Genomic DNA, 1,153,433 nt, shown 5'->3' on the forward strand with positions numbered 1-1,153,433 from the left:
GTTTGGCTACTTCCAGAGAGCATTTGTTTCATACCAGCCCCCTCTACCAGAGAGCTATTCTCTCATCCCTTATTCTGAGGATGAAGTCTAATGAGCCACACCTGTTCTAGTGAGTCAACTATAATTGGTGTGCAGTTCCCTGCAGGGTTCCAACATCTGGTCAGCAACAGTTTGCAACTCTGCAGATTAATCTGTGTAGTCATTTTAAACAACATACACTTCATACTGAGAAGATGAACACAAATACAAAGCAGCTGGTCAAACTTCAGACCTTTCCATCAGAGAGAACCATTCCATTCTATTGGCAGGTACCAAAGACTCACTATGCACCTGCATAAAAACTGTCACACTCCTCTAACATGCCTAATATATAAACTCTACTTCACACATTCAAAAAATCCGATTCCGATTCCTTTTTATACCAACAATCTAGTATCCCTGTTTGGTCTATATACTAAACTATTACCAGAATCTCTAGAAGCAAATTTTAAAATACATTTTCCATGAAAAAGACTGCACTCAATACTCTGTAAAAAAGTGCATTTTACATGGAGTTGTTCTTTGATAGTGATGCATTAAATACTAGTCATCACTCTCTACAATTATGGCAAAAACTAATACTTTCCAGATGTCCTCTAAGATCTTTATTTCACTTTACAAGGAATTGGGTAAATGTGTTCTTTAGGTAAAACCATGAATATATCAAGAAGTTTCCTCCCTTACCTTGCAACTTTTTAAAATTTCTCTGTGATGATTCAATCCCTTCCCGTCATGAATGCAGGCATCACCCAGTAACGTAAAAAGCCAGCTGTATCAATTTTTTTTTTTTAAATGAATCAGGACTGCTACAAAAGTAAGTTAAAAAAAAAAGAACCAAAATGTCAATCATTTTCCAACTGCAGGATTTTCTGACAGTGTTTAATTCAACAAAAATTAAATCTAGTAAAGGAATCAAACTTTAAAGCTACTTAATTTGAGAGAGAAAAAGCCACTATGACACTCAAAGTTACAATTTACACTATGTCCTTAACTGTAATTGTTTCCTCTTGTTTTTTAAATAGTCCTTGGTTTACATTTTAATTTGAGCATTGCAATTTAGTATTTAATAGTTTCCTCTGACCAAGAAGGTATGTTTAGATGTATTAGACAAAATAATTGCTTGTGCGTGGTGTATTAAAATGTAATGTAATATCATTCAAGGAGAGTTCAATTACATCCCCAACATACAAAAGAGAAGACAAACTTAGATTGTGTTTACAGTTTTGCAACACATCTTGATACTAATTTTGTTGGGTTCAAGTTATGATATTTATAGTATGCAAAAGTGGTTTACTTAATGAAAGACCTTTCATTGCTTAAAATGGAGCAGTTAAAAAGAAAATTGCTGGTGATTTCAGCAAGACTTATATTACAGTTGCATACTTGCTCAAACTTCTGCTACAGTTATTGGCACAGAGGAATTAAAGAAACGAGTGGCCTGATACAAATGAGCAACTATGTCAATGTAGCCTATGAAATCAATGTGAGTTGAGGATGCTCAGTACCTTATACAAAATGCTCAAACTCTTGCCAAACTCTTATGCTGTACTTAATTTTCAAGGTTTTTCTAAGTAGGTTAAAGCTGCTGTTGGGTTTAAATAAAACTGTATCTTCCAAATGTGTTTCAACAGGACTAGTTAATAAAAGCATAAGGAAATGGACATTTGCCTGGTGGCTTTTTTACATAGTCATCTGAGCAAATAAGAGTCTAACAAAGCTCGAAAGGGATAATGTGATAGGGCTTCACAGTCTCTCTGCCAGATAAGACCAAATATTGGTTAGGCTACAGTTCCCCTACTATCATGGTTTCCTGTGGTTATGCCTCTTTCAAAAAGCATTTGGCTTTGTAATTCTTTTTAAATTGGGCCACACTTTTAGTATCTATACTAAGTCTTCACAAGAGACTTCCATCATAATCCAGTGACATTTGGGAATATCCATGTTTTATATCAGGGTACAGAAATGAGAGTGGAGGGTGGTCCATAACCTTTAAATTGTGTCCTGTCCTTGATTTTAATGCATTTCTTTATAATCCATGTCAGGTTTTATTATTCCACACTAAGTCTTCCCTCACCACCCCCTCGTTATTTTTTTTTTTTTAAGTCTGTTCCCAATGCACCTGGCAGCATTTGGAGATGACCATAGCATTGTCATGGGAACGGAGCAGGAGGCAATATTCACAGCTGGGTTTCAATATGAATCATACCCAGTTAACATGGCAGGGGATTAGTGAGAAGCACTGAGATCAGGCAATCCACTTGCTGCCTTCTATGAAATTGTAGGAATGTCACGGACAAGCTCTCGTTGTTTGCTTAGGGTGAAAATCACCACTGTGCAGAAGGTGGGACGTAAGTAGTGCATATGCCTTGTATGGGCTCTCTGCACAGGGGGAAGGGAGGAAATTTCATTCTAAAAGTCCTAAGTCAGTATTTATTGCTCAAACTTCTATTTCAATCAATAGGACTTTTGACTAAGTTAGTAGCTAAAGAGGCCCTAAAGAGGAGAGAATGACCTGAGCTTGGTCTGGCTGAAACAATTAAGTATCCTCTTATTTATAAATGTAAACCTTTGCTTATCTGCTTGCTCTTTCTCTACAGTGGGTTTGTCAAGTTACCTGTCAAACTTGTTGCCCATTAATCAGGCTAGAAACCGTACACACTGGATGGTGAATAGTTGCTTCTTCCATTGGGAATCAAATCTTAAAGCACAGCTATAGACAATCCTCTTATTTCATCCTGAGGGAATATATTCGATTCATAATATTTTATATACAGATTTAAAATGTTAGATTATTGAAAGTCTAAAATGGGGGGAAAGGAGGACTAAAAGCATACAGGATGCTGGCTTCACCTGAGGCTAGGTAGCCTTGTATTTTTTTACCTGATACAGACTGACCCAATTGGAGTAGACTTGCAAAACTGCATCACATCACTGATTCATCAAGTGCAGTGTCCTGCAGTGGTCAATACTGGAAGGTTAGGAGGAAAGCAAAAGATGCCATTGAATACAAAGTTGTTTACTGGCAAAATGAAAAATCCTGCCTGATACCAGGCAGGATATCAGACGGGGGGTAGGGTAGAGGAGGGGAAAAAGTGTAGAGTCTTTGGTTTTAGTGATCACTATGTAGATTTCAACACAATGAACTTCTGTGTGATGTTGCTTCATTTCCTTCAGAGGAAGAACTGGAATTATGGTCTATTGTAAATCTATACTAAAGTACCTTTAAAAAAAGTACAAATTATTTTTTGAAAAGCACTTCAGTGATGAGTCAATACCAAAACTCTACATTCAAACACCCCCTGAATTTTGAAACATCCAAAATCTGAATATGGATTTTGAACCTAGTTGTGGCTAATGCTCATATGTAATTAGTAGGGCTGTCGATTAATTGCAGTTAACTCACGGGATTAACTCAAAAAAAAATAATTACGCTAAAAAAATTAATCGCCATTTTAATCGCAGTGTTAAACAATAGAATCCCAATTGACATTTATTAAATATTTTGGATGTTTTTCTATATTTTCAAATATATTTACTTCAATTACAACACAGAATACAAAGTGCATAGTGCTCACTTTATATTATTTTTATTACAAATATTTGTATTGTAAAAATGACAAAAGAAATAGTATTTTTCAGTTCACCTATACAAGTACCATAGTGCAATCTCTTTATCATGAAAATGCAATTTACAAATGTAGATTTTTTTTTGTTACATAACTGCACTCAAAAACAAAACAACGTAAAACTTTAGAGCCTACACGTCCACTCAGTCCTACTTCTCGGTCAGCCAACCACTAAGACAAACAAGTTTGTTTGCATTTACAGGAGATATTGCTGCCCACTTCTTATTTACGTCACCTCAAAGTGAGAACTGGCATTCAGTCACATGGCACTTCTGCAGCCGGCATTGCAAGGTATTTACATGCCAGATATGCTAAACATTCGTATGCGCCTTCATGCTTCAGCCACCATTCCAGATGACATGCTTCCATGCTGACGATGATTACAAAAATAATGCATTAATTAAATTTGTGACTGAACTCCTTGGGGGTTGGACTAGATGACCTCCTGATGTCCCTTCCAACCCTGATATTCTACGATTCTATGAACTGTACACCTCCTGATCCTTTTTTACCCACATTCTGCCATATAATTTCATGTTATAGCAGTCTCAGATGATGATCCAGGACACGTTCATTTTAATAACACTTTCATTGCAGATTTCACAAAACGCAAAGAAGGTACCAATGTGAGATTTCTAAGGATAGATATAGCACTCAACCCAAGGTTTAAGACTCTGAAGTGCCTTCCAAAATCTGAGAGGGATGAGATGTGGAACATGCTTTCTAAAGTCTTAAAAGAGCAACACTCAGATGCAGAAACTACAGAACCCGAACCACCAAGAAAGAAAATCAACCTTCTGCTGGTGGCATCTGACTCAGATGATGAAAATGAACATGCAATGGTTTGCACTGTTTTGAATAGTTATCGAGCAGAACCCGTCATCAGCATAGATGCATGTCCTCTGGAATGGTGGCTGAAACATGAAGGGACATATGAATCTTTAGTGCATCTGGCACGTAAATATCTTGTGACGCTGGCTACAATAGTGCCATGCGAACACCTATTCTCACTTCAGGTCACATTGTAAACAAGAATCAAAGAATCATAGAATATCAGGGTTGGAAGGGACCTCAGGAGGTCATCTAGTCCAACCCCCTGCTCAAAGCAGGGCCAATCCCCAACTAAATCATCCCAGACAAGGCTTTGTCAAGCCTGACCTTGAAAACCTCTAAGGAAGAAGATTCCACCAGCTCCCTAGGTAACCCATTCCAGTGCTTCACCACCCTCCTAGTGAAAAAGATTTTCCTAACATCCAACCTAACCCTCCCCCACTGCAACTCCTTGTTCTGTCATCTGATACCACTGAGAACAGTCTAGATCCATCCTCTTTGGAGCCACCTTTCAGGTAGTTGAAAGCAGCTATCAAATCCCCCCTCATTCTTCTCTTCTGCAGACTAAACAATCCCACTTCCCTCAGCCTCTCCTCATAAGTCTCGTGCTCCAGCCCCCTAATCATTTTTGTTGCCCTCCGCTGGACTCTTTCCAATTTTTCCACATCCTTGTTGCAGTGTGGGGCCCAAAACTGGACACAGTACTCCAGATGAGGCCTCACCAATGTCGAATAGAGGGGAATGATCACATCCCTCGATCTGCTGCCAATGCCCCTATTTATACAGCCCAAAATGCCGTTAGCCTTCTTGGCAACAAGGGCACACTGTTGACTCATATCCAGCTTCTCGTCCTTTTCTGCAGAACTGCTGCCTAGCCATTCGGTCCCTAGTCAGTATCAGTGCATGGGATTCTTCTGTCCTAGGTGCAGGACTCTGCATTTGTCCTTGTTGAACCTCCTCAGATTTCTTTTGACCCAATCCTCTAATTTGTCTAGGTCCCTCTGTATCCTATCCCTAGCCTCCAGCGTATCTGCCTCTCCTCCCAGTTTATTTCCTCCCCTCCCCTCAGTGTATACTCCTCCAGTGTATCTACCACGCCTCCCAGAAGCAAACAGCATTATCTCCTGCAAATGTAAACAAGCTTGTTTGTCTGAGTGACTGGCTGACCAAGAAGTAGGAATGAGTGGACTTGTAGGCTCTAAAATTTTACATTGTTTTGTTTTTGAATGCAGGGTTTTTGGACATAATTTTACATTTGTAAATTCAGCTTTCATGATAAAGAGATAAAGACTACAATACCTGTATTAAGTGAATTGAAAAATACTCTTTCTTTTGTATTTTTAAAGTGCAAATATTTGTAATAAAAATAAATATCAAGTGAGCACTGTACACTTTGTATTCTGTGTTGTAATTGAAATTAATATATTTGAAAATGTAGAAAACATCCAAAAATATTTAAATAAATGGTATTATTGTTTAACAGCGTGATTAATCACACGATTAATCAAGATTAATTTTTTAATCACACAATTTTTATTCCCTTTTCAGGCTTAGTAATTAATTAATTTGAAAGTAATTCTTTCCCAAATTAGAGATATTCTGATTTTTTTTTTCAAAATGAAAGAAAAACTCAGAATAATTTGAAAATTGGTGACATTTCATTTTCTTAATTGATAAGTTATTGAGTAATAAATTCATACATTTCTATTTTTACTTTTCCCTGCTATTGGTATAGTATAATATCTAAGCGAGTGTTTGTTTAATTAAGTTACTTTTAGGATGATTCCTTACAACTTTGCTAAACATTAAGCAACTTGTCTATGAAATAGGACATGTTTTAACTACCTACTTGAAGTTATGTTAAATGGCATCTATGTTTATTCTTTAATACAATAATTCCTAGGGTCCTTGGAAAACAAATATTCTACAATTAGGTGCTGTGCAAGATTTATTATTCCAGATCAGATCATCAATCCATCAACTCCAATATCAGATTCTCTGCCCATGAACCATACCTGATGCCTCAGTAGAAGGTGGAACATTGAAATAATACATTGACTGTACACTGTTGTGTGGGTGGGTGGGAGGATTTTCCTTTTTGACCCTAGAGTCAGCAGAGCACCTGCCTTAAAATTGAATAATTTCCAGGGGGGGGAAGGGAGGAAATAAAGCTCTCATGGGTAGTTCTCAAATCATTACCTAAAGTACAATACGATGAGAAACAGTAATGTTAAGTGATCAAGTTAAGGTTGAATAGTGAATTTCCTTTCTTATTCATTCTTACATGTGAGTATTAATTGAAATATGTATGTAGAGAAATTGACTTCTAAACTCTGAAAGAACCTTTAGTCACGATTTCTTGTATTTATAGTATTTGTTTACGAGTGGACAACAGCAACCCTATTTGCATACACACACACACACCACACACATGTAGAGGTGAGATCCATGTTATGGTCTATGAATACAGTTTGACTTTAGCATGCTTCTTTTATTTTTGTTGTTTGTAGTACCATAGTGCCTGGGAGCCTGAGTCATGGACAAGGGTCCTGTTGTGCTAGGTGCTGTACAAATACACAACAGAAAGACAGACTGGACCCAAAGAGTTTACAGTCTAAGTAAGACTGCCTCCCTTGGTTTCTGCCCACTAATCTATCTTTCCTCCAGATGAATTATAACATTTCAAATACAGCTGAGCAAATAACTGATTTTTTTTTGGTTCATAGGCCAAACTGAAAAATCCAATTAGTTTTGAAGTGAACGTTTTTTTTAATTCTTGCTGAAATGAAAGAAAAAATTGTTGGGCCAAACAAACATTTCAAATGTTTCAAAAAAAAAATATTGCCCAGTTCTATTTCCAAAACATTAACCAGCTTCAAACTGCTGCCCTCTTATTAAATCACATCAGACTGAAAGGTTTCCTCCTTCCCCCCCAACCCCATTGTGGAATTTCCTCAAAGAATTAAACCTGCCTGAAGCCCAAGATTACTGCTGTCTGGACTGACACAATTCAACCCTGGAGCAGTGGCAATTTTCTATATGTAAGAATTTAACAGCTCTGAAGGCTCATATTTCAGGGTTCTCCAAGGCTAGAAACAGGGGGCTTTACACAGTTTGAGAGGGATGATACTCAGGTTTCCAATGCCTTGAAAAGAATTTTAACTAATAGCAGAAAGGCTGACTGGATGTCACAGTTCCACAGGACTGATGCTATGGCCCCAGCTTTGGAATAGTGTCTAAGAGGAACCCCTGCAGTATGCCAGGCCCCCCAAGGGTCTCACTCTTCCTCCAGGATAAGTCATGTGGCTTCACTGCCTCCTTAGACTGGATCTCTGGGTCTTCAGAACTTGTGCTTCACACAATGAGCTCTGTTCAGCAAGTCCAACTGAGATAGACTCCTAATGGAGACTCACCAACAACCACATACCACACAACAGAACCACTAGCCCAGGAACCTATCCTTGCAACAAAGCCCGTTGCCAACTGTGCCCACATATCTATTCAGGGGACACCATCACAGGGCCTAACAACATCAGCCACACTATCAGAGGCTCGTTCACCTGCACATCCACCAATGTGATATATGCCATCATGTGCCAGCAATGCCCCTCTGCCATGTACATTGGTCAAACTGGACAGTCTCTACGTAAAAGAATAAATGGACACAAATCAGATGTCAAGAATTATAACATTCATAAACCAGTCGGAGAACACTTCAATCTCTCTGGTCACGCAATCACAGACATGAGGGTCGCTATCTTAAAGCAAAAAAACTTCAAATCCAGACTCCAGCGAGAAACTGCTGAATTGGAATTCATTTGCAAATTGGATACTATTAATTTGGGCTTGAATAGAGACTGGGAGTGGCTAAGTCATTATGCAAGGTAGCCTGTCTCCCCTTGTTTTTTTCCTGCAAACCCCCCCCAAGACGTTCTGGTTAAACTTGGATTATTGCTGTGCACATTGTAAGATGAGCTGTTGCCAGCAGGAGAGTGAGTTTGTGTGTGTGGTTTTTGGAGGGGGGGGTTTTTTTTGGGGGGGGGGTGTGAGAAAACCTGGATTAGTGCTGGAGGTGACCCACCTTGATTATCATGCGCATTATAAAGAGGGGTTTCAAAGGGGGATGGGCTGTTGCCAGCAGGAGAGTGAGTTTGTATGTGTGGGGGGGGGGGAAGGGTGAGAAAACCTGGATTTGTGCTGGAAATGGCTCTACTTGATGATCACTTTAGATAAGCTGTTGCCAGCGGGGGAGTGGGGTGGGAGGAAGTTTTGTTTCATGATCTCTGTGTGTATATAATGTCTTCTGCAGTTTCCACGATATGCTATGCATCCGATGAAGTGAGCTGTAGCTCACGAAAGCTCATGCTCAAATAAACTGGTTAGTCTCTAAGGTGCCACAAGTACTCCTTTTCTCTTTGCACCTCAACAAGCATTTCCAGTGACACACTCACAAAACTCTAAGGTTTATTCGTTAACTGGAACGCAGCTTAGGAAGTCCTTAGGATAGTATACAGAACTGAAGGTTAAAGTATAGCCCATTCAGGTTAGCCCCGAGCCCAGCCAAGATGTAGTGAACCCCTTGTCTCAGTCTGACTTCCTTTGTCAGACTCCAGGAGAGATCCCCAACTCCTGCCAGCAGCCAGCTCTTATCGCCCACCTCATATCTCGCCAGTCCTTGGATCTTGAACTGGGGGTTGTTGTTCAGCTCCTAAGGAGAAGCGGGAAAGTCCATATCCCTCTGGGTCACGGGTTGCTAGGTGTCAATTTCCTGGCAATTGAATTTGCCATTGTCTTCTCAGATGCTCCACTGATATAGAGACTAAGATCCTGACAGCTAGGCAACACCCACACCTATGTCGCTCAGCCTGCCCCGTGAACAACCAGTCCTTTCCCACCCCTCTAGGTAACAATGCACGACATGGGGAAACTGAGGCACATACAGGATTCATAAAAATATTACAAAAAATTCCTACCTTATCACCTCAGATTCCATCAGAAGCAGCACTGACACTGTACTAGGTACATGCTGTGCAATAGCAGCACTGGTGAAGTCAATCATATGTCATAACCATCCTCCCACCCATAATAGGATGTAATCTGGTTGCAAGGACATTTTCCTATATCAATGAATCAGTATGAGTCATCAATTTCTTAGCTGCTGAATAGCACAGCTGATGCAGTTGGAAATTTCCTTTTGATAACCAGATTAGAAGATTTTATGAGTAGGATTTTGTGTGAAGGATACGTTAAGGGACCTGGAGAGGTAGCTCAATGGGTGGGCAGAAATAGGAGCAGCTGGGGCAATACTATTTGGAGGGAGGGATGCGCAGGAGGTTGAGTAGCTTGGTGCAAAGAAGCAGATAGAATTGGGTGTTGTTTTTGTGGTAGAAACCAAAAGGGAGGGGGAAAGAAGACTAGAAAGTGGCTGGGTGGAGGTACAGTAGTGTATACTGATAGAGTATCTTTAAAGTTAGAAAATACCAGAAATAAAGTCTAACAGTTAATGGAAGACAGAAGAGTTGGACTTTATATATATAAAATAACAGAATATATATAAAGCTCTACAAAGGAAAAGGGTTATTTGTACAACTGCTAAAAACTGTGGGAGCAGGAAAAGGAAGGGGAAATATATAGCTCCTGTATAGCCATAAAAGGGCTATACAGGAGCTAAAGGAGCTGTGGGAGAATTCCACTTCATTTGGTCCTACACTCCTCCTCACCCTCAAAAGGCCTGGCATAGGGGTTTTGTTGGGGTGGATGCTGAGAGTTGGAGGGGGCACTCTTGTAGTACTGGGTGCTATGATGATACTGGTCTGCTGCATAGACCATATGTAGCTTTGGGAATGCTGTTAATAACCAGAGAGGCTGCTCTAACTTACACTGGGAGCTGTTTCAGCCCCTGCAGCATTCCATAATCGGGGGAGCAGAAAGATGACAAAAGCCCGCTTTATCTCCTTTCTCTCAGGCTGCCCCATCTGTGATGTGCTTCCTCATAGCCCTATGTCTGTAACTTCTGGGTGCAGCTTGCTGAAATCTTCAGTTATGAGACTGACTGTTGTCAAAGACCTCTCCCTAGTAGTCAAGCACTTCTGAAATTCCTGGGTACATCCCTGCTCAGAGATATCAAACTGGTTAGCAAGGTACGAGCAGCCACTCTGTCATATGGCGAATCAAGCCTCTCATATCTCTGTTAAATATTTTAAAATGGAGACCAGCATGCAGGAGTGAACAAAATAATTAGTATGGAATATGAGATATTAAGCTGCTCTGTGGCAGATGGATTGTTTTAATGTTTCATACTTACACTGCAGTATCACCAGGGACGCAGATCTGATAAGACTACATCTGCTAGGCTTATCCAAAAGGAATGGTCTTTACACAACATTAATCAGGAGCAAACTGTAATGCTATAGTATACTCTTTAAAGCTATGGTTATTTTTTCTAATAATAAACACTGGCTAAACTTGGCTAATACCAAGAGTTAGAGAAGGTTTAAAGTACAGTACATTGATTCTAGATATTAATTTCTTACAACTAATTCGGAGACTCATGTCCATCTCTCTTTCTGCACCCGGACAGTGGAAATCTAGCACTTGATATTCAAGAGTTTAGGTGGGTAAATGTGCAATGATCTTGACTGGGAGCTGTAATTGTACATCCAAATAATTAGTGAGATACATGAAAGATCACTATTGTGCACAATTATTTCTACTATGTGCAACTAGCTATGCAAATGTGTACAACATGTACCTGAGTAAACTTCTGAAAAATCAGCCCAAGTGTTCTAGCCTAGATCGCGGAGTGAAACCCTTTAAATAAAATTCTCCTCCCATACCTTCTTTTTTACAAATAGAAGACTGCTGCACTCACAGTACATTAGATGGAGCAATTTAGTTCTCCTACCCATATGTTCTTATGTAATGGTTGTATTCTGGTGTATTTTTTCTGCAAGATTCTGAATTATATCAGTGAGAGAAGCCATAAGGGGAGTTGGAGGACAACAGCAACCTGAAGTCAGGAGCAGAATACACAATTAAAAAAATATTGTTCTCTCTCCATAGCTAGAATTTATAATAAGTTTGAGGGAAAAAGGTGTGGATGCATATACACTGTAAGGATCCATGGAAAACAAGGCAAAGTCACTACACTTGGGAAAGAAGAATCACTAATTTTTGTTGTGATCCACCTGTGATTCATTTGGATGGGGAATGGAAATTATTTCTAGCGGCATGAGGTCCAGAAAAATGCCAATGTATTGTACATTAATGTACCATACACTCACTTATCAATCTTACCCCCGCCAACACCATTGACTGTGACCTGGAAAATTAGTTTGGCCTATACTCACTAAATGTGAGTATAACTACTTTCATTTTGTTTCTTTCATCAGTCCCCTGATACAAAATTATTATGCGAGTATTTTCAATGGAGCAACATAAATGCTGTCTGATTCAACACATTACCTCATATTTGGTTGGTTTGGAAACAAGAAGAGTGAGAAAGAAGTTTAGAAAAAAAATTGAACGGATAAGAGTCACAGGCAATCTCAATCACAGCAGTAAAATCAGTGCTGAGGATAGACTTAACTGACAGTCTCTCACTCACCAACCCACACTGGCCAACAGTGAGTTCTTTCCAACCCTTTCAACACATAATAATGATAAATTATGCAGTTTCACATTATTTATACACAGTTTCACAGAAGTGCATGGTGCTTTACACACACAAGTGGTTATAATCTGTTACCCCTTCCTGTGGTATGTTACAAACAAAAGGGTATGGGGGAAGGGCTTTGGAGGACAGTGGTAGATTGTGAGATACACTTGTTACGTATCAGATGTTTGTTTTGCTTGCTCTCTTCACATACATGTCTCACACACACACAAAAATTACTGAGTGTCCAGAATAAAGGCTGGGGCAGATGTCATTAGCTGAAGACTAATTTAAAGAAGAAATTCCCAAATATTATCAAAGGCAACACTAAATAAATCTCAAAAGATGAAGGTTGAGGCAACTGTGTAACTGTACAGACCAAGAGGAAAATACATCTTCATCCTTAATGTATAGTCCATCTTCAAAATGTTTAGATAATAGCTGGGAGGGAGGGGGGGAGAAGAGGAATGAAGAGTTACTGTTAAATTAGTAAGTCTAATTATTTATTTCTGTTATTCATATCACTTAAAGGCCCCAGTCAGCTAGGTTCTGAACACATACACATAGAACAAAAAGACTGCAAGCTCTTTGGGGCAGGAACAATATATATATGAAAAAGGTGGACAAATTTTAGAAATGAATACAGATATTACTTCACCCATTATTGAAATGCAGCCACTTCTGTGTGGGAAGGTTGTAGTCTTAAAACGATACACAGCTAAACTACAGAACAGATTGTCTGGAAGTGAAGAATACCATATCAATTGAAAAACATGGGGGATTCTGCTTTACAAAAGCAAAATGGAATTTTGCTCGACCAACAGAGTTAAAACAGCTGCTCTTTAAATGCCATACAATATTTAAGGCTCACACATGATCTGATCTTCTGTTTTATGTGTCATCCTAAAGGAGACACTTCTAGTGCACAGTGGCCCCAGCGCACTGGGCTCCTACACACTCAGAAAAAAAAAAAAGACTGTAGGTCCAATTTTCTGATTTAGATGGATGTATTCAGTAGAAGATTCTATTCTGAAGAAAGTCTGTGGAACATTCAATAGGTGATTCCAATCCTGGATGAAAGAGTTTTGGTCTGGAAAAGATTCCGATAGGCCATCCAATTCCACAGAGAAAAAAAAAAGTGCAATGAATAGTTTAATAAGAATTGCTATGCTGTGCACATGCATGAGTATAATGTTCAGGCAAAAGAAGGTGTAAATAACATAAGTTTTTATGGCCCTCATCACTGATAGCAGATTATCTAATAAAATGATATCATTCCCTGTCAGTAGGCGAGGGCTAGAAAGGGCCTAACAGCAAGTCCCACTTCCTTGAATGGGAAGCCAGTTATGTGGAGAGGAGACAGCAGCAGCTGCTGCATTTGTGCCCTGCAAGGAGAACACGGGACTGCAAAAGGAGTAATCATAGTCCTGACAAATGAAGAGGAGCAGCTTTCTTCCCCTATAATGTTCTCTAGCGCCAAGGAGAAGAAACACTCCTCTACAGCCTACCCCCTCCCCCCATGTGCTTAGCACTTCATTCTGTCTCAGCTGGAAAGGATCACAACAGAGTCCCCCTGAACGAACAGCAAGAAAGGATCACAGCAGCAGTCACTGCCATCTCATATGGCAGACAGCCCAACTGCACAGGGGCAAAGCTCTTCATGTTGTTACTGAGGAAGGGTGTTCTGTGAAGGAATCATCTTAGAAAGTGAAAAGATGAAGGACTCTCAAAAGATTTGCTGTCTGAAGAGCACCTTCTCCCCAAGGCTGAGGTATCCATCAGGCACATCTTGGGAAAGAGGCACCCCCTCAAATGGCAGCGGAGCGTGAGGGCAGTCGGGGGGAACATAAGAATGGCCATACTGGGTCAGACCAAAGGTCCCTCCAGCCCACTATCCTGTCTACTGACAGTGGCCAATGCCAGGTGCCCCAGAGGGAGTGAACCTAACAGGTAATGATCAAGTGATCTCTCTCCTGTCATCCATCTGCAACCTCTGACAAACAGAAGAATACTATTCTTCAGTGAGACTATCTGTTTTTTCATGAACTTCTCACAGGCAATGAAGTGCCAATGACACTTCATCACACCTAACAGTTTACATAAGCAGTGGCAGCCGCCACCACCCTCCCAGAAGTGATGTGTGGCAACTATCTATTTTGGGTGATGAGCATGTCTAGTCTGGAATCTTAGCTTTTTAAAGTTGTATCACCAATGCTGGGGATTCTCTGTTCTTGAAACATTTTCAGCAATGAATGAGGAGTGATAAGGCTGTGGGAGGAGGGAACACACTTGAACCAACAGGATTTTCCTCCTGTCATTTATACTTTAATACATACTACGCTATCGGTATTGGGTGAAAAAAGGAATTAAGAAAAAGGACTCTCACCACCACCATTAGCAAACTTAATGCATGAACAGTGCTCGCTTAAAAGCCCAAATTGGTTGTCACTAGGTTTGTATAAAGCCTTAAGGAAGAATGGTGTGAGGGCTGTTTATAGAAAATTACATCGGGTGCAGGCTATTTCACTAATTAACACCTCCTAGCCAAAGAAATCCTTCTTCCTTTTAAAATAAACCTCCTTTAAACTGAGAAAATATCCCAAGACTGTTCTGGAGTATAATGCTCCCCTCACAAAAGTGTATTGCTGCTTGTGTCTGTGTTAGAAGAGGGTTACCAGGGGGCATTCTTGCCTGGTTTATTCATCATTTCAGGGCTCTCCCATCTGCAAAGCTTCTGTTAATGTCAGTGAAATCTAACCTATACAGAAGTTTCAGAGGTCAGATATTTGGCATGCACCATTTAGAAACCCAAGTACAAAGTTGATAGGGACGCTTCAAACACAGACAGATTACAACGGAAATAGGTCTCCCTATACCAACCTGGTACCAGGCAAGCTATTGAGCAGATTTAATTCAGAACCCACTGAGGCTGCCCAATGCTATTACAGCTCATATTCTAGCATTATATTTTTACTGACTAAATCAAGCCTCCCACTTTGCAAAGCCAACACAGAAATAACATTTCATTTTTAATGCAATATAGCAGGGACAGACACAAGACACACTAAAACAATCTACTGCATGACCCAGAAAAGCTGATACTCACAGTTCGCAGGAACTGTATTTCATCTTCCCCTCCTTCACCCCCTTCAGCCATGGCTCTTGAGGAGTCAGCTCTGCTAAGACTCTGATTGCCTCCACTGGCAGCTTGCTGTGCTCGGTACAGCTCCTCTTCTCCTATCGGTATTAGCATATAGCTAATCCACAGCCATATAGGGAGCCCAGCTAACTCCACTGCACTGCAGACTGTCAGTCAACCCCCTCACTGCCAGAACCAACTGCGCCGCTTCTCCAGTTCCACAGCAAACAATTCCTTTTCTTTCTGTCTGTCTCTTTGCCCCCTAGAGAAAAACCTATTGTTAAGGTATTGCAGAAAACATTCTATACATCAGTAGTTCTCCCCCACCACCCCTTATCAATGCCCGTCCAGAACAGCATTAATGGTGAAGTGTTAATAAAAGCAAAGCTCACACTTCCGTTTTCAGAGATTAGGGTCTACAGTTTTGCATGTGAACGTAACCAATTCAGCAACTCTGGACCTATTGATTATACATCAAAGGATGGGAATACAGATCACATAGCATGAGCTGATTTTGACAATGGATTTTTCAGCCTGTTCACATTAACTTCTATTTATTGCTTCTCCGCATGAGCAGCTGAGAGTCTAATTGGCAAGACGATTTAATGGTCTAACGCCACTACATGTAATTGTTCATCCTGTCTCTTTCAGTCGGAGTCATGCTATGGACTGCAAAGTTTTCATCTGAAGCATTCTGACGGTGCACTTGAAACATGTTATTAGTGGCTCATATATATATTTCACTTAAAAAATGATAAGGTACAATTAGGTTAAAAATACAACAAAATAACTTTAAATCCAAGTTAAAGTGAAACTCAAGTAAAAATCTTTAGCATTATGTGTTATTTCATCCATAGCAAATGCTGAAATGAGTGGGATAAAACTGGAACACCACTTTCTCAAAGTTTGGGGTGTTCAGGTGTACCAGGTCCAAACTGACCATGAGGCTTCTATGTCCTTAATTCAAGGAAGTGTAGCAACCAACCAGGGAAGAGGGTGCCTGGATAGCAGTCTGTCTTTCCCCCACCTCAGGACTAGGTACCTCAAGGGTTTGCTCTCACTCTCTCTTTACAACTTCAAGGGTATCCAGGAAGAGCAGGGTTTTTGGGGAGAAACAGTTGGTCTCCTGCTCCTATTGTGCAGGGGCAACTCAAAAGCCATGTGCTGACTTGGTCAGGCAAGTGCCTCTGCAAAAGGAGGTACTCAGGTACAGCTGGAGCCCTGATCATTACTCCTAGTTCCTATCCAATTCGGACAGTATGAAAATGGTGACTTGGATCCCTTGCAGTCAAATATCTTCCTAAAATATTCAGATGCCAAACATAGCCAATATTTCTCTTGCTCTGGAAATCAGTTATTCAGTTTCAACCACACTTGAAAGAAGGTTGAGACCCACTCCTCCCATTGTTCCATCTCACTGCACAATGGGGAGATGAGAAGAGAGAGACCTCTCCAGGATTCCCAAAAGGTTTCTTAGAGAAGCAAAATATCCATGGGAAAATTCAATGAAAGGAGTGTGCCTACAATCCATACCCAAAGACATCAAAGCGGGCCTCTCAGTGTTCCTCTGAGAAGACAGCAGCAGGTGGGAGCCTTTTGTACTGTGTTCTCTCCTCTGTCTTTTTACACTGACAGTGGGGTTTGGCATACAGTAATGTGTACTTTTGCTAGGACAAGTTTTCTGTGGGGTCCTGTAGCAAAACATACTATACAACATGCTACTGCATATGAAAAGAACCTAAACTAGAACCGAGTAATAAACTTCGCAAAATGTATATGATGCATGCTCTTAAACTGTACTAATACAGCTAGTTCAGTGGTCACCTGAAAGTAGTGACAGTTGATAAATCTGTTGAAATAAAAATGGACTACAGCTACAGAAATAATATCTGATCTGGACTCGGCATACCCCACACATTTTAAAAGCATCAGGAATCTTGAGTTAAATCTGGCCCATTTGAAAACTATGGGCATTTTCAAAAACAGAATATCAAATATTTTACGCATAAAGGGATGTTCAGTACCAAAGTTTGGTTCCAGATAATTACATTGTGAGACTCCACTAGGCACATGAAATTAATTGACATCACTAGCATGCATATCTCTCTGTTTTGTAAAAAGAGAGTGGGTACAATTCTAGCCCCACTGAAGTCAATGGGAGTTTTGCCATTGACTTCAATGGGCCAGAATTTCACTCTCTACTTCTAAAACCAACAGATACATTCACTTTAAATATCCTCTTACTTTGATCTGAAAACTCAAAGCCTTAAACCAGCACTCAAAGAACTAACATTCTCCTAATATCAATTCCCATCAGCAGTTTTGTTTGTTCATTTTTTTGTTAAGGCTCTCTATTCCTTTGCCTGGTATTCAGTTTTACAAAGTGCTCTACACATTATTTTGGGAAACAATTTACTGCCTCAATTAACAAAATATTTTGTTTAGAGCCATGTTTTTAAAACTGACAAATGAACTGCAATACCACTGTACAGTACTTGTATTCTCTAGTTTTGTTCTGCTTAGTATTATGTCCACATGTTTAACGAGAAATATATTCAGTTGCTATGGTGTAATGAAATTTATAGTCTCCTCAAGAAGCCGAAGCTGTCAATTTTTTTCAGGCTTTCCTTTGAGATTGAGATCTAGCAGTTTATGGAGTTGCACTTAATCAGATAAGTCTCACTTACACAAAACAAAATCCCTTTGATTTCTAATGTCTGCATTCTAATTTTTCTTGCAGTTCAGCTTAACAGATTTATTTAAGCTGCAGCTGAAAACAATTTACTTCCAGTTCAGTGCAGTTTTAATAATTCAGTCTGAAATGGCCAGGTGTGCATTTTGAGGAAAGCAGTAAGTATAGGAAGTATAACTACTTTCATTAGGAATGCAAACACTTTGACCATATTGGGCCATATCTACAGTCAGTTGACACAAACTGGGTGAACATAATATACACAGTGGTCCTGATTCTCAACACTTGACCTTAGGGGGCTTCTTCACTGGAGTCATTCCCCTTAGTGCATCTTCCAGCTGAATCTGTTCTTGGCAGAGACTAGGATACCTTAAATTATTCAAAGTAAAAGTCTTCTGTTCCACAAAAAATGTAAGCAGCAAAAACAAATCTTCCAAATAAACCCTTCTTTCTGTCATCACCACGGACAGACAGACATGCAGCTCTGCTTATGCTGCAACATCTGGCTCTAGCCTTTTACTAAGAGATTCATTATGACTCTTCACATGAGTTCTTGCTTCTAGCTTGGCTTTTGGCAAGCTTTACTGCTGCCGCCGCCAACCAATAAGTCAGAATTTGTATAGTGGCACCAGCCTGGCAATGACAAACAGTAATGTGGAGAGTTTGACAACAGGAACTAAATGTCCATGCTGTGGCCACTGGGAAATATCTGGAGCTGAACAATTTTCAGTTGTTTGTGTTAGTCTAAACAAACCTTGTAAAAAGCTAAGTCAGAAGATTTCTAAACTATATTCACAAAGCTCATTGGTATGAGTGTGTGCACATGCATGCATACGTTGGCACTTTCAGAAGTGCATCAGCTTCAGGTGGGTGGTGCCACACTGTTTGTCTATATAATAATCGTAGCTCAAAAACTGAGTCACAACACACTTTGGATAATAGCTGGTTCCATTAGGCTCTTCCCAGGAAAGCTCTTGCATACGATATAGGATTTAACATTTGACAGAGACTGGAAATACTTAACTGATTTTCTCATACAAATTAAAAGGCCGTCTGTAATGCCTCAGGGTGCATGTGTTCAGTTTAATTGTGCTCTTACAGTTGTAAGAGTGAAACATACACCAGTTCAGAAGGCCACCCAAAAAACCACATCAAACACTTAAAGACCTCCCTAAAGCCTTTAAGGTGAGTTCTAAGTAGGGTTTAAATGATTTGCAGGCAGTCTGCACTGGGATGAATTTCATCAATGGGATTTCACTGCTGGTCACCAAGAGTCAATTGTTTCAATTTTTAAGTCAAAATGCATCTATGGGAATCATACGATATTGATAAACGTAAGAGCCACAGTAATGATGAAAAGATTATCACTATAAGGCATGTTTGCCAGACTCAAGGAGTTCAATCTGTTTAGCTTAAGAAAGGGAAGGTTAAGAAGTGACCTGATTACAGCGTGTACATATCTACATGGGCAACAAAACTTTGACAATGAGTTCTACAATCTGGCAGACAAAGGTTTAACAAGATCCAATGACTGGAAGTTGAAGCCTGAAAAATTCAAACTTGAAATAAGGCACACATTTTTAACAATGAGGGTTATTGGAAAATGGTACAATTTGCCTAGGGTTGTGGTGGATCCCTGATCATTGAGCATTTTTAAATCAAGATGGGATGTTTGTCTAAAAGCTCTGCTCTATATTGGGAAAGTCCCAGGCTTAATTTGTGCCAGGGCTGAGCCCCAGCACTTTTAGGCCTGTCGCATCTGTTATGAAAGTAAAAAATTGCTTGAGCCCCGGCACCTCTTTCATAATAAATTAAGCACTGGGGATGTCCTATGGCCTGTATTATTCAGGAGGTCAGATGTTCACAGTGGTCCCTTCTGATTTTTGAATCTATAAACCAGGATTGCTCTGCAACAGTTAATCTTTCTTTGGGCTATATTCCTCTGTATCCTGCTCCCATCTCTAACCTGTACAGTAGCATGATGAGAGCCATCTACCATTTTTCTTCCCATTTCTGGCAACTAATACATGTTCAACTCCTACTGAGAGTTATAATCTCCCACAGATGGCAGAAAAGATGCCTTGAATATCAGTAAGTGAAAAGCTTTGCAATAATAATAATAATAATATCTGTTGCTTTTGGAATAGTAAGAGCATTAATTCATATTATTTATAATTTCAGCAGTCTATGTTCTTCTAAGTTTACACTTCTTACTTTTGGGGCGGGGGGGAGGGAGGGGAATAGACTGCTATGTAATTAGAATTATTACAACTTATACCAGAATAATTACAGGTTTAAATTGACAAGATGATGAAGGACACATTTGCCAACAGATTCTTAGTTTTCTAGTAATTTAAACAGAGGTATGATTTATCTATAGGCATTTCTAAATCTTAGCTAAAATTCTAGGTCTGTTCTCTCCTGTGCTGTCAAAGATTCTATCCTTCTTAGATCTTTAAAATTATCCTGGATGTCAGTACTTGATTTTTCATCAGGGCTGGTTTTGTTTTGAATACTCAGGACATCTTGTTTGATACAATTATTTTTAACATTTTATGGAGCCCACTACATATTCATAATCAGTACTGCTTTAAGCCCAATCTAACAAGTTGCCGAGTACCCTCAACTGCTACTGCAATCAATGGGAGGCAAGGCAGTACCTCACAGGAGATGCTCAGACCCTAAAAAGATCCTGCCCCCTTTTGCAGGAGACAGCTGCAGGATTGGAAAGTTCCATAGGCACTGCAGAGACCGTCAATGATATTTGCAAAGTGAGGCAGTTTTAAGGTGGAGAAGGTATGAAAACAGAGATATGTAGAAGAAGATTTAGAAGCTTTAGAAGATATGAAAGAATTGTGCTGAGCCTAAAATGGGTATTCCATTCAGAATCAACTCTGAAGGGCAAACTAGAGTAGTTTTCTTGTTCAAACTTTCAGCTATTTTAGGTTTGCGGTTTTGTTTTGAAGTTAGCTTTATTTTTACCTACTTAGAAATAGAATTATTGGAACTAAAGTCAAAACTACTTCTAATATCAAAATGAAGTTCTTCAATATGTTTGCATCATAATATTTTCTAAAATAAATGATACGGTATTTAAAATAAAATGTCATTTTATTAATGAGAATTTATTTTGCTAAAATTAGAAATTGTTACAGTCCCATTTTCTTTGCCTGAAGCCCCAGTGCTGAAATCTGTAAGACCCACAGTTCAGTATTCGAGAATAGACTAAGGTCTTTCAGGTTCTCTGCCAGGAAAACATACTTCTTAACTCCCATATAGTCACAGCGTGACACATGCTTTTGAAGTCTGTCACACAGTCACATAGCAGCCTAATATTATCTCATGGGAGAAGTTATCTCCATGAGATATTATTAGAGATGAGCTAGAGATAAGTTTTACAAATTATGGATGCCTTTTTTGTTTGTATGTTTTTATAAACCTTAGAAACCTCTCTGTATCAGAGTTTTGAAACTCAGATCTCTTCCAGTTCCTTTTTGGTGATGGTGTTTTTCTTCACTCTGCAATACTGATTCTTTACAAGAACCACTTGATTTCCTGTGACTTCCTGATTACAGAGGCTGCAAGTACAAGATGCTATTGTGCAAAATGGAGCTGATCTGCTTTGTCTCTGGAAACAAAAACTATCAATGCTATTTTTCTGTAGTATCTCCCTGCTGGCAAAACATAAAATTTTATTTTGCTGACCTGCATGGAGAGCTGACTGCCCTGTTAGTTAAAAGAAAAATGCTGCTGTCACTTACCAACACTAAGAAGGATCAGGAAAAGATCTCTGTTGAGCAAGCAGGCTGCCTAAACAGCTAAGGTCTCCAGGTTCTGTCGATCAAGTGAAATGCAATTGCTCCAGCTCTGTGCATTTCTATTACTATGGTGAACGGAAACATAGTAAAGAACATTGCAAATAAAGAAAAAGATTGTACAATGAAAATAATAAGTAATTATTTGCTATGCTTCCCTTCTTTTTTCCTCTATTTTGACTGATCTCCAAACTTTATGTTAGATTGCCATCTGGTGGTATAAGTGAAAAAAAAACCCAGAATCTTTGGTTGAGTATCAAGCTGGTAATATGACAAAAAATATTTTATGTAGGACAAAAGTAATCTATTTTCCAACTATATTTCAGAATAAAATAGCATAAAATACACTTAAAACTATAGTCCATGTTGCTGTGAACTTGTAAATTGAATTTTTCCTTGAGAACAAGCCTGGACTGTTCATTAGTTCTTTTCTAAACCCAAAGCATTTAAATCAGAGTATGAATCATTCATATTTTAGTGTATTTATTACCAGGTATGCTGCTGAAACTTCCCGAGTGGTACTAGAAAAATTGCGTATAGCAAAATTTTTGAAGGCGTCCATTAAATTATTTTCTGGTTGCCCAATCTAGGAAACAAAGAGCCAGGTTTCCAGAAGTGTTGAGCAGAGGGAAACAATCCCATAGTTAGGATCCTCATTCCAGATGATGTTGTGGTATCCTCTCGCACTGAGGATACCTCTCCAAGGGAGAGGACTCCAGTTACTAGGAAGAGACAGGTAACAGTTATGGGCGATTCAATCATTAGAAACAGATAGCTGGATTTGCGATGACCAGGAGAACCGCATGGTGACTTGCCTGCCTGGTGTGAAGGTTGCGGATCTCTTAAGACATCTAGATAGACATATGTGTAGTGCTGGGGAAGAGCCGGAGCTGGGTGGTTGTGATACACGTAGGTACCAATGATGTAGGGAAGGATAGGAGAGAGGTCCTGTAGGCCAAATTTAGGCTGTTAAGAGATTGAAGTCCAGGACCTCCATGGTAGCATTCTCTGAAATGCCTCCAGTTCCATACGTAAGGCCAGTTAGACAGGCAAAACTGCAGGGTTTCAATGCATGGATGAGATGATGGTGTAGGGAGGAGGGGTTAAGATTTATTAGAAACTGGGGAAACTTTTGGGGAAGGGGAGCCTATACAGGAAGAATGGGCTTGACTTAAACCAAAATGGAACCAGATTTCTGGCAATTAAAATTAAAAATGTCAGAGCAGTTTTTTAAAACTAAGGGCTGGGGGAAAGCTGACAGGTGCGAAGGAGCATGTGGTTCAGAAAGAAACATCCCTTAGAGAATTTCCATTAATAGATCCTCCCCTATGTCCTAGTAAGGAGGAGAGGATGGAAGATGATAAAATACAGATAGGATTTGATGAGAAGGAGTCAAATGAAAAAAGTCCCATTCAATTACATCATGTAATGGCAGACAGCTAAAAAGTGATAAGTTTTTAAAGTGTTAATATACCAGTGCTAGAAGTCTAAATAATAAGATGGATGAACTAGTGTGCCTTGTACTAAATGTGGATATTAATATACTAGGCATCAAGAAACTTGGTGGAATGAGGATAATCAATGGGACTCAGTAATACCAGGGTACAAAATACATTGGAAGGACAGAACAGGTCGTGCTGGTGGAGAGTGGCACTATATGTAAAAGAAAGCGTAGAATCAAATGAAGTAAAAATCTTAAATGAGCCAAACTGTACCACAGACTCTCTATGGATGGTAATTCCATGCTCTAATAAGAGTATAGCAGTAGGGATATATTCCCAACCACCTGAACACGATGGTGATAGTGACTCTGAAATGCTCAGGAAGGATTAGAGAGGTTATTAAAATAAAAAAACTCAGTAATAATAATGGGGGATTTCAACTATCCCCATATTGACTGGGTACATGTCACCTCAGGATGGGATTCAGAGATAAAGTTTCTTGACACCTTAAATGACTGCTTCTTGGAGCAGCAAGTCCTGGAACCCACAAGAGGAGAGGCATTTCTTGATTTAGTCCTAAGTGGAGCAGAGGATCTGGTCCAACAAGTGAATACAGCTGGACCCCTTGGTAATAGTGACCACAATATAATTAAATTTAACATCCCTATTGCGAGGAAAACATCACAGCAGCCCAACACTGTAGCATTTAATTTCAGACAGGGGAACTATACAAAAATGAGGAAGTTAGTTAAACAGAAATTAAAAAGGTACAACGCCAAAAGTGAAATCCCTGCAAGCTGCATGGAAACTTTTTAAAGACACCATAATGGAGGCTCAACTTAAATGTATATCCCAAATTAAAAAACGTAGTAAGAGAACCAAAAAAGTGCCACCGTGGCTAAACAAAGTAAAAGAAGCAGTGAGAGGCAAAAAGGTATCCTTTAAAAAGTGGAAGTGAAATCCTAGGGAGGAAAATAGAAAGGAGCATAAACTCTGGCAAATGAAGTGTAAAAATATAATCAGCAAGGCCAGAAAAGAATTTGAAGAACAGCTAGCCAAAGACTCAAAAAGTAATAGCAAATTTTTATAAGTACATCAGAAGCAGGAAGCCTGCTAAATAACCAGTGAGGCCACTGGACAATCAAGATGCTAAAGGAGCACTCAAGGATGATAAGGCCATTGCGGAGAAACTAAACAAATTCTTTGCATTGGTCATCAAGGCTGAGGATGAGAGGGAGATTCCCAAACCTGAGCCATTCTTTTTAGGTGACAAATCTGAGGAACTGTCCCAGATTGAGGTATCATTAGAGGAGGTTTTGGAATAAACTGATCAACTAAACAGTAATAAGTCACCAGGACCAGATGGTATTCACCCAAGAATTCTGAAGGAACTCAAATGTGAATTTGCAGAACTACTAACCGTAGTCTGTAACCTATCATTTAAATCAGCTTCTGTACCAAATGACTGGAGGATAGCTAATGTGACACCAATTTTTAAAAAGGGCTCCAGAGGTGATCCTAGCAATTACAGGCTGGGAAGCCTGACTTCAGTACCTGGAAAACTAGTTGAAACTATAGTCAAGAACAAAATTGTCAGACACATAGAGGAACATAATTTGTTGGAGAAGAGTCAACATGGTTTTTGTAAAGGGAAATCATGCCTCACCAATCTGCTAGAATTCTTTGAGGGGGTCAACAAGCATGTGGACAAGGGGGATCCAGTGGATATAGGGTACTTAGATTTTCAGAAAGCCTTTAACAAGGTCCCTCACCAAAGGCTCTTAAGCAAAGTAAGCGGTCATGGGATAAGAGGGAAGGTCCTCTCACGGATTGGTAAAGATAGGAAACAAAGGGCACGAATAAATGGTCAGTTTTCAGAATGGAGAGAGGTAAATAGTGGTGTCCCTCAGCGGTCTTTATGTTGAATAGGACTGGTCCCAGTATTCATAAATGATCTGGAAAAAGGGGTAAACAGTGAGCTGCCGAGATTGGCAGATGATACAAAACTACTCAAGATAGTTAAATCCCAGGCAGATTGCGAAGAGCTACAAAAGGCTCTCTCAAAACTGGATGACTAGGCAACAAAATGGCAGATGAAATTCAATGTTGATAAATGCAAGGTAATGCACATTGGAAAGCATAATCCCAACTATACATATAAAATGATGGGGTCTAAATTAGCTGTTACCACTCAAGAGAGATCTTGGAGTCATTGTGGATAGTTCTCTGAAAACATACACTCAATGTGCACCAGCAGTCAAAAAGCAAACAGAATGTTGGGAATCATTAAGAAAGGGATAGATAAGACAGAAAATATCATATTGCCTCTATTTAAATCCATGGTATGCCCACATCTTGAATACTGCGTGCAGATGCGGTCACCCCATCTCAAAAAAAAGATATATTGGAATTGGAAAAGGTTCAGAAAAGGACAACAAAAATGATAAGGGGTATGGAACAGCTTCCGTATGAGGAGGGATTAATAAGACTTAGACTTTTCAGCTTGTAAAAGAGATGACTAAGGGGGGATATGATTGAGGTCTAACACATCATAACTGGTCTGAAGAAAGTAAATAAGGAAGTGTTATTTACTCCTTCTCATAACACAAGAACTAGGGGTCACCAAATGAAATTAATAGGCAGCAGGTTTAAAACAAATAAAAGGAAGTATTTCTTCACGCAACGCACTGTCAACCTGTGAAACACTTTGCCAGAGGATGTTGTGAAGGCCAAGACTATAAGAGGGTTCAAAAAAGAACTAGATAAGTTCATGAAGGATAGGTCCATCGATGGCTATTAGCCAGGATGGGCAGGGATGGTGTCCCTAGCCTGTTTGCCAGAAGCTGAGAATGAGTGACATGGAATGGCTCACTTGACGATTACCTGTTCATTCCCTCTGGGGCACCTGGCATTGGCCACTGTTGGAAGACAGGATACTGGGCTAGATGGACCTTTGGTCTGACCCAATATGGCCATTCCTATATTCAACAGAAAGTTTTCCACTCCCCTAAAGACTCAGGTCCTAGGTATGCAAAGCTAATCACCCAATTACGGCGGGTCTCAAAATTAGTAGGTACTTGTGCAAGTTTTGGGCATAATATCTGCCTCAGGTCACTACCTGAGGAAAAATAATACTTCCCTATCTCACAGAAGTGTTGTGAAGATAAATGTATTAGTCTTTGTAAGGACTCAGATACTACCATGATAATGGGCATGCAGAAGCCCATGGAGAAACAAAAACTGCCCTATTAGTGCAGTGAGCATGGTGCCTGCCCCTGTGGGCATGGCTGGGGATGGTACAGCCTTGCCGGAAGAGCTGCCCAGGCTGGGAGATGGCTCCTGTGAGCGGCAGCCCGACATGCTGCTGCTTTCGGCACTGTGGTTCCTGGTAGAGCCCTGCAGCTCCACGGATATCCACTTTATTTATGTGATATCTGCATCCACAGATATAAATTTTGTATCTGCGCAGGGCTCTACAGAGCAGTCACTTCAGAGTAATGCTGGAGGCTTACAGGGGTGGTGTTAGACACAGTGCAACATGACAGGAGTCAGAACTTTGAGAAACTATGGATAACCGAGAATAAATATTTAATTAATTCTGCTGAGCTCCCGTGGGAATGCTGAATTTTCATGATTTATAACTGAGCCAAACATTGATGGATAGTCACAAGGACGGCAAAATTCCTCTGCAAAATTTCAAGTTCCAAATCCAAGCCCTTAAAGCGCTAGAGCTATTCAAAATTATTATTTTATGTTAGTAAAACTAACGTTGACAAAACTGCCGGTTTTTTCACTTGCTGTATTGTTAGGTATCTGAAATATTTTGACCAAGCTTTCCAAAAATCTCAACCTCTGGTAGAAATCAAGTATGGAAATTTCAGCAGTAAAGATAAGAGTTTTACAAAGTATAAGCAACTGAAGAGAGAGACTTAAAATGTAAAGTGATAAGTAACCTTAACAGGCATTCAGTGGGTTGAAATGAGCCCATTAAAACAAGTTAAATCATCATTTTAGAGTGGTACCTACAGCTGCGCATTGCGAACCACCCGGAGTTTAGGCAAAATCTTATGCAGCAAACCAGCCAATAGGGAATTGCACTAATTCACTTTTGCGGTAATAAAAGCACAGCTAATCACTTTAAGGTCTGACTGAGACAGAAACAAAATCCAAAGTAGGTTGATTTTTAGTAAAATTCAGTAGGTTGTGGTTAAGCACACAGAGTACTGAAATGAATTAAATGCACAATTATCAAAATCTAGCATGACAGTATTATACGAGTTAACATGTAATTACAGTTATTTCTATTGGAATTGCCATATAGCTAAAGACAAAATGCCAAGCCCAAATTAACTGGAGCCATGAGAATAATTCACAATGAATAATTTATCTGACAAATTTAGCTTCTTTCTGATTGCTAAATATCTACAAGTCGATCAATCTACTCAAATTCATTTATTCAACTTTTTCTACCCTACAGATTGACTATGTTTATGATGTCTATTTCATACTTTGTATTCAAGCTGGGATGCTTAATTGTGATTTGTCATTAATGTAAAGCAAACACAATGAGGGTGCAAACATGGCAAGCAAATTCATTACAAATGCGAACAAATATCCTCAGAATACTTCAGCATTCACCTATTTTTGTAAAAGTCTCATGGGGTCATAACTTAGGCCCTGCCCTCACAGAGGACTTGCACTGTGATTGACCATTAAAAGCCCAAGGCACCTTTATTCACTGTTTGTTTATCCCACTAACAGAGCAGTAATTCATCCCAAACATCCCACTATCAAAGAAGCAGTTCAGCTGCACTCAGAAGTCCTGGCAGAGGTGAGGAGAAGGTTGTGTGTTGATACCAGATACAGAATTTTCTTTTCCTCTTTAGGTTTAATTATTCCTAGTGGAGTAATGTTAGTACCAAGAGAGCTGAGCGGGGAGGAATATGCTGATATGGATTGAGGGATTAGAGATTGACAAGAACATGAAGGGTAAGATCCAGAGACCAATCAATGCAGGATGTTATATTAATTTAGATAGAATATATAGACCACAGGTGTTAAGATAACCCAGTCACTGTCCAACATTAAACAGTGTTAAATTTCAGAGCTTACTACCATGTCAAACACAATTAAAAATCATTTTAATATTTTATTAAAGATAAGGAAAAACAGGTAAAGCATTTGAAATGTGAAGCATGAAATAAGGTTTTCATTTTAACAACTTCCCTTGTTCCCTTTCTCTTTAACTGGAGAGAATTCTTAGAAGGAAAAAATAAAAGTCCAATCCCATTTCATCCGAGGTGGTGTTTGGGATTCAGCTGGAGCTTGTAGAGACATCAGTGGTATCTGGGTCTCTCTCTCTGGCCCCATCTGGTCAGGACATCTCTTAGGATCAGGATGATGAAGGCCCAGGCTCCCAGGGATGGGGATGGTGGGTGTGAGGATGAAGCTCACACCAATACCAATTTTTCTCCCTAAAGTCTCTTTCTTTAAGGGCCCACAAAGGATGTGATGGGCATAATAACCCATCCCCTCATTATTTTTTCCACCAATGAGACCTAGTTTCTGACGCATAAATTTTGGTTCCACACTTCTTACTTACCAAGCATGATCTTAACAGTCCCTGAATTATATTAGTATGCCTTTTTGTTTGTACTAATTCAGGCTGCCTCTTTTGTACCTTTCCCGTGAACATGCGTTGTTATAGGTTACTGTGACATTTTATCAACTTTCACATACTTTTTACAGTTGAACTCACAATTTAGGTAAATTTGTAGGCCCAATTATCAAAGCGGAGGGGAAGGGGGGAGAGAGTAATAAAGACAAAATAAAGAGTACTGTAAGAAGATAGGCAACGGGGATTAGGAGAAAACAGGAAATGAGAAGAGTGAAAATTTAACACAACTACAGAGGAAAACAAAGAGACTAAAAATATATCCATCAGAAACATTGCCTCTGATTAGTTGCAGAGAAGAAACTGATCTAGAGATAGTTTAGGCACCAGGATAAGAATGACAGATGACTTGGGCTTCCCTAACAGAGACCGGTAAAATGAAGGGGAACAAGAAAGGAAAATGAATCATTGTTTGTTTTGTCATTAAAATGTGCCTGAATTGTATCTATGCTACCAGCATTTTTCAAGAGAGGATTCCCAGATCTTCCTGTTTCCTGAACCCATCTACATTTAGGATCTACAGCCTACAGCAAACTGAAGTCTCTTCTCGCTTTTCCCTTCCTTCAGGTCAACTTGAATCCACTGCAGTGGCTGTGCCACAATGCCAGCAAAAGCAAGCTCCCTGTCAAGTCTTTGCTTTTGATTGAACACTATGGTTCTGTGTATGCTTGCAAGTGGCCCTCTAGTTTTGTTTTTTAAATTTGCCCCTAAGCCAAACACATTGCAGGGCTCTCAAACTCCCTTAATCCAGCCCTACTTAATAATGTGCCGTACTACGTGATTATTAATGTATGAGCTAGAATTGTAACTTTGATACTTCTTGAAAATACTTTGCAACTTAAAGTAACCACTGAATTCTTTAATATCAAAAGATGAGAGTAAACATATAGGAAGCAAAAATATTAAATTCACACTGAACACTAATGTTACAGAATTAAGAGAAAAATCAATGGAAGTAATAATTCCTATCTGGCAGCTTCTTATGTTGATGTTTTAATGAATTTGTTTTGTTAGTATCTGTTAAATAATTCTGTCTAGGATTTCAGAATCTTAATGTCCTTGAAAAAGGCTTTATCCTCAAAAGCTTAATCAAGCTTGGGTCCCGCCCTCCACCCCCGCACCTTTATCATTCTTACATAGATGTTAGACTAAAACTTTAAAGAGAGTCAAGGAGCCACACACACCAATAAAAGAATTGGAAACGGAAATAGAAAACAAAACCAAAGCTTAACAGATACTATGAAAAACCTCCTCTAAACTTTAACACTTCATGTTACCATATGTCCTACTTAAATTATGTAAAAGCACGCAGCATATGGGAGAACACTTGGTGATATTTTTTAAAATGAACTGAATGTAAGGGGACTGTTGCCCCCTTACTAACATTCAGTGAGGGTGTTTTGGTTGGCTAGCTCCCAATACTAAAAGGGGAAGCGTCTATGGGAAACCAGGATCCTGAGACTAATAGTCCCCAGGAACAATGGGGAGAGGCCAATGCTCCTGGTCAGCCTGAATGACAGGGCAGGCAGGCTAATCAGAGTGTCAGGAGGCCAGGGAAGTCCTGTCCCCCGTGTGAGCTGGATTTGCCTGGGTCAGACAGAGTGGGGCCGAGCTAAGGAGAAAGCAGAGGTCCAAGCTGAGCCGGGGAGCAGAGCTGTGCCAGATCCAGAGGGACCAGAAAAGCAACCCAGAGAGAGCAGACCCTGTCCTGGGAGCAGAGCTGCAGTCCCAAAGCCAGAGGCACAGCCCAGAGAGAGCAGCAACCAGAGCCAGAGGGACAGAAAAGCAGCCCATGAAGCAGGTCAGTGCTGGGAGCAGTCACAGAAGCAGCCTGCAGAGCAGACCTGTCCTGGGAGCAGAGATGCAGCAACCGGAGCCAAAGAAGCAGCCCAGGGAGCTGGAGGCAGAGCAGCAGCAGCCGTGCTGAGACAGAGTGGTGGAGCTGGGGCTAGAGCAGTCCGGAGCTGGGTGCGGTGAGCAGCTGGGGAGACTGAGGGGGACCCTGGGCAGCAGGCCCAGCACAGGGAGACGCCTCAGCCAAGGGGCTCTGCAGGCCAGGCTCGGATCATAACCCCGACAGGGCGGGGGCGACACTGGGAAGAAGGGTCCTACCACTTAGAGCCTGAGAGCGTGTGGCCACCACCGGAGCAAGTGTCCAACCCACAGCATCCCTGCAGCAAAGCCAGGGCCTGAGAAGAAGGCCTGGGACTTACAAGGAACAGACTGTGAACTGCCCTGACATTCCAGAGACACCGTTTGTGATGTTCCTTGCCAGAGCGGGGTGATGTGTTTCCTTTAACCTTTCCCATTTTTCCTTATTCTTTTTAAAATTAATTGTTGATTAAATAACTTGCATTTGCTTTAACTTGTATGTAATGATCAGTGGGTCAGAGAAGTGCCTAGTGCAGAGAGAGTACCCCGGCGTGGGGACACCCGAGCCCCTGTCCTAGGTGACCACAGCAGGGTTGGGGGTTGAGCCCCCCAGGAATCCTGGGCCCAGCCTTGTTGGGGTTACGAGGACTCTGCCAGACAGGAGAGTGGAAGGGGATTCCTCAAGGACAGGGAGGCCATGGGGTAAAGGAAGTGGGAGTGAGGACTCAGATCCTTTCGCTAGCCCACTTCACTGGGATAGTGCAGAAGCCAGGAAAGTTCCCCACAATAGCGGGACAATTCCCCCGCTTACATAATTAAATAGAACAACAGTGACATGGCATAGGTATAGTACATAATTGTTATTATGAATAAAAAGGTATTCTCTTTTAATCTGTTCAGAAAATTGTTAACTTAAGGTTAGATGTACAAAAGGTATTTGAGCGTCTAACTGGCATTTTAAGCATGTTCAAAATTTAGATCCATGTCCATTTAGGCAGTCCATGTCCAAAATTTAGATCCCCCAAACCCTACTCAGCTGCCATCTAACCTTGTAGGCACCTAAAATTCTTAGGTGCCTACTTTTGCACCAATAAAGTCTCTCAAAATCTACCATAGGACATGCACACAACTGCTTCAGTCCTGACATCTGAATGCCACCAAACATGGTATTTCCAAAACAAAATCTGCTTCCTTGGGACTGGAAGCGGCTGAGTGAAATTGATAAGTATGTTCCAGGGCTGCGGCTGATGTTCACACCTTCTTCTTAACTAATTGGCTCCTTTGCTGCTGCTTGTTTTATGCCGTTGCTCCTCTTTTAAGGCCACCAAGCCAGCTCCTTTATTCTAAACAGTCAGAGAATTCTCAAGTCTGATTGCTAAAAGAACCCTTGTTAGAAGAGCAACTGAGCTCTGCCAATTGTCATGGTATCTATCCCTTCTAGAATGTCAGCATGAGCTCCCTATCATAGAATCATAGAATAACAGAGTTGGAAGGGACCTCTGGAGGCCATCTAGTCCAACCCCCTGCCCAGAGCAGGACCAATCCCAACTAAATCATCCCAGCCAGGGCTTTGTCAAGCCTGACCTTAAAAACTTCTAAGGAAGGGGATTCCACCACCTCCCTAGGTAACGCATTCCAGTGTTTCATCACCCTCCTAGTGAAAAAGTTTTTCCTAATATCCAACCTAAAAACCTATCCCTCATTCCCATCACCTCAGCAACATATTTTAGCGTGCCTTTTGTCACTATTATCTCCTTCCTCCCCAAATTAGGGTATATTATCCATACAAAGGGAAAGATGCCACAAGTAATTTAATATTTGAGAAAGTGCCACGTTTCCTTTTAAAACAGACTCAAAAAAGAAGGAAAGTAAAACATTACAGAGTTTTCAAAATTATCTAATTAAGAGACAGACTTTTCAGAATTCATTCAGTATTAGTGAAACTACAGAATGGATGAGTAACAGGGTATGTCTACACTATAGGTGGAAGGTGTCAATTCCTCTTGAGGAGACATACCCACACTAGCTCTGATTGAGCTAGTGTACTAAAAATAGAAGTGTAGACAGGGAGGCAGGCGGGTCTAGCTGCATACATACTGATGGTCTTGGAAAGAACATACAGTAGAACCTCACAGTTACAAACACCAGAATTACGAACTGACCAGTCAACCACACACCTTCTTTGGAACTGGAAGTGTGCAATCAGGCAGCAGCAAAGACAAACAAACAAACCAATTATAGTATAGTACTGCATTAAACATTAACTACTAAATAAAATAAAGGGAAAACTTAAAAAAAAGATTTGACAAGGTAAGGAAACTGTTCCGTGCTTGTTTCATTTAAATTAAGATGGTTAAAAGCAACTTTTTTCTTCTGCATAGTAAAATTTCAAAACTGTATTATAGTCAATGTTCAGTTGTAAACTTTTGAAAGAACAACCATAACGCTTTGTTCAGTGTTACGAACATTTCAGAGTTACGAACAACCTCAATTCCCAAGCTGTTCATAACTCTAAGTTTCTACTCTACTCAGGACAGCTAGCCCCTTGTGCTGCCATGGCTACACTTCTATTGTTAGCAAGGTAGTTTGATCAAAGCTAGTGCAGGTATGGCTCCTCGAGCTGAAATTTACACCTTCTAGCACTAGTGTAGACATATCTAGAGATTTAGCCAAGCTGAATACAGGGCCCCCCAACTGCCTTATTACAGCTTCAAAAATTGAACACCAGAACAGCACTACTAGGTGGTTTCATGAATATGCCAGACAACTCAGCGGCTCACATATTGATACACACTACAGAGAGAGGGGTCTTAATAAAAGCTAGTACAAAGCAAAAGAGTAGGCCCAGAAAGCTACTTGAAAATTATTAGAAGCCATATTTAAAGACAGCACAATGAAGCCTAAATTTTTACAGTAGTAGTACCTAGAAAGCTAGCAGGAATTAGTGGAACAGGAAAAAAAAGCTTTTAGTAAAATTATGAAAGATATAGACTTCTCTAATGCCCTTTTAAAACTATAGTAATATTTTATTTTTCTGGAATTATTAGATGTATTAGTCTCTGCATGTTCAACTGTACAAAAGAAATACCTTCACTTTTTTGTTAGAAATCAAATTGCTTAGAATTAAGAAAACATTTTGTAATACACTGAATTAACAGTAAACAATAGAAAATATATTGAAAAACTTTTGTGCAGAGGACAATATAAGTGCCATTTATAAATTGTGTTTTATCTTATAGGTTTGTGCTACAAAAGGTTAACTAGATTGTTTTTGACAAACAATTGCTATGGACGTTCTTATGGAGTTGCTGTGGAAGTTCCAACAGATAGGTTTCTCAATACAGGTCATGTCAGGTAAATTGTCTGCATAAGATAATCATTTGTCAAGGCCGCCTGACCACTGTTTTTGCATAGGTCCACATAAGGTGAAGTCCTGGTATTTCTGATGTGTATCTTTGTATAGTAACTGTCTGCATCAGATTGGAAGCAACTGTCCAGTTATCATCTTAACCAACACTTGCTCTGTTTAATTCTTCCTCTTGTACGGAGTTACAAGTGAGTGATCAGCTTATTTGGTAGTGATGACGACTAGCGATGAACCAAATATCTAGAAAATGGCAAGACTGCTTAGCTTCCCGGGGTCAGAGTTAAGGATACTTAAAGATCTGGGTGCATCAAATGTTCAGAATATGGCAAATGTGGTTCACACCTCTGGGCACTGTGCTATTGCTATGCTGCGGGAAAGGGCAAAGCTATGCACCAGAGTAATGGTAAGAGGGATTGTAACAGGGAGGCTTTCTTTAAAAAATATACAACAGATGCAAGTCTGAAGGTTCCTTTTTACGAAGAACACTGCATGAGGTAATGGATTTTGATGATAGTTTTAATAATGCTGTGCTGTACTATCTGAAATTGCTGCTTGAGAATGGGGGGAAAAATCCCGTCAGTTGAAATTGAGTGGACTATTGTGCGTGGCTGCACATGCGCTTGCTTAGAGTAATAGGATTCTGAACAAGTGTTGACAACCGTGACTCTAAACCAAGGCTGTTGACACATAAGTTATAGATGGATAATTATGAAAGAATATAAGTAATAGGTTATGTCAGTAGTAAAAAAAAAATACTTATTAATTAGCAACTAAATGTCACAATGGTACAGCTACAGCATTTTATTCAGTAAAACAGATCATTTAAACATGACAAGTTGTATGAATGGAGAGAGTAAACAGCAAGTTCATAGTGACAGGTTGAGCACCACTGATCCAAATTATGTTTTAATTGGCAATAACATTCTTAATTTTTTCTAGAAACTGATCCTGAATAGAGTATATGCAAGCCAAGTGGAATCACTGGTATACCTGTAGTAACCTGTCAGACAAAGTGAACTGTATTTAAATACAATATATCTTCAAATGACATTAGGCATCATTTATAGGCTTGATTTAATGGTTCCTTGGGAAAGACATTAAAAGATATATAGTCAACAACTGTAAAGTTTAAGCGGAATAAAAAGTTATTTTAAACATTTCTATTTATGATCAAAGGTTGACACCACCTATAAAACTAAAATTGGAAAATTTGGTTCTCAGGTACAATAAAATAAAAGTTATGGAATATGTTTCACATATTTAGGATTAAATAAAGTGATATCAAATATCTCATATGATCTAAAATCTCATTTAGGGTCTAACATTGCTGCAACTAAGTCTACAGTCATTAGTGTCTTGGCATCCAGGCCTTTAACTTCATTCTTGGAACATATACTGGTTAGGCTGTATGCCATACTAACGTAGAATTATTTCTGAATTCATTAAATATAAGGAGTAAATAAGGGCATAATGGACTTTACCTTTGCCTTGAATTAGGCATAACTCACACGGACTATCCCTGTAATTTGGAGATGTAGCCATGTACATAACATCCAGAGTATAGAGACTCAAATAAAACCCAGAATTACAATATACTGTAAATATCAGCCGGTATGATTGATCACACACAGATGTGAACACACTTGAAAATATTTTTACTGTGACACACAAGTGGATAGTTAGAAGAGGCTTGTGGAATACTAGAAAAAAATTAATATAATCTAAAAATGTAGTTAAAAAACACATGAATTCTTTTCTAAGACCTTACTAAAGACCGCTGCTGGCTATTCTTCATAATCAAATGAATCAAAGATGCATTCACCTTGTTACATGTAGGTAAAGAATAAGAGCTTTTGGGTATAAACTAAATATCTGAAAGCAAATATTGCATCATCCCTTTGTGCCCATGAAAGCAATTATTGTAAAAATTCAACATTGAGGAAATGTATTTTTGCCCATCTACTTCTTTCTTCTAAATGTATTGTGCAATAATTTGTATTACTATGGTTTCTTTGGATTATAACTAAAAGTAGTTTAATAGTATAGGAATTTGATAAATAAATTATCAACAAAACACAGCGGAGGAAAAGTTATTATTCTGTTTGTGTAAAGTCCTGTGATGGATTATGTGATACCTAGTAGTTGACAATGCACACATCTTTTGTAGAGAGAAATGGGCCTTAAGCAGAACTGTATCTACATCCAGGGCAAGCCCAATTTGGGATTGCTATGGGAAGCTGTATACATGTACAAAAATGGGGAGCTTCCCTGGAAAAATCTGGAAATACCAGCAGCAATGCCTGCACATCAGATTTTTTTTTTTAAAATAAAATATATATGGCAAAAATACTAAGTGGCCTGGGCAGGGGACCTGGCTTTGGGGCCGACAAAGCCCTCAGGGAGCAGCAACAGCAGGGGGGCAGGGCCCAGGAGCCTAGGACAGAGAAGGTCAGTCTGTGCCACTGTGGGGAGCCTCAGACCCTCCACCTCCGCTGGGCAGCATGCCCCAGTGGGCAAGGACATGGGCTAAGGGCTGCTCTTGGACACCTCAGCTCCCCCATCTGGGCTTACTTCTGCACTGCTGCTGGCAGGGCGCTGCCTTCAGAGCTGGGCAGCCAGAGAGCAGTGGCTACTGGCTGGTATAATGTTAAAAACTGCTACTCGACAGAATTTGCTGCTTGGCTTGTACTGAGCATGCACACACGGACTGAGCATGCTCAGTAACATCTGCTGAAGCTGCTGTCCTCACTTGGGATTCAAATCTGCGGTCTGTTGTTCACAGAGGTTCAAAGGGGGGCATATCAGAGGGGGGGTATGGGCAGGGTCTGAGCAGGGGGCAGAAACTGACTGCATTGGGGGGGTCAAATAGATGGAGGCAGGGGAAGGAGAGGAGCCGAGGGGCAAAAATCTGAGTTCAGAGTAGGAACCAGGATTAAGCCTAGAGTTGAGGCACTTCCAGACTCTGGCTTAGGGAGGGGCAGAGGGGATAACAATTGCCCTGCTGGGATGAGCCACCTGCAGTGTTATCAAAATAGTGTGTGGGACAGAGGCGCTTTCTTATTTCCCCTCTGACAAGCCATCACAGCACACGCTTTCTAAGGCTGTGTCCTTAAAGGCACAGGACATCCTGATGCCTAGACACCGCAGTTCTTCTCTATCTGATATAACACAGGAGACTTGAAATATTTTACATCCCCCCCCCACCACACACACACACAAAAGTACAATTTGAGTATTTATGCAGACACAAACTGATAAGGGATTCTTTTAAAGTCTCATAGCAATTCACTAAATTTGTCTTATCAGCTGCTGTGATTTCCTGAATTGCACTCCCTGTCCTGTACTGCATTTTAAATACAGTTTTGCTCCTTCTAATTGTTCACTTTTTAAAATATTTTTGTTACTTAGCACTTCCATCATTTACCTTTGTCAACATTGTGCAGATGAATGTAAGTGTGCTATTTAATTTATATTTTAACAGCAAATAATCATTGAAAATATTTATAAGTAAATAGTTAGTAGTTTTATCAAGGACATTTGTGTTTCTAGTATAGCACTACCTACATTTTTACTACAAAAGAACAGGAGTACTTGTGGCACCTTAGAGACTATCCAATTTATTTGAGCATAAGCTTGATGAAGTGAGCTGTAGCTCACGAAAGCTTATGCTCAGATAAATTGGTTAGTCTCTAAGGTGCCAGAAATACTCCTGTTCTTTTTGCAAATACAGACTAACACGGCTGCTCCTCTGAAACCTATATTTTTACTGTGATTTTTAATTTGGAATTTTTAATTCTAAATTTTTCTTTATTTTTATAGCACAAGCTCATTCTATTGGATCATGTGACTGCCAGTCTGACTGATTTCCTGGCTTGGTGTCAATACTTCATTTTCATTTAGGCAATCGCCATTGGTCAGGGCCAGCTCTAGGTTTTTTGCTGCCCCAAGCTCCGAGAACGCCACCCCTGGAATTCTGCCACCCCAAGCATGTGCTTGCTTTGCTGGTGCCTAGAGCCGGTCCTGCCATTGCTGGATTGCTTTTCTGAACTGTTATTTTACCTTTCAATCCAGCCCTTAGTGTTTTTTCATATGTCACTGTTTGTGTGTAGAACTTGGTTCCCAAATATTCACTAAGGGCAGTATACTATCTCATATGAAATCCTCCTCAAAGGCAAAAATCTACTGTAATTTTTACTGGACATAAGAATAGTCATATGGGGTCGGACCAATGGTCCATCTAGCCTCGTATCCTGTCTTCCAATGGTGGCCAGTCGCTTCAGAGGGAATCAACAGAACAGGCAGTCATCAAATGATCCGTCTCCTGTCATGCACTCCCAGCTTCTAACAGTCAGAAGCTAGGGACACTCGGAGCATGGGGCTGCATCTCTGACCGTCTTGGCTAATAACATTGATGGACCTATCCTCCAAGAACTTCTCTAATTCTTTTTTTAAACCCAGTTATAATTTTGGCCTTCACAACATAATGAACACACATGTACAACCCCAAGATTGCTTGACAACCAAAAGAATTCAAAACTCGGGAGTGTGAACCCATAAGTCATGAAATTTTAAAAAAGAAATAAAATGACATTGGGGTTTTTTTATGTGCCTTTTTGTTCCGGAGCCTTTAGGGTTCAGGAGGCTCAGATCCACAGGAGGAGCCTAAACACCTGAGTGAATCTTGGCCTAGCCGCATACTTTTGAAGTTACCATTCCCAGATAATTCATATACCGAAGGCCATATCTACACTACAAACTTATGTTAACTCAAGTTACATCAGCATACTGTCATTGCAGTTACTATGCCTACTGGGCTCCTTGTGTTGGTGGTGAGCGTACTCACCAGTAGCGCTTGTATTGATTCAGAGTGCAGTCCACCATGGGTGTGTATCCCACTATACAACTTGCCACCATCCACTGCACTGTAGTTTGGGCAATGTATTCTGGGGCCCAAACCGGTCACATGGGGTGACTGGGATCAACTTCCCATAATGTAATGTTCACCATCCCACAATGTTATACTTATCCCATAATCTTTGCATCTTTTTTCCTAAATCCCACAAACCCATGTAGCCCGCCTCACAGGGGCGCCATTTCAGATATTCATAGGAGGCGCAATTTTAACTGAGATTTCAGGGGCTACTTAGGCACCTGAAAACTCTAGAGGTTTTCTGGTTGTTGATTTTTTTTGCACGCACGTGCACATATAATTTGGAAATTGCTAGGAACACTGTATCTAATTCCTATATAAAGAAAGAAAAAATACACACACACACCAATTACAGCCATATTTTAAAGTTTAAAACAATCAGGAGATAATACAGCAAGACATTCCCAATCCCAAGCCTTGAGATATCAGTTTTGGAGTCTTAACACAGACATCAGAAACACAAGTTTGATACTTTGCACGTTATCTTTAGTAGAGAAATAAAAATAAAACAAAATTGCTTAAAATCTGTTTATTTTCTCCAACATTCTATGTTACTGCCATTATCTACTCTATTTTAGTCTATTGTTTTTCATACCGCTAAAAACTTACTTAATTTTAAAATACGGGGCTAAGGTTTTTCTTCTCTTAATAAGAATGGGAATTAATTTTTCTGATTAATTTGGCATTTATGGTTACCGAACACAATCATGTATGTAACTCACTAATATTTGGCTCCATCTTTACTATTACTATCAGACTTGGAACCACATATATTTTCATATGAATTAAGTTATTTTACAGACATAATTAAAAATACAATTTGAAAATAAGCGACTTTCATCTGCAGTTGTGTGTTTAGCTATTATTTGGTTGTACCACTTTAAATAACGAATGACAAAGCACAATATGGTAATAAAAGCAATAATGATGATTACCTCCAACCAGGACAAGTTAGGCATTTTAGAACTCACTACTCAAAGAATTAAAATTTAAGCATAAGAGAAATAAAATTATGAAATGCACAGACCAATTAAAAAATTAAAACAAGTACTGTAATCCTTAACAAATTTTGAGAGAATATATGCATTGCACATTTTGACAAGTACCACCAAGTAGTAACAACACCACAACCACAAGTTTCTTTGAGAGAGACAGTGTGTGTTGGGAGGAGGGGGAAGAGGAGTGTGGGAGGGAGACTGTGTTTATGTGACAAAGAGAATGTGTGTTGGGGGAGTGTGTGTAGGAGACTATATGCACCCAAGTGAGCATATCAATGTGCTGTCTGTTTAAGCCAAGCACTCAGGAGCCTGAAGCTTATTCAGTACAGCAGCAGTCACAGCTCCCAATCCTGAGGCAGAGGCACCAGCACAGACAGGCTCCCTGTCTCCCCACCCCAGCTCAGTAGTGATCCACTCAGGCATGGCCACCTCTAGCATTGGGCAAGCTCCTCCAGCGCCCCACCAGCCATGGATCAGCTTCCCAAAGAAAGGAGCTGGGCAGCTGGAAAGTGGTGGCTGCTGGCCTGGTGCCCAGCTCTGGGACAGGTGGCTAAGGGAGGGGCACTAAGACAAATTTTGGAGTGGCTATAGCCCCCACCAGCCCCTTCTCACTGCCTCCCCTGACCTGGAGTTACTATGTACCACAGGTGGCCCACAGGTTGAGAAAACCATCACTGAAAAGCACTTTTGTACACTAATATGCTGCCAATATTTTAACAACGGGCTGCCACAAACTTTTCTATGTATTTCCCTCCCTATAGGTTTTGTTAATATGCGATAAATCTTTTAGGTCAGCCCCCTATGAACCTTCTTTATCCACAACTCACATTCTTACTGGTAAAGTCCACTTAAAGCAACTAGGAGGTCTTCTTCCTGACAGTCTTCTCTCACCCACTTAATCCATTCCTGATCATCCTCTTAGATCATTGCAAGCGGGTCAGCTGTTCTGCAGCCACCCAGGGTGCAGCTTCTTCCCTAAAGCTTCACCAGAAGAGAGAAAACCTAGATAATCTTGCTTTCTCTTTTCTCATTTTCTTTTTTAGGTCCTAACTACCACAGGAGTGTATGGGGCGAGTTCAAAAGGTAATTCTTCTGCATAGCAGGCAGCCACACCCATAAGGAGTGGTTTGCTTGCAGTTGGTCCTGGCGACTCACTGAATTCTCACTAGTGGCTCCAAAGTGGTGTGTGGGCAGCACCACACCCCAGGACCTCGCTGGCATGCTAATCCTAGTGAGGGAGAGCTAGCAGAGACCGCTAGTGAAAGGAAACATTTGGCCCTCCAAGTGCATGAAGTCTTCTATGGCAAAGCAACTTCCAAAGTATAACAGTAATGGAAATGATTCTGGAGCAAGCTAGCGGATAGCAGTGTAGCAGATGGATTACAATACACTGGTCAACCACAAAGCCAAGGAGCCGTTGTTGAAACACTTGGCGAATATAAGACCATAGAAACTGAATGAAAAATGGAAAGAAAAAAAAATACAGTGACTCAGTTGTCGCCTGGACAAAATGAGCTGTGGTCCTCATTCAGAAACCAAAAGAGGGGCAAAAGCACACGAGAGGAAGAAACCCAAAACACAAGCACAATATCCTTGTAATGTAATGATCTCAAAGGATAAGACATTTTTCAGAACATGGAGTGTAAGAACATTACACCAGGCTGGAGCACTTGCAGTAATGATGCACGAACTGAAAAGATATGAGTGGGAAATCTGTTTATGCAAAATGAGACGAGAAGGCCAAGGAGAATTCTACTATGATGAACATAGGATATTAACATGGGGAGGAAAAGATGGTGGGCACCAGGATGGAGTCACATTTGTGCTAAAGCCAAAGGCAAGCCAGCATTTAACTGAATATCTCCTCATATTCTGAAGATGAGATTCAGAATCAAATCTGGTACAGTTACAACAGTACAAATATATATGCCAACTTCAGCAGCATCCAAGGAAGAAATTAATGAATTTTATAATGATCTACAGAAAGCAATACCAGATGTTTCAAAACAAGACATGTTACTGATGAAGTGACATTTTAATGTGAAAGTAGGATCAGGCTGTTTTTCCTGCATTGGAGCAATGGATTTGGACTAGGTGAAGAAAATAAAAAGAGGAGAAAGGCTACTCATTTTATGCTTAAGTAACAACCTTGTGATGATAAACCCACTATTTGAACAAAGAAAGCTGTAGAGGAAGTGGACTTGGATATCACCTGATAGGCAAACATGACACACTTCATACTTGCGAATCAGCATTCGTGTCTTTTCAATTAAAATGTCAGAGATTACCATAAAAGGACATCTCTCAGAAGTCTTCCACTAAAACCAAGGAAAATCTGAGTTGACATTCCTGAAATTTCTTAGGTAAAATACACGCAAACTCCCCCCCACACACACACTTAAAAAGCCCAATTTAAAATAATGTCTGTAGGTCATTTTAGGAGAACGCTCTTGCACATCACTGCTAAGGAATGTTCCAATTTATTTTTTTTTGTTCAGATTCATCTTTAATAAAAGTGCTATAATTAAATGCCTCTAGTAGCCATAGTAAAGGTTTTAAAAATCAAATGGTGTCTAGGTTCCTTCCCCACTCTGAACTCTAGGGTACAGATGTGGGGACCCTCATGAAAGACCCCCTAAATTTATTCTTACAAACTTAGGTTAAAAACTTCCCCAAGGTATAAACTTTGCCTTGTCGTTGAACAGTATACTGCCACCACCAAGCGTTTTAAACAAAGAACAGGGAAAGACCACTTGGAGACATCTTCCCCCAAAATATCCCCCCAAGCCTTACACCCACTTTCCTGGAGAAGGCTTGATAATAATCCTCACCAATTGGTACAGGTGAACCCAGACCCAAACCCTTGGATCTTAAGAACATTGAAAAATCAATAAGGTTCTTAAAATAAGAATTTTAATTAAAGAAAAGGTAAAAGAATCACCTCTGTAAAATCAGGATGGAAAATACTTTACAGGGTATTCAGATTCAAAACACAGAGGATCCCCCTCTGGGCGAAACCTTAAAGTTACAGAAAACAGGAATAAACCTCCCTCTCAACACAGGGAAAATTCACATAAAACAAAAGATAACTAATTCGCCTTGCCTGGCTTACCTATACTGGTTGTAATATTGGAGACTTGGATTAGGATGGGTTGGAGAAGATGGATTTCTGCCTGGCCTCTCTCAGACCCAAGAGAGAACAAACATGTAAACAAAGAGCACAGACAAAAGCCTTCCCCCTCCCCCAAGATTTCAAAGTATCTTGTTCCCTTATTGGTCCTTTGGGTCAGGTGCCGGCCAGGTTAGCTGAGGTTCTTAACCCTTTACAGGTAACAGGATGTTGCCTCTGGCCAAGAGGGATTTTATAGCACTGTATACAGAAAGGTGGTTACCCTTCCCTTTATATTTATGACAAATGGTAATTGCACATATTCTCCTCAAATCTAGAGTAGGCATTTTAGGACTATTAGTTATTTTGCTGTAAATGAAAATACAATGGATAAACCTTAATTAATTTCTTTAATAAGATTCCGCTGCTATTAGATTTTAACTCTAGGGAAAGCATAAACCACCAATTACAGATTATCAATTGCAATTAAGTCTTCAGAATATTCCCAAAATGCAATTGTGAAGTCTGAGGGAAAGATGATAATGAATGCCTCAAATGATTGAAAGATTTTTTTTTCCATTTAACATAGTGAGGCCCAGCACTGCCATTACTTTTAAGAGCCTGTCAGCAATTCTAAGGAATTTACAATTTCCATAAACATTCCGTGAAGATTAATCTTGGCATACAATTTTAATTAATGAAAAGTTGTATCAAGGTAGTTTTGGATACACTGCAGTTGGGGAAAAAGAATGCTATTTTCTTTCCTGTTACAAAAGCTTTTTTGTGCCCCTGTAACTTCCCCAAACTTTGGAAATGTTCAGCATCAGGGTTCTGGTTCAGGCTCATTTCTACTAAGAAAAAAAAAAGTATATTCAGTGTCATAATATGTATGGAAGATGCTGCTGATATCCACTAGTTTCTTTAAAAAAAAGAAAACAAAAACAAAGAACACCTTTCAAAATTATGGTGGGAGTACTTAAATATCTAGTTTCAGAGTAGCAGCCATGTTAGTCTGTATTCGCAAAAAGAAAAGGAGTACTTGTGGCACCTTAGTGACTAACAAATAAATTTGTTAGTCACTAAGGTGCCACAAGTACTCCTTTTCTTAAATATCTACTGTTTTACCAGTCCTACCACATTATGTCAGAGATCCTCACAAATCAGTAAAAGCCTATCAAAAAGGTCAAATATAGACAGTTACCATTTTAATCTCAAGATACAAAACATACTTAAAGGGTGGCCTTTTGTGGATGAAAGATTGACTTTTTTCACATGTAATGAAGAGAAATTAATTAGGCAGTCAATTTCAGTTCAAAAATTGCTGTGTGCCTTCTTTGTTTTATATAGCGTGGCTAAATTGTCAGCATAAAAAGGAGCAATACTCTCTCAAGCCCTGTGGTTAAGGCATGGTATATATTGACAGCCTGTAATGCCTGGTGCCTCCTCCCCAATATAATTTGTCATGCCTCCTGGCTGGGGTATCTCACCATCCAGTGCCTTGTGCAGATTGCTTTGCCTTTGCTCTACCATAATAGTTCTCATGGGAGTCCATACAGAGGGTGGTTTCCTGTTACCTTCCCTTTGGTTTGTGGCTGCCATGTCTTACATTATGGTTTAAACTTCTTTGCCTTTCTATGGTATTGCCTCCTGTGACATTATCTGATTAAAATATGACCACATAGATCATTGTTGCAACCACAGTTATATATTTGCAACAAATCTTGTACAAAATGTGGCATGCAAAACGTTTGTGGAAAGTTTAGGATTTGTTGAATATAATTGTGCTATTTGTATGCATGTATCATTTTTGTATTTGAAGTTATGAGCATTGGCTCTATACCTGTATTTCAAATGTTTGCTCTTGGGCTAATGCCCACAAGGTAGTTAGCCAGCACATCTTGAAGGGACTATTCAAATTAAGTGGCTCATCAAGAGACACTTAACTCACAATGAACCCTGGGAGACGCCCATCTACACTGAGTGGACATTCCATCTGAAGTATAGATAATGGCTTCCTTCAATGACTAAGCGAAATCGGGCATGCACAGGTGACTTGCCCATGTGACTCCAAACTCCCATCCTGTCATCTGTAATTTTCCACTAGCTGTGCTGAGGGCTTTTTTTGAAACAATGGGTTTCCGTCCACATGGCAGAAGATATAAAAGGCCCTGGAAAGTCCTCCATTTTGGACTATATGGCCTCCTGAGGTCTTTTCCAACCCTAATCTTCTCTGATTCTATGTGCAATCTCAGAGCTGAGTTGGAGGGCTAGGGATCATTTTGTGGTGATGGATGGATACTCAGTGTACTATTCAGGATCTGAGAAAATGGGGTTTCATTTATCTTATCCAAAGAGCCATCACAGTGTATGCTTTGATATAAACCAGTCAGTGATAAAAATCACTACAGTTTGCCTTCAAATAAAGCCAGTCAATGTATAAGTCATATAGGGTTAATGCCCCTATAACAGCATTCAATTCTGAATTTCTTGCTGTTTTCAGATATTCCAGAAAAAAAGAGCCCATGTCTTTTGAGCGGATAGTAAATATTCCATGGCATTTTTGTTTCTCTGCCTTTGCCAAAGTTTCCCCATTGGTATCCAATGTAATGCATACCAACTGACTGTCACTCTCCACATGAATGGTAGCTGAAGTTCAGTAGTGCTGCATATGTGTTTGTGATGTATTTTGGCATCTTTCCAGATGAAAAGCACTCTTTAAATGTAAGGTAGTGCGGAGATAAAGGAAGGAGGCGGCATGCATCAGGACCTTAATTGGGCCCTGGGTGATTGCTACTTCCTACCACCCAACACAGATGTAATGAGGTTGAGTAGTGCCTGTATAAGAAAAATTAAAACTACTAGTTATTCCTCAAAAAAGGTTTAATTATTTTTGACTATAAAAACAACACAGACAAAATAAGAAAAGAAAAAGTAAAGACCAGCATTGGATAAGACAAGCACAAGTACATGTAACATTACGAACCATTAAGGAGCTAATGAACAGCAACCCTACATACACTGCTCCTGGCAGGTTATACTGAAAGCCCTGAAGACAAGCATATGTAAAGCTATCATCCACCAGTTATTTCTCACTGGTTTTACACTACAGTATCGATACAACCGAGATCAATTTTGCTCGAGCAACCAAACTTCTTTACTCCATAATCTTACCCTGCATTCGTCCGAAAAATACGTTACCCTTCAGTCGGCCATTTTCCGCTCTGGCCAGGTACAGACAGTCAAGAAGTGCACGTCCCTTCGGTTCAGAGGGTGTGGGTCAGGTTTCCCTTATGACCGAAACACACACACAGTCCCGTGCTTTTGTACCTTTTATCTGATCTGTTGGCCGTGTTTCAAAACAGACCAACCAATCAGGATAGACCACATCGTTAATGTGGTCAGTGTGGTTGCCCCAATAGTATAATTGATGCATACTTATCTCCTTATAGCCAATTGTCGGTTAATCGTATAATTCAGACCTATTTAGCTTTTGTAGCCAGTTGAGTTTTAAGTGTGGTTAATGTGGGTTTGCTTAATCCATAGGAGTCAGCAAAAAGTTGCCTGGTTGCAGCGTATCCTGATCACAAGTCTTAACTTCCTTTTGCAAAGCTTGCTTTTCACAGCTTCCGGAAGTTTGAAGCCTAACACTGACAATACTTTTGTTCAGTTTAAGCTTGACAATCCAGTTGTTCAAATTATTCACAGGTAGTATTTTTCCCTACTTTCTTCTCTTACTGTATGTTTAATTATGACCATGAAGACTCCCTAGCAGCTCTCTCAGTCCACTCTCTCCCTTACTCCCCAGGTTCCTTGTCCCAATCTACTCCCTCACCATCACCACCAGGTCTCACTCTTGTCCCCTCTCCATTCAAGTCAGGTCAAATGCTTCTCCATGCTGCCTGGAGATCAGCAAGGAGAGTACTAAAAACACAAGAGACAGTTTTCCTGCTCTCAGTACTACATCTGTTCAAAGGCAAGTAGAGTAATTGCAGGAAAAGTATCGCTCGGTCCCCACAACCCCAGAATGAAGCATGCTCGATATAGATGGAATCTTTGGAACTTTTACCTCCCAAACAAGTCTCTACAGAGCATGTGTGAACTGAGTTTTTCAAAGACTCATAAATTGGGCCAATTTAAACAGTTTTTCCACAGGGACAGCAAAGGTTACATCTGTGACACAAAGACAACCTGCCTGCCAAATCTCCAATGAGCTCTGCTCCAAAACATGGAGATGCTAGAGCTTATAAACAAAATGGTTGTAAGAATTTTTTGAACACGGAGAAAACAATGTACTTTTCTAGCACATGGGTGAGCCATTTTTCTTGAAACTTTCTAAAATGACTCAGCCTGAGGCAGCCACCAAGCAAGGAAAATATCAGCCCAAAAGGTGAAAGTTTCACAAGGTTATAAGGAACTGAAAACTAGATTTTATAATGGGAAGTGTCAGGCAATCTTAAATATAAGTGACATTACCAGCAGTCTATATTTATGGTTATTAATTTGAAATTATTTTTCTCCATTTCTCAGATTATTTCAGCGACGGCTTCGGCTGACATTGCTACAGGTGAGTAAACATATTTCAGTTGTGATTCTGTAATGGATGTTGTTAATGGGCTCTTACACAGCAAACTGTTTGTTGGCAGAATGTTTACTGGAACAGTGACAGAATGTTTAGGAATGCCAAGCTCAGTACATAGATATTTTCTCCAGCCCTATCCTGGGCAACGAGCAGGATTTTTCCATCACATTTGTTTTTCTTGCCACTGTTGATAAGAATTTTTACCCACAGTCACTGCCATCTAGAAATATTTTGTTCAATTTATTTTCCTCATTGACTCTCTTTCTCAAATCTCAACTGAAAATCCCTTTTCTCCCTTGCCTGTAACTTACTTTCGCTCTCTGCTATTTAACTATATTAACACAATTAGCATAAAAGCATGTAATTTTTGTATTACAAATCATGCAGCTATATAGGCGGCAGGATAGAAATGGAAGCCAGCAGTCGCAAGTCATTGACATAAGGTTTTTAAAAAGGCATGCATATTTCAGAAAATTTCAACTTCTGAACACAACTCATACTTACAAGCACTCTCCTTTCAGCTGGTCCCATTCATGATGTTACATGTAGAGTTACAAACAAATTAGGCTTAGTACTAAATACTTCTACAAGGCACTCGACTACTGAAGTGCAGAGTGAGGTAGAGATGCCTTTATAGAATAACTTTGCATTTATAAAAATCTTCATTTGAGTACACTTCTGTGTTTTTTGTCTATTTTTATATTTTGTGGAAATTGTAACTTCAGCCTGCTAAGCTTCTCCACATAATTTCTCCGTGGCATGAATAAAAAGAGGGTACTCCTTTGTACACTGCAATCCTAAATCATCTTGCGGTCACCACTAGTAATTACGGTTCTACAGGCCAGATGATGCCTTGTATGCACCTGGGTTTGCATACGCATATGTGTTTGTACACTTATAGTTGAAGGCATAATTTGGTCTGCAGAACCTCTATTACTGATGATGTATGAGAGGGAAAGTATGCAGGGTTTCTGGCAGACCCCAGGTGAGTTTGCAGAGCTAATACTAGCCATACACCCCCCCACCCAACCTCATACACCCATCTTTTTACATGCAAACTGATCTATTTTTTAAAAAGCTGGTTTTTAGGGTAAGCACTTAGTAAGGTTAGAATACGCAGTATGACAATGAGCTAACATGGACTCATTTAATTTTGTTTGAAATTGACTGTGCCAACCATTTGATTCTTTTATTGACAAATTCAGCATGCCAGTTTCAAATGTATTATCTCTTAGAACAGTGACACTCAGCCTGAGGCTCTCGAGCCACAAGTGGCTCGTTAATGTGTCTCCTGTGGCTCTCTGAAGCACATGATATTAAAACACTGTGATTTAATTATTAACCAGTCTAAGTTATCAAAAGATCAGCATGGTTTTACTATGTTATTAACCAATTAAGTTATCAACTTACACTAACTTATTTGCTGTGAGAATTATATTTATATATGAAACTAAATATTTCCCTTGTCATACTGTTTAAATGTGACTAGTATTACAGTAAATTAAACAATGAATTCACACTACTATTGGGTAATGTTTATTGCTAATTTGGTTCCTGAATCACTGAGGTCTGAGTATCACTGCCTTAGACAATTCTCTCTTCTGAAAGAACCATAACTCATTGTGAGCCAGTTTGAAAGTTATTTGTTTTATCATAGCATTAGGTTGACTAATCACCAAGTATAGGAGGCACCCAGTGGAGAGCTCTTTCAGGGCCTACATGTCCACAGAAACTGGTCATTCATAAATGTTTAATCTCCAGTGCTTTATGTTGCCACTAAAAGCATCCCTTAATAACAAATTTGAACAACAGGATCTGGTAAATAAAGCAGTCTTCTCCAACCTCTCAGGAAGCTATGTTTATTTTAAACTGATAGAAGAACCACCCAAGCTAGAATAAAAAAAAACCAACCATGGGTCTCCATCTCAGCTCCCAGATGTACTAGGGTTTTGTTAATAACTGACAATAGCAGCATTTGGCAGTCCAAAACACAGGACCCCCCCCCCCCCCCCAAAATCACATTTCACTGCTATGAGTTATAGTCTCTGTGTTACCAACTATCACTCATAAGTAGAGCTGCACATTTGTCATGGTGGTAAAAAAAAAAAGTCATCGATAACATGATTCTTCTGTTTGTCACAGATTTTTGTCTGTCTGTCTGACTTTAATAAAGCAGTGTTCCCAAATGGTGGGATGATAGACGATGGAGCAGAAAGAGCCCAGCAACTCAGGGCATCTCCACTTCCCACTCCCAACCTGTGAAAAATGGGGTGGGTCTTCTTTGATCTTCCTCCCTGCAACAGGAGAGGGGCCCAACGTAAGTGCTGGAACTAGGGGTGCTGCCGCACCCCAAGGCTTGAAGTGGTTTTCATTATATACAGGGTTTATAGTTTGGTTCAATGGCTCTCAGCACCTCCACTATACAAATTGTTCCAGCACCCCTGGGCCCCACTGCAGCTGCCCCCTGGGAGAGGGGACAAAGAACCCCAGGAGCTACAGGAGGAGCAGAGGTGAAGGGGGCAGGGGGAAGGGAAGAGAATAACTGACGTGGGGGCAGGCAGATGTTGAGCAGAATTGATGGAGTTCTGGGGGAGAGAGTTGATGTGGAGGCTGGGGGCAGAATTAATTGTTAGGCAGGGGAACAAATATGTGGGGTGAGGTGACAATTAAATACAATATTGGTGTTTGGAGAGAACCTAGAAGTTCTGCAACACCTGGCAACCAGAAAGACCTCTGGCAGCAGGGGCCAAAATTCAGTAAGTTTGGGAGAGCTAGCATTACTGTCTTTCTCACACATGGGGAGTAGGAGAAATTAAAAATTAAGCAAGTAAAAAAAATATAATATAATCTTGTTTGGGGGGAGGGGTCTGATTCATGATTTTTTAACTTTTGGGATTGACAATATTGAGTCTTTGGTTATGTGCTCCCTAGGATCTGAGCTTCCCAGCGTCCTAACGAGAGATGGTCATCAGGTAATATTGTTCCCAGCTTCCACACCCCCCACCTCTCTCTCTCTCTCTCACACACACACACTCTCTCTCTCCCGCCCCCCGGAGTAAACAAACAGAGCCCTATTGCAGGGACTAGTTTCATAAGGGATGCTGATGGTGCGGAAGAGGTCAGCTCCCAGACTACTGCACTGGGCAGCACAGAATGGGGAGGAGGTGGCCAGCCCTCTGTGAAGGAAGAAGGGGTTTGGGACTATTTAGAAAAACTGGACGTACACAAGTCCATGGGGCTGGATGCGTTGCATCCGAGAGTGCTAAAGGAATTGGCGGATGTGATTGCAGAGCCATTGGCCATTATCTTTGAAAACTCATTGCGATCGGGGGAAGTCCCAGAAGACTGGAAAAAGGCTAATGTAGTGCCCATCTTTAAAAAAAGGGAAGAAGGATGATCCTGGGAACTACAGGCTGGTCAGCCTCACCTCAGTCCCCGGAAAAATCATGGAGCATGTCCTCAAGAAATCAATTCTGAAGCACTTAGACGAGAGGAAAGTGATCAGGAACAGTCAGCATGGATTCACCAAGGGAAAGTCATGCCTGACTAATCTAATTGCCTTCTATGATGAGATAACTGGTTCTGTAGATGAAGGAAAAGCAGTGGACGTGTTATTCCTCGACCTTAGCAAAGCTTTTGACACGGTCTCCCACAGTATTCTTGTCAGCAAGTTAAAGAAGTATGGGCTGGATGGATGCACTACAAGGTGGGTAGAAAGTTGGCTAGATTGTCGGGCTCAACGGGTAATGATCAATGGTACTAGTTGGCAGCCGGTATCTAGCGGAGTGCCCCAAGGGTCGGTCCTGGGGCCAGTTTTGTTCAATATCTTCATTAATAATCTGGAGGATGGTGTGGATTGCACTCTCAGCAAGTTTGCGGATGACACTAAACTGGGAGGAGTGGTAGATAGGCTGGAGGGTAGGGATAGGATACAGAGGGGCCTAGACAAATTGGAGGATTGGGCCAAAAGAAATCTGATGAGGTTCAACAAGGACAAGTGCAGAGTCCTGCACTTAGGACGGAAGAATCCAATGCACCGCTACAGACTAGGGACCGAATGGCTAGGCAGCAATTCTGCAGAGAAGGACCTAGGGGTGACAGTGGACAAGAAGCTGGATATGAGTCGACAGTGTGCCCCTGTTGCCAAGAAGGCCAATGGCATTTTGGGGTGTATAAGTAAGGGCATTGCCAGCAGATTGAGGGATGTGATCGTTCCCCTCTATTCGACATTGGTGAGGCCTCATCTGGAGTACTGTGTCCAGTTTTGGGCCCCACACTACAAGAAGGATGTGGAAAAATTGGAGAGAGTCCAGCGAAGGGCAACAAAAATGATTAGGGGACTGGAACACATGAGTTATGAGGAGAGGCTGAGGGAACGGGGATTGTTTAGTCTGCGGAAGAGAAGAATGAGGGGGGATTTGATAGCTGCTTTCAACTACCTGAAAGGGGGTTCCAAAGAGGATGGATCTAGACTATTCTCAGTGATAGCAGATGACAGGACAAGGAGTAATGGTCTCAAGTTGCAGTGGGGGAGGTTTAGGTTGGATATTAGGAAAAACTTTTTCACGAGGAGGGTGATGAAACACTGGAATGCGTTACCTAGGGAGGTGGTGGAATCCCCTTCCTTAGAAGTTTTTAAGGTCAGGCTTGACAAAGCCCTGGATGGGATGATTTAGGTGGGATTGGTCCTGCTCTGGGCAGGGGGTTGGACTAGATGACCTCCAGAGGTCCCTTCCAACCCTGATATTCTATGATTCTATGTGCTGAACCGCAAAGGACCAACACACCATGTCAAACTGGCCTTTCCCCCATCCTTTGTTCATCTTTATTTGGACTGAAAGCACCTCTTGGGAGGAGGAAGTTTGTCATCTTATACTTGTAAGTCTATGAAGCAGCTAGCACACTTTATGACAATATACAAATAAAAAAGATCTGCAAGAGGAACACATCCCCTCATCTCACAATCCCTCTGACTGCATTTTGTAGTGACTGGGAGGACCTTTGATTCCCTGACCATCCTCAACAAAGTATCCTAAAAGTTGTAATCCTGTGAAGAAGACAAGACAACACACCAATTAAAAAAAAAACTGAAAAGAAACTTGCAACCACACCTAAAAACTACAAGAGTACTTCCTAGCAGTGCACTAGAAAACCAGATAATCCATACTAACTGCACAGTATAAAATCGTAATCTGAACCATACAGATAGGAAGCCCTGTGACACAGACTGAGGAACTCATGCTAATTTGAAATTAATATTTATTCAGTTTTTGAGAAAAGAATGAGTAGCAGCATGGCTGCAGCCAGCTTTTAAGTTGTTGATTATGGAATCAAGCTGTGCAATCAGGCAACTCAGGAAGTTTCCATGTCTCCAGCCAGTGGCAGTGAATACTCAAGAAAGGGTGTACACCACTGGACTGTCACTTTGAAATTGAATCAATCAGGCCCACAGGCACCTTCTCAACATGTCCTGTCCCCAGCTTTAGGGTCACCATGGTTCAGTCTCACCCTCAAGATGCTCATGGGGTACATAATCTGATACACAGATAGCAATATAATAGATATTTACATGCATACCACTGTTTGGATATATGCATATGAGCACATGGGTTTGAAAAATCTCATGCCATCTTCTAGAAAGCATACACAATTTATAAATAGCACTCAGTGCTTAACACTTCTAAAGTGAGTCTTCCAACCAAAATCCCATCAGAATATCAGAATTCATTCACCAAAATCAGCAATAGTGCTTTCACAGAAACTTCCTGGGAAAACAACTTAAAAATGCCTTAGTATTTTATCAGATTGTTATAACTAATTTTTGTCTGTACAGTAGACCAGGTTTAATTGTGCTGTAGTTGTGAAAATAATGCAAGTCTCGTGTTGTTCCTCCAAACAAAAGACAGATGACAGATTATTACTTACAGAGTAATTTATATTCCTAGACCTAAGCGCCAATCGTACCCATTTTTCCATGTGGATACAAGATCAGGGGCTAAAACAAGACACATACACAGGGATAATAAGAGAAAGTAACAGTACAGGTAAGGGTGGGAAGCATTCATAATATAAGTGGGCTTTAAGGAGAGATTTGGAAGAGTAGAAAGGGAGCACTTTGTGGACAAGATCTACTGTAACTCTTTGACAAGGTAGTTGACTAAAGCGTCCATTCGGTGGGCATCAGTCTGCCATTTTATATTTTTACTACACCCTGCCGTTCAGTAACATTCGTAACTTAGGCCTCATTCCTGCAATGAGCTGTGAGACAAGCCTTGTAAAGACTAACCAAAAAGATCTGCAAGTACTTTACAAAAGGTAAAATAGATACATTTTCCTTCCTGTAATTTGAAGTCAAAGCACTTACTCAAATCTTTCAAGAGATGCTAAGCACTGCAAAGTTGTGAAAAAATGTTTCTCAAATTTAAAACAGAGGTCAATGGGAATTACACCAGGTATTTGATCTTTATTTAACGTTGCACACAGAGCAACTAAACACTTCAAAAAAAACTAGGGAATTAAAAATCTGAAATAAAATTAGCATAAAAAAGAGAGCTGTATTTTATGTTTTGAGATTATACAGTAGGATAACAGCTGTTCATTAATTCATTTCCCCCTGAAATTTATCAAGCAAGAAGTGTTACATTGTTTCCATTTCAGCTTGCTATATTATCTTTCAATGTTGTATTTGATTAAACTTGTGTAATCAGATACCTGTGTATTCAGACAGCTGATCACTCTCACAACAGCTATTGGGTCCCCAACATGGGCTGCAAGCAGATCTATGCATTCTCTCTCTTGCACATCCACAGAGTGCCCCTGAAGAGCACAAGGGTCTACCTGCACAGGACTACTTGCAGGATGAGGGTCATAGTCTTCAGATTATGCAATAGGTAAACAAACATGGAGAACCTACAGATATTATATTAATAAAGATATAATAAGAAATAAATATATGGACAGGGCTGACATTAAATATAAACAAAGGAAACAGCCTCTTGCTGCTCTACATGCCACAATAGCACCGACTCATGGGCTGGCCTTGTCACCTCCTATAGCTGGTCAAGGGGGAAACATCTCCTGGTCTAACTTTCCATACACACATACTACTAGTTTAGAGCAATGTATTTACTTGGGATCATGGGATATCATGAGTTCAACATTATATGGAGGCAGATTAAAACATACTAAGAGATTTAATTATACATGTGATAAGAAATTGTACTCTAGTCAGCCAAGAAAGTGTCGTAGGTCCTGCTCCTGTTATCGACTGTGCGTGGATGCAGCCTGGTCCTCACATGGAGCCTGGCTGACTGCCATGTGAATCCATACAGGTATGGGCACCTGCAGTCCATTGCAATTGGGGCCATAATGAATATTTTAATAGATGGCTAAAAATTTTTGGCTAATAGACTTGGTGAGGCTTTTCTTTTCAATTGCCTCTAAGTACAGGGATTTGTTTGTTTGTGTAGGGGTTGCTTTTTGTGGGTTTTTTTTTTAAACCAGGTTGTAACTTTTGGTTTCTGCCAACATGGCTTGGAATTTATATGTACTATCTTTCTTTTTCAATTTTACAAAACAATAAGAGCAAGAGGGGAAGAAAGTATGAAAAAAATCCAATGATTTTCTTATCCCAGGGAGCAATTATTATTTGTTATTAGCACCTAGGAGGCTCTGTCATGATTCAGAACCCTATTGTGCTTGCTGCTGTACAAACACAGAACAGTCCCTGCCCCCCCGCAACCCCATACAATCTAAATAAGATTGTAAAATTACAATTTAATTTTAAAGGCAGGGTTTATTAATTCCCACTATGCTCACCTGAGGAGCTTTTCTAGAAGATTCACAGGCATATACCTCCCCTCCCCCGAAAAATAAAAAACACCTTAAATCAAAACGAAAAAGCAAACATACTAGTATAACTCAGAACCCTGGCTTATTTAACTCCCGTTCTCGAGAAAGACTGCAACACAGAACACATGGACTGTACTCACACTCACAGGAGGCAGCTGACCAATTTGCCCCCAGCCCTGGGAATCTACAGCCCTTTTTGGGGAAGGAGGGAGAGCAGCCAATTCCATATTCACAAGTGGGGTGGAGAGGAAAAAGCGGAAAGAGCCCCATAGGTAAGGTTTCAGAGTAGCAGCCGTGTTAGTCTGTATTCGCAAAAAGAAAAGGAGTACTTGTGGCACCTTAGAGACTAACAAATTTATTTGAGCATAAGCTTTCATGAGCTAAATAGGTAAGGGTAGCTCTGTTCCCTCCCCCCCCCCCATGAAAAATGGTTCAGTCTGCTTTCTGCTCCTCTCAGTATCCTACAGAACTACCTTCCTCCTGCTGCCCCCAGTCCTGGGAAGGAAAAGTCCGGGGTGAGTAATCCTGAAGTTATCACCCCAGACCTATGAAAAGGACCCCACTGTAGCTGCCCTATTACACCTGGAAGATGAGGACGAAAAACCCCTAGAGCTGTAAGATGAGCAGAGGAGCAAGGGGGAGATATGGGGATGGCAGAATTGATGTGAGGTTTGGGGGAAGTACAGAATTACCTAATTAGAATGTTTCGGGAGAAGCTTAGAAGATCAACCCCATCAGGCAGCATTTTATACAAATCTTTGTAATTTGATCTCTGTTGGGTCCTCCAGTGGAGGGCTAAAATCACTCTACTTTACAAGCCTGTAAGGTCACACAATATTTGATGTTTTGTAAAGGTTTTCAGAAGGCCTATCTCAACGCTTATTTAACTGTTTTCTATTATCCTTTCTTCTGGCTATTTCAGTGCTAAAATTGTTATACAAGCCTTGAGTACCTCTTTATATTAGTTCTGTTCCTTAGGGATTTACTTTAAAAAAAAATCTTGGCAAGATATGGGGAATGGAACATTGGCTTGTCAGAAAAGGTGATTGGGAGCCAGGATTCTTGGCCAGATCTGAGGCTGACTTGCTGTGTGACTTAGCGTATGTCTTAAGATGGCTGGATCTCAGTTAACCCATCTGTAAAACAATTACCCTGTAATATACCTCATGGGTTTGAGGCTTAACATTTGTAAAGCGCTTTGAGATCCTCTGATGAAAAGTGCAAAGAGAAATGTTTCTAAAATGCAGCAAAAGTGAATTTAAACTCTCAATTAAGATTTAAGATATTCTTTATGTTCATCAGATGAAGAAAATGGTGCACTATTGTGCAGGCTAACATAAGCTTCTAGCTGAAATTTGGTCTGAATATTTTGCATAACGTTATGAAGAAATGCCAAAGTACTCTACATTCTCTCACAGTTGACCTAGAATGTTTTTTCATTGATTGGTAGTAGCAAGAAGTAATTTATTATGAGCAAGTGCAAAATTGATTTATCTTTATGGAACAGGCGCAGAACTGGACATCCTTGCCTAGTTTACTATTCAAGTATGCCCTTCATTACTGAAACCCTATGCTCTGGATCTGATAGGAATACTTCATCTGTAAAAATTCCTATAAATAGTTCTCTCTCATACCCACTGTGGCATTTTATAGAAACGTGCAGGTATTTTTTAAAACTTTAGTTCTCTTAGGCAATTTTTTTGGTTATAAATCGATTGAAAATGAGCTTTGCTTTCACTATATTAACTAGGTTTAATTGTGATCAGAAAGGACTTTTAGTGATGTTCTCCCAGCAAGAAAATTGTTTTTGATAAGAGTTAGCAAACACCATAAACTGTAAAGCCGGTTTGGAGGGAGGTGGTTATAAAAAGCATTGGGAAAAGTTTTTAAATTTTCAAAACCGTTTGTTTTCTACTTTTTTCTAGTGAGAATTTTTGGCAGAAGATTTTAAAAATATATTTGCCTCTGCTTTTCTACTCAAATTATTTGAAAATCAGCTCCATTGGAACCACTCTGTAAGGGACTCCCCATCTTATTGCTGACTCTAGAAGCCACTTTAAAGGGGATTTCTTCAGTGGAGATGGAGTGCAAGTTTAATGCAGCCCTCTGCCAAAGCTTGCTCAAAGGAAATATAACATATTTGTCCCTCTGGCGTTACAATCTATGGGGACTTCTGAAACTATGGAAGGCCCTCTATGGATGTGAGGATTAAGGTTTGTGCCACAAAGGCAACAGACTTCTCTCTGGCCCCCTTTATGGGTGGGAAGGGTAGATCTGACTGTGAAGAAACCTCCATCCATATGGATCGCAGGGATAAGCTCCCCCTTAGTTTATTTGTCTGTCTGTACTTCATTGAAGTGTCCTTTTCATTTGTCTGCCAGGATTTACTAGAGAAGATTAGAGACAGTCTATGATGGGATGTACTAGGCCCAGAGACCCTTTGCTGAACCAGGAAATGAGCAATAGAGAAGTCCTCCAAGCAGGCTAGAGTGGTTGCAGGGAACACAGCCAATGAGAGAGGCTGCAGGGAGCAACCAAATCAGGGCCCAGGAGGGCTACATAAAAAGAAGCTGAAGTGCCAGAGACAGTTAATTCCTTGCTGGAGCTACAGAAGTGCAGATGGTGCTCTTGACTGGTCAAAGGGAACTGCAGCACCAAAGACAGCTCAGTGCTAGCAGGGACTGGGGAAGAGCTCCTGGCTGGATGCTGGGCCTGAACACAGCAGACCCCTGTCCTAAGGCTGGGGAAGTATCCCAGGGAACTGAAGGCAATTTAGTTAAAGGGACACAGTGCCATGTGGCTACTATCTTAGGATCCCTGGGCTGGGACCTGGAGTAGTGGGCCGTCCTGGGTTCTCAAGTGGCCTATGATCAGACAGCAATAAATACCCAGGAAGCGGAACTGACCTGTTAAGAGGCCCATCTGCAGAACTGGGTCTAGAATAGATCAACAAGGCAAAATTATTGCCTCCTGGGAAAAGGCCCTGGGGGTATGGCCTGATACCAGGGCCAGGACGGTTTAAAGACCACAGACACACCTGACCAGAAGGGGTGCTTGTGAGGGGTGGATGCCACTCCATTCTAGTCATAAAGTGAAGAGGAAGGAGAATGCACAAACTTTTGAAAAATGTCTCTGTTCTTCTGTAGGATTTTCTAATGAAAGTCAGTGCTTTAATCAATGAAAACACCTCCTGGTTAGAAAGAGGAAGCCCTTTTTGTTACTGCTAAGATTTTTAAAAAAATTTTTTAGCAGTTTTTCTCTCTTTATTTCTGGAACACCTACTGTATGTGGGCCCAAAGAAAATGGTATTGTCTAACTTCCCTAAATTAGGGAAGATTAATGTAATGTGATTACTCTTAGGAAACTATCCCCATCAGAAGCAAGTGAATTTGACAAAGCCAAGAGCACAAGGGAGTATGAAAAAAGTCACCCAATTAAGATTAAAATCAATAACAGAATAAGTTACTCATTAATTAAGAAATCTGGTACATGACAGTACAGTTCTAGAAGAGGGGATATAAAACTGCTGCTGATCCTCAAATTCTGGATATGTGGGAACTTAATAATTTTAAGTGTGCTCTCATTAATCCTATGGCAGGGTGATAGTCTCCTTGTTTCTTTGGCCCAGTAGGAGCTGGAAGATCGAGAGAGCTCTCCAGGCTAGACAGACTTGCACTAGTGTGGCTCAAACTAAACTCCCAAAATAGCAATGTGGACGTTGTGAGTGCCGACGCACTAGGTGTGAGATCCCAAGCGGCAATCTCCACACTGCTATTTTTAGCATGCTAGTTCAACCCTGCTAGTGTGAGTCTGTTTACCTGGACTGAGAGGCTTGTTCCCAGCTGCAGAATAGACTTACCCATAGTTCCTGTAATCTCCAAATTTCTGGAGGAACAGGAGTGCACTTCAAGGTGCCTTTTGTTTCTAGTCCCACTGCCCAACCGGGATGTTAAGCAGTTTGAAACTGCTTCAGGTTCTGTAAAAACACAGAGCACTAACTGGTTGCTCATGTTGAAGGCTAGCCCTACCCACTTTTATTGTCTTGGAAGTTAGTAATGTTTAGGGTTCAATCACTTTTGTCATCATACCCAAGTCTCATCTTTTTCTTAATTTACTTACATCTAAAAGCATTAGCCAATTCACTCTTAATTATGTTCCTTATTTTCTGTTTCAAAACTTGGGGTGTCTTGTCTGTATATATTCCACTCTGAGCAGAGGCTAGGAGGAAAAATAAAGTGAAGAGCAGCTACAACTGACTGGACTTTCAGGGATGCCATAGCGTAAAGCCAATGGATGTTGCAAACCAGACCTAATTTGGGTGGGCGGGGGCTCATACACTGTCCTGAGCCTTGGGTTGCAAGAGGCTTTCAGGTGCTTCTTGTTTTGCATGTAAAAACATAAAAGGAACAAGGTTTCTTTTAAAAGGGGAGTTCTGGGATCAAGGTTTATACATAAGATCTCCTAAAATTATCCAGAATATCCCTTGAGTTTGGAACCTCAAGAAGAACAAATTTATGTGGAAACCTAAGTTGCTTCTGAACTTAGCTGAGGGTAAAACTGTGTTGGAAACCCTTAAGCAACACTTTTTGGTACTGCCTATTTTAAGATTCTAATCAAAATCCTTTTTTCTGCTGTAAAAGCTATTTAGTAAAAACCCCTTTCGATGCTTTAAAATCTCTTTCTGGAGTTGGACACTTGTTTCAGTCAATATAGGAATACAAATCCCCTTTTCATGTTTTCCCTTACCCTCAATATCTTCATTCCCCTTGTAATCCACTACAGTACAAAATGATCAGTAGCAGCTGGTGCAGTTAGAGCTAATGCACCAATAACAGGTCTGATGAGCAACATTATTCTGCTGTTTGGAATAACACATTCTACCCCCAGGAAACGGTTTTAAGGAATATGCTACTTAAATCTCTGTTAATTGCCTGTGTAGATATGCAAATAACTACCTTTCATCTCCAATGTGTAGCCTTCAAGGAAAGTGTGTTTACTAAATGAGAGAAGTTTGTGTAGCCAATTACAAATTTAAAATATATAGTCCCAAAAGGAATGAGAGACATCATCCATCTATGCCAGCTAAAACATATTTGACCTTGAGCTAAGAACTTCATTTATTCATGACTTAGAAAGACTTGAATTTTCCCCACTGCCTTTTTTTTTAGTGGAGAAGAATACTTTATACAGAGCCTGATTAAAAATCTATTTAAGTCGGTGGAAAGACTCTCCATTGACTTCAGTGGACTTTGGATCAGGCCTACAATTACTAAGTATGTGTTCTGGTTGCTCTGGCAGGAACATCAATCTATCATGAGATGGAAAGCTTTCAGACATTGACTTAAAAATGCTACTTTGTGTAACATGTAACATCTAAGATTACCATAACTGAAAACAGATTATAGAAAATGTTTTGTATTTTTTCAACTTGTTTATTTTGTACATATTACAAAATATGCTCTCAAGTCTGTTTCATTCTTTCGTCCAATGGCTTTGTGTAGGTCTTTCACATGGAAACAGGGAAGAGGAAGAAAACTTCAGGACATGCATAGTACGTGAAACTATTTTGAATTTTTGTGTATGGAAATTGACTAGGTATCAAGCTCCCTATCTTCTTCCAACATACTCACGTGCCCCAAATGGCAGACAGTACCTGATACATAGACTTAAATTGTATATATTGTAAATTTTCATATACTTAATATGCTACAAGAGTGGCTGTAAACACAAGGGAAGCTGAAAAAATCTGACAAATAACTGTGCCTATAATATGCTCTAAAATAGGAATTTAATGCATTCTTGTTGGTTTCTTGCTTATGTCTACCCCCTAGCCATTCCACCCCCAAGTTTACTATAACAGGTTAACTGATGCAAAATTTTACTTGACGTTTTAGCGTGTTATGATTTCAGGGACTGTGACTACAAATTTATCCTCTTGATAAGTGATCAGTTTTGCATATCTACAACAAAAATGCCATTTCTGTTAGTGTTACAATAGATCTTCTGTGTCTTCTTATGGGAGACTGGAAATCAGAATTCTTGGGTCCTATGAAGAGTCTGCCGCTGCCTTATTGTGATCTCAACTTTTCTGACTCACCTGTAAAAACAGGTATTGTGCTTCCCTCACAAGGGGCATAGTGAAACTTAAATTTGTCAAACAGCACAAACTAAAGCAAGTGTGTGTGTGTTTATATGCATCATCATTGTGAAGGGGCATGCCCTCCCACTGGCATGGAGGAGTCTGATGAGCTCCTCTGGGCTGGTGCTGAGCTAATGAGGTGCAACTGCACAGCTTGTTCCTCCTGGAGGAGGCAGGGCTTAAACAGGGAAGGGATGGTGACTAGAAAGAAGGCTATTCCATGCAGAGTCAGCTGGTTACAGAGGCAGGCCAGTCAAGGAAGAGAGAGCCATTGAACGCATCGCTTCCAGAGCTGCCCTGGCTGACAGGAAGAGGGTTGGGAGGCAAACCCCATGAAGGGGCAATAGAAGATCCCATGAAGCCCTATCCATGGGCTGTCTGAGAGGTTGACCCCTGTTCCACCAAGACTCTCCTCTCTTGCAACGGGAAGGGAGGAAGAAGAACCAGCCCTCTTCCAGGGAGGGTGTGCCGCAGAGAACTCCCCTCCCCCAAATGAGGCCACTGGGGGAATAGAAGGTAAATTAAGGACAGTGGGACATAGGGGGGATCTAGGGAGTCTCACCCCCCCCCATACACTCCTTTAACCTTTATCATAAAAGGATTATTATTACATGTGATCATATTCTTTATTTTCTAAGAATTTAACTGCTCGTTCTCTCCCTTCCTTAAGATAAAGTTTAAAACTTTCAAAAGGTGTTTTTTGCATTGACACCATTTAGGTGCACAGATCTCCCAATTCCTATGCTTAATTCAGGGTTGCATTACACACACAGGTATGTGCATGCACATTGGGTGATTGTATACCCACATTTGGTGTGCAGGCACACACACTTTGAAAAATGTCAGCGTACTCTATGAAGCTAAAAAAACTAAATTAATTTTAACTCATAATGTTCATTCAAACAAACTGCTCTCCCTGTGCTGCAATGAACTGTGATCGTGGAGTCTGAAAAATCTCATGAACCAGCTTCTTGGAGCTCAGAGATGTATAATCATTTGCCTGGTTGTCTCAATCTGCATCCCAAGCCTTAATATGCCCATTAGACTGTCACTGAAGAGTGCGTCTACAAGAAATCCCTGTCAAACATGCTAGTAAGCTCAAGTGCAGAAGCCAACAGAACTCTTACTGCTTTATATTAAGAAGAAGAAGGACTAGAATTAGCAGAGCCAGATGAGCAGTTAGGCCAGCAGATCACTAACCTAGGATAGAAAAAAGTAAAGAGCCTTGGCTTGGTATTATAAGGGGAACAGTAGCACCTCCTATATTAAAGTTTACAAATAAGTTCCATTTTATAGACTTCAAACCATTTTTAAAAAGAACTTTAACATCTCTAAGGTTTTCAGCAGTACTCTGAAATTTGGCAGGCGGTAGTCCTGGGGTAAGAGAGATGTCTTATGTTTTCCCTATGAAAATCCATTGTGATGTGGCTGAGTTCTACATTGTCAAAAATCACTATTTGCATGATGCATTACGATCATTAAAAATCTCTCAAGATTCTGCCCTCACTGAGTATGCTTTGCTGACAGCAGTGGAATGATGAGACTCCGATATTCCATTCCGGCTCTGGTGGGTGCTATGCTGTAGTGGGCAAAGACTCTTATCTGTTCCCCCTGGGCCTTGACTGCTTTTACTCCATCCCCTCCAGCGTGTCCCTGTCTCTTTCCCATCTGTGGCTCTTTGTCCCATTCCCCTTACTTACACAGGCCCAGTCTACACCCCAAAGGCTTCTTTCCCAGTTAGTCTCAGTTCCCCTTTCCCGGCTCCTCATTTGATCTGTCTTCCCTTCCCTTATAAGCAACTGAAAACAGGGATTTATAATGGGAGGTGTTGGGCAACCTTAATTATAGGTTGTGCTGCCAGCCCTGGCAAGAGTACTGGAAAAGTCACTTAAGAAAATTTTGGTTTAGGTGGCCCCTAGCTGTGTGTGCCTTATATTCTGGGTGCCCTGCTTGTGATTCCTTAGTCCTGATTTTCTGAAGCAACTGGGCACGCTCAGTGACAACCAGAGGAAATGAAAGCTGTGGGTCCTCAGCCTCTGATAGTAAGGAAATGTAGTCTTGTTGATGAATTTTTAGGAAACTGTATTGATTTGTTATGGCAAAATGCCATAACTATTAATATATATTAAGGTCAGAAGGAACCATTATCATCATCTAATCTGACCTCCTGCACAATGCAGGCCACAGAATCTCACCCACCCACTCCTGCGATAAATCTCTCACCTATGTTTGAGTTATTGAAGTCCTCAAATCATGGTTTAAAGACTTCAAGGAGGAGAGAATCCTCCAGCAAGTGACCCGTGCCCCATGCTAAAGAGGAAGGCGAAAAACCTCCAGGGCCTCTTCCAATGTGCCCTGGAGGAAAATTCCTTCCCAACCCCAAATATGGCAATCAGCTGAACCCTGAGCATATGGGCAAGATTCACCAGCCAGATAACCAGGAAAGAATTCTCTGTAGTAACTCGGATCCCACCCCATTGAACATCCCATCACAGGCCATTGGGCCTATTTACCATGCATATTTAAAGATCAATTAATTGCCAAAATCATATTATCCCATCATACTATCTCCTCCATGAACGTATCAAGTTTAATCTTAAAGCCAGATAGATCTTTTGCCCCCACTGCTTCCCTTGGAAGGTTATTCCAAAACATGTGAGTGTTTTTCTTTTCTCACAAAAACTGATCGTTGCTCTCTCATTAGTTCCTGTGTCTATTAACTCTTATGTTTATAAAGGTTCCAGTGGAAAGAAAACTTGGAGAATTTTAGGAACATAGCCAGCATCACATAATTCCAGATGTATATGGGAAAGGGTTACATTGTTTAAGAGCTTGTCTTCATTGCAACAGTTAACTTGAGTTACTCCACTTCAGTTAGCCTAGCTTGAGTGAGAGTAGACATAGTTTGTGACAACACTCCTTCTAAACATGGTATGTCTTCAGTGCACAGTTAACCCAGGTGTTTGGCAACCCAGTCTGTCTAGCTGCATGTGAGTTGTCAAGGTTCCTGCCCCACTCTGAACTCTAGGGTACAGATGTGGGAACCTGCATGAAAGACCCCCTAAATATATTCTTACAAGCTTAGGTTAAAAACTTCCCCAAGGTACAAACTTTGCCTTGTCCTTGAACAGTATGCTGCCACCACCAAGCGTTTTAAACAAAGAGCAGGGAAAGAGACCACTTGGAGACGTCTTCCCCCAAAATATCCCCCCCCCAAGCCCTAAACCCCCTTTCCTGGAGAAGGCTTGATAATAATACTCACCAATTGGTACAGGTGAACCCAGACCCAAACCCTTGGATCTTAAGAACAATGAAAAAGCAATCAGGTTCTTAAAAGAAGAATTTTAATTAAAGAAAAGGTAAAAGAATCACCTCTGTAAAATCAGGATGGTAACTACCTTACAGGGTGATCAGATTCAAAACATAAAGAATCCCTCTAGGCAAAACCTTAAGTTACAAAAAGACACAAAAACAGGAATATACATTCCCTCCAGCACAGCTTATTTTACAAGTCATTAAACAAAAGAAAATCAAATGCATTTTCTAGCTAGATTACTTACTACCTTTACAGGAATTGTAAGGCTTGCGTTCCCGATCTGTTCCTGGCAAAAGCATCACACAGACAAACCAAACCCTTTGTCCCCTCTCTCCAGATATGAAAGAATCTTGTCCCCTCATTGGCTATTTTGGGTCAGGTGCCAGCAAGGTTACCTTAGCTTCTTAACCCTTTACAGGGGAAAGGATTTTGCTTCTGGCCAGGAGGGATTTTATAGCACTGTTGTCATAAAGGGAAGGGTAACCACCTTTCTATATACAGAACTATAAAAATCCCTCCTGGCCAGAGGCAAAATCCTTTCCCCTGTAAAGGGTTAAGAAGCTAAGATAAACTCTCTGGCACCTGACCAAAATGACCAATGAGGAGACAAGATACTTTCAAAGCTGGAGGTGAGGGGAACAAAGGCTCAGTCTGTCTGTGTGATGCTTTTGCCGGGAACAGATCAGGAATGCTCTTCAGAACTTCTGTTAAGTTAGTAAGTAATCTAGAAATGCATTAGAGTTTCTTTTGTTTAATGGCTGGTAAAATAGCTGTGCTGAATGGAATGTATATTCCTGTTTTTGTGTCTTTTTGTAACTTAAGGTTTTGCCTAGAGGGATTCTCCATGTTTTGAATCTGATTACCCTGTAAGGTAGTTACCATCCTGATTTTACAGAGGTGATTCTTTTTCTTTAATTAAAATTCTTCTTTTAAGATCCTGATTGATTTTTCATTGTTCTTAAGATCCAAGGGTTTGGGTCTGTGTTCCCGTATGCAAATTGGTGAGGATTTTTATCAAGCCTTCCCCAGGAAAGGGGGTGTAGGGCTTGAGGGGATATTTTGGGGGAAGACGTCTCCAAGTGGACTCTTTCCCTGTTCTTTGTTTAACACGCTTGGTAGTGGCAGCATAGGGTTCAAGGACAAGGCAAAGTTTGTACCTTGGGGAAGTTTTTAACCTAAGCTGGTAAGAATAAGCTTAGGGGGTCTTCCATGCAGTCCCCACATCTGTACCCTAGAGTTCAGAGTCGGGAAGGAACCTTGACAACTGTATACAGAAAGGTGGTTACCCTTCCCTTTATTTTTATAAATAAAATCACAGATAGCCAGTGTTTCACCCTGTGATTTCTTCCTGGGGCTCTAGGAGAAAACAGAGTTAATAAGACAAATGCATCTCTAAATATACTACTAACTGTATAAAGGACTTACAATATTTTCCACATCTCAAGGACGATTTTAACCAGTTGATTCGGGGAAACTTTCACGGGAGAGTGCATCAGCCACTTTGTTAGAAGCTCCTGAAATGTGTTGTATGTCGAAATCAAAATCTTGGAGAGCTAAACTCCACTGAATACGGTTTTTGTTATTTCCCTTTGCGGTATGAAGCCACTATAGAGCAGCATTGTCGGTTTGCAAGTGGAAACACCGTCCCCAAACGTATGGACGTAGCTTTTCCAGAGCATAGACAATGGTATAACATTCCTTTTCACTGATTGACCAGTGGCTTTCCCTCTCAGACAGCTTCTTGCTGAGAAACCCGACAGCATGGAACTCTTGATTCGGTCCTTCCTGCATTAAGACTGCTCCCACACCACGCTCGGACACATCTGTGGTTACTAGGAACAGTTTGTCAAAGTCTGGGGCCCTTAGCACAGGATCAGACATGAGTGTTGCTGTAAGCTGGTTAAAGGCCTTCTGACACTCTTCAGTCCACTGAACTGCATTTGGCTATTTCTTTTTGGTTAGGTCTGTCAGTGGGGTGGCGATTTGGCTGTATTATCTGGCCAAGCCTAAGAAGGATTGGACCTATTTCTTTGACTTTGGGACAGGCCACTTTTGGATAGCATCCACTTTGGCCTGTGGGGGGTTGATAGTTCCTGACCTACCTGGGTCCAAGGTAAGTCACTCTGTTTAGGCCTATTTGACACTTCTTAGCCTTAACAGTTAGTCCTGTCTCCCTTATGCGCTCAAAGACTTTTTGTAGACGTTACAGGTGTTCTGGCCAGGAATCCGAAAATATGGCCACATCGTCAAGGTAGGTGACTACATATTCTCCCAATCCCTCTAGGAGACCATCTACAAGTTTTTGGAAGGTGGCGGGTGCATTCTGCAGCCCGAAAGGGAGCACATTAAATTCATACAGCCCGACATGTGTGATGAAGGCTGACCTTTCCTTGGTGGATTCATTTCAGTACCCCTTGGTTAAGTCCAAGGTAGAGATGAACTGGGCCCATCCCAGTTTCTCCAATAGTTCATCTGTGCGTGGCATTAGATAGTTGTCTGGGCGAGTTACAATCAACCCAGTCTGCCTAGCTGCATGTGAGTGCCCCACAGCAGCCCTTACCCCCCCAACCTGTGTTCCTACTGTTTCTGCACTTACCAGTGTGGATGTGGGTTTGTGCTGAAATGCAGTAGGATTTTTTCCCAATCAGTTGTGTCAACTGTGGGAGAACGTCTGTCCTCTGGAAGGGGGAGGGTATTGTGGGAAGGGCATTGCATTTTGCTTGTCTCCTCACTTCAAAATAGCTGGGGTTCCAGTCTGAGTTAAACCAGAGGCTGAGTTCTAACCTATACCCACAGCTGGATAAACAGGCTCAGATTTAAATTGCCTCCAAACCCTGATCAAAGGCTTTTTCTATGTAGAAAGTTCAGGGTTGGGTAAAACCTTGGGTAAAAGCCCAGGTTAACTGTGCAGTGAAGGCATACACTGCACAGTGATTGGATTAGCCTGAGGCCTTGATGAGTTGTGCTAATTTGAGCTGTAGCCTGTCTACATCCCACTGCATTACTAACTTGAACTCAGCAGCACTCAAGGATCAACCCATACTAGGCTGCTTAACTCAAGCTGGGAGACTTCTGTGTCACAGGAGTTGGGTTAGGGGCAACACTGTAGCTGTACCTCAAGCACTTAGCTCCATCTGTAGTGAATTTGAAGATTACGGATGTGCATCAAAACACAAGATGTAATGATCTCTCTCTCTTAGTTAAAAGGAAAGAAAGCAAAGCACTTCCGGAAAGGAAGTGGGGCAGGATTCTTAATCAGCAAATTGAGATTTTGTTGAATTAATAAATCAAAATTCAGAATGTCAGGATGTAGCTGAATTTAATAATAAGATTAATGGAGTCCTTATAGATTGTTTTGATATTAAACCCCACTAGCTGAGATAAATAAGAAATTGAAAATGTGGCTTCCCTGTTGGAACAACACATGAATAAAGGCTGAAATAAAGAAGCAAGGCTTCTCAAAGGTGGAAGGCTACAGTGAGGTTTATACATACTGTGCTATAAGGTGATAATAGGTGATGTACTTCTGTTTAAAAATGGACTAATACAAATTTTATTTCCTTCAAAAATCAATCAGTTTTGTGCAAACAAGCTTAAAGATGCAAATTTGATCTGCTAAAACCCAGTCTCCAGTAGTGGAGGAGAAGTCAATGTACAGTGCCAATCCTTGGGTTATGCTGAAAGGAAATAGCTGAATTGTTTTAATCTTAATTTAGCTGAAAGGTTTGTATTTCAAAATATTTCTTTGGGAGCAAGAGGAGAAGGAAGACATGACTGACATTTCAGATCAGGAAGTCATTAAAAAAAATTATATAATTGGAAATGGCTTTTGCTTATCCATTTTATATAATAAATGCCTAAGAGACAGGTCTAATTTGCAAAAATAAGCATATGCTTTTATTGCTGCCTGCCAGGAATGAGGGGCTGCAGCTGCACCGGCCCAGTTGTCAGGCAGCCAATCAGCACAGCTGGGCCACAGTAGAACCCATCTGGTTGGCTAAGGCAGTCAAGTGTTTGCTCTTAAGCCCAGTACATCAGCAGCTGCTCAATACATATGCCTGCGGATTCTGTCTACCTGTGTTTGTCTCACTCCTTCACTGCTCCAGCCAAGACACTGCCCTGCACGCAGTCTTGTTCCAGTTCTTTCCCAGCCTTGTTCCTGTCTTCCCTGACTCCAGGTAATCTGGTTCTTATCCTCAGCTTGGATTTGTGACCTCAGTCTCCATTCCTTGGCTCTGGGATTTAGACTGACTTTTGGCTTTGATACTTGGCACTGACCACTAGGCCTGACTCCTGCTCTGACCACTAAATCTGACACTGCCTGACTTCAATCGGCATAACTCATGAAGTATGTGAACAAGTGAGGAAATGAGTATGTTCTCATGTATTTACACAAGTTATGCACACATTGTTCATTGTTCTCAGAAGATAAGATTTTTCTTTTCATTATTTACATTTATGTTCTCTTTAGGGTTGGCAGAATTTGATATAATTCATAGATATTAAGGTCAGAAGGGACCATTGTGATCATCTAGTCTGATCTCCTGTACAATGCAGGCCACAGAATCTCACCCACCCACTCCTGCCATAAACATCTCACCTATGTCTGAGCTATTGAAGTCCTCAAATCATGGGGAGGGATAGCTCAGTGGTTTGAGCATTGGCCTGCTAAACCCAGGGTTGTGAGTTCAATCCTTGAGGGGGCCATTTAGGGATTTGGGGCAAAAATTGGGGATTGGTCCTGCTTTGAGCAGGGGGTTGGACTAGATGACCTCCTGAGGTCCCTTCCAATCCTGATATTCTATGATTCTATGGTTTAAAGACTTCAAGGAGGAGAGAATCCTCCAGCAAATGACCCGTGTCCCATGCTACAGAGGAAGGCGAAAAACCCCCCAGGGCTTCTTCCAATGTGCCCTGGAGGAAAATTCCTTCCCGACTCCAAATATGGCAATCAGCTGAACCCTGAGCATATGGGCAAGATTCACCAGCCAGATAACCAGGAAAGAATTATTTTTAAGCTTTTCTTTAGATTTTAATCAATTTAAAATGTTCACAGTTGTGGGAAATTTTGGGGGGAGTCAGACAATGATGTAATGACAGTAGACATTCCTAAAATTTAACTTGTGGCATGAAGCACAGGGATTGGAGAGGGGGGTGTGGGAAGAAGAGAAGAGGGGAATTTCCCACACACATACTTAAATGGCCCCTGTGTTTCAGCTCCAATAATGCTACCATTACATCGTGTATTATACACATTAAGGTGGAACTCTTAAGTTCTCAAGCAGCATTTTTCTTTCTTTGCTTATCTGTAAATTTCAATTATTATTGCTGGACATATTTTTTCTTCTTTGTGCAGTGAACTTGACGTTTGCTGATATGCTGATAAAAATCTCATCTTTCCAAGATGAGTTATCCTCTTTTTATCTCTATTCTACTTTTCATTTCTGGTGCTTTTATTAGTATGTTGACTAGATTACTTACTCTTCCAATTTCATTTTAGGTTGCCTGGTTCACAGTGTTACCAATTCCTGCAACTTTCAAGTTATCACATTATTTGGTGACTTTCTTAAATGGAGTTCAGAAGCTGGGGAGTTATATAAGAATCTCCACCTTTATTTTTTGTTATTAAAGATTCTACCCCTCATGGTAGTGGAGAAAATCCTGAAAACATGAAACATAAGCCTCTGATACTAGCAGGCCAGTAAAGAACATGTGTGGTGTTGGGTTTTTTTTTTTTTTTAAAGGGCTTGGGGGTGGAGCCTGACTCATGACTTATGAATGCTTGGGATTGACTCTACAGGGTCAATCATCTACACGTGCATGCAAATGTCGTTGGTGGCATTCAAGCTTTTCCATATTTTAGCCGAATCTCCTCCTCCTCCCATTGCCTGAGTAGATCTGCATAAATATTTAGTGATGCATTGCTATCTGTGTAGGGGTAAAAAGCAGGAAAAAGGCTAGGACTGAGGGAAGGGCAAGGTAGCAGTTGTGATACATGAAAGGGGGCGGTGAGTAGCTCCCTTTGATGGACACCCAGCCAGAGCTGTAAAATCCCTCTTGGTCTGTTCTCTGCTTGCTTTACCTTTAAAGGGTTAACAAGCCCACAGGAAAAAGAAAAGGAGTGGGCACCTGACTAAAAGAGCCAATGGGAAGGTAGAGCTTTTTAAAATTGGGAAAGAAACTTTCCCTTTTGTCTGTTGTTCTCTGGGCTGCAGGAACACGGAGCAGTAATACTGTAAGCAGCTTTAAGCCAGCTATGATTAGATTATTAATTCATACCTCGAACCTACTTATTTGGAGCCTCAGATATGTAAGTAAAATTAGGGAATGTCTAAAAAGACGCGATTAGGGTTATTTCTTTTATTTCTTATTGGCTTGTGGACTCCTCTGTGCTAACCCCAGATGCTTTTGTTTGCTAGTAACCTTTAAGCTGAACCCCCCAAGAAAGCTATTTTGGGTGCTTGGGTTTTGGAATTGCTCTTTTAAAATCTAGCAAAAGCCTAAGTTTCAGATGTATTTTTTTTTCTTTTTGTTTTTAATAAAATTTACCCTTTTTAAGAACAGGATTGAATTTTTGGTGTCCTAAGAGGTTTGTGCATATGCTGTTTGATTAGCTGGGGGCAACAGCTAATTTCCTTTGTTTTCTTTCTCAGCTCTTCCCCGGGGAAGTGTGTGTGTAAGGGCTTGAGAATACCCCACAGGGAGGAATTCCCAAGTGCTCCTTCCTGGGTCCAAAGGGTGGGTTTGTTTGCAGTTGGGTGGTGGCAGCGTTTGCCAAGCCAAGGTCAGAGAAAAGCTGTAACCTTGGGAGTTTAATACAAACCTGGAGTAGTAAGTATTATTTTTGAGGGGCCCCACTATTTGATTAATTAAGAATATTTGCGGGGCCCCACTTTCTGCACTCGGAGTGACAGAGTGGGGATTCAGCCTTGACAGCAGGGCCCTTGTTCCAGATTGTGGAATCGAAGAATTGCTGTCAGGTTTTCCGGTGTGTCTAGATGGCCAACTCACTATCTTTAAAGATTTTTTGCTGTCTTCCCCTCTGAAAGCCTCTTTAGCTAGTTATACTACAGTATTCAGATTTTGCGGGACAATGGGGGAGTATTAAAAGGGGGAACTTTGGGTTGTGAAAATTAATCACTAAGTCTCCATTCTGAGGTTCCTTTGAGGAATTCATCAGTATGACAACACACTTGAAGGATTTCATTAGTTAACGATCATTTCCATATTTGTCATGGGACTGGGTCTATTGGTTCCCCTTCCCTTCTTGGACTCTGTCAGCTGTTGATCCCAAAATGCTATTTTGCCATGGCAATAGTCAGGATTTTACAGCAGAATTACTTTCTCTGCCTCCCAGACAATGCAAGTAATATAGGCAGAGGATGATCATTTGTGAATATTCTGCTCGGGGATACTTGATGGCAACTCCCTAGAAAACTATTTCACAAATTAAATTTCCCACTCATCCTTTTTCTTTCACTCCCAAGAAATCTTAGCCGTTCCATAGCCATAGGTCCATTAGAAATACCTAGATGAGTGGGATCCCCCTTTTTTATTTATTTATTTTTACCTGCTACTCAAACTTGGTATCCTAATGGCTGCCCTTCTCACCACTGAACGGCAGGTTAATGTTGTTCTTCTTTCCAAAGCCTTTCAACGCGTCACTTGATTGAGTCGGATGTTGCTATAGTATTTTCTGTGGCTCCCCCCTCCAAGGTTTAGAGCAGCAGTAGTACATGATCTGCACTCGTTTCCTGTTTTTCTGGGTAGAGTTCAAGGGACCAGTTTTGCCTGGTGATACTATCAACATAGTCATTTGAGCTTGCCTAGCTTAAATGGGAGAGGGCTTTAGAAGGATTTCTCCATGAGAGTTAGTCAGGTCTGGAACAAGCTCCACCTTTTACATTTCTCCTAGGTTACCCTTCTGACCAACGTGTAGAATGACTCTGGCCAACTCTGGAAAAAGCTGCAGCCAGCCATGTTTGACTGGAGGTTTTCTGAAATGCAGAACTCTTTAAAGAAGATGATGTGTGAATAATTAACAAAAAAAAATCCCATTTACTATGAACATTTAATAAACATTGCTTCCTGATGAAAGAGCTATAAGCACGTTATCTTAAAATAACATACGTGTTCAACTATTTTTGAATTACATAGTCTTGATTTTATCAGTAGTGCTTTGCAAATATGAATTTGACAGTCTTCATATTCACTTACTAATCGGCATCAACCAAAATCCTTGAAAGTATTGTTTGAAATTCAGAAAGTTGTACACAACAATTAACTATGGCACTTAAGTTAAATAGGAAGAAAACCTTATCCTGAACACATACAGAGACAGAAACTGGAAGAAGTGAGAGAAAGGAAAGACAAGAAGGGAGAAAATTAAAGAGCCAGTTTTTGGAAGGAAAGAGGCATAGTTAGGCAGAGAAGAAAAGCAGCAGGCATGCACCTTCAGAACTGTAAGAGTGAACAGTGGCCTGGGGCACGTCAGGAACCCAGGAGAAGGGCTAAGGGCTTTTATTTTTCTGTAACATAGGGGAGTGCTGAGCTTAAATCATTAGATGTCTTGAAACTTGAAATTGCCGTATTTATTCTACTAGATGAAAGTATTAAATTGAATATCAGAGATGAAACAACTCCTAGTGTTAAGACTGACAAAGAATGAAATTATACTTACTGTTTTGTGAATAAATGAACAATTCTTAAACTAGCCTGTATATAATTTAGTTTGTCCTGTTTGCTTAATATAAGAGTTAATAAGGCAAAAATATAAGAAATTGGCACTTCTAAATGTCTTGCATCACCCTAATTTGATGTGACTTTATTCTTATTAGTTGTGTGTGTACTATACAAGTCTTCACAATTTTTGACCTGTGTTTTTGTGCCATCAGAAAAATAATGTAGCCACGTTATTTTGATTTCTCTCATCTTACCACCCTATTAGCCCTACTTCTGAACCATTGCTACCTGGGAAAAAAAGTTAATGAAATTTAAATTATTATTATTATTATAGTAAGTATCCAGGCAGTGTTTTACATGGGGGGGAAAACTAGCAGCAATCCCATTTAACATTTATCTTCTAAATAAAGTTGATTGACAGCTGGCTAGAAGACCATAAACAAGGGATTATGATAAAGTATTGAGTGATAGTGACAGTTTCCACATGGAAAGCATGAAGATTCATGTTAAGATTGATCTTGTTTAACATTGTCATTAATCTGTGTGATAGACTCAGGCCAGTTGGGTACAGCAGAGTAGCAGAAGGCAGATATACTGGCCACTGGATTAACAGTTTTCTGTTCCCTGACTAACCAGAGCAGGGGCTGCTCCAGGCTAATGAGAACACCTGGCTCCAATTAACCTGCAAAGAGTCAGGTGAGGCCATTAAAATAATGTGACCACCTGACTCTTACTTAAGGCCTCTCTGATACTATAAAAGGGCTCACTCCAGTCAGGCAGAGGGGAGCCAGCGGAGCGGAAGTGCAGCTGAAAGGATAGTTGATGAAGACACCTTCAAGTCATTGGTAAGGGAGCCCTAAGGTAAGGGTGAAGAAGGGAGAAGCAGGAGAGCTGTGGGGAAGTGGCCCAGGGAAATGTAGCAACTCTGGCAGTGAAAGGTTGGCTGCCAACAGCTGCTACCATTAGGGTCTCTGGGCTGGAACCCAGAGTAGAGGGCAGGCCCGGGTTTCCCCCCAACCCACCACTATAGAAACACCTCCTGGGAGGGGAAAACAGGCCCCTGTCAGGACAGGAGGCTAAACTGTTTTGGTATGAGGCCATAGGAGCAAAAGAGACTGTGGGAGTTCTCTCACCAACCCTCTTGCTGGCTTATGATGAAAAGGACTCAGTAGACTGTATCCTTGGCCCTAGAGAGAGAAGGGCTATGTGGAGGGTTGCAGTGAGCCTCTGAAGCTAGCATAAACCACCTGGAAGCACGGGACCCACGGGGACAAGGTCGGAGCTCTGCCACATCTGGAAGAAGTAAACAGCATATTAATGCACTAACAGCTGATTCTATGTTGGGAAACCTTAGAATCATAGAATATCAGGGTTGGAAGGGACCTCAGGAAGTCATCTAGTCCAACCGCCTGCTCAAAGCAGGACCGATCCCCGACTAAATCATCCCAGCCAGGGCTTTGTCAAGCCTGACCTTAAAAAGTTCTAAGGAAGGAGATTCCACCACCTCCCTAGGTAACACATTCCAGAGTTTTACCACCCTCCTAGTGAAAAAGTTTTTCCTAATATCCAACCTAAATCTCCCCCACTGCAACTTGAGACCATTACTCCTTCTTCTGTCATCTGGTACCACTGAGAACAGTCGAGAGCCATCCTCTTTGGAACCCCCTTTCAGGTAGTTGAAATCAGCTATCAAATCCCCCCTCATTCTTCTCTTCTGCAGACTAAACAATCCCCGTTCCCTCAGCCTCTCCTCATAAGTCATGTGTTCCAGTCCCCTAATCATTTTTGTTGCCCTCCGCTGGACTCTTTCCAATTTTTCCACATCCTTCTTGTAGTGTGGGGCCCAAAACTGGACACAGTACTCCAGATGAGGCCTCACCAGCATCAAATACAGGGGAACGATCACGTCCCTCGATCTGCTGGCAATGCCCCTACTTATACATACCAAAATGCCATTAGGAATAATAGCTTTGAAACAGGGACAATAACAAAGTCCCTAGAAATTAGAAAACTTGGTAGAAAATAACAACGAGATTCAACTTCAGTAAGTGTAAACCAATAAGTGTCAGGGAGAAATAATCTGAAACCCAAATGTTCAATGAGAGAGAAAAGCCTGGGAAATAGTAACACTGAAAGAGGGCTGACAGTGGACTGAAACCTAGGTATGAATTTGTAATCCTAGAAATGTAGGACAAGAAAAGACTTGGGTAGGTCATCTAGTCCGCTCCCCTGCACAGTGGCAGAACTAAGTATTATCTAGACCAGGGATCGGCAACCTTTGGCACGCGGCCCATCAGGGAAATTTGCTGGCGAGTCGGGACGGTTTGTTTACCTGCAACGTCCGCAGGTTTGGCTGATCGCAGCTCCTACTGGCCGTGGTTCACTGTTCCAGGCCAATGGGGTCTGTGGGTAGCAGCATGGGTCGAGGGGTGTGCATGGGCTGAGGGATGTTGAGCTTCCTGTAGCTGGGGGAGGTTACTAGGGGTGGGTCTGACACAGCCCCACCCAGTCTTTGCAAGGGAAGAGGACGTTCCATCCTCTCCTGCTTCCAGCCCAGACGGCACTAGCAGCTGATCCCAGCTCAGGTTAGGAGTGTCTCCAGCCCTGAGGTGATTTACTTCTGCACTGGCTGCCTGAAACAATGTACCTGTGCAGCTAGGGAGTGGTGTGTGACTGCTCCTGCAGCTTCCCTGTCAAAGAGTCATCTTTCTGCAGGGAAGCAAAGAAATCTGTGGGGGACATGAATTCTGCACACATGCAGTGGCGCAGAATTCCCCCGGGAGTAATTTATTTCTGAATTCAAGAGGACATCCTGAGCTTTATCATATAGCAGGTTACCAAACTGTCTAACTCCAGATAGATTTTAAGATTCTCTATTTTCCATCTTGACTGTAACCATCACGCAATAAGGAAAATTATTAGCTTAGATTGCTGTTCTGAATTCAGCTGGAAACCTCTGATCCTTTTATAACTATTAGCCTGTTCTCTAAGCAATGTGGTGTATATTCTTTTGCTGACAGCAGCTATAGGTAAATATTCTTAATGAAAGTCTAACTTTAGTGGGTTGAAGCTTTTTTCTCCTGTATTTTATAACTTGCAGGTTGCTTATAGAAGACACTTGCCTGGTAAGTCACAGGTGCACTGCTTTTGCTCCCTCTTAAAGCACCACTGTCACCCTGTGATAACACAGAGAGATCGATACTGCTGCAATCGATGCAGCAGGTGTCAATTTAGTGGGTCTAGTGAAGACCCGCTAAATCGACAGGCGCATTCTCCGGTTGACTCCATTACTCCAGCTCCCCGAGAAGAGTAAGGCAAGTCGACTGGAGAGCGTCTCCCATTGACGCAGCATGGGGAAGACACCAGGTTAAGTCGACCTAAGCTACGTCGACTCCAGCTGTGTTACTCACGTAGCTGGAGTTGTGTAACTTAGACCAACTTACCCGGTAGTGAAGATAAGCCCTAAGTATTAGCTGTTCCCATCTGAATGTATGACAGGACTTTGTCAACATGTTTTATTTGGAATTTTATCATGTATGTGTGCTCCAGAAGGGGAGGGAGAAAGTGAAGACTTTCTTCCCTGTAAATATGCTTCCAGTTTCACTATTTTTTTTCCTTGCCAATGTGATTGACACTTGCATATTATTTTTGTCATTCTGACCATTAATCACTACAAATGCTTTCAGTTAAAGTATGAATATCTGGAAAAATGATATTGGAAACCTTTTCAGTATTGATATGTAATATATTTAATTTATCCATAATTCAGGGACTTGTATGTTCAAGAGTTACCAAGAAATCTGGTTTAGTATCAATAGTCAGTAATCCATTTCCTTACTGAATTTTCTAATTTTCCTGCTAGCTTGGTTCCTGCATTAGTTTTGCAGAATGGCTTTAAAATTCACATGAATTAATTGTGTTGATGCAAGTGCTAAAGAGATCACAGGCTTGCTAGATTTGCTTAAGTTAAATCATGTCAACCTCACTTAAGTGTGTGTGTGTGTATGTATGTATGTATATATATATATACATACATACAAGAAATCTGTCAAAACCCTTCATGAAAGTAACACTTCATTTTGAAGTGTGAATCTTCTTCTCTGCATAATTCCTCTATTGATGTAGACCAGGTTATCACTTTGATATATCATTTTGTGCTTGCACTTTCTCTGAGTTCCGACTGTTCTCTCCTAATCTGAATGGTTTTCAACTGAGTTCATCTTTACTTGTTTAGGTTGTCTTAATTGCTAAACTGGACATGGAGTTGTTTATTTCCAGTATATGTTTGTATTCATCCCTAAAACACAATTCAACTTTAAGGCCTTACAGCTCAATATTTGTACATTCAAGATAGTCTTCTGGTTTGAGTACTGATGGTAAACTTTGCAAGTATCTCATTTTGGAATTAGTTGGCAGAGCCAAGTAGGATTAAATGCTTCATATCTTATTTTTATGTTTGGCACCTCTGTTTCAAATGACAGTATAGCTAATTGTAAATCATGGAGTAATATGGCAAACTTGTGTCCACAGCAGGAACTTCATAATTTCTTCCATTATTTTTTCTAAAGGAGATTCAGTCTATTAACGTGAAAGCAAACTTACCATCTGCACATGTATAGCACTGGTACTATTAATAAAAAGAAAAGCAGTACTTGTGGCACCTTAGAGACTAACCAATTTATTTGAGCATAAGCTTTCGTGAGCTACAGCTCACTTCATCGGATATAGCTCACGAAAGCTTATGCTCAAATAAATTGTTAGTCTCTAAGGTGCCACAAGTACTCTTTTTCTTTTTGCGAATACAGACTAACACAGCTGTTACTCTGAAAACTATTAATAAAGTGATTGAAAACTTTGAACTTAATCTGTGTCAGTTTTTGATACCTCCTTAATTATGTCTCTCAATTGTACCGTATGAGCTATCAGTCATTTAGGGTCTAAATGTGCCTCACTGTCACTCAAACCAAATATTATCTCTGTTGCTTATTGAAATTGAGACGGTAGGCAATTTTAAGCATGTTAGAGCTATGTATAACTTCACTTCCCTACTTGTTTTGTTACCTACGTCAGACCATCATACACTAAGAACATCAGTGTCACATCTGAGTCTTGTATCTTCTTCACAATAGCTTCCAGACAGCATCTAAGGATTGGTTATAATGTGATTTGTCTATCATCTGCCCTTGAACCAAAGCATTTTCTGCGTGTAATTACTCCATTGCTTGGAACCAACGTTTTAATCCATTTTGGGAATCTAGTGCTTTCTCCAATATAGTAATCAATCACTTTTGGAAGTATTTATTTGGAAAATAATGAGACTTCAGTTTAATAATTCTCAGAGTAACTTACATTTTAGCAACCCTGCATGAATATTAACTAATCCTTTATAGTACTCCTTTGAGGTAAAGCAAGTATATTACCCAGTTTTTCAGATGGGGAAACTGAAGTTTTAAGTGATTTGCCCCCAAATCACAAAGCAAGTCTGTGGGAGAGCCATGATTAAAATGCAGGAGTTCCAAGCTCCTAGTCCTTTAAGTATGGTGCTTCTTCAAAATAACTTTTCACTCCAGCTTTGAACTATGCTACATATGGGGGAGGTATTGATGAAAAACTGCATCACTTTATCTAATTCTGGCATACTTTCTTCAATATTAGTGGAAAGGATTACAGCAATAACAAAAATATTTAAGGCTGTTCGGCCCTACGAATAAACTGCTCACATCATGAAGAGTTTTCTTCCTTGGCCCAACATGGTTAAACTTAAGAATATTGACCACACAGTGCATATTGAAAATTTCTGAAGGCAGGATGGGCAAATGTAGGAAATCAGTCATCTAAATGTCTTGTAAGGACGCACTTGTGATACCAAAAATAAAACAAAGCCCCTAAAACTAGGGCCCAATTAAGTAAAAGACACAACTGAATTTAAAAAAACAAAACAAAAACTCTTATTTTAACACACCACTGGCCCCAAAACAAAATACATGAGAAAGGAAACTGTCTTCAGTCCTGTCACACATGGACTTGGTCTTAAAGGAGAGCAGTTAATAATTGCACAGAGCCTCACCAGAGAAGGCTTGGCCTCCCAACTACTGAATATAATGGGGGCAATCAGCAAGCCAAGCCCATAGAGAGCTAGGGCAGGAGATAGTCCCTTAGGTAATTCTAAAACTTTTTACTTCCCTTTGGAAAAAGTGTAAAGCTCGGGATCCCATCTCACAGACAAGCTTTCACAAGAAGAAATGCATAACCTTGCAAATATGTAATGTTAAAACTGTGTTTTAGAATGTGCCATTCATTTCTTTGTTCCTGTTCTCTGCAGCTGTAGTCAGTATGTTCTCGTGCAACATGCCCTATTGATGTCTCCTGCAGTGCTCTGTATTTGATGTACAGCAATCAGCATTGTTTGTGATGTTGCACTTTCTCTTTCATGTATGCAACATTTTGCAAGTCTTTGAGATGTTTTCTAGTTAGTTTTGCACTTTGAAGATTTGCAACATATCTAGAGTACTAGTAGGAATATGGTATTTGATATTGACCTTTAAGAATGCTGTTTGTTTGTGTGGTTTACAAATAGCTGGAGCAAACATAACAGCCATGAGACGTGCTTGACTTCCCCCCCCCCCCCGCTATCCCCCAGGATCCTTCCTCTAACAACAACAAACTAGTATTTAAATTGGGCATGTAATATTTTTATTCATATCTTTAACTATAATTATTTCTATTCACAAATAAAGAAGTGGTGTTTTAGCCACAAAAGCTTATGCCCAATTAAATCCCTTAGCCTTTAAGGTGCCAGCGGACTCTGAAACTTGTTGTTCACTCATATTTAGCTTGTGATCCACTATAACCTCTGGATCCCTTTCCGCAATACTGCTTCCTGCTCAGTCATTTCCCATTTTGCATGTGTGCAATTGATTGTACCTTCCTAAGTGTACCTTGTATTTGTCCTTACTGAATTTCTTTTGCGCATGGTACTTTGTAGAAGAATACAAATAATAGTTGTGATGTTTTGGCCATATTCAAAATTGAATTTTACCTATCTAATACTTCATCTTCAGTTTTAACTAGAGCTAGCCAGGAAAGTGAATTTCATGTCTGTGAAAAATTTTGAGGCTTTGGGAAAAAAAGATGTCCTGAATCAGGTGTAAAAGCCAGAACTACCAGGAAAAATTGAAGTGAATTCTTCAACATTTAGTTTCAGAAACACTGAAACATTCCTTTAGGTGAGCTGCAGAGGAGCCAGGAAAGTTGAGAACCTCATGCTTGGCAGGCTGCTGAGAAGCCTGGGAGCCCCAATTCCACATCAGTCCACTAGGTGATCTGTGGAGGACTGGGGCAGCCTGAGCGTTGCAGCGCGTGGGGCTCCCAGAGTTTCAGGCTCTTGGTTCCATGTTAGCCTGCCAAGTTTGCTGCAGAGGAGCTGGGAGCTCCCCACAAGATGAGCTGCTGGGGAGATGGATGGATAGCACGCTGGCAAGAAACCAGGTAGTGTTCTCATGGTCTCTATCAAAAACCCACCTCCCTTTTCTTTAAAAGATTCATAGAAATCTACACATTCACTGAAAGCAAAACATTCCATGGGAATGTGCATTTTACGACAGAAGAATGTTCTTTTGGAAAATTTCTGAGCAGTTGTAGTTTCACTCTGTCATAAACTACCGTGTAATCATACTGAGTGCTATTTAAAAGTCATGTGTCTCACTCCAGAATTAGTTGTATTTCGGTGGTGGGGGAAGTGATTCCTATGTGGAAGCTGTGGTGACTAGTGGTTAGAGAACTAGATTGGGATTCATGAGACCTAGATTCTATTCCTTGGACAAGTCACTTCCTCAATTTCCCATCTGTAAAATGGGAAAGGGCTTTTTACAGGGCTTTGAGATCTGATGAAAATTACAATATAATAGCTAGATGTTTAATATTAATAATAGAAGATGGGATGAGGAATCATGAAACCTGGGGTTTGGTCTCAGTTCTGACAAAAGTGACTTTTAAATGTGTATACCTGCTAGTCTTTCTGTATGTGAAACTTTTTTTGCCACAATTCAGAAGTTAGGCAACAGCTCTCCCTCTGAGTATGCTTGATCTGTAGCTTTCCCTCTTTGGAAGAGTCAGTCTCATTGCCTGCAGAATGCAGGCAGTTAAGGAAAGTGTTTCAGCCTCTTCAAGGCTAATGTCATGGTAGGATTGTTGGAGCAGGTTGAAGCATAGGAGTTTGTAACCTGAAATTCTTTCCCTGTTATGATAGAGATTGTGACTCTATTGATCATCAGTCTTTTTACTTTAACCTTTGTCCTCCTATTTGGTATCCCTCATCTAGTGTTCACCTTCCTTCATGTTGTCTGGATGGTGATGTAAGGTCTTTGGGATAGATACATTGTCTTTGATATGCATGATGCTTTATAGACAGATAAAAGTGCTATATAAATAATAAGGTATTGTAATAGAGTTACTGTGCTGGCTGGATGAGTGGGTGTTTCATGCACATCCACAGACATCCCATAAAGGGAAGGATGGTGGTTTTTCCCAGATGGGAAGTACCCCTCTTTCAGGAAGTAACAGAAAATTCAGGTATTTTTCTTCCTTTCTTTTGGGGATAGAAGAAAATGTTAGTGCCAGCAACAGGAGGGAAACTTCTTCTTGTGTCTTTTCCCCCTCTATGTGGCAGTAAGAAGAGCCAGCTGGGCATGGTAGAGTTGTAGGTGGGCAGGAAAAAAGGGTTTACTAAATATACAAGGCCTAATTATGTTCCCTACTGCACTGGCTGGTTTCTAAAACAGAGAACACAATGAGCACCACAACAAGGCTCATAAACAATGTAAAGAGGGACTACCATATTCCTATAGACTATAGCTCTCTACTCTCTTCCAGTAATAAATGTGGCTCTCTTGTTAAACTGAGCCTGTGCCAGTGTGATTATTCCAGGGATTCTGGCTGGCTGTACTAATCCACCAATAAGGAGACCATAATATCATAACTTCATAATAGAAACACAATATTTCCTAAAGGAGTTAATGGAATGCAGTGAGTGTCTGAGAAACAAGTACCTGTGTGCAGTGGAGGATAGGACTAGTTGGAGAGGACCTGAAGGCCAAGTAAATTCCTGGGTGGCTGAAATAAGGAACTTTTAAACACACACACAGTAGCCCTCCTATCCCATTTCAGACGAGTGTATAGGAAAAGACTTAAAAAGTGGAAAGCTTCTAGAAACCAAGTAAAATTGCCAAAGGTCAGCTCTTAGAATATTAGGTGGGTCTTATTCACACAAGCAAAAAAGGCATGGTAGTGAGGTTTAGAGAGAAACCTTGTCAAATAACTTATCCAGCAAGTCTTGCATTCTAACCTACAAGTAGAAGCAAAATAGCCAAAGGTAGAGAAATCTGGATAAACTGAGAAATTATGAAAAAAGAAAAGGAGTACTTGTGGCACCTTAGAGACTAACCAGTTTATTTGAGCCTGAGCTTTCGTGAGCTACAGCTCACTTCATCGGATGCATAGCGCTGTAGCTCACGAAAGCTCATGCTCAAATAAACTGGTTAGTCTCTAAGGTGCCACAAGTACTCCTTTTCTTTTTACGAATACAGACTAACACGGCTGTTACTCTGAAACCTGAGAAATTATGAGTGATTTGGTGGCTATTGTGGAGCTATCCAACCTAATAATAGTAAGGAAAATGTTGAGTCTGTCCTTTCAAAAAATCTTCTTCAAAGTGGTTTTCTTCTTACATTTCTCTGTTTGTCTGGCTATGCCAGAAGAAGGACAAGAGACGCTGGATTTGGTTTAATTAGGTTTCAACTGTATTATTAACTGTTTCGGAGTACCTGACAGAGAAAAGTGTGCAGTGTACTTAATTCCATGATCATTCACTATATATTAGAGGGCTTCCATCAGCCCACCCTCTGCTGGGACCTTACCATCCATCCCTCTTGAATGAGGGTTAAGATGGGCTATAAAGAAGGAGGAGGTAGTGTCCCTGCTGGGACAGTCATAGGAGCCATGAACCTAACCTCCCCACCCATTTCCTCTCCTTTAACCTCCTTAAATAGATTGATAAAGGTTTAATCTCATCACTGTATCCCTCCCTATAGAGTACTTGCACTGGACATCTGCCACAATAAGGTGCAAGATGCCAAATTATCGACCTTCCTGCCCCCATGACCTGGTCCAGGGAGAAGAGGGCTTCTCTCACACAGCATATACTTATGTAACCTTCCCTCTCTCTTCCAGTCACCTGGGGGGATGGGTCAGCATCCCCACACTGACCTGCTCTGTGGCTGCTGCAAACTCACTCCGTGCCTCTCTATCCCTTAAAGATGTACACACATAGAATCATAGAAGATTAGGGTTGGAAGAGACCTCAGAGGTCATCTAGTCCAATCCCCTACTCAAAGCAGGACCAACACCAACTAAACCATCCTTTTCAAGCCTTAAAACGCTCTAAGGATGGAAATCCCACCACCTGCCTAGGTAACCCATTCCAGTGTTTCACCACCCTCCTAGTGAAATAGTGCTTCCTAATATCCAACCTAGATCTCCCCCACTGCAACTTGAGACCATTGTTCCTTGTTCTATCATCTGCCACCACTGAGAACAGCCGAGCTCCATTCTCTTTGGAACCCCTCTTCAGGTAGCTGAAGGCTGCTATCAAATCCCCTTCATTCTTCTCTTCTGCAGACTAAAGAAGCCCAGTTCCCTCAGCATCTCCTGGTAAGTCATGTGCCCCAGCCCCCTGATCATTTTCATTGCCCTCTGCTGGACTCTCTCCAATTAATCCACATCCTTTCTGTAGTGGGGGAGGGGGGGAAAACTGGCAACAAGGGCACACTGCTGACTCATATCCAGCTTCTCATCCATTGTAATCCCCAGGTCCTTTCCTGCAGAACTGCTGCTTAGCCAGTCGGTCCCCAGCGTGTAGCAGTGCATGGGATTCCTCTGTCATAAGTGCAGGACTCTGCACCTGTCCTTGTTGAACCTCAACAGATTTCTTTTGACCCAATCCTCCAATTTGTCTAGGTCAATCTGGACCCTATCCCTACCTTCCAGCATACCTGTCTCTCCCCCCAGCATAGTGTCGTCCGTGAACTTGCTGAGGGTGCAATCTATCCCATCATCCAGATCATTAATATTGAACAATTAAAATGTTGAATAAAACCGACCCCAGGACTAACCCCTCGGGCACTCTACTCGGTACTGGCTGCCAACTAGACATCGAGCCATTGATCACTACCCATTGAGCCCGACAATCCAGTCAGTTTTCTATCCAATAGTCCATTCATCCAATCCATACTTTAACTTGCTGGCAAGAATACTGTGGGAGACTGCATAAAGCTTTGCTAAAGTCTAAATATATCGCATCCACTGCTTTCCCCATATCCACAGAGCTGGCTATCTCATCATAGAAGGCAATCGGGTTGGTCAGGTATGACTTGCCCTTGGTGAATCCATGTTGACTGTTCCTGATCACCTTCCTCTTCTCCAAGTGCTTCAGAATGGTTTCTTTGAGGACCTGCTCCATGATTTTTCCAGGGACTGAGGTGAGGCTGGCTGGCCTGTAGTTCCCAGGATCCTTCTCCTTCCCTTTTTAAAAGATGGGCACTATATTTGCCTTTTTCCAATCGTCTGGGACCTCCCCTGATCACCACGAGTTTTCAAAGGTAATGGCCAATGGCTCTGCAATCACATCAGCCAATTCCCTCAGCACCCTCAAATGCATTAGATCTGGACCCATGGACTTGTGCACGTCCAGCTTTTCTAAATAGTCCTTAACCTGTTCTTTCACCACTGAAGGCTGCTTACCTCCTCACCATACTGTGTTGCCCAGGACAGCAGTGTGGGAGCTGACCTTGTCTGTGAAGATCAAGGCAAAAAAGCATTGAGTACTTCATCTGTCACTAGATTGCCTCCCCCATTCATTAAGGGTCCCACACTTTCCCTGACCGTTTTATTGTTGCTAACATACCTGTAGAAACCCTTCTTGTTACCCTTCACATCCCTTGCTAGCTGCAACTCTAGTTGTGTTTTGGCCTTCCTGCATGCTCGAGCAATATTTTTGTACTCCTCCCTAGTCATCTGCCCAAGTTCCCACTTCTTGTAAGCTTCCTTTTTGTGTTTAAACTCACCGAAGACTTCACTGTTAAGCCAAGCTGGTTGCCTACCATATTTGCTGCTATTTCCACACAGCGGGATGGTATGTTCCTGCGCCCTCAATAAGGCTTCTTTAAAATACAGCCAGCTTTCCTGGACTCCTTTCCCCCTCATATTAGCTTCCCAGAGGATCCTGCCCATCAGTTCCCTAAGGGAGTCAAAGTCTGATATTCTGAAGTCCAGTGTCTGTATTTTGCTACTCTTTTTCTTCCTTTTGTGAGGATCCTGAACTCCACCATCCCATGCTCACTGCTGCCCAAGTTGACACCCACTTCTTCTTCCCCTACCAATTCTTCCCTGTTTGTAAGCAGCAGGTCAAGAGGAGAATGGCCCTTGGTTGGTTCCTCCAGTAGTTGCACCAGGAAGAAACATCCCCGCGCCGCTTAACGTGTGGTGCGATGATTGTAACATTTGTGGATTTTAAAGTAATGAATAACACAAAGATGAACATAGGCCCAAGGACTGAATGCTTAGCAATGCAAAATAGCTAACTAGTTGACATAGGAACTAATGTTCAAAAGAGATAATTGGAAGATTGAATTCAGCAGGACAGACAAAAGGTAAAAAAGTGAAGTTTAACTTTTTTTAGCATAGCATGGCTAATACATCTGGATTTCTGTCATGCAGCAACTACATACAGCCAACTGGATTTTAAGGTGAGATCTCAAGTATAATAGGTGTGATGTTGCACCCCATAATGCTTTATAGAAATATGCTTATGAGTATAAATATGACATGACTGGAATATGTTTTATGCTAGATATGCCATGTAACACATCTCTGCAAAGGTCATGATCTACTAGATATATTCATCCTATTTACATGCATGTATCATTTTTGTATTTGAAGTTATGAATACTGGCTGTGTACTTGTTTGATTTTAAGTAGCCTCAGTGAAGCAATTGGTCAGCTTCTTGAGAAAAGACTCAGTAAGTGCCCAATCAAGAAATACTTAAGCTAACAAAGAACTTTGAGAGACACCAATCCACATCTGAGCTTTCCTGGGAATGTGGCATCGGCCGGTAAAGTTCTGAGTTGTGCATGGATATGTGACTTGCCCATGTGACTCCAAAACTCCATCTTGCAGCTGGATCCTGCATAGGAGAGGAGAAGGGGTTTCCTCCCACAAGAGAGAAACTATATAAAGTCCTGGGAGACCCCTCCATTTTGTCTTCAGCTGGCTCAAGATATAGCCTCTCCACCCCCAAAGGATACCTGAAAGAAACTGGAACAAAGGACAGGAACTACAGGGGTGTGTGATTGCTGGACCCAGACTAGAAGGAGGCTAGTCTATAATAGAAACTTACTGGAACATCTCTGAGGGTGAGATTTCATCTGTAATCACTTTCTTACTGTATTAGGCTTAGACTTGCGTGTTTTGTTTTATTTTCCTTGGTAATTCACTTTTCTGTTTTATTACTTGGAACCACTTAAATCCTACTTTTTGTATTTAATAAAATCATTTTTTTACTTATTAATTAACCCAGAGTATGTATTAATACCTGGGGGGGGGGCATACAGCTGTGCATACCTCTCTATCAGTGTTATAGAGGGTGAATAATTTATGAGTTTACCCTGTATAGGCTTTACACAGGGTAAAACAGATTTATTTGGGGTTTGGACCCATTGGGAGTTGGGTATTTGAGTGCTGGAGACAGGAGCATTTCTTAAGCTGTTTTCAGTTAAGCCTGCAGCTTGTGTGGGACGTGGTTCAGACCTGGGTGTGTGTTTGTAGCAGGCTAGCATGTCTGGCACAACCAGGCAGGGCACCGAAGTCCCAAGCTGGCAGGGAAAGCAGGCTCAGAGGTAGTCTCAGCACATCAGGTGGCAGTCCCAGAGGGGATTTCTGTGATCCAATCTGTCACAGTAGGTTGGATGACATTTTCTACTAGATGTAGGACATCTATATGGTGCACGAATATACACTGGAATCACTATTGATTCACTTAATGCAAGGGTAATCAATTATTTTTGTTAAGGTCCACATTTGTTGGTTACGGTATAGTCAAGGTCCAGACTCCAGAGAAAAGAATACAAAAATAAGTAAATAAAAAGATTTTGCTGTCCATTCAAAAGCATCTGGCAGTCCAGATTTGGCCTGAGGTCCGCCTATCGATTATCCCTGACTTAATGGCATTGGTTGGCTATAGAACGATGAACTAGAGGTGACAGCATCAATTATGATGAGGAAGGAAGGTAGGAACAGTGAACATTAGCCTTGGCAATTATTTCAGCATGCACACAGTAATAGTTGTTGTATTCAGATGGATTTCTTTACCGATGCAAATTTGGATTTTTGTCATGTCAGAATTATCCTGAGAGAGAGATTTTCCTCTTCCTGCACTGTTTGTGTGACTTTGGGATTCTGGAAGATAAAGTGATCTGAAGCTTAATCCCAGCTATAAATATTCCTGAAAGTGTCAATTATGGATTGTATTATGTATAGTGATTTTTCAAATATACATAAAATCTGGGTAGCGTTAGGATTAATATGAAATTGACTCCTGTTTGCCAGGAAACTGTAAGGTAGTGCAGAGAATGAGTCTAAGGGGACTTTCTGCTGAAATTTCAAATTGCACCTTTAATCTGTACTTCTGACTCTTAACTGCATTCTGGAAACATTTTAGTGTTGTAAAACAATAGTGATTGGACTTAAAACACTTTTTACACAGATAGGCCTCACTAATTATGGTTAATAGAGGCCGGTGCACAAGTTTAGTATTGTGAAGGGTTTTGAAATTTGGCTTCATTACAAATCAGAACAACTGAAAAAATTGAAATTTTCCAAAGGAAAATTCTGAAGAAAAAAATTATTTGTGGGAAAAAAATTATATGCTTCGTTAGACTCTTTGTTACTTTAAATGCTCAATCACAGCTGAAATCAGTTGTGGTGGGATTGTGTTTCTGCCCTGCCTGCTAAGAGCTGAAAATTACTAAGAGATTGATGTTCAGAGGTCACAGCAGAGAGGCAGATGGTAGCAGAAGGTGATTGACAGCTTGTGAACGAGCGGCTGGCAAGGCTATGAGCAGAACAAACGGCTGGCGAGGTGGTGAGCCAAAGCAGGTACTCAGATGGTGGAGCAAACAAGGTGCCTTCTTCCCTGGGTGGGAGGTGAACTCACACAGATGGGTCCTCTCTAACCAAGGACAACCTCTGTGAGTGGGGTTTGGTGAGGGAGCAGAGAGGGGCACAGAAAAGGAACTCAAGAACATGAGGTGGAAGGCACTGCCCCATGCACTCTGGGGTGGGCATTCTGCTCACAGTTTTAGGATTATGAATCCTGCTTGTGGCATTTTCCCTAATTAATGTCAGGTGACTTCCCTCCTTTCATTAAAAGTTTCTTTTCTACACCCAGACTCTGTGCTTGTGAGTGGGGAAGTATTGCCTTTCAGAGATGCGCAGGGGTGGTGTGTAAATTTTCCCAGGTTACTGGATGGAGGCATGAGCCAGTTCTGTGTTGTACCGTTGAAAATGAACCTGTAGATATTGAACCCAGCCCTGGTTGCTGCTGGCTCCACCTAGCAGAAGGGTTATAATATAATATGTGGTGGAGAATAGTATATAATAAAAATATTTCATTCATTGCTGGAACTTTTTTCCCATTTTTTCTGAATGAAATTTGGCTGAAATGATTCCATTTCATGAATCCTTAAGATTTCATCATAAGAATTGCCATACTGAGTCAGACTAAAGGTCCATCTAGCCCAGTATCCTGTCTTCAGACTGTGGCCGGTGCCAGATGCTTCAGAGGGAATGAATAGAACAGGTGATCCATCCCCTGTCAACCATTCACGGCTTCTGGCAAATAGAGGCTAGGGACACCATCCCTGCCCATCCTGGCTAATAGTCATTGCAGGACCTATCATATTCCTCCAGAACCTTGTTCTGTCAAAGTTTCTCTGACTAGTTCTACTCAGCAGATTACTCTTCAATCTAATGAAAGAATTTTGGTTTCTTATTTATACCACATTCACAGTACATTTTTAAATTGAATCTCACCTGCTGCATCCATTCCTTTCTCTGCTTCTAATAACACCTTAACAGATTATTCACATGCAGATATTAATATCTGTGCTTTAAAAATAACAGCTGTGAGTTCCTCCTTCCCTTTTTTTATTAAACCCTAAATTCAGGCTTTTATCTTTACTGAACGGTGAGCATATCACAAAGAGTGGGAAATATTTTTTCCTATGCTCCTTAACTTGCATAAATGAGACGGGGTCTTGTAATATAATGGTAGGGTGGGACACTATTTTATCTTCTAGTGGCTGGCAGCAGCCCACAGAACGATAAAAGCCCTACTACTTTTGATAGATAAGGGGGGACTTCTTTTACCTCACATATTAAGAAGCATGTATTTTACAACCAAGGGTCTTTGGTTCTATATACTATGATGTACGTGGCAGTCAAGATGGACATCTGAGATTTTTGTCAGTGACCTTTTTCCCCCTCCACCCCCCACCCCCCCAGTGGAATATGACATAGTTGCATGAAAGACATTGTTTCTGGCCAAAATGAAATAAAGCTGGTAAGTCCCTTTATAACTGTGAGGTTTTGGATCCTATTGTCATTGACTATCTTTTATCACTTGGACAAAGTGGGGCTGTTGAGTTTAGAGACATGATAACCCAAAATAAAGTTAAAATACTATGCTGGTTGAGGAACTAAGGGCTGACATAAGATGAATTGAAGAAAGGCCACTTTTATTCCCAATAAGTGTCCAGATGAGGAGTTATAGTGGTATTATTATATCAGTGTGGTAATGCTCATAGATTTCTCCATGTAGACAAATCCCACGCAGTTCTGCATCAAATGGAAACGTGACCAGATGAACTGAGTTTTTAGTCCTTTTTCTGCCTTCAGTAGCAGTACACTCTTAAATTATGACTTCACTGTGAACTCTGAAGGCATGATCTTTTACTTTCCCTTGTAGACTTTCTCTCACGATATTTCAATGCTCATGAAAAGTGATGGACTGATAGGCCTCGTTCTCCATTTATCAACAGACTCAAGAACAACAGAGGCAGCTGCACTGCAACTTTCCCCATACTGCTCTGTCAAACTGCCTCAGCCCTAACCTGGAGGACCCACCCTAATAGTGAAAGTGGAAACTAAATCTCTGGCACCCTTTCAGACCATGGCTTCCAGGTTGAGATGGTCCGTTTTTTAGTGGATAGGTGTTCACATCACAAAAAACACCTGCACAAAATGATGCTGTTTTGACAAAGTCCACACACACATTGCTGATAAGCCATCAAAAGGTGGCAATTTTCATTCCCTTCAATGTTGATGTAGGCTAACTATGAAGTGGTGATGAAGACATGATTTCTAAAATTTAGAAAGATTCTACTGTGTGGGTCAGATTAAATAGCAAAATTAATTAAGCCCCTAGATGTCAACTATGGTCCTTTATTACATATTTTTCTAAACATTTGTTAGTATTGTCATTTGGTAATGTCTCTGCCACATTCAAACTGAATTAATGGAATAAAACTAAGTACAGGTGCCGTTCCTCTGTTAGCCAGAATATCACTTGCTAGATTTCAATACTCTTGATCCGTCCACAGGGAGGAATTTATTCAAATGTAATATCCACCTCTTCATTAAATCAATCTTATGTCAAGACTTTCATGTACTAAATCCTGCTGGACTGCAGCCTTCCTTTCTGAAATTGATTAGCTGCCTTGAAAACAATCTGACAATGTTGCTACTTTCAGCCCAGAAAAAGGTCAATATTTACACCACTCTAAAGTTAAGGTATACTTTTTGGATGTGATGAAAGGTTTGAATATGAAGAAGCAGATCTGTCCTATTTTTGTTGTAGATGGCAGGCATGTGGCTTTTTCTTCTTCTTCTTTTTTTTTTTTTTTTTTTTATGCCTTGAACACAAATGTATTCACTGAGAGAGATTCTGCTGAGTGCAATACACAACCATAACTCTGAGCCTGCCATAGGCTCCTGTCCTCTTAAGATTTCTTGCAGTACTGCTCAGATGGGCCATAGGATGCATCTTTATAATTAGGTCCTTTTGTTGCTTTTTACAGTACAAGTATTTTGAAAAACAGGACTTCTTATGTAATTGAACTGTTGTGCTCCTTAATTCTCCTCCTGCCAGTTTCATTGTCGCTATAATTTTCAATTCTTAATTACAGCAATACCTCACGGTTATGAACATCTCTGGAATTGAGGTTGTTTGTAACTCTGAAATGTTCATAACGCTGAGCAAATAATTATGGTTGTTCTTTCAGAAGTTTACAATTGAACATTGACTTAATACAACTTTGACCTAATACAGCTTTTATGCAGAAGAAAAATGTTGCTTTTTACCATCTTAATTTAAATGAAAGAAGAACAGAAACAAATCTTGTCAAAGATTTTTCACTTTATTTTTAGTAGTTTATATTTTAACACAGTACTATACTTCATTTGCTTTTGTCGCTGCTACCTGATTGCATACTTCCGATTTCAAATGAGGTGTGTGGTTGACCGGTCAACTCTGATGTTCTATTGTCCCAAGTTAATGAACAATCTGAATGGTAATAGCTTTAATTATACTCTAGAGGATGGTTCAAATATTTGGGTATTTTGGGGGTCCCATGGGATCTAATTCTACTTTCCCAGATCTTCAGTCACAGGCCCCATGTTACCTTAGAATCCAACTGTGCAGCTTTGGGAATGGAATGAAAGTACTCACTTTGAAAGCAATATGAGATACTCCCTAAAGATATTCCTCTGCAGCATGCTGACCTTGAGACAAGGTTAGGGAACAAACTCTGATTCTCCATATGAGGCAGCAATTTGTACTATCATAACAGCTGGACTAGGTCAGCATGGAATTCTTAAACACATCAGTCTGGATTTTGTTATTTATTTATTTTATTCATTCATTCCTTCTCTGCCTGTTTCACATCCCTACCCCAAAGAAGGAAGGGTTGGGAGGGAGTTTACAAGAGTATAAGTGGGTGGAAATTACTTGTTTATAATGTCTTTTACAACTAATCTCACAAGCAAACTTTTCCTTCTAGTGTTTGAGCCAGTTTTCTGATGGGAAGTTTGAATCCCTTCTGCACTGATCACTCTGGGTATTCCAAGACTCTGTAAAATCTCCAGGTTCTGTGTAATGCTTTCAGTTACTGTTTTTTAAAAAAAAAAAAAAAAAAACCCTAACTAAAAATAAAGTAGGTTGAGTTCAAAACACAATTAGCTAGGCTAGGTATTAATGAGTTTAGACTTGTACATTATTGAATGTAATTAATGTGGTTTATGTTTGAAGAGGTTCAGCAGTGTACGAGACACTTTACAAACACATGAGACCCAGGTGGTGACCTAAGGCATTTTTAACTCTCCTCTTCAGATAAATAAAAACAGATCTGACACACACAGTCCATTGTGTTCCAGTCTGTGTTGGAGATGAAGGAGGAATCATCATTTCTAGAAAGCTTTGTGGAATAAATGAGGTTTTTTGTTTTTTTAGGAGGAATCCTAATATTGGTACTGTAACGCAGGGATTACTGAAAAATGAATTGCCTAGTGAATTGCTTTTTAGATAAATGTTCAGATTTTTTTCAGATTCTTTTAATATGTTTTCCCTTTAATATTACAGAACATAGAGTATTACAGAAATCCCAGCTCTGCCTTTTAATGCAGTTTGACCTATTTAAATGCAGTCAGGTTTTTTTGTTTTTTGTTTTGTTTTGTGCTCTCCTTGGTTTCCATTTGAATGTAGCAATTACTCCCAGGCGGTCTCTAGAATGAATTTACTAGATGACTCTTTCATTCTGGGTTTGTCACCTTCTTCCCCACTCTAATATATGTAATCAGTGGACATCCCCAGCCCCCCAAAAATCATTAAGAAATTTCTAATGTGACCGTGTTTGCTAGATAGTCACACAGTTTTTCTCCCCAGATAAAACACTTTCATTATTGTTTTTCCTATAAAACCTGTTAGTATGGAGAGAGTGAGCTTTTACTAAAACTACCATAGTTTTGTTTTGTGTAGTCGTTCACAAGGAGTGTTTAAAGACTAAGCCAATGGAGATGTCCTCTGTGGAATCCAAAGCAGTGTGATATGCATCTCCTCCACAGGCTCAGAGGCTGTCTTTCAGAACACTTCATAATGTCTTTATTCTTTTTATAACCCTGTATTCATCCTTGTTCTGTGAACATTAGAGAACCCTATCATCATTTGGGTTGGAACTGGGTAATTGTATATACCATGCTGCATTGTGGCAATCATAAGTTTTCAGATTCTATTTAGTGCCTTTTCTACACGGAGCTGTTTGGCATCTGATCTTGTTCTATTTTGGGAGGGGTGCACATGTGTACATACGCATACATACAGGGGTGAAGAGTACACCACTGCTTCATCTGGTTGAGTACAATGACGATAGTTTACAAGTGGCATCTATAAAAACAACTGTTACCCAAAACCTTTGCTATAGTTAGTCTTTAGTTACTGTCTTTAATCTATCCCCCTGTAAACCTAAGGAATTGTCTACTGTTGCAAAGAAGAAACCATACTTCCAATACCAGCCCCCAAAGCTGAGATTCTTTTGATTAAACTTTTGACAGCAGATTCCCACTGTGCATGTGAATCAAGATTTTTGGATAAACTGATGTCTCTCCAGAAGATCTGTTGCTTCTGAATTTACATACTATAAACCTGATAGACTTTTTCTTTAAAATTCTGTAATTGGTACTAACATTTTAACAAACATTAATTCTCACTGTGACAGGGTCAGGGGAACCCCATCCAGTGCAGGGTGAGTTCACTCTGTCCTTCGAGCTGCCCTGTGTCTCTAGGCAGTTTCACCTAAGGGCTAAAGTCAATAGAGTTGCCCTGATCCGCTGGGCTGTAAGACCCAATGGCCGGAGTCTATATAATTGCCTTGATCCGCAGGGTGATATGGTCTCATGACCCACGTCAATGGGGTCACCCTTCTTCACACGGCAGTGAGGCCTAGTGGCCAGAGTGAGAGCTACCCTGTGTTTGCAAGGCCTAGCGGCCAGAGTCAATAGAGATACCCTGGGTTAGTGGGGCCTAGCAGCCAGACTCAAGAGTTGTCCTCTGGGACAGGGCTGTATGGCCTAGCAACCAGTTGGGGGTGTGTGGGCCACCACCCAAGGGGGTGGATGGTGGCCAGGGTAGGGGGACCCAGGCCCTCCCTGCTCCATCGGGTCCCAGCCCAGGGCCCTGTCAGTGGTGAGGGTGCTTGGCACTGAGTCAGTGGGGATCCGTCCGCAACACACTGACTATCATCGGGACAATAGTTAGTCTCCCCAACCCCGCGCTATTTCCTACTGAGCTACTCGTGATGGTGGTCTGTGTGTCTTTGGGATCTCCGGGTTCCTCAGCTAGTGCAACTCCCTGTAGCTCAGACCTCCCTGGAGAGTCTGCAGGGAGCTGGACATCTGCTTAGGCCTCTAGCTTCCATGGTCTGGGGTTCTAACTGCTCCCAGCTGGGAGCCGGCAAGGAGAAGCCTTCCCCTCCGGCAGTCAGCCCAGACTGAGCTGGGCTGCTCCCTCTTTTACTGTGCTACACCTGGAGCATGCCCAGTAGGGATGTGGGGGGTGTGGCTTCTTCCACCATCAGAGAGGCGTTAACCTTCCCCATCCAATGCGGGGTGGGTTCACCCCATCACACTCACGTTACCCTGGTCAGTCAGGTAAATTTAATATTCCCAATTTATAGATGGGGTGGGGGGGGAGAGGAAGTTAGGCAGAGAGGTAAAGTGATGTGCCTAACACCAGGAAAAGAGTTGGTATAACAGCTGGAAATTTTACTTCAGTTTTAAGATTAGATCCTTAGTTTCCATCAGTGTTATGTGGCCTAGTCAAAAGCAAATGCATGCAGATTAGACATTACTCACTTTAAACAGGTTCTGAAAGTTACTGTACATTGCTGGAATGTGATCTATTTTACAATTGTTTCATTCCAAAAAGCGCTGTTAATGGGTTAATACGTAATAGTATATGATAACTTTGTTACCAACAAATTATAGCGAATGAATAAGAAATTTTAGAAATAGGAAGAAGTTTTCCAATGCAATCTACCTTAATCCCACTTTCTTTTATTTCTAATAGCCTCTTTAAGGAGCACATCTAGATGTATCTTAAACTTATTTTTACTTTTTTTTTTTTTTTGGTCACGTTCTCTGCAAACCATTCCGTATATTCATGCCTGTTTCCACAAAACAGGCAAAGATTCTTACAGAAGACCAGAATGGCAGAGGAATGATATGCAACCTATTAATTGTGAGACCGGCTGATGACCATGACACTTTGGAAATAGTAGTTGGCTAATAAGTGACCCAATGCAAAGTAGTAATATGTGAAGATTAGTGCTTTCAGCACAGCTCAACACAGAGGGACCCTTTTTCAAATTTTCCTTTGTAGAAATCTCTTAGTTAGGGCCCTACCCAATTCATGGTCCTTTCTGATCAATTTCACAGTCATAGGATTTTTAAAATAGTAAATTTCATGATCTCAGCTATTTAAATCTGAAATTTCACGGTGTTGTAATTGTAGGGGTCCTGACCCAAAAAGGAGTTTTGGGGACTTGCGGTAATGCTACCCTTGCTTCTGCTGGTGGTGGCACTGCCTTCAGAGTTGGGCAGCTGGAGAGCGGCGGCTGCTGGCCAGGAGCCCAGCTCTGAAGGCAGAGCCGCCACCAGCAACAGCGCAGAATTAAGGATGGCATGGTATGGTATTACCACCCTTCTGCACTGCTGCCTGCAGAGCTGGGCCCTCAGCCAGCAGCTGCCACTCTCTGGCTGCCCAGCTCTGAAGGCAGCAGTGCAGAAGTAAGGGTGGCATGGTATGGTATTGCCACCCTTACTTCTGTGCTGCTTCTAGCAGGGTGCTGCCTTTAGAGCTGGGCGCCCACCCAACAGTCACTGCTCTCTGGCTGCCCAGCTCTGAAGGCAGCAGTGCAGAAGTAAGGGTGGCATGGTATGGTATTGCCACTCTTACTTCTGTGCTGCTTCTAGCAGGGTGCTGCCTTTAGAGCTGGGCGCCCACCCAACAGTCGCTGCTCTCTGGCCGCCCAGCTCTGAAGGCAGCAGTGCAGAAGTAAGGGTGGCAATACTATGATTCCCCTGCCCCCAATAACCTTGGGATCCCCTGTAACTCTTTTCGGTCAGGACCCCCAATTTGAGAAACGCTGGTCTCCCCTGTGAAATCTGCATAGTATAGGGTAAAAACACAAAAACCACCAGATTTGGGGGGACCAGATTTCATTCTCCGTGATGCATTTTTCTTGGCCGTGAATTTGGTAGGGCCCTAACCATAATATTTGCAAAGACCATATCTGTGAGGGAAGACTTGAGAGAGGATTTCTTTACACACAAGAAACTTGCAAAATAAACTTTATTTAGGAAAAGGGAACAGCAGGATACTTAGAAACATTCACCTTAGCTACACTGATGTAGATATTAAATGAGATGTAAAGTGAACTAGGAAAAAAAAGAAATGAACTCCCTAAAACAATAGCAGAGAGATTCAGAAGAATAATTGAGAGAATAAAATAGAGGAGGGGAAATTAAAGTAAACAAGAGAGGGCTTGAAAAATCCACATCAATAGTTTTCACTGGTAAAAGGGAAACTTTCCCTAGAGAATGAAAGGAATTAAGATATCATCTTCTGTAGAATTTCAGCTTCCATTATTTAAATACTAATAATCTAGCCCTTAGAGTTGTGAAAACAGTCTTCCAAACACTGCAGAACCCCCTTTCTAAGTAACATTTTGCCAAATATCTTCCCCAGGTATTGTGGAAATTTTGGCGGGGAAAAAAGTTTTTATTTAAAAGCAAAGTTCTTTCAAACACTAATATATTGTTTAGTAAACTGTTTTGAGTAAACATAAATATAATTGACTTTGTTCAACCAGTTTTGTCAGTTTCCTTTGGACATGGTATGCTTTATGTCCTGTAGTTCTGCTGTACACTATTTCTACTACTGACATGTTACTTACGTGAAATTGTTGCAGTGTAGTGTTGGGGTGAATTGATTCTTGATATGTACAAAGATAACATTGTACAATGCAGCCTGGTCCAGTCCACACAAGAGATCCACTTCCTGGACACTACAGTGCTAATAAACGATGGTCACATCAACACCACCCTATACCGGAAACCTACTGACCGCTATTCCTACCTACATGCCTCCAGCTTTCACCCTGACCACACCACACGATCCATCGTCTACAGCCAAGCTCTGCGATACAACCGCATTTGCTCCAACCCCTCAGACAGAGACAAACACCTACAAGATCTCTATCAAGCATTCTTACAACTACAATACCCACCCGCGGAAGTGAAGAAACAGATTGATAGAGCCAGAAGAGTTCCCAGAAGTCACCTACTACAGGACAGGCCTAACAAAGAAAATAACAGAACGCCACTAGCCGTCACCTTCAGCCCCCAACTAAAACCCCTCCAACGCATTATTAAGGATCTACAACCTATCCTGAAGGATGACCCAACACTCTCACAAATCTTGGGAGAAAGGCCAGTCCTTGCCTACAGACAGCCCCCCAACCTGAAGCGAATACTCATCAACAACCACATACCACACAACAGAACCACTAGCCCAGGAACCTATCCTTGCAACAAAGCCCGTTGCCAACTGTGCCCACATATCTATTCAGGGGACACCATCACAGGGCCTAACAACATCAGCCACACTATCAGAGGCTCGTTCACCTGCACATCCACCAATGTGATATATGCCATCATGTGCCAGCAATGCCCCTCTGCCATGTACATTGGTCAAACTGGACAGTCTCTACGTAAAAGAATAAATGGACACAAATCAGATGTCAAGAATTATAACATTCATAAACCAGTCGGAGAACACTTCAATCTCTCTGGTCACGCAATCACAGACATGAGGGTCGCTATCTTAAAGCAAAAAAACTTCAAATCCAGACTCCAGCGAGAAACTGCTGAATTGGAATTCATTTGCAAATTGGATACTATTAATTTGGGCTTGAATAGAGACTGGGAGTGGCTAAGTCATTATGCAAGGTAGCCTGTCTCCCCTTGTTTTTTTCCTGCAAAACCCCCCCCCAAGACGTTCTGGTTAAACTTGGATTATTGCTGTGCACATTGTAAGATGAGCTGTTGCCAGCAGGAGAATGAGTTTGTGTGTGTGGTTTTTTGGAAAAAAAGGGGGTGGGTGGGGGGGGTGAGAAAACCTGGATTAGTGCTGGAGGTGACCCACCTTGATTATCATGCGCATTATAAAGAGGGGTTTCAAAAAAAGGGGGATGGGCTGTTGCCAGCAGGAGAGTGAATTTGTATGTGGGGGGGGGGGGAAGGGTGAGAAAACCTGGATTTGTGCTGGAAATGGCTCTACTTGAGGATCACTTTAGATAAGCTGTTGCCAGCGGGGGAGTGAGGTGGGAGGAAGTTTTGTTTCATGGTCTCTGTGTGTATATAATGTCTTCTGCAGTTTCCACGATATGCTATGCATCCGATGAAGTGAGCTGTAGCTCACGAAAGCTCATGCTCAAATAAACTGGTTAGTCTCTAAGGTGCCACAAGTACTCCTTTTCTTTTTACGAATACAGACTAACACGGCTGTTACTCTGAAACCTTTCATGATGAAGGGATGCTCTATAAATATAAGATGTTGTGCTTTGTCACAGGATAGCTGGCCCTTTAAAGGAAGATGAGTCACAGCCCCACCTGTGACAGAACACTCTCCTCCCCAGACAGGGAAAATTAAGATCATGTGACTATTGGTCCTGTGACCCAATCAGGCTGAGGTAGATACAGCAGAGGCTATTGGAGAGCCATGAGGAGCAGGAGAGGCCGATGAAGAAGGCAGCAAAAGGCCTTGGGTCCTTTCCAAGAAGCCCTGGGAGTACTGATGAAAGAGCAAGAAGACAGTGTGATAGGATCCCTGGGGTGCAGCCTGGGGCCATGGGACCGCTGTGCCCCCTTAACTCTCTCCAGCCTGGGCTGTCTCTCACCAGGGCCGGCTCCGAGCACCAGCGTTCCAAGCAGGTGCGTGGGGCAGCAGTAGGAAAGGGGCGGCAGAGTTTCCACGGCGGCGGCAATTCGGCAACAGCTTCTCTCTCCCCTGCCGTCCATGGCGGCATTTCGGCGGCAACAGTTTTTTGTTTGTTTGTTTTTGTTTTTTTTTCACTGCTTGAGGGCAGCAAAAACACTAGAGCCTGCCCTGTCTCTCACAATGCCTTGCTAGTAACCAGCAGCAAACCTCTCCAGGTGGTGTTATCACTGGAGCCCCACACCCAACTATATTGCATGAATGCTCCCAGAGCCCCTCATGAATCACACAGGGAAAGGCACCAGCCCAATTTCCCCCCCCCCATCTCCTTCCCCCACCCAGTTCCCAGCACTGTACCTCAGGAATATACCATCTTCTACTGCTCAAAACGAGCAATGCAGATTTATTAATTGGTTCACCACTTCATCAATGGAAAGTGGATATACACTAGGCTGTTTGCTTTTAAGCTTTCCTTTCCTAAGGGTTTTTAAAAATGTCAGTTCTCTGACAAAAGAGCTCCACTTTCTTCTTGGCTAGAAATATGTGTCAGTAAAGTTCTCAAACAGCTTATCACTATGTTTTCTTCCAGTATAAGCAAGTAGCTGATTCTTTTTACATTCGTTATTTTTAGAAGCTTTCTAAATATCTACCCAGCTGGCAGTTGCTGCCTTTCATAGTCTTTTATTCTGAGACTCTTGATGGCTGTGCTATCCTAAACAATTAGTTGATCATTGTCTGAAACTTTAAATGGGCATGTGTGGGAGAGATTTTATAACTTTGAGATTTGACCTGCAGACATTTTGAAGATTGTAGCAGTACTGGGCAACACTGGTTTTCCACTGTCTGAATTTGGAATCACTTGCTTATATAACAGTTCTTATTGTAAACAAAGTCAAAGGTGACTACAAGTGCATATCATTACACTGTCATATGTAATTTAATGGTTAAAGAGTTGTAAATAGAGGGATTTCCCCCCCCCAAAAAAAACAACAACTTTATTTGTTGTTTTGGAGAAATGGATAGCTTAGTGCAGTGGTTCTCAACCAGGGGTACATGTACTCCTGGCAGTATGCAGAGGTCTTCCCGGAAGTATATCATCTCATCTAGATATTGGCCTAGTTTTACAACAGGGCTACATAAAAAGCACTAACTAAAATTTCATACAGACAATAACTTGTTTATTTTGACAGGTTTCAGAGTAGCAGCCGTGTTAGTCTGTATTCGCAAAAAGAAAAGGAGTACTTGTGGCACCTTAGATAATTGGTTAGTCTCTAAGGTGCCACAAGTACTCCTTTTCTTTTTGTTTATATTGCTCTATATACTATACACTAAAAGGTAAATATAATATTTATATTCCAATTGATTTTATAATTATATGGTAAAAATGAGAAAGTAAGCAAATGTTCAGTAATAATGCGCTGTGACACTTGTATTTTATGTCTGATTTTTGTAAGCAAGTAGCTTTTAAGTGAGGTGAAACTTGACCAATCAGACTCCTGAAAGGGGTACAATAGTCTGGAAAGATTGAGAGCCACTGGCTCAGTGGAGTATCAGTGGGTTTATAGTGCTTTTCACCTCTTGAACCTAGCCCAAACTGATAGTGATTGAAGTTGTTAGTCCCCAATGATGCAAATGGATAGAATTCTACCCTGCTCTGGGCAGACTGTATATGTGCTGCATATAGTCCAAATTTAACAAAAAAGCAAAATGTCAGTGTCAAGGTTCCTTTCCCACTCTGAACTCTAGGGTACAGATGTGGGGACCTGCATGAAAACCCTCTAAGCTTATTTTTACTAGCTTAGGTTAAAACTTCCCCAAGGTACAGACTTTTTTGCTGCCACCACCAAGCATCTAACAAATATATATAACAGGGAAAGAGCTCGCTTGGAAACGTCTTTCCCCCAAAAATCTTCCCCAAACCCTACACCCCCTTTCCTGGGGAAGGCTTGATAAAAATCCTTACCAGTTTGCATAGGTGAACACAGACCCAAACCCTTGGATCTTAAGACCAATGAAAAAAGCAATCAGGTTCTTAAAAGAAGAATTTTAATAGAAGAAAACGTAAAAGAATCACCTCTGTAAAATCAGGGTGGTAAATACCTTACAGGGTAATCAGATTCAAAACATAGAGAATCCCTCTAGGCAAAACCTTAAGTTATAAAAAGACACAAAAACAGGAATATACATTCCATTCAGCACAGCTTATTTTCTCAGCCATTTAAACAAAACAGAATCTAACGCATATCTAGCTAGATTACTTACTAAGTTCTAAGACTCCATTCCTTTCTGTTCCCGGCAAAAGCATCACACAGACAGGGAGAACCTTTGTTTCTCCCCCCCCCCCCCCCCCCCCGCTTTGAAAGTATCTTGTCTCTTCACTGGTCATTTTGGTCAGGTGCCAGCGAGGTTACCTTAGCTTCTTAACCCTTTACAGGTGAAAGGATTTTTCCTCTGGCCAGGAGGGATTTTAAAGGTGTTTACCCTCCCCTTTATATTTATGACAGTCAGGAAGGGAGTAATTTAGATTACAAGACATACAACCTCTAACTCAGATTTCTACTTTTTGGCTGCTCCAAGCTTGGTTGTAACTAAGATTTTCCTTGCAGGACCTCCTTTCTCCCAGCCCCTATTTCCCTCTCCCCAGAGAGGCAATAGAGCCCCTTTTACTATATATCCTATGTGGAGGCAACAAAACCCACCTGCAACTGTGTATGAGCACAGTTACCCTATTACCCTAAAACTTCAGTCAAAGTTAAAACATCTGAAATCCAGATGACACACGAGCCTTAAGTCCCTCTGCACAGTCCTATAGTCTGCTGTCCTGTTCCAGATAGCTGTTGAAAAGATTATATGAAATGAGTTAGGTCTCAGATTTTTTTTACCCAGTGAAGGTGCCTACATTAATTTAATTTAAAAAAAAAAGACAAACAAAGACCCACACACCATAACTGGCATTAATTGGCATTCTTGCTAATAGTTCTAGCAGAGAGGCAGAAGACTGAATAGGCATGAAAATCAACTATTCTTGCACTTGTAGAAGTGTGGCTCCTTCAGGTTACAGTTGAAGGGCAGCGAGGAAGCTTGTACTACTGGCGCTGTACTTGTTCTGTGGCTGAATGGAAGACTTCTGGGCTGTAAATCTAGACATTTTACCAAGCATGAAATCCTATCAAGGAAAAATGCAAGGGGGAGTCTTTATATAATATAGATATAGCAAAGATTTTTGTAATTGAAAATATTAGTACCCTTGGGAAGCTGTAGCTTAAAGTCTTGTCTGTCAGCATACAGCACCACTACACATGACAGGCAAAAGAAAATCAAACAGTTATAGTGAAATTTTCTTAGTTTTTATCTTCTCATTGTTAGCGTGCAAAACCTAGGTGCATGCCCAAAGGCATAAAATTAACCTAAAGTGCTTTACTAAAGTCAATCCAGTGTTGGTTCTGAAGGTGTTACAATCCCATGTATCAGCAAATGATCAAATTATTTAATGCAGTGAATATTACATACACAAAGTACCGTAAAATAACATTATTAAAATTGCAAAGTGAAGCACTCAAAAGTTAGATGCAAGAATTAAGGTTTCCTGAGCAACCTTAATTTGCCCTCGTGTGTGTGTGCATTATGATACAGCCTTTAATTAAATAGTTACATACTATATTTTCTACTCTACTCTGCTCTGGGGATGAATCGGAGTTGTGTAGTAATGGAGGCTGTTGTCTGTAGAGCCAAGGTCTCACTTGCTGTAGAAGCAGGAAGATGTGTACTATTTGTAGTACTGGGGCAAGGGATTGCAGGAAGAGAAAGTGGTCTCATGGTTAAGACAGTTTGATGCTGCCCTGGTGAACTGGATTCTATCCCTGTCTCTGCCATACAGTTCTCACGTTATGCTAATCAAGTCACTTAAATTTAACTTTTCACAGGTGGTCACTAATTTTCTGAGTGCTCAACTTGAGACCCTTGAGACACTTGTCTGACTTGCAAAAATGCTGAGCACTCACAGCTGCAACTAAAGTCAATGGGAGCTGTGCTTTGAACATATGAAGTGCTATATAATGTTGAGTGCTTCTGAAAAATCAAAATTAGTGGATACTCTTAAATCTTAATTTCTCTGTGCCTCAGATCCCCATCTATAAAACGGGGTAATACCTGCCCCCTCACCTCACAGGGGTGTTGTGAAGATAAACTAATGTTTGGGAAGCACTTGGATAATAAGAGATGGTTGTTACATGAAAAGTCCATGAGGAAATAAATAAATTTCTGTCTTCAGAGCAGGGTTTGAATAGTGTGCAGTAAATAAGGCCTTAGACCACATGTTGAACAGTGGGGATAGAACAAAACATTAAGTAGCTGCTCATTAACTGCAAATAAAAGGAGTACTTGTGGCACCTTAGAGACTAACAAAATTATTTGAGCATAAGCTTTCGTGAGCTACAGCTCACTTCATCGAATGCATTCAGTGGAAAATACAGTGGGGAGATTTATATACATAGAGAACATGAAACAATGGGTGTTGCCATACACACTGTAATGAGAGTGATCACTTAAGGTGAGCTATTACCAGCAGGAGAGCGGGGGCGGGGGGGAGAGAACTTTTTGTAGTGATAATCAAGGTGGGCCATTTCCAACAGTTGACAAGAACGTCTGAGGAACAGTGGGGGCTGGGGGGGGGGGGGAATAAACATGGGGAAATAGTTTTACTTTGTGTAATGACCCATCCACTCCCAGTCTTTCTTCAAGCCTAAATTAATTGTATCCAGTTTGCAAATTCCAATTCAGCAGTCTCTCATTGGAGTCTGTTTTTGAAGTTTTTTTTGTTGAAGAATTGGAACTTTTAGGTCTGTAATCAAGTGACCAGAGCCAGAAGAGTACCCTGAAGTCACCTACTACAGGACAGGCCCAACAAAGAAAATAACAGAACGCCACTAGCCATCACCTTCAGCCCCCAACTAAAACCTCTCCAGTGCATAATCAAGGATCTACAACCTCTCCTGAAGGATGACCCATCACTCTTACGGATCTTGGGAGACAGGATTAGACAGCCCCCCAACCTGAAGCAAATACTCACCAGCAACCACACACCACACAACAGAACCACTAACCCAGGAACCTATCCTTGCAACAAAGCCCATTGCCAACTGTGCCCACATATCTATTCAGGGGACACCATCATAGGGCCTAATCACATCAGCCACACTATCAGAGGCTTGTTCACCTGCACATCTACCAATGTGATATAAGTCATCATGTGCCAGCAATGCCCCTCTGCCATGTACTTTGGCCAAACTGGACAGTCTCTACGTAAAAGAATAAATGGACACAAATCAGACGTCAAGAATTATAACATTCAAAAACCAGTCGGAGAACACTTCAATCTCTTTGGTCACTCGATTTACAGACCTAAAAGTGGCAATTCTTCAACAAAAAAAACTGCAGAAACAGACTCCAACGAGAGACTGCTGAATTGGAATTAATTTGCAAACTGGATACAATTAACTTAGGCTTGAATAGAGACTGGGAGTGGATGGGTCATTACACAAAGTAAAACTATTTCCCCATGTTTATTCCCCCACACCATCCCCCACTGTTCCTCAGACGTTCTTGTCAACTGCTGGAAATGGCCCACCTTGATTATCACTACAAAAGGTTCCCTCTCCCCCCCACCGGTAATAGCTCACCTTAAGTGATCACTCTCGTTACAGTGTGCATGGTAACACCCATTGTTTCATGTTCTCTGTGTATATAAATCTCCCCACTGTATTTTCCACTGAATGCATCCGATGACGTGAGCTGTAGCTCACAAAATTTATGCTCAAATAAATTGGTTAGTCTCTAAGGTGCCACAAGTACTCCTTTTCTTTTTGCAAATACAGACTAACACGGCTGCTACTCTGAAACCTGTCATTAACTGAGCACTCTCCATCCTGGGTGCTGAATATGGGAGGGGTCCTGTGAGGAAAAAATAGTATGTGATCATGTAGCTAAAGACCATACCATAATGCATTTGTACAAGAGGGATAACTTCAGGTTACACAGGCAACCTTAATTCTAGCATTTCTTAACTTTTGAGTGCTTAATCTTGCAACCTTAATGTTCTTTTTAACATTGTTTTTATGTAATTTCCTAAGTGGTATTTTAAGCAAACTGAAAAAACAAATTCCATCATGTGATGTCTCGTTAACACTAATATCATTCATCAGCAGGGTTGAGACCTTTAGGTCCACTGCACAGAATGCTGCCACTTGAAATAACAATAGTAGGTTGTCATCCTCTTTGTGGAACAGCACGAGAGGAGGAAGAGACTTTTTCAGTTGGTTTCTCTGACAGTGGAGGAATTGTGAGACTCAAGAATCCTGAGTTGCATTCCAGGCTCTGGAGGAGAGTGTGCTGTAGTGATTACAGATTCTTTCTTCTAAGCTATGACCCTTTTCTATCCCATCCCCTCCAACCTGTCTTTGTCCCAATCCTGTCTCTCCTTACCCCTTGGCTCCTCAACCCAGTTCAAGTCTCCTTGTCTATCGAATCCCAATCTTCCCCTCCAGGTTTGCTGTCAAAGTCGCATCTCCCACTGTCTCCCTGTCATCCCATTGTCTGTCCCCGTCTCCCCCGGTTCCTCATCCTATTTGTGCCTCCCCTTCCCCTGACCCCTCCATTGGCTCCCAGTCTCCCTCCCTGGGCTCCTCCTCCAATCTCAGTCTTCCCACCACCTCTGCTCTCTCTTTGGCTCCTTATCCCATCCACTTTGTCCAGCCAGTCCCAGTTCTTTGTATGATCTCTCTCTCCTCCCCCACCCATTCATGAGTCACACCCCCAAAATCATGACTGTTTGTTAAATAATGATGTTTTGGTTTTGGTCTGTCCTTTGATTTTTGAGTTCTCCTTGATGACCCCCCAACGTGTGTGACAGTTATTGTAGCCAATACTCTCCGATTTATTAAATTGATTTTGGGCCCCCGCTGCAGGAGCTCTCACTTCCACATCTGCCTGCCCCTGTCAGTGTTGCCTCTACATCTGCTTAGCTCCCCTATCAATTCTGACCCCTTTCTCACAACTTCACCTCTGCTCCTCCTGGGCTCTTAACTGCCCCCTTCCCCCCCCCCGCAAGGTCTGGGGGTGGGGGTGGTGAAAGAGGCTGCACTGAGGTCCCGTTCTCACCATTCCAGGCTGGGATGCAGGGCAGCCCGAAGGGTTCTTTATCTACCTCTTCCCCTTACCAGGCCTGGTGTTGCAGGGGGAGAGAAGGGAGGCACAGAGCGTAGCTGTCCCATTACTCAAAGAAGTGCTTCTGCTCCCTCCTCCCTCCCCCCCCCCCCCCCAAGCTGCTGGGCTCGTTTTGCTCCCTCCTGTGAGAATGGTGTTTGCTTCTGGGGGATAGGGGAAGTGAGCTGCCTGCTTCCTGCAGCAGGCCTGACTGGCTACTCTTTCCCAAGAGACTGGCCAGTAGGGAAGGCAGCCATTCACAGTAGGTGCTTCTCCAGGCAGAGCTGAAATATGCAAGACAGCTGGAGCCACTCCTGCTATTGCAAGGCTGCTATCTTCCTCTCCCCTCCCACAGTTTGCAGTCTCAACCTCCTTGCCCAACCAGTTCCAGCTCCCATTCCCCCAAGCTGTCAGTCTCCCCCGCCTCCCTGCTACCACTCCTAGTCTTCCCTCCCACCCCCAACTCTGTCACAGTTTTCCTGCCCCCCTCTGGTCCCAGTCTTGCCAGACTCCTTTTCTCAATCTACTCCTTTCCCTACTTCCCTAGTCTGGCTCTTGTCCCCAATGCATTCAGATCAGATGGCTTCTTCCTCTATGCTGCCTGGGTGCCAAAAGGGAGGTCATGGGCAACACAAGAGAGATGGGCTCCTTCCTCTTATTTCTGAGACCTGGACCAGGCCCAGAGCATTACAGGGAAAGGCTTTTTTAGATATGGCTACACTGCAATAAAAAACCCACGGCACCAAGTCTCAGAGCTCGGTTCACTTGACTCAGGCTCGCAGGGCTCAGGCTGCAGGGCTTAAACTAGCAATGCAGGCATTTGGGCTTGAATTGGAACCCCGGGCTCTGGGACCCATTGTGCCAAGACTCCAGCCCAAGTCCAAATGTCTACACTGCGATCTTATAGACCTTCAGCCTAAGTCAGCCAGGGCTGTGCTCCAGCTCTTTTATTGCAGGGTAGACATAGTCTCTGACTCCGTTGCATATGTTATCTCTGTAGAGCAGAGTCTGGTCAGCACAAGAAACTTAGCTGTTAGACTCTTGCAATTCTCTACTTAGCATATGTAAACTGCAATTTTGCAAAGGCTTATAACTTGGCCACATTTGGGGGATGGCAAATCCCTGACACAAAGGCTACCACCTGCCACATTTGAAGGCTGTGCTCCAAAGCATGGGGCTCTAGGGAAAGGGTCTCAAGAACTTTTTTAACTTGGGCAAAACAATGTATTACCTACCCTAGTTCTTAGCACTGACTCAACCATTTTGGCTGAAATTTTTGGGGAAAAAATCAGACTGAGACAGACACCTAACGTGGAAAATATCAGCCCAAATGGTTAAAGTTTGGCAAAGTTATAAGCAGTCTTGTAATAGGAAGTATTGGACAACTTTAATACTAGGCATAGCCTGCAATAATGCCAAGCTAAATTCAATTTTGAAAAAACTACTCCAAATGTTTGCATATTGCATTTAATAATAGTCAGCCAGTTCCATTTCATAGTTTTCTTCTGCTTGGTGTCTTTGTTCATTTTGCTCTTTCTCTTAAGCTTATGCTGAAGTCACAGTGTCTCATTTGGGTTTTTTTATCTGCACTTAGTTTTGCTAGGTCCTGTGATAAGCTATGGTATTTTAGAGAGAACAGGATCACATGAATGTGTTGTAATATATTTATTTTTAGTAAGTATCAGTGAATAGAATTGCCTGTGTTTAGAGTTGTATAAATGTTCTACGTGGCTTATAAATGTCAATCTGCTGATCTCAAGCTCATATGATCAATTCACTAGGTGACCATATGGGTAGGTCATGAGACTGAATCATCCAGTATTATCCATCCTCTTCTCTACCTTCGGCATCTCCCAAACACATCCACATCCACAGTATTTAGTGCAGCCAGATGTGTAAACTCTTACATTTTGTCAAGATATAGCAGAAAGTGACCATTATTCAGAAATGTGAAAAAACTCAGAGGAAAGGATTGTTTAATGAAGAATAAGTAATTGATGGATTTAGTAGCTAACTTAGTGTTGTGTGGAAGTTTTAATGTTGAATGTATTTCCATCAATTTGTGAAATTAACTTTAGATTATAAATCTGTAGTTTTTTTCTTTTTTCCTGTAATATGTGGTGAGACAGGAGTGAGAAGCTGAGGTGGCCATCTTTGCTTTAGCAGATAGCTTGACTACTGAGCAAAGGAGCTATTAAGAGCAGAGGGATTAGAATAACAAGTAGACAGTTTTCCTAGCTGTAATTGTGTAGCTCACGCTTTCGCTGTGTGGAGCTCTGTCCCCCTCTCTGGGTATGGACTATACACATTGCTATAGTCCATACATAGCTTTGTCTGCTACATTTTGAGCTCTGGATTTGGGTTCTTTAGCTCAGGCAATAGCATCTTATGCTGTTCTATCCAGAGGTTCATGGTTCAATTCCAACTGACATGTCCATAGCCATCATATTACAATTGAATCATGGTTATTCAGCAATAACCACATAGGGATTATACAAATAGACATTTAGAACCAATCAGAGCTGCATAATTGGAGGGGGGAGTACAGTTAGGGATCAGTTACCTCAACAGCCTTGCACGCTAGCTGAGGACAATTCCATTCCAATAAAATGTTTGTTGGACAATTAATTCCTGTTAAATAATTTATCACTAGAAGGTAATTCTATTTTTCATAATCTACATCTTATTTACCACTCAGTTGGCAGGTGTAGCATTCGTACTAATGTGCTTTATATATATTTTACAGTTATCATTCTGAGCTTAACAGGGTTCTTAACAATTTATTATAATTCCAGTATTTCCAGCCCCAAGAATTCAAAAATTATGAGGGAGACCCCACCCCCCTTGAAATCATGAGACTTTTAATCTTTTTATTATGGTGGTTTTGGTTTGTGTGCATGCATAGGTGACAACTAGTGTTGTCCTAAATGTACTGAGTGATTCTGGCCCGCATGGCAGGAGCACTTGCAGGCTGCCAGATAGAGCAGAGCTTCCAGCTTTTCCCCCAAACCTCCGACTTCTACCTAATGACTTCTGTGTCTCCTGCCCGCTATCTGTCCATTCCGCAGCTCAGCAATTAATTATGCATCTCCAGCCCTCACATTAATTCTGTGTCCTTAGCCCACATTCTGCCTGTTCCCCCAGCCTCACTTTGCTTCTCCTACAGCTGAAGGGGTGATTCATCCTTCTCCCTCTATCTCAGAGTGTTGCCAGGATGGAAAGGGAAGAGGAACAGAGAGCACATCAATCCATTGTTGACAGGAGTGGGGGAGCCCTGAGCTTGGTTTTCTGCTCTTCCTCCTCCCCCCGCACCTAAAAAGTTCTCTGGCTCCTGAAAGGAGAGGGAAGAGCACTGTCTACCTCCTGCAACAGTCCAGATTGGCTGCTGTTCCCCAGGAGGTGGGAATGGAGGACGCACAGAGCTCCTGGCCTGGTGGGTGGTGGGGGAGATGCAGGAAATTCAGTCCCAGGCATGGGGTGAATGGGGGATCACACTAACTTCCTGTCATGGTGGGGGACACAGTTTCTGGCATGGGAATAGAAGAATGGATGACAATGGTAGGGGAAGGAGGGCATGGGGGGACCCCAGAGGCACTGAGATGGTGGTAAGGGAGACATGGGAGAAGGGAGCATCACAGAGCCCCTGCTGGAGAGTGTGGGGGAATGTACAGAGCGTGGGGCAAGAGGAAGGAGATGGGAGCCTTGCAGGGAGTCCCTGAAACAGAAGGGGATGGGAGCGTGGCACAGAAAGCTTGTGAGGGAGAATGGAGGAAGACACACGAGCTCCTGGTGTGTGAACTGTTCTTGGCCTGCAGAAGTAACAAAAGGTATGTTTATAGTGTGGTGTTAAAACCTCCCGTAGCAAATCTCAGAGCCCAGCTCTACAGCCTCGGGCTCATGCTCAGTGGCTAAAATCAGCTGTTCTGGATTGGGGTCTGTACCCTGGGGTTGAGGATGGGTTTCAGAGCCTGAGCCCAAAGGTCAACATAGCTGCTTTTAGTGTCGTAGCACAGGCCCCACAAATCTGAGTCTATAGACTCTGCTCTGAGTCTCACTGCCATGGGGTTTAAAACACAGTATAGACATACCCCAAATGTGTGACCTTCTTCTATTGTACCCTATACAGATGTGACAGATGAAGATTATACAGAATCTAAGCTCCCCCCCCCCCTTGGTGGTGGGGGAGAAGGAGGAGGAATTCTAGCTCTTCTGGTTGCAAAACTAACTTTCCAAATGTGAATCAAGTGTAAGCTGATGAAGTGATGATTTTCCGAGTTTGGAGACATCTTGAAGCAATGGCATTGGGAGATTTGAACTCCTCTATTCCCTATTAATTACACTGGCGTGTCAACTCTGCCCAGTGATGAGACTTGCATATGAACATTAGCTATTTAACTGCTGATTACTTTAGAATGGGGAAAGAGCATGGGGTGAGGGGGAGGATTGGGAGTTGCTGCAGGAAAGAAAGTGCAGAAGGAATGCAGGGGAAAACCATGAGGACAGAGAACAGGGAATGAAGAAAACAGGAGGATGGAGAGGGAAGGGAGGAGGTAGAAATAGCAGTGATCTTCCATTTCCTGATGGGAAAATGTGTTCATCAAAGTTCTGAACAAATAAAAACCCAGAGCTTATTTAGTAGATAAGGGCCATATCATCTATGTAAACCTCCCATTGACAGCAGTGGACATTCTTCTATGGGTTGAGGGGAGTATGGAATCCTAATTTTGTGTCTCAGTGCATGTCCCATAATTAAAAATGGGACTCAGCCCTCTCTAATGAAAGTTGGACATCCCTGCTGTAGTGGCTTGTAAGGGAGATAGAAAACTCTCTCTGCTAGGAGGGAAGATGCAGTATTTTGCAGAGCCACTGCCTTTCCACAGGTAGCTGTAAGGAGCGCTAGGACTCAAACTTGGGTCAGCAGACTAACCAGGTAACTAACACCTCCACACTGCCACTTGGCAGCAGCTGTAAATAGGTTGCTCCTGGCAACTTGCAGATCACAGTGGATGTACGCTATGGGAAATCCTGCCTGACAGACCTGATTTGGCAGCTTCCTGGGAGGCTCCTGAATGGTCCTTTGGCTCCATATAAGCCCACAGGCATACCAGGAAGTGCTCAGGTAGGCTGCCATGACTGACTCTGCTCCTGGCATCAACTTTGGCTCTGACTTGGATTCTGCCCCTTGCCCTGAATCTGGGATCCTGACCTTAGCCAAGAAATCTGACTTTGAGCTGCTCAAGCCCTGCCCTACAACCCTGAAAGTAGGATGGAGAGAAACTCAGTGGAAGAATAGTGGCTGTGAAAGGCGTCTGTGACAGGGGCATGCCCTTTTCTGCAATAACTGTGACTTTGAGTCCCTCCCTCACACCCTTTCTGGAACATCACGATACGCCCCCTCGGGGAAAGAGAAAAGAGTCCATGGTTGGACCACCCAAAATGGCTGGATTGGTGTGTGTATAATGTGTGCATATGGAGCATCTCGCTGAAGTCAAGAGTAACTTTTTGAAGGGTAAGTTGTATTGAAAAAAGTAAATCCCATGGTGTGTAAGCAAAACATATTTTCCCACCCTTGGAAAAATGTGTTGCTAGTCTTTATATTTCCCATAAATAAAGAGTTCTTTCTTGTCCTCCCTACACAGTACTCTACTCTGGTAGGTTTTGGTTAGAATGCTTCGAGTTACTTTTCCTGTCCCCTAGCACTTTTGCGTTTTAGACGTTACTTCTTGCTTTGGAGAACTAGTGTCAATGTGAAATTGTTTATGTATTGGGAGGGTGACAGAGCCACAGTTCACAAGACACTTTGCTCCTTTCCTTGCAGGAATATTACTATGTGTAAAGGGAGGCACTTATTTGTTCTCCTGCTATGAATCTCCAGTTGTAGGAACCTTTGCATACCCAGCTGAACTAAGCAATACAACCATACAATCACCCTGATTATTTCCACTGAATGGAGCCTGAAATTGTTCAGGAAATTCATCTTTGAGTGCTGCTGAGCTCTTCTTTGAGCAATAAGTACCACTATTTCCCATCTACAAACTAACAAAATAAAATTATAGTTCAGCTAAAAGTGAGTCTTAGTTCCTCAGATGGTAGCTCAACTGCCATATTAAATATATAATGAATGGTTTTCATATCTAACCTGGGTAGGAACTCTGCTGGTAGAAGACCTCAAACTTCAATGCGTCCTAAGAATGGGATACTTGCAGGAAATTTAAGTCAAGACACTTCCTTCTAAACTCTGCACTCGTTTTGTTTCATACAAATCTACAGTAGCTGTCTCTGTAGGGTAAATGAAGCAGCAGGCAGGTTGCATTTATCCCATGTCAAGATGAAAAGCTGATTACGCTGATGAGCACAGATGAAGCGGAAACCTCTCAGAGATTAGGTTTTGCTTTCCATGTGCCCTACATTGCAGGTTGACATAATTGTGTAATGTTGGTCATTTTACATGTACAGTCTTTCCTCTGTCTCCTTATCAGAGTGCAAATGCACCCACAAAGTGAAATTTCTATCAGCAAAGTGTAATAATTCATCTCCCTTTGAGAGAACACATTTTAAAAAGAAAACAACTAACTTTTCAAAGTACTTGGAACTGGTATATCTGTTTTCTGTTCTGTTCACAGTATTTGTTTCTGACTATGATGTGAAATAGTGATGTTATAGGTAAGGTAGTGCAAACTTGTAGGTTACTAGATGGGAGATGGCAAGTAAATCATGAGCAAACTATCAAGTTTCTACAACTTTAAGAATTATCTGCAGTGATGAAAAGAAGTTTAAAATGATCCAAAAAGATCTCAAGAATTTTAGGTAGAAGTAGCAAGTGAATGATTTTAATTATTATTAATCATTATTTACTTTAAGATTTAATTTTGTTTATGAAAGACCTGTCCTTCACATGTTAGAGCTGATTTTATCAACACCTGTTTATTGCAGGAAGTACTCCTATCCTTCATTAGGTTGTGGGCCTCTAGTGTTGGAGTCTTGTTAATGAATCTAAGCAGAACCACATGTGTAGCCACAAGAGATGCTACATTTTGCCTAAGCATGAGATGTTATTGTAAGGTGTTAACATTTACAAAGGTCTTCAAGCACGGCTGGAATCAAATGCCATTTTTCCTCCCAAATTGTACAATCACTATTAATATCTCACAGAAGGCTATATTAATTGCAGCTTTTAAATATTGTCTTTATAAATCATATGTGTAATAAAATAATAAGGGTCTTTTGCTTCTTCCCTGCTTTGCTCCAGAACTGAATGTTTCAATGAACAATATCAAAAAGATTTTTGGTAAGAAAATAAATTCTTTAGCCTCCACAAGCTCAGCTCCTCCATGGCCCATGTTTGAATTGAAGTAAAATAACTGTAGGGGCAGTTCTTGTAGCTTTGAGTGTTAGGAAGTGCCTGGGTTGCGCTTTTATATAGGAAGCAACTCAGAAGGCTGGGCGATGATTATCTTTTTGTCGATGATGTAAATTCCAAAGTGGAGCTTATTTCCCTAAAAGCCCTTTTTTCCCTTATAACAAATAATCCAGCTCCAGTTCGCCTTGATGCTGGGTTCGGGGGAGGACGATTTCATGGATGCTCCCGAGAGAGCAGCAAGACAGATATAGCCATCCTGAGAAGCCCAGACGTTGCAGGGGAATGTTTTCTGCCATGGGGATTTAACAGCAACCCACATGAGCAGTGACTTTCACAGGACCAGAAAATACCCCCAAACACACACGCGTTTGCTGGCAAGGGGGTGGGGCAGGGAAGGGAATGGGTGGTGATGGATGGATAGTCCCTGGGGGGCAGAGAGCCACTGAAAGCTAGCTGGGGGGGGGGGGGAGGTTGCTCCTCTGCTCCCTTGCTTCGGGGATTTTGGCTGCTGCTGTCGCCCGGGCCCCATCCGCTGCTGCGCCGCTTGGCTCCCGCGTCAAGCCAGGAGCTCGAGGCAGCTGCCCTGGCACCGGCACAGCCCCTCTCTGTGGAGCTGCCCCGCGCGGGCTCCTTTGCTGCGAATGAGCCCGGCAGGCGAGACGGGGCAGGCTGTAAATGCCAGGCGGCGGCAGTGGTCACCCTGAGGAGGAGGAGAGGAGCGGGATTAGCGCGCGGGCAGCCGCCGCCGCAGCAACGGGACTGGGCAGCGCCTCTCTGCACCTGCAGGAGCAGCAGCAGCCGAGCCGAGGACTGCGCGTCTTCCAAGGTAACAACCCTTCGTCCGTCTGTCTGTCTGCCTGCTCCGCTCTGTCCCTCAGCTTCCCGGCAGTGTCTCCGCTCGCCGGAAAGAAACTTGGGATTTATTCGCAGTCACCCCGCGAGTGCAGAACACAAGGGGGAGAGAAAATCTTTATTGCCAGCTCTCTCCTCCTGCTGCTGCTGCGGCTGCTTTATAAATAGCTCCTGGGCAGAGGCAGAAGCGGGGATCTCTCTCTTGCCTTTATTAGTTTCCCTTGCAGCCCTGTTAGTTCTCCCCACCTCCTACCAGCTGTATTAAGGCAAGATGTCGCTGGGTTATTTTTGTTTGTTTCTGAAAACTGTCAGAATTGTGTGCGGTCCCTTCCCTCTTCTCCTGCTGCAAGACGGATGCAGCAAGGCTTGGACTGGGGGGTGGTTACAAGTTCCCCCTATAGCGGGCTTTGATGGATGCAAATCCCTTCCTGCACTGGGGGGGGTGACTAGAAGGCACATGATTAATGTTTACAGCGTTCAAACAATCTGTCTTCCTCAATGTGTAGAGTTTGGGAGGAACCACCGTAGAAAATAGGAGACTGCTCAACTCTATCCTGTGTAAGGTTATATACAAAGTCCTGGTGTACTGTATATACTTTCCCATAACTTTGTTTTCTCTGATTTTTTTAAATTAAGAGGCCCAACCCCTCCACCCCAGAAGAAACTGTGTGTATCAACAATTTATTGGCAAAACATTATCATTGCTCTACCCTGGGGTCTTCCTAACACACACATGTCAAAGGCTATGTGTATGCAGGTAATTAAAATAGATTATCCTTTCTGAGGCACGCTATTATATCAGTTGAGACATTGTTCAAGTGGCCAGATCATTGGTCTGGGACCAGAAATACCCAAGTTCTGAATCCTAGTTCTGCTGCTGTGTCATTATATGGCTTTGTGCAATTGATTTAGGCTGGCTCTTCATCTGTGAAGCCTGTGTGTGTGTTGGGGAGTAACAATATTTCCTGGCTTTCTAGGACCTCTTTAAAGATGAACTAATGAAAAACAATAGTTTAGTCAACAAACAGTGGGGAAAAAATGATCCAAATCCTATCTAATATTACTGAGCATCATAAAGCGTCCATTATCTGATTGTGCATAGAACACTTTGAGAAGTGCTATGCATGTGCTAAGTATTAATGGTAATTGTATAATAATACATGAACAAGTCTTATTTGTAGAACTATATCAATAACACAAGCAAGTATAAAAATTAAGTTAAACAGATGTAACTTTCTGAAATTTTTTATCTTTCAGGCAGAAATAATCCTAATTTGGCCTCTGCTTGGAGATGAATTTATTTGTTTTGGCAAGTTTCAGCAGAAACTGTTCAGCCATTTTTGATTAGAGGGGAAAATGGGAGGGAGGCAGAAGTGTCAGTGTTTCATTATTAGAAAATAAAAAACTACTACTTTCTTTCTTTCTTTGTAACAGCTTTCCAACCGAAATGTCTGGGGCTAGGAAGTCGATATTTGATATGAAATTGGCCCTTTTTGAGAAGTACCTTCTAAGGTTCCAGTGAAAATTCCTTTTGACTTGACTGAGATATGCCCCCTTGAAAATCAGGTTCTCTGCACTTGGAATACATTTTTTCACAAAGCTTGTAAAGTGCACAGCTATGTGTGCATATCTACGTTAATTGCATAGTGAGAAGTTAGCAGTTGGCATAGGGTTTCTTAACACTTTTGGAAAGTATGTTGGGATGGAGGCATACAAACATGGATAAAAGTAAAATATTTCTGTGAACATTATGCCCCCACATTTAGTCAAACATTTGAAAGAAAAATGAGAATATCCTAGAAACACTTCTCAGCTGAACAATTCAAAAAGAAACACAGCATATAAATGACTTATTGTCCTAATACAGAGCTTTATCTCAGGTCCTTCCCTTCCCTTTTACAAGGTGTGCAGGAGCCCTGGCAGTCCCTGTGCACTCAGGGTATGTCTACACTACGAAATTAGGTCGAATTTATAGAAGTCGGTTTTTTAGAAATCGTTTTTATATATTCGAGTGTGTGTGTCCCCACAGAAAATGCTCTAAGTGCATTAAGTGCATTAACTCGGCGTAGTGCTTCCACAGTACTGAGGCAAGCGTCGACTTCCGGAGTGTTGCACTGTGGGTAGCTATCCCACAGTTCCCGCAGTCTTCGGAAATGAGATTCAAAAATTCGCGGTTCTTTTCCTGTCTACCTGGCCAGTGCATCTGAGTTGAAAGCGCTGTCCAGAGCGGTCACAATGGAGCACTCTGGGATAGCTACCGGAGGCCAATACCGTCGAATTGTGTCCACAGTACCCCAAATTCGACCCGGCAAGGCCGATTTAAGCACTAATCCACTTGTCAGGGGTGGAGTAAGGAAATCGATTTTAAGAGCCCTTTAAGTTGAAAAAAAGGGCTTCATCGTGTGGATGGGTGCAGGTTTACATCGATTTAACGCTGCTAAATTCACCCTAAAGTCCTAGTGTAGACCAGGGCTAAGACTAGTAGGGTTCACAGAAAGGAACCCAACTCTTTAGAAGTTTCACAACGAGATGAGGCCCACAAGGGAGAGTGGATAAATGTCAAAGATAATGACTTGCTCAGATATATTAGCTTTACTGAAATAAATTAATAACAATGTCAACTCTTACTAAACTAAACAACAAGTGTAAACTCTTACTAAAAAATTACGGAACCATTTAATATTACAAAGATATGGGAAAGCTGATCAGATTGACACACAGAATGAGAATGCTGATGCATTGTTTTGTGTCATCAACTAGGCAAAGAATGACAGTTCCGGCAGCCCCAATGGCAAAGAACACTTCAACCTTTCCAATATTGTTACTGAATACATGTAAATGTAAAGGGTTAATATAATCTCAGGTCTTTAATGAGGAAATCTTTTCTAAATTCTGAAGTTACTTATGTGCATAAGTGTTTATAGGATCAGAACCCCAGACTGTGAAGTAACATTGTAATAAACCCCAATCCTTTTTTTAATTTAAGGTTCTAAGATGAGCCATCTTTCTGACTTAAAGAAAATGTATTTAGTATGCAGTATTTATGTAAGGGGTGAGTAGAAAAACATTCCTATTGTTATATGTACTTCTAGTACTACCTCTTCCAAGAATTACTTTCTCACCCCCCTCCCCCAGCACTTTCACAAATGTGTTTGTTAGCTTTAATCCTGCTTCATCCATTTTGGCAGGAACTGGTATACATGGAAGAGCATTCTTCTGTTGAATGAACTAAGCTCTGATCTTATGACTTGTATGTATATGACCACACTTAATTACATAACTTGTGTTTGTAGACTATATTCTACTGACTTTTTTTTTGTTACTTTGATAAGCAGTGAAATAAAAGGGTCAAAGATCTTTTTAAAAGGAAATAGGGAATCCTTTTGCCTGTGTCATGCAGCTATCAGAGTGCTATAATGTGCTTATGTTTTGTGGACTTGGTAACTGGAGTATGAGCACTAAGTACAATTATATTAGGATTGCATCAATGTACTTATTCCTTTATTCCCACTTCACTTGCTGTTTTCCGCTACTCATCATTGCTTTTTATAGCTGGCATTTGCTGGTGATGGCTGACAGGCTTACTGTACTTTCATGTTTCTTCACTGAGTTGTTTAGGGATAAGCATAATCTAGGGGCTGGTATGTCATTTTAATGACACACTTTGGAATGCTATTGTCCCTCCATACCAAGCAAACATAACCAGGAAACTCTATACTTACTAGTACTATTATTCCTGATCAGGTGAACAACTTAGGGCCCTACCCTGCCCAGCTTTCTTCTACAACAGCAGATCTTACAGCTCTCTGTAGCCGGAGATGGTAGCTAGATCCCCTCAGAGTAACATTCCCTCAGAGTAGATCCCCTCAGAGTAACATTCTTCCCTCGCTTTGAGAGGTGGTCAGAAAATTCTGGAAGTGAACCACTGGCTAGGTAAGTGGTATAAAGTAGAGGGGTTTGATTTTGTCGAACACTGGTCCACCATCCATGGGGAGAGGGGGCTGAACAGTTTGGATGGCTCCATCTCAATAAAAGGGAAACCAATCTTCCTGGGCACAGGTTGACAAGTCAGGATGGCATTGAATTAATAACAAAAGGGGAGGGCAAAAAGAAGGAACAAATGAAGGAACAAATTGCTGATGCTCTCATACTAGAAGTTTGAGAAACAAACAAGAGAAATTGCTCATTTATGAGCATAAATTCGACTTAGTTGGCTTTACTGAAACCTGAATTTCCACTACATGCATCCGACGAAGTGGGTATTCACCCACGAAAGCTTATGCTCCAATACGTCTGATAGTCTATAAGGTGCCACAGGACTCTTTGCTGCTTTTACAGATCCAGACTAACACGGCTATCCCTCTGATACTTCAAAATAGTTTATAACCTATTTAGGAATGACCAAGTGAGCAAACAGGGAGAGGGAGTGGCACTCTGTCAGAAATAACATTACCTGTTTCTGAGTCACTGATACCTTGTAAGAAAATGATCTTGAATGCTTATGGATCAATAACCGGATGGGGTGTTAGTTGGTGTCTGCTGCTGACTGCCAAATCATACTAGAAGACAGGATGGCCAGCTCCTTAAGCAACTTATCTATGTTGTGTAGGAAAAAAGCTGTTTGATTGTAGGAGACTTCAATCTGAGTGACCTATGCTGGAGGTTTTATATTGCCAGTACTAAAACATCTTTGGAATTTCTAAATATTATAGATGACCATTTCCTAACTTAAGAAGCATTGCATCCAACATGAGGGAATTCTGTATATTAGACCTCATCTTGACAGATAAAGAGGAATTGATCACAGAACTAAAAATTAGTGGTAACTTATGTACAAGTGATCATGAGTTAACCATGTTTATTATGTACAAATAGAATAAAGCCCAACACAGTAATATATATATATATAGTTGGTGCTTTAAAGCCTAGTTTTCAAAGCCAAAAACTCTTATGAGCCAAATCAGTTGGGAGAAAGAATTTAAACAGAAAAATTGTGAATGATTGGGAATTGTTAAAGCATTTTACTCAATGCTACAATCAAGAAAGAAGGCCACACTACTTTAAAAAACAACCTGCCTTAGAGGTGAAATAGTCATCTTAAAAAAAAATGAAGGGGGATGGGAAGTTGGTAGTAATTAATATAAAGTAGAAGCTAGAAATTGTAGAAAATTAATAAGGGATGCAAAAGGACACAAAGAGTATGGCTGTTCTTATGTTCTAACAATAGTATTGGTCAATTACTAGAGGAAATAATAATAATAACATCAATAAGAATGCAGAAAAGGCTGCCATGTTCGATAAATATTCTTGTTCTGTGGTTACGAAAAAAACCCAGATGTGGTCAAATCATATAATGAAATAGTTTACATTACAATAGTAACTCAAAGGGATGTCAAACAACAGCTCCTAAAGTTAGACATTTAAGAATCAGTACGTCTGGATAATTTACATTCAAGAATTTTTAAAAGAGCTGGCCAAGGAGCTTGCTGGGGTTGCTGTTCAATAACTCTAGGAACACATGGGAAGTTTCAGAAGATTAGAAGAAAACTAATATTGTGGTAATATATTAAAAGGGTAAACAGGATGACCTAGGTAATTATAGACCTGCCAGCATGACACTGATTTCGGGCAAAATAATAGAATGGCTGATATGGTGCTCAATTAATAAAGAATTGAAGGAAGGTAATATAATACCAATCAACATGGGTTTATGGAAAATGGATCCTGCCAAATGAACTGGATATCTTTTTTATGAAATTAAAAGTTTGGTTAAGGTAATAGTGTTGGTAAAATATACGTATAGATTTCTGTAAGTTGACCAGAAATGGCAAATAAAATAACCAGTCAGAAGTACACAGTTCTCTAAAAAAGGACTAAAAAAACCTCCCAGATGGGATACTACAGTTTTACACTGTTTTCTCTGCTAGCAGTGTCAGATTTTTATTCACTTTGTTTTGTTTTGTTTTGTTTTACTTTTGTTGATAACACAGTCATTCTGTCAGGAGACAAAGGATTATATTTGAGACATGGATAGAGGCCTGTACAAGCTGTTGCAGTAGGGCTAATTCAACTTTTATCTTGTTTGTGTTACTTGCAATATCAGCTGAATAGTAACTAGTATATCTTTTCTAAATAAGACCTCCATACCCAGAGGCAAAAATGTTTCTTCTTGCCTGTAATTAATTTTTGCCTCAATTTGTAAGGTCAGCTGAATATTGTCCACATGCTCCTCTTGTGCATGTACCCAGCGATGACTATACATTTTGCATTTCAAAGCCTCTTACAATTGTGAGCATTTGGCTTATGTATTGAAGGGGAATTTATACTTCATAGTTGTTTTTAAACTCCCTTTGATTAGAGCATATTTATTGCCCTAGATCATAAACAGCAAAGCACAGAATATCCATTTAATACTGTTGTTGAGAAACAAATCCCACATTCATTTTAAAATGGATTAAATAATCATAACATCAGTTTCATTTCCAGATTTTTGAAAAATACTCCCTTCTAGCCTAGAGGCATTTCAAGCATTTTGAAACTTTTAACAGTTTCAGCATATGGTCAGCACACGGACTGGTTGCCAGGAACTCCCAAGTTCTAATATTGTCTTTGACACTAAATCCCTTGTGATCTTGGGCATGTTCCTCAGTCTTTGTTCCTTAGTTATCCCACAAGCAAAACAGGGATAAATGCAGCTAGGGATGGCATGAGGATGAATTTAATGTTTGTCAAGGATTTTAAATCAGTCAAAGCAAGGTGGAAAGCACCCTGCCCCTTGCAGCAGAATGCAATTGTATAGTAGGGCTACAAGGGTAGCCTCACTCCAGGGGGTGCTGCAGTACCAATTAGCTGGGGACATGGCATCTTTAAAGAGAGAGGGTCTTACTGGTCAGTTCGTGGACTTGCAACAAGGCCTTAGATTAGTTAGCTGGGGTTTTCAGCAGCCGCCAGAAGTGGGCCTCTCATTGCTTCATCTGCAGTCCTGCAAAAGAAACTTTATAATGAAATTTTTCCAGATATTCAGTCTAAATATTATAGGCAGAGCTGGTACTTTCCATTATAACAATGTTTTTAATTGCACAGAACTTGACATTTTCCATGCCTGGTGTGTCGCAAGCTGAATTTTTTGGGGAAAAAATGTTTAGACTGTGTTAGAAAATTCTTAAAACCATTTTGTTGACCCCTTGATGGTATCAGGAATGTGCCTTTTGCTATCCCTGCGAAAATCCACCCACATTTGGCCAAGTTATTAGCCTGTGAAAATTAGCAGCTACGTTCTCTGAACATATTGCCTATACTGGGTATATTGCAGCCCATGGTACAGGAGTGAAGCAGAACTTTAGCTGCAATTGCTCCTCTTGGCAGCCAGGGGTTGTTATGGTGCTGGGAACAGAAACTGAGAGCAGAGAGACTGCCTCACCTGAGCTCTCAATGCTGCTCCTGCTAGTGCCCGGGCTGGCAGATGGAGAAGGAAAAAACCTGACTGGAATATAGGGTTGGGGGGGGTATGGTAGCAGCTGGGCTAGGGGTGCCTGAGAGGGAGACTGAGAAGGGACTGGAACAAAGGGGATTGGTGGGATGTGGGCAGGGGAGAGCATGTGATGGGACTCTGAGAAAAGGTTGTGTGGGGAGCGCTGGGATTGAGAGGAGAAGCTGTGGGAACATGAACTGGGATGTGAAGTTGAGGTGGGTGAAGGAGGGAGTGGGATGATGTGGGACTGGGAGGCTAGTGGTGCACTTGGTAAATTAACAAATCTCTTGCAGTGAATTGAGATTAATATGATGGTCTACACATAAACATTTTATGGGCATATCTATGTCAGTTTGGGGTGTGAAATTTATTTATTTATTTATTTATTTTGCCAACATAGCTATGCTGGTAAAAGCCCTAGTGTAGATGCAGTTACAGTGGTCTAAAAGTGCTTATGTCAGTGTGTCATTGAATCAGAATAAACTGTGCCAGCATAAGTACTTCTATAACAATATAACTCTGCCTACACTAGCGGTGCTTTGCCAGTTTGCATAACTAAATGTAAACAATGCCTTAAATAACAAAGCCTACTAGTAAAAATCTTGTTGTGTACTTCCAAAGTATTTTGTGGGTAAATATGTCCCCAGCAGTCTCCTTCCTAACACTGCATTAAAGACCCAACTTCCCAGAAAAAGAAACTCCCCCATGACCAGGAGTGAATTAGGGGCAGAATGGGCCCACCAGAAGTGGTGGAACTGCTCTGAGGCAATAAGCCACAAGTGGTATTCCTGGCAACACCTGGAACTGGAGCCTCACCAAACACCTCTCAGGGGCAACATATAAAGGCTCAAACCAAAGGGAGAAAGGACTTCTCATCCGGAAGCAGCAGCATGCCTTGGCATCCCTCTGACCTCTATGGACCCAATCTCTGAGAATAGGGGAAAGGGAGTCTGTACAAAGGGAAATCTAAGGATAAAGTGCTGACGAAGGATAACGGGTCATGTGAGAGAACATGGAAGGAAACGTTTGGGACACTAGGAGAGGGGAAGAATGAAGGCTGAACTGCAAATCTAAACTGGAATTTGAGAGTTACAGTAATGGGGAAAAAGGAAAAACTGGGTATCCTTTCTCAGTTCCTGTGGGTATGTTATCTGTCTAGAGGCTCATCATGCAAACAGGACCCTTGCTCTTGCAGAGAATCTCATGTGAAGTCAACAGAGCTGAATGTGGGAGTAAGTTTCTGCCCCTGGAGATCAGTTTGCAGAATTGAGCCGTTCAGTTCAAAGCATTTTGTGTGTCTGTAAACTGCCTAAAATACTTTTGCAGGGCTGCAGTAAATACCATTCTACTGTTAACACAGGCAACATTGGTGAGCATCCCATCTGACAATGAGGCCAGCAAAATTGAGGAGAACATCATTAGTTACTTCAGACTCTGTATTTGAGAGCCTTGATATCACCTGGACTGGCTGCTAACAGAAGGGACATGTATGATGAGCCCTCCCAGAGTGACTGTTGGAATGTTTTGCCCTCCTGTACAGGAGCCTCGAGTGCTTGATGTGTTCCCGGCACCAGGCTGAAGTCTGCTTAATGCCCATCTACTCTTGCTTCTGAAATATCCCAGGAGAGGTGAATGTTCCTGCTGCTCTGGGATGTGTCATGGAGGATGGTATACTCCCACCACACATGGATCAACCCACTGGTATGGTCACTGAGCCAGGGAGCTGGTCTCAGAGCAGGATCCACGTTCACTCATATTGGTCAAAAGAGTGGTGCAAAACTGTACTGATGTAATCAGTGCAGCTTGGTACTACTGGTGAAAACAGGGAGACAGGGACCTTTATTAATTGAATAAGGGTCAGGAAGAAAAGGGTTTAGTGCACTCGAACTGTGGGGGTGGAGGCCTATTGAAACTTGAGACCTGGTACACACCCCTTACTCCCATCCACACCACAAACTGGCACAGGTATAAAGCTGTGCCATAGCCTGAGGCATGTATCGCTGCAGATGAAATTTTTGGATGGCACATTAAGAAACAAAGCAAAATTTGTTTAATTTTGGTTTTCAAAGACTGACATTTTTAAAATCTAGATTTTTTCCATGTTGTTCCCCTTTTTCACCACTGAAAGTAATAGAATGAATGATAGCCAGGATTTTGTTTTCTTTTTTTTTTCCTTTATCCAATCTAACTTTTCAAAACTTCCAACTTTGAAATAGTTACAGTGTGGCAAAAAGAAAAATGAAATTCTATAATGCTGCTATTGCATAACTTTTCCCAACGTTGGAGAAAATTAAAAAAATTACAGTGATGAAAAATTCTGGACATTATTTACTTTATTGCAGCTCATGGCAAAAAGAGAGGTAGTGGAAAAGGGAAAAAAGGGTGGGGAGAGAAAGAGATTGGGGAGAACTAAAAACTTCAGCAATGTGGAAATTTTCAAAAAGTATTTTGACAAAAAAATTGTGACTAAGTTCACTTCTTGCAGTTAGTGATGGAGGACTGACTTCCATCCAAATTAACCGAATTAACTAAAAAAAAAAGAGATAGAAAGAGAAATATCAAGGATGGCATTTTTACAGCACACCATATTTTACTGTTGGAATCCTTGTCCTCCTTTGTTTATATCATCCCTTGCTGTCTTATGTCTAATTTACACAGGAAGCCCTCAAAGCAAGGGCATGTCAGAGTCTTTTTGTCTCTGAAGTGTAATGGAGACCTAAGGTGCTATACAAATGATGTTTATTATGAGATGCATGAAACAGCAATGTTCCACTTAAAGGACACAGTCAAACTGAAATATAGTTAAGGTTTTTTAAAATATAGGTTTTTGTAATACTTGAATCTCCCCTATTACTTTTTATGATTTTACCAGCAGTTTTATATTTTTCTAAAAGTGTTTTTGTTTCCCTGTTCCTTAGTGAAAAACCAACATGAACAAAATGGGAAACTTATAAGGGAAATAGTAAAACTGACTATATGTAAAGTGCTGATAAAGACACAAAGTAAAAACTGAATAATACATTATGGCAACAAACAAAGGATTGAATCTCTCTGCAGGAAAGCAAAACTAACTATTCGGCTTACAACAAAATATATTTGTTTTAGGATAGCACTGGAAGAAAGCTCAAATATCACTGACTAACTACTGAGTTTAACTACTGAGTTTAAACTCAGTTTAACTACTGAGAATGATGTGAGGTGTTGATAATGGATATCAGATAACTGTGTGAGGAACTTGCAAGCTTACATAGCCTACCTGGCACAACAAAGGGTGTAGGTATCTTCAAATATCTCGCCAGAACATTTGAGGAGCTGGTCTTGAAATGAGATAAACTGGTGGGCATCCTGATTGATCACATTTTTTGCTAAGGTGGGGAAAAATGGAGTGTATTGCACTGAAGACAAGGTTGAAGTATCTGTTAAAAATGTTCCCTTTTTTCATTACGTTTATCACTGAAAAGCACTGTGCAGAGAAGTATGTTCTGTACTCAGGATGAGAAATATACTGTATGTTAACTACAGGTACACTTGTGCTTGTGTACTAAACAAATAATTCTAACCACTTCTCTATGAAATGGTTGTACAATATGTAGACTTGTGTTCGACACTAGAGTTTTATGAGTAAGTGTTGACAACATGCATACAATACCTCCATAGTTTAGGGTGAACATCAAGCAATGTATGGTGATTGCTTTGAGTCAGCATTTTCCAAGAGTTGCCATATAGTTGTATCTGGAAAACGGCATCATTATCCTACAGTTGAAATAGGAAATAACTGCAGTGTTTTAGACAGTAAGCTGTGGTAATTGTTGGCAAATATTGACCTTTTAATAGCAACCACAGAATGGAAGGAAAAAATTTTACCTGTTAAAGACAAGTATGATCCTGTGTATTTCTGACTTTGCATTGTTTGACAGATATTACTGCCCATTTCAGCACCAAATTACATGACTCACTAAGTCATGCCTTTTTGATGTAGTGAAAATGCTTGAGAATAGACTTCTTTGTGACACAACTGCATTTTGGATAATCGTAAGTCCAGCTCCTATGACTTAAAAAATACCTGAGATTTCCTCTTCTAGCCAACACAGTGAATCTGGTGCTATGAAACTTCAAATGGCTTTTCAGCGGAGACTTCATTATTTCGGAATAAAGGACAAATAGAAGACTCTCTTTTTCTTATTCCTTACAAGGCGGTGGCAGAAAAGATAGCTGTTGCATTTCAGATGTAATTTTCTCAGCTCCATTGCATATTGGCCCCATACAACACACTGTGATAACTTCCTATTATTGAATGCTTGATTGTCAGGCGTAATAATCTGAATAAGATGATTTTTCTTTGTAAAGAATGTACCAGAAATTATTTTACAGGCATTTTTGATGCAGTCTTATAATGATACATTCCAAAGTTTAAACCAAACATTTCACTGATTTTAAAGATTCAGCTTCATTCACACACAAATCAGCCATCGTTGAACCTGAAAAGTTTGTGCTGTTTATCACTTCAAACATATCGTAAACTATTAATGAAACAAAAAATGTATGTACAATTCTAATTACGTAGCATTGTCTGTGAAAATAATACTGAAACAGTGCATGTCTCTTACGGTTTGCCTGTGAAGCTTCCCTGTCCCCATATGCTGTGGCTGTCAAGGATCGGTGATGAGAGCTACGTTCTAAATATTGAAATTGCTCTTCATTGATATCTATAGGATAATACACAGTCATTATTCTTGTTTTTAGCTGAGTATCAGCTGGCTCAAATCAGACAAGGAGAGGCAGAAAAAAACACTATGACCCAGCATGGTTTTGCTTCTCTTGATATACAAGTTTTTCATGATCATATCTTCCCTGCCTATGTTGTTAGTAACGGTGGCTTTACATTTCATTAGGAAATTTTAATGGATGAACATATAACATGTAGATGTGCCTGTCAAGTAATGGTTATAAATTTTAACACTTATTATCTTAATCTGATCATAAAGTAGTGATTCAAATATTTGAATACTGTAACATCTTGTTTTATGGACCTCTCCCCCGCCCCCCGACAGCTCTGTGTGGATTAGCTTGAGCAGAATGATATGGTGAGGTTTTAACGAAATCCTAGCTGCATTTTTAACATGCTTTCCTGGCCAACTCAGTCTACACCTTATCCCTTGATTTGCATTTATATATAAAAATCACCCTTTTTGGTAAACAAAGCACTACACACATTCATTGTGGCTTATCTTGGTGACTTCAACCTTATGTTCTGAGTTATCTCTTTATGGGTCCAATGAATTTGTTGGCAAGGTTCATAAATCCGTTTGACTGATTTCCTCTCTTTAGGAGTGTTTAACATTTTGTTGGTGTGATGGCATGTTCACCCCCATACTGGCAGGGAAGGGATTAATCATAGAATCATAGAAGATTGGAGTTGGAAGAGACCTCAGGAGGTCATCTAGTCCAACCCCCTGCCCAAAGCAGGACCAGCCCCAACTAAATCATCCCAGCCAGGGCTTTGTCAAGCCAGGCCTTAAAAATCTCTAAGTATGGAGATTCCACCACTTCCCTAGGTAACCCATTCCAGTGCTTCACCACCCTCCTAGTGAAATAGTTTTTCCTAATATCCAACCTAGACCTCCTCCGCTGCAACTTGAGACCATTGCTCCTTGTTCTGTCATCCGCCACCACTGAGAACATCCTAGCTCCATCCTCTTGGGATCCCCCCTTCAAGTAGTTGAAGGCTGCTATCAAATCCCTCTCACTCTTCTCTTCTGAAGACTAAAGAAGCCCAGTTCGCTCAGCCTCTCCTCATAAGTCATGTGCCTCAGCCCCCTAATCATTTTCGTTACCCTCCACTGGACTCTCTCCAATTTGTCCACATCCTTCCTGTAGTGGGGGGCCCAAAACTGGACACAATACTCCAGATGTGGTCTCATCAGTGCCAAATAGAGGGGAATAATCACTTCCCTCAATTTGCTGGCAACACTCCTACTAATGCAGCCCAATATGCCGTTAGTGTTCCTGGCAACAAGGGCAAACTGCTGACTCATATCCAGCTTCTCATCCACTGTAACCCCTACATCCTTTTCTGCAGAACTGCCACTTAGCCAGTCAGTCCCCAGCCTGTAGCAATGCATGGGATTCTTCTGTCCTGTGTGCAGGACTCTTCACTTGTCCTTGTTGAACCTCGTCAGATTTCTTTTAGCCGAATCCTCCATTTTGTGTAGGTCACTCTGGACCCTATCCCTACCCTCCAGAGTAGTGCAGACAGGGACCCAGGAAGTAGAGAAGGAGCTCCGGACAGGCTGTTGAGACTGAGTAGGGTTCTGTGGTCACAGGGCAATGGACCAGGGAAATGCAGCAATAGTCGAGGCAAAGGGATGCATTAGGTGACTTTGGTTCAAAGGGTCCCTGGGCAGGGACAGGGAGTAGTGGGTGGGCCCGGGTCCTCCACTTGCCATTGAGGAAGTGGCTGGGCAATTGGACTGCAGTACTATCCCCAAATGGCAGGGCAGAGCACAGATGGTGACACGGCAGGAGGACTGTGTCATGAAGAGGACTTGTCACTCCAAGGACTGCGGTAGGTTTGACAGCAGATATGATGGTTGGAGAGGCACCACTGGGAGCTCCAACTTATGAAGCCAATCCCCAAGATGACCAGCATGAGGTACCAGCATGGTGAGTGAGCCCCATCACAAGTTGGTGGAGAATGCAGGCACACAGTTGCCCCTGAAGTAAGGGGAGGTGGAGAGACCACTGGTGCACAGTGAAAGATGGTACCAGACGCATATCCTGATATAATCGAAGTGAGAAGGACTAAGAGAGGCTGTGGTGCACTGCAGAGAAACAGTACAAGAGAAGAAAAGAGACAATGGAGCCACAATATGCAGAGGCCTTCTTTGCTAAGGGCTCTTGTGCCCTCCTATGCTGGATTCCAGGTTCAGTCTCTCTGCAGAAAGGGACTGACAGATAGTGGGGATGGCTCGAGACCTTGCTGCAGGAAGTTCTGGAGAACGAGCAGAGGCAATGGAAGGCACAGAGGTATCTCCAGAATTATTTGGTGCAGATCTGCCAGCTGTACCAAATAATTCTGGAGATACCATTATGCAGAGCATCAGGTGGCCATAGTAAAGCTCCTGCGGGGAGAAATCAGTAGAGGCCACAGGGGGCAGGATGGGTAGAGAGGTACCAGAGCTAGGAAGCCAGAGACTGGTCTGAGGGAATGTTATGCCAGTGGGTGACAAGGACACTGGAAGGGAGAGTGGCCCTACTGGGATGGGGGCCAGAAGTCTCACCCAGAGAACAGGAAGAAGAGAGAGCCCAAGAGAGTCCAACCTGTGAAGAGAACAGGGATACGCGGAAGTGTTGGGCCTGTGGACAACAGGGGCATCTGCAGTGCGAATGCCCATACATGAGTTGTGGGGTAAAGGCTAGCCCAGGGGAAGGAGCTGAGCAATGGAAGGACAATGGGAGGCCCATGGCCAAGGGGAGGCAAAGAGTTTGCTTTTGGTGCCATGAAGAGGGCCATATAAAAAGATATTGCAGCCTTACAAGAAGGTGGAATAGTAAAGAGGTGTCTGGGGACCAGGCTAGGTCATAAACGATCAGGATAGACGAGGCAGTGATGACCATAGACTTGTCAGGGAGTCATCTCCCACACCCAGCAGGGGATGGCAAAGAACTGATAGGCAAGATGAACTCAGATGAAGAGGGCCCAGGCAGATAAGGGAATCAATGCAGGGGCAGAGCAGGCTACTGTGGGGATCCAGACCCTGAATGAAAGGGTGCTGGGCACTCAGCTGGAACTGCAAGAGAAACTAGCAGTGGTGGAGCAGGCCCGACTAAGGGCAGAAAGAGACCAGGCACACCTAAGGGAATAGTTTAGGCATACTATGAAGGATCAGGAAAATGTATGTTTCCTGTTGAGGGAAGCTGAGAAAGAGAGGGATAACCTGCGGGGTCATCTTGGACAGATGCAGGGCAAGAGGCATCCCTACCCTCGAGGTTTGAGGGGGAAGGTGTGTGATTGGGTGTTTGCCCCACACTGGCAGGGAAGGGGTTAATAGAGCCCTAGGGAGGCAGCATGGGAAGCAGCCAATAGGAGAGAGGCTAGAAGGAGCAGCCAATCAGGGCCCAGGGGGATCACATAAAAGGAGCTCTGGGAGCTTGAGGAGAGACAGAGTGGGCTGCAACCCACAGCACCTTGGACAGAGCAGTGCAGGCAGGACCCAGGGAGTAGAGAAGGAGCTCCAAACAGGCTGCTGAGACTGAGCTGGGTTCTGTAGCCACAGGGAAGTGGCCCAGAGAAATGCAGTGGTAGTTGAGGCAAAGAAATGCAGTAGGTAACTTCAGTTCAGACGGTCCCTGGGCCGGGATCTGGAGTAGTGGGTAGGCCCGGGTTCCCCCCCTCCACTCGCCACTGGGGAAGTGGCTGGACACTTGGACTTCCATACTAAGCCCCAGAAGGGGAGATCACAGATGGTGACACAGCCTCATGACTGTATCATGAAGAGGACGCTGCGGTCCTTGGAGTGATGTGGGCCTGACAGCAGATGTGATGGCGGGCAAGCCACCATTGGGAGAGGGTGTACCAACCTGCGCAGCTAATTCCCAAGATGGCCAGTAGGAGATGCCACCATGGTGAGTCATGTGCTGTCACAGTTGAATAAAGCATTATTTTGATCTTTGATACAGGTTGCATGTGTTTATTCCTCAACAAATCCTTGCTAAAGTAAGACACTGCGATTTGCCAGAATGATACAATATATTTAAAACTATTACACAGGTAATTGTAAAGCACCATGGTTTAAATCTTCTTCCCTTTGTTTTCCAATAAATAGGAAATAGGTTTATAGTGACAGTTACTTTCTTTATGGAATTGTGATTTCTATAATTGTGTCTGAACTGATTCATAGAAGCCTGTACCTCTTTGTCTCCAGAAGAAGATAATTATCTTTTACCTTTATAACGATAGCAGTTATAGAATCATAGAATATTATGGTTGGAAGAGACCTCAGGAGGTCATCTAGTCTAACCCCCTGCTCAAAGCAGGACCACCAACTAAATCATCCCAGCCAGGGCTTTGTCAAGCCGGGCCTTAAAAACCTCTAGGATGGAGATTCCACCATCTCCCTAGGTAACCCATTCCAGTGCTTCACCACCCTCCTAGTGAAATAGTGTTTCCTAATATCCAACCTAGACCTCCCCCACTAAAACTTGAGACCATTGCTCCTTGTTCTGTCACCTGCCACCACTGGGAACATCCTAGCTCCATCCTCTTTGGAACCTCACTTCAGGTAGCTGAAGGCTGCTATCAAATCCCTCTCACTCTTCTCTTCTGCGGTCTAAAGAAGCCCCGTTCCCTCAGCCTCTCCTCATAAGTCATGTGCCCCAGCCCCCTAATCATTTTGGTAGCCCTCTGATGGACTCTTTCCAATTTGTCCACATCCTTTCTGCAGTGGGGGGCCCCAAACTGGACACAATACTCCAGATGGGGCCTCACCAGTGACTAATAGAGGGGAATGATCACTTCCCTTGATCTGCTGGCAGTGCTTCTACTCATACAGCCAATATACTGTTGGCCTTCTTGGCAATACACTGCTGACTCATATCCAGCTTCTCATCCACTGTAATCCCCAGGTCCTTTTCTACAGAACTACTACTCAGCCAGTCGGTCCTCAGCCTGTAGCGGTGCATGGGATTCTTCTGTCCTAAGTGCAGGACTCTGCACTTGTCCTTGTTGAACCTCATCAGATTTCTTTTGGCCCAATCCTCCAATTTGTCTAGGTCCCTCTGGACCCTATCCCTACCCTCCAGCGTATCTACCTCTCCCCCCTGTTTAGTGTCATCTGCGAACTTGCTGAGGGTGCAATTCATCCCATCATCCAGATCATTGATAAGATGTTGAACAAAACTGGCCCCAGGACCGAACCCTGTGGCACTCCGCTTGATACCGGCTGCCAGCTAGACATCGAGCCATTGATCACTATCCATTGAGCCTGACAATCTAGCCAGCTTTCTATCCACCTTATAGTCCATTCATCCAATCCGTACTTCTTTAACTTGCTGGCAAGAATACTGTGGGAGACTGTATCAAAAGCTTTGCTAAAGTCAAGATATATCAAATCCACCACTTTCCCCATATCCACAGAGCCAGTTATCTCATCATAGAAGGCAATCAGGTTGGTCAGGCATGACTTGTCCTTGGTGAATCCATGCTGACTGTTCCTGATCACCTTCTTCTCCTCCAAGTGCTTCAAAATGGATTCCTTGAGGTCCTGTTCCATGATTTTTCCAGGGACTGAAGTGAGGCTGACCAGTCTGTAGTTTCCTGGGTTCTCTTTCTTCTCTTTTTAAAATATGGACACTATATTTGTTATGAGTAAGTCAAATGGTAGTTTCATACACACTCCATGAGGTTCTTGTAATCAAGATCATTTTAGCAATGAGAAGGAATTGACCATTACATACTATTTGACATCTGTCAAAGAAGTGTATGTTTATTAATACAAATAGTTGGATTATTATATCTTCATATATTATTTCACTTTCATTTGACTCATGAATTGGATCTTTGTTCTATTTCATTTCTATCCCACTGGATTAATTTTAGAGTCAGAATTAGCAATGTAGTTTAACAATTGTAGGATGACATACGTTCTCCTTGAAAAGGAATAGTCTGTATCCATCATACTGTGGGCTGTGATTTTGTTTTTCTGAATTAAGTGTGCTTAGCATATTGAGGCTTGGTAGTATGTGGGTGTGAGATTTCCAGTGAAAACAAAGGTGCTTTAGATAGTGGTGTTGGTCATTCCCCTTTTTTTCTGAGTCTTATTTCTTCAGCATGATGTGGTAGAGACACTGTGATCCAGGTGAGACAAAAGGCAGAAATCCTAGCCACCTGAGGTCATAAAAGTCCATAGCACCTTTTGATGTTTGAGTTAGATACACTGTTGCTGTATGCAGTACTGCCACCCCAAATGTTCAAAAATCATTAGTCTGGCCCCCCCAAATCATGAGATTTTAAAAAATAATACATGTTTTTTTTATTTGGGTTCTGGCTTTTGAGCCTTTCTGGTGCACTAGCTTTATGTTTTTCAAGACTTTTCTTTGCAACCATAAAGGCTACACACCTTTTTTCTTCAATGAAAGCTGAGATTCTCATGCAATATCATGATTCTGGGCTTTAGGAATAACACAAATCACAAGAGTTGGTCACACTGTAAAAATAATAACTAATAGCTCATATAGTATTCTAGTGGCCATATTCCACCCTAGATGTTGCTGCATTTCATTGGCGAGTGAAGGGGTGTGTGTGTGTGTGTGTGTGTGTTTGTGTGCAGTCTGCAAAGTACTGTGGGATCCCTTGGGCATGAGTGGCATTATATAAATGGCAAATATGATAAAGGCTACTAAGACGATGAAGATCTGTTTATATGTTCCATAGATTCTTTGCTCAGTCATCAATATTTTTCACAAAAAAATGCTATGTGGTGTTAAGGGTACTCCTTCCATTGTGTGGATATCTTGGTAATAGATCTCTCTCTACTTTTCCACCTGATTTGGTTCTCTTGGTGCTATCTACCCCACCCCTCAGTTCCATCCTGTTGCCTGCTCAGATCCCCCCTCTCTCTGCCTTCCCACCTGATCTGGTTCTCTTGGTGCTATTTACCTCACCCCTCAATTCCCTCCTATTGCCTGCTCAGATCCCCGGGATGGAGGGTTGAGGGGGGAGGAGCGGCAAGTCCTCTTTCCCCAGTTAGTGTTCATCTTTGGGGAGCTTCAACAATGGCTGGTAATCCCACTTCATAATCCTGCTTCCATCATGCCAACAGATTCCCAGTATTGGCTGGCCCCTGGTCCTTGACTCTTCCCCTCCTGATGCATTTTCAAGAAAAACTTTGGCCTCCTCTAAGATGTTATAATGGAGATGAAGCTTCCTTCTTTTAAGCCGGGGGAGCTATCAAGGGTCTGTAAATTTCCCCTTACCACTTACATAGTTTTAGTCTGTTTCAAACTTTGACCTTCTATTGTTTAAACAGTTTACTCACCTTTGTCCTCCCAGGAACAAAGACAAATCTTGATCCTTGTTTTCACAGTTATGCATGGAATTTCAATATCAAGTAAGATAATTTTAGTCACAGTGATGGAGAACAGAAAAAGCATATCCTGTCACAATTGTGACAGTATTTCTACAGATAGAATCTAATAGTTTCATCTGCACTGTTTCTGTGAAAACTCTACTCCACTGGTCTGCGAAAATGACAAGATTAGCAGTTCCAAAGGCACACAATTCTGTGTGTTCTTTTGTGGTTTTTTTCAGGCTGAAGAATAAGATTGGATGGAGTTCAGTAAACAGTTCTCTCTGGCTCTGGTAAAACCACCACTATGATATTGCCTTCAGTTCTGAACATTTTATTATCCAGAAATTTGAATGTGGATTGGAGGGAGTTTCAGAGAAGAGTTATAAATATGATTAGTGGGCTGAAGGGATTTGCTTACAAGGATAGTTTTAAAAAAGCTAAAAATACCTAGCTTGACTGAATAACAGTTTAGAGAAATATAACTGTCTGTAAGTAACATCACCAATACAGAATAATTCTTTAAGATGCCACAAAACAGAATAATTAAAGTTGGAGGATGAAACTCAGAGGACAATGTTGTGTATAGCGGGAGAAATGTCCTGACAGTTTGGTCACAGTCTGCATGTATGCCCAGTAAACAATATGTAGAAAACAATTCTGTACAAAGAGATGATAGGATTAGATTTAAGAGATATTTTCCATCTCTATATTATTTGAAGATGGGAAAGTAAGCGACTGCACTTGAGGAAAGATCTAAGTTTGATATCACAATGTTGCATTCAATTTTTATGCGACAGATCACTTGAGTTAAAATCTTCCAGGACACTGGGATCATTTGGTCACCTTGTTTTCTCCTGTGCTGCCAGTTCCCCCTAGCTCCTTGCTGCAATGTTGTTCTTTCTCTGCCAAACATTTCTCACTGCTTCCAGGCCACCTCTTTCAGTCTCCATCTACTTCCAGGTCATTATGCCTGAGTGTGCATTTCACTTTTTTACTTGAACACCCTATTGTAACAGTGGACTGTGCACATACATTGCTAACCACACGAAGCAAATGACTTCTAAAAATTGTTTTTGGTGATGGAGGGGAAGGAGTAGATATTATACCATTATATGTTACTTAACAGAGTTGCATGCGGAAGCCTGCACAGTGTCTCCTCATATAGTTCTTAGCTGTAAGTAGGGTTGGTCCTTGACTTTCATAAGCACTAAAGCTTTCACTTTATGTAACCAAGATACCCTGTTGCATTTTGACAGTTTAGGCAAAATGAGTATATGACAGAGCAAGCTTCTCTCTCAGCTGTTTCTCCAGTGAGTTTGGTTTCTGATCCCTATTTGTAATGAATATCTTGTGTCAGGTAATATTTTTCCCATTAGAATGCTAGAAGCTTAAAACTACTTACAACCTGCTCTTAATGTGTACCTTTGCAAAATGTGTAAGTGACAATTGCTAGTGGTGGTCAGAGGTATAGCAACTTAAGAGCAGACTGGCAACAGAATTGTTAAGCGTTTTTCTGCATCTTTTTAACCTAATTGCATCATCATGTTCTCCTGCCTCCCCCTTGATGTTAGCCCCTTCTATTCTGATTAGCTGGCTGTAGGAGTTGTCAACTGTCACTTAACCCAAAACCTCAGAATATTTTGTTCTCTGCAAAGTTTCAAACCTACAAAATTCAAAAGTGTTATCCTGTGCTTTCTTATTACACTAGTTGTGTGCACACAATGCTGTTACAATCTTTTAACATGGTGTAGTCCTGTCCGAATAGCAGGCTAAATGAGTACTTTGAGGGTGATATCTGACTTAAACCAACATAAGAAAAGCAATTCATGGTTAATGCTGATAGTGTCCTTAATGTAATGTTGTGCCTCAGTTTTCTCTGCATATAGAAGTATAGAAAATTATCCATTTATCTGGTAAAGGATCATATCAACTGAAATACTTAAGATCTATTAATAACTTTGAGCCATATGATTAATGTGTATTCCACCCAAATCCAATATTACGTTAACTTGGCTTTAGGTGTATGACTTTCCATTTTTAAAACTGAACACATTAATTAAAAAAATATATACAAAGTGAGAATTTTTATAATGCTATTTAGGAGCCACTGTGATGGTCTCTGGCTAAAACCTTCATTATCTAAAACATATCTCATAACTTCTGAAAATATTTTGTAGGCTATAATTACTAGTCTGGCCTGCCTAAATATGAACATATAATATCCGTTCTTAACACATTCACCTGCTAGGTGATCACTATAATCCTGTTATACAAATATGCTGTTAAATATTTAGAAAGCCCAGATTTTTTTACTTGCTAGACAATTATAAGTCTGAACAGACTCCATAAATCCTTAGGACCTGCAGATTATTCAGAATACGCATTACTGCACATATCAAGAAAATACAAACAAATTTTAAACTGTAATTTTGTCAGCCAATTATGGCTGAGGGGAGAACAAGGGAACCCAAGACTTTAAGGGCATGTTTGTGGAATGTTTCTCTCACTGTATAGTGTGCTGAAGTGGGGACAGCTTCTTTAAGCAAAGGTTTTATGGAATACCGAAGCGGGGAAAGTTGGAAAACCAGCCACTCATTGTAGAATAACAAAACATCATTCTATCCAGTAAACAGCAGCTTTGATGCAGAGTACTTGGTTCAGTAGTAGCTAGAGCTCCCTTCCTTCCCCACTCTGAACTCTAGGGTACAGATATCGGGACCTGCATGAAAACCTCCTAAGCTTACTTTTACCAGCTTAGGTTAAAACTTCCTCAAGGTACAAAATTATTTTACCCTTGGATTTCCACTGCCACCACCAAACTTTATCTGGGTTTACTGGGAAACGTAGTTTGGACACGTCTTTCCCCCCAAAATCCTCCCAACCCTTGCACCCCACTTCCTGGGGAAGGTTTGGTAAAAATCCTCACCAATTTGCATAGGTGACCACAGACCCAAACCCTTGGATCTTAAAACAATGAAAAAGCATTCAGTTTTCTTACAAGAAGACTTTTAATAGAAGTAAAGGAATCACCTCTGTAAAATCAGGATGGTAGATACCTTACAGGGTAATTAGATTCAAAACATAGAGAATCCCTCTAGGCAAAACCTTAAGTTACAAAAAAGACACACAGACAGGAATAGTCATTCTATTCAGCACAGCTCTTTTCTCAGCCATTTAAAGAAATCGTAATCTAACATATACCTAGCTAGATTACTTACTAAAAGTTCTAAGACTCCACTCCTGTTCTGTCCCCGGCAAAAGCAGCATACAGACAGACACAGACCCTTTGTTTTTCTCCCTCCTCCCAGCTTTTGAAAGTCTCTTGTCTCCTCATTGGTCATTTTGGTCAGGTGCCAGCGAGGTTACCTTTAGCTTCTTAACCCTTTACAGGTAAGAGGATTTTTCCTCTGTCCAGGAGGGATTTTAAAGGGGTTTACCCTTCCCTTTATTTTTATGACAATCATTCTATCCAGTAAACAGCAGCTTTGATGCGGAGTACTTGGTTCAGTAGTAGCTAGAGCTCCCTTACAGTTACTGGTTTTCTGGATTTCACTAACCCAGATGGAGACTAGCCATTTAGAGAATACAAACAAAATCAAAGCGTACTTGAAAATGAAGCTGAACTGGAATTGATCATATAATGGTTGTCATTTGGGGATATTAAATTAGATGCATAATGTAGTTACTGTGTCTGTAGCTTCTGTAGTGCTGTTAGCACACAATCAGTACATCATACTTTGGCAATAAAATATCTAGTCAGTCAAGAAAAACAGACAACAAACAAATGTGTTGGTCAAGCTTTTCACTTAATGATGGCACCTTTTTATCCCTATTTAAAACTATGAAATCCACTCCGACACAGACTGACTTACACTAATGTACGTGTTTTAAGTAAATATTTGCTTGGCTTTCAATTATTTTTCTTTTATTTTCGCTCTGAATATGATGCACTGGCCAGTAATGTGTTATAATGCAATACTTCTTTTAAGGGAACATTCAGCAGCTCCTGAGTAATCTCTACCCTGTTGTTTCTTTGAACACCCTTGTTTCTACCTCATCATCCGAAGCCTTACTCAGAGAAATGGGCCCCAGCAAATAACAGCAAGCCAACATTTTGTGCACTTAAGACTGTTTTTTTATAAACAAGTACACAGTAGTCCAAACTAACACACAATGTCTGTTGAGCTAGTCTTTACGAAGGGGACTCCACTATGCAGGGGTGCTTTGGAGGGCAGGTGGGAAGACGATTGCAATGTGGAGATTTTATGATTTGTCTATTTGGAATATACAGTTGTTTGTTCAGCCTTTTTCCAGCTTCCTGTTTCACCTTATTTAGTTTAAATAAAGCTGGTTGGTGTGGACTGCACACCTTCTGACATCTTGCATATTTTATTGGCTCCTTATACTGTAAACATTGCTACCATTAGTGTCAGTGAATTTAGTGTGGTTTTCCCTGTTAAGTTTCCTGGGGAGACTGAAGTCTGACTCCAGTGCTTGTCTACACAGGGACACTAAGGAAAACTGATTCAAATTAACTAAATGTGCCAATTAAAAATGGATTTGTTTTACTGTATGAAACCCCTGTGTGGACACTCTCATTCAGAATTAAAGAGGCCCTAATCTGATTTAATTTGATTCACTTTGGAAGTGTAATCTCTGTGTAAAGGCAAAACTGTGCAGTTTACTATAATTTGTGGCAGATTACTCAGAGCCACTCAGTTTCCATTTTGCTGGCAAGAGACCAGTACCTGGACGTTACAAGGAGAGGACGATCAGGCGGACCCTTCATCCTGTTGGGGGTGTTTTCTCCTTTGAGTCTCTGGTTTCACACTTTCCCTGAAGTTCTTGGTTTCCCATCTATTAAATAAACTTAATTTTGCCCACCTCAGACAGGAGTTGAGGCTTAATATTTATAAAGTAAGTTGACTTGTCTGATGACTTTATTTGAATGAAAAGGTATTTTTATTGTTAATGACCCAAATTCTATAATCAAATACATGAATGCAACTTCCATGGGCAAAACTTGCCTCAAAATGCTGTTATAAGAAAACCTATTTCTGCTTTCTCTGCCATGCTTTTACCTTAAGAATAAATGTGCTTGCATAGAAGTAGCTGTGGGGTAACTTGTAACTGCTGGCAATACACTGGTCAGAGCCTTTGGAGAGAAAGCAAAGTGCATGTGCTGGCCTTCTAAGGTAGTTTGGGCTTGGTGGGAATATCACAGCGTAGGCAGGGAACTGTTCAGCCTTAAAAAATCCCCAGTCAGGAGGGAGTAAAATGTGGGTCTCTGCCCAAGGGATGTGATAGCTGGGAGCCAGAAGTCTAAAGTGGGTGCCCTTGAGTGACCACAGGGGGGAAAGACAGAAACTGTAACAGATCCTTGTTATGGTTTAGATATTTTAGTCAAATAAATGGCCCCAATTTTTTTCCTCCTATGGAAACCTTATTGGCCTCAGTGGAGTTGCATGAATGTAAATATGGGCAGAATTTGACCCACAATCTTTTTTAAATTGTTTGAGAGTGGTTTGGAGGTTCTTTCATGTGAAATAAATATCAGTGAAAGTTATTGTGTTTGGGAGTTTAATGGTTATATTTCTGGTGATGTTGAGTGAAGTGGAAATGGCAGCTTACACTTTTCATTAAGACTGTGGTTACCGATACTTGTATCAGCCAGGGAGTTCAACAGTAACTTACCTTTTCAGCAGTGCATGGGGGGATATCTGCAGAGTTGACAAGCAATTTGGCTTTGGAAGGGTGGTGCAAGTTCCCTGGAAAACTCCATGTAACCCCGTGAAAAGGCCCAGATCAAGAGCATCTGGGGGTAAATGTTATGACATCAAGCATGAATTTTAGTGTTGCCATCCTTTTTGTGTTAAATTCTTCAGTGGAAAGAAGGGCATCAGGAAGTATATTGAGAGAAGATTGTGAAGTTGTGCTACTAATTTGAAGTTTGTTACATCAAAATTGCTTTCATTAAGTTTGATGGCTTCCTTTATTTTTCCTTTTTACAGGCAATGTTACTGTAGAAGATTAGTCAGATGCCTTCTGTACATTCTCCACATCACATGCTGTCTCACGCAAGCTTTGAAACACTGACCACATAATTTAAATGAATGAATAGTTAGGTAAGCATAATGGAAGGCACTCATACTATCCTCCAATTGCACAGGCCCATTATGGAACTCTGTTACGTCAGCTTCTATCTTCCAAAGGGAAAGGTCAGAGGATTTACATACAAGGGCTGTGTAACTCTAGACAAATCCAATAAACGTTTTCATAACTGCTTTCAAGTAAGAGAAGGGTCAGAGACAGCAGAACCGAGAGAGCAACCTTATGAAAATGTTGGAGATATTTTTTTCAAGCAAACTACCACTAAAGATATTCTCACTGAGCTGTATAAACTAACTGCTGAAAAAGAGAGGCTGTTAGCTAACCTGCTCAGTTCACACAACATTCTGGCTATTAAAATGGGAAATCAGGAGGGGATGCTACAGGATGCCTCTGGAGGACTGAAATTTAAAGATGATGATCTCTTAAGTTTCAAGGATCAGCAGGAAATCATTTTGGGATCCACAGATCAGAAACCCAACTTGAGAAACAAAAAGATGAGGAAAACTGGCAGAAGGAGAGAGAGCTTGGAGGAGTTCATAAACAAGAAAGTGAAAAAGAAGGTTCAAGGCGATTTGGAACCTTCTGTGTTAAACAGGACAGACATGCAACTGGGAAATAAAAGGACATTTCCCACCAAATGTTCTGCTGGCAGCTCTCCAGGTTCCTTTTCCAATTCTAATTGGCAGACAGTAGAAGACCAGGATGATTTACCATTTGACGTAAATATACCACCAGAAAGATGGAGAAAAGATGGCGATTTTCTTGAGTGCAGTGGGACTTTGAAATCAGATACAGACCTGTCTGATTCTCTATCTGAATATGACAATGATGTGTTTGGAAGTTGTATTACACATCCCAGTGCTGGTCTACTGGGTGATGCAGAGGCTACTCTTAAAGTAATGAAGGTGCAGCACAGCAGCCCTTTGTTGAACTCTTTCCAAGACAGTTTATCTAACAGATTTGAGGCCTTAAACGAGACTGCAGCAGCTGAAAGCCTGCATGGTTATGAGTATACTGAGCAGACCTACAGTGAGAAACCTGCAGCCAGAGTTGTTGCTAAAGTACAGGATTTGAGAACGTGTATTCAGAAAGTTATAAAAACTCCTACAGAGTCTGATGGTAGCCTTTCTTACACTGATACTCAAGAAGATAAGGAAACTGTTAAACCTGTTCTCTCTGAAGTGTGCAGTGAATTTATACCAAAAGCTGAGGTATTCAGTATAGGTGAAGCTACTGTAGCCTCTAAATACACTGTGATGCAGGAAAAGGAACGCAGTGGCTGTGTTTTGCAGTGCAAAGAAGAGAGACCGCAGATTACTGATGAGTCATGCAACCTTGTGGGAGCAGTCAATAAAACCCTTCTGAAAATTATCCAGAATGACAGTTTAGATGAAGCTGCAGAATGGAAGAGACTACAACAAATTACAAGAGCAGACAAAAACCTACCAGGCTCAATTTATGACAAAAGAGCTACCGTACCCCAGGAGAGCAACAAACGTCTGTTTTTAAATCTGCCAATACATTTAAGAACTGATATTTCTCAGACAAGCCCTAACATTAAACCGGAAGAGAAAAGGCCGCTATCACCCTCTATAGTTGCTGTCTGTAATGTTTTTAGTCATTCACATTCAGGATCCAACGCACACAAACAAATGTCACCTATTCCTTCTCCTATATCTTCGAGATTGCCTAGTCCACAGCTGCACCATAGGATTCTTCCACTACCTACACAGAACACTGAGGAAGAATCTGTGTTGAATGACTATCGCAGTGGGAGACACGATGCCACAAACCTCTCCTTTGCTAATGATTTGGAATCACAGTTCTATCTGAAGTTTCCTGAATCTGGAGAATTGGGATTTTCTGTAAGACAACCGGGCCTACATCAGTGCACAACCGGAGAGTGTTTGCAAAAATGCACTATCCAAGAAAAACTAACTACTCCGACACAACAGCAGCAGCTATGTTCAGGTTAGTCCCTATTTCAGACTATAAAAAATTCTGTCAAACTCTAAGCATCTCAGATGTGGTCTTTTTAATAATGACCGATTCTTAGGGCTTAAACAATGCATTTGCAATTAAAGTAGTTTGTTTACTATTTAAGGCTCTGATTCAAAATCTGATAATATATTTGGCTTTTATTAAAGTGATCATTATAGTTTGTGGTGTTTGCCAGATATTTAGGTGCACAACATTTATCACAAGCGGAATCTTTCACACATGTAAGATATTCATATCTACCATATGATATGCATCCAGTTATAACTGCATTTCCTACACAGCGTGAAAATTTTTACTTGCTTATTTTCCTGTTTTATATGTTCTAGATTGTCAAATGGACCGAATATCTATTGTCAAAACCATTTTGTAGTTGATTTGGGTTATCAGATGGTATTTTGCACTTGTAGTGCAAGTAAATTAACTTATACTAACTTGATTTAAGATTGGTGCTTTGGCCATGTAACTACAACAGATTCATATAAATGCTGTGATAACAAAATGTTTGTGTTTTAAAGTGTTGCACGTGAGAATCATGTTACAATATACTTGTATAATGTGAAATATATACTGCATGCTGGACAAATATCTCTGCATCTTGTTAACTGGCACAACAAGGCCCAGGTTTTTCTGGGAGATTGGAGTACTGGGGAGTTTTAGTTCTAGAGCATCTGGGTGTGAAGAACAAAGAGTTAGGGGAGGGGTGAGCATTCTTTGTGTGATTTTTACAGCTTAAGGGAGACGGCTACACACTTCAGTGAATTCTCAAAGTTCTTCATAGATAAGGGAAATGAGAAGTAAACAGAACAGTGCTTCCATACCTGCAAAATGAAACTCTACTCACCACCTTCATAAAGATACTGTAAAAAAACAGTCACTACAGTTTTTCAAATCTTTTTATCCAATATCAAACTTTTGTCTAACTACAAATCACTGAACTCTAGAAGAGAATAGGATCCAGGTGCCAGATCCAGATTTTTTGGAACTGTTTTACCATGCTGTGTCTGGCAGGGGTGCTGGAACAAGTGATCTCTTCGGGTTTGTTTGTTGTTTTAAAGGCAAAAATCCAACATTTAGTGGTATGACTGTGAATGAAACTTTTCATACAGCTCTACACAAGCAATTCCTTCCTCACTCCCACAACTATCAACTGAAGTCATAAGACTAGAGAATCAAGATGATGACTATGACTCTTGTGCTGTTATGAATAGGTTTGGGTGGATATTTACCCTCTTTCATTCTGGGATACCCACTGCATGCTCCAGCACTTTAAATTGGAATACTTAGCTGACTATGGATAGTAGTAGATGCACTGAAAGCAGTTCCACGATTTGGTGGGCAGAGGATGCTCTCTAAATATGCTTCCCTGGCTCTTTGCCATCGCTTTATTTATAGCAAATAGAATGTTTTGGTGGCATTGGGCTTATATCTTTTGTTGCTCAGGTTGGTAGGGTTGCCAGGTGTCCAGTTTTCGACCAGAACGCCCGGTTGAAAAGGGACCCTGATGGCTCCGGTCAGCACTGCCGACCGGACTGTTAAAAGTCTGATCAGCAGTGCTGCAGGGCTAAGGCAGGCTAGTCCCTACCTGTCCTGGCACCGTGCTGCACCCCAGAAATGTCCAGCGGGTCCGGCTCCTAGGCAGGGGGCCCATGGAGCTCCACGCACTGTCCCTGCCCCAAGCACCGGCTCTGCACTCCCATTGGCTGGGAACTGCAGCCAATGAAAGCTGGTGGAAGGGTAGTGCCTGCAGGTGAGAGCAGCGCACAGAGCCTTCTGGCCCCCCCGCCTAGGAGCCGGACCTGCTGGCTGCTTCCAGGGCCCAGCGCGGAGCCAGGACAGGCAGGGTAATCCCAGGCCCCAACCCCAGCCCTGTGGCCCCTCCCAAACTTGGAGCCCCCTCCTGCACCCCGAAACCTTCATCCCCATCCCCACCCAAGAGCCCTCACCCCCGTCACACCTCAACCACCTGCCTCAATGCGCAGCCCCCTCCCACACTCCAAATCCCTTAGCCCCACTCCGCAACCTGGAGCCCCCTCCTGCACCCCAAACCCCTCATCCCTGGCCCCACCCCAGAGCCTGTACCCCCTTCCACACCCCAACCCCCTGCCTCAACCCACAGCCCCCTCCCGCATTCTGAATCTCTCAGCCCCACCCCACAGCCTGCAGTACCCCCCGTACCTCACACCCCCAGCTGGGGTCCACACCCCCTCCCAGACCCCAACTCCCTACCCCAGCCCAGAGCCCCCTCCCGCACCCTGAACCCCTCATTTCTGGTCCCACCCTGAAGCCCGCACCCCCAGTTAGAGCCCTCACCTGCTCCAGCACCTCAACCCCCTGCCCCAGCCCAGTGAAAGTGAATGAGGGTGGGGGAGAGCAAGCCACCAAGGGAGAGGGAATGTAGTGAGCAGGGGCGGGGCCTCAGGCAGGGGAGAGGCCTCAGGGAAGGGGCAGGGCTATGGTGTTCGGATTTGTACGATTAGAAAGTTGGCAACCCTACAGGTTGACTATCCATCCTTCACTTCAACATACAGATTTCTGTATCTCTTCAGTTATACTTGTACTGAAGTGCAACTGCTGGCCCACTAAGCAGGCCACAGCTTTCATTTTATCAAGTGAACTATTAGCTGGACAGAATTTATGGTCCAAAAGTACTTCATTAGTAGAATTCTTGAGAATTGTTTCTACGGGCAGTAGTGCTGTTTGAATTATCAAAGTCCAAATTAAAAGTTTAAGAAGAGATTAAGGCTTGCAAGAAATAATTAAATAACTCCCGTTTTGAAGTTTCTGTAGCCTACCATGCCATGCAAACTTTGCTGCCACAGAGATCTAAAACCAAACCCTCTGTAGCTGCTGTTTAAACGTTAACATTTAAAACACTATGGAAACTTGTACCATTTTTCTGAGGAGATATATTTCTGTGTATATTAAATGATGAGCAAGCCTTGTTGTTAGTTGTTCACTGCGGTAAGAGAAGCAAAGGGGATTTCTATTATTTGGATCTAGTTGGAAGATCATCTGATAATGTTACATATTTGAGTTGGGATTGTGAGATGCTGCAGTGTTTTCTTTACATTTTAGTAGCCAGAAGTTGATTGACATGTCTCAAATGGACATGACATCATCATGGGCAGTTCAATCAGGCCCCAATTCCTGCAAATGCTTATGCACATGCTTAACTGGGTTACTTGTGCACGTGCTTAGCTTTACCACTATAAGTAGTCACAGGGGGATTGCTTAGGGTAGTGAAAGAACACACATAAGTCTTTATAGGATCATGGCCACAGTGTGTATAGTTCACAAAAAGAAGTGTATGGTAGGGGGTTTGTGCTGCCAAAGACTTGACTGCAGTTCTTGGGCTACGTCATAAATACACTTGTGAGGCCTCTGTCTATCTTACTGTTACGATCAAGTTGAGGATCTGATTACAAATATCTGTACTGTCAGACCCACCCATTCAAAAGTCACATATCACGTCCATCAAAATTGTGAGATTCTATAAAAACAAGAAATGTTGTCTTCCTTTTTTTTTTTTTTTTTTTTCTTGACTGTAAGTTAAGATTCTTGCATGTCTCCCGGAGCTGTGGCTTTAAAGAAACTACCAAATATCATGAGACTCACAATAAGATCATGTGCGGACGTTGCTTCAGTTAAATTGCCATCTTACATAAGACCATAAGAACGGCCATACTGGGTCAGACCAAAGGTCCATCAAGCCCAGTATCCTGTCCTCCGACAGTGGCCAATGACAGGTGCCCCAAAGGGAATGAACAGACAGGTTATCATAAAGTGATCCATGCCCTATCACATAATCCCAGCTTCTGGCAAACAGAGGCTAGGGACATCATTCCTGCCCATCCTGGCTAATAGCCATTGATGGGCCTATCTTCCATGAATCTATCTAGCTCCCTTTTGAACCCCGTTATAGTACTGGCCTTCACAACACCCTCTGGCAAGAAGTTCCAGAGGTTGACCGTGCGCTGTGTGAAAAAATACTTTCTTGTGTTTGTTTTAAACCTGCTACCTATTAATTTCATTTGGTGGCCCCTTGTTCTTGTATAATGATAAGGAGTAAATAACACTTCCTTATTTACCTTCTCTAGACCTCTATCATATCGCCTCTTTTCCAAGCTGAAGAGTCCCAGTCTTATTAATCTCTCCTCATACGGAAGCTGTTCTATATCCCTAATAATTTTTGTTGCCCTTTTCTGAACCTTTTCCAATTCCAATATATCTTTTTTGAGATGGGGCGACCATATCTGCACGCAGTATTCAAGGTGTGGGCATACCCTGGATTTATATAGAGGCAATATGATACTTTCTGTCTTATTATCTATCCCTTTCTTGATGATTCCCAACATTCTGTTCGCTTTTTTCTCTGCCGCTGCACATTGAGTGTATGTTTTCAGAGAACTATCCACAATGACTCCAAGATCTTTTTCTTGAGTGGTAACAGCTAATTTAGACCCTATCATTGTATATGTATAGTTAGGATTATGTTTTCCAATGTGCATTACTTTGCATTTATCAACATTAAATTTCATCTGCCATTTTGTTGCCCAGTTATCCAGTTTTGTGAGATCCTTTTGTAGCTCTTCACAGTCTGCCTGGGACTTAACTATCTTGAGTAGTTTTGTATCATCTGCAAATTTTGCCGCCGCACTGTTTACCCCTTTTTCCAGATAGTTTATGAATGTGTTAAATAGCACTGGGCCCAGTACAGATCCCTGAGGTACACCATTATTTATCTCTCTCCATTCTGAAAACTGACCATTTATTCCTACCCTTTGTTTCCTATCTTTTAACCAGTTACCAATCCATGAGAGAACCTTCCCTCTTATCCCATGACAGCTTATTTTGCTTAAGAGCCTTTGGTGAGAGACCTTGTCAAAGGCTTTCTGAAAATCTAACTACACTATATCCACTGGATCTCCTTTGTCCGCATGCTTGTTGACCCCCTCAAAGAATTCTAGTAGATTGGTGAGGCATGATTTCCCTTTACAAAAACCATGTTGACTATTTCCCAACAAATTACGTTCATCTGTGTGTCTGACAATTATGTTCTTTAAGATAGTTTCAACCAATTTGCCTGGTATTGAAGTGCGGCTTACTGGCCTGTAGTTGCCAGGGTCACCTCTGGAGCCCTTTTTAAAAATTGGCATCACATTAGCTATCCTCCAGTCATTTGGTACAGAAACTGATTTAAAAGATAGGTTACAGATGACAGTTAATAGTCCTGCAATTTCACATAAGAGTTCCTTCAGAACTCTTGGGTGAATACCATCAGGTCCTGGAGACTTATTACTATTTAGTTTATCAATATGTTCCAAAACCTCCTGTAATGACACCTCAATTTGGGACAGTTCCTCACATCTGTCACCCAAAAAGAATGGCTCAGCTCTGGGAATCTCCCTCACATCCTCAACAGTGAATATTGATGCAAAGAATTCATTTAGTTTCTCCGCAACGGCCTTATCGTCTTTGAGTTACATGTTTATATAGTCTAACACACAGGGCCTCCATTTGATTGGGGTTTTTGGGTACAACTGAAATATAAATAATAATGTAAATATAAATAATAATGACTTATAGTAGAGACAGGAGACTTATTATGCTAACTATTAACTGGGACCTGAAGAGACATCCAGTGAAGTTGAGTCCCATCTATGATATGAATTAGAAGCATGTTGCAACCAGATCCCCTGACTCAGCTGTAACTCTAGTGTAGACAAGGCCTAAATCACATGCTTCCACAGTTGAACTTGGAATCCCCTAAAGTCTCTGTTGTCAAAACTATCATGTATTTGCTTGAAGGGAGAGCATCCAGTTTTAAAATTTTGAATAGGATAATATTTGAGTTCATATGAAAAAAATGTCACAAGGGTCTTGTATATTATAATTCTTTTTCTTACAGAGAAAAGCAGCTCAGCTTTCCTATCACTGAGATGTCCTCCTAGGTCAGAACAAAAACTAAGTGATCAAACCCCATTATTTGGATGCACAATGATTTTGTTTTCTTTTCCTGTTTTAGTGCCAAACAAATAGAAGTGTCAGAATAAAAATGTTAAACATAGAGGAATTAATTCCATTCTCACAAAAATACATCAAATATATATTAAGGCTGTCAAGCGATTAAAAAAATTAATCACTATTAATGTAATAAAAAAATTAATTGTGATTAATCACACTCTTAAACAATAATAGAATACCGTTTATTTAAATGTTTTTGATGTTTTATACATTTTCAAATATATTGATTTCAATTACAACACAGAATACAAAGTGTACAGTGCTCACTTTATATTTATCTTTTATTACAAATATTTGCACGGTAAAAAACAAAAGAAATAGTATTTTTGAGTTCACCTAATACAAGTACTGTAGTACAATCTCTTTATCATGAAATTTGAACATACAAATGTAGAATTATGTACAAAAATATAACTACACTCAAAAATAAAACAATGTAAAACTTTAGACCCTACAAGTCCACTCAGTCCTATTTCTTGTTCAGCCAATCGCTTAGACAAACAAGTTTGTTTACATTTGCAGGCGATAATGCTGCCTGCTTCTTGTTCACAATGTCACCTAAAAGTGAGAACAGGTGTTCTCATGGCACTGTTGCAGCTGACCTCACAAGATATTTACATGCCAGATGCGCTAAAGATTCATATGTCCCTTCATGCTTCAACCACCATTCCAGAGGACATACGTCCATGCTGATGACAGGTTCTGCTTGATAAAAATCCAAAGCAGTGCAGACTGACTCATGTTCATTTTTATTATCTGAGTCAGATGCCACAAGCAGAAGGTTTATTTTCTTTTTTGGTGGTTCAGGTTCTGTAGTTTCTGCATCGAGTGTTGCTCTTTTAAGACTTCTGAAAGCATGCTCCACACCTCGTCCATCTCAGATTTTGGAAGGTACTTCAGATTCTTAAACATTGTGTTGAGTGCTCTAGCTATCTTTAGAAATCTCACATTGGTACCTTCTTAAAATGGTCTTTAAAAGTGTTCTTAAAATGAACAATATGTGCTGGGTTATCGTCCGAGACTGCTATAACATGATATATAGGGCAGAATGCGGGTAAAACAACCGGAGACATACAATTCTCCCTCAAGGAGTTCAGTCACAAATTTAAATTAACACATTTTTTTTAAATGATAGTCATCAGCATGGAAGCATATCCTCTGGAATGGTGGCCGAAGCAAGAAGGGGCATACGAATATTTAGCATATCTGGCACGTAAATACCTTGCAATGCTGGCTAAAATGTCCCATGCAAAATGTCCCATGTGAACGCCTGTTCTCATTTTCTGGTGACATTGTAAATAAGAGGCGGGCAGACTTGTCATGGGGCAGATTTTTTGCCTCCAAAAGGTAAAACCTTTCCTCTAGCTCTATCCAGCAGTCTCTCCACCCTTAAGGAATCTATCTCAGCAGCAGGGACTGTACCTTTTGTAAAGGAAATGTTCACACTAGTAAACAAAACTCCAGAGAAACTATTCAGAGATGTTTTTATATTTAAATAATACAGAGTGACACTCTGTCACATTGCCTTAGGAAATAGTGTCTGGGACAGGAGAAAGAACAGGAGGTACTTGTGGCACCTTAGAAACTAATAAATTTATTAGAGCATAAGCTTTCGTGGGCTACAGCCCACTTCATCAGATGCATAGAATGGAACATATAGTTATATACACACATACAGATAAGTTGGAAGTTACCATACAAACTGCGCGAGGCTAATGTCAGATTGTGTCTATTTATTTTTTTGCGTAGAGACTGTTCAGTTTGGCCAATGTACATGGCAGAGGGGCACTGCTGGCACATCATGGCATATATCACATTGGTAGATGTGAAGGTGAACGAGCCCCTGATGGCATGGCTAATGTGATTAGGTCCTATGATGGTGTCACTTCAATAAATATGTGGACAGAGTGGGCATCGAGCTTTGTTGCAAGGATAGGTTCTTGGGTGAGTGTTTTTGTTGTGTGGTGTGTGGTTGCTGGTGAGTATTTGTTTCAGGTTGGGGGGCTGTCTGTAAGCAAGGACTGGCCTGTCTCCCAAGATCTGTGAGAGTGATGGGTCGTCCTTCAGGATAGGTTGTAGATCTTTGATGATGCGTTGGAGAGGTTTTAGTTGGGGGCTGAAGGTGACGGCTAGTGGCGTTCTGTTATTTTCTTTATTGGGCCTGTCCTGTAGTCGGTGACTTCTGGGTACTCTTCTGGCTCCGTCAATCTGTTTCTTCACTTCAGCAGGTGGGTATTGTAGTTTTAAGAATGCTTGATAGAGATCTTGTAGGTGTTTGTCTCTGTCTGAGGGATTGGAGCAAATGCGATTGTATCTTAGACCTTGGCTGTAGACAATGGATCATGTGGTGTGTCCTGGATGGAAGCTGGAGGCATGCAGGTAAGTATAGAGGTCAGCAGGTTTCCGGTATAGGGTGGTGTTTATGTGACCATCGCTTCTTAGCACAGTAGTGTCCAGGAAATGGAACACTTGTGGGGACTGGTCCATGCTGAGGTTGATAGTGGGATGGAAATTGTTGAAATCATGGTGGAATTTCTCAAGGGCTTCTTTTCCCATGGGTCCAGATGATCTACCAATGTGATATATGCCATGATGTGCCAGCAATGCCCCTCTGCCATGTACATTGGCCAAACCAGACAGTCTCTACGCAAAAGGATAAATGGACACAAATCTGACATCAGGAATCATAACATTCAAAAACCGGTAGGAGAACACTTCAACCTCTCTGGCCTCTCAGTAAAAGATTTAAGGGTGGAAATTTTGCAACAGAAAAGCTTCAAAAACAGACTCCAATGAGAAACTGATGAGCTTGAATTAATATGCAAACTAGATACCATTAATTTGGGTTTGAATAGACACTGGGAGTGGCTGGGTCATTACACATATTGAATCTATGTCCGTAAGTTAAGTATTCTCATACCTTCTTGTCAATTGTCTAAATGGGCCATCTTGATTATCACTACAAAAGTTTTTTTCTCCTGCTGATAATAGCTCATGTGACAAAGTTCCTGCTCTACCTTGGTGGGTCTTGTGCTTATTGGCGGATCTGCTAGCGTTGGAGCTTCACGGCAGCCCCTCAGCTTGGCCGTTTTTCTGAACCCACAGTCCAGTTCAACTCCTCCTGTGTCTGACCAGGAGTTGGGAGGATTTGGGGGGAACCCGGGCCCACCCTCTACTCTGGGTTCCAGCCCAGGACCCTGTGGAATGCAGCTGTCCAGAGTGCCTCCTGGAACAGTTGTGCGACAGCTACAACTCCCTGGGCTACTTCCCCATGGCCTCCTCCCAACACTTTCTTTATCCTCACCATAGACCTTCTTCCTGGTGTCTGATAATGCTTGTACATCTCAGTCCTCCAACAGACCGCGTTCTTACTCTCAGCTCCTAGTGCCTCTTGCTCCCCGCTCCTCACGCACACCACAAACTGAAGTGAGCTCCTTTTTAAAACCCAGGTGCCCTGATTAGCCTGCCTTAATTGATTCTAGCAGCTTCTTGATTGGCTGCAGGTGTTCTCATCAGCCTGTCTTAATTGTCTCCAGAAGGTTCCTGATTGTTCTGGAACCTTCCCTGTTACCTTATCCAGGGAAAAGGGACCTACTTAGCCTGGGGCTAATATATCTGCCTTCTATTACTCTCCTATAGCCATCTGGCCCGACCCTGTCACAATAGATCTTACTATATGTTCCATTCTATGCATCCGATGAAGTGGGCTGTAGCCCACGAAAGCTTATGCTCTAATAAATGTTAGTCTCTAAGGTGCCACAAGTACTCCTGTTCTTTTTGCAGATACAGACTAACACGGCTTCTACTCTGGGACAGGAGAGAGACCAGTGGTATTTTTCTCAAATTCACGGAAGCACATCCATGGTTAGAACAGGAAACTGAAAGTAAGCATTCCAAATTCTGGCAAAGCCTCTGTGACCTTGGGTGAGTCACCTAATATTTGTGCCTCGGTTTCCCCATCTTTAAATTGTGTGTAAAACCTACTTCATAAGGGTGTATTGAACATAACTAATGTTAGTAAACTTTAAGCTTATTGACTTAAAGGTTTTATGTACATTAAGTACAAAGTATCATATTACAGTGTGTGTGTGTGTACACACCATAGGTGGAGCTGGCAGTGCCACCTGTTATTCAAATTGCCCAGCACTTCCCATTTGAAGACCCTGTTTTCAGTTGCTTATAACTTTATCAGACTTTTACTGTTTGGGCTAAATATTTCCATGCTGGGTGGGTGTTTGCATCAGACTGAATTGTTTTGAATAGATTCAGCCAAAATGGTTTAGCTGATTCCAAAAACAAGGTGGGGGGGAGGGGGAATGTGGGGATTTGCCTTTGTGACAGGGATGTGCCTATTGACATATGAAAATCAGCCCAATTTGGCCAAGTTATAATCCTTTAGAAAATCTCAGTTTACACGTGTTCTGTAGAAATACAGTTTGTTTGGCAGCTAAACTCTTTCAAGATTCCATCCACGCTGAACATAGGTGAGGGCATGGCAAAAGTCACTGCTTCTCCCCTGTGATGCCCTATTGCTAAAGGAAGGTGGCTAGGAGAAAGGGGAGATGAACTGCTGATGACTTTTATTTTCAGAAAACCTTTCCTGTGTTCTTAAACTTTCATTCCTGAAACATTGCTAAGGAAATCCCTTTTTTCCACATGAACCATAAAAGTCCAATTCTACATGACTTTACTTCCAATATAAAACCACCTTAGGAAAAGGAAATTAAAGACGATACTGCCTTGGCTTGTGCCTAGAGATACCTATTGAAGTCTGGTAGTTCTACTTGTGTGTGGTGTTTCATATCGTATGGCTATACTTAGAAATAATAGGATGAATTAAGGACTGAGTCAGTCTTAGTTTTGAATTTGTTTGATTGTGTTTGGTTTTACTTTCTTGATTAGTAGTATGTATGGGGCTTTGCTAATAAAATTGTAACTGAAAATTTAAATGCAGATAAGGTTTCATCTCAGCAGTTTAATGTAGGTGGCAAAAGTAATGAATGTTAAGTTCTTCTTTGAGTGATTGCACATATCCATTCTACTTTAGATGCGTGCATGCCCAGCACACTACTGTTGGAGATTTTTCCTTTGGTGGTACCCATTGGGTCTTGTGTGATCCTCATAGCACTAGTTTGGCCACACCAGCATTGGTTCTCCAGTCTGCAGAGCCCTCTCTGCCGGGTTTCCTTTAACATTACCTACAGAACCCGACCTGATTTCCAAGAACAACAGTCTGTTGCTATTTCTCTGTCTGTCACTCTCCATCTTATGACCTGGATGCTCCATGCTCAAGAAGTGAAGCTTTGGGGAATGTGCAAAACATTCTCCTGAATCAGCAGGAAACCATCTATTAGATTATACTGACATGTTGAAGTGAAAGCAGTTCTCCTTATGGTCAAAGCAGAAGGGTGTTCTGCCAGTCCTGGCCTCTATCCAACATATTTTGGACTATTTATTCCACCTGAAGCAACAAGGCCTGTCAATTTAGTTCCATCAGAGTTCAACTGGCAGCTATCTCTGCTTTTCACCCACCAATTGTGGATCGCTTAGTGTTTTCTAATCCTATGTCAGTCAGATTCTGAAAGAGTCTGGACATGTTATGGAGATCATGGATCCCATTCCTCCCTGGAACTTAATCTGGTGCTAACAAGGTTGATGGGTTTGCCCTATGAACGTGACTGCTCTTTGCTGCATCTAACCATGAAAACAACTTTTTGGTAGCTATTAACAGGGGTGGCGGAATTATGAGCACTGGTAGCTGACCCACCTGACACAATTTTTTTTATAAGGACAAGGGATACTTTCATCCACATCTGAAATTCCTAACTTAAGTAGAATTGGACTTCCACCTCAATCAAGTCATATATTTACTGACTTTCTTTCTTAAGGATGAGAAGAGGCTCCATTCCTTGGATGTAAGAAGGGCACTGGATTTTTACTTGGACAGAAGTAGGTCTTTTAGATCATCAGCCCAGCTGTTCATGTCAGTTGCAGATAGTATGAAAGGTGCAGAGGATTTTGTCCTAGATTTCATCCTGCATATGTCTGTTACGACATTTCCAATGTACCCCCTCCAAGCAAGGTGGTAGCACATGCTACAAGATCTCAAGCAGCTTTCACAGCTTTTGGCTCTAGTACCTATAACTGGCATTGGTAGAGCTGCAGCTTGGTCATCAGTATATACCTTTGCTACTCATTATACTACATCTAATCATTCAAGAGATGATGCCAAGTATGGATAAGCAGTTCTTCAGTCATTGTTCAGGTAAACTCCGAAACCCACCTCCTGGATTGAATTGCTTGTAAGTCACTTAAAGTGGAGTGGACATGTGCAGTCACTAACATGTTCTGTAACCGTTGCTGTTCTTTGAGATGTGTTGTGTGTCCGTTCCACAACACACTCTCCTTCCCTTCTATATCACAATCTGATAAGAAGGAACTGAGGTGGTGGTCTGGGAAAGCTCCACCCTTTATACCATTAGGCAGTAATATGAAATAGCTAAGAGCACATATGCCGGCCTGAGAGGAACCACTAAAGGAAAATCTGACTCTGGCGCACTGAATACACACACACACACACTTGATATGGAATGGCCATGCGCAACACATCTTGAAGAACAACAGTTACAGAACAGGTTAATAAGTGGTTTTTACTGCTTGAATTTTATATTGGTATGCAGGGGTTGTGTTAACTAACTAGCTCTTTGCTTTGAAAATAGATAAAAGCAATAAGATGAATTCAGTAACTAGGTCTTGTGATCTTCTCTTGTACCATGGCTTCGGAAAAAATCAGTTTTATAGAAACAAAGCTCTCTTTAAAGACTCTTAGAATAGAACACAGCTGATATTATACTAATTCTTTATGCTTTTTGTTTGAAGAATGAAAAGGGTTTGTAAATATCTTCTCTAAGTGGTTGAGATAATTGCTAATTAGCATTTTAAAAATACTATGGGTTTTGACCATAAATAATTTGCATTTCCTGAGGTGAGTTTGCGCATAAGTCACATGGAAAAATCATGCGGTTTCTCACATGTAATTCACATGAAAATGGTATACATGAACATTACAACATTGCCACAACAGAAAATTCAATATGAATACTCTGAGCATTTTGCAAAGAGTATAAAGAATGTATAGGTTGGGGTAAGACCACTCCCTTTTCTGGTTTTAATACATTCTAATTCAGAAATGAATGTAGATATGTATGATTTTGAAAACCTCAAGTTGGCACACTGCAATCTCACTTTGTTCATTTTTCTAAGTAACAGAAAGAAAGCACATATCCATTGCAGAAACTCATAAGGTTAACTTACTCTTGTTCACATACATGATTTATTGTTTGATTTAAATTTGGAAGTAATTTTATGTTATTTATGATCACTACCTTTTTTGCTGTAAAATATGTTACAATCTGGATTTAAGATAACTGGGTTTCATGTTGGATCCAATGGTAACTGAATGGAGCTGGAGTGACTCAGTGCAATGTATACTTGAGAACACAAGAGGGAGCTGGGAGAAGGTGTAAAGGAGGACATAGCAGGAGAGCTGCCACATTTTTGTGGTTTGCTTAAATAAGGAATCTGGTTTAATCCTACAGATGGCTTGCTCACCTTAGTCAAAATACAGTTTGTGACCTTCCCTTTCCCCTCAGCTTGCCTTCCTTTCCCTTCCTCTCCTACAGCTTTCTCCTCCTTCTCCCCTGTCACAGATGCAAAAATTTCTTGTCTGCTCTCCTCTTCCACTTGCCCTAGTGACCCTGTCCCATCCCCTCTCCTGATGTCCCTTGCACCCACACTCATGCCCTATCTTACTCTTCTCCTCAACCTTTCACTCCCCTCCGTCTCTTTCCTCTCAAAATAGAAGCATGCTTTATTCTCTCTCATCTTAAAAAGTCCTAAACAAAACCAACCAAAAACCCCAAACCATGCTTAACACCACTTGCCTCGCCAGCAACTGCCCCATCTCCCTTCTCATCTCTAAGCTCATTGAACGTGCTGTTTACAATCGCTGCAGTTCCTCTCCTCCATTTCCATCCTGCACTCTCTCCAGTACAGCTTCCACTCCAGGCACTCCATTGAAACTGCTTTCATCAAAGTCTCTAATAGCTTCCTAGCCAAAGCTCAGAACCAGTATTCCTTCCTCATCCTCCTTGACCTGTCAGCTGCATGCAACGCCATCAGCCATGCTCCTTTTCTTGAAATCTTCTCTCCTTTGGCTTCTGTGATTCTGTCCTCCCCTGATTCTTTTTCTAACTCTCTAACTGCTCCTTCAGCATGTCCTTTGGAGGATTTTTCTCATTCCCTTCTTCCACCTTTCTGTGGGGTTTCCACAGGGGTCTGTTCTTGGTCTCCTCATCTTCTCCCTCCACATCTTAGCTCTTGGTAATCTCAACTGCAAAGAAATTAAATTACCATGTCTACGCTGATAACTCGCATCTCTACTTGTTTTCTTCTCGCCACACTAAAATCTCAGCCTCTCTCTGACATCTTGTGGACGTCTAGCCATTAGCGCAAACTCAGCAGATCTCTTAATCTTCCTCTCCTGCCCACAAGCCTTCCAGGCTATGTCTAAATTTTGCAGATTCTTTCTCCAGAACATCTCTAAGATATCGCCTTTCCTATCTGTCTACTCAAATAAAATTCTTGTCCAGGCTGTCATCTCGTGTCTCATGTTGCTGCAACATCCTTTTCTCTAGCCTTCAGAAATGCAATCTTGACCTACTCGTATCCATTCAGAATGCTGCTGCAAAGATCATTTTCCTACCCCATCATTTTGACCACATCACCCCTTTCTTTCCATTCCAACATTGGCTTTGCTTTCTCTGTCACATCAAACATGCGCTATTTGTCTTTACTTTTAAGACCCTTCACAGCATGTTCCCACCCTATCTATCATCTCTCATATGCTATCTCGATGCCAACTCCCATCTCCGATTGGCCCATGATGCCAATCTGCATAGCCCACTTGTTAAACTGTCAATGAAGCACCTTCATGCTTTCTCCCATGCTGCCCCTCGTGTGGAAGAAGCTCCCTGTAAACTTCCTCTAAACTACCTCACTATCTTCCTTCAAAACCCTTCCTAAAACTCTCCTTTTCTGTGACGCCTATGCTAAACTTGACAAAAGTAGGCCATTGGTATGATGAGACCACTGTCTATCATGCTAACATTGTTTTCTTGTAGTCCCCCATTTGTCTGTATGGTATCCTCTGTCTCTTGGTTTCTTCTTGGTCTTTGCCCCAAAGAGCTTACGATCTACTTATTTTTGTTCTGTGTTTGCATAGCGGCTAGTACAATGGAATCCTGGTCCATGACTAGGATTCCTGCGTGCTACATAATACAATATATATAAAAAAATTTAATGTAAATGGTTGATAGGTAAACAGTGAAGAATATGTACCAGGAAGTGAAACATGGTTTTAGCCAGTAAGGCCAACTTTTAACTGAAATATACACCTATTTTTTAAAAAGGGGAGAGGTATTGAAGAAATGTCAACAGTTTCCTGGAGGAAAAGAGTAATTTTAAACGTAAAGTCTACATCTTAAGAAACGAATACAATAAAAAAATACTTAGTATTTGGTATGGATCCAAAACAAAACAACAGTCACATTAAAAGGCAAGGTAATCAGCATAGTTATCTGACATTTTGAGCTGTTACCAAATAGTATCTGTTTGCATACAGCTATTCCCTACTTTAATAGATGGACATGAATTTCCATTTCTCCTCAGATCTGCAAAATTTGTTCCACTCCATTCAACCCTCCAAGTACTTGAATAAGAGTGACTAACGGAAAATTAGTACGTTCGTATCCCACTTAAATTTGATGACATGGCTTTTGGATGAACTGTTTGGAATCATCTCAGTGTGTCAAGTCAAAACATTCTTAGGAAACCCTTAATTAACATATCATTTATATGGTATAGTAAGAGCTTCTTCCAAGTTTTGGGACAGTAATATTATGTTATCCATCAGTGCTTGTGTTCTATATTTAAATAGGAGAAAGCTACTTCTAAGAGTCTAGTGTGATAGCTGGATTTTTCAATCTCGTAAGGTGCTTGGGTAGCACAGTTACTAAGTGTGATATAAATATTTAGCTCTCTAGATATATCATTTTGTTTCCACGTATATTCAGCACAACCTCTCACTCAGATAACATCATCAGGCAATTTGACCCTTTCATCCTTACTTTAAAATGTCTTAGGTACTGTATCTGTTGCATCACTTCTTAACGTGATACTGTAGATCACCAAGACTCCTATCCAGTGAAGCTAAAACTTTAAAATAGTGTTAACAATATAGTACTGTAAATCCATGCTGCACGCTTGACTTAGTCTGTAGGTGTACAGTAGTATGAAGAGAATTAAGCAAATCTGAATGTTCAGGACAAAGCCTTTGAGTTTACAAGATCCTGTTAAGACTGACCTTGATAGATTCTGTGAGCAAATAGCTCCAGTTTTAATTGAACGACTTCCCAGCATGACAAGCTTAAGCAGCAGTTGTATTTTTGTCTCTATATAACATGTGACTTTCCAGTCAAAGCCAATCACTGAAGGGTAGCCAAGTGAATTAAATTGGAGTGAAAAATCAAAGGCAGCTTAATGCTTCATGCTGGTCATAGATTAACAATTTTATGTTGCTGTGGAACAAAAGGCCAATGCATTCACACCAATTCCAGTTTATAACGCACTGTAATTCAAAGACTTACCTTAAGGAAACAAGGCATTTTTCTTTATCAATAGATGAAGATTTCTTTATGTAAAAAATGATAGGTGGCAGCTATAAATTAGTGAAGGCATACATATTTATGCACTCAGCTAATACAACACAAATCAGTTTGAGAATGGATTCACTAAACTAAACTAAAAATGGTTCAATTGAAATCTCTTACTGCCGGAGCAGCATGATATATAAGCTGAGACCAATTACGAATATTTACCTGTGTAAGTATAAAACTAACAATATGTAGGATTTTTTAAATGACATGCTAAGTGCTGTTTATTTTTCTCTCTCCTCTGTTTTAATGAAGTGGAAAAGCATATTTTATTAAATTTACCAGAATAGCCAAATCTGACTTCTCATATTGTTGAGAAAAATTCTGCATATTTCCTATTAAAAATGTTCCCTCTTCTTGGCTAAATTACAAGAGTAGAATGTGAATACTTAATTTCAACTGTAGAATTTTTTTCTAATTTATGTATCATGAACGATGAATTGATATGTAACAGTATGTTTTGCAAATATTTGTAAATTGAATGTAAATATTTTATTTTAAAAGGGCTTAATTTAATATGTACTACATTAAACAAGATGTAAACAATTAAATAATACATCTAAGTAGTGAATGTTATTTAAAAGCACATACATTACACTATACCTAATACTATAATACAGTTTCTGACAATCCAAACAGATGGTTTCATTGTCTAAGTTGTGAGAAGCTTCTTTTTTTTCCATCTAGGGTTGGACTGTGACTAGCCGTTATGCTGCTCATCCCCACCATATGACTGAATTAGGGTTACCCACAGTATGGGTCTGGGTTTTGTGCAAGGTGTGTTCTCTGGGTGCCCCCCATAGAGAACAAGGTGGTGGTGAAGAGGCAGAGACTGGGGGAGAACTGTCTGGATACATGGCAGGGGAAGTAAGCAGCATCCTTTCAAAGGCTGCAGTAAATTATTTCTCCCCAGAACAAGAGGGGAGCAGGGGAGGTCACAGTTCCGTGAGGGGAGGTGTAATATACCATATTGCTGCTTACTCTGGGCTGTACCTAAGGATAATATCTACATCTTAATATATATGATAAAGACTTTGGCGCCTTTTATACCAATTTTAACCTTTCCTCCCTCTTTATGGAAGTGTTACAAAGGAAAGTGCTTTCGTTTGCAGTTTGTAGTGCTTGATATTACAATACGGTATAAAGCTTGCCTGGATACTTGCATGAGTAACAGAATGGAAGCATTATACCTGTATCACAGTCGTATCTGCTAGTGTGACTCTAAGGGCTTGTCTTCACTACAGAGGTAAGTCGACCTAAATTATGCTACTCCAGCTACGTGAATAACATAGCTGGAGTTGACGTAGCCTAGACTGACTTATCCCGATGTCTTCATTGCACCAAGTTGATGGGAGACGCTCTTTGGTTGACTTCCCTTAATCTTCTCGGAGAGCTGGAATACTAGGGTTGACTGGAGAGCACTCTATCGATTTAGTGGGTCTTCATTAGACCCGCTAAATTGATCCCTGCTTCATCGATTGCAGCAGTGTTGATCTCCCCAGTAGTGGAGACCAACCCTAAGTGATCTGTAGTAGTTTATCTTATATCTGTCCATGATTTAGAGGTTTAGAACTTTAGCTGATTCAAAACAAAAAGTCACTGTGAACAAAATTTAATGGATAGTTTTGGCTCTGTAAGTGCACAATGACCCTGATATTTTCTGGTATTCAGGAGAACAAAACTTTAATATATATATATAACATCTTCTACATTACTTCAAATACTTATGGAACAAAAACTTTATACATCAGTGTGGTTCTATTATGAAAAGTAAGTTGGTGGAAAAAGGCATTCTGCATTTCTGTTTTTAATAGTCTGTCAGTGATTTCCATATCAAATGTGCTCAGTTTACAAGTGAAGATATAATTTTCCTGACTGTCAACATCTGTAAGTTCATCCTAGAATCTGAAAGGCCAGGTAGGCCCCTCCTGTCGCATGTACTTCTATCACCATCCTCAACAACAAAAATCTGCAAAACAAAAACTAGAACTTAGTTGACGATTCTCTTGGTGATGTGCGAGCTGCAATAGAATCCAGCTCACATCCCCAGAGCTGCATTGGCTTAGCGGAGTCAAAAGCAATAAACAGTAATAAATCCCAACTGTGTGTAGTTTTGCCAATAGTAAATTAATGCTACCCTCAATATTAATTTACTATTCGGGTTTTTTTTTTATAGTAGTTTGTCTTTTTCCAAGCTAAGACTCATAATCATTTGGCTTTCTGGGATTCTTCAAAATTCTTCCCTGTTTTGGAGTTAGATTTTGTTTCTGCATCTATTATGTAGGATCATTTTTGTTGTAACTTGATACAACAGAATACCATATCAGAGGTATTAACCTGTATGTACAATCTGGAGGTAGGTTTTCTAGTAAGTCTCCACACTTCTTTGCATACAAGCTTTGAGATCATATTGAATGTTGTCACTTTATACTGGCTATTATAATATAAGACTGGATATTCCCCATTACTTTTGAAGATAGAACAGGGATCAGCAACCTTTGGCACGTGGCCCACCAGGGTAAGCCCCCTGGCGGGCCGGGCCGGTTTGTTTACCTGCTGCGTCTGCAGGTTCGGCCGATCACAACTCCCACTGGCTGTGGTTTGCCTCTCCAGGCCAACGCGGGCTGCGGGAAGCGGCAGCCAGCACATCACTCAGCGCTTCCTGCAGCCCCCATTGGCCTGGAGTGGCGAACCGCGGCCAGTGGGAGCCGTGATTGGCCAAACCTGCGGATGCTGCAGGTACACAAACCGGCCTGGCCTGCCAGGGAGCTTACCCTCGTGGGCCGCAAGCCAAAGGTTGCTGATCCCTGGGATAGAAGGTAGCAGAATGGTGTGGAAACTGTGATGAGATAGAGAGAAAGGCAAGTGTTAGCTCAGGGATGTGTTTCACCCCATGAATCCACAGAAGCCTCTTGCAAACATGGCTTCACAGGTTCTGAGTAAGAAATGGGGAACAGCCATTCTCCATGGCTTCCTAACCTGGCAGATTTCCAACCAGGAGATAGTGTTAATGTTGCTTATAACACTGTTATTCCGCAGCTTCTCCTACCATCCAGAGAAAGTTGTTAGCTCTAGAAATACCTTTTTCCTTCCTGTTGGAATTTTAACAGGACAGAGAGTGTCAGTGGCAAAGTTAAATTGTGGAAACAATTAAAGGTTCTGCTTTTATAAATGCAGCTCTTATTCCTCCATTTTTATTAATTCCCAAAAGCTACATGAGGTAGAGATGGTCTAATGTAGCTGACACAGCATTTAAGTAGGATGAATTAACAAATTACTGATGGTATTAGGGTAAAGGGGGACTGCAGAATTCATAAATAAGTGTTCATGTTTTGATAATTATTTCCTTCTCACTTACGGCCAGATTGTGAACCCCTTACTCTCACTGGTAAGCAGTACTTACAACTGCAAAAGTGAGCAGACCCCTTACAGTCAATGGAGCTACTTATGTGTGTAACTGTCCACCACAATGAGTAAGGGGTGCACCATCTGGCTGTTAGAGCATGTGGGCCTGAATCTCCTCTCATATGTGTCGCTGTAAACCAAGAAGTCTTCTTAAGTCAATGGAATTACACTGGTGTAAAATGGCATCAAGTGAGGGAACCCAGCCTTGTTTCTCACATTAGATACATTCATTTCTGGAAGGGGGCTGTGAAGGACCAGAGAAACCTCACAGCAGCAGGAAAAGGTTAAAGAGAGCTTATAGGCCCAGCTAGCCCTGCCCGCTATACCTGCAGCCAATGCAGAGAGCGAAGTGTGATATTAGACTGTAAGGACACTGTGGGGCTAGGCCCCCTCCAACTTTACATCCACCCCACCCAGGGGGAATAAGGCCATGACAGGATGCTGCTAAAGGTCCACAAGGGAGTACCACTCCAGGTGAGCCAATACAGACTGTTTTGGACTATAGGGGCCAGGCCCCAAACTGAAGGGACAAAGGTAGGAAACAGCCCTGGGCAGTTGACTTGGACTCTCTGCCAGGAGGATCTTGCTAATGTTGCTACATACAGGGCCCTGGACTGGGACCCGTGGACAGGGAGGGCCCTGGCCACTCCTACCGCACTCCATTAAGGGCTGAGGCCCAGATATGAGTGGAGGCCCGACGGTTCCCAGTCTGAGGTGAGGAACCAGGCACCTCTGCCAGAAAAGCAAGGACTGGAAGTAAGGTGTCCTAACAGTTAAGCTGCCCAGCCTCTTAGCACCATACCACAAGGACCCATCTGTATTCAGGACTAAGTGTGTTCACCAGTCTGTACAAAATTACAATAAATTAAATGTATGCCAAAGCTGATCTCTAAACTTATTTCTATGCCTTGCATATTAACATATAGTAATTTAACAAACAAATTTATTACATAGTACAAAAGTGGTGGATACTGTCAAGCTGTCTGGAGTGGCTCACAATCATCAGTGCCAAACTCAGGGCACACTGTTAAAAAGCAGGGCACAAACTGGTTGCGTGTGTTCCATACTTACATTTCGTCAATCAAGTATGAACCTCCTCAAGCACTATAACAACTTAACGTGGAGTCATAGACAGTCCCCTTGGGTACTCTGGTCTATCTTGCCACCCAGGCAAGCTTGCTGGTGTGATAGATGGTCCCCTACACCAAAAATCACAATAATTATTCAGGTTACTCTTAGTCTCAAAGGACCTGTCACTTACCCCAGGTCAGTTGTTCCTCAGATCTCACATCAAAGACAATGCTTGCAGCCAATCCTATAATAAATTAACCAAATATTATTAACTAGGAAAAAGAAATTAGTCTTTTACAAGGTTAAAGAAGAAATCATGCACAAATGAGTTACAGTCATAGGTGTCAACAAGTAACAGAAGCTGCTGTAATGTGCAAGCTCTATATGTCCTTTAGGACTAACCCAAGCTTAACAGCCAGGGATCCCTCATTTATGCTTAGAAGACTTGCACTCTCCGTGAAGTCCAAGTAGCATAGGTGTTGCCGGCACAAAGTGCCCGAGGCAAGCAACAGCAAGGTTCGTTGCCTGGTATGCGTCACCCAATAATCACAATGGGGTGGAGAAGAAGAAAAGTTTATTTGAAGCTTCAATATGGTACAGGGAGATATTCACCTCAAATCCTGTACACAGAGCAGGAAGTTACACAAACTTTTATACATCCTTTCTTCAGCATACTTATCCAATAGCAAGCTGCCCTAAGTATCCATATAGCCAGCCAATCCAGATACCAGCTAGTTCCCTTTTTCTTTGTACCATCTGTTAAACCATATATAAAGCTGCTTTGTTCAGCATTGTTTTGCCATATCTTCCCTGTCTGGCCTTGTTTAGTTTCAGACAGTCTGACTTTGCAACATATTGTTGCAGATCCTCAGCATAACTGCTGCAAGTGCCTCCAGGCGGGGGGCCCAAGGTCACTTGGGCCTAGTGCGAGGGGGCTTCATCGACACTCGTGGTCTTCCATCCCCTCGAGTTACCTAGTGGCCATGCCCAGTGTCCCCAACATGGGGATAACGATTTCTTCCTGACAGGGATTTTTATTCCCTTCCCCAAGAGCTCGACTGTTTGTGTGAGTCCCCTCTTCGTGGGGGGCGGGGGGGAGCAATCAACAAAGTCTTTTGTCTACTGATGTTCCATGCTGGCTTGTCTGATGTCTATGGGCCTTCTTCTGTTGGAGAGGAGATGACACCTCCTATGGTAAGCTAGCATTTCACACTTGCTAATACTGCTCTCCTGACATGGTTACAATTTCGAGCAAACACTTAAATATTACCTTATAACATGAAATACAGATATAATAAGTGAGATTAATGCATGCAGCAACTCACAAGCATTTCAAAGTCTAAACACATTTTTGTAATTCCAATGCCTGTTTTAACAATACTAACACACAGGTGAGCCAGTCTGGTTTCCAGCTATGCGTTTCTCAGTGTTCATTGAGGCCATGGTGTGAGCAGGCATCTGGTCTGCCAGCATCACAGATATCTATGAAAAAAAAAACTAAATCTATTTTAAAATGTAGCCTAAATGGCAAGTGGTTCATAAACACAAGATGATGAGGCTGTTATATTCAGAGGGATATTATTAAAATAAGTTTGAGTTTTTGCTTTTAAACACATTTTTCATATCTTTCTGAAATGATAGCATATTTTGTAATGATAATATGGATTCCAATCTTTGTTTGGGGGAGACTGTGAGGTTTCCTAATTTCTTATGTGTATATTATTCACCCTTCTGGATCCAGGACAATTTTTACTATATAACCATCACTATCTGTTAAATATCAGCTGCTTTTTGTGACCTAAAATGGGGTGTATCTTCTTTCTTTTTTTCCTATGAAATTATTTGGCGGTGCCCCCCTCGCTCCTTCCTGGCAGGGGTCACCCGGGCAACTTGGGTGGAAAATTCTAATTACAGAGTAATCCCCACTTACTTACCAGATAGTTGGAGACTTCCAAGAAATAACACAAACACATTAATTATATTAAACAGGAGACAAATACAACATAACAGGGTAAAACACTATTTTTAGGGTCACCGCTGACCACACTGCAAATACCCATGACTTGATGTAGCAAATGTAAAATTAGTGTCCTGTTGGTATGCATACTTTGCTGAGGCCCTTGATGACCTATAACCACAAAATTCTTCTCTTCAGTGGTTTAGCAGCGTGGCGAAATGGGTTCAGTACAGCCCAAAGGACTCACAAGTGGGAGAAGTTGGTAAATCCCTCCACAGATGTAATATGTAGTAGGTTATAAAATCCCCAAACCCTTACTCCCTGGCTTGAGGTCACAGTTCAGGGAGTAGGGGGTCCCCAAAACAAATTCCCTAACTAACTAAAAGATGGTGCACTCACAAACTCCATGAATGATCCTCAGGTTCGAAGATGACTCTGGACTCCTCGGTCACTGCAGAGGGGCTGCTTTCTGCTGGCAGGGATCCTCCTCAGGCAGGAATCAGGCTGCATCAGTCCCAGGATTTCCCCTCACCACAAAGGGGTGCAGGGCTAAAGGTGTAGGTTATACAACTCCACTAACATCCAAACTGTAGCCTCCTAGCCCAGCGTCCAGTCACACACTCAGCCGGCAGCTTCCCTGGACTAGCGGACAGAGAAGAGCTGACCACGTGGTGACTGGTCTCATCTAGGGAGCTGGAGGGCAAACTCAGCCTGGCTGGGAAGTTTCCCAGCTAATGCTACAAATTGGGAATCATCAGTGGGGAAGGAAAAACCCAACTGAGGGATCTGCTGTCAGGTCCCTAGAGGCCTGTGCTCAGGGGGAACCCTGCATGCAAGCCTGGGACTCACCAGCTCCCTACACAGCCAATCCTGCCCTTTCCCTCACTAGCTCCAGACTCGCTACAAAATGGCTTCTCCCTGGGAGGGGCATCTCACTCCCTATTGATTGCCAGGCAGACTCTGAGTCTGCCTTGGCTCCCCCTCCCTACCAGGGACAGTGTGCCTCTCCCTGAGCTGCCAGCAGACAGAGTCCCAGGAATCTATGTAATCTCCTTGGGGGTTACACACTGAAAACATTTTATTGAAAATTATGCAACTGTAGTACACAAACTATATTATTCAATTGTAGACACCATACATTTTTGCATAAATGCTCAAATGTATGTTAATGCAAATTTATGGTTATAAATTAAAACAAAAAAACAAAAACCCAACCCATCAGACATAAAGCTGGAAGTTATAACTACAGTTTAAACTTGACTATGTTGCTTGTGATGAGTATAGTAACTAACACTGGTGGGAAAATTTATTATCCCCTTGTAGCGGGGTGGCCACCCACTCCAGCTTTAAAGGGCTTAAAACAGCCCAGGAGAGGGCTGTGGCTGGGAACAAGCAGTTCCCAAGCTGATTGGGGGAAGCAGGCTCAGCTGTGGCCATGCCCCCATCAGGGCTCAGCTGGCCCTTATAAGAGGACAGTGGGACAGGAGCAGATAGAGTCTCTCTCTGCTTTTAGGGGGGAGAAGGGCCTGGCTGCTGTGGAGTATATGTGGGCACCTAAGGTGAAGCAGGGCGCTGGGGAAGGCCAGAGGAGCTGGGAGGCTCCAGACTGGAAAAGCCCAAGGCTGCAGCCCTGGCAGATAGCCTAAGATAGGTACTGGGATTGCAGGGGATAGCCCATGGGTAGGTGGAGGCAGCAGGTACAAACCCCCCTTGCCTGTGATGATTGGCTTATACACTGCAGTCTACCCCAGTGAATGGGGGCTAGATGGTGGTTGGGCAGTAGCCAAAGACTGAGGTGAGGTGGGAATGTTGGGGAGGGGAGTCCCAGAGACTGTGGGGCGCTGCTAGGGGGCAGCACCTCAGGGAAAGGGGCACTGGGGTCTGGGAGGCATATGGGGGCTAGTGGCAGCAGGACATGGGCCTGCAGAGGGTGCTCCAGAGGTTGGAAGAGCTAATTCCCTGAGAGACCAGCAAGAGGTGCCGCAGGGGTGAGTCTCACCCTGTTACACTCCTGCTAGGGAAGATGTAATTTTTCATCAAAAAATTGAAAATGTGAAGACAGCAAAGGGAGAAAAAAATGTTGTTTTTACAATCCTCCTTCCCCAAATATCCATATTTGGGGGGGGGACCCATCAGTTTTGGGGGGTTTGTTTTTCAGACAAAAGTGCACTTTTTTTAATGAATCATATTTTCTATGAAAATTTTCATTTAACTGAAAATGCAATTTTCCAACAAAAAAAGTTTCGATGGAAAATTTTTGACCAGATTGAATAGTAACTCTATATAGAATATAGCTGGTTTCTAGGGATACTGGTAACTTGCCACTGTTAAGAGGTGGGTGAGATCGGGATAGGGAGATGTTTTGGGAGTTGAGGTTTGTGACCATGTGAAGCAGGGCCATCCCGAGTCATTTTGGTGCCCTATGCAGCTCCCGACACCTATGGTGGTGTGTCTGTGTATGGCCCTAGGCTTCTGTGGGGGTGGGGCTGGCTCCAGGCCTCCGCGTGGGGAGCAGAAGCAGGCTTGCGGGGCAGAGTGGAAACTGCCCCCCCCAGCAGGAGCCGGAAGAGCGGAGCAGGCTGGGGCTGGGGCCGGGGCCGGGTCGCTCCACTTCCTGCTGCACCGTGAGTGCAGGGTGGACCTGACCCTGCACTCATGGGGTGGTGGGGAGTGGAGCGACCCGGCCGCAGCCTGCTCCACTATGCTCCCCAGGCTTTGGGGGGAGGGGTGGAACCACCCCTCAACACTCACCGGCGGCACAGCTGGGAGCCGGCAGTCCTCAGGGGAAGGGCTGGAGTGGGGGAAGGGCTGGGGTGGGGGCCATGGGGAAGAGGTGGAGCAGGGGCTGGAGCAGCGAGCAGGAAATTTGGGGCACCAAATTTCCTGGTGCTCTACGCAGCTGCGTACTTTGCGTCTGGGTAAGGATGGTCCTGATGTGAAGGGAGACAGTCTAAATGAGTGCTCTTAGCCCTTCAAAAATTGAACAAGTTACATTTAATGAGCTATCCATCAGAAATATGACTTACATGCTTTGTGAGCAAGTTAACATTAGTTTTGTCGGCTCTCATGATTTTTATCGTGACTCAAGTGATTTTCTTCATCTTTTTCCAACTCCAAGGTTGGTTAGGGCTGAAGTTATAAGCAGATTCCATTCACATCTGATTTGAGCTGCCATTTGAGCTTATTTTGGGAGGAGGGGAGAGGCATTGCCTGAATGGCTTTATTTACTGTGTTATAACACTCTCCTTGGGCATCTGGGATCTCTCACCATGCACTCGCTCATAGAGAATAATTGTAGGCAATTGGTTTGGGGTCATTCTAGCAACAAACCATTGCACCTGACATCTTTTGATGACTAGTCATGCACTGCACTTTCACTCTTCTATGAATGTCATTTCTTAGTTTATCTAGCCTTGTAACACGCGTGGTACAGACACCTCATTTCATGTTTGCAACTCTTGCTCTAGATGTGCATGTGCATGTTTCACAACCATGAAGTAACAGGGTTACAATAGGCATTGTATATACTCTGGTTTTAACAATCATGGACACTGATTTGAGGTTCCAAATGCTTTTATTCAGGCATGCAAATGTTCTGCTGGCAGAGGCTATCAGCTTGACAATATCACCTTTATCATGGGTGTCATGTGTTATGGTGAAACCCAAATAGCAGAAGCGGTCAACATCATTAATGATTAGTTTAGTTTGCTGCTTGATTTTTTTTTATTTTTACCTTTGATTTGGTTTTTTGCTCATTCATTCTTAATCCCCATTCTCTGGCTGTTGTATATGGTTGGGTATATGCTTCTTCATTGTATTCCTCTGCGGGCATTATTATGATATCATCTGCAAAGTCAAGATTGATAACATTGATGTATGATATTGGGACAAGTTATGGAGAGAGTTAGCCAACATGTTTTTCTAAGTATAAAGCAAAAAGGTTTTTGGTGAGTATACCTCACTATTTTTACTTCCAACCACCGTTCACTTTTACTGCATGCCAAGCAATGCTATACAGACTGCACTGTTTGAATCTGCTTATTGCTAAAACTGTACTGCTTGAGTACTTTCCACAAAACCTCTGTTAATGGAGTTGAATATTATGATAAAGTCAATGAATGTGCAAAACAGGGGTACATTGAACTCTGTGCCTAAGATTTCAGGAAAAAAAAATCTGATCTATGGTGGACCGTCCCAATCTAAACCCAGCTTGTGACTCAGAGGATTTCTTCTGCTCTTCATTATTTGGCCTAAAGCCACTCTGCAGAGTACCTTGCTAGGAATGCTTATGAGACCAATTCCTCTAAAGTTATTGCAATTTGTCTGGTCACCCTTTTTTAATCAGTGGAAGAATAATTGAGCATTGCCAAACTTCAGGGATTTCTCCCTGAGTCCAGATGAGGTTAAATTGCAAAGGATAATTTGACCATGTCTATTCCACTATGTTCTAACACTTCAGGCAATATACCATATGGACGAGATTCTCTGCTGTTTTTCAGGGACCTGACTGCAACTTAAATTTCTGCTTCCAATATGTGTTCTCCTCCTTCACAATTGATGGTCGCTGGGCCAGCTTGATTATTCATGTTCAATAACTGATGAAAATATTGTTTCCATTTTTGAGCTAGGGGATTTTGGGGTTTTTAACCTATCTCATGAAAACATGATGAAAGGCTGCTAACACATAAACTTTCTCTTATTCAAACGGTCACCATCTCCTATTACTGTTAGTGTGATTGAAGCCAGCAAGATGACCACCATATCCCTACAATGTATCTGCATGTGGAAATGAAGCTGACGTTAATTAAGTTGGCTCCATCTCCCACTGTTTCAAGGAGATTGCAGCAATGCCCACAGGCAAAATGGATGCCACTCTGTGGTTCATAGGGCTGGACAGGACAGGACACTGACTGTGAGAAGCAGCAGAGACACTGTGAAAGGTGAATGAGGAAAATGAGATGGAGCAGGATGTCAGGTGTAAGGGCCCAAAGCTAGCCAGCTACTTGCTAGCTTAACCCCGAGGAGTCTAATGAGCATAGATGGCCCTAACTGAGCTTGATTTAACTAAACTGCCTGATAAGTCTGCTGATCCCCACAGCCAGCTCCTACGCCCAGCAGCAAGGCACTCGCTACTCAAAGCATTTGCCCACAGTTGTAATAGCTCCTGTGCCTGCTTGTTCCCAGCCTTGCTCCTGCCTTGTTCCAGATTTGTTCATGTCCTGCTCCTGTCTTGGAACCAGCCCTGATCCTACCTTGCACCCAACCTTGCCCCTGCCTAGCCTCAATCCAGGTAAACTAGTTCTGATCCTTGGCTTTGATTGACCTCTGATTCCTGGCTACAGACTCTTGTCCTAAGCACTAGGCCTAACTCCTGCTTTGATCATCTGGACTGATTCCTGCTCTAACCACTAAGTAAGACCACCCATGTCACAGTCTTGTGACATGGGATTCAAGGAGACGTTGGGGGTGGGAGGGAGACTGAGGGGATGCAGAGGATAGAATGGCAGGTCCCCCATGCCTGGGGGTAGTGGTGGGGCAGGAGAGTTCCCTCTCAGCAGCCAGAGGAAGGCAGTATTACCAATTGCTGTGAACTGATTGTGAGACACTGGGGTTTGGAGCCTGCAGGAGGAGCTTTCATAGTGTGGTGAGAAGCTCCTCTGATTCTGTGATTTCTCATGGCTGGACATGTGGGCAGAACTCTGTGTGAGAGCCTCAGAGCTGAAGTCACAGACCTGCTCTGCCACTGAACCTTGCCTTCATATATGGCATATAGCGCAGAGAGAGTCTTGGTGCAGATGGAGGCAGGGACAAGGGGAGTTGGAAAGTGGTGCTGCTGGGACCAGAGCACAGAAGCAGCCTTGGGATAGCTAGAGACAGAAGTGTTGCTGCTGTGTCAAAACAGTAATAGGAAATGGATGGTAGTACCCCTGCCTTAGAGGTGAAGAAAGAGTAAGTGAAGTTTCCCTCTGAAGAGTCACAGGTGTGTGCATTAAAGGTTTTTCAAACTGAAATTATCACACAGACTTTGGAGGTGTAGAGAGGAGTTAAAAACATGATTTGAATTTTTTTAACAATGACTTTTGGGGGTCTGACTCGTGACTTTTGGGGGTCTGATGGTTGGCAATACTGATGTTTCAATGTTAATTTTTTTCATTTTTTGTCTCTTGTATATTTGCAACAATAAGATTTTTGATTTTGCATTTATTGTCTCTTTTTTTTTTTTTTTTTTTTTTTTTTTTTTTTGCTTTTACATTCCTTGGTTTTTAATTTTAAGAAGACCAAACAAGGAGAAACAAAAGGGGGGGAGAGAGAAAGGAAAAACTGAAGGATTATGCACGACTCTGAAGATAAACAAAATACCTACTGCCTTCATGCTGCTGGGAATCATGAAACTTAAAACTTACTGTTCAAATGTGAATATCATTTTTTTAAAACTGCATATGATTTTAATTTAACCTTCCTTCAAACCCCTGCCTCAAGACTCTACAACTCATATCTTGAGTATCGCTTTTAAGAACTAGCCACATGTGAAATTTAACATCTAATTCATTGGCTTATCAATGGTCTGTCTCTGCTTGATAACTCTCTAAGATAGATGTATTCAAGTATATATTCCTGTTTCTGGTCATCTGGAACATGAAACATTATGTACTAGCAAGTTTTGCTCTCGGGAACATGTTCCTCCTGGTAACGCAGTCATTTATAAAGACTGAACAATGCTATATGAGTGCTAAGTATTTTATTATTAGCCATATTCTAGCACCCTGTTTCTACCACCACACACTCCTTCCATGTAGCATTGCCAACTTTCTAGTTGCACAAAACTGAACACCCTAGCCCCATCCCTTTCCTGAGGCCATGCTCCCTGCTAACTACATGTCCCCCCTCCCTTGGTGGCTCGCTCTTCCCTACCTGACTTACTTTCACTGGGCTGGGGTTGGGGTGTGAGAGGGGATGAGGGCTCTAACTGGGATGTGGGCTCTGGGGTGGGGCTGGGGATGAGAGGGTTGGGGTACAGGAGGGGGGCTTGGGCAAGGGATTTGGAATGTGGGAGGGGGGGCTGCAGGTTGAGGCAACGGATTGGGGTGTCAGAGGGAGTCAGGGCTCTGGGGTGGGGCTGGGCATAAGGGGTTTGGGGTGCAGGAGGAGGCTCCAGGCTGGGGCCAAGGGATTCAGAGTGTGGGAGGGCGCTGTGGGTTGAGGCGGGGGTTGGGGTGCAGGAGGGGGTGCAGGCTCTGGGCTGGGGGTGCAGGCTCTGGGTCAGGGCTGGGGCTGAGTGGATTGGGGTTCAGGAGTATCCTTAAAAGTATTGGCAACACCCCCCAGCTTAGCTTCATCTGTAAATTTGATCAGTATGCTTTCTATACCTACATCCACGTCAATAAAGATGTTAAACAACACCAGATTCAGAACAGATCCTGGTGGAATCCCAGTTGAGACCTTCCTCCCAATCCAACATCATTCAGTTAATAGTTACTCTTTGGTGGTGGTTGCTTAACCAGTTGTATATCCACTTAGTGGACTGGCCCATCAATCACTTCATTTCTGAATTAAAGGCTTATGGACAGTCTTGAAAACTGACCCTCTGCAAAGCTATCGTTTTACATATTATGAACAAAATCAGTATCATCACATACCTTACAAGAACAAATTGTTCCTTTCTCACTGCCACTAACTTGGGGTACTGCTTAATGTGCAAGCACAAAAATTCTTTCCATCTCTCCAAATTTCCCAAGTAATATAATAACATGCACTTAATTTCCTGAATTGTTCTGTCTGTTCCTTTTCTAGTGCTCAGCCTCCTAATAATGTCTTTGAGTTTGGTTCAGTAGGCTAAGTTCCATTTCTGTATTTTTCCTCTATCTTTCAAGCTATAAAAAAAAAATCTACTTGTATTATTTATAAAACAGTCTTAATCCATCTTCAGGGTTTTTCTGCCCTCTGTGGATTAGCAAAGAAGCTGACTATAATAATATAAGGAACCCATATTTCTCATCTCCTCCTCAAAAAAACTGAAAGTTTTGTCCAGAACCTTTTATTTTAAGGCAACTGGATAACATTTAACCAATTCCACCTCCATCTAGATTTTAGGAGAGCCCAGGCTTAGTGTTTTCTGATGTCTTTTTCTAGGTTGAGAAGCATCTCTCTGTCATGTATGCCAGAAAAATTCTTCTCAGCCTTCAAGTTAACATATACAGCATACAGAGAAAGATAGGAGCAGCTCTTTTTACATTTTTAGCTGAGGATGTTGGCAAGAAATGGAGAGCACTTTGAATCTGATTCACAAGTTTGTTCCCAATATCCATTAGAGGATTTAGCAAAAGACATGTTTTCATCACTGGGTTAAGGACTGTCCAATTTACAATTGAATCCATTGAAACTATTGTATCCCATAGCAGTCTTGCAAAAGGAAATCGTACCCAGACTATGGAAAAATATATTTTTAAAGTTCAATTATTAAATAACCTAAGGGGAAAAAACCTCTCATCATATTTCTACCACTCATATATTGTCAAGATCTTACTATGTTCCTTTCCTTATTCCTTAATCACTTAAGGTACCTCTTCATTACAGCTGGAGGCAGGCTTCCCAGTTTGGCTAGACTGCTTGAGCTAGTGCACTGAAAATAATAGCATAGCCAGGGATAGCATGGGTAGCAGTACAGGCTAGCTGCATGAGTACATACCCACCCAGATCCCATGTATATGTACTCGGATGGCTAGCCCAAACTGCTACCTCGGTTACACTGGTATTTTTCGTGCACTAGGTTGAGGCGAGATAGCATGTGTCTTTCTACCGAAGCTGGGAAGCATACTCCCAGCCCTGTGTAAATGTACCCTTACAATAATGTTTTCATAAGAACTAAGCCATTTAAAAATCATAACTCTGCCATCTGAGGACCAAACTCTGTCCTCAGCTCTTGTAACTCCCACTGAAGTTGCTGTTAGCTGTGCAAATGCAGCTGAGCATGGAATGTTTAAGCAGAATGAGCTGAATGTTTGTGGGAATTCGGACCTGCCTGCACTGGACTACTGAAAAGCAAGATCTATGTGCATAACATTTGTGCTTTTATGGCTGGTAGAGTCAGAGAGACCTTTGCCACCCCAATCCCTTTTGCAGCATGTTATGGGGCTACCAGACATGTCCCCTCCCCCTCTTTCTTTTGTGTTTTCAATCTCTACTTATTCAACTGTCAGCCTTGCTTTCTCTGCCGTTTCCCTTCTCTGATGCCCTCCCTAAGACCTCTTGCTTCTCCCTTCTTGTTACAAGCAAATTCATCCCCCAACCCAGCTACCTGCATGTTATTGAAAAACATGGTTCTACGCTTTCAGTTAAGAGTATCAATCTAAATTCAGTGACTAAAGCCAATTTATTTAAATTTCTGGAATTTTGCAGCATGTGGCAGTTATGATTTTTAAGTGCATTTGCTCCACAGCAACAGTAGTGTTAGTCTGCTTCTGTTGCAAGAGCTTTAAAAACATTAACTAATCTAAATTAATCTGGATATTACCTTTCAATAGGGTATGCTGTTCTTTGTAATACGGTTATTAGAATTACTCATCGTTTATTTTGACCTGTACTCGAGAATCTCGCATACATTTTGGTCCTTTATAATCCCTATTAATTCACAGTCCTAAAAATGAAAATTTGCTGTTTCTGTACACTGTCAAGAACCTCATCCATTGCTGCACACTGCTTAGGCAAATGCCGACATATCCATATTAATTTTCTAATCTGATCAAGTGTAATTTTTTCACTGTATCTGCAAATATGTGCTATTTCTAAAGAAATTAATGTCGTTTCACAATAAACACCACACACAGATTTCATAGTTAATCATATATAATTTTCCTTTAACTACTAGATCTGTTTTGAATAATGAAATAAAATTAGATGAGGAAAAACTTATTAGCAGCTGCTGTAAGTCAGTGCAATAAGGCCCTAACTTTAGCTAACTTTTAACCACAAAACTTAATAGAGCATGTTGGGATTTTCCGCAAAATGACTTTAACTGTCCCCATTCCACTGAACCACTTTCCCCCTTCCTTATCCTGATAAGAAATTTGATGGAGTGAAACGAATTGTTCTCCTTTGATGGAGAAAAGTATAGGGCAGGAGTCCAACGTAAATTTAGAAGTCTTTGCCTAATGTATGGAAGTTGCACAGATATTTAACGGTTGCTATTATAAGGAAAATATGAAAAACAAAAGCAATTTTATCTGTTACTTCACTTCCTTGGCATCTACATGTTGAAAATGAAATATTTAAAAAAGAATGTAGGTTCATTTTTGGAGATACAAAATAAAGTTACATATCTTTTCCACATCACTGTTTCATGCAATGTAAGTCCTATTCCACGTGATATGTTAGTCACTATGGTCTCAGATCAGGAAAGCATCCCTATTCAGGACAACACTTAAGCACATTTAACCTTTAAAGTGCTGCCGTGGAAAGAGATGATTTCCAGAACTGGATGAAATATGAAGTTTTTCTAATAGTTTCCAACACTTCCTAAGTTATTTTATTTACTTATTTTTTTAAGGAAAACATATAATGCTCATAGGCTCAAGATCACTATAATGTACTAGTAACTGGTATTTGATTTACATCTGTGTACTTGCATGTCAAGGAAAAGTAATTTCCAGTGGCAAACATCCACTCCATTAATGAACCACTTTTTAATTAGCTCTTGAGCTGCCAAAGGATACAGTGATCCCTTCCTGAGTCATGTAATATAATTGCATGGCACAGCTGCAAAAATGAATTGAACGGCAGAAATATTTTTAAGTGAATTGAGCAGACTACTTCTTAGGACTTGGAAGTCTAAAGCTTTGTTTTGCTCTGCCAGAGTTGACTAATGCCAATAAAAAGAGCCAGTTACATAACGAAGAATGTTTTCTTCTTTCTCATAATAGAATACTTTAGCTTTTAGAAAGGTTTGCTATAGATGACATTCTGTAATTTCTTTTGAAGTTTCGCTGAGAATGACTTTAATTTACTAGTGTTGCTGTATACACAGATAGATCTTGTGAAGTCAACCATACACTAGCTTGACCAAAAATGCTCTGCAAAATTAAGTTCAAAAAGAAATCTCACTGTTCTTCTACAGTTGGTTTCAATATATGCCAAAGTTGACAGTTTATTCAATCAATATTTAGACATTGACAGCCTCTTCCTAACAGATTAACAACTAAATTATTCATATTCTTTAAGTATAATTTTAGGGGTAACCACTGACCTAGGGCAGTCTACCTTTTCTCCTTACTTGGTACCTATTTTATAAGGGGTCAGTTCTTTATCAGGCCATTGTGTGGTGTGAAAGCATTGAAACTATGTTCAAAGGTTTACAGTAGCCTTGTGAATCTGGCATCCCTACGTTTAATATCCGCTTCACGCAAACGGATCTGATTTTCCACCCCCCTCCAGTTTTGCTTCTAGAGACTCAAAAATGTTTACCCCTTCAAATGTGCTACTACTTAGGATAAGTTTGTGGACAGGTAAAGATAACTTTAAATTTCTTGAACATAGCTGAAAATCCTGACCCAATTTCTCCCCTTCCCATTCACCACAGGTTACTGATCTTAACACTATCGCACAACACGCTCAAACTGGGGCTCAGCAGCATTGTTTTCTTGACTCCAAAACATTAAGTGAGTGATTTTGTCTCTCCTTGGAGGGCCACTCAGTTCTACTACTCTCTTCAGACTCTTCTTTATCTCCTGCCCCTGAGGTAGTTCCATTCTCTTTGCTCCACTGCTACACAATACATCCAGCCACAATTCCTTCAACTGTGAGTTCACTGCTGCTGTGCCTGATGTCACTACGTCCCTCTACCATTCTCTGTTGTTGCTGTCTGATGGGCAGAAAACCTGACATTTTTTTACTTGCTCAAATAGCACTCGTGCTTGGTTTTTGGGCAATAGTATTTTTTCCAAGCCAGATGATTCAGTTTAAACAACAAAATGATCATTTCTGCTTTTTCCCCTCCAAAATTTGGGGGTATCTCTGCCAACACTGAAATTTAAACTTTTAAAAAACATTTTCCCTCATGGCTATAATTAAATCAAGTAGAAATATTGATTCCATGCAAATTGAATGGAAAATTTAAAAATCAATATTCACCATCCTCCTGTCCCCCAGATTTTGGTCACTCTGTGCTCAGTATGAAAGGGGAGTAAAGAAGGAAAAATCAAACATGGGAAGAAAATGCAGGAAAAATAGGTTCTAGTATATATTAAGTAGATGTGTCTAAGATTCAGATACATTCTGAAAAATCTGTATCCTTAAATCTTTCTGTAGTGGACTTTCTTTTATTCATTCACAAATTACAGTAGCGCTGGATCAGTCTGAAATCAAGTCCCATCCAGTATGGTCATGTCAATGACCCATTCTTAATATAAACTGTTTTGAATTAATTTCCCTCTTTTCCCATACTAGCTGTACTATCCATCTCTGTATAGGGGAACAAACTGCCCTTTAACAGTCAGATAGAAAAGGAGGGTCAGATGAAGAATATGGTTTTCGCCATGATTCTCCAGATTATGTCCTTATATCTGAGATAATCCTGTGGTGCCACTTAATAACTATACTGCTCTACTTTGCTTATGCTGTCATTGTCTTTTGCCCTTTTGTGCTGATCCTGTATTCTTTTGTGGTTCATCCTTGGTCAAAGGGGAATTCTGTCCCTTATGGTAGCAATCAGTACCCAAATAGGTGGTTGACCCCAAACCAAAATGAATTCTGTTGGGCAGCCTGGCTTTTGGAAATGTTAAGTACCATTCAATCAACTGATCTTTTGGTTTGGTGACTGCTGTGAGCAGAAAGAGAGAGAGAAATAAATAATTGGCCAAGACAATCAGAATGCAGTTTGAACTATGGACTTCTTGCCTCAACTTTCCTGTATCATATTTTATAGCAGAGAGACAAAGTGGGTATTCTGTGCATTAGCCAGTATGAATATTTTAAGACTAGCCCTTGATGTTGTTGAGAGACAACACTGTCATCTAGAATGATACTTCAGGTACAATATTGTCTGAAAATGCACTCATATCCCATCTGAAAAAGCATCTTAACTCTGTGGAAGGGCTGAGGATTTATGTAGTGTTCCTTTAAATGCATAGCAGGAAATCAGATGAGAGGGAAGGTTAAAGACAGAGGCTGTACAGTACACAGAGACAGAATGCCTTTAGATACAATGTTTTTACTTATTCTAATAAAGTTCTTATTCAGTGTTAGAAGAAAGTGACTGTATTTCCCATCATGTGACAACAGTAAAGAAATACTCACTGTACCTTCATGCCGCATATTCACATTTTCTTTCATAACAAGAAACTACTCTTTTGAAAATAAGGCCACATATTTACAAATACTCATTGCCAGCACTAAAGTATGTGAGGCAGCTTTGGAAACGTTTGGAAGCTCTACACTAGAAACACTGCCCCCCTCCTCAGTCACTGGCAAATGAAGCTGCTCTCCTTTGAACCTGCTCTCCTGGTATTCTCTGTCAGAAGGAAGTAGAATTAATGTTATACTTTTACAACACATTAGGAGTCTCTAGATGAGCTTTGTAATATTGCTGTTTATTAAAATTGCAAACAGAAATGGAAAAAAGCATGGTGTGTTTTGCCTGGTGATATGTATTAGTCACTAAGATGCTCTTCACTTACAAAGAGGAGAGAAAAAGGGAGTGTAGATTATCATCAGCCGGTCATTGTGCACATATAAATGACTGCCTCCAGAATGAATTACTGAGTTCCATGAAAAGTATTATTCAGCTCTCAGGAGGTGAATGGCTAATAGTATTTTCCTGCATCTCTGACCTCATCCCTCTTTTAGAATGGCAGATTGTAATAGATAAGGGGGGGAAGGGGTAGGGTGGCTGTGAATTCATTCATTCAGCTGCAAGGCTACCCAGGCTCTTTGAAGGGCTCTAACAATTCAAGTAGGTAACAAAACATGTATCTACTTGTTTGGTGAATATTGTGATTGTTGTTTCTTGAGGCCTTCATCAATATGTACCTCCTAGATAGGTAGATCTTAAATTTACCTCAGCAGAAGTGAATATTTGTTAATCATGGGCACCCAAATGTTGAAAATAGAATGAATGTGATATTTGTGAAGCTTCTTGTTTGGTTCTAATGCAGAATTTTCCGTTGGCAGCAGTGTTTAGTAGCTCACCAGAAGCCAATAGTTATGGAAAGTGTGCCAGTGCAAACTAATTTTGAGTTTACAGATGGCAGACACTTAGAGTACATCTCGCTGCATATTCAAGAGTAAAAATCAAATGCTAATATTGTGTCTCAAGCAAACTGTCAGAAAAAGCTTAACCCCCTGAGGATGGCCTTAATTTCTTCAATACAAGCTAAAACATTTAAGGAAATGTATTATCACCCTTCCTGCCTCCCCCCTCCACCCCTGCTCTCACAGTATTAAGCATCCAGCTGAATATTTAGTCATCTAAGAGATCTGATTTGTGGGGGGGGGGGCTGAGCACTTCAAGGTTCCAGTAAAATCAGTGGGAAATGTAAGTGTTCAGCCCCTCTGAAAATAAAGTCACTTAACTTCTAAAAGTATGAAGTTACTTAAGCACCCGAGTATCAAAATTTTGGCCTGAGTAGCCTAAGGGTGCCTTATGCTTTGAGCTAGAGGTGTAAATTCCAGATCAAGGAAACATGTCTGTGCTTGCTCTGATCAAGGTAGTGCACAAAAGTGTAGCCATGGTGGGAGGGGCAAGCAGCCTGAGTATGTACCTAGTATGTTTATGTTCTCAGGACAGCTAGCCCCTCATGCCACCAGAGCTACGTTTCATTTTCAGCACACTAGCTCAGTTAAACCTATTGTGGGTATGTCTCCTTGAAGTGGAATTTACAGTACAAACCAGCTTGAAGTACAAACATACTCTAAGTGAGCCAAAAGTAGCATCTATACAGTATAAATGGGTTCTACTGTTGTAACTGACTTACTGTGGTGAGTGGTGTTTGTTGTCAACAACTACAGACAACCTATAAAAGGAGTGGCTCCTCCTATGTGGAAGGTACCTTGTATCAGGAAACAGTTCTGAGAGGGAGTTCAGGGTTGAGTGTGTGCTCTTCCGGCCTAAGGGAGAAAACCAAACTGTACCAGTAATACCAGTAGCAGGATGGAGCTCCTTCTATACAGTCTTTCAGTAATAAATATATGTGGTTCTGTTCAACTGAGCTCATGCCTGTTAGCTCTTATAGACTAGCCACTGGGTGAGGGGAATTGTTGGGAGAGCACTGCTTTCCCAGGCCAGGGACAGGAGAGTGAACTCACCTTGGTTTTCAGCCTAGGAAGGGAAATTCTACTGTCATCCTTATTTTAGCCTGGATAGCAGGCTTATTTGGACATATGTGAGATACATTTTTATGCAGTAGAAGGCTGTTGCATGCATGCGCTAAGCCAGCTAATTACATTGGTACTAATAAGAGTGTTTCTCCACTGCTTATGGGTAACACCAAGTGTTTAGCAACTGGATGTTTCTGCATAATAGTTGCTGTTACACATCTTTAAGTGTACTCTATATGCAGGTTGTCTGTAGATCTACCAGTACAGAAAGTTAAAATATGTCATTGGCCGTGGTTTCAGTTGAGTGCTTTATTTGGACTATGTTTTATTACTAATAGTTACCTGAAAAGAATGTAACATTTCCTCCCTGGAGCTAGCTGGCTTGCCCTGCATATGACTATAGAGAGTGATAAAACCCTTTTTGTAGTTCAGGCTGCCCTCCGATCCCTTGCTCTCCTTTTTCATTCGTAGGGTTCCATCTGCTGACTCCCTTGTGCCTTGCAGCAGCAGCACAGATGGCGAAGCAATGGAGAAGCAGGCAACTGTAGGTCACCTCACCAGCTCACCCACCCACTTCAGCCTAGACCTACCATGAGGACTCCATTAATTGAGGTGGGGGAGGGGAGAGAGATTTCTCTCCTCCCTCTGGTGTCCTCATATCTCTTTGGGACACCATTAGGTAATATATATACTCTTTGGGAGTATATTTCAAACATCAAAATTTACAAGGTTTAGTGGAATCACATAAAGATTTGTGCAGAAGTCTTAATAATTGAAGCCCCACTAAGACAGTCTTGAAGTAAGAAAATTGTATAATCAGGAAGTGGGCAGCAGGTTTTAAAGTCTGCTGCATGAGTTCAACTTCAACGACTTAATCTATTGAAGTCTGTGTACCAAAATCAAACTTACCTGACCTTTGGATAACTAGGATTTGAATAATCAAGGTTTGACTGACTCCGTCCATTTGGAGAAAGAAGATGGGATAGTTAGATGTTTAATGTTGCTAGCTAGCTACTCTGCATTCTGTAGTTGTCTTGGTTGTTACATATATTTTTATTAATACTTATTATCTTTTCCTCCCTTGACCAGTTTTGATCTCTCTCTCGAGTAGATATTGTCTGTGACTGTCACTTGGTGCAGAAGCACTCCTTTTCTTCCCAATGGACATTCTCCCCTCCCCAGCCCCTTTTCTTCAGTTTGTTTTGTCTGTATCCCTACTTGGGGATCAAGCCCAGGTTTGTGCTCTGGACATCTCTTGTGAGTGTGTGTATGGCACCAGGATAATTTATGGACATCAGCATTAAAATGGAGATTGGATTCAAAGAGCATGGCTTTTCATTGTCCCTAGGCTCATGCAGCACTGCATAGCCAGCTGATGAGAGCTGCACCAAGAGAGGCCCTCTGAATCATCTAGTCAAGGTCTAGGTGATGCACATGAGATCAGGTGCTTCTTTTCTCAGATCATCAATGGTATTTATTTCAGGCTGTACTCATTACCAGAGATGACAGGTTTCAGAGTAGCAGCTGTGTTAGTCTGTATCCGCAAAAAGAACAAGAGTACTTGTGGCACCTTAGAGACTAACAAATTTATTAGAGCATAAGCTTTCGTGGGCTACAGCCCACTTCATCGGATCTGTATGTATATATAGATCTTCTTACTATATGTTCCGTTCTATGCATCCAATGAAGTGGGCTGTAGCCCACGAAAGCTTATGCTCTAATAAATTTGTTAGTCTCTAAGGTGCCACAAGTACTCCTGTTGTTTTTACCAGAGATGATCCACCCTAATGGATATTAAGTAACCACAAGGTACTTTTGTAGCACCCTGGAATCTGATTATCATATAGGTTAGGGTATCAAAGGCTTTTACATTGACACTTCATTTGAAGTGTCAACATTAGCATGTCTGCTTTTGCAGGGATCAATGGGAATCCTTTCTGGTTCCTGATGAGGAACACTTCTTAATGAAATTGGATCATGTGATCCTGGTTTGTGGATAATAGAGCTCCAATTCTGAAGATACTTTGATAGCAGGTTCTTGAGGAAAGTTCTTTGTCTCCATATAACTTAGATTGTGTTTCTACCTTACTGAAGTGATAGGTAATAGTGATTTTTTTTTCACTTACACACATTCAGCCTCTTTTACTACATGAATATTGACTTTCAGGTTCAAAATATATTGATTCTTTATAGCATGAGACACCTGCCCTCACAAAATATTGTCATTGCTTAAACTTTCTAAATCTATAATTTGCCAAAAATCCTTTGAATAGTACTAGTGGTTGTTAGAGTACATTATAATCTTAACTGAAATCCCTTCACAGTCTATACAGTCTATTTCTGCTCTCAGATCTCCATCTTTCTCCTTTCTTTATCCCATGGCTTTCCTTCTTCCTCTCATCTTCATTCCTTATCGGGGGTAACTTCCAGCTAACTCTTCCACCTCTCACTTCTTCTCATTAGTCTCTGCATTTGACTTCTTGACTAACTCTTAACATTCAACTCTTTATCTCAGTTGATATTGCTCCATTTCCTTCTACCCTACGACCACTCATACACACTTCTTGCAATCTCCAATCCTGCTACCTTGGATGTCTCTATTAGGTTTCAGAGCATTCTGCCTTCTTTGACCTCTCTTCCACTGTTGATTTCGTGATTCAGTCAAGCCTTTCAACAAAAATTGAATCTTCTCCCATCCCCGCTTTAAAAAAATCATTTAAATAAATCTTCTCCACTCAAGACTGGATGCTGCCCACTGTTTTGTATGTGTCTGGCTTGCCCTGTTCTATTTTAATTGTGAGCTTCTTGGCCCTGACACCATGCTATTCTTTTTATACAGCACCAAGCTAATTGGTGATTGCGAAATAACAAATGGGCTACAGATTAAGTTCCTGATCCTGCAGCACAGTAGTGCAGCTCTGCATGTAGTGAATTATAGGATCAAGAGCTATAAGGAGAGGCCTTTACAACAAAGAAAAAGTCTGAAAAAATTAAATAAAATACTATACAAATATTTTCACTGCATTTCATCTTTTTTTCTATATTTTTGCACTTTTTTTAGTTTGGTGATTTTTGCCTACGTAATCCTAATTTGCCCCCCTTCTGCATGTGTGTTATGATTACAGGACCAAATACTATTCACAGAACTTAATTCAGTGTACAGGATGGATGGAGCACAGGGAATGAATCAGGGTTGTATCGTTAGGGAAGCGTGTGTGTGTGTGTGTGTGTGAGAGAGTGAGAGAAAGAGAGGGACATACTTCATTTGTTGTAGAAACAGGAAGGTGTGTAGTGAATGAGACGGGACTACAGGAAGAAGGATGGTCCTCATGGTTTATGCCAACCTGGAGAGTGAGATTCTTTCCTTGCCTCTGCCTCAGAGTTCCTGTGTGATGGTAGTCAAGTCACTTAAACAAAACTTTTCACACAGTCACTAACTGTGTGTTCCTCATTTTCTGGGTGCCCAATGTGAGATACTTGGAATCTGATTTGCAGAAGTGCTGAACATTCACAGCTGCAGCTGAAGTTAATTGGAACTGTGCTCTGAACAAATAAAGTGCTATAAAATGCTGATTTCTCTGAAAAGTCATGCCATCGGTATTTCAATTTGGGTACTCAGATTAGTGTGAACTTTTTGACAGTAATGGCTATGTCCTAGTTCCCCATCTGTAAAAATGGAATAACAATACCCCCTTTCTTCACCCAGGTGTTGTGAAGATAAATTAATGTTTGTGAATCATTCAGATATTACAGTGATGAGCCTTCCAGAAAAGCTAATGGGGAAATTCATAATTCTGCAGTCAGAGCAGGCTTTGGTAGTGTTCAGGAAATGAGGGACAAGGCCATGCATTTAACAATAAGTATAAAACAAAACATTTAAAAACTATTGATTCAGTGAACATCATCCATCCTGTGTACTGTGGAAAAAAGAGTATGTGATCATGTAATTAAATATATGGAGGGAAGTGTCATAATGCATGTGCACAAGGAGTCTGAATTATGTAGGGTGAATGCAGAGCAAATGCAAAAGAGGAAAACATTGACAAGAACACATAAGTGAAACCATGTGGCTGTGAATGTATATCTTAGTGCTAAGACAATGTGGTCAGAGAGCTTGAGAGATAGCCCTGGTAGATTTCTGTCAGAGTCCCCTGCCAAAAGAAATATAGTGGTGTCTAACTGAGTAGCTTTCTATCTGGATTTTCTGTGTGCATTCTCTAATTCTCTTTATTGCACTAACTATGGATTGAGTTCTAATCTTTTCAAGGATAGTTGCACATATGGTCAGACCGAGCTAAAAATAAACAAGAAACAAAGAAGTTAGACATCTGTCTCATTATCCATGTTCTGTTAGCCCACTGGCTAAGGCTATGGATCAGAAATATGCCTGCTGGTTGTGATTTGCGCACAACAGAACTCTCTCCAAGCCAAAAATAAAATAAAATTGACAATTATGGTACTAGAAGTGTAGCATTTTTCAGTAATTTAATTCATTATGCTCTATAGTGGATCCAGCATTGATCATGATTAAATAGAAATGATTCCAGCTAATAAAGGAAAAAGCAGTATTAAACAGCTTTGAGAACAATTGAATTGGTAAGCTATTTTAAAATGATATAAGAGCATAAAACATATATCCAAAACCTGATAGAATTTACAGAAGCTGTCACATATTTCTAAGCCACCTACAATTATCTATGTACATTTTGTATTTATAAAAGTTAATGATTAAATTTGGGATAATATTGTTTATTATATGTTACCTAGTACCTGGCTATTGAACAGAAGTCTGATCAATTCTGAGGATATTTTAATGAGTGCAGCAATTTTATGGCATTAAAAATTTGCCTCTTGAAGGAAGTTCCTACCACAGCAGTTCAGAGTTTCTACCAGCGCTGTAACTGATGCTGCAGTACTAGCTGCAACTACCCAGGGCTGATTCAGGGAGACTGAGATTCAGCCTTTGGACTATCGTTCCATCTGCAACTGGTAAAGGCTGCTGCTCCACTTTGTGTGTCCTGTAGATTGAATCTCTGCTCCCTTGCTTGTGCAACCCATGTTGAGTTTTTAGACAGTAGTCCACGCCATGAGGTGGGCTTAGGGTGACCAGATGTCCGGATTTTTATAGGGGCAGGCCTGATTTTTGGGCCTTTTTCTTATATAGGCTCCTATTACAACCCCCCGCCCCGTCCTGATTTTTCACATTTGCTGTCTGGTCACCCTTGGTGGGCTTCAAAAAGCAGGGAGCTAGCTCAGATGTAACATGGGTAGCTCCTACACCCAACCTCCTCTGTAGGACTACTCACATGTTTAAGATGGTGCATGCATAAGTGATTTGCTGAATAGGTCCAAAGTACTCAGTTCTGTGAAGGATTCATCACTGAGTATGTGCGTTTTACCATTTGTTACTTGAGTTCCCAATCCATGAATACTGTGGTTCTCTCAAATGCCATAGGCTACAGAGACACAGGGGCCACTTGCGCCATTGTCTTCCACTTTTTGGCTGGGACAAATCTGAGTGGCATTGCAACCCCATGTGCCAGGTCACAATGCCACTCGTACAAGTTTGGCAGGGTGGGTGTAGGGGCTTATGGGCTGGGGCTGAATGCTGTTACGTGATCATAGCTGTCCTGGTCCCGGTATTATTTTTGCCATCTGTCTGGCTTGGAGATTGCTACTATTTTTTTCTTATCCAAACCTTGCTACTGTGATCTATAGCTTTGTCACTTCCTAGACTTGGCTAGTCTACATGGGCTACCTATAGCTGGTCAGAAACTTTTCAATGAAAGGCTTTCATCAGAAAATGTCAGATCATCGAATCCAAAATATCTCACAAAAGCACGCTATGTTCGATTAATATTCATTGATTCACAGGCAAGGGTTCTGCCATGTGGACTGCACCAAGACTGGAGAACCCTAGCTTCGATTGTCTGTGGCCTCGGGGCTTCCAGACTCCTTGGCTATGTAGCCTGATTGGTGTATTGATTGTTGGTTGATTTTCTTAGACCACAGTGGCTGATTAGGATTCAGGTTCCTGAATGGCTACAGCGTCAGGAAGATGATTACCAATGTTGCTAGAGTGAGAGATCTGAGAAGCACATGAGAAATAATTACAATTCATCACAAGTCCCTTTATTAACAAATCCACTGAGCAGATGAACAATCCCACAAACACTGAAATACCATCACAGATAGAGATGGTACAAAGTGTTTAGTTCTATGACTGGCATCATTCACATCTCCTGCTCTGGAACCCTGGAATGTCAGTGGTTATCTTCCTCCTCTTCTTCATCACCATCACCACCAGTGGGTGTCATCCTGGCATCTCCCATTGCAAGCAGGCCGAGATATAGCTTTTAGAATGTGTTACGCTGACATATACTATGCCTAATGCATATTCAGTGTGGTTTCAGCCCCTTTTCCTTATCTTTATTTCCTCACCTGCCTATGTTGGGGTGCCCTTCCCCCATGAATTAGTAGGCCTTTTACCTCAAACTTATTAGCATATACATCAATTGGTTACCTTGGCATTCTTGTGATTGGACATCTGCTGATGGTTGTAACTTAAAATATCTAACGCTGGTATAAACTGGCATCTTGTGGTTACTCGTAAACAGTTTAGCCACCCTTATACCATCACTCTATCTTGTGATATAGGGTCTGTCATAAAAATAAAGGGAAGGGTAACCACCTTTCTGTATACAGTGCTATAAAATCCCTCCTGGCCAGAGGCAAAACCTTTCACCTGTAAAGGGTTAAGAAGGAGGATACAGGATGGGTTGAAGAGGATTGCAAGGGAGAATAGGAATGGAAAGAACTTGCAGCCAGAGGGAACAGGGGATAGACTGGAGCATAGCACCATCACCAGGAAAAGGCAGGTCTATGTGATCGGGGACTCTTTACTGAGAAGAACAGACAGGCCTGTAACCAGAGCTGATCCAGAGAATAGAAGAGTGTCCTGTCTTCCAGGTGCTAAGATACGGGACGTAGACCTGAGGTTGAAAAGGATCCTAAAGGGAGCAGGAAAGAATCCCCTAATTATCCTTCATGTGGGAACAAATGATACAGCTAGATTCTCGCTGGAAAGTATTAAGGGAGACTATGCTAGGCTGGGGAAGACGCTTAAGGAAATCAAGGCTCAGGTGATCTTTAGTGGGATTCTGCCTGTTCCTAGAGAAGGGCAACAAAGGTGTGACAAGATTATGACTATCAACAGATGGCTTAGGCAGTGGTGCTATAAGGAGGGCTTTGGGATGTATGGCCACTGGGAGGCATTCATGGACAGAGGACAGTTCTCTCGGGATGGACTTCATCTGAGTAGGGAAGGAAATAGACTTCTAGGATGGAGGCTGGCACAACTGATTAAGAGAGCTTTAAACTAGGAATTTGGGGGAGATGGTTGGGAGATGTCCAGGTAATCTCCATGCTTGATTTTAGCATTGAGAGGGAAGAAAACAAAGTAAGAAAGGATACAGCCGTGGGTAGGAGAATGGATATAAGTAGGAAGGGCAGTGTGGATACCAGTCTAATAGGTTATACTGGCTGTAGAATGACCGTGCCTAATAGGGTACAGAATGTGAGCGAGGCCAAACAGCAAAAATTAAGATGTTTGTACACCAATGCGAGGAGCCTGGGTAACAAAATGGAGGAACTAGAGCTACTGGTGCAGGAAGTGAAACCAGATATTATAGGGATAACAGAAACATGGTGGAATAGTAGTCGTGACTGGAGTACAGGTATTGAAGGGTATGTGCTGTTTAGGAAAGACCGAAATAAAGGTAAAGGTGGTGGAGTAGCATTGTATATCAGTGATGAGGTAGACTGTAAAGAAATAAGAAGCGATGGAATGGATAAGACAGAGTCCGTCTGGGCAAAAATTACATTGGGGAAGAAAAATATTAGAGCCTCCCCTGGGATAGTGCTTGGGGTGTGCTATAGCCGCCGGGATCTAATTTGGATATGGATAGAGCCCTTTTTAATGTTTTTAATAAAGTAAATACTAATGGAAACTGTGTGATCATTGGAGACTTTAACTTCCCAGATATAGACTGGAGGACGAGTGCTAGTAATAATAATAGGGCTCAAATTTTCCTAGATGCGATAGCTGATGGATTCCTTCATCAAGTTGCTGAACCGACTAGAGGGGATGCCATTTTAGATTTGGTTTTGGTGAGTAGTGAGGACCTCATAGAAGACATGGTTGTAGGGGATAATCTTGGTTCAAGTGATCATGAGCTAATTCAGTTCAAACTGAATGGAAGGATTAACAAAAATAAATCTGCAACTAGGGTTTTTGATTTCAAAAGGACTGACTTTCAAAAATTAAGGAAATTAGTTAGTGAAGTGGATTGGACTGAAGAATTTATGGATCTAAAGGCAGAGGAGGCCTGGGATTACTTTAAATCAAAGCTGCAGAAGCTATCGGAAGCCTGCATCCCAAGAAAGGGGAAAAAATTCATAGCTAGGAGTTGTAGACCAAGCTGGATGAGCAAGCATCTCAGAGAGGTGATTAAGAAAAAGCAGAAAGCATCCAGGGAGTGGAAGATGGGAGGGATCAGCAAGGAAAGCTACCTTATTGAGGTCAGAACATGTAGGGATAAAGTGAGACAGGCTAAAAGTCAAGTAGAGTTGGACCTTGCAAAGGGAATTAAAACCAATAGTGAAAGGTTCTATAGCCATATAAATAAGAAGAAAACAAAGAAAGAAGTGGAACCGCTAAACACTGAGAATGGAGTGGAGGTCAAGGATAATCTAGGCATGGCCCAATATCTAAACAAATACTTTGCCTCAGTCTTTAATAAGGCTAAAGAGGATCTTAGGGATAATGGTAGCATGACAAATGGGAATGAGGATATGGAGGTAGATATTACCATATCTGAGGTAGAAGCGAAACTCAAACAGCTTAATGGGACTAAATCGGGGGGCCGAGATAATCTTCATCCAAGAGTATTAAAGGAATTGGCACCCGAAATTTGCAAGCCCATTAGCAAGAATTTTTAATGAATCTGTAAACTCAGGAGTTGTACCATATGATTGGAGAATTGCTAACATATAGTTCCTATTTTTAAGAAAGGGAAAAAAAGTGATCCGGGTAACTACAGGCCTGTTAGTTTGACATATGTAGTATGCAAGATCTTGGAAAAAATTTTGAAGGAGAAGGTAGTTAAGGACATTGAAGTCAATGGTAAATGGGACAAAATACAAAATGGTTTTACAAAAGGTAGATCGTGCCAAACCAACCTGATCTCCTTCTTTGAGAAAGTAACAGATTTTTTAGACAAAGGAAATGCAGTGGATCTAATTTACCGAGATTTCAGTAAGGCGTTTGATACCGTGCCACATGGGGAATTATTAGTTAAATGGGAAAAGATGGGGATCAATATGAAAATTGAAAGGTCGATAAGGAATTGGTTAAAGGGGAGACTACAATGGGTCCTACTGAAAGGTGAACTGTCAGGCTGAAGGGAGGTTACCAGTGGAGTTCCTCAAGGATCAGTTTTGGGACCAATCTTATTTAACCTTTTTATTACTGACCTTGGCACAAAAAGTGGGAGTGTGCTAATAAAGTTTGGGGATGATACAAAGCTGGGAGGTATTGGCAATTTAGAGAAGGACCGGAATATCATACAGGAGGATCTGGATGACCTTGTAAACTGGAATAATAGTAATAGGATGAAATTTAATAGTGAGAAGTGTAAGGTTATGCATTTAGGGATTAATAACAAGAATTTTAGTTATAAGCTGGGGACACATCAATTAGAAGTAACGGAGGAGGAGAAGGACCTTGGAGTATTGGTTGATCATAGGATGACCATGAGCCGCCAATGTGATATGGCCGTGAAAAAAGCTAATGTGGTCTTGGGATGCATCAGGAGAGGTATTTCCAGTAGAGATAAGGAGGTTTTAGTACCGTTATACAAGGCACTGGTGAGACCTCACCTGGAATACTGTGTGCAGTTCTGGTCTCCCATGTTTAAGAAGGATGAATTCAAACTGGAACAGGTACAGAGAAGGGCTGCTAGGATGATCCGAGGAATGGAAAACTTGTCTTATGAAAGGAGACTCAAGGAGGTTGGCTTGTTTAGCCTAAGTAAAAGAAGGTTGAGGGGAGATATGATTGCTCTCTATAAATATATCAGAGGGATAAATACCAGAGAGGGAGAGGAATTATTTAAACTCAATACCAATGTGGACACAAGAACAAATGGACATAAACTGGTCATTGGGAAGTTTAGACTTGAAATTAGATGAAGGTTTCTAACCATCAGAGGAGTGAAGTTTTGGAATAGCCTTCCAAGGGAAGCAGTGGGGGCAAAAGATCTATCTGGCTTTAAGATTCAACTCGATAAGTTTATGGAGGAGATGGTATGATGGGATAACATGATTTTGGTAATTAATTGATCTTTAAATATTCATGGTAAATAGGCCTAATGGCCTGTGATGGGATGTTAGATAGGGTGGGATCTGAGTTACCCAGGAAAGAATTTTCTGTAGTATCTGGCTGGTGAATCTTGCCCATATACTCAGGGTTTAACTGATCGCCATATTTGGGGTTGGGAAGGAATTTTCCTCCAGGGCAGATTGGAAGAGGCCCTGGAGGTTTTTCGCCTTCCTCTGTAGCATGGGGCATGGGTCACTTGCTGGAGGATTCTCTGCTCCTTGAAGTCTTTAAACCACGATTTGAGGACTTCAATAGCTCAGACATAGGTGAGAGGTTTTTCGCAGGAGTGGGTGGGTGAGATTCTGTGGCCTGCGTTGTGCAGGAGGTCAGACTAGATGATCATAATGGTCCCTTCTGACCTTAGTATCTATGAATCTCTGAAAGCTAAGATAACCTCACTGGCACCTGACCAAAATGACCAATGGGGAGACAAGATACTTTCAAAGCTGGAGGCGGGGAAACAAAGGGTGTGTCTGTCTGTGTGATGCTTTTGCCGGGAACAGATCCAGAATGTAGCCTTACAACTGTTAGTAAGTAATCTAGCTAGAAATGCGTTAGATTTCCTTTTGTTTAATGGCTGGTAAAATAATCTATGCTGAATCATAGAATATCAGGGTTGGAAGGGACCCCAGGAGGTCATCTAGTCCAACCCCCTCTCAAAGCAGGACCAATCCCCAATTTTTGCCCCAGATCCCTAAATGGCCCCCTCAAGGATTGAACTCACAACGCTGGGTTTAGCAGGCCAATGCTCAAACCACTGAACTGTCCCTCCCCCCAGTGGAATGTATATTCCTGTTTTTGTGTCTTTTTGTAACTTAAGGTTTTGCCTAGAGGGATTCTCTATGTTTTGAATCTGATTACCCTGTAAGGTATTTACCATCCTGATTTTACAGAGGTGATTCTCTTACCTTTTCTTTAATTAAAATTCTTCTTTTATAGAACCTGATTGATTTTTCATTGTTCTTAAGATCCAAGGGTTTGGATTTGTGTTCACCTGTACAAATTGGTGAGGATTTTTATCAAGCCTTCCCCAGGAAAGGGGGTGTAGGATTTGGGGGAAGACGTCTCCAAGTGGGCTCTTTCCCTGTTCTTTGTTTAACATGCTTGGTGGTGGCAGCATAGGGTTCAAGGACAAGGCAAAGTTTGTACCTTGGGGAAGTTTTTAACCTAAGCTGGTAAGAAAAAGCTTAGGGGGTCTTTCATGCAGGTCCCCACATCTGTACCCAAGAGTTCAGAGTGGGGAAGGAACCTTGACAGGGTCATTTATGGATTAGTTACTTACGTAAAGTTATAGGCCTTGAGCCTTAGTTAGTTTGGCTAAACTATTGGCTTTACAGGTTTGATGCCTGTAGGTTTTGCATTACTGCCTTAATCCATACCTATATAGTATTTAACATATATCTATAGCAGCATAGCTGGCTACAGCTACCTGGCTCACTTTGCTGTGGATTCTTGAGTTGGCCTGGCAGTATGAAAGCCCTGGGACCCTTAGCCCCCCGAGCAGCCCCACTGACAGCTATTCTGGGCCCCAGGGCAGAACAGTCAATGGGCTCCCAGGCCCAGTGTGGCGTTGCCACGTGGGCACGGAGCTGGACCATGTGCGGAGGCTGGTGCGCACACACACACAAGCCACGGACACAGTCCACCAGACATTTGGGCAATGCTTCTGAGCATGCTCTTCCGCCACGGTGAGGACTTCTACATGCCCGCCTGGCTGCCTTCGCCACCCCGATCAGTCCCAGCCTTAGGGAAAATGGCACCCTGGGCGAACTTGCATTTTGGTGCCCCTGGCCCTTGTGGGCGTGGTGCCCCCTCATTGCCCCTGGCTCCCCAGGCTCTCCTCCCTTCTTTTGCCCCAAAGGCCTGCTTCCTGTCCTGCACCCCTAATTGCTGCACCCCTTCACTCCTAACCCCTGCATCCCCCTCCTGCACCCACATGGGGAAACTGACCTGGATGCCTGAAACAGCTGGCATTGCTGCTCACTCCCCCCACCCCCAGACTGCTGCTCCTCTAGGGGGCTACCGAGGAGCAACATCAGGGCTCCTTGCATGCAGGTCATTTTCCCCGCCTGGGGTGCATAAGGAGAGGGCACGAGAGCGCCTGGGCTCCTGGGCAATTGTCCCCTTTGCGCGCACGCCCCTGCCCCCCATCGGTGGGCCTACCCCCAAGCAGTCTGTATGGTGAGCTGTAGACCCTGTGAGCCTCTGCAGCTGTTGACTGAAATTGATGTTCATGTCAGTTTCACGACAGCTAATAGCTGCTTGATCTGGAGAGCATATTTCATTTTGTAAAGTCCATATATAGGGATTTCCAAAATAATTGGGTGAGGTGGGGGTCAAAGAAATTTTGAAAAATTGAAATTTTTCACAAGCTGAAAATCTTGAGGTTTCAGCTAGCTGTCACTAACCTGAAGCTGGTTCATGATGTAGGGGTTTGCTTGTTAAGTGGAGTTTGCTGCTGAGTACGTGACACCTATGCTCTCTAATGTGCCTGTTTGGTTTATGGGTGGAGTTTGTAGGTGTTGGTCTTGACTTATAAACACCGAGGACTTGATTTTCAGTGGTGCTGAGCATCTGCAGCATCTTGTTGATGTCAGCTGGAGTAGGGTCACTCAGCACTTATAAGAATCAGGCCATAAATGGCTTATGACTTGCCTGCCTGAGACTACTTCTCTCCCTTTTGTGATATTGCTGCAGTTCCATTCCACAGAGGTACTTCAGCTGGAGCCATATTGACTTAAAGGAAAGGGAACTGTGGCCAGAGCTTTTTTTGTGACGAGCCCTGTGTCAGTTTCAGGATAACTGCAGCACCTGTATTCCGCCTCCATGGTCAGTTCCAGGAGTTCCCAGTCAGGCCTCAGGTCTTCAGCTGACACCTGTCCCTGGGTAGGGACCCTTGTCCCACTCTGTTCTGACCTGGGGGTTTAAAGCTGCACAGTTCCCTACCTCACTCTGTGATAGCTCAAGCAAGCCAGTCTGCCTAAAGGCCAGCACTTGTGGTTTGCTTTCTTTTTGAACTGTGTATTACAGTGACAAGTTACCACACAGCTCTTTGGAAGCAACCCCATTTATTCTTAAGGTAAAAGGATTACAGAGAAAACTACAATACCCACCTGCTGAAGTGAAGAAACAGATTGACAGAGCCAGAAGAGTACCCAGAAGTCACCTACTACAGGACAGGCCCAAGAAAGAAAGTAACAGAACGTCACTAGCTGTCACCTTCAGCCCCCAACTAAAACCTCTCCAGCGCATCATCAAGGAACTACAACCTATCCTGAAGGATGATCCCTCACTCTCATAGATCTTGGGAGACAGGCCAGTCCTTGCTTACAGACAGCCCCCCACCCTGAAGCAAATACTCACCAGCAACTACACGACAAAAACACTAACCCAGGAACCTATCCTTGCAACAAAGTCTGTTGCAAACTCTGCCCACATATCTATTTAGAGGACACCATCACAGGACCTAATCACATCAGCCACACTATCAGAGACTCGTTCTACCAATGTGATATGTGCCATCATGTGCCAGCAATGCCCCTCTGTCATATACATTGGTGAAACTGGACAGTCTCTACGTAAAAGAATAAATGGACACAAATCAGACTTCAAGAATTATAATATTCAAAAACCAGTTGGAGAACACTTCAGTCTCCCTGGTCACTCGATTACAGACCTAAAAGTCACAATATTACAACAAAAAAACTTCAAAAACAGACTCTAACGAGGAACTGCTGAATTGGAATTAATTGGCAAACTGGACACCATTAAATTAGGCTTGAATAAAGACTGGGAGTGAATGGGTCATTACACAAAGTAAAACTATTTCCCCATGCTTATTTTCCCCTACTGTTACGCTCACCTTCTTGTCAACTGTTGGAAATAGGACATCCTGATTATCACCGCAAAAGGGTGTTTTTTTTTCTCCTGCTGATAGCTCACCTTTAATTGATCACTCTCATTATAGTGTGTATGGCAACACCCATTTTTTCATGTTCTGTTTGTGTGTGTGTGTGTGTATATATAATCATCCTACCGTATTTTCCACTGCATGCATCTGATGAAGTGGGTTTTAGCCCACGAAAGCTTATGCTCAAATAAATGTGTTAGTTTCTAAGGTGCCACAAGTACTCCTCGTTCTTTTTGCTGATTCAGACTAAGACGGCTACCACTCTGAAACCTGTAAACATAACAGGACTCACCCATCAATCTTATGGGGTCCTAGTAGGCCAAAGTCTTTCCAACCCTTCCACAAGGGTTGGGGACCCCTTTGGACAGAAGGGCCAGTCCATTTTCTGGATCAGAAAGAAGGCCCGAAGTCCATTCAAATTCATCTTTTTATATCAAAAGTCCTTTCTTTGTCTCCCCGGTCTCTGGAATTCCATTTTGAACCAGTATATGCAAACCACTCCATGGATTCTTCTAGTGTTGTTTAGTTTGTGATTAACCTTGATCAGTCAACATCTTGCCCCTCACGGTTCTTTAATTCTTGTAGTGGTGGTGGTAAATTCCCCCTCCCTCGTTCCCGAGTAGAACACCAACATACATAAACCACTTCTCTACTTTCCTGAGCCTCTGTGGAATGGAATTGCAGGAGTTACTTTAGCTGGAGCCACATTGACTTCAGGAAAGGGAACGGCCACCAGAGCTTTTTCTGTGAGAAGCCCTGAATGTAGGAATTCATTCCACCCTTCTCCCATGCTAGTAGTCTGAAATGTCCCAAAAGATCTGCAGATTTGAGCTATGTTAACAAGGTCTGTTCCTTCATGTAGGTTTTTTTGGGGGGGTGCACTGAGGGCTTGAATCTGTGTCCTGGAGTGGGGCATTCCCTTCCTGAGTTTGGGAAAGCTAACAATATTCATCAACGTTTTAATATGGTTGCCCAGCACTGCGACATCAGAGTACCCTCATCTTCATTTTCATGTGTATTGGCATGATTGCATTTATAAACTATGGCAAAGGCAACAAGGGACTTGGAAAGGAACTTTTTAATGTGTTGCACAAAATAATAAAAAAATTCTCATTACACATATCCTATCCTTTCTATGCCATAAGGAAAAAAATAAAGTGATTTTTAAAGACATTAATCTGAATTTATCTGCTATCAGGAGCACTAATGCATTTATCATAACTGAATGGTTCCTGCATAGTTTAACTACAGGGCATAGTTAAGGTCCTTTGAGTGCATTTACTTTTGTGTTTCCATACTTTAACATGCTTGGATTTCTTTTAAGTTTGGCCTCATATGCAATGCTGTTGTCATGGTTTTTTATGCTAAATTAGGCTGTAGTGTAGACATAGCCTATGTTGGCAAAACTTATGTTACTCAGGGGTGTGAGTATTCCACCCCCTGAGCGACATAACTTACACCGACGTAAGCGTTCGTGTGCACAGTGCTCTCCAGCCGACATAGCTTATGTCGCTCGCAGAGGTGGGTTTTTTTATGCTGACAGGAGAGCTCTCTCCCATCGGCATAGAGTGTCTTCACCATACCTGCTGCAGCGATGCATCTGTACTGGTACAGCTGTGCCGCTGCAGTGCTGTATGTATAGACATGGCCTTTAGTATGATGTATACTTCCAACCTTCACTCCAATTTAACAAAGACTTTGTCTGGGACCAAAGTTATTTTTAAGGCGATGTGATTTGTAAAATATCAAAACCAACTGAACATTCAAGAGTGTCGATAGCCTAAATGGAGAAAAGTTATCTTTGTTGAAGAGAATGAAACTGTCCTGAGGGTACAAGATGAGATCTGATGGTCTCTTTTGGTGTCTCTTAATTTAGTTTCTGAACCTTTTTAAAGCATTTTCTTTTTGTTTGTTTGTAATTGTTGGCTTGTTTCGCATGCTTCTAAACTGTCCCAGAGTTCAAATAAAAAGCAGAACTCCAGTTGTGCTCTTCATCTAGAGGCAGCACAAAGGCTCCATATACCTTGGATTCTCTCCAGTACACCTGTGTTTAGTGGTTATTTTGTCAAGATTGATTTTGGGGGCCAGAGGGCTTTGGGGTAAATGTCTTTATCGCCAGGCTTTTCTACAATTTATTTTCTGCTATGGAGATTTGCTGCTCTGCTTTACCTGTGTTTGTCAGTGATATAGTGCAGTCTTCATTTCCCTGGTATCAGATGATATTGTTTGGAGAATTTGATGGATAGAAGCTAGCATTTGCCTAAATCACAAGTGACAGTGAGTTATGCTCACTGGTTCATGGGAAAAGTATGGCCAGGTGCCAAGCCATAACTAGGCATTTTTTAGCACCTGGGGCAAGCAAGCATATTTGCGCCCCCTACCATTTTTTCTGACCCATTTTTCCACCCCTGCGGCTTTGTGCCCTGGGTGGCTGCCCTGGTTACAATCCTGGCTGGGTGCAACCAAAGGATTCTGAACTAGTTTTGAAGGGCTGCCCTTATAAGGAGATGGACTGGAGCTCAGGAAATCTGAGTTTTCTTTGTGGTTCTGTTTTTGGCTTCCTGTGTGACTCTAGGCAAGTCACATCTCTATGCCACAAGCCCCACTCAGTAAAATGGGGGTAATACTTTCCTGCCTCACAGGGCTCTTTTGACGATAGTTCATTAATAATATGTGAGATGCTCAAATACTGTGGAAATGAGGGTCCTTGAAAGCCTACCATTACATAAAAATAAATCAGCAATCTGCTGGAAAAGGGATTTTGCGTTCTTCATATAGCAGTCTCTAATCAAGATTCCACAACTGACTCCCCGTCCTCTGCTCTAAGCACCTTTATTCTATTCCTGACTCTGACATTGATTTGCTGTCTGACTGTGATGATGTATTTGGCCCTCTGTGTTTGGGGTAGAGAACCATACTGGGCTATCAGCACCACCATCCCTCTCACCCCCAAACTGGTCTCTGGACAGAAAACCCACTTCTCCTGAATATACTGCAGAGATTTATCCAAGACCAGCAGGGGGTTAAACAAGTGTTTTCTTGGCAGGTGGCCCTTGTTACCCTGCCAATTAATCCATTTGGAAGCCTATAACCTGCTGATCTTCCTTGGAGTATGGTCTGGGAGCTCAGAGATTAGCCAGTCCACAGGGAACTCCCCAGATAGCTGGGAGGAATGATTCTTCGGAGATTTGGGCTGTTGGCTTCTTTATTTACATTCCTTGACAGCAGCAACTGTAACTGAAGCAGTGAAGCTGGTGCACTAGGTCAATTGTTTTGTAGTCTTATTGAGTATGTTGTTTACCCTTTCACATAATACAAGAACCAGGGGTCACCCAATGAAATTAATAGGCAGTGGGCTTAAAACAAACATAAGGAAGTACTTCATACAATGCACAGTCAACTTGTGGAAGTTGTTGGCAGGGGATGTTGTGAAGGCCAAAAGTATAACTGGGTTCAAAAAAGAATTAGATAAGTTCATGGAGGACAGGTCTATCAATGGCGATCAGCCAAGATGGTCAGAGATGCAACCCCATACTCTGGGTGTCCCTAAACCTCTTACTGCCAGAAGTTGGTTCTGAACAACAGGGTACTAATCACTCAAATTTGCCCTGTTCTGTTGATTTCCGTCTGAAGCCTTTGGCACTGGCTATAGTCAGAGACAGGATACTGGACTAGGTGGGCCATTGATCTGACTGAGTGGGCCGTTCTTATGTTCATTTTGGTAACCATTTTCTGTTAAAAGCCTAATATGTATAAAACAACCCAGGAAGTGGGGAAAATGCTGTTAAATAGAGTTTCCAGGATGGAGTTGGGGAGGATTATTTTTGTTCCTAATATACATAAGGACAATGCGAATAAGTTTTTTGACTGTGCTGGCTATAGATTTTTTTCCTTATATTCCATGTGTTACATTCCTAGACCAGGTACACAAACAAGAGTTTTATTAAAATCCCCAAACAAATTCAGCTTGCATGTGACCCATTACTGTTCAGTCCTTTTAGAGCACACACAAATCTGCTGCAGCAACCAGAGCTATTTCATTTGACTCCCACCCCCCACCCCCGCAAATATTCAGTTCTTTGTGGTTTCTCCCACCCTGCCCTTTACACTTGGGAGAAGCTTCTTGTAACCGTCTGCAAAACTAACCCATTTTCTTCTTTCAAACCCTCCTTAAAACTCTCTTTTTGCTGTGAGGTCTACAAAAAACTTGACAATGGTTAGGCACCTGGTGTACTAAGACTACTGTCTATAATACTGTCTCATTGTTTCCTTGTACTCCTGTCCATCTATATCCATCTGTTGTCTTAAGCTTAGATACTAAATTCTTTGGGGCAGGGCTTGTCTTTTTGTTCTGTGTGCATATAGTGTCTAGCACAATGAGGTCCTGATTTGTGACTGGGGCTCTGAGGTGCTACAATAATACAAATAAATGATCAGACTGGTTCTTTTTGGCCTTGAAATATCTTAATTTAATAGTCAAAACTGGATCACACACTAAAACAAAATTTGGAAGACTGTAACAGCGCCGCCTGCTCATGCCATCATAACCATGTATTCAATCTTATATCTGGATGCCCAATAGCACGCTCCACCAGTAAAGTAGGGGCACTAGTATATTGTATGGGCAAGCTGATCCTGCTAGCTTTCCCCCCTTCAGCTTCCCTTCCCCGTGTTTTCAATGAGAAGTCAAAACATTGGTGTTAGCAAATGAAAATGAAATAAAATATGGGACAGGAACATGGATTGCTGGTAATCTGGCCTTCTGCCAATCACAGTATAAACTGGGGTGATTTAGGGAATAAGGCAACTTTCAACATCAGACCATATGTGCAGTTGGAATAAGAAGAACCAAAACAGTGACACTTACGCCTACTGTGTGAAGATGACTTTTACATACCAAGGAGAAAATGAATATAATCCTTCCTCTACTAGATGTTTGTATAATCCCAGATGGTTTTGGATTCATTGGCTGTAAGAATATTAATTACTTTAGTTTCCAAGACCTCAAGACTTTGAAACCAATTTTTAATCCTTGATTCTTTGGCTTTAGAGGGTGCTCCCTTTCTACCATCACCAGCACGTATTGCAGCTTCTTTTTTAATTTAGAAGTTCAGAATTTTATGAAGAAGTGGTCTTTCAGATTTGCCAACATTTAGCAAAACCCCCCCCAAAATATGAAAACACCAGTAATTTGCAACAAATATCTTGCCTAACTATGCTAATGTGACCATTCCAAACTCATGCCAATAAAGCATTTTCAGCAGCGCGCTTAAGTATGTATAGTCAGTCTCTGTGCAGAATTTTAATGGTTGGCACATAAAACGTTCTGATTTTTCCTGCCAATTTAATTTTTATTATAGTGAAAACTTCAAAGGAAAAACTTTTTTTTTAAAGTAAATGCTAACTGGAACCTTTATTTATGGTTTATGTTGATCTGTAGAAGCCAGCTGTGGATTCAGTCATTGGCCCAGTGAAAGTATGTTCTGAAAGTTTTCTGATATTTCTCAAATGCAATATAAACTTTCATTCTGGGTGGAATCTAAAGTAAAAAAGTACTTTTTAAAGTAAAAGAAACATCCTTGTAAGCTCTCCAACTAGGTGACTTCAGAAAGGATCTTATTTTTAGATCTTCCTGTCACTTGGTTTATAGCAATTTTTGAAATTCTTATAGTGTACCTTAAATAAAGATTCACAATACAAACAGCTTAGGGAGATAAATTAAGTCCTGAAGAATTAAATATTTCAAATTGGTATTTATCTTTAGCTCTCAGTGACTTCTGGGTTTCATTTAGTATTCTTTCTAGTGCAATTTATCCAATCTTCTGCTTGACTATAGATTTTCTTTTAAATTTAATGATGTTTTATTAGTCTGCTTGATGCTTAAACATTCACTTTTGTTGGTGGAAAACTGTACACTTGTCAAGATTGCATCAGGCAAAATAGGAAGGGTAGTTATTTATACAGAGATTTCTTTTCAATCTCCTACAGTCATTAAAAGATCAAAGTGGGTCCAAAGAGACAGGTGGGGGAGGGTAAGGGAAAATGGGAGAGGTAAATAAGAAAGGAAGGAGAAACCTCATTCTGTTCTGTCCATTTTATTTTCTCCATCTAAATTTATACTCCTTTTTTGTCCTCCCATGCCCCCAATTTTATATTTCTTGTTGTTATTCCTTCCCCATCTCTCAACTTTAGCTTTTCCAGGGACAAATGCAAAATTTTAATCTACTTGTTTATTCTATAGTCATCTGTGACCACATAAGATACATACAGATGTCACAGTTGTCTGTTAGCCACATACATGGCAGCATCTGGAACAGAAATGATGGATTTACATGTCAAAACCACAGGCCTTCACCCACTGAGCTACACAACCTACTTAGCTAGTAGGGGGAACTAATCTTATATATCTGTGCAAATCTGACCTACTCTGTCCAGAAGAGGGCAGTGACTTCACACATGTCTACGCACAAGCCTGTGCAAAACATTCTGTTCTACAGCATCTGAAACTGCTGGAGATTGTACTACTTAGTACTGCTGTTAAAGAGAGGGCGATTTACTGGATTACTGTCAGCAGCAACAAAAGATGAAGTAAGATTTGAAAGGAAAAAATGACTGTATGAAACTTCTACCAGTATGTGGTATACAAAGACAAAATCAGATTGTGTTAGGAAATCTAGTACAGTTGGTCATAAAATTTGAGGTGAAAGTACCCAAGTCTATGTGCCTCTGTGAAAGCCTATGCCTGCATACTTTGGTCTTCTGTTTGTTTATTTATTTTTTTAAGTAGTGATATGTGTTATCTTATTTGGAAAAGTAAAAACATATGTGAAATGCAGAAATAATGTATTTTTGGGTTGTATGTAGCATACGTGTAAACAAACAAAACCCTCTCAAATGCTGCTGCTGTATATCCTGTGAACAATCTAGCAAATAATAGTTTGCTTTGGTTTCTCCTTAAAATGCAATTGTAGCTTTAATAAAATGCAGGCTTCTTCACTTCATAATTCAGGCAAAGGTTTCAGATGACTTCAGGTGATGGACTACTTTGTCAGCTATTACCCAAACAGAATCTATAAAATATTTAATGGTCTCAGCACAGGACTAGAAGCCAGGAAATCTTGAATTCTGGTTTCATCTCTGGCACTGACTTCCTCTGTGTTGCTCAAATCACACAATCTCTCTGTCGTCTGCCTCCATTTCTGTCTCTGTGAAATAGGAATGATATTTACCTCCTTGCATGTGTGAGGAGTTTTAGGTAATATTTGCAATACACTATATAAAATTATTAAATCATTTGTTCTTTATTTCATGATAATGGATATGGATAAAACTTAACCTGAGAGTGGGAGTGAATGGGTGAACTAAATATCTCAAAAAAAAAAAAAAAAGCTTGACTTTGTGTGGATCATCTGAGTTGAAATGGCATAAAAAAGACTTGAAATAGTTGGGGGGTCATTACTGGGGTAAAACAGAGGTGACAAGGGGGCACCATCAACTTGAGAATCACTTTTCCATTTGAAATCTTTGTACTTACTGTTACAAGTAACCCCCAAAGATAATTGGAACAGACAGAGGTAAGGCCCTGATTTTGCAAACACTTAGGCACGTGCTTAAGTTTACTATCCTGAGTAGTCTGATTGAAATCAATGGAACTACTCGTGGTAGTAAAGTGAAGTATGTGCATAAGTTTTTGCAGGGTGAGGGCTTCAGGGAAAAAACTATTTTCTCTCTTCAGTTCTACTTTAGTGTATTTGACAACACCTTGCATATAACCAGCTCCATTGTTGTGGTGATGGTGCACGCCCTTCTCCATGATCTGGAAGAGGATGCTCACCAGTATTTGAAGCTACCACGACTGAAGCAACCGTAGATAGGAATGTGCACAAAGAGAAGGATGAGAGGTGGACCTGAACATGTCCAATAATGTTTTTCTTGGACCCATCCAGAATGCCTTTCCATCTATCCAGGAACAGTGCAATCCTCAATTTAAAAAAAAAAAAAAAAGATTGTAACAAAGTCTAGAAAGTGTATTTATGAAAGGTACACTATCAGAAAACTGAATTTAAAAAATGAGCCAGTTACAAAAATTCAAGTTGTCATGCCTTGTCTAGCATTCCCATGTAGAGCAGCAGGACACAAATGTCTAACTTATTGGAATCAGGCAAGTTCACTTTAAACCTCATGATGTGTGCTGTTATGCTAGGTGAACAAGAGATTCTTTCAGTTCAGTCTTTCACCAGTTGGCGTGACCAGACAAAGGTATTATGTGACTTGTCAGAGTCCTTTGAATAAACTGAAACTATAGGCTGAGGCATAGGAAAGCCATGTAATCCCTCTGAGTCATTCATGCAGACTCCAGTATGCTTCTTGGCCCCTGAAAAACAGCAGGTTTTCCATTAAGAATGGGTATGCATACTTTACCTTAACCTCCTTTTGTCTCTTCATCACAGTGGTGTTTTAGTGGTATGAAAAAATCTACTAGGTTTTTTGAGTTTTAGCAATGTAGTTTTCTGCATTGTCCACTTAATTACACATTTCTTCACCATATTTCATGTAAATGGTGTTGTGAAGTATTACAAATACCAGGATAATTATTTTTAACTTCTCTTACTTAGTCATTCCCCAAAGTGCCTTTGGATGGATACTTGAGAGAGTTTATGGATAAAACTGTTCTAGCCTCATTAGCTAGACTGGTGTTTTGAGTTGCAGTCCCCAAGTCTGGGGAAACTTTTGTCTCACTTAGTGACAGACTAAGTGGTCTACTACTGCAGCGCAACCTTGGGTATTGATTAAAGGTTCAGATTGTGTTATATGATCAAGGGTTGAATGAATGCAGACATATGGAGGACTTCTGGAAGGGAAGTGTGAGACAGACTCATTTTAATTCTTAAAAACTAAACACAAATGATTAAATAAAACTTTGTGTAGTTGGAATAAGCAGTGCTCAAAGCATTGTAGGTGGTTACTTAGTAGCTTGATATTTTAAAAGTGTCCCAAAGAGACTATGAAATTTATAAATCTTGCATCTCATTATATTTTTCTACATGCATAGAATACTAGAGTAACATTGACATATCAGCAACACTGCATCAGGGGTTTTGGTCAAAATCCATATGTTTAGTTATAAGGATGTAATAAGGGTCTACAGAGTTTTGGTCAAATAACATGTTGTGGTTTGCTGGAGGATCTTGTGATTGCAAAATACCTATGGGATAGTATAGTCTGAAATTAATATTATTAGTGATTCTATAAACTGATTATTTCCCAGGATATACAGCACTCTGTGCCTTTAAATTTGAATAAGTGACTCAGTCAGGTGAGATTGTTTTTTGTTTGGCAGTGGGGGGGGCTTGGTTTTTTTTTTTTGTTTGTTTTTTTGGTACAAATGTTGATAAAATCTATTTGCCTGTTCATTTTCCACAGTTGCAGACACCAGCAGTGCCACAAAACCCTTACATGCTGAGGCACCTTTTCAAACAATATCTGCAGAATCTCAGATTTGGCTTCAAATGATAAGCAGTTAGAACATGAGACTAATTTCCATAGGGGTTTTCCCTACTCATACTTCATGTATTTACACAAATGATCGTAACGTCTCATCCATTGGTAATGAATGTTATTTTAAAATTGTATGAGTTATCACTGTACAGAAGAAGGAACCATTACAGTGTGTGTGTATATAGAATTATTTGTCTGTGAATATCCTTTTCTGTTTTCACAAACTTGTGAGATGTTTTTCTTTTGATGTATACTAGACTCTCTCCCTAAATAGCAATTTCCATGTTATTACAGTAAAACCTCAGCAGTTTGTTTAGGTATTTGTTTGGAAAAGGTTGTATATGCACATTAGAAAGGAGTCAGGAAATAATTCTGCCGAGCATTATTGTATTGTATGCCACTTTTGATGATAACCCTTTCCCAATGACTCCCTCACTGTGCATACCACCTGATACTCTAGTGAAGTCATTTAGCAATAGTGGGGGGGGAAATGAAAGATGTTACATCCATGAGCAATGTTATAGCCATAGATGTTATGTTGATGAGTGATGTTATAGATACATGTACTATGTCACTTGAAACTGAACGGAGCAGTAGTGGAAAGGAATAAATATGTATATTGCACTGAAGATTGACTTTCATACTAATTAATTTTACTTTTTTGTGTACTTAATATGGGAATCTTTAATCTTTCATGTTTAGAGCTGAGAACTAATTTTCAATTCCTCAGATTAGGAATATGTTTCAGATACGTGGATGTAAAAGCCACCAAACTATGTGAATGCTATTTGAGCGTTAGCCCACCCAGACCTACCAAACGTAGCCATGGAAAGGGGTTTTTCCTTAGTCTTGCTCCATAATGTAAAAAATGCCATCAAGAAAGAATGGAGAGTCATTAAAAGGATGACTGTATATAGGAGACCAGTGATTAGGAAACAAAGGCTTTAATGACATGGGTGTTAACTTGGCCTGGATTTAAATGCTGCGTGGTTGAGCTGTGTCAAAACACAGCCCCAAAAGTGGACTGTGGGGGAATGGATAGCATGAATCAGCCCTTATTTTCCTCAGACTAATGGAAAAGGATGTTTGAGAAAAGAGATGAGTTCTTTTCCAGGAAGCCTGTTTTCAAAAGAAGGTGAGCAGGTAAAAACAGGCTTCTTCCCATGGAGAGACAAATACTTCAATCTGAGACGACATGCTATGTCCTGCAGAGCCAGAAAAGACCATGGATTCTGCAATGGTAACTTTATGATTAGAATGTCATAATTGCTTAATATTTCTGTTCTCTAATTTAAGAGACTAGCTTGCAAAATTTTTCATATGATAGGAATATAGGTTTTGTATAAAAGGGAAGACATGGTCTTATGGATTCAATATAGGGCTGGCGGGCTCAAGAAATGTTGGCTTTGTGACCTTGTGCAAATCCCTTAAAATCTCTGTGCCTCAGTTATCCTATTAGTAAAATGAAGACAAACATACTTATTCACGCTTGCGAAGCTCTTTGAATACTCTGGTGAAAATTGCTATGGAAATATTATATGCAGTGTTATTGTCATGTTCATCCTCGGACATTTAGAGAGACAAGGTGGGTGAGGTAATATCTTTTATTGGACCAAACTCAGTTGGTGAGAGAGACAAGCTTTCGAGCTTACACAGAACTCTTCAGAGTGTTACCTCTAAATACAAGATGGAACAGATAGTGTAGCATAAATAGTAAACACATATTTCAAAGAACCATTCACTGTGAAATGGCCAGATAACACCTCTCCAGCCCTAGCGGGGGAAGGAAGAGCAGGGGATAAGCCAGGGTGGGTGGGTTAGTAGGTTATAGATTGTTGTACTAAGCCATAAATCCAGTGTATCTCTTCAGTCCATGATTTTTAGAGTCTAGCAAAGTTATGAATTTAAGCTCCCAGGCTTGTCTTTTGAAGGGGTTGTGCTAGGTTTCCTTTGAGGATGAGGACTGAGATGTGAGATATAGAGTGATTGTTCACACACAAGTGATATGGTCTGGTTTTTTCTTTTATTTCTTTTTTTTTTCTTTTTTTGGGTGAGAATTCATTTGAGGGCATAGTGATTGTCTTGTTTTACTCATAGTTGTTGTTGTTGTTAGGGCACTTAGTGCACTAGATGAGGTACACCATATGTTGTGATAGGCATGTGTAGGACCTATGGAAATATTAAGTATTGCAAAAATCCCATCTACTTTAATTTTCTATGTTTACATACACTACTGTGCCTTAAAATACACACACACATATATATATAATATAGTGCAAACAATAGTGCAAGAGTAGTTAATATTTTACAATGATAACGCCATGGACATAAACAAGCAAAATCTTTTAAGTAAAATGAAGCAAGTATTCTTACTAAATAGTATCTGATGCTATATTAGTAGTAACACTATGAAATAAAGGTGTTTATATGAATATTACAATGTTTAGTTGGTATTTTTAATCATTATTGGCAATTACATAATACTTTTAAAAATGTACTAGAAAATGAGAAAATTAAGTTTGACATTGGGTGAAAATCTGAACATGGTTGGTGATTTGAAGTTCCACTATTTTGGATCTTAGAGACTAACAAATTTATTTGCGCATAAGCTTTTGTGAGCTACAGCTCACTTTATCGGATGCATTCAGTGGAAAATACAGTGGGGAGATTTATATACATAGAGAACATGAAACAATGGGTGTTACCATACACACTGTAACCAGAGTGATCACTTAAGGTGAGCTATTACCAGCAGGAGAGTGCGGGGGAGGGGTGAACCTTTTGTAGTGATAATCAAGGTGGGCCATTTCTAGCAGTTGACAAGAACATCTGAGGAACAGTCGGGGGTGAGGGGGGAGAATAAACGTGGGGAAATAGTTTTATTTTGTGTAATGACCCATCCACTCCCAGTCTTTATTCAAGCCTAAGTTAATTGTATCCAGTTTGCAAATTAATTCCAATTCAGCAGTCTCTCGTTGGAATCTGTTTTTGAAATTTTTTTGTTGAAGAATTGCAACTTTTAGGTCTGTAATCGAGTGACCAAAGAGATTGAAGATAGCTGGGAGTGCTGGTAGCGTAGGCCTGAGGAAGGAGTCTACATAGCCAGACAATCCTGCTGTCAGGGTGTCAGTGCCTGAGATGATGGGGCATCCAGGATTTCCAGGTTTATGGATTTTGCGTAGCAGATAGAATACCTCTGGTCAGGGTTCCAGGGGTGTGTCTGTGTGGATTTGTTCTTGTGCTTTTTCAGGGAGTTTCTTGAGTAGATGGTGTAGTTTCTTTTGGTAACCCTCAGTGAGATCAGAGGGTAATGGCTTGTAGAAAGTGGTGTTGGAGAGCTGCCTAGCAGCCTCTTGTTCATATTCTGACCTGTTCATGATGATGACAGCACCTCCTTTGTCAGCCTTTTTGATTATAATGTCAGAGTTGTTTCTGAGGCTGTGGATGGCATTGTGTTCTGCACGGCTGAGGTTATGGGGCAAGTGATGCTGCTTTTCCACAATTTCAGCCCGTGCACGTCAGCAGAAGCACTCTATGTAGAAGTCCAGTCTGTTGTTTCGACGTTCAGGAGGAGTCCACCCAGAAGCCTTCTTTTTGTAGTCTTGGTAGGAAGGTCTCTGTGGGTTAGCATGTTGTTTAGAGGTGTGTTGGAAACATTCCTTGAGTCAGAGAGGTCGAAAATAGGATTCTAGGTCACCACAGAACTGCATCATGTTTGTGGGGGTGAGGGGGCAGAAGGAGAGGCCCCGAGATAGGACAGATTCCCTCCTCCGGCCCTACGCTACCAGCACTCCCAGCTATCTTTGAGACACGACTGACTTCCTGAGGAAACTACAATCCATCGGTGATCTTCCTGAAAACACCATCCTAGCCACTATGGATGTAGAAGCCCTCTACACCAACATTCCACACAAAGATGGACTACAAAAGGTCAGGAACAGTATCCCCGATAATGTCACGGCAAACCTGGTGGCTGAACTTTGTGACTTTGTCCTCACCCATAACTATTTCACATTTGGGGACAATGTATACCTTCAAATCAGCGGCACTGCTATGGGTACCCACATGGCCCCACAGTATGCCAACATTTTTATGGCTGACTTAGAACAACGTTTCCTCAACTCTCATCCCCTAATGCCCCTACTCTGCTTGCGCTATATTGATGACATCTTCATCATCTGGACCCATGGAAAAGAAGCCCTTGAGGAATTCCACCATGATTTCAACGATTTCCATCCCACCATCAACCTCAGCCTGGTCCAGTCCACACAAGAGATCCACTTCCTGGACACTACAGTGCTAATAAACGATGGTCACATAAACACCACCCTATACCGGAAACCTACCGACCGCTATGCCTATCTACATGCCTCCAGCTTTCATCCAGACCACACCACATGATCCATTGTCTACAGCCAAGCTCTTCGATACAACCGCATTTGCTCCAACCCCTCAGACAGAGACAAACACCTACAAGATCTCTAATAAGCATTCTTTCAACTACAATACCCACCTGCAGAAGTGAAGAAACAGATTGACAGAGCCAGAAGAGTACCCAGAAGTTACCTACTACAGGACAGGCCCAACAAAGAAAATAACAGAACACCACTAGCCATCACCTTCAGCCCCCAACTAAAACCTGTCCAACGCATCATCAAAGATCTACAACCTATCCTGAAGGACGACCCATCACTCTCACAGATCTTGGGAGACAGACCAGTCCTTGCTTACAGACAGCCTCCCAACCTGAAACAAATACTCACCAGCAACCACACAACAAAACCACTAACCCAGGAACCTATCCTTGCAACAAAGCCTGTTGCCAACTGTGTCCACAAATCATCTATTCAGGGGACACCATCATAGGGCCTAATTACATCAGCCACACTATCAGGGGCTCGTTCACCTGCACATCTACCAATGTGGTATATGCCATCATGTGCCAGCAATGCCCCTCTGTCATGTACATTGGTCAAACTGGACAGTCTCTACGTAAAAGAATAAATGGACACAAATCACACGTCAAGAATTATAACATTCAAAAACCAGTCGGAGAACACTTCAATCTCTTTGGTCACTCGATTACAGACCTAAAAGTTGCAATTCTTCAACAGAAAAACTTCAAAAATAGATTCCAACGAGAGACTGCTGAATTGGAATTAATTTGCAAACTGGATACAATTAACTTAGGCTTGAATAAAGACTGGGAGTGGATGGGTCATTACGCAAAGCAAAACTATTTCCCCATGTTTATTTCACCCCCCCCCACCCCACCCCCGACTGTTCCTCAGATGTTCTTGTCAACTGCTAGAAATGGCCCACCTTGATTATCACTACAAAAGGTTTTTCCCCCCCGCTCTCCTGCTGGTAATAGCTCAGCTTACCTTTTTAATAGCTTAAAAAGTCTAAATCTTTACAGGCTTTTTAGCTATGAATTACCTGTATAAGAACTGTGGTACTAAAGTCATTGTAATAAACTATATTACAACAAACTGATGATATGAAGCTGTGCAAAAATACTTGCATAAAATACAAAGTATATCAAAAATAAATACTGAACTTGGAAAGAGGAAGGGAGATTGAAATAAGTAAGCATCGGAAAAATCTGATTATCTTTAGCAGTTAAATATTTAGAGTAAACATGCTGACAGACATGTTCGTCAATATAGCTAGTAAGGACTAAATCCTACAGTCCTTTTTCAGGCAAAACTTCCCATAGGAGTTGCATAGTCGCAGACTAGGCAGTTCAATAGTATAAAGGAAGAAAAGCTCCATGACATCATCTGCACATTTGTAGTTCTTGTTGACACTTCTTCTTTTTGCTTTTTTTAGAAGCTGATGCATCAATATATTTTTCCATCAGTGCCCTCCAGAGCAAAGAATCGAAGGGCACTGTGGTCTTACTGCAAGACCTGAAGAAGAGCTCTGTGTACACTTAAAAGTTTGTCTCTTTCACCAACAGAAATTGGTCTAATAAAAGATATAACTTTCATATTGCAGTTAACTTTTATAAATTTATGTCTTAATCTTTGAATAGGTTTTGCAAATCTTGCACTGTAGTTCAAATTGTTCTGTTTAATCCTTGAGACACATAACAGTTAGCTATAGAGGAAACAATGTCAAAAACTCTGCATGGTGAACTTTTTATAATTTTGCACATAGATTCATAGAAATGTGGGGCTGGAAGGGACCTTGGGACATCATCTAGTTCAGTCCCCTGTGCTGAGGCAGGATCAACTAAACCTAGATTATCCCTGACAGGTGTTTGTTTAACCAATCTGAAAAACCTCCAATGACAGAGATTCCATGATTTCTTTTGGAAGCCTGTTGAAGTTGTTAACTATCCTTATAGTTAGAAAGTTTTCCTAATATCTAACCTAAATCTCCCGTCCTGCAATTAAATCCATTACTGTTTCTCCTATCTTCAGTGGACATGGAAAACAATTGATCACCATCCTCTTTGTAACAGCCCTTAACATATTTGAAGACCGTTAGCAGGTCCCCCATCAGTCTTCTTTTCTCAAGGCTAAACATGCCCAGTTTTTCAAACCTTTCCTCATATGTCAGTTTTTTAAAAGCTTTTATCTTTTTTTTTTTTTTTGGTTGCGCTCATCTGGACTTTCTCCAATTTTTTATTTTTCTTAAAGTGTGACTGTTGGAACTGGACACAGTGCTCCAACTCTGGCCTCAACAGTGCTGAGTAAAGAGTACCTCCCGTGGTTTACATATGACACTTCCATTAATACACTCCAGAATGATATTACCCTTTTTTTTGCAACTGCATCCCACTGTTAACTCATTTAATTTGTGATCCACTATAACTAGGGCTCCGTGTCTATCACAGAGATTGCGGAAGTCACAGATTCTGTGACTTTCTGCCACCTCCGTGACTTCTGCAGTGGCCAGTGTGGCTGACCCCAGGGCCACCCAAGCAGCTGGCTCTGGGGCCCACTGCTCAGGTAGCCCCAGGGACAGCCACATTGCCGCTGCTGGAGCAGCTCTGCAGCTAGCCACTTGGGCAGCCCCGCAGCCAGCCACACTGGCTGCTGCTGGAGTAGCCCTGGGGCCAGCTGCTCTGGCCTCTGCTCTGGCGGTCCCAGGCAGCTGGCTCCAGGACCACCGAGCAGCAGTCCCTGGGGCGGCCAGAGCAGCCGCTGCTTGGTGGCCCCCGGCAGCTGGTGCGGCTGGCCCCAGGGTGCCCCCCTAGCAGTGGCCTCCCAGTTCACCCCAGCAGTGCACCCCACACGGCATACCCTCCCCAGTAATGCATCCCCCTGGCAGCCCCCCTCAAGATTTAGTCAGGGGTATTTTTAGTATAAGTCATGGACAGGTCACAGAGCCGTGAATTTTTGTTTATTGCTCGTGACCTGTCCATGACTTATACTAAAAATACCCATGACTAAATCGTAGCCTTAACTATAACTCCCAGATCTTTTTCATCAGTACTACTGCCTAGCCTGTTGTTGTCCATTTTGTAGTTGTGCATTTGATTTTTTCCTTCCAAAGTGTAGTACTTTGTCTTTATTAAATTTTATCATATTGATTTCAGACCAGTTCTCCAAATATGTCATTTAAAATCCTGTCCTCCAAACTGCTTGCAACCCCTCACAGCTTGGTGTCACCCAGAAATTTCATGAGCATACTCTCCACTAATAATATCCAAGTCATTATTGAATAGTACCAGAATAGACCCCTGTGGCACCCCACTAGATATGTCCCTTCAGTTTGACAGCAAACCATAGATAACTACTCTTTTGAGTGTGGTCTTTCAACCAGTTGTACAACCATCTTACAGTAATTTCATCTAGACCACATTTCCATGGTTTTGGTTCTGAGAGTATCACGTGGGATTGTGTCAGAAGCCGTACTAAAATTGAGATATATCACATCTGTTGCTTCCCCCCCATCCAGTAGGCCAATAACCGTGTCAAAGAAGGAAATTAGGTTGGTTTGGCATGATTTGTTCTTGACAAATCCATGTCGGTTATTACTTGTGACTTTATTATCCTCAAGTTGCTTACAAATGGATTGTTTAATAATTTGTTCCAGTATCTTTCCAGGCATGGAAGTTAGGTTGACTACTCTATAATTCTCTGGGTCCTCTTTTTTTCCCCTTTTGAAAGATAGGTATTATGGTTGCCCTTCTCCAGTCCTCTGGGATGTCAACCATCCACCATGAGGTCTCAAAGATAATCACTAAGAGTTCTGAAATTGCTTCAGCTAGTTTATGAAGTACCCTAAGGTAAACTTCATCAGGTCCTGCCAACTTGAATACATTTAACTTATTTAAATATTTATACCTGTTCTTTCCTTAGTTTGGTTTGCATTCCTCCCTTCTTGCTGTTACTATTAATTTTTACTTTTTACAATTTACTTTTTTAATGAAGACGGAAGGAAGTGGCATTAAACACCTCAGCCTTCTTGATGTTGTCCATTATTAGCACTCCTTCCCACAAAGTAGAAGACCTACACTTTCTTTCATCTTTCTCTTGCTCTGAATGTATTTAAAGAACCTCTTATTGCCTTTTATGTCCCTTGCAAGGTGTAACTCATTTTGTGTCTCAGACTTTCTGATTTTTGTCCCTACATGTGTGTGCTATTCTTTTGTACTCATCGTTATCAATATGTCCGTGTTTCCACTTCTTGTAGGATTCCTTTTTGATTTTCAGCCATATTGACCTCTTGCTATTCTTTACATTTCCTCATGGGTAACTAGATGACACAATGCATACAGAACTCTTCCTTTATGTAAAATCCTGAATTGAGCCTAACAGATATTTTTCTTTTAATTTATTGATTTATTGTTTTCCTCATACTTTTCTTCCTGTAGTCCCCATTTTTTAGACTAGTTTTTCTGCCTTTGTGATTGTAGCACGGCGGGCACTCACTGCCACGGTGCCTCCTGCTGGTCGACCACGAATTAGCTCAGTTCCAGCCTCAGAGCGCCTCCTGTTTACCAGTGTCTTCCTACCGGTGCCTGCTTCCTCCTGATATCCACCACTTATAGCACTTCAGGCCCCGTATCCCTCTCGGACTCCGGTGCCCCTTACCTTCGGGTGCTGCCCCACAGCAGTGCCCCCACACTCTGGGTCTCTCATCCCCTCCCCCTAAGACCACATCGCCTCAGTGACCCACTGCTAGTCCTCATCTAGCCCCTTCCCTCAGGCATAGGCGCTGACTCCGTGGGTGTTCTAGGGCTGGAGCACCTCCACCTCCTCCTCCCTCCCAGTACTTCCCACCCTCACCCTCCCGCCTAACAGCCGTTTGGGAGTGCTTAAGACTTTCCGGGAGGGAGCGGGGACAAGGTGCGCTCAGGGGAGGAGGCAGAGAAGAGGTGGGGCAGGGGCAGGGAATGGAGGAAGGAAGGGGGCAGGGATTTTGGGGAAGGTCTGGAATGGGGAGGGGGCAAGGGTGGGGCAGGGGTGGGTGGGGGTTGAGCACCCACCGGGCAGAGGCAGGGCCGGCTCCAGGCACCAGTGTTCCAAGCAGGTGCTTGGGGTGGCAGTTAGAAAGAGGCAGCAGTTCCGCCCGCCATGGTGGCAATTCGGTGGCAGCTTCTCTGTTCTGCCCGCCGCAGCAGAAATTCGGCGGCAGCTTCTTCTTTATGCTGTCCATGGCAGCAGTTTTTTTAACTGCTTGAGGCGGCAAAAACTGTAGAACCGGCCCTGGGCAGAGGGGAAGTCAGCGCCTATGCCCTCAGGGGCAAACTGCAGTCTGAAATGGCCACTCATCAGCGGCAAGAGGGTTTGGATCTGCTGCCTTTCCAGCCCCAGCTGCCTCCCTGCAGCCATAGTACCTCCCCTGGGCCTCAGCCTGGGGACTCACTAGGCCAGAGCTCCTCAGCTCTGCCTGCCTTTCCCCAGCCCTGGTCTGCCTCAGGTACCCTACTTGCTCTCCCAGGCAGCCTGGTCCTCTTTGCTCCTCAGCTGGATCAAGAGTCTCCTCTTACTCTCCCTCAGCCTGCCCTTTTATCAGGGTCAGCTGACCCTAACTGGGGGTGGCCACACCTTTGGCTGTTTACCCAACCAGCCTCCCCTGGTTGCTTTTAACCCTTTCCTAACCGGAGCGGGGTGACCAACCCACTACAATGATACTTCCCATCAGCCAGTGAGAGAAATTATGTTGAGACATTCATCAGTGAATGCCCTTACATTGAAAAAAAAACACTGGCGAAAAAAAAAAAGAAAGAGGGGAGGCCCTAGGAAATGATCAAAAAAGAGAAAAGATGGGGGCAAGGACATTAACTTTTTAGTCTTAATCACTTTCTCTACCACAATCCAATGCTTTTCCTTAATAAAATCCTATCATGATTATGCCAGTGGTATCTGATACGAAAATTGACTTTTGTAGAAACTGGATATGCTGATCATCATTATTAAGGATTAATTTACTTGAGTTTTGGTCAAGATGTTAAGTGTGCCAATGTGTTTTAAATAGGATGATAAAATGCAGTGAGAATTTTGTACTCTTGCATCCTACAGAACTCACTGAGATCAGTAATTTTGAAAATGAATATACGATCTTCAAATACAACAGAATTTCAAAATACTATTTAATATATTCATAGTCCATCTCTTGTATTATTTATGATAGCAAATTACAATTGCAAATTTGGTATTTTAGTTAGAAAGCATGTTTTAACTTCAGGGCAGTGTCACATGAATATTCATTTAATTTGGAAATGGGTTTATGCAAAATATGCATAAACCAGAAGATAATTGCTGTGGTTGGTTCTCACAATAGTATGGAAATAAGGATTGTATTGTACACTTCCAGCAGATATAAACAAACAGTATAAACCTGACTTTTCTTTGATTTTGTTTTGGTTTGCTTTTCTACAATAAACAACATCACATATGCAAAGCCACTTGTTAAAGCTGGGCTTCAGCATATCCAATACTTATAAGACGCCAACTACCCATATTCCCTTTCTCTTTTTAGAAATGTAAGTCGTGGTGCTTTATTTAACCGCCAGCATGTTGTATATTGAGAAAAGGAGTACTTGTGGCACCTTAGAGACTAACCAATTTATTTGAGCATAAGCTTTCGTGAGCTACAGCTCACTTCATCGGATGCATACTGTGGAAAGTGTAGAAGATCTTTTTATACACACAAAGCATGAAAAAATACCTCCCCCCACCCCACTCTCCTACTGGTAATAGCTTATCTAAAGTGATCACTCTCCTTACAATGTGTATGATAATCAAGGTGGGCCATTTCCAGCACAAATCCAGGGTTTAACAAGAACGTCTGTGGGGGGTGGGGAAGAGGTAGGAAAAAACAAGGGGAAATAGGTTACCTTGCATAATGACTTAGCCACTCCCAGTCTCTATTCAAGCCTAAGTTAATTGTATCCAATTTGCAAATGAATTCCAATTCAACAGTCTCTCGCTGGAGTCTGGTTTTGAAGTTTTTTTGTTGTAATATCGCAACTTTCATGTCTGTAATCGCGTGACCAGAGAGATTGAAGTGTTCTCCGACTGGTTTATGAATGTTGTAATTCTTGACATCTGATTTGTGTCCATTTATTCTTTTACGTAGAGACTGTCCAGTTTGACCAATGTACATGGCAGAGGGGCATTGCTGGCACATGATGGCATATATCACATTGGCGGATGTGCAGGTGAACGAGCCTTTGATAGTGTGGCTGATGTTATTAGGCCCTGTGATGGTGTCCCCTGAATAGATATGTGGGCACAGTTGGCAACGGGCTTTGTTGCAAGGATAGGTTCCCGGGTTAGTGGTTCTGTTGTGTGGTACGTGGTTGCTGGTGAGTATTTGCTTCAGGTTGGGGGGCTGTCTGTAGGCAAGGACTGGCCTGTCTCCCAAGATTTGTGAGAGTGTTGGGTCATCCTTCAGGATAGGTTGTAGATCCTTAATAATGCGTTGGAGGGGTTTTAGTTGGGGGCTGAAGGTGACGGCTAGTGGCATTCTGTTATTTTCTTTGTTAGGTCTGTCCTGTAGTAGGTGACTTCTGGGAACTCTTCTGGCTCTATCAATCTGTTTCTTCACTTCCGCAGGTGGGTATTGTAGTTGTAAGAATGCTTGATAGAGATCTTGTAGGTGTTTGTCTCTGTCTGAGGGGTTGGAGCAAATGCGGTTGTATCACAGAGCTTGGCTGTAGACGATGGATCGTGTGGTGTGGTCAGGGTGAAAGCTGGAGGCATGTAGGTAGGAATAGCGGTCAGTAGGTTTCCGGTATAGGGTGGTGTTTATGTGACCATCGTTTATTAGCACTGTAGTGTCCAGGAAATGGATCTCTTGTGTGGACTGGACCAGGCTGAGGTTGATGGTGGGATGCTCCAACCCCTCAGACAGAGACAAACACCTATAAGATCTCTATCAAGCATTCTTACAAAGATGCAAAAACTCTGGGTGATTCACCTGAGGTGTTAGACTGGATGATGACCTCACAGAGGGTCCTTGGAGGGAAGGCCTGCTGCCAGCTTACATTAGTTGGTTTGCTTTCCTTTTTCAGTCTTTGATAGCTCCAGAAGGGCTAGGTCTCGCAGAACTCAAGCGGAGGAGCTGAGTCATCCACATCTAGGCCTGTGCGGCTAACCATCAGGATACTCAGAGTAACAGCCGTGTTAGTCTGTATTCGCAAAAAGAAAAGGAGTACTTGTGGCACCTTAGCGACTAACCAATTTATTTGAGCATGAGCTTTCGTGAGCTACAGAAGTGAGCTGTAGCTCACGAAAGCTCATGCTCAAATAAATTGGTTAGTCTCTAAGGTGCCACAAGTACTCCTTTTCTTTTTTCATCAGGATACTGAGGACTGGAAGTTGGTTGAGTACAAGCCCCCATGGCACCACTAGAGGGCGCTGTGAGAAAAGGGATTATAGTGTTTGATATTTTTCTCCATTCTATTCCTTATGTATCCTAACATCCTCTTTGCTTTTTTGACCATAGCTGCACATTGAGCATTGACTTTCATTGAGCTGTCTACATGGATTCCCAGATCCCTTTCTTGGGTTTAAACAGTATATTTTGAGCCCTATAAAGTGTATGAGTACTTTTAAATTATTGTCTCCAATGTGAATTTGCACTGCATTTGTCAACATTAAATTTAATTTGCCAGTGTTTCCCATTCACCTAGTTTTTTGTTAGGTCTCTCTAGTTTCACAGTTGTCTGTGGCAGAGCTGCTTGCAAACTTTTCAACATTTTTTTTTTTTGGAAGATGCAGTTTTGTTGAAACCAAAACTTTTTTGTCATTTTGGTTAATATTTTGACTCCTAAAATAATTGTTAAAATGTTACATTTGATACCTGCAAAATGAAAAAATCTAGGGCTTTTTAAAAATCAAAATGACTTCTTGATTTGAAATTTAAGCTACTTATAGTTTTTTGTGTTTTGTTTTGTTTAAAAATTGGCTGAAATCAAAACAAAATGTTTCAATTGACCTGAACCAAATTGTCAGTTTTTCAGTTTGCAGGAATTTTTGAGGTTTTATCTTTTCATCCTCATTCAGGGTGGGAAAATGTTCAATATCTCACAAATTTGTACAAGACAGGAAAACTGTTTCCCACTCAGCTCTGGTCCTGACTAACCTGAAGAATATTGTCTTCTGCAATTTTTTTGTAGCTGTCTCATTCAAATTTCTCTAGGACATTGGTTCCCAAACTGGCATGAAGAAATTCCAAGGGGGGCATGAGGCTGTGAAATTTTCATGATAATTTTTTTTGTCAGCATAAAAATTTTATTTAATAGGCCAACCGACAATAAATTATACATATTCTGTATACATAATTATTCATAAAATTGTCCAATTACAGGCCTATATTAAACTATAATAAAGTATTAACAATCTTCTCATTTATTATGACTATAAGTAGACAAGAATAAAGGTATAACAAAGTACAATAATAATGAAAATACAATTATAAATAAGTTTATAAGTGCAATATTTTCAAATTTCATACCACGAAATGTGAATATTTTTTTTTTTTGCCTTTTGACATGTAGGAGTGCCATTTCAGTTGGTGGGGAGGCTGAAGAACAATGTAGAAAGCGATGGGCCTTTTAAAAACTTCCTAGCTCGCTCGCGAGAGTGTTTGAAACTGTTCTATCGTGGGAGTGGTCACCGCTACTTGCCGGACTGGTGGTGGGGTGTATATATAGGGCAGCACGCATCAGTACATAGTAGTAGTAGTAAATAAACATTTGTGATAACTCGTATTAACTTGCGTCCATTATTATTCACAAATCAGGAAAATTATTTTTATAGATTTTTTTTGAATTAGTATACTATGGCCGCGATTAAGAAAAGGAAGTACGATGAAGATTACATTAAGTATGGTTTCACGCTTATGGAAAAAAACGGGATCGATCATCCTCAGTGAGTAGTATGCCATGCAGTTCTCAGCAATGATGCCTTGAGACCTAGTCATCTTGAGTGACACTTGACAAAGAACCACAGTGCTATGAAAGACAAACCAAAAGAGTTTTTTGCTGCTAAACTTCATAATTTAAAACGCATGAAGCTGGACACTACTGGAACTTTTCATCAAGCGTCGGCCAAAGTGGTAGAAGAATCTTATGAACTGTCATTGCTCATCTCTAAAGCCAAGAAAGCGCACATAATAGGAGAAACTCTTGTGAAACCTTGCTTGTTGAAAGCAGCTGATATTGTGCTTGGTGCCGAAAGCAAGAAAATATATTGGAAGTTTCTCTTTCCGACAATTCCGTGAAACGTCGCATCGATGACATGGTGAAAGAGCTAAAACTTCAAGTTGTGGAGGCAGGAAAAGCTTTCACTTTTTTCACAATTCAGTGCGACGATACCACTGATCTAGCACAATGCTGTCAGTTGCTTGTCTATGTTTGATTAATTAACGATGGAACTGTGAAAGAAGAACTGCTTTTTTCAAAGGAATTAACGACCACATGAAAGGCTTCTGATATGAAAATGGTTTCCGACTTTTTTTTAAGAAAATGGACTTTCATGGGAAAAACTGGTTGGTGTATGCACAGATGGTGCTCCAGCGATGCTTGGCTCTCGCTCAGGATTTGTGACATTGGTGAAAGAAAAAAATCCAGCCGTAACCACGACTCACTGCGTCATACACAGACAAGCGTTGGCTGCTAAAACCCTTCCAGATGACCTATGTGACTTGTTGAATTTGGCCATCAAAGTTGTCAATTTTGTGAAGAACAGCACTTTAAATACAAGACTTTTTGCAGCTCTTTGCACGGATTTGGGAGTGGATCATAAAATTCTTTTGTTTCACACAGAGGTACTCCTATCTAAGCTACATTTTTATACCATAGTTACGAGCATGCTACCTGGCTACCTCAAAATGTTGTGGGTACACAACAAAAAAAACAGCCTGATTTCTATTTTATCCAGTCATCTGGAATTTTATTTTATTCCCTTCCTATGCTATTTTGGGAATGCTAGTTCAAAGAAGTGGGTTTGTGTTTTGTTCTGAAATTGCTGAGGGTTCATAATCATCTCACCTGGAAGTAACCTCCAGATTCATAGGGCAATTGCTGAGAAAACTGACTCATGCACTTATAAGCACCTCACCTTTTGAATATGACAGTTTCTTTGTTCCAGTGGAATGTAGTTTTATGAGAAATCATGTTCACATGAGCTCAAGGTTCCATAAGTAATTTGACTGAATTACATGGGGAACTTTGAATACGATGACCAATACCTTTGACTGTGACCTGTATTCAAATGAAAGCCTATCCTGAAAGCTGAGCCTTTGGGTGATATGATCTCAGCATCATCTGTTCATGACCAGTTAGGCTAATGTGCTCTGAACCATTGGACCTTTTTATAGGTTGTTTCATTCTTGGGTACAATGCACTACAATGGTCAAGTGTGAAGATCACAGCTAAGTGGATGAAAATAAGAACAGCCATACTGGGTCAGACCAATGGTCCAACTAGCCCAGTATCCTGTCTTCCAACAGTGGCCAATGTCCTATGCTTCAGAGGGAATGAACATTTTTATCGAGTGATCTATCTCCTGTCACCCAGCCCCAGCATCTGGCAGTCAGACGCTTAAGAACACCCAGAGCCAGGGGCGCCGGAACAGGGGGGCCCTTCTACTTTTCACCACGGGCTTGGGCCCCTGCCCCTCTGCTTCCTCCCCGCCCAAAGGCTCTGGTCCCCGGCCAGGCTGGAAGCGGAGCCCGGCCCAGGGAGCCTGGGCAGCTGTGGAGAGCCACAGACGCTCACCTGTCTGGGATGGAGGGACCCGAGAGCAGTCCCAGACCCATGTTCCTGCCCCCCACCTGGGGAAGATGGAGGGTCCATGGCTTCCCACATCTGCCCAGGTGGTTCCTACTATGGCCTGGCTCTGGCTCTTCGTCCCTGCTGCCAGGCTAGAAGCCAGAGCCACATAGGCAGTTGTGGGGAGTCACAGGTCCTCCACTTGCCCTGGCTGGAGGGTCTTGGGGAGCAGGGACATAGACCAGGGGCTGCTCGTAGGCCCCCCAACTCTTGCTTCAGCTCCCAGCTTGTCTGGGGGACATGGCCTCGGGGGAAGAGGAGGGGCAGGGCCAGGGTCACAAAGGGGGCAGGGCCTTGTACTCCCCCCACACACACTTTTAGGCTGAATCTGTCACCCTGCCCAGAGCATGTAGAATCATAGCATATCAGGGTTGGAAGGGACCTCAGGAGGTCATCTAGTCCAACCCCCTGCTCAAAGCAAGACCGATCCCCAATTAAATCATCCCAGACAGGGTTTTGTCAAGCCTGACCTTAAAAACTTCTAAGGAAGGAGATTCCACCACCTCCCTAGGTAACGCATTCCAGTGTTTCACCACCCTCCTAGTGAAAAAGTTTTTCCTAATATCCAACCTAAATCTCCCCCACTGCAACTTGAGACCATTACTCCTTGTTCTGTCATCTGCTACCACTGAGAATAGTCTAGAGCCATCCTCTTTGGAATCCCCTTTCAGGTAATTAAAAGCAGCTATCAAATCCCCCCTCATTCTTCTCTTCTGAAGACTAAACATTCCCAGTTCCCTCAGCCTCTCCTCATAAGTCATGTGTTCCAGTCCCCTAATCATTTTTGTTGCCCTCCACTGGACTCTTTCCAATTTTTCCACATCCTTCTTGTAGAGTGGGGCCCAAAACTGGACACAGTACTCCAGATGAGGCCTCACCAATATCGAATAGAGGGGAACGATCACGTTCCTCGATCTGCTGGCAATGCCCCTACCTATACATCCCAAAATGCCATTGGCCTTCTTGGCAACAAGGGCACACTGTTGACTCATATTCAACTTCTCGTCCACTGTAACCCCTACGTCCTTTTCTGCAGAAAAAGTTTTGGCCTTCGGAAAATCCCTGGCAATGAATTCCACACATTGATGCTGAATTGTGTGAAGTAGTACTTGCTTTTGTTTGTTTTAAGCCTGCTGCCTATTAATGTCATTGGGTGACCCGTGGTGGTTCTGTTATGTGAAGGGGTAAATAACACTTACTTTCTCCACAGTATTCATGATTTTATAGACCTCTACCATATTCTCACCCCCGCACCCCCCCCCCCCGTTTAGTTATCTATTTTCCAAGTTGAACAGTCCCAGTCTTTTTAATCTCTCCTCATATGGAAGCATGGGTGGCTGGTGAATGCACCCTTGGGGGAGGCTAGCCCCCTGCCCTTCCCCCTCTGCCTGAGGCCCTGCCTCTTCTGCTCCTCCGCCAGAGCCCAGAGCGCACACACCCCCACCCATGGCCACTGCCCCCCCACCCCCATGTACCCCAGCCCCAGCACTGGGCGGACGGCCCAAAGCGCCCCCGGCCCCAGCGTGGTCTCAGTGCTGGGCAGGAGGTGTGGCCAGAGCGCCCCACAGCTGAGCGGGCAGGCGATGCTGCTGGAGCGCCCCTGGCCTCAGTGCCAGGAGGACGGGTGGCATGGTCTTGCACACCACGGCACCCAGCCTGCCTGCCTCAGCCTCTCAGTGATAGAAGGGAGCAGCAGGCAGGAGCGGGGCCTGGTGGGCGGGCCCACACTAGGCTGTTTCCGTGTATGGAATCTATTCCCTATCCCTAATCATTTGTGTTGCCCTTCTCTGTATGTTTTCCAATTTTAATATATTTTTTTGAGGTGTAGTGACCAGAACTGCACACAGTATACTATGGATCTATATAGTGGCATTATGATATTTTCTGTTTTATTATCTATCCCTTTCCTAATGGTTCCTAACATTGTTAGCTTTTTTAACTACCACTGCACATTGAGCAGATGTTTTCAGAGAACTATGCACAATGACTCCAAGATTTCTGTCTTTAATGGAAACAGCTAATTTAGACCCCGCCGTTTTGTATGTATATTTGGGTATCTGTGTTTTCCAATGTGCATTACTTGCACTTATAAACATTGAATTTCATCTGCCATTTCGTTGCCTAGTCACCCAATTTTTTTTATCTCTTTGTAACTCTTCACAATCTGCTTTGAACTTAACTATCTTGAGTAATTTTTTATCCTCTGCAAACTTTACCACCTTGCTGTTTACCCCTTTTTTTCCCTACATCATTTATGAATATTTTGAAAAGCACTGGTCCTAGTACAGATCCATGGGGGACCCAGCTATTTACCTCTCTCCATTGTGAAAAATGACTACTTATTCCTACCCTTTGTTTCCTATCTTTTAACCAGCTACTGATCCATGAGAGAACCTTCCTTCTTATCCCGTGGCTGCTTAATTTGTTTAAAAGCCTTTGGAGAGTGACCTAGTCAAAGGCTTTCTGAAAGTCCAACTACACTCTACCTACTTGATCACCCTTGTCCACATATTTGTTGACCCCCTTAAAGAATTCTAATAGATGGATGAGGCATGATTTCCCTTTACAAAAGCTGTGTTGACTCTTTCCCAACAAATCATGTTCATCTATGTGTCTGATAATTCCGTTTTTTACTATAGTGTCAACCAATTTGCCTGGTACTGAAGGTAGGCTTACTGATCTATAATTGCCAGGATCACCTCTGGAGCCTTTTTTAAAAATTGATGTTACATTAGATATCTTCCAGTCATCTAGTACAGAGGCTGATTTAAGTGATAGGTTACGTACCACAGTTGGTAGTTCTGAGATTTTGTGTCTGAGTTTCATTAGAACTCTTGACTACCATCTGGTCCTAGTGACTTATTACTGTTTAATTTTTCAATTTTGTTCCAAAAACCTCTTCTAGCATCACTTCAGTCTGGGACAATTTCTCATATTTGTCACCTAAAAAGAATGGCTCAGGTGTGGGAATCTCCTTTACATTCTCTGCAGTGAAGACTGATGCAAATAATTCATTTAGCTTCTCCACAACTGCCTTTTCTTTCTAGAGTACTCAGTTAGCACTTCGATTGTCCATCTGCCCCACTGATTGTTTGGCAGGTTTCCTGCTTCTGTTGTAAGTTTTTTTGTGTCTTTTGCTAGCTGCTCTTCAAATTCTTTTTTGGCCTGCCCAATGATGCTTTTACACTGGACTTGCCAGAATTTGTTCCTATCTATTTTCCTCAGTAGTATTTGACCTCCAATTTTTAAAGGATGCCTTTTTGCCTCTCACTGCCTCTTGTACTCTATTTAGCCAGAGTGGCATTTTTTGGTCCTCTTACTATTTTTTTTTTTCCATTTAGGTTGAATACGTTTAGTTTGAGCCTCTGTTATGATGTTTTTTAAAAGTTTCCATGCAGCTTGCAGGTATTCCACTCTTGTGACTATTTCTTTACATTTCCTTTGAACAAACACACACACACACAATTTAATTATATTACAGTTGTCATTACCAAGCGGCTCAGCTATATTCACTTCTTGTGCCACTTAGGAATAAATCAAGAATTGCTTCTCCCCCTGTGGGCTCCAGGACTAGCTGCTCCAAGAAGCAGTCATTTAGGGTGTCAAGAAACTTTACCTCTGCATCCCATCCTGAGCTTACCTGTACGTAGTCAATATGGGGATAGTTGAAACCCCCCATTATTATTGAGTTTTCTATTTTGATAGCCTCTCTAATCTCTCTGAGTGTTTAATAATCACCATCGCTATCCTGCTCTGGTGGTCAGTTGTATATTCCTACTGCTTTGCTCTTATTATTCAAGCACGGAATTTTTATCCATAGAGATTCTATGGTATACTTTGATTCAGTTAAGATTTTTACTCTATGCTTTCTTTCACATATAGTGCCATTCCGCATGACCTACTCTGACATATAGAGATTGCCAACTTTCCAATTTCTGAAAACTGGAACCCCTGCTGCACCTCTTTCCCCGCCGCAACGTCCCACCCTCTGCCCTACCTCTTCCCCCCCAGCCCCAAAGCCCCACCTTGTTCCACCTCTGTCCTAAAGATCCTATCCTGGGTTCTGCCTCTTCCCTCAAGGCCCTTCCCCTGCTCACCTCTTCCCCTCCCCCCATCACTGACTGTTCCACCCCCCTCATCTCCAGCATGAGCAGCCCCAAGGGACTTGCAAACCCCAGCTCCAGCAGGCTACCTGGGAGTGCAGGTCAGAAAAATTCCAGCGCCTGCACGGGAACAGCCAGGCAGCCCTACTGGCGAGCTAGATGTGGCTTTCCTGCACAGCAGCCTTCCACCTCCCCCTGTGCTACTTACCCAGTGGCCCCCTTCCCTGTCCGCTCAAGCCCTCCCCAACCTCGAGCTGCCTGAGAGCACAGCAGGGGGAATCACTGGCTGGCGGGGCAGCTTGCATTCCTTTCCTCCTGGAGAGCATTCCATGTCTGCTGAGAGCCCCGTACCTCAGTCGCTCTGGGACACCCACCAGTCTGACCTCTATTGCAGCACTGCAAACCATGCTCCTCAAAGGGGCCACCCAAGCCAGTGCATGCGGGCTGCTGTGGGAACCGCCTCTTCAGGGCCGGGCAACAGGTTTCCACTTCCCTCCCGCACTGCCCACAATAACTGTACTTTTGGTGTCCTGTCAATACATCTGACTGGACACTGCCAGGTCCCCTTTTCGACTGGACTTTCCGGTCAAAAACCAGACACCTGGCAACCCTACTGTAACAGGTCCCTCCTTGCCCTGCCTCTGTTCTGGTCTACAAACTACACAGAGACCCTTGTGCTGGTCCAACATCCTGTGCAGATATTTAGAAATAAGGTTGCCAACTTTCTACTCGCACAAAACTGAACACCCCTGCCCCACCACTTCTCCGAGGCCTCGCCCCCACTCTCTCTATCCCCCCTCCCTCTGTTGCTCGCTCTCCCCACACTCGCTCGCTCATTTTCACAGGGCTGGGACGGGGGGTTGGGATGCAGGAGGGGATGAGGGTTCCAGCTGGGGGTGTGGGCTTGGGTGGGGCCAGGGATGAGGGGTTTGGAGTGCAGGCGGGGGCTCTGGGCTGCGGGGTGGAACTTTTCCATGTCATGTGCTGTGAAACTTGTGTTTGGGACAAAGGAAGTACCAGCCAGATGGCAAAAGAATATAAAAGGTGGCTGCATCTTCCCCATGTCTTCATTCCTGCTTCCTACTGTTGGAGTAACTTCTAAAAACGAAGCTCTGAACAAAGGACTGAATTACCCATCCAAGCTGTGGATGTGTTCCAGAGGGACTTTCACGCCAGCAAATTCACCAGAACTGCTAAGAATCTGATATATGGACTTTGAAATCTCTGTATGTATTTGATTGCTTTACCATTTAACAACTCTCTTTTTTTTTTCTTTATAAATCTTTAGTTTTAGGTGCTAAAGGATTGGCTGGCAGCATGGTATTTTTGGGTGAGATCGAAACCGATATTGGCCTGGTAATGTGGCTGGCCCTTTGGGGTCAGAAGAACATTTAGTATAGTGAGCAGAGTTTTTAAATAACATCTCACTGTGCTGGACCTGCATGCTAATTAGGAGGCAGAGAACTGGAATGCAATAAGGGGACTGTGTGATTTCTTTTTTAGCTTCTTGTTAACCAGCGTAGGGGATCAGGAGCACAGTTTGTGACTGGTTGGTGAGTCAAACTGTAGTGTTAACCACCAGTTCTGGGAGAATCTGCTCTCCTTTTTGCAGCCTGCCCTGACCTTAGCATTTCCAGTGAAGGCTGCCCTAGCCACTCCAAATCACGCACACTGGATTAGATAAAACTATAAAAACAAGTTTATTAACTACAAAGAGAAATTTTAAGTGAACATAAGTAATGAGGCATGAAACTCAGAAATGGTTACAAGAAAAATAAAGATAAAATGCAACTGGTGCCTAACTTAAGAAACTATGTTAAATTCAAAGCACAAGATTTTCTCACCACATGCTCTCAAGAGTCTTACTCACCAAACTTCTTAGCCCAGGACCCCTTCTTCTGTTGGCTGCTTCCTTTGTCCCTTCTTGTACAGTGAATCGATGGACAGAGAGAGAGGGAGGAGAATGGGTGCCTTGGGGTATCTTCACCTTCTTTTTATAGTCCTGTCCCCCATTTTGGGAAGCATTTCCAGCTGGGAGCAAGGCAACAGGCAATCTGTGTGGCAGGGAACTCCATGCTGTTTCTTTGCTAAGATATAGATTTTTTGCCTCTGCCCCCTTTTCTGTGGAAGAGTGGCCACTTAGCAAGTAATGGCCCATCAGCCTTGATTACACCTGGCTGAGGCATTAGCTTGCCCTTTGCCTCTGAGGAATTGGTTTGGCCTCTCCTCAGCCTTCTCTCAAAATGTACTTTTAGTCATGATGTCAGCTTATGTTTATAACTTCACTTATAACACTGCTACGTGCGTTTTGCCATGATAATACTGATCAGCAAACTGTGAGGTATTTAAATGACATCTCAGAATGCATACTTTCTACAAAGATTATTACAATAGTGTGCAGGGTGTGGACATAGGTACATCTGTCACAAATACCAGGACCTCAAGTTCACCCATCTTAGTATTTAGACTTCTTGCATTTGTATACAAGCGCTTATAAATTTGTCAATATTTAGTTTTCTGCCTTCATGCAATGTAATTGAATGGGACTGTTTCTCTTCAGCTCCTGCCTGTACTTTATCAACTTATATGCTCTCCTCTTTACTAGGGTATAGAGAATCCCTGTTAATAGATTCTCCCCTAAGGGAGGTGTATGTCCAAACCATGTGTTCTTCTGCACCTGTAGGTTTTTACCAGCCCTTAGTTTAAACACTCCTCTATGACCTTTTTAATTTGACATGCCAGCAATCTGGTTCCATTTTGGTTTAGGTAGAGCCCATCCTTCCTCTATAGGCTCCTCCTTTCCCAAAAGGTTCCCCAATTCCTAAAGCCCTCCTCCCCTACCCCATTGTCTCATCCATGCATTGAGACTCTGCACTTCTGCCTGTCTGTCTGGCCCTGTGCATGGAACTGGAAGCATTTCAAAGAATGCTACCATGGAGGTCCCGACTTCAATCTCTTACCTAGCAGCCTAAATTTGGCCACCAGGACCTTTCTCTTACCTTTTCCATGTCATCGGCATCTACATGTACTATTACCACCGACTCCTCCCTAGCACTACACATAAGCCTATCTAGATGTCTTGAGAGATCCACAACCTTTCACCTGGCAGATGGTTTACCATACGGTTCTCCTAGTCATCACAAACCTATCTATCTATATTTCTAATACTCAAACTCCACCTTCCTATTATCTGTCTCTTCCTGATAACTGGGGTCTCCTCTCCTGGAGGGATATCCTCAGTGCAAGAGGATACCATGACATCATCTGGAAGGAGGGTACCAACTACAGGATCATTTCCCTCCTATCCAGTTCGATGTTCTCCTTCCCTGAGACTTTCCTCCTCCTCAACAGTACAAAGGCCGTCATACTGGGGATGGAACTACTCTACTGTGTCCCAAAAGTCTTGCATATGTACCTCTCTGTCTCCCTTAGCACCTTCAGTTTAGCTGCTCTGGTCTCAAGAGCCCGTACTTGCTCTCTGAGGGCCATGAGCTGCTTGCACCGAATGCACTAACATGTCACATGACCACAAGGCAGGTAAACATACGTGCTACATTCAGTGCAGTAAACTGGATAGCCCCCACTCTGCTGCTGGACTTCTGCCTGTGTTAATTTTACTGTTGCAGATTTTTTGTTTTGTTTTTTGTGTGGGAGGTGCTTGGCCTAAGGTTAGAGAATGTTAGGTATTTGCTGGGTCTCTCGTTCCCCCTCTAAACTCCCTTGCAAAACTCCCGTTTGCTACTCCTGTTCTCTAACTCGTGGGGTCACTTTGGAGCTGGCTTTTTTTAAACCCATTTCTGCCTGAGTAGCCCTACCCCCTGGTAAAGGGCTCCGAAAGGGATCAAAGCCTCATTAAGGAGCTCTCAGCCTTGCCTAGCAAGCCCCGAAGACCAACCTATAAACTTCAGTCAAGCAGGCACATGGAAAGCAGCAAGCACACGACAAACAGACAACAAACTCATTGTGGCTTAGTTCAAACCTGATTGGGCAGGTGGGGAGAGAGGGTGTGCAGTGAACTGGTCAGAGTCTTGTGCTGTTGTCCAAAGTGCCTAGCCCAGCGTCTACAGTTTTCTGAGTTGGGAAAATTTTATTCAGCGTGCATAAAGCTTTCAGTGCAAACCATTTTGCAATTTCAGTGTCTCCCTAGTGTCCAGATTTCTTCCCCCATGTCCTCAGGGCTTCTCTGCAGAAAATGTGCCTTTCACCAGGGCACAAAACATTTAAATCAAAACAATATCTGTCAGTCTTTAGTAAAGACTATTTTCATGTAAGGTTTCTATCCCCAGTTGTTTTAGTTACAGAACTAGTCACAAAATGTTGCAAGGTATATTTATTTAATGGAGGAAACTGTTTTTTCCCCTCTTGCTAAATATGTTTAAACTGTTTTTGCTAAAATAGGTAGTGACCAAGCTTGAAAAATCTCAGCCCAATCACTGACAGTTTTGAAAAGTGGTAAGTGACTGACAACAGGGATGTAGAATGGAAATGTATATGCATCCTAAACTTAGGGTGTAGAGATATGGTTATGGAAGATTGTCATTGGAGATGTACCCTCAAAAGGGACTGTGTTGTGAGTGTAGGAATTTGGAGATATGCCCTGGAGGCAGGGGTTGGGAACACTGTATGGCTGTGTGCAGCAGTTCACCAGAGAAATGCTCCAGTTTGTTTTATGGAAGTTTTATTCCTTTCTTGTTCACTGGTTTAGTTATTTAATGAAGTCCAAGATCGTAACAGAGGGGATTCTGCTGCTTCTGCTATCACAAATTATTCTTGACTTATTCTTGTCCAACAGAGAAAAATTCTGAATATTTAATATAATTTATAACTTCTTTTTTCTCTGTTTGGGGTATGTCCTAATATTAGGCAAAATACAGCATCATTCTATAGTGAAATTAAGCAGAAGACACTGCTGAAGCCATTCCTGGCTATTGTATGTCTGTATCCGGTAGTTGACTCTGTTCTTAATTTGATAGCAAATTGTTTTCTCTGCTCAACACAACATAATTTCCCATAAGTGATCAACCGCACACCAGGAATTTTGCTGCTTTCTATCTGTTGAGTATTACTGGGCACAAGAACTACAGTTCAGAGCAGGTTTTTTTCAGTTTGTGATACAGAGAATTAAGACACAGCTACTGAATAGTTAAAGCATTAACTCAGGAAGTTAAACCCTTGAATGCATGTTAAATAAATACTGTCATAGCTAAAAAATTTCTAATAAAATGAAATCTAATACAGCTTGATTGCCATAGAAAAGCAATTGCTTAACTCTTAGAATTAAAGTGAATCCACAAAATTCAGTATAACATAAAAGACATTTTCAGTTTCATTAAGCTATCCCACATTTATATAGCAAAACATTTCTCAGGGAGCATGTTCTGTGTAAACAAGATTGTGAAAATTACTTTGCACCCGCTAGTCATGAAATGTGTCATGTCTGCAGTGTACTTGATCTCCAGAGAATTTGGTACCTTGGGGCAAATAAGAATTCTAATGTCACCGTTTAGAGGGGAAAAAAAAAAAGCTATAATATTCTGCTTCATTCCTTCACTGGATAAAATTGCTATGCTTTGGTAATTAATTGATTGACTAATACATTCTAACTAGTTTTCACAAAACCAAATTTATTTTTGTCAAAGCCTTTTTGATGTGCATTTCTTGTTTCATTTTATTCCTTTCTGCTTTATGGCAAACCCTTGACTTGATGTCTATACGACTAGAATACTATTGCATTTGGAATTCTCTCAGACACTATGATAGATTGGGCTATTGTGCTCATTAGATCATTTCCCATCCCTTTGTTTTCCAAAACACATATTATGGAGTATGACATATGCCTCCTCCATTATATTATTATACAAAAACTATACTGGTATAAGGTCTGCAACCACGAGAGGAGGATTTATTCAGTTGAATATTCCCATTGAAGTTAATGAGACTATTTTACTGAATAAGGGTTTGCAAGATCAGGACATAAAATGAATAGACAGTCAACCTCCCATTCTGGTGACCCAGAAGCCAATCCAAAACACTTTAATTTGAGAATCTCCATCCTTAGAGGTTTTTAAGGCCTGGCTTGACAAAGCCCTGCCTGGGATGATTTAGTTGGGGTTGGTCCTGCTTTGAGCAGGGGGTTGGACTAGATGACCTCCTGAGGTCCCTTCCAACCCTGATATTCTATGATTCTGTGAGAAGAAGTATGAGATCTTTCAGAAATACTGATGTTATTTTAGAGCTTGTCAAGATTACATTTGAACTGGATCAGAGCTAACACATTGTTTGCTTTTAATGTTAAGTACTATGACTTTGAGTCTGGAAAGGCATCTGCATTAGTCCGTGGTGGGCTTCTGCATGTTTGAATACCTATGCAGCATCTGAGCCGAGGACAGTACACTCTTCTTTCCTCTTTTGCATTATACAGTACCATGTCAGTTACACTGTTATGAAACGTAAGAGATGCAATTTGAATATTGTTTATCACTAATGTTTTGTAGGAAAAAGCATTTGTCTTTAGAATATATTGTATAAAGGATGGCAAAGTTATTTGCAAATCTTATCTAGACAGAGAATGTTAATTAACTTCAGGTAGCTCTTATAAGCAACTTTCTACTTGAAATCTAAATCTGTGCGTTCTCTGCTTAATACAGCGTTATTTAACACAATCTGATTTAAACTAACCTCTGATACTACATGCAGATTCATAAAAATAAGTCCAATCATTCCAGTTCTTTCACTCAGGATGATGCAAAATTTTCATTCTCAGGTTGGTGTTTTGTACCTGTTCGTTTCCTTCCGTGTCTCAGCATTTAACTTTACAATTTTTAAAATATTTTTATTTCCATCTCAAGAGTGCATAACTCAACAGACTTGAAAATGCAAAATGCTTGTATTTAAAATATGCTAATAATTTTTCTAATTGCCAATGTTTACATTAGGTTTGACTCTGAATAACTTTATTTGGTTTCAGAGTAGCAGCCGTGTTAGTCTGTATTCGCAAAAAGAAAAGGAGTACTAGTGGCACCTTAGAGACTAACCAACTTATTTGAGCATAAGCTTTCGTGAGCTACAGCTCACTTCATCGGAATGCATGTGAGCTGTAGTTCACGAAAGCTTATGCTCAAATAAGGAATGCATCCGATGAAGTGAGCTGTAGCTCACGAAAGCTTATGCTCAAATAAGGAATGCATCCGATGAAGTGAGCTGTAGCTCATGAAAGCTTATGCTCAAATAAAGAAATGCATCCGATGAAGTGAGCTGTAGCTCACGAAAGCTTATGCTCAAATAAATTGGTTAGTCTCTAAGGTGCCACTAGTACTCCTTTTCTTTTTATTTGGTTGAAACTACTGCAGGGTTTTGCTATCTAATTACTAATTATTCAGTGAAAAAGAATTGTTACAGCTCTGAAAACCTATGTATGCACTTGGTAAAAATAAATGACTACATAACATAAAATATTCACATTTCTTATCTGTAGTTTTTAAAATATCATAGTGAAAAGTATGTTAACATCAGGGAGAACAAGACTTGTTTTCATTGTACATATTGGGTATTGGGATACCATTCGAGAAAGGTGCTTTATTAAATATATAAACACATAATTATCATCTAAGATACACTGAAGGTATCTAAAACACCTTGACTCATCATATATATTTGGTTTTAAGCCCAGCAAATCCAGGTTACAATCTGGTCCTGTAATAGCGCTGTCTAGAACCTGAATGTCTTAACACAATTGGGTCAGGTATGCAGAAAGTCTTTCAGTTAGGTGAATTAAGTACATTACCATTAGTATGTTTCCATTTTGGTAATCTAATTAGAATTTCTATCTTTGGCTATAAGAGTCTTATTTTGAGTCTTAGTTGTGATAGTGAGCAGGGCTCATTAATCAATCAAAATCACATGCTAGTAATAATATGTGTGTTTGTGTCTGACTATAACTCCATTGTAGAAGACTACATACATTTGGTCTCTCCTGTTCATGAGACTTAATTTCAAAGTCTATTAATGTGAAAAACTGTAGTTGATTGTTCTTTTATATATGGAGTCAGGCAGTATGCATATTTAATCTAAACATGTGTGTAATGCAAAAGGAAAAGGAGAATAGGATCCATTTTATTTGTTACAGGTATTTTTACATTCTGAACATGAGCTGCTACATTACAACAAAATATTATGATATTAGTTTTTTGTTTTATATCTAGTGTATCCTGAACACTAGAATTTCAATTGAAAAATGTAGAAGAATATTGTTTAATATTCATGTAATGCTTTGAGAACTGAAGTCTAAATATTTTTAAAACATACTTTTTTAAAAAAGTAAAAAAATAAATTTAGTAACTGTGACAGTTTTAAATAACTCATGAAACAAGGAAACTCAGTTGTGGAACTCCATCCTCAGTAATTACTGCAGTGGTTCATGTCAGAACTACCCTCCTTCTGTCGGTGTTGCGCATCCTCACCAGGAGCGCTTCCATTGACTTAAGAGGGGTAGTGTGGGGGGCTGAGAGTTCAGGCTCTCAGCTCTGTGCACAGTTTCCCACTGGGAGCCCAGCTCCCTCCACCATTGCCCTCAGCTCCCCATTCCCTGCTGAGAGCCTGGGTGGGAGCGGCTTTCTTGTGAATTTCTCGGCTCCAGCGTGTAAGTAACCTGCAGTGTCTACGGGAACACTCCATAGCCTTAACTGCACCAACATAATCTCTGTGCCTCTCGTGGAAGTAGAGTTATGTCGGTGTAGTAGGGCACTTACATTGGTAAGCTGCCTTACATTGACCTAACTCTTTAGCGTAGAACAGGCCTTAGTTGTACCTATATATGATACATTGCTTTCAGTACACAGCTCTCCAAATAGGTACAAATAGAAACGGGCATTAAGTAGAGTTTCCTCCTAATCTATAGGGTCAAAATATTCAAGCATGGACATTTAAAATTAGGCAGTTAATAAATATTTTTATCATCTAAATAAGTGGCGTGGTTTTCAGAGAGATGGAATGTTCACAGTTCCCAAGTTCAAAGTGACTTCATTACTAGTTAAAAGTGTGCATGATTTTTGAAAATCAGGCCACTTATTTAGGTATGTAAATATGGATTTAGGTTCCTAACTTTAGTCATCTGAGTTAAAAATGTTCTCTCTCTTGATATAGTGGTTATACAGTTGGAGGTTCTACAGTTTTTAGACACTAGGTTGCACTCATTTAGGAAAGGTAGATTCTCTTTCACTTCTCTTTGAAATATGATTTATTTTATATAGTCAAGCTGCAGCTAACTGTGAAGCTTGATGGGGTCTTTTTTTTTAAACTATTGAGCAGACAACAGCTGCTATCCCCTAAATGGTTCCTAGCTGTGAAGAGATCTCTGTTAAATCATACTCTTATCGATCATCGAAGATGTGGACTTTATTATTGTTAGCTGTATTTGTGGAAGGAACCAGACAATGCACTTGCTTTGTGACTGTAGTTAAATCCTCAGCATCTTTATGCAATATTTTAATGTTAATGTAAGAAGGAAGGCAGTAGATGGAGAATAAAATTAGATATATTAAAATGTTTGGATTTTACTGTTGCTACATTCGTTTCTCTGAAAACAATCAAAATTTAATGGCCATCTATGAAAACTCCTGACTGTTTCTCACTGTAAGTGGATTGACTTATTGGAGCCTGTATCAGATAAATCTATATTTATGCACTTGAATAAGCAGATTTTGGATGTGTAAGTCCACAAACCCTTGTTCTAAATCTTTACCTTCCACAAAATTGAAGATTTTTTCTGGCCGTTATGGTCAACCGTAATCCTTGGCTCCATGTGTCCATGCAATTAGATTCCGTACGTGAAATTAGCTGCTGAGGCATGTGTGACACTATGCCCCATATTCTTCATAGAAATATGCTTATGATATGAATATGGCATTACTAAGATGTATGTTGTTGCAAGATGGTCATGTGAGATATTGGAAGGTTAGGATTTGCTGAATGTGATAATCCTATTTGTATGCATGTATTATTTCTGCATCTGAAGTTAGGAATATTAACTATGTATCAATTACAAAAGTGTCTGCACCTGGGGAACACCCACCAGACTAAATGCAATTAGTCTGGCTGGTTAGTCAATGAACCATCAGGGAGAACAATGGGATTTTGGAAATGTTAATCTTCACCTTCCTGAGAAGCTTCTTGGGATGCTGCTTTGACACTGCAGGGTCATGTGATCATGTCACCTGGTACCGGACCCTATCTTGGCCTCCTCGTATATTTCCAGTAATAGGGGGGTGGGACTCAAACTGGGAAACAAAGGATTCCTGCCATATATAAATCCTATTTAAGGCAGGGAAGTGAGTTACTCAGAGCTCCTTCTTTATTGAATCCCCGCCCAGGATGACTGTGGAGAATATCTAAGAAACAAGGACTGGGGGCGGGGGGGTGAAGAGCTGAGCCTGGGCTGGAAAAGGTGTCTGGCCTGTGAAAGGAATGCCTAAAACAACATTTAGGGTAAGAAATTACTACGTGTAACCAGTTTCTTTAATGTATTAAACTTAGTTTGCGTGTTTGCTTTATCGCTCAGGGATCTGCTTTGATCTGTTTGCTATCCCGTATAATCAGTTAAAATCTTTCCTTTGTAGTTAATAACTTGTTTTGTTTTCTTAAACCAGTTTGTGCAATTCATAACTGGGGGGAAAAAAAGCTGTGAATATCTTCCTCTACATTGAGGAAGGGGGGTGATTTTACGAGCTTACACTGTACAGATTTCTGGCAGCTCAAAACAATACAATTTTAGGTTTACACTCCAGAGGGGGGTGTGCACTTGAGTGCTGGGCAATTCCTGAGCTGAGTCTTCCTACGCAGAGCTGATGTCAGTGTCTGTCTTCTGCAACTGTGGTGTGTCCCTATCTGTATGTGTGGCTGGAGGAAGGCTTGAGGGTCCTGGCTCAGCAGAATAAGGGTGAGGGATCCAGGCTATGTGGAACGGTGCAGGCTCAGTGGTAACCCCAGTATATCAAAGGGGCACCCTGGAGTGGGGGGGCAACCCATCACAGCATGGTAGGCCAAATTTATGCCAGGAGCAAATTTTATATCTAATTTATAAATGTCTTATTTTTTAAACAAACCTAACGTTGGATAACTTAATATCTGCAACACATATGGTGATGGTTTTAATAAAATTAGACTGGCTTTGGACTTGAAGGCGAGAAATTGTGTACACTGTAGGCTAAGCATTAGCTTTCTTGGCAAGAAAATTAAATTCAATCACATTTCACTTAATTACACTAAACTGCAGTATCTTAGGATAAAACCTCTTCATTGGATTAGACATTCACCTTTTCTGAAAATGTTAACCTTCTTGCTGGCCACCACACTGATGCTTGCTTGCCATTTAATTAGATGTTGCATCAATTATTTGAATTATCATCATATTCTGATTTAAATGCATTTTATATAGATTTGGGTATTGCTCCGGTGTTGTCCTGAAGTTACTGAAAACTTAGTACTTAGTAGCTCTGACAATCAGGATATTTATTTAGGTGCCTAAATATGGATTTAAGTTTAACTTCATGCAACCAAGTTTGCAAATGTCGGCCTCAGTGTTTCACGTTAAGAAGATGTCAAAAATTAAATTAAATTTTAAATTTAATTTTAAAATTAAATTAAATTAGTTACATGTACAGTCATAAGTCATCTGCAAAATGATGATGTATAGCAGCAAACTGTTAACAAAGTTTGTTTAGCATGCATATTTCCATCAGAAATTTGTGGAGATTGTTGTGCAGTGTATGCGTGTGCATGCACACCTATGGTAAAGTTACAAGAAAAGGCAGACTGTGTGTGTCTATATACATTATTCAAAATGTTCATGCTTTGAAGGATTCACTCACTTTGTTAGATTTATTGCTTTTGCCGTTTGAAGGATGGGAATAGGAACCATTGTACACTGAAAATCACAGTAAGCTAACAGAAAAAGAATACTACCTGTACTACTGTACATGTTTAGGACTAGATCTGTGGCAAAATTACAGTAATTGCTTTGACAATAGAAGTATTATAACTTTGTTTTATATATATATTATGTATATTTTTGCCTTGTTCCACGGAACATGTCACTGTGGATTAAAAACCATCTATTTATACTTTTTAAGCCATTTTGGTTTTAAGGACTAGTGTATGTTGGTACAACATTGGACAAAGTCATCTTTGCCTAAGTGCCATGGGGACTTGGGGGGGGGTGTCCCTAATTATACTCAGTAGAGTTCTCATTGATGTGGATAATTCTTTTCTTTTTGTTAAAATCTTGTAGGTATTCCAGCAGAGACTGCTTTGAAGGATGGCTTCACTGAACAACCAACTAATGTAGATGTCACAAACAGAGATGAAGATGTCTGGGTTTTGGGTTGCAGGTTGGGACAATCTGTGCCATTTGCAGATTATAATGAGGGAGAAAGAGTCAACAGAAATATATTGCATCTGAGCCTCGACCTGAATGTAAGTAGTTCTCTGAAAGACAGGGTAGGTGCATACTGGTTTTTGACCAACAGGCACTTATTGAGCGCATTAGTTTTTTATTACAAATAGGTTCCAAATGATCTAAAACAAACTTCTTATTTTAGGCTGGAGTATGACTTCCAGTTAGCTGCAAGGCCATTGAGTTTTCAGGAAATGCAAATACTCCTCCAAGGGAGGAGGGGAAGACAGGGAGAGAGCATGCGCATTTGCTAGGTTGAAATATATAACAAAATTACGGTAATTTTTTTGTTAAAACCTTTTCTAGCAGCTATTCATTACTGATTCAGTATGTGGTAATGCTTGAAACAAAACAATGTGTAACAGTGACATCTATTGACAGAGATACTAGAATTGATTTAGAATAATTCAGTCTATTATATCACTGAACTTGAGCTCATCTGGTACTTTATCTTTGAACTGTTTTTAATTGTAGCTTTTTGTCCATCTCACCCTCACTTAATTTGTTAAAATAACTATTTTGACTGTTGATGTGCTACTGTGATAGTACATACATAAATTACATCTCACACTAGCGTTTTTGGAATATTCTTTAGATAATTTCTTGAAATGAAAAACAACTAGGATGGAATGGATTGGTTTTGGTCCTTGTCTGCTTCTACTACTGCAAATGGATGCTGCAACAGGGAGAAGTCAATCCATGGTTCAAAAATTGCACATGCATATAAAGCCTTCATATACAGTAGAGGATATTTCAAATTAAAATTAATTGACCACAGTAATTTGAATTAATATGGGAAATCTGACATTAGTAAAGTAGTTTGTTTTCATCTTTTCTTAATCTTGCATCACCTTTTTTGTTAACAAACAAACAAACAAATTTCTCTCTTTAGAGAGCTCGTTAGCCACTCTATAAAAGTTTGATTTCCCTCTGTTGCTGTCAAGGAAAAAAGAAGTGTTCATGCAACTATTTCCAAAAGACTCTCAATCTAAGTGATTATCCCCTAAAGTGTGGTGATGGTCACCATAGTGAACGTCAAAACAGCATCTTTTTTAAACAACAGATCCAGTCCCTGTGTGCACTGCAAGTCTTACATGCTTTAGTTACTGAATAAATATAGTTTTTTTTTATTCTGTTAGTCCTGAGCAGGCAAAGTAGCTATGGGAAATTGAGATGGATTCTGCTCTGTCTTGAGTATCAAAAGCAAAATGCAAAATCTTTATTTGTTTTGATGAATCAGAAGATCTCATCTTTACCTTCAGATCACAGTTTGAGTTTGCAGGGTTTTCAGTTACACAGACTTGTGACTTGTGAAGTAATTGTGTCTGATGTAGAAAATATTGAAAACAATTAAACATGGAACCCCACCCTGCCATTTACTCAGTGTCATATCTCAGAGTAAAAAGACACTTAAAACAGGTGCCAACATGTACCTTACTGGTGAGAAATACTTCTCAGTGCATTACTTCTGCCTCTAAGAAATACTGCCTCAGTGCATTACTTCTGCTCTTATTTCCATTTCGCTTCTCTTTGTAGGGACTCAATTCCATAGTGTCTGGGTTTTTATAAAAAAAAGGTTTATAAAGTACAGAATCATGGAAATGTAAGGCTGAAACAGATCTCAAGCAGTCGTCGTGTCCAGACCCCTGTGCTGAGGCAGGACCAAGTAAACCTAAAACATCCCTGGCAGGTGTCTGTCCAACCTGTTTTTAAAAACCTCTAGAGTTGGAGATTCCACAACCTCCTTTGGAAGCCTGAAGTTCTTAATTATCATTATAATTAGAAAGGTTTCCTAATAATTAACCTAAATCTCTCTCACTGTAGATAAAGCCCATTACTTCTTGCCCTTCCTTCAGTGTACGTGGAGAACAATTGATCAAAGTTCTCAATATATTTAACATATTTGAGGACTGCTATCATGTCCCCCCTCAGTCTTCTTTTCTCAAGACTAACATTCCCAGTTTTTTTAAAATATCCTCTTAAGTCTGGCTTTCTAACCCTTTTCTCATTTTTGTTGCTCTCCTTTGGACTCCCTCAAATATGTCCACATCTTTCCTAAAGTGTGGCTTCCAGAACTGGACAAAGTACTCCAACTGAGGCCTCAACAGTGCTGAGTAGAGCAGGACAGTTACCTCCCGTGTTATACATACAACAGTCCTGTCAACACCCAGAATCATATTTACTTTTTTTTTCAAGCTGCATCACATTGTTGACACATATTCAATTTGTGATCCACGATAACCCCTAAATCCTATTTAGCAGTACTACCACCTACCCAGCTAGTGCCCATTTTGCAGTTGTGCCTTTTATTTTTCCTTCCTAAATGAAGTACTTTGCATTTAACTTTATTGAATTTCATCTTGTTGTATTCAGAACAATTTTCCAATTTGTCAAGGTCATTTTGAATTCTAATCCTGTCCTTCAAAGTGCTTGCAACCCCTCTCTGATTGGTTTCATCTGTAAGTTTTATAAGCATACTCTACACTCCATTATCCATGTCATTAATGAAAATATTGAACAGAATATTGACTAACCCCTATGAGCCCCAACTAGATATGCCTTCTCAGTTGAACAGCAATCCATTGATATCTATCCTTTAGGTACGGTCTTTCAACCAGTTTGGACACTCACCTTATAATAATTTCATCTAGATCACATTTCCTTGCTTATGAAAATGTCATGTGGGACTGTATCAAAATCCTTACGAAAATCAAGATATATCACATCTACTGCTTCCCCAATCCAGTAGTCCAGTAACCCTGTCAAAGAAGGAAATTGGATTTTCTTCCCATGGGACCCTACCTACCAGTTCTGAGTTAATCTTCTTTTTTGAAGTCCATTGTCCTTATTCTGCTGCTCTCACCCCTTCCTTTTCTCAGAATCATAAAATCATCATTTCATGATCACTTGCACCCAAATTGTCTTCCACCAGATTTGCTACCAATTGTTCTCTGTTGGTCAAAATCAAACCTAAAGTGGTTGTCCTCCTGGCGGCTACTTCACTTTCTTAAATGTTAGCACTTATACAATAACTCATAAGTATAGCTCACTAATCAGTGGGAGCTGAGGTCACTCACAGCCCTAAAATCCTAAAAACCTAATTATTCTTGGTATGGTCAGCACCTTATGGGTGCTTTGTTCCAGTAATGAATTGCCTTTTTTTAATGCATCCCCTGTACAAATGTAAGTGTTAATCAGACTGCTGGTTAGCTATGTATTGACTTCTGAAGAAAAAGACATTCAGGAACTTTACTGCCCCTGTTATGTGTGTGTTTTGCCTCTTTTAAGTGAAAGATAAATGTTAATAGCTAGTGTTTTCACAAGTAGGCACTTACTGTTCTTTCACTCTTTTCCCCATTGAACTCATTTACTCCCTTTTTCTTATATTATGATTTATTTGTATTGTGGGAGCATCTAGAGGTTCAACTAAGATTAGGGCTCTAGAGTGCTAGGTAGAATAAGAAAAATTCCCTGCCCTGGAGAGTTTACAGTCTAAAAAGAAAAGACCAACAAAAGGTGGGATAGGGAAGAGAAGCACATAGAGAGGAAATGAAGTTCATGCAACATAGTAGAGCAGCAACTAGAATCCAAGTCTGCTTGGTCCCAATCTGGTGTCCAATTCACTAGTCCATTCTGCCTCTCACCATTGCTCTAATCCAGGGGTCAGCAACCTTCGGCACGCGGCCCATCAGGGTAATCCGCTGGCGGGCCGCGACACATTTTGCTTGTGTTGACCATCTGCAGGCACGGCCCACAGTGGCCATGGTTCGCCATTCTCGGCCAGTGGGAGCTGCAGGGGGCCATGCCTGCGGACGGTCAACGTAAACAAAATGTCTCACGGCCTGCCAGCGGATTACCCGAATGGACCGCATGCTGAAGGTTGCTTACCCCTGCTTTAACCTGTATTCCATTTTGTGTTTGTGTACCTTTCATAATAATTTTTAGCACGTCCCAAACATTAACTAATCTTGTCAACATCATTGTGTGGCATGGTCGTATTATCCTAATTTTACAAATGGAGAAATTAAAGTAGGAGGATGAAATGATTTGACTAAACCACAGATGATCTGTGTCAGTGCCCAGATTAGTACGCAGGAGTAATGAAGATTTAACTCAATAGCCTCTCATGCTGTTGAGTTCCCCTTGTGGCCAGATCGATCTCTCAGTAGAACTACAGTGTTGACTCAGCTTCAGGCAGCCATCGTGCATTCCCTGGCTCCCTAGACATCTTTGAGGAGCAGTGGGCACTATCTGGGGTTCTCTGCTTAGTGTCCCCCTCAGGCTTCCTGCTTATGACCCTGTGACCTGCACTCCTGTCCCTGTTCATCATTAGTTGTACCCCAAACTCGCTTGATCCATGGGTTCAGTAGCTCCTCCCCTTTAGGCTGGGGGAGGGACCTTCAGATCTGGATGGGCTTGTGCCTGCCCACCCCCAGGACTTCAATAGGTACAGGCAGCCATCTGGTGGTCCTAACAACATCAGTACCTACACAGTTATAAATTAATCCCGGGGTCCTATATAGTTGAGACCTACAGCTGTTGATTGGCTAGCTCTGAGTGGCTGCATAAGGGAATGGAAAGAGAATAATTTCTAATTTATTTATAGGAAAAATTCTTGATAAGCTTTTCAACTCTAACCATTTATTTACAATATCAATGTTTTTTTAATCAAACATAAAAACTGAGATTACTCTGACACTTACAAACTTCCAAAAATTGAGGGGCTGCAGGCTGTCATTGAACAGAGGATAAAACCTTAAAAGCACTAAGTCCAACAGCAGTCCAAACAAGGATGTAAACTACATTATTCCAGTGCTATTCTAATTGTCTACTATTGCTCTAGAAAGGCAGCAAAAATAAATATTAACTTTTATAGCTTTCACTAAGACTTCTGTTAACAAATGGATCTTCAGTGTCGTCATCCCATTTCCCATGCTCCTTTGTTCCTATGTTTGCCTCACTGCTGCAACCTTGAAATGTCTCTCATCATCTGGGATATACTTGGAATCATATACTGTGTGGATCCAGGGTTGTGAGCTCAGTCTCTCTCTCTCTCTGCCTCTTTTTTTTAAACCATGACTCTTGACCTAGCAAACAATCATTTATATCTGTTAAAGTATGCGGATGGACATAACTCTGTTCTGGGTTAAGGGCTGAGTAAATGACTCAGCAAGAGGCTATTTTGATCCTCCCAACTAAAGAACACCCAGTTAAGATGAAATTGGTCCCTGTGTTGTGTAACATATTTGACTTTAATTCCTGCTCTTTAAGGATATGACGCAGAAGTGCAAGCAGTTTGGCTGGTAGCTCTTTCAGGGTGAGGTTACTTTTGTAGTTCCTAATCATTTGCATAGGAATGGTGCACTTTGTCCAGATCCCATTATGTGGTTTATCTAGCACTCTGTGTGTGTGTGTGACTCCTTCACACCTTTTGTTAAATCTCACAGTTGGGATTTGAGCCAAATACATAACTTCTTTTTTGAGATACACTGCTGAAATCATTGATCTGTAAATGTTTAATGACCTATGTAGTTTTTAGTTTAATGACCTAATTGGTAAACAGAAAGTAAGAATTATTGTATTTACCTGTGTAGTAGCACAGGGGTACAGATTTCATTAGGACCACTAGCCATCACATTCTCACCAATCTGCTTTAAGGGTAGTTTTTGTTTTAGGGACCCCAAATTCCTTCATAAATTTATGTACTACTGTGGTGGAGGCTGTCTACGCACCACATTCGTTCCTTCTGAAAACTGTGGAAGAGGCCTGACGTGTTAGAAATTGAAAGTAATCTAGGGTAAAATCCATTACAGGGTAACTGTAAATTTCTCAAAAACAAGCATTTATAAAACCAGAAAAATTAGAGTTAAGATTAAAATTAAAACAAATCTAAGGTATGGAAATGCTCAGAAAAGACAACTTAGTTCTGCCCTGTAGTGATATCTAAGGAGCAGCGAGAAAGGGAGGCAAAGTCTTTAAAAATCAGTTTAATCTATTCTGGGATTATGAACACTAAAATCCTTCATCATAATCATATCATTATGACATGAGTTCACTACTCACATATGAGTCCTCAAAGAATTTTTTTTCCAGTTGGTGACTAAGGCAGAAAATGAATTGGTCTGTGTGTGCAGTTTGCTATAACCATTTAAACGCTTTTGTTTTGAGTGTTGGATTATTTGAGTCTACCGCACATGTGCATTCTATCTTCCTGGATAATTGATGTGATAGGCTACAGTCATCCCCACAATCCTTGGTGGTTTTTGTCAGCAAGCTAGAATGCAGAACTTCAGCCTTTTGTTGTATCTGACTGCTGAGCCCTTGTCTAAGCAGAAGAGAACACACAACCAGCATCATCCTTTTTTATTTTGGTGGTAAACAAATCAAAAAGGCATTGCTATGGAAATCATTATTTTCTGATGATGGCTTGCCCTCTGTAGAACAAGTAATTGACCTCTAATTGTGTAATCATTTTCAAGAGATGATTCAAACACTTCTCCTTCCAAATCCCCATGCATTGGAGCCACATTGAAATTCCTCCTTAGCTTCCTGTATAGTATTACCATATGGTTGTAGACTAGCCTGTGTGTTCATGTCCATCCCATTAATCTGTGGTTCTGGTAACAGAAAGGATCTGGGAATGTCACCTGAACTGTTTCTGACAGAAAGTCTAGGACCCTGGTTTAAATCCCTGAGGGGAAGGGTTATTTTCTTTGTGTCTTTTCTTATGTGTTTTAAGACTCTCCCCAGGGAAGGCATTATGTACTTCAAGAATTCTGTCCCTGAGAGGGTAATGGGAGGGGTGTGTAACTTCCATCTGTGATTTAAATGTAGGTCACAAAGGATGTGGATTATTAAATGTACTTTCAGTTGTCATGAATGTTTTTTCTGTGGTATAATTAGTATGTCAACTCCTTCTGGTTCTGAAAGTTGCTACCCTGATTTCAAGAGCTTTTTTTGAAGCATTAGGGAGCTGAAGATAGGTCAGGGCAGAACCGGGTGGCAGGATTTGTAAATTGCCATAACCTGTTCTTCTTAGAGAAACTGTAGCTATTTATAGAGGGGTACTGAGAAACATGCACCCTTTGAGTCCAGGGTCAGTAGCGAGTTCTGCTAGAGGATGTTTCGCAGGAGATTGATTCCCTCAGTGTTAAAACTCCTGTATGTCAACTCAATCCCATTCATTTCTCACTGCATGATGGTATCTTTGGTTTATTTATACACACCACACACACTAGTTATGTTTTACTCAGAAACACCTTATCCAATAGATAGGAGTGCTTGTTTTTTTACCAGTGATTCTGTCTCCTTGTTTGAGGCGACTGTCTGATTTTGAAACCTGAATGGATTGTGGAAGTTTTGTATGAGGCCAGGGATGGGTAAACTGAGTAGCCTGTAGGTTGTGTGGTAACCTTGAATTGGTTGTAGAGTACCTGGGTCTTGGGATATTTTTCCCAGTAGTGGATACAAAGTTGGGCTCCTTCCCTCAGGCTGAGGTCCTGATAGCTTTGGGATAGGGAGATTGTTTTCCTGATAATGTGCTTCAGGAAGTGAAAAAGGCAAATTGTAAACAGTGTTGTTTGCTAGGTACCTTTCTCTAGAAGAGCAGCTGCTTCTGTAGGGATTGGATCTGGCTCATCACAAGGTATTGCCACTTGTGCAATACACTATTTCACCCCCTTTTTTCACTGCTCCAATTCTGACAGCTGGACACAAAGTCTTTATTGTATAAGTCTACAATTTATCTGGAATACATATTAACCATAGGTCATAAAACCTCCTTATCTTCACTGCAAATGAGTGCTGTCACTGCTACTGGGCTAATTGCACCTTGATCTGTACCTGCTGTCCTTGATTGTACCCTCGCAGGTGACAAGCCTTTCTACCTTCACCTTTCTTGGGGTGGAATCATGTGATTCTCCCCCTTCAGACTGGGCCTTGGGTTGCAGTCCCCTAGTACTAACTGTGATTACTTTAGCAGGCCCAAGTTATAGTCAGTATCTGCAGTTCTGCTCCTCAGAAGCTATTTCCAATGGCACCGAGTGACCAAGCAGCCTTCTTAAATAAACAATATGTTGCTTTGCAAAGCATTTCAGAGAAAGAGATCTTAAAACTATAAATAATGCCTACTGTTCAGCTGTCTTCCCTAAAACTTACCATCCCCTGGAAGCTTGGGTGGGCCTCAGCTCCTTCAGATACTCTCACAGGACTTGCCTCTGTGCCCACGTCTGTTCCTGCAGGAACTGCTCACTCACTCAACTCCGCCCTCCCTCTCTCCAAAAAATCTTTTTAACCATTTAAAGAAAAGGAGTACTTGTGGCACCTTAGAGACTAACCAATTTATTTGAGCATAAGCTTTCGTGAGCTACAGCTCACTTCACACTACATCGGATGCATTCAGTGGAATGCATCCGATGAAGTGGGCTGTAGCTCACGAAAGCTTATGCTCAAATAAATTGGTTAGTCTCTAAGGTGCCACAAGTACTCCTTTTCTTTTTGCGGATACAGACTAACACGGCTGCTACTCTGAAACCTGTCAATTTAACCATTTAGTTTTCCTTTGATCCCCAGGCTGCCAGCCATGGCAAAACAGCTGTGTAACTTTGGGCTGGAGCCTGGAAGTAACGTCTTCATTGTTAATAGCTCAGCCCTTGCTTTGTACTCACCCCAAAGTGTTTCTTGGGAGGCTACTTACCAAGATCTATTGTGTTGCCTTCCTGCTTGTTTTTCCATCAGCCTCCTATTAAACTAAACCAATACATTCATACAGGAAAACCCAATAACCCAGTATAGACATACAGTGACTATCTCAATAATCAGACCACATAAAGTATTTATCACATTATTGCAGATCAGTCAATATTCCTAGATTACATAGTATTTGCAGCAGACATGGAAGTGCTATTTAATATTAATACAAGGATAATAGTCTGGTACAATATGGATGTGTGAGCTTGGTTTGAATAGGGCAGCTTGAAATAGTTTATGGGCCAGACTCGTAGCAAGGAATCCATCAGACCAATTATTTTAAAAGGCCTTGTCTACACTACAGAGTTTTTGTCGACAAAAGTTATGTCGACACTCAAAAAGCGCTATAACAAAAATCAGTATTGCATGTTCACACTCGCTCCCTCTGTCGGCAGAGCACATCCGCAGTTGGGGCACTATCATCAACAGTGTGAGCAATGCACTGTGGGTACCTAACCTAGAGATCCTAGAGGTACCTGTCCTGGAGATCCTATCCTAGAGACCGGTTTCAGAGTAGCAGCCATGTTAGTCTGTATCCGCAAAAAGAAAAGGACTACTTGTGGCACCTTAGAGACTAACAAATTTATTTAAGCATAAGCTTTCGTGAGCTACAGCTCACTTCATCGGATGCATGTAGTGGAAAATACAGTGGGGAGATTTTATATACACAGAGAACTTGAAACAGTGTGTGTTACCATATACACTGTAACAAGAGTGATCAGGTAAGCTGAGCTATTACCAGCAGGAGAGCGGTGGGGGGGAGGGGAAGACCTTTTGTAGTGATAATCAAGGTGGGCCATTTCCAGCAGTTGACAAGAATGTGTGAGGAACAGTAGGGGGGGAAATAAACATGGGGGAAATAGTTTTACTTTATGTAATGATACATCCACTCCCAGTCTTTATTCAACCCTAAGTTAATTGTATCCAGTTTGCAAATTAATTCCAATTCAGCAGTCTCTCGTTGGAGTCTGTTTTTGAAGTTTTTTTGTTGAAGAATTGCCACTTTTAGGTCTGTAATCGAGTGACCAAAGAGATTGAAGTGTTCTCCGACTGGTTTTTGAGTGTTATAATTCTTGACGTCTGATTTGTGTCCATTTATTCTTTTACGTAGAGACTGTTCAGTTTGGCCAATGTACATGGCAGAGGGGCATTGCTGGTACATCATGGCATATATCATATTGGTAGATGTGCAGGTGAACGAGCCTCTGATAGTGTGGCTGATGTGATTAGGCCCTATGATGGTGTCCCCTGAATAGATATGTGGGCACAGTTGGCAACGGGCTTTGTTGCAAGGATAGGTTCCTGGGTTAGTGGTTTTGTTGTGTGGTATGTGGTTGCTGGTAGGTATTTGCTTCAGGTTGGGGGGCTGTCTGTAAGCAAGGACTGGCCTGTCTCCCAAGATCTGTGAGAGTGATGGGTCGTCCTTCAGGATAGGTTGTAGATCCTTGATGATGCGCTGGAGAGGTTTTAGTTGGGGGCTGAAGGTGATGGCTAGTGGCGTTCTGTTATTTTCTTTGTTTGTTTTATCCTAGACACCTTTCCTAGAGTTTCCTAGTGATCTTTCTGGAGGATTCCCATGAGATCTTGCCGTGCATCAACACCCTATTCTGCCATATTGATTAGCTGCACAGGGAAATGTCCAGCTCACAGAAACACAGCCAGCCTTGTATATTTCTATACCCTGAATCCACCTCCGCACTACACAAGTCACAGCCACTTATCAGGCATCTTCCCTCCTGCTTCTTGCTCGCTGGAGAGGAACTGCTGAGATTGACTAGACACCTCCGGAGTGGTGAACAGTTCCTGGCTGCCTACCCCACCGGGCAACCCCGCCAGGAGCTCCACTTTGTCGTCTAACTCCACCTCTTCATTAATGACTTCGTGCTCCGGGTTAGGTTCTCTTTCCGCTGCCCCAAAGTATCCATGGGGCTCTTGGTGGTGGAGGTGGGGTAACCACCAAGGATAGTGTCCAGCTCCTTATTGAACCAGCAGGTTTTAGGCATAGCACCGAGTGACAGTTTTCCTCCCCTCGTCTTATGGTACACCTGCCTCAGCTCCTTTATCTTCACTCTGCACTGCAGCGTGTCCCGATCATAGCCCTTTTCACACAAGCCTCGAGAAATCTGCCCATAGGTATCCCAATTCCTATGACTCATATGCAGCTGGGACTGCACAGCCTCCTCTCCCCATATACTGAGCAGATCCAGCAGCTCTGCAGTGGTCCAAGCGGGAGAGCGTTTGCATCACCTGGGAAGATGCAATGAGACCTCTCCACACTGAGCCATCAGGAAATAGAATTTCAAAAATTTCAGGGGCTTCTAAGCAGGGATGGGGGCAGATGGTTGTTTACCTGGCTGCAGGGCAGTGGTGTTTAAACCGCTGACCAGAGCAGTCAGGATGGGCATTGTGGGACACATCCTGGAGGCCAATTAAAGCCATAAAATCAAGCATGGTGACTGCACTGGCACTTTGTCGACAAAAAACCTTATCACTCTTGTTGGGGTGGTTTTATTTTGTTGCCAAAACAGGGCATTTTTGCCACCAAAAGTCGCATTGCAGTTTGTATGCATCGACTGTTTTGTCAACAAAAGCTGCCTTTTGTCAACAAAACTCTGTAGTGTAGACAAGGCCAAAGAAACCCACGGTGATTGGTATGAGTTACTGTGCCTTCCACTGAATGCATCCGATGAAGTGAGCTGTAGCTCACGAAAGCTTATGCTCAAATAAATTGGTTAGTCTCTAAGGTGCCACAAGTACTCCTTTTCTTTTTGCGAATACAGACTAACACGGCTGCTACTCTGAAATTAGTCTCTAAGGTGTCACAAGTCCTCCTTTTCAAGAAGAAAAGCACAACCATGGCAATAGGAACAGCAGAAAAAATGGGAGTCTAGGCAAAATGAAGCATTAGGAAAACATAAAAAAAAACAAGACTGTGTCCTGGGTCTTGACATAGAATCATAGAATATCAGGGTTGGAAGGGACCTCAGGAGGTCTAGTCCAACCCCCTGTTCAAAGCAGGACCAATCCCCAATTTTTGCCCCAGATCCCTAAATGGCCCCCTCAAGGATTGAACTCACAACCCTGGGTTTAGCAGGCCAATGCTCAAACCACTGAGCTATCCCTACAAATTGGTGTAAATTTACACGCTGTGGGCTGGAGTCTCTGGTCCATTAAATTCACTTCACGCTGCTTACGTAGCACAAAGTGAATTTAAAATGCTCAGAGATTTGCACTAAAGAATTCCTATGTAAGGGGAATCTCCACCAGTGCTAAACTGGCAGAGGTTGCTCCTTTGCCACCTGCACCAGCATGTTCTCCCCAGCACAAGGGGCCCACAGGGAGGTTGTGGCAGAGCCTCTGGCAGCCCCATTCTCTGCTGGTGTGGGACTTTATGCCAGTGGCTTAAGTTAAAACTGCCCCTGCAGCATTAATTTACACCAGGGCTGGGTGTAGGGGTGCCAATTTTCTAATCACACCAAACCAAATACCCTGACCCCGCCCCCTTCACCGAGGCTCTGCCCCGCCCCACCCCTTCCCAAGGCCTCACCCCCGCTCACTGCATCCCCTCTCCCTCTGTCACTCACTCTCCCCCACCATTACTCATTTGCTCATTTTCAGCAGGCTGGGGCAGGGGTTGGATTTGGGGTTCAGGCTCCAGCTGGGGGGTGCAGGCTCTGGGATGGGGCCAGAAATGAGGGGTTCAGGGTGCAGGAGGGGGCTCCAGTCTGGGGCAAGGGGTTGGGGTGTGGGAGGGGATACCCGCTCTGGGCTGGGGGTGTGGGCTCCAGGGTGGGGCCAGAAATGAGGGGTTCAGGGTGCAGGAGGGAGCTCTGAGTTGAGGGAGGGGGTGAGGGCTCTGGTCCGGAGGTGTGGGCTCTCTGTTGGGGCAGAGGGTTGGGGTGCGCGCTCCAGCTGGGTGTGGAGCCAGGGATGAGGGGCTTGGTACAGGAGGGGGCACAGTGAAGAAACAAAACCAAACTTTTAAAGAATCCTTTAAAGTTTTAAAGAACATATGAGGTGATGGACAATAGGAGAGACAGACTATATTGTTTCCCTTTAAGTCACAAAAGAAGGTAAGGCATTTGGAATGGTTCCCACCTATTGCGTGTGTGTGTATGCATGCAAATATATAATTCAGAAAGTGTGTATGCCTGAGATAAGTCCTTAACATCACAACTTGATGTTAGGGAGGCTTTGTTTCTGAGCTGAGTAAAAGTCAGAAGTGTAATCAACTTTTTTTTTTTTTTTTAGATCTTATGAACTTTATTACTTTGTCATTTTACATTTTCAAAAATAACTTTTCCCTAATTATTTTCATGCTTTCTTAATTTTTTGAAATATTTAGGCATGAAGTTAAATATAATAAATTGATAGTGCACTTTCTCAGTGCATAGGACACAGAAGTGGGCATTGTCTATTTCAATAACCAGCCTTGTAGTTACATTTTTTCTAAACTTTGGCATACCAGTGGTATATTATCTGCAAATGGCTTTTCTTCAGAAGAAGCTAATATCACAGAAATGAATGGTGGAAATTAACCTCATGATTAGCTACATGCTGTAATCTTCACCACTACGTGAGTTATGGATCATTGTATTAGAAACATTAGCACATTAACCACTGTGTCATCCATAATAGGTGAATGGGTGGTCTCACATTTAACAAGTCTCTTAATGGTGCAGGAAGAAGTAGACAAGGAAATTGGGAATTTCTCGTGTATTTGCAATTTTTGCAGTTTCTTAAATTGAAAAGGGAATAAAAATGAACCTTACTCTTAATGTGAGAGAACTTTTGCAGATTGCATGCATGAGCTTTATTTATATGTTACAAATAAAAAAGTTTCCCTTGGAAATGCTGAGGTTTACAAACTTGTAGCTTTCATTCCCAAACAGTGAAATTACCTTAGAGAGCCCCTTACATATATAGCGTTATGTAGGCAATATAGAGGAAATTATTGAACTGAAATGTCTCTGCAGAAGGTATTGTACTTTGAAATAATAAAAAAGTAACACAACTCCTGTTCTCTACACTCTAATTGCTCACTTCTGAGCTTTCACTGTTTACTCTGCCTACCCTTTCAGCTTTTTGTCATTGGGTGTGGTGAATGGTCGATAAGTACCTGTTTATAGTTCACAGAAATAGCCCTGGAGAGTTAAACCAGTAGTAATATGAAACCAGTCTTCTTGGTGGGTGTGTGTGTGAGGTTTTTGTTTTTTTTTTTAAACTGGCCCTGGAGCCTGAAATCTGCATTCCAGATGAAACCTGCAGCAAAGCGGAAGGAGAGAGCTTGATATTTTTTATTCAGTTTCAAGGGTACTACGTCTAGATACTGTAGCTGGTTGAGAATTCAGAACAGTCCAGAAGATCAACGAAGGTTTTTTTTGTTTGTTTGGTAGAGATTTTTGAAGTATTGCTTTGTGTGGATTTGTAATTTTACAGAGTTTTTTTGTGTGGTTGCATTTGCTAAAGGCGGTCTTAGACAAAGTGGAAAAGGTTACATGAAAGAAGCTTTCAGGAGTTTTCGGCAGACAGACGTTCACAACCCATAAGGAAGTAGGAAACTAATGCGATTCGTTCTGTTCAACAGGCTTTTTCATTTATACAGTTGCTCTTCACTTTTAACAAGTAGGATTGTGTAGCCAGTAGGATTGCAGGAATTGGGGCAGTGATCATTGGTCCGGTTTTCAACTGAGAGTACAATGCTGGCAGATTTTCGCTGACAAAAAGCCTTTTGTGTAAAGGAACAAGTAACGAAGCTGCCAAGAACTTTGAATACTGTATGTCAAGATGCAGAGCCTTCTTGTTTCTCTTGGACTGGAGTTGTAAAATTTGACAGACGCTTTCAGTCCATACTACAGCACTAGAAACAGGAAAGGAGGGATAGTGTGACCTTGGGGAGACCGGCTTTCCTTATGATACAAAAAGAAGAGCTCCCATTGCATTTCCTGTTGTAAGTTAATAGACTGAATGGGTGTAATAAACAATTGTGTAGAAGGTAACTAACAGTAATAACAAAAGTAAAAGCTATATTGTGGTTTGCCCAACATGGAAGCAAATAACACTTCACCTGGCAGCAATGAGCTTTTAGATCTAGGGCATGCAACAGAGACTGAACGCAGCCAGCCTTTCTTCACTGCATTTTCTATGAAAGCACTTTTTGGATTTACTACTAAGTTGGAACCAGCAACTTTGAAAAAACAAGCAGTACTTAAGGCATTTCGAACTTTTGATGCTGATACAAATACCCAAGCTGCCAACCAAGACAAGGGTGGTGGTGGTCATGATGATCCAGAAGTACATCATGTGCTTCCCAAAATACAGCAGGCTGACCCGGAGGCCGGCAGCCAGGCTGACCCAGAGGCCAGCGGGCAGGCTGACCTGAATATGGAGCTAGCTGAACAGAATGAACCACCTCTTCCTCATTTAGAGTCTGTACAGCCTCCTTTGTCTGAATGTGACAGAGATGACAAGGATGCCATTTTTGTACAAAGTACTTTGGCTTATACAACAAGTGATACAGTATCGGACAATGAGAGTACAGACATAGACAGTGATGGAGACAAAACAAACAAATCTGTGTTAACTATTGTGGCTTTGTCTGATGAGTCTTTAGAGAATAACAACCAGGATAAGGAAGAATTGGAATCAGAAGGGTCCAGTGAAAGTAATGCCACTGTGGAGAGAGATAAAACTGAGTCAAGCTCACCAATTTCTCAGCAGCTTCCAACACAGCTGAATGGTGATCTGGAATGTAGCTCAGCTAGAGAAGACAAAATGTTAGCAGACGAACACTGCATTGGCCCACCTTCTCTAGAAGAAAATCCTCAAGAGCCTATGAGTGGAGAAGAACAAGCATCTTCAGCAAACGGCACTAATAACACATCCTCCCCAAAATCAGCCGTAGGTGAAAAGACCTTTCAGCTACCTGCTTTCTTTAGTGGATTGCGTGTGCGAAAAAAAGGTCTAGCTGCAGAGGATGGAGAGACTATCACAGAAATTAAACCAAAGGACAGTGAGTTGGCTCTGCTTAAATTAAAACAGCCTGTTAAGAAATCTAATATTACATCAGACATACTCACTAAAAAGAAACCAGCTGAGCCTAAAACAAGTCCTACTTTGCTGGAACAGCTCTCTCAGCTGTTAAACATTGAGGTCCCTAAAAATGAAGATAAAGCCAAAGATTCAGGTGAGGACACTAGTGAGACTGAGACCAGTGATGAAGGCCAGGAGAGCAAAGCCACCAATAGAACAGAGCCCCTGTCCCCTGCTGAAGAAACAAAACCAAGCCCAGCTGAGTCGGCATTAGATGCATTTAAAGCTTTGTTTACGCGGCCTCCAAAAAAGGAGATGACTGTTGATACTTCAGAGCTGGAAGCCATAAAACGCAAAATGAGAAATGAAAAGGAGTTGCTGAAAGCAGTATTTGAGAGATCAAAATCAAAGCCTGGGAATGGAGCATCTGACCTGAAATCTGTAGGTTTGAGTTACTTTTACATTCTAAGGGCTCGAGGTAAATAAATGGATATAAAATAATTTCTGCTGATAAAATGATTGGTGTGAACTAAAATAACTAAAGTCAAAATTTCAAGCGTGGCTTCTGATTTTTGGGAGCCTTAAGTTTTGGCTTCCCAACTTGAGACACCTTTAATCTTTTCACAAGTGCTGGACAACCCGAGTTCTGAATGAAGTCAGTGAGAACTATAGATGAAAACTTTTGAAAACAAGGCCAAAGATGTCTCACGTTGGGAATCCAAAAAATTTGAGTCCCCCAACTTGTGTGTCTAATTTAAAAAATGTGGCTGCAAATCAATTGCTTTCCTTTCATTGAATGTGGGTGCTCTCTGAATCAAAGTTAAATTACAAGTATTTACTGTAAATATCTTTAATTATCCTAATAGAGAGTTAATACTGAAATTCACTCTTTATTCTTATTGTAAATATTACACTTCATATCATATACCTAGACTTCAAGAAAACCTAAAGAGAGTTATCAGAGATCAGTGTCAGCCTCAACTCTACGCTGTCTTTATTTTTAATGGCTTTTCTTTCTAAAAGTAATTTTTGTTTTGTTTTTTAAAATCCTCTTAGAAAGAATTGTATTATGACAGGTGATGCAACAGACAATAAGTTGTATATAATTTTCTGGGTGACTTGTCCAAGAGAGGGGCCTTAAAAGGTATCCTCTCTGTCAAATGTCTATACACCTAAACTCTGATCTTACAAATACTTCCACATGTTCAGCTGTACACAGGACAGTTGTCCCACTGAAATCAGTGGAACTATTTATCTGTTTAAAGTTAAGCATGTTCCTGTATGTTTATGGGATTGGAGCCTCTGTCAATATGGTGTTTTGGATATGTGTATTTTTAAGTGAAAAAAGGCAATAAAACCCCCACAAAACTCTCCCACATTGAGAGTCTGAATAAACCAATATAAATTCATAGTAAGGACCTGAACTTAAATGCAAATACATAAATTTAAAAGCCCCTTTGAGTTAAATGAGCAGAAAAAGGACACATCCTTTAACAATTACGAGATGTGCGCAGATGTAATTAATTCATAAAACTGTTTTCATTGACTACAGTAGGATTGCATGTTTGAGTAAGGGTTGTGGGGTTGGGTCCTAAATCTGAAGCTGGATAACCTAGAATTTGTTTGCCTGTACTCCAAGTTTTGAGTTTCCATTCGCGTGCGTGCGTGCGTGTGTGTGTGTGTATGTATGTGTTTTTAAAAAAAACCTCTAAGAACTTCTCCTGGGTAGACTGAGACCTTGTAGACACAATATCAGCTTACAGTAAATTTCCTGTGGTGGGGAAAATGTAGATGCTGGCAGGGCATTTGTTTCTCATGTGTAGCAGTGACACTAGTGAGCACTACTATAATTCACCTGCAACAAAACCATGTTTGGCTCTTCCAACTTGAGCTATAGATACAGAATAAATATGAAAATTCCTGACGCCGTATTAGCCTCCTTGGTTCACAACAGGCAGGCAGCTTCTCAGAGCTACTTTGTTTTATTTAAATTAAAATGCTGCATGTAACATGCTAGTAAGCTTTGTGATGTTTCCCCCCACCCCCAAAGCAGTTGTTCTTACACTCTTTTCCTCCTTTCTTCATCCTCACTGACTGAATTCCATTATAATGGATTGGAATCAAACTGATAATCATCCTGGCTCTAATTTTATAATGCAAATGAGCTCCAGTTATGGACGGCCATTGCTTTAAATGCACAAGTTTAGTTAAACACAGTATTTACCATTTTTGGAATGGATTAATATTGCAACATTTTAATCTTCTCTTTTTCATATTTTTAATAGCCTGACCTAAATCCCTCAGAGCAAGATGACAAAACTCCAGGGAAACTCCAGGCTGTCTGGCCTCCACCTGAAATCAACGAGGGAAAAGAAAAAGTGGGGTTGAAGTACACTGAAGCAGGTAAAACAAAAAGGTGAAAGACTTGCAGAAATGGACTGTTGTAATGTTTCAAGTGTTGGGTTTGTGAAATATAAAAATATAATGATTATTTTCTTATTCTAAAAAGCTGACAGCATATTATGTTTTTCTCACCATGGCACTAGTTACCATGACCTGGTAGGTAGGTAATTTGAAACTCTCTGTGGATTTGGATGCCATCTGAAGAAATTATAACCTTTTGAAACTTCTTAGGAAAAAAAAATTGCATTGTTTTCTGATACGCTAGGCCAAACATATATCTGGTGCAACTCTGTTTAAATTAGTGGAGGGATCAAGATGGTCTAATATGTCAGAATTACTAGAGATTCCTTCTTTTGGGGTTAGAACAGATTTTGGGTATTGAATCTGCCAGATTCTAGTCTGATTTGCTGATTCTCTTTAGGTACCATTACACTTATGTTTTTACATTCAGAGTAGAAGTAGGAGTATTAACGTGTTTAATTTTGTTACCTTCTTTGCATAGGCACATAGGAGTAGCTGTATCCAATCAGATCACTGGTCCATCTAGTTTGGTATTTTGTGTGTAACAGATCCCAGTACTAGATGCTTCAGCAGAAGGCATGAGAAACCCAATGCTGGACGTTTCTGGAATAGTCTACCTGTAGGAAAATGTTTCATCCTAGCCCATATCAGCTAGTTGTTGGCTTGTGCCCTGAGCATGAGGGTTCATAGACCTTAAAAATGTGTTTATTGTATCCAAGTGTAACTCTGGCTGTTCTCATTATTCATACATTGTGGGATTTTTCTAAAGCACCTAAATGAAAGGCAATGGGATTTGTGTTCGTAATTCACCTAGTTACTTTTGAAAAATTTATCCATAAATGATTTAGTAGGATTAAAAAAGGATTACATTCTTGGCCTTTATGCTATATTCTGGCAATAAATTCTGCAGTTTAATTGCCTGTGTCTTGTATTGGGTTTAAATGTGTTGTCTTTTAGTTTCAATTAAGGCCTACCTGCTCTTGTATTACTAGAGAGGGTAAATGGGAGTAATGGATTTACTTTTCATATATGATTCATTATCTTGTTTATTTCTATTGTGTCCCTTCTTATGTGTCTGGATTCTAAACTACATATTCTCACTCCTTTCACTGTCTCCTTGACTCATAACTTTTTCACTCCCTCCTGAACCCCTACTATTTCTGAACGATGACTCATAGGTAAGAGAATAATACTAGTTAAATGATGTTCAGTGTCAAAATAGTACTGTTAACATATAAAGTAAATAAATTGTTTAAGTATTTTGTAGTAGGAAAAGAGGGAGGGTTATTAGAGGGGAGAACTGAGAACTAGCACCCTAGGTTTTTTTCTGTCTCTGCAATTGACTCGCTATGAATTTGGGCTAGTAATTTAACCTCTCTCTCTACTTTAGCTTACTGCTTTATAAAATGGATGTAACACGAGGAGTATCTTCCGCACAGGGGTGTTCAGAAAGTTAACTACATTTGTTTTTTCAGCACTGACAGGAACACCGCTCTTAACTCATCTGACCCACCATACTTCTACATACTGAATTGGGTCACTTATATTGTAGCTAATCAGTCGGAAAACTCAGAGAGATCCCTAAGTGAACAGTACAATATATGTGCAAAGTACAGTATTTCAGCTTTTGACAGGACTTCCACTGTTTCCTTTTTTTCTGAAACTTCTATTTGTTTTTTAAAAGTACTACATATGGAGTATTTAATATTCCTAACATAAAAAGTGAAAAAAGGGCTTTCCTATCTTTTTTTTCCTACTTCCTAGATGTCTAAAGTGAAATATAATCTGTCATAGCAAAAGGGGAACAAGCTTTCAATAAACAAAAGCTCCATATTGTACTAGTAATGAGATGAACTAGTTCATGCTTTACTGGGATGTGAATAGGAAGGGGGGGATTCACTTAGATCCCACATATATTGTTGTTTGTTACTGAGACGTTGTGGATGGCAGTGTCATCAACATGCTGATGGTATTCTAAGCCTTATTTTTATAGAGCCCAAATTCTACAGTCCCTTTATTCACCCAGTGTCTGGCAGAGATAGGGATGTTGATGGAAAAAAAAACTGCTGGTGATTCAATTGTGATGAAACACAAGTGATGCTTTTACAGGAGTTGGGTGAAGGCTGTGTCTGTAACATCTGTTGAGGATGTATAGTAGATTTGTGCCTAAATGGTTAGCAGCCTCTTGATTCTTTTGGCTCCATAATTATTCCTGGATGCCCAGAGAGCAGTGGCAGCTTGAAGTGAAACTGTATGACTGGCTAGGACACTGCAAGTGAAAACCTCAAATCAGCCATGTTGCCTGTTTGAAAACCCTAATGCACTTTGCTTATGACTACCCCTGAAGCTCATCTGCAAGCTCCTGGAAGAGCAGAATGCTACTTGTCCCAAGTGTGGTGTCTTCTGCACAAGTATCAATCTGCGTGGTGCAGACCTGCTTTAAATATACACAGCCTGTACCCAAGTCTTCACTGATTTCCTGTTAGCTTTCAAGTGCAATGTAAGGGGGTAGTGTTTATCTTTAAGTCCAGAGTAGTGTGGGACTCCATTATTTGATAGAGCGTTTCTCAGAAGATAACTCATTCCAACAGTTAAAACCAGATGGAAAGCTCTTGTTTTCAGAACCTACGTTTAAACACTGTCTATTGGCAGTAGGGTGACCAGATGTCCCGATTTTATAGGGACAGTCCGGATTTTGGGGTCTTTTTCTTATATAGGCTCCTATTACCCCCTTTCCCCGTCCTGATTTTTCACATTTGCTGTCTGGTCACCCTAATTGGCAGGAATCTCTCAGATATTGCTTCTCCTCCCCTGATTTTTTTGGAACATGCTCCTTTTAGTCACAGTCGGTCACAACTCGAGTCTAGCACAATTTTAAAATCACTTATTTTGTTTAGCATTTGATCAGTAGTTTGTTTTGCACTTGTTCTGCATTTTAATCTCTGCAAATAAAGCGCCCAGCTGCCACAGCAATAGAAGCTGGGAAGAATGCAGAGAGCTTAGTTATATGATTATTCTTTGCACATGCATAGTTTACCTATGAAGTAAAAGAGTTTTCAGTACATAATACCCCTGTGTTTGAAGAATTTGTCATCAGCAAGACACACAAGGGAAAAAACTACAGATCTGATGATCCCTATTAAAAATGCTTATTTAGTAAATATAGGTCTAGTAGTCACCTGAAGCTGGAACAACTTGTCCTATTTCTTAAACAAAGTGGAAAAAAGAGTAATAAGAAAAAAAGGACTTAATTGGTATTCATATTGGAGACAATTTTGGAATGAATCAGACTGAAATATAAATCCATTTACCTTTCATAGCTATTCTTAACAACTTTTTTAGTTAATTCTTTTGTTTATATTTTTAAACAAGGTTCTGCTCCCTCAGCCTGTCTTTCCATCATACTTGATTCTGCAGTGAAGTCATGCTGTCTCTATGGCACCACAATTTCTATGGCAACAGACTCTGATGCTATAAACAGAATTTTGGTTTCTTTGTAGGAAAGAGAAACCAGGCTCTGCAGGATAGCTCCCTTATTGAAACATAGGTGTTTTAAATGATAGCAAAGGAAATACCAAATAATGCCAGATGCTTTCTCTACAGTTTCTGAAGTATGAAAACCTCTTTCAGCTGTGCTGTGGATTGCCACTACGGGATCCTCCTTCAGCACATTTTAAACCAAATGAGAGGCTTGTATACTAGAGCGATGTATGTAGTAGTCTGAGCGTAGGTGAGAGCCACAAACTCATGAGCTCTAATCGTGGCTTTTACACAGGCTTCCTTCATGGGAAAATTATTTACCCTGTCTGCCTCATTCTTCCTCTGTAAAATGGAGATAATACTTAAATGCTTTTATAAGGGTAGAGGTAAAGTAGTCTGAAGAGGAAAATATTTGTAAGTGAAGGAATTATTATTCGTAATTTTTTCTAAATGAGTAAGGAATAATACTACGTAGGTGGCCTATATCTCTCAGAACTTATATTTGCCAGCTAGCCAACAGTAGCCAGATTCTTTAGGGATCTCTTCAGGCAAAAAGAGAGGAGGTGAATACTCCACTTGGAGCCTGTCCTTTTTAACAACCAGCTGGATGCTGGAGTATAAATGAATCTATTTCACTTTGTGTTCTTACTTGCCAACACTTGATATTCTCACGGGTTTCATGAGGACGTATTTTTTCAAGCAGCAAAATCTCATCATTTTACTTTCATTATTGCTAGCTGTTTAGAGTAGAAATGGTGGAATCTGACCCTCAAGGGGAAATGTCACCATGAAGAAAGTGATCATATTTTACATATGAGCTTCCTACTTTCTGTGCCTGGATGGGGAGTTAGAGTTGTCACTGCAGAGATCTGGCTTAATTAACTTCAGGCAAACCCACAAAGCATTCTGTATTTTAATGAAAGCCTGATGTGATTTCCTGCCCCCCTTCAAAGCTCTACATAATTGTATTTATTCTTCCGTGTCAAGCTTTTACATAATCAATAATAATACTAATAGTATTTAAGTATTATTTGTATTGTACTAGTGCCTAGGAACCTCATTCATGGACTGGGACCCCTAGCAGAGTGTCTGACTTGTATCAACTTTTTTTATTTTAAAACCTTTGTGATGACATTTTCTGGTATAAATATTGTGTACGCTTTATTACTGGTTTGATAATAGAGTACTTACTATAGGTTTGCATTGGCCATATCTTAGCAATTAAAGGATTTCATGGAAGAAACCATATTTTACTGCTGAGATGCAAAAATAGAATTTAGAAAGCCTGTTCTTCTGGGATTTCAATTATGACCTGTGATGCACATTGTTTTGGCAGATAATAGTTCAAGGAGATTCTGGCTGGCAGATTTTTCTGGCTCTTGACTTTGTAATGTTTATAGAAATTCAGGATATGTTTAAGTATTATTGCCTACAAAAGGCTATTGGAAACTATCACATAAAGAGATTTTGCCATGTGATGGGTTATTCATTTGAGAAACATGATGCAGAAAAGGGAACATTTTAGTGTGTCCTAGTAATATAGTTATTATTCCATTATTTGTGGCAGGATCCGATTTACTCAGAGCAGGTCTACACTAGAAGCGCTACATCAGTGCACCTGCGCTGCTGAAGCGCGTCCGGTGAAGACACTATGCCAACGGGAGAGCGCTTTCCCATTAGCTTCCATCTCTTGTGGAGGTGGATTAGTTATGCTATGTCAGTGGGAAAGCATCTTCTGCTGACATAGCAGTGATATAGACAGCGCTTAGGCCACTGTAACTTGCGTTGCTCGAGGGATGTCTTTTTCACACCCCTGAGAGATGTAAGTTAGATCAACTTAAGTGGTAGTGTAGACATGACCTCAGAGTTACTTGAATTCATTTGATCTTAAGAGTTGTTATTTAGACATAGTATTAAAATCTATTATAGAGTTAACAGTTTATTAATGAATAGAAAGCATTAAGTAGGAATATGTTAGGAAAAAATGATAAATTAACTCCCCTATTATGTGCATATGGACTGAAGTTGGAGTTTTTGTGATTGATGGTAACTGCCAATTTGACTCCAGTTCATTTGGTGATCGAAGTAGGAGTTTTAAATTGTTTTACTATATTATTTGTCACAAATGTTATAATATAACAGATGTGTTCCAACTTGGTATGATTTAACATACTTCGGCAAGTTGCATTAGATTTCTGTTGGGAAACTGATGTTTTTATTACAAACCAGCTTGCCACTTGTGACTAGTGCAGCCATTTTAAATTTATACCTTCCAAATATCACTCATCTGGAATGACTGTCACATCTTTGCTCATAATGTCAGAATCTCATTCATGTCAACTGAAATGCAACTAATAATAAGGATGGTGGGCAGTGAGCAAAGTTTCCCCTTTATCTTTTCCTCCTGACTACAAGAGGCTACTCCCGGGGCTTGTGAGTAGGCAGCCAGTTCCGTTCTTTATTCTCTTCTATATGGGTTCTTAAACAACGCTCATCTCTCATGACTGTAGTATCAGAGGACTTGTCATGTGAACTAAGACCACTTTACTCCTGAATGAAAATGTCCACCAGAGGGTTTAATGTGCATTAACTTATGTGCATTGACTTCATATCTTTAGTTGATTTGCCTTAACTTTTCTGTGTCACCATGTAGATGTGCCCTGAGCGCCTTCCAGTAGTGCATTAAGCAATACTGATTATAGATCTATGTGTTTTAAGTCAAAGTTTATACAGTACTGCAGTGCGAACTACGGAAGTGTGAATTGCAGAGCATACCAAAGTGTTGCAATCTAACTGCTCTGTATGGACGCTGCTGGAATGAACCAAAGGTTCCTAGTTTGCATTAACATAGTCCTGTTTGAAAGACGATTACAATAATACGAACAAGGTACCTTTTAGTTTGTGCCAGCAACGTTCTTCACACAGATTGCAATACTTTGGTGTGCTCTGCAATTCACCAGTGGAAAGGAAGCCAGTATCTAAAAGCAGTTCTACATAGCAGAAATAGAATAATCACTTTAGGTTTTGGCTCCAGGATTCTGGTGCCAAAACAGATGAGACCATTTGACTTAATAGTAAAATCCATGGGTTTAATGAAATTTACTCTCTTGTATCAGATTTTATTCTGTGGTCTTACACACCATGTGTGTTCAACTTCTGTCAGAACCAGCCTGTGAACATGTGTGACTTAAAAATGAGCCTAAATTAAAATCCTGGATCAGAACAACCTCAAACATTGTAGAATTTTGGATCTAGATTTAGATCAGAGTTTTGGGCCTCATCTGGTTTCATCTCCTCCCATATGATAAAAACACATGCTCTTACCAGTATGGGATCCATTTTATTTTACATAAGAAGGTATTGCATAAATATGATGTTAAATCTTCCAGCTGTTCCAGGCTCTCAGGAACCTTAGAATGTGTACTTATTCTGTATGTGTGTAGTCTGCGATTAAGTGTATTGAAAAAATAATTTATGTGGACAAACAAGTATCTTCTTTTTATTTAATCTTTTGCTGGGTGGAATGGGTGGGAAGAATTTGTAATGCTTAGAAGAAATTCCTTATTAACTTTGCTCCTCCTGTTTGTTGGTTGGGTGGCATTTATTTGCTGTATCGTAGTATTGGAACCTTGCCACTGTAACAGGATAATTGCACACTGTATCATGTGATCCAGTCACATAATGATTTTTCCGTAAACATGGAGTAGGGAGGATATTTACTGGCACATAAATCAGGCTGCAGGTGCCCAACAGCAATATTTCTATTGCTGCCTTCCTGGCAGGACAAAAGTGACAGGTGACGTTATTAATGTCTGTCATCCAGTAAATGAGCTGTAGCTTTAGCCTTACCTGTGACAAGAGAAGAAAGATCAATCAGATAGCTACTCAGGTGATTACTACTAAAAGTGCTGTATGTTGCTTTGCAGTCAGAGGGAATGGAAGCTGGGTTCTTTCTTTATGCAGAAGAGACACCAAGACTTCGCATGTTTTCCTTTGTAAAGCCCAAACACTTGTAGGAATCATTTTATTTTATTGAAATGTTTGGCCTCCATTATTTAGGGCATTCATTTTCTGTTAATATATATTTACTGTAACAATTTAGCGATGGTCAAATTTTGATTAGAGGGTGATCCCAATAATTAAATTTTATTTAGACCACCCGGAATATCCAGATCTCAGTATTTGCCTGTTCAAAGCCCCTGATCTGTACCCCCTGTCCTTCAGATTATCCCCTAACCTTATTTTCTGGGAGGGACTCTCCCCAGTGACTTGCAAACTACCTCCCTCCACCACCCACACTTTCATTATCCCAGAATCTTCTGTTTTGAAACCTTAGGGTCTAGGGTGACTTTGTAGGTCTCCCTTCCCCCGCACTAATCTGAGAAAGATCTGGTAGTGGTGGAAGGGAGCGTAAGGCTGCCCATTCTCTGCTCTGAAACGAGGGAGAGCAAGAAATTGTGTTAAGCTGCTAGTGGGTAGCTGACTTGTGGGGCCTTGGGTAGTTTGGGGACTAAAGAGCAATGAAGACTAAAGGGTAACAATGGAGGAGTTGGAAACCAAGTATGTCGGGAAGGGGAGGGGAATCTTTGGGGAAGAGACTGAAGATAGGTGAAAGACCACACAGGATGAAGAGGGAAATCAATTGGGGAAAATGGAGAAATGCAGTGAAAGATGGGAAAAAAACTAATAGAGTGAGCAGAAGTAAGAAATGGAAAAGAAAGAGAGGGCAAAACCAGATATGTGCAGCTTTCCTCATAGAATATCAGGGTTGGAAGGGACCTCAAGAGGTCATCTAGTCCAGCTCCCTGCTCAAAGCAGGACCAATCCCCAACTAAATCATCCCAGACAGGGCTTTGTCAAGCTGGGCCTTAAAAACCTCTAAGGAAGGAGATTCCACCACCTCCCTAAGTAACCCATTCCAGTGCTTCACCACCCTCCTAGTGAAAATGTTTTTCCTAATATCCAACCTAGACCTCCCCCACCGAAACTTGAAACCATTACTCCCTGTTCTGTCAAGGTTAAGGTTAAGTACATTTCATGTTAATTCTGATTTTCATTCAATGGGTGACTCTCAAGCTGTGATAATTATATGGGTGCTTATTTGTGTTTGGTGTATGAATGCACAAGTTTCTCTGCAATGTAGGAATTCCTTATTCCAGGGAACTATTACTCTAGACCTGAATTGACTATGCCATTTGTACCAAGAGAGTTTCAAATATTCACTGTGATAGCCAAATACTATCAAAAATCAGTTCTCACTTCCTTTATTTTGTCCCCAAAGTTCAAACTAGGGATGTTTTTGGAAAAAAAAAATCTAATTACATGGAATTACTGCAGCCTGTTTAAGAACATTTCTAATTTTATAAAACGTCTAATAATTTAAATGATGCAGTTAAAAGCCTACAAAAATTGTATGTATCTATTTTTCTGTTTCATTCAGCTTCCTCATGAAAGTAGACTAACTGGATTCACCTTTGTTATTGTTAATTTTAGCTTGCTGGTTCTAGTGTAGCAGCACAGCAATTCAAGATTTGCATTGCAAGCACTACAGTAAAATGTTTAAATACAAAACTCTTTTAAGTGGCGCTTTAAAAAATAATGGAAACATTATAAGACTATAAAAATGTTGCTCGGGCATGCAGGTGTGAAATCAGGAAGTTTCACACCTGGAGTTGCAGCTAGAAAGAGATGTTACGAGTAACAAGAAGGGTTTCTTCAGGTATGTTAGCAACAAGAAGAAAGTCAAGTAAAATGTGGGCCCCTTACTGAATGAGGGAGGCAACCTAGTGACAGAGGATGTGGAAAAAGCTAATGTACTCAATGCTTTTTTTGCCTCTGTCCTCATGAACAAGGTCAGCTCCCAGACTACTGCACTGGGCAGCACAGCATGGGGAGGAGGTGACCTGCCCTCTGTGGAGAAAGAAGTGGTTCGGGACTATTTAGAAAAGCTGGACGAGCACAAGTCCATGGGGCCGGATGCACTGCATCCGAGAGTGCTAAAGGAGTTGGCGGATGTGATTGCAGAGCCATTGGCCATTATCTTTGAAAACTCATGGCAATCGGGGGAAGTCCCGGACTACTGGAAAAAGGCTAATGTAGTGCCCATCTTTAAAAAAGGGAAGAAGGAGGATCCTGGGAACTACAGGCCAGTCAGCCTCACCTCAGTCCCTGGAAAAATCATGGAGCAGGTCCTCAAGGAATCAATCCTGAAGCACTTAGAGGAGAGGAAAGTGATCAGGAACAGTCAGCATGGATTCACCAAGGGCAAGTCATGCCTGACTAATCTAATTGCCTTCTATGATGAGATAACTGGCTCTGTGGATGAGGGGAAAGCAGTGGACATGTTATTCTTTGACTTTAGCAAAGCTTTTGACACGGTCTCCCACAGTATTCTTGCCAGCAAGTTAAAGAAGTATGAGCTGGATGAATTGACTGTAAGGTGGATAGAAAGTTGGCTAGATTGTCGGGCTCAACGGGTAGTGATCAACGGCTCCATGTCTAGTTGGCAGCCGGTATCAAGTGGAGTGCCCCAAGGGTTGGTCCTCGGGCCGGTTTTGTTCAATATCTTCATTAATGATCTGGAGGATGGTGTGGATTGCACCCTCAGCAAGTTTGCAGATGACACTAAACTGGGAGGAGAGGTAGATATGCTGGAGGCTAGGGATAGGATACAGAGGGACCTAGACAAATTAGAGGATTGGGCCAAAAGAAATCTGATGAGGTTCAACAAGGACAAGTGCAGAGTCCTGCACTTAGGACGGAAGAATCCCATGCACCGCTACAGACTAGGGACTGAATGGCTAGGCAGCAGTTCTGCAGAAAAGGACCTAGGGGTTACAGTGGACGAGAAGCTGGATACGAGTCGACAGTGTGCCCCTGTTGCCAAGAAGGCCAACGGCATTTTGGGCTGTATAAGTAGGGGCATTGCCAGCAGATGGAGGGATGTGATCGTTCCCCTCTATTTGACATTGGTGAGGCCTCATCTGGAGTACTGTGTCCAGTTTTGGGCCTCACACTACAAGAAGGATGTGGAAAAATTGGAAAGAGTCCAGCGGAGGGCAACAAAAATGATTAGGGGACTGGAACACGTGACTTATGAGGAGAGGCTGAGGGAACTGGGATTGTTTAGTCTGCGGAAGAGAAGAATGAGGGGGGATTTGATAGCTGCTTTCAATTACCTGAAAAGGGGTTCCAAAGAGGATGGATTTAGACTGTTCTCAGTGGTAGCAGATGACAGAACAAGGAGTAATGGTCTCAAGTTGCAGTGGGGGAGGTTTAGGTTGGATATTGGAAAAACTTTTTCACTATAGGAGGGTGGTGAAACACTGGAATGCGTTACCTAGGGAGGTGGTGGAATCTCCTTCCTTAGAAATTTTTAAGGTCAGGCTTGACAAAGCCCTGTCTGGGATGATTTAGTTGGGGATTGGTCCTGCTTTGAGCAGGGGATTGGGCTACATGACCTCCTGAGGTCCCTTCCAACCCTGATATTCTATGATTCTACTGATCACAGTTTTTATGAGCCTTTAATATTGAGCTTAAATTGACTGGATGTTTTAAAAAATGCATATAAGGCATTTTTTTTTGTTAAAATGCCATATTTTCCTAAATTCTCACCTTAATTCTAGGTATATTTAAATTCCTTTTAATTATATTTTTAATTTAAATGTCTATACAAGCTAGAATATTTTTAATTCCTGAATATAACATTTTCCGACAGTTACTTTAGCCTGAGTTTGCTGGGCAGAATGTTAGAGCGTTCCTTATTCAAACAGTGGGAGTTTTGATTGAAAAAGGATGCAGGATCATGCCCGTGGATCTAAGTTATACCCACATATAGTTATGCAGCAATGTGGGAGGATGTACTGGTGGCACCTAGCGGCTGAAACAGAAAATTGCTTGGGAAAGTAATGGAGGAGGAAATGTAGAGAAGTTCTTCAGAAAAAAGATAAGAAAGTTGAGAATAGTGGGGCTGGTGATGAATATGGGCAAGCAAATCAAGAAAGTGCCCTGTTCAGAACTGCAATGAATCAGTATCATTAGGAGTGAGTGGAGAATCGGTACTGTAGGATGTGCTACATCAGAGGAATGGTAGGTTGCTCATTAGTTATTAAACTTTTTCTGGTACGTTTGTTCTCCAGCAGTTAACTTTTTTTTTATTTTAGCCTTATTTTTCAGATACTCCTCTATACTCTGTTTAATAGTTGAGATTTTTTTTTTTTTTTTTTTACAATAATGAAGCCGCTACACTTTACAGTTCTTCATTATGAATTTTACTACTTATGATTTTAGCTTTCAGTTAATTTCAGAGAACTCCTAATTTCTTATTTGATGTTTGGAGAAGCAAGCCCTTATGTTTGGAAGGTGGTCTGAAGATCTCTGCGGGAAACTTCTTAACTAAACTTTTATATCAATCAGGTTCACTGGGAAGAAGTAGGCGTGGCCTTACTTTTAGCTGTATTTCGGGGCTATGCTGCAACTGAGTGAGCTCATCATTGCTCAGGTTACGCTGATTCAGGAAAATAGCCCGTGCTTCGGTGCTGTCCTGAATTGGGGTCTAACTCTCTGCTCTTCCTGCTGCCCCATTCCCAAAGGAAATCTCAAACAAAACCACCTGATTCACTGTAGAGCCCAAAACGACTAGCACCATCATCCTGCGCGTGCACAATCCCTCTTTTCCCCATTTTGCAGAGTGCTGAGTTTTCAGTTAAGTTGCAAACTTGTCTTTTAGGGCAGCGTGTGAAGCTCATCTGTTTACCCAGGAATGGGTAAGGAGAAGAAAGGAGGGCTATAGAGGTGGAGGAAGCTGTTGCTTTGGTTTGATATGGTTCTTTTAACTTTTGTAAGTGCACTTAGAGCTTGTCAAAGTTAATTTTTATGGGTAAAATTAAATGTTCTTTGTCTTTGTCTAGGTTGGTATTAGTGGCACCATATTATGCACATATTTTGTTTAAGGCAACATCCTGGAATGTGCATTCTGTGGTGACTAATACCTGTTTAATGCTTATGCTTTTTACTCACACTAATGTGAACTCTTTACTGTACAAGGAATTTTGCTATGTATCACGTACCAAAGGTAGAAGGGTGTGTATTGTATTTAGCAAAACAATTGTGTGCATTGTTCCTTATACAAATATTTTTTCCTGTTGGTATGACAATAAATTTCATGTGCTAAGCCGTTGTGTAAAGTATGTGTAGTGTCCAATGAAAATTAGTCATCTTTCATGTTACTGGGTATGTTACACATTAGAGAGAGATTCTTGCTGTAGTATGTACTGTCTGGAAAACTGAAGTCTGTGCTTATACTTCTGTTATCGCTTGTAATGTTGCATATGCTTCAATTTTATCAGACACTAACACACCTAATACACTGATTAGGGGGATTTTTTTCCTGCAAGTTCCACACTAAATTTTCACCCTGGCTTGTAGACAAGATATACGAGCATAGCCACTTCATCAGTGAAAACATCACTTTTATTTATTTGCTTGTTTATAAAAACAAAATCTTCATCCCCATCTGTGGCTTCAGATCAAGTTATATGGGGTAGAAATCTGTGAGGAAAAATTCTGAGCATAATTTCTGGGATGAGTTAGATTCCTTGTTCTGTTAAGCAAGTTGACTGAGTTTCATGGTAAGTGGTTAATTTAATTACCTTGGCACTTGTCATGTCCACGTGAAAACCTTAAAGAGGTGGGTGGGTAAGACAGATGCTTTAATCATTCTACAGCATGCATGTATATAAGTATATAATATCTTGTGTTGTGACTTTTGTAGGAATGCTTGCAGGTTTGTTTTATAAGTGGGCGTTTCCATACCTGAGCTGTCGTTAACTGAATCACATATGGTGTTACCCTGAAAACAGAATTAGGGTACCCTCAGAATAGCTCACCTATCGCCCCCTCCTGGGCTTACCTAAGATTCCCTCAAAAACAGATTAATTTAAATATCTCCTAAAAGGTTTTCCCTTAAAACAGGCTACCTGTTCACCTATCTGTTCTCCTATGGTATGGATCTCCAGGGTAGCTAAAGAAATTCCCGGAGGACACAGATGCAGCCTTCTGATAAATGCTATTGATTGACACAAGCAGTATTCTTTTCCAAAACAAGGCATCTTTTTATTTGTATAAAAAATAATCCATAATACAGTCGTAATCTAAAAACACACATCCCTTCAGCAATTTAAAGAGCACCGCAACTGCAATGACATACAGCTGAGATGATTCTAAGTGGTTGCACCCTGTTACAGATGACTAGTCTGTCACAGGCTGCTGACACAGTCCCTAAATGCTTTAAATCTTATACATTTCTTTCATTATCAACACATACACATTCTAAAACTATCCTGTAATTATAACTGACAAACTTACGCTATCTGCTGACACAGGACTCCTTCTGGTGCTACTGCTGCTTGCTGCTGCTGCTGCTTTCTCGCTTGCTTCTTCAGGTCTCCTCTGATCTGCTCTTTTCCGGTCCATTCTCCTCAGCTCCATCTGCACTGTCAGCACCTCAGCTCTGACTTTCTTGGCTGCCCACTGACACACTGCCTTTTAGACAGTCCTGTCAGAGCTTTCCAGACACTTTTTATAGTGTTTTTTCTTTTACTACACATTCCATCTTCATTCATTTTTTTCTTTTGCTACTACACATTCATTCACATGGTCACCGCTGCTGTTCATCTCAGAGTGTTATGATCTGCTGGATCCCTGCTAACTTGGTTTTTCCCGCCAATTTTATATTCAGTGCTATGTGACCTGCAGCTTCTATCTAATGGTGGAGTTACTCTTCCTTATTTATATTGGAAGCCAGAATTACAAAATGGAGCCTGGGGACTTCAAAATGGAGTTTCTCTGGTATCAGTGTGGAATTCAAGGGTTCTAAAAATGTACTTATGACTTAACTTTTAGCAGAGATGGTAATCTTTAATAGCAGTTAACAATCGAGACACAATTTTTCCTGATAATAGTGTAGATGGGTTTGCAGTAGTGAATAGTGACAATGATGAGTAATGAAGCCTTTAGAACTACTGCTGTTTGACATGAGAATCACCGAGGACTATATCTGATATATGTAATGAATATGAAAATATAAATATATTGTTTGAGGCTAAAATGCACTCTCGCTTATGCTTTTGTCTCTAGCGCACCTAAAACTTTACAAGGAGGGACCACCAGGTGGGTAGAGAGTGTATGTTGTTGTCTATGTGTGTCTAGTCTTTGGTTTCTCTCGTTTCCTTAAAGGCAGTGAGTACCTAGTTTATGATTTTTTCATAATGGAAAGATTTATAAACAGCATGTATTCAGGGCCTATCAAATTAACCAGGCCCCTTGTCATGCTGCAGCATAATGGGAAAATATTTCCAGAATTCTAACCTGAGTTTTATGGTGATCACTAAACCAATTCAGTTTAATCTAGCATGTCCCAGTTACAAGTGTCCCATTAAAATAAGTAGCATTGGATTAATCTCTCTCATTTGAGTACCTATCTCAAAAGGTTCTGTGTCTGAGTGACAAATCTTGCAATACTAAAATGTTGGGGCTCCCATGAACAGCATGACAACAGAGTACTGTCACATTTTTTGTATCCCATGGAACACATTGCTCCTAATTCAGAACAAGAATTTATTTAGCTCTGAGAAGGAAATACTGGCAATACCTCACCCATTTCAAAGCTGTGTGAAGGCAATTAGATACCAATATATAAATTCCTAGCAGAGTTATTCATGAATCAGTGGAGAAGTGTCTGGAAGCAAAAGCAGATTTTAATTGTGCTGTAAGGAAATGAAAGAAACCACTTAACCTATTAATACATAATTATTTCTACTACACTTATCATTTGAGCAAAGCTTCTGTCAATTAATTTTAGAGAAGCCTCTTGTACACTGAGGAAATTGCAGTACAAATCCAAGTAACAATGGTAGTCTAGTGACTCATGCATCAAATATGAGCACCTCTGATATTTTGTAATGTTCTACAGTACTGAGTGATATAGAAATGGCAAGAAATAAAAATATTTTAAACAAAGGCAAAATTATCTGTGGCAGAGAATAAATTCTCTCTGCAAATTTGGCATTGGAAGAATTGCTGAAGGTTTCTGATTATAATTGCAGAAAACTATTGCTCTATAGCTTAATTTGTGTTGATTAAGATTGACTTTCTCCTAGCAACATTTTTTTTAACTTTGCTGCAGGAATCCTTAAAAACAAAACCCCTTTTGCTTCTAACATCTAACTTCAAAATGTTTAGTCCAGAATATAAATATGGTCCTTTGTCTCTTTAAAACTAACCAACCTAAAATCTTTGTTATTTTAAAAATTGCTTTCTTTGCTTACATGGTAATATTTTTTAATAATGTATTTAAAAGAACCACCCACACTCTGTCCTTTTTGAAGTTATTGCAGTTGTAAGTTGGAGATATTAAGTGAAACTTTGTGTCAAAAATACATTTAATACCTTTGAGGTGCAATGACCCTTGACATACTGTTGATGCATTTCTAATCCTTCTTGGCCCCCTGTAATATGGATTGAACTCAAGCTGCTTGAAATCTGTTTTGTGTTGTCCTATTCTCATTTTCTGGAATTTGTAAAAGTAAATTTGTAAAATACTATCAGAAAACACTAAAAAAATTAAAGCACTAGTTGTTATGTGTTTAAATACTAATAAGGGACCTGCTCTGTGCAAGCTTGAAAGCTTGTCTCTTTCACCAACAGAAGTTGATCCAATAAAAGACATTACCTCACCCACCTTGTGTTTCTAATATCCTGGGCATGAGCAGTGCATATAAGAGGTTGGGGGAGGTTAAGCATCTTCCCAAAAGGCTGCCCATGCAGGGGGGGCAAATACCACAGATGCAGTGTGGGTCACCTCCCCTTGAAGTTGCGCTGACTTTGGAGCGCCAGAAGAGAAGCTCCCTGGAAGTGGAGGGGCCACCAGTGCCCAGACCGTGGCTCTGCCCCAAGGGCCCAACCCTGTTCGGCCTCTTCCCCTGAGGTATGACCCACTCACTCCTCTTTCCCATGGAGAGAAGAGGGCGGCAGGTAGGGGCAGGCCTCAGGGGAAGACATGGAGAGGAGCGGGACAGGGGGGTCTCAGGGAAGAGAGAGAGGGTGCTGTGGGGGTGGGAAGAGGCAGAGCAAGGGCGGGGCCTCAAGGGAAGAGGCAGAGTGGGGGCGGAGCCTCAGGGGCAGAGTCTCAGTCCAGGCATTGGTGGCCTCCTCACTCCTAGGGAACTTCCAGTGCTCGCGTGTAAGCCTCCCCAAACAGAAGACTCATGTGCTGCCTGGGATCTTGGTATTCAACATAGCTACACCAATCCTGCATATACTAATAGTCTAACAAATTAAAAAAACCCAGAACTATCATCAAATCAGTACGATAGATTCTGAATACCCTGCAACCCCTTTAGAACTTGCTTTTTGGTTTGCTTGCAAGTGTTGCTCTCCTCTTCTTTCATCTAGCCTGGTTCTGGTCGTCTAATTTTAAAAATAATATAATAGAAGAAGAAAAACTGTGATGTCTAAAAATGAGCAATTACAAATTTATTAAAAATCTGCATCTTTCCCTTTGTCGTCCTTGTCATGCTGTCTGGAGTGGCTCATGACCTTGAGTGCCAGCCTCAGGGCAGTGTGTCAAGAAACAGGACATACAGCCAGTTTGGGGTTTATGTTATATCATTAGATTTCATCAACCAAGTAACACATGTAAACTCCTAACGCACTAAAATAGCCTTAACATGGAGTCACAGACAGTCCCCTTGGTCACTCCAGTCTATCTTGCTACCTATGCCTGCCTTTTGATAGGTGGTCCCTTACACCAAAAATCACAACAATATTCAGGTAACTCCCAGTCCCAAAGGTCAATTGTACCTTAGATCTCTTACCAAAGACAACACTTGTAGCCAATCCTGTACTAAACTCAGTCAAGATTTGTTAGGAAAAAGAAATGAGTTATTTACAAGGTTAAAGGTGGTAAACACACACACAAATGAGTTACAGTCTTATGTTTGAAAAGGTAATAGACACTGCTGTCGTATGCAAGTGCTATATGTCCATTCGGGCTAACCTAAAATAACCAGTTAGGGATCCCCTGCTTATGCTTAGAAATTTTGCTCTCTCCAAGTTCCAAGCAGCATAGTGATAATTTTTCTTGACAGGGATTTTTATCCCCTTCCCCCAGAGCTCAGCTGATGGGATGAGGGTTTGTGCATGTCTCCAGTTCATAGGAGGGGCGGGGAGCAACCAGCAAAGTCTTTTTTCCATTCCACAGTGGCTTGTCTGATGTCTATAGGCCGCCTTTGTTGGGGAGGAGATGACACCTCTTGTGGTAAATTAGTATTTCACACTTGGTAATGCTTCTCCCCTGACTCTGGCATTTTGCAGTTTTAGCAAACACTTAAATATTACCTTAAACATGACATACAGAGATTACAAGTAAAACATGCAGCATCCCACAAGAATTTCATAAAGTTTGAACACTAAACACATTCTCATAACTCTAATATCTATTTTAACTATATTAACACACAGGAGAGCCAGGCTGCTTTCCAGCTATGCATTTTTCAGTCTTTAGTGAGGCGTGGGGGTCTTGGCATGGGCTATCACCTGGTCTGCCAGCATCACAATCCCTTTACTGGTAAGCCCCTGGGAAATGGGCTTCTCTTTGTCTTTGAAGTGCCATGTATACCTAATATACTGTACAAATAATTCATTATGCATCTTTTTTAAAGTCATTCTGCACATGGCTGTTGAAGGTGCTATCCACAACAGGAGCATTTCTTCTCTCAACCCATTTTCATCATAGATAGTGCTTTCTCTTCTTCAAACACTAGATATCTGACATGTATACCTGATATTTTCTTTATTTGTTTAAAAGTGTGTAAGCCTTTTGTTGATCAGCCACCCATTGCCCATTCTGATTGCCCATTTCTGTTTTTTAAATTACACTTTAACTCTCTAGCTTGTTTTTCAGTTTGTCAGAGCACAGAGCCAACTTTCTGTATGTAATTCATGCTCTTTACAATTTTTTTTGTAAATCCTATTTCTTTTTTGCCACCTATTTCTTTTAGATGTCAATACCATGTTTTGACTGGCACGACTTGAATGTTTTCCTGTTTTCTAAAGTGTGTGTGTCTGTAAAAAATATATATAAGCATCTAATTTCCTTGCTTTTGGATTCATTTGTCTGCTTCCTGTTTTTTTTGTCTTTATTTATCATTATCTCTATGTTCAGTACTGCAAACTCCAAGCATTCAAAAATCATGAGTCAAAATACTGAAATTGACTTAAAATCATGAGATTTTTTTTAAATACTACATTTGCGATTTTGCCTTCTGGATTTTCAGCCCTTTTAGTTCATGTTTATAAGCTTTTTCTTTGCATTCTCGTGGATTCGAAATACTTTACAGGAAAATCTCAGCTGTTTTTTTTTTTTTAAATATAATCACGACTCCAGCACGTGGGGCTTTAAAAAAAATACTGAATATTACAAGACTCACAAAAAAAACTCATGCGAGTTGTGAACACTGCTTTTTACACATGTAAGAATAATACATCAGGATTTCCATTAAGGAAAGGAGGCTGGCTCACTTAATCACTCCATAAGTTCTTGGTTTGTTCCTGAAATCCTGGCTCAAGAGACATTGATATGATATGAAATCACATGTGCCTGGAATACTTGAGTCACTTTGCTTCCACTTTTAAGATTCATGGCTATGCTTCCTCTTTGAAACTCCTCCTCTGTAGTACTTTGAGCATTTTGATAAATCAGAATAGGGCACTCCTCCAGGCCTTCCATTCAATTTGATTGGATTCAGTAGTCTCTTAAGAAATTCAGGGATTTCCCCTAATTTAGCAGGTCATGAAGAAATATGGAACAATCCAGTAAACTTTGGGAGTCTCAAAATATCAGTTTGTCTAGAAAGTGGTGCCACCAGGAGGAAACCGATTACAAGATCTTCTGATCATGACCCGAACAAAATTTTTGTACATTGTATAAAACTTCTAATTTAAAAATCCATTGAAACATCTAACAAATATTAAAACTAGTATAAAAAAGTAACTGAATTCCAAGGCTTACCTAAAACACATACATTCAAACACCCAGTCTTACATTTAAAAAAACAAAAAAACAAAAAAAACAGTATCACTTCTAATCTCAGGGCAAGCAAGCTGGCAAATACCGTAGTACTTAATTTCTCCTTTATTTTCTGCAGGCCCAATAGAAACAAAAATAGCTGTTAAAAATCCTTTTCTCTGTAAAAGTATTTTTCTTTGCAGTGGCAGAGATAATGGGGGTCAAGCCCCTTTAAAAAGGCACCACACATACACCTAAGCATATTATGCAAGTGACAAAAGGAAGTGTACAACACACATTTTTACATGGGACTGGAAAGTGAGTCTCTCTCATTTATCTGGCAGCAGTAGCAGCAGCTCCTGTCCAGTGGGGCTGGGCCTAACTCCCTACTCTGGGTGATGTAACATTTCACATGAGGTCACGTGGTGCTGTGATCCTGTGCACCATGTCACAATGCTACTCACTCAAATTTGGTCTCTGTCATGATGGAGGGGCAGCTGGGCCAAACCTGGGTGGTGCGGCGACTCTGTGCACCAGGTTGTAATCCTGGGAATGGGGAACCAGGCCCAGTCCAGTGGGACAGGAACTGTCACTCTAGAGTGAGTGTGGGTGGACTCACTCTCCAGCCCACCACGAATGACCCATCACTCCCCTGCTTTAAAACTCGCTTCTGCCACTGTTTTTCTCTATCTGAATACAGACTTGGGGTTTAAATCCTCACAAGACCCCATGACTTGAGTAGTGGTCAGATGTTGTTCTTCAAAATTATATTCTTAATGATCTTCTTGTATTTTCTCCCTCATACTGGTCTAATTTCTTCTTAAAACCATGGTTGTCTTTCATGCTCATGACACGTATGTTTGACTGGAGTCCCTTGATGACTTAGGTCTTTACACTTCAGGTATTAGAGTGAAGACAAGTTGAATTCGTTTTTATATGAATTAATGTACTTTCTCTCTTATTACCCAAAAGTGGTAATAAGAGAGAATAAAGTGGTTTCATACTTTTTTTAGTGTCATGAATGCTTTTTTAAAAAATAGTAACTGAAATATAGCATACTACTCCTCGTGCAGGAGGCTGGAAGAGGGGGAGCAGGGGGCTGGAGGGCTGAGTAGGGGAGGAGAAAGGGAAGCCGGAGCTGGAAGCTTGGGGGCTTAGACAGCTAAGGAGGGGAGGAGAGGGAATAGCAGGAGGCTAGAGGGCTGAGGGGACAGCAAGGAGCTGGGAAGCAGGAGGGAATGGTGTTTAATAAAAAAAGCCAAAATGCAGTTGGTGGGTTGCCTTAGTAAAAAGTTTGGGAACCACTGGACTAACTGACCTCTTAAGGTCCCTTCTGGCCCTACATTTCTATGATTCTATGAAAATTCAATTTATTATACGTAGAAGAGAATTGTAATTACAGCTGGTTGAAACTTGGAATTTCTGGTTCATGAGAAAATTTGACATTTCAAAATTTGGTTTTGGTCCAAATTGGAATGAAAACAAATATTTTTGAAATTTCCTGTGAATTGGAATGTCTGAAAAAAATTGGTTTTGGAATATTTGAGGCATTTGGAATTCCAGAATTTTGTAGTCAGCCCTGCACTTTTAGACATTTAAGTAAGTAATATAGATAAGACATAAGTATTGATTAAGGCTGGAACACAAGTAGAAGAACCAGAAGGCCTGAGGCCTGCCAAAGAAGTTAGCTTAGCCAAACTAATCAAGTCCTAAATTGTAGGTTCACATGAGTAAGTAACTGGTAAATGACCTTTATTCACAAGATGTGGTGTTGTTGTAAGCAATTGTGTTAAGAACTGGTGGTTGAAGAAAGAAACCACAAAACTTGAACTGTTGATATTTTAAGAGATTCCTGAGAAAGATGTACAGAAAATTGATGTAAATGATTAATTAACCTATAGAACCTGGGGACCCCAATGTAAGTGGGGTGTGGAAGTTCAGATAAGGAAAAGGGAATGAATGGACTGATCACGAATATGTATAAGATACAATGGCTTGCACCATAACACATTTTAAAACCTGTTACCTGGCCTGTGTGCCATAGGATACACTGGAACATGCTAGACTGATGTCCACCTGTTGATAGTCTCATCTACTTTGGGGTTCCCTGCAAGAGAAAAGGAAGGAATGCAAGTGCTGGACATTCAGTATTATCCTCCTCTCCTTTGCTTTATTGCAGTGTTGGTTTGCTTTGTTCATAAGATTGTTAATAAAGGTAAAGGTAATCAGAGTAAGTTGTTTCTCGTGTGCTCATTGGGTTTTCCCATTCTGATAACAATCTCAGTATTGTAGCTGATCCAGAAGCCAGACCCTCTGACCACGGCATGCTAATAGCTAGCCTATAGTTAAAATCTAACTATTAAATCAGGTTACAATTTCTTTTCACATTTTATCCCCCCCCCCCATTTATTACATTTGTATTATTTTACATTATTTCATAAAATGTCAGTAATAGCCATGCAGTATAGTATTTGGTAACATGTCAGTAGTAGCAAGCTTTGTGTAGCTCATAAGCTTGTCTCTTTCACCAGCAGAAGTTGGTCCAACAACAGATATTGCTTCGCCCACCTTGTTTCTAATATCCTGGGACCAACATGGCTACATCAACACTGCAAACAAAAGTGAGCAGATAGCTAATTTTATTTTTAGTTCACATTTACTTAACCAGTTTTTCAGAAGCTGGAAAAAGTAGGCTACAGTGAGGCTTATTCATTGGCTGTGAAATTTAAATGTGATTTCATCACTTGTGCTTGGCAGTCCTGCTTGCAAAGATACAGGGACTGGTGAACCTATTCCTTGTTTTTTCCCCCGCCATCCTAAGCATCATTGTCATTATGGTAATGATGAGAAACTAGATTTTTTTTCTCCCCTAAATGGTAACTTTCATGATTTGCACAACTTGTCTTTGGCTACTATATGTGGCAGAATAGTGGACTAAATAGATTTTTTCAGTATGGCAATTCCTATAAAGAAACCCCTGATGTTATGATACTTGCTATAGCAACAACAGTTTATTACCATTGACTTCATGAAATGTCAAGTTGCACAATAAAAAGAAGACTAAGAATATTACAGTTTTCCAAATGAGCAATAGATAAAATCTCTGCAGTTCCCCTGGGTTGAAATATGGGGCTTTTCAGAGCAAAGAAAAACTGTGCTAGAGACAGTCAAATTAATAGAACCCATGATCAGAATCTGTTGTTGGAGCTGAATGTGTGCTGTGTGGGAGTGTCACGGGGTCACTCACCACATTGGCGCCTCCTGCTGGGTGTTTTGGGAATTAGCTCAGTGCCAGCGGGTGCACCCTCAAGTGATGGTTGCTCTCTCATCCTCACCTCCGCCTGCAAACCCATTACGGCTCCTTTCTGGCTCAGCATCTGCTTCGTGGCACAGCCTTCTGGCCATGTCACCATCCGGTTCACCATCTTCCGGGGGACTCCTCCAACAAGAGTCCAGGCACTCCTCGCAGCGGCTTGGCAGTCCACAGCCACCTGGTCCTTCAGCGGCTAATGGGCAGGGAGGGGAGGAAGGACAGGCCTGTCCACTACTCCAGGCCCCGGCCCAGTGACCCTGCAAACAGCAGCTTCCTTCTGCCTCCTCCTTCCAGCTCATTATCTCTATTCCCTGGGCCACTTCCCCACAGCCTCACTTCCTTCTGCTCCTGCCTCTGGCTTGAGCTCCTTTGCCAGGTTCTTTCCAGGGCCTTGAGTCTGTAAGTCCTGGCAGCCCATCAGGGGAGCCCTCTAGGAAGCCAGTCTTCTCCCTACAGCTGACTCCTCCACTTTGGTCTGCAACTTCCTTTTATATAGGCAGGCTGGGCCCTGATTGGTTGTTTGTCTGCAGCCGCCCTAATTGGATGTTTCTCTGCAGCCACTCCCTTGGCTGCCTGCTGCTCAGCCTACCTAGGCTGGTTTTAACCCTCTCAGGGCCGGTGCGGGGCAGGCGCCCCGTCACAATGAGGTCATACTCTTTCCTATTGTCTTTCCTTATAACATATAAATCCTAAATTGCCAGCTCTTATCCTCTTTGCGTCCGCAGATGCTGAGAGTGCCTGCCACCTGACTTTTTTCTTGCTCTCACTACCCTACACTGCTTTGGTGTTGCAGCCTCCTAGTACATATGTAAAACTCCATGCATTCACATACAACTTGTATCAACAGTGCACTGGTGTTTACATCACTATTGTGGTTGCACTTTTTTCTGAGCAACATCTAAGTACTGTTGCATTTTGCTCTGTATCCCTCTGAGCCAGTATGGACAGAAAATTTAAGCTTTGCAGCTGCATGAGTCCAGTTACTCCTTGCCATTGGAATCCTACAAGTCTCCTCCCTTCTCACCTTCCTTAGTGATAATTTTGACAACTCAGACCCCTGGTTCTCTGTGAAGGACTCTTTCGTCAATGGGCTAAAATGGCTCACAGTGAATAGTCCCAAATTAGACTGCCCTTGTGATAAATAGCTAAGGAGAAGACTGAATCACTTGTTTACTGTCTGTGTCACACAGCACAGTACAAATTATTATATTCAGTCTTGGGTCTTATCTGTTGGGTTTCGTTTTCACTGTACCATCTTAGACCTACAGATATTAATGTTTGCTTAAGGAGGAGGTAAAACACACTTGCTAGGTGTCAACTCCTATTAAATAGATTATTTTTACAATATTTAAATTAACCGATGAGGAATATTTCATTTTATATCTATTCTTATTACAGAATTAAGCATCTACTTTAAACAGCACTCTCCATTATTACCCATCAGGAATATTTGTATTTTAGATACTTCCTTTCTAGTTTGGCTGGAATAAACATTACATTGGTCAGTAAGTTGATTTGCTACAGTATATCTGTTTATAGCATGCTAGAAAGTATATTAGATATACATTACAGTATGTTGATTTACAACACACTGTATATAAGAAATTCAAAGACTTGGACGCTTGCTTCTACCAGAGGTGATATGTTTAAGCAGAAGATTGGGTGCACTATTTCTTAGAGTCGTAGAGTTTAAGAGCAGAAGGGGCCACTAGATCATCTGCTATTGCTCCAAGCTTCAAAATTTTTTGGAATAAGGTAACTTAAAAAAATAATCTTATAACTAAAAGTTTTAGCATTCCAAGCTATTGAAATTATTCTGGAGTTTGCCAATCCAAAGAGTTGATGTAAGAGGCAAGAAATTAACAAGACTGCTACTCCCAAATGGTAAATAATATTCTGCCTCTTAAATAAAATACATGGTTTAAAAACCAACCCAAGCCATTTTCTCAGACTGGTCTTTTTTTCTTGACTTTATTTTGGCATGTTCAAGATCCCTGAGATACTGGAACCTTAGAATATTAATCTATATGCTACCCCTACAGAAATGTTAATTTACTTCTGCGTCAGAAAGTGTTTGGAGAATTCTTGTTTGGTAGCTGTAGAGGAGTTAGCCAATCTGGAAACAGGCAGCAACTAAGGAGCTGAGGATTTGTATATTATGTACAAACTGGTTAGGATTCCTATTTGGTTTTGTATTCCTTATTTTTCGTATGGTTTACATTGTTTACTGGATGAGTTATGTACTTAGACATTAAATCTGGTGAATTTCATGTTTATGATGGGTTTAAGGGAAGAGAGATATTGAGGAGATGACATTATAAGTTGTTTTTGCCTGTCCTTGTTATTTTGTCTCATATTTTTCTCATTTTACCAACCAAATAAATGTAGTAATTTCTCCTTTTGATCTTTTATATCAGTCCAGATGCTATGGTTTAGCTCCTTCTAGCTGGCAAAAATAGTTAAAACAATTTAAACAAGATCTACACATAAGATGCTTCCTGGCTCACAGACTTCAACTGTTTCTGTCTCCAGCTGGTAGAAAACCAAGTATCCTTTCCCTCTCCCTAAAGAAACAATTAAAAGAAAGGCACACACAGTCAGACTCCTCTGCCCCAAAGAAAGAGAGAATTTGTTTTTTTGTTGGTTGTTGTTGCTCTAGTTCTCTGTACTAGGCACCATATAAACCCCTAAGATAGCGAAACTTGTCAGTTAAATTTTGGCCTTAGTTTTTTTTGTTGTCCAATAAAAAATGTTGAATTTTGTTGAATGACTTCTGTAGTTTGATCACAGCTATTCCCAAGAGAAAGATACAGCACATATTCTATAGCCATCTGCTAATTTAAGTCTCTTTCCAGGGCAAATGAAGTACCTCAAAGGGAAATGCTTCTCTTAAACATGTTCAGTCTGGTCTGTGCTCATCACTCATTGCAGTTGTGGTCTCTGATTCTCCCCTACTGAGTCAACAGGAATTGTATCAGAGAGCAGGAGCAGAGCCATGTTCCATTGGCTGAATATGTTTAACTGTAGGGAGAGAGGAGGAGAGTAGCTTTAGTTGCCAAATGTGCTGCTGCTTCCTTAGTGCCATATGAAGGACTGACTACCTCTGGGCCCTCGGTCTCACTGGCAACAAGCTTTCTTTAGAGAATGTGAGCAAGTGCCAACTGTGATTTATGAATGTAAGCACTAACAGTTACTCCACTTACTAAACACAACAAATAGTCAGCTTTTGTAGTCTGGTTTGCTTATTAAAAGAAAGAGCTCTACCAAGCATGTAATCAATGTAGCTAATATTATCCTAGAATGCTTTCATGTCAGGAGACAGAAGACTGTTTCAGTTCTTTAATTATGTTTTCAAAGCTAAAATGCAAGTATATTTTCATGACTAAGCAGTTATGTGTTGACAAGCCCATCTTCCCCTGAAATTCAAGCTTAATTTTATGCAGACCCATATGGCTTTCTTTCCATTTCATTACTCAGAACTGTGAATTGTATTAATTAGAGTCCTATTTGTTGGAATCATGATGAGTTTAAGGATATACAAATTTATTTTTACCGATTGCGCCATACGCAAATAACAATCAAATCCATATTATTGTATGAAATCTTTTCATGTGTGGTCTGTGATTTGCAGTTACAATTTTTTAAAAGATATAATAAAATCTTAGTCTAACAAAATATTAAAAAGAGTCTTACAAAATATTAATTGCACCCTCAGCAAGTTCGCAGATGACACTAAGCTGCGGGGGTGGTGGGGGGGTGAGGTAGATATGCTGGAGGGTAAGGATAGGGTCCAGAGTGACCTAGACAAATTGGAAGATTGGGCCAAAAGAAATCTGATGAGGTTCAACAAGGACAAGTGCAGAGTCCTGCACGTAGGAAGGAAGAATTCCATGCACCACTATAGGCTGTGGACCGACTGGCTAAGCAGCAGTTCTGCAGAAAAAGACCTGGGGATTACAGTGGATGAGAAGCTGGATATGAGTCAGCAGTGTGCCCTTGTTGCCAAGAAGGCCAACGGCATATTGGGCTGTATTACTAGGAGCATTGCCAGCCGATCAAGGGAAGTGATTATTCCCCTCTATTTAGCACTGGTGAGGCCACACCTGGAGTATTGCATCCAGTTTTGGTCCCCCCACTACAGAAGGGATGTGGACAAATTGGAGAGAGTCCAGCAGAGGGCAACGAAAATGATTAGGGGGCTGGGGCACATGATTTACGAGGAGAGGCTGAGGGAACTGGGATTATTTAGTCTACAGAAGAGAAGAAGAGTGAAGGTAGCTTTGATAGCAGCCTTCAGCACCTGAAGGGGGGTTCCAAAGAGGGTGGAGCTAGGTTCTCAGTGGTGGCAGATGACAGAACACGAAGCAATGGTCTCAAGTTGCAGTGTGGGAGGTCTAATTTGGATATCAGGAAACACTATTTTACTAGGAGGCATTAAAGACATTAAGAGATGGAAAATCTCTCTCTTCCCTGGGTAGGCTGTTCCAGTGTTAATTACTCACACTGTTAAAAAAAATTTTCCCTCATTTTTAATTTGAAATTGTCTGGCTTTAACTTCCAGCCATTGGTTCTTGTTGTGCTGCCTTTCTCTGATATATTAAAAAGCACTTTGATGCCTAGTATTTCTTCTCCATCAAGGCACTTATACATCATAAGCAAGTCACCTCTCAATCTTCTTTTTGATAAGCTTTAAGGCTTTTAAGTCCCTCGCTGTAAGGCATTTTTCCAGGCCTCAAATCACTTGGCTTTTTTCTGTACCTTGTCCAATTAGTCGATATGTAGATGTTATCAGCTTTAAAATTGAATACAGTTCAGTGCAAGATTTGAATACTAAATGTAGATATTCCTTCAAAACTTTTTGTGTGTGGTAGAAGCATGCTATCAACTCCGCTTTTTACCTCAAAAACCAAATCCCAAGTTTCTTCCCGTTACCTCAATTTGAAATACATTCCCACTCCACCCATACACTTTACTCCTCTCCCTGTGTGAGAGCTATTTGTATTATCCTCTGTCATCACTAACACCATTGTCAGTATGGCCATGTGTATCTCCTGATCCTGGAAACATTTTCTTTGTCATCTTTGTAGCAGGCCTACTCTTCAGAAGCCTCTACCTATGTTTTTGGCATGGAAGCACGGTATGAAATGGCATTGTGTCTAGAGTGTCATGTTTTCATAGACAGAGGCTTTTTTTGACTTTTATGTCATTAATCTGAATCGCTTCTTTATTTTTTTACAGAGTACCATGCTGCAATTTTGCAATTAAAGAGGGAAAACAAGGAAGAAGTTGAAAACTTAAAGGTACATCTTTTTAATGATGCTGATTTGTTATAGAAGTGATTTTTTGTTCTTTAAATCTTGTGCAAGTTGCAGATTTAAGTAATCCAGTATGTGGTTTATGTTCTGATATTAAACATATTTTTGGTTTTCTCTCTAAAAGTAAGTTTTCAGCTGATGGGCAGCTCAATTAAAGTTAGTTTACTTAAAATCCATATATGCAGTCACAAATCACTTTTAAAGGGATTTAGCATTTTTTCAAATGTTTCTTTTGTAATCTTGCTGATTGTATCACTCCTGCAGGGCACAGGGCAAATTCAGCCCTCTGACTCATCAGCACTGTAATTTGTAAACTCATTTAGTATATTAAAACTCCAAGACTTAACTCATTGCTTTTTCATTTAAGTAGTAGCATGGATTTCTTGTAAAGTGCAATTATTCTCCAAAAAGTGCCCATAGGAATTGCATTTGTGGGGTTCTGTGTCTGTGATTCCATATTTTACTACCTTTATGAGTAAAAGAATGTTTGTTTTCCTAAATGCCACCTCTGAAAACCCGGTCTGGTTTCTGACTGTTAGAGCTAGAAAGATCACAGTTCAACATAAATCGAAAAAGTTCTACGATCTGAATTTAATTAACTATCCTGTGGATGGGATATGAACTCATCAGAATCGAGCCCACTCTTCCGAAACAATGTTGGCTCTGCAGTGCTAACTGAAGTACAAAGTAGCAAAAGCATATTTTTGTCCCAAAAGCAAGCAGATGTGGTTGAATGTATAGCACAGGAGCAGATTTGTTGAATAAGAAGCTGGTGCCAGTTTTAAACACTTTGAATTATCTTCTGGTCAAACTATCTAGCACTTTTCTAGCACTGCACAGCGAATTAGGTGCAATACCTGCACCATGGTACCACAGTACGTTTTTCAGTGTGTAAGTCACAAATTACAAACACATGCAGCGTTTCCATTGTCAACATTAAGGCAAATGGAATTGAAGACAGCAGGTAGAAAAAGTCTGAGCCTGGTGACATGAAAGGCAACATGTTTGCAGAAGCTTTACTAATAGATTCCACTTGTTGGGTGTCCTCCAGTGCTAAATGTTGTATTTTTTCCCTCTGTTACCCCACACACACTGACTCTTCTTGTGCTGGTATAATTTTTTCAGTTTTCATCATTTTTCTTGCGTCTATAGTATGAAATCTTGCCCCACTGAAAAGTCAATGAGAAATTTGCCATTGACTCCAATGGGACCACGATTTTATTCATATTGTTTGGTTTTTGAATTTTCTTCAAAATTCCTTGAAATGTATCAGTCTTGGTTTTTAATGCTGAAGACTTAGAATTTATTGATTTCTGTTTTTAAAAAGCATGTACTCAATAGCTGTAGATTAATCAATCAGATTATCCTGTCATATAAAAATTTTCAATATAACAATATAAAAACAAGTCCAATTAGCCTAATTTCATAACAAAATCTGGTCATCCAGCTGAACTCCTGTTGAGTGTTGAGTTCCAAGGAATTTTATCTCCCAAATTACTAAAAATTTGTAGTCTAGAGAAACAAAAAAATGGGAGGCCAAATCTTAATTGTGTGTTTTAATGCCAACTCATAGAATTGTAGGACTGTAAGGGATCTCGAAAGGTCATCTAGTCCAGTCTCCTGCATCCCTTACAGGTGTTTGTCTAACCTGCTCTTAAAAGTCTCCAATGATGGAGATTCCCAAACCTCCCTAGGCAATCACAGCACAGGGATGTGATTCCCAATATTTTAGTCACATTGCGTTCTTGACATCCTTTAGGTGACGCTATGCTTAAAGATAAGGAAAAGCCTCACAATTATTAACCATGACTATTGGAAAAGAAGAAGATTGTCACAGTTACCAGGCTAACAGCACCACCTGTAGGGCCGGCCTTAAGGGTGGGCCACCCAGGCATCCACCTAGGGTGCCATGGTCAGGGGGGCAGCAATGCAGAGGTGTGTGTTGCCAGTGTAGTGTCAGAAAGTGCTCCTGGCTGGCTGGGGAGCGCTGCAAAGTTGCAGAGGTGATGCATCGGGGGGTGGGGGGCACCCAGATTTCTCTCTGCTTCTTCCTGGCAAAGGAATTTTTTTGTGGGGGAAGCAGTTATGCAGAGATACTGCTCATTCCCCCATTACTCTGCATCTCCCTAGGGGAGACTGTAAGGTGGGCGTGAGGAACAACGCCGGCCTCCCAGCATACAGGTCACTTTCCCCACCTGTGCTGTGCTGTCAGGCAAGCATCAGGAGCTGCTGCTCTCCTGCCTGCCCCTTACACAGCCCAGGTGGGGAAAGTGACTTGGAGAAAGGGAGCCCTGATGTTGCACCTCACTCCCAACCCCACACTCCCCAAGGGGACCGGAGGAGCAGTGTTCAAGGGGGGGAGTGAGCAGCAATGCCAGCCACTCCATGCATCCAGATCGTTTTCCACACATGGATGCAGGAGGGGGATGTAGGGGTTAAGGGTGAAGGGGGCACAATGCAGGCATTGGGGACACAGGAGGGGGCAGGCATTAGGAGCACAGGAGGTGGAGAGCGCAGGGATTAGGGGTGCAGGGAGCGTAGGGGTTGGGGCGAAGGGGGAGTGAGGAGCTTCTGGAGCCCACAGGGACCAGGGGCAATGGGGGACACCTGTGGGGACCAGGGGCACTGGGGGAGTGCCGTGCCCACGGGGGCCAGGAGCGCCAAAATACAAGTTTGCCCATGGTGCCATTTTCCTTAAGACCTGGCCCTGCTGACCTCTCCTGGTCTCTTTGAATGCATCCCTTCCAGGTCTCGGTCCTCAAGCCATCACCTTTGTTGGGGTGGAATCCCACATGATTCTCCCACTCTCAGACCAGGCCTTGGGCTGCCGTCCCCCTGTACTAACCATCATTACTAGGCTTGCCAACTTTGTAATATTTAAAAACTGGACACTCCAACAGGAGGGCCGGAACCTCTCTTTACCCGCCCCTTCCTACAGGTTTCACCCCAGCCCTGACTCTTCCTCCGAGGCCCCACTCCTGCCCCAGCCTCTTCCTCCTGAGGCCCCGCTCTGTTCACTTCTCTTTCCTCCTGCCCCCATTGCTCGCTGCGCTTCCCCTCTCTCTCCCCAACCTCTGCCTGGGTCGGGAGGCACTTGCCTGGGAAGCTGGGGCTGGGAGCTGCAGATGCCCAGTGCAGGTAGGAGGTGGCCCTGGCTAAGTAGGGGCTGGCACAGGTGATGATTCAGCACCTCCCCCGCCCGCAGTAACCGGATTTTGGGTGTCCAGTCAATAGATCTGACTGGACTTTCCAGTCGAAAACTGGGCATCTGGCTACCCTAGTCGTTATCTCAGCAGGCCTGATGTATGTTCAGTACCTGCAGTTCTGTTCCCTCTGGGAGCTATGGACAGTGGTATCCACTGACAAGACAGCCTTCTTAAAACCACTTACTGTTGATTTAGAACCAAATAATTTCAGAGAAAATTTACTTTAAAACAGTCTATACATGTGGCTTTCCTTCCTAAGACTTATCTTCCCCATGAACCTGGAAAGGTCCTTACTGTTTCAGATGCTTTTGAGGGACGTTGTCATAAATATAAAGGGAAGGGTAAACACCTTTAAAATCCCTCCTGGCCAGAGGAAAAACCTTTCACCTGTAAATGGTTAAGAAGCTAGGATAACCTCACTGGCACCTGACCAAAATTACCAATGAGGAGACAAGATACTTTCAAAGCTGGAGTGGGGGAGAAACAAAGGGTCTCTCTGTCCGTGTGATGGTTTTGCCGGGGACAGAACAGGAATGGAGTCTTAGAACTTAGTAAGTAATCTAGCTAGATATGTGTTAGATTCTCTTTTGTTTAAATGGCTGATAAAATAAGCTGTGCTGGAGGGAATGTATATTCCTGTTTTTGTGTCTTTTTGTAACTTAAGGTTTTGCCTAGAGGGATTCTCTATGTTTTGAATCTGATTACCCTGTAAGGTATTTACCATCCTGATTTTACAGAGGTGATTTTTTTACTTTTTTTCTTCAATTAAAATTCTTCTTTTAAGAACCTGATTGCTTTTTCATTGTTCTTAAGATCCAAGGGTTTAGGTCTGTGTTCACCTATGCAAATTGGTGAGGATTTTTATCAAGCCTTCCCCAGGAAAGGGGGTGTAGGGTTTGGGGAGGATTTTGGGGAGAAGGACGTTTCCAAGTGAGCTCTTTCCCTGTTATATATTTGTTAGACGCTTGGTGGTGGCAGCGATAAAGTCCAAGGGCAAAAGGTAAAATAGTTTGTACCTTGGGGAAGTTTTAACCTAAGCTGGTAAAAATAAGCTTAGGGGGTTTTCATGCAGATCCCCACATCTGTACTCTAGAGTTCAGAGTGGGGAAGGAACCTTGACAAACGTGTATCTGTGTTCCATGTCAGTCTGTTTCCCCAGTACTAGCTCTCTCGTGACTCACCCCTTTCTCTCTCTTCAAAGAGTCTCTTTAGATGTTTAGTGTCCCTTTGATTCCTGCGCTGCCAACCTTGGCAAAACAGCTGGGTAAGTTTGAGCTGGAGGCTGGAAGTAGCATTTTCATTTCAAAAGGATCAGCCATTTTCTTATTATTGTCCCCAGGTGTGTGTTGGGAGGCTACTTAGCTAGAGGTGAATGAGGAACACACAGACCATGTGGCATGGGGGCAAGAATGGGGGGCTTTGGTATGGGGAAGGGGAAACATATTCCGGAGACCAAAGGGGTAGTGTTAAATTCTCACCTCTGCAACCATGAAGACAGTAGTAGTGGAGGAGCCAGGGATACAGACAAAACTATACTATGAATCAAGTGACTCTTGTGGTAATCATCAGTAGCAATGATTGTGAAGGCAAACTCCCACTAGAAGTGCATGGAAGGACCCACAGTTATTTTGTATTTTTCAAAATAGAAATAGTCAAAATGTGGTGGGGAGGAAGATGAGGGTCCATATCCCTATTTTCTCCCTGAGACATAATTGGTTTATTTCTAGGAAGTGAACCACATAAAAATTTGTACAGAAGTCTAGAGAGCTACAGCAGCACCAATACTAGGTTACCCTGGAGAACGTAGATCAGGACTCCTGTAAAGCAAATTTGGAGTCAGTAGTAGCTTATGATGATCTTTCAATACTGTGATTTGGGGAATCCAAGCACACTTTATGAATTCTGTTTGATACTGGGACTCCGTGTGTGTCTGTGTCAGACTCTATTTGAATGTGGGGCTTCTTGTCTTTTCTGTTGTCTTTTTGCCTCCGTATTGGACTGAAATTCTAAGAGGTGGTGATACAGGGCTGACAATGGTGAGCCATTAATCTAAATAGTTCCCCTTCAAATGGGAGCACCTTAGGATGTGGAATAGTTGAAGTCTAGGGAAAACCAGTTTTGTCCAGCTTTTCTGTGGGAGGTTCTAGAGCAGTGGAATTTCCCCGGAGACAGAACAAAGAAAGGCTGAGAGATTGGGACAGGGACTCACAAACAGGAAGCTGGGGCATGACAGGGGAAGAGAGGGGCCTGCTTTCATAATAGGGGGATCCTTCTTAACTGCAGTTTGAGCTGAGAAAGACAGAAACTGGTTTCAGTGCATAGGAGAGAGACAGATTCCATGATCTGAAGTAGAAGCTATGTGCAGGAGGGAAGATCCTGGGCTTCTTATAGGACTCTGGCCGGTGCTCAAAGAAAGCTCGAGATAGTGAGGCAGGGAAAGGCATGTAGGTGTGTTAATCGCCTTGTTTAGAACTGCATATTCATTATGCTAACTAAAGAGTGTTTGGTTTTTGGGAACCCTCACCAAATCTGTATATGTGTCTACCTCACGGTCATGTATCCCTGAAGACGAGGTTGAAGCTGTGGGAAAGGGTATGCTTAAACCACTGGGGAGACTTAGAGATCATCACTGGTCTTGGGGGGCGGAGCGCAGCACTAACACAGAGCTCCATTTCCATGAGGAGGTAACAGTCAGCTAGTGCCCAGGAAATGTCCCAAAGATACAAACGGGAGAGACAGTACCTCAAAGAAAGCTTTAAGAGCACATGTCCCAGTCTGTGAGATCCAAACCACAGTCTGATGAATGTCCAGCCAGGGCGAGCTCTACCAGGGTTGTGTGTGACAGCTATACTTAATTCATCACGTAAAAAATATGGCTAGATGATACTACTTTATTGATAGACAGTGTCTGGTAACCCTACACGTTCCATATGGAAAGAAATGCTGACATGTTAATTACAGAGACAAAGTGGGTGAGGTAATATCTTTTATTGGACCAACTTCTGCTGTTGAGAGAGACAAGTTTGAAGCCACACAGAGCTCTTCTTCAGATCTGGGAAAGGTACTCCGAACATCACATGATGCTAAATGCAAGGTGGAACATATTGTTTGAACACACCTGGGAATCTCACACAGGAAAATGATCAAAGACAAAAACACCCTATCACCCATGTCTGAACACTTTTCACGAAGTGATCACTCTATATCTGACCTATCAGTCCTCATCCTCAAAGGAAATCTGCACAACACTTTCAAAAGAGAAACCTGAGCGATTAAATTCATAACTCTGCTAGACACTAAAAATCATGGATTGAACAGAAACACTGGACTTATGGTTTATTACAACAATTTGTAACCCAAGAACCCCCTCTTTTTGTTCTACGACTGCAGAGGTGTTAATGGGCCAGTCTACCTTGAATGGTTCCTTGCAATATAGAATCATAGAATATCAGGGTTGGAAGGGACCTCAGGAGGTCATCTAGTCCAACCCCCTGCTCAAAGCAGGACCAATCCCCAATTAAATCATCCCAGCCAGGGCTTTGTCAAGCGTGACCTTAAAAAATTCTAAGGAAGGAGATTCTACCACCTCCCTAGGTAACACATTCCAGTGTTTCACCACCCTCCTAGTGAAAAAGTTTTTCCTAATATCCAACCTAAACCTCCCCCACTGCAACTTGAGACCATTACTCCTTGTCCTGTCCTCTTCTACCACTGAGAATAGTCTAGAATCATCCTCTCTGGAACGACCTCTCAGGTAGTTGAAAGCAGCTATCAAATCCCCCCTCATTCTTCTCTTCTGCAGACTAAACAATCCCAGTTCCCTCAGCCTCTCCTCATAAGTCATGTGTTCCAGACCCCTAATCATTTTTGTTGCCCTTCGCTGGACTCTCTCCAATTTATTCACATCCTTCTTGTAGTGTGGGGCCCAAAACTGGACACAGTACTCCAGATGAGGCCTCACCAATGTAGAATAGAGGGGAACGACCACGTCCCTCGATCTGCTCGCTATGCCCCTACTTATACATCCCAAAATGCCACTGGCCTTCTTGGCAACAAGGGCACACTGCTGACTCATATCCAGCTTCTCGTCCACAGTCACCCCTAGGTCCTTTTCTGCAGAACTGCTGCCGAGCCATTCGGTCCCTAGTCTGTAGCGGTGCATTGGGTTCTTCCGTCCTAAGTGTAGGACCCTGCACTTATCCTTATTGAACCTCATCAGATTTCTTTTGGCCGAATCCTCCAATTTGTCTAGGTCCCTCTGTATCCTATCCCTGCCCTCCAGCGTATCTACCACTCCTCCTAGTTTAGTATCATCCTCAGATTTGCTGAGAGTGCAATCCACACCATCCTCCAGATCATTTATGAAGATATTGAACAAAACCGGCCCCAGGACTGACTCCTGGGGCACTCCACTTGACACCGGCTGCCAACTAGACATGGAGCCATTGATCACTACCCGTTGAGCCCGACAATCTAGCCAACTTTCTACCCACCTTATAGTGCATTCATCCAGCCCATACTTCTTTAACTTGCTGACAAGAATACTGTGGGAGACCGTGTCAAAAGCTTTGCTAAAGTCAAGAAACAATACATCCACTGCTTTCCCTTCATCCACAGAACCAGTAATCTCATCATAGAAGGCGATTAGATTAGTCAGGCATGACCTTCCCTTGGTGAATCCATGCTGACTGTTCCTGATCACTTTCCTCTCAGGTAGGTGCTTCAGGATTGATTCTTTGAGGACCTGCTCCATGATTTTTCCAGGGACTGAGGTGAGGCTGACTGGCCTGTAGTTCCCAGGATCCTCCTTCTTCCCTTTTTTAAAGATTGGCACTACATTAGTCTTTTTCCAGTCATCCGGGACTTCCCCCGTTCGCCACGAGTTTTCAAAGATAATGGCCAATGGCTCTGCAATCACATCCGCCAGTTCCTTTAGCACTCTCGGATGCAACTCGTCTGGCCCCATGGACTTGTGCACGCCCAGCTTTTCTAAATAGTCCCTAACCACCTCTTTCTCCACAGAGGGTTGGCCATCTACTCCCCATGCTGTGATGCCCAGCGCAGCAGTCTGGGAGCTGACCTTGTTAGTGAAGACAGAGGCAAAAAAAGCATTGAGTACATTAGCTTTTTCCACATCCTCTGTCACTAGGTTGCCTCCCTCATTCAGTAAGGGGCCCACACTTTCCTTGGCTTTCTTCTTGTTGCCAACATACATGAAGAAACCCTTCTTGTTACTCTTGACATCTCTTGCTAGCTGCAGCTCCAGGTGCGATTTGGCCCTCCTGATTTCATTCCTACATGCCCGAGCAATATTTTTATACTCTTCCCTGGTCATATGTCCAACCTTCCACTTCTTGTAAGCTTCTTTTTTATGTTTAAGATCCGCTAGAATTTCATCGTTAAGCCAAGCTGGTCGCCTGCCATATTTACTATTCTTTCGACACATCAGGATGGTTTGTCCCTGTAACCTCAACAGGGATTCCTTGAAATACAACCAGCTCTCCTGGACTCCTTTCCCCTTCATGTTAGTCCCCCAGGGGATCCTACCCATCCGTTCCCAGAGGGAGTCGAAGTCTGCTTTCCTGAAGTCCAGGGTCCGTATCCTGCTGCTCTCCTGTCTTCCCTGTGTGCTAACTACTTCATAATATGTGCTAACTACTTATGCTAAACCATCTGTTCCACCTTGCCTGTTGCTGTGATGCTCAGAGTACCATGCCACAAGAGGAGCTGTTAATTGGTTTCCATTAAAAACATTAATTTTGGACTTTTTTGTTTTCCATGAAAATAAATTTGAAAGAAATTGAGGGGCTACTGGATTCCTGAACTGTAAAGTTCAGAAACATTTTTTTCATTAATTTGCTATTCTCAAACTTTGTGTGATAAAAACTTAAGTCTCTTGTTAAAAGAAGCAATTAAGGTAGTTTGTATTTTTTTCCCATGACTGATCAACTAATGTTAATTCATTAACTGCTGAGATTGGAATATGAATGTTTTGTCAAAGTATAATAGATAACATAAAGGGTTGCATATGATCTTCAGTTTAGAGGAAGGAAAATGTGCATGCATTATTTGCAAGCTCGTGCCTAGATATGATTCAACTATCAGTTATGATGATGCCAGAAAAACCGACCATTATCCATTTAAAATGCATAAATACAACTTAAAGTTAGTTTAAATGCAAAAGTTTTCTGCACATGATCTGTGGAAATTGGTGGGAACTGATACTGCCATTGTGGTGGTTTCCCACAAGATGTATTATATTCATACATTTTCTCATATGGTATACATTTGTTTGGTGATGTCTTTATTTTGATGCTTGACAGCTTTAGTTCATAATATTTTAGTTATGAAAAAGTCTGTAGGAATGTTTCACTGGGCTGTGAGGTAGTGAAAATGAAGTTCAATGTCTTTAGCGTGATACTTCAAACTCACAAAAATAATAGGCGTGTTTAAAATGTGCAAAAAATAATTTAAAGCAGGCTTTTGGAAGTTGGCTTTACAATATGTTTGTGAGGATGTTGTGCAAAGTGCTAGTCTGTCTAGTCATAAGATTGAAAAATACTATAATTCTTCATTTAATGTTACTGCCTTGATTGATAATTAAAAGTATTAGATATATTTACTGCACCTGAAGGTTGTAGGCTGAATAGTCTTGCGTTTGTGCTTTCAGTAGTGAGTTCCTTGTTGCATTAAAATGTCACACCTTACAAATGCCATCCATGCTTTATCTACATTTTGTCAGAGCTCTTTACATTTCTGGGACATGATATAGCATATAATTCATGTGGAATGCCATATGAAGAATTCTTAAATGACGCAGGAACATTTAGGCTAAAAACATTTTTTACCTGCTGGTTGTAAAGTTTGCAGTTACTGCAATCTCATTTGGCAATGTACCATCTTCATAGGCCAGTTTTAGGGAATATATGAACAGAGGTAGTATATATTAAATATGATTGCTGCATATCTTATTTTACAGTGGGCTAAATTTTTTGAGATATTCAGAACATCACTATGCTAACATATTTGGAAAATCACAATTATCACTCCTGAGTTCCATTTCTTACCATTTCTCATTTGAGAAGTTGACTAAATCGTATTTCCTTTGCCATTTGGCCACTGGTAGATGGCTTCCATACTGCCTTCCTAATGTTGAGACCCTTTTAAAATACATATTTTGTTACGTGCCTCCACTATTTTTATCTTTCATATTAAAGGAACTCATTCTGTTGACTGAGGGCTTGGCTACACTTGCAAGTTAGAGCACATTAAAGCAGCCCCGGGCGCCCTAGCTCAATACCCATCCACACTAGCAAAGGCATGTAGAGCGCTCTGACTCCACGGCTAGAGCACTCCAGGTACTCCACCTCGGTGAGAAGATTAACGCTTGCTGCGTCTTGGCTGAAACGCCCGGGAGTCAGTGTGAACGAGGTGTTGCATTACTGCGCTCTGATCAGCCTCCGGAAACGTCCCATAATCCCCTTAAGTCAAGTGGCCACTCTTCCCATTGTTTTGGAATCGCTGCAGGAATTCGGATATGCCCTTTGAAAGCTCTGTTTCTGACAGCCGGCTGCTCATCTGGTCCAAGACAAAGCAACCATTACTGTGGAATGCTGAGTGTGTGTGTGTGTGTGTGTGTGTGTGTGTGTGTGTGTGTGTGAGTGAGAGAGAGAGAGCGCGAGAGAGGCAGGGGGGAGGAGGGGGGTCTGCTGCTGTCTGAACTTACAAGACAGCATGCTGACATGCTCTCAGCCCCCCCAAAACCTACTCTCTCCCCCACATACACACATCACACTCCCTGTCACACTTCCCCCCCCCCCCCCCCCCCCCGATTTGAAAAGCATGTTGCAGCCACTTGCATGCTGGGATAGCTACGACAATGCACTGCTCTCTGTGGCCATTGCAAGAGCTGCTAATGAGGCCACACCAGTGCTCTTGTAGCTGTCAGTGTAGATAGATTGCAGCGCTTTCCCTACTGTGCTCTACGAAGGCTGGTTTAACTGAAAGCGCTCTACATCTGCAAGTGTAGCCATGCCCTAAGCTACAGCATCAGCACTGCAGCTGCACCACTGGAGTGCTTCAGTGTAAACAGGTTTCAGAGTAACAGCCGTGTTAGTCTGTATTCGCAAAAAGAAAAGGAGTACTTGTGGCACCTTAGAGACTAACCAATTTATTTGCGCATAAGCTTTTGTGAGCTTATGCTCAAATTGGTTAGTCTCTAAGGTGCCACAAGTACTCCTTTTCTTTCAGTGTAAACACTCACTCCAGCAACGGAGGGGTTCTCCCATTGCTGTGTTTAATTCATCTCCCCAGGATGTGATAGGTAGGTCTATGGAAGAATCCTTCCATTGACCTAGCAGTGTCTGCACCAGACGTTAAGACGACATAGCTATGTTGCTCAGGGGTGTGTATGTTTCACACCCCTGAGAGACTTAGGTAGGCTGGTGTAAGTTTTCAATGTAGACCAGCCCTAAGTCTCTTCACAGACATTGCATTACCTTTAATTATGCTTGGGACTGCAAAATTTAAAGTATTAACAGCAAAGGAACTTGTTGTGCCCTGGACTAATGCACTAATTTAGGCCAGATCCTGGCCAGCACCCTTTCCTGGCCACCCACTAGGATGGCTGTGAGGGGAATCCAGGATTCTGGATCCCCAGGATGTTTCAGGCTCCTCCTGGAGTCTGAACAGAGTCCAGCCATTGCCCCAGCCTTGGGGTGTCTCGGCATACTCTGAAACCTCTCAGGGCACAGATTTTCTGTCTGGCATCCCCCTGATTGTCAGAACTCACCGTCCAGCTGCCTAAGCCCTCTGGATGCAACACTGATTCATTAGATTCCCTGATCCTTAAACAGACCCCTTTACCAGAACTCCACCGACCCAAAAGGTGTGAGTTTAACTGTCTCAGGGCATGCAGCACTTGTGAAGCAGTCAACACTCATTCAACACTTTGTACAGTCTAACATCTTTATGCTCTTTATAGTAACCATGTAAAGCACAAGAGAGTACAGATCATACACAACAATAAAACATCCTAAACAGTGTCCCTCACTAGCTCATCCTTCCCTTGGGAGTCCTCCACCCCTCCCACACCCCTTGCCTACCCTACCCCTGCAGCTGCCTCCCTCATCTTAGTCTGATGCAAAATGGCTCTCTCTCCCCAGTTTTCCCCCCATCCCTCCAATCCCGAGTTCCTTTACAGACTTCTGCTGAGGTCACCTGCTTCTTTTCTGCTCCTGGTAACTTTCTGTGACTTTCACCACAACCACCCTCCCACCTCCCCTTCAGATAAAAGGAGGAAGTGTCTTCTCCCACTTAGAGTGTAAACCCATTGTCCCAAGGTGTTTTACTTTGAATGGATCGTTGAGTGCTGATCACTCACCATTGTCTCTGGCCTCGCAGAGACATGACACAACCCTGCTAACTCATGGGCAGGGGGGGGACTCACATACGTATGAGCTTTCTCTGACACAGAAGTTGCATGATACAATTTAATCAAATTATCCGCGATTCGGAAGTGTTACAGGCAGCATCCGCAATTTGTCACAATGCCTGTATGCTCTTAGACTACGTCTACGCTCTGAGGTAGGGGGGTGAATTGCCCTGCTCATGTACACACACAGGTGCTAGGGCTTATTGAACTAGCATGTGTATGAAGAGCAGTGTAGCCACGGTAGCACGGGCAGTGCAGCCACAGCTTGCCTATGTCAAGTACAAACCCACCTGAAACGGGTGGGTATGTACTCGGCACATGCCTCCACTGCTGCTACCTGTGCTACCACAGCTACTCTGCTGTTTATACTGCGCTAGCTGATGAGAGCTAGCTGGAGCAAGTATGTGTATGCAAGCAAGGGGATCGCATCCCTAGCTCATGGTGCAGAATTAGCTGTAGTTTCTCTTGGCTTTTTATAATTTGTAGGATGGAATTTTTTATAAGATTAAAGGAGGATTACTACAGGTTTATTAAAAAAAACCTATCAAGTATTATATTGAAGAAATGTAGGCTACGGCTAAGTTTTAATATAACAGTTTGTTGCATTTTACTTCGGCATGGGACAGTGTGTTGGTAGCATCTCTGTCAACTAAGGTAAACACAAGACTTAGATGTGTTTTTGACAGCCAGAGCATTGAGACACCCCACAAACAGACATGTCATATTTCTCTCTCTGCAGCTACTCTTTGCAAACTGATCCAGAGACCAGAACTTCATAGGGGCTGTGAAGAAAGTTGCTCATCATGCCACCCCTACCATAGATTAGGGGTGAGATCCCTACTCCCATTCCTGCCCCTGTACTTCAGGTAAAAAGGCTTAGAGCATTGTAAAGGGGCCAACAAAAAAGCCAGCTGTGGGCAGGGGTGGATCCCAACAATGCAGGAACCAAGGAAGACAGCTATAAGGTTGCCCTTCAAGGATCCCAACAAAGCCATTGCAGAGACGGCATGCTGAGGGAAGGGAAGAGGTACCGTCACATACTGCTGTAGAGATTCTAGGCAGTGCTGCAGCCTGTGGGGTGTCCCAGGGAGGCTGCCGTAGTTTAGACATCCTAAACATAAACCCTAAACATAGGGTTGTCTGATTTATGCCAGGGGCCTCTCCAGCCCATGGAGTGGCCAAGGATCAGGAAAGGTGCAAAGGGGGCTTAATCACCATAGGCCTTTTTCCCCTTGGGCTGTGAGTTCTGTGCTACATCTGTGTAATAGTGTATGTCTTCACTGAAAAGCTAGCCCTGGATCTTATGCAGGTTCTAGCCCAAACCCCTCTACTGTCCATGCAAAAATCTTTTACCTGGGTTTGGAGATGCTTTAAGACTGGGGCTAGCTGACACTGGGCTAGATATTAAAGGTCAGGCCCTGCTTTTACGTGGCTGGAACCTGCCCAATTTGGATTAAGGGTGCAGGCTAAATTATTCAAGTACTTACAGTACTCTAGTGCTGTTCCCACCGTCCACTGAAAGGCAGACAAGTTCTCTGGCAATTGACTCGATTGGGAAAGAATCTTAGAACATCTCAACACAAAAAAGTGTGGATTATGCCCCCATCCCAGACACATATGGGCTAGTGGAGAAACAGTGAGAGCACAGTAATGTGGGTTTGGATTTGCAGAGGGGAAGCTCGCCCGGTTAGGCTGACCTGGGTGCTGATCCCCTGGGCTAACTCTGCTGTGAAGACATACCCATAGAGCCCACAGCACATTATCTTACTGTAGGAATTCATAGACAGTGATTATATGGGTGTTTAGTTTACACTAGGCACGGCCAGTTCATTCACAGGAGAAGAGGGGAAGATAAAAGAAGAAAACTTTTCTGATCAGACATGTATGACAATCAGTTATTTTATGTTATCTTTTATATTCTTTGGAATTTCCTGGCCTGTGTAAAGGAAAATCCTGTTGTGTTCCCATTGTTTAAGAATTATTATTGTCTGCTTCATTTTCTGTAGTCTATGGGAAGGAAGAACCAGGTTTTAATGAGAGCATTCTTCACACCATCCATTCAACAGGATGGGTGGTGTTTCAAAGATGATCATCACTACAGTGAATATATCAAACTTTAGTAGTTTGAGTCATAGAAAATAGTAGGACCCTCATGATGCATTGATGGGTGAAGTTTCCTATACCTAATTTACTTTGGTAAGTCCAAACCTGGAAGCGCAGTACTTTTAGTGATAACGTTTTGAAATTAATTCTCAGAGTAAGTGAACATAGGCACTCATCATAGTTTATTGGATTATTATTGAATCTGTACCTCTAAATTAGTTTTCTAAGGTTAAGTTCAACTGAAATGTGCACATGAAATTTTACTGTTCATTTAGTGACTTTACAGTCCTTACTTATGTAAATGTCAAATAACCTCCTAGTTGTAACGATTAGCACATTTTCAACATTTCATCTTTTATTTAAAAACGATATAGAATTTTTTTCACCACAGCAGCTATTAGTATACTATTCCCACTCTATATTATTGAAATGTATTTCCTATTGCCTCCACTAGAGGTCAGCTAAACCTTCTTTCAGAAAAAATCATAGCATAGCATAGCATAGAACATCCTTTTTAATGTATAGTACTGACATTTCATTCTAAAATGTGAAGGTTTATTACAGTATGTACAAAATGTTTTTTGGGGCAGGGACTGTTTGGAAAGCATCAAGCCGATGTTCAGTTCTACCACAATTTAAATTAAAAATAACACAGTTATTGAGATTTGGTGCTAATGTTTTAGTAATAGTACTGATTTGTATTTTAGGGTGACTAAGCCTAGAGATTTTAGCATAAAAACAAAACAAAAACACAAAAAAATCCACTCCTGCCCCTCCAAATCAACCATAAAATAAAAATTATATTATGAAGGCTAAATTCTGAGGCAGGAAAATAACTCCTTCCATCCAACATATGAAAAACCCTGACTAGCAATATATTAAATGTAAATTAAAAAGTAAGAGATTATGTAAATGTAATATAAATTATTGCATTTCTGCGTTGTGCTTTTTTAACACTACTGTCCAGTGTAATAATACAAGTTTTGGTACAGTACAGTTTTGTAATTACAGTACATTTGTGAAGATGGGCAACAAAATCTGAATCTGAACTTCATCTCTCTCTCTTATCCCAGCTATTTGCTCAAATGTAGAAAGAAATTTCTCTCCTAAATCAGTTGCACAGGAGGTAACTCGGGTTTTGGAAGATTTAAATTTAATTAGCTTAAATTAAGTACCTTTCAGTTCAACAATAAAAAAAAATCACTCCAAATGAGGGTAGGGCATTGGAGTCGGACTCAGAAGACCTGGGTTCAATTCTCGGCTCTGCCACTGGTTTGCTGGGTGACTTCCCTCTGTGTGTCTCAAGTTACACAAATGTAAAATGGAGATAAGAATTCTGACATCCTCTGTGAAGTGCTTTGAATACCTATGGATGAAAAGTGTAATATAAAAACAAGATGGTATTACCATTATGATTAAATTATCATATCTGGTATCCTTGGAGGTAACTTTTTTTCTTCTTCTTTTCTCTTCTGTCCCCTTTCAGCAGTAGCTCTTGTTTAGATTGCTTATGAATCTTTTATTTATATATAATTGAATTTAATTTATTAGTTGAATTGCTGCTTTTGGGTAGGATATTGAACTTCCTGGCACATTTCATGCAGTTGAACAAATAACAGATTTTTTTTCAGTTTTTTCATGCTGAAATGAACACTGGACCTTCAAAATTTGTTTCAGGTTGAACAAAATACTTTGTAAGACCCAAAATGATTTCTTGTTTTTGAGGGGTTGGGGGTTAACCTTTTAAAAATCTTTTAAAAACAAATCTAGCTAATTTTTTAAATGAAAAGTCCAAAATTTCATATCAATTATTCTGAAAATAACTGACTTTTACATTTTTTTTGAATATTCATGAATAGTTTTGGTTGTCCCAATACTACATTTTCAGCAAATTTACTATTGGACTGAAAAAAATTGGCCTTCTCTAATATTTTGTATGTTTTGAGTGAACAGACATCATAATATTGAAGTGAGTAGTTTGCCTGAGGAGTTATCTTCTCCATTGCTAGTATTTCGCAGGTTTTCTGGAATCACTTAAAGATGCTCCAAATATGTTGAGTTTCCCATTGTCTTCCTTTTGTGATCCTTGCAGCAAGCAAGAGAACATGCAATCGTGCACATTTCAGAAAATTTTCACATTCCAAATTGGGCTGAAAAGTTGAAATCTCAATTTTTTGCAAACCAGTGTTAGTTTTGATTAAGGATTTTTCACTATTTTAATATTAGCCAGTGGTATTTTTGATTGATCCTGCACATACCAGTCTAGTATTCTTTAAACTGTAGCAGCTAGGTAGTATGAGGGCAGGTTAGGTAACACTAGCCCCTTTCCGTTTTTTGCCTAAGTTAGAAAGCAGCATGGACAATAGGATAAAGTAATGGGGTCTATTTGCAACTTGGTTGTTTAACCTCTGTGTGGTAATGGATAAGACATTTCATCTCAGTTTCACCATCTGTAAAATAGGAATAATGATAATTACCAGGGCCGGCTCTAGGATTTTTGCCACCCCAAGCAAAAAAATGTTTCGCCGCCCCTGCTTTTTTTTCGCGCCACCCCCACCCCCAACTCCGCCCCTTCTCGACCCCTTCCCCAAATCCCCGGCCCCGCCTCCTCCCCCGGGTGTGCCGCATTTCCTGCCCACCCCATTGCTTCCTGCGGTTCCTCCCCTGCAACTCCCCGCCCTAGCTCACTTCTGCTCCACCTGCTCCCCTGAACACGCTGCCGCTCCGCTTCTCCCCCCTCCCTCTCAGGCGAGGGAGAGGCAGCGCATTCAGGGGAGCAGGCGGAGCAGAGGTAAGCGGGGGGGGGGGGGAGCGCAGGAAGTAACGGGAGGGAGGGTAGAGGAACCGTTCCCCGCCCCAGCTCACCTCCACTCCACCACCGCCGCCTCCCCCGAGCACACTGCCGCTTGGCTTCTCCTCCCTCCCTCCCAGGCTTGCCGCGTGAGCTGTTTTGCGCGTGCAAGCCTGGGGCGGGGGGGGGGGGAGGAGAAGTGGAGCGGCGGTGGCGCGCTCAGGGGAGCAGGCGGAGGCGGAGTGGAGGTGAGCTGGGGCGGCAGGGGCACATTGGGTGACATGGCCGGTGCTGGAATGCCACCCCAAGCACCTGCTTGTTTTGCTGGTGCCTAGAGCCGGCCCTGATGATTACCTTCCTTTGAAGTGATTTGAGGTTTACGGATGAAAAGTACTATTTAAGAGCATGGTGGTGGTGGCTTTATTCAGTTTTAGCTTTTGTTTGAGCCAAATAAAATGCAGGATTTGCCTTTTTAGGAGATCAAATTGATATTGGTACATAGACTGGAAAAGCTTGAAAAAAAATAACTTGGTAATCTGGAAAGGTTGTTTATTTTCAAGTTATTGACCTGATCTATCCCACTAAACATTCATCTGTTTCCATGGCTAGATATTATTCTGTATTAATTTGACCATTATAGAGTTTCTAACTACTACCAGATAGCTGAGTCTTGACCTTTGAAAGGGAAAAGATCCCTTAACATCCAAAATTCAGAGCTGGACAGGTTCAGCACAGCACTTTCAACATTACTTTAGTTCAGTTTAGTTCATTTGATTTAGTTTAGTATTTTACGTTTTATTTTCTGCAGTCTTTAAACATGTTGGGCAAAGAAACTATTGGCATGCTGATGAAGATCAGCATCACCCAGATATCATGTAATTTTGTTTAAATCCACCAGGGAATATCCAGTGATAGGACTATCTCCAGTTGGCGTAGTAGAATAAGGATCACCATCATGTCTGCTAAGAAATCAAATCCATGTAGCCCTATACTTTGCAATTCCATTTTATTTGAAGCCATTAATGAACCATGTGGATATATAGTTTATATATACACTTGGCAAACTCGTTCCACCAGCCTATTTTATTTATAAGACTTATGACTAGGAAAGGACATTACAACCAGTCAAAACTCTTCTTCATCTCCAGAGAATGGGGAAGGAATGGAATTATCATATACAAGACCGAATGGGTTATGTGTAGCTGTCTCCAAAGGTTATTGGCACCTTGCTTGTTATGGATAAAACTAACCTGGTCTTTATTGACAAAATTAGGGAGGATTTGTTCTAACCTCCGTGCAAAGGCCAAGAGAGTGCTTTATAATATCACTAGAAAGGGCACGGAAATGAGGCAAAGCTTTATATATTTTTGTTCTTTATTGGATGACAGAAAATGTGGCTGTCCTTCTAATGTCTAGGATTTACCCATGCTCTTGTACATAGAATGTTTTATTAAATATAGTGCCGGGATATATTAAAATGTATTAGAGTATGTGGCTGGAAAGTCAATGGGCTCCAAAGTAGATCTGGGTAAAATATTTTTGGCAAATTGTTTATTTGCCAAAGACACAGTTTCAGTCTACCCAGAATTCACACAAATTAACTAACCAGTTTCAGCATGAAAACGTTTTTCTGGCCAGATTCACAAAACAGGAGGAGGAGGTGTCATAAATATAAAGGGAAGGGTACCCACCTTTCTGTATACAGAACTATAAAATCCCTCCTGGCCAGAGGCAAAACCCTTTCACCTGTAAAGGGTTAAGAAGCTAGGATAACCTCGCTGGCACCTGACCAAAATGACCAATGAGGAGACAAGTTACTTTCAAAGCTGGGGGGGGAACACACAAAGGGTCTGTCTGTCTGTGTGATACTTTTGCCAGGACCATGTCAGGAATGCTCTTCAGAACTTCTGTTAAGTTAGTAAGTAATCTAGCTAGAAATGCGTTAGATTTTTCTTTTGTTTAATGTCTGGTAAAATAGCTGTGCTGAATGGAATGTACATTCCTGTTTTTGTGTCTTTTTGTAACTTAAGGTTTTGCCTAGAGGGATTCTCTGTTTTGAATCTGATTACCCTGTAAGGTAGTTACCATCCTGATTTTACAGAGGTGATTCTTTTACTTTTTCTTTAATTAAAATTCTTCTTTTAAGATCCTGATTGCTTTTTCATTGTTCTTAAGATCCAAGGGTTTGGGTCTGTGTTCACCTGTACAAATTGGTGAGGATTTTTATCAAGCCTTCCCCAGGAAAGGGGGTGTAGGGCTTGGGGGGATATTTTGCGGGGAAGACGTCTCCAAGTGGGCTCTTTCCCTGTTCTTTGTTTAACACGCTTGGTGGTGGCAGCCTAGGGTTCAAGGACAAGGCAAAGTTTGTACCTTGAGGAAGTTTTTAACCTAAGCTGGTAAGAATAAGCTTAGGGGGTCTTTCATGCAGGTCCCCACATCTGTACCCTAGAGTTCAGAGTGGGGAAGGAACCTTGACAGGACATGATGGTACCTCCCACCATAAAACTTTTAGGGAACTTATCTGGGATGTGAGAGACCTCGGTTTGAATCCTTGCTTTGTAGCAGGGATTTGAATGTATGGCCCCTCTCCCAGGTGAGTTCACTAACCACCAGGTTGCAGGCTATTCCAGGGTGGGTATTCCTCAGTCTTTCCTGTTGAAGTGGTTAATATTTAAATATTCATTGAAGTATGGATTTGAATTTGAGTCTCCTACCTGAGGCTCCTAAGTCACTTAGATGTGCTTGAAAATGTTTCCCTTTATCTGACTATTCGGTGATATGTTCAGGATACCTAAAGTAAATTATGGCAAAACCATGTTACTTCAAAAATAAGTAATTATGGTAAACGTCACAGCAAATATCAGACTTGGTAATTTTTTTTTATAAAGTGAATTTAGTACTTAATTATTCATGAAAGATTCCAGATTCATAGCCTTCCACACCAGAGTCTCTCTCTCTCTCCCCAAAACTGGTTTAGCACAGACAGTAGTAATGTAAAGTCCCCATCTCTCTTCTATGCAGCTCTGTGAATGTGACCTAGCCATATTCTGGGGTTCAACTCACACATCCATTCAGTCCTTGACCTTTGAGACTGAAGCCTACTCTGCAGTGTGTTGGTGGTTGTTTTTATGCTATGGACATCTAAATAGGTATTTAACTGATAGCTCAGTGTTGTAAAAATAATTGTTAATTTATGAGTGGAATAATAAAGTGAAATGTTTGCATATGTAGTATTACAGTTTATTATGCTGTGAAATAATTATGCTGCTCTATGATGATCTCCCTCAATTCATCAATTGAGTCTTTTTACAAATCTCTTTCATGATCTTCACGCTGATATACGTATACATATATATATTTTTTAAAAGCCTGAAGAAAATCCATTTGCCTACCCGTTGCATGTTTTTGTTGCTCTTCATATACAGTTGGAAGCTGCTATTTATGTCTTTTACTTTGTTTTAAAACTTATAATGAAGATTGTGGGGGGCTGATGATGAGAACAATTGAAAGTTGCTGCCTGCCAAAATACTCAACAGCAATGCCCTTTTAGAAATGAACTATATATTGTCTGTTGGTAGCATGGTTTTACAGTGCTTCCCCATGCTGAGAGCTTTGCTTTCTAATCTTTACAAGGGGAAATTCAAAAGTAATGTCACTAGCTGCTTGGTGTGTTCCTCGCTGAGTTTTCATGGGACCCAGCATGCAGAAATTTAAGAAAACCTATATCATGTATGCTTCTGTCTGCTGAAGCAGAACTGCATCCAAAAGCAGCAGCCAAGGTCAGCAAGGGTTTATTAGTCAATCTTTCCTAATGAGCTGTTCAGCCTTCTCAGAATTACCATGTGTTGTTACTGATGAAGGTCTCCCAGCTTGTGGTTAATCATAAATGCTACTCCCGCCTGTCTTTAAACGTTTCAGTCATCTGTATGCAGTTCTCAAGTTCATGGTTTCATCAACATACACACTTTGCATATGCTTATGGATTTTCTTACTATCTACACTTTCCTTTTAAAGGAGTTTTTGCAATGTGCTGTTTATACTACGCTTCCATAGAACCTATTTGCATTATCCCTGATGGTGGCAGCACAACAGATGTCTGAAAGACAAAAAGTACACAAAGGTTTGAAATGGAGATCTTGAAAATATCAAAGCTCTATAACTGTGTTAAGCTCATGAAACTATACAAAAAGGCTTATATTTCAGTTTAACTACTTGTGAAGCACCATGTATATTTAAAAAGCTCATTCTAGGAGCAAAAGACTTTCTGAAATTTAAGATTTTTATCCTTAAAATAAATAAATATACCCAGCCACTATAGAAACCACTATTCATCAGGGAAATATTTGCACAGGTGGCTCTGGGAAACAGGGAATAGAAGGATAGGAGGTGTATTGGCAGAGAATAAGAAAAGTAGCACAAAACCGTTTTTTTTTGTGTGTGTGTTTGTTTTTGTGAGGGATGGCTAGGAAGCACATTGGCAGAGGGGCTCCCAGGAATTCCTTGTTAGAGTTCTGCCTTCAAATTGAAGGGAACTTTGGGATGATTTTCTTAACGTTGAATGAGTTAATCTGTCCCTCTCGCCCTTTTTATTTTATCCTCCAGAATTCCTTGGGATGCTGGTAAACTTTCCCTTCCAGAGATGACTTCTTCCTGTGGTTATTAGATTTTTTTTTTCTGGGTGCACTCTGATCCATTTAAATCTCAGGTATTTTCAAAAAAATATCCTGGGGAAAGACAATTTGTGTTAATCCTCTTGCCCCATCGCCTCAGATTACATAAATTGAACGTTGTCCTCCTACCAGCACACTCTGCATATTTTTCAGCATCAAACTTTTCCATCAAGTGCCCTTAAGAGAAGATTATTTGGTTTTATGATTTTGAGAAAATATTTTTATTTAAATGAGAAAACAGACACATTCCCCACTCCCCTCTTCTCTTTTGTTGCAGATTCACTTCACATACACAAGGGTATTAACAGACTAGTTGAGGGAAATTTTGTGGGAATCGTTTGTTAAAAATATGGGTAACAGATCTCTAAGGGAAAAAAACGCAGAATGGATTAAGCTTGAGAGCCCAAAGCATCTTTATTAGTGAGGTTCGTGGCAGGAAGATCAGGTGAGAAGTTTGAAAAGAAGACATGGGTGAAGGCAGGGTCATTTGCATTTAAAAAAGGCAAATTCACATTGCACATATTCAAATTGTGCTCTGTAATCAAATCTTAGAAGATAGTTCAAGAGGTCATCTCAAACTCCATCTGATCTAATGCATACATTAAATAGGACTTTTTACATGGATTCTTCTGCAAAGTTTTAACAAGATTTTTCTTACTGTCAGAAAGATTTTCCTAATATCCAAGTTGAATTTTTCCTTTATTAAAATAAATGTGTTTCTTGTTTTACGGCTAATGTCTAATATAAACAGCTGTTTCCTATCCCCCTACAATATTTCCCTAATATTTTTGTCTCTGCTGGTTTGCTGTAGGAACACGTCACATATTCAATTCCTTTTAACTTATGGGTGCTGACCAGACTGTGAATATGAGGTTCCCCCCAGAGCAACTGAGCATGTACCATCCCCACAGAGCAAATAAAGATCCTTCCTTCAGCTTTGGCTTATAGCGGTGAAGCTGGACTTTCCTTTTATTGTCCTATTATTTTACTGGCCTTTTACTGACTACTCTGGGCTGGGGATGAGGGCCAGGCAACAGAACTGAGAGCAGGACCCTGTTTCTCCTGTGCTCTCGGGGACTTCTCTTCTGGTGCCCAGGAAATGTGGAGGAGGAGCCACCTGATTCAAATGAATTGGGGACAGGAGATGGACCTGGAGTTTAGAGGTGAGGTCGGGGGCATAGATTAGGATGGAGAGACTGGGGCAGGAAACTGGGACTGAGGAAATGGACTTGAGGGAATTGAGGGGGAAGACTGGGAGCTGTGGGGTGGGAACTGACTGGGCATTATGTTAGTCTTTAATTAATTATCACATACTATTTAATTTAAAATAGTGTTATAATACACACAAGGGGGGGGCAAATTAAGGTTGCAGAGGCAACCTTAATTCTGGCATTTTCTATCTTTTGAGTGCCTGGTGTTGAGTCCTTAATATCCTTTTAATGTAATTTTTTAAAGTCAGTTTTATTGCAAAGAACATGTATAACTTTAAAAGCAGATATAGCATAGCTAATGTATAATGAACATTTGTTTAAAATAGATGTGTTTTACAGAGGTAATTTCACCATTGTAATAGTGTTTCAGTATTAACTTACTTTCTGCTTATCAAAGTGGACAGTGCAAAGTTCATGAGCTGCTTGCATGATTAGTGTTCTGGTATCGCTCCTTGCCATGGAACTCATAGAGGAAACATCTTGATGCTATTAGAAAGCAGAGTAGTTATTAAATATAGTGTTGGCATTTCTTCTGTAAACCAAGCATATTAGGCTGATTTGGTTAGTCTTGAAAAACTGTGGTATTCTTTAACCCTAAAATTTAAGATAATAGGAGGTTCCTGAGGACTCGCTGATAAGGTAAGGCACAAGATTCCAGAAGGTTGACCTGCAGAAGGTTTACAGGATCCTCTAACATACTTTGACATGTTTATAGGAGAAATTGCTGTTTGGAGAGTGTTTTTTTTCTTTGGAATGGCAACAGCTTTACAATAAATGGAGCTGAGGGGAGAAGGATCAAGATTTTGTTTTATTCAGTGGATTGTGTGTAACGTGGTGAATGTCGTAGTGCTTGTTCTTTTCACTGTAACTGCAAGTGTCATAAAATTTGAAAAAAGTTTACAAAAAAAATTTGGTGAAACAAGATAATATGCACACTTTAGGTTGAAAGGAAGCATCTTTTCATTCAAGAGATCTATTCTCTTTTGCATGTTCATGTTCCTCCCCAAACCACTTGTTGGAGATACCGTACCTGCACGCATCAAGTTGATACTTAGACCTCTAGGCCAAGTTTTTCAAACCTGGGTGTTTGAAGTAAAGTTGAAACCTCTGTATACCTTTTGCATACCTGGGTGCCACCAAAACAAACAAACGAGAAGAAAAACATACACTACCCTAGCTCTGCTCAAAATCAAGTACTTTATTTAGGTACTTGGGGCGGGGGCTAAGTTTAGTTATCAAAATCTGAAAATGTTGCCCCTAGAAAATAGAAAACATCCTTTCTGAACACAAAGATCTTTCCCATAGAGCTATGATAGTCATAAGCTATCTGTGTAGTTGATGTTGGGGGAGTTTCTGAACTGCCATTATTTGGCTGGTTTGACAAATCTACATCCTTTATCAATATTTGCTTCCATTTCATCTCGCTTTCATCTCACTGCAAAGAACTTATCAAAAGACTTGCTACACCCCAAAGTTGAATATGTAGTTAAGATTTTTTTTAGCTATTCCAGTTACATTAATCTCCATACCCTGATAGAGAGATATAGTATATAGGATATTCATAGATATTTGCGGCAAAAGAAAGCCATGCTATAAAAAAGGGCACAAAATGCCAAATAAGAGAAATTTTACACTAGATCTAGTTTACAAAAGATTGTGTTTCTAAAAATGTAGAGATATTTTATTTTAAAATTGCTGTTTATCTTGAATAAATATTAACGATTATTTAGTGCAGGCCTACAATTGAATTAACTGAATGAAATGTGAAGGCTTTGGGATGTGGCCTACTTCTTACTAAGCTGGAGCATTTTGACTCAAAATTTAACTTGATATGTAGAACTGCTGTGTTTTTAACAGACTGATTTGTCCATATATTTCACTTTGCAGATCATTATTCATTATTATGTGTTGTCTTATGAAAGTGACAAATGGTAAAATATATAATTTTCTTTTGTTCATACTATTTTTTTTGTATGTTCTACTTACTCAAGAGAACATTGGTTTAAACCGAACAGAACATACTACACTAGCATTACTTTCCTGTGCAATGCCAATGTTTTGTTATAATGGCCTAATCTTGAAGTCTGATTGCCATCAACTAGTTCAAAAATTACTTTTTTGTACTGTGAAACCATGGAGATAGTGCACCAGAGAAAGAAAAGAGAGGAAAAACAAGGTTGCAATACAATTTTGGCAGCATCAACCACACTAATAAAATCAAATCCAATGTTGTTTTATGAGCCTGAATTTATGTGACTGCACAGGATCAAAGGATTTGTATCCCACTGGACTACGAGGTCTATAGTTCACAGCAAAAAAACTCATCAAAAAGAACATTTTAGTAGTAAGGCATTTCATTTTAATCAGCCACAGCAATAAAAGAGCTGTTAGGTGTCCAAAAACATTCTCCAAGATCAGAGACAACTTACTCTCTAGTACAATCAGTTTATTTATTGGATCCATACAGCGTCTCTAGTTTGACCATGCCACTGAACCTTCTCTCTCAACTTGTTTCAGTCATTTCTTTTTTATCTTTTCAAATTTTATGCACCAAGTATATCAGAAATTAGTAACATTAATGACGCATGGTATCTCCCTGAAAATTATTAGCTAGTATGACTTTGTCAAGTAACCTTGGTTGAAACAGCACTCAGAGGATCAGTTAAAACAGAGGTGAAAATACTGGTCAATTTAAAAAAAAAATTGGGTATTGTGTTTAACCTTTTCTCCCTGGATATAATCATTAGAGCAATGTCAAAAACATAAGGAAACAGTAATCCAAGTTGTGTTTGGTTTGTCAAAGGAGGGGAAGTGAAAATGATGGTTGTGGAGATGAAGTGGAAAATATTTAGTGCTACCTTAATATACTGAAAGAATAATAGGAATTTCTCTAATAGAAAAGGCTCTTGTCACAATTGGCAGTCCTTAAACTCTGTTTGTTAACTGTTTAAGGCCCCGATGCTGCAAAGCATTGAATGTTCATGCTCAACATTAAGTGTGTACTTGCATGCTTTGCTGAGGTGGGGCCTAAAGGGCGAATTTTTAACTATTAAAAATCAACGACTGAACCATATATCATAGTAATTCTTGCCACTTTCATGTATTGATTCCTCTATGATGAATTGCCCCATCTCTTTCTGCAGAGTTAGAATCTGATAACTTTGCTGTCACAAAGCTTCAAGAGATGGTCTATCAATCAATTTGTCCTCAAAAATATGTAGATTTTTTTCCTTTAAATTGAATGGTAACTCAGTTTAGCAGGATAGAAAAAGACTGCTTAAGTCCTCTTTCTTTTCAAGGTAAGCATAGCTCTGTTTTTTTCCCTGAAGTAAAGTAGGTGACATATGGGCAACATCAAAATTTTGTCACTTTCAAAACAAATCTCTGTATACCTCTGGATGACTTGGAATATTTGTGACCAGATACATCAATTAGATCATTTAGCCACCATGGTACTTGCACTGCATTTGATGTCTTGGGACTCCATGTAACTGCAGAATACTGGCTATCCATAAACCCCATGCATATGTTGTGTACTACTTGGTATGATCCAGGTTTGTATCATTTTGTTTTACTTTGAATGGTTGTCAGGCTTCTCCATATAATTCTTATAGACATGGGTTCCCTCAGTCAAAGTTACAAAAATTTTCACTTTAGAACTGACATTTTTTCATGTTACCTGTCCAGATATCTCAAACCACAGTGAAGATGTAGATTATCTACTCTTATAATGAATTAGTCCCTTTAAATTCATTTTGTTGACTAATGGGCTTTCAATGAATGTTTAATCTAGGGCTCTGGAAGAGCTACAGTTCAGCTCAAAGAATCAAATTGATTAGCATACCATGTAACCTGTAAGCAGAGATCCAGTTAGAGAATCCAAGGCACTCTTAAATTTACTGTACATGAATCCTTTAGGTATGTTTCAATTGCATTCAATCTCTTAATTTTTAAGGTAGATTTCTGCTTCTGAAAGGTATAAGATTGGCAATCGTGAAAACCAAAGGTCACCAGTTATCCCTAGAACAGCTAATATATAAGCAGTGTTCCCCTATTGTCCTGCTAATGTACCTTAACCTTGATCTGAAATTAGTCTTAGGACTGAGAGGAGAGCTAAGTCTCCCTGCTCATTCACCTTTTGCCTTCTCGGATAAGATAACTACATGCAAATTAGTGCTAACTGTTACTGTAGTTTTTCTCACGTGGGCATCTGTTCACTAGAAACTAGACAGACTGTCATCTCACATAGGCCACCAAACAGGAATTAGATAGATGGTAGTGAGAAAGGTTTTGGATATTTCCCTGAGACTAGATAGAGCAGATTCAAGAAAGACTTAGATTCCGCTAAGATTTCCCTGTGCATACAAAGATTAGACAATGGAACAAAACATTGTCCAGGTGCAAAATTAATGGTGTTATATGCTTACCCATGGATTCTAGCACAATGAGCATGTTTAGGTATATTACTTCCTGTGCTGGAATTTTTAATATTTCACACTGTATTGAGAGTTCAGCAAGAAGTCATTTCAGGAGTACTATCTATGAGTTTGCGTGGAAGATAGGGCAAGGGAGGAATTTCCTTTTAGGAAATAGGTTCATTTGGGTGAAGTTGCATATAAATGTTTAATATTAATTATTGTTATCTATTGGGGGCACTTAAAGGAATGCAAGATCCAATGGCAACTTGCATAGAGCTGTGTAAAATTTTAGTAACAAAATTCACAAAGTGGGTGAAATTTTGTCTAGTTTCATTACAAATTTTAACATCAGACTAGATTCAGTTCTGTGATCCTTCCAATTCCATAGAAACAATGTCTAGCTTCAGATAGAATCCATGTGAAAGGGGCAAATAAAGTCACAGGTGAGGGCCATCCCAAGTGATCCCTGGGAAGTATATAGGTTCCTGAGGGAACCAGTCTCTCCAGTCTGCTCAACCTCATTACCCAGCCCATTGCCTAGTAGTTCTGACAGACTGCCCTTGCTCCTGCTCCCGGCGGCCCTTGCACCTATGCCTGCTCCTGCTCTACCCCGTGCCTGTTTTCACATAAGCCAGTCCCTGCTCCAGCCTCTATCTGCTCCTGCCTCAGCTGGCTACCTGGTGAATCTGACAACAGTCATGGTCAGAAAACATCTGTACAAAAATATCATCTTCTTGCTCCACAGATATGCGCTCTCCCTGTGCGCAATCATACTGGCTTACTTTACTGACAAAAATAAGGATTTACTACCTTTTCATTTGTGTTAGCACTGATGGGTCTGCACAGCTGTGGGAGAGAAAACTGGATTTTATTCCAGCCCCTCCATCACCAGCAGAATTGTTAAATAAGTTCCAGTATGGAATTTTTATTAGTGGTGGTGCACAAGCTTAAAAAAAAAGGCTCTCTCTTCTCTTGATGTTGTTGCTACAGAGCCCCCACTCTTGCAATCCTCCTATGAACTGGCATAAATCCTGGAATACTCTGGAAAGCTTTGGCTGTTGGGATGTGTGCAGACTTTGTCATGGAGGAGGAGTTTAAAGGATGCTATGTCCTTGTTGGATATTATCACTCTTGGGAATATACAGGAGAGAAGGAGGGCAGGAAAGAAGGTCTGAGTTGAGTATCAACAGTAGAGAAATTGTCAGGGAATGGGAGTTAATTGAAAAGAAATAGAATTGTTTTCCCAATGACAGAGCAGAGCTGAAGGATGATGACAAACCAATAGTGAGTTTAATTACTCTAGTAAGAGGATGTCTCCCTGTGGGAAACAGTGGAGTGAGAGTAGAAGGTGAAAAGGTGAAGAAGACAGAGACCTGAGCCTGGGATTTGGTGGGACAGAGTTGGGAGACAGGTGTAAAGGACTCGAATAGGAAGCAGTGACACTGGGAAAATGGAGCTGTCAGATTGGACAGTGGGAAGGAGGTGATTAAGAGTAGATGAAAACATAAAGATGTTAATAAACAGGAGGATGTGGAAGGTGTGAGTGACACAGAAGGGCAATAATCAGTGCACATACTAATGCTTAAATTGGAAAGGGTACATAACGGACCATATCAGACCCACAGTTTTCACTGCTGCTGGTGAAATGAAAAGGATGAAAAGTATATTCCTACAATCACTATTTTGGGTGAGAGTACCATTCTTGGTTTGAATATTTTGGGGTGAGTGGGCCAGGCATTAGCATTTTAGTAATTTCAGTAATTTAGTAATTGCCTCTGGTTTCTATACCCTGGGAAGCTGAGTTCATGGATCTGAAATAGCTGTTATGATGCCAAAGAACAGGGACAGCTTTACTGAAAACAATAGGGCTCAGAATATTAACATGGTGCATTTTTAATGATATATTAAGTTATCACTTGAAAAAAATTACAACTGTGTGAAAATAATGCTAAGTGCCATGGAGATGCACAGAAACAAGGAAGACTGGACTTTGGGGATTCCATGTCATTATTAACTTTTCCTTTTGTTATTGCAATTGTCCTTGAATTTTAAAATTTGTTTTGCAAGTCTGATCATTTAGGCTGGTTTTACATAAGTAACCTTATGTAATATGCTTTTACGTTCATTACCAGGATAATCCCCTATTTCGTTCAAGAAACTTCTTTTTAAGAGCTACTTTCTTTTTGTTATAGTTTCTTGAATAATTTCACATTATAAATAGAAGACTGTGCCCATTCTGTGGCAGCGATGCTTTTAACATCAACCATTAAGAAGTATAAAAAATGACCTTCTCCCTAAATACATACTACTTCCCAATGCCCTTTCTTGAATCTAAAAGTGGTGATTAAAAAAAGGGGTGGGGTGGGGATGGGGAATATGAAGCATGACTTTTCTAAATTAATCTTTAGCACTAAAAGATACCGGTACTAGGTTTCTTTTTTGTTTGTTTTTTTTGTTTTGCTTCCTCTTGAGCTCTTTTAAAATTTTCTCATTAATTAATGCAATCATTCATTCCCCTCCCTCACTCCGTCCCTCCATTTCTACTATTGTTTTTCTCCAGCAATTATTTTGTAACATAAAAATTTAACCTGAAAATAAATCATTAGTCAAACAATGAAATTTCTTCCACCAAGCCAAAACCAACAAACAAAAAAACACACATAAACAAGAAGATGGAATAAAGATATAGAATACTAGATTAGCTAGCATAGGAATATGCAAAAGAGCAGGGGAGAAGAGAAAAAATAAAGCTTTTTTTCCATCTGTCAATTTACAATTTAGAAACTCAGGGCTATAGTGTATTTGTGCCTTCAGGTGCATCTGGTGCATAGGAGGGAGGATTTCATGAGTAAATTCCAGTTTGTTGTGATGACTGTATTCTATTTGCTAGGTATATTTAGCAATCTATTGCAAGTCATTTATTATAAAGACAAATGGCCAATCATGTGAGATGCTGTGAACATAACTTTCCTTGACTTCAGATTGTTTTTTATTTAAAGTGCACATATTTTAATTAAATTGCGCTCTTTATCCTCTGTTACCTCATTGATTAATATGTTAAATCAGGGCATGATAAAAGGGTGGTTCACTGTACTTAAGCAATGTATATTTTAAGTATACAGTGGAGCTGTTAGAACTTTGTGTCCTTCTAAAATGTCTGTTGCCTACAAATTTAAGGAGATCACTGTGGAAAAGTGCCTCCCTCCACTTTGATTCATAGATTCTAAGGCCAGAAGAGACAAGAGTGATCATCTAGTCTGACCATCTGTATAACACAGGCCAGCGAACTTCCCCAAATAGCAACTAGAGCATATCTTTTAGAAAGACATCCAATCTTGATTTAAAAGTGGTCAATGATGGAGAATGCACCACAACTCTTGGTCAGTTGGTCCAGGGGTTAATAACGCTCACTATTAACAATCCATGCCTTATTTCCAGTCTGAATTTGCCTAGCTTCCACTTCTAGCCATTCGATTTTGTTATACCTTTCTCTGCTAGATTGCAGAGCCCATTATTAAGTATTTGTTCCCCATGTATATACTTATAGGCTGTAATGAAGTCCTATGTAAACCATATGTAGAACCCTGGCCCCCAATTATTTTTCAGTAAACATTATGGAAGAAAAATGCAATTTGGTCATCTTGATTTATTTTTTGTATGGAGGGATTTTAATATATATTTTAAGTCTAGAATGCTCAATGCTGCACCTCAAACAGTTAAGATAATAAATGAAAGTTGGCCAAATATTTGTTTCGGTTTCTGGATGTATAATGATACTTGGAATATCAAAATACAGTTTTAATTACAGTATAGTATAAGCATACAATCTAATTTTGAAAAGGATAATATCTCATTTCAGATTTGATTTTTTTGATAGAATAACTACATTCTTGGTGTATTTTTGTTGGTTTTATATACATACAGTAACCTGTGATCAATATCTTTTTCCCAATGTGTGCTTATTGAGATGGCAATTGTTCTAAGAATTGCAAATCAGTTCTTATGAGTAATTGCAAGAAGTTCATTTAAATAAAAGTTCATATTTCATAACAGATCAAACATGGTATATACTTTGTGAAATACCTTCAAAATTAATGTTTAAAATAGCAAACATGAATAAAGTAAATGTTTAAATGTTGTGAATTTTAGAATGTCTATAGTATTGTATATGGATATATAGTATTTCCTACTCTCAATAAATTATGTTCACTCACACGGAAATAAAAAGATACCTTATCGATATGCCATATTCAGAATATTTTATATAGAGAATTATAAACTTCATTTCTTTACCAGCTACTCAAATTCTAATAATGGTGCAGTACTGGGATATTTTAAAAGTATGCCACTGTGCTCCATATGTATGCCATAGCCAAAGCTCCTCCAAACCATTTTTATGATATTACTTTTCCTGAATAAAAAGAACACACAATATTTTTCAGTAACCTACACATGCACAAATTGGCTTGTGCATACATTGCTTAAATAAAGTAAATATTTTTAACAGTGGGCCATCATTTGAGTTATTTTACTGTCACCCAGAGCAATGGGAATAATTCTAACTGCATATCCTTGAACATAGTATTAATACAGCTTATGTAACTGATTATGTTGGCTGAGGTGTTCGTACGAATGGAATTTTAATTTTTACGCAGATTGGCATGAGGTTAATTTGTTTTCATTCAAATATCCTTTGATTTCTAAACCTCTGATTGCTGTTGCTAAAATTTAAAACAAATGTATATTGTTCTTTTAGGTTGACTATTTTAAAAAAAAACACTTTTATCTTGTGTGTCAACACAATAGAGCTAATTAAAATATTGAGTTCTTCCAAAGATGATATAAAGATGAAATAGCCTACAGTCAAGAACTAAAATAAAAGAGCCCATGAAAGAAAAATGCTTTATCTCCCAACATCCCTCTGAGGTCCAAAATGTTTTGTTTGTTTTGAAGTTAGACTTTAAAATAAGATATTCCAGCAGCAAATCAGTAGCATAATTTTTGTTTTTATCAGCCTTAAATGGCTGCTGCCATCCCAGGGTATGCACCCTATTGTTAGTAGAGTTTAAAAAATCATAACGTCTAACCAGGCCATCAGTAGTGGCCCACCGTCTGAAATTTTTTTCCACTGAAACTTTATTAGTTCTATTAATCTCCAGTGCAGATCAATAAAATAGGTGAGGCGCAACCTCTTCTCTGGATTTGAACATCTCAAATATTGAGGACGATACGGTCTGGCTCTGATCTTTTCTGGCTTTTGGCCCACTTCTGATTTTAAACTTCAAAGTAGTCTTGTACTCTAAAATGTGAGTTGATAAAAATGGCATCATTAGTGCCAAGTTTATTGTATCACAGTGATTTCCACATCAGATATGCTTTGTTAACTAGTAAAAGTATTTTTCTCAATGCCAATCTTGTAAATTCATCCTGAGCTCTGAGGATTAGTCAAATGGGTTCTTTCATTCTTGTACCTTGATCACCAGTGGTAAAGGTGCAGAATGCCAAATCAGATACTTTGTTGCACCTGTATAATCTTGTTGTCTTTCACTTAGGTACTGACCACTACATGGCCGTTTTGCTTTTTGTGGATTTGAACAAGTAACTGGTCGGAATTAAGTTAGCAATTCTGTGTATGAAAGCGCAAGAGGGAATAAAATACAGATTACTTTCTCTTATCTGTTTCAGAGTTGCAGCTGTGTTAGTCTGTATTCACAAAAAGAAAATGAGTACTTGTGGCACCTTAGAGACTAACCAATTTATTTGAGCATAAGCTTTCGTGAGCTACAGCGCTGTAGCTCACGAAAGCTTATGCTCAAATAAATTGGTTAGTCTCTAAGGTGCCACAGGTAGTCCTTTTCTTTTTTCTCTTATCTGTGTTGCTTCTAAGGGCTAATGGGAGTAAAAAGTACTAAAAGCTTATGTTTGTCACTAAAGGAATGGATATGACTCTGATCAACAAAGAGCAGCTTTATTCATTAAGATGGTATCACGTGCCTTCCAGTCAGAGATTCAAGGAGCTCCCAGAAAGTTAAGGCTGACTTGATTGCAGTCTGCAAGTACCTACATGAGGAACAGATATTTGATAATGGGCTCTCCAGTCTAGCAATATAACATAATCCAGTGGCTGGAAGTTGAAGCTAGACAAATTCAGACTGGAAATAAGAAGTAAATTTGTTACAGTGAGGGCAATTAACCACTGGAACAATTTACCAAGGGTGGTGGTGAATTCTCCATCGCTGGCAATTTTTAAATTAAGATTGTATGTATGTCTAAATTAAAAGATCTGCTCTAGGAATGATTTTGAGGACGTTCTATGGCCTGTGTTATACAGGAGGTCAGACTAGATGATCACAATGGTCCTATTCTGGCCTTGGAATCTATGAATCTTTACAGAACCACTTTCCACAATAGAAAAGCTCTTGAACAGAAATAAACAGTTGTTTTGAAACAACATAATGCTTCACAGAATAAATGCTTCCTCATGAAAAGAAGTTATGCATCTTATTTTATCTACAGAAGTTTGGAGAGGTACTCTTCCAGTCTCAAGCAATCATTTTTTCCAGGCTACTCTGAGAATACTGCAGATATCTATGGTAGTGCAGAAATGTGGTCATTTGCTATTAACACCCAGCAATTAATTCTTTGAATGCAGCAGGATGTCTAGGCTTGTGCTTTCCTGATTTTGATTTACACCAAATGTTCTAAAACTCCAACACTGGGCAGTCCCACTACCTGTTTCAAAAGGCCCCCATCTACTTTCACCAGATTGCTTCAGGCAACATTGTCATCCTTGAGTAAACTGCATTCAGTTGAGTGCATAGAATGTAATGTAATCTGAGGATTAAACCATTTAAGTCTGTGTGAATTGTGCCATCTTAGACCTTGTTTATACTTGTGGCAGTGTGTAGGGTAGTTGTAGCTATACATCATAGTGAAAAGTAAGCTGCATTCACATACCTTGTAGTGTGTAGCTACCTGTGCAGTGAAAGGCTCCAGTGGGGTGAGTGCAGTGAGGAAAAGCTCCATTAGCAGAGAAGCAGCAAGACACTACACTGCTAAAAACAGCAGTGTCGACATCCCGGGTACTGCTTGGGCATGTAGAAAGCTATTCAGGTATGTACGCTAGAGTTCACACCTATAGAGTACTGTACTCTACTCACCATGCCTCACTCTCTACATTAGTGTTCATACCTGTTCTGGCGGGGCATGCGGTGTCTGTTCTCTGCACACCACTGCAGGTGCAGATCTGTTCTGACATTAGTGCTCAATTAAGTCCTAATCATGTAGTCTGACATCAACACATAGCATAAGAGATTTGTGTTTAATTCCCGTTATCATTAATGGATTTTGCTGGTGTCACTCTCATGTATAAGTTCAAGTACGTTAAGAAAACCGGCAGGCTGTGTAATGGATGCAGGGGTCCTGGTTTTGATCACGTGGGTCTGTTGTTTTAAGAGTAACAAGGTGTCTTTGTGTGCCTCTCTGTCTTTCTCTCTCTCTCTCCCCCCTCAGGCTTATTCTCCCACCTTTCCTGAGTTTCAGTGGCTCCAGACTAGGCAGTCTGGATCAGTTCATACAACATGTTTTCCATTGTCTTTTTCTTTTTCCTTCTTATTGTGATAAGTCATTCGGCAGGTATAGAAGGGATGAGCCTGAAGGATATTCTGCATGAGGTCACTAATAGATGGAGAGCCACTGTTTCGTATAGAGGGGTGGATACCAGACAGCAGAAGATAATGGTTATGGCTCTCTACATTTTCCAAGCTAAGAGTGTATAACAATATGAACAGTCTCATGATCACAATTGGTTCATGACCCTTGGTGAGTACATGGAGGGGCCTTTTTAATCTGTGTAGCCACTGGGGGTGGGAGGAGGCTGGTCACTTTTGGGTTAGGGTAATAAAAACTGCTAAACTGATTACAGGCACTCATAATCCTTAATGACATATTGATGATGAAGATGTCCAAGGACAAGAGAAGTGAGCTGCTTGAGAAGGCTGGTAGTCAGCTAAGGCTGCATACTGCTGCGCTAAACAAAGCAATGACCCCCATACTCCCACAAGAGATCAGTGCAGACTAGCATGGGAAGGTGGGAGAAACGGAGCAGCTCTGCTTAGAAATGTAGAGGCAAAGATTAAGTACTACTTGCTGAAAAAATTCTTTGAAATTGTGCCATGAGACCACCAACCTGTGTGTACTTAGATCAATGGACTTCTCTGCAAGTGGAAGATTATTCCTTTGCCCACCCGTTAGTGTGCGTCATGAGTGTACCACACATTTTCTCTATCTTTCTTCAATGTGATGCAAGTAACTGTAGTTAAAAATAATTTCAAATGCTTTGAGTATTACCGTTATATTGCATTTTTATTGGTTCCCAGCAAGCCACATTTCTCTTTGCCAATTTTTTTGAACTGTTGCCTAGTACTGCCATTTCATGCTCTTAAAATAAAGTGGCTAGTTCAAAACAGAATGCCTGTGTCCCCACATGTGGCTGCCATTTTGAGAGGGGTGAGATTGAACACTGAGGGGAGAAATCCATGTTTTGGGGGCAAAAATGGCCTGCATTACTGGGGCAGGCCTAATAAATTACACCTACCTGAGTCTCTTTCCCCAGTGTTTTCTTGGCTTGTTGGATCCTACTCGGGCTCGAAGAGCACCCGGTTCTTGGTTGCATCAACATCTGCATCCTTGTCCTCAATGTTTTCCTCAATTGCCAGTTTTTTGATAAACGCAGGTTGCAAGGTATCCACTTTCTTTGGTGGGAAGGTGGTGGGATTCCAGTTCAGTATACCATCAAGCTGTTCATAATAGGAGTATGTCTTGGGGGCAACCCTAGACTTGAAGTTGTGCTCCTTTGTCTTCTGGTAAGCTTGCTGCTGTTCCTTCCCCTTTGCTCACCATTGGCTGTCATTTCTGCTGTATACCCAGACCTCCATGCTTTTTGCAGTTTCCTGGTACACATCTTTATTCCTGCAGGAATTCCGCAGCTGTGATGCCACATGTTCCTCTACAGGTTGAGGAAATCTAGGACTTCTTTCCTAGACTGTGCAGAAGCATGAGGGGGGGCTGGTGCTGAAGCCATACCTGTGCACGTGCAGTTGTGGAGGTGGGCTAGCAGGAAAAGAGGCATTTACAAAACACACTAAGGATTTTAAATAGAGGGTGGGGTTCCAGTCACTGTGATACGTGGGCAGCAGGGTTAAAAAATTCAACCAGAACAGTCACTGCTGCGGGGACAGTTGCATTGTGGACTTGTTGCTGGAGGATGCTTGCACTGGTACAGATATTTCGTCATCTACATAGGCATTGTGTCTTAGAAATATATTGGTAGAGGGCTCATATCGCTTGGGGGAACTTATTTAACTTTGCCAGCAAAAGTTGAGGGCTTTGTCAGCATGACTCAAAACTGAGTATAAATTCATATAAGGCTATGCTGACAAAAAGACAAGTTTTGGTGGTAAAACTTGGTAGCGTAGACCAAGCCTAAGATATTTAAGTGCCTTATTTAGCTTTGTAACTGTAATTCTGTGCCAGCCAAGTATTGTGTTTTGTAATATTTGATTAGAGCTGTTTAAATTTATACCCATATTTTATTTTGAGTTATCACTTTTTCTCTTAAAATAGCTGTCATAAATATAAAGGGAAGGATAAACACCTTTAAAATCCCTCCTGGCCAGAGGAAAAATCCTTTCACTTGTAAAGGGTTAAGAAGCTAGGATAACCTCGCTGGCACCTGACCAAAATGACCAATAAGGAGACAAGATACTTTCAAAAGCTGGGGGGAGGGAGAATAACAAAGGGTCTGTGTCTGTCTGTGTGATGCTTTTGCCGGGGACAGAACTGGAATGGAGTCTTAGAACTTAGTAAGTAATCTAGCTAGATATGCGTTAGATTATGATTTCTTTAAATGGCTGAGAAACTAAGCTGTGCTGAATAGAATGGATATTCCTGTCTGTGTGTCTTTTTGTAACTTAAGGTTTTGCCTAGAGGGATTCTCTATGTTTTGAATCTAATTACCCTGTAAGGTATTTACCATCCTGATTTTACAGAGGTGATTCTTTTACTTTTTTTCTTCAATTAAAATTCTTCTTTTCAGAAACTGAATGCTTTTTCATTGTTCTTAAGACCCAAGGGTTTGGGTCTGTGGTCACCTATGCAAATTGGTGAGGATTTTTACCAAACCTTCCCCAGGAAGTGGGGTGCAAAGGTTGGGAGGATTTTGGGGGGAAAGACTTTTCCAAACAACGCTTTCCTAATAAAAATAAACCCAGATAAACGTTTGGTGGTGGCAGTGGAAGTCCAAGGGCAATGGGTAATATAGTTTGTACCTTGGGGAAGTTTTAACCTAAGCTGGTAAAAGTAAGCTTAGGAGGTTTTCATGCAGGTCCCCACATCTGTACCCTAGAGTTCAGAGTGGGGAAGGAACCTTGACAATAGCGAATGAAAAATATACTTTTGTTTAAGGATACCTCATTAAAGCTGGTAGTTTGGATAGCTTCTGATGGCACTTTGCAGAGACACTGAGCTCTTCTTGAGAGGCACAGCCAACTGCAGTTAACAGCTTGAGGGTATGCGCTGGGGAAGGAGGAGGATACATTATACCACTTGATAATGTCTGGTTGGCAAGAGACATTGTGGACAAAGTGAGACTTCCTAGTGATCTCAAATATATGAAACCCAGATTTATCTGCGAATGCAGAAGGGCCCAAAGAGCTTTTGGCTCTCTGTGTTTATTGAATAATTCCAAATGAATATATGTTTAAACAAAACAAATATAAAATTATTTCCTCCTTTGCTTTTCAAGTCTTGGGTACTGACTTTTAGTCTCTGAAACAGTGAGCTGATGTTCCAAACACATGAAACAATGCAAAGAGTACAAGAATATGTTTTTAACATTATATTAGGTGTTGGCTGTTAGAACGATGTGTCATTCCCAGTTTTGTCTTGATAAACTATATTTTGGAAGCCAAATGATTTAAAGCTTCACGAAAAGTTTGCCAATGAAAAAAATGGATTTTGTCAGTAAAAATGATGACACACTCCCACCTCTCCCATTACCTATGGGAAATCTGGATGAAGATTTAGTTCAGGTCTCTATTCCAGTTCCCCAGAAAATTCTCTTCTCATTTTATAGTGTTACATTGATATCCTCTGATGTTTCCAAAATCCTTAAACACATCTCATTAATAACTCGTCTCATTTTATTCAACAAGCATTAGCACTCCAGTGCACAGAGCAGTTATCTAGTCCCCAGCTTCCCGCCTTTTTTTCATGCTTTGTTTTCCTTGTCCTTCTTTTCCTACCAACAAGACTTGCCCTTCTCACTCTGCTTAAAATAACTGTGTCCAAGGCCTTGTCTACAGTACAAAATTAAGTCAACCTAATTTAGGTTGACATACAGCCACTGCAGTAGTTATTGTGGTGATTCATGTCCACACTACTCCCCCTTTGTTGGTGGTGTGTCTCCTCATCAGGAGCACTTCCACTGACTTAACTGTGTGGAGCACTGACAGCTGGAGCGCCCTTCTCTGCTGTGGGGACGACAGCCCGAGATGTCAGCCCCCAGGGTGGTGGGGCTCCAGCTGTGAGCCCCATGTAAGGCTGACAGCCAACAGGAGATGTAAGTAATGCAGTATCTACACAGACACTGCGTCGTCCTAACTACATCAACCTAAGCACTGTGCCTCTCGCAGAGGTGAAGTTATTAGGTTGGTGTAGTGGGCGACTTACTGTGGCGGGAGCAACATTGTAGTGTAGACACTTAGAGTCAGATCGATGTAAGGCAGCTTACATCAACCTAACTCTGTAGTGTAGACCAAGCCCAAGAAAATTATACAGTTATGCTAATATTAATCATTTAAATTGCGGCAGCACTCAAAGGTGCCAATCACCCATTGTGCTGGGTACTGTGCAAACACTGAATATATTCTTCTTACAATATGAGGCTTAAGGAGCTCAACCTATTTAGCTTTTTGAAGAGAAGGTTGAGAGGTGATTTGATCACTGTGTATAGGTGCTTACATGTGAAAAAAGATATCTAACGGGGAGTGGGGGTGGTTTCAACCTTGCCGACAAAAGGAAAACAAGGTCCAGTGGCTGTAAATTGAAGTTGGATGAATTCAACCTTGAAATAAGATGCAGTTGAGGGTTATTAAACGTTGAAACAGCTCTCCGGGGGGTGGTGGGGGGTGGGTGGACTTACCGTCTCTTGGAATCTTTAGGACAAGATTAGGTATCTTTATAAAATATATGCTTTAATCCAGCAATGGGTTGGCTGGTTACAGTGGTTCCTTTTGGCCTTGGAATCTGTGACTCTATGAAGCAATCCCCTGTTCATCTGTTTTCATTATGGACCATGGAGAGAATAGGGTTGGCTGCATTGCCCTCAGCTGGCCATAACACTTGCAGCTCTGCATTAGATGACTACAATCAAATGTCATGCTTTAGGGCTTCAGCCTGCAGGGGTTAGAAGGGAATTTTTCCCCCAACACATAATTGGCCTGCTGTATTGTGAATTTTTTTTCTGTCTTTCTGCGAAGTATCAGAGATTGGGCATTGATAGAGATGGGACATTGCACATGGTGGACGAGTGCTCCAAGGTAGTATTTAGAGAATCCTCTTTTTTAGATCTCTGGCTTGTGTACCATGCTCACATGCTCAGGGTCACACTGATAGCCAAACTTTAGGTCAGGCAAGAATTTACCCCCCAGGTCAGATTGGCAGAGATCTTGCGGGGCTGAGAGGTGAGGGGTTGGCTTTCCTCTATAGCCTGAAGGTGAATTGCTTGCTAGGATCATCTGTGCATATCTCACCTACTCAGTACCTGCCATTCCAAGAGCCATGAGCACTGTTGGTACCTTGAACTCTTATCCTCTCTGCCTGTGGCACACAATGTTTTAGTCTCCTGAGGAATGAAATGCTTTAGTTTAACTGAAGTCATTGGATTTCATATTGGGGTATATGGGTGAAAAGTAATGGTCAGTGTTATTCCTGAGGTCAGGCTAGCTGATCAAATGCTCTGTTTAGGCCTTGGGCTTAAAGTCTGTGAAATCGTGAAACTTTTTTATTGTTGTCTGTTGGTCATAAAAAGGACCTTAATATTCTCATGACTTCCTTTTTAATACAGAATAAAGTTTTAATTCACAAATTGAAATTAGAGCCTAACATATGTGCTGTCAGAAAATCTGTCAAACGTGAGCACATAATAAATATAACGAAATAGGGTCAAAACTGGCAAGAGAAAAAGGAAAAAACATGTAAAAACTGAAGATAGAACAATTATCTGTAAGATATGCATAATGCCGTTATCTCTTCCCGTGAAGTAAAATTGCATTTTTCCTATAAAATACAAATTATGTATATGTGCTTATGATTACAATTTCCAAAAACATTTTAAAGTCCATTTAACTAATATGGAGTTATTACTCTCTTTAAATATGACACAGCTATAATAATTTTGTGCCTTTCATATTTAAACACCAAAAGTCTACGCAGTTCATCAGTTTTCCTGTCTTACTTTTTAGATCCTATTAGTAATCATATTACTTAATATCTTCATGGCACTTTTTCATCTGCAAAGTGCCTTACAAATGTTAAAAAAAAAATCTGCTCTTTTGGGCTCTACCAAATGATGGCTTTTGAGCACTCGTGAACAATTTTTTTAATTTCATTAAAAAGTGTTCTCTATGCTTATTTACAGTTTCCTCTCATTACAAGTCTATTTTTCTTAAACTTTCCACATCCATTTTGCCTGGAGTCACAAGTACATCACGTGTTCATTGTAGTTCAGAATTAAATAGACAGGCTCTTTACTGTACAGACAAACTCACTTTTTTTTACAATCTTTTCTGCATACAGTATGTGACAGTTTTGAATGAATAAGTCTGTAAAGTTGCCAGCAATTCTGGCACTCAAAAGAAACCACTATGTTGTATGAGGTCTGTCTTTGTGGAAAGCTAATAATTTTTATCTTATAGTTTGTCTATTACTAAGCTTGAGAGGACGAGAAGATACTATATGCCAGAACTCTGTTTCAAATGAGAAACATGTATACCAACTGATTTATTTTCTTTCTGTTAAAATTCAGTCTCGAATTCAACACCAGATATATCGAGTTGCTGTGACTCATGTTGTTTTAAAGGGTGGCTATGGACAGGGGTGCTGGAACAATTTGTACAGTGAGGGTGTTGAGAGCTTATGAACCAATCTGTAAACCCTATGTATAACGGAAACCGCTTCAAGGCAGGGGTGCAGCATTACCTCCAGCACCTATGGCTATGGACTGTGCACATTTGTTCAAACAGTAAAAAATTACCTGGCCATAGTGCTTTCATGTCTACAAAGACAAATATATTCACCACTATTATGTCAGTGCTGGCTTTTTGTGTGGCTAGAATAGTCAAGTGAAACTGGCATTTTGATGAATTTGTGGTACCTTGATAGTTCCTTTATTTCCTTGCATTTTTCATTGTATGATTAGTGATTAACATTTGGGGCCACATCCTTACTCATGCAGTAACCCCAGTGATTTAAAACAATTTAGCTCTTAAATTATTTGGAAGTTGCAGAGAGGATTCATTTTACTGGCTCTTAATAGCAATCATTAAGGATGGGAAAACTTCCAAACTGAGGAGGCCTTGTTTGTTTCAAATGCCTTTGTGAATTTACATATGCATACTTTTCTGAAGAACTCACCCCTTTACTCTACAAATTCAATTTGAAATCTTGTGAGAACAGACTTTCTTGTAAGAAATCCAGAATATCTTGTTTTTGGCAGAGTCAGAAATATTGTGATGATATCCTTTCACTCAACGTTTCCAGTCTAGTTGAAGCCAGGAATGGCAGAGCCAAACTAGTATATATGTAAACCAAGTATATGGAGAGTTTTTTAACCTCAAAGATCCATTCTGACTTTTGGGTGAAGGTTCAGATAAGTTCTTACCTTATCTGAACTAGCCTGCACATCCCTATGTACGATCCTTTATATACCTCAAGGTCACTACAGGTTTCTCAGAGGATATTGATATTCAGGCTCTCTGTGCTAAGAAGATGCATGGAGGCAGAATGATAACATTGGAGAAATGGAAGGAGGCAATGGAAATTGACACTTTTGTCTTCTTCTCTTATGGAGATGAATAAAACAGATGACTTTACTTTTATTTAATTTTGAAATTTTAAATTGGCCTGTGCTTGAGATGTCAGGGACATTTGTATATGAAGTTTGATGTTAGTGCAAATCATTCTTCTTTAAATCTTTGAAAAGTTATCTCTTGGAAAAGAGAGAGAGAAAAATGAATGATCCTTTGAAGAATTAATGTATCAAATTTGGTGAAGAAATTCAGTCATTAAAATTTTTTGAAAGAGGGGTTTAAGTCCTGCAGTAAGAGTAAATTTCAATATAATTTTAATTATAGATTAGCTCAAAGTACCTATATAATGCATGTTTATATTTCCTTACTTACACGTGGGAGCAGTTGTTGGAGGTCTTCATTTTTCATCCAGGCCCCTATCTGGGCCAAAAAAACTACACCTCAAATGTATATATATATCTGGAAGTAAAATGAAATGGCTTATATCTAGCATTTGAAATACTTCTGTGATTTATTAGCCCTAACTGAACTAACAGTGCTATCTTGAATTCTGCATATTTTTTTTATCTGGTGATGCTATCATCTGTGTTGGTGGCATTTATCCAGTCCTTTCAATGCAACACCCAATACATTGTTTGAAATCCATTTCTACATCTGTGAGCAAGACAAAATATGTAATTTAAAAATAGGGGAATGCATTGGACTATAACTTTTTGAAGCACTTTCCTAAAGCTGTAGTTCATACACTCCAAGCTCAGTGTTCTTAAGCAGAAATGTTGCTTGGTTTATATAAACTATACTTCTGAAGTGAGCTATATGGACATGTTTCTACTATAGTCTTGGCTCTGTAAAATTCGTCTTGCCCTGCAGGCTCAGTTCCACTAAATATCATTGAATGTCGTCTGTGGAAAGATTTTTCAGAAAGACAAGAGAACTGTAGCTGTCCAAAGAGAGCCAGGTTTCTGCCTGATGACAGGCTTTTAAATGGTAAGGGTGTTACTTTCACCCTAACAATACCCTAACACCCCAATAATGGTATTAGTTGGTGTTTTTGTTTTTAGTTTAGGACAAAACAAAATCATCAGTTGATCAATTGTTTAAAATATGATGTACAGCTACTTGCTCCATTTCACCTTCTCAAATCTGAGAGGCCTGAAAAAAGTGACTTCTTGTTACAGCATTTAGGACAGAATAAATTTACATTCATAGTCACTAAATTGGAGCCATTGTATGTTGGGATGCTGGTGTACTGTAGTCATATAGGAAAGCTGACGGCACCATACAACACCAATGCCCTAATCCACAGTAAAGCGCTACAGGTATAAACTATCTGAGGAGATCTGCACAGAGAGGGTTCTCTACACACAGATCAAGGAGGCATAGTTCAGCCCCGTGTTTGTGAGACCATGTTTAACTCCTACAGCCGCAACAGTGCAAAACAAAACCTCCTTGCCCCCAGGGTGCTCAAAGCCCGCTCTGCTCCACGCCCCGCCCCCCAGTCCACCCCTTCCCCAAAGCCTCCACCCCACCTTGCCTCTTCCTATCCCTGCTCCGTCCAGGCCCTACCCCCAGTCCACTCCTTCCCCCAAAAAGGCTGATCTATGGTGGGTGAGAGGCACTGGGAGGGAGGGGAAGAACTTGATCAGCAGGGCTGCCAGTGGGTGGGAGGCTCTGGGTGGGGGATGAGGGACCTGGGTGCAGGTGGGCGCCTATAAACAAAACTTCCCAAAGACCTCAAATCCTGTCTCACTTCTCTGTTCTTTGCCTTCTTATCACAATAAATATCTTTAGAATTTATTTGGATTTTTGTTCATATTTAAATATTTTACTAGTGTCTTCCTTATTATGAGTTTTACATAATTGTATGTTTAAATATCTTAGTGGTTTTTATAGCACATTAATGAGCCAGTTAGAATTTTGGTAACAAGAAATGCATTTGCAATTTGAATTTACAGAAGTTAGAATGACTTGCAGTATGGTATGTGGCATCTACTGTATTTAGCCCTTGTAATTTCATCTGAAAGATTGTTTATCTGGCCTATTCAGAGCAAGCAATAGCCCCTAAATTCATCAATGTGGATTACTCATTGCATAAGGAGAGATCCAAAGATGGAGGAGAGGGAACACACAGGGACAAGCAGATTAAAAAAATGTAATGTAGGACTTCAAGAATTGACATAGGAATGTAAGACTTAGAAAAATGGGGGCTGGGGAGTGGGAGAAATCAGGCATAGACATCTGATTAGTCTCCAGTCTGGTCCAAACTCTGTGGCAGATAATCCAGATAATCTCACTGTCCCTGGCTCTGCAAGAGAATTTTCATAAAACCGAATTACTAATAAACAGTTTTTCCACAGTGTTTGGCACAAACAAGGTTCGTATCAACATCAGTTTTTCCACTTTTTTTTAAGCACATGTTTACTGTGGACAAAGCAAGAAAAAATACTTCACTCTGCTCTGGTTCCAGTGTGTAGAGTCACTCTTGAAGGCAGTCATATAGATTTTGTCAGAAAGTTTTTATACATAATGGGCAGTGATGCCAACAGCCTACACTTTTCAGGCCATCATTGGAGATACCAGAGAGGTCAAATTGAGAAGATAGTTCTAGAGGTTTTTTTACTTCTTTGTCATGAGATCGTACTGTTCTTGGCTTCTTCTCACAAACTCTTTTCCTGTGTTGTTGCTTTAAATACCACTTTAAGTATCAAGTTTAGGCTTTTCACTATTAACTTTATATGAACTAAATCCAGCCATGTTAGATCAAATGTGTGGCCAGTTAGACTTCACGTATATGTTAATGTACACTTGTCATGCTTACAGGGCGAGCTGTGTTTTGCACCTGTTTTTTGTCCCTCTCGAGTGCACCCCTCTGGTGACAAGCCTGTCTTCTTGCACCTGTCACTTTGGGAGGGACTCCATGGTCCAGCTACTTTGGGACTGGATCTCTGCACAACAGCCCCCACTGTTTCCCAACTGTATTAACACAATAGGCCCAACAGAGTTTGACACCTTTAAGCCCTTTTACTCTGGGAGGCTGATTAGTGACACGAAAAACACTTTTTCAAAACAACGTATTATTTATTCCTTCACCCACAGGAACATAGCATACAGAGCAAAGGGGGAAAACAGCAGAAGGATTAAATGCATGAGTCTTACCTGCACCTTAATCTTTCCTCTGCAGCTTTTGTAACCTTCCCTCAGCCCAGTACACGCCCTTTCTGGCTGGGAGTGACAGACTGCCTTCTACAGTGTGCTCTCTGTGATTCTCTTAGTGTGTGTGTCTGTCAGCATGTTGCTTCCCTCCTGCTTAGCCCCAGGATCTTTAAGTTTTTAGTATATGATCCTAGGTTTGGCTTGGGAAAAGAAACCTTGTTAGCAATGTTGTTCCCTCAAGGGCCTTCGGTATCCTTATTTCTGTCATTAATTTGTTTCCTGTTAATTCCCTCTTTCAGCTTTTTTTTTTTTTTTTTTTTTTTAAATTTAACTCTGTGAAGCTAGGTAGGATAACATCACACATGCAAACTGAGGTTCACCTGATATTTATTTTAAAAATAGCTATTTCCTTCATTCTCCACAACAATGTATTTGGGACGCTTGTTGGGAAATACTCTATATGTTATACAGATATCTGGCTAAGTAAATCCTTGTAAAGCAAATGTTTGTAGCCCCTAATAAATTATGGCAATTTGAAAATAATGTTCATAATTTCATTTTGTATTTTGTTTATAAAGCTATAGAATTAGGGATGTGTCAAAGTATAATATTTTATCACTTGTTACAGGTAAAAGAAAGAATACTATTTTCTTCACATTAAAAATTGACTGTAAATATAATGTTATTAACAATAACATGGACTTAAATATCCAGTATTTGATGCCACTAAATTTTCACACATATTTGGTTTGCAGAATATTTCAAATTAGGATTTTCATCTTTTATTTCATGTTTAGCTGGCATCTGAAGCAGGTGTAGAAGTCACCTAGACAGTCATATGCTTCCTCTGTCAAATGGATTTGAAAACCACTTTTTAAATTTGCTTTGCTGCAAATGGTAACATAGTATTGTATATGAAGTTATCTAAAATAAAATTGTTTGTAATGATGTTTTTTAACAGTTTTTCAGTTAACAGTTAACAATATTTTTCTGGGATGTTGGTAGTATGGACATAGGTAAATACCAAGGAAGACTTCTTTTTTGGATAATGTTGTTTACTATTCTCTTGAAATGCAGTTCATCATTCTAAAGTATCAGGGGGTAGCCGTGTTAGTCTGTATTCACAAAAACAACAAGGAGTCCGGTGGCACCTTAAAGACTAACAGATTTATTTGGGCATAAGCTTTCGTGGGGAAAAAACCCACTTCTTCAGATGCACTGGACTCCTCATCATTATAAAAGGACACTCTTTTTCTTAGTTCCCTATTGACTAGATCCTCTGCAGGTCAGATTTCCAGTATGTAATATTGTTGGAGCTAATTTTCTTTTGTCCTGTGTGATTTAGCCTGATAATAAATGTTTAATCTCAGTGTAAGATATCTCTATAGTAAAATATTTAGCAACAAATGAAGTTTTGAAAATTCTGTTCCTTACAGTTTGACCTTAAAAATCCAGACAAAAATACAACAAATCATACTCGGCTGAAAAAAAAAATTCTGTTTCTTACAGTGGAAAGTTATTTTTAAAAAACCATATAAACTAATAAAAAAGCAAAAGACAAAGCATAAAATTACCACCTAAGAGAGAGTTTTCTTTGAGTCTCTCTCTCTCTCACACACACACACACACACACACACACACACACACACACACACACTCTCTCTCTCTCTCTCTCTCTCTCTCTCTCTCTCTCTCTCTCTGCCTCTGCTATCACAATTGGTTTGGTACCTAATTAAATCCATCAAGTAGTTTTGACAATTTACTCTGCTTGTGTTAGAAGTTTTGTTTGTTTGTTTTTTAAGGACACTGCTCCAGTTTTACAGTAGGAAAAGCTTTCACTTTGAAAAGCAAATAGTTTTATTCTCCCATTTTGTTCTGTTGGGAAGTTTTTTATGTTAAAACAGTAGGGAAAAATACTATGATAAAACATAAAATTGCTGAATTCTTTAGAGAGAAATCCACGGCATTGTTCAAAGACATTACATCATTTACAGATCAGTGTCCTTGAGTTTGTGGGGGGAGTGTTCATTTGAACTAGTAACTAAAATAAATCACAATAAACTTTGGTAGAGAAGCTGTACAGTAGGGGAAAACCAGAGCTTGAAGTGGTCTGTTGCTTTTAAAAAGAAAAGGAGTACTTGTGGCACCTTAGAGACTAACCAATTTATTTGAGCATAAGCTTTCGTGAGCTACAGCTCACTTCATCGGATGCATGGATGAAGCTCACGAAAGCTTATGCTCAAATAAATTGGTTAGTCTCTAAGGTGCCACAAGTACTCCTTTTCTTTTTGCGAATACAGACTAACACGGCTGTTACTCTGAAACCTGTCGTTTTTAAATGTCTTTCAGTGTGCTGATGACTATATTTGAGAGGACCAAAAAGTGTACAGTATCATAGGATGTGAAACTTTAGAGACATTTTTATCCAAGGGCCTGATCTTACAAATATTTATACTACTTAGTGTAGTTCTAAAAACTGACAAAATTGGATTACTTACAGTAAAAAGCAAAGTTTGCTAGTGTTTGCAGTGTTAAGTTCTTAGTTCACTTTCCCTGGCTTTATACATTTTTATAGAGAAAAGGAGCATTTACTCAAAACTTGTCCTTTCGTTCACTTTTGACAGCACTTGATACATAGCCAATTTAAGTGTCTCCCCTGTCAATCAATAATGTTCCTTTTTTATTTGTCTGAGCCTTTCACTAGTGACAGGGAGCTGAAGTGGTTTTGATGGTGTTGTTTTTTGTTAAGCTCATCACTATCCGATTACTTCGCAGAGACGTTTGAATGGTCACACATTTTGTATTTTTTATCACATTCATTACTATAATACAGGTGACTGCCTTAAAGTGTTTGTAGCACTCTACATCTATTTAATTTCATAGCATAAAAAACAAAGTTTTGTAATATGAAATTCTAGTTTTTCTTCATTGTTTAGATTTTTTTAAAATGCCTGTCATTTGTACTTATCACAACAAAATCTCTTTAATACCCTCTTTGGTCCAAAGGTTGATTTTACTAGCTGTAGATTAAATTGCCTTTTGAAAAAATATGGCATTTTAAATCTTTAAATAAAAATTGTACACATGAAGGTGGGGGTTTTATGTTTGTGAGAGAGCAGTTGTTAGTGGGGAGTACTTTTAATACTCTAGTATTGCTTTTTAAGAGAGAAGGAATTTTAATTTTCCTGTAAAGAGTTTAGGAAAGGGGAGTTTTTTGAGAGGTTGTATAATGTTCAAATTGTTCTCTAATTTCTCAGTATATTAAGCATATATTGTGTATCTGTGAGAGTTAGCACTAAATACAATGCATGTGACATGAAATATGAAACCATTTTAACCAGATATTTCTAATGAAACATTGTAAATAGTATAAATTGAATAATTTTAATTCTTTAATATTAAAAAATTGTTGAATAATGTCCAAAAGTACAGTACTGATTTTATCATAAAACCAGCAAAGAATAAAACCAACAAACAAGCAAACAATGAACAAAAAATTAATACTAGTGAACATAAAAAGAAAACCAGCTGAAATAGATGTTAATGACAATGTATAGTCAATACAAATGGATGAAAGTGAAAAATAAAAAAAAGGCCAATTCAAAAGCACCCATTAAAAAGAATGAAATGCAGAAAGGAATCTAAAGTTTTGGATAGGCAAAGGATTTTTTTCTTAATGCAGCAGGTAACTCCTTTACAGTTAGACTGAATTACTTGGATCCACATATCCTCCCATGCTCTGGTGGAGGGAAGGTGAAAGGAGGTAATTTACTTCAGCCCTTGAAAGGTTGCAGGTTTCTTCCCTCTATACACCCCGCCAGCTCTGCGAGATAGCACATAGGGAAGGTGGAGCACTGGTGCTTTCCTTTCCCCACCTATTTGTTCCCAGGAAGGAGCATCTGGTGTTCAAATACTGTGCTCCTGCCTGAACCTGGTTCTGGATACAAGAGTCTGAAAGCACTGACGCTGCTTAGGGCTGAGAGAGGCGGTCTTACATGTTTGCATTAAGGCAAGTTACAATCTAGACCTTAATTAGCAAACTGTATTTTTGACATATTCTGAGTAATTATTCATGAAATGTGCTTCACAGAAGAAAAATCCTTTACATTTCCTAAATTTAATTAAATCTAGGAATTTTCATAGATGAACGAAAGAATTTTGGAACTCAGAGACCTGTAAAATTCTTCTCCCTTTTAGTATGCAGTATATGTGCATAAAGTGTGTCACATCCTTATCTAATACCTAATTATACACAGTTTTTACATGGTCTTTTTTGTTGTTTTTCCACAGTCTCAGTTTGAACTCCAGATCTTTCATATTCGTGGAGAGCATGCTGTATCAAACACAAAGCTTGAGGAAACCATTGCAAATCTCAAGAATGAACTGGAAAACAAATTAAATAGAAGAAATGAGAAAACAAAGGACGTCTGTGTATCCACTGAAGATGATAATCCACCAAAGACGTACAGAAATGTATATATACAAACTGACAGAGAAACCTTCATAAAGCCTAGTAAAGAGGAAAATATACCTGTGAAGAATAACCAAATGGTACCTAAAAAGCTTAATATTTCTACTTTAAATTGCAGTATTTCTGCCCCAAATGAGAATAAGGAACCATGTCACTGTACACAGACTTCAGAAAGTCTCTTATCTTGTGAACAGAAACCAGTGTTAGTATCTCTAACACCACCCCCACCACCTCCTCTTCCTGAACCTTCACTACCAGCTTTAGTTCCTCCACCACCTCCCTTGTTAACAGGTTTGGCATCCACTCCATTGACATCCCAGTTTGGATCTGGGCCACAGCCATTTCCTTCAGGTTGTGGAAATCTTCCGCCGCCGCCACCACCACCACCGCCGCCACCACCACCCCCCCCAGGTTTTGGGCCTCCCGGTCCACCACCCCTGCCTGGCTGTGGGCCACCTCTACCGGGAAATGGGCCTCCTCTTCCACCGCCACCTCCTGGGTTCTTTTTCAATAGCACTCAGTCTTCAAACCAAGGTCCTCGCAAACCTGCCGTTGAACCTAACTGTCCCATGAAGCCTTTGTACTGGACTAGGATACAAATCAAAGACAGCAGGTAAAAAGTTATTTTATTTGGATTTATAGGTATAATTTATGTATCATGAGGATGAGCATGTACAGTATTTAAGGTTTGTTTTTTTTAAAAAAAGACAAGAAATGTTAAAGATAGAGCCCCTCCCCCCAAAAAAAGGAATATGAAAGGAAAAAAAGTTTTCTAAAAAATCAGAAGATAGCCCAAGCTTTAAAAAGCACAACAATAGATAATAAGCAATGGGTTTTAAGATGGAAAAATATAACCAAAATTTTTAAAAGTTTAAAAGTAGTAGTTCATAGGCAACATTGACAAATATAGCAAATAGGCACAGGGTAAAATAAAAAGCAGAGGATGTGTATCCAATATTGCTTCAAAGAGTTTGTGTATTATTGGTTGCCTGTCTTGTCATTTTAGATTGCAGGATCTTTAGGGCAGGGAGTATTTTGTCCTCTATGGTCCCAATCCTGCAACTAGTTATTTATATTTAACTTCTGTGAATGGTTCCGTGGGAGTCCAAGGGAGTACAGTTAAGTATATGCATAATTGTTTGAAGGCTCTCTGGGCTGCCAAATGGCCTGGGAGTCTGGAAGCCCTGGGGCAGTCCACGTAGGGCTACAACTCCAAGGCAATCTGCCTGGTGAGACTGGCCTCTCAGATCCTGGAAGTCTGGGGTTGCCAGCAGCCTGCCAGGTGGTTGTTCGTCAAAAGTTCATCAAACCTGACATGTTTCCATGAAAAAAATTAGGTTTGATGAATTGGCATTTTCCTGACCAGCTCTACTTACAGCACTGCTTGGTGAAAAGACAGAGAGACACTGACAATTCTGCTTTTCAGAGTTCATTTTCTGAAGATTTCTCTCGAGTTCTGGTATGTTCTCTGACATTTCTTGTGGTTAATTACAGTAGCAAAGAACTCAAAGTGACTTAGCTAAAAGGAGGATTCCCTTCTGATTCGGAACAAAGTATTTCTAGCACAACCCGAAGTTGCAGGAATTAAGGTGAAATTACATGCCTGTGTTATGCAGGAGGTGAAATTAGATGATCACTGTAGTTCCTTCTGGCCTTAAAAATCTATGCAGGCATGTGTGCATATCAGTGCAGGCATGATTTTGGAGCAGGCATGTAGGGATATCAGTGCAGTTACACAGACAGGATACTCTCTAATCTTTGATTTATACCTTAAAATAAAAGGTTTATTTCTGAAGTACACATTAGACAAAAATATATTTACGTTTAAAAATATTTTGGTTTTATTAATTTTAAAATCACATGAATGATCTTTAGTCTTTAAGGTGCCACCAGACTATAGATGTTAAATGAGAAATAGATGTTAGTGCCTTTGTTATCATCTAGTCTGACCTTCTCTATGCACAGGCCATAGAACCTCATCCAGTGATTTCTGCATCAAGCCCATAACTTCTGTTTGAGCTACACTGTATCTTTTAGAAAGATATCCAATCACAAAAGTACTGGCAATCCCACTGGAAACTCAATGGCAGGGTAAATGAATCCCAAATGGATAGAAAATAATAATTTGCATTCTTTTAGCTAATTCCTCCCCCTTCCTTCATGCACGGATACATATTAAATTCTGTTACATATTGCACCTAATCAGAGTAATCATTTGGTGACAGCAGCCATGTGCATGTTTACACAGTTTTTTTCCCCACTGCAATTCTACCCATTTAATGACTGTTAATAATACCATTGCCTGTTAGTGACACCTGCTGGAAGAAATGGACTCAGAATTTCAAGCTTATCAATAGAAGTTAAGAATAGTCTGAGAATAATTTTATCCCACTTACTTCTTTCCCTAAGTATTGCAGTTTCAGAACTAAAGCAATTCAGTACTGAAGTGCTCCATTTGTTGCACTATGTATTTGATTTCCCAAACTTTGGATAAAGCCAGGAGAGTTGTACTCACACATCCCTGTGTTTAAACACTAATGAGGGTGAGTTCTGCACGCACCAAATCATTCTTGGAGGATGCAGGATAGGAAAACTATCTTCCCTCTTTAAAATTTACTGTGTATTAAGTATATTTACTGTGTATTAAGTCAGAATGCTAATAGACACCCATTCCAGTTCCTCAAACTAGTAGTAATAGTGAATAGAAAGCACGTAGCCATTTTCATTTCATCTGAAGTGAACTGAATCCCACTGATAAGATAAATAACACAAAACTCAATCCAAACTTTTTTCCTTGAGGTTCAGAAAAGTTTGGCCAACTATTTTTATTACTTTTCATTTGCATAGTGCATTCCCTTGTTCTAAGCCGATGAACCAGAATAACACAAGGCTGCTGTTGCAATATTTCCATTCATATAAGGGTATGTCTACACAGCATCTGGGAACGTGCTTCCCAGCATAGGTAGACAGACACATGCTCGCTCTGCTTGACCTAGTGTGCTAAAAATAGCAATGTAGCTGGGGGTACCATAGGGAGTGACTTGGGCTAATTGCCCAAGTACGTAACCAGGGAGACCAGGAAGGTTTGTGCTCAGGTGCCTAGCCTGAGCTACTGCCTATGCTACCCTCCGGTACACTTTTATTTTTACGATGGTAAGTTAAATAGAGTTAGCACACATCTGTCTATCCAAGCTGTCAAGCACTCTCCCAGCTGCAGTAGACATACCCTAACTGAAATGAGAATTCTCTTGAAAGCGTGTTTTCACAAGGTATTATCCTGATCTTTGATTGGTGACCCAACATTCTAGTGCAGTACAAATAATAAATAGTAATTTTTGATCACCAGTAGGCTTGAATAATTTAGATAAGTACTTAAGTGTTGTAGTACTTTTTAGTGCTGCCTTTTGTAATTTCTTTTGACACTTTACCCAGTCTAGTAGAGAAAAGAGGAAAAGTTATTTGTCTGTTGGCTGTATTCAGATGCTGTTCTGGTTTTAAAATCTAACACGGAAAATATATTTTGGTAAATATTTGTTGTGAAATTTTAATTTTATTTATTTGTTTTCAGCAAAATATCTGTACCAACTTTATGGGACTCATTAGAAGAACCTGACATAGTTGATACTAGTGAATTTGAATATTTATTTTCCAAAGATGCAGTTCAGGAAAAAAGAAAACGCTTATCAGAGTCTTATGAAAAGAAAACAAAAGCCAAAAAGGTACACATTTTTTTCATAATAACATTCTCTTTATTGAGTGTGTTCATGTTTCTGTGTTTTAAAAAAACAGTGATTTACATTCTGTTAAATAGAAACTGCCAACAAAACGTGAATATATGAAAACAAGAATTTTATTATGTTAGTGTGTAATAGATGGATTTTCTGTTTTGTTTATAAGTGAATTGTCAAACCACTGTGCACCATCTACACGTTGCTGTTTTTACAAAGGACAACTTGCATTCCTTCATCCTAACATGTTTGTGCATATTTAAAATAAAAGCTCAAAAACAAAGTATTGAAAGAAGATGTAACTTTGGTGAAAATGTAAGGCATAAAAGAATGAGCGTGCTTCACATCACACAAATGTTTGAGTCCATACCAACAGTAATATTAAGGTCCTTTTTGTTTTTACTGAAGAATTCCCAGGTTTTAGAAATGCTATTATTTGGTTCTTGCTGATTTTCATGCAAATTTTGGTCCACCCAGATACATAGAAATATTGATTGTTACAAAAAATCCAACACATTAGATTAGATAGATGTGTTTATGTTAATCATAATTTAGTCTAAGTGTAAATGTGAGGCTGTCTATTAAAATAAGGCAATGTAGTGGAAGATATACATACACACACACTCCTGTGTGTACATATATGTACATATTGTTAATGTACAGTTCACTAAATAAACCACAGCATTAAACTGCTTTTACTTTTAATACTCTTACTTTTCTCTATTTGTTGCTTTTTTCTGTCCTTCCATATCCTAATATTAACCCCAATATTTACCCAGAAAACTATAAAGTTAATTTTTCCATTGATTTTTCAGCTATTTTAAAAAATTTATAACAAACACTGACATGTTCCCAGGAAATTTTAAACAAAATAAAAACTGAAAACGAAGGGCCTTGAGTATTGTGTGTGTGTGTAGGTGTACACTTCAAATATATTTATAATTTAAAGCAAAATATTTTAAATCATTTCCTCTATTTATTTGCTAAGCAGGGCTTGATGTTCCGTTTGAGAAAAGTTAATAACGCTACTTAATTTTTCTCTTTGTTTCATTCCCTTCTTCCATTCTCTTTGCTTGGTCTCGTGTGCATGCTCCTCTGCCATTTTGGTTGCATTTTCAAGACCAATTTTAGGGGCAAGCAAGGAAGCAGTACCAGTGTCGGACTTGGCCATTTTTCATTTGGGTTTTTTCCCTCTCCACTGATTGACTGCCTGTGAAGCTTGTTTCTTTCTTTATTCTGTTTTTGTTTTGTTTTGTTTTGTTTTGCTCCAATACACCAAAAACATTTTCCAGTCTGGCAGGGAAAATGCCTAAGGCTGGCCCCACCCATTACCCTCCACTCACTTGCACATGCTGCCTAGTTCTCTTCATGCCTGGTCCCCTGAATGTTCCTCTTACACTAGTCATTTTGGAAGCCCTGGCTCCTCTCCTGATGGTAGTTCTTGCTGTTGGCTGACGGCTCCAATCCTACTGATTGCTGCAGTCCCTGAATGCAGTTCCGGTTTCCTCTCCTACTGTTACATAGTGGTAGCCGTTAGTGAGGGCACCTAGGATGGCTCTGCCTCATTTTTGGTTACTTCTATGGTTGTTCAGCCTTTTCTTTGCAAGTAGGAACCAGCAATAAGTGATCTGTTATCTCCCTATGGGTAACCAGCAACATCTCTGCAGACAACCAGTGGTCTATGGACTACAATTAACAAACGGTGTGTGTAGACGGCCTTCTTGATTCTGGGCCATAAGGATGTAGGTTTAACTCTCACATTAGAACCCAGGCTCTATACAGACTATTTTGCTCTTGATTAGAGTATACATAGACATACAAATTATAAGTAATTGTATTTTAAAGCAAAATAGCTGAATAGGTATTTGCTTTTTCATCCTTAGCTAGCTATCCAAATTCAAGTTTATGTTTAATCTTGGAAGATTTAATGTCATTGCAAGCATAAGATCTGCAGCCGTGTGAGCTGGTGAAGGGATCTTACAAAAGAATGATGATAAATCCATGCCGCTTGTATTTATCCTAAAAGGCCCAGTACGGTTAAAGTGACAGTGCCACTAGACACTTTCAGATACATTCACAGTTGCCATATTATCTTATTTGTTACTCACACTTTAAAAAATGGACACAGAAATATGATCTTAAAGTAAAATTAGGAACCTGACAAAGAAGAAAGTGTTAGTCCATGAAGTGATTGACATTGTTTTGTTACTGCAGAAGTCTCATAACAATACATTTTTATATATTATATGACATAAGCTCAGTTGAGTTTCCCTGGCTTGAGCCACAAGAGGGCACCTTGGATATAATCTTTGCCTTTATCATACATAATTAGAAAAACAAAGAAGTTTCACAACCTCCAGATATTTAAAACATTTTTTTTCAGAAATTATTTGTCTTAACACGATAATTAATCTAGTTATAAATAGCACTTAACATTTATAAAACTCCAAATAATGTGTTAATGTGTTGATTTTGTTGTCTATATAAATGCATTTTCAGGATATTGAACTATTTGGGTTTTTACATGTTTACTTTTATTATTTAACCTGAACATACCTGTTCGTATGAGAAAAATTCTTCCTATCATATTTTACTTCATAAATCTTTAGAGTATGAATGGTGGTATTCAGTACTCAGATTTAGAAGTAAATCCAATTAGTACAATAGTGCAAATTCCTGATACCCACTTTCTAAATTTGCTTTTGCATAGTCAAAGATTGAAAGGGGAGGTTTATTCTACATTTCACTGAATTTGATCCATAAGAAAACATTTCACTATCTAGTTGGAAAATACAGACTTTAAAAGTCTCTTGAACATAATGCTATAAACACAGGCTTTATGAAGAAATTAGACACATTTTTTTACATTTATTTGTATTTCCTATTCCAACTTATATATGCAACATCCCTGAATTTCAGGTATGCTAGACCACAATATGGAGAGCATTAGTCATCTGTTCTGAAGAGCAAATACATATTCCTGTTCACTTCCTCACCTACCCCTTTTGGTAAAACAAAAACTGAATCCTAATTTGTTATGGCTAATACAGTAGTCCTTTACTATATTTTTTCTTTACTCTTTGTCCAGAACTTAATTTCTAGTAGGATTACATACATACAGTATGGGTGGCAAATGAAATGGTGCCCACTTTTTGTGGGAAACCTTATCTATTTTTTCACACACTATATGGTCCCTTGTTTATCTGGATGTATGAATGATTCTTCATTTGCATTTCAATGTAGACTTTTATTTTTAAAAATATAGAATAGGGTTTACTGAGATTACTGAAACAAATAGAGTGTAAAAATATAAATGACATGAAAAACTAGGGTGAAAATACGAAAAAAAACCTCACTTGAAGAAGCAGATAAGAGATGAACTTTGGAAGTCACCCACCAGAATAAAAAAGGTAAAAACTAGGGCTGTCAAGCAATTAAAAAATTTAAACGCAATTAATCGCACTATTAAAAAAATTAATCGTGATTAATCGCACCGTTAAACAGTAACAGAATATCATTTATTTAAATATTTTTGGATGTTTACTACATTTTCAAATGTATTGATTTCAATTCTAACAAAGTGCACAGTGCTCACTTTATATTTATTTTTTATTACAAGTATTTGCACTGTAAAAAAACCCCAAAAGAGATAGTATTTTTCAATTCACCTAATACAAGTACTGTAGTGCAATCTCTTTATCATGAAAGTTGAACTTACAAATGTAGAATTATGTACAAAAAATAACTACATTCAAAAATAAAACAATGTAAAACTGCAGAGCCTGCAAGTCCTCCCAGTCCTACGTCTTTTTTAGCCAATCGCTCAGACAAACAAGTTTGTTTACATTTGCAGGAGATAATGCTGCTCGCTTCTTGTTTACAGTGTCACCTGAAAGTGAGAATAGATGTTTTCATGGCACTTTGTAACAGGTGTCACAAGATATTTACATGCCAGATGCTCTAAAGATTCATATGTCCCTTCATGCTTCAACCACCATTCCAGAGGACATGCGTCCATGCTGGTGACAAGTTCTGCTCGATAACTATCCAAAGCAGTGTGAACCAACGTATGTTCATTTTCATCATCTGAGTCAGATGCCACCAGCAGAAGGTTGATTTTCCTTTTTGGTCGTTCAGGTTCTGTAGTTTCCGCATCGGAGTGTTGCTCTTTTAAGATTTCTGAAAGCATGCTCCACACCTCATCTCTCTGAGATTTTGGATTGTTAAATTGCTTCAGAGTAACGCAGTGTTTATAGTACAGTGGAAATGTAGTTACTTGGCACTACTCTGTACTGCTTAATTGGCTAGAAAAACAGGCCTTAGACGAGTCTAACCATAAATGACCTACACTTAGTTGTAGATGTGTGAGTTAAAATGAAAATATTTAGTTTGATTTCTTCAGTGATTTGGGTCTAAACCTATGATATACTGTAATTTATCTTCATTATTGTTATGCCCAATATTGCCAGTCATATTCATGTTGTCCAAATACTACTGCACACAGTGCAGAATAGACCATTATCATCATCTAATCTGATTGCTTGCGTAACACAGGCCATGTAATTTTACACAGTAATTCCTGCATTGAGCCCAGTAACTTGTAGTGAAATTACAGTGTATCTTTTGGAAAAAAAATTCCTTGTATATGTACATACAATTTTCAAAACACTTTATCAGTAACACTAATCTTGTTGTCAATTAATCACTTTTAAAATACAAAAAAAATCAGATTTTAGCAGTTAACTGAAATCCTAGAATTAAAGCTTTTCTTACATAAGGTTCCATGAGTCTCTGATAAATGGCTAGTTACCAGGCCACAGTACCACTTGAAAATCTTACAGACAGTTTGATCCCCTTGTATATTCTTGTGTTTTTCATTGTCTCTCTGAAATCCCAAATGTCTGGTGGCTAGCTCCAATGGATCAATCATGGTGGGCTCCTTGCAATCCAACAGGGAGTTATTTTACTTAACGACAGTGTGGTGTGTTACTTGATGGTAATGGAAGGCTTATTGTGGATTTATGTAGAACTATTAGTTCTTCTTTTTTCATTCCCCTTCCCACCCTCCCAAGACCCCAGGCCCCTTTATAAAATAACCCATCAGTCATATGTATCTAGTCAAACATTTACCTCCTGCTTGTCTCAATGCATGCTTTACTAGTGTGGGCTTGAGAATCCCACAGTATCATAGAGTATAGCACCTAATATTCTGATTAAAAAATAAACTTTTGTGCAGACTTCAGAAAGATAGATTTTGAGTCTTAACTACAGAAGCTGACGAGTTCATCTAAAAAGATGTTTTCATCTTTTTAAGTGATTCCTTGTGTTACTTCCCTAATTCCTTTTTCAAGTGCTCATGAACAATAAAATCATCTAGAACAAGATGTATTGTTGTTATGGCTGTGGATTACAAGGTGGTGTTGTTTTGTGTCTGGAGTATTTGGAAGACTATTTTAGATGAATAATTAACGTGTAATTTAAGAAAAAAATTAAAATGTTCAGAATTGTATGATTGATTGGAGACCTCTATGAAGAGAAAGAAGATCCAGAATAAGAAAAGGGGGCAATTTGTAGGTTTTTCAGTGGTGTTATTTAATTCATTCAGGTACAAGTAGATATGGATAGTTATTGATAACTTTACAGATTAAATTGACCTTGATTTTTTGCAAAAACAATAGCAAATTAGTAGAATTGGTTAAAAAAGAAACTCTTGAAACATTTTTCAATTTAAGCTACCATTTTGACTGAAACTGAAAACATTTAGCAAAAATAGTTGGTCTAAAGTTACTTTTCAAAATTTAAAATATTGAATTTTTTGAAAAATTTTGAACATTTATTTTGTTTGTTTCTCAAAAGCCAAAGCCATTCATTTAGCCCCCTTCCATGTATGTTTTATGAAACAGTCTTTAATGATATGATCCCATGTTATTCTTCCCACCTTGCTCTGGGAATGAATCAGAGTTGTGTAGTGAAGAAAGCAGTTGTCTGTAGGACCTCTGCCTCTTTTGTTGCAAAAGTTGGAAGATGTGTAATGAATGAGATGGGAGAGAGGAGACAGTCTCATTGTTAAGACAGTTGAATGTCATCCTAAATAACTGGATTCTATCTCTGCCTCTGCCACAGAGTTCCTGTGTAATGCTGGGCAAGTCAGGTAAACCAAACTTCTTCTTTGTGTGCTGGTCTCTGTGGTTATTCACTGTGGGTGCATATGTGCCCTCCATGCGCTTGGGACTGGAAATTATTCTATAGCAATGTACATTGTTCCATGCCTCCTTATGCTTCCATCTGAGTGCATAAAACATGTCATGAACTGACCACTCCAACCCCAGTTCCTTTTCCAAAATGTCCGCTTCTCCCCTTCCTCTGGCACTGCCAGATACTGTGTCCAGAATCGATACAGCCAGAGCCTGTACAAAGAAGACATTGATGGTACGAGGAGCTCACAGTGTCCTGAATCTGTGCCTGGATAGACCACCACCAGTGCCTGAGCCTCATAAGGACAGGAGGGATCGTTCTCCCCCTGCTCTGATAGCACTGCCTACGCACAGACCTTCCACCTCTAAAACAGGACAAACAGTCCTAACAAAGCCCAGAAGACCAGACAGTTCACCTGAGGCTGGTCCCAGTACGCTGTCCTGGGGAACTTGGCTATGTATGTGGACCTGGAATCCCTGATTTTTGCAGAGCTGATATTGTTGTGGGAGGTCCCACTCTGTCTACCCCACAGTTGCTGGTGCGGGAGCATAGCTGGGAACTGGAGGCTCAACTTCAGTCTCTTTCCAGGCCACCTGCTCCTACTTTCTATCTGATGTAATCAGCTCCCATGGTACCCTCCAGTCCCATGGATAGAACATGAGGAGGCCTATTCATCAGACAAACACAAGCCAGTACTGATGGTCACTCCAATTACAATTATCAGTCCAGACAGGCCTTCCAGATCCACTCAACCTCCCTTTCCTCATTATCATCAGTTCTGGCCCAGAGACCAATGGTAGCCAACACTGGGGCCAACTCCATTTCCCTCCATTGCATTGACCTTATAGGAGCCCCAGGGTTAATACTTCTGGGCAGTTGAGTCATGAGGACCCTGAGTTCCACTCCCTGAAATGGTCATCACTGGGTGAAGAAGCACAGTCTCCTCAGGAGCAGCTGATGAAGGAATATCAATCAGTGTTGTGAATCCACCAGCAATACTCTCCTCACCCTTTCCAGATGAGGCAGTATCACCATCTTCTCCCTCATCTCCAGACAATTTTCAGAATTGAAGACATGCTCCAGATTCCTTAGGAGACGGTCCAGAATTCCACCCTCAAGGTCCTAGAAGGCTTTGGCTCTATCTAAAGTGGTACTCCTGATTAACAAGGCTATCATGGAACCTGCCAGATTGGTCTAGCAATCACCTGTGTCCTGTGCCCTGACCCCAAAGAGGGCTGAGAAACATTTATTTGTTCCTCTCCAAGCTCTGTCATGAATGCAGATATCAGTTCCAGGACATTGGGGATGAGGAAAAACCAGTTGCATGAACTTTCCTCCAGGCATCTCTTGATGCAGCTGACACAACAGCACTCTCCATGGCTGCCTCGATAATCATGAGAAGGGCTTCGTGGCTACAGGTCTCTGATTTCCCCCAAGTGATCCAAACCACTTCTGAGGACCTCCCCTTGGAGGGTAATGACAAGACTGATAAATCATTGCACGTGTGCAAAGACTGCGTGAGTACAATCCTGCCCATACTGCTGCATCTATACTCAGGCCCCCACCTGTGTTGCCATGGCCATGCTACTATTTTTAGGCACTCATTTGAGCAGAACTAGCAGAGCAGGGGGAGAAGGAACCTCCAAGCTGCTTTGTAGAAAGGCTCTGTCTCAGGCCAAGGGGGTTGAGAAGGAACTGAGGGTGGTTCACCAACACAGTGCTATATAACAACAGCATGGAGCAGGAGACTGAGTAGCATGCATGCACGGGCTGAACAGACACTGCTATGAGATATATCTGATCAAAGGCACATGGGGCGCAAGTGCACCTAGAGTGTAGCACCCACAGGGATACTAATTAAAGAAAAAAATAAATTAGTTATCCATTAATTTTGGGTGCCCAATTTGACATGCCGAGGACCTGATTTTTCAGAGTACTTAGCATTATATAGGATTTAATATGTTCAAAGCACAGCTCCCACTGACGTCACTTGCAGCGCTGAGTGCTGAGCATTTCTGCAAATCAGGGTTTCAAGTTGGGCACCCAGAAAATGAGAAACACAGTCAGGGCTATGAGGCATTAATGGCGAAGTACAAATTATACCAATATGAACTCCTTTATTGAGCATCTACCAGCAGAACAGAGGGGACAATTCCAGGCAATTATTGCAGAAGGCCAGCTGCTCCCCAGAACATCTCTACTGGCCTCTCTTGACACTGCTGACTCTGCTCATTCAATTTCTATGGTAGTAGTTTTGAGGAGAGGCCTCCTGACTTAAGCTGTCAGGATTTCTTAAGGAGGTCCAGAATATGGTCAAAGACCTTCCTTTTGATGGCACGAAACTGTTTCCAGGCCCACTTTACTGTCTCTGGGGATCTATATACCTACCCCAAAGAGAAAGTTAAGTAGGTTAAAGACAGCACAGAGATCCCGTCCAACCCAATTCTTGGATTCCCAGAGATCATATGAACCTCAAAACAAGTAACAGAGGTTCTAGAGAAGAAAGCCACCCACTTCCTAACCTTTGTCCTCACAACCTTCTACCCCAAAGCACCAATTTTGATGGGATGGTCGCAGTCCTGAGCTCCCATCATCTTTCATACCAACTGCAGCATTTCATCTGCCTTCCTCCCTTCAGAGACCACCTTTATCACTTCTAGCGGGCTTGGGAGTCTATCCCTATGGACAAATGGGTTTTGGAGATAATCTCCATAGGGTACTCCATCCACTTCACTTCTCTTCCACCTGCCAACCCCCCTACCCTGCCCTCTTCAGGGACTGCTCTCACGAGAACCTGCTATGGCAGGAAATTAGACTGTCTTCTACTTTGGAGTACTATACAACCGGTTCCCATGCATCACAGAGGGAAAGTGTTTTATTCCAGGTATTTCCTGGTTCCAAAAAAAAAAAAAAAAAAAGAACAGTGGTTGGAGACTCATCCTAAATTTAAGGCTACTCAACACCTTTGTGAAGGCACAAAAATTCAGAACAGTGACACCTGCAGCAATAATTCTGATACTAGCCCAAGGGGATTGGTTCTCAGTCCTTAAACTTCAGGACGCATATTTCCATATAGCAATTCACACATCTAACAAAAGATTCCTACGTTTTACTGTCTGTCAGGACTATTTTCAGAATAGGGTGATTATAAGTAGTAAGCATAGAGATCAAAGTTGGTTATCCAAGAAATAAAATAAATTCGCAGTCTGAGTTCTATAAACTAACCAGGATTTGAATCAAGCCTTGTCTCACACTAGTAGATGGTACAAACAGGTCACAGAACTTCAATACAGAGGCTGGAACTCTCCGCCAGCCCGGGACCACTCTCCCCATTTCAAAATCTTTGTCCTCCAGATGTGTTTCCAGGTGTTGAGTTGTCGGGGAGTGAGGCCAAGTCATGATGTCACTTTCCCTCTTTATAGTTTCTTTGAGTTTGCTGGAAAGATGTATGCTTCTGAAGTGGAGGTCTACTTTGTCGTCTTCTTGCTTTCTCTGCGAAGTTTTTTTCTGGGATAATCATTGGGAGTGTGGTTACGCTTTAATGGGCCATCAGTGCATCTGGCTACTCCATTGTTGTATCTGATAGGCTGGTTGTGGCTGTTCCCGACTTCACAGCATATTTCAGTAAAACACACATAGCAAATCTTCATAACTTCAGATACAATAGCACATACAATCCAACAGGATATTAATGTTCAACAGATCAAGACTTTCAGAATGATGCCTCACAAGGCATATTTTGTACAAACCGTATCATAATTATATGACAGTGGTGAATACGGGGGTTCAAGGGTGTTGCTTTGAGCTACAGAGTGCCACACTCACCTTACAGGGACGTTGTGAATATAAATTAATTAATGTTCAGGATGCACTCAGATACCATAGTGATGAGCACCATAGAAAAGCCTATGAGGAAATGAACGGTTCTGTCTTCCAAGCAGGATTTGAATAGTGTACAGTGTACAGTAAATAAGGTGTGAGGCCACATACTGAACAACAAGGAGAAACCAATATATTGAATAGTTACCCATTATGTGAGCACTGTCTATTCTGTGCACTGAATGAGTCCGGGTTCCTGTAGAAAAATAGTATCTGCTCTTGTAATTAAAGACTGAAGCAAATACTCACCAGCAACTACACACCACACAACAAAAACACTAACCCAGGAACCAGTCCCTGCAACAGACCCCATTGCCAGCTCTGTCCGCACATCTATTCAAGGGACACCATCATAGGACCTGACCACAATCAACCACACCATCAGGAACTCGTTCACCTGCATATCTACCAATGTGATATATGCCATCATGTGTCAGCAATGTTCCGCTGCCATGTACATTGGCCAAACTAGACAGTCGCTATGCAAAAGAATAAATGGACACGAATCAGACATAAAGAATTATAACATTCAAAAACCAGTAGGAGAACACTTCAGTCTCCCTGGACACTCAATAACAGACTTTAAAGTGGCAATTCTTCAACAAAAAAACTTCAAAAACAGACTCTAATGAGAAACTGCAGAACTGGAATTAATTTGCAAACTGGACACCATCAAATTAGGCCTGAATAAAGACTAGGAGTGGATGGGTCACTACAAAAACTAATTTTCCACTGCTAATACTCGCACTTTCTTGTCAACTCTTTGAAATGGGCCATCTTGATTACACTGGCTTCATTAGCATTACAAAAATGATTTTTTCCTCCTTTGGTATTCACCCCTTCTTGTCAACTGCTGAGAATAGCCCACTTCCACCTTAATTGAATTGGCTCATTAGCACTGACCCCCCACTTGGTAAGGCAACTCCCATCTTTTCCTGTATTTATACCTACCTCTGTATTTTCCACTCCATGCATCTGATGAAGTGGGTTTTAGCCCACGAAAGCTTATGCCCAAATAAATTTGTTAGTCTCTAAGGACTCCTCATTGTTTTGCTGATACAGACTAACCCGGCTACCACTCTGAAACCTGTCAAAAGGATGTGGTGTTTTTGAGAAGCATGTCTTGTGGGTCAAAGATAAGGTTGTTGCAGGGAGGTCAAGTGAATGTATTCACTGTAAGGGTACGACAGTCTTAAGGTAAAATATTCAAAATTTTACTGTTTATCAACATTGCCTTCTCTGATTGTTTCCATATTTTGTAAGGCTTAACTTTTAATTATAATATTCTTTGCATGTAGTTTTTGTAGCCACTGTTACGTATCTCTATTAGTATTATGTCGACACAGTTATTTGTCTGGAAATTTCTTTTTATTTTTAAAAGAAATAATATGTTATACTGAAATTATAAAAAGACTTCAGCCATAATGTTTGGTGTGTATACAAGTTTTTGCACTATGAACAGATTCTGCACATGAACTTTTAAGTGCATAAGTGTTTAAGTGTTTATGCACTGAAAAGAATTGAGTATATAAAAGTTAATGTCTATAATACTGAAAAGACTTCAGCTGTAATTTTAAAAAAAAACACCCATTTCCATTGAATTGTAATGGTATTTGAACACCTATCTTCTTTAGGTTGCTTTGGAAATCCTAGACTTCATAGATATATGCCAGGCTTACAACTCCTCAAAGATATTTGCTACACCTGCAGTCTCCCAAAATGCCCTTATAGGACTAGCAAGCCGTGCATAGACTATTTCATATGTTGGATTTAAGCACCTAAAACTTTATATACAGCAAGATCCTAGCTCTTCCCTCACACCAAACTGTCATTGGCCTTTGTCTGCCTCTTAACAGACCTAATCCATGCAATCTGCAAACTGACAGGCACAGATACATTGCTTTGAAGTCACCTCACCCTGTGGGAGTTGCACAGCCCAGACTTGCTCTGTACTTGATTTCAGCTGTAAAGTCAGAGGTAGCTGGAAGGAAGATAGAACTAGGAAACTGACTTTGAGATGCAATAAAAAATGGGTGCAGCAAGCATCAAACTACAATGCCATGTTACCTGAAAGAGATGTGTTTTAGAAGACAAGTGCTTCAGTGTAATGTACAGTGTATGCATCTTTTATATCTTAACGTTACTAAGGCTAGATATATTTTAAAGTATGTGTTTGTCTTCCCTATATTTCTGAGGATTTACCAGGAAGATAGTCATCCTTATAGAAGCTAGTGTTTTCTATACTGGTTCAAGGAACAGTATGTCAGGAAGTACCTGATGCCACTGTTTCTTCATCTTACAAAGAAAATGGGTAAATGTCAGGTAATTTGTGTCACGTGTATGATCTAAATGAAGGTCCATCAATCATTTTTGGTCCGTCAGTGCAATGATTATCATATCAAAGACACAGAATGACAATGAGGGTAAAAACTTTTCTGTTGTCTATTATCTCTAACTGGCCTCAAGTAATTATTAACATATGTTCTCATTTAACATGTGTCAATATTTTGAATGAAGAGCATTATTTAAGTTAAAGGGATATATCTGTCAGCAAATTTTCTATCTAGTAAATGAAATATTATGATTACTTCATTTTGTGGTTCTGCAAGAAAGGCAGATATTGCAGAAATAGTTGTCTGCTTCACAGGTTTGAAACACAAAGGTCATCTTCAACTTTCTACAGAGAGGTAATAAACAGTGCTTGAGCAGAAGAATTCTGGTGAATGTTCCTCCTAGCCACTCCTCCTTTCTCTCCATCCATTGTACAGTGGGGAGCAGAGTGCATTCCTTTGCTTACCACCAAGTTATACACTCATGGAGGGTGTAGGATATACCCTTTAGCATAGATGGGAGCCATTAATTTTTGGTACTTTTACAAATTTGATAATAATGGAGCAACTGAGATAAATGTGTATCCATCTCATTCCTCATCTATGAAGAAAAGCTCTGTGTCACTCAAAAGCTTTTCTCTTTCACCAACAGAAGATGGTCCAATATAAGATATTACCCCACCCACCTCTCTATATTATATCAAGCAAGTGCCATGGCTATTGCTTGTCTATTTAAAGTGTGTTTTTAAAATAATAACACAAGATTTTTTTTCCCTATTGTATTTAATTTGAAGTTAAATGCCTCCTGAAGCACTTAAAAATATAGATCAAAATATAAAAACAACATGGCTTCTCATAATTTTGATTTAAATATATTATTCAAATAGGTATAAAACCTGCCTTACTTTGAGCAGAGGGAGAAGAGATCATGGCTGACGCTTTATATCCTACAGAAATCCCACGAGCACATATGGGGGGTGGTGATGGCATTGTGGAGTACACTTAGCTGTAACTCTGAGCAGGGTTTCAGTAGGCTCCTAACAAATGCTTGGGGATAATTGCAGTATACAAGCTAAATGTTGGTGTTGGACATTGTGATCTGCAGGCCATCATGTTAGCGATAGTTTCTCCCAACACATTTGAGTGTCATGGAAAGAACCTGTGCACCAATGTAGGGAAGGACATCGCCTTTAATTGCTTAAATAAACTTAATCTTTGCAGTTTTATGTACCACAAAGTGTCCGGGACAAAATTTACACAGAACAATGAAGTTTTTCATGCAACATTAATGGGATGTATTTCTGGCTGCATTAAAGAAACACCCGTTAGTGGGGATGTAAGCAGGGGTGAAAGTAAGTTAGAGGACTTACCGGTACGCTGGAGTCCTGAGCAGGGGGCGTGGCTTCAATTGGAAGGGGCGTGGCCTTAACCAGAAGAGGCAGGGCCTTAAATCCCCGGGTCCTTTAAATCTTGATTTAAAGGGCCTGGGGGTCCAGCTGTGGTAGTGGTGGCTGTGAGCCCGAAGCCCTTTAAATCACCCCCGAGCTACCAGCTGCACAGGCAGCTGGGAGCCCTGAGGCTCAGGGGCGATTTAAAGGGCTCAGGCCTCCAGCTGCCACTACTGCAGCAGAGCCATGGGCCCTTTAAATCACTGAGGAGCCCTGGGGGCTCCCAGTTGCCACCACTACCCTGGGGCTCTAGGCTCTGGCAGAGCTTTAAAGGGCCTGGGGCTCCGCTGTGGTAGCGGCTGCCGGAGCCCCGAGCCCTTTAAATCCCCACCTGAGCCCTACTGCCCAAGCCCTGCGGTAGCGGCGGCTGGGATCCATCAGGGACTTAAAGGGCCCCATGGCTCCAGCCGATGCTACTGCCCCAGCCCTTTAAATCCCCACCAGAGCCCCGCCGCCACTACGCCAGGGCTCGGGCAGCAGGGCTCAGGCGGGGATTTAAAGGGCTTGCGGTTCTGAAAGCCGCTACCGCTCCGGCCCTTTAAATCCCCTCCGGAGCCCCACCGCCACTACCCTAGGGCTTTAAATTGCCGTCTGGGAAAGCCGGTCCTGGTTCGGCGCACTGGCTCTTACAGGTACGCCGTACTGGGGCGTACTGTCTTACTTTCATCTCTGGATGTAAGAATAATTTAGCTAAATGTATTCAAGTATGAGTACATATCCACTTTTACAATAGATGGTAGATATTAGAGAGACGTACAAAGAACACTTTGCATCAAATCAAGTAGCCTAATATTTTTTAAATGGCCAGTCAGTAGAAGCCACTTAAGGCAAATTATGTTATGGACCAGGGGATAGACTGAATAAGACAGCAGCAGCATTCACGTTCTTTTCATTGAGCCAGAAGATGCTATATCCATTTCAATGATGTGTTTATTCTCTAGAGGAGAGACAGAGTGCTGGCTGCCATGTCCAGTCTTAGACAGACTCTGCCAGCTGGCAGAACAGCATCCACTAACAGCAAAGAAGTCAGCTGCTTACCTGTCATTGCCAGCTACAGTCAGGAGATGCAGACTGCTGAGAGGTGATTAATGCCAGGTCATCTTTAACAGATATAGACTAAATACAACAATGGTGCCTTTGCAAAGTTCTGTTTCATTACCTTTTGCTTTTTAATAAGTTGGATAAGTGATGTGTCCTCCTTACATCTGTTTTCTATGTAAAATTCTCAAATAGAGTTTATACTCTGCTGCCAGCACCCTTCCGAAACTGACCATAATTTGAGGCAAAGGAGATGCCACAGAAAATATATTCCCTATTTCTAATATTGATTGCATCTGGTTGTTGCAAAAGGTCTCTAATTCTTCATTGGTTCCAAATTCTGACAACAAAATTCCTTATGCAATTACATAGCATTACAACTGTATTTTTAATATGTTTTGTATGTCCTACTTGAGCTATTCTGCTGTCTTATTGTTACCATTTTTGTTATCTAATGAATAAAATATTAGCCTTTAGTCACAAATTTGGTTTCGCTGAAGTTATTTCAAGTAGTCTGGGTCTAGTCTGATCTCTGTTAATTATGACCATGTGTACTTATTTCCATACAGATTTTTAGATACAATATGAATCTCTCTATTTTTTTTAAAATGTACCATTACAATTATCTGCAATTTTTTTTTTTACAAAAGTTACAAGAAAAATTAGCTAAGTGGACTAATTTGATCAGATCTGGAGAGCATATCAACAATTTTCTGAAGTAGCCTAATGTATTAGTTTCAAATGTCATATTATCTGTATGAGGTATAGTCTGGAAAGGTTTTACCTCAAACTAGGCATGTCTAATGGGGTTTATGACAACATATAAATTTGACCCTGAACAGGGTCAACCTGGAGGTCAGTGAATGCTATACAAATTGCATACTAGTCGAGTCTATAATTATCCCTGTTAGAAGTTAATGTGCTACCTAGTTCAGCAGACTCATATACAGCTTCAAAAATGACCATCATATACTGGGTACTTCCTGACATTTACAAAGAATCACATTTTACAGGAGGAGATGTATGCAAAGTATTCATATACAGTGACTTGTAGCCAAGTCATTTTGTATGTTTGTATATTTGGGAAATTCAGAACATGGATTCTGTCTTGTTCAAACAAAATACATAGAATAAGAATACAAAGTTAATTAATTTTAATAGTTAACATACAGTATCATAAATATAGTGTGTAAAGACTTTCAGGATATGTTTTATTTGCAGTGCTGGCATAAAGTATGCTATATGTAGCATAACTAGCATTCATTAAATTGTGTGGTGAGCCTCTACTGCACGGTCATAAGTATCTTGTAAGATCCTTGTTGGAGGTACCATATATTGTTGTTTGTTTGTGAAGTGTCTGGCACACTTTTAGCACTTGATAAATAATAATTAACCCTGCATTTATTCAGACAAAAATGTTACTAGCCTTTCTCTCTCTACCATGTTTCCCAACTCCCATTTCACTTTTGTATTTGTGATTGGCTGAGTGGCTGCTCTGCTAAATGTCCCTGAATGGGCCCATAAGATAGGAGTATTGCAGTAAACAATTGTATGAATTAGTATGAGATTTTTTTAAACCATACTATACTTTGCAGTTTTCATTATTGTGAGAGCCACTAAAATATATTATTGGGATAACAAAACTTATATCACGACTTTGGGGGTTGGAAAAGTTTAACGGTTTGTTTTGATTTATATTTGAATGCTTCTGTTGGTAGGATTAAAATTCAGTTTCTCACAGTATTTCCCCAGACATACTGTGCTGGATATCTCTATTAAGCATTTAGTTGTACAAGTTTCCAGCCTTGTTGAAATCTAGATTAGAGAGAGGCAGATTTTGGTGAAGTGTTTGAATTTTCAAACTAATTAACAAGAGATGGTCCTGAGCCAAGACCCTGGATATGAAACGTCTCCTGAATTTTGAGGAAGTTCATCTCTGGATCTGAATTTTGTGACTTGTTCCTATCATATCTCTCTAATGGTACAAACCAAACCACAGGTACAAACATCGCAAAACTTATGGGAAGTTTGGCTTCAAATCCTAATTTTGCATCTCAGGTTTATCTGTGCCATCAGCTGAACTAAACCTCCAAAACTTTGAAGGTTCACCTTTCAGTATTTTATGTATGTACCTATCCCTGCTCTGAGGTAATACATACCTGAATATGGATCTTTTGTTCATTTTAATATGCTAAAGTCGCTCCGCCCCACACACATACACACAAAAATAGTTTGGGCTCAACACAGATCACTAACATGTATGATCTAATATTCAAAACATGGTCAGAGTCCTTCACTCCTCCTGGCTTTGGTGGCAGATGCTCAGTCATCATTGGAAAGAAGAACTTTTCAGCAATCTCTGAGCATTTTAGGAGCTGTGTTGAAAGAGAGCCATAGGAAAAGCCATCAGCTTTCTTTGATCAAGAAGAACATGTGTTGGAAAGTGAGGACTCGAGGATGGGCTGTAGTGAAATTAAAATTATCTTTGAGACATACTCAGAATTAGGGCTGTCAAGCAATTAAAAAAATTAATCGCAATTAATCGCACTGGTAAATAATAATAGAATACCTTTTATTTAAATGTGTTTGGATGTTTTCTACATTTTCAAATAGATTGATTTCCATTACAACACAGAATACAAAGTGTACAGTGCTCACTTTATATTTATTTTTGATTTCAAGTATTTGCACTGAAAAAAACCAAATAAATAGTATTTTTCAATTCACCTAATACAAGTACTGTAGTGCAATCTCCTTATCGTGGAAGTTGAACTTACAAATGTAGAATTATGTACATAACATAAGAACGGCCATACTGGGTCAGACCAAAGGTCCATCTAGCCCAGTATCCTGTCTTCCGACAGGAGCCAATGCCAGGTGCCCCAGAGGGAATGAACAGAACAGACAATCACCAAGTGGTCAATTCCCTGTCTCCCATTCCCAGCTTCTGGCAAACAGAGGCTAGGGACGCCATCCCTGCCCATCCTGGCTAATAGCCATTGATGGACCTATCCTCCACGAACTTATCTAATTCTTTTTTGAACCCTCTTCTAGTCTTGGCCTTCACAATGTCCTCTGACAAAGAGTTCCACAGGTTGACTGTGTGTAATGTGAAGAAATACTTCCTTTTGTTTGTTTTAAACCTGCTGCCTATTTCATTTGGTGACTCCTAGTTCTTGTATTATGAGAAGGAGTAAATAACACTTCCTTATTTACTTTCTCCATACCAGTCATTATATTATAGAGCTCTATCATATCCCCCCCCCCATCCCTTAGTTGTCTCTTTTACAGGCTGAAAAGACCCAGTCTTATTAATCTCTCCTCATACGGAAGCCATTCCATACCCCTAATAATTTTTGTAAAATTTTAGAGCCTGCAAGTCCACGCAGTCCTACTTCTTGCTCAGCCAATCGCTCAGACAAACAAGTTTATTTACATTTGCAGGAGATAATGCTGCCCGCTTCTTGTTTACAGTGTCACCTGAAAATGAGAACAGGCGTTCTCATGGCACTGTTGTAGCTGGCGTCGCAAGATATTTACGTGCCAGATGCACTAAAGATTCATATGTCATGCTTCAACCACCATTCCAGGGGACATGCGTTCATGTTGATGACAGGTTCTGCTCAATAACAATCCAAAGCAGTGTGGACCGATGCCTGTTCATTTTCATCATCTGAGTCAGATGCCACCAGCAGAAGGTTGATTTTCTTTTTTGTTGGTTCAGGTTCTGTAGTTTCCGCATCAGAGTGTTGCTCTTTTAACACTTCTGAAAGCATGCTCCACATCTCATCCCTCGCAGATTTTGGAATGCACTTCAGATTCTTAAACCTTGGGTCAAGTGCTGTAGCTACCTTTAGAAATCTCACATTGGTACCTTCTTTGCGTTTTGTGAAATCTGCAGCAAAAGTGTTCTTAAAATGAATAACATGTGCTGGGTCATCATCCAAGACTGCTGTAACATGAAATACATGGCAGAATGTGGGTAAAACAGAGGAGGGGACATACCATTCTACCCAAGGAGTTCACAAATTTAATTAACACATTATTTTTTTAATGAGCATCATCAGCATGGAAGCATGTCCTCTGGAATGGTGGCTGAAGCATGAAGGGGCATATGAATGTTTAGCATATCTGGGACATAAATACTTTGCAATGCCAGCTACAAAAATGCCATGCAAATGCCTGTTTCAGGTGATATTGTAAATAAGAAGCAGGCAACATTGTCTCTTGTAAATGTAAACAAGCTTGTTTGTCTTAGTGATTGGTTGAACAAGAAGTAGGACTGAGAGGACTCGTAGGCTCTGAAGTTTTACATTGTTTTGTTTTTGAGTGCAGTTATGTAACAAAACCAAATCTACATTTGTAAGCTGCACTTTCATGACAAAGAGATTGCACTACAGTACTTGTCTGAGGTTAATTGAAAAATACTATTTCTTTTGTTTATCATTTTATAGTGCAAATATTTGTAATAAAAATAATATACACTTTGATTTCAATTACAACACAGAATACAATGTATATGAAAATGTAGAAAAAATCCAAAATATTTAATAAATTTCAATTGGTATTCTATTGTTTAACAGTGCAATTAAAACTGCAATTAATCACCATTAATTTTTTTAATGGCGATTAATTTTTTTGAGTTAATTGCGTGAGTTAACTGCAATTAATCAACAGCCCTACTCAGAATATCTCACACTCCTGCACCACATTCTCCTGATGGGGGTAAGGGGAAAGAATATGCATTTCTTGAATAAAGATCTGATGTGGGTTTGTCTTACTGGTAGACAGTATCCTACAAATAAAGGATGATCTTTCCTTACTGGCGCTGGTATGAATTACATTTTGGAGCTGGCTTGTATTTATTACTGTTATTTGAAGTCCAAGCTTTGTGGTCCCGTTTCAACTGAAAAGTTTAAATAATTTGAAGAAGCTGATGTCTTGTTACCTATATACGTGGCTACAGAAGGCCAGGAGAAGATTGAGATAATCATAGCCTTATACCACATTTAAATGATGAAAAGCGTTGAGCAGTATTCAATTTAACTCACAAATTAGCATTTCTAGCTCTTCTTTAATAATGAAGGGTTTTGTAGATTGATAATTTTGACTACAATAGCATTTTGTTTTATAATTCCAGATTATCAAACTGCTGGATGGAAAGCGATCTCAAACTGTAGGAATTTTGATATCCAGTTTGCACCTGGAAATGAGGGATATTCAACAAGGTGAGAATTACAAAACTCTTGATATAACTTATTTACATAGAAATTTTCTCATATCTTTACTTAAAGTGAATGTTAGGCAAAAGTGGGTGCTCCTATGTGTGTTCCCTTTTTGGTGTTAGTATAATAACGAGAAAAAGTAGTATTAGTTTTCCAACTAAGTACATAAAAGTGAACAGCTGCTAACTTAATCTGAAATTTAAACCCAGCCCTTTCCCCTGGTAATTAATTGACTTTAGATTTTGATTTTATATATCACACCCAGTGTTATGATTTTCGTGTTTTTCATGTATAACTGTTTTGGATTTTAAGAGTAGTTCTATCGGATTGCCTTCTATATGTGTGCTCTCAAAGCTGTTTACGTTGGCTCCCTTCTTTGTTCCTCTTCTCTCTCCCGCTCTTTGTCATCCTCATCCTCAGAGGCCCTCAGCTCAGGGAAGCTCAAATGAGAACTTACAAATAATATTTGGGGTTTGTTAGGTGTTTAATTTTTTGCTTCGATGGCAGTGTAAAAAACGTATCCAAAATAGAAAATACCAAAACCATATGACAAGAAGAGGGATGAACACTGAGCAGTACGTTTTCAAGTGTTGGGGGCTATTCTGTGCATAAGTCCTATTATTGGTAGAAATGGGCCAAAGAAGCTTGGAAAAAATATATCTGTCTCTGACTAGGGTTTTCAGGGGACGTAGATCAGGTATTTTGGTGCTTGTGCTACATATTAAAAAGGACACTGTTTAGGTGATTTTCATATTTTAAAAAGCTTTTCACTGTTTAAAACAACTGCTGGAAAGCTCCAAATTGAAGTCTGCTTTCTTGCGTGTGATGGAGGGAAAACAATAGTAAAGACTGGCTTGGAATTGTGGGGTGTTGAGATGCTGCTGGCATTGATTATTATTAATTTTAGAACAGCCTTGGAGCATTCTAGCTTTTTTTAAAAAACAAGGGCTTACAGATGGTTACAAGAAGAAGAAAGAAATGAGGCAAAACTTTGAGCCTGCCCATAATGTGTCAGAGGTATCATAATGCTAGACACTAGCTGCAGTAATGAATTTTGTGAATAGTTTGCTGGCAAGACTAATAAGAGGCAGCAGCTGTAACATAAAAACCCTGTGATGTTCTTTCTTTTAGTTTCTTCAGAAAAATTTTCAAGGCCTCTTATTTCATGCTGTGAGATGTCTTGTAGATAAGACACTTATGCTGCAGAGTATTAATGTGGCATTTTTATATTTCACAACAATATGAGTGCTATTAATCATGATCTGACTGAAGAGACTACTGGACAAAAGAGCCATAACTCACCAGGACTAAGAATGGCACCCAAATGCTATGAGGATGTTCCTTAGAACCCCATATTATTATAATGATGATCGTAATAGTTGTACTAGTTCATCTTCTGCTTCATGCTGTCACATTCAGTCTATTCCTCACTAAGACGGTTTCCTTTATCACCGGACTTTACCCAATTTACGTAGACTTCTCACCACTATGGAACCTTGACTATTGCTAAGAGGGTTACTTGCTTGCAGGGCTGCTAACTATCATCATTCAATCTCGTGGCTAGGAAAGGATCATTATAATGACATGCATAATTCATGAGTTCCTTTGGAATACTATATTCTTCTCTGAGTGATGATGGTCCCTATCTGTATTCCACTGAGGGTTGTTTGCATGCACCATACGTCCACAGCTTTTAAAAGTAGGAGTATCCATTGGTCCACGCATGTGCCCTTGTTCTGCCTCATGGTTTCAACTGGGGTGATAAAGGGTGGGGTAGACCGACTGCACCCTCAATTCCTTCTCAGTGTTGCATGGTCCAAGTAGGAGCTTCTGCTAGTCTCTCATCTCTTGTGATGCATTTTCAGAATTCCTTGTATATAGTTAGCATTTTATTGTGAGGTGTTATTTTTGGTGGTAGTAGTAGTAGTAGTTTTTGGTGTTAGTAGTAGTTTTCTGAGGATTTAAGGACTTTGGGACACTGCTTTGGAGGTTTCCCTACCCCCCACCCCCAGCACCCACACCTAGTTACTGAATTATGCCGAAGATGCTGAGGTTCAAGATCTGCGCTTCCTGCCCTCACTTATTTTCAATCAGCGATGGCACCAACCCTGCCTTTATTTCTTGGGGGAAGCCCATGTCACATTCAGGGGCAGTATCTGCCTCTCCTCCCTTGCTAGTACCTGCAGTTAGATTAAGGCTGAGCAACCTCTCTGTTGCAGTTGAGGAATGCACCCCCTACCATGGAGGTCCAGTCCAGTTCCACCAGTACCAGTGCTAAGGACCTTGTGCCAGGGCCTAACCGTGAGGCAAGGAAGCATACGCATAATCATGACAGTAAGTCTTCCTCAAAGCCCAAGAAAGACACTGCATCCTCCACAAGTTCTGGCCGTGGAAAAACGGCATGTTTCAAGGCCCACAAGCATTACAAGAAGTCACACAGAATGCCAGACCCATCGATTCCGGTCACTGAGTTTCATATCCCCTCTTCATCAGTATTGCGGAACCACAGGAATCATCAGTTCTGAGGCAGCCTTCTGCCCACTTTCCAGCTCCGATTCAGTCTGTGGAATGACACCGGGAGACTCAAGTCGGTTCCTGGACCTTGTGGACTGTTTGCCCTAGATGATGAAATCCCTGCATCTTCTGGTGCATTTGGTTCTAAAAAGACTCTGGTCCTCTGCTTTGGACTTGCCACATTCAGGTCATGTTCCTGAGTGCTCCCCTGTGACATTCTCAGTTTGCTGGTTCTGGTGGCTCTGCCGTTTGAACAAGGATCTGACTTCTCAGTGCTGGAAGATTCAGATGATGCACATGGTCGACCGTTCCCATACCTACAGCAAAAATATCCAAAGGCTCTGCTGGCACAGTGGCAATATTCTCCCTTCCCTCAAACCAGGAGCCATTGGTACCCAGCTCCCTGGGGACCACCACAGCAACTGCAAGATCCACCTGGTTGGCCATACTGGTGGCGTTGGCCCCAGTATCTGCCTTCAGCACCTTTTGGATCTGCTCAAAAGGAGTCCCCCACCTCATCACTCTGGCCTTCATTGGGTAGACATTTGGAACCAGAGTTGGAGGATGCACCAATCAGCCTGACTCCAGTGGTACTGCCAGATCTGGAGCGGCTCCCCTCCTCGTCTCCGGATGTGACAGTGTCCTCAACTCCTTCCTCCCCGCATAGATGACTACCATCAGTTCCAGGAGTTGTTAAAGAGGGTGGTTGAGACCCTCCACATTCCACTGGAGGAGGTGCAGGACAGCTAGCATCAGTTACTGGACATTCTGCGTGCATCAGTATCGGAACAAAGTGGTGCTACCAATCAATTATGCCATTCTCCAACTGGCCTGCACCATCTGGCATACCTGGCAACCTGTGCACCCACCCCGAAGGAGGCAGAAAATATGTACTCTGTACCAGCAAAGGAGTCTGAGTTTCTATTTTCTCACCCCTCGCCCAATTCCCTGGTTATTCAAGCTGGCACTGAGTGGGCCAGACAGCAGCGCCCACATTCCACTCCGATTCACGAGGGTAAGAGACTGCACCTTCTGGGTTGTAAGGTCTTTTCATCATCCAGCCTTCAGTTCCACATCTCTAATTACTTGGTGATACTGGCAAGGTATAAACTTTTTTGAATTATAGCCACTTAACGGAATTTGCAGACAAGTTTCCCCAGCAGGACCGTTCCTATTTCCAGGCTATTTTAGAAGCAGGCAAATTGGTTGCCGGAACGATGCTTCAGGCCATGGTAGATTTGGCAGACGCATCTTTGTGCACTATGGCCACAGGGATTGTCATGAGGAGAGAATCTTGGTTACATTCCTCTGGTTTCCCAAGGGAGGTACAGAACACAACTGAGGAACCCCCTTTCATTGAATATCACTTCTTCAACCAGAAGACTGACATTCTCTATACTCACTCAAAGACTCTAGAGCCAACCTGTGATCTCTGGGCATTTATACACCAGCACCCAAGTGCAAATTCTATCGGCCACCTACTGCACATTGACACAGAGCTCGTCAGTTTTTCCACCAGTGGTCTCATGAGCCTCCTCACAAGCATCAAAACACTCAATGGCCCCATATGCCTGGCCCATCAGCACAGTCCTTGACTCCACACACTCAATCTTCACATAAGCTATGTTTCTGAGTGCATCTAGAGAGCCATCAACCAAATTGCAACCCATTGTTCTTGCACCCCACTCCATTCAGGGGTCATCTAGTGCTCTTTCTACCAGCCTGGAGCATGATAACAATGGACGAGTGGGTCCTGGGTGTTATTTAACATGGCTATGTGATTGAGTTCACAGCACTACCTCATCCACATCCCCCATCCTGATCCTGCCTCCAGGACCACACTCTGAACAGTATCCTTGCCCTGGAGGTAGACTACCTCCTACGTAGAGGGCCAATAGAGCCGGTGCCCACAGCCTTTCAAGACACAGGGTTCTATTCCACCTACTTCCTGCGACCCAAGAAAAAGAGAGGATGGAGACTAATCCTAGATCTTTGTCATCTCAACCGCTTCATATACAAACCAAAGTTCCATATGGTCACAGTCGTGGCTAGCATACTGTCCTTGCTAGAAAAAGGAATGTGGTTTATGGCTCTTGATATGCAAGACTCTTACTGTCACATAGATATCCATTTGACCCACAGACGATTTCTGAGGTTTACTGTGGTCCCTTGGCACTTCCAATACAGGGTTCTACCGTTCAGATTCACCGCTGCTCCCTGGGTCTTCACCGAGGTTTTTTCTATAGTGGCAGCTTACCTCTGGCATCAAGATGTTCTCATCTTCCCTTATCTCAATGACTAGCTGCTGGCAGTGCAATCTAGACACAAAGTTCAAGCATTGACTTCCCTGCTGCTTCTACTCCTCTCCTCCCTGGGGGCGAGTGTAAACATCGAAAAATCAATGTTGGACCCCACACAGTCTCTGGAGTTCATCGGAGTGTACATCAACGCGGTCGCTGCGTATGTCTATCTACCACAGGACTGGTTCCTGGCCCTGCTAGAACTGATTGCTTCGGTGACTTCCAGTCCTTCTGTTCCAGACTGAACTTGCCTTTCCCCTCGTGGCCATGTGGTGGCATGCACATATGTCACTGCCTTCACTCATCTTTGCTTCTGCTGTCTACAACTGTGGTTACAGAAAGCCCATTCTCTGATGCTTCACTCCATGGACACCCAAATAACTGCCCCACCCCAGGGTTCTTTCCTTGCTTTGGTAATGGATGGACCCAGATCAAGTTTGCACCTGATTGCCTTTCCTTCCATCCTGCCCAAGCATGATGATCATTATGGACGAATCACTTAACAGATGGGGTGCCCACATATGCGAACACATGATGGAAGGGATTTGGACCATTTGGGAATCCAGGATGCATATCAACATCCTAGAATTTAGGACAGTATGAAGAGCATGTCACGCATTTCTCCTGTTCATCCACTCCCACCGTATTCTCATCATGTTGGACAACATCACTATAATTTACTACACAAATGAACAAGAGGGAATAAGGTCGCTGTTGCTTTGTGTGGAAGCAGTTTGCCTCTGGAAATGGTGCATCGCACACAGTATCCTGTTGTCAGAGGCTTATCTCCTGGGAACTCAGCAGATGCTCTGAGCAGGAATTTTGTGGCCGACCACAAATGGAAACTACACAACTCTGTGGTCAAGGATATTTTTCACTGTTGTTGGGGTGTCTCTGGTCAGGGATCTCTTTGCCTCCCACACCAACATCAAATGCATCCAGTATGGTTCCAAGGGCAGGCTCAAAGCTCACTCCCAAGGTGACACACTAGTCATTGGCTATAGAATTTCTAAGTTGGACCAGATCAATTGTGCCTTCCCCCCCTAACTTTACTGCCTTGCATCCTTCACAAGGTTCAGTGAGACAGAGTGATGATCATTTTGATCGTCTCATTTTGGTCTTGCCAGTTCTGGTTTCCTCCTTTTCTCCGCATGCCGAAGCATCCTTCTCTCCCACTAGACATTCCTGGAACTGCTCATGCTAAACAATGGCAGGACAACAGACATCCTGATCCGCAGATGCGTCATCTGAGAGTCTGGTTTTTGGAGGGGCATCTTTGGTAGCATGGGAATGCTCATCAGCAGTGTGTGACATCCTCTTGAGGAGTAGGAGGGACTCCTCGAGGTGCTCACACCAAGCCAAATGGAAACACTTTGCCTCCTGGGCTCAACAGAAACAGCAACAGGTCTTGCTCCTGGGGCCACAGACATTCTTCTCTTGTAATATCTCCTATCCCGTTCTCAGCTCCATCAAGATGCCTGTAGCAGCCATTAGTGCTTTCCACCATTATGTGCAGGGGCACTCAGTTTTCACTCACCCATTGACTGTGCAATTCTGGAAGAGCCTCATGTGGATGTATTCTCCCGTTCAAGCCATCACTCTCCATTGGGACCTCAACCTTGTTCTCATGGCATTGATGAACCACAGGCCTCGTGCTCCCGTTCCCTTCTTTCCATGAAGGTGGATTTTCTGATAGCTATTACCCCCGCGAGAAGGGTGGGCAAATTGGGGACGATTATGGCAGACTCCCCTTTTACTACATTCCATAAGGACAAAGTTTCCTTACGTTTTGCATCCCAAGTTTCTGCCGAAAGTGGTTTCCTGCTTGCACCTCACCAACACATACACTTACCTGCCTTCTTTCCAAAGCCGCATGCCTCAGAGAAGGAACGTCACCTCCCACAATGTCCTTAGGGTCCTGGCCTTTTACCTGCAGAGGATGAAGCCATTCAGGAAGTCTCCTAAATCATTTGTTGCTATAGCAGAAAGGATTATGGGGCAGGCCATCTCCACTCAAGGAACTTCTAAGTGGGTTTCAGGTGCATTGCACTCTGTTATCAATTATCGGGACTGTCTTCACCCCTTGGGGTACTAGCCCATTTCACAAGAGTAAAGCTTCAGCTATGGCTGCACTTCATGACATGCCACTCATGGACATAGGTAAGGAGGTCACGTGGAGTTTGGTACACACTTTCTCTTCCCATTATGCGCTGGTGCAAGACTGTGTGACAGATGCCTCGTTTGGTGCGGTGGTCCTCTGTTCCATGGTTCCACAATCTTCCTCTCACCCTCCTTCTAATTAGATACGGCTTGTCAATGAATACATTGCTCAAAGAAGAGGAAGAGTTTACTTGTAACTGGAGGTTCTTTGAGATGCGTGGTCCCTATCTGTATTCCAATCCCTCCCTCCTTCCCCTCTGCGGTGGACCTGATTGATTTCTGGTGGAGGGCGCAGCCAGTCCGCCCCACCCTTTATTGCCTCAGTCAAAACCATGAGGCAGAACAAGGGTGCATGTGCGGACCAATGGACACCACTACACTAAAAGCACTGGCTCTGGGTGCATGGCCCACGTGCATAATCCTCAGTGGAATACAGAGTAACCTCCTCTTTATGAGTCCAGAGACTTCAGAATGGAGGCCATAGTAAATTATCACCCATGACACATGTATCATATTGCGTAACTGATTTTTTAATGAAGGAAAAAATAATTATTTTAAAAGGTTTATATAGTTTATATTTACCACCACCACATCTTCTGCAGTAAATTCTGAATGGAGATGCAGACCCCTTAGGAAATCTTAGACATAGGCTGCAGACCCCAGGTTGAAAATCTCAGATTTAAACAATCAAACATACAAAACTGAGCTAAGCCTCATCCATGATATCCCAGCCTTCCTGGGTTACCCTGTCTCAACAACAACAATACACTTAGACCCCATGAGTCCATAGCACTGAATGTCCGTGGCCACATCGCACAGCTTTATTGCAGGTGTCTAAAAGTTTCACTGGGTTACTACTGATCTAGTGCAGCCAGGTTAATCGTGGATGGCTGCATGGTCACCACTAGTGTGTGGCCAGGCACTGTCCCCTCCTGACTTCAACTCTGATCTTCAAGACTGAGAGTGAATGGGCTTCATCTTTGAGGTGAGTTGTATGACCAAAAGGTGCCAACTGGGAGTGACCGATGAGTTTTTTTTCAGGAACAGAAAGGAGAATTATTGGCCTGTAACTGCTGCACTAAGTGCACTGGCCTTTACCTTTATAAAGTGGAATGATGATCCCTTTCCTCCACTCCATTGGTACCTTCCCTGTGGTTCAAGCCTGGACAAAAATTTGGAATAATGCTACACTTATTGGCACTCTGGTGCATCTGAGAAGTTCGGGTGTTATGCTGTTGGGTCCAGCAGTACTCTCTCTTCTCAGTTTCTTTATGGCAGAGTGGACCTCTTCCAATGTAGAGGTTTCAGAGTCAGGGATTTCATCTATTAACTTGTCCAGATCTGAGCATGGAGTTGTTCAGGATAGTTAAGTACGGTCTTATAATATTCTTTCCATCTTTGTAGGACTTCTTCTTGGGTTGAACATGTGTTATCATCAGCCTTATTTATTGGCATAAACCCTGCACAAAGTCCAGTTTTGGATCAAAGTGATTGAATAACTGTGCAGATCATAATTTATTAGATCTTATTCCTTCTTCTACCTCTTTTGCCAAGTTCTCAAAATAAACTTCATGATCCACTTTTACTCGTGCCCAAAAAATACCCCATTGTCATGCCACTGTCTGGCCTCAGATTTCTTTTGCAAAATTTGAAATGTCTGATCAGTTTAGTCAAGGGTGTTGCACGTAGAATTCCAGTTTTGGAATGGCATCTATGGCTTCTTAGATGGCCGTGCTTATGATTGTCCAAGCTGATTCTGCATCATCTTGGAGAGTGCCAAGTGCATCAAATTTGTTGCACACTGTGACAGAGTACTTATTAGCAAGTGCTGAATATTCACAGATGCATTATGCCTTATGTTTCATAACAGGTGCACTCCTGTTGAAATCAGAGGGTAATTGCCATTTTAGCATAAAGAGATGATGGTCAGTATTTGTTGGGACTTCTGAACCTCTGTGTACACCCGATATGACCTTACTGCTTTATGATCCAATATATGGTTCAGCTCCTTCCTCATCCAATCATTGTTGGAGATCCAGGTTTCCTGATGAATATCTAAGCACCTGAACCAACTTCCAATGATGGTAATATTATGAGACACATAAAAAGAGAGAAATCTCAGATTTATTTATTCTTCCAGAGCAAAATGGGCCAAGAATAGTCTCAAAGCCATTTCTGGAACAACTTGGTTTAGGGTTTATATCTCCAAGTATAATAAGGTCATTGTGCAGTGAAGCAGATCAAGCCATTGCTTCTTGCTACTAATATAATTTATCTTTATTAGCATCTGTAGCTACAACAATGGAGAGCTGTGCATGGCACCACATCAACCTGGCATATAGCAGTCGATCAGAAATAGGGTACCACACTGAATGATTTATTAAATGGTGGAAAGAGGATGAGTGCCATTCAATTTATGTAGCTAGTTCCTCCAGAATACAGGAGACCTGCATCCTCACAGAATGATGACCATGTTTCACAAGTCGTTGCCTTGGTTATACAATTGCAATGTTGTACCTTTTCAACTCTTGGACTAACAAAACCTGGTACCTGACATCATTTAGGGTTTGTACATTCCTGGTGGCAAATCTGGTGGATTTTTCTCAAATCATTTGTGGATGCCATAGTCATTATGGAGTTCAGCCTAAAGTGTGGACCATGTTTTATTGGATGTTCCTTGATTCCATCTGTCGCCTGGGGACAGGGGAGATGTAGCATGGTGATTTTGTTTAGGGTCACCAGCCCTCTTCCTAGAATCTCTTCCATATGAGCAGGTGGTTCTGAGGTTATAGATCAGCCACCTTTACCACTGTTTGGGAAACATTTTCCCTTCTTTTCTGGATCTGCCATTGGCCTTCACTGGGAACTCTGAGCCAGGGCCCTGATTGGATGCTACTGGCTGGAGTCAGCCAGAACTGAGATTCGTGTTGGCAGAGTTGACCACACCCAGAAATAGCAAGGCAAATACTGCTTCCCCATCAGCTATCATAAAGGTATGGGCCTATTGATACCTGAACAAATTATCCCCAAATAAATTCTGTGGCTCTTCTAGTATTACTACAGAATGAAGAACTGCCACATGGATACAGACACTTGCAAAATTAATGAGAAGATAAGAGCAGTTACTAGAAAACTTAAATGCTGCTTAAAATGCTGTGGGTTTTTTACCTCCAAGGGATCCCCTCTAAATCTGATTTAAGTCAAGTAACTGGCATGCAGTTCAGATAGCTTAGCAGAGGGAACACATGATTGACCATATCTGGCACACAGATGTTTCGGTTTGCATTTGATAACTAGCCAGCAAACAAGCAGATGCCACATTGTAGAAGGGAATCTTCCACAGATGTTTCTCAGAGAGAGTGAAGTTCGCCCTCTGTAGATAAATAGCCATTCTCACTCCTTCTCAGAGTACATGCTAGACAGTGGGCAACCCAAATACAGAACAATAATTTTGGCAAGAGCTAATGTATATGTAGACTAGTTAGCACAAAAATAATCTTTCTGTGATGTAAAGGAACACTGAGTTTGCATAGCTAGGACTGTCCTATTTAAAACTAATTTGCCGGGGGGGGGGAAGCCTATCTGTTATGTTCTAGAGAACACAGAATTTGTGCCTTAACAGATTTTGCTGCTGAATCTGGTACTGATGATGACAGTCCTGCTGCTACTTAGATCATTAATAATGGTCACCCACAAAATTTCCATCTCTTGAGCATCATGAACACATAGCATGGAAAATCTATCATTTGCACTGTGCCATGCAGAATCTAAACTTATATTTACATAAGTCATGCCCACGTGGTGTGGCACTCTGTCCCCCTTCAGTGGTGGCTAGGCCATATAGAGGTTGATGAGCCTGCTACAGCCCTAGCTAAGAGACCTGGGTCTTCTAGTTGAGGTAGTACAGGCTCATGCATTAAGATCCAGAGCTCCCAGGTCAATACTCACCACAGACAGCCCATCAAGGGGAGTCAACATTACATTTAAAAAAACAAATATTTCTAGTAGTAAAAGGCTATCATCAAGTGACTCAGAGGCTTGGTATAAAACTTTGAGGCCCCCCTTTTCTGGTCCTTTCATAGCCTTGTGAAAGGGAGAGAGGAATAGTTCTTTCTAAACCTTAAAGTACATTTGGGTTCAGTTCAAGGGATGTGCCAACATATAGCTTAGCTCTTATTTCTCTGAACCTGCTGCACAGTTGTGAAAATAATCTTCTGCCCAGATAAGTACACTTCTGTATTTGTTTTTTTCCAGTGACAGCTCAACTAAAGCAATAGAGCAGGGGTAGGAAACCTGTTGCTCAGGGCTACCTGTGTGGTTCAGTTGTTAAATATTACAGCTTTCTTCATAACCGGATGGATTCAGTTCGGTTGCTAATTGTGTATATGTATGTGAGGCATCCTTGCCCCTCAGCGTCTTATAACCCCACTTCCCCACTTAAGGAACTCCCAACACAAGTACTCAGCAATAGCAGTGTAATATGAAGCAAATAGCAATACTTCTCTGCTGTGATGTAGTCATTCCTCATCTCTGCTAGCCTTCAACGAATTGTTGAGATCCTTGCTTATAATTAATTGGCACAGATATTCAGATCACTTTGGCATTCTGTGTATAAATCTTAATACTTGATCAGAATAATATTTGTCTATTGTATAGGCAATGTAAGACTTAAGGTGTGCTTGTTTATTCTCTCCCCCACTCCTTTTTTTTCCCCTTGCCTTTTTTTCAAACATCTCTCACTTTTTCTTTTGGAAATGAAGTTTTAAATTTTTTAAATAAATGGGATGGATGGGTCACAATTAATAAAGTGGTACTGCCCAAGTTAGTAATGCCCCTGCTCTTGAAAAGATACTCATATTTACTAACTAGCTAGATTAGATGTGCATACAGCCGGGGGAGAAATTTCATTATCAATGGCGAGAATTAGATAGGATTGAGTATTTTCTCTACAAAATCTAGGTCATTTCTCCCTGGTCTCGTCTCTTACCAGTAGACCATATTTTCTCAGATTGGTTGCTAACATGGCCTTTGCTGTTCCTCATGAGTAAGGTTTGTTCTTTTGAGGGCTAATACAAATTGTGATAATGGGCAAAGCAGCAATACAAGTGGCTGGAATGTCACTCTGACTCAAATTCCTCTGTACAATGTTTGATGGTGGGATCAGCTAGAGATATGTATGAATAACTTTTCTGTCCTGCAATTTTGTATTTGTTATACTAGGAATTCATACATGTAGAATGGGGACCTAGGATAGTGTCGTGGAGATATAAAACAGCTCTGGAGTGTGAAGCATGCACACCCAGAGAGACTGGATGGAAAATATTTAGACTATTTTCAGAGTAGCAGCCGTGTTAGTCTGTATTCGCAAAAGAAAAGGAGTACTTGTGGCACCTTAGGGACTAACCAATTTATTTGAGCACAAGCTTTTGTGAGCTATAGCTCACTTCATCGGATGCGACTCACCAGAGCTGGGATTGTACCTTCTTTTCTGTTTGGAAAATGCCCAGGAGATACTAAAGAAAAATGTGTGATAATATACCTGTATCTATATGTTAGTTCAGCTTTCTTTAGTTTAACTGAGATGGTATAAGAAAATTTTACAATGAATTGTAAGGAAATATGTGCCCAAGTATAACTTATTGATGGGACATATGCTTCTGCTTCATAAAAGAAATGTCAGTGTTTTAAAAGAAATAAAAATAGATGGTGTTGCAGTTGGTCCATTGTATGATGCTGAATTGAAGGGAAATCTATTCACATTGGACCTAGAAATTACTATATAAGGAAAATGCCCTTTTTATTAGTTTGATTTTCAGCGAGTAAATTTTCACTAACAATAAACGCAGTCTTATACTATCCTTCAACAAAAAAACTTTGAAAACAGACTCCAACGAGAGACTGCTGAATTGGAATTAATTTGAAAATTGGATACAATTAACTTAGGCTTGAATAGAGACTGGGAATGGTTGATTCATTATAAAAAGTAACCTATTTCTCCTTGTTTATTCCTTCCTCCCCCCACTGTTCCTCAGACGTTCTTGTTAAACCCTGGATTTGTGCTGGAAATGGCCCACCTTGATTAGCATACACATTGTAAGGAGAGTGATCACTTTGGATAAGCTATTACCAGCAGGAGAGTGGGGTCGGGGGAGAGAAAACCTTTTGTAGTGATAAACACCCATTTTTTCATGGTCTGTGTGTATAAAAACAAACATCTTCTGTATTTTCCACAGTATGCATCCGATGAAGTGAGCTGTAGCTCACGAAAGCTCATGCTCAAATAAATTGGTTAGTCTCTAAGATGCCACAAGTACTCCTAGTCTTATACTAGTTATACAACAAAAATCCTATCTGTTGTATCATTGGTTGATCTTGGATACGGCTGTATATTCTGTAAAATGGCCAGCAAAGAAGGCAGACAATCAGCATAGTCAAAGGTATCTCCCTCCTCTGCAGCATGTGATGTATGCCTGGCTTCCACCCACCTGGACATCAAGAATACCATTCTTTCCACCAGGCCACAATGTATCCCATATTGTAAGGAAACATAGTGCCAAGAAAAAACACCACCAGAAACATTGCAATTTACAGTGCTGAAATTATACTGGATTAAATAACTAGAAGTATTTGAGCAATAGAGTAAAATTAACTAATTGATAGTGTAATCTCTCTAATGATCACATGTAATATTATATTTTTGTATGTCCTACCTAATCACATCCCTAGGTTCCTTAGATTTATACTATGTCTTCCTCCTTTGCTGAAGAGCCATGGGGAAAAGGGATATGCACAGTCCTGGATGCCGGCAGATTATGGCATGAAAGCATTATGTTAAAGCTGTTTCAAATTATAAAGCATGTAGGAAAATAAAATCTATTAATAGGATTCACTGGTGATGGTGGGTATGGGGGTGTGTGAGAGAGGTTGATAGTATTTGTTATTCCCCTCAACTATTTGTGTATAGGTTCTCTGTATACTCACTTTTCTTCCAAATGGTGGTGGGGAAATGGCCAAGATTAGCCAAAGTAAATAATCCAGAAAATTGTACCCTTGCCTGTAGACAAAGCCTGTTGACATAGCCTGTAGACATTGTGCACTACTTTTGGAGCAAGTCCCTTGAAATCTGAGATCAGTCAGAGTTCCTGAGGTCCTTCCTAAATCTTAGCAAACAGCACCACTGCTAAATATCCAGAGATGAAAGATTATATTGTGTATGGTTTTTTTTAATAAATACTTCCATAGCAGCTTTCATTTGTGGTCCAGAAAACACTTTACAAACACTAATCTAGTAAACTTCATAACACCTCTGCACAGTAGTTAATTATTACTCCATTTTACAGATGGGAAAATTGAGACACAAAAGGATAAAGTGATTTGCCCAATACCATAGAACCCAAAATTCCTAACTTTCATTCCCTATCATATTAGATGGGGTTTTTCTTATTGTGATTTGGAAGTGCTGTGTGAGTACTTCATTCCTTCATTGTGTACAGCATGAATGTGATTGCATTACTATCTGTGTAAAATAGAGATAGATACATACACATCTCAGAAGTTGAGAAACAATTTCCTTTAAAAGTTATTTCTTTTGTTCAGGATAATTTACAACATATGTTTTTGTGAATCTGCCTAGGGCATCAAGCCTGATGTGGTTAGGTTAACTTTAGTGCCAGAGTCTTTCACTCATGACTTCATGCAGCAGTTGAGCTTTCCTAAAGTTCTAAACCCACATTATGTCTGTGGTGCTTCTTTGCATTATAACTCCTTTTAACATTTTTACATGACAGAAAGTCAGATGTTGGAGGAAGCCTTCAGAGGAATTTAGGATATCAGCTCAATTTGTCTGAGATAAACAGGAGGAGTTTGGATGTGTTAAGCAGTTTTGCCAAGAGGAGATTTGTCCTTAACAATCATAACAACATTTTGGTTGACTGGATCTGTGACATCTTCATTTAAATTTTCCAAAGATGGACTTCATTTTCCCCCTGGAACCAAACCTCAGTTACTAGTAATGCAATGTGTAAAATAGTTGAGTCTACTGCGGTCCAAACAAATTTAACTTTGAAAGAGTTGTTTTTAAAAATAATCTATTTCTGTTTGCTTATTAAAATGCAGTTTTTAAAATGATTTTTTCACATTTCTGTTAAACATAGTTTAGTTGTTGCACTAACTGATTTGCTGATGATGCTGAATGTGTGTAAATTCTGGCAGCAGATCCTTTTATAACCAAATACCACTTAAAATGAATGGAATAGTACCAGTTACGTCCCACCTTAAGACTGTTGGAAATACATAATATGCCTTTCAGCAATGGTGGTAACAGGAAAGAAATATCTCTTTAGTACTAAATCTTTAAGATCTACAGTTGTCTGAGTTTCTATATACAGCAAATGGCATGCTTTAAATGTTCAGGTTTTCCTCTGTGTACATTTTTGCAGTAACAAAGTATAGAGATTAAAAGAATAGATCAAATCCCTAAAATGTGCTGTGGAGAATCTGTTTTTTTACGGCTAGATTGATTAAAAAAAAAAAGTAACTCTGTTAAAACCTTGGGTAAAAGTTTATATTTCTTGCAGCAGCCTCTGCATGTGAAATGTAGTTGGCAAGTATTTTTATGTGTGCCTGTTAGTTTGAATGCACGATGCTGATCTGTTTTTTGTCCTCCCTGACGGTTATTATATCCTAATGGGTGCAACACTGCACTAATGATCCTTGTATATATAAATTCTTCTTGTTGTGTGCAGACACCATAGGGCCACATAAAAATGTTTGCCTCAATTTCCCTGCAAAAAAAGAGCTCAGAAACCAGACTTGGCCAAGTAACAGATTTTTAAAGGTAGAGGAACCCAATAAAATTACCAGCTTTTCACAGCGTGAGTCTACTTCCTTTTGACATATTGTGAGGTGTAGGTGAAATATTCTAACTGAACTGACAGTGTAAGGAGGACAGCTAACTAGAAAGCAAGATAAAAGTAAAAACCACCAATGATGATTGATATTGCAGTAGCTATTAATTGTTTTGGAACCTCTTTTGTAGATTTCTGACACTTCACCTTTATAACTTACTCCTATGCAAGTCTTGGTGTAATGAGATTTAATGTAGTAAAGTACCACAGTCAAATTTACTGTATCAGGGAGTAATTTTTAATACTGTCGTTTCTTGAGACACGAGTCACAAAATGTTTTTTAAGAGGATTAAGGAGCTTTAGCTTCATCTAGCTTTGAAGAAAAAAGTAAAAATCATCACAGAATGCTTCTTTCATATAGTTCAATGAATGTTGTTAAAATGGCACCAATTCAAATGAGGTTATGAAACATATTGTGAGTTTATTGCACACACTTGAAGTATGGTATATAAAGCTCAGGGTTCAGATACTGTGCAACTGGGAACTTGGGGATCATTGCCATCACTCCAGAATTTGAGATGCGGGGGATAAGAAACCAAGCAAATTGTTATGATTGTACATTTTTCCATTTTTGTACAGTGCTTCCAACATGAAGGATGCTAACGTTGTTGAGAGTGGGTGAAGAAAAGACATAGGGCTAGATTATTAAAGGTATTTAGGCACCTACAGATGCAGAAAGATGACTAGAAGTATTTTCAAAAGCACATGGATGCCCAACTGCCACTTTTGAAAATCCCACAAGAGATCTACATGATTCTTTAGGTGCCTGAATATATTTAAAAATCTGGCCCTTAGGCCCCAATTCAGTTGATAGCAGGTGAGCTCAGCTGTCTGCCTGTGCCTTAGCAATAACTGCAGTAAGTCAAAAAGCAGTATCTCTGTGCTGTTTAATACAAGTAATCAGTTGTTCAAAAGATAAATTAACTCATGCTCATCTTCCTTTGTATTTTAAGCTTAATATTGATTATTATTGATTCAGTTTTAGGTCTGTTTACATATCAGAATATGTTGGAATATTTTATTTTTTCCCGTTATCATTTTAAGGCTCAATGATTGGTTTAATCCTCTCAGTTTATTTTAATGTGACTGGTTATTGTACTCTTCTGTATTTAGCAATAGTTATATTTGGGTATTTAGCATAAAAATGAAAAATGTCTGTAATGTTGGAGCCTTTTCTGTCCAGTAAACCATCCTCCATTTGGAGATATAAGCACTAATATAACAACAATCCTGATTTTTGAGTTATCATTCTTGTACTTTCTGTAATTTAAACGGCCAGTTATAATTATATTTCTGTACATTTAAGATCTTTCTCATTAATTACTACTTTTCTCATCCATAGAAGTAGTAAAAATTGTTGTACATTGCTTCATTGCAAATCCATTTACCAGTTTGAACTAAACAACTGTACGTACTGTAGAAGCTGATGGAAAGACATACCGGTGAAATCTATTAAAATAATAATAAAAATCTTCCCTTTTTAAATACATTTTTCAATAGCCCAAGATTGGATGGGAGAGGAATGAAACTGAGAGGGGAAAATTTAAGCTAAAAATCAGAAAAATGTCTTGATAATGAGATATATTAGGCTGTAGAAATGGTCTTTGAAGAGAAGTCCCAGTCTCTTGGGACCTTTTGAAATTGGACTGGATAGTACATTAGAAAACGTCTTATATAGAACAAGCTTCATTTGGCAAGTAGATGATCTAATAAATTCCATCTCTAACTATGTTTATTTGAATATAAAGTAATTAGCTTAGCTGTTTAGTTTTTTTGTATTTATCTAAACATTTTAGTTCTAAAAATGGGACAAATATAGAAGTATTCTACCTTTCTCCCTACCACTTTCCTTCCCCTCTAGCCAAGATGTAATGTCAACAACAGATGGAATCATAATTGACAGACAAAATTTTAAAGCCTTCTAAATGTCACTGATCGTTTTAATAAAATTAATTAGCCTGCCACAGAGAAAATTTACTAGCCTGCTGGTTAATTTCACAATGTAAAATCGTGGGGTAGGAGGGAGTGGGGGAGAAACCTTATTACTTTTGAATAATTATTTAAAGATGTGTGCCTTGCCTAATTCAAACATCATCGATGGCGAATGCAACAACAGCTTTTTATATCTTTTAAAATTGCAAGTGATCACATCTCAATATATAAGTGAGGAAATCAAATACAGTTGAAATTTAAAGGTATCGATCGGGTACCAACTAATGATAATTCACTGGTCACATAGAAAACTACTGAAACCTAAGTTTTGATGGTGATGCTATTAATATTCCTATTACTATTCAATGTAAGCAAATAATGTAGATTCAGGATACAAAGTGACTTGAAATTATATGCCTAAATTAATTTAATGTTCTGAATCTTGATAAAAACACATTTTGTTTTCAGAAGAAATGAGATCTTTAGTCAGTTCTGTGACGTTACATAAAAAATCTTATTGGCAGGGAATATTCGCTTCACAGTGTACCTGATATACCTGTAGTCTGATTTAGTTTTGAAAAACATGACTAATGTAGTGCCTAAATTAAATTGCAGTGAGACACGCAGATGATAGAATTAAATACCATGAAGTTCAGATCTTCAGTAGGAACTAGTTTAGCCTTTTTCCTTTTTTTTTTTTTTTTTTTTTTTTTTTTTAAATTCCACTGGGCAAATGAAGTGAACAGTAATCTGCTGAATAGAGAAGTTCATATATCTCTATTAGAGCTGACTGGAAATTTCCCCACAGAACAGGTTTCCAATGAAAAATGCTGCTTTGACAAAATCAAAACATTCTGTAGGAACATGTCAGTTCTGTCAATGTTTGAGAGAAACCTGCCTGGCTTCCTGCCAGCTCACCTGCTCACCTCTCCAAGCTTCCCAGCTCTTCAGCAGCTCACCTATCAGGCTGCTGGGGATCCAGCAATTCCAGGCTCCATGCCAGCCTAGCCTACCAGGGCTTCTAGCCTCTTGACTCCTTGACATCCTGGCTGTTAAGAAGCCAGAGAATCCAGGTTCCCCAGCTGGCCAGCTCCTTGGAGTGCCAGGCAGCCAACTGGCCACTTCCTTGGTTCCTTGTTGTCTAGCTCCCCAAGCAACCCAGGATGCTGGGTGGCCAGCTGGTCAGCTCCCTGGGTTCTTAGGCTCCCAAGCAGCCTGTCCCAAATTGGGAAAAAGTCAAAACATTAATTTTTCAAGTGAGCTACATTTTTAAAAAGTCCATTTCTGGAGAACAGTAATGAATTTTTTCAGCTTTCTCCTGGAGCAGCTCCCATCCCAGGCTAGGTCCCCAGGCTGCCTGACTCCCTGGGCAGCCAGTTCCCCGGCTGCCTAGGTGCCCAACTCCATGGCCAACCTATAGAGCCACCTGCATTGGGAGTCAGGTAGCCCCAGGAGCAAGCTGAAAAAATTCATTACAGTTCTCTGAAACTTAATGTTTTGAAAATTCAACTCCTGTGACATATTTAGAATTTTTTATTTTCTCCCAATCTGGGACAAAAAAAATTCAAAAACTTCAAAAAATTTTGCTGGAGTTCAATTCTGTTTTCTGTCCAGTTGTGTTACCTAGATATGCAAGATATGTTACCTAGAAAACAGGTTAACCCAATATGTTTTTTTAGTGTGTAATTTTTTATTTTATCCTTTACAGCTACACTAAATGTGGATGACTCCATAGTCGACCTGGAAACACTGGAAGCACTGTATGAGAATGTAAGTATGACAGGAAAACATGTGAAAGAGCACAATGTTCATAGTTTCAGATTTTTACCAAGTGCAAACACACACAAAAAATAAAAATACAATTTTATTTTGTGACCGTATTATACAAGAGAGAGTATATAAAAATTGATTTTTCTTAGGGAATGTAAGAGTATTAGTGGATATCATCAAAATGTAGTTAGCCAACACAATGCATGTATTTTGCCAGATCAAGTCTCCCAGTGGGAATATAAACCAATCCAATCCAATTGGAGCTGGATTAAGATTAAATAAATTGCAACAAAAGACATTGCATGACCTGTCATCTTCTCCCCCACAAAATATTGGCCTCCCACCACAAAGAGGCTCCTCCTCACTGTCTATATCTTCTCTGACTCCTATCATACCTTGGGCAGACTTTTCCTTCTCCCCTCCCCCCGTTTCACTTGTCTTTAAGTCATAGCCTGGGAGGGTGTCCCCTTTCCAGATCTTCCCCCCCTCAAACTTTAAGACTACTTTTAAGCCATAATATGTGATTTGCTTTGTCTTGCCTGACCAAGCCAACTATTCTACAACACAGTGCAGTGTGCAATAGCTTTCTATTTGGTAACCAGGAAGCTCTAGAGGGAGTTGAGTTATGAGGCAGAGTAACTGGCAGAGGAAGGGGAAGCAAAGCATCTACAGGACCCTGCCAGGAGATATCTTTGACCTTGAAGTGTTTAAGCTCTGGGAAGGAATATTCCCAATCTCACTGTGGGGAAGGGGTTTTCTCTACTCTCTCTCTCTAATCTGTAAAATGGGAAGGTAAATTTGGAAACATGTTTAGGGGCTGATTGTGAAAACTGGAGTATAGGACAATTTGAAGGCCTTCTGTAATGTAAGATTTAGAACTGGTGCACAGAGGTATTAATCTGCTATGCAATAGAATAAATTTGATTTTGTATTGTGACCTTCGTAAAACAGTATCATAGAATGCTTCACAGAATTAAATAATACAGGTGCAAAATTCAACTACAAAATGAAAATAGAGAAATAGTTATGTGAATGTGGTGATGGGTTTATGGCAACTTTCTGTATTTATATCCTGCTGGCTATGAAAAGGGGGTCTATGTCATGAGAGCACTTGCCCCTACAGTGAGGGAAACAGCATTATAGGTGCAAACGCTGGCTAGGCTGTACTTAAAGGAGAAAATCCTCAGAAAAGTTCTTCAGTAGGATCCAGCCAAGATAAATATAATGACAAAGCAGAGAAAATAAGTCTTGAATCACATAGGTGAGAAACATTGAAAGATATCAACTGTTCTTCATAATTCAACTGTGTCTCCTGATCTGTATACTAAGTATCATTCCTGGGGGATGTTGGAAAAAGAGATTGTACAAAATATAAAAATGGTGACCATTTAAGAATGTTCTCATTTTAGCAGAGCCACAAAGTTCAGCTGCAGACCTCAATCTCCCCAAAGTTTGGGACTCTTTGGGTCTTGAGTAGTGGTTTGGGCCTACCTCTTATTTTCTGAATAATTTTTCATGTTCCTGTATGGTGTCTTACAAGTGTCACATAGGCAACTCAGTATAGAGTTACAACGAAAATGAAATACAAATTATACTGTGTTGAATTGTACTCTATTGAATGTAAGCAGAAAGAAAAAATGTTTATCAACATTACTTTTGAGAAAGGAGGGGAATGCCTATAGAAATAGTACAGAGTACCCTGTTCATCTTTAATATTACCCCACTTCTGCACTACAGAAACTTGTGTGCATGTGGGAATGTGGAAAAGCAGTGACTTTTGGTAAGGAAGTCTGAACAAATTTAATTATATTGAATCAAGTCCTTACCAAATTTGAAAAAAAAAAGCATTACTGGTAGAATAGGGGATAACTTAAGTAAAGCAGTAAGCCAACTTAAGTAAGTAAAACCAACTTAAGTAAAGCAGATGAAGGATTTGTTGAATAAGGCATGTTCTCAACTTTATCAAGAAACTTTATGAGACAAAAAAACCCTGCATAATTGTAAAATTATTACTGATATCAGGATGAGAATACATTTTACTGATCACATTTTTGTATCTTTTGACCTTGAGCAAAAGACAATGGCATGAGTTTAGCATATAGATCCACTTTCAGTCACACTAATATATATAGAATACATGAAGTGAGGCTCTGCATTTTCAGTAGCATGTGTGATATTGGGGAAAGTATGTAAAAAGAGAATGGGTGGGGTTTTTAGAGATCAGCAAATAAGAAGATGGGTTGATTGTATTTAAAAGGAAAGCTTCTTATTGCTAGTTTCTAATTATAATCACACAGAGAGCGCAAAAGGATGAACTGGAGAAAATAAAGCAGTATTATGAGACTTCAAAAGAAGAGGAACTGAAGCTCTTGGACAAACCAGAACAGTAAGATTTAAAAAAAAATATTCTTCCATTATGCAGAATTGCCATTGGCTAGGAAGCTGAGGGAGTGTAGGGACAGAAATCTGGCTGGTTAAGTCTTAAAAAATCCTTATTTCAAGAGATGGTGTGAAAAGTGATTATATTGTCCCTTTTTTGATGTACTGTGTATAACTTTGTATTGACTGGGACCACTACGACAGATGAAATATACTAATTTTGCTATGTGACCTTGAGCCAGTCACAATTTCTGTGCCTGCATGCTCTCATTTTTAAAATGCTTTATCTTCCTCTCCTAGGTATTGAGGCTGAATTAATATTTGTAAAGCAGTGACGTGCTTGGATGGAAAGGTGCCATAGAAGTTGCTGTTATAATAAACCCCAAAAGCAAAACTCAAATTGCACGAATTCCCAAATGGAATTATAATCCTATCGTTCAGAATGAACTTGTCTTTTATTAAAACAATATATTTGATCCCAAATTTATGCCGAGCACTAGTTTCTGCCCCCTCCGTGCTGCTCCTTTCTCTTTACTGCTCTCCTCCCCCTCCACTGGCCCCCATCACTCTCCTTACCACCTGTGTTCCCACACTGAGGCCCCACTTTTCTACTCTTCACTATGCTGCTGCTCAGTCACCTTTGGTATAAGAGAGAGTGGGAGGAAATATGTGGATGATGAAGGAGGAACAGAGGCAGCAGAGATGGCATCTGAGTGTGAGAGGGGGGACACAGAGGGGATATCTTTTTACGTAGTTTCCTTAAGGCTGGAGGTTGGTGTTGGAGGGCAGAAAGATTTTTCTCCTTTCCTACCATCAGAGCAAGCCAAGCAGCTGTTGCTAACATCTGCATATTGGGGAATAGGTTAATGTCTGAGGGTATGAATATCTCCCAAATATTAAAACCTCAGAATACGAATGTCCTTCAAATTTATATACAATCTTGTTCATCTATCCCTTGTCTTTGTGCTTTCATTGACCACACTCAGGTGAGCCTTGGCCTACAGCATGATACATTGTGACTATTTGATATTTCACAGAGTCTAAATCTTTGGCAACCTATTTGCTGTATCTCTGAGGGTATGTCTACACTACGAAATTAGGTCGAATTTATAGAAGTCGGTTTTGTAGAAAGCGTTTTTATACAGTTGATTGTGTGTGTCCCCACACAAATGCTCTAAGTGCATGTAGTTGGCGGAGTGTGTCCACCGTACCGAGGCAACCGTCGACTTCCGGAGCGTTGCACTGTGGGTGGCTATCCCACAGTTCACGCAGTCTCCGCCACCCATTTGAATTCTGGGTAGAAATCCCAGTGCCTCATGGGGCTAAAACATTGTCGCGGGTGGTTCTGGGTACATATCATCAGGCCCCCATTCCCTCCCTCCCTCCGTGAAAGCAAGGGCAAACAATCGTTTTGCGCCTTTTTTCTTGAGTTACCTGTGCAGACGCCATACCACGGCAAGCATGGAGCCCGCTCAGCTAACCGTCACCGTGTGTCTCCTGGGTGCTGGCAGACGTGGTACTGCATTGCTACACAGCAGCAGTTTATTGCCTTTTGGCAGCAGACAGTGCAGTATGACTGGTAGCCGTCATCAACGTAGTCCTGGGTGCTCTTTTAACCGGGTGCCTGGGCAAACATGGGAGTGACTCAGCCAGGTCATTTCCCTTGTTTCGTCTCATGGCGATTCAGTCCTATCGGCAGTGCACTGTCTTTTAATCTGCAGGGAACAGAAGATGATGGCCAGTAGTCATACTGCACCGTCTTCTGCTGAGCACCCAGGTGTTGACGATGGCTAGCAGTTGTACTGCACAGTCTGCTGCCATCAAGATGTATAAAGATAGATGAAGTGGCTCAAAACAAGAAATAGACCAGATTTGTTTTGTATTCATTTTCTCCTCCCTCCCTCCCTGTGTGAAATCAACGGCCTGCTAAACCCAGTTTTGAGTTCTATCCTTGAGGTTTTGAGTTCTATCCTTGAGGGGGCCATTCAGTTTCTCGCAAAGCCACCCCCTCTGTTGATTTTAATTCCCTGTAAGCCAACCCTGTAAGCCATGTCGTCAGTCGCCCCTCCCTCCGTCAGGGCAATGGCAGACAATTGTTCCACGCCTTTTTTCTGTGTAGACGCCATACCACGGCAAGCATGGAGCCCGCTCAGATCACTTTGGCAATTAGGAACACATTAAACACCACACGCATTATCCAGCAGTATATGCAGCACCAGAACCTGGCAAAGCGATATCAGGCGAGTAGGCAACGTCAGCGCGGTGACGTGAGTGATGAGGACATGGACACAGACTTCTCTCAAAGCACGGGCCCTGGCAATGTGGGCATCATGGTGCTAATGGGGCAGGTTCATGCGGTGGAATGCCGATTCTGGACTCGGGAAACAAGTACAGACTGGTGGGACCGCATAGTGTTGCAGGTCTGGGACGATTCCCAGTGGCTGCAAAACTTTCGCATGCGTAAGGGCACTTTCATGGAACTTTGTGACTTGCTTTCCCCTGCCCTGAGGCGCAAGAATACCAAGATGAGAGAAGCCCTCACAGTTGAGAAGCGAGTGGCAATAGCCCTGTGGAAGCTTGCAACGCCAGACAGCTACCGGTCAGTCGGGAATCAATTTAGAGTGGGCAAATCTACTGTGGGGGTTGCTGTGATGCAAGTAGCCAACACAATCAAAGATCTGCTGATATCAAGGGTAGTGACCCTGGGAAATGTGCAGGTCATAGTGGATGGCTTTGCCGCAATGGGATTCCCTAACTGTGGTGGGGCCATAGACGGAACCCATATCCCTGTCTTGGCACCGGAGCACCAAGCTGGAGAGTACATCAACCGCAAGGGGTTCTGCAAGCACTGGTGGATCACAAGAGACGTTTCACCAACATCAACGTGGCATGGCCGGGAAAGGTACATGACACTCACATCTTCAGGAACTCTGGTCTGTTTCAAAAGCTGCAGGAAGGGACTTTATTCCCAGACCAGAAAATAACCTTTGGGGATGTTGAAATGCCTGTAGTTATCCTTGGGGACCCAGCCTACCCCTTAATGCCATGGCTCATGAAGCCATACACAGGCAGCCTGAACAGTAGTCAGGAGCTGTTCAACTACAGGCTGAGCAAGTGCAGAATGATGGTAGAATGTGCATTTGGATGTTTAAAAGCGCGCTGGTGCAGTTTACTGACTCAGTTAGACCTCAGCAAAACCAGTATTCCCACTGTTATTACTGCTTGCTGTGCGCTCCACAATATCTGTGAGAGTAAAGGAGAGACATTTATGGTGGGGTGGGAGGTTGAGGCAAATCGCCTGGCTGCTGGTTACGCACAGCCAGACACCAGGGTGGTTAGAAGAGCACAGGAGGGTGCGGTGTGCATCAGAGAAGCTTTGAAAACCAGTTTCATGACTGGCCAGGCTACAGTGTGAAAGTTCTGTTTGTTTCTCCTTGATGAAACCCCCCCCGCCCCTTGGTTCACTCTACTTCCCTGAAAGCTAACCACCCTCCCTTGGATCACCAATTGCAGAGGCAATAAAGTCATTGTTGCTTCACATTCATGCATTCTTTATTCATTCATCACACAAATAGGGGGATAACTACTAAGGTAACCCAGGAGGGGTGGTGGAGGAGGGAAGCACCAGGAGGGGTGGTGGAGGAGGGAAGGACAAGGCCACACAGCACTTTAAAAGTTTAAAACTTTAAAACTTATTGAATGCCAGCCTTCTGTTGCTTGGGCAATCCTCTGGGGGTGGAATGGCTGGGTGGCTGGAGGCCCCCCCCACCGCGTTCTTGGGCATCTGGGTGAGGAGGCTATGGAACTTGGGGAGGAGGTTGGTTGGTTACACAGGGGCTGTAGCGGCGGTCTGTGCTCTTGCTGCCTTTCCTGCAGCTCAACCATACGCTGGAGCATATTGGTTTGATCCTCCAGCAGCCTCAGCATTGAATTCTGCCTCCTCTCATCATGCTGCCACCACCTTTGAGCTTCAGCCCTCTCTTCAGCCCGCCACTTACTCTCTTCAGCCCGCCACCTCTCCTCCTGGTTATTTTGTGCTTTTCTGCAGTCTGACGTTGTCTGCCTCCTCACATTCGTCTGTGCTCTGTCAGTGTGGGAGGACAGCATGAGCTCAGAGAACATTTCACCACGAGTGTGTTTTTTTCACCTTCTAATCTTCGCTAGACTCTGGGAAGGAGAAGATCCTGTGATCCTTGAAACACATGCAGCTGGTGGAGAAAAAAAAAGGGACAGTGGTATTTAAAAAGACACATTTTATAGAACAATGGGTACACTCTTTCGCGGTAAGCCTTGTTGTTAACATTACATACATAGCACATGTGCTTTCGTTCCAAGGTCGCATTTTGCCTCCCCACTCTGCGTGGCTAGCCCCTCCCCCCTCTCCGTGGCTAACAGTGGGGAACACTTCTGTTCAGCCACAGGCAAACAGCCCAGCAGGAACGGGCACCTCTGAATGTCCCCTTAAGAAAAGCACCCTATTTCAACCAGGTGACCATGAATGATACCACTCTCCTGAGGATAACACAGAGAGGTAAAGAACGGATGTTGTTTGAACGCCAGCAAACATACACTGCAATGCTTTGTTCTACAGTGATTCCCGAATATGTGCTACTGGCCTGGAGTGGTAAAGTGTCCTACCATGGTGGATGGAATAAGGCTGCCCTCCCCAGAAACCTTTTGCAAAGGCTTTGGGAGTATATCCAGGAGAGCCACGAATGCCAGGACAAATTAATCATTAAACATGCTTGCTTTTAAACCATGTATAGTGTTTTAAAAGGTACACTCACCAGAGGTCCCTTCTCCACCTGGCAGGTCCGGGAGGCAGCCTTGGGTGGGTTCGCGGGGTACTGGCTCCAGGTCCAGGGTGAGAAACTGTTCCTGGCTGTCGGGAAAACCGGTTTCTCCGCTTGCTTGCTGTGAGCTATCTACAGCCTCATCATCATCATCTTCCTCGTCCCCAAAACCTGCTTCCGTGTTGCCTCCATCTCCATTGAAGGAGTCAAACAACATGACTGGGGTACTGGTGGCTGAACCCCCTAAAATGGCATGCAGCTCATCATAGATGCTGCATGTTTGGGGCTCGGACCTGGAGCGGCCGTTTGCCTCTCTGGTTTTCTGGTAGGCTTGCCTCAGCTCCTTAAGTTTCACGCGGCACTGCTTCGAGTCTCTGTTATGGCCTCTGTCCTTCATGCCCTGGGAGATTTTGACAAATGTTTTGGCATTTTGAAAACTGGAATGGAGTTCTGATAGCACGGATTCCTCTCCCCATACAGTGATCAGATCCCATACCTCCCGTTCAGTCCATGCTGGAGCTCTTTTGCGATTCTGGGACTCCATCATGGTCACCTCTGTTGATGAGCTCTGCATGGTCACCTGCAGCTTGCCACGCTGGCCAAGCAGGAAATTGAAATTCAAAAGTTCGCGGGCCTTTTCCTGTCTACCTGGCCAGTGCATGTGAGTTGAGAGTGCTGTCCAGAGCGGTCACAATGGAGCACTCTGGGATAGCTCCTGGAGGCCAATACCGTCTAATTGCATCCACAGTATCCCAGCAAGGCCGATTTCAGCGCTAATCCCCTTGTCGGAGGGTGGAGTAAGGAAATTGATTTTAAGAGCCCTTTAAGTTGAAAAAAAGGGCTTCGTCGTGTGGACGGGTGCAGGGTTAAATGGATTTAATGCTGCTAAATTCGACCTCAACTCCTAGTGTAGACCAGGGCTGAGTGAAATAAATATAAGCACATTTTATGTCCTGGAAAATATGAATCATGCTTAGTGTTCTGGAATTATAAGAGGCCATGCCTAGTTTTGTAAATCATGGTGGGGAGGGGTTGGTCCACATTAGTCACCCTGTCAGTTTCATGCTGTCATTGTTCTGTAGTTAAAAATGAGGCATTTTAAAGAAACCAATTATTGTTGGTAATTCCAAATAAAATGAGTCTGCTTTTTCACCATCTCGTCTTTACCAAAACAGTTCTTATAATCCTTACCTAATTATCCCATGATTTCCCCTGTTATTGAGAGATGTTGATTAAGGAGACTTTTCTTTTTTAAATGTTGCTTTAAAATGAAATAATCAACCAGTGGTCAGGAATTAGGGCCTGCAGCTGAGCCTGGGACCAGTTAGTTGACCTCAGCTGAACACCTCGATAGACCAAACCTACCAGGCCTGCTCTGAAGCCAAGGAACAGCAGCCCTGGCTGCTGTTCAGTGCTTTTCTTGCAGCTGCAGTTGCTCCTGTGCCTGCCTTGTTCCCAGCCTTGCTCCTGCCCTGCTCCAGTCTGTTCAAGAGCTGGTCTCCTGCTTGGTTCTTGACTCTGGCTCTGACTACTGACCTCTGACTCCAGCTCTGACCCCTAAGCTTGATCACCCACTGCTGCAACCACTAGGCCTGACCACCCACATCCCAGTCCGTGGCAGTTTGAGCATCCTCCTTCTGAAAGAAGGGACAGGTTCTGCTAGCAGAATGGATACTGCTAGGGCCAGTGTCTCCCTGTCGGAGATAGTGAGTCTCTTGCAGAACCTGCAGACTCAGGTTGCTGCCCTGCAGGCCCAGAGTGTGGCACCTAGGCATAGGCTATGCCACCTGCAGCTCCAACTCCAGCCACTCGAGAACCAAAAATTTCCCTGCTGGACGAGTTAACTGGCGACCGTAGTAAGTTCCTCAAGTTTCTGAATTAGTGCTGGCCCTATTTCTGTTGCACCCTCAGTCATTTCCCCTGTCCACTCCTGAGTAGGACTTATCAGCCTGCTGACTGGAGAGGCATTAGCCTGGGCCTCTCCACTGCTGGAGAATTTGAGTCCTCTTCTGAGCCAATTGAGAATTTTTGTTCAAACCGTGGCGATGATTTTCATTGACCTGAGTCGCATGCGTATGGAAGAGGCTGCTCTCCAGGCATTGCTGCAGAGGCATTGTCCAGTTGCTCATTATGCCGTGGAGTTTCGACACTTGGTAGCAGCCACCAAATGGAATGAGGCTATGCAGCACTAGCACTGAGCAGGAAGCTCAGCTCAGATGATGAGGTCAAAGACGAGTTGGTGTAGATGGAGCCTCTGACAGGTCCAGATGCCCTAACTGAACTGTGCATAAAGACTGACAACTGCCTGATGGAACACGACCAAGTAAGAAGATTAGCTTCCTGACCCTACCAATCACTCTGACTCCAGCCAACCAACCTTCTGTGCCTTCCCCACAGCCTGTGTCCATGCAGGTTGACCATGCTGGGCCCCGCTTCTCTAACACAGAGGAAAACAGGCCTCAGGCCTGTGCCTATACTGCGGAGAACTGGAACACTTAGCATTGACTTGCCCTGCAGAGGCCCAGTCTGCAAGCACCCAGCTCCAATAGAAGGTTTGGCATTCTCCCCCTTGCTCTGGTACCCTGCACCAACATTTATCTGCTGGTACTCTGGCGCCTCAGGTAATTTAATGGACTTGAATTTATTTGAGAGTATAATGTCATCACCAAATGCAAAGTTTCCCTGATTTAATAGTGTCCATTGATGGACCGCCCCTCTCTTCAGGCCACCACTCGCCTAACTGCCCCTTAGAGGTCACTACCCTTCAAGGTCATCAAGAAATTCTTCAGTTTGGATTGATCCATATGCCACATTCTCCTATGTTCTCCTCTGTATTCCTTGGTTCATTGCCCATGATCCATGTCTCTGCTCGCAAACTGACATGGTGCATTTTAGTTCACCATACTGCTGGGATCTTGCCTCCCAAAATCCAACCACAGAGATAAATACTCTGCTTCTTTGCCTGTCTCCCAGGAGATTCCAAGACAGGGGGCTTAGTCTAAAAGGATCCTTCGCAACCCCTATGGTCTCTTCAACAGTCCCAGTGGTACATGCCAAATATCAAGACTTTTTCTAACATATTTGACAAAAAGAAAGCTGACATCTTGCTACTTCACTGTATCTCCGACTGCCCTGTTGACCTCCAGCCTGGAGCAGTGATCCCTTTTGGGTGTATCTGTTCTCTCTCAGAAAATGAGTTATAGACTGTCTGAAGCTATCTCCAAGAAAACCTGCAAAGGGGGTTCATCCATCTCTCCAAGTCCTCAACCAGGGCTTTGATTTTCTTTGTGGGTAAGAAGGATGGCTCCCTGTGGCCTTGTGTGGATTAACAGCCATTAAACAGTGTTACAGTCCAGAACCAGTAGCCTTTACCAATGAACTCTTTGAGAGACTCTGCTTCACCAAGGTCTTCACCAAGTTGGACCTTTGTGGAGCTTGTAACCCAGTTCGGATTAGAGATAGAGATGAATAGAAGACAGCCTTCGCACTTGGTATGGACACTTTAGTACTTGGTTATGCTCTTCAGCTTGTGCAACACTCTGGTGACTTTCCAGTGCTTCATTCATGATCTCTTTAGGGACATGCTGGACCAATTTGTGGTTATCTACCTCAATGAGATCATTTTTACTGAGGATCTGGTTATCGTGATCAACATGTATGCTGAATCTTAGAAAGATTCTCCTAAAACCACTTGTATGTGGTGCTCGAGAAGTGTGAATTTGACCAGGACATGACTGAATTCCTGGGGCATATTGTCTTCCCCAAGGGACAAACTATGGACCCACGCAAAGTGGCATCCATGTCATGGTTGATTTCCTAAGATGGTGCACTTTGTTCTGTGCCATGCCTTCCCTACTGTATCAGAAACAACATGTCTCTTCCTAGAGAATGTCTTCCGTTACCATGGATCACCAACTGGCCTCATGTCGGATCAGAGCTCCTGTTCATCTCCCCTTTTTGGTGGGTATATCTACGATTTCTTGGCATAGAGTCCCTCACCTTTTCTGCCTATCACCTGCAAATCAATGGGCAAACAGAACGTATCAGCCAGATTCTAGAATGGTATCTTCACTGTTTTTTTAATTACTAATTTTCCTTGTGGAATTTGCCTACAATAATGCAACCCACGCAAACTTCATTCTTTGCTAACTATGGCTTTAAACCTTGTTTTCATCCAGACATACCCACGAGTTCCCAGGTACCTACCACCATGGACTTGGCTACTCACTTGCTCGAAGTGCACCAAGAATTCAAGAAAAATGTAAGATCTGCTAAAGAAGCTTATAGCACCAGGCTAACCAGGGTCACCAAACTTCCCCAACCTCGTTGTAGGGACAGAGTTTGATTATCCACCCAGAATCTTAAGGCCCATCAGCCAAACTGGATTACCAGTACCTGGGCCATTTCAAGATCTTGGAACAGGTCAATCCAATAACATGCAATCTGCAGCTACCTGAAGCCCTAAAGATCCATCCTGTATTTTATAACTTCCTTCTAAAGCCTTTTCTGAGAACCCCTTCTTGAACCGCTCCAACCCACTTCCACCATCCATAACCATTCGAGGGCAGGAGTAATATTTGATCTGATGAATTCTTTCTTCCTAGTAAGTTAGGGGGAAACTCCAGTACCTGGTGGACTGGGAGGGCTACAGTCCAGATGTACAGGCCAGGGCAATGGTGGAGAACGTCTGTGCTGAGCCTGGGACCAGCTAGTTAACCTAAGCTGAACATCTTGATTGACCAGACCCCCTGATTGGCTGAGAAGTGTCACCAGGCCTTCTCTTTAGCCCAGCAGCTGGACCAGCCCAGCACCTGCTCCCTAAAATTCAAAGGTATCTTGACAAATTGGAGAAGTGGGCTACAGACACACAATGAAAGACAAATGTAAGTGCTACATTTAGGGGAGAAAAACCAAATTCACAAATACAGAATGGGGGATAACTAGCTTGGACACAGCACTGCTGAGAAGGATCTGGCACTCGCGGTTGATCACAACCTCAACATGAGTCAGCAATGCAATGCTGTTGCAAAAAAAGCATATGCAGTTTTGGGTTGCATTAACAGAGGCATAGCTGGTAAGTCACAGGATGTGATAGTACCACTCTACTGGACTCTGGTTAGGGTTCAGCTGGAGTTCTGCATCCAACTTTGGTCATTGCTGTATAGAAAGGATGTAGAGAAATTGGAAAGGATCCATAGGCGAGCAACAAAGATGATCAAAGGAATGGAAGGCAAGCCATATGAGCAGAGGCTGAAGGAACTGGGTATGTTTAGTTTCGAAAAAAAGGAGATTAAGGGGAGGCATGATATCAGCCTTCAAATACTTGAAAGGCTGCCATTAAAAAGATGGAGAAAAATTGTTCTCTCTTGCCATAGAGATCAGCTCAAGAGGCAATGGATACAAACTACAGCATACCAGGGTTGAGCAGGGGGTTGGACTAGATGACCTCCTGAGGTGTCTTCCAACCCTGATATTCTATGATTCTATACCAGTTTTAGATTAAATCTCAAAATAATCTTCCTAATTGTAAGAACAATGGAATAAACTGCCTAAGGGAGTGGTGGAAGCTTCACTGGAGGTTTTCAAAAAGAGGCTGGATAGCCATATATTTTGTATGGTTTAGACGCAACAAATCCTTCTTCTTGGCAGGGGTTTAGCTAAATGACCGTTGTGGCTCCGTGTAACCCTACAGTTCTATGGTTCTATGCTTCCCGCCGCAGCTATGATCATCCTGTCCCAGCCTTGTTCCCAGCTATACTTGGTTCCTGACTCCGACACTGACTCTGGTCTTTGGTGCTATTCCTGGCCTCTGATTGTTGCTCCAACCACCAGTCCTGACCACCCTCTGCTCTGACCATAACCCGAGAGATGCTCTTACATCAGTTTTATAAGCCATTCAAAATACTGCACTTTCTGGAAACTCAATAAATCAATTGTGCTGTTACGACTATCCACTCAGTCTCAATAAACGCGGACCCAGGGGCTTTTGTTGGAACTACGTTAAGCACATTCGTCCCAAAAAAGATTAAGCACACAAGAGTTCCAACCTTGTATGCCCAGATTAAAATTAGTTACTGTGGGACATAAACCTAACTTAATTTTCATTGGTAAGGCTCAAGCACAGTTAAATATGAAATGCCATATTTTTAAAATTGTTACAAATGGTAACATTATGGATTAAAATACTGTAAGTGTTGGGCTGAATTCAGTACAGACTAAAAGAAGCTTTTGCTAATTTTAAATGTTTTGAAATTCCAGAGAAACAGAAAGCTTTTCTGTTATCAATAATGGTCTCCTGCACATGTGATTTTGATTTGTTTTGCTGGCATGTTATATTTGCTATTGTTGATGTACACTGTAAATGTATCTTAGCAGTATTGCAGTGTGCCCCTAAATTATGTTTCTTGATAATAAAGTTGTTAAAATGCTAATATTCATTAGACTGGAAAAGATTTATATGTGTAATTGACCACAACATGGGGTCTTGTCTGAGGGACACAGATGCTCTAGCTTCTTTCCAAGTATTGCATTTTGGCTGAAATGCAATCTTCCTGTAGTTCTAGCTAGTACTAAATCATTGCTAGACAGGGAAATGGGAGCAAAATGCAATTTGGGGCTTTATTGCTGACCATGTTATTGACCACAGTAACTGGAGAACTGTCATTTGTTTGAAGGTAAAATATTTGCTTCTCCCCAAATTATGACACTGAGTCCTCATTCTCCCCTCTCTTACACGGAGGTATCTCCATTGACTTCAGTGGTGGTCCTTTTGAATTTCACTGGCATGAGAAGAGAATCAGTTTTGTTTCAAATTATTCACTAAACTTGATGTTTTTAGAATGTGAATAAATATAAACTGGTGCGTTATTTCTTGGTAAAAATGATAACTTCATTGTCTTTCAATTCAATGGATGCTATGATTCATATATAGTTACACTATGATGGCCTTTGGGCCTGATTCAAAGTTACACTAAGGCCCTTTTTACAGCAGTCTGTCAGGGTAAAGGAGCCATCAAGTGGGTATACATTTTATATAAGCTTTCTTTAAGGTGTCTTACACTGCCAGGGTAGAGTACCTGATATTGAAACCCTCTGTGCTTACAGTAGATCATCAGTAGAATGTTGTATTAAGGGCCATCAAAAAGTTACATTCGGTCAATGGGGCACTCCATCATATCTTGAAGTTAGGCAAACACTTACCTTTCTTAACTCCAAGCTACAATTAATGAGTGAACCCAGCGTATTCTGTCCTCTTCAAAACTTTATCCAGTACCCTCTTGCATTAATTTACACTTTTGTTTGGTTTTTGACTTTGATAGATAATCCAACCTGCATTTTATACAAAAGATGTCTGCCTGAATTGTTGTGATGTCCTCATTAAAAAAAAAAACTCTATTTACCATATGATAACTGTACAGTTATCATATTTATTTTATACTCAACATAATGGGAAAACTGTGATATCCAATATTACCCTAAGTGGCAACTGTTGGTAATGATGACCCTTAATTACAATATAGGGTCGATCATTCCACAGATTCAGACTATAGATTTTGGTTTTAAGTAACCAGGTATTGTCACTAATCCATTCCTTTATTTCAAAATAACAAAATGTTCTGTGAGACGCTTCACTGTCTCCTTTTTTTCCTGAGTTATGTCAGGCTAATCGTATTTTATAATTTGCACTTTAAAACCCTGAATCACTTGGTTCATTTCCTGGATCTTTCAAATCTCAGCAATGGCTATCCTATAGTGAGTTGACCAGAATAGAGCACAGTATCAAGGGATTTCAAATGAAGAGTAGTCATGAAAATGAAACCAGTCATGCACCTCATTCCTGCCATATGGTGTTAAAGTCCTGCCCATCTTAATTTAGGCATCTCCTTTGCCCTTAACTTGTCCTTTGTGGCCCTTTAGCAAAGGTACACCAACATTTTGGGAAACACTTGGCTAGATGATCAAAAGGGTATTTTTCTGTTTTTAATTGTTGTTATTCTGTTATACTCTTTATTTAGCAATACACCAAACAATCAAACTGATAAATCGATGTACAGAGCTGTTTTCATCCAGTAGAGGGCAGTGTTTCTCTCACACACACTCCTGTCCATAGAGTAGTGGAACAGAAATCTCCAGTTTGCTGGTCCTTCTGTTTGTCACCAACAAGCTTTGATAGTAGATCTCATCTGTTCTCTAATGTTGTGCAAAAGATCATGAAACAATTATTTTGTTCTATCATATTTCATTTACAATTCAAATAAAGAAAGATTACTTTATGTATGTGCTTTCTTTGACACTATTACTCTGACATGTTATATTATAACAAAAGATATGAAATGTAATGATTTGGTATTACAGTATAGTTCTTATTTTCACAGATTTTTGTATGAGTTATCCCAGATCCCCAATTTTGCAGAACGTGCCCAATGTATAATCTTCCAATCTGTTTTCTCTGAGGGGATAACCTCAGTGCATCGAAAAGTGGATGTTATTACTCGTGCTTCTAAGGTAGGTTCTGCCAGTCTAATGAAAGCCAATCACAAATTAAGTTTATTTAAAATACTATGTATTTCTTTGCTTCCTAAAGCTAATTGAGGTATAATATAAATACTTCGGCATTAACATTAACTTTGCAGGAATTTAAAAGCACTATATGGCTCTTACATAACAACATTTCATTCCAGCGGAATAGCAGATTTTAATAAACTTACATAGTGCTAGTCATTTCATGTAAAATGATAGATATTTTCAGTAAAGAAATTTCAAATGTTGCAAAACCGAACAGAGTCTTACAGTAACACAGAGACCAGCATCAGAGCCAACTTTAATAAATGAATTAAACTAGATCAGTAAAACCCTAGAAAATAAATAAATACATACATTTTAGAAGAAAAAGAATGGGTTCCTAGATGTTACAGTAATAGAAATAATTGATTATATGATTAGAAGAAAACCTAAACAGTGAATGGCAACCACAAGCATTCATGCAAAAGGCCAGCATACTAAATTGTCTGGCCTACCATAAGAAGAGCCTCTTCTGAACTACCTGCTGCCCCACTCCACCTGTGAGTGAAGGAGCAAGGTGAAATTGACAGGATCTGTTTTTTGATTTGTTGCTCTGCTCACATGTTGGCAAAGTGGATTTGGAGGTGCTTTAGAGGGAGAGAGCATAATCTGTGGGGAAAGTGAAGAGTCCGAAGATGGGGATAAAGCGAGAATTCAAGAGGAAAATGAGCCCCAAAAACCAATTCCAACAAGGAGACAAGCCAAAAAAGAGGAAACGAACAGTGTAGAAGAGACTAGTGTAAATATGGTTGTACCTGTGATGTCACTGAAATGTTGTTAACTGAAAACAAAGCTCCCTCAGCGCTCAAATGTCTCAAAAACTGTTTTGTATTTATTTGCAGCACTCAGATCAGAAATGTTGCCAAACCATATTCTGCCATGGCTTTAAAACAAAACCACTTAGGTAGTCCTAAAAATGAGCTTTCTTTCTTAAAACCTGAGGAATGTTAAAAACAAACAAGATTTCACACAGTATTTCCAAATAGTAATAAAAACAATGATATTGTGTGTTTATATGGTGCTTCCTATAGAATGTGCATTATAAACAATGAATTAAGACACACAGAATTTCTGAGGCACAAAGCACCTGATTCTCATTTATACTAAGGACACCACTCTGTCAATGTTAAGGGGCTTAAATTACTTTTCACTCACTTTAAGGTCCTTTTACAATACCAGGGTGGTAAAAAGTGACCTTGTGTAAATAAGAATCAGGGCCATGGAGTTTGAAAGGCTTCCCCAAAGTTACAGAGCAATTCTAAAGCAGACTTGGGAATAGCAACCAGGTTTCTTGACTCCCAGTCACTTTCTCTCCCACCTCTTCCCCTTTCTTCTGATTTTTCCCCGAGCGGGTGAAGTGTGGTCCACTGAATGCAAAATCAGGGCAGGTGTCTCTGCCTTATCTCTTACAGCGTACCCATTTTGTCATCAACTTCTCTCACCATTTACCTCACCACTGAATTTATTTTTGTTCCTTCTGGACCCAAATTTCAGTTTTTAATGCCTAGGAGGGATAGTGTATGTTTACATGGAGTCCATTCATTATCCATACTACCTTTAGGCCCTTTCTTCTTCTTCTTCTTCTTTTTTTTAAAGCAATTTAAAATGGTTTACTGCCAGACTGTGGCTTGCCCTGCCTACCTCCCATATGGTGCACTAGGTATAGACCCACTGTAACCCACACACCTTCTGGGTGTGGTGTTCTGTCCCATCTAGTGGCACCAAGACCACTTAAAGAGAGAGATAAAATGAGTCTGCTTTACAGCCTTAGCTAACAGGCAGTTGGATTTTAGCTCATGCTGTAGGGGCTCATGCACTAAGCTCCAGAGGTCCTGGGTTCGATCCTGCCCGCCATCGACCAGGGTCTGTCGACGTTACACCAGCGCAGCTTATTCTCTCCCTAAAGCAGCAGGGAAACTGGGGTGGGAGCTCGATTGTGACTCCCTGAGTCTGCCCCAGGTGCAGAACAATAATCCACTGCCCCTTTGTCTGGGCAGATAGCAAACTAACAATAAAGCCCTTTCTTATTAACATTTTTGAAATGGCTACTCTGTTGTGCAGTAATTTCCTCTTATAATTTCTTTGAATAAGAACATCTGCATCATTTTGTGTCACCTTCATAGTACAAGATACTACACATTGTACTTCATATGGATTAATACAAAATTAAAGATAACATCTCAGAAGGAGAAGACATAATCTATTCAATTTCTTCCCTTTACAGTTTGTTTTTAGGTTCCAGTCTTTGTGCTATAAAAATAAAATCTCTTAAAAAAAACTATTTGCCTGTGTTACTACAGTCTAGAGAGTGATTACAGTCTGCCATGTAAATACTGTTTAGCATTTTGATAAATAGTAATTTATATAATGCACCAGATTATAGACTGTTATATATTTCATTTTCCATGTCCATTTCATTCACAAAACACATCACTTTAATCTAGCGATGGGCCAAAATTGTAATCTTGAATCCAAACACCAACCTCTTGGTCCATCTCTGTTTTAGACAGGCAAACAATTGTGTTCTTACATTGGTATAGTATCTCTTTCCAATATTTCTAAAAGAAATTCATTGTGTGACTCAGAACCTACATGTAGAACTAGGTGAAATTTTTCAGCTTAAACTATTTTTGACAAAAAATGCAGATTTGGTGACACTGAAACATTGTGGATTAATGTTGATTTTACCAAATTGTTTTGGTTGTAAAAAAAACTTAAAAAAAATCAATGTTTCACTTTGACATTTCTTAAATGAAACATTTTGATTTTTAAATTCAAAACTGTTTGTTTTGAAATTTTGTTCAGCTTTATTTTTTTGAATTAATAAACATGAAAAAATGTCATACAGTGTTTTTATTTTGGATCAAATGAAATGTTTGACCCAGAAAAACATTTTTTTCAATTTTTCTATTTGGTGAAATTTTCAAACATTTTAATTTTCAGTTTGACCCCCAAATGAATTTTTATTTTATTTCTTTGGAATTGCCAACAAACCAAAAAATCTGGTTTTTTGCACAGCTCTACTTGTATGTTGAGTTCTAGCACGGAGAAAATTCTTATGTAGCCTTGAAAGTTAGGTTTTAAAATATGAGTATCATAGAAGATTAGAGTTGGAAGAGACCTCAGGAGGTCATCTAGTCCAACCCCCTGCTCAAAGTACGACCAACCCCAACTAAATCATCCCAGCCAGGACTTTGTCAAGTCGGGCCCTAAAAACCTCTAAGGATGGAGAATCCACGAACTCCCTAGATAATCCATTCCAGTGCTTCACCACCCTCCTAGTAAAATAGTGTTTCCTAATATCCAACCTACACCTCCCACACTACACTTTGAGACCATTGCTCCTTGTTCTGTCATCTGCCACCACTGAGAACAGCCTAGCTCCATCCTCTTTGGAACCCGCCTTCAGGTAGTTGAAGGCTGCTATCAAATCCCCCCTTACTCTTCTCTTCTACAAACTAAATAAGCCCAGTTCCCTCAGCCTCTCCTCATAAGTCATGTGCCCCAGCCCCCTAATTGTTTTCGTTGCCCTTCGCTGGACTCTCTCCAATTTGTCCACATCTGGCCTCTCTCCAGTTTGTCCAGAACTGACACAGTGGCCTAATGGGTAGTGTTGTGAATGGCAGTACTTGGTTCTGCTGTCTTATGTTACTCTAAAATTGGCATTGTGCCCTTCTATGTTTATACCTCATTGATTCCATGTCAGATTTTACTTAGATTGTAAACTCTTTTGGTAGGGTCTGTCTTTTTGTTCTGTTTGTATGGCACCTACCTCACTGGGGTCCTGTTCCATAACTAGAGCTCCTTTGCACTTTTGTAATACAAATAATAATAAATAATACTTTTTCTCAATTTGCAAATGAATGAATTGTTTTTAAACTGCCAACGCTGCATCCTGGGCTCTGGGAGTAAGACTAACTTATGTTTGGTGATTTTGTGAGAGAATGAAAGAAAGCTGCTGCAGGCCAAATTGATGCACAGTTACAACTGTGCAAGTCCACGGTCTTCTGGTTGTTCCCCTAGTAGCACCTGTTCAATCCCCATTGAAAGCTGCCTGGTTTTGTAGAGGGATGATTGAGGGAATAATTTGGACTGCAGAATCTTTACTACTGAGAATACTGAGGGAGGGGAAAAAATATCCAGCTTGACTCCTGTAGTGTCCAGAGCCCAAAATCACAAAACATCCCTTTACTTTACTTTGATGTGGAATCAGTGAGTGACAAACATGGAACCTCATAATGCCATTTTCATGACTACTGTACTTTAAGTACAAATTGTAGAAAATGGTTGGGACTCTTTCACTGGTATTATGGTAAATATTGGTATAAGTGCTTTAGGGAAATCCATATCTTTTGTCTGTCTCATCATTGTGACATTCATGGGCAACAGTAAAAGTATTGTAAACGTCTTGTACCACCTGATGTTACAAATTAGTATTCCTCTTTCAGGATTTGCTGGACATGAAAAGTGTGAAGGAAATTTTAGGCTTGATTTTGGCTTTTGGAAATTATATGAATGGGGGAAACAGGACACGAGGTCAAGCAGATGGATTTGGTTTGGAAATTCTTCCGAAACTAAAGGATGTCAAGAGCAGAGTAAGTAGTATTTTTTACTTTAAAGGGCATTTGTCAAGTGATCTTTTTCATGTTCCATAATCTGCAAAAGGTTGATCTCTCTTGCCTCTTACCATTATCTGTTTTAAACAGCAGCACACTTTGTAGATGTTGTTTTTGGAATGTTTCTCCCTTCTTTGTTGTTCTGCCCAGATCATTTGCATCACAAAGAATTTTCCTCCTCACTGACTACTGGCCTCTGTCTCTTTCTGCCCACTTTGTCCTCTGCCTCACACATGCACACATAGACATCTCCTGTCTCACCTAGATTCTGCCACTGAAAAGATTATCCTGGTGTCAAAGCCTTTTTGTGTATTTTTCAGTCAAGATTCACAGAGGGATGAAGGTTTCTCCAGTGACTGTCTCCAACCCTCACTCCTGATATTAGTTGCATATCTTTACAAAAGCCACTAGCATGTGAGGAATTACTTTGAGGGTCAAGTTCAGGAACAGTGGCTAGAAACTGGAAACCTGAAGGATCAGATTTGAGTTTATGGCTTTGGATTCTTGGTGGAAGAGTCTGCCCATGGCCTGCAAAGTGTTGCCTGTCTTCATTTTTAAGTTGGCCAGTATCACATCTTCTTCAAATAACAGTTGTAACACAAGAATTCTGAACTGCTACACTGAGTGAACAAGAAAAATCAGCCTAGATGGCCAATTCTTTTCTGAAAAACTGGAACCCCAAAGAGTCTCTGGATAGTTACTTAAGGCTTTAGTGAGGACATTTAAAAATTAGCCACTTTTGGGTCTCATGTTGCCCTACCTCCATCTGAGCAGGGATGATGTTTGATCAGATCAGCAGTGGAAAGACAAACCTTGTGGTCCTGAATGGTGGAGTGCAGTCTTGGCTGCTCTGTGCCCCTCTCATCCTCATCCTGAATGCACATGGTGATCATGCCTGGCCAGGGGAGGAGGTGGGAATTTTATAAATCTCCCTACTGCAACTGGCTAAAAAAAAAAAGTTTGGGAACCCCTGGCTAGGATGACTATATGTCCCATTTTGGGCCCATACGTCCCAATTTTTTTGGGACGATGATCAGTTGGCAACTGGTGATCAGTTGGCAAGAGCAAATGGAACCAGTGCTCAGTTTTGCCAAAAAGAAGCTTGCGGGGTTGAGTGGCAGGGCTCAGGTGGGAGGGGAGAGTGGTGGGGCTCGGATCAGCCCTGTGTAGGGCAGGAGAGGGTCTTCGGTGAGTGGCTCAGGCCAGCCTCGCATGGGGGAGGGGAGAGGGCCAGTGGGGGGAGGAGGGAGAGGGACTTGGGGGAGTTCAGTGCCACACAGGGGAGGGGATCGGGAGATCTCCATGCCATGTGGGCAGGGGAAAGGGACTGAGAGCAACTCCACGCTGGGGAGGGGAGGGGAGGGGGAAAGGGGCTCGCTCCAGCGCTGTGCTGGGTGGGGGTGGGGGTCCCTCGGTCAAATGCTGTGCTGGGTGGGAGGGGTCCTCGGTCCAGTGCTGCGCTGGGTAGGGAGGCCCTTCATGTGGCTAGCTCAGCTTGGGGCTTGGGCAAGCAGCACTCAGCCAGCTATGCATGGGGGCAGGGGGAATTGCTCACCACCTCCACACAGGCTTCTCTGAGATGGAGGCGGGGCCTCAGGGGGAAGAGGAGGAGTGGGGAGGGGGAGAGAGGAGAAGCAGGGGTTGTGGCTAGTGTTCTGGTGCTCCTGTAGGGCCCCCCCAATTGGTCGGGACCTCTGGGCACAGGCCCCGTTGGACCATAAAGCAATCCGCCACTGGGTGGGAGAGGATCCGGATTCATCCTAGGGATAGGTTGAAAAAAGCCAACCCTTAATATTGATTATGTGGCATGAAGGCTTGGAAAGATAATAAAGTTGTGGTCCCACACTTTAAATCTCTCTGTGTCTGTGACCCAATCTTCTGCCAAACAAAGGTGATAGGTGTGTGTGACATACTAGGGTACAATCCAGACTAATGAGTGGCTGTGTCACCCCTATACTAACCTGGGGTGCCCTTTACAATGCTTTACTGTTGTAACCTCCAGTCTGGACTGCTCACAAACAGCATCCAGCATGCAAGTCACTCCCAGCTATGTCTGTGTGTGTGCTGCAGCCAGCCAGCCAGCCACACTTTGGCTCTTACCAGCCTGGGTTATACTGCAGCGTGACCCCAACACACTCCCAGCCTTAGACCTTCCCCAAGAAATATATGTCCATTGTATGCCCAACCCTCTTCTGGACAATACAAGTTTATATTAAGTCTGTTATTGCTTCAGAAGAAATAATATGCACATAACTTGCCACCGCAAATGGAGTTCCCCAAACAGTTCAGTTTAAACACACTGGATTAGATAAAACAATAAAACAAGTTTATTAACTACAAAGAGAGATTTTAAGTGAGTACAAGTAATGAGGCATAAAAGTCAGAAATGGTTACAAGAAAAATAAAGATAAAACGCAACTAGTGCCTAACTTAACAAACTATGTTAAATTCAAAGCAAAGTTTTCTCACCAGATGCTCTCAGCAGTCTTACTGACCAAACTTCTTAGGTCAGAACCCCTTTTCCAGTCCAGTGAATGTTTCCTTTGTTGCTTCTAGTGCCATGGATGTGATGGGTAGGGAGAAAGAGAGGGATGCTGTGTGGTGTTTGTCTCTCCTTTTTTTAGTGTCAGTCCTCCTCTTGAAAAAACATTTCCAGCTGAGATGCAGGAGACAAAGAGTCCATAGGAAAGGATGCTCCCTGATGCTTTTCCTCACATGTTGGAGCTTTGTTTGTTTCTCTTGTTGCTTGGTGACTCTGTTTACTGTTTAAGTGCAAATTAAGCAGAGAGCACATTGCTTTGTTTGAGACAGACCAGTTTGCCAACCTCTGTTTGGAACATGTGGTAATAATACCATACAGTGGAATCTTACCATTTCACATACAATGTTGCCACACAAATTTTATCAGGACAATAATAACCAGCAAATTATGAGTTTTCAAATGATATCTCACAAAGCATACTTTGTACAAAGACTATTACAGTAATGTGTAGGGTGTTGACCTGGGTACATTCTGTCGCAGTGTGGTGTAAGAGTGTATATAGAATAAAGTAGAACTAATATTTTACTTCACAAGGGCAGTATATATATATTGTTTTGCCTGTATGAAGAGTAGTTACTTGCTTAATTACAAATTTTGGTACTCTGGGTTATTAATAAAATGTAATGTGCTGCGGACTCAAATATACACCAGACAGCTCTGTGCAGCAAGTCATACATTGTGCATATCCAAACCTTTATCCTGATAGCTATCAATACACTATATACAAATGAAAAAAAAAAGACATCAAAGACCTTCCACGTATAATACACTACATTGTCTTTCTTTTGTGCTGTTTAATAATTTCCTGTAATTTATGATTCCATACCTGAAGCACTGTTTATCCATTTCCACAGCTGAAATGAGGTAAATTGATTCAGTAACATATGAAAATATATCATTGTCATGCACAATAATACAGGCAATGCAGGACCGAAAAAGTAGTGGCTTTGTAGAGTGAAAATCTTTTAACATGGTAGAAGTATATATTCATGAAACAACATACATTATGTACGAAATGCACTGAGCATGTGTATATTCCATGGTTTTATATTTGGTATAAAAGATATGGAATGGCTATATACTTCATGGCCTGTTACACAGGAGGTGAGACTAAATAAACTAAAGGTCCTGTCTAGCTTTAAAACCCGTGAATTTTAAAATGTGTGAATTTAGTAAATTTTCAGACAATTACAATGTTTGTTTATATAATTACTTGAATTATTAGAGAATTGTAACACCTGTCAGTTTTTCCCACTGCAGGATCCCAGTAACGCCAATTGGTAGAAGTTATTGGTGTCCTGTGGTGGGAAAATCAGGTCCCTGATTACTATACTAGTTGGATTTTTATGATCAATGACTCTGCAACTAATACATTGTGGATCCTACTCCACAAGGCCACATAAATTAATAAAATGGGATTATATTCCTTTTAAACTGATTTGGTGATTTTCTTCACTCATTTAAAACTACTTTCATCGTAGGTCTTTTGACATTGTTTTCACTCCCAAGTTAACCTTTTAATTAATATATTTAATTTATTCCTAGGATAACGGTATTAATCTTGTGGATTATGTTGTCATATATTACCTACGACACTTGGACAAGGTAAATGATTCATTTGCTGCATTAACTACTGTATCAGTATATTACTTAGAGAGATTGTGTTGACAAAGAGATTAGAGAGAGACTTGAATTTATTACTAATTTTTCTTGTCTGAATAAAATAGTTCGAACAGGGAAAATAAAATTTATAAAATTGAATACTAAGACCAAGACTAAATATTGTCTACTTTCAATGTTATACTTTGTTAGCATTTTCACCAAACAATACTTGTAATTGTATAATTTCCTAGAACCTGGAAGGCATGAACAATCAAGCCCTATTTGATATGCAGTTATACAGACAATTCGCACCATGTTGTTTTGCAGAAAGCTACACAATTTTAATGGCAGCCTTGTTTCTGCATGTTCGCTATCAGTGTTTGTTATTGGAAATGGCTATGCTATACGTTAGGACTCTTGCTATCACATAACACCATAGCCTGGCTGTTTGTTGGAACTTGGCTGTCTCTGCTGGCGAGCTGAACACGGCTATGATTTCCATCAGTTTTAAATTTCTCTCAAAAAATATTCAGTTAAAATAAAAACAAAAATTGTTCATTATTCACACTGTGGAAGCAGGAAGCAAATAGCTGCAAAGCCCATCTGTTTCAGTAAGGGCACTGATGGAAGGCTGAAGCATGCATAGGCAGAATTTCTGTTGACGAGAGAATACAGTGGTAGGATGTTGTTTGAAGCTGCATTGGTTCTGCTGACAGGTGATTAAACTAGAGTTTGTACTTGGGGGAAGAAGTTCTGCTGCTTTGGATAACTTACATTTTTATAACTCCTATGGTAATATTATTTTTACTGTACTGTTATGAGCTGGATGAAACCTTGTGATGGGTTGAGTTAAAACCGCATTGAGACTGATAGGTATGAACTCACCATTCAATTAGCATAGCTAGAAGCATAACCCCCACACAGGGCAGGAGCTTTTGGCTGAATATTCTTTTGGGTCGGCGTGTGTGCGTGTGTTTGGGAAGGGAGATGACAAGTATACTGATAAGAGACAAAAACAGAGAGAGATATAAATGTATAAATTTTGTCCATCTTTCCTGGATTTGTTTCTAAAGCTTTTTGTATCTTTATAATCATATAACTTTGAACTTTTCCTAAATGTTCACAACCTTGGAGTTGTCCTTCATTAAAGACTGAGATTTGAGAAGCAGAAAACATTTTAAACTCAATAGTGTATGCCTGTAAAATGGTTTGTCATTAAAATACCTCCTACACAACACCTTTGCATCATTACTATTTCCTTTGAGAAGAAGCTTTGAATCTTGTAGGGTTTTTTGTTTCTGATTTGTTTCATTGTCATTCCAAAGACAAGGTACATGCTTAGGGTTGCAGATGTAAACAATAACCCATGTGATTTATTTCTGCACATAAACTCTCAACTATGTATTTTTATTTGTACAAAATACTATATTCTAGCTAGTGCATAAATACTGATGACAAATTAGGGTCATACAGTATGAATTGGGTAAGATTATACCTGCAAACAGTTGGCATACGCTTGCTTGTTCCAGTAAAACATATGTTCATGTTGTCATCTAATTTTAAGAAATGTTTAATTCCATATCAAAACCTTTATTGGTATAAAATGAACTGAAATTGTGAGGTCTTAGTTTTGTCTGCCAGTTTAGGTTGGTATTCTCCATTAGAATTTAATTGTACGATAATACTGTAGAAAAAGATTACATTATTATTATCCTTTTGGCATAAGGATGGAAATGAAGGGTGACATCCTGGTCCCATTGAAGTTAATGGCAAAACTCCCACTGACTTCAGTAAGGTCAGGATTTCACCCAAAACATGTGTCCCAGTGAATAACTATTTTCAATGTAATATTTCTGCAGTTTTATAACACTAATTCATAGTTAAAATTTCAAGAAAAATATTTTGTTTCAATATGAATTTTTCATTTTCATAGTTGCCTATTATTTGTTTGTTTGTTTGTTTATTTATTTATTTTAGGACGCAGGAACAGACAAGAGTATTTTTCCTCTACCGGAACCACAAGATTTCTTCCAGGCCTCCCAAGTTAAGTTTGAAGACCTAGTAAAAGACTTAAGAAAACTGAAGAGAGATCTAGAAGGTAACTGGGAACTTTTACATTGTTATGCTAACAACTGAGTGCCATTTAAAAAGTGAACTTTATGAGTTTTGTTTATTACTAATTAGGTTTATAGTGTTGTTCACTCTACGTATTTACACCCTGGCACAAATTACAAACATAAAATAAAAATAAATGTACATCAAGACTTTTTAAAAAATGAAAGCAAAACCAGCTAAAAGTAATTTTCTATAATCCCTTTTAAATTCAAAGGGACTCAAAAGAAATCTCTTGGAAATTTGCTTTAATTATGTAAGAATTTTCCTCTGGCTTCTCCAGGATTCTTGTGTTTAACTGTAGATACCTCTTAGTCCAATAACATAAATACTCGCCACAGTCCTTGTATAACAATTTAACAGCTACAAGAAAGAATCTGAATACTATTAATGTAAAAATACAACACTACTTGCCAAGACACAGCAAAGGGAAATGGAGAGCTTCATCTCAAAATATTCTTTACCCTTGGACATAAAATAAACATTTAAAAATGTTTATTATAAAAAGGGGCTCAGAAAGGCAAGTCTTCTATCAATCAAAGCACTGAGTTAGAAATAAAATAGGAATGGGTTGCTCTCTAAGTATTCTAGACAGTTTCATTTTTACCTCATGCTTTGTAAGACTTTCTTAAATAAACACAGCAAACGATGATTGAATATTTTTAGCTTCTCACTTTTGTTAGGGAAAAGTAATACTAAGGCTGTTTTGTGTAAAAATTGGATTTCAAGAAAAGAATTCTACATAAAAGAATATACAAAATATTCTGCTTAAATTTAAATAATATATTAACTTCTCGGGGGGGAGGTTCCGAACAAAACGTTAATTTTAGCATCAGAATTGAGCAAGATGACTGTATTCTATTGTTCAGTGTAAGGCAATAAAAACCATTACAAAATAATTTATTCTTCCAGTTAGAAATGGCTGAATTAGGTTATAGCCACCTTAAGGAGGGTTTCAAAGGTCAGCAGTGGTAGGAAGGTATCAGTTGTTGTTTATTCAACCCGGGCATAGGCAAGTGCTCTATCTCCTCTCATCTCTTGGCCCTGTAAAACCCTTGGCCTGCCCTCTCTCGTGCTAGTTTGTGCAGAAACGTGATCTGTGTTTGATGTTCTTCTGCTTCAGCATGTAGTTCTGCTGCCATGCATTTCACTGTTACAGGCTGCGCTGTAAGCCTTTGACAGTCACATGATTTTAGTGCTAAATTGCAAAGAAAATAAAGAGAGAAAGAAAAAGGAGGGGTAGTGAAAAACACGATAGTTCAGGCTTCCCTATTTTTATTAGATTTATATTTTTGTTGTGATCTTTTGTTTTTGTGCTTCAAGATGTATATTTTGTCAGACTATTATAAAGAAAGGTAGAAGCTTTTGTATGACCCCAGATGATGGGAGAAAGGAAAGAAGAAGAAGATGATGATGATGCTTTATAGGAAAATAATATAAATATAGTGCTGAGTTTGCCTTTATTATATTACTGTATAAAAACATATTTGAAACTTGACAAAGTCAAACAATGGATGAAAGTAATGACTTTGACATACAGCAAACGTTTCCAAACAAAGAACATTCTTGTAATCTTTTGATGTGCCAGTGTATTTAACACTTAAAAGGCACCCAGAAATTTTTGGAGGAATGCTAATACATTTCTCTAATGAATTTCTCTTACATTCAAACAAAAAAATAGTCGTACTAGGAACATTGTGCATGATAGTAGTAATAGGAGTGGTGTGGGTAAATATGCCCTTTTTTAAACATTCCCTTTCGAATTTCTCTTATTAGATAACACTGTAATTTAGTTCACATCAAATGTTTTAATTGAAGAGGATATAATTTTAACACATACAACAAACATTTGATGAGTCTCTGTAGTTTATTGTAGCTGTTAAAAAGTTGTGGCTGCTGCCAGAATACCAGTGAAAGTCTAAAGCTGAAACAGATGTGATTAGCAGAAACCAAGTCTAGAGAAGCGTCAGGCCCAGCCATCCAGACAGGCGCGGCCCTTCAGATGTAAATAATTTGAACAATATTAACTGCAGTTGCCTGTATTATAGGGTACATTAGATTTATTTTATGGTTTGGTTGGCAAAGGTAGCTTGCGTGTCCAGTCAAAGCAAACCTCCATGGAAGTGTGAGGAGACAAGGGCAATAAACGGGGGGTTTTCTCATGTACTACTAGGGGAAAAAACTACTGCTCTGTGCAGTGTTAGTGTTATTTTTCACAAACCTATTTTCTCAGACAATACAATAGCACAAAAATGATGACAAAAAGCCACAGTAAATTTAAATACCACCCAGTGTATCTGAAATAACACGTTCAAGGTAAATGCTTGTTTCTTTAATGAAAGTAGATTGTTACTATTACACAAATTATTTGCTGACCACTTTATCAAGGCATTCATTTATCTGTATATCATAGATGTTAAAATAGGAAGGATTGAGTTGTCATGCTAGAGAGAGATGTCTTAGTGGTCTAAGCCTTGGGTTTGAAATACCTAGACTCCATGGAACCAAGAGTTCAAATCCAGACAGGGGCCATTCAGCCTTTCATCCTTCTGAGGCAAACAGATTGAGTTCCTTGCAATTTAATGGACAGACATTCTTAAAGGGACAGTTTCAACTAAAAATTGGCTCAAAAATATTTTTTTAAAAAAACAAGCTTTTGCAAAACAAATAGAAATGTTTCAATTACTTTTTTTAAAAACTTTGAGTCAAAACAATTTCTAACACACATTATGCCCAGGCTTTGCAGCCTTGAGAACTTTAAAGTTAAAAAGACTATACACATAAGTTAGATTTAACTGAATATCATTTTTCAGGCTGAAAAAAATACAGAAAGTAGACAGTATAACTAGTGAAATAGAAATAAGAGGTGAAATCCTGGCTCCCATTGACTTCTGTAATGCCAGGATTTCAACTAAGGTTTTTATAGTTCTTTCATTTTCAATAATTTGAAATATTTCTAGTAACATAAGCAAAGATATTAATTTTATAAGATGGGATTTTTAAGTTAACACTGTTCTTTTAAAAACAAAGTTTCCCTTTGCTTTGCATGGGTTTTAAAAATCATATTACCCCTTTTGCTTGGTCTATGGCAAAAATTTCCATCTCCCTTCCCTTCACCCCTGAAAATATTCCTTTCTTATCATTGTGCAGTGTGTTGTTTGGTTGCTGCTCCCAGAAAGGTAGTTTCATGTCAGTGGTTATGTATAAATGTATAAAATACTTAATTCTTTTGAGTTGAAAGCTGATGTACCTGATCCATTTTTCTATATCAGGCATTATTTTACATACCCTTATCATGTTCCCTCTCATTCATCTCCTGTTTTGAATAAACAATCTCAATATTTTCAGTTTCTATTTATATGAGAGGTTTTCTGTGCCCTTGGTCTCTCTTGTTGCCTGTACTTGTTCTGCAATATTATTTTTGAAATGAGGTGATCAGTACTACACACAGTATTCCCGCAGTACCATTGATTTACATAAAGGCATTATAAAAAATTTTGTATTATTCACCATCCCATTCCTTATGAATCCTAGCACTTGCTTTCTTTTTTGACTGCAGATACATACTGGTGTGTGTATATGGGGGGTGGCGAGGTGTCTTTGTTGAGTGGTCTACAGTGGTAGAAGGGTTAGGGCAACACTGAGCACTTTTGACATCCCACTCTTATTGTACATGGGTAGGATTTACAAAAGTGCCTGCATGAGTCAGAAGCATATGTCCCATTGAAAGGCCACAGGATTTGTGCTCATAGGACAGTTCGTTGCTTTTGTAAATTCCACCTTTTATCATGTGCCTATGTAGTTAGACATGAGGATTCCGGACCTCCATTTCTATGCTAGCAAATTATGGGTGCAACTGAAATAATTAAAATGTTTATATTACAAGCTCAGTCAAGTACATATATGACTAAGTGGCAATACGTTTCCCCTCAAATAATGCAGATGCAAAGTTAGAGGATTGATGAAGCTTGGGCTCAAAATTTATTTATGTATCTGTTTGTTTATTGTTTATTGTGTAGAAAAATGTGCTCTGGGTAAGTAGTAGTAGTCTCACCTGTCCCCTACCCACTAATCCATCTCCACCATGACTTATTCTGCATGTCATCCCATGAGCACCTTCTCCTCATAAATATGTTGTTTAATATTTATTATATTCACTATGATAGTCTCTAGGGACTGACTGAGAACAGGACTCCGTTATATTAGACCCTGCAAGTAGAAAAAAACTGACAGGGTAGTATGCGCTTAAGGGTAGCAGTGCTTACTGGTCAGCCCACCCCCAGTTAAATGGCATGGGCCTTCAAAATTATAGAAAGTTTTTGTTTGTTTGTTTATTCAAAGACCTAGGAAATAAGAGATATTGGTGAAGAGGAAGCAGTCCTGGGAATAAGCAGTGCTTGGGAGAAAGGCAATCGTTGTTTCTTTAAGGGCTTTGCAAGGCAGGTGGGGCAAATCTCCCCTCTCACCCAGGCAGTTGGGAATGAGCTGGGAAAAGGAGACTAGCATATATACTGCCTTCTCCCTCACAGCAAGGCAGACATCATCAGAAGAAGCTGCCTCCAAACTGGAGGACTAATTGGGAAAGAGTGCTCAGCTCAGCTGAAAGTAAAGCTGTCTAAAGCCCTGCAGCTGGCCTAAACCACTACCCCAGCTCCATTGAGGAGGGCTGATCAGGAAACTCCCATCTGAAGCGGGAGTTACTGTCTGTTCTAACGCTAGAGGCAGAGAAACTGCCTGAAATACAACCCCAGCCCCAGAAAGAGGGCTGAGGGGGATTCCTATCTGGGGGAGGGAGATACTGTGACTGGGCTTAAGGCGAGAGACAGAGGGATTGCTCACAATACAGCCCAGCTGCTTCAGAGAAGAGCTGGAAGTGGCTTCAAGGAAACCACTTCATAGCTGGATAAGAAGAATCTGTCAAAAGCCACAAATCCAAGGTGGGGCTAGCAGAGCCACAGATGTGGAGGAGCCACTGACAAGCAGGGAGAAGGTAGGAGCATTCCAGGGAAATAGTGGAGGTATTGAAGGAAGAGTCCTTAAACAGGGTCCCTGGACTGGGACCCAGAGGAGAAGGTGGACCTGTAGGTTCCCCCAACTCTCCCTCGGAACAAGAGGGGAAGTACAGACATCAAGAGTAAAAAAGGCCAAGAACTGTGAGTTGCAGACAGAAGCTGAGGGCCAGGCTTAAAGGCCATTAGATGTTGAGCTTTTTTATTTTGGGGCTTTTCTATTAATCCAAGAAAGGGAACAAATTGAGAGGTGTCCTAGCCAAAGGGCTGGGCCATGGAAACAGCAGGCTATTGTAGAACCGGACAGATAATGTGACTGCTAGAGTGAAAGACTGCTCTGACAGTGCATCCTGATACTTGGATGCACTCCTGAGATAAGAGGCTCAACTACAAACTCAAATAGGCAAGACAGACAAAGGGTGGGGAAAGAGGTATGACATGCTGTAATGTTTTGGGATCCAACTCAGACCAGTGAGAGACTGTGTCACCACTTGTCCTGTAACTCTGAGTGCCTTAAAATGTTCTGCTGCTGTAGCTCCCTGTCTGGATGCTCCAAGCCAGCATACAAGCATGCACTGTGTCTGTCTGTCTGTCTATTGAGCTGCCCTAGTTCAGAAACTCTGAATCCAATAGCCTGCTTGTTACACCTCAACCACACTCTGGTCTCCACCAGCCATGCTTACTACTAGCCAAGTGACCCCAACACACCTCCAGTCCCAAATTCCCCAAAACTGTCTGCCCTGAAATGTCCAGCCGCCTCCTGGACCATTGAGAGAAGTTGTAAGGTCTGTTGCCCTTTTAAAGAGACAAAAGCACAGCAGCTTGTTGCTTTAAATGGAGTTAATAATCACTGCAAGTCAAACAGCACTGGGTTGATTTAGAATAAAAGTAAAACAAGTTTAGTTAATCAAAAAGAGAGCGATCAAGTGAGTTCAAGTGTAAGGGATAAAGTCAGAAATGGTTGCAAACAAATAAAAATGTGGGGGAAACACTTTCTAGTGACTAAGACTTACCTTTTAACCAAGATTGTAGTTTTGTTAAGAGTCTTACCACCTTCCAGCAAGATGTCTGACCACCCCTTTGGTCAAGTTTTCCCCCAAAGTCCAAAGTACTTGGTTCCTTTGTCTTCTTAGGTAAATGTAAACTTGGGATTCTTTGCCCCTCTCTTTTATAGTCAAGAGAACTTTTGAAATGTATCCTTAAAGTTCAGTGCCACTGCTGTGAGGAAAGGTGCCATGGAGTCTGATGGAGAAGGTTCCATGCTAGTTTCTTCCACGCTGGTGCTCCTACAATGCAAATTGATCTGTCCCTGCGGCCTCTGATGTGCCATGAATGGCTCCTTGATTGTGATCGCCAATTGACTGTGACTGCACCTGGATAGAGGCATTGGCCTTTCCTTTATCTGGAAAAACAACTGTTTACCCACTCCCCAGATTTGTCTGGTTCATTCACATTTCAGTCCCATATTTCCTTCATATTTTTATAGTCCGTTGGATGTTTACATACATATACCATGAAAGAATATTAAAGATCAGTGTGTTATTGGTTTTTTAATGATATCTCACATGACACCAATTAGATACAAATTATGACATAAGTGACTTGAGGTACACGGAATTGATCAGGCCAGCTGCAAATTGCTGCCTGATACTAGTGAGTCCCTTGCCTTCTGGCATTGGGATGCTTTTAGGGTCACACATACAAGCAGAGTGAACAATGTGATGGCAGACAAACACAATGTTAGTGTCACAATTTTAAAAAATGCTTTTGGAGTAGAGCTATGTTAGGTGGGAAGTGGTTAGTTAAATGGAAAAACAATGGAAGAGTGAGTGGACTTTGAAATGGGTGGCTGAAGGTAACAAGGGAGGAGGGTAGCACAGAGGGTAGGTGGAATGAGGCTGAGGGGAAGAGACTGTCAGAGATGGAGTGCAGGGGGGTTGGAGATAACAGCCAGTCAGCACAGGGGTAAGAATGCAAATATGCAGTCAAAACTATAGAAAGTTAAGGATAGTTAAGCGCTGAAATAGGCTAGTTCAGGGGTCTCAAACTCCTGGCCCATGGGCCATCTGCAGCCTGAGAACCTCCCCAATGTGGCCTGCGGGGCTCCAGCAATTTTGGGGCCGGGTCTCTCCTTTAGCCCCACCTGCATCCCCGGGTGCTCACCCATCCCACGCGTCCCCCCGGGTGATTTACAACGGCTCAGGGCCCTGCCCACCACAAGCAGCGCAGCAGAGCTGAGCAGCAAATGCCTGCTTGCTCCACGTGACTGCTGGTCCCTCCCTGCGGCATGAGCCAAAAGAAAAGGAAATATTTGTCCAGAAGATTGGCCTTTGTCCTGTATTATCAATTGTATATAGAAATAGAATTCTTTATGTAGTGCTTTTCTTACTCAAGATATCACAGAACATTTTACAGAGTAACTAGCTCTATTTTGGTACTTCAGTGACTGAATAGGCAAATGCAATAGAATATGTTCTCATCAAAATCTCATACTCAACCATGGTCTGTTTTTTTGTTTGTTTTGTTTTTAAAGAAATTAACTCAGCCCACTGTGCATGGTTGGGTGTCAATAAATTATTTAAAGCAATAGAAAATTAGTTAGCTGATATTAAACAAAATCTGAAGAGACTCAGCCCCATGGTAATCTCTAAAATGATTACTCCAGCATTAACCCTTGGGCTAATGTTTGAGTACATATATTGGTGTTACCTCATGGTATGAAGCTCATCAACCTTGAGCTTTTTTTGATCAAATGGGGATGTGAATTTCACAGTTGAAGTCCCTCCAATGACAATGCCCTGCCACCAGAAATTCTAATTTAAAGAAGGGATGATATGACTTTTTTGAGTAGCTAAGGTCAAGACCCTGAAATTACTATCCACACCTTGAATTATACCTAGAAACAGTAAGGAGCCAGTGACTTTTTATTGGGAATTGGTTAATTTGAGAAAAGGAATGTTGGCTAAGACTCATGAATCTGCATTTTTTGGTTCTAACTTCTAACAATTTTGAATGCTGACTTTCTTTGTAAATACTCCTTACTAATTCTCTGCATAATTTACTTAATATGTGCCAATAAATGGTTATGAGTGGAAGATGACTGTTATGTGATAACAATGGATAAAATTTTCAAAAGGACAGAAGTGATTTAGGAGTCTAAATCCCATTTTCAAAAGTGATTTAGGCACTTAGAAGCCAGTGGGTACATCTACATCAGAGCTGGTGGTGTAATTTCCAGCTCTAGTAGATGTATGCATGCTAGCTTTGATGGAATTAGCATACTAAAATAGCAGCATAGCTGCAGCTGTGTAGGTGGTAGAATGGGCTAGTCACCCTGCCTTAAGTCTCATCCAGCCCGCTATGTACATACTTGATTGGTTAATCCATCCTGCCACCCATGCCCCTGTGGCTACACTGCTACTTTTAGTGCGCTAGCTGAGCTGGAAACCACACCTCCCCAGGTGTAGATGGACTTAAGTCTCATTGAAATTCAAGTGCCTAAGTCACTTTTGAAAGTGAGACTTAGGATCCTAAGTCACTTAGACAGTTTTGAACATTTTATCCAGAATCAGTAGATATGCTATATTGTTCTTTTCAGGGCAGGGTCAGATCAAATAATTTCTTCTTATTAATTAAAATAGTTTAAAATTAAATTTTTGAGAAGCAGGTACAGGATAGATGGTGAGGAACAAAAACTCTTGTATGTATGTGGTGTTTAATTAGAAGCTGTTGTAAGTGAAACAAATTGTGATACCTATAGGTAAGATTTTCCGACTGTTTTCACTGTAAAGGGTCATTTTCAGATGCTTATTATTTTGCCAAACATTTACATTTTTGATCTGCAAGCCAATGATGGAGGAAAGTTAGAGCAGGGAAGATTTTGTTTTCAAGAGTAAAAAACGTCAGTATTTTCTGATTTAAAAAAAAGAAAAAAAAAAAAAGCTTGTGACCTTTATGGGAATAGCTTTCAAGCCTCAGTGGGAGGTGATGGAAACTAGGTCATAGATGTGCCTTTCAGCAGTCCAGTTGAAAACAGTTTTAACTTGAAAGCTTGTCTCTTTCACCCATAAAACTTGGTCCAATAAAAGATATTACTTCACCCACCTCTTCTCTCTAATATCCTGGGACCAGCCTTGCTACAACAACACAGCAAACAACGGTTTTGATTTGGCAAGTACAAGATAGGGGTTTAAAAATAAACTTTGTGCGTGTGCACTGTGTTTTCTTATACAATAAAACTAAAAGTCTGCTAGCGTTCCAGTGGTACTATGCGTGTATATAAACATACAATGACTGGAAATTTCCATTAATGGATGATCTCTCAGTATTCCATTAGATTTCCGCATGTCTGCATAAGATAGTTGAATGAATTTTCACTTTAATATGTAGAAGACTCAACATCTGTAGAGTTTGGATAGTGTGAAGTGAATGAGGCATGGGTAAGCAGTAAGTGAGGCTGTGTATTGTATTATGGGCTAAGCACTGCTAGAAGCTGAAGTTAGACAAATATAGACTAGAAATAAGGTTCAAACTTTTAATAGTGATGGTAATTAATCATTAGAATAACTTACCAATGGATGTAGTTGATGTTTTATCACTTGAAGTCTTTAAAATCAGGAATATATGTCTTTCTAAAAGATGTATGTTTTAGCTCAACCAGAAGTTATGGGTTTGGTGGAAGAATTACTGGTATTATGCAGGAGGTCAGAGATCCCACACTACAGAAATAAATTGGAGATCAACTTTTTCAACATACACTGTCACAGTCCACAAACACACCTTATTAAAATTTTTCTGAGACCCCCTGTACCTGATTCATTGTACGTGGTTGTTATATGTGGTCTAAATTAGGCAGACAGTACTGTTCAGTTCCATAATACTAATTTCCTGTACTGCTCAGACACATCAGACAAGACTGAGGGTGTGATCATTTATTGGGTTCTGCTAGCACAGACCCCTGCACCTGTGTGAAGTCCTAATGAAGTTAATAGTCTATACTTACGGGACCTGACTGGAAAAATGATGGGGTTTTGCTTTGCCTAGTTGTTACATTAATTTATATGAACTATTCTTTCCCTTGCAGTATGTTTGTCATGGTGTTTACTAAATCTAAACTACAGTTTTAGAGTGAATACAGTAACCAGAGTCTTAGATGTGTTGCTATGGTATGAAAAAATATTTAGTTTTACTAGCAACCTTTTTTTTTGTTTGATTTTTGCTTGGGAAACAATCTCAACACAAGGGATTTAAGATAGTAAATACAACAATAATAGATGTAAGATGTTGGTTTGCTTTGTCTGTCTCTTAAAGCAAAACAGGGTATTCTTTTATTTTTAGTTTATTTTGATTTAATAAATGTATGATCTAATCTCTGAGCACATCATTACATACCAGATAATCACAAGCCATTATAAAATCTAAAATACTTCCCATCAGTTGTAAATCTAAAAAACAAACCAAAATAGAATGTCTAATAAACCTTCTGACAGCCATCAAAATCACTTTGTGAAGATTTCCATTACATAATTCCCCATTCAAGGCACCATTCTTTCACTGAAGTGTCTGAGAGAACAGGTGTATCTTATAGGGCAGCGGTTCTCAAACTTCAGAATGATAGAAGATTAGGGTTGGAAGAGACCTCAGGAGGTCATCTAGTCCAACCCCCTACTCAAAGCAGGACCAACCACAACTAAATCATCCCAGCCAGGGCTTTGTCAAGCCAGGCCTTGAAAACCTCTAAGGATGGAGATTCCACCACCTCCCTAGGTAACCCGTTCCAGTGTTTCACCACCCTTCTAGTAAAATAGTTTTTCCTAATATCCAACCTAAACCTCCCCCACTGCAACTTGAGACCAACTTGCTCCTTGTTCTGTCATCTGCCACCACTGAGAACAGCCAAGCGCCATCCTCTTTGGAACCCCGCTTCAGGTAGTTGAAGGCTGCTATCAAATGCCCCCTCACTCTTCTTTTCTGCAGACTACATAAGCCCAGTTCCCTCAGCCTCTCCTCATAAATCATGTGCCCCAGCCCCCTAATCATTTTCATTGCCCTCCGCTGGACTATCTTGTCCATAAACTTTCTGTAGTGGGGGGCTCAAGCTGGATGCAATACTCCAGGTGGGCCTCACCAGTGCCGAATAGAGGGGAATAATCACTTCCCTTGATCTGCTGGCAATGCTCCTACTAATGCAGCCCAATATGCTGGTAGCCTTCTTGGCAACAAGGGCACACTGTTGACTCATATCCAGCTTCTCATTCACTGTAATCCCCAGGTCCTTTTCTGAAGAACTGCCGCTTAGCCAGTGGGTCCCCAACCTGTAGCAGTGCATGGGATTCTTCTGTCCTAAGTGCAGGACTCTGCACTTGTCCTTATTGAACCTCATCAGATTTCTTTTGGCCCAATCCTCCAATTTGTCTAGGTCACTCTGGACCCTATCCCTATCCTCCAGCATACCTACCTCTCCCCCCAGTTTAGTGTCATCCGTGAACTTGCTGAGGGTGCAATCCATCCGATCATCCAGGTCATTAATGAAGATGTTGAACAAAACCGGCCCCAGGATTGATCCCTGGGATGCTCCGCTTGATACCGGCTGCCAACTAGACATCGAGCCGTTGATCACTACCCGTTCAGCTCAATGATCTAGCCAGCATTCTATCTTTATAGTCCAATCCATACTTCTTTAAGTTGCTGGCAAGAATGCTGTGGGAGACCGTATCAAAAGCTTTGCTAAAGTCAAGGTATATCACGTTCACCGCTTTCCCCATATTTGCAGAGCCAGTTATCTCATCATAGCAGGCAATCAGGTTGGTCAGGCATGGCTTGCCCTTGGTGAATCCATGTTGACTGTTCCTGATCACCATCCTCTCCTCCAAGTGCTTCAAAATAGATTCCTTGAGGACCTGCTCCATGATTTTTCCAGCGACTGAGGTGAGACTGACCGGACTGTAGTTCCCTGGATTCTCCTTCTTCACAAGGTTACAACTTTAGCAATCTGAGGACCCCCATTTTGATTTTAAAATTTTTGCAGACCTCTAAGCCCCCTGCTCATCCCCAGGCCTCACCTACACTCCATCCCTTTCCCCAAGGCCCCACCTCCACTGCATCTTTTTCCCAAGCGCACCCCATCTCTGCTCCTCCCCTCCCTCCCAGCACCTTTTGCACGCTGCTGAACAGCTGTTCCCCAGCGTGCAGGAGGCGCTGGGAGGGAAGGGGAAGAGTTGATCAGCGGTGCCTGCAAACACCCTGGAGGTCTGCGGACCCCAGTTTGAGAAACACTGTTATTGGATGTTCTGGAAGTCACCAAATCCAATTTCTGCCAACCAAGGCACTATCGAGAGGACAGGACCTTTCATCAAGAACCGCCTTGACAATAGCGCTCTCTCTGGGAACTAAGATCTTGAGCACCTCAAATGGTGGTGGTTGAAGAATCACATGGGGGAAAAGCTCTGTAGCAGACAAGACTCTATTTAGGATTTTGTTTGGTGGCTAACGGTCAAGTTCTTTCCCCGTTGAACAGTCTATGAAAGCAAATTAACAGTATAGTAGCAAGGAAAATAATTATGCATAAGAGCATAGATCTTCTACTAATTGAGAACTTTGTACAGTCTCATTGTTCTCATCAGAGCCTTGTAAATCATTTATAGGTAAGACATCTCAAATGTGAATGGCAAATTTAACTTGAGGTGTGTCTATTCTTTTTGCCCTTTAAACTGCCCTTCATGTAAGACACAGATGTTTATTGGCACGCTTCTGAGAGGTTCTGTTAATACCCTCAACATCTGTTGCCTTCAGCTATGGACCCTCCCCTATACATTCCCAAAGTCTCTGTGTCTCAAGTGACTCTACTCTACTTTCCGGTGAGAAGGGCTAGCTGCATTTCCTTCTATTTATTTAAAGGGCTCCGCAGCCAGTCAGATAAGATTACTAGCTCTGTCACTTTCTTCATCCAGTGGCTGAGCATGTGGGCTCCATGAAATGTTCAGATCTCACTCAGCCTAGATATTAAGAATTGAGCTATGGGCTGTCCCTATGTATGTTGCATTAGTTAACATGTTTATTGATTACTGATGCCAATGCAAAGAAAATCCACCTCTGAGGTTATGCTGGAACATAATCTACCAGTAATTCACTACGCCCATTCAGAGTATGCCAAAGTCTTCCTTCCTTTACAGTACAGTGCAAGACTCATTTCTTAAGTCTTTCCTCAATTGATATAGCAATAGACTGGCAGATAAACACTTCCTTCTCTTCACAATATCCCTGCATCTCACTTATACCTCCTCCTTAGAAAAAACACTATTTACAATCCTACCAGTGGAGCAGAGAGTACAGATCTACCAGGACTGCAGCAAAGCAGTTCCTCCACTTGGTACCTAGATACTAGTAGAGAATGGTGCATTATAAATATACATAGATACATATTGTAGAACTAAATAGTGGAAAATAAATAGTGTAACCCAAAGCTGCAACTAAATGCATCTTCATTCAGACCTCCCACCCCTGATTTAATAATGAGATTATTTGGCAAGTTATTTACATGCAAGACACGGGTAACAAACTTCACCTTGAGGAAGTTATAAAACATTTATACAAAATCAAAATAATTCAACATCATTATTAATATTCTGATATCACATTAAAGGAAAATGCAGCTAAAGTCTGTCTATCACCATTCTGATCCTCACAGAGACATGGACCTTATGGTACAGAAGTGGATCCTTTTAGTTTTGTTCTGCTAAACTTGGTTTTTAGGATATAACTTAAAGGCTCCTTGGTATAAAAGAAAGGGTGATTCTAAAAGTCAGTCCAGGGAAGATGGCCAAATAGAACAATAATTCTCCTGCCAAAAATAAGCCTGCCTTATAATGCGAAAAAGAAAGCAGCACGTCTTTAACAATCCCACAATAATATAACCTACCAGGCTCTGAGCAGACATTGGGATATATAAACAGTGGTGGGTGCTAGCAGCTTTCACTGTGACATAACTCAAGAGGGATAGTATCAGTGACAGGTTTACAGGAATCCATGGCGTTAAATACTTGGGTTCACTGTCAGGATGATTCCCATAAGTGCTACTGGTGGGTCCTGGTAAGTAAATGTTCTGCTATTCAGTGTTATCAACACTGAACTATTTCTGGTTTTGCATTTACTTTAAAAATGATGCTTAAAAAATACCAACTCCTGCCCGATTGACATTGCAGTGCTCTTTACGTGAAAGTTTGTTTATAGGCAATGATTCTTCTGACAGATTTACAGTGTCTGTGGAGGTTTAAAAGACTATTGCCCAATAGGCATTAAGTGAGAGGCATTCAGCTTTATAAATATTTTAGCTTATATTGGGGATTTTTTAAGAACTTTCTGAGCCAAATACTGCATTAAAACTGAAGACAGTGGCAAACTAATAATCAGCAGTTTCCAGCTTTGTTCTAATGTTTTGCTAATGGTTTCCATTTCCATGGCCAAGATTTGGAGTGTGAAGCACAATGTACATCCAACAGTTTGTAATTTTAGGGTTTTCAAATAACATTTATTCTTACATTACACACATACTTTCTTTTTTGCAATAGTTCATCTAGAAATAAACAGTTTTTAAAGTAGCCTATTATAGTTAATGTGACTAACACACAAAGTGTATCAAGAAAACGTCCCAAAAGTTTATTAGCACAGTCGACAGCTTACATCTGTTTGCACTGAGTAATGCTAAACAGGTTGTTTATCTTAACACACTTGTGTATTTGCTTGGATCATCACTTTGGAATTGACTAGTGAGGGAGGAAATGTACATTTGGTATGTTTTGGTAACTCTTCCATTAGCCTCCTTGGAATCTTAAAGGTTGCTCTGTTGCCTTTTAAGATTTGTACATGTCTCCCTCCATAATCAATCTGATCTGCTTATTCCATTATGGTCATTTATGATTAAAGCTTGCTGAAATAATTTTTACTTTGGAGAGGATGTGCTTTCTATTGAAACACCCTCTGTATAAGAGAGGCATTATTTAAAAATCAGGAATGGATTTGCATTGCAAGTACTGTAGCTCTTTTTTTGTACTGTAGAGAATTAAGATAAATGATAAAACATCACATTTCATTTGTAATTTCTTTATAATGTGTTTGACTTAACTGCGCAGAGTTTTTTTTAAAAAAGTGTTAACATCCTTTGAAATAAAAGAAACATTACATAAACATGTAAGTACTTTTGGAACTACAAATGGTGTTTCTAAAAGGACATTGAATGAAAACTGCCTACCATAGATCAAAGTCCACTCTTAAAAATGAGGGTTTTTAAGTTACTATTTTTCTTTGTGTTCTCTATGGATAAAAATCATACCAAATATAGAGCATAATGTGAGGCACAGAGAGGTTGTGACTTCTCTAATGTCAGATACGGAATCCGGAAAGTTAACTTTTAATTTATATAAAAGATTATATTCAGGGGTAAGGGAAGATAACTGTCAGGATTTGAGTATTATATGGGAAGAGACTAAAAAAATGCACTACTTTAAAATCCATGAACCAAGTGAAGAGAGCAAAGAGGGGGAAAAAAGAAGCATTAAGGAGGGAAATACAGAAAGGAGAGAGAAAGGTGTGTGTTCAACAATTTAAACTTACAAAAGAAATATGTAGGAACATAGGAATTGTCATACTAGGTCAGACCCGTGGTCCATCTAGTTTTGTATCCTTTAGCCAACACCATGTGCTTCAGAAAAAGGTGCAAGATGCCTCACAGTTGGCAAATGTGGAGTAATTAATCTCATTGAGGCTCCTAATCCCTGATAAAGATTGAGCTAAAATATGAAACATGAGGTTTTATCTCCTTAGCAATTAATGAGGCAAGCATTTCACATCTGCCTTGAGAGTCAGAAGGATCCAGTAGTTAGAGCATGTCTTATATCCAGCTTGAAGAAGTAAACAAAAACCCTTGTCCCCTCTTTCAATATAATTAACTAGAATCCAAGCTCTGCTGCACCTATTTTTGGCTAGAACAAGTAATTTTTTTCTTCATAGACTAAAGCTACAGAATGTTGAGTACCATGTAACCTAAATTCTAAATCAGTTAAATAATTGAATGCAGGGGCTTAATGAGGATGTAGGCAACATTGTGCATGTATTTGGGACAATCAATGGCCTCTCCTTGCAAATATTTCTCATATTTTAAAGCAAACTGGCATGTCGTTAAAAGCTCCCATTGCTTTTGCTTAAATTTAAAAATAAAATAAAATAGCATATGGATTCAGTACAGCAGCTGATAATCACCTTCCTTCATCTTTTGTTGACCAAAGCAATTTAGGATTGCACCCCTTGTTGACAGATGCTGACTTCATCATGAGTGCCCCACGCCCTTGCTAACTCAAAACTAGAATTCTGTAACAGGCCGTATTTGGGGCTACTCTTGGTGCTCTTCTCAGAAGCTTCACTTAGTGTAAACGTCTGTGTTCCATAATCCACATTGGCTGCTAGTGAATTTCTACATGCAAATCCATGTGCATCTAAATATTTATCTGTGAAGTCTTAAATAGTTTAGTCTATGGTTATCTGACAGACAACCTCTCCCTCTATGACCTGGCCTGATAGCTGCTGTCTGAAGGAGAGTTTCAGTTTTCTGTCTTAAGGGTGAAGCACATGTGAGCTCAAAGTACAGACAGTGTATTAGAAATGGCAAGACTTTCTGCTGGACTCTTATTCCATTATATATAGGCTTGGCAGAATTCAATTTTTTATATTTTTTTAATAATTTTGACTGATAATATTGATGTTTATTTTTAAGCACTTTTTCTCATATTTCTCAGTTTAAGTAATCACAGTTGCAGGAAATTATGCAGGGGGGGCTAAGAATCGAAGGAGGTCAAACAATTTATGACAGTATACATTGAGATTCAAAAAGTTAAAGCCTTATAACTGCAAAAACTCAAATTGTCAATATCACATGTCAAAATATACAAAGTAAATATCCTTAAATCAAGCTCTAATAATATCTCAAGCAGCATTTTTGTTTTTGCCTATCTGTACATTTCAATTATTAGTGGAAATAGTCTTTGTATGTACAGTGAAATCAATATTTACTGACATTTATTGATAAAAATCTAATCCTTTCAAGCCTAATTATATGTGAGCACAATATTGGTCACTTTTAGAGAGAATATTTTTCAGGCTTTCCACTAACTCCAGGCCTTGGAATCTGCTGGCATTTGGTCTAACTGTTGCTTGTTCTTTATGCTCCTCTCAATCTGGTTGTTACAGGGTGATTGAGTATATGCACGCTTTGACTTCAGCAGAAAACTGGTCATCTCAACATTCTAGTCTTCATTAACAATGGCTTTGTCTAACTCCAGCTGTCTGGTCTGCTCTGCCCCATATACTACTGCTTTCACTTAGCCACATCCTCCTTCACTCCTGTCACCTGATTTATTTACATTTTTTTAGTCTTCCCTATAAAAGTCACTTTTAAAAAAATAATGTAAATTGAAAAAAAAATTAAAGTAATATACCCCAATTTTGGACATTTAAAAATTACATATGACATACCTAACATTATATTTGAAAACCTTACCGGGGGTTCCATTTGTGCAGGAAACCTCTTATTAGTGAGGCACCTTGCATATTTTTGGGTGTTCAAAAATGATAACTAATAATGTATGCTACCTGTTTTGGGGGAGGTGGTGTTTGATTCCATTCTAGCCTATGTAAAATGGGCCCTGATGCCACCTAATAAAAAATACTTGTAATAATAATGTTTTTCTTGTTTGCCTCAAAATAATTTCCTTTAATGCAAATGCTCTTTGTCCAAGCCTTAAAAATTATGCCGCATCTCAGCTCAAGAACTTGAAATATGTACTTCCCATGTCACATTTTTGTCATTTCATATTTGCCTGGAATGATTTCTAAGTCTTATTTTATGTGGCATTTTTCTCTTTAGACTTTTCTTTTAAACACACAGGAAAAGTAGCCACAAAATTGTGGCTTCTAATTTCTGCCAACCTTTAATAAGAGCACTTTTAAAAAGTTTTTAGAATCATTTTGTTTATAGAGTATTTTTCTTTCAGTTTTCCTCTCTGTTCTACAAATAAAATATCACAATTTGTGTGAGTTACTTTGGGACCCTCATTCTGCTTATATAAGTTGAAAACATTGTGTGTGAATATGTTTCATTCAGTATATTTCTACAATCATATAGTTCAAGTTTTTAATGGCAAGAAGCTTATGTTGTGAAGAAAATAATCGTACTGTATCTATATCTCTTTTTCTGATTTGTTTTTTGTTTTTGTTTTTTCTTGTTCTGAAGGCATGTATATAGATGGGCAGACAAGAAGAATCTTTATTTAACAAGATATGTTATGAACAAATTAAAACCCCAGTCTTAACAAGTAGATGTGCACAAGCAAATTCCCATTGACTTCAGTGGGACTGTTTATATGTGCAGGAATGTTTCTGCATGCCACAAGTTGCAAGATTTGGGGTTAAAGCAGGGCTGGCCTTACCATGAGGTGAACTGAGGCGGCTGCCTCAGGTGCCAGACTGTGGGCGGCCGCCACTAGGACCCAGAGTGTAGAAAATTGTGGCTGCTGCTGGTGCATATGTATTCTCTCTGCTCTAGATGCACAGAGATGGTGGAGTGCTGTGCTGGAGGAAGGAGGGCACAAGAGACATAACAGGCAGGCAGGAGGAAAGGTGAGAGGGAATAACAGAAAGCAGCAGGAGCTGCAGGGAGAGAGAGGAGGAGGAGGAGCCTCTTATGTGCCTCTCTAGCACCCCCAGGAGCCTGGACTGATTAACACCAGCTTCTCAGGGAGCTCCCTGTTTCCTGCTGCTTCCCTGAACCCACTTGAGGAGAACAGGCAGTCAACTGAAGTAGTAGGAGTCAGTTAGGCCCTTAAGATGCTGATATCTTCCCTCACTCAGGCCCTGCTACCAGCCTGCTTATTTGTCCCCTTCAGTTAATGTTGAGAGCCACTATAGCTGTCGCAGAACAGCAGGCATGAGTGAAAGAAGAAAATGCCCCTCTGGGGCAGCATTCAGAAAAAGAAAGAAAGCAGAGGAAGCTTTTCTATCTAAGCAGGAAGGAGCTGTCCTGAGATACATAGACACAAATGTCCATGGTGAGCCTTCCGGCCCCAGTGAGGATGTGAGTGGTGAGGAGATGCCTGATCTCCCAGTTAGAGTGCAGATGACCTGGCAGCTACAGCAACATCCATATCTCCATCTCAAATGGATGTAACCATGCACATTCCTGAAGAAAAGTGTAGCTTAGAGAAGAGTGTGGTAGAGGCGCAAGAAACAGCTGCTGCTGAGTTTAGTTCCTTAAGTCTAGATGATCCAGGACTGTGGACCCACTTGAGCAGTAGCCTGAGGGACTTCCTTGTACTGCATAGGCCACAGCAAGTGAAAAATTTCATGTTCCCCAAAGACAATGAAAATAGAAGTTTCCATCCAACACATTACTGGTGTGAAATCCCCAATGGTGACAAAGTGGAGAGGCCATGGCTTATGTACTCAAAAACCCAGAATGCTGTATACTGTTTTTGTTGCAAACTCTTCCAGTTTAATGTTCCAGCCACATTGGCTTCTACAGGAACAAAGGACTGGAAAAATCTGGCTAGAAATCTGGCATGTCATGAGAAGGCAGCAAATCACCAGAGAGCATTCCATAGGTGGAAAGTGCTTGAGATGAGACTAAGGTTAAAGGCCACCATAGATGATCAGCATCAAGAGAAGATTGCAACAGAGTGTCTTTACTGGCAAAATGTTCTGGAAAGGCTCATTGCCATTGTGAGAATGCTTGCTACCCAAAACCTAGCACTGCTTGGCACTTCAGATCAGCTGTATGTGCCAAACAATGGAAAATTCCTTAAAATTCTGGAGCTGATGGCTGAGTTTGATGCTGTACTCCAGGAGCATCTAAGAAGAGTCACCACCCAAGAAATGTACACACAGAACTATCTGGGAAAAACAATTCAAAATGAGATCATACAATTACTGGCAACAAAAGTCAAACAGAAGATTGTGGCAGATCTGAAGTCAGCAAGATATTACTCTGTTATTCTGGACTGCACACCTGACATCAGCCATATGGAACAAATGACTTTAATGGTGCGTTTTGTAACAACTACAGAACCTAGTGAAAATGTCCCTGCAATGGTGACTGTCGGAGAGCATTTTCTAGAATTTATTGACATTGATGATACTACAGGAGCTGGTATGACAAATGTGCTTCTTAAAAAGCTGGAAGATTCGGGAATTGCGATAGCTGACATGAGGTCAGGGCTAGGATAATGGTACCAACATGAGAGGAAAGAACAGAGGAGTGCAGACACGGATCTGAGAGCTAAACCCTCCAGCTTTTTTTGTCCCATGCAGTTCTCATTCATTGAACTTTGTGGTCAGTGATGGAGCATCAGCTTCTAATGAGGCTGCTGACTTTTTTTAATGTAATTCAAAGCATCTGTGTATTTTTCTCTGCATCAACTCATCGATGGCAAATTTTGAAGCAACATCTGGGAACATCCTCTCTGACACTGAAACCACTGAGTGCCACACGATGGGAAAGTCGAGTGGAGTCTATAAAGCCTATCAAACACCAAATTGGGAAGATAGATGATGCCATAGTTGCCATTATGGAGAATAATGCTATGACAGGAACTGTTCGTGGGAGAACAGTGGCAGAGGGAAATGGAATCACCAGAAACATACAAAACTTCAAATTTCTGTGTGGCTTAGTGTTGTGGCATGACATGCTGTTTGAAATAAATGTTGTAAGCAAGAGACTCCAAGGTGTTGACCTTGATATATCTAGAGCAATGGAACAACTGGACAAAGCAAAGTCATACCTACAGTCTTATCGATCAGATAAGGGATTTCAAAACATTCTGAAGAGTGCACAGAAGTTGGCAGAGGAACTTCACACTGAAGCTATTTTCCCACCCATTCAAGAATACAAGAGTCACCAAAGAAGAAGACATTTTCATTACGAGGCACGGGATAATCCCATAAGAGACCCCAAACAACAATTCAAAGTTAAATTCTTTAACCAGGTGCTAGATTGTGCAATACAGTCAGGTGAAGAACATTTCATGCAGCTCAAGGAACACAGCAGTATATTTGGGATGTTGTATGATATTCCAAAACTCCTCACTATACCTGAAGAAGACCTACACCAGCAATGCAAGGCACTAGAGACAGTGTTGACACATGATGACATGCGCAATATTGATGCGAGTGATTTAGGTGATGAAGTGAAAGCCCTTTCAAGATACATTTCAGCAGGATCAACTCCAAAGGCTTTTCTGGAATATATGTGCACAAATAAGATGACCACCCTCTTTCCAAATGCTTTTGTTGCTCTGCGCATACTTCTAACGCTTCCTGTAACAGTTGCCAGTGGAGAACACAGCTTCTCCAACCTGAAGTTAATAAAAACACATCTACGCTCCCCAATGACACAGGAGAGGCTGGTCGGCCTTGCAGCCAGCTCAATAGAGCATTAGCTGGCCCAGGCTGTGGACCTTCAGGAAGCAGTTCAAATCTTTGTAACCAAGAAGGCACAGAAAGCACCACTTTTATTATTCAAACAGATAAAAATGCCAGTGTTTACTATGCAGAAAAGAAAAGTTACATTTGTTCAGGCGTTTGAAAGTTAAGTGTTACTTAAAATTTTTGAACAAGGTATTTTAAGTTGTTAGTTTTCCTTTATTGGGGTAGGTAGCAGAGCAGTACCATGAGAGGAGTAGAACAGGAACAAGGCAGAATTGAGACCTTTCAAAGTTTTGGCCCAAGCAAGGAGGCATGGGGGCATCATTTGAGCTCCCTGCCTCAGGTGCCAAAATGTTGTGGGCCGGCCCTGGGTTAAAGATAAATGTATAATATAGTTCATAAAAATAAAGACTGTGGTTTATATAGGTAGGACCTCCTCAGCTATAGATGAATTTTTGATAACTTCATATTCTAGTTTTATATAGCTGAGCTATGGAAGAATGTTTAATTATCATACAACACTTTTAAAAGGAAGCAGATATCTTTTCAATATATTTCTGCAGCAACAAATGTCAAGAAAAGAGATTTCTGGCCATGTTAGATTTTTCTTTTTAACATAGACTATATTGGGGTGCAAGTTTCAACAAAAACTCAAACAGATGCTTTGTGTGGTTTCTTTGTTAAGGCAGTCTTGGTGGTCCAAATGTATTATATGCTATACTACTGGTTGTATAATAAAATGAATACATGTATTCTCAACCTTCTGCTGACTTCTTTCCCTGCACTGGAAACCTCAGATGTGTGACATCTATTAACAGGATAGTTTTATTGTTAATTATACACTCTTCCCTTCCTCCTCCCCATTTTTGGGGGCATACTGACTTTACTGGAATAAAGTGAATTATTAACTGGAGTGAAACTGGCTGGCTTGCCATTTAAATGTGTACATGTTTCATGCAACCAAACTGTAACCCTTTGGTTTAGTTGTGAAATAAATTTCCATTCCAATTAAACACATAGAAACTATATTTTTTAGAGGTGAGAAGAAGAAAACAATTTCCTGCTTGCACTGGTTCAATGGGTAATTGCAAAATTTTCAAGTATTGGTTTCTGACAGTCTCATTTCACCTTTAGTATAATCTAGAATCTCAGAATTCTGAGAAATATAGTAGGACTTCCTAGGGCAATGCCTAAATTCTGTGACAGTTAACTTGGCTTCTATAGGAAATGACATGGCATCAGGACCTCAATTAGTTGATATATTAGGCAATGGGCTGGACACATCATAATTAGGTGGAAGTTCACTTTGCTTCTACCAGGCTATAACTCGACCTGCTAAATTCAAGTTGAATGGGTGACCATGAACCTACACTAAGAAAAGTGTTTGAGTTTTGATGAAGGTTGGCTAGCTTGTATTAGCAAAATCTAATCTAAACTTAACCTTTTTTTCTAGTCATAACAAGCTCCTCAGAGAGGCAGTGAGCTGGCATGGGATTTGATGCTTGAAATATGTTGATGACAACCAGTTTTAGTTCTTTATATCATCAGATGCAGTGAGAGCAGTTTACCAGTTCACCCAGCATCTTGCTGGGGTTGGTATATTGATGAGGGCAAGCCAGTTGACACTGTCCCGATAAGACTAAAGTCATGCTCATGCTTTTGGGGGAAATAAACTAAGAAAATGGCAGAGATCACGTCTTCCCTTGATTGGTGGAGTTTGCCTGCCTTTTGTTACTAATTTGGCAACCCGGATAGTCCTGTTGGATCTGCAGCTATATTGGGATGTCGAGGAAGCAATGGTAGCCAAGAGATGCTTTTATCACTTAGATTTGACCTGAAGGTTGCAGTCTCTTCTTCTGGAAGTGAACCTCACCACAGTGATCCATACCTTTGTTACCTTCGTGTTAGATTGCTGTATTGCATACTTCATGGGACTATTCCTTAATACAACTCAGACATCAGTTGGGGCAGATTTTGGTGGCCCATTTGTGAGGGAGTGGTGCTCCTTCCAAACATTAATGAATTCTTCATGATCTATACTGGTTTCAGTTTAGTTTCCAACCCACTCCCATTACAAGCAGTCATTACAAAAGCTGAATTCTACTGCATATAACCTATATTTAAAAAAAGATTGTCTAGTTCTTCATCAATTCTGGCTGAGGTGACTTGACTTTAATGCAGTTATTAGATTCAGCAAGGCAGATGCAGTATGAAATATGCATTGCTTGATAAAGTTTGAATGATATATGAGTAGGCATATAATTATGGAAATAATAGGGTTATTTAAGAGTTGTCAGTTAAATATTCAGTTTTAAAGTATCTAACTCTGCGCTTTTATTTCTAGCCTGTGAAAAGCAGATGAGCGTCGTTTGCAAAGAATCTTCAGAACAGCATCTCCATCCCTTCAAGGAGAAATTGGAAGAGTTTATTCAGACAGGCAAGCACATTTTTTTTAAACCTTTTTGTTCATATTTTAGTGTTCGGAGAGTATATTAATATGTTGTCTTAAATAACCAATGCCGAAAAACTGGAAGCTAAATAATATCAGTTATGGGTCTTAAGTACCAATAATTGCACAGATCTTTAAACCTCAGGCATCACTTGCCAGTGACCAGTAATGTTACCATAGTCTCACTAGGTCTCCATTTCTTTGAGGTTTTTTTCATCATTAAATCACTAGGTGCAATAAAACTGGGCTTTAGGTTAGACTGTTACTTAATAAATTGAGTCTGAATCTTCCAGTCTATGGAAAAGTGACATGAAAAATGTCCTAATCTTGTATTCATATTAAGTCAAAGATTCAAGATTAAAAACTAAGTCCATGAAAATAAGACAGCCGAGGGGCCTCAGGAAAATGACCCTGTGGCATGGAGTCAGTAGTGGGAGGATCTTGGTAGACCCTAAATAGTTGTGCAGCTGAGACACTGTAAGTCTGGGAGTTTATGTCTACACTTAAAATGCTACAGCAGCATGTAGCTGTGCCTGTCACAACTGGAACAAGGGCAGTCAGACTAGTGGTTGGAGCAGGAGTTAGGCCAAGTCAGATACCAGGAGCTCAAAGTCCAAGAGGGCAAACCGAGAGTAAGGCATCAGGAGGCAGCCAGGGTCAGATTACCAGGAGATCAGGGTCGTCAGGCACCAGGTTACAGACAGCAATTGAAGAGAAAAGCCAAGGACAAACAAGAGTTGGAAGCCAGAATCTAGGGTCTATCACAAGCAGGGTCTGGAGCAGAGACAGACAGGCAGTCTGCATTGTTGCTCAGACAGTTTTCCATCATTGGGCTACCAGGGGCTGCCACTCAGGCCCTGTTGGGTGGTGCTTCCTGCCAAGCCCACCTTCACAAGGTCCTCATGTGGGAGCCCAGCCTAAACATCCCATGATGATGTAATGGCATCAGCAGCACAGAACCCCCTTGGCCCCAGGTTCCAGCGATGCACGTTCTTACAGCCCTGCTGTAGCGCTTCTGTGTAGGCACTATCTATGCCGACATGAAGGGTTCTCTCATCAGCATAGGTAATCCACCCCCCCCCCACGAAGTAGTAGTTAGGTGGATGGAAGAATTCTTCAGTCGACCTAACACTGTCTAGACTGCGTGTTAGGTCAGTATAGCTGTGCCTCTCAGAGGTGTGGATTTTTCACACCATTTAGATGAAGCAATACCACTGTAAGTTCCTAGTGTAGACCAGGCCTGAGTTTCTGGCACAGAAATCTGACATTTTAGATAAGTCATGTGGATAAATGTAAAGTAATACACATTGGAAAAAATAACCCCAATTATACATACAATATGATGGGGGCTAATTTAGCTACAACTAATCAGGAGAAAGATCTTGGAGTCATCGTGGATAGTTCTCTAAAGACGTCCATGCAGTATGCAGCAGCAGTCAAAAAAGCAGACGGGATGTTAGGAATCATTTTAAAAGGGATAGAGAATAAGACGGAGAATATCTTATTGCCCTTATATAAAAACACGGTATGCCCTCATCTTGAGTATTGCATATAGATGTGGTCTCCTCATCTCAAAAAAGATATACTGGCATTAGAAAAGGTTCAGAAAAGGGCAACTAAAATTATTAGGGGTTTGGAACAGGTCCCATATGAGGAGAGATTAAAGAGGCTAGGACTTTTCAGCTTGGAAAAGAGGAGACTAAGGGGGGATATGATAGAGGTATATAAAATCACGAGTGGTATGGAGAAAGTGAATAAGGAAAAGTTATTTACTTGTTCCCATAATATAAGAAGTAGGGGCCACGAAATGAAATTAATGGTCAGCAGGTTTAAAAGAAATAAAAGCAAGTTCTTCTTCACTCAGCGCACAGTCAACCTGTGGAACTCCTTGCCTGAGGAGGTTGTGAAGGCTAGGACTATAACAGGGTTTAAAAGAGAACTGGATAAATTCATGGAGGTTAAGTCCATTAATGGCTATTAGCCAGGATGGGTAAGGAATGGTGTCCCTAGCCTCTGTTTGTCAGAGGGTGGAGATGGATGGCAGGAGAGAGATCACTTGATCGTTACCTGTTAGGTTCACTCCCTCTGGGGCACCTGGAATTAGCCACTGTCAGTAGACAGGATACTTGGCTGGATGGACCTTTGGTCTGACCCAGTATGGCCATTCTTACGTTCCTTCATTCTTTGGTAGAACCTTGCTGAGTCCAGTGAAACTGCAAGTATTGGGAAAGGAAACTCATGTTCAGCAAGCAGGGCCGTCCCTAGAGGGGTGTGGGGCCTGGGACAAATCAGTCTGTATGGGCCCCCCTTAACATTTTATACAGGTGAAATCTGGTGTTGGGAGGGGACACCAGTGCTGGGTGGCAAGGGATGATGGAGTGTCATAGGGTGGCCCCTGTGCTGTGGGGTCCCGGAAGAGGGGAGAGGTCTGGGGCGGAAGTGCAGTGGATGGGGTCAGCCTGGCGCTGGCGTGTTCCGGCAGCGCTAGGACACTGGCACTCGGTGCAGTGGTGCACAATGCCGGGAACCAGCGGAGCGGGACAGGCTGGTGTCGCCACTGCCAGAGACTGAGCCTGAGCCCCACGATGCTGAATAAGAAAAAGAAATACAATGTGTGCTTCCCGCCGATGAGTGCAGGCGTGACCTCCACTGCCAGCGCCAGGCCCCCCGGCTAATCCCCCGGGCTGGGCTGGCCTGGCCCCCTGAACTTCTAACCCAAGCCCCTGGGCCAGAATGGCCCCCGGAATCCCTAACCCCACCCCCCCAGGCCAGCCTAGCACCCCCTGCATGACACATGCACACTGAAGTGCAGGGGCCTCCAAAGCGCAGAGCCCAGAGCAGTCGCCCCGATTCGCCATACCCAAGGGACAGCTCTGGCAGCAAGAGCTAAGTTATTTGAAAGGGCATTTGGATCCCTAGATGCAAAGAGTCGCCAATGTGGTGAAGAAACAAAAGGAGATAGAACTGTTCACAGAGAAGAATCTTTCCGATAGATATGTGGAGAAGACCAGCCGCATTGATGTGGAGGCCTGAGAGGATGAGACAAAGTCTCTGTTCTTGACCAGAGCTTCAGAGGAAGATAGAGAGCAAAGAGCGGAGCTGGAGAAATTGAAGCATGGTTTGGAGGAGCTGGAACAGAAGCAGTAACAGCTCCCCATGTTTATAGCTGGTAGGGAAAATTTGGAGATGGCCTATAGGTCTGGAGAACCAAGTCTGGAAGACCAGATTCATTCTACGAATAAAAGGTAAGGTGAAGCCATCAAAGAGCTCCACCATCTGCAGACCCAGGTAAAAGAGTGTATGCAGGAGCTGGATGAGATGCGCTGTTCAAAAGAAAAGGTTGTGACATAGGCCTTGAAGAAAAAGGATTTAATCTGGCTAATGGCGGAGATGGAGAGCAGCAGCTGCTGCTGGAGGAGAAGCTGAATGAGCTTCCCACTGAGGTGGAGACCCTTCTGGCAGAGTAACGCCAAGACCAATGAAGGCTTGAACTGCATCACAGAGGAGGAGTTGTAATCACCAGAGGAGAGAGGCAAAGATGGCTGCACATCTCAGAACACAATCCAGAAAACAGTGGGGGTGGAAGAGGAAAACAAACACTTGATCATCTGGGTGTTGCAGGCAAAGATTCATGGACCTTGATGGTTGTAAGAATCTCAAAAGGAGCTGACTCTTTATAGAATTTTCTCAATGGTGAATGATATAATTGTATCCATATCCATGAAGAGTGCTCTAGACAGACGATGAGTCAGCCCTTTGCCAGTTCCACCCAGGTAAAGGCCAGTTTTGGCTGCTCCACCATAGCCACAGGAGGACTGGACTTTTAAAAAGTGGCACTCGTCATAAACCTTCATTTGCAACACTCAAAAATATGTGCATTACATTGGTTGTACAGGCTGAGTTGAAAACTATGGCCATACCACTTCATTCTTCAAGCAGCACAAATTTCTTGTTAGCCTTCCTTGTTGAGGTTAAAAAGGAAATGTCATCCTGGCTGGGCGATGTAGATAAGGCTCTAACAATTTATGGAGAGCCTTCCCCTGGAGATAGAAAAGAGGGACTGGGATAATGTGTAACAGGATGTGCTGTCCTTTAAGAGGAGGTGTGGGTCCAGTTCAGGAGACCATCTAGTCAAAGATCAAGGTAATCTACCAAAGAGAGGTGAGGGGAAAACAGAGGCAGCCACTACACCAAATCCTCATGACAATGTTACATGTGATATATTTCTACAAATGTGGCACTGTGTAGGAAATAAAAGAAAAATGTTTGCTCGGTGAACAGTAATAGGTAATCCTCATGAAAGTGGGAATTTCAAAAGTATTCCTATGCAATGTAATTGATTAAAACACAAAATATTTTTGGAGTGCTGATTCTAGAATGCCAGTAATTGTGATTGTAATAGTTCTGCAGCATAAAAAAAATCACATTAGTTACAAGAAGCTTCATTCGAGGGGAGTTTCCATGATTATTCTGCTGAAGTTGTACTCTACTTTTTTCTGCATATTTGGGTATCATGCATCACAGTTAGAAACCCAGAATCTGGTATTGTCACAGCAGTTATATGAGGCACTCCTAAAGGTTATCAGAACCAGTTGTAACCATTATGGTGACTATACAAGGAAGTTAGTATTCCCAAATGAGCAATATCACTCGCAAAGTCTGAAGCAATTTAGCATTTAATGTCTGAGAAGTCACAAGAACTATGACTCAATTGGTTCCTGAAAGGACTCATATTTACAAAAACTGTGATCACTGAAACAGTCATAACCATTTAATTTTTCTTCCATAAGCTATAACTTCTTGTCACGCTTGAAAGAAAGTGGTCTCTGAATTTAGCTTCATCTTCTTTTTTTATAAAGGTCCTCCTAACATCAGGGAATCTTTAAATAACTTTACTTTATGAAGCTACAGTACTAAAATAATATAATTGCCTAAGTAAAAACTGTTTTTTGAACAACAGCACTTATTAAATTGTACTGTTAAATACATCTGACATTTTTCAATATAACACTTCTCCTTCTCAAGGTTATTGTACTTAATCTAATTTGCTTGAGTTTTTAAATCATAAATTTGTGTGGCTGTTACGGAGGCTACAAGTTTCTTATCACAGTTCTTAATGATTCTAACAAGTTCTTAATGATATGTTTCCAGAAAATGTAATACATGTATTTAAGTTTCTCATAAAGTTAGCGGGGACCCTGTAAAAGAAGGAATCCACAGGTATGGCTGTTGTAGGTTGTCTTTTCATCTAATTTAACTGGCAGTTTGTATTTACAGCTTTAGCAGTAAGTGCTTGGGGTGAGATAGTGTGCTGTTTGTGTGCACATTAACACTAGCATTCTCCCACATGCTGTTTTATCTTGCTTTCCTTTAAGCCTATGCCTCGCTACTGTTGGGACTAACCAGCTTTATTTACGCAACCCAGATATACATAAGTAAATAAACCTTAATTGCTAGCATTTCCCCTTCAGAATTTAAAAATCAAACACTTCTTTTTAAAGATCATTGTGTTGGTGTTTTTTGTAGATTACTTGATCCTTAGTGCCATAGGAACTGCCATATTGAAGCTGCTCAAAGGTCCATATTGTCCTTTATCCTGTCCTCAGCAGTGGCCAAGGCCATATATTTTACAGGAAAGACATCAATTGCATTTAATTGTACAATATTATATTATGTGGAAAATGTTATTCCTGACATCAGCTGATCAGTGTACATGGAATTTGTATTTTCTTAATTTTATCCCAGCCAGTGTAAGTGAAGAGTATATTCTTATTCCTATAGATGTCTTAACTTTAAATAAGATATTTGCTTTAATAGTGTCCTGTGACAGTGAATTCTGTGAGCTAATTATATGCTGAGTAAACAATATTTCCTTTTATTAATAGAACATATTGGCTTTTAATTTTGTTGCATGCCTTCTTGGTCTGTGGCGTGGTTGTGTTTTTTTGTTCTTTAATACTCTAGGAAAGAGTAAATAAGAGCACTTGGCTGGCATCCACTATATTCTATTTATGTATATTTGTCTCTCGATGTCTTCTTTTTTGCCTAAATAGTTATAGTCATTCTAATCTCACCACGTATGGAAGCCCCCATTCCTGCTTATCATTGTACTGTTCTTGTTTCAGCTTTTTTTTTTTTTGATGTTTTGTCTGTAATTATACATAGTATTTAAGGTGATGAATAAGGATATGCCATCAGTTTACAAAATGGCATCACAATATTTTCCATTCTATGATTCTCTTTCCCCTTCTTACACTTGTGCATTGAGTAAACATTCTTGTTGAGCTTTGATGGCTAGAACTTTTCCTAGTTAGGGTAGTTCCTAACTCAGAACCTGTTAGAGCATACCACTGTTTCTTCCACTTGTCTTTACTGAGTTTGAGCTGCTATCATGGTGTCTTTCTTGAGTCTATTGTTAACTAATCCTAATATTAATGTTTTCTGAAAACTTTGACACCTTTCTACTTACCTCTTGTAGTTGATATGTTGATAACTATAATAATAACAAAGTTCTTGGACTTGTACCCCTCATGTGGTATCAAATTGTTTTACAAACTGTGTAACCGTTATCTCTAGTCTAGTCTAGTCTATGTGGAGTCTTAATCGTGGGGGGAATTCTGCGCCAAAAAATTAAAAAGTCTGCACCAAAAAACCAAAAATTATAGATACAATATTTTAAAATTCTGCAAAATTCTGAAAATTTAATTTATCAAAATAACACTACATAATCACGTGAGATTCAATTACTTTGGTAATTTATTTCAAAATACCTGTCAGCAAGTATGTCTGTAACAATACAGGCACACAAAATTTCCCCCCGGAGTAGAGAGTTAAAGAAACCCCTATGACAACCCAGTTTCTGTTTCTCTGCCCCCTCCCCCATCCCAGAGCCCAGCTGGAGGGGCCAGACACTCACAATCCCTCTCACTGAGAGCCCAGTCATGGGGTCCTCCCTAGCTCAGATACCCATGTCCCCTCCCCACAGAGCCCAGCCATGTCCCACCCAGCCTAGACACCCCCTCCTCATTAGAGCCCAGGGATCCAGAGGGAGAAACAGCCTGTTGCTGGGTCCCTGGCATGTGTGGAATTTCCTGCATGCTGCCATCTCCTTCCCTCAGGGCATGCAGGGAACTGCAGCTTCCAGGAACTCTTCGCTCTCTCCCGCTTCCCCTGGCAGTGTCTTCTATGTGTGAGCTGGTCTCTACTGGGTCCAGTGGCCCCTAGTGGCAGCCAGCATCACTGCAGCCCATTTCTTTAGGGGAAAGGAAATTCTGCACACAAAACATAAATTTCTGCAAAATTCTGCATTGCACAGTGGTGCAGAATTCCCCCAGGAGTAGGTTCTGATACCATACTCAACACTATTCTAGCTGAGCACCTTCAGTGATGTGTTAAGCAACCCAGCTAAACATCTATCACATTTCTTCTCTTCTTCTCTTCTTCTTGCCCCAGGGGGAGAAGTGGGTGCAATAGAGTGGGTTTTGTTTTGGAATTTTTTGATAATATATGCACGTTGCTATGTGTGTATTAGCGGGAGGGAGAGGGAGAATATTTATACCTCATTCCCTCCATAGAGAATGCTCTGTCACCACAGACCAGCAGCACGCACCCTCCCACGGAATCAGAGTAGGACTGTTTTTTTATGATCTGCTATGGGCATACACTAGTTTCACTTTCTTCTTTCAGGGCTAGGAAGGAATTTTTCCCTCATTGCCAGATTGGCTGGGAAGGGTATGTTTCATCACCTTCCCAAAAGGGGTCGAGGCCCAATCGGGTAGGTAAGGAGGTACGGCCAAGTGGTTGCAACTTAGCAGGTGGCAAGTATCCTGTTCAGATACTCATTCTGTAGGGCATATTGTTCCTTGATAAACCAAAGTTGGAAGTGGACTTAGGAGGAATGTATCCTCTAAGGAAGCTGGGGCAGGAAGGTTGCTGCTCCTAATGTCTGGTACAGTGGGATACAGCCCCCTTTTACTTATATATGAGGGGAGGATGGCACAGTTGTAGTGATGGGCAGGAACCAGGGAAGGGGCAGGGCTGACAGCAGCCCTCCCAGATAGGTGGGAACAATTAAGGAAAAGACAGTGACCTGTATCTTTGTATGCTGGGTATTTCCCAGTTGAGTTAATAAAGATGTGGCCTAATTAAACCACATTCCTTGCATCTTGTCTTTCTTGCTTTATGGTTAGGACACACCACAGGCACAGAGGATAAATGACTTGCTGAAGGTAACATAGTAAGCTGGTGGCACAGTCAAAGATGGTACCCTGGTCTCCTGGCTCCCATGCTGCTGATATATTTACTTGACTCTTTTGCTTCAGTTTTGAACTAAATGTAAAATGGATTACTGTATCATATACATACATAACAAAATGCACAAACCCTAATACTGAACTCCATGTCACCCTAATATTAATCCCTTTCCCTAGTAGTTACTGGTCATTTTTTCCTATTGTTTATTTACTATCTCTTAAATAGTTTTTAATCCAAGACAAGGCTTCATCCTTCATCCAGTGGTAACTTAGTTCCCATCCAGCAATAAATGGAACTGAAGAAAAACTCATTGTTTTATAATCCTTGGGATTAAATAACACTTTTTCAAAAGTTTACTACCTCGATGTCCTCTTCTACTGCAGCTTTTTATTTTCAAGGTTAGCTGAGCTAGCCATCTTGAAGTCTTGAATGATCCTGGTGATATACTGCAGATTAATTATTTTAACGGTTTCATCACTTTATTTCTTTCTGGACATCTCTAAGACTGTGTAGGTTTCTTTTCCTTTAAAATTTCTCATCATCGTTACCAGCAGTGTAGCCCCACTGTTGGTGCCCACAGTGGGACAGTGGAGCATATTGGCAAAAAAGCATTTTTATCACTGTCATTCAGGCCTGATCTAAATTTGTGACAGAAGTAAAAATAACAGCCGCTGATGTACACTAGCACTCCCATCATTGCGTGCATTGGTGGAGATAGTCTAGTGGTGTGATGATTCAGTAGTCTGAACAAGTGTCTGGGATTAGGTTAAAATCAACAAATTCATTTCACCTCTGCGTACACCATGTTTGATCCCATGAAAGGTTCTAACCAAATTGCTAATTCTGTTTTCTCATTTTAGAGGTTTCATTCGAAGTTGCTGCCACCAGGAACTCAAAACCAATATGCTCATTTAGTCCAGGTCTCTTTGCTGAGGCTTGACAAGTGATCTGGATGCTTGTCCATTTGTAAGGATACTGAGATTTAAACCATTCATTTCACACAGGCCTGTGAACATCTGTCAGACAGTAACAAATTATAGGTACTATGAATCTGGGTCTAATTTGAACCAGTGACCAAGAAATAAAAGACTTCATGTCCCATTACTGATCCCCTGAGTCATCCCATTCCCCAGATGACAGGCTTCTCCATATATGGGAGAAATAGGACTCCCTTCTTCAAATGTGACTTGATGAAAAAACAGTACTGGCTAGAGGACTGAATCTTGCTGGAGGAGCTTTGAGCTCATACTGTATCTCACCACCGTCTGCTGCTGTCATTGCTTCCTCTACTTATTCCCCCTCACATCCTCTCCTCTCACTACTGCTGGATGCTTCCCTGCTTGTATGCAGTAGGGCATGCATGGCAGAGTTACCAAATGTGTGATATTGATGAGACATGAGTGACACTTGGCACCCCTGGTCTTACTATTAATTGGCACAGGTGGTCCTGAAGGGCTAAACCTGGTCTGAACCAGTTTGTAACAAAATCTGAAAGAGGTGAGTTTTGTATGGCCTCAAGTTACATTGGAAACATTTAACACAGTTCTAGCCAGGATGGTGTGAATTTTAGTGTGCATCCTTGAAATTATTACCAAGGACGTTTACACCATTTATGTATGAGTTTACGGCCAGGCAATAAAGATATGAGAGATGGGAGTCACATGTGGGAATGGTACATGTATTACTGGAAATCTAGGCTTCAATACTTCAGCACAACTTGTGCTGAACACTGGAGATTTAATCTTGATTCCAAACTTTGTTGCTTTCTGTGATTTCAAATTTCAGGCCCTTAATGTTGCTTGGATATAGTTTTTGTGCTTTTGTAATTTTCAAGTGCTTCCCAGCTCATCTTGATCCAGCACAATTCTCCTTAACATAGACATCAAAAATAGATGAGCTACCCTGTGTACTACAAATGTAAATTTACCACACCTGAACGTATATGAGTGAAATGAATAAACCGCTATTGCTCAAGTCCTTTAAATCCACAAATTCACTATAGACATTGTTTCTGAAGGCAAGTTCCAGAAGACTGGGAAAATGTTAATATTTTGCCAATATTAAGAAAGGGTAAATGGATGACTCAAGTAATTATAGGCCTGTCAGCCTGATATTAACCCTGGGCAAGATAATAGATTAGCTGATACGGAACTCAGTTAATAAAGGATTAAAGGAGGGGGAGATAATTAATACCAATCAACATGGGTTTATGAAAAATAGATCCTGTCAAACTAACTTTTGTTGATGAGACTACAAGTTTGGTTGATAAAGGTAATAGTGTTGATGGAATATACTTAGACTTTTCTGTAAGGCATTGACTTGGTATCACAAAACTTTTTGATTAAAAAAACTTGTGACACCCTGGTACTGCTGCTTCCAGTGAACCCATTTCTTCTATTTTGAACTTGAGTAATTCATGGTTACTGGGTACTATACTTCTGTATTATTCTTTCATTCTAATCAGTTGCCTTTTTGTGTTGGTAATAAGATGATAATTATGGTGGCTTCTTCTTTGAGTGATAGTCTCTATTGTATTCCACTAAGGATTATGCACAGTAATGTCCATTAGTCTGTACATGTGCCCTTGCACTGCCTCGTGGTTTCACCGTTGGCAATAAAGGGTGGGGCAGGCTGACCATGTCTTCAATTCCCTCTCACCGCCTCATGGTCCAAGTTGGAGCTTCTGCTGTCTTGTCCTCGGTGACACATTTTCCAAAATTTTTCAAAAAACTTTTTGTTTTTGTACATAGTCAGGATTCTTGCGGTTTTGTAATAGTTTCTAGAAGTTTTGTAGGTTTAAGGGCTGGGGATGCTTCTTTGGTAGTTTCCTACCAACCAGTCCCCAAGCCTCCCCCCGCCCCGTTCATCACAGCACCCAAGACTGTCAAGATTTTTCCTGATTTTGTAGTAATTTTCTTGTTTCTGAAAGTTCATGTAGAATTAAGGACTTGGGACACCATTTTCGTGGTTTCCCACCAAACAATCCCCAACTCCTACCCCTACCCCAGCACCTGGGTCTGGGTACTGGATTATGCCGAAGAGACCAGAATTCGATGTCCTCGCTTCCTGCCCTCACCTGTTTTCCCTCAGTGATGAGCACTAACGTTGTCTATACTGTTTAGGGGAAACCCACACTACGTCCTCGTACACAGGAAGGCAGAGCCTTCTGACTTAAGAAACACTTCATGAAGATCACCATGGTCTTGCAGTCGGATCCTGGCTAGGGAACCCATTGGCCTGAGCAGTCCAAGAGTGCATCTCCTACCATGGAACCTCAGTCTGGTTCCGCCAGTACCAGTGCTATGCCCCGGTTCCATCCATAGATTGGGTGCTGTTAACTCCAGCGAGACTCGGAAATACTCCTGGGCCTCATGAACTGTTCGCCCTGGAACAAATGAGGTCTCCATGTGTTCCGGTACTGTCACCTACTAAGCGAGCCCCATCCAGCATCTCGGATCTGCCACCTTTTGGGCATCTTCTTACAACACAACCAGTTCCACTGGCACTGCCATTTGTACAGGAAGCCAGTTGCTCTGAATATGAGGACCTGGATATTATGCATAGTCCAGCACTTCAGTTCCGAAGATATGACTGTCAGAGGGTTCCGATAGCACCATGGCAATACCCTCCCATACCTCAGCCCAGGAGTCACTGGTACTCAACTCCTTTGACACTACCGGTGCAACAGCAGGATCAATCAGGTTAGTCATATTGGAACTCATGGCCCCAGTATTCACCTTCGGGACTCTCTCATTCAGCGCAGGACGACTCCCCTGTTTCACTGCCCCATCCTTTGTCAAGTAGACGTTCGGAACCAGGGCTAGACTATGCACCAATCAGCCGAGCCCCAACCTATCAGAAGATGTTTCCCTCATCATCTCCAGACACATCTGTGTCATCAATGCTCTTAGATTATTTCCTCCACCTGAAAGCCTTGGGGTTCACTCTTAGCTCCATCAAGGTGCATGGAGTGGCTATTTCCACTTTCCACCCTCTGGTGGATGGACATTTGGTTTTTACTCATCCTTTGACAATCTGATTCTGGAAGGGCTTTGTACATAAATACCTGCCCATTCACCTATTGCTCCCCAGTGAGACCTCAACCTAGTCCTTACATCATTAATGAACTCTCACTTGGAATCTCTAGCCTCCTGCTCTCTTTCCCTTCTTTCCATGAAAGTCACCTTCCTGGTTGCTATTACCTTTGCAAGGATGGTTGGTGACCTAGGGGCCATGATGGCAACCCCTTCTTTCGCCATGCTCCATAAGGATGAAATTTCACTGCGTCTGCATTCTAAATTTCTTCCAAAAATGCTTTCCCTCTTCAACTTCAACCAACCCATACATCTACCCCCTTTCTTTCTTAAATCTTGCACCTCAAATGAGAAATGGAGGCTCCACTCCCTCAATGTACAGAAGGACCTGGCCTTTTACCTGCAAAGGATGAAGCCATTGTGCAAGTCTCCCAGACTGTTTGTCACCGTAGTGGAGAGAATAAAAGGGCAGGCCATCTCCACCCAGAGAATCTCCCAAGTGGGTCTAAGGGTACCTATGCTCTGCTACTAATTGTCAGGACAGTCCCCATCAGGTGGGATATGGGCCCATTCCACGAGAGTGCAAGCATCAACTACTGCCACGCTCCATGACATGCCCCTTGTGGACATATGCAAGGTGGCCACATGAAGTTCAATACACATCTTTTCTTCTAATTATGCTCTAGTGCATGATTCTGCAATGGATGCCTTGTTCACCACAGTGGTTCTCCATTCCATGGTTCAGTCATGTTCTTCATACCCTCCTCCTATCTAGGTACTGCTTGTTAATCACTCTCAGTGGAGTACAATAGGGACCATCACTTGAAGAAGAAGGGGAGGTTACCTACCTGTAGAATCATAGAATATCAGGGTTGGAAGGGACCTCAGGAGGTCATCTAGTCCAACCCCCTGCTCAAAGCAGAACCAATCCCCAACTAAATCATCCCAGCCAGGGCTTTGTCAAGCCTGACCTTAAAAACTTCTAAGGAAGGAGATTCCACCACCTCCCTAGGTAACGCATTCCAGTGTTTCACCACCATCCTAGTGAAAAAGTTTTTCCTAATATCCAACCTAAACCTCCCCCACTGCAACTTGAGACCATTACTCCTTGTTCTGTCATCTGCTACCACTTGAGAACAGTCTAGATCCATCCTCTTTGGAACCCCCTTTCAGGTAGTTGAAAGCAGCTATCAAATCCCCCCTCATTCTACTCTTCCGCAGACTAAACAATCCCAGTTCCCTCAGCCTTTCCTCATAAGTCATATGTTCCAGTCCCCTAATAATTTTTGTTGCCCTCCGCTGGACGTTTTCCAATTTTTCTACATCCTCCTTGTAGTTTGGGGCCCAAAACTGGACACACAGTACTCCAGATGAGGCCTCACCAATGTTGAATAGAGTGGAACGATCACGTCCCTCGATCTGCTGGCAATGCCCCTACTTATACAGCCCAAAATGTCGTTAGCCTTCTTGGCAACATGGGCACACTGTTGACTCAATTCTGGAAATTCTTCAAGATGTGTGGTCCCTATCTGTATTCCAATCTCACCTTCCTCCTCCTCTGCTACGGATCTGGAAGATCTGCAGTGGAGAAGGAACCAAGGATGTGGTTGGTCTGCCCCGCCCTTTATCACCTCCAGTGAAACCAGGAGGCAGTGCAAGGACGCATGCATGAACAGACAGACTTTACTACTTTGAAAATGCTTCATCTCTGAGTGCCTGGCACATGTGCATAACCCTCAGTGGAATACAAATAAGGATCACATATCTCAGAGAACTTCCTGTTACATGTAAGTAACCATCCTTTCACTTCTGTTTCTAATCTGTATTTTCTGGATCATAAAGTTGTTTTCTAAGTAATTTAAAACCTTGTTGGTGCATATTTGGCTATATTTTTCCCCAAAAAATGTTTGGGTAGTTAGGGTCTACCATGATTTCATGTACCTAGAGTTTTTCCAGAAATTTTAAAAATTCTTGCTTTACTCCATTCCTAGGAGCCTGTAACAGATGCTTTTTGATATTTCTCCTTTGTTTTTCTTTCCTAAAATCTTTACCCAAAGAATTTCACCACCATATTATTCCTTATCAAATTGTAGATACTTTTGCCTAGTTACACTCCTTTCCTTTTCCTTTCTATCTGTACAGAATGTACCTACCTATTACGATATTCCAGATATGAAATTCATCCCACCAAGTTTCCATTGTTTACTACACCATAATCTATTTCAACTTGTATCATTTTTGCTTCTTGTTGCTTATTTATTATATTATATACACTTCTCTGTAAACTAATGCTCCTTTTCTTAATAGATTTCTTATGCTGCAGAACATCATTATCTCCTGCCTTACCCTGATGTCTGGAAGTACATGTGGTGCTTTGCTGAGAAAAGCACCTTTTCTTATTTAGTTTAAAGCCCACCTAAAAGCCTGCTAGTTTTAGACACAGAAGGATGATGGTACACTTGGGTATGTCTAACCTCTCTTCACTCAAAACATTCTAATAATGTCACAAGTTGAAGTAGTACATAAACCATTAAGTAGGCTACCAACAGTGTTCTATGTTCGATCAGAAGTCAGGCATACTCAAAGGCATTAACCCCTTTGACAGTGCTTAATATTATTTTATACATCTCTTCTGCTACTAATGTTAACTGAACAAATTTTCACAAAATGTAACTCTGTCAAACACTAGAAAGAAACTAATTTCGATGCTACTCTTTTTAAAAGCCTTATAGCTATATTGTTGCTTTTTAAAAACATGCAAATATTGAAACTGTATTTTAGATTACTGTTTACAGGAGCTCTATAAAACTTGGCCTATATTGACTTCTAAAAATATGTTGGAGCTGTCTGATAATGTTTGCTTAAATCTCTTTTCCTTCTCTGCAGTGACATCACAGTCAAAAATATAGCCTCCCCAACAATGAAGAATTTACAAAATGAATGTTAAAGAAGCGTTAAGAAAATGAATATTTTAAACAAATTGATTCTAAATCAATATAATGAGACTAACAAGCACCCTTTATTTTTCCTAGATTCCCATTCCCTATCGTTCAACTGTGTATTGTCCTTGAGGATATAATCTCCTCCAGGCAGGGAGCTTGTCTCCTTTTTAGTTTGTAAAGCTTCAGCACCTTTGAGTGCTATATAAACTGGGCTAGAAAAAGAATTCCAAAAAAGCCTGACTGTGATCATATGATTACATTTAAAATGTCATATGTAAAGTACAGCATAGTAATAATATAAAGATAAAAGAATTAACTGTTTAGAATTCTCCTTGATTTTGTAAGTACCCTCTGTGATCTTGAAGCTGCTTCTTCAACTGGAAGACATTTCTCTGTAAAGACAGCCAGTTATCCAAGACACCAACTGCTGTGGATCTGGACTATTGAGTCTGCATATCAAATATTGATTCTGCATTTTGTGAATAGATCATACAAGTATGATGACTTTTCAACTTCAAAGCTTTACGTTTGCCATTCTAACTCATCATAACTCTTTTCTCCGTCCACCCCTTTCATTTGTTTTCACTGAGATGTTTTATTAGCTCTGCTGCACATGTGAAGTTCTCACATTAAACAGTGTAGCCGGATATTTATGTCCATTGTCAAACATGAAAAATATGTCATGCTTCCTTGCAATGATGATAATGTTTGCTTAAAACTTTATATCCTTTCCAGCAATGATATTTCAGACTTTACAAAGTTTGTGTTTAGATGTGGAACAAAGTTTTATATGCCAGCAGCAGAATTACTTTAATCTTTCAAACTGTTTGTGACAGTCATAACTGTTTTCATCACTCAAGGATCCTTGTATTTAAACAGATGAAAGCATGATTTACATGAATTGGCATGAGCCTGCAAAGTAGATCCTTATTGCCTTGGTAAGCTGCGGTTTTATAGTTAGACAATAGCCTCAGTCCGTGAAGACACCAAATAAGGTGTCTTGGAATGTGATTGTGTCCATATGCTTTTAACTAATGCAATATTGACACTGTGAGCTGATCCAAAGAACAAGTAGTATGTCCTGGAACAAACAAATTGCCAGCTTGTTTCCTACTATACTACCAGAAGAATCGTCACCATCAAAGTCTTGAGATTTGGTCTTAATTAAAATTATGACCCTTTCAGGAAATCTTACCCGGTGTGGGGGAGGCGTGTGTGTGAGTGAGAGAGATACCATTGCTATCAATCAGCTGTAATATAATCAATTGTAGCTATTAAAAATTGAAGAGGCAGAGTCTGTGAAAATGTAGCTACTGTTGTAGATTTAGAAACACTTGAAATTAAAGCTGTTATTGGTTACTTTCAGTTGGTATCTGAGATGACAGTTTGTCACTGACACCTCTTTTTTCAAATATTAGATTTTCTATATTATGCCAAAATATGGTGCCTGCCATAAAATAAATCTTTCCCACTTTATCTTTTCAGGTGTGCACATTTGCTGGAGTATTCATAATGTTTCTCATTCTTTATATGAGGAATATTGTGGTAATTTTAATTATTTGTAAAGTAGATATTTGCAAACATTTCACTGGGTAACTGTTATAAAGACATCTAACATTTTAAAACATGTTTGTACTGATAAGCAAGAAGACATTTAGATATCTTGTTAATTAAGATAATAAAGTGTCAAGATCTAGACACTCTAGTATAATCCTTGATCTGGTGCCAGAAATCTGTGAACTATGTTACATTTATAAAATGTAGCCTTAAAATTACCAATGTCTTTTTGACACGATGACTATCATTTTGATTGTTTTAATTCTGCTCGCTTTAGTCAAGTTGGAATCCATCTTTTTCTTAAATTCTCATCAAAGTTTTCCTATTTGTTTATAGTAGTCTCGTCCTCCCCAATGTACATATCTCCCTCTGGTCTGTACAACATGCAGTACTTAGCTCATCTTCTTTGGCTTTCATAGTGACTGCATCATCCACTTCCTTCAGTCCAACTGGCTGCCCCTCATCCACTCCATCACATTCAAGGCCCCACACAATTCCCTACTCTTGTGTCACCTTATCCTTGTCACTCTACAACAATACCATTTGCTTTTTGCACAACTATCTGTGCTGTTCCTTCCATGCCACTCCCTGAACCGACCGGATCATTTTTGTGCTGATATTCAAATCCTCTGTGCTGACCTCATTTAAATCCCTCCCAATGATGCACTTCTTCTTTGATAAGAAAATAGTTGATTCAGTAATCTACTTATTATCTTAATGTATGTATCTTACGAGTAAGCTGCCCATGTATATGAAAGAAAGAGCTTGAATGCAAATTGCTGCAAGGAAAGATAACAGAGTAGAGTGGTGGAGGGATCATGTAGTAGAAGAACTTGGTCTGCTTCATTTAAATACTAAAAAAGCCCAAACATACTTTTCCTAATAGACTTCATATGTTTTATCACCATGATCACTTCTTTCTCTGTTGTATCTCTTTATCCCTGCCCTTTGTCTCTTTGTCATTTAGACTGTGTGCTCTTTGCTCTTTGGTCCAGGGAACCATGAATTTGGAAAGACCCTAGCACATTTTTAGTGCTATCATGATATAAAGGTAGTTTATAATACTGAGGTGCAGCTTAAGCCTTCTCCCTTTTCTGTCACAGGTGTTTGTTAGGCTGTCCCCAATTAACTTGTTGGGGGATGTGCAGCCCATGGTTGTCTTTAGTTCAGTGGAGTGCTTGTCCTGATCACCCCATGCAGAAGCTTATCTCTTGGCTTCAGAAGGGGTTTCTAGTTCCTTCTGTCCCCACCCTTGACTCCACGCATGCTGAGAATAGGGTCAGCGGGCTTGGGCAGCCATCTTGGTTTTAGTCCTTTTGGTAGGCCTCCCTGTTAGCTCAGACTGGAACTCCATGAGCTGGCAAACTTCAAGTGCAGGTTAAATAAATAATTTATAATAAAGAGGAGGAGTAAGTGCTTCATCTGGTATGCATCTATATAAACTTCCACTGTCTGTGCAGTTTCTAGCTTTTAATATTCAAGTCATTTTCTCAGATCCTTTTGGCACCAGTAGAAGTAGCTGGATATCCTGTTTCAATGTTTTTCTAAGCTATCTGTGTAAGTGCATTAGCTGAAAATTTCAGCCAGGGAATTGCAGCTCTCTGAATCTTGATCTATTACAGTGGAAGCTACAATTTCCTTTGCCAGGCAGTAATAGCAAGTAGAATCTGTATGTCTCTTATGGACTATCTACCAGAAAAGAGATGTTTATTTTCTATAGTCAAAGAGGCAACTAAATTTAAGACTGACATCCCTTAACCAGGAGTTACCATACTAATTTATTTAAAACAAAACAAACCACCGCCAAGGTAGCTAGTGGAAGAAGTAAATCTCAAAACTCCATTCTGAAACCAGCTATGAGACAAAGGATGATGGAGCTGATCAACTTTGCCACTGGAGAAGTGCAAATGCAAAAGTGCAGAAATGTCATTTCAAGACATATTCCATATGTGACTGTGTGGAAGTCTGATGGTCTGTGGAGACAAAAGAGTGCAGAGAAGCATGGAAATCTAGGGAACAGACGTGACTATCAGCAAGTCACCAATCAGCAAGCCTGGGATCCTGAAGAATATTGATATTGTAGTTATAGTCATTGGACTTGCAATGAAAGCCTCACCAGGTCTTGCCAAGACACCTAAAATGTTTAGGCACACAGGAACCATAATAATGGTTGCAGGATAGAGAGAAGTGACCAGCAGAAATCATGCACATTTGCTTGTAGTTAGTAGAAGTGATTGGGAAAGGAGCACAGAATGCCACTCTAGTTGGCTTGTAGATGGAGTCAACTTGTAGATGGAGTGAGGCTTTACAAGGCGAACTGGATCAAGCTTTGTGATGACTGACAAGAGAAGGAAAGAATCTGCTGCTCAGATTCAGAGCACTGCTAGTACGTGGGTATGCCCTACCTGTGGATGGGACTGTCACTCATGCATCGGACTCAGCAGCCTTCAAAGAACTCATTGGCACATACACTATGCGACAATGCCATTGACTGATTTGAGTAGAAGTGATTATTAAATATTTTGACGGGACTATAATTTTCAAAACAAAATTTTCATTAATTTGTGGAAAAGCAATCAACATTTTGCTATAAAAATGTATGAAATTAAAGAAATTAGAGCATATTTTGAAGATTAGTTTTGAGAATCTTGAATCCTTTTTCTTTACTTTTCTGTGAATACAATGAGACAGAATATTGTGAATAGTCTAATCTTTCTTGTGGCACAGTCACCTGCCAGAAATTGAAATATACTTTGAAATACTAAGCTATTTGACCTCACCCTAGAAAGAAGGTGTGAGCGAATTCTTACTATCATTGTGATAGATTTCCCCTGATTTCAGTAATTTTGACTTGCTAATAATGCCTAAGCAAACAAATCGCTTATTCCCACTGTAGGGTGCTGAAACAAGTCTCTGTTTTATGAGATACAGTTCTGAGGAGAGTACTCTTCTTTGGGAAATGCCAGTGCTACCCTGTGAATTAGTAAGCAAAGGAAGGAAACTCAGTAGTTTTTCCCCTGAACGTGTGTACCTATTGTTTGTGCTTATATATTCTCTCATGTCATTAATACTTGTCAATCATGCCATGTAAATCAATAAATAATTTCCTCACAGTAGCTAGGGCATAACTTTCATAACTTGTATGGAAACTTTCTTCTTGAAGGTCACTAAATGCTTTACAATACAGAAGTCATTTCGTTTACTACTAAAGTCCTCCCATCTCCAGGAGGGATGGGAGCATCAGTTAGATAAGTAAACAGAGTTCTGGTATTTGAGAACTGGAAATAATTCTTATGAGAAGCAGCAGTTTAGTTTCACTGCCCATGCTTAGAAATATGCAAAAGGTAAGCAGTACAAATGGTAAGGAGAAATTGCTTTATAAAATTATTTGTTTTGGTTGTCTATGGAGTTACCAATGCAGTTCAGTAAATGTTTTTAAATGTGATTTTATTCTTACTTTGAGCTCCCAGCTCCCACTGAAGCCAATGGGTAGACTTCTATTGGATTTAGTGGGAGCTGGATCAGGCCCTAAATACTAATAAACTTATTTAGAATGTCACCTTTTTGCTTCAGGGATTTTCTTATGTACAGTTTCTAGGACAATGAAACTCCACCCTGATTAGTATCTTTAGGCTCTATTGTAATACAATAATGAAATAATAAAAATTTGTCATGTTTATTCTACTTAGAGTTCATAAAGATCATTACAGTAGCATTTTATCACTTGAAATGTTTAAAATCAAATATCTTAATTTCCAGCTAGATGTTTTTTATGTCTGGATATATTTTTAGAAGAAAGCATACTGGTTTCCCCATCTTCAAAATGTCAAAGAATTATTCATGTGTTTATAATTATCTTTTTTATTTTTGCTGCGAATGAAGCACATAGCCTTTGCCTTTGAGTTAAAATTTCTTATTTAACTTAAAAACTTTTATTTTCCAAAGACATTTAAAAATTAAATTCCTCCACTGAAAAACATGATATCCAGACAGAATGAATCCTTCCTATATTTCACTTTCTTAAGAAAAGATAAATTCCAACATTCTAGACACAAGTACATCCATTTGTTACATGTGTCATTATTTTTAGGTGTGGCAGAATTCAATTTTTTTTATAATTTTGGATGGATAACCAATGTTTATTTTTAAAGCATTTTTTTTAATTTTTATCATTTTAAATGTTCACAGTTGCAGGAAAATTTGTGCGGGTCAGACAATAAGTATTTAATGACAGTGACTTTGACATTCAAAAAGTTAAAGGTTTATAACCATTAAAACACAAATTGTCAAAATATACAAAATAAATAGCCTTAAATCAAACTCTAATAAGTTTTCAAATGCATTTTTCTTATTTTGTCTTATCTGTAAATTTCAGTTATTATTAATGGAAATATTTTTTCATCAGTTTGTATACGTGTGCAGTGAAATCAACATTTATTGATATTTACTGATAAAAAACTAATTCTTCCAAGCCTAATTATTTTAAAGCTGTAGACTACTTTTGTAAGCCTCTTGAAGGCACTTATATTTTAATGAAGCAATTGTGATGTACACAAGAGAGTCACATGAAAAGAAAATGAATTCATTTTGACTAGATTGTGACACTACACTGAATTGGATATGAATAATGCTGATGTGATTTGTGTTGGCTTTCATTCTTACAAATAATGTTTAGATGGCTTAGTTGGTGAGAAACAATGGTTTCAGTCAAACCAGATGTCTTAAACTGATTCATTTGTGTTTATCTGGTCCCTGAACAGACAACAGTCTACCACTAAACACAACTGTGAACAGTTAACAGTCTTGCCTGTGGTTATGGGGGATGGTTTAGAGGCTGACTTCCCTCTATCTATCTTAGGTATTTACATGGTGCCAATCACAGTAGTATCTATGTGCTATACTTAACTCATTAGAGACTGCTGCTTTAATAAGAAGGGTCCTCCTTATATCTTATCTCATTTATAATGGGCCTATCTGTCAAAGTGCAGACAACTATTACATAAGCAAACAAGCATTCTCATGGATTGCATTTGCCATCCCTTCCTTAGAAATACCTTTGGGGTGTACTTTGAAATTATTTTAATCTACCTTCTATTTCTATTCTTCTATTTTTCCTTTCTGGACTGAGCTGTTCTTAGCTTGCTGTTGGTGAAAGCCATCTCAAGAGATGGAATGTACATCTTGCTCTGAACATAGTAAGATTTATGGCCATCTTGAGGTCTGGTGGAAGAGAGTTCCACTATCATGAGCTTAGCTGCTGAGGGGGTCCAGCCCAGTCTTTTCTCATCTTTGTCACTGTTAACATACTTGTTCCTGTTTACTGTAGCTGTTATTGCAGATCATGGTCATGTAGAGAGGGGAGATCTGTTTGATAGGCGCTGAAGGCCTTGAAGATCCCAATCAGTTAGTAATGGACAAAGAACCTTTGGAGCATTGGGATGATGTTTTTCACCACTCTGTGTTGTGCAGGAATAGCCTGCAGAGTATTAGACCATCTGGAGCATCTTCACAATATTTAAGGTCAGCCCCAGGTATGGTGTTTCAGTGACTAAACTCTGAAGCGATGAATGGATCATGGTGGTCAACTCTTTGTTCAGCAGGAAGGGGCACAGTCTCCCAGTCTTTGTAAGATAATCCAAGCCATTTGACAGGGCATAGACTGGGAGCTAAGAGACTTGGGTTCTGTTCCTGGCTGTGTCATTGACTCATTTTGTGACCTTGGGCAAGCAACTTAGTTTCCCTTCAATGAAATGGAGATAACATTGTCCTGGGTAAAGAGCTTTGAGCTGTATGGGTGGAAAAGCAACAAATTTGGGAGTTGAGGAGTAGTAAAGAAACCCAAGCTGGCATACCAATTTGGGTGGTGGAGATGGGTCCTCAGCTTAATGTGGTGTGACAGTTTTGGTTATTTCTTGAGAAGATTTTCCTTTCCCTACTATCACCACTTCTGTCTTGCCAGAATTGAGTTTCATCTAGTTACTCTTATGCTTATCTTGTTCAGGCACCAGACAGTTGGGTGATACACTGTCTGTGTTTGGAACAAAGGAGTTGTAGAGCTGTGTCATCTGCATAGCGCTAGCATTAAAGTTCATACCATCTCATGAGTTCCTGTAATGGATTTATATATGTAGAATAAAATGAAGGTGGAGGCAGATTGAATCTGTGAGTATTCTGCAAGAGAGAGCTTTTTTGGGGAAACAGGGGAGGAGGTTGTTGTTGCTGTTGGGTTGTTTTGTTTTTGGGTGCTTTTGCTGCTACATAAGCAACTTAAGCAGTACTGATGAAGAGCTGCTAATTAAGTTGTTCAATTTTTTATTATGAAATATATTCACAACCCGGTGTATATACAACTCCCATTACTGTGATTGGAGGAGTAAGTACCCTTTATAGATATTTTGTTTGTTTGTTTGAAGATTCTCCACCTGCCCCTTTTTTAGGATATCCATAGAATGTGGGAGATTTCAGAATAAATTCTCCTCGTTCATCACAGTCTATAGATCACAGTAAACATTTTAAGTAATGTATTTGAATTAAAGGACTCTTTCAATTTGAAATACAGTCAGATTCAAAAGTAAGGTAAAGTTAGTTCTATTTATACACCTGCCTTGAGGCCTTCTGCCAGTTTTTGAGGTTTTAAACTCACATTTTTTATAAATAGAAGTATTGTCTCCTTTGTTGCTATGTAAAGAGAAACACAGACAGTGGAAAAACTAACTATATACAATGGTGACAGGTTTCAGAGTGGTAGCCGTGTTAGTCTGTATCAGCAAACACAACGAGGAGTCCTTGTGGCACCTTAGAGACTAACAAATTATTTGGGCATAAACTTTCGTGGGCTAAAAGCCACTTCATCAGATGCATGGAGCAAAAAATACAGTAAGTTATACAGCACATGAAAAGATGGGAGTTGCCTTTCCAAGTGGGGGGTCAGTGCTAACAAGGCCAATTCACAATTGGCCTTGTTAGCACTGACCCCTCACTTGGTAAGGCAACTCCCATCTTTTCATGTGCTGTATATATATACCACTTACTGTATTTTTCGCTCCATGCATCTGATGAAGTGGGTTTTAGCCCACGAAAGTTTATGCCCAAATAAATTTGTTAGTCTCTAAGGTGCCACAAGGGGACTCCTTGTTATATACAATGGGGAAACAGTGAATCTGACTATTCTCAAGGTGGTATCCATTGCACAAAGTAAGCAAGCAGGAAAAATAGATAACTTTTTTCACTAATCTTACAATTATACTAGTCCTAGGCCAATTCTCTTCTATACAAGTTTGCTTATTGCCTTCATCATAGTAGTATCTGAGCACCTTTCAGCATTGCACCAAGCAACATGACTAACATCTATCATGTGTGGTTTGTTCTTTCTCTCATCCTCTCCCCAGATGGAGAATTATGTATACAGTTTACGGTATTGTTTTGTTTGGGGTTTTTTTTTATGTATACTGTGCTGTGTGTGTTGTATTAGAGAAGAAAAGGTTGGAAAAGTGCACCTTGAATTTGGAATGCGACTAGATGTTACTTATAAACATAGCAGGTAAAAAAAACCCTCAGACAAAGGATAAGTTTTTTTCAATTTGTCATCTCTTCAAACATGGTTTATTCATAGCTGCCATCTTGCTTTGACATATGTGTGACTTAGGTGCAATTTCTTTTAGAACATTGTTTCAAACCACAGCATTTTTTCCTTGCAATTAACCACTTTCTTCCTCTGTTTAAAAATATTTTGTATAAAAGATTTGAAAAATAGATGTTATAAACAAGGATTATAAACAGTAATACTCAGTATTGAATGAAACTATAAACAGTCACAGTTTTTAATAGAAAAGGGATTTATTTTAAGTCTGCAAACAATACTGTAAATATCTCATTATAATGATTCTTTCATCAGACTATCTTGAGTATTTCTGATGATATTTTGCTTGACAGAGGTGATTTTACACCATACCATTCTTGGTTGGCAACCCTTTAAGTAGAAACTATATAAGAGGCAAAAAAACTTTTGTATATATACAAAAATGTCCCTATTTAACGTACAGGCATTTCTGTGGTGAAAGTGAGGTTCAATGAATAGGGCACTAGATTCAGAGTCAAGAGACAGACCTGGATTCTGGTTAAAACTGCCATTGACTTGCTGTGTGATCTTGGGCAAGTAACTCAGCCTATCTCTTCCTCCCTATCTTGATCAGTAAAATGAGGATGACAATAATATTGTTCCACATTTGCAAAGTACATTGATACCTACAGGTGAAAGGTATTGTGTAAGTGCTAAGTATTGTTATTATCATAAAAAGAAAAGGAGTACTTGTGGCACCTTAGAGACTAACACATTTATTTGAGCATAAGCTTTCTTGAGCTATAGCTCGCTTCATCGGATGCATTCAGTGGAAAATACAGTGGGGAGATTTATATACATAGAGAACATGAAACAATGGGTGTTACCATACACACTGTAACCAGAGTGATCACTTAAGGTGAGCTATTACCAGCGGGGGGGGGGGGGGACTTTTGTAGTGATAATCGAGGTGGGCCATTTCCAGCAGTTGACAAGAATGTCTGAGGAACAGTGGGGGGGGGGGGTAAACATGGGGAAATAGTTTTACTTTGTGTAATGACCCATCCACTCCAAGTCTCTATTCAAGCCTCAGTTAATTGTATCCAGTTTGCAAATTAATTCCAATTCAGCAGTCTCTCGTTGGAGTCTGTTTTTGAAGTTTTTTTTGTTGAAGTATTGCCACTTTTAGGTCTGTAATTGAGTGACCAGAGAGACTGAAGTGTTCTCCAACTGGTTTTTGAATGTTATAATTCTTGACGTCTGATTTGTGTCCATTTATTCTTTTACGTAGAGACTGTTCAGTTGGCCAATGTACATGGCAGAGGGGCACTGCTGTCACATGATGGCATATATCACATTGGTAGATGTGCAGGTGAACGAGCCTCTGAAAGTGTGGCTGATGTGATTAGGCCCTATGATGGTGTCCCCTGAATAGATATGTGGACACAGTTGGCAACGGGCTTTGTTGCAAAGGGTTAGTGGTTCTGTTGTGTGGTGTGTGGTTGCTGGTGAGTATTTGCTTCAGGTTGGGGGGCTGTCTGTAAGCAAGGACTGGCCTGTCTCCCAAGATCTCTGAGAGTGATGGGTCGTCCTTCAGGATAGGTTGTAGATCCTTGATGATGCATTGGAGAGGTTTTAGTTGGGGGCTGAAGGTGATGGCTAGTGGCGTTCTGTTATTTTCTTTGTTGGGCCTGTCCTGTAGGTCAAACTGGACAGTCTCTGCGTAAAAGAATAAATAGACACAAATCAGACTTCAAGAATTATAACATTCAAAAACCAGTTGGAGAACACTTCAATCTCTCTGGTCACTCGATTACAGACCTAAAAGTGGCAATACTTCAACAAAAAAACTTCAAAAACAGACTCCAACGAGAGACTGCTGAATTGGAATTAATTTGCAAACTGGATACAGTTAACTTAGGCTTGAATAGAGACTGGGAGTGGATGGGTCATTGCACAAAGTAAAACTATTTCCCCATGTTTATTCCCCACCACCACCCCCCACTGTTCCTCAGATGTTCTTGTCAACTGCTGGAAATGGCCCACCTTGATTATCACTACAAAAGGTCGCACCCCTCCCCCTCCCCCCCCCCCCCCCCCCCCCCCCCCCCCCCCCCCCCCCCCCCCCCCCCGCTCTCCTGCTGGTAATAGCTCACCTGAAGTGATCACTCTGGTTACAGTGTGTGTGGTAACACCCATTTGTTTCATGTTCTCTATGTATATAAATCTTCCCACTGTATTTTCCACTGAATGCATCCGATGAAGTGAGCTGTAGCTCACGAAAGCCTATGCTCAAATAAATGTGTTAGTCTCTAAGGTGCCACAAGTCCTCCTTTTCTTTTTGCGAATACAGACTAACACAGCTGCTACTCTGAAACCTGTTGTTATCATAGTATCTGAAAAAAGCAAGTTTAAATAATATTGCTTTTTTCCTATTTAAAGAAAGTATTATTTATTTCATGAAATATAAATAAGTTATTTGGACAAAAGAATATTTAGGTGGATTTTTTTTAATTTATCTTTCTTATGCATATTTCTCAGACTCATTCCTAACACTTCATCGTAGATTTTGGCCTTTATAAATAGGAAACCCACAGAATTAAAACCTAATTTACAGTGCAGACTTTTTCTGAAGTAATTTCTGTTTCTCCCCTGTAAAGAATACGAAAAGCTTTTCTTAATAAGAATTCTAGTGTGAGTACAATATTTATCAAAACATTTGACAGTCTCAGCAGAAAGGCTAACAAGTCAAGGAGCGTGGAGACAACAGTTGCAGGGGGTGGATTTTGGATATAATATTACAACTTTTTGTTTTATATATTTTTCCATTATCTGATTTTCACATGCTTAATTTTGAAGAATATCTGAACAGTACCAATATCTGCAACTGACACAGTAACACAACTTGTACAGCTAGACATGCTCAGTCTTTTGTGAATTCACAATTGCTTATCTAAATCTGAATTAGCTAAATCTTCTCCAAATCAGCATTTTTCCAAAATTTTTCTGAATTCACTTTAGTCTTGATCAGTTCTGTCATCTCACCTTTAGAGATGATCCCTCTATGTCAGCTCTGAGACTTGTAAGCAGGACAATATAGAGACATTTGCAGCATGCCTGTTCTGTGAATATGTAGAAGACGTCTACCTCAAAGACTGCCCATTTGGCACATTTCACCAGCACTAGGTTAACATTTATAAAAATAAGATTTCACTTAATTGTTGCCTAGTTTTAAATATAGCAATGCAATATAAACTCATAGATTCAATTTTATTTTTAAATTGGTTATTTAACTTATCTCATGACCCAATTGCTTACCAAATCCGATGTTACAAATACTTTATGGTGTCACTTGGCAGAAAAAAAAGTTGTGGAGGTGGGTATCTGTAAAGCTGCCAAGCAGCACATTTTCAGAAGGTCAAATGCTTCTTCTCAATAATGTAGTTTTTCCATTCATGCTTTTTATCGACAGTCTTTGTTTCTTAAAGAACCTTCATAGCTTTTTTTTATTTATACAAAAACCTAGCAAAGAAACAGATGTGTCCCATATAAAATATGCAATAAATCTTGTCTCACAAATTCTTTGCTCTGAACTTTCTGACAGAAACTGTCAAATATCCACTTTAATTCTGGTATAAAATGTTCACTTTATGTCATGGCGCCAACCACCATATGCCGGAATAAAGTCAGTAACCAGCAATAAAAAAAGGCAACATAAGCACCTTTGAAACAGTACAAGCAATCAACAGTGAGAAAGGTCTATATAAATCTATGGAGAATTAATCTCAGCTTTGCCACTATCCTGCTGTGCGTTTACAATGAGCCTCTGCTCCCGACCACCAGAAGTGACTTACTTTGCAAAGGGAGTGTGTCCTAATGAGGGGAAAATGCATGAAAAGGAAAGCAGTAGGCTTTTAAACCCCTATCCCTTGGATCACCTAGAAGAGCATGTCCTAGTGTGTTCAAACATGTGGGGCCACTACACATCTAGCATCGCTGTACTTTAGCTGATCATGTGAAACCAATCTTTACTAAGCTCAATCAGCAGAAATGACTTCAGCTTCATAAATCATTGTTATCATCCCACAGGAGGAGGTAACGGTATGGTTTTTCTCTTCTAAAACATTTCAAGCCACTGGTTTCACAAGCTTTTCTGAAATTAGTTTCATTCCATTTGTACAATTACCCATTCTTTACCCACCAGATTGACTTTTGCCTCTGTCTTCCAATTAACTTATTATTTGGGTATTTACATCTACCTTATGTTTTAGAGAAGATCTGTTTCCTATTGATATTAACAATCATTCATCATGCATTTGAATGTATCACCCTTGCTATAAGAATGTGCTGATCCTTAAAGTTTTCACTTATGCTTACAACAGAAGACTGTAGTTATATTAAATCTGCCTGGTTTATTTTCCCAAACAGAGATCAGATTGATTTTAACCTTATTTTGTTTTAAAGGGATTAGAACTAATTTTACAGTTCTGTAAACTGTTTGGATACACTTAGTCATCTCAAAGAGATAAATCTACATAATCACATTGGAATTAGACCACAGAATTATGTAGCTGATATTTAAAAAAAATTAAATTAAAGGTTGAATATGTTTCTATTATACTTAAGTACTAACAGGCTTTAAAAACTATTTACTTTCTGGAATCACAAGAGGAAGGAGTAGTTGGTTAATGCAGGCTTACTTGCATTTCAACAGAGTGCAGTTTTAACCAATTTAAGTGAAAGAAGAGAGTGCAGAATTTGATTCTGACTCTTACTATACAATTAATTTTAATAGCTGCAGAATATGGGAATAGAGAAATACAGGATTCTTAACATTGGTCCTGATTTTACAGAAGTGATGATCATTCTGTGTTCAAGTTAACTGAATAAATAGCCTTAACTATATTTAAAAAGATATTTTTTAGAATATCAATACAAGCACCAATTTAAAAACCCCTCTAATTTAAAGAAAAATGTTTTAGACAGGAGTTGAATAAATACGCTATATAAATTTTTCTTTCTTGAACTAATCTTTTTCAAGAAGGGAGCTATTTATGTTAAGAGATATCAGAATAATGAATGAACATCATAGAATGACTAGCTTAGTAGTTCATGGCTCTAAAGTTCTAGTAAACTGACCTTCAACACTTCTTCCGGCAAATTTATAGACAGCATTATCACGTTTAAAACAAAACATAATTTCTTAGTTTCTTTTTTATTACCTCTGATAATAAACACTTTCTCTAATGTGTATTGCTTGAATGTGTTCTGCAGTGTATACAGTGGGTATATTGGTGTAATGTACACATGTAACCACTATTCTTTGGTAATATTAAGAATACTGAACAGTTTTATAGTGTTCTGCATGTTCAACAAATATTCATTAGTTCTCACAACACCCTTTTTCTTGTAGCAAGGTAAGTGATGTTAATTCCATCATACGGATAGTGAAACTACATTAGAGAAATTAAAGCAACTTGTCCAAGGTTGTGCAGAGGCTGTTAACAAGAGAAAATTTTGTACATCTTTTTTATATCAGGTGCAGTTGCACTTGTTTTTAAAACAGTTTATGGATTAGTGTAGACCAAATTAAACTGTTCTCAAAATCATAGTTTAGACCTCATGGAGGCAAGTCTAAAAATAGTTTTGAATTATTTCAGTTTGTCTATACTAGCCATAAAACTATTTTGAAGACTGATGTTAAAAATGTGTGCGATGTTTTCTATGTAGACAAAGCCAAATAATCAGGCAGAGGGCAGTCAGAATTAGAACCCATGTCCTTCTGCCTACCAGTTGTTTGCCTAATTCATTAGAGTGTGCTTTCTCTCACAAATGGGACATATCAATTGTAACTGTTATTTTATTATTCAAATGTGTTTTTAATTGGTAGAGATTGTAATTATTTGAGAGAGATTTAGATTATTGTAAAAAGCCATTTTAAACCTACAACTACAGCCAAAGAAGTAGAATTATCTTCAACTGAAGCACCAAGAGTAACTGAAAATCCAACAGTTCAAATACCAGAAGAACCCCTGTGACCATCTAGTCTGATGTCCTGTATAACACAGGCCATAGAATTTCCTCAAAATAATACTTGTTTGAACTACAACATGTCTCTTTTTAAAAATAACCAATCTTGATTAACAAGTTGCCAGTGATGGAAAATCCACCACAACCTTTCATAAATTATTTCAAGGATTAATTACTCTCACAGTTAAAAATCTGTGCCTTATTTCTAGTCTGAATTTGTGTAGCTTCAGCTTCTAGCAGCTAAATCTTCTTATACCTATGTAAAAATAATTGTTTCTTTGTTCACACAGTTTTGCAGATCCAAAATAGTTCTCCGTTGTGTGCGCCATATCATATTTTCCAAAACATCAGGGAGAAATTGTTATTCTCAGTTGCAAATTGATCAATGCTTTCTTGCTCATAAACACAATATCATTTATTAACATTTATTTCCCACCCCCACCCCCAAGTAGTGTTTAAAAGTCAGCTTTTATTTTCTAAATAAGATGATTCATGACAGGATAACTTTTATTTTTAGCTTACATCACTGAAGAATGATCTGTATATATTAGTCTGATAGTCTAGAATAGATTCAAGACATACAATATAGATTTGATGAACTGATATGCAACTTCATTGCTACCTGTTCTAGTTTGAGTTTAACAAGTTAGTTCAGATTCAGTAAATTATCCGAAGAGAATTAATCAAATAGTGAGCAGCAGAAAAACGAGTATTAAGAACCTGTAAGTAAGTTAATTTCTCATTATTTTTGAAGTATTACATTTGAAGCCATAGGATAGGAACTGTTTGCATAGGAATGGTGAGGGGTTACTACACGAAATAATCTATAGCCATCTCAAGTTTAGGTGTGAACTTGTCAAATCTGAAACATTAGACATAGTTGGATCTGGTCAGTATCTGAATGGGAACCTCTCAACAAAAAAAAGAGTTTAAAAAAATCAGGTATTGTAAGTTTTCTCTCATGTTTGTTATATTCACTAGTAGAGTCTAGTATTAACTAGTAAGCTTTCTAGGGCAGGGATTGTATCTTCCTGTTTGTATAGTACCTAACTCAATGGTACACATAATAAATAATAATAATGAGGGTACTGAAGAAAATCAAGTCTTTACAAAGGCAGCACTAGAAATATGGGTTATCTTGTTTCAGAGGTGTAGCTGTGTTAGTCTGTATCAGCAAAAACAACAAGGAGTCCTTGTGGCACCTTAGAGACTAACAAATGTATTTGGGCATAAGCTTTCATGGGCTATAACCCACTTCATCAGATACATGGAGTGAAAAATACAGTAGGCAGGTATAAATATACAGCACAGGAAAAGATGGGAGTGGCTTTACCAAGTGGTGGGTCGGTGCTAACGAGGACAATTCAATCAGGATGGATGTGGCCCATTCCCAACAGTTGACAAGATGGGGTGAATATCAACAGAGGCAAAATTACTTTTTGTAGTGACCCAGCCACTCCCAGTCTTTATTCAGGCCTAATTTGATGGTATCATGTTTGGAAATTAATTCAAGTTCTGCAGTTTCTTGTTGAAGTCTGTTTTTGAAGGTTTTTTTGTTAAAAAATGGCCACTTTTAAGTCTGTTATTGAGTGTCCAGGGTGACTGAAGAGCTCTGCTACTGGTTTTTGAATGTTACAATTCTTGATGTCTGATTCGTGTCCATTCATTCTTTTGCATGGAGACTGTCCGGTTTGGCCATTGTACATGGCAGAGGGGCATTGCTGGCACATCATGGCATATATCACATTGGTAGATGTGCAGGTGAACAAGCCCCTGATGGTGTGGCAGATGTGGTTAGGTCCTATGATAGTGTCTCTTGAATAGCTATGTGGACAGAATTGACAACAGGGTTTGTTGCAAGGATAGGTTCCTGGGTTAGTGGTTCTGTTGTGTGGTGTGTAGTTGCTGGTGAGTATTTGCTTCAGGTTGGGGGGCTGTCTGTAAGTGAGGACTGGCCTGTCTCCCAAGGTCTGTGAGAGTGAGGGATCGTCCTTCAGGATAGGATGTAGATCCTTGATGATGCACTGGAGAGGTTTTAGTTGGGGGCTGTAGGTGATGGTTAGTGGCGTTCTGTTACTTTCTTTGTTGGGCCTGTCTTGTAGTAGGTGACTTCTGTGTACCATTCTGGCGCTGTCAATCTGTTTCCTCAATTCCCCAGGTGGCTCTTGTAGTTTTAAGAATGCTTGATAGAGATCTGGAGGTGTTTGTCTCTGTCTGAGGGATTGGACCAAATGCGATTGTATCTCAGGGCTTGGCTGTAGACAATGGGATCGTGTGATGTGGTCTGGATGAAAGCTGGAGGCATGTAGGTAAGTATAGCGGTCAATAGGCTTTCAGTATAGGGTGGTGTTTATGTGACTGTAGCACTGTAGTGTCCAGGAAGTGGATCTCTTGTGTGGACTGGTCCAGGCTGAGACTGATGAAATCCTGCATGTTCTTTTTCTTCCAGTATCTCCTCACAAAAAGCTGTGAATTTTCTGGCACTTGTTAATTTAATTAATATCCTTTAGGTAATTCAGAATGAGTTTACAGTGTGTTGATTTCATTTGACATTTTTGTTTTACTTTTCTGGTGTGAAGTAACAATAATACTCCTTTTCTGTAACTGATCCCATTGTTATTTCTGAGCACCTTTTGTCCTATTGTTACTGTACATCTTCTAAGTATGGTATATTAAGTACTGTGATCTGTAAAAGAAAAGTAAATGCTTTCTGAAGTTGGATGAATCTCATGTGAAGTATAAAATCTCCCTTTGTCTCATTAGCAAAACTGGGTTTCTCCGTTTGTAACAATACAATAACATCCACTTCTTTAGTGGGCATCCTATTGGTTTGTCTATTATGCTGAGTTTTTAAAACCCGGTATATTTAAATTTAATGGTATAAAAATGCAAAGATGATATTCTAATTCCCCTTCCTACTTTCTGTTTTTACATCCTACTGCCTTCAAATGTGTACTCCTAAAAAATCGCTCAATTGCATGTAAAATACTTGTAAATAGTTTTTTAAATAATTGTTTCCCATTCATTAGTTTGAATGCACATTTAAACCAGATTTCAAGAAATTTATATTTTCATAAACATCACACATTTTAATCTGTTGTAGTATCGGAATTGCCAGCATCTAGCAGTTGGTATTCACTATACTCATATTGTACTTGTCAACAGTGAAGTAGATTATTAGTAAAAAGGATTAAAGGAACCTACATAAAATTTCACTTAAGAATACACTGCATAAACGTGCCAAGTCACACACAGTTAACTAGCATCAGTTAGTTAATACACACAGTATTTGATAGGTTGGTTGAAAACTAGAGATGGTCCATGGAGGTGATGATAAATCAAAGTGGCTGAGTAACTTTGGCTGAAGTAAAAAAGTAACCATGCCACTGAATGCTGACTTACATGGAGTAAAAATAAAAAAAATCTGATCTAAATTATTAGAATTTATACCATACAATTCATCTATTGATACACTTGTTTAAAATGCCAGAAGGAAGCACAATATAATTAGAATATTCTGTAATCAAAGTGGTTCATTTCTGATTATGGGACTGTGCCCTGAGCATGCAATCCTATTATAATTTCTCCTTCCCTCAGCTCCACCCTCACTCCCCACCAGTACTGACTTCTAGCATTTTTTTCTTAGGGATGGGTTGATCCCGCCAGGCCTGGGGGAAAGGGAAAAGACTTCAGGCAGATCCAAAAAGGGACTTAGGTGCCTAATCCCAGCTTTAGGCACTTCAGTTCCAGTTTTAAGCACCACTGCAATCCACAAAACGCCCTCTCAGCTGCCATCTAAACCTGTGGTCCCCGAACTCACATGGGGCCTAAATTTTTGCTATGCCTAAGTTTCTGCCTCTGGGCACGCACACTGCTGCCTCACTCTAGGGGTATGTCCATACTTATAATGCTACAGCGGTGTCACTGTCGCACTTCAGTGTAGACACTGACTACAGCAATGAGAGGGGTTTTCCCGTTGCTGTAGTTAATCCACCTCCCCAAACCGTGGTAGCTAGGTTGATGGAAGAATTCTTTCATCGACCTAGTGCTGTCTACACCAACGGTTAAGTCAGCCTAACGTTTTCTCTCAGGGATGTGGATTTTTCACACCCCTAAGAGATATAGCGATGCCAATGTAAGTTTTCAGTGTAGACAAGCTCTAGGTGTTCAGATGCCTGTCTCACATCTAAGCCCCAGTGTGATCTACAAATTGAGGAAAGATAGTTGGAGGAGCACCTGTCTTCCCTTTGGGGCCTGGTCCAGTAGGCATGCTCTGAGCCTAACTCCACGCAAAATGGCCTGGGGAAGAGATGGGGGAGGAGGAAGAAGCAGCCTCCTTTGTAACCTTTAGCCCAGTGGTTAGGGTACCTACCCAGGATGTGGCAGTCCTCTGTTCAATTCCTCCCTCTGCCTGATGAGGGGAAGGGATTTCCAATCTCTTGGGTGAGTGCCTTAGCCAATGAACTACAGAATGATTCTCACTCTCTCTGGCCCAATTAACGTGCAGTTATTTAATTAAAGTGGAATGCTTCAACAAGAGATATATGGAGAGACCCACATCAGAATATCCCAGCATTCCAATGGCTAGGACACTCCCCTGCCTAAGAGATGGGGAGCCCCTGTTTTAATCCCTTCTCATCAAGCAGAGGGGGGAATTGAACTAAGGCCTCCCACATCTCAGGTGAGTTCCCTAACCACTCAGCTAAAGATTGTAAGAGAGGTATAAAATGTATGGGTGTTTGTCACAGAATTGGTCTCACTATGCTGCAGACTATATGGGATTCTGCAAGTGACTTAAAAGATTAGTTCAGTTTTGTGAAATCATTTTAAAATTGAAATTCTCACTATAAAAATTGTCAAAGAATATTTTCTGAGTTTTCCTCATCAGATAAACACAGTGAAATACAGTATAAGTAGAATAATAACTGTTTTGCTTTGTTTTTGTTTTGTTTTTTTAATCTAAGGACATTTTCACTTTAACAGCAGTGGGGGCCTTACTGGCAAAAATCCCCTCCTTTTTCACCTATGAATTATAGCTGGGCCTTTCTTCACTCCCTGGAGTTGTAGGAGGGACTGGTAGCTCTATGGAGAAAGAGATGCTTCTTGGAAGAGGCTGTATCTCCACTTCCATTGTGGAGCAAAAGCAGTAGCTCCCGCTGGTAGCAGATACATTAATGTGGGCCTGTTTCCATTTCACTCCTTGTTGCAAGCAGCTGCAGGAAGGACCAGTCTTACATCTGGTCTACACTAGCACTTTTGTCGATACAATTTTGTCGCTCAGGGATGTGGAAAAACACATCCCTACCCAACATAAGTTACACCAACAGAAGCGCAGGTGTAGACAGTGATATGTCAGCAGGAAACATTCTCCCCCAGAGAGAGCTACCCCTGCTTATTGGGATGGTTTAATTATGCCAGTGGAAGAGCCCTCTCCCATCGGCACAGAGCGGCTACATGGGAGACCTTACAGCGGCGCAGCTGTATCAGTACAGCTGTGTGCTGTAAGGTCTGTAGTGTAGACATAGCTGAAGTCCAGTTTTACATCTTTCTTACTCTTTATTAGCCACCATCCACTTTATTAGTGGATGGTCAGGAGCCAGGAACTATATTGCACTCCTCGTCTCATGGGATAATGGCAATTTTTTTTTATTCTTTTTTGTTCACCCTGAACAAACAAGGAAATGATATTTCACTTGAAATGTAGCACTTGACACCTATGTCCAGGGTGACAATAGCTGCATTTCAAGAGGAGTACCATGAGACAACCTAGACTGAGGGAACTAAGGGCTTGTCTGCACGTACTTTCAGGGGTTTTTCATCTAGTTTAGTTAACTTGGTGCAGAAGGCTCTGTGAACTCTCACAGATTGCATGGCTTATGTCAATTGCATGGAAACCAGTTCCTAATTGACTAAAACCAATGTAAAATAAGTCTAGTCTAAACCAGAATATGTGTCCACACAGCCTTTTGCACTGTCATAAGGCAGCCCTGTCTAGAGCGCTCTCCTACGGCACAACAGGCTCGCCTGCCTCAGTTTCTCTCCTTTAGAATCCCATGAAATAATCCACAGTCTTTCCAAGTATAAATATGGACCTTGTGAGGCTAATTTATTCATAGGCACTGACTCCATGAGTGCTCCAGGGCTGGAGCACCCACAGGGAAAAAATAGGGCTGGAGCACCCACCAGCAGCCCAGCCCCCCAGCACCTCCCACCCACCAGTGGGCCCCATGGATCAGCATCTCCTCCTCCCTCCCCGCACCTCCCATCCACCATGAACAGCTGTTTTGCAGCATGCAGGAGGCTGGGGAGGAGCAAGGACACGGCGCGCTCAGGGACAGAACTGGGCAGGAAGAGGCTGGGTGGGGGTAGAGTGGGGGCGGGAAGAGGAGGAGCATGAGTGGGGCCTAGGGGAAAGGGGTGGAGTGGAGGCAGGGCCTGGGGCAGGGCCAGGGGGCGAGCAACCCTTGGCACTCTGGAAAGTGAGCACCTCTGAATTTATTACAAAAGTTCCATACACATAAATCATAAGAAGAGTCCCACAACCATAGTCTAGATTTCCTCCAGCATAGTCCAACAGTACATGCAACATACAGTCCCAGCAACTCTGTCCCAGCAGTAAGAGAGGTTTTCCCCAGCCAGTAAGCCGGGTACTTTGAATGTCGACCTCCCTGGAGCGCAACCCTGTTTTTCCCAGTGGCAACCCCCCAGCTTCTCTGCTGGGAGCATCCTAACCAGAGGAGCATCCCTCACTCTCCTTGGCCTCCCACGGTTCCTTTGGGTCCAGCTTCTTGCCCTGTGGATGTCGGGGGGTAAGCCCCTCCACTGTTCTCCTGGCTTCAGCCCTCTCTGGCCCTTGGCTCTGGTTCTCCAGCTTAGAACCAGCAGGCAATTCTCCTCTGCTGCCCCTCCAGCCCTGCTCTGGCTTTGGGGTGCCAGCAAGCAAACCCCTCCTGCTGCTTTCCTGAACTTCAGCCTTCTCCCAGGTCCCAAACATACAGTCTCCTATACAATTCCTCCCTCTTCCCAAGGAGGGCCTGCAGCAAGCTTTCTTCTCCACAGCTTTCCCCCAAAGACCTGTGGCAATTTCCTGGCTGATTCTTACCAGGACTCTCTGACCTTTTATGTCCCCCAGGTGCTGTCCCACCCTCTTATTTGGCCAAATGGGAGACCTGCTCTGGCACAGAGGCGCTGGTTCTATTGCTTGTACTGGGGCCAGCCATCCTATGGCACACTATTAACTACATTGGTTCAAAAACCAATTTAAATTAAACCAATCTAACTTTCTTTTGTAGACAAGCCATTAATCAGTTTTAATTCAAACTTTTAGCTCTTTGGATGTACATTTATGTGGACAGATATTTTGGATTAAGAGTGTCTTATTTTGATTTAGTTTAAATAGTTAAAATCAACTTAAATCCAAATAGGACACATTTAAGCTGAAATAAGAGTGTCTATACACAGACTTGCAGAAGAATAACAAAGGCTGTGAATTAAAACCAGTTTTTGCCTTCTCTGTTTGCAGCAATACACTAGTTTACCTTGTCAGTTTTTAAATGGTTTAGTTAAATGAGTGCAAACCCCTGTTTGGATATCTTTATTTTAGTTTAAGAATGGTTTAGTTTGGTTCATCTTAAATCAAACTGAATATAAGCAAGTATATCAAATCTATGTAATCCTATTTGAAACCAAATTATAAGCATTCACAATGTTTTTTGCACCTGTTAAACTAAATTGGCTTAAAATCATATTGTAGGGCTGGTCTACACTTAAAATTTATCCAAACCCCTGAGTGCTGTAACTATGGTGACCTAATGCCTGATACAGAGACAGCTAGGTCTACAAAAGAATGCTTTTGTCAGCCTAGCTACCATCACTTGGGTGGGGAGATGGAGTTCCTACAGTGACAGAACAACTCCTTCCATTGACGTAGTCTGTGTCTACTTTATGGATTTACAGCGAAATAGGCCAGGTTTACACTACGGAGCTAGAGCAGTGTAACTGCATCACTTGGGGGGGGGTGAAAAATCCACACTCCTGAGCAATATAGTTAGACCAACCTAACCACCCCATGTAGACAGCACCATATAAACAGGGGAGCTTCTCCCGTTGGTATAGCTTCTGCCTCCCAGGGAGGTGGATTCACTATGCCAATGGGAAAAGCTCTCCCATCAGTGTAAGCACTACAGTAGCACAGCTGCGCCAATGCAGCCTTTTAAGTGTAGACCTGCCCATAGCTACAGCACCATAGCTATGCTTCAACAGTGCTAGTAGTATAGGCATAGCTTTAAATTAAACCAGTGCAACTTTATTGTGTAGATAATAGCCTTTTTGGTTACTTCCGTTCCAGTTTGTGTGTAAACCACTTGTCTACATAAGAGTGTTGCACTGGTTTAACTTAAATTGGTTTAAAATTTAAAATTGGTGCAAAATCCTTTGTAGACACTCTTATTTTCATTTAAAAGTGGCTTATTTCAGTTTATCTGAACTGGTAAAGAATCAGTTTAAGCTAAATTGATATATACCAGTCATCTCAGCCCGAAATCAGTGTGTACACACAAGGCATTTTACCTGTTTAATTACATTGGTTTAAAATCAAACCTTTAGTTAAATGGTTGCAAGTCTTTAGTTAAATGGTTGCAAGTTTGTGTGGACATGGCCTAAGAAAAGTCAAAGTTCATTGTAATGCAAAGAAGGAGTTCAGGACTTTTAGTCCACTTCACTATGGCTTTGTCTACACTAAAAGAAAAAATTTATAACCATAGACAGTTGTCAACAGTTGTCAGTGATGCAGTAGCACTAATGTAGGCTCTACTGTAGTGAGGACTCTTTGGACAGAATCGAGACAGAGTTCTTTATCTCTGTGTCATTAAAACTTCTGAGTCCTGTTAACACTAGGACTTACACCAGTGAAGCTGCACTATTGCTGGTATAGGAGTACACATTTTTCTAGTGCAGATGTCTCCTGTAGGTGGAATTTTGCTCTATCCAAATTAAACGTAAGTGGGTTCCACCATACATTGAATGTAGAAGAAGCAGCCAAGATTTTGAAAAGTGGTTAATGATCTGGGGCGCCTCCATTTTAGAATTTGAGAAACCTTTTCAGAAAGTGCAAAGCCTCCACTTCTGAACATCAGGCTACTTCTAGTGTCTCAAATGGGTATTCAGCAACTGAAGCATCCAAAATCACTTGTCACTTTTAAAAATCTTGGCGATGGTTTCTAAAAAGCAAGTATAGAGTGTACATCATAATTTTGGGACATATATTTCCACTTTGCCAGCTTTCTGAACAAAGTGTAGTATTAGTGTGAAATGGATGAAGTTATTAACTACTCTTTAGAGTCTATCCAGCAGATCCAATGGTACATCCTGTAAGAACAGATTAAGGGCATATCTACACAGCACTTTCATCGTTAAAACTTTTGTCATTCAAGGGTGTGAAAAAACCACACACCCCGAATGACAGAAGTTTTACTGGCAGAAAGCGCCAGTGTGGACAGCGCTTCATCAGCAGGAGATGCTGTCCCAGTGATGAAGCTGCTGCCCCTCACTGGGGGTGGTTTTATTTTCTCACTAGGAGAGCTCTCTCCTGTTGACAAAGAGCCGCTACATCATGCACCTTGCAACGACACACTGCAGTGGCACAGCTGTGGTGTTCTAAGGTGTGCAGTGTAGACATAACGTTAATCTTACAGGTTTTTGTCTCTAATAATAGAGGAAACTTAGATAAGTGAGTTATTTTTAAAATGGAAGTAAAAATAATTTGCATTACATAGGAAGAAGTTGCGATATAATATGCTTAAGGCTATGATTTTGTCATGGATATTTTTAGTCATGAACAGGTCACGGGCAATAAACAAAAAGTCACAGAAGCCCGTGACCTGTCCCTGATTTTTACTAAAAACATCCCTGACAAAATGGGGAGGGAGGATCCAGCACCCTGCTGCACCTTCCTCCCCCTCTCCCCCCCCCCCCCCCCACAGTGGCTGGGAGCTGCAGGGACCCCATTGCTCAATGGCTGGGAGGGGTCCCCCACCACCCAGCATGGCTGAGAGCTGCTGGGGGGGATCTGCCAGCGGTGGAGTCTGGGGAGCTCTGGGGGCCCCCGGCTGCTGAGCAGCTCTGGGGTCCCTCTGTCACTGCCAGCGTCTGGGAGCCCTCCCTATCCCCAGCCATGAGCAGCTCTGGGGTCCCTCTGCTGCCCATGGAGGCTGGTCTGCTGTGGGGTCCCCAGTATCATGGAGGTCGCTGGAAATCACGGATTCTGTGACTTTTGCAACCTCTATGACATAATCTTAGCCCCGCTAACTATTTTAAACATTACTTTCAAAATCTGAGTATTCCCTACTGAAAAAGTCACTTAAAATATGGGCCAATGGCTGAAAAATAATGAAATGTTTATTGTTATCTGTATTATGCAAGCCATCAAACCTGAACATAAAAAAATGTGTACTACAAAGAATAATTTAAAACAAAGTACAATTGTCAGATCCGTATTTAAAATACCAATATTTTTCCATTTGCAGCTAAAGAAGAACATAAGACAGAAGAGAGCTGTTTGGAAAATGCACAAAAAAGGTAACTTCTCCAGTCCTTTCAAACAGATATTTGACCAAAATGAAATATGTTATTGATTCTAGGAATTCAACAGGAATGAAATAGGAAAGGCTACTGTAGTTCAAAACAGTACTCAGTGTCATACTTTCTTATGTCGCGTTGCGGAATAGGATGCGAACCAAGCGGTTTGAACCAAATAATCTGAGTATGCAGTTTTAATTTTTTTTTCATAAGCGAATTGAATCTTAGTCTCTCAGAATAATTTAATAATTCAGTTTTGTTCAGTGAAAATATACTGAGGTGCCATTTTCATAGAATCATAGAATATCAGGGTTGGAAGGGACCTCAGGAGGTCATGTAGTCCAACCCCCTGCTCAAAGCAGGACCGATCCCCGACTAAATCATCCCAGCCAGGGCTTTGTCAAGCCTGACCTTAAAAACTTCTAGGGAAGGAGATTCCACCACCTCCCTAGGTAACGCATTCCAGTGTTTCACCACCCTCATAGTGAAAAAGTTTTTCCTAATATCCAACTTAAATCTCCCCCACTGCAACTTGAGACCATTACTCCTTGTTCTGTCATCTGCTACCACTGAGAACAGTCTAGAGCCATCCTCTTTGGAACCACCTTTCAGGTAGTTGAAAGCAGCTATCAAATCCCCCCTCATTCTTTCTTTGAAGATTAAACATCCCCAGTTCCCTCAGCCTCTCCTCATAAGTCATGTGTTCCAGTCCCCTAATCATTTTTGTTGCCCTCCACTGGACTCTTTCCAATTTTTCCACATCCTTCTTGTAGTGTGGGGACCAAAACTGGACACAGTACTCCAGATGAGGCCTCACCAATGTCGAATAGAGGGGCCTCATTTTACTCATTCATCACCTAGATTGCAAAATAGACCATACTAGAAGCTTGTGAAATTTTAAAAAAATTAATGGAAGAGCATTTATCCATGTCATATTTTGGTAAGGGGAGGCAGGCATAGGGAGGAAAAGTCAGTGAAGCCGATAGTTTCAAAATAGATTGCAGATTGTATTACTTGTTAAATTTTGTTCATGTGGAGCTTCTACTTTCCATGTTGCTGTATGCTAGCTATACAGATATTTGTAAATGAGCTGAATGAGACAAATTTTAGTTGTTAGCATTTTTAGTAGCTTTGTGCTGAAGATATTGCCTGGCTCTTGTACATGCAAAATGTTAGATTTATTCTTATCTGTAAAAACTACAATTTTGGCTCGTCATGTTCTTTGAAGGGTTTTTGCAATATTCAAATAAGATTCAGTAAGCTCTAACTTGTTTAGGAGAATAGAGTTGACACAGGATAAAATATTTACTTTTCTTCAGAAGTTTTGAAGGGCACACATAAAAAACCCAAGTAATAGACAACATCAGACATGACATTGCTAATCCGGAAAAAGTACCATATATACTCATTCATAAGCCAAATTTTTTTGGTAAAAATGTGAAGCACCAGAGAGCGGGGGTCGGCTTATCAACGGTCATTATTACAAACAAACAGCAAAGCACAGGTATATTGCAATGCTTCTTGTCTCACTCCCAAGCCAAGAGTTATCTCTTTGGGAAAGTGAAGCCAGATCTTCAATGTCCAAATGAGGTTAGGCGCTTGTCTTAACATATTATCTGAAAGACAGATGTAGATTTGTCAGCACAAATTTAGTCCTGATGAGAAATAGCATATTCATCTTTATTGTGGCCTCCGTATGTGTGCATTGCTTTATATGCTCATCTTGCAGGCTTGAGATGTATGTCTGATATGCAATATTGGAAAATGTAACATTTGAAAATGCTTTCCTCTAAAACTGTTCAGAGTTACTGTGTCTCTCTTACTTTTTCTCCATGACTAACTAAAATTTTACATACAAGAATTTTCTGTTTTCCTTCTTAGAATGCAGTCAAATCTACTACTGGTATTATATTCGCTAGCAAATCATTCACTGTTAAAGTGTGTTGTATCTGTGCAGCTCTAAAATAAAAGCCTTGCTACTCTGAGTTTAAAATGATGGATGGGTATTTACTAAAGTATTTCCATCTGTAGCTGTTAATTATTCTTTTCAATCTCCTAATATTAAGTGTGGAGACTGAAGGTGATTTAAATTAGCAAAGAGATAGTAATTCCCCATTACCAATAGTGCTTGAAAAAGAAAATATAGGTCTGGATACTCAGCTTGCATGAATGAGCATAGCTCTGTTGAAGACAGTGGAGATATGTCAGTATACCTCAGCTAAAGGTCTGGCTCAGGGTCTTTAGAATTTAAAAGGTATAAAATTAAGATAATAAATTTTATACAGTCTAATTTTATTTGTACTGATCTCTTGCTAGTTATATGACAGGGCAGAGTCCTGAGTGTTTAAGTTGTTTACCTGTGATATATTTTACCCCAAATTACTGTTATGGACTCTCAACCTTAATTCCATTTTGATAGTTTCTTGTTTCAGAGTTTCTTAGCATTTTTTTAACCTATTCAAAATGTCATACATGAACAGTAAACAAACAAACAAAAAACAAAGAAAATCCTACCACATGATATTTGTAATGATTTGAATCTATACATTATCAGCCTTAAATTATTTAAAAAATCATTTAAACTATTAGCGTGAGATTCTCAGTTATGTTCTAGCTGCTTTGCACCATTCTGGTGCAAAGCAAAGCAGCTAGAGGTACTGATAAATTGGCCCTTACTTTGCAATTGGCTGATTGGTTTTAGTTATCTGGGAAACAGGTTTGTTTTTTTTTTTTATTTTAATTATTTTAAAAATATATAGGAAAATTTGCCAAGTAATCCTCCAGGATATGAAAGGATGTAGTTGAAAGGATCTATTATTCACTTTTAATGGGCAATAGTTATTTACAAAAGCCTGGAGGCAGACTGGGCAGCAGAAGGCACAAGGTGGGTGAGAGCAGGGCTATATAGGAGGGAGGGGTGATAGAGGATGAAATTGGGAAGAGGGGAAGGTGGGGGATTCAGTGGAAATGTTGAGGGTGGTGGATGGTCAGGCCAGGAATTTACTTTGGGGCCTGAGGTAGGGGACTGTGTTAGTGCAACTGGTGCTATATAAAGGTGGAACCTTAGGAGGAATTGTCTCCCTCCTATAATGGTTCCTCTTTTTCTCCTGCCTCCGCTCCCCTAGCAAGAGTTGCACAGTTAGGGCAATCAGATTTCCTTAACTCTGCCCTGTAGTGTTACCATGTTATCAACTTTTAATTCTGATGAAGGCATTTTAGAATCTGTGATCCTTGATTATGTTAAACTGATTTTTAAAGGTGCATCAGCTAGATATGAATTATTAACCTTAAATCATTTTCTAATTTTTAACTCTTATTCATATTCATTGAGTAGCTCTTGCTACTCAATGCCACTCTGGAGAAGCACAAATAGCCAAAGTATACTGACCGGTTCAACTGAATTTCCAGGTGCTTTATTTTGCAAAGCAGCTACGTATATGCTCTGGCTTCCCCAGAGTAACTGCTGTAATTTTGACAGGTTTCAGAGTAACAGCCATGTTAGTCTGTATTCGCAAAAAGAAAAGGAGTACTTGTTGCACCTTAGAGACTAACCAATTTATTTGAGCATTGGTTAGTCTCTAAGGTGCAACAAGTACTCCTTTTCTTTTTGCTGTAATTTTGAGGCATATACTCTGTATTCTTCATACATAGCATAGTGGTTAAAGCCCTGCTTTAAGTGCAAAACTCAGCCTTAACCATGGAATTTCCATATAAACACATGGGGCTAGATACACAAAAAATTTAGGTGTGGCAACACTCAGCATCCCCATGCATCCCCATGCCTAATTCTTAAAGCCTGGATTAGGCCTCCAGGTTCCCTATACAATGAATAGAGGGAGAAAGGTGCATCAGAATGAAATTGACAAAAGCCAGCATGCTAGGCAGCTCTTTCACCTAAACTAGCCAATGGGAGATGCCAAGACAAGGAGTGAGTGCTAAACCCCATCCTTCTTTTGGAGATAAACATCTAAATCCAAGCTTCAGGGAGGCATTTGGGATTCTCAGTTGCAAACCCTCTATTGGAGTTAGGTGCCTGTGCTGTTAGTGCAATAAATCCTGGGGTTGGGGAAGGCTGTTTAGTGTATGCTCACCTATAGCGGCTCAAACTAGTAAATGTGCTCAGAGTTTGCCTACCAGATCGGACCCTGGAAGTGAGTTAGCCAGAGAAACACCTGTCTTTCCCCAGTTTGTAAATCACTCTGGGACATATGTGTCTGGACACCTGGTGTGGAGTTGCTGTGTCATGCTCATGGACAGAAATCTATGTGCCCAGGGAAATTTTACTACAAACATATAGGCGCTTTGTGAGTTTAGGCACCTATAGGATTTGGTGGCAGCTGAATGAGGGATTTGTGAATTCCAGTGGGACCTGATTCTGGGATTTAGGTGTCTAAAGTATCAGTTAGGCACCTAAGTTCTTTTTATGACTCTATCCCATAATGTGGATCTGTGTAAATGAATCCGCTAATAAGGGATGAGATATCTGCCCAAAGATGAGTTGAAGGCCATTTGTTGAACTTAAATTTTATTGTTTGTAGGCCATGTACACTTTTTAAAAAACCTTTTGTTTTCAAGTGTTTAGCTTCCTATATTCAAGAATTAAGAACTATCAGTAGATGTTAACAAGCACATTACTTCCCCTTCCCCAAATGTAGTTGGAGTTTCAAGAAAAGTGAATTCTCTTGAAAGATTTTCTTATGTTGCCTTTACTGTTAAGCCATGACATTGTTTTTAATCATTATCAGCAAAACTACCCTGACAGATATTTCTAATTCGGAAAGAAAACTGATTCAACCTTAACAAAAGCAAAAAGAATTTGTAGATTCTATTGTTTCAGGTTGCACATATCATAACCATGATCATGGAATCAATTACCTGTTTATCTGTGAAATGTGATACAATAATGGCTCAAATGCATATTGCACAATAACTTAAAATACCACAAAACTATGTTCAACAGGAAAAGAGTCTTTTAGAAATACTCAGATACACTGCAAAAGTGCTTTAGCTGTAATATAGAATAGTAACGTATTACAACACTGGCAATAAAACTAGCCTATTATTACTGCTTTTATCAGCTTACTAGCCCCCTGGGAAGGTATGAATCGCTTTCGTTGTGTTATCTCTTTGCAGACTAGCTATTGGCACTGACTGTGGCATTTATGCTGCTGCACTGAGCTCCATCACTACCTGAAAGTCTCTAAACTAGAGATCAGGTGACACTTGATTTCCTTTTGGCAGCTAATTATTTCTGGTTTGGCATACAACTCTCCTGTCAGCCTTTAATCAGATAAATAACACCAAAATAGCTCCCCTTTCAGCTTTGCAGAATAAAAATCTTAGTTAATAATTTTAACTTGAAATTCAGGTAAATAAATAATGATTATTAAAAATGAGTGCCGTTTGCTTTGCGTACATGACATACGTGAGTGATGTCTTATGCGCGCACACAAAAATTCTCCTCCTAGGGGAAAAAAGTAGGTGTTGGAAGGTTAGTTACACTTGGCATGAATTGCTGCTATGGTTTCCAAAGTTAAGGGGAAGTTATGGTAATTATCAGCCTTGGCTACTGAGTCAGGAACCAGCCCTCAGGGAAACTAAGCTTCCCCAATGGGTTTTACGTGTTGACAGTTTTTTTTCCCCTGTAGCTTTGAAGAAACAGTGGGATACTTTGGGATAAAGCCAAAGTCTGGTGAGAAGGACATCACACCAAACTACGTTTTCACTGTGTGGTATGAGTTCTGCAGTGACTTCAAGACCGTTTGGAAACGAGAGAATAAAAACATTTCCAAAGAAAGGTAAGGTTCTAATAAAGTCATTAATACTATTTCAGATGTCTGGGAAACTGTTCCTTCTCAACCGAACAAATTATACTCCCATATTTCACAGGCGTCATTGTTTTCTTTCAGATCAAATGGACATCAAGGAAAGATTATTCCCTCAGGGTACGCAGGAAAATTCACCAAAGGCATGCTGTCCCCACACAAAGATAAACACATATAATCTGATAAATTACACTTTCTTAACCCCTTCCAATTACTAGCTAGTAAAATGAAAGGGGAGCTATGCTAATTTGTAACAGATTGCTTCTCTGTGTATTTTCATGTTGAACTAGTCTAAATGAGGCGATATTGCTGTCGCAGACAGTACAGACAAATAAAAGTGAATGCTTTTCCAGTTAATATACTGCACTTGCATCAAAGGGAAGCCCCTGAGATTCAGGCCACACTTAGCACAGTGTTGAAGCCCCACACTGAATTTACAGCACCACTTCTGACTGTTGGTATCCTGCTGAGGACATCAAACTGCATGCCGCTAGATCTCACCACAGTCTCCTGATTTTATTAGTTTGAGTAAAAAAATAAAATAAAATAGAAACCCCACAGCTCTGAGCCCTGATTTAAAAAAAAGAGAGAGGTTGAATCCTATTTTTAAAAAGAGAGGAAAAAAATCTGTTGTATGCAAATACCCCATGGGGATCACATATTTTTGCATTGAAAAAGTACTGAATGGGTTGTAGTACATTCAGACTTCAGAAAAAAATGGATAACACACTTTCAGTGCAAAATATAAATCTGGGTGCATATTCCAAATTCAACTCAGTAAAATAAGAAAACATATTTCTGGAGAACATATTGGTGAGAGTAGTAAATGCACTAGCGCTTAGGTTGTTCATTTTGCTCTAAATCAGAGTGAATTGTTGGATTGACTAGTTGGTATTGAACAGGTAAAAGCCAACTTTTAAAGACATGCCAGAAAAATCATAAATTCCCAAATATATTTAAGCCCTATGAATATATTTCAAATCTGGTGTTAATTGCCGATAATACAGTTTTAAAAAACTTAAATAGCATAGCATTCTGGATCATTCATTTAACAGCATAAAAAAATCAATTACAATGTTTACATCATGTAACATTTACAAGGGTATCTTTTATATTTGCTTGCGCCTGATTTGACATCTGAAACTATATAAAATCAATTGGCATTTAGCAGACTTCCATAGACTTCCACAATACAATAGCTGGATGTATTTTCTGTTGAATCATGTCCTTTTAGTATCATTCCGTTGCTAGTCATGACGAATATAAATTAATGTACCAAAAAAAGATCGAGGCCACACATCCTTTCCTTTTTAATTTATATAGTACCAGGATTCTGATTGCATACCAATAACCCCTTCAAAGAAACTGGTTTAAATACCCATGTAAAGGCATGAACATAGCATTAGACATCTTAACAGAACTTCTCAACTATCTTTAATATATTATTTGCGCTATTTTGGTTTGTAAGTAAAACTATCTACCATCATTTTGCCTGTTTCATTGCTAAGATACTGTCAAAATTCTATTTACAAATAAAAAGGTGGTACAGATCTCTGATCCATTCTGCTAATGGGTCTGATGTGATGTTTATTCCTGTTCATGAATATAAAGCTGTAGCCAGTAGAACACAAAGCACCAGGTTTTGAATTCGTAAACAATTCAGATTCACATAGATAATATTTTTTAGTTTGCGTCAAATTATTTTATTATAATATCACTAACCTTGAGAAGGTTTGTTAGGATTTTTTTTCTTTAAATTTAGAACCTGGGTGATTCATCAAGACAGCGTGCTGCTGAAATGAAGAGCCTCATGAAATAACTAAATTAGAATGATGGAAAAACTGTTTTCATCATCTTGTAAAGTCATGACCCTTTAAAGTTTCTGTTTTACAAAGTGTGAGACTGACACTTCACCAACCGCTGTCCAGGAATAAAAGGTTGAAAGAAATTTAAGTACTGATCACTGTACATTGTGAAGGAGACTTTTTTAGTTTTGTTTTTACTGCAATGGTAAACTTTAATAACCTTAGTATGATAGGAATGGACAGCTGTCTTCTGTAGCTGGGTGAAGCTCATTAATTTGATGCACGATTTGTTTTGCATTTCTACATGTTTATAATTAAAATGTAAAAAAGAGACGTATTTATCAGTAACAAATTCTTCTTGGATCTAGGGAGGTAATATTGTAGAAGCAGAATAACTAGCTTTAGTCAATATTTTAAAAGTTGGGTGTCAGCAATTAGACACTTAAATCTTTATTTAGGCACCTAAATAACTGACGCCTTAATAATCTTTGGAGGTAAATTCAATGTGAGCTGCAGATGTTTGGCTTATCTTTTCTCAGAATTATTCCTGTTATGTAGGTGTGTAAATGTGGATTTCATTGTCTAGATTTAGGAACCCAAATGTGAAGACTTTGCCCTGAGTTTTTTTCTGTCACCATCTAAAAATTTGATCAATTATAATTAGTATAAAAATTTAAAAAAGTGCAGTCTAGGTTTCCAATATGAGAAATCTTAAACAACTAAACTAAATATTTTTGGATTATTAAGAGGGCAGCTAAAGATTTCTAAAAGTATAGAAAAAGAGGTTAATAGTACCCTTAACTAAGTGATAGACTCAGCTGCAAGATCTTGTTTTGTCTAAAAACTACTTGACCTCTAAATGTAACAAAACTGTAGAAATCTAATTAGATTTCTATCCAACGTTTTTTAGTAGCAGAAACACTTTAACCATGCTGCCCTACACTTAACTGACCATGAAAATAAGTTAGCTGCTTGCAAAATATAGTTGAATTATTGTCTCTTTCCTGGACAAAATCTGCACATCGTTTAGGAATCCGAAACAGAGTTATAGATGTAGATATTAAAACTACATGTGTATAATAAATAAATGACTGTAGAGATATATGTAGAATTTTTTCAAAATAAATTCCCTGTGTAGGGATACTTTCTCTTTCAGACATACCATTTCCTCCAGTGTTAGTATGTAACTATAATACCATAAAATCTGCTTTGAAGATCACCTATTTGTAAAGAGAATCTGTCTAGAATGACCACTTCCCCTTCATCCGCTACATATATTTTCATGTAAATGCACCATAATGCCAACCACATGTTGGGGACATTGAAGACTGTATTTTCCACAAGTCCAGTTATTTTATTGGCAGCTTTTTAATATGTACATCTGAATGTCCAAACTACGAAGTTTCTTCATACAGATCTTTTTCTTCTTTTTTCAAAAATTTCTCATGCTCATTAAATTGAAGAATACATTTTGAGTTACAAAGCAAACAATATTTTGTGATAACAAGCCAGTATCTCTCCAGATTTATTTTATATTTAATTCTATTAAGAAACCCTTTGCACTGTCTTTTCTTGGATTGTTTGTGAGACTGCGACCATGCCCTGGACTGGGAAAATAAGTGGTAGGATGTGGCCCCAGGAGGCAAACTTATCAAGCACCCCAGTGTGCTCTGTTGCTGCCACTTGGGCCGAAGCCTGGTAGACAGGGAGAGTCCAGGCTTCCCCTATAAGCCAGCCACAAGGGTGGCATAACCCCTGACCTTGAGTTAAGAAGAGTGAAGACATTGTAAGCCCTAAAGTAAGGGGGCTTTGTGGGTCCGGAGTTGGGCTGGACACTCCTTTTTTGCAGGACGTTGGACTTCTATATTTTCTTGAACTCTGTTACGCAGAAAAAGGGTGGACTTCAACAATGACCTGGACAGAGGGCCAAGTTACCAGCTACCAAAAGAGGGTGACCCCTGGTAGGGGATGCTAGAGACAGGGGAGAGTTGTAATCCGGGGACCTAACCACTAAGTGGTACCACCAGTCAGCCCAATCCTATCACAAGCTCAGCCTAGCAAAAAGAAGGCTGTGAGGTGGTATGATTGCTCTCAATAAATACATCATGGGTAAACACCAGGAAAGGTAAAGAGTTATTCAAACTAAAGAACAATGTTGACATGCACAAGAACAAATGGGTATACTCAGGCTGAAAATTAGAAGGTTTCTAACGATCAGAAGAGTGAGGTTCTGGAACAGCCTCCCAATAGTTTTGGGGGAAAAAACACTTAATTCATTTCAAGAGAGCAGGAAAAGTGTATGTGTGGGATTGTATGTCAGGGTTGTTTATGATGGTGTGGGGCAGGGTTGTGGGGCAGCCCTGGTTGTTCTTTCTGGTTTATGTCTTGCATTCTTAAAGCTCATGCGTCAGGGCTTCAGCCAGTCATCTGTAACAGTCAGAAAGGCATTTCCTCCCCCTTTACCCCCCGCCCCCCCCAAAAAAAATCTGATTTCCTTTTTTGTCTCCTTCCTCTGAAGCATCAGAGATGATCACAGCTAGAGATGGGACATTGGACAGGGTGGGCCAGTGCTCTGAGGTGGCACCAAGCACTCTCTCTCCCATGTTTGGCTGGCTGGTTCTTGCTCACATGCTTAGGTCTAAATGAGTGCCATATGTGGGATTAGGAAGGAATTATCAGGGGTTTTTGCCACCTTCTGCACCATGAAAGTCCGGGGCACTTGCTGGGATTATCTCGGTATAGCTCATTTAATTGTTGCCCCACCATTGCAGGAGGCCTTGATCCCTGGTGCACCTCAGTCCCTTTTATTCTCTACCTGTGGCATATAATAATTTAGTCTTCTGTGGGCTGTAATACTAATTTTGGTTGTTGAGTTAGTGTGGGGGATGTTGGCCACTTGAGATACACAGGATGTCAGATTGGATGATTTGGGGGTCCCTTCTGGCCTTAAACTGTCCAATTCTATGACCAGTTTTGGTTTTCAGTTTCACTCAAAACACTAGTCCTTGTCCTAGCTAAGCATTAGCAAGTTATCTTCTTGGAGTTTCACCCATGAAAGCAAGCACAATGGTAGTGTACATATTTTATTTTTAAAAATATTATCTTAACTACAAAAAGATTGCAATTAAAATCCTTTACATGTTTCTCAAAAGTCATTTTTCAAAAAAAAAAAAACCAATGAAATTTAATATGATGGTGATCTTACTTCTATATAGAGCCAAAAGCATTTAACATTTTAACTGACTGTACAAACTATTTCTCCTGGACATCCTATCTAATCTGTCATAATTATCATGACACCCACACAGCACCAGTGGAATGGCATGGGGAAGTTGCTAATTAGCACTGAGCTGTGCTACATATTCATTTAGAACAAGAGCCAGATGAAATTTCAGTGAGAATTTAAGTAGGCTGAAGTTAATTATTCATGTTGTAATTTGCCTGGGAAGCATACCAAGTGTAACACCAGACAAAAAAAGCACTAAGATTCTTGTGTTCAGGGCCAAGTGATCAGGACTTCAGGTTTACATCTCATCCAAAGAATCACAAAGCTAGACTCTGCTTAGTTTGTGAGAACTATTGGAATCACAGTGGAAGGTGATATGGCTTTAAGCTGTATGGTATTCATAGTTATTACAGGTTTGTAAAAAATGAATTCTATCTTATGATACTTTTATACTATCATGGTGCTCACAGTAAACTATGGATATCTTATTTATCAGCTTCTGATGGGGAAAACAGTTAAAATTATTATTTTCAATATTATGTGCAGTTTGTAGGCAAGTCATTTCAATGTCACTCACCATGTGTTCATCCCACCGATAGTGCAATCAGGCTTTGATCCTGATTAGAGCAGCTGAACGTTACTGAAATACTGCTGTTGTTAATAATCTGGTTGGCATTTTATTAGACCTTCCACATTGTCAGTGTGTTAATGACAGCATAACACATTATCTCATGAATGCCACATATAGTTTCACAATATTACTGGAATCTGGCCTCCTTACAGTTTTTAGAAGATTGTACATTGCAAATCACATTTAAACTAAATATTACTATTTCCTCATGAGTTCTTAGGGTTTGAACAGTACGAATACCAGTGTCACTGCCATCTGTTCTACTGTAAAAAAGGGAAAGTGTTAGTGACCCTCTTCTCATTACTGGGGTAACCTTCTACCTTCCCAGCTTTTCTTCACCTTCCTCCCCCCACCCCATATAAGCTTCAGAGATACCGCTTTTTACTTCTGATCTCTTCCATGTTGTTCATACATTATCCAAAACAATGGATGGCAATCAGTGTGAGGTTCTACTTGTTGCTGTCTTTGTGACTGTGGTGACTGTTTTTTGTATTATGCTAGAACCCATTATGCTAGGCACAACACTGACACACACATGATGGTCTCTGCCCCAAATATCTTATCTAAATATATGATGGGAGGCAACAGGTGGAGACAAAAAATGGGATTATGCTTAGTGTAATGAGCGGCAGCTGAGGTACACCAGTAGTTTAACCATTGTTAAGTGTTTTATAGGCATCACAACCTAAGTGAGTTTTAAGGAGAGATTTGAAAGATGATAATTAGATTGCTTTGCTGATTTTTTTTTCAGGGCATTCTTCCCAGACATAAGGAACAGCCTAGAAAACAGGTGAAGATGCTTGGGGGAAAATTTGACCAAAGGACATTAAAGGCTGGCATCATTCGCAGAGTGAAGTCAGAGTCTGACTGCTCTACATACTTCCCTTCACTCTCAAAGCTCTATCTGGTAGTTTGTGCATGAGTGAAGGGGAAAAAGGGAGCCAAATGGAGGGATGCAAAGAATGTTGTGATGTGGTCAAAGTGTTGAGTTTTGCATTTTTGCAGCAACATTTTGAATGGATTTAAGGGTGTCAAGATGGCATTTGTGTAGACCAGAAAGGAGGCGATTGCCATAGTCAAGATATAAGGTAATGAGGGCTTGAACCAGAATTTTAGCAGCATGAACAGAGGATGGATCTTAGAGATGTTTTGCAGGAAGAGCTGTCAGAGTGGATATGGTTTAGAGTGAGGGACAAGAGAAAGAGGATGCACAGATTACAGGCCTGAGTGGCAGGGAGGATAGTGTTGGTGTCCCCAGAATATGAGAAAATGGTGTGTGCCTTCCTTGCAAGGTCCTCTGTCAGATTTCCTGTTCCTGAAAGAAAAAATATGTATTCTTTGTTGATCTTCTGCACCTGCTGTTTCCCGGTACATAAAATTGTATTTTCTCCTCTTGGCTACAGAGTGAAGTCTGTGGTGTTGTCATATTTAACCCATATTCAGATGAACCAGCAACAGAGGATGTGGAAGTAACAGCATGCCTTCCAGCAGTAGATCCTTAAAGAAATTAAAAATAGGCTATCTGCATCAGCAATTTTAGGATTGGAGACAAACTTCATCGGCCTAGACAGACAAATACTTTTTGACTATATTCTTTTATTGGTTTCATAAAATATAGTATGGACATATTTAAAATTCAGCTTACAGTATATAAAATCTAGATAAATGTTGCAAATATGTCAATTTTCATTACATAAAAACCCATGATATACTGTGAAATGGTCGGTTTTGTAAAATTTAACCAGGTGTAATATACTGTCTAACCCAGTGGTTCTTAACCTGGGGTGCACACATCCCCTGTGGGTGCGAGATGCCCTTTATGGGGGTGCGAGACATGCCAGATTTTTTTAGAAGGTAAATCATTGAAAACACAAATTAAGCACAGGCATGTAAGTACAACTACTTTGTTTCATCAAACCTATGTATTTATTAACATTATACATTTTTAACGATTACTGTAATATACAAACAAAAAAATATATCTAGGTTTAAAGAACTGACCTACTTCAACGATTTTTGATAAGGGGTGCAAGAACATATTTTGAGAACCAAAGGAGTGCAGGCTGCAGTAAAAGTTAAGAATTCTAACCTGTACATTACTTTAAATGTGTGCACTAAATTTTATGAACTTTTGAACAGGAATAGTGTCATCTACTGACTAGTAGCAGCGGTGGAAAGAAGGGAATGCACAGTCCTGTTAATTCACAGTAAGAGTTGTGGAGGGGGAGCAGTGGATTCTGCTCAGAAATTCATGAAGTCCTGAAAGACTGTGGCTATGCCTTGCTCCCCACCCCACCCCCACCCCGCCCGCTCAACCCTTGAATGCCAGCAGAGCCCTGACAACATGGAGCAGGTGTAGAGAGAATTGCATGGGCTCAAGAAAGAGGAAAACATGCTGTGTTTGCTTCTATCGTATCTTTGGGTTTTAGAGTCACAGAGGGGAGCATAGGGGTGAATGGTGATAATAGCAACCTTTATCCTCCCAGCCCTTGTTTGCTCCTGTGGAGATGGAAGTTGTTTTTGTGAGCTTATGGAAAAAACATTTTAAATATGTAAAATACTATGTTTAGTTTTATGTCTGTATTCCCTACAATTACTGAATAACAAATTATGTTTTTAATGAAAAATAATGGCCAAATTTTATAGCAGTGGCCTCTGATTTTGGTGCCTCAATTATTTGGGCACCTTGGTCTGATTTTCAGAGACGCTGAACACCCAGAACTCCCAACTAAGAGCGCAGATGTGACTTTATTTCACATTACTTGGGGTAACTCAAAAGAGTTTCAGGTAAAATAATGGAATCATGATTTATCGGTTTAAAAATACGTAGCTCCATTTTTGTCACTTTCATCAGTTTTGTTTTTCAAAGTAATGTGCCAGAGTTTAAAGGATCGTTTAATATTAGTTTTATATGTATATTATATTTATGTATGTTATTAAATATAATATACATTTATAAATATATTATTCCTCCTGTATTCATTAGGATAATTTGATTTCTCTTGCTCAGAGATGACTGATGATAGTTCTTCCTTCGAACAGATTCACATTACAGCTGGTCAGATTTTGTGATTTTAACCAACTTGCATTCCTTAAAGTTTCCTCTTTTCTTAAAACACACAGAAGTATGTTTAATGTCTAGACATGAGCTGTGTCATTCATTGATTAATTCTGCCCAAACATATAATATGTAAGAAAAGATATTAAACCTTTCATCATGAAATGTGGTTTTCACAATTCAGTGTTCCAATGTGAAGCCCCAACAAAAACAAATCTTTTGCTGTGGTTTCCACATAGTACTGATTTTTGACTTGCAGATATATGCTTGTGATTGGGTGAATAATAGACTATATGGGCTTCCTGTTAGAATGGCAAAAATAGGACAGGATAAAAAATAAACAGCCGGTTAGTGGAAGAAGCACATTAAGATTAGTTTCACCATGGTTGCTGATCTAAACAGACAGATCTGCTTGGCCTGATGGTGTGTTCTTAAATTACAGGTGCAGTTGTCGTAGAATGGTCTGGTATGCTGTAGAAGGGGGGGCAGTTCTACTTCCTGTGAAAGTACTGAAAGGACTGCAGTGAGAGCTGGAGAGGAAGGGAAAATACTGAAAGAGATAAACAGTGAAAAACTCTCATAACTCAGTCCTCTGTGAAGAAGCTCAACTTTCAGACTATTTTACAATTATTAATGCTTAGTCTTCTGTCCCCCTTGGGTATGTCCACACTGCAATGTAAGACCAGGGGTAGAAGAACTCAAGTTAACAGCGTCTGAGATGGTTAATGTGGGGCTTGAGCATCTATACTCATTTATAACCCCAGGTTAGGAATTACTGAATCTTGGGTCCCAAACTGGGGCTTAATGGTCTGCACTGCATCATATAGGCCCAAGTCCAACCACCCATGTCCCAAACTGCTAGTGCCTTCCCAAAACATGGGCCGGTCTAGTCCTCTGTTCATGGTGCAGTATGGGAAGACTTGACTGCCCACCAAACTTGACTGTCCAGAGGACAACAAAGGTAGGCCCATGTCATTGTGGGATTCTCTTGGTGGACTCACAGAGCACAAGTCCAGTAGGACTGTGTCTACACTGCAAATCAACAGGGCTTGAACTCTGGGTCCAGTTTGACTCAGGGTCAGACCTTCCACCTCTGTGCATCCTGGGACCTTGTGGCCGAACCCTGGGTTAGCACAATTTGTAGATGAAGGAGGGGGAGGTTAGACTTGAGCCTGTGTTCAAACCTCTGGCTTGCATTGCAGTGTAGACATATCCCTTGAGACACACAGTCCCCAGACTGTTTATGAAAGGTAAATTATCACTTTTATTGACATGTCATAACAGCAAGAACCCACCCGCAAATCAGAAATACTAAACAAGAAATGCCGCATCCAATTTAACAAAAATGTACAGTGCTGCCCTTGCAAGGTAGCCAAACCTCTCTCTCTTTTTTGTTGGGGACTTCCTGCTTGGGACGGATTGGCAGAGCAATACCCCTACATTGCCTCACACGGTGTTAACAGAGAGGTGCCGCTGTGTCCATCAGCAGGGCACCTCTTATGGTGTCTCACTCTCCATCACGGCTTCTCCACCATCTCTGCTGTCTGTGGGCACCCGCGTCGCTCCTGGACCACGGCATCCTCTTCAGGGCACAGCCCTCTGGCTGTGCCTCAGCTCCATTGTCTCCTGCCTTCTGGGGGGAACCAGCAGTCATTCACCTGGCCTCTCGCCACAGTGGCAAATTGCAGCCCCTAGTGCCCCTCGCTCAGGGGAAAACGGCCTGCCCACTTCCTTCGGCAGCCAGTGGAGCAAAGGTGGGGGCCTAGGCCTGCCTCTTGGCCCCAACCCAGGGACCCTATAGCTGGCAGCTGCTCACTGCCTCTCCTTCTCCTCTGCCACTACCTGCTGTTCTTGGGTCACTTCCCCATAGCCCCAGCACCTACTCAGCCCCTGTATCAAGGCCACAGTCTGGGAGCCAGCCAGACTGGAGCTCCACTTGCTCCCCTGACCCTGCCCAGCACTGCTCTGTCCCAGGTACTTCTCTCTACAGGCAGCCAGTCCTTCCCCCTCAAGCTGCAGGGAGAGACGCAGCTCATCTCTGCCCTGCAGCCTTTCTTATACTGCCCAGCCTGGCCCTGATTGGCTGCTTCTAAGCCTTCCTCTGATTGGCTGGGTTCTGCGCCGCCACTCTAAGTGCTGCTATTAACCCTTTGGCAGCCAGTGAGGGGCAGTTGCCCCATCACACCCCATTATCACATCTACCTGGTTATTTTAGTTCATTCATGATTTTCCTACTGCTTAGGAAGTTCTTTGGCTGTCAGATCCTGCCCTGCCCCCATCTCCAGGTTGATGACTCATTTAACACGACAAACAAGTGAGCTCAAATAACAAGACAAAGTGGGCACCTATTCATTTTATTTATTTATTTGGTAAGCCGCACAACCTGTTCATTCTCCAGTGACTCTCAAGCAGGCTGAGACCCTTATATTATTAGTCTTGTCAAACCACATTAGTAATGTTTTCTAGAAGTCCTCTTCAGCTGTTTTTCTGGCCATCCTATTGAACAAAAGGGTTATAGACTGCTCCCCTACTCTCAGGAATACCTTTTCCTTTCACCTGATCTCTGTAAAGTGTACAATATTAAACTGACCATCTTCATTAATACTTAATATCACTGCAGTTACTGTCCAACAAGTAAAAAGGGATATTTAGTGGGATTTATTTGTTTAACTTCCAGTTTGACGTTCTGTAGCCTGACTTTTGTTTTATTGTAAATTGAGAACAAGTAATTGACAAACAGTTAAAATAAGCAAGGAAGTTTATACTTTTATAGCAAGGAGTACAGCAATTTAAGTCTATATAAATTCTCATAAACTGCATTTAACTTCTTAAAGGACTTGCTTTATGACACATTAAATAGTTTATTTTAAGGTGATTAAAAATAATAGTATGTGGTATGATATCCCTGCAAATAGGTTATTTACATAGTATCTCCACTTAAGACAATGACAGACAATAATTAAAGTTTATTCCTGTCTATGCAAATGAACTTTATCTCTAGTTTTACTTTTTGTGTATCATACTAATCTCTGAGCCAAATCACACAAGCCATGTACTTCACTTACTACTTATTTGTAGCATTTTAGCTGGAAAGAATTTCAGATACTATTTCATGATCATTACATTCATTATACAAGTGGCAACAACATTTCTGTTTACACCAAGTGAAGAGGGCAGAAAATGGACACAATAAGCCGAGAAAGGGTGGTGCTGCATATTTTATTTATAACATCCGTGCAGCTGTAAGCATAACTGGCTAATTAAGCTTGCCTAGTAATCAGTCTGACTTGTGCTTATAGCCATGTATTATGTGTGTGTTTATTTGGGTATTCTATTAAAAAAAAAAAAAAAAGGGTGGTTCCCATGGTACACACATGCTACTTTAGAGGTTCAGACAGCTCCAAAGTATATTGTAAATATTGGTAATTTTTTCTGGAAAGCTACCAGAACTTTAAATAGGCAAAGGTGTTTTCCCATTTTCAGATTTATTTTATTTTTTAAAAAGTGGAATATACAAGTGGGATGAGGGATTAGACAATAGCTGCCTTCAGCTAACTCTCTTTTGCATTGTTAGTTTTCACTTCATTTTATTTTAGCCAATTCTAGGCTAGTATTTCAACACACTAGTAGCAGTATCATTTCCAAGAGTAGGTGGGGGCTGCTATTATTTATAAAGCCTCTTCACAGTGTGGTTACTTTACTGACCTAATTACTGAACTAACCACTTTCTTATAACTAGGGCAACTCAATTTAAAAAATAATGAATAGTTAAGTCTGTCTTAAATTTTTTCTTGTGGTGCTGAGACTCCATGCTAATCCTTACCTGTCACACATTCACAAACCTATAGTGCACACCAGCAGGATCTACACAGACCAATGAATGCACAACACATTAGTGTGCTTTAGAAATCATGGCCCCATAGTGCATATTACAGCACCATGTGGACAAGCCCTTTGTTTCATAAAAGTGATATGGTAAGCAACATATTATTCTGTTTCAACTAGACAAGCTTTTCAGTTCTGCACTAATATCAGACAGGTAAGCATTAGCAGGTATAGTAGAACCTCCTTTACAAAAACCTTCGGGAGTAGAGGCTGTTTGTAACTCTGAAATGTTCATAACTCAGAACAAAACGTTATGGTTGTTCTTTCAAAAGTTTACAACTGAACGTTGACATAATACAGCTTTGAAACTTCACTATGCAGAAGAAAAATGCTGCTTTTAACCATCTTAATTTAATTGAAACAAGCACAGAAACAGTTTCCTTCCATTGTCAAGCCTTTTTTTTTTATGTTCATTTTTTTAGTAGTTTACATTTAGCACAGTTCTGCACTGTATTTGCTTAGTGTGTGTGTGTGTCTCCTTGCTGCTGTCTGATTGTGTACTTTCTGTTCCAGATGAGGTGTGTGGTTGACCTGTCAGTTAGTAACCCTGGTGTTCATAACTCTGAGGTTCTACTGTAGTCTCAGCACCATAAGTACATCATTTAAGATGACCTTACTTATTCATGATTTTTTATCTTGAGTTTATCATCTCCAAGATTCTCTGTGGTTAAGATGTTCGCTCAGTTTATTTTGTAGTTGTTTGGAAAAAGCCCATAGTGCCAGTACAACAACCATAACTGCAGGGAGGGAGAGAAATTTAGGACTTACCTAAATAGGTGGTCCAAAATGAGGGCGTTCGTAGAATCCTGAACATCCCAGTTTGGTCCTACTGAATTTAAACATAGTAACTGCCTTTAAAAACTGAGGGGCACTTCTTTGCCATTATAACCTTTTCAGTTATGAGGTGTATACTCTCCAATGACTAGCAGTCATCTTGTCATTAAAAAGCAAACCTCATTTGCGATCTGAGAGTTGTGAAGAGGTGACCTAGGGAGCATGTTAAAAGTTCAATAACTTGTAGACATCCGGACACGCTAATAAAATAAGTATTATAGTTTATAAGAACAAAAGGTATCACTAAAACTGTAAACAAACTTGATATTGTGTAAACCAAACCTCATATCAGTCTAACTTAAGGTGTTTCTATAGCATCTATCAACACAGAATGTAAGTGGTGTTGGAAGTAAGGCTTCTTAAAAGTAACTTCACTGTTCCCTCATGCTCTTAGGCATTCGCAAGGAAAAAAAGAAGTTCCAAATGCTAACAACTGTCCAACAGAAGCTTCCAAAATACATAGTTCAAACAAGGAATGTTATGTTTTAAAAATGAATTAGACACTGATAAACACTGCAACATATTTATTAATATATTTTAATAAAAATGTTAGGAATCCCAACTGCTGCTGGAGGAATGCGCTACACAGTGGTACAAGAGGGAAGGAAGTCCATGTCAGTAATTGCAGAACTAATCCACATTACTTCTTGCTTTACATGGAAAATTCTTCCAAAATTTAGTGTGTCAAAGCCAGTTTGAACTGGTTTTGGTATTTTAAATACTTTATTGGCTGGGCATAGAAACAGGAAAAATTAAGTAAAAGGAGAAGGTAAAATTGGACAGTATGACAGTGCCAAGAACTCTAAAGTTTATAAGAAAAAACTGTTTCGGTGTATGGTAGTAGAAATTGGGTTGTCTTTTTGTAATCAAAATGTACTTGCAATTTCCTTTCCTCTTGGACTTTCCAGACTAAAGTATAAACCAAGTGTCTACACCCTCCGAGCGTTAGTGATATGGAAAGTTGGAAGGGTACAATCTCTGGGATGGGGTGTAGGGGAGGTTAATAGAAAAAAGTGCAGTTTTGTGTAGAGAAAACTGTCTGATTTCACAGGATAACATTAAATTTCAGATTTCATAAGCACATGTTTTAATGGCCAGTATCAGACAAATCGTGCTTGAGGGGGAAAAAAATCCTTCGTGATCTCTTTTTCCTAAAGTCCCTGTGTGTTCTTTTCCCTTCTCCCTCTGCTGCTCTCAGCAGACTGGCTTGCAACCTTTGTCTGATATCAGACCAGCAGGCTCTAGCCAAGACCCTCTCCTCACTTGCCTTCTGCACTCCCTTCTCTACTTCAGTGAGATTGATCACTTGATATCATTTAAGACTTTTCCCTGTGTATGTTCAGTAAGGAAAAACCTAGCAGGCCATTTTAATTTCATTTTTTTCCTACAGAGGTTTCATGTTTATCACAGCAAAAAGTAAGTTTAATATTTTCTGTGACAGCTCTGAAAATAATAGTTATGAGAAGACAGATTAATTTAAAATCCACTTAAGAGGTACCAAAATGTACACAAATGATCAGCCAGCTAGTGTGTGTTTTGCTTTTAGAATAGGGGTATCCTCTTGCCTGTGTGTTATAACTGCTCTGTGGTGTGGGGAGGAGTTCTGTAAAACCTGGCTCCTTCTAAGAGAACCACATGGATGAATCCCCCACCCACACAATGCGCCACTGATATCGGTGGGGCTCCACGTGAGTGTGGGGGCTTGCCCGTGTGCATTGCATAGCAGGATCAGGGCCTAAGTCCTTCCATTTTTTATTTTCCTCTCTGGTTGAGAATTCATTTACATCTGCTGCTATAATATTTTAGTAGGTGCAACTGAACAAATTTTAGTTAATAACACTGGCTCATTATTTAGACTAGATGTTGCTGTTCGTCTTTGCCTTGTGTTCCTTTAGTCCCATCATTCACTGAACAATGCTCTTAAAGAAACCAGAGATGGTGGTTGATGCATGTGTAAGTATACCAGTCAGATGTAAAACAGTTTTGTTTTCTTGTGTCTAATAGTATATGTTGTGGTGTATTTTGTTTCAGACTGAAAGAGGCTCAGCAATTCGTAAGCAAGTTAACTGAAGAGAAAAAGGTTGAAACAAAGAAAATCAATCCCATGGCTAGTCTGGTATGATATATTCTTCAGCCATAACCCACTGAGAAACTGTGCTTTGCATTTCTCGTCGAAGTGTCGCTAGTAGCATGCATGTTTAATCAGTGGGAAAGCAGCAAACTGATAATTGGTCCAGGGGGAAAATCTTTAAGGTCTCGCCTACGGTGGTGTAACAACTGAGTTTAGAAATGGGGTTTAAACCTTATTTAAAGCCTCTTGTGGCCAACTCTGGCTGTAACATGGTTTGAACAGCAAAGTATGGAAGAAGCCACTATTCTTGTCTCTTTCTCACAAGTCTCTGTGCCTTTTTCCCTGCCACCCTTTAGAATGCTCTATCCAGACCTATTCAAAAAGCCCCCTTCTTGTCTTGATTCAAACCTCTCCTAAAGACTCTCTTCTGACATCTCCCCTTGTTAAGTGAGGGGGGAATTTTTTTAAAAATTAACAGCCCAACATCATATCATTTACCCTTGTCCTTTCTGGCCACTTCTTTGTTTATGAGCCTTATTTTTTGTTGTACCTTGTCAAATTTAAACTGTGTTGTCTTTGGGCAGGAACTGAGCGTTATCTGTTTTTTGTGAGGCACTTAGGCTTGAGCAAAATTATCTTAATATGCATAGGCCTAAAGCATACTGGCCAGCGAAACCACGGCTAAGAATCATGTTTGGCCACAATAACCATGCTTAAGAATAGTTTTTAAACTGTGTTGTTACATAGGTCTAAAACTGATCAAGAATATGGGATGTAGTAAATAGGATGAAATTCAATAAGGATAAATGCAAAGTACTCCACTTGGGAAGGAACAATCAGTTGCACACATACAAAACGGGAAATGACTGCCTAGGAAGGAGTACTGCGGAAAGGGATCTGGCGGTCATAGTGGATCGCAAGCTAAATATGAGTCAACAGTATAACACAGTTGCAAAAAAATCAAACATCATTCTGGGATGTATTAGCAGGAGTGTTATAAGCAAGACATGAGAAGGAATTCTTCCACTCTACTCCGTGCTGATTAGGCTTTAATTGTGTCCAGTTCTGGGCACCACACTTCATGAAGGATGTGGACAAATTGGAGAAAGTCCAGAGAAGAGCAACAAAAATGATTAAAGGTCTAGAAAACATGACCGATGAGGGAAGATTGAAAAATTTGGGTTTGTTTAGTCTGGAGAAGAGAAAACTGAGGGGGGACATGATAACAGTTTTCAGGTACATTAAAGGTTGTTGTAAGGAGGAAGGAGAAAAATTATTCTCCTTAACCTTTGAGGATAAGACAATAAACAATGGCTTTAAATTGCAGCAAGGGCACTTTAAGTTGGACATTAGGAAAAACTTCCTAACTGTCAGGATGATTAAGCACTGGAATAAATTGCCTAGGGAGGTTGGAGATTTTAAGAGCAGGTTAGACAAACAGCTGTCAGGGATGGTCTAGATCAGGGGTGGGCAAACTTTTTGGCTTAAGGACCACATCTGGATATAGAAATTGTATGGCGGGCCATGAACGCTCACAAAATTGGGGTTGGGGTTGAGGGCTCTGGCTAGGGTGGGGGCTCTGGGTGGGGCCAGAAATGAGGAGTTCAGGGTGTGGGAGGGGGCTTTGGGCTGGGGCGTGGGGGGCATGGTGGGGGGCGAACAATATATAATAATTCTCTTCTCCAAAATCTGATTAGCATTTTTGGTACGTTTCCACTCTAATAATTTTGGACACATGGAAGTAAGTGGAATATTGTCATAAACTGCACTGAGATTTTTGTTTTGTTTTTTTAAAGAGAGAACATTCAAACATTTTAGTTGACCTGTTAACTGTGTACTTCTACCTTTTCAAGATCAGAGCAACAGCAGCAACAATTGCTTTTAACTTGTTCTGCTTCAAGAAATTTCACTTCATTTCTCAGGAGATGCTTCCTTACTTCCAATTCTCAAAAAACCCTCCTGTCAATCAATGTAGCAATGCCCATGCAGCTGAGCAAATTAAGCTTTTTTTTCCTACTGCCCACAATGGGCTTCTATGAGGGTCAGCTTTGAAAGCAGAATGGAAGAAGCTATTAAAATCATACATTTGGTATGCACTATTTTGAAATGTTTCCAACTTTCTGCAGCAGCATTGATCTTTGCAAAATGTCTTGTTTGTATTTAAAGTGACTGACTCCTTAAAGACATATAGAACTAGTTAATTTCATAGACAAGCAAGTATGGGGTCTGATAGTTGAGCATCGTGTGTTGAAAGAAATGACAAACTACAGCATAGTTTAGAGATTTATGGTACGGCACTCCAGGAGTTAATTTTCTGGAGGAAAAAAAGGCTCCAGTTTACTATGACTGGTTTGCTACTCCTCAGTTCAGTGTTCTAGACCACATGCTTGTTGCAATTTGAGAACAGATGGAAAATTAAAGACAAGAATGATAATAAAGCTCTTTTTTCCTGAACAACAGAAAGAAAAACTACGTCAGAAGGAAGCCAGTGTGACCACTAACTGAAAGAAGATCCATGAAAATAATGACAGTGTGACTTAATACCTTGCATGATGCTTTACTATGCCCGTTCCCCAGGGAGCACCTTATGTTAATGTTATGGAGTTCTGCTTTTCTCATCTCTTTCTGAGACAATCCACTAAAGACTTTCCAATCCCTTATAAAGAGTTTGCTCATTCAGTAGAGGAAGCACTAAGAAGCTGTTTACAGGGGAATTTATGAAGGGTTTTATATAACTCTTCCTTACCTGGCTTAAAATGCAATTCTTTTCTAAATGGTTATTTGAAGTACTCTATGCATAGTGCACTAATGCGGAAAACATAAAATCAGGATTTTGGATGTTGAATTAAGTAATAGTTAACAACCTCTATATTGCTTACTTTAGCTTCATGTAGATTACCACAGAGGTACTGTTCAACTCATGAGAAGCTATTCTATCATAAGAGTTTAGACCTCACTATTAACTGAGGGCAACATTGATTCTAAATCATGTTTGATAGTCTAAATAAGTATTAAATTCATTTTGTTAAAACTAATGCAAGTTTATTATAATTAATGTATTCTGTATTTTATTACAATTATTTTTATAGAAAACTCAGTCTATGCCATATGCATTGAAATAGGAATAATATTTTGCACATGTGGAGAGAGAAATAGCTTCAGATTCTGTTGTCTTATAATATGTAGATGATATAACTGGCAAATTATTTTTATGGTTTTGACTTGATGTTTCTTACATGTTCTTCATGTTGCCTGATTCAAAAAGACAAAGGACAGAAGCATTTTTATTTCAAATTATCGATGCCATAAGATAATTATTTGTCATCATTCATCTAACTGTAGTGCATAACACATCTCCATAAAGTCATATATTTACTGCTAAATTTCTGGCTTTAAATTATATTGAAGCACATATTCTTTAAAAATAAGCACCTCACTATAAAACATATTACACAGCCTTCTCTTGTCTCCCCATATATTTATATCTGTATGTATAAGACAAATATGTACTCTACTGTGTTAGCATTTGAGGAGGAAGTAAGAGAATCTTGCTATCATCTTGTCATAATATAACCACTCTTTGTGAAGTATCGTTTAGGGCCTGAACCCATGAACTGCTGAGTGCCCTGAGCTCCACTGGTATTTTCAGGCACTCATTACATCACAGGATCAGGTTCGTAGAAAGAGAGATCCTTGCAGCAGACAAAGTTTCAAGGTAGAATAAAAATAGTGAATATTAAAAATAAATAGAACTTTTGTTTTAGACCAGCAATAGACTGCAACTAAACACGCAGCTGGGTAGGGATCTTATAAAGAAAACTTTCCACAATTACTAAATCGTAAAAACCTTCTGACTGCTAGGGTCATTACAATATATGACCAATACAAATGAAATAATGATAAAGCAAAAAGTATAGGACATACAGTAAGGAAAATATTAATCCCTTGGCATGGTAGTTGAAAAGAATATACATGAAAGAAATATATTGGGTTATCTACATAGCAAATGAGATGCAATAACAATAGGTATGAAGCAAGATTGATAAGGTGGTTGTATATTTATTAAAGAAAACAATAGTTGTATCACCCCTATTTATGTTTCTCATTTGGAGAGTTCTGAACAAATAGAGTTAAGGGAGGTAAGATAGCCTTATATATTTTGGAATTTGTAGCTGCTGTTGATAGACTTAATATGTGTAAATATGCTACCAATGAAAACAAATTGAATATGGATGAATGGAGGTAAATAGATTCATGGGGAGGAGGTGTTCCCCCAGTTAGCGTGGAAATTTGCAAGAACATTCGAGCGCTAGCAATATGGTGGTACTATTTTTCCAATGGAAGGAAAGCAAATTCCAAAGATCAAAATTTTCTGTCTTCCATCAAACCAAACACAAACATAAGTGAAATGCATCTACTTTGGCAATCAGCATTAATGATATACAATATAAGCGATATACAACATAAGCAATAGTGCTCATACAAGCCAAAGATTAGAGAACAGCAGTAGGCAAGACGATTTTCATGAGTCTCTAAGCAAACTACTGTACTGAATATTGTTCTGTACCTGTCAAAAAATTCTGGAATATTGTAATTAGAGCTAGATGGGAATTTTCTGACAAAACATTTTTCATCAAAAAATACAAATTAATCAAAACAGAAAATCTTCTTGGGAAAAGATTGCTTTCAACATATCTCCTGGTGTGAAAAATTGTCAAAATTTCCCATTTCAACATTTTTTAAATGAAATGTTTAAATTTGGGGTTCAAAATGACTTTTTGTTTAGAAATAGTGGTTAATTTATACTTTAAAAACATTAAGTCAAAATTGAAACTAAATGTTTTAAACTTATATAAATGAAACCTTTCAATTGGTGCCATCTGAATTTTTTTCTAATTCTTGGTTCATGAAATTTTTTGAGATTTTTGACATTTTGTCCCAATTTAGGGAGAATTTTTTTTTTCAAAATTTCAGAATTTCTCACAATGGGAAAACCAGTTCAGTTTTCCACCCAGTTCTAATTGTAATTATTTTTTTTCCCCTGAAGAGGGCGATTATGTTTCAAACTTCCACCCTTTTATTACTAGCGGGATTACTACTAGATTAAATGGAAAAGAACATCTAGTTCATTTGATCCATTCCCCTGCTCAGGATTTAATGACTTTTGTAAGCCTTAGTCTAAGTGAATGGACATGACCAGCTAAACTGCATGCTGGTAGACCGCTGGCCAATATCCACAAGTGGCCAGAGACCTTTAATACTCGTGCCAGTATTATGAAGTTATTCTAGCAGAAAAGTGGCATTGGTGATTAATAGATATTATATTGAGGCTTGGCAGAATTCAGTTTTTATTATTTTGAAGAATAATATTGCTGTTAATTTTAAGTATTATTTAAATTTTTATCATTGCAGGAAATTGGGGGGGGGGTGCAAAGGAATCAGACAATTATTTAAATGAGAGTAAACATTGTATTTCAAACAGTTAAAGCTTTTATAACCATTAAAACACAAATTGTCAACATCAGATGTTGAAGTATACAAAGTAAATATCCTTAAACTCTTTAATAAGTTCTCAAGCAGCATTTTTTCCTACTTTGCCTGTCTGTAAATTTCTATTATTATTGATGAAAATATTTTTGAGGGTTGATGTGTATACGGTGAAATCAACAGTTACTCACATTTACTGATTAAAAATTGAATCCTTTCAAGCCCTCTTACATGTATATGTAAATTATATAATTATGCACTATTTAGGTACTCTAGATTTAACAGAGATCAGCCTGAATCAAAATCTGGGATGTGAATACCCCTGAAGTTTCTGTCTAATAACACAATGACACAGCATAAAGTGCTATGTCAGGGAAGTTGAAGGCACTTCAGATGTATTTTGAGGACAGATTTTTAACCTGAGCTTTCTGATCTGGGGAGGAATAGAAAAGATAGAAAGGAGGAGGAAAGGAAGACGTAGAAAGGAAAGAAAGTCAACAGTTTCTTTTCACCCCCTTGCTATTGCCTGGCCTTTGGAGGTTTGTAAAGAAGACCAGTCTAAAAGGGCCCTATTTTTCAACATTACCAAGGATAAACATATGAGACCTACTGCACATTAGCTTGCTAGGTAAGGTTCTGAATAAATTATAATGCCACTGTAACTGTGAAACACTGTTTCATCCATTAGATTTTGAGAGTGAGGGGAATACCTATATTGCTGTTACCTCTTATTGCTTTCAAAATGAAACAGGTTATTTTGCATATTAGAAATATTTTAACAATATACATTATATAATATTTATGACTTTTCTTATTGATCTGTCCATGAGTGACCTATGGAAGTCTGTCTTTTATATTGTGTGCCTTATTGTGAAAATCCACCTTTATAAGTTTAATGATCTAAGAATATATTTAGCGTGAAATTGGAAGAGGTTTGTGTGGAGAAAAATACTAATAGAATGAGCCTGTGATCCAGTGCATATGGAAATTTAAACAAACTGGAATCAGTGAAATACTCAGATAGCAGAAGGAGAGATAACTAACCACTGTACATTTGAGTCATCTACCAGGTGATGAGTAAAAACGTGTAAAATAAAGAAGTGCAGTTGTTTACACATCATATTTGAAATGAACACCTTGTCAAGCATGGAGTGTTTCATAGAATGTTATTTCAGGAAAATTCCCCTTGGGAATTTTATAAAACACAGGCTTGTTTTCTTTCTGGTTTGTATCACAGAGAACCCCAAGTGTAAAGATTGTACTGTAAATCAGACATTTGGAGTCTATTCTTTCATCCAAGTGCATGGGATTTACACATGTAACCATTGTTATAAATGGAAATTTCCCTTTCACTTTATTATTGTTCCGCATGATTTTAAACAACATGAAACACTGAAAGCTAAATATTCCCCAACCCAAACTTAATAAAGACAAGTGCTGAAATATATAAGCATTGTAACAGAAGGAAAAATACTTTGTATAGACAGGAAAAAACTTCAACATAACTTATGAACCAAAATATTAATAAACATTAAACCTATTTTGTAAGTCTTATCAGCAGTTACAGGGGCTTAGATCACCCTGGAGACATCCTCTTGGAATCTTCAGACACTCTGAGAATTGTTTTCAGTGCTCTCTCTTAAACCTTTCAAGTAGTCCTGGAAGAAACGAAGTTTAGCTTAGGAGTCTAATCTTTCTAAACTATTGAGGATGTCTCAGCTTTTTCAGTCCTACCACCCACTGGATCAGAGGACCAGGTAACCTCTTCAGCCTTATCTACACTAGCATTTTTTGGTGAATCCAGCTAACATTGCACTAGCTTGGGCATTTTTTTATAACAATGTCATCTAGACCTTCTCTGAAGAGGGTTGGATGGCATGGTGGTGAAAATGCCTGAGCCTTCTCCACACAAATGCTCTGACCATTGCCACCTCTCTTGAAGCTGTACCTGATGCAGTGCAAGTGGGAGCTTTCCTCCAAAATACTAAAGATAGACATACCTTTAGCGTGGCTATCAACTCCCCCTCCACACCGCGTGTCACAGCAGCCAAAGAGTATCTCAGTACAATATCAGCTCCAAGCTGAATGTGAAGCCATTAGTCTCCAAATAAAAGATGCTTTTATAGAATGGACATCTATAGATTTCCCTGGAGCTGCTGTCATCCAAGAAGGATGTTGATAAATTGGAGAGGGTTCAGAGAAGAGCCATGAGAATGATTAAAGGATTGGATAATATACCTTATAGTGAGAGACTCAAAGAGCTCAGTCTGTTAGCTCAACAAAGAGAAGGTTAAGGGGTGCCTTGGTTACAGTCTAGAAGTATCTACTTAAGGAATTAATGTTTAATAATGGGCTTGGCAGTCCAGCAGAGAAAGCTTTAACATGATTCAATGGCTGTAAGTTGAAGCTAGACAAATTCAGACTTGGCAATAAGATGTAAATTTTTAACAGTGGGGGGTAATTATTGGAGCAATTTATCAAGGGTTGTGGTGGATTCTTCATCACTGACCATTTTTAAATCAATATCAGCTGTTTTTCTAAAAGATTTGCTGTAGTTATTATTTTGGGGACGTTCTATGACCTGTGTTATACAGGAGGTCAGACTGTGATCACAATGGTCCCTTCTGGCCTTGAAATCTATTAACCTAAATTCAGTAGTACCTCAGTGGAATTCCATCAAAACCAGTGCTTACTGTAGCAGCATATTCTCAATTCTGGAGCTCTCTTGTTTTCAAAAATCAGGAGATTTTCTTTATCTAGTGTAATCTGTAGCTGTGCAGGCTAGGATAGTGGTACCAAAGTAATCAAATCTCATGATTTTTGGTGCTATCTGTAAAGTTTGAAAGAAATGGTTTTTTTTCCTTATGCCATAACATTTCAGCTAGCCAAGTCAATTGATTGGTTTGGGTATTTTTTTGTTTTTCTTCTATTAAAACATTAATATTGGCCACTGCTGGAGGAAGAATATGTGATTAGAGGGACAACTGCTTTTATCAAGAATGGTAACACTGACAGTTTGCTTATTTACTTCAATCTCTCTCCATAATTGATGTTTGTCTTCTCATAGTCAAGCATTTAAAAATTGCCTCTAAGCAGGTTGTGAATAGCTACTGTCCATCTAATTGGCCTAGTTGGTTTCCAACTGAAACATGAGGGGCACCGTTCTGTTGCCCATGTGATTCACATAGCACTTCTTGTCCTGGTTTTCCAATAAACTCATGGCAACTTCTTTTTCTGCTCTAAATGTTTTCCATATCTGATGAATGCCAAGCACAGTGGAAGATTGCAGTTGTCTGTTTGCTCAGTAAGTAATGCCATTCCATTTTGATTAGACCTGCATTTTGCTTCATCACTTAGGCCAATATTTTCAAAAATGGGTGCCTAAAGTTAGGGGATTTTCAACAGTGCCCAAAGTAAGTCACTTAGGTGCTTTTGAAAATCCCATCTTTACATCTGTACTTAGGCACCCATCAAAGCTGAACATTGTAGAAAATCATGCCACTTAGTTCGGAATCTAACAAAGAATATGTTTTTTAAATTCTTGGCTCTGGATGAGTATAGTCCAGTTTTGTTGTGGACCTCACTTTACTTTCTGAGGAATTTGTAAGTGCCTATTAATGGGCTTTGGGTTGGTAGTCTTCTGGCTTCTCTTAGTTATCTTTGTTTTGGAGAAAATTCTGTTTGTTTGCCTATAATTAGAAAGCAAATGAAAAGAATGAGGTGACTTGATTACAGTGCATAAATAGTTTTAGAAAGAGAAAATACCAGAAATTCAAGGGCTCTTTAGCAAAGAAAGACAGAACAAGAACCAATGGCTGGAAGTTAAATTCAAATTAGAAACAAGCCTTAAGTTACTAACAATGAGAGTGGTTATTCACTGGAACAACCTACCAAGGGAAGTGATGGTTTCTCCATCTCTTGATGACTTCAGATAAACACTGGATGCTTTTCTGGAAGATGTGCTTTAATCAAACACTAGTTTTTGGGCTCAATACAGGAGTAAATGGATGAAATTCTACGGCCTGTGTTATACAGGAGGTTAAACTAGATGATCTATTGGTCCCTTCTGACCCTAAAATCTTTGAAACCATTAATGATATTCTTAATCAGTAATTTTAGTCTCTTACATAAAACTCAGTAAGTCAATTGTTTTTCCCTCTTCAGCACATCTATAGTGAAAGATTAGTGTTCAAACTAAATGAATATTTGTCCTGAACACTCTGTTTTTAAGCTATTTCCACACTATGAGCTAGGATTGTGATTCCCCGCTCGCATAGACATAATTTGTCATCCGAGGTAGTAGACTAAAAATAGTAGTGTAACTACGGTAGCATGGGCAGCGACAGCCACAGCCCAGGCTAGTTGCCTCAAATATGTACCCAAGGGGGTCTTGTACCCAAGACAGCTAGCCGGTGCCACTGCTGCCCGTGTTACTGTGGTCACACTACTATTTTCAGCCTGCTAGCTCAGATGAGAGCTAGCACGAGGATATCTGTGTGAGCTGCAAATCACACCCCATAGCTTGTAGTGTAGACATAACTTTAATTTTAAAAATCATTAATAATAGTGATAGTGTTTCATAGAACAACGTAATGCAATAAATTAGTCCACAACATTAACTATAATGGCATTTGTATATTTTAAATGTCTCAATAGATAGAAGATGCACTAAATTGTTTTATTTACCTACAATATAGATGCACAGTTTTAACTTCAGCTTTACAAATGCCTCCATCAAATTTTTTCATTGTATAATAAAACTTGAATTGTAAACTTATTTAATCATTTAAAGGATCTAATTTGATAGCAGGTCAAAACAATAAGACAAAATTAATCGAGCTGGTCAAAAAATTAAACCCTATTTTTGCAATAAGAATTCAAAATTTCATAGCAATATAGGGCTGGAAGGGACCGCAAGAGGTCATCTATTGTCCATCCCACCATACAGAGGCAGGATTAAGTATACCTAGACCATCCCTGAGAGGTGTTTGTCTAACCTGTTCTTAAAAACCTCCAATAAAGTGGATTCTGAGATATTTCTGATTAGATTCTTTTTGTGCCTCTATCACCTCAAATGTATCATCAAAAATCTAATATATGGTAGAATGAAGCCATTTTAGAGGGCCTGATCCTGTAAGCACTTATGCATGTGAGTAGCTTTACTAGTGTAAGTAATCCTGTGGGCCCAGATCATTGCCTCCTTCAGGAAAATCCACGGGAAGGAGTTGTGGGGGAGGATATCTCGGTGCCAATCCACTTGTGGGAGTAGTATTTGAGGGTTCTGACTTACGTTTCATATATATTTTCCATATCTATCCAGGCTTCAGGTGGAGAGAGACTGTGGCATGCTTGAAAAACAAAAAGCTGGAATAATATCATTGCTGACAAAACAATATAAAGCTCAGTGCTTTTCCTGTGCATCATCACTGCAGAAAGTCCAGAAGAGACTGTCTACTACAGTACTGCTAGTTTTGTTTTGTTTTTTTAATTATGAGATTTTCTTGTTTTAAACAGATATGCAAACTATAGCTTGGTGGCTACCAGACTGTCCTCTAAAGAGACCTAATTATCAGACCCAAACATTTTGCTCATAAGCAGCAGATTGGGTACACACTTAAGGGGACACACAACCAGGGGCAGCCATTGCATTTCTGGTGCCCAAACCAGACAGTATCATCCCCAAACAGGGTGAGAAGTGGGGGAGGCTGGAGGCGGGGGATTTAAAAGGCTGTAGGATTGTAGGTTCAGAGAAGTGATGCCAAATGAAGTACATTCTTGCCTTAATGCACTGGTTTTCAATTACATTGATCTGTGAGTAAATGCAAAGGAAAGAGGAGACTCTGAGCTCATGCTCAGAGATGGCGTGAGTAGTGGATGTTTTACAGAGACATGCTAAATGATAAGTAATTTGTTTTTTTGTAGGTGACAGATCAGCCTCCAGGAAACTTGTATCTGTGACTATCCATCCACCCTGTTACCAGTGGGATGCCTCTTTCAAATGCAAATAGCAAACATGCCAGAAGAGTAAATTTAGCTTGATTGAAAGTGTTTGCCAAGTATTTGGGGGCTACCGTTTGTATATCTGTTTAACGCCAGAATACTTCATATCCCCTGAGTGCCATGGCTATGCTGACCTAACCCCTAGTGTAGATGCAGCTAGGTCAATGGAAGAGGGCTTCTGTCAACCTAGCTAATGTTGTTCGAAGAGATGGTGTTCCAACAAGAAATGGAGAAATCTCGTCTGTTGCTATAGATTGTGTCTACGCTACAGGATTATGCCTGCATAGCTACAGCACCATAGCTAGTAGTGTCCCCATAGTATAGAAATGACCTAAATCACTTAGGACACTTCTGAAATTTTTAAGGTGTGTTTTGTTTGGGGGATGTGTTTGGTATAGAACTATTCTCAGATATTTCTTTCCAAACTATAAACCCTATAGCTAGCCATAGTTGTATGTTATAAGAAGCAAAAATAGAGAAGGATTAATTTTGGGAGACGTGGAGGCTGATAGATAGACATCAGGATTTAGCAGGCATATGGTGTGATTCTTAACATTTTATTTACTTCTTTTGAAAAGCAGCTTTCAAAAATCTTTCAAACTAGTACTAGTTCAAAGAGACTTCACTTAAAATTTGCACCTGCTGAGCATGATTGCTGTTGTGTCCCTTCCCATCTCCCACTCCATATCCCCTGCTACATGCTCAAAAAAATATCTAAATACAGACCTCTTGGGCTGTTAGGAATTCGCTGTTAGGAATTCACTCTTAGGCAGATATTTTGTGGTGCAGTTGTGTTGATTTTCCTTTTAGAATGTAGCAGAATGGCACATACTATAGCAGGTTTCAGAGGAGCAGCCGTGTTAGTCTGTATTCGCAAAAAGAACAGGAGGACTTGTGGCACCTTAGAGACTAACCAATTTATTAGAGCATAAGCTTTCGTGAGCTACAGCTCACTTCATCAGATGCATACTGTGGAAAATACAGAAGATGTTTTTATACACACAGACCATAAAAAATGGGTGTTTATCACTATAAAAGGTTTTCTCTCCCCCCACCCCACTCTCCTGCTGGTAATAGCTTATCTAAAGTGATCACTCTCCTTACAATGTGTATGCTAATCAAGGTGGGCCATTTCCAGCACAAATCCAGGTTTTCTCCCCACATACTATAGCAGTATCATTAGTATTAGGGGAGTGCATCTAATATGTTCCACAGACACAGCGGTTATTTTCTTTACCTGTGTCAATATCAGATTTGTTTAATAAAACAACCGCTTTGCCTAGATGCTATCACATATGGCCGCATTAGATGTGTTTGCTGTTTCCACCCTTAGTCCCATAACATTTGCAGCAAAAATCCTGGAACATTCACATTGTGGAGTATTTTTTTCTTTTAAGACTCAAACACTAAAATACATTATAAATATTCAAGAAAAATAAGCTAATGGGATCCAGGTACTCTTTTCCTTTACAATGTGACAATATATATCTCTCTCGTATATCGGAACTTTTCATTTTGTCAAAATACCAAAATATATGCATGAGTTGAATTTGTAAAAAGGAAAAAAAAGAGGAAAAAAAAAGTTGCAACAAAATGAAGTATTTATTTTTTAAGGAAGTGTTAAACAACCATTGTTTGTAAATAATAAAAGACTATATTTTCCTCCTCACTATTACTCTTCACCATATCAAGTGTATTTTTGTATGTAAAATATATTGTTTAGATAGTATAGATTTCTCTATTCAAAGAATTCTGTTGAGATAGTATGTTTTACTAATCCTGATACAGTTAATAATCTAGCTCCCAGTGAATGTATTTAAAAAGATAGAATCTATTTTTTGAGTCCGCAAAGGACTAAAATGTGTGGCTTACAGATGTCTGTTTGCTGAAGGTATTTTAATAAACGTTGGTTTTATTTGTGTCTGGCACAGTTTGCAAGTAATTTTGTGGGTGTCAGTTTTCTTTACTGTTGATATTATTTCTGACAAGACGCCTTTCAAAGCATATAATACTTTGAGCTGTTAAATTAATTTAAATAAACCCACCCATGTTGTACATGAAATAAAAACAACTGAAATGATGTAAATCCGTATTTCTGGAAATGTCTCTCTGCTATCTTCAGACAACTAACCCTCAGGCTCCCCATTCTTTGTAAAAGATCCACACAGATTTGGCTTTGGACTATGACTGAGCTACCATAAGTAGTAGTGGTTAACTGTGCTGGGCCATGGAACAATGATGGAATTTGTACCCTCCATGCTCTTTTAGCAACAACATGATAAAAACGTGAATCCTTTGGCGATTTCAGAGATCTCAGACCTTCAATACTGTCAACCATTAAATCTGGTCTCCGGTTGCTCCTTCAGCATGTCCTTTGGAGGATCTTCCTCATCCCCTCCAACATTCTGTGGGGGTTCCACAGGGCTCTGTCCTTGGTCCCCTTCTTTTCTACCTCCAAAGCAGCCTGCCTCGTGGGCTGACAGAGAGCCTGAAAGTTAGTGGCTCCTCAGAAGCCCAGGCAACCAGGGCTTCCAAAGTCCCCCATTCTAGGTCAACATGCCCAGTTTCCGAGTCAGGACAGGAGCCAGGCCTTTCAAGCTCCCAGGCTCCCTGTCTGGTGAGTGGTCAGGGCTTTGGGCAGCTCAGGAAGCCTCAGACAAGCTTTAGAAAAGATTGAAAGGAATTATTATTTTGACTTTATCAAAACAAAATTTTGGAATTCCTGTTGCCTGGGCTTCTGAGGAGCCACTAACTTAGGATCCAGGACTTCCAGGCTCTCTGTCAGCCCACGAGGCAGGCTGCTTTGGAGGCAAGTGGGCAAGCTGGCAGAAAACCAGGCAGGTTTCCATTGGAATTTTGTTGGAATTGGCACATTCCTGTGGAATATTTAGATTCTGACACATTGGCATTTTCCAAGGGAACAATCTTCTCTCAGAAAATTTCTGAGCAGCCCTAATATTATATATTGATTAGGACCAGGTGCTGAGCTGGGGGTCAAGGAAGCATGTGTCAGAATTATGAAGAGAGATTAGGTGCTCAGATGCCATGGTGATGAACATGCTAAAATAATCTAGATTGGTGCTGAACTGATAAATGTATATGCAGTTAATTTGTTGATCCTAATTGAAACTACCTGGGTCAAAGAACTCTGACTGAGAGAGACACTTGCTTTCTTGCTCCCTTTTTCATTCTCTACACACTTTCTGTCTCTCCTACCCTCTAATTTTTTCCTCCTCCTAGACTATGGAGTGGTTTATTACTAAGGGGACTGATCCTGCAAGCCCTCATGCCCTGGAACCATCATTGACCTTTAATGGGAGTTCTGCACATGTAATGCCAGCAAGGTCAGGCTGTGTCCTTGTTTATTTCGGATAAAAAACTGTTCATCCAGAAGAGAAATTTGGGACTCTGTCCTGAAACTTATTCCACACCTCATGAAACTCCAGCCTAGGAGCAGTGTTTGTCACGTTTCCATGCCATGTCATCAGAAGTGTGAAATAGAGCATCCAGGAGGCAAACAGTATTAGACTGAGTCCATTTTCCAGCAGTAAGTCAACAACCCAAGGACCACAGATGAGGACAAGCCCAGGCTGTTGAGGCTGAACCTGTAGTTCTAAAATAATGCAACCTGGATCTATAGTTATACCCATACAAAGCTTTCATCCTGGGGAAGTCCTGTTTTTTACTATATCAAATTATTTAATCCTTATGTTAATTTTAACTGTGGCGTCCACAGAAAATGATGATCTCCCTACAGGGACTATGAGTTGTGGTGGGATATATGCATGTTAACCACTGTAATTATGAATTGTCTGCATCTCACTAATCATAGAATATCAGGGTTGGAAGGGACCTCTGGAGGTCATCTAGTCCAACCCTCTGCTCAAAGGAGGACCAATCCCCAACTAAATCATCCCAGCCAGTGCTCTGTCAAGCCTGACCTTAAAAACCTCCAAGGAAAGAGATTCCACCACCTCCCTAGCTAACCCATTCCAGTGCTTCACCACCCTCCTAGTGAAAACGTTTTTCCTAACATCCAACCTAAACCTCCCCCATTGCAACTTGAGGACATTGCTCCTTGTTCTGCCTTCTGGTACCAATGAGAACAGTCTAGATCCATCCTCTTTGGAACCCCCTTTCAGGTAGTTGAAAGCAGCTATCAATCCCCCCTCATTCTTCTCCTCTGCAGACTAAGCAATCCCAGTTCCCTCAGCCTCTCCTCATAAGTCGTGCTCCAGCCCCCTAATCATTTTTGTGCCCTCCGCTGGACACTTTCAATTTTTTCACATCCTTCTTGTAGTGTGGGGCCCAAAACTGGACACAGTACTCCAGGTGAGGCCTCACCAATGTCGAATAGAGGGGAACGATCACACCCCTCGATCTGCTGGCAATGCCCCTACTTATACAGCCCAAAATGTTGTTAGCCTTCTTGGCAACAAGGGCACACTGTTGACTCATATCCAGCTTCTCATCCACTGTAACCCCTAGGTCCTTTTCTGCAGAACTGCTGCCTAGCCATTCGGTCCCTAGTCCTGTAGCGGTGCATGGGATTCTTCCGTCCTAAGTGCAGGACTCTGCACTTGTCCTTGTTGAACCTCATCAGATTTCTTTGGCCTAATGTACACATATGATACAGACATTTTAATTATTTAAAATAGTGTTGAATGTGCATAGTTTAAAGATTTGTAGGCATTATAGCTGTTTTGCCAAAGGGTGAACATATGCAGAGGAGAAAAACTCTCTGAAATGCTGCATGTTTATTAGATATCATTAATGAATTTTTAGAAAAATAGACACTTCAGTAACACAAATGTTGCTATTTATGTAATAAAAGAAATTGACCTGGGGATGGGTCTGAAATACAAGGTGAAATATTTTACACTTTGGCTATTTTAGGAAACAAAATATATCCATTCTGAACACCCAATAAATATTAAAAGCAAATGGACTGATGTTAGTGATATTTGATGTTTTTTCTGGGAAAACTTTAATCAAATCAAACTGTTATGTTCTTTTATGTATAACCTCTCATGTCACGCATCCTAAGGTACTTTGCAAAATAATGAACTTAACAATGCAAATATTTATGAATACACCAGGTCAAACAAAGCAAAGCCATGGGTTTGAAAGTGCCAGTATCATAACTCAGCAAAGCCAAGAGATTCCAGATGCAAAGGGTGCAGGCACATCTGCAAAGCCCAAAAAAGAGCCAAAGAGAATGTCTGACTTTCACTTTATGCAGTGTTTATGGTGAAGATAAAACTTGTTCTGAACCATTTTTTTATTTATTGGATTTGTTTTCTCCAGGAAAGTTTAATTTAGTTTTGTCTGTTTTCTCAAGTTTGATGCTATTTTGCAAAAAATCTACTATGCATTCACAAATTAGTACAATGGGTTTTTTTTCCCTGTAAGAAAATGGGCAAGTAGTTGGGCTGGATTATTCACTAGTTTCCCCTTTAGATTTTATACCTTCCTCTGCATCATCCACTATTGGAGATTGAATATTACTAGTTGTTCTGTTATATGCAATCCCATAATCTTAAAAGGAAGATTAGGAGCAGCATTGGCAATTCAGTATCACAATACCATATCTTTATGATAGCAAGACACAGTGGCCTGCAAGGCAAACAAGACTAGATGGAGTCTGATGTCAGGAGTAAACCCCTAGCCCTAAAATCACAGTTGAGAACAGATCCACAAGCACTGGGTAGTGGCTTAATTTCTGCTGCTTATTCCCTTTGACTGGAGCTCATCTGGGTGCACAGGGCCAGCATGAGGCCCCCCACACTGCTTAAACATCATGCTAATACTAACTGGAGAGCAGCTTCTGCCTTCCCTACATATATTTATACTATTTTTCTTGCATTCATTGAAATTCCTCATTGTGTCTTCAGTTGGTGAATTGTTTCACCCAACCCTTCCCTCTCTCACTTCCAGGAAAATAGAAAAAGGCTGGAAGCAAGCAGGATGTATCCCTACTTATTCAGGCCCAACCCCTCCCCCCTCATCAGCAGTTCTCAAATTGATTTCTTATGAGCTGATAGGAGAGGAGGCAGATGCTGAACTGATCAGCCACCTCCTAACCCAGATTGGAGGGCGGGGTACACACCAGACCAAAGTGGGAAAGGGAAAAAACTAGGGGGGCATGTGGGAGATTAGCTGAAGACAAAGAATGAGGCAAGGAAAGAATGTAGATTGCAAGAAGATGAGAACCTCCTGGCAGGGTGCGGAGACGGAGTTTAAGCCCAAGTAGGGGTAGAAGTCTGCCACAGCCCAATTTCATAACAACATGCTGATATATAATTTGCTTTTATCCAACTTCTGATGTTCACCAATCAATAGTGATTAGAACTGACCAAATAATTTACAATTAAGTTATTGAATGAATGTCAGTTTTTTTCTGTTCACTAATTGTAAATGGACAAAATGCAAAATACTCACATTTTCATACTTTGAAATTATTTGCAATTTCCTCTGTGAATTGTTCTTGGGCTGCAGTTTGCTCTCAATCAGCATATTGCAAATATTTGCAGCTCACGCATAGCTAGTTACATTAGTCACCCGTCTGAGGAATACAAACAATACCACACAGGAACATAAGAACGGACATACTGGGTCAGACCAATGGGCCATCTACTCCAGTATCCTGTCTTCCAACAGTGGCCAATGCCAGATGCTTCAGAAGGAATTAACTGAAAATTATTGAGTGATCCATGCCCAGCCATCCAGGCCTAACTTCTGGCAGTCAGCGGCAAGGGACAACCAGGGCATGGGGTTGGGTCCCTGACCATCTTGGCTAATGGCCATTGATGCACTTATCCTCAATTAACATTTTCTTTTAAACCCAGTTATACTTTTGGCCTTCACAACATCCTCTGGCAATGCGTTCCACAGCTTGATTGTGTGTCATGTGAAGAAGTACTTCCTTATGTTTGTTTTAAAGCCACTGCCTATTAATTTCATTGAGTGACCCCTTGTTCTTGTCTTATCTGAAGGGGTAGATAACTTCCTTATTCACTTTCTCCACACCAGTCATGCTTTTATAGACCTCTGTCATAACCCCCCACCTTTGTCATCTCTTTTCGAAGCTGAACAGTCCTAGTCTTTTGAATCTCTCCTCATAAGGAAGCTGTTCCATACCCCCAATCATTTTTGTCGCCCTTCTTGGTACTTTTTTCAGTTCTAATATATCTTTTTTTGAGATGGGGCTATCAGAACTGCACGCAGTCATCAAGGTGAGCATGGTATGGATTTATATCGTGCCATTATGATAGGACTTATAAAACTAATCAAAACCGCATCAGTTGCAAGTTGAGAATTTTACACTTCACCAAATAATCAAGCATCTGAGCTTTTGGAATTTGCCCTTGAAAAGCTTGAGCCCTCAGATGATCAGAGAAAGTGAGCCCAAAAGAGCTGTGAATATGTCTGAGTTGAAATTTACTTTCCATTTTGGATGTATATATGTAACACATTTTTTTCTACCATTTGCTCATCTGTATTAGTAACTTCAAAAAATTCCATGACCATGCTTGATCAGCTCCCAAGTTCTGGGGTATTTCCCCCTCCAAATGACAGCACCCCAGCAGCATGCCGGGCCATTGGTTCAATTTGAGTCAGAGGGAAGAGCACCTCCTACTGAGTCTCCACCACCCACCATTTCATTTTCTTTCAGCATCTGAGTTGCTATCGAATGTTTCCCATTCAAGTACTGATGAGGCCTGGCAACACCTATATTACGTGATCTGGCACCATCACAGTATCCTAAGTGGTAGCACGACAGTGGTATGACTTAAATAGAACAGCAAGCCAGACCAGGGTGTTCATTTCTGCTGTCTTGCATGTGTTGTAGATCACAGAGCCAAAGATCAAATGCCTTTCAATGTCCAAGTAGTGCTACCAATGAGCTCCCACCACGTTGTGGGTTGTTGCTCTGAGAGTCTGAGGCTCAGTAATTTAAAATTTAATTAAAGATTCCAGATCTTAAAATCCAAATTGTGGAGAGGGAAAAATGCAGCGTATTCTTCCACTATTTAAAGCAGGTCTTTGGTGGAAGAATAAGAGAAAATAGGAGATAAAAAAGAGAGGCTGTTTTGGGGATGGGTTTTGCCAGGTGGATCTGGCGTCCTTTTGCCCCTTTGTTTAAAATCTTCCTCAGAACTCTTTATCATAATGAGCATTTGTCCTAGTCTCTTTGATGATGAGGCCCAAACTGGTGGGAGCTGATGAAGAGTAAGAGGGGTTTCCTGAGCCCTGAATGAATTGTTATGGATATATGACTCGCGCACTCGCAAGTTGTCATTACTTTTTTCATTTTTATTATGTTTTAAGAAGTGATGTAAAGTTCTACTAGCAGAACTGCTACTTCACAAGAAAACACCTTCTGCTTCCTTTAACTCATTGGGCTCCATTGGACGTTAGCACCATAGAAAGCAAGGCATGGAATCATGGGGCATCTCCTCAAAAGGCAGAGTTTTGAGTACTTGTACTTTATCTTTTTTAAGTGTTCCTTCCTCCTTTGGTCTAAGTATCTCCTAGAACCTCCAACCAAGTCCATTCTGCATAGTAAGGGAAAACTGAAGGTAGAGCTATTAGAGTTTCCAAAAGCTGAGAGCAAAAGTTAAATTTGTTTTTGAATTGCATATAAAACTAAAGTTCATATTCAAAGGATTGTGAAGGATGATGGGTCAGGGGGTGGGTGTTCCTAAGGCAAAATTTAAGTTGGTTCTTTTATTTTCAAAATCAACCTGCATCAGGTTATTATTCTAACATATTTTCTCTTTCAAGCAGCAGCAAATAATTGAGAATTACTAGCCATACTTTGGGCAAGTATTTTTTCAGGGGGTGGGGGGATGATAAATTCTCAGTGATGTATGCACAAGAAAGCTGATGCAAAATTATTATGATTGCTACTGAGATAGTGTTTAGATAATGCCCCAGGCATTATTCTGAAAATGTATTCTTTGAATTTAAAAAAAAAAATGGATCCCTCTGCATTCATTTCACTGTGTGAATCTTCTGGTTTGATTTAGGAATGTGCTGCCCAGTTCCCATGTGCATTATTGCTTTAGTGTTTATTTTGGGAGGAAAAGTGAATGTACGGTTCATGCCTTGACCTTGTCAAGCTGCCCCCTTGCCAGCTTGAATTGACACCATACAAATGGTGAAAGGAAAGGCCGCAGCCAAAATTAATCATAAACATTAACCATAAAATATTACTGTTGACCCTACTAAGGGGCAGACCTCTAGGAATAACATCCTGCTCCTTAAGAAAATAACATCCCTCTCCAACTGAGAGGAGCAGACGGTCTCACCTATGCGTGACGGACATGCTGACCTCTGCCTCAGAGAGTAACATCCAATTCCAACTCAAGGAGTAACAGGCACTCCAGCTCTTAAGGGACAGAAGTTCTGCCCCAAACACAGACTTATATGTAAGCCATGGGCTGCCCCCATCTTATACATAAAGAAGCTTCCCCTCTCTAGAGCCCCAAGACAAGATCCCCTCTGCAGTGAGAGTCTGGCTAAGGATGGAGCAAGAAAAATTAGAACTGCCACTCACCCTGGATGAAAACGTTGTGTGTTTTCTCTAGCACACGCAGCAGTGTACAAATAATGTCTCCTTTGGAGAGAGCACAGTGTGTTACTCTCTCCATGGTATGCAATTAGAATCAACTCTCATCCTTGCCGCCTCAGCAGACAGCAAGGGAGACTCCTTACTCTTAAAGGAATAGTCCAAAAAAAGCAGAAACATAACATCTACCCTATACGTAAATAGCTACCATGCACTGTGCTGCCCAGCAGCAAATCAAATTAATACTAAATTACAACTGGCAAGAAACAATCTGGAAATAGTATGTATTTGACAGGAACAAACAGCAGTGTCTGAGCTCAGCTCTGCATGGAGAAGAAATGAGACTGGAAGAGAGGCTGCCTTCCTCTTCCAAGAATTGTTATTGGAAGACAGAAGAGAATGAATTTAAAATTGAAAGTGACTAACTAGTAAGTATGGGAAGACGTCTCTTCCATAGTTCAAAAATAGCTGGTAGAATAGATAGACAGTGATCCTAATCTCCACATCTAAATAATTTCTATCTATCTATGGTACTTATATGGAAACCCCCACCACCACCACCAGTACCATGATAGCTAACTGTGGTGAGATAGTATCTCAGATTTTTTGGTGGTGTTCTCCTCACAACATCCTCATGGGGAAGGGAAATACTGTTACCCCATTTTACAGATGGAAAACTGAGGCATAGAGAGAATGACTTGCCCAAGGTCACATAGGAAGTTTGTGGTGGAACAACAAACTGGATTTGTATTCCATTACATGTCGGTTGTGCTTGTGTTACTAACAATGACAGGTTTCAGCACAGAACACAAGGATTGTTTATATTAATCCACAGGATTAAACCTTGGCACTAAAAGTATTTACAGATAGCACAGGTATCCAACTCTCACCTGGATTCACCCGCTTATGTCATTAGGCAGGAGGGATAAGATAGAAGTAACACCAAGGCTTGACAAACTCCTCCTCCCCGTAGCTGGAAACGTTCACAGATGCCCATTATGAACATCCCCATTCAAAACAATGTTATGCAGACAGTTCCTAGTATGATCAGCTGAGAAGGAGAAATTCAATTAGAAAACTGTGAATGATCATTGGTAATCATTTAAGACCTTACTAGATGCCCAAAAGCCACAATCTCACAATTGCAGAAGAAGGGTGTGCTGGTTAAAAAACTGATCTAATTTAGAGGGAAAGTGAAGGCAGCTATAAAAGATAATATAACAAATTGAAGAAAGGGGAAGTTGATAGCAATAAACATAAATCAGAAGTTAGGAATTGTATAACATTGATAAGGGAAGCAAGAGAAGCAAGATGAAATCTGTGGCCTATCAGCGTTAAGGACAATAAGAAGGCTTTTTAAACTATATTAGGAACAAAAAGAATTATGGTAATGGTATTGGTCCATTAGGAGGTGGAAATGGTGGCATTAGCAAAATAATGCAGAAAGTCAGAAGCGTTCAGTAAATATTTCTGTTCTGTATTGGGGGAGGGGAACATATAGTCTCATCACTCTTAACATTCCATGAGTATCTCTGGAGAATGTTAAGCAGAAGCTACTAAAGTCAGAACATTTTTAAACCAGCAGGGCCTGATAATTTGCGTCCAAGAGTTTTAAAAGAGCTGGCTGATGAGCTCGCTGATCATTAATGTTCTTATTTGATAAGTTTTGGAGCACTAGGGAAATTCCAGAAGACTGGAAGAAAGTTAATGTTGTGCCAATTTTTAAAAAGGGTAAACAGGTTGATCCAAGTAATTATAGGACTGTCAGCCTGATATCAGTCATGGGCAAGATAATGGAGCAGCTGATATAGGACTCAATTAATAAAGATGTAAAGGAAGATCATGTAATTATTTTCCATAAATCCATGTTGGTTGACATTAAAGCCTGTCAAACTAACTTGATAGCTGTTTTGATGAGAGTACAAGTCTGGTTGATAAAGGTAATCGTGTTGCTGTAATATACTTGTACTTCTATAAGGTGTTTGACTTGGTACCACATGACATTTTGACTAAAAAACTAGAACAATATAAAATTAACATGGCACACATTAAATGTACTAAAATCTGGCTAAATGATCAACCTCAAAGTGCAATTGTAAATGGAGAATCATCATCGTCATCAAACAGATATGTTTCCAGGGGGCTCCCACAGGAATCAGTTCTTAGCCTACACTATTCGTGATATTTATCAATGACCTAGAAGAAAGCATAAAATCATCACGGATAAAATTTGTATAACAAACAAAAATTGGGGGTGGTGAATATTGATGAGGGCAGATCACTGATTCAGAGCAATCTGAATTGTTCGGTAAACTGGGCACAAACAATATGTGTTTTAATATGGTTAAATGTAAATGTGTGTCTCTAGGAGCAAAGAATATAGGCCATACATACAGGATGGGGGAATCTATCCTGGGAAGCCATGACTCTGAAAAAGATTTGAGAGTCATGGTGGATAATCAGCCAAACATGAGCTCCCAATGTGACCCTGTAGTCAAAAGAGCTAATGCGATTCTGGGATGTATACACAGGGGAATCTCAAGTACGACTAGAGAGGATATTTTACCTCAGTATTTAGCATTGATGCAACCGCTGCTGGACTACTGTGTCCAGTTCTGGTGGCCACAATTCAAGAAGATGTTGTGAAATTGGAGAGGGTTTAGAGAAGAACCACAAGAATGATTAAAGGATTAGAAAACATGCTTTGTAGTGATAGACTCAAAGAGTTCCATCTTGTTAGTTTAGAGAGGGTTAAGGGGTGACTTTATTACAGTCTATCAGTATCTACATGGGGAACAAATATTTAATAATGGCTCTTCAATCTAGCATAGCAAAGGTATAACATTATCCAATGGCTGGAAGTTGAAGCTAGTCAAATTCAGACTGGAAATAAGGCATACAATTTTGAGGGTGATTGACCATTGGAACAATTTGCCAAGCGTCTTGGTGGATTCTCCATCACTGGCAATTTTTAAATCAAGATTGTGTATTTTTTTCTAAAAGCTATCCCATGGGAGTTATTTTCAAGGAGTTCTCTGACTGTGTTATACAACACGTCAGACTAAATTATCAGAATGTTCCCTTCTGGCCTTGGACTCTGTGAATTGTCCTGAGTGGAAGCTGCGGGAGGTCTGATAGTGATACTGGGTAGGCAGAGGAGGTAAGGAACGGCTGTTCTGAGGATTGTTAGCAAATGAGTTCCCTATTGAGATGGTGACTACGTTTGTGAGTCAGCAAGCTGGATTTGACTATCAGGAAGAAAACCTGCTGTCTCAGATTCAGTGAGAATCGTGTTAATTAAAGAAGGAGCTTCATGCTGAGCAATCAGTCTAAATGAAATGGATCTCCCTTGATCTTGTTTTCCAGAAATTTTGGCACATGAATTTTGGCTTGTGAACTTGCTGATTTCATTGGACACATGTGCCCTCAGTCAGGATCAAGCCCTTAGAATGAAAGGCTGTGTAATAAATGACATTGTTACCTGCAAGAGGGAAAGAATGGTCTTATCAAAAGGCAAACTCAGTCCAAGATGCCAAGTAAAAAATATTTAAAATCCCAGCCAGTTGCCTCAGCTCTTTATACTTTCAAGACAGACAGAGTGACTACCAGGTAGTTTACAATGTATAGGTTGTTTGGCTGAAACCATAAAAGCCAATGTGCTGTCTGTTTTTGTTTTGACTTCAAAGATACCATAGCAGTTTTCGTAAGGGCAGGTGTTTTCCCTGGTGTCTTAGGCCAAACTTTCTTTCTGCTGTTGCGCACCAGATGTCTACTGTCCATGCGCCCCATATGAAGCTGAATTTGAGTTGCAGTATGTATATATTGTATAGATGGTGACGTTCTTTGAGATGGAAGGTGTAAAATATTTTATTATTAAAGCAAAAACATAGTGTACAGTGATTGCACTTTAAATAATTCCTCTGTGCTAAGAGACAACCAGTCCCAGGAGAATTCCCTATTTTAATGTGGGGACTACCTCTAACCAGTGGATCATAGAATCATAGAATATCAAGGTTGGAAGGGACCTCAGGAGGTCATCTAGTCCAACCCCCTGCTCAAAGCATCCCCAACTAAAGCATCCCATCCAGGGGTTTGTCAAGCCTGACTTTGAAAACCTCCAAGGAAGGAGATTCCATCACCTCCCTAGGTAACTTATTCCAGTGCTTCACCACCCTCCAAGTGAAAAAGTTTTTCCTAATATCCAACCTAAACTTCCCCCACTGCAACTTGAGACCATTACTCCTCGTTCTGTCATCTGCTACCACTGAGAACAGCCTAAATCCATCCTCTTTGGAACCCCCTTTCAGATAGTTGAAATCAGCTATCAAATCCCCCCTCATTCTTCTCTTCTGCAGACTAAATAATCCCAGTTCCCTCAGCCTTTCCTCGTAAGTCATGTGCTCCAGCCCCCTAATCATTTTTGTTGCCTTCCGCGGGACTCTGTCCAATTTTTCTACATCCTTCTTGTAGTGTGGGGCCCAAAACTGGACACAGTACTCCAGATAAGGCCTCACCAATGCCAAATAGAGGGAATTATCCTTTGACATTAGTGATCTGGGTGTACACCATGCACTGCCCATAGTGATATGTAGTGTCATAAAATAACCTACTGTATAGAAAATTTTCCCTGTATATACCTAAGTGCTTAAAGAAACCAACCACCCTGCAGTGCAGTACTGCTACAGGATTGGTGAGTATTTGTACACTATTTTAAACTTTATTCATTTTAATGTATTAGAAGTCTTTGAGAATTGGTATTCCATTGGTAAGTATAACTCTTAGTTAACTGAAATTTTTGACTAACTAGCACCCCACATTCCCTCAACATGCTGGATAACAAAGCTTTTACTGTATATTGATTTCAATTACAACACAGAATACAAAATGTACAGTGCTCACCTGTATACTTATTTTTATTTCAAATATTTGCACTGCAAAAAAAGAAAAGAAATAGTATTTTTCAATTCCCCCATTACAGGTACTGTAGTGCAATCTCTTTATCATGAAAGTTGAACTTACAAATGTAGAACTATGTACAAAAAACCCTGCATTCAAAAATAAAACACTGTAAAACTTTAGAGCCTTCAAGTCCCCTCAGTCCTTCTTCTTGTTCAGCCAATTGCTCAGACAAACAAGTTTGTATACATTTGCAGGAAATAATGCTGCCGCTTCATGTTTACGTCACCTGGAAGTGAGAACAGGCATTTGCATGGCACTGTTGTAGCCGGTGTCGCAAGATATTTACATGCCAGATGCACTAAAGATTCATATGTCCTTTCATGCTTCAACCACCATTCCAGAGGACATGCGTCCATGGTGATGACAAGTTCTGCTCACTAATGATTCAAAACAGTGCAGACCGATGCATGTTCATTTTCAACATCTGAGCCAGATGCCATCAGCAGAAGATTGATTTTCTTTTTTGGTGGTTCGGATTTGGTAGTTTCCACATTGGAGTGTTGCTTTTTTAAGACTTCTGAAAGCATGCTCCACACCTCATCCCTCTCAGATTTTGGAAGGCACTTCAGATTCTTAAACCTTGGGTCAAGTGCTGTATCTATCTTTAGAAATCTCACATTGGTATAGTCTTTGCGTTTTGTCAAATCTGCAGTGAAAGTGTTCTTAAAACGAACAACATGTGCTGGGTCATCATTCGAGACTGCTATAACATGAAATATATGGCAGAATGCGGGTAAAACAGAGCAGGAGACATACAATTCTCCCCCAAGCAGTTCAGTAACAAATTTAATTAACGCATTATCTTTTTAACAAGCGTCATCAGCATGGAAGCACGTCCTCTGGAATGGTGGCCAAAGCATGAAAAGGCATACGAATGTTTAGCATAATAAATGCTGGAGCCTCAGTAAGTGCACCAGATAAATGATGTTCACTGAATGGGTAGCTTTTCAGTATTTTTTTCTCATCATTCAGTGTGTGGTTCTGTGCCTTATTTTACCACATACCATCCAAACCATGAACTGAATACAGACTGTTTCCTCAGAGGTTTTTCTTAATGGTGTTCAGCATGGGTTTACAGAAAATAGATCCTGTCAAACATTGTAAATAAGAAGCAGGCAGCATTATCTCGTGTAAATGTAAACAAACTTGTCTGTCGTAGCAATTGGCTAAACAACAAGTAGGACTGAGTGGACTTGTAGGCTCTAAAGTTTTACATTGTTTTGTTTTGAGTGCAGTTATATAACAAAAAAATTCCACATTTGTAAGTTGCTCTTTCATAATAAAGAGATTGTACTACAGTACTTGCGTGAGGTGAATTGAGAAATACTATTTCTTTTTGTTATCCTTTTTACAGTGCAAATATTTGTAATCAAAAACAATAATATAAAGTGAGCACTGTGCACATTGTATTCTGTGTTGTAACTGAAGTCAATATATTTGAAAATATAGGAAAACATCCACAAATATTTAATAAATTTCCATTGCGATTCTATTGTTTAACAATGCGATTAAAACTGCAATTAGTCGTGATTAATTTTTTTGAGTTAATCACATGAGTTAATTGTGATTAATCGACAGCCCTAATTAAAACTATTGTGTGGCAGTGACATTTGTTATTTTATACCCACCCATGAGCATGTTAGCCACTTCAGAGAAAACACAGAAACGTAACTGCTTGCCCCAAAGAACTTACCGGCTAAGGTTCAGATCTTCTGTCTCTTCATTGTACGATTGCACAGTGCTTAGCACAATGGGGCCTGGCCTCAATACAAATAATAAATAAAAGCTCCTGCAAGTTGCTCAGCACCCCTGCAGCCTCATGGATCCTTTTGCCCTTAATTTGCTCTAGCCCTTAATTAGACGTGACATGAGTGAGGGTGAGAAAGAGCTGGGAGGCAGGGAGGGCAAAGGTTACTGCAATACCATCATCTCGTCACTCATTTTGAGGTATGTGCATGGTCAGGTGGGGTTTGCTTTATGTATAAAAATTAAGTGAGTTAAAAATTGACTCATTTGTTGTGGGCTCACAGGAGGGATTTGAATGAGAACAGTGCAGGATAGTGTCTTTTAGCAAAAAAAACTTTGTAGTTTCCCTTGACCTTGCCTCTATTTTCAAATCAGTTTCTGATGTTGGTGTTATAAAGACAGTAGTAAAGTGTATAGATTAAATCCTGACTCCATTGAAATCAATGGGTGTTTTGCCATTAACTTCAATGGGCCCAGGATTTTACCCTATATAGATAACCCAGATTCAGATCTGACCCACCAGCTGCTTTTTACTGGCCAGTACAATACAACATTTTTCACAATATGGATAGGAGTCTATTCCAATGATGATACCAACACATCACTCCTATTACTGACATGAGGAACAGACACTTTATCACAGTAGAGTAGACCCCATATAGATGCCCAGTGTTTACTTGAAAATAGTATCTGACTCTCAGATTCCTTCCCTCCTGCTCTGCATCGCTCTTGCCACTGTCCGTCGTCGTCTTCTGCTTCCCATCCTGCTCTGTGAAATGGAGAAATCAATTTATATCCACTGACAACCACACAAGCCAAGGTGGCAACATATGTTTGTACAGAATAAAATTTTAGACTAAACCATTCCCTGCTGTGGGCCTCTTATATTACACTAGATATGTTAGCACACCTTTCAAGCATGTACAAAGGCTGGCCTTACAAAAAGTTTTCCAAATCAGTTAACTGAATATAGTTGGAACCTTACCATGCCTTGTGACTTAGCTTTCCAGCCTGTTCAGACATCCTCTCCTGTGAAAACATATGCAATTTATTAATGTCAAAGACAGAAGATAGAGGATACCTTGAAATGATCTGTATGATGTGTAAACTTAACTGTAGCAGTAATATGTTAGACCACATTTAAGGAATTCTGTGCCAAGAGTTCTGAAGAGGACACAGAAGATGAGGCAAGAAGGCTAATTTTTCATCTGCAAGGACCTTCATATGACAGAGGTTCCTTGACTTGACCCTGATCATTCTTGAGGGAAGGTGACTTGGAACCTTTCTTATTCTGCTTAGCGATATGATAGAATGATAAGAAACATCTGTTGCCACACATCCACTGTGCAATGTATTAATGGTTCATATGGAAATAAAATCATTACTTCATAAACATTAAAAGTCTTCCTCTGCTTGTTAAACTGGTATCCTTGCAGGATGTAAACGGGATTTTGTTTCTTACATTGGCCTTCCACACTGTCAGTGTCACACGTGACATTTTAGCAAGATAGCTGCTGCCATCAGTCGGCTCAGCAATGCCAGTTCTATTGGCAGCTACATTCCATAATTTAGGCCTGATGAGAATTAGCTACAATTCAATTAAACACCCACGGCAGGCCTGTGTCCGCGGACTCGGGCTTGGGCTCGGGCTCCAGGGCTGTTTCATTGTGATGCAGATGTTTGGGCGCAGACTGGAACCCAGGCTCTGGGAGCCCAAGCCAGAATGGCTACACTGCAATTAAAAAGCCCCATAACCTGAGCCTCCTGAGCCTGAGTCAGCTGACACGGGCCAGCCACAGGTGTTTAATTGCACTGTAGGCATGCCCTCAGACTACTGGGCTGAGCAAAACAAACACAGTTGTCTTTTAGACATCATGTGTGTATCTAAGGGAGAGACTTTTCTGGAGTGTGCCAGTGGGAATTATGATTGGAAGCTCAGGCTGCCTGTCAGGAAGGGTGTCTGGGTTTTCCTACTGGGTCAGTGTGGGCATGTCTACACAGTGTAGTAAGCCAGGAGATGTGTGACCCATGCCTGCAGACTGTTTCCAAGCCCATGCTTGACCATTCACACAGCTCTGGAAACCTGGGCCTCACAACTGCACTGGCATGGCCACACTGCACGGCGCAGGCCTTAGTCAGAGCTTCAACTTCTGTGGTCATGCACCATTATAGCCCAAGGTTCCTAATGCCCTAGTCAGCTGTAGTCACTCTAGAGCTTTGATCATAGTGGGGAGTGGGAGACCTTTCCTGTCCATCCCATGGGCGCTAACCAGAAGTGGTTTGGGTGGGTTTTAGCCCAGCAACACCTCCAGCCAAGCCAGTTTGTGTCCTCATGCTCCCAGCAGCTGGCCCTATCAACATGGATCTGGACCAAATGGAAGAACTTCTACACCTCATGCTGTCAGTCCTATTTTGGGAATCAGGAAGAGCATCTGACAGATGCTGGTGGACATTTTGGCAGTAGTTTTTGACATGCTGAAGGCACCTCTCAGAGAAGGGTACTGACATGCCAGCCATGACCCAGCAGACGCTGTTCATGCCTGTTGCCTTTGCCAGAGATTACCCCTATGCAGACTGGCACCTATGGAGCAGGGCCACAAGCACAGGCTGGTGGGATCCCATTGTCATGCAGACCTGGGATGACCAGCAGTGGGTCCAGAAATTTTGCATGAAAAAGCAGATGTTTGTGGAGGTTTGTGATCAGCTTGCCCCAACCTTCAGGTGCTACAATACCTACATAAAGGTGGCCATGCTGGTCCAGAGATAGGTTGCTATAGACATCTGGAAGCTGGCTACCCCAGACTCCTACAGGTCTATGACTAACCAGTTTGGAGTTGGCAAATAAACTTTGAGGGTTGTTCTGGTGGAAGTTTGTGAGGCGATCCAGACAGAGATGTACCCAAAGTTGGTTGGCATTAAAAATATTCCTGAAACAATTGCTGGCTTTCCGAGATTGGGCTGTATCTGGGCCATTGATGGGACTTGTGCCTATAATTTGCCCTCTGGCAGGAGCACATGAATATACAAACTGCAAAGGGTATTACTCCTCCAGCATTATGAAGGCCTAGTCAACCACTGGGACAGATTTATTGACATCAACATGGAAGGGTGCATTATGCCAGGGTGTTCTGGAGATTGGGACTTTATCTTCATAAAGAAGCTGGAACACTATTCCCACTAAATGACATTGTTATAAATGGAGTCACTGTCCCCACTGTTATTTGATGGGCTCCCGCTCACCCCCGGATGCCATGGCTTATGAAACAGTACCCTAATTTCAGAAGACCTGTGTCAAGATTCCTTCCCCACTCTGAACTCTAGGGTACAGATATGGGGACCTGCATGAAAGACCCCCTAAGCTTATTCTTACCAGCTTAGGTTAAAAGCTTCCCCAAGGTACAAACTGTTTTACCTTTTGTCCTTGAACCTTTATGCTGCCACCACCAAAGTTTCTAACAAAAATAACAGGGGAAGTGCCCACTTGGAAACGTCTCCCTCCCCACAAGATCCCCCCAAGCCCTACACCCCCTTTCCAGGGGAAGGCTTGATAAAAATCCTCACCAATTTGCACAGGTGAACACGGACCCAAACCCTTGGATTTTAAGACCAATGAAAAAAACAATCAGGTTCTTAAAAGAAGGATTTTAATTAAAGAAAAAGTAAAAGAATCACCTCTGTAAAATCAGGATGGTAAATACCTTACAGGATAATCAGATTCAAAACATAGAGAATCCCTCTAGGCAAAACCTTAGGTTACAAAAAGACACAAAAACAGGAATATACATTCCATTCAGCACAACTTATTTTATCAGCCATTTAAACAAAACAGAATCTAACGCATATCTAACTAGATTGCTTACTCGCTTTTTAAAGGAGTTCTGACCTGCATTCCTGCTCTGGTCCCTGCAAAAGCATCACACAGACAGAGAGGACCCCTTGTTTCCCCCCCGCCTCCAGCTTTGAAAGTATCTTGTCTCCTCATAGGTCATTTTGGTCAGGTACCAGCGAGGTTATCTTAGCTTCTTAACCCTTTACAGGTGAAAGAGTTTTTCCTCTGGCCAGGAGGGATTTAAAGGTGTTTACCCTTCCCTTTATATTTATGACAACCCAGAAAAAGAAGAGTCAACTACACACTGAATAGCTGTTGAATCGCGGTGGCATGTGCATTTGTCAGATTGACATCCTATTGGCGTTGCCTTCAAAACCGTTTGGATGCCACTGTTGTCATACAGTCTGCTTTATTGTGGCCTGCTGTATTCTGCACTGTCTGCACAGAGAAGGGCTGAATTTCTGAACCAATACGAACAGCCAGACAATGCCTTTCTTGGCTGGCACTGGATCCACACATGCAAGAGAACTCAGGGATGCTTTGTACGCCCACAGACTGTGTCTGCACAGCCCCAGGCATGAGGGGGAATGCATCAGTGTCTGAAGTTGTGCTGTGACTGGGTGTGGGGCAGCTGTGGGTAGGTTAGTATAATGAATTTTGTAAAACGCTTTCCTGAAGTGTATGGAGGTGTGTTATGCATTTTATAAATACTGGCCAAGTATTGCAGTTCAGTTTGTGGCTTACTCTACTGACTGTTTTAATATGTTTATGAAATTAATTGAAACCAGGCATGTGACGATCTTTAATAAAGTTTTTCCCACTTTTAACATTGCATAGAATCAAATTTGTAACTGTAGCCTTGTGTGCAAAGTCAACCCATGTATTTACAAACCAGCGTAAGAACCAGAAAGGCAGACCAGCTGCCATCAAAACATATAACACAGTAACCAAACTCAGCACCGAACCAGTGAAAGGTGCATGTTACCAAATGACATGGATAACTGTTTCTGGGTGTCTCCTGGCCCTCTGTTCTCCTTTGCCTTTCTGGTGCATTTTACGTGTGTGGGCCATGACTGCATTGCAGTGGATGAAATCACAGGGTACAGTAGTCTGTGCTGTTGTTCCTTGCCTGTGACATAGTCCAGACTTGTCCAAAAGCTGCATAGTCTGCAGAACATGATAGTATGGAGGGGACTCAGGATGTGGGGCTGGCGCAGTCGCTCATGGTGGCAGTTGGGCCTGCAATCTGGTAGCCATGAGTGCTAGTAATGACTTTCTGTTACTCACTGTCTTGCTCCCTCCACCGGCAGTCATGCTCCATGAATCTCTTCACAAATTACTCCTTAGCCTATGCATAGGGTTGCCAACTTTCTAATATTTGAAAACTGGACCCCCTCTCCCCACCCGCCTGACCTCTTCCCCCAAGGTCCTGTCCCTGCTCCACCTCTTCCCCCATCACTCGCTGCTCTTCCCATCACCTGATCCTTTCCACCTCCCTCCCCCTCTGCTGGGCTCCCTCTGCTCCAGGGCTGGGACTGGAGCTGCAGCCTGAGATGGAGCCTGCTGCCTGCCCATGTGATGCAGGTAGGAGGCAGCCCCAGCTGAGATGGGGCTGGCATGGGTTGATGATCCAGAGCATTCCCTTTCCCCTCTCCCCCTCCGCCAGAACATCTGACCAGACACTGCCAGGTCCCCTTTTTGACTAGACTTCCCAGTTGAAAACCAGACATCTGACAACCCTACCTGTGCAGCCTCTCTCTCTCTCTTTCCACCCTTCTTGCAGCCTTCTCCTGATACTCAGTCTGGTCATTCTGGAACTCCATCTTACTGATTCGTTTTCTCTAGAATCTCACCTAGCAGCTCATCTCGCACTCTCTTTCTCCTTGTCCTAATTAGGTGGATCTGTTCCCACAGGGTCCTGGTGCCATGTGTTTGCCTTGCAGAGATGGAAAGGCCTTGAAAAGAAAGTGAAAGAGTACATTATTGTCTGACCATGATAAAAAAAAATCACATTTTCCTCTGTATCAAAGGATAATTAAAAGGTGATTAATGGGCTTTATTTTTTTTCACACACAAAAACACTGGCCCCATCAGACATCCTTTGGAGCAGCGCTGAAAGCCATTGTGGTAAAAAACACATACAAAATTCAGTTGAAATGATTTCTATGCCCCCGCCTTCATTTTTCCAGGGCAAGGCAGGGCTTATGGCGGTCGGGGGGGGGGGGGCGGGGTGTCTAGCCCTAGTTTTTCAATCTTTTCAGGCTTGTTTCAAAAAACAATGTGGCCCCCATCACACCTGGGACCATGAATATTGAAATGTATTTATCATAATTGTATGGTTACTTCATGGTGTCACTACAAGGCAGAGTTAAGATTGTTTGATTCGTGCATTCACACACATTACCACGTATGGCTTTCTTTTAAATTTAATCTAACCTCAGAATCTCCAGGGTTTGTAGTTCTTGGTTTTGAGATACTGATGACATAACTGTAATGTTCTCATATCCTTAAATTACTGCTATGTACTCTCCACTGTACCTTCATCTTAAACTATTTTTTGTCTTGGAATAAATATATATATTGGAAAGAGCAATTAGACTATGGTTGTACATTATAATTATAAATTATATAACTATATTATACATATTCTTAAGAGCCTATATTATATTTCATATATATGGAGTGAGAGTCAAACATTTGATTAAAGCATTTTTTGTGTGGAAGGTGGATTCTGGTTTTCAAAGCCTTGTGTACTTTACGTATGTGGTATAGGTTTCTATCTAGGTAATTACAATTAGTACCAAAGAAGAAGGATAACTGAATCTCTACTTTAGATTTGAAGGTCCCTCAGGAAACAGATGGCAGGGAGAACTGTATATTTCCATATTTTATTGTTTCATTTGTTTTAATTCCAAATGTATGAGGAGGTTAGACTTGGATTACGAAATTAGATCTGTCAAAGAAAAAGAAAAATATAACTACATGTACAATGGAAACAACTCCCTAAATGGATCTAAAATCCTATGGTAGGTAATCTGATCTAATTTTTGCAGAAAGGCGAATGCCAGATGTTTGCTCCACTTTGATCTTAATAACACTTTAGGCTGCAGACAATAAGATTGGTTTTAAATTTATTGGCTCTTTGATTTCTACATTCTAATGCTTTTTAAATTCTTTACACAAGACAGATCTATATATAGGCAACTGGGGTGGCATCAGACGTGTCAAATGCTTAAGACATTTATGAAAAGAACCCTGTTTGGGCTTCTATGTCGAAACAAAGCCAAACTTTATAATACAAAGAAAAGTGACTATGGCTTGCACAGAGTGTTTTTTTATGTGAAGCGCCAAGTATCGCATCTGTGGCACAGCTCCTTGTAGAACTGCCATCTTGCCAAAATATTAATAAAACTAAAACAATTATTAAAGCAACATTAAGCAGGCGGTCTTCATCAGTGTTCTTGCATGTGGAGTACAATCTACTGTAGATATTTAATCTCACCTTGCTGTTGTATTAAAAATTCTTTGTGTGTTCTAATGGTTAGTGTCTTTTAAAAGGAGTGGTGCCACTGAGTGCTTTGAGAAATCATACTATATGCCTGCTCTCCCACTGAAATTGGATTCTCCCCCAGGCTAATGACGCTGCTGATTTGCAAATGTAGGTTGAACTGAAACCCAGGCTGATTTCTGAGTGCCCTTGTGGTTCTAGCCAAACATTTTATATAGCTTTAAGTCCATTATCAGTGAAAGCATATGGGAGACCATGATAGGGTAAAGGTTCTTTCCTTGAGACTGAAATGAGATGGATTCCTGAAAGGTATAAATCACAGGATATGGCTACACAGCACACAAACCTGGACTCTGACAGGGTTAAGTGCAAGCCTTCCTTCTAGACACAGAGAAATCAGTCTGACTGGGGCCAGGCACTCCTCTGGACTCAGGCCAATGGACCCTGCTGGGGCTGGGGGGGAAGAGATCAGAGCCTGAGTCCCGTTGTGACCATGGGTCAAAGTCCAGGCATATTGCAGTTTGGATGCAACTCAGGTCTGGAGAGTCCACCAACATTATCCCACAATCTCCTTGAGCTGAGCTTCCCAGATCTTCCATTCCAAAACTTCCTACCTGCTTCCTACCCTCCCATGTATTAGCATGACCAGCATTGCCTGCATCAAGCACGCTGCTAGCTGGCCAGAGGAACACAGCTGCATTCTGGTTAACCTCTGGTGTGGGGTGTGCAAGACATTCAACTTCAACAAGAGCATGAGAAATAATCACGTCTACAAAACTATATTCAAGTGGCTGGCCATCTTGGGGATTGACCAGACAGTAGCACAATGCAGAGAGCAAATCAAGCAGCTGAAGACAGTCTACTGCAAAGTCAAACTTCTAACAACACCTCTGTCTTCCTGCCACTTGTACAAGGAATTCACCTGGGTTCTGGGAATTCTAGAAATCACTGAGTCCATAGTGGTTCAGGACAATCTGCCGAGTGGAGATGACACCCTTATAGTCCTCCCTTCCCCACATCACAAGCATTGCTAGAGGAAAGCCAGCTGTAGGATGACCACCTGTCCCTTATTTTAAAGGACCTTGCCTTGATTTGTCCCTTAGGGGGACCATCTATCCCTTATTTTAAGATGTATTGAAATGTATTAAAACTAGTAAGTACCATTTTAAACATTATATTGAAGCTTATAACAATTGCATTAAATACACGGGGAGCAGAAATGTACACTTGAGAGAAAAATGTTAAGGGAAATGATGTTTTGCCCCTTATTTTTCATGTAGCTTTCCCTTATTTCCATCCAACAAAGGCAGTCACCCCAGCCAGTTGCTGAATAAAGGACAAGAAGTGACGTGACACCAAGGCTGGTAATTGAAGAGGCTATGCCAATGCAGCACCTACAGCACATTCTAAAGCCGTACTCAGAGGAGCTGTTTGGGGATGACCTTGGGGAGCTGTCCTCTTCAGAACAACGTCAGAGTAAGCGTCGGAGCCAGAGCTTGGTAAATTTCTGATGCCATGTTTGTTGTTATTAGTATATGGATGGGAGGGATTTCCAGCTTATGGCCTATTAAGTTACTAATACGAGCCGGGGGCTTGGTGTGCTTCCATTCATGGCAGAACCCACAGCATTCCTCTAGCGTCCTCCATCCCTTCCCCCCGAAGCCACAGGGGATTCAAAATGGATACCATGAAATGAGGATCTTAAACAAGCACTTATCATTAAATGTTTACTGATTGTTATAAGGGTAGCTTTGGGCTCTACAGTTAACAGCCTCCACAATTAACCCCCTCCATCTAATACAGTGCACCTGATAAATCGACCAGGCCTGCACTATCCTGGGCTCTAATCTGTGTCAAAAAAAACCCTGTTGTTTCAAATTGTTTTCCTCCTGGCGTCACTACTGATATTACTAGAGAGAGAGAGATTAGCTATAGATAAAAATTATAACAGAGAAATAGATATTATTATAACCTTTGTACTTTTGGCCTGTCTTAATATGCATTGGAATATAGCTGTTCCCATACGACATGCTTTAAAAAGGAAATGCAAACATGATCATGTAGAGTTGTCTCTGTAGACTGTTTAATGGGTGCCTGTGTCAATTACCTGCCCGATTCATTCCCCAACTATGCAAGTTACTTCTGTATCACGGCAAGGAGGAGTTACATCTTATTTCAACTTAGAATGTTTTTTTTTTAAATGTGAACCCAAGAATTCTCCTTTTATGTCAATGTGTAGTTTGTTCTTCACATCTTGTTCTTGCACTCACTTAAAAGGGCCAGGTTATGAATTTTGTTTCCAATATTTTAGGAAAATAATTGAAGCATGATCGAATGACCATTAAAAATCCAGAACTGCTCCCTATAACCTCAGTAAAAGCTGGGAGAGGAATCCAGGCAGCCACAAGCCACACGCTGTCTATGGGGGACTTTATCAAAGTCACCAGACATATTCCCAGACAGCAAACGCAATGCATTCTACTTCAGATGTTTACGTGAAGATGCCTAATGAAGTTCTAGTATGAAGCTGCGCACCGGGCTTGGTTATGGCATATACATTGCTGTATGTTTATGGCTTTATTCTCAGAATGTGATGAGCAACACATAAATACAGCTTACGTTTTTTGAGGTCTATAATTTCATTTTTGGAGGGTTATTTTTAGCAATTTTTGAATTTTGTGTAGCTGTCCAAAAATCAGGGGTTTTCAAGGCGCTCTTTGTATTTACTAATGTATATTATGTCCTTTACTCATTATGGAGTATATTCTGTAATAAGTAATTTCTTTGTAATGTTCCCTAATGCTCTTTAACGTAGCACTGTTTCAAACAGCATTCGTTAACGTGCACTAGTGAACCTTTAGTGCACACCAGCAGGGTCTACACTGACAATGTATAACACTTCATGCGCTGCAGAAATCATACCCCCATACTCCACATTACTGCTCTGTGTATACAAGCCCTTAGAAACAAGTAGTAACCGTTTCCATTGTTTTCTGCTGTTTGTTGAACAAACACCAATTTCTTTGGGGTCTTGTTTTTAATCAGGTGTGTTTTATCTGTTTTTAATTGGTTAAGACTAAAATCAGAACTCCTATGTGTAAAGAAATGTGGTACTGAATTTTACTAGAGTTAATCTCTTTCAGTTGAAACCTAAAAGCCAGGCCCTGACAACATGTGGTCATTAAAGGTCTCTGGGCAGTGATTTTAGCCCTGGTGCCCTGTCCAATTCCCAACATAAATAAATTCCTAAATTCCCCTGAAGTTTCTAGTTATTCTGCATTTCCCTTTAAAAACTTTAGATAAATTCATTCCAAGCGCAACTATTGGTGACAATTGAATTCATGTCACCAGAATCCTAGTCCCTCTTATCACAAAACTATGATGAATTCGTCCTAAATATATAAAATATAATACTATTCACCCTCAAGGATTCCAAAAAGCTTTAGAGACCACATCATTCATTACTGAAATGCAATAGCCACTTTGGCCCCCAGTGCTGCGGGTGCAAAGTTATTCCTGGGGTAATTCTAGTCCCATTTCTTTGCTTTTTCCCTGTAGGCAAATCATTTAGGGCTAGATTGAAACTTTAGGCTCAGCCACATGTAGGGGATGGTGCATAGTTGTGCCATCCCAGGAGAAGCACAATTTTTCCCATTGTCCCTTCTTGTTGAGGAGGAGACTAAGTCACTTCTTCCCTTTTGGGGGTGCAGTTTACCCTCCCCTTCATACAGGGTCAGCTCTGCTGGCCATTGGGTGGGGACTGAGCCACAGTGCTGCCTATTCACCGCCCCTCTACACTTATTCATTTGGAAGAGTGTCAGACATACATCTCCCGCTCTTCCCCCATTGTCCAGAGTTGCAATCCAGACATCCTTAATGTGGCCATATAATTTGGGAAGGCAGGAAAGTAATTCTTACTCTAACCTTCTACCATGGCAGGTCTTCTTAGGTTTACTGTTGTCTCTCACTGTGTGCCTCAGCTTCCGTATCTATACAGTGCTCGCCACTGCTAAGCACTGTATGAACTTTACTTGAAAGGTACTATGTAAGTGCAAAGTGTATTATTAAATGTAATGGTTTATTGTAACATAAATAATACACCATCGTACCTTAAAGACATCCACTGGCTAAAGTCAGAATGAGTGGAAGAGGTTTCCTCTCCATTTTGCATCCTTTTCTAAAAAAGAAGTCAGCTCTGCAAATCTATTCCTGTCGTGCTATTGCTATCCAGCCGCACCCATGACCCAGACCCCAAAAGAGTCCAACTGAATTTTAAACAAAAAAAAATATTTATTGTTACTTTATTATTCTCCTGTTTGCAAACTTTAAAAGCACAAAAGAACTATGGGAGAACTGCAGCACACAGGAGAATTCAAAGGTTATACAAAACAAAACAACCATCATGACACAGTCTGGGTCAGCCTTAGGTTTTGCACATGTCTAATGTGAAGATACACACATGGGGCTCCATCAACTCCCCACCGATGACCAGGTTCTTCCACCTTTGGAACTGGAATCCAAAGCATCTCACACCCCGCTCCATCTTCTGTTCTAATTATGAGACAACACTTTTCCCTGAGTGCTGGCTCCTTCTAAAGCCGCCAGTCTACATCACAGTCATAATGGTCTATTTTTGAACACGCCAATATAACTCAATTGAGCCACAAGGTACATGACTCTGAAATTTATTATCACCACCTGGCTGTTCAGTGATCCATCTTAAAAGATGTAGTAGTCTTAGCCCAGGTCTAAGTGGGACAGCAATCCATATCACAGAAGCCAGCATCCCACATGCCACTCACCATCCCTGAATCCAGTAGGATTGCACAGGCGTTGGGATAAAACTACTCCCCCACACTTCACCGTGGGCAAGTGTGAAACAGATTGACAGGTTAGAGCGGTAAAGCTTACGTTGCTAATGGCCATGTTCTACCCACTCCATGGGGAACATAAAGGAGTCCAGCCTCTATGGCTGTAAGTCTGGTACCTTTCCCCAGAGCTAAATTTCCTTTTAAAGTCTTCCAGATCTGTCCCTAGGGTTCAGCCTACACGTTCCTATTCAGAGTTTTTAAAGTGTTGGCAAGTAGGTATGTTGACAAAGTACTGAGTATACTTTGTAAAAAATTGGGGGTGAAATCAATAAATGGTGTTAGCACTGGCCTGAAAGTGGAGTAATGTTGTGCTGAGGCTGGCCCACGTCTATCTCTAAAGCCTCAGCATTTCAAGTTTGATTTACAGTTTTGAGCTGTCATTGTAGAGTTTACAAGGGGAAAAGTGTGAATAAGGATTGAGATTTTCCTTCTATAAATTGTTGAGGGGCGTGGGGAAGTGACAGATCTCATTTAAAGACCTTATTGAAGTTGCCATGGTGAATGATGGTGCCATTGCTTGTCTCACTGTCAGAATTTAAGGCCTTTTTTAATTAGAAGAAACCACAGAAGTCAGAGATCAGTACAACAAACCCAGAGCAAGCTGGAAACTTAGGGAAGTGGAACGAAGGAAACCAATAGGCATGGACTGAAGAAGATGTTTTATTTATTTGTTAATAATAGTTAAAATGACATACAAAATGCTGGGTGTGGGGGGAGAGAAAGTCCAATTCTATTCAGCTGCAAAATTATTAGAATTTCATTTTAAAACCAAAATTTGTTTCATGAGACTGAGAATGAAAACACTGCAGTCTTAGGTTATATAGTCAGTTGCAGGAGGGGAGGTTAGACTAAAAAGCAGTCGTTTAAATACATATTGTGGTAGATATTACATATCTTGTATAATTGTAAGTCAGCAGAACCTTTTTACTCCCAAGCAGTAACTAGCAATTCACAAAAGTCTGTTGTATAAAATTTACATTTGATTTTGCCTAAAGGGGTTCCTTTGTGATCTTTGCGTAGATAACTGACTGTTCCTTTATGTACATCTTAAAAGCTTCACAAATTTTGCTTCAAAAAGTGTTAACCTCTAAGGAATGTTAAATAAAGGAGCCAGAAACATCTAAAGCTTTGCCTGCTGGCTACGGAGTGTAGGGACTTAGGCCCAGATCCTCAAAGATACTTAGCGCCTAACTTCCGATGAGGAGTTATCTTTGAGGATATGGTCCTTAGCAACCTAGGGTGAAATCATGGCCCTATTAAAGTCAATAGGAGTTTTGCCATTAACTTCAATGAGGAGGGGTCAGGATTCACCCCAGCTGTGTATCTGTTAACTGAACAGAAACAGTAAGTAGTTTAAAGCTTTCAGCCAGGTTTCAGAATGATTTTTCGTTTTCACCAACTCGGAAGACGTCATTTAAAGGAAAACAAACCCCCCCTCTCATATCAATGAAAAAAGCTTTGTATTAATAACAACATTAAATATCCATATCTTTCTAACTATTCACATTCCACACAGTGGAAATTTACCTCCTGTAACTCCAGATTTTAGTTTTTAAAATCCATGAAGAAATGTGTCAGAACCGCAAAGTCAGTAGATGCCAGATCCAATGTGTAAAGTTTAATAATATGAATCACTGATTTGCAATCTTAGTGTTACAGATGGCAATGTTGTGGATCTTACAGTAAAAATATATTAAACGCAGAAATGTGGGATTTGACCAATAACTGTGACACGTTGTGCAATAGCTGTGGCTTTTAAATAAATGACTGCGCAGATCCTGTATCTGTGATATGCCAATGCTGTATTTTCCCTTTTGACGTAATAATAATAGAATAATTGTCTTTCTTGGCGTCCAGATGGACAAAAATACTTTGTAGCTTGCTCCTAAATTAGGGCCCTATACTCCCCTCTGTTGTGAGGCATAGAATATGAGGAAGCACAGTTGTCCAATTATTGCTAGTTGTGGCCTGTGCATACAGAAGAAGAGCAAAGGCACCTCAATGGCCAGCTGTCTCCTAGACTAGAAGCCCCTCCACACCAACCTGGTGGGCCTAATTCTCTCACACACACTGATTTTATATGAGGATAACTTTAGAATGGAATTTCTACCTTCACTGGGGTTACTTCTGATTTATGGCCCAATCCTGATCCCGGTGACATCAATAGTGGCAGAAATAGGCCTTTCCACTGATGTGCGATCAGATTGAAACTCATTGCTGGGGATGTGCTCAAAAGCAGCCATTCTGTGTGGCTTGCTTCCTTCTTCACCTGGCTGGTAAACACTGTGAAATTACTGCTTGTGGAAGCACTCTGTGAGATAGGGCTGGGGAGGGCGAAAGCAGCAGCATAGCTGCTGAGTGAGTGGGGAAGCGAAGATTAGGGTGAAGTGGGGAGTGGCAGCCTTCTGTACAGCTGTGCTGGTCTCTATAGAGTCTCCTGCAAGACTTTCCTAAGTGTTTCCATGGCCCCGGGCCGGTCCAGAACTCATTCCCCTAAGGGGAGAATGCCAGGATAACCCCACAGGAGAAGCACATGGAGTTGTAGGAGTTACTGTTCCCCTTCCATGGCTTTTTCTCCAGAAGGGGAGCATTTAGCCTTTAATTTTCAGGAAATTCTCTTTACTTAGTCCAAATCCTGTTTAAATGTAACACTGTGGCAAAGGATATAAAAAGCAGATTATTGCTGACAAGGCTCTGCATCTCTTTTTCAACGGACTGCATGCCTGTGGCAGAGCTAAAATAACAATAACAATGCAATATTTACTAGTCAGGCATGCCCTGTCTTTTGTCTCTTTGTGGTTATTGCATTTGCAGTCACATGATGCTTGTAATTTTTGCTTTGCTCTTTATATGCTAAATTACTGTCATTTTGTGCTCAATGTTGTATACTGAGATTTTTTTGTGATTGGTACATTGTGTGAGAGAGAAAGTACAGATACACAAAATACATAACCTCATTGGGTGCACATATATACCCACATATGTAGAGAGCGACTGTATATATACATACTACATGTACAGTACAGACACATACATAAATATATAAAGCAGCGGATATCTGAATTACAAGACCATAAATAAATCAAGAGGATCTAGTGACATAAGAATGGATCTTAATTGATTTAGACTGTTATTAGAATTCAGAAATGAATTCCTTGTTCGTAATTCCTTTTCATTTTATATAACAAATGGATTTGTCTATAAATTAAAGCAAAAAAGTAGCAGAAGAAAATGTCTTCTCTTATTCCTTTGTCTTTCTCATCTTTTCTCTCCTTCCATCTCCTACTCCCTCCTGTCCCTTTCCTCTCCTTCCTGCTAACTCTTGGCCTTCTTTTTCCTTCTAGCTCCCTGGGGTTATGTTTTCTCTCTGTCTGTGTCCTGTTGGTTCCCGCCCCGTCCTCCCAGCAACACGGATTTTTTTAAAAAGAAAGGCATAATAGAAACTATTGATGCAAGTGTGGCTTTTAGTGAGGTTTCACCTATGGCTGCACCTCTTTTAATACTGGTTATTTTAAATTTAGGATCAAATTCATGCTTGGAAGCTCCTGAATGCCTCTGATTTGATATTTCTTTTCATATCGTGAAGGTGAATAGTATGGTCTCCAGTGAAACATTAGCAAAAGGCACAGCTGCACTGAACCCAGCAAGCAGGGAGAATGTGAGTGTATGCTAAGGGTCCTAATTCATAGATGTGATATTGAACCGGTGTGTTTATAGGCCTTTGGTGATATTTCACACATGATTTTAAATGTTTTTACTGTGTAGTGAACATTCATATATTTCTGTATAGATATGTAGTCACACACACACACACACACACACACACACACACCATGTTTTGGGTGATTCACTCTGGTTCCTGTCAGTTATGTCCAGCCACGCAGGTATGGTAGTTATGTCACTCACTCTTATTTAACCTGGCAATGCTGATTGCCTATGCCTGGAGCATTGGAGTAATAATATATTGCAGAGTCTAGTCCAAATCTATGGATATACACCGACATTCCTTGACTCGCGTGATCCTCTTCTTCTTTCTAGGGGGCTGAAGTTCAGGGCAATTGAGTGTAACTGTCATAGTGGTGAACTTCTTAGGTTTGCAGAAGGAACAGGACTGAAAAGAGCCTTCCTCTTTGCGGACGTGCCTTGGGATGTAGAAAGAATTGCACTGGCCATAGCAGAATCTGTTGATAATAGTATGACTATTGCAGCCTTCTTCGTGGATGGTTTGTTTGAGGGGCTGAGTTTTACACCAATCCCTCTTAAGATACTTGCGTTCAGTGACGTGTAATGCTTCCTGGCTAGACTCCAGCACCTCTTCGGCAGGCATTGGTGTGCCAGTTCCCCGATCTCGGTGCCTTGAACCTGGCTGCTGCTTTGTCTGCGTTTGCTCTGAATCATTGGGCTGATCCTTGTCGGGAGGAGGGATGGCTCCCTGAGACCCACGACTCTTCTTTTTCCCCTCTGCTGTGGGTAACAGGAGTCCAGCTAGAAGAAGCAGACCACCAACAGCATACACTGTGCGGACCATCCTAGGTAGGAGACAGTGAGGAAACAAAACACAATTGTGGATTTCATATGAAATCTGCAAAAGACAAGTGTACAATATTTCCTCTGGTCTAAGAGAAAAGTGTGTAAGAGAGGAGAGGTACCCAGCCTTTAATAGCTGGAGAGACACTTTAGTGTTAAATGGAGTTGCAGAGAGCTACAAATAGAGTGATCCCATTTCAAAAGTCTCTAGGTCGGTCTGGAGGGAGTCTAAGGGTAGCTCTACACTACAGGGCTAAGTCAACCTAAGTTACCCAACTCCAGCTACGTGAAAAACGCAGCTGGAGTTGACAATTGTGTGTAGTGTATATCTTCTTTCACTTCCTCTCCCCACGTACATTACACCACTTTAAGTGGCTTGATTCTCTTCTCTCCTCACACCATTTTCACTCTGGTGTAACTCCATTTCCTTTGATGGCGTTATTCCTGGTTTACACTGGCGTAAGAGGGGAGAACCAGGTTCAGAAATGCTACACTTGCTTAAACTCCCTTTGCTTAGCAGAGTATAACCTACACCATATTTACCCATTACACAAGCCTCGGACTTTGGCCCACTGAGGGGTGTGTGTAATGGAGTCTAGGTTGGTGTAACTCAGAAGAGAGACCAGTGTAACATGAAAAGCAACTAAGGTTCTTCTGGCTCTTTGGCACGTTGCACAACGGTATGAGAGGCTTCATACCGGTGAATTTGGGTCAGTTTCCAACACTTGAGGAAGTGCACTGGTTGCACCAGGTTGCAGGCCTGGGAAATAAAATTTCTAAAACTCAAGCTAGGTCACTGAGGGGGTGCATGTTTCATTCCTGCTGGGGGTAAACCCCCTCTGATTGGGTGCTTTCCCCACTTGCCCGCCTCCTGAGGAAGAGCAGCCAATCAGGGCTGCTGCAGGAAGCAGGCCAAGCTCTTCCCCCAGGAGCCAAAGCTGTTCTCACAGGAGGGGATTGATAAGGGGTAAGCAGAAAGAGCCCAGAAGCTCAGGGCAGCTCTGTTCCCTACTTCTTGGAAGAAACAGGATAGCTCCTCTCTGCTCCTCCACCTCCCCTAGCCCTCCCTGCAACACGTGAGTTGGGAATGGGAAGAGGGGTTAAAAACCTCTGGAGTTGCACGAGGAACAGATGTGAGATGGGGAGTGAGTGGTATACCTGATGGAGGGAAGGGAAGCAGAACAAATATGGGGGCAGAATTAATGGAGGGCAAGGGAACAGAACTGATGTGAGGCTGGAATGTGCAAAATTGGTAGAAGCTGATTTGGGGGCTGAGGGTAGAATTAATTTTGGATGGGGAATGGGAAGATGTAGGGGTGATAAGACCCTCCCCACACACTTTTTTCAGACCACTTTAAGCTCTGGACATTGCATTGATGTGACTCAATGTCATGATGTGTTACGCCCTATCTCCCCGCCCTGTGTCTGATGGCATAGGTATCTTCCCTCCCTTCTACCAGCTTCTGAAGGTCTCCTTTCTATCTAACCTCTCCTAAGGGCTGGATCAGGTGTGGATACCACCCTTACTTGCACCAGATCCTTTTTGCCACCTGTCCCAGGTGAAGCAACTGCCACACCTCCCTTCCTCCAATCCATGAGCTCAGCACTCCCCATATTGGATCAGGAGCGCTCCTGTGATGATTGTTTCACATGTTCTGCCTGAGACTGAGACAGATCAGATAGAGAACCAGTCAGACATTATGAGAGCTATCTAGAGAGCCACAGATTGAGAATCACTGCCATAAAACATGCATGTTAATTTCTTAGTTCCTGATACTTTCAAAAATTGCACAAAACATTTACATTATGATGTTCACAGATGTCCCTGATTGAAAGAGGTAGAGTTAGGAGTCACTGGGTTTGGGAAGATGTTATACGACATCTAGACTTGCTTATGGTCCCAAGGTATTATTTTAAGTGTTTTTTAATAAATTGTTAGTGTGCCCAGAGATTGGGATAGGCAAAATAGGTAAGTGCATTCACTTTATTCATTTCGATTAATGTATCAGGGTGTGCTTGTGTTTGAAAGGAACTTCATACATAAATAGATTGAAATACAACAAATATACACCAAGCTTAGCATTCTTGCTTGATCCTAAGGAGAATGAAGGAGGGTTGCTTTTAATATCTAAATGAAATACTGAACAAGACATGCAGTTTTAATAACCTTAAGGCTCTAACACAAACCAACAACAATGACCAAAAAAACCTGGGAAATTCAAATTGAAGGTAACACTACATAATTTCAAGTCTCAGCTTGGACTGAACACGTCCTGCCTTTTGTCAGTTTGTATTACAACCAAAATGTTATTCAAACAGGTTTCTTTTTGAATTTAGTTTCCATATTTTGTCTTTAAACTAATTTAAAAGAAGACTGGTTATAAAACACTGTTTATTTTCTCAGGAGACCAGAATGACTCCATCCAGGGCTGTTCCCATCTATTTGTGTCCACACTATAATTAGACAGTATTTTTAAAGTGTTTGTTATTTACTCAGGATGGTGCCAGAACCTTAAAAAAACACATCGTACCCTTGCTAGAACACGCATCTATATAGGGCAAATTTGCATATAACACGGTCACAGCCATGGCTCCCAAATTTAATTACTTTAATTGCAATTCATTTTAACGCGGTACCACACATGGATCCCAAATCCCGCGTGCTAGAGAGGGTCCGGTGTAATAGTCATCATTGCACAAAACAGAAAAAAATCACATGCTAATTCCTAGGCAGCACAAGGAACTTCAGGTATTTGTTTAGAGTTCCATTGTTCAATTGGTTATTGCCAATGTGCGTATTCCTAAAAAGCCGAAGCACCGTTTTTGTTTTTTAAACTTGTCATCTGTGTGTCATTCCCCTTCTTCCCCTGTTTTTAAAAGGCCCTCTGAATGGCAACCTGTGAAAGGCTATTCCAGTCTGTCATATAGGGCCCAGTCCTGAAAACAATTACTACCAAGTGTAGTTGTTTCCATCAGTGGTAAGCACTACAGCCCACGTTCAAGAAAGCATCCTTATTCAAAAAACATTAAAGGCTGTAATTAACTTAAGGAAATGTAAGGCAGTAATTGTTTGCAGGATTGCGCCCCTCCACCCCCAAAAGATGGAAAACACGTTGTACATATTTAAAAGGTAGATTGGGTCATCATGAAAATTAGTGACACAGAGAAAACATTTTTCAAAATTCAATGTATTGGCAACTTCAAAAAACAATTCAGAATAATAAAAACGAATGTCATCATTCGGGGCTAGATTGTGCCTTAAACTGCACCATCACGGGAGTAGCCTGGGTGCGGGGAGAGATTGTGACTTGCTTATTTAGTAAGGACTTCACTTACAGCCCTTGAAAGGGTGCAATTTATATTCCTCCGGGCACCCACCCATCTCTGCTTGGGGTGTGTGGATCTATGACTCCACCCACTCTTTGCCTCACCCACTTCCTCCACTTGGGTTACATCTAAAGTGTAGCTCCTACATTCTACACAAGACCTGGACCCAAGATAATGCCCACATGCAGGGGATTATTCCTCTGCATCGCCCCATGATATAGGAACAATGTAGTCCTTTATGAACCAGAGCCTAATCAAACTTAAATTTTGTAGAACTTTAAAATTCAATACGGCAATAAATTACAAGTGACATTGTGCAATAAGGTAGCCAGATAGTTTCATAATTGAAATTTGATCAATCAAACAAAATCTCTCATTAAATAAAGGGTCTGCTTCCTTGCCTACCATAACTTTACCTTCTTGTCTACAATGGAGCTTATGTGCACATGGGCTCAGGCCCACACATCTTGAATGCCAAGTTTCTGACAAATGTTCAAGAGCCAGTTATGTGACATTCTGGGTAGTACAGAAACACTGGCAGAATCAGAAACGTGAACTGAAAAATCTCCTTAACAATTCAGTCATTACAAACTACAACTATGAAGGCCCAATCCAACTCTCATTGACTTCCATGGGAGCTGGATCAAGATCCAATAGCATTAACATGACTAGCAAAATCCCTCAAAATCAATTCCTCCTTTACTTAACTGCCAAGACTCAAGTTTAGAGTTCTGCTTTTCATCTGTACAGGTCCAATCCTAAAGCCAGCAGAGGCTTTGTATTGTCTTCAATGGGAGCAGGATTGCGGTCCAACAGTAATTATATTTTACACTTATATGGTGCTTTAAATTTTCTAGAGGCTAGTCTCTAATCACCCAAGAAGATCAAGGAGTTTAATGAATTAGTGATGGCATCAGTTAGAAGAAACATAATAACCCTTCCATTTCATTATTAAAAAGTATTTGTGAGTTTTTAGTTTATGTATGCTTTCTGCTATTGATTAAGGATCTCAAACAGTCAAATTTAAAGGCACTTCAGTTCCATTGTGAACTCCTACACTAGAATCGTACTGAAGTATTATGACAATGCAGCTTGCTTTAAAATGTTGGGTAAAATCCTGGCTCCAATGAAGTCAATGGTAAACTTTCATTAACTGAATCTAATGGGAGAATATTATGGGAAATTCCCAAACTGTATTTCCATAAGATGCAGAGCTGCTGGAATCATTTTTATAGTTGGGGTACTGAGAGCTATCGAACCAAACTGCAAACCCTGTATATAATGGAAACCACTTCAAGCCAGGGGGTGCGGCAGTACCCCCTGCACCTCTAGTGCCAGCACCTATGATAAAATGTGATTACATATATTTACTGACTGATCCTCATACAGCATCCAAGGAAACAATCAGATCCCAACTTCTTGGCTATTATGCAAATTAAGGAGGTTTGTACCACCTCCTGTGTCTCCAAGGCGCAAAATATTTGTATTCACAGTTTATTATATGAAGTATAGTAATGTCCTTGCTTAATGGTTCAGTAATGCACCTGTTTGAAGTACAGAAAAAGCAGTGGAAGGGGCAATCCACAAAGAGAGATAATATTTACCAAGGTTAGTCTAACAAAACCATCTTCTCTGTTTGGTAGGATTTCAGATGCACTAAAATGTCAAGTAACTCCTGGTGAGTAAGATTGTAGGGAAACCACTCTACACAATGCCAATCTATTTTTCGGTCAATGATTGTAATGGAAATGGAGAATAATACAGAAATTAATGATAAAACTGAGTGCCTTTGAAAATCCCTCCCTTGATCTATTAAACTACAGTCCCATAGGAAATCAGGACTAAAACTCTGCTGTGTATCATGAGTATGCGCGTGGGCCACATCCAGACTTGCCTTCCCCATGGGAGTAGTCCCATTGTTTTCAATAAGATTATGCCTCTCAGTGAGGCTAGTGGAATTTTGCTCCACATCCATAGAAAGTACTGATGTGGTTTTGCGGTAGTAGACAGTAATACACATTCAAAGGCGTGGTGCTAAGGAAGGCCTTGCACAATTCTGGCTTGCATAGCAGAGACAAAAACAAATATCCTAGCACAGTTAGTGTCTGAGCTCTAGGAAGAACCAGAAACATCTGAGCATGAGTGCTACTTCTTATTTCTACACAGCATCAGTGTCTTGGATACTTCTCAGTAACCTATAGTCCAGATGGAAGGGAATGCCAGAGATTGCTCTTATAGTTACCAATATCAGTATGTAAAATCCAAAGGAAGCGGGGGGCTAAGAATTAGCTGCCACCCAGAGCTCTGAGTGCCTCACAAAGTATATAACTAATCCCCAAAAATTCTAACAGGCCGCATGGCCACATACATTGTTGAGCTCCCCGTGGATTTATAAATCTCCTTGCCATTGGAGTGGAGATCTAAGAACAATATATATGCATCTTATCCATATTGAGAACATTGTTGATTAACAAAATAAGACTCGCTGTGCACAATGGTAGCTGGGTGAGGGGGGAGTTTATCAGGAAGAGGCTCGCTGTGTTAGTTGCATTTCCAGAACATCCGATGAAGTGAGCTGTAGCTCAGGAAAGCTTATGCTCAAATAAATTTGTTAGTCTCTAAGGTGCCACAAGTCCTCCTGTTTCCAGAACTGGGTCTTATGTAAAGATAAGCGTTTTCAGATGCAAAACACGAAGTGATGCTATAGGCTTCCTTCAGCAGGGCACCCTTTGCTTTCCGGCTTCCCCAGAAGCCGCACTGCCCCATCCATCTGTCTTCCACACGTGTAAGCCCCCCACCACCATAGTACCTAGAGTCCTAGCCGAGCCTTGATTGTCATTTACTAAAACCCCGATCGCAGTCAGCTTCCCTCCTCACAACACCATTGGGGGGTGGGGGATCCGTGGGAGAAATGTTTGTGATACACCCGACACTGAAGGTATCAGTTTTCGCTGTGTTCTCTCCGGTTGTTGCAAATTAAATGATCCCCTTTAACATCAGGCCCAGTGGCTAAGCAGGATACTCCTATAAAAGTTCCCCGTGTTGTTTCGAAGGGAGATTTGCTCCTCTACTCTATAATCTTTTTAAAATCAGGCCTGATACTTATGAACCAGGCTGGGCACGTCGCGTCTATGCACACAGCGCGGACGGATAAACCGTTACGATCACTGCGATGAAGGAGCAAACCTCGCCAAGGGAACACATCGCCCCAGGGACGTGGCGAAGCCAGCCCCTTCCCGCAGACATGCTCGCAGGGCAGGGGCAGCGCTCCCGGGGGGAACAGAAGGGTCGGCAGCGGACAGGGGCCTCATCCCTGCGCCCTGCTTAGCGGAGAGGCGTGGGGACCAAGGCGGGGTTTCCCCTTCAAACCTCTTCCCTTCCCCAGCGGGGCAGAAGGGCGAAGGCTGGAGCCGCGGAGCTCAGGCAGCCCCGGCAAGGCAGCGCTTTGCGCTGTGACGGGCCGCTCCTTCGCGGCTCTGCCCGGGAGAGGCTTGGAAAGCGCCTCAGCCCTGGCGCCCGCGGGCTGCGCGGGGCAGGTGACTGGGTTCCGCGCTGCGGATTTTTACGCGCAAGGAGACTCGCTTTTAGCGGGGCTTGCCGAGCCGGCGGGGTCTGGCAGGAGGCGCAGGGGCCGGGAAAGGCGCAGGGACGGCAGTGGGCTCACCAAGCCGGCGGGGGAAGCGGGAAGAGCGCTCAGCTGGGACAGTGGCCAGTGCGCGTCCCCGGGCAGCCGTAAGCCAGGGATGGCAGGCAGGGGAGCCGATCCTGCGCTCCGGACGCAGCCGCGCTTCCCTAGCAGATCGGGGGTGGGGGGGCCGGGAGCAGGACCTGGGCCCGAGCCGTCGCTGGCTTTTCTGCACGCGGGAACCTCCGCGGGGCTCGGTTTGGATCAGCGCGGCGGTCCGCAGAGGGGAGCTAACAGGGGCCGCTGGGCTAGACCCAGCGCGCAGAGAACTGGCAAACTGAGGCAGGGCCACGGACAGATCTGGGAGCTCCCGGGTGGGACTGGTCTGGGTGCTTGTGTGTTAACGTGCCCGAGCTGGCACATTCCCCGAAAGAGACAGGAAAGTCGCCAGGGCAACAACAACAGCAGCAAAATGCCCTGGGCATCCGAAAGGGGGTTAGGAGGGAAAGAAGACAAGCGAGTGGGTCGGTGCATTTCCAGCATCCCAGCTTTGAACCGTGCGGTGCTTCCGAGCGGCCAACACCCTCCCCGAGCCCGCCCCGGGCGAGAGCCGCTGGCGGGGGAGGACACGCAATGAACCGGGACAGGGATTCCGCGTGTCTTCCCCAGCCCGCCGCGGTCAGCCCAAGCTCCAGCTCCGCGCTAGCTACGCGGGTCGCGCCAGCGAGACCGCAGGCGTCTTCCGGCACCTTTGGGGCTACGGGAGGTTCTGGGTGCGAGCTATTCAATCCTACAGCACCCGGAGCTTCCTGCTGCACTAGACGGGCCAAGGCAAACACCCCCTCTGCGGGCTGCATCTGCCCCGCAGGGCTCTCCTGGGATCGCTTCCAGTCCGGCTGAGAAGGGCAGGCCAGCCTTGAAATAGACACACTTATCTTTTATCGAGGAGGGTTCAATGGAGACCATCCCTCCAGAGCCCTAGAAACTGACCCAGCCCGGCTCGCCTGGGATCGCGCCTGGGGCTGCAGCACGGGGAGGGGGGAGCCCTGGTACCTGGGAGCCTCCAGCCAGGATCCATGCTTTCCCCCCAACCCCCCTCCCTCGTGTTCAGTCACTCCTCGCAGATGCCGGGCTGGGATTTTGCTGCATGTCTGGTGGGCGCCGAATCCAATTTGCTGGGAATGATGCTGTAGGCGGAGATGACAGGCAGAGCTAATTGGGCTTTTGCAATCCCTCTGTTTGTCTAGGGAGATAAATATAATAGCGCCCTAATCTCAAGTATTGCGAGTGGAAATACCTTTCTGTCTGCTCCACTGCATCGGAGCTGGGGAGGGGGTGGGAGAAGGGGGAGGCTCTGTCATTCCTCGGAGGGGCTGTTTGGGAAATCAAAGGGCTCAAGAGTTTTGCAAGCCAGCAATTAATTAAGGTCTATTTCTGTTAAAGAGAGGGAAAGCGACTGGGGGGAAGGGGCGAGAGACTGGATCAAACCAAAAATCAGAATAGTGGCTAAATAGAGCACCTGGGCCAAAGGTATCCATGGCGTAACTCCCCTTACACCAGGGATGGGCTAGCACCGAAGTTATCACCTTCTTGTCTCCTAAAGAGCTGGCCGTGTTCATGCCCCGGAGAAGCCTGTATAAAGAGAGATCGGTAAGAAATAATCGCCCCACTCACCTGCTCTGGTTGCTGCTTCCCCTCCTGTGCGGTCTGTGGTCGGAGCGGTGAGTTCTCTAGCTCTGCTCAGGTCTCCTGTCTGGGGTGGGTTACTTCGCTGGCCGGCTAGAGGCTGCAGTGGGGTAGGAGCCTGGAGCTGCCAGTGAGTCCATATAGAGGGAGTCGCGGATCTTGATTACAAATTGCAGCAGCGCCGAGCTGTCTCCCATTTAAATGTCTGCCAGCTGAGATCTGCTCTCCAAGCCCCTCCAGATCATTGGCCAAGCGCCTCCAAAGATCGTGTTATCCGCCCCCTTTAACGCTTCCATAAACTTCCACCAGGGAAAGCTTTCAGTCATCTCCAGATAAACACTCGGCTACTTTCCTCTTTCAACAGACTCGGTGCTAAAGGTCACCCCCAAGGAATTGTTCTTGGAATGCACAGAAAATCAGATTTTCCACCTCCATTAAAGTCCGATATTTAAGAAGAGTTAAATATTAAATCCTCCCTTCCGTTCATAGTGTAGTGGGCCAGGAACTGCATGGAAAGCGATTTGCACACACGATCTCTCCTCCAATAACACAAAGCAGATAGAGTTGGGGGGGTCTATCCGCTAGATTAGAACATTTGCTGTTAGTTTCTAACCTGGTCTAGTTAGGAGGGGATGGATCCAGCAAGATTTCTGGGTCTCAGAGTTGCAATACGGTGCCATTTCTGACGTTTGTCCTTAGCAAATATGCCCGGAGTTATGTAGCTTTGGTAATAATATTGGTTGGGGGGGGGGGGCGATTAAAACATGTGAATCACGATCCGATACCCACACGAGTAGAGCTTTATCAATGAAAGGTTTCATCCCCGCAAGAGCCGTGACACCGCCTTGTCTTTCCCCAGCCAGAGGTGTGTGTGTCTGAATATTGAGGTAGCTGTCAGCAGCCAATGTTTGCGTCTACAGTTATTCTGTGCTGCGGTTTTGCACGGGAAAGAAGAAAGAGTCCAACGTCTCCAGATTGTAATGAAACTAAATGTTAATAAAACTAGTGATCAAGCGTTCCCTTTTAAAACAGCATTTCAGAGGGGGAACGTCTGCCATGGCATGTAAAATCCAAAGCTGTGTATTCTCTGGTCAAGCCGAAGTCCCAAGGAAAGGAGTATTTTTTTTAAAACCCGCAGAAGATTGACAAAATGACCATATCGCGCCTATATTATAATAGATACAAAAGGTTCAACGTAAACGCCATGGTAAAAGCTGAAGTTTAGCTCATACTTATTACAGGCAAAAACCGACGGGAGTTTTGTTTGTCTCATGAGTTCAAGATCAAGCCCTTTGTACCTTTTTTTTAAATACACAAATAAATGTAAAAGATGCCCACTCCCTTTTAGGGTAACTTGACAGAAGTTTACCCTCATATAGTCTATCAAGTTTATGTTTGTTTTCATTGAAGAGAGAGAGATGGGGATAGATACATAAACCAGAGAAAGAGACTCACCTTTTCAATCCAAATAATCGAAATGTTTATATGGTTAAAACGGTGAGTCAGAGAGAGAGAGACAGAGAGGTTGGGGACTATTTAGTAAGTCAAAAATCAGCAAATATCTGTAGCCTCCCTAGGGTACATAAGTAATCAGGATAGTTAAGCGCAACTCTTAACTACGCTCTCTTCCCTTCCCTGGACATGTTAATACCAAGGGTTATACAACTACAGTACTATGAGAGAAAGTTCATTAAGAACAGGCGCAATCTCTTAAATACCAGTTGACCTTCTGGTCCACTAATTAAAGGGATAAGTATCTGGCACAGTTGCTGCTCCCAGAGAATGGGGTTAGTCCGGCCAAAACCATAACCTCCGACTCTTTGCTCAAGAACTTTTTCCGCTGGAACGCCAGTGTATGTGAAAATAACAAGAAACTCACTGGCACTGTCACAAGTGGCATGCTCCGAAGTCCATGGACAGACTCCTAGTGACTTCGATGGGGTTTGGAACAGTCCCACACTAATACAAGGTTTTCTTGCTCTCTCTCTCCACATATTTTACACTCTTCCTCAGACAGAGCTCTGTCCCTTGAGCTAATCAAGTAAATGATAGCAATAGGAGGTTGTATTACTTTAGGAAATGTCAGAATTGGGGAGGGGAGGGTGGCAGCAGAGGGATAGACACTCAATTTTCCAGGGCAGCAATCACTTTCCTTCACCATGAGGCAATCCCCTGCCTCATTCACTACTGCCTGCCTTTCATCTTCCCTGACAAAATGAGCTAAGGGTTCCATAGCCACAACGTGATTTATCCCCCATGCACAACCAGCCTTTGCCCTGAATGAGGCAAGGGTCCGGTGAGGGAAAAACCAGTATGTGAACATGTAATTAAAAAGTGTAGCTCAATGCATACACACAACAGGGCTGAAGTAAGGTTTCACAGGCAACCTCAATCCTGCCATTTCCTAACGTCTGAGTGCTTGATTCTGCAACCTTAATAAGGGTCTTTAAATATAGGCAAAAGAAAAGAAGTATTTGTAGCATCTTAGAGACTAACAAATTTATTTGAGCATAAGCTTTCATGAGCTACAGCTCACTTCATCGGATGTAGTGTGAAGTGAGCTGTAGCTCATGAAAGCTTATGCTCACATAAATTTGTTAGTCTCTAAGGTGCTACAAGTCCTCCTTTTCTTTTTGCGGATACAGACTAACAGGGCTGCTACTCTAAAACCTTTAAATATAGGGTTTTGTGTGTGTGTAATTTCCTGTGCTTTCAAAAACAATCTGAAAAAAACAAAACAAAACAGTGATTCTATCACGTTGATACCCACGTGGTTCACCAGCAGTGTTGGTACCCTTAGATCTACTGCACAGAGCTCTGTCCTTTGAGCTAATCAAGTAACTGATAGCAGTAGGAGGTTGTCATCTTCTATGGATGCCAGTGGTAGAGGGAGTGGAACAGTTTGGGTTTCGCAGCTATTTGCTGACAGCAGAGAAGTGGTGAGACTCGGGAATCTCGGGTTCCATTCCAGGCTCTGGAGAGACCTGTGCTCTACAGACTCTTCTGCCTGTTCACCCCAAGCTTGACCACCATCCCCCTGTTCCATTCCTGCATCTTCCCTTCCCCACTGTTCCTTGTCCCAGACCTATTCTCTTTGTCTACCTAGTTCCATCTCCACTCCTCAGGCTTCTGATCGCACTCCCAGTTTCCTTGCCCATCCTCCACCCCCCACCACACACACACTCCTAGTCTTTTCCGATCTCCACTCCCAGTCTCCTTGCCCAGCCAGTTCCAATGCCTTCTCCCAGGTCCTTTTCCAATCTGTCTCTATCCTCCCAACCAGTGACCCTGAGTGGCTTAGATTAGATTAGATTAGATTAGATTAGATTAGATTAGATTAGAGTTCTAGTCGCCCCATCAGCATTTTCATCACATCTTAGTCTCCGTCTACTCCCTCCCTCGTTCCTTGACTCTGTGTCCCAGTCTCTTTACCCAGGCAGTCTCCCCCTGCACCACAGTTCCTTGTCCGATCTGCCTCCCTTCCCTAACACCTCTGCTCTTACCGCACTGATTCCTAGTTCCAGTCTCCTTGTCTGTCCAGTCCCTGTCTCCTGCCCTCCCCCAACTACTTCTCTGATTTCAGTGTTCTCCATTTCAGCCCCATTTCCTTCACTGGCTCCCAGTCCCAGTCTCCTTGCCCAACTATTTCTAGCCTCCCCTCACACCCAGCTCCCAGGTTCCCTGCCCAAAGAGTTCCAACCTACCTTCCCTCCTACCAGCTGCCAGTCCCAGCCTCACCTCCCTTCTCCTTCCATCCAGTCTTCCTGCCAGTCCCAATGTCTCTAGAACCAGACTTGCAAGACTGCTTGCTCAATCTGCTCCTTTCTCTCCCTCTTGGTCCAGCTTTTATCCCCTCTACATTTTAATCAGGTGGTTTCTTCCTCCAAGTGGCAGTAGGTGGGTTACTGAGAGCACAGGGAAGACAGGCTCCCTGCTCTCAGTTCTAGTGACCAGCAACTCGGCAGACTGGACCAGCTCATAGCAACCATTACAGGGAAGTCCAGCTCTGCCCATACAGCACGAGGCTGGAGATTATGCATTTATCAATAATAGCCTTGGGTGGTGGGGGTTCTGCAGTTTCAGATGAGGTACCTATTCAGTATGCCAGACAAAGTCCATGAAAGTGCAGATGAAAAGTACAACTACAGCTAACTGTAATTAGATTGGTTAGTCTCTAAGGTGCCACAAGTCCTCCTTTTCTTTTTGCGAACACAGACTAACACGGCTGCTACTCTGAAACCTGTAATTAGATAGCATACCGCATATTAACTATACATGCCAGAGGGCACACATAGGCCACCTGAGTTCATAGCTCAATTACTAGAGGGAAGGTTCAGCCTTGTAGGGGAGAGCTTGCTGTGATAAACAGACCTGGGCAATTTTTAGAGAATTTTACAGTTTTTCCTTTTCACTTTTGCACAGAAAAAACATAGTATTTGGCTTTGTGTGTGGATCCAAGAGTTATAAATAGCCAGTGTCCTTCCCTTAATGAAGAGAGAGAGAGAGAGACAGAAGGATACAAACCATATCTATTAGTGGTTGAGCAAATTTTACATTCACTTTTTTTCCTGTCACAGTGACATGAAGTAATTGTGTTTGCATTCCTAACATTGTTGCTCTCTCAATTAATTAACAGCTTCAGTGCCTGGGCTCTAGCCAGGAGCTTTGGGGAGAAGCTTGCTAAGGCTCCCACCTCCCCTATGCTACAATAGTTGATGTGTCTTCCAAGTGCACAGATTAAGTGCCACCCATCAGCTGACAACAGTCCGATGAAGTGAGCTGTAGCTCACGAAAGCTTATGCTCAAATAAATTGGTTAGTCTCTAAGGTGCCACTAGTACTCCTTTTCTTTTTGCGAATACAGACTAACACGGCTGCTACTCTGAAAAGTGTCAAAGGAAGCATTCAGATCCTCCTCCTCCACTATTGCTTGCAACTACTGCCTCCTTTCATGGCTGACGCTGGCACTGCGGCTGCTTGCAAGTCTTCTGCAGATTGCTGAGGTCCCCACTCCCCTTTCTGACTACTGTCCTTGCTTTGCTGTCAGTTGAGGCCATCGGTGGCCTTCTTTGATTCACTGGGATGGAGCCTATATGGCAACTCCATAGCACACACTTCTGGATGCCACCTTCCCAAGTGATGCTTGAGGGCATCTTTTACAGGGCAATCATCTCCCCTTTGCAATGTCCCACTACACTCAAGCACCCAGTTAGATGACCAGATCGGAGTATGCATGGGCCTGAACTGTAGACCAGCTGGTGCTGCACTCTGCCCTTCGCACTCCCCCACACCACCTCAATTTCTTGCTTAGTAATAAAATCATCAGCGTTAAAGCTTCCAGATGACTTAACAATGGGGAGAGTGGTGAAGAAGACAGATCACTGATTCAGAGCGATCTAAATAACTGGGCACAAACAAACAATATGCATTTTAATATGGCTAAATATAAATGCGTGCATCTAGGAACAAAGACTATAGGCCATACATACAGGATGGGGACTGTATCCTGGGAAGCTGTGACTCTGAAAAACACTTTGGGGGTCATGGTGGCTAATCAGCTGAATGTGAGCTCCCATGCCAAAACAGCTAGTAAGATCCTGGGATGCATAAACAGGGGACTCTTGATTAGGACTAGAGTAGTTATTTCACCTCTGCATTTGGCATTGGTACAACTGCAGCTGGAATGCTGTGTCCAGTTCTGGTGCCCACAGTTCAAGAATGGAGAGAGTTCAGAGAGGAGCCACAACAATGATGAAGGGATTAGAAAACATGCTTCATGGTGATATACTCAACAAGCTCAATCTATGTAGCTTAACAAAGAGACGGTTAAGGGGTGACTTTATTACGGTGTAGACATATCTATATGGGGATCAGATACATAGTAATGGGCTCTTCAATCTAACAGAGAAAGGTATAACACGAGCCAATGGCTGGAAGTGGAAGCTAGACAAATTCAAACTGGAGATAAGGCATAAATTTTTAACCATGAGAGAAATTAACCATTGGAACAACTTACAAGGGTCGTGGTGGATTCTCTAACACTGACCATTTTAAGATCAAGATTGGGTGTTTTTCTCAAAGCTAATCTGTAGGAATTATTTTGGGGAAATTAGCTGGCCCATGGTTATACAGGAGGTCAGACTAGATGATCGCAATGGTACCTTCTGGCCTTAGAAAGTATGAATCTATTAATATTCCCTGCTGTTTCTGACCCGCCTCTGACCCCTCTCCTCAGTCCAACCCCCAAAGTGTGTTCAGATGCTTACTAGAGCACTTTCAATGTAAAACTTTTTTCGCACTATCTGTTAGGCTAGTATTTGTGGCATACTGGTGGTAGAGAAGCAGTCCTGCAAGTCAAACCTTGCTCACCTGGATGTTGTTCATGAAAACACCATTGAAAGACAAGCAAATTGTCAAGTTGTGTTGGGAGAAAAATGGTGACTATTTCTTGCTGTAGTTGCCTGATTGTTGAACATGGCCAAAGAGATAGAATTAAAGCTAACCCATTCCCCCCGCCCCGTCACCCGCCCCGCCAAAAAAATGGCTTAGGCCCATTTTTTGTTTCTTTACGTTGAACAAAGAAGACTTGGCAGGGCTTGTTCTGGTTATCCTTTTAACATCAGCAATTCAGATCTTACCTACCCTGGAAGACTTTCCTCCCTCTCTATAGTAGGGCATCGTAGCAAAAAAATTCTCCTAACTGCTCCGATCAGTTCAGCTCCACTGATGGGAGCCTTAGTGAAGACATGGCTCTGGTGTATTTACTACTGTCTGCAGGTTTAACTGGCATGGTGGTAAAATTTTCAGACATCACCAGTACCTTTGCCACACTGGAGATCCCCGTGTTGCTACCACCAGAGCAGTTGAAATAGTGGAAGCCCAGTGTAAAAATCTGTAGTATAGCCAGAGCTCTAGTGGGGCACTCACATTTTTCTGTAGTACAGATCCGTGCCGAGCACTACAGAAGCGGGTGAACGTATGGGGCAGTAAAAATGGGCGCTGCAATGCAGAGCAGATTGAGCTCTCAAATTAACTACGCTCTTTGCCTCTTTAAAATTGGATTTCTTTACATTCCTATTCCGTTCTTTTTGCCCTGGGGTACTTTGCCCCTTTGTTTTAGTAAAAGAGTGAAAAATTGTCCCTGCAGGGAAAAGTATGCTTGGTCTCAGCCCCTCTCCGCTGCAGCTAACTTTGAGCACTACTCAGTTTATCATCGTTGCCAAGACAATTGGTGCCTTTATTAAAATCCTATGCAGACAAACCTAAGGCGGATGAGGGCCAAATCCTCTGCTGCAATAAATCGGCCTAGCTGTAGTTACTTCAATGGAACTACACTGATTTATACCAGCTGAGCTTCTGGCCTAATATGCATAGAAACCAAATGACTCTTCTCGCTCCTAGACACGGTTCCTCTAGGTCAGGAGGGAAGTAAACAGAACGAGAGTGGTGGGGTCAGTTTGAGCTGCTGGACTCTGTGCTGTGCCTGTTCTGTTCACCAGAGCGAGGACTTCACTTCACGCAGCAGGGCTGTGAATCTGGCACTAATTTAAGGGGAAAAACTAAAGCAATAAAATAAAATTCAACAATTGCTGACAAAATAACGAGTGGTTTGTGTATGGCAGCAACTAGGGATGTTTTCTGTCTTTTGATGACATATACGAAAATATAATTTATAAACCACCATATTCGTTTGTTTTTAAGGTGAATATGTAACAGCCCAAAAACTTTGTTACCACAGAGTGAAGCTTGTCCTTTGGTACATCATGTCCTTCCAGAACATATGGAGTGACTGCACTTAAACTCTGAAGACAAGGAAATGAAGAGTTAAGACATACGCCACTCCTGCAATGCAACCTTAACTCTTCTGCCTGCAGCTGGCAATAGTCACACGGAATGAGTCAGTAAGGTGGGGGAAGAGGGCAAGGTGCCATAATCAATAGACATGCAGAAGTTCTAAAAGAATGTGTCCTTATTTGTGTCATGGGCCACAAAATTAAATTCCAGCATTTAACTGTCTTCCCTGTGGTAGGTGTATCTATGGTGGAGGGAGTAGCTGGAGCAATTTGGCAGAGCAATTATTGTGTTATGACATCTGTACTTTGAAGGATCAAGTATGCCTCATTTCAGTGCTGTTTTTTGCCGGATGTGTCCGCAGAGGTTCAGGAGGATGTCTTCATTCCATTGGAAAAGTTAGATGTCTGGCGACATATAAGACTGTGATCTCCAAGACTTGGGTAAGTGAAGACTCTGTATCAGAAGGAGTTTGCTATAAAAAGAAGGTGATATCCTTATCAATAGAGTTCATTGAGAAAGGCACACGCACTAAAAGGGTGGATGAAAAACACCTTTACAGTCCATTAACACTTCAGATACATAATCTTGAAATACTGTATGCTGTTAATGAGACATGAAGCGCTGAAGTAACATTCTAGTCCAACACTTGATTAGTTTAACATATATCCGATGGGCACAGTCTATTTTGGATTACATTAGAATGTGTGAGATATAAAGCCGTGGGGGTGGGGAAAGGGAAGGGCAGGTGGGGTGGGAAGTGATCAACAAAGCTAACAAGCTGTGATGCCTACAGGAAGGGAGAAGAATTAGAAAAGTCCTGAAGGGCTCCAGATGGAAGGGTAAAAAATAGGGAGGGAGGGAGTAAAGACAGAAGAAGAAGAAGCATTTTCACTTCTCCTTCCTGTCATCAGTAGCTGTGACAGTAATAAATGTTCTGGATAGGATGGGGGGAGAAGGGTTTGGGGTGCTTTGATTTCAGATATTCTGCTGACTAACAGTATGTCTACAGTGGAATAAGGGTATGTCTACACTCCAATTAAACACCTGTAGCTGGCCCAGGTCAGCTGACTTGGGTTTGAGGGCTGGTTTGCAATGTAGACATTTGGGCTTGGGCTGGAGCCTGAATGTCGACACAGCAATTTTTAGCCCTGCAGCCCAAGCCCTGCAAGCTTGAGTCAGCGGACCCAGGCTGGCCATGAGTGTTTAATGGCTGTGTAGACATACCTGAAAGCCTCAAGCCTGCAATTCCTGTTCATGTGAGTAATCCATCCACACCATGTTGTCTTGTTTGCTGCAATTTCAAGTCTCGTGTGAATAAAGATTATCCCCATGAAGAAAGGCATCAGGATCATGCCCTAGACATGTTCTTCATACCAAGCCTCTGAACAGCAAAGACTGAGCTCTCTCCACATTTGAACCAAATTCCTTCTCATAGCCAAGTACAAAATCAGTTTCAAACCAAAGGCCCGACTCTTTATTCCTAACTCAGGCAAAATTCCCACTGAACTCAGGGAGTAAAATCTTGTCCCTGTGGAATTTTTACCATTGACTGCCAGGGGGCCAGGATTTCATCCAGGGAGTTCTGTCTGAATAAAGGCTGGAGGATAGAGCTCAATATATGTGGTCCTTTAACAAAACAAGTCCAAATACACCACAATACTAAACACTTCATTTATTGTCAGATTAAAACAAAATAAACTTTAGGGTGATGTAAATATAATGCTGTAGTGTGGGAAGAGAGGCCAAATTCTTCCCCATTGTAACCCTATCGACCAGGCTGGATTGACACTGGGGATGAAGTTTGTCTAGTACGATTATTTTTACTTTTAAGCAAATAAATGGAAATTGTTTGAGTAATTATATCCCATGTTATGTTGGAAAAAAAACTGTACAAACTTTAATTCATCCTCTCAACTGCCCTATAAATTATAGGTTAGTAAAGTAAAGCTATACAAACAGTTAGCACTGCCCATAACATTTCAACATTTTTGGCAAAACATGCAGGGTTGGGGGAAGCCTTAAATTTTTGTTAACACTTTTTTCCATAGGTTCCTCATCTGTGCAATAAGCATATTTATTGTGAACAAAGAGAGAAGGTGAAATCCTGACCATATTGGCTCCCTATGGGAGTTTTGCCATTGACTTCAGTGGGGCCAAGATTTCACCTGACATGGCCAATAGCACTGAGGGAGATTATGGCAGAACCATGCTTGAAACTTGAAAGCATCTGCTTCTTGGTCTCACATGCTTTCCTCGCACCTATGATGCCTTTCAGGGAGAAAGAGGATATGTCAGGCACTAAAAAGACTAAAATGAAATCTGTAGCCTTGTACACATGCACACACACAGAGAAAACCCTTTTTTTTTTACCACTCTACCAATTGCGGCACAATATCTGGGGGTCTCATCCTAGTAATACTTACATCATGCTACAGATGCATAAATCTCAGTGTGCCTTAGAAAAGAAGGCAAGTCTCATTATCCTTATTTTACAGATGATGGATGTGAGGCACAGAGGTGTTAAGTGACTTGCACAAAGTCAGAGAGCTAGTTGGTGTCAGAGCTATGAGCACAACTCAGGTTTCTTGGTTCTCGAGCCTTTGCCGACCCATTGGGCTTAAGTCTCTCACTATGACCTAATTTTTTTCACTGCCTTCCCTTGTATAGTAAAGGTAAGAATGTAACAGCTTTTTGCTCATTCATTATTGTTTTATTATGCATTTTAATGTGATTAAACAGTGCTGTGATTATACATAATACACAGTAAATATGTGTTGCTTTGGCATTTCAACAATAATGTCCATGCATTTGTCTGTCTATTTTTACCAAGTGCACCAATATCACATAAAGTACAATGCGGGGGGGGGGGGGGGGGGGGAGGGAGGGGAGGTGGGGAGGAGGCATGACATCTTCCCCAACGTTCAGGAGAGAAAAATAAATTAAAGGCGTATTTGCTTTTCCCAAAACTTTTCATTCTGGTCTGCAGAGGTAACTAAAGCATTTTGGCCAAGATTTTCAAAACTGGATGCCACTAGTTAGGCTCCTAACTCCATTTTTAGGAACTTAAAGAAGTGGTCTGACTTTCAGCAGAGTCAAGCATCCTAGCTTTCCCCGGAAGTCAATGGTAGCTGTTGGGTTCTCAGCCCTTTCGAAACTCAGACCAGTTAGGGTTTGATTCTGCACCCTTGAGGTGAACGGGAGTAAGATGAGGGTCATAACTGAATGCATATAGCTGGATTTAAGAGCTTGCCTTTAGGCACCCATTTTGAAAAATGTGGTCTTGTGGTATAATGTCTGGGAAGATTTAGATTATCTTGTGTGTTGTATAAGATGTGTAGATACAGACTATCCTTATGTGCCAATAGGCTAAACTTTAAGTGCCAGACAACTATATTCTTGCATTCCAAATGGGGAAATACGGTTTGTCAGCCGAACATTTTTATGATTCTGTTCACAATTCTTGTGATGTGTCTTGCATAATTGGTGGCTCCAGAAGACATTAACAAGAAACTGAGAGCTATAAAATCCCCATAAAAAATCCTCTGCCCTTTGCATGTGTTTTTTTTTTTACTTTGCTAAGTTCCTGCTTATTGAAGATTTGCTGCCATGATGATATATTTGTTGATATGCTTTGCTTTTGAGATAGTTATGGAACTGTGACAGAAGGGGTGATTCCAGTAATGAGGGGTACAATGCATCTGGGTTCACATACATACAAGAAACCTTTAGATTATAAAGTTATGAAATGAGGATCTGAGTAGGTTGTCATGTGTTCTTTGCTTACATAGTTCACATTGTGACATGACAGCGGTGAAATACTGCTTCCAGTTGTTACAGGAGTGAAAGATTCCCTTCCCACTCCCTGCTGCATCTCACAACCTGGCAGCAACATTCTGTCTGACATAATGCAATCATGTACATTACTAATATATTTGTAAATATCACGTATACATTTCTAGCAATGATCTATTTGCATTTGTTTTCCCTCTCTGCATTGCTATACAAAGCTCTTTGCTGTTTCTGAAACATATATAATTCAGGATACTGCATTTTCTCAGCCAACCAAAAAATAAACAAGGTGGTTTGTTTTTTAAATACTCACGGTACAGTTGGTTTAGTGGTTAAAGCAAGTAATTGAAAGTCAAGAAATCCTGCATTCTAGTCCTGGCTTTGCCACTTTGGTCAGATCCTCAAAAGTATTTAGGTGCCTAACTCCCACTGAAAAGAATGGGAGTTAGGTGCGTAAATACCTTTGACCTAGCATAATTTACTTAAAAAGTGACCTGCAAAGGAAAAAATAAAATTGGGTTTCTGCCTTTTTTGCTTCTTTATTATGTGAAAAGGTCTGAAGTCTGAACATTTTTAAGTCTCTCCACATATTTAAAAAAAAACAAAAAACAAAAACCTGAAAGTCTCTGCAAGAATGGAGAACTAGTTAGATTATAATATCACATGCACCAAGAAACTGAAACACTTATCTGAGCGGGTAAATTATTTTAATGTAGACTTGAAAAACAAAACAAAATTGAAAAGTTTTAAATGCCTATGTAATTCAAATGGCTAATAAACTATAGGAAGAAAATTAATTAATGGCTATGAAAGCACTCAGTCCACTTTTCTGGGTGCTTCAGGGAGACCAACAGCAAAATAAAATGACATTCCTGTTAAGTTAAAAATGAGCAGAACATCTATCCTCCCATTTTCTATAGGCTCACTTTATACATAATCAAGAAGCAAAACAAAAAGACAAATCTTTTCTTTTTCACTTACAGGTCATTTTTAACCTTCCTGTGCCTCAGTTTCCCTCTCTATAAAATAGTGATAATGCATACAATTTTCAGAAGCTCTTAAGTTACTTGGGAATGAGGCCCCTAAGTTATGTACCCACTTTTGAAAATGTTATCTTCTAATGTTTACTTACTTATGAGCCTTAATACATGGATGTTTTATAAAGACTTTGAAATCCTCATATGGAAGCCAGGAATGGGGAACTGTAGTGTGAAACAAGAGCTTTAAAATTTTGTAATTTGCCTTCATCAAAATTCATCATTCCAAGGCAAAAGCGAAGTCTCTGCCATTAGAATTGTTATCGGCAAAGCCTGGAACAGGCAAAGAAATGCTGTAACCAAACTGTCTTCTTCTCTGAGCACTCTTCCAGACAGGGCTCTCATTCAGCAGTCTTCCTTGACTTTAATGAGACTTAAGAATGTGCTTAAAGTTAAGCACTTGCTTAACTGCTTTGCTGAATAGGGGTGGATTTAAGCATGTGCTTAGATGCTTGAACTGGGGCGGGGAGTCTAAGTCCCCAATCCTGCAAAGAGTTATGCAGGTGCTTAATTTTACATTCAGTGGGACTACTCAGAATAGAGAAAATTAAGCATATGCATAAGTCATTGTGAGATCTAGGCCTCAGTTTGGAGACCCTTACTGGAAAACCCTACATTTATTTGATATACTCTTCTTTTCCCCTGTGAAAAGACCCATTAGCTTCACTGTGCATGTTATGATTTAGAAGAGGGATTCTAAGTGCTTACAGAGTTAAAAGAAAAAAATAATTAAAAAAATTACAAAATCTGTATCTTTTATCTGTATTGTTACCAAAAATCTCCCCTTTAAAAAATTGCCAACAACTTTTTCATTTCTGGGAAACTGCACAGACGAGTCTGGGGCCAACTCTTTTGTCTTTGTATTTCCAACTGTTCTGGTTTACTTCTTCTGTTTCCCTGTCAAAAATTGCTCTTTTAGTCCCAGTTTAGCTAAGGGTGATGGGAAGTTTACTACTTGATCTTTTCCCTTATTCCAGTGTTTTGAATTGTAATTAGCAGTTTCCAGTACTCAGGCTTTATTCCCCAAATGCAGGCCCTTTTACGGAGCTGCTTAAAGTAATGAAAGAGCTGTCATTTCATTCCCCACAAACAGCCACACTGCCTGTTCATTCCCTTTCAGCTGCTTTCATCCTCAGTCTAGTGAAATGAAATTATACAAATTATGTGACATTAAAAATACCTGCAAAAGTGTAAATCCACTTGATGCTAAGAGAGCTTCTGTAAATAGTTTAGGAACCTTTATGTAGGTGTTTGCAATGAATCAGTTATCAAACATTTTGGGCTTCTGGATGCACTTTTTAAAAGTTGAAGAGTCTAAATATTTTCCCCTAGGGAAGCCTTAGTGCCCAAAAGACGTAAGTGAAGAAGTCAGCCTGCTAGTGACCAAATCAATCACACTTCAGATCAAACTACAGAGGGGCTTTTTGGTTTGGAACCAGATAGAACTAGGAACTCTTGTGCAGAAGGTATTATTTCTTTATATGGCTTCAAAATGAACATATGAATGTCTAGAAAAAAACCAAACCAAACCAAAAAGCTTTCCCTGTTTAAAAAAATATTACGGCAAAGTTAGAAGAAAGAATCCTTTGGAGTCAGCCAAGGTGAAATCTATCAAATCTATGAAATCTAAAAAAATCATAGCTACTTTTTGCCCCCACCATCTAACTGAAGGGGACAAGGAAGGTGCGGTGGTATATTTTCCTGCATTTAGGGGGAATTCATCCCTTTCATATGGTAAGCTCTTTTGGCATGAGAGCTGTGCCTTCTTTGGCTATGCCTTCACTGCAAAAAAGGTATGTTTTAATATCCAGATAGCTATCTTGACATTAAAGCCTAGTGGAGACAAGGCACTGTAGTTTTTACCTCAATGTATCTAATCAGGGTAATATCTTGGCCCTCTCCTGCAAAGGGGGATAGCTCCATCTGAAATGGGAAGTGGATGCTGGGGTATTTCTTAGGCAGGCTTGATCCTACAAACAGGTGCAGTCCCTGCTCCAGGGTGTAGTCCCACTCACAGTACAGGGACTCTTCCCGCTGTAAACTCAAAATCCAGTCTCTTTCACCAACAGAAGTTGGGCCAATAAAAGATATTACCTCACACACCTTGGCTGTCTCATATCTGGGACAAACATGGCCACAACAATGGTCATTTGTCCATTCAGTTCAGGACAAAAATTGAGCTTAAAAGTAGACAAGATTTATACATTTAAACTCAAGATTCAGTGGTCTGTAAATGCGTGACAACAGTCAGGGAAGGAGAGAGGCTCTTTGAGGCCATTAGCAAACAGCTCATGATTTGTTCTTCTTTGTGCGTTCTCCTTTGCCTTAGTCATTTTACAGTGAAATTGAGCCACTGATTCGCACCCTGGGTTTTTTTGGAGAAGATAGTCGGATGAGGAAATTTTGCAATTAATTATAGAAGACACCCATGTCATGTCCATGTATTGAAATAAGAGTTTGAGTCTATGAGTTAAGTGATAATAATTATGAACTTTGTAATAGGCAAAAGATAATTTAGATCTCCCTAGTCTTTCAGCCCAAATCCCTATATTTCCAATCCCTAAACCCCTCCCTTTCCTCTCCCCCTACCCAAGTCTCCATCCAAGAAAATAGCCAGGCGAGTTTTCAAGCTTTTTCAGCTCCAGTTGCTAATGCTGCTGACATGGCATCCACAATCATTTAAGATTTGTAATGCTGCCATGTGTTCAACACATGGCCAGCAGATATTCCTATTGTCAAGAATCACATAGTCATTGGAAAGCAGTTAGCATCATAAATAAAGCAAACATGATCAGATACTACATACTTCCTCCTCATGGTGAATTAGGATGAAGCACTGGAATTCAACCCCATTCTTCAACTAATGGCAGAAAGCATGAATGTGGGAGATCTGGTACAGTACATATCTGGGGAATGATTTACTTAACTCTTTCATTGTTCCACAGAGAAACAAGTCTGTTTGGAATGCATGTGTTTGGGTTATAACCCCATGTTAGCCAGCCATATCCCTGGGTGTATAGAGGATGGGGGTCTTGACTGTAACCACTCCACACCACATCTTCTATTGCAAAGTATTTTCCTCTTAAAGTTTGCCTTTAAATAGTTCACTGCCAATGGGTTAGTATGTCAGAGAAGCTTGTCAGCATCAGCATGGGCTGGATTCCATCTTTGATCATGGGGGGTTTATTTGTTCAACCAGGATTTAGAGGACTAAAGGCTTGTGCATGCCTAAAAGGAAGGTGGGAAGGAAAGAAGAACTGGGAAGGGGGAGGGAGTAGCCACTGATTCCTACTGAGTGAAATGGAAACTTTTCCTAAGGGTTTTTCTCCCTTTCTGGAGCAGATCCTCAGCTGAATCAAGTTGCTGCTATTGTCATTGATTTCAATGGAGCTACAACCAAATTTATACCAGCTAAAGATTTTCGCTTTTGTATTCAAGGGGTTTTCCCTATCGAGAATCATAGGGCTGGACGGGACTGCAAGAGGTCATCTAGTCCAGCCCCTGGCACTGAGACAGGACAAATTATACTTGACCATCCCTGACAGTTGTTTATCTAACTTGTTCTCCAGTGACAGGGATGACAGCTTGTTCCACTGCTTAAATGCCCTTATGTTTACATTTAAAGGGGAACAGCAGTGCTTTAATTAAAAAAAAACAAAACAAAAAACCTGAAATCCTAAATCATTAATGCAACACCCGTGTAGATTTTAAAATGATAAATAAATACTTACTAACAGAAAACTGTAACGCTGCTTCCCTTAATTTGTAGTAGGGGTTTGAGATGTGGCTGGCCCACCTACAGGAAGCATGACAACCTGAACACAGTTCTTGCTAGGTAAGTAAAGGAGGAACAAATTTGCAGTTAATTTGTTTAAAACTGTATTTGGCAATTTTTAATGTACACACACAGCACATACACACAGTGGGACTTGGGCACTTGTGCAGGATTGTTTTTGTTTTATGTTTTTTAATTTCAAAGCATTTCCATTCTCCTAAAAGGGTTTTCCTTCCCTTACAAATTTGTATAGATCAGGATGTGTGTCTAATTTCAGAGAGAGGCAGTACCAGACCCTACTGACCTGAGACACGGGGGTGAGGTCTTGCATGACTGCAAATGCTATCCTTTGCTTCACTGGCATCCAGTGTCATCCTGCACAGAAGAGGGAGTAGATCCAGAGGGAATTTAAAGCCTGGCTGTGCTGCATCAGCTAATAGAACGGTAGTAGACATGGATCGATATTTGACATGGATATTTGACACGTTTGGTTTTAGTGGCTGTGCCCTCTGTATCTACCCACCTTCCCAGTCTCTTTCCACACAGCACATTGTAAATATATCTGCACCTGAGAACTTTACAGCAATTTAAACTCTTTGTCCCATTCATCCGAAAAAACCCAGAGACCTGATCTCTGCTCTCTTACAACAGTGTAAATCAGAAGTAATGCCATTGAAGTCAATGGATTACACCACTTTTACACCATTGTAAATGAGATTGGAATTGTACCCACCATCTTACAACTAGAGCTGGCCAGAGAACAACAATTCCATCCCACAGCAACTTTCGAGGTTTCAAATTTGGTTTTGGTCCACATTGAACAAAACTTTTCAAATGTGTTTTGTGAAAATGGTATGGGTGGCTAGAGTATTGAACTGGTATTTGGGAGGCCCAGCTTCATAGTCCTACTGTGGTTGATTCAGAGCAGAGTTTTTCATCCCAGATCACTTCAAATCATGCTGAGCAGGGATTTGAACCTGGGTCTTCAACATCAGTGCCCTAACTGCCCAGCTGTCATTGGTCTTCCCTGCCCTTTTCCTTGCCATTCCCCCCATGATTCACACAGCTGAAAAGCTTCTTGGCAAAAGTAAGGTTGTACGAAGTGATATAGGTCTCTGTAAAATGCTGCAACAAAACATTTGTTTCAGAAAAATGTTCTGACTAGCTCTACCTAAAACCCTACTAAATTTCATCTCACACTAGCTGGAGCTACTACACAGTTTGTTTAAAGGTCCCTTATCAGGCACCGAATAATCTTGTCAAAAGGGACTTTGTTTAGATAAACATAAATGTGCCAATAAAAATAAATAATATCAGTTTACTCATTACCCATCCTTATATTATTTAGTTTGCTTTGCAGATTAGCCTCTTTATATGCTTTGCTACTGATTTGATTAAACAACTATCATAATCTTAAAATGACAAAAATTCCTGATTGACTCCATCAGAGCAGAAATATGGCATGTCTGAGGAAAAGATATTGAGGGGTCTTTATTTACAACTACAGTTCTTTTTGGATCTTTGGTCTCTTTTAATTGTGAAAGGACCTGGCTATCCCATTTCAGAAAGGCAGGCTATACACAGAGCTGAAGATAGAATTGTTAATCCTGTTATCAAGAATACAAAAGCCACAGGTTAAAGTTTCTCAATAGTTTTTTTGGGGGGTGTCCTAATTTCAAGTACAGTCAAGAGGGCTTAATGGACTCAGCAAATTGCCATGAATTTGAGTTCATTTAACAGGTAATTCCTTTAAGGAAGGTTTACTACTTTGTGGTAACATGAAGTTTAAAAAAAGATAAAAATCTCCAAACTCTAGAACTTGTTTTCCCATCTCCACACAGATCTATGACTGAGAGACGTTCAGCTTCTCAGGCCTTGTTGAAGTTGTAAACAGTTATCAGGCTGTACCTCAGCAGTAATCTAGTTGGTTTGTGGTGCCTAATTATCACGTCACCATGTAGTGTGGATAAAGTGACTGAGGCCTGCTGCTCTTAAAGGAACCAGACCTGAGTGTTTTTGATGTTATTAAGCAAACCACACATCCCACCCTTCCCTTTATAAGCTATGCATTTACAAAGTACAAACAACATGGAACGGCATATGAAAGGGATTAAAAGACTGAAAAATGAGTCACTTTAGCGGTTGAGTCTTTAATCTGAGAAGTAATTAAATGGGCTTCCTTTATATGGTAAACCTGGAGAGCCGGTAGAACCATTTTTCCTAACAGTGGAGAAGGCATTGTGGGGGAGCGGGGTTGGTAATCTGAAGAAACACTCTTCCAGCTTTATGGGACCTAAGGGCATGGAAAGGCTTCAGCCAACTCAAATTCTGTCTGTCACTGTTGTTGTAGCCCTGTTGGTCCCCGGATATTTGGGAGACGACACAGGAGAGGTAATATCATCTATTGGACCGTCTGTTGGTGAGAGAGACAAACTTTTGAGCCACACAGAGCTTTTCTCCAGGTTTGTGGAGCTTGAAAGCTTGCCTCTTTCACCAACAGATGTTGGTCCAATAAAAGATATTACCTCACTCAGCTTGTCTCACTAGAATTCTGTCTGGCCGCAGCAGCAGCAGGCAGGACAAAGCTAGAAGTTTAGGGATATATTTTGGGCCAGTGAAATCAATGGAAAGTTCTGCTCTGAAACTGATGGCATGACATATAGCCCTTAGTTTCTATTTTAGAGCCAATATCTGGCAACAAAACATTTCTTTGTACTCCTAGTCTGAATGGAGAATAAGCAGGAAAACAGGCTAAAGGGTTGAGTAAGCTTGATAAGTAGGAAGTATGGATCTGGCTCTGTGAAATCCTGAGTACAGTCAATGTCTGATGAAGTTTTTGGGAGTTGAGGTTGCTCGGCATCTTGTTGCAAGTGTTCAGCATCTTGCCATATCCAATTACAAATCTCACCCTACAACATACTCCCTTCAACTCAGAGCTTCTGTTCATATATTCTTTGTAAGAAACAAAAGAATGTGAAGCAACTCATGATGAATTCAAATGGTAGAGCAAATTCTACAGTTTTGCAATCTGCTTGCAAACAGTTTGAGAGAGGCAAGAATCAGTGAATAAATAATGTATTATTAATTCTAATAATACATTAGCTGTAATTGCTACAATAGGAAACTCAAATTCACTTCAATCCAGTTTTTGGAAATCTGGTGAACCTGCATCTAACCTCAAGTAGAATTTCAGCTCCTGTCAGTCTTATACCTAGTTCATTCTGTCTAATCTAAGTTGTTGAGCTTTTTTTTTTTTTGGTGAGGGGGGTATCTTGTCTCACAGGTTGAGGTTTTATAAATATAAGGTGAACCCATTTACTATAATCTCTGGGCCATTTGATATGTAGGAAAAATACATATCAAGTGTGTAATGTGGCCTGTGGGGTTGGAAAGCAATGCCAAATACCTTCTAAAAGTAACAAAATTTGATCTGGTGGCCCCATCACAGCTCACCTGACTGGAAGGTGGGTATCAATTTGTTGGTTTAGGAGGGAAACAGCATCCTCCTCCAGTCCACCAGTGCAACAAGGGCTTTTGAGATGAGCTAACCAGTGGTGGAGCACCAAGGGTTAGGCTGCTACACAGGGACTACAGGTTTTCACCTTGCTTCTTGCACAGGAGTATTAAATGCCCATGGAATAGATGGTGGTCCTTTTTCACCTTTGTTTTTTCTCTTGCAGCAAAGCAAGTAATTTACGTAGCCTGATAAAGGGTTTACCATTGCCAGACAACTGGTAAAATTGAAGGCCCAGGGTGAGGCCTATTGATTAGCCTACAGCTGGGAATCTCATCAGCACTATAGCCCAGTTTGGATATTTAGAGGTGCATGTGTTGACTCATCATCAGTCAGCTGATTGGCAGAGTTGTAGTGACTGTATTGTGACGAGGCCGAGGGTCATACTGAATATATAAAGTGCTGTGTTGGGGCCAGGTAGCATTGGTACCTGTCCTGATTTTTATAAGATTATCCCTGTTTTAATGGAAGGGGCCCATGTCCTGCAATTTAGGCTGACAGGACACCTTATGTCCAAAAACAATGGAGAGCCTCCCACTTACAAATAAGCTACATCTGACCTGAGATCTTTGTTATCATACACAAATGTCATTTTCCTCAGTCATGGCATTCCATAGGAGTATGAATTGAGCCACTTTTTAAATGTACAAATGCAGTAGCCACTCGGGGGAGGGAACGGGGGGGGGGGGGAGGGAGCATTGGATTTCATAGTCTGCAAACTAGAGACGTACCAGCAGGTAGCCAAGGTGAGTGTGAGTGTCTGGGAAGGATGAGATAGTGAAATGATAAAAACTGATCAGGAAAAATACTTCAGTCTGTAGATTCAAACCACAGTTTTCTAGTTAGCATGGCAATAACTAAGGCAGATTATCCTCCAAATACTGTGGAAAACGTCACTCTGTAAATATTGTAGATTGCTTGAATATTTATTAAAATAGACCAAAAGCTGAAAGTATCTGGGTAAAACAACATTTATCATTACTTTAGTTTGTTAAATCACAGTATCTGTGAACTAAAAAAAAAAAAAAAAGCTATAATTTTCATGTGTCAAACATGGGAAAATATAAGAATAAACACTGGAATTAAACTGGGCAATTTTTTATATCATCTTCCACTTTACAAGCTGCTGTTTAATGCTATTAACTCACATTTTAGTTACTAAAATGACTAATATTTTTAAAAAGCGCTCCATGACTAAAACAAAAACAACTAAAAGGTCCTATTAGCATAATTTAACAGAAAGCAGAATCATAGTTTCATTATCCAAGAGAACAATGTTATAAATACATCTGTTTTTCATCCACAATTATATAAATAATAAACATGCTGCCATTTGCAAGGATTTTAATAGCTGATTATATGTAAGCAATATTGTGATCTACGGGAGGATGGCATGAGTTTTCATCATTCATTTTCATTATACTTATTCGGTGCCCTTGTCTTCATCTGAGAAATGAGGAACAGACTTCTTTGCTACAACGTTGTCCAGTCTCTGGCCTTGCAAATATGGGTTCACACTCTGAAAAAAAAAATTAATTAAAAAGATACTGATTAGGAATGAGAAAATATATCCTAAGGTAACTAGCAATAATGGATATATAAAACTATGTTTACTGATCTGAGTGTCAAATGTAAACTGATAGATTGTCTTCCCAATGACCTGTCAGTCAAGCAGACATGCCCATATCATTACTCTTGGAATGTTTGTGCCCTCCATGTGATTACTCTAGTGTATTTGTCAGTGCTCTAGTGATCCCAGTCCAGGGTACTCTAGTTCCACTATATGGAAAATAAGAACCCTAAGCCTCTACCAGACCAGACCAGATCAGTAATATACTATATGTGTTTTATCCGAACAGGAAAATAAATCAAATGAACTCTATGGATTACTCACATGCACACAGTGTTTATGTGATTAGATTACAATAATTTGTCATGTTTAGTAAAAGTAGGATATAATATAGTTCCATCACGCAGCTTTACAAATCTTTGGGGGGAATGTTGACACAAGGCTTATTTAGAAAGAACTGATTGACTTGCAAATATTAAAACTCATTCTCTGGTTGCCAATTTTTCTTCTCAGTGCATGAAGAACAAATAGCTCCCAGGGAAAAATTTTAATATTTATAAATCAATTTTTTCCCTAAATAAGCTCTAATGCAAAAATTAATCCATTCCACTAAAAAGAAAAAAGTCCTTGTACCTACTCTGCAATCCCTCAAGGTGGAGAAATAAATGAGAGGATTAACTAGAAACTTTAGTATAATCTAAATAAAATGCTAATGTCTTGATTCTCTTCTCTTCAGTGGAAAAGGGGGACTAACAGGGAGCTGGAACTATTATCCCCATTTTATACATGGGAAACTGAGGCACAGAAAGGCTAAGTGACTTGCCCAAGGTCAAACAGGAAGGCTGTAGCAGAGTGGAAAATTGAATCCTTGTCTCCCAAATTCCATGCTAGTGCCTTAGCCACTGGGCCACCCTTTCTCTCAAACGAGGACGATAAGCATTACATTCCCTGTTAAGTCAGGCAGCATGCAAACAGAGAACATCTTTCTTTCTTTTTGATCTGCACATTTCACTAATCTTATCTTAAAGTGCAGTTCTACTATGTAAAACTACGCTACATATCTGCTCCCAGAGGCACATCCGCTTACTTTACTGACTTACAATAAGTTGATACTTTTTTTCCCTGTTAGCACTGCAAAACCAACAAAAGTCTAGGAGAGGGAGGTGGATATCCTTCTGGGTCATGTAGTAATCATCAGAATTGATTAGTAAATTCTAACTGCAAAATGTTTATGGCTGGTGATGTGTGAATCAGAAAGAACTCAACTTGACTTCCAGCTTCCTGATTGAGATTGCAGGGTAGGAAGTTAGAAAAACAATATTTTTACTTTCTGCTTCAATTATTCCAAATACAGACTACTCATTTTCTAATAAATATGGAACCCCTGCTGCCAGTGTGGAAATGCACTTTACATTTCAAAGTCCTATTTTCTTCTTATGGAGAAATGCAGCAGCAACAAAGTTGAACGATAAATACCTTTTCTGAGACAGAGGAAGGGACAGGAGCAGTGAGAGAAGTCAGGGGTTAGCGAGATGGAGGGTGCAAAAATTCTGTGTCATCAGGAGAAGAACCCATTCAGTTGTGTTTGTGACACATCTGGATGCAGAATAATGGTCCTAATTATCCTCTCACACCCGGGGTAAATCAGTAGTAACTTCACTGAAACTAACAGAACTACATCAATTATAGGGACAAAATCTGCTGTGATTTACACCCTTACGGCATGTTGACACAGGCAGCTGAGGGCAGAATTCTTTTCTATGGGGATCTAGCATTGGTAGTGGATTTTACACATACCTATTATGGGGAATTCATTTTTTAAAATTCAGTTTGAAGGAGAAATTATCCATGTTATTCAAAATCATTTCCTATGCAAAATAAAACCTATTTAAAAAGCAAGTTAATATAATTCTTAGATTTTACGGGAAAGTTTTTCACTTGAATACATCTTCTGAATGCAATGCAGCTGGCTGTGATAGAATAATAAAATTTAGGCTTAGTGGACTTTTATGGAACCAGGCACTGTAGTTTATCACAGTAATGTCTTGACTTCAAGTAGTATTCTAAGTTATAATACAGATGTATTAGTCCAATTCTTCATTTCAGCAATAGGATTTTACCTTTTTAATCTTCATCAGCGCTACACAGAAACAAGATATTAAAATTAAAACAAGTTGTGTTCTGACAATTACCCTTTTTCTTCTTTTTGGTCCACCCTTTATCTTCTCAAAGAGTAAATTCTTATTCTACAAAAAAATACAAATATGGATCAAATTTGGTTAACTCTTCTTTTAAAGCAAGACTATGTTATTTAAATATTAGCATATGAACATTTTGGAAACTAGTTTAGATCAGAATGTCATGTTATTGGAAAGATAAACCACAAGGAAACATTTTGATTACTGCAGCTATTAATACAATATTTTGCTATTCTTCAGGGATAGTCAGTGTCATCAACAATTATAAACACAGGCATATTAGATAGTCTGAGATGTTATACTGTATTGTAATTTTTTTTGTGTACAGGGCCTCAGTGATCAGGGAAATTATTATTAATTAAAAAATACAAGGAAGCTGGGATACCAGTCTGTTGTAGTTCTCTTCCTTTCTTTTGAAATGATAATTGTACTTGTTCAATATTTTTCTTTATATATGCTTTCCAAATTCCTTTTAAAAAAATCATTATCTTAGTCACTCACACTATTTCTGTGAGTATTTTATTCCATATATTTACTATTCTCTATGCAAAAAAGTTCTGCTGAAATTCTTTCAGTGCCCAATCCTTCCTTTGTTTAAATAGTGCCCCCAATAAAGCTTCTAAAAACCATTTGGTCTATAACATTTTTAATAGAGTGAACCTTTTAAAATCTGCCAAAAAATGTCTTGGCAGAAAGGAAAGTTATGATGAGGAAAAAAATATGACTTTGTGACCACAGTTTGTATAAGTGTTTCCACATATTGCTATATTTCATACATGTAGTGAACTCAAATAAGGTCTGGAATATCAGACACATGCTCAACAGATTTTGTTTAAATTCTGATTATACTTTAGGAAAAAAAAAAGAAAAAGAAGCAGCAACCTGAAAATGCAATGAGAGAAGAATTACATTTTTAAAGGCAAACAGTATATAAACAATGCCATTAATTCTGCTATAAACAACTGACCTAACATTGATCATGTAAATAGAGAATGAGAGACAAATTCACAAAACATTTCTACCCTCTGTGCAGCCTTGATAGGAGAAAAACAAACATTTTGGAGAGCTACAATGACATCTGCCAAAACTGTGTTTTGTACATTTCATGTTCATTAAACCCAAATTCACAAGGCATATCTCTTGCCCAACCTCAACTATTTCATCTGGGGTGTGCCAGAAAGGCAAAGGAACAGAGAGTAAATTGGCCAAAGAGAGACATTCTTGGCTACAATCATTTATGCAAACTCACTTGGGGAAAACTTCAATTTAACATTTTTAAAAGGGCAGATGTGTAAATTATTCCCTGTAGGAACCAGCACATCATTTGCAGTTTATCTTCATACACTGTTTGACCTTATACTTTTCATCAAGGGGGGAAAATAGTCTCTGTCATAGAAAAAGGGGCACGGCTACTAAAGCGAACACTTGTATCAGGCAGGAAAATTCCTCACAATTGAACTGCTCTTCCTCAAAAAGATCATATTTTGTTTAGTCTATTTGGAAGTGATTTAAGACCATAACTTCCATTTAAGTATAATGTGTAGCACAGAGCAGATAGGGTTATGATCTAAGATTGGGTTCATGTAGTAACAGCAAATCTGAAAATATGTGCTTGTGAAGGGGCATATGTGTTTGGGCCTCAGAGCAGCATACAGCTCATACAACCTCGTGGGTGGATGATTTCTTTCCCCTTCTCTCTGTGCATTTCCCTAGCATCCAGCCCAGTTATTCAGTCTGAGCACTAGGGTCTGAATTGGGGCCTAAATACTCAAATTATGATGTTTGTAACCAACCGGGCTAATGCCATAGATGGGTGCATGGGAGGTGGAATCTCTTCTTAGATCTCATTGGTGATAATTTCAAGCCAATGAGATTGCCCAGCTCCATGCTTTGGATTTATATGATCATTTAGCAGAACTTACTTAAAAGGAATAATGCAATAGCAATGTTGTACACTTACTACCTTGAGGAATACTTTTTATCATTCAATTCAGAATCTCCAGGTCACATAGTCTTCATGTCTGAAGTTTTATGTACAGTTCCAAGCAGAAATATAGCACATTGAACTGAATAATCTGTTGTTATTGTCCAACATTAAAAAGGGTCAACAACCCTTGATGTAACCCTTCCTAATAATCATTATTGCTGCTCCAATGTTTAGAAATGTGCTTGAGCAAAAATGTGTCCACATAATTGGTGCTCCCGATTATTACAATTGCTGTAAGTCAGTTATTTGATAACAGGCAGTTAGCATGCACAATTACCATAGAAATGCACATATAACTGTGTACATACATTTCTAAAAATCTATTATAAAACATCCAAATGCCTTCAGAATCTGGCTGAAAAATTATCAAACTCCTTGTTCTTTAGATGGACTATCCACTGATGAAAAGCCAAATGGCAGGGTGTACTGCAATCACACCATCCCTATGTTTTGCTTAACGGTTCCATTCTTGTGAGCAAACAGTGTCAAAATTGATGAGAATCCCTCCCTCTAATTCAGCTGTGAATTACACCTCTTTTGTAACATTTCATGCCACCTGCCCTTGTTGAACAGCAATTGCTTTCAGCTATACTAGCCTGGTAGGGCTGCCATAAAAATATGAACAGATATCATCCCCCCATTCATTAAAAGGTCCTCACTTACTGACATAGAACCATCCCTGATGAGTGGGGGAGACATCTTTCTGAGAGACAAAGGTGTGAGGTTGTAATGTGGGGTCTGTCCGTAGGGCAGGATCGAACTGGGGACCTCTGGAGCTTAGTGCATGGAGCCTCTACTGCATGAGCTAAAAGCCAACTCCCTATTGGCAGAAGCTGTAGAGCAGACTCATTTATCTCTCTCTCTAAGCACTCTCAGTGCCACTAGACCGGACAGAACACCACACCCAGGAGGTGTATAGGTTACAAAGTCACCACCCAAGGTCAAGTTTTAAAAGAAGAAAGCTGATCTTTCTGAGACGTCCAAAAATTACACCTTTGCTCATTTCAGCACTTGGAGACTCCAGCTCCAACAGGATGAGTGAGGTTAAGCTATCATATTATACTGTTCTGCTTCCCACCATCTTTCGATATTAAGTAAACATAATAAAAGTCAGTACAAACAGAAATCTATAAAGTGCTAGCTACAGGCTTTCAACAAGATCTAAGGATCAGGGATGGCAATTTCTTTCATACTGAAGTCTCTGTCTTCTGGTGCACTTACATTCCTGCTCTCCATTTATCTTTTTTTTTTTTTTTTTTTACTGGCTCTGGTCCACCCACTCTAACTGATAAACTAAACCAGCACTGTTTCTAGCCTCAAGATGAGATGGAAATTCATGTTATTTAGTACAAAGAAATGTTATTCAAAAATGTCATTGTCTTTTAATTCTCCACATGTATCATTATGAGTCAGATAGCCTGACAGAACTCTATTGCCTCTTCTTTTTCCTTGCCTCCCATAGCATGAGCATGTTTAAAACTTCTGGTGTCAGCCAGTCTAAGAAATATTCCCATGTGAAAGACTAAATTGTCTCAGTGGAAGTTTTTCTGGAAGTCAGCAACAGCTCATGCACCTCTCTAGATCGATGTCACCAGTTTAAGAGATAAGCTACAGGGTAGAGAGAAGCTAACATGTGCCCTTGACAGTGGACCAGGTTTTGTGCTGATATAGAGGATATCCTGACTCTATGGGTATTGGGGTGCAGTGATTCTTAGTTACAGGACTCTACAGCCTCCTGTAACGTAGACCATTTGGGGAAATCTGGTTTAGAATAATACAATATTTCACCCCTTATGTCTATTCAGTCCTTGGCCTCTCTACTGAAACGGCCAATGCATGCGTCAACTAAAGACAGCTGCGGGGGGGGAGGAGGGAGGGTTGGGAGGAGTCAGATGATGTGGGTGTATACAGTTGTGTACTGGACAACTCACAGGCTATGAACAACTAGTTTTGGTCACTCACTTCATATCTAAGCCAGATTCCAAACAGTGACCTAAAACTGAATGGCCTGTACCACTTCATCATATGGCTCTTATTTTTAAAATCTCAGTTAGGTAATTTTTAGACTGCCCTTCTGCTATAGTTCTCCCAGAGTAAAATCTACTTACAACAGCAGCATTCGCTGTATTTCTTTATCTTTTTAATATATAACAATGTATGATGAGGAAGCAATTGGGGCAACTATGCTGGATCTCAGCAGAGCATTTGACCATAGATATTAGCAGCTGTTTCATCTCTAATTAAAAAGATCTGGACTTGGCTTTGCTGCTGCCTCATATAATTTTGGTTGGGGAGCAAACAATTTGTTTTAATCCATATGTGGGAAGTTTCTTCCTGAATTAGTAGTAACTGATGGAAAACTAAAAAAATAACCCAACAAAGCTCAAGATAAGGTATCTTACAATATTAACCAATGATTGCCCACAATTGGTTAAGTGTATATCATTAATGACAACATAGTATGATGTACCCTGGTTCTGACATATTGTTATAGTCCAAAAACTTGCAGACATGTTTTTATAGTCTTCAAAGTGGCATTATGAAAATAAATTACTTATGAATAATAAGAAAACTAACAATGTTATCTGGCATAAATAGTAAACTGAGTTCACCATCTGGTGTTTTTAATATTACAACCTTTGATGCTAATTATTTAGACTGCAATAAGAGTTTCCAATATTTGGATTTTTGGCTTCACTCTGCCTAGAATTTTAGGGATCATATAAGTGAAGTAATTAAGGCTATAAATCTTAAACTGGGCTGGTCCTAAATGATGTATCATTGTCTCGTGATTACAGCAAGAGGAGGCGCTGCCAAGCATGTCCGTTTATCAATATCTGCATATGGAAAGCTGGTTTAGCATAAGTTTATCTAAACTAAAGAGTTACAACTATGTATAAGATTTCTTGATTTGTTCTACAAGTACTAGTGGTGACCTGTAATTGTTGTCTTTATGGTGCCTTACATTGGTATTAGATTTGGTATTAGACATCTAATTGATATAGTGTATCTTTTAAGATAAAGAAGCGGAACTCTCCTCAGACCAAATCTGGCCTGCATTCTCATGTAAGTAGTCTCGCTGAAGTTATTGTAGTGCTTGTATGAACAGAGCAAGATTTTGCCCCTATTTTACTTGCTATATTTGTTATCCAGAATGTATTCAAAATCTTGTCATGGTCCAAAAAAATTCAACTAATTTTGTAATACAGCTTCGACTCCATGTAATTTTATTGAAAAAGAGTCTCTTTGTATATGATGGAAGCTTCAGAGTGGGGATATTTCAACTGGGTCATTTTAAGGCCTGATCCTGGTCTCACTAAAGTCAATACTAAAACTCAGTGTGTTAGCTAACAGTATAGTCTCCAATTACTTGTCTCCCAGGCCCAGATTTTTAAAGGGATTTAGGCATTGCTCTGCTCAGCATTGCAAGGTCTAAGTGACTTAGGAGCCTAAGTCTTATTGAAAGTCAGTGATGCCTATGTCACATTTAAAAATGGGACTGAGCTGTTTAAGTCATGTAAGTCCAGATCCTCAAAATGTATTTAGGCACGTTTGATTTCACTGGGAACTAGGCACTTAATTACCTTTGAAGATCTGGGCCGTAGGCCTTGAATGCAGAATGAAGCAATGACCACATACCTTTAAAAATCTAGGCCCTGGTCTATAGTTGTGATCTGAAATTTTGTGCTAAAATGTATAAATAGGTTTGGTGATCGGTGGCTTGTAGTTGGAATACGATCCATTTGGGTCTTTGGATTTATCAGGTACATAGTCATCATGCTTTAGAACAGGTGATAAGCTAGAGGCTTCTATTTTCTATAACTTTCATTGCCTTTTGATCAGTAATATATTTTTCACTTTTTCTTTGCCATTAATTTGACGTTGGTTTCTTTTAAATAGGTGTAGGTACATCTCTTTAAGAAGTTTCCTTTCAAATGATTCTTTTTTTCAGGAGAAAGGAACCCCTAGCTTTCTCCTTACAGCTGTGTGGTACCATTTAGCAGACCCAGCAGACATTCCATCTGCTGCAAAAATAAAGAAGACTGGTTTACTCACCCACTTGCCGAGGCTGGGATAGTCGTGTTCCGGATCAAAAAGGTGTTGGTGCAGCTGGTATTCTCTACTGAACTCTGCTGTGTCTGGTGTGTTTTCTAGACACCCATCGTCAGCTGCAAAAATCAATTAGAAAGCATTAACTGCTTCCCAACTTGCACAGTGCACTATGAGCAACTCATATTTAGTGGCAACATTTCTTAAATTCAGTTATGCAATACAAACTTTAAATAAAAACTGGGATACTGGAAATGCTACACAGCTTTTCTCTGAAAGGGCATGGTTAGGGTATTTTTAATTTTTATAAAAATCTTCTTAAGGTCAACCCATTTGCAGCTTGAAAGTTAAATCTATTTCTTTTCCAATTCCACTCCTCTTCCCCCCGCCCACCACCACACTCCACCATCACACCCAATCAAGGGCACAAATTAATTTTTTTTTAGACAGAACACTGTGTTCTCCCAACTTTAAAAAAAATCCCCAGTGTTAAAGAGATATCTGTGCAATTTATCAACTACCACAGCAACTTTCTCTAGAGTCAAACTGGTTCTGGTGAAGAGATTTCAGCAATTCTGTTTTGGAAGCCTATGGCAGAATGCCTATGTTAGTCCAGGTAGAATCTGCTTTAATAAGCAACTACCTGAATGGAGCTACATTTCTCGTTAGCCACTCTGTTCAGGGGAACTGCAGATCTTTAACGTGGCACTTACCCCCTATTTCAATGCAGTTTGAGGCTGAAGTTTGCACAGCAAAGGCAATTCTGCAGTTCAGTTAACAGTTTGATATGTCCAGCAACCACATTTGAAATACAATGGACAATTCCTCAAGTTGCATCTCAGAGCATCAGCAGGATTAATATTCATAAATTGCTGACAAACCTGTCTGATAGGTTTGTCAGCAGGTTGTACTGCTGTTTGAACTTGGTGTCATCACAAGAGAACAACTGGACTTTGTAGAGGCCATTTTCCACCTACAGCTGTTATGATGAGATCTATTTTAGATACTTAAATGACACCAATCATCAGAGTAGCTGAGCTCTTCACAATCTGTAATTTATGTATCCTCAAAACACCCTTTGAGGAAGGGAAGAGCTGTTATCCCCTAAAAATACAGTGAACTGAGACACAGAGACACTAAATGACTTGCCCAAGGTCACACAGTAAGTATGTGGCAAAGCAGGGAACTGAACCTGGAATCCGAGACTAGCTCCTTGATGACAGCTCCTCCCCAAGAGAGAAGGGCGGTCCTCAGTATTACAGAAGCATAAGTGCCATTTTCAAACAACTTCTAAGACAAAAACTAACAGTAGAGACAGAAGCAGACTTGAGGAAGGCCTTGAAACCTTTTATGATCCAACACAATCCTTCTTGAATACAACTGTGTTGAAATATATTGACCCAGATGAAGGACAGTGCATGGAGTTTCTTCTGCCAGTTGTTCAGAGCTTTGAAAAGGCATTTCTGCTATCTGTTTACCTAGGTGCTTATGACCTGTTTATGGAACTAGATAAAAAGGGTAAATTAGCAGTAGTTGAATTGGCAAATAAAAAAAGCTAATAACTTTGGTGTAGAACCAATAACTTTTGAGATGAGAGGACACAATTAATGAAGATTTTTGTTAACTTGTCTTCCATGCCTCAAGAAGGGTCACTTCAGAATAGCTGCCCTGCCAAGTACAAAGACACCGAAGCTGCTTACATACATTACAGGTCTACAGAGACAAAGAGCCAATAGGAAGCATGACTGGAACAGACATCTATGCTGCCTCTCTCAGGTGAAATCCTGGCTCTATTGATATTAACGGCAAAACTCCTGTTGACTTCACTGGGGCCAGAATATCACTCCTAATGAATAAATCTTTAGCCTAGAATCCAGCAGGTAATGATAAAGATGATTCTGTAGAGCAAGAAATTAGAGAAAGTAATTCTCTTAAAGTGGTGTACTCTCATTGAATATAAATAAGATTATTCATAATTTCATTTTTTTTAAAATAAAGAAAAATCAATTGTTTCAAAATCCTTGTAAAACACCGAGGTTCTGATACTGATCTTAACTGGCTCACTGATTTCCAGGGAGTTTCTGAGTTATCTCAGTTAAGAGATCAGAAACAGGCCCTGAACTATTCTTTTATTTTTATGTCTCTGTGTGTGTATTGTCCATTTTTTTAAAAACTCACTAATTTTTGTAAAGAACTGCTGCAAAAGTTCATCATGACATTATAACTATGAATTTGCAAATCCTGGTGTGGGGTGCAACAGGCAGCATAAGATTAGTGTGCTTCAACAGAGGTGTGAGCAGAGGCTACATGTGGTGCAATTAAGTTTAAGCACAAGGCACCCTCCTGCTTACTGTGGTGAAAATAAGTCTCAAGCAGATTGTGCTTCTGCTCCCTTACTCTCAAGAGTCTAAAGAGACATTCTTACTAATGAAATGCTCAGCTACTCAATCTCCATTCTGGCCTATTAAAAGTAAACTAGACTCGGCCATGCAGCAGTACCCATTAATGCAACCACTCCACACTCGGGCTCTGCAGGGAAAATCCAAAATGGCACATACTGTAAAACATTGTTATGGCAGATGCCACCAGGTGGTGCTGTTGCACAAAGTTTTCCAAATTCTTTTTCTTGTATTCAGTCTTGGGAAGACAAGCAGTGTTGTTAGGTTCTGGGCTATGCAAAGTTCTGTTTAGAGACTATTTCTGCATGGAGGAAGCTGTGCAAGCAGCTAGAGGAATATACTGTCTGCTTCAGTCTCTGATTAGCATCAATTCATAAAGACAGTAGCTCCCTGAGAACCGGGCACTGATATTGGACTGATATTCCTGCAAGAAGGGATTTCCCTGCATGCTGTTTGACCTCTTCTGTTCTAGGACTGGTATATGTATATAAATAAAAGAAGTTCCACTTAGTATATAATCACTGATTCCTCCTCCACTGGATAGCCAACCTGCCATGCCCTGGACATCTACTACCACTTGGCTGCTATCGGGAAAAGGAGCAACAATATAATTATGGACAAGGGTAAGATTATTCTTTAGGCACCATAGCTATAGTGCTAGGGCTCCTGGTTCAGGAATAATGTCTTTGCTTGGTGATATCACAGTGATGCTATCATGCAGAGGCCAGAGTCTGTAAGGAGCACAAGACTGTGTGCTCCACTGGAGGAATGAAGAAAACGAAGAGACAAGAGTCCTAACTCCTACTACTCATAGTAGAGGTCTCCAGCTTTGGTAAGTACCTTTGAAGAGAGGGCAGCCCAGCACTGCCACTTCAGGTTCTTCGGGGGGTCTGGGGAGGGACAAGGCCCTAGACAACTGCTTTGAATTTTTTGTGAAGATGGGACTTGCTTTCTGCCTCCCTCCTGACTACTGTTCTTGCCATCGCTGCAGCTCTTTAGATGGGCCAAGAGGAATGGAGACTATTACCACTGCTGGAGGGGAAGGGACCTCCAGCCTATTGCTGGAGCCTGTAGCCTACTTCCCTCCTCCCAAGCCCACTGTTGTTGCAGGCATTAGTGAGCAGGTCTATGCAGGGAGCAAGTCCCAGATCTATGGACTGGGATTGCAGGGTTCATACTATCCTAAAGTATGAACTAAAGTGGTGCTAAAAACAGCAATGCAGACACTGTGGGTTTGCACTGGAGCTAAGGCTCTGAACCCTGCCCCCTCTCCCCCCGTTTCCCTGGGTTTCAGAGCCTAAGCTCCAGCCTGAGCCTGAACATTGACACTGCTGCTTTTAGCACCATAGGGTGAGGCTGAGTCTGTAGAGCCAGGCTCAGAGACATGCTGCCATGGGTTTTATAATGCAATGTAGATGTGCTCAGTGTTAGGGATAAGCCCAGAGAGAAAGGGGGCCCCAGCCACCACTGCTATTCCTCACCTGCTTGGGAGAAATCCTCCTGAACTACCACTGTGCCCCTCATCCTAACTACCAACCAAGCACAGAAATAATTTGTAACTTGCTCCCTGCCACCACTTCCCACCACCCCACACCTGAGCTGTGTAGGGTACTGCTCCTCAACCATTCCTGAGCAGAGGGCTGTGCGTGGGTGACCCATCACTATCACCTCAAGCCAGGGATGGGGCTGTAGCAGGGCTGTGGTGGCCCTGTCTCGGGGCCCCAGATTGCCTTAATCCAGCACTGATGGATACCAGCGTTACTGTATAAACAATAACTTGGAAAGATTTGTTTTCCATTAAACAAATCCACAAACCTCAATGAGGAAGTTCTCTAGTAATTTCTTTGCTTAATATAGTTTTAACAGTCACCACTTGGACACAGACTTGAGTTTCCACTTAAGGCTCTGAAAACCATCCTACTGAGATATTAGTAGATATAATCTCCACTCAGAATGTATCCATGAAAGAAGGTTTCACAGTTAGCAGCACTTTTCCAGGAATGTTCTCAATTCTCATGTCTGGATGCATCATCTTAGGCAAAATCATGGTTATTTAGCTAAGAAAAAGAATAGAAGGGAGTCTCTTAAACATCACTCCATTGAAGTACCAATTTTAATCTTGCTCTTCTAACCACTAGCAGAAGATCTGAGGGGTAAATATACAGGAGACAAAATTTCCCTGCAGTAGGGAAAAATATAATCTAAACCTGTCAGACAAAATGTTCATTGAACTGAATATGAATGTAAGATACTACTTCAAAGAGAAGCAGTCACCATACTTTTTGTCTATCTCTACATAGCAGCAATCGTGAGCTCTTCATACATTTCATATAAAGTTATCATTAGGGCTGTTTGGAAATGTTCAGAATTTTGACAAAAAATGGGGAAAACGTTGCAAAAAATGTTTATGAAAAATATTTTTTTCTTTTCTGAACAGCTCTACAGCTAGTCTGAACATTTAGTGAAAAGATTAAGGATAATTGTGTTAGTGTATCTCATCCAAATACCATTACTAAATACCACACAGAAAACTTTTCTCAATTATGAAAGTACATCTAAGTTCAGAAATTTAAAATATGGTTTAAATAATATAGTGCTCACTCCCATTGGAGCCCATTCAGCTCCCATGGCAAACAACCAGATTTTAGCCCCTGATTTCAGTGCTGGAACCCTTTGGGCACACCACAGCTGGATCTGTCCCTTAGTGAACTATGAACTCACATGAATTGTGCCCAGGGTATCTGAAAGGATCAGCTAAAGCTCCAAGATGAACACCACTTTGCTTTTCTGGCACAATGGAATTTTCTACCATGAGGGTAAAGCTCATGCAGGAAACAGAGCTTTCTTGGGGGCCAGCCCAAGACTGTGGAACGAACATCCCCAGAAACTAAGAACTATCACAACCCTCACTACCACCTATGGTAAGTAAAGACCTTGCTTTCGCTAACATCAAGCAGTGTGTGTGTTTGTATGTGCCTGTTTGTATGAGTCTGTGTGTGTGTAAATAAATTCCAAAACAAAAACACTCCTCTGCTTATACTTAAGGCTACAATATAGTCACGGAGGTCATGGAAGTCACAGATTCTGTGACTTCCAAAGACCTCCATGACTTCAGCCAGCCCGGGCTGGGAGCTAGAGGGTTTCCTGCTGTGGGCGGGAGGTGGGGAGGACCCCCACAGCTCCCAGCCGCCATGGGCAGCAAGGGGGACTCCTGCAGTTCCCAGCTACTGCGGGTGGCAGGGGGAACCCCCGGAGTTTGGAGCCACCAGCGGAGGGGGATCCTGGAGCTTCCAGCCTACCCGCAGCTGCCCAGGCTCTTCATTATATCATGGATATTTTAGTAAAAAAATCAGAGACAGGTCACAGGCTTCTGTTAAATTTTTATTATTGCCTGTGACCTGTCCATGACTTTTACTAAAAATATCTGTGACAAAATCTTAGCCTTACTTATACCTCCCCCAAGGGGAGAGGATGAGAGAACAAACATGATTTGGCCCAGCTGCCTCTCTGTCATGACCTGTTGGAGGCGGTGGCAGAGGTGGACAAAGAGGGGGATGGAGATCCTTGCAGGTAGGGACCCAGCTCGCCAGGGGGCTCGCCCTGCTTGCTGCCCCGGCTCCACATCGAGTACCGCCACCTGGGCTTGGCCCTCCTAGCACTGGTCTCACACTTCACCCAGGTGCAGCTCCACCTCTGCCAGGTGGCGTGGGCCAAGCCCTCAGGGCAGCAGTGGCACCTGTGCAACCTGGATGACTTTGCCTTCCATGGTTGCCTGGCTGTGCCAGGGATGGGCTCGAGGAGGCCCCAGAGAGTGGCGCCAGGTGGAAGCTGGGGTTTTTACCTCACGCAGGGTGCATCTCTGGGACGGGGAGCCCCCGCATTGCAACTCCCCCACAGGGCCTCCACGGGTCTCAGAGATGGGGCCAGTTGTAGGGTGCAGGGGCTCATCACCCCAACCCTGCCCTGGGGATTGAAGGAATGGGGATGGGGTAATCCAGCTCTTATTGGAGGATGACGGACTCTGCTGCCAACTTAACATCAAACCAATTACAAAACAAGAGTTTAGGTCCAGCACAACCCCCAGTTGACCACTCAGCTGAACCCCACACACCTCTGCCCCAAGGCCCCCTGCACTTCTGTCCTGAAGGCCCCCTTGACTTGCAGTCCCACTACACCTCAGCCTTGAGGGCACCTGTAAACACACCTACATCTGCCTGTCATGATGGAGGGTTGGCTGGGCCGAATTTGAATGGCATTGTGACCCCATGCACCATTCTTCTCACTGTTGTAAGGGAGTGAGGGGGCCACAAGTAAAAAAAATGCTCAGGTGGAGTATGATTCAAAAAAGGTTGAGAACCTCTGACTTAATGCACTATTGGAAAGTGCTCAGATACTATGATGATGAGCGTGGTATAAAGAATCTGAATAGAATAGAATAACCTGTTTTTCCAATAGGGCAGGGATTTGGAGGGTCAGGATAGCCTTGATCTTCACTGAAATCCTTTGGTATATTATCTCCTGTCAACTCAGCCACAATATTTGGGATATTGCCATAAGGACCCAAGTGCTGAAGACCTTCATGAGCACCACCTAATGAAGACAGATTTATGCACATAATATTACAAGGTTAAAAGTAAGATTTTGCTTTAGTTTTTCCAATAAATCCAGACCAAGATTTTCAAAAAGAGAGCCTCATTCAGGCTTCAAATCCCACTTTTAGCACTTCTTCAGCACTTTTGAAAATTGGGCCACTTAGATCCTAAAAATGGATTAGGAAGCCTAACTTCAGGCATTCATATTTGAAAACCTTGGTCCACGTTTTTTGTAAATACATAAGAGATAGTAGGAAAATACTGAAACAAATATTTAATGTTCGAACAATAGTGGAACTTAAACAAAACACCTTTACCGTACTGTAATCTTCAGCTACAAATGATATCATTCACGACAGAGAACAGTAATCATGTTGCAGGACAGAACTGTGCCAAGAAGACAAAGTTAAAAAAGAAATAGCATTGTGTGTACAGTTTGAAGATAAATTCATAAATTCAGCTGTATGAAAGGAACTCAGATGTTATAGTAAAGCTGGTTATATACACAATACAACTAAAAATATATTTGTGCCTTTAAATAATTCTTAACGCTGAATTTAAGTGCTTTCCTAAAGTAACAGAAATAAAAGTGAGTAATAGCCCGAATTGTTAATAGAAAATATGTCTCATCCCCTGAGAATGAGGAGTTTAAAGGGGCAGCCCTGTGCCCTAATGCCCCGCTTTTGCCCGGAGCAGGCTGAGGCTGGAGCCTCCTTGTGGTGGATGTCCAGTGCAGGTACTCCACAGGAAAGGTATACAGTGACCGGATAAAAGGCTTGGAAAAGGACTTAAAAAGAGGTGTTTGGTAAAGGAGCAAACAGGGGGCAGTTGGGGACTCCTCTGATTGGTACAGCAGGGAGCCAACCCCACATTATTATAGCCCACCTTAACCCTCCTACGAGGGAGTAGGGATGGATGGCAAGGTCCCAGCCATGGATTTGCTAGTGGAACCTGGATGGAAAAAGAAGGGGAGCTGATAAAAGCCACCCGGGTAATTATGGAATAAACATGGGGTTACCTGCACTGTACACTTTTATCTGCCTGATAGTCCCAGACATCTAATAATGAAGTTGCGGCCTGATTAAATCCATGTCAAATGTCTCCTGTCCTTCTTTCGGTATAGCCAGACAACTACAGAACCACATAATCAATACGTGATTGTACATTCATGTATGCTGTTTGGTTCACAATGGGACAATCTTGCAGATACAAGCATATCTATACTTGTACATGGTTCAGACCTCTTGGCACCGAAGCTCTGTCCATAAAGGAAACAGAGGTATTTAGCAGGCTCCAGTGTGCTAAATATATATATATATATATTTAATTAACGTTTAAACTGACTGCCAAACATTCCCTTGTCTGAGTACAATGCAATATATGTAAAGGATTGTTGCTTTTCAGTATCAGTAGTCAGGGTTTTTTTCTTCTTTCCAAAAGATTTTCAGATAATTGCCCCTGTACTAATACCATATTTTTGCACACTTGAGTGATTTAGTCATGTTTGCAAAGTTAATTCCTTTTAAACCATGATAAATAGCATATCCAGCAAAGACTGAAGTGGTCAAAATGAAGTGCTGTGAGTGAACAAGACAGATATTTTATGTACAGTAATTCACAAACTGCATTAATTTGAGCACTGTAATGTTGTTGATTTTGATAAACACTTTACAGTTACATACAATGGAGCTACAGAGTCACAATAATGTGATATAAACATATACACTATCATCCAGGAAAGACAGTATAAGACTGCTCTCTTGAACCTGGTACTCACCAGGAGTTAAAACAAAGGAAAATAGACTAAATATCAGAAAATCACTGCTTATTGGTGAGACCTATTACACTTCCAAGGGAAGCAGTGGAAACACCACTGTTTGAGTCATTGGACTGGACAAAGCGCTAGAAAAATATGCTATAAACCATAGGGAATAATCTGGTACTGGGAGAGGAATACACCAGATGAATGTTTAGTTCTTTTCCATCTCTAATTTCTGTGGACTGATTTCTACCACAGCCCTTTAACAGTCAGAATAAGTCAGATCTGCTTGCTTGTATTTTATTTTCTTCTACAGGATGCGCAAGCAGAACATTGCTTCAGGTGCCCGGGGTAGAGGTCTATATATATTTATATTTAAATTCAATTTCAAATGCTGCACACATGCAGCTAGATGCTGACACTGGTATTTGTTTGGATGCGGCCTGGATTGGCACAAAAGAAATGCAATTTTGGGAGTAAATCTATTTCCCTGCTGCTGCCGCCATTGCAGCTAATGCTGGTCAGAAAATTTCAACAAAAACTAAATTGATTAAAAACAGAAAGAAAATTACACAATTTTGCCCCATTTTTCCAAAGAACTAATTGTAACACACTTGCTGGGAGGACAGAATAACCACCCTGCTCTAAAAACAACCACAAAGTGCAGCAATTTCCCCACTGTGCTGCCCATCTACCAATAGCACAGCCCAACTGAATCTGCATCCTTAGGAGCAATGACCCCCGTCAATTACAAACAGGGAACACTGCCCTCAGCTGAGTCAATTTAACAAAACAAGTGAGCAGCAGACTTTCATCATCTTCACTGAAACTTCAAAAATTCTACATTAATTTTAAGACAAATAGAGGGGATTATTAAAAAAAGAGGTGGTTTGGCCAGTGTTAGAAGAAAGAAAGAATAAACAATAAAACAGATCATGAATACCAGTGGTGAGTAAATATCCCAGATCCCACATGAAAGCCGTTTAAAACCTTTGCTCCCAAACTCATGTTAGCCACTCCAATTTTTGTGTGTGTTTTTAAACCCGGCAGGGCAGATTCTTGAATGTGTCCAAGCTCTGCACAGATGCACTGAGAAGGGGGATTGTCAGGGAGCTGCAGCTCCATGGTCCTGAGCTACTTAGCCCCAGTGCAAATTAGAGCTACCAGGGAGCAGCTCTAATTTGCACACTGGTGTAAGGTCCCTGGGGAACTTTATGTTAGTCAAAGATCAGGTGTGTCAGAAGTCTGCTCTGTCATACTTCCTCCCCGCCATCTCCCACACCTCATCAGGGATGGGAGGTGACAGGGAAGGAGGCAGCTATGCTGGAGAAGAGTTCGCTGTACAGGGGAAATTCTTTACTGGCCATTTCAGGCTGTTTTAGGTTCATGTAGATGTGCAAAGAGTACCTCCTACATTAGAGAATCTGATCCTGCGTGTATCATAAATAAATAAATAACAATATCTGAGACAAATGGCTTGGTCACTATCCCACTGGTTTCAGTATACCCCTTGCAAGCAGTTTTATGGATCAGGAGTGGCTCTCCTGGACTGTCTTTTCTCTTTGAGGAATTTATCTGGCCTGACTGGATTTTCCTTCTCTGGTGTGCTGGCAGGCATGCTTTTAGAAGGAACAACAAAAGTGAACAAGAGTGATCCAGTGGATATAATGTACTTGTACTTTCAGAAAGCCTTTAACAAGGTCCATCATCGAAGGCTCTTAAGCAAACTAACCACTCAAGGGATAAGAGGGAAGGTCCTCTTATAAATCAGTAGCTAGTTAAAAGATAGGAAACAAAGGGTAGGAATGAATTGTCAGTTTTCACAGTGGAAAGAGCCCTTAAGGATCCATACCAGGCCCAGTGCTGTTCAACATATTCATAAATGATCTGGAAAAAGGGGTAAATAGTGAGGTGGTAAAGTTTGCAGACAATACAAAATTATTCAAGAAAACTAGGTCCAAAGCTGACTGTGAAGAATGACAAAGGGATCTCACAAAACTGAGTGACTGGGCAACAAAATGGCAGATGAAATTTAATATTGATAAATGCAAAGTAATGCTCATTGGAAAACATAATCCCAACTATACATAAAAAATGATGGGGTCTAAATTAGCTGCTAGCACTCAAGAAAGAGAGTGTGGAGTCATTGTGGATACTTCCCTGAAAACATCTGCTCATCTGTGCAGCGGCAGTCAAAAACATCTGTGCAGCAGCAGTCAAAAAAGCTAACAGAATGATAGGAACCATTAAGAAAGGGATAGATAAAACAGAAAATATCACGCCACTATATAAAGCCATGGTATGCCCACACCTTGAATGCTGTGTATAGTTCTGATCACCCCTTCTCAAAAAGATATATTTGAATTGGAAAAAATACAGAGATGGGCAATGAAAATAATGAGGGGTATCGAACAGCTTTCATATGAGGAGAGATTAAAAGACTGGTCAGTTTAGAAAAGGGACGACTAAAGGGGGATATGATAGAGGTCTATAAAATCATTAATGGTGTGGAGAAAATGAGTAAGTGTTATTTACCTCTTCACATAACACAAGAACCAGGGTCACCCAGTGAAATTAATAGGTAGAAGGTTTAAAATAAATGTAAGGAAGTTTTTCTTCACACAGTGCACAGTCAACCTGTGGAACTCATGGCCAGGGGATGTTGTGAAGGCTAAAAGTATAAATTGGTTCAAAGAAGAATTAGATAAGTTAATGGAGGATAGGTCCATCAATGGCTATTAGCCAAGATGGTCAGGGAAGCAACCTCATGCTCTGGTTGTCCCTAAATCTCTGAATGCCAAAAGCTGGCACTGGATATATGTGGTTAGAAACGTCAACCTTAATCCCTAGTATTTTGGAATATACAGTAGTGCCTAATCTGCATCATCTGTGCCCCTTAATTTACATAGTACACCCACCAGATTCATTCCCTCTGGAGGATATAAGCTTCTTTTAACATACAAATAAGATGGAATGCTTCTGTTCTAAATCAGTACCTTCCTAATATAATTCAATGAGAACTGTGACTATTTCACACAAACTTATCTCTGTAACTGAGTGAAAAATTGATCAGCTTGTAAGATCTTCAGGGACCTAGGCTCAAATTCATCCTATCTTAAATTCAGGCATAGTTCAAACAGTTAAAAGTCCCAGTAGGTTGGGAATATTTCTGGCTTGAACTACACTTCACTTTACTCCATATTTTATTTTCACCTATAAAACACTCCTCACACCTATGGGCTATAGATAACCAACCAACTGAGCAGTTCAGTGAATTTCCACCCTTTTGAAACAGAGATCAGCAATACACTTGGAACATCAGCCAACTAATGGATTTTATATATGACAGAATTATCATTATTATTTCTTATAAATATAGCAATGTTAAAAATGTGCTAGATATTTTAAAGACAATTTCTTGCAGGTAAACATGAGGACAAGGTCCATGGCCAGCATTCCTTAAAATCCCTGATCCTTAAAACATTAAATCAAGCATGAAACTTTACTCCTGTGAGTAGCCCATTAAATTCAGTGTAACAACTCACAGAAGTAATGTTATGCACATGCTTATGTGTTTGCAAGGCTGGGGCCTAAATGGCCATCATACAGACTGGAGCTGACATTTAACATGCCAGGATGATGCAATGATTTTTGTTTGTTTGGGTTTTCTGGGTCATCTATTTAGCGAACACTTCTTTGAAGGAAGGACTAGGGCCTGCATGCCTCCCCAAAGTAGTGTTTTAATGAAGGAAATTGAAGGATGAGACAGTGGAGTCAAAGTGGACTGAGTCAAGACATGGGTCCTCCATGCACATGGAGAAAAGTGCTCGCAGCTTTAGCACTTTAGAGGCCAGAAAGACAGTGGTTAGCATTGTGGATTGGGCAGAATGAAGAGACTTGGAGAAGAGGGTATGAGGAGAAAGACAGAACACGGACGTTCTTTAGTTCTGGAATGGGAATGTTGGCCATTGCACATGGTAGTACTTCACAGCCTCAGAGGGATAAGGCTATGCCTTCCCTCCCCTTCATTCAGTGGCTGAGCACATGTTGCTCATTTTTGAAGCAGCAAAAAGGACACTACAGAGTGAACTTCCCATAAGAAGCGCAAGCAGAATGGCTCAGAACACATCCAATTGACCGCCACAGCTCCACTCCTCATCATAGCACAGCCAAGAAAAGCAAGAATTTATTTCACTGTTAGCCTTTCTCAAACATTTATTTTACAAAATAAATAAAAATGACTTTCTGTATAGTGAATTATCCTCATGTGTAGAGGGGAGAATGAACATGAATGAAAACCAGACATAAAAGGTATAAAATCCTGCAATGCACGCCGAAGGGCTTAATTTGCTCATGTGAGAGTCAGATATTACAACTGTCAGCAGGGATAAGCCACCCTATAAAGAACATTGATCCCTCAACAGCTCCCTTTGTTACATTTCATTTACTTCTGCCTGTCTCTTCAAGAATGAATACTTTACTTACGTAGTGGTTTCCCAAATCCCATTCAAATAAGTCCTCATCTACTACATAGATACTTACTTCTAACCCTTAAAGCACTCCAGACAGATTTTTTAAATGATTTTGTGGATAGTATTGAATCTGTAGAGGTATGTTCACGTAATCCTATCACATAAAAAACCCACTCTGTTTATGACCTGCTGTTAAACAGCAGCTGCCACTTTGTCTTCTGGGTTCCCATGATCTTGGGCAAGTCACTTAGCCTCTTTATAGCAGTTTCCTCATTTGAAAACAGGAATAATGATACTTTCCTACTTCACAGAGAGTTTTGGGAGGATTGACTCACTGATGGTTGTAGAGCACTTTGAGATCCTTGGATGGAAGGTGCTATCTAGAGGCAAAATATGATTTAACTGAATAACTGGAGGGCATGGATCAGCGCTCATGTCGTGCTCCCCGTCAGTACCCGGCCCAGGCCGGGGAAGCTAATGATTCACCCAGTGGACCAAATTCAGTGATGAATCCTGGTCACGTGCCACCTGAGGCACATTGCTCATACACTAAGAAGAAGACTGAATTAACTAATGAATTCTCATTAATCAGTTCTTGCCACATCCTGTGAAGTAATCAGTGTTGACTCAGTTTTATAAATGGCAAAATTGATGCAAAGAGGGCTGTATTTTCTTAAATGGTTTCTAATTTTGGGTGCCTAATTCAGACATACAGGCCTGATTTTCAGAAGCATGAGCACTGGCAGTTCTCTGAATATCAGGCCCTGGCTGTCTTAAATTGAGCATCTGAAAAGAGAAGACGACAAAATTAGGAGTCACTTTTGAAAATGTTTGCTTACGTGACTTACCCAAGGCCAAAGAGGATCAGCAGAAACGGGATTAGAACTCAGTAGTTCTTGGCTCTGCTCCTGTCCAGGTCTCAAACCACAGGAATAGGTCTTCCCTGTAATAAATGTATTAGGCCCAGATTCTCGAAGGTATTTAGGCATCCAACTTTCCCTGTAGTTCACATTTGGATATTGCATAGGTCTCACTAAAAAGTCTTACTATAATTTTTCTCTCTCTCTCTTTCCACTTGGGTTGTCCAAGACAGCCAAGGAATTTGAGTGTCTAGTGATATTACATGTTACATCCCACTGGGAGTTAGGCGACTAAATACCTGGGACTCAGTTCCTTATTTTCCCATGACCTCATTATTCCCCAGTATGCATGAATGCAGGTATAATTTATTTTAATGCAAATTCTTCCAAGTGTCATGAGCCTCGTCACATATCAAGAGAAAGGGGATATACATTCCACCCATAATCCACAGTGAATCTCTCAGTGTCATCTGGCTCCTAACTCTTAATAGCTACCATTTTAAAACATGTACAACGTGTAACATCGCTAGACAATCAAACTCCTTGGCTATCTGGGCCAACCCAATTGGAAAGAGATACAGTGAAAAAATATTGTAGGTATCTTTAGTGAGACCTATATAATATCCAGATGTTAACTCCAGTACCTATTTTTTATAGATAAAAAGCACATAATGCCCCTTTTCCATTTTTTTGCCAAAGTTTTGGTATCCTAAATCCCACACCCAGATTGATTTGATAACTTCACTTACTGTATAGCCTCAGAAATTTTTATAAAATGGAAAGGAGAGAACAATGTCTCAGAGAAAGTTGGGCTTTTTTAAAAAGCTGAACAAAGCCCAGCACACTGACAAACATCATGTATGCTTTAACAAAATCAGTCCCACTATGATTGTAATTTTATGTCATATATGCAGCAGAAATCTCTCAACAAAAAGCAGATTCAATAACCCAGATCCCAAGCTGTGATGTGGTCTCTTTGCACCATGTTGACAGTTCAAAGTGGCCCTAAAGTGGTATAACTGGCTGTGGGAGGTCCACCCCAATACAATGACATGTTGCCGAATCCTATATCACCTCCCCCAGATGCTAGCATAGGGAATGTCACTAGAGCAAAGAGGACACAGCCATAATATCCGTATGTCTGCTGATCTCCAGCTGTCATGTTCCCATAACCTTTGGGGCCATATTCAGCAGATGTAACTTAGAGTAGCGTAAAGGCTACTCTGAGTTATAGCAGGGACAACCACACAGATAGCCCAGAATCAGAGGAAAGCAAAGATCACTTTTGCATTAGTCCATGAACAAACCAGTCCATGAACAATATTTTTGGTCATTTTCTACTAAGAAAGGAATATTGTCCATGTATGAGAAAAATAAGTCTTATGGATAAGGCACAGGTCAGGCAAACTGGCACTGTCTGTCTCAGTCTTCCCATCTGTAAAATGTACAACAAAGAGTACCTCCCAGTGTGGGGAAAGATTAATTCATTAATATTGGTAAAGTGCTTCAAATCTGGCATTACTGAAGGGTAAAGGATTCTTTTTCTTCTAATTATTAATGTATAATATTAATCTGCATAGTCTATTTGTATACTTGTTTCAGAAGATAAGATTTCCTGCAAGGTACTACGTGACAAATTTAAAGAATGGGTTTTTACATTAGATATTGAGCCATCACTCAAACAAAAGCTTCTACCCTCAAAGTGTTGTTCAGTGGGTTATGTGACATGAGTTTGGTCGTCTTAAGCTTGAGATCAGTGGACAGATATCTACATCCCCCTCCCTTGCCCCAACACCCTCCCCCAAACAAACATTCAAAAACCAGTCGGAGAACACTTCAATCTCTCTGGTCACTCGATTACAGACCTAAAAGTGACAATTCTTCAACAAAAAAACTTCAAAAACAGACTCCAACGAGAGACTGCTGAATTGGAATTAATTTGCAAACTGGATACAATTAACTTAGTCTTGAATAGAGACTGGGATTGGATGGGTCATTACACAAAGTAAAACTATTTCCCCATCCCCCCCCCCCCGCCCCCACTTCCTCAGACATTCTTGTCAACTGCTGGAAATGGCCCACCTTGATTATCACTACAAAAGGTTCCTCCCCCCGGCTCTCCTGCTGGTATTAGCTCATCTTAAGTGATCACTCTCCTTACAGTGTGTATGGTAACACCCATTGTTTCATGTTCTCTGTGTATATAAATCTCCCCACTGTATTTTCCACTGAATGCATCCGATGAAGTGAGCTGTAGCTCACGAAAGCTTATGCTCAAATAAATTTGTTAGTCTCTAAGGTGCCACAAGTACTCCTTTTCTTTTTGCGAATACAGACTAACACGGCTGCTACTCTGAAAACTACTCAAAAAACCCCCAGATCAGTAGTCTCTGCAGGAAGAGAAAAAGACTTAGTCATCAATGGAAACATAACTATGTTCATATCCCTGCAAAGTGGTCAGGTCAGACAGTGGAGAAGCTTTCACTTCTGCAGCTTGTGCTGTACCTGTTTTGTGGATCCAGGTCTTCAGTCTTAAAGGGCTGTCATGCAAGCACCTTTCTTCTGTACTACATTCACTCAAAACATTCTTTGAGGACAGAAAAGAAAATATCTATTGCTTAATATTTTGTTGTAAATGTGATTTGGCAGAGTAGGAGGCAGAGTGCTTCTCTAATGAAAAAGAAATCAGGAGGAGACAATTGTTTCAAAATTAAAATAAGACTTCAATTGTTCTTATTACTGTGAATGGGAAGCTATAAACCGCTCCAGCTAAGCTGCTGGTGCCCCCATGTGCATAAATGTGGTTTTACTGCTCTCCTATGTGGGAGAATATAACTAGTCTGAAATGTTGATTAATTTGTACATAATGCCAGAACTCCAATATTTTAAAATATCTTTTATCCTAAGAGTTTGCATGAATTTTACAGCTGTACCACCAAAACACAGATTGGTATTTCAGGGGAAACTGCATTGTCTCTTAGGTTGTAGACAGGGAAAGTGTCTTCCTCTTTGTTCTGGATAGCACTAAGCATACGATAATGTTTTTTGAAATGTTGGGGAGATTTCCTATGTCCATATGTCATAGGAATGTTGTTTTGTTCAAACCTGATTAATTCATTTAAATTATTATGCATTAATTCAGAGAGGATACCATTATTCTCCTGGTGCTGTATTTCCTCAAGTTCAGAGAGTGTTCATTGTATAATACTTCGGTAATCAATTAAAATGGTTATTTAAAAAACCTCAGTAAGACTTTCCTTTATTTTTTTCCACTTGCTTTCAAGTTTTTTCCTTAGCATACAACCCTGCTACTGCGTAAGAAGATAAGGTAACAAGGAGAGTTAATGGTAAATCTGAAAATGCCTGAGTGTTTATTTAATGTGGGGTTATTATGCTATTATGGATTCAGAGCACATCTGCAAAGAAAATCTGTTTGGTGGATTGCAAAGAACGTGTGGCTTCCTAGAAAGTTTAAAAGGTAACATAGAACTTTGATTTATTATACTACAGCTGCACTTATCCCATCACTATCATACAGGATCCATATGGCTTCTACCAGCAGTCAGTGCACCATCTGCTCACTGATACATGTATGCTCTGAGTTAGATTTCTAAATTTTGCATTTTGTTCAAATTTACCCCAGTGGAATTTGCTGTTTCCACCATGCTAATGCAGCTTTCAAAAGTCTGCTACAGCGACACCTTAGTCTATATAATAAGATTCCAAGATTGTTACCCTTTCTGTGTGTCACTCAGAAGCCTTTAATGTCAGTTCAGTCAGTGTGAAGCAATGAAAACAGGTAGAAGCAAGGCTGAGAGCTCTTTGTTTAGAATATCACCAGGTTCAGTCATCACTGGGATTCACAGTGTATTACCTGAGCTATAGAGTAAGTCCTTCTGAGATGCCAGACTTCCGCTACGTTCTGATGCTATCATTGGTTTCCCATGACACCCTTCCTGCTGGGGCAGAGATAAAGAAGCGCAGGACAGGGCAGTAGCAGGCTGCAGCTACACAGAGCAGTAGGGAGTCTGTTACCTCATTGCTGTACATAGTTCCTTGTTCAAAACAAAGGGCTTATCTTAACACCAGTCTGCTCATCAGTACAATACTACATGGCACCAGGCACATGAGAGGGCACAGTGTGCTGGAAGACCCAGTGGGAGGTAACAGTGAAATGAATGCTACAGAGCTCATGCAATTGCACATAACTCCCCCATCAGCCCTGAGAATCAGAGGAAATGCTGAATATGCCTAGAAATGGTTCAAACAACAATTTGAACTGTATATGAAGGCCACAGAGGCAAATCTGCTGCTTTTAACAGTGGCAGGCACAGAAGCCCTAGGTATGGTCTGTGAAGATGGTAGCGGGGAGAGAGGAAAGCGTCACACAAATAATGAAAATGTTGAGGCTCATTGTATCCCTAGAAAAAATGTTACTTCAGAAAGATGTATGTTGAGAAAGAGAACACAGAATAAAGGGGAAACAATACTGGAGTTTGACTTAATACTAGAAAGTTTGTCCTGTGATTTCTGAATATTAAAAGTCTCTCTCATTAATGACCAGATTGTCCTGAGATGTAACAATAAAAAAAATGTTAATGGTTACTAAGGGAGATGGATCTGACACTAGAAAGGGCATGCAGCAGAACAACCAACCACCTAAAAAAACTTGGAGAAAGAAACAGAGCATATGACCAGGGCTGGCCTTAGGGAAAATGTTTCAGAGTAGCAGCCGTGTTAGTCTGTATTCGCAAAAAGAAAAGGAGTACTAGTGGCACCTTAGAGACTAACCAATTTATTTGAGCATAAGCTTTCGTGAGCTACAGCTCACTTCATCGGATGCATTCAGTGGGCTCACAAAAGCCTATGCTCAAATAAATTGGTTAGTCTCTAAGGTGCCACTAGTACTCCTTTTCTTAGGGAAAATGACACCCTGGCCGAACTTCTATTTTGGCACCCCTGGACCCTGTGAGCAACCCCCCACCATTGCCCCTGGCCCGCACAGCTCTCCACCCCACCTCCACCCCATCACCTCTGGGCCCTGCTGCCTCCCCCCAGTGCTTAATTTGTATTGAAAGAGGCGCCAGGGCTCAGCCCCAGCATAAATTAAGCTGGGCAGCCAGAGAGCAGTGGCTACTGGGTTGGCACCCAGCTCTAAAGGCAACGCCACGACCAGCAACAGCGCAGAAGTAAGAGTGGCATGATATATAGTGTATTGCCACCCTTACTTCTGTGCTGCTGCTGTGGCTTGTAGTGCCTGGTGCTCGGCCTGCAAATCAAGGCAGGCTTTGCGCTGTCACATGGGGCTGCATCTTGCCAGAGCCCAAAGCCCTCCTGCAGCTCTTTGGCCACTCCTGGCTCACTAGAGGTGCCATTTCAGATTTGGGGGTGTGTGTCTGTGTGTGCGCACGCAACTTTAACCGTGATTCCAGGGGCTACTTCGGCACCCAAAAATTAGGTTTTTTGCGGATAATAAATTAGAAATTAGCTGACAAAAACACTGTATCGAATTCCTATAGAAAGAAAGGAAAAAATATATGCAAACACCAATTAAAGCCATATTTTAAGTTTATATGTAAGTTTAGAACAGTCAGGAAATAATACAGCAAGATATTCCCAATTGCAAGCCTTGAAGTATCTGTTCTGGAGCTTTAACACAGATATCAGAAACTAGGGCTGTTGACTAATCGCAGTTAGCTCACACAATTAACTCAAAAAAATTAATGGCGATTAATCCGCAGTTTTAATCGCACTGTTAATAGAATACCAATTGAAATTTATAATATTTTGGATGTTTTTCTACATTTTCAAATATATTGGATTCTGTGTTGTAATTGAAATCAAAGTGTATATTATTTTTATTACAAATATCTGCACTGTAAAAATGATAAAACAAAAGAAATAGTATTTTTCTATTCACCACATACAAGAACTGTAGTGCAATCTCTTCGTCATGAAAGTGCAACTTACAAATGTAGATTTTTTTTTGTTACATAACTGCACTCAAAAACAAAACAATGTAAAACTTCAGAGCCTACAACTCCACTCAGTCCTACTTCTTGTTCAGCCAATCGCTAAGACAAACAAGTTTGTTTACATTCCCAGGAGATAATGCTGCCTGCTTCTTATTTACAATGTCACCAGAAAGTGAGAACAGGCATTTGCATGGCACTTTCATAGCTGGCACTGCAAGGTATTTACATCCCAGATATGCTAAACATTTGTATGCCCCTTCATACTTCGGCCATCATTCCAGAGAACATGCTTCCATGCTGGTGATGCTCATTAAAAAAAATAATGTGTTAATTAAATTTGTGACTGAACTCCTTGGGGGAGAATTGTATGTCCCCTGCTCTGTTTTACCCACATTCTGCCATATATTTCATGTTATAGCAGTCTTGGATGATGACCCAGCACATGTTGTTCATTTTAAGACACTTTCACTGCAGATTTCACAAAACACAAAGAAGGTACCAATGTGAGATTTCTAAAGATAGATACAGCTCTTGACCCAAGGTTTAAGAATCTGAAGTGCCTTCCAAAACTGAGAGGGACGAGATGTGGAGCATGTTTTCAGAAGTCTTAAAAGAGCAACACACTGATGCAGAAACTACAGAACCCGAACCACCAAAAAAGAAAATCAACCTTCTGTGGGTGGCATCTGACTCAGATAACGAAAATGAACACGTGTCAGTCCACACTGCTTTGGACTGTTATCGAGCACAACCCATCATCAGCATGGACGCACATCCCCTGGAATGGTGGTTGAAGCATGAATATTTAGCACACCTGGCACATAAATATCTTGCAATGCCGGCTACAACAGTGCCATGAGAATGCCTATTCTCATTTTCAGGTGACATTGTAAACAAGAATTGGACAGCATTATCTCCAGGAAACATAAACAAACTTGTTTGTCTGAGCGATTGGCTGAACAAGAAGTAGGACTGAGTGGACTTACAGGCTCTAAGATTTTACATTTTTTTTATTTTTGAATGCAGTTTTTGGTACATAATTCTACATTTTTAAGTTCAACTTTCTTGAAAAAGAGATTGTACTACAGTACTTGTGTTAGGTGAATTGAAAAATAATATTTCTTTTGTTTCTTTACAGTGCAAATCCTTGTAATCAAAAATAAATATAAAGTGAGCATTGTACACTTTGTATTCTGTGTTGTAATTGAAATCAATATATTTGAAAAATGTAGAAAACATCCACAAATATTTAAATAAATGGCATTCTATTGTTGTTTAACAGTGCGATTAAAATAAAAATAAATAAAATCTGCTTACTTTCTCAGGCACAATCAATGTTACCACCATTATCTACTCTATTTTAGTCAATTGTTTTTCACTCCACTAAAAACGTATTTACTTATTTTTAACATACGTGATTAAGGGTTTTTTTTCTTCTTTTACTAAGAAGGGGGAATTTATTTATCTAATTATTTTGGCATTTATGTTTACCGATCACAATCATGTACATGACTCACTGACATTTGACTCTATCATTACCATTAGTATCAGACTTGGAACCACATTGATTTTTGTACAAATTTTAAGTTATTTTACACATATAACTGAAAATAGGCAACTTTCATCTGCCCAGTGTCTAAAGTTATGTGTTTAGCTAATTGTTTTTAAACTGGCACTGCTAAGGTTTTGTACAAGCTAAATTTACATTCTAGAAAGATACTATTCGTTTATTGTACCATTTTAAATAATGAATGACAAAGCACAATATGGTAATAAAAGTAATAATGATAATTACTCCAGCCAGGACAGGTTAGGCATTTTAGAATTCACTACTCAAATAATTAAATTTAAGCACAAGAGAGAAACAAAATTATGAAATGCACAGGTCAGTCAAAAAACTACAATAACAGTACTGTAATCCTTAACGAACTTTGAAAGAATAAAATTACAGACAATATATGTACATTGCACATTTTGAAAGGAAGTACCAGGAAGTAACATCAACAATAATAATACAAGTGTGTGTGTGAGAAAGATTGTGTATGTTGGGGAGACTGTGTGTGTGTGTTGGGGGAGTGTGTGAGTGAGTGAAAGTGCATGTCTGTGAGAGACAGTATGTGTCTGTTAGGAGGAGTGTATGACAGTGGGTGTATACTGTGTGCATATGAGAAAAGGTGTGTTGGGGAAGAGTGTGAGAGAGCGTGCATGTATGAGTCAGTGGCGCCCTGACCCCGATCCCCGGCAGCAGCACCAGGTGGGGCGGGAGAAGGCCCAGCCCCGGACCCTGGTCCCCCACAGAAGCTCCGGGGGCTGTGGAGGAAGCCCCAGCACCTGGGGCCCTGGGACTGGAGGAGCTCTCGCTACCTGCCATGGCCTCGAGGCTGGGGGAGCTCTCACTCCCCACTGCAGCCTGGGGCTATGGCAGGGGGGATAGAGCTTCTTTGGTCTTGGGGCCACAGAGTGGGAGGAGAAAGTAGAAAATGGGTTGTGGGGCTGCAGAATGGGGAGGACCACAGGCAGAGGGGAGTGGAATGGGGGCAGGATCGCAGGTGGATGGTATGTGGAGGGGCCCCTCACTTGCTCTGGCCCAGGAAACCTTAATCCACCTCTGGAAAGTGTGTGTGTGTGTTTGGGCCCCTCTGCCCTCTCCAGATGCTGCTGCTCGCCTGGCTGCCTCCGTAAGCCCAGCTGACTCTCAGCAGTCACGTGGGACTCAGGTACCAAACTCTGCACCAAGCACCATCTTGAGTAGGCTGCCATGGGCTGCTGCCCAGCCCACCCACCCCTAAAGCTGGCCCTGCATACGACTGTGAATACTATGGCTAAACCAGCAGGGGAGAAATACACAGAAATTAAATTGGCCAGAGACAGAAATGTAGAAAAGCAGGAAAAAATGCCAGCAATGTGGCAACCAGCATTCAGGCAAATATATAGAAACTTTAATAAACCCAACTATTATGCTAACGTGTACAGAAAAAGCAGAAGGGTGTCTGTATTAAGTACAGAAAAGAATTCCTGAAGTGAAAAGGAAGAACTGTTCCTAAGCTCAGTAATGGAGGAGGCTGAAAACTCAAAAGATCGGCTAATTAAAATGTGCACAAATGGCACTTACATGGCATACAAAATAGACACTGGGGCACAAGTAAATGTAATAAGAGAAACTGAAAAGGGGATATGTAAAAAGTACATAGAAGTGGGTACATTGAAAGAGTATGTGAAAGACTATAATGGAGGAACAATTCCAGAGTTGGGGCAGTGCACATTGATAGAAAGGGGAAATGATAAAACAAGAGAGTTTGTGGTGGTACACAGAGGCAAGCAACCAGTCTTTGGCCTACACAGGTGTGAGTTCCTTGGTCTCAGAGAATATATGTTACAGATAGACAGAATGACAACACAGAACTAGGTACGAAAGTAAAGTATTAATATATGAAAATGGATTCTCAGGAAAAAGGTGCCTCCCCATAACAAATAAGATACAGTTAAGAGACAATTTAGAACCTGTGGGATGTGCTACATGAAAAGTTCCACAAGTCTTAAGAAAGAGTCTAGAAGAAGAGCTGCAAAACAAGAGAGAAAAAGGTATCATTCAGTGAATAGAAGAACCAACAGATTAGGGTTCTCTTCTAAGTAATCATAGAGTGGAAAGGAGGGTGGTCTACAGCTGTGAATGGACCCTAAGAGGCCAAACAACACCATAAAAAGAGAACACTTTCACTCGCCCACAAGAAATGAACTATTGTCTGAGATGGCCCGAGCCAAAATGTTCAGCAAATTAGATGCATCAGCAGGATTCTGGCAGATCCCCTTAAACACTGGCGTTCCAAGAGCTGCACTTTAAATACACCATTTGGCAGCTATGAAAGGCAGTCTTAGGAAGCAGTAATAGTTTTGGCTCCAGAAGTATTTCACTGTACAATGAACCAGATGCTAGAGGATCTATCAGGAGTGAAAGTGTACAGTGGTGACATAATAATTTGGGGGCAACACTGCCATTGAGCATCAGAAATGACGGAGGAGAGTAATGGAAATTGGGAGGGCTAATAATCTTAAACTGAATAAGGCCAAATATCAATTTTAAATAAGGAGAAAAAATACTTGGGAGAGGGACTGACCTCAAAAGGAATCTTGCCTGATAAATCAAAGATTCAGGGAATACTGAACATATTGAGACCTGAAGATAAAAAGGGAATTCAAAGGCATGGCCTGTTGAATTATGTCAGCAAGTTCATACCTAAGTATGCAGCTTGCACAATTCACCAAAGACATCTCCTCCACATCATCGCTGAATGGGCATGAATGCCAGATCATGAAAGAGAGTTCATTAATTCAAAGCACATTATGACATCAACTCCAGTGGCGCAATATTTTAACCCATTGAAAGACATCAAACTTTCTACAGATGCCTCAAAGGGAGGGCTGGGAGCAGTACTATTTCCGTGTCATGGAACTGACTGGTTGCCAGTTTTGTATGCATCTAGGATATGAGAAGCCATAAAGATGAAGTACACACAAATTGAAAAAAAAAATATTAGGTCTCATATGTGGATATACAAGATTTCAAGACTTTCTCTATTGTTGTAGCTTCAAAGAAGAAACTGATCACCAACTACTGACTCAGACACACACACATACACACACACACACAAAAGACCTGGAGAAATACAATCCAGGGTACATAAAACACGAATGTATAATGTGACCCTGGAGTTCCAACCTGGAAGTCACTTAATAATGGCATATACAGACTCAAAACCATATGTTCCATCTCACAATGCACAGCCTGATAAACTTGAACAAGCAGTAAACATACAAATGAACATGATAAAAGGGTTATGTGCTGTATCTCCAAGCATAAGGGATGAACTGGAGACAGAAACAGCTAAAGATGAAATGCTGCAAGCAGTGATACAAGCTATACGTAAAGGGGGCGGGGGGAGGGAATCAACACTTCCCATCTGCTCATTCCCACTATAAAAATGAGCTTTCAGAGATCTCAGGATTGCTTTTGAGGGGACAGATCATGGTTTCCACAGTGATGAGCAGGAAAATATTGGAATGAATGCACGAAGAGAACACGGGAATGGCCAAACCAAAAAGGAGAGCTAGAAAAGTTATATTCTAGCCACAGATGAATAGTGACTTTAAAGAAATGTTGAGCTGGGGAAGAACATATCAGAAGTACAGAGATTCCCAGCAGAAAGAACCAATGATACCACATTAACAACTTGCAACTCCATGGGACAAAGTCAGAAATGACATGTTCCACCTGGGAAGATATAATCACCTGCTTATAATGGACTAGTTTATCAATTTCCCAGAAGTAGTCATACCTGAAGATGCCACAGCAGCAACAGTTGTCAGGCACGTTAAATCTGTATTTGCATGTCATGGAATTCCAAGAACAGTAATAACTGACAATGTTCCACAGTCCAAGAATAGGGATTTCCTGGACTTAGCTAAAATGTACAACTTTCATTATGAGACATCTAGTCCCAGATTCCTCAAACCAATGGATTAGCTGAATGTGGAGTACATATAGAAAAGAACTTGCTCAAAAAAAAAAAAGCTATGAATGCAAGTGAAGATCCATATTTAGCACTACTCAACTATATAGCTACACCTGCTGAACTGTGAAAAGTCACCTGCTGCACTAATCTGCAACATATGTATAAATACTCAAATACCCGATATGGGACAAAAACAAAGGATAACTAAGGAGTCTGTGATAGTGACGAAAAGACTGGGACAGTAAAAACAGACAAACTATTACAATAAAGGAGAAAGACCTGTTTCACAGCTAAAAACCAAAGACTGAGTGAGACTTTGTCAAGATGGGCACTGGCCACCCAAAGCTACAGTGATCAAAGAGGAATCACCTTGCTCAAACGCTATGATCACAGATGAAAGCAAAATCTTATAAAGGAATTGTAAACATCTGCTCAAGACACCTGACAACTTGGCCAAGATATGTGAAGTAAGAGAAGACGTACAAGTTGAAAACAATTCACAAACTGACCCTGTTATTAACAATGAGTCTGAACTGTTTGCTACAGACAAGGACTTCCCTAGAGAGGGTCTGTACTACAGCAGATCAGAAAGGTTGCTGAAATGCCCTAAGAGACTGATCAATATATGTTAAGGTTGTGTTAAAGCAACCTGAAGGTTTGTTAAATTAGTTATTGTATTTGTTATAGTTTGTTAGTTTAAATTAATACTGTTTTAGTTCAATCAGCAATTTAGAAAGGGATCTAAAAAAGAGAGGATGTGCTGTTGAATAAGTTCTCTGGGAAGTGTTGAAATGCTGCACTTCTTGCACACTTTTCATGCAGTCTTTAGGGTTTCCTGTGACATGCTCCCTATTGGGACCAGAAACAAAGAAGCCCAGGTCAGGGCAGTCGTAGGCTGCAAACACAGAGAGGAGTAGACAGTTTGTTATCCTATTCTGTAAATAGTTCCTATTCATAATAAAGAGATCATATAAGAGTCTGCTCCTCATAAATATACTACATTGCCATCCAATTTATAAGTTCTCAGCCATTTTGATTTTATGAATATTTCACCAGTGCAGTGTACAGGTATAGTAAGGCATATAACAATGCCATGCCAAGAGTCCTAAACTATTGTGAAACCAGAGGTAATGCAACCAATCACCACCCTTTATCTATGCCTAATTTGCATGCAGCAATTTCATTGGTTGTGTGAGAGAGACTGCACAGATGGTGGATTACTTGGACCACTTGTCACCCACTTGTAACAGCACAGGGTTTCAGATACTAGTCCGTGATAATGTTCCTGCTCTACTGAACTCCCTGCCCAACATTTTCTGCACTCTTAGCCGAACCTATTTTAACTGATTAATTAGGTGTTTTTTACTGGAGATAACACAAGGCCTTTAGAGATTCACAGAGCAAAACAAATAAGATACAAATATAAAAATGTATGTAATGATTTAAATCAAGAAAGGGATTTACTTTGCAATTCTGGGAATATATATTCTATTATGCTAATATGTACCAAACCACATTTTCTAGGTAGTAAGGAAAGACTTCACATGCGGATACATATGTTCTCATATGTCTATTTTAAAAGAGAGCTGCTTTTGGTGTATGTGGACTTTTACATGAGCAGGACAGTAACTGCAGTTGTCTATTGTCAAATTAGCTCTGAATCTTTTAACTTAAAAAATACTTAAAAAAAAAAATTCCCTCTACCAAAGTGACAAGTTTTTTCAGGGAGATTCTAATGCACTTGTCCCCCTTTTCTTCCACATTTAGGCTATGTACACCTACAGCTTAAGTTGGTATAACTTACACTGCTCAGGGATGTGAATTAGCCCCCATCCCCACCTCCAAGTGACATAAGTTACACTGACCTAAGAACCAGTATGGACCTAAGAGCCGGTGCTGTCAGCAGGCAAGCTGGAGTAATGTCAATGGGAGAGCTCTCTCCCGTCGGCTTAGAGCGTCTGCACTAGCTGTCCTGCTGTAGGCTTTGTAGTGTAGCCATAGCCTAAGTCTGTGCTGACTTCCTCAGTTCCTTAAGCACAACCATCAAGCTGCTGGCTAAGAAATAGCAGAAAAAGCAGGGACTAAAAGGAGGGCTCTGTTGCAGGGGACTGCATAATCTTCCAGTATTTTTTCCTTTTATCATCTTGCTTTATGAACTTCACAGCCTTTCTTAACAATAACATTTTTGTTATGTTAAAAGGGTTATCAAAGCCCTTATTTGGATTTAAAAGATTATCAAAATAAACACTCAGCAGTTTGCTAACACTTGTTTACTATAAAACAGCCACTACAATCCTGCCTCTAAAGTGGCCAATTAAATTGCTTTTTTAAACCAGTGTAGCTACATTGGTGCAAAAGGTTAGCAAGTAACAGATTGCTACTTTGCTGTGGTGATCCCTAAGAGTAGGAATTTCCTTTCCCAGGACGTGTCTCAGCTCCTCCTTCACCACACTTAAACAATATCAAAAAACATTTCTACTTATTTTTTTTGGTTGGTTGGTTAGTTGGTTGGTTGGCTTTTTTGTTCATTTGTTTTGTTTTGTTACAAGTCTTGTCCCTTTAATATTAAATTTTTCCTCCTTCTAGTCAGGTGCCTCTCCCCCATTTATCTACAGGTGGGTTTTTTTTTATTATTTAGATTGCTGTTGGTTATGACTGTGCAGCAATGGTAACTGGCAACTCATAGGTGAGCTCTTTCAGATATTGCACTACGTATTCTAAAAATTCACCTACATACTGTAATTTCCCCCACAGCTCAGTCAAAAGCCATTGATTGACCAGGCAAGTCATAGCAATTTTTTTTTTAAATTAAGGATGCCTTAATAGTTTGAAAACAAACTAAGATCCTATATAGAACTGAGATAAGATTGGAATTTCTGTCCTGAAGGAAATTCTGGTATTTCAACATTTGTTTTCATCCCAAAATGGGACAAACAGTCAAAATATCAAAAAAAAATTGTGGAATTAAAAGATCTGGAAAATTTCAATTCAGATATGTCAAAATGTTTTGTTTTGAGTCGATTCGACATTAAACCACATCTGCCTAAGGTGCCATGGTGGTCATGGGAGTTGTAGTTTGAGTGCCTTATGGCCTCATTTCACACTATGAGACAGGCTTCCTGCTTGGAATACATTTCCCATTTTGCTTTGTCTGCAAAATGTCAACTGGCTGACTAACTGAAGTTACTCAGAAGTTTGGAATGTCAGAAATAAATTGACAATGATGGATTAGCTGGCAGACTGCAAGAGAAATGGTCAAAGGTGCAACTTTTCACATGGATAGCATATATATTTTTCCAAAGCTGATGCTATCCCCTAGTATGGCTGGCAGGTGGCATTCTAGGATTAATGTGACCATTTCAACACTAGAAAGAACTAAGTATATCACATCAGCAATATAGTAAGTTTTTTCCCTCAGTTTTCACAGACAAGGTCAGCTCCCAGATTGTTGCACTGAGCAGCACAGTATGGGGAGGAGGTGAGCAGCCCACAGTGGTGAAAGAACAGGTTAAGGACTATTTAGAAAAGCTGGACATGCACAAGTCCATGGAACCGAATCTATGCATCCAAGAGTGCTGAGGGAGTTGGCTGATGTGATTGCAGAGCCATTGGCCATTATCTATGAAAACTCATGGCGATTGGGGGAAGTCCCAGACGATTGGAAAAAGGCAAATATAATACCCATCTTTTAAAAAGGGAAGAAGGAGAATCTGGGGAACTACAGCCTCACCTCAGTACCTGGAAAAATTATGGAACAGGTCCTCAAGGAATCCATTTTGAAGCATTTGGAGGAGAGGAAGGTGATCAGGAACAGTCAACATGGATTCACCAAGGGCAAGTCATGCCTGACCAACCTGGTTGCTTTCTATGATGAGATAACTGGCTCTGTGGATATGGGGAAAGTGGTGGATGTGATATATCTTGACTTTAGCAAAGCTTTTGACACGGTCTCCGACAGTATTCTTGCCAGCAAGTTAAAAGAGCATGGATTGCATGAATGGACTATAAGGTGGATAGAAAGCTGGCTAGATCGTCGGGCTTAACGGGTAGTGATCAACGGCTCGATGTTTAGTTGGCAGCCGGTATCAAGCGGAGTGCCCCAGGGGTTGGTCCTGGGGCCAGTTTTGTTCAACATCTTCATTAATGATCTGGATGATGGGATGGATTGCATCCTCAGCAAGTGCGTGGATGACACTAAACTGCGGGGAGAGGTAGATATGCTGGAGGATAGGGTCCAGAGTGACCTAGACAAATTGGAGGATTGGGCCAAAAGAAATCCGATGAGGTTCAACAAAGACAAGCGCAGAGTCCTGCACTTAGGATGGAAGAATCCCATTCACTGCTACAGGCTGGAGACCAACTGGCTAAGCGGCAGTTCTACAGAAAAGGAACTGGGGATTACAGTGGACGAGAAGCTGGATATGAGTCAACAGTGTGCCCTTGTTGCCAAGAAGGCCAATGGCATATTGGACTGATTAGTATGAGAATTGCCAGCAGATCGGGAAGTGATTATTCCCCTCTATTTGACATTGGTGAGGCCACACTTGGAGTATTGTGTCCAGTTTTGGGCCCCCCACTACAGAAAGGATGTGGACAAATTGGAGAGAGTCCAGCAGAGGGCAACAAAAATGATTAGGGGAATGGAACACATGACTTATGAAGAGAGGCTGAGGAAACTGGGATTGCATAGTCTGCAGAAGAGAAGAATGAGGGGGGATTTGATAGCTGCTTTCAACTGCCTGAAAAGGGGTTTCAAAGAGGATGGATCTAGACTGTTCTCAGTGGTAGTAGATGACAGAACAAGGAGTAATGGTCTCAAATTGCAGTGGGGGAGGTTTCGGTTGGATATTAGGAAAAACGTTTTCACTAGGACGGTGGTGAAGCACTGGAATGCGTTACCTAGGGAGGTGGTGGAATCTCCATCCTTAGAGGTTTTTAAGGCCCGGCTTGACAAAGCCCTGGCAGGGATATTTAGTTGGGGATTGGTCCCGCTTTGAGCAGGGGGTTGGCCTAGATGACCTCCTGAGGTCTCTTCCAACCCTAATCTTCTATGATTCTATGAGCTTGGAATTTTAAAGTCAATATGAAATACTAAGTTCCACTAACTGTGCTGCAAAACCAAGCTGCCTAGCTGACCTATAAGGAATTGTAAATGGGATGTGGAAAAGAAAGACAGTGGATTTGTAACTTTTTTATTTTACTCTTTCCGATTTATAAAGAAGAAACGAATCTTGAAAGAATTCATACGCACATTAGAAATTCAAATTTTGTCTACTGTATTTCCACCTGAAGTCTTCATGGATGACTAGAGAACTAGTTTAACATCCACCAGTAAATGAAGTGAAATCTGAACAACTGGGAGAAGGGGTTTTTAGTCAGTCAATCAGTTTTAAACTAGTTGTTTTTGTTAATACCTGTTTAATTCAAAGGTGGTGGCAAACAGTTGGGAAGAAAAATGTCCTTGTTAAAAATACAAATTTCATCATCCCTGTAATTAAGGGCTAAGATACTCCAGTCCTCTGGTTGTCCAAGTAGAGGAGAGATTTGTTTTTCCTCAAATTTTAGCAAAATACAAGTAGGGGGAAAAAACAAACAACAAAACACACAAACAAAACAAAACAACATAAAACAGCAAACAGCTCACCTCCAGATCTTTCAGGTGCTCTGAATACATCATAAAGAAGCAAAAAAAATGACAGTACCAATTTTCCCCCATCATTCCCTGTTACAAATTATTGAAGTGGTTTGGAAAACTACAAGTTGCCGTGACAATTTCATTAGCAGAGATACAAATGAGAGGTCTACAAGGGACTGTTACAAGTGCACAATTAAATTTCTTCTACTCAGCCCCTATCCATCCAGCCATACGTCATCTGTTTGGCTAGGGGATTCCTTTAAGTAGGGGTGACAAGGAGAGTCATCATGGAAAAAATAGTTATGTTCTGCATTTTTGGCAAAAAATACCATCAAGCTATATAGCAACTTACTTTTGGCCTAACTTGAGTGAGAGCACATTTTGTTGCCACAATCAAAGCTTTATTTTTCCACTGGCTCATCAAACCACATACTAATGTGTCTTTATTAATTTGGGCTATTCTATGTTATATATATTTGACCATTAATTATGAACCCTAATATAAAAACCAATATGTTACAGCACAAATCTTCATAAATTTTACAATACTATTGTATTTTAAATTCCTTAAAATATCTTGCTTATTATAAAACAAATCCTTGAGCCGGCTGTTTCAGATAGTTTGCACAGTTAAAGAAAATTATGATTCAAATGAAACTTCTCACCTGATTCAGCTCAGAAATGTAGGCCAAATCCTTTGAAAACGAACAAAGGCCAAGTTCTGCTCTTCACGACAAACACTGTGGAGCTGCAGGTCAGGATCCTCAGCCCCAGCCAGCCCGGGTGCCTATGCAATAGGTTTTGGCCACTACCTCAGGATATGGAGGAGAATGGGGGGTGTGGCCTGCTGCTCCCCACTACACAGGGTTTTGGTTCTCTGGCTTCACACTGTATGGAAACCCACTCTTCATGCCCACAGCCCAACTTTCTAGGGTGAGCTGCACAGAACTCCATGGGACACAGGAAAAGTCCACCTGCATAGGGTCTCTTGTTTTTATCTTGCATGTCACTGCAGAAAGTTTTAAGCTGTTTGGGCCATACGTGCCCGTGTAGAGAGCACCACAATTCGGTCCTACAGAATGAATTTGCTTCACACAAAAACAGAGTAACAAATATACAGCCAACCGGTTAAATAGGATCAGTAAATTGTGGGGAACTATGCATGTTTAGTGGTTACATGTAGCATGACAGACACTCACATTGGGGCAGGATCTTGCGAGAAACTCCCTTTTTCAGCCATTGCAGGGGAGAAATCACCAAGACAACATTACTTGGTGTCCAAAGCAGGTGCACACAAACCTCCACATTCTCCTCTTGTCAATGCAATCTATAGATTAGCACCACAGTTAGCCTTAAAAGAGAGGGTAATTACAAAACGGAGGCTAGATTTAGGGATTTAAATGAAGGAACAATGAAGGCCCAGCCTGGAGAACTGCACAGTATATGACTTTTGCAAGTCTACCAGGAACATTTGCACACACATAAAACAATTGTCCACAGCCTAAGGGCTACAAGAGAATGAAAAGAAACATAATATAATGCAACGTAGGAAATAACTACCTTCAATGCTCTGTGGACCCACTAGATTCATAGCCTGGTGTGCTGGATATTCTACTCGGGGTCTGGCAATGCCCAATTGTTCCATAACCCCATGAAGGAGTCTTTGAATATCTGCTTCGGAAACTCTATCTGGGGTCCTAGGACTGTGACTAGAAGCCAATGCCAATCCAAATGCTAGCAAAAATACGATGTTATAAAGCAACGTAATTGTCATTCTGGTGGCCATTTTTAACCTGTGAAAATAAAATACATTAAATAGATGATAAAGCGAGTAAAATATTGAATGCATATCTCAAAGAACTTGTCGGGTAAGCTGCCATTATCAGCTAAAAGAATTTTTCAAACAGGGAGGTGAAATTTTGGGGGAGAAAATTTTGGGAGTCAGTAAACTGTTAATTTTTGCACAGCATTGATTCATAGCATTTATTAATTACCTTTCTGCCATGATAAACAAAACGGACCCACTGATTCACTTTGGAAAACTGAAGGGTTAAAAGTTAGCTAGATACAGTTATAATGCATGGTTCTTCCTTCTCCCCTGTTTTAATTTAGTATTTTAAAGTATGTCATAAAGCTACAGCGGGAATACTAGGAATTGCTCTGTTTTGTGCTGTGCTTTTCAAACTTCACTCTTCCACTTGCTCTAAGAAATGAAATACTCCCAGGTTTGTTTTTTTTTTTTTTAAAGGGATTGCATAACATTTTGATCTCCATCGCAGATTGACAACCCATCACACACGCTCCCTCTCTCTCATTTCTCCCCATCTAGAACAAACAGGCTTCATTTATTCCACTAGACTACGTTTCACCAAATGGCTGCTCTGCCTGCATGAGACAGGCACAGAATCCAGTCATGACCACTTGTCATTCTCTTTATAAGGCTACGTTTTAAACAACCTGTTTGTCCTTTTTGGTCAGCTGCTGTCATAGGAAAATGGATTTATTCGCGGATTTTGGTTATGCTAATGAAAGTCTATATTATTCACTTGCCCTGCTTTTCCAAGCCAGAGACTTAAAGATCTGTTTCTCCCTTTATGGTATTTTTTCCTTAATATAATAATGTACAGTAAAGTGACCTTGAGCCCTGAGGTGATGGCAAAAAAAAATCCCACCTAAAAAAGCTGGAGAGAGAGAGAGAGATCCTGCTCCCTGTGTGTGGCTCCAGAATGCCCCACATCCCTGCTCTGTCACTTGACCTCCAGGAGATCTTCACCCCACTCACTAGCAACACCTGGGGCATTGGAAAGAAAAATGGATCCTTTCAGGCTACTAGATAGATAAGGGGTAATAAACCTGCCTTCCTCCTGTGTGTGTGGCCGCGTCACGCACACACAGCCCTGTGCCCCTCTTCTCCGGCCCCGAAAGCCCCCCATCCTCGCGGAGTACTCCCTGTATGCTGAGCGAACCCCCTCCGCAGGGCTGAGCAGCATCGGGCTATAAAACACCTGCCCCTCCGCCCCGCGCCCCACCCAGCCCGCTGCTCCGCCGGCAAGCCGCCGTGGAGGCCGCCCCGGCTGAGGCACGGGCCAGACGCGCGGCACTCACCGCCCGGCGCGGCGCTGGGGAAGGCGAGCTCTCGCTGCGCAGATGTGGGGTGGCACCGGCTGACTGAAGCGCCGAGCAGAAGGAGGCGGGCGGCCTGTGCTGTGACCATTCATGCGCAGTCCCAGCCCCCTTCCCCCGCCTTGCTTTGTCCCTGCGGCAGGTGCGGGGGGAAGGTTGTCATGTCAGCAGCATCCATTTCAGCGAGCAGCTGCCGCGCAGCGACGAGGCATGGCCGGGCCAATCGGCCCCTCTCCGCACACAGGGCCGCCTAGGCACCCAGCACCCTCTATACACAACACCGCGTGTGGGTCACACACGCCACAGACACACAAAAGCTGACCTCCCACAGTTACCTACCCAACAGGGTGAAGTGTGCATACAGTTCCTACATCCCCCCCCCCCCCATGATGTGCTTTCACACACAGGGACTGCATAGTGCAAACATAACACAGACCAGTACGTGAAAATCTGAACAAACTAGACGGGGTGGAGGGTGTTAAAGGGCAGCTTTTTGCTCTCTCTGAGACTGAAAGGGACACCCATAAATCTCCTGGACGATTCGGCAGGCCACGTTCAACCCCTATTCAAGTGGTTTTGAACGGAAAGACCATGCTGCTGCTAAATAGGTTAGGTAATCAGCAACCCAGAGTGCCTCAAGGGAAAACAGCCAGGCCATGTAGGTGGAAGAAGCCAGGGTAAGAGAGACCCTAAAAAACTCCTGTCTAAACAGATCTAACTGTAATGGGAAAGCAGATGGCAAAAGTAGCCTGGAAGGTGTTTATGGGATAACTTATCTACAGAAATAGTGAACAATTATTTAAATTGGACTTTTCCCACATTCCCAATTAGGGTTTTTGACTAACAGTTGTTCAGAATTGATTTCCTGCGTGTAACTCGGTACAGGACAACAATACAAAGTGACTGTTGATGTGAGTGCTGTAGAAGCCGGTACCTTGGCTGAGCAAATTTGTAGAGTCACCTATCATGGAGGACACAGTTGCATCTGATTAAAGTATAGTTGCAGTGTTGTTGTAGCCATGTTGGTCCCAAGATAGTAGAAAGAGAAAGCAAGTGAGGTAATATTTTTTTAATCGAATCAACTTCTGTTTATGAAATAGACAAATTTTCAAGCGACTCGGCACTCTTCTTCAGGTCTGATTAAAGTAGCAAGATTGAGTGCTAAAATTCAAAGGAAGATTTGGCTAAATGAAGACGTTCATCATTTATTTGTGTGCTTGAAGAATAGTAACTATTTAAAAAGTGAGTTTACAATGTACAACACCATCGTTACCTGATGAATAAGAGCACCTAATTGTTCACCCGGAGCAAAGAACATCTCCAAAGAGAACTAGCCTCAGCAGCTGTGCTCCACACTTCTGGTGTTTTGTTTTTTTAAGATATACTTTGATCAATGCACTTATCCCTTCCAGGGATCTGCTTCAGCTGGGTAGTTTCTTATGCTTTACATTAGGGCCATGAGACTTTCAACAGGATGTTTTCAAAATCCTGCTCTACCACTTTCAACATCAGTGGTTGCCTGACTAGTGTACTTATGCTAGGGTATAATGAAGAACTTTTCCAAGTTATTAACACATTCTGCTTGGTTAAAGAAGTAAACTCACAACTGTCAGGGTCAGAGTAACTCCAGGATGAATGTTAAAAGAAATTACAGATGACGACAAAGTAACTGGTGGGAAATGGGTCTCACTAACACAGTAACAGTATACGCCACAGTGAATGTGAATTTATGCCTTTTGCACAAGGGATATTTTCCAATAGTCAAACTGAGCACACATTTAGTAGAGATAAACTAGACATTAAAACAGGAGAATGTCTTGCTTAAGCCCCAGAGTAATTCACAAACAAGGGGAAGATAGGCATTCAGTGGACTAAGTCATGTGTGTGGTCCAGTCCAGCAGGCATGCTCATAGGCTACTTACTGGCTCAAGTCCCGTTAAAATCAAGGGGGAACCATACACCCTATAACCTTTACCCCAGCCATTAGAGCACTCACCTGGGATGTGAGACCCAGGTGCAATTCTTCTTTCTGCCAGCAGGGGAGAAAGAATTTGAAGAGGGTTCTGCTACCTTCTAGCTAGATGTCCTAACACCTGGACTACATACAGAGTCAGTATCATGCTCACTCTTTCTGCCTCAATGACTTTTTAAATATAATATCTACAGTGGAACAGTCATTCAGGCAGAGAGAGAGAGACTCTGCGGTCCAGTGGTTAGGGCACCTACTGGGGAAGTAGGAGAGCCCAAGTCCAGTCCCCCAGCACCAATCACTCTTCCATTAAACAGGAGACTGAGGGAACTTCCCACATCAGAATATCCCACAGCTAAGTGGTTAATGCCCTTGCCTAAGAGGTGGGAGATCCCAATTCAAACCTTCTCCCTAACTCTGGCATAGACAGGGGGGGAATTGAAATTGGGTCTCCCCCTTGCCCAGGGAAGTGCTTTAACCACTGGGCTGAAAGTTATGTGGCATTAGCACCACCTCCTCCTCCTTCTCTGGCCACTTTGTGCAAATCAAGGTAAGCACCTAACTCATTCCCTCACAGAGCAGCTCAGGCAGCTGGTTCCCATTCCCAGATCCCTGAGCAGACACAGTCACATCCCTACAGCCTGAATTTACACACCTGTCTTTGAGAGAGGTGCGGGGCTTTGCATACACCCTTGCTATCAGCATCTCCCATTGGCCGGGTTAGGCAGAGAGTCTGACATGCTGGCTTTTGTGGATTGCATTCTGAGGCACCTCTCTCCGTATTCATTGCATAGGGAACCTAGGCACCTAATTCAGGCTTGCTGGATCACAGTGTTGTCCCTGTGATTTTTTCTAGGTGCCTAAAAGTTAGGCACTGTGATACTCAGCATTGCAACACCCAAGTCCCTTTGTGGATCTAACCCCTAATGTTTCAGGAAAGTGTAAAACCGGGTTTTATGCTTAGTTGTAGAGTAAGATGGCCACAATTAGCCCTCTTCATGTAAGTGGCAACTTTTTAATAAGTCTGCTTGTTGGCTACATTGCACCGTTTGCATAAAGGAGTTTTACTCCATGAACTTTCAAATGGTTCTTCAAAAATAATGGGTAGTTGTAAAAAGCTAATCATAGCTCAGTTACTCTGTACACCAGTGCTCCCAAAATTGTGGGGCACAAACCCCTACGGAGGGCATGGAGGAACATGGGGGGCGGGGGGCATGGCAGGGCCCAGGACAGCCACCACATGGGGGGAGGGCCCTGCTCTGCCCTTAGTTCCTCTCCAGCCCCAGCCCCGACCTCGGCTCTCAGCCCCACTCCTGGCCACGGCCCTGCTCCCAGCCCCAGGCAGGCACAGACAACTTCCACTACTGGTAATGGGGGGAGAGGAGGGCTGACACTAGCGTACACTGATTAGCACAGACAATAAGGTAAAACAAGTGCATAATTTAGGTCAACAACTGATGGAAGGTTGGAGTAGTTGAGGCTTTGCACCATTACATAAATGCATTAAGTACAATTCTGCACCTACACAGGCCCAGCTGGTCAGTGATTCCAGGATTTACATGGCAAAGCACAACCACAATAGAGGGAGCTGAGTAGGAAGACTTGTGGAGAGAGGTAACATATCCATGATGCGAAGCAAATAAAAAGGACATTAGCCTTGTATAATGCATCTATTTCTTGATTAGTACCAAAGGAAATGGCAGAAGCCCAAGATTACTTAAATCTTAATTGGACAAAGAGTAGATCTCAGTCCTGCAGTGGAGAGGGGAGTACATGATGTGACAGAGTTTTTCACAGCCAATTTATGTGGTTCTATAGTATTTTGCATGTAATGGCATTAAATGTGAAATTAGTGCATTAATTCTAATAGAATCCTACAAAACTCCATGTGAAATGGGAAATTTGAGGGAGAGTGGTAATTTGGTAGAGTGAATGTGGAAGTGTCCTTATATTTGTGGAGTATTCTGGATATTGAGATGAGAAAGGCCTTTGGGGTGAGGGATGGGTATTATCATGGCCCCTAGAGCCTGCCCTGAAGGTCCTTATTTGCCTGTCCAGCTACAACCCCTTGATGGCTACCTTAGACTAGCTAAGAGCACGAAACAATGTTGCCACAGGCAAAAGACTCTGGCAGTGTGGTTGTGAAGGTCTAGATCACTCAACCTCCATAGTTGGAGGCACAGAATGAATAGTGTATCAAGATGTTTTGCCATACTTCCATTGACTTATTTTAATTTTCTTTTGGGGGCAGGTTGTGTAGTATGGAGGGTCCTACCTTCCCCTAAGGAAGCATGGGGGAGTTTGGTTCAGCTCACAAACCTTCTCACCGGTGGTGAGGTAGGCATCTATATCTCCCCTCCTCCTGGAATGGGGCCAACAATTTAGCATCTATTGCCCCTACAAGGTGGGCACCCCCACGGTTTCTCCCCGCTTACCGTTCTCTGTTGTCTCTCATTCCTCTGCTTCTCCATGTGCAGTTCAAGCTGTTGCTGCTTTTCATGATCCTTGTTCATTTTCCCACTCTCTACTAGTAACCAGGGCCTCAATCTCTAGACTCTGCTTTTCTACATAGAGCCTCTCTGCATCTAGCTTTAGCCTTTGCCACTCCAACGCCAGAGATGGGGAACTGGCCCATGCAGACAACTGGCTGCTGTGGCTACTAGTTGCTGTTCTTGGGCTCTCTTAGACTCTTGCCTGGGTGTGGACCTCAGCTCTGGGCCCAATTATTCTGCTTCAGCCATGCAATCATCTGTGCCTTAACCTCCCAATACTTAAGCCTCTCCCCCGCACAGCTCAGCAATGTCCTTATTAGGGAGCTGGGTATAGGCCATTTTCTTGCTGTATCCTCCGTTTTTACTGCTGCGAGTCACTTGTTGCAAAATACTCTTGGTGCACCAGCCTTTGCTTCCAGTCACATATCCACAGGGTCTAGTCTATACCTCAGCTTATCACCAATCTTTTGGGAGTGACCGCTTTTCTGTGTCAGGCCCCAAGAACCTACACTGTTCCATAGGGGCAGGACTGTGGCCTCTAAGACTCAGACTGGATCTTTGGTGCCAGAGATCCTTGTTTCTCTCTGTGGCTTCCTGCAGCTAATCCAGACTCCTGCACTGGGCAGCACAGCATAAGGAGGAGGTAACCAGCCTTCTGTGGAGAAAAGTGGTTCGGGACTATTTAGAAAAGCTGGATAAGCACAAGTCCATGGGGCCGGATGTGCTGCATCCAAGAGTGCTAAAGGAGTTGGCAGATGTGATTGCAGAGCTATTAGCCATTATCTCAAAAATTCATGGCAATCGGGGGAGGTCCTGGAAGATGGGAAAAAGGCTAATGTAGTGCCCATCTTTAAATCAGGGAAGGAGGAGGATCCGGGGAACTACAGACCGGTCAGCCTCACCTCAGTCCCTGGAAAAATCATGGAGCAGGTCCTCAAGGAATCCATTATGAAGCATTTGGAGGAGAGGAAGGTGATCAGGAACAGTCAACATGGATTCACCAAGGGCAAGTAATGCCTGACTAACCCAATTGCCTTCTCTGATGAGATAACTGGCTCTGTTGATGAGGGGAAAGCAGTGGATGTGTTATTCCCGGACTTCAGCAAAGCTTTTGATATGGTCTCCCACAGTATTCTTGCCAGCAAGTTAAAGAAGTATGAGCTGGATGAATGGACTATAAGGTAGAGAGAAAGCTGGCTAGATCGTTGGGCTCAATGGGTAGTGATCAATGGCTCCATGTCTAGTTGGCAGCCGGTATCAAGTGGAGTGCCCCAAGGGTCGGTCCTGGGGCCGGTTTTGTTCAATATCTTCATTAATGATCTGGAGGATGGCGTGGACTGCACCCTCAGCAAGTTTGCAGATGACACTAAACTGGGAGGAGTGGTAGATATGCTGGAGGATAGGGTCCAGAGTGACCTAGACAAATTGGAGGATTGGGCCAAAAGAAATCCGATGAGGTTCAACAAAGACAAGCGCAGAGTCCTGCACTTAGGATGGAAGAATCCCATGCACTGCTACAGGCTGGGGACCAACTGGCTAAGCGGCAATTCTACAGAAAAGGAACTGGGGATTACAGTGGACGAGAAGCTGGATATGAGTCAACAGTGTGCCCTTGTTGCCAAGAAGGCCAATGGCATATTGAGCTGATTAGTAGAATTGCCAGCAGATCAAGGGAAGTGATCATTCCCCTCTATTTGACATTGGTGAGGCCACACCTGGAGTATTATGTCCAGTTTTGGGTCCCCCACTACAGAAAGGATGTGGACAAATTGGAGAGAGCCCAGCAGAGGGCAACAAAAATGAATAGGGGACTGGAACACATGACTTATGAGGAGAGGCTGAGGGAACTGGGATTGTTTAGTCTGCAGAAGAGAAGAATGAGGAGGGATTTGATAGCTGCTTTCAACTGCCTGAAAAGGGGTTCCAAAGAGGATGGATCTAGACTGTTCTCAGTGGTAAAGCAGATGACAGAACAAGGAGTAATGGTCTCAAGTTGCAGTGGGGGAGGTTTAGGTTGGATATTAGGAAAAACTTTTTCACTAGGAGGGTGGTGAAGCACTGGAATGCATTACTTAGAGAGGTGGTGGAATCTCCTTTCTTTGAGGTTTTTAAGGTCAGGCTTGACAAAGCCCTGGCGGGGATGATTTAGTTGGGGATCGGTCCTGCTTTGAGCAGAGGGTTGGACTAGATGACCTCCTGAGGTCCCTTCCAACCCTGATATTCTATGATTCTATAAGGAGGCTTATACTGTATCTCTTCAATGCTCCCAGTATTTACAGCGACACAAGCAGCCATTCCAAAACAGTGCAGCAAGGTCCCTTCCTCCTGAAGCCCGGGTTCTCCAGTTACTGCCACTGTGGTCAGTTTCTTCTGCTGCGCTAGCTCATCCACCCTGCCTGCCTCCACCAATCAGCTGCTGAGATGATATGGAGTGACTTAACTGACCTGGGGCAAAGAGAAGGGGGTCCCTGGGAGGGGCAGTGCTCAGGGCCTCTGCGGGTGGGGGAAGGCAAGGATGGGGTCACTCAGCGTGAGAGCAGGAGCACAGGGGCTCCAAGGGTGGTGGTGGGAATAACACAGGGCCTCCATTTATTAGTCACCCAGCATACTGAACCTGAAAGTCCTCAGGTTAGCAAAGAGAGGCAGCAGTTATGCCATAGCCCATCCTACCCAAGCTGTGATGGACTCCATTCCTGGCTTTGTCTCCTTTCCCCCTGTGCCCAGGTCAGAGCTTCCAGCCTCTTCCAGAAGCCTATTCTTTATCATCCCCTGGTCACAGTTCAGTCCTTTCTTCCCTAGGCTGGACCATACTGAGTTCACATTCTCTCTCCCCCCACCCCCACCCCGCCCAAGCTTCCTGCTATTATCATCATCATCGGCAATCCCTCGAAAAAGTTATTTTTCCTTCCTTCTCTCTCTTTTTAGCTTTGAGGCAAGGCACTTCTCAAAACGGGCCCCTGCCTGATGGAGGATGTGACGCCACTGGGATCGGTTGGTGGCTTGCTCCTCCCAGCTTGTGACAACCACATCAGTTTTCTTGAGATATGCTTTCAGGGTGTCCTTGTAGCATTTCCTTTGACCACCACGGGATCTCTGACCACGTGTGAGCTGAGAGGGCTTGTTTTGGGAGGCAAGAGTCTGGCATCTGCACACAATATCCAGCCCAACAGAGTTGGTGCACGAGGATCATTGCTTCAATGCTGGTGACCTTGGCTTCACTGAGGATGCTGGCATTAGTGCAGCGATCTTCCCACTTGATGCAAAGGATCTTCCAGAGGCATCATTGGTGATACCTCTCTAGACTCTTGAGGACCTGTTGATGGGTCACCCAGGTTTCGCATCCATAAAGGAGTGTAGGAATAACAATTGTTTTATACACCTGGATCTTGGTGTCCTGCCATAGATCCTGCTATTGAGTGTCAATTCATAAATCATTGGAGCTAGCATTGTCTCTTTGGATGCCTTGTTGATCTGGATTGGTTTCAGCCACTTCCTTAACAACTCATTCACTCCTACTCATGTCTGCCCTGACAGGGCCCCATTTAGGGAGGGCAGGGGTGCACCCACCCCCCCGCCTGCAGAGTTTTGTACGAGAGGTCTGCTTGTAGGCCAAGCCCCAGCCCCAGGCAGAGCTCTTACCTGAAGCACAGTGCAGCAAGGTCCCTTCCTCCTGAAGCCCGGGTTCTCCAGCTATTGCCACTGTGGTCAGTTTCTTCTGCTGCGCTAGCTCATCCACCCTGCCTGCCTCCACCAATCAGCTGCTGAGATGATATGGAGTGACTTAACTGACCTGGGGCAAAGAGAAGGGGGTTGGTCCCTGGGAGGGGCAGTGCTCAGGGCCTCTGCGGGTTGGGAAGGCAAGGATGGGGTCACTCAGCGTGAGAGCAGGAGCACAGGGGCTCCAAGGGTGGTGGTGGGAATAACACAGGGCCTCCAGGCTTGGGGAGGGGGAAAGAGTCATTCTCCAGGGAAAGGGAGAGGTGAGGGCATATGGCTGTGCCCTGAGGGAGGGACCAATGAGTGTGGGAGGAGCAGATGAGGGGGAACAGTTCCTGGGGCAAGGATCCTCGGAGTGGGGAGCTAGGAGCAGCTAAGTGGGTCTTGGAGTCAGTTTACCCTCAAAGAAGCAGGGAGTACCCCCTCACCTTTCCCTGAGAATAGACTGGGGGCAGACCTTTCTGGTCCAGAGTTGTCATGGCCAGCAGTGGTTGCAGCTTCAAGGACGGATATGTGTCCGTGCTGTGCTTCAGCTTCTGCCACCAGGTGCTGAGCTTGCAGGGGGGGGGATGAAGGCTATGCTGCTGGCCAACACAAAGATTGATCTGTAATCCACCAGCATCCCACACCCAGGTAAGTCCCCTTCAGCTACCACTAATGGGCATCTCAACAGCTGACTAATGTTATAGTAGCCCCCAAAGACCTTAAGCAGGAGTCCCCCATTGTGCTAGATGCCATACAAACCATTAAGGTGGCCCAGTTCCTGCCCCACAGATCTCAATCTAATCCTTATAATTCCCTAAGGCAGGCAGGCAGGCAAGTATAATTATTCTCATTTTAGAGCAATAGGAACTGAGGCACAGCATTCAAACAGAAAATGGTACTTTAAAAAAAAAAAAAAACAAAAACACATATATACAAACCCTGAATAACAAATGAGAAAAAGAGTCTTAACTTTAAAATGAGGAGCTTTCTTGGCGTTTGGTTTTAAATATTCCCTTGTGAGAACGACAATTCAATCACTGTAGTATTGTGCTTAAGAGCCTTCTGGAAAGTAACTAACCTTTAAACAGAAGTGAAAGGGACTTGAAAGTGTCCGTTGCACTCCTGTTTAAAGTATTTCTAATCTATTATTATTCGTAGTAGGGTAACACACCTAGAGCCCCAGCTAGGTGCAGTATAAACTCAGGAGGCCTTGCCCTCTTAGGATGTATCCAAAAGTTAAATGATCTATTCCAATCTTGGTGAACTGCAAAAAGTAAGTAGCCTAAATGATGGAAAGTAATCTAGATTTTTCTACAATTGTTGAAATCAAGAGTTAGTAACAAAGTAAAAATATACCTATTACAATTTTAAATCTAACCAGTGTCCCTTAAAAGTGGCTTGCCACAAGATGTCAGAACATGTTAATATTAGAGCAGGAAACGTATCTCATCCCTGATCCCCATTCTGCTACCCTACCCTCAAGACCGCACACTCTCCTGGCTAATTGCTTACCAGTAGTTACAAGCACCATGAACTGTTTGTTAAGGCACAGCAGGAGCTACACCGGAGGGTACTTGAGCTAGGGAGATTATGCGAAATTTACTAGTCATACAGTTATGACTCCCTCCGAAAACAGCATGCAAGATAGGGCACTGTAGTGGAAACACTGGAAGCTATTTCAGCACAATCAGCTAGCAGAGCAAAGGGCTTGATGGCAAGGTTAAAGAGCTATTCCTTTCTGTTGAGGCTCTTGGTTTTGGAAAGAATATTCAAGATTTTGCATAGTGCTTCAGAAGAACTGCAACATGAAAACCTAAATTTATCATCAAGTGCAATGGAATTAGTAAAAAGCAATATTGCTGCTCTTCAACAAATGAGAACATCTGAGAGCCAATGGAAGGAGTTATGTGAAGCTAAAATCATTGCCAAGGAACTTGAAATTGCTATTCCAGGTCAGAAAGTCGCAACTGCTGAGCACAGCAGTACCAAAGACCACCTAACAAAATATCCTTCAAACTGGCCTTGTTTTTTTGTTTCTAGTACACTGGGCCTGTCATCTACAGATGGTCCCAAGAGCACTCAAGAATCTATAATCTGATTTCTACTATCCTGTTCTGGACAGAATTCTTACTGAGATTGATAGATGATTCACCCTCAACTAGAGTTTGCTTTCTACACTGCTTGTGAAGAGAAGAATTAGACGGTTAATTTGTTCCAGAAATGTTTAAAGGTAAATAAATTATTGAAAACGTAACACTTCCAACATGAGCTAAAACGATGGTGAAAATTTTCTTGATTATGAGAAACGGAAAGTAATTGCAGATTCAGCAGGCACCAATTTCGGTGATCTGGATGGAGAAGTCAAAGTTGCCAAGAAGCACAGTGCATGCACATACACACAAATACTTCAATTTCTGAATTCTGGAATGTTCTCAACGACTTACCAAGGGGTTAGTCTTTGTTGTCTACTGTAGATAGTGGGGTGAGCCATCCAGTTTCTACAGCATCAAATGAGAGGTACTTCTCTGTGCTCAAGAGAGTAAAGGACTACTTAAGCTCCACAATGGGACATATTAGCAAGTCACTTACGTGTTTCTAATTTTAGCCTGTGAATGTGAAGCTTCAAAAACACTTAGATAATCAACAAGGCCATTGACAATTTTGTCAAGATGAGACCACACTATTATCCATCGTTTTAGCTCATGTCTGAAGTGTTATGTTTTCAATAATTTATTTACCTTTAAACATTTCTGGAACAAAATTAGCCATCTAATTCTTCTCTTCACAATTTGGAACATAAGCCATTTAAAAATATAATTGCAGGAGTGTAAAGATTTTAAGCAGATTTTATTTCTCTGCTAAAGATAGCATACAAAGTATCAAAGTTGTGTTTCTGATACCTATGTTAAGGCTCTAAAACGGATACCTCAAGGTTTGGGATTAGGAATATCTTTCTGTATTATTTCCTGATTGTTCTTAACTGAAATTAAAATACAGCTTTAATTGGTGTTTATGTATATACATACATATATTTATTTTTCTTTACATAGGAATTAGATACTGTGCTCCTGTCAGCTAATTTCTAAGTTATTAGCTGCAAAAATGTAGCATTTTCCAGTGCCTGAGTAGCCCCTGGAATCACAGTTAGTTACCCCCGTACCAAAATCTGAAATGGCATCCTGAGAGCAAACAATCCTTTTTCCCCACTAGGTGGCAATGTAATGTGTAGGAGAGTGGTGGGCAAACTATAGCCCCTCAGGGCTTTGGATCCGGCCCGTGGGACTGCCCCCCATGGTGCCGCAAACCCCGTGCCACTCTCAGAAGCGGCCAGCATCATGTCCCTGGGGGCCCGGAGTGGGGTGGGGTGGGGTGGGGCAGAGGGCTCCGTGCGTTGCCCTTGCTTCCAGGCACTGCTCCCCGCAGCTCCCATTGGCCGGGAACAGGGAACCACAGCCAATGGGAGCTTTGGGGAAGGTACCTGGAGGTGTGGCAAGGGCAGCCCGTGGAGCCCTGTCCCCCCCCTCCCCCAGGGGCCGTGCAGGGATGTGGTTCTGGCCACTTTCCGGAACAGCATGGCATGGGGCCAGGGCAGGCAGGCAGCCCCCTGCCTGCACCCCAAGCCCCTGCCCTGAAACCTCTGCTGCACCCTGCACCCCAACTCCCTGCCCTGAGCACCATTGCACCCCGTACCCCAACCCCCTTCCCTGAGCCCCCTCATACACCCCACACCCCTCCTCTGTCCCAATCCCTTGCCCTGAGCCCGTTCCTGCACACCGCACCCCCTCCCATACCTCGCACTCCCTCCTGCACCCCAATCCCTTGCCCTGCATACAATTTCTCCACCAGATGTGGCCCTTGGCCCAAAAAGTTTGCCCATCCCTGGTGTAGGGGAAAACTGAAGCACATAGACTTTGTAAAAATATCGTAAGAAGTTCCCACTTCACCACATCTGGGTTTTATCATCTTCCGTGTGCCAAAGACACGGTTTAATGGCGCCCAGCAAAGCAATAAATTGCTTGTAAGCAGCATCTGGCTGAGTAGGATACAGACAAGGCCTGGAGCTAAAGCAAAAGTGGCTGGGAGAAGCAACCATATTTGTGGCAAATCTTTATCTTTGAAAACTCGTGGCGAACGGGGGAAGTCCCGGATGACTGGAAAAAGGCTAATATAGTGCCAATCTTTAAAAAAGGGAAGGAGGAGGATCCTGGGAACTACAGGCCAGTCAGCCTCACCTCAGTCCCTGGAAAAATCATGGAGCAGGTCCTCAAAGAATCAATCCTGAAGCACTTACATGAGAGGAAAGTGATCAGGAACAGTCAGCATGGATTCACCAAGGGAAGGTCATGCCTGACTAATCTAATCGCCTTTTATGATGAGATTACTGGTTCTGTGGATGAAGGGAAAGCAGTGGATGTATTGTTTCTTGACTTTAGCAAAACTTTTGACACGGTCTCCCACAGCATTCTTGTCAGCAAGTTAAGGAAGTATGGGCTGGATGAATGCACTATAAGGTGGGTAGAAAGCTGGCTAGATTGTCGGGCTCAACGGGTAGTGATCAATGGCTCCATGTCTAGCTGGCAGCCGGTGTCAAGTGGAGTGCCCCAGGAGTCGGTCCTGGGGCCGGTTTTGTTCAATATCTTCATAAATGATCTGGAGGATGGTGTGGATTGCACTCTCAGCAAATTTGCAGATGATACTAAACTAGGAGGAGTGGTAGATACGCTGGAGGGGAGGGATAGGATACAGAAGGACCTAGACAAATTGGAGGTTTGGGCCAAAAGAAATCTGATGAGGTTCAATAAGGATAAGTGCAGGGTCCTACACTTAGGATGGAAGAATCCAATGCACCGCTACAGACTAGGGACCGAATGGCTAGGCAGCAGTTCTGCGGAAAAGGACCTAGGGGTGACAGTGGACGAGAAGCTGGATATGAGTCAGCAGTGTGCCCTTGTTGCCAAGAAGGCCAATGGCATTTTGGGATGTATAAGTAGGGGCATAGCGAGCAGATCGAGGGACGTGATCGTTCCCCTCTATTCGACACTGGTGAGGCCTCATCTGGAGTACTGTGTCCAGTTTTGGGCCCCACACTACAAGAAGGATGTGGATAAATTGGAGAGAGTCCAGCGAAGGGCAACAAAAATGATTAGGGGTCTAGAGCACATGACTTATGAGGAGAGGCTGAGGGAGCTGGGATTGTTTAGTCTGCAGAAGAGAAGAATGAGGGGGGATTTGATAGCTGCTTTCAACTACCTGAAAGGGGGTTCCAAAGAGGATGGCTCTAGACTGTTCTCAATGGTAGCAGATGACAGAACGAGGAGTAATGGTCTCAAGTTGCAATGGGGGAGGTTTAGATTGGATATTAGGAAAAACTTTTTCACTAAGAGGGTGGTGAAACACTGGAATACGTTACCTAAGGAGGTGGTAGAATCTCCTTCCTTAGAGGTTTTTAAGGTCAGGCTTGACAAAGCCCTGGCTGGGATGATTTAACTGGGAATTGGTCCTGCTTCGAGCAGGGGGTTGGACTAGATGACCTTCTGGGGTCCCTTCCAACCCTGATATTCTATGATTCTATGAAATATGAATATCTGTCCCTTTGAATGTGCAGGTACCAGATTTGTTACATGTCGCCAGGATGTTACAACTATCTCTTTTCAAAAATCTATCCAGAAATGAAGCAGATGAAAAAGCTGGCACTTTACTAGATGTCCCTCAATGGCTGCCTGTTTGAGTGAAATCTAAGGGTACGTCTACGCTGCCATTAAAAACACTAAGCAGGCTAGTGCCGGCTGATTCAGGCTCAGGGGTGGTTTAACTGCAGCGTAGACATTCGGGCTCACGCTGGACCCTGTATGGTGGGAGGGTCCTATAGCTCAGGCTGCAGCCTGAACCTGAACATCTACACTGCAGTAAAACAACCACTTAAGCCTGAGTCAGTTCCAGCCAACCACCTGTGTCTAATTGGAGTGCAGACATACCCTAAGAAGTTGAAGGCTCTGTAGGATAGAAACAAGGACCTGAACCGTATGTACTTGACCATATACTTCTTGGCCCATAGCTTTCTCTTGCACTTGTGAGTAGACATTCTTGTGCTCCAGTCATCTTTCTACGAAAAAGAGTGTGCTGCTACGGGAGTCAATGTAAAGGCCATTTAGCTTTGGAACTCACTCCTCTCCATAGGCTAAAAGAGCCCAAATCTGTTGCAGCTTAGAACAGTGAGAAGCATATCTATTCCCCCTGGCTTTTAGAGAGGGCACAGCATCAGGAGGATGAGGACTTTTCATTGCCTATTATCTGCCTGGCTTTTGGCAGTCAGAGGTTTGGTGAAAATGATGGAGTTGTAAAAACTGGGTTTTTAAATATAGTCAAGAGGACATAGAGCCCTGGATAGGACTTAAAGGATACAGAAACTCTGACATCTCAAATGTCCTTTGTCATTTTTTCTATATAGGATATCGAATCAGTGTTGTAGAAAGAACATTCACAAACAAGGGACAAAAAAAGCTTTTAGACTCAAAACCAAGTACATACCAAAATGCTCTTATGTTCTGCCAGCAAAGCTACACATACAGAAATCAGTAATGGAAAAGTTTCAAGTTTTTAGTCTTAAATAATTTTATAATGAATATGACATAGATATAAACAGTTTTAATGCTAAGATAGATGTAAACATCTGTTTGTGCAAATGAACTTTTAACAGTATGGCTTTTTACTTTTGTCTTCCATTATTTCAGCAATAGCGTACTTGAATCTACTTTTGCATCATATGATTAGCTACATAAAATTGCTCCAGAAAAAAATTAATAGCCTCATTTGCGCTATTAACTTAACATTATTTTACAGCTTGACTGCAAATGAAGATATCAGGTAAACATAACAGAACACACCCATGCTGCCAAGTGTACTGTACAAAAAATTTTAAGACTTCAGTATCTAATTGCATATTTGTTTTCCATATGCTCAACCACTTCTCCAATTTGTGTGCACGCATGCTTAGATAGGAATAGATCTGTATAGACAAAAAATGCACCTATCAAGTGGAAAAAAAGCCATAGGTACCCTGACTTACACCAAAAGCAATATATACCCTGGCCACACAGGAATTGGAGCAGTAGCAAAGTCTACATCGATACTGAAGTTCGAACACTGACAAGTCTCTTTTTGACTGTAGTGTTTTAATACAGTTAAAGAATTAAGACAAGTACAGTAAATGGAAAAATGTTTCACATGTTTTGATGGTCAGCAATAAGCCATTTTGCTTTTGGATGTGTTGGTTTTGTTTTTAAATATCTAGCAATTTTCTCTTAAAGAAATATTACTACTCTCAATTGGAAGCTGCAAGATTTTGAAATGCCTCAGGCTCACCTGTTATTTCTAAAAAGATCTGACTCAGTGTCTGAGATAGCGATTCATAACCTATTGTAACTGGTTTCTATACGTTTTTAAACTAGATTTTTCTAATTTTTAAAAATCTAGTCAAAATTAAAATGAGCAGCTGACTAGTAATCGTAAGAAGCCACAATAAACGGAAAAATACCTAATATCATACAAAGAATAAAGTTTACTTGTACAAGTTCAAAATAAAATAAAATAAAATCCTATTTTACAAAAAAGCAGAACTAAGAATCACGTATCGACTTTATTGACTCAATTTTTTCTAGAACTACCTTAACATTCTTTGAGAAAATCATCAAATTAGTACTTATAAGTCTACAGGTTTAGCAGTTGGCAGGAGTTTTGCTTTTGATATTGGATTCTTTGGAGATCCCCTGTATCGAGCCTTTTCCTTTCCTGTAGCACTTTTCCTGAGGGTACTTTTATCCGGTGCGGCAATCAGAATGTTTATACTTGAGTTCATTTTTACAGTAGCTTTTGGTGCTTCATGATTGGTTAGATCTTCTAGAACAGACTTTGATGGGTTACCAATAGTCACTTTCTGTTTGCAGATTCTAACTGTTTTCACAGAAGCATCAGCCTGCTCTAGCGAATTTATCAATTTTGAAGATTTGGATGCTAAGTCTAGTTCAGATGATGTAGAAACTTGTGTGCATGTAGTTTCACAATAGAGCAGTGAAACTGTGGAATTCTTTGAGAACTTTTCTGTACAGGAGGATAGTGCAGTATCATAGCTTACGGATTTAACAAGAGGAGAACAAACATCACCAGGTTTTGCCAATTTATAGCTTACAGATTGTCTGTTAGACTCTAAGAGGGAGTTTATCCTTCTTACAGACTGGCGGACAGGAGTACGTTGAAACTTAAGAGGTGGTTTAGTTTTGCTTGCAGAACAGGGATCGTTTAATGAAAGTTTGTTGAACCAGTGTACGTGGTCAGAAACCTTTCCATGGTCAGAAACCGGTAAAGTTTTAGGTACAGTATTATCATAACTTCCAGTCTGCAAGTACTGTTTGCGACGACTGTTTTTAGACTCCAACAACTGTGAGACAGGGAGCTCCCCAGCCACAGTAGGCTCACTGCTATCTTTTTCTGAATTATGGGACTTCAGCTCGCAATCTTCAACAACTCTTTCTGACTGTTCCAGTTCCTCACCCTCTTTTCTTCTGAGGGAATCTATTTTCTTTAAATTATCTTTTGAATAACTGTTCTGAAAAGTTAACTTGTCCTCCCTGGACATTACCTGAGGCATACTAAGTTCTGGTGCATCTTCCATGCCCAATTTCTGTGTCTGAAGTTCAATCTCAATAGGATTTTGGAAGCAGTTTTCCTCCACAACCTTGATTTCATATTGACTTGATTGATATTTGTCAGTGGTATAAGATTTATTAGCAAACTGGTTAAACTGATCCTTAGATTTTTCAGCTGCCAGACTTTCAGCTGAAGTTTCAACAAGGTCCTTCTCTTGACTAACACCTGTGAGACAGGGATTTTCACTTAACTTTTCTTCTGTTAAATCTGATACAGGAGACTTTGCATCACCTATTAAATTTTGAAGATTGCTTCCAGATTCAGAAAATGCTTTTTTAATTTTCAGTAATGTTTCTGTTGTCAAGTTATTCTCATCCACACAAAGCGAGTACTCGGGTAGACTATTATCTTGCTTATGATTTGCAGTAGTGGGCCTTAAGTCATCTGGAATGGCAGGTGGCTTTCCAACAACAAGAACAGGTTCTGAAAAACAGCCTTCTGCTTCAAGATATCCCACGAGACTTGCCTCATTGTTGCTGGCGCCATCAGAATCTGTAATATTGGGTCCATTCCAAGACATTCGGTAATTTGCTTTATCATGTTTTGGAGTTAGCAAGTTCTCCTCCGACTTGCTCATTATTTGTGAACCTTGAGAGAAGTTTGATAGAATTATTTGTTTAAAATATTGGTTAGCCTTAGTACTCATAGAACATTAACTAAACCAGACAAAACTCTTGCTGATAACTCAAGTTATTAAAAAAAATTACGAGTTTAAAGCCATGCCATTCACTGAAATTGAGAAACTTACACTATTTTCTTTCAAAGAAATGAAAGTCCTTCATAAACAGGTTACAATATTAAAGAGAGCAATTAGGTTCGAGCGTCAAAAAAGCAAGGCATGATATAATGCAAATATTTATTTTTATACATACAAAAACTGGTCTCTAATTGGCTAATATAAATTATCTGTTGCTTCCTAAGAACCTTTAATATTGTCTAACTGTTTTCCACTTTCAGTGCTTTCAATAACTAAAGATATCAAAGCAATCATTAGGTTTTTAAGCTATCCTTACCCCACAAAAATACAAGCTCTCTTTTTAGTTATATTCAGTAAGTATTGCAAGACATTTACCTTTCTTTGAGAATTGTTCACTGACACATGTGCTGAAAAGTGTATCTGTCTTTACAGATTCAACTCTGTTTTCCAAGTCTTGTTGACTTGCAAGTCGCCGGCCAATATTTTCAGATCCTTTACCAACTGGACATCCAGTTAAAATATTCTTAAGCAGGGGGGAGGGGGAGAAAGAAAACTAATCTTAATGTTTTCAAAAAGCTGAACATGAGGAAGTCATTTAGATCTTCATTTACTTTCTAGGCCTTTTCAATTTTGACATCTGCAATTCAGGAAATACTTTTCCAATTTGCAGCAACCGCTAAAAGTGAAGTTCTTAAATATGAATTAAAAAAAGTTTAGTAAGTCAGACCTGGTTTTAGAGTTCTGGACCGTACAGTATCCAGAACTCTCTACACTTGTCCTTGAACATTCAAGTGGTCTGAAACTTGAAAAAAATTTCAAATGGAGGTGCAGACCCCTTTGGAAATCTTAGGCTTATTCCACAGACCATAGGCTGAAAACCACTGCCATAGTATAAGCTACAAGAAAGATGAATAGGATAGTAGAAGTGTACTTACCACATCTTTGCTGCTTTTTCCCAGACTAAATTTCAGACGTAATGACCTGCGAACCATTTCTTTTCGGCTAATCTTTGGAGAGAAGCAACCAGTTTTTCCTGATTCAACCCTGGTAAATTGAATAATTTTTTTTAAAAAGTGCATGGAAAGATAAATTCAGTATATTTCTTTCTTTACAATTTATATTCTTCTACACCCTTTATTTTGAACTTCTAGTGCAAAAGGCGCTCCGCAGTAGTGCTTCACAGAAAGAAATTTGATAAGCAAATAAAATAATTTAAAATACTAGAAAAAGGGCCAAAGAGGTTCTATTTAAAATATTGTGTAAAGTTCTGACACTAATAAGGCGATGTTCAAGAAATTGAACAGGTACAAAGAGCAAATAGAGTAATACCAAAAATCTCAAAGATTAGGGTCAAGCAATGAAAAAAATTAATCGCACTGTTAAACAATAGAATACCATTTATTTTAAATATTTTTTGGATGTTTACTACATTTGCTAACATATTAATTCCAATTACAACACAGAATACAAAGTGTACAGTGCTCACTTTATTTTTTATTACAAATATTTGCACTGGAGAAAAAAATGGATTTTTCAATTCACCTCATAAAAGTATTGTAATGCAATCTCTATCATGAAAGTTGAGCTTACAAAATGTAGAATTATGTACAAAAAACTGCATTCAAAAATAAAAAACGTAAAACTTTAGAGTCTACAAGTCTACTCAGTCCTACTTCTTGGTCAGCCAATCACTCAGACAAACAAGTTTGTTTACATTTGCAGGAGATAACACTGCCCACTTCTTGTTTACAATGTCACCTGAAAGTGAGAACATGCGTTCACATGACACTGTTGTAGCTGGCGCTGCAAGATATTTAAGTGCCAGATGCACTAAAGATTCATGTCCCTTCATGCTTCAACCACAATTCCAGAGGACATGCTTCCATACTGATGATGGGTTCTGCTTGATAATGATCCAAAGCAGTACAGACTGACGCATTTTCATCATCTGAGTCAGATACCACCAGCAGAAGGCTGATTTTCTTTTTTGGTGGTTCGGGTTCTGTAGTTACCACATCAGAGTGTTGCTCTTTTAAGACTTCTGAAAGCATGCGCCACACCTTGTCCCTCTCAGATTTTGGACGGCATTTCAGATTCTTAAACCTTGGGTTGAGTGCTGTAGCTATTTTTAGAAATCTTCTTTGCGTTTTGTGAAATCTGCTGTGAAAGTGTTCTTAAAATGAACAACATGTGCTGGGTCATCATCCGAGGTGGCTATGACATGAAATACATGCAGAATGTGGGTAACACAAAGCAGGAGACATACAGTTCTCCCCCCAAAGAGTACAGTCACAAATTTAATTGACGCATTATTTTTTTAACGAGCATCCACAGCATGTTCTCTGGAATGGTGGCCGAAGCATGAAGGGACATACGAATGTTTAGCATATCTGGCATATAAATACTTTGCAACACCGGCTACAAAAGTGCCATGCGAATGGCTGGTCTCACTTTCAGGTGACATTGTAAATAAGAAGCCGGCAGCAGTATCTCCCGTCAATGTAAACAAACTTGTTTGTCTTAGCAATTGGCAGAATAAGAAGTAGGACTGAGGGAACTTGTAGGCTCTAAAGTTTTACTCTGTTTTGTTTTTGAGTGCAGTTAGGTAACAAAAAAAAAAGTCTGCATTTGTAAGTTACACTTTCACGATAAAGAGATTGCACTTCAGTACTTGTATGAGGTGAACCGAAAAATACTATTTCTTTTGTTTACAAACATTTGCACTGTAAAAATTATAATAAAAAATAAGAATATAAAGTGAGCACTGTGCACTTTGTATTCCGTGTTGAAATCAATATTGAAAATGTAGAAAAAATCCAAAAATATTTGATAAATTTCAGTTGGTATTCTATTGTTATAAGTGCAATTAATAGTGATTAATTTTTTTAATCCTGATTAATTGACAGCCCTAATCTTTATTCCCAAGAAAGGAATTAACATTTGTATGCTTTAGAAATCCACGATTTAGAAATGGATGCGACTGAAGTATGATGTACTGAAAATACAGAAACAGAGGAATAGATATTATAAAGGGGTCAGGACCTACCAAGAACTGAAATAAGCTATTAAGGCATAAACAATTCCTTGAAAATGGACAGTTTAAAAAAAACACTTTTAAAGCTTATTAGATTTTTTTTTAAAACACTTACAGTATCCCCAAAGAATCAGTTTCTTTAAAATGCTAAAAAGTAAAAAGCTAATATTTAGTCCAGTTTAACGGGAATTATGACAAGAGAAAGGAACTTGCTTGATTTAATTATGTGCATGTGTGTACATGTATGCTTTAGTCCATGTTCATTTCAACACAAAACCCAAATGTAATGGCAGTTTGGTATGGACACTTGGCTGCTAAGATCTGGACAGATCATCAATTCACTTTACACGTGACAAGACACGATCCTTTCAATATAAAAGCTTCTAAATAAATCAATAAAATAAATAAATGTTGAAATTGTCTTTATTCATAAGACAGTAGAGGGCAATCCTTTTTTGTTTTGCTTTTCAATTCACTTTTAACAGTGTGCACTCATAGCTTCTGTGAATTAAGACAAGTTACCTGTAAATTTTTTTACTTGCAATTCTTTTACTTCTTCGATTTTCTGTACTTGACAGATGCTTTTCACTGGTGACTGAAGGAGACAGTGAACTCTGAGATGACTCGAGAGAGACACAAGGGCTTGCTTCAAATTGAGCTACAGGAACAAAAAAAGTCACATGTACATGATAAACTGGTTCTTGTTTTGGTGGTGTATTCTTATGTTAAAATAAAAAAAATTGAAGTGGCATTAGAGGTTTCTAAAGCAAGTGTCTTATTTTCACCTTGACCATTAGCAACTAAGTTTAAAAAAAAAACCACACACAAACTCATTTGTTCAGCACAATGTTCTTGAGAGAACTGACACAAACAATTAATTCTGTTTGTTTGTAGTCTTACATAAAAGAAGAGGGGGAATTCACCATACCCCAAAACAACCTTTGTTTTGACACCAAGAGGTGGGAGAACATGTATGCTGCTGGTGTCACATCTTAAGTTATTTCCATACAGATTAGTCAGAAGATCATTGATCAAAAGTTGTCAATATTAAATAAAACAAACAATCAAAATAAATTTAAGTTTTTGTTTTAAGATCAACAGTGTCTCTTGTCATTTTTAATCTTTGACAACACTAGATCAAGTATAAGTTCTTAAAACTCTCTTCTGGCTAAGTGTGGTAGCAGTATAACAATGAAGGATATGGTGTTTTATCCATCAGCCAGCACAGAAAGCTGAGCTGTGAGGCTAGCATCTTCTAAAACATTAGTACTTATCATACCTGCTGTGAAATACAGATTAACTAAAGAATCTTCACTATTTATGCTAACACTTACTGCCCACTAAGTGTTAGCATAAATAGTGAAGATTCTTTAAACACTTGGTGGGCATCAAGTGCTTTCCAAACATTAAAGAAGGACTGTTCCTGTAAAATCACAACACAATGACAAAGAGGTTAGAAGAAGAACAGGAATAGGTAGTTTATATATGTAATTCAACTCAGTTCACAATAAGCAGGCTAATAAGAGTGGGTCTTTATTAAAGACTTAAACATAGCCAGGATAGTGGTCTTGCAGATAAACTCAGAAATTGTAACATGCAGTGACACAGAGTAAGGCTGAGGTGATTGAGAGAGAAAACTGACAAACCTGGAACAACAAGCCCAGGAACACAGGCAGTATGGAGGAGATGAGGTCAATACAAGCGTGACAAATAAAGAAAGTAGGGTGGGGCAAATTTAGGTAGAGCTTTGAAGATGAGGACAAGAAGGTTAAATTTGAAGCAATAGAGAATAGGGAGCCAGTAGAAGGATTCAGAAGAAGGATTACTTTAGCAGCTGCATTTTGTATGATGTAAAGGACAACGGTGCGTTTAGGAGACCACAGCAATATTCTAGGCAAGATATGAGAGATTTGACTATGACCTAGATCAGGGATTAGCAACCTTTGGCACACGGCCCATCAGGGAAATCCACTGGCGGGGCAGGACGGTTTGTTTACCTGCAGCATCCACAGGTTTGGCTGATCGCAGCTCCCATTGGCTGCGGTTTGCCGTTCCAGGCCAATGGGGGCTGCGGGAAGCGGAGTGGGCCAAGGGATGTGCTAGCCACTGCTTCCTGAAGCCCCCATTGACCTGGAACGGCAAACTACGGCTAGTGGGAGCTGCGATCGGCTGAACCTGTCGATGCTGTAGGTAAACAAACCATCCCAGCGCGCCAACGGATTTCCCGGATGGCTGCATGCCAAAGGTTGCCGATCCCTGACCTAGATATATGGTATAAGGAGAGAAAAATTAAAAAACAAAAACAAAAAAAACCACACTTCAGACTGCAGGAGTGAATAATGTGAAAGATGGTCGTTTTGTGAATAGTGAAACACAGAAGGCTGGGGAGAAAAGAAAAGGAATTCTATTTTGGCCATTTCAGGTAAATTTTCAGTGTGTCTAAGTCTTGAGGTCCTCGACTTTCATTGGGTGCTTTTGAAATTTTACCTTTCAAGCTTTAACAAGATGTTCAAGAGGAGCTGCTACGGACTAGCAGAAATGCAGAATTGGATGGATAGAGACAAGTCAGTTACAGGATACATAGATTTCAGAGAGTTATCAGCACAGATGATAGCTGAAACAATGTGACCTGGTAAGATCTCCCACAGACAGGGTGCAAAGCGCAAGGAACGAAGGTAATTAAATTGTAACTTGAGTACAATTGCTCTTCTATGGACTACCCACTAAGAGCAATAGATTTCAAGGCATTAACAACAGCACAACCTGAAAGCCTTCAAGCTACAATGTAAGTCACCGTACCTGATGCTGGTGTTGAGGCGCTGCTAAAAAAGCTACTTGAGAGCAATTCGAAAGCAAAATTATGCTTCAAGGACCGCCTTTTCTTGCTAGAGAAGCCTTGAGAAGAATCAGTTGGAAGTTTACGCTTGGTGCTTGGAGTAAGAATCAATGGAGTCACTGATGGAAAGACTACAATTAATAAAGCTGTATCTGCAATAAGTGCTTAAAGTTGAGAGCTTACGAAGATACAAACAATATAGTATTTAAGTCAGCTTTGTTTCTCCAGAAGCAGTTATTCTAAACTGAACCAAAACACATGCATTTTAAAACAGGCATGGCACTCAAATAGCTTTAATAAATTTTGCATAGGAAAGTAAAAAAACAAATTAATATGACAAGAAAATATAGGTGGGAAGAGTTTTAGCTGCATTCTTCATTGCAAGAAAACAAACAGTTACCTTTTGCAAGTTTATAAACGGACAGAGCAAAGCAAGATAAATATATTTGAATTGAAGCATAAATTCATTCTCTAACACTCAACATGGCTGCGTGCTACCCTACTGTATTCAAGCCTTGGTTTTCATTAGATAAAAGCAGATTAATTTCTAATCCTAGAACTGCTCAGTGCTAGCAGCTCTAAGACTAAATGCAGTATCCTCACTGAAAATGTAACTATATTCAATTTTGACCAGAAACTTTGTTTAGAAACTCATACCCCTTTGAAATAAAACTAAATTCACTTTAGTTTCAGCCTTACTAGAATATAGTCCACAAATCTAAAGATACTGCATGAGGCTCTATTTAGTGCAAACAAACACTAAATACCTACCATTTCTGTCTCGCTGAGGTGTAGTGGAGGGTGTTCTGTTAGATTTAAGTTTATTCAATGCTCCACTAACAATATCTGAAATGCAAGACATACCAAGCAATCAAGCTTTAATATTGACTTGTCTTGCTCTATTTTTTAAAAGAGGTATTATTTTATGTGAAAGGAGCACATCGATGACAAAGAAATTAGAGTAGTCTCCTTAATGTTTTAAAACATTTTTAAAAGGAAAATATGGGCAGCATTATCTCCTGTAAATGTAAACAAATTTGTTTGTGTTAACAACTGGCTGAACAAGAAGTAGGATTGAGTGGACTTGTAGGCTCTAAAGTTTTGCATTGTTTTGTTTTTGAGTGCAATTATATAACAAAAATCTACATTTGTAAGTTGTACTTTCGTGAAAAAGAGATTGCACTACAGTTCTTGACTGAGGTGAATTGAAAAATAGTTTATCATTTTTACAGTGTAAATATTTGTAATCAAAAATATAAAGTGAGCAGTGTATACTTTGTATTCTGTGCTGTAACTGAAATCAATATATTTGAACATGTAGAAAAACATCCAAAAATATTGAAATTTAATAAATTGGTATTCTATTGTTTAACAATGCGATTAAAACGGCAATTAATCGCGATTAATTTTTTTGAGTTAATTGCATGAGTTAACTGTGATTAATGGACAGCACTAATATATAGTGTGTGTGTGTGTGTGTGTGTGTGTATAAAAAAACATATATACACACAAACACACACATAACCATGATTATTATTAACACCATCTACCCTAATAATTAACAGCCATCTATCAAGGATTTTTTGGAAATAATAAAATTCTACCCCACTATGCATGGAAAAGGACTAGTAGACCCTTCCCACGCAAATGATTTTATCAACAGGTTTAATTGGGGAGCATTTCAGAGGTATCAGTGCATCTTCAAATAGTTTGCAGACTGATTTAACTAGACTGGCTTAGAAATCAATGTGATTAAAATTGGTCCAATATTTATGAGTGCTTAAATCAATTTAGGTTAATTTGTTGAATGGAAAGGACTACTAGTCCATTCTCATCATTGTTTCAGATCTTCCAAGTAATGTAATAGATTGAGGCCAGTATGCTGATTAGAAGATTAATTTTTAAAAAGTGATCAGCGAAGTTTGGGAAAGAGTTAAATTCTTTACATATGTGCTGGTTAAAATGGGAAACAAAATACAGTCTGCAGTAAGTGCAATGTGTCAATTTAGAATTCAGTAGGCATTTTTAGAGTAGAGAAGTCATATGATACTGGTTTAAGGAGTTTTTTATTGCCAGGAGTACATAAATCTACCTATTCCTATTTTAATATTCAATAGGCTTTCATGAACTAAATTATCAATTTCTCTAAGCAATCAAATCTAACCTAGACAATGACTGTGATTGTCTAGGTTTGTAGATCCCGTACCATGTATTCATTTTGCAAGCTACATGAACGCCTCACATGAGCAACATATGGGACAATAAGTATCTCATAGCCAACATATTCTGTCAAGTTTGATAGCTTTATAAAATATATAGTCTGAGAGAAAGATCCTGTGCATCTAAATTTTGTGACTTTAGTGCTCATGAAAGCAAGCAAGCAACTAAAAATCACAGGCTAGCTATAAAGCCAGGTTTAACATGAATAAGGTTTTTCTCAGAACAGTGCTCTGCCAGAGCATGTGTGTTCCAATTTACAACACCAGTGTTATTCCAGTCCTGGCCCTCTCTTGAACAAAAATGCCAACTGTGTCAGAGGTTGTGTGGTCATTTTATGTGAACAAATCACTCACTGAAGACACCTCAAAACTATTTTCATTTGCGACTCAAAATAGGATTTGAAACCAGGTCTCCAGAGGCTAAAAGATAAAACATTATCCTGCCATACACAGCCTGAAAGAAAATAACCTTTTTGGTCAGAATGAAGAGGACATGCAAAAGAAATGTTATGGCATGACTGCACAACCTAGTAGTTTTTACATCAATAATTATGAAATGTTAAGACGCTTATAACAGGTTTCACAAAGTTGGAAAACTTCACCATTTTCAACCTGAGCGTAGCAAACTTCACAGCCAGTTGATACAGCAGTCTGTGGTGCTTCGGGAGAAGGGGGTCCTCTTGAGATACATGGATTTAGTTTTCTACATGGTCCTAAAGACTCAGTTGAGTCTATTTTTATATTTACTCATTGAACTGTAGTCAGTCAAATTTTCAGTATATGTACTCACCCCCAACACTTCGTCTTCTCCTTCTCTTACACTGACTAGGAGATTCACTTTCTTCATAGCCTTTCAGTGAAGGAGTAGAATCAAGAGCATCAATACCTAACATAGCAGGTATTTTTTCCAGGATAAATTCTGGTACACGTCCTGAATTAGATGTTTATAGAGTTTAAAAAAATTGGAAACTATGGTTATATAAACATATTTGTATTTAATATAAATAAATGCATAGTCATTTCAACAAGTGTTATTCAGTTGTCATCTTACCAATATCTGCTGCATGATCAATAAGTGTTTGCACAACAGCAGCCTGCAAACGAAGCTTTTTTTCTGTGTTAACAGACATCTTCTCATTATCACTTGAGTGCAAGAGGTTTGGGGCAAAAATCACTGCCAGATTACTGCTATCCATTTTGTTCTCATTGGATCTTATTAAAAAAGAAAGAAAAGATAAGAGCTTGCAAGTATCAGTTTTGTCTTTACATTCTCTCTTGATCAGAACATAAGCAGTGGGGATAGAGAAAACAGGCTAACGCAAATTTTTAGTTGAAGTGGAAGAGACACACTAAGATTTAAGGGCATATTCAAGACACTTACACCACATGGCTTATACATGCTATTTAGCTTAACAGTTTCCACAGCTAATCAGTTTTCACAAGAGTAAGAGGATCATCCAGATGGGGGTAATCCCATATTAGTTGCTCTTTTGGAAAAGAAGAGATGGAAATATGGCAGCCAGAAAACTGAAATAGGAGTCAAGTTCCTGGTACATGAAGACCCTATGACATACACCCCAAAAAGTCAGGAGATTACGTAATGCTTACATTATTACTGGTAAATGAATGTCATTAAGAATATTTATAGTCCTAATACTGAGCAGAGAAAGTTACAGCACTTCTCTGTTTTTAAGACATATTATAGGAATTCTCAGAGTTGGTTACAAGTACCACACCTATATTTCTCTACTTACCTTAGGGACACATTTCTGAGAAAGTTGAAAAAGTATCGCAAAGTATCTATTGTTCTGTCAGTCACAAGACAGGAAAGCAGTATTGTGGCAGTGTTCTTCTCCTCATTTTCTAGGTGCTGAGCCTTGAAAAGAGCTTCCTGCAGATCAGCTGGAAGGATCGGCTCTGGTAACTCTCTAAAGAACTGTTTAAGAAGTCCTGCAATGTCACATGGCAGTGCTGCAGGTAGGCAGTTTTCACCTTGATCGAGTCGATTCTGAAATGGTTCATAACTAGCATAAGTTGAAGCCTTCAAAAGCGATTTATTAGATGTCTTATCTTTACCAGTTTGTAGTCTGATCATTAGAGCCCTACCAAATTCACAGCCATGGAAAGACCAGCATTTCTCAAATTGGGAGTCCTGACCCAAAAGGGAGTTGCAGGGGTGGGGAGTGGCAAGGCTATTTTAGAGGGGTCGCAGTATTGCCACCCTTACTTCTGCACTGCCTTTAGAGCTGGGTGGCTGGAGAGCGGAGGCTCCTGGACAGCTGCCCAGCTCGGAAGGCAGCATCCCGACAAATGCAGTGCAGAAGTAAGGGTGGCAATACCATACCATGCCACCCTTCTGCACTGCTGCTGGTGGCAGCGCTGCTTTCAGAGCTGGGCTCCCAGCCAGCAGCCACTACTCTCCAGCTGCTCAGCTCTGAAGGCAGCGCCACCGTCAGCAACAGTGCAGAAGTAAGAGTAGCAGTAAAGCAACACCCCCTACAATAACCTTAGAAAAACTCCCCCCACCACCACCCATCCACCCTTTCTGGGTCGGGACCCCTATAATTACAACACCGTGAAATTTCAGATTTAAATAGCTGAAATCATGAAATTTATGATTTTTAAATTTCTATGGCCATAAAATCGACCAAAATGGACCCTGAATTTGGTAGGGCCCTACTTATCATACACAAGGAGTTGCATGCCCTAATCCCCTAGCCACACAGCAGACAAGATACTGTGTTTTATCTCAGATTGTCCCAGTTTTATTCTCCAGTTTTTTCATATAAGAATAATACCTGGTGATGAATCATAGTCAGAGCTACTTTTATTTATTATTTCTGGATTTATAGTTTCTCCCCAGCCTACCTTGCTGTGGGAGAAAGCTACCAAGTTTAAGTTCCCATGACATCTAAAAACAAACTTTTTTTGTTTAATCTCACGCCTATCCTCACACACTCCAGAAAGATGAAAAAACAGTTTTTTGGTTGTTTCAGTAACTATACACAAAGGACTGAAGTTTGTCTTCTGGAGGGAGGTGAAGGGGGTTCAGTGACTAGTGATCAGAAAGCTTATCAAACTACTCCCAGCACAAAACATGATTGCTTTTAAAGAGAATCAGAAAGTTAGACATATAGACACCTAAGTGAAATGTAGCTCAAGTCCAATACAATCACTCTTAATAAATACATACATATATACCTTTAATGTTTTTAAACGAACAAAAGATCCAGATTTCCTGAAGAGTCCTTCAGTGTGAACATGCTCTTCTAAATATTTGCAAGCATCAACAAGAAAGCTGAGGAAAGAAAGTCACAGTATGTTTTATATCTTTGCACAGTTCAATTTTCCTGTGACAAATAATGTCACAGAAAATAGTATTTTAGAAAATGTTTACTTTCTCCAATCACAGTAAGAAACTGAAAGCAAGTGCAAGTAAGTGACAACCTTATGGGTTCCTGTCTGTTTTCAAACCTCTCTTTCCAAGAAAGAATTCCCTTCCCCTGAGAAGCCTGACCAGTCCCAGAAAAGCAATTGTGGAATTCCTCTCTATTTTGAAAAATATTTTTTGTTGGAGGAAGAGAGAAATGTGTCACTCAAAATTAAAGCATCCAATAATGTAGATAGCCCCAAAGTAAGTATGGTTCCCGTTTAAAACACACAATCTTTACTTACCTTGGAATACTTCCATACTCTGGTACAACTGACTGAGGTAATGAATGAAGCGATATTCCAAAGACTTTGCCCTAAAATGCAAAACTCAATTAATGTTGCTCAAACAGCTATGAAAATTTTACCAGGGTAATACTGCAGAAATATAGACAAATACATAGAGCACAATACAAGAATTGAAGAGAAAGCCAAAACTTTTGGATAAGAATTGATGTCATACTAATTGTAAAAGGGACACTGCCACCTTTAAAAAGATACTTACTTGTAAATAAATAGTAAACAGTAAATAAATTTCAGATAACATGAAAATTACCATAACAAAGATTAGAATACTCCCTATTTTCCAAGTTTGCTTATTTTGCCCATTTTATACCACTTTATCTACAGTCAGCTTCCCCATGTCCCGTGTGAAACCACGAAAGTTAGCAGGTATACTAAGGGGCTGATGTAGCATCTAAAGTCATTTTCCAAACAGACTGGGTTCTTCTTACAATGCATATTTTAATTGCAGTTAAAAAGCAGCCATTTTTACCCAAGACAGTCATTGCCATTGAGGGATGATCAACCTCAATCCTGTAATGGAACATCCTAACATATTTATCATTTGCATTCACAAAACAATGATAGGTCTCTAGGTTCCCATAATGAGATTAATTATAAGCACTCATGTAATATTTAAAGTAGCTTTAAAATAAAAGCAGTTTTGGCACAATCTATGGGGCAAGTGAAAACAATTCTAAAACAATTTGTGCACCAGTGTAATGGATTATAAATATATTTTATATATTGCACTTTCAAAAATATAGATTAAACTCCTAATCCTGGTCAGTTTCTCTCTAAGGACAGCAGTGTCTGGAAAAGAAGCCAGCCTTTGGTGTGGAGGCAGTAGGCCAAGTATGTTGACTGTCGCTTAACAGCACCCTTCTGGGAAAAGAGAGGCAGCTGTGATGTGGGTTCCTCCCAAGACGCTTATCCAGGCCTCCTTGCCTGAGACATAGGTGGGAATGTACAGCCTACAGGATGGAGGAGAAAATCCTTTTGGCACCAAGAAACCACTCAGGAAACCATTTCCCTCCACTCCCCAGGGAGCCGAGCCAAACCACCCCAGAACAAGGCTATTCTAACTCACACTGACCAGGAATCAGCTGTGCGTATTGTGTTCCAATTCCCATCAAGGTGCTTGTGGAGCAAGGCAAGCAAGGCTGGCACAAAGCAAATGTCAGGGAAATACTCAGCTTCATGCTGCATCAGCAGCACAAAGTCACCTCAGCAAGGCCCAGGATTTGGGTCCCTTGCATGCTTTCTAATTAAATATGGTTAGGGCCCTACCAAATTCATGGTCCATTTTGGTCAATTTCATGGTCATAGAATTTTTAAAATAGTAAATTTCATGGTTTCAACTATTTAAATCTGAAATTTCATGGTGCTGTAATTGTAGGGGTCCTGAGTTGTGTGTGTGTGGGGGTGTCACAGTTCTGCTACCCTTACTTTTGTGCTGCTGCTGCTGGCGCTGCGTTCAGAGTTGGGCAGCTGGAGAACAGCAGCTGCTGGCCAAGAGCCCGGCTCTGAAGGCAGAGACACCGCCACCAGCGGCACAGAAGTAAGGATGGCATGGTATAGTACTGCCACCCTTTCTGCACTACTGCTGGCGGGGCGCTGCCTTCAGAGCTGGCGCCCAGCCAACAGCCGCCACTCTCCAGCCTCCAAGCTCTGAAGGCAGTGCCCAAGTAAGGGTGGCAATACTGCAACCCCCCTAAAAATAACTTTGTGACCCCCCCACCCCCAAAATTTCTTTTGGATCAGGACCCTCAGGTTTGAGAAACCCTGGTCTCCCGCCCGTGAAATCTGTATAGTATAGGGTACAAGCACACAAAAGACCAGCTTTCACGGAGGAGACCAGATTTCACCATCTGTGACGTGTTTTTCATGGCCACGAATTTGGTAGGGCCTTAAATATAGTTAACAGGCATTTGAGTAATCACAGAACATAGTGCTTTGACTTCCTTAGCCCCGCACAAGCTGACACATTACAGTGTTACCTGCATTATATCTTTATGCTGACCTAAATATTGAAAGAAAGGAATTGTTTTCTTTTAAAATATATTCAGGAGTATCTAGATTTTTAGAAAAAAGAAAAGGAGTACTTGTGGCACCTTAGAGACTAACACATTTATTTGAGCATGAGCTTTCGTGAGCTACAGCTCACTTCATCGGATGCATCCAGTGGAAAATACAGTGGGGAGATTTAAATACACAGAGAACATGAAACAATGGGTGTTTACCATACACGCTGTAAGGAGAGTGATCACTTAAGATGAGCTAATACCAGCAGGAGAACCGGGGTGGTGGGGGAAACGGACGGACGACCTTTTGTAGTGATAATCAAGGTGGGCCATTTCCAGCAGCTGACAAGAACGTCTGAGGAACAGTGGGGGGGGGAGGGGAATAAACATGGGGAAATAGTTTTACTTTGTGTAATGACCCATGCACTCCCAGTCTCGATTCAAGCCTAAATTAATTGTATCCAGTTTCCAAATTAATTCCAATTCAGCAGTCTCTCGTTGGAGTCTGTTTTTGAAGTCTTTTTGTTGTAATATTGTTGTAAGGATTCTGGGTGGACTCCTCCTGAAGATGGAAACAACAGACTGGACTTCTACATAGAATGCTTCCGCCAACGTCCACGGGCTGAAATTGTGGAAAAGCAGCATCACTTGCCCCATAACCTCAGCCGTGCAGAATACGATGCCATCCATAGCCTCAGAAACAACTCTGACATCATAATCAAAAAGGCTGACAAAGGAGGTGCTGTCGTCAACATGACTAGGTCGGAATATGAACAAGAGGCTGCTAGGCAGCTCTCCAGCACAACTTTCTACAAGCCATTACCCTCTGATCCCACTGAGAGTTACCAAAAGAAACTACACCATTTGCTCAAGAAAATCCCTGAAAAAGCAGAAGAACAAATCCGCACAGACACACCCCTGGAACGCCGATCCGGGGTATTCTATCTGCTACCCAAGATCAATAAACCTGGAAATCCTGGATGCCCCATCATCCCAGGCATTGGAACCCTGACAGCAGGATTGTCTGGCTATGTAGACTCCCTCCTCAGGCCCTACGCTATCAGCACTCCCAGCTATCTTCGAGACACCACTGACTTCCTGAGGAAACTACAGTCCATTGGTGATCTTCCTTATAACACCATCCTGGCCACTATGGATGTAGAAGCCCTCTACACCAACATTCCACACAAAGATGGACTACAAGCTGTCAGGAACAGTATCCCCGATAATGTCACGGCAAACCTGGTGGCTGAACTTTGTGCCTTTGTCCTCACCCATAACTATTTCACATTTGGGGATAATGTATACCTTCAAACCAGCGGAAGTGCTATGGGTACCCGCATGGCCCCACAGTATGCCAACATTTTTATGGCTGATTTAGAACAACGCTTCCTCAGCTCTCGTCCCCTAATGCCCCTACTCTACTTGCGCTATATTGATGACATCTTCATCATCTGGACCCATGGAAAAGAAGCCCTTGAGGAATTCCACCATGATTTCAACAATTTCAGCCTGGACCAGTCCACACAAGAGATCCACTTCCTGGACACTACGGTGTTAATAAGCGATGGTCACATAAACACCACCCTATACCGGAAACCCACTGACCGCTATTCCTACCTAAATGCCTCCAGCTTTCACCCAGATCACACCACAAGATCCATTGTCTACAGCCAAGCTCTACGATACAACCGCATTTGCTCCAACCCCTCAGACAGAGACAAACACCTACAAGATCTCTATCAAGCGTTCTTACAACTACAATACCCACCTGCTGAAGTGAAGAAACAGATTGACAGAGCCGGAAGAGTACCCTGAAGTCACCTACTACAGGACAGGCCCAACAAAGAAAATAACAGAACGCCACTAGCCATCACCTTCAGCCCCCAACTAAAACCTCTTCAACGCATCATCAAAGATCTACAACCTATCCTGAAGGATGACCCATCACTCTCACAGATCTTGGGAGACAGGCCAGTCCTTGCTTACAGACAGCCACCCAACCTGAAGCAAATAGTCACCAGCAACCACATACCACACAACAGAACCACTAACCCAGGAACCTATCCTTGCAACAAAGCCCGTTGCCAACTGTGTCCACATATCTATTCAGGAGACACCATCATAGGGCCTAATCACATCAGCCACACTATCAGAGGCTCGTTCATCTGCACATCTACCAATGTGATATGTGCCAGCAATGCCCCTCTGCCATGTACATTGGTCAAACTGGACAGTCTCTACGTAAAAGAATAAATGGACACAAATCAGATGTCAAGAATTATAACATTCATAAACCAGTTGGAGAACACTTCAATCTCTCTGGTCACTCGACTACAGACCTAAAAGTCGCAATATTAGAACAAAAAGACTTCAAAAACAGACTCCAACAAGAGACTGCTGAATTGGAATTAATTTGGAAACTGGATACAATTAACTTAGGCTTGAATCGAGACTAGGAGTGCATGGGTCATTACACAAAGTAAAACTGTTTCCCCATGTTTATTCCCCTCCCCCCGACTGTTCCTCAGACATTCTTGTCAGCTGCTGGAAATGGCCCACCTTGATTATCACTACAAAAGGGTTTTCTCTCCCTCCCTCCCCCCTTCTGCTGGTATTAGCTCATCTTAAGTGACCACTCTCTTTACAGTGTGTATGGTAACACCCATTGTTTCATGTTCTCTGTGTATATAAATCTCCCCACTGTATTTTCCACTGGATGCATCCGATGAAGTGAGCTGTAGCTCACAAAAGCTTACGCTCAAATAAATGTGTTAGTCTCTAAGGTGCCACAAGTACTCCTTTTCTTTTTGCAAATACAGACTAACACGGCTGCTATCTGAAACCTAGATTTTTAAAGTAAATCTATTTCTGATTATTAACATGAAGGTTACAATTTCTATTTTAGACACTGGAGAGTAGCATTTGGTACCGAATAATAGAATATCCTGAGGATGTACTTCTGAAAAGTCAATGACAATAAACTACATTAGAACTCAGCCCAAACACTTTAAAGTTCACTTTCAGGTTATACTGAAGTGTACTCAAAGTGCAAGAACATTTACTGTATTTAATATTAAGAAACTGAACAGTCATTATGCAAAGAAAAGCCTCTCAATGCTAGAGTACAGAGAAACAAATAATTGGAAAAGAAACACAGTGATGGGTAATTGTACAGCAGCTATGTACTCGGATTAGATGAGACAAATGGCAGAAAATTTCATTTAGAATCAGAGATGATAAAGCACTTAAAATACAGAAAGTGCTTACCAAATTGGCAATATACAACAGCACCTTTGGCACACTTGGCATCACAGAGAAAATGTTAAATACTGTGGAAGCAAGCACTAATTTAAGAGTGCAGTTCCTCTTTCAAGGTCTTTCTGCCTTGCAACATGCAGAGATCCCAGGAGGGAATATCAGCATTTACACACCCATCACTTTACCAAATCAAACTGACTGACTGCTGCAGTAACCAGCTCAGGGAATGGGAAAACCCACTTATTGTACCTCTCCAGATGCAAGCATTAAAAAGTTTTTCCTGACACCTTCAGTGAGTGACCAGTTTATACCTTGTAGCACATAATCACTCTCTGTTTCGCCACTACAGCCCTGTTTATACAGCACCAAGAATGGTTAGGGTTATCACTTCTGAAATCCAAAACACCCAGCACTTCCCTTCCCCCACAAAGCAAGCCTATCATAACCCCAATCCTGAGGCAAGCCCACGTTCAACAACCACTTATAGTAGCTAGTGAGATAACATATATAGATAAGCTTGATAACATCACAATAACAGAGTTGTTTTATCAGCACATTTTGAGTCTTTCTAGTCGTTTCATTTAGCCAGCTTCCACTGAATGTGCAGTTTCTGATGTGAGCTCCCCTCCCCAGGAGATGTAATAGGATCACTGGGACGATTGCCCTGATCTTTCATTATTTAATATACCTCCCACCTCTCTTCGCCCTCACATGACCCAAACCCTCTCTCAGACACATGAGTGATGTGCTCTCCTGTTGGTGGGCAGACAGCTGCTGTATATTCAACAGTTTTGATCTGTTACTGCTTAAACTGCAGAAGTGGGAACACTGCAGCATGTTTAGCTGGACCCAAAAACTTTTAACGTTAGATATCCCAGCGTACTGTGATAATGAGGCACATCTTTAGACCTACATAAAAGAAAACCTGACCAACTACATTATTTTTCTGGCAACTAGCAAATCCATTAAAAAAACCCAGCCAGGTGGGTGAAATACAGCCAGATGATAATCCTAATTGGGGTACAAGACTGGTAACCAACATCTCAGGGCCCCAGCGGCTGCCCAGGGTGTCCCCAGGCTCGCAGGCGGCTGCCCCCCGGCCACAGCCCCTAGCGGAGCACCCCCTTACCTCGACGGCCGCCGCTCCGGGCTGCTTCCCCGCCGCCCCTCGGCAGCTCCCACTCTTCACCTTGATCCCATACGCGGCCCGCAGCTGCTGCAGCACCGCCAGGCGCACCACGGCGCGGCCGCGCCCCGTCATCCCAGCTCCGCCGAGCCTCGCGTCCCCCTCTGCTCCGGCCCCAGCCGCGCCTCGGCCGGCCTCTCACCCCCTCGCCACCATCCCGACCTGCTCACACCGCCCCCCTGGGCATCCCGTCCCCGACCCTTCACAGCCCCATCCCCGCCTCCCGACGCGTCTCAAACACAGCGCTCAGCCCCGGCGCCGCCTCGGATTGGCCCGCTGCGTCCGTTCGAATCTCAGGTCCTCACCGCTCAACGGCCAGCCACGCGCGTCCTTAGAGGCGCCTGAGTCCTGCCTCTCGGCTGGGCCCGGCGCCGCGGCAGGGAACGACGGCGGAGCCCCCTCCTGAAACTCCCAGAAATGCGGCGTTCCCCGCGCGGGCCGCTAGTCCGAAGGAAGTGCGGTTATCTTCAGGCGATCGCAGGAGCTACCTAAAACTCCATCGCAGGAGCCACAGGAGCGCGGGCTACGGCAGCCGGTAGAGGCCGCTGTTGGGGAAGTGGTAGAGACGCAAGCTTCGCATTGAGACAGCCTGAAATGGGCTGCAGCCCCCTCCCGGAAACCGCCCCGCCTCCCCAGCCAGGTCCTGGCCCGCCGTCCCAGCGGAAGCCGGCCGAGGCCTGAGGGCCGTGCAGGAGTGGGCGGAGCGAGGCCGGCTTCCGAGCATGGGGACGGGCTGGCTTGGGGGGGCAGGGAGGAACTGCCCCCATCACTCACTGGTGGCGCGCCAGGTCGCTGCACTTCCTGTCGCCGGTGAGCGCAGGCCCAACCCTGCAGCAGTCCTCAGGGGAGTGGAGGCGGGGCTGGGGCACAGCAGGGGTGGGGGCAATGGGGAAGAGGCAGCGTGGGGGCAGAGCAGCACTTCCAAGGTGCCACCCTCCTGTGCCACAGGTTCAGCACGACCCTATCCCCCCTTTCACGTTACAGTTGTTCTGGTTGTAACCCACTTGATGAGCAAACCCCACAGGATTTTTGGGCGCTACAGGGATCTTTAGCTTAGGGAAGAGGAGCATTGCTGCAGAGCAAATGGGGAAGCCAAAAGCACAAGAGAGGGAGGGAGGGAAACAAGCAACCAGCTTAACCATAAAAGTTATTTATTGCTAGGTAATAACCATACAAAAGGAGCCAAACAAACAAAAGTGTTACAATATTAAATCTAGCTTAAATTTGATTACAAAAGTCAGGTTTAGAAAACTATAACTGATCACACAAGTCAGGGTTAGAAAGCTATATCTAGAGTAGAAAAAAAAACAACAGAGAGAGAGTTGGGTTCTCTCCACTTCGTGAAGCTTGAACCGGTCAGGGTTCCCAGGTGGTGGTGGTAGCTGAGGGTCCGGAATGCTGGAGCCAGGCAGAGCCCCCAAGCACGATCAGTCAGGAGAAGATGAAGTCCCAATAAAACTGATGCAGATTTTGGATCCAGGCATCAGAACGCTTATTTGAGCATGGCTAGGGGTTTTTGTAGGGAAACAACAATGGTTCAAGGGAGAAGGTTGGATTTGTTTATGGGTAAACTGATGGCTCAAGGGAGAATACCAAAGTTGTTTTGTTCAAGCTAGACAATAGGAACTCATCATTCTTGGCTATGGGTGGTGTTCCTTCAAGGGAGCTCACAATACAATTAGGCAGCTTCAGAATTTTGGTTACCAATAAAGGATTTATTACTAGAATTGGTCTGATAACTACTGAGCTAGGTGTGTGCAAGTGTGGGTTCATTAATATCTGGAGCAGAGATTCCCCCCTCATGCAGTGCTTCCCTGCTTTTCTGGTCCCAGAGTTCAGTGAGGTTCTTGCGTTGGAATCGCTGTTCTCCATTCTGTACACTAATGGAGATGTCTCCCTGGCCCATCTTTGATGCAAGTGAGGTTAGGGGAGTTGCCTTAATCCTGTCACCCTTGTCCAGAGGGGTTTAGGGGTGTGTCTCACTGCCTTTTCATTGCTTTTTGTAAGGCTTTCCTCTGATCAGTTTTGATTCAAGCGGAGGGTGGGTGGTGTCCTTCCTGAGTCAGACAGGATGGATACGGCGCCCTGGTTCCCCAAGAACAGAGAACTGACAGATAACAACATGGAGATCAGCAAAAATAAAACACCAAGATCCAAGCAGTTAGAATTAATTGGGAAGGAAGGTGTCAGTGACAAAGTTAGAGAAGGTTTGAAAAAAGATGCCAGGGAAAATGCTTCTAAGAAAGGCAATGAGGTTGGAAGGCAGGAGCTCTCTACAAAGAATCCATGGTGGAAGAAACATTGTGCTGGTGGGGTGTACATGAAGAGGTAAGGTGCAGGTCCACCTTGTCTCCCTTTTGGATGTTTCTTTTGTGTTCTTAATAGGGATAACAGTTCAATGGCTTTTCCTACTCTTTGATGTAAAGCCTTCTTGAGGTGAATTAGATCTTCCATACAAGAGTTGTACTGATTTAGCTATATCAGTTTAGGAACAGATTTAGTTAAGTCAGCGCAAACTTATTGTGTGGACACACTTAAATTTGTTTTAACATGTCTATTCCTGCTGATTAGCTTCCGATATAGCATGTCCCAGTAGTAGTATCAAAAAACAGATCCAGCCCATTTAATGTATTTATGTGGTCTGCATGACATACAGATTCTGCAGAAGTGTAGATTCATTTTGCAAGCAGAGATCTGGATCTACAAAGGGTCTGTCTACACTGCAATTAAAAAACCATGGCTGGCCCATGCCAGCTGATTTGGGTTCTCAGAGCTTAGGCTAAGGTACTGTTTAATTGCAGGGTAGACGTTCAGTCTTGGGCTGCCGCCCGAGCTCTGGGACCCTCCCACCTCGCAGGGTCGTAGAGTCTAAACATCTATACTACAATTAGCCCCTTAGCCCAAGCCCAAGTTAGCTAGCACAGGCCAGCTGTGAGTGTCTAACTGCAGTGCAGACATACTCAAACGGTCTTAGGTGCCTCCAGGGTTAGCATTAGAGCACCTAACTTCTAGGTATGTAGGGGTGGGGGGAGAGAGAGAAAGACAGAACCACACAAACCACCCTGAAACAATGGGATTGACAAAGCCTGAGTTAGGCACCTCTCTCCCCATTCGTTGTATAGGCACCTAAGAATGGGATCCAGAAAAGCCAGCATGCTAGGCAGGGAGCCACCTAAGCTATCCAATAGCAGATGCTGATGAGGAGCATGTCATAGGCCCCTCACTTTCACTCAGTGTGGTGCCTTACTCTGGGCTGGAGGGAGGCATCTAAATCTGTATCCACAACTGGGAACCCTGCTTCTGGAGTCAGGCTGCCTAAGGACCTAAGCAGTTCCTTGGGAGAATGAGTTAGGTCCCTGCCTCGCTCAACACAAAGCAGCTGGAGCAGGTGGTGATGCCCAAATGATAAACTTTTAGCTCACCAATTAGAGCCACGTTCAGTTCCCCCCTCTTTGCCAGCTGGGGAGAAGCATTTGAACAAGGGGTCTCCTACCTCTCAGGAGGGTGCTCTAACCAATGAGCTAGGAGATATTGCAATGTTGGGCTCCCTCAGTATCTCCTGTTGAAGCTGTTTTACTTTGGATAAATGAAGTTATTGGAGCAGCACGAGTGGATCCTGCATCTCCCAACTAGGTGCCCTAACCACCGAGCAATAGAGTCACTCTGGGTATGTCTACACTGAAAAAACTCCACAGCTGTGAGTCTCAGACTCCAGGTTAACTGACTTGGGCTCATGCTGTGGGGCTAAAAAAAAATAGCAGCATAGACATTCCCACTTGGGCTGGAGCCCGGGCTCTGAAACCTAGCAAGAGGGGTGGGTCTCAGAGCTCAGGCTCTAGCCTGAGCAGGAATATCTGTGTTGTTATTTTTGGCCCCATAATGCAAGCCCAAGTCAGTTGACCTGGACTCTGAAACTCACTGCCATGGGGCGTCCCACCCCAGTGCAGATGTACCCTGACTGTCTCTGGCCCAATGACTATTTAAGTATTTATCCAAAGTGGAACAGATCCAATGGAGAGTGAGGGAAACACCCCTCCTCTCCCTTTTCAGAATATCCCATAGCTCAGTGGTTAAGGCACTCAGAGGTTGGAAACCCCTGTTCAAAAACTCCCCCCGCCAATCAGACAGATGGGGTGAGTTGAACTGGGCTCTCCTGAATCCCCTACAAGTGCTCTAATCACTGGGATGAGAGAGTTATAAGATGACTTGTCACTTCCTAACCTGTAGATGGCCTCTGAGCACACCTACCAGATTGAGCCCTGCAGGCAAGACAGGCTCAGACTTTAAGGTCAGAAGGGACCATTGTGATCATCCAGTCTGACCTCCTGTATATTGCAGGCCACAGAACCTCACCCACCCACTCCTGAAATAGACCCCTAACCTCTGGCTGAGTTACTGAAGTCCTCAAAGCATGGTTTAAATAGGGTAGCCAGCCCTCCAGAATTGGCCTGGAGTGTCCAGGAATTAAAGATCTATTTTTAATTAAAGATTATGTTATGAAATCTCCAGGAGTACATCCAATCAGAATTGGCAACCCTAGGTTTAAAGACTTCAAGTTATAGAGAATTCCTCATTTATACTAGTTTAAACCTTCAAGTAACCTGTGCCTCATGCTGCAGAGGAAGGCAAAAAAGAAAAACCCCAGGGTCTCTTGCCAATCTGACCTGGGGGAGAATTCCTTCCCAATCCCAAATATGGCGATCAGTTAGACCCTGAGCATTTGGGCAAGACCCACCAGGTAGATACCAGGCAAAGAATTCTCTGTAGTAACTCAGAGATCTCCCCATCTAGTGTCCCATCTCCAGCAGTTGATTTTTGCTACTGGCAGTTACTGATGCGCCACATGGATACATGAATGCCCATCTTCCTCCAGTTCATGGATTGTGCTGAGATTTAGGAAGGAGACAGACACTCCTCCCTCACTCTGCCTATGTTCAGGGGCAGAAACTTAGTAGGGTGACCAGATGAAATGGACAAAATATCGGGATACCTGGGGGGGAAGCAAAGAAAAAAAAAAAAAAAGCGGCCAGAGCGGCCAAAGCCACAATATCGGGACAAATGATGTCCTGACCCTGCATTGGTCGGGACGCGGGACAAAGAACTAAAAATCGGGACAGTCCCGATTTTATGAGGATGTCTGGTCACCCTAAAACTTAGGCAAGTAGAGAACTTGTAAAGTGGAAATTTAGGCACTGAGTGAGTTTAGGCAGTAGCCAGATGGGGGTTTTGTGGATTGTAGTGAAACCTTAAACTAGGGTTGCCAACTTTCTAATTCCAGAAAACCGAACACCCGTGCCCTGCCCCTTGTCCCATCCCCGAGGCCCTGGCCGCTCCATCCCCTCTCCCTCCATCGCTTGGTTACCCTACCTGCAGGAGACTTCCTGTGCCCATGGGCCCCTCGCCCAGGGGGCTGCAGTGCTGCTGTGCCCAGCATGAAGATTGGGTCCCAGAGTGAAGGGCTGGAGGCTGGCCGCCTGGCAATGAGGGGGCTCTGCTCTGCCTGGGCCTTGGGCCACTGGCTGAGTTTTATTGACTGGTTTTATTGCTTTTTCATTTTCTCTCTCTGATTATGATGGTGCCTGGGAGGACTCCACTCTTCCAGGGGATGCCTAAATCACCCTGTTGGGAAGGGAGGAGTGCGGACTGCAGGGGAAAAGATGGGGGTGGGGTTGGGGGAGGAGAGAGGATAGAGAGGGAAAGAGGCCAAGGACGAGAGCAGGGTGGGGGTGAGAGGAGGCAGTAAAGGAGATAGGAGGGGTATGTTGAGTGGATAGGGATACAGGGGGAGGCAGAAGGCTACAGGTGCATATGGACATAATGGGAGTGCAGCAGTGTATGGAGGTGAATGGGGTGCAGGGCTCTGGGGGGTGAGGGACATGGGGGTGGTGGCTCTGGGAGGTGGAGAGGATGGGTGGGAGAGCCCTGTAAGAGGTACAGGGCTGGGGTGGTTAGGTGTGGGGGGCAGGGCGGGATGGGACGAGGGAGGGATGCAGTGAGGGGGATGGGGGTATCCAGAGTCTGGGGCTGCTGGGACCACTGGCAGACTCAGGAGGACCGTCCTGGGCCAGGGGGGCGGTGCTGCTGGGGTGGAGGTGGTGCTGGGGCAGTGCTGCTGGGCTGGGCCCACCCCCGACTCCCTGAGATGGCCAGGCTGGGCACTGCGTTTGTCTCGTTCTCCTCCACTCCCCTCCAGCAGCCCCATTCCCAGCAGTTGGAGACGGGGATACATACTTTGAACTCCTGGGTGCTGGCAATGGGGTGACAGACCACAGTTTGCCACAGGGCACACGCCGCAGCTTGAGCCCAGCCACAGGAGGAGCGCGAGGAGAAGAGGGACTGCAGCAGCGGGAGAGGCGCACGCCATGACCCCTCAACAGCCGCCTGCCTGAGCATTCGCGAGTCACGCTACTTCGTCTCCTGCCCTGACCCGGCCAATGGGAGCTGCACTTGCAGTCGGGGGGTGGGGCAGCATGCGGACCGCCCTGGCCATCCCTAAGCCTAGGAGCCGGACATGCCGGCTGCTTCCTGGGAGCCATGTGGCACGGAGGCTAGCAGGGAGCCTTCCAGTCCCGCTGCGCAGCGCTGCTGACTGGAGCCGCCAGGATCCCTTTTCGACCAGGTGTTCTGGTCAAAAATCGGATATCTGGTCACCCTACCTTAAACTGAGACTTAGGTACCTAAATCCCTTTGTAGATGTGGGCCCAATATGAACAGATCAATTAACTAATGTAGTGGTGTCTTCCTGAGGCTGAAGACAGCCTGAACCCATAGCTGTGAGAATTGTGAGCTCCTTTGTACCCTGTTAGGAGGATAGTGGGACTTACTCTAAAGGCCAACGACAGCACATTGTCATATTAGCTATTTCATTGCTGATTTTAGTAAGTGGCTGGGGGGAGGCGCGGAAGGAGCAAATGCCACCAGGGTTGGGCACAAATAAAGTTATACTAACTTGTGGAGCTGCAAACACCCAGCAAAAAAGAAAAATCTAGAGTACAAGAAATTAGGAGAAAAACAGGTAAGAATGGAAGAGATATTTGGAAAAAATGCAAGCCAACATTCTGAAGGGGATCCCAAGACATAATGGAAAGGAGAAACCCAGGAAGCAGTAATGCTCAAAGGCCTAGGGCCAATAATGGATAGCAAAGAGAAAGGAGGCAATATTTCCTCTATATGGCTCCCATGCAGTCACATCTGGGATATTGTAGGTTGTTCGGGTAGCTGTATTATGGCAAACATTTTAGAAGTGAAGGTGCAGTTCAGAAGTGAGAGGCTGGAGGGAACGAGAGTTATTACTGGCGACACTGGAGCACCACCTCTAGTTAAGGTTGACTGACACTTTCCATTTAAGGCCGGGTTTTCAATTGCTCATAACTTTGCTTATGACCATTTGAGCTTAGGTTTCAACATGCTAGTGGTGTACCTTAGGCTGAATTTTTCTGGAAATATATGTATAGCGTGGCTAAGCAATTATGGCTAGGAGAGAAACAGGTCTACAACTATTTATAAGTTGCAAACACCAAGGAAGAATAGGAATTTAGTATGGTGCACTAAGAAATAAAATCGAAAAAAAGAAAGGGAACATCAGGCTACATTTGAGAGGCTTCTCAACAGTCTGTTCTGTTAGGGTGTGGAATTCTACCAACGGAAATGCTGCAAGATCCACTGCATGCAAAAGCTAAAATTATATTGGACCAATTACAGGAAACAATCCTGCATTAACAGGGAAATGGGCTGTATGTTCTACATCTCTTGCTTCTGATTGTACCTGCTAGATTAGGTCCACAATGGTTTTCAAGCTTCATTGCACCACGACCCCCTTCTGACAATAAAAACTACTATATGCCTCTTCCCACCCCCTGCATAGGGCTGAAGCAAGGAGGAAAAGAGCTGAATCCCTTGGGCTTTGGCTTCACCTCCAGGTGGCAGGGCTTGGGGTTTCACTTCAGCCCCAGGTTCCAGTGAGATTAACACCAGCTCTAGTGACCCCATGAAAATGGGGTCTTGACCCACAGTTTGAGACTAATGAAGACATTTCCAGCCTGTAAGAATTTACAGCAGAAATTTAGTATTATAAACTTCAGATCAGCCCCCTAAATTACATAGGCATTTGCAGATGTAACTATTAGTTAGTGATTATTCACTAACATGTCCACTAAGCTTCCAGTTCCAGAAATAACCTTTAAAACAAGGTAAAGATACACAAATAGCATGAACCCAAATGACAATTATCAATTCCAGTTTACTGCAAGAGTGCTTGCATCCGATGAAGTGAGCTCTAGCTCACGAAAGCTTATGCTCAAATAAATTTGTTAGTCTCTAAGGTGCCACAAGTTCTCCTTTTCTTTTTGCGGATACAGACTAACACGGCTGCTACTCTGAAACCTGCAATAGTCAAGATACACACAAGAGGGAGCTCTGACCTGAAAAAATGTAATAAAACTTTTGCAGTTCTAAGTCTGTCTCGCCCATCCAAGCCATATATTAGCATGAACTCACACAGCAAAGTGATCAAAGACAAAAAACCCACCATCCATCTCACCCGTGGGTGAATACATTTCACAAAGCAATCACTCCATATCTGACCTTTCAGTCCTCATTGTCAAAGGAAACCTGCACAACCCCTTCAAGAGACAAGCCTGCGAGCTTAAATTCATAACATTGCTAGACCCTAAAAGTCCTGGTGTTACTGAAGACACTGAATTTAAATAAATTTCTTAGTCTCTAAGGTGCCACATGTACTCCTTTTCTTTTTGCGGATACAGACTAACACGGCTGCTACTCTGAACCCTACAACAAATCTGTAAGCCACTCACCCCCCTTTTTTGTCCTATGAGGTGTTAACTGGCCACTTCCCCTGCAATGGTCTATTACAATATGTTAAACAATCTGTTTCACCTTGTACTTAACTCTCACACTGAGTACCTTTCCCAGACTTGAAAGAAATCTCTCTGTAAGCTCAAAGGCTTGTCTCTTTCACCAGTAGAAGTTGGTCCAATGTTACCTCACCCACTTTGTCTCAAGAAAATAAACTGAAGAAGTTAGAAGTTGACAAGAGATAAAACAAGCACTTTGGCCTAAATTTTCAGAAGGGATTAATGATTTTAAGAGCTCAACTTCAGACAACTTAAAGGGCCAGGGAGGAAATCCACTCTCCACTCGAGAGAATGAGAAGATTCCTACTGAGATCAGTGGAGACAGGATTTCACCCTAAGGTATGTCGAAACTGCAATTACACACCTCTGGCTGGTCCATGTTAGCTGACCCAGGGTTGGGCTAAGGAGCTGTTTAATTGCAGTGTAGATGGGCTCTGGCTGCAGCCTGGACTCTGGAAACCTCCCACCTCACAGGGTCCTAGAACCCCATCTCCAGCCCAAGCCCCAAATGGCTATACTGCTATTAAACAGCTCGGTGAGCCTGAGTCAGCTGGCACAGGGCAGCCACAGGTTTTTAACTGCAGTGTAGACATGCCCTAAGCATAAGGCACTTTCTGAAAATCAGGTCTCAGGTGTCAAGTTGGGACCCCAAGATTATTAGGTGCTTTTGAAAATCTTGGCCTGATAAAATATATGATTTTGAAGATTTAATGGTGTCACCACAATAGCTACTCAGATTAACAGTTCCTGGCAGGACCTCAGCCAATAGGAGCAGAGATCATGGAGAGGGCAGCTTAAACACAGCCAGGTTACCCAGAACTGTGCAGAAGAGAGCCTAGGTGGGTGCTAGGATGTGAACTCAAAAACAGACTGCTGGGAGAGGCCACCCAGAAATTCAGCCCCCAGGAGCTGAGAAAAGCAGCTGCCACAGGCACCTTTAGACACTGACAACATTCTGTCCAACTGTTTAATAGTTTTCACTCTTAGTATTTTCCCCCATCACTACTTGGCAGTTTGCTCACACTCCATTCCATCCCCTCCCTCAATATCTTCATCTCAAGCTCATTTCCCCTGTCTATTCCATTTTCTCTTTTCCCCATCCCACTTACCCCCACTGTCCTTCTTTGTCTCTTTTATCTATTTTATTCCTAGCAAAGCTTCCTCCCATCATGTATCCCTCCACCCCCCCCGCCCCCCAAAAGAAAAATAATGACATTACTGTGACATTTGCTGCCCACCATATTGTTCAAAAAGCTTGTGTTAGTTACATCCCTTTCCTCTGTCTGTCTTGTTTATTGAGGCCTTGTCTACACCACAAAGTTAAGTTGCCTTGCATCAGCCTATGTTGACCTAACTGTGCATGAGTCTATTTAAATTTGTCTCCCACCGTTGTAAGTGCCCCATTGTGCTGACATACTAATACTACCTCCCCAAGTGGTGTAGTTTCATAGTCAAGGTACTTCGATCACTGCAGCACAAATGTAGACACTGTGTTAGGGTTGACATAACTAACTGTCCTCCAGCAGCTGTCCCACCATGCCCTGCTCTGATTGCTCTGGTCACCATTGTGAACTCCACTGCCCAGGGGTCACAGAGACTTGGAAGCCCAACCAACCCCCCACCCAAATGTCCCATGAATGTTTGAAATTCCTTTTCCTGATTGTCCAGCTTGGTGAGCACAACTGTCCAGCTGACCATGCCAGCTACACACTCCAGACATGCTCCTGCCTAGGGTACACACAAGATACTGGATCTCCTGGGTCTGTGGGGAAAAAAGGCGGTGCAAGCATAGCTCTGAATCAGCTGTAGAAACATCAACATCTGCAAGCAGATTGCTCAGGGAATGCAGGAGAAGGGCTATGACAGGGACCAGCAGCAGTGCCTCATGAAAGCCAAGGAGCTGCATCAGGCATATCGGAAGGCCAACAACTGATCCAGTGCCAAGCTGCAGACCTACCACTTTTACTAAGAGCTTCATGCCATCCTCAGCGGAGACCCCACCATCCCCGACAGCACCATGGATACCTCTGAGGAGCTTGAATCAGAAGCCCCTGTCGTGAACACCAAGTAGGAGGAAGTGGTGGACGAGGAAGGAGGAGGATATAGGGGACAGGCAATGACAGGATCTAGCTTCGCAGTGAATCAGGACCTTTTTTTGACTCCACCACAGTCCAGCCACTTGAGCCCAATGCAAGAGAAGGAACCTCAGGTAAGCATGTAGATAAATTTGTCTCCCACAAGGTTGTCCCCCTGCAAAGTAGCAGGACAGAATCTTGACTTTTAAATTAATTTACTTGTGCTAGAAGAGGCAGTGGTACAACCAAGAGAGGTAGAGCCGCTATCTGCTTTTCATTCCCCTCGAGAGTTAGGGAGCAGGTGCCATGTGGAGCAGTTTGCTTATGTACACAAGAAGGTCCCTTGAATCTGCCTGAGATCAATGAAACTTCCATGGAGGTACTCTGCAATCCTCTGCCAAAGGTTTCTAGGGAGGGCAGCCTTATTTCTTCCACCGCAGTAAGATGCTTTCCCACGCCACTCAGCGATAACTTCAGTAGGCACCATTGCAGCACACAGGCTAGCAGCATATGGGCCTGGGTGGCTTCGGGATACCAGCAGCCTTGGGCTCAAAGGCAGTGTTCTCTCTGCTTTTGTTACCCTCATAATACCATAAGAATGGCCATACTGGGTCAGACCAAAATCTGTCTAGCCCAGTATCCTGTCTTCCAACAGTGGCCAATACCAGGTGCCCCAAAGGGAATGAACAGAACAGGTGATCATCAAGTGATCCATCCCATTGCCCATTCCCAGTTTCTGGCAAACAGAGGCTAGGGACACCATCCCTGTCCAGCCTGGCTAATAGCCACGATGGACCTATCCTCCATGAATTTATCTAGTTCTTTTTTGAACCCTGTTATAGTCTTGTCCTTCACAACATACTCTGGCAAGGAGTTCCACGGTTGACTGTGTGTTGTGTGACAAAACACTTCCTTCTGTTTGTTTTAAATCTATTGCCTATTGATTTCATTTGGTGCCCCTAGTTCTTGTGTTATGAGAAGGAGTAAATAACACTTCCTTATTTACTTTCTCCACACCTGTCATGATTTTATAAACTTCAGTCATATCCCCCCTTTAGTCGGCTCTTTTCCAAGCTGAAAAGTCCCAGTCTTATTAATATCTCCTCATATGGCTGCTGTTTCATACCCCTAATAATTTTTGTTGTCTTTTTCTGAACCTTTCTCTAATTCCAAAATATCTTTTTTGAGATGGGGCGACCACATCTGCACGCAGTATTCAAGATGTGGGCGTACCATGGATTTATGTAGAGGCAATATGATATTTTCTGTCTTATTATCTATCCCTTTCTTAATGATTCCCAACATTCGGTTTGCTTTTTTGACTGCTGCTGCACATTGAGTGGATGTTTTCAGGGAACTATCCACAATGACTCCAAGATCTCTTTCTTGAGCGGTAACAGCTAATTTAGACCCCATCATTTTATATGTATAGTTGGGATTGTTTTCCAATGTGCATTACTTTGCATTGATCAACATTAAATTTCATCTGCCATTTTGTTGCCCAGTCACCCTGTTTTGAGAGATTCTTTTGTAGCTCTTCGCAGTCTGCCTGGGACTTAACTATCTTGAATAGTTTTGTATAATCTGAAAATGTTTATCCCTTTTTCCAGATCATTTGTGAATATGTTGAATAGGACTGGGCCCCGTACAGACCCCCTGAAAGACACCACTATTTACCTCTCTCCACTCTGAAAACAGGAATGAGAGATCAACTAAAATCACCACCACCTATGGAAAGTGATGGCAGTATTCAATGCCATTGTCCTATATACTAGAAGCATGCAACTGAGGAGTTCCCTCCTCATTTCTCCTACCCCCGACCCTGGCGGGTCATACTCAGCGTGGCTGGTGCAGTGATTAGTGTTGCACACAAGCAGGCACAAGCAGAATTAAGAATGTAGTGGCTAAAAATTCAGGAGAGCGAGTTCAGCATCTTGAGTTTCCAAATTCTATTCTATTTCCAAAGACTTCACAATACCGAAGAAAAGAAGATGGCCTTGTTGTGGTTACCCCGGAATTGTTGTAGGTGCACTATCTGTAAGAGATGAGGTTGACCTGTAACACCAGCTATAAACCCTCCTGAGTTCTGCCAAAGTCCAAATTCGGATCCAAATCTTGCTGTGAGCTCACATCCACCTCTCCTATTTGTGCCTTTCAGTTTAACACACTATTGTAGCTCTTTTGCAGCAAAATAGGAATATTCAAAGACTGGGTTTCTTCCTTTCAATCGGCGTGGGAAGGGGAGATGGGAAAGTGAGCTGCATATGGAAAATTACAATGAGAACAAAAGCCTGTCCAAATTATGCAATAAGGGATCATTATGCTACAAAATTGCTCTTCAAATGCGGTTGTCAATGGAAGATATTAAGATTTCAAGTTATTTTCCTGATGAGGACTTAAAAACCTTTTTTATGCAAGAAATTAATCTTAAAACTGACTACATAATGAGCATCCTTTGGTTCTTAGAAAAAAATCAAAAAGCTTGAGTAGTCCCAAAGCATATGAGTGTAATATATAAGGCTTTTGTTTCATTGCAGATTAATGGTTTTATAGGCCATTGCCACATTAGGACTTGTAATCATATTGGAAACTTGATAACCGGACAACAGTTATGCTCTTTTTGTGCTAAAACCACTGCCTATTATTCTGGTGAGTATTGTTTCATTGTTTCCTGGTACTCCCCCATCCGTCTCCAGCTGAACTGGAGCAGAAATAGGTCGAGAGCCACTGTAAACTTTTAGTTGTAGGAGGGCTAGAGGAAACAAAATGAGCAGGTGAATGGTCATGGTGCTGCTACGGCCGCTCAGGCTCACCCCATGAAGGAAGACATACATGCAATCAGTGGTTTGCTAACTGATGCACGGGTCTAGAGTCAAGTGTCCCCTTATCTACCTATGTTCTATATGGCACCCCTCTTTGTAGTATCTGAGCGTTTCTCAACATTTTGAATTTACATACAAGCTCATTTCTCTCTCACTATTCCCTACAATCAGCAAGGGCTGAGCTTTGCGTTTTTGGTGCTCTCGTGAGCAGTGCACGGGACTGGGAGCCCTGGGTTCTATTCCTAGGTCTGCCATTGTCCTGCTGTGTGACTTTGGGCAAGTCATTTAATCTCCCCAGGATTAGAAGACACCATCTTTATTAAAGTGGTTTGAGATCTATAGATGATTATTTTATAGTTCACTGTGATTCCATATCCCTCCGCCTAGGGGCAGCAGGGACAGGGCGCCGCTAGCGAGGAGCCGCCCGAGGTGAGCGCCGCCTGGATCCAGTACCCTGAATCCCCTTTTATGCCCCAATGCCTTGCCCTGAGCCCCCTCCCGCACCCAAACTCTCTCCCAGAGCCCATGCCCCCCATCCCCTCCTGTACCCCAGCCCCCACTCCACACCCAAATTCACTCCCTCTTAGTTAACTGGAATTTTTCACTTACCAGCACCCCCCATTCCCCCAACATGCCAGATAAAAAAGCTTTTACTGTAGTTCACTTCACATTAGAACGGTAGCATGATTTTAGCTGAATATAATAGGGACACATTTATAGTTTGTATTACAGTAATTATTTAATATCATTACAAATAGTAGAAGGGTCCCATTGGGCTAGATGCTGAATATACATATAGTAAGAGGTGGTCCCTGTCTTGAAGATCCAACAGCGTAAGACCCCAAGTCTTCAAATTCTTGTGCACATGATTAATTTTACTACTGTGAATTATTTTATTGACATCAGTGGGAGTACTCAAGGCAGTAAAGTTAAGCACATGTTTAAGTGTTTATTGGATTGAGGCTTTAATAAGCTGTTTATCTGGTAGTATAAACCTTTTTCAATTATTTTAAAAGGAAATTCCCATTGAGAAGTAACAATTTATTTTGAAGCCATCTAAGGCAGACAAGAGAAGACAGCAATTCATAACAGAAAAATCAAATACTTTTTTTGAGATGGCTTCTTTTGGGGTAAATAAGAGTCTATGGTTATACTGATGAATTTCCCACTTTGACCTTATCATCTGCTATTTTTTTGATGCTGCTTGTCGTATTTGAAATCTCTATCCATCACCATTTTTGAAATTTCTGTAGTGGACTCACTCCTACAGCATTGCTCTTTATAAATGGGGTCTAATTTGTCATTTGGCTTTAACACACTAGTAATTTGTTCCTCAAAACAGCACATGGCATTTCCCTTCATGCTTCCTTAGGAAAGGCCAATTTTTTTCTATTTCTCGCTCTCATGTTTGTCCATCAGTTATGATCAGATCCAAGTAAGAATATATCTGTGGAGAATTACCTGCCTTCCACTTGATGGCTGATGATACATTGTTTCCTAGAGGCTCAAGCTGGTTCTTCTTATTTGTTGTGACACGTCTTCACCAAAAGGTTGTCAAAGTGAAAGTTCTACACATCATTCTAGGCTTCCCACTCTGCATCAAATTTTAATCAACTCTTAATTGTCACAGTGTCTTGTGAAGCTTGAGTCTACTACGAAAATGTCTTCCTGTCCTTTGTTCCTTAAAAAAACAAGGGGTAAAGGAATAAATCCAGATAAATAAAGGCTGTTCTATACAATTGTAATTTGTATGGCAGTTTAGACAAAGACATGAAGAGGAGCCATTTCTAGTAGAAACAGAGGGTGATTGTGGTTTGTCCAAACCCAAATGGGAAGTCTCTCTAGAGTCAGGAACAGAAGTATGGTCTCATCAGTCCAGTACTGTGCCTTAACCACACGACAATCCTTCCTCTTTGTGGGCTAGATAGGTTTTATTTTAACCTAATCAAGTTTTCCTGTAGAGGGCCGAAATCCCACCATCTGTAAACAGGCAAAAACTCCCCTTTTGTCTGCCATACAGACAAAAATTGGGAGCCTGGCTGAGCTAAGTAAAACCAGTGTGTACTGATTCTATCCATTTGGTTCAACCTTTGACAAATTTATAGGCTTTCAAGACATTTGAATACAGCATGATGCATACATGCTTTTGTAGAAGAGTTCTTCCTAAACAGTTCTTCCTACCATATTTTATTAAATTCTTCAGCTGCTTTATGAGATATTTTCAGCTAGCTCCAGAGCTACAGAACTATCCATTGACTGCATCAAAATATCTGTTTAAAAACCTGCAAAGATCAAACCTTAGCTATGTTAGCTGCAGAAAAACCACCACTCTTAAAGCTGACTTCCTGCTTGAAAAACTAGAAGCTAATTGCAGAACAAACACTAGTTGCTAACAGTTTCTACTACTGGTAGCAGTTACTGAGATCAAGCATATCTGATGCAGAGAACTTCACAAGCCTCTTCTGCACATTCTCTGAAGAAGTCATTCTGAAATTGCCCCGTATCTGCTGCAGTGGCGTGTCACACTCCAGCATAAATTAAACCAAGTTCAAGCGTTTGGTGTAAAGATTTTTCAATGTCAGCGGCTCCAGGGTTCACACACTCCAGAAAGCAAAGAGCACATGCTTATGCAGAGACTGGGCAGTTGCCTCTTTCCAATTAAATGTCATCCTTGCCAAGTCAGTTCCCACCTGCTGTTTATTTGAAAAATAGAAATTATGGTCTTCCTTCTCACTCTCTCCAGCTCAGTTTTCAAAAGAGGGGAAAGTGCTCAGCCCAAATAGAAAGATGCACACAAGGCTTAATGTATTAATGACTACAGGATAAGGGCCCTACTTTGTCATTATCAATATTTTTTCTCCTTTTTTCAATTAAAATAAGCCCATCTGCTAAACAACCTCTATGAAAAAGAAACATTCAACTTAAAACTGCACTTCTGTCTCAATACCTTTAACCTATCACTGACAGACATTAGCGTGTAAAGTGTCTCACTATATTTTTCAGTTTGTTTACTTTATGTATTCAACAGCACTTTGTGTATGTTGGTTGCAGAGTTTTCCATTTTTAGTCAGTAAGTTTCTACTGTTTAGGTGGGTCTTTCACATACCATAGGGAAGAAATTAACATTTAAAAAAATAAATTGGAAAATGTGATGTACAAAAATACAAAGAAATTGCAGAAGTTGGTCCAATAAAAGACATTACTTCACCACATTGTCTCTCTAATATCCTGGGACCAACTACGCTGCATACAGGGAGACTCAAGGGCAGTTGTAGTATCTGATACTACTTTTAATTAATTTTTGGAAATTAACGAGGTATCAAGTTGATTGGCTGCCTTTACTAAAGATAAATGTTTACTCTGCCTTTGGTCATGTGAGCTTGAAGTGAATTCATGCCAAAGTTTCTTTACTAAAACCCAAATGTACAAAACAAATGAAAGGAAATTAAATTCCCATTTTATCAGTGGGAACTCCATTGAAATTTGATCACAGGGTTGAGTCATTTTGCATCCGGGTATTGGCTGTCTCCATGAAGGTTTATCTTTCTTGTTCCCTAATTGGAAATGTGCCCCTGGGACTAGGGTGCAGAAGGGAATGGAATTTCTACCTTCTGCCCCACCCCCAGGTAGATCCAGCACAATGCTTCTCTGGAACCGTGGGAGGTTTGGAGCTCTCCCACGCTGCTGGTTATGACAGTGTAAAGGGGCTAAACTGTACGTGAGAATCAGGCCCATCGTTTAAAACTTTTTTTTTTTAAACTGTGGAAATATGTATCCTGTCACTTTTGCTGTTCAAGATTAGACAATGCCACTTATTGTTTTCTGAGCACAAAAGGTATCTTACAGAGGCTGATTCTGTTTAATTCAGGTCACATCCAATAAGTTAACAAGGCAAGAGCTGTTGTTCTGTAAGTGCTTTGCAAGGCTGGCTGCTTTTATGGATTTTTTTAAAGTTAAAATTTAATCTTCCTTCACTGATATGGTGAGATTCAAGCATTATTAACATGTTTCTTTGGGTAAGCTCTGAGCTGTTAGTCCTCAGGCTAACATATTGAGCAACCTTAAAAAAAATAAATTCAAAACCAAACATCATAATTTTGAAAGTTTATTAGGAAGTCAGTCTTCAAAGGAGTTGTTTCCATTTTGGATTGATTCTTAATTACAGAATATCTCTACAGCAATAATATGGATAATGAAGAAGTAATAAGGTGCATAATTAAAGAGGGGAGATGATGTAGCATTATATAGGGCATAGTATAGGGCCAATTTTTTAAAGCAGTCTCCAGTCATATGCCAGTTTTGCTGGCATAACTAATTGCTGCTGTGAGTACTAGCCTTTAGATGTTTAAGTACCTGATTTACAAGCACAATGGGGTATACATCTAAATAAAAGCATTTGTGCTCACACTAAGGGCATGTCTACACGTACTGTGCTGCAGCAGCAGAGCTGTACCAGTACAGAGCGCTATGCACACTAGCACTTCTGCAGGCGTATCTGATGTCGCTCACGGGGTGGAATACTCATATCCCTGAGCCCCATAAGTTTTGCTGACATAAGTAGTAGTGTAAACATGACCTTAGTTACAGTTTCAACTAACTATAGGCACAAAAAGAAAAGGAGGACTTGTGGCACCTTAGAGACTAACCAATTTATTTGAGCATAAGCTTTCGTGAGCTACAGCTCACTTCTTCGGATGCATACTGTGGAAAGTTTAGAAGATCTTATTATATACACACAAAGCATGAAAAAATACCTCCTCCCACCCCACTCTCCTGCTGGTAATAGCTTATCTAAAGTGACCACTCTCCTTACAATGTGTATGATAATCAAGGTGGGCCATTTCCAACACAAATCCAGGTTTTCTGGTTTGTGTTGGAAATGGCCCACCTTGATTATCATACACATTGTAAGGAGAGTGGTCACTTTAGATAAGCTATTACCAGCAGGAGAGTGGGTTTGTGGGGGGGGGGGGGGGTGAGAAAACCTGGATTTGTGCTGGAAATGGCCCAACTTGATTATCATACACATTGTAAGGAGAGTGATCACTTTAGATAAGCTGTTACCAGCAGGAGAGTGGGTTTGTGTGGGGGGGGGGGGGGGTGAGAAAACCTGGATTTGTGCTGGAAATGGCCCACCTTGATTATCATACACATTGTAAGGAGAGTGATCACTTTAGATAAGCTATTACCAGCAGGAGAGTGGGGTGGGAGGAGGTATTTTTTCATGCTTTGTATGTATATAATAAGATCTTCTAAACTTTCCACAGTATGCATCCGATGAAGTGAGCTGTAGCTCACGAAAGCTTATGCTCAAATAAATTGGTTAGTCTCTAAGGTGCCACAAGTACTCCTTTACTTTTTGCGAATACAGACTAACACGGCTGTTACTCTGAAACCTGTCTATAGGCACAAATTTGCCCTGGTTTAAAAATCAGGCCCTAGTATGGGTGGGTTAAGAACACAATCAAATAGCAACAGATAAGTCTGCTACAGATTCCACATCAAAAACCACATATAGCTATGCTTTTTCTCAGCTGGGATTTCAAAAGAATTTAAGGGAGTTAAGCACCCAATGGGCCCCTTCTTTTGAAAATCCTACCCTGTATAATTACACTGAAGATAGTTTTCCTTAACCAAAACACCTCCAAAAAAAGGGCTTGCAAGTTAGAGTGCATTAAAGCAGCCCTGGGCGCCCTAACTCCTGAGGTGTCCACACTGGCAAGGCACTTAGAGCGCCTGGACTCTGCAGCTGGAGTGCTCCTGGTAATCTACCTCCACGAGAAGCATAATGCTTGCTGCGCCCCGGCTGAAATGCCCGGGCGTCAGTGTGGATGACGTGTTGCATTACTGCGCTGTGATTGGCCTCCGGAAACATCCCATAATGCCCTGAAGTCAAGTGGCCACTCTGGTCATTGTTTTGAACTCGGCTGCAGGCATGCAGATATCACCTTTCAAAGCTCCGTTTCTGACAGCCGGCATGCTTATCTGCTCTGGGACAAAGCAAGCCATTACTGTGGAATGCTGCTGTTGTGAGTATGTGTGAGAGGGGAGGGGAGGGTCTGCTGCTGTATGAACTTACAAGACAGCATGCTGACACACTCTCAGCACCCCAAAAACCCACTCTCTCCCCCTGCATACACACAACACACTCCCTGTCACACTCCACCCCCCCCCCCCACTTTGAAAAGCACATTGCAGCCACTTGAACACTAAGATAGTTATCACAATGCACTGCTCTTTGTGGCATTGCAAGAGCTGCTAATGTGGCCACGCCACTCCATCCCACCATCAACCTCAGCCTGGTCCAGTCCACACAAGAGATCCACTTCCTGGACACTATAGTGCTAATAAGCGATGGTCACATAAATACCACCCTATACCGGAAACCTACTGACCGCTATTCCTACCTACATGCCTCCAGCTTTCACCCTGACCACACCACACGATCCATCGTCTACAGCCAAGCTCTGCGATACAACCGCATTTGCTCCAACCCCTCAGACAGAGACAAACACCTACAAGATCTCTATCAAGCATTCTTACAACTACAATACCCACCTGCGGAAGTGAAGAAACAGATTGATAGAGCCAGAAGAGTTCCCAGAAGTCACCTACTACAGGACAGGCCTAACAAAGAAAATAACAGAACGCCACTAGCCGTCACCTTCAGCCCCCAACTAAAACCCCTCCAACGCATTATTAAGGATCTACTACCTATCCTGAAGGACGACCCAACACTCTCACAAATCTTGGGAGAAAGGCTAGTCCTTGCCTACAGACAGCTCCCCAACCTGAAGCAAATACTCACCAACAGCCACATACCACACAACAGAACCACTAACCCAGGAACCTATCCTTGCAACAAAGCCCATTGCCAACTGTGCCCACATATCTATTCAGGGGACACCATCACAGGGCCTAATAACATCAGCCACACTATCAGAGGCTCGTTCACGTGCACATCCACCAATGTGATATATGCCATCATGTGCCAGCAATGCCCCTCTGCCATGTACATTGGTCAAACTGGACAGTCTCTACGTAAAAGAATAAATGGACACAAATCAGACGTCAAGAATTATAACATTCATAAACCAGTCGGAGAACACTTCAATCTCTCTGGTCACGCAATTACAGACATGAAGGTCGCTATCTTACAACAAAAAAACTTCAAATCCAGACTCCAGCGAGAAACTGCTGAATTGGAATTCATTTGCAAATTGGATACTATTAATTTAGGCTTAAATAGAGACTGGGAGTGGCTAAGTCATTATGCAAGGTAGCCTATTTCCCCTTGTTTTTTCCTACCCCCCCTCCCAGACATTCTAGTTAAACTTGGATTTATGCTGGAAGTGGCCCACCTTGATTATCATACACATTGTAAGGAGAGTGGTCAGTTTGGATGAGCTATTACCAGCAGGAGAGTGAGTTTGTGTGGGGGGGGGGGGTGTGGGGGGGTGAGAAAACCTGGATTTGTGTTGGAAATGGCCCACCTTAATTATCATGCACATTGTAGGGAGAGTGGTCACTTTGGATGAGCTATTACCGGCAGGAGAGTGAGTTTGTGTGTGTATGAGGGTGGGGGGGTGAGAAAACCTGGATTTGTGCTGGAAATGGCCCAGCTTGATTATCATACACATTGTAAGGAGAGTGATCACTTTAGATAAGCTATTACCAGCAGGAGAGTGGGGTGGGACGAGGTATTGTTTCATGGTCTCTGTGTATATAATGTCTTCTGCAGTTTCTACAGTATGCATCCGATGAAGTAAGCTGTAGCTCACGAAAGCTTATGCTCAAATAAATTGGTTAGTCTCTAAGGTGCCACAAGTACTCCTTTTCTTCTTGCAGCTGACAGTGTAAACACACGGCAGCGTTTTCCCTGCTGCGGTCTCCGAAGGCTGGTTTAACTCCCAGCTCTCTACATCTGCAAGTGTAGCCAAGCCCTGAGTCTTATTATATTTAACTACTGTAAGCCTTTCTCACCAGCTTATAAATATTCTAATGGATATAAGAGTCTGGGCCTAAACTAGCTGTCATGGCTCTCAGCTTGCTAAGGCTCCAAAACACGACACTAGCCTTCATAATACACGAATGACACACAGCGGGAGAGGAAGCTTGAAACGATGTCTTTTACTTCTTTTATCATGGATAAAATTATGCATCACCTCCTTTACAAGATTCAGCATTTTTAATTCAATAATTTAGTGATGATCCTGAAATAAATCCAGAGTCCAAACAACTCTGCACTTTGGGGGATTTTAGGTATGGATTCAGTTTGGGACTCAGATCCAAACTTTGCAGCTTGGGCCCATTTTTAATAAATGTCAGTGATTAAAAGCATGACGACATCTTGGTTGTGTGGGAAGTTGGTAAACTTGATCATAAAGTGAACAATGTTTGTACATTCTAAACTAGGCTCCATTGAGAAGTATGCTACTTAGCAGTGACCTCAAGGTAAAGGATCTGTATAGAATTACCTTAATATGCAGTGATCTGACATTCCAGTGTAACCTGACCTGATATGCCTATTACTGTACTAAGGATTGAGAGAAAGATCTTTTATTTCACTCTTGACACTTTTATACCACCTATTGTTTGTACTTAATTAATATGTTCTCTATTAAAGTATTCTTTTGAAGCCACAGTTCGAGGTTACTGTGTTCTTGCTCAAAGTGCATTAAAATAATACCTTTAATATGCATTCTTTGTCTGCCTAAAACAACATGACATTACTTGGATGCAGTATAAAAATAGTGAATATTATCTTTTCATTAAGAATTAGTAGCAGATTCTGAAGTAGAAATTAATGCTAATGTCTTGGCAACTGTTTACCAGCAACTCTTACAAACAGCAACTTTATAGAAGAAGATTATAAAATACAGCAAAAGCAAACCTAAGATTTAGTGAATTAGTAAATACTGTTTCAGAGTAGCAGCCGTGTTAGTCTGTATTCGCAAAAAGAAAAGGAATGCATCCGATGAAGTGAGCTGTAGCTCACGAAAGCTTATGCTCAAATAAATTGGTTAGTGTCTAAGGTGCCACAAGTGCTCCTCTTTTTTTAGTAAATACTGTGTAATATTCTCTTTGGCAGTCCTCGGTGTTTCTTACAAAGCCCTGAGAATCCCCTCTTTAATCCTTCCCACTTCAGTTCTAACACACTTGATGTCCAATGTGTCAAGTTACTATCTATTCTGTATTACTGCAGTGCCTGAGGACATTGTGCTTTGTTTGGGTCACTGTTGAGTGAGAGAAGCCCAGATCCACAAAGTCCCAGATTTTGGCACCACTGTGATGCACAAAATCCCTGCTCAGCTGGTGCTGTCCTTGGAGATGCCTAAACTCGTTAGGCATCTAATTTTTTCCTGTAAAAGTCTCCTAGTTGCCCACGTTTCTGCCTCTGGGCATGTGCACGGCTGCCTCAGGCAGGCATCCAGATGCTTATTTCCCCTTTAACACCAACCTGATCCTGAAACCAGGTGGAGAAGATAGCCATTGCCCTGCCTGTGTTGCCTGCAGGGCTCCATCTAGAACACGCCTAACCACACACGCAATGGACTGGGCGAAAGGCTGCCCCCCTTATAACCTTTGGCCCAATGGTTAGGGTACTCACCCAGGATTGGGACAACCTAGTTCAACTCCCCCTTCTGCCTGATGAGGAAAAGGGATTTGAACAGGGATCTCCTACTGCTCAGGTGAGCGTCCTAGCTGCTGGACTATGGGATATTCTGATGTCCGGCTCAATTTCTTCTGTTGAATCTGATTCACTTTGTATAGAGTTAAATAAATAAATATGCATTGGGCCAAAGAGAGAGAGAGAGACTTGAGAGGTGGGGGACCTCAGTTCACATTCCCTCTCATGAGGCAGAAGGGAGAATTAAACCAGGGTGTCCTACACACCAGGTGAGTGTTTTAACTACTGGGCTAAAAATTATAAAGGAGACTTCCACCTCCACCTCCTCTTCCCATCTTGCATGGAGTTAGGTGTGCACCGCTGCTGCTTTTGCAAGAAATGGTTTAGGTGCCTGATTCTGGGAGAGGGGTTCCCAGCTGTGGATTGCAAGAAGAGACAGGTGCCTCCTTCCAGCCTGAATGTAGGTGCCAAACTTACACCTACCCCCCTCATTGGTGTTAGTCCTTGGCTAGCTTAGGCTAGGTTGACCAGATAGCAAGTGTGAAAAATCAGGACAAGAGGTGGGGGGCAATAGGTGCCTATACAAGACAAAGCCCCAAATATCGGGACTGTCCCTATAAAATCGGGACATCTGGTCACCCTAGCTTAGGCAGCTCCCCATCTGGCAAGCTGGCTTTCATGGATCCCATTCTCAGGCATCTCTCTCCCCATGCATCACATAGGGAGCATAGCCTTAACCCAGGGTTTGTGAATTCCACTGTTTGCCTAGCCACCTAAAAGTTAGACATTACTACACTCAGCGTTGCCACTTAAAAGGGGCTGATTTTCAGAGGATGGGTTCTCAGCACTTTCTCAAAATCAGGTCTCCTTGTGGATCTGGGACAGGGCCCCTTCTTTACTCCAAGACAGAGAAGCTCAGCTACTCTGATGATCAACACCACTGTAAGACCCTGGAGCTTGATATACCATCTCAGATCATCTCCGGAAATAATTTATTTCAAATTACTATTCTGTAACTCACATTCTTCTTCTGCAAAATGCTCTAGGGGCATATGGTACAGATCACATCTTGAAAAATAAGTTAAATACCTGGATGCACTGTAATTTAGACTTTCACTAAAAGGGCTTATTTTTTCTCATGTTCAATCTATTCTTCTTGAGAGGGTTAATGTAAATCAAATGAGAAGGGGGAGCACACTAATTCAGATTGTTGTGTGGTCACCATCTGGTGCAGTGACCTTGCATTATCGTTTGTAATGGGACAGGTGGTTGTAGGCCCTCTGCTCATAGCCCAGTTCTGCACTCACATTATTGTTTAACCGGTCTCTGAAGTGTATAAATAAGTAGGCAATAAACCACCTATTTCCCATAATTAGTATACCCCAATTTCACTCACTTAAATGGACAAACCAACTTTTACGGTAAAGGTTTATAATAGATTGGTACGTATGTCTAATGTTTACATACTGAGGACTTAAATTGACCAGGCCTTTAATTATGCACATATGCACCCATTTGAACATGCTAATGGCCATTTACTCATGCTAACACAAGTATGTACATACAGGTGTGGCCACAAACAGTGACTATGTCTTGTAAACTTGTCCCAAAATTTTTTTATTAAGCTTTGGAAGGGTTAAATTCACTCTGAATTTGAACACTAAATACAACTGTAGATGGTGACTAAGCCCACTCGACGCTGGTATCTAAGCTACTGCTGCCGTCTGACTTAGTTTTTGAAAAAATAATACATATTTTTTTCACTCTTCTGGAGCTCTTCTGAAAGGCCCTTACCCTCTCCACATTCAGGCTCTTGAAGACCCCTCTCTGCCATGATGACTATAGGAAACTTGCTGATTGACGATGACAAGCTTGAGGGATAATTTGGGAATAGTTTATAGGCCAAGATTTTTAAAAGTGACTAGTGGTTTGAGTGCCCAACTTGAGATACCTTAAGGGGAGCTGATTTTCAGAGGGTGGGTTCTCAAAACTTTCTGAAAATCAGACCCCTTTAAGGTGTATCACACTGAGCATGCAAAAATTAAGGCACCCTTTTGAAAATCAATATATCTGTCTATTTTATTATATGTAGATTTGTATTTGTTGGATCCTTTCTGCACATCCTCTCTGAGTTTGTAATTAGATTGTGAACTTCTCTGGGCAAGGACTGTGTTGTCTTTTCTATTTGGAAAGCACATAGTATACTAGAGGTGCTACTACAGATAAATATTAATTTCACTCCAAGTCTCAAACCTTTATCATATTGGGTTTGCCCTCTTTTGGAGTTGAGTTTTTAATGTACAAGAGTCATTTCTGGTCATGGAAGGTTGAGGTGTAAAAAATTAGTAAATCAGAGAGTGCATACTAAACATGAAAGTGTTTGCACACGATTTGTAAAGCACAAGATTTAATGTAACGAATGACATATTTTTGGGTATATTTTTTTAAACAGCAAATAAAGTATTACCTGGAGAGGGCAGTGAAGAGCTAAAAAAAAGAAAAATGAAATCAATTTGATATTTCTACACAGAATAATATTAGATGAAACATACTAGGGACTGTTTCACTAGGAAATACTTTTGGGCTTCTGTGTTTAAGAAGCAATGGAAGACTGAACATTTCCCACACTGTATTTGTACAGGCTCTCTGTTTCAGGAGCTGGACATAATTTTTGAATGGTATTTATTGAATCTGGCTTTAAGAAAATGTTTTCCCAACATTCTTAACTACAAAAACATTGTTTAGGAAAGAATTTTTATTTTGCTGGAAGTTGTCACCATAAAAGAAGGTTTAATTGCTACCCCTTATGAAAATTTACAATTTGAAATGTTGTTATAAAGGGTACCTGGAAAAGGCAAAAAGAGTCACAGTGCAGCCTAAGATACAGTGTGACACAGTGACATTATCAAAGTCATGGGGCTTTTTAATTAATCTACCTTAAATATGATAACACTTGCCTTTAGTAAGTGTGTTCTTAAAAACTCATCTTGTTATGGCACTTGACTCAAGGTGCAGTTGTTAGAAAAGCAACAATGTAAGACTAACACAGCTACCACTCTGAAACCAGTGTAAGAACAGCAATTCTTACTTACCTGGCCGCATTGTACTAGGTACAGCACAAAACCATAACAAGATAGGGTCTCCGCCCTGAAAAAATGATGATCTGATTTCCCAGTTCACCATTTTCTAGAGCACGTTTCTACTTTGCAGAAACCATTGACACAATTAGCAGCCTCATCAACAGTCTTAGCCAAGGAGAGATAACAAGACGTTCTCACCATATGGGCCCAAATTTATTGGTGTTTTCTTATGCATGTGAGGTCAAAATTGGGCCAGGTACTTCTAGATTTAGAGGCAGGGCAGAATGGAGAAACTGGCAATGCCATCCCTAATTTAATAGATAAATTATAATTCAGTTTCCCTGAGGAGAAAGCTTATTGCTGTTTTTGAAGATGCTGCTGTTTTTCAATGAAACATTTACACTCACCTTCATAAACATTGTCTGAGCAGTCGCAGCTTCTGGCCAGGCCAGGCTGAGGCCTGGTCTACATTACACAGTTAGGTCGACATAAGCTGCCTTACGTTGACCTCATAATGAATGCGTCTACACTACCAGGTCCCTTTGGCCGATGTAACACACCTGCTACATCAACTTAATTTCTCCACCTCTGCGAGAGGAGTAGCACTTAATTGGATGCTGTTAGGTTGACATAGAGGCAGTGTAGACACCGTGTAACTTAACGTCGACTTAACTGACCTCCAGGAGGTGTTCCACAATGCTCCGCTGAGACCACACTGGTAAACGTTTTCAATCTTCTGCACAGCAGCCAGGTACATAGGAAAAAGCCTTTCCCCTGTTCAAGGACTAGAAACTTTAGAATTTCCATTTCCTGTTTTTTCAGTGTGGAGCACTCACCTGCCCAGCTGATCATGGTGGCTCCACGTTCCAAGCGCGCTCCAGCCTGGAGTACATAGGAGGTAGTGGATCTTCTTGGTCTGTGGGGAGAAGAGGCTGTGCAGGCACAGCTCTGAACCAGCCATAGAAACGTACACATCTACGAGGAGCTGCATGTGATTCTCATTGGCGACCCCACAATGTCCCCCAAGAGCAGCATGGATACCTCTGAGGAGTCGGAGTCCCAGGCCAGCGCGGGCAACACTGAGAAGGAGGTTGTGGACAAGGAAGAGGAGGAGAATGGGAGACAGGTGAGTGGGTGATCCATTCTCCCAGAGAGCCAGGAACTGTTTGTAACCCCAGAGCCGTCCAGAGGGTCGCAGGACAGCATCATGACCGAGTGTGATGCTGGGGAAGGAACCTCTGGTGAGTATGCAATTTCAAGTAATATTTGGGGTCAAATGTTCTTATATTCTATCTTTTATTAAAATTGACAAGGTGAGATAGAGTGACTATCTGCCTCCTTGTGTGGGTGCCCCATGAAAAAGACTGTTTATGTACACAGGAATGGCTTGGGAATCCTATACAGAGATTGTCAGGAAACTTAGGTGGAGGTACTCTGTAGTCCGTTGCAGGTTTTTGGGGGAGGGCTGCCTTATTTCTTCCACGTTGGTAGGACACTTTCCCACGCCACTCCAGTATTAATTCAGCTGGCATCATCACAGTACACAGCATAGCAGCATAAGGACCCAGTCTGTACCCGGACGCTTGCAGCATCTGTTCCCTTGCCACCTCTGTTACCCTCAGGAGAGTGATATCAGCGAGAGTTGCCTACGGGAGATGGTGGTAATTTTCATTTCAATTGCTTGGACCAAAAACAATAGTGCCGGTGCAAACAATAGTTCCTGTGCTCTCCCACCCACGCCCATTATGATTTTTCTGCTCCTTCACTCATGGTTTCCAAAACATGGCCATAGTTAGGGTGGCAGGCGTTGGCGCTGACCTTAGTAATTGCAAGCCTTGTGTGATGGCTAGCACCAGCAGCACCGGAGAGGGAAAATTTGTGGTGCCCACTCGCTGCTGCAACCACCTCCCTGGCGTAGCCTCTGCCAAGGCTTGCAGTTTGTGAGGGTCAATGCTGGTCCCCGATCTCCAGTCAACGTCCATGTTACAAAGGGGAGGCCCCCTGCCCATCTCTGATCCCGCTGCAAGTTGCCCATCCAATGCTCCTGACGGTTCAGTGCCCATGCCCCAGGACCATACTCACCATGGCTGGGACAGCAAAGCTGTTCAGTGAATATTTTGTGTAAATGAAAATGTTCTGCTGTGAAATAAGGGGAGTGATTTTTAAACAGCAACTCTGCACTAGACCCTGATTCTGACAGTGGTTGCTTTGTGCTTTCCATGGCTTACTGCTGAAAGAGTGGCCTTCAGCTCTTCCTCCACACCAGTGGAGAGGCTCTCCCAGACAAGACAAAGGTGAAAGAACGTGTGATGACATGTTTAAGGAGATTGTGACCGGCTCTGCGACAGCAGACACAGAGCAGAGAGCGTGGAGGATTTCTCTCTCTGAAAAACTGGACATGGACATTGCGAGCAGGAGAGCAGCCCAGGAGAGTGAGCGTGGCATGCAGCAGGAGATGCTGGGGATTCTGAAGGAACAAACAGACATGTCGAGACATCTGGTTGACCTTCAGAAACATCTTGAGGCTACACTCCCTCTGCAGCCCCTGCACAACAGCATTCCTGCATCACTGTATTCCCCCTCCCCCTCTCCCAAACCTTCCAGCAGGCGAGGGGGAGGGTCCTAAGAATAAAAGCCGCACACATAATGATAGGTTTCAGAGTAACAGCCGTGTTAGTCTGTATTCGTAAAAAGAAAAGGAGTACTTGTGGCACCTTAGAGACTAACCAGTTTATTTGAGCATGAGCTTTCGTGAGCTACAGCTCACTTCATCGGATGCATAGCCTATGCATCCGATGAAGTGAGCTGTAGCTCACGAAAGCTCATGCTCAAATAAACTGGTTAGTCTCTAAGGTGCCACAAGTACTCCTTTTCTTTTTACACATAATGATGTGACAGGCAAGGCCACTGTACTTTTAAAGAGAAGATGAATGTGTTTTTCCCCTCCCGATTTTATTCTACTGTGTGTCCAAGGTTAAATTCTATTTGTGATCTTTAAGTTTCAGTATGTTTGCACAGTAAAAGTCCATGTTTTAGGAATGAAATAATCTTTATTAATTTAAAATGAGGGGGGAAGGAAGGGGAGGGGCAGGAAACAGGAAAAAGAGGGGATATGTTAGAGACAAAAATCTAGCAGTCACGGCAAGGTTCACACTATGGGAAGACACAATACAGAGAAGCAGCGCAGATTATTGTGGGTCATTACTGAAATGGATTTTCCAAGCCTCCTTGAGACGCAGCACTCCATGCTGAGCTCTTCTTAGAGCCCTGGTATCTGGCTGCTCAAAATTGGCAGACAGCCTATCCGCCTCCACACCCCATCCCTGTGGGAACTTCTCTCCTTTTCCCTCACAGATATTATGAAGCACACAGCAGGCAGCTATAACCATGAGGATATTGCTTTCACTGAGGAGTAACCTAGTAAGCAAACTGCACCTTTAAATGGCCAAATTACCCTTTAAATGGTCACATTCAACCACCATTCTGCACTTGCTGAGGGTTGAACCGACCCTTGTTGCTGTTCAGGTAACCGGTGTACGGCTTCATGACCCATTGAAGTAAGAGGTAGGCTGGGTCTCCTGGGCTCACTACTGGCGTTTCAACATCACCAAGAGTTATTTTGCATTCCAGAAATCAAATCCCTGCTTGCAGCTTTCTGAACAGACCCGTGTTCTTGAAGATGTGTGCGTCCTATACCTTCCCACACTGATGTCGGTAAAACACTCTCAGTGATCCACCAGTACTTGCAACAGCATTGAAAAGCATGCCTTTCTGTTTATGTTCTCTTTGGCAAGATGGTCTGGTGCCAAGATAGGGATATATGTGCCATCTATCGCCCCACACAGTTAGGGAACCCCACTGTGGCAAAACCATCCAGTATTTCTTGTACATTGCCCAGAGTCACAACCCTTCTTAGCAGAAGTTGATTAATGACCCTGCATACTTGGATCACAACAACCCCCACAGTAGATTTACCAACTCCAAATTAATTCCCCACTGACCGGTAGCAGTCTGGCGTTGCAAGCTTCCACACAGCAATCACCGCTCTCTTCTCCACTGTCAGCACAGGTCTCATTTTAGTGTCACAGTGCTGGGGGGAGCTCAGCACACAGTTCCTGAAAAGTGGCCTTGTGCATACGAAATGCTGCAGCCACTGATCGTCATCCCATAACTGCAAAACAATGCGATCCTACCAGTCAGTGCTTGTTTCTCAGGACCAGAAACAGCACTTTACCATGTTGAGCTGCTGCGTGACTGCCAGCAGCAGCCAAGAATTGTTTCATTCTATGGCTTCCACCAGGGCTGCTTCAAGGACATTGCAATGTTCTGCCCGGCGGCTCCTCTCACAGCTCTTGAAGTACTGCAGGATAAGGTGTGTGGTGTTAGTAATGCTCACAACAACAGTGCACAACTGAGCAGGGTCCATGCTTCTTGGGATATGGTGTACACGCGACTATGCCAGACTTTTGAAAAAAGGCAAGAAATATTATGGGTTGCAGTTCAAATCAGTGGAGGGAGGGAAAAAACTGCATCAAGAATCCATGTTCTCAGTCTCCCCTGTGAGAATGTTTTGGCCCCATGAGGCATCGCAAGCCCTTCCCAAAACCCCCTGGGGCGAGTTGCACTGTGGGATAGCTACCCACGGTCTACTGCTCTCTGCATCGATGCAAGCGTTGCTAGTGAGGATGCGCTCCATCAACACAAGGAGTGTGTGGTGTGGACACGCACTACCAACTTAATTACTGCGGCAGCTGGACGTCGACTTAACTGAAGTCAACTTACGTTTGCAGCGTAGACATGCCCTGAGAGAATGTGCATGGAGGAGAATGAGGCTACCAAGCACTACTTAAGATGTGACCAGAGAGCATGCTTGGAATTCATTTTGCAATGACTTATAGCTTTCGGAGGTTTTTAAATTTTGTCCATCCTGAAATTAAGGTAAAAGATTCTTCCTAAAGTAGGAGTCTAGACTAGAACTCCACCTGTTAAAATTAAACTAAAGGTGTTCAACTGTGTCTATATTGGTGGTAAATGGCATTTTCAAATGAGTTAAACTAGCTCAATTAAACTAACTCAGTTGAAAAAACCACATTTTTTCATAGTCTAGACAAGGTCTTATTAGAGTTATCAGCCACATGTCAAGTGTGGAGGGGTTTTCTGCAGCTCTTATTGAGTTATTGGTGAGCAAATATAAAACAAACCAAAAATTGCTCCATTGTTTCAGCTTCAAAAGTTATTTTCTCCCATATATCATAACTCAAAAATAGCCAAAGAGTTTTAGCTCAGACTTTCCCTCATCATTCATCTCTGGGTTGAGACAATGCATGGAAAGTTCCAACCTTAAATGATAAGTTTTTGAGAAACCTGTGAACATGTGAAAACAGAAGGTTACACTTGAAGAAACCTTTACTATATCTTTTCTAAAGCTGTCATTCACCCTTAGTCTCTAATGTTTCAAGTTTAATTAAACTTCTAAAAAGCTCCTCCACAATTGAATGGAAAAAAGCATTAGGGTCCAATCCTGTAACTCAACCAACTAAATTGCATTTAAAGTCAATGGGAGTTCACAGTACTAAGCCCCAAATTTATTGCTAGTGTTCCAGCATATTGTCTGCATTGAGATCATTTATACTGAGACTGTGGCTGAAATCCAAGACGTTATTGCAAATCTAGGAGAAAATTACCTTTCAAATGACATAGTACAACATTCAACTCCTTACATTCTGGGAAGAGTTCAAGTCTGACTGTTCATTTATTCAGAATGTCCGAAGTGTAAGTACCGCAGGCGTATGAAATGGCATTAGAATGCTGGACACCAAGAGAATGCTATATTTTCTGGTGATTAAATTAACTCTGCCTTTATTATCAAGTTTTACAATATCACTACCTGCCAAGTGCTGTGATTGCCCAGACGTGCACTTTAAAAGTACCTATTAAACTACATTTTGTTAAAAATGCTGGTACAAGTCTGTGTCAAAACTGAAGCTGAGCAGTTAATGACAGAGTAACACCATAGCTTGAAAACAATAGAACTATTATAGATGATGCAGGTAGCATTGTCTATAGTTAAGGTTGCCCCAACACTGTAAGACCCTGTTTTCAGTTGTTGATAAATGCAAAGTAATGCATATTGGAAAACATAATCTCAACTATACATACAAAATGATGGGGTCTATATTAGCTGTTACCACTCAAGAAAGAGATCTTGGAGTCATTCTGGATAGTTTTCTGAAAACATCCACTCAATGTGCAGCGGCAATCAAAAAAGCTCACAGAATGTTAGGAACCATTAAGAAAGGGATAGATAATAAGACAGAAAATATCATATTGCCTCTATATAAATCCATGGTATGCCCACACCTTGAATACAGTGTGCAGTTCTGGTTGCTCCATCTCAAAAAAGATATATTAGAATTGGAAAAGGTACATAGAAGGGTCACAGAAAGGATCAGGGGTATGGAACAGCTTCTGTATGAAGAGAGATTAAAAAGACTGGGACTTTTCAGCTTGGAAAAGAGACAACAAAGAAGGGATATAACATGATTCAAAAAAGAACTAGATACATTGATGGAGGATAGGTCCATCAATGGCTACTAGCCAGGATGTTCAGGGATAGAACACCATGCTCTGAGTATCCCTAGCCTCTGTTTGCCAGAAACTGGGAATGAGCTACAGGGAATGGATCACTTGATGATTACCTGTTCATTTCCTCTGGGGCACCTGGCATTAGCCACTGTCGGAAGACAGGATACTGGGCTAGATGAACCTTTGGTCTGGCCCAGTATGGATGTTCTTATGGAAGGTGCGTGGTGAATGAGAATGGGGACTACACAAAAAGAAAGGACAGCCATAGGGCCTTTATTCACCGCAATGGGTAGCCTGAGTTACTCCATTCAAGTTAGCCTAGCTATAGGGTACATCTACATTTCAAGCTGCAGATGTAAGTTCCAGGTCGAGGAGAGGTAACTGCACTAGCTCTGATTGAACTAATGTGCTAAAAATAGAGCACAGCCATGGTGTCTCAAGTGTTGGGAGGGGCTAGCCATGATAATACTCACCTAGTGTCCCCAATGGGATCATATTCCGGGAAGCTGGCCCCTCCCACCACTCCGGCTACACAGCTATTTTTAGCAGGCTGGCTTGGTCAGAGCCAGTGTGGGGATGTCTACCTGAAGTGGAAATTACACCCTTAGCTCCATCCTGGGAGACAACACTCATGCTACACAGTGATTTCATTAGCAGCATGAAGTGAATGAATTAGCATAAATAGCTCAAACAGTGGCAGATTAGTCACTTGGCCAATGGGGCCCATGCCCAGAGGCCCTGGCCAATTGGGGGCCCCCAGAAAAATGGATGCCCCCACACCTTGACCCACTCCACCCACCCGCCTGGTGCCCCGCCATGGAGGAGGAGAAGTCCCCGCACCTGACAGTGCTCCCCCGTGCCTCGACCCCACTTCCCGGCAGGAATGCTGGGTGAGCGGAGTGGGGAAAGCCCCCATGCCCCGACCCCTTCCCTGGCAGAATTGCCAGGGAGGGGGGCTGGGCTGGGGCAAGCCCCCGTGCCCGACCTCATTTCCTGGGCAGGAGTGCTGGAGTGGGGGAGACTACAGGCGGAAGTGGTGGGGAGGGGCCCCCACTTGCTTTGACCCAGGGCTCCAAAAACCGTAATTCACCTCTGGTCTCAAACTGGACACCCAAAATTTGCTGACATTTAACAAATTTGGTTTTAATCTATGTGTCTCCGTTCCCCATATGTAAAATTGGGACAATAATACTGGCAGGTTGTGAAGATATATTCATTAATTTGCACAGAACGAAGATAAACAAGAACACCTTAGAAAAGCCCATGAAGAAATTAATAATTCTGTATTCAGTGCACGATTTAGAGGGTATACAGTAAATGTGCGGAGCCACACACTGAATAATAAGGATAAAAATAAATATTCAATAGCTACCCATTCAGTGAGCACCTGCCATCCTGTACACTGACTGAGGTGGGGTCCCGTGGAGAAAAATAGTACATGACCATGTAGCTGAAAACATATCATAATGCACATGCAAAAGGAGATGAATTACGATAGGACGGGCAATCTTAATTCTGGCATTCCCTAGTATCTGAGTGCTTGACTTTGCAACTTTAACGTTCTTTTATCATCATATTTTTGGATGTAATTTATAAATACAATAGGGTAGAAATACTTAATGCAGTGACCAGCACAAAAGGGTGTACTTATCTAGTGCATTAGTAAGCACGGTTGCCATTCTCAAAGGAAAACAGCAGAGCACATACTAAACTGTCTGCATATTATCACTGCAGATTACATCTAAACCTTAGGAAAGACTAAGAGCAACTCTGCTGCTTGAAATACATGTAAAAGCTATTTATAGACCAGCAAGAGCTATTGATTGAGTGGGCCAGTGGGGAAAAAAACAAGTAGAGGAAAATCAGCCAGGAAACTCCTGTATCACACGTATCTTGAAGAACTGAAGGGCCATTCGCCAAAATGGAAAGTTTGTGTCACACAGTTATCAATTGCGGATTATGAATTGTACAGACTGATGTTTATTTGAAGATTTAAAATGTCAAGCTGTTGTGCACAATTAAGTAGTGTGGGACCATTTATTAAATAAACAAACCTAAAGCTTTGTTCCCTAAATACTTAAAACTAAAATCCTTTTTAACAGGAAATTTAGGTGACACAGTGATATGTACCCTAGCAACCAGGATATTGTTGAAATCCTACTTTACAAACATGTAAGTGTATGAGTCATTGTAAGAAGTAGAGTGAGTCTAATAATGAATGTGAATATATGGCCCAGGTTGCCAAGCTGAGTTTGCTATCTTTTTAGTGAAGCAATATAGACTTAGATTTTATAGATTTAGAAAGTTAGACGAATTAACCAACCACATAAAAATGGCACAGTTCTATGCTCAAAAGAGAGAATAAGTCTGTGTGCTATTTCTTTTAATTTTCAAGTAAAACGTGCTTTCCAGCTGGCCAGATTATGTTCCTCGCTCATTATCTGCGAGTTTCTGTACAATAATTTCTGATGTAATTTTCCAGTAAACTTAAAGAATCAAACACCGAGATCCACAGAAATCCTTTGAACCCCCTGTCTATGCCTGGCCGATCCTGAGGATGGTGCAGCAGGTGTTGTGAAACAGCTGCTCAGGCACCACAGAGAGGTCGCAGGAAGGCCCAGAAGAGGAAGGGGAGCTCCCTTCATCCACAAACTCTGCCCCCCATTTAGGTATGACAGGGACCATTGCAGTAATACCTGCGGAGTGACCTGTGGGTGAGAGGCGGGAAAGAGAAAGAAAAGGGCCCTTTCATAGGGAAGTCAGAGGCCCCCCAAAACCAGCATTTTGGTGAAAGATTTGGGGAAATGAAGCAGGCCCTGTTATCTCCACTATCTCAACTGATCTCTGAGGGTTTGTTCTGCCTGATGGGCCTCTATCATTACTAGCAAAGAGTTATTTTTCAGAGCACTAATGCATCTCCTGTGCCTCAGTGGATGGTGTGGGGGAGGCTCGGCTCCCTTACTGTGTCATTGGTTGTCAGTCAGCCAGACCAGTACCCGCCCACCCACACACCAAGCGATTGAGGGAGCTACTACCCACATTCAGAGCTGCCAACTGTTACTCCCTGGGGCCTCACTCAGTATATGACTGTGGGTAGACAGAGACTTGGACTTCAGTGAAAGGCTAGGCAGCTGTGAAACTGCTCTGTGACCACTGCTGAGAGTGTCATCACTGCTTATGATATAAATAGCACTCCCTGGGTGCAGGGTCTCACCTGGTTGTGAACCGTCTAGACAGACTCCACAGAGCCCCAGGGTCAGAATTTAGTCCAAAGACATTATGCAGTAAACCTGCATGATTTAGTAGTTGTACAGCAACCTTGTACTAGGTCTTCTCCTATTGGAAGAATTACTTGGCTACAATTGCCTTGTAATACATCTATCTAGAACACATCACCCGCATTGGCAATACCAGGAGGGATGAGCTGGAGTGCTGATGAGAAGCGCAGTCGGGAAAGTAACTGAAATACGTCCCGGAGGGATTGTATTTTCTAATGGACAACCTATCCTAAATTCTCAATTACTGAGGGACAATCTTCACTCACTGATCTATTTGCTTTCCACAACCAACTCTCTGTATAACTTTCCATGAGTAATGTACCTGAATAATTGGATGCTAATATCTAAACTGCATTGTTAAATATATTTACCTAAATTTGAGTTATTGCTGATTATGTACTTTATGTATCTTATGACTTTTAAAACAAACTTTGTATTTGTGGGTAATCTAAGCACTATAAACCCAGATGTAGAGACACTTTTTCTTAACCTGTGTATTATATACATTTTTAACATTAGCTTTAATAATTTTTTTATATCCAAACAGGTGTAACCCCCTTGGGTTTAGAGAGCACGGCCCATTTCAAACCTCATTCTCAGGTAGAGGAAGGGCTGATGGCTCCAGGGGGAGGAGACTGGAGAGAGGGAGAGTGATAAAGTGCATGCACCTGTAGCTCCAGACAAGAGGGCTGACAGCGAACAGGCCCTCACGCAGTATAGCAGCTGAGAACCAGCCCGAACCCTGGGAGGGACAGAGTGGCCGAATAGGGACGTTCCAGGATGGCAGCCAGAAGGAGCACTGTGAGAAGGACAAACTGGAGCTGGACCCAGTATCACTGCTGCCCAAAGCTGTATGGGGCCATGAGTACTGGGGTTCGTGACCTTGCACTGGGAATAAGGTGGGAGGTTGTAGTTAGTTAAGTGGGGAGGTTGTCTCTCGGTGTGGGTTTACAGAGAGCAGCAAAAGATAGCACCAGAGGGGTTTGTTGGGGAAAGTTTACTAGCACCAAAGACAACCAGGAGCACCCAAGACTCAGTGCCAGACTGGAACTCGGCCCAGGATTCCTGAACTCTGAGTCTAGACGCAGTGCTCGGTGTCTATCCTGTTATATTCTGGTACCACTGGGCCCAGGGTCCTCGTGTTGGATGTAACCTTTTTTTCATAGATTCATAGATACTAAGGTCAGAAGGGACCATTATGATCTAGTCCGACCTCCTGCACAACGCAGGCCACAGAATCTCACCTACCCACTCCTGCAAAAAATCTCTCACCTATGTCTGAGCTATTGAAGTCCTCAAATCGTGGTTTAAAGACTTCAAGGAGCAGAGAATCCTCCAGCAAGTGACCCGTGCCCCATGCTACAGAGGAAGGCGAAAAACCTCCAGGGCCTCTTCCAATCTGCCCTGGAGGAAAATTCCTTCCCGACCCGAAATAGGGCGATCAGCTGAACCCTGAGCATATGGGAAAGATTCACCAGCCAGATACCCAGGAAAGAATTTTCTGGAGTAACTCAGATCCCACCCCATCTAACATCCCATCACAGGCCATTGGGCCTATTTACCATGAATATTTAAAGATCAATTAATTACCAAAATCATGTTATCCCATCATACCATCTCCTCCATAAACTTATCAAGTTTAATCTTAAAGCCAGATAGGTCTTTTGCCCCCACTGCTTCCCTTGGAAGGCTATTCCAAAACTTCACTCCTCTGATGGTTAGAAACCTTCGTCTAATTTCAAGTCTAAACTTCCCAATGACTAGCTTATATCCATTTATTCTTGTGTCCACACTGGTACTGAGCTTAAATAATTCCTCTCCCTCTCCGGTATTTATCCCTCTGATATATTTATAGAGAGCAATCATATCTCCCCTCAACCTTCTTTTAGTTAGGCTAAACAAGCCAAGCTCCTTGAGTCTCCTTTCATAAGACAGGTTTTCCATTCCTCAGATCATCGTAGTAGCCCTTCTCTGTACCTGTTCCAGTTTGAATTCATCCTTCTTAAACATGGGAGACCAGAACTGCACACAGTATTCCAGGTGAGGTCTCACCAGTGCCTTGTATAACGGTACTAAAACCTCCTTATCTCTACTGGAAATACCTTGCCTGATGCATCCCAAGACCGCATTAGCTTTTTTCACGGCCACATCACATTGGCGGCTCATAGTCATCCTATGATCAACCAATACTCCAATGTCCTTCTCCTCTTCCATTACTTCTAATTGATGCGTCCCCAGTTTATAACTAAAATTCTTGTTATTAATCCCTAAATGCATGACCTTACACTTCTCACTATTAAATTTCATCCTATTACTTCACTCCAGTTTACAAGGTCATCCAAATCTTCCTGTATGATTCCCCGGTCTCTCTCTAAATTGGCAATACCTCCCAGCTTTGTATCACCTGCAAACTTTATTAGCACACTCCCATTTTTTGTGCCAAGGTCAGTAATAAAAAGATTAAATAAGATTGGTCCCAAAACTGATCCCTGAGGAACTCCACTGGTAACCTCCCTCCAGCCTGACAGTTCACCTTTCAGTAGAACCCGCTGTAGTCTCCCTGTTAACTAATTCCTTATCTACCTTTCAATGTTCATATTGATCCCCATCTTTTCCAATTTAACAAATAATTCCCCATGTGGCATGGTATCAAACGCCTTACTGAAATCTAGGTAAATTAGATCCACTGCGTTTCCTTTGTCTAAAAAATCTGTTACTTTCTCAAAGAAGGAGATCAGGTTGGTTTGGCACGATCTACCTTTTGTAAAACCATGTTGTATTTTGTCCCATTTACCGTTGACTTCAATGTCCTTAACTACTTTCTCCTTCAAATTTTTTTCCAAGACCTTGCGTACTACATATGTCAAACTAACAGGCCTGTAGTTACCCGGATCACTTTTTTTTCCCTTTCTTAAAAATAGGAACTATGTTAGCAATTCTCCAATCATATGGTACAACCCCTGAGTTTACAGATTCATTAAAAATTCTTGCTAATGGGCTTGCAATTTCGTGTGCCAATTCCTTTAATATTCTTGGATGAAGATTATCTGGGCCCCCCGATTTAGTCCCATTAAGCTGTTTGAGTTTCGCTTCTACCTCAGATATGGTAATATCTACCTTCATATCCTCATTCCCATTTGTCATGCTACCATTATCCCTAAGATCCTCTTTAGCCTTATTAAAGACTGAGGCAAAGTATTTGTTTAGATACTGGGCCATGCCTAGATTATCCTTAACCTCCACTCCATCCTCAGTGTTCAGCGGTCCCACTTCTTCTTTCTTTGTTTTCTTCTTATTTATATGGCTATAGAACCTTTTACTATTGGTTTTAATTCCCTTTGCAAGGTCCAACTCTACTTGACTTTTAGCCTGTCTCACTTTATCCCTATATGTTCTGACCTCAATAAGGTAGCTTTCCTTGCTGATCCCTCCCATCTTCCACTCCCTGGATGCTTTCTGCTTTTTCTTAATCATCTCTCTGAGATGCTTGCTCATCCAGCTTGGTCTACAACTCCTGCCTATGGATTTTTTCCCCTTTCTTGGGATGCAGGCTTCCGATAGCTTCTGCAGCTTTGATTTAAAGTAATCCCAGGCCTCCTCTGCCTTTAGATCCATAAGTTCTTCAGTCCAATCCACTTCCCTAACTAATTTCCTTAATTTTTGAAAGTCAGCCCTTTTGAAATCAAAAACCCTAGTTGCAGATTTATTTTTGTTAATCCTTCCATTCAGTTTGAACTGAATTAGCTCATGATCACTTGAACCAAGATTATCCCCTACAACCATTTCTTCTATGAGGTCCTCACTACTCACCAAAACCAAATCTAAAATGGCGTCCCCTCTAGTCGGTTCAGCAACTGCTTGATGAAGGAATCCATCAGCTATCGCATCTAGAAAAATCTGAGCCCTATTATTATTACTAGCACTCGTCCTCCAGTCTATTTCTGCGAAGTTAAAGTCTCCCATGATCACGCAGTTTCCATTAGTATTTACTTCATTAAAAACATTAAAAAGGGCTCTATCCATATCCAAATTAGATCCCGGCGGTCTATAGCACACCCCAAGCACTATCCCAGGGGGGCTCTAATAGTTTTCTTCCCCAATGTAATTTTTGCCCTGACGGACAGACTCTATCTTATCCATTCCATCGCTTCTTATTTCTTTACAGTCTACCTCATCATTGATATACAATGCTACTCCACCACCTTCACCTTTATTTCAGTCTTTCCTAAACAGCACATACCCTTCAATACCTGTAGTCCAGTCATGACTACTATTCCACCATGTTTCTGTTATCCCTATAATATCTGGTTTCACTTCCTGCACCGGTAGCTCTATTTCTTCCATTTTGTTACCTAGGCTCCTCGCATTGGTGTACAAACATCTTAATTTTTGCTGTTTGGCGTCGCTCACATTCTGTATCCTATTAGGCACAGTCATTCTACAGCCAGTATAACCTATTAGACTGGTATCCACACTGCCCTTCCTCCTTATATCCATTCTCCTATCCATGGCTGTATCCTTTTCTTACTTTGTTTTCTTCCCTCTCAATGCTAAAATCCGGCGTGCAGATTACCTGGACATCTCCCAACCATCTCCCCCAAATTCCTAGTGTAAAGCTCTCTTAATCAATCGTGCCAGCCGCCATCCTAGAAGTCTATTTCCTTCCCTACTCAGATGAAGTCCATCCCGAGAGAACTGTCCTCTGTCCATGAATGCCTCCCAGTGGCCATACATCCCAAAGCCCTCCTTACAGCACCACTGCCTAAGCCATCTGTTGATAGTCATAATCTTGTCACACCTTTATTGCCCTTCTCTAGAAACAGGCAGAATCCCACTAAAGATCACCTGAGCCTCGATTTCCTTAAGCGTTTTCCCCAGCCTAGCATAGTCTCGCTTAATACTTTCCAGCGAGAATCTAGCTGTATCATTTGTTCCCACATGAAGGATAATTCGGGGATTCTTTACTGCTCCCTTTAGGATCCTTTTCAACCTCAGGTCTACATCCCATATCTTAGCACCTGGAAGACAGCAAACCCTTCTATGATCTGGATCAGCTCTGGTTACAGGCCTGTCTATTCTTCTCAGTAAAGAGTCCCCCATCACATAGACCTGCCTTTTCCTGGTGACGGTGCTATTCTCCAGTCTATCCCCTCTTCCCTCTGGCTGCAAGTTCTTTCCATTCCTATTCTCCCTTGTAATCCTCTTCAACCCATCCTGAATCCTCCTGGGGCTCATATTTGGTGTAGTCTCCATTGACTCTTCCCCTTTTCCTATAGGACTAGCCGCTCTTCTCTTCTTCCTTGCCCTTCCACCTTCAGTGACTACTTGCTGAGCCCCTTCTTCATTTTCCAACTCTGCAAACCTGTTCTTGAGCTCTCTTTCTCCTTCACTAGCCCATCTTTTCCTCTGCCTGGTTCTTTTAGTCACATGCTTCCACTGACCACTTTCCTCACCCAGTCTACCCTCAGAATTCTTCAGGCCTGCTTCCATCTGCAAGTCTGAGCTTTTCCCTTCAGATACCTCATGCCTTTGCTCCATAATCTGCTCAAACCCCTTCCTAAACTCAACCAGACTTTCCACCTGCATCTCCAAACCTCGGATCTTTTTCTCCATCAGCTCTATCAGATGGCATTTCATGCAGACAAAACTCTTACCAGGTACCCCCTCCAGGATCATGTACATACCACAGCTTCCACAACCAGGCATCTTCATTGTGTCTTCCGCTACATGAGTCACTCCCACTGCTGCCTCTGTATTTGTCATAGCCTTCCCACCTAAATCCTGTTAATCTGGGAAACACAAACCACATCAAAACACCACCACCCACAGCAAAAACAAATCCCAAACAAGCACCATAATACAAACTCCCCTTACAAACTCCCACTCAAACGCTCCCCACATCTTCTCCCTCTGTTTTTCTCTGTTGATCCCTCTGTAAATAAATTTTTCCCTTTCCTATATTTGTTGTGCTATTCTGCTATGTGTGTGTGTTTATTCTGGGGGGTTGGAACAGATGCCCCTGGGGTGGAAGGGAGTTTCCCTGCTGTGTTCCTGCCTGCACCTTGTTTTAGCTGTTATCGCCTACAAAGCAGACTCCACCTTGGCCACGAGGGTGCTCTAGTTATGTAGGAGAAGAGCGGGACACGTAATCTGTGTAACACAAGTTTTAAAGTACTCTATCACCAGACGTCAATCTCAGCACACTTAGAATACATCTAAGGCTCCAGTCTGACCTTGGATATGCAGATGTGTACCCCATGTCTTGTGAAACTGGATCGTCTATAGCTGATTTGTACAGCCTACAGTGCATGCTGCTCCACAGTTCACCAGAAGCCATTCGAACAAATAACTCAGATGAGAATTAAGCCTCAATTTAGCATTCAGTGTCCCTGTAGCCAGGACCCTGTAATGACCCTTCTGTATGACACCAGAGAATATTGACAAGGTTGGGTCAAATAGTCTTTTTCTTCCTAGTGGCACTCAGACTACATGATCATATATTTTAAGGACTGCAGCAACCTATTTTAGAATTGTTTGTTCATGCAAGAAAGAAAGGCTATCTTTGCACTGCATTTTTTTTCCTCCAAAAATCTTCCACTGAAGTACACAATGCCTCTTGCAGAGGCTAGATTCTGGGTTAGAAAGAAGGAGCATTGATCTATCCTAGAGTAGCAGTTCTTACATTCCTACCAACGGTACTGTCACAAATATGTATTCTGTTTCTCTTATAGTTCCAAGACTCCACACTCTACCTCATTCTAGCTACTGCTAGTGTAACGATCATGCTAATGAATAAGAAGTGTCGCTCAATCTCAGCTCAGCAAAACCAGTGGCTGGCAGTAAGTTTAGTGGATGGTTGTTCCCTGCTGTACTATATGCAGAACACATCTTACCCCCAAAAGATCTTTAAAGATTGGGGAGCAGGTGCCAGTCAGTCCTCCAGTCCAGTGTGAAAACAGGGAGGAGCTAACTAGAAACCCCTCAATACTGAGGAGTCCCAGGGTAGAGCAAGGAGGATAGATGGGATCTTGTTGACACACCATATGTAAGTGAGGGGAAGTGGGTGGCTTTATCAACCTAAAATTTAGCAGAGCTTTAAGGAACATAAGCTGAGGTTGATGACCTTAGTGAACCTACAACACAGGCTAGAGTCAAGGTTCATAGTGACTGTTTCTTACAGTTCTACACACTCAGCGATTCCGTGTCACCCGGATCCATAAGAGAGGACATATGTCCCAGATGAGATTATGCCCCTTATGGATGAATTGAGAGAAGCTTGAATGAGTCTTTGAACATTTGTGACACCTTGATTTATGGCTGTTCCAGCTAGAAGTAGGATTCTATTATTCTGGGTGGGGGGAAAGGGAATTCGGAGATAAAAGGCATCTTTGAGTGACCGTGTGAATGAAAACCTGTCACTTTTCCCGGAGTAATTGAGCAAAGGGTGCAGTGCACTCACACTATCTCTTATCAAAGGGCACATACACTCGTTTATTTACAGGGAGGCACAAAGTAAGCTAGGCTTTTTTTAGCTCTGCATTAAAGTACAGCGCCTGCTGGTATCAGTACTTGCAGCAGTGACATCAAAACTACACAATGTTTGTGAATTGCTTACAGTTCCCAATTAAGGCCAAGGAGAAATAATAAATAAAGAGCAACAACATTAACTCACTAAGAACCTGGCATATTCTAAATATCCAGACAAAAGAAGGCTTAGGAAGAGATGGGGGTGGGTGAAGGAGATAAGACCTGGCTGAACCAGTTGTAAATACTAATTTATTTGACAAATTTTGCCTGTTTCTCTTTGCAAATTGTCTAAAAACATGATTCTCCAGTTTGAAATTATTCACAAAGTTTGTTAGCAAATAGTATTTGGTCTGCAGATAGTCACAAGCAGTTAATTGCAAATAAGTGGATTCTCAAATTGCCATTGTATTTGTTATTTAACCTGGAGGTGTTTTTTGTGTATCCTGAAGTTCTATTGAGGAAGTTCTGTGGCTTGTGTTACATGACAGGGCAGACCAGATGATCACAATGGTCCCTACTGGCCTTGGAATCTATGAATTGGTGACTTACATAACTGACCAACATGTCAAGTTTTGCACTGTATATTTTATATAAATATAATATTTATATCTCAGTATCACCTTTTGGCCAAAAACAAGAACAGGTCCCCATTGTGCTAAGTGCTATATACACGCATAGTAAGAGACAGACCGTGTTGTGAAGAAGTTGCAATCTAAATAGACAAGAAAGGCAAATGGTGGGAGGGGAAACAGAGGTAAAGCAATATGTCCAACGTCACAGCAAATCAGTGGTGGAGCCAGGAACAGAATCCAGGTCTACTGAGTCCCAGCCCAGAGCCTCATATCATATGCAAGACCATACTGCCTCTCAGTATAAAATTAAATATTCTTAATTTGAGTTTGCAATCCACATTTCACTAGTATTTGCACTAGTAAAGCTCTATTTGCCAGAACACACAAAGAAATGGGACATAAGATAGGCATGAAACCCCCTGAAACCAGTTAGTTTAAATATTGGAATGTTGGCGGAATACACTCAATACAATGTCCTCTCCTCAGGCTTCACTCAGCCCCAATGGGACAAGATTTATATATACCAATTGGGAAGGAATCCTCAGGAGGGTGTGACATTATTGACATGAACTGTGACCGTGTATATCATTGTTGCAACCAGGGTCCTATGGTTGCACCAGGTCTTGTACAAAGGAGGTCAAGTGGGGGGTCTATGGAAAGGTTGTAGGTTGCTGGTTATGACAGTAATGTCTGTATGTGTGTATCTTGTTTGTATTTGAAGTTATGAAGATTGGCCATGTACTTGTATCTCAATGTGTTTGATTCTAAGTAGCCTCAGTGAAGCATTTGGTCAGCTTCTTGAGAAAGGACTATTCTCAGTAAGTACCCAATCAAGAAACACTTAACTGACAATGGACTTTGGAAGAAGCCAATCCACATCTGAGCTTTCCTGGGAATGTTCAAACTAACATGTAAACAATGACGTCAGCCTGCAAAAAGCTGAATCATTGATAGAGATGTGACTTGCCCAGGTGGCTACAAATTGCATCTTGTTGCTGTGATTTTGCAAGGGGGAAAGAATATAAAAGGCCCTGGAAACCCCTCCATTTGGTCTTCAGCTGGCTCAAGAGATGGCCTTTCCACCCCAAAGAGATGCCTGAAAGAAACTGGAACAAAGGACATTAACTATGGGGGTGTGAGTGATTGCTGGACCCAAATTAGGAAGGAGTCCAGTCTGTGAAAGAAGGTTATTGGAACATCTCTGGGGGTGAGATTTTATCTGTAATCAATTTCTTAATGTATTAGGCTTAGACTTGCGTGTTTTGTTTTATTTTGCTTGGTAACTTACTTTGTGCTGTATATTATTACTTGGAACCACTTAAATCCTACTTTTTATATTTAATAAAATCACTTTTGCTTATTAATTAACCCAGAGTAAGTAATTAATACCTGGGGGAGCAAACAGCTGTGCATATCTCTCTATCAGTGTTATAGAGGGTGGACAATTTATGAGTTTACCCTGTATAAGCTTTATACAGAGTAAAAAAGATTTATTTGGGGTTTGGACCTATTGGGAACTGGGTATCTGGGTGCTGGAGACAGGAGTACTTCTTAAGCTGTTTTCAGTTAAGTCTGCAGCTTTGCGGGACATGGTTCAGACCTGGATCTGTGTTTGCAGCAGGCTAGCATGTCTGGCACAACAAGGCAGGGTTCTGAAGTCCCAAGCTGGCAGGGAAAATGGGCTCCGAGGTAGTCTCAGCACATCAGGTGACAGTCACAAAGGGGTGTCTGTGACTGAACCCGTCACAGAGGGAGCCAGGCAACATTTGTAGAATGTGGGGAGGAGGTGGTGGGTGTTGAACCACCCAAGGACTGCAGCTCAAATTGCAGCAAGTTCTGCTCTTAGAAGCTGAATTAGTGCATTTCCTCAAGCATCATGAGGCCTTATATCAGGCATAGGCAAACTTTTTGGCCCGAGGGCCACATCTGGGTATGGAAATTGTATAGTGGACCATGAATGCTCATGAAATTGGGGGTTGGGGTACAGGAGGGGGCTGGTGCAAGGGGGGGGTGAGGGCTCCAGCTGGGAGTGCAGGCTCTGGATGAGGGGTTTGGGGTGCAGCAGGGTGCTCTGGGCTGGGACTGAGGGGTTTGGAGGGTGGGAGGGGGATCAGGGCTGGGGCAGGGGCACACGAGGCGGCCAGGGGTGCAGGCTCCAGTCGGCACTTACCTCAAGCAGCTCCTGGAAGCAGCTGCATGTCCCCGCTCTGGCTCCTATGCGGAGGCATGGCCAGGGTCTATGCGCGATGCCCTGTCTGCAGGTGTTGCTCCTGCAGCTCCCATTGGCCATGGATCCTGGCCAATGGGAGCTACAGAACTAGTGGCTGGGTCGGGGGCAGCATGCAGAGCTCCCAAGCTGCCCCTACATGTAGGAGCTGGAGCAGGGACATGCCGCTGCTTCCGGGAGCGGCACGGAGCTATGGCAAGCCGCTGACCCAGCTCCCCAGCTGGAGTGGGGCAAGACCCTGACCCTGCTGCAGCAGAACCTCAAGGGCCAGATTAAAAGGTCTGATGGGCCAGACACAGCCCGTAGTTTGTCCATAGCTGCCTTATATACATTGATAAATTTTAATGAAATTATTCTCTCACTTTTAAGACCAGGGCAGCTCCACTGGTGCTAGCAAACATAAAGCTTTCTTGTACCTCTCTGCCAAGTGAGTACCTCACTTACTCCACACCCCTTAACCCTTTCCCTGCCAGCTTTTGCATGCTGCAGAGTAGACAGGGAAATAGGATTGTCTTGCAGCCAGCCAGATATGGGTGAAGCCCGAGCATCCAGGGCCCTCACAACCCAGATGCAGTGTTGCCAACTCTCATGATTTTATCGTCAGTCTTGCAATTTTGCATTTTCCTTAAAGCTCCAACTGCAGAGTCATGTTGTTTTGTGAGAATCTCAGTTTCATTTTTAAAAATAACATGTTTCTAGCCCTCATGATGAAGAAAATTTTTAAAATGTGACCTGCATATATGTCAAAGGCTCAAAAACCAAAAGGCAAATAAAAAGAACCCAAAATGAATATCTTTTAATGCTTGGTGATTTTGGGGGTTGGCAATACTGTTCATTCCAGTCCCAAACTATAGATAGCGTGTCACTTTTTTCTCTCCTTCAGTTTTAAGACTCCTTTACAGGATAGGCTACAGCAGGGGTGGGCACACTTTTTGGCCCGAGGGCCACATCGGGGTGCAAAACTGTATGGAGGGCTGGGTAGGGGCCCCCTGCCCCCTATTTGCCCCCTCCCACTTCCCACCCCTTGACTGTCACCCTCAGAACCCCTGACCCATCCAACCCCCCTTGCTCCTTTCCCCTGACTGTCCCCTCCTGGGACCCCCTGCCCCAAACTTCCCCCTAGAACCCCACCCCCTATCCAACCCCCGTGCTCCCTGTCCCCTGACTGCCCCGACCTATCCACACCCCTGCCTGGGACTCCCACGCCCTATCCAACCCCCCCGTCCCCTGACTGCCCTCCTCCTACCCAACCCCCCCCCCCCCGGCCATGCATGTGTGAGCATGCCGCCACCACCCCCTTACCATGCCGCTCAGAGTGGCAGGAGCTCGCAGCTCCGCTGCCCGCACGGCGGCATAACTGTATTGGAGGGCGAACAGCGTGGGAAGGGCCGGGGGCGAGCCTCCTGGGCCAGGAGCTCAGGGACTGGTCAGGATGGTCCCACGGGCTGTAGTTTGCTCACCTCTAGGCTACAGCATTGTTTTTATTCTGGTTGCTAGAGCAGTGATGTAGCTATCACTGTTTGTCAAAACGAGAAAATAGAATGTGCAATACAGCAGATCTTCAATCAGTGTGATTGGCCATTAAAGAAAGGTCCAGCTCGCATGCTTTAAACAAAAAGCAAGAAGGTGATGCTGGCTACCAAGTAGGGCAGGAGCAGACTCACGCAGTGTGCATGTTACATGCAAGTACAGAATTAGCAGGAAGTACTTTAAATAAGAGCAGAGAGGAAGGATGGTCCATGATGGTACTAGCCTCAGACTTGAGAGACCTTGGTTCAGTTCCCTGTTCTTCCACAGACTTCCTGTCTGATGTTGGGTGTGTCACTTACTCTGTCTGAGCCTGTTCCTCTGTCAAATGGAACACTAGTACTTCCCTGCCTCATGGGGGTGCTGTGAAATAAAAAAAAGTAAAGACTGCGAGAAGCTTGGCTGTAACTGTGATTGGGATTGTGCAAGTGCCATAGATAGAAAATACAACTTTTGGTGATTTAATGAAGTTACTGAATCAAGTGCTGCATGTCCCAAATCAATGTGAAACTGTTTTAAGAAGAGTGAGATTATCAAAAGGGTAAATAGTTGTTTCAAGTATTGCAAAAACTCAGTGCTTCAAGGAGTGAAAAAAATAGTGTAGTCTGGTTTGGCAGGCACACATCACTCACTGATTACAGAGCACTTTATGATGGGCTCAATGGCAGGAGAGAGAGAGAGAGAGACGGAGAGAGATGAGTAATGGGACTGAAAGGGCAGATATGTGCTTTCGATGGCAGAGAAGACAGAATTTAGAAAGCATATGCTGTGATTTACACATCTAACACAGGGCGAGACTGTGACAGACCGCAAAAGAGTGAAATATTGTTTAAGAGTCTGGAGTGACCACTTGAATTCTGCCCCCCACCCACTGTTTCCAAAAACCACAGGTGTTAAATACATACAGTGGGGAAGAGATTGTAAGGAGGGCTGACAGGAGTGTGAAATGTTTGGGCTTGCACTATTTATCTATTTGAAGTGTGGGTAGGAGTAAAATACAGTCACTGAGGACACTTGAGAACCGTGGGCAACTGCCTAACTCTTACAGTGAAACCTCTTCTCAGCCCTGTATGGTTTCATAAATGACCATTTCATAATGTACACAGCTACAAGAAGACAGCTTCCCACTGCAACATCTCAAACAGAATAAATTGGCATTTGCCTATCTAAGCATTTATACCACACTTATCAGCATAGCACAGCCTTACAAAATTTCCATAAAAATGCACAATATATTCCTGCCTTCCTTTTACCAGACTGAATGATGAGGATAGGATTTTGCATAGCTGCCATAATATAGAGTGCCTCATATATTGGGTCAAATTGTGCCCTCAGTGACTTCTAACTGAACTCAATAAGGTTGCTCCAGAGTAACATCAGTGAAAATAAGGACCCAAGGTTTTGAATCATAACCAGTGATGTCATGACAATATTTTAACAAGGGACTCCTATGAAGTTTTTCCCATTTATCCTGTGATAAACCTACGTACCCAAGGACTGGTTAATCTAGTCATTTGTTTTACAGTTTAAACAAATATTTTCTCATAACCTCCAGCCAGGAGGGAGGTGGCACTAATTGGCAAACAACCTAATAAGTTCACTGAAAGTGTTTGTTTATTGTTTGCACTCAAAATATACCAACCATATTCAGAGAATAGCAGTGTTCAGCTTGTGGAATTTGAATATGTGTGTGTGTATGGACCTTGCACAGTGAGAGAAGTGGTAGTTTATCCTGTGAAACTATTTGGAAAACTCAACACACATAGTACACCGGGGTGCTTTCTAAAGACAAATGTGCTCTGATAAATTATTTTCTTGAAATGTAGTTGCAGACAGATATTAAGACATTATACAACTGCAAGCCTGAGTTCAACTCAAGGGCTGTTGGGGTTTATCAAATCTAGCATATGTCCATTGGAGGGTTCATGAATGTTCTTTTTCAGGAATACGAAAGCTCTTCAAATCTAGCACCACAGCCCATTGGATAGAGCACTAGACTGGGATCTAAGGCTACATCTACCCAGCACTTTGGAGCCCCCAGGAATGAGCCTCCCAGCCTGGTATGAGACACTTGTGCTAGCAGGGCTCACACTAGTGCTCTAAAAATAGCTGTGTAGACAGTGCTTTGAAGTTGCAACTAGGGCTGGAGCTCAAGCTCTGAACCCTGCCGCCTCCCTAGGGTTCAGACCCCAAGCTTCAGCCAGAGACACAACTTCAAAGCACGGCCTATGCAACTATTTTAAGAGCAGTAGTATGAGCACTACTAACCCGAGTCTGTCGACCTGAGCTGAGAAGCTTGCTTCCAGAGGCTCTAAAACTCTGTGTAGACATACCCTGAGAGACTTGGATTCTCTTCTGTTCTATCACTGACCTCCAGGGTGATGCTAGGTCAGTCACCTTGTAACTGATTGGATCACAGAAACCCCCTTTGGGACTTCAACCTGATGTGCTGAGACTACCTCTGAGCCTGTTTTCCCTGCCAGCTTGGGACTTCAGTGTCCTGCCTGGTTATGCCAGACACGCTAGCCTGCTACAAACATACACCCAGGTCTGAACCACGTCCCGCACAAGCTGCAGGCTTAACTGAAAACCGCTTAAGAAGTGTTCCTATCTCCAGCACTCAGATACCCAACTCCCAGTGGGGTCCAAACCCCAAATAAATCCATTTTACCCTGTATAAAACTTATACAGGGTGAACTCATAAATTGTTTGCCCTCGATAACACTGATAGAGAGGTATATACAGCTGTTTGCCCCCCCTCCGATATTAATACATACTCTGGGTTAATTAATAAGTAAAAAGTGATTTGATTAAATACAAAAGGTAGGATTTAAGTGGTTCCAAGTAATAACAGACAGAACAAAGTGAATTACCCAGCAAAATAAAACACGCAAGTCTAAGCTTAATACAGTAAGAAAGTGATTACAGATGAAATCTCACCCTCACAGATGTTCCAGGAAGCTTCTTTAACAGACTAGGCTCCTTCTAGTCTGGGTCCAGCAATCTTGACACCCCTGTAGCTACTGTCCTTTGTTCCAGTTTCTTTCAGGTATCCTTTGGGGTTGGAGAGGCTACCTCTTGAGCCATCTGAAGACAAAATGGAGAGGTTTCCAGGAGCTTAAATAGATTTTCTCTTGTGGGTGGAAACCCCTTCTCCTCTCCTATGCAGAATCCAGCTGCAAGATGGAGTTTTGGAGCCACATGGGCAAGTCACATGTCCATGCATGACTCAGAACTTTACAGGTTGATGCCACTTTCCCAGTAAAGCTCAGATGTGGACTGGCATCTCTCAAAGTTCATTGCCAACTTAAGTGTTTCTTGATTGGGCACGTACTGAGAATAGTCTTTTCTCAAGAAGCTGACCAAATGCTTCACTGAGGCTACTTAAAATCAAACAAGTACATAGCCAATATCCATAACTTCAAATATAAGAATGATACATGCACACAAATAGCACGAATATATTCAGTAGATCATAACCTTTGCAGAGATGTGTTACATGGCATATCTAGCATAAAACATATTCCAGTTATGTCATATTTACACTCATAAGCACATTTCTATAAAGCATTATGGGGTGCAATGTCACACACCTTACCTCCTTGTGCTTGTTTCCTTTCCCAGCCTTTATCTATATAGATGACAAGCTTTTTATAGCAGGGACCATCTCTTAGTAAAAGTTTATACAGAGCTTAGCACAAGAGGGCCCTGATCTCAGTTGAAGCCTCTGTCTAATAAAACCAACAATCTGCTGGTTAGATATAGAATGGGAAATGTTAAGAAGCTGCAATAAAGTGATCATCTTGGATCCTGTGTGAAGTCTGGTTATAGAATAAACATCAATTGCGAACCATAAAAAGGTAAGTTCAGGAGTGGGGGGATTCAGCTAGTGGTAACACCATTCCATGCTGCCAGGAGGTGAGGACCCACCTAAACTTGGGTCTAGAGCTTCCTTGAACTGGGGATTCAGAATGTCTCGTCTGTGAGCACAGCACAGAAGACACAGGCCAGGAGGAGGCTAGAAAGGTGGCTTTAAGCCACTTTTGCCCCTCTGGGATTCTGAGCCACTCCAGGAGTTAGTTAGCACACCAGCGCACCTCCAGCTGCCTGTTTTGCAGAGCACTCAGCCATTCTCCCTCACACTCCTGCCATGTCCCCACTACCCTTGTCTCCTACCCTGTTCCCTGGCATATCCCTGTGCTAGGTGGTGCACAGGTTGGGGGACATGTATGTGCACATGTGCGCCAACCCTACATTACCCCTCTTCCGGGGGGATTTCCCCAGGGCACCATTCTGCCCCATTATGCTGCCCTTGTGGCAAACAGAGGTTGTAACAGAGGACAGCATCTGACCCCCAGAATGAACAGGGTTGAGAGGCTGTATCCTTTGCTTCCTCTATGCTCTCCCCCACAAGAAGGGTGATTACTTGTTAATGCCTTGTGTTTTAACTGGGGAGTTCATGGCGTCTTTGCCACAAGTCCAGTGGGTTTCTCTTTGGGACAGGATGACCTAACTAAAGTCTGTATTTTAAGATCAAAAGGTCTGAAATTACATTCCAGTGAACTTAAGCACTTAATGTGGCTACAGTGCAGTCTAATGTATGTGAAGAAGCATATCCCTAAAGACAGATGATCCAGTGAGATGCCAGCCTATCCTAATTATTTTTGACAAAGCACAAGAAAACGTAAGTAGCCTTGGGGATAATTTCTGCCTTCATCTACACTAGGCAATGACAGAGAACTTAACTTTTGAGTTATGCTTCATTTACAATGCAATAGAAGTATGCCAGTATGCACAAATATTTCCCCCAAAAGTGCATCCAGCAACGTTAAGGGGGAAAGAGAGAGAGAGGTTAAGTAAATTGATAATATGCTACTTTGTACTTTTAGAGCACGTTCCACCCAAAGATCTCAAAGTGCTTTACAAACATTAATGAAATTTGCAACACCGCTCTGAGGTACCAGTAGGAACATATCATAACCATTTATAGATGAGGAAACTGAAACACAAGGATGAAGTTTTTTGCCCAAGGTCAAAGAGTAGGTCAGTGGCAGAGCCAGGAATACAACCCAAAATTCTGGCTCCCAGTTCTGTTCTTTGTCATGTAAGCTCGTGATCTGAACATGTGTAGAATCTGATATACCTGTTTAAATACAAATATTTCCCCTGTATTTTATCATTTCCCTAGAAAATGAAAACTTTTAGGAGAAATACACACACTAGAATTTTCTGTGTGCTTGTCCTTTAAAGAAAAATGCTGGAGCTATGGTGAAACCAGTCCTCAGGGTAATAACATTTGGCACAGTTCTCAAAAACAATGTAACAAAATTATTTTTAAAACATTAGTTCAATTAATCTAATGTGACTAATTAATTTAGTCACACAATTTACTGGTAATGTTTTTTCCCCCTTTGCTATCTTTTTTCTTGAAAACAGATACCATTGGGTTTAATCTTAAATTAAAATTTGAAATGTGCTTGTGTCAGACAAGGAAAAAATAGTACATACAGAAACTTTTTCACTTGTTAGTCACTCTGCATAAAGATACACTCACACTTCCACTTGTGTGAACTTCCCAAGGACTGGCAGAATAACAAAAGGTGTACAGGAAGAGAGAAAACACAGACACAAACACACTTATACAGAGAGTCAGAATCTCATTTTTACTAATGGATTTCTTATGTTAGGTATCATTTCTAGGTTATCACAGCACTGTGCCCTTAACATTTATAGCACCAAGGTTTTAAGGTCTTTAGAAACATAAATGAATCATACTCCTGTGAAATGTTAGCCGTATTTTACAGATGATGGAAAAGGAGGCACAAGAAAGAGCAGGTCCTCATTTTTGAAAGCAGCCTCTAATTTTGGCAACCTCAAGCGTTGCATTCCCAACTTGAAACAATTATGGCATGATTTTCAGAGGTGCTGAACACACTGAGTTTAGTTGTAACTGCAAGTGCTCATCATCTCTGACAATCAGACCGTGGTATCAAAACCAGAAGCACTCAAAATTAGAGGTGAACTCACTCAGCACTACTTAGGCAGGAATTTGCAAAGGAGCCTGAAGAGTTGTTATTCCCAGGGGGCTTAGATATCTAACACCCTTAGGGTTCTTTGAAAAGCCCAGCCTTAATTTTACACGTGGCCAAATCCATCCCTGCTGTGCAAAAATTTAAGCATGTAATTAAATGCTTTGCTGAACAGGGGCCTAAGTGACTTGCAGAATATGATTACCAAAATGGTGCTGAACATGGTTTTTGGTTTACACTTGCAGTTAGACCATGTTCAGCACTGGTTCATTAATAACATGCATTGCCAGCAACAAGGAATTTTTCGAGCATTTTGGAGCAGTCAGAGTGGTACCTAACAGCACTGCTGGTTTGCTATTTTCACTGTTTTTGAGTTGTCCCCTAAGAAAGTAACTAATGCATTAATTTTCTTAGCAATGGGCAGATAAGCAGATCAAGAAAATTCACATAATTTCATGTCTGAGGATTTGAGGTTTCCACAAATATTCAGTTTATACCGAAAAGCAATTGCAAATAAAAGAGGCCCTTTATAGCCTAGCAGGATTCTTCAATCTACTCTGATGTTTCTCATTGCATTCATAGGCCCATTATTGGCCCAGTCCTGTTCCCAGTGAAATCAACTGCAAAGTTTCCATTAAGTTGAATGAGAGTAGGATCCAGTATTATGTCCCTTTCAGGTAAAGATTCTGCCAGATTACAAATATGCAAGCAGTTTCGGATGCCAGCTTCATGAATGCTGTTGTCAAGTACCTGAAGAGGGGTTTCCAGATGTCTCAGCTGAATCAGCTATTCAAGGCATTTTCTCCAAATACTGAATGGGTATTGGATAAGGCTATATTCATTATTTTGCCTTTTCTGTGCAGTAAATTCCCACATGTGAAAAACTGCAACAATTAAATCAAAGCAAGAATTATTTCTTGTTTGTAACTAGTATTGGATACATTCCTTTAGCCAAAGCCTGATCAATTAAAAATAGCCCACAGAACTTCACACACTGTGGCCTTAACACATTCCTTAACCCTTTAGTCCCACTAAAGTGGCATAGTCAGAAATCACCTAGGTGTATCACCCCCAACTGCTACAACACTTTCTTTACAAACCACCTGCTGTTTCTTTGCCCAAGACACACCTTTTCTTCCCCCCACTACCACTGCCAGCTGGCTGACCCCTCTGCCTTTGTCTACAGCTGGCAGGCACCTGCAACTCCACCCCCAGGCCAACTGGCACAGCAGCAGCTGGTAAATATGTGTTGACTACCCAATTAATCCTCAAATTCCCCACGCTCACCAGACTACTGCTGTTCCCTCAGGCAGCTGCTTTTCTTAAATAGCACCGCCCTGGCCATTCAGTCCTAGGCCTCAGGAGCCTGTTAGTTAATATTGTTCTGCCCTTTTCCTTCTACCTCAGCCTAATGAAGGATACATAAATATTTCTGGAAAATTAGCGTACGTGTGACAGCTGATGTTGCTTTCAGTCTTTGATTATGGGAAGAACTGGTTGCAAATATCTGTCAAAATCAAATTTTGACCCAAAAGAAACTCTGAATAATTTTCACCAATTCACTATTTTATAACCAGCTCAAGTCATGAGTGAGAAATCAGTTTTGTTCAAATGGGAAGGCAACAAATCTCCAGTCAATCACCTCTCCTCTCTGTGCAAAACATCTGGAGTACACCAAAGCAGCTGTTTAATGGCCTGATCCAAAGACCACTGAAGTCATTGGGAGTCTTTCCATTGACTTTAGTGGGCATTGGATCAGGCCCTAACTGTACACACCAGTTTGAAATGAAAAGGATATGCCAGATTCCAATGAAACTCTTGGTGTATGCTGGTAAACTGAACTAATGAGCTGCTTACCACTATCAGCACACATCTAGATATTTATGCAACACTCCACTTTCTCATTTTAAGTGACATCTTACATGTAACTCAACCGTATACAGGAACTCCAAGAGTAGTTACAGAAAGCCTTTAGAATTGTATCTAAAATGAACCATACCTGAAAAAACACATACTTCTCTCCAAGCTGAAATGTCATTGATGGTAGTTTTAGTTGCTACTTGCACATAATAAATAAATTATCTTGTAGACATTGAGTAAAAATTACATTAAAGTCAGAACAGAAAACTTCTAAGGGCTTGTCTTTCCATCCTGCTGTATTCTTAACTATTTCCTGCTCAGCATCACAGTCGTTTATCTAGGAAACCTCTTTAAAAAGGTTAAAACAATACACTGTTTATATTTCTAGTGACCTTTGTCTTGCCTCTTTTTCCCCGGCCAAGAGATATCCTGTTAGGGAAATAGCTAATTGAATTTGGAAAATGTCTACAATGGGACATTTGGGATTGTGTTACCTACTTCCTGTTTAAGCACTTGTCTCTTGGAACAGATGGAGATCTAAGCAAAGACTCTGTAGAAGCATTTTTACCCTCTTCCCTTCCTTATTTTGAGTGCCATTCCTCTCAGGTCTGATGTGATTTCAAGTATAAGACTGATTCTAAGTCTGAGATCTTTCCCACCTCCTCTCTCTCCATTTTACAGATTGATGACTTGAAAACATGATATTGCAGCTATATCTTCTTGCAAATCTTATTTCAAAAGTAGTTGCTAAATTGTGTCTCTGTAGACACAAGCTTCCTCACATGAACTGAGTAAAAATTGAATAGACACACTGTTAGTTTTGGAGGTCGCAAAAAACTTGACATTGACCCATAGTGAGGGGTTAGAGATGAGGATAGAGCTAAGTGGGACCCAGATTTTCCATTTTGCGGGAAATTCCACAATTTCAAAACCATTTTAAAAAACAACCTTCTGTTCCCAATTGGAACAGAAACAAAAATTCTTTAAATTTCCTGTGAAGTGAAATTCAAATAAAATTAATTTGGGGTCTATCAAAACATTTTATTTTGATAAAATCAAAACACAACATTCAGATTTTGACCTTTAAAACTTAAAAAAATCTAAAAACAGTTAATTTATTTTCAAAAGGTCATTTTGAAATGAAAAAGCAAAACATTCTGTTCTTAAAATGTCAAGACACTTTGCTTCATTCGTTTTCTAAACAAAATGTTGTTGAAATGGACACTCTTCAAAATATTTCGATTTTGTAAAAAAACATTTTGAATCAAGAAACCATTTCAACGAAAAATTTCCGAACAGCTCTAAACGATGAACTCAAGTACTCATCTGACACCAAATATAAGCTTCTATTTTTCACTGGAGTCAGAATTAAAAGTATCTTTCAGTTTTCATGATACAGAGTATTGATTCAGACAGGCAATATCATGACAATCTCGCAATGCATAGCAAAAGGTACTGTGAGATCTCACAAACAGCACAAGGTATGCTGCTTCCAGTGCAGAAAGACTTGAGTGTGGGAGGCAATTACATTGCTCTTTCTAGATGGGTGACTCAGTGTTTGTTGCCTTCCAGCATTACTCCAGGCAGGAAAATGATTTCCTCTTGGCATACTTTTTCATTGGTACCAAGATACTAACTGTAGGCCTGAGCCCTAAAAATGTGTAACTCAGAGTGTGTTTCTATTCCGAAGAGTTACTATGTAAGAATGGCACTTTCTAACAAACAAGATATGTTCCCTTTGTATATTCTGAAAGTATCTGCTTGGTGCTTACTTTAATGGCAAAAATTAGTTTTAGTAAATTATTTTTTTAAAGTCTCCCAGTTTAAATGATCTTAAGGCCTTGATCCTGAAAATCTCTGCAGTGCATAGTAGAGTACAAGTTTGCTGAGCTCCCTCAGAAGTGTGAATGAAGGTTACACATGCGCACAAATAAGGTTAAGCCTTTGATATATTCCTGGGCACTGAGTGGAAGTCAGTCACAACCCCCTTACACGCCTATTCACTTACTTTTCAGAGTGTGGACTGAAAAAGGGGCAAAGAGTAGTTGGAGAATGGGAGTGTCTGAGAAGACACGAACTTAGACATGATCCGTAGCATGGAAAAGAACCTCTTAGCTATGTGGTCTTCTCTATGCCTTGCTTCTAGTACTAGATCTTGATTCAGGATAGCACTTAAGCAGAAGCTTAAAGTGTAGAGCTGGTCAATTTTTTTGGACTGAACAGTTTTTGGTCAGAAAAGGCAGCTTTGTTGAGATCAGCAATTTGAGACACCGAGGACCTGATTTTTCAGAGTATTTAGCATTGTATACCACTTTATATGTTCAAAGCCCAGCTTCCACTGACTTCAGTTTTAACTGTGAGTGCTCAGCATTTCTGCAAATGAGATCTTAGGATCTGGAATCAGGCACCAAGAAAATGAGGCATGCACAATTAGTGACCACCCGGGAATAGTTTGGTTTAAGTGACTTGCCAAGCATTACAAAGGAACTTTGTAGCAGAGGCAGGGATAGAAACCAGTTCTCCGGGGCAGCATTCAACTGCCTTAATTCCTGCCTCATTCACTCTTACACATCTTCCAACTTCTGCAACAAATGAAGCAAGGAGTCCAAAAACAACAGTCTCCTTCACTACACAACATTGATGCACCCCCAAAGCAGGTCCATTCTGTGCTCTGAATGAAGCAGGCGTCATGTAATTAAAGACTATCATAATTCATACACACGAGGGGGCAGAATTAAGGTTGCATAGGCACTGGCAACGGTAATTCTGTCATCTCCTAATTTTTCTCTGCTTGACTTTGCAACCTTAAAAATGTTCTTTGAATATAGTTTTTTGCGCATATTTTCCTAAGCTTTAGAAAAGCAAACTGAAAAAAACCCAGACATTCCATTATAAGACAATTTATTGACACCCATGTGGGTCATCAGCAGAGTTGGAAATTTTAGATCCACGGCACAGACTTCTGCCACTTGAGCTAACAGAGTAACTGGTAGCAATAGCAGGTTGTCATCTCCTCTGTGTACCACCACTAGACAGGGAAGAGACACACACTTTGCCAATGGGTTTCACAGATATTTGCTGACAGCAGAGGAATAGTAAGACTCAGGAATCTTGGATTTCATTCCAGTCTCCAGAGGGGGGCGAGGTGCTCTAGTGGACACAGCACCTTCTGCCTGTTCTCCCAAACTTGCCTACTTCTGCCCTGTTCCTGTCTCTTCATCCCAGTCCCATTCTCCTGACCTAACCAGGCCCACTCTTTAATCCTCAGGTTCTCCTCTTAGCCTCAGTTTCCTTGACCAGCCAGTTCCAATGATCCCCTTGCACCCCGACTTGTTGTCAACTCTCTCCCCACTTCCCTCACCCACTGGTTCCCAGTCCCAATCTCCCTGCAGATCTATGTCCAATCTCAATATCCCACATCAGTTTCCTACCCTGGCTCCCTGCCCTGCCCCTTTCCCAGTCTCCCTGGCTTCCAGTCCCCTGCAACTCCCAGTCTCAGTTTGCCCACACCCCAGTTTCATGCTCCTTGTCCTAATCTACTCCCACAATACATACCCCTTCAGGTCTGAGTCTTGTCCCCTGTGCATTTGAATTAGGCAGCTTCCCTCTCTGCATTGCCTTGGTGTCAGCAATACTGACAGCACAGTAGAGACAAGTTCCTGTTTTTAGTTCCAGTCCCCAGACCCAAACGCAGTGCACCCAGAGTTGCAGTGGCAGGGAAAACCCAGCTTACCCCTGAGCTCGAGCACGCCCAGTGCGGAAAGCATCTTCAATGAATTTAGCTCTGAAACTCTAGCAAGTGTCTAGTGAACACATGCAAACTGATTTTTCAAAGGCTTATAACTGGGCTAAATTTTGGAAGATTTTCATAGGATGGTAAAAGTCACATCCCTGACACAAAAGCCACTCCTCTTGCCAAATTTCAAGTCCCTGTTCCAAAACATGGGGGTGCTGGAGCACCTGAAAAAAGGTCAACAAAATTTTTTTAACATGGACAAAAAATATGTATATTTTCCTGTACTCTCATTCTTGGAAACTACTGAAGTGGTTTTGCTGAAATTTTGCATAAAACTTCAGCCTGAGGTAGACACCTGGCATGGCCAATTTTAGCCCAAACTGGTAAAGTTTGGCAAAGTTATAGTCGACCGAAAACAGGCTTTTACAATGAGAAGTGTTAGGCAACCTTAATAATAGGTGGTGCAACCAGCCCCAGCTAAAGTCTTAGTATTTGCATTATCTCTAAGTGCCCATGGAAAAAAGACAGTCTGGCACTGTTTGCCTGAAACTCTGCTCTTTGAGGGTTGGTCCTCTTGGGAAAGGGTTAAATAGGTCCTGTTGACTCACTCAAGCAGGTGACTCATCACCTCACTTGAATATAGGGGACACTTGGGTGCCTAGACTGAGTGAGGATACAGCGTGTGGGCTGGGCAGTCCTTCAGCTGGAACCCTAGGAGCACTCAAACTGAGGAAAAGGCATGAGATGGAACTTGTTATCCTAGTGTTAATGTATTTGCTAATAAAGCCAAACCCCAGCAAGGGGGTGAGTTTTAAACTTTGCACAGGGTGTAGATTGTTTTTTTTCTTTTTTTTGGTGTGTGGGGGGGTGCTCAGTGGGAGAAGTGTAAAAATACCTATCGCCAGCATTTACTGGTACTGGAAAGTGTTGCAAAAAACAAAAACAAAAAATTGAAAAACTGTTAGTTTTACAATGAATGTCGCCATCACACAGGATTTTATGAAATATAATCAAGTCATTTAGCTATCATTAAAACTCAGTGTTGTGCTTATGTTATTACAGTACTTGTGTTCTGGTGAAATGACACAAGCTACTCAAAGAAACGTTCTGAAATAATTTTGATTATGATTTTCATTCTCTGAAATACACAGGCATCTCTGTCAAACGCACACACACACATCTTCTCCCTGAGCTGCTATTTCACAGGGAGTCTTATTTTCAGGAAACGTAGAGGATTTTATATTGTAGTATTATCATATTCTCCCAAATTAAGACTCCCAGATGATATGTACATAAATTCAACCATGTATAGAGTACATATATTTCTTTAAAATACATGTTTGGGAGCCTACAGAATAAAGCCTATTTTAAATAAGGAACAGTCTTTATTTACCAGTGTAGTTAGTTGCTTGTGCTGAAAACTAGGAATATTTTCATTGGAAGTGAGAATCACTTTAGATAATTACTCCTCTTGCTTTTTTAAAAAAGCCCCAGAGACATCCTTGAATATGTATAAGATCTGAACGACGTTAGAATGACTGAAGCATATCATATTACTTCATTTATTTGTTGGGGGAGACACCACAAACTTTATATACAGTATGTATTGTCCATTTGCACCATGGACACAATAATTCTTAGCATTTTTCTATATATAATTTTTGTCTGTACATGCATGTGAATTTGTTTGATTTTTTTTATCTGTATGGGCAAACTACTTCTAGAGTTCCAATATGATTCACATGAGCAAGGTGTCATTCCAGTCACAATTTACTGTAGGTGTGAATGCTGTCAGAAAAGTTCAGAACAAAAAAAAAATTTTAATTGGGGAAAAAAGGCCTTTTAACCAATAGGATGATAGCATGCTACTTTATCATTAGAGTTGACATTAATAATGACTTAATTTTGCATAGCACCTTTGATACAGAATGTCCCACAACGCCTTATATATAATGTATAAGAACTGATTCATTACCACTGAAATGTATATTGTTAGATTAAATTAGCAGAGCAATAATGAGAATACGTGGCAGCCCTTCGTAGAATTTTATGTAGATTAATTTAATGCCTGTGTATCTACAAGGGATGCATCATGAGCCTTTTGGAAGATCTTTGCTCTGTTCTCCAACCCATATGATTTTTAACTTCAAACAACATTATTGAATTGGGACTTCTCGCCACATCCCCCTGTGAATCTTCATGCATAAGAAAGAATGATTTTTTTTCTCTGCAATTTTCTGTGATACTTTCTACCCCAATTGTGTTTCTTGTATCTACTGGTATACATATAAACCCTATTTATCTGAATTTTGTTTTCTGTCCTCTAACTCCAATATTTTTTATCTAAAACTTTGATTATACAAAGAATTTGGATGTCTCCTGAGACAGCTGGACAGCCAGGGTATGAGAACACAGCAATTAAACACCCATGGCTGGCCCAGGTCAGCTGACTTGGGCTTGTAGGGCTTGGGCTATAGAACTGTGGTGCAGATGCTGGGGCTGGAGCCCGACCTCTGAGACCCCCCACAATGGAGAGTGTATCAGAGCTCAGGCTCCAGCCTGAGCCCAAACATCTACACCGCAATTTTACAACTCCACAACCCAGGTCAATGGACACAGGCCAGCCACAGGTGCTTAACTGCAATGTAGATGTCTATCTAGTATCACATTCTATAACAGGGATAGTCAATAATTTTTTGTCAAGGTCCAAATTTCTTGTTCTAGGTATAGTTAAGGTCCAGACTCCAGACAAAATAATAATAAAAAGAAAACCCCAATGATAATAAGTAAACAAAAAGAATTTTTGGGGTCTGTTCGAAAGCGTCTAGTGGTCTAGATTTGGCCCCTGGGCCGCCTATTGACTACCCTTGTTCTATAGGGTTCTTTAGCTCTAGTGAGTTAGAATGCAGTTGGAGAACAGAAATCATAGTATTTTTAAAAGAGAGGATAAACCATAAAATCTACATACCACAGTTATCTCTGACCACAAAGCTGAACTGTACTATATCTGTATTTGACAGAATGATGTATTGTGTATGATTGCTTGTACGGTGGTCAGGAAAAAGAAATTATTAAACTGAAAAGCAAACAAACCAAAAGATAGACAGCATAGAACTGCTCAAACTGGAATTTGGCCAGGATGCTGGGCTAATACACTCACTTTTGCATGAAGTGTCACAGGCTCCCTTAAGGGTCTTATGTGGTCAGGACTGGTTGACGTCTGGAATTACAATTCCCTGGGAAATACTGACATTTAAAAAAAAAAGTTCTACATCAGAACAAAACCTCAATATTTCTTGCAGAACAGAATTCCAAAATTTTGTTTTGAAAAATCAAAATGCCACTTTACTTCGACTTTTTGAAACAAAATTGATAAGGTTCTCTGAGCTGCACAAAAGTCCAACACCCATGCTTCCAAGCTCCCTGCCACAGAGCAGGGAGCCTAGAAGCCCTGAGAACCTAGAGCTGCCTGGTTCTGCAGCAGACCACCAGGCAGGCTGCCAGAGAACTGGCAAGAAACCTGCCTGGCTTCCATTGGAAGAGTTTGACATTGACACATTCCCACGGAACATTTTGATATAGTTGAATCGGAATTTTCCGACAGAAAACTGTTCTGTCAGAAAGTTTCCAACAAGCTCTACTCAGGATTTTTGCGTTATGTCATCAGACAGATGGCATCTCATGGACCACAGTGATCTTCAGACAACATGCTGGAAACTGGCTCAGTGCTGACTCAGAAGAATAGCACCTACTGAATCACTTATGCTATTTCCTGCAACACCTTGCTTTTCCTGGATGTCCTTTATAAACGGAGGGCCAGACTTGAAAAAGTGTTCAGCCTCCAGAAGCTTCCATTGTTACACTTATCACCAGACTGGCTCAAAAGCTCAGCACCCAATACACTGGTTCTTTTGAAAATCTGTCCTCTTACCTTGGTGCCTAAATAGAAGCTGAGCACTCTTGCTAATTTGGCTCTGATTGTATGTACAGAACTCCTTTCAAAATCTGGACCCTACTGTCAAATGATGGATATTGCATCCACGTGCAATATCTTTGCGGACCATAATGTATTAAATGTATGCATGGTTTACGTATCACTATGGGCCAGGGACTGTATGCAACTCCAGGAGGAAGCTCCAGGAACCAAAAACAGTGGGGGTGATTAAGATGAATCACTTAGGTTGTAAACACTTCCAGAGAGGTACCTCCCACTGCAGAGGCTTCATATACTGCTTCTAACTGGGTTTTCCAGAGACCAACAGACAAAGAAAGGGCTTTTGATGTAAAACAGCTGGGTTTAAACTGACTTAGGCCTTCTTTCTGATCCAGAAAATAGACAGGATCATCTGTTCATGGGGGAGGGGAGGCAACCCTTGTGGAAGGGTTGAAAAGACTTTGGCCAATTTGGGCCCCCATAAGACTGATGGGTGAGTCCTGTTATGTTTACTGTGCTAAAATCTGTTTTTATTACGTTTTCTCTGTAATGTTTTTGCCTGAAGATTGAATGTGCTTGCTTAGGAAAAGTGGAGTATTAACTGCTGGTAAAAACACTGTCACTGCCTGCGGAGGGAAAACAAAGTGCAGGGGCTGTCCTTTAGGCAGTCTGTTTTGCTAGGGATATCACAGAGGATGGCAAGGGGTGTGCAGCCTTGAAATCCTGGTCAGGAGGGGGAGAGATGTGGTTCTCCATCCAAAAGAGGGGCTGGCTGGGAGCGGGAAACCTTAAGTGGCTGTCCTTGATGGACAATGGAGGGTAAATACAGGTACCATTAATCCTGAAACTGTGTGACACTGAACCCTGCTGTCGAAGCCTACACTGGCTGGCTTATGAAAGCTGACTGGATCCCAGCCTTAGGCAGGATGATGACTGAGTTACCTTTGATAACACAATCCCAGCACTTAAACATGAGCCGTTTATAGTGCAGCAGCAAAGGGTTGTGATTAATGAGCACCGGTGGCCATGCAGGTGGTTCTTCAGAGAGAATCTCTTACATAGTTTTTCTAGCACCTCAAGGCTCATACCTCGGCCTGCACCACTTCCCACAGCCCCCATTGGCCTGGAGCGGTGAACCGCGGCAAGTGGGAGCTGCGATCAATTGAACCTGCAGACGCGGCTGGTAAACAAACCAGCCTGGCCCGCCAGGGGGCTTACCCTGGCGGGCTGCGTGCCAGAGGTTGCCGATCCCTGCTCTAGCAGCATGGTGAGGAGAGAAGAGGGAGTGAGAAGTGGAGTGAGACACAGAACAGCACCAATCAAGGATGTTCTGGGAACATCTACCAGCTAGAGAGCAACAGTCCCTAAAGAAGTATTGGAAAGTACAATGCCGTATGCTTTCATGACATGTACTTACTGCTGTTAACATTATGACTAATGTTTGCCCTTTCAGTTGAAACTCTGAATCACAACTAAAGAGCCACTCTTTACCTTTAGTCCTTCATCCAATTGCATTTTTAAACAATGACCTACTGTATGGCACCATTCTTATCTGCAGACACATCTCTGAGTATCCTGGTCTTGAAAGTCTGAGTCACAAATCTCCACTGACTCTTATAAATCTTTTTACCAAATCTGAACTATAATGTCTATATTTTGACAGACATTAACAAAATGAGGTTTTAGTTGATAATTAAAATGGATTTGGAAAGGGCCACTGAGTCTCATTTTTATATCAGGCACCCTCTGAGAAGGTAGTTTGCCCATACAAAGTGATGCAATTTCATGCCATTGCTTTCTACTTGAACTAGAGGGTAAAGGATGCTCCTTTATTTGCAGAAATGTGGTTTGGGAAGGAGAGGGGACTGGTGTGACCAAATTCAACATTTGAGACTCTCCCTGAAAGTCCAGGGGTGTGATATTGTAAAATGCGCTGTTATGGCTGACATAGAATTCAGCAGAGCAGTTAAATGATTAGTTCATTTGTTCCTCATGAAAAGTGTTGTACTGATGTCCTGGGAGATTTATAATTATTCACTAAACAGGGAAGGTACTGCCAGTGAATGCTCTCCCATCCCACCAATGTGCTGCTTCAAGTCACCACCTCTAGAACTCAATGGGCAATTCAGTTTCTATGCTCATTCAGCCTTTGGACTTTCTGACAGGACTGTATATGACGATGCCAATTAGTACGAACTGGGATGGTGAATTTTGATGTGACCTGGGATGTTCCACTAGGAACTGAACTCAACAACTCATTTCACATAACCCACAGAACATCTGGAAGGTAACTTCTTTCAGCCACTACCAAACTAGTCAGACTTGAATTAATGACCTTTGTATTCCATTAAAGATTTCTTGAGCCACCTCACTCACCTGCCAATAGCTTTTTATGCTGGATATGAATATGCTGAGATAGTCACTACTCTGATGTCACATAATATCCATTATCCACACCCTGCTAAATTACAACTTCAGGGCCTTCAGTACATCCTAATTAATTTAGATTTTTAATCCCTCAAGGCAAGAACCTTGGATCAGATTTTCCCCTATGTAAGAGGCAGGAAATGCAGAGAGTTTGGACTCGCAGATTTTCTGCCTGATTGGGCGAAAGGGTTTGTCACCTCACAGAATAAAAAAGAATTTCAGGCCCTTTGTTTAAGCCAGGTAAGAGGACAATGAAAATGGATCAGTCCCTCTTTTTTTACTCTGTTCCATAAAACAAGGACTAGGAGGTCGCACAGTGAAACTAAGGGCAGGAATTATTTATTTTGAAAGAGAGAAATAATTCTAAATCAGCATGCTCACACAGTTCCTCAATCCCTCCAGCCTTCATAACAGCATAGAATGGATCCTCCAGCGATCTTCCCCTTCAGGGGTTTACTGAGTGTCTGGAAAGGCAGGAGGCACCACTGGTCAACCTTAACTGTGTTAGTGAAGTTTTGGAACATTTAGTTTCTTGCTGGAATTCCTGCATGATTTACTCCTGAGGGCATTCTGCACCAAAAAATTAAAAATTCTATGCACAATATTCTAAAATTCTGCACATTTTATTTGTCAAATAAATGTGGAGGCTCCAGCATGGCACTGGGAAGCACTGGCCACTGGTTGCACAGAGGTGGGAGATCACTGTGCAGCTCTCCACCTACCGCCTGGACACTCAACGATGAGGCTCCACCCAACCCTGACACAGCGCAAGGACTGGGCCTGCCTGCCCCAGAAACACCCCAGGGCCCTGCCCGTCTGTGCCAGGTGCACCAGGTAGGCTCAGCAAGTCAGGATCCATGTGGAGGAGCTTAGTGTGGGGGGATCCCAGTGTGGGTTGAGAGGGTTGTGTGTGGGGCAATCTGGGTGCAGGTGGCTCAATGGGGAATCTGCGTGTGGAGTGTTCTGGATGCACAGGGGCTTGTTAGTGGGTTCTGAGTGCAATGGTAATGGGACTCTATAGGGGGGTCCAGGTGGAGGTGGTTGGGGATCAGCTGGGGGCGGGGTTGGGGGTGAGGGGGATAGAGCTTGGCAGAGGGGGTCTGCATGTGATGGGCTCAGTGTGGGGTCCAGATACTGAGCGTGTGGGGTGGAATTGGTGCAATTGGTTGCGGCTTAGTGGGGATCTGGGTGTGGGCGACTCGTCGGGGTGGTCCAGTTGCAGGGCAACTCATCGGGGGGCTTCTGAGTGCGGGGGCGGGGATGAGGGTTGGCAGGAGGGTCTGGGTATGACAGGGTCTGGATGCACAGGGGTTGGGTGGATGGGGGAGCAACTCCCTGTACAGGGATTCTTCTCCCTGCAGCTGAGGAGCAATGGGTTGAGGAAGTGGTGGGTGGGGGTGGGTCTGACCTGGCCCTTGATGCCGTGCAGGGGAAGAGGGAGTCCCGTCCTCCCCAGCCCAGACTAGCAGATGAGCCCAGCACAGGGCCAGAGCCACCAGTCGGGTCTCCTCAAGTTCTACCTCCTGCCCCACAGTGATTTACCTCTCTGATAGCTGCCCTGGGGACCCAAAACATATTGCTGAGGAGGGTTGCATGATCGCTGTTGTGGCTTCCCTCTGCTTCCCCATCAGAAAGTCATTTTTCTGTGGGGAAGCAAAGAAATCTGTGGGGGAAATAAATTCTCTGTATGTGCAGTGGTACAAAATTCCCCCAGGAGTAATGGCTGAAGGGGATGATGATGTGGAGAATGGCTGCCCACTCCAGCTCTGCCTCCTCCAGATCATGATCAAAGGGGTAGAATGCATACAATATGAGCAAAGGCTGAAAGAACTGGGTATGTTTCACTTGGAAAAAGAGATTAAGGGGGGATACGATAGCTGACTTCAGATACTTGAAAGGCTGACACAAAAAAGATGGAAGTAGTTCTTTGTCCACACAGGGCAGGACAAGAAACAGTGGGTTCAAACTACAGCATAGCAGATTTAAATTGAATCTCAGGAAAAACTTCCTAACTGTAAGAACGGTAAGACAATGGAACAGACTGCCTAGGGAGGTTGTGGAAGCTTCTTCACTGGAGATTTTCGAAAGGAGGCTGGACAGCCATCTGCCGTGGATGGTTTAGACACAACACATCCTGCATCTTGGCTTGGGGTTAGACTAGATGACTCTTGTGGGCCCTTCTAATCCTATGATTCTAATGGAACATGTTCTCCACATGGGGCTTCCTTGGATCTGGCATTTCTCCTGCCATTTCCCTCCCTCCCCCTCTGTTTTTTGCTTACCTTGACTTGCAGAAGGGCAACTCTTTTGTTTTTTCCTTGCCCATAAGCTCCAGGCACATCTACTGTTATATAAATAAATGAATGGAAGAATTCTTAGTATATAGAGAGAGCTCTTAACAGATAGATCTGACAGGTGTTGCCAGGCATCTTTATCCCCATTCTACAGGTGAGGAAGCTGAGATGCAGGGAGGATAGGGTATGCTATCAATTGATAGGGGGAATAGAGGGTCTCGATGGGTTTATAATACAGTTGGCTGGGAAAGGATTTTTGTTCCGGGCATGGGGAGGAATCAGCAAATATGAACAGAATTTAGTTTGCAGTGAATTAGGTCTTTGAAGTTTTTTGGGATTTTGTTAAAACCCTGAACATTTTTGGAACCATTTTTGGCTGCCAAGGGGACTAAAATTATGCAAAAAAAAACAAAAAAAAAAACCCCCCAAAACACAACCCCCCCACCAACCAAAAACTGTGTTCCACTGAAAAAAACCCACAAACCCTTTCGATGGAAAATGAGTTTCTCCGGTTAGCATGAAACTCCGCTGGGCTTTGAAGCCCTCTCGGCCCGCCAGGGTAAGCAAGTGGGTTGCAGACAGAGCCCTGCCCTGGAACATGCTGCTGCTGCTGCTGCTGCCATTAGCCCGCGCGAGTCTGCTGCGGTTCCATACCTGTGAAGCGCGGTGGCTTCGGAGAAGAGCAGCTGAGCGCTTCCTTCTGGCGATAAGATCTGCGCTCTCATTCGTCGCAGCTGGCAGCGGCTGCTGCACCGCTCGCAACTGCTGTCTCTAGAGAAGCTGCTCTGGGGAGGGGGGGGAGCAGAAACAGCGAGCGGGGAGAGGGAGAGATGCAATGCCCGGGGCTGCTCCCCAAAACCTCGCTGCTCCTGGTGACCCCGCTCGCCATGTGATCCCGGCAGGGCTGAGGCTGGCTCCGAAATGGGAACCTTAGGGCAGAGGCGAGAGAACCCGTAAGCTTGCCGTGACTTGGCTTCGTGATCCCTCTCCACGCGGGAGCTCCACGGCGGCGCGAGGGGATGAAGGGGCGGCAGACGCAGGCGGGAGGGAATGCAGGGCAGATGGACGGGCCGGGGCTGTTCCCGGGGCCCCTCTCCCTCCCTCACTCGCGCTGTCCTCGCGCTGAAAGGCAGAGTTAGCGGCCCCTGTGCCTTGGGCGCCCAGTCCCACTCCTGGCTCTGGAGAGCCCGCGCTGGGCTAGGGCCTGGGGGGGTGGCTTGGCCAGAGGTGCCTTGCTGCCGCGCTTGCAGGGAGGCTGGGATGAAGCCACCTACAAGGGAAAGCAGTGCCCTGAGGGTTGAAATCCAGGCTGCTGCAGTAGAGTGTCTAAAGCCCATCGCGTTCCTACCCAATTACTCCGGGGGAAAGAGGGGAGGGAAATGTGGTGGTAAAAACATCCTATTTCCCCATCTTGATTGTAACTTTCCCAGCTGGAGCTGGGCTTTTGCCTTGCTTTGGAAAGCGGGGTGGACTGAGAATACCTGAAAGTTGTAATAAATGGGGAGTCCTAGCAGGAGCGCTGCTGGCCTGATCTTGCGTCCCCCTGGGGCTGCTGTTGCAGGAATGTCAGAGCTGTGGAATCTTTGATTCTGTCTAAGGACTCTAGTCACCTGTCCCTTTGGGGTAACGTGCTTTAGTCTGTAGTGTGGCGTGAGAGATGTCACCACTTCGGTGCTAGCCCTCTCACAAGGGAAACGCCGCCTAGTGCTGGGTGCTAGCCCACGAGCTGACCGTTCATTACTTTGTGATTTCTTTTTCCCTTCAAAAGTTTGCAATGGAAATCCAGGGTGGAAAAAAAGAAGCTTCCACTCCCCTTACACACGCTGACTAACTGCTGTAAGTGGATATAGTTTTAATTAATTGATGAATTCAGCTCATGTCATTGATTAGTTACCCTCTGTACCCTGCTTTTTGAAAGCAGAAAGTGCCATGCTGTAAGCTCTGTGAGGCGGGGATTGTCTTTATTTCATGCACGGTTCAGTTCTGAGTTCGTTCTTGGTACCAGCCAAAATAAATACATGCTGGCTACATGTACCTTTTGTTTCTCTGCCCCTGTAGTGCTGTAGCAGCCTGGCTTGAAGGGGAGGTGGAAGGGAATCGACAAAGGGCATCTTGTAAGCTGATTGGTCCCTTCCTGTTACCTAGTCCCATAAAATGAGACCATGAGGTCACACAATAAAGCTAAGGGCAGGAACATTTAGACAAAATAGGAGACATGCTGTGTGAAGAATTCTAACTTCAACAGGAATGGATGGGGGTGTTTAGCATCCGCTCTATCAGCAGCGCCATCATACACTAGCTTTGTATTTCTGGTGATCTGGCTTCAAGCGTGGTTATACGTGAAATGAGTTTCATGAACTACACAGCACTGTAATAGCAGAGAAATTGCAGATAAGGATTGCGATTCATTGCTAGAGCTATGGCATAGGGGTACTATTCTCTTCATGAGGCATGCATAACTCCCCTTGGAGCACAGAACTGGAGTCAGGGATGCCCGAATTCTACTTTCAGCTCTGACACTAAAATCACTCCACCTGTAGCTTGTCTTCCTTATCGGTAATATACAGACAGTGGGTTTACACCAGAAACAATTTAACTCTAAAAACCTACCTTACAGGGCCCTTGCTAGACTTCATTAATTAACATCTTAAGTGCTTTTGTTAGGAAAAACTGTATTGAATAAGTATTTTATATTTACACCTGAACCTACGGGGGTTAAAATAACAGTTTCACTGCAGGGTTCGAACTGTGCATGAAGGAGATCTGCACTGCTGCTTACTGTACAAAGTTTTGTTCCAGGCATTGCCATCTGTGTTTTACTTCCATCATCAGTAAAATTCACCCCACATATGATTTTTAACGTTCTCTCTTAGAAGATGTTTCAGTGGGGTGCAACTTACATTTGTTGAAACAGCTAACCGTTTTATCAAATAGAGCGGTGATCACTGACTGGGAACTATCAGGCCATATTTTCAAAGGCATTTCAAAATGGTGCCTGCAGCTTTGCAAATGCAAATTTGAGCACACATTTTATCTATGATTTTTGTGCCTTCTCAATCTCTTTATGTTTGCATGAAAATTGTATTAGGTATAAGGTAAGGTAAACTCAAATGCTGTTTGTAAACACAGAAGCTTTTTGTACTTACAAAACCTTTAGGTGTGAAAAATAGGCACTTGCAGAATTATGGGTGCAGTTTTAGTGGCCACCTTGGAAAGTCTGACTAATAAAATTGTTAATACAGTCATTAGTAACTTAGCAAGAAAAATTCAGTATAAGTGGACATTTACAGGAGCAGTTAAGAGTAGAAACAAAACATGTAACTATAAAATATTCCACTGTAAAATCATGCTGATATTTCAGACATGAGCTCTATCATTATTTCTTAAAAGTTTTTTTTTTTTTTTTTTAAAGTAGATGTCTTCCAGAATTGTTCAGGATTTGACTATGGGCTTAAATCCATTCACTTTCATCATAGTGCCCAAATGTAAATATCCATAGGCTTGATGGTCATTACTTGGACACTTTCCCTGTGTTATAATATACATTGTTTGATTTTCGATGAAGTGTCAGATTATATGAATGCCTGTTGCTTTGCTTGGGAATTATGTTTACATTAAGATTGAAATATATAGATTTAAAAAATGAAGAGCTCTATAACCATGCTCTAAAGAGCCATATTTCACCCCGAAAGTATATTTTATAGAGAGAGGTATCTTTGGTGCATTTGCCAAGTGGGAGGGTTATGTTTTTCACCAACCCAACTCCAGGGAGCTAATTGCCTTTTAAATCTCTCCTCCTTTTCCAACCTGCAGCGGAGGCTTGTGTGAAATTTGCCACTGCCTTGCTCTCATTGTACTCACTTGACTGTTGTCCTTTCCTTTAGGAAACCTGCCCAAGGATGCAGCACTGCCCCTAAAACAGCACTTGAACTGAAGCAGATCAGTCATTGTGCCTCCCATTCAAAACCTACCCAGATCACTGAGTTCAGAATAACGATGCCTTTGGGACACTTAGCCAAAGGCGCCAGCCTGGAGAACCTCATTGAAACCTGCCTTCAGTCTTTTGGTGAGTGTCCTTTGAAACAATCATGTGTAAATGTTTTCAGACCTCTGTACAGTAGCAGTTTAGGTAATTTGTGAAATGTTAAGATATAGTCAAGTATTTTTTATATATATATATATATATATAAAAAATATGGATCTGTAAATATGTGTAATATATGATGAGAGTTTAGAATGATAACTTATTCTATTCTGGGAAGACACTCCTAATCAGTACAGTAAAGTTACCAGGCATTTTGAAGTGAAGTAATTTTCATTTCATTTTTTGTTACTCCATGTACAGAACAGAAAATTCTTTGCACATGGATGGATGTTTAACAAGTAGATGTTGCAAAATGGAGAGTGCAATATTCTCAAACTGTGTAAATGTGTTTATATCATCTAGTCAGAAATTAGAAGAGTTGTTTTGTGGGCTAGGTGCAGCAAAGTAGGAATGCTTGTTACTTAATCAGAAGAGATACTTAAAAAAAAATCAGCTCTTAAGGAGAAAAGATTCAAGTGAAAAGCCTAATCATATACTTTTGGGGTTATGAATTATTCATGATTTTTGCTTTCACCAGCAAAATATCTACATTGAAGAGAACCATTTAAGATGTATAACTTATGCAAAAAAAGACGCTTTCTATTTTCATTAGCAAACACTATTTTTGATATTTTATGGAATCAGATGGAGGGCTTCAAAGCCTTTACAAAGAATAAAGATAGAAATCTAAAGTATTTTCAAATCATTTGTTTTTTAAATGATGTATTTCTTTGACTATAGAGTACCATTTTCTTTTGTTACTGCCAATATTATAGCCTTCCATGCTATGTGCTGGATATTTCAGTCCCTAGCAGCAGCTTGTGGCATCCCATTTCTTTGTGGAGTTCACCTTTTTATAGCTGTAAACAAACATGAAAACTGCAGATTTTTCAAATGGAGATTAAGCCGAGGATGACACCAATTTTTCTAAATGTCCAACGAGCTACTTGTTGTCAATTGCAAAAAAATAGGCAGAGCAGTGGAAGTTGTATTTGTATGTATACATAGGGTGAGTTGCAGTTCGGTTTCTTTTCAGTGAAGGATTTATAGGAGTTAAATAAGGCTTAGTATTGATATGGTGCTTTACCTCTTCAAAGCACTCTACAAACCATAACTAATCCTTGTAACACCCCAGTGAGGAAAGCACGCATTGTTACTTACTGATTATAAAGAACGTGCAAGGGAAGACATATATCTGCAGAAGAAGAGAACCAACAATGCTTTTTCTCCTCCATCTAATTTTAATCTACACATTGAATTTTACTACGTAAGAAAAGCCATTAAACCACTAAAAAGCCCTCACTCTTGCAACCCCGCTGCAAATTACTAACATTTGTTTATCTCTTCAGACAAACTGAGCCAAACTAAGTGCTAAAGTAAGCCTATATATACACACACACGTGTATTGTATCTGTCTTAGCTCATTAACCAATCTTCTCAATTTGTACCTATATTTTTGTAAAAGAAAAAAGGATATGCATTTTATATTAAAAGATAGCAGAATGGTTGCAGTGACTTTTTTCAAATAATGTAGGTGAAATCCTGCCCCATTGACATCAATGTGGTGTTTGCCATGGACTTCAATGAGGCCAGGATTTCATCCAATATTTCTATTTGTTTTAGTCAATATACATATTTATATCAATTATATTTTAATCCTTCTAAATGAATAATAATGCATATGTAACCATAAGATTTATGGAAGAGCTTGTTTGAGAGAACTGTGTTGTACTGTAGAAATCCACACAATCTTATATAAGCCAAAGGCACTTCACAATCTCTTCCATTCAGTGAGCTTATACAAATAGTCTTTGCATCCAATGAAGTGGGCTGTAGCTCACGAAAGCTTATGCTCAAATAAATTTGTTAGTCTCTAAGGTGCCGCAAGTACTCCTTTTCTTCTTACGTGTTTTGTTTTCCTGGAAACTGTGCAAATCCTTAAAATATCTTAGGACTTCACAGTAGAGTATTTAAGTAAAGCATGAAATGAGGCTGGTACAACTACATAAAGACATTGCTTACAGAGGGTTCTTTCGAGGGTTAACTACAAACATCTTGCAAACAACCTTCACTGGAGTCCATTTCAGGAGAGGGGATGGGGAGACAAAATTTTGCTTTGTGATCAGGTTAAAAAAAACAAAAACTGTTAGATGCTAAATTAGTACAAGTCAGTCAGACTGAGTGAGTCCACTCTATGCCTGAAATTGCAATGCATGCTATCCAGTTACCTTGGACCGGGGTGGCCAACCCATAGCTCCGGAGCCACATGTGGCTCTTCAGAAGTTAATATGAGTCTCCTTGTATAGGCACCGACTCCGGGGTTGGAGCCACAGTCGCCAACTTTCCAATTTGCTGGGGGGTGCTCACTGCTCAATCCCTGGCTCCAGGGTCCACAGGTCCTACCCTCACTCCACCCCTTCCCGCCCCCTGCCATGCCCTCGCTCCTCCCCCTCCCTCCCAGAGCCTCCTGCATGCCATGAAACTGCTGATCGGGAGGTGCGGGGAGGGAGGGAGGGAGGAGGTGCTGATAGGCAGAGCTGCCCCTGGGCGGGAGGCGCTGGGAGCTGATGTGGGGCTGCTAACGTGTTACTGTGGCTCTTTGGCAATGTACATTGGTAAATTCTGGCTCCTTCTGAGGCTCAGGTTGGCCACCCCTGCCTTGAACAGTCACAATTCTATTCCAGACTGAATTTTTCTTCCTTCTGCATCTCAGAAAATCACTCTAGAAAACACTCTGATTTGCAAGGTTTTATAGATAACCACCCCTGATAAATCCAGTGCTGGAAACTGTGCAATATTTTATTTTAATGTTAGATCTACATTTTATTAAATTAGTATTGGAAGCACAGTAGGGAAACTAATGCTTAGGGTTACTTGTTGAAAAAGAGTTCTCTGCTATGAAAATTCAGAATATAATAGCCCCAAAAGAAGGCACACAACATACTTTAAAATGCACACTGTACATTATGCTATTCCATTAATATTTGCAATAGCACCTAGAGGTCCCAGTCGGGGATCACATCCCCATCGCGTTGGATCCCGCACACAGACAAAAACAGTTTGAAAACTGATGTATGTCTAATGGGGCAATAAAGGCTGGCAGCAGTAGCAGAGTGTAGGTGGGAGTTGACAGCCCTATTCCATATCAGAGATGATAATTAGCACAGAGCCAAGTCAAGTAGTCTTAAAAATGAAGACAAATAGTTTGCACTTGTTTTGTGTCATGCAGTGGAAAAGGGGAAACCAGTGAAGGGATGCAATGACTGAGGAAGATGATTTTTTGGGCGGGGGGGTAGCAGTGTGGTGGATGGATGTAAGGAGGGGTGGGGACAAGAGGACCTTTGCCAAGAACAGAAAGGAGCAAGTTGGAGTGACAAGATGTGAGATAAAAGAGGACCTGTATGAAGGTTTAGCAGTATGAACAGAGAGGAAAGGCCAGATCTAGGAGATGTGTGTGAAGGAAAAAGCAAGATCTAGGCAGAGTCTGGAAGTGTGGGTCCAGAGAGGGGGCTGGGTCAAAGACAATGGACCTCAATGTTAGGAAGGATGTTAGTGTTGTACATAGTGATGATGAAAGTGGGGAGGGCTTTAGGGGAAAGATCAAGAACTCAATTTTGGCTACGTTGAGCTTAAAGTGATAGCTAAACATCCACAAGGAGTTTTCAGAAAGACAGCTTTGAATTTTAGTTGGGAAGGAATGAGGGAGGTCTGGAGTGGAAAGGTAGATCTGCGGGTATGTCTACACGGCAGTGTAAGCTCAAAGTTAGTAGAACTCAAGTTAATAAACCCAGGGTCTGCTAACCTAGGGTTTGCGCATCTATACTCATTTGTAACCCAGGTTAGGAATTACGGAACCCTGGGTCTGAACCTGAGGCCCCAGCATCTGTAGGGCATTACGTGGGCATTAGTTCAACCACCCATATCCCAGACTTCCTAGAGGCCTTTCAAAATGTATCTGCTTTAGCCCTTTGTTCAGATGCAGCGTGAGAAAAACTTGACTGTCCAGAAGACAAACTCAGCCCATGGCATTGTGGAATGCTTTTGGTGGACTCCCTGACCATGAGTCCTATGAGGCTGTGTCTACGCTGCAAACCAATAGGGCTTGATCCCTGTGTCCCAGTTTGACTCAGACTTGGACATGCCACCCCTGTGTGGTCCTGAGACCCTGGATCTGAGTTCTGGGTTAGTGTGATTAGTGTAAAGGAGGATGGTTAGGACTGAGCCTGCGTTTGAACCTTGCACTGCAAGATAGACATACCTTGAGTCATACATGTAAAGATGATACTTAAAAACATACTACTGAATGAGATCTCCAGAGATAGGGAGAAGAAGAAACGGGCCAGGAATGGAGCTCTGTAGGAACCCCAATGAGGGCTGGAGTGAGGATGAATGGGATTCATCCTGCGAATGAAACACTGAGAGCAACTAGAGAGCTAGGAGGAGAACCGGAGAAGGGTGGGAGGACAAGCTGTTAAGAACATGGTTAATAGTTGACGGCAGTAGGCAAGTTGAGAAGGATGAGAATGGAGTGCTGGTCCTGAGAACAGGCCATGAATACATGAGAGACGTTGGTGTGAGCTGTTTCAGTGGAATAAAAGGGTGGAAGCTGGATCGGAGAGACCAAGCTGCAGCATCCAGACTGCTATTTTTCACGGCACTAGCTCAAACCTTGGTAGTGTGAGTCTACCTGGGATGGGAGACTCACTCCCAGCTGCAGTACAGTCATAGCTTTAGTGTGTGGTAGTTACAGTACTGCCAGTTAGTGCACAGCAAGCCAGCGTGCTGTAGATTTACATCCTGGCTTGCCACACACTACATCTCAGAGCAGACAAGCCGTCAGGAGAAGCAAAGCAGAAATGTGAGGGAAGGGATGAGACTGCGCAGAGAGGGAGATCAGATGGGATGAGTTGTGGCCACTGGGACAAGTGCAGGGATTAGCGAACAAAAGCATGAGAGAAATCACAATTTCAGTGATAGGGACAGGGAAGAGACGCTGGTGATGGGAATAAGAAAGGGACAGGGAGGTACCCTTGGATCATGTCAGTTTTCTTTTTGAAGAATGTAGCAAGACCCTGAGCAGACAGGAAGGAGGGTTTGAGTAGGTTGCAGGTGCCAAAAGGGGCTGAGGCTGAGAGATTGGGAACAATGAGTGTGCAGAAGTTGTGCTGCTTGGCTAAAGATACAGCCCAACATTAGAGAGTGAATTTGTAGTAGAAGCAGTCTGTATTAGTGTCACTTTTCTCATTATAAAGTGCATTTCAGAAGCACAGATAACAAAACGTGTCACCAACAATGACACTGGGTCTGAAAAAGAGCCTATTGAACCCAGTGTTTTCATATCACGTCTGTTCAATTTACAAGTCAAAAGAAGGGTTTTCCAACTGACACCCTGCAAACTCAACCTGGGATCTGCAACTCAAGCTGGGCTTTCTGCCTCTTACATCACTGCCAGCAATAAAGACTCTTGAAACCTCAATTTTGTTGATGATTGAGGTAGAATAGAAGCTAACTTGTTCTTCCGCAGCTGTATCGGCTCTGTGGTGCGGACAGTGTCTGATTTAAACAAAGACAGGCAATAGATATCTTGAATAGGACAGTTCCATTTTTAGTCACTTTTCTGACAGAAACCTTAACCTGTGAATCAGGCAGGCAGCAAGCTGTGGTACAGGAAGGGCTAAACACGTTTGATAAATGAACTAATTTTAAATACATGAGGCTCAGTGTTGAATTTTAAGTGCAGAAGGTGTGATATTTCTTCCCAGAATAGCCTGGCTGGTCAACAGCTGAAAGGATGAATATTTCAGTGGTGGTCACTGGATGATCATGTCTGTCAGCTGTATGTACACTGGGTATGGAAATGTGAACTGTTCACAACACACTCGTCTACTCCAGCTTCTTCTGTAATTATGAGCATAGCATTCTGGGGTTTGAGATCCATTATGTAGTAGAAATCTGTCATAGCTGGTAATTTTGTACTTAATTATATATGTGTGTAAGTAAAAAGTTTGGTGATAAGAGCCCTCCCCCTTTCCTGTGATTTTTGTCTCTCTCCCAGATAGCTCTATCTTTGGGCTTATCATGATTAGGGTTTAGAGATGTCATTAGAAAACTGCAACTAACATGTTCCAAAACTAGTGTAGATCAGGTAGTTTAGGCTTTAACACATACTAAGCTCATTGAGTTGAAGCCTACGGCTGGTCTAGAATAGGCTAAAACAGGGTTGGGCAAACTACGGCCTGCAGGCTGTTTTAAGCCAGCGCTTGAGCTCCCACTGGGGAACAGGATCTGGGGCTTGCCCTGCTCCAGCCAGTGAGCAGGGTTGGGCACTGCTTCATGCAGTCCCCAGAAGCAGCCACATGGCCCCACTCCAGCCATGACGCAGGGTTGGGGGCTGCTCCATGTGGCGCCAGGAAATAGCGGCATGGCCTCCCTCCAGCGCCTACGTGCTCCAGTGGTCCTCTCTGGTGCTCCAATGGGAGCTGCAGGGGCGGTGCCTGCAGATGGGGCAGCATGCAGAGCCGCCTGGCTGTGCAGTAGCTGGAGAAGGGACATGCCGCTGCTTCCAGGAGCCACTTGAGGTAAGCGCCGCCTGGAGCCTGCACCATTGAGCCTCTCCCCACGCATCAGTCCCCTGCTCCAGCCCTGATCCCCCTCCTGCACTCCAAACTCCTTGATCCTGGCCCAGAGAACCCTACTGCACCCCAAACTCCTCATCCCCAGCCCCACCCCAGAGCCTGCACTCCCAGCTGGAGCCCTCACTCCCCCCTGCACCTCACTCCCCCGCTCCAGCTTGGAGCCCCCTCAAGCACCCTGAACTCCTAATTTCTGGCCCAACCCCGGAGCCCTCACCCCCTCCTTCACCCCAACCCCAATTTTGTGAGCATTCATGGCCCGCCATACAATTTCTATTCCCAGATGTGGCCCTCGGGCCAAAAAGTTTGCTCACCCCTAGGCTAAAAGATATTTTAAGTGTGTTAGCAAAATGTTAATAAGCATGTTTTAAAACCCTAGTGTAAACAGGGCAAGTTGTATTTTAACTTACATTAGGTAGTAGAAGTGCCCATTAGAGTTTTAAAATGTATTACTTAAAATGTTTTAAAAACCACCTTTTCTCCTAAATACAACCAGCCCCTCGGGGGGGACCATAGGCTTCCACTCAAGCTTATGTATTAGGGTGAAATCCTGACCCCACTGAGGTCAGTGGAAGTTGTTCTATTGACCACTGTGGCTAGGATTTGCAGATAATGTCTATCTGCTTTGTCTACACTAGAGTTTCAGAACATGAGCAAACACCTAACACACCTTTTACTTATGTGACAAACCCTTCCGTCGTGCTTTAAAAAGCAGTGCAGGATTCCTCTGGTGGTGCTCTGAGGACCTTAAGACTTTGACATTTATATTGTATGCAACATTCTGTCATCAGATCAGTCAGCTGCCCAAGATCTTTACTTCTGCCCTCTGAACATGTTTTTCCCCCCTTAGTGCTAATAAGATTAAACAGTGCTTTCCTATTCATGCATTTCATCTCTTCTAGACAACCCGGGGACCCTTCAGGTCTCACCACAAACCTGTAATCCTAAATAGCAAAGAAGAAAGCTTATTAGAAAAAAGGATGCTTGAAACAGCTTCCTTAAATGCATGTCACGATTCACATCCCTAAGTCTGTTTCTTTTACTAAAGCTGTAACAAAAGGAAGAGCTATGGAAAGACTTATTAGAATATGTCAACCTACTGGAGTGAATAGACATATGCAGAGCTTGTCTACATTTCAATCATCTTCGGATGAACAAAACTGTGCCTGTTAGAATGGCTCAAAGTGGGAAGTACTTGAATCATAAGGGCAATACAAAACAAAAAGTTGTGGAATAGAGATTTTTGTAGTCAATAGGCACTGTACATCTCATTGCATTATGCATCTGACAGTAAAAATAGCTTCCCATACCATATGTACTACAATATAACATGGATTAATATAATTATTTGATTTGGTCCTGCACTTAGAAGCCTAACTCTGAAACTATACTGGAAATAATTGTTCAGAATTGTATGCAGTACTCCCATAGCAAGATATTTCACTTGAATCGTAAAAAACAAGATTGGTCATAGTTAGAGATACTGTGGTGCTTTGCAGGAGAGATAGGAGTGTTAACTCAGGGTCTTGGCCAATTTTTAAATTGGATAATTTCATTTTGTCCACAACTTCTACCTGTAAATTCACATGGTTATCGTATTCTTAACTTCCTGATAACTGATATATAGTATTTCTTGTTTAGTGTTAAACAGCACTTCAGTCACTGGGCAAAGTGATATATTTATAAGCACACCTTGTAGAGTCAGCATAACATAACTTGAGAAGCTCTTGAGGGCCTATTTGAATGAAAGCACTATATAGATATAATATAGTGATGTGAATCTGGGAATGGTGCTGGCAGTCTGAATGTACTTCCCTCTCCACCATACCCTGAAATTGATATAATTGCCAGTAGGTGTTTTGCAAAATAAGTTAAACATGACTGCACCTGCTCTGTAGATTAGAATACTTCTGTAGCATGTTTCCTCTTCAGAACTGTACAGAAAACTATTGATCCTCCACAGCACCTCCAAGAAGATGCATCTTATCCCTGTTTTACAGTTGGACAAACAGACATGTTAAAGATCATCCACTAGGGGACAAAAATTAGGCTATGCCCCTTTTCTCTGAAAGGTTTGTTCAGTTTCTGCCCTCCATACCCCCTCCCCCGCTTTTTTTTTTTATTTAAAGAAACAAACAAACCACACATACACCACACACACTAGTCCATCCAGGCTGGCAGACATGAGAACTAGTGAAACAACTTCACAAGAGCCAAACAACTTTTATTCAGACTGCTTACAACTATTTGTTTGTTTTGTTAACATGTACTTAATTTCAATGTCTAAACAACATTTTGGAGAAAGCATCTGTATTAAACATTGGGCACCCTCATCCCCTCAGGTATTGTGGAAATACTAGCAGTATGCATCATCTGACATCCACAGTAAACCTTCCAGCAGAACCAGGGAAGATCTGAATGGATGTCTGTGATACTTCTAAGATAAAAAGGACAAGCGGGAATAATACTCTACATGTTTCAGGCCTACTTTATACATCAATAAAAACACAAAGGGGCATAAACCTAAATTTTTGAAAATCCTTTGTAGATGGTCTTTGAGACGTGCCAAGAACATGTGGGTCAGACCAAAAATCCATCTAGCCCAGTATCATGTCTTCTGACAGTGGCCAATGCCAGGTGCCACAGGGGGAATGAACAGAACAGGTAATCATCAAGTAATCCATCCTCCGTCACCCATTCCCAGCTTCTGGCAAACAGGAGGCTAGGGAGACTATCCCTGCCCATCCTGGCTAATAGCCATTGATGGACCTATCCTCCATGAACTTATCTTGTTCTTTTTTGAACCCTGTTATAGTCTGTTGTTGTCCTAGAAGAGAGACTCCAGAAAGAACCACCATAAACACAAGCTAATTCCAGACAATCTTTGCTGGTACCATACAGCAACTTCATAAAGAAAAGTAAAATATTCCTCAGAACTGAGATACCTTTATCCCAACAGTATCTTATGATGCCTCCCCCTTCTCATGTTGAAGCACACAGCAGCTACTATCAGGAACAGGCACAGCAAACCCCTCCAGCATGCCTGAAGACTTTTATAAAGACCTTCTATCTTTCCAGGAGTATCCGGGGAGTAAAGGCAGCTCTGCCCCTAGTTAGTGCCTCCCTAGTGAAGGTGTGCAGGCAATCCTTTCTAATGTAGGAGAGCAAACAAATGTCTCCATTCCTTCCTATAGAAATAACCCCAAGCAGACTACCAAATAGCTGCATTATTAACCACCTCTCCCTACACTGCCAGGTAAGTTAAGCTAACCTTTTAACTCCCACTATCTTTCTCTACAGCCCATGTCCTCACCAGGGCTACCGTACCCTAAAAACCTTAGATATTTTGTTTTCATATTAGCGGTAGAAAGGAATATATTTAGCATTAAACACTTGAGAAATGCATGAAAAGCAGTTCAAAATAGGCAGTGTTTCTGTGACACCATCCCTGCCCACCCTGGTTAACAGCCATTGATGGACCTGTCCTCCATGAATTTATCTCGTTGTTTTTTGAACCCTGTTATAGTCTTGGCCTTCACAACATCCTTTGGCAAGGAATTCCACAGGTTGACTGTGCTGTGTGAAAAAATACTTCCTTTTATTTGTTTTAAACCTGCTGCCTATTAATTTCATTTGGTGACCCCTAGTTCTTGTAAAGTAAAGGAGGAGTAAATAAGTAAGTGTTATTTACTCTTCTCCACACCAGTCATGATTTTATAGACCGCTATCATATCCCCCTTTAGTAGTCTCTTTTCCAAGCTGAAAAGTCTCAGTCTTATTAATTTCTCCTCATATGGAAGCTATTCCTACCCCTAATAATTTCTTTTGCTCTTTTCTGAAACTTCCAATTGCAATATATGTTTTTGAGCTGGGGCGACCACATCTGTGCACTGTATTCAAGATGTGGGCATATCATATGATATTTTCTGTCTTATTATCTATCCCTTTCTTAATGATTCCCAACATTCTGTTCACTTTGACTGCCACTGCACATTGAGTGGATGTTTTCAGAGAACTATCCACAATGACTCCAAGATCTTTCTTGATGGGCAAAAGCTAATTTAGACCCCATCATTTTATATATATAGTTGGGATTAGGTTTTCCAATGTGCATTACTTTGCATTTATCAACATTGAATTTCATCTGCCATTTTGTTGCCCAGTCACCCAGTTTTGTGAGATCCCTTTATAACTCTTCACCGTCTGCTTTGGATTTAGCTATCTTGAGTAGTTTTGTATCATCTGCAAATTTTGCCACCATACTGTTTACCCCTTTTTCCAGATCATTTATGAATATGTTGAAGAGTACTTGTCTCAGTACAGACCCCGGGGGACACCACTATTTACCTCTCTCCATTCTGAAAATGGACCATTTATTCCTACCCTTTGTTTCCTATCTTTTAACCAGTTACTGATCCTCGAGAGGACCTTCCCCTCTTATCCCATGACAGCTTATTTTGCTTAAAAGCCTTTGGTGAGGGATCTTGTCAAAGGACTTCTGAAGTATAGTATATCGACTGGAATACCCTTGTCCACATTTGTTGACCCTCTCAAAGAATTCTAGTAGATTGGTGAAGAATGATTTCCCTTTACAAAAACCATGTTGACTCTTCCAACACATCATGTTCATCTATGTGTCTAACAATTTTGTTCTTTACTATCATTTCAACCAGTTTGCCCGGTACTGAAATAGCCTGCAATTGCTGGCATCACCTCTGGAACCTTTTTTAAAAATTGGCATCACATTAGCTGTTCTCCAGTCATCTGGTACAGAAGCTGATTTAAATAATAAGTTACATACCACAAGCCAGACAGGAAGTCAGTATCAGTGCTCTTCTCAGCACTCAGGAGTTCCTGGCCTCCTGTGCCCAGACCACTGGACCACACTTATTTCTCCATGGCCAACAATCTCTGGGTTTTTTTTAGAAGAATAAAATTTACTATAACTCTAGAGAGCCTTAGTAATTGCCATAGGCCCCAGTCCTGCAAAGAAAGCCATGTGGGCACCCACCCAGGCTTGTGTGGAACCCTAATGATTTCAGTGCATCTACTTGTGACTAGAAGGGTCTGCTTACACAGTTCTCTTCGCAATATATAAGCGCCCAAATCATAGCCCATAGCCCCCTGTAGCCCAAATCATCAAGAGCTGGTTAGACTTCCATGAAGTTAGACTTCCATGCATTTAGTTGTTTAAAAAAAGCATCCTGTTTGATCTTCCAGACATACATAAGGCAAACTTAGGGTACAATATATTCATCAAATCCCATCAACCTGGCAATTTTTAAAATATTAAACATTGACATTTTAAAAACAAAGTCAGACAGTTATATGTGAGGTCAGCATTCCCTACCTGCTCAAATCCTGTTGCCACTGATGGAAAGCTTAGAAAGTCAGCTTAATTCACACAAACTGTAACACAGAATTCTGACTCAAAGGCAGTTACGTATTTTATAAGTGAATACACACCCACATTGAAGTAAATTATCTTTATCATTTAGTTTTTCACTACTAGATCCACCTGGATATGGCATTTTGTTTATCTCTTATCCTTCAATTTCTGGGTTTTTCCCCCCCCACCTCTTAAATATTACCATCCTAAACTGAAAATTGACGTTTCTATTAGATTAAGTACTCATCAGTTAGCTCAGTTTTACTCTGTTTTAAAATGGAATTGATCTTTATGCTTTTACATAATCTTGGCATAATTCCATCAAATATGGCATAGAAGTTTTAGTTGCTTGGCAACAGAAATTATGTTAATAAGGAGCTAATGACATTACAAGCACAGAAGAGTTGTTACTGCTCTTTAGAATGCTAAATGCTAATTTAGTTAACTAAAGCTGATTGTGGTTGTAACAAATGTAAAACAGCCATTGATAATTTAACATTTTCCATAGGAGATTCTGCCAAAAATATGAATTAGTTTTTTAAAAAGCTGTTTAAAAAGACACACAAATTTATTGACCCTCAATCTTATTTCTTTCCTTTAACTCTGCATGTTGACTTTGGACAACTGAACTGAAAAAAATTCTACTTTGTAGGATGATGTTGCATGTAAAATATGGGATTTGAATATGGCGTCTCAATGATTATCTCCGACTGAAGGAGGGAATATACCAAGGACTATTACTAGTCAAAATATACTGACTGGATCGTCAGCTAGTGCAAGTGTGAATCGGTCTGTTGACGTCTGTGGAGCTAGGTCGGTTTACACCCGCTGTGGATCTGGCCTTCCATGTTCAATTTTTATGGAAGTGGTTAGAAAGGATGAAAGTTCTCCCTAGGTCCCTTAGTGAATGCCTTTTAGAGGAATCTGGGAGAAAAATGTTTATATCAGTCGAGGAAAAGGATGTAATCTCTCTACATTTCGCAAAAGTTTAGGCATTTAAAAGTGATGACCAATTCAGTCTCCAAAGAAAGCAGTACTAGTGTCCATTCTTTCCTCCAGCCAATGTGTGAAGCAGCAGCAAAAAATAAAATCCAGTTAATTCCTCTCGGGACTTCCCAGTGCATCCTATTTACCCTGTGTCTATCTTGTTTAGATTGTAAGTTCTTTGAAGCAGGAACTTTCAGTATTCTGTCTCTTGTACAGTACTGTCCACACTGCCAGTCCTTAAGACCACCACCACAGTATATTTTCTAGTACTTTGCACCAGTTTTAAATGACTCAAACAATGTAGCTTCCACATCCCATTGGAGATTATTACACAGTCCAATAGATCTTGCTGTTGGAAAGTTTTAGGCTGGAAAAAAAATCAAGACATTTTTCCTAAGCTTCTTTTCATCCCATCCCTGATACCTAGTTCAGAACTTGAAGTGAGCATCTGGGGAGGGGCAAAGGGGAGGCAGCAGCCATTAGGGGCAATCTGTGCTACTCATGCATGGGAGGTGGATTTCAGGAGTCTTGGAGCACTGCGCCTTTTAGACTCAAATGTACACAGAGTGAACTTTAAGTCACTGCCCAGTTGCATACATATGGTGGTGAAATGTCATATCTCCAAGTGAGGTTTTTCAGTAGGTGTCATGTCTTTGAAGTGTGGAGTTCATATGGCAGGGATCAATAATGTGACATCAAGATCTGTTTTTGCTCAGCCTTTGAACTTGACTCTCCTTCAGAGCATTTATTTTGGATAATTTCTATCTTCTATAATTCCTCATTTTGGGATGGATGGGATTCTTTCTCCCACTCCCCAGTGCTGATCAGCAACATTAAACATCAGCCTCCAATTCATACAAATATGTTAGTTCTTTAAAAAGCAATATATTGACAAATGAAAATTATTTAGAATAACCTACAAAATTAGCAAATTAATTATGTGTATTACTGTAGCTCCTAGGATCTCTAGTCATGGAGCAGGACCCCAATGTGCTAAGTGCTGTACAAACACAGACCAAAGATGGTCTCTGCCCCAGAGTCTAGAATCTAAGTAGATCTGGGAAAGATTTATCACTCAGAATTGAACATACTCCAACAAATCTGAACCAGCAATTAGGGGCACTCTGTGTGTGAAATGCCTATTGACTTTGAGGCTCATAGATTTCAATGAGAGTGGCCACAGAACTGGGACAGTGAGGAATTAGGATTTTCTCATGTTTTCCCCGTTCAGGGCTGCTAAGTGTCGTGTCTTATGTGACACTCATGTATTCGGCAACCATGTCATATTCCTGCAGCCCAGATGAGAGGTCATGCATCCAATTGGGCTTCAGTAATAGGCTGCAAATGCAGCTGTCAGCCACCAGTGGCCACTATGCTGGGGCAGCCAAATGGCCTCTGTCTCCCCTGCTGGATCAGTGGGGAAGGAACAGCTAAGAGGAGACACTTGCTCCTCCAGCAGCCAGGGAGGAAGTGGTGAGGGGTTCAGTACTAGTACCAGGCTCTCCCAGATCCAGGATTCCTCTCCAGACACTATCTTCCCCCCTAGTCAGTCACTAGTTTTCCCCCATATATTCATCTCTCAGCAGCCCCCAGTTTACATTCCAGACAGCCCCACACCAAACTTCCCTACTCAGCCACAAGATTCCTCCCACAATATACCTACCCAGCAACCCCAGCCCCAACACTGCAACCCTATCCAATTCAGCATGGCCAGAAATCCTTTGGCAATTCCATACTCCCACCACTGACCCAGTCGCTCTCCAAGACTCGCTCACCTACCATGACAGCCTCCAAGATTCTTTCCCATCCATGCCATCCATAGATACCAACTTTTGGAAGCTCCATGACCTACGCACACCACTGCTTAGAGCAGAATGTGTTGACCAAAGGCTGAAGTTTATGGGGACATGTAAATTATTTGAATATGCAAATTAGTTCACTATAAATTTGCATAAGATGCTAAAAGTTGGCAGCTACGGCCATTCCGTATTTGCTGTTCTAATTTAGACATGAAGCGAGAGAGTGGTAGAAAGGAGCTTCATATTATCAAATTGTTCTCATTAAGCCTTTTCCACTCCCTATCAAGTGATTCTTCTCTATTGCTATTTAAGTCAGTTTGTCTTCTTTAACTCACTAAACTTTAAGGTCCTGATTTTGAAAACTAGCACGTAAGATTCCCACTGACTTCAGTGGGAGTAGGATAGGAAGCTTTGTGCCTGGAATGTTTGAGTGTAAGTAATAGCAGCCAGATATCTGATTGCGCCTACAAATCAGGTAGACAGACATCAAGGGTGGGATTTTCAAAAGAATGAAGTGACTTAAGTACTGAAAGTCTATGGGATTTTTGCTCATAAGTTACTTAAGTGCTTTTGAAAATTCCACCCTGGATTATGGGGTACGTATGATAAGTTATATGGGAGGACAAAAATGCACGGTGGAAAGGGTGATAAGTTTAAAATTTTAAGATATTAGGTCTTAACAGTGCACTTATCATAGCCTCCTGGTCTCAGGTTAAACAGCAAGCTTTGGCTGCAGATAAGTTAAATACTTAAATGGGTAGGGCTCTAGTCAATTCATGGCCATGAAAAATGCATCACTGACTGAAATCTGGTCTCCCACTGTGAAATCCAGTCTTTTGTGTGCTTTTACTGTATACTGTACAGATTTCATGGGGGAGACCAGTATTCTCAAACTGGGGGTCTGACCCAAAAGGGAGTTGCAGGGGGGTTGCAAGGTTATTTTAGGAGGATTGCGGTATTGCCACCCTTACTTCGGCACTGCCTTCAGAGCTGGGTGGCGAGAGAGCGGTGGCTGTTGGCCGGGTGCCCAGCTCTGAAGGCAGCAGCAGTGCAGAAGTCAGGGTGGCGATGCCATACCAGGCCACCCTGACTTCTGCATTGCTGCTGGTGGCAGCTCGTCCTTCAGAGCTGGGCTCCTGGCCAGGAGCCGATGCTCTCCAGCTGTTCAGCTCTGAAGGCAGCAATGCAGAAGTAAGTGTAGCAGTACCTCACCTCCCTCCCTCCCACCCCCAATAACCTTGCGACCCCCTACAACTCCTTTTTGGGTCAGGACCCCTACAATTATAACACTGTGAAATTTCAGATTTAAATAGCTGAAATCATGAAATTTATGATTTTTAATATCCTATGACAGTGAAATTGACCAAAATGGACTGTGAATTTGATAGGGCCCTACAAATGAGGTATTCACTTCAAGCAAGATTCTTCCAACATTAACCCAAATTGGACTCTTCAAACAGACTTTCATATTATTAGTTAATGAAAATTTTAACAGGAAAACAATGCAAAAGAACCTGTAAAATTTTTCTTCCAGGCAGCCCCACAATGGCAGAAAGATCTGTGAACAAGTTAGAATGGAAATATGCTTCAGTGCTACAAAGTAGGGCAACTAGTTTGAAGAGATGCAAAGAATACTGAGCTGTGATAAAAGGAAGGGAGGGCAAAGGTGTGCAAGACAGATACACCTTCAAGTGGAAAAAGACTATATTAGCACTGAAACAGCTGATGAATGAGTACCTTGATGAGAAATCATTATGTCTCTTACCCTGTCCACCTAAGAGAGGACCTGAGACCAGTATACTTTGGAAATACCTGAGACCCAAATACTTTGAGATGAGGCTGAAGGGGAGACCTCTGTACTGGAAAGGAAGCTTACCTAAAGGAAATTCTGGTATGAGTCCAATAGAAAGTTTCAGATATTGTGGAATGTGAAGTGGGGCTTTCCATGACTACAGATCATTTTAGCTATTTAGATATTTTTCAAACAGGGGGCCAAAAGTACACAAGCTACCTTAGATATCTGTGGGAGATCCTACCACACTTGTTTTTAAACAAGTCACTTTAGGTCTTGGTCATAATGATTGCGGAAGAGCTAATATAACATGAAAAAATAGCTCCTTGATGTCTTTCTGCATTGGAAAACTCCACCAATGGTTGTCAAGTGATTTATTCTTTCAAATAGCAACTCTTTTGGAAAACAGCTAGGAGCGACTATAAAAAGGCCAAACGTGGTTTTGAGAGGTTTGTGACATAAAGAGCAGCTCCTGCCCTTTTATAGCCTTCCTGCCTTCTGTGTCATGTGACCTTCTGCTTTGTCTCAACAGGAGAGACCACTACCAGGTGATTCTTTTGCCAGTCAGCCCATCCCCTGATAAAGCATCCAGCCTTTAGTCTAGGGTGCTTCTATTTGAAAAGAAGACCATCAAGGTTTAATGGACACTCTATTGTTAGCCCTTGGACACTGCCCCTTGAAATTCAAGAGAACCTGAGAAAAAGCAAATAAACCCCACATTCAAAATGACACTGGAGAATTGTTACATGTATCTGTATCAGACAATTCATAGGCTGTACATATACAGATTCCCCAATTGTCTCACAGGGGAAAGGACACTCGAGAACTTTCATTTCAAAGTATGGGGTTTCTTGCAACACTCATGTTTTATTGGCTTGTTGTTTAGGGATCCTTTTGCATAGCTGAATATGGAAAGTGGGGTTAATATTCCTTCCTCTCTCCAAGATCCTGGTGAATTCTCATTTAATTTTATAGTCTCTCCTTTTTCCATTAGCTTCAGCGAGAGTTGGATCAGGCCCTGTTTGTGCATGAGATGGAGAGATATATGCCTCATGTGTGCCTGATACAAATGGAGCATGAATGGCACTTAGCTTCTGTTCCCTAAGTTCCCAACTACACAAAGGTTACTACTGTGTATGGGCCTTAGCCATCTTACAGCATGGATCGATTTTTTTCCTGCGTGCAAACAAGGTGCAAACAACAGGGCCAATAATCATGTTACAGGCCAGACCTTTTCAGTGCTGTCTATAGGATAGTACCCTGAACAGGATTTGGTCCCTCTATTCAAACAAAACCCAGGAATGTTATAGCATGGTTGTCACATGATTGGGTATCCTCAATATGAATGTAATTGTAATGTAAACAGAACTGCTGCAACATTCTATCTTCTGCCTCTTCCCCAAGAGAGAAAGAATCCCCCCTTTTAAAAAAAAACTCTAAGAGGCTTGATAAATGAGTGGTGCATCATGTCTGAAGCTCAGGTAGCAGAGAAGAAATGATGGTTTACTGCTGAAAGGGAATCTCCTGAATTTAGTTTGCATGCCCCACCCCTATCTATTAATATAAAGGCTGCCATAAAATGATGAGCAAATTCCTCTACCCAGCTTGATCATGACCTAGTCTGGATCCATTAGGCAATCAGCAACTTAGGCCCAAATCCTCAAAAGGTATTTAGGTATTCACTTAAATACCTTTGAGGATCTGGGTCTCAGTGACTATATCTGCCATTAGGAAGCCACAGCTGCGGTGGTTGCTAATTTAAAGCATCACAACTGCAGCAATAGGCAACGTGGGTAAATCTGCTGTATGAAAGATGGAGCAATAACCAGCTCGAGACTCCAAGGATGTAGGCCAGTCGGTGGAAAGACAAGTATAGCTTCAAGAATTAGATTTTGGTCAAGTTCTTGGGGAGCTGCTGTAAATGAAGCTCAACAAAATACTTTTGTCCATTTCTTTTTCAATAAGCAAACAAAAAGACGAACAGTATATGAAAGAAAGTGAAAGGTACCTAGAGAAAAGCTTCCAGAAATAGTTTCACATCTTGGTTGACATTAATGTAGCCATAATTTACATATAAAGTATCAGTATGACGGTTTGCACCAGATAGCATACATGTAACTTCAGGGTTCTATTTAGGAATTTCCAAGAGAGTGGGAGGCTGTATAGAGGTCTGAAGAGCAGACCAAGGTAATAGCCTGCTTTAATATATTTAGCAAATGAGAATTCAAACCACAGAATACATAGAGGAGGGGACATTTTTTGGCTAGGAAGTCACTGAATATTCAGAACACAATGGGGGAGGTAATTTGCACAGTTTTCATAATATAAATGTCTGTCTACCAAGCATGCCCACTGGGGGCATATTCAATCAAATAAAATGTGTGTGACGAGCAAGAGGCCTGAAGACGGAAGTGATCATATACCTCAAATAGCGACTTGACTGTTGGGGGGTGCTAACTACTCCCCACTCATCCTCTTGCTCCTTCTTTAGTACTTTGCCAACTTGTTGCAAGGGGCAGTTTTTGAGTTTGAGAAGGGAGTAAATATTTTAATTTTTAAGCTAAAAACCACCAGAACCATTGGAGTTCCCTTACAGTTTCTGCCTCACATTGCATAGCATCAGAGAGAATGGGGAGTTTTTAGCGGAGATTGATTTAAAACTGATGAGACAACATGAGGGCCTGCAATGCTATCTGTGGTGTTTGCAATTGAAGAGGACATAAATGAGTAGTACCTTTTGCGGGGCATCATAGAACTCATGACAGAGCCCCTTCCAACTTGGGTTGTTTCTAGTGTTCCTAAGGTTCTCTTTTAGTCCTGCATCTGTTTCCATCTGGAGCAGAGGTGCAGTACAATAGGCATGAGTAGGATGGTAAACAGTTTTCTGAGCTCCTGGATAAGCCTTCATATTTATTTTGTACTCTTATACATGTTTCCTTAAGATCTTTGATATGAGCTTTTGAGTACTTTGATTCTCCCACCTGTGCTATGGAGGTATGCTGCTTTAATTATCTCCTGGGGTCAACATTTGTAACACTACGCTCCTATGATTATATGAGTGTCTCCCACTATTGGGAGGTGGCTATTTAAGTCATCACAAATAGCACTTTGAAGGCTGCTACCCCTAGGAGTTCTAAGTAGTGAGTGACTGCAGCATCAAGTGAGGTGAACCTCCATGCAGCTATCTATGATTTTGACTTAGTTATTGCAATGTGTTCTCTAGGGTGATACGTTTTGAGAGCTACTAGGAGACTTCAGGTACTTGAGAAAAGTTATTCACCTTCTTAGAGGTTTGGTTACCGAGAGCATGTGATATCAGTGCTCCATGCCTGAACTGGCTTCTGATTCACTTCAGAGTACAGTTTAGATACCACAGTGATAAATAGGAACCCCTGTAGATAAAGATGTTGGTTATGAAATATCCAGCCCCAAATATGACCTCTAGGTGTTCCCTCGCTACAAGTTTTCAGTTAATCTGGAAAAAGAAAAGGAGTACTTGTATCACCTTAGAGACTAACAAATCGGATGCATCCGATGAAGTGAGCTGTAGCTCACGAAAGCTTATGCTCAAATAAATTTGTTAGTCTCTCAGGTGGCACAAGTACTCCTTTTCTTTTTGCGAATACAGACTAACACAGCTGCTCCTCTGAAACCAGTTAATCTGGGGCACTCTTGCTGTCCCCCTAGGGTTGAACTCTTATGAACTGGCAGCCAGGCCTCAGGAGAGGGATCCTGACTGTGGAACATATTCCTTCTGAGAGCCCCTCAGAGCCCAGATGTGGCAGTCTTCAGGACATGGTGCAAGGCATTTCTGTTTCAGATGTTCTCCCAGTTATTGGTGACTGGATTTTTTTTTTTTAATAGTGGCTGATGGTGGCAAATAGATCTAGATTGGCATGGTCTATTTTATCTGCCCATTTGAGTAGCATGCATACTGGTTGAAAAATTCCCACATCTACATAGCATATGTATTTTACAGAAAAAAGGAATGAAAGCACATGGGTTGTTCTGGGGTTTTTTTTAACAAACGCAGTAAAACAAAACTAACACTTGTACGCTATTTTGCAGCACTTCCTAATGTAAAATGATATAACACTGACACGCAGCCATTCCAATTTATTTAGTATTCACTCAGTGGTTTTGCTCAGCAGGGTGTGTGGTTAGTAACAGGTATACAAGCGGAAATGAAAATGAGTCAAGAAGCTTTCAACTTATAAATGTAAAAATAAACTGCTTATTGTTAGGGGGCTTATTCCTTCACCCACTTACTTCCCTGGGCCTTCTCGCATGAACAGAGAGCAACAATACCCGAAGTCCAAAGGTGCAAACAATTCGATGTTTACTGGGGTGAACTTCCAGCAAGCATGATTCCAGTTTCCTTCCTTAGTGTCCCCCTTCCCAGCTCTGACACCACAGAGCCTTAAACCTGTGTCCCTGTTCCCATTCCTGCCCTTAGCCAAACATGATTCCAATTTCCCCACCCCCATTCCCTGTTCCCATCCTCCACCCCCCACTTCCTGATTGACTGCAGACTATATAGTATTGTAACATGATTATTTAACCAATTATATCCCACCACCTTAATTAATTTACACCCAGCAAAATTAATTATACATCATACAGAAACAATCACAGAATCAGACAGAGATTATACAGTCAAACAATAGGGAAATAGGGACTATAGGGATAGAACAAAGAAATGAGGATTTCACATCCCAGCTATTGATAGGTGAGTTCTTGCCAGACAGGATGCTATCAAACAAAGTTTCCTTTTACATCTTCTAGGCACTTCCCTTTCTCTGGAGGTGATAGGAATACAATCCTGTCCTGATAATGCCTAACAGCCCAATAGCACCGTATTTCAATGTGACTAGTTTGGAATGTGAGGATCTGACTATTCGCTTCCCAGCTTATGGCTGCCTCTGCTGCTTAGCCAAAGATCTTAGCCTAAGCACAGGGCCTCAGACTGTCACAGTAAAAGAAGGACCTTACACCGGCAGACAGTGATTTTGATTCTTTCTTTTATACCTCTATAACTAGCTAAGTGATAAGAATACACCTAAATTCTAAGAGTATAGGCCTTTACAGAGAGGCCTGAACATCTATATCCTAACACTCATGGTTCAAGTGCATGTGGAAACATGCAAATTCTTACAACACTCACCTGCTCCATACGTTTCATGAAGATAAACTTAAGTAAACTGTGTAATTTCCTTTCATGAAGTATATTTTAGTAGTTCCTTTTCTAATCACACTATGGACCATGGCCCAGGTTTTCAAACAGGTACCAAACATTAAGCAGCTAAATCCATAGTTATGCTCGTAAATAAAGGTGCCCTTGTTTCCAGAGGTGCTAAACACCTGAGCGCAGTTCTTAGTCTGTGGAGGTTATCATATTGGTCCACAGAATTAAATACTTTGAGACCACTGTAGTGGGGGCTTTGAAGTCTGAGTAACGAGGTGACCCAGGGGATGTTTTACAAAGCAGTCCACAGAATAAGAGCTCTGAACTGGCATGTGACAGTTCTGGGGGTTGGATTTGACAGCTGGCCAAAGACTTCAGCAAAGAGGATCCGAAGGCTTTCAGCAGCTACTGGTAGAAGGAAGGAGCGGGGTGCGGGGGGGTGCTAATAAAGTGAGTGGTACAGGGTCTGCATGTCGATGTACTTTGTTCATGCCTAGGGCTGGCCTTGAAAGTGATCACTGTAAAAAGCTCAGTAGATTGTGTTTAGAAATACAGATAGAGGAGATATCATCAAAGCATTCAAGTAGACATTTAATAGCACTCACAATGGGAGGTGCTGAGGACTTTTCAAAAGCTGGCACTTAAGTCCATGAGGCCCCAGTTCTGCAAAGCACTAGTCCCATTGGCTTCAAAGTTAAATGAGTACTTAAGTGCTTTCCTGGACTAGGGGCCTAAATGGAAACTGTTCAGCACTCCTCCAGTGTCTCCATCTGTTTAAGCCACAGGAGATTATGATCTGCGCCTCCGAGTACAAGAACTGGGGGAGTTGTAGTGCTGCTGGAGGCACTGTGAATGCAAATGGTGCCACACTTAGAGAGGCTGAGGCCCTGCTTCACCACATTAACAGGTGTTGACATTCCCTATTGCCCTATGTGAATTCTGGCTGAAGAGCTCCATACCATACTCCCAATGCAGGCTGTGGCTTGACAGACACAAAAGTACAACTAAATAATGAATTAAATGCACTTTAAACACTAAACAGTGAAGACCCAGACCTCAATATCACACTTGAGAATAGAAAGTTTAATATACAGGTCGATAGACAGCCCAAGAATCTTTGACAATAAACAGCTCTAGATATTTCAATCTACATACCTATTGATTTTGTGATTTTATTTTCCAAGATTTAGTAAAGTAAAGAGTTTGAGTAAGTGGTCAGCAATGTCATGGGTCTCTTTTCTTCCCCTTTTGGGAGATTGGAAATGAACAAAAAAAACAGTCATCTGATATGGAAATAGCTTACTGGCACTCAACCTATTCATAACAGCTTCACAATTTCTCCTGCTGTTTCTTCAAGAACCCTAAAGTGGATTTCTTCTGGCTTCCAGCTGCTAAGATCAACTACTAGTTTCTTTTTTTTATCTGGATACAAAAAAAAGGCACCATCAGTTATGATGAATAAATATCACATTATTGCAGTAGAGATCTGGTTTATAACTGCCTCCATATGGGAACCTGCATTGCTTCAGGTCAAAATACCAATTGCTAACACTGAGCTTTAATGTCTTACTGGTTCCTTGAAGGGAATTGAAGCCTACAAACAGATGTTTTGGTGCAGGAGTCAAAATACTTTCTATCCACTTGCACACATGGAAACCAAAAGGTTGTTATTTGACTTTCAAGGACATTTCCATTTTTGGGGAATAGAGTGAGTTTATAGAATCATAGTATTAGAAGAGACCGCAGGGGTCATCTAGTCTAACCCCCTGCCAAGATGCAGGATTTGTTGTGTCTAAACCATCCAAGGCAGATGGCTGTCCGGCCTCCTTTTGAAAACCTCCGGTGAAGGAGCTTCTACAGCTTCCAGAGACAGTCTGTTCCATTGTCCTACTGTTTTTTATTGTTAGGGAGTTTTTCTTGAGATTTAATCTAAATCTGCTGTGCTGTAGTTTGACCCCATTGCATGTAGTCCATCTTTTTTATGGCAGCCTTTCAAGTTTTTGAAGAAAGCTATCCTGTCCCCCCTTAATCTCCTCTCTTCCAAACTAAACATACCCAGTTCCTTCAGCCTTTGCTCATATGCCTTGCCTTCCATCACTTTGATTCATCTTTGTTGCTCGCCTCTGGATCCTTTCCAGATTCTCCACATCCTTTCTATACATTGGTGACCAAAATTGGACACGATATTCCAGCTGAGGCCTAACCAGTGCCATGACGAGTCGTACTATCACCTTCTGTGACTTGCCTGCTATGCCTCTGTTAATGCAACCTAAAATTTTATTTGCTTTTTTTGCAGTGGTATCACATTGCTGACTCATGTGGAGTCTGTGATCCACCACAACTCCCAGATCCTTCTCAGCAGTGCTGCTGCCAAGCTGGTTACTCCCCATTCTGTATTTGTGCATTTGGTTTTTCTTCCCTAAATGCCTTACATTTGTCTTTATTTAATTTCATTTTGTTGTCTATAGCCCAGTTCTCCAGTTTATCAAGATCCCTCTGAATTTTAGCTCTGTCCTCCAAAGTCTTGGCAATTCCCCACCCCCAGCTTTGTCTCATCTGAAAGTGTGGTCAGTATGCTCTCTTACTTACATCCAGGTAATTAAGATGTGGAACACCAGGTCCAGAACAGATCCCTGTGGAACCCCCCTTGAGACCTCCCTCCAATCTGACATAATTCCATTGATAGGTACTCTGTGGTTGTTTAACCAGTTATAGATCCACTTCATTGTAGTTCAACCAAACCTGAATTTCTCCAGCTTACTTATCAGAATGTCATGTTGGACTATGTCAAAAGCCTACTGAGGTCTAGGTATATTATGTCCACCGCATTCCCCCTATATGTTATGGGCAATTCAAAATGGTCTCCATTCATTTATCTGCCTGCCAGAATGTTCACTGCTTCTCACTAGTGGTGAGTGCACCTGCACACCCTCACGGCCCATCTAACAAGGATGTGCTGTTAGCAGGCTTGTTAAGAAGTACACAAAAAATTCTTCTCTAAAACTGTCTGCTAAGGCTTTTCCTCTTGAAGCTGTCAAAATATTCAGAGATGAAAATCTCTAAAGAGAAAGTACATTTCCATGCTTTCTACTGCCTTCCCTTTATCCTGGGGGAAATGGAGCTGGCTCAGCCCCTCATTCAAGTCAGCTTATCCTCAGGCTGCTCTCATCAGTGTACTCTACCCCTAGGGGCCCTGTTCTATGGGCCCAGAGTTGCCAGAATGCAGCATGCTCCAGTCACATGTTCTCCTGTCTCTTCAGTACTCTCTCTGCACCAGGAGGAGCAGGAACAGATGGTATAAATCAAACTATCAGATTTATGCCACCAAGGGGTTCCCCGAACAAGGGGAATCTTCAGCTGGCTGCTCAAGCCCCCTTTCTGTCCACACTATCCTGCCAGAGCAGCGTCCCAGGATGTGGACATAGAATTTTTGCTTATCAAGATGCTTTTATTCAAAAACACACACTTAATCCTTTAAAGAAAGTAAGCTGTTAAGGCCAAAGTGTTTCTGTGCAAAATATACAACAGTCACCCTACAGCCACAGTGTGGGTTTCTTTTGCACAACCATATGCATCCATATTATGGTGTTTTCTTTTTGCTGCTCATATGCTCTTTATATGCAGCTAGGGCCCAATTCTGCCCTCAGTTACATGAGTGCAAGGCCTAGAGACTCCCACCCATGTAACTGAAACCAGAATTGGTCCCTTATAGATTGATATGTGATCCATAAATTAGGCCTGTCTTCAGGCAGACTAGCCCAGTCTCAGTGGAGAACAATATAGCGACGATATTTGTGGAACTATTAAAGGAAGATGTGTATGAAAGGGTTTAATGGAGTGCAACCAAAATGTTTCAGTTTACTGGGATGTAAATGAGTTCAGTTTGACCAGATTTAGCTTGATTGCTTATAAACGGGCTCATGGGTTGAGGAAACAACTAAAAGTTATAAATGATCCAGAAAGAAAATTAGTGCATCATTAAAAATGAAGATGGCTATTAATTCTAAAGCTTTAGTCAAACAGATGTTGAAGAGGGAACTATTGTGTAAACAATTTGGACAGTGTAATTCCAAAAATGGTACAAGAAACAAAACATACCACCGTTTGTCGGAGCCAGCATAACAGGCGTTACTCACCGTTGGGACACCCTTGTGCCTGCATCTGGGAATTAGTTCTGCCCAGTCTGATATCCCCTTCCTTTGCTCGCTCATGCCATGGCTCCTCTTGCTCTCTAGGAATTGTAATGCTTTGTCTTTGTGGATTGGCCCACCAACCACGTCACTATACAGTTTTCCTCCTTCCAGGGTAAGGAAGTCTCACTGGAGTAGCTGTCCAGGTGCCATTCCAGGCAAGTCTTCCCACTCTCCTTCCTAATCTGCCCTCCACCGGCTTTCTTTTCCAGCTCCCTCAGGGGTCAGGATCCCAGGACTTCTGCTCCCCTAATGGGTTTTGTTCTTCTCTCCTCCCTACACCCAGAAAGTGACTGCAAACTTCTATGCTATAGCCCCCTTCTGTTCTCCCTTCCTGGCTTTATACAAGCCCTGCCTACTCCTGCCCAGATGGGCTCCGTCTTCAATTAATGCTTGTTAGTCAAGCCTAAATCTCCCTTCAGGTGCAGCCTACTAGGTTAATTAGCCCCTTCTGAGCTACCTTAAACCCTTCCTGGGTGGTGTGTGGTGAACACCCCCTCACAGCCAGCAACCAAAGTAAGCAGTTCAAGAAGTGGGACATGTTTCAAAATCCCACAAGGTTAAAAGGACCCTAAATTGACTTGGAGGGGTTAGGGAGAAGTTCTAGGATGTTTCCTGAGTCAATAAAAATTGGCTATGAAATGATGGTAGATCAATATCTTATTTTGTCTGCTAGATGTCCTGTATTTAGCACAGGGAGAGCCATAATACAGAAATCTTCATTAAAGTGAGTGAGCTGAGGCACCAATGCTGAAGAAATTTACAAACTGTTGACTTAAAAGTGACCCAGCTTCTCCTATCTTTTGATGTACAACTCAGACACAGGAGAAAGAGGCTGAATTTGCATCCTTAGGCAAAGACTTAGGGAGGCTTCTCATCCTAGATTTTTGATTGGTAGGAGAGATTTCAGATCTGGAGTCCACCTTCCCCAGTTGGCACCTTCAGATAGCACCAAAACCCTTACCTGACATCTGCCTCTTCATTATATTGTTTTTTAGGTGGATTAGCCTTGACAACACCTCCATAGGGGTGATATGCAACCTGAAAATGTTTTTCCTCTAACAATATATGCAGCCAAATATGCTGCGTTTCTGGGGTTTTGCCTACTGTTTCCATTTTGCCTTCTCCTCATTAAGCATTGTTTCAAGAATATTTTTATGCTATTTTGGTTTTCAGCTGTTCTTCTCAACTTGTAACATAAATGCAGGCTCTTAGAGGGGAATATAGTTAAAAGCACTCGAACAGATTACATTTTATTTTCAAATCGCAAGTCAGTCAAATTTCTATTTGAACCAGCCAGCCTCTCCACCATCTATTGGTTGCCAGTATGATGTTGATGTTCCAACGAGCAGGTAAGCCCTCTATGATGACGATGAAGTTTGACATCGATGCACTACGTATGCCAGGTTTAGCAACAGGTTTTGTATCGATGTCAAAGCAACACATTCTCGGCTCTAGCTAATCTGCCAGATGACGTGGAGGTTGCCTGGTCCATGTTCACTTCTACCCGCAACCAATCTGCTGAGCAGATGATTGGCTATAGGCATCCAGCACGCCAACCCCGGGTATTGGAGGAGGCCTTCCAGATAATTAAATTGAAGGCCGCAGCTCACCAGCATGGTGATAAGTGCACTCGTAATCAGCTGAAGTGAAAATTTAACACCCTGGCACTCAGCGATCATGAGGCATATTATAACCAAGTGGCGGATGATGTCGAATTTGGCTTAGCCGGGGCGACTTGAAGCTAGTATTCCATGCCATTTGCAACCCCAGGGGTCAAGAGGTAGTCACTACAGATGGCATCCTGAATGATAGCCAAGGCCATCCAGTTAAATTGGATGATGACATTCTCTCACGCTGGGTGGAATGTTATCATAGTGTCCTGAATCATCCTTCAGCTGCCTCTTCTTCGGAGATGGGTGATCTGGCAGTCACTGTGGTTCCGGCTTCAGACATTTGTACTGATGCACCAACATTGGATGAAGTGAAGTGTGTCATCTCTAAACTGAAAAACGGACGCACAGCCAGTGCTGATGGCATCCCCATAGAGCTGCTAAAATGTGCTATTGATCCTGCAGCAGAATCACTTCTGGCCATCTTTCGTCTGGTGTGGAGAGCTGGAACCCTGCCAACCGCCTGGAAGGAAGGTATTGTGATCTCACTCTGTAAGGGCAAGGGACCGCGCAGTGAATGTAAGAGCTACAGGCCGATCACCTTGCTCTCCGTTCCAGGGAAGGTATTTGTGCATGTTTTGCTGGCATGCCTGGAGCCTTTGCCACACCAGAAACGTCGTCCCCCAACAGTCAGGTTTTACGAGGAACACGTCCGCATTAGATGCTATTTTGGCCCTTTACTTGTTGTCAGAGATACATCGTGAGTTCAGAAGGCCCCTGCATGTAGTGTATGTTGATATTAAGGCTGCATTTGATTCAGTAGACCATGTCACGTTATGGAAGGCCTTAAAGGGTGTAGGTTTCCCTGATAATGGAACCACTGCCCATGTTCGTCTGGGGAACGGGATGTCAGCACCTTTTAAATCAATATCTGGTGTTAGGCAGGGTTGCGTTCTAGCCCCTGCACTCTTTTGTCAGGCAATGGATTTCGTAATGCAGCATTCCATCAGGTTCATAGGCATTGAGATCAGTCATCTCTTGCTCAAAGACCTTGACTATGCTGATGACATTGCTCTTTTAGTACAGAGCCCCAAAGGTTTTGTGAGGCACTCCAGCATACGGAGTAGGAGTCAGCTAAGATTGGTCTCCATGTTTCATGATCAAAGACAAAACTGCAAAATCTAGGACCAGGTCCACCTGTGACTCCAATCTCTTTGAACAATGAAACCATCAAGTCGGTTTCCAGCTTTTGCTATCTGGGTTCTATGCTTACCAGCTCCTTCAGTTCTCACACAGAGGTTCTCCATCGGATTGGCATCGCAGCATCTGCCATGGGCTGTTTACAACGGATGTGGAATCAACATCATCTTAGTACGACAACCAAGTTCAGGATTTATTCGAGTTGTATCCTTCCCATACTGTTGTATGGCTGCAAAACATGGACAGTATGCCACACAGACTGGAAAAAGCTGAAGGCTTTCCACACAAAATGTCAACGTTGTATATTGGGCATAAAGTGGAATGACTTCATCTGTAATGCAGATATTTATGGTCGTTCAGGTCTACGGACTACTGGGGCCATTGTCCGCAGGCAGCGCCTTATGCTTTTCGGACATTTCTCAAGGATGCCACAAGACGTTCCAGTGAACATCGTTCTCCGTGCGGCATGTAACATCCGGGATAAAATTCCACCAACCGAGAGGTGGAGGTGGCCCAGAGGAAGACCCCCTATTAAATGGGTTTATCAAGTCTGTTCCCATGTTGGACTCTCAGACGGTCAAACCTTTGCGGTTGCGCAGGAACAGACCAAATGGCGAACGATCACTACGGCCGACTGTCTGGCTAAGCGTTGAAGAAGAAGCGAAGCCTCTCTCTCCAGAGTTGTTATAAAATACCTTCTTTGAATTTTTATAATATACTCGGTGTAATTATATTTGCATTTATGTAACAAATTTACAGTAATGTTAATTTAAACACGTCTGAAATACTTGATGTCCTGGATTCTTCCCAAGTATAGATACGAGAAACACAAATGTGTATCTAAAAACTAATAGTAGTACAGTGAATGTAATGGATAAAGTAAGAGAACTTGTATTAAGACTTTTGGGGCTAGATTTTTTTTTCTTAAGTGGGCACATCGCTGGACTTCTGCACGTGCAAAATCTCCTGATATACACACTCTTATTAGGATTGTGCATGCATAGTTGTGTGCAAGTGTAAATCCTGACTTGTGTGTGTACCCTAAGGTCTTGGGCATGCAAGTCAGGTGTGCAGAAAACTGCATGTGCCCTTTTAAAAATCTGCCTGTTGGGACCTACATCCAGTTCCGCTACTGATTCGCTGTTTGATTTGGATAAGTCACCTCACCTAACCTCTCCACCTCAATTTATCAATTTGTTTCAGTGGTTATACTCACTTGCTTAAAATTAAACATACGCTTATGAGCTTTGCTGGATTGGGGCCATTATACTTGTGTATCTCTGCAGGATGTTTTGAGGTTGAACTAATCTTTGTAAAAGGCTTTCAAATCCTTGGATGAAATATTTTATGCAAGTACAAATGATTTCTATGCACCTCTGCTTGCAAAATAATCTCATCTCACTGATGCAACAGGGTAGCTACTAAAAAGAAAAGGAGGACTTGTGGCACCTTAGAGACTAACAAATTTATTTGAGCATAAGCTTTCGTGATCTACAGCTCACTTCAGCTGTAGCTCACGAAAGCTTATGCTCAAATAAATAGTCTCTAAGGTGCCACAAGTCCTCCTTTTCTTTTTGTGGATACAGACTAACATGGCTGCTACTCTGAAACCTGAGAGTAGCTACTGTCTCTGATATTGCTTATGTGAACCGGCCTGATCAGAACAGGAAAGCTGAAAAAAACCCTATCCTCTTGTATGACAAGTCTTATTATGTTCCTGATAAGAATGCTTCACCTCACTTTTCAGATTCAGAAGGAAACCTATGTAAAAACAACCAGCTGCTACAGATAACACTGACCATGCACAGAGTTATCATCCCTTCTGAGGATGTGCTCCGAAAACTAATTGATCTATATCCTTTGTAATGCTCACCTGTAGTTATTAAGGTAAGGTAATACAGAAATACATTGACTGAACGGTAAGTAAAGTGTATACAACCTACAGGTCTATATTAATAAATTGGTGGATTCACCTCTGCATCTCATGATAACTGAAAGGCTAAATTTAGTGCTTAAGAAAAGTCTGCATATTTTAAAACAAACCTAGGCAGATGTAATCAATGATCTAGGGTAGAAGGTATATGGAGAAGGCTTTCCAGCAAATTACATGGCAGTTGCAATCTCAGACCCAGTATTTGTAATTATTTATGTACAGAAAGATCTTCATATTATGCTAACCTTGTCTATATCTGAAAATCATTGAAAGATATGCACACTGTGTTGAATTACCTTCTCCATGCAAATAAAAGTTAAAATGTTCCAAAAATGAAGTGGGTAAATTTTAAAACAATCCCCAGTCTAATTATTGTATTTTGGGGCCTCAAAGTTTTGTGAAAATATATTTTCACAAAATGAGTTTGTGGCCCATCAGACGCTCATAAAAAAGATGCTAAGAGCATGAATACGGGCATAACTGCTCTCTTTTATCTAGAGGATTCTTAGCTGTGGAAGATACTGCCTAACTCTATTAGCTTTACTGAATGTTTGTTCATAATTAATGGATCATAACATAATTAGGAACCAATCCTGAGAGACACCAGGAACCTCTGAGTCAGGCATTTACTTGGTAGAACTTGTTTTAGTTAGTACTTCCCCCCACAACTCTAATTTTTATTGGTTTCCAATTAGCATAGCTTTGCAAAACCGACCTGCCATGATATTAGCAGTCAGACTTCCTTAGATACCCACAATATGCAGCATCCAAGGTATCAGGCAGTTACTTTTTGGATTGTAGAATAATTGTCATTTAATTTACGGTTTTGCATTTCCTCAGAAATAACAAGATATGGGGCTCAATTCTCACGTACATTGAGCCATTCCCGTTTACAGTGTAAACCAAACAAATAGCTGACTTACAGAGGCAACTTGCTTCCCACGGTCAAGAAAACAATCCTGTTTTCAATCGCTAATAATAATAGTTATCTACAACTGAAGTAGCACCTTTGTAAGTGAACGCAAAATTATGTCAGTCACCTGTAAATAAGATAGATAGATATAGATATATTAAAGTGAGGGGGTTTTGCTCTACAATAGTAGAAACAAAGGGGACTTGATTCCGCACCAACCCAAATATACCATGTGATCAATTATAGAGGCCTCAATCCTCAATAAATAGGAGTTGGGTTCAAATTCACTTCAAGCTGTGGCTGAGAGTCCCCACTCCTTTCTGATCATTTTTTTAATAATGGAACAAAATAATTGTTTACATCTTCCCTATGGAACTTGGGTTTTCTGCAGTCAGGGAAGTAATTCACTTGTCAATTTTTAAATTCCACACACACACACACTTTCCAGCCAGATATATGTATTTGCAAAGTCAGTGGTGGAGTAAAGCAGATTTGAATGGATCAGCTAATCTGGGCTTTGAGGTTTTTGAAGTTGCCTTCAAATTTGCAGCTCCACCACTCTTCATCCCTCAAAAATACATGACCAGCTCTGGTCAATTTGCAGTAGATCTGAGTCCCATTTAGATTGATCTGGCCCTCTGACAGTCTGTAAATTATCTTCTTTGAATAGGTGCACAATACCTCATAAAGAGATGCATAAAAGATCTGCAGGAGAAAAATATCCATAATGCCCATAATATATTTTTCCTGAACTGATCTTCCATGTATACCATGGCTGTATTAGTAGGAGCATTGCCAGCAGATTGAGGGAAGTAATTATTCCCCTCTATTCAGCATTGGTGAGGCCACACATGGAGTATTGCATCCAGTTTTGGTCCCCCCACTACAGAAGGGAAGTGGACAAATTGGAGAGAGTCCAGTGGAGGGCAATGAAAATGATTAGGGGGCTGGGGCACATGATTTATGAGGAGGGGCTGAGGGAACTGGGCTTATTAGTCTGCAGGAGAGAAGCGTGAGGGGGGATTTGGTAGCAGCCTTCAACTACCTGAAGTGGGGTTCCAAAGAGGATGGAGCTAGGCTATTCTCAGTGGTGGCAGATGACAGAACAAGAAGCACTGGGGGAGGTGGTCTCAAGTTGCAGTGGGGGAGGTCTAGGTTGGATATTAGGAAACACTATTTCACTAGGAGGGTGGTGAAGCACTGGAATGGGTTACCTATGCAGGTGGTGGAATCTCCATCCTTAGAGGTTTTTAAGGGCTGACTTGACAAAGCCCCGGCTGGGATGATTTAGTTGGTGTTGGTCCTACTTTGAGCAGGGGATTGGACTAAATGACCTCTTGAGGTCTCTTCCAACCCTAATATTCTATGATTCTATATGTAAATTACCATTTATAGAATAAAAATAAATGTTCTCTCTGCAGTTAATATAAATTTAACACTTCAGAAATATTTCTCTCCAGCATTATCTCTGGTAAATCACAACAGTTACAGGCAGTTCTCCATAAAAATGGTCCTTGATTAATTTAGTACTATTTTATAACCTTTTGTTTCATACTTTAACGAGCTGTATGAATGGATAAGTCCTAATGAAAACTGGGAATAAAATTACCAAGAAGCAAACTGAAAAGCAAAGGTTCATTTAACTACTTAACACCTCTCAGCACTTGGTGAAATACGTCAGTGTTATTTATAACTGTCCTATTTATATCTGTCTTTCACTAATGATTTCAGAAGAATAATATGCATCAGAGCCCTGATCCAATGTCCACAGAAGGCAATGGAAAAGTTCCCACTAGCTTCAATCAGTGAGCATTGGATCAGGCCCCAAGAAATGCTGAACATGTCAAGTCTCAGATCGTGGGTGAACTGCCATGTTTTCCTTAACAGTTCTCTACATATCTGGATGCTTTAGAAAAGAAATCTTCTGGGCTTTGTGTAAAGATATGCTATTTTGTAAGGTAAGAATTTTTTGCATCGTGTATCTGTGAAATAAAATAAGTGATACAATGTCATGCTCGCTATTATTGTTCAGGCTGGTCATGTGGTGCCACAAATAAGAGTGATTTTGCATTTCTTAAGTTAGCATTCAAAAGAGGAATGATCTTCCACAGCCTTCCTTAAAGTTTTACTTGCACAGATCTCTGCACAATGGCCCACAAATCCATTAAAATCAATGGATGAATTCAGCTCCCTGTTACGGGTGCATAATTACGAACCTGAGCGTCCAAAAACCTCAGCACCCTCAACTTGTATTGACATCACTGAAAGTGGAGAGTGATCAGCAGCTGGTTGAATTGGGCCCTATGTTACCATACAGTTTTCTCTTTCAAATAAAGCAATGTTGAATAATTGGGCTATATCAGTATGAAGCACAACTCCTGACTGCATTCAATAAGGAGTTGTACTTAATCAATTGCAGTGTTACCCTAGGAAATTATTTCCTTTTTCCTTCTATTACATTTAATTTAATGGTTGATATTTTAGTTTAAAGAATGTTTTTATTAGAGAGTCAGCATTTGCCAACAGTTTTTGCATAGCACTAATGCTTTCATCAGTACTTAGACTAAGAAATAAATGATAGATGCTGGCAAATGTCGGCTTTTTAATAATGACCATTTTACTGTCTCAAAAAGGGGTACTTCGTTAGTGCAGAATGGTTCAGTATTTTACAGGACATTATGGAATTTTCAAATTGTGCACATGTAAAATTCACAAATGCACACACCTAGAGGAGAGTACACATGTCCATTTATTAGAGAAAACCCAGGTTGTGTGTGTGCCTGGCTTACAAGCCAAATAAGCTGAATGGAATAATGAGACATAATACATGCAATCTGACCACCTTATGTACAAGGCACTGTTTCTCAGGAAATACCTTGTACATATCAAGTTAAACTGTGTCACCTAAAAAGATTTCTATTTATTTGTGGGTGGCGGGTTTCCACTCCCCCACCCAATATATAATAAACAAAAATAATCCTAGAATGAGGCATTGCCTTCACTGTCAAACTACCTGATTTCAAGAAATTATGAGTTTGTTGTAGAATTTGGCGGTACAGATAAGCACCATATAAAGAAAAAGTAACAGGCTAGATCCTTGGCTTGTGTAAATCTGTGTAGCTTCACTGAAGCCAGTGGAGCTACACTGATTTACACAAGCTGAGGATCTGCCCAACATATTTAAAGGTCTGAGCACTGAGCCAGCTCACTGTGTTGTTTGATATATATGTATGTGTAGATACTATGTTGAGATGATCAGATACGTTGAAGTTTGTCACATACACAGTCATTACAAAGCAATAAGACAGAGTTGGTAGTGTCAATACAAGTGTTTGATTCTTGCATTATAAACTCTCTATTTGATAGAACAGTGTACTTTGGAGAAGGTACTTTGAAGCAAAATTTAAAATCTGAGTGACCAAAAGAGCATAGAAGTTATGAACCAGACTGGATGTTTGCCTTGCAGCATTACAGGTGTTTCAATTACACAAATAACCAGCAAAATTCTCTATTTTATTATTATATTTTCCATTTACAATAGGTATTGGATAACAGAGTTCTGGATCATGTTCAAAATGGATTCTAGTCTAACACACACCATGGAGGAATTTCAGAAATTGGTGAGAGCTAATGGTGAGGAGTTACACTGTCGCCTAATTGACACAACTCAAATGTGAGTGTCAAGGTTTTAATTTGTTTGGAAAACAAAACAATATTACCATCTCACTTCCCTAAAATAATGGTAACCAATCTCCAATAACTAGATTAGGAATATTTCCAAGTGTCCTATATTAGCTATGTGCAAAAGATCTCAGTTTACTGAGGGTGAAATTTACCTCTGTGCAAAGGGCCAGCATGTGACAATTTAAGTCCTATTAAAGCTCTCAAAATATGGCTTAAGTTTAACTAAATTGTTGCAGAGATCTTGTGCCAACCCTCTGAACAGGGTAAACTTCACTTTAAGGCACACAGAAGACTTTAAGATTTTGAAAGACTTAATTCCTTGAAAGTGCAGTGAAAAAGGAGAACACATTTTACTCAGAGTGTACATGGGGTAAAACAGTGGACTTTTTAAAAGCCAAAGTTCAAATCACTAGGAAGACAATATAGGGTTCATTTCATTATGTCTAATTCCTTATGTTATTTTATGTGTTGTTGCTGGTCTTATTATCTGGTCAAGGATAGATCCCAGAACACCTAGAAAAATAAAGTGCACAGGGGCTGTATCTCACATGGCTCTCTCCTGAGAATAACTAAGACATAATGGACAGACCAAATCCTGTTGCCACTGAATCCCATTGACTTTAATGGGACTGGGATTTGATCCAATGGATACAGCAAACTGGAGAGAGTTAAACACAGCAATGCTGAGGCGATATCACTATGGCTGTATTCTATTTCATAATGTAATTTTACTATCTTTAAAGAGTACTTTTAAAATGCAAGCTAAAAGCATTCAACAGTACTGTTGTCATAATATCTTTTATTGGACCAACTTCCAGTAAAAGATACTACCTCACCCACCATGTCTCTCTAATATCCTGGGACCAACATGGCTACAACTACACTGCATATGTCATAATGTCCATCATTCATAATGAATATAAAAAAATTGTTCTTTTGAAATTCAAATCATTCATTGGTTTTCAGCTGCAATAAATCATGCAACTGATACAGTTTTGTTTTGGGGGAAATGTAAATTAGTTTTCCTGCAAAAAGCAACCTCCATTTTCGTGTAAACTTTTTCCTATTTTTTATAAAAAGAAATTCCCGGGATTGGTCCCGAAAGCTTACACAGCGGATAAAGCCCAACACCAGTAAGAAAAGGAAAGTCTCACTTCTCTTTGATCATCTAGAGCCGGAAGAGCTATCAGACCACCTCACCTACCTTGAATTTAAGTCCTTCCGAAGAATATCAGTAAGTGATCAGCTTTTGGCTAGGAAAAACAAAACAACTAACCTTCTATGCATGCAGTTGGACTCACTTTCATCCTGATCCTTACTTTGTCTTTTCAAAAAGTGCGTGTATTGGGTTGGGGGAGCTAGCCATGGACAGAGCAGAGAGTTTTGATCCTCCTTATATTCAGATAGTAGATTGAATCAGGAAGGAGAGGTTGAGGAACAAGCAATGTCCTTTCACTCAAAACAGTGTTTAAGCTGATGCAAGTGGCATTGCGGGGAGGGGAGAGGGGTGGTGGTGAGGGAGACTGGAGAATGGGGAGAGCAAAGCACTACAGGAGCTAGGCTGCCTGATTTTGTCTCCCTGGGGTACTCACCCCACTATGACAGCAGAGGGGCGCTGCAGCACTTCTTTACAAGGGCTCCTGAAGAGCCCTGAAACCCCTTAAATATTGAAGTAACACTTTGTTTTAAACAGGCCAATGGGGGCTGTACCTGACTGTCTTTTTTTTTCTTTGTCACACTAAAGAAAAGGCCAGTATGGTTTGGTATTCTTTGTGTGTCAAACAAAAGAGTGCACAGCAGGTTCAAAGCAGCAAGGAGGGGCAGTGGGTATAGTTGATCCTTTCCCCACCCCGGAAATGTGTACAATACTGGTTTTAAAGCTGCTGAGATAAGATGCACAGCTAAAAGAACAAAGAGGCTCATCTTTTGGATGGTAGCACTAGAATCTGAAGTATAAGTTTTGCAGTTAGAGGGATGTTGAACAGATTGCAAAAAAACCTCTCCTAGTCATGCATCAGTGCACTTTATTTTAAGCTCCAGGTACGTGACTCCTCATGTGTTAGTTAAAATCTAACAGCCTTGGGACTGAAGTCACGCATTTATGCATAGGGTCCTACCTGTAGGCAGTAATAATACTTAACGATTACATAATGCTTAACATTTTCAAAGCTCTGTGCAGACACTAATTAATTAATGATTAATGGGAATAACAAGTATGATGCACAGTCAGAGTCTTGGTTCCCTCATAGTTCTCAGCCAGTTACTTAGCTGTGTAACATAGGTTCCTGCATACTTTACTAGTGATAATCTGAGATAAAAAATTAGTTCACTGGGACTTGGTTAGGAAAAGAAAATGCTTTATCCATTAAACAATGTGATTATTTAACTCCTTGCAGAATGCCTCCCTACTATAGTAGCCTGATCCTTGTCCCTGTTATGGCTGAGACTATGCAAATTAGATGATATAATGCTAACATGAGAGTAACTATTCGTACATTCATTCATTCTAAGGCTAGAAGTTACCATCAAATCATTAATGTTCATCAGTATTTCCTGTATTGTGTCCAGGAGCTTGTGTCTGACTATAGGATATCTTCCAAAAAAGGCATTCAGTTTTTATATTGAGAGAGAGAATCCACCACTTCTCTTGGTAGTTTGTTCCAAAGGTTAATTACCCTCACTGGTTTTATTTTTTGGGGGGGGGAAGCCCCCCCCGGACAACTGTATTTCTCTACCGCCCCCCCCCCACAACTGTATTTCTCATTTGAATTTGTCTAGCTTTAATTTCTAGTCATTCCATCCAAATGTGTTAATGTCTGTGTTTAATTCTCTGAGCATGTCCAGTGTGAACAAGATGTTAGCATTGCAAAATCACTGGTTTTAAGAGCTGAGCTTTTGAGTTTGATGGAATTGTTACAGAATGGTGGGATAATACATGTGTTTGTTCGTAGGGTGTGATAATCTATATAGGTCCTAAATCTCGAAATAGCTAAGCCATTTGAACTTCAGGACGCTTACATAGAATGAGAGTTTTTTTAGGCCAGTGTACTGGTGAACACCTTTTAATGGTGTTACAAGACTTACGGTGGTTTCCATTTTACAAAAAATACCCAAATACTCAGAAATCAGGTCTATGATATTTCACCACCTCAATGTCCCCAGCATTCTGGGCCGCAATTTTGCCATTTGAATTCCACTCCTTTTCCTATCTAGTTGTGGGATGCAACCTTGTAACAGGATGGTTAATAGATCCCCCTCCATAATTATCTAAAAAAGATACTAAGGTAGGCTGATGAATGACTGATATTCAAATGCTCCAAGCTGAAAACATCATTGCTCCAATGCTGCAAGCTAGAGCAAGAACAAAATGACCTTTGAACTCAGATCTCTCACATTGGCCATCTATGAGTCTATGCTGTTTTCAGTTGTTTCACTCAGCCTTTTTCTTGTTCAGTTTGGGGCAGATGAACTGTGTTTGTTCTTAGTGCAAATACAAATCGGAGATGAAAAGGTATGTTTATTCGCTCTGTGCAAAATTACTTTCCGTTGCAACCTTGTTAAATAACCTTAATAATAATTCAGACACCAACATTCTTCTGAAAGCTTGTCTAATACATTATATAAAAATGTGCCCAACATTATAGGGAAGCCTTCTGGACTTTTCCAGAAGGGAGAACTTCTGGTAACCAAGATAATCTAATCAAATGTATTCATTATTGTACTGAAACCAATACAAAGACAATAATTATATAGTTAAATACTGAAAAATTATCCAGCTCTGTAGAGTGGCTGCTTGGGTTCCATCCTGTTGCCAAATCTGGCTTTGGTCCAAAATTCAAACAATGGATGTGAACACTCTGTAAGCTCACAGACAACTCTGCTTATTAGTGTTAATATTTATTCCATTTTTAATTTAGCAAGGGGAACAAACCAAGGTTGTCTGTTGTCATCTCTGCTTTTTTACATGGATTTTGAATGGCTGATAGCTCTTATTAGTTTAAAAAAAAAAAAAGAAAGACAAAAAATAAGAAAGAGGCTGTAGGGAACATAAAGCATCTTGATGAGCTGACAATTTACTACTTTTTGTTACAGATCCGTCTCTTCTAGTTTCTGTTCTTATAGGCTTACTAGAGAAATTAATTTTCCACTTGGTATAAAATAAAATTTAATAAGTCAGAATTGTTCAATCAGGGAGGATGTTTGAACTAACCTTATTATCCCTAGCCTGATTCTTGCTTGCATATTTATACCTGCCTCTGGAAATTTCCACTACATGCATCCGACGAAGTGGGTATTCACCCACGAAAGCTTATGCTCCAATACGTCTGTTAGTCTATAAGGTGCCACAGGACTCTGCCGCTGTAATATTTAGTTAATTCACATCAGTCAATTTCCTTTGAAATGGGTGCATAGAAGAAAACTCAAATTTGTTTTCACTAACAGTAGAAGTCAGAAGTTGCTGGGCACTAGCATTCTAAATCATGATCACTTACATACCCCACAAGAACCTCCCTTTGAGAGATCCTAATTCAAAAGATGCTTGCTGCTTACTAACAGCTCTAAATAAAAAGACAACATACCTGTCACTTTGTCTGCCTTCAAGCACAGCAGAGGAAGATGAAACATTGGAAGCATTGAGATGGAATGGTGGTGGAATTCTATTTCATGAATAGTACATAGTACAGATTATGAGCTGGATTCTTTGGTTCATCACAGCCACTTTTTGCCACTCAGGCAATGTGAAGTGGACATATGTTGGCCAGAGATGGCCAGTAGAGAATTCCCCTTATGTAAGAGAAATCTCAACTGGTGTCAAGTTGTCAGAGGCATAGCTTCCTGTTGCGCCAGCAGTCCTCCTTTCATCTTTGGCATTATTGCGTGCTGGGGGAACAGGATAGGAACATGGTGGAACAGAGCTTTGCTACCTATATCTGACAGTGGCATAAGGTCATTTGGGGAGCATCACCTGGCTCCCAGACTGAAGCCGCTCTACCTCCCTGTGCTGAGAAGAGCTTAGGAATGGGGGAAGATTTCCGCTCTATACATAAATATAAAATACATAACATGTCACTGTATTTTATTTAGCAAGAAGATCTATATCTGCACACAGGCTTCATGGAATATACAAAGTCTGGATGAGGTTTAATTTGTTTTTGTTTTTTAGTTCTCAGATTACCAGAATTACATTGTAAACAGCTGCGTAAAGGAGAATCCAACAATGGAAAGGTCCATTGCTCTTTGTAATGGTATCTCCCAGTGGGTACAGCTAATGGTACTCAGTAGGCCAACACCACAGCTTCGGGCTGAAGTATTCATCAAGTTTATTCATGTTGCACAGGTCAGTTTCACTTTGGCCTTTTTGGGTTCGTCATATGTCCTTTCTTTGAAACTGTCATCCCTTTAATTATTCCTTCTTCACCACTACTTGTACTCTCCAGTGGGGTCAGCTGGGAAGGAGAGTTGGCAGTGGTCTCTATTTTTATACCAAATGATCGAGTATCACCTTATTTTCAGCTGCAGTAGGTCTCTCCCTTGAGACCCATATTGCAGACCCGTTTGCCCAAAGCAGCTAGACTTCCTTTTAAACCACTCAATACTTTTCCTTAACCTTCCAGAGGTGTCACTATTTAGAGACTGTATTTGCCAGTGAATTACTGATAAAGAGAAGATGCTCAAGATTCTCCTGAACAGGAACATTGAACATTGTTAAAATCTTACCTTTGCACTGAAGAGAGGTGTCCTTTGGAGAAGCTCTCTGCTTGTAGAATAAAAAGGCTTTTTGTATAAAGGAAGAGCTCACACAGCACTCCAACAAATGAGAACACTACTTGAGTATAAAAATGGAGTAAGATTGTTTAAAAATGATAACCAAGAATGATGTGCTACAAAGGACATTTTTAGGAACTCCGTAGAACCAACAGTACCTAGGCCCCAGCTAAAAAGGAAAGCATAGTTTGGATGTATACATTTCACAACTTCAAACTTTAAGTAATTGATATTGTTTGTCAATACAGAAGCTCCACCAGTTGCAGAATTTCAATACTTTAATGGCAGTGATAGGAGGTCTCTGTCACAGCTCTATCTCCAGACTCAAGGAAACAAGTTCTTATGTTCCTCATGAGGTCAACAAGGTCAGTATCGCTGTCCTCAGTATCATAAACCTACAGTTTAGATAACATCAAGTAATACAGATTGGACAACCTTCAGGCAAACAATTTTTATTTTTCCCCCCCAATTACATTTACAGATTAAAAGATTCCAAATATGTGGTGATGGAAGTGGGGTTAGGGGAAAGATGGGGAATTGGTGACTTGAGGCTGTATTTTTAAGGATACCTAATTAAAAATAATCTTAATTTGTGAAGCTAAAATCCGAGGGATTAAGTGGTTCAGAATCTGAAAATATTGGTGGATTGCTTTTTAAAATATTATTAAATGGCAGTAATATTTGTGTAAGCAGTTGTAAACTAGGTTTCATTTGAAGCCAGAAGATTTAGACCTTTAGGGTTACTTCCTTCTGTTTTGTTTTGTAAATCTTGGCTTGGCTTTCTGGAGGATAAAAACACGTCAGTGAACAATAACATGGGCTGTCTCTATACCATCTGAAGAGACAAATATGTTCACATGAATAAAATCATGAACACAGAAAATGCGATTAATTTTGCTACTTTGTTTATTTTCTTTAGGTGTTTAATGAAATGACAGAACTGCTCTCATCTTATAGGAACTATGACAATTATCGACGTGCCTACAATGAGTGCACTAACTTTAAGATCCCAATCCTTGGGGTCCACTTGAAGGACCTGATCTCCCTTTATGAGGCCATACCAAATTACTTAGAGGACCAAAAAATTAATGTGCATAAACTGCAGTCTCTGTATAACCACATAAATGAACTGATACAACTCCAGGAGATGGCACCTCCCTTAGAAGCTAATAAGGATCTTGTTCATCTGCTCACGGTAGGTCTCTAAGATCACAGAAACACTGCCTATTTTGAACAGCTTTTCATGCATTTCTCAAGCATTTAAAGCTAAATATATACTTTGCTACAGCTAATACGAAAACAAAATAGCTAAGGTTTTTAGGGTACAGTAGGGGTTACACAGTGGTCCCGGTAAGGACACGGGCTATAGGAAAAGGTATTTGATAATACAGACTGTTTGGTAGTCTCCTTGGGGTTATTTCTATAGGAAGGAATGGAGACATTCTACATTAGCAAGCACGACCTGCACACCTTCACTAAGGAGGCACTAACTAGGGGCAGAGCTGCCTTTACTCCCCGGATACTCCTGGAAAGACAGATGATCTTATAAAAGTCTTCAGGCATGCTGGAGGGGTTTGCTGTGCCTGTTACGGATAGTAGCTGCTGTGTGCTTCAACGTGAGAAGGGGGAGGCATCATAAGATGCTGTTGGGATAAAGGTACCTCAGTTCTGAGGAATATTTTACTTTTCTTTGTGAAGCTGCTGTATGGTACCAGCAAAGATTGTCTGGAATTAGCCTGTGTTTATGGTGGTTCTTTCTGGAATATCTCTGACAGGACAATGTTACTAGTTCTGCAGGGATGCTCTCCAAATTAAATAAGAGATGGGGGTGTGTCTCAATATCATTGTTTTAGTCAAAAAAGAGTAAAGGTCTAGAAAACATGACCTACGTGAGAAGATTTTAAAAATTGGGTTTGTTTAGTTGGAGAAGAGAAGATTGAGGGAGGTACATAACAGTTTTCAAATACATAAAAGGTTGTTACAAGGAGGAGGGAGAAAAATTGTTCTCCTTAACCTCTGAGGATAGGACAAGAAGCAATGGGCTTAAATTGCGGCAAGGGCGGTTTAGGTTGGACATTAGGAAAAACTTCCTGACTGTCAGGGTGGTTAAGCACTGGAATAATTTGCCTAGGAAGATTCACCATCATTGGACATCTTTAAGAGCAAGTTAGCAGGTTAGAGGATGGTCTAAATAATACTTAGTTCTGCCATGAGTGCAGGGGACTGGACTAGATGATCTCTCGAGGTCCTTTCCAGTCCTACGAGTCTATGATTCTAGTTGCTCCTAGAGTATTATCAAACTATGAAGAATTTTTGATACGTACTTACTTTTCCCAAATTGTGCTGTTTATTTTTAGCAGGTTGCAATTGAACAAGATGGCCCAGTTTTGCTTTCAGCTTACAGACCCTGTTTCAGCAAAGCAATTAAATACGTACTTAACTTTAAGCACATGAGTAGCTCTACCACTGGGACTACCATGTGCTCGAAGTAAAACACCTGTGTTACTGAATCAGGGCCATAGTCCGTCAGGTTTTCCTACAGAGCCTTGCTACGTACTGAATTTCCCCCAGCCCCACCCCTCCAAAAAAATAAAAATAAAAAAGCTTTTAATACCTTGTTTAAAGTGATTTTTATGTCCCTAAACTTTCTTATTTTCCATAACATTTTAGCAAAAATAATTTTATGTATACAACTGCAGTCATTCACAATTTCAGTGCAAAGCCTTGAAAATGGAGGGTGTTTTATGACTGACTGTATCAGATGTACATTACTCTGGGTTTGTTGTAAGAAGACTTGACAATAGTAGCTTCTCTCCAGCATTCCAGGGCCTGCGGTTAGCCTATTCCTTCCCCAGGCTCACATCAGCCTCCATCCTACTCCTTCCCATTGCCTTTAGTCACCTGCTTTTGCATCAGCAGACATGTCAGTTTGAAGAGGTGGTGGTAATTGCAGGGAGGAGTGACTAATTCATAATGAAAATATTATTTGACAAAATTAGCTTGTTGTTTTGAATTGCCAGAAACCAGTTTAAGATTTATAGGTTATTTGAAATTATCACTACAACTACTGCAGTAATAATTCTTGATCTGTAGGTTGTTCAGGTGGTTTTTTGCATATATTTGAAATCAGAAACTTGAGCAGCCTTGTTCAGTTTTGTTTGGACATGTCACATGCTATATTTCTGGGCCCTGCTTATACAAGTATGAGAGACACCATCTTGGCTGGTACAGCAGGAATTGAACTGGGGACCTCTAGAGCTAAGGGCATGAGCTACTGTAGCTCGAGCTGCAGCTCTCGATTGGTTACAGAGGGGGACCTGTACACACATTCCTTTGTCGGTTACATAAGCATAACTCCTAGAATCAGCTTTATAGCGTGAATTTGTATGCAAGAGTTCCAAATTTACTTCCTGTGAAAATTATCTAATACCAGCTGAGAATCAGTTATTTGCAAGAACTTCCTGTCACTAAGCTTATTTGCTGCAATATTTGCAGAAACCAAGGCAAAAGGGGGTGTAGGCAAGCTTTTTTTAAAAAAAAATTCTATCTCATCCAGGTGCAATAACAGCCCCCTTCTAAAATTAATGGTGGTAGCACCAGGATTCTCACTATGAATAAGCATCTCCATCTTCTGGCTCTGGCGTGTACTTACCCACTGTTTATGATCCCAGCTGGGTTTGATGAATTCAAGATGTTGAAACAGCAGATTTCAGGCTGACAGCAGCATAAACTATGTGCCGCCTCCTTCAGTTCCTGTGTCGGGTTCTCCATGTCCAGTGATGGACCCTTGCTGATGCTGTTTGAGGGCTATGATAGTGCAGTTCAACTTCCACCATTATCAGATTTGGTCTGCATCCCAGTGTCCCCTGTTGGTTGGTTGGGTTAGCCCCGCACATGACCCAAAAAATTACCCCCTTCCAGGGTCCACAAAAATAGTCAAAAAGAAGGAAAAACCCAGACACTAGGCTACAGCTTCTTCATCAGGGTCTGAGTGGACACTTTTCTTCCCTCTATTGGAGGGGCTTGCTCAGTCTTCCTGTAGCCCTGCTAAATGGTCCTTTGCTCAGCTCCTCTCCAATCTTCTTCCTTAAGTCCCTTTCTCTTTGACAAGATCAGCACCCCTACCCTCATCTAGTCTCCTCCTGGACAGAGAGGCTCACAGAAGTAGCTACCATCTCTCTGAGCTCTCCCATACTGAGGAAAGACCTTTTATACCAAACATGCTTTGTTAGCAGCTTACAGTTCCCATGATCACTGGACTACAAGTCTCAGGATCGTTGTTCTTGGATAAAGGCCATCTCACAAGAGTGAATCCTCACCCTACAGTAGCCTCATCGCCACCACTACTGCTCCTGGCCCTCTACACTTGCTCAGAAATATCTGCTGGTGAAACTTACATTAGACGAGTCTATCCCATAAAACAGTTCCCAGAAAGTAAAAATGGAGGGAATTCCAGAGGGTTGGGTTTAGCAGCCTTTGGGAGTGGAGGACTCTTCCAGAAATACATAGAACTGACACTTGGCCTTTGTGCGATGCGACAACAGAATTTTGGTCTTTCCAAAGAGATTATTTCCTTGTAAAAGGTAGTGTAATAACATGAGACTCAAATCTCAGGTGTAGCTAAACAAATACTGCAGTGTCTGGGCAATAATAACCACAGGAACTCCATATGGTGAGCCTACAGTGGAGTGGAGACCACTTATTTTCCTTGCAAAAATGCAGTCGCATATGAGACGTATCAAGCAATAGCAGCACTTCTGCATAACTGTTTGAATTATAATAGTGTAAAATGTTCTAAGCGACTGCCTGCTGGATACAGACTTATCGAGAGGGGTTAGGTATTCTTCTGACTTTCTTAACAGGCTACTCATAGGTAGAGAGCACAGCCTCTCCCTCTGAGAAACCAGTTAAAAATGGGTTTCAGAGTAGCAGCCGTGTTAGTCTGTATCCGCAAAAAGAAAAGGAGGACTTGTGGCACCTTAGAGACTAACCAAGTTCTTAGAGCGTAAGCTTTTGTGAGCTACAGAATGCATCTGATGAAGTGAGCTGTAGCTCACGAAAGCTTATGCTCAAATAAATTGGTTAGTCTCTAAGGTGCCACAAGTACTCCTTTTCTTTTTTCAATTAAAAATGGCTTCCCAGACTCTGCTGATCATATGGAAACCAAAAGAGATACCATACCACATCCACAAATAACCAACTCAGCAAGAAACTCAATAGTTCTTGGGAATGACTTCCTTGAATTTGTGGATATCGCAATAGTGCTAAAAATGACCTGTACGGCTTAGATAACTTTTCTCTTTTTGCGGGAGTTGGGGGAGGAGGGAGAAGGGGTCACTGAACTCTATAGGAGCCATGTCAATTCAGAGAGGCTAGTTAGACTACTTTCTTTCTTTACAGTTACATTTGTGTGGGTCATGCTTGAATAAAATCTTTACTGAAATTAATTCTAAATAATTAAAATATTGAAAAATAATTTTGTTGCACAGAAACCTAATTTTGCCCTAAACTTCTTGGGTAGCTATTAAAGACAAATCTACCAAAATAGAGTTTGAATTATAAGTGCAGACAAGCAGACATCTCTCGTGGATGTGACAGAACCCCCATTGTAATGTCATGGGGACAACGGACTGTTATCGGGTCACTTATTAACTCACACCGCCAATATCTGATTGTACTTGTGTTCATTTCTTAGGCAATGGGAACAACAGATTGGCATTTGGAAATGTGCCCATTTCAAATTGCTATCAGCACCTAGGCTTTGAATGCATGTTCCCCCAAATGTATGGTTTTGTAGCACAGCCTTAATTAACAATTAATTCACCAGCAAGTTGTAGGTGCACTAGAAACAAGTAAATCCACGGAATAACAGCAACTGCTTAGAGACTAATCCAGTTCTATGATTATTTTCAGCTGTCACTTGATCTTTACTACACTGAAGATGAAATATATGAACTATCATATGCACGAGAGCCAAGAACCAACCGAGCTGCAGTAAGAGCCTTTCCAGAACCTTAACAAAATGATTTAACAGCAATATACATTTCATCCTTGGTAGACACTTGGGTTTAGCCTACGGCTCATTAAAGACACTGATGTGTTTGTGGTATATTGTTGTTACAAACAACAGCATGTTAGTGAACTAGAATAGTAATAACAACTCTGTATACAGGCCTGCGTCTCCTCTCACTCTTACGATACCAGTGTAACTCCATTTATTTCAAATGATGTATTTGAAATATATGGAGTTACTCCTGATTTATATCAGCATGAGTGGAGACATCAGACCCATGAGTTGCCCCATTGATAGTGAACTCTAATTCCTCTAAAGCAACAGGCCTCTAACAATTCCAATAATCTACCCCAAGGCATTTTTATATTATTTTATTTTTCAATTTTTTTAATAAACACGGAAAAGAAAGCTGCTTACTGTGACACTCTCTCAAGGCATCCAGAACTGTCAGTCACCTTGTTAGCCCTCTGCCTTTACAAAAGAGAGATTTGCAGATGCTAAACCAACTGACAACACACTGCCACCCCAGTTGGTTAGCCAGCCAAACAAATGCCTTAGGACTCTGCCAGCCCTTACTTTGCCTAGCAGGTAACACTTGGTGCACCCCAGTGCCCAACCCCCTGGAAGAGCCTTCCCTTTGCTTTTCCTATTGACGTAATGTGCTTGCTTTGTTTTTGGCTTTTACCAGGCTCGATTGACATCTGAGACCTAGGCAGACAGATAAATCAACATTCCATTGTCTAGGAAAACCTTGCTTATCAGCCCTGCCTGGTTTGAACATATTTTCAGTATATACTCAACTGTGTAATGGTTACCCACACATACATCACACAGTGATTGTGATGACCAGCGTGATATAAGTTTTTTCAACTGACACCTTTCACAACATTCTTTACAGATAAGTACCATGACAGCAATGTGTTAGGTGTGGTAAGTCTGTCAGGCCTGATAGCAGTTGCTGTTATATGACAGTGATCTCTTTGCCATTATGCATTGAGGGGCTTTTAAGGTCACCCTTACATTGCATGAAACTGATCTACTGTTAATCAAAATGCATAGGACTGAATGTAGTAGCCATGGGGAAATTACTGCTGTTCTTGATAAATAGGTAGAAACAATAATAATTAAAAGTGTTCATGATATCATAGAGACTAACCATCTGTTATAAAGGAAAATTATGCCTCACTAATTGACAGTTCAAAACTCCTTTGACAAAGTCCTTCACAAAAGGCTAGTAAGTAAATTAAATAGTTATGGGGGGGGGATACATAGTACTGTCAGGAAGCAGAAACTCGGATAGAAAAGAAGAGTTAAATGGTCAGTAGTTTAACAGGATGGCACAGGCTCCATACTAAGACAAGTGTTGTGCAATATACTCGCTGAGCTGGAGCAGGGGGTGAAAAATGAAGTAGCAAAATTTGCAGATGACAATTTTTTAGACTAATCAAGACTGAAAAATCATGCAAGGAATTGCAGCGGTAGCCAATAAAGATGGATAAACAGACAGCCATGGTGGTGGATTCGTTTGTGTTGGGAAAAAACAGCAAAGAACTGCACCTTGGCAGAACTACTCACCCACCTTACTGGGCTCTGAATTAACAGTAATAACTTAGGGAAAAGACCTAAATACCACTGTGGATAGCTCAGTGAAGACCTTCCTCTCTGACCACTGTCAGAGACAGGATACTGGACCAACTGGGCCACTGATCTGCTCCTGGCTAGCCATTTTTATTCTTCTGTTAGACAAAGGAAAGAACTTGGTTATTGAAAATACTTGATGAGATGGTAATAAGTTTCTATAATGTTCATTTTAGCCTTTGACACCTTCCAAACCACCGGTAGTTGCAGACTGGGCCTCAGGCATAGCTCCAAAACCTGATCCAAAGACAATCAGCAAGCACGTTCAGAGAATGGTTGATGTAAGTGGCCATTTTACCATGTATGTTTGATTACCTCCTGTATATGATAATATATGTAATGAGAAGCTGCATACTGAAAACCAGACATCTTCAAACCTGTGCTGAGTCTATTTGCAAACCATGTTAAAACAATTGCATTGTTTGAAAGCACAGTTTTGTTATAGTAGCTGTAGTCCCATCAGGGGTATCAACTAACTGCACTGCTGCTTAAACTGCAACACACACTTGTTGTTTGCTAAAGTTTATTTTGATACAGTGTGTTTGTCACGGCTGGGATATGGGCTGTCTGACCGAGTGGTCAAAGCAAGAATCAGGCCAGGTTATATACCAGAAAGTCAGAGGGTGAACCAAGAGTCAAATGTCAGAAGGCTGGCAGGGTCAGGAGACAAGCTTGAGAGCCAAACCAGAGATCAGGAACCAGAGTTGGGCCAGGTCAGGATACCAGAAAGTCAAGCCAGGGGAGCAGAAGCACACAGTCCATAGCAAGATGGATCGCAGTTGTATGGACATCTTCCTGTTCCTGTGCTGGGTTTAAATAGGACTTTGAACCAATCAAGCTTCCAGGACTGGGGCCCTCTGTCTGTGTTCAGCTTCGATTCTGACAAGAATTAGTAGGGCTCTGAAGTGCAGGGTGGAACCAGATAGCTCCAATGAGCCCTATAGACCAGGATTCGTGACCCAAGGTCCCTGCCAGTGTTTCACATGTGTTTTCACAAATTGCTTGATAAAAAGAATTTGTCATGAGCTAGAGGAACTTTGAAAGTTAAGAGTTAGGACCAGATTCTGCAACCCTTATACTTAATAGATGCAAGCCGTCACATGAACGTCAGTGGTGTTACTCAATGGGCACAAGGGTTGCAGAAATGGCCTTAATTCAGCCAGGCACTTAAGTATGTGGGCAGTCCCACTGATGTCGCTGGGCTGCCCATGATCTCAGAGTTAAGCATGTGCGTAAGTACTTTGCTGAGTTGGGGGCCTACAAGAGAGAAGGTAACTTTTGGCTTGTCTACACATACAAGTTGTGCAGGTGCAAGTTATATTGGAGTAGTTATTATCAATCCAAGTATTTTGATTGAGTGCATTCACACTATTGCACTTGCACAGGTGCAGACATCACTGGGGTCGCACAGCCTTGTTGGCACGGAAGGGATTATAGTGAACATTTTAAAGGAGGGAACTAGGAGACAGAGAGGCAGTGGGGGCCTGGCAGCCCAAACTGAGAGGGTGGCAGGTGATGTTGTGGGGGAGAAGGCAGAAAACACCAAGCAGAGAAAGCAGGGGAAATGGCCAGTAGTTTGTGTAGAGGAGCTATGGGGATATAGAGAAGGGAAGGACACTTCTGCCCTCCCCCATAGCTGTTTCTGCCTGGTTTCAAACAACAAAGGCAGCAGGCACTGAGAATCGGAAGGAAGCTCCTGAGCTCAGAGCTGCCCTCTTGTATGACAGGTACTGGCAGACGACCTTGTTTTGGGTGAGAGTTTCTGAGCTCTGTTTACACATGCTTCTTGCTCCAGACAGCAAGGAAGTCAATTCTCTTAACTTCAGGTCTAGGCAAATGTGCTAGGCAATATAGCCCCTTTGGTAAACCCAAGAATGCTCTGAAAGGTTTGGTGTTCTAGTGGCTTGCAAATGGGGCTCCTGGGAGTTTGTAAAACATCTTAAAGTCAGAATGACTTTGGGACAAGCTGATGACTAGATAGGGAGTGCAGAAAAGTCACCACCCCTCAGTGCATCAGTCACTGCTGCAGTGTAGGCTAGAAGTGGGAGAATTACTTGAATTGATGTCGCTGTATTAATGAAACTGTGTCTACGGTGCTACTCCATTGATTTAACACTCCCTCCAATGTAGAGCTGCCCTGATAAAATAAGCTGGGCAACTATTTTGGTTTAACTACAGAGATCTAGCTCTGGGAGATGGTGTGTGCATGCGCACGCACCTAATCCCACTTTAATAAAGAGGGCTTCAGTGGTGCAACCTTTGTGTGTGGACCTGGCCACAGTGGCTTAGAGAGGGGGGAAAGGGGCTGAGTGTGAAAAACAAAGGGATTTGTGGAAGGGAAGTACCACCATACCCAGGCAGTGGGATTGCACACACTATGGAGCAGTACAGAATTTGGTCCATGTTGTTTAGAATTTACCTTTGGGTTTTGACATCAATCCAGAATGTACGATGGTTCTATAGACTTAAGCAGGGCAGGCAGCGAGAAAGGTCCTTGCGCTGTTTTAAAGAAAACCATTAAAGTTTATTTTACACTGAATGACTCAGAAGCAATACATGTTTTTGTCTGGGTATGGTGGTACTTCCACCATATTTTGATATATTTTGAACTTAATTTTTTCCCCAAAAAAGGTGATAAGTAAGTTGTCCAACTTCATTATAATTTCCTCTATTATCATCTTATCCAGTCTGTCTTCAAAAATTATGACCATGATCAGGATGGATACATTTCTCAGGAAGAATTTGAAAAGATTGCAGCCAGCTTTCCATTCTCATTTTGTGTCATGGACAAGGACAGGTGTGTGTCTGTGAACCTCATTTTTACATCTGTTTCTGCATGTGAGCTTCTTAACAGATAGTTGTTGTCATAAGAGATGTTAAAATCACCTTCCTCTCTCCCAAAATGAAAGTGGAAACGTAACTCACAAAAGCACCTTCTGAGTTAGTTGCAAATGACCTCACCCCCCTGCAGCAAAATCAAACCGTTGTCTGTTGTGAGACTCCAATACTCCGCTTAGACCAATTGAAGAAAATTGAAGTGTAATATCATAAAGAATCTTTTATTGAATTATATTCAATAACATTAACTGTATTGAACATTTTTCTAAGGTAAAACTGTGTCTCAGAACAGGCTTTTGTTGTTGTCATTGTTAAAGACCATGTAGAGAAATAAAATATGTTTGGCGCAGACCAGTGAAACCTGTGTTTTGATCAGATGACAACAGATTTGTGTGTTAGCCAAAAAATGTTCCTCAAAATATAGAAAAATGCAGCTGTGGTCATTTGGAGTTTCTCTGGCCTGCCAAGGATTAAAATTAGAAAGCAGAGAAAATTAAAATTTGACTCTGTCAGAAATGCGTGGTATCTCTTTCCTCCTCCTATGAGGAAAGCACGCTTTCTAACACCACATTAGAGATAGTAAAGAACAGCGTGAATTCCTGTTGGAAGGAATTATTCCCTTGCTTCATTTTTTTTGCTTTGTTTTGATAATTGTGAACAGTGTTCTGAAGGTGTTGTGAGGTTGCACTTCACAAGAAGCTATTTTGTTTAGTTGTATAAACTGCATTTTAATTCATAAATGAGTTTCTGTAGAACCCATGGCCAGATTATTGAATAATTCTGACATCTACGGCTGTTAGAAGTGGGGGGTGGAAGATGTAGTTAACTCTCCTTGTGCTGCTGGAAAGCAGAGCCCCTATTAACCATCTCTCTCGTTTATTTGCAGGGAAGGTCTGATTAGCAGGGATGAAATAACAGCTTACTTTATGAGGGCTAGCTCGATCTATTCTAAATTAGGTCTTGGCTTTGCTCACAACTTCCAAGAGACCACTTACCTAAAGCCTACGTTCTGTGACAACTGTGCTGGATTTGTAAGCTTATTTTTTAAGTACATTACATTAACATCTATTAGCATAACGATGTTTCTTCAGTCTAGTAAGCAAACATTTATCATTTAATATTGAAATCTTAGGACAATTTATATGTTTAATGTTACTGACCATGTTTCAATGGAGACGTTTCCCTCCTTGGTGGTGGTTTTGCTTCTCTAACGTTGCTCCTTCTGCCTCGTGTTCTTCTGGCTGCCAAGGCAGTCGTGTTTCAAGCTGCATCACTGTCAGGCAAGAGGTTCAAAGCCTAGCGCCTCCCTCCCCCAGAGTTTGTTGGGCCTGGCCCAGCACTGAGCAAAGCTGGGCCTGCTTCCTGTTTAGCAAAGGAAGACGGGCAAGCTGACTATGCTGCTCCCTTATGACTGATTCCTGGGATCAGCATCATGCTGTTATGGGGTGATGTCTGGTACGCGTTAGTGATGGCTCCTGAAGGCGTGTCACAAGCTGGAGACTAGGCTTTACACAAGCACAATAGACATGACTTGTGACACCCCTGCTACTCCAATTGTGGGACCTCTTTTCAGATCGGCAGACATGATTGATGCAAGAAAAAGTATCAGGCTTCAAAACAAAGGGGTGGGCTTTTGTCACATTCTTGTGCCTGGAGAGGGCCATCCGACATGCCAAAATTCAATGAAATATCTTAACACAAATATGCCTTTTTTTCCTTTGTGCCTGAAATACCAGCTCTGGGGAGTTATTAAACAAGGATATAGATGCAAAGGTAATTACTACTTCCTCTTCTGTTGACTGAATGCATAGTTGTGAAGGTGCCCTCAAAATTAATGATAAGGTTGTATAGCCTGAGGATACATTACCTTTTCCATAGCCTCACTTCAATCCCCCCCACCTAAGGAGCGTCTACTGACAGAGGAAGCCATGGCCTGAGATCTGGAGGAGGGGCAGGTGGCCCTCAGCCAGTTTGAAGTCATAGGACCTCACAATGGATGGCCCTAGCACTCTGCAAATCCCTACAGGATCTGTAATGGACACTCCTAGGGAAGCAAACCCCATCTCCCACAGAACTATTTGGGGAGCTCCACAATGGAAATCTTGCAGGGTTTTCCTTCCTCTGAATACGCTCCTGCAGGCTTTTGCATGGGAGAAGACAATGTGACCATGCAATATTAAGTAGCCACCTGGGCCAGTACCACTCTAATGTGTTCTGCTTGGCTGAGTTTTTGCTAGTGGGATATCTTCAGTATAAAAGTGGGTTTGAATGGTACATTGCACAGGGATGCAGTTGAGTATATTTACCATCCATTTGTGGTTTCATACCATGCCTTACAGAACATGTAAGAAGGCCTCTGCAGTTTCCTGGGGAGGTAATACAGTGTGGGAACGGATCTCAGATGCTGCAGCAAAACCACTAAATGCTACAAACCTTGTTTTACTTGTTTACAGACTGTGGAATGAACTGTCACAAGCAATGCAAAGACCTGGTTGTATTTGAGTGCAAGAAAAGATCCAAAAGCATGACTGCTGATAACAGCCCGACCTCAGCCCTCGCTTCTAGCCTCTGCCCTGTAGGAGTCAAAGAGCAATTCCATGGTGAGGAAGGTTCAGATATCTAAGATCAAAGTGCCATATAGGACCCCTCCTTTATCCCCTCCCCCAACATGTTGATTAATTGAATACCTGGGTGGTATGTGAAGCTTCCCCTAGGAGAGGCTAGCTCCCTGTCCCGCCTCTTCCACCTGCAGCCCTGCCCACGCTACCCCCTGCTCCGCCCAGGCCCCCTCCCTTGTGAGGGCCCCAGCATCTGCCACATTTCTCCTACCCTTACCCCTCCCCACCGAGGCCCCCGCCACTCAAGATCTCCACATCCCTCCTCTTCTCCACCCCCTCTTCCCTGATGCCCCCACGACTCAAGCTCTCTGCATCCCTCCTCTCCTCCATGTCCCTGGTCCTGCAGGGGTGGGGGTGGGGGGGTGAGGAGGGATGTGACGAGTGGCAGGTGGCCGGGTCTTGCGGGGAGGAGGTGGAGGAGAGTTGCGACGCAGTGGCTGTGCAGGCAGCCTTGCAGGGAAGAGTGGGGTGGAGGAGAGGACTTGGGGGGAGGAGAGTAGGGACATGGCAAGCAGCGGGGACCTGTGGAGGGGCAAGGAGAGGAGAGACTCACCAGGCAGTGGCGGGGGTCTCGGGGAAGGGGCAGAGCAGGGAGCTGTGCCAGGGAAGGCTTATACCTGCCTCTCATGATTGAATAGCATTAGTTAATAAACACTAGAATTCATTAACAACAACATATTGACTAGTATCAGAGGGGTCACCGTATAAGTCTGGACTGGGGCTAGAGCCAGACATAAGTAAACCTAGGTCTGGGTGCACCCACCACTATTCCTCTCCTGCTCACAATATTGCTAATTATTTCAGGCCTGGTCATTTCCTGAGCAGAGACCTCCAGTTGTGTGAAATTGAATGACGTGCACAAATTCCCACAAGAGCTGAGCCAAGACGTTGTCCAACTTTTCTGAGCTGTGACTCAGAGGATCTGAGCCCAGCTATCTAGAAGTGAAAGGCTGATGTGTTAACTAATTGTGCCACCTTGTGACAAGCAGATTGCAGTGTGCTCTAGTTTCTACCACTTGGCAGGAAGCAATTGCAATATTAAATAAGTGGCTCAGAGTTAAATTCAAGTTTTGCTTCTGGGTTTCTAAAATCAACTCATGTACATATCAGTGCACCAAGAAAATTAAAAGCCATAATTACATTCTTTTCTTCATTTCCCTACGTGATTTCAAACTCCCTCTTGGTCACCTTAACCTTCACTGACCCCCTTACATTAATACTCAGTTGTACAGATCTTTATTAACTGCCCATGCTTTCCTGCCTATTTCAATCCAGGAAACATGGCTTAATCTCAGATTTAATAAGTTAAGCATCCAAAAGAAGTAGTGTTTCTTTTTTGACTTGGATTTCCCCAAGGTATTCGCTCTCATCATCTTTGAGCTCTCCTGCTCTTTGCGCATTGCCTGTGTCTGTAAATCTGCCTGTAACCACACCCCCAGCATTGCCCATGTACACCACTGCCTCAATTGCTCTGATGGGGGAGTTCTCACCCATGCCTCCATATAAAGATGTAAACGTTTCACAGTGATGGTAATTAACCATTGGAACAGTTTACTGAGGGTCATGGTGGATTCTCCATTGCTAGCAATCTTTAAACAAAGGCTGGAGGTTTTTCTAAACAATATGCACTAGGAATTATTTTTGGGAAGTTCTATGGCCTGTGTGATAAAGGAGGGCAGGCTAGATTATCACAGGGGCCCCTTCTGGCCTTGGAAGCTATCAGGCTGCTCTCACTGACCTGCTCTATGGTCTCCCTCAGGCCCATCTCTCTCCAGCCTCCAGAACATGCAGGGCTGTAACACATGCAGATATGGCCATCCATCTTGCCCCAGGTACAAAGAGCCACAGCTGCATCCTTCATTAGCTTCACTGACTCCCCCGTTCATTTAAAAGTTCTCAAATTGTCTCCATTTCTCACCTCAAGTGCTTGCCCTACATAGTTACTACAGTCAGATTTGCCTCTTTCCCTTCCTTTTCCCCTGCCTGTACACACATCTAGTCACAGCCTCATCTTCTCACGTCCCATTCATGCGCCACTCCTGAAGAGAAAGTTTTCTCTGAAGTTCTGCCATCTGGACTGGCTCCCCTGTATCTCTCACCTGATCAGCTCTTCAACCATTTTCAAATCTCACGGGAAGACCTCTCTTTTCCACTCTGCTTCTTGTTTGACACCCCAGAGGTTCGCAGGGTTGTATACAGATAGTGGGGCAGGGCCAGGGATGTTCAGTTTTGTTCAGTAAGAAAGTTGGCAACCCTACCTGAAAGCAACAGCTTCTGGTCCCACAATCATGGATTTCCCAGCCTCCACAGAGCTCGCCTTCTCTGTGCCAGCTAGGGCTAACCCCCGAGTGCTCCCTGCAGTATCCAGTCCCTCTCACTGGACACTCACAATAATTATCAGGTAAGCGGTCCCCAAAGCAACAATGTACAAACAGCTTGGCTGGTACATCTCAGGATGTGATCCTTTTATAACACAACAGCAGTGTAATCTATTTCTATGCTTATTAACAAAGATTATGATTTTAGAGATATTGATACAGGATAATGAGTGGAAACAGAACTGATTACACATATAAAACAAAACATAAAATGCAATCCAAGGTCTACACTTATTAATAGTTACCTTTCCTGTTTTATAAAGTAGATCTTCTCCCAAGGATTCAGTTATGAAAGAGCTGCTGGTTTTCAGTCAAAACCAGGACCCAAGTTTTCATAACGATCGCAACACCCTTCAAGGGGTTTCCTCAGTAAGGGGATACCAAAATGAGAAATAAAAGGAGAAGCAAAAAGCCAAACTCATTGTTTTGACCCCTCAGTCAGGATTGCCCCTTCACCCCCGCATTGTGATGCCTCCAAGTTGTCTTCAGATCCTTCTGCTGATTTGAAATGCAAATATAGCTCCCATTGTGTTTGGCTTACAGTGCTTAATCTACATATTAACCTAGGCAGACTCGTGAACATACATGCCTTTGTCTGGCAAAACCAGTTCTTCACTTCTACTGGGGAATTACACCTTGATACAAACCAAAAGGACATAGTTTCAATATAGAGACATAATTTTTTACATATAATCAGTACATAGATATCACAACAATATTAATGATCAGCAAAATATTGGCTTTCATTTAAGATTTCACACAACATGCTTTACTGATAAATGCCATGACAGCAACCTCTTAGGTGTAGTGAGTTTAGCAGGCCCAGCAGCAGTTGCTGTTACAGAACAGTGAGCCCTTTGCCAGCTGGTGTGGAGGAGCTCTTAAGGTCACACTCTTACCTCTCCATTTCTCACTCCTTCTGCTTTCATTTATTGCTTTCATTTTGTAACTGTTGTTTAACTCGGCAAACCATTCTGGGATCACTTACATGAAAGACACTGCAAAATGAAGTATTTCATTGCACCAGTTTTAGAGGGGTAAGTTAACACAAAGACTGTGATTTTTTTCCCCAAGGCCATGGGGAAAGGAAGAGTATGTAAAGGTATAGAGAGGTTGTTTTACTTTGTATTTGGCACTGGTCTGACCACTGCTGGAATACTGTGTCCAGTTCTGGAGTCCACAATTCAAGAGGGATGTTGATAAATTGGAGAGGGTTCAGAGAAGAGCCCAGAGAATGATTAAAAGATTAGAAAACATCCTTGCAGTGGCAGATGCAAAGAGCTCAATCTACTTAGCTTACAAAGAGAAGGCTAACTCGTTTACGTTCTCTAAGTACCTGCATGGGGAACAAATATTTAATAACGGGCTCTTCAATCAAGCAGACAAGAGGTATAACATGATTGAATGGCTGGCAGTTGAAGCTAGACTAATTCAGACGGGAAGTAAGGTGTACATTTTTAACAGTGAGTGTAATGAACCATTGGAACAATTTCCCATTCTCCGTCAGTGGTAATTTTAAAATCAAGATTGGATGGTTTTCTAAAAGATCTGCTGCAGGAATTATTAGGAGGAAGTTCTCTAGTGTGTATTATTTCATTTTCATTCATAGTACATAAAAGGTTGTTGCAAGGAGGAGGGAGAAAATTGTTCTTAACTGCTGAGGATAGGACAAGAAGCAATGGGCTTAAATTGCAGCAAGGGCAGTTTAGGCTGGACATTAGGAGAAACTTCCTAACTGTCAGTATGGTTAAGCACTGGAATAAATTGCCTAGGGAGGTTGTGGAATCTCCATCACAGGAGGTTTTTAAGAACAGGTTAGACAAACACACTGTCAGGAATGGTCTAATTATTACTTAGTCCTGCCTTGAGTGCAGGGGACAGGACTAGATGACCTATTGACGTCCCTTCCAGTTTTACACTTCTGTGATGCTACATCATCTTAAAGACAGCTACATTTACAGTAATACTTTCCTAATTCTTTCCCATGTAAGTAATTATTGCAGTTGCTGCAGGGATTTTATGGGATTGTGAATCGGAGGGAAGGTGTCCACACTCTGGAAAAAGTTTCAGAGCCTCTGCTACTAGACCAAATTCAGAGAGATGTGAATATAAACACCATTTCAGCTTAAATATTGCATAGTACATTGTTTTAAAAAGGCACACTGAATGACTATGGCTATATAGCTTCCTTCCCAGTGCAGGTCTCCAATTAACTCAGTTCGTTGTTTCTGTTCTGTAGGGCAGGAGGAAGGACCGTTTACATTTCCTAATGGAGAAGTGGCTGAACACAATGAAGAGAGCAAGGACCGAACAATTATGCTTATGGGCGTCTCGTCCCAAAAAATCTCAGTGAGAGTGAAGCCAGCTGTTCTTGACAAGAGCACACAGACTGAGCCAACACTGGCAAATAGCGATGTACCCAGCAGGCAGATGGAGAAGGAGCATGGGATACCATCGGAAAATATTTATCTACAGCCTGCAACACCATCTCCATGCCCAAGCCCAGTTCTAAGCCGCAAAAAGGCTTATGTAAAATGGGAAAACAAAGACTCTAGTCAGAAACGGAAGGACGAGCTTCGCATCTATAAACCCTCGTACCAGGAACTGGAGCAGGTACTTACCCAATGGATCATATTCTCCTTTCCACTACAGTGGCACAGTAAAGAGGCCTTTAAGTTAATTTAACAATCCACTGTCACTTCAAGGGCCTTTTGCGCTGCCAGGATAACGAACTACTGGAACAATTAATAAGGGATATTTGTAGAGTCTCCATCCCTTGAAAACGTTAAATCAAGATTGGATGTATTTCTAAAAGTTATGCTCTAATTCAAGCATAAGCTATTGAGCTTGATGCAGAAATTATTAGGCCTTTCTTATGCAGGAGGTCAGACTAAATGATCACAATGATCCCTTACGGCCTTTACATCCATAGGTGAAATCCTATTCTCATTGAAGTCACTGGAGCCAGGATTTTACTCCATAAATCTAGTCATCAATTTTAGGGACACTCCAGACTGGGCAATAGTTTGCAAATTAGTTTCCACAGTGAAGATGTTGCCATTAAACTGTAAGCCACTATGCTGATGCCAGGTTAACCCTGCCGTGCCAAAAACTCTCTCTAGCTAAGTAGTAGCACTAATAAAGCCAGACTTTACCATGAAAAAGATGTAAAGTTCAAAATTTAATTGGGATCATTAAATTTTATAGTTTTTATTTTTTTTTGCATTTCTTTAAAAAATCCAAAGGACATCAAAGCCTCCCCAAAAAAACTCTGAATGCAACTTCAAGGTGATACAGTTAATCATAAAAACTCAAGAAATATGGAAGCTAAAGCTTCCATAAATAACCTTAACTCTGCAGAACAGAATTTAGTGTTTTTAGTTCCATTTTCTATTTAAAAGAACAAGCAAGTGTATAACAGTTTATGTTGTAATATGTACACATCATAAAATTGATTGGAAGGGTAATGTGGCCAAGTTCACTTTGCTGGTGAAATATTACACTTTCCTGACTCTTTGTGATTTTTACTGTGTAGAAGTTGCATTAACAGTTTTTCGCATTTAACACCTAGAAAAGTCTGAGTGGTCAAGCAGAGAAAGAGAAATGACACTGGAGAACAAGAGGCTGGAACCAATGAAACTGAAGTGAATATACAGAAAGAAAGACATTGAATGTGTGGGCTACTCAGCTATGGAGAAAACAAGAAGGGTAATAGAAATAAGAACGCTGGAAGGGAATGACAAGCACATGATTGTGAGGGTAAAAATAAGAAAAAAATACCCCAGAGAAATGTAAATAAGAGAAAAGAATAGCATGGAATTCATGATACGGGAGGGCACAGATAGCAGCTGAGAAAAAAACCAGAAGAGAGACAGATGAGGACTAATGAAAGAGAGAGAAATAGAACTTTATAGAAATGAAAGGCATTCAGCAGAGTAAAATGGACAAACCAGACAATCAGCAATGAGGAACTGTAAAATCTATATACAGTGTTAACCATTGTAAAATAACTACCTAGAAGCCCGAACCTAGATTGGGGCATTGTTCTAAGCACTGTACAAAACACATAGTAAGAAACGGTTCTTCAAATCCTGGCCTGTGTGGCTCCCGCTGTTATTGGTGCACATGTGTTCCATGAACATGAGTTTAAAACTTTCTGGTAAGCAGTGTCCACTGGGATCACATCTGTGCCCAGTACGTGCTTGTGCTCCCCACAATCCTAAGGCGTAAATGGCCACAAAAGCTCCGTATGGGCAGTAAGGTGGGAACTGTGGCATCCTCCTTTCACTTGCAACTAGTCCAATAGTTTTTTGTTATTAATTGTATGTATAGATTTAGATTATTAGTTAATAGTTTTTCTGCCCATTTGGCAGCTTTCCAGTCCCCTTTTGTCCCAGGGAATGTTCTTAGATGTTTGTGCCTTACCACCTCTATGATAGACTCCAAACCCTCAGCGCTCGAGTTCTACTCTTTCTGCAACAGGCTGATTCTGCCCCCCACCCAGGGCCAGATGACACTGCCATGCTCCTTCCCTGGAACAGAATAAAGCAAAGGTGTGTAAGAGGAGCCTAGAGCCCTGTGACTCTGATAACTCTAAGGCCAAGAATATAGATCAGCTCAAGAAAGTGACCCTGACTAGCTCGCCATCTCCCTCAGGACAAAGGGAGCCCACTTCAGCTCCAGGACTGGAGCACGGTATTGACTGCCTCAGCAGCGATAGAATCCTCAGATGCTAGAATCTCTCTCAATACCAAAAGACCTTTTACTCTCTGGTACAAGGCTCAGTTAGCCATCCTGTTACCTGCCCTCAGGGAATCCTCCAGTGCTTAATTTGTGCTGGGGCTCAGCCCGGCACCTCTAGTCTTGGCACCTCTAGGCTCAGCCGTGGCACCTCTGGGCTCCCAGCCAGCAGCTGCCGCTCTCCAGCTGCCCAGCTCTGAAGGCAGCACCGCCACCAGCAGGAACGCAGAAATAAGAGTGGCAACACACCATACCACACCATCCTTACTTCTGCCCTGCTGCTGGTGGTGGTGGCGCTGCCTTCAGAGCTGGGCGCCCGGCCAGCCGCCGCCGCTCTCCGGCCACTCAGCCAGTGCTTAATTTATGCCAGGGCTTTCTGGGGCTGAGCTGTGGCACCTCTTTCATTGCAAATTAAGCACTGGAACCCTCCTCCTCAGTACTAATTCTCACACTGCTGATCCAATCAGCATTTTCTACAGACCTCATCTTCCCCATCCTCCTACCTCCACCCAGCTTCTGCTAAGGAGCATTCCCATGCTCTTAAGAGCCAAAGTAGGGATATCACCCCAGTTTCCCTTCAGGAAAGGCACCTCCCCCATTACACAGTTGAAAGACTTTGGAAGGCTACTTCTCCTTCTCAGTCGTTCTACCCTTCCTGGCTTTATTGGGCATACTGGGGTGCAGCCTCATGTACCTCTAGGTCCCACTCTCCTGTACCTTCAGCTAGAAAAGGACCAAGATCAACTTCCATGCAAAGGGCAGCGTCGCCCACACACTAAAGATGTCTATATATACGGCAGCATGCTGAGTACGGACACTGCATGCCCAGCTAGCATGTGTTCAGTGAGACATGGCTTAGGCCAGAAGAGTGCTCTACATGCAGGAACCCCCAGGATAGATACTCTACACCCAAGCAGTGCTTTCTATGTCTACACTGGTACTTTTAGCCGTACCCTGCTGCTGGAGCCTGTCCCTGCCACAGTGAGAGCCTCCATAGAATCATAGAATATCAGGGTTGGAAGGGACCTCAGGAGGTCATCTTGTCCAACCCCCTGCTCAAAGCAGGACCAATCCCCAATTAAATCATCCCAGCCAGGGCTTTGTCAAGCCTGACCTTAAAAACTTCTAAGGAAGGAGATTCTACCACCTCCCTAGGTAATACATTCCAGTGTTTCATCACCCTCTTGGTGAAAAAGTTTTTCCTAATATCCAACCTAAATCTCCCCCACCGCAACTTGAGACCATTACTCCTTGTCCTGTCCTCTTCTACCACTGAGAATAGTCTAGAACCATCCTTTCTGGAACCACCTCTCAGGTAGTTGAAAGCAGCTATCAAATCCCCCCCTCATTCTTCTCTTCCGCAGACTAAACAATCCCAGTTCCCTCAGCCTCTCCTCATAAGTCATGTGTTCCAGACCCTTAATCATTTTTGTTGCCCTTCGCTGGACTCCCTCCAATTTATCCACATCTTTCTTGTAGTGTGGGGCCCAAAACTGGACACAGTACTCCAGATGAGGCCTCACCAATGTCGAATAGAGGGGAACGATCACGTCCCTCGATCTGCTCGCTATGCCCCTACTTATACATCCCAAAATGCCATTGGCCTTCTTGGCAACAAGGGCACACTGCTGACTCATATCCAGCTTCTCGTCCACTGTCACCCCTAGGTCCTTTTCCGCAGAACTGCTGCCTAGCCATTCGGTCCCTAGTCTGTAGCGGTGCATTGGGTTCTTCCGTCCTAAGTGCAGGACCCTGCACTTATCCTTATTGAACCTCATCAGATTTCTTTTGGCCCAGTCCTCCAATTTGTCTAGGTCCCTCTGTATCCTATCCCTGCCCTCCAGCGTATCTACTACTCCTCCCAGTTTAGTATCATCCGCAAATTTGCTGAGGGTGCAATCCACACCATCCTCCAGATCATTTATGAAGATATTGAACAAAACTGGCCCCAGGACCAACCCCTGGGGCACTCCACTTGACACCGGCTGCCAACTAGACATGGAGCCATTGATCACTACCCGTTGAGCCCGACAATCTAGCCAACTTTCTACCCACCTTATAGTGCATTCATCCAGCCCATACTTCTTTAACTTGCTGACAAGAATACTGTGGGAGACCGTGTCAAAAGCTTTGCTAAAGTCAAGAAACAATACATCCACTGCTTTCCCTTCATCCACAGAACCAGTAATCTCATCATAGAAGGCGATTAGATTAGTCAGGCATGACCTTCCCTTGGTGAATCCATACTGACTGTTCCTGATCACTTTCCTCTCATTTAAGTGCTTCAGGAGTGATTCTTTGAGGACCTGCTCCATGATTTTTCCAGGGACTGAGGTGAGGCTGACTGGCCTGTAGTTCCCAGGATCCTCCTTCTTCCCTTTTTTAAAGATTGGCACTACATTAGCCTTTTTCCAGTCATCCAGGACTTCCCCCGTTCGCCACGAGTTTTCAAAGATAATGGCCAGTGGCTCTGCAATCACAGCCGCCAATTCCTTTAGCACTCTCAGATGCAACTCGTCCGGCCCCATGGACTTGTGCACGTCCAGCTTTTCTAAATAGTCCCTAACCACCTCTTTCTCCACTGAGGGCTGGCCATCTACTCCCCATGCTGTGATGCCCAGCGCAGCAGTCTGGGAGCTGACCTTGTTCGTGAAGACAGAGGCAAAAAAAGCATCCTCCAGCAGCAGGGAAAGGCTCTGGCAGGGGGTGAGGGAAGAGGCAGCCCTTTCCTGCTGCCTCCCTGCTGCTGGAGCCTTTTCTCGCTGCACTGAGGCTCCCTGTTGTCGGAGCCTTTCACTGCAGCAAGGAAAGGCTCTGGCAGTGGGGAGACAGTGAGAAAAGGCAGGAGCTGCTGGAGTTGTTCCTTGCAGTATGTTGCTACACGTGTGGTACCCGTACACCATACACTGTTATCAGCGTAGACATAGCCACAAAGTCAGAGAGTCAGGGCCTGAATATGAAGAGGAGGATTCCTCCAGAGATCTGTTTGATGAAATGATAAAACAACCTGCTGCTCATTCATTATCTCCTGCTGAGGCAGACACCCCTGTACTGATCCTGTCTGCAGCTGATTTTAGACAGTGGTTTTCTAATTTTTTGAGCTGAGCCCCCACCTTTGGAGTTCAAATTTTGGGTTGTGTCCCCAGCACAGACAAAAAGAGGGGAAAAAAAAGAGTCAGGGGTGGTGCTTCTTCTCTGAGCCCTGCCATATGGGGCTGGCTGGAGCCACCTGCCACCGCCACTCCCCCCCACCCCCCCCAAACATTCCTCCATGCCCACCTAGGGGGGCATGCTCCACTGTTTGGAGACCTTTGTTTTAGGGCATTTCAAGACCTGCTCGGGAGAATAGCCAATACTTGGGTTATTGCTTTCAGTGCACCAAGAAAAGCCACCAAAGCGCATGATAGCGAGACTGGTCATGCCTATCAGTGAAGGCATCTTAGAGCCAACAAAGGACTCATGGCAGACACCAGCCTCAACTCCTCCTATCTCTGAGGGCTGAGAGGAGTTACCAAGTACTCTGCAAAAGGGATATGAATGTCACTTCTCACCCTACCCCGGGCTCTCTTGTGGTCTCAGCAATATTAGAAAAGGCCTGACAACCAGCCCTGACTCGGTCCACTCCCAAGGAAAATGATCTAAAGAGGTTGGACTTATTTGGTAGAAAACCACATTCCTCAGTATCCTTGCAACTTATCAGGCATTACTTGCCAAACACAACAAGCAGAGATAAGGTTCTTCCTTTCTCTCTCTTTCTCGAGCAAAGAATAGAACTGAAGGCGGTGAAGCAAAAGGTTAATAATGGCCAAGACCTCTCACCAAGCTGCATCCAATGCAGCTGTTCGATTCCTGGCCACAGCAATAACAAAGCATCCTGGCTCCAGCCATCAGGAATCCTGAAAGAGGTCCAGTATGCTATTGAAGTTCTATCTTTTCGAGGAGCCTGATCTCTTCCGTTCCCAGATTGATGAGGCTTTAAGATTAGAGAGCCATGCATAGGTCTTTAGGGATCTATACATTGGTCACTAGAACGAAGGCAATCTGTTTCCAGAACCAAAACAGAGATCATCATCTTCCTACAAAAAAGGTCTGCTGACTTCTCATCTAAGTGGAGGTCTAGATTTTCAAGGAGGAAGACACCTTCAGCTTCTACCTCATAGAGTCTAAGGCTATAATCCTTGCATCTTTCTCCTCAAAATAAGTAGGTTTGATGGGAATACTGAGCTCCCAACCAATCACTACAGAGCTCCCTAAAAGCCCACTTATATTCGGTTGCCATTTATTTTGCTTCTCTCGGACATGAATGGACTGGAATAGCTTTGGACATACAGGTCACGGAAATCATAAAGGGTTACCCTATACGATTCCAATCATTGCCTCCCTCCCAGCCTGGGAAACAGCTGGGAAAAGAGATGGACTCCTTCCCACTCACAGGAGCCCTAGAGACAATTCGTTCAGAGTTCAAAGGAGAAGGGATTCTATTCCCAATATTTCCTTCAATCCAAAAGTAATGGTGTGCTGTGCCCCATCCTGGATGAGAGACATCTCAGTAGGTACATCCAAAAGGATGGTCTCCCGAGCCTCTGTTATACCTGCTCTGAAAGCTCAATATTAGTCCATGGCTCTCGACCTCCAGAATGCATTACTTCCACATTGCCATCAACCTTGCACACAGGAAGTATCATTTTATTAATTATTATTATTTGTATTACTGTAGTACCTGCAGTCCCGTCACGGACCAGGACCCCCATCGTGCTAGGTGCTGTACAAACAGAACAAAAAGACTGTCCCTGCCTCAAAGAGCTTCTAACCTAAATATAACACAAGAGAGAACAGATGGAGAGAGACAGGAGTGTGAGTACTCCCATTTGGCCAGTTGTCAGTACTAAGGGCCTTCACGAAATGCCTAGCTATTGTGGTAGCTCATTTACACTGACAAAATGATCTGTACCTGGACAGCTGACTCCTAAAGAGAAAGTCCAGCCAAGAAGTCTCCACAACTATCACCAGTGTTCTGAATCTCTTTCATTGTCTAGGACAGAGAGTGATCTATGCCAAGTTGTCCCTCACAGAGGATAGAATTTATCACGACTCTTCTTGACGAACTCAGCAAGGGCTTGCCCCCGTATCAATAGATTTCACACCATTAAATCTCTATTAACTCTCTCAAACCAGCCAATGACATCAGTAAGGTTTTGCTTAAAGCTACTAGGTCATCTTGCTTCATGCACATATGTGATGCTTCTTTCAGACTTTGCATATGTCCACTGCAGTCCTGGCTCAGAATAGTGTAGCAGCCTTTTAGATACCCCACGGACTCTTATCACAGTGCTATACACTGGACTTTCTCAAATGGTGGATGAACCCCAGCACGAGGAGAGGAGATCCATTTCAGACTTTATGCCCATCACTAACAGTAGTCACAGATGCTTCTACGACAGGGTGAATCAGGTCCCAAAGCAATGCCTGCCTTCACATTAAAATCCTGGAGTTCTGAGTGATCAGGCCAGCTTTCAAGGTGTTGTCACTGATCAAGGGATCCTTGATGGACAATACATCTGCAATATTCATCAGACAAAATGGTGCTCACTCCTCCCTTTGTCAAGAAGCAATAATTTTCTGAAACTGGTGCGTCACTCACAAAATAACCCCAGGCTGCCAAAGCTAATGCCATATTTGGAAGGGCTGTTCTCAGTTCTCTCTTTGACTAAGTTAGCGAGTTAGACAAGGCCCCTCAGTCTGTCCTGTGAGGATTACTGCTTGCTAGCTAGCACCAGTGTGATCCACATGGACAAGGACGCAAAGAGGAAAGAACAGCTACTTATCATACAGTTACTGTAGCTCTTTGCGAAGTCTTGTCCATGTGGATCCCATGACACACACTTCACCCCTGCTCCTTTGGAGTCCTTATCTCTGGGATTCTGAATTACTGAGGGAACAGAGTTGGTTGGATCCACGTAGCCCATTGTGTGCTTAGCTGGGGATGGTGGAAGGGAGGGGCGAGGAGTTCAGAGTGCAGGTACAGCCCCCAACAGACAGTACTTGCTAGAAAATTCTGATCTTGTGCGCATGGGACACAAGCACACCAACAGTGAGATCCGCACAGACATCACATCTTGCAGAACCACATCTACTGTAAGGTAAGTAAGTAACAGTTCTCTTCTTACAAGCTTACCTGATCCAATTCACACTGAAGTCAATGGAAAAACTCTCATTCATCACTGGGAGTTGGATCGGGCCCTAAACTGACAAGACAGATAAAAGGTGGGAGAAAGCAAGCATTGTTTACCCGTTTTACTGAGAAGGGCTTCAGGCCCAGTACTATTAAGTGACTTGCCTAAGGTAATGCAGGAAGCCTGTGACACCTCCAGGATTTAAACCCAGATCTGAATCTCTGTCCAGTGCTTTAACCACAAGATGATCCCTTCCTCTTACGAAAGTTAAACAATTCAAATGAAAACTGAAATGATTAAAATCCTAACTCCAATCAGCATCACTGTCCGAAAATCTCAGGCAAGCAAGAATAAAGCAAGCTCACTTCCCACAGTTTGCAGGCAGCCAGCACTTTGTGGACCTTTGCATATTAATGCATAGGGAAAAGGAAATGAGGAAAGGGTTCAGCTAGTACACTGTCATTACACTAGGCAATGGAATCAAGAGACAGCCTGTCGCTGCCCCATGAAGCCTTCAGTCTTTGTGAAAAAAAAAAACCACCACAGTAATAATCCATGTTATATCTATCTACAAACCCAAGCAATGTCCAAAACTAAACCCTCTCCCACCCATCCTTGAAACACGGACTCCCACCTACCACCCAAATCTTCTCCCCCATCTTTGCATCTCCTATGCACTGTGTGGTTGAAAGCTCAGTACATTTAGAACAAATATATTCTGCATGAGTCATATTGAAAAATACTGGTTCCAAGCATGAAATGGTTAATTTACCAGCTAACCAAATACATTCTTTAGAGATGCAAACAGAAAATTAATTGCCATTTGCTCATGTTGATCTTTTTTTGTTTAACATGCCATTTACTGTTCAGTGCATAACCACCATTTGGAGAATAGTTAAATAGTCTCTCACAGAAAATGTGAGATGCCAATCAAGCAAGTGCACCAGCAAACAGGGTGAAATCGATTTAAAAATCCAATACCATTCACATGATGCCTGCCATTCTCTGTTTTTGTTTAGGAAAGAAATATTCTAAAGGCAGAAAATGAAGCTTTAAAGATTCAGCTTAAACAGGCGCACAAAACAATTGAATCTCTCAGTATTCAACGCAGAAATCATGTATTGGACAATACACAACACAGAGACTGCGCGTAGCTGACAAGGCAGGAGCTCTCCTCTGGATGAAAGAGAGGGCTTTTTGAACTGTGACAAAGCTGCTGTATTCAAGTGAACAGGAAACAAGAGACTGAAAGATTTTAAACAGAGATATAGTCTGTTGAATCAGCGTATTTTGCCTGTTCAATATACTGCTGAATGTATAAATGTGTTCCTTTCTCTGACAGTTTAAAATAATTTATCTTCTGAACATGGGAATTAATACATTCTGGATTCTCTCTCAAGAAGGGTGATATAGGTCCTGAAGTTTATATTTATCATCAATAAGCAACTTCCATGTCCAATATGGATGATGCATGATGTGACTCTGCGAGTAGCTACTGTTTCTATCGAGTCCCCAGTGCCCATCTACAAGTGTTCCGACAAGGTATGTAATTAAGCGGACACTATCAACTCAATTTTGGCCCAAATTCAGGTTTTCTGAAACATCTGATAAACAAACATTTGATAAATCTAAGACTTTTGAGCAATTTTTGATAAGACAGAAATTTCATGGACCCAATGATTGCTGCATTAAGAACTGGAAAGTGCAACTGAGTTAATTGATTTTCATCATCCAACATTAGAAATATGAACCGTCAAGCAGTGAAACGAGTAACATTTTAAGTCTTTCCTTTTTAATGCTCTAAGATGTGGTATATAAATATTTTTACAACTATGATTAAAATTAAGCATTCCTTTAAAATCTTTGCTTTCTGAGCTGGCCTTAGAGGTTCTAGCTACCCAAACTTTTAACCCTGCAAAACTAAAAATTGTAGTGCCTCATACAGAGCACGAGACTAGAGATGTCACACTGAAGTATTGCTTCCACTTTAAAGTTCCATGCTACCATTCAGGTCAAATAGTCTTGATACTGGCCCTGCTGGCTCAGTGGTTAATGGTTGAAGAGAGATTTTATTGACAGGAGGAAAAGATGTTGACTATTTTCTTTAACTTTTCTCCATCTTTCAGTCCTTGATTTATAAGCATGCAATATGTTCTTACATTTCAAGATTTAATCATAAAATACGAATATTAAAATGAAGGAAGGGGAATTTTCAGTCCATGACAGCATTTAACTGTCATGGCCTCCAACTATGGAACCTATCGAAGTTGGGGAAGTACAAAGCCTCCTCACCATTGACAGCCTTCCTCTATAGCTTAAGTTATTGTTATTTATTATTTCTGGCACATCTAAGGGTACCCGTCAGGGACTAGGACTCTACTGAGCTAAGCACTGTACAAACAAATAACATGAAGGCACTTCCTGCCCCCAAGAGCTCATGCTCTAGGATTTGTTGGCATAAATACAAAACAGACTTTATGTGTGATTATTACATGGTTGCCAGCATTTCAGAAAAAAGTGGCCGTGAAACAATTCTGAGAAGCAAGGCTAGTGGAGTTGCATGTACATCATGGGGAATTTCAGGTTATGTTATTGTGGGTCGCTTAGTTCACTAACGGTTCAGCTAAGCAACCAGAATCCACGGCAATCCTGTCCTTCACACTAGCAAGGAGCCTCTAGCCTTCATCTCTTTTTGTCTCTCATATGGAAGCTGGGGAGATTTGGGGTTTCCTGAATCCCTTAGGGTCCTCCTGCCCTGTCCCCATTCTGTATTGAATCCATGTACTCTTTCCTGGCTCCAGTCCCTGAGCAATTAATCCCCTTCCCCGAACATGCCCTCTCAAAATTCGTTTCCTCCATCTCTTCTCCCCCCACCCTTACATTTGTGTTAATTTGGTGCAATAAACAGTCTTTTCCTAACAGGAGTCCTCAGCAGCAAGAGGTTCTTCCCTGCAATTAAATTTCCTGCTCTGCTCTCAGGACCCTGCTACACCTGCCCTTCTGCACACATTCCCTCTCTCTGGTCCTAGGTCACTGGCTGGATCATCCATCCGCTTGCTAAGGCCATTTGTAAAGTCCTTCAGCTGCCTTATCTAAACATTCATGCCAGTGTGAGTCACATTTTTTAAACAGACTGTTAATTTGTGTGTGGAATCTGCATTTGGGGCTGTACCTAGCTCCCACTGAAATCAACAGCAAAACCTCCACTGGCTTAGCTGGGAAAAAGAACAAGCCCTAGCACATGCAAGTCATGTAACTACATTTCTGATTTTTGCACAGGTATAAAAATACTTCCCTTTGTTTCTGCAACGCGATTCTTGTCTGTAGTCTTAGTATCCCTGTATGTCTGTCAGACTGTGATAGTGCAAGAAACACTCTTAATAGGAGAGAGCTCCCCAGCCTGTGCCTTTTTGACCAAGAAGCCTGAGTGGTGGTGGTTTCAGACACTCTCCTTTCGCTACCTCTTCTTAGAAGCTGAAGGTTTCTGTACCTCCCTGGGATGATCTGCCTAGAGTTCCCAAATAACAGTCTAGTTTTCAAAAGCCGGATGCTCATTTACAAAGTCCTTTTACACTGCTCTACCGGCATAAGGGTGTTTTAATGTAAATACATTTCAGGGGGTCTTAGTTTCATTAAGCATAGAGAGGAACACATTAAAACAAGGCTCTGTATACACTATTTAATCAGACACTGTAAAATTCAGCTAGATAGGTTCTCCTTATGACAAACTCTTAGCAATATGATGTATTTTTATTTGCTGTGGGCTTGTCTATACAGGGCAGTTAATTCAGATTTAGGTAAAGCATGAATTTAAAGCGGAATAGCTATTTTTGATTAACTCCCTTAACCCATTTTAGATTAAGCTAATTCAGAATAAAGCATTCTTATTTCAGAATAAGAACAACATCTACACAGGGAGTTAATCAAGATCAACTTTAAATTTAAATCCAACCTTAATCTGAACTAACTTCCCTGTATAGACAAACCCATAAATAAAAATTAGAGCTGTCAAGCAATTAAAAAAAATATTAATCTTGATTAATCACACTGTTAAACAATAATGGAATACTATTTATATAAATATTTATGGATGTTTTCCATCTTTTCCAATATATTGATTTCAGTTACAACACAGAATACGAAGTGTACAGTGCTCACTTTATATTTATTTTTATTATAAATATTTGCACTGCAAAAATAAAAAATTGTATTTTTCAATACACCTAATACAAGTACTGTAGTGCAATCTCCTTATCATGAAAGTTGAACTTACAAATGTAGAATTATGTACAAAAAATAACTGCATTCAAAAATAAAACAATGTAAAACTTTAGAACCTACAAGTCCACTCAGTCCGACTTCTTGTTCACCAATCAGACAGACAAGTTTGTCTACATTTTCAGGAGATAATGCTGCCCACTTCTTGTTTACAATGTCACCTGAAAGTGAGAACAGGTGTTCACATGGCACTGTTGTAGCTGGTGTTGCAAGATATTTACAGATGCACTAAAGATTCATATGTCTCTTCATGTTTAACCACCATTCCAGAAGACATGCGTCCATGCTGATGATGGGTTCTGCTCGATAATGATCCAAAGCAGTGCAGACAGACGCATGTTTTCATCATCTGAGATAGATGCCATCAGCAGAAGGTTGATTTTCTTTTTTGGTGGTTCAGGGTCTGTAGTTCCACATTGGAGCGTTGCTCTTTTAAGACTTCTCAAAAGCATGCTCCATACCCCATCCTCTCAGATTTTGGAAGGCACTTCAGATTCTTAAACCTTGGGTCAAGTGCTGTAGCTTCTTTGACAAAACGCAATATGAGATTTCTAAATCTGCAGTGAAAGTGTTCTTAAAAACGAACAACATGCTGGGTTATCGTCAGAGACTGCTATAACATGAAATATATGGCAGAATGCAGGTAAAACACAAAGCAGTAGACATACAATGCTCCCCAAAGGAGTTCAGTCACAAATTTAATTAATGCATTACTTTTTAACGAGCATCATCAGCATGGAAGTATGTCCTCTGAAATGGTGACCAAAGCATTTAGGAGCATATGAATGTTTAGCATTTCTGGCATGTAAATACCTTACAATGCTGGCTACAAAAGTGCCGTGTGAATGTCTGTTCCCGCTTTCAGGGGACACTGTAAACAAGGATACCATCTGATCCTACGAGATGTGGCCAGAATCAACTCCTCCCTACTGGCACCATGGCAGAAGATCAACGACTTGAACACCCTCCTGATCCCCTGTATCTCATTTGTCCTGAGGGGATCTGCTGTGGCGAAGGTACCACTGAACAAGGCAGAGATCATCATCCGGCAGCTCGTGAAGAAGTGGATGTTTCTTCCCCAGAGGGCCAGCAATGAACTGGTGTACATCTTGCACAGGCAGGACGGTGCCAACATCCCTCGAATGGGTGATCTGTGCGATGTTGCCATGATCACTCATGCCTTCCGCCTTCTGATGTGCCCGGACACCACGGGTGAGGAACATTGCAGAGAGTGCTTTAAAGGATGCCGTCAAGAAGCGAATTGCCAGGACCCCCTCCAACCAAGATGTCGCCACCTACCTGAGCGGCTCGCTGGAAGGTAAATTTGGAAGAGACAGGGGAGACTTTGCTTCGCTCTGGACTCGTGCCCGCAACGCTACGCAATGACTGGAGAAGCGTATCGGCTGCCACTGGACACGGTGCGAGGAATGCCAGAAGCTGGGAGTCCTGGTGCCACAGATGAAGAATACAGCTCACACTATCATCACTCAGAGCTAGAACCATGCTGGAGAGGACCCTGAAGGATGCCATCCACTGCCAATATGTGGAAAACCTGAAATGGAAGCTGGACTAGGGCAAGGCATTCAAGGTGACGTGCAAGTGGGACGCCAACAACCACTTCCTCCCCGGGGGAGGTTCATCCACAGGGCCAGGCTCAACTGCATACCACCGAACGGAACTGTCCGCCATGGGAATCAGGACAAGCGATGCAGGAAGTGTGGCTATGCCAACAGATGCTACCCCATGTCCTGTGTAGCTGCAAGCTCCATTCAAGAGCTTGGCAGCTGCGACACCACACCATCCAAGATAGCCTGGCCAGAGCCATCCCGCCACCTGTTGGGGAAGGTTGCCATAAACTCCATCATCCCCGGACCCGACAGCCAACTGCGAGTGAACATAGTCATCGCCAAGGAGGACTGGAAGATCATCACGGTGGACGTCACAGTGCCATTCGAGAACAGGACCCCGGCCTTCCACAATGCCCGATCTTGAAAGGTAGAGAAATATCCCCCTCTGGGCAAAACCTTGAGAGCTAGGGGTTACCAGGGCAGACACACGCACTGATCGCTGGAGCCTTAGGCGCATGGGACCCCAGTATGAGTGAGTGCTGAGAGAATGCGGAATCAGTCAATGCTACCCTCAGCTGATGTGGCAACTCATGGTATCAGACGCCATCAAGTAGTCGAGGGACATCTACATAGACCACATCACTGGACATCGGTAATACCAGGAGGGATGATCTGGAGTGCTGATGAGAAGCGCAGTCAGGAAAGTAACAAATACTTTCCTCATGGATTGTATTTTCTAAATGGACAACCAACCTAATTATCAATTACTGAGGGACAATCTCCACTCATTGATACATTTTGCTTTCCACAACCAAATCTCTACAACTTTTCATGAGTGATGTACTCAAGTATTCGGATTCTAATATCTAAACTGTGTTGTTAAATCTATTCACCTAAATTTGGGTTATTGCTGATTATGTACTCTGGGTAGCATATGACTTAAAAAACTAACTTTGTATTTGTGGATAATCTAAGCACTATACCCAGATATACAGACACTCTTTCGCCAACCTATGTATTATATACTTTTTAAACATTAGCTTTAATAAAATTTTTGTATCTGGCATGTAAATACCTTGCAGTGCTGGCTACAAAAGTGCCGTGCGAATGTCTGTTCTTGCTTTCAGGCAACATTGTAAGTAAGAAGACGGCAACATTATCTCCTGTAAATGTAAACTAACTAGTTTCTCGTAGCGATTGGCTGAACAAGAAGTAGAACTGAGTGGACTTGTAGGCCCTAAAGTTTTACACTGTTTTGTTTTTTTGAGTGCAGTTATGTAACAAAAAAACAAAACTACATTTGTAAGTTGCACTTTCATGATAAATAGATTGCACTACGGTAAATGTATGAGGTGAATTGAACAATACTATTTCTTTTATCATTTTTAAAGTGCACATATTTGTAGTAAAAATAATATAAAGTGAACACTATTCACTTTATATTCTGTGTTGTAATTGAAATCAATTTATTTGAAAATGTAGAAAAAACATCCAAAATATTTCATAAATTTCAATTGGTATTCTATTAACAGTGCAATTAAAACTGCGATTAATCGCCATTAATTTTTTAAATTACAATACATTTTTTTGAGTTACTCGTGTGAGTTAACTGCAATTAATCAACAGCCCTAAAAAAAGAAAAAAAATCACCAAATTTCTGAGGGGTTTGTTTTGTTTTTTTAATTCTGACCCTTTTGACCTCCCAGGCTGTCAAGAGTCGCATCTCTTAGTCCCCAGGCCAAGTAGAATCTTACAGCCAGCCCTTTAGCGCCCAGTCCCTTAATCTGTGACCAATTTGATATTCTGGTGTGACAAAATCCATTCCATCCTCCAGGGCAGAGGTGACATGAACATTTCACCAATAATTATTATTATTATTGCAGCTGCACCTAGGAGCCCCAGTCATGGACAAGGACTCTGTTGTGCTAGATACTGTCCGAACATTGTAATGTTTAATTGGGAGGTGGGAGTAACAGCCTCCATACAACAGCTGTGTCTCCTATAACGTCTAGCATCCTCCCCTTCTAGCTCAGTATTTTCCCTCTCAAAACCTAGCAGTTCAAATGCTGCCTTGATCTCTCCTCCACCTTACTCACCCTAAAGTCAAGGACTGGATCCTGTGTTTGCAAGTCAATTTTCCCTGGCTGAAGGTGCTAGGGTGAGTTTAACCCAGTCTGCTTTTAAAGCAAGAAAGTGTAGATACCGTTAAGAGGCAACTGAATAGTCTTTCAAATTATCGTCAGATGAACATCCATCTGGCCAGGATGAAAACTGCTTGTGTTTCAAGATGAAGAGATTCATTAGACTTTCAGATGTATAACACATTGACTGAATGGGGAACCATTATCAAATGTAATTCAACTAAATATCAGAAACTTCTGTAACTGAAGGTATTTATGTGCAACATCTACTCAGAGCTCTTCAAGAATACATATTCTTGTAAAATAACTTATGTAGTCTATTGTACACTGAAGTCTTAGCTGACCAAACAAAAATAGCATGTGTACTTTGCATTCAAGTATATGGTAATAAATGTACATTTACCCCATCAAAGCAATTCAAATTGTTAAATATAAAGTGTATGTAGCTTTTATTTAACAAAAAAGTTTTAAAAGTCCAGTTGAAATGACTTGTAAAACTCTAATTTTAAATTCTTGTTTTGAACTTGGGTCTTGGGCTGGTATCTCTATTGTTGGGTAAACCAAGCAGAGATATAAGCTAAGATGATTTGTAGGTCCAGTGCTATTTTACTGACTGTAAATACATGTACAGTATGTAAAGATAATTGTTATGCATGTGACTTCTTTTTAATCAGTAGCTGTGAACTCTGTGCAGCTTCCGTTACTCATACACTAAACTTGAACTATCCAGGATAACTGATAAGCATAATAAATTGCATGTCTGTGCTCAACAAAGTAATCCCAACTGAACGTGGACCATGCTTGCAAACTTCCTTTGCCCTCTCCCTTTCATTTCTTTTTTTCTTTATGAAAAGAATTAAGGCAAGGGAAGTGCTCTACAAGTTTGACTAAGATGGCTTTCAATTTTAAATCAGTGGATACTAAAATATAAAGCATCTGTGCTTTCTTACATCTGTAGATACTGAACGAACCAGATATATGTTGCATCTATTGTCACATATTTGGAGATTATCCAGCAAATTAAATAAAGCCTGAAGAACCTGGCTATCTGCTTAAAAGAACCCTGTCAACTAATTTTAGGGCTAAAATGATAAAAATCTGATTTCATATAATAGAAGATGAATAGAAATACATTTTAAAATTAAAGAGTTCTCTGAAGTTATGTGAATCTAACCACAAAGCCATTGTACCTAAAGCAAGAGAACCAAAAAGTAAAACTGACGCAAAACAAAAGTGAAATTTATCAGCTTAACCTATTTCTCCAAATTAAGTGAAATGCTACGGTAACTTTTTATAACATACACAGCAAAAAAAATATATTCTTTTTTCAACTTTTCCACTTGTGACAACCAAAGGCATTAATAACAGGAAGAATGTATAATAAATAAATAAATTTATAATCTCTTTAAATTACAATTTGGCAGCTGTCCCATGGGATTTTCATGCACACACGGGATTTATCCAGGCCCAGTGCAATAAACTAGCATTAGTGGTGCAAATTGTGTTTTTGCAATGAGATTTGCAGACCCTGTCTGAACCAGCACTTCTGTCCTGTAAACCACATCCAGAATCAGGGCTTCATGTAAGGAAAGGTTTTTGCAGTCTCAGTTTTATTTTTCTCTTAACTCCATCTCAACTTCTCCTTTTCCCTTCTTCTATCATTTTGGTGCATGCAGTATTGTCATAAGGATATCAAAAGAGCCTAAATATGAGTCATATGTCAAAATGTTATAGATCAGAGATAAAACTAATCAAATCTCTCCTGTTTAAGTTTAAGGACTGGCTAGACTGCCTCTCCCCTCTTTTCCACATCAAGCAAAAATATTCATCTTAGTTAAATATTAAAATCCAGTCAATCAGCTGTCATTTTGGCTCTGCTATACCTGTGTCTTGATTGTCAGCTGCTTCAGACTACATTAATCATCCCAGCAAACACACAAAAAAATGGGGGAGGTGAAAGGTTGGGGTAGAAATTAGATATCAGCCTGTGTACTGTACACTCAGTGATTGTACAAGGATTATTTGAGTGACTGGGAGAGATCCATTTACAGGAGACTGCCCACGATAGGTATGATTGTTTCACATATATTGAAAGTATTCAACCAAAAGATAAGTAGCGAAAATCTGGAAATTTCAGGGCATTAATGGTAGTTTCAGGTACTATATCTGCCCGTTAAGTGAATATTTGCAGTTTTATATTAATATTTTCCTATTTTTATATCCTCTTGCTCTGTGACCCATACCAACAGCAGAAACTGACTAAACGGGGGAAAGGAACTGACTACACAAAAGTGAAAAGCACAAAGTAAATAAACTGGAAAAAAACGTTATAAATTTTTCATTTCTAGTCATTGTAGGCCTTGTTGAGACTAGAGACAATGGTGAGTTTTTAGAAATATGTTAGCTGACATTAGAATTGGATGCTGTCTAGAAACTAGTTTAGATAGGTGTTAACGCCTTTAAAATTGTGTTAACATATCATGACTTATCCAATTTAAAAACACCCACTTCTTTCCCTAGTGTAGCTAAGGCATTAAGATTAAAAAAATAGAAAACACAACAGAAAAAAATTTAGAGAAGCATAATTTGGTTTTTTGGTTTTTTCAAGTGGATGGTGTCCCTTTAAAGGAAATACTGCTTATCCTTAGATTTCTAGTCTAATCGTTTGAAGTGCTGATTGGTTAGTATTGGTACAAGAACAAACTAGGACTAACATTTATTTCTGTTTGCCTAACATAGAGGAGTCACGTGTAATTACTGTAAAGTAACTTATGTGTGTTGGAAAATGCAAAGAAAATGTTGCAATAGTAGCAATCTGCATTAATGTTTCTGTAAATTTGTTCGACATCTATAGTGGTGGTAATCTGTAGAACTCTGCCTGAAGATAAATGTTAAAGACAACTGACCAAGTGTACAGACTGTAAAGATTTTTTACATATAAGTAAGTTTTCTTTGTGTAATATTTATATTATAAAAGTTGCTAAAAACAACTGAATTAATGCCTATTGTAATATTTTTTGTCCCATAAGCATCCAAAACCCTTTTCTCTGGCAGACTTGCCTGATGCCTAAAATACATCCAACAAGATCTCTACTCTGGAATCAGCATCTCTGCATGATGAACTAGGAGCATCAGGATATTTCTTTCACCACTTCCATTCCCATTCATCTTCCTTCAGTCTAATATCTGACACACATATGGAGGACAGATTGACATCTGAATGGTCTTTTCCATTTTTAACTACTACAATCCTTACTTTTGAACTCTGCCTCTCTTTACTCATGCAAGTTACTATGTTTTCTCAAAAGCTGTTACTTCTGAAACTCCGCAGTTGGCCAAGACTTTTGCCACACACTCATCTTCCAGGCACGAAGGCTTTGTCTTCATTGACACAAAGCCTTTTTTTCCTCCAGCAAGATAACTGATGCACATTAGTTATCTCACTGTAAAATCCTAAGTAGAGACAAAAGTTTGGAGTGTTTGCTGAGGCAGCTAGGTGAGGTTGCACCATATCCCACTTGTGATTGACCTCACCTAGTTTATCTTAACAGTAAAACTAAAGAGCCTTGCTTCCATTATGCTTTCACAGGATAGATAAAGCCTATTAGTTATTCCATGGGGGGATGGGGGGAACTATACAAACATGCTATGCTTTCATCTTTATGTTCAAAACTGTCTCCTTTTCAAGGACAGAACTTGAGACAAATTAAACATTATGCCATTTTGACTAGTACAGTAGCCTGCCTAGAAATGTGTTAATGTATTCATCCCACCAATCCTTGTGAGGCTTTTATTTTTCATAAAATACTTTGAAAAGCACATCACACCCAGCTCAATTAAAATTAGGGGCTACCAGACCAAGCAGAACTGTCTCAAGAATTCAAAATGGCAGGCCTCAAGATATTTCTTTTCTTCCCATTAACTCAAAGTTAGTTCTTCCATTCTTGCAAGCTACCAATGGGAGACCATTCTTTAAAGTACAGAAGCAATGTATGACAGATCTCAACCACACTGTATAAAAGACGCAAACAAACTTTAAATACAGTACTTTATTTTTCAGTGTTCACAGCTATTAAAGTGTTTTCTTAAATCCTGAAAATAATTTTTTCTCCACTCTCAAACAACCCTCCCTCCCCCTACATTTTGGATGGATGATCACTAAATGAGAACGTTTTAAAAAAATCAAATGTTCACAAACATATACAACAAAATCCACATTACCCTCCCAAAACACAAGCTGTATTTACTCAAAACCAAAGTCTTGAAAATTCATTGTTCATGACAGAAACGTAAAAAAAAGATTGTGAGAACAGGTTTAAATCAAATCTATTTTTAGAAGATTTTATTGCATCTTTTGAAAGTTAAAAACATACAGAGAACAGGGGAGACAAAATAATGTCATCTCTGAAGTGTACATACTTGTTCATTTTATTGTTTTTACTTTCTTAACTCTTCAGATTTAAGAAAAAAAACCACACCAAATTTATTTCACTTTTATTTTAGATCTGTTTTAGGTCTGGTCTACATGCTGAAGGTGCACAGATATAACTGAAGGTGTGATGTTGCACCAATTTAGTTAAATTGGTACGACTGTGTGTGGCCACTCTTACATGGGTTTAAACTTGATTTATGTCTGTTTAGCATCTCCCCATCAATCCTGTCACAGGCATGCTAAGCTAGTTCAAATCCAATGTAAGAGTGGCTACACACAGCTATGCCTGTTTAACTAAAAACCAGTAAGATATTTCACCTTTATTTAAACTGTTGCAACTATAGCATATAGACAAGCCCTTAGATTTTCCTAGCCTCGGCCTCTTGGTGCTATTCAGATATCACTTGTAGCAGAAGTCACCAAAACGCTACTTTGGGACAAACAGGCAGAATTTCAGCTTAGGGACTGTATGCGAGAGAAAGGGAAACTGTTCCCTTCCTTTCCTTTCCCTCCTGGCTCTTCTTCTACAGAGCCAGCTTGGGGACAGCAGAGTTCTGTATTGACCAAATACTGACCAAAGTATCTGACAGGACAGAGCTAAGCTAAACATACCTGGAAACACTGTTCTCCACACTCCCTACCTCCTTCTCTCCCTAATGCAGCAGGAGGCTGTCAGTGGCTCCCCTCTTACACAAGAAGCACGTGTAGGAGAGGAGCTGGTGGTGATGTTGTGTAGCACCAGTAGCTGAGAGAAACAGTCAGCTGACAGCTACAATAGGCCAGGAGCTGCTGATGGTTAGCTAACTTTCCTAATTCTATGAACAGCTTTTTCAAAATAGTGCCCTTTGTTTGCTCATGACCCCCTTCATGTAGGATTCAAGGGTTTTCCGCTCACACGACAGTTCAGTGCACCGTCATCTTATGTGCTACAGAAGACCACGTAAGTGACCGACCGACTAGGTGCAATGGTTGGGGAAATTTTCCATCATGGGTAACAGGGTCTGATTTTAAAGTAAGTTTCATAGAATGCCACTTTTAGCAGATCATTTTCATTTTACCTATCAAGGTTCATCACAAATCAGCTTTTACAATGTAAGTTTTTGGCTTTGAAATATTTTTATACATTATATATAAATACAGCATAGCCTTGTTTTGCTGACCATGGAATAGCATGGATTCAATACATCACTTGGAAACAATGAAGCGTTTTTGTTTTAAAATTTTTAGAATATTTTAGATTAATTTCTGAAGTTACATTTTTTTCAATTGTCCCATACAGAGGACTGAAAGAAGACAAGAAGCTGGAACCAGCATTCTACAGTCCTTTTAAAGCATATAAAACTAAGCATGGCCTACAAAGCCAAATTCCCCCTAAATCACTTCCTGTATTCTGGGTATGACAGGCAATAATTAAAGAGATCTGAACATAAAGCATTGAAAAAAGGAAAATTCATTGTTTCTATTCACTTTTCTGAAGTCTGTTATTAAAAAACTAAACTGTTTAAGAATACACACGTGAGTAGTGCAAAACGAGGACTACTTTAAGACATCACATTTCTGTATAAAATAAATGTTCAGTTGACTAACAGGATTCAATGATAATATCAGGGATCAAATGCAGTGATTCATTAATAAAGAGATCATAATTAATTTTCCTATCATAACACTAATCCATTGCTAATATACACACCTCCTGCTACCAGTAAAATCACAACCACGTTTGTCAGTTGTTAGTATCTTCTGTAACCTCCTCCTCCTCCCCTTCCACCATATGGATCTCCATAGCCACCTCTACCACTGTAACCTCCCCTTCCCCCATAGTCTCCCCGTCCTTGGAAACCACCTCTCCCACCACCACTGAAGCCACCACCTCCTCCTCTGCCACCTCCTCCCCCCCAACCACCCCTCCCACCACCACCTCCTCCCCCCCAACCACCCCTCCCACCACCTTCTTGTCTCTTCTGCCAAGGGGGCATTTCAGGAGGTGGTGGTTCAATCTCAGTTGGTCTGCCTCCACGGTCTGGCACTCTCCCCATCAGGACCTGTGTAGAGAAATACACAATGCTTATGTTTACATAACAATAAGGCTGCTGAAAGGATACAGAAGTAATCTTGTGGATGAAGAGCATCTGCCTACTCATCACAGGGAATGCAATCCTACCCAGAGGAATCTGTGGGAGTTCGGACTTCCAGGTTATCATCCCATGTCTGCCACAGACTTCCCATGTGACAATAGACAGCCTCTCAGAGTCAGTTTTCCTTCAGTACCACCAGCTAGCTACTGCCTAGGGTGGTCAGGGTTAATTGTTTATAGTGAGCTTTGAGATTTTTTTTAAATCACAGGTGCTACATAAGGGCGATCAATGCTCATGGCTCCTTAATCCTTATATTATGATGCTGTTTAAATTCAACCAGAACGGCAAACATCAGTTCAAATCCCATCAGAAAATTCCGCACTGACAGCTACAGTGGGTAGCATATATGATCTGACAAAACGGGTAACCATATGCAACTATAAAGTGTTCATTGCTTTCTTTTCAATCAGGCATTACTGATGCAGTGTAGAGAACTGTAAAAGCAACCCAGTCCATAATGCAATGCTATAGTAGCACCTTCAAGTGAAAAGTGGTATCTTGAGATTCACTTGACATGAATTGATGTACAAAGAGAACATTATTTGGAAAAAAATATTCACACAGCATGTCATTCTAACATGAAGAGATGCTGTACTCCAGTCAGCTTACTTCTAAGCTGTCATGCAGAAAGACATGACAGTTTTAGTTACCCAAGTAGCCTGTTGATAATTTTCTTGCTTTCAGAGGTTCCCTCTCACCCCACCATAATGTATACCAACATGCAAGCTACTCAGATCACTCTCAGTCAAAATAGCATTAACACGTATACTGGATACTAAATTAGTATTTACAAAAACAAGGAAGCATGTGTCAAGTAAATCCCTGGATTCCAGTTGGCCACTCATGTGATGTCCTGGGATCACTCTTATGACAAAGGGACATACCAGTTTTGTTTGACATACAACCCTTGGGTCCTTACTCTTTCATTACTATTCAGGACACTGCCTGATCCACATCTAATGTCTCCTCTTGTTTCCATCTCACTCTCGATCTGCACCTCTCCTGCTGCTTCTCAGTTTCTTGCTCTTTTGATCCACGCACACTTCATGATCTAACCGAACCACCCACTTCCCAAGTATTCCAAAGCCAACCCTCCCCTAAGTCTGTCTGTGTCCAACCTGCAATACCCATCCCTTTCAACTGGCTCCTACATCCTGCAATTACTACCGTATTCCATTTGCACCCCATTCCATCTGCTTCTACTTTCCAAACCCTCAGCAATCTGCCCCCTTTGCTCCACCCATCACTGCAATTAACATAAAATAGGAATCCTCAGCAAGATTCCAACTTACCCCTAAAATAAATAAGAAACATGGGGACTGTAGTGGTGATTATGTATTCCTTCTAAAAAGTCTTTGGAAGATTGTAGATAGGTAGTTAAGAAGTAATTTGTTTCATCTTCATTTGAGTAATTATGAAAAAAATTATAAGAAACTAGTAACATTGTTTGTAGTTATTGAGTTTCATCATTCATATGTAGCTATCACATTTACATAGGTAAACCACAATTTTTTTTTTTAAATTTTGTAGTAAGAATTTCATTCCCATAGACGCCTGTTGTGCCTAGTTTCAACAAAAAGTTTTAAATTTATCAGTGAGTTATAAATCTCAGAACATTAGGCCATAATGAAAACCCTTTTAAATCCTTAGCTGTTATGGTATGCATAATATTTCTGTGATGGAAGGAATTACAAAACCCTGATATTTACTAGTATAAGGCCTTCATCCTAGAAACACTTAAGCATATGCTTAACTTCAGACAAATGTAAAGTTAAGCATGTGCATAATTGGGGCCCATTGTTGTAAATAAAGTACCAAGAATAAATAATGCATTTGGACATATTGGCTACTACATTTAGCTACAAGTCCTGAAATAGACTATAAACCCTATGGAGATCCCTTTACAGCTTTGGGGCTTTACACAGTTAAAAAAAAAACACTTGTCACTATTAAAATGAACCAAAGATCTATCAGCAACAAATATGTACAAAAAATAACATTCCCCAGATAATCCTATTTCTAATTAGGCAGTAGAATTAGATGTTACAAAATAAAATGGTGGGAAAAAACTGTCAGAAATAAATGACAAAGTCATTTTAAATGAGAGGCAGATGGGGGAACCATCCAAAGCTGGAGTTAGCAAGGTATAAAAAAAACCCTAAAGATTAATATTTTCAATAGCAAGCTATTTTCTGATTAAAGTTCATGTCATTTTATGATTTTGGAGAGCAGTTAAAAAGTGAGAATCTTTTTTCCATTATGTTTTAATTACAGGAGCATAGTATATGGTCCAAATAACTCATTTGCATGTAATTATGACCATAATATTTCTTAACCATGGAGACCACTTTCATTAAATAGTTACACAAATTGTGACAAGCATATTGATCCTCAACTGTGATTTCAAAATATCAGACAATCAGGCAAGCGCCTCAATAATATGAAGCCTCAGTTCCTCACATTCCCAATTTCAAGTTCTGCTGGTTGAGCAATCTGGAAATTCACTTCATTTCACTAGTTCATAAAAAGAATGATCTCAGCAAAGTTTCTCCTACTCAAGAAATAACGTACACTTTAAACAGGGACTCAAGTCACAAGAGATGTTAGTGAAGCTACAATTAGCACTGATGACCAATGACAAATTCAGTTTTTCTCTGAGGTCCTCCTTGCAAGAAAATGTTTGGATGCTCTTCAGATTTCTCAAGATTCCTTGCAGAGCTGCACAAATCCACTTTGACAGTCTCTACTGACTAGAAGATTTTGTAGCAAATCCAGGGAATCAAAAAGTGATATCTGATCATTTTTTTCTTGAAGTATCCAGGCTTGCCATTTCTACAATGGGTTTCTTCTGCTCTGTAGCTTCAAAAAAGCAGGCCCAAACTTGTTAGCTTCCAGGGAAGGCTAGGCTGCCTCTTTGAGAAATCTGCCCAGTGAAGCGGCTTCCGAAATTGGAAAATGTGTAAGGATTCTTATGAGACACAAGGTGGGTGAGGTAATATCTTTTGTTGGACCAACTTCTGTCGGTGTGAGAAACAAGCTTTCAAATTTACACAGAGCTCTTCTTCAGGTCTGGAAAACTCACTCAGGCCAGGTCTACATTTCAGACCTATATCGGTATGACTATGTCACTCGGGGGCGTGAAAAATCAACACTCCTGAGCAACATAATTATACTTACCTAACCGCTGTGTAGATAGCACTATGTCAATGGGAGAGCTTCTCCAGTTGAGACAGCTACCAGCTCTTGGGGAGGTGGATTAACAATGCCAATGGGAGAAACTCTCCAGTCACCATGGTAATGTCTTCACTGAAGTATTACAGGAGCTCAGCTGCACACCACTGCAGCACTGTACGTGAAGACAAGCCCTGAGTAAGTTTCCCAGACCTGAAGAAGAGCTCTGTGTAAGTTCAAAAGCTTCTCTCTCACACCAACAGAAGTTGGTCCAACAAAAGATATTACCTCACCCACCTTGTTTCTCTAATATCCTGGGACCGACACGGCTACAACAACACTGCATACAACTAAGGATTCTTGTGACATTTATGGCCATTTCCTGCAATATTCTGGAGAAATCTTATTGAATTAAAGTTTAAAGTACTTTAGGAGTTCGTTGTATTAAAAATACAGCTGGTTTATGTATTACTGTGGGGCTGTATGGAATATCTTTAAGAGGAAGACAGGATTAAGGTGATCTCTAGGAAGTACCGTGAGATTCAAAAAACTATGCTGAACAATGTAGCAGACACAAATGATCTTTTGGGACAATATGTCTGAAGTGGAATTCCTAGGAAATACTTGGAGGAAGGGACTGTAAACTCCCATCTACATATTCAGCCTTTGGAACTTCACCTTGAGGGACCTTTGGGCTGCTGATCACCTGTTACGTGACAAAAGAGACACAGGAAGTAGTCTGTGCAACAAGGTGGATCCTGGCAATCCTACGGACCCCGCTGTCCACTTCCTGACTCCCGGCTTCATCCCCAGTTCCTGCCTTCAATGCTGCCCTGTTTCCGGCTCCTGTCCTTTGTCTTGTTCCAGGCCCTGAACACTATCGGCCTGGTGACTGACTGCTCCGGCTCAGACCCTAGACTATGGCTCTTTGACTTCCAACTCAGCAGTGTCCCTTGGCTTCAGCTCCTGTTTTTTCTATGACCCCAGTTTCCACTTTTGGCTCAGACATCTGGCTCCTGATTCTGGACCTACCCCTTGGCCTCGGGTTCCTGACCACCAGGCCAAACCACCCACAACTCGGTCGCTGCGCAGAAGGTCCTGGTGGACGCAGCTGTCTATGGGGGGCAGCATGGAGACGGAGGTGCCTGCTACAGCCTCATCAGGGGAGGAGGACAAAGGGGCCGGGGGGGGGGGGGGATGCCTCCTCCGCACCCCTAGAACTGGGCCGACTGGCCGAGGCTTCCAGCACTTTTGGTTCAGATGTGGCCGACCAGGAAGCTCCAGACTGCGCACTTAGGGCCTGCTGGTACACCCACGGGGTCCAAAATGGCCACTGAGTGGGTCCTTACCAGTGCGCCTACCATGGGCCTGCCCCCACATCAGGGCGTCCACGGTCTGACCGGCGCTGGTCCCACTCCGAATACCAAGACCCCGTCTCCGAGCCTGAGGAACGGGATCAGGACCGCAAGGGCCAGGGAGGTTCCGAGCAGACCTGCTCCGGCGAACGGCACCAAGAAACTGGAGAGCGGCATCCTAAGGCTGGGGAGCAGTGTCATGACCTGGAGCAGTGCTGAGATGGTGAACTGCGGCAAGATCGGTGCTGAGTCCGGGACCTACTCCACGAAGGCGACAGCTGTACAGAGCGGCGCCACATTCAGGAGCGGTGCTGGAAGTCTGACCGGTGCCATGAGTGCGACCAGTGCTGGGACTCCGAGCAGTGCCAGGACCTTGAACAGTGCCGAGGTTCAACCGACGGTCAGATCAATGCTGGCTTGCCTCGAGACTGTGCCACATGTTGAGGTACCGGACGCTTGTGGAGAAGAGGAGACCCCTGTGCTGTCATGGCAACGAGGTCCCTCGCAGCCGCAAAGGTGTCAGGGGTGGACGGCAGCTGTACTTCCACAATGCTGTGGGTCGGGGTGTCCAATGGCATTGGACTCAACGGCTCCCCTTGCGGGGCTGAAGTCGGCAGTGCCGCGTCCACAGCCTTTGCCCCCGGGCGCTCCTCTCTGCAGGGGTGGCTCTACCAATTTTGCTGCCCCAAGCAGTCGCCACCGAATTGCTGCTGCGCCCGAAAGAGTGTCGGAGCTGCCACTGAATTGCCGCTGCGGGACACGGACTGCCGCCTCATTCTGAATGCCACCCCAAGCACCTGCTTGGAAAGCTGGTGCCTGGAGCCGGCCCTGCCTCTCTGGGACGCGCCCAATTGGCTGGCTCCAGGGGGGTGGGCCTCTACGCAGGAGAGCCACTCTTCTCCTACTTCTGGAGCAGCAGCTCTCGGCCGGAGTCCATCCATGGTGCCGCTTCCACCACTGCCGCCGGGGTGCAGCGCACCGAAGAACTTAGTGCCGGGTCCTGCTGCACCGAAGGAGGCTGGGGTCTAAGCAGCTCCTTAAGAGGTGGCACTTAAGATGAAAGTCCCGCTCCTTTTTGGTCCCAGGACGAAACCCCTTACAGATCCTGCACTTTTTGGCTTGGTGAGGCTCCCCCAGACACTTCACACAAGAGTCGTGGAGGTCGCCCGTTGGCATGGGCTTGTCGCAGGATATGCAGGGTTTGAATCCCGGGGATTTGGGCACAAGAGCCCTCCCAAAGGAAAGCAATCGGAGCGGAGGGAAACCCCCAACCCAACTGCTACTAACTACAACAAAATCAAAAAAGAAACTACAAGAAAGAACAACTGCTATTAGAATCAAGCTAAGGAAACGTGAGAACTTGCTAAGCAAGACGCCACAGTTCTAATGACCATCATGGGCGGTAAGAAGGAACTGAGGGGGCGCCGGGTTGGCAGGGTCATATATTGAGTGCCATGCAGGCGCCACTCCAGGGGGCTCCACAGCCGACCCAATGGATGCTGCTACGGGCACCGTTCCCCCTAAGCTGTGCGCGTGCGCACACAGATCCTAAACCCTGCGCATGTGGCAAAAACACCGCATGCACAAAAATTTGCACTGAAGAAATTTTTTGCACACATGGCCTGTCAAAAATTAGAGGGAACATTGGCTAGGGGAAAAACTTTGCGACAGCCATGTGCGCAGTGCGCGCACACCTAATTGGAATCAACTTGAGCAATCACTTGAAGAAGAAATGTATTTCTTGCACCCCTCAGAAGCAGAGCAAAGGCTTATGGGAGTCAGGGGTAGCAGAGAAACGGAGGGCGAGGGAAGCAGTTGCTGGGAAGGAGCCTGGGAAAGAACCTGAAGGATTGTTGGGTGTAGATGGAAGAAGTATGGAACAGGGTTTTTTGTTTTGTTTTGTTTGGTGGGGGGATGTTAGTGAGCCTCCCCCATGCATATTCTGGCTGATCCCTAGCCTCTCCATTCAGTCAGGCACATCTGCCCCTATCCCCGTGTGTCCCTGCACCCCCACTCAGCCACCCCTCCTCTCCCTGTCCCCATGTGTTCCTGCACCCCCTACCCCCCATGTGGCCCTGCACCCCCACTCCCATTCAGCCCCTGGCTCAATGCTGTCACCTCACTAGCTCCTGTGCCTCTGTCCCAGTCTATAGGACACCTCCCCAGAAGCCCAGCCTGCCCTGCACTGTCCCCCCTCATCATAACCTCTCACCTAGCCCCGCAAGCAGGACACTGTGAGGAACACAGCCTCTCCACAACTGGCTGCTCAAGTCTGTGAGCCAGCTGCCCTCTGTTCTGGCGCCACAGCAGCCCTTGCTGGATGAAAGGTGTAACTACAGCACCTCTCCTGCTGAATGTATTTTCTCCGAGGGGGGGGAAATCTACAGGGGACATGAATTCTGCACACCTGCAGTATTCCCCCAGGAGTAGCCTCTAGAAGTGATGCAGAGGTGTCAGCAGCCCATGATCTCCATGGTCCCAGATTCTAGCCCTACAGACTCTTGCACATTAACAGTGTTTGGCTTTGGGGGGAAAAAAACGGTAAATTTATTGTCTGATGTGAAACTCTGACACTATATTTGGCAAAACCCTTGGGTCAAGTGTAAGGAACAGTTTATCCCTATGAAAAATGATAAATGGCAGGTCTGCCATCAACGCATACAATTCACTCAGCCTCTTAGCAGATGTTATAGCAATAATAAACAATATTAACAGATAAAGAAAGAAGACTCTTGGCAAGGTTTCAAAAGGCAGCTGCATAAGCACAGACAAAACTTAAGATCCCATGCTGCAACAGTATCTCTCAAGAAAGGAGACGTGTTACATAACCCCTTTAAGAACTTTTTAACTGCACCATGCGCAAATAATGATCTACCATCCATATAGACAAAATAAGCTGACAGAGCCACCAAGTGATTCAGAGAGGAATCATAACCCTTTAGGCTTTAAATAGATCACATATTCCAAAACACAGAACAGAGGCAGTAACTGCAATTCAAATTTACACTGTATTGTAAAAGAGACAAACCGAGCCCACTGCAAGTGACAACGTTTTCTTGCAGACTGCTTTCTAAAGGTAAGCAATAATTCTGAACCATTACTGAACAGGATTGCTCTTCCACTAGTCAGAGTCTGACAAACCAGGCCATCAGATGAAGAGACTGAGGATACGGATGAAGAATTCTGCCATACTATTGTCACCAGGTACAAAGACAAGGGAAGCAGTCAATACACTCCTCCTGACAGCTGAAGCAGGTCTATATCCATATACCACTGCTGTCCTTGCCAAGCCATGTGACCCATATTAACCTTGCCTTGTCCTATCTCATGTTCTTCACCACCTTCTGAATTAATGGAAGGGGGGGAGGGGAAGGGAAGTAAAGTAAAAGCTTTGTTATCCGGCACGTTGGAGGAATGGGGGGTGCTGGTTAGCTAAAAATTCTGGTTAACTAAGAATTATACTTACTAATGGGTTGGGGCGCGGGAAGGAGTGCGGGGCATGGGCTCTGGGAGGGAGTTTGACCGTGGGAGCAGGCTCAGGGCAGCGGGGTTGGGCGGGGGAGGGGTTTTAGGGTACCAATTCCGGGCAGTGCTCACCTCAGGTGGCTCCCTGCAATTGGTGACATGTCCCTGCTGCTCCTGGGCAGAGGCGTGGCTGGGGGCTATGCACGCTGCCTCCACCCATTGGCTGCGGAGCCAGCACTCAGGGTGGGAGCAGCGCACAGAGCCCCCTTGGCCATTCCTCCGCCTAGATGCAGCAGGGACATGTCGCCGCTTGCTGTGCTGTCAGCAGTGCTGACCAGGGTCCCTTTTAGACTGGGCGTTCTGGTCAAAAATCAAATACCTGGCAACCCTATTGAAAATTTGTACTGGGAGAGATCAGAAATGCTGGTTTCTAAAGCTTTCCAGTTGGTAAAGTGCCGGATAACACAGCTTTTACTGTATACAGAAGCCACTTTCCCCAGTGCACTACAAAAGTAGGAGATAGACCAGTTGTCCTTTTCTACTCTTGGACAAAAAAGATGACACTTCTGTGACGTTATCTGATTAAAATATGGTCACGTAGATCATTGTTGCCACCGCTGTTATATAATTGCAACAAGTCTTATACAAAGTATGTCAAGTAAGGGGTCTATACAAAAGTTACGATTTGCTGAATATGATTATCCAATTTGTATGCATGTATCATTTTTGTATTTGAAGTTATGAGTATTGGCTCTCTCTCTCTCTTTCTCTCTATATATATATTTCAAATGTGCTTGCTTTTGGGTAGCACCCACAAGGTATTTAGCCAGCACATTGTGAAGGAACTATTTAAGTTGAATGGTCCATCAAAGAACACTTAACTCACAATGGAAGATGTCTATCTACACTTAACGGACTTTCCTGTGAACATTCTAATTGGAATATGGATAATGACCTCTGCTATGACTAAGCGAAGCATGCATGGACATGTGACTTGCTCATGTGACTCCAAATCTTGTTACCTGTAATTTTCAACAGTGAGAACAATGGAATTCCCTTCACTTGGCAGATGCTGTAAAAGGCCCTGGAAACATCTCTATTTGGCCTCTTTCTTGCTTAAGCCCCTGGACTATGAGCTTATACTAATGGGAGCATTCTAAGCAAAGGACTGAGGACCTTCCAATGATTTGGAAGCAACCAGAGATTTAACAAGCCAGCAGTTTATTCCATCACCGCTATAAGCCTGAACCAAGAACTTTGCATTTATTGTATGTATTTGATTCCTTTAACTAATTTTAACTCTCACCTCTCATTCTTTTTATAAACAAACCTTTAGATTTTAGATCCTAAAGGATTGGCATCAGTGTGATTACTGGATAAGATCTGAGTTGTATATTGACCTGTGTGTGTGGCTGGTTCTTTGGGATCAGAAGAACCTTTCGTTTGATGAAGTTGGTTTTAAATAACCACTCATCATTAAGTCTAGTGTCTGGGTGTTGAATCCAAGACTGGAATACCTATGGAGGCTGCATTTCTGACTTGTTAGCCAGTGAGGTGAGCCAGAATTTTACTTTTGTTGCTGGTTTGGTATATCTCATGGAAGAATAACCACCAGTTTGTGGGGGGGTGTCTACCCTTTTCCCCAGCAGATTGTCCTGAATTTGGTATTCTCAGTTGTGACCCACGAAGGCACGGTGACAACTTTTTGTTGAACCTGGTTGCAAACCGGCCTACAACACTTGGTCCTTTAACGACCACTCACGCATCTGAGAGCTGTCCCTGCTTAATTGATCTGCCAAACACATTGCTCTCCCTTGCTAAACACGGGGCCATCAGGAAGACATTGTGTGTTTATTGCCCTCTTAGAGATAGGTTGGCAGGAAGCAAGAGCCGCACAAATTAGTTTAACAGGTTGCAAAAGTCCGTCCTACTTCTCGAAGGAGCTCCTAAAATGTTAAATACCAGATGCGATGTTTCATACTGTGAATTAAAACACACTAACTATATTAAAACTACAGAAAACTAATTATCTAATATTAATAGACTATTCCTATAAGACACTACAGTAGGAGAAAACCCTGGATCCTCAGGAACAGACTGTTCACTTCGTCTGGTGCTGAGGTTGGAAGAAACGAGGAGCCCCCTTTTATGCCCTTCCCCTCAGAACATTAGCAAACATTGAGGGGAGGGATAGGTGGGAGTGCATGAGCACTCCAACAGGCACTGCTTGGAGAAGATTCAACAGCTGGGCTGCACTGGTCAGTGCATTACCCATAAGCAGGAATATACTGGGCCACTCAAAGAATCATCAGGTACCGTCTTTCACACAGGCTCACCATCCTTTCAGTGGGATTTTTTTTTTTTTTTTTTTAAAAACAGCAGTGCAACTTCAAGAGCAGGCTTTTAATGCTAATTAGTTGCAGGCTGTATTCAGAAAACAGACTGAGGTACCACAATGTACAGTCTTCTGAAGGAGATATCTGCTGAAGTTTGGATGGCTAACATGTTAAGTCTCATGAACATATGCAGAGATAGACAAGTTGCTACCTTGCAGATTTCTTCAAATGATGCAAAGGAGTTCTCTCCCCAGGAAAGGGATACTGCTCTGCTTTGCTGACTTAACTTTTACCTAAAGATTTTAGAGCTTTCGTTTTGCAAGCCTTCTTGATGCAAAATTTTAACTACCTAATAGATACCTTTTTTACCTCATGGGTGTTATAGTACAACTAGGACACAAGACTTTCTACAGGCCTGTGATCTTATATGTTTTGAGCACCCTGCAGACATTTAGCATGCATCATTGCCTTTCTTTGGGGTGTTTTGGTTTGGTGCAGAATTGGGAAAGAATCATCTCCACTCTGTGAAAGACACAGTGAAACTTTTGGAATTAAACCAGGCTCCAGGAAGAATACCTCTTTATCAGCACTGAAGGTACAGTACTGTGACTCCACCAATAATTCTCCCAGTTCCCAGAACTTCCATTGCTCAAGTGATAGCCACTTGTAATGCTCCTTCAATGGAGAAGTAAATCAAAACTAATGTGTCCAACTACAGATTCAACTTCCACAGGGCTCCCCTGTATGTTTCCAGAAGGTTAAATAGGGAGACTGCTGTGAAAAAGCACTTGATATAAGGGGAAGACTCCTAGAACTATTCACCGCCAATATGCTGATGAATGCTTTTAGAAAGCGTATGCCTTCAGTTCAATTGCCAGACTACTCCAGCAGTATTCCAGAATTAGAAATGTATTTGATGCTTTGATTCTTCATGTTCTTCTCTACACCATGAAGCACAATTGAACCAAATTTTAGCATATTCCAAGTCTGTTTATTTTTTTCTCAAAGCTAGGAGACTGTTAATTGCTTCCCCTCTCCCAACAGTTGTTTCTATTTAGCATCTACACTGTTGAGTATCCGTAGGTTTAGGTGCACTACCAATCCTTGATTTAGGAGGTCTTTGAAAAGCGACAGAAAGAAAAAAAGAGGACAGTACCATCTTATCTAGAAATAATGGTGTTCTGGTATAGGCTAGGTACTTCTGTGGTCCCCAGCATCATAGCATTCATAAATATTAAAAGAGTCATCTTTACAACAAAAATGTGAAGTATATCGCCAATTTTACAGAAGGGAAACCCAGACACAGAGAGATTAAGCGATTTGCCCAAGATCCCCAGGAACTGAACCCAGATCTCCTGGGACCTAGTGCCTCAATCACAGGACCGTCCTTCCTCCCTTAGGTTCAGTGGGTTCTCCTTTGATAGGGAGCCTGCCAAACTGCAGTAGTAGGAGAGGCTTAGCTGGCTCTTTCAGTAGAAGGTTGCCTTTGAATGGCTGTCCAATTAATCCATAAGTTTAGCAATGGCTGAATCAACTATTGGGAGGGTGACAGTCTGATTTTTTGTTTTGTACCAGCACAAGATTTTTTTAGACAGATTAGAGAGCCTCTTAATCTTGTTTAGTTAAATTGGAGTGGGAATTACCACATGCTTTTGTAATTATTAGAGGTATACCGAGCTCTCTTCTGGAAGTTGAAGGAAAGATTTTTTTTATTTATATGATTGAGATTCAGTACCCACAGGGATGACCACCTCTGCTTCCTAGCTTTATCCTGAAAGGAATCTCTCCTCTGAGAGAGGAGATCCTGAAGCAGACAGTTCATTCTTATACTCAGGCTCGCTCCAAGTTGCATATGTGACCTGCTCAGAGAAAGCAGGATGGTGGACCATCTGTTGTTGCTGCTGGGAGGCAGTGAACTGGCAGATTTTTCAGAAGAGAGTCAAGCATTTGTCATACCCAGGGACTGACAGATTTGGTCCTGCCTCCTGAAGCATAAAAAAGGAATACCACTGTAGGAGGCGTGAGATTCTAAATTCTCCTTTTTCCGTCCACTGCAATTCTTATCTAGAATTATTTTATCTCAGTGTGGAAGTAACTGTAGGTCTATATATACACACTACTTACCTCTTGAGGACGCATGTAGGGTATGCGTAGTTACGCACCACAATGAAAAGCAGGCTATGTTCACACTGCAGCGTGTAGCTACATGTAACAGTGAAAGGCTCTGGCACGGGGGAGGCAGAGCAGAAAAGCTCATCAGTGCGGAATTGTCAGAGCCTTTCCTTGCTGCTGGAGTCTTTCACTGCAGCAGGGCAAGGATCCCGCAGCAGGGAGGCAGTGGGACACCACACTGCTAAAAATAGCAGTGTAGACAGGGAAAGCACTGCATGGGTGAGTAGAAAGCCCTATAGGGTTCATACCCACACGGTTCCAGAGAGTCTTTACTTGCCTAAGCCATGCCTCACCATCTGCTGCTATTTATACCCGTACGGGGCAGGGGTGTAGTATATGTACTTTACAGGCCAACAAAAGGAGTGTGCAGTGTACTTTGTAACAAAAACTAGGACAATGGAGCTGTAGTGATGCTTATGGGAGTGCTGCAGCCCTTCCTTTTCCAGTGCACTAAATACAAGTAGTTTGCAAAAAAGAAGGAAAACCGTATTATAGAGGATAAGCAAAAGTCAACATTCTTGCTAAAGATATCATTAATTACACATTATCAGTTATTATACCACATTACTTTCAATAGCTCTGTGAATCCACAAGAGAAAGAAAAGTATACCTTATTGATGGCACAGGCTGTCTTTTCTCGTGTAGATCCACTACTTGTCCTCATGATCTTTGATAAGTCTTCTCGAGCAGCAAGAAGGTGGGCAAACGTAATGGTTGTTTTAGGAGACAGTGCGTAACGCTTGGGCTGATAAATTCTCGCTATGTCATCTGTTTTAACCTAAATGATAAAGTCAAATATAATTCAGTTGCTAAGTATTTCATGTATAAAGATGCAAACGCTCAATGGCTGTTCTTCGTGTGCTGTTTGGTGACTTATACACAGAGCACAAAGTTTAGACATTCAAACTACCTTAGTAAAAACAGTGCCAGTCACTCTTATAAATGTCTCCTGGCCTTGCTCACAACAATCAGCTACTGTACACAAAACAATGGTAATGCAGATGTTTCATTAATGCTGCATCCTAGTATTACCTGTCACAAATTGACATGGTCTAGTCCATGCCCCATCCTGTAACCAGTCCCTTGTGAGTGACCCCTTTAATGTGTCAAACCCCAAGGGTCCACACAGTTCTACAGGGGAAGGCCCACAGCGTCCATGGGTCCAAAACTGGGCCTTTGAGTACCAGCCATCCCTGTTTCTCTCTGTGGCTCCTTGCAGCAAATCCAGCCAAGCCAGATGCCTGCGGGAGGCTTGTAATGTATCCCTTCATGGTGCAATGCTCTCAGTATGTATATGCAGGCAGCCTTTTCAAAAACAAGGTAACCATTTATTAGGCACCTGGTATACATAATCTAAAAGTGCTTAGGTTAGCATAGAGAAGTGAAGGTTAAGACAGTTCAGACTGGCTCAAGACAAGGCTCCCTTGAGCCATGTTGCTGAAGGAACCATCTCTGCCTCCCTTCTCTGTCTTGTTTCATTTCCATTAGTTTCAGGTGACTATCCTGTATCTCTGATAGCTCAGCTCTTAACGTAGACACCTGGTACCTTTTGTCTTTGTTCTCTGGACACAGCCATGCTATGTCCACATCTTCAGCTGCCTCTGCAGCTAGGTGTTAAGTTTTGATCATTGCAGTTTCCATTGTCTCTGTAGGGCTTCCACTCAAATGTGTTATTCCAGCCCAGAAAGTCCTAGTGGCTATATGTCTCAAATACCTACCCTGATCTCCCACATCATATGGAGAAAATAAATTCTCCCCTGCCCCCGCAATGGATAGCAATGCCAACATGACAGGTACAGAGTCATACAGATAGCTCATAAAAATATTGAGAATTCCCACATTCATCACACCACGACAACACCTCTCCTTCTCACTGGAAACAAATGGAATCTCTATTTTCCAAAGTACCCAAAGGTCCAGCACTTTAGAAATAAGGCTGCTATTTTAAGGGAATTAAATGTACCCAATGAGGAGCAACATGAAAACATAACATCTTGAAAATATGGTCAACTGATTACCAAAAAAAAAAATCAGTATTGCACAGATACCAGCAAAAAGGGCAAAACTACAGTGACATTGTGCAGAATGTGAAAAGAAACTGAGAAGGAGAGAAAATATAAACTTTTAAAAACAGGGAACAAAGGGAGAAAAAAAATGCTCCTTGGGAGACTGGGAGGTTCAGATCAGCTGGACATTTGCCCACTGACACTGGACACACACTGTTCCCTGCAGTAATATATTGTTAAGGAATGACTGACAGTAGGACTTTCCCACTGTGGGAAACTGAAAACCTGAATTAAAAAAACACCATGGTCAAAAAACAGAAACACAGGGGCCAATAATATCAGGGGTGGGCAAACTTTTTGGCCTGAGGGCCACATGTGGGTATAAAAATTGTATGGCGGGCCAAGAATGCTCACAAAATCGGGCGTTGGGGCGCAGGAGGGGATGAGGGCTCCAGCTTGGGGTGCAGGCTCTGGGGTGGGGCCAGAAATGAGGAGTTCAGGGTGTGTGGGGGGGGGGAGTGGACTCCAGGCTGGGGCAGGGGAGCAGATGAGGGCTCCAGCTGGGGATGTGGGCTCTGGGGTGGGGCTGAGGAAGAGGGGTTGGAGTGCAGGAGGGTGCCCTGGGCTAGAACCGAGGGGTTTGGACAACAGGAGGGGACTCTGAGCGGAGGCAGAGAGCTGGGAGCAGGGAGCCAAGGGCTCTCGCTGGGGGTGCAGGCTCTACGGTTAGGGTGGGATGAGGAGTTTGGGGTGCAGGAAGGTGGGACCAAGGGGTTCGGAGGGGGATCAGGGCTGAGGCAGGGAGTTGGGGCGGGGGGGGAGACCTCAGTGGTGCAGGCTCCGGGCAGCACTTACCAGAAGCAGCAGCAGCAGCATGTCCCCACTCCGGCTCCTATGCAGAGGTGTGGCCAAGCGGCTCTATGCGCTGCCCCGTCTGCAGGCGCCACCCCCACAGCTTCCAGAAGCAGCGGCGTGCCCCCCTACGGCTTCTACATGGTGACGTGGCGTGGCGCTGGCCATGTGGATCTGTGTGCTTCCCCATCCACAGGCACTGCCCCTCCAGCTCTCATTAGCCGTGATTCCAGCCAATGGGAGCTGTTTGGGGCGGGGTCAGCGTGAGGAGCCCCCTGGCTCCCCTATGAATAGGGGCTAGAGGGGAGACATGCTGCTGCTTCCGGGAGCTGTGCGGCGAGCCCCTGACCCTGCTCCCTGGCGGGAGCTCAAGAACCAGATTAAAAGGCCTGATGGGCCGGACATGGCCTGCGGGCCGTAGTTTGCCGACTCTTGATCTAAATGAATAAAGGCAATTTACCTCTGGACTCAGAAGGATAATTTCAGTCCAAAATGTTACTGTCTGGGGAAGTTATAAACTATAGGAAATAAACTAACGTTTTTACTATTACTATAGAAAAAGAGGAAGAACCTAAAGATAACAAGATTTTACACATAACATACAAAAGGCTAAAATTAGCTAAACAAAGGGTCAAATTGTTCCTTCCACCTGCATGAGGAGAGGGGACAAAAATCTGGTGGGGACATAGAATAAAGGAGTTGTCTCTTCTCTGCATAGTTCCCTATTCCTCTCTGCAGTTCCTCCGTGAGTGATCTACAGTTACAGAAGGGGCAAGCCTGATCTGAAAAAGGTGGGAAATGGATGTTCTCTGCAGCTCTGCCCCCCCACTTCTCAACTAATCCAACAGAACTAAGTTAAATCTCTCCCAGCATTAACTGAGATCCTTCCCAACTGTATAACATTCAGGACAATATCAGGTGAAGGAGGCTGCCTAGACTACATGGCTCCACACCAGAAGGTAGGGAGGAGAGAAAATGCCTCTCTGAAGATAGTCCTTGATTTTGGTATCTCTAAGAAGAGCTGCACATTTCAAGGAATTCCACCTACTGCTAGAGCTGAAAGTACTAAGGAAAACAGGGAGAGAAGGATCTGGATCTCCGCAGCTTCTTCTGTAACCTCAGTTCCTCAATTGAGGAGTCATGTGGCTCAAAGCCCCGACCCCCAGAATCTTGCAAGCTATACAAAAACCAAACAGTAGGTCATATGACAGGGGCGGGCCAACTTTTTGGCCTGAGGGCCACATCGGGTTTCCAAAATTCTATGGAGGGCCGGTTAGGGGAGGCTGTGCCTCCACAAACAGCCAGGCATGGCCCAACCCCAGCCCCCTATCCAATCCCCCCTGCTTCTTGCCCCCTAATGGCCCCCCTGGGACTCCTGCCCCATCCACCAGTCCCTGTCCCCTGACCGCCCCTGGACCCCTGCCCCCCCGGCCCCGACTGCCCCCCTGCCGCCCCATCCAACCCTGCCTCTCATTCCTGACTGCCTCCTCCCGGGACCCCTGCCCCTATTCAACCCCCCTTCCTCTCATTCCTGACCTCTATCCACACCCCTTTCCCCCAACCATCCCCCCCGAACTCCTCTGCCCTCTATCCAACACGCCCCCCCGCTCCCTTACCATGCTGCCTGGCGGCACTACAGCCAAGCTGCCCAGCTGGAGCCAGCCACGCCACCACGCAGCTCAGAGCACTGGGTCAGGCCGGGCTCTGCAGCGGCACGGTCCCAGGAGCTTGCAGCCCCGCCTCCCAGAGCACTGCGCTGGCAGAGCAGTGAGCTGAGGCTGAGGGGGAGGGGGAACAGCGGGGGGCTAGCCTCCCGGGCCAGGAGCTCAGGGACTGGGCAGGAGGTTCCCGTGGGCCGGATGTGGCCTGCAGGCCGTAGTTTGCCCACCTGTCATATGAATATATCATATATATCTGAAATCTGCTCTTGTAAATATATATATTGTTCTCAGCTAAATATTTATAAGATTCCATGTACATGTTATGAAAAGCTAAACACAACTGAAAACTGATTTCTCAAGGCTAAGTTTAAAATTTTCCAAAAGCAGTTTTTTTTCAGGTGCAATCTACACCCACCAATATTATACCTGCATTTTACATAATTTTAACAATAGCTATAAAATTGAGTACTTGTGCCTCTTGCTACCTCCCGTGTATCTGTGTTCAGGTATGAAGAAACATAAGTACTCAGATTTGCACTTGAATTCATTTTTGCAGGCAAAAATTGTACCCTCAAAAGGGAAGCTGCACTTCAACCCTTTGAAAAATCTACCCAGTAATGTAATTTCAACCTTTAATGCAAGATTACAATAGGTCTTCTGGAAATCTCAGTAACTGTATTTTGTTTTTGCAGAGTTTCTAAGAACAGGCTACTGACTCATCTCACCACTTTAACTTCATTAAATAAAACAATGGTACACTTTCTTCATGATTGAACAAAAACCATTTAAACAGTGTTTAATGTCACATCTAGGGACTAATAGGAATTCAAACGACTCAAATTAAGTCAATTTAAGCTACGGTCATAAATTAAATACAATTTTAATAATACTATTTATTAATATTATTTTAAATTATTTAAATGAAGATTTATATAGTTGTACACAAAGAGCAATGTGGAACCATATAAGACAGACAAACAACCTCTACTTTATCCTTGGTATAAAATCGTAATATAGGCCTATATCTTCAAGCTTGGGTGTCTAAAGTTAGGTACTTACATCCCTATTTAGACACCGAAATAAAAGTTGCCTTGCTCTGAATTCTACTATATCAGTTGCTCTTCAGTCAAAGGTAAGAAAAAAAAAAATGTGTTTGTGGAGAGGGAGAAAAGAAAAAAATGTATGCAGTAGTCTCCTTACCACAGTGAGTTAACTCCCTTTTCCTTTCCTCTCCTACAGTGCATCAACATTCATGCAAGCTGCTGAGGTGAGACGTGCACAAAGAAGCAATAGCTGAATGTTTGAGAATAAATTTTCAACTCTGTATACGAAGATGTAGCTGCATCACTCCCACTGATATTTAATGAGAGTCATGCAACTGAGGTTTTGTCTGCACTTGCACTAAAGCTACAACAGACAACACCAGGTAGGTTTTTAAAAACAGAACTGTATGTTGTTTTCCATTATTTTCAGTATACATGCAAAGCCTTAAACCGGTTTAAAAATGAACAGGACCTAAACTATTGTATTCCTTTATGAGGAAAGGTAGTCTTGCGGTTCATGCGCAGAACTGGGAGTTAGGATGTCTGTGCGCTATTCCCAGTGCTTCCGTAAGCTTCCTGTATGTCTACTGGTCAAATCACAACCTCACTGTGTCTCAGCTTCCTAATTTGCAAAATAACCAGAGCTGCTGGGGGAGAGGGACAAGGGAGGAAAAGGGACAATTTCCTTGCCCTCTTCCTCAAACTGAGTGGCATTGCAGCCTGGCCTAAAGAGTTGCAGTGCCACTCAGGAGAGGCAGCTGGGTAAATTTGAGCGAGTAGCATTACAACCTGGCACCAGGTCGCACAACCTGAAACAGAGAGCTGGGCCCAGACCAACAGGACAGAAGCCACAGCTTCAAGGTAAGCTTGTGCTCCAAAACCTACAGAAGTGCCTCTCCTCAGCAACAAAGGGAGACTTTTTTTTTTTTTTTAATTTTTAAAAAGAGAGAATTTAGGAACACTCCACACAAAAATCAAAATGTTGAGATCATAATTCATCAGGGAACCAAGGGACATGAAAAGACATAATTCCTGAATTGCCCATCCACCAACGCTAAAACTGTAGATAACAAACAAGAGGAATTAGAATTACTCATTTATGAGCATAAATTCAATCTACTTGGGTATTACTGAAACCTGGTGGGATGATTCACACAACTGGAATGTTAAAATCAATGGTTATAAACTACTTAGAAGGATCATGTGGGAAAAAGGGAGAGAGAGTGGCTTTCTATGTCAAAAATAGCATTGCCTGTTTCTGAGTAACTGATATCCAGGAAGGCGGCCTACTGGTCAAAAAACTGACCAGGTTTAGAGAGTAAGTGAAAAAACAAATGGAGGAAAGGGGAAGTTAACAATAATGAATATAAAGCTGAAGTTAGGAATTGAGGAAAATTGATAAGGGAAACAAATGGACACAGATAAATCTAAGGCCAGCAGTGTTAAGGACAATAAGGAAATTTTAAAAATATATTAGAAATAAAAAGAATCTTGACAAAGATATAGGTCCATTACTAGATGGAAATAGTAGAATTAAGGATAATATTGCAGAAAAGGCAGAAGTGTTCAATAAATATTTCTGTTCTGTATCTGGGAGAAAAGCAGATAATATTGTTTCCTCATATGGTGATAACACTATTCCATTTTACTGGTATCTCTGGAGGATGTTAAATAGAAACTAAAGTTAAACATTTTTAAATTATCTGGTCCAGATACCTTGCATCCAAGAGTTTAAAAAGAACTGGCTCAGGAGCTTGTTGGATATTTAATGTTGATTTTTTGTAATAAGTCTTGAAGCAGTGGGGAAATTCCAGAAGACTGGAAGAAAGGTGAAGTTGTGCCAATTGTTAAAAAGGGTAAATGGGATGACCCAGATAATTATAGGCCTGTCAGCCTGACATCAACCTTAGGCAAAATCAGAATGGAGCACCTGATATTTGCTCAATTAATAAAGAATTAAAGGAGGGTAATATAATTAATACAAATCAGCATGCATTTGTGGAAAAAAGATCCTGTCAAAATAACCTGATTTTTTTTTGGATGAGATTATAAGTTTGGTTAATAAAGTTAACAGTTTTGATGTAATGTACTCAGACTTCTCTAAGACATTTGACTTGGTACCACAAAACATTTTGATTAAAAAACTAGAAAGCTATCATAGAATATCAGGGCTGGAAGGGACCTCAGGAGGTCATCTAGTCCAACCCCCTGTTCAAAGCAGGACCAATCCCCAATTTTGCCCCAGATCCCTAAATGGCCCCCGCAAGGATTGAATTCACAACCCTGGGTTTAGCAGGCCAATGCTCAAACCACTGAGCTATCCCTCCCCCCATTTAGCCCTGCCCCCTCCATTATTTTTAGTAAAGTCACAGATAGGTCACAGGCTTTGTGAATTTTTGTTTATTGCCCATGACCTGTCTGTGAATTTCACTAAAAATAACCATGACAAAATCTCAGTCTTATCATTGAGCAGTTGTGTTCCAGTGGAGTCCCGCAGGATCGGTTCCTGAACCTATGCTATTTAACCTTTTTAACAATGACCTGGAAGAAAGCATGAAATCACCACCAATAAAGTTTGCAGATGACATAAAAATTGGGGGAGTGGTAAATAATTTAAGAGGACAGGTCCACTGATTCAGAGTGATCTGGACTGTTTGGTAGAGTAGGTGAAGGCAAACAATATACATTTTAATATAGTTAAATGTAAATATATACACCTAGGAACAAAGAATGTACCAAATACTTATAGGATGAAGGACTCTCTCCTGGAAAGCAGTGACTCTGAAAAAGATTTGGGAGTCAGGATGGGTAATCAGCTGAACACAAGCTTCCACTGTGACACAGTGGTCAAAAAAGCTAATGCGATCCAGGGATGCATAAACACAGGAGTCTTGAGTAGAGAGGATTATTCTGCCTCTAAGTTTCATGCTGGTGTGACCACTGCTGGAATACTGTGTCCAGTTCTGATGCTCACAATTCAAGAAGATGTTGATAAACTGGAGAGGGTTCAGAGAAAAGCCACGAGAATGATTAAAGTATTAAAAAATATGCCTTATAGTGACTATTTAGCTTAACAAAGAGAAGGTTAAAAGTGACTTGATTAAAGTGTAAGTATGTATATGGGGAACAAATATTTAATAATGGGCTCTTCAGTATAGGAGAGAAAAGGTTTAACATGATCCTATCGCTAGAAGTTGGAGCTAGACAAATTCTGATGGAAATAAGGTGTACATTTGTAACCACTGGAACAATTTACCAAGGGTTGTGGTGGATTCTCCATCACTGATAATTTTTAAAATCAAGATTGGATGTTTGTCTAAAAATATGCTGTAGGAATTATTTTGGGGAAGGTCTATGACCAGTGTTTTGCAGGAGGTCAAAGTAGATAACTCACAATGGTCCCTTATGGTCATGGAATCTATGTTTTTTTTTTTTGTTTGGTTTTTTGAAAAGGTGCGGGGGGGGGGGGGGGGGGGGGAGGGGGGGGACTGTTTCAGATTTTGCCTCGGCCTCCCCAAAAATCTCTCTGCACCCCTGATAATACTTTTCTACCTCTCAGAGATGCTGGAATGATTAATAATATATGAATACTTGAAAAAAAAAGAGAGTAAGACAGTGAGCACCATAGAGATGCCTAGACATAATCTGAAAACATACTCAGCCATTAGGATGGTGGGACAGACAGTTACTGATGCATAAATGGTTTGTTCCACAGTGACTATCTTTTTTTAAAGTCTTTCGGAAAAACTCTGACACCAGCAGGCATACCCTATAGTAGTGATCTGGAAGCTTCCCCATGAGGCAGATACCACCTTTATGGCTCACTGAACCATTACTGATAACTGTGAATTTTTCTGATACAAGCTACTATTCATCTTGATAAAGTTTGAATTGAAACTAGCAGAGGAGACACAAACGGCTATTTGAATATGGCCTTGTGCTAGGTTCAGAAGCTTGGGGTTCATTAACTGGCAGCATTCACAGTTAGTAGGTTCTTTAGAACGATCCCAAGGATTCTGTAGCTCTCCTTGAGGAGTGGGTGGGTGTGTGTCTCTCTCTCGATATGAGGAACACTTTGAAGCTTTTTCCTACAATAGCACAAGGGAAAAACAAAAACAAAGGGCGACTGACATTTTCAAGTGAAGAACAACACTGAAATCTATGTGGATCACAAGGATTGGTGGATTTGACTGTCTAGTCAAATCCTTCTCTCTTCACAACATGCAGGGAATGTATGTTACAAGTAGTGCTCAGAAAAGTTAGTTGTAATGAGATGTCTTCGGTAAGACAGCTTAGAGAATTGTAACAAACTACCACCACCTACAGGAAGCAAACAATAAAGCATGTTTACCTTTGCTCTATCAGACCATCCAAAGGATTGTACGGTCACATCAAGCCGCTTCATTAACATCCGACGACGACATTCATATTCACTGCAGAGGGCATCATTGATTTTTTCCAATCTTTCCTATGGCATTGCAATAAACAGGACAAATATTTGATTCCATTAAAATACACAAGGCCCCACAAGCTAACCTGCCTCACCAACAAAAATGTCTGTCAACAGTTGACCATCATGAAAAACCACTTAACAAAAATTAGGCTGTGACCAACTGCTACAATGTAAGTGAATATCTTCTACAACTTTTTACATGATTTTGTTACATGAATTTAAATCTATAAACAAACTAGTGTATGAAGTATTTGAACAGGAGTTCATAAAGGTATTATACCATTAAATCAAATTTAACACTGAACATTCACTATCACACTACTTAAAACAGAAACTGCAAAACAAGTATGAAAAGCCAGAAAATAAGGTCACAAGCATTAATTTTGCCGATTATATGAAATAAGGAAAGTAAAATGGAGAGGGGTTTTACCGTCTGATCAGGATTCAAAGGTGTTGTTAGCAGTGGTTTCCCCACATGGGTATTTTTTACTTTTGAAAGAATGTCCTTGATCTGAAACAAAACACACAAATACACACACCCTTCTCAGAAAACAACTCATGCTCCCAAACAAACTTCAGCACAAGTCTTTACCAAAAATTGGTCCTATTACGCGGTGTTCATTATCTTCATATAAAATTAGACTAGGATATTTTAGCTTGCTAACATGCCTTGTAAGAAGAGCTCTTAAATATTTTCATAGCAGGGACCACATCTTAACTGTCTCATGGATCACTTCCACTGTCAACTCCAATTATGTGGGCTACCCACAATCACATAATAGCCCTGTGACAACTTCGGCAGTTACTTACAGTGAAAATTAGAATGAGTGAAATATTTATTGTATTTTAGCTATCTAATGCAATGTAGCAGCTGGAAACAAGGAAATCCAGCACCAAATGACCCATCGGTAATTGTGAAGTGAAATATTTTGGGAGCATATATGCTCATATATGAAGCTAAAGATAAACACTAGTATTAAAAGTAGTAGCTAATGATCTTGTCTTGCCACTTGTCTCTTAATCCCATTACTAGCTATCTTCTCTATCCAATTCTACAAACTTATCTTCAGAGGTCTGACCAGCACCACCCCTGCTTACACTTCTGCCTTTAGTTTCTTATTTCCCCTTATGTTCTCTATGCTCTCCTCTACCTTCCTCATAACTGCTCTAGCTGCATCATCCCTTTCATCATAGCAAACTGTTCCATACCACCTTGATATAAGCTCCCTCTTCATTCAGCTGTCTTCTTCATGTGCAGTTCTTCAATTGGCCTCAAAGTCATGTAGAAATTATGTGGGTAGTTATTGAAATGTTTGATCCTTTATGCAGGATTCTGCGCGTCTGAACAGTACGGTCCATAGCAAATTTAGGATGTGAACTTGGGATGCTTGGAGAAGGGACAATATCCTCTTTTTTTTTTTTTTTTTTTTTTTTTTAAAAACATACACAAAACTGTGGATGATTATTGTCCAAATAAACAAATGAAAATAAAGCTAGAACTGACGCAATTTTACACTCTATGAAGGATAAGAAAGGATGCCATTATAACCCTAGACCCAAGGCAAACCAACAGATCATTTCCTCAGGGCTGAAATTATCTGCATGTACACAGGCATTTGAAGACGATACATGGTATAAGGATAAATTCCAAATTCTCTTTCCACTAAAACTCCAACAATCTTAAACCTTTCTGTCAGAGGGTTGAGAGCTGCCATCTTTTATATACATTATAGGATCTTTGCAATAATTGTTAAGAAGCTTTAGACTGTCACTAGGAATCAAAATCTACAGCATCATCAATGCGTTAAAAAATCTATTTTAGTAGCAATATTTTTAAGTGAGTTAATTCATTCCCCTGTTTTCCTTTTTTTTAATATCTGATTCATGGTTTTATTTTTCTTGGTGTCAACAAAACCAAGAGGAAAATTTCTGTTCAGTATGTCTCATATATGAGTGTTTATATAGCCTGAGGAGAGCAAGAACCTTTCCCCCACTTTTCTTTTGGAAAATATGGTATTTTGTGTTTGTTTTCCCTTACGTCATCAGTGACGCAGATAGAAGGCACTGAAGTAAGTTTCTTCAAACTGTGAGTTCGCCTTACAGACTGTTAACCAATAGCACACTGAAATGAATAGAAAACTGTCTGGAAACTTACTGCTTTGACTCCAGCACAAAATGGCCTGCTATACAGTGTAAGGTGATCCTCTGGTGGTTTAGAATCTTGTCTGCCACCCCCCCCCCCCCCCCAAGTGCCGCTCACAATAAGACTGTGGATAAGAAAAGAGGACATGGCCAGGGCTTCCTTATGCCCCACTGATCCCCCATCTGCTATACTGGCTCCTTGAGGGCATCAGCAGCCTGCATAATTTATAGCCAACTTCAGGCTTGTCCAAATTAACAGGGGTACCACTCTTGTGTATATCCATACCAGGATCAGGAGAATTTCAAAGCCACGTGTTCATAGCATGAGCTGCGCATTCCTCAGCCATAGGAAGTTGTGCTTCCTTTGTACTAAATGTCAATGTTTCTTCCTCAGTTTACCCCTCCAAGGCAAGTCTAGAGTAGGATAACATCCTGACAAGCAAACTTCAAGGTGCCATACTAATTTTTCAACCTACCAACTGGAGTAAATAAATCTAGTATTGTGGTCACTGCAGCATTAAACTGACTTAATTCTTCACATTGTCTTAAATCAATGATACCCAGACAGAGGCTCGTGAGCCACAAGTGGCTCTTTAATGTGTCTCCTGTGGCTCTTTGCAGCACATTATATTAAAACACTGTGTGATTTAATTATTGACCAGTCTAAGTTATTAACCAATCAGGATGCTTTTACTATGTTATTAACCAACTTTACTTGATAAAATAATACTTGGTCAGCTATTTTACTGTGAGAATTATACATATAAAAAAACCTAAATATTTCCCATCATACTGTTACGAATTACTTCTGAGAGGACACGCACACAACTGCTACGAATTACACCTGGTAGGACACGCACACAAATGCTACGAATTACACCTGGTAGGACACGCACAGTTCGGATCTAGGCTGAGGCACATAAACAAAGACCAAAACTGCAGAGTTCCCAAAAAACACTGAGTTTATTACGCTCGAGCATGGTGCCCCCCTGCTAGCCAGGAGGGGACCCTGAATACAGATTATACAAAGGTTATATACTTTTTAGCAAAGCATGTTGCCCTCGTGCATCGGAAACCTTAACCAATAAACAAACCCTTTTCTTATCTACCACCTATCCCTGCTTGTGCATTCCTCGTGCTAAACCAGTATGTTAATTACACAGCATGGTCCTAAAGCCATGCATCAGTAACTTTTATTATCAGGATGGGAGGCCTCACATCAAAGGCCAGGAGATAGGGAGTTAGAGACCGACAAAAAAACAGATACTGGGAGTCAAAGCAGGCTGGAGACAAGGAGGAGGATTTTCACAGGGATGCAGTATCTAACCATCACTCCTCCTGGTGCATGATGTGCTTGCTTTTAGACAATGGTGGGCCCCAAACCAAAATGGAGTCACATGTGCTAACTTTTCCTTAACAATACTGTTTAAATACGAATATATAGTACTACAGTAAATGAAACAATGAATTCACACTACTGCGGTTCTTTTGGGTAATGCTGACTACTAATTTGGCTCCTGAATCACTGAGGTCTGAGTATCACTGTCTTAAATAGTTTGGTAACCACTGCACCAGTTTGCCATAAGAAATGTAAATCCGAAGAGATATTTTCAATCTCTTCAAGTCCAAAATTTGTTCCACCATAAATGTTATAGTCACAGTGAAGAAAGCGGTTTGGATTTTATACTTATCTTTAAAATAATCTGAGACATTATTAAAAACACAAACAACATTCTGATGTGCCATACCAAAATACAATGTGTGATCTGTCCCTTTGGCTTTGCAGCAGCAGTCTACCAAACACTATTCTCAGAACTATTCCCACAGCTACTGACAATGGTGATAAGGCTAGACAGAGAAAGAGCAGACATTGTGAAATACAACAAACACATTTGAAAATTGGATAAAACCGATAAGAGTGTAAGTAAGTTAATAATACAATTTTACATGGAACCAAATTAAGTCAAATGTAACAGACATTTGAAAATCCAAGAATTTATTTCAAGTGAACGATTACAAGCAACTAATACTAAGAAAGGCATAATCACGAATTCTAAAAAATTGCTTTTTGTTAAGAGACCAACAAAATAAAGGCATCACTATTATCTTCCTAATGTAGCTCCCCCTACAGATATATGGAATTCCTTCTGATATGTCAAGATAAATTGTGAATCTGTGCCATTTAAAATTAAGCCCCGCGGTATAAAATCGAAGATGCATAAAGATTCTACAATATTTCTCAAGCACTAGGACAAGGAAAACTTTAATATGTATAAAATGAGTACGTGAAGAAACATTTGCACATTAATTCTTAATAGCAGCATGGAATATGCCACAATGGATTAATACACTCGTTTTGACACCTATAAAGACCCCAAAGCAAGCGTAGCTGGTATCAATTCATTGTTGAATTGGCAGGCATTTTGGAAGAGAAGTACGAAATGGTTTTCACATAAAAAGAAAAGTTTGCACTGGAATCTTCTGTTCGTTTTAGTATCTATTGTAACTCTCCATAAGTTACAGCAGTAACGTTTTTATACATCGATGCAGATGAAAGGATATCTTTTTGGAAAAAATAAACCTTCAAGTTTGCCAGATATGATAGACCTGGGAGCTGTAAGAGTCTGATGAATATTTGCTGGATTCCTTATTTTTCCCCATTCTATACCTCAACATTCAGAACGAGAGGGTTTTTTTGTTTCAAAACTAGAGCAATATAGGCTCCCTCCCCCCCCGAGCTCCTCATGAATATCAGTCTTACATTGTATAACAATTTCAGTGATGATATCAGACGTGGTGCATGCCTTTTTATTTATATATATATATATATATATAAATAAATAAAAATGTACACGTGTACATGCGTACACACACAAATTTCAGTTCAGACTACAGGGCTTGTAGCAGCCTGCCTAACTGCAGGATGAAATTGCTTACCCTACTTGCTCTTGCCTAGCCACCTCAGACAACCTTCCTTTTATGGCAGAATTATGAAATAATGTTTATTTGACATTAAATACTGCTCCATTTTATATATATATATATATATTTTTTTAGCATATAGACCAAATGTAAATTTTAAAAGTGCTTATATTGATCTGCTGAAAAAAATGACAGAGACTAGTCAAGGGACATATAGAATTACACTTGATAATCAATTAGGAAGATGATTAATTTTATCTTCACATAATACCCATTGCTAAATTGAGTATTACTAGTGTGAAAGGGTTTTTCAAAGGCCTTTTCAGCTAAATTAGAATCTAGGATTCCTCTTTGAATTTTACAGTAAAACCAGCAGATGCAGTGCAGTTGTTAAGGCTAAGTGAACCTGAATCAACTTCTAGTGAAGTGGTCTTTTAATGCTGTTGTATAAGTTTTCATCATGGCACACAAAAGTGCATAGGAATGTTTAGTACTAGCAGCTGTGTGTGTACTAAACATTCAAAGTAATCAGTCTGAGCTGAAAATGTAGGTTTAAAATTATTTGCTTGAAAAGATTTCTTTTGTTGTCTCTTACAACTTTGACAACATGATTTAAGCAATCACACTAGGGGTATGCCTGCACTGCAATTAGATACCATGGCTGGTCCATGCCAGCTGACTCAGGTTCACAGGGCAGTTTAATTGCAGTGTGGACGTTTAGACTCGGATTCTGGGACCCTCCCACCTCATAGGCCCGAACCTGAACATTTGCACCGCAATTAAACAATCCCTTAGCCAAGCCCCACAAGCCCGAGTCAGCTGGCACAGGCCAACCGCGGGTTTTTAATCACTGTGTAGACATACTGTATGTGAGTTTTTTTTAAATTTACAGAGGTCTGCTGGCTGGCCTACTTGCCCATAAATCTTATTGATCTTGAGAACTGGAGAGAAAACAGTTGATTAAAAAGAGATGGCAAATAAGTAGGGCTGTCGATTAATTGCAGTTACCTCATGGGTTTAACTCAAAAAAATTAATAGTGATCAATCAGTTTAAATCACACTTTTCAACAATAGAATACCAACTGAAATTTATTAAACATTTTTGGATTTTTTTTACATTTTCAAATGTACTGCTTTTAATTACAACACAGAATACAAAGTGTACAGTGCTCACTTTATATTATTTATTACAAATATTTGCACTGTAAAAATTTAAAAAAAATAATTTTTCAATTCACCTCATACAAGTACTATAGGGCAATCTCTCTCCTGAAAGTGCAATTTACAAATGTAGATTTTTTTTGGTTACATAACTGCACTCAAAAACAAAACAACGTAAAACTTTAGACTACAAATCCACTCAGTCCTACTCCTTTTTCAGCCAATCGCTAAGACAAACAAGTTTGTTTACATTTTCAGGAGATAACGTTGCCGGCTTCTTATTTACAACGTCACCTGAAAGTGAGAACAGGCATATGCATGACACCTTTGTAGCTGGCATTGCAAGGCATTTTTGTGCCAGATATGCTGAAGATTCATATGTCACTTCATGCTTCAGCCACCATTCCAGAGGACATGCTTTCAAGCTGACAACACTCATTAAAAAAAAAAAAAAAAAAAAGCGTTAAATAAATCTGTGACTCAACTCCTTGGGGGAGAACTGTATGTCTCCCTGTAGGGAGCCAGGGTGGCTTCCCTCCGAACCAGAGGGTAAAGAGCCACCCTCTCAGCCTGAGTGGGCGGGGCCAGACCAAGCTTACGCCAATCCCCGGAAGAGGAGGGGTGGGACAGGAAGTACAAAGGACGGGGCCCTTTGCCCAGTGAGGGCAGCACCAGGGAGGGAGACAGACACAGGCTGCTCCCTCATGATCCTGCTGCCGACCCAGGGGAGGCCTGGGGCCAGGAGGAACCTGATCGGGAGGAAGGCCTGTGGCGACCAGGACTGCCAGCCGCTGAGTACCCGGAGGACCTGGAGGGGCCCGGCTGTAGCCCAGGCCAGCGTGAGTCCAACACAGAGAGGGAGCTGGAGCTGCCAGCAGCGGAATACCCGGACGAGCTGGAGGGACCGGAGAGACCCGCTTGAGAGACCAGGTAGGAACTAGCCCAGGGGCAGAACTGCACCGTGTGGTGGGTGTATTTGGTCAGCAGGGCGCGGATGGCCCCCCCCCCCCCGCTGACCAAGCAGCAGGACCTTCGCCTCCCGCCACTGTCAGGGCCCTGGGCTGGAAAGCAGTGGAGTTGGGTGGGCCTGCGTTCCCCTACCCCGGTCAACCTGCCTTGGGTAGCAAAACTGTGCGCTACCAACCCATACCAGCGCTCCCCTGCCTGAGGGGCACGCTGCAGACTCGTGCCGGCGCTCCCCTGCCAGCACACCTTTCCCGCTAATTCCCCAGTGCCCGAAAGGTATGACTAAGGCCTGCCAGTGGGACCATAGCTCTCCATCGCCCCCTAGGGGCTTGGAGGACCGACTGAAACCTGTCACACTCCCCATATATTTCATGTTATGGTAGTCTTAGATGATGACCCAGCATATGTTCGTTTTAAGAACACTTTCACTCCAGATTTGGCAAAATACAAAGAAGGTACCAATGTGAGATTTCTAAAGATAGCTACAGCACTTCACCTAGGTTTAAGAATCTGAAGCGCCTTCCAAAATCTCAGAGGGATGAGGTGTAGCACATGCTTTCAGAAGTCTTAAAAGAACAACATTCCGCAGCGGAAACTACGGAAGACAAACCACAAAAAAAGAAAACCAACCTTCTGCTGGTGGCATCTGACTCAGATGATGAAAATGAACATGCGTTGGTCCCTACTGCTTTGGATTATCATCAAGCAAAACTGGTCATCAGCATGGACACGTGTCTTCTGGAATGGTGGTTGAAGCATGAAGGGACATATGAATCTTTAGTGCATCTGGCACGTAAGTATCTTGTGATGCCAGCTACAACAGTGCCATGCGAACTCACTTTCAGGTGACATTGTAAACAAGCAGTGGGCAGCACTATCTCCTGCAAATGTAAACAGACTTGTCTGTCTGATCGATTGGCTGAACAAGAAGTAGGACTGAGTGGACTTGTAGAATTATGTACAAAAAATAAACGCATTCACAAATAAAACAGTGTAAAACTTCAGAGCCTACATTTGTAAGTCTAACTTTAATGATAAAGAGATTACACTGCAGTACTTGTATCAGGTGAATTGAATACTATTTCTTTTGTTTCTTTTTTACAATCCAAACATTTGTAATAAAAAAATATAAAGTGAGCACTGTACACTTTGTATTCTGTGTTGTAATTGAAATCAATATATTTGAAAATATGGAAAACATCCAAAAATATTTAAATAAATGGTATTCTATTATTGTTTAACAGTGCGATTAATTGCAATTAATGTTTTCAATCAATTGACAGCCCTACAAATAAGCCTAATTAGGCTACTTGTGTCTGTTATTCACAAAGATTTTGAAAAATGGGTCAATATCTTGATTTACTTATGTAATCTAGCCTGTTGTACAGCCATGTCCTTGAAAACAATAGAAAAGTTACATGGCTGAAAGAATACTTTGATTTGTGGGATTCAGGGATTTAAAATGCAAGGCGTTACCAGTCTCACAATACTAATACAATATCTTTTGCATTTGCAGCATTTGAGACCAATACTGGCAGCTGAAATAAAAGCATACATCCTTCTGAAATAATTATTCCCATTTTACAATAAGACAATCATGACAGTCTGGGAAATGTGTCTATGTGAAATTGGGTTGATTCTATGAAATTGCTCTATCACTGAACAAGTCATTTGTTACCTGTGCTAGTGTCACATATCTCAGGGCTCAGGAACAAGAGAGTCATTAAAACTGAATAGCCTTCCCTTCAAATGGGAGCACTTTAAAACAATGGGATGTCTGCAGTCTAGGGGAAAGCCACTTCTACCCAGGTTGTCTAGAGAGCAGTGGTTCTCAAAGCCGGTCCGCTGCTTGTTCAGGGAAAGCCCCTGGCGGGCCAGACTGGTTTGTTTACCTGCCACATCCACAGGTTCAGGTGATCGCGGTTCCCAGTGGCCGCAGTTCGCCGCTCCAGGCCAACGGGGGCTCCAGGAAGCGGTGTGGGCCAAGGGACATGCTGGCCGTCCTTCCCGCATCCCCCATTGGCCTGGAGCGGCAAACTGCGGCCACTGGGAGCCGCGATCGGCCGAACCTGCAGACACGGCAGGTAAACAAACCGGTCCAGCCCACCAGGGGCTTTCCCTGAACAAGCGGCGGACCGGCTTTGAGAACCACTGCTCTAGAGGAGAAGGGGTTGATCAGTTGAAAATCCACAGCAGAAAAGAAGGAACAAAGAAACATGGTGTTAGAACTTCCTTTTTTTTTTTTTTTTTTTTTTAAAAATACAGACTCTAGGTAACAAAGGTTCTTTGAAGAGGAAGAACCTTTAAACCACTGGTTCTGAACAAGGTAAAGGGAGCTTGTTGCAGGAGTGAGAGGAGATTCCCTGATCAGGAAAAGAAGCCTGAGATGGGAAAGTGGGGTCCAGGAGAAAGGACCGGGGACCCCAGAAGGAACTCACCAAAAGCCAAACAACACTCAAGAGTGGAGAGGACTCTGAGGGACGGAAATGCATAGTGGTGTTCCTTCTAACACTTAATCATTTTAAATTATTTTTTTAAAATGATATACGAAACTAAAGCCTATTCTATATTCTACAGCACAGAAGTCAATTTAGAACCAAACAAGTTAGAACTTGGTGGGGTAAAGTCTCAAAAACGGTTTTCCTTAAGTTGTTTGGTGAAGTGGCTAACTTAGGTTAGTCAGGCCCTTTCAGGCAATTCCACAATTCACAGAATGGCATTCACAAAGTAAGTACTTGTAAATATTTTCAAACCAAGAAATAAAAGTGGAGGTTTGATATGATCATCTTCACATACATAAATATTTGGATCACTACTTATTCAAATAAATTTTGCATAACCAGTTATGTGCACCTAACATAAAAACTTTTCCCCTTTACTACTTAAAATGACTTGCATTGCGTATCAGGAAAATTAGTACACTACTTCACCTTGTCCCACAAAGCTATAGACTGAAAAGTCTACATCACCAGGTACAAAGCACATCTCATTGTGAGTGCAGCACACGTATTTAACAGAGTAACGGAAATGGGTTAGTGTAAAACAGTTACATATAGTTTAGAGAGGGTTAAACTATTTTCAAAACCAGAATAACTTTGTGCTAGTTGGACAGGACTTTAATGAACTAGAAGGTTGGGTCTCACACTTAAAAGTCATAGTAAAAGAATATTTAAAGATTAAAAATTCTGTACCTTTGATTCCACATTGCTTAACAAGAGAGGAATGTCAGAAGATGATGACTTTGATAGGCCCAGCGAGTCACAGAGAGTTTGCACTTCCTGATATATTTCGTTATTCTTTTCCAAATGAGAACTTTTAAGTTGCTTGCTGTGCAATATTTGTAAAGCTTGAAGCTCCGTACTTAAAAATACTAGAGAGAAAAAGTGTTATAATAGCATCTTTAAGACATCTTGAATATTTTTGTGCCGGTATTCTCATAGTAAATAAAACGTACATGTAATACAAACGTAACAGAAAAGAAGTAGGCAGAATTCTGCAAACTTAATGAAAAATGTCAAAGAGCTACTACTTTATACAAACGTATTAGAAAGAGTTATAAGCATGTAACTGATTGGTACTCAGTTTTTTGGGAAGAGGCCTACTTCCTTCCTGACAAAGACCACCAATATAATTCTGTTTTTCTCTAATATGGGATTTTCTTATACATTTTTCAGATTCATCAAAAAAGTTATATTTCCTCTAAAAATCCTCAAAATATTGCCCTTATATGTGGAACTGGCAATGCCAACCATTAAGATTGCCTAACATGTCATATTACACGACCCCGTTTTCAGTTGTTTATAAAACTTTGCCAAACTTTAATTGACTGGGCTGAAATTTTTCCAAGGTGGCTTCAAAAGTCATGAAAAGTCAAAACTGAGGTTGCCTATGTGATGTCATTAAAGCCTGTATCATAATCCATACAGCATGAATTAAGGTTGACAGACAAGCTAATTTCTAGTATTTCCTAACTTTTGAGCACTTGACTTTGCAACCTCAGGCCTAGTCTACACTTAAAAGTTACAAGTTAAGTCACAGTCTGAATCTCTATGTCCAACCAGTTGAAGCCCAGTGATGTTTGTGTGGAGGGGAAGCTTGCAGTGCCAGTCTCCTTGTCCAGACAGTCCCTTGGGTTCCTTATCCCAATGTATCTCCCTGCCCCAGAGGTCCAGTTCTTGTCCCCTTTACATTTGAGTCAGGCAGTTTCTTCCTCCACGCTACCTAGGTGCCAGCAGGGAGGTCGTTGAGAGCACAGGTGAGACAGACTCCTTGCTCTCAGTTCCACTGCCATACCTAATCCGAAGCAGCTGTTACAGGGAAGAAGCTGGACTTTCCCTGTATCTCCAGGGTGGAGCATGTGCAGTTATTCTGTTGGGATGGCACATGTACTTTCTGGTGACACACAGGAACTGTGAATGGCTGCAGCATGCTCAGTGCTGATGGAATCTCCAGAGATCTTAGCTACTTTAATCTCAGCTAAAGCACTCACATGCAGATGCACAGGCAACATTTATGCTGGTATTTTCTAACTTTTGCATGCTTGACTTTCAAAAGTTAATGATCTTTTAACATAGTTTTTGGTGTGTAATATAATTAGCAGCCAGAAAACAGTGTATTCTGACACTCAGAATGGGGGAGGTGGAGCATCACTGATGTTAAAAAACTAGTATTTTCTATGCCACTTGAACCCTAAAGTCTATCGGGTGTTCTTAATTACTGCACAAAACTCCCATTGAGTTATACTTATAGATCAAGGGCTTCAGAACATAACTGTGAAGACAAATATGAGGCAAAAGAAATATCAACACTGAAGACAGTGGAAGATAAGCAACCAAAAACGTGAAACAAACTATGATGTTAGAGATGATAAATATGCAAAAGATTAAAGAAGACAAAGAGCTTACAAAAAGTAAATATTGCAAGAGGGAAAATTGTTGCAACTTACACAGGAGTTTAAGACAATCCTCTTTCTTTTTTAACCTGTCCTTAATGTCTCCAGACACAAGTGTTGAATACGGACAAGCCATTTCTTTTAAAAAACCACTAATCTCAAGCTGGAAACTCTCTACATCTTCCCCACCTTAAGAAAATAAGAAAAAAAAATCACTACAAAATTCAGCGTTTTTTTTTTATTTTAAACTCAAATTTGTTATTAAGAAAATTAATTATAATTACAAGTTTAAACATAATATATTAGTTCATGACCAATTCAATAGGACTTTATCTTAAATTAAAAACGGAGTCCTATACATAAATAAGCAAGAATTTTAAATTAGAAGAAACAATAACACCTTTATATTTCAAAACCAGAAGACAATACTATAATGATCCCCCAACGCAAGGAACCAACGCAATCAGTTGAAGTGGACTAGTAGTTTACATCCAGTGTAAGGTGAGTGGGATAGGCTTTATTTTCCCTTCAAACCATAACAACATGGGTGTCATTTTTATATAAAAAATCATAGATCATAGTTAGGGCCCTGCCAAATTCACGGTCATAGGGTTTTTAAAATAGTAAATTTCATGATTTCAACTATTTAAATCTGAAATTTCACAGTGTTGTAATTGTAGGGGTCCTGACCCCAAAAGGAGTTATGGCGGGGAGATCGCAATACTGCTACTCTTACTTCTGCACTGCTGCTGGCAGCAGTGCTGCCTTCAGAGCTGGGGAGCTGGAGAGTGGCAGCTGCTGGCTGGGAGCCCAGCTCTGAAGGCAGAGCCACTGCCAACAGCAGTGCAGAAGTAAGGGTGGCATGGTATAGTATTGCCACCCTTACTTCTGCACCACTGCTGCCGGGGCGCTGTCTTCAGTGCTGGGCACCTGGCCAACTGCCACTACTCTCCGGCCACCCAGCTCTGAAGGCAGTGCAGAAGTAAGGGTGGCAATACTGCAACCCCCCTAAAATAATTTTGTGACTCCCCTGCAACTCTTTTTTGGGTCAGAAATCCCAATTTGAGAAACGCTGGGTCTCCCCCATGAAATCTAGTCTTTTGTGTGCTTTTACCCTATATTATATAAATTTCACAGGGGGAGACCAGATTTCACAGTCTGTGACGCGTTTTTTGTGACTGTGAATTTGGTAGGGCCCTAATCATAGTAACAGGATGAAATTTAATAGCGCAAAGTGCAAGGTCATGCAATTAGGAACGAACAACAGAAATTTTTCCTATAAACTGGGGATTTAATTGGAAGTGACAGAGGAGGAGAAAGATCTAGGTCTACTGATTGATCACAGGACCAAAGAAGGGCTACTAGCATGATCGGAGGAATGGAAAGCCAACCTTATGATAGGAGATTCAAAGAGCTTGGCTTGTTCAGCCTAACCCAGTGGTTTTCAACCTGTGGTCCGCAGACCCCAGGGGGTCCGCAGACTCTAAAATTTCCAAAGGGGTCTGCATCTCCATTTGAAATTTTTTAGGGGTCTGAAAATGCAAAAAAGGTTGAAAACCACTAGCCTAATCAAAAGAAGGCTGACTTTCTCTATAAATACATGTATTTAATGATTTTTTCTAACAAATGGATATATACTGGCCATCAATAAATTTAGGCTTGAAATTAGATAAAGATTTCTAATCATCAGAGGAGTTAAGTTCTGGAACAGCCTTCCAAGGGGGGTAATGGAGGTAAAAAACCTAACTGGCTTCAAGACTGAGCTTGATAAGTTTATGGAGGGTAGTATGAGAAAAGGAGTACTTGTGGCACCTTAGAGACTAACAAATTCATTTGAGCATAAGCTTTCGTGAGCTACAGCTCACTTCATCGGATGCACCTGTCTACAATGGCATATAGACAATCTGCAACTGCTAGTAGCAAATATCTCCAACAGTCCATGGGACACTAGATGGGGAGGGCTCTGACTTATTACAGGAAATTCTTTCCCAGCTGGCTGGCTGGTGGGTTTTGCCCACATGCTTGGGGTGTAACGGACCACCTTACTTGGGGTCAGAAAGGAATTTTCCCCAGGTCACACTGGTAGAGAACCCAGGGGTTTTCACCTTCCTCTGCAGCACGGGGCATGTATCACTTGCATGTTTAAACTAGCATAAATGGTGGATTCTCTATAATGGAGGAGTCTCATGATTTGAAGACTTCAGTAACTCAGGTAGTGATTACAGGTCTATTACAGGAGTGGGCAGAAGAGGTCTGTGGCCTGCAACCTGCAGAAGGTCATACTAGATGATCATGATGGTCCCTTCTGGCATTAATGTCTATGAGTCTACCTCGTGGGATGTTTTCACATAAAGAAGTTATGGAGGGAAAACTTAACTAAATGAGGTACGTACATATTGTTTTACCATTTCAATCACAAAAATATAAAGTCTACAATCATTTGTAGGTTGTATGCGAATGTCTTTTTATAGTAAGATTTAAGAAAATTTTAAACAATTAAAAACAGAACACACCAACACATGAGTTTTACCCTTGGGTTTGTTCTTTACTACAACTATCTTACTCCTAAGCATCAATACTGTTTCTTTGACTAAGATTAGAAGGTTATTATTAAACAAAATATAAATTATAAAAAACAAACAAACAGTCTTAACCACTACATTATTTCAATAAATTAAAGTTCAAATTTTGTGGAAATACCAGCTGTTGAAGTGATGCTTTCTTCCAGGTCACACATTGATTTTATTTCAGAACTTAACCAAATACAAAGCTCAGAAAAGTCTGGTGAAGATAATCCATTTTCTACTGCTTTGCTAAGTGCTTCCTCCCCTAACAGGGGACCTTCATACCTGAACAGGGGGAAAAAAAAGTTTGACAAATACAGCACCTGGATTTTAAATTTATTTTCATGTAAAATTGTTTCGCAGTTAGAAACTGGATTAATCCATTACAATTGTTTGAATCACTAAATTCATAATTCACATCTCTTACAAATTTTCCTAAATGTTAAATATTGTAAAAGAAATTATGCTGCACTAATGTTGATCCTCTGACAATGCAGAAAGTATGCATGTGTTTAAATATCACAGATATGTAAAACCACTTAGACGTATTTATACTTTTATTTAAGATTTGGACTATGCTGAAGAGATTATAAATCAGGACACAATTTAAATGGACTTAGTCAATTTAAAAAAAATTGTAAAGAAAACTGTTTTATCTATTACTTCAAATTACTAGCAATGAAATAATTTGAAAATCAAATGTACTTCTCATTATTTATGCCCTGTTTACTTTTTGCATTTCCCTGAGTTTGGGCAATGAAAATAAATGAAATCTCTTTCATTTTGCTCATAATATATTTCACTTTCAGGTTCCTGGTGCCGCAACCTTTGGGGTTCAGGTACTATAGGGAAATGTTTAAAAACAGTTCTCATTGCAATTTTTAAAATTACACTGTAAACTCATCCTTATTTTCATTTCTTCAAATCATTATCTATAGCAGAGTTCAAAGAACCTAGGTTTTTTCAGGATTGGCACATTCTATTGTTGTGGGATTCTGTTTTGATGAATTTCTGTACCAAGTAAAAGGCCCTGCTACATAGATTTCTCCTTTACTTCTTGCGTGGTCTCCTAATAGCATATAGGTGCTCAGATACCACATATATAGAACCTATATAGAACAGAAGAAATATCTTCATTGCCTTTTCATAATCTCATGCAAGCTAATAATGTTGGTCATTGTTTCTAGCTTTACAGACACAGAGAGTTAGTGTAACTCTTCACTCTTCCATGAGATGTGCATCTGAGATCTCGATTTCATGATTACGCTTGAGGGAGAAATAAATATATATAGTTTTCACTATCCTAATATGTTCAAACCCATCAAATGATTAACTCTAAATAGGAGTCAAATAGGTAGTAAAACGTAAAGAAAGTCTTGCTTTTCCATATAATATGATCTAAATATATTTTCTATTAAACATCCAAGATCTTACCAATTTATGTGATTGTATTCTTGATAGTCACTGTATCATAAAAGGGTTATTTTGAAGTCTTAAGGCCCAGTTCTGAGAAGTGCACTGTATGTGCCTCTATGGAGCCCCACTGACTTCAATAGGGCTCCTCTTGGGTCCAAGTTTCCACCCACATGGAGCAACTTGCAGGACGGGTACCCTATACTCAGAACTATTCCCAACAAATGGAATGCAGTAGGACTTACTTTAAGGAAGACAAAGTTGAATGAATACATTGGAGAAAAACACACTTCCACTACTTGTACCGTTTAGCATTTATTGATTTCTAGTCTTTCAATAGTCATTTTGTGGAATCCTTTATCATGAGATAGATACATATATATAGTTTATTTTATTCCCACAAAAGTGTCACATGCTAGAGCACACTAGCCCTCTTCCCCTTTCAAAATAAGGTTCTGACAGGGTAAGCACAAAACACAGATGAATTACCCAGATCTCCCAGGTTAACACACACGCACTATGGTTTACAAAGTCCCTGCACCCATCCCTCGAGCCTGTGTGCCCACTTCTCCCATACCCATCTCCACACCTTCCCCCCCCCCGCGGCACGCGGCCCCCTCCAGAGGATCGGTCCTTCCTAGGCGGGACCACAGCACCCCTACCCCCTTCTCACCCACCCTGCCGGGGGGGGGGGGGAGGCGCGCACAACTCTTTAAATCAACACAGACCGCTGGCCCCCCAGGATCCCCTTGGGGATGCTCCTTCCGCCGCAGTTTCCCCTTCTTCCCACTCTCGCTCCCCCCTCCCCTCAGGTCCCAGCTGGGGGCCATTCTCGGTGCCAGAGACACGCTGGAGCTGGCGCCCCCCTGTCGCTCCGAGTCCCGCCGGAGCAGCCCCAGTCGCAGGCGGACAGCGCCGGGGGAGGCCGAGCTGCTCACAAGGCTTCAAGGGCTGAAGCGAGGGACTGTGGCGCAGAGGATCCAGTGCGGGCTGCTGAAGTGGGGCTGCGGGGAGCGACCGTTACCCCGCCTCCCCTGCAAACGGGGCCCACGGAGCCTCTGCACAACGGGAACGGCGGACAGGCCCGGCGGCGCCGGGGGCTGAGCAGGGCAGGCGGCCGCCCCCGCACACTCACCCCAAAGCCTCCAGCGCGTCTAGAACGTCGCTCTCCATTTTCAGCTCCTGCTCGCGCGCCCTCATGCTGCCGGCGCGGCCCCGCCGCCCCCAGACTCCGCCCCGTCCGGCTCCCGGCTTCACACAGGCCCCGCCCCCGCACGGCCTCAGCTTTCCCCCCTCCCGCCCACACAGGCCCCGCCCCGCACGGCCTCGGCTTTCCCCCCACAGGCCCCGCCCCGCCTCGCCTCGGGTTCCCCCTCCCCCTCACACAGGCCCCGCCCCGCACGGCGCCGGGTGTCTCCCGCTCCCTCACGCAGGCCCGCCCATCTGGGGACGCTAGGCGCTGCTGGCCGACAGCGAGCGAGCCAGGCCCGGCACCTTCTACACACAGGCCTCCCGGTGCGGGGACGCGCTGAACGGGGGAGCTTCAAACGTTACTGACCAGATAGGCACAGAGAGTCCGAGGCGCTTCCTGAAATGCTCAGGACAGAGCCAGGGCCCCTCCGACCCTCCAGCTCCATACAGGGCCCGAGGAAGCGGGTCGGCAATTTGGGGCAGGAAGTGGGGTGTCCCTCTGGTGTCCTGCACAGCATGGGGGAAGCCTCACTCTGCCTCAGCCCCAGCCTTCCCCAGGCCGCCTCCCACAGGCACGGGAGGCTGGAGTATCCGTGATTGGCTTCTGCAGGAAGCTTTCTAGCTCAGAGCAGGGTGACTGAGGTGGACGTTAAGGATAAAGGAGGCCAGAGTTTACACGTGCATTTTAAAAACAAATTATTTTTCATGTCTTCCCCCCTCTGCCCCACAGCATTGACCTGGTCTCTGAGCTCCCTCCATAGACTGCCCCAGTCAGTCCTCCCTGACACGTGGGCACTCATCAGGACTTCCTCTGGTACTCAGTAATGAGAACGTGGCCTAAGAAACCCTTAATGCCAGCGGGCAAGAAGGCTACAGGTATATCTTGATTCTGCTATGTACATCCTGGTTCACTAAAGGATGTCAAGTGAGGTCTTAAATAAAAGCTGGGGATCACACTGATAATTAATAGCATTGTGAAATGTACGTACAGATACTGTGTAAGGAGTTACGTGTATATACTGAAAATATGGTTTTAAAGTCTGTGTCAAGGAATTAGTCACCAGCAGAGGTGAAAAACAGGTTTTCCTCTAAGACAGGAGATAAGGAATGTCTGTCTCTCTGTAGGGATGTAAATGAAGCACTGTACGCCAACAATGAATTCCCATTTACGTACAAATGTTAATAAAGAGATGTAAAGTCAACTGAAAAGCAGCACACAGAAAAAATAAGCCATGGGTGGTTATCCTGGCTCTGAGTACAGACAATTAACTCGGGGGGTACAGGTAGAAGGCAAAGCAGACACCACCTTCATCCTGCACCTTGGAAGTAAAGGAACGCCATATTTGCATTCATGAAAACAGGATCACAGCCAGCCTTGGCTGAAAACACTGCAGAAGACTTTGGGTGAGATAAAGTTTCTTTAGGCAGGAAATTAACCCGTTAGTTAAGTTTACTCTCTTTTACTTTTCTTTATAATTACTTTATAATTTTCTATGTAATTATTTGTTTCCTAACTCACTATCACTTATCTTGAAGCTTTGGTAATAAATTTATTCTTGTTTTTACTATAAATATATCTAAGTGCTGTGATATTAAGCAAAGTGCTGCTCCTGAGCTGAATCTTACAAGCTGATGTGTATATTGTTCCTTTGGAGACAGCAGACCTGGCATTTCTGTGAGTGTTGAGTGAATAAAGGACTGAATACTACAGGAGACTCAGGGACTAGGATGGACATATTGTTAACCTGCAAGGCAAAGTAAGGCCTGGCATAGCCCCCAGAGGAGAGTGCTTAAGCGGCTGACAAACTGGTGGTGTTAGGGAGCTGACACCCAGTTAAGCACAAGCTTGACTCCCTTTTGCTGGTGGCAGGGAGTAACAAGGTGACTCACAGTCCTGGGTACCCCAAGAACCTTTAAAGTGAGCAAACCTCTACTCCTGTACTGACCTCAATACAGTTGAGGGGTGTGCAGGGCTGCCAAGTGTTATGCACTTGGAGGGAAGGCTTTGAGCCGGGCCAATTTGTTCGAGCCAGCAGCCTTATAAAAAAGCAGCCAGTTGCAAACCGAATGAGCGGTGAACTGAGGACAGGCAAACAGAGGTAGTTTGCTTGCGAGTTCCCACAGAGGTTTGTTTTTTTTTGCCTTTCAGATTTATGCGAGCAGTAAATACAACATCTGAAGAGGCTCTTAGAAGGAAGACATTATGGATAGTGAGCAATCAGCTGTTCTGACCTGCACAGGATGTGCCATGTTTGTCCTTCTCCCAGAGGATAGAAGTGACTTCATCTGTACGAAGTGCAAGCTGGTCTCCATATTGGAAGAGAAGGTTAAAGGACTAGAGACCCAAGTATCAACTGTGCATTGCATCAGAGAAAATGAAGATTTTCTGGATAGAAGTCAGCATTTGGTACTGCAGGCACAGCATGCTGAAGAATCTGAGAGTGCAATGCAGAACAGGGAAGAAAATTGGCAGCATGTGACCTCCAGAAGAAGAAAGAGGAGAACCCATGTACCTTCAATGCAGATAGAGGTAAGAAACTGTTTTCAGGCTCTCTGCACAGATACTACGGCGGAGAATGGTTTGGAATAGTCATCTGAGAGAAGGGATCAGAAGGAGACCCCATCGACCGGAAGGTATGGAATACATTGTCCTAGGGATGGGGGTTCCACGACCACCACTACCAAAAGGAGGAGACGGGTGGTGGTGGTCGGGGACTCCCTCCTAAGGATAACGGAGTCATCCATCTGATGTCCAGACCAGGAAACTCGAGATGTGTGCTGCTTGCCTGGAGCTAGAATTCAGGATGTGACGGAGTGTCTGCCGAGACTGATCAAGCCTTCAGACTACTACCCCTGCCTACTTCTCCACGTGGGCACCAATGACGCTGCCAAGAATGTCTCTGAGCAGTCACTGCAGACTACGTGGCTCTGGGAAGAAGGATAAAGGAGTTTGAGGCGCAAGTCATGTTCTCATCCATCCTCCCTGTTGAAGGAAAAGGCCCAGATTGGGACCATCGAATTGTGGAGGTAAATGCGTGGTTACGCAGGTGGTGTTGGAGAGAAGGCTTTGGATTCTTCGACCATGGGATGTTGTCCAGGAAGAATGTTTGCTAGGAAGACGTGGCCAGCAAAGAGAGGGAAGAGCATCTTTGCAGGCAGGCTTGCTAATCTAGTGAGGAGGGCTTTAAACTAGGTTCGCCAGGGGATGGTGACCTAAGCCGAGAGGTAAGTGGGGAAGTGGGATACTGGGAGGAAACACAAGGAGGGGGGTGCAACGGGGGAGGCCTCCTTATTCATACTCAGAAAGTAGGGCAATCGCCTAGTTATCTTAGGTGCCTGTACATGAATGCAAAAGCCTCAGAAACAAACAGGAAGAATTGGAAGTCCTCGCACAGTCAAGGAACTTTGATGTGATTGGAATAACAGAGACTTGGTGGGGTAACTCACATGACTGGAACACTGTCATGGATGGGTATAAATTGTTCAGGAAGGACAGGCGGGGGAGAAAAGGGGGACGAGCTGCACTGTATGTAAGAGCAGTATGATTGTTCAGAGCTCCAGTATGAAACTGGAGAAAAGCCTGTTGTGAGTCTTTGGGTTAAGTTTAGAGGTGAGAGAAACAAGGGTGATGTCATGGTGGGCATCTGCTATAGACCACCAGACCAGCAGGATGAGGTGGATGAGGCTTTCTTTGGACAACTAACAGAAATTTCCAGATCACAGGCCCTGGATCTCATGGGGGACTTCAATCACCCTGACATCTGCTGGAGAGCAATACAGCAGTGCACAGGCAATCCAGGAAGTTTTTGGAGAGTGCTGGGGACAACTTCCTGGTGCAAGTGCTGGAGGAACCAACTAGGGGTTGTGCTACTCTTGACCTCCTGCTCACAAACAGGGAAGAATTGGTAGGGGAAGTAGAAGTGGGTGGCAACCTGGGCAGCAGTGACCATGAGATGGTCAAGTTCAGGATTCTGACAAAAGGAAGAAAGGAGAGCAGCAGAATACAGACCCTGGACTTCAGAAAAGGAGACTTTAACTCCCTCAGGGAACTAATGGGCAGGATCCCCGGGTGACTAATGTGGGGGGAAAGGAGTCCAAGAGAGCTGCCTGTATTTTAAAGAAGCCTGATAGAGGGCGCAGGAACAAACCATCTCAGTCTGCAGAAAGAATAGCAAATATGGCAGGCGACCAGCTTGGCTTAACAGAGAAATCTTCAGTGAACTTAAACACAAAAAGGAAGCTTACAAGAAGTGGAAACTTGGACAGATGACCTGGGAGGAGTATAAAAATATTGCTTGAGTATGTAGGGGTGTAATCAGGAAGGCCAAAGCACAATTGGAGTTGCAGCTAGTAATGTATGTGAAGGGTAATAAGAAGGGTTTCTACAGGTGTATTAGCAACAAGAAGGTGGTCAGGGAAAGTGTGGGACTCTTACTGAATGGGGGAGGCAACCTAGTGACAGATTATGTGGAAAAAGCTGAAGTACTCAATGCTTTTTTTGCCTTGGTCTTCACAGACAAGGTCAGCTCCCAGACTGCTGCATTGGGCAGCACAGTATGGGGAGGAGGTGAAAGAACAGATTAAGGACTATTTAGAAAAGCTGGACAAGCACAAGTCGATGGATCCGGATCTAATGCATCCGAGGGTGCTGAGGGAGTTGGCTGATGTGATTGCAGAGTCATTGGCCATTATCTTTGAAAACTCATGGTGATCAGGGGAGGTCCCAGACAATTGGAAAAAGGCAAATATAGTGCCCATCTTTTTAAAAGGGAAGAAGGAGAATCCAGGGAACTATAGACTGGTCAGCCTCACCTCTGTCCCTGGAAAAATCATGGAGCAGGTCCTCAAGAGATCCATTTTCAAGCACTTGGAGGAGAGGAAGGTGATCAGGGACAGTCAACATGGATTCACCAAGGGCAAGTCATGCCTGACCAACCTGATTGCCTTCTATGATAAGATAACTGGCTCTGTGGATATGGGGAAAGCGGTGAACGTGATATACCTTCACTTTAGCAAAGCTTTTGATATGGTCTCCCACAGTATTCTTGCCAGCAAGTTAAAGAAGTATGGATTGGATGAATGGACTATAAGGTGGATAGAAAGCTGGCTAGATCATCAGGCTCAATGGACAGTGATCAACGGCTCGATATTTAGTTGGCAGCTGGTATCAAGCAGAGTGCCCCAGGGGTCTGTCTGGGGGCCAGTGTGTTCAACATCTTCATTAATGATCTGGATGATGGGATGGATTGCACGGTCAGCAAGTTCGCGGATGGCACTAAGCTAGGGGCAGAGGATAGGGTCCAGAGTGACCTAGAAAAATCGGAGGATTGGGCCAAAAGAAATCTGATGAGGTTCAACAGGGACAAGTGCAGAGTCCTGAACTTAGGATGGAAGAATCCCATGCACTGCTACAGGCTGGGGACCGACTAGCTAAGTGGCAGTTCTGCAGAAAAGGACCTGGGCATTACAGTGGACGAGAAGCTGGATATGAGTCAACAGTGTGCCCTTATTGCTAAGAAGGCTAATGGCATATTGGGCTGCATTAGTAGGAGCACTGCCAGCAGATCAAGGGAAGTGATTATTCCCCTCTACTCAGCACTGGTGAGGCCACATCGGGAGTATTGCGTCCAGTTTTGGGCCACCCACTACAGAAATGATGTGAACAAATTGGAGAGAGTCCAGCGGAGGGCAATGAAAATGATTGGGGGGCTGGGGCCATAGGCGCCGACTCCGTGGGTGCTCTGGGGCTGGAGCACCCATGGGGAAAAATTGGTGGGTGCTCAGCACCCACTGGCAGCTCCTCGCGGCCCCCCAGCTCACCTCCACTCCGCCTCCTCCCCTGAGCGCGCCGTTGCCGCTCCACTTCTCCCCCCTCCCTCCCATTCCAACGGCACAGCAAGCCTGGGAGCGGGAGGGAGGGGGGAGAAGCGGAGCGGCGGCGACGCGCTCGGGGAGGAGGCGGAGCGGAGGTGAGCTGGGGTGGGGAACGGTTCCTCTGCCCCCCCCACCCCCGCTCACCTCTGTTCCTCCTCCTCCCCTGAGCGCGCCGCTGCTCTGCTTCTCCCCCCTCCCTCCCAGGCTTGCCGGGGAGGAGGGGAAATGCGGCGTGCCCGGGGGAGGAGGCAGGGCAGGGGATTTGGGGAATGGGTTGGAATGGGGGCAGGGAGGGGGCGGGACTGGGGACAGAGTGGGGGCGCGAGCACCCACCGGCACTGGCTAAAGTCGGCGGCTATGGCTGTGGCACATGACTTACAAGGAGAGGCTGAGGGAACTGGTCTTATTCAGTCTGCAGAAGAGAAGAGTGAGGGGGGATTTGATAGCAGCCTTCAACTACCTGAAGTGGGGTTCCAAAGAGGATGGAGCTAGGCTGTTCTCAGTGGTGGCAGATGACAGAACAAGGAGCAATGGTCTCAAGTTGCAGTGAGGGAGGTCTAGGTTGGATATTAGGAAAAACTGTTTCACTAGGAGGCTGGTGAAGCACTGGAATGGGTTACCTACGCAGGTTGTGGAATCTCCATCATTAGAGGGTTTTAAGGCCAGGCTTGACAAAGCCCTGGCTGGGATGATATAGCTGGGGTTGGTCCTGCTTTGAGCAGGGGGTTGAACTAGCTGACCTTTTGAGGTCTCTTCCAACCTTAATCGTCTATGATTCTTCTACGATTCTATGCATTTAGCTGTCCTGTTGCACCTGCCCTCAGCCAAGCCATCATCTCACATGTTCAGTTGTGTCAGGCAAACAGCTGTGGTTTCTCTGCCTCCAGGGAACACTGACACCTGTTATCACACAATCCCTTTGTCCCTTCTCTCTACTCTCTTTCTTGTCTCCAGGAACCTGCTCAGGTATACTGGCTTAGCAGAGCATGTTTAAGAGCTTCACTCAAAAGAAACAGATAACAGGGAAGCCACGAGGGCCAGTCTCAGACACTGAAATGTGTCCAAAGGTTCTATCAGAATACTCTTGCACAGTCCACTTAATCATTACGTTAAAATCTGCTGGACACTGTGCTTATGCCAACCCACCATGCGGAGCAATATCAGTGGCTCAGCACTGCTTTCTCAAAACCCTCGACTGCACCTCACCCCCATCTGATATTAAGAACAGAGCATGAATACCATTTCTGTCCTAAGTGGTGTGTCTACACAGGGATAAAAGACCTGTACTGCGCGCAGGTCAGCTGACTTGGACTCGGGCTGTGGAGCTAAAAATTGGTATGTGGACATTCAGGCTTAGGCTGGAGACCGACACTCAACCCTCACAGAGTCCCAGAGCTTGGCCTCCAGCCTGAGGCCAGACGTCTACACAGTCATTTTTCAGCCCCGGAACTGAAAGGATAGATTTGAATAAAGAGAGGAAAAGGAGTTCCAGACATAAGGGATGGATTGAATTTTAAATAATAGCACTTGGGTCCAGTGGGAGGAGGCTAGGAGGAGCTTCCCCATCTTATTTGGACTTGTTTGGGAAATAGGCAGACTTCTGAGGGGAATGTACACTCCTAATGCTCCCCGCCTCCAGGCATTATCTATTTGAAATGTGGCAAGAGGACCATGGCTGCAGCAGCATGGGTGGAGAAACATGTTATACCTTATTCAAGTGGTGTGCCAATGTGAGCTGTGTGGGAGCACTAAGTCAGGCAAAATCCCACCTGAGAACTCCAGCTGCTGTACTGCCTCCCACACCCCCATAAACGTGGATACTTTTCCCTCACATTTTCATAACATGTGCATTTAAAGTCTTGAAACTCCATGTTTTTAACCAAGCAACAGTAAGCACTATTCATTAACTTCCAGTTTGAATCTAATTGAATGCAATACAGTAGAGAGACATGCCGAATTAATGTTAAACTGGAAAAATATGGGGTATGAATAAGCTTTTCATTATAACAGAGTTTATTTTTGATATCTTTTTAAAAACAGTACAACTACAAAGTACTGTTTCCCTTAATGAATCATCGCTATAAAGCTTTTTTAGGAACCAAGCAATTTTCCTGTCACTCTAGGAGCATGGTAAGAAAAGTTCATTGTATTAAGCTTTAGTACAATTGGAAGTGAAATAATCATTCAAAACAAAACTAGTAATGTGATAATTGAAGAGATACAGTACATAGGTACTGCAGCAATTTCTCTAACCCACTCTTTTTTGTAAGTTTTATTACAGGTTTGCCATACATATATTTTCCAGGTCTAATTCTAGGACCATTAAGTATGCCTTTGACAGACTGACAATATCCTTGACAAACTTTATGGAATTAAGATTCAACTTCATTGAATTACATTAAACCTTATTAAATTAGGTTTAATTCCTTTGGGGTCCATCATATTAAAAATGCAATTGTGTATGTGTTATTGTGGAGAGAATGTAACATCTAGGAGGAGGGGAATGCTAATGTAATTTCTCTGGTTATCAGCCCTTTGAAGCCATTCCCTGGGGAGGTTCGTGTACACTAGTTCAAACTGGATTCTCCAGGGACCAAAAGACAAAAAATTGATTTTTGGATAAATAGCCTGATTTTAAACAGGCCCAGGGGTTTCCTCCTGATCCAGCTAAGAGGCAGGACTCCTGGGCCACAGTGGGCCCCAATTCTTAGGGAGTTGGCCTACAAGTGAGTGTGGGCCCATAAGACTGGGTGCTAGTCCTCAGCCAAGACTGTTATGAACTTGTGACCCTGGAGAGATTCTTTTGGGTAGGAGGGGATGGGAGTTGAAAGACACACTTGTCAGAACCCATGTTGAAGACAGTTGGGGGGGATCTCTGGTAAACTTGTGCATATGCATGTAGGCTCTTTTATTGTTTTATTATATTTAAAAAAAATAAAATAGGCTTCCATAGGAAGTGCTGTGTGGTAACTTATAACGGTTGGCAATCACTCTGTTATCAATCTCTGAAGAGAAAGTGTGCAGATCTGCTTAGGCAGAGTCTCTTGCTGGGAATAACACAGGGAAGGGAGGGATCTGCTCCACCTGGAAATATACCCATCCAAAGGGAGAGAGATGTGGGTCTCTGCCCAAGAAAGGCAATGGCCATGAGCTGGAAACCTGAGAGTGGGTGCCCTTGCTGGCCCATAGAGGGGGGAGTACAGGTGCAGCTGGCCTGAACTATGATAATGCCCTTGCAAGAGATGATGTGAAAATTGCTGCTACTTTACTTTTGGGTGTTGCAAACATCTGTCACGGAATCACAACCATCCTATCATACCCATGTTTCTCAATAGAAAGAGGGTCCCTGTTTAGATCCCAGCTAAAGGGAGGGAAGAGGGAGGTCCTGGTATGGTCACGATATGTTAAAGGTTGAGAAACTCTGCACTAGATCATACTCCCCTCCAAAGACAGGAATAGAAACTAGGATTTTGAGTCCCAACAGTCCTCTGCTCTACAGTAAAGTTATTTAAATCTCTGGCAAAGTGTAAATCTCCTCATCTGGCTGGTCCACAAAGCAGAACAGCCTAGCATGGCTTCAATCTTTTAGCTCAAGTAGTAGAGGTGTGCATCTAAAAGTCCTGGGTTCCAGCACTGCTTATGCGTGTGTGTGGGGTGTCAATATGGTTTCATATTTTGGAATTTCAGTGGGGGGGGTTCAGTTGCTTTTTTAAAAAAATAGGGAACTGTATACCAAAAATATGTTAAGATAATATTATGGTTGCAAAGGTTGCACTCAGATGTTAGGAAGACAGTGTGAAGGTTGCCAGTGTGGGTGCATTACAATGCAGCAATATAATTTTTAATTACATGATCAGATATTATTTGTGCCACAGGACCCTTGCCTCATTCAGTGCTTAGGATGGATGATGAATGAGGCAGAGGGCTGCAGATGAAAAAAGATGTTCTCTTGGGAGTTAGGCACTGAAGTAGGACTCTCTACTATCCCTGTGTTTGTCACACATTCCTATGTAATACTGATCCAGACTATTATACATTCATGAAAGCAGATCAAATTAAGGTTGCATGGATGACATTGATTCTGGTATTTCCTAACTTCCGAATGCTTGAGTTTGCAATCTTAACATTCTTTTAGTATAGGGTTTTTTTTTTAAAAAAAAAGTAATTAAAATGTTAGTATGTTTTAACACTTTTGGAACTTGGGTCAAATTCAAAACATCCAAGCATCCTAACAACTGATGGTACAAAGAAATTGCCTCCCCACGCCATTTTCAGTTAATCTCAATTGGTGGTTGTCCAGGATTTTAGGTCAATGTGAAGTTTACTGAAATATCATAATATTGTCCGTATTTAGAGAAGTACATTCTTGGATTCTGAAGAATAGTCAGGCTGGGTTGGCTCGCAGAAATTGAAATAAAACATTTAATGCAAAATGGATGTTTCCTTCCTGCTCTTCAGCCTCTCCTCCTTTAGGTTCTCTTTTTTCTCTTGCGTTCATTTTGTTTTTAAAATTCATCTGGAGTTGGCCCACGGCAATAAAAACTAATTGGATTTTAAAAATAAGTTTCTTAGTTTCCTATCCAAGTATTGACCAGTCTTCAGCCTGCTCAGTTTGTGAGAATCAAGAGGATCAGTGCACAAAGTAGTATTGCTCTCGACATATGATCCATTTTTCTCTTCTCTTTTATTATCAAAGTTTATCTGCAGGAAAAAGATTAATTTAAAATCTGCAGTAGAAGAATGGATTAAATACAATAGTTCAGCTTTCTTCAGACAGAAAAAATAATAGTATAGCTGGAACTTGTGTTTCTTTCTTCACCTACCTTTCCCCAAGAAGCTCAAGGCCCAGGTCCTTTAGGTATTCCATTTGTTGTTATTAATAGGAAGGGTCTCAAGGCCCATGTGACTGGAACTTTGCAGGATGTACACTATATGATGAGAAGCGATAAAGGGATTAACTTTGGGAAAGCAGTATTCAGTTTTTTCATGGAAAAAATACAAATATTTCCAGATACAATTAGTAAATGTTTCCAAAAAATCCACTTGTTTTTTTTCCTTTATAATATGCCGCATGGAACAGCCTCACTGCCCCCACAGGATCAAAAGTAAATTGAATTAAAGAGCTACAGACTCCACAGTCATTATTTTAATGCAACAAGTCTACAAGTCTTTTTTCTGGACATTTTTGTTTGAATAAAAAGAAACAGCAGAAAATTATCAACCACTAGAGGGGACCATAGTAGCAGAGAAAGAAGGGGAGTAAGTGATACAAAGTGCTTGAAAGGGCTCATCTACATGCAAAGTTGTACTTACTTAAGAAAACATGTAATTTAAAATTGATTTAGTTAATACAGTACAAAATGCTGTCTGGGCACTCTTCAATCAGTATAACCCTGGTTTATATTGATTTAGTTTAAATCGATTACTAATTATTTTACGCTAAAATAAAATAAAACCAAATCTCTTAAACCAAAATAAGAACTTTTACATAGGCTATGTCTACATTTAAACCATTACACGGGCACAGTTGTAGTGCTGCGGCTTTAGCATAGACATTTACAACAGTGACAGGTGGGGTTCTCCTGTCACTGTAGTTAATCCACCTCCCTGCGAGGTGATAGCTAGATCAATGGAAGAATTCTTCCATTGACCTGAATTCTGCCATTGACCTAGGGTTGTCTACCGTGGGGGTTAGGTAAGCTTAACTATGTCACTCGGGGGTGGATTTTTCACACCCCAGAGCAAAGTAACTGGGTCAACCTAACATTTTAGTGCAGATGCAGCCACAGGGTTTTGCCCCAGTTTAATGTAAATAGATGTAAATTAAATCTGTGCAAATTGAGTATAGAGAAGCACTCACTGTTCTTTTAGCCTGATAAGTCTAAAAAGCAGCATGCAATGTTTTCCTATCTACGCATGGAAATTGTATTGGTTTAAGTTAAATTGATTTTAAAACTGATTTGGTTAAACTGGTGCAAACCCATGTGTGGACACACTTATATCAGTTTAAAATTGATTTAAGGCTGTCCACCCAAAGTTGGACCAGTTTAACTAAATCAGTTTAGAAATACAGCTTTAGTTAAACCAGCGTAACTGTGTTTGTAGAACAGTACAGCGAGGAGGAGGACGGGGGAAGACATGTAGGAGGAGGAACCAGCTATGCCATGAGCCAAGATCTTTTCAAGACTCCACCCCAGCCTAGCCAGTGCTGCCAGGCAGGCACCGAGAAGTCCGATGAAGGGGAAGGAACCTTGGGAAGTGTGTGCATGCATTTTTTCTTACAATGTTTAAATGTAAAGAAGGCGCCTCCCCCAACCCCAACTTAACAGGACTTTTCGTTAGGTTTCAGAGTAACAGCCGTGTTAGTCTGTATTTGCAAAAAGAAATGTGGCACCTTAGAGACTAACCAATTTATTTGAGCATAAGCTTTCGTGAGCTACAGCTCACTTCATCGGCTGCATACTGTGGAAAGTATAGACGATCTTTTTATACACACAAAGCATGAAAAAATGGGTGTTTACCACTACAAAAGGTTTTCTCTCCCCCCACACCATTCTCCTGCTGGTAATAGCTTATCTAAAGTGATCACTCTCCTTACAATGTGTATGATAATCAAGTTGGGCCATTTCCAGCACTAGACAGTCTCTATGTAAAAGAATAAATGGACACAAATCAGATGTCAAGAATTATAACATTCATAAACCAGTCGGAGAATGCTTCAGTCTCTCTGGTCACGCGATTACAGACATGAAAGTTGCAATTCTTCAACAAAAAAACTTCAAATCCAGACTCCAGCGAGAAACTGTTGAATTGGAATTCATTTGCAAATTGGATACAATTAACTTAGGCTTTAATAGAGACTGGGAGTGGCTAAGTCGTTATGAAAGGTAACCTATTTCCCCTTGTTTTTTCCTACCCTCCCCCCCACCCCCCAGCCGTTCTTGTTAAACCCTGGATTTGTGCTGGAAATGGCCCACCTTGATTATCATACACATTGTAGGGAGAGTGATCACTTTAGATAAGCTATTACCAACAGGAGAGTGGGCTTGTGTGGGGGAGGGGGGAGAAAACCTGGATTTGTGCTGGAAATGGCCCAACTTGATTATCATACACATTGTAAGGAGAGTGATCACTTTAGATAAGCTATTACCAGCAGGAGAGTGGGGTGGGAGGAGAGAAAACCTTTTGTAGTGGTAAACACCCATTTTTTCATGCTTTGTGTGTATAAAAAGATCTTCTATACTTTCCACAGTATGCATCCGATGAAGTGAGCTGTAGCTCACGAAAGCTTATGCTCAAATAAATTGGTTAGTCTCTAAGGTGCCACAAGTACTCCTTTTCTTTTTAGGACTTTTGGTTGTTTTACTCATATGAAAAGAGGTAGCGGTACAACAAAGAGGTAGAATTGTTATCTGCTTTTTATTCCCCTGGATGGTTAGGCAGGGTGAGGTGGAAGGAGGCAAAGATGCTGAGCAGTTTATGTAGATAGGGAAGTTCCTTGTATCCCCTTGAGAGATTTTGATGAAACTTTAACGGAGATACTCTGCAATCCTCTCCCAAAGGGATGGCAGCCTTAGTTCTTCCTCTGTGGTAGGACACTTTTCCATGCCATTCCACAATGACTTTGGATGGCACCATTGCAGTAAGCAGACTAGCAGCTTTGCTCTCTGCCTTTTTTACCCTCAGGAGTGAGATATCAGCTAGAATCACCATCGCCTGTGGAAAATAGTACCAGTACTTGGTGCCATTGCCCTGAACCCACACCCATGGAAATAGGGACTGAAATATTGTTTCATGCAGCTGAACAAGTCCCTCCTCATTTCCTCCCCCACTTTCTCTTGTGGCAGGCCGTACTGACCATTGATCGGGCTGGAGAGTGCTGTGCAGACTCTCCAAAAGCTGACATGGCAGCTTATTTAAAACTTTTATGGGAATAAAGGATGGGCGTTCTGAAATGTACTTTTCCCTTTCCATTGTGACTGTAAATCCAATGATTCATCTGTCTGTTTTATCTGTAGCTTCTGCTGTTGTGGCTTGAGGGGTGCCTCTCCTCCACACTTGTGGAACACATGACCCTGATGAGAAGGAGAAAGAAGATGACTAGGGAGGATACATTCAATGAGATCCTGCAAGCCAGTGCTGGATCAGACTGTGAACACCGGGCATGGAAGGTGACTATGGCAGACAGCATGGAGAAGGAAAGAGAAGACAGGAAAAAGACCCAGGAAAAGCAGAGGGAAATGCACCAGGACATAATGTGTCTTATCAGGCAGCAAACACAAATGCTGCAGAGTTGTTGACCTCCGGGTCCAACAATCATGGCTTGCTTCCCTTTGCAGTCTATGGAGAACTGAATTTTAGCACTTCTGTACACCCTCCAACATTCCACATGACCAGTGCTTAATTTGTGCCAGGGCTTGCCAGGGCTGAGCCCCACCCCTTCTAGGCTTTGCAGTTCATAGCCCCAGCAACTGTGGGCTTACTGTGTCGGTTATGAAAGTAAAATAATTGCTTGAGCCCCGGCACCTCTTTCATTACAAATTGAGCACAGGACGTGACATCGTGGAGCAGGTCCTCAAGGAATCAATTCTGAAGCACTTAGAGGAGAGGAAAGTGATCAGGAACAGTCAGCATGGATTCACCAAGGGCAAGTCATGCCTGACTAATCTAATTGCCTTCTATGACGAGATAACTGGCTCTGTGGATGAGAGGAAAGCAGTGGACGTGTTGTTCCTTGACTTTATCAAAGCTTTTGACACGGTTTCCCACAGTATTCTTGCCAGCAAGTTAAAGAAGTATGGGCTGGATGAATGGACTATACGGTGGATAGAAAGCTGGCTAGATTGTCGGGCTCAACAGGTAGTGATCAATGGCTCCATGTCTAGTTGGCAGCCTATATCAAGTGGAGTGCCCCAAGGGTCAGTCCTCTGGCCGGTTTTGTTCAATATCTTCATAAATGATCTGGAGGATGGTGTGGATTGCACCCTCAGCAAATTTGCAGATGACACTAAACTGGGAGGAGAGGTAGATACACTGGAGGGTAGGGATAGGATACAGAGGGCCCTAGACAAATTAGAGGATTGGGCCAAAAGAAATCTGATGAGGTTCAACAAGGACAAGTGCAGAGTCCTGCACTTAGGACGGAAGAATGCCATGCACCGCTACAGACTAGGGACCGAATGGCTCGGCAGCAGTTCTGCAGAAAAGGACCTAGGGGTTACAGTGAATGAGAAGCTGGATATGAGTCAACAGTGTGCCCTTGTTTCCAAGAAGGCCAATGGTATTTTGGGATGCATATGTAGGGGCATTGCCAGCAGAGCGAGGGACGTGATCGTTCCCCTCTATTCGACATTGGTGAGGCCTCATCTGGAGTACTGTGTCCAGTTTTGGGCTCCACACTACAAGAAGGATGTGGAAAAATTGGAAAGAGTCCAGCGGAGGGTAACAAAAATGATTAGGGGACTGGAAAACATGACTTATGAGGAGAGGCTGAGGGAACTGAGATTGTTTAGTCTGCGGAAGAAAAGAATGAGGGGGGATTTGATAGCTGCTTTCAACTACCTGAAAGGGGGTTCCAAAGAGGATGGATCTAGACTGTTCTCAGTGGTAGCTGATGACAGAACAAGGAGTAATGGTCTCAAGTTGCAGTGGGGGAGGTTTCCGTTGGATATTAGGAAAAACTTTTTCACTAGGAGGGTGGTGAAACATTGGAATGCGTTACCTAGGGAGGTGGTGGAATCTCCTTCCATAGAAATTTTTAAGATCAGGCTTGACAAAGCCCTGTCTGGGATGATTTAGTTGGGGATTGGTCCTGCTTTGAGCGGGGGGTTGGACTAGATGACCTCCTGAGGTCCCTTCCAACCCTGATATTCTATGATTAGCAGCCACGTATCTACCCCTACCACTCCACACTGAGGGACAGCAAGGACAACCACAGCTTCACATACACTGACCTGTGACCACGGTTGCTGTATGTGTAGTGTACCCAAAATGGACAAGAATGTTTTCTACCATTTTTAATTTTAAAGTTTTGTTTCATTAATTTATTTTAGATGTTTATATTGTATTTATTTTTAATTACCTTTTTGTGCACTGATTTTGGTATGTAATAAATTTATATTTAGTGGAAATAAATTCATGTTTATTACTTCACAACATAGAATGCAGGATGCTACTCAAAGCACCCACTATTTGGAATTGAACGAAGCTACAGAACTCATAGGTTCAGTGAAAAACACCGTGTAATCATTATAAATGTAGCGCAAGCACCACATAATTCATAGGTGTATTAAAAGACTGTGGTAAATTCATAAATGTACACCAAGTACTACATAATTCCTAATAGCTCCCAAACCTTCAGGGTCAAGTGAAGCACAGTCCACCACACTACATTACTGTGCCTGATTGTTAATTGCTCTTTCAAGGTCTCCCGAAACCATGTAGCTCTGTGTTGAGCTCTTCTAATGGTCCTGGTGTCTGGTTGTTCAAAGTCAGCGGACAGCTGCTCCACCCAGGAGCAACTTTCCCCCCTTTGCCTCATAGATATTACATAGGACACAGCAGGCAGATATACCATTGGGATGTTTTTCTTACTGAGATCCAATCTTGTGAATATACAAAGCCAGCGTCCCTTCAGCCTTCCAAAAGAGCATTCAACTGTCATTCTGCACCAGTTGAGTCTTTCCTTGAGTCTGTCAAGCTGGCTGGTGTATGGCTCTATGAGCCAGGGAAGCAAGGGATAAGCTGGGTCTCCCAGACTCACCATTGGCATTTCAACATCGCCAGTGGTACTCTGCCCATTGGGAAAGAATGTCCATGCTTGCAGCTTTCTGAACAGTCCTGAGTTCTTAAAGATGCAAGCATCTTGCACCTTCCCTGAGCAGCCCACATTGATACTGGTGAATCATCCCCAGTGATCCACCAACACTTGCATACGCAGCTAAAAGTAGCCCTTTCTGTTAGTGTATTCTGTGGCAAGGTGGGCTGGTGCCAAAATAAGGACATGCATGCTATCACCTCAACACAGTTCGAAAACTTGAATGTTGCAAATACATCCATTATGTCCTGCACATTGCTGAGTGTCACAGTCCAGCATAGCAAGAGATGATTAATGGCCCTACTTGCTTGCATGACAATGGCCCCCACAATTGATTCTCCAACTCCAAAATCCGGATGAAGTTCTGTGGCCGATGTGTTATGGAGGAGGACAGGCTGCATGATCCCAGTGGTCACTTCTGGCCTTGGAATCTATGGTAATGAGAGGTTACTGATTCAAAGCAATCTGGATTGCTTGGTAAACTGGGCTGAAGCAAACAATATATGTTTTAATACAGCTAAATGTAAATGTATACATCTAGGAACAAAAAAAGTAGGCCATATGGGACGGGGGACTCGAACCTGGGAATCACTCACTTTGAAAAGGATTTGGAGGTCATGGTGGACAATCAGCAGAACATGAGCTTCCAGTGTTACGCTGTGGTCAAAAGAGCTAATGCAATCCTAGTATGTTCTGACACAGAGGCCCACTGGTGCCAGCTGGCAAAGGGTTCACCACACTGTGTCAGCGACTCCTAACAGGCCTGACAAACTCACTTCACCCAATACATTGCTGTCATGGTATTTATCTATAAAGAATGTTGTGTGAGATCATAAGTGAAAGCCAGGAACATGCTGATCATCAATAGCATTGGGAAATGTATGTACAGATGACATTTAAAGAGTTACACGTACCTACTAAAATACGTTTTAAACTGTGTAACAAAGCAGAGTTGACAAACAGGTTTTCTCCCAGACAAAGCAGATCTACTCACCATGCCCCGTCTCTGATGTAAATAAAGCATTGTAAGTCAAATCCAATAGGAGCTACATTGCCTTCCAAGTTAACATGGGGATCAGCACACCAGAGAACAAACAATAGAGAGCATTTTGAATATTTGCTGGCTGACAAGTAAGACGCTTTGGATATCCATCATAGACAGAGCAAAAAGGACTGCTCTTTTTGCATCTATGAACCGTGGGTTGGTGATACTGGGAAAGTGTCACAGTTGCATACACAGGGGAGTCTCGAATTGGAGTCAAGAGGTCATTTTACCTCTATATTTGCCACTGATGCTACTGCTGCTGGAATACTGTGTCCAGTTCTGGTGCACATCATTCAGGAAGGGGGTTGATAAATTGGAGAAGGTTCAGAGAAAATCCACAAGAAAGATTAAAGGACAAGAAAATATGCCTTACAGTGATTGAGCTTTTTGAGTCTATCTATTTCGCTTAACAAAGGGAAGGTAAAGGGGAGACTTGGTTACAGTCTGTAAGTATCTGCATGGGGAACAAATATTTAATAATGGGCTCTAATCTGGCAAGGAATGGTACAACACAACCCAGTGGCTGGAAGTTGAAGCCAGACAAATTCAGAATGGAATTAAGGTGTACACGTTTAATGGTGAGAGTAATTAGCATTTGGAACAACTTCCCAAGGGTCGTGGTGGATTCTCTATCACTGACAGTTTTAAAATCAAGATTGGATGTTTTTGTAAGAGATAGGGCTCTAGGAATTATTGTGGGGAAGTTCTGTGGCTCAGGCTGCATGATCCCAGTGGTCACTTCTGGCCTTGGAATTTCTGGATGGCTCAGGATTGGTAATGAGAGATAATGCCTTTCACTTCTATCTCATTGGCTTGAATTCAGCCCCAGAGATGGAAATCGATAGGCATTACAATGGCTAAATACTCTGGGGGTTTCCTCCGGAAAAAATTGCTTTAATGGGCGCATTTAGACAGAAAACGATCGGCGCAAGAGGGCAATTCAGTCTCCATGATGTCCGTTGAATCCTTGGCATCAGCTGATACTGCTGAGGAGTGATGATTTTTGTGGTCTGGACATCATTCCACCAGAACCAGACTGAAGCCACAAACTCATGGGACATATGCCACCAAACAGGCAAAAAAGCCAGACATGCAGTAGATCTGGCCTCCTCCTCAGCAAATCCTGGCTGTCTGCCTGGCAGGACCAAGCAATGCATATTCCAAGCTCATATTTCTCATTCTTTTAGAAATAAACAGTGCCCATTTTGCTCTTCAGCCCATATGGCATGAATCTTTTCAGGGAAGTATTCAGCACAGCACATCACGATTTATATTGACATTATGATGATGATGATTTCTTAGACGGTAAGTGTAAGTGTTTTATTGTGAAGAGCAGCATACAGATGGGTTGATTCTCCATTCTGTTACACTGGTTTTACACTTGCATAACTCCATGGAGCTGAACAAAAAAACAGTTTACTTGAGAATCAAGCCCATAGTGTTCTTGACTGATTTTGGCTCTCTGAATTTTACATAAAAAGAAAAGGAGTACTTGTGGCACCTTAGAGGCTAACAAATTTATTTGAGCATAAGCTTTCGTGAGCTACAGCTTACTTCATCGGTTGCATTCAGTGGAAAATACAGTGGGGAGATTTATATACACAGAGAACATGAAACAATGGGTGTTACCATACACACTGTAAGGAGAGTGATCAGGTAAGGTGAGCTAATACCAGCAGGAGAGTGGGGAGCGGGGGAGGGGTATAGAATACTCCGACCAGGGGTATTCTATCTGCTACCCAAGATCAATAAACCTGGAAATCCTGGACGCCCCATCATCTCAGGCATTGGCACCCTGACAGCAGGATTGTCTTGCTATGCAGACTCCCTCCTAAGGCCCTATGCTACCAGCAATCCCAGCTATCTTTGAGACACCACTGACTTCCTGAGGAAACTACAATCCATCAGTGATCTTCCTGAAAACACCATCCTAGCCACTATGGATGTAGAAGCCCTCTACACCAACATTCCACACAAAGATGGAATACAAGCCATCAGGAACAGTATCCCCGATAATGTCCTGGCAAACCTGGTGGCTGAACTTTGTGCCTTTGTCCTCACCCATAACTATTTCACATTTGGGGACAACGTATACCTTCAAATCAGCGGCACTGCTATGGGTACCCGCAGGGCCCCACAGAATGCCAACATTTTTATTGCTGACTTAGAACAACGCTTCCTCAGCTCTTGTCCCCTAATGCCCCTACTCTACTTGCGCTACATTGATGACATCTTCATCATCTGGACCCATGGAAAAGAAGCCCTTGAGGAATTCCACCAGGATTTCAACAATTTCCATCCCACCATCAACCTCAGCCTGGACCAGTCCACACAAGAGATCCATTGTTTCACGTTCTCTGTGCATATAAATCTCCCCACTGTATTTTCCACTGAATGCATCCGATGAAGTGAGCTGTAGCTCATGAAAGCTTATGCTCAAATAAATTTGTTAGTCTCTAAGGTGCCACAAGTACTCCTTTTCTTTTTGCGAATAAAGACTAACACGGCTGCTACTCTGAAACCTGAATTTTACATGAATCTCTTCCTGAATATACACAAAGTTATAATTGAGGCCTTATACCTGCACTGTGATGTATTCATAGGTAGTTGATACCCTTCTCCTCTTCCAGTCTTCTAAGGGAGGAACTGCAGTATGGATGGACCTTGCAGCAGTTCTTTTGCAAGTAGCAGTTTAACTAGAACATGATGATGGAAGGACACATATCTGGGTAGTCAAGTCCTGTGGGCTTAATAGGGGAAGACTCTCAGACCAAAAGCAATCCCTGGAATGTGTATAATTGGCACTGGAATGTTACCAAGTAACTCAAAGCATCCTAGGAAGCCAGTTACAAGTCCTAGAGGATTAAGAAGTTTTATATTGAATCCTCATCCTAGTCTTGTTTTACGGGTATGCAAGAGTTCCCCCTTTCCAGTTTGCCTGTCAGGGCAAGTGCCCTTATTGCATTAAACAAGTCAGTTAAGGAAGAGATAAGAAATGTCTCTTATCTCAGAAAAGAAAGAGACAGAAAGACATGGACCTGTCCTGAGATCTTGAGGTGCTCGCAATGAATCTGGGAAGAGGCATTTGACCTTTACTCTTTGATTTAGATCATGGTTTTTAAGATTTTTATTCTAAACTATGCTACCTGCCATTCTGAATTGCACAGGACCAGTAAATAATGCCACCTCCAAGAGGAGCTGCCCTATCCCAGTGTTCCTCCACCTGCACTGACCCCAGGCTTTCCACAGGCCACAAAGGTAAGAAGGAAGAGACAAGTGGTCTTTTGTAACATAGTCTGTTCATCTTTTTTTTCTTTTTTCTAATCCCTTTCATCTTATCTCCATCCTGTCCTTCACCCTTCAATCTCCAGTTTTGTTGTGAAAGTCATGGGCAGTGGGTGGGCTGGGGCCACACTTAAAAAAAATGATCCTCCTTTACATCCTCAAGAAATTCAAATCCTTAATGTCCAGTAGGAGAACAGAGTCAACTCCGTGCCTCATACAATAATGACTCGATGTTACTTGAAGGCCAAGTTTAAAAACAAAGAGTGCACTAAGGAGCTTCCAAGTAAACACACCTTTAAAAAAAATATATCCGTTTTCTGCTCTAGAGCTTCTTCACCCATCATTTTGTCTTCCTGCCTATCTGCTTCTTTGTGCTATGGTTTCCCCACAGCTCAGTGGACTCCCTGTGCTTTTTCCCATGCTACTTCCCTTGGCAGGACAGAGTGGAAGGCAGTAAGAGGAAGATCCTTTTAATGGGCTGAAGCAGGACAGGAGCGGGAGGCGAGAAGCACTTCCTTGGCTCTGCCACTCACTTACGCTATGTGACCTTGTGCAGCTTACTCAACCTGTCTGTGCCAAAGGTCCGCAGCTGTAAGATGGGAGAGGGGAAGGCTACTACTTGGCTACCTTTGTAAAGCACTTTTAGGTCCTTGGATAATCTCAGGTGAGGTCTACTGATGAAGTGCCATTATTATCCTTCTGGTTGAGGACTGTGGCAAGGACAAAGGCAAACTACCCACTCAGACTTTTTTTTTTTAAATAAGAGGTAGAGGTGAGGTATGTGCTCAGCTTTACCATCAGGATTGCAATAATGGGGGCACACAGCAACTTCTAAGCTGTTCTTCTCCTACAGGCCTTCATAGTTTAAAATTATCCTTCTTAAGAGTCCATTCTGCCACAGTAATACTTTACTGGTTGAGTAGTAGTCCTGTTAAAATCAACCAGATTACTCACTGAGTAAGGGATTAGTCACTGTGAATAAAGTTGATAGAATCAGGCCTCAAATGAATAAGAATTTTCATTCTGCTCCCCATTCACTAGTAAAGCAGATTTCAGGGTGTCCTAGGAAAAATAAAAGCCAGAAGTCAGGCAAGAGTTATTGAGAATGATGTGAATGATTTGATTTATTCAGGGGGAAAAAAATATTTTGGAGAGGAAAAATCTTGAGTCTTGAAGGTGAAACTGAGAACTGAAGAGTATGAGCCATCCATTCTTCTGGGGCTTGATTCACAAGTCATACTTCACAATGTGTAGCAAAAATGGGTTCTTAACATATAGGAATAAAGATTTTAACAAGCTCCCATCTGTTAAACTAGTAAGTTGGCTTGGTACGATCATGCTTGCTGTTTTAATAAATAGGCAGTATCATTTTTCAAGCCACAGCTTCAAATTCTTTTGGAGGATTGAAATTCACACCCGTTGTGGCTAATGCTGAAATGGTTATATTGCTTGTGCACTGGGAGGAGGCTACACCACAAAGAGTGCTCTGGTCCCGTGGCTTGGCAGAAGGGCATCCCAGTGCCATTTGGGAAGGGTAGGCTAAGGAAAGACCTCAGCATAGCTGCTCCCTTGACCAATGGCATTGCAAATGACACACAATTGGTCTCCAGCAGGAAGGGAGTGAACCACTAAAGTTTGAAAGCAACTCCCTGTCTGGAAGGTGTGACTGCCACAGAAAGAGAAATCAAGAATCTACTTTGTGAGTATAAGAAAATGAATCCAGTGCATTTGTCTATTTTTTTTAATGCACAAATGAAATGTAAACAAATGAGCATATGAAATAAAAGTATTGTCTTTCCCTCTCAAAAACCTACTACAGACATTTCTATAGCTCTCATCAAGGCTGGACATATGTGAGCAATAAAAAAAAAGCAGGCGTGGATCTCGGTATATTGTATTCTGCAATAGAATTTACTCCTTACCACAGAATGATGTTGTAAAATCAAATGTGAACTGAATGTAAATCAATGCAGTGTCATATTCCTGAGGCTGTGCATGGCCTAAAACACTAGTTCCAAGAGATGTGTGAGATGCTCCCACTTGTCTCAGGTGATCCTCAACTCTGAAACCTAATAATGATAATTTAAATGTCAATGTTGTTAACTTATAACTGATCATTTTAGCAAAAATATCAGTTAACATGTTTATCCCCAAATCCCAAACCGCCTCCCACAAATGCCCAAATCTCACGTGACTGGGGTCCTAGGAGGCCCACACTGAGATTGCTCCATTCTCTGCAGTTTGCCCTGATGGAGCAGACAATCCCCAAAACTGGTGGTAATTCTAATAATTAGATTCACCAAGCTAGCAATAAAACAGTTTCTACAATACCTTACTGGTTACCCAGAAGCCAAAAACACTTAAAGCAGACAGTCAAGTCTAATATGATGAGGATTACTGAAAATTTTGTTCATCATATATAAAGTTATACCAATCCCAAAGGATCAGACACATTACCCACCAGGTCCATGAATATTTCAGATCTTACCCAAATACACCCTTACAGCCAATTCTTATTAATTAAACTAAACTTTATTTTAAAAGAAAAGAAAGAGTACTGGTTAAAAAATCTTTATACATACAGATATGAATAAAGTTCTTAGGTCAGTTTCATAGCAGAGATGGTGAACTGTAGAGTTGCAAAAAGTTCTTTCCAGAATCAGTTCATCAGGTTATAGTCCAAAATAGGCAGACCATGTCCACTTATCAAGGTGATCCAGACTGGAGCTGGAGACCTCAGTCTTGTGACTCAAACTTCCCTTGATGAGGCTTAAGCAGATCTGAGATATAGGAATGGGACCATAGAGTTCTTTTATAGATCTCTGGCAGCCTCTTGCCAGCAGGCATTCCATTGTGGCTTTGAAGTAAAACCTCCTATTTCCTATGTGTACATGGGTAATGAGTTGCATTCATCAGCATAAGGTAATTATTCATTAAGCAGTTCATAGACAGTTTACTACAAACTTCAAAGAGAAATATAGACAATGATATTATTACACCCAAGTTCCATCTTAATGTTCATATCCCCTTTTGATTTCTGAATCAACAGAATATAGTAACAGATAGGAACCATTTGGTTACATTGTTAACCTCTAACAAGATATAGGTAAACAGACCACTACAATCACTATCTTCTTTCAATTCTCTAACAATATAGGTTTACATTTCAAAGCTCTAGTTCGTCTAACATGGCTTTGTTAGCTATTTATAAGGAATAGCCCTAATTACCATTTACAGACTTTCCTAATATGTCTTTAAAGGTTTAATTTGGGTCATTTAGCCTGCTAGTTGCTTAACTCTTTCTGGCCCAGTGTCATATCTCTAAAGCCCAAATTGTCCCCCATCCAGCTGCCAAAATCTTCAGCTTCTCCCCTCTACCCCCCACCCGACAGCTTCTACAAAGCAGTTGTTTTAGCAATACAAAAAAAATCTGGGACACATTGAAAATTTATGGGAAGAGCAAAATCAGTATTTAAGACTGGGTTTCCTCTAGAGAACAAAATGAGAACGATAACATTTCCCATGTACACATATTCAAAACAAAAATGAAAACAGCCACAGAAAAGTGCAGATGACTTTTACTGCTGGTAGGTGTCATGACAGAAAAGGTCAGGCTGGGGCAAGACAGGAGAGAGGCAACACCACGGCCCTACCAGTGGAAGAGGAGAAGGGGCATTTAGTATATATTTGTTTGTTTTGATCACTCTGTATCTAAGTGATGTGAAAAGAAGAATCACTAAAGTAAAGATGGGTCCACAGAGCTCAGAGAAAAGCAGCCAAGAGGATGGCAAAGAAAACTCTAAATGGAAGAGCTGTGGTCTGTGGAAAAGGGATAAAAAAATGATGAAATTTGAACCAACCTGGATAGAAAGGTCTTCCACCAAACCTAAAAAACAGGTTCATTCAGAGGGATGTATCTAGAAGGGATTTTCCTAAATGGGATCCTCAAACCAAGAAGGTCCTGAGTCCTGATGAAGATGAAGCCTCATGATGGAAACTGAGGCCAACCCAACCTAACATCACCAGTTTGGAGGTGCATGGGCAAAAAGTACCTTTGATTTACATTCTGAAGGACTTTCTATATAAAGTAGTAGCTGGAAAATGGGTATAGGAAAATGTCAAAGATCTGGTCAGGCTCCCCCTGTTGGCGGCTCACCAGAGTGCTCTGAGGGGATCCAGACACTGAATTTCCCGTGTGCTTTATAAAAGCTTCCCTGGATGTCAGTGGGTTGCAGCACTGTTTTCCCCTTTGGCATATTTCCTGGGCACAGACTCTCAGTCCATTACCCCTTCACAGAAATGGAGTCTCACACACCTTCTGCCTATAGCTCTAGGACCAGTACTCATCCCCAAGATCTCCCCTGTATCTTAAGAACCCTCTCCTAGAACTCCACCTAAAGGTGTGAGCCTTCTGGTTGACTTCTTCAAGGGATCACATGGTAGATGTACCCTATAACACAGACACCTTGTGCAGAATTCTAACATACTATTTCTCTTTACTTAAACACACAAGTAATATATAGAGCTATACAAAAATAATAATCCTGACACACATTTCCCTGCCTCAGTTTCCTCATCAGTCCAGAATATTCTTTGGGCTCGGATCAGGGTTCTCCTATCTCCCTCAGCTCAGTTACTCTGACTTTGGCCAGTCCGTCCCCTTCCTTCCTCCTGCCCAAACTTCCTGACTGTTTCTGTATGTCCTTTTACAAACTCAAGCTTAACCGCCTGCTTGGTAACTTTTCACTGCTCCAAGAACCCAGAGCCCTACAGACCAACTTGGCTAAGCTGGTTTCTGCCTCCTTAGCATAGCCACTGTGTAGTCAAAATACAGTCATTAAAGTTAAGTACTGCCCATTGTGCTAATTTTGGTGTGTACCTGCTGTAGGTCTTACCCACAATAGTGGATTCCACACTGACACAGGGAATTCAATAATACAGAAATCTTCACAGCAAGAACTTCATAACAACTTCAAATGAATCACAATCCTTAAATTGTCCAGACAGATTTCCCAAATCATCACATTGGGTCTAAGAAGGTGGGGGGAAAAGCAGTAGAATAATCCTAGGATAGGAAAGGAGGTGTGAAATCTGAGAGCTGAAAAAGATCAACTATTTTGTCTGACAGACAAAGCAGTAGGACAGAAGTTCCCAGGCAGGAAGAGGACCTGATAATCCCCTTTGCTTTCATCTTTTATGATCATTCATATCAGAGAGCTTTGGTGCATTTATTTACCATGCATCCTTAAATCTGTCTAATTCACAGTTGTTTATGATTTATGCTCATGCAAGCATTGGTATTACATATGATAGCACAAGGGGATCATGGCCCATGATCAGGGCTCCTACGTGCTTTGATAATACAAATAATAATAATAATAATAATAATAACAACAACAACTAGAACTAGCCAAAATTCAGGATTTCCAGTTTGCAAGAAATTTCAGTATTTTAAAATTACCCAGGAACTGAAAATTCCAAAAAATTTCATTTCAGAAACACTGACACATGGTGTTTCCAAAATGAAATATGCTTCACAGGACCAGCAGCTGCTGACTGAAATGGACATGATTTTTGTCAGTTTCATTAAGCAGCTGAGTTAGGCAGCTTGGGGAGCCAGCTGGCCTAGGAGTCTTGAAGCCCTAGGGTCCCAGTTCCAATCTCTTTTCCCAATGAGTCCCAGTCTCCCCTCTCCACTCCCACCCCTTGGCTCCCAGTCCCAGGCTCCTGGCCCTGCAAATCCCAGTTTCTCTCACCCTTCACCTCTCCACTCCCAATCTCACCAGATCCCTTGTCACAATCTACCCCCTCCCCTCCTCCCTGTTCAGGCTTCTATCCCTTCTGCATTTGAATCAGATGGCTTCCTTCTCAACGCTGTATGGGTGCCATCTGGGAGGTCACTGACAGCACAGGAGAGGTTGACTCCCTGCTCTCAGAACTGATGCCCGGCCCTGAGCAACAGGGAGCAACCATTACAGGAAAAGGGCAGCCCCATAGCCCTGGGCTGGAGCATGCTCAGTTGTTCTGTGAGGATGGCAAATGCATAGTCTGATCAGCACTAAGAGCTGTGAGATGCTCAAAAATCTTTGAAGATTTTAGCCGCTAAACTGAAAGACGTTTCTACTGAGCATATGTGAACTAATAGTTCTCAGATGCATATAAATTGGCCAAATTTGGGCAGATTTTCCTGGGGTTGGCAAAAGTCACAACCCTGATACAATGGTCACCCCCTGCCAAATTTCAAGTCCCTGCTCCAAAACATCATGATGCAGGAACTTTTCAAACACAAGGTCATTAGAATTTTTTAACATGGGCAAAATGACTATTTATTTATTTATTTATTTTTAATAGCCCTGTTCTTGGAAATGGCTGAACTGTTTTGGCTGAAAGGGCCACAAAAATTCAGACTGAGACAGCCATCCAGCAGGGAAAAATTTAGCCCACTTAAAGTTTGACAATGATCTGAACAACTGAAAACAGTGTCTTATAATGACAGGTTTCAGAGTAACAGCCATGTTAGTCTGTATTTGCAAAAAGAAAAGGAGTACTTGTGGCACCTTAGAGACTAACCAATTTATTTGAGCATAAGCTTTTGTGAGCTACAGCTCACTTTATCGGATGCTGAGCTGTAGCTCACGAAAGCTCATGCTCAAATAAATTGGTTAGTCTCTAAGGTGCCACAAGTCCTCCTTTTCTTTTTGTCTTATAATGGGAAGCTTCAGGCAAACAATACTTGGTTTTGCTAGCAGCCCCATATAGAATACATATGCACATATATAGTCTTTTACCCACTCTCATGCACGCACAGACCTACATACACATATGTGTATACAATAGAATGTGTCTCAGTTTTACATTTGTGGTGGGGAGGCAGGGCAGGCTATTAGGCTTTCTCTGCCAGATACTTCACTAGTGTTTTTTTCTGCAGGAACCTATTCATCCATCCATAATGGAGTCTGCTAAAAAAGGGGAGAAAATATTTTAGGAGGGGAAAAACAGGCCAGGTGACATATAGAAAACTCAGTTTGTTTGTTGTTGTTGTTTTTAAAAACACTATATTTTTACAGTCACTCTGACTCTTTGATTTTCCTCCATCTCTATTCCACACCCCACCCCCACCCTCTTGCTGTTGCTCAAGAACTGTGGGTGGCAGTTTAAGCAGTCAGCATCACATGATGTCACCTAGCAACCTGATATTCATAAATAGTAACAATCATTTTTATGGCTATTTATTTCCCCCATCAGGAAAAAAGGTTTAGACCCATTCCATTCTGATCGTACTGAATTCTTCCTCTGACCTGCTAGCATACTAATCAGTTGCATTCTCATTTTGTGAGTGGCTCTCTCTCCAAACTTTCACAGCATGGTTGATTGTCCTAAGAGGCTCTCAACATATTTCCAAGCTTTCTCTAATGGGAAAAAAAAAATCAAATATCATCAGAACCCCCACAATCCTGTTAAAAATGAAACCTCCTCTAAATGTCTGCATTGTCCAAAGTCCAAGTGCTTTAGCAAACTGCTGTTGGGATGAAAACAGAAGTGTTATCCATGAAGGATTTTTTTTACATGCCATTTGGGAATATGCAGGAAATTCTGAGACTCTTTTCAATTCTTACAGAAAGTGTCTGTCTGACTTTGTGTGTCCTATTAACATTGGTTACAAACCATAAAAATATCAGCCCTGGAAAATATCAGATATGCTGTCAAGCCAGTGTATGATATACTTTGGCAAATGATATCACAAGTTAACCAGGTACATACCATCATGTATAATTTCTAAACAAGAAACAAAAAGATCATAATAAAACCTAGCTTTACTTTTCATCAGTAGATCTCAAAGTACTTCCCATTCTTTATTGTATTTACTCTCACAACACCCTTGTGAGGTAGGGAAGTCCTAATATCCCCACTTTGCAGATGGGGAACTGAGGCATAGAGAGGCTAAGTGATTTGCCAAAGGTCACACAAGAAGTCTGTGAAAGTTGTGTGTGTGTGTAGGAAATGTAGCAAAGTTATGTAACATCCAAAGCCCAGATTGGCCCCATGCAATCTTTCTGGGAACACAGAAATAATTGATTGCTCCATCTGCTGCATTATTCCCTTTTTTCCAGACCTCGTGGTAGTTCCTCAAAGGGGGAATCTGTAACTCAGAAGGGGGCATGGGGAAGCCAGGGGACTGGCATCATCACTCCCACAAAACCTATAGATACTCTGTAAATTCCCCCTCCCCCTCATTATTTGCCCAGCTCTAATAAAAAGTCAATTTAACTAGTGGCTAAGCCACTTAGTTAAGAAAAAATATTTAAGTCTCTTTTTTAAATTGACTTATTTACTGACAATTTTAAAATGTAATATACAGTTTAACAGAGAAGTAGCTGAGCAATTCAAGCATGTAAACTTTCTTTTCTTCTCCAAGAACCACTTATTTTTCACCACCTATAGAGTTTCATCAAACTCCCTTGATGAAGCTAAGGCCAAGTCTACACTAAGGAGCACTTTGCCCGTATAGGAATTTGAGCATACTATATTGGCAAAGGATTCCCCTTGTGGCCACAATTTATACCGGCAAAGCTGTGCTTTTGCCAGCTGTGATGAACTTCAAATATCTGTATTTATTTTTATGAATACGGTGCATTCCTCTGTGCGTTTATGATGGGTTACTTGCTATGAAGTGATGAAGTGAGCTGTAGCTCACGAAAGCTTATGCTCAAATAAATTTGTTAGTCTCTAAGGTGCCACAAGTCCTCCTTTTCTTTTTGCTATGGAGTTAGACCAAAAGGTGTTGTTAGGGGAAAGCTGGAAAGGCAACATAATGACCTAGATAAAGAACATTCCAACACACACTCAAAACCTAATAACCAGATTTATAGCCTTGAAGAGCCAACTCCTCGGGCCCCTACTCTGGTAACATAGCTGTTTTGCAAAAGTTAGAAGAGAGAGAGATCAAAGAGTTACAGGACTCTGGATGAACTAAGGTGGGGTCTGTGATGCTAAGCACCTCTATAGTCATACACTACACATTATTGTAATAATCTTCGTGCCAAATACGCCTTGTGAGGTATCATTTAAAAACTAATAACACAATGATTAATATTCTTGTGTAATGTGCATCCAAAATGGGTATTAAGAGTTATGAATGTAAACTGAAATTATGACTAAATTGCATTTACTAGATAAGTCTTGGGTGGGGGTAAACCTGTTTCTCAAAGACAAAGAACAAGCTGACACCTCTAGCTAGGTGTCATCAAAGTTGATTGTCAATCACCTGTCAACTGGCTGTTCTTTGGCAACAAAAGGGGGGCAGGAACAGATCTATCTACATTTTACCAAATAACAGTATGGAACCTCTTTCACTACAAGACTCCATGTCTCCTTTCTCACAGTTGGAATGAACTTTATCCAGGGGTAACTCTCAGCGGAAAATGCATTTCAAAGGGTGACTGGACTATAAAACTGAGGGGCAAAACCACCCCAATCTCTCTCTCTCTCACCTTAGAAGACAAAGGAACCAGCCACGAGAATTTGGTCAGCCATATTGCTGGAAAAGTGGTAAGGATTTTACCTTGAACCAAGTCTAGCTTGTTAAGTTTTGGCTACTAGAAAGCATTCTATCTATTTCTCTTGTAACCATTTCTGACTTTACTACATTGTACTTGCACTCACTTAAAACCTCTCTCTTTGTCATTAAATAAACTTGTTTTATTTTTAATCTAAACTAACCCAGTGTTGTGTTTAAACTGAACTGTTTGGTCATTCCCATTAAAGTAGCCAACTGTTCAACATTGACCCTTTACAGGGGCAACAGACCTTTAATATCTGAATTGTCCAGGAGAAGACTAGAAAGTGCGGAACACACGTTTTGGGAAAATTCAGGACTGAGAGTGTGTTGGGGTCACCCTGCAAGTAGTAACCAAGGCTGATGGAAGCCAGAGTGTGACTGATATGTTGCTGACAGGCTGCTGGGGTCAGAGCTGCTGGCCCAGGGCTACAATTATAAGACACCCAGGGTGTTACCTTCAAGCTGGCAGGCTGTTTGAGAGCAGCCAGGGTTGGGAGCTACAGCAGAAAAGCATTATGTGGGGCAGGTATAGGGTTGCTAGGTGTCCAGTTTTTGACCGGAACACCTGGTCAAAAAGGGACCTGGTGGCTCTGGGTGGCACTGCTGACTGGGCCATTAAAAGTCCAGTCAGCAGTGCAGCAGGGGCCGGGGGCTAGGGCAGGCTCCCTGCGTGGCCTAGCTCCGCGCAGCTCCTGAAAGCGGCCGCCAGGTCCTTGCGGCCCCTAGGAGGAGGGATGATCAGGGAAGCTCCGTGCACTGCCCCTGCTTCCAGTGCCAGCTCCGTAGCTTCCATCCTAGGGGCTTCAGGGAACCGGTGGCTGCTTCCTGGGAGCCGCAGTAAGTACCGCTTGGACCCTGCACTTCAAACCCCATCCCACACTCCAATCCCCTATCCCAGCCAGGAGTCCCCTCCTGCACCCAAACTCCCATCCAGAGCCTGCACACACACACACCCCAACACCCTGTCCCAGCCCAGAGCCCTCTCCCACACCCCAAACCCTTCATCCTTGTCCCCGGCCCAGAGCCCGCATCCCCAGCCGGAGCCCTCACCCCCCTCCCACTCCCCAACGCCCTGCCCCAGTCCGGTGAAAGTAAGAGAGGGCGGGGGAGGGAAAGGGGATGGAGCGAGCAGGGGTGGGGCCTCGGAGAAGGGGCAAGGTGGGCGTGTTAGGTTTTATGTCATTAGAAAATTGGCAACCCTAGGCAGACAGTGACACAGTCCCTCACTAGTCTGGATTGCACTCCAGAATGTGATTGGGTTTGCCCATGGAATGGTGGTGAGAGTGGACAAGCAGGCAAGGAGATACTCAGAGACAGGGATCATGCTTAGAGCAGGACGGACTGCTTCTGTAACTGGGCTAGCTGAAATGTATGAAAAAGTTGGCCAGGAAAGATTAAGAGTAAGGTAAAGAAAAATATACCTGTAGAGCCCATGGTTTTTGCCCTTTGCTCAACATGCTTTGTACCTTTGGGGGAAGGAATAAGTAATACTTTGTTCTGAAAATGCTTCTTTTTGAGTCACCTCAGTTGTCTCAGGTCTCCAGTGTGAAAACGCTGACAAGTGCCAAACACAGCCCAGAGATCCTGAATAAGAGCGGTTAGACCAAGTCATTCCACTTATAGTGACATACAGAAAGCCAGGCCTGTGACCTAAGGGGTCCACTTGAGGGGCACTGAAAGAGGTCTGAGGTGCAGTTCATCCTTAAATGTGACCCTGGCATAGCTTGGTCCAGCTCCCCTGAGCAAAACAAGCCATACCAGCAAAATTGCAGTTTAGCCAGTATATGCCAGCACAGCTAGGTCACAAATCACACGCTGACCAACATAGCTATATCGGCAAAAGTCTGCAGTATAGATCTGGCCTAACTTTGACCTTGTAGAAATCTCTGTGAATTCCAGTAAAACTATGTACTGTGAGCTCTAATGAGGAATTAAAGGCCATTGGTAGTGGATAGTATACTTTAGCTCCTCAATATTATAGCCTGCTTACCATTAAGGGCCAAATTCTACAACACTTATTCAAGAACCTCTTACGCAATAAGGTCTGTTGACTTCAACGGAATCGTTGCCTCACTAAGTGGTACTAAGTGTGAGAAAAGGTTGCATTATCAAGCACTTAGCCTGTGCCCAAATGCATTTCTGAAAGAGCCTGCAAAGCCCCCACAGTCCTCATTCTTGCCTCAACCAGTTAAAAAAACCCAAAAGAATGCAGGTCAGACTACCTATGAAAGTCTCCTCAAAGAGTAGAAGTGAATCTTTTTTTCTTTTATGTTTCTTGTCGAATAACAGCTGAAGTCTCTGAAAACTGCACATAGATTATTGGTATCTGAACCCACTTTTGCAATACAAGTTTGCATCTGGAGCATGATACATTGTCTTATCCCAGCCAAGATAACACAACAGCTTTGGAGAATCTATAATAATACTGGAATTTGTGGGCTTTCTACAATGAATTGTCTGATCCAAGTTATTTTCTTGGAGTAAGCTATGAATATGTGGAAAGATTGCATAAGTCAGACCTTTGAATTAAATGTCTTCAAAATAAACCAAGAGTAATCTTGGAAATTGACCTGTGGCCGTGGCAGGGAGACAACTCAGAACTACACTGGTTTCTATTTTTCTAGGGATGTCATAAAATATCACCTCAGATGAGCTGAGCTTCTGTGCAAATCATGCCAAGTAAGGAAAGAAGCTACAGATTATGATTTTTGCAGATTAGTATCTAACCCACTGCCACTGAAAGAGGAATTTTTTGTACATAGAGGCATACTCCTCTCTCTCTCCCTCTCCAATGCAATTTAATTTTTCCCCACAGTAGTAATCTCATTCTGAGCAAAGCATGTATTGGAAATATAGGAACAGTATTTTTTCCGTTATTTCCAAAAATAATCTTATATGCGTAGTAGCCACCTTGCACTGTGAAGTGTGAACCATAGTTCAGAAACATGTCTGAATGAAGGAAGATAAAACTTAAACACGCATCATGAGAAGTGACAAAGCTGTAGATCTCAGCTGTCAGGAAGATTCAGGAAGCTGCTACAGACTCTTGCATGCCAATGGCTGGTGCACTTTATATTATCTACATGCACAACTTACGTATAGCCTACTTTTACCTCCTGCTCTATACTGGTGTGAAATATTTTCCATTCACAACACAATCTTTGAACTTTTCTGCTCTCTTGTTGTTTGATTTTAATTTGGCCCACTTCTTTCTGTTGAGGTTTGTCCTCAAAAGGTTTCTGGGCTGGTAGATTTTCTAGCCTCAGCCCTCACCATTGTCAATTTGAATCTTACTTGTAACTGAACTTGTTTCACAGTTATGGGTAATTTCCATTGTAGCCCTCAGCTGTGTATCATGTGGTTGGACCCATTTGGGTCTTCATTTGAGAACGAATGTTCTTTGATAGTTCATAGCAAACAACAGTTGCAGCAGTAAAGTTGTCCTTTTACTTCTAGTATGTGAGACCTTGCCGCTACTCTTTTCATGCATGTCCCTGACCTTGATCTTTTGTCCCTGTCCTTCGGAGATAGTTATGCTCTTCCTGGAAAAAGAAAAGGAGTACTTGTGGCACCTTAGAGATGAACAAATTTAAGGTGCCACAAGTCCTCCTTTTCTTTTTGCGGATACAGACTAACACGGCTGCTACTCTGAAGCTCTTGCTGGAATTCAGGGAATTATTGGATACCACTGTCACAGTAGTATTTGACTTGCTGTCATCATTTTTTTTTTTCTGCCACCTTTTCCATTAGTAGTGACTTCAAAAGTTTATGGCTGTAAGCAGCAGAGAGAATGTGCAACATGACCTGAAACAACGTGCTGGGCTCTCTGCTCATGCTTTCTGTTGGTGTATTTCCTCAGTCCAATAATGTTAAGAGACTTGAGAGAGATAACAGATGGCAAAATATGGAATTCTGCAACCAGGTGACCTTTAACTTTTTGCTTCTCGCTACAGCTAGCCAGATCTGTGCTCCTGCCTGTGCTGGAGGGATAGAGGGATGGATGCCTGAAGCCATGTACTAAGTCTACTAAGAGTTGTAGCTGCCCCAGTTCTAGCACGTAGAACCTTGCTATCCCAAACTGCTCTGTAGATCCCTTCATAGGTAGTACGGCGTAGTGGCTTGTGGTCATCCCTCCCCAACAAGCTTGGTGGGAGGCCACTCTGCCTCACTACATCCCACAGCAGATAGTCAATTATTAGACTAGGGCCCTGGCCCCTTGGGCAGGGCTGAACACCGCTCAGTCTATAGCCCAAGCCTCCTGGTGGGGCAGACGGTAATTTATACGACTGGGGCTCTGACGCTCTGGGCAGAGAAGAACAATGAGCAGTCTTTAGCCCACAGCCTCCTGGCCAGGGCAGACAGCAAACCCAGTCAGGGCTCTGACCCTCTGGGCAGGGTAAATCAATTGGCAGTCTTTAGCCCAGCCTTTTGGCTAGAGCGGACAGCAGTCAGGCACACACCTTCAGGCTAGGGTGAGTAGACAGCCACACCAGGGGTGGGGTCAGTGGCAGTGGGACCCAGGCCCACCCTACTCTACAAGGTCCCAGCCCAGGGCCCTAACAGTGGTAGGTGGTCTTGCCATTGGGTCAGCAGGGCTCCTACTGAAACACGCTGACTCGTATTGCAACAGCACAACTGGACTAATATCTGGTTTCCGGACTAATATCTGGCTACTTCCTACCACAGTCCATTGGCATGGGTCCATTGTCTGCAAGTCCTCAATCTCCTCTGGGTAAACAGCGGACGGCAGTCCCAGCAGCTCTGCTCCACCGTCGGTCTCCTTTGGGGTCAGGACACTATGTGGCTTGGTAACAGGCCGGAGTTCTGCAGCGAGGCGGAGATGTCTGCCTCTTTCCCTGTCTCCAGGCCCTGGAAATCTATGGCTTCCTTGAGGAAGAATGCTGCCCAGCACTCTCTTACATGGGTTTCCCCTCCAATGAGGCAACACCGAACCCTCAGTGAGGATCAGTTATTAGGAAGAGTATAGAAGCCTGGATCTTTTAGGAACTTGTACAGGGAGCTGTGAGGAAGTACTGAATTGAATTTCTTCAGGTATTTTGAGATCAGCAGGTCTATTACCCTCAAGTCCCTACCCATTGAGCAGGAGGGAAGAAGTACCAGTTACAATGGCATGGGAACTCCTTGGGACAAGAATTGGAAAATCCACACAGGGCAAGATATAGCCTTTGGCATTAAGGTGAGTGATCTGGACCATAGTCTTATGGGCAGATATATCTGTATATCATGACATCCAGCTCCATACTGTCTGATTGTTTGCAGTAACCCTATCACATCCCTCCTTTACATTTTAAAATTATATTGACAGTTCTGAAGATATTTTGAATTTTTAAATAAATTTCAATGAATCCAGTGCTCTGTCCATAGGATTATCTAATATTACACAAAGGGTTTATGACCAATTTCTTATTTCATCATATTTCAGTTAAAACCTTTGATATGCTCTAGGAATTATTTTGGGGCATTCTATGGCCTGTGCTATACAGGAGGTCTTACGAGATGGTCACAATGGTCACTTCTGGCCCTAGAATGTATTAAATCTATGAGTCAAGTCCTGAAGTCCTTACTTAGGCCAAAGATTTATTGAAGCCTACAACATTCTGCCTGAGCTAGGACTGAGTATAATCTGAATAAGGACTGCACGATTTGGCCTCCACATATCCAAGAATTTTTGCAAATCAAATTAAACTTCCAAACCAAATAAGAAGTTACAGTTAACTGGAATAATCTCATGTTGCCTATGTCTTTTGACTGAGCACTGGTATACAGTCTTGCCTGAAATGAGTTGGACAATCTGGTAGTATCTCCAGAATATTGTTTGAAAAACAGAACCGAAGAGATGTCTGGAATCGGCCCATGGGAACATCACTCTGCAGTCAGTGAAATATGCCATGTTAGATTTTTTCATTGGAACTCTCTACTTTGTCCAAACCTTTGCAGATAAAATGGTGAGATTCCGAATGAGTGCTGAGGATGCAATCCTATCATTAAAATATTTAGACATCTGTGTTGGGAATATTATAGCCCTTTGGAGAGAAATTCAAAACATAGAAGAGCAAGATTCTGTGTTCTACAACTAAATGAACATCCCAGCTTTATTTTGCTGATTCGTGCATTTTCTGTTATTTGCCAATGATGAACACTAAAATTTTCCACTTTAATTAATTGGGGGCCACAATTTAAAAAAGAAAGCTGAGCCTACAGTTCAATAGAGATTTCAGAGTTTAGACACCTGAATAAGTGCCTTCATTTTTTTCAAGTGCTGAGCACCCAGCAGCTCTCATTGACTTCAGTGGGTGCGGCTGCGTGCTCAGCATGTTTGAAAATCAGGCAGTGGATTTGCAATTAATGTTGCATTCTAATAGTGGGGATAAGGAACAACTTACCAGCTTTAAATACAAGAATATGCAAAATACATTGCTATTGGGCCACCGTTTATTAAATGTGTTGAGACCAATGCATACGCTAATACCTATGTTTGTTTCATATGGATGTGATATTGCAATGCCCCAACTTGGTTTGCTTACCTGTACATGTCATATGCTGTGTTTTATTTATTTCACCATGTTATCCTCTCTATATTTGTCCCGTATGCTTATTTCAGTATTTACTAATGCTAGCGCAATCTTCAGAACCTGCCTAATTTGTGATTTCTGTAAATCAGATATGTTTTAAAATAATTTCACAGTCAGTCTTCATCGGTGACTCAAACATATGAGTGTCGAAAACAATATTAAAGAAGACGAGCCAGAGGGATACGTGCACAAAGCTCAAGAAGTAAGGAGATGGCATGAAATGACAGGAAAAGGGCAGCAGCTTTAAATTAAAAAGGGAAAGTGATGTAATAATGATTAAGCCACAAAACAGAACTCCAATGCAGTGAGTGAGCAATGAAAATAAGGTAATAAAAAAAAGTACAGAACTACCTCATGAGACATATTATTGCAGCAAATGTCATGCTAACAGTATTTATTTTGCTTAGCATTATGGCTTTCTTCAAGGTGTCTATGACAGATGTGTGTAAGTTTTTAACTGAACGTGAGTTTTAGTTCAGAGCTAGATAGGCATCAAACAGCCTTCTGCCTACACAGATTCCTAAATTACATAGCAACCTATATTCCATATAAATAATATTGGTCTAGAGCCAATAATATTTAACAATAACTACTTGCAGGGCCAAACCATAATTTTGGAAGTATTCATTCAATGTGCATACTGGCCAAATTTTCATTCTAGCCAGGGGCTAAAGTTCACACTTCTATGTCCAGAAGTATTGTACCTAAACTCCCTGCTAGTTTGCTTGGAAAAGGTATTACTGAGAGTCATCTAAGTGAGACGTTTTAATAGCTAAGGGTCTGAAAATGTCGAACACATTTAACTCCCGTTGGCCTCACGGGAAATTAAGGATGCTCATCCCCTCACAGGATTGGCCCAGAAGCCACATCCTTTTTCACTGACTTAGTAGCATCCTATTCATGTGTGGCTAAGCAATGCTGAATTTTATGTGCATTACTTATAGGGGAGAGAGGAAAGACGGGAAAAGAACACCAGGGCCATTCCATGCAATTTACAAAAATTCTATGTGTCAATGTGGTTTTCTCAGTGAGCAATGACAAACTCACAGGCCTGGGACTTCTTAAGGGGGTATATCATTAAAATGGTGGAACAGGGAGGCAAAGTATGGAACTGGCACAACTAAAAACTAATTTATAAATGAAAATTGTCCAAAAATGCAGCTGTATAAAGCCCCTGTAGACTAACCTACAGCAAGGAGGGTCACACTTTTACAGGTAGCACTTATGTGGCTGTCACATGCTGTTTTACCTGCACCCGCTCTTCCCTGGTTCCCCCCATCCACACTGGCTCTCTAACACAGTGGCTCTCAACCTTTCCAAACTACTGTACCCCTTTCAGGAGTCTGATCTGTCTTACATACCCCCAAGTTTCACCTCACTTAAAAACTACTTGCTTAGAAAATCAGACATAAAAATACAAAAGTGTCACAGCGCACTATTACTGAAAAATTGCTGACTTTCTTATTTTTACCATATAATTATAAAATAAATCAATTGGAATACAAATATTGAACTAACATTTCCATATATAGTATACAGAACAGATTAAACAAGTTATTTTCTGTATGAAACTTTAGTTTGCACTGACTGCACTAGTGCTTTTTATGTAGCCTGTTGTAAAATTAGACAAATATCTAGATGAGTTGATGCATCCCTTGGAAGATCTCTGCGTTCCTCCAGGGGTACACGTACCCCTGGTTGAGAACCACCGCTCTAGCAGACTTCACTGGACCCTCTAACCTGGTTTACCATGGGGAAATTTTCCAGCTGTTAAATCTGGTTGGAGCTGCAATGTAGACAGCTCTAGCCATATAGACTTTTTCAGAACTGGTTTAGTTAAACCTGCTTTCAGGAGGTTTAAGTAAATGGGTTATAAAAATAGATCTGGCAGCACCCTTAGCTACCCTGGCACTTTCCCTGATTTTAAAACTGGAGTGACATTTTGGGAAAATAACCCTACTACACACGAGGCCACCGAATACACCATCAAGTGTAGCTGCTGTATTTTCTTCAGTCATGTAGGCCCTTTGCACAGCAACAGAGCTCTTTGATCAGAAATGGAACCGATTGTCCTTTAGTTAATACATCCATTGTTTATCTAAAGAAACTTCTGTTGGCTAGGGAATAGAATGAAAAATGTCTGAAGCAGTCAAGGGATCTGCAAAACCAGTAGGCTAATTCAGACAGTCTTTCACTAGAGAGCTAACAAAATTGTATGGTAAATCTTGGGACTACTTTGAAAGCAACTTTTCAGTGGATACATGATCAATTTCAGCTGCCTGGTCTGAATATTGCACATTAAATTTACATCTTAAGTTTGAAGCCCCAAGATTTCTCCCAATCATTTGGAAATATAGAGTTCAGTTAGTCAAGCCAGTTTCTCATTGTCAGGATTTCCCCAAATGGTAGTTGTCCCAACATTCTGGTTAATAAGAACCATTAAAGGCCAGGATCCTCATTCTGCTTTCATCTGAGGTAGAGCCTATAAAATCATACAAGTTACACTTCTAACAATAATTGTACATTAAAAAAATGGAAGTTCCTAATGGTGGTGGAGAACTCAACGGAATACAACATTATTTGCAGAGGCAGCACAGGCCACAGTAAATGTGGACGAAATAGAAGGGATGAAGGTTGAAAACAATTATGGATACATCTTGACAGTTTAACACCACGTACGTATCTTTCCCCTATCCTATTTTCATCTAAAAAGAAGTATTTCTCATGCAGATCTCAGATTTCATCTACATTTTATTACTGACAAAACCTTTGTCTATAAACCCATAATTACTTTCATAAATGTGCTAACTCACTAAAATCCTCACCAAGCTACCTTATTCCATGAATGTCCTCCCCTGCCCCCAATCTTCCCTCACAACACTGAACTGAGCCTCTGACCCTATCTCTATGCTGAGAGCTATCCCTTTGTTTCACACAATCCCCATCCGCTCAACAAATGGGTTCAGAAATGTCATTCATGTGTCTGCCAACCGATACCCTGATTCTCCTCTGCCTTGCCCTCTGTTTAGGTGAGTGAAAATGCTACCAAATTAGAATAGTAGTGGTTTACATCGGCTTTTCATTGGTGTAGCTGTCGACAAAAGGTGCATGGCAGAATTAGGCCCGTAACATTTTTTAAATTACCCAAGTCACATTTTCATAGGTGTCTCCATTACTTAGGAACCTAAGTCCCATTCGTACTTCCAATGTGACCTAGGCTCCTAAGTGATTTAGCTGCTTTAGAAAATCTTACCTATAATGTCTGCTCCTGTAAGTCAAGAGTAACTCCAGTTTTCAGTGAAGTGTCTCCAGATTTACACCAGTGGAAGGGCAGTATTACTAGTGTAAGGGTCCGTTATTGGTGGAGATTGTCAGTGACTCTCTCCCAGTCAAGACACTTTGGGTTTGATCTGTGATTCCCTCCCCCCCCCCCCCCCCCCCCCCCCGGTGCAGCTGCATCAGCACTGCACTGATGCAAACCTCAGTGTAAAAGTGACTTGCACTGGTGCAGCTTATCCCAGTGCATGCCATTTTTTACATTATGCTAACTGCTATGAGGTAAACCACTCTGGTGCAAAAATATCACATGTAGCATGTCTTTAACCCTCCTGCCTCAGTTTCCCTAAGTTAAATGGAGGACAGTACACCTATTTACTTCTCACAGGTCCTTGAGTATTTTGTAAGGAGGTTTGAAAATGAAAAGCTTCAAGAAGCATTATCAAATTGTATCTTTAATAAAAACTGCCACTAAAACGATTCTCATTTACAGAGATAATAATCAGCAGAGAGAGAGAGAGAGAGAGAGAGAGAGATATCAAAGGTCAGCCAACTAAGAGGGAACAACCATCTCTCATTAATATTCTGGGGATAGAATACACTAACAGGTTCTTAGCATACTCCCGTTAACATACCTCTTTCCTGTCTGTGTTTAGTATTTTTAGAGTGCCAACCATCACAGTATTTAGGGGCCAGACAGTTTTTGGTTCCATGATAACCAAAAGAGAGAATCAGACTCTGCCCACCCAGAATGTTTCAATAATTCCAAATTGTTTCACGCTCTGTGTATTACTACATTATAGCACATGCTATAGCCTCCATTTGTGCTTTAATGTGATCAGCAGAAAACCTGATCTAACAGAATTTAGTGATGAGGATTTGGTCATTTAAAAAAAATGTTTAATTTTAAGAAAGCAAAGGGAGGGAGAAATTAACAGGTACATGTGAAGGAGAAAAGAGACGTTTCTCCATCCCTGAAATCTGATATAGCCCTAGCTTACACACAGATGTTGCACTGGTTTAGTTTTAATTGGTTTAAAACAGATTTATTGAAACTGGTGCAAACCCTGTGTAGACATTGTTATTTCATTTCATCAGTGGGTTATTGCAGCTTGTCTCAAACCTGTTCCTAATATATTTAAGTTAAATAGATATGCCAGGTTTTTATCTAAGAGTGTCATGGCCTTTTGCCATGGATTTTAAGTCATACCATTACTTAGATTAGTGCAACTTTATGTGTGGACGAGCCCCTACAGTTCATTGAGTGGGATAAAAGGAGGTTTTACAGCCTGCAGAGGAGAATATTCTTGCATCAGCAGTGGTGAAATTGTGTCACGGGATAAGGAGAAGGCCGCTGCTAGATTAGTGGAGGGAAGAGATGGGGGAGTAGAAAGAGGAACAAGGGCCATGTAATGGACTGGATCAAGTCTATGGAGGAATGCAATAACCAGCAGCTTTGAACTGGCATTTGAAATGAACAAGGCATCACTGGAATTATTGAAGGATGGGTGTACTCTGAATGTGTGAACAGGCAGGCAGCATATTTCAGTGCATTCTGGAGCCTGGTGATATAGGACTTTTTATAGAGAAGGGAACCCTAGTAGTTAAGGAGACAGGAAATAAAGGCATGGATTCAAGTTTTAGCAGGGATGGAGCTGCAGCAGGGTGTATGTGGGCAATGTTGCCATGGCAGTGATAAACAGATCTGTAGATGTAAGAAAAGGGGACAATACAGTTGAGGATCAGGGCCACCACTATGGTTACGAACTGTTGAGGCCAAGCAGAGGCCTCAATCTAGAAAAATTGTGATTGTGGAGATCAGAGAGAGGTGGGGAACATGAGGAAGAGATTAGAGAAAAGGGAGCAAGTAAGGGAGTATTTTGGAAATAAAGGTAGGCCAATGGAGAAGACACAGTGGTGGTGGGAGGAAGGGTTTGGAGAATGTTAGATTACAAGGGACAGAGAAAACCGTGAGGTTACCTTACAACATTCAATTGACTTTGTAACCAGTTACTGGCATGGCTGGTTCTAAGCAAGACTTGGGTTCACACAAACTTGGTTAAAACTTGAACTCGTCCTACAATTTGTTGTGCCTCCGAGAGCACCTGCACGGAATCTCATTGACCTCAGTGGGCTGTTGCATGGGTCCATTCACACACAGCTAGTTGCAGAGCCAGGGCGTTAGTTAGTAATCATGGTCACCTAAGGGTGTTTTGCCCCTTCCTAGGCTTACACACAGTTGTCTTCCCGTAACCAGTTCAGCATATTGTATTTTACAGAGTGTGCAGAATCTCAAAGCCAGTCCCCCTTCTGACTCATGTGGTAGAACAACCCGTAGCATCTTGTCCCACCCTGCTGCTGCTGATTTGCTTTGTGGGTCTCTCGCCAGCATGCTGGCTGTCGGTTTAGGCACTACAGGCCTGCCAACTCTGGGGAAGCTTTCCCCAAACTTCAGCCAGTTTTTAAATCAGTTTTAGCTGGAGCTGTAATATAGCCCAGGCTCGGGTAACCTAGGCTGATTTTACTAAAGCAGTTTTAAAATGGGTAAGGAGTTTTGGTAATGACATGGCTTTGCAGATTTTCTCTACACCAATTCAGTCACACCCCTTGTTCCTGCAAAGACTTATCCTTCTGCACGCAACTCCTTACTTATGCAACTTGCACTGGAAGTAGCCCTACTGAACTCAATGCTATATTTATATGCCTTCATATATTAAAATTTATAAATGTACTTATATTTTAAATAAAAGTATAAATGAAATCATTGCAACTATTGTGTGTAGAGAGTACAGTGCTAGATTTTTGGGGCCTGTGCACTACAGAATTGGGGACCCCCTCCTTTCTGTGGGAATGCAGCAAGCCTTCTGATGGTTTGGCCTTCCATCCTGGGGGTGGGAGGGGGGAGAGGAGGAGGAGAATTGGCCAAATTTGAGCGAGTGGTATTGCAACCTGGCATGTGGGGTCACGATGCTGGTTTTTTCCCTTTAAATGAGAAGTCTTTGTAACCATAACCTCAAAAACATGAACTGAGTGAAACCGATGTAGAGATGCCTGGAAAAATTGCTGAGAGATGCCAATAGCCTCATTTATCACAATGAGGTGTTAATTCAAATGTCAATGTTGTGAACCATTTCATTCCTTAAAAGGAGTGGGAGGATCATAGAGCTGCATGAATTATGAGAGACATATCTCCTTTTTGGTGCCACAAGTTGATGACATTTGGAAGATCTCACTACTTACATTTGGACCCAGACAAGGACAAGTCAAGCCCAGGACTGTAACAGTAATTGTAACAGATCATATTCAAATCCTAGAAAGGATGAGCCACACTCAAGTAGCCCAGGGGCTCTCAGAGTGTGTGCAATCTGTTGTGCGTGAGGTCTCATTTTGGTGACTCACATGAATGGAGCCTATTTTGTGGGCCCCAAGACATTTCCAAACTTCTGAAATCACATATTGCCAATTTCAGGGAAGAAGGTACAGTCCATTTCACCATATTAACTACTCTTCTGACAGAAGTAGCCCTGTAAGGAAAAAAGAGCTCTCTAGTCCAAAAGCAGAGTTCTGGAACAACTGACAACACATGACTCTATCATTATGGAAAACAAGCACATGGGATCCAGCATAGCAAATGACTCATTGCAGAGCATTGCAACTCTGCCTCAGGCAGGGCATTTCAACCACTGGCAAAGGAACCAGCCCACTGACAGCAAGCCTCTCAGACTATTTTGTTCCAGTGTCGACAGGACAATACCAACTGGGGAGACAAGGTAACTGTACTACAGATACACACTCTTGCTCTTTGAACTACACAAGGACTGTTCAGCCCTTTGTTTTAAAGAGTCGTCCACTGATAATTAGATATGTTCTCCCCAAAGGGCCTAATTTGGGTCCACTGCCGTATAAATGTGGTTAGGTGCAAATTTGAACATAGGTGCAAACAATGAATGGACTGAGCTCATTCTTTGTATCGGAGAGCATGGACATGGCTGTCTGCTAAGGAAGCTTTCAGTAGCACAACGTTTGAGATTAAAGTAAGATCCTAGCACTCATTACAGAACCTTAGACCTTGTCTGTAGTTTGGAGCGAGTATCAGTGGCAACCAACAGGTGTAGCAATACCTATGCAAACCCTAGATAAGGATATCTTCGTATAAAGCTCAAATGGCGCAAAGTGCAGCCATTTTTCTCTATGCACAGGGTTTGTTGCAATGCTGCATTTGATTGCTAAACTGGAGCTAGGGAGGTGTGGGGCCTGGGACAAATCAGCCTGTATAGGCCCCCCCTTCACATTTTTTATACAGGTGAAATCCGGGGTGGGGAGGGGACACCAGTGCTAGGGAGGGGGGGTGGCGAGGGATGATGGAGAGTCACAGGGTGGCACCCGTGCTAGGGGAGGTCCCAGAAAAGGGAGAGGTCCAGTGCAGAAGGGCAATGGATGGGGTCAGCCTGGTGCTGGTGTGTTCTGGCGGTGCTAGGACGCTGGCGGCTGGTGCAGTGGCAGGTGAGCAAGAGAAAGAAATACAATGCGCACTTTCTGCTGGTGAGTGTGGGCCCAATCTCCGCTGCCAGTGCCAGGCCCCCCAGGCACCCCTAGTTCCCCCCCCGGGCCGGCCTAGCGCCCCCCGCCCAACACACACACTCTGAAGCATGGGGCCCCCCAAAGCACAGTGCCCGAAGTGGTCACCCCGATTTACCATACCAAAGGGATGGCTCTGACTGGAGCTAATGCCAAACACAGACAAAGCCTTAGGAAAACACTATCGTCGCTGTCAAAAAAGATAGTACAAAGAGCTCCATCTTCACCCCAGATCTGTACCAATATTGTGTAGATAAAGAAAGAAAAGATTGGAGAGGGTTCAAAGAAGAGCCCAAGAATGATTAAAGGATTGAAAAACACTTCTATATTAAGTCAAATGAGCTCAAAGAAGGTTAAGGAGTAACTTGATCACAGACTAGAAGTACCTACAGGGCAACAGGTAATATTTTTATTGGATCAACTTCTGTTGGTGAGAGAGGCAAGCTTTCAAGCTACACAGAGCTTTTGTTCAGGTCTCTAATATCCTGAGACCAACATGGCTACAACTACAGTACAGACCCATTTACGCACGAATCCGCTTAACGCACAGTAGCCCCATGCCTCCCAGTGCTACCTATTTAACACATGAGACTCGTTAACATGTGGTACAGGAACTTGCTATGTAGCGCTACAGATTTGCTCACTAACTCACTGACATAGAAATCGACAGGAAGTGCAGAGCAAAAATGTGTTGTACGTCTTTACCAATATCTGTAAAGACATATCACGCAGGCTTAGTCATTGTCACGCTATAGATAGATAGTAGTTATACAGTAATATATATACTACATTAGAAAATTTTAACCGTAGGTCTCATATAATGGCAGAGGGCAAGCGTCAGCGTTCCTACACTGTAGAAGGAAAGCTAGCTGCAATAGATCGAGTAAATAGCGGAGAAACCCAGGCCAAAGTTTCAAAAGATATTGGGATTGCCGAATCTACTCTCCGAGGATGGCTAAAAAATTAATCTAAACCGAATGGCTTTGTATAAAATATTGATTCTGCCACGGGTCTTAAGCGAAAATGTGTGCGCTATTCAGCAAAACCCACAGACAAAGCCATGCGCATGTGGTTTGCTCAGGAAAGGCTGAAAGGAATGCCACTAAGTGGGCCAATTCTTCAAGCTCAAGTGATAAAATTTGGAAATTTAATGGAAATTTAATTTAATCTAATCATTCCAAGCCAGCAGAGGGTTTATAAGTCATTTTAAAAAGCGTCATGGCATAGCACAGGTTAGGAGAAAGCCGATCAGCCGATGAATTGGCCGCGAACGCGTTTCCCACCGAGTTAAAATCTATTTTACAAAATGAAGACTACCACAAAGAACAACGTTATATGTTGCATCTGATGAAGTGAGCTGTAGCTCACGAAAGCTTATGCTCAAATAAATTGGTTAGTCTCTAAGGTGCCACAAGTACTCCTGTTCTTTTTGCGAATACAGACTAACACGGCTGCTACTCTGAAATGTTATAATTGTGATGAAACAGCTTGATTTGCAAAATTGCTACCTGATAAGACTTTAGCCTTTAATTACAAGACACAGAAAACAGCTGGATTTAAAAAGATAAAAGATCGTGTGACTCTTCTTTTTTAATAGTAATAAGACAGGCAGCCATAAGCTTGTCCCTCTTCTCATTGGCCGCTTTCATAACCCTTGCTGCTTTAATCACCTCAGTAGAGCCAAACTGCCAGTAATATATGCTGACAGCAAAAATACTTGGATGACAAGACACATTTTCGACGACTGGTTCCACAACAGCTTTGTTCCAGCTGTTTGTAAGCATCTGCAGTCGAAGAAACTCGAAGCCAAAGCACTTTTGCTTCTTGACAATCGTCCAGCCCATCCTCCAGCTGAATCAGTGGTATCGAGTGATTGAAAAATTGAAGTGCTATACCTACCATTCAATACAACATCCAAAATTCAACCTTTAGACCAGGGCATTATTCAGAATTTTAAAAACAATTATTGATGGGAGCTGATTTTGGCGATCGTGTCATGCACGTCTTCAGGCATTTCTGAATTCCTGAAACAGTTCAACATGAAGGAAATTATTTATTAGATTAAAAAAGCTTTGGACGGAGTAAAACAAAAGTCCATTGAAAACTGCTGGATGAAGGCTCTCGGTGATGCCTTTTCTGTCAAAGACGGCTCAGACTTGGAAAACTCCAGCAGTGGCACTGATTCAGAGCCAGACTTTGAAGGATTTTCAGAAGGCGACATCCTACAAAGATGCACGCAGACAAAAGAGGATAAAAATAAACTTCTTTTTCAAATGATAAAAGATTTTAGTTTGGATACGTCACAGAAATCATCACCGAGGGGCTGGAGACGGATGAAGATTGTCCGACTTCAGAATTTCTGTCCAAGGAAGAAATATTAACGGGCTGCGAGGCTATGTCAGATCGCGAAAGTGATGGCGAGGATGTCATTGAAAAGGTCAAATTTTCACCCACAGAAGCCCTTCGTGCTGTAGAAACTGTTGTAAGATTTATGGAGGAGCAAAATGCGGAAAATATCGAAATCGTTCATCTGCGGCGAATGACAGACTTCATAAGAAAAAAAATGCAAGCCAGAAAGAGTGGAAAATAATGGTGCTTTTTCCTAAGTGAGTCACAGACACTTTTTTCAGTGTGGCCCTCTTAACCCGCAGTTCGTTAACACACGGTCATGATGGCTTGACTCCTGACATCTGTGCGTAAACGGGTCTGCACTGTATACTGCATACATGGCGACAGATATTTGGTAATAGAAATTCTTCAGTCTAGCAGACCAAGGTATAACAAGCTCCAATGGCCGGAAGTTGATGCTTGACAGATTCAGACTAGTAAGGTGCAAATGTAATGGTAAGGTTATATTAACCACTGGAACAATTTATCAAGGGCTATGGTGGATTCTCCATCACTGGAAATTTAGACACATCCAATCTTGAGTTCAAAAAGATATGCTCTACTTCCAATAGGAGTAGATTCAGGAAAGTCCTGTGTTATACAGGAGATCACTCTAGATGATCACAATGACCCCGTTGGGCCTTGGAAGCTATGAACATAATGGGCATTTTCACTGTTCATTTTGCAGCAAGTAACATAGCACTGGGCTGGTTAGTTAAATAACCTACAGATCAACAGAGGGGAATGAAAACTTCAAGCTCTTATCAGCTATAAGAATAGGAAATAAAGTGAGGGGGAAAAGGTGTTGATGCTGCCTTATTTTTATAATGCTAACAGAGTACTAGGAACTGTACAGAGAGGAGACAAGATCTCTGCTGCAGTTTATAGTCTAGCCTGATCATAATATTTGGCAAACACAAAGATGGTATCAACTGATTTTGTACCACAGAAAAGCAGCAGGTTTCAGAGGTCCTTGTGTATTAGATGATGGTCCTGAAAGATCTTAAAGGTGATCTGTATAAAGAAAAATGGGTTTATGCACTCGTGTGTGAGATTTAAAATCATGTTACCTAACGTGATTTCTCTTTTCACCATCTAGAGAGACACCCTTTTAAGACTAGTCATGACGTTGGCTGTAGAAGTAGACGCTCTGTGGTATCAGCATTTGGGCAGAGTTCGGCCAACGTAAGCGGTTTCAATAGACTCCTCTTGGCTCACCTTGTTTACCTGCATCATTGTCAAAGATTTTGATGCATAGATAACTAATCCTAATGAAGATGTATTTATAGGGCTTCAGTTTCTTGGAGTTTGTTAATTTCATTTTTGGGTGTATTTTTACCAATTTTTGACTTGTGTTGCTTTCTAAAAATTTTTTTTCCCAGGGTTTCCTTGCATATACTGTAATGAGTAATACATGAGAATGGCCATACTGGGTCAGACCAAAGGTTCATCTAGCCCAGTATCCTGTCTTCCGACAGTGGCCAATGACAGAGGGAATGAACAGGTAATCATTAAGTGATCTATTCCCTGTTGCTCATTCCCAGCTTCTGGCAAACAGAGGCTAGGGACACCATCCCTACCCACCCTGGCTAATAGCCATTGATGGATCTATCCTCCATGAATTTATCTAGTTCAGGGGTTCTCAAACTGGGGGTCGGGACCCCTCAAGGGGTCTCGAGGTTATTACATGTGGGGGGGTCGCAAGCTGTCAGCCTCCACCCCAAACCCCACTTTTCCTCCTGCATTTATAATCGTGTTAAATATATAAAAATGTGTTTTTAATTTATTGGGGGGGGGGTGTCACACTCAGAGACTTGCTATGTGAAAGGGGTCACTAGTACAAAAGTTTGAGAACCACTGATCTAGTTCTTTTTTGAACCCTGTTATATAGTCTTGGCCTTCACAACATCCTCTGGCAAAGAGTTCCACAGGTTGACTGTGTGTTATGTGAAGAAATACTTCCTTTTGTTTGTTTTAAACCTGCTGCCCATTAATTTCATTTGGTGACCCCCTAGTTCTTGTGTTATGAGAAGGAAGGAATAAACTTCCTTATTTACTTTCTCCACACCAGTCATGTTTTTATAGACCTCAATCATATCCCCCCCTTAGTAGTTTCTTTTCCAAGCTAAAAAGTCACAGTCTTATTAATCTCTCCTCATATGGAAGCCATTCCATACCCCTAATAATTTTTCTTGCCCTTTTCTGAAACTTTCCTAATTCCAATATATTTTCTGAGAGGGAATGACCACATCTGCATGCAGTATTCAATACGTGGGTGTACCATGGATTTATATAGAGGCAATATGATATTTTCTGTCTTATTATCTATCCCTTTCTTAATGCCCAACATTCTGTTCACTTTTTTGGCTGCCGCTGCACATTAAACGGACGTTTTCAGAGAACTATCCACAATAACTCCAAGATCTATTTTACACATTCATTACGGTAACATATCTTTGTAATATTCCCTAGTGCATTTTGTCATAGTACTATTTCAAACAGCACTACGGTAAATATACTAGGGAAACTTTCCTGTGTACGAGCAAGGTCTACACAGACCAATTAATTCACAACACTTTAGAAACCAGGCTGACTATTGAGCCAGCATTACTGTAGACAAGCTCTTAGATACAGGTACTGTAACCATTTCTAGTGTTTATGGTTCAAACTGAAAATCAGATGCCCCATGCATTTATCACGAGAGGCTAAGAACGTATGATTTTTTTCCAGCTCTAAGTGCATTACTTTTAATTAAATCTGCATGTTTTTCCTCAAAGTCACACTGTATCCTGACAGGTTTTGCTCTCTCTGTGAGATTGTCAAGTCAGATAGGTTTAGTATGGACTTTCCCCCGGTATGTGTTTAATCTTTACTTCTATTCAAAAAAATTTTTTTTAAAGGGGTCAAACTCAGCAGTAGCTTTTACTCAAGATTTGTCTGTTTTCATGCTGTGCTGGTTTTCAGAAGTTTTGAAAGTGAGTTACCTACATATAGATAGGGCCCAAATCTGGATATCCACACATCAGATGCGGAAACAAATTTTGCATCTAGAGTCCTGCAAACTGCGGCTATCCGCATCCACAGATCATTTTTGTAGATACAAATTTTGTATCCGCTCAGGGCTCTACATATGGATTTTGCTTCTGCATCAATGCTGACATTTAGGTTCACCTTTCCTTGCTCTCTAGGCATTTCAGGTGGTATTTACATTTTTTTGTTATAGAATCATAGAATACCAGGGTTGGAAGGGACCTCAGGAGGTCATCTAGTCCAACCCCCTGCTCAAAGCAGGACCAATCCCCAATTTTTGCCCCAGATCCCAAATGGCCCCCTCAAGGATTGAACTCACAACACTGGGTTTAGCAGGCCAATGCTCAAACCACTGAGCTATTCCTCCCTGCAAACACAAGACAATCCACCATGGCCTTCCAGATCCTTAAAAATGGGCATGATGCATTTGTGAAATAGTTCCTGTGCATTGTTTATTTGAAACTGACCTTACTTAACTTATATGTTCTTAATAATTCATTGGCTGATATAATTCTTTAGGGAATGGAATTTGGCAACAGCTACCGTTCGCAACTTTCACTGACAGACAGCAAACCTCTGAGATGGACTGACATTTCAGCTACTTTGGAAATTTGGAAACATTTCCCGCTCACACCTTTTAAGTTCCTAGATTTAGGCATAAAGATTAAAGCTACCAATCAGATTTTCAAGGTAGTATTTCTATTTTCTTTGTTCATAAATATAAACGTAGTTCTTAGTCTTTCATACTACTACAACTTCAATTTTGTTTCCTCCAGAGTGAATCTAGTTTGTTTTGTTACAAACACAGGTATATTTCCCACCTTTTATTTGATTTCAGGATTTTTTTAAAACTTATTTTCAATACAATGTATAATAAGTTCTCTTGCTGACATGAATGTCTGTCTATACACTGTTAAAAGTACATCATGCTCTGTACAGTAATTGCAAAGCAATTAAGAGCAGCTGGAAAGTTTTTGCACTCTTGTCCCCTTGGACTTCTAGCTGCAAGCTACAGAGTATGTTACATGTTGCCTTCAGGTCTAGATTTAACTTTTTGATACCCCAGAACCTGAGTTTAGTCTGGTACTTAATGTTAAAAGCAACCACATCTAGCCTTTTGCACATCCTGCCCTTCTAAAAGAACAAAACAAAGGTATTTGTCATCTATGAGTTGACAGTGGCAATGGTAGAGATGGATTTCTTGAGGCAGACAGTAGGCACCCCCGACATTTTAAATTATTGTAAATAGACCCTGCTGGAATACTACATCAAGTGTCCTTTGGTACTTATGCATTTCAACTTGGAATTTCCCCCAGGGTACTCTCTCCTCCCCCCTCCCCGCCATGGGTTGTAGAAAACCACAAACTTACTGGTCTCTGTGTTAGTTTGCCTACTTCCCTTTTATGGCAATATCTACCTTTTCTGTCTATTAGCTGCTCCAGGAAGTCAGCTATGTCAATCACATGCTCAGTCCTTTTGACCATAACTAGACCAACTATCCTCAGGTATTTGTTAGATGAGTGGCTGTATTCACACACAGGAGTAGTCAGAGGAACCATGCAGCAAAGCCCCTCTAGAGATTACTTTATCATGTGTAACAAATGTGAGGGCATTTGCAAGAGCTAGAGGCACATGAAATTCAATTTAGAACAGTCTGTACTAAATTCTGACAACTGACCTTTCAAATCATATCCAACGTTGATGTTTTCTATAGGTCCACCTTTCACTGAATTTCTTCTTTGTTGAACAGATTTTTGTCCTTCATATACTTGCTAATTTATTTTCTATCCTACTCAATTCTTCCTTCTGTAGTAAGTGTTCATTTTTCTAATGTTTGTGAAAAATCTAAAAATTAAAATCCAAATATGAGGTTATAACAAAATTGGTTCATTGTCTTGCATGGTTCAACAGAAGTTCAAACAAACAAATCTGATATAAGTAGCAAACCTAAAAATAGTCAGCTCTATAGTGTGACTGCAGGTACAATTCATGTTGTACTATTTATGTACACAGAGTAATCTGGAACAGGCAAGTATTTGATTAAGACATAATAGTAACACCTTTAAAACTGATAGAGTAAAGAATGCAAGAGCTTCAAAGTAACACAGTGGTTGGTAACTTTTCAAATGTATTAGAGATTTGATTACACTTTAATTAGTAAATATTAATGCTATATGTATTCTATTCTCCAGCAACAATACTTAAATTCTGATGTACTGTTCTGAGCAGCCCCAAAAGACAATGGAAAAAACATGTCAGCAGTTTAATTTCATGATAGTTTTAATCAGGTAATTGCAGAAAAACATTGAAACTGTTGTATGATAGTATCTGATGTCAACTTACAAGTGTATGATGTAACAAAACTGTTACAAACTTATATATGCATATTTACATTATATACTCAAAAGTAACAAGCTATATTCTTATACATAGAAGAAATACATCTATGACATGAGTTAAACTAAATCATACATCATTTAGTAGAAAGAAATAGCTGTTAAGATTTTAATGGAAATAATATACAAGTGAGGCACTTTTTGAGGTTGTTAGGGTGGAAAGCAAATGGCACTAAGCAAAAGAAGAGGCAGTGTTCACAAATGAAAATCTATGTACAGATTATACTGTAACTTCAAATACAACTGTTTCTCCACTAGGTAATGCTTTAGAAATCTCAAAACTAACAACAACTTTTGCAATTTAAGAAGGTTTAAGAAAAAAAATGCTTACATTTATCAGTGCACCAAAGCATATGGAAGTTTTAACCACTTGGCTGCTGACTAACAGTACCATAAGGCTTCCCCCCACCCAGTAATCCTTATCTTGATATTCCTTTAAAGTCCAATTTAAAAGTTGTGCATTATTTACAAGTGGGTTTTCAATATTATCCTCTAAGTACACATGGAAAGATCATCCAAAAGAGAACAAGTCAGAAATGCGAGCGCTACATTTCAACATGCAAAAAATCGATGCATTCTTTGAAATAGTTTATCCAGAGCGTAACTCATGCACTAAGCATCCCTCACTTTGTTCTGGACACTTGTGAATGTTATGCAACCATTTACTGTGCTGTTCAACAAACAATTACTTACCACAGGTTTCTCCGTATTTTGTTTTAACCTCGCTTAGAAGATTATAGGCACCCCACTTCACAACTGTTGAGCTGATGGTGTGCTTGTTCACGGTTGTTTAAAAAAAGCTACCCAAAGAATTAAATTTCTCTATCTACACAAGTGTTTGTACCACCATCTTGGAACTAGTAAAAACCCCAAACAAAGGCCAAAAAACCCGACCCAGTTATTCTTGGAGGTCCACTGGTAGAATACTTTTTTCAGGCACCATTTTAGCCATTATCTTGATTTTAGTGACACATACTTTTATATTTTAGGCCCATCTCATATAATCTATGGCCCATTTTGCAAATGTGTACTCTAGCAAACACTATTATATTTTTAAAGTCAGCTGTAGTGGAAACATTTAAAAGGCATAAGATCTCAGGAATCAGAGTAAGGATTCTTATTCCCACTTCCAGTTTAGGATAGTTTTTACTAAATTCATACCTCAAACAATGTACTGTTGTATTTAGCTGGCTATTTGTATGGAAATATAGCTACAATACATGATTGGGCTATGTAATCATGCTTACCTTTAGTTTTTCCAATAGGTGGTGCCCAAGTGCTACAGTTGACCTCGTTCCCCAAGAGACTAAATGCTTTCTTTTCATAACTGTAGACTTCACCATGCCAGGAAAGTGAATCTTCTATGGCCGTTTCCTAAAACTTAGGTCTCCCATATGGCAGCACAGAGCTCTGTTACAAAGTCACATGACTAAAATTTGACTTCTGACTTTTCAGAAAAAAATATTGTATTACGTTTCCCTCTTCCCTTTCAAAAACTTGAGAAAAGATTTCAGAAGGAAAGGTAAACTTCACTTAACACTGCCACAGACAAGGGGTGGGATGCAAGGGACAGTCCCTGAATGGTTTTGCGAAGTGTCTACTTTTGAATACTCAGAAAGTGCCTCCAAAAGTGAATAAGAACCCAAACAGTAGAGAGAGGCATACATCTCTGTGCTCTACTGCATCCAACCCATGTGTCAGTGTACATCATGTAATTCTTTTAATTAGTCTTAAATTGGGTGAACTGCTAGAAAGACCCATGGTAAAAAAGATGATAATGGAATTAAGTTTTTTTTTTTTTTAAATGGATCGATTTTTTTAAAAAGAGTAAAGGAAAGGATGGGGGCAAAATTTTAGGAGCAAAGTGGTTAAATGCAAACTGAAAATATTACTGCACACATTCAGTAAAAATATTAAAGCATATAAGTTGCATATAAAATACAGTACAGGACCAGGAGTTGCACTATGCTGAATAGTGCTCAGAGGAAATTGTTAAACTCATGTTTTCCTGAAGTATATACACAATACAACTCTACATTATTTTCCTATACAGCCAGCAAGTTCTTTTCTTAGGTTGTTCATACCTCACTCAATCTTGTTAAAAACCTAGCACTTACAAATATTTTTTATTCACAAGGAAAACATTCCCATTTCACTAATGAATAGTTTAAGTAACAGTCTATTCTAGGCAACCAAGTTTATCTGAAAACATGTGAAGCATGAAAATCATCCAGAGTAGCAGCTTTCAAATATATAAACAGTAAAAACGAGACTTAAGACTGCTGCTACAGTGTCATATTCTTGGACTTAGTTCATCCAATCAATTTTTAGTACAAAACTAGAAGCTCTTTCATAACTTCTACAGTTATCAATATATTTGTCTTCTTTTCAATGTGAAATAATACTTCAAGATGCTCTATGTACACAATGCTGTCAATTCGAGCTGCCATATAAATATAAATGTTTTCTTTAAAAAAGTATTTTACAGACAGATAGTGTTATATACATTTGTTCAGAATTTGATTCCTGGACTACAGAAGAGAACTAACAAAAGCTTTAATATATGTACGAAAGAAATGTTACATACACCCACACTGGAAAAATGCATAGAAAATTAAGAAGGTAATTTTTTAAAAATCAACTACGCAACTTTTTATAGGAAGAGTGTACAAAGGACATTCTTTCCAACTCCAACCCTATTGGGATATCTTCCTAAATGAACAAATGCCTTTACTTTTGTTAGAATTTTAACATGACATTAATTAAACATTATGAGTGAATGTATTTTGTTGTACCATGTAATAAGAGTCATGACAACTTGTTTAAAAATTCTCTAATAGTTAACATGTTAGAATATTTGACCAATTGCTCTGTAAATTAAACATTTAGTAATACAGTACCATGGCCAATTTTATATATACTTTGTGTGTGTGCACGCACAAATACGCGCACGTGCGCACGCGTATGCACACTCGCTCGCTCTCTCTCTCAAAAATTTTTCAGGGGTTGTAAATTGTTAATTTTTTTTTAAACACAGAATAATTTTATTCTTGCCAGTTTAAATAAAAAGATTCTACAATGAAAAAAATTTAAATTTTTATTATTAATCTTTCAGTTTAATCATAGTACTTGATAAACAGTTGAACATAATCTTAGTTTAACAGAAGGATAAACTGAGAACACTGATGACATGCCATTACAACTGCCTTATTGGACCTTTCGCTTTGCGGAACATTTGTAAATGCAATAAAATATTTTTTGGAAGACACCCCAAAAGAAAACAACTTGCTGGTTGAGTAACAGAAAACAACTTCCTTTTTGCTATATTGTTGAAACCAAAGTCATTTATATAGAAAAATAAATGTTGTGTTCTTATTAGAACATTTTAGACAATTACATCTGTGCTTAACAAAAAAAATATTGGTCACTCGAGACTATAATAATTAATATTTTAAATGTTTTTAGAGATTACCAGAATGCATGGATACAACTCAATACAAACTGTAGCTGACGGGAAATAGGACTGAAAATACCGATTTGTCCATCTGGAATAGAAATGCTACTAAATAAACTAATTAAATATTTAAAATACTAATATGGAATGTGACTGTAGATATGATTCATACCTACTGTATAACTGGAAAGGGGAAGGAAAGTTTAATATGTAATAATTCGTACCTTACACATTTAGTTAAATATAAACATTTGTTATTTATATATAAAGTTGCTTCCAAAAATCTATTAATAAGTGATTTAGTTGCACTTAAATCAGTTTCATTTCTCATTTGCCAAGTATTAACTTTTCTTAGTCTTAAATCAACTGTCATTAGTGCACCTGTAATTTCCTCTCAAATCATCTGTAATTCTTTTAAGAGCCCCATCACCTAAACCATGAATGTACAAAATGGCAAAAGTTAATCCCTTTTAGTATAACTGTAGTTTATATACTCATTTTATAGCCAATAATAAGAAAAGGCTTCCTTTTCCAAACTCCTTCACAACTTGCAACGAAAAACCATGCACTGAAAGGAAATAGTTAGGCATGGCTACTAGCATTTGTAAAATGCTAAGGTCTGACAAGTCTTGCTGCTTCTTCCACATCAGGCTTCTCTTACACGAGATAAGATTTCCTCCTGCTTGCCAAAAGCTTCCACAAATCCAAGATAGATGCTTCCTGGAAACAAAGATTTTCAGCTCTATTTGGCACTAGACTGTTCATCCAGCAGCTTTATGCTTTCCTCCACAGCACCCACACACCTCACCACAGTGATGGCATGCTCTCAAGGGGAGGTAGCAGCACATACATGGGGCAATGAATGACAAAGCTATCAGGGCTAACCATCGTAAGCAGAACTTGTCATCACTAGTGTCACATGAGCAGGGGTCAGAGAAATCTCCTTCAGAGTCTGACATGCAGTGATATAGCATGCTCTCTGCACAAAGCATGCAACTAACTTGGTATATGCATCTTTTAATAGGATCTGGAGCATCCTGACATTTCCCCCTGCCATTCTCTTCATGATTAAATCTCTCCTGGCAGTATACACAGCGAGAACGCTCACCATCCTCTTTCCTTCTTTTTGACTTTTTAAATTTTAACGAGGAAGGCTGTGTTTTAAATACCACAGAACTCTTCGGGTCTTTTAGTGAATTCAGCTTAGTCCCATCCCCACATGGATATAGATAGTCCGATTTTTTATTGTCGGTCTTAGAAAACTGTATATTGGAGTCCGCCTCATCCCTCTCCAGATCATTTTTCCACATGTCAGGATGTCTGTAGTCTGCATAACGACGTATTAAAATATCACGAGGATTTATTCTAACAATTTCCTCTTCATCCTGAAAGCTGACGTGTCTAATTGATTTCAGTGGGACCTGAAATGGTAAATAGAAGCATCTTGTTAAATTATGTACAGGGACACAGTTAGGTTAGTACTTCAGTTACCATACAAATCAGGGCACAGAACTTTTCCCCATTGCCAGGAGATAGTGCTTTCAGCTTATATATGACCTAGCACAATCTGCATAACAGACTTTTACAAGGTGTGAGCTCAACTTATCTTGTGAAGCAGATGATCAAATAACGTACAGGTAATAATGCAAAAGCCACCACCATCCATTCTTGAATAATTTCAAAATACTTTCTAATGGAGTTGTCTCTGCTTACTGAAGCAGTACTTCACAAGAAATGCATTAATGCTTATGGTGGGAGCTCACAGCCAGTTACCACAAAAAGGGTTTTTAGAACACAGCTGGCATCTATTGGAAATTTTGCAAAACCAAGATCAACATAACTTTTTCATAGTTCTATAAAGATTGGCTGGTGATGAGAGCCATCTTTCACTATTAATGAAAATAAGTTTGCTATAAAGTTTTAGTTTATGAGCAACGATTAAAAGCAAACAATCCTTTCCCATCGCTGCCAACAGCAAACAAGTCCCTCAATTATAGGGGAGGTTAACCTCTGCTGAAATACTTGAGATTCATGAAGATTTAGTTGGCTCCATGGAATAAAGTTCAGAATCAGCCAACCTTGCCAATGGTAAACACACTAATATTGTAGAGCAAGACAGAGAGGACAATTTTTGAAAAGCTGCAGGGCACAGTCCTCAATCAAAATATAGCAACAGAAATCTAAGGTACTGTAGTGGTGCTGGGTCTTTAATGGCAAGCATATATACCTGACTTCAGCCCAGAATGGGGAGTGGGATAGCAACGAATGCTGGGAAAGGTAGCACTACATAAAATTTTATAGTTCTGTCTTTAGCACCTCATGGGAACAGTTTGTGCTTTATGTTCTCCACAATGGCCCTAAGAAACACTAGACATAAGGAAAAACCTGGAGTGGGGCTCTCCATTAAGGCAGCTAGGGCAGCAGAAAGGACGGGCTGTGGGAAGGACCTGTTAAGAGGCCTAGAGACAAGCAGAAAAGAAGGCAAGGGAACTTTGGGGAGGACTATGTTGTTCAAGGTCGGAAGGTATTATATAGAAGGACCTCCATGGGAGAGGGAAGTAAATGAAGGGAAAGGCCTGTGGCAGTACAGTAACGGTGTAGGCTTGAGGCCTGGCATTGGCACCTGCTTGTTCAGGTGTCTCAAACTGGGGATTCCTCTACAGCAACATAGACTTCAGAGGAGGTGGAAGAAATCCCACAGTACACATATGTGATAACTGCTCCCCAGGGAGCATGAAGGTTTATATGCTTTATGAAGTGTTTTAGTATCTACAATAGTTCTATTCTTGTTAGCCATACAAAATATCCAATCTTTCTTTGAATCTTGCTGAATTCTTGACTTCTACAACATCCTGTGCAGGGTGGATTGATTTAAATCAGAGGTGGGCAAATTATGGCCCGTGGGCCATATCCGGCCCGTGGGACCCTCCTGCCCAGCCCCTGAGCTCCCGGCACGGGACACTAGCCCATAGCCCCTTCCCCACTGTTCCCCCTCCCCTGCAGCCTCAGCTCACTGCACTACCAGCACAATGCTCTGGGTGGTGGGGCTGCAAGCTCCTGGGGCAGCGCAGCTGCAGGGCCTGGCCTGACCCAGGGCTCTGTGCTGCGCAGCGCGGCTGCCTGTCCTGGTGCAGCCGTGCCACCAGCCACCGGTGCTCCAGGCAGCATGGTAAGGGGGCAGGGGGGGGTTGGATAGAGAGCAGGAGAGTTTGGTGGTCAGGGGTGTGGATGGAGTCAGGGTGGTCAGAGGGCAGGGGACAGGGGGGTTGAATGAGGGCAGGGATCCCTGGGGAGCAGTCAGGAAGGAGTGGGGGGTTGGATGGGGCAGGGGTCCCGCAGGGTGAGGGCAGTCAGGAATGAGAGAGGTTGGATGGGGAGGCGGGAGGGCAGCATCAGGGAATGGGGGGGTTTGATGGGGCAGGAGTCCCGGGCGGGGGGTGGGGGTGGAGAGGAGGGGGAGGGCTGGGCCACGCCTTGCTGTTTGGGGAGACACAACATCCCCTAACCGGCCCTCCATACAATTTCCGAAACCCAATGTGGCCCTCAGGCCAAAAAGTTTTCCCGCCCCTGATTTAAATGAAAGCAATTTAAATCACTGACGGTAGTCATGATTAAATCAGGAAGCAGGAAACCTTCATTTAAATAATTGATTTTAATCTTGCTCTGCATTTGCACTTTACGCATTTTCCTAAAGAAAAGCTGAATCTCATTTGTCTGTAACCATGCTGATCTGCAACTAAATACAGCCTTTGCATTAAATTTGATCCTTTTTGCTAACCAGAAAGATATACTGTATCTATACATATTTCTTTAAACAATTATACAGATGAAAATATTTTTTTCAGATTCTTAATTTTTACAATATTATTTTATAAAATGGATGCATATTTGTAAAATGGATATATGATCCATTTCTTATTTACTAGATTAATTAACGCAGAAATTGGGCTTGTTTTTGGCTTAATTGGCATGAGTTGCTTGTTGGCTAGTTTTTGGCTTGTAGCTTTTTTTTTTTTTTTTTTTTTTATTGGCTCCTGGTAAGCAGGGGAGAGAGGCCAGAGTGCATAGCGGGCCCACTGCAGTCCCAGACTGCATGCTGGGGTTGGGTGGGGGGAGGATTTAGTCACATAGTGTTGGAGTTCTTAGGGATTGGCTTGTTTTGAAATTGGATTTGCTTGATTTTTGGCTTATTGTGAAAGTCGGGGTGCTTATTTACCATGTGAAAGTTGGCAACTATGCTTAAATGTGCTGGAGACTTTCTGGGACTTTCCGTGACTTCTGAAGTGTCTGGTGCTGGCTCAGGGGCTACCTGAGCCGGGCAGCCCCTGGACCAGCAGCAACAGTTTGGGTGTGTGAGAGGGGGCTCAGGGCTAGGGGCAGGGGGTTGGGGTGAGAGGTGGCGCTTACCTCGGGGTGGGTGGCTCCCCCCAGCATGTCTCTGCAGCTCCTAAGCGGAGGGGCCAGGGGGCTCCATGCATTGTCCGCAGGTCCTGCCCCAGCAGCTCCCATTGGCTGTGGTTCCCAGCTTGTGGCAAGAGCAGCGTGCGGAGTCCCCCTGGTCTTCCCTCCCCCTAGGAGCTGCAGGGACATGCGGAGTTGGGTAGAGAGCCTGCCAACCCCACCAACCCTCCCCCCAGCACCAGTGGGGGTCCTGGGCCATGCGCCACCCCCAGCCCCTCCCTCCCAGCACCAGTGGGGGTCCTGGGCCGCATGCAGCCCACCTCCCCCACCCTCCAGCGGGGTTCCCAGGCCACCCACCCAGAGCATCCACACTCCCTCTGGACCATCCCTTCAGAGCACCTGCAGCCCCCTGCCCAAGTTTTAGTTAGGGGTATATAGTAAAAGTCATGGACAGGTCACGGGCCGTGAATTTTTGTTTACTGCCCGTGACCTGTCCATGACTTTTACTAAAAATACCTGTGACTAAAATGTAGCCTTATTTATAACTGATTTATTAAACAAAAGGACATATCTGTAGTTAGTGAACTGAACCCTTGCTTCTGGTCACTATGGCCTTCAAGATTTTAAAACTAGTTGATCTCATCCTTTCACATCTAGTTGTTATTAATACATTGGAAAACAAGCTTCCTTGCTTTTTCAAATCCCAATTGGTTTCTTAACAGTCTGAAAGAAATAGTTATAGAACTGAAATAGTTCAATAAACTGAAATGAAGAAAATATTCTCTCTGCCCCTGCAGAAAAGGCTACTGCTGTCAAAAGCTGGTTTAGCACTCAACAAACTAGTTCCAGGTGCTTAACCAGTAACTTTCACCCATTCAGCCATTTGGAAAAGTATTTCCTTTTATCAGTTTTGAGTCTGCTACCTTTACCGAAATTCCAGTATTCCAGAGGTCACCTCATCCCAGAAAGGATACTGAAAGAGACTGGGACCGTTTACCATAAAGAAAAGACAAATAAGACAATAAAGGCATACGAAATAATGAATGGAACTGAATAAGCAGATAGAGAACTTCTAGTTGCCCTATCTTGTAATACAAGGAGTTGGGAACATTAAATGAAAATCCATTGAAAGGAAATATTAAGGAGCTTACAAATCAAAGTATAAGAGGAGACAACAGCTGGATGCAGACAGGCAATAGTGAGGCGATTATGTCCAGTATAAATTAGCAGCAATCACAACACATCACATGCATAACCTTTTTATTGAGTGCTTTACTGATATCAAAACACAGGTGAGTTTTAAGGAGAGATATGCAGGAGGATAGCATAGAGGTTTTGCATGTACATATTGCAGAAAATCCCCATAAAATAAGAGGCAACTGAGAGAAAGCATAAGTCTCGGTTCAGCCATAAAATGGGAATATTAATGCTTAACTTCCTCACAGGGTACTGCAAGGATGAATTCACCTAGGTTAGCAAGGAACTCTGGTACTATGCTGGGGGTCATATAAGAACCCAGACCAAGAGAATGGAAACCCTTCAACTTTCCAGTCAGTTTTTTTCTCATTCTGCTCTCAGGTGCATGATTTGTGAACCTTCTCACAGAAAAGGCTGAGGGGGTTGAGCCCCCTAATTTAGCAAATCCACATGATACCATAGGCAGGGGCCACCTGTGAGGACACGGGGGCCTCTATACTATCATTTCGACTGTACAGAAACTGTTCTGCCAGGGATACCCAGCCCTTCGGACTGACATTCCCCTGGAGCCCTTCTCAGTGTGGGTTTCCAAAATGCAGAGGAAGAACTATTGCTGAGTTGCTCTGTGAGTTTAGGGGTGGCATATGCCAAGAAGAATATTTGTTCCCTTGGCCCTAATCCACAGAAAGTGTGAGGATGGGCTTCCATTTGATCTAGGAGAAACTGTGTGAGCAGAGGACTTATGGCATGCAGCCACTACTACTACCTTTTTCATGCTTCCTCTGGGCCTGAATTAAGAGGTTAGGGCTCCTTTCTGCTCATGGAAGCAGAGATATCCCTAAATGTTAGGAAAGTTTCTGAACAGAAGAATTTATGGTTTTAGCACCAGAACTGGATATGGATAATCAGTTATTTTAAAAATATTTACTGCAAACTTGTCAAAAATCTGTTCATTCTTTCCTTGGAAGTGTATTACTCTATCACACATTTCCCTCTAAAGGGGTCCTTCACCCACACAACATGCTGAAAATGCATTCTAATTAAACGGAAATAAGTCATTCCTTAAAAAAACTGGCTAACTAATAAAGCATGAAGGACTTGATTAGGATTAACAGTCCTGAAATTTGACCTTTTTTCCTTCCCCCTTTATGTTTGTAAAGCTTGTTATTTTTATTTATTCATTCATACACATGGATACTGTACCCACTTCTCCTTCCCCAAATCACCCCCAAATCTACCACCTGCTCAAATGTTTCAATGCTGATATATTAAAAACTTGCAGCAGTCCACCGCAATAGCAACCTAACAACAAATCAGTGGTCAAGGGAGCAGGGAAAATACCTATAAGGAAAGACGTTTTAGTACTGAACTTCCAAAGGTTTTATACATGAAGAGTATGAAGTAATTTTAAAAGCTAGGTGATACACCTTGATAGTGTCCTTTTAAACAATTCAAAAGCAGGAAGTAAAGAAGACTACAACAGAGTATGACCCAGGATCAGTTATGTACAAAACACTGTTGGCGAAATAAATTATGTTTACAGTGTGCCCTTCATTCAGAACAATCCCATTCTCTATCTCAACGTCAGAGTATATACCTGCACCTACATTTATATATTTCAGGATTTCACATCGCCCAATAGGGAAACATGGTCTCTCCTAATACCATGTAGCAACACTACACAAGCAGTTTGAAAAGAGAGTGAGAAAGAATACTATAACAAATTGGAACTCCGGCGAGAATTTCATTAATAAAATTACCCAGCTGAAAATTAGCTGGAACACTGGTGCTAATGTGCTTAGTGTTGCTAGAAGTACCAAGAGATTAACAGCTTCACTGTGGTCAGGGCCTTAATGTTGCATTTTGTTTGAAAGGCAGCACATCCAAACTAGGCTTGGACATTTGCTGAGTACTGTACATTTCCCACGTTTTCCTACATGGTGTCCCATCCAACAAAGTGGGCAGATCCAACTCTGCTTAGTTTGCAGTCAGCCTACAATGGTAGGTTGAATACACAATTATACATGAAGGGCTGGGTTATGGCTGAATTTCTTTACTCTTGTCCATTAAAATTCTTAATCATAACACTGCACTAAGCAGTTTTGTATGCTATGGTCAAGATAAAAATCTATAATTTATTCAATGGATGGTTAAAATATCCCTGCACCCAAAGAGGGTTTGTTTGAATATATGTATATATGATCAAAATAAAACTTACTGGCATCTACTTCATTATGCAGAACGCCACATACATATTAGTGTATACATAATTGAAGCCCTGCACATTAAAGTCAGGAGAAATATACATTAATCTTTCTATAATTCTGTAAATGAAAAAATCTAGAACCAATAAAAATCAACAATATTCCATGCTCTAAATGAGGGTTTATGCTAAAGAGGGATGTGAAGGATGCAACCGGTCCTTAGGTTTGAAAGGAATGCTTTAGGAATCTAAGATTACCTCAGTTTCCACTGATATTCTACAGTCTAGATTTTAATGTTAGTACTTCATGTAAAAAGCTATAATAAAGCATTTTTATAGAGATGTATGTTCAAAGCACAGTAAAGACATTAACTAAGTAATCTTTACAATATTCCTTTAATAGAAGTAGGCACATATCCCCACTTCACAACTACGGGGACTAAGACACAAAGGTCTGGTGACTTATCAAGGAGACGATGAGTCAGCAGCAGAAGCAAGACACACTCAGAAACTCATGATTCCAAATCCTTTGCCTATTTCTGCAGATAGGACTGTCTTTCAAATCAAAGAAGAAGGTTTATTTTACTACTTTTGGGTAATTAGTCAACTCCTGCACTAGTTGATACAAGTTTCTGAACGGGGAGCTTATCTTTCTTTGGAAGAATACCTAATGTATTAGAGGGCTCCCTTCTTATGCTTTTTCCAGGGGCAGAAGTACATTCTAATAAAATGCACTGAACTATTATTTGAACTTCCACATTTTTAGTACATGTTATGGACATACTCTCTCGAGTTTCCCTAGTAAAAAGTTCCTCAAAACGTCTTGGCATATAGTCCTCGATAATAAATTTGTTATCCAAGTCAATAAAAATGCTTACTACTTCTATCCTGTCTATCAAAAACCTTGATGCTTTGATACTTAAGCAGCAGCAAAATGCACACATCATATTGGACGACTAAGGTCAGTATTTTCTTTAGTCTTAATATTGTATGTAACACTATGTTTTGGAAAGTGTATTTTAAACATTTGAATCAGTAAAGTGCCTTTTCCTGGGTCAGTCGTCTTTTCCTTTTGTAACTATTTAATACTATTCATGTACAATTTATATATTGTTTTCATGTTGTACCAAACATTATATCCTGGTCTCTGACTGCTTACGATGCTATAAATGAAGTTTCTCTAATAATATTAATTAGAAAAATACTCTCTGCAATACACCCCAAGTATACATTTATTTATAATTTCTAACCAAAACAGTTTTTCTGTACTTGCCAAAAATGTTGTTTCACTGAGGACTAAGACCATGGCAAATTAAAAGTTTCAAAAATAAATGGCTTATCAAAACACAGAAATGTGTAATAAAGACTTGGAAAAAAAATTCAGAATGTGGAAATAATGGTTTTTCACCTAATCTGGTTAACTCAGGGATGGCTAAACAATTTTACAAAACTTAACCTCCAAAACGTCCTTTGTGAGGTAAAAATCCTTTGACATTTCATCCAAAGAGGATATATCTACCACATTTCAGAAAGTAAGGACTGCAGTACGTACACATAGGGGCTTATAATTCAAGTGTCATCCCAGCCATACCTATGTAGTGTTGGATTAAATGACTAATATAGAATTACATGGTCAGTGAAACAAGAAATGTTTCTATGGTTGGAAGCAGGGTTGGCAATTTCCTGGGGAAAAACTAGGTTAGGAGAAGGCACTGGCAAATACCAGTTGAAATTGGAAAAAATAAAATTAGAATATACTAATGAAAATTACTGAAAAATATCTAGCAATTTAAATAATAGTTTTGCAGTATATATAATATTTAAAATTGAAATGAGTCATAACATGTATAACTTCCTTGAGAAAATACTGAAATAAAATACACAGTCTGATGTTCAATGTCATATTAAATATATTAGTTTACACCTACTGCAATTTTACGTTTTATTTGTAGAATTTTAAATCAATCTCCGAATCTACTGCCTTAGGTAACCACAATTTGAATATGTAACTAAAACAAAGCGTAACGTGATATGCATTAACAAAACAGTTTTTAAAATAGAAAATGCCTTGAACTGGAACTAACTAGTCTCTCTCAGGCTGGTAACAACGACAGTTTCACATGGTAAAAATCACATCTGTAAATACCAGGCCGTCCCCGGTTGGAAAGCTCTTACCTGGTTGGGTTGGCTGGGAAAGTAGGCTCTTCTAGAGTTCAATTCCTCAAATGTCGAGGACCTTATATTTGGACTTTTATAAGGTTCGTTGGTTACTATGGTTTCATGTTGGAAAAGGTGATCTTTTAATGAACTGGAAGTATCTTCTTGAATTGCCTAAAATAAAAGAATTCAACTTTATTCTGTTCTTGATATGGATTTAACATTTACATAAAAATCTCTACGCATATCAAACCATAAAATCTTCAAACTCTCCAATATATACATATATATTTTACAAGATACATGTTAGAAGGAAACATTCACAAGGTCTCAAATAATATTTTTTTAAATCGTTTCAGTACCGACAAAGTAAGTCTGCCCAAAAGAATGAAATTCCCTGTCCACAGAATGAATACAGCATAGGCAGCAGCAATACAAGTCTCTCTACCCCACCCATGCACTTCAAATCTGACATGGAAGAACCACTTCTAGGAGGGAGTGTTTAGTCCAGTCTCCAATGCTATTTGTTCTAGAAATGTCCACAAAGGTGTTAATTATTTTTTATTTTGACAGTAGCTTGTACTGTGTGTTTGCAAATTTGTATTGCTCTCACTACAAACTGTGAAGAAAAAAAACCTCTCAGACATACTGCTGAAGGAAAAGGTTCTGAGAGTAATGATGCACAAACAGAATTACTATTTGGGTCTCAAGTTTAGAAAGCAAGTTTGTTTAACAGATTGGCTTGCTATACAGGAAAATAAATGAACAAAAAGTGAATTTCAAAATAGATACTGGAGCTGAGTGCCACACAGTCACAGCAAGCATACACAAAACTAATAATGATTATCCAATACTGAAACTAAGTTTACATGAAACAACTGGGCACAAGGTTAAGACCATGTGGAAAATGTATATTAAGATATCTGCAGGATAAATCCCACTCCTAGCTTGAGATTGTGGAACAGGAAGTGCGCTTTGGTTGAACAGTGGTCTGTATGTGCAGACGATCAATCTACTGAACAGAATGGAGATAATCTTAAAGAATCTGAAGTGTTTAATGAGTTGGGATATATTGAGGACAGGATGTAGTGAATCAGAATGAGGCAGTTCCCAGTTAGCTGCCTCCCAAAAAACAACCACCCCACATGCCATATAAAGATCTGTTAGCACTGACAGATATAATTAAAAACTAGAATTGACTGGGTGGTAAAATCTGATGTTCTTGAAAAAGGTCAAACTTCAACTGTTTGGGTTAATGGTGGTCACTGTAATATAACCAAACAAGCTAAAGATTTGTAGAGATCCGAAAAGATTTGAATAAGCCAATTAAACACAAACTACTGCACAGGACCAGATGAGGTAGTCATATTTAGACTTCAAAATACACGAGAATTTTCCATTTTGGATGCAAATCAAGGGCTTTGGCATGTCCAAAAGACACAGAAAGTGCAAGACTCTGAATTTTTAACTCTCCTTTTGGTAGATATATGTTTAAATAATTTCTTCTTTAAATTAGCTCTGCATCTGAAGTATACAAAAGCACCATGTTCCGGATGAGATGGAAGGAGAGGTTACTTATCTTACAGTAACTTGAGTTTGAGATGTTTTGCCCCTATGGGCGCTCCACCAAGGGATGTGTGCACTCTTGCGCCCTCTCAACTGGAGAGTACAAAGCAGTGTCTGTGGGCATGGTCACGGGGCGCATCACTCACCACCGGACTGGCATCCCCTCGTGCTACTCTGGGGATTATCTCGAGGCTGATGCCCAACTGTAGTTTGCACACTGTCACTATGTCTCTGCTATCCGCTTGCTGCCCCTCTCGCAGCCTCAGGAACTACAACATCCCTCTTTAAAAAGAAAAGGAGGACTTGTGGCACCTTAGAGACTAACAAATTTATTTGAGCATAAGCTTTCGTGAGCTACAGCTCACTTCATCGGATGCATCCGATTTGTTAGTCTCTAAAGTGATACAAGTACTCCTTTTCTTTTTCCAGATTAACTGAAAACTTGGAGGCTGACATGTATCCCTAGAGTTGTAGGCAGGACCTTACAGTTTGCAGGCTGGGTTGTACTGTCAAGGTTAGACTGGACTGAGTGGAGACTCTCTCTTTGGGGAGATAGGCACTGGTGACTAGTAACTCTAGAGAGGCTCCAGTGAAGTCCTCTAGAGCTGATCAACCCCTGAGGAGCCAGTTGTCCATGTATGGGAATGTGCTATGTCCATGGATGTAAATGGGGTACCACTGCTGAGAGAAGCTTTGCAAAGAGCCTCGGGGCTATGGAGAGCCCAAAGGGAAGGACTTGTACACTGGTAGTGTTCTGAGCTTATCCTGAATCGTAGAAAGTGTTTGTGGGATGGGTGGATGTCTACATGAAAGCAGAAGTCCCGAAGATTGAGGGCAATGAACCAGTCTCCCGGATCTAGGGATGGGATTTATAGTGGCTAATGTCACCATCCTGAAGTGCTGAGAAAGGATGTAGTTGGTTTAGGTTTCTTAGGTTGAGGATTGGTCTCCCAACTCTGCTCCTCTTGGGAACCGGGAAATAGTTGGAATAGAACTCTCTTCCAACAAACTCCAGGGGAACTTGCTTGATTGCCCCCAACTGTAAGAGAGACTGGACATTCTGTTTCAAGAGAGATTTTAGTAAGAGAGGTCCCTGAAGAGGGATGGGGAAGGGGGGCTGGAGGGGAAGGGAGATAGAATGGAAGTGGATAGAATACCCCATGTTAATTACTTCCAAAATCCATCTGTCTGAAACAATATGTTCCCTGGCTGGGAAGAAGTGGGACAATCAAGCTCCAAAGGGAGTGGATGGAATTCTTCAGCACAGGATTCAGTAAGGTAGATTACTTGAGGTTTTTGATCAAAGTATCAGAATTGTTTTAGACAGAAAAGGTTGTTCTAGAAGAGGGTGGTCTCCCTTCTTTAGGCCTAGATCATCATCTCTGAAAGTCAAAAAGTCTGGAAAAATCCTGCTGTGGGTTGTACTATAGTGGCCTAGATCTCTGATATTTGAGACCTACTGTCTTTTTGCCATAGGCAAGTAAGTTCCCAGTGACTGCAAGATAGTCTTTCAGACAGTGGAGGGAGGAGTCTGTCACAGGTGAATAGCTCAGGTCCTTCAAAAGAGATTGAATTCTTAAGTTAAGAATTTATCTGTGAGTAAGATGTGTATATATATATATATATATATATATATATATACACACACACACACACACACACACACACATCTTACTCACAGATAAATTCTTATATATATTGGAATTACTGGGGTAACATTAAGAAAAGCCATACACTCCCATCCCCACTAGAACTCACAGATCTGCCCCTTGGCCTACCCAGAGGGGATTTTTATAGCACCGTGTTAACTTTTACTCCTGGGGGAATTGTGCACCAAAACATTTTTAAATTCTGCAAATTTTATTTGTTAAAATAACAACACCAGTTTCAATTATTTTGGCAATTTATTTCAAAATACCTGTCAGCAACTATGTCTGTAACAATACAGTCAAAAAAAAAAAAAATTCCCGCAGGAGTAGAGAATAAAGAAACCCCTGTTTCTCTGCCCCCGCCCCTTCAGAACCCAGCGGGGGGGGGGGGGGGGGGGGCGGGACAACTACACCTCCTACCCTCTCACCCTCCTCGAGCCCAGCCACAGGTCCCCCCCAGCTCAGACACTCTCATACCCTCTCTTCCTCTAGAGTCTAGGGCAGGGCCTCCCCAGCCCATACACCTGCACTCCCTAACCCACAGAGTCCAGATGCACAGCCCTGTTGCCAAGACTTGGCTTGTACTGCCTATACCCCAGCTGTGCCCCCCACCCTGCCCCATCCCAGACACTCACAACCCCTCCTCCCCGAAAGCACAGGTGCAGGCCACCCCTGCCCAGGCACTTACACCCCCTCCCCCGACACTCGCACCCCTTCCCCCCAGACCCCAGCTGCAGGCCCCCCTGCAGCCCAGACAGCCACACCCCACAGAGCTCAGGATCCAGAGGGAAAGAAAGCCTGATGCTGGGTCCCAGGCTTGTGTGCAATTTTCTACACACTGCCTCCTTTCTTCAGGGCATGTGAGGAACTGCAGCTGCCGGGAACCCTCCAGATCCCTCCCTCTCCCACTGAGCAGTATTTTCTATTTGTGAGCTGGGCTCTGCCAGGTCCAGCGGTCCCTAGTGCAGCTCTGCAGCCCATTTCTGTTGGAGAAAAAGGAAATTCTATGTGCACATTAATTTCTGTGCAAATTCTGCATGCACAGTGGTGCAGAATTTCCCCCAGGAGTCAACTTTGCAGCTGCACCCTCAAGGCCCTGGGGTGGAGTGTAGTCAGAGGCTGAAACACCAACCTGCTTGTTCTGCAGGAGATAAGCCTGCTCCACCACTTCAGTTAGAACCACCCGCAGAGTTTTTCTTTCACCTGACTCCTTGCCATAGGTATTCCTGTGCTCAGTATGACTGTTTGGTTCATGTCATAACTTTAATGTTACTCAGTACTTTTGTATCAGTCTAGTCAACGCTTCAATTTTTGTGCCAATTAATTTACCATCTGTGTGTCAAATTGGGAAGTCCAGGCTACTGGTGTTAGACAATTCAGGTTTGTGTCTTTTTGCCATGGTAGTTTTAAAAAAATGATTCCTGATCCCTGTCCTCTCCTGAGACGTTCCCAAACAACAACAGAAGTATAGATTTGAAGGGGTCTTCACAACATACTGCAGAAATATATAGCGTTTGCACAATATCTAGAATGCTTAAATTTAAATGAACAACAGAAAATGCAGTGTTAGGCCTAATCTAAGTCACCTTTTAGTTGCTGTTACTGAAATTCTTAAGTGTTCTAAAAGCATGCATTTCTTGCTCTCCAAATCAATTTTTTTGGTATTACAAATTTGGTTGATAAAAGGTAATAGCATTAATGTAATATACTTAGACTTCTGTAAGGTGTTTGACAGATCATTTTGATTACAAAAAAAGACTTATCTTTTGTAACTGTTGTTCTTCGAGATGTGTTGCTCATGTCCGTTCCATTATAGATATGCACTTGCCACATGCAACGGTACTGGAAGTTTCCCCCCCAGTGGTATCCGTAGGGACCCGGCTCTGGCACCCCCTGGAGTGGTGCATGTATGAATCACTCAGGAATCAGGAGCCAACGGCTCCCCCCCCCCCGGTCAGTTTCTTCTTGGTGGAACTCCAACAGAGGGGAAGAAGGGTGGGTCATGGAATGGACATGAGCAACACATCTCGAAGAACAGTTATGAAAGGTAACTGTCTTTTCTTCTTTGAGCGCTTGCTCATGTCCATTCCATTGTAGGTGACTTCCAGGCAGTACCATTGGAGGGAGGTAGGAGTTCACAGACGTGTCAATTGCAACACAGCTCTGCCAAATCCAGCGTCATCTCTGGCTTGCTAGGTGATGGTGTAACGTGTTGTGAATGTGCGTACCAAAGACCACGTTGCGGCCCTGCAGACACCCTGGATAGGGACGTGCGCCAGGAAGGCAGCTGAAAACGCCTAAACCCTAGTTGAGTGAGCCTTTACTATCGGTGGAGGCATAGCCTGTGTCAACTCGTAACAAGTATGGATGCAGGTAGTGATCCAATTCAAAATCCTCTGAGAAGACACCTGAAGGCCCTTCATCCTGTCAGCTATTGCGACAAAGAGCTGGGTCGATCTGCGGAAGGGCTTGGTGTGCTGCAGGTTGAACGCCAAGGTGCTCCGGACACCTAGAGAGCGTGCAGCCGATTCTCCTCATTGGTCATGTGAGGTTTTGGACAGAACACCAGGAGGAAGATATCCTGGTTGACATGGAAGTGCAACACCACAGTTGGCAGGAGGACCGGATGGGGCAGCAGTCGGGCCTTGTAAAAAACTGTGTATGGGGGCTCCGAAGTGAGGGCTTTAATCTTGGAGACACATCTCGCCGAGGTAATAGCTACAAGGAATGCAACCTTCTATGACAAGTGGGAAAGGGAACAAGAAGCCATAGGTTCAAAGGGCAGACCCATAAGCTTGGAGAGGACCAGGCTAAGGTCCCACTGGGGAACAGGGTCCCAGACCGGTGGAAAGAGTCTTTCAAGAACCCGATCAACATCTCATGTGAGAACATCGACCTACCCTAAATGTGATGATGGAAGGCCGATATGGCAGGCAGGTGCACCTTGATCAAAGAGAAGTCAAGCCGTTGGTGCTTTAAGTGAAGCAGGTAATCCAGGATGGACTGCAGAGACAACTCAGTTGGGGAGATATTCTGCTCTGAAGCCCAGCAAGAGAACACTTCCACTTTGCCATGTAAGTTGCTCTGGTAGAGGGCTTTCTGCCCTCCAAGAGAACCTGCTGTACCCGACTAGAGCTGGCTTGTTCCTCTGGATTCAGCCACACAGCATCCAAGCTGTAAGGCGGAGAAAGGCGAAGTTCGGGTGCAGGAGTCGACTGTGATCCTGCGAGAATAGGTCCAGGTGGCTGGGAAGCGGCCATGGGCTGCAACAGCCAGGTTCATGAGCATGCTGAACCAATGCTGGGGCGAATATAATGACCTGTACCTTGTCCCTTTTGATTTTTGACAGGACTTTACCAATGAGCAGAATTGGTGAGAAGGCGTACATCAGGTCCTCTGACCAAGACAGGAGAAAGGCATCGGCTAGCGAGCCTCTGCCGAGCCCTTGGAGAGAACAAAACTGATGACACTTTCTGTTCTGTCTGGTGGCAAACAGGTCCACTTGGGGAGCTCCCCACTTCTGGAAGAGCATTCTGACAATCTCCGAGTGAAGGGACCACTCGTGGTAAGAGACGCAGCACCTGCTGAGGCAATTTGTCAGCTTGTTCCAGACGCCGGGGAGGTGCAAGACTTCCAGGTGGATTGCATGCTGGATGCAGAAGTCCCACAGAGGGAGGGCTCCTAGCGCACAGGTGACAATCGAGTTCCCCCGTCTGTTGACATAGAACATGGAGGCCATGTTGTCCATCAACACTTGCACCACCCAGCTGGACAGTTGGGGAAGGAAGACATTGCAAGCTAGGTGGCTGGCTCTGAACTCCCTGACGTTTATATGCAATGCAAGCTCCTTTCAAGACCATAACCCTTGAGTCCGCTGTGTACCGAGATGCATTCCTCAACCGAGGTCGGATGCATCTGAAATCAGGGAGACCATGGGTTGTGGGCTTGTGAATGGCACACCTTCCAACACCAGAATCGGGTTGCACTACCACTGCAGAGAGGCAAGTACCCATGGAGGGATCGTGATGACTTTGTCTAGGTGATGTCTGGGGAGTAGACGGATGCCAGCCACATCTGGAGGACACGCAGCCTGAGTCTCGCATGTTGGACAACATACGTGCATGCTGCCATGTGCCCCAGTAGTCTGAGACAGACCCAGGCATTGGTGAGTGGATGGGCAGTGAAGTGGCAATCAGATCTGACATTGCCCTGAACATGGCCTCTGGCAGGAATGCTCTGGCTCAGGTAAAGTCGCGTACCGCTCTGATTAAACAATATCTATTGGACTGAGATCAATATTGATTTTTGTTCATTTAACAACAGGCCCAGAGCTTGACAAGTGGCTTGCAACATCTTGACACTGTGCTGGACCCGGAGCAGCCCTTGATGAGCCAGTTGTCGAGGTACAGGTAAATCTGGATACCTTGACGTCTGAGGTAGGCTGCCATCACTGACATGCATTTCGTAAACACCCTTGGCACCACCGCTAGGCCAAAGGGAGCACTGCGAACTGGTAGTGGGTGGTCCCAACTACGAAACACAGGAACTGTCTGTATGCATGAAATAGCAATGTGTGAAAGTAAGCGTTTTTCAGATTGAGGGAGGTGTACCAGTCTCCTGGATCCAGGGAGGGAATGATGGAGGCTGTGATAAATGAAGGGGTGGGGGATAGCTACCTTTTATGGACCCAGCCAGCCAGTTAGCTATAAAATCCCTCTTAGTAGCTATTCTCTACTTGCTTTACCTGTAAAGGGTTAAAAGTCTCACTGCTATGCACAGGTAAAAGGAAGTGAGTGGACACCTGGCCAAAAGAGCCAATGGGAAGGCTAGAACTTTTTAAAATTGAAACAAGACTCCCTTTTGTCTGTCTGTCTCTGTTTTTTGTTCTCCAGAGAGAGAGAACAGGGCAGCAACTATGCTGTAAGAAGCTTGGGCCAGGTATGAAAAATCATCGGTATCATACCTACAAACTACTCATTTGAAACCCCAGATATGTAAGTAGATCAGGAAATGTCTAGGAAGATGCAATTAGGTTTGTCTCTCTTTTTATTTCTTTATGGCTTGTGGACTCCTCTGTGCTAACCCCAGATGCTTTTGTTTGGCTTGTAACCTTTAAGCTGGACCTCAAGAAAGCTATTCTTGGTGTTTAATTCTTATAGTTGCTCTTTTTTTTTCTCTCTTTTTTTTTAATCTAGCAATAGCTTGAGTTTTCAGATTTTTTTTTTTTTTTAAATAAAATTTACCTTTAAGAACAGAATTGGATTTTTGGGTCCTAAGAAGTTTATGCACATGTTGTTTTATTAGCTGGTGGCAACAGCTAATTTCCTTTATTTTTCTTTCTCAGCTCTTCCCCGGAGGGGGGGGTGAAAGGGCTCGAGGGTACCCCACAGAAAGGAACTCCCAAGTGCACCTTCCTGGGTTCTCAAAGGGGTTTTGCACTTGGGTGGTGGCAGCATCTACCCATCCAAGGTCAGAGAAAAGCTGTAACCTTGGGAGTTTAATACAAGACCGGAATGACCAGTATTAATTTTTAGAATCCTTGTGGGCTCCCACCTTCTGCCCTCCAAGTGCTAGAGTGGGGAATTAGCCTTGACAGAGGCCAAGACCACCATGTGAAACTTCAACTTCTTGAGGTACTTGAGGCTCCGCAGATCGAGAATGGGTTGTGCCACCCCACCACCACCCTTGGCTTTTGGGATAAAAGGTACAGAGCGAATTCCTCCACGGCTTCCACCCGCAGAAGGCCTTGCACCTCCTAAGCAAGGAGATGCTTGTGAGAAGGGTCCCTGAAGGGTCCCTGGGGGGGACAGAAATAAGCTGTAGGGTATATCCCCCTGCTACTATGCTGAGGACCCACTGGTCTGATGTTATAGAGGCCCAGGCAAGGAGGAAGGGGGACAAACTGTTAGAAAATAACAGGGGAGCAGGATCCAGGACACAGGCTGGAAGGTTGTCCTTGGGTGTATGCTCAAAATGCTTGCTTGTTACCTGGTTGGTTATGAGTGGAGCTCAAGTGAGCTGTGGGTGCTGGCTGATGGCCTTGCCAGCACTTATAGCCCTTGCGGAAGGGCTCTGACTGAGGTTGGTTTCCAAACCTGTGGGGCTGTTGCAGCTTAAACTGCTTCCTCGCTGGCCCAGCATGTAAAGGCCCAGGAAGAGCAAGGTAGCCCTAGAGTCTTTCAGGCCATGTAATTTACTGTCTGTTTGCTCCGAAAACAGTGCCACGACATTGAATGGGAGGACCTGGATGGATTGCTGAACCTCCATCAATAGGCCCAACAACTGCAACCAGGACGTCCGCCTCATTGAAATTACCAAAGCCATGGTCTGGGTCGAAGAATCTGCCGCACCTGAGGCCGCTTGGAGGGCTTCCCTGGCCACAGCTCTGCCCTCATCGAGGATAGCCAGAAATTTATTCCTGGACTCCTCTGGCAGCAAATCTGTAAATCTGGCCATGGACTGCCAAATATTAAATCATAATGGCCAAGACAGACCTGATGGTTGGCCACTCTCAGCTAGAGGCTGGACGTAGAATAAATTTTCTAACAAAGATCGAGCCTCTTTCCCGCCTCGTTCTTAGGTGTCCATCCTGGTTGGTCCTGCCTATTGCGCTCATTGGCTGCTGACACAACTAGTGAGCTTGGGACAGGGTGGGTATAAAGATACTTATACCCTGTAGTGGGGATTTTTCTTTCTGCCTGCTTGGAGATGGGGGGCAGGAAGGAGGGTGTCTGCCACAAAGCCATAGTAATTTTTACCACTTCCTTGTGCACCGGCAATGCCACCTTGGAAGTGGCTGCTGCACTTAGCACATTGAACAGGGAGTCTGAGGGCTCCACCAGTTCCTCGGCTTCCAGCCCCAGGTTAGAGGCGACCCTCTTCAAAAGCTCTTGCATCATCCTGAGGAACCGAGTGAGAGGGCCCTGCTATTGCCTCATCAGGCGAAGATGATGATGAGGCAGGTACAGGTGGGTCTGCCAACTCCGCTGCTTCTGATAAGGGAGCTTGGCTGAGGCTGGCCAGCCCTGGTGAGTCTGCTCTGACTTTGCGACCGAGTCATGGTGCGGGCAGACCAACCTATGCCCCTGTGATGGGTGGGGAAATCCCCCATGTGTTCCATAGTTGCCAGGGGGCCAGCCACTGGCCCTTGTACAATGCTGCCCCTGGTAGCCCAGAGGGGAATGCCAATGCCCCTGTAGTTGGCACTGACCTGCGAGCAGGGTCTCCTCCTTGCTGTCTGAGCCCGAGGAGGAAGAGACTTGTCTGGGGGACTGGGATGGTACCGAGGCTACCTGTCTACCCCAATCCCGTCAGCTCTGGCTGTGGACATCCATTGAGGACCTTTAGGGGGGCAATGGCTCTCGGTGCTGTGACCCCAATGACCAATGGTAGCATTCGGCAGATCAGTGATGGTAACCTGATGATCGATGCCTCACAATTAGAGAGCGGTGCCACTTCGTAGATTGGGAACAGGAGCGAGAAGACTGACTGTCAGAGACTGTCAATGTGCTCATGGTGAACTGTACTGGTGATCTGGCGACCAGGCTCCGGCATCTCGACCCTCTGGAATGGTGCTGTGAGAGCGGCTTGGGCGCTCCTGGCACTGGTGCTCTGGGCTTTGGTGCTGTGCATCTGCGCCAGACTGCTGGCGATCGATGCCTAGAGCCCAAGGAACGGTGCCTAGAATCTGGGGACTGACGCCAGGGACTCTGGCAGGCCAGCTCCGCATCCAGGGGTTGGTGGCGCTGTTCAGGCAAACGCTGACGGGGCACCCACTGTGGTGAGGAGCAGTGCCGCACTAATGGAGACCGCTGAAAGGGTCTCAAGGCAGGTTTACCCCTTGAATGGGGAACCTCAGCGGCCAGCGTGGGCAGCACCGGAAGGGACAGTATGTCCTGAGTGGATGGAACCACCAGGTGCTGAGCGCCTCTGCCACTTCCTGGGATGGGGGCAGGTCTTGACAGCTCAATGGGAGTTAGAGCCTGGCCACCATCCAGAGGGGAAGAGCTGCCCCATGCAGGTCTGCTCTCCTCCAGCTCTCTCCTTCCCTTTACGGGACATAGGAGAACGCCCCCTCCTGGCCATACTTTGCTCTTTAGCTGGTATAGGGGATGGGGAATGGTGCCAGTCAGAGGTTGGTGCCGGCTTGGAGCAGAGTCCGATCTTGCTGGCTCTGAGGCCAGTGCGAGGGCTGACTACATAAGGAGCGCTCTGAGACGAATCTCCAGCTCCTTTTTAGTTCGCAGACTGAAGCTCTTGCAAATGTGACACTTGTCACTCATGTGAGTTTCCCCTAAACACTTCAAGCAGCTTTCATGGGGATCACTGATTGGCAAGGGTTTTTTGCAGCTGTCACAAGGTTTGAAGCCCGGGGACCAGGGCATGCCCCGTCCCTAGGCTGAGTCCCGCACAGGACTAACTGACTATTTCTAACTTAACACTAAGGAAACTAGTAACTATACAACTTTGAACTATATACAACAAATTCACTACTGGACACAGTACAGACAGGAAATCTTACGAAGCAAGGAGACATGCCAGCACAGTCACGGGCAGTAAGAAGGAACTGAGGGATGGGGGAGCCGGTGGCATCCCTTATACTGGTGCATACGTGTGCCACTCCAGAGGGCACCAGAGCCAGTCCCCTACAGATACCACTGAGGGAAAAACTTCCGGCACCAGTGCACGTTGTGAGCACACACACACCTATAATGGAATGGAATGGATATGAACAAACACTCGAAGAAGAACTCGAAAGATATAAAATTAACATGGAACACATGAAATGGATTAAAAGCTGGCTAACTGCTAGGTCTCAAATGTGATTGAAAATGGGGAATCATTATTGCACAGGTTTGTTTCTAGTGGAGTCCTATGGGGATCGGTTCTTGGCCCTATGCTATTTAGTATTTTTAAGTAAAGACCTGGAAGAAAACATAAAATCAACACTGAATGTTTGCAGATGACACAAAAATTGGGAGAGTGGTAAATAATGAAGAGATCAGGTCACTAGTACAGAGAGCTCTGGATTGCTTGGTAAGCTGGACTCAAGCAAATATGTATTTGACCAAATGTAAATGTATACATGTAGGTAAATATACATATTTAGGAACAAAGAACGTAGGCCATACTATAGGATACGGGACTCTATTCTGGAAAGCAGTGACCCTGAAAAAGATTTTGGGTGGAGATCGATAACCAGCTGAACATGAGCTCCCGATGCAATGCTATGGACTAAAGGGCTAATGCAATCTTTGGATGCATAAATGGGGGAATCTTGAGTAGGAAGGTTATTTTACCTTTATACTTGGTACTGGTGCAACCAGTGCTGGCATACTGTGTTTAGTTCTGGTGTCCATAATTCAAGAAGGATAAACAGGAGAGCATTCACAGAAGAGCCAGCCAAACGATTAAAGGATTAGAAAACATACCTTATAACAAGAAAAGGAGTACTTGTGGCACCTTAGAGACTAACCAATTTATTTGAGCATGAGCTTTCGTGAGCTACAGCTCACTTCATCGGAAGCATATCTCCTGCTGGCAACAGGAGATATGCATCCGATGAAGTGAGCTGTAGCTCACGAAAGCTCATGCTCAAATAAATTGGTTAATCTCTAAGGTGCCACAAGTACTCCTTTTCTTTTTGCGAATACAGACTAACATGGCTATTACTCTGATACCTTATAACAGATTCAAGGAGCTCAATCTATTTATCTTAACAAAGAGAAGGTTAAGGGTTGACTTGATTACACTTTAAGTATCTATATGGGAATATTTAATAATGGGACTCTTCAATCTAGAGGAGAAAGATCTAACATGATTCAATAGCTGGAAGTTAAAACTAGACAAATTCAGACTGGAAATAAGGCATAAATGTTTTATAGTAAGTAATTAACTCTCAGAACTATTTTCCAAGGGTAATGTTGGATTCTCCAATGACCATTTTTAAATCAAGATTGAATGTTTTTCTAAAAGATATGCTGTAGGAATTATTGTGGGGAAGTTCTATGGCCTGTGTTTTACAGGAGGTCAGACTAGATAATCACAATGTCCCTTCTAGCTTTGGAATCTATGGATCCATGCTCTGGCACAAAAAAGAAAAAAAGGTTAAAAAAACCTAAACATTGGATTTATTGTGCAAATTTTGAGAGCTAAATTATCAAACAAAGGCACTTAAGTTGTATCTACAAAATTTGCACATATTCAGCCATGTAACAGAAGTATGCAAAGCATCCATTTGTGTATGCATTAGCATAGTTTGGAGGCACATCTTAGGGTAAGTCTACATTGCAGCTGGAAGTATAAAATTTCCTGCTCAGGTAAAGTGTACACATGGCTAGCTTTGAGCTAAAGTGCTAAAAAATAGCGACATACAAACAGCAGCATGGGTTGCTATAGTACGTTTTGTATTGCGTTCCCTCCTATCATCTGTCCCTATTTGCTTGAGCCCAGCTTACCAAGCGATCCAGATCTTTCTGTATTAGTGACCTGACCACTTTGTTATTTACCCACTCTCCTCAATTCAGGGCAGGGTGGAGATGAGGAGGAAAATGTTTTGGAAAATCATAAGGTAATTGAGGAAGGTAAATTGTAGAAAGGTCGACATTTTGCCTAATGACACAGTGTCCTTTTAATTATCTTCACAGCTTTTTCCTTTTCAAAATATCAGAAATGACTATTTAAACAAAGCTGCTTACTTTATATGGGTGCAAAATAGTTAAATGAACCAATAAACTTTTTTACTGAACTCATAATTCAGAAATATCCAAAGCAATTTTATTAAATTTGAAAAAAGCTTTACTTTGGACAGAGGATATATATGCCAAGTTTTAGTCCAATGTGAATTTTTATGGCATAGTTATGAACATCTGAGAAACAGCATTTATAATGGAAATACGGACAACTTGAAGAAATCCTAGAAACAAACTCCGGTTATACTGAAAAAATTCTTTAAATAAGAACCAAGCATGTAAAATTTTCCTTAAGAACAAAATTTGTTACATTAAATATATTTTACACAAACACACATGCACATCCCCCTCTTCTATTTTCCACAGCAATTACACACCGCCCACATTCAATATCCTTTTACCACAGTCTGCAAAGTTCAGCACAAGCATAGGTTAGTCAGTATCATCTGTAAAGTAATCTACGCCAGTTCTTAATGCACAACGGAAATCTGGTTTGCTCCCAGCTGCTGGTATAATAATTACTGTCCTATGGTTGCTACGAGATACTAACTTTTTTTTCCCCAAGACTACTAAAACATTTCTGTGCTCACAGGCAAAAGGATGCTGGGAAAAGCAATAAAATGAATCCAGCTGTAGCTCTCCAGCGGAATTCAAAGCCAGATGACAGCTGTAGAGAAAATGAAAACCAAAAAGCTTCTCTCTTCTTCAAAGCTTCTCTCCTCGCTTTTCCCTTCTCTGCCTGGGAGAGAATTCAGCATTGTTTTGCAAACACTGTTAAAAATGTTCTGCTTTCAGTATTCTGAATGATTATACAGAAGGAAGGATAAAAGACCACATTTCCCTTACTTGTATTTTGCATCCATGAGGCCTGAAATTTTGCTGCCTGATTCTAACCAACAGGTGAAGGTTTTAAGTAAATTTTTTTTTTCCATTTGAGTAAGTGAAACAGATCTCAATAAATTTAAAGTAACCACCTTCTGCTTTAGCTATTTCTTAGACTGATGGAGCAATTTTCAGATTTGGCAGTAAAGCCTTCACTACAATCAATCACATGTATTTTTTGGCCTAGATTCTGAAAGTGTTGAACTGTTGTCAGGATTAGTTTTAATATTTTTAAACAGTTTAAGGAAAAATAAATAGGACATATGACATATATTCCTTCTCCTAAATCTGCTTTGCCTAACCACAATGGAACACTAATGTTTTTTGGTGTCAAATTTGGTATACAAATTCATAAGCCATAACAGGAGGTGGTCTACCTTTGGAAAAAGCAAATAGGGAGAGATTAAATCAGCTAATAATTTGTGTTAATCAGAAAAAAATAGTAATTCCTCTTCCTCGTTTAGTATGCACTACCCCGCACACAGAACTGCTATATTAAATTTAAATAAGGAATACGGATGACTGTCACATTTACTGCTTTGAGTTAAACCTAATTAATATGCTATATGCAAATAATTTGTGTAGGAATTTCTTAACCCTGTAATACATGAAACAAATGAAATTACAAAACATCATAGTATCGCTGCTAAATTAGATTGCAGTTACTTGTAAGAGGCCATGTGTAAACTTACTTCATACACATCTACAAAATTTGCATATATTCAGCCATGTAACAGAAGTATGAAAATGTGTACTTCATACACAAATGGCTGCTTTACTTCATTTTCACACAAAAACCTGGACACTCATTAAACATTATCTTTACAAAAAGGAACATGACCAACTTACATCCTGTCTGCTACAGTAAGATCATTTTAGATAATGTGCGTGAATCACAAGCCTTTTTGCTTGTGCAGGATTAAGTGCTTTGGCTAAAAACCTGAAGCACTTAATCCTGACAACAACAATCAAGCACTTCCTTGGAGTCAAAGAATATGACAATATTTCTGTTTTTAGCCATCAAGTTTAAATTTTTCTCTGTCTTTGCCTGTAGCAGGAAACTCAAGGAAGAACTTCCTGTCTTAAAAGTACATCAAAACTGTAGTGAAACAGTGTTGGTGGCCTGTCGATCACTCCAATATACCTGAACAACAAAATCTGTCAGGCATTGTAACATATTTGATGTACGTATCTTGCAAGTCTCAAAATCAAAATTTAAAATAAGCATATCAATTTGAAAGAAATATGCAAGTATTCCAACAATACTGTATGCTTAGACTTCACTATCAGATGAAAACAGCTGAAAAAATCTTGATTAGTTCTTCACTTTTGGTTTATGATTCTTAACTTCATTTAAAAATCAAAAAAATCACCCCTGTATCTATAAGTTTATATTTGGTAGAGGAAAACAACTATGGCCAGTCACTTAAAACTGCAGGTACACCGAATGCAAAAACATGCTCTTCAGCTGAGCCCACATGTCCTATATTTAAACAAGAAAATCCGATAAATACATGCCTCATTGCTTAGCGTCCCACACATGAGCAACAAATGGGTCTGTGTGCACCCACTGTACTCTCAGGTAAAAATCTGTCCTTTAGAGTCTCTATACATGTGTTTGCTTTTTATGTGTGTACGTGGAGATTTTATAAATATAAATATACACACACACACACACACACGTCATTTATGACTGCACTAACCTTTTTACATAAATTTACATTTGGAATTAATGTAGTAACTAGTTAATAAATTGTACTTAAAATGTTAAGTTGAACCTACTGTAAGAAAACTGTTTTTGAAAAATAAATAATGTCAGCTAACCACTTATGGTGGTGAATTGGTATTTTATGGTGCTAAACAATAAAAACATGCACACTGAGTGCTAGCAGTGACAGTCTTCAGATATAACACACAAGTGATTTAATAAACGGTAGTATTAGTCTCACTGTAATCAATAAATATAGCTGTACCTTTCTTTTACTTAATAGCAGTTTGGGAAAAACTGAAGTGCTGGTTTTTTCTTTAAAGTATGTTTACGATTTCAATACTTCCAGTTGAAAAGTAAATATTACGCTATACAGTCTGAAGGGCAAATGAAAATGATCTCAATTGAGAGAGAACCCGTTAGATTTGGTTGTCAGCTGGGAATTTTCTTAAGTTTCTTCAGGGTTCTTCATTTACACAACCTACCTTCTCTCCCTCATTAATTCTAGATAGGTATCCTTTAGCTTTTGTATTGGAAGGTATGAACTCATTTTCATTTTTTAAAATATTTAATTATTCATGTTCTGTGTTCTGCCTTGCCTTTACTAAAATTGTGTGTGGCCAAACTTGCATTCTTTATACTAATAATATTCCTATGGATTTCAGTAGCAGCAGAGCTTATGCTCTAACATACATTTCTTTCATTTAAACCAAAAAGCCATCTGAACATAAAGTTACAGACCCTTAAAAAAAAAAAAAGGGGTTATAAAGCAAGAAGTTCAGTTATCACCAAACTTAGCTCCCACACATTAGAGGGATTTTATAACTGTGTAATGTTGTTATATATCATCTTTTAATAGCTCTACACTAGTAGTAGTAGTATAAAGTGAGTCCAGAGACGATACGTAGATTTTTACTATGAATTTCTAGGGTTTTGATAGGTTTAAATAACTAGTTATTTTATAATAAAATGTATTATATGCTAAACATTGTATTACACATTTTATAATATTTACTACATGCTTAATATTACGATATTCTTACTGCACATGTACACAATCCTTTTGTGGGATTTGTGTAGTACGAGATAATTTGAGAAGACTGCAAAACCTTGTTAAAAAGGTGGATTAACAGTTAAGAACCTACTACAAATATCAGCAAAACATCTTTGAAATCTCAGTGAATTTGTCCAGCATCCCAACAAACAAAAAATAATATGAACGACAGAATTCTGGTTTATGGTAAAAATAGTTGCTACTGTGCTGTGATGTGAATTTCAAGACACTACCGTTTGTAGCAATATCTTTATCAATTTGAATACAAGTCCGCCACCTTGTATTTTAACTACAGATTGCGAGGATGAACTCTGTATTGGACATATTACAACAAAATTTTGGTTTAAAGCAAGTGGATTATGCCTCAAAGATTAAAATAAATATTTTAGCATTTCCATCTCTGAGCAAAGAACAGTTCAGATTAGGTCAATTTGGGGCTTATCTTTTAGATGTCTCTGCCAATATTTTAAACACGCTCCTGCTCCTCTATTCCCCCCTCCTCCCAATTTTTTTTTTTTTTTTTTTTTTTTTTTTTAAACTAAAGGCTTATTGTGTACATATACTGAGTCATTAAAATTTAAGCATGTATCAAAAGAAAGTACTACCTAATAATTGGAAGATATGTCTGGACTAGAGCAGTGGAATGGGGATGAAGCCTTTTAAGATTTAGCGCAATAAAACTGGATGAGCTCTGTCTCTCCAGATATTTAGCACAGGAGCTTTTGTCAAGGAAGTGATTATAGACCTTTTCATATAGCATACCTCCCAGAGTCCAGAGCTGGAGTACTTGCCTTGATGGAAGAGAGGTTAGGCTCTCAAACAAGGGGGGTGTAGTCTAGAGGGTTAGGGTTGAAGAGTAAGAAAATTACATGGTACAATCAATGAAATCATCTAGTGGTGCTGCTGTTATGCTAATCCTGCAATGAAGTAACATAAAAAGAGCACCAAGCCCTACAGAAGCATTGCTGTACAGAATCTGGCTGAAATTGGGTTTTTTAACTATAATCAGCCTAGCACATCTTAGCGTGTGACAGATTCCCCAACCCTTCCAGTCCGTAGAACACATATGGAAAAACAGAAAGTTCAAAATTCAGTCAGAATTTGCCTTGTGCTGCAGCTTCAGCAAGGAACTCCTCATATTTCAAAGGGCAGAGCTGATGCATTTTGTTCTGCTCCACGTGTGACATTAGTGTCAATTATTTATGGTTATGTGCAAATTAGATTAAACTTAAACTTCTGATCAACCCAATCTGCTCTGAGCAGTGGTGGTGGTAGAACACGGAGCTGAACAAAACTTGGCAGTTGTGTCTTGGGTAGGTGGGTCCTCAAGGGTATCTAGAAGCATAGCGGGGTGGGGTGCTGCTGTGATTCCTACGGATAATGGTACTGGAAGTCAGGGAAATCGTAGGTGAGACTAGTGCAGCTGACTGTGGGAAGGAGAAGGAGAGCACGCAGGTGCCTGAAACTAATACTGGGCCCCTCACCCTGTGGCAGTGGTGCTTCCTCCTCAAGTGCTCCTTTCTTGCTGGGATGCAGCAAGGGGAACTGCAATAGAGGGGGTGTCTGGCTGCCTGTTCAGAGGCAGAGTGGCCAAAACAGAACCTACAAATAAATGCTTGCAGCCTTCCCATAGCATAGCAAAACATGACGTGCAGGAACGTGAGACAGGGCGCTAAATGCAAGACTGCATGGAACCTGACAGTTCTGAAAGGGACTGCTGGTGAAATACCCAGAATGGAGATTATTTTTATGATACCAACTTCATACTTCCTTAACCTCCCCAACAAATGGCATCTAACTCCACCACTACTTCACACACTTTAACAACAGTGAACCACAGACCTCCTCTACCCCATGTGAAGCTGTAAGTGTGCTCTGATCATGTCCCTTCCTGCCCTCAATGCACTCTCTACTCTAGGGAAGTAGGAAACGATGGTGTAGTGCTGCCTATGCCAGCCTAGGATTCCTCCATACTGAGGGAATCCTGAGCTGCCCAGTTAATGCATCTTTCCAGAATGTCATCCCTGGTGGCTAGAGTAGTTGCTCCAAATAATTAATAAGCCTTAATTTCCCCCTCTAATATTCACATGATTGTAGAAGTTTTGGTTTCACTAGCAATGTACATTCCTTGTCTGAAAATGTAAGTGGGCTACCCAATAAACACGTCTTTTTCTGTCTCATCTGCTGTGTGAATTTCTTCATTACCAAAACATCCCTTACTTTACTATGCCATGCAGATAGAATGGGAGAACTTTTTTTTTTTGCTATTTGTTTTGCCACCAGGAGACAGATCAGAAATATGACTACAATAGGGATTGCTAGTCATGATGGCACTTTACACTGTGTGTTCTGGACTGTATGCGATACTGTACTCAGATGAATTTTATTTGTACACTAATCTCAAACTAATTGCTATGAATAGGGGTAACAACCATCTTTTGGGAAGGCAACTGACTCTCCACTCTCCCTATAATACAAGTAATTCTATTATAAACTTGTCTAAATTATGTTAAAATATATAAAATTTTATAAAGTGATTTTCCCTAACAATATTATAAAGATTATTGTTCCTTCTATCTATCCTTTGTAACAGTGCCCCCAGACTGTAGTGTGTTTCCCCTCGAAGGGGTGGGGGTGGCGCAGAGGAACAGTTGGGGGTGGGGACACGTGTCAGGGACCGGGGGGGCAGGAAGGGAGCACCACACAGCCCTGCTCCACCCTCAGCTCCGCTCCACCCTCAATTGCAGCTCCACTCCGTCCCCATTCCCTCTCTGTCCTCAGGCCCGCTCCTGCTCCTTCCCAGTTCTGTCCCCAAGCTCCTCTGCTAGCCAACTCCGCTGTAACGGACCAGCGGGTGGGCAGAGAGAGATTCCATTACTGGTAAGGGGGGGTGGGTTTGACAAGAAAAGTTTGGACACCACTGCTTTAAGGAATTTCCATCTTTAAATCCCTATTTTATTGTGTGATAAAATTAGATTGCTCTTGCCTATCCACTTGCACTACAATCCTTTCTATACACTCGAATTATATTAGCCCCTCACTAATAGTTTGTTTCTAAACCAGGACCTCAAATTATACAGGTAGTCTGCTAATCTTATCTTTGTCATTTTGTGCATTTTATATTCTAGCTCAGTATATTGGTAAAAAGGCAATGTGCAGCATGAGAATTTAACATCTAAAGACAAAAATCTTTCCTTCAAAAAGTTGCTTTAGAATACCATCAATTGTCTGAGTGACTCTGAAGTCTTTAAGGAGAACCGCATATACAAAAAAAAAATCTTTTATTTAAATGGGATATCTGAAAAGGCGAAAAAGTAACCAAGATTTTCTTTGTATTTGCTACATAAAATAGTGTGACTTACATGCACACTTATAAATGAAGAAAAGCACCTATGCTTTATTCGGAGGTGACCTGGGTTTTTAATTATATAACAACTTGGTACTTATTACTACATATCAATTTCAGAGTACTCAATGGTGTCTCTGAATAAAGTGCCGTAATTTTTTGGTGGCAAATTTTAAGGAAGCTTTTAAACTTCTAATCTCATTGTTGTCTACCGAAATTGCTCAAGAACAGTTCAAATAAAAATTAATCCTGTAATGTTGCTAGGGTCAATAAAACCTTTAGAAGATGTTTAGGGACAGCTTTAACTGTGGCACCAGCTTTATTTAAAATTATCTGAAGTTTTCCAATATGACTAACCTGTTTGGATTGGACTCTTCCCACCATTTACTCTATGACTCTTTTAGGTTGTGTTGCACACCCTCCAAAAAAACAAACCAAACCAAAACCCACATGACCCTAATCATGCCCAGTGCCAGCAGAGTATACAATACCACAATGATATTCTGGTCAGCAAATAAAACTGTATATTTTTGAAAGATCCAGGCTCCTCTGCTTTTCTTTAAATGTTACCAGAGGATCAGACTTTGTTTCAACAGGACACACATTCCCCTGGAACAGACAACAAACTTAAAAATTGGACTTTTAAAATGTCAAACCATCTCCTTGTTTAATATGTATTACAAAGATAAGCGATAGGCTGGATTATAAGGTACTTTCCAAAATACTGAATCTAGAAAACTCACTTTAATTAAACTTAAAATACTATAAGTACTAGGAAGAAGCAGCAAAATAAAATTACAGAAGTCAATCAACTGTCATTTGCTCTAAATTATGCAATTGGCATAAAAGTTAAAACACTTACTTGAAAGCCATCTTCAGCCACTTCAGTGTCACTGTGCAATGGTGGACAACCTGTGGAAAAATGAAAAGGGCAAAAATAAACAACATTTGTTTTACTTCCCTCACTATATATTGCTTCAATCATTCCATCTGAACCTCCAATAACCACTTAAGATATAAAAACTGAACTAAATACTTTAAATAAGTAGATCAACTGCTTTATCATTTATGCTGATGAACCTATAATACAGGTTCCTAGTACTTCTGTGCTCCTGTCAGCATGGTCTTCTAACTAGCTTGCAGTTCTGCTTTGCTGTGTTCTTACCACTGCATATTTCTAGTCACCAATTTATTTGCTTTCCTCTCCTTGTCTTGTAAAAGCTTCTCTCCCCCCCCCCCCCCCCCCCCCCCCCCCCCCCCCCGCCCCAGAAATCTCTACCATGAATCAGAATTCATAGATACTAAGGTCAGAAGGGAATTAAGAAAGCACCCTTTTTTGGATTAAATATTTTAAGCATTAATATATTTTATGCTATTCCCTCATACTAGAATCTTGCAACTCCCAGAATTATGCCTTAAGCTGAATGAATTGGTAAAAAGGCAATATGGTGCACATATCTAAAGACAAAAATATTTCCTTCAGAAAGTTACTTTGGAATACCATCAATAAGTGCACACAGACAATACACAAGGATCAACATTAAAGGGAAAAAAAAAAAAAGAGTGTATGCTCAAATGTTCATTGATTAGTCTTGCATTTTCTCTCAGAGCTCAACTCATGACAAGTCTTTTTAATAGAACAAAACAATTCACAGTCTTCCTTTTACTAGCACTGCTTCATGCACATAAAAAAAATAATCTCAGAAGGATATCTACATAGAATATCAAACTCTCCATTGTTTGACTTTCCGTTTTATACGTCTGAAAGGTACACTCACTTCCTTTTCCATTGGCAAATATTTTTTTGCCTCCTCCCCATTTATTATGTTTCTACCTCAAAACAGTCTTTGTTTTACTGTCTTTCTTATGCATCAGTTTCTATGATACAAGCACAGCTCTGGGACTTTGTGTCAATTAGACCAGTGCTTAAGATTTTACATGTGACATTTTCTCCACAGATCCTACATAAAATTCATGCATTCACTTACTTCGACAGTGTTGACTAAAAAAAATTACTATGAACTAAGCATCTCAGCAAAGAAAGTAATCTTAAAGGTGTCTGACCATTCAGCTACATAGTTCACATGTTAAGAACATATAATTTGACATGCCCCTAGAGATACTAGCATGAATCCATTCATATATACAAAACAGTATCAACCAATGGGAATGATGGACTTCTAGTTAAAAAAGCATAGGACTGGGAATTTATGGATATGGTCAAACCAGTTACATAGCAGGCCTCTGGTATGATCTGGGTAAGTCACTAAACCTCTCTATGCCTCTTTTCTCATTTGTAAAATGGAGATAATGCTTCTTCACTACACAGGCATGTTTTGAGAATTAGTTCATTAGCAAAATATTAGGATCCTTAGATGGAAAGTACTAGAGAAATTCAAAGTATTATTAAACTGTCTAACCATTACAACCATAGTCTATTGTAGAACAATGCAAATATTTAAGTACTTAACAGCATTACATCAAAATACTTTTTATGGTTCATTTCACAGGGTTAATACGGATACGTTTAAAAAACAAAACAAAGAAACTCCAAACCAAGACACACACCTTGAGAGAGATCTTCTACAGCTCTACGGATGCCTCTGTCAAATGCTCGTGCATCAGCAGGACTCTGAAATGTGAGGCCAAACTTCTTGTCATCAATCTTCCAGTGGTGAAAAGTTGGGGTAACTTTGTTGTAAATGAGGTCCTTCTTTAACGCACATTCCAAAACCACCTTCCAGAAATGAAGAGGAAAAAAAAATTGTAATTCTCTGAAAATATCACAAATTTGTAAATAAAGGACATTCAATATACATCTTTGGAATTTTACTTGAAAAATGACTTCTTAAATACAGTTAAACAAGTCCTTGTTTAATTTCTCCCCAGTACAAACAAGCAGTTTCAACTAAGGCCAAGTCTACATTAGAAACTTCTGCCAATATAGCAGTGTCACTGAGGAGTGAGATTTTTCTTTAGTGACATTTCTATACAAGCAAGAGCCCTAGCACTGGCATCATTTTCCAGTATGAAAATGCTTTTGCCAATATAGCTTTATTTTGCTTGCCAAACCAGTATAAACTATACTTGCAAAAGCACTTTTTTTGCCTGTATAAGCTGCATCTACACAAGGAAGATTTTGCTGGCATAGCTCTATTACAAAACTTCTGAGTGTAGGCTAGGCCTACCTTGAATACTGCATCAAAGCCATTTATCTCCACCTTCTACAGGAGAAGTCACTGGGCGTAGAAATTAATATAGTAGCAGGAATGAATATCGGTAAGTAAGCCAAACCTACTTAAAACATTAAAGAAAATTTAAAAGCTGAAAACAAGCAGGATACAGACAGACAGCTGTAGTTTTGCACTCTATTTGCTAAAACAGCCAGAAATATCATTTAAAAAATATGATTTGTGTTGTACAACATTTGGAATAAAAACAGTGTTAATATTAAGAGAAAGGAGAATATAAATACAACATCTGACCACAAAAATACTCCAGGCATATGCAGGCAGTCTGTCCAATTATGAAACAAAACAATCTTCCTATCACTCTGCCATTTTTCTGTTTTAAAGTTATCACACAGTAAAGTTCAGTTATATTACATTTGTTGCTTTAAAACGTCAATAGTGAACAGCCTGTAACAGGGGCCTTCTTATTTCATGTTTTTGCAGAGCTGTTTAAATTTAAAGCACTTCATGATAAGTTGTTACATACTATTTTTTTCCTTTAACCCTGTCATATAGTCTTTTCAGAATGCTAACTTCAGCATTTGTTTTGTACTACATTTTGTTACACACACAACACAGATAGGAAATATAAAATCTCTTATAGTAAATGGGAAATAAGGATTATTTTGAACACACTACTTGGTTAAAGAGAAGATTCAATCAATGTTTTCTGCAGATCATTTTTACCCACTAATTATAAATACCTCTTGAAATCAAAATTATGTTTCCTTCCACCCTCCAAGATTCCCTCATCACAAAAGCATCTTTGCCATTGGATTGCACTATATTAGGTTCTTATGCCAATCTCTGGCATTTTTCTGATGACAAAGTCCTATATTTAAAACAGCTCTGAAATAGACAACATTAATTATTAGACTACCTATATTAGCCTTCCTTCTCCTCCCAATATAGGATTGTTCCCCAGTCTTTTTTAAATGCTTTGTCTAGTCCACTTTGAAGCATGTGATGTGATGGAACTTCCTTTGCTTCTCTTGAGAAACCGTTACACAGTTAAGGTGAATTTCAGACTATTTATTTTCCTATTTGGCTTTTGTATTCTTTATTCATCCCACTTTTCAGAATTCAATTGCCTTCTATTGCCAATAATTACTCCTCTCTATGCAATATTAATTTTAATTTAGATCTTTTACTCTTTCCTCACATATGAATCTCTTCAGACTCAAAAATTATTTTTGTTGCTCTTCTCTCAACTCCCTACAAATGGCTGATATTGAGGTACTCTATTCTAGATATGAAGAGAGAAATTATGGCCTCTGTATACCTGCCTTTACATGTGCATCAAAAAACCCCCAAACCAGCCGTTGTCTATTTTTAATTTGCAGCCCACTATCACCCTATGTCACTTTTGGTACTAGTGCTTTGTAAGTTTCTTCCTCCAGCTCAATGTCTTCATTTTGGATTGTTCCTCTTCTTCCTCCAATATTAATATTTCTTCTTCATTTTAATAATATATCACCAGGTCCATCTGTATTATTTTTGTGTCTTATGCTGTTCAAAATGCCTCCTAATCTGGAACCAAGATTATGTTGTTTGTACTCTCATCCACAACGAAAGATGTGAAGTACACGAACACTGATTCCTGCAGTACCTGACTGGACATCTGCTCCCAGCTGTGTTAATCTAAACACCATGAGAAAAAATTAAATGAAGGAGGGGAGAAAAATCAGTGCTTTAATTTTGATGCTAACATGTGACGGAAGTCTATTTTGAGACAAACATCCTTTACAGTAGCATTAACCACCTTGCGCCGAAAACTAGCATTTCTGGATGGCAAGAATGCTTACACAAGAGACATTAGCACTGAGTCAACCTCCAGGCTGCCTATAAATTATAATGCTATTCACAAATCCAGACTGTCACCTGATCAAAAGAAAGGAGGTTTGGTGATTTTTTTTTCTTTTGCTAAACTGTTTTACGGAATATCTGTTTTCTATAGTGCTCAATATATTTCTCTATGTGAAATACATATAGATCCCTAACCCAGTTTAGATACTAGGATAAAGTCTAAGATGCAAGCCCCATAGCCAGATATCCAAATTACTCCTGATACCCTATGTAAACCCAAAGGCCCTGTTTTCCCCTCTGTAGCATGGCCAGAAGAAGCAGAATGTCAAGAAAGCCTCCCCCACTTTCTTAAGCCCACAGATAACCCTCTGTGCTAAAGGCAAGTAGTTGGGGATTTTCAGGAGTTCCACCTCCATAAAGCGCTTAGAGATCTTCAGATGAAAAGAGTTATACAAACTTGTTAGGAATTATGTTCATATGGACCCATGGAGTATCTGCTTTTTTCAGCATGTGTCCCTGAAACACCAGCAGATTTCTGGATCGAATGAAGCAACATTACTCCATTTCTATAGTGTCTGGTCTTGCCCATCCAGAGTTTGAGTTGTCTTTCAGCATTAAATTATACCAGTTTTGCCAACACTCTGCAAATTCCCTCATCCCTCTTGTTGGATGGTACAAAGGCCAATGGCAATACATGCAGATGGTGCAGGTAGATAACCTTGATCTCTGGCAGATTTCATGGCTGGAATAAATCAGGAAGGTACGATCTGGTCCCACATCTAAAACAGTACTTAAGACGGTCATCCAAAATTTGAAATTTTCTTTAAAAAGCCCCCAACTCAATATAATGCTATGATATAATTTCCCAAAATAGGAAGAATAAAAGATTTCATCCTAGAGAAGGGAATCACAGAGAAAGGCTCTTACAGTAAAGCTTGGAACCCAGAGAAATAGCATGCAAGAACCAAGCTTCCTTATACTTCCTTACAAATATCTTGGATTCTTCCATTCTTAAAGTGCTTATTAACCTCTCATCTTTCTTAATACAACAGCCCTCCTGGAGAGACGTACAATATTGTGCCACATCCAACAGGATATCTATTTAGGTCCCTGCATATTCTGTGGTTGAAGAATTTTCCCTGATCCATACAATGCTGCTAAATCATGCTGTAGAACAGGGGTCTCAAACACGCAGCCTGCGGAGTTATTTCCTTCGGGCCACCATGCTCCCCTCCAGCATCCCTGCTCCTCTGCCTACCTCCAGGCACTTCCCGCTGCCAAGCTTAGCACTTTCCAGGAGGGAGTGTGGAGGAACGGGGAGCCGTGCGCTGAGGGGAGGAGGTGGAGAAGAGGTGGGGCAGGGGCGGGGATTTGGGGAAGGGGCTGGAATAGGGGCAGGGAGGGAACGGAGTTGGGGTTTGGACTTTGGCGAAGGGGTTGGAATGGGGCGGGGAAGGGGTGGAGTTGGGGGGGGGGGGGGGCTTTTGTACCTTTATATGAAAAGGTGCCAGTGATGCAGCACTTGGGCCAATGTAGACGTCCTCATGTGGCCCTCGTGGTGATTTGAGTTTGAGATCCCTGCCGTAGAATCTAAAAGTTTCCCTTAAAATAGGTACTACCCATGTTTCTGATGAAAAACTTGGTTCATGTTTCCCGGGTTACGTCAATGCAATTTTATTTTCCCAAGCCTGCAGATATCCTGAAACATGTAGTGTGGAGGTGTGAACTGGCCTGCTCATAGTAAATGATTAACTCAAACCTAAATAAGACAATCTAAATATCAATACTTATTTCTCTACTCTGCTTTTCCCACAATCCTGAATTGCTTGTTCTGATGCTTTCCAGGGGCACTCAGGGTTATGCGGCAGCTCACTATCACCCATCCATAGTGTAAGGACTGTGTCTGCAGTCGGTCAGCTCCATGACTCCATCAAGAAATCCCTGGGTCACACTTACAGATGTCATGCTATCGTTTGCACCTCTAAAGTGGCTACGGTTCCAGCTTCCCTACCTCCTACTCCTAACCCTGTGTTATGCATGTCAATTTAAAAAAAAAAAAACAAAAATCTATGGTATACTAAAATATGAAGATGTGGGCATAGTCCAAAAACTGGGTTTAACAGGGGCTACTGTTCTGATTATTCATTTTGATACTGAATAAAAACCCTCCACTAGAATACTCAGTTGAAGCTGATGCAGAATTCTCAATTTCATACACCGTAATCCAAGGACCTTGCTCACAGAAGTTAGGTTGCATTTGTCATATCATACATATAATTTTGCATCTATTTGGTTAATACTTTTTTTTAAAAGATACAATTATTAATTTGAATTTTCTGAGTAATTTTTTTGTTTTTAAAAAGGATGATTTATTAATCTACCATCCCAGAAGCTAAATATTTATACTTTCAGATAAGATGTACATAATTGTTTCCATGATTCTGGCCAGAAAAATGTCATTTTACTACCATCACCTATTGTTACCAGCCTCTAACTCTGCATCACATAATACTTATTATTTTTCCCTAGTAGAATGTGTGCATATATATTCAACAGACAGCATGCATGTGTACATGTGTGCTGTGAACAGAAAATATTGCTTGCTAAATTATCATGCATCCCACCTAGTTTAGATTTTCAACCTAATTAACATTTCATTGGTTTGAATGCCATAATTTCATAACAGTTACAGCAGAGAACCTATAGACTTCATGAGAACACACAATGGACAAAACACTAAAAGGCTACAGAAATAAAGCTATTATACTTTTTAAAAAGTACAAACAGAATATTACTTCTGTGTAGTGCAAGTCAGAACAATTTTATAACAGGAGCATATGCAGTCTCAAAGTAACGGTTTAGACCCTCGAAGCAGAATATTAGCAGAGATTAATAAATTCTTAAGTACAGTAGCAAAGTGATGTGGTTTTCCCTTCTACCATTATAAAAAGCAACATTAATTTTGTGTGTCTTTGTTAATTGCCATTCTCAAAACTTTGCTTAAAATTGGCAAAGGTGTTCGAAGCAATTTTTGATCAGAGTAAGCAAGTCTAGACTGAAAAATTCACGCTTTCAAACAGTTTAATTTATTTTACACAAGATTAACACTCAAGATACCTGTATTACTGCACAAAAAAAATTTTCAGTGAGTATAAAAAGACATTTGGTGTACGCCTCCTTTTTGATATGATTAACTGAAAACTTCTATCTATCAGGAAGCTAATTAAGCAAGTTATAAACTCTAATTGGCTTCCAGCTGTGCTAACAAATTATATCATTATATGTAAGTAGATACTGTCCCATAATATATCACAAAGGGCTCAACCCTGCAAACACGTATGCATGTAATTTTACTTGTATGAACAGTCCCACTGAAATCAATAGGATAAATAAAGCCCTCTATCTATTTTCAGAAAATTACTAAAATGTAGGAAAGAAAAAGAAAAGCAGAGAGGTTTTACTTTTTGGGGAAATAGTAGGCACATGCAAAAGAACAAACAGTGACCCACTATGCTATTACAGCAATCTATCTACAATCACGGGCTACAATTATATGCAGCAGAAAAATACTTAGGTTTGCAGGAGAGATGTCACCTTGGCCAAATGTGGCTAACACCAATGCCAGGACATCTTCTGCTGTGTTGCACCAGTAACTGCCACAATTGGCAGGGCCTACTTGGTAGGATCATGTAACTACAGTCTTGTTTAAAATGTGCATTAGACCTTGCTACAACCAGTTAATAATTTCTAAGGACTAGAGAGTCAGACACCCTTATTCATGCTGAGCACCTTAGTCCTTGAGTAGCCCAACTGATTTCAAGATGCTTCCAATTCATGGGGACTTCTTTGGGTGGGGTGTGATTGTCTATAGTGCATTTATACAACCCCATGTAAGGAAAGGCTCATAGTTTGAAGACTGAAGCCACCTATGCGAGTCTCCAAGGGAGGGTAGGGGAAAGAAATTCTGTGCCAGTCTCTGTCCCTCTGTTTAGGGGACTAAGGCCTTCTGCAGATTGAGATTATAAGAAGGATGATGATAGGGTGCTAAATCCTCTTCTTGCGGCTAGGGTGACCAGATGTCCCGATTTTATAGGGACTGTCCTGATTTTTGGGCCTTTTTCTTATTTAGGCACCTACTACCCCCCACCTCCTGTCCTGATTTTTCACACTTGCTATCTGCTCATCCTACTTGGGGCACATGAAGTGGGAAGACCCCTTTTGGAATCCATACTTTGTTTCAATCTCCTTCAACTCTGCAGAAAATGCAAAAAAGTTGCTCTAGAAGAAAGCCCAGAGAGAAGGAAAGTGTTTCCATTTGCTTCTCACATGGATTGTGTTGTAGGAGAAAAGAGATGCTTTTGTAGAAGAAAACAACTCCTGAAGCAAGCCTCCTTCTCTCTGGGTTCTCAAGAAGGAGAGGTTTGAAGATTTTCTAGATAGAACAAAAAATTAAACCCCTGAGGGAAGGCACCGCCTCATGACTCTGCATTTTGGGCGCAGCCTTCTCTGATCCTCTGGAGACAAACATTCCCCATATGGCACCACTCTGTTTTGCTTCCCCTTTAGAGTAGTCCTCCAGACAGGATTAAGAAAGAGCTACCTTCTTGCCCGCAGATTTGTATTGATGAGAAAAGCTCCACTGGGAGGGGGGGGTAAGGTCAAGAAGGAAGATTCTACTGTTCCACCCAAGAAAAAATACAGCCTAAGAGTTTAGGCAGACTGTGGAGGGGCTTAAAGCAAGACACACAGACTGTACCCAAAGTGGGAGGTTTAGGCCATCTGATCCCCTATCATATAGTACTGACTCCTACTCTGGGTGCTCAGAGTAGTGCTTCAACTACAGACATTTTGGAAGTCAGAAATCTACTCTGTGTTTGGTAGTGATGCTGGGAACATCAATTCAGGCATCTTAGAGCAGGACTTGCTCTGGTTCTTCAAAGGCAAATTAGCCACAACCACTCAAGGGGCAGAAGGGCTTACTGAAGGGAATATCTTGTCTGAGGCAATGTGTGCTTTATTTTGCAATGGGGAGGGGACTGAGACAAACCCCAAGGGGAAACCTGGGGAGGGACCAAGTTCCTGACCACCCAAGACACAAATCTCTGAGTCCATTCAGACCCTGAGGGGTGAAGAGAAGTTACCATAGACTTATGGCTTGCTCTTATGAGTTTATCTGCCACGTGACAGTGAGCAGAGTATACTAGGGACTGAATTTATGGAGAGAGAATAGGGGGCGGCACCCTTGTTCCTGAGAAGGGCTCCTCTAGAAGCACAGCTACCATTTGTTTAGAAATTAGTTTTGTTGCTTTAGCTGATTTGGCTCTGCAGCTGGTGCACCAAATCTGCCTTCTGAGAGCTACGGAAGCAGAATAAAAATTGGCTGGGTCTTCAGGGGTTGGGCTACTTCCCTTCCTGCCAGTCAGGACAGATAAATATCCATGATTTCTATGTGTATGTTTCTAGTTCTTCCCATTTTATTCTCTTAAATGGGAACATTTTTTTTATTTGTTTATTTAATTTAATTGGTAGCAGATTTTTAGAATTTTTTTCTCTTCACATTTAAATAAAATGCCCAAGTTTGCTGAGAAAGACAAGTCCATGGCCTCATTAAAATCTTTACTATGATAACATTAACGCAAAAGACAAAACAGATTAGCAAGTGACTTGTGGTTTATTTTCAACTGACACCATATGCCAATACTTTGAACTTCTAGCAGTCAAGCTGAAATACTTTGACCAGGCCATACTCCTTCAGGGTTTTCAGCATATAGTTAATAGGACTTGTGCTCTTAAAAGCACATGAAAATCCTACCTTTAGGTGTCTAACTCCGGGATAGAAGCCTAACATTAGCCTTCTATTTTTGAAAATTTTGGGCTATGAAAGAAAAACTTCAGACTAACTGTTAATGTATTGGAAGACTAAATAACTTTTCATTGTTAACACCAAGGCAATTTTGATTTGAAAAGCTTTTAATAAAAATACAATTATAGCTTATGATGCTGAAAACACTTATGCACATGCTTAACTATAAGCATGTGCTTAGTCTCACTGAAGTCAATTGATCTATTCAAGTAACAAACATCATCTGCCCGCCTTAGCATTTGGAAGATTAGGGCCTTATTTTTCAATATTTTGTTTTTTGTCTATAGCGGTCAAGTAAGATATCCCAGCTATAGTGGCATTTTTAAAAATTATAAATGGTGGTTTTAAAAAAGTTTTATTATACACTTTATTCTCAAGATGCAATAGAACAAATTTCCAAATTAGATTCACAAAAGCCTCAAACTCATCTAAATTACTCCACCCTGTAGCAGAAAGCTGAAGACCCACTCAAAGTTCTGTCTCATACTACTGTCCACAGATATGTTTACTAGCCATTTACAATAAACCCTGTAAAAGAAAAACCATTTATAATACTGTTTTCCCACAGTTGTGTATTTGCTCCTTGTTATTAGAACAAACAGTAGCATTTATTTTCTGAAGAACATTTAGTATGAAAAGACAGAAAATAAACTACATGATTTGTTATCTAGTAACAGTAACAAGATAAATCAAACTTTGGAGACACAACCCAGTGTCATGCTTAAAAAAATTTCATTTTAGCATAATTAAACAAACTGTAGTCAGAGGAAGTTAGTCACCTTGTGCAGTAATGACGGTTCTTCGAGATGTGTCTCCCTATGGGTGCTCCACTTTAGGTGTATGTGCGCCCCTCCACCTCTAATTGGAAATTTTTGCTAGTAGTGTCCGTTGAGCCCGTGCATGTGCTTTCCCTCCCTAGTGGTCTGCATCAAGGCTATCTAGCACTGTGCTGACGAACCTCCTTCACTTCCTTCTCCACCCCAGAGCCCTATAGAGAACTCCGAAGTAGAGGGGAGGAGGGCAGGTTGTGGAGCACCCATAGGGACACACATCTTGAAGAACCATCAGTACTGCACAAGGTGAGGGACTTCCTCTTCTTCTTCTTCAAGTAGTGTCCCTATGAGTGCTCCACTGTAGGTGACTCCCGAGCAGCACCCACCACTGGAGGCTGGGACTTCGGAATGGAGTCTGTTACTACAGAGAGTACTGTGGAGTCGAAGACAGCGTCAGGGGTCAAATCTTCAGTGATTGCATAATGTTCTACAGAAGTATGGGCAGACGCCCAAGTCATTGTTCTACAGACTACTGATATATCCCTATCTTCAAGGTATGTAACTGAGGTAGAAACTGACCTCGTGGAGTGCGTATGGACTCTGGATGGAAGCAGGTTGAGCCCTTGATAACACTGATTAATGCAACCAGAGACCCATTTGGATAGTCTTTGAGCCAATATCACAGAGCTTTTAGATCTTTCTGTGGATGAAAGGAAGAATTTGAGGGATTTCCTGAAGTCTTTAGTCCTGTCCAAGTAGAATGCTAGTGTCCTTCTAACATCTAGCATATGCAGAATCGTCTCCCCGTTGTCACAATGTGCTTCTGGGGAAAAAAACAGGGAGATAGAGCTGTTGATTCATATGGAAAGTGCAGAGAAAGTAGGGAAAAAATTGGGATATGGCCTTAGAGTTACTTTGTCTTTAAAAAAGGCCATGAATGATGGATGTGCCATCAGGGCCACTATTTCTCCTATGTGCCTAGCTGAAGCGATGGCAATTAGAAATACTGTCTTCATGGACAGGTGTGAGAGACAGCAAGTTGCCATGGATTCAAAGAGAGGTCTAGTAAAAGCCCTGAGAACTATATCTTGAAGCACTTCTGAGTTCAGTACCCACTCATGGTCGTGACAAAAATTCCGACAGACTGTCGGCTGTCACGTTCTGTATCCCTGGTAGATAGCTGAGATGAGCACGTTGTGATGGATGCACCAGTTCCAAAGTTCGAGTGCTTCCTTGCAGAGTGATATGGAAGGTCACTTCTGTGGAAGGCCATTTGCCCTGAACCTTATAGATGTGTAGGTGAGCTCCGCAGCCTATTAAGGAAGAATCCACCCCAGGGTGGGAAGTGTGTAGCGGGAGGAATACTCTCGCTTGTACTGCATCAAGATTGGTGCTGATTAATCCCAGTACAGCGACTGGAGTTTGTGTGCCGCTACAATGAAGATAACCTTGGAGAATACCTTGGGCAGAGCAGTCTGTACTGTTAGTGTCCTGCCCCAAAGGTAAACTGCAGGAAATCTCCTGTACGATGGTTGTACTGTGATATGGAAGTAGACATCTTGTAGGTGGAGGGCTGGAAATCACTCTCCCTGCTCTAGAGCTGGAATAATGGCTGCTAGTGTGACCATCTTGAACGTCCACACCATCCCGTATTTGTTTAATGCCCTTAGATCTAGAATGGGCCTCCAACCTCCGTTCGCCTTGGGGAAATCAGGAAATAATGAGAGTAAAACCTCTTGCTACTGAGTTGCACCGAGACTGGTTCAATGGCCCCTAGGCACAACAAATGATATATTTCTTGATGAAGTAGATTCTCATGAGAAGGGTCCCTGAAGGGGAATAGGGAAGGAGAGTTGGAATGGGGGCCACGATGAGAGACCAGGGAAATGACTTCCTCTTGGCCACTGTCAGACTTGTCACTGGGTAAGGGTAGCACTGACTGGGGTATTAACGGTACACGGCCTGATGACAAGAATGATTCTGGGTGCCAGAATGTGCTCGGTACTGGGGCCCTGGTACCAAGTAATGGGGATTGCAGTTCTTCCCCAGCCATCACGTCTCCAGGGTACCAGAGCTCTTGCGGTACGATGGGCTCACTTGGTACCACGGAGAAGTGTCTACGGTACTTTTTTGGTACTGTTGGTTGAGAAGGGGCAGAGCACTCCTTGGATGAGTTTTGTTGCAGCTGGTACAGAAAGTTTTGTAGATGCCACTCTTTTAGAAATGGTATGGGTATTGTCTTTCCCACATGTCTCCAGGGTACCGGGGCTCACTTGGTACCGCGGACTCACTTGGTACCGGAGAGGAATGTCTGTGGTATATTGTCAGTACCAATGGTTGGGAAGGTGCACAGCACTCCCTACATGGGAGTTTTGTCGCACCTGATACCAAAAGGTTTTCCTCTGTGCCATTCTTTTTGAGACGGTTCAGTAATTGTCTGTCTCCTTAGGGGGTGGTACTTGCCTGACTGCCTGAGCCCCTGGCTTCTCCAAGCGGTGTAGCTGGTGCTGCAGAGCAGACTTCATAGTGGAGGCCCCTTTCTGGGTACCGTGCTTCAGAGATATTGTTGCTATCTGTACCAAGGTGACCACCCTGGGGAGCCGCTCTGGCTGGCCAACTACTCAGAGCCTATGCGTTTCTGGTGCCGTTGGTACTGTGGTGGCCGCACTGGGGAACCCCGCCGTCTGGCCAATGACTTGGAGGCCTTTTTATGAGCCTTCACAGGGAGAGTCTGCTGTTTTTTTTTCATGACTCTATCCCCTTTCAAGTTAAAGACTCCGGGGATGATCTGGGGTCAGCACCAGAGTCTCCTGGAGGTTGAAGTACCTTCGCCATAAGGAGGAGTTTTAACTTCTGCTCCACAGTTCCTGCAAGACTGCTGTTTTAGTTGTGGCAGGTGAAGCACTTCTGTGAAACTCTCCCAGGCACCAGACACTGTGTGAGCGTCTGGCCATTACAGGAATTGACTCCTTGCAGGAGAGGCGCCTCTGGCGCAGGGAGAGCCAGACATGCCCCTGGGCAGGGGGCTATTATTCTCTAGCAGTGGGGAATGCAGAAAAAGGTCTTCTTTACTCCTCTTCTTCTCCCCCCCCTTTTTCTAAACCGAAAAAACTTAAGAGGCTACTAAACACCTGGGGGTACGGGGTGGGCATACTCTCAGGGCAGGAAACTAAAGTTCTTTTTCTGTCTTCTTAATTTTTCCTTTAATCCTAAAGGAGTATATATATAAAAAGGAAACACTAACTATTAAGGAAAACAAAAAACAGAAACTACTTACTTATGCTAATGACACAGATAAGGAAGGGACAACTGCTCGCTCTGAGGCCAAAGGGGTTGAGTGCTAGATAGCCTCATGGCAGACCACAAGGGAGGGAGAGCATGCGCGGGCTCAACGGACACTGCTAGCAAAAATCTCAGATTAGAGGCGCAGAGGCGCACATACACCTAGCGTGGAGCACCCATTGGGACACTACTCGAAGAAGAAGAAATAGTTCTATGTATTTTAGCATGCAAACTTACGGTTTAGCAGCTTTTGAATTTAATTAGCATTCTGGCACAAGTACGCCCGTTAATATCTTTCCAACTTCTAGTTAGAAGAGACTGAAAAACAGGATGGAGTCTCCTAAAGTGCTGGATTTATATACTGAGGTATAGTGCGCCTCCTTTATACAAATGCATCCCTGCATCTCTCAAATTAATCAAAAATCCTTTTTTTTTTTTTTTCAGAAAACATGTCACCTATTCCATCTGTCACTTCTGATGGGTGAACCAAATTAAGCCAGCCTCTCTTTTTACTTTTATACTGGATTCCACTACAAAGAAGAACTGGAGAAATGTGCAAGCCATAACAGAAAATCACCATAATTAAACAAAAAGCCAAATTAGTTGTTACGCATTCTCATTTAACAAATAAGATTTACAGAATTCAAAGCTTTATGCTAATATATATTTAATGAGAAATATGTCTATCTTTACACAGGCTAACAGAGAAGCAGAACTGACCATGTTAAAGTGGAGTGTAATTGTTCCAAGTAGACTGGATGGAGCCAGATCTAGGTAGGTGATTAACAAGCAGTCCTCAGACTTACATGGGATGCCACTTACAACACATTTCAATTGACTGCCCGTTTCGCCCCTACAACACTTGATTTGCATAAAGTTTGCTTGAAATCACCTCCTGGTTGCATTATAGTAGTATGGAGCTGTCAGGGATCGCTTCTGATTGGCTTTGAGGCAGCAGGGTAGCTGCCAGGTCACGTTGCCACTTGTTTTTGATTGGCTCCTGGCCCCGGGTTCGCCAATCAGAAAGCTTGAACAGTGATTGGCTGAAGCTCAGTATGTGTGCTGTTCTCCCTGCCTTTCTGAGCCTATGTTGCCAGCATTCTGAACAGCATATGTGAGTTTATATGTTTATTTGAATGCTGTTTACAAAATATAGTGTACAGTAAATACATTGATGTTGCAACATTAGTCATCTATAATTCATTTAGTACAAAAATCTGGGTTATTGTGGTGAAAATACTGTATCAAACCTGTGTTATGGAACCAATCCCCTGCTTCATACCATTGATTCCTATGGGGAAAGTGGTTCTGACTTACGTTTCGACTTACAATGCAATTCCGAGGAACAAATTGTGTTGTAAGTCTGAGGACTCCCTGTAATAAAGGAGGAAGTGTGTATTTATGTCTAGGGTATTCTGTGAGACTACTTTACATTCCAAAAGAGATCTATACAAGCTGGGTAAAGTTGTCCAGTTGCAAGCCTCCTTCTCCTCTCCTAAATTAAATCAATATTCTTGTTGCCACCACTTTGACTTCCTTCCTAAACTACTATCATGGTGTTTGTCAATATCATGCAACATTTTAAACATTATTTAGAGAGACTGCACTGAGTTTCTTAAATTGACCATCACATGCAATTCTGAAGGCTCTACATAGGATCCAGCTAAAGTTTGTTCATCACTAATCTTTAAGTTCTAGAGTAATTAGAAGGATCTTCAAAGTTAAGAATTCAGTTCAGAATAATCAGTAATTGCTTGCTAAATGCTCTCTATTTAGTGAGGTTACTTTAAGAGAAGCTTTCCTGTCTACAGTTTAATTGGTCAATTCACACTCAAATAATTCTAATAAACCCTAACAATGTAAATGTTAAAAAAAAAAAATCAATCCAGGCTGCCTGCTAGAAATACTCGCAGTTCATACTGATCATATATTTATGCTATCAATAAATGAGTTTCTTTTCAAGTTAATAGCAAATTACAGACAAGGCAAACACTCTCTAGCCTGCTTTAAATCAGAAGATAAAAAATGAAAATAAGACAACAATTTCATGGGAGTAAAACAGAAGAAGATTGTAATTTAGGAAGACTGTATATATTCATGAAGGTAAAAAACCACAAACTTCTGAAAATTCTACTTTCCATAGGCCAAGAATTCATATGGGTAGGATGGGAATGATATTGGAAAGGAAGCCATAGTCACTTGTGCCCCAATCCTGCAAAGACTTACACAAATGTTTAAAAACTTTAAGCACAAATAGTCCCACTGAATCTTATAGGATTACTCATATGCTTAAGTCTTTGCAGAGTTATAGCCTTAATAACCAAAACATTACAGGACGTACTACGCAAAGCTAAAATAGTTAGTCTTTCCCAGAAATCGTAGAGACAGACTAAATAAATATATATATTTTCTGTATCCAAAGATTATTTAAAAACAAACTGAAAATATAATTAAGAGGCCCACTTTAAAATTAAAGACTAAATATTGTATTGAAGAGATTCAGGTTTGAAGATCTCAGCTGCAAGAACACATAGTAAATCTTTCTTGGAGACACTAATGCCATTCAGTGACCATATAAAGTAAATTTTGAAGTGTATAAAACAATGCTTCTGGAAAATTTAAACTAATTTGCTTTGTGAAAAAAACCCGCCATCTTGCATCCTATGCAGCCATTATCATAATTATAGTTATATATAACTATTTCTCAAAATCAGAAGTTGATAAGGATATTCTAATCTATATTAGAAAAAAAAAAAGATTTTGTGAAGGATCCCACAATCCCTATGTCACTTGTTCCACTTTGTATCACAGTGGTCTCTACAGGCTCTTTTGTGGAGGAAGACTGAGGCTTTCTCCATTCCTTTGAGTTTAACAGTTGTGGTGTCCAACTTTCTTGGCTTAAGGACACAGTTCTGTTTCCTGTCAGAGCACTAGCAAATAACTTCATAGGGACAACCAAATCTCAACTCTGTTCAGATTTAAAAACAAAACAACACACTTCTTGTCCATTTGAAGAAAAAAAAAAAAAAAAGAGAAGAGAAGAGAATGGGCCAAGACTTACATGCTTGAACATAGAATCTACGATAAGATCCTTCAAACTAGCAACTACACAAATTTTAGCAACGTAGGAAGGAGGTTAATTTAACAGCCCTTAGCATCATCCGTTTGTTCCTTGATTCTAAGGGTATGTCTACACTGCAAGTAAGCCTGTGCTTGAGCCTGGGCTGAAGCCTACTCCCCACATCTACACTGTAATTATACCAACCCAGGACCCGGCAGTGCTGGAGGGTCCAAGCTCAACTTAAGCCACTACCCAAGGTCTGAGCCCTGTTGCGTTGCAGTGTTGACGCAACCCCCTTGACTTGGACCTGGGAGTCAGCTGGAAGTATCCCACAATTCTATGGGGATACTTCCTTAGTCCTCTCTATCCCAACAATCTGAAATCCAACCTATTGAAAACAGGATAGGTTTTCCACCTCCGCCCTTTTGCAAAGAGCAGCAGTTCAAGTGAGCATTAACTCATTCTCTTCTGATCACTGATCTGAAAGCTTGCTATCAAAGAGCCTCCTGGTTTTGCAATGGAGAGCAAACTGATCAAGACTTTTGCTTAGTGAGCTGCTTCCTGGTAATGTGCACGGAGGGCAGTCACGTGTCTCAGTCCCAGGGCTAGAGTGGCCACATTTCCGGGGGCACTAGGGACTCTGGGATATGGTTACTTTGACTTGGGTCTGTGCATTGTAACATGGACACCAGACCACTAGGTTCAAGCATGGGTTAGAAAAGACTTAACATAGGGTTAAAATACAACGGAGATGCTCAAGTCCAGGGTCACTTAACGAGGGTCAGCTGACTCAAGCCCCACTAACCCTGGGCTTACATTGCAGTGTACACATACCTTAAAAGGCTGTCTTACAGTGCGCTATAGTTCCTCTGATGAAATATCATTGTCTGAGGATGTCCCCACCTACCCTAACTACTAGCTGGATATGGGGTCATTTATTTTATCCTAACAGTTATCCTAAATCACCTAAGGTATCAGATCTTTCCGGTTGAGTCACTATATTAGCTTTTGATTACTGCAGCTTTCCTTTGAAGTCAGGGACAATACAAATGTACAGCTTCCTTTTACTCGCTTACCAAACATCTATCCCCATAATTACCTACACAGCAACTCCTTTTCCAAGCTGTATCGGTATCTGTATTTTACAGGAGCTTCTCACATTGTTTGCTCAGACTGCACCGGAAACAAACTTCTTGCCTGCATTCTAGTTATCTTCCTCATTCTACTGGTATTCATTTAAAGAGGCACCTTCCCTAGAACTTAAGTAACATCTAAGTACAGGTGTGGTCAGGTGTACGTCAGTAGTACAGAAAAAAAATATACTATTGAAATTGGGGATGGGGGCACACACACACACACGCATACATTCAGATCAGTCAACTTTTGGTGGATGAGATTCCAGAAAACTAGATAATGGGTCTGCCCTCCAGGACCAGAGCGTGCTCATGCCAAATGCAAAACCTCACTACCTTCTCAGTGAACTGGATACCAAATAGATCCACATAAGGCAGGAACCAAGAAATTTGGTCCAAAAAAAAAAACAAAAAAAAAACAAACAAAAAAAACCAAACAAACAAAAAAAAACAACACAACTGATTTAATTTCCAACCCCCCACCTCACATCACCTTAGTTAGTCTGCCCATTTGCTACTTTTGAAATGGGCTTAATCAGTTCTAAAGGTTGTAGTTTGATATTTGAGTAAATAGTAAATTTGCACTTTATTTTCAGTTTGAATACAGAGTAATTAACCACTAAAACAAATTTCCAAGGGATGTGGTGAATCCTCCATAATTTTGTGTACTGAATTCAGTATTAGATGGTTTTCTAAAACACATGCTTTGGTCCAACCACATGATGTTGGGTACATTACAGGAAATTACCTGTGTTATGCAGAAAGTTCAATTATATGATCATAATGATACCATCTGGTCTAAAAATCTGTGATCCTACAACATGAAAAACCAGAAAACAAAAACAAACAAAAAACCCCAAAACCAGTACTGGGTGAATATTTTCTTTTTATATCCCTCCCCCCTAAATTCCTGAACAGGAACTAAAAGACCTCTTTGTGCTCTAGAGCCAGAATGAGAGAGAAGGTCAGAGAGGATGTGTCTTGGGACTGCATGAGGAATCTCCCCAATTTAGAAAGCACAGCTTCTAGACATAGTACCAGCAAAGGAAGAGAAAAGTTTCAGACCTCCTATGTGAGGAACAAGTTTTGAGATGTCAGGACTTTGGAGGAGAAGCTGTTTCAAATGGTAGCCTCTCTTGCTCATGAACCTGGGAGCAGGGGATAGAAAGGACTGTTCAGGCAGAGTCTAAGACGACTATGGCTGCTTGCAAAGCCAGAGAAAAGGATTCAAAGATTCTTGTAGCAAGCTCTCCATTATCTGGTCTGCAAACAACGCTTTGGAGATGCTTCCGGCTCCAGTCACTTCAATGGAGATTTTTTTTGTGTTGAGGGAAGTACTGATTGAGATAAGGAAAAGAGTCATTCCTGCAGTCTGAAGATAATTTAACTGACATGTCCACATGAATATAGTATGGCTGGATTAACTTGGAAAATGGATTTTCCCTTTTGAGTGGATCATTGATTTCACAATCTTTATCAGAGAATCTAAGATTCGGAACAACTGCTCTGATCTTCCTACACATTTTTAAGGGCTTCTTTAGATGAGAGAGCAACGGGCTGAAGGCTCTTTATTTGTTACGGGGGAGTGAATAAGATTCACCAAGTTTGTCAACTTCAGTACTGGTATTCACCAAGTTTGTCAGCTTCAACGCTGGTACCTTTTCCTTCATGCTGAACTAGTCCAAGAATGATGGGGAAAGTTTGCCCTCTTCCACTGATGACTTGGGTGATCCATCAGCTCTTCAGAAGTCAAAGCTCGCCAAGAAACTCCTTTTAACTGCTTTCCCCTTTTTGGTCAAGTCACCCCCTTTTATTCAATCAAAATAGAATGTTGCAGAGAGGGATCTGGCTGACAGCCTAAGCATGTCACAGGTTGCATTGTGCAGGGGGAAAAAGAGAGAGTGCTACTTTGATGGAATTTAGCACTGTATTATAAATTTAGAGTTTATGGCGGTCTGGTCAGAGGCTGGTTAGGACTAGGAAAAAAGGTTTGTGAGAAAAAAATCTAAACAACGTGGGATCACTAATACCCTCAGCTTCTGAGCCTGCTGGGTGCTGGACAGTGGGAGGAGGAAGAGGGTCCAAGGCTTTCAACAGGGTTTGGGAACCAACCACCACTTGCCATGGGGATGGTGACAGCATCATAGGACCTCCTTCCTAACAGCTGAGATAAAGGCAGAAAATTCATCAGTACTGATGGAGGAGCAGGTATTCACATGTGAGAATTAGCAACACAGATCTAAAAAGCAATTCTATCTTTTATCCTAGAAGGAAACTGCACATTTCATGCATGTAAGAGATGAAACTCTTTTAAAGAGTTCATAGTCCTGAAGTTCAGACTGCAGAGGTGTAAATGCTGCGCTGTAACTCCGCTTGGTGGTTTTCAGGCAATGTAATGTTTTCTAGTATTTATTTTATCAGAGTCCAGACAAGTTATTTTCAAGCAATAACTAAAGAAACTACCTTAGTCTAAGTGCAAAATTTGACCCAGAATAAAATGTTTCTAGTTCAAGATGGAATTCCTTCTGCACTTTTTTTTTTTAAAAATAAACTTCAAAAATATTGCATGCTTGTACTTTTCTACATTCCAGCATTTTGCTGACTTCACTGATTTTGCCAGTGCACAAACAGAAAAGAGAGGTTAGTTTGAAACTCTATTAGAAAGACAGAGGGGAGAAAAACTAATTGTTTGCCAAAAAGTGTATTTTTGAACTTCTGAAAGGGCAACACTTAATTTTAGAGATACAGGAAGAAAATTTAAAGAATCAAAAAATAAAATACTTGCTCTTTTAGGCATATGAATATTTAGACAGTGTAAAATCATGCAACAAAGAGTGGAAACAACTATGGCTAAGAAGTTTAATTATTCTGTAGAACATGTAAGTGTTACTTTTAGGCTCTATCAAGTTATACATATATGTTGTATTCATAATGTAATTTGTTACCGTTTTATCCCTGAGTCGTTCTCCGTGGATAAGAAAATCAGCACAGCTGTTCTCTTCCTGATGAATGACTTTGAAGATCGTAACACAGCTTAGTCCACCCCCTCCAAGTGGTAACCATCCACCACTTGAGTCATCCCGGGTCATCACCACAGCTCGCACTCTTGCATAACTATTACTGAAAGAGATGCAACATGAACAAATTAGTTTTTCCATAAACACAAAATGGCTGAGCACCCAATCTTATTTGAAATACCAAGACCACCTTAATAAAAAAATAAATAGCTGTTAAGTGCTTTCTAGGTTCACAACTGAAAAGAGAGCAGATGCTACAATCTGGAAATCTGCCCAAAATTAAAACAGACTTTTAACATGCTTTTATTTTAAATCTAACTTTAAAAAATTGTTTTGTATGCCTCTCCTTTTCCTTGGGCACTTTCGATATAATTTCTTGTTGTGGTAAATATCTGGTGATCAGAGACATTAGGAAAGAAAATCTTACCAGCCAACATTAGTCTTAGTAAAGACACAAATGGATTTAGAAACCATATATTTAATGGTCTAACTACACCTAGGAAGCATCAGCTTTTGACTGAAGACTAACTATAGAGTGAGTCAGGTTTCCACTATCAGTTGTACAGAAAAGTAAACAAATGAGAAAGGGCTTGATCCTGCTCCCACTGAAATCAGAGTAGGAACAGGCCCTAAGCTAGGAAACCTGTTTTTTTTTCCAGTTTGCTGTACAAACTATATGTTTTCACCAGTTTCATAAGTTATGTTTATAAGCAATAAATAAATAAATAATAAAAGTAGTGTGTATACTACGGGGTCCCATGAAAAAAGAAAATCTTAACTGACAATAGATATTTCTGCTGATTGAACTATGCCATTGTTATGAACACCTAAAATTATTTCTTGTACTGAAGTGGCATTTTTAAGAGAGTACTAGACTTATTTTAGGACCATTTGCTCCCAACATCATCTTTTCTGTTTGATACATGATGAAATTTACTTACATTTTACATAGCTCTTCTGAAATACTGTAAAGCAGAGAAATGCTAAAAATTTTAATTTAAAAAAGCATGCTATATTAATTCTTCAAAAGTCTGACAACTTGTTTTGTTTTTTGTTTTTAAAAAATGGAAATGCTAGTTTATGACCTCCAATTTGCAACTTCTTGTGTTTAAAGGAATTAAAGAGAGCACATGGTTTATCCAGGAACTTGTGTGATTGTCCCATTTGCACAATCATTTATGCACTTTATAAAAAGCAATCCACTATTTTACAAGAAATGAGGACCATTTGTCTGGCTTACACTGGGTTTCAGAAATCAAGTTTGCATAGTTACACCACCTGAATGATGTTATATGAGCTATCAGAACTGAACTAGAAATTTACAAAAAGATATCTGTACAAGAGTACTATTTATAATCAAATGCATCTTTTTGGGATGTGGGAGAATGTTTTATTACACAAACAGTTAAATTTTAACACATTAAGAATTTCTGATATTCCATGCTGATCTTTTCAAACCTTTTAACACACCAAAAGTCATTGTTGGGCTTTCCTGCTTTAACTTGTAATTCAAATAAATAAAATAAGCATTATGATGTAAATATCTAATGATCAAATACATAAAGCTGTGCAAATGGGGCTGTACAAACTGGAAAATGAAACAAAAGTATACAAGATCATTTTAACTTAGGGGTGACAAATGAAATACAAATTGTTCACTGAACCTGTGTCTTTCATCGCTAAAAATTGGTAGCTCAAGTAAACATTTGCTGTGGTCTGTGTAATGACACCAATGGGAGCCATTTTAGCACCATTATCAATTAGCAGCCTCTCCTTCACTAGGAACATCCCGAAAAGCATCAAAGAAGCACTGCCATGCACTCACTCATTCTTATATTCCCAGAAGCAGCCAGATGACCAAGTATGAGTCTCAAACTTAATTTTTCACAGTGCAGTATTACTGCGAGTCTAATCATTGGTCTCAGATAGATTAAGAGAATTTCAGTTATAAAGACAAGATCTTAAAGTGTCTGCTTATATATTTAAAAGCCATTTGCTTCAGGACTTTCCCTGGTCACTGCTCCCTTGGCAGCAATATAAACTGCTCCTTCTGAAGGAAATCAAGGATATTAGGGCTTCCCTGTAAATAAGGGGGAAAAAAGTACGCAATGCCACAATCTTGTCTGACAAAATATTACATTTCTGTTCTCTTTCCACCAGGCCAACTTCAAATTTAATGTAAGGAAACTGAAGTTCACAAAACCAGCAGAATGCAGTACCTTGAGAGGTTTCAGACTAAAGTTTAGTACTTTCCTTTGTATGTTTACAGAAGTACTGCTACTTCCAATGTTACTAACTTGTACTTTTACTATATCCCCAAATACAATTTACAGATACATAGAACTTCCCTTTGTCCAAAAGCTCTCCAAGTTACAGGAACACCATCTTCACATTTAACCTTATGCTTAATTGTACCATCTAATCAAGTATATTGAACTATGACAACATTCAAACCGTAGACATTTTGATCAACTACCGTGAAATCCATTTATACAACTGATAAAGGCCAATTAGTGCAAGATTCCAATATAAAAATTCCTAACACAAATAAAGATGGTACAGTACATTCACAACCCCTTCATACTAAAATGATGAAAACGTCTCATCCAAACATCAAAGGAATAAACTAGGGCTGTCAAACTATTTTTAAAAATTGTGATTAATCGCAGTTTTAATCGCACAGTTAAACAATAGAATACCAATGTAAATTCATTGTAAATATTTTTGGATGTTTTTCTACATTTTCAAATATATTGTTTTCAATTACAACACAGAATACAAAGTGTATAGTACTCACTTTATATTTATTTGTATTACAAATATTTACACTGTAATAAAGATAAAAAGAAATAGTATTTTTTTCAGTTTACCTCATACAAGTACTGAAGTGCAATCACTTTACTGTGAAAGTACATTATGTGGGGAAGGGGGCAAATTACAAATAGGACCCCGTAAATGAAAACGAACTTGTCTATCTTAGCGATTGGCTGAACAAGAAGTAGGATTAACTGGATTTGCAGGCACTAAAGTTTTACAGTGTTTTGTTTTTGAGTACATATTAAGTAACAAAAACAAATCTATATTTTTAAGTTGCACTGCAACAACCAAAAGGTTAATTTTTCAGTATCTTTTGCAAATACAGCAGAGATGGCTCTAACCTTCTGCCACTGGAGCTATTAGTCCCTAAAATCTTTAACACTTCACATGTTCATGTGCCCTAGAACTCAATCTACACTTGGGAATTTTAAGAACAAATTACTACTGGGTGCTACCGCTGGCTTCTGTAGACAAGATTCCAAGATCTTTCAGAATTACCACCAAGTCAATTAAACCTGTGACATGACAATTAAACCTTTGACAGTCTTTAAAAAAATGGCATAGTGGTAAATAGAACTGGAAGTCTCTACTTAGTCTCACAAGAGCTACCACAAACAGCTGAAAAGGGATAGCAGCTTTACCAAGTCTTTTCTAAAACTCCTTAGTGTGACCTTAGAGTCAAAGATCAGTTTACATCAATTATGAACATATAAATTACACCTACAAGGACTGGATGCCCTAGGTAAGAAAAAAAGAATGCAGTTACCTGAGAGAACACTGAGCTACAGTTTGTGAATTAAATAGAAAAGGTTATCCGAGAGTACAACTATACTCCCTTGGCACTAGATTAAAAGCTACTAGTTTCACAGAGTGGAACAGGTTTCCCTATCAGATCTGTAACCTATCTGCTGTATACCCATTAAACTGGAAACAAAATTTGTTTTAATACAGCATATCAGAAAATTATGAAAAATGTCTTGAGTTCTGACTGGACAAAAGTTCAATGAAGTCTGACTGCAAAGTAGCATCCTTTATTAGTAGTATAAGATACTTCTGAAATTACATTTGAAACAAAAGATAATTATATTTGACATGCTAGTTATTCCCTATTAGTGAGCAACAACAATGCAGATATAAACCCTGAAATCCCAGCCTGATCAAACCTTATAAAAAAGTTACCTACCTTCTGTAACTGTTGTTCTTCGAGATGTATTGCTCATGTCCATTCCAAGTAGGTGTGTGTTCTAATCTTAAACACAAAAAAGAAGCTTACAAGAAGTGGAAGATTGGACAAATGACCAGGGATGAGTATAAAAATATTGCTCGAGCAGGAGTGAAATCAGGAAGGCCAAATCACATCTGGAGTTGCAGCTAGCAAGAGATGTTAAGAATAACAAGAAGGGTTTCTTCAGGTATGCTGGCAGCAAGAAGAAAGTCAAGGAAAGCGTGAGCCCCTTACTGAATGAGGGAGGCAACCTAGTGACAGAGGATGTGGAAAAAGCTAATGTACTCAATACTTTTTTTGCCTCTGTCTTCACGAACAAGGTCAGCTCCCAGACTACTGCACTGGGCAGCACAGCATGGGGAGGAGGTGACCAGCCCTCTGTGGAGAAAAAAGTGGTTTGGGACTATTTAGAAAAGCTGGATGTGCACAAGTCCATAGGGCTGCATGCGTTGCATCCAAGAGTGCTAAAGGAGTTGGCAGATGTGATTGCGGAGCCATTGTCCATTATCTTTGAAAACTCATGGCGATCCAGGGAAGTTCCGGACGACTGGAAAAAGGCTAATGTAGTGCCCATCTTTAAAAAAGGGAAGGAGGATCATCCTGGGAACTACAGGCCACTCAGCCTCACCTCAGTCCCCGGAAAAATCATGGAGCAGGTCCTCAAGGAATCAATTCAGAAGCACTTAGATGAGAGGAAAGTGATCAGGGACAGTCAGCATGGATTCACCAAGGGCAAGTCATGCCTGACTATCTAATTGCCTTCTATGATGAGATAACTGGTTCTGTGGATGAAGGGAAAGCAGTGGACGTGTTGTTCCTTGACTTTAGCAAAGCTTTTGACACGGTCTCCTACAGTATTCTTGTCAGCAAGTTAAAGAATTATGGGCTGGATGAATGCACTATAAGGTGGATAGAAAGTTGGCTAGATTGTCGGGCTCAACAGGTAGTGATCAATGGCTCCATGTCTAGTTGGCAGCCAGTATCAAGCGGAGTGCCCCAAGGGTCGGTCCTGGGGCTGGTTTTGTTCAATATCTTCATAAAGGATCTGGAGGATGGTGTGGATTGCACCCTCAGCAAGTTTGCAGATGACACTAAACTGGGAGGAGTGGTAGATACGCTGGAGGGTAGGGACAGGATACAGAGGGACCTAGACAAATTGGAGGATTGGGCCAAAAGAAATCTGATGAGGTTCAACAAAGACAAGTGCAGAGTCTTGCACTTAGGACGGAAGAATCCAATGCACTGCTACAGACTAGGGACCGAATGGCTAGGCAGCAGTTCTGCAGAAAAGGACCTAGGGGTTACAGAGAATGAGAAGCTGAATAGGAGTCAACAGTGTGCCCTTGTTGCCAAGAAGGCCAATGGCATTTTGGGATGTATAAGTAGGGGCATTGCCAGCAGATCGAGGGGCGTGATCGTTCCCCTCTATTTGACATTGGTGAGGCCTTTTTCACTAGGAGGGTGGTGAAACACTGGAATGCGTTACCTAGGGAGGTGGTGGAATCTCCTTCCTTAGAATTTAAGGTCAGGCTTGACAAAGCCATGGCTGGGATGATTTAATTGGGGATCGGTCCTGCTTTGAGCAGGGGGTTGGACTAGATGACCTCCTGAGGTCCCTTCCAACCCTGATATTCTATGATTCTATGCTACGTGCATGATCGTCGGAAGGTTTTTCTCTAGTGGTAACCGTTGGATCGGCTGTGGGGCCCCTGGAGTGGCGCCTTCATGGCCAGGTATATATGACCCACCTCTTCCGTCTCCCTTATGTCGGAGTATCCAGCAAGAAGGAACTGATGCGTCTTAAAATGGAGAAGAGCAACACATCTCAAAACAACAGTTACAAAAGGTAGGGAACCATTTTTAATTCTCTGAGTAACTGTTCATGTCAATTCCAAGTAGGTGACTCCCAAGCAGTCCCCTGGAGAAGGGGTCGGAGTTCACAGAGTTGCAGATTGTAGCACAACTCCACCAAATGCAGCATTGTCTCTAGCCTGCTGCATGATGGTGTAGTGCGACAAAGGTATGAAGAGACGACCATGTTGCCTCCCTGCAGACGTCCTGAACGGGGCCTTGCACCAGAAATGCTGCAAATGAAGCTTGAGTTTTCATGGCGTGCTCCGTCAATGCTGGGGCTGGTATGTTTGCCAGGTTGTAGCACATCTTGATACAGGAAGTAATCCAAAAAGAGATTTGTTGGGGATGAGACTGGCAGTCCTTTCATTCTCTCAGCAATGGTGAAGAAGAGTTGTGTTGACTTCCTGAACGGCTTTGTCCACTGAACGTAAAAAGCCAACGCCCGCCTAACATTCAGGGAATGGAGCCTGCATTCCCTGTCATTAACATGTGACTCTGGGAAGAACGCTGGTAAAAAGATGTCCTGATTTGCATGAAATGGCGAAACAACCTTAGGGAGAAAGGCTGGGTGTGGCCGCAATTGTACCTTGTCCTTATAAAACACTGTATAAGGGGGCTCAGACTTTAAAGCTTTGAGCTCAGACACTCTTCTGGCTGACGTCATAGCCATGAGAAATGCCACTTTCCAAGAGAGATAAAGCAGAGAACAAGTTGTTAGAGGTTCGAAAAGGGGCATCATGACCCTTGAGAGGACCAGGTTAAGGACACAAGGGGGACCAGTTGCCACACCTGGGGGTACAGTCTGTCTAGCCCTTTAACGAAGCATCCAACCATGGGGTTAGTGAATACCAACTGCCCACTGTGTGTGGGTGGAAAGGGGAAATAGCTGCCAGGTGCACCTGGATTAATGAGACTGCCAGCCCATGCTGCTTTAAATAGAGTAAGTAGTCCAGTATAAAGGGGATTGAGGACTGCAGCGGAAGGGTGCCCTTCTGTGCAGACGAAATCGAGAACCTTTTCCACTTGGCTAGATAAGTGGCTTTCTACTGCCAAGGAGAACTTCCCTAACTGAATCAGAGCACTGGAGCTCTAATGGGTTTAGCCATGGATTTTCCATGTGGTGAGGTGGAGAGACTGCAGCCGTGGTCCTGCGTGATAAGGTCTGAAAACAGGGGCAATGTCATGGGCGTGTCCACCGAGAGGTTCAACAGCCACCGAGAGGTTCAACGCCGGCACTATGAGAATCAGCAAAGCCTTGTCCTGCCGGACCTTGAGGAGGACCTTGTGGATTAGAGGCAACAGCAGGCATGCATACAGCAGGCGCCCCGTCCATGAGAGGATAAAGGCGTACATGATTGAGCCAGGGCTGTGATTCAGGAAAGAGCAAAACTTCTGGCACTTCCTGTTGCTTCATGTCATGAGATCCCTACCTCAAGGAGATACTGCGGACGATGTCCGGTTGGAAAGGTTTGGAAAAACGTACTCCCACACAGACTGACTGTGAATCGAGCCACCACAGGAGAGACTCGAGAGCCCGAGGAGAAAGCATGACCAGACTGTCCTGATGGTCCCAGTTTGGTCTGTACGCTTAGGCCAGGCACGCCTGGAGGGGATGGAGCTGCAGCCTTGCATGCTGCACCACATAAGTGCACAGTGCCATATGCCCGAGTAATTTTAGGCAGTTTCTAGATATCGTGGTGGGGAACCAGTGGGGACCTTTTATGATGGCGCTCATGGCAAGAAAACGAGACTCGGGCAGGAACGCCCTGGCGTGGGTGGAATCCAGGAGGGCCTCAATGAATTCTATTGTTTGAGTGGGAGCCAGAGTCGACTTTGCCATGTTGAAGAACATTGTATGTACCAGGTTCACATGTTCCTCCACCTGGGCTTGAGACGGACCCTTGATGAGCCAGTTGTCTAGATACGGGAAGACTTGCACCTGACACTTTTGAAGGAAGGCCACCGCGACCGCCATGCACTTGGTGAACACCTGAGGAACTGCTGATAGGGGAGGACTATAAATTGATAATGCATGCTGCTGACCACAAACAGAAATTGTCTGTGGGAAGGGATTATGTAGATGTGGAAGTACATGGAAGTCCCTCAAGTTGAGGACAGTGTACCAATACCCAGATCCAGAGAGGGAATGATGAAGGCCAGGGAGACCATGCGGAACTTCAGTTTTTTCCATGAATTTGTTGAGGTTTCACAGGTCTAAAATGGGCCTGAGCCTGCCTTTGGCCATGGGGATTAAGAAGTAGTGGGAGTAGAATCCCCTGCCCCTAAAATCCAGAGGAACCTCTTACCACCCCCAGCTGTAGGAGCGTTTGCACCTCCTGCACTAGAAGTTGCTCGAGAGAAGTGTCCCTGAAGAGGGACAGGGAGGGTGGGAGGGAAGAGAATATTGCAATTCTACTGTGCTCAGGACCCGAATGATCTGAGGTTATTTGAGCCCAGGTACAGTAGAAATGAGATAGATGGTTCACAAGGGAGGGGAAGGATCCGGGTATTGAACTAGCGCTCTGTCCTCGGGCCCACCTTCAAAAGTTTGGCTTTGAGCCTGATGTCTGCTTAACTGAGCCCTTCCTTGGCCGCAGGAGGACTGAGACAAGTGCCTTCTTCTGCCCCACTTCCTACTGTAGTTCTGTATAGGAGGGGCAGGGTAAAATCGTTGGGTGGTCTGGGGCTTAAATGCCTTTCTTTGTGGGGCTGGTGTGTGCAGCCCCAAAGACTTGAGGGTCACTCGCAATTCCTTAAGGCTATGCAGCCTTGAGTCAGTCTGTTCAGCAAAGAGGCTGGAGCAGTCGAAGTGCAGGTCCTGAATTGTGTTCTGGACCTCATGCGGGAGCCCGAGACCAAGAGCTGCATCTCATAGTTATGGCCGTGCCCATAGTGCAGGTGGCTGAGTCAGCTCAGTCCAGGGTGGCCTGAAGAGACATCCTGACGACCTCCTTTCCCTCCTCCAGAACTGCTCCCAACTCCAAGCGGCAGTCAGCTGGGAGCAATTCTTGGAATCTGGCCAGAGAGCTTCAGGAATGATAAGCATAGAGGCTCAGGACTGCTTGCTGATTCACTGTGTGAAGCTGGACCCGCCCCGGTGGAGTAGACTTTCCGACTGAAGAGGTCCAGCTTCTTAGCATCCTTGGATTTGGGGGTAGGCCCCAGGTGCTCTTTGTGGTTCGTAACCTCCATCACCAGGGTCCCCAGAGGTGCTCATATCCCTTAGAAGGCACAAAGTATTCGCGTTCTGCATCCTTGGCTGTCGGCGGGATAGAGGCGGGTGTGTGCCACAGCGCCTTGGTGGTATTCTGTATGGTTTTGATGAGGGACAGAGCCACCCTCAAGGGCCCTTCAGGGGCCAGTATATCTACCATGGGATCTGTATCCTCAGAGACCTCCTCTGCATGCAAGTTCAGGTTCTGGGCCACCCTCCTGAGCAGGTCTTGATGGGCCCTGGTGTCCATAGCGGGCAGAGTGATGGAGGTGCCTGCTATCACCTAATCCGGGGAGGACGAGGATGATGCCCTCGGAGGCACGGGGTCTTCTTGCCCCTCTGGCTCACGGGGATCCCCTTGCGCCACTTGAGAGGGTGGGAAATGGCAGTAGCACCCAGTGCCACAGCCGCTTCAGTGAAGACATCCTCATCAGCCTGGCCTTATGCATCCTTACCCCACGGAGGCTCCCAGGCTACAGATGTAGCTGATGGAGGGATTAGTGCCTCCGACTCCACTGACAGGGACCTGGAACCCGGACCCTGGACTTGGGTGTCCAGAAGGGCCATTGTGTCGGTCCCTGCCACTGTGGAGGCCAGGATATTACAGGCACCGGCTGCCCTTCATTTTGCCTAGGGAAGGGCCAGGAATGGTGCCGGCTCTGCCTGGAAGCAAAGGAGTCCACCTTTGCCTCCAAGGAGAAGTCCGAATCTGACCAGGGCATTGCAGATGGAGACTGTGCCGGGGATCGGTGCTGTGGTGAATGCAATCGGCACTGCATCATAATGGGCTTGCCCCTATTCCAGATCAGCATTGGTGCCAACGATGTTGCTGGTGCACCTGCTGGTGGAGAGAGGAACTGCGCCATCATGGCAATCAACTCCCTGGCCACCTCGAATGTAACCGGCATGGAGGGAGCATCCAAGTCCTCCTCCAAATCTTCCCGCACCAGGGAGTCCACTGTGGCTGGACTCAAACGGACCTCCCCCGAGAGGTCAGAGTCAATGGCGCCAGTCTAGGTGGACCCGACGGGGGATGCACCCGACTGGCACCCGCCTGCTCCGCTGCCAGCAGGGGAGAGCCCCATCAGCTCTTTTTTTTCTTGTGCGGCACCAGCGACTATGACCAGTGCCTCGCACTAGACCTGGTCCTCGGTGCCAAGGAATGGTGGTGCCATCGCCCTTTGGATGAGTCCTTCCTCGGTGCCGGGGCTTCCCATACCGAGTCCGGTGCGCTGCACACTGAAGGACCTGGCGTCGGTTCAGTTGGGATTATAAACCACTGGAATATACTACTAAACATTAACAGAGTTCTTCCTTCTTCCATCAGCATTGCAAAAGTTTAAGAACCTACTCCCATGCAATTTCAGGGAAAGAAAAACACACCACCTTTCAGTTTCTACAGTATTCCACTTTTGAAACTACCAGTGCCAATATTCTATTCTCACATTCATCGTTGCTACGCTTTTATTTAACCTCATATAACTGTATATAAATTGGAAATGTAACTCAAAGAAATAGTGATTGCATCTGAAGTCACACTGTGAGCCTATGGGTAGAGCAACTACCCTGTGCATATTATTAGAACTCATGCAAAATATTTTTCAGCATTTTAAAACTATAAAGTCACCTCCAAAAATTGGATCCACAACTGGAATTACTAACTGTAATGCATGTGACACTGGCTACCATCTAGGATTTCATTTATTTTTTTAGATATGTAAATACTTCCCCCTAATTTGTTTCAATATTGCTAAAATTTCTATTTGTAAGTATGTAACTAAAATGTCTTAACAAAATAAACTTTTTGTAAATATAGCTAACGTAGTACAAGATGAATTCCCACAAATCCATGGTCAGTATATTATGGCAAAGATAGTTGTTATATTGGCTAAGCTGTCAATTTGTCAGGGAAAAGTCAATTTGTGCAATGGAGTGTCTAACAGATTGATGCATTTTCACAATGTTGGAAGAGGAGAGGAGAGAAAAGAAAATTATAAAAGTCTATGTGCCAACTACAGGACCACTATACTATACTATAAAAGGACATTATACTATAACAAAAACCCCTCTGCCATGCTCTACGTTGGCAGCTCAGAGTGAGCTCTTCCTGGATCCACACTCCCTACCTCAGGTTGGTGCTTTGTAAGCCTATTTTAAGTTTTTTGTTTTTTTTGTTGGGGGAGAGGGCAATATAAAATGCTTTTGTTTGCTCTTTGGGAGAGATTGCAAGAGCTATTCTTCTGCCACTTACAGTACCTGATATACAAACAGGAGAGCACTTTATACTTGCAAAGAGACAGGGCAGGGCATGGAAGCCTTTATGTATATATAATTAGAAACAAGCTAAAAATGTGTGGATTACATAAAAGGTATCGTACTAACCACCAAAATAAAGTCAGACAAATCTACCGTTTAGGTTAGGTGAATATCTGTACTTATAACAGGGTGCTAGTCCTTTGGGCACATGTGTGGAATGGGATGTTTGCTTTAGGTATGTAGCCCTTTGAAAATGGCGTTTTGGGAGTAGCAGCCTCCAGATGGAGGACATGACTAAATCCTAAGAGAGATACCACTTATACCAGCAAATAGACTATCAGAATAACTATCTTCCCAAAGGCTTTTGCTGGCCCTAGCTATGTTGGTTACTGATGTGATTTCCCCGCCCCGGATACACATTCCTAACTGACAAAGCTATGCTGGCAAAATTTTTAAGTGTAAACATAGCCTGTGAAGAGTCATGTGACAGCAGGATGAAAGCAAGGCCGCTGCTATAGAAGAGGCAGCCTACTCTCAAGCAAGGGAGAGACCAGAGTCTTGGCAAGACCTGGAGAAGTGGGGCTCTGGACAGCAACCAGGCCTGGGAAATGGAGTCCACCAGCCAGTCCAGATCCAAGAATTCTTAGAAGGGAATACAGAAGGAAACCCGAGGAAGGGTAAGAATAAAGGGCCTAAGAGGAAGGCCAGGTGATAAGAACAGGAAATACCTCCAAATACTGCTGATGGACAAGGCTGAAATGGATGACTGCTTCATTATTTAGGGTCTTGGGGTTGGAGAGCCCCACACCTTGGGGCAGAAAGGACTCAGACACTGTTTTCATCTTGCAAAGCCAGGAGAACTGTTTATTGTATTGTGACTTAATAAATCAGACACCAGGAAAGGAGATTTTACTCCAGAACGCATTGAGAGAGAGTTCTGAGGCATGAATGACTACTTATTCCATTCCCAGAACCCAGACAGTGTAATATACTTATGTTTTCTTGAATTTTATTAATAATGATTCCTTGAAAGCCAACTGAGCAAGATCACTAGACCTAGGTTTTCCTTATTTAAGAATTATGTAGATTTAATATGTGAGCATAAAAATGCTTTAGTGCTCTTCTGCTCCCAACCTCCCACTTGACATATTAGAAGCTCTTACAGTATGCCCTACAACAAAACACTGTTAGGTCCATGATAAATGGACAATTGGTAAGAAACTGATCTGAATTCAAGAGATGATTATAGAAAGCAACTAGGCATTTAAGAAACATGAAAAATATTTTTACAGTGTCCTTTTAGTAAAAACTATTCCTTATTCAGGTGTGTGAGTGAGAGAGAGAAGGAAGATGGTTTTAACAGTTATTACTTTTCCCCCACAAGGCGTGTTTAAAATGGTAACCATTCAGAAGGTTCAATCACTAGAACATACTCAGAAGCCACCTCCAGCAAGAGAGTAAAAAAACCCAAACAAATAAAATAAAAGCTAAAGCTCCTCATTTAGGACACAGTAGTAACTACAAGGGCAAAATGTACTACAAAGCCAAGTATTTATGTTTGAAGCAAAGAGTCTTTTTCTGTTCATTATGCTTCTAATGTCCTCTGAGAATTTGTTCACCCTCCTGTGCCCAATTCAAAGCCTTCCTAAAACCCACTTCACATTACGAAGCCTGGAAGTAGAGGAGAATGTACGTAACCAGTATTCCCAACTCTCAAAATTTTATTGCTACTCTAGCAACTTTTGGGTGTTTTTTTTAACCTCATGAAAAGATGAAAGGCTGCCAACTCACAAATTTTTCATTCTTCAAACTAGCCACCATCTTCCATTACTATCAATGGGGCTAAAGCCAGCACTATGGCCACCATTTCTCTACAGTCTATCTGCATATGGAAGTGATGTTGTCCTTAAAAAAACTGACTGCCACCTCCCACTATTTTCAATGAGACTGAAGCCATGCCCACAGGCAAAATGATTCCACTCTAGTTCAAAGGGCTAGACAAGAAACAGGGTATGTGGGGAGCAGCACAGACACTGTGAAGGTGGATATGGAGAGTGAGGGCGAGCAGGCAACTATAGGGAGCCAGAGGTGGATTTAGTGATTGCAGAGTGTGGGGAGTGCTGTCCAGTCTCAGGCAACATGTGAGCAGAGACGGGGTAGAGGGTGTCAGGGAAGTGTTACTTTTTGCAAAAGGCTAAACCAATTCCATATTGTTTTTATTGTGACACCATTGCTTATATGAATGAATAAATTCTTTATATGTATATGGAATTCATCAACCCTAAAAAGGTAACGAGTTCTATGTGAGAGTGTAAACCAGGGGTTCTCAACTGGGGGTCGGCACCCCTCAGGGGATTGCAAGATTCTTACATGGGTGGTCGCAAGCTGTCAGCCTCCATCCCAAACCTTGTTTTGCCTCCAGCATTTATAATGGTGTTAAATATATAAAAAAGCATTTTAATTGTTGGGGGGAGGGGGGAAGTTGCACTCAGAGGCTTGCTATGTGAAAGGGTCACCAGTAAAAAAAGTTTGAGAATCACTGGTGTAAACCATTATGCGTTAATTAGGTCAGCGGTTCTCAAGCTATTTACCATCCAGCCCTTTTTTTAATCAAAGGAAATAAACTAGGAGGGGAGAAAGTCAAGACAGTGTTAGGAAACGGATAGCAGTTCTCCTTTCTGAGGTGAGAGGAGAGGGTAAGTGAAGTCTCCATCTGAGTAGCCAGGGAGAGGTGTGCATCAAAAGGTTGACTTTTCAACCTAAAATCATCACACACATTGGTAGAGGAGCATAGAGGAAAGTTAAAAAATCAGAAGACAGACTTAAAAACTATGATTTGATGGTTTTTAAAATCTCATTATTTTGGGGTCCAGTCTCATCAGGTCCAATCTCATCCTAGTATCTGATGTCCTAAGGTTGGCAATACTGTCTACCAAAAAATAAGAACAAGAAAACTGAACCATCAGGATGTATATTACAGCCAAAAACTATACTAAAAGGAATATTAAGGTTGCAAAATTAAACACTCAAAGTTAGGAAATACCAGAATTAAGGTTAGTCACACAACCTTATTTCAGCTTCCCTGTTTGGATACAGTTTTAATCACATACTATTTCCCCCCATAGAACCCTTGTCTCATGCAGTTACTGAATATTTATTTTTATCCTCCACACTCAACGTGTTGCTCCACTCCTTATTTAACACACAACACCCAAATACAGCACTGAATACAAAATTATTCATTTTTTTTCTGGGATGTTTCTGTGGTACTCTCACCAGCAGTTTATTTATCCTTACAACACCTCTGTGAGATTAGGTGGTAAGATCCCTATTTAACGGTTGCAGAACTGAGGCACAAAGAGATTAAGGCCAAAATTCTCAAAACTCTCCACTAATTTTGGATGTGTAACTTGGAACATCTAGGGCCTAATTTTTCAGAGTACTTAGCATATTTTATATGTTCAAAGCAGAGCTCCCATTTACTTAGTTGCAGGCTTTGGGGGTAATATACTAATTAAAAAAAAGTGAGAAACAGAAATTCTATCATGTTGAACATGGGCACACAATATATTTTTTCCTAACCTCATTCTTGAAAAACAGCTGAGCTGTTGTAGCTGAAACTTAAAAAAAGTAAAATAAAATAAAAAGCCAGAGGCAGACACCCTGTATGGGAAAATTCAGCTCAAACAAGTAAAGTTTGCCAAAGCTATAAGCAACTGAAAGAACAGGATCTTATAATGGAAAGTATTGGAAAATCATAACTATAACAGGTGATACCAGTTGTGTCTGTAATACTATTGGTTACTGAGCAACAACAACAACAAAACAAAAAAGCAAACAAAACCTTATTGCCATCTTTGCCCCTTGCATCATCTACCTGTCTGTCTGATCCTTACTTACTGTGCCACATCAAGTAAAAACCGTACACTTTTAGGAGCAGAGACCAATTTGCCACTTGTGAGGTACTTCCACCAGAATGCTTGGAAAAAGACAAGAAAACCCAAAGAAAGTTTTACAAGACCTTTTAAATGAAAACAGCACTAGAATACTTCGGTATTTTGTCTGAAATGAAGTCTGAAAACACCAACATTTACAAGGAAGACAGGCTTTGTAACTTTTTCAGCCAATTCACCAACCCTAGGACAAGTACAGGTGTGTATCCTAAGGCAGACTTAACTGAATCTTAGATGACCTGACAAATAAATAAACAAACAAACAAATAAATAAATAAAAAATGCAGTCAGACAACACCCAGCCTCCAAGGAAACAATTCTGCAACATTTTATAAAAAATACAAAAATAAAGTTTGGAGTCAGCAGTGGCTTTTGTTCTCTCTGGAATAGCACCGGTTATTACAATTTATGATAAAATATTGGCTTAATAGTAAACAATTTTCAGTTAGTGTTTGTATCTGAACAAGCTAAAGTTCACTAATTTACTATTATTTAATTTTCTCAAGGCCAGATTCTGCCATCCTAGGTATATACAGACCATATCACTAGTAACTAGACACCTCCTGGCTATGTGAGTGCGGTAAGACGACACACAGTCATCTTGGTTAAGGATGGCAGAAAAATCACCCTCAGTGTGCATACTGAGGTGTGGACATGTTTGGAACAAAATGACTTGTTGATTAATTCTTGATAAAATCAAATGAGACTGGGATATTTAAAATAAATAAGTAGACTATAGTAAAATTTTATGTGGAAGTGTGGCTGCTAAGAATTCATGCCACCCTCCACTCGTTAAAGTTTTCAAACAAAGTACCTTTGTGCAATCTTTATGCTGCCCCTCATGCTTGAGAGAAACTCTGTAAACATCCACAAAGCTACTTCATTATCATCCTTCACATCCCTAACTTTGCTATGATGCCTTCAAAACAAAACAAAAATACACCATACCCCCCATCACCATCGCACACTTGGCAATGGTTAGAGGTCTCTGCTGTGCCGAGACCACTACCTATCATGCCAACCACTACTGTCTTACTGTTTCCTTGTACTCCTCTCTGTCTGTAGACATGTTATCTCTTGTCTTTTACTTGGAGCAGGGAACTTCCTTTTGTTCTGTCTTTGTGCAGCAGCTAGCACAATGGGGTTCCCACCACTAGAGAAACACTACTACTAACAACATTCCAGATCCACCTCCTCGCATGGGCTGTGAAGCTCTAAAGCCAGCACTACCACAGGGGCAGGTTGCAGCTACAATACGCAAGTGGTCTCTGCATCCCAGTGCCTCCAGCTCTCTGGGGCAGCTCCTTCCACAATAAGTGTCTGGCATATTTAGTTAGACCAACTGCAGAGCCACCGACAAATTCCACCACCCTTTCTCCCCAAGGGAAAATAGCAGTCCAGGCCTCAATCCTTCAATTTACACCTATATTCAATAAGCTTACTCTTAATTCAAACAGTTCCACATGAAGTAGAGAATCACAGAATTAAGGTAGTTAGATCCTACCTTTAGTTTAAACCTACCTTTCCACTCTTATATCTAAAAAGAAAAGGAGTACTTGTGGCACCTTAGAGACTAACCAATTTATTTGAGCATAAGCTTTCGTGGGCTACAGCCCACTTCATCCGATGAAGTGGGCTGTAGCCCACGAAAGCTTATGCTCAAATAAATTGGTTAGTCTCTAAGGTGCCACAAGTACTCCTTTTCTTTTTGCAAATAAAGACTAACACGGCTGCTACACTGAAACTCTTATATCTGTTTACAAAGTCCATATTATTCTTTGTTTCCCTTCCCACATGGGTTGGGTGGGAAATACAGGCAGAAACGCATCAAATCAAGCACTCCTGAGCAAATACATAACTAAATAAAACAGAGAAGAATTTTCATTTTTTAAAAAAGTCAGTGTCAATCTCTAAATGGACTATGAACTTTGGGTGTAAGTAGTATTATGGATTATAAAAATATGTTGAACAAAAACATAGTGTTTTATAGCACTGAAAGTATTATTACAGTGAAGTTTGTGTGAACATTTGCATTATAAAGATTGACTTCTAAAAAGAGGTAAGTTGGTTATATAAATTTGCTCCTAAAATGAAACTCTGTAGTTAAGAGTTTTAGGTAAAGCTATCTTAAAAAAAAACAAAAACAAAAAAAACAAGAATATCCCCATCATTTTAGATATTTGTATTAGTAACTAGTAAATTTTAGGGCTCTCAAATGATTAAAAAATAATAATCATGATTAATTGCGAGATTAAAAAATAATCACGATTAATCACAGTTTTAATCATGCTGTTAAACAATAACAGAATGCCATTTATTTAAATATTTTGGGGGGTTTTCTACATTTTCAAACACACTGATTTCAGTTACTACACAGAATACCAAGTATACAGTGCTCATTTTATATTATTTTTATTACAAATATTTCAATTGTAAAAAGATAAACAAATCAGTATTTTTCAATTCACTTATACAGATATTGTAGTGCTATTTCTTTATCATGAAAGTGCATTATAGGGTGGGGAATTACAGGTAGAACCCCATAAATGTAAACAAACTTGTTTGTCGTAGCAATTGGCTGAAGAAGTAGGACTGAGTGGACTTGTAGCCTTTAAAGTTTTACATTTTTTATTTTTGAGTGCAGTTATGTAACAGAAACAAATCTACATTTGTAAGTTCCACTTTCATGGTAAAGAGATTGCACTACGGCACTTGTATGAGGTGAACTGAAACATACTATTTCTTTTATCTTTATTACAGTGTAAATATTTGTAATCAATAATAAAGCAGCACTGTACACTTCGTATCGTGTTGTAATTAAAATCAATATATTTGAAAATGTAGAAGAACATCCAAAAATATTTATCATAAATTTAAATTGGTATTCTATTATTAACAGTGCAATTAAAACGGCGATTAATCATGATTAATTTTTTTAATCCAGTTAATTTGTTTTGAGTTAACTGCAATTAATTGGCAGCCCTAATAAATTTTCTAGTTTCAAAACAAAGAAATGACTTTGTCCCTTTAAGTGGACTACTAGCTTGCAATCTTTCATTAGATTTTCTTTTCAACAGCAAAAATATGTAAAGGAACAGTATGCAAGTTAGATTCAAATTTTGATCTAGCTTAAAAAAACCTATGAAATCTAAATACTAATTTTAAATCCACCACTCAGTGAATAAAGAGAAGATACACAATAATTAGCATGCAAGGCTCCCGAAACTGATTTGCATTAGCTGTTCAGCTATTTTCTCAACTGCATACCTTTCAGTAGAGAGACTATAGTGAGGCATACAGACTAACAAAAGAAAAATGCACAGGCTCCTATGTAAGCAGTCCTTAAAAGAAGAGAGGAACTGTATGATGCAGGGTTGTTTTAGTGGTTTTGCAGTTGGTCACTGGTAAGAATGCAGATAAAGTCAGTAGCGAGCCAGAAATGATTTTTAAGTAGCCTATGTGCAACTTCATGATTCATATTTCTACAATCCCAGTCATAATCAGCACTGTTCTCTGCAGTCTCAAATGCCTCAAAGTGATTGAAAGGAATGGTGACAACTATGCTCTGAATACTCCCTCTTATTCAGAGAGTTGAAGAACACTGGCAGGATATCATAAGGAGAGCCTTTGACAGCTACCACTTGATTTTAACTCCTGTGTGGCTAGGCAACTTTGTTTCCAACTACTGCCAAGCTATCATCATCATAGAATATCAGGGTTGGAAGGGACCTCAGGAGGTCATTTAGTCCAACCTCCTCCTGCTCAAAGCAGGACCAATCCCCATTTAAATCATCCCAGACAGGGCTTTGTCAAGCTTGACCTTAAAAACATCTAAGGAAGGAGATTCCACCACCTCCCTAGGTAACACATTCCAGTTCTTCACCACCCTCCTAGTGAAAAAGTTTTTCTTAATAGCCAACCTAAACCTCACCCACTGCAACTTGAAACCTTTACTCCTCGTTCTGTCATCTGCTACCACTGAGAATAGTCTTGATCCATCCTCTTTGGAACCTCCTTTCAGATAGTTGAAAGCAGCTATCAAATCCCCCCTCATTCTTCTCTTCCGCAGACTAAATAATCCCAGTTCCCTCAGCCTCTCCTCATAAGTCATGTGTTCCAGTCCCCTAATCATTTTTGTTGCCCTCCGCTGGATGTTTTCCAATTTTTTCACATCCTTCTTGTAGTGTGGGGCCCAAAACTGGACACAGTACTCCAGATGAGGCCTCACCAATGTCGAATAGAGGGGAACGATCATGTCCTTCAATCTGCTGGCAATGCCCCTACTTATACAGCCCAAAATGCCGTTGGCCTTCTTGGCAACAATGGCACCCTGTTGAATCACATCCAGCTTCTCATCCACTGTAACCCCAGGTCCTTTTCTGCAGAACTGTTGCCTAGCCATTCGGTCCCTAGTGTGTAGGGGTGCATGGGATTCTTCCGTCCTAAGTGCAGGACTCTGCACTTGTCCTTATTGAACCTCATCAGATTTCTTTTGGCCCAATCCTCCAATTTGTCTAGGTCTCTCTGTATCCTATCCCTACCCTCCAGCATATCTACCTCTCCTCCCAGTTTAGTGTCATCTGCAAACTTGCTGAGGGCGCAATCCACGCCATCCTCCAGATCATTAATCAAGATATTGAACAAAACCAGCCCCAGGACCGACCCTGGGGGCACTCTGCTTGATACCGGCTGCTAACTGGACATGGAACCATTGATCACTACCTGTTGAGGATCTTTCACAAGGACCAAGTTATGGAAGGTAAAGCAGGGTTTCAAGGGGGTGTGCATAAATGAAGAAAACGAACAACAAAACAGTAAACGTATCTTAATTCAAAGGAATTAACTGTAATGGAACATTATTTGCTGCTGGTCCATGTAGTCCAGCCGCAGCCAAACACGTCAGAAAAAGTTGAGAACTTCTCTCATCAGTTACACAATAGTGCGCAATTAATCGTGCAGTATTCTTTTGGGGGAGATACTTTCTTGAAGAAAGATAACAGCCATGAAGCTGAGTGTATTATTCTGAACTTGCATGCCTATAATATTAGTTAGCATAAACATCCAGCCTGTTTAAAAAAAAAAAAAAAAAAAAAGCAAAAAAGCAACTGCAAGGGTGATGCACTGTATACATTTTTACACATCCTTATTTTGACAACAGCGAAGTGTTACAAACAGAGATCATGAGATGGTTTGTTATGCCTGCATCTTTTTGCTTCCTCTTTGGACTTTTTAAAAAAAGATTACACTTATTAAAAACAAAGGTTGGCTGAAATTAGCTGAAAGAAATTCTGAAGAGGGATTCAAAAGGAAGCAAGTTGAGCCTATATTGCATACAGGATCAAGCAGTCTGCTCCAGCAAGTGGGCTCAGCATGAGAGAATGCAAACTCCACATTAGGTAGCTGTTTTGCTTAGTAGGTAGATATATTGGATGGTACTTGCTGACTTGGATACAAGAGGTAAAACCTCACCTACAGTTTAAGAAGAATGGGACGTTTGCATTGTTAGGAGAATTAGGGAGTTTCTTGCTGCAACTCCATTTAAGTAACAAACTTTTATTAGACAATATAAAAACTAGCAAATTCTAAGAAATGTTTAACTAGTTTTCTATTAGTCTTAAACAGGATGGATAAAATCAATTCATTTTTAAAAAGTTTGATCTAAAATGAAATTTTATTTAAATAAAAACCATGTGGTTTTGTGGGTTTTTTTTTTTTAAAAAACCGAACATTTAAAATTATGGCAACCTATGTTAAGTTCAAAATTATAATCTATTAAAATCATTAAAATTAAAAAAAAATTATTGAACAGTACCTTTTTGCTGCCAAGTTTTAAAGAAAGTCAAATCACTGAGCTGGTGGAAGTCAATGCCTAAGCACCTGGAAACAAGTTTAGCACTTTAACAAACTAGCTTTTTGACAGCAGCTTCTGCAGGGGCTGAGAGGGCATTTTCTTCTTTTCTGTTTATTCAACTTGTTCCAGTTTATTCAACTAGTTCAGTTTAATGACTAGTTCGTGCAAAATTAAAAACAAAACAATTGGGAGCTGAAAAGGCAGAAAAACTTGTCTTCATCTTCCAATCTAAGAACAAAAACCATGGCTGACAGGATGAGAAAGACTAGTTCTAAAATTCTGAAGGACATGGTGACCAGAAACAAGCAGTTTAATTCACTACCTACAGAGAATACTTCCTTTGTTTAGTAAATCAGATCATATTTTTCATTTAAAACTAAGTTTTGATCATTTCTTATGTATCCAAGCATTTAAGGTAGTTTATTTTTAAAAAATCCTTGTTTTGTGAATTAATTGAATTTGAATTTCCATCCAATATAGCTTGACAAACATCACAAGTAAAGAATCAATCCTCATCTTCTTAGTAAGAAATGCATCCATTCACCATTTTTTAACACAGCAAAAAACATGCAAAAATTAAAAATCTGAATGTTAAGCTATAAATAAATACATATATTGCTTAAATAAATATGTATAGAATAGGGTATTCTCCTGGTTAGCAAAAAGAAGTGTAGTGTAAAGTGTATATTTAGTTACAAATCAATGTTTTAATAGTTACCAACCAATGAAAATGACGCTTGCTTAGGGAAAATAACTAAAAAGCACAAGTGCAAAACAAGATTAAAACGGTTTACTTAAATCATGGTTTAAATCAGTCCAACCTGTTAGTACATTTCTACTTATCACACAAAATATTTACAAAATAAGGGACCTTATTCAAGCAGTGGAAGTGGATATACATTAGTCTCCCTCTCCATGACCACATAATTCTGTCTTCCCACATCTATGTAGCTGCCATAACCTAGAGAAATTGCATCTTTCAATTTTTTTTGACAGTGTCTTTTTTTGACAGTGATTTTTGACAGTGTCTTAAAAAAAATCTCCAATAGAGTTATAAAAGCAGGGACCTTGCCTACAGGAAGATAGGCATGCCATCCAGTTTCTCATTCTGAATATTTAATTTCTAACTGAAGCTGTAGATGGAAAAGACCAAGGAATAAGAATCCAAACAGGGCACAGCAGCAGCAGCCCAAAGAGGCTCATATGCATATTTACTCTTGCCTCTTTTTTCCCCGCACAATCAGAGATGCAATCTGTGCCTCGTGGTCAGAGAAAGTAAGCGTGGGACTAATATTAACCCCCTGTAGATCATCTTTGATATTAGGTGATCACTCTTCTGTGTTACTAAAAATGCCCAAGAAATCCTAGCTGGATTCTTCTGGTTGTAATGCCAGAATAATCCCAGTCATTGAGGAAAGAGGAAGTCATAAAAAACCGGTGTACTATCAGAAGCAATGCTGCCATCATCATCATCAGGATTTTATTAAGCTTTCTTGGAGCTGAGACCAGAACAAATGTCAAGTGTGTACTACTTCAAGTGGAGTATTCTAATGATGACCCTTCAATACCTCTAGTAACATTCACATAAGCATCTTGTAAATTTACAGGCATAAAATTCCTCATCTGCTGCAAATCCCACCTCAATGTGGCGCAGCGGTGACCCTGGCTGTTGGACAGCGATGGTAGCGGAGTGCATTCTGTGGCAGGTCTAACCATGCTATCAAGGTGTTGGACTATCAGCCCAGCGAGGGGGTTGCTTCCTCTGTGGAGGGGCGTATAATCCCTCTTTCCGAGGCTGTAAACTAGCTAAATTGAGGAGGTAAACGCGCCACTGACAGCCCAGCCAGCGGGTGGCTGAAAACAATGGCTAAAACAATATGGAAAACCAAGTCTCAGTTCTCTGCACATCCCTCAATCCCTACTCCTGAGACAGTGAGGCATTCGAACGACGAGAGGCTGCAAAGAATCTCAGGTGCCAGGTCGCCAAAAGGAAACCTGACAACTCTCTCAGTGTGCACTTATAACTGCAGAACATGGACGAGGGAGGAATCAATAAACCATCTCATGGAGGAAAAGGCAAAAACAGCCTGCGATGTACTGGGTGTTTGCGAAACACGACGAAAGAAGGAGATGGAGGTCAGCTGGAGGGATGGAAGCACGCTCATTCTAGGAAAAGGAGAAGGCAAGAGGCAGTTGGAGGAGTCAGAATCATCATAAACAAGGAATGGTCTTCGAAAATTGTCTCATGTTATTTGAAGTCATTGCGTATCGGGGTGCTTTACCTCCGACTGAACAGAAATAGTACCCTCAAAATCATCCAGATCTATGCTCCCACAAGTGCATGCAAAGATGATGATGTGAAAGGATTCTATCAGGAATTGGAGGAAATCCTCACTCAGTTCCAAATATGATTGTGATGGGAGATTTTAACGCCAAGGTTGGAAGAGGGAGAGAGGGCGAAAAGTTCATAGGAAGGTACAGTATCTGAGAACAAACGTGCAAGGAGAATGACTAGCTATTTTGGCAGAGATGAGGAGAATGTTCATTGATAACACCTGGTTCCGAAAGAAGGCCAACAGAAGATGGACCTGGATCGCACCAAACGTGAAGATAAAAAATGAAATCTATTACTTTCTGACCGATAGATGATGCATCGTGCAGCATATTTCAGTAGTGCCATCGTTCAATAGCGATCATCGCCTACTGAGAGGCGGACTCAAGTTCACTGTGAAGGTGGAGAAAAAGACGCTGTGTATGGCGAACAGAAGACACCAACCAGTAGCTTTCGACGAGGCAATTCTGAAGGAAAACATTTCTAGGGAAGATTGGAGCCTCCTGGACAATGGCAATGACAATTATAACAACTTCAGTAAGAGACTGAAACAGTGTGTGAAATCAGCTGAGCGTGAAAGACCAAGAAGAGCTAGTGGAAGAACCTCAGAGAATACAAAGACTTTATTGGAGAAGAGGAGGAAAATGAAAAGAAATGGTAGTGACAGGCTTGAGTACTCCCTTCTCTGCAAGCTCATATGAATGAAGTTGAAGGAAAACTTCGAGAAACTTCAAACCGAAAAGCTCCTAAAGGCTGCTGAAAATCGTAAAAGTCTCAAAAAATGTGAACGGGAACTGGTGTTGTACAGGTCATCATTATCAGCTTTGAAGAACAGCACAGAGAATCAGTAACCGATCTAACACAGATGGAGGCAATCTGCAGGGATTTCTATACCCAGCTGTTTGCATCCGGTATAGACATCCCAATGCCATCACTTCAACAAACCGAAGAACACATACTGCAGGTTCTCATCAGCGAAGTCCGTCACACAGTCCATCAAATGAAAGAGGGGAAGGCTCCAGGCAAGGACGGTCTGAAAGCAGAAGTGCTTAAGGTGGGAGGTCAGGAACTTTGGAAAGCTTTCGCCCAAAATGTTCAGCCGCTACCTGGAAATCCAGAAGTTACCGTCCAGTTGGAAAGAGCCCAATACCATCTTGCTGCATAAGAAAGGTGATCGAGAAAATCTAAAGAACTATCACCCAATCTGCCTACTTTTGCATATCTATAAGTTGTTCACTAAAATAATAACAAATCGACTGTCGCAAAACCTGGATGAACAGCAACCTAGAGAGCAGGCCGGCTTTCGAAGGAATTACAGCATGACAGAACACACCTTCACTCTAAACCAACTACTAGAGCGTTCAAGAGAATACAAGTTTCCTTTGTGTATTGCCTTCGTGGAATACAAGAAGGCGTTTGACAGCGTAAAGACTAATGACGTTCTTGAAGCTCTTTCAGAACAGGGCATCAGCGCGAAATATATCACATTACTAAAGGAAGCAAATTCTGGCTGCAGCACAGACATATTGCTGTTGAATACTCCGCTCCGAATCCCCATGGAGAAAGGTGTGAAACAAGGAGATACAGTTTCACCAAAATTATTCACAGCCCGTCCTGAATTGGTTTTTCAACGAGCAGACTTGAAAGGTGGGATTAATATCAACGGCGAGTGGCTAAACCATCTCAGGTTCGCAGATATAGTGCCGATAGCTGAAAATACAGCCCAGCTTGAGAGAATGCTTAAAGAACTGAACATGAAAGTTAGTCAAATCGGACTAAAAATGAACCAGTCGAAAACGAAATACATGAGATCAGATGTTCTGCCAAGAATCCAAATAACTCTTGAAGGAGAGCAGATCCAAGAGGTTGATAAATACATTTATTTGGGCCAGGAAGTCAACATGCACCAAGATCAGAAAGGTGAACTGTTGTGCAGAAAAAAAGCTGGATGGTGCACAATGACATCAAGGACATCCTCCAAGGAAAGATCAGCAAAACTCCTTGTGTGAATCTTTTAAACTCAACCGTGCTTCCAGCGATGTTATACGGCAGCGAAACATGGTCGCTGACAAAGATAGAAGAACATCAACTGTGTCACACAGAGGGCGATAGAACGAACATTTTTGGGTATTTCGCTCCGCGATCACATCCCCAGCAAAATAATTAGGCAGCAGTCTGGAGTCCAAGACGACATTGTTGAAAGCAGGCTCAGCAAAATGCGGTGGGTGGGACATGTGGTCCGACTCAGTGACAACAGATGGACTGCAGCTATATCCAAGAGGTATCCACAAGAACAGAAACTGCCAGGCGGTCGGCCTCCAAAGAGGTGGGATGATTTCCTAACAAGGAGATATGGACAAGCATGGCAAAGGATGGCCAGAGCGAGAGAAGATTGGAAGACGTGTTGTGATTGGCTCAGTCTCAACTGATGAAGGGCCGACAGTCTACACAGTCTACGCAAAATTCCTCATACTGCTTTAGGACGCTAGGGCAGATATTTACAACTCTATTTTTAAGTTCTGGCTGTGGACAAAGGGTCACCTATTTTGGGTCCAAGATAAGTCATCTTTCTCTGGTCTTTTTTCAGACATGGAACTAACAATGCCAAGTAAGAACTGCTGTACTAGAAATATAGTTCTTATATCGAGGAGATAATACTGCTTTTGAGTACAGTGGAGGAAACCTCAACATCCCCATTCTTCAAAGGGAACAAAGAATAGCTATGAAATATTCCCTAGACAAAACTCATCAATATAACTCAGGGAGCATGGGGTGAGGTCCCAGAGGATTGAAGAAGGGCAAACATAGTACCTACTTTACAAAAAGGGGGAACAAATTGGACCCAATGAATTATAGACCAATCAGCCTCACTCTGATACCTCGAAAGATACTGGAACAAAATTATTAAACAATCAATTTGTAAAAAAAACTAGAGCAGTGGTTGGCAACCTATGGCACGCATGCCAAAAACAGCACACGAGCCGATTTTTAAATGGCACGCTGCTGCCTCCCGGGTCCCAGCCGCTGGCCCAGCTCAGCTCGCTGCTGAACCCAGGCCGGAACCCCGGCAGGCAGCAGCGTGCCATTGAAAGTCCTGCCCGCCCTGACCCGCTCTTCTCCGCGCCCCCAACCCCCGCCACCGCGGGGGCAGGGTGAAGAAGCTTGGTCCTGCTAGCTGCTGCGGCAGAGCAGGCAAGGTCCCCCTCTCCCCTGCCATGCTGGGTTCCTGCCCCTCCTCCTCTCCCTCCCTGCCGCCGATCAGCTGATGGCCCTTGCGAGGGAGGGGGAGAAGTGGAGCCTCTGGGGAGGAGGGGGAGATGCCCTGCCGTGACCCGCTCTGGGCAGGGGGCAACCCCACGACCCTAGCGCACACCCACATCCCCAGCCCTCCGCCCTGACCTCAGCACCCCCCTCACACACACCCAGCCTCCTGCCCTGACCCCTGCACCCCACCACACCCCTTGCCCTGACTCCTGCACCCCCCACACATCCCCAGCCCCCCCACCCCTTGCCCTGACTCCTGCACCCCCCACACCCCTTGCCCTGACTCCTGCACCCCTCCCCATTCTCACCCCACCCTTGAGCACCAAATGGGAGCTCCTGCCCCCCCCCACATTCCTACCTGCACCCCTTGCACCAAATGGGAGCTGCCCAGGTAAGCACTCCACACCCAAACCTCCTGCCACAACCCAGAGCCCCCTCCCTCATTCTAGCTCCTGGCCAGACCCTATACCCCAACCCCCATGCTCCTTCACCCCCAGCCCTGTGCTCAATGCACTCCCACCCTCAGTTCAGTGCAGAGAGAAAGAGAATGGCCTAGAAGCAGGGAGAAGGTAGGTACCCACTCTGTGTGGGCAGAGTCAGGATCCCAGACTGACAGAGGGCTGAGTAGGGCCGGCAGCTGGGACCCTGGCTGGCAAGAGCCGGTGGACGGAACCCCAGACCGGCAGCAGGCTGAGTGGCAGCGGGCTGAGCGGCTCAGCCCACTGCCGGTCTGGGGTCCCAGCCGCCAGCCCCGCTCAGCCTGCAGCCAGCCCCGGGGTTCTGGCTGCCAGCCCCGGGGTTCTGGCTGCCAGCCCCGGGGTTCTGGCTGCCAGCCCCGGGGTTCTGGCTGCCAGCCCCGGGGTTCTGGCTGCCAGCCCCTTGCCAGCCCAGGTCCCGGCCATAGGCCCCGCTCAGCCTGCTGCCTGCCTAGGTGAACGGAACCCCAGGCTGGCAGTGGGCTGAGCGGGCCAGCGGCGTAAGATCAGCATTTTAATTTTAAATGAAGCTTCTTAAACATTTTGAAAACCTTGTTTACTTTACATACGACAATAGTTTAGTTATATAACATATAGACTTATAGAGAGAGACCTTCTAAAAAACGTTAAAATGTATTACTGGCATGCGAAACCTTAAATTAAAGTGAATAAATGAAGAGTCGGCACACCACTTCTGAAAGACTGCTAACCTATTATCCTCTAGATCAGGGGTCATCAGGAACAGCCCGCATGGATTTGTCAAGAATAAGTCACACCAAACCAACCTAATTTCCTTGTTTGACAGTTACTGGTTTAGTAAATACAGGGGAAGTAACAAACAGAAGCTTGATTTTAGTAAGGCTTTTGATACAGTCCCACAGGATATTCTCAAATAAATTCGGGAAATGTGGTTTTGATGAAATTACTACAAGGTGGATGTACATACAACTGGTTGAAAGGCCATACTCAAAGAGTATCATTCTCAAAGAATATCAATGATTCACTGTCAAATTGGGAGGGCGTATCTAGTGGGGTTCTGCAGAAGTCTGTCCTGGGTCTGGTACTATTCAATATTTTCATTCGTGATTTGAATAATGGAGTACCAACTATGCTTATAAAATTTGTGGATGACAAAAAGCCTGGGGGGAGGGAGGACTGCAAGCACTTTGAAGGACATGATTAGATTCCAAATGGCCTTGACAAATTGGAGAATTATCTGAAGTCAACAAGATGAAAGTCAATAAAAACAAATCCCAGGTACTTCACTTAGGAAGGAAAAAAATTCAGAATCACAACTACAAAATGAGGAATAAATGGCTAGGTAGTAGTACTGCTGAAAAAGTTCGGGGGATTACAGTAGATCATAAATTGAATAGGAGTTAGCAATGTGACTTGCAGTTGCAAAAAAGGCTAATATTCTGAGGTGTATTAACAGGAGTATCATAACACAGGCATGGGAGGTACTTGTCCTGCTTTACTTCATGCTGGTGATGCCTCAGCTGGAGTACTGTGTCCAACTCTGGGTGCCACATGTTAATAAAGATGTGAACAAACCGGAGACAGTCCAGAAAAGGTTTAGAAAACCTGATCTCTGAAGAAAAAAGTTTAACTAATGGGGCATGCCTAGTATTGAGAAAAGAAGAGTGAGGGGGGACTTCATAATAAGCATCAAATATGTTAAGGGCTGTAACAAAGAGGACAAGGATCAGTTGTTCTCCATGTCCACTGAAAGTAGGAAAAAAAGTAATGGTCTTAAACCGCTGTTAGGGAGATTCAGGCAAGGTATTATAGTTAGATTTCTTTTTCCCCCTAAGAGGTAGTTGGTTAAGTACTGAAACAGGTTTCCAAGGGAGGTTGTGGAATCCAAATCACTGGAAGTTTTTAAGAACAGGTTAGATAAATGCCTATCAGGGATAGTCTCGGGCAGAGGTCCCAACACTGTGGGGCACGACCCTCTACAGGGGCATGGAGGAACGTTCAAGGGGGCACAGCAGGGCCTGGGCCAGCCCACACAAGTGGTAGGGAAAGACCGCCACCCAGCCCCACTCTGCTCTCACCTCACCTGCTACACCCTAACCCTTGACCCCTGTTCACAGCTCCTTTCCCAGCCCTGCTCCCACCCCCAGCTCTGTCCATGTTTCCCCCTTGCCCAGGAGATGCAGCCCTGCTCCTGACCCTGGCTCTGAGTGGGGCATGACCCTGAAAAGTTTGGGGACCAGTGGTCTAGGTTTATTTAGCCCTGCCACAGTGCAGATGGCTGGACTTGACCTCTCAAAGTCCCTTTCTGCCCTACATTTCTATAATAAGATTCCAAGATTGTCACTGTGTGTGTCAACCTGAAGCTTACAATGTCTGCTGAAAGAAAAGGAAGAAAAGGAGTACTAGTGGCACCTCACAGACTAACCAGTTTATTTGAGCATAAGCTTTCGTGAGCTACAGCACACTTCATCAGATGCATTCAGTGGAAAATACAGTGAGGAGATTTATATACACACAGAACATGAAAAAATGGGTGTTATACACACTGTAACCACAGTGATCACTTAAGGGGAGTTATTACCAGCAGGAGAACGGAGTGGGGGAGAAAACCTTTTGTAGTGATAATCAAGGTGGGCCATTTCCAGCAGTTAACAGGAATGTCCGAGGAGCAGTGGGGGGTGGGGGAAATAAACATGGGGAAATAGTTTTACTTTGTGTAATGACACATCCACTCCCAGTCTCTATTCAAGCCTAAGTTAGTTGTATCCAATTTGCAAATTAATTCCAATTCAGCAGTCTCTCGTTGGAGTCTGTTTTTGAAGTCTTTTTGTTGTAATATTGCAACCTTTAGGTCTGAAATCAAGTGACCAGAGAGATTGAAGTGTTCTCTGACTGGTTTATGAATATTATAATTCTCGACATCTGATTTGTGTCCATTTATTCTTTTACGTAGAGACTGTCCAGTTTGCCCAATGTATATGGCAGAGGAGCATTGCTGGCACATGATGGCATATATCACATTGGCAGATGTGCAGGTGAACGAGCCTCAGAGTGTGGATGATGTGATTAGGCCCTATGATGGTGTCCCCTGAATAGATATGTGGACACAGTTGGCAACGGGCTTTGTTGCAATGATAGGTTCCTGGGTTAGTGGTTCTGTTGTGTGGTGTGTGATTGCTGGTGAGTATTTGCTTCAGGTTGGGGGGCTGTCTGTAGGCAAGGACTGGCCTGTCTCCCAAGATTTGTGAGAGCGATGGGTCGTCCTTCAGGATAGGTTGTAGATCCCTGATGATGCGTTGGAGAAGTTTTAGTTGGGGGCTGAAGGTGATGGCTAGTGGCATTTTGTTATTATCTTTGTTGGGCCTGTCCTGTAGTAGGTGACATCTGGGTACTCTTCCGGCTCTGTCAATCTGTTTCTTCACTTCAGCAGATGGGTATTGTAGTTGTAAGAATGCTTGATAGAGATCTTCTAGGTGTTTGTCTCTGTCTGAGGGGTTGGAGCAAATGCGGTTGTATCGTAGAGCTTGGCTGTAGACGATGGATCGTGTGTTGTGGTCTGGGTGAAAGCTGAAGCATTGAGGCAGGAATAGTGGTCAGTAGGTTTCCGGTATAGGGTGGTATTTATGTGACCATCGCTTATTAGCACCGTAGTGTCTAGGAAGTGGATCTCTTGTGTGGACTGGTCCAGGCTGAGGTTGATGTTGGGATAGAAATTGTTGAAATCATGGTGGAGTTCCTCAAGGGCTTCTTTTCCATGGGTCCAGATGATGAAGATGTCATCAATGTAGCGCAAGTAGAGAAGGGGCATTAGGGGACGAGAGCTGAGGAAGTGTTGTTTTAAGTCAGCCATAAAAATGCTGGCATTCTGTGGGGCCATGTGGGTACCCATAGCAGTGCCGCTGATTTGAAGGTATACATTATCCCCAAATGTGAAACAGTTATGGGTGCGGACAAAGGCACAAAGTTCAGCCACCAGGTTTGCCCTGACATTATCGGGGATACTGTTCCTGATGGCTTGTAGTCCATCTTTGTGTGGAATGTTGGTGTAGAGGGCTTCTACATCCATAGTGGCCAGGATGGTGTTTTCAGGAAGATCACCAATGGACTGTAGTTTCCTCAGGAAGTCAGTGGTGTCTCGAAGATAGCTGGGAGTGCTGGTAGCGTAGGGCCTGAGGAGGGAGTCTACATAGCCAGACAATCCTGCTGTCAGGGTGCCAATGACTGAGATGATGGAGCATCCAGGATTTCCAGGTTTATGGATCTTGGGTAGCAGATAGAATACCCCAGGTCAGGGTTCCAGGGGTGTGTTTGTGCGGATTTGTTCTTGTGCTTTTTCAGGGAGTTTCTTGAGCAAATGCTGTAGTTTCTTTTGGTAACCCTCAGTGGGATGAGAGGGTAATGGCTTGTAGAAAGTGGTGTTGGAGAGCTGCCTAGCAGCCTCTTGTTCATATTCTGACCTATTCATGATGACGACAGCACCTCCTTTGTCAGCCTTTTTGATTATGATGTCAGAGTTTGCCAGCAATGCCCCTCTGCCATGTACATTGGTCAAACTGGACAGTCTCTACATAAAAGAATAAATGGACACAAATCAGATGTCAAGAATTATAATATTCATAAACCAGTCAGAGAACACTTCAATCTCTCTGGTCACTCGATTTCAGACCTAAAGGTTGCAGTATTACAACAAAAAGACTTCAAAAACAGACTCCAAGGAGAGACTGCTGAATTGGAATTAATTTGCAAACTGGATACAATTAACTTAGGCTTGAATAGAGACTGGGAGTGGATGTGTCATTACACAAAGTAAAACTATTTCCCCATGTTTATTTCCCCCACACCCCACTGCTCCTCGGACATTCCTGTCAACTGCTGGAAATGGCTCACCTTGATTATCACTACAAAAGGTTTTCTCCACACCCCCCCGCTCTCCTGCTGGTAATAGCTCCTCTTAAGTGATCACTCTCCTTACACTGTGTATGATAACACCCATTTTTTCATGTTCTGTGTGTATATAAATCTCCTCACTGTATTTTCCACTGAATGCATCCAATGAAGTGAGCTGTAGCTCACGAAAGCTTATGCTCAAATAAATTGGTTAGTCTCTAAGGTGCCACTAGTACTCCTTTTCTGTCTGCGAATACAGACTAACATGGCTGCTACTCTAAAAAATGTCTGCTTGGTCAGTGCGAAGTGACAGAAGCAGCTACAACCATGGTTGAGAGATCTTTTTATTTAGAATATCAGCAGGTTCAATTTCACTGGGATTCACAGTCTATCATCATCCATTTTGACTTTATGAATTTCACACGAGTGGTGTACAGCTATAGCAGGGCATGCATTTATGCCATACCAAGAGTCCTAAACCATTGTGATACCAGAGGTAACTCAACCAATCACCACACTTACTTTACAGCTAATATGAGGAAGACTGCACAGATGGTGGATTATTTGGCCCAACAGCCACCACCCCTTTGGGATGGCATGGGCTTTCAGCTGATAGAACAAACAATTCTCCTCCATTCTTCCCAATATTATAAAAGCCTCCCTTTTCTGACAAAATGTTTGAAAAGACAGCAAGTGAACAGAGAAAAAACCCTTTCCTGACATTTTGGGATGTTGGAATTATAATCCAGTTTATGGAAGTCGCCGTTCATGTTTATTTTGTCTGTATATAGTCTGCCTAAGAAGCTTGGTGGCCAACATGGCCTCCACTCTGGGACATTTAAACTAAACATCATGTAAAAAGTGTTAATGAGCCCTCAATCTTTAAATAAATAGGGTTTATGTCCTCTTTAGCTTCTTTACAATGAAAAGTTTTTGTCATCAGAAGAAGTTCCCCACATCTCATCCTCAACTGTTCCTTACATTAGAAATTCAAATCTGGTATATCCTGGGACACGACTCAAGAATAAGTGGAATTAGGATTATCACAAAAGACTGAAATCTCAGTAATTGAGAGGGTAAGAGTCTTATACCAAGGTGTAACGATTTAAATCAAAAGGATTTAAATCACTCGTAATCCTGATTTAAATCAGCAAACAGGAAACCTTAATTTAAATAACCAGTTTTAATTTTGTTTTGCTTTTGTACTGTAATTATTTTTCCAAAACGAAAGATAATTCTCACTGGTTGGTAACCATTAAAATATGTTGATTTGCAACTAAATATAGGCTTTACATTAAATCTGGTACTTCTTTTTGCTAGCCAGGAAGATACAGGGTATCTACGTACATTTAACATATTTATTCAAATTAATTTTACTTTATTGTTAGAACATGGTGAATGACCTCTCTTATTAACTAGGGTTTTTTTAAACTCATGATTTGCGCCAAGCTGCACTAGATGGACATTGGAATGCAAATAAAATAAAAACCAACATTTAAAAATTGTTCTTAGTTAAAATAAAAACTATCAAAATATGCTTTGCATTTAAAACTGATTAAACAAACAAAAGAGGTATTATGTTCAGTTAGCAAATTGGATGGTTTCCTTCAGCACTGAAAACTTGCAGAACTCATCCTCATATCATAATTTGATTCATAAATTGGAAGAGGAAAATAAACTTTCCTGCTTTCTCAATTTCTGTTTGGTTTCTTAACTTTGAAACAAACTAGTCATTAAACTGAACTAGTTGAATACGCTGACATGTAGAAATTCTCACTGCACCTGCACAAGAGGCTACTACTGTCAACAGCTGGTTTAGCACATCAGCAAAACTGTGGTTTTAAGTGCTCAACCAGTGATTCCACTAATTCTGTGGTATGGCTTTGTTTAAAACTCTAGCAGAAAACATTTTTTATTTAATTCCAATTTTAATAGATTATAGTAAATTTAGGCCTTAGTATATATTGTCATAATTTTAAGTAGATTTTTAAAAAAAGAATCCTGTTTTTTATTTAAATAAAAACAGTCAGTTTTTTAATTTATTTTCATCCACTTAGTTTAACGTCTATTCCTAAGGCCTTGTCTTCACCAGTAAAAAAGGGTTTTTTTTAAACCTTGGAGCAGCTAACATGTATGAGCTACCCTAAGCAAGAAACAAATGAAGACAGGGCACTTTAAAGTTTTACACAAGGTAAGCTAGGTGAGGTCAGCCCCGGCAGAAAGATAATGCTGGCGTAACCCAGTTTACCTTGCAGTAAAACTTAAGTGCCTTGTTTTCACTGTTTCACTTGGGATAGGTCATGCACAATAGCTGCCCCGAGGTAAAATTATATTTATATAATACACACACATATTATTATATATGTACACACACACACACACACACACAGACACCCCCCCCCCCTTTTTTTACCATTGATGAAAAGGCTTAAGAGTCTGTACTCCATCCACTACAGGTAAGTTGATCACTCCTGCACAATAGCACTCACAATAAATATCTTTCACACCACCACCAAGCTGTCAACAAACCCAGGGAAGACCAAACTTCATTCCTGAATATTTTTAAGATTAAAGCAAGCAGGAAAATAAAACTTACTTTTCAGGGCTTCTTTATATAACCACCAACACGAAAGGGCACAACACTAGTTTTAAAAAATCCTTTGCAGATCACCTTCTAAGGGCAGATTCTAGAATATTTCCAGGCAAGATCTTCTGAAGGACAGTGACATGCTTTGTCTGGAAAAATCCCCTATGCCAAAACAAAAGAAAACCAAAAGCCCAACTAAATGGACAGTATGCTAAGACGAGGTGTATACTATACTAGCACTTTTGCTGGTAACAAACTTTTGTCAGTCATGAGTGTGAAAAAAACACCCCCTGACCAAGGTAAGTTTCACCGACAAAAGCACCGGCGTGGACAACGCTGCGTCAGCAGGAGATGCTCTCCAGTTGACATAGCTACTGCTGCTCAACGGGGGTAGTTTAATTATGCCAATGGGAGAGAGCGGCTACACGGGAGACCTTACAGTGGTGCAGCTGCAGCAGTACAGATGTGCCACTGTAAAGTCTGTAGTGTAGCCATAGCATAACTCTCTCCCCTGAAAAGGCACAGGCAAAGTCCTTCAGGCCAAGCAAGAAGCGCTAGTGATATTGGTGATTAGTTTGATGTATGTCCTCAGGAACATCATTGAAGACATTAATTTGAAAGCCTCTTTGTTAGTACTTAGATTTCCTTAAATTATACATCTGCTGTTTAATGTGACTTTTTAAAAAGGAAATAGATTATTCACCACTATTTTTAAAAAGTGAACAGGAAATGGGGCTGCTTACAAATGCAGCGACTCTGGCAGCAGAAGTAGAATAAAAGATAAGAGATGGTGCTTCAAAATAAGGGATAAGGGTGGGGAAACAGAGAAAGCCCTGAGCCAATCTGTCCCCATCTAAAGAATCTGGGGTAGCCATGTGAAGGGAGATGAAAGAGAAAGAAAACAAAACACTACCGCAACTTTAAATGGAGGAGCGGCAGCTTGAGAGTGAAGCACATTAGAAGGAGAACCTGTGTGCCCTTGCTTAATATACACACAAACTGGTGGGAAACATGTGTCTTATTTATGTGTGACAGAAAACAGATAGCAAAACACATAAGCTTTACTGTGTAGTTCTGCTATTTTTCATATATTAACATAGTTTGTTTTCTTCAGTAGCTAACCTTTAGCTGCATTTGAAGATGTGCTGATTACTTGAAACACATTTTTGGTTTAAACACCACAGAAGAAGAAAAAAAGTGGATAGTCTGGGACTAAGGAGTTGGAAAAGAATGAGAACCACTAGTGTAAGAAATCTGTAGTCAGACAGAAGAACAGATGCACAACAATCTGACCTACTGGATATTTTCTGCAGAATGGAATCCATGATCCCATCATCTTCTACAGTCCTTGAATTCAGAAGTTCTTCCTGTGCCAGGGGAGAAATAAGGATCTGAAACATTAAGAGCCTCAAGTCTTCTCCATTTGAAGCCTAGCTTCTTAGATGTGAAATCAACTGCAGAATAGAGTGCTACCATAAACTGCACGTAGTTTCTACATCCCAAACGAGGATTCTATGAATTTTTTCCTAATATTCTTTGCTAGAATTAGATAAATTAGAGTCCAGTTGGTGAAGCACATATGACTGTTACACAAAAATTAAACTTCTTTTGTGTGACTAAAATATACAAGGAGGAAGCAAAATTGGTTCTAGAAGGGGAAAAAAATCTCGTAGCAGAAATACAGACATTCTGGCCATTGTGAGAAGGGTTTATCCATCACTCTGGTAACAATTGGTTTGCAGGGAAACTGTTGATTCCAAACAAATCAACTGAAAAATTTATCCCAGACATTTAAATATTAGCAAATCTAGTCTGTATAGCTTTCATCTTCAGTGATAATCACTACTTGGACGGCTGCAAATATTGTACAATATTTCTATTTACATTTTCAAAGTTAAATAATGAAGTTATACAACACTGCATAGCATACTTAGACACTGATCAAGCACACTGAGTCAAAACTTTGGTTCAGTTATTTTTTATATATTTTATATTATATATATTATGGTAACACACAAAGGTTCAAACTAGTTTTGAAGCGCCATTGTACTAGGAACTGTACAAACGCATAACCAAAAGTATTTATAAGCATGCATTTTGTAGATTAATCCTGGTAGTAGTTTATCTAGTGCAACAGATGCTCCCAAACAGATGAGTCCCTATGTTAAAACGCCTTATGAATTCACCAGGAACAGGACTGGGCCTGTTATTTTAGCAAAAAAACAAATTACTAACATATAAAAAACTACTAAGCTTCTGAAGTTTCATTTCTGATTCAATATGGAGATATGGAAATACAATACCACATGATATTCATGTTAATGTGTCAGTGGCTACCAAAAATAGATAGATTATTAAAACCACAGGGGTTTTTTGTTTTTTAACATGCTATATTTTTGTTGTCAAAATACGGAATGTTCACAGTTTGCTATCCTGCAACAATTTAGGGGAGTGAAAACAGTAGCAAAGTTCTCTCTACACTACTGAGGCCTAAACACAATTTTATCCAGCTATAAGACTCAAATCTATTGCCCTACATTCATGGCTTTCTTCAACAGAGGTAAATATTCAGTCTGGTTCTACCTGTGTTATATTCAGAACTTCCACCAGCCACTATTTTCAAATGAGTTAACACATACCAGATGAATGTGCTCTATCTAAATAGACCCGCAGGTTGATGCATGTCGAAGCATTTTTCTGTCACTTACATTAAGAGAAATCACATAATGTGTATCACCAGATCAAGAACTAAAAAAATAAAATAGCAGGTTGGCTTTTCAAGAATAGCCTCAAAGAGGTACAAGTGATGATAAAAACTTTTCAGCATAGAAAAGTATCCACTGTGAAGAGTACTGAAACCAGTCATTCTTTAAACAGTCATTTTCATTAATTATAATGATACTTCTACTCTACGTACTTGCACTTATATTAAGCCTGTTAATTTATCTTGTATAATAGCATGAAAACTTTATATAATTTTAAATGCAACTACTATGGTCCTGAGGACCCTATATAGTCCTCTCTATAAATTTTACTAATTTATTAGTGATTGTGATTCTTCATATTTGCTCCAACTATACGCTGTACTTATCTGCATTTATTTGCTCTTTTTGGCAACCTTTTTCCCCTTAAAAAAATCTATTTTAAATATAAAGACATATACAGGAACACTACAAGAGTTCCTGGAATTCCTCCCTTAAAGGATCCCACTATTTAAGGTGAGGATCCCTGATGATTTATCTGGAACACAGAAAAATGCAGGGATCTGAAAGAAGAGCTCTGTAGTGCTCAAAAGCTTGTTTTTTCCACCAACAGAAGCTTGCCCAATAAAAGATATTACCTCATCCACCTGGCCTCTCTCAGGAATCTGAAATTGTAAGTTTTAATGTTGGACTCTGATATACTATCTTTTGAGGATAAGTAGGCTCCATGTTCCTGAAATGCAGGCATTTCCATATGAACAATCTAAACATTTTACAGACATGTACAGTGACAGTACTCAGGAGTCATGTGGTAGAAATTCCTCTGCCTAGTGCAATCAATATCAACTTGGGCCATATGCCTGCAAACACCGAAGTACCTGCATAGGTTTACTCACATGCGAAGTCCGGTCATACATGTGAATTTCCACACATGTATCAGTATCCTCTATGTTTGACACATTGTCCTGTAACTTTGTATTACACGTAATGATTTGCAGTTCATATTTTACTCATCTAAATTTTGTATTTCAGATACATTGATAAGCATTAAGTTGGATAACCCTCACTCCGCGCCCCTTCTCTGATGCCCCGCCCCACTCACTCCATCTCCCTCCTTTCATCACTCGCTCTCCTCCACTCTTCCTTACTTTCAGCAGGCTGGGACAGGAGGTTGGGATGTAGGAGGGGGTGTGGTCTCTGGGGTGGGGCTGAGAGGTTCGGAGTGTGGGAGGGACTACGGGCTCAGCCTGGGGCAGGGGTTGGGGTGCAGGCAGGGGTTAGGGTGTGGGCCCAGGGTTGGGGCAGGAGATTGGGGTGCAGGAGTGGATGTGGAGTTCTGGCTCTGGGAGGGGTCTCAGGAGCGGCTTAGGGTGCAGGGTGTGGGCTTTGGAGGGGATGCAGGGCCAGGGAGGGTGCGGGTAGGGTTCAGGCTGTGGGCAAGGTTTAGGATTGCAGGCTCTGATCAGGTACTGCTTATCTCAGGCAGCTCCCGGGCGGCAGCTCAGCGGGGCTACAGCAGGCTCCCTGCCTGCTCTGGCCCCGTGCTGCTCCCCGGAAGTGGCTGGCATGTCCAGCAGCAGCTCCTGGTGGGAAAGGGGGTGTACAGGCGGCTCCATGCTCTGCCCCCATCCACAGGCACTGCCCCTGCAGCTCCCACTGACCACGGTTCCTCATTCCCAGCCAATGGGAGCCGCAGGGGCAGTGCCTGCATGCGAGGGCAGTGTGCGGAGACAGATCCTCCCTTCCCCCAGGAGCTGCTGCCGGACTTGCCAGCTGCTTCTGGGTGTAGCGTGGCGCTAGGGCATTTCAAGCTAGACCAATAAGCCTATTTACACTAGGGATGTAAATACCCATTTAAAAAGTTAACTGTTTAATTTTAATAGTTTATGTAATTTAATTGGTTAACCGATTCAATGGAGAAGGCCCCGGGGACCAGGATTGTGCCGGCCATGCCCGGGTGTTAACCGATAGGGTTGGTTAACCAGTAAGACTGATGCTTATCGGTTAACCGTTTAGTATTTTACACTAATAATTACCCTAATTTAGACGTTTGCCCTTTGATGGATATGCTCCAGCTGTATCCAAGATTCTACTGACTCACTGTACAGCATGCAGTAGTTAAATGGTTAAAAACTGATATCCACTAGAATAAATTTCTGGTGGAAAATGATAAAAGAATTAATCGCATTGCCCAACGTTCTATCCAGAAATCTGTTCTCCTTCTCGCTTCCCCCTCCTGTCTGAGACTCTGGAACAACGGTAGGGGTTAGGAGTGTGTCTTCCCGCTAGTAGCGTACACGAACGTCAGTTATCCGTCTGTCATGGTCCTTCAATCTGACAGAGGAAAAAGCAGCACATTCTGAAAAGACCCAAATGGGGTAGGAAACGTAGATGCCTATGTTCACATTTCTATTAGAAACGTGAGCCAGAATTCGTTATATGGAGCACTGAACTTATATACAAAAATCTGGCAGTAAACAAAGCAACAGCATATAGAACTACTAGATCAAAATTTGCAGTATGGAATTACAGAACTCCGGGATGTTAGTTCCATTCAGCTGTGCTTTGCCTTTTAATGAAATAGTGTACTCCAATCCTTCTAATGGGCAATGAAGCTACTTCTAGACCCAGAGACAGTTAACATCAGAGAAACCTGTAAAGCACAAAGCCTATATATACACTCTTCTAAAATTCAGTTGAAAGGGCTTTATAAGATGGAATTTATTTTACACAAGTTGTCTATCCAAACAGGGTAACTCTGGAAGGAAAAAAAAACCCCTCAAATTAAAGTTAATCTGTAGCTGGAACTTGCCTTTTAGATTGCCCTCACATGTGCAATGAAGCTGGCTGCCTACATGTGATTTTGACTTTTCTAGGATTAAATCAGAAAATTAAAAGCACAACCCAGTACTCAGGATCATCATATCAATCTGACACTTGTGGCTTGGAAGACTCTGGGACCCAACCAATTAACATATTACATGATAAACAATATTTTTTGATGAACTATGCCGGCAGGCAACTGTGCTATTAATAGGTAAACAATACCCCCCAAAAAGAAAGGCTGCGGGAGAAAGAGGGACAAAATAGTATAGCACCCTCCATCCCCACACCTGCAGCAGACAGGAGACTGAGGTAGGTAGAGCAGTAAAGACATCCCACTTCCTCTGAAGGGGTGTGTGGAGTACAGCACAGTAGACTTAGGAGGGAAAGGAGAGAGATTCTCTGCACTTCCAAAGCTGATGAGGGAGAAGGGTCTGAGTTTTAAAAACCTAATAGCTGAGATGAAAGAATCCCCCAACAAGGCTCAGTGACAGCATGTGGGTAAGCATACCCTCTTCCTTAGCAGAGAGGGTGGGAACAAATTTCTCACAAGGGCATAGCCCCATGACTTATAAAGTCAAAGCAGTGTTTTGCTCTAGGATTATGTGATCAAATGCACTGGAATAGGATTACGTTCATTTCCTTTCCTTGACCGTTTAACTAGAGATGTTAAGAGGAGCTTATTTCCAGTCTTTTTCAAACTATATAATCTTGCTTTACAATTCTGGTGCAGAGACTATATTCGGTTTTTAATAGCAGGGCAAATTTGCAACATCACAGTTAAAATCCTTATTGCTTAAATTTTAATTAAAATTGTTTAAGTGAATATGAATTTAAGTGAATTTATTTGAAACAAAAAAACAAAACCAAAAAAAGCAAGTCACCTTTGCCCTGTGCTCATAACCCCACATGATTATACTTTTTTACAGACGTTTCTTGCCCTAGACCATTTTCTGCGAGTAAGGGTAATCAAACCTCATTTTGTCATATGACAATACAATAACTGAATTAATTACCTTGCCCTGTTTTCTCCACTCCATTACTTTCCCCTGTAATTATATGCACATTATAATAATACTTTTATAATAGTAATCAATTATAGTAATAAGTGAGCCTGTTAAGAAGGAAAAGCTTGTGAACTCAAACTAGCTCCAGCACCTGCACATTCCCCTCTGGAAAAGCACACAGACATCTACTGATTCCATCATAGTAAAATTGTATATGTAACTATGCATAAACCATAAATGCAACATATTCACTCAGATTCATAAAAATCTGCTATTAAATCATTATGCACTACCTATTTATTACCAGTTGTATGCTATGTAAACTGACTTGCCATTTGAGACCCACATGTAATACTGTCCCATCACTCCACAAGTGTCTCAGTAGTCCAATAAACTGTATTCAGAGACCCACAACAATTTCAATACATGAGCATCCATTTCATCTTTTTCTTCAGAAAAGCAAGTCACTGTAGCTGCTTTTAAAGATTGTGTGTTTATAGTAAAGATATATCAGAGCTTTAAATCTGGAAAGACATTTCAGAACAGGAAAGATTACTTACTGGAATTTCATTGGTTATAACTGATCTGAACATTCATTCAGATTCATCATGGACCAAATCCTTATTCCCTACCCACAATTAGGAAGTTAATACAATTCTTACTGTTGATGCAGACAAAAAGCTTCTATCTATGGAAAAGCAAAGGAAAAAACTTAACTCCAGTATTTTTAAATGATATTTGTGAAGTCCTAAAGGATCTGATTGCTAAGTGATTAAAAATGAATTCAGCATTTTTCTAATGATGAAACCTCCAAACAAAGTCTTAAAATTTCACCACATACCAATGTTATAAGCAAGCTAGTAGCAGTGGTCAATTATATCTCTGTCCTTGCCGAGTATTCACTGTCTCTCCCCCCCCCTCGCAAGGTTTAAGCAAATTATTTACACACACAATTGTTGTGATTGAATGATTTTAATTGCTAAGTGACATCAGGGAAAGGGTTTTTTTTGTCCTACTGTACTTTAGCACAGATGAAAATGTCATCTGCGGGGTTTTGTTTTAATGTTATCCTCGTAACATTTTATTTTGCTTGATTTGATACCTACCTACTACAACAACAGCATAAACATAATTTTTTTTTATTTTTTTTCGCATAATTTTATGGAAAAAAGATGTTAAACACCCCTGCATCCTAAACTTTACAAGTTCCAATGTAGCTGTGAAGTGACTGGAATGGTGAAAACTGTTCCTCATTTTGTCTTAAATTTGATACCCAAGTAATTCAAGGGTCCTACCAGTCTGCACATTTTCCACACACATACTTACACTTTAGTCTTGCTGATCAAGTTAGGATAATCTAACTTTGAAATTTCTACTTAACAATGATTTAAACAAAAGTATAAAATCTTCCATTATGATATAAACTGCAATTCCTCCTTAAAACCAGGTTTTATAATCCTAATATTAACTAAAGCTTAAACTATCACGGCAAGCACTATTATTTGTTAAGGGTTTTTCTCATATGGGTATCATGTCAAATAGATTTAACCCCAGAAATGTAACATGATCTTATAATTATTATGACTAAATTACAAGTTTTAAAGTAGACAGACATCAGAGTAAGGAGACCAGGCAATCACGGATTCAGGTTATGTACTCAGTTAAAGGGAAATTAATAGAATACAATAGTTTTTTCTCTATCAGGAGAAAATAACTGACTTCGTTTCTGTTTTAACAACTGACACTAGTTGACTAATCAAGTTGTATTTTTGTTTCATATGATGACACTTACTAACCCATCCTCTGTAACAAATGCAAAAACAAAACACTTAGCAGCTGCGAGGTGAACAGAAAAGCTGCTCTATTTAGTAGCCAGGATCCGCACTACAGGCCTTCCTCTAACTTTGAAACTCATTTTCTACTGCAGAATGATGAAAAGGCACTGCACAGTACAAAACCACGCATTTAGGATTCAAAGATGCCCAAGGAAATACATTTTTATAGGAACAATAAATTCTTATGAGGAGGAAAAAAGAGGCGCTGTAGGAGTTAAAACAAGTCACAGGTAAATTAGAGATGAGAGCTGAAAAGGCTGACAACCTTTTTAACAGAAAGAAGCCCTTAAGACTCAGAATAAGCTTTCTTAAAAAAAAAACTTCCCCACATGTACCTGCATTTACCATTAAGTATTTTATTAAATTTAATAAACCCAATAAGGCACACTTTGTACCACATTAATGCATACAATAGAACCCTTATTTTATGAACTAACTTGGGACTGAGCTCATAAAAATCAAAAAGTTAATAAAACTGGTCTGAAAGTTATAGTAGATATGGTGCACAAATTGCAGCATGGACCTTACAATAATGAAGAAATTAAATTTTACTATCTGGCCCATTTTTTGTTGTCCCAGGCTGACTGACAATAGGATTTTTCCTAGCTTGTGATAATGCACTAGGATAACAGCTTTACAAGTGGAGTCCTAAAGGTTTTCATTAAACCAGCCAAAATCTCTTGGGGAGAACCTGGCCAGGGTCTTAGTTTCTTAACTAAAAATAAAACCCAAGGAAATAAGTAGTCTATTTAACAAGGAAAGAAGCTTAAAAATGGCTATTCTGAAGTCATTGTACAGTAAGGTGTCCGTAACAGCAGAGAGGCTTGAAATGTAGAGATACACATTATGTGTTTTATCTTAAGAGTGGCCAACAGGCTTGGAGTTTCTGGAACCCAAAGACTAGGATTAAAAACTGGGAGGAAAAATTTAAAAATCGGAAAATGCTACTAGAAGCCGCCAAACCCACAAATCGAGGCAGAAGGTCAAAGAAAAAAGGGGGGGGGGGAGGGAGAGAGATAGACCTGGTTTAGAGGAGAAGTGAAAGCAACAATAAAAATATATATATATATATATATATAAACAAATGGAAGAAAGGGGGAAGTTGATAGTAATAAACATAAATAAGAAGCTTGAACTTGTAGATAATTGATAAGGGAAGCAAAGAGACACAGAAGGCGAAATCTATGGTCAGCAGAATTCAAGACAATAAGAATGATTTTTTTTAAAGTTCATTAGGAACAAAAAGAATACTAACAATGCTATTGGTCCATTACTAAATGGAAATGTTAGAAATATCACTGATAATGCAGGAAAGTCAGAAGTGTTAAATAAATATTTGTTCTGTATTTAAACAGACAGATGTAGTCATGCCACTCTTTCCATTCCACCATTATCTCAGGACAATGTTAAACAGCAGCTACTAAGTTACACATTTTTAAATCAGGAGGTCTAGATAACTTGCATCTAAGAGTTTTAAAAGAGCTGGCTGAGGAACTTGCTAGACCATCAATGTTGATTTTCAATAAGCTTTGGAACACAGGGGAAATTCCAAAAGGAAAAACGGGATGACCTGGATAATGACAGGCAAAAAAACTGAAAGGACTCTATTAATAAAGAATTAAAGGACAACAATATAATTAATGCCAATCCATATGGGTTTGTGGACAACAGAACCAGTCAAACTAACAAATTTTTTTTAATTTTTTAAATTTTTTGACTGATAAAGGTAACTGTGTTGATGTAATTTACTTAGACTTCTATAAGGCATTTGACTTGGTGCGGCACAATATTCTGATTAAAAACTAGAAAGATATAAAATTAACATGGCACACATGAAGTGGACTAAAAGCTGGATAACTGATAAGTCTCAAAATGTAATTATAAATGAGGCGTTATCAACAAATGGATGTTATTCTCTAGTGGGGCCCTGCAGGGATTGTCGGTTTTCGGCTTTAAGCTATTTAATGACCTAGAAGAAAAGAAAAATCACTACTGATAAAGTTTACAGATGACACAAAAATTGGGAGAATAGTAAATAATAAAGAGGTCAGGGGATACAGAGCAATCTTGATCTCTTGGTAAACTGAGTGCAAAACAAACAATATGTTTTAATTAGGGCTGTCGATTAATTGCAGTTAACTCAAAAATTAATCACAATTATTCGCAGTTTTAACTGCGCTGTTAAACAATAGAATAACACTTGATATTTATTAAATATTTTGTATGTTTTTCTAAATTTTCATATATTATATTCTGTGTTCTAATTGAAATCAAAGAGTATATTATTTTTTATTACAAATATTTGCACTATAAAAATGATACACAAGAAATGGTATTTTTTCAATTCACCTCATACTAGTAGTGTAGAGCAATCTCCTAGTTGTGAAATGCAACTTACAAATGTAGACTTTTTTTTTGGGTTACATAACTGCTCAAAAAAACACTTCAGAGCCTACAAGTCCACTCAGTCCTACTTCTTGTTCAGCCAATTGGTAAGACAAACAAGTCTGTTCACATTTACAGGGGATAATGCTGCCCTCTTCTTATTTACAATGTCACTAGAAAGCGAGAACAGGCATTTGCATGGCACTTTTGCAGCCAGTATTGCAAGGCATTTACATGCCAGATATGCTAAACATTTGTGTGTCCCTTCATGCTTCGGCCAGCATTCCAGAGGACATGCTTCCATGCTGATGATGCTCATTAAAAAAATAAGGCGTTAATTAAATTTATGACTGAACTCCTGGGAGGAGAATTGTATGTCCCCTGCTCTGTTTTATCCACATTCTGCCACATATTTCATGTTACAGCAGTCTTGGATGATGACCCAGCACATATGGTTCATTTTAAGAACACTTTCACTGCAGATTTCACAAAACGCAAATAAGGTACCATTGTGAGATTTCTAAAGGTAGATACAGCACTCAACCCAAGGTTTAAGAATCTGAAGTGCCTTCCAAAATCTGAGAGGGACAAGGTGTGAAGCATACTTTCAGAAGTCTTAAAAGAGCAACACTCAGATGCAGAAACTACAGAAGACAAACCACGAAAAAAGAAAATCAACCTTCTGCTGGTGGCATCTGACTCAGATGATGAAAATAATCATGCGTCAGTCCCCACTGCTTTGGGCTATTATCAAGCAGAACCCATCATCAGCATGGACACATGTCCCCTGCAATGGTGGTTGAAGCATGACGGGACATATGAATCTTTAGCGCATCTGGCACGTAAATATCTTGTGATGCCAGCTACAACAGTGCCATGAAAACACCTGTTCTCACTTTCAGGTGACGCTGTAAACAAGAAGCACGCATTATCTCCGGCAAATGTAAACAAATTTGTTTGTCTAGCGATTGGCTGAACAAGGAGGAGGACAGAGTGGACTTCCGGGGGCTAAAATTTTACATTGCTTTATTTTTGAATGCAGTTTTTTTGTACATAATTCTACATTTGTAAGTTCAACTTTCATGATAAAGAGATTGCACTGCAGTACTTGTATTAGGTGAATTGAAAAATACTATTTCTTTTGTTTTTTTTACAGTGCAAATATTTGCAATCAAAAATATAAAGTGAGCACTTTACACTTTGTATTCTGTGCTGTAATTAAAATAAATATATTTGAAAATATAGAAAAATTTTAAATAAATGGTATCCTATTATTGTTTAACAGTGTGATTAATCACAATTCATTTTTTAAATTGCTTGACAGCCCTGGTTTTAATATGGCAAAATGAAAACGTATACATCTAGAAATGAAGAACGTTGGCCATACTTACAGGATGGGGGACTCTATCCTGGGAAGCAATGACTGAAAAAGATTTGGGAGTTGTGGCGGATAATCAGCTTAAACATGAGCTCCTAGTGTGACGCTATGGCAAAAAGACTAATGCAATCCTTGGTTGTATTAAACAGGGGAATCTTGAGTAGGAGAAGAGGTTCTCTTATCCTGATATTTGGCGCTGCTGTGACTGCTGCGGGAATACTGTATCTAGTTCTGGTGTCCACAATTCAAGAAAGATATTGATAAATTGGAGAGGGTTCAGAGAAGAGCCACAAAAATAAATTAAAGGATTAGAAAACATGCCTCAGTGTCTCAAGAAGCTCAATCTATTAAGCTTAATAAAGAGAAGTTTAAGGTGTGACTTCATTACAGTTTAAGTATCTGCATAGAGAACAAATATTTAATAATGGGATTGCCAATCTAGCAGAGAAAGGTATAACATGATCCAGTGGCTGGAAGCTGAAGCTAAACAAATTTCAGACTACAAGTAAGGCACATATTTTTAACAGAGAGTGTAATTAACCACTGGAACAATTTACCAAGGGCTACTGTGGATTCTCTATTGCTTACACTTTTAAAATCAATATTGGATGTTTTTCTAAAATATATGTTCTAGCAATTATTTTTGGCAAGTTCTGTGGTCTATATTATACAAGGTCAGACTTGATGACTTTGGAATCTACAAATCTACAAAAAATGATCAGGAGATAGAAGGGGGGGAAAAAGAGCGCAGAGAAGAACTTTTTGGGCTTGTATATATGGGAAAAGTGACCAATGTACAGAGTGTCTAGAATAAGAGTGTCCAAACAGAGAGTTAATCTTGAATAGCTACAGCACTTGAAATAAGGTAGCCCTCTACCTTATTCTGGAATAACTGCTCCATGTACACAAGCCCCTGTTCAAGATATTAATTAGCAAATGAAAATGTAATAATTTTCACCTTACTTCATAGCAACTAACATGGGTGCATTCTATCTTCACTGCATTAGAAGGCAGACATATTAACATCAAAAACTAGAGACTGATAACTGTACACTTAATACCCCAAGAACTTAGTAAGGGGCAAGGTACATTTTAAAACAAAGGGAGGTGTATTTTTGCATTAAAGACAAACATACCCATAAAATACTTACATGCGCATCTCCCTTCACACCAATGCTCTGTGCTGCTTGCCTATAATACAAACTATAGGGAAACAACATATTTTAACGATGTGATGCAGTAACACTGTTCCAACTTTTTTGGCTATGGTTTTCAAACAGAAAAGTATCACTGCATAGAATACTGAAGTGTCTATATCAAATGGTAGAGCACGACTCCCCAATCTCTAAAATGTTTCTGCCACTTCTAGTTAGTAAGTGGCTTTTATAGTTTTGTAGCCTCAATTTTCAGTGCCCCAGGCAAGCACTTAACTGATTTGTGAAAAGCCTCCAATACCTAACATGGGCTCTTTAACATGCAGAATTATTTTCCACTGCCATAGCAACACTGTATGAAATGTTGAGGGTGGGGCGGAACAGGCTCTACAAGAGGATGTTTCAAGTTTATGATAACATAGTATTGATATCTTAGCTGTTTTAAACTAGAGAAGTTCAGGATAACATTTGTTACTAACCTACTAAAAAATTAAGTTTCCTGAAAGGTGGCACAGGTGAAGGGGAATTAAAATTCAGCCTGCTCATCTGCAGGGACTTATTTTCTAGTTATTTTGTATGCATCAAGGGCCTGATTTTTAGAAGTGTTGAACATCTGCAGCTCCCACCAGCTTATTCTGACCCCTTGGGTGCTCACCATCTCTTAAAAATCATTTCAATATGCTTTCACTGATCTCAGTAAAAAACAGAGGAAGGCCAAAGTCTTCAACTGTGTCCACCAGTTTTTAGGATCTCCTTTAAAACATCTATTGATCCGTTTTATACATGGTGAGCACCCAGAAATCTCATTTACTTCAGCTAAGGTGCTTTGTACGTTGGGGGGGGGCAAAAAAAAAAAGCCTGGCATTAGTTTTGTAGAGAGCCCAATAAATGAAGCACCAAATTAGTGGACACCGTAAAATACATTGGCCCTAACCCTTACCTGTAAAGTGTGCTTCTGTCAGGTGTGCACTACCAATTAGGCAGAAAGACAAAGCTCAAATGTTTATGTGATTCTCCTCATCACGCTTATGTTTTAGGAAGACTAAGAAAAGAATATGACTAAAGCATATTTAAGAGTAAAAATTTTCACTCAATGAAAGAGAAAGGAATGGGTGAATATGAGAGAGACTTTCAAACTGATATGTTATAACTCAGCTTCCAGGTAAGTATTAAAATATCCTTTTATGCACAGAAAAAGTACCATCAAGCCAAAGAGTTTTAAGAAGCAGCTCACAACAATCCAGGCGAGAAATATTATAGGGTATTGTACAGACTTGCCCAGGAGTAACACCACTAATATCTGAAAACTGTAGTAAACAAGAGACAGTTTGATTAGTATATGAAGCAAAGAATCAGAGTAAAATTCTATCTAAATTACATACAAAAAACCATTAGGACAAGGTCAACGTTTCAAAGTACATTACTCAGAAGTTTGATAGTGTCAGAATTATGGCTAGAAATGCTATTTCTGCCCTTTGACCAAAAGCATGATAGTCTAATTATATGATCACATGCTATTTGTTCTGCTCTTGCCTCATTCTGTCCGCAGGACGAACAGTGAAGAAGGCACAGGGCTGCAAGAAGAGAAAGGATGTTTCCTTGTGTTTAAGGCATTGTACTGGAAGGTTCTATTCCTGGCTCGGCAACCCTGTCAGAAGTCTTCCTGCTTATGCACTTAGGTTAAAAAAGCAAATGCTGGCATTTTCAAACTTTTGAGCGCTTGACTTTGCAATATTAATGTTCTTTGGGCATGTTTTTGTATGCCATTTGCAAGTGTTTTTAAAGACCCAACTGAAAATACAAAAATGCCATAATGTGGAATCACAGTAACTGCCCACATGGGCTGGAGCCTAGGAACTTTAAAAGCCACAGCACAGACCTCCAACAAGTGAGCCACATGAATACCTTGTAACAGAAGTCGCAGTTATCCTCTGGACACCAAAAAGGGAGTTAGGACACACTTTGCCATTGCCTTACAAGTATTTGATAGGCAGAGGAATGAAGGGAATTGGGAATTTTGGATTTATTTCTGCTGGGGGGGGGACAGCATTGCCAAACAAATAGCTTCATCATATTCATTCTCAAAGGCAGTATGATTAAGTATTGGATAAATCCTACTGGAGACCTGGGACCAGATTCTAATCCCTGCTACTACCCCTTTATAACATTCCAGATGTGTAAGGAGCTATAAGGGGAGAAGAGGGGCCCACAGAAAGAATCCCACAGCATAGAGCTAGCATGCATACCACTATGCTGCCCCTCCATTGTGGCCTCAACATAGTAGTTTACTGGGAGAAGGAGTGGAAGCACCAGAACATGGAGCACTTCAGTAATTCTGGACTGCAGACAAGCCCACAGGCAGCCAGATAAAGATGCCATAAATTAGAGCAACCTGAGTGCTCCCCTTCCCCACTGCCCTTTTTATCCACTGCCTTCCTGAATGTCAAAGGCATGGCAAAAGCCATTCCTGCTGCCATTCAGGACCCGCCACTTCACAAAAATAGGGCTGTGCTTTTCCAGAGTTGGAAATCACAAGCCTCATATCATGCTGTGAGCCACACCTTATTGATTCTGTTTTAGCCTTTTAAAAACAGGACACGTCAGTTTTAAAAATTATTTTAACAAACTTTTGTGGCTATATTACCAAGAAGGATATAAATGAGTAAGATAATTTTACAAATCCAATTTACTCTTCACTGTGCTTCTTGTTTACTCTCTGCATTAGTCTCAGCTCCTGAAAAAAAAAAATCAAATAAGTCAATTTCATTTCTGTTCATACTCATTTTCAGCTTCAATGCCAGGGTGTCACACATTACAGGTGAATGTTTGTTTAAAATTGTTCTTTATTGAGTTATTTTAAAATGGACAGGGAAGCATTTCTACAGGTTTTAGAGAAGCTTGTTCTTACAAAAATTAAATATGGGAAAAATGCAAGTTGACAATATTCATTTTAGTGTTTTAAATAGAGAAATATTTGGCTTTTCAAAAAATGCATACACTAATTAGGAATTTGGGGTGGAACTTTGTAAAGGGTGGTGAACACATCATCAGTTTTTACTTTTACGCATTTATTCTCATCTTTGAAAGCCTCCATCATCCTCTTTCTTTAACTAAAATAAATGATATTTCAAATTCTGGTACTGTTTGTGACGTTCTTCTGTGACACACATTGGGATCGTATTATTTGGTCATTTGCATTGCTCACTCAACTAAAATCTGCGCTTGTCAGAGGGGAAGAGAACAACTACTTACATTTCTGTGGCATCATATCACTAATCGCTTTATTCAAATGTTATGTTGTCAGAAGCAATACATTCTTACAGAAGAGGCACTACAATGACAACACATGGACTTTTTCCCTTTCAAGTTAACAAAGATCATGAGATAAAACAATATAGTTGTAATGTCTACTTGGGTTAAACTCTAATACTATTTTAAAGTAAATCTTCAAAAGCAAGTACTTCTGAGATAAACATCTGTGGCACAAAAAGTGTTCTGTCAATATTAGGAAGCAGGATATAGTTAAGACATCTGTGGCTTTTGGTCTATCTGCCTGTAAGGGAATTAGGTCCCAACCTACTGAGTTTAAGTGCAGCTTTTTCAAGCTTGCTATACACTTATTTAATCTATTTTTAATGAATCTGTGGTGGCGCTATGAACCAGTGGAATAGAAGCTTTTAATGTTCATGTGTTCTTTTCTATTTCTGCACGACTGACAGAATCTATAAATACAATGATCATGATTTATTACTTTGGGAATGACTTTTTTTTTCTTCTTCTCCTACTTTACTTGGATTGAGTTGGGATTTTATTCAGCACTGCAATCATATGCAGGAAACCACTCACTACTGAACTAAAGGTGCTTTTCATAGTGAACTGCAGTGTTTAGAACTTAAATGCATTTTCCCCCCTTCAAGAACATACTTGAAGAAACTGATATTAATTCTGTCTACCTTAAAGGAGGCCAAGAGTAGAAATAAAATAGTATCCAAGCCACCATTTTTATAGCTGATAAACTGAAATAATAGACCAACAATATGGGATCTGGGGGTCACAGTGGATCACAAGTTAAATATGAGTTAACAGTGTAACACTGTTGCAAAAAAAAAAAAAAAAAAAAAAAAAAAAAAAGCAAACACCATTTCGGGATATAGCAGCAGGAGTATTGTAAGAAAGACAAGAAGTAATTCTTCCACTCTACTCTATGTTGATGAGGACTCAGCTCGAGTATTGTGTCCAGTTCTGGGAGCCACATTTCAGGAAAAACGTGGACAAACTGCAGAAAGCCCAGAGAAGAGCACCAAAAATTATTAAAGGTGTAGAAAACATGACCTATGAGGGAAGATTGAAAACATTTGGTTCGTTTAGTCTGGAGAAGAGAAGACTCAGAGGGGCCAATACTTTTCAAGTACATAAAAGGCTGTTACAAGGAGAGAGAAAAATTGTTCTCCTTTAACCTCTAGGATAGGACAAGAAGAAATGGGATTAAGTTGCAGTAAAGGCGATTTAGGTTGGACGTCAGGAAAAACTTCCTGTCAGGGTAGTTAGGCATTGGAATAAATTTCCTAGGGCGGTTGTGGAATCTCCGCTATTAGAGATTTTTTAAGAGCAGGTTAGACAAACACCTGACAGGGATGGCCTAGAATCTAGATAATACTTAGTGCCCTGCACTCATGGTAAGACTGAGCTAGATGACCTCTCATGGTCCCTTACAGTCTTATGGTTATGAGAATGGTAGGTAAGGATTAGAAGAATTCAAGACCAAAAAATGTCGTCTTGGTCTCTACATTGATAAAATGTGTCCAAAGCCCTCCCTAGATCTAGAGGTTGGTCTTTATTACAGATCCTTCTTGATAAAGACATGTAGCATATTCATGTTCCCAGTGGCACATATGAACAAAAGCCACTGGGAGATATGGGCCAGCAATTTTTAATCACCAATTGCTTCTTCTTAAGCTAATGTCTTGAGTCAAAAACTTGTTCTCTTCTTATCCAATACTGGGTACATGAAAAGGAGAACCAAGGTGATCCATATTTTCCCATGCTACTCTTATGCAGGATAGCTGTTTTTATAAATAAGCTATTCCACCTATTACTCTCAGTTGCTTGATAAGTAAGCTTTTCTAGTACACTGTGCTAAAGGTTTCTTTATTTCCTCAGAAAGGGATCTGCGCATCACTGCAAACAGATCAATGAAGACTTCTGCTCCGTGTGAGGCAGTGGTAAAAAAAAACGAACAAAATGTTAAGCAGCATGAAGAATGGGATTGTGAATACTACAGTTAAAATGCTTTTTCTAAATCAGTGGTGGGGTCTCATCTGCAATACTGGGTATATAACTCATCATCCCATTTCAAACAGGATACAACAGAACTAGAGTGGGTTTCAGTAAAGAGCAGCATGAGTCAAGGATATGGAAACACTTCATATGAAGCAAGGATGAAATGTTGGGACTGTTTATCTTGGAAAAGGAGATGATTAAGAGAGGACAAGATAAAAGTATGTAAAATAAAGAATGGCATAAAGAAAGTGAATCAGGAACTTCTGTTCTCCCTGTCTCATAACACAAGAACAAGGGGACATGCAAAGAAATTAATAGGTGGGAAATTCAAATGCAATTCAAGGAATTGCCAAGGAAATCATTGCCACAGGAAGTTGAGGCCAAGAACTAACAAGATTCAAGAAGGGATGTTAATATCAAGAATATCCAGAATTTATCATCATAATTGAAGATGAAAATTGTGTGAAAGGGATATCGTGCTTCATGGCTTAAATAAATTTAGAATTATGAGACGAGACCTAATATGGGGTAGAATATTCCACAAGTACCTACTGTGGGATTTTTACACCTACCCCTAAAGCACCTTGTATTGGCCACTGTCAGAGAGACAGTACTAGAACAGATGGATCTTAGGTCCAATACAATACGGCAGTTCCTGTGTTCTCTCCAGATTCCCTAAAACATACTTAACCCAGGGGGAATCTGCAGAGTATATTTGCATATTTAGGCCCGCACAAAATTTCATACTACTTTATGTGATATTTTTATGTCATTTATGTCATGTAAAACTCTATACATACTGTAATTTCTTTCTGATTTTTTTTTGTATGCATTAAATACATTGTTCTTTGTCTTAGAAATACAAGATCACTTCTCTGCAGGGCAGATTCATTTAAATCAAAGCAATAAAATCAACTGTAATCCTGATTTAAATCAGCAAGCAGGAAACCTTTATTTAAATAATTAATTTTAATCTTGTTTTGCAATTGTACTTTTAGTTATTTCCCCAAAGTATGGTGGATTCTCATTGGTTGGAAACCATTAAAATATACATATTTGTAACTAAACATAACCTTTATGCTAAATTTGGCCTCCCCTCCACCCCCACTAACCAGGATGATAAAGGTACATAATTGTAATGCTAGTAATTACATATTTTAACTTAATTTATCCAGAGTCTCAATTTTTACATTTTTATGTTAGAAAATGGTGAATTATGCATTTCTTATTTACTAGATGATTAATATTTTACTTCTGATTTGTGTTAAACTCCATTTGAATGGAAATCCAGATTAAATTACAAATGCACAAAAACAGCATATTTTTATTAAATGTGCTGGCTACATAAGAAAAAAGGTTTATCAAAATGTTATATATAATGCTGATTTATTAAACAAAGGAAAAATTACTTGTAGTTAGTGAGTTGAATTGACTGTTTCTGGTCACAATGCCCTTCAAGACAGTAGAACTAGTAGACCTCATCCTATTAGAAATAGTGCCTACAAGTCAACTCAATCCTACTTCTTGTTCAGCCAATCACTAAGACAAACAAGTCTGTTTACATTTACGGGCAATAATGCTGCCCAATTCTTATTTACGTCACCTGAAAGTGAGAACAGGCATTGGCATAGCACTTTTGTGGCTGGCATTGCATTACATACTAGATATGCTACACATTCATATGTCCCTTCATGCTTCAGCCACCATTCCATAGGACATGTTTCCACGCTGATGACGCTCGTTAAAAAAATAATGCATTAGATTTGTGACTAACTCCTTGGGGGAGAATTGTACGTCTCCTGCTCTGTGGTTTCACACACATTCTGCCACATATTTCATGTGATGGCAGTCTTGGATGACGTTCCAGCACATTATTCAATTGAAGAACACTTTCACTGCAGATTTGACAAAATGTAAAGAAGGTACCAATGAGAGATTGCTAAAGATAGCTACAGCACTCGACTCACGATTTAACAATCTGAGAGGGACGAGGTGTGGAACATGTTGTCAGAAGTCTTAAAAGAGCAACATTCGGATGCAGAAATTACAGAAACCAAACCACAAGGGAAATCAACCTTTTCTTGGTGGCATCTGACCCAGCTGATGAAGGTGAATGTGCGTCAGTATGAACTGCTTTGGACTGTTCTCAAGCAGAACTAGTTATCAGAATGGAAGCATGTCCTCCGGAACGGTGGTTGAAGCAGAGAGTTACTGCTTAGTATCATTTTTGGTACTTAACAAATTTAGGCCTTAACATAGATGTTCAATGTCCAATTTTAAAATAGGTTTATTTTTAAAAATAGCCTGTTAATTTAAATTTAAAAATTCATTTAAAAAAAATCTATTTTAATCCATCCTTATTCTCTGCCCTTTTTGCTTTCCGTTTCAACATTCTGATGTATTATTTTTCATTGTTTCCAGCATTAACTTTTCGCACTCCTATCTCTGAATTCTGTTAATCCATTTACACTGACATTGGCTCTCCCTAATGAATTCTCTCTCCATGTCCAATTCCAGATTATCACAATAAACTAGGCAGAGAAGTTCCCCATCCTGCTTTTGTAAGCAGGAAAATTAGAATATCATATGTTGATCCATAGTGAAATTAGGATTTTTAGATTTACTTGATATTCTTTCAGATTGTTAAAATTAAATTATAAACCTTAAATCTTTAAACTCAGTGTTCACTTCCTTAAGTAAATGCATCTCCATGCACTTATACATATACATTTCAGTAACGCAGCAGAGATGCATGGACATAGACAGTAATTATATGCAGAACAAACAGCATATACACAAATATCTGTCATAATGAAGAACTAATCTGCATATACCTTTATAGATGTGCAGAAAATGACTAACGGATAAATTAAAGAAGACCTGCAAAAGGAAGCTTAGGTCCTGCAGACAAAAATCATATACCTAACCTTTATTCAATAATAGTCCCCTCTGGGCATGATCGGGGCCAACATTAATAAATTTAATTAATTTCCACAATGACATACTGAATGTCCCCACTATTCAGTTCAACTGAATATGTAACACAAACAACAACAACAGCTTTCTTTAGTTTCTCCAAATAATCCCACTGGCTCCAGCTCTACTATGACATCCCAGAATAATTTTTTCTGTGATATCACAACAATCAAGGAATGCTGCTAAAGCTGACCCATAAGTGTTTTTTCTTGACTTCTCAAATTATTATGTAACCTGAAAGTTCATTTGCCTTCAGAGTAATAGCTGGGACATAAGGCCAAGTAAAGAGTATGAGAGAACCAATAAAATTGGAACAGACTCTCCAGGACTCCTAAACAAACTATGCCCCAGAAAGAAACAAGTTATAAAATGGCAGTGACAACCTAATTAGTGAATTCAGAAGGGACACTATCAATTTACATTTTTAAAATCTCATTTTATATACATCCTACTTGTACTACAAACAAACATTAGACTATTAAAAGGGACAGAAATTTTAGAAATCTAATTTTTTTTTTCTATTTAGAGCCTTTGTCCAAGCTGCAAAGATGCATTAAAAAAATAGAACAAAACAAAAACCCACCAATGAAAACAGACTAGTTAGTTTCATTTCCAGGATCAAGGTCTCATATTACCTAATCATTCAATATTTTGGCTGAAAAATACAAGGGGATACTTTAAAAATAAAATTAGGTTGTACAAAATCTAAAACAAATGTAAATGTTTTCCTAGAACTTAAAAAGTTTAATTCTATTGCAATTTTATTTTAAACAGCTAGTCTAGTTTTTGGGGGATACATCTGACCCAACAATTTTTTCCCCCACACTGAGTCTTTCATGTGTATGTCTTGCAATTGGATAGCTCAGATCTGCCATGACATGACAGATTGATATACTTCTCTGAGAACACGGTCCTTTCATTGTCAAACTATGGACAGCAACATACCTCCATCATAAAAAAAAAATTTTTTTTAAACACTTAAGAGGGGAAATATTTGACTTGACAGTTAAAGGAAATGAGAAGGCGATATGAACATAAGACCACCTTTCATCCATAAGAATCTCAGAACAATTTACAAATCAGAGCCTAAATATACAAGCCTTCAATATGCACAAATGACCCCCAAAATTGAGTTCAGGAGAAACAGTAAAGAGGGCTTGCAGAACCAGGCACCACTTCGCCCAGTGAAAGGCAACCTGCAACTAACATACACAATAGGAAATAATGATAAAAAACTGCTAATAGGATGTCACTTACTTTTGGACTAATGGGTCCCAAAACAGCACTGTATTACAAAATGAGTTTAATAATTTCATCCAAGGTTAGTGGTTTTTTGTCCACATAAACAAATGCCACTTAGTTTTAATGGTCATATGCAGTGTTTTTGTAGCCATGTTGGTCTCAGAATATTAGAGAGAGACATGGTGGGTGAAGTTGGCTCAATAAAAGATATTACCTCACCCACCTTCTCTCTCTATTGCGTAGTAAATTTATTCTGTTCAACGGCGGCCCAGTGGTGGAATTATTGGGGTGCTTCTGGTCAAGAATGGAGGTACATAGAGGAGAGAGTAAAACTTTGCAAGATGCCTGTTCACGTTATGTATAGCTCAAACATTATTAGCTCACGTCCAAAAGCATCAAGAAAAATCTTCACTCTTCCACTATATCAAAATGACAAAAATGAATCAACATTATTTTTATTGTCCATCAGCCAAGTCAAACTGCCATGAAAACGGTCCAAGCCAGGCCCAGCACGGCACACACACACACACACAAAAAAAAAATCTACTTGTTTACCCTTTACCACGAAGATGAACATTAAAACAAAAACTAATAAAAAAACAAACTATTTTCCCAACTACAAAAATACCCTGTCCATAGTAAGCAGAATTTTGTATAGCTGCCTTCTACATTTTCATTTAAAAACATGAGAAGCAGTGACACCTGATATAGCTTTTAACTTTCACGCCCTTTTATTTTACCGACATGATTTACAGTAAGATTCAATATATTCTTAGATGAGATCAAACTCTGAACAAACACATAGTCCAATCGTTAGTCCTTCTGCATGAATGGCAGTTTTGCAAGCACAAAGACTAATGACCAAGCTTCAACCAGAGTTCTCAGTTACTTACATTGCAACAAAATGTCTTTCCAAGTACCCGTATTTGTCTTTACTTGATGAGAAATTTGTAGATGAATACATTAAGGCAATAATGTTGTTCTTTCCTCTGTTGCTATGTGAAAGACACATACAAAACAGATGAAATAGTGAAACTAAGTGCTGTCAAACCACAAAGTAAATAAACAAAATGAAAAAATAAGAAGAAGTTGTTTTAAATTTTTCAGTTATAGTGATCTTGAGTGTTACCTGCAACCCTTGTAGGTAAAAAAAAAAAAAGCCGTTCACACAGACAAATGATCTTTAAGTTGACAGAGCCTTGTAAATTTTTACGTTAGTCTTCTGTTTACACTCAAGTACATAGAAAAATTAAAAATGGACCCAAACTGAAATACCATAAGCAAATTTTCACCCCTCATTTCTGATAAAGTGTTGAAATCACTCAAACATCATTCTACTGGTTTGTTAACAACAAAACTCCCCCAATCCCTCCAGAAAGCATCCCTGTCATATATTTGTTAAATATATTGTTTGGATAGTTTATCACTGTACATAAGCATTTTAACACAGTAACCCACTCAGTACTTCTAACAAGGGGTTCAGATTCAATTTGTTTTGTGGCTGGGTAACTAGAATCTAACAACTAAATGTCCTTGAATATTTGATTTTTTTTTTTTTTAAATTGGGATGCTCAAAATTTTTTAAACACACTAATTACAAAAAATTTAATTTGTACTACAGCATCCTCTACATTGGTTCAAATTTTTTTAAAAAAGTGTTCTGCTCCTTTGATATTTAAAAAGGTCTTTTCAGCAAGAGAAAAGTGTCTAAATAAGAAAGTGACTATATATAAGAGAAAAATATTTCCTTTTCACTGACTTTTCAATTTTAGCAATCTGAGGCATTAGTTAACAGAAGATACAGCATTATCTAAGATGTGATTTTCAAGTCTATGTCATCTCATTAAGGTTAGACTTATTAGAAACACTAGCATCTGATATTCCTTGATATAGAAATAAATAGTAGTGTTCTACTGATAACATAAAAATAATCTGAATTGGTTATTGCTATGGGAATTGGCAAAATGGTTAATATTTTGCCTTGAAAGCAATGCAACAAAATGCACTGGTAAATTTGGTTTTTTGGTATTTTATTTCTGATTCACTGTTCCTAAATATGAAGTTACTCTAATTATCTTCTTAACACTCCTTTCCTTAATAAATTTTGAAATTTAATAAAGAAAGTGATTTCTGGATTAATGTCTCTCTTTGAATGCAATCTTTATTTTAAAAACAAAAAAAGAAAACCAGCAACAAAAAGTACAGGTTTCTCCAGACTCCCTAGCAATAAGCAGTCTCTCCCCCATTGCACTCTAACATAAACCTCTTAGTCTCTCTCTGTCTATACAGATCTAATCTGCAAGTCTGTTCAGTACAGACAGTGTACTGCACTGTGAATGGACAGCCAGGTATTTTATGAATGGAGTAGATCACGTGCTCCCAGCACCTCCCCGAGCTGATATTTCCCACATAATTCTGTCAACAAGCAATTTTTTAAAAAAAATACAAGTAGACCTCGAAATCCTAACGTTCAAACGTCCTACAACAACCAGTCCGTTAACGTGCAGGAAAAGGCCTCTACAATTTGAAAGGCAGGTTTTGTTGAATGTCAACGGTGATGGTTTAATGTTTTTTTTTTTTTATGAATGGAGATTGTGGTATGCAAATTAGAACGATTCACAAAAAAGAAAACATGGCGACAGCTTCTGCCTCGTTACACTGATACTGAAGCAATTCACCTTCTAAACCACCTCAGTGTAATGCTTCGTGCTTTACAGACTGGAGCTCAGGATTTCTCAAAACTCTTGTTATCCAACTTTGAAAATGTAGTCAATGTTTTAAAAAGAAAAATGCTTTTCCTTAACGAGGTATATCTTAAGGAATGAAGGTTTTATTTAAAGGAATGCATGCAAATAACAATTGGACTCCCACTGCCAATGACATTTGTCACATAAATTAACTCGCTATTAAAAATAATTTTTTTTAAAAAGCACACGACGGTTATTTTCCATCACCAAGAGTTGTCTCTGCACTATGACGAGCCACATCACTCGTAAAACAAATTACTAGCAAATGACTAAATTGTAAATCATTATTCTGGAAAGGATTACACAGCCTGTAGCAGTCAGAGCCAACAGTAACCCTTATGCACTTTATACCCTTAAGGGTTTCTGATAAAGACTGAGATCAACCCACCGCAAAATACTTTGCACTTCTGTTTTTGAACGCCATAACACACATTTACTAGTAGAATATTATTTCTTCCACTCCATCCAAAATGTAAGTATCACAGACTAATAGGATAAATGGGTAGGACAAATATCTAAAAACCACATGAGGCCGACTGATTATCCAAGCTAGGTACATTAAAAATGTAAGAGACTTGCTTTCCCCTTAAAAAAGAAGTCACAGCAGCTCATTTAAAAACAAACCAAAAAAAAAAAAAAGCGTTAGGGAAAGGTTTAAACTTTATTTACATTGAGTCATCCAATTAAAATTCAGGAGCAGTCTCCTGCAGGATGAAGCTCCCACACCCTAGTTTCCATGTGCAACATCTAGGAGATAAGATTTGATCCCAGGCGGCATGTGGAGGAGCGGGGTGCACTGTCAGTATGTTTGGACATTAAACCCCCACCGTTCCCCACCTTCAACACGCTACCTGGCCACTTTTTTTGTCATGCTGTAATTGCACAGCACTTTCATAGAGACTGGCTCCCAATCTTTATGAAAGAAGCTCCTCAACCACAAGAAGAGTACGGGTACGGACTTATGCGCAATATACACACGGGCACAGACCATCCAAAAAGCTAGAGCAATGCAGCGTTGAAATGCCAAAATGTAAAGGCAGGGGAGCCAGGAAACGGAGGACTCCGACGAAGATTAATAATATTTGCTTACTCGTTGTTAGAAGTCGCCGTCTCTTCGCTCATTTTTTCCTCACCGCGATCCGACAGCGAGATGGAGCAGCAGCAGCACCGACGCAGCCAGGGCGCAGCAAGAACTCACCAGAAACCTCACCATTGTTAACCCCCGGATCTGCCTCCCCAAGGGGAAGCACAAGCAACGCGGCAGGGGCAAGGGCAAGTCTTTTATCCGAGAGCCGCAGGGGACTTGGCTGTCCGGCGCTGGAGCGCAGCCCCCTGCCTCAGCGATGGTGGCAGCCGCAGCCCCTCCGGTCTTCAACGGGAGCAGGCTGGCGCCGGGGGAAGAGGAAGGCTCCCAGCAGCAGTGAACTCCGCGCCGCCGTCCTCCTGCTGCAGCTCATCTCCCGCTGCAGCTCCCTTCCGTGCCCTCCGCCTCCTCGCCGAGCGGGCTCTCCCCTCGCAGCGCGCCCCGGGGCAGCGGGGAGGGGAGCAGCCGCGGCAGAAATTCCTCCGACCAGCAGCGGCTGCGATCCTGGGGAGGGGGGCGGGGGAGAGGAAGTGTGGGGGCAAGTCACCCACCCCTCCCTCCGCGAGCAACAGCCCCGAGCGAGGAACAAGCCGGGCGTCCCCGGGGGGTGGGGGTGGAGCGGGGAGGCGCTGCGAGGCAGCTGGGGGGGATGGGGCGGCGGGATGCGTCACGGCTGTTTGTGTGAGGAGAGGGGCAATGGGGGGAAGGAGCCAGCGGGCGTCCCGCGGAGGGGCGGAAAGGAGAAGCCCCCAGCCGGAGCCGGCGATAAGTTCAGCAGCCGCGTTCCGGCCCCAGCAGCAGCAGCAACTCCATTAGCCGCAGCCCCGCGCTCTCCTCCCACCGCCTCCTCGCAGGAAAACTGGGCGGAAGCGTTGACTTCAGGCTCCTTCCGCCGCCACAGCTTAAATCCCAGTAACCACGGGAGGGGGCCGGCGGCAGAGAAAATAATCCCCTCGGGGCCCCCCCGCCAGCCGCTAGAGAGGCCTGCAGCGCCTCCCCTCGCAGTGTCTCCAGGGCAAGCTAGTTTCCTGAAAGTAGTTCCTGCCCTTCCACTCACTTCCCAAGGAGTTGTCAGTGTCACACACACACACTCGCAGAAGCGCGGAGGGATCTATAAAGCACTGCAAGCGACCCCCCCTCCCCCCGTGCAAGATCCTGTGGCTGTATGTATGTGTGCGAGGTAGAACTGAAGAGAGTTAGCAAGAGAGCTGGAGCTGCTGCCTGACTGCCTGCCAGGTCTGCGAGGGTGAGGGCCCAGAGGCTGCAGGGCTGTAACGCAACCCTTGCACAGTGCAGGCAACTCGCTTCCAGTCCTGCAAAGTTGGATCGGCCGGTGCTGTTCCCTTCCTGTACGGGCTGGAGTCGTTGGCCGGCAGGGAGGCTGCCCTGGTGCAGCACAAAGCGTGTACATGGCACACACTCGTCTGTTACTCTGCACATAAAGTGGGCTCTGCTGCCACACTGCAAGGGGGCGGACCGGGTTAATGCACGCAGCGCTAGTGCTGAGGTTGCATTGCTGCACCACAAAACATTGCACGGTATTCATCTAGTTCTGCTGGGCTAAACTGTATTTGCTTGTATTCACGAAGGAGGGAATGGTTAATCTACAAGGAGCCTGCTCCCATGGAAAGCAGTGGGATTTTTGCCATTGAGTTCAGTGGGAACAGGATGCTGCTCCGGTTACATGCCAATAGCTGCTGCAGAACATGCTCATTGAATGCATTAATCTTCTTGCCAATGCAAGGAATCAATATACTTTCTGTAAACCTGAGCCAATGCTTTTCTGTCCATTCAATCATTTTTTTAATGCATGGATTTGTTTCTGACAGGCTTGGAGGGGGTTTGCTAATAAGCACGAGGTGTAAGATTGCAGACATGGAGGAATGCGGGAAGGGATAGTGTTTGCCGTCAGAGGTTGTTGAAGCGTGGCCTGACACACTTCAAACAAATGCCTCTCCTTCTACAGTACACGCAGGAGGCCTGTGACTGCAATTTATCCTTACTATCAGAGTTCGCATAGACACATGCAAAGTGTGTTTAGTGAATCGAACGTTTCCTCGTTAAACGCTCTTAGAGACTTGGCAGGCTTCTTTACCAATGTGGATGTAACTCTGGGATATCAGCAACAACAGCACCAATGTCTCTTTGTTTTGTCCTGGGGAGAGGAGGAGGCGACTAGCAGAGGACAGAACTGAATCTTTAGTAGATTATGCTTTCAGTGTGTCCTCCTTTACGTAAATTCTTTATTGATGCTACTTTTAGGAACAACAATAGAATGGAAAATCTAGAAACATGGTTAAATTGTTAAGGATGTGCTATGCTTGGCTTTAATCCATCCAGTTTAAATCCTTGTGGATGCATTATCCATAAAATGCATATTACTCACTGTACCCTTTCAGTTTTGAAGAGAGCCCTCTTTATAATTAGTTTCTTAATTGTGTAAATCTGGAAGCAGTTTACCTGTGTAGTTTATTACATGATGACAGAAGAGAAACAGTATTAAAAAGTATATACAGTGATGGTGTAGCTGTGTTGGTTCCAGGATATTAGAGAGAGAAGGTGGACAAGGTAATACCTTGTATTGGACCAACTTATTTTGGTGAGAGAGAGAGAGAGAAGCTTTTCCACTTATACAGAGCTGGGAAGAAGAGCTCTGTGTGAGCTTGAAAGCTTATCTCTCTGACCAACAGAAGTTGGTTCAGTAAAAGATATTACCTCAGCCACCTTGCCTCTCATGAAAAATATATGAAACACAGACTTGGCCTCCTCTCTAAAACAAACACACAATAAAATGGAAGTACTTGTAACTGTTCCAGGATAGGTATGCAGGAGGAGGTGGGTTTAAAAAACCCAGCCGTAACCCTTTTCAGGACCTTATATAGTAAACGTATTACCGTAGAAGAGCTTCTGTGCCTGATTTAACTGAAAATTAGAGATACAATGAAACTTGCACTAAAGTTATTATTCCACATTTCCAATATAATTTTGTTTCACTTCTGTTGGTCAAACAGTTTCTTACTGGCCATCTTGGGTAGTTGCTTAGGACAGGTTTCCCTTTCTCAGTAGATGTGGTGTCTTTTGTGTTCAAGTTTCAGCAATTGTTCCCAGAAATGTTTTTGTGAGGAACTGTCCCTTGCTCAATGAGTGAAGCAGTCCAAGAAGATGCTACAATGAGAGGTATATTATATTTATTTGTATTACTATAGCCCCTAAAAGCTCTAGTCATGGACCAGGACTCCATTGTGCTACGAACTGTACAAACATACAGCAACAACGATGATCTCTGCCCCAAAGAGCTTACACTTTTTTTAGTTTGTTTGTTCCTTCAGTCAAGGAACTTCAACAGAACCATTTTTAACTAACACAGGACGATGTATTGATGCACAAAGGTCCTTCTTTTATACATATATTAAGTTCCTTATAATATTCTTACTGATAGCAATTTGGTGTGTGTAAAAAACGTTCTAACTTAAATATAATGGAACAATTACAGTAAACTGCCATCACCCTTTCTCTAATAATGGCCTTTAACACATATCTCAAACATGCTGTAATAATATTTTCTTCTTTCTCTTAGAAGGATGGTAGGAGGAATAATTAGTAATTGTTTTATAAAAGCATAAGGCATTTACAAATGTAACAATTTTTAAAATGTTCTGCCAAAGACTAGATCAATCATGTGTGGCACAATTCCATTTAAATAAAAATGTATCCATTTTTGTACAAGACGTTTACAGTATAATTAAGGCTTCTTTGGGGGGAATTTATAAATTTCACTGGGGGTTATTTTTAGCAATTTTTAAATTTTATGTAGATGTCCAGAAATCAGGAGTTTTCAGGGCTTTCTCTTTGTATATACTGTAATGAATAATCTCTTTATAATGTTCTACTTTTATGTAGTGCTGTTTCGAACATTAAGGCGAAGTAGGGAACCTTTAGTGCACACCAGCAGAGCCTACACGGGCCAATTAATGTGCAACATGATAGCGTGCTTTAGAAATCACATTCCCATAGTCTGCATTACTGCTCTGTGCAGACAAACCCTTACATACTAGTAACCATTTCCAGTGTTTACTGGATAAACATTCAATTTCTTTTCTATTGGGGTTGTTATATCGGTGTTTATCAGTTAAAACTGAAAACCAGAAGTCCTAAATATAATCTAGCAGAATAAAATTATTTGTATCACAGCATCTGTGCAAAAGAAGGAAAATATTTTTACTCTGAGCCATAGACACAGGATTTATTCTAGTTATCTAAGTGAGAGTGTTTTTCAGTTTACTTTCTGTTCTGAGACTGGCAGATAATGTGATTTCCTGTGAATTTAATCCTTGTTTTATACCGGTTTCAAAGTTTAAATGGCTAAGAGCCTTTAAGTTAATAGTTTACAAAGATAAGTTGATTAATATGTTCCAGAACAAGAAATGCTCAGGAATCAGTTCACTTTGTCAGATGATGATATAGCTCTGTTTAGATCCAAATGCAGCAGAGACAGAGGCTCATGAAGTAGAAGAGAATATTTGGAGAGGTTTTTTTTTAATTGGGTTTTTAAATATGTTGTTTCACTGTGGTAGTTTACGAGATGAAACATTTTGCAGAATATCATGAAGACACAAAGGATTTCAAATAACTGCAACATACTAATCTTCATTTCCCAGAATAGTGGTGTGGAACCTGTAGCCTTTTAAACAGGGGCATTCAAGGGTGTGTCTTAAGAAGAAAATGTGAGCTGCACCTTGCATCTTTTTATCTAAGTGTTATAATGTCAGTACATGGAAGAAGTAGGGGATTCCCGGTCCTCCAATGCCTCCCACCACTTCTTCAACCAGCTATGCCAGCTCTGCTCCTGGGAATATTCCTATGCTGGAGATTCTGTAGCAGGAGATGTGTGAGTGATTTCTGCTCCCTTAGGCAGTGTCTGGGAGAGGCAAAGAGAGCAGAACAAGGCAGGGAATCTGCCTCTCTGTGTTGATTGTGGCACCTTTATTTTTAAAAAGTAATATTTTAGGCCCATGGGGTAAAAAGGTTGGACATCACCATCCTAAAATATTTGCAAGGCCTAAATGATCCGGAAAAAGAGGTAAACAGTGAGGTGGCAAAATTTGCAGATGATATAAAATTACTCAAGATAGATAAATCCAAAGCAGACTGCAAAGGATTACAAAGGGATGTCACAAAACTGGATGACTGGGCAACAAAATGGCAGAGGAAATTCAATGCTGATAAATGCAAAGTAATGCACACTGGAAAACGTAATGCCAACTATACATACAAAAAGATTAGCTGTTACCACTCAAAAAAGAGATCTTGGAGTCATTGTGGATAGTTCTCTGAAAATATCAGCTCAATGGGCAGCAGCAGTCAAAAAAAAAAAAAAGCTAACATAATGTTAGGAACCATTAGGAAAGAGATAATAAGACAAAATATAATAATGCCACTATATAAATCCCTGGTATGCCCACACCTTGAATACTCCTTCTGAAGGTCGAAACAGCAGACTGGACTTCTACATAGAGTGCTTCCGCCGACGTGCATGGGCTGAAATTGTGGAAAAGCAGCATCACTTGCCCCATAACCTCAGCTGTGCAGAACACAGTGCCATCCACAGCCTCAGAAACAACTCTGACATCATAATCAAAAAGGCTGACAAAGGAGGTGCTGTCGTCATCATGAATAGGTCGGAATATGAACAAGAGGCTGCTAGGCAGCTCTCCAACACCACTTTCTACAAGCCATTACCCTCTCATCCCACTGAGGGTTACCAAAAGAAACTACAGCATTTGCTCAAGAAACTCCCTGAAAAAGCACAAGAACAAATCCGCACAGACACTCCCCTGGAACACCGACCTGGGGCATTCTATCTGCTACCCAAGATCCATAAACCTGGAAATCCTGGGTGCCACATCATCTCAGGCATTGGCTCCCTGACAGCAGCATTGTCTGGCTATGTAGACTCCCTCCTCAGGCCCTACGCTACCAGCACTCCCAGCTATCTTCGAGACACCACTGACTTCCTGAGGAAACTACAATCCATCGGTGATCTTCCTTATAACACCATCCTGGCCACTATGGATGTAGAAGCCCTCTACACCAACATTCCACACAAGGACGGACTACAAGCCGTCAGGAACAGTATCCCCGATAATGTCAGGGCAAACCTGGTGGCTGAACTTTGTGCCTTTGTCCTCACCCATAACTATTTCACATTTGGGGACAATGTATACCCTCAAGTCAGCGGCACTGCTATGGGTACCCGCATGGCCCCACAGTATACCAACATTTTTATGGTTGACTTAGAACAACGCTTCCTCAGCTCTTGTCTCCTAGTGCCCCTACTCTACTTGCGCTATATTGATGACATCTTCATCATCTGGACCCATGGAAAAGAAGCCCTGGAGGAATTCCACCATGATTTCAACAATTTCCATCCCACCATCAACCTCAGCCTGGACCAGTCCACACAAGAGATCCACTTCCTGGACACTACAGTGCTAATAAGCGATGGTCACATAAATACCACCCTATACCGGAAACCTACTGACCGCTATTCCTACCTACATGCCTCCAGCTTTCACCCAGACCGCACCACACGATCCATCGTCTACAGCCAAGCTCTACGATACAACCGCATTTGCTCCAACCCCTCAAACAGAGACAAACACCTACAAGATCTCTATCAAGCATTCTTACAACTACAGTACCCACCTGCTGAAGTGAAGAAACAGATTGACAGAGCCAGAAGAGTTCCCAGAAGTCACCTACTACAGGACAGGCCCAACAAAGAAAATAACAGAATGCCACTAGCCGTCACCTTCAGCCCCCAACTAAAACCTCTCCAACGCATTATCAAGGATCTACAACCTATCCTGAAGGACGACCCATCACTCTCACAAATCTTGGAAGACAGGCCAGTCCTTGCCTACAGACAGCCCCCCAACCTGAAGCAAATACTCACCAGCAACCACACACCACACAACAGAACCACTAACCCAGGAACCTATCCTTGCAACCAAGCCCCTTGCCAACTGTGCCCACATATCTATTCAGCGGACACCATCATAGGGCCTAATCACATCATCCACACTATCAGAGGCTTGTTCACCTGCACATCTACCAATGTGATATATGCCATCATGTGCCAGCAATGCCCCTCTGCCATGTACATTGGGCAAACTGGACAGTCTCTACGTAAAAGAATAAATGGACACAAATAAGATGTCAAGAATTATAACATTCAAAAACCAGTTGGAGAACACTTCAATCTCTCTGGTCACTCGATTTCTGATCTCAAAGTGAGTATCCTTCAACAAAAAAACTTCCAAAACAGACTCCAACGAGAGACTGCTGAATTGGAATTAATTTGCAAATTGGATACAATTAACTTAGGCTTGAATAGAGACTGGGAGTGGTTGAGTCATTATACTAAGTGAAACTATTTCCCCCCACCCCCACCCCCCCCACTGTTCCTCAGACGTTCTTGTTAACTCCTGGAAATGTGCTAGAAATGGCCCACCCTGATTATCACTTCAAAAGGTTTTCTCTCCCCCCACCCCACTCTCCTGCTGGTAATAGCTCGTCTTAAGTGATCACTCTCCTTACAATGTATATTTTTTCATGGTCTGTGTGTATATATAAAATCTCCTCACTGTACTTTCCACTTTATGCATCCGATGAAGTAAGCTGTAGCTCACGAAAGCTTATGCTCAGATAAATTGGTTAGTCTCTAAGGTGCCACAAGTACTCCTTTTCTTTTCACCTTGAATACTGTGTGCAGTTCTAGTTGCCTTATCTCAAGAAAGATATATTAGAAAGGGGAAAGGTACAAAGAAGGGCAACAAAAATGATTAAGGGTATGGAACAGCTTCCATATGAGGAGAGATTAAAAAGATTCATACGATTCAGCTTAAAAAAGAGACGACTAAGGGTGGATAAGAGAGTTCTATAAAATCATGAATGGTGTGGAGAAAGTGAATAAAGAAGTGTTCTTTACTTCTTCACATAACACAAGAACCAGGAGTCACCCAATGAAATTAATAGGCAGCAGGTTTAAAACAAACAAAAGGAAGTACTTCTTCACATAGCACACAGTCAACTTGTGGAACTCATTGCCAGGATGTTGTGAAGGCCAAAACTAAAACTGGTTTCAAAAAAGAATTAGATAAGTTCATGGAGGACTGGTCCATCGGTAGCCAGAATGGTCAGGGAAGCAACCCCATGCTCTGGGTGTCCCTAGCCTCTTTTCTGCCAGATTCTGGGAGTGGATGACAGGGGATGGATCACTCGATGACTGCCTCTTCTGGTCATTCTCTCTGAAGCACCTGGCATTGGCCACTGTTGGAAGACAGGATAGTGGACTAGATAGACCATTGGTCAGACCCAGTATGGCCATTCTTATGTTCTGTTTGGAGCAGAAACTAGTGATGCTGAGTCAGGTATTCTCTTAGTATAATTTATTTATTTACAAAATGTACACAAGTCCTGTTTCCTTGAACAGTGGTGCTAACAGCCTGCACACAAGCAAACCCCTTTTGCAGATACTTCAGATAAGGCACCACTGCTCTGTCACAAGTGGCTGCCTTGAGCCTCTGCCACTCTCCAGGATTCACACAAACAGATCCAACTGCTTAAATACACTCTGCAATTTACATCTGGGAAACCCTTAGTCCAAAGCTCCCCTCCATCTCTAGGGTCTGGAAACGATGAATCCTAACTTGCAAGCCATTAGAGTCTTGTACCATAACAATATATATGTCTAAGATATACCCCCACTTTATTACTGATATAAGGATGGATCCTCAACTGTGGCCAAGATACATTTGGTGCAGCTGGGAGATATGGGGCAGGCTAAGGGTGGCTTCGTGGCTGGGTTCATGCTGGCCACAACTGCTGAAATGTATGCCTGGCTGCCAATGGCTCAAGGTGCCAATTTGGCATCCAAGGACCATCACAACGCAAGGGTGCTCTGGCCTCAGTTCTTTTCATGGGAATCCGTCCTATAACAGGGATTAGGAATGGGGGTGGCATGAAGCCATTGATAAGATAAAATAAAGAAAATATATTTAATTAGTAAGTCATAAAACATACAAGAATTAATATAATCATGCAAAGTATCATCAAGTTTTCTGCAATTTGTTCCTTTTACATTCACAATTTTAATGTAAACTGACCTATCTAAAACTGGCCTACCCTAACCTGAACCCATCTTTGGCATTCTCAACTGCTCAAATATTTGAACTGAAAGTATTCAATTAACAATAAATTATTGTGGTGTGGCAGCAGTCTGGTACATCTTGCAAAGGTTACTTACTTGGCAAGAGGGGAAAAATTTAAACCAGGAATAAATTTGACTCAATATACATATTTAGCACCCCTTAAAATGGCTTACACTTTTGCTTGTGAATACCTCTAAAGAAATAGAAATTCCTATCTTCAGCTATTTATTCCTACTGGTTGGTACACTTCTTACATTTATGATTGGGGAATTAGATAAAGAGTGGGAATTAGCTGGGTTTGGGTGCATAACTCCTTATCAGCATGGGATTCACGTTAAAAATGCCATCCCAAGTATTCAGTCCAGGACTGTTTAATTGTGGGGATTAAATCAACAACTCTGAGTTTAGGTTTTAACTCTAAAATAATAATTTGGATGTGTTCCCCCACAAATCACAATAAATTATGATCACATCCAGCTATTAGTGGTAGATTAATTAACCTAAAACTAAAGTATCATGGATGTTAAAATTTTCCTGAGTTATAGCATTTTGAGGAAAATTGTCCAAAGTAATTATCTTTTTTGGGGGAAGGGGAGGTACTGTTGCCCATTTTCTACAGTCGCAATCCTAGTGCTAGTTAAACACTGGGTGGTCATTACACATATCCTACTAATAAGGATTTAGCTGAATAGAGCTGATTAAATCTATATTAGTACTTCAGCAAAGTCAGATCTTGTTAACTTCTAAACAAGATTCCAGATACATACAGAAGATACAGAAAGCTACCTTCCTCATCAGAGACTTTGTATATTGAAAATAGACTTTTTCTATCAAATTACAAGAACAGATTACAACCAAATCTCTGAAAACTCTTGCATGATCTAGGTGGATGTGACTCAACTTCTGAAATTCAGATTGTTTATTCCAGTGATTTGATGTGTATTTAAAATAATTTATACCACAAAGAAAAACAAATACTAGTACTAGCTTCTGTGTGTAGGCAATATGGAAGACCAAGGTGGGGGGTGGGTTGCCAGGTTTTAGTTTTTTTGGTCCCTGCAGTAGTGGTCAAAGGGAGACTAGACAGGAAGACATTCTGTGATAAGTCATAAACCTGAGTAGAGATGTTTAATCTCAATTCTGTTTGTATTGCTGGTAATTATTCCTCTAGAGGATATGGTAAACAAGGAAGTTTGGAGAGAATTTAATGTCAATTTGTGGATAAAGTTACATGGGTTTGGAATGAACTGTCTGTTTCTGAGCAGGCACCGGACAAACACTAATTCCCATCTTGAGCACTGGTCTATAGTCCTGAAGTACTGGAGTTGTTGGATATATTAGTTCTACAGTCTGTCCTGTTTGGAAAAGGCCAGTGAGGAAGAAATGGGTTCACTGGTAAAGTCTTGAAACACTTCGAGGGTCGTATGTTGCCAGTTTCACTTAAGAAAGTTATGTACAATCTCGTCTCAAGACAAAAGCATTTCTGGATTCTGACAGTCTAACAAACTATTGCATTGTAATATTGCATTTTTGGTTAATATCACTGAAAAGTCTGTGATGAGCCAACTCTCACAGTAACTTGCTGCCTCAGAGTTGCTTGACCCTTGTCAGTTGGGATTCTGAGCATGGTACTGCATGGACATTGAACTGGTTTGCTTAGTAGACATTGAATAATGAGCACATCCAGGACTGGATTTAGGGGCAGGCAGCCGCCTGGGATGACCGGCGTGGGTTGCTGATTTTGTTGTTAGCAACAAAAGGGAAAATAGAATGTTTGAAGTAATTCCGTATGTGGATTCATTCTTCACTAATCTCCTGGAATGTTCTGGACCTTTGTAGAATCTTGTGGAACCTTCCAGACTTTCTGTAAATACAGATTTACAGATCCTAGCATGCAAGTTTATCATTTTATATGACAAGGATAAATCATGCAAATCATGTATCAAAGTCATTAAATGGGCTACAAATGCAATTTAAAAAAAGATATTCAAAAGTTTAACAAATTGGGTGGGGGGGGGGGGGAGGCGCCGAAGACGCTCCTCTCCTGGGGCACCATTTGGTCTAGGGCGGCCCTGAGCACATGTACATGTTGGTATTAATAGATCAATCAACTGCCTTTACTGTTGATCATGTGGCATAATTGACTTGCCTATGAACCACAGTGGGAGCATCTGGAGGTTTGCCCTGAAGTAGCTCCATTCCTTTCTTGCTGAGAGCATTCAGAGAAAGCTTTTGAGCTACTGTTCTTTCTCTTTGAGGTGCTCTTGTGTGGGTTCCACACTATTCAGTCTTGTCTCTCTTTTTTTCAGTGTGTAGATGAGGCTGACGGGAGAGTTAATGAGGAGACTTGTCTTCAGAATGCTGCTGAAACTCAACACTATCTGCTATTTCCTCCAGCTAAACCACTGCAGCTGAGCATTTTATTCAGAGTCTGGGGCAGGGATGAGAGCTAGCTGAAAGATTCAGTTGGGATAAACCACAAGTGATGCTGTTTGTCTGGAAGAAGCAACCAGAAGATATGGTGAAGAGTATATTTGTCCCTTTGATTGAGGACGTGTATCTGCCATTTGCAGTCAAGTAGTAGTCTAGTAGTTCCCTGGCTACTTTTAGATGATAAGGTAGCAGCAATGACCAAGATGGTTTTTGTTCATCTATGTTGTGACCATTTCATTCAGATGTAGGCACCACCACCTCAATCCAGGCCTTTGTCATTTTGAGATAAAATTAGTAGATTATAAAACCATAAAGCATGACTGTGATTATCCCGTCTGACCTCCTGCCTAACACAGGACTTTCCTGAATTAATTCCTGTTTGAAATTCTTTTAGAAAAACATTCAGTCTTGATTTAAAAATTGCCAGTCATGGAGAATCGCTTCATAAGTTGTTCCAATGATTAATTACCCTTACTGTTTAAAAATTATGCCTTATTTCTAGTCTGAATTTGTCTAGCTTCAATTTTCAGCCATTGGATCTTGTTTTACCTTTGTCTGATTGATTGAAGAGCCTATTATCAATTTTTTTTATTCCACATGTAGATACTTATACACTGTGATCAAGTCACCCTTAATCTTCCTGGGTAAGCATCTGATTCTCTCGCCAACTCTCCTCTTGCTGGCTGGGAGTAGCATAGTGACTCTCCTCCTGCTTTGGTTCCCCCTACCAACAGCTGCTCTGTTCTTGTGGTGGTCTATCTCTTCCTGTGACTTGGTCCTTTGGTGGGCCAGGTCATTTTTACTCTTGCCTCTTCCAGAGAAACCTGAGTCTAACAATGCCACTGGTCTAGCAGTTTCATACCACAGATTCAGCTTAATTTCAGGCTTTTGGGTTGATGATTCAGGCCCATGGTTCCAGGGTCTTCATACCCCCACTGTCTATGGGCCCAGAGAGGAACCCAGGCTTACTCTCTAACCTGGGATCCAGCCCGGGGATACTGTATGAAGCAGATAAGGTCTGTTCATTCAGATGCTCTGCTCTATCTTTGGTCTGCTTCCTTCCATGGCCTGCAGCTAGGCTTTTCTTTCAATCACTTGCCCGACTGATGCTTCTGCAGCATCCAAAATCAAGGGGATCCAACCTAGCTGAGGAACTAAAAGAAACAAAAAGGTTCTGGCATCCGACCTGCCTGCCCCAAAGGGGATCTGACACTTGGGAATCTCTAGTTAGGTTCTAGCCCCAGCTGATCCTTCCAGGCAGCTTCAAGGCAGTCTCCAATTAGGATTTGGCCCCAGCCAGGCCTTCCTTCAGAGGACTAGCTCAAAAGGTCTACTCTCCCAGTTAACCATCACTAATCTGGGCTTTTCCTCTTTTATCTCCTCTCTCCAGGCTTGACACCAACTGCAAGTGTAGCAGGGTGAGGCTGATTGTGCCACAGATTCTTCTTAACCTCTTAAGGCCCAGTGTGGGGTTGGTACACCCTATCACACTTCTCTTTGATAAACTGAACATATTGAGTTCCATGAGTTTATCACTATAAGGTATGTTTTCTAATCCTTTAATTATTTATATGACACTTCCCTGAACCCTCTCCAATTTATCAAAATCCTTCCTGAATTGCAGACACCAGAAATGGACAGAGTATTCCAGTAGCAGTGTCACCAGTGCCAAACACAAAGGTATACCCTGCACTCCTACTTGATATTCTCCTATTTATATATCCAATAATCACATTACCCCTTTTAGCCAGAGCATCACAGTGGGAGCTCATGTTCAACTGATTATCCACCACAATTCCCTAGTCTGAATCAGAGTCACAACTTCCCAAGATAGAGTCCTCCATCCTGTAAGTATGGCCTGCGTGCTTTGTTCCTGTATGTATGCCTTTACATTTGACAGTTTTGAAATCCATATTGTTTGCTTAAGCCCAGTTTACAAAGTGATCCAGATCACTTGATATCAGTGACCTGTCCCTATCATTATTTACCAAACCCCCAATCTTTGTGTCATCTGCAACCTTCACCAGCAGTGATTTTATGTTTTACCCCAAGTTATTGATAAAAATGCTAAATGGCAAAGGTCCAAGAATAGATCCATTCAGGACCCCACACCAACTTGATGATGATTCCCTCTTTACAATTACATTTAGAGATCTATCAATTAGCCAGTTTTTAATCTGTTTAATTATGCCATGTTTATTTTGCATCATTTTATTTTTTAAATCAAAATATCATGCAATACCAAATCAAATGCCTTGCAGAAGTCTATTACATCAACACTGTTATCTTTATCAATCCTGTAATCTCATAAAAAACTATATGAAGATAATTTTACAGGATCTATTTTCCATAAACCCAAGGGATTAATTGTATTATCTTCTTTTAATTCTTTATTAATTGATTCTTCTGACAGCTGTTCCAGTATTTTTCCTGGGATCAGTGTTAAGTTGACAGGCCTATAATTATTCAGGTAATCTCAATTACCCTTTTTAAACATTGACACATCATTAGCTTTCTTCCAGTCTTCTGGAATTTCCTGAGTGTACCAATAGTTATTGAAAATCAGCATTAATGGTTCAGCAAATTCCTCACACAGCTCTTTAAAAACTACTGGATACAAGTTATTCAGACTTGCTGATTTAAAAAAATGTCTGATTTATTAGGTGCTATTTAACATCCTCCTGAGTTACTGTTGGAATGGAAAGTGTTTCATCATCATCATATGATATGACTACATCATCTGAAATACAGAACATAAATATTATTGATCACTTCTTTTTCTGTATTATTATTGACAATTCTGCTATTTCCAAAAGTCTCGGGATCCACCTATATGAGATACTGCCTCTCTCCCTGGATGATACTGCTGCAACTAAAATCAGCACAGTGCTCAAGCTGGAGCCCCTCAATTTAAAAAGGGTCTGCCAATTGGATATTTTCCATGCTGAACGCTTGTCTTTAAACTTATTTCCCCATTGTTTCAAAATAGGCCAAATCTTTTGATTCATAGATTCCAAGGTCAGAAAGGACCATAGAGAACATCTAGTCTGACCTCCTTTTCACAAAGGCCATAGAACTTCCCCAGAAATATTCCATTTAGAAAAAAAATCCAATCAGGATTTAAAAATTACCATCAATAGAGAATCCACCACCACCCTTAGTAAATTGTTCCAATGATTAATTTCCCTGATTGTAAAAAATGTATGCCTTACTTCCAGGCAGAAATTGTCTTTGATCTTTCAGATTAGCCCTTCCTTTCTCCCAGGCTTTGCGGAATGGAGAATATAGTGAAGGATAGAATTTGCTGGGAAATAGGAGTGTTTCTTTTAGTTCCTCCCCTCACCTCTCGCCATGGGGGGGGAATCAAGCTATACAGGTGAATTTATTATTAAGGATGTTACTTCAATATTTCTCAGACATTCTCTCCCAAAGCCTAGGATAGGTGCTTTTTATTATTTTGTTTCAATCAGAACAAATTAGGCTGTAATATATATATAAATAAATAAATAAATAAATAGCAAACAGAGGAAAAGTTTCCAATGATATACAGTCAAAACTTCAACCCTGTCCTTTGAAGCATAATGCAAAAGCAAGTGGGTAGTAGGAGGAAAACACAAATAATCCAAGCACAGTAAAAGCCATTGAAATCCGATAAAGTAACTTTTAAAAATTAAGAGGCCTGTGCTCAATGTAGACTACACAGGGATCTGTCTCTGTCTCTCTTATTCGAGGCTGAATATAATCTACCCCATGTCTCTTCTTGGTTTTATTTATCCTTTATCAGTCCTGGAGAAGCAAAATCTTCAAAAGGAACAGCAATAATGTCCTAAATATATTCAAAAATTACAGCGTTGCCTGCAGGCCAGCAACATGGAACAGATAAAACAATTCACCACAGTCTGCTCCAATATACATAAAAAAGGAACTACAGACATATTTTTGTTTCATCTGCAAAAGCCTGTGTTGTTTAGGGGAAGTTGTGGTCTAGTGCACGGAACACAAGACTAAAAGTCAGCAGTTCTGACTTCTATTCCCAACTTTGCTACTCTAGTGTTGTTTGATCTTTGACCAGTTATTTAAAATCTGTGCCTCAGTTCCCTCATCTATAAAATGGGGATGATAATGCTTACCACCCTTTACAAGGTGCTTCAGAGATTGAAGGATAAAAAGTGGTACATAATTGCAAAGTATTTTTCTCAACCTCTGTGGTTCCAATACAGGGAAGAAGCAAAGGAAAATGAACAAGCAAAGTCTAGATGTAATTTTGTGCACTTAGCTTGAGTGACAGTTGCAAGTATTGTTGACTGAGGCCATGTCTACACTACCACTTGTTAGCAAAATTTATATTGCTCAGGGATGTGAAAAAAGCACATCCCTGAGAGACAAAAGTTTCACTGGCATAAGTGGCAGTATGCACAGTGCTATGTCGGCGGGAGAGCTTCTCCCTCCGACATAGCTACCACTGCTTGTTGGAGGTGGCTGAATTATGTCGACGGGAGGGCTTTCTACACAAGAGATCTGCAGCTGCATCGGTACAGCTGTAGACATAGCCTTAGAAAAGGTCATGTGTATTATCACCGAGAAGACGAGAGAAATTGCCAAAGCAAACGTACGACAGTCCACAGGGATCATCCAGTTACTTCCACAGAGCATGTCTGTTTACTACCAAGGTGATAGTAATCAGCAATGGAGAGTCTTGCATAAATTTTCCTCTTCTGGATCCACAGCAGATATTGTTCTTGCCTCTCTTCAGTTATAGGATGACATGATGATGGGAGTAGTAATAACATTTTGTTCTAAAAGAGCCCTTTTTCATCCATAGATTTCAAAGTGCTGTACAAAAGTGGATGAGCATTATTGTTGCCATTTTACAATGGGTAACTGAGGTGGAGAGCTCAATTGTACCTTGAGAGCAGAGTACTATGTTGGGGTTAGTGCAGAACCACATTGTATTAATGCAGCACCAGGAAGTATTCTGCTTCAGGGAAGCTGAATGCCTCCCAGTGTGCAGGGGAAGCATATCCACTGGTATATTGTTCAGGGTGGGGCACACTGTAACCAACCCCATGACAATATGCCATTGCAAGAGTTGTAGTATGCCAACTCCTATGTGTCTGGTAGTGTTCTGGTGTACCATACATTCAGAGGTAAGTGCTGTAGGCACCCAAGCTCTAGGCTCTTCAGGGTTTAGCCCTCAGTTGGTTCCCAAGGCTCATACACTTAAGAAGAAAGAGGACTTTATTATCACAACTGCCTGAAATGGCACAAACACCCAATGGACAACTTCTAGAACACTGATAAACTAAGACAGATAAACACAGCACATAGCAGTTCCCAGTCTAGGGTTGCCACCTGGCTGATTTATAACTGGCCTGGCTGGGTTTTTTTACTGCCTTGACGTCCAAAAGATGCAATGTCCGGGGGGGTGGGGGGGCAGTTTGGCCTCTCCCTGCTCCTCCATCCTGAGGTGAAGGGGGAGGAAATGCTCAGCAAAGACTTCCCATGGGCCTATCGCTTTAAGAGCCAGGTCTCCCTTGGAGGGTTCAGCTGCCTTCCCCTCCTTCGCAGCATGCTCCAAGGTCATCTGGATCCTCTAGCTGCTGTCTTGTCAAGAGGAAGAGGGCAGGCGGGTTCGTTGCTGTGGGTCTACCTTCCTCACTGGCTGATTGTGGATTTGACAGTGATCTGGTGCCTCCTTCCTCTCCGGCCAGACAGGGCCTGGAGTGCAGCTAGTGGCAGGGAAGGTAAGATGCAAAGAGGCCTTGAACTGCCCTCAGTCCTGTACTTGCAAGCTGCACCACTACTTGCATGAGGGGGCGTGTGGGTGGAGAATCAGACTGCTGGTGGTTGTTTGGTGCTTAGGATTGCTAATTTTCATTGGATGTATTCCTGGAGGTTTCGTCACATGACATAATCTTTCATTAAAGGTTAATCTTCAATTCATGGAGACTCCAGAACAATCCTGGAGGGTTGGCAACCGTATGGCTGAGAGAGGAAGAGACAGGTTAGGCTGGTGTGTGTGGGAGGGGGGCAGTGGCTGTTTTTTCTACACCTTGGAGGTGGCAACCCTATGCAGCCCCCAAAGGCCAGACCAGTAGAACGCTAATAAGATAACAGTGTGACTGTACTGCCTCCACACTGTCATCCTGCCTGCAGGTCACAGCTGTGTATCCTCTGTTGCAGATAGTGTTAGACTCCTGCCAACAACAAGGTGTATCTCTGTTCAGCTTTGAGACCCTCCAGCCCCAGCTCCCAGACTGCCTGGTCTTCAGCCTTCCCTTAGCAGCCACCTCCCAAGTGGCTGCCCCCAGCTCAGTCACCAGCTCTGAGTCATGTCCCTTCTGATCTCTGGATATTACTTCTCTTTCCTGTGCTGAAGGGATTGTGGAGGCCTCTCCGGGAGGGTAACAATGCCCAGTAAAGAGCCAGCATGTGCATTACAATGATGTCCCTGTGCAGTCTTCTTTGTTGGTCAGGCCAGAAGAGAGTAGAGCTGTGTCCCCAAATCCTCTGGGGAACTGCGTGTCCACAGGGGAGTACAGAGAGAGAAATCCCTGCATTTAGCTAACACAGGGATTTCAGTTGTACATATTATACCTTATATGGGCTGCTCAAAGTGCTGGGGAAAGGCTCTCTGTACCTTCCCCCATTGTGAAAAGACAAGTCACTTAAGGCCACATTGTCCTTGGTCCTAGGTCACTTCATGAGTCAGAGGCAGAACTGCTAACATCCAGCCTTTTTTCACTCTGCTAGATTGCACAGGGTGAATGAACCTTTCTGTGACTTGTCACAATATGTCGTTAACATCTGACATCACAAAATCATGACACACACACAAAATGCTGAGCCGTGGAGACTCCTTTTGAATATTAGGTCCAGCTCTGTGGCTCTGTCTTTACTTTGCCTTCAGTTTAGTGTAATATATTTATTATTTCTCTGGAGTAGGGGGTTAACAGTGAGGTGACAACATTTGCAGATGAAACAAAGTTATTGAGGTTAGTCAAGACCAGAAAAGACTGAGGATCTCCACAGGGAAATAAACAAAGGGAGGTGAATGGACATCATGATGGCAAATTAAATTGGGTGTTGACAAATGGAAGGTAATGCACATTGGAAGGAGTAATTTGAACTACTTCTACACATTGATAAGTTCTAAATTAATTGTTACCACTCAGGAAAAATAAAAAGCAAAGAAATTGTTCGGATATATAAAGAAAGTGAAAAAACAATACTGAAAATATAATGCCATTATATAAATCAATATAATGCCTTTATCTTGGATACTATGTTCAGTTCTAGTCACCCCATTACAAAAAAACTATAGCAGGAATAAAAGGGATCCAACAATAGTCCCCTCGATTAGAAGCATGAACAGATTCCTCTTTGAGGAGAACTACTGTTTAATTTAGAGAGGAGATAAATAAAAGGGAGCACAATAGAGGTATATAAAATAATGAAGGTCAGTCTTGCCCCCCGTTTACCCATTGTCAAGGTTCCTCCCCCACTCCGAACTCTAGGGTACAGATGTGGGGACCTGCATGAAAACCTCCTAAGCTTACTTTTACCAGCTTAGGTTAAAACTTCCCCAAGGTACAAATTAATTTTATCCTTTGTCCTTGGAATATCCACTGCCACCACCTAACTCTGACTGGGTTTACTGGGAAACGCAGTTTGGACACGTCTTTCCCCCCAAAATCCTCCCAACCCTTGCATCCCACTTCCTGGGAAAGGTTTGGTAAAAATCCTCACTAATTTGCATAGGTGACACAGACCCAAACCCTTGGATCTGAGAACAATGAAAAAGCATTCAGTTTTCTTACAAGAAGACTTTTAATAGAAATAGAAGTAGATAGAAGTAAAGGAATCACCCCTGTAAAATCAGGATGGTAGATACCTTACAGGGTAATTAGATTCAAAACACAGAGAATCCCTCTAGGCAAAACCTTAAGTTACAAAAAAGACACACAGACAGAAATAGTCATTCTATTCAGCACAATTCTTTTCTCAGCCATTTAAAGAAATCATAATCTAACGCATACCTAGCTAGATTACTTACTAAAGTTCTAAGACTCCATTCCTGGTCTATCCCCAGCAAAAGCAGCATATAGACAGACACACAGACCCTTTGTTTCTCTCCCTCCTCCCAGCTTTTGAAAGTATCTTGTCTCCTCATTGGTCATTTTGGTCAGGTGCCAGCGAGGTTACCTTTAGCTTCTTAACCCTTTACAGGTGAGAGGAGTTTTCCTCTGGCCAGGAGGGATTTTAAAGGGGTTTACCCTTCCCTTTATATTTATGACACCCATTCTTATAGTACAAAAACAAAGAGCCATGCACTGCAATTAAAAGGCAACAGTATAAAATTAATAAAAGGAAAGAGTGGGCCAGATTCTTTTGGGAGCAATTAGGGAATGTGTTATGACATTCTGATGCTGTGCCTCGCCCCCATCTTCTCTGCATTTTAGAGCAACCCAGTGGCTGTTCTGACATACGCTAGCTGCCATTTTTCTCAGGGGACCATCTGCCAGCTAAGGCTAACCAGAGCAGAGTGTCCTCCACTGCTCCTCCTCCCCACTCACAACATATCCATCCCTGCTCCTGACATGCCCTCTGTGCTTGGAGCTGGTGGGAAGGTGGTATAGGACTCAGCTATGCCAGCTCTACACCCACTGAGAATGCCCAGCTAGGGAGTTACAGCAATTCTCTGATCCCTTTGCAGTGCCTGAGAGGCACAAAGGCAGCGATGCAATTATTGTTTTATATAACATATAACCCAAGGAACTAAATACCTCAAGATATCAATGAGACCAACAGCTTTGGTTGGATTAACAAAGATTTGACCAGTACATTAGCAGAATTACAGAGGGACTCTGTGATGCTAGATTGCTGTGATCGCTTTCAGCTGGGGTGTAAAACCAAGGTGGTATTAATATTCATTAAAAATCTCATGGCAATTTTCACACAGGCACGGTATGGATAATCACATCAACAGTTACATAAATTAGGATAAACATTGCTAGGAGATATGAATCCTCATGCTTCAAGGCATAAGCCACCCACGAGCTGCCTGAGTTTAGGAAGAACCCTCTCCATTACATAATTTTTCAGTATGGGGGTTTCTTTCACCTTCCTCTGAAGCATCTGGTACTTGTCACCCTTAGAAATGGATCCTATAGACTAGATGGATAGCTAATCTGAACCAGTATGGCAATTCCTATGTAATCTAATCCTTTTTGATAATCATGTCACAATTTCCACTGGTGTAACTGTTGAGTTCCTAAGGTTATTTAAAAATGTATGCCATATTTTTCCATAAAAGTCCATTTTTTAGCTCTTTGATGTACGACGATATTGTGAAGGAAATGTGTATAGATGTGTGCAAATGAGTGGGGTTGCTTTAAGTTTATAGAGATAGCTGTTCATGAAATAGCAATGCATCACTAGCAGAGAAAGTGGGAGGACTATTACATAAGTTAGAGCTATCCAGGGATATCTTTAACTCACTCAAGTGATTTGTGCATTTCTCCCTTCTTTGAAGAAAAGGGAGAACAGGTGTGACTAGTTCTTTTGGGCCAAATTATACATCCTCCCTACAGCATTGAGTCAGTGTTCTCATCCCTGATTAATCCCAGAGATATAGCACAAAAATGCTACCAAAATGCTTGTTAATAATTTGAGAGAATTTAAGCAAGAGACCTGCATTACAGGACTGTCACTTATCTGAAGGGAAATTAGAGTCATTTTATGTTTACATAATGTCTTTAATCTCAAAGCACTTTTCATACTATACATGGGAACCTCTCTACCTGCCACTCCAAGTAGCAGCTTCTGGGATAGAGGTGGCTATTGTTCAAGGCAAGGCATGGGAGCACATACTTTTATATAAGCATGTGCTTAAATCCCATTAAAATCATTGGGAATTAAAGCACATGCTTAAAATCTAATTAAGCATGTGCTTAAGTGTTTTATTGCATAAAAAAGGATTGTTCACTTGCTTAGAGTTAAGCACGCTTAAGTGTTTTGCTGAAGCAGGGCCTTATAAGGTACAGCAACTTTACAAAACTTTTAATACAGGATGCTAGAAATATCGTATCCTATTAAAACTTAAATGACTTTAAATAAAAATTAAACTCACCACAGGTAGGCGTTACGTGCGTGTTACTGAGGAACAGTATTTAATGAAGCAAGTACTTTTTAAAATCTCAGATTAATCCGAAGCTCCCCAAAAACTGGACTTTGCAAAAAACTCTCCAAACAGTTCCATCCATGGCCGGGAGTTCCAAATGTATCCGCTCATTGTCTTTCTCTGGTGCTCGGATTGCAACGGTCACCGAGTCACACAGCTTGCTTTAGGCTCACAGCCAATTTGATTACAACAACAACTTGTGAAACATAAACCGGTAGTCTTTAGATCCACATCAAGCACTTCGCTAGGGAGTTGAACTTTGCTGAACAAGCCCCAGCATGGCCACCTAGTAAATCTGGACTCATCCAGTAGGCTTACACCAGGCTCACAGATTTAACATACAAGAAAATTGGGAATTCATTGTGAAATTGCCTTCCCCAGTCCATTAAGAACTGTCACAAAGTAATGGGATCCTGAAGTAGTCTGTAATTATAGCAGTATATGTTAGTGCTCTTATGGCAGAAGTTCTAACTGGTATAAACATCACAGCAAATGCATCAGGTCTTTTTGATGTATTTTCAAGTAACCTGTTTGTGAATGAAATTACTATCTACCAGCTTTTCAGCAATATCTGCCTTCTTCAGGGCTTACACCATCAAATGTGTTCACTTCTTTATACAATGGCACCTCAAGAGATCTCCTTTATCCAGGGGATAGTAAAGATATCAGTTAGGAAAAGAATGACCATGTAATCTGTTTCCTGGACTACGGTAGGATCTATTATCAGTGTTTATACGGTAAACCCTTTTGTCAGCATTTTTCAACTTGATTGTAAAAGTTCGCTCCATGCTTCCCAAAACATACCAAGGCTCACACAAGACAAGAACAACTTAATCTTTTTTTTAAAAAAGTTCAGTTCACATTGCTTCAATCTGCTTACTTTAGTTACATGAATTCCAAAGGGGGCATTGAGGGTTGCAGTTTTAAAAACATTTTGCACCGCAGTAGCGGACAACTAAATTGTTTGTCAGTTACGTTGGAAGTCTCTTACAAAGTAAGACAGCACAAGACTAATTTGGCCCACAGCTGCAGAGGGAAATAAATGAGCATAAGGGCTCCCCCAACTCTCATACATGGCTTACTCAGACTGCTACTCTGAACACAGGGGGTGAAGAGCAGATGCCCTGGGGCCACTACTCCCAACCTTATGCAGGTGGGAAAATGGGTGAAGAGTGGGTAGCACTTTGGCTCTACCTCCCATCCTCTTCCTGGCTGCGGCTGGCCAATACTGCTAAACCAGCATGGGGGAGAAGTAATGTGCTTCTATTAAAGAGTTGGTGAAAATTGGAAAAGGAATTGTGATTCTCTGAGTTCCTTCCTTAAGGCAGTGCAGCTGTACATTGCCACTTACACAGGGCTAGACATAAAGGCTCAGGGCATATCTTCACTACCGGGGACATTGACGCTGCTGCAATTGATACAGCAGGTGTTGATTTAGCAGGTCTAGTAAAGACTTGCTAAATCGATGGCAGAGCACTCTCCGCTCGACTCCGGTACTCCACCTCTCCAAGAAGAGTAAGGTAAGTTGATGGGAGAGCTTCTCCCATCGATACAGTGCAGCAAAGCGAAGATATCACAGTAAGTCAACCTAAGTGACGTCAGTCCCAGCTACATGATTCATGTAGCTGGAGTAGCGCAACTTAGGTAGACTTACCCTGGTAGCGAAGATAACCCCTTAGTCTTACCCATATTTGGTTCTTTCACATCTCTTTGCTCTCTGGATCAATTTATTGTATCTTGTCCATAAACTTCTCAATAAAATTACATGACAAGCAAATAAGTGTTGCAAGTTGGTATGTGGCCCAGAATCCTTGTGTATAATTTTTAAAATGTAAAAATCTCAAGATACTCAGAATTTTTGTAGAGGTGAGAGGAAGAGGGATTGGGTGGCTCATGTTTGGCAATCAGAAATCAGAAACTTTCAGTTCTAGGATTTGAATCCAGATTGCTAACACTTGCAGGCAATTCACTGGCCAATGTGAAATGAGTTTGATGGTCTCTGTCCAATTCTTGGTGGACATTAGTCCTGTAGATTAAGACCAAGGAAGTGAGGTTTAGATTTAGGTATAAACTAGTGTTTAGGATTCACACTGGAGACCACATTAGGTTTTGAGTTCAGATTAGGTGGAACTAAAATAATCTATAACTCAAAGTAGACAATAAGCCCTTCCCATTATGGATACAACTCCTGAATCAAAACTGTAGGGAGGTTAGGGATTCAGATACAGGGATTCAAATCCATATCCCTTTAAATCTGAAGATAGTAGTTTTCAAGCTGCTGCCTTTGGTTCATATCTAGTCTCCACTTCACAAAGCCACCATCGCAACTATCACTAATTGGCACATTTCTTGACAGTCTCAGCAGACAAGCTAGATTGTGAATGCTAAACTAACCCCTACTAGCTGTGTCCTCCCATTATTTATATAATACACTCTTCAGGGCAGGGATCATCTACTACTTTGTGGTTGTTCAGTGCCTAGCACAATGGGATCCCATTCTTGGTTGTCTTTTGGCACTACCATAATAAACATGATTAACAATAATAAGTTAGGGTTAACATGCGTTTTTGGGGAGGTGTGGGAAAACTGCTTTGCCGTCAATGAATCTGTAGTAATAACTTATGTATTTCTTATCCTCCTCACCCTTTAAAAAACAAAAACAAAAATTCATTAGAGACAAAGAAAATGAATTTAATTGCACTAAGAACAATGATAAAGTAATGTAAATGGTCCGATTGAATTCACAAAAGTGAAAAATTCAGATTCAGGTCTTTCACGCTATTCTTAAATCACACCATCATATGATGTATAAGTCTTTGGCTACATCTATACTATGAGGTAGGACAGTGATTCCCAGCTCGCGTAGACTTACTCACTCTAGCTCTCATCTGAGGTAGCTCATGAAAAATAGTAGTGTAGCCACGGCAACATGGATAACAGCAGCCGTGCCACGGGCTAGCAGCTCTGAGTTTGTACCCATAGGGTTCATGCAGGTTTGTACTCAGGGCAGTTAGCAGGTGGCATAGCTGCCTGTGCTACTGTGGTGATGCTACTATTTTTAGCATGTGAGCTCAGATGAGAGCTAGCGTTTACACGAGCTGAGAGTCACACTCCTCGCTCATAGTGTAGACTTAGCTTTAGATCTCTGCATTATCTTCGGAAAGCAAGGGAATTTAAATTATCTTGAGTTTATGGGTTTAACAAAAATGCTTTAACGTCGCTGAACTGTTCAGGTGCAAGTTGTCTTTGTGGGGGAGGGAGAGAGAGAGAATTTCTTCTCTTCTGCTAAATCTAACTTACACTATGGCAATTCACCCAAACAGCCTATTTTCATTTAGGAAACGTGTGGCAGTCAAGAAGCATACTGCTCCTCTTGTGATCTGGGATACTACAGAGTATTTCCAGTTATTCATTATAAATAGGAAATTTGTACAAGTGCAACGTAGAACACGTGGTTGGAAATGTGCTCTGTGTTTTTGGTGGAATTCTTCCATTACTAAGTCACTCCTCTCTTAAATGTCTGCAAAGTGCCATTGTTTTTTATACTGTGCATCTCACCCCCACCCCCCACCTGTTATTTCTAAAACCTAAAGCATTTATATCAATAGACCTTGACAGTTATAGCTAATGTGAAAATATTATACATTTCCAAAATTAGAATACATATTAGGTTATGCTGTTATTAATTATAATTATATTATAGTCAAACCTATAGGCCTCAATTAGATCTGGCCCCACCACTGTACATATACATGGGAAGCAATAGTCCCTAACCTGAAGAAGGTACAGTCAAAATAGACAAGACAGAAAAGGGTGGGAGAAAGTATGGTTACTGATGGGGAAACGAGGCACAGCGAAATTAAGTGACTTGCCCAAGGTCATCGAGAGAGTTTGTGGCAGAGACAGGAATTGAACCCAGATCCTGTAACTTGTATTTGCCTTGATTAACTACAACACAAGGAACACCTAAAGCAGCACGAGATAGTACTGCATAAGCATTGGACAAGTATTTTGGAAAATTAAAGTGGTTTAACAAAAATTAGTGCCTGATCATGCTGTCATTGAAGCAAACAGCAAAGTTCTCATGGAAGTAGGACAGCCCCTGCCCTTCTTTTGCATGTAGGTCGTATAGATTACCATCTGATACTGAAAAACAGAGGTGTTTATTAGTGAAAAAGTGCCAATCTTTGTCGACAGTAAAGATAAAGAAACAAGCTGTAAAAGGATACTTTTGAACAGACCTCCACAATCGTGGAATCTACCTCAGAGATAAAGAAAAGGAAGAGAAAGAGAAAAGCTTTGAAATACTTAACCATAGCAATTGCATCACTCTTCAAGATCATTTTGTTGAGACACATTTACTACATGGAGGGGGACATGTCAAGCAATGAGCTATTAAAGACCCTGTTCTGAGGGGACCTGCATGCAGGCTTAGACTAAAAAGGTTCGACTCCAAATGGATTAATCCATTCCTTGGGTCACTGGGAAGTCTCTGAAACAATCAGGCACATCGTCTACCAATCTGTTTCCATACTGAGTATCACAATTTGATTGAAATGGTGAGCGGAAAGCAGAAAAATGAAATAAGTGGGGAGAACCACAAACCTAATCGTTGAACTCAAAGCTTTAAAATCATTTTTAAGTGGGAACTAAAAGGCATGTAGATAAGAAATACAAGGCATACACCAAGGATCAGTCCCAGTAGCCAATTAGTGACTTCCATAGGAATCTTTAGTCAGTTCAGCATTTAATTTTATGTATCTCCTAAGTATCCAAAGGGTTGATAGGAATGATGTCTTGTTTCTTTATCCATTTGACAAAAGATAAAAGAAATTTGCTCTTATATGAGACCCTCACTCCATGCAAAGGTACACAGGGCCACCCACTGCAAAGTATATTTATAGGGTGTTATGGGGACTCCTATATCTCCACTTTCTTTTTCAATGGAAGACTCAAGGTATCTTCTACTTGCCTACATTTTACCATAAACTTCTACCATTTTTTAATGGATTGCACTGTATGCCACAGTACTGAACTAATGTCTCATATTCTTTGGGAGCCTTTGAAATGAGAGTATAAATGTAGTAATAGTAGTAGTAGCAGCAGTAATCAGAGTGTAACATGGGTGTCCTCCTCTAGAAGATCACCATTTACAGTGAATGGGAGGGTTGACCTATTTGTATTCAAGAGGTCATGTTTTAATTTTTGACAATATGAGTCAGGTTTGGGCATCAAGATTAATGCTGTCACTTTAACGAAATAGCGAGTTGTTTTGACTTGCTTCTCTTGACTTGCTCCAAGCTACCCAACAGCATGCTGTAGAAAAAGGTTCACCTAAATCCTTCATGCCTAAATGCAGAATTATGGAGTCCATTAAGAAGTTTAAATGACCTGTTTGGAAAGGCAGAAATCCAGTAAAGCTTCTAATTTTTCCATGATGACTGATGGATTTGGAGCACTCTTAAGGGGTGGCTGCATAATATTAAGTGTTTAGCTTGTGCCAACCTTGCCACCTTACGTGAACCCTGTAATTACCTTTATTCACACACCATCTTCAAAAACCATCTGAGCAGCGCACTTACAACTATAGTAGTTTTCAAAGATTTCAGGCTTCAAAACAGGAAAGAAGGAATTTGTCTCCAGGAGTGGGGAGGAATCAAGCAAAACATGTTCATCTCACTTATTCATCTGTTTTATGTCACTTGATGTACTGAAGCTGGCAAAGAAGAATCAGGCTGTGGGGTGTTTTATTATGAGGTGATGCTAGGGAATCAAGGACACTCTTCAAAAAGGTCTGAAAACATCCAATAACGGAATAGAAGTGGGACAAAAACATGGTGGGTGAAGTACGAAAAGCTGTTATCTTGATTTGGTGATAAAGCTTTTATTTAATACTTGTGTGCTTCCAAAGATTGGATGTGGCATCTCGTGTTTTGCTGTGTAGGGCTCAGACACAGTGTCTAACAATATACTCTTGCAGTTTTTCAATAAGTCTGTGGTTTATGTGGTCTACATTGACAGCATCAACTAAGGGAGTTACAGTCAGTGATTGTGCATGTCATAGAAACATACAATTCCTTTTTGTGTTTTCAAGCGCTGTGTCATATCCTCCAAAATCCTATCCTTCACCTTAATACTTAAAGTTAACAAATGCTGCTCATATCATTACCAAATATACATATTGTTGCTGTGCTTTTTAGGTTTCATATTCAGAGAGTATATTCTGTTTTTATAAGACCTGTAAAGAATTTTGGGCCAGATTTACACCTGGTTTAAGTGGAAACAACTTCATTGATTTCAGTAGAAGCACATTGGCATTCACCAGGCCTGAATTTATATCAGATGTAAAGAAAGCATCTTCCTGTAGATTAAAGCAAATAGTCTTCACAACATTCCCTCATCTTAGCAGTGCAAAGGGCATTTCCAGGGGAAAAGGACTGGGGCTTCTATGTAGCCAGACCCTCTCCAGATGCTGGAACACCTCATTGGGCCCAGATACAGCTGGATATAAGTTTGAGTAGCTTGGAACCTGTTCTGATTTACACTAGGATTCTGCTCCAGGATTGGGGGATTGTAAAATTAGCGTACAGCCAGCTTTACCTGTCCCCAGCCAGTGTTGTGCCGAGTTCTGCTTGGATGGAGGACAAGATCTGGCTTTTAATCTTAATCTTTATTTTCAAGACTGTTTTTCTACTCCCCTTATACTAGCAATAGTGTTTTGCTATTAGTAATATATTCACAATCAACATCTTTCAGGGCTGGTGAGCACCTGGGATTTGCTTTGGTAATATCCCAAGCTGGCAGCCACTTACTGCCTCATATTTTACTCATGACCACACTTATTACTTAAATAAATGTCAGTTAATGTATTGTGATAATAGACATTGAGTGAACACATACTAAGATCTCTGGCCCCATCATTCTTAACCCTCTGGGCATAGATCTCCTGAGGTTCACCTGCCTCAGTGTAGTCGCCATCACCTCACTTTCACATCCCACATAGAAGGTTTTCTATCAGACTTGTCATCTGCATGTGGGGAAGGGAGCATAAGGTGAAGTTCAATGGGAGATGTACATTGTATCACCCCAAATTCCACAGGGAATCTTGAAACAAGATGGTAACAGCAAGAGGCAAATCAGTTCATAATTCCTTCTGTGAGAAAAACTACTGCAGATGACAAAGGACAGATCTGTCAGAATTGCTGCAGTAAAATTACATATGTTTGTGACCAAAATGTTCTCATGGGAGCTGCAGAAATGTTAGTATATGCTACTCTCAAATTGCTTACAGAATTGCTGGAATAGTCACATTGTTATTTTTAAATACTGTTCTGAGGAAGTTCCCTTTCCTTTCTGTGCCATGTGGGCATAAATGTTTTAACCCTCCACATCACAAAACCTGTGCTCTTTGCATGAATTCTGGGTAAATCATGCAGTGGTTCCTGTCACCATCTTCGTGACTGAAGTGGTGCTAACATCTCAATTCTCTTTTGATAATCATCAGCCGGAAGGAACATTATTTGGTATCAAGCTGAAAGCCTAAGAGTCGATATCTGTCAGCTAGCCTGAGGGAAAAACAGCTCTGAGCCAAGGTGTTGTTATTCTACGTATAATACTATGGCTTTTTAAAATGGGCACAATGAAAGGGTAAATGAGTAATTTTTCCTACTGTGATTTTTCACTTAAATGGCAGTTCTCAAACTCTGCATAGGAACTCTCCAAAATGTGATCAGCTTTTCAAATGGAACCCATTTATTGGTTATCCAGTCTGCAGAAAATGTACCAGAGAGAGAGACAAGCAAACAAGACATGCACCCTCCTATCCACGTCTGTGCCCACTTAAGAGCTGCTTTCCCAGATTTAAACATTCTCCACAAACTTCCTCTGCCCTCTCTCTGCTTTCACATTCTGTTCTGCTGCTCATTCATTCTACTTCTCCAGTCTAGGCTCTCTCTCTCTCATATTGCCACACTCCTGTTCTTTTGGGAGTCACTCTTCCATTTGTGCTGCCTTATCTCTAAATCTCATCTCTCTTCTCTTGGAACAATTGACTCACTTTAACACTGTAAATCTTGCCTGAAAACTAGAACCTAGTCAAAAACTGGAAAAATATGTCCATAAAAATGTTACAGGATTTATTTCCCATTTCTTGTCAAAATTTTGACCTTTTCTCAACAACTCTGCTGAAAACCTTTAATTCCACTTGACAGAGAGGCTAAAGTATATGAAGGATGCTATGTAAAACCATCACATATTTGCCGCAAAACATATGAACAAATGAGTCCGTAATGGTCTTGAAGAGGGATTATTTGTTCAAATGGAACCCAAATATGCAGCCCTTATTCATATAGGAGAGCATGTATACTAGTTGTCCCACTGACTTCAGTGGGATTACTTGCATGAGTAAGCCTTCTCCAATGTGATTGAGTGCTGCACAATTGCACAGAGGATATTCCCACAAAGCATCTATTTTTTTATACTATACCCATCATGTTATCCAAATATAGCCATCAAATTTTTGAGACACGACACAACTCTACCCAGTATATACTGTATGGCTTACTGGAAAAGGTTTACAGCTTGAGCTCCCTGAGTCTCCCTTCATCAACTCCTTAGGACAGGAACCACATTTTTGTTTTTGTTCTGCGTTTGTACAACGCCTAGCACATGGGGTCCTGGTCCATGACTAGGGCACCTAGGAGCTACCGTTGTGCAAATAAACATTACTAATAAACTCAAGTGAGAAAACAGTATGGGAACCACATTTGCCAATTTCTGGACACCACTAGAAGGTGTATAACATCTATACAGGCATTCCTTTATTTATAATCCCTGTATTATTTTGACAGAAAAATGCCAAAAATCCAAAAGGCTACTAAAAAACAACCACCACCAAGTTGCAGAGAACAAAATGCCCGTGGATACCAGTGCTCTGTTCCGTGAGGAACTGCTAGCAGTAAAATACACTGATAAAAAGTAACAATGTGTCCTCACTCTTCCTTCTCCTTGATGAGCACCCACTTGTAGATTCCATCTGAGATTAGAAAACACAAAAACAAACCTACATCTGCAACTAATTATGTCAAAGACATGGGAGGGGTGAATAGAACAGATCAAATGCTGAAACCATATGATGCCACAAGGAAAAGCATGGCTTGGTTTTAAAAAAAATGTAGGCCATATGGTCTAATTAGTAATGTACAATGCCTTTGTTGTCTACCAAATATAGAAAGCTGTAACTGGAAATATGTTGTCCTTTCTGGACTTTCAGATGTGTGTGCTCTCCAGCTTCCTATTCCTGCTAGATGTTGCAAGGGTGGTAACTATAGCACGTCCCACTGACTACCATTTCATTACAACACTTCCCCCTTATTCAAGGAATGACTGAAATTGATGCTTGACTTTTCCCCAAATTCAGATTCTTTTGAGAGAAGTAGAAAGAGAGACACAAGATACAATTACCCATGATACCGCAATGAGCCAGGTGTCCACCTAGAGGACTGCTTTAAACAATGCCGTTCTTCCTTTGACTACTAGAGGGATTCTATACTAAAACTGTGGAGTCATTAGGAGAACCTTCGTATTGAGCTGAATGGCAGGGAAACCTTGATTTCAGGGATGTATTAGGCTGTGGAGTATTTTTCCAAGGAAAATGGGTTATTTTGGGGCATTTAAATCTGGACAAAACCCTGAAAGTATACCTTAGGGCAGTGGTGTGCAAACTTTTCCAGTCACGTCCCCCTTACCATTCAAGGAATTTGTCATGCCCTCCCCTCCATTGCCACCCTTATTCTGTGCTGCTGCTGGCAGCGCCACTGCCTTCAGAGCTGGGCGGCTGGAGAGCAGTGGCTGCTGGCCAAGGCATTCATGTTATTTGCAGTGCAGGACTACTTTTTTAATCCAGGTCCCATCCCACCCACAATACCCACTCTATTTTTATCCTGCTACCGCTATTACGGCAGCAGGTCCCGTTTCTTCACCCCCTCACCCACACAAGAGAACCTCTTGTGCCCCCTCCCTGGGCGGGGGGGGGGAGGGGGATGAGTCTCCCAGTTTGTGCACCACTGCTATAGGGAATAATCCTATATTTGCAGAAAGATGGACCTAATTATCTTATATTTTACCTCCTGACTAACTTTTGAGATTCTGTAATCTGTGCAGACACTGAAATCCTCAATTTTTATAGGCTCAGAAAATAGAGGGGGCGAGATCCTGAGCTAAAACATGAGTAGGGGGCAGGGGAGGTGCAAAAATAGCTTAAAGTTAAACCATAGTCAGGGATCAGCATGGCACAGGGGTCTTTCTTCCAATTCTTCGCCTGTCCACCCTCTCTGGAGCAGTGTCAAGCTAGCACGATTCTACTGGGGCTGCACTGGTGGTGTGGCATGAAACAGCTGCACCACTCTTGAAACTCTTGCCCATAATGTACATCACTCTGAAAAATAAATTTTATTCTCAGTATACTTGGTGCTTGAATAAGGGTGAGGCATACATATTTAATATTGTTGCAGGCATTTTTGGAAAGTTCTGTAGGTGGTGATTCCTGTTGGGTTCAGGATCCTAGTCTGCTCTATAAAATGTGGATTTTTTATCTGGGCAGTCACAATTGCCAATTTTAAAATAAAAATCTCTCAGCTAATTGGATCTTTTCCCTCTCAAAATATACAATTTCAATGCCATTCTAGTGACTTCCACTTAAATCAAATAGTTTTTAAATAAAAAATTCAGAATCAAGTAATTGGCATAAAACAAATAAACATACACACTTAACTCTTCCACTGATTACTGTGATAATTTTTCATTGAATTACTCCATGTGGATATAAAGGAATAATTGATGCTGGAAAGAGGTCATGTGATTGCTCAGGAAAGTCAAAATTGAGACCAAGACCCCCACCTACACAACCCCCCAGAGCCTGAAATATGAATGTTTAAGGAGCTGTATTAGTTAGACCTTGCAAGATACAGCTTAGGTGGGCTGATGCCTGGCCTCCCTGTTGCGGGTATAATTTCCCACCCAGAAAGGGCTTGGGCCTGCACAGTTGATGTGAGCTATGCCTGTAACTTAAATGAGACCAAGACTGGACCCAAAATGAACTGTGGGCACAAATCTGAGCAGGGTGCACCTCTAACAACCTGATTTTTGCCACCATCAGGTCATTAGCATTTGCTAGGTTTATACCTGCAAAAAAGTGACCATCCTTCTTTTACCCCTCTAAGAACTGTCCTGTGTTATGCTAGCTGTGATATGCACCTTGGTGGTCATAGGCATAAACAAGATTAACTGCTTATTTCAGTCAAATAAGAATTTGACTGGACTTGAACACTACAAGGTGCTACACTGTACTATAAAATCCTAGGATTGGAAGGGACCTCGAGAGGTCATCTAGTCCAGTTCCCTGCACTCATGTCAGGACTAAGTATTATCTAGACCATAGAGTAGTTCAATCCCTTGTAATTTTCAGTTTGTAAATCAAAACTATTTAACAAGCACAAAAACACCCAAAATGTATGCCAGCAAAGGTGTAAATTCTAAAGACACAACTTTGCTTATTTAAAAAAAAAAAAAAAAAAAAAATCATTGCCCTAAAGAATGTGGTCCCAGGCTGAAACCATTTATACTGAGTTCAAGAGCACAGGGAAATTTATAGCCACATGCAAACCCACTGTAAATCTAGATTTATAATGGAAGTTCTGAGAGAAGGTCTGATTCTCTGCTGCCTTAAATTTTGTGCCAACTGGGTGTAAAATGCTATCATTCTGCTCTGAATTCTGGCATTTCACACTCACTTGGCACAGGTGTAAATGACTACAAAAGGTGTGAGGCAGCAGGCGATCAGGCCCACACTTAATTTACACAGCATGTTGTCTTAGGGTGACCAGATAGCAAGTGTAAAAAATTGGGGGGGGGGGTGTAAATAGGTGCCTATAGAAGAAAACGCCCCCAAAATCGGGGCCGTCCCTATAAAATTGGGACATCTCGTCACCCTAGTTGGGCTCCACTATAATACAGTGACTATAAATTAGAGGTATCATCATTTTGTGTTCAGTCATTTTGTGTTAATTCATCCTAAGTAGAATATGATCTGGCTGGATACAAAAATGTCACCAGAATCCGTGCAAGTAGATTGTGTAAATAAGGAACATCTTAAGTGAACAGGATTCTTGATAATTTCCTCAATATTTATTCTGCTGTCTAAAGGATTTGAACATGTTACGACACCAAGTCTGGAAGGTTTACTCCCGTGTTACCTAAATTGGAAGCCCCTGATTATTCCATAAATCAAGACTTTCAAAACACTGTGTAGACCATGAAAGATTTGTAAAGGAAGCACATTTTTACATTCTTGGAGGAGACCTTTATAATAAAGTTTTCTTAATGACTCTCTGAATTTTGCATTTTGTTTAGAGATAAATTTGCTTCTGTATCATATTATTATGATTATTTATTATTTGAATTACGCTAATGACTGGTACCTCAGTCATGGACGAGGACCCCTGTATGGCTTATAGGGTTGTCAACCCTCCAAGATTGTCCTGAAGTCTCCAGGAATTAAAGATTAATTTTTAATTAAAGATAATGTTTATGATGAAACCTCCAGGAATCCATCCAACCAAAGTTGGCAACCCTAGTAGTGTTCTGCCTCTCCTCACACCAGCTGACTTTTCCCTTTTAGAGCCCCCCTTTAATTATTAAAATAATTTCCATGGAAGTATTGTTGCATAAGGAGTGCATCTATTCCAGCTGTTTATTCCTCACCTCAAGGTTACTCAGTTCACTGTTCATGACATCATCTCCTCAGCGATATCACAAACAGAAACTTAGGCCTTCACATGAAGAATAAGCATTAGAAACAAATGAGCTCCTAAGTCAAAAAGCCAATCCTGAGCATAGGTCAGCTAGAACAAAACCATGTGTTTATAACTTTGGTTACATTCTGTATATATTCTATTCCTGACAGAGGGGATGAGCTCTGATTTCAATTGAGGGTCTTGCACACAGAAAACACAAAACTAGTAGCCGTACAAAAGTCTGATATATTAATCTGAGGTAGCAAAAGTGGAGTTGCTAAGGTGTTAGGATTTTGAGTTTATGTTGCTTCTCTTGGAGCTTTATCTTAAGAGAGTGTGGCAGAGGAATCCACTTATGTTTACTGAAGGAACAAGAGGCCTGTTTGGTGTCTTCCAGTGTCTGAGTTAGGGCCCTGAAACTTCTGCTTCCTAGCAGAGATCATTCAAACTGATTGTAGCCCTGAAGTAGGAAGATGCTATAAAGCTAGGCACCCATTTGCAGCTAGTGTATCTGAACATTAGGCATGTTTATCAATCTTCCACTTGATGTATTTTGTGTATATATTTCATGGCAATGAAATTAATATTATGAGTTATTGTTATTATGTAAGTACTTGATGTGAAACACTGCATACAAAGGGTTAAATACAGGGAACCCTATCTTAAGGACCCCATGAGGACTAGCTACAATATCACCACAATTAAGGAGATCGGGTGTAACATGTTGTGACAATAAGGTTGTGACACGAGAGTCTAGAATAGCAGTTTTCCCAGGTCAGGGGACAGAGAGTTGCTATGGGCAGGACAGAAAGACCGCGGGTTAGTGAATGCTTGTTTCTGGCTAACGGACTGGACATAGTTTCATAGATTTTTAAGGCCAGAAGGGACAAATAAGATTATCTAGTCTCACCTCCTGCATAGTACGGATCACAGAATTTCACCAGGTGATTCCTACATCAAGTCCAATAACTTCTGGCTTAGCTATAACACATCCTTTAGAAAGACATCCAACCTTGAGTTAAAGACTTCAAGTACTGAAGAATCCACCACGTTAGTTACCCTCACTGTTAGAAAATTTGTGCCTTTTTTCTAGTCTGAATTTGTCTAGCTTCAGCTTCCAGCCATTAAATCTCACTATTCAGCTGTTAAATTAAAGAGCCATCAAATCTTCTCCCCATGTAGATACTAATAGACCACAATCAAATCATCTCTTAACCTTCTCTTGGATAAGCTAAATAGATTGAGCTTCTTTACTATCTCATGGTAAGGCAAGTTTTCCTGACCTCAAACCATTCTTGTAGCTCTTTTCTGAACCCTTTCCAATTTTTCAACATCCTTTTGGAAGTGTGAACAGCAGAACTGGACACAGTATTCCAGTAATGGGCTCACCATTGCTGTCTACAAAGACAATACTACCTCCCTATTCCTACTCAATATTCTTCTGCTTATACAGCCCAGGCTCACATTAATGACCTCCCAGTGCAATGCAATAACTAAGAAGGCATGTCAAGTTGGTTATCCATCAGGGCCGCCAAGTCCTTCTCATAATCACTACTTTCCAGGATACAGTCCCCTTCTGCTAGGTGTGACAATACATTCTTGTGACCTACATTTCTAGACATGGTGGTGTGTTAGTTGAGGTTTGTGTAAGAAGAGTTCCCAAAGGCCTCAGTCAGGATGGTGGCCCCATTGTGCCAGACACTGTTGAAGCACAAAGGAAGAAGGGTCTCTGCCCAAAGAGTTTACAGTGTTATTAGGAAGAAAATACAATAGTGAGGGTAACAAGTGATAAGAGGGAAGTGAGGAGGGAGGAGTAGGGTAGTGATAGTAAGATGTACTACGTGCACAACTTGATAGCACCAAATTATTTGAGGGTCCCCTCCCCGCCCCCACACCATTTTATAATTATATAAAGAGAAAAACAGCTATTTTCAATTGCCACTCACCAAAGCATCACAGCAGAAGTGGGTCTCAAGGAGGGATATGCCAGAGGAGAAGGAGGAGCTGAATCTTTATTTCTGGTGATTATGTGGGAGAAGGAGAGAACACAGTTTTATCTTCACATCCCTGCGGTAGTTTGCAGTGCTGCCATTTAGGAAAAACAACAACGTCCTTTTATTTGCGAGTGGAGAATTTTTGAGTCATTGACACACCATAAATATAGAATCCCGCAGTGCCATTTTTATAGTCCATTTTCAAAGCAGAACCACCACATTTTAAATCTAGGCACAGATATGTAGATGTGTGGTTCTGAAGTGCAGACCTACAAACAATTTCCACAGCCAAACTTGCCCTAAGTGAAGAGGAATAAACTCAGAAAAGTTTTACTTTGCTTGATATCTGCCAATATTTTCAGCTTAATACATTTTCTTTTCCAAAGGGCAAGCATCTGGCCCCTAATACCTTGGTACTTATTTTAAGAACATTATTTTTAAGGGTCCAGTAAAATATGCTAAAGAGCCTGGAGCTGGTAACAAGGTTAATTTTAAACAAAAACCCTGCAATTCAGCAGTACTTTTCTCCAACAGGAGTTAGAGAGCATAGATGGTACATTTTTGCTAATTCTGTAACCATGATAACATATACAAGTCTGCATTTTATTCCTATAATTCACAACAGGGCAACTATTTTCATAACACCTGATTTTTCACAAGTTGGTGCCCACGGAAGTGTGTTTTTCTTGGTAGTTAAAGAGTCAATGAAGTAAGATGCATCGTTCCCAGATTAGTGGCTTAGTACTTTTCACAAGAAAGAAAAGTGGAAACACATAAAACAAACATATACAAAATCAAAAACCTCTCAGCTATAACAATGGACTTATTTTAACCCTGAAAAGGGGTTGCTGAGCTGTTATTAGCACAGATGCATAAAGAACATTTTAATGACTTTATGGATTCACTATATGTTGCAGTAACAAAAGATTACTAGAATTGGACAATGTACAAAGATATGTGACCTTAAAGAATTCATATAATGGAAGGCAACATTGTCTAATCATTAGAGCAAGGGCTGGGTGTAAGATCTTTGGGCTTGATTCTGATCTTACTTACGCCACTTGACTCCAGTGTAAAGTGGCAATGTGTTGCAGAGAACAGAATCAGTCCCCATGTTTTTATTTCCATCTCTGCGCCTTAGGGCTAGTCTACACTGGCAACGCTAAAGCGCTGCGACAGCAGCGCTTTAACATGGCTTGTGTGGTCGTGGCAGAGCACTGGGAGAGAGCTCTCCCAGCGGTCTAAAAAAAACCCCACCTCCACGAGGGGCGTGGCTCCCAGCACTGGTGCACTGTCTACACTGGTGCTTCACAGCGCTGAAACTTGCTGTGCTCAGGGGTGTGTTTTTTCACACCCCATGAGCGAGAAAGTTGCAGCGCTGTAAATTGTCAGTGTAGACAAGCCCTGAGTAAAAGTTTCTCCTTTGCCCCACTTATGTTCCATGCTGGGGCTGTCCTTGGAGTCCATTGATGAAGTGGCCAGACAAGGATGCCTGAGCCCACCCTGGTCACCACTGATGAAAGGGTCTTTACCAGCCCAACATAATCTGGCCAGGAAAGCTGCAGTGGAGGTTGGCTCAGGGAGAGGCTGCATATCAACCACTATATGGATCCAATCATCCCAGAACCCTGCACAAAGAGCATGGAGAGACCTAGAGTAGCAGTCATGGTGGGGGCGGCAGAGCAGCCCGGCACTTGGAGCAGGAGGGGCTGGACCACTTTGTATGGTACTCTCATAGAGCTTGAATGTTTAGGCTTTCTATGAGTAGAGTACATTTTTCTTTGTATGACCTTGGACAAAGCATTCAGCACAACGGGGCTTTTTGGATGCTACATTAATATACTTACTGCATAACCTCTCGTGTCTGTCTTCCTACTTCATGCTGGTGTTGCAAGGCTCAATTAATAATGTTTGTAAAGTACAGTAGACCCTCAGAGTTACAAACACCTTGGGAATGGAGCTTGTTCGTAACTCTGAAATGTTCATAACTCTGAACAAAACGTTATGGTTGTTCTTTCAAAAGTTTACAACTGAACATTGACTTAATACAGCTTTAAAACTTACTACACAGAAGAAAAATGCTGCTTTCTCTTCATTTTTTAGTAGTTTACGTTTAACACAGAACTGTACTGTATTTGTTTTTTGGGGGAGTGGAGGGTTGGGTTTTTTTGTCTCTACTGCTGTCTGATTGCATACTTCCAGTTCCAAATGAGATATGTGGTCAGCAGAACTCTCAGGGTCTACTGTACTTTAAGGTCCTCAGATGAAAGGCACTATGGAAGTAAAAGTTATTGTTACGATGGTATTTATTTTATGATTCTTACACAGAAATTCTGAGTTATAATGCCAACCCAGTGCAGACTATATCAGCCAGTTAAAAAAGAAGCACCTAAATTCTCATTTCCTTTTCTGTTTTCACTAGCATCAGGAACTTAAAATTTATAAATAAATCCAGATATAGAAAGAGTGCTACTTTAAAAAAAAAAAAAAAAAAAAGATAAAACTGAACATGTGTAGTTTTTTAAAATAGTAATTGGGTATGAAACTGATTTTCGACTTTGTTCTTTTTCCATTTAAACTTAGAATTCTTTCTAAATTCCAGTAAACAGAAACTTTGGCCCAATGTACCTACAAGAAGATGAAAACTAAACAATAAATGCCATGAAACAATATTTTGTTTTGTACATCTTCTTGCATCCCATACAGTATGCATAATTAGCTAAGTAATTCTTGCCTTGTTCCTATAAAAAGTCACTTCTCGCTGACTTGACATCTCTGATGGCCCAGTTCAGTGCTTAATTTTTGCCAGGGCCGAGCCCCGGCACCTCTAGGCTTGGCAGTTCATAGCACCAGCACCTCTGGGCCTGTTGAATCAGTTATTAATGTAAAAAAATTGCTTGAGCCCTGGCATCTCTTCCATCACAAATTAAGCACTGGCCCAATTCTTCATTGTTCTGCACCTTGAGTAGTGATTTACATTGGAGCCAAAGGAATACGGAGACTATAAGATGTTACCATTCTGATTTGGTAACATTTTACACCTTCTTTGGAATTACTTGGAGCTAGTACAATGACTACACAAGATACAGAGCAACAAAGAAGCAGGCCCTTAAACTCTATAATAGGAACATACCTGGGTAAATGTATGATTCTTCAAACTGTTACTTGAGTATTTCCTGCTCTTCTGAGTAGTTTCACTGGCCTCAGTAAGACTATTTACATGAGTACAGATTACTTGCATGAGTAAGGGGCTGCAGGACTGGGCCTGAAATTTGGTCGCTCTGCCTATACAGTGCTTGTATAATAGTAATAGATAAAGTGATCGTTTATACAGATTGCCTTGGCCTAACACAAATAATGGTGTTTCAAAAAGTGACCTTGCTCATTTTATAGGTCACAGGCAGTGGGGCCCTGAGCGCAGCTTCATTTTTGCCCCGCTCCGCGACCCAGTCAGGAAAAAGAACATTCTCTCTTATCTTCTCCCTTGTGTTTCATTCTTTTTTTCTTCATTCTCCTCCTATGTTATAAGTAATGGGAAGTAAATGAAAATAAAGTGAGGTACCTTGATTGGGGCAGGGGGTGCAGGAGGGAATGCGGGAGTGGGCTCTGGGAGGAAGTTTGGGTGTGGGGTGCAGGCTCTGGGCTGGGACAGGGGCACGGGAGGGGGATGGGGGTAGCACTTATCTTGGGTAGCACAGCTCCCAAAGTGACCGGCACACACACCCCTCTGGCAGCAGCTCCTAAGTGGAGGGGCCAGGAGGTCTCCGCGTACTGCTGCCTGCAGGCACCACCCACACAGCTCCCATTGACTGCAGTTCCCAGCCAATGGGAGCCACGGAGTCGGCGCTCAGGGCAGGGGCAGCGCACAGAGACACCCCCCCCCCCGGGGCCACAGGGACATGCCAGCTGCTTCCAGGAGTGAAGTGACGCAGAGGGAGGGTGGGAGGCAGAGCGGGCAGGGAGCCACCTTAGCCCTGCTGCTGGCACATCTCTGCTTGTCCCTTAGAGGAAGGGGGACAGCGGGTCTCCACCTTCCCCCCCCCACCCTGCCAGGGACGTGCAGAGATGTGCCAGCAGCCAGCTGCTTCCCAGAGCGGTGTGGGGCCACCAGCCATGGCATGCAGGCAGCTTGCATGCCTGAGCCCTGCTGCGTCGCTGGCTGGGACTCGGGGGCAGGTTGTCAGATATTTCTCCTGCATTTTGGGGGGCCCTCCTGTCGTTGGGGGCCCTGTGCCACCACACAGTTTGTTTCATGATAAATCTGCTCCTGGTCACAGGCCACAAATTCAGCTGGTGTATGAAATTTGTACTACCTGAGCCCCATATTTAAGCCTATATACGAAAAGAAAAAAAAGTAATTTCATAATGTTGTTTAGTGGTTGACAGTGGATCTCCATCTTTTCTGTTTTTCAAAAATTATTTACATTGAAACAAACCCCATTCCTAATGATCAGCCCAAGCAGCTGCACTTGTGGCCTGGGACCTCTACAGGGACAATAGGTAGAGGAATCCTATCACTCCTCACGTGCCAGGGAGTGGCAGCAGAGCTAAAAGAAAAGTTCTGAGAAGGTTTTAAAAGATTTTTGGTCCAGATTTTCAACTAGTACAAACTGGCATCTCTACAATGAAGTCAATAGAGTTGCATCAATTTACAGCAGCCAAGGATCAGTCCCTTAGTGGTTAAATAGGGCACATTCTACAATTATCCCTACATAAACATCTTTCTGCCATAAGCTCAATGCGGAAAGACAGGTCACAAACTGTGCCTTGGTATGAAAAAGACTAATCAGTTTGGGACATTTTAATTATAGCTTTTATTCTAGACTGGATGCTTTCTACGCAGGTCATACAAAGTTCAGTCCTAAACGAGAAACCTTTTGAGAGTTGTGTTGAATTACAAACCAATAATTTAGGTCAGAGTAACTGTGTGGTTAATTTGTAAGGCAGCATGATGCAAGTGCTGGATAACTGAGTTCACCACAAGAATTGTAATTTTTTTTTTTTAAATAGGCCCTAATGCTCTACTGCCTTTCACCTTATGTAGTCATTTACATCTGTGCAGAGGGCTATCAAATCCCAGTTCTTCACTCAAACCACTGGTAGCACACCCCCCTTTAGATATATAGTTGTATAGTAGACAACTGTGCAAGGCAATGGAGAATTGGCTCCTTATTTTTAGGGCTTGGCCACAGTCAGGAAAGTTAATCCACATTAACTTTTAGCATGGATTAGTTAAACCACATTAAATTCATGTGTGCACACTCAGAAACTGGGATGTGGGCGGTCATGCCCAATGGTCAGAATAGAAGCCAGGCAGCCACACATAAGAGCCCAGTGTTAGACCCAGAATCAGAAGCAAGCTGCCAGAGCCAAAGTTACAAATCATAGCCCCAGGTCCAAGCTAGGTTACCTGCAGTGAGGCAAAGCAGGAGCAGTGCTGAGTCGAAAACAGGAGCAAAGCTAGGAACAAGCAGGAACTGCCACGAGCAGTTACTAAAATGCTCTTCTTGCTGGGTTTAAGAACTGGTCTGCTAACTCTTACCACCAATCAGGTAGTGTAGCCAATCAAGCAGCCTAATACAGCCAGCTGCACTCACCGGGTTGCAAGGAGACTGATTCCTGATAGCAGCCTTAATTTGGTTTATCTTAATTCACTTCCAAAAAGGATTAAATTTAACCGAATTTAATTCCAAATAAGAATATCTACAAAAGGGTTTAATGTGGTTTAACCCACTTTAAATTTATATCTTTTGTTAATTCAGATTAATTTTCCTGAGTGTGCCTATGTAGACAAGCCATTAGCTGTTATTAAAGCATCTCAAAGAATTGTCAAATTGCAAGTTTCATTTAAAGGTAATGGTACTTCGTTATTAGAAGAAATCTTATGTTACACATTCTAACCCCAATCCTGCAAACAGATGCACTAGTGTGGACTGCTGAGAAGTCCTGTTAACTTCAGTAGAACTCCACATATGTGCAGGAATGCATGCTATTTTACCTATTTGCCAGCTCAGGGCCTAAAAGTAGAAATTTGACCATTGCAAATATTTTGTTTGAACCAATAAGTTACACTACTCTAGTGTGCTATACTTCGGCTAACAAACCCATTTCATGGATTGGTCAAAACTAAGGTTAAGATTTTGTCACCTGTCTGTGACATTTACTAAAAATAATGGTGGGGCATTGAGAGGAGGAGATGACTGAAGCCTGAGCCCTGTGGGGTTGGAGGTGGGTGCGGATGAGAGCCTGAGACCCACTGTGGGAGGAGCAGCACCTGCTGCTGCTGCAGCTGACAGGTCCAGGGCCCCCACTGCCCATGGCGGCTTGGGGTTCTCAGGCTGGTGGCTTGGAGCTCCAGACCCCACCAGCACCCACAGTGGCTTGTAGCTCCAGGGCACCGCCAGCTGACAGCTCCAGCCTGCCACCCCAGGGCAGAAAGGCAGAAAATGTCACGGAGGTATCTGAAAGTCATGGAATCCGTGACCTCCATGACAAAATCTTATCCTTACTCATAACTTACTCATAACTTACTAGCTTCCTATGAAGTAGCTATGGAATCACCGTCAGTTCTTCATTCAGCCATTTGACCTACAGGACAGTAATTTACAAAGTGCTTCCTCATTACTTGTACAGAGCTATATCCCAATTTTCAGCTACTAGTGCAACTATTTGATAAATATAATTACAACGTGTAGCTTTTTATTTAAAATTTACTGCAAAAACAAGTAACAAATAATATTTTGGAGTAGTCAATAGGATGGATGACATGGAGGTTTTCAAAAATTGACCCTGATCCCACCGTCATTTGCCTATTTCCAAACTTTTGGTGAAATAAATCATTTAGAGTAACATTTTTTTAAAGTCAGTGCAGCACAGCATTCATAATAATAATATTCAAATCTTATATAGCACTTTTCAAAGGATATAAGTATCATTTCCCCATTTTACAGATGTGGAAATTGACACACAGAGAGGTAAAGTGACTTGTCTAAGGTAACCCAAACAAGCTAGTAGAAGAGCCAAGAATAGAACCCAGGTCTTCCGTGTCCCACTCCAGTGCTCAGACCACATTCATGAAGAATTCAAATTTCTCTGGACACAAACCAAAACACTGGATCCAAACACTCTCAAACTTTGGTATTGTGATTGGAATCTGAACATGGATTTTGTTTTGAATTTTGCAGTTAGGCAAACCAAAACTCTGGATCTAAACACTCCCCAAACTGTGGGTTTTGAAATTCAGATCCAGATTCGGCTGCTGTATTTTGCATCTTGGACCAGTTGCTAGCTGATCTATGTATCTCTCATAGCATCTATGATTATTTGAGATTAGGTCTATTTTGGAACAAGAATAAACTGTATATCATGTAACATAGTTAGGGGTTATGTTCCCAGCTATAGCTAAATTTGATGCATCTGAGGAGGGAGGGTGGGGACAACGGGACCGGGGTCAGAGAGGGGCATGCGCTGATGCTGGGCATGGGAGCTGTGAGAAACACGTCACCCGCAGCCACGGCATCAGGCACTACGGAAACTTCAGTGGGGTCCCCCTCTGGAGGGGAAGCCAACCGCTCCGTCCGGGCGCTAGAGGGCACGCTCACAGGCTTGGGGCCCGACCGCTCGGCATCGGCTGTCGCCTCTAGGGGCTCGGCGGCCTCAGGTGAGATGCCATCCGCGGCCGGACAAATAGGGAGAGCCAGGGGCGCCCCCAGGACCAGAGCGGGTTCTACAGCTGGGAGTGAGGGGCAGGGAGAAGGAGGAGGGGGTGATGGAACTGAGCCGCCGCCCAGATCGAGGCCCGCTGGAGGGAGGGGGTCGTCCTCCCCCTAGGTGACCAGGGTCAGACCCAGGGCCTCGATCTCCTCCAGTCGGGGCAGATGGCATGGCGGCATGCGGGGGGGGGCAGCCGCCACCTGGGCGTACATTCTGGGGGCTAGGGATGGAGTGCCCCCAGAGCTGGTGGAGGGAACGGCTGGGGAGGAAGGGGCCACAGCAGATGTCGGGGCCGCGGCAGGGAGGGCAGCCCCGCCAAGGGGAGGTTTTGTTTTCCGGGTGGGGCCTTTGCCCTTTTTACTCCCCTGGCCCTTTTTGCCGGTGGAAGGGGCAGCCATGGCAGCGGCGGAGTCTAGGCTAGTGGTGGCCGAGAGGGTAGCTGCTGGGATGGGCAAGGGTGGTGGCAGGGGAGGAACTATGGGAGCACTGGGGGCAGGAGCAGGAGTGGGGCCAGGGGCAGAGGCAGGGTCCTCCTCCATAGTGGAAAGAGGCAGGAGGAGGCCCTAAATTGGGGGTGGGACAATGGACAACTACTCCTCCCTACTAGACGGCAGGGAGGGGAGGAGGGTCCAGCAAACAGGGTATTGGGAATAGGAAAGGTGGGAGAGGGCCAACCGCTCCTCCCTGCTAGACTGTATGCAGGAAGTGGGTGGGGGGGAATTGTAGGGGGGCACGGGGGAAGGGAAGAAGCAACCACTCCTCCCAGCTAGGCTGCAGGCAGGGGAGGAAGGTGCTAACAACAGAAGGACACGGGGACAACAAAGGAGAGGGGGACAAATCCTGGGCGCAGGGCGGGGTGCCAGCTTTTCCGGCTGCACTCGGACGGGGAAGGACTATGATTTTATCAAGAGGTGTAGTGATCAGGGTAAACAACTTAAAAAGGGGGGGGGCACAAGCGCTTCGAAAGGGGACATGGACACACCAAACTGCGGGTTGGGCGGGGCAGGGGTCAGCAGGAGTCAGGGGGAACAGCAAACAACTGAGGGCGGAGCAAGTAGAGCACAAGGGGAGGGCGGAACCAAACTCCTGGGCAAGGGTGGGGCAAGCAAAGCAACAAACTTGCAAGGGTTGGGGCGGGGCAGGCACACTAACAAGCCTAGGAACCTAGGATAGGGCCAGGGTGGGATGGGCAAATAACCAGGGAAAAATCTTCTGGGGAGCTACGGGAGGAAGGGAGGAGAAACCTGGGCTGGGGGGTAATGGGAAGGCCCCCTACCCAAATGCAACTGAGGGAGGGGGGCCAAGTCCAAACAAAAGGGGGGGGAGTGCATCCACAAGCGCTTGTGGGGCTCACTCCAGTCCTTGCTTGCTGCTGGAAACAGTCCCAGATGGTGGTGGGCGAAGAAGCAAGCAGCCCTGTTGAGGGGCGAGCAGCAGGCGTTGATTGTCAGCTGGGTTGGTGGAGGGGGTGGTGGCAAAAAGGGGTGGTGGTGGTGAAGGAAGATGTGGGGGGGGGGCAGCAGGATGGGGGGGCTCCACGCCTCTCCCCCGGCCCCCCACAGCAACAAAAGGCTACCACCACCCCAAGAGCACAGCTGGTAAAGTCACTCAGTCCAATAACCGACCCCCTCCACAATTCCTCGCAGAGGTCTTCCTCCTCCTCGATGAGGCAGCCAGGGCAGGAGCAGCAGCACGCGGGCAGCAGCCAGCCAGGTGAGGGCCCAGGCAGAAGAGGTGACAATGGTGGTGATGGCAGGGTCCTCGCTTCTCCTCCCTCCAGAGGGGTAGGGATAGGGGGGCAGGCCGGCAAGGCCCCCCTTCCGCACAGCAGCAACAGCAGTGTCTCCCAGAAGGGGTCCCAGCCAGCAGCAGCCCTCCAGGGAGGGAGGCAGAGAGCTCCAGCCAGCAGCAACAGCCCAGGGAGGGAGCTCCAAACAGCAGTAGCAGCAGCCCAGGAAAGGAAAGAGCTCTAGCCAGCAGGGCAGCCCGAGAAGACTGATCTCTCCTTCCTGTAGCAGGGGATGGCCACCTGCTCCTGCCCTGTGGGGCTTGAAATCAGCCCTTGGAGAGGGCTGAGGCTGCGAGAGGGCTGCTGCTAGGGAAAGCAGCAAGCCTCGGCTGATTAGGGTGTGGCCACCGCTGTGGCTGTTCCCCCAATCAGGGCCCAGCTAGCCTTTATAAGAGGGCAGTGGGCCAGGAGGACAGAGTCTCTCTCTCCAGATGTTGAGAGGGAGGGGCCTGCCTGCTGGGAGCTGAGCAGGGTACCTATCGGTGGAGCAGGGCTGGGGAAAGGCCAGAGGAGCTGGGGAGCTCCGGCCTGAGAAACCCCCAGGCTGCAAGCCTTGATGAAGGCCTAGGAAAAAGGTACTGGGGTTGCAGAGGGCAGCCCAAGGTTAAGCAGAAGCAGCAGGTCCAGACCCTCCTTGCCGATGATGAGTGGCAATTATACTGCAGTCCGCCCCAGGGAGCTGGGGCTAGATGGTGACTGGCAGTAACCAAAGGCTGAGGCGAGGTGGGGATAGAGGGTGGGGGTCCTTCGGGGGGGATGACCTAGATCTGTGGGGGTACTGCCAGGGGGTAGCACCCTGACGTGAAAGGGGCACTGGGGTCTGGGAGGGACTCGGGGCCCAGCGGCAAGCAGGACACCAGCCTGCAGAGGGTGCTCCAGAGGCTGGAAACGCTAACTCCCTGGACGATGAGCAGGAGGCGCCATGGGTGAGTCGCGGCCCACCATACATGAGCTGAAGAGTAAGTTGTCATGGTGGGTGGAGTCATAAATATTCATAATTTGAGAACTGAACCAATTGATGATCAGGTAGGGAGAAGCTCTGAAAAAGGAGTAGGAGGCCACCCAGGTGGGCTTAGTGGATGAGCCTGATTAGATACATGATAGTGTCTCCTGGATTCAGTGGCTAGGTCCCAATGCTGGTGATGAATTTGTCAGTCTCTTGCACCCAGTAATGCAGTCCATGGGTCCCCCACACGATCAAGCCCTTAATACAGTACATGCCCTATTGTGCCATATTAATTAATGACAATACTACTACTTTGGAAGGAGGAGATTGATTAGCATAAATTACATGTTTCATTCATTTCTAATGACTTTTGAATAGCTACTTGTTTATCCCACTCTTGGGTTAAACCTGCATTGGTACCACACTTGAGATCTCCCACCATAACAAGCCATGCTACTGTTTCCATTTTCAGAGTTTCTGCTGTTATTGCTGCTACTACTATAGGTGGAGAAACGGCTGCTTTTACTTGCCTTGCTTTCTTTGCTACGTTTAAGGCATGCTGACAGACTGCCTGACAGTCCTGCTGCCTCCAGTTCCCAAAAGAAGCAGCCTAACATTAGTGTACATGTGAATCAAGCACAATTTCCATTTTTGGCAATAATCTCTTTTGGAGCAGAGCTTTGCAGGAAGGATAATAGAACAGCATGGAGTATGGAACATATTAAGAGAACTCAAGGCCAGATTGTATCCCTTACTTCTGCACATGCAGAAGGACCCCTTCACACACACGTCTCTCCTCTCCTACACAGGAGGCATTTTCAGCTGACTTTACAACATCATCCCCACTTTCTTCTCTGAAGATGAGGATCTGAAAGTGGGAAAGGGTAGACAGGGAGAGAGAAGGGGCAGGTTGGATGTGGCCCCCCCGAAAGTGCCAAGGGGAATTCCTTGATGAATAAATTCAGTCTCATGCTACATTGACTTTTTGATGGCCCCCTTGTACACCACTGGAGCTGAGCTGCCCCAGAATGGGAAGGACAGGGATTCCTGGTATATGTACAGCTGCATGGCAATCCATTGGTTTCATCAGCAAAGTCCTCTGTTCAATCTGTAGAGGTAAAATTCCATCCTCCTCTGTGAAACAATCTAGGGGGGAGCCTTGGGATTTTCCTCCCTCCAGGATCCCCTCCCACAGAGTTTTTCCATAGGTGGGATGGGTTAGGAGACAGTGCAGGTGAAATTTAGGAAGGACAAAAATGGAGGATGGGGGATGAGTAAAGCTGCTGAGGTCATATCTAGTGACAATTACTATGGGTGGGGATAAATTAGTGACTATTATTTGTATAAATACTATTATTACTTGGGGTCTAGGGACCGCAGCTATGGATCATGACCCCATTGTGCTAGGCACTGTACATATACAGAACAAAAAGGTGGTCTCTGCTCCAAAGATCTTACGGTCTAAGTACAGCCTGATATTACTGAGTATAAGAATGGCCATACTGGGTCAGACCAATGGTGCATCTAGCCCAGTAGCCTATCTTCAAACAGTGGCCAATGCCAGATGCTTCAAAGGGAATAAACAGCAGGGCCATCATCAAATGATCCATCCCCTGCCAGCCAGTCCCAGCACCTGGCAGTCAGAGGCCAAGTGACACCCAGAGCATAGTGTTGCATCCCTGATCATCTTAGCTAATAGCCATTGATGGACCTATCCTCCATGAACTTATCTAGTTCTTGTTTGAACCAAGTTATAGTCTTGGCCTTCAACATCCCCTGGCAACACGCTGACTGTGTTTGTGTGAAGAAATACTTCTTTATTTTAAACCTGCTGCCTATACATTTCATTGGGTGACTCCTGGTTCTTGTGTTATGTGAAGAAGTAAATAACACTTCTTTATTCACTTTCTCCACACCATTCATAATTTTATATAACTATCTTATCCACCCTTAGTAGTCTTTTCCAAGATGAATAGTCTAATCTCTAATAGTTTAATCTCTCCTCATATGGAAGCTGTTCCATACCCTTAATAATTTCTGTTGTCCTTCTTTATACCTTTTCTGTTTCTAATATCTTTCTTGAGATGGGGCAATCAGAACTGCCCACAGTATTCAAAAGTGACTTGTCTAATGTAACCCAACAGGCTAGCAGAAGAGCCAATAGAACCCAGGTCTTCCATGTCCCACTCCAGTGCTCAGACCACATTCATGAAGAATTCAAGTTTCTCTGGACACAAACCAAAACACTGGATCCAAACACTCTCAAACTTTGGTATTGTGATTGGAATCTGAACATGGATTTTGTCACGCCATGGATTTATATAGTGGCATATTTTTTGTCTTGTTATCTATCCTTTTCCTAATGGTTCCAACTTTGTTAGCTTTTTTGACTGCTGCTGCACGTTGAGTGGATGTTTTCAGAGAATGGTAACAGCTAGTCTATATCCAGTCATTTTGTATGCGTAGTTAGGATTATGTTTTCCAATATGCAACACTTTGCATTTATCAACATTGAATTTCTGCTATTATTTTGTTGCCCAGTCACCTAGTTTTGTAAGATCCCTTTGTAATGCTTTGCAGTTTTTTTGAACTCCCTTTGTAATAGGGCTTTGAATTGATTAAAAAAAATTAATCGTGATTAATTGCACTGTTAAATAATAGAATACCTTTTATTTAAACGTTTGGATGTTTTCTACATTTTAAAATATTGATTTCAATTACAACACAGAATACAAAGTGTACAATGCTCACTTTATATTTGTGATTACAAGTATTTGCACTGTAACAAAACAAAATAGTATTTTTCAATTCACCTAATACAAGTACTGTAATGCAATCTATTTATTATGAAAGTTGAACTTACAAATGTAGAATTATGTAAAAAACAACTGCATTCAAAAAATAAAACAATGTAAAATTTTGGAGCCTACAAGCCCACTCAGTCCTACTTCTTGTTTGTCTGAGTGACTGGCTGAACAAGTTTTCATGGCACTGTTGTGGCTGGTGTCACAAGATATTTACGTGCCAGATGTGCTAAAGATTCATATGTTCCTTCATGCTTCAACCACCATTCCAGGGGACATGCGTCCATGCTGATGACAGGTTCTGCTTAATAACAATCCAAAGCAGTGTGGACTGACCCATGTTCATTTTCATCATCTGAGTCATTTGCCACCAGCTGGAGGCTGATATTCTTTTTTGGTGGTTTGGGTTCTGTAGTTTCCGCATCAGAGTGTTGCTCTTTTAAGACTTCTGAAAGTATGCACCACACCTCATCCCTCAGATTTTGGAAGGCACTTCAGATTCTTAAACCTTGAGTTGAGTGCTGTAGCTATCTTTAGAAATCTCACATTGGTACCTTCTTTGCGTTTTGTGAAATCTGCAGTGAAAGTGTTCTTAATGAACCACATGTGCTGGGTCATCATTCGAGACTGCTATAACATGAAATATGTGGCAGAATGTGGATAAAAGAGCAGGGGACATACAATTCTCCCCCCAGGAATTCAGTCACAAATTTAATTAATGCATTATTTTTAATGAGCGTCATCAGCATGGAGGCATGTCCTCTGAAATGGTGGCTAAAGCATGAAGGAGCATACAAATCTTTAGCATATCTGGCACAAACACCTTGCAATGCCAGCTATAAAAGTGCCGTGCAAATGCCTGTTCTCTCTTTCTGGTGACATTGTAAATAAGAAGAGGGCAGCAGTATCCCATGTAATGTAAACAAACTTGTTTGTTTCAGCAATTGGCTGAACAAGAAGTAGGACTGAGTCGACTTGTTTTACAATGGTTTGTTTTTGAGTGCAGTTATGTAACAAAAAATTTACAAATGTAAGTTGCACTTTCATGACAGAAATTGCACTATAGTGCTTGTCTGAGGTTAATTGAAAAATACTATTTTTTGTTTATCATTTTTACAGTGCAAATATTTGTAATAAAATACACTTTGATTTCAATTAGAACACAATATGAAAAATGTAGAATATCCAAAATATTTAATAAATTTCAATTGGTATTGTTTAACAGTGTGATTAAAATTGCGATCAATCGAGATTCATTTTTTTAATTGCGATTAATTTGAGTTAATCGTGTGAGTTAACTGATTAATCGACAGCCCTGTTTTGTACTGCTTTGAAGTCTGCTTTGGACTTAACTACCTTGAGCAATTTTGTATCATCTGCAGACTTTCCCACCTCACTGTTTACCCTTTTTTCCAGATAATTTATGAATATGTTGAATGGAACTGGTCACTGTACAGACCCCAGGAGGACACCTCTCCATTCTGAGGACTGACCATTTATTCCTACCCTTTATTTCCTATCTTTTAACCAGTTACTGATCCAGGAGAGGACCTTCCCTCTTATCCCATGATGGCTTACTTTGTTTAAGAGCCTTTGTTGAGGGACCTCGTCAAAGGCTTTATGAAAGTCCAAGTACACTATATCTGCTGGATCACCCGTGTCCACCTGTTTGTTGACTCCCTCAAAGAATTCTAACAGATTGGTGAGTCATGATTTCTCTTTACAAAAGTTATGTTGACTCTTCCACAACAAATCATGTTCATCTGTGTTAGTTCTTTACTATAGTTTCAACCAATTTGCCTGCTACTGAAGTTAGGCTTATTGGCCTGTAATTGCCAGGACTTCCTCTGAAGACTTTTTAAAAAATTGGCATCACATTAGCTATCTTCCAGTCATTAGGTACAGAAGCAGATTTAAGCAATAGGTTACATACCGCAGTTAGTAGTTCTGCAATTTCATATCTGAGTTCCTTCTGGTGAATGGTGAATGCCATCTGGTGACTTATTTCTGTTTAATTTATCAATTTGTTCCAAAACCTACTCTAATGACACATCAATCTGGGACAGTTCCTCAGATTTGTCACCTAAAAAAAAGGCTCAGGTGTGGGAATCTCCCTCACATCCTCCACATCTATTCAAAAAGAGCTGCTTTTTCCAGAAGGCAACTGAAGGATCCCTCTGAAGGACTAGACAGGAAGACATAGGACAAAAGTGTACAATGTGACAAAAGGACACATTCATATCAGAAATGCTTTCACTGATCCCACTCCAAAGAGGACAATCGCATTTAAACCTCTCTATGTTGGTGTAATATTCAGAAGTTTCCTTATTTGCAGTTCTCAGGAAGGCATAGCCTTTTCCCCCTCCCTCTTTTTAAAAATGTAGATGAGAGGTATAAGCTCATCTACTGTCCACTGGGCTGGGGTCGAAGGCAGGAGTGGAGACTAATTACCAAGCTGAGTCAGGAGATGAGTAGTAAGGTCAAGCTGGGCTGTGGTCAAAGGCAGGAGACAGGAGCAAGATAAGGCAAAAGATGAGGTCTGTAGCACTAGCAAGCTAGAGTCTACACTGCTGCTCAGACAGCTCCCTGGGCAACTTCCTGGTTTAAATAGTTTGTATAGACCAATCAGGCAGCCACAGGGAGCTGTTATTCTGGCCTTGTTGGGTGAAACTTCTGGGGCTGCCTGGCCTTCCAGGAATGTTGGAGGCTGTTTTGCTTGGTTCCTCAGTGGTGATGTGGAAGCATCAGTCATCCAGGATCCCACAACGCCAGGTTCTAGGTCCATTGATCCTGACACCAGCTATCTGTGCCTTACTCTGAGACAGATACTGGCTACCTTAACCCTTTTCCATGTAATTTACTCCATCCAGAGCACCATTTTTACAGTCAAGGCTGACTGGGAATTTTGTAGCCCAGCAGTGTTGTCCCTTAAATCAGCCAGAAAGGGTACTGTTGTGTAATACAGAGCACTCCACCTAGAAGTCAAACAAAACTGAGCCAAAACATTCTTGATAGCTTAGCCTTGGCTTGATTGCTCTCATTCTCTAGTTTAAACTCATATCAGAACCACATAAGTTCTGTTTCCTAATCTTCTAGATCTATCTTGTGGTAAGGGCAAGATTCTCTACCCAGATCAGAAGTCTCTCAACTTGGCTTCTGGATTTCAGGGGGCAGTAGATGGAGTGCTCTGCAAAAGTCAAAAGATTCTACCAGAAAGCAGAAAGCCTATAACCTGGAAAACTTTCTTAATGAAATGAAAGAGATTGTCTAAGCAGATCACAAAGGAGGAGACCTGAGACAGTAGTAATTCATTCCGAGCTCCATCAGACACCACCTGGCTGTAATTCCAGCCTTCTAACATCCAGTAATAAAGTTTCTAAAATAGATGCTGCATGTTTATTCTGCTGTGCATGAATGATCTCCATCATGGAATCTAAGACTTGTTTTGACAAAGCTCATGGGGCCCTATTCAAATCTTTATTGGAACATTCCATCTACCATCTTTCTATACGTGGCATTCCTCATAGTCATAATGTCAGCTCAGAGTTAGCAAAATCCAGGCCCTGGTGGTGGATCCCCCTGAAACACTATGTTCCATAAAAGTAGAAGATCATGTCTCCATGTTCTAAATTCCTGTTTTAAAATGGTCTCTGGTTTCCATCTCAATCAGGCCATTAACTGGTTTGTATTTTTCTTTCAACACTCATTCATGTCCAAGGTTTAAGTTATCAATATAGGATCAAATACATCCGAAGGTTCCTAGACTTTGTGCCATATGAAAATAAGACCAAGTGTCAGTCCATCGATCCAAATGAATCAGACCATGTAAACTTGGCTGCTATAACCCGGCAAAGGTGTTCAGCCCCTTATGTGAATTAGCGTATATTCAGCTAAGAGCTTGTCTACACAGCATGGCAAAGCACACCAGAGGACTGTGATTTGTAAAGTGCTGAAATAATGTGCCCTCTAACTTTCCCATTGACCCTGCTGGACTGCTCTCAATTGCATTAACATAGTCCCGTTTGCAACTAGATTACATCAATGTGAACTAGGCACCTTTTAGAGTACACCAGCAGGGTCTACACTGGGCAGTTAAAGCCCAATAGATTAGAGTGCTTTAAATCACACCCCTCTGGTAAGCTTTGCTGTACCGTGTATACAAGCCATCAGTCTAAGGAAGCCTCAACAGCATGCCTTTGCAACATCTCTATCACTGAAATATGCTGCTTGGAAATATGTTCCTTTAAAGACCTTATTCCCTCAATATGGCCTCTAGCTTAGCAGTCCAATTGCAGTCACTTTTAACATAATGACTCCTTAGAGGCACCTTCGACGGTCCCTACTACTTTTAATTTCGCAAGCATGTGGAACCATGAGGGCAATTCTTGAAGGAGAAAAAAATGGTTTCTTACCACACTGACTGGGATTCCTTAATGGACATTGGTTGCTAGAAGTTTCCAGGGGTGTGCAACACCCAAGAATGTGGATTTATATAGGAAATCATCTTGAAGAGCCACAGTTTATATATTCATATATTTTAAGGCCAAAAGGGACTGTTATGATCATCTAGTTTCTATGGTACCTTTTTGTTTTGTCCTCAAGCAATGTCTTAGTGTAAATGATTAAAGATTTTTAAATTACTATAAATTTTCTTTATGTAAACTAGCAAAAATTGCAATAGGGCCTTGTCCCCATTTTCCTCAAAATAGAGGAGTGGCTTTTCGATAGTGCTTCCCAGACATACGTACTAATGTTAGTTCTCTCTGAAACTGCAGAAATTTCTCATTGTTTATTCCTTTTTGTAATTGTACATTTTAGAGCATTTCTGATTCTTTTAGTCATAACTTGATGAAATGTAATAGCTGTTTGGTTCATGCTTCTATAATGTGGCTAGCTGGGGCTCAACCCTCTCCGGGGCGGCAGGGAGCCACACCGGCTCACTACACACAGATAATGTTTGGGGAAATTAGTCCGGCCGTGGGAGTCTCCCTCGGCAGCCCTTGCGGCAACTAAAACAAGCACTGTAAGCCTGGGCCCTAGGTTAGGGCAGGGCAACAATAAGTCAGGTGCTCGGGCCCTCCAGCAGGGGCTGAGCAGTAGCAAACAGTATATAGAAATAGGCCCAGGCCCTGGGTCAGGGCAGGGCAGGTAAGTCAGTAGCTCCAGCCCTCAGGCAGGGGCTGAGCAAACAGTTCAATGTTAGCAAGCCCAAGCCTCTAAAGGACCTGGAAGAGGGGGAGACTGCCACTCACAAGTTGGGTGGCAGGGGGACACAGGCCCTCCCACTCCACTGCTTCCCAGCCCAGGGCCCTAACAGCGGCAGAAGACCCACTGCTGTGTCAGTGGGGATCCTGGCCACAACACACTGACATGGGCTCTGGCTGTGTTACAGCCAGACTAGGGTCAGCTGTTCCTGGGCTACTTCCTAATCCCGCCTCTTGGAGTACCTGGGTCCAAGCAGTGTCTTCTGGGGCGTCCAGCACCATGGGTTCCTCAGGGTAGCAGGCAAGCAGCAGGCCCGGCAACTCCTCCAGGTAGCGGCTGCAGGGCAGGTCCGGCAACTCCTGGCATGCACCTTAGGCTGCAGGGGCTTCCCAGTCATGGGCTAGGCTTGAGGCATCTGGCCTCCTCGGCATCTGGGCCCTCAGTGAGCTCTGAGGGTGAGCTTTTATACTTCCGGGTCGCCGCCTGACCCTCTGAGGGGCGGGCTCAGAGCTCCCTGGCTCCAACCTCTCCGGCACCTGGATGGGCTCCTCCCTCTCCGGGGCGGCAGGGAGCCACACTGCCTCCCTACAGCTTCGGTTTATCTTTTTAAAATGTAATTAAGGGTAACTTTTTGAAAAGTGCCTAAGTGAGTCAGGGGCCTAAGTCCCATTTTCAAAAGTAGGCATTGTGTTTCGTTGTACCTCTCTGGTGCCTCCTGGGAATGAAAAGGAGCACCTTTCTTGTCTTGGACCTCCTTCTCTGGGTGGTGGCATCACTGTTGTCTGGGTTTCCAGACATATGTCCAGATTGGGGTACACCCCTCTGTCTGTACCTTTTAGGGAGTCTGTCCTCTTCCTGGGGGTGGGAGTTTAAAATAGTCCAAAAGAAAAATACCTCCATAGGCCACAAAAAGGACTGGGTCCCCGTGGTGTCATGCAAGGTGTAGGCCAGAAGGTCTGGGCTCTGTATGTCCAAACAACCAAGGCCATGTCCCAGGACTCTGAAAAATAAGGAAAAGCTGGTCCCTCTATTTCCTCAAAAGGCCCAGGCAGCTGGTGCTCTCAAGCAGTTTCCCCAGTAAACAGCCCGTTTCCTGGGACCCAAAAGCTTTGTGCACTAGCTCTGTTTGCTCCTGAATAATAGCCAGTCTGAGCAGGGATCCTCCCTTTTAATCACCCACTGTTTTTCAGGATTAACACATTCTGCAGATGCAGTGGGTTGGAACTGATTGGGCCTGGAGAAGCTCTTTACCCTTTCTTGACAGGGCTGGGGACCTACCCTGCCACATACTCACTCCCTCAAGACAGAACTTGAGATCTTGCTATCTGAGCCTAGTTCTCCTATTTCTCATGAGAAAAAGTCTTTATTAGTGTGTGCTTTTCCTGCACAATACTGGACTTTAAAGTGATAAAGTTGAAGTGACAAATCCCACCACATGATGCCGGAGGTTGTTTCCTTCATTGTACTTAGCCACCACAATGGTGTGACTGGTAATGATGGAAATGGTGTTGGGAAATGGTGATTATTAAGGTCCTAAAACACACCCCTCATGATGCAACACTGATAAAATAACTAAGAAGGGGGTTTTTTGGGTGATGATTTGCAAACATAATGTTGGACTTTGAGTAAAAGGCTTTTGAAAACCCATGTTTGAAGAAGTAAACAAAATATTCACATTTTGGGGTTGTGGCATTCCATTACCTCCTCCCCCAATAGATTAAGGGAGTATGATAATACACACATACTGAATAGTGATATTGAAATATCAAGATGAAACATCACTGCATGGTATGAATAAGAGCTTTGTCAGTTATACTTTTATAATTTGCAATTATGGACAGTGAATGAGTATAGATGAGCCAACACTTGTGCCAAGGCCTCAGCCTACCTTACTGACTTCTCCTCTTGCAAAGATTTGCTGATGTGCTTAAAATGATATTATTGCTGACAAGACAAAAGTAATATGTTGTGCTGGAATATTTTAGGTAAAAAACACACAAACCTGTAATGATAAGAAGCCACCTTTACTGGGAAAACTCTGGAGCAGGGTGACACAAATAGAATGACATGGAAATTACATGAACAGCAAAAGTTGTGTGATTTGAAGCTTGCACATGCGTATTATACAGGTTACCCAAAACAAATGCTTAATGCACTTAATGTTGATTGTAGAGAAGTTAATGAATATGTGATGAGCAACTGTATAAGAATCCAAGTGAACAATGCTCAAATTAGAGAAACATAGGACCAGAAACTGAAGAAACAGGATTGAAGAACCAGACTAGGGATCAGAGGTGGCGACGATGACCATCATGAACTATAGGAGAACTTGATGCCTCAGAATGCGGTAACTTGGGCCCCCTACCAAGCCATTGTATCTTGCATAAATATATGTTCAGACACTGAAGTGACAATAATTCTATATGATATTCTAAAAATAAGGCAAAATTTAATTAAGCCTAAAGCAGGTGGACTCGTGACTTAGTTTTCCACCTTACACTTCCAACAAAGGGATTACCTAATACATAATATCTGTGAGACTCTATGGCCCACTTCACCATGGGTGCTTCTTTTACAATCACTGAGTGGGCCTTTCCCCTAGGGAACTGCTTCCAACTCAAATATAGGACTGGATGCACCTTACCATTCCTTTCTTGAAAAAGGACTGCCCCTAGGCTTACATCCAAGGCATCCATCTGCAGTATAAAATCTTTTGTGACATCTGGATTGATGAGGACTAGTTCTCAGCACAATTGGTCTTTCAAGGTTTAAAGGCTTCCTCACAGTCTTCCATTCATTGAGTTTTCTTCACGCTACCATTTATTATTCGGTCCATCAGAGGCACTGCAATTATGGTGTATGGTGAAATCAGGTACAAATCTCCTATAGTAGCCAGCCAATCCAAGGAAATGTCTCACCTGTCTTTTTGCGCAAGGGATGGTACATGTTGCCAAAGCCTGAACTTTGCTGACCAGGGACTTGAGCTGAACTCTGCCCATGGTATATCTGAGAAAGGTGACTTCCTGGTTTGCCAGCTTCCACTTGACTTCGATTGCCCACGAAGCCAGCCTCATCCAGAGGTTGGAAGACTGCTTGTAGCTGTCACAGGTGTATACCAAGTCATCACCATATGACAATGTTGTCTAAATATGCAGTGTGTCACTGCTAGGGGAGTCTGAGTACTCAATTGGAATGTGGCAGTGGCCCCATGCAAGCCAAAGGGCATAGTGCAGAACTGAAAGAGCCCAAAAGGGATTGAGAAGGCTGTCTTTTCTTGGGATTCTGGTGACAAAGGGATCTGCCAGTAACCTTTTATAAGGTCTAGGGTGCTGATATATTTGGCAGCCCTAAACATTCTAGAAGCTCATCCACTTGCAGCACTGGATAGGTGTTGAATTTCAAGACTGTATTCACTTTCTAAAAGTCAATACAAAAGGGTATCAGGCTTAAGGATAAGCACAATCATGCTACGCCAATCACTTTGGGATTCTTCTATTACTCTTCTACACTGGGTATTGGCCACTGTCAGAAGACAGGATACTGGGCTAGATGGACCATTGGTCTGACCCAGTATGACTGTTCTTATGTTCCTCCCAAATCTGTGATGGTCTGTAACTCATCCCAGACCATTTCCCACATCTTCCAGGATAGGGGTCAAGGTGTCTCCCTAACTTGCTGTCCTGAGATCTTCTCCATGTGGTGATACATTAAATGGGTCCAGCCAGGTGAGAACATGTTGGGTAAAGATTTGATGAGTTGGCATACTTGGGTTCTCTGCTTGGGTTGTAGTTTGGCAGCCATTTGCACTTGTGCTGGATTCTGGAGGATGGAAACTTGAGACCCTACCTCAAGTTCTGGCAGTCAAGGAGCTACAATCATTTCCTTCTCGTTCTTCCATGGCTTCAGCAGATTTATATATTATAGCCAAGTGTCCCTCCTCTTCCTGGGCAGATGGACTTCATAGTCTACAGAGCCAACCCATCACACCACTTCAAAAGGCCCTTGCCATCTGAGCTAGCAATTCAGATGCATTGCTGGGAGCAACCATAGAACTGTCACTTGGTTGAAGGTCTGCAGGTGGGCATTCTGGTCATATGCTTGCTCCTCCTTTTGCTGGGCACCTGAAAAGTTTTCACGAGCAAATGCCCCCAACCTCTTGGTTGTTCGTGAAGGTGGAGGATGTATTAGACTGAGTTAACAGCCCTCAAGGCATACTCCTTCCTCCCTTCTTGGAAGACATCCAGTAGTCTCCAAAGATGTCATCTTATAAAAGCTCAAAGGGGAGAGAAGCCAGTGGAGGCTTGCAGCACCTCCCTTACAGTGAACAGGAGGGGTGCAGTAGTTGGTCCCAAAGCTTGGGATCAGAGACCATGAACCTCTTCAACATTGCCTTTTAATTGAAACTCTTGACCAATCCATCTGTTTGTGGGTGGTACATGACGGTCCATAGGGACTTGATCTTTGGCAGGGCACATAGCTCCTGCATTAACCCAGGTGTAAAATTGGTCCCTTGATCTGTTATTTCCTGGGGTTTTCCCACCCATATGAAGAGTTTCATGAGTTCATCACTGCCTTTGTGGAATGCATCAGGATGGCCTGTGGGCAACAAGTTGTGTAATCTAAGATGACAAGGATGTACTGATGCTCTTCTCCAGAGGTCCTATCAGGTCCATTCCAATCTACTTGAAGGGGGTTTCTATCAGCAGTAACTAGATTAGGTGGGCTTTTGGGACCCGTTTTGGGACAGCCAATGGGCACTTTGGACAGGAATCACAGTGATCTCTACCTCCTGCTGGACCCTAGGCCAGTAAAAATGGGATGCTATCCGGGACAGGATCTTCTCCTGACATAAGTGTCCAGCACCAGCGATATTGTGTGTTAGGTGCAGGAGTGCCTGGTGGTACATCCGCTGTGCCAGCAGTTGTGTTCTTACTTTGCCAGTTTGTTTATTGTGTTCCACATGAGAGAAGCATTTATCACAGAACACAAAGTGGCACCATTGCCTAACCCATTGGGGTTCCACTACTTTGTCATTTACGGAGGCGATTTGCTCAAAGGCTCCCCTCAGCACTGCATCTCCTCTCTGCTCTTATACAAAATCTGTGTTGTGTGATGATGTTTTTAGTCCTTCAGTGATAATCTTTTTACTACCCTCTCTCTCTGTGACCTGGGTGGGGGACCTGCAGATCCCATGCTTCTTTCAAGGGGGTCTTCTGGTTCCCATAATCTGGCTAGCCTGACAAGTCTGCTTCAAGCACCAAGGCAGGGCCCACAGTTCTGGTATCCTGTCCCCACCCCCGCTCTTGTATAACCTCACGGAAGTACTTCCAGTGACAGCTGATAATGACAGAATAGGCCAGGGACAAGTGATAATGCCACTGTAAGTGCCTCCGTGCGACACCCCACAGCTAGCCTTACCCATACGCTAGTATGCCCATGGATACACTAAAGGAAGATTGTCTCTCTGTCAGTTATCTGTCTGGCACTTTTAGTTTAACAGGTCCTTGCTTATGCCCTGGGTTCTCAACTGTCCAAACCTGGGCATAACCATACTCCATAAGGAGGCACTCTCTTTGTATGTGCCTTGCTTGTCCATATGAAAAGCAAGTCATCAGGTTGCTGCCCAAGCACAATTTCTGGCCCAATGGTGAACGCCCTTGAAGTGGGAGCTGGGTTCTTGGCTCTGAACTGACCCCTGCTAGGAACATGGTCGGGGCATAGTGTACTGATTTGATTTTGCCCTAGGTAATCCCAGCCTACCACTGGGGCCTGCAGCCAGAGTGGTCATTTTAAATGTTGGAAGACCGAAGATGCGGGCACTTGTCCTTGGCCTGTGGATTGTAGTTTCCCTGGGCTGACCCTTAGGTCAGTTTGGGCTAATTTCTTAATCCTGGGGAATAGCTCTTCCCTGTCTCTGGGGATTCCTCAGCAGCCATGAAGTTTTCTGTTAACTGCACCACTTCTGTTAATGACCCGGGGCAGTGTCTCAGTACTCACTGTCGCCCCACAGTTGGGAGTATTTGTATAAGTTGTTTAATCAGTATTAACTCAGGCACTTGAGCTCCAGTCTGCTCTTCAGGCCGCAGCCACCACCAAGTCGTCCTTCAATTTTTGGGCCACCGCCTGTGGTTGGCATACCCAGGGGTACTTTCCCCACAGAATCAGTGGCGGTGTGTCTCCTCACTGATGTCCAAGAAGTCCAGAATGGCTGCCTTAGCTAGTGAGTACTTCCGTGAAGCCACATGGTCAAGTCCTTGATGGGTGGCCTGGTCCCGGCCAGTTAGGCATAGGGCCAGTTCAAGAGCCCAGTGCTCTGGGGGCCATTGGGAGACCATGACCACCAATTCAAAGGTGGTCAAGAAGGCTTCAGGCTCAACCCCTGTCCCCATCTTTGTTTGTTTCACTAACACTGAGGGGAGCATAGATCCCTGGCCCATGGTCCAGGCTGATAGGCCTCTCTTTGCCCCAGACAGCTGCAGCACCATCACCAACTGCTGCACTAACTGCTGTTGTTGGTCTTTATCCTTGTTGGCCACCCCATGCAGCAACTGCTGGTCACCTGAAGCTGCTGCTGAGTGCCTAAGTGATCACTTTAGATAAGCTATTAGCAGCAGGAGAGTGGGGTGGGAGGAGGTATTGTTTCATGGTCTCTGTGTATATAATGTCTTCTGCAGTTTCCACAGTATGCATCCGATGAAGTGAGCTGTAGCTCACGAAAGCTTATGCTCAAATAAATTGGTTAGTCTCTAAGGTGCCACAAGTACTCCTTTTCTTGTTATTATTCAAACTGCTATTGCTGCACCACCTGCTGCGGATAGGTCTCAGCTAGACCCTTCTAGCACTGCTTAGAATCCATACTGGTCTAAGTCTGTTATCGCTCCTGTGCATGGACTTTCAGTCTCTCCACCTCACACTCTCCGGCAGAGTTGGAATCATAGCCACATTCTTCACCATTTGTGATAGGTTGTACCTGTCTGGCACCCCCTTGGGGTGAAGAGGGCACCTTCCTTTTCCTGGACCACCTCCTCTGAATGGTGGCATCACTATCATCTGGGTTCCAGACTTGGAGTATGTACTTCTTAGCAAGTCTGTCCCCCTCCAATACTGTTAAAGTAATCCAAAAGAAAAAGGCAAAATACCTCCATGGGCTCAGACAGGGTAAAGGCCAATAGCCCCTGGGAAAAGGGTCTAGGCTCTTTATCTCTTGTATGTCCAAATAACCAAAACTGAGTCCCAGGTCTCCAAAAAGTAAAGAAAAGCTGGTTCCTCTGTTTCGTAAGAGGCCTCAGTTGGCTGGTGCCCTCAAAGAGTTTCCCCAGTAGACAGCCCCTGTTCCCTGGGACCCAGGAGCTCTGTTTGCTCCTGAATGCTACCTAGCCTGAGCTGGGATCCTGCCTTTTAAGAACCTACCCTTCTCCAGGATTAACAAGCCTTACAGGTGCAGTAGGTTGGGGCTGATTGGACCCAGAAGAGCTGTTTCATTCCTTCTTGACTGGGTCAGGGAGCTGCCCAACCACAGATTCTTAGAGGTAGATCCACAAAGGGACTTGACTCAACATTGCAAGACCTAACATTTAGGTGCCCTGGAATCCACAGCTCTGAGCGAGGTGCCCAGGCTCGACTACAGCATGCATGGAGAAAGTCAGGTTGTGACACTTTCTCAGGGCACCCAGAACTACAAGTCACCTTGTTACTCCTCTTCCTCAGCAAAAGAGAGACTTGCTGGTAAACTGTGTGTCAGTTCTCCGATGCTCACAGTCAGATAGCCATCCAAACAATCTCCTCCAGAGCTCTGCCAGCCTTTACTTTGCCATGTAGGCAACACTGGATGCACCCCAGTTCCCAAGCCCCCTGGAGAATCCAGCCCATCACTGAATACATGCAGAAATTCCCAAGTTTGCCAACTCCAAAGAGACAGCGTGCACACCAGCTTGTTTGATTCAATTAAGAATTCACACTTTGCTTAATATTACAGTACTGTGATGTACTTAAGCTAAAACAAGGAAAAGTTGATTAGCAAAGATAGAGATTTAAATGATACGAAACAAGGATAATGGAAACCGCTATGGTTACAAATAAAACAGAAATATAACACACTTCTGAGAAACTAAATATAACTTTAGATGGCTAAAATCTTTGCCTAAGATAAGCTTATCACCTAAAGCACCTCTCAGAATCACCAGCCCCCAGAGCCAGGATCCATCTTTCATGGATGCAAAAAGCACTGCCCTTTTTGCTCCCTCAGTGATGGATAACAAAGGCATTCTTTTCCCTCCTTCTTATAGTCCAGCCGATCTTTGAAATGAATCCTTTTGAAGCATACCCCGGATAAAGTTCTTCTCTTCTGCTGCTTGTTCTCTGGTGAGCTGCTACCATGCTGCTTTCTTATCTTCCTGTTAACCTCAGATGTAAATGACCTCCCATAGTATTTGGCTTATCCTGGTTAATTTATATCGGAGATCTAGGTGGACAGGTATATCAACATTCCTTTGTCTGGGAAAAACTGTTTAATCAACCCAGCCTGGTTACCTAGTTAAACATATTTTTAGTACATATATACAACTGCTTGAAGAACACTCATACATGCATCTTGCAATGCTTATGATGACCAGTATGATGTAAGCTTTCATTTAATATTTCACACAACCTTCTTTAGAGATCAATATTGTGACAACAATGTGTTAGCTGTGGTGAATGTGTCAGGGCTGATACAAGTTGCTATTACAGAACGGTGAACCCTTTGCCAGTTAGCACTGAGAAGTTCTGGAGTCACATAGGTACCTAAGAATGCGATCCACAAAAGCCAGCAAGCTGAGTGAGGAGCCATCTAAGCTAGCCAGTGAGAAATGCTAAGAGGGGTGTTGCCCAAATCTGAGCCAGAGGGACGTTCCTCAGTCTTCTTGGGATTCACAGCCATGACTCTTGCTTGGAGCTATGTGTCTAAGGCCTTTCTTGCAAAAAAAACAACAAAAACAAACAAGCAGGGTGGTGGCCCCCCCCAACCTTAAGCCCAGTGTTTAGAGCGCTCACCAAGGACCTGGGTTCAAATTCCATCCTCTGTGTGATGTGGTTCAGGGATCTGAACCCAGGTCTTCTCCTCTCAGATGAGTGTTAAGGTTATTGCTAGTTAGCTTACTCCTTCAGTTTACCCAAAAAAGTGGTTCTCTAAAAGCCCTCTTCAAATTGAAATGAGTTCATTGTCTCCTTTTACCAGGACCCAACAAGACTGCCTTATAAATACACATTACAAAGAGGGTAGGAATTTTCATATTACTCCACCTTTCAGCTGGGCCATGCAGAACACTGCTTCACTGTACAGGAAGAAATGAGGGAACTGTCAGCCAGGAGGTGGGTCAGATGATGACTTTTTCAGGGAGTATCGTGAGGGAACTGGCAGCTGGAAGAGCGAAGTTAGTCGGAGGAGCTTTGAGGAATTTGCAAGAGAAGGGAGCAGCTGTGAGTGAGTGTTCTTGACTTCATTTCTCAGTGCAATTTACTAAGGATATTTTCTTAATATTGTAAAGGTTAACATAAAAGCACTATACATTTATGGATCTGAAAATTCAAAGTCTTACTTTAATTTTTACTTAGTCCGAGCTCATGCAAACTCCCATTGAAATCAGTGGGAGCTTGCCTGAGGAAAAACTGAGTAAGGACTTCAGGATTTGGCTCAGAAAACTGTGTTATGGTTAGTGACTACACCTTCTATGCTAACATCATCAGGCTATCTACAGCAGGAGTGTTCAATACTGTGGGCCCATTTGCACTATCTAACATCTACACGAGATTTACTGGAAAGAAAAAAAAGTGGCTTAATGTGAAGTTCAGTAAATTGTATAGCACCGTGCAGAGAGCAAGCATTTGTAAAAATTACAAAGGGCTTAATGTCTGACTCCAGAAATGCATGGTGGAATCGGTTCTTGTATAAAACTAAGGCAAAGTAGACTTCCTTAAATCTGCAGAATAATAATAATGACTAATGCTGTATGTTTGCCACAATCGTCCTTACAGACATGGATTCCCTGATTTAAGTGTTTTCTAAAAATTGTCTAAGATTATTGACATGTTGGGAATTTTGCCTGCAAGTGGTTGAGTGAGTGGGTGGTTAGATGTACTGATGAGTGAGTGGGCGGGTTTGCAGTTGACTGAGTGGATGAATGTGGAGGTGAAGCATTGAGAAGAAACTTTGAGACTCTTAAGAGAACAGTTGGATAAGACTGCACAGGAAGCTAACACAGTGCTGTGTATCAGAATAAAATCTCCAGGGTGTCCAAGAACCAGACTAGTGGACTCCAAATCAGGTTCCCAATAACTAGACTATCAGGCCAGTACAGGACATCTTGGTAAAGGCAGAATCAATAAGACAGCTGTAAACTCCATCCTAAAATGTTAAAATAAGTAATTTATTTCTCCACTATGTAAAAGCCAGATCACGCTTTGCCATTTAATATATGTGAAGAGGGTGCAACATGCTACCAAATCAAGGAATCAGAATTTTTACTCCTTGACCATCAAACTCTGAAATCCTTATTGAGTTTTTACTCAGTTTATACTCAGGTAAATCTTCCATTGGGCCAGATGGGCAGGAAATCTCTGAGGTTGATTGTGTGGAGTTTCCTGCAAATCACTGCCCCCAATGGGTTTGGAAGCAAGAGAGTTGAGGGATATGTGGCTTTCCAATCTTGTGTATTCTGCAGCTCAGTGGAAAAGAGGCCCCATGAAGCCATAAAGGCAGATGTTGTCTGCATGGACAACCACCCATCTGCACTACTCTGCTGGCTCCCAGCAACATGGCTCCTTCCAGAGTCATGCTGACACTGGCTGGGTCACCGTGGATCTGCTCACTAGGAGCTGCAGAGGTTACTTCAGGGAAATTCATATGCTTCCACCCCACATTAACTTCTAAATAGACATCTACACAGAAATCCAGAGAAGATGGTGATTCAGGGAGCAGCTGACTTCTTCTTGTGCACACTCACAGGCTGCATGAAGCTCAAGCAGAAGGGCATCTGTAGGGTGCAGATCATAGGGCTAACCTGCTGGCTTGCTTTATTATATTCTGCCTTTATTTACTGGTTTGCAGTTTGTTTTATTATATTTGGCTTGTATTTTTGTATTGGATTAGTTCATTATGTTTGGCTGTAATGCAAGGAACCTACAGGATTGTAACCTGTATGATTAGCTTAAGCAAGTAGCGTAAGTATGGGGCTTATGACCATCGGCACTACTCTGAGGGTGCTTCGGGGCTGAAGCACTCACAGAAAAAAAAAAATGGCAGCCCCGCCAATCAGCTCCTCTCCCTCCCCCAAGCACCTCCCATTCGCTGGCAGGCCCCACCAATCAACTCCTCCCCGTCCCTCCCAGTTCCTCCCATCCACCACAGATCAGCTGTTCAATGGCGTGCAGGAGACACTGATGGGGAGGGGGAAGAGCAGGGACAGGAAGAGGCAGAGGAGGGTCAGGAAGAGGTAGGGGAGGGGTGGGAGATTGAGGAAAGGGGTGGCGGTGGGGGGCGAGGCCTGTGGCAGAGCAGGGGTTGAGTACTTTCCGGGAATTCAGAAAGTCGGGGCCTCAGCTTGAGACCTTTGACACAGAAAAATGGCCTAACGGTTTCCCTTTTAGATGCTGGGGAACTAGACATGTTTACCTATGAAAGTCAGGACTTAAGGGTGACCACAGGGTACATTGCAGAAACATGGAAGTTCCAACCATAAACCAGTTTGGGCATGAAATAACAGGTTTGAGAATGAGCTAATTGGCGCTAATATGTCTGAATATGCTAACATATAGAATAAGGGTATCTCAATACAACGTGGGTGAGGAAGTTAGATTTGGGCATGGAAAGTTGGTTATTAGCATGAATAGCTGAGGCCCAGTAAGAGGGCAAACCACCATGTGGAAGTAGCTTTTTCTTCTTCTTTAGCTATTGGGACTCTTCACTGTTTGTTGGTAACTTAGCTACTCAGCATTTGACCCTTCGGCTCTATTATTCACCATCAATCTCGAGAGCATTGAGCAACCTGGACCATTTGACCCATTTGGCATGCCAGGAATGAGACTGGTCCTTCATCTCTTACCACCAGGCTCCCAAGGAAGGGTGTGAGTATGCTAATCTAGGAAGCTTTTGTAAAGAATAATACCACATGTACCCCCACAACTGTATTATTCCCTTTTGGTTCTGTGGCTGGGAGCTTTGATAGCTTTTTCATTTATTTTAATAATAGTCTCGAAGGCTGTGTGTTTTCCTCAGCATAAGTGTTCTTGCCATACACCCCGAGGGTCCTTACAAGATATTGAACTCACTATGTTTAATTCTGTGTAGCCTGATTCTGAGACAAGAACTTTATCTTGTCTTCTGGTCAGATCAATTGGTGAGCCTATATAATATTAACCCCTAAAAATCAGGCAACGAGGATCACAGGGAAGGAAGGCAGGCTATGCCATTAAGGCAGTACTGCCCGCTATTCATGTAGGCAGAGAGATACTCACTTAGGCCATGTCTGCATTATGAAAGTACTCCGATTTTACAGAAGTCAATTTTTGGGAACAGATTGTATAAAGTCGACTTCATGCGTCCACACTAAGCACATTCATTTGGTGGTGTGCGTCCACTGTACTGTGGCAAGCGTCGACATTCCAAGCGGTGCACTGTGGGTAGCTATCCCGCAGATCCCACTGCCTGTTGGAATTCTGGGCTGAGCTCCCAATGCTTGATGGGGCCAAAAATTTGTCACGGGTAGTTATGGGTAAATGTCGTCAGTCAACCCTCCCTCCCTCTGTGAAAGCAACAGCAGACAAGCATTTCGCGCCCTTTTCCCTGGATTGCGCGAGCAGACGCCGTAGCACGGCAAGCATGGAGAACATTCAGCTCACCACAGCAGTTATGACTATTGTAAACACCTCGCGCATTATCATGCAGTTTATGCAGAACCAACACCTGAAAAACCAGGCGAGGAGGTGACGGAAGCGCGGTGATGAGGACATGAGCACAGTTTTCTCTAAAACCGAGGTCCCTGGCAATTTGGAGATCATGGTGTTACTGGGGCAGGCTCATGCTGTGGAACACCGATTCTGGGCCCGGGAAACAAGCACAGAGTGGTGGGACCACATAATGTTGTAGGTTTGGGATGATTCCCAGTGGCTCCGAAACTTTCGCATGCATAAGGGCATTTTCATGGAACTTTGTGACATGCTTTCCCCTGCCCTGAAGCGCAAGAATACCAAGATGAGAGCAGCCCTCACAGTTCAGAAGCGAGTGGCAATAGCCCTATGGAAGCTTGCAACGCCAGACAGCTACCAGTCAGTCGGTAATCAGTTTGGAGTGGGCAAATCTACTGTGGGGGTTGCTATGATGCAAGTAGCCAACACAATCATTGAGCTGCTGCTATCAAAGGTAGTGACTCTGGGAAATGTGCAGGTCATACTAGATGGCTTTGCTGCAATGGGATTCCCTAACTGTGGTGGGGCTATAGACGGAACGCATATCCCTATCTTGGGACCGGACCACCAGGGCAGCCAGTACATAAACCACAAGGGTTACTTTTCAATGGTGCTGCAAGCACTGGTGGATCACAAGGGACGTTTCACCAACATCAACATGGGAAGGTTCATGATGCTCGTGTCTTCAGGAACTCTGGTCTGCTTAAGCGGCGGCAGGAAGGGATTTACTTCCCCGACCAGAAAATAACTGTTGGGGATGTTGAAATGCCTATAGTTATCCTTGGGGACCCAGCCTACCCCTTAATGCCCTGGCTCATGAAGCTGTAAACAGGCACACTGGACAGTAGTAAGGAGCTGTTCAACTATAGGCTGAGCAAGTGCAGAATGGTGGTAGAGTGTGTATTTGGATGTTTAAAGGTTCGTTGGTGCAGTTTACTGACTCGCTCAGACCTCAGCAATACCAATATTCCCATTGCTATTGCTGCTTGCTGTATGCTCCACAATCTCTGTGAGAGTAAGGGGGAGACATTTATGGTGGGGTGGGAGGTTGATGCAAATCACCTGGCTGCTGAATACACACAGCCAGACACCAGGGCAGTTAGAAGAGCACAGCAGGAAGCGCCGCACATCAGAGAAGCACTGGCCAGGGTACTGTGTAACACTTCTGTTTGTTTCTCCTTCATGAAAACCCACCCCCTTGGTTACCTCTAAATTCCCTGTAAGCCACCCACCCTCCCCCCTTCGATCACAGCTTGCTTGCAAAGGAAATAAAGTCACTATCATTTAAAAAACATGTATTCTTTATTAATTGATTATAAAAATAGGGAGATAACTCACAAGGTAGCCCAGGTGGGGTGTGGGAGGACGGTAGGAGGGAAGGAAAAGGCCACTTCAAAACTTCTTGAATGACAGCCTTCTGTTGCTTGGGCTGTCCACTGGGGTGGAGTGGCTGGGTGCCTGGATCCTCTCTTCCCCCCCCCGCATTCTTGGGCATCTGGGTGAGAAGGCTATGGAACTTGGGGAGGAGGGAGGGCAGTTAAAGAGGGGCTGCAGCGGCAGTCTGTGATCCTGTTGCCGTTCATGAACCTCCACCAGATGCCGGAGCATGTCTGTTTGATCCCGCAGTAGCCCCAGCGTTGCCTCATGCCTCCTCTGATCTTCCTGCCGTCACCTCTCCTCATGTTCATCAGCCACTTTCCGGTACTCTGCTATTGTGTTCCTCCACACATTCTGCTGAGCTCTGTCAGTGCTGGACAACCGCATGAGCTCAGAGAACATTTCATCGCACGTGCGTTTTTTTCGCTGCCTTATCTGAGATAGCCTTTGGGATGGAGGGGGGAGGCTTGAAACATTTGCAGCTGCTGGAGGGAAAAAAAAGGGAGTGAAGTATTTTAAAAGATACATTTTACAGAACAATGGCTATACTCTTTCACGGTAAACAACACTATTCACATTACATAGCACACATGATTTTGGTACAAGGTTGCACTTTGCATCTTATATTGAGTGCCTGCGGCTTTGGAGTTAGAGATCATACACGCAGGGCCGGGCAACAGAATTTGTCTTGCAGGCGGCCATGGTAAGCCATAGTCTTTTGGCTTCTGCAACCTTCATAACAGCAGCGCCCTCCTCTCCCATACCAAGCAAAGCATGTTGAGTTGGCCATTTAGTGCTGCGGTTTTCCTGTTAACGTGCAGCAGAAGAAGCCAAACTACCCCTCGCCCCCCAGTTCTCTGAGATGATTGCTTTACTCCTCACCCCACTGTGTGGCTGGTATCAGGGAAGATCCCTGCTATCCAAACGCGAACAGCTCAGCGCCAATCCCCCCCTCCCACCACGTGGCTAACTGCGGGGAGGATTTCTTTTCATCCACAGGCAAACGGCCCAGTAGGAACAGCCACCTCTGAATGTCCCCTTAATTAAATTCCCCTATTTCAACCAGGTTACCATGAACAATATCACTCTCGTGAGGATAACACAGAGAGATAAAGAACGGATGTTGCTTGAATGCCAGCAAACACTGAGACCATACGCTGCCAGGCTTTGTCATGCAATGATACCAGATTTCTTGCTACTAGCATGGCGTGGTAAAGTGTCCTACCATGGAGGACGGAATAAGTCTGCTCTCCCCAGAAACTTTCTGCAAAGGCTTTTAGAGTACCTCCAGGAGATCTTCATGGAGATGTCCCTGGAGGATTTCCGCTCCATCCTCAGACAAGTTAACAGACTTTTCCAATAGCTGTACTGGCCACGAATGCATCCCAAGTCCTTAGGGCTACTTAATCATTAAAAAATGCTTGCTTTTATAACATGTATTATATTTAAAAAGGTACACTCACCATAGGTCCCTTCTCCAGCTTGGTTGGGTTGGGAGGGTATTTTAGTCAGGGTGATAAAAAGATCCTGGCTGTCGTGGAGAACGGTGTGCTGTGTGCTCTCCTCAAGCTCATCCTCCTCATCTTCCCCATCTGCAAAATCCTCAGGCGTGGCGGAGAGTACCCCATCATCGGAGTCCACGGACAGGGGTGGGGTCGTGGTGGCGGCCCCCCCTAGAATTGCATGCAGTTCAGCATAGAAGCGGCATGTCTGGGGCTCTGTCCCGGAGCATCCGTTTGATTCTTTGGTTTTCTGGTACGCTTGTCTGGGCTCCTTAAGTTTTATGCAGCACTGTGTTGCGTCCCTGCTGTAGCCTCTGTCCCTCATGACCTTGGAGATTTTTTGAAATGTTTTGGCATTTCGTCTTTTGGAGCATAGCTCTGATAGCATGGATTCGTCTCCACATACAGTGATCAGATCCAGTACCTCCTGTTCGGTCCATGCTGGAGCTCTTTTTCAATTCTGGGACTGCATGGTCACCTGTGCTGATGAATTCGCCTGGCCAAACAGGAAATGAGATTCAAAAGTTCCCGGGGCTTTTCCTGTACACCTGGCCAGTGCATCTGAGTTCTGAGTGCTGTCCGGAGCGGTCACAATGGTGTACTGTGGGATAGCTCCCGGAGGCCAATACCTTTGAATTGTGTCCACACTAACCCTAATTCGAAACAGCGATGTCAATTTTAGCGCTAATCCCCTCGTTGGGGAAGAGTACAGAAATCAGTGTTAAGAGCCCTTTATGTTGAAAAAATGGCTTCGTTGTGTGGACAGGTGCAGGGGTAATTCGATTTAACGCTGCTACATCCGACATAAACTCATAGTGTAGACTAGACCTTATAGAGGATGCTCCCTTCCTCAGTGTTTACTCAGTGAATGGAGATTTGGCTAGACTTTAGGTTTTTGCCCTTGAGCAACATACATTTCCAGCACGGGCAAGTCAGAGTTAATATTTGTGGGACAATTAACATACAATTCCCCTTAAAAATGATGGGCCTTGTACATTAATTTCCAGTGGATTTCCCTGGAAATTCTTGAAATTATGTGTAAAGAAACAAGAAGTCAGGCACCATACAAAATCCTTCACCTTAATCAGCATAAAAAAAAAACCCAAACAAAAAAAATATCATGCATGCTGAATTATGTACCCCCCAAAATGTGAATTCCCTACACTATACCCACACCTGGAATTCACATAACCGATAACACATGGCAGGCAGAATTGTTTAATTTAGCTTTCTATATACAGCCTGTAGGTTAGGAACAGTGAAGAGTACTCTGCAATTTTAGTGGTTGTTGTCTGTGTTTACCATAATTACAGAGGTATTTTAAACTTCCACATTATGTTGTAGGCATAATATTAGGTAGGGAATAGCAGCGGAACATTTTGGGTAATCTGTTATTGTGGACACATCCTGAAGATTAGCTGATGCTATATTTAGTCACTATGTGGTTTGCTGTGACTAGACTGAGGATGTCATTCCCCACCACCCCTCCCAAGCTGCAAACATTGTAGACTTTCAAAGACTGAAATGTTGATCTTAAAACAGTGGATTTAAAATAAAAAAAATAATGTAACAACTTCAGTTTTAATTAAATTCCTGAACTTGGTAGAAAAATATAACCGGGATCTGCCTCACACTTACTATTATATTTATATTGTTTATATTGTTGTAAGCTATTTTAATTCAATGGAATTGCTCTTGATTCTAACCAGTGTGACAGCAGAATCAAACCCAACATATTCACCATTAATAATCTCACCTTTATGGACTTTGATCATGTTCCCACTGGATGGAAACAGGACTGGGCCTATTAAAGGTTTCTGAATCAAAACAAGAAAAATACAGAAAACTTGTTACAAATTGCAAATCATTAACACAGTACATATGTAGCCTTTAAATTACAAGGCTTTGAAACTGGAAAGATTTTTATCTGCAAGAACTGAGTTCAACGTTTGGGGTGAATGTGCGACTGGCTTTTATGCAGGGACCTCCCCGCTCTCGTGTGGCCAATACAAGTGCCAGTTACAGTTGTAGTGTCTGGACCCTGGAAACTGCTCCATGGACACTGTTGGGAGCCCAGAGACCCAAATGAGTATAGGAGGAAGTAGAGCCAGAGTATTTCTTGTGTGTGGGACAACAAATTATTGGTAAGTTACCCATTACTGGTAAGTTGCAGGCGTTTGCAATAAGCGTAAATGGGCCATGAACCAAGCTGAGCCATATCACGGGATAGGCCATTTTTGATCTTCACAGCAACTACTTAACTATAGTCATAGCTGAAACCAGTTTATATATTTAATCAAAGACTTTATCCATTGCCCTGGAGTTACACAGGCATCATGAAATTTTGTGTTTAAGGTTTCTGAAGAAATGTTTGAGACGTGATTAACAAAGAATTTTACCATCTTGCAACATGAATGGTACCTACCACACGTGTGATGACTTGTTTAAGTCTATCATAAGCATTTGGATTTCTGATATATAGGCACAACATGACGACCTTGGGAAAACTTTTCAAAAGTCTCTAGATGACTCAGGAGCCTGAGTCCTATTTGCAAAACCTCATAAATCCCTTTTGAAAATGGGACTTAAAAGCTTAAATCACATAAGTGCTTCTGAAAATGTTACCTATTATGAATAGGAACTGTTCCATTGTTTCTAGTGATGGTAAGTAAATTAACTGAATGCACAGGGGATCCACACAAAGATGCCTAACAAACTAGGGATAAGCACAAAAGTTGCAACTTTATTAAATAAACAAACAATAATGCAAACATACAAAGGAAGGGAATGGACATGAACTTTGCAGCAATAGATGACTGTAGTTGCTTAGCCCGAGCACGACCCTCCCTTTGTCTGGATTGGCAGACTGATCCAGAGACCTCTTGGTGCCAGTTGGCACAGGATGTGAATAGGATTTTACAGGGATACCCTGGATCAGATATATGTCTGATGCTGGCAGACCAGGTGCTAGCCAAGGCCCCTTGGCCTCACTGAACACTGACAAATGTATACCTGGAAACCAGTCTGGTTCACCTGTGTGTTAGTATAGTTAAAATAGATGTTAAGTTTATAAGAATGTGTTTGGTCCTGATGAAATGCTTGTAGGATGCTGCATGTATTGACCTCACTTATAACAGCTATATTGCATGGTATGAACTTACACTGAGTGTTTGCATTGTAAGTTTCTGTAACTTGAATAGGCAGGGCTGTGCCTAGGGGAGTGCAGGGCCCGGGGCGGAAGTGATTAATCCTTCACTCCCAGGACCGACCGTGCCAGGCAGGGGAGGCAGTGCCTCCCCAAACAGCCAGGCGCACCCCCACCCACACTCCACCCCCCAGGGCCCCGCTTTGGGGGTGCCACTGGGCTCCAGGGTTTGGGGCCATGCCACCCACCTTCCCAGGGCTGAGGAAGTGCAGCGGTACTGCTGGGTGCTCTCCCTCCCGGCGCTTGGGGGCTGGGGAGGCTGCAGTGGTGCCGGCACACGCTCTCCCTCCTGGCGCGCTCTCCTTCAGGTGGAAGGGGCGGGACTGGGGGCTAGCCTCCCCCAGCCAATGTTTCACGCACCACCCATGCACGCCAGCCAACCGTGCCAGCCCATGGCCCTGCCCCCCCCCCAAAGCACGGGGCCTGGAGTGGTCACCCCAATTCACCATACCCTAGGGACGGCTCTGCAAACAGGAAAGAAGCATTAATGAATGTAAAGTTCATGTCCTCAACACAAGAAGGCCCACTGAAACCAAATGAGCCATTGTGAAAAAAAATCAAAGGATGAAGAATTTGTTGATTACCCTCCACCCCCATACCCATGAAGAGGAGATGGGCATGAACACTTGTCCCATCTTGAAATGGCCTGCAAGCTATGAATTGTGTCAGTTTCAATACCTGAAGCCTAGGTTGTTCCTCCATAACATAAATACAACCTTTGCAATAGAGGAGGCTGTTCTGGAATCAGAACTTGGTGTTGGGTCAGGAAACCACGTTATTCAGGGTCTGTCAAATCTGGGTTGCAAACAGGTTGTCAGAGAGCAAATGCAGGGTGTCAGACTGCTGTTGTTCATCCCATTGTCAAAGTAGGACACTTGAGAACAGTGGCAGAAGGCTCTTCACAAGGTTTGAGATATTCATCTTCGCAGGTTAGGGCATCAGCCTTCCTGTTTCTCATCCCTTGGCAATAGTTTACCACAAAAGCTGAAGTGAGCGAAGAGGAGGTGCCAGCAAATCTGGCACTGGTTAAGATGTCTAGCAGTCTGTAGGTATTCCAGGTTCTTGTGGTCCATCAGGACTGGGAATCGGACCACTCCGTGAAAGCCACCTTGATAGCCAGTAGTTCCTTGTCCCAAATATCATAATTTTTTCTGCCAGGGTTAGCTTCCAAGAATAAAAGGTATAGAGTTGGAGTTGGTTGTGGTGGCCTGCATGCTGAGATAAAACTGCACCTATGGCAAAATTTTAGGTGTTGGCCTCAATCAGAAATGGTTGAGTGGGTGAATCAGGATGGGTGCTGAGGTGAATGCCTTCTTCAGTCAATTAACAACCAACTGAGGACCAAGCAAACTGAACCCGCTTTTGTAGGAGTGCCATTATGGATGGAACCAGCCTAGAAAATCCTTTACTAATTGCCTGGAGAAATTAGCAAACCCCAGGAGTCACTGCACCCATATACATCCTTGGTGTGGAACAGCCGGATATTGTCACGAGGGTCCTGTGTATGGTGATGGGTGGCTCAGGTGGGACAATGTATCCAAAGAATTCCACAGTGTACTTATAGAATTCACATTTCTTGGGCTTCAAGTAAAAGTGGTTTCAGTGGAGTCTCTCCAACACAGGTACTTGACAATCATCATGTGCTTTCAGAGAAAATGAGGATGTTGTCCAAGTAAATGATGACAAATTGGTCCAGCATGTCCCTATAGATGTCATTTATGAAATGCTGGAAGGTCACTGGGGCATTGCACAACCCAAATGGCATGACCAAATACTCAAAGTAGCAATACCTGGTATGGAAGGTGGTCTTCCACTCATCTCCTTCCTGGATCCCCACTAGGTTAAAAACACTGTAGAGGTCCAACTTTGTGAAGACTTAGACAAAGCAGAGTCTTTTGAATGGCTCACTAATACGCAGTATGAGGTACCAGTTTTGAATTGTAATCTTGTTCAGAGCTTGGTAGTTTACACAAGGTCAATGAGAACCATCTTTCTTCATCACAAAGGACACTGGGGACGTAGAGGGACAAGTTAACCCTTCTGCAGGTTTTCCTCAAGATAGCTTGAGTGCCTGTAGTTTGGGTTCGGAGAGGGAGTAAGTGTGTCCAAAGGGAACCTCTGCTCCCAGCTGGAAATCAATGGGGCCATTGTAGCTTTGACGGGGAAGTAGGGTGTTGACTTTCTTTTTGTCAAATAAATTGGCCAAGTATTGATATTTAACAAGAATCCCTGGAGCCATTTCGGGAAGTCACTTTTGTATCCTCTGTTTGCATTTCTGAATTCTTTGGAGGACCTAGTAAGCCACAAAAAATGTTGCTAGTCCTGGGTTAGCTCTTGGGAAACAGGATTGTTGGCAAAAATGGGAGTCAAAGCATACCATGCTTGACTGGCAGTGGAAGTGTGGGTCACATGTGATGACCCAGGGGATGCCAAAGCCAACTGATCAATATGGTGCATGAATTAGTCCAAACTGGAGGATTTCCCAGTGGCTCTGAAGGGTAGTTACTTCTAAGAAAGCTGTCTGGTGGGTGATCAACAAAAGGAGTAGTGACCCGTCTATGGGCTTGACTAACTCAGTGGAGTCCTTGCACTGGGTGCGGATCTTGTGTGCTCAGAGGAGCTCCAGATCCATAAAATAACCTGAGACACCCGAGTCCACCAATGCCTCTAGGTTGGTGTTGGGCATCACAGGGAGTTGGAGCCAGAGAGGGAGTTGAAGATGCATTGATGCTGCTTGACCATCACCAGAGTATCAACAGACAAGCACTGTTGCAGACTGCTGGGGAGGAGCACCAACCCAGCCTGGACCCCCCTATTGGGGCTGGGGCTTGGTGTTTCCCTGATCAGGGCATAGGTCAGACCCTGGCAGCTCAGCTTGAAGCAAATTATCTTGGTTCTCCACAGCATGGGCATAAGCCCGATGCCCTCTGTTGATTCTTCTCTATGTCACAGATGTGGGGCTGAACCTGATGGACTTGCATGGGTTTGGATGACAGAGAGGGGACTGGTACTGGGGGAGTCAGCACGGTTGCCAGGATCCAGGAAGGCCATTTTTTTTCTTGGGGGCATTCAGTCACTGTCATCCATCTTGATGCATAGGTTGACAAGGCATTCAGGCCAGACAGGGATTCCACACATGCCCTTCATCTTTAATATGGTCATTTAGGCCAAGTTGGAAATAACACTGGGTGGCCTCATTCCACTCAGTGTCTATACCAAGCATTGGAACTCCGCTGCACAGAGCAATTGGCTGGCCTTTCTACCACAACACCTGAAGCAGAGCTTTGGCTGTATGCTTGCTACTCGGGTCCTCGAAGACCACCACCATAGTTCAAATGAAGTCCTCAAATTGTCCCAGAAGCTGGCTTAATTTTTCCAGGAGTGGAGACTCCTATGACAGGGCCCACAGTTCAGCAGGCTGATAATCAATCCCACACAGGTTTGATCAGTGGGGTACAGTTGCTGGTATAGCAGAAGTAGGAACCAACACTGGTTTAGGAACCCACAAAATTTGTCACGATCACCATTCAACTTGTCAAGCAATGGGAGCTTAGGGTAATGCAGTGCAGGGATCAGAACTTAAGATGAAGTGGCTTCAGCCATTCTGGGCCTGTAGATTCTGTAGGGCTCCCACTATCTCAGTCAGAGATATTGGCCTTTGTAGGATCCATGCTTGCCATATCAGCTCTAGTTCCCTTATTGTTTGTGTTTTTAGGGCTGCTCAAACTGTCGAAGACTGGGACATGGGTGGATGTGTCTATTGGCTGGAGCAGGAGTCAGCTGCCAGGAATATGAGCCCAGATGTCAGAGTCAAGGGTGAGTTACCTGGAGTGAGGCAAGGCAGGGTATAAATGCTTTGATCAGCCACTGAACTGCTGCTGCTGGCCTGCTGACCTTTCCACCAATCAGGCAGTCTACTACAGGCCAGCTGTGTTCATTAGGTTGCCCGCAGACTGGCTCTGCTACAGGCCCTGATTTCCGACAGCATGTCTACATTGCATGGTTAGTCTGGGGAATTGGTGCCCAGGTCTGAGCATTTAGGATAATCTAGCCAGAATATGAGCCTACCCATAGCAAAGCCTTAGCTGTAAGCATCTCTGGGACTGGAAACTGAGATGGCAGAGCCTGGGACAGCTGATATTCCCAGATTGCCACTGGGAGGGCAGGCAGAAAAACATCCAAGGAACACTGTGGAGATCAGGTGCTGCGGGAAGTACCCCCCAAAGGGCCAAGAATGACAGCACTCTGTGGACCTCTGATTGGCCAAGTGCGGAATATAATCCTGAAGGGTGCTCCGGGGAGTTGTCTGGGCTACCACATGGACTTGTGGCCTGCTGCAGTGGCGTAGCTATGAGTGGAAATTTGGGTGGGCCCCGACTTTTGGGTGAACGGGCAATGACAGACAGTTAGCTCAGCTTCTCCCCTGGTGCTGTGCCCTCTTCCTACCCCTGGTGCCCCCAGACACAGGGCTTCACCTGCTGAGCTGGGCACGCGCATGGTGTGGTGCAGAAAATGGCAAGGCAGAGCTGCTGGAGCGTAGCTTTGTGAAGGGCAGGCACATAGCTCCATCCTGGATTTCAGGTGCCTGAGTGATGCTCCAGGCCACTGTGGCAGCACTATACTCCGGCTCAGATTTGGGTGGGCCTGGATTCTACACCCCTGGCCTGCTGTGACTTCAGACCACACCTTGCTTTCTAAACTCTGGCTTCCAACCCTGGTTTGACTCTGACCCTGCCTCCTGATTCCAGCCTAGATTCCAACCTCTGGTCTCCAGTCTCCAAGCTCAGGCTTTAACCCCCCCGCCCCCAGCTGTGCAAGTAAGCACAGGTTCAAACCTTTAAAAAAGGAAAATGTTTGAGTGTGGTGTGTACATACAGCAGTGGGATTTGGGAAAAAAAAATACACATAGGAGCATGGGCTACAACTGCAGCATAGACATATGCTTTGTAGTGTTGTGGGGGAGGGGGGCTAAGGTAGGAACTGGCTGAGATGTAACTGAGCTGAATTAACGAAGCAACCATGAAACAGGAACACTCCCCGTTATGCGTAGATGAGAAAATCCTGTACAGGCAGTTGAGAAGCTCCTGAGCCTTCCTACACACTAACTAAACTAGATGTCAACACTATATGTTTTCACTGCAAACAAACCAGTATTTACTAATTCATCCTACCTTCACCCTGGTGAGATACAGTGGTTAGGTAAATATGGTTAGCCCTATGGTACAAATGGGGAAATTGAAGCACAGAAGGGTTTAGTGTCACCCCAAGATACACAGCAAGTCAGTGACAGAGTCCAGGCACACACAATATTACCTAAAATGGATAGGGAAAGAACATAGTTTCAGTTATGTAACATGATTTAACAGTGAACCAGTATTAAGAGTAATTATTACTGCAGTCACTCAAACTAGCACTGCAAACCCAGTTACTGGGTAGATCTCTGCAATTGAAAATAGAATCTCAGCCCAACAGAGAAACAAAAGCCTCTGCCTATACTATGTGATGGTCATACTGATAACCCTGGTAATGATCCCCCTATGACAAACAAACATATACTGTGCTGTTCAATTGCCCACATGTACCTTAATGAAATCTCAGTTGAGAGACTAACTTGCATCAGCAGATCAGGAGACAGGATTCATATTAGTCTGGAAATGGCTACAATGGATGATAATCTGCTTCTGTTCTTGATGCCTAACACAATTTCTTCCTACTTCTCACCTAGAAAAGAGAGATTCTATTTTTTTTATGAAGATTACCCTCTCTGAGTGGGAACACCAAGGCACTCCCACTTTCCTCTCAGCAACGTTCCCTATCCTTGTTCTTTTTCATAGCCCATCTCTCTACTTTCTCTTGGCCAGTAAGCCAGTCTTAACCAGCTGCCAGCTGTTTTAAGGAGGGTGGGGGGTGGAGAGAAGAGAACCCTTCATATTAAACTGTTTCCTCTCTCTGTCTTTCAAGAAAAGTGTTTACACACCATGTGAGAAATTCATCCCTGGTGTAACTGCATTGACATCAATGGACTTACATAAGGGATGAATCTGGTCCTGTAAATCTATTATGCAACATTTTCAGATGAACAGTTCTATAATGAATAAATGACTGCCAGATGTGTAAAAAGCAATCCTTGTTCTCCCTTTTTTGAGGTCTGTGCACAAATTCTCATGTGCAGTTTGTTAACTGACTTATTCATTAGCATATACATATATATATATAGCTGCCACTTTAGAGCAACTCCACAGAAAACGTTTAAAATGGCATCATGCAGAAGAATGACCCAAGAAAGGCTGCATTTACTGCTCCAAATTATGCTGCCTTTTTTTTTTTTCTTTTTTTTTTTTTTAAATAAAGGAAGCTCTGACTTCCTCTGCTGCATTTGATTTGTCTCCAGGCTGGAGACTGACTCAGGAAAGGGGTGCAGATGAGAGCTTCAGTCTTGATATATCAAGAAACAGAAATCCAAAGTTAACTAAACACAGAAAAGCTTCCCTTTGGGTCTGCAACTTCCCAGGAGTATACTTAGAAGTATCACCCTGAGGAGGCATATCCTACTTTCTGCCAAAATTCTTTAATGTTACCCCATCATGTTCTGGGGGGAATGCTTCTGAAGGGTGGTCAAAAATAAAGTAGACTCTTAGCCTTCCCGGTCCAGGCATGATGGAGTGCTGTTTGCAGACACATGCAGTTTCTGTGGGATGCAACCATGTTAAAGATCAGGGCAGTGATAAGGTGCACTGAAGAACTCCATGGCATGTAGATCTCAATTAGGCCTCCCTTTGTTGACTGAAATAGGAGCTGAAATTAAAAGTGGCCCAGATCTTTCAGTCTCAGGTTCGTCTCCTACTCATATCTATCACCGGGGGGGTGTAATCTTTACATAAAACCCAAACCAATAAAGGTACAACAGAATTTATTAAAGGGGGTGGCAAGAACACCCAGGATAAACAAGGTAAACAGTTAACAACCAGGCAAATTACAAAATAAGGCAGGCTGTACCAATAAGGGAACTGTGAATACAACCAAGTGATGGTTACAGTACCATTCCTGGCAGCTTGATTCACTGATGTCTTCTCCTTAGGATAGCACAGCACAGCAGGACTGCTAGATCCCTCAGATGGAACCAGGGAACCCAGAACAGGATCAGATGAGTGCTTCTTCAGGTAAGTTGCTAAAACCCTCTGACTCCCTATCCTGCGTCGTCGTGCGTGTGGTGAGTCAATCCTATACAGGTGGATCAGGTGTGTGTAGGTAAGTCTGACAAGTAATCCTTGCGGGGTGAATGGCCTGCACTCAATTACCGAGTTTGTCTCAACCAGACACTACCACTCAGATGGGCAGCCCCGATCTGATTTGAACACTGCCTTGTATAGACTTTTGGTCACTAGGCAGATTAGGTGATTGACAGCTACTGTCATTTCCCGCCAAAACAGAAAAAGCTCCAAACTACAGCTAGGAGAGGACAAGAAGGGCTTACAAGATGGACGCCCAGTTGTCCTTTAGAGGAATTCAAGATGGCCTTATGATTTTATCACTACACCTTGAGTATATTTTCTGTGTTTTGCAATAAATCAAAGTAACAGACACTAAGACACTGATTTCAAACTTGCATGTCTGACAATAGGCACCTAACTTGGGGTACATCTAAACAAGAGCTGGAGGTGTAATTTCCAGCTCAGGAAGGCACACTAGCAGTAGCTCTGATAGAGCTAGCGTGCTAAAAACTCTTCTGAGTACAATTCTGTCTGAAACCCTAATGGCACAGGATACTCCACTCACCACAGAGTGATGCCTCCTTCAGTCAATTAGCTCTGCCTGGTTCAGTGCCCCCTTTCTGATCTTCCATCATTGCAGCTCTCCTCCCACTCATGGAGTCACAGTATGGCTGCTTCGGGATCCAAATCTCCAGCCAGGTCTCACAGTGGTTTTCCCTTCAGGCAGCCCTCAGTCAGCTGCCCTGACTACATCATTCCTGCAATGACCAGGCAGGATTCCCATTCACTGCCCATAGCAATACCACTTTGCAGTGGATGGCAGGGGAACCCAGGCCCGCCCTTTATTCTAGATTCCAGTCCAGGGCCCTACAGCAAGCAGTTAAGGCCTGGGCCTTCACCAACCCTACTACTATCTTCCCTAGACTACTTTCTACCATGCTTCTTTAAGCTCCTCCTTCATCAACCTTCCTAGTCAGACCCCTCTCTCTTAGGCCTACTAGGTAAGCCCTTCCTCATGGGTTCCTACCTACCCTTCCTTCTCCCTTACCGCAGGGAGAGAAACTGCAGACTTCTTCTCTGCCACCTTCTGTGCTGCCTCCTTGCAGTCTGAAACTTCCTCCTTTTCAAGCCCTCCTACGATGCACGACTCGGCAGAGCTACCTTAAGACACAGAACCTCCCAAGCTTCTTCCTTGTCAGTGCAGGATTTATACACCCTGTTGCAGGGGATAACAACATTTTCTCAGCTTTATCATCTGGATCGACAAGTGCCAAGCATTATTATTATGTGGGCAAATCCTGAGCTCCTTACTCAGGTTTTAAATCAGCTGTTTTTGGGTCATTATGCCACCACATATTGGTTTCAGTGGGAATTGGCTTGAGCAGAGAACTGATAAAAAAACAAGTGAAACCTGACTAAGAAATAATATTGTGATTGTTTTTGTCTTCTTTTTTTCTGCCTCGGAATGAATTCCCTTTCTTCCTCTCTTGGCTTAGGAGGTTGCAGCCATGGGTGCTCTTTTCCCTAGACCTATGATTGTGGCAGAGGATTCTCCTTCTTGGTGTAAAAATCAAATTGGAAAGCTCATAAGAGCAGGCTTTCATGGTCCTTGTTCCTCCCTTAATAGGCCTCCTCCTTCCCTGAAGTGTTTCAGTACTTCCCCCTCCAGGCCTCATAAAAACCAAAAAGAAAAAAAATAACGGGATAATAAATAATAAAAATAATCAGGAGTTACAAGAATTTTTCAAATGCCAGCACAATCAGGCACTGAGGCATTTAAGCACTGCTATTTGCATCCATAATTACTTGAGCTTCCCAAAAAAATAGAGCCTCCACATGCAAATCAGGGACTAATATGTATTTTCCCACTTTTTGGTTTGAGACAGGAGTGGGATCTGTTTATAACAGAAGCTAGGGCAGATGATGGCAGATATTGAGTAATAGCAATAGAGTACTGAGTAATAGCAACCGCCCCCCATCACATTCTTGTATGAGGAGGGAGGAATAGACACCTGCTGTTGATTGGTAATCACGGGGGGGGGGCGGAATCCTCCAGCTAGGGATGAGGGTGTTCACTTTAGTGAGAAAGAGCAGCAAAGCCAGCCAGGAGGGGGCTGTCAAGCTGAACATTTGCTTCTATAAGCAGGGTTGAAGAGATTGGGGAAAAGGGGGACAACTGTACTCGGGCCCTGAGCTCAGGCTCCCCTCCTCCAACATCTGAAGTCTGTATAAACAAAGTGAATGGGAAGAGGTGGGGCCCCTGTGAACATGATGTATGGGGGCCCCACATTTTTCTTGATGGGCCTGGCCTGGCCTGTCTCAGACAGCATTGAGAAAGGAGGAAAACCCCCTTCTTGGAACACTGCTAAATGACTAATCCACTTTGTTCTTTGCTTCACATATATGGAGGACTGGAGCAGTGAGACTTGCATGATGTTGCTGCCTTGCCACACTCAGAGGAAGCCTCTTTCTTGCTTTCACTGCTGTAACTTCCCCTTCATTATTCACATTGACTGGCTGATTTGCCTGTTCTGCCTGATTCACAATAGCAGCAGAAGTCCCACTACCTCCCAGCTGGGGTATTTTGGACTTTCAGAGAAGGAGCCTGGGATGTTGGATTTACCCTTGCCCTCTGTGACATCCACAGGTGATTCCCAGCACTTGATTTAAATCAGGAAGTGGAACAAGGAGCTGGTGAAAATACAAATTAAGAATCCAGTGCTGCCTCCACTGAAATAAGTGGCAAAACTTCTATCTAGTTCCGTAGGAGCAGGATCAATCACAAACTTTCCAACAAAACTATTAATCTTTTTTTAAAAGAGATTGTGGTTTTATATTCAAAACAGCCACCAGTGTTTGAAAAGTGCATACGCTGGGGGACACCCTGCCCACCTATTCCAAATGAAAGCAAGTTTTGGATATCTTCCTAGTCACTAGTGAACATCTGCTTACATAACAAAAAACACTACCTGGCTCAGCAAAATTGACATTCTGACCCACAACTAGAACAGCGGAGGATGTAGATGTGGATTGAGGTGTATCACTAGACTGATGGGAATTGGGGAGCTGCACAGCACCTGCCTGCAATAAAATTGGCTTTCAGCTAGCACTGTTAGTCCCTTACTTTCCAAATGAAACAAGATGTTTTGCAGTAGTCCCTTTTTAGTTCACAGCCCCTGTATACTGGTGTCTATAATGGCCAAATTCTGAGCTGATTTATACTGTATTCCATGAAACCCTGATGAAGTGACTGGGGTTGCTTAGGATATATATCAGGTAGATTTTTGATCCTCTGTGTATGTGTGTGTGTTTAGATTTAATGCATTTATTACTCTCAAAACTCTCTAGCTGGTCCCTCCTTCTTGTATATCTTCTGCTCATTTCCTGCAGCTGTAGTAGTATTCAGAATCCTTGGCTGCTTGTTTTTCTCTCCTCTCTTTCTTCTTCCTGAATAATTTGATCCTCTGGGGTATACTACCAGATGAGAGATATTATGTACCATTTCCCAATGGCTAGGTTAGAAGCCCCATTATGTCTCTTGAGGCAGCTAAATGTTGGCAACCACATCCTTTTTTTGCAAGACAGCTATATAAAATTTTCAATGTATGCACAAAGCACAATCTATGACAGAATTGCTGGTGCCACATGCTTTATTCAGGAACTGAATAGAAGCCAAAATGTCAGTGGCTAGGACATTCTGGGCGAACATAATGATGTCAAGAGGGAGAAGCAAATCAACTATTTATTCTAGACCTCACGCTCCTCAATATTGTCTTTAGATCTCTGCTGTGTCAAGTGGGGTCATGATATCAGCAAAAGGTAATGTGTCCTGCTGGGAAAAGTCTGCTTCCTATAACTGTGGGGGGAGAACAGCTATTATTCATTTCTGAACTCCTTGCTGGGGTGGCTATATCGAGAACGGCAATCACTCACTATACTGTCTGAGAGCCTGGTGCAATAGCCTGTAAATAGGGGATTGGAAACCAGTTTCCAGCCTGCTTTATTTGTTTACACATCAGAAGGAAAACTTCAAGGTTTATTGAAGGGAGTAGTCTGATTAAAAACCCAAGTTCCAAACTCTGTAGACTTCCAGGATCAAAATTTCAGGACTGGCCCAAACCAGACCCTCAGATGTGAACATCCTTGAGCTTTGGGAAACTTTGGATAAGTTCCTATGGTGTTTATTATTTTAAAATATTTAAGGCTCCTACACTGCAACTGATCATTGTTTTATGGTACTCTGACCCCATGTTACCCAATTTGCTTCAAGCCTTAATTTTTGTTCATTTGCACTAACTGGTGCTGTAAAATTGTGAGGTACCTGAAAAATTTGTATCCACTTATTTTCTAAAAGTGCACCCATTGTATTTGCATCCATCAAAACGAATAATACATTTTTAGAATTCCATAGATTCTAAGGCCAGAAGGGACCATAGTGATAATCTAGTCTAACCTGCATAACAGAGGCCATAGTTAATAGCACTTTTTTGACCCTTCATTCAGAATTCAAATAGGATTCAAAGTTCAGGCTAGTTTTTGTTTTATCCATACTGATTGTCTCTCTTACACTGGACTCTGACATCACATTTCAGCAAAGTGGCTACCTACCACAGTAGGCTCAGAAATGCCAAATGCAATTGAAAGATGCTTTTAAAAATACATATAGTTTATTATGACAAGAAGCTGAACAGAACATCTGCATTCTTTAATTAAAACCATCTGTGAACACTATAGACACTTGTACTTAGTACGAAGGTTCAGACTGAAGGATAGTGTACCTTTCCTGCTTTCCTTTTCCATCTAAGCAAGATTTCTACCCCCCCTCAACTCGGGAATAAGATAATTCCCACCTCCCTCACCCTCTCCTGGTATCCCTGTTGAAGGCTGGTGGGCCTCACCTTCTCTTAGATGGCTGATAAATTTACTAGCCTGCATACCTCTTTTCTGCCCTTGGTCTTTCAGCCAAGTGCTTCCTCTCTGGTTGTCTCCAAGCCAAGGGAGCAGCTGAAAACCAGTAGCAGGATGAGTCTGGGGAAGAGTATTGACCTGGCCCCACCTCCCAGTTTCCAGCATCCATCTTTCTTTCTGACACAACCATCCTTACCAGCTCCTAAAAAGCCTTTAGGAATTGGCCAGGCCCTGTGGTGATAAAAGGGTACCCGAAGAGACAAAAATTGCCTCAATGCTCCTGTGTTGCTATGCTGCCCAGCATGTAAAAAAGGGTGGAAGGAAGAGCATTGTGGTGGCAATATTCAATACATACATAGCACTGCAACAGGGAGCATGTCCTCCTGACCTGAAGACCTCTTGCAGCTGCTGGTTTGGCATCACTGTCTGAAACAATCCTGCTTGGGCTTGTTTCTAAATATGAAACAGTAAGGCCCAAATTTTGCCCAGTTTCCCTTTCTGTAGCCCATGGACTTTATTGCTTTGGTATAGTCGATGATAGGGCAGAATTTGGCCTAAAGTGTCACCAATGTAATGCCAGTATTCTTGCAGATTTTTAACTGAGAGATCCTGCAAGAATGTTTATTACCTCTAAAGATTTATGCTGAATATTTCTCAGTCAGAAATAGCACAGGATCTCATCTCTAACTGGGGGAGATGGAAGGTGCTTGTGTTATGTGAAAGACGTCTCTGCTCAACACAGTCAAAATTTAGCCTAAGAAAGGGCTTGACACTGTGAGGTGAGCTGCTATTCAGCAACTCACAGAAGGTGTTTAATATCTTGGAGGACTGGGTCTAAGAGGAAAAATCCTGCTCTTGCTGTTTTGAGGGGCATGGACTTTGATGGAGATAATTGCATGGAAAGTGTCTGAGCCATCCTGCTGATACAAGCCCAGATGGCTCAAGGTGGCTAGGGGAATGTGAGGTGAGGCGCCATCTTGCAGTTGCTTTTGTCTTCCATTAGAACATGTTGCATACTGCAGCCTATGCAGTAGGGGACTGGAGCCCTGTCATGAAAACCTTATACCCAAGGCTTTTTCAAGTAAAGAAGACTAAACACAACAAAACCATTCCTAAAATACAAAGCAGACACTGAGTCACTAGATTCAAGTATTTTGTACTTTACATATAACATGAAGAAAAACTCCTGCATACTCTCTTCCCGTACAGTTCAGCCACAGAGCTAATTTCAAACACAGCCACCCAAACGTCTGCCGCACCCAAACCCATACCTCATTATGAGGAACAGCCCATATTTTAGACCCAAATTTACCTCGATCCTACATGGACTTGGTGTTCTCAATTCTTGTATAGTAAATTGCTCTCATAAGAAATATTGAATCATGAAACACAGGTTAAAGAGCTGTTCCTATGTAATTTCCTCCATGAGTTCATGTTAGGATGTTATCCCACATTAGGTTTCACAACTGGGCATACTTACAAACCTCCCTAAACCCCACTGTGTATTAACAACAGCTTCCTTCTTCACAGAAGTTAGACCAGAAATATAGTTTTACTCTCACAAACACTTACTTGCTAACCAAAAAGCTCTATTTGCTCCCTCCCTTACAAATCTTGCCCTCTGCAAATTAGCCTTTTTTTTTTGTAATTAGTATGAGGTAGCTTGCTTGAGCAAATTGGTGACTTGTTGACATATCCAGCTATCAAGAAAACAATCCACCAAAAAAAACCTCCCAACTCCATTTGCTTTTAAATACATTTTTAAAATTCCTTTTTTAATGGAAGTCAATGTTTATAGAATGCTCCTTATCCAGAGGAGCTCAAAGTGCTTAATAAAATGAAATGTTTCCCTATCGTTGAAATGCAGCCACCTCTGAGGTGGAATATGGCAGCTAGGATGACCACATAGCAAGGGTGAAAAATCGGGAAGGGGGTGGGCGGTAATAGGCATCTATATAAGACAAAGTCCCAAATATCGGGACTGTCCCTATAAAATCACCGTAATGGCAGCCATTCTGTTCCAAGAGCAAATTTGCAGGTGGCAAAGTGAATGCTAACTATTTTGTGTCATTCTCCTCTTCCTTTTCAGCCTCAGACCCATACCAGTTGTTTATCCACTAAGGAACCTCTGTAATGGATAGTACCAATTTTCAGTTACTGGCAGTCCATAGGAGCAGTGTGCCCCATCTTACTATAAATATGACTTGTGCATGAAATTTAGGTTGCTTGCATTGCTTTTTTTTTTTTAGTTCATGAATCCCAAAATGTGCATTGTGTGATGAGCCCATTTTAAATGGTAGACTGATGGGATGCTTCATACCAAAACTATATTTTGGAGGGTCACCAAAAGTGTTGTGCTTTTCCTGGGTTGTGTTTGTTTGTCTTCATACATGCATATATTTCCCCCCCGTTACTCTCTTCCTATTGTGTTTCCTGTTAAGCGAGCCTTACCTCCCTGCTTCTGATATAGAAGCTACAGCAGATGCAAGGAGGTGGATCAAGCTGTCAAATTCAGACACCATCAACTATGGGGATACTTAGTGACTCATAGCTATACGGTAGAACTGGTATTGTGTTATACTATCAAATAATTACCCCCCCCCCCCCAGAAAAAAACTTAAATGTATAAAACAAGACCAAAAAGACTGGATATATAAGGAGAGAGAGGAAATTGATTATCTCAATCTTAATACGTTTAACAGCAAATTTATTGAGCTCTATAGATTCAGTTCATTTGCAGAAATCTTTTATTTCAACATATAATACCGAGCACTGAAGTATTAAAGTGCACTGTGCATCCAAAGAAACAGCATCAGCTAATTTGTATCTAATAATGTTAAATACCTAAGATTATCATAATTGAAAGAGATGAGGAAACAATATATTTTTCTCTATTTTCAATTTGTTTGGTATTTGACAGCATTTTGTGTGCAGCCAGTTTCAGTATTTCCCCTGCACAGTCATTCAGCTAGTTTCCCCTGTTGTTTGTGAGTCTTTATGTAGCCGGAAGAGAGTGAAAAACATTGTAGAGAGAAACAGAAAAATGTTACAGTAAAACCACAAAAACTGGCACGGGGATTTTCAGGGGGAGGAAAGGGATTCTGGGCCAGTATCTGAAAAACATTTTAACTTGTTTTTTAAAAAGTGATCATCCTTCAACCTGCCATGCTGCTCAGTTCAACAACCCCAATTCAGCTCAACTCAATTCAATATAAGAGAAATGATGAGGCTAAGTGGCCCACCCTACAAGGAAGCTACTCCACTGATGAATTTGCTGTATCCTAAATCCATTACCAAAATTGGTTCATGGAATATGCCTGGTAAAACAGTCCAACTAACAAAAGAAATGGACTGAAATAAACTAGATATACTAGGCCTATGTGAAATGAGACGGGTAACATCAGGACAAATAACACTGTCAGTTGGACATATAGTACTATATTCTGGGCTACTGAATGCCAGTGATGCAGAGAGAAGGCGTGGGTCTGACACTATAAAGGAGGACAGCCAAAAGCCTGATAGAATGGGTACCAGTGTCAGAAAGGATTATAACAGTACGATTTACATCAAAGTTGCAGAAAGTGTCCATTATTCAATGTTATGCTTCAATAAATCAAGCTAGCCAAGAGGTAGATGGCTAGGACATACATGGAGAAAGACCCAAATAATATAACAAGATAGGCATTGGACTGGAATCCCCAGGGCAAGAGGCAATGAGGTAGACCAAGGATAACATGGAAACAAAGAACAGAAGCAGAATTAAAAGCTATCAAAATGACAAGGGAAGAAGCTGAGACTGCAGTAGGAGACTGGCAAATATGGAAGACAGTCGTGAAATCCCTATGTTTTGCATAGAATAGAGAAGCATAAGAGACAGATTTCAAGTTGGTTGTGGCTTTTTAAGGATAATAATAGTAATTGTATATGCACAGTATAGAGATCGCCTTAACAATGTACTGGAAAAATGCATCACTATTGATTGATGTTTATCTTGTAATAAGAACATTTGGCCTGGATAGAGCCTCACTGAAGTCAATGGTGCAAGTGTCTGCCCACAAAAATCTGAATGCAGAATTGGAGCCACCCTTATATTTGTCTAATACACAAACTTTTGATTTTGTAGGTCCTAACAGTTCAGGAATAGGCATATTTGGAAGCAAGGGAAAAATCACTCTTAAGTCACTTATAGAAAGATAGGAAGCAATTTTGGGGCAGGGACTATCTTTACATTATACCTGTATATAGTGACTAAGAGACTGGGGGCACTGATCCTTAATTGGGTCCTCAAGTTGTTACAGCAATGCAAATAATGGTTATAATAATAACTGTCAGTGATCTTTCTTTTATAGTGCTAGAACCAAGGTCAAGTGGCTTATTGGTACAGGTGTCTCCAAGCAAAATACTCATTGCAAGATCTTCATTTTCTGTTATTGTATTTCTCTAACAGTTTGTGGTTATCAAGAGTTTATTGGCACTGAAGAGGAATGGCAGATAATGGAATGAACTTGTACAGATGTACGTGGCAGCAGAATTTGGTTCTAAGGGACAAATGAATACCTGATGTTATTTGGTTCAACTCCAGTTAACTCAGTGGAGTGGCTCCAGTTATACCAGGTTTGACTTTGACTCTCACTCATTGGTATTTAAGAATACCATTGATACTGGTGGGCATATTAATACAGTCTATGGCAATCTTCGCTTTTTGGTGGAGTTGTGTTGGATAATATTCCAGTGAAACTTGATACAGATAGATGCAACTGCAGTATCAGCAATATCAATTGCTCACAATATATTTTTGCTTGATACTACTGTTGCCCTTTTTGGCCTGAGCAGTTAGCCAATATTCAGTGTCTTGCGGGTCATCTCCATTGGAAGGAGAAACGGATGAGAGTCTGATATTCCTTTGGTGCAATCCAGTTTATTTACAAAGAATGTACACAGAATCCTGCTTCCTTGAACACAGTAAGATCAAACAACAGGACACAGTTTCCATTTCCAAACTTGTGTCCAGCCCTCTATCCAAAAACACTCTTTCTTGGTTTTCTCTTAGGGCCACACTACACGTCCTTCTCTTGCTATCTCCTGATTTTCTCCTTGCTTCCTGGCTACTTCTTTACTGCTTCTGACACACATTTCTGCAATCAAAATCAATCCCTAGCCCTCATGTTTGTGTTCAGTGTAGTCTTTGGGCAGTGGCTTCCACTGTTTCAACTATTACTAAACAACAGGGCATTTACCTGTTCCCTCATTTAGCCTGAATGGGAGGTAGTTATCATGCCCAACAGCTCCAGTGAGATCTGTGACTGCCCACAGATTAAAGATATCTTCCTGCTATGAAGGTTATGAGGCCTTCATAGCCTTGTTTGTAAAGTGTTTGAGAATCAGAGATGCAAGGGACAGATATCCTGGAAATGCAGTCTTATTATTATTTCTCATTTGTAATTTCACCTTTTCATTGGGCTAAATTCTACCACCCTTACTACTCCACTCACACCAGTATAAATAAGGAATGATTCCACTAAATGAAATGGAATTACACTGATGTAAAGGTGGTGCAAATGAGATAAAAATCAGAGCCAAGCACCTATACTTGGATACCCTGTGGGCCAACTTCTCTGTTGAGCCCTGCACAACGTGTACAGAAGTTGCTGCTGGGAGGGCAAAGGTGATTCTGTGTTGGTCCAGGGGCCAACATGGTATCTAGTGTAGGTTAGACCTAGGTCTACTCTAACCTATGGCAGCTGCTCATGGCCACCAATGGGATGCTTTGCCGTCTAGAAGCTAGAGTGTAAAGCACTCCTTTGTCTCCTATTCCTGCATTTATGCCAAGGCTGAGCTGTCTTTGTGGCCTTTCTACAGCAGCTCAGTCACCATGGAAGGGCCTCTTTGGGGCCACAAATTGGATCTTCTGCATAATTTTCATAACCCATGCTCCCGTCATCCGTTTGATCCTTTATAAAAAATACAAAGTGTTTCATTCACCTGCATGCTTAAAGGGACACTATCAACTTAAAAGTCACATTTCTGTTTGACTTATTGCTGTTACGTGTAATCCCTAAGGTTTCTATGTCAGCAAGAGATTAGAGAAGAAAACGTGGTTTCATTTATTTTTTGCAGTATGTATACTTTGTGCAATTGACAGCATGTCGTGCTCACCATTTCTGATGTATTATAGTCAGATAGTGACTCAGTTTCCCCTGTGGTGCAGGTCTTTCACACAGGAACAAGGAGGAGAAAAAATAGCAAAGAGCAGCTAAAAAACCACAGACATTTCCAGTGGATTTTGAGGCAGGTGTAATAGCTGAAACCACACAAGCCATTTTGAAATGAGGTCTATTTAAAAATTGGTGTTCTTTTTATTTAGTCATTTCAAGATTCACTGAAGCAGCCGAAGGACCAGAAAACCAAGGGAAATTAAAACATTACAACAGTATTGCTACAGTATATAATACAGTAGAACCTCAGAGTTACAAACAGCTCAGGAATGGAGGTTGTTTGTAAATCTGAAATATTTGTAATTCTGAACAAACTGTTATAGTTGTTCTTTTAAAAGTTTACAACTGAACATTAACTTAATACAACTTTCAGAGTAGCAGCCGTGTTAGTCTGTATTCGTAAAAAGAAAAGGAGTACTTGTGGCACCTTAGAGACTAACTAATTTATTTGAGCATAAGCTTTCGTGAGCTACAGCATCCGATGAAGTGAGCCGTAGCTCACGAAAGCTTATGCTCAAATAAATTGGTTAGTCTCTAAGGTGCCACAAGTACTCCTTTTCTTTTTGTTAATACAACTTTGAAACTTTACTATGCAGAAGAAAAATGCTGCTTTTAACCGTCTTAATTTAAAGCACAGAACAGTTTCCTTACCTTGCCAAATCTTTTTTTTAAACTTCCCCTTTATTGTTTTTTAGTAGTTTACATTTAACACAGTATTGTATGTTTTTTTGTCTCTGCTGCTGGCTGATTGTGTACTTCTGGTTCCAAAACAGGTGTGTCGTTGACTAGTCAGTTCGTAACTCTAAGGTAAATGTACAGTATATTTTTTTCTCTCTCTCTCTCTTTTAAAATTTCAGCTTCTCTGGCTTGATTGTTGCCTCTTCATTACATTCTCTAATTCTAATTCATTTATGATATGATTATGTAGGACTGTAGCAGAGAAAGGAAATGTACTATGTTTATTAACTTTGTTCTGCACTGAATAATGGTTGCAGATTATGCTTTTTAATGCAGGTGAAACACTGCTTAGACTGGGCACTATACACTATATTGGACAGATGGCTACTTTTCTTTCTGTAATGGTACCTCAGAGTGGGCTCAAACCTGCTCCCAGTGAATTTAATAGCAGTTTTTCCTTTATATTCAAAGAGAGCAGAATAAGGCCCCAGAACAGTATCTTTCAGAAAAGCCATAACATATCCCCTGCAGCAGATAAGTTAGTTAATATGATCAACTCTGTAAAGTTTTGATTCTATAAATATCCCTAAAATATAAATAAATAAATACCCCCTAAGACCTGGCCTGGCCTAATCTCGCTGCTGGTTGCCGATTGTCCCTCTCATACAGGCTTAGTGATTACTGGCCCCCTTTGTGTCTCACTAATTTTCAAAGCACTTAATCGAAAGGGCTTTCCTCAAAATTCCTGCCCTTCTGTACAATTCAAAACACAGCAGAGAGCAGCAAAATACTTTAGAGAAGGAAAGAGATTAACTGGTAGGAAATTTAGGATCCATTCGTTGTGGTAAAGTGAAGCCCCAGCATCTCAAAGGGCTTCAAAAAGTGAAAGAAAGATGAATCAATGTACAATTTATTTATTCCCTATTAAATATAGGGTTGTAGGATGATCTTTCTACACTGATGATGACTATGTGTCATGTTTGTGACACATCAAAGCTTGAAGGTTGTGTTTCACTACCACAGTGGGGTTGCCTTGGTGATCTAGACAGTATTTCAGATTTTTTCCAGTAGAAATATGGTAATTCACATTTCTTGAATGTAAAATGTGATTAAATTTAACAGACCATATTTTAAAAACTTGGGCTTTCTGTGCATACAAATAACTATTGGAAGGCAGCGTGAGTGCAAAAATAACCATGGTGAGATTATATATTGCTAATATGTGTGATTTACCAACTATGAAAACAGGATCTTCAGGGCCCAATTTTCATAGCTGTCCATAAATTATGGATATAATTACCGTGATTGAACATTCACTTGCAGTAACAGCTCAAACACATGGCCAATTAGAGGTATAACTGGTAATTTGCATATGCAGTTACTGAGAGTGTCAACAGAATTGTAATAATTTAATGCATACTATGCATGCCAAAATAGTGTAATTCTGGTCATCTGTTATGATGTCTATCAGTCCTGCAGGAAACTGGTTGCAAACTTGATGAGACTGGTATTCTCCTTGGCTGGCATTCCCAAAGTTCAGCCAATTTCCTCATGGATCTGGTTCTCTAGTTCAGTGTTTCTCAACGACCGGTCCACAGACCAGGGCAGTGCCTGAGATCTCCCTGACACAGTTTAGAAAGGCAGCAAGCCGGTCCCTGGTATCAAAAAGGTTGAGAAACACTGCTCTAGTTGTTGTAAGCATCTTTCCCTACTTGCACAGTTTCAGATTAGCCTTTTTAAAACATAGCTGCAGTAGCTGGACATTGCTTTTCCCCTGTGGCTGAATTCCAGTTTAACTACCTCCAAATGAGCATCTTAAATTGGTACAGTTGGATGACAATGATTCAGATTTGTCATCTAAGGCTGGCAGTGTGACTCACAGACTATCAGTTTGCTGATGGAAAGTTCCCTGCATGTCCTGGAATGAGCCATCACCTCCAGACGCACTAACCAAAGGTGAAGCTTTCGCTTCAGCATCACAAGACTGTGGCTTGAATTTGTGATGTTAACGTACCACAGTTCCTTGGTGAGAGAGAGGAGGGAAAAAAATTTAACTTCTGCATTCTGTTTGCTTCTCTTGAGCTCTGTAGACAGTTTGGAGCAAGCATAGAAAGGTATTCAATTCCGCACTGGACCACATCAAATAAATATATTATGTTTAAAGAGTACATTAGCCACCTAGAAATGAGTAAATAACCTAGAAGTGGCCCAACCCCTGTCTGCACTCTTTGGCACGCCACATCAATCCACCATCTAACCAAAGCTGTTTCTACTAATCATACAGACTAAACAAAAATAGGAGAAAGATACTCAATTGGATTTGATTATTAGAAATTGCTCATGTGCCCTGAAAACACATATTTAGAAAGAAAATAGTCCTGCTCTACTGACTACTTAGTTGATAAGGTACAGCCAGAGCCAAATTATATTTAATTACAATAACGTTAATTACAGGAAGTAGGAAAAAAAGACACCTTAGTAAGCAGAATTGTACAAGATAATCATAACACATGAAGCCATGGGAAAATTCAGCTGGTTTAGAGTTTTTTTATGAACTTGAAATGCAGATCAGGTTCTTGGACCTTTCAAGAGAACTTGGGCCAATATGATGTGAAACCAGTGGAAGTTTGGCAGCTTAGGTTTAGAACTTTGGGGTTCATTTCAGCCCTAACTCTCAGGAGGGTGTGAATTTGCAAGAATTAAACCCAAGGCAATGTTTGCATGAATCCGACTGAAGCCACCAAGTGTCTCTTGGCCTAAACCTGTTTGAGCAATTCAGATGCCCTCTAAATGATTAGCCAATTGAAACTGAGCCAGGAGTTTTTTTTGCTATTTTATTGAGTTTCAATCAAGGCACAGACCATGAGATCTAAAATATTCCCCGCCCCCTTTTTTGTCAGTTGGCAGAGCCAATCTCCCCTGTGTAGTTTCAGCTTTCACAAATGCCACAATCTTGTCAGCATATTGCATAGCTTTAGGTCATGTAACATCTGTTTTGTCTGTTCTTGCAATCACTTCAAGCTTCTTAAAATTATACCCCTTATAGTGGGCTGGCCCTCATGATTGATTCCTGTAGACTTCCATTTCCTTTTTTAGGGGCCCTTTACAACTGTTCCTCAGAGGAATGTAGGAGAAAACCAAAGGGCAGCCATGTCATATGCATTATTTCCTTGATTAGATCATTATATGCTACAAAGAAAACTGTCCCTCATGAAATCCAGAAAAAGATTGGCAGAAAAGTAGCAGAACTCCATCCTGAGCCTCTATAAGGCAGAAGTACTGACCTTTTTAGCTAACCACATAGCCATAGGGCACATATGATTGAAATTACTTTAAGCCATCCTTTAATTTAGATAAATAATCAACTGAATGGGATCAGCTTTGTACAGATACCACACTAAACCTATTCACATATGTAAACTCTGTGAAATGAGAAGACATCTGCCACGCCGATGTACTGCCATCTCCTTCCTTGTTTAAAATGCTAAAAACAGTGTAAGCTCCCCATCCCCTGAATATAAGTTAACATGATCTAAACCCAGAGGCCTCTAAGGTTTAGAATAATTATGCAGGCAATGAATGTTTCCTGAAAAACTCTGCTCAACACTGTCAAGTTTAAGGATGTGGAAATTACTTTAACTTGTAATAGCGTCTCATTAAATTAGCTGACCAATTAGAGGGGGGCCTCTGAAATTTGATCCTTAATTAAATACAGTGACTAATAATATATGGCACTATTAGGCTATTGGTCATAGATATTTTGCTTTTGAATTATGTTACATACCATTACAACTGCAAATACCTTTTCTATTGAGAGGATATGGTAAAACATTCAGAGTATATCTGAATGCCAAGAGCAGCAACTGGAGTGGATAATAGTTTTAATTACTTGCAAAACCCTGAATGTGGGGATTTGAGATTTTCATCATGATGGATAAATATAATACCATAGTTTTCTTCTTCAATAAATGTTGCTTTTAATGGTCTGCACACACTCCTGTAATTCATCCTGCATAACCTAGTAATTATGAACAACACAGAAGATCAGAAGACAAACTAGGTACCACAGCAATGTTAAAGTTGGAATGGAGTGGAGTCTAGTGGTTAGAAAGAGAACTGGAAATCAGGACTCCTGGGTTCTATTGCATTCTCAGCTGTGGGGCTCTGTTTGCTGAGTTCTGTTGTTTGCTGCAGAGCCTTGTACATAATCTGGACCCAGATTTTCTTCAGTGTGTACCTGATGCTGCCCGAGTGTACATGCACAAGTCAGAGATTTACACGCATGTACGTTCTGGAAATGCTGCCTTGCAGCTGTTACTGAGACCACATGAGTCCTGTCCTGCTTAGGGGTGTGTGGGTTGGATGATGGCCAGAGAGGTATCTACCTGCTTCTCTTAAGGGCTTTTAAAAATGCCCGCAGCTTCCATTGAAGTCAACTGGCCTATGAAAGTCACTTCCTGGAACTAAGAAGTCCTAGGCCAAATTCAGAGGTGATGTATAAAGTGATATAAGGCAGACTCCTTCAGTCTCATCAAGACTCCCTTAGGCCTACCCATGAATTTACTCATGGGTCAGCATAAGGGATCTTAAATTGGTATGAGTAACTCACATACTGAGGAACTGGAATAAGGGAGATGTTAAAATAGGGGTTTGTAACTTATACATTTTGCACCCAACTGTTAGATGATTTTCTGCTACCCTCTTGTCTTCTGGGATCTCGGCATGTGACTTACACCATCTTAGGCATTTACTAGGCCAACAGAGATAATATATAACAGTGTGTTATGGGAGAGATAAGTAAAACCTTGGCATGTGAGTAGGAAAGTCAGTCAATCTAAGTCCAGAAGGAATCTAAGGTGGTGTAACATGCACATTGATGGGGCCAGAAGAAGAAAATTGCAGTTTGAAGCCAGGAATAAGTGTGCATGTAAGCCTTCATTAGAATTAGTCACAACTGTCTGGGGCGAAAGCCCTGAAAGAAAGATTGAGAGTCTAAATGGAAGGGAGAAACTTGTGATTTTTATGCGAGGGGGTTATTTTATTTTTAACCATGAATCAGAAAATAGATAAGGAGAGAATCTTTGGTAACAATATTATGCAGGCATCATTTGACACCACATAGTCTTTACGTCTCCCACTGTAATGTAATGGGACAATTAAAAAAAAAAAAAAAAAGCAGCAGCAGAGTAGCACTGGAGAATGCGGCATAGATTGTAAAATATCTCCAGTAGCCGTAAATTGCTTCCCATTACATATGGGAAGTTAACAGCATTGTTTAGTTAAAGCAAATCTGGGGTCAAACATTTTATTTCCTTGCATCTTAGAAAGGAAAAATTTAACACTGGTGTTTAGTATTTTTTGCTGGGGTGGTTCCAGTAATGGATATCTTTGGTCTGACATAATTACAGAAAAATGACCTGGGGAAATGAGTATGAAACACGGTTATATTGGTCTTTTTATTTTTATTGTGGGTGGATTTCCTTATTTTATAAGATTTCTCTTTGATAGTTTTCCATTTTAGCATCCAAGGTTCCATCAAGAAGCATGGCTGCCTATGCTAGGTCAGGTAAGCTACCCACAAACATTCTGACAAACAGAATAAAATTAAGGCTGTTTTGTTTTGGAGTTACTAGTCACTCATAGAATTGGTCTCTGGAGTTAAGCTCACACAAAATCAAATTCTTCAGTGTTGCAAGAGGAATCAAGCGGTGGTAGGATAGACAGTTTTCCTTACTTACCTTGCAATTACAAGGCTGTTACACGGAATGAAATTTCAAGCGATTCTTTGGCCAATTTTTACCAAAGAAAATTCTGGAAGTGACTTGACAAGAATAAATATGAACAAATATCAGGTGCTTTCCAACAAAGTTTGCAACACACTTGAAATTATTCTTTGTTGGTACACACAGGAGGGGGAACACCTGAGGGATTTCTTCTCCAGATTTGAGAAGTTCACCTGAGAGTTCTCAGATGTGTCTAAGTATCTGGTGCTAGCCCTGAAAAACAACCTTCAGAAGTTAATATCAGTCCATTCATATAATTGTATTTGCTGACTATAGACAACACTATGAATTTGCATAATTGGATGGAGAACATCAGTTTTTTAAGTTGCTGGGAGGATATCAGAGCTATTGGTTTTGAACATCTTTAAAAATTATTGTTAGTGGATAGTCTATATCAAAAATAAATTTGAAGGGGCCTTCTTTGTCTGTGATAGTCCCCAGTTGTTATGATTCCTTGCATAATTATAAAAATGGCTTTGACCAGCACTTGATTATTATACAACATATCTCTGACATGTGCACACTTTTATGTGTGCTGATTTAAAACTGTCGGTATGAGATAAGAGAGCTAGAGTGAGGAAAGAACTTGGGCCCAAATAGTTAAAAATGTACAGAAATTCATAGACTCAGACTTAAAGGCCAGAAGGGACCATCAGGATAATCTACTCCTGCACATTGCAGATCACAGAACCTCATTCACCCACTCCTGTAATAGACTCATAACCTCTGGCTAAATTATTGAAGTCTTGATTTGAGGACTTCAAAGTTACAGAGAATCCAGCATGTAACCCAGGCCCCATGCCACAGAGGAAGGCAGAAACTCCCCACAGTCTCTGCCAATCAGACCTGGGGGAAAATTCCTTCCCAACCCCAAATATGGTAATAAACTAGACCCTGCGCATGTCAGCAAGACCCACCAGCCAGACAGCTGGGAAATAATTCTTTGTAGTAACTCAGAGCCCTCCCCATTCAGTGCCCCATCTCCGGCCATTGGAGATATATGCTAATAGTAGTCGTGGGTGTGCCATATGCTACTGTTGGCAGTCTCATCACACCATGCCCTCCATAAACTTATCAAGCTCAGTCTTAAAACAAGTTAGACTTTTGGCCCCCACTGCTCCCCTTGGAAGCCTTTTCCAAAACTTCACTCCTCTGATGGTTAGAAAACTTTGTCTAATTTCAAGCCTAAGCCAAGCTTTTTGAGTCTCCTCTCATAAGGTAACTAGTAACCTCTCTCGAGCCTTACAGTTCACATTTCATTATGACGTGTTGTAGTCTCACCTTTAATCAGTTCCTTACCCACCTTTTGATTCTCATATTAATCCCCATCTATCTCCAAATTAACTAATACTTTTCGCACATGGAACTGTATCAAATGCCTTACTGAAATCCAGGTAAATTAGATTTACTGCATTTCCTTTGTCTAGAAAATCTGTATCTTCTCAAAGAAAGAGATCAGGTTGGTCTGGCACAATCTGCCTTTTGTAAAACCAAGTTGTATTTTATCCCAGTTACCATTTACCTCTATATCCTTAACTACATTCTCTTTCAAAATTTGTTCTAGGACCTTGAATACAACTGAGGTCAAACTAAAGGGCCTGTAGTTTGCTGGATCACTGTCCCCTACCCGCCTCCTTCTCAAAAATATATACTATATTTGCAATTCTCAGTCATAAGGTAATAACATGTTTTTTAAGTACATCAGAAGCAGGAAGCCTGCTAAACAACCAGTGGCGCCCCAGGATGACGGAGATACGAAAGGAGCACTTAAAGTCATCACGGATAAACTAAATGAATTCTTTGCTTCAGTCTTCATGGCTGAGGATGTTAGGGAGATTCCCAAACCTGAGCCATCTTTTGTAGGTGACAAATCTGAGGAATTGTCACAGACTGAAGTGTCACTAGAGGAGGTTTTGGAATTAATTGAGAAACTTAACAGTAACAAGTCACCGGGACCAGATGGCATTCACCCAAGAGTTCTGAAGGAACTCAAATGTGAAATTGTGGAACTATTAACTATAGTTTGTAAGCTGTCCTTTAAATCAGCTACTGTACCCAATGACTGGAAGATAGCTAATGTAACACCAATATTTAAGAAGGGCTCCAGAGGTGATCCTGGCAATTACAGACCGGTAGGTAAGTCTATTGTCAGTACTGGGCAAATTAGTTGAAACAGTAGTGAAGAATAAAATTGTTAGACACACAGAAGAACATAAATTGTTGTGCAAAAGTCAACATGGTTTCTGTAAAGGGAGATCATGTCTTACTAATCTATTAGAGTTCTTTGAGGGGGTCAACAAACGTGGACAAGAGGGATCCAGTGGACACAGTGTACCTAGATTTCCAGAAAGCCTTTGACAAGGTCCCTCCCCAAAGGCTCTTACGTAAATTAAGTTGTCGTGGGATAAGAGGGAAGATCCTTTCATGGATTGAGAACTGGTTAAAAGACAGGGAACAAAGGGTAGGAATAAATGGTAAATTTTCAGAATGGAGAGGGGTAACTAGTGGTGTTCCCCAAGGGTCAGTCCTAGGACCAATCCTATTCAACCTAGTCATAAATGATCTGGAGAAAGGGGTAAACAGTGAGGTGGCAAAGTTTGCAGATGATACTAAACTGCTCAAGATAGTTAAGACCAAAGCAGACTGTGAAGAACTTCAAAAAGATCTCACAAAACTAAGTGATTGGGCAACAAAATGGCAAATGAAATTTTATGTGGATAAATGTAAAGTAATGCACATTGGAAAAAATAACCCCAACTATACATACAATATGATGGGGGCTAATTTAGCTACAACTAATCAGGAGAAAGATCTTGGAGTCATCGTGGATAGTTCTCTAAAGACGTCCACGCCATGTGCAGCGACAGTCAAAAAAGCAAACAGGATGTTAGGAATCATTAAAAAAGGGATAGAGAATAAGACAGAGAATATCTTATTGCCCTTATATAAACCCATGGTGCGCCCACATCTTGAATACTGCGTACAGATGTGGTCCCCTCATATCAAAAAAAGATATACTGGCATTAGAAAAGGTTCAGAAAAGGGCAACTAAAATGATTAGGGATTTGGAACAGGTCCCATATGAGGAGAGATTAAAGAGGCTAGGACTTTTCAGCTTGGAAAAGAGGAGACTAAGGGGGGATATGATAGAGGTATATAAAATCATGAGTGGTGTGGAGCAAGTGAATAAGGAAAAGTTATTTACTTGTTCCCATAATATAAGAATTAGGGGCCACCAAATGAAATTAATGGGTTGCAGGTTTAAAACAAATAAAAGCAAGTTCTTCTTCACTCAGCATACAGTCAACCTGTGGAACTCCTTGCCTGAGGAGATTGTGAAGGCTAGGACTATAATAGGGTTTAAAAGAGAACTGGATAAATTCAGGGAGGTTAAGTCCTTTAATGGCTATTAGCCAGGATGGGTAAGGAATGGTGTCCCTAGCCTCTCTTTGTCAGAGGGTGGAGATGGATGCCAGGAGAGAGATCACTAGATCATTACCTGTTAGGTTCACTCCCTCTGGGGCACCTGGCATTGGCCACTGTCGGTAGACAGTATACTGGGCTGGATGGACTTTTGGTCTGACCTAGTATGGCCATTGTTATATTCTTATGAGGTATGACCCGCATGTTTATGGATTCATAAAAAAAAAATCCTTGCCATTGGCTTTCCAGTTTCAAGTGTCAGTTTGTTTAATATCCTTGCAGGGAGATTATCTGGGCCCATCAATTTGGTCCCATTAACCTGTTTGAGTTTGACTTTCACCTTGGATGTGGTAATTTCTACTTCCATATCCTCATTCCCTTTAGCCACCCTGCCACTGTCCCCAAACTCCACATTACTCTTATTAAATACTGAGGCACAGTATTCATTTAGGTGTTGGGCCATGCCTAGATTATCTTTAATCTCCACCTCATCCTTAATGCTTAGTGGTCCCATGTTTCTTTCCTTGGTTTCTTTTTATTTATATGGCTAAAAAACCCTTTTACTATTTGGTTTTAATTTCCTTTGTCAAGGTGCAACTCTACTTGGCTTTTTGCAGTTCTCACTTTCCCCCTACGCTTTCTGATCTCCAGGATATAGCTTTCTTTGCTGAGCCACATCTTCTTCCATTCCTTGTCGGCAGCTTTCTCTTAGTAACCTGTTTGAGATGCTTGTTCATCCATCAGTTTTAGTAGCACTTGTCCTCCAATTGATATCTGGGAAATTAAAGTCTCCCATAATCACACTATTCCCAGTAGTATTTACTTAATTAAAATATTGAAGAGGTCTCCATTCATATCCAAATCAGATCCTGAGGATTGTAGCAGACCCCCAAAACTCTCCCAATGGAGCCTCTGTTACCTTTCTTTCCCAAAGTGAGTTTGACCTGAACATTTCCATTATATCCATTCCACCACTTCTAGTTTCTTTACAGTCTACCTTGTCATTAATATGGAATGCTACTCCACCACATTTACCTTTATTTCTGTCTTTCCTGAACAGCACATACCCTTCAATATCTGTAATCCATTCAGGATTACTATTCCACTATGTTCAAATTTTCCCTATAATATCTGGTTTCACTTCCTGCACCAGTAATTTTAGTTCCTCCATTGCATTGGTGTACAGACATCTTATTTTTTTCTGCCTAGCTTCAGCCCTATTCATCACCTGATTAGGTATAGACCCCATGATCTTATTATTATTAGGAATAAGGCTCTCTTATCCTAGTTGCTGCACAAACACAGAGGAAGACTTGATCCTGTCCCAAAACAGTTTATAATCCAATTTAAGGCAAAATGCAAGTGACTGTGACAAACAATAAAAGGAACAAGATAAGGAAAATGAGGGGGACAATCATAAATTCACATGGTTACATAGACTGGCACATTTACTTCCATCATATAAACTCCTTATTATGTTGATCAACTTGTCTGGAACCCCACAGTTTCTAGCAATATTCCACAAGGTCTTTCTGTGTACACTATTGAACACGTTCTTAAAGTCAATAAAGTTGATTAAGATGAGTTTTTGCCAAGCAGTTTTTTGATGACCTGTCAAAGAGTGAATAGTTTACAGCATGATCTACCTGGATGGCACCTAGCCTGTTCATCTTGTAATATTTCATCCACTGCTTTCTTCATTCTATTTAGCAAAATGGTAGCCAATACTTTGCCCATTGATGGTAGCAATACAATACGTCTCCAGTTCATGCATGGAGTAAGATCACCTTTTTTGGCAATGCCACAATAACATCTTTTCCAGTTTTTTGATACTTGTTCTTTCAACCATATTTCATTACAGAGTTTTATTAAAACATAATAAGGAGTTCATAATAAGGAGGTTTGTTAGAAACATTTTAAGGAGTTTATACGATAGGAATAAATGCAGAGTAAGATGGTTTGATATTATGATTGGAATTAGACAAGGGTGTGTATTATCACCAAACTTTTTTGTATTAGCAATAGACTGAGTGATGAAGTGGGCAACAAAAGGCATCATGGGTGGTATAAAATGGGTTAGTGGAGATGAGTTATATGATCTTGACTTTACTGATGACTTTGCTTTACTAAGTATGATGTAGAATGGAATGATTGCCTTTATATCAGAGATAAAAAAGGAAGCAGCAGGACTGAAAATAAACACAGGGAAAACACAAGATTATGTAGGTAGGAAACTGGACAACAGGTGAAAAGGTGCATATAGATAGAAAATCAAATAGGTAGAAGAATTCTGCTATCTGGGAAGCGTGAGGACTTTTGAAAGTGTCTGTGATAAGAGATATTCATACAAGGAATAGCAAACACCACTTTTGGAAGGATAAACCCCATCTAGTCAAACAGAGGTCTCCAAACCAAACCAAAGGTCCATGCAATTGTTCTGAGCACACTACTATACAATGCAGAAACTTGGCTGAAGGCAGTGACTAACAAAAAGAGATCAGACGCTGCCCATTACAGGTGGCTGAGGAAGATATTACACATTTCATGGAAAGACAAAACAACAAATGTGAGGGTCAGGGAGCTGTCAGAGCGGGACATGTTGGAAAATATCAAAGAAGAAGGCTCAGATGGTTGGGACACGTACAGTCTATGGAAGATGGGAGACACGCTGAGCCAGCATTGAATTGGGTACCTGCAGTAGAAAAGAGAAAGCCAGGAAGGCCAAGGAAGAACTGGTAGTGACAGAGGATTTTGAATGCACTGGCATCACCTCAGAAGAAGTATAACAACCAGTGAGCGACCATAATCCGTGAGGAATGACTACCTGCTGTGTCAGTGGCACAGGAGGAACTAAGGTCTAAGAAAGGACATAGACTGGGAATGTGCGCATCATCCGCCTTTTATGCTTTAAAAGGATTTTTTTGAAAAGTCAATAAATAAATTACAGCTAACTCCAATTACCACAGAACACAATAAAGTAATGATTACCATATCTGTCACAAAATATAGTAAATGCAACCACCTATGCAATGTTTGTTAGCGCACAAAGAAATGCCTGAGGTTCAAAATTTGTTTCTAATGCCTTATTCTATGGATGTGTGTGCCACCAATATGTGTCTATTCTGGAAGATAGGCTGGGTAGTCTAATGATTAGAGCAACGGACTGATAGTCAGAACTCCTGGAGCGTGTTGTCAATTCTGCCACTCACCTTCTTTGTGTTTTTTTTGGCATGCCACTTCACTTTGTTGCCTCAGTTTGTCTAATAACTAAAATAAGTATCTTACCACCTAATAATGGCATTTTGAGGCTTAATTAATGTTTGGAAATAAATTGATCTTCCTTAACTGAAAATATAATAAAAGTGCAAAATATACATGTGTTTCTGTCTCTAAGATCATTTTATAGTATTATTATAATGGTATTTTGTTTTTGGGAGAACTATTGCATCACCAGGTTTCAGAGTAACAGCTGTGTTAGTCTGTATTCGCAAAAAGAAAAGGAGTACTTGTGGCACCTTAGAGACATCACAAATCCTTCATCCAAGCCATTTTCAAAGCCCAGAAGAACATATAATGCAGGCCTCAAAACTATATGTGCACTCAAGAGCTATGGGTGGAGTGTTACGGATACATTGTCATGGTCTTTCACCCAAATAGATCCAAAATTAATTCACAAATATTATATGTATGGAAATCACTTCATATAGCATTGAAGGGCAGTCACCTCTAAGTTAGAATGAGGCTGCTGTTCAATAATATACAACATGATTGTACCTGGAAACTGATGCAGTTCCCATAGAACCAATGAGAGTAATAATGATTTAGGAAAGAAAGTAAAGAATCCAATATCCAACTGAAATAGGTACCTTAGGTGAAGTACAGAAGGCAGAATGTTGGTACTAAAACTGGAATTTGTTTGAGACACCTGAGCTAACACTCCTAACTCCTGCGTAAAGATTGGGATCTTAAAGGACCACAAATGGTCAGGATTTTTATTTTACATAATGCCTGAAATACAATTTAAAAAAGAACCCCAAACTTTCATATTTCTAAGATATATTGTTGAAATCTTTCTCTGGTATTTGTACAATTGTAATAACTTCTGCTTAAAAGTTACACACTGGTCATATTTTATTAATTGGTTTTGTTTTAAACCAATTCAGATTCAGGTATGGTGCTGTCTTGGTGGGGCCAGTGATATTTTGTTTATGAATATCATAAGCATATTGCCAAAAACAATGTGAAGTAAGCTACTTCTGATCCTGTTCAGTAAAAGGTTAGATATGATTTGCTTCAAAAGTGGGCAAATAATCTTTTGCTGGAGACCACATCACTCAAAGAGGAATTTTCAGCTGAGGCAGATTTATGTACTGAAAGACTCAAAACTAACAACCCCCCTTGTACCTCTTTTATTCCTTATTGCTGCTGCTGCTGCTGCTGCTGCAAAAAGGGGTATTATCAAGGAATTACTGTCATGAATAAAGCAGATCTGCTGGTTGCTATGTATGCAAAGAAACCTTGTAACTTTCAAACTTATAAAAGAGAAAAAGAATACTACTTTTGAAGATGATGATGTACAAGTGCTTTTTTAAATTTCATTGAACTTCCGTTCTTTAGCACCATGCAACTTCATTTCAACCTCTAGGAAGTTCAGGGGCTTTACTTTAACCTCCTGATCATTTTATGGTGAGTTGGTGAGTTTCTAGTTCCCTGTTTGTGCTGCAATATGGGGTAGTTCCCAATTAGTGGTGAGAAAGAGAGAAACATCAAAACCAAAGGGATCCCACACAGTTTGTTCCAGGCATTTGCTGCTGGCTTAGGAACAAAACTTATAGGGGAACTTTGCAACTGCTTTTACAAAGTAGATGTTACACAGTTTAAATACCCTAATGAAAATATCTACTTTTTACATACCAATCTTTCTCTCTGAATGAAGAAAAAAAATAAAAAGCATGTGGCACTAGTTCACACAGGCATTTCTTAGGATGCCTTAAACAAAACCATCCTTTAAAAGGTAAAAAATGGTTTACTCTCTTCTCAGTAGCATGTCAGAAGATGGTATGTACTTAAGAAAACTGTGTAGCACATTTGCCTTTCCTCTCTGTATGAAGCTTGGTTAACATTTAGCTCAAATCACAAGTAAAAGTGTTTCCTCTTTAAAAAGTTCTTTGTTATAAGATGACAGGACTGTGGCCAACTCTCAACTCCATTATAAAGTCATTATTCATAATGCACGTAAGCAAAAATGCACAGCAGGATGTGGGTTATTGGGAGATAGCCACATGCCCAGTGGCTTTGCTTTCATACCCTTGATGTTAATTTAGGGAAGTCAGTGATGAAACTCCCACTCATTTCAGTGGGAGAACACTCGGGCCTTTAGATCACAAACACACATGAGCTGCCACGTCTTACTGTGATTACAAAATTACTTTTAAACACAAAAGTCAATAAACAGTTATAAGAAAAACCCCAGAACAATATGATAGATATGTTGATTTAACTCTTACAGATAAGGAGGGAAAATCTTTTTATAATTGTACTAGAGCTGAGCAAAAACCAGAATTTCCATATTGCAGGAAATTCTGATATTTTAACATTTTTTTCATCTTGGATTGGGACAAAGAACTGAAAATGGTAAAATGTTTCATTTTAGCATTTTCAGTCAAAGTAAAACATTTTGCTATTCCTGAATTCAAATGTTTTGATTGTTAACCTGCAACCATTTGACTCCCAGGAAGCATCATGTGGCTCCATCATGTGAAATGTAGCCTGGCAGGGAAGCCTGGCCCACAGGAAAGAATGGGGCCATGAAACACACCAATGACAACTTGCACAAAGCAATGAATTTAAGGAATAAGGAAATGAATTTTAACATTTAACTGACCTGAAGTGAAGCATTTTGATTATTTTGATTCGGATTCAACGGCTGTGTAATGGAAAACCAAAAAATTTATGCAAAAGCTACATTTGCAGAAACTACATTTTCCATCAAAAATCATTTTGACAGAAAATTCCTGACTCTCTCTAAAAAGTAGTCTATTTAATTTTAATGGAGATAGGCTCACGTAGTTGTGAGAGACAGACAATCACAACTCAAGGATAAAGGATATCTTAACTCAAGGGTAAAGGGGACAGATTAAGGGTATGTCTGTACAGCAGAAGCTGTTCATGGTCTAGCCTTCCTTAGCTAACTTGAATCCAGCTAGTGCAGGTATTGAAAACAGTTAAGACAGCACAGTCTTCACAGCAGACTAAGAAGTCAAGTACATAACCAGGGTCTATGCTGGACATCGAGTACCCATGCTGAAGCCCATGCTGTGCTCTCTTCGCTGTTATTGTTATCCACTCTACTTGGATTCAAGTTAGTCCATGCTTTTGCTTTTAGCTTTTGCTGTACAGACATATCCATAGTGTATGATGATGAATGCTTACAGTATGAAGGCTTGAAGGGTCAAGAGATTGGTAATGTGCTATGAAATCTCTCATATCTATGTTGCTGCTTAAAATCGGGTCCAGTTCAGTAGTGGCCAAAGTTTCTCACGGCTGTTTTTGGACCATATGAAATAAGACAGTGGTCTCAACGCATTTCTCAGTGACAGGCGTTCACAAGACAAAAAAATACAGTGTAGCCACGGTAGTGTGAGTATAATCCTGTCTGAGATGCTAGGTGTATACTTGGCACAACTTTTTATGAGGTTTGAAAGAGTTTTGTAAACTATTGTAAAGTTATTTTTTGTGTCTCTGTGCTTCCTGGTTTCAGGCAGAACAGGAATGGGAAATACCAGCATACTGTGAGAAAGGCTGTTCTTGCACTACATCTGATCTGAGTGAAACAAGGAAGTACTGAAAAATCTCATGACTGTCTGTTTTTATGGGATTTTCAGACCAATTTTCAATTTCCAGACTGAAGAGATTTGGATGAGATCAGATACATTTTGGAAAAGCATCTGAACTTGTGGAAGAATATCGTAATTAAACCCCCAAATCCTTGCTGTTCACCCATTACCAATGTCCCTCTCTTGTGTTGGTAAATGTATATAAAATAGCTTTACTTTGGGGGAAAAAAAGGTTAGAATAGTGCACAAATCTGAGATGTGCCTGAAAGCATCATGGAGTAAGGAATATATCATGAATCTGATTCTTCCATTGATTACAGTGGTGTAAATAAAGTACAAGTCCATGTAAATGGAGTTAAACTCTCTTAAGTGAGAGAAGAATTCTGCCCTACCTCATTAATACCAGGAAGTCAAATCCCAGACACACTGGGCCTAATTAATCCCTGGTATAACCTGCATTTGCTTCAATGGCATTGTATTAGGGATGAATTTGGTCCACTAATTTTTGCTCTAGTCCTCTCTTCCTTTAATCACTGGCTTCAGATACTGGAGTGGCTCTGTTTATAATGGTTGGGATAGTGTTTACGGTTATGGTGGCTTAGACTAGCTCAGCCATATCTGTTGTTTATCTGCAAAGCAAAGCTAGACTTCCAAGGCTAATATTGATCCCATGTAATTTAGGACTTTAAAATAAAGTTGAGACCTGTTTTTGCTCATTAAAGAAACAGATGTGTTGAAGGGTGAGATAAGGTTTGGATAAGAACCTTTAAGCATTTTATTGAACTTTAAAAACTTTTATAGACTTTGCCACCAACCTGAACCAGGTTTGAAGATGCATGAGGAATATGAATGAGTCAGTCTCCTTTTCAACCCTAAATTTATAGCTTCTTTTAATGATATGTAAATCAGTATCAAACTACATTAATTTTCTTACATGTAACACCACAAACTTAAAATAAAACCTTTTTGTGTATAAGTCATGGCATGGTTATGGGAAAACACTACAATTATGTACTCAGTTTGCTAAATCACAATGGGATGGGAACTTTCAAGGGACTGGATTGAAGTGACACAAAAGTCAGGAAATGACCCCTGCAATGGGATTTCAGAGGCAGTAGATTAGAAACAATGTGTTCTTACAACTTCTGTAACTTTGGGACATACCATCCAGAATGAAAAATAGGGGTAGTGAAACCTGACATCTGAACTATAATGAGCAGTGATTTAGTTGAGGATTACCACAAAGAAAAGATTTCTGTATGTGCACAGTTCAGAAATGAAAGCAAGCTACAGCTGATTCTCATTGTTCAGGCTGGTACTGAAAAGGAAGTCTTCATCCCACTAGACAAATTCAGAATACTGAATTGGAATCACTGGGAGTTTTGTTCAGCCAGCGAATCCTGTGTCTGTCAGATAGCGTGCTCAAGCCAACCTCTCTGTGGTCAGAGAGTGGTGCGGAAGGGAAGCTGCTCTCCATACTGAATAGTGTCTTTGTTCGTCCTGCCGCAGCAGTTACATTCTGCAGGCCCTGCAGATACAACAGTGGCTGTATGAGAACGGAATGGAAATGAGAGTCTGGCTCCCTCCAGAAGTCTTGCTTCTTTTCCATTAGAACTGCAAAGGAATGCTGGTAGCTAGAAAAATAACCCTTCAGCTGGAGCAATGTTTTCATTTCTCTGAAACCTTATTGAGTCAAACGATTTGACAAAACGAAAGTAAATTTAATTGTAGATGAGCACCAATGTACCTTGTTACTTTGCAGAATGGAACAAAAGTTTCTGACAAATTAAAGGCAGAAATTATACAATCTCATAAAGGCTACCTGCAAACAGTCAGTTTAACTGTATGTTACACCATTTAGCAGAATTCCAGTGCCTGCTGAGCTTACCTATGGGTTAAACAATTACTTTGGTACCTGCAACTCAAATTACAAGTTAAACCATTAACCGCTGACCTGTACACCTGTTGCAATCTTTTTGTGGGTAGAAAAAAATGTGTTTGGAAAGAAGGTGTTCAAAAAATGACCATCATTTTCCTTTTTCCAAGATGGGATATATTGTTCTCATGGCACTTCAGATCATATAATCTTTTAACTGGATGTGGACTGTAGTTGTGCAATACGCCATTCCTGCTTCTACTGCTGAACAGTAGGATCTGGCTTCCTTTTTATAGCTAATTCTGTCTTGTAGAATCCAGTTTAGAAAGACAACATTTTGAAAGAGCATTTTCAGATACACTCACCAGACACTTTAATAATATTCAGTGTGAAACTCTGAACAGTCAGAACTGTCTTTAAAAATGGATCATCAGGACAGTCCCTTCAAGAAGCCAGAACTGAAGAGCAAATGTGAAACATACAATCTGAGATATTAACACTGAAGTATAGGATACCAATTTGTAGAGGATTATTTGTGGATATATTTGTTTTTTTTTCTGCCATGTTTTGTGTAATAGCAAAGGCAACATTTATTATACCGTGTTATTTTCAATAGTTATTTCAATCTTTTCACAGGTACCTCCTGTTTTGATCTGCTCTGCCCTTGTTCTATTCATTATACAGCTATGATGTTGTTTGTTTCTACTTTTTAATGTGCATGCTATGATATTCCTAAGAACTTAATAGTTTAAGTTCCTATACCTATACTGGTTGGAAGAACCTATATGGTTTCCTTTAAGAACTGAAATATTTCAAAGAACATGGCCATGAAAGGGAACAGAAAATGTTAGGGCTTAATCTTGGAAACAATTACGTTATTAGGTCTTACTCAAATGATTAGTCCCACTGATGTAAACAAACACAGGATGCAGGACAGGCCTCTTACTTCCTAAGAGCTCCATCATGGGCCCAACTGTGTGCCTGTGCAGGGGAGTGTAAGGAGCCCTCTTACTCCTCTGCATGGGCTGTTTCAACAAAGCCTTTGCCAGAGAGATAGTAGCTACTACTGGGCAGCCACGAAGTAGCCACCCAAAGCTGAGGGCCCTCTCTAACTTGCCGGAGGTGCTCAGCACCTCACAGTATCAGATCCTAAATGGTGAACTGCAAATGTACACAAGTTTCTGGGATGAAATCTCTTTTAACTAGAGGCGGATGAAGCATTTGAGGGGCATTTGTCCCTGCTCATTAAACATTGCTAGTGTCAATGATTACGAACAAAGAATTTGAAGCTGGGAGGGAAAAGTTTCCAATGGGATTTCTATCACACTTAAGAGGCACACACATATGGATCCAGATTTTCAAAGAAGGTTAGTACATCAGATTATGAATTCTGAATCTCTCTCACATCGTGCCCACAACTGTGCATTGTGCCAGCACTGCACAGAGCCTTATACAGATTGTTTATTTTAGTTTGCACTTTAACATACTGGGCCAAATTAATCCCTGCTGCATATTAAAACGAGAGTTGCATGCACATTTTGGCACCGTCTGTATAGAATTTGACCCATTCTGACCAGCACATCTGAATAACATAAACCCTAAGACTCACCCAGCACCAGATGAAATAATAAAATAAGTAAGTGACAAATGTCAGTTTTAAAATGTACATCCAGACATTCTTTGATCTCTAGCGTAAAGCAAGAGAATTTTCTGCATTTACTCTTAAAATCACTTGCATAAAGAATACAATTTGCATTGAAAGAGAATACAGAGTAAAGGAAAAACATTCTTGATATAGACTGGTGAAATCAGCAATATGCATAAAGATAACTTCACAAAGTTATCAGCATTGCATACTGTAGCAGAGGTTAACAGCTTTATTTACTTATTAACTCTTGAATAATTTTCTGCACTGCTTATTTACCTAGAGGCTAGGAAAGTAGGACAAAGCCTATCCTTTATTTACTTAGCAGGTTATCCACCATTGGCACACTAGTTATTTTTAACTAGGTCCAATCATAGATCTGTTGAGCTGTGGGGGGGGCTTTTATTTGCTTTGTTGTTAGACCAATAATGAGGTGGGGTCTTATTCACCCACTTGGTAGGACCCTACAATTCTGAATTCTTCACTGTTTATCTAGTGACTGTATTAGTATGTGCTGGGTTGGACGATGTTTACCCAAATACTAGTCCACTGACAACTAGGTGTGGCTTTATTGGACTGTTACTCACACAATTTTGACAGAGAAGCTCAATTTTGTATTAGCTGCAATGCTTAAAGACATTATAGAAGGAAACACAGAAGGATAAACTAAAACTTTATTTCTAGTAACACATACTAATTGGTAATGTTTTGCTTATGGGAATTTTATCTGGATTTAAGGACCAGAGGCCAGAAATTAGGTGTTAGTGACAGTGACAAAAATCTATTTTTGTTAACCATGTGGGCAACAGTTAAATAAAGGGAACATCTGTGTATCATGCAGTGCTATGCTGCATCTAATTACACCATCATCTTGTTCAAGGCTAAATTAGTGACTAGGAGTGCAGATCATATCCTCAAACTGACAGGCTTTAAGACCTCCCTCTCCAAGCCTAACACATAGTGAGAGGGAAAAATAAAACTTCCTGTTTCATATTTAAAATAGGTATTGACTCATAATTGTAGCTGTTGTGAGGGTGAAAGAGACTTTGAGTAATCTAGTTCTTGCAGCATTGTGTGCTTAAGGCTTCTGCTTAATAACATTGGAGGAAATTTTGTCAAACAGGGGCTCACCTGCAGTGAACCTTAGCCAGAGAAAGTTCAGAGGTAGAAGTTGTGACATTTTTACATCGTGATAATAATTAAGAAATTTCAAATACTTTGAAGAATAAAAACATAAAAACAGCCACACTGGGACAGACCAAAGGTCCATTTAGCCCAACATCCTGTCTTCCGACAGTGGACAATGCCAGTTGCCCAGAGGGAATGAACAGAACAGGTAATCATCAAGTGATCAAGCCCATTCCCAGGTTCTGGCAAACAGAGGCTAGGGACACCAACCCTGCCTATCCTGACTAATAGCCATTGATGGACCTATCTTCCATGAATTTATCTAGTTCTTTTTTGAAACCTGTTATAGTCTTGGCCTTCACAACATCTTCTGGCGAGGAGTTCCACAGGTTGACCATGTGTTGTGTGAAAAAATACTTCCATTTGTTTGTTTTAAGCTTGCTGCGTATTAATTTCATTCGGTGGCCCCTAGTTCTTGTGTTATGAGAAGGAGTAAATAGCTCTTTCTTATTTACTTTTTCCACACCAGTCATGATTTTATAGACCGCTATCATATCCCCCCTTAGTAGTCTCTTTTCCAAGCTGAAAAATCCCAGTCTTATTAAACTCTCCTCATATGGCAGCTGTTCTATACCCCTAATCATTTTTGTTGCCCTTTTCTGAACCTTTTCCAATTCCAATATATCTTTTTTGAGATGGGACAATCACATCTGCACGGAGTATTCAAGATGTGGGCGTACTATGGATTTATTTAGAGGCAATATGATATTTTCTGTCTTATTATCTATCCCTTTCTTAATGATTCCCAACATTCTGTGAGCTTTCTTGACTGCCACTGCACACTGAGTGGATGTTTTTGGGGAACTATCCACAATGATTCCAAGATCTCTTTTTTGAGTGGTAACAGCTAATTTAGACCCCATCATTTTATACGTAGAGTTGGGATTATGTTTTCCAATGTGCATTACTATCAACAAGGATTTTCATCTGCCATTTTGTTACCCAGTCACCCAGTTCTGAGATCCTTTTGTAGCTCTTCGCAGTCTGCCTGGGATTTAACTATTTGAGTAGTTTGGTATCATCTGAAAATTTTGCCACCTCATTGTTTACCCCTTTTTTGAGATCATTTATGAATATATTAAATAGGACTGGGCCCAGTACAGACCCCTGGGGGACACCGCTATTTACCTCTCTCCATTCTGAAAACTGACCATTTATTCCTACCCTTTGTTTCCTATCTTTTAACCAGTTATCAATCCATGAAAGAACCGTCCCTCTTATCCCATGACTGCTTACTTTGCTTAAGAGCTTTTGGTGAGGGACCTTGTCAAAGGCTTTCTGAAAATCTAATTACACTATATCCACTGGATCCCCCTTGTCCACATGCTTGTTAACCCCCTCAGAGAATTCTAGTAGATTGGTGAGGCACAACTTCCCTTTACAAAAAACATGTTGAGTATTCCCCAACAAATTATGTTCATCTATGTATCTGACAATTTTGTTCTTGACTATAGTTTCAACCAGTTTGCCTGGTACTGAAATCAGGCTTACTGACCTGTAATTGCCAGGGTCATCTTTGAAGCCCTTTTAAAAAATTGGTGTCTCATTAGCTATCTTCCAGTCATTTGGTACAGAAGCTGATTTAAATGGTAGGTTACAGACTACAGTTAATAGTCCTGCAATTTCACATTTGAGTTCCTTCAGAACTCTTGGGTGAATACCATCTAGTCCTGGTGACTTATTACTGTTTAATTTATCAATTTGTTCCAAAACCTCCTCTAATGACACCTCAATCTGGGACAGTTCCTCAGATTTGTCATCTAAAAATAATGGCTCAGGTTTGGGAATCTCCCTCACATCCTCAACCGTGAAGATCGATGCAAAGAATTCATTTCGTTTCTCCGCAATGGCCATATCGTCCTTGAGTGCTCCTTTAGCATCTCGATCGTCCAGTGGCCCCACATAATTTGAAATGTGGAAGTGCTAATTTTGGCACTAAGGCATTGTATCCCTACGCCTAGCTAGGAGGATGTTACAGCTCCAGATGCATCATGTCTTTCATCCAAAATTATTTCATAACATGACTGATCTATTCTAAATGAATCATGACCTTTCCAAGAAAAAAAAAAGATTTTTTTAAAATAACCCCTATCTAAAAGCAGCAGCTCATGAGAGAGTTCCCTTGTTTAATTCCCAGGAGTATATTATGACTAAAGAAGAAAAATAGTTTGTTATAGACTTTACACTCTGTTCTCTGGCATTCTGCTACACAATTAAGTATAGCCTTTGAAGAGAATTCATGATGTTGCCACTTTATGCTGGCGTTGCTGGTGTAAAAGAGTTGCAAAGGTGTCCTAAGGAACCCCTCATGGAAAACTTCCTGTATAGACACTACCGCAGGCGCCCACAAATGCAGCATGAGAGCATGTCCAGAGAGATCCTATATCCCAGCTATTTCTGGCACGTTGAAGCTGCATGGATGAAGCCCCTGAAGCTGCTCTGACCTATGTTGGGGATCAGTTTACCTCAGCATTTGGGCACACAAGCCGCAATCCCTCACTTCCTGAGCTAACCTAAGTGACAATGCAGGGATGACTTTGGGACACAGAGACAAAAATTGCAGTTGCTTCTCAGCTAAAACAACTTGGTTGGATAGACTATGAACCAGCCACTCTCTCAACTGAACTGTCTAATGGTGTCTCCTCTGTGTTCCGATACAATAATAAAGAACAACATTGCAATGGGATTCACTCACTACTGGGGGCTAGGGATCAGCTCTCATGTGGTCTAGGCTGCCTTCTGTTGTTTGCTTGCCCCAAGGCCCCTCTTGCTCTCCAGGACTCAGGGGCCTCTCTTGCTCTCTCTTCATGACTGGGCCCTCGGGCCAGGTCACTATATAGTTTTCCTCCTCTGGGGTAGCCAACTCTCACCAGACAATCTGCCCATGTGCCATCTCAGGCAGCCTTCTGTAATTCCTGGTATGTGCCACTTTCCTAGTGGCTCATAGGAGAACCTGGGCCTACTCACTACTCTGCATTCCAGCCCAGGAACCCTATCAGCAGCAGCCAAGTTCTACACAGTCTCAGTCCTCGCTGCCCTTACTCTGGGCTTCTTCCTTCCACAGACTTTCTTCCCTGCAACTCCTCTGGACAAACATCTCCTGTCAGAGACAGAAGCTCAGGGCTTTTGCTCCCCACTGGATTTCTTCCTATCCACTATTCTGTGCTCAGAGAGTGACTTCCAAGTCTCTCCTTATAGCGCCCTTCAACTTGCCACTTTATGGCTTTATACAAGTCCAGCCTGCTCCTGCCCAGATGGACTTCATCGTCAATTGGTGCATATCAGTCAGGCCTGACTCTCCCCCAGGTGCAGCCTATAAGGTTAATTGACCCCTTCTGAGCCACCTTAGTCCCTTCAGGGTTGGTGTGAGGATCCCATCATATACATATTTCAAAAATAAATGAAGTTAATAGGAGTTAAGAGTGCCTTATAGGTTCAGGCCCTTATAAAATCCAACAGAGTAGTAAACAGGAAGAGGAGGACTATTCATGGAGATGCTGAGAGTTTTTGGAGAAAACAATTGTGACCCAGAACCTCTCAGTGCCAACTGGCAAAGGACACAGAGGAGGGGGTACAGGGTTTACAGGAATCTCCTGATTTAAATTCTAGCTCACCAAAAGAGTGTCATTTAAGGTCTCTAATAAAAGCACATGACACTCTGGTCAGCAATATCATTGTGAAATGTTTATACAGATGCTATGTAAGGAATTAGGTATACATACTGAAAATGTGTTATTAACGTCTGTGTCTAGGGCCTGGTCACCCACAAAGGTGAAAAACAGATTTTCTGTCAGATAAGAGATGTTTATCCATCTCTCTGTTTAAACATAAATTAAATATTGTATTATTCACAATGGGTCGCCACTCACCAGTCTGAACTGACTACAAATTAAGTATCATGAGAACTTCAAAGAAAGCAAGTAATAGGAATAGGAAAAACAATAGAGGGAAGGGGAAAAGAGCCATATCTTAAGGTGCACATCAAAGGTTTGTTCTACTATATTTGAGGGCAAAGAAGACATTCTGGCACCTTTCACTTGGGAAGTAAAAAGGCAGCAATTTTGCTTCATGAAAAAGAGTCTCAACTGTGCTTGGCTGAAGATCCTGGAGAGAACTTTGGTTGAAATAAGAAAGGATGTTAACCTGTTAGTTAAGTTTAGTCTCTACAAGTGTTATGATTTTGTTTTATTTGTAACCATTTGTTTCCAATATTTTTATTCACTATCACTTGAATCTTTATTTTTTTATAATAAACTTATTCTTGTTTTCATTATAAATATATTCATAGATATTAAGGTCAGAAGGGACCATTATGATCATCTAGTCTGACCTCCTGCACAATGCAGGCCACAGAATCTCACCCACCCACTCCTGCGATAAACCTCTCACCTATGTCTGAGCTATTGAAGTCCTCAAATCATGGATTAAAGACTTTGAGGAGCAGAGAATCCTCCAGCAAGTGACCCGTGCCCCATGCTACAGAGGAAGGCGAAAAACCTCCAGGGCCTCTTCTAATCTGCCCTGGAGGAAAATTCCTTCCCGACCCCAAATATGGCGATCAGCTGAACCCTGAGCAAATGGGCAAGATTCACCAGCCAGATACCTGGGAAAGAATTCACTGTAGTAACTCAGATCCCACCCCATCTAACATCCCATCACAGGCCATTGGGCCTATTTACCGTGAATATTTAAAGATCAATTAATTGCCAAAATCATATTATCCCATCATACCATCTCCTCCAAGAACTTACCAAATTTAATCTTAAAGCCAGATAGATCTTTTGCCCCCACTGCTTCCCTTGGAAGGCTATTCCAAAACTTCACTCCTCTGATGGTTAGAAACCTTCGTCTAATTTCAAGTCTAAACTTCCTGATGACCAGTTTATATCCATTTGTTCTTGTGTCCACATTGGTACTGAGCTTAAATAATTCCTCTCCCTCTCCGGTATTTATCCCTCTGATATATATATATCAGATTGATATATATATATATATGTCAGGGTTGGAAGGGACCTCAAGAGGTCATCTAGTCCAACCCCCTGCTCAAAGCAGGACCAATCCCCAATTTTTGCCCCAGAACCCTAAATGGCCCCCTCAAGGATTGAACTCACAACCCTGGGTTTAGCAGGCCAATGCTCAAACCACTGAGCTATCCCTCCCACGCAGCAAGCAAGCAAAAAAAAAAAAAAAAAAAAAAAATTTATAGAGAGCAATCATATCTCTCCTCAACCTTCTTTTGGTTAGGCTAAACAAGCCAAGCTCCTTGAGTCTCCTTTCATAAGACACGTTTTCCATTCCTCGGATCATCCTAGTAGCCCTTCTCTGTACCTGTTCCAGTTTGAATTCATCCTTCTTAAACATGGGAGACCAGAACTGCACACAGTATTCCAGGTGAGGTCTCACCAGTGCCTTGTATAACGGTACTAAAACCACCTTATCTCTACTGGAAATACCTCTCCTGATGCATCCCAAGACCGCATTAGCTTTTTTCATGGCCATATCACATTGGCGGCTCATAGTCATCCTGTGATCAACCAATACTCCAAGGTCCTTCTTCTCCTCCATTACTTCTAATTGATGTGTCCCCAGCTTATAACTAAAATTCTTGTTATTAATCCCTAAATGCATAACCTTACACTTCTCACTATTAAATTTCATCCTATTACTATTACTCCAGTTTACAAGGTCATCCAGATCCTCCTGTATGATATCTCGGTCCTTCTCTAAATTGGCAATACCTCCCAGCTTTGTATCATCCGCAAACTTTATTAGCACACTCCCACTTTTTGTGCCGAGGTCAGTAATGAAAAGATTAAATAAGATTAGTCCCAGAACTGATCCTTGAAGAACTCCACTGGTAACCTCCCTCCAGCCTGACAGTTCATCTTTCAGTAGGACCCGCTGTAGTCTCCCTGTTAACCAATTCCTTATCCACCTTTCAGTGTTCATATTGATCCCCATCTTTTCCAATTTAACTAATAATTCCCCATGTGGCACAGTATCAAACGCCTTACTGAAATCTAGGTAAATTAGATCCACTGCGTTTCCTTTGTCTAAAAAATCTGTTACTTTCTCAAAGAAGGAGATCAGGTTGGTTTGGCATGATCTACCTTTTGTAAAACCATGTTGCATTTTGTCCCATTTACCATTGACCTCAATGTCCTTAACTACTTTCTCCTTCAAATTTTTTTCCAAGACCTTGCATAGTACAGATGTCAAACTAACAGGCCTGTAGTTACCTGGATCACATTTTTTCCCTTTCTTAAAAATAGGAACTATGTTAGCAATTCTCCAATCATACGGTACAACTCCTGAGTTTACAGATTCATTAAAAATTCTTGCTAATGGGCTTGCAATTTCATGTGCCAATTCCTTTAATATTCTTGGATGAAGATTATCTGCCCTTCCCTCCCCCCCCAATTTACTGCCATTAAGCTGTTCCAGTTTCGCCTCTACCTCAGATATGGTCATGCTACCATTATCCCTAAGATCCTCTTTAACCTTATTAAAGACTGAGGCAAAGTATTTGTTTAGATATTGGGCCATGCCTAGATTATCCTTAACCTCCACTCCATCCTCAGTGTTTAGCGGTCCCACTTCTTCTTTCTTTGTTTTCTTCTTATTTATATGGCTATAGAACCTTTTACTATTGGTTTTAATTCCCTTTGCAAGGTCCAACTCTACTTGACTTTTAGCCTGTCTCACTTTATCCCTACATGTTCTGACTTCAATAAGGTAGCTTTCCTTGCTGATCCCTCCCATCTTCCATTCCCTGTATGCTTTCTGCTTTTTCTTAATCATCTCTCTGAGATGCTTGTTCATCCAGCTTGGTCTACAACTCCTGCCTATGGATTTTTCCCCTGTCTCGGGATGCAGGCTTCTGATAGCTTCTGCAGCTTTGACTTAAAGTAATCCCAGGCCTCCTCTGCCTTTAGATCCATATGTTCTTCAGTCCAATTCACTTTCCTAACTAATTTCCTTAATTTTTGAAAGTCAGCCCTTTTGAAATCAAAAACCCTAGTCACAGATTTATTTTTGTTTGTCCTTCCGTTCAGTTTGAACTGAATTAGCTTATGATCACTTGAACTAAGATTGTCCCCTACAACCATTTCTTCTGTGAGGTCCTCACTACTCACCAAAACCAAATCTAAAATGGCATCCCCTCTAGTCGGTTCAGCAACTACTTGATGAAGGAATCCATCAGCTAACGCATCTAGGAAAATCTGAGCCCAATTATTGTTACTAGCACTCGTCCTCCAGTCTATATCTGGAAAGTTAAAGTCTCCAATGATTACATATTCCCATTAGTATTTACTTCATTGAAAACATTAAAGAGGGCTCTCTCTATATCCAGATTAGATCCCGGCAGTCTATAGCACACCCCAAGCACGATCACAGGCGAAGCTCTAGTAGTTTTCTTCCCCAATGTGCTTTTTGCCCAGACGGACTCTGTCTTATCCATTCCATCACTTCTTATTTCTTTACATTCTACCTCATCATTGATATACAATGCTACTCCATGACCTCTACCTTTATTTCTGTCTTTCCTAAACTGCACATACCCTTCAATACCTGTAGTCCAGTCATGACTACTATTCCACCATGTTTCTGTTATCCCTATAATATCTGGTTTCACTTCCTGCACCAGTAGCTCTAGTTCCTCCATTTTGTTACCTAGGCTCCTCGCATTGGTGTACAAACATCTTATCTTTTGCTGTTTGCCCTCGCTCACATTCTGTACCCGATTAGGCATGGTCATTCTACAGCCAGTATGACCTATTAGACTGGTATCTACACTACCCTTCCTCCTTATGTCCATTCTCCTACCCAGGATCACTACTTTGCTTACCCTATCTCAGGATTGTGAGGGTAAGCAAAGTAGTGATCCTGAGTTGAATCCTGCAAGCTGTACTGTTCCTTTGGGAACAGCAGGCCTGGTAATTCTGTTCAGGGGATAGAATGCTCTGAGGACTCAGAGGTTAGTGTGTACCTATCACTACCTCTACAGAGGGAGCGAGGCTGCTGGTGCGTGTAAGGTAGTGCTTGTGCTGCCAGAAGCTGGTGGTTTAAGGGAGATGATCCACAGCAAGCATAGACAAGATTTTCTCACACTAGGGGCCGGTGGTGAGGAGATGTCTCACAATCCTGGGTACCCTTGGGGAGAATCACGGTGGCAGAATATTACACCCAGTACCCTAGTCAACTAAGGATCACGTTCCAAGCACTTATACATTAGATTCTGAGAGATTCACAAGTGAGAAGGTTGGGATCAAAGAAAAGGTTGCAGTTTGTTATTTTCCATTTGTTTATTTTGGTTAAGGGAAATAGAAGAAAGAAAAGTATAAGATGAGTAAGCAGGATAGATGGCAAAGAGATCAGACTGATCCACCAAACTGGACTGAGCACCAGGGTGGAACAAGCTTAGAAGACCAACATGACAAATTGTCAGTGAGGCAGCCATGAAAGTCAAACTGGTTGAGATGGAGGTTCAGAAGATAGTGAAGCAGACCAAAATCTGGAAAAGGAAGCTGAGAAACAAAAACAGACAGCAGAAATGGCAGTGCTCCAGAAAGCATTGGAGCTGGAAGACAAAAGGCTGAAGTTTAAGTATTAAATATTTAAATAAGTTTAAATATGAGCTTGAACACAGATTACCTTCCCCAGACCTGTGGAAGAGCTCTGTGAAACTCAAAAGCTTGTCCCTTCCACCAATAGAAGTTGGTCCAATAAAATATATTAGCTCACCCACCCTGTCTTTCTCAGATCCTTGGACCAGCATGGCTACAACATTGCAAACAACTGATAGTATATAGTTATGTATTGGGGTTTATATTAAAGTTTAAATTCTTCTATCAGAGCCATGTGGTGTGTGGTAAATAGGTATTGCGAGTGAAACACAACATGGAAATGTAGATTAGTTGGATACTACTGAATTGCAAAATAGAGATATAACATGCTCAGGATACCTAATTTCTGAGCTGAGGCAAAAGGATCTCTAAAATAGGTAGGGTGTAGTTTAAAAATCGGTATTTTTACCTTTAACATATCACAAAATCAAATCTTCAGTGTTCTAATAATGCACATAAGTGAAAATACTATAACATCTTTTAAAGATATATTGTAATAAGGTGTTTCTTTTTGTTTTTGTTTTGTTTTTTCCTAAATGAACTTACTTACAGGTTAGCACCAGGACATTTAATTCTCAATTTCTCTTGGGTGAAGTAACTAATGAGAATCATCCTGTTCGGATTATGAAGTCTGTAGGGAGATATGTGGGATATTCAGTAAATATAGCATATCTACATATTATCTACTAATGCAAATGTTCCAATACCAACACTGGACCTGATATGGATTTTGGGAACTAATTAGTGTCTTTTTAGACAATTTCTGAAAGTAAAGGTAAAAAGCGACTCCATATAGTTCACACTATTTATAAAGGGAAACTATATGCCATGGACTAGCACACTCATTTCAAAAGATACTGGAAAAGTGGGGTTTTGATGGGGAAGGAAGCTGGAGAGATATACTAGACTGCTAACCCTCCCCCTACACATTTGTTTGTTATATTCTCCCAGTGCTGCAGAGTAATTGTAAGTATAATGAAAATTCATGTCTGAGAGTAGGGGGAAAGGTTTCAGCATGGGTAGTTGCTTTAACTTATATACATACACTTTATACTAACTGGTTTTAGAGTAGCAGCCGAGTTAGTCTCTATCCGCAAAAAGAAAAGGAGGACTTGTGGCATCTTAGAGTCCACAGCATATGCTCAAATAAATTTGTTAGTCTCTAAGGTGCCACAAGTCCTCCTTTTCTTTTTACACTAACTGTAATTGAATTGCTCTTATAATGTAAACTCCAGCATTGTTCGGTTGTTGATAACTTCCACTATTTCTTAAAACCAAAAAGCTAAGTACAAAAATTAGGCCTTGGTTCAGCAGAGCATTTCACTGCATGCTGAATTTTAGCACTTGAGTAAGTCCATCCCTGTTCAACAAAGCATCTAAGCACAACCATTGGCAAAACTTACATGTTTAAGGTGAAGCAGAAGCTTAATCAGGATCTTAGTTATTATTACCCCTTTGGTTTTATACTTAATACAAGTGTTTTTAGAATCTTGGGAATATCAATTATAGCATATTTACACAGTAATTGCTCTCATTTCTTTGGTCATCTATCCAGTTATATAAATTAATTATTTGTGCTAAAGTAGACTAAGCTCCATTTTAGGAGGTGCTAGACATATATTACTTATCCCCACTTTCACATGGGGAACTGAGGTGCAGAGGTGCTCAAGCTCACACAGGAAGTCTGTGTCAGAGCCATGATGTAGTGATAACCAGTTAGGTGGCATCAGATCCTTGAAATGTATTATATCAGTTCCTCAACTATGCCACTGTCTTCCTATTTATATCAGTTCCTCAACTACACCGCTTTCTTCCTGTTCATATGTGGTTGCATCTCATGATGTTAACTTTGTTCTCCTGAGCCATATTGTGGTCTAACAGAGCCAAAATTTACTAATCTTTTTGATACAATGCAAGCCCCATCTCGTCGAGAGCATTTACCTCAGGGGATAGCATAAGGTGATTAAGAAAAAGCAGAAAGCATACAGGGAGTGGAAGATGGGAGGGATCAGCAAGGAAAGCTACCTTATTGAGGTCAGAACATGTAGGGATAAAGTGAGACAGGCTAAAAGTCAAGTAGAGTTGGACCTTGCAAAGGGAATTAAAACCAATAGTAAAAGGTTCTATAGCCATATAAATAAGAAGAAAACAAAGAAAGAAGAAGTGGGCCTGCTAAACACTGAGGATGGAGTGGAGGTTAAGGATAATCTAGGCATGGCCCAATATCTAAACAAATACTTTGTCTCAGTCTTTAATAAGGTTAAAGAGGATCTTAGGGATAATGGTAGCATGACCATATCTGAGGTAGAGGCGAAACTGGAACAGCTTAATGGCACTAAATCAGGGGGCCCAGATAATCTTCATCCAAGAATATTAAAGGAATTGGCACATGAAATTGCAAGCCCATTAGCAAGAATTTTTAATGAATCTGTAAACTCAGGAGTTGTACCGTATGATTGGAGAATTGCTAACATAGTTCCTATTTTTAAGAAAGGGAAAAAAAGTGATCCAGGTAACTATAGGCCTTTTAGTTTGACATCTGTACTATGCAAGGTCTTGGAAAAAAATTTGAAGGAGAAAGTAGTTAAGGACATTGAGGTCAATGGTAAATGGGACAAAATGCAACATGGTTTTACAAAAGGTAGATCATGCCAGACCAACCTGATCTCCTTCTTTGAGAAAGTAACAGATTTTTTAGACAAAGGAAACGCAGTGGATCTAATTTACCTAGATTTCAGTAAGGCGTCTGATACTGTGCCACATGGGGAATTATTAGTTAAATTGGAAAAGATGGGGATCAATATGAACATTGAAAGGTGAATAAGGAATTGGTTAACAGGGAGACTACAGCAGGTCCGACTGAAAGGTGAACTGTCAGGCTGGAGGGAGGTTACCAGTGGAGTTCCTCAAGGATCAGTTTTGGGACCAATCTTATTTAATCTTTTCATTACTGACCTCGGCACAAAAAGTGGGAGTGTGCTAATAAAGTTTGCGGATGATACAAAGCTGGGAGGTATTGCCAATTTAGAGAAGGACCAAGATATCATACAGGAGGATCTGGATGACCTTGTAAACTGCAGTAATAGTAATAGGATGAAATTTAATAGTGAAAAGTGTAAGGTTATGCATTTAGGGATTAGTAACAAGAATTTTAGTTATAAGCTGGGGACACATCAATTAGAAGTAATGGAGGAGGAGAAGGAACTTGGAGTATTGGTTGATCATAGGATGACTATGAGCCACAATGTGATATGGCTGTGAAAAAAGCTAATGCGGTCTTGGGATGCATCAGGAGAGGTATTTCCAGTAGGGATAAGGAGGTTTTAGTACCGTTATACAAGGCACTGGTGAGACCTCACCTGGAATACTGTGTGCAGTTCTGGTCTCCCATGTTTAAGAAGGATGAATTCAAACTGGAACAGGTACAGAGAAGGGGCTACTAAGATGATCCGAGGAATGGAAAACTTGTCTTATGAAAGGGGACTCAAGGAGCTTGGCTTGTTGAGCCTAACCAAAATAAGGCTGAGGGGAGATATGATTGCTCTCTATAAATATATCAGAGGAATAAATCCTGGAGAGGGAGAGGAATTATTTAAGCTCAGTACCAACGTGGACACAAGAACAAATGGATATAAACTGGTCATTGGGAAGTTTAGACTTGAAATTAGACTAAGGTTTCTAACTATCAGAGGAGTGAAGTTTTGGAATAGCCTTCCAAGGGAAGCAGTGGGGGCAAAAGATCTATCTGGCTTTAAGATTAAACTCAATAAGTTTATGGAGGAGATGGTACGATGGGATAACATGATTTTGGTAATTAATTGATCTTTAAATATTCACGGTAAATAGGCCTAATGGCCTGTGATGGGATGTTAGATGGGGTGGGATCTGAGTGACCCAGGAAAGAATTTTCTGTAGTATCTGGCTGTGAATCTTGCCCATATGCTCAGGGTTTAGCTGATCACCATATTTGGGGTCGGGAAGAAATTTTCCTCCAGGGCAGATTAGAAGAGGCCCTGGAGGTTTTTCGCCTTCCTCTGTAGCATGGGGCACGGGTCACTTGCTGGAGGATTCTCTGCTCCTCGAAGTCTTTAAACCACGATTTGAGGACTTCAATAGCTCAGGTGAGGTTTTTTGCAGGAGTGGGTGGGTGAGATTCTGTGGCCTGCATTGTGCAGGAGGTCAGACTAGATGATCATAATGGTCCCTTCTGACCTTAGAATCTATGAATCTATAAGTTGTTTATAAGGGATGCCCTTTTCTGCCTCTGAAAGAGGTGGAGTTATTTTATTAAATTCCACATATGAACTTCAGGGATGGATACATTTTATAAATCATATGAACATAAAATGTCAAAAAAATGGCTTTCTGAGATTCATTATTTACTACAGGTACTGTATTTTTGGTGGTCCAGTAAATATATTAAAGGGATACTTACATAACAAAGCCCTGTCAGTCAAGGTCACACTCACTGAGCCAGTAATGTTTGTTGGTTCACTATTTGAAAATGGCTCATATTATAACGGACTGCCTGTTCCATGATTTCTAGAATCTTTGTTCTAGTTATTAACATGAAGCAACTTGAAGCTAACAATTAAATCAAGATCACAGAGCATAAAATAATTTAATGTCTTTCAGCCCTAACCTGTGGCTTTGCCCCAAGCAAGAGGCAGTGTGTCCTTGGGCTGCCAGAGGAGTGGACTGTGAAACAGCTATTGTTGCTAATTCTTGGTTCCCCTTCTTGCTCTGGTGTGCGTGTGTGTAGAAGTAATCTGTGCTAACTCCATGCTGGATTACTTCCTGTGGCACACCAGCTCAGTTGCACAAATGATGGAGCCACACAACAGAATTCTTTCGTTTCATCCTTCAAGAGCAATGTTACATTTGCATCGTTGTATAAAATTTGAATGGTTGTAGTGAGAGAAGGTGATCTGATGAATTCCTTTATTTTATGTCACCGGAGTCTTCTGAGCCCTCGGTTATGACTGACATTATCTTGATCACGATAGATATTCTGATGGGTTTTCTTGCATATTTGGTTAACCCTATCTCTCACGGAAAAAGTCTGTGCATCTGTAACATATTAGGTTGCAAATTTATGAACGGTCAATAGAGAACATGCACAGCAAGGCTAGCTGAGCAGTCAAAAGAAAACAAACAACCCAACCAACCAAAACAACAACAAAACTCACTTGCTTTACATTGTCTTTCCGCAGCATATCGTACCGTTACAGGTTCAAGTTTGTGGACTTCAAGGTCCCAAAATCTTCACTGTAGAATCTCTCTCTTCTGCATCAGAGTATGTTTTTTGGGAGCTCACTACTCCCATGGCATAGGGAAGAGGAAAAGGGTAGCTGGATCACTCCTGCCATATCTATGGAATGGTCTCTTGGGCTAGATTGTGATAGGATGATGTTTTCATTGTAACATCAAATTCACTATGCTGAGTTCAGGATTTGTTGAAATATTTTAGACTAAGCTTTCAGCCTGAATTAGAACCTGAAGTTTTTTTGTAAACTCTTCCCCTGTCCACAGGTGCTAGTTAGCCTTTCCTGCATTTTCTACAGTTTATAGACTATAACATGGCTAATCACATTGCTTTTCTTCTGAAAGACCCATTTAAGTGGAAATAAGGACTCCGTTTAGTACTAAGACTTCTAAAGCCAGGAAAAAATATATTTATGTTTATTACATTATTTCTCTTTTGTTCTGTATCTTGATATTAATGTTTGCCGTGTTGTTGTAGCCTTATTGGTCCCAGGATATGAGAGAGACAAACTGGATAATATCTTTTCTTGGACCAGCTTCTTTTAGTGGAAGAGACAGATAATCTTTTGAGCTACACAAAGCTCTTCTTTAGGTTTGGGAAAGGTAATCAGAGTGTCATTGTGAAATACAAGGTGTAACAGATTGTTAATCATAGGAGTTAACATATGTTACAAGGAACCATTCAAAATGAAGTGGGCCATTAACATCTCGGCAGTCAGAGGACAAAGCAGGGTTAGGTCTTGTAAAGAGACATAAAACCAGTATCTCTATTGAGTCCAAGATTTTTAATGTCTAGCAAAATTATGAATTTAAGCTCACAGACTTGCCTTTTGAAAGTGTTGTACAGGTTTCCTATGAGGATGTGGATTGAGAGGTCAGATATAGAATGATGATTTTGTGAAAAATGTTCACACCTACGTGGCGGGTGTTTTTCTCTTTTATCATTTTTCTGTGGGATTCCATTCGAGAGCATAGTGATTGTCTCGTTTTACCCACATAGCTGTTGTAGGGGCATTTGATGCACTGAATGAGGTACATCCCATGTTGTGATAGGCCTGTGTCAGACCCATGTATCTTGAAAGGCTTGCTGTGGGGGCTACTGATCATCAAAGCAGTGGAGATATGTCTGCAGGTTTTACATCTGTTGTTCTGGCAGGGTCTGGTGCCGCTTTGGGTTGGTGTGTCCTGGTCTGCGGGAAGCTTCCTTCTGATGATGAGCTTGGAGAGGGTGGGTGGTTGTTTGAAGGCTAGAAGAAGTAGTTTGGGAAAGATTTATTTCAGGATGTATGAATTGTAACTGTTTCATGATATCCCATACAGAATCCAGTGTGGGGTGGTCGGTGACAACTAGAGTTTCAGTGGAATTATTTTCCTGTATTGAAGCAGGTTCTCAGGGTATTCCATAATGCGATCTACTTCTTTGGTGCAGTGTCCTTGTTTGGTAAAGGAGATTTTAATAATGTTAAGGTGAGTACTCCAGACTTTCTCCTCAGAGCATATTCTGTGGTATCTTTGTGCTGGCTGTAGATAACAGGTTTCTTGGTGTGTCTGGTGTGGTTATTGGATCTGTGGAGATAAGAGGGGTGAGCCATGGTTTCTTGTATATAGTTGTCTGTAGGGGTTCCATTGCTGAGGCTGATTGTGGTGTCCAGGAAATTGATACTGGTGTGGGAGTGTTCTACAGAGAGGTTGATAGATGAGTGGTGGTTGTTGAAGTTGTGGTAGAAATTTATGAGGGAGTTTAGGTTGTCTGTCCAGAGGATGAAAATATCATTGATGTAGCTCTGTATATCATTGGTTTTGTGGTGCATTTTTCTAGAAATTTTTCCTCAAGGTGGCCAATGAAGGGTTTGGCATGTTGGGGAGTTATCCTAGTACCCATGACTGTTCTGATGGTTTGGACAAAGTGTTTGTTGTTGAATGTAAAGTTGTTATGGTGAGGATGAAATGGATGAGTTTGGCAATGTGTTTGGGGTGGATATCTGGGTGTTGTGCATTGTCTCAGACATTTGAGGCAGGCAGCTATGCCATCATGGTGAACGATGTTGATGTATAAGGAGGTGACACCCATGGTGGCAAGGATGGAATACTGAGAAAGGTTATTAATGCTGTGGAGTTTCTTGAAGAAGTCACTTGTGTCCTAGAGGAAATTGACCTGTTGTGTGGTGAATAGTTTGAAGATGATTTCTGTGAGCCCTAATATTCTTTCCATAAGAGTGCAGTGGTCAGATATGATGGGTCTGCCTAGGTCCCCTTGTTTATGTATCTTGGGAAGCATGGAGGATGAGGTTATCAAGTTTATCTTGGACCTGTTTGATGATATTCATAAATTCCTGTGTGAATTGTGGTACAGTAACTTATTTGAGTTGTTTATAGTAGGTGGTGTCAGAGAGTTGTTGACATAATCTAGTTGACATAGTCATCACAGTTGAGGACTACAATGTTGACCCGTTTGTCTGCTGGTTTGAGCAGTATCTAGTGACTGGATTTCAGGAACTCTACGGCTGACCTCTTAGCTGTGGAGAGACTGTGGTGGGTTTCATGTTTGTTAAGGATTTCAGAGTTTATTTTTTTCCTGAAGCAATCGATGTTATGATCAAGTGTCTGGTCTTATCCACTACAGCGTGTCTGGTCAGATGATTCTTTTTTATGACTATCAGTGGGGACATGTTGTCTTTTTTGTTTGTGAAAATTCTTTGAGTCAGAGTCGGCAAAAGAATTCTTCTTGTATGCTGCATGTTAGTATGATATCAGTTTCTCTGGTGGGGCAGAAGTTCAGTGTCTGGAGAGTCCAGATAATGCAGCTCTAATTAGGTATAGTCTTCATAAGTTGAAGATGCTCTCAAATGGACTCACATAGAAAAATGATAAAACACAAAAACACCTTGTCACCTGGGAGGAATACTTTTCACAAAATGATCATACAGTGTCTGACCTCTCAGTTCTCATTCCCACAGGAAAACTGTACAACACCTTCAAAAGTCAAGCCTGGGATCTTAAATACATGACTTTGCTAGATACTAAAAATGCTGGACTAAATAGAGATACTAGTTTTATGTCTCTTTACAACAATCTGTAACCCACTAAGGCCAGGTCTATACTAGAAAGTTAGGCCAGGTTAACTATGTTGGTCAGGGGTCCAAAAATTCACTGACAGAAATGGTCCAATAAAATATCTGATCTCACCCACCTTGTCTCTCTCTTGATATTAATGTTCTTTGCTGCTCTGTTACTCCTGCGGGAATTCTGTGCCACTGTGCAATGCAGAATTTGCATAGAATTAATGTTCTGTGCAGAATTTCATCTTTCCCTGCAGAATTGGCACTGCAGAGCTGCTTGCTGCCAATAGGGGCCACTGGACCCAGCAGAGCCCAGCTCTCCAGCTCACAAATACAGGACCCTGGAGTGGGAGGAGGGGAGAGCTGGAGGTGTTCCCAGCAGCTGTGGTTCCCAGCATGTCTTAAAGGAAGGAGGCAGTGTGCAGGAAACTCTGTACAAGCCCGGGACCCAGCATCAGGCTGTTTCTCTCTCTGGATCCCGAGGGGTAGGGGTTGCGGGTGTCTGGCACCCTGCAGCTGGACTCTCGGGGAGGAGAGGATGTGGGTGTCTGAGTACGGAGGGGCAGAGTTTTCCCCCAAGATGTGCCCAGCCGGCACATGTGACACACCCATACTGAGGCGCCGAACAAAAGCATAACAGAGAAAAAGGAACTGGGTTGTCATAGGGGTTTCTTTAAGTCACTATTCTTAGAATCTTTTTCATTGTCTGTATTGTTACAGACATACTTGCTGACAGGCATTTTGAAATAAATTACCAAAAGAATTGAAACTGGTGTGATTATATTTTGTTATGCTGACAAATAAAATATCAGAACAGCTCTCCAACTCATTAATCTCCAACTCAGAACTGGGAATGAGCTTCCTAAAGTAACTGTGTACCATCTCACAACCTAGTAGGTATTGTCAGTGATAAGTCCATATCTATAAGTGACATAACCTGAGCCATTGAGGCAGATGATTAAGTGGCAAAATCCTCCAGTAATAAACATACTTTTCTCTGTTTTAGGGTGTTTTGGCATCTACTTCCTAAACATAGGGGTAAAACCTACCAAAATTCTGTTACAGTCCATCCCATCTCCAGCTCCCAAATACACACATCATACCCTGGTTAAAAACCTGATTTTTCACCTGATTTCTGTGTCCTCATCAATGTGACTAAAAAAAAGCTGCTTACTTTTAAATTAAGGGTGCTCACTAGCATTTTCCATTCCAATTCCTTGTTTACCACTGGCATTTTTAAAAAAATCTCTTTCTGTCACAGCTCCTCTGGTTGTAGGGTGCCACTGTCCATTGGCATTTTTACCACTGTGTTAACTATACCAAGGCTTACCTGCTCTGAGTAGTGATAGACATAGATAGGATGGCAAAAATGCCCGTGTCTTCTTTTCATTTCCATTGCCAACACTGGTGGAGCTATACTGGGCAGTACAACAGTGGGAGATTTTTGAAAATGCCATGTTAGACAAGGCCTAACAGCAGTGTATGGTAAGTTTGGAACACTCCTCCCAGTTCTGTCAAGGCCAGAGCCCTGGATGAATAAACATGAACAGAAAATGCAAGTGATAACCCATCAGTTTGTTCCTATAATAAATCTAAGTAACTGCAAAAGATTAATTCACTTTTAGTGACCAATTATGCTTGAATACATTTAAATATTAAAAAACAGGTGTGACTTCTTTTCCATTCCAGTGAAGATCCCACCAACATTTATTTTGCTTTATTTCACCTATTTTTTTATAACCTGATTTAAAAAGGAATCAAAACATTCGCCTTTTCTATAAAGTAAAATATATTGATGAACATTAAAAAGGCTAATTTAGCAAATAAAAAAGCCAATCAAAATGGTTAGATCACTTATAAACAAGATGACAGCGGGGCAAGATTAGCTACATCAGCAAATCAAATTTGCTTTTAACTCTAAGTGCCACCAGAGTCCTAGAAAATCTTACAGAAGGCAGGCTTCTCAAGGCTTTTCAATCTGCTGAGTTTATTGGCTTTCTTTTAGTAAGATGCTTCACTTACTTTATGAGCTCTCTCTCATACACAGACTATGTCCATATTATTTAGGATGCCATGTGGTCACAGCAAAAGTCTAGCAGGCAGAAATGTCCTTGGTTCAAATCCCAGCTGAGCCACTGACTCATTTTGTACCCTCAGGCAAGGCACTATTTCCTTGTGCTTCTATCACATGTGTTGGAAAGGTGGGTAAAAAGGAGGAGCTAAATGGGAAAAAAAATAGACGCTGATATAATTACATCAGAGATGCTTATAAATTACTCAGACCAGAAAAGAGCCCCAAGCTTTAGCTGGCAGAGGCAAACTCAGGCTTTTGGTAAGCCTTTAAGGCCACATGGTAAAGTTTTCTTTTTGCTCAGATAAGGAACATGGTTTTTATTACATCTGTAGGGATGACAATCCTAACTTTGATCATAGACTAAACTCAGTCTTTTAATAATCCCATAAATTTGAACATGAAGCTGGCATTCTTACCATCTCTGGAACATTTAGAGATTGCATCACAGCTTTGCCTGGAGGATGCTGAATTGCTCATCCATGCTTTTGTTATCTAGCTGGCTTATTGTAACTCTCTCTTTAGAGATCTCCAACGAGGATTTTGCACTCATTTGTGCAGTTTTATAAAGCTTTTGCCAAGATTTTAATCCACATTAAAATGTCTTCTCATGCATAAAAATGATAGTATCTACTTCTCATTCCCCTGTACTGAGGACATTAAATTGGCTTCCATTAAAATAATTAACAGATGCTTTGTTTATATTTAAGGCACATGGCCTCTCCTGCAGCTCCTCAGATTTAGTAGCACCCTAGAGCAGGGATTGTCCACCTGAAACCCCCAAACCAGCTGTTTTGTGCCATGTCCACCATGCTACAATCTTTTGTGGCTAATTATTTCTAAATTGGTGTTGATTTTTAATTTCTCGGCATGTTTTCAGTCATTCTGATGGGTGCATATTTTCAGTCTACAATTTAATATATCTCTATATACCGATTTATGGGGGAGGAAGGCAAGGTGGGGTGAAAGTTTGGCTTCTGAGGCATAGATTGATCTAACCTAATTTTTCGCCTCCCACCCGCCCACCCCTGGACTCAGTTCTGGGGCGGGCACTGCTTAAGGATGGTGGGAAGCCAGCTTCACAGTGACGGGCTATAGCCCAGGTCCCCACTCCTCCCTGCTGCTCAGAGTGCTCAGCTAGCTCCACACCATCTGTAAGCAATGCCTTCCCCAAAACACCTCCTTTTGGTGAATACAAAATATAGAGCAAATATAGAGCAAATATAAAGCAAAATTAAATTCTCCCCTCGGACAAAGTTGCTGATGGTACCACCCAAGGCAAATGCACAGTGTACTTTGGGCAGCCTTAACGAAGAAACATACTGAGGGAAAAATAGGTACGCTTCTCAGACTTAAATTTTTAAAAAATTCTCATTCAGCTTTCCAATAAGCACAGACAAACAAGTAGAAAAAGAATGAAAATGGATCATCTGCATTTACAACACAGAATATAGTAAATCTTCATGATAACACAGTATGGCATGCTTAAAGCAGCTTACAAAAAGTGCTAGAGCTTGTTACTATTACTCAGCAATGGAACATCACAAGTCAGCAACAAAGCTGCACAAACAATATAATGTAATCAAATCTCACCTCTTACTTTGTTGGAAATTTGTCTGTGGCTCGACTCCTATTTTCTTAAATGTATTCATTGTTTGAAATTATCTGCTGAATAATTCTTGGTATGTATCTCATTCATAAAACAGCTTGTTGAGAGCATGTGACATTTTACATTCTGAATGCAAGCTATTCTGTTTGGTCATATGATAGATTTCTGCTCCCTGGTTCAGTGATCAAGGCTCTTTCAATCAGGAGTGAACACTTGCAATTAGAAATTAAAAATTCACTGTCTGAAAAGAATGTGTGATATTTGCTTTTTCTAAAAATATTCTGTCAGTGAACACATTGGCTAGAACAATGGTTCCCAACTTTTCCAGATTACTGTACCTCTTTCATGAGTCTGAAGCCCGAGCCCTGCCACCTGGGGCTAAAGCATGTAACTTAGCTTTGTGGGGCCTTGTGTGGTGTGGTGTCCCAGGCAATTGCTCTGCTTCCCAACCCCAATGCCAGCCCTGCAGTTGCAACCTCCCTAAACCTGTCCTGCACTCCCCAAGGTGGTCATGACCCCCAGTTGAAAAACACTGATTTAGATGAATTGACATACCCCCTGGAAGATCTCTGTGTACCCACAGGGTTACGCATACCTCCAGTAGTACGCGTACCCCTGGCTGAGAACCACTGGGCTAGAATATATCTGGAATATTCAAATAGAGCGTCTAGAACAGAGTCAAATTGATTTAAAAATTCAAATTAATATTTTCAGATTTCCTCTTCCCACCTAGTTTCACCCATCTACTTAGTTAAATTAGCTTGCTTAAAACTTAAATATCTTTATAATGTCCTCACACTAGCAAATGGCCCACCTCAGGGGTCTCTGTTTTGTTTGGTCACACAAGTCACTCCCTGAAATATATGGTATCAGAGCCACAGGAAGTGCTTTCAGCTTGATATAAACTTCCTTCATAGTGGCATTACACCATTCAAACATGGACGGTGCCTATAAAATCTTACAGCAAAGTCCATGCTCCTGCCGATAAGAACTTTGTTTGATTTCCCAGAATAAAATATGTTCTAAACTACTATTTGAAAGCTTCCCAATCCTGAATTTGCACTTATGGGGTGTGGAGCCCTAAAAGGAGATGAAAATAGCCTTTAGAAAGAGCTTAGAGGCTTAGCTCTTCTGAACACATTTATTATTATTATTTAAATCACTGTAGCATCTAGGAGCTCTAGTAATGGACTAGGACCCACTGTGCCAGGTGCTGTCCAAACATAGAACAAAAAGATGGTCCCCCCCCCCCCCACCCCGAAGGTGCTTACAATCTAAGTATAAGACAAGACACAACAGATGGATACAGACACACAGGGGCGTACAAAGACACAGTGTTGGTCAGCAGGACAGGCTGTGTACTCAGCACACTAATAACCTAACCATTGTCAAGTTTTTTGTAGTCATTCTGGAAAAGGAGAGTTTTATGGAGGATTCTGAAGGAGGATAATGAGTTAGTTTTGCAGATTTTACAAGGAGCTCATCCCAAGCATGAGGAAGCATGGGAAAAAGCACAAAGGCATGAGTTTGAAAATTTAACGAGTGGGCAATGGAGACTGGCATCATTGGCTAATTGGTGTCAGAAGCTGACATCTCGATAATGAATGAGAGATAACAGGTAGGGATGAGAATAGGCTGTGAAGGGGCCCTGGATGTGAAGACAAGTAGCTTGTGTTTGATATGATAGAGATGATGGAGCCAGTGCAGTGATGCAAAGAGATGGGTGACATGGTCAAAGGAATGGGCTAGGGAAATTATCTTTGCAGGAGCATTCTCATGGATAAGAGTGGGCCAAGATTGCATTTGTGAAGGCCAAAGAAAAGAATGTTTCAGTAATCAAGACACAAGATGATGACAGCCTGGATGAGCGTGTTATTTGTGTAAATGGAAAGGAAAGATCATATCTTGAAGATGTTATGCAGAAAGAATTGCAAGATTTAGACATACTTGGATGTGAGCACCTAGAGAGAAGTGTGAGTCAAAGATGATAGCAAGGTTGCAGGTTGGTGATGTTGTCCACAGTGATCAAGAAAGAAGATGTGGGGAGGGCTTGAATAGAAGGGAAGATTTAGAGCTCTGTTTTAGCCATGCTGAACTTGAGCTGACAGCTAGACATCCACAAGGAGATGTTAGAGAAAAAAGCCAAGATTTTAGTTTGGACAGAAGGCAACAGGCAAGAGGGAAGTCTGTGAACTGTCAGCATAGAGATGGCAGTTGAATGTGTGTTTATGGATGAGATTACCCAGAGATAAAGTGTAGAGAGAGAAGAAAAGGGCGCCACGGGTTGAGTCGTGTGGAGCCCCCACAGAAAGTTGGAGTGGGGATGAGGAGAATACTCAGAAGGACTGAAGGAGTGATTAGAGAGATTGGAGAACCAGGAGAGCACAGAGTCATGGAAGCCAGAGGAGGAAAAGATTTCAAGAAGATGAGCATGGTTGACACTGTTGAAGATGGCGGACAGGTTAAAAGAGGATGAGGATGGAGTACTGGTTCTGAGATTTGTTTAGGAAGCTCTTTTGAGACTTTGGCAAAAGCGATTTCACTGTAGTGCACCGAGTGGAAGCCAGATTTGGGAGGGTCTAGGATGGAATTGGAGGAAAAGGAACTCAAGACAGCACTTGTAAACAGCATATTCAATGATTTTAGAGATTAAAGGGAGACGGGATGGTATATGGAAAAGCAAGTGGGGTCAAGGGTGCATTTTTTTAATGGGACAGACAAAAGCATGCTTGTACAGTATTGTGAAAAGAAAGGGATAAAGGAAAGTGAGAGACTGGGAAGAGTGAGGCAAGGGTTGAGTGTGGACCCGAGGGAGAACAGGAGATGGCATGGAGTCACTACGGGAAGTGAGGAGGAGATCAGACAAGATACTTCTGTGTCTATGGCAGGGGAGGAGGTGAGTTGTAGAGTGTGTAATTGGGTTGCCTAGGTGGTGCTTCCTTGTGATCCGTCAGAGCATGACTCACTCAGCCACCGGTTCCCCGATGGTTGGATGGCACCCCTCCTTGATTCAGTGCCATGGTGCCTTAGCCTTCCAACTATGGCACACTGGAGAGTCCCACACCATCCAGCCAGGGTATTAGACTTCAAAATAAAAGGAAAACAGTAAACTCAAAAGTTGGGTCACCTGAGGGTTCATTGGCAGGATCCCACTCTTCTACCTGGGGTTCATCTCTGTTGAGCTAGTCCTTTTTGTCAGTTTTTCTGGGCGCATTTGTCCCATTCATCAGCCAGCTTGTTCAGGCAGCAAGTGGTCTCAGATTCTTGGCTGAAATCAGGCTTCCCTTGTCGAGGGAGAAGAAGAGTTCTGCTCTCCTTCCTGGTCATCCCCTAAGTAAGGTTGGCTTCTTCCTTTTAAGTCCCCTCTCCATGGAGCTGTGGGCCCCATTACCTCCCTTCAGTGTCAACTGGATCTACACCCTATAAACTGTTGGACAGTTACAATAGCACCTCCCTCACAGGAGCACCATGGCACCACTTTCAGACACCTCATATTCTGGCATAGTTGACATGTGGATGTATTTGTAGCAAGAATAATAACTAGATCAACCACAGTGCAACAGTAAGATGTTTTAAAACTTAAATATGGAGTGATGAAGAGGGAATATTCCCAGATTTAAATACTAGCTTTTCTTAAATGGCCATTGTGACAGGTTGACATCCCACTCCTGTCTTCTGCTCTGTTTATGTGGACTCAGAGATCTTCAATTGTGAAACATCCCAGTGAGTGTATTTACATTTGCTCTTCCCACCACTTTACTGATCCGTACACCATAATTATTTACAATTTAAGTTTCTCCTCCGTTCTCTGTGAAGGAAAGGAGAGGGAAGAGATCTCTCTACTCAGAGGTTGGCTCCGGCTCCACTCTTCCTTCCTGTGCCTCTCTCCCTGCCCCCAGCACTTCCTTCTCGTGCCTTTTATCTCCTGTATTAATGGGTCAATATGCTTGTTAGTTCTCCCCCAGCCCATTCTCATTTCCTAATTAGGTTCTGTCAGGTTCACCCACGGGGAATTAATTGGTGTTTAAGTGACCAGAGTGCTGGCTCAGCTGTTGGTTTTCAGCACTCTGTCACAGCCATGAATATCTGGATCAATCTGAAAATAAATATTTTATATACCAAAGTAATCCAGACATGCTAAGCAGCAGTTCTGCAGAAAAGGACCTGGGGATTACAGTGGACAAGAAGCTGGATATGAGTCAGCAGTGTGCTCTTGTTGCCAAGAAGGCCAACGGCATATTGGGCTGTATTAGTAGGAGCATTGCCAGCAGATCGAGGGAAGTGATTATTCCCCTCTATTCAGCACTTGTGAGGCCACACCTGAAGTATTGCATACAGTTTTGGTCCCCCCACTACAGAAGAGATGTGAACAAATTGGAGAGAGTCCAGCGGAGGGCAATGAAAATGCTTAGGGGGCAGGGGCACATGACTTACGAGGAGAGGCTGAGGGAACTGGGGTTATTTAGTCTGCAGAAGAGAAGAGTGAGGGGGGATTTGATAGCTGCCTTCAACTACCTGAAGGGGGGTTCCAAAGAGGATGGAGCTAGGCTGTTCTCAGTGGTGGCAGATGACAGAACAAGAATCACTGGTCTCAAGTTGCAGTGGGGGAGGTCTAGGTTGGATATTAGGAAACACTATTTCACTAGGAGGGTGGTGAAGCACTGGAATGGGTTACCTAGGGTGGTGGTGGAATCTCCATCCTTAGAAGTTTTTAAGGCCCAGCTTGACAAAGCCCTGGCTGGGATGATTTAGTTGGTGTTGGTCCTGCTTTAAGCCTAATATTTGAACCCTAATATTCTATGATTCTATAATATGTTTAGAGATAAATTACAATAGAATCTGCACGATTGATTTTAGAAAGTGCAGAACAACAGGTGCTCAACAGATAAGATCAAATATACATAAAATATTTGTTTAAAGTTCTTACCATAATTGTCTCCCCTCCCATGTTCAGACATTATGACTGTCTGCCTTTTTTGAAGGCAGATGGACACAAAATTGGAGGAAGAAGGTGTTGAATTTATGGACCTGTCAATAAAGAAAAGCTCAAAATATATTTGAGCTTAACTCTAAGCCAATAACTACACGTGTGCACCTGTTAATCTGCACTTTCTTACTCAACAGGAACAGAGCAACATTCTTGAAAATCTACCATATTTGAACTTAACTGAATGTGCTTGTGATTTATGTACCACTGTTAGACCCATAACAATTACTGCTGCTTTAATAAGCTCCAAACTAACTTCTGATGCATCCGATGAAGTGAGCTGTAGCTCATGAAAGCTTATGCTCAAATAAATTGGTTAGTCCCTAAGGTGCCACAAGTACTCCTTTTCTTTTTGTGAACACAGACTAACATGGCTGCTACTCTGAATTCTGAAAAAAGGTTTTTTTAAAATGGTATCATTTTAAGCAGTTAAGTTGGACTGATGCCTTTTGGCTTTTTGTGGTCAAAATCTCTCATGCAAACCACTATATTTATTGCTTAAAAAGCATCTATAGCATTCATTAACATGTATTTGAGAGTGGTAGGTGCTTTACAGATAAGTTAAAAGAAGTTCCCTGCTCCCAAAGACTTTCAAAGTGAAACACTGGGACCATTACTACCATAAAACCTCAGAATTATGAACTGACCAGTCAACAACACACTTCATTTGGAACAGAAAGTACACAATCAGGCAGCAGCATAGGAACGCTCCCCCTTCCCCCCCCAACCCCCCCGCCTCAATACAGTACAGCACTGTGTTCAACATAAACTACTAAAAAAAAAAAAAGGGGGAAGTAGCATTTTTTTCTACATAGTAGAGTTTCAAAGCTGTATTAAGTCAATGCTCAATTGTAAACTTTTGAAAGAACATCCATAATGTTTTGTTCAGAGTTACAAACATCCTTCATTCCTAAGGTATTCATAACGCTAAGGTTCTACAGTATTTCTAATCCACCTGTAGAACTGTATTTAATAGGAATCGGCGTTCCATATACAGACTGAGGATTTGCATGGCCATGATTATGTAGGTGGTAGGTTCAAATTATTTCTTAAAATTTACATCAACTTAATCAGTAATTTAACAAAAGACATTTCTAGGTGCATGAACACACCCTCATATAAATCGTATTGAGGTACTAAGGACAAATATACTCCCTATTCCCTTACTGACAGAATTACATTTCATCATACAATACAATCATGATGAAGTGTGTGTATAATCATGATGAAGCTTAGACTAGTTTCTAAAGAGATTATTAAAGGGTGGGGGGTGGCGGGATGTATCTGGCTTTCTAAGTGAATGGCTTGTCTATTTATCAGTTCCAAAGATAGATTTCATCCAGCCCAAATTCATGTTCCAAGGAGGTTTGTGTACACGGGGTGGGGGGATTTAGAAGGACATTTCTGCAGAACAGCCTCCCCCACACCCCAGAACATCAGGTGTTAGTCTGTTTTTTGTCTCTAAGTGAAGCAATGTTGATGAGATACAGGGAGAGGTCAAAGATTATAAAAGAGCTGTGGGAGTCAGTGCATCTGTTTCCAGGTCAACAGAGGCTCCTCCCCAGAGGCAGGCCCTATCGGTTTTTGTCTTAATCCTGTCATGAAAATTGTTGCCTGGTTACATGGCTTTATCGTCATCTGATACAGTTTTTGTTGCCTGATACACTGGTTCTTTGAATCAACAAGCCTGGTTCCGGCAATCTTTTTTCACAAAAATACAACCCCCAAACCTCACATCACCATTACTGGGAACTACCAGGCACTACTAACACAAATGTAAGGTGCTATACATAGGAAGAAAAACCAAATGCATACAGAATGGGGGATAACTGGTTTTGAAGAAGTACGGCTGAAAAGGATCTGGGAGTTGTGGTGGGGCACAACCTCAACATGAGTCAGTAATGCGATGACGTTGCAAAAAAAATTTAAAAATGCAATTTTAGCTTGCATTAACAGAGTCATAGCTTGCAAGTCATGGGAGGTAATAGTACCACTCTACTAGGCACTGGTTAGGCCTCAGCTGAAGTACTGTATCCAATTTTGGTCACCAATGTATAGAAAGGATGTGGAGAATCTGGAAAGGATCCATAGGCAAGCATCAAAGATGATCAAAGGAATGGAACGCAAGCCAGATGAGCAAAGGATGAAGGAACTGGGTATGTTCAGTTTGTAAAAGGGGAGATTAAGGAGGGATATCATAGCAGTCTTCAGATACTTGAAAGACTGCCATAAAAAAGATGGAGAAAAGTTGTTCTCTCTTGCCACAGAGGGCAGGACAAGACGCAATGAGTTCAAACTACAGCATAGCCGATTTAGAGTAAATCTCAGGAAAAGCTTCCTAACTGTAAGAACAGTATGAAAATGGAACAGACTGCCTAGGGCGGTTGTGGAAACTCCTTCACTGGAGGTTTTCAAAAGGAGGCTGGACAGCCATCTGCCTTGGATGTTTAGATACAACAAATCCTGCATCTTGGCATTGGGTTAGTCGAGATGATCCTTGTGGTCCTTTCTAATCCTATGATTTTATGATTGTGGGATGCCTTAAAAATAAGCTTTGTTCTGTATTTTTCATAATGTTGTTCTTTATTCCCTTGAAGTGTAGGTCATCACCCCACTTTTCAGGAAGATTAAAACTTCAAAAGACCTGAGTTTCCTAGAAGAAGTACAGACTGGAGGCCCACTCTGTACAGCTGTGAGGCAAACCTGCAACTGGACCAGGGCTGCTCACTTGGCTACAGTGACTCACTTCTCCCGTGGAGCCTGCAGTGACTCATCTCTCAGGTACGCTGCAGTAGTCTATCCCTGGGCAGCATCTAGGTAATATGACCTGTAGGCATAGGTATTTCACCCTGACCGCCAGAGTCACAAGTTTGTTTTTAAAAAGAAAGGGAGTACTTGTGGCACCTTAGAGACTAACAAATTTATTTGAGCATAAGCTTTCATGAGCTACAGCTCACTTCATCGGATGCATTCAGTGGAAAATACAGTGGGGAGATTTATATACATAGAGAACATGAAACAATGGGTGTTACCATACACACTGTAACCAGAGCGATCACTTAAGGTGAGCTATTACCATCAGGAGAGCCGGGGGCGGGGGAACCTTTTGTAGTGATAATCAAGGTGGGCCATTTCCAGCAGTTGACAAGAACGTCTGAGGAACAGTGGGGGGTGGGGGTTGGGGAATAAACATGGGTAAATAGTTTTACTTTGTGTAATGACCCATCCACTCCCAGTCTCTATTCAAGCCTAAGTTAATTGTATCCAGTTTGCAAATTAATTCCAATTCAGCAGTCTCTTGTTGGAGTCTGTTTTTGAAGTTTTTTTGTTGAAGTATTGCCACTTTTAGGTCTGTAATCGAGTGACCAGAGAGATTGAAGTGTTCTCCAACTAGTTTTTGAATGTTATAATTCTTGACGTCTGATTTGTGTCCATTTATTCTTTTACGTAGAGACTGTCCAGTTTGCCCAATGTACATGGCAGAGGGGCATTGCTGGCACATGATGGCATATATCACATTGGTAGATGTGCAGGTGAACGAGCCTCTGATATTGTGGCTGATGTGATTAGGCCCTATGATGGTGTCCCCGAATAGATATGTGGACACAGTTGGCAATGGGCTTTGTTGCAATGATAGGTTCCTGGGTTAGTGGCTCTGTTGTGTGGTGTGTGGTTTCTGGTGAGTATTTGCTTCAGGTTGGGGGGCTGTCTGTAAGCAAGGACTGGCCTGTCTCCCAAGATCTGTGAGAGCGATGGGTCGTCCTTCAGGATAGGTTGTAGATCCTTGATGATGCATTGGAGAGGTTTTAGTTGGGGGCTGAAGGTGATGGCTAGTGGTGTTCTGTTATTTTCTTTGTTGGGTCTGTCCTGTAGTAGGTGACTTCTTCTAGTAGGTACTCTTCTGGCTCTGTCAGTCTGTTTCTTCACTTCAGCAGGTGGGTATTGTAGTTGTAAGAATGCTTGATAGAGATCTTGTAGGTGTTTGTCTCTGTCTGAGGGGTTGGAGCAAATGCGGTTGTATCGCAGAGCTTGGCTGTAGACAATGGATCGTGTGGTGTGGTTTGTTTTTGCAACAGTAGTACTCAGCTAGGAATCCTTCTGCTGCCTTGCGGTGTTACAGCCTCACGAGACTTCCTGCCTGCTCTTGATCCTGTTCCTACCCCAGCCTTGTTCCAGCCTGCTTCAGCCTTGTCCACACCATATGTTGATGTTGCTCCAGCCCTGTTCCTGACCCGCTTGAGCCCTGCAACTGCCTCCTGACCTAAACACCTTTGCACTGACTCCAACCTGGCTTCGACCTTTAACCTGCATACGGACTCTGACTACCATCCTAATTTGGCTCGTCTACAGACTCTGACCCCAGTTCTGACCCATGACCTGTCACTGGACGCTGGTTTCAGCACTGCCCTGGAGCCAGTCCTGACTCTATATCCGGCTTCAATTCATGTCCACCACTAGACTATAATATAAAATAGATTTCTCCCAGAAATTAATCGGTTTTCCTGGTAGAATATAAGAACAGTCAAACATGCAGCAATTTACTGTACAAGCTACATTATGGACCCACATATGGAAAGTCTTTATACTTTTTTCTTTGATCATAATCCAACTTCAGTCACACAGCAAACATGACTCAATATGCAGAAAAAGCT

The 1,153,433-nt window shown here is 41.5% G+C and overlaps 6 protein-coding genes and 5 long non-coding RNA genes across 33 annotated transcripts; 2 read left to right on the forward strand and 9 right to left on the reverse strand.

The window, feature by feature from the left end:
* Window positions 1-12,780: 12,780 nt before the first annotated feature.
* Window positions 12,781-65,410, reverse strand: LOC122466126. 2 transcript variants are annotated; one of them, XR_006291412.1, is made up of 3 exons: window positions 65,321-65,410; window positions 15,257-15,551; window positions 12,781-13,240 (listed from the first exon to the last, which is right to left on the reverse strand). It is a non-coding gene; the product is annotated as an uncharacterized LOC122466126 (long non-coding RNA). The 2 variants fall into 2 exon arrangements; XR_006291413.1 differs by lacking the exon at window positions 65,321-65,410 and adding an exon at window positions 21,743-21,864.
* Window positions 65,411-74,530: 9,120 nt separating this feature from the next.
* On the forward strand, window positions 74,531-504,725 carry FMN1 (formin 1). 6 transcript variants are annotated; one of them, XM_043548088.1, is made up of 22 exons: window positions 74,531-74,600; window positions 110,317-110,547; window positions 111,241-112,623; window positions 140,877-142,947; window positions 237,991-238,175; window positions 256,221-256,338; window positions 270,976-271,008; window positions 284,457-284,518; window positions 334,898-335,691; window positions 338,647-338,797; window positions 358,837-358,924; window positions 378,442-378,503; window positions 380,801-380,889; window positions 394,051-394,180; window positions 398,686-398,832; window positions 402,941-403,000; window positions 404,975-405,095; window positions 428,927-429,019; window positions 469,929-469,980; window positions 475,629-475,778; window positions 491,276-491,360; window positions 493,776-504,725. In XM_043548088.1, the coding sequence occupies exons 4-22, from the start codon at window positions 141,000-141,002 to the stop codon at window positions 493,818-493,820; spliced, it is 4,413 nt and encodes a 1,470-aa protein (XP_043404023.1). In that variant the 5' UTR covers window positions 74,531-74,600; window positions 110,317-110,547; window positions 111,241-112,623; window positions 140,877-140,999; the 3' UTR covers window positions 493,821-504,725. The 6 variants fall into 6 exon arrangements, with proteins under 6 accessions (XP_043404023.1, XP_043404024.1, XP_007069428.2 ...); XM_007069366.4 differs by lacking the exons at window positions 74,531-74,600; window positions 110,317-110,547; window positions 111,241-112,623 and adding an exon at window positions 115,116-115,300; XM_043548089.1 differs by lacking the exons at window positions 74,531-74,600; window positions 110,317-110,547; window positions 111,241-112,623; window positions 270,976-271,008 and adding an exon at window positions 114,652-115,300.
* Window positions 504,726-531,936: 27,211 nt separating this feature from the next.
* GREM1 (gremlin 1, DAN family BMP antagonist) lies at window positions 531,937-544,670 on the reverse strand. Its single transcript, XM_007069363.4, has 2 exons — window positions 544,443-544,670; window positions 531,937-535,818 (listed from the first exon to the last, which is right to left on the reverse strand). The coding sequence occupies exon 2, from the start codon at window positions 535,815-535,817 to the stop codon at window positions 535,263-535,265; it is 555 nt and encodes a 184-aa protein (XP_007069425.1). The 5' UTR covers window position 535,818; window positions 544,443-544,670; the 3' UTR covers window positions 531,937-535,262.
* Window positions 544,671-565,267: 20,597 nt separating this feature from the next.
* LOC102941293 (neuroendocrine protein 7B2) lies at window positions 565,268-644,844 on the reverse strand. Of its 5 annotated transcripts, none has more exons than XM_043548788.1 (12): window positions 644,632-644,844; window positions 637,820-637,890; window positions 637,346-637,442; window positions 635,899-636,152; window positions 635,196-635,356; window positions 634,935-635,075; window positions 632,697-632,771; window positions 631,889-632,044; window positions 629,612-629,747; window positions 626,991-627,099; window positions 626,431-626,578; window positions 623,177-625,946 (listed from the first exon to the last, which is right to left on the reverse strand). In XM_043548788.1, the coding sequence occupies exons 5-12, from the start codon at window positions 635,338-635,340 to the stop codon at window positions 624,355-624,357; spliced, it is 2,502 nt and encodes an 833-aa protein (XP_043404723.1). In that variant the 5' UTR covers window positions 635,341-635,356; window positions 635,899-636,152; window positions 637,346-637,442; window positions 637,820-637,890; window positions 644,632-644,844; the 3' UTR covers window positions 623,177-624,354. The 5 variants fall into 5 exon arrangements, with proteins under 5 accessions (XP_037756436.1, XP_043404723.1, XP_037756434.1 ...); XM_037900506.2 differs by lacking the exon at window positions 644,632-644,844 and adding an exon at window positions 644,270-644,508; XM_043548787.1 differs by lacking the exon at window positions 644,632-644,844 and adding an exon at window positions 643,150-643,327.
* Window positions 644,845-658,871: 14,027 nt separating this feature from the next.
* LOC122466201 lies at window positions 658,872-713,589 on the reverse strand. Of its 3 annotated transcripts, XR_006291547.1 has the most exons (4): window positions 713,458-713,589; window positions 712,792-712,853; window positions 671,644-671,886; window positions 658,872-659,777 (listed from the first exon to the last, which is right to left on the reverse strand). It is a non-coding gene; the product is annotated as an uncharacterized LOC122466201 (long non-coding RNA). The 3 variants fall into 3 exon arrangements; XR_006291549.1 differs by lacking the exons at window positions 658,872-659,777; window positions 671,644-671,886 and adding an exon at window positions 694,123-699,436; XR_006291548.1 differs by lacking the exons at window positions 658,872-659,777; window positions 671,644-671,886 and adding an exon at window positions 710,635-710,973.
* A 27-nt stretch (window positions 713,590-713,616) lies between these two features.
* On the forward strand, window positions 713,617-786,040 carry RASGRP1 (RAS guanyl releasing protein 1). 5 transcript variants are annotated; one of them, XR_006291545.1, is made up of 19 exons: window positions 713,617-713,756; window positions 714,572-714,639; window positions 716,688-716,869; window positions 747,422-747,527; window positions 750,416-750,478; window positions 752,062-752,193; window positions 753,285-753,438; window positions 757,369-757,542; window positions 758,219-758,335; window positions 758,890-759,165; window positions 763,884-763,964; window positions 765,798-765,902; window positions 768,309-768,418; window positions 769,346-769,490; window positions 770,196-770,232; window positions 770,913-771,059; window positions 775,695-776,068; window positions 777,027-777,163; window positions 785,388-785,525. XR_006291545.1 is itself a non-coding variant. In XM_027831512.3 (18 exons), exons 3-18 carry the CDS (start codon window positions 716,800-716,802, stop codon window positions 785,520-785,522), a joined length of 2,226 nt encoding a protein of 741 aa, XP_027687313.1. In that variant the 5' UTR covers window positions 713,617-713,756; window positions 714,572-714,639; window positions 716,688-716,799; the 3' UTR covers window positions 785,523-786,040. The 5 variants fall into 5 exon arrangements, 4 of the variants coding, with proteins under 4 accessions (XP_027687313.1, XP_037756438.1, XP_043404645.1 ...); XM_027831512.3 differs by lacking the exon at window positions 777,027-777,163 and having other exon boundaries at window positions 785,388-786,040; XM_037900510.2 differs by lacking the exon at window positions 785,388-785,525 and having other exon boundaries at window positions 777,027-777,548.
* LOC122466200 lies at window positions 739,734-743,226 on the reverse strand. Its single transcript, XR_006291546.1, has 2 exons — window positions 742,808-743,226; window positions 739,734-740,093 (listed from the first exon to the last, which is right to left on the reverse strand). It is a non-coding gene; the product is annotated as an uncharacterized LOC122466200 (long non-coding RNA).
* A 10,629-nt stretch (window positions 786,041-796,669) lies between the features above and the next one.
* On the reverse strand, window positions 796,670-838,765 carry FAM98B (family with sequence similarity 98 member B). Of its 2 annotated transcripts, none has more exons than XM_037900511.2 (8): window positions 838,631-838,765; window positions 836,219-836,367; window positions 833,573-833,707; window positions 831,819-831,997; window positions 821,867-821,947; window positions 821,335-821,451; window positions 812,032-812,199; window positions 796,670-798,829 (listed from the first exon to the last, which is right to left on the reverse strand). In XM_037900511.2, the coding sequence occupies exons 1-8, from the start codon at window positions 838,693-838,695 to the stop codon at window positions 798,518-798,520; spliced, it is 1,206 nt and encodes a 401-aa protein (XP_037756439.1). In that variant the 5' UTR covers window positions 838,696-838,765; the 3' UTR covers window positions 796,670-798,517. The 2 variants fall into 2 exon arrangements, with proteins under 2 accessions (XP_037756439.1, XP_037756440.1); XM_037900512.2 differs by lacking the exon at window positions 838,631-838,765 and adding an exon at window positions 837,517-837,729.
* A 52,627-nt stretch (window positions 838,766-891,392) lies between these two features.
* SPRED1 (sprouty related EVH1 domain containing 1) lies at window positions 891,393-1,010,415 on the reverse strand. 3 transcript variants are annotated; one of them, XM_037900513.2, is made up of 7 exons: window positions 1,009,314-1,010,302; window positions 1,006,370-1,006,471; window positions 947,928-948,102; window positions 928,403-928,571; window positions 926,697-926,746; window positions 904,957-905,112; window positions 891,393-896,401 (listed from the first exon to the last, which is right to left on the reverse strand). In XM_037900513.2, exons 1-7 carry the CDS (start codon window positions 1,009,343-1,009,345, stop codon window positions 895,742-895,744), a joined length of 1,344 nt encoding a protein of 447 aa, XP_037756441.1. In that variant the 5' UTR covers window positions 1,009,346-1,010,302; the 3' UTR covers window positions 891,393-895,741. The 3 variants fall into 3 exon arrangements, with proteins under 3 accessions (XP_037756441.1, XP_037756442.1, XP_027687295.2); XM_037900514.2 differs by lacking the exon at window positions 1,006,370-1,006,471 and adding an exon at window positions 998,669-998,712 and having other exon boundaries at window positions 1,009,314-1,010,298; XM_027831494.3 differs by lacking the exon at window positions 1,006,370-1,006,471 and having other exon boundaries at window positions 1,009,314-1,010,415.
* A 31,132-nt stretch (window positions 1,010,416-1,041,547) lies between these two features.
* Window positions 1,041,548-1,064,903, reverse strand: LOC122466167. Its single transcript, XR_006291479.1, has 3 exons — window positions 1,064,620-1,064,903; window positions 1,045,873-1,045,944; window positions 1,041,548-1,041,570 (listed from the first exon to the last, which is right to left on the reverse strand). It is a non-coding gene; the product is annotated as an uncharacterized LOC122466167 (long non-coding RNA).
* Window positions 1,064,904-1,086,976: 22,073 nt separating this feature from the next.
* LOC122466168 lies at window positions 1,086,977-1,091,778 on the reverse strand. 4 transcript variants are annotated; one of them, XR_006291481.1, is made up of 4 exons: window positions 1,091,177-1,091,616; window positions 1,090,440-1,090,621; window positions 1,088,983-1,089,121; window positions 1,086,977-1,087,225 (listed from the first exon to the last, which is right to left on the reverse strand). It is a non-coding gene; the product is annotated as an uncharacterized LOC122466168 (long non-coding RNA). The 4 variants fall into 4 exon arrangements; XR_006291480.1 differs by lacking the exon at window positions 1,086,977-1,087,225 and adding an exon at window positions 1,088,596-1,088,713; XR_006291483.1 differs by lacking the exons at window positions 1,086,977-1,087,225; window positions 1,088,983-1,089,121 and adding an exon at window positions 1,091,660-1,091,778 and having other exon boundaries at window positions 1,090,280-1,090,621; window positions 1,091,177-1,091,369.
* Between the last annotated feature and the right edge of the window lie 61,655 nt (window positions 1,091,779-1,153,433).

This window comes from Chelonia mydas, chromosome 6 (assembly GCF_015237465.2).
Source record: "Chelonia mydas isolate rCheMyd1 chromosome 6, rCheMyd1.pri.v2, whole genome shotgun sequence".
In the NCBI taxonomy this organism is placed as follows: Eukaryota; Metazoa; Chordata; order Testudines; family Cheloniidae; genus Chelonia; species Chelonia mydas.

Coding starts and splice junctions, on each gene's coding strand:
- RASGRP1 (XM_027831512.3), top strand. CDS start 716,800: ATGCCTTTGGGACACTTAGCCAAAGGCGCCAGCCTGGAGAACCTCATT. Junction 750,479..752,061: donor AAGATATGCTATTTTGTAAG/GTAAGAATTTTT, acceptor CATTTACAATAG/GTATTGGATAACAGAGTTCT. Junction 769,491..770,195: donor GTGACAACTGTGCTGGATTT/GTAAGCTTATTT, acceptor CTGAAATACCAG/CTCTGGGGAGTTATTAAACA.
- LOC102941293 (XM_037900506.2), bottom strand. CDS start 644,401: ATGACGGGGCGCGGCCGCGCCGTGGTGCGCCTGGCGGTGCTGCAGCAG. Junction 627,100..629,611: donor GCAAGTAAAAAAATTTACAG/GTAACTTGTCTT, acceptor TCAATTTACCAG/GGTTGAATCAGGAAAAACTG. Junction 626,579..626,990: donor GAAAAAGCAGCAAAGATGTG/GTAAGTACACTT, acceptor CCCCTGCTTAAG/AATATTTTAACTGGATGTCC.
- FMN1 (XM_043548088.1), top strand. CDS start 141,000: ATGGAAGGCACTCATACTATCCTCCAATTGCACAGGCCCATTATGGAA. Junction 284,519..334,897: donor AAGAAGTTGAAAACTTAAAG/GTACATCTTTTT, acceptor GTTTTTCCACAG/TCTCAGTTTGAACTCCAGAT. Junction 380,890..394,050: donor CTCTTGGACAAACCAGAACA/GTAAGATTTAAA, acceptor TTATTTTCACAG/ATTTTTGTATGAGTTATCCC.
- SPRED1 (XM_037900513.2), bottom strand. CDS start 1,009,345: ATGAGCGAAGAGACGGCGACTTCTAACAACGA. Junction 928,572..947,927: donor AACGACTCAGGGATAAAACG/GTAACAAATTAC, acceptor CATTTCTGGAAG/GTGGTTTTGGAATGTGCGTT. Junction 905,113..926,696: donor TGGCTGAAGATGGCTTTCAA/GTAAGTGTTTTA, acceptor CTTTTATTTTAG/GCAATTCAAGAAGATACTTC.
- FAM98B (XM_037900511.2), bottom strand. CDS start 838,695: ATGAGGGCGCGCGAGCAGGAGCTGAAAATGGAGAGCGACGTTCTAGAC. Junction 812,200..821,334: donor GATGGTCTGATAGAGCAAAG/GTAAACATGCTT, acceptor TTTATCATTTAG/GTTAAAACAGATGACATAGC. Junction 798,830..812,031: donor CAGCCTGTGCCATCAATAAG/GTATACTTTTCT, acceptor TTCTCTACACAG/GTCCTGATGGGGAGAGTGCC.
- GREM1 (XM_007069363.4), bottom strand. CDS start 535,817: ATGGTCCGCACAGTGTATGCTGTTGGTGGTCTGCTTCTTCTAGCTGGA.